This window comes from Osmia bicornis, chromosome 9 (genome assembly GCF_907164935.1).
Source record: "Osmia bicornis bicornis chromosome 9, iOsmBic2.1, whole genome shotgun sequence".
In the NCBI taxonomy this organism is placed as follows: domain Eukaryota; kingdom Metazoa; phylum Arthropoda; class Insecta; order Hymenoptera; family Megachilidae; genus Osmia; species Osmia bicornis.
In genome coordinates this window covers 4,176,918-5,080,250 of record NC_060224.1, presented here as the reverse complement: position 1 = coordinate 5,080,250, position 903,333 = coordinate 4,176,918, and the positions used below count along the sequence as shown (strand labels likewise).

General features: G+C 37.3%; 26 protein-coding genes across 75 annotated transcripts; 15 read left to right on the top strand and 11 right to left on the bottom strand.

Annotated features, from left to right (window-relative positions):
• Positions 1–44,338: 44,338 nt before the first annotated feature.
• On the top strand, positions 44,339–46,661 carry LOC114883094 (major royal jelly protein 1-like). The gene is made up of 3 exons (XM_029200515.2): positions 44,339–44,881; positions 45,247–45,653; positions 45,971–46,661. The coding sequence occupies exons 1-3, from the start codon at positions 44,534–44,536 to the stop codon at positions 46,452–46,454; spliced, it is 1,239 nt and encodes a 412-aa protein (XP_029056348.2). The 5' UTR covers positions 44,339–44,533; the 3' UTR covers positions 46,455–46,661.
• A 9,143-nt stretch (positions 46,662–55,804) lies between these two features.
• LOC114883124 (CUGBP Elav-like family member 4) lies at positions 55,805–454,636 on the top strand. Of its 16 annotated transcripts, none has more exons than XM_029200593.2 (13): positions 55,805–55,933; positions 387,622–387,670; positions 394,570–394,641; positions 397,555–397,680; positions 427,751–427,830; positions 439,084–439,227; positions 439,602–439,731; positions 441,310–441,474; positions 442,581–442,682; positions 445,538–445,615; positions 450,863–451,021; positions 453,053–453,237; positions 453,578–454,636. In XM_029200593.2, exons 4-12 carry the CDS (start codon positions 397,575–397,577, stop codon positions 453,178–453,180), a joined length of 1,092 nt encoding a protein of 363 aa, XP_029056426.1. In that variant the 5' UTR covers positions 55,805–55,933; positions 387,622–387,670; positions 394,570–394,641; positions 397,555–397,574; the 3' UTR covers positions 453,181–453,237; positions 453,578–454,636. The 16 variants fall into 16 exon arrangements, with proteins under 16 accessions (XP_029056426.1, XP_029056421.1, XP_046142985.1 ...); XM_046287031.1 differs by lacking the exon at positions 55,805–55,933 and adding an exon at positions 145,740–145,759; XM_029200591.2 differs by lacking the exon at positions 55,805–55,933 and adding an exon at positions 228,481–229,062.
• A 17,968-nt stretch (positions 454,637–472,604) lies between these two features.
• LOC114883103 (E3 ubiquitin-protein ligase RNF181-like) lies at positions 472,605–473,356 on the bottom strand. The gene is made up of 2 exons (XM_029200533.2): positions 472,847–473,356; positions 472,605–472,764 (listed from the first exon to the last, which is right to left on the bottom strand). Exons 1-2 carry the CDS (start codon positions 473,150–473,152, stop codon positions 472,630–472,632), a joined length of 441 nt encoding a protein of 146 aa, XP_029056366.1. The 5' UTR covers positions 473,153–473,356; the 3' UTR covers positions 472,605–472,629.
• A 2,494-nt stretch (positions 473,357–475,850) lies between these two features.
• LOC114883120 (synaptogenesis protein syg-2-like) lies at positions 475,851–644,801 on the bottom strand. Of its 2 annotated transcripts, none has more exons than XM_029200569.2 (16): positions 644,619–644,801; positions 636,542–637,014; positions 581,950–581,988; positions 484,203–484,332; positions 483,288–483,496; positions 482,996–483,106; positions 482,539–482,745; positions 482,250–482,404; positions 481,832–481,976; positions 481,504–481,634; positions 480,695–480,854; positions 480,247–480,546; positions 479,603–479,902; positions 479,135–479,377; positions 478,867–479,027; positions 475,851–478,519 (listed from the first exon to the last, which is right to left on the bottom strand). In XM_029200569.2, exons 2-16 carry the CDS (start codon positions 636,597–636,599, stop codon positions 478,148–478,150), a joined length of 2,721 nt encoding a protein of 906 aa, XP_029056402.1. In that variant the 5' UTR covers positions 636,600–637,014; positions 644,619–644,801; the 3' UTR covers positions 475,851–478,147. The 2 variants fall into 2 exon arrangements, with proteins under 2 accessions (XP_029056402.1, XP_029056403.1); XM_029200570.2 differs by having other exon boundaries at positions 479,135–479,359.
• LOC114883121 lies at positions 640,577–762,944 on the top strand. 9 transcript variants are annotated; one of them, XR_006829659.1, is made up of 9 exons: positions 640,577–640,699; positions 688,772–688,834; positions 693,531–693,885; positions 695,648–695,750; positions 698,646–698,818; positions 754,632–754,702; positions 758,978–759,143; positions 759,218–759,394; positions 759,451–762,944. XR_006829659.1 is itself a non-coding variant. In XM_046287017.1 (8 exons), exons 4-8 carry the CDS (start codon positions 695,681–695,683, stop codon positions 759,236–759,238), a joined length of 501 nt encoding a protein of 166 aa, XP_046142973.1. In that variant the 5' UTR covers positions 640,577–640,699; positions 688,772–688,834; positions 693,531–693,885; positions 695,648–695,680; the 3' UTR covers positions 759,239–762,944. The 9 variants fall into 9 exon arrangements, 4 of the variants coding, with proteins under 4 accessions (XP_046142973.1, XP_046142974.1, XP_046142971.1 ...); XR_006829662.1 differs by having other exon boundaries at positions 759,218–759,660; positions 761,795–762,944; XR_006829661.1 differs by having other exon boundaries at positions 759,218–759,660; positions 760,991–762,944.
• Positions 762,945–764,135: 1,191 nt separating this feature from the next.
• Positions 764,136–766,518, top strand: LOC114883127 (protein phosphatase 1 regulatory subunit 21). 2 transcript variants are annotated; one of them, XM_029200600.2, is made up of 5 exons: positions 764,136–764,570; positions 764,718–765,572; positions 765,644–765,790; positions 765,989–766,222; positions 766,296–766,518. In XM_029200600.2, exons 1-5 carry the CDS (start codon positions 764,508–764,510, stop codon positions 766,296–766,298), a joined length of 1,302 nt encoding a protein of 433 aa, XP_029056433.2. In that variant the 5' UTR covers positions 764,136–764,507; the 3' UTR covers positions 766,299–766,518. The 2 variants fall into 2 exon arrangements, with proteins under 2 accessions (XP_029056433.2, XP_029056432.2); XM_029200599.2 differs by having other exon boundaries at positions 764,139–764,570; positions 766,291–766,518.
• Positions 766,352–768,009, bottom strand: LOC114883128 (iron-sulfur cluster assembly 2 homolog, mitochondrial). The gene is made up of 3 exons (XM_029200601.2): positions 767,879–768,009; positions 767,402–767,623; positions 766,352–767,324 (listed from the first exon to the last, which is right to left on the bottom strand). Exons 1-3 carry the CDS (start codon positions 767,953–767,955, stop codon positions 767,150–767,152), a joined length of 474 nt encoding a protein of 157 aa, XP_029056434.1. The 5' UTR covers positions 767,956–768,009; the 3' UTR covers positions 766,352–767,149.
• Positions 768,010–771,160: 3,151 nt separating this feature from the next.
• Positions 771,161–779,794, bottom strand: LOC114883097 (protein masquerade). The gene is made up of 11 exons (XM_029200519.2): positions 779,692–779,794; positions 775,659–775,966; positions 775,475–775,508; positions 774,665–775,125; positions 773,781–773,969; positions 773,500–773,662; positions 773,006–773,185; positions 772,630–772,885; positions 772,225–772,502; positions 771,999–772,153; positions 771,161–771,642 (listed from the first exon to the last, which is right to left on the bottom strand). Exons 1-11 carry the CDS (start codon positions 779,792–779,794, stop codon positions 771,475–771,477), a joined length of 2,295 nt encoding a protein of 764 aa, XP_029056352.1. The 3' UTR covers positions 771,161–771,474.
• A 1,145-nt stretch (positions 779,795–780,939) lies between these two features.
• Positions 780,940–783,947, bottom strand: LOC114883095 (BRCA1-associated RING domain protein 1-like). 3 transcript variants are annotated; one of them, XM_029200516.2, is made up of 11 exons: positions 783,782–783,947; positions 783,449–783,570; positions 783,253–783,347; positions 782,985–783,173; positions 782,644–782,803; positions 782,497–782,577; positions 782,236–782,432; positions 781,857–782,078; positions 781,660–781,769; positions 781,463–781,581; positions 780,940–781,401 (listed from the first exon to the last, which is right to left on the bottom strand). In XM_029200516.2, the coding sequence occupies exons 3-11, from the start codon at positions 783,321–783,323 to the stop codon at positions 781,021–781,023; spliced, it is 1,530 nt and encodes a 509-aa protein (XP_029056349.1). In that variant the 5' UTR covers positions 783,324–783,347; positions 783,449–783,570; positions 783,782–783,947; the 3' UTR covers positions 780,940–781,020. The 3 variants fall into 3 exon arrangements, with proteins under 3 accessions (XP_029056349.1, XP_029056350.1, XP_029056351.1); XM_029200517.2 differs by having other exon boundaries at positions 783,253–783,332; XM_029200518.1 differs by lacking the exons at positions 783,449–783,570; positions 783,782–783,947 and having other exon boundaries at positions 783,253–783,442.
• A 46-nt stretch (positions 783,948–783,993) lies between these two features.
• Positions 783,994–786,251, top strand: LOC123988123 (probable tRNA (guanine(26)-N(2))-dimethyltransferase). Its single transcript, XM_046287049.1, has 2 exons — positions 783,994–784,468; positions 784,581–786,251. The coding sequence occupies exon 2, from the start codon at positions 784,635–784,637 to the stop codon at positions 786,183–786,185; it is 1,551 nt and encodes a 516-aa protein (XP_046143005.1). The 5' UTR covers positions 783,994–784,468; positions 784,581–784,634; the 3' UTR covers positions 786,186–786,251.
• Positions 786,252–786,645: 394 nt separating this feature from the next.
• LOC114883144 (1,5-anhydro-D-fructose reductase-like) lies at positions 786,646–788,293 on the top strand. The gene is made up of 6 exons (XM_029200633.2): positions 786,646–786,840; positions 787,013–787,180; positions 787,249–787,365; positions 787,438–787,845; positions 787,909–788,057; positions 788,136–788,293. Exons 1-6 carry the CDS (start codon positions 786,766–786,768, stop codon positions 788,176–788,178), a joined length of 960 nt encoding a protein of 319 aa, XP_029056466.1. The 5' UTR covers positions 786,646–786,765; the 3' UTR covers positions 788,179–788,293.
• Positions 788,294–788,397: 104 nt separating this feature from the next.
• On the top strand, positions 788,398–790,763 carry LOC114883129 (1,5-anhydro-D-fructose reductase). Its single transcript, XM_029200603.2, has 7 exons — positions 788,398–788,823; positions 789,056–789,223; positions 789,296–789,412; positions 789,500–789,694; positions 789,756–789,953; positions 790,188–790,336; positions 790,417–790,763. The coding sequence occupies exons 1-7, from the start codon at positions 788,617–788,619 to the stop codon at positions 790,445–790,447; spliced, it is 1,065 nt and encodes a 354-aa protein (XP_029056436.2). The 5' UTR covers positions 788,398–788,616; the 3' UTR covers positions 790,448–790,763.
• A 586-nt stretch (positions 790,764–791,349) lies between these two features.
• On the top strand, positions 791,350–792,680 carry LOC114883149. The gene is made up of 3 exons (XM_029200638.2): positions 791,350–791,355; positions 791,415–791,686; positions 791,821–792,680. Exons 1-3 carry the CDS (start codon positions 791,350–791,352, stop codon positions 792,572–792,574), a joined length of 1,032 nt encoding a protein of 343 aa, XP_029056471.2. The 3' UTR covers positions 792,575–792,680.
• A 91-nt stretch (positions 792,681–792,771) lies between these two features.
• LOC114883147 lies at positions 792,772–794,673 on the top strand. The gene has a single exon (XM_029200636.2). The coding sequence runs from the start codon at positions 793,167–793,169 to the stop codon at positions 793,965–793,967; it is 801 nt and encodes a 266-aa protein (XP_029056469.2). The 5' UTR covers positions 792,772–793,166; the 3' UTR covers positions 793,968–794,673.
• LOC114883142 lies at positions 794,441–802,611 on the bottom strand. Of its 4 annotated transcripts, none has more exons than XM_046287048.1 (9): positions 802,487–802,611; positions 802,316–802,395; positions 802,004–802,188; positions 801,419–801,903; positions 801,026–801,333; positions 800,237–800,863; positions 799,849–800,170; positions 799,482–799,789; positions 794,441–795,319 (listed from the first exon to the last, which is right to left on the bottom strand). In XM_046287048.1, exons 4-8 carry the CDS (start codon positions 801,432–801,434, stop codon positions 799,485–799,487), a joined length of 1,578 nt encoding a protein of 525 aa, XP_046143004.1. In that variant the 5' UTR covers positions 801,435–801,903; positions 802,004–802,188; positions 802,316–802,395; positions 802,487–802,611; the 3' UTR covers positions 794,441–795,319; positions 799,482–799,484. The 4 variants fall into 4 exon arrangements, with proteins under 4 accessions (XP_046143004.1, XP_029056460.2, XP_029056462.2 ...); XM_029200627.2 differs by having other exon boundaries at positions 802,316–802,384; XM_029200629.2 differs by having other exon boundaries at positions 801,419–801,927; positions 802,316–802,611.
• LOC114883145 (aldo-keto reductase family 1 member B1-like) lies at positions 795,729–797,754 on the top strand. Its single transcript, XM_029200634.2, has 4 exons — positions 795,729–795,923; positions 796,590–797,069; positions 797,143–797,498; positions 797,580–797,754. Exons 1-4 carry the CDS (start codon positions 795,849–795,851, stop codon positions 797,620–797,622), a joined length of 954 nt encoding a protein of 317 aa, XP_029056467.1. The 5' UTR covers positions 795,729–795,848; the 3' UTR covers positions 797,623–797,754.
• On the top strand, positions 797,896–799,414 carry LOC114883146 (aldo-keto reductase family 1 member B1-like). Its single transcript, XM_029200635.2, has 5 exons — positions 797,896–798,017; positions 798,283–798,568; positions 798,631–799,031; positions 799,106–799,254; positions 799,321–799,414. Exons 1-5 carry the CDS (start codon positions 797,952–797,954, stop codon positions 799,361–799,363), a joined length of 945 nt encoding a protein of 314 aa, XP_029056468.1. The 5' UTR covers positions 797,896–797,951; the 3' UTR covers positions 799,364–799,414.
• Positions 802,612–802,786: 175 nt separating the features above from the next.
• LOC114883148 (39S ribosomal protein L43, mitochondrial) lies at positions 802,787–803,797 on the top strand. The gene is made up of 4 exons (XM_029200637.2): positions 802,787–803,008; positions 803,090–803,196; positions 803,267–803,472; positions 803,561–803,797. Exons 1-4 carry the CDS (start codon positions 802,872–802,874, stop codon positions 803,687–803,689), a joined length of 579 nt encoding a protein of 192 aa, XP_029056470.1. The 5' UTR covers positions 802,787–802,871; the 3' UTR covers positions 803,690–803,797.
• A 300-nt stretch (positions 803,798–804,097) lies between these two features.
• LOC114883143 (glycerol-3-phosphate acyltransferase 3) lies at positions 804,098–813,890 on the bottom strand. 4 transcript variants are annotated; one of them, XM_046287051.1, is made up of 9 exons: positions 813,815–813,890; positions 807,840–808,127; positions 807,629–807,766; positions 807,424–807,558; positions 806,917–807,150; positions 806,672–806,787; positions 806,461–806,602; positions 806,058–806,266; positions 804,098–805,982 (listed from the first exon to the last, which is right to left on the bottom strand). In XM_046287051.1, exons 2-9 carry the CDS (start codon positions 807,990–807,992, stop codon positions 805,895–805,897), a joined length of 1,215 nt encoding a protein of 404 aa, XP_046143007.1. In that variant the 5' UTR covers positions 807,993–808,127; positions 813,815–813,890; the 3' UTR covers positions 804,098–805,894. The 4 variants fall into 4 exon arrangements, with proteins under 4 accessions (XP_046143007.1, XP_046143006.1, XP_029056464.1 ...); XM_046287050.1 differs by lacking the exon at positions 813,815–813,890 and adding an exon at positions 813,630–813,765; XM_029200631.2 differs by lacking the exon at positions 813,815–813,890 and adding an exon at positions 812,994–813,200.
• A 762-nt stretch (positions 813,891–814,652) lies between these two features.
• Positions 814,653–816,958, top strand: LOC114883099 (carboxypeptidase Q-like). Its single transcript, XM_029200530.2, has 7 exons — positions 814,653–814,762; positions 815,064–815,469; positions 815,525–815,675; positions 815,756–816,008; positions 816,080–816,320; positions 816,393–816,575; positions 816,641–816,958. The coding sequence occupies exons 2-7, from the start codon at positions 815,117–815,119 to the stop codon at positions 816,891–816,893; spliced, it is 1,434 nt and encodes a 477-aa protein (XP_029056363.2). The 5' UTR covers positions 814,653–814,762; positions 815,064–815,116; the 3' UTR covers positions 816,894–816,958.
• Positions 816,959–817,470: 512 nt separating this feature from the next.
• On the bottom strand, positions 817,471–841,848 carry LOC114883098 (protein unc-80 homolog). 7 transcript variants are annotated; one of them, XM_029200527.2, is made up of 51 exons: positions 841,245–841,848; positions 840,861–840,909; positions 839,996–840,022; positions 839,017–839,037; positions 838,713–838,858; positions 838,490–838,637; positions 838,197–838,428; positions 838,036–838,121; positions 837,862–837,945; positions 837,736–837,786; positions 837,526–837,656; positions 837,191–837,451; positions 836,875–837,050; positions 836,646–836,809; positions 836,340–836,482; positions 835,099–835,128; positions 834,041–834,170; positions 833,718–833,909; positions 833,438–833,579; positions 832,985–833,338; positions 832,022–832,469; positions 831,818–831,941; positions 831,570–831,747; positions 831,349–831,490; positions 831,133–831,242; positions 830,873–831,063; positions 830,408–830,623; positions 830,205–830,340; positions 829,858–830,127; positions 829,534–829,788; positions 828,798–829,287; positions 828,023–828,644; positions 827,717–827,897; positions 827,477–827,655; positions 826,914–827,162; positions 826,488–826,761; positions 826,106–826,413; positions 825,618–826,043; positions 825,321–825,539; positions 825,088–825,233; positions 824,628–824,955; positions 824,119–824,439; positions 823,481–823,718; positions 823,148–823,357; positions 822,734–823,084; positions 822,453–822,668; positions 821,800–821,892; positions 820,288–820,410; positions 819,105–819,253; positions 818,492–818,813; positions 817,471–818,416 (listed from the first exon to the last, which is right to left on the bottom strand). In XM_029200527.2, exons 1-51 carry the CDS (start codon positions 841,355–841,357, stop codon positions 818,232–818,234), a joined length of 10,380 nt encoding a protein of 3,459 aa, XP_029056360.2. In that variant the 5' UTR covers positions 841,358–841,848; the 3' UTR covers positions 817,471–818,231. The 7 variants fall into 7 exon arrangements, with proteins under 7 accessions (XP_029056360.2, XP_046143002.1, XP_029056359.2 ...); XM_046287046.1 differs by having other exon boundaries at positions 817,471–818,813; XM_029200526.2 differs by having other exon boundaries at positions 817,471–818,813; positions 827,717–827,828.
• Positions 841,849–842,643: 795 nt separating this feature from the next.
• Positions 842,644–845,216, bottom strand: LOC114883100. Its single transcript, XM_029200531.2, has one exon. The coding sequence runs from the start codon at positions 845,149–845,151 to the stop codon at positions 842,644–842,646; it is 2,508 nt and encodes an 835-aa protein (XP_029056364.2). The 5' UTR covers positions 845,152–845,216.
• On the top strand, positions 844,916–852,896 carry LOC114883123 (myosin light chain alkali). 8 transcript variants are annotated; one of them, XM_029200573.2, is made up of 6 exons: positions 845,802–846,061; positions 846,224–846,435; positions 846,494–847,819; positions 847,894–848,915; positions 849,196–849,223; positions 849,753–850,316. In XM_029200573.2, exons 1-3 carry the CDS (start codon positions 845,926–845,928, stop codon positions 847,160–847,162), a joined length of 1,017 nt encoding a protein of 338 aa, XP_029056406.2. In that variant the 5' UTR covers positions 845,802–845,925; the 3' UTR covers positions 847,163–847,819; positions 847,894–848,915; positions 849,196–849,223; positions 849,753–850,316. The 8 variants fall into 8 exon arrangements, with proteins under 8 accessions (XP_029056412.2, XP_029056406.2, XP_029056409.2 ...); XM_029200576.2 differs by having other exon boundaries at positions 846,494–847,893; positions 848,481–848,915; XM_029200575.2 differs by having other exon boundaries at positions 846,494–847,997; positions 848,481–848,915.
• Positions 852,897–853,531: 635 nt separating this feature from the next.
• LOC114883092 (microtubule-associated protein futsch) lies at positions 853,532–886,515 on the top strand. 3 transcript variants are annotated; one of them, XM_029200509.2, is made up of 8 exons: positions 853,532–853,996; positions 873,164–875,900; positions 876,164–876,301; positions 876,516–876,724; positions 877,052–877,237; positions 878,251–878,295; positions 879,027–879,188; positions 884,400–886,515. In XM_029200509.2, exons 1-8 carry the CDS (start codon positions 853,973–853,975, stop codon positions 885,426–885,428), a joined length of 4,530 nt encoding a protein of 1,509 aa, XP_029056342.2. In that variant the 5' UTR covers positions 853,532–853,972; the 3' UTR covers positions 885,429–886,515. The 3 variants fall into 3 exon arrangements, with proteins under 3 accessions (XP_029056342.2, XP_029056343.2, XP_029056345.2); XM_029200512.2 differs by lacking the exon at positions 884,400–886,515 and adding an exon at positions 879,949–883,218 and having other exon boundaries at positions 853,542–853,996; XM_029200510.2 differs by lacking the exon at positions 878,251–878,295 and having other exon boundaries at positions 853,534–853,996.
• An 87-nt stretch (positions 886,516–886,602) lies between these two features.
• LOC114883093 (cyclin-dependent kinase 2-like) lies at positions 886,603–889,838 on the bottom strand. The gene is made up of 5 exons (XM_029200514.2): positions 889,207–889,838; positions 887,889–888,084; positions 887,544–887,816; positions 887,223–887,426; positions 886,603–887,146 (listed from the first exon to the last, which is right to left on the bottom strand). Exons 1-5 carry the CDS (start codon positions 889,320–889,322, stop codon positions 887,036–887,038), a joined length of 900 nt encoding a protein of 299 aa, XP_029056347.1. The 5' UTR covers positions 889,323–889,838; the 3' UTR covers positions 886,603–887,035.
• A 7,847-nt stretch (positions 889,839–897,685) lies between these two features.
• LOC114879040 (tetraspanin-31-B) lies at positions 897,686–902,494 on the bottom strand. Of its 2 annotated transcripts, XR_003789844.2 has the most exons (7): positions 901,919–902,494; positions 901,381–901,548; positions 901,147–901,245; positions 900,944–901,063; positions 900,738–900,866; positions 900,434–900,561; positions 900,159–900,251 (listed from the first exon to the last, which is right to left on the bottom strand). XR_003789844.2 is itself a non-coding variant. In XM_029193516.2 (6 exons), the coding sequence occupies exons 1-6, from the start codon at positions 901,976–901,978 to the stop codon at positions 900,177–900,179; spliced, it is 651 nt and encodes a 216-aa protein (XP_029049349.1). In that variant the 5' UTR covers positions 901,979–902,494; the 3' UTR covers positions 897,686–900,176. The 2 variants fall into 2 exon arrangements, 1 of the variants encoding a protein (XP_029049349.1); XM_029193516.2 differs by lacking the exon at positions 900,434–900,561 and having other exon boundaries at positions 897,686–900,251.
• Between the last annotated feature and the right edge of the window lie 839 nt (positions 902,495–903,333).

Sequence of the window (903,333 nt, the reverse complement as noted above, 5' to 3'; positions counted from 1 at the left end):
TGTCGTATTATCGTGTAGTTGGCCCGACGACGTTCAGAATTGTTCGTATTTGTCAGGAACCGACGACATAGCGGGGCGACTCGGCTCGAATCGAAGCCGGCTTTCCTTTAAAGGACACGAACGGAGCTGCGATCCGTGCTGAATTTTAAATCGATTCCCTAACGTGGCAAATAATGACGAAAAATCGTCACGGTAATAGGGTAGAAGGGCGACGATGGAACGCGATAACTCTTCGTCGAAGAAACGAACGCGTATACACTCGGTAATTTCATCTTGGTCCGACGTTTTCTTTTACAACGCTCCTTTCTTACAACGAACAACTCGTTGCTTCGTACGCGCTTGCCACGAGTTATGCTCGTAAAAAAAAAGGAGAAGAACGCCCGTAGGAAACGGATACAGAAGTCATTTCCCCAGGGAATCCTGTTTATGATCACTTTCAAGATATACACGCCGTATAAAACGAAGCGGCTTGCCCTTCTCTGCGGATCCGCAAAACAGATATAACATGTCAGAGAAAACGTGGATGTATACCTGACACGTTAATGTCCTTTGTAAAGCCGCCTGTACGATAGTAATGGCAGCCGTAAAAGAATTAACGTTGCGAACGTATTGTTCGTAAAAATTTTTCCGCGAAACTCGTTCGACGCGTTCAATTTTCCTGTTGAATCTTTGTCTCTGTACCGAGAATTGTTCCATGGTTTCGTCGTCTTTTATTTCTAGCGATGGAAATTACTTTTTAATAGTAGGTATTATTATTTCTAAAATAGGAAGATCAATTTAGAAAACAAAAATTATACTATGATAAATTATCTTTAGAAATATTATTTTCATCAGAAATAAAAAGTTCTAAAATTTTAATATAGATTGAATTAAACTTCTTAAAAATCTTATAATCTAAAATGTAAAGAATAAAACTTTTACGTAGAACCATTTGGATTAATATTATCAATAAATCAAACATTTAAAATAAAATTCCATTTCTATAATTCAAGAACCTCGTTTGATCGTTCAGCTTCTTAGAAAAATGAAAAATTCAAACATCACGAAACTATCTTAGAAACAGCACGATACACGTCTTTCGTATCTCGAATGTGGCCTACTTATCGTCACACCTTTATGTAGAACGATCTTTTGTTCCGGTGTAAAAGAGTTTCCTTTCATCAGCCGTAAACACGAGGCAATACGAAGATTAGTCTCGGTCGGGCACATTCGAACGCGCTGTTGAACATCGTCCAGCCGATTCGTTCGCATCTGTACACTGTAGCGGGGGCGGACTCGTGCTTATTCAAATGGTTACAGGCCTTTCGAACGATATAATTTCTTCAATATTTTAACTCACATTGGAGCAGGGCGCCAGCCGCTAAAAGACCACCCACCGTTGGTTGGCAGACTTCCACGTCGTCACCGCAAAACTCCTTCATCCCGGCAGCGGCGCGGCAGCAGTGATTTCGAGGAAACCGCGCCATTTCGCATGCATAATACATTCTAATAGTTTCCCCCCGCTCCCCCTGATTCTTGCCACTGGCTATACGAGTCAGCCGCCACAACCGAAAAGAAGCAACGTAAACCGCGATCATTTCGTCTACTCTTGTTCCATACGAAGGGAACGTTTGTCCGCAAGCACGCGCTCCATTCCGTTCGCCGCTCGTGCCAACCGTTGTCACCGGAAATGGCCTTGGGTCTGCGACTTCGACCCGTTCATACGAATTACCGGGCTACCCATTGGCAAATCTATTTCCCTGCTTCGCGCTCTAGACTCCACTCCCCGGTGATTTGAATCGTTTTCGAGTTTAATGGCCCGACGAAAGATTTTTATCATAACGGGGGACAGATAAAATGTCACGGTTGAAAGTTCGCGTCGATCGTTACCGATTCGAGCAGGTTCTACCGGCGTGCAGTTATATCGTAGCCGGATAACGATAAACCGTGGAGGAATAGACCGCAAATCGCGAGCGGTTTGTCCCTGTCACGTCTCGAGCCTCGTCGCCCGCCACGCCGCAGATCCCTCTTGAGAGACACGGCCATTATACGAGGTGTTCCGGAATATGTTGTACCGGAAGGATGATGGAGCCATCCTGCGTGAAAGAATGAATCGAAAAACAGTATAAAATTTCTTTTCGAGAAAAACAAATTTGAAGATCTTTTAAAATGACAATTTTCAATCTTACGTATAAAGGGAATAAATCTGTAATATAATTTGAAAGCTTTAAATAAAAAAAAAATTCATTCTACATTTTGTATTTATTTATTTATATAGAATCATTCTATCGGAAGGATTTCCGGTAGATCCATGTCTTCTACCCCGAAGTCTGTTGAAAATATTGAAAGCACACCTGTTCGAGTAGAATTCAAAATTATGTCAAGAGATCTGAATTGCGAATTAAAAAGAGAAACTTTTAATTGTGAGATGCGTACATGAGTAAGCACGAAGCGGAATAGGAAGGCTGAAAGATTTTCTCGCTGCTTTAGACATCAACAATTTCCAGTCCGATGGTTCGAAAATTGGAAGGTTGGTCAAGTCGTCGGCAACTCGGTCGTTGAGCTGATGAAGGGTCTTCGCGAAGAAGGTTACCCGGTCCCGGGCACCGGTTCGTTTCCCATTATCCAAAAGAGAAACAAAAACGACGGGCGGAGAAAAAATATAGCAAGAAGACTTACTCGAGCCGGCCCTTTTGTGGCACTCGACATCAACCGAGAGAGCAACCTCCCTCTCACCACGATTGTTGCCTCTCGACGAGACCAGAAGAGAGCGCGAGCGTGAGAGAACGTGAGTGAAGGGCAACTGGAAAGGGGTTAGGGGCAGGGCCAACGGGGGGAGGGAGGGAAACTTTTAATTGAATAGTAGGATGCTACGACCGCCACGATGTAGGAGCATACCAGCTGGAAAATCAATTGGATATTGGAGATTACGACGTGAGGGCTTTGCTGATTCGACCTCTACAGGGTAACAAGAGGGTTGAAAAAAGATTCGGATGAAAGGGGTGGGAAAGAGTACCTCAGAGTAAGTCTTTCGGGTACCCGCAGGCCTCGGTCATCGATCCCCACGTAAGGAACACGGCCGATACCTTATTGACACTACAAACCGTTTCCTTTCGATTCGACGAGTATCGTTTGAGAATCGCTTTCTTTCGCACGAACGATGATAGATATTTCTCTATCGAATACACCGTTAGATGAAATGTTAAGAAAAATACATTTTTACAGATAAAATAATTTAACCGATCGCCAGAAGAATTCTACTTTCCTTCTCTTCTTGACCATCATCCTGGGATACGCTTGTAATCCGTATCTAACGATCCCTAATTTTCCCGAAAGCCTCCGAAGAGGATACGCTAACTAATATCCCCCGGACGTTTATACGTTAGACAAGGCTGCGCAAGTTTTCGAGGTAACTCGCTGTAAATACTATCCGACTGTATCCGCTGGTGGTCCGTTGGGAGTGGTACAACATCTGGCAAGGTTAATAGCCGGTCCTCTTAGGCGAACGACCTAACGTGACTTCGGAATTAGACTTTGGTGTGCGTTTCGGAAACGCGGTCGTACGTACAAGTAGTACAACGTGTAAAGACTCGGTGCATCCCTGGTCTACGGTGAACCTACTCAACACGTGTGCACCCCTGGAGAATTCTAAAAGGATGCGACTAACCCGCAACCTACATACAAGGGTAACGAAATACAGAGGTACGGCGATGTCTGCGGCGACGATGGTGGTTAAGGCGCCGGTTACTCTCGCGGGAATCGTCGAAATTTAATATGAAGTCAATTGGAGAGAACCTAATAAAATTGCTGCCGCCTGAAGCCACCGGATCCGGTCGATGGGTTCCTGCTCGAACCTTCGGGCCAAACGACTGAGAAATCAGTCGAGATGCAACGTTAAACATCGTCGCTGCAAATCGAACGAAAAACATTTCCAGCAAAGAGGCTTTCCACCGGTTCGAGCACGTTCCCTGCTCCGGAGAACCCTCTCACGCGCGCGATGCTCCTTCAAGCGAAATTTCCGTGGTCGATAAGAGGGTGAACCGAACGAGATTTGTCCCGGATTCTCTTTACGTGAATCCTGCGAGCCCGATGATTCTTCGATTACGACAAGATACACCGTTACTCGATTTAACGCCACTTTGTTAATGTTATTTCTTCTTTGAATGTCGAATCTATCAAGTTAAATTAAAGTAAAATAGTATTTTCGGCTAGCAACTTATTTCAAAATCAATTTTACATAAGTAAATACCATAATTTTGACTTTGATAATATAAAAATTCTATGCAGTGGTAATAATTTACATATAAGATTGTTATTAGAAATTATTATTGAAGTACCATTAACAACAGAACTGATATAATAAATTTTAATAATACTAAACCCTCTTTCAAAATTCAGTTATTCAATTGCCAGCCTCCAATCATGATTGAATATTCTATTAATTTATAATTAATTCTCAATACAGAAGTAAATTTAAATTTTAAGCCCTCTAAATTTATAATATCATAATGAAATTGAAATACCATGAAAAATGTATCAATAGTTCTTCAATTTCGTTGCAAATAATTTGGCAATTATTTACCGCCTTCGTGGCATCGAATTATCTTGTACACCGATGTTAATTCAATCGTCGCGTGGCAAATTAAAAATATACCGCAACGACGGAATGTTTGTAACTGGATTACAGTTAATCACGCTAATTCTTCGATAACGAGTTAAGTAAATCAAATCTGTTTGCATAATGGATGGGCATCGTAAAAGCAAACGCATCGAATGTAATGGAACGGCTAATAATAGGAATTCGGTAAATTGCAGAAATTGCGAACTGTACCGTGATATGCTATTGTTAATAACGTAATCGGACCCAACGGTGAAGTATGTTGTCGATTAGACGTAATTTCATCTAATATCCGTCGGAAATTATTCGAACAAAGCTGGTAATTAGTGGTAATACAAACGAGAAGGGGGAAGGAAATTAGTTGCTGTGATTTTTAATGTATAAATTTCCTGAACACCCTCTGGGATGGGTTCCCTCGATTCGTTTTCATTCCGTCCACACCGGATAATGAATCCCAGCGAAAAACTGGCGGCGGTTTAACGGGAATCAGCTGGCGAATAATGAAACTGCTTAGCATTCTTTGTCTCGCAAGGGGCGGGGACGAAATAATTAAAAGCGAAAGATCGAAAGCTATGCGGGTCAACGGATAGCTCCTTCTCTTTAATTGACCTTTAACATAAACCTGAACGGCCTGCTTCGAAGGCACTTGATGTTAATTATAATATCAAATGAAAAATTCAAGTGGTGTTGTTCTCAGAATAAGAAGGGATCGAAGAAATGAAGATCCCGAGGAGAATTCAATTTCAGACGTTAATTGAATCGTTCCTTGATTAGAAAATCACTTCTTTTGTTAAATTGTTATTTGTATTTTTCTCTTAACTAGTAATAAAATAGACTTTGACCTTTAATTTCTGTCTCCATTAATTTTATAATTACCTTTCCTTTGAAAATTTCCATACTGCAAAGGATCGTCTCTGGAAGCTATAATCATTATTTTTTGAATTAATTATACCTTATACATTTTCCAGAGCATGCAAACGTTCAATTCTTTTTTCGAAACGTGCCTTTCCACGATGCCGGCAGGCTCAGCGATGGGTTTGTATTTCATTATATATCACAACAACGTTTCATGTTTCTTCCCCTAACCGTGGCTGTTCCTCAGGATTATTTATTCGGCAGGTTTCCGCGGAACACGTAGTTCCGGCAAAACCGGATACCGCCTACGGTAATGCACCCGGTCCGACATGCCGTACGTAGGGGAAGCCGGGATGAAATAGGGCAAAAAGGACTGAATAAAACACGAAATAGCAGTTAACGAAGAAAAATACGCTGCTCCGCGGAACGCTGAATTATTCTCTCTGTCGCGAACTCAAAGCAGTTAGAACGCACCCTGTACACCCATCCGCAGCTGCTACATTTTTCGATCGTAAAAACTTCTTCCTTTTTTTTTTGTTATTATCTCTGTTACAAGCCATTATACAACCTCTGAAACGTGTTTAAAAATTCGCGTGATTTAAAATCTTCAAATTCTACTGAAATTCAGAAACAAATTACAATTACATGAAATTAACGACTCGATGTTATAAAGTAAAGGGTTAACGAGCTCGGTAATGCGTTTCGTTTACGAACGTTAAAAACCACATCGTTACCGTCTCACGTTAACTGTACGCCTTGGCAGCTGTATATCGCCGGGTAATTTTTATTTCCCGACATTACAATACGCGATCTCGTTACGCGTGCCTGGGGCTCACGAGAAAGCGTAACGCATACACGATATTCCGGACGCACGCGAGCCGAAGGAATATCTCATTCATCGAGAGCACGCGGCACGAATCCGTTTGGAAAGAAAGCTCGTTACAAATGGATCCAGGGTGGATGCGGTGGGTAACGTGCCCTATCTGTCCGATGCTTTCGCTGCATTATGACACGATGGTCGATCAGAGTGCGTGCAGTATAGTGTGCGTGTTTTGTTGGCTCCCCCGTTCATAGGGACGTTCGCATTCTCGACGCATTGCGTGCCGAGAATTATAATCCCCACGGTGCAACTCTCCGTTCGACGATAAGCACACCGACGCCCACGCTTCGTACCGTGCCTTGTCCATAACGAAAAGTGGCTCGATACAACCTTATCGTTACAGGGCATTATGCATTCCTCGATTCGTGCTATCCATCGATACACGTATCGAGGTAAATGAGCTACACGCCGGTAGCAGGAATATCGCGACAGATTAAGGAGCTCGATTTCTCTTATGGCTGTTTGAAACGGATCGTGTAACAACCAGGGAGCTTGTTCTTTTGATAGCATTTCTTTTTTGTCGTATTCGTGTTCTGTTTGCTTTGTTAGGTGGGGTCGTTTGTAAGATTATGTGTTACCGAAGTGTTTGGAATAAGTTTCAAGCAGAAATTTTTAACAATTTTATTGATTGCTTTATGATAAGACAATCAATGTGTTAAATTTAATATTAAAAAAGTGTATAACATTTTCAGATTCAATACCCAGATCCAGTAATAATAAACACAATTTTAGAAATTTATTTAAAGAATTCTAAAATATTGGAAATCTGCGATATTATATTGGAATATTGAAAATTATAATATTGGAAATACACAATATTATATTGGAATATTGGAAATTGATATAAAAACAGAACAAGAATTATAATTATCCAAGAAATGTTTTGTTTAATTTTATTAATAATGAAATGTGCAGTATATTTATATTTGACAACAAACAAGAATTTCGCATATATTCAACAGCATACAACGAAAAGTTAAAGCAAATATTTAATATCCGTTACGAGAACCAACCTGAAACAGGAAACAAGTAGTATAAACCCGTTATATGTCAGACATAAGAGACCAGAGTGTGCTGCATGTCTCAGGCGTTGCAAAACGTAACAGAATGTTGCATGAACACATTTTACAAAACGAAATGAATATTAACAGAGTGCGATATGTAATCATGGAACGTCTAGTAAACGTCAGGAGTGGCCGACTTATATCACTTCCTCTGCTAACCCAAAATTTTCTCTCTCGAAAATCCTCATCCCCTTAGGGGCGTGTACGAAAGAATTAGACAGTCCATTCGTATGTATAACTCGCAATTTTTCCCGATTATTACTGTCGTATAGCCGATAAGAAGATCTACAACGTGTTCGGTCTGTACACGGTAATTTTCACAGATTACGCAGAACGGCCGTACGTACAATACGTTGCTCGCTCGTTTTGTCAGACTTCGAGGCTGTTACACGACATTACATAGCATTACGAACGAAATCGTTCTGGTATCGCGCGAATACGATGATAATTATCTCGATGCGACAGATAAGATTAGCCCCACCGTTCTGTTTGCGCGAATGCTTTATTTCCCGTTCGCTAATAGACCGAACTATCGATCTGACACAGTGATTCGGTAATGGCCCGTTTCCACGTCTTCCTGTGTAAAATTGCTTCTCCTCTTTTACTTTGTACGCGACCAGGAATATCGGTGAGTGGCTGAAATTATTCCTCGTGCTTCTGCCAGGCCGTTTCGAAATCCTATTCTTCATTTAAACTCGAAAGCGGGGCAGAAAAAAGGAAATACGTTAGAGATTCAATTCTTTTCTCGCGGGGATATTCGAGGATTTTTTCGCTTTTTTCGATTTTGATTCGAATCGCGGAAGTTTCATTCTCGGTATCAGAGAGAGAGAAAGATAGGGTGGCGCACGTGGAAAAGAATTTAAGCCATTTTGGATGGCGAGAGCTGCGGAGCATTAAAAGACTCATAAATTCACATTAGTGGGTGGTATTACTCAATTTTCCCGAAAACCTGTTACATAGCTTTTTGTTAACGGGCTTTCACCCCTCGCTCTATTCGTCGCCATTCATTGATGCACACTGTGCCGGATAACGCTCTGCAGTACCGCCTGCCTGTCCGTTCGTTCCAGCTCTTTTAATTGCACATTATAGCCTGTATACTGACGCCGACCCCGCGGATAAATATTCATAAATATTAGCCGCTCGTTTTATGCAAGCTTAACGAATTTTTAATAAACCAGCAAATTAGCGTTATTTGCTTGAATAATATATGTTGATCAAAATAAAATTTTCTGCCTCTGAGAATCATTCTTCGTTCCTATTTTTCATTATATTTATAAAATGAGTTTTCCACCTTGATATTATTCATTAACAATTACCTATACACTGTTTGCCTTCGATTTTTGCAAATCAACCTGACAATTTCAATGGATATCAGAACAAAAATGTATGATGCAGGCTGTTGTTTCCAATTCAATATTATCTTGTTTAATATCTCACATGTGTACTAACTTATCTTCTATTTACCTGCATTCGGTGGAATTGAATATCACCGAGTATTCCATTATTCCGTTGCGTTTCGTGTATCGAGAATAAAAATTTTCCCGCCTCGCAGGCCAGATGCTCGGGCGTTTCGGTAATCGCGGGATAATCAGTCACGTCCGACAGCTAGTTTTTCCAGGTGGATCCCTTGAAATATAGAATAAAAAGGATTTTCAGATAAATTGCGTGCGCCCGTTATCTAACTGCGGCAACTGCACAAAAAACTGAAGCTGAACAAAAGAGCAACGTGACGCAACAGAGGGAACGTATGCCGAGGTAGCAACTTTTTCCCCCTCCCGGTGGAAAAAAAAAAGATACAAATAAAATGAAATAAAAACGCCGTAATTCCGGTAGATTTAGGGAGACGTCCAGTTTACAGTTCCGCCGGCCACGATTAAAGATCTTACTGATTCATATCTCCGCTTGTATACGAAAACGTGGTTACAGTATTTCTAATTTATGGCGTTACCTTTGCAATGGTAATGCCCGTGTAAATCGTGGAACACAGTACCGGCATCGCATTCCGGTTCATCCGGGTCATTCCAGTCGAGAATATGACTTAAATTCGTGGCTCGTGCTTCTTCTGCGTAAACGATGCTAAAATCGTACCCTTTCTATTCTACGCGTCGCACCTGAACACCTCTTTCCCTTGGTTTCGAAGCGAAAACGAAAAGAGTATCGTGTATTTTCGAACGCACTTATCCGAGTGCTCTTAAGCACCCAGCACGATGGGCGCACGCTAGTTTTATGCTAGGGTGAAATATACCCGGCCCCGCGATGTTTCCAATATCCCTGGGGCAAACAGCGCACGCTACGCCTTTATACAGCAGAAAATTTACTAGGATAATACCGGTTCTTCTTGTAAACTTACGAGCTTTCAAGGAGAGCACTCAACGTGTACAAAAGAAACGGAGAACAAAGTAATTCGAGGCTGTTTTTAGAGGAAACTGTTCGCTTCGGGGCGCATCGTTGAAACTTTATTTTTCAGGCAATTCCCTTTTTATCAGAAATACCGATCCTCTTCTATTTTTCCAACAAATTTCTACTAAAAATTATGTTAGCTTTTCTATCTTTCAAAATTGACAACTTCAAATTATAGAACCTTATTTTTTCTTCAGCTCTGTTCAAATATCGAAAGGGGTAAAATTGTCAGCATTGTTTCAGTCACGAAAGCGCGACACACGCGGCTGGCGACACCACGCGATTTTCTAAGCACCGATGACTGCAACATAGTTAATACCGTATCGCAAACGTTCCCACACCGAATTGAGCTACGGCGACACGTAGTTAACGCTGGCAAGAACCGAGACGGCGACACGTCGCGTCGGGAGCCCGTGCGTTGGTCTTTGCGTGTTCGCGTGTGTTACGTGCATGCCAGGTATAGCGGCGGTGTAACGCGAGGACAATAAGTATAATTATTATAAAGCCAGCGGGACGCCCACAAAATGCACCTTGGTGAGCTCATACGACGTTCTACCCTGCGGTATACCGCACGCACTAGGATACCTTGTGTCGTAATTAAAAGGTACACCGGAAATGCAAACATATCGGTGATAACGTTGCTATCCCGCTGACACTATGATAACGAGAAAAATCATGCAATTAATAAGATAATGTTGAATTTACTTCTCTGTATCAGAAAATGAATTTCTTTCTAATTAACTTCTCGACTATCATTGTCAAAAATTTTTATTTCACTCTGAAATATTAATTGCAAATTGAAATTTAATAATTTTACAACATAATTTTGATTAGGTAAAATGACAAGGGTTATAAATTAGACGAAACGTTCAACCATCAAAGTGTCGAGTTTCAGTATGTTATTAAATTAGAATTTTCTACTTTAACGCGAAGAAAAATAGGTCCATTAAATGGCACTTGAAAGAAAATAGTCATTTATTTTTACAAGTATGCTCATTACGGTAAAAAGCATTTTATTCGTCGTGAAAAAGGAATTACCAAGCGACGTTCCATCGTTACCGCGTTATGAATGTGTAGAAAATGAAAGGTGGTGTTTAAGGTTGTTCCATAAATTTCGTTGACGTCAGCCTTAAACGTAAATTAACGAAAGAAATGAATCAAAAAGCATAGGGCCAGGCGGACGAATAATTCCACTCTTATTTCGCGCTCATAGCGATTAATCGGGGCGCCGTTGTAAATTCTATGGAAGTAAGCCACACCTACCATAAAACATTTGCATGTACATAATTGACACCGTTTTACTCCCGCAAATCGATTAGTTGCGTCATATTTCAAGGTAGTGTACGATGTGTATTTAGGCAGAACTAAAACTAACGATTCAGTGTTAGAAAACATCACAATCTGTCCATAAATAATTTACAATCCTCTTTAAAAAAACCCTCTTTATCGCCATGCAATATAATTATAATTAAATAAATTTTAATACACTGTAAAATTTAATTTTTAATAGATTTTTTATACTGGCTATAAACGTTTGCCTATAATTTTTTTTTCTTTGTTAAGAAATAAAGTATCGTGAATGTAAATGGCATTATAGTTTAGGACGAAAAGGTACTTTATCAGTTCGTCTTCCAACTTTGATCAATTTCACGGCAAATACGAGAATAAATTGGCCACTTGGGGAGAGCAGCTCCGCGATTTTAGCAATTTGTAAGCTAATAGGTATGAAACGTAGGCAGAAGAAGTTGAAGAGGAGCAAAGTTATTGCTTCTAAAACTCAACGAAATTCTCTCTTTCTCTTTATTGTGCCCGCCTTTATCCTGGTTCCCAGCACGATATTCCATTTTCTAGGTAGCCCCGGCTCGCCTTCGTCTTCCATTTCCCCCATGGCCCGGCTTGATTTCCATTTTGTTTTGCCTGATCTTCGACATTACGCCGGGCGTCATTGAGGAAAATAAAGTTTCCCCGTTGCCTTCGGGGCTTCTGATTAAAAGTTTGCCGATATTACACGATGACGCTAGCCAGGACTACATTTACCCATCCACTCGTGTACGAAAAAGCGGATAGACGGCGTACTTCGTAGCATCATACCAGCCGTGATGCTTAAGTGGAGGAGCTGGCCTTAAATTTTCCCTCTAATTTCGTCTATCTTGAAGAGCGCATCAGCTACCTCGCTGAGTACTTCTTTCCTTTTTTTCCAAATCGTCTGCACTGCCTCTGTCCATTAACCTCCGATTTGTATAAATACATGATATCTCATAGAAAAATAGATAACAAAATTTCAGAAGAAATATTTTTAAACTAATAAACTGCTACAAAATTAAATCAATATAATCCATTAATAAAAGCTTATTTTTTGTTTCAGGTAAGTAGAGGTGTTCTCTAATTATTGGATAGCTAGCGCAGAACGTCACAGGTACAGTTCGATTTACATTAACAAAAAAAGAAGTTATTTTTAACAATGATTCGTTAAACGCGCACAATCCAGGTAAAAATATAAATTTCATAAATTGAAAAAGTACACCGACAATTAGGATACTTCAGTTACCGAGTTATCCACAAAGATTTCACGTGTCAGGTCTAGCGGGCTACCGTTCGCGAAAGGTGGCTGCGCAAGGCTGTGACAGAGTAAAGTATATTAAGCTCATCGGCATGCAGAGTTCGCTCGGGTCGGCTTAATACACGAGCCGGAGTCTGGGTACATCCACCCCATCTTCCTCGATGGCGGCCATCCTCTTCGGTGGCACCGACCTACGGTTTACCGAGGTATCTCTCTGAGTATCTGTACGATGGTGTGTGCCTCTTGCGCAACCCCTTTATCGTGCTCAAGCTTTTCTCGACCCTCCAACCTACCAACAACTGTCCTCCTTACCCTTAACCCCTATATCAAGGTTTCCCAAAGTTTTCGAAGGTATGCAATTGTCTTCATAGTTGACGATGCCAAGCGATCGAACCAACTTATTCCGGCAGACGCCTGATGTTGGTTTGTTGACGAGAAGGGTCGTGTTCGCTGTATAATATAGGACAGAAGGGCCTTGTTCTTAGACTGTCTGCAGTGGAACTTAAATTTTTGACTTTTAGTATCATTAGATTGATAGAATTTGGACTTAGAAACTTTCCCTTTGGTCTTCAGGTTCTTTCTTGCAATCCGTCCGAAAGGTCGGCGACGCACGGGACTTAGATTCTATTCCTTGTGTGCTCAGTGGAACTTAGATTTTTGAGCTTCATAAAATTTGGATTACATCACCTACTTTAAATTATAGATCACTTCTCTTTCCAGTAGGTACATTAATTTCTATCCACTGTTTTTCATCTATTAGTTGGTATGGCAATTTAAAACATACTTCTCCTCAGCTTTTTACCGTGGTCGGTATTCTCCTTGACTCCTTTTTCTCGAGGAATTCTCATGGGTTTCACGCCCACGCTCCCAAAGCTACGGGAATACAATAATTCCCACGGGTGGTCATATCTCTTTCCTTGTAACACCGCGCCGAAAAACCGACCGCATCGCGTTGTGAATATTAATGAGTGTTTGGAAGGCCGTGGTGTAGCTGTTTGGAACGCCTCCGTGGAAAATGGCGCTGAATTCTGTCGGATTACAGGACTGCGGCATTAAGGGGTACAAGGGTTTGACATGTGAACACTTTTTGTTGGCGTATTTATTTCAGCGCGAATAGAAACAATTTACGTGAAAATTATGCAACAGTCGTGTGTAATAACGTCGAGTTACAATCTTCCAGATTGAAAAATTATTCTCTACCTTTGCACGGAGTTGAAACAAGCTAGTATACTAATTCGAAGTAATGTACCCATTACGCCAGTAATTTTTATTCCTCTTAAATCACGTTAATTACACTACATGATTCTTAAATATACCATATTTCATTGAGCAATTCATGTGTAGGGGTAACTCAAAAATAGCAAGAGCTGTAACGTAATTAATGTACAGTACAGTCATAGAAAAATTATTAGTGACCAATAATTCGTTTAACACGTTAGAAATTTACATACACGCAAACTTCGTGGTAACATAAACGTATCAAATGCGTCAGAAGCACGCACATATTTATTATTTTTATTCAGATTTAGTTCCCATAATGTCTTCTTTAAACCTCACAAAACCGTGCTATAAATTTTACTTGGCCAAACGAATAAATCACATTTTAGATTTAAAAAAATCTTTACACACGAAAGTATAATATTAACATCAGGTCTGTTATCTTCCTAATATGATGAAGTAGATATATTAATGCATACGAATGACTGAAAAGAATGTTTCGTGCATGAAAAATCCGTATTATAATTATAGTAAAGTATCCCACTTAATTAAACATAATAAAATTTATCACTCGGAAATACTCGTGATGAAAAATGATACCGACGCATAGAAAGGGGCGACTTGAATGAGACCGTCGCGTCGTTGTGCGCGATGAACAGCGTGAAAATTTCAGGGTTTTTAATCCTAAAATAAAAGAATCCTACCTTCATAATAGCAGAAAGGAATTCATTAGTGCCGTTTTTATTAGCCAGAAATCGTCAATTTCCATTCGATCCCATTAAACGCAAAATACCGCCTGAGAATTTCGGCAAACATTAGGGCACAACCGGAAGTACCTCCCGGGAGATTGGTCTCAATTTCAACGTCACCGTCGGATAACTTTCGACAGTTTTAATGAATTATCTATCGGGACGTTTGAAAGGCTTCTCGGAACAATTATGGAAACGCAAAAGAATAGGTGGTGATCAAACGAAAGGGGTGGTTAGATGAGTCGAGAAGGGTCGGTGGTGGGTCATAACAGGAGGACGTAGAACATAGTGAATGGAATATTGTATCATGGAAAAGCTTTCGATTAATGGGAGGCCCTTCGATATGCTTGAAGTAGCATTGGTTATGATCTGGATAAGGGCGAGATGGGTTGGACATTGAGGGCGTCACAGTTTGCCCTGAAAATAAGTCAAAGGGCAACAATAGGAAAACGTAGGAAAACGTTGTCCTATGAATGACTCAAATCATTTTTATGGCATGCAGTGACTTACTCAACGTTGCATGACTACACCTTTAGTAGTAAAAGGGTTAAGGACGGCGTTTGGGTTAGGCGGTTGGAATCGAGGTATGCTGGTCCCGCGCCTATGTGATGTGTTGCCCGTCAATCGGTGAGCTATGGCGGAAAGAAAGTTCTGGCTCGCTCTCTTTCCTGGCCTCCACCACTGCGCTTCCTACGGTTGCAGCCGTGGAAGTTTTAAGAGAAATGCGAAAGTTGGATAGAGAATGGATAGGGTGGAGTTATCTATCGATGGCACGAGATATCTCTCTTTGCCTGCTCTTCTTCCCCTGCCCTGTTTCCTCGGTTTCTGCTACATCAATGAAATTTCACATATTTTTTAAACCTCCGTCATACCTATATCGTGGTCTCCTCTTCGAAGATAATTCTCTTCGTTTTCATTTGTCGATCTGATTTCTTTAAATCAGAACTGTAGACACTGAAATTTAATATATTCATTAATATCCCCTTGAATGGTATAAAATCACTGAAATCTTTTTCACAGCCACGAGGGGAAAGAATAAGAACGAGAAAGAATAAAATTTTTCAAAGGCACTTGCAAAGTATGCGCTACATCAAAGAGGAAAAGTTTGAACAGCTTTGTTTGTGAACTTTGTAGCCTTCCAGTTTACAGGGGATTAAGAAATATTAAAAGGTGCCTACTTCTTTATGCATATCTCTGAGATTGATGCTGAACTTCTTCCAAAAATTGTTTAAATCATCGCGTAAATGTTTAAAAACATTTTCCGTAGCGCGACCTAGTATGAAAGATGAGAGCGGCATAATTAATGAACGATTTTCTGGAGCGCGCTTCATTTCAGGCGGTCAGTTTTCAGAAACTCGTTCAGTCAGCTACGCTGGCATGTCCTCGTTTTCCCGCACGTCGCATCATTCTTCCCCGTCGCTAGAGTCCAGCTGCAGGCTTTCCTTCATAAGGTCTTGAACGTCCTCGAGCGCAAAGGTATCATCAGCCAGGGCGACGATTCCGGCTGGCCGCGTCCCACCCTGCCCGAAATTAATTGCCACTCCATTTTTATCGCCGTCTATTTATCCCGCCAGTTGCCGCGTTGTCCCTTGTACCCTGACAACTGTCTCATTAATCAAGCCTTCTTCGTCGTCAGAAACGAGCTCCCTTTCGCCCCGTTTCACATCGCCGAGAAGATTTGCTGACGTGCCGGACCACGCGATCTTGATTGATCGTCGCAGACCGATCGATCCCTGTAACGAGCCTGATGAGCATAAGGAACAGCTCTGATATCAGTCTAACGATCTCCAACTGCAGATTTTCTGCTGAATATCCCGGGAAAAACTTTATACTTTATCTAAGCATTGAAACGATGAAAAATTAATTTTCATATCGACAACTGAATACCAGGATATGGATTGAAAGTGTGATATTTAAAATATTTCTACAATGTGGAACTTATTAGAATTTTCTGTTTTAATATACTAGTTTAATTTGGAAGTTCCACTTAGTCACAATCAGCCAATGATCCTTCTCGTTCCCTGGAAAGTTCGCAAGCCTGGAGGCAGGCAAAGTTTGCAGAAACGTCGATACGTGCACACACGAAATTTACAGCGATAACTTGTCCCGACGATCATGAAATTTCAAGCGCGTTTATTAAAATCATATCGGTTCCAGATTAAATGTATCCCGGTATCAACAAACAGGGACTCCGCTTATTTAGAATTGTGCCACCGGTAAACTGAATCGAATATTAATAAGTGTAATCACAGAGTTGTCATTTACCATTAACGCGGCTGCGAGCGCGCTCAAGTTTGGTAATCGATTTAATATCGGCTGACGGTTTATCTGGAACACCTGACCCTTCTTTTACACGATTTTAAAGTTATGCGGTTTCCATTAACACGATTTATTCAGAGATGCACGATTTTCTTAAAATTGAATTTTTGGACTTTTTTCACGTAAATCGATTCTTTTAGACATTCTGTATAAGAAAGCATTAGGGTAAAATGTTGTAAACAGAATAGTTTGAGAGATATCTGAAATCAAGTGTAGCGATGCACTTACCCGATGCACATGCACTTTTTTTAGAAACGAATTTTTGAACTTTTTTTTACGTAGATCGATTCTTTTAGATATTCTGAATAAAAAAGTATTAGGATAAAATGTTGTATATAGAATAGTTTGAGAGATATCTCAAATCAAGTGTAGCGATGCACTTGACCGATGCACATGCACTTTTTTTAGAAACGAATTTTTGCACTTTCTTTTACATAGATCGATTCTTTTAGACATTCTGAATAAGAAAGTATTAGGATAAAATGTTGAAAACAGAACTGTTTCATCAGTTTTTCACCAAATTGTCTTTGCTAACCAAAGACCGAGAGAGATTCGAGGTGAAAAAGCGGAAGCTATTGACGAAGTTTCAAGCAGAGATAGTACAACGTCCCATGACATTTCCGCGACACGGAACACGTGCGAGCATATCGTTGCTGTTTTCATGATACCATTAAAACTATAAGCTCGTCGCGTCCAAGCTGGCCGAGCTCTCATAACGCGTTATGATTCTGTCGTCAAGGTCCTGATGTGTTTTCTGTTGTTACTGTGTTTCTCGTGTCCCTACTTTCCGCGTGCTTCCTGTAACGACATTGCGCGGAGTTCGTCTAGCTGCCCGTTGTCCAGCTTCGAGCTGCGATAATTGCAGTTGCAGTAACGTGCAAAAGTTACTGGACAATTATTTCCTTATTTTCCTAACAATTAAGTTACATAAAATTTGAGATACTAGTCATCGACCATATCATAAGATGTATCCTGAAGACAAAAGATAAGAAAGGATAAAATGATGAAGAAAGTGTGATGAAGAAAATGTTCTGAAATCATAGTCTGTGAATGTACGCGAGAACGGGATCGCGGTTCTCAGGCACGACTTTGTTGGATTTATGGATTACAAAGAAGAGTGGTGCGATGTGGCTCTGTTTGTGACAACGCGACAATGAGAAGACGAGAAAGAAGTAAGCGATAAACCTGTCGTGGAAATGCATAATTTATACACCGTTCCTGGTTCGGCCCTTTCGGCGAACGGCAACCCTTTGCCTCGTAATAAATAATGCTGTACTTGAAGAGGGACAAACCGAGCGAAGAAAAGGACAGAAAAAAGGCGAGCGTGTTTGCCAGTCGGTGGACGCGCGAGTCGACGGTTAATTATGACCCCGTGGAGGATTCTGAAAATCAGATCTGGCACGCTCGATGACTGACCTTCCAACGCAAACTGTTCGTCGTTGATCGTTGCCGATGTCCTTCCCGTGATATATTAACTTCGCGTTCCATAAAAAGAATCGAGAAAAATTCTGCGTATCAAGAAATACTTGGCAAGAAGTCTGTTTGTATCCCGCGCGAAAGGATTGAAAATTGTTGGTGCCGTTCGTCGAACCGTGAATCGTAATGTTCGCGATAGAATATTGCCGCGTTTCCGGCACTGCTTTTTTTCCCCTCCCCCACACATTGCCGCGAAGCCGAGTTTAGAAATGCACCGTCCTCGGGGCTCGTGATCCGCAGGAATTCGTTTTGCATAGGGACCGGAAGAATTCGTTTCTTCCCGTGCATTCGCTTTCGAGCGGTTCCAGGAGGATTCTTTTATTAGAAAAGACCGTGATGCTGCAGTTCCCTTCGCTTTCCCAATGGCATCGTAAAGGATTGCCGCTATTCGGGAAAGTTAGCGAAAGAGAGCGACGGGCTCCTCCTTTACGGCGCCCACTACCCCGAAGAAGTTCCGAAGAGTAAGGAGAGCGGCTCCTTACTCCTAGGGGAACTGAAATTAGGTTTGCAAAGAGGTAAACATCAGCGGGACTGTACGTTTGCATAAACGGAAGGCGTTGCTCGCACGAGAAGGGGCTACGGTGACAAATGCCTGTCGTCGTGGCAGTCCTCCCTTCTCTGCCACCATCGCCGACCTTCTTCCCTCTCGTTTTCCTTCTTCTACGCCCTTATCCTTCTACGGTTTGCTCGCTGGCTGCCTGCTTTCTAGACCGTGCTGCAACTTTTGCGAGATGCAGTTTGTTTTTGCGCCATTAGGACCACTTTGTTCGACTCTCGGAGAAAGCCGCGACTCTGCAAATATTCCCCCGCGACTGTAAGCACACCGGAAGCCGCTGCACGAGAACACAGTCAAGATACACGGCAACTGTCGGACGAAATGCTACTCGATTACGTAGAACTAAGGATTTGGGGTCAATTTTTTATTTAATTACCTATGATTGTGTCCGTTGAACATTCGAAGATAATAGCAAGTACGATAGCCGAATCTAAGAAACCTATTTTGACTATCATACGACCCAAATTGCCCGCGCGTATAAGTTACGGTAGTGGTTGAACACAGGTGACAGTCCAATTAAGGAAACTCTCCCCCGCACTGTTTCCGAAGACTAGTTCTTGCTGGAGAAACCAATCAGCGTCTAGGAAGGATTCTATTCGGTCTACTCGATGACCTAGGTCAAGAGTAATCGGTAGAAAGTTCGGCATACGAAAGATAAACCTGAAATTTCCGGGAAACGGTACCAAGTTGACCGTCCGGATATCTCAATTTACATCTCCAGCGTTTGTCATCGCGCCACGACACTTGATAAAAAGATCTTGACCTATTTGGAGCCAACGAGCGAGTCACAGAATCTTCCTTGAACGAGAATTAAGAACGTCCCATCCTCGTCCAACGTAACAACTTCCGGGGTATTTAACGTCCAAAGTGGGCCACCGGAGCGGTATGACTTCTGCGGTATTTAAAAACTTCCTCCTCTTACCTCTTCGAACTTCAAAAATCTTGCCCGTTGTTCAGCTACGCGAGTGGTAACGGTGGCCGCGTGGTTCAGAAGACGAAGAAAAGAAATCAAACGAATACCACAGGCTCGGTTCGCTTAATCCCAAAGCGGGCAGGGAAACGGAAACACCGAGTAGAATGAGAAAGGAATTACGACGAACGCGTAGCAGAACGAGTAGGTTGATGAGGAGAGAAAGAGAGAAGAGGTAGGTGAGGTACGGTAGAACGGCAGACAGAGGATCGTAGAAGAGAAATGCGAACGATGATGGTGTGAGAGATAGGAAGAGGGATGAAAGGAGGCAGAAGGGTGCACACCGTGATGCTCAGTTGTTCAAGAGTTGTTTCATCGAACGCGCGTACACGCTCTGCTAGCCAAGACGAGCGACTGCGGCTAGGATAAATGCGCGCGGTAAGCTGCTGTCATTAAAATGTTCCGCAAGATCGACTACGGTCGAGGTCTGCGGCCCGGGCGATGGTAATGCGATGCTTCTTCTCTTTCCCTCTATCTTTACAACCGAACTCGCCCCTTTCTCACGTTTCTACCCCTCTTCGTCGTGCTCGTGGAAAAACGGGCTGTGTAGGAGAATATTCTGACGGCGGAATAGGTGGACTTGATGGACACTGCATTGTGCGCGGTAATGATGCATTCTGCAGCCCCGCGTAATTCGTATGCGTCGTCGGCGACGTTTCGCCCCGGCGCATTATTAAAACGTGCATTCGAAGGAAAAAACCTCGAGGTTCCGCTCCGTGTCCCCGAGCCATTGTTCGCCACGCCGGATAGAGGCGTTCGCGCCGAGGAAATCCTCTCCTCCCTTCTTCTTCTTTCTTTCCTTTATCCGGAGCTTGCCGCCACCAAAGGCGAGATTTCGGGGAATCAGACGTTTAGGGGAATATAGCTAATGCCGTCTTGCCGAGATGAAAATACCTAGATAAATTTTCCTCTTCGCTGTGAGGAAGGAAGACGTTCGTCTTGACGATGCGATGGATATTAACTTCAAGTTTGTAACTTTTTATTTTTATCCAATTTTTTATACTAGAACGCTTTTATTTTAACAAACTAACTTGGGTGCTAACTAACAAACAAGGCGCTTTACGCCCATAGCCAGAGCCCCGTTTGCCACCGGAATAGCCGGTGCCCGGACCACACCACGAGGAGGAGGGGTTGGCACATGGTACCGCCGGGGCTGGCTGCAAGGCCCCGAACGGTACCTTTGTGGCCCAATATAATTTTTACACCAGAGTTTCATACATATACTGAATAAATAATTTGGTAATTGGAGAAACAGAAAATTAAATTAAAATTGGAGCCTTGAAATTGCTTTCTAATTCCAAATTATAGAAACCTGAAGGATAAAACCTTGTCTCAAAGTGAAAAAGAAAAAGAGAGAAATACTATTTTAGCAGAAGAACATCCCTCGTTTAGGCAGTTGGTAAAGTGTTATACATTACGCTGTTTCTTGCAATGACGAAAGTTCTTATAAATGATGCAATCAAGTGACAGTGACCGTCGACGGTGAACGTAAACCACGTTCATTGAAATGGCTTGGAGATACAAGCGGAAAAGGAGAGATAAGGGAGAGAATGAGGGGTTAGGTAAGACCAGTCTCGCTACGAATGGCGAACGACGAAGAAAGCGTCGGACGAATGAAAGAGAAGCGTCTGAGGTAAAAGGGAAGCTAGGTCGTCAAGTGGCTACCGGCGACGTAGTCGTCGCACGTCCATTTTATTAGAGCATCTTTCAGCGTGGAATCTTATATCGTTTGTCCACCGTCGGCTATTCACCTCCGTCGTATTCTTTCTCCACTCATCCTCGACCCTGCTGTCTGCACTCTACATGACCACTTTTCTCGCGATAACATTCAATTTGGGATTTCGTTCTATTTCAACCAGTATTCCTGTTTCCACCCGAAGAGAAATTTCCTGCCTTAACTCAAAACGATTTTCAACCGCAAAGAGCTACACCGGATGATCCAGCTTTTCATTTTATCGATACCTTACATAGTTTCTATTTTTTCTTCGTTTGTAATTTTAATCATCAGACGGATCGATTAAGTTTTCCTTCATGAATCGACATCGTTTAGGAAAAGTTCGTTCGTCCATTAAAATTCGTAGTTCACATGGCAATGCAAATATCAAGGAAGATAATGGAAACGTTGGAGGAAAGAGTCGAGTGGCTGCATCCAAAGATCCTTATCGGGGGTAATGCAATTTGTCTGTCTTCTTATCGGAAGAAAGAGGCTTTCGCTAATGAATTTCCCTTCGAGAAAGTCTGACGTAATCTACGGCTAATCTAAAATTACGATCACGCATCGTGTTCGAGAGTAATAGGAACGGCTTGACAGGTAACTGGTTTCTAACTGAATTATTGCCAGCTTCGTCATCTATCATTCAAATAGTACTTTTAAATGGTACTGGGCTAGGATGGTATGTACGTACGAGAACTCGAAACATTTATTTTGCGGAATGATTAATGTCTCGACTTGGAAAAGAGAGTGGTTGACGCAGTGCGGGGGTGCACTCAGAGACTGCGCTGTTTTACCGTAATTAGGGCCATATTCTTTAGCCTTTTTCTAAGGGAGGTTAGACCGCCACATCTCGACCCACGACTTCCATTCTTTTCATCGCGTCCCTGCGAAGTGTCGGTGACCTCTTCACCGTGATCTTCCTCAGTACTCTGCACCCGAATGGGAAACACTTCTCTGTTTCTGTCAGATCACATGTCCTCCTGTTTTCGTATGTTACATATGTACATCATAATCTTGCTTCAAAACTTTCAAGAATTAAATAACAAATTATGTTTTTACACAAGGATTATTCAAATATTTTAAAATTAATTTCGTTTCATTTTATTGCATTAAATTGATTATTATAAGATGCTACGATATTTCAACACTTCCTGCTGTTAGGTATCATTATAAGATAAACCCGTTCTTATCATTACTATAAACCTCATGTTTTATGAAACATCCTGTGTATGTTAACAAGAAAACTTATATCGGTTTATCGGTCGTAATAGGATGCAAAATTATTCGCAGTTTCGGTGCATAAACATCGTGTATCAGTTTAATGCCGTTCACCAGATACTCAGCAGCTTTTATTAGTCAGGAGAACGAGCACGGTAATAGCTGTCATAAAATAAAGAGATACGTACTTCGATTATTATACGTAGAGAATTATGATTTTGCAGTAACCAAAGCGAGGACAGTGCTGAATTTTTATCGATTAACAAACATTTAGTTAGAAAAATAATTTGCTTACATAAGACTTCCACTATTTTTAACATTTTCGGATGGCGGACCATGGAGAGAGCCCCAACGTTAATTTAATTTTTCATTTTCCAAACGTTCTAAATATCCCTTCAAGTATTTAAATATACTAAAATCGCATAAAAATCGTCACTGATCATTTGGGTAATGTTTCTTCCGAGATTTCGTAAGGGTTACAAGACAGCCAGCCTTGCGTATTTATACGCTCGTACAAGATTTCAGCATGGACCACAATATTACCATAAAGCCGCCGCGGTGGTTATGCATAAGCATAATTTTTCCAAGCGGGATACATGCTCGTTGCACAGCTTACGCGGGCCGGCCTGGTTGGCCCGTCTCTAATTGGTCATGCGGCTAAACATTGCATAAATTCGCAATAAAGCTGCCGCTTTCGGGTCACGGTCCGTTTTGCCGACGTCCAAATTACCCGGGATTTTCTTCGCGTGCGCTAATTTCTGCTCGTCGGATATCCTGTTACCGTCGTTTGTCAACCCGTAAGCATGACCTTCTTCTGTTCTCCGCGAAGGAACCCACGTGGATACTCGGAAACGAGAACGATCATCCTTGAAACGTTCAGGGTGCTTTGTTAACTGTGGTCGGATTCGATAATTGAAGAACGCTTGAATAATTAATCCGTTCGCTTTTCTCGTCTCTCAAAGAGGGGGGATGTTTGTATCGAGGGGAGGACGATTAATTGGTTCGAAGATCGTTTTACTTTGAGACGTATTTGCTTTTCGATTTGCCGCGAAAGAAAAGATTGCAGAATAATGAAATATTCAGCACGTTCGAGGAGTCTATTATACGATAAGAAACACTTGGTGCCCTCGTTCAGATGCAGAGGGGCAATATTCCAGGAGGAAGCTAACGATAATATCGATTTGCTTCTTGTTTTCTTTCTTCTCTCTCACTCTCTCTCTTTTTTTTATTCGAGGCATTCATTAACGGTTTTCAACGTTGATGTTTAACTTTTTCCTCAAGTTCATTAGGTGCTCCATTTTACCCGTTTCCCCTTTTCATTCTTTCTACGGTCCTTCCCCCTTTCTTTCTAGCCGACCGCTTCTACACCCTTATACTTTCGCTTTCTTGGTCTTGTAGCGTTAAAGAGCGCCGGAGCGAAAGGACCGAGTGCCCTGGGCGCTACTTGCTACGACAGTCGAGTGTTCTCTCAAGGTTTCTTTTCAAGGTTCTTTGTCGTTTCGAATGTCCTATCAGGCTTGATAGATCTCTGCTAATGGTTACTTTGCGGCCACGCTTTTTTGTCTTATCGGTATCTTTTAGAAATCAATTTCAAATGGCACGCATTTCCTTTCCAATTGAACTGGTACGACTCATTGTGAGTTGCATTGTATTCTAATGAGCATTGTCACTGCTCTATTAAAATAAAAAATTAATTTCAAACGCATTGTCGATCTAATGAGAAATTGTTAATATTTAATTAATTTTGTCACTTTTTGAATTTAAATTTTTCTTCTATATTGTCATTTTCTGTAGAAAAGTCCACCATGCTCAGGAATGTACTTATACAAATCAAATTAATAATTGAATGACGTCTGAAGAGGAGGCCTAAAAGTTTGAATTTTCATTGGCAAAGGAGAATTCAATTAGTCCATATTTATTACCATCCTCAACGACACGAGTCTCACCTACCGTGGCTCACCTGTTAATCTTCCATCTAGCCAGCCGAGGTTACGTTCGAGTTTTCCTTTCTCTGCACTTCGCCTCGCGTGTACACGACGAACGTGCTTGTTCCACCGTGCACGATAATATCGCACGCAATTTAAATAGAAATATCTCTGTAGCCGATGTTCGGGTGAAAATGTAATGTATGCTCTGATTTGCTGATCAGCTGTTCTGGAAAACTTCGCTGTAATGACTTGTAACATTTTATGGGGTGTTTTATGGGTAACACGTTACACGTGTGGATAATGTATGCATATGCAAGGATATATTATGATTCAAATTTTTTGTTCATATTTGGATATTTCATTTTTGATTGCATATTTTGCTATTTGAAATAGCAAATAGTAATTTAAATGGATGCATCCCTTATTACAATGAACCATATCGAATTCGTGGCACTTGGTCATCGATGATCACCGGTGTACCTGACAAGTTAGCCAAACATACCATTACCACAAGTAAGTAAGTTGTTCTTAGTTCCATTGACATGCAGACCATATGGTCGCAGGATCGGTCGTTAAATCCCGACATCGTACGTACGTACATGACACGACTGGCAGGGATTGCAATTCTCGTCGACGTAAAATTGATAGGCGCGTTATTACGAGATGAGCTTCGACGTGACGCTCGTTCCTCTTCTATCACGTACGGCCATCGATTTTACTTCTTTCTCGAAAGGTTTTAATTATTCCAGACCGAGATTTAATATCGTACGATAACCGGCGTGTCGTGCGACCGAACATTCTCACACGTGTACGTAACAGGGAGCACGTCTTCCCTGGGCACATACTTCGAGGCTGGTTATTAAATTTTCACGGAGAGGCGAACAGTCTTAAATATCGATTTTTACTCTCTTTCTTTCTCCGTCTTCTTCTCTCACTTCCACTCATTTCATCCTACCCTAACATCCCTTTTCTCCCGTTTGCGTTTATTCTCTTGCTCTTTTACTCCCTTTCCTGCGCGCCCTTTATGATTCTGTCCCAACGTCGAACTACTCGTCCGCTTGAATATAGGATGGTTAATCCTCTACTGCTAAGGAGGAGTTTTAGTTTTACTGATTTCATTTTTTAAAAATTTCTTTTTATTTTGTATATAATTAAATACCGGTATTTTATCTAACTTTCAAGAAAATTGTAATGTATTTATTTTATACTTCCTCTTTTGGCCCAGTTAAGCTCAGTTTAAGCTTTAGTATTCCTCAGATTTAATGTTTCTAAACTTTAGTACTCGAAGCTTTAGTATTCTAAGCTTTAGTACTCCTAAGCTCTAGTATTGAAAGCTTTGGTACTTCTAAACTTCAGTACTCCAAACTGTGATACTTTTAAATTTTAGTATTCCAAGCTGTGGTGTTCCTCGAATATGGTACCCCGGCAGTAGAAGAGCGTTAAACCGAAAGACTGTCGCCCTCGACCCGAACCGAACGAGATAGATACGTCGCATTTTTTCTTCCGAATTTCAACGGTGTCTACGAAATTAGTTTCCGCTCGAAGGCGGACTAGAGAAAGAGAATGCGAAGGAAGCATTAATCTCCCCAAGAAGTTCGACAGTTACTCCCGGTCGGCAAAAGGAAAGTCTTCGATCTTCGTTCGCGCTTCGAGACTACGTTTATCGTCGTCGAATGATCTCGCTTCTTCATTACCGTTTCCTGAAGTTGCGCTTCCAGATTTAGGTCTGGTGATTTCTCTTAAATCACAAATTTTTATTTTTCAATTATAATTGCGATTATTTAGAATTCTGTCGCTTTATTTTGCAGTTGATACATCATGAAATTAATGTTATATTAATATCTGCTTAAAATTTGTACGGAGATTCATGAGTTTTTTTTAAAAGCATTGTGCTTTTTTCGTGCATCCGCATTGCAGCTTCAAAACTCGACGTTGTGATAGGAAAGAAAAATGTGGGATAGGGACGAAGATGCAAAGCGAGAATGGCTTTCATCCTGCCTTCGACGTGAGAGCGTTACGAAGAGACGGACTCGGCCAGTTCGGTGTCACTGAAGTTAAGCAGATTACGTTAATAAATCCCTGTAGCAGAGCGCCTCCATTGCTGCGAGATCTAGAGCTGCCATTACTCGAGCGGCTATCGCATCCTGAAATTCTTTTCACCTAGTATGCCTTCAACTTGTACCTTCAAAAATAATAACGGAGCTAAGCTTTAAATAAAAATACTAAAAATTACAATATAAATGGAAAGGAATTTTTAAATAAATTTTCATTGTAAATTTGATATTCTGTTGAAAATTAAATTTTGCAAAATTTAAAACAGTGGAAAGAAAGGGGTTGCTGATTCATAAGTAGTGCACGAAGCGCTATAATGTAAAATAATATCTGCAGACACAGAAAATTTTGGTTTTCATTATTTGCCATCCAATTGGAACGAAAGCTATGATATTATCAATTTACCACGGTTAATAAAAGGTTTCGTATCTACGGTCGTACGTGATGTATAATCTTGGTACACGCTGAAAGTGGAGCGAGGTCCTCAATTAACCTTTTTACACGCCTCATCCTCGGGAATCGTATTTCTTTGATGTTTCAGCTCCCTTGCGAGCATGTTCTCGCCAAGGATATAACTTGCGTTGAGTTAAGACTTTGTTGATTGAATTTTCGGGGGAAGAAAAAAGAAGGCGTTACTATACGTGATCAAACATGAGTTTCAGTTGAAAGTAGGTTAAGGTCAATGTTTAACGCCGTTTATTCATGAGCCGAGTAGCTACAATGTGCAAGGTCTCGAAAGGATCACGCGTGATTGCGTCGAGTCAACGAGTTCCGGACAGATACGTCACTGTCACGTGGTACTCTCTTTGCAATTATTTCTAACACGTGAATGAAACTCCAATGCAGATAATCTTGAAACGAGAAATAAATTTTATTTAAAAATTATCTGCATTTAATAATGCTTTTTCAAATCAATAATTTTATAATAATTCATAAGGAAGTTTTTACAATTCATCATATTCACGTTATAAGTAAATAGGAAGGATATAATTAAAATAGTTTAAGAATCTTTACATTAGAATTCATGAAAGCTATAATTATCTAAATGGTGATCATTAAAGTTCACATGTAACAACTTCCTTGAATAATCAAACATCCTCAATTACACTTGCTGTGTTATTGAATCTACCTACCTCATTCCAATGTATTTTTATCTCTCATACTATTAGCATAGAATAGATTATGTTGATTAAGAAGCAGATGAATCAATTAAACCACGTAACGATCCAAGTAATTAAATGTTAGATCTTCGTAAAACTCACTGTATTTGCTATCAAATTCATTATGAATTAATAATTCCCAATATGCATTTTGAGGAGGACCAGGCCCACCCTACACCCTATTTACCTATGTCGATGATCAGATATATTCTGACACTATGAGTATATCTCAAGTATTTTTTATCCAAAAATTTAAACATACAAAGGAACGAAATACCAATGGAGACATCAGATTCATAAAGCCTGCATCGCATCAGACGAGGTGCATTCTAGCTGTTGCACCTTTGGCAGGAGGTCTGGACAGTCGGTCTTTCAGTGGGGACATTATCGTGGACTTCAGGGCATCAAAATACACATCGATTTCACGTGTACCGCACAATGGACACGCTGGTGCCGTCAGTCCGTACAACTCAGAGCCATCTAGCACTGGTGCGCAATCGACTAACTGTCAATCGATCGGGCCGGATTAAGATAATTTCGTTATCGGCCGGCAGACCAGCCTCGGTATCCGTCAGCCAACGAGGCCGGGTTTCCGATGAACGTTCGATGGCTGACGTAACATTTTATTCGTACAGCCCTAAAAGCACATTGTTCAACGCTAGCTCTCCCTCCCCCCCGTGTTTCCATGTAAGCGAAATATTTCCGATCACTTAAGCGCGTGCAACGTTCGCCAACCAAATCCGTTCGCTCTTTTTTCTCTTTCATTCCCCTTCGCTTTGCTGAAAAAATTTCATTCATCAAGGATATTTTTGACCGTGTTCCCGATCGTTTTCGAGTAGAGGATTGAAATGGATCAGAAACCGGCGGAAATAGATCGTGAAGCTTTGCATTGTCCGCGATTGGTCGCTACAATTTTTCTCGTTGCACTCGTTTTTCCAACTCTCCACTATTTTTCCGAACTGTATGTTTTATCCCTTTAATCGGTACCTTTTATTTTATTGTCGTTCCTCAAGGTTCGAGGTCGTTATTGGTAGTCACAGGCTTTAATTACAGCGTTAATTAAGCGAAGAAAAGCAATTTTCGGTTTGACTTTGAAATAAAATGAAAGAAAACGAAGGGGTAACTTAACGAGTCGCAAATCCCTTTAAATTGAAAATAGATTCTTCTAAATAACCGAATAAACATTCGGTCTCTTTGTTTCTTCGGTGGTTACGTGACTTCGTTACGTCCAGCTATGTATAAACGATGTTGTCACCGTTTTGCCTGTAGATTCGAAAGTCACCGATTTCAGCGGCATTCAAGCTAGCATAAGATCGCGAACGTAGAATGGTGGAAGGATAGGATGAGATGCAGAAGGGGAACGTTCGCTGCGTCAACGATGCGGAAACTCTCCGATGAAATTTGGGTCAGCATCATGGAACGAAAACGATCGTCAATTTTTTTCGTTCCTCCGCAAGCGTCGTTCGAAATCTCTCCCCTGATCTATAGAATCTTGTTTTCGCCAACTCGACATCGTCTTCCTTATCGAACTCGTTCGACGTCCTCGTTAACAGGGGAGAATCATTATTCAGGATGAACGATACAATCGTCTTAAACCAGATTGAATATGAATAGGGTTTCCACCTTTTTACTGTCATCTTCGTTTTCATTTTTTTCTTGACAAAATTAAGATGAGAAAAATTCTATCTCAGAATGTGTGTTAATTGTCAAATGCACGAAGAAATCTTCATTAATTAACATATTTAGTACTAAATTCATCCTAGCAATAATTAGACGTGAAAATCTTTGAACGAAGCTGTGGAAGTTCAAAAAGTTTGAAGAAACTTTAAAAAGTTTCAGATGGATGAATGGCGAAGTCTTTAGACCTTCCTTCGTAGAAATTATACATTCTATTGAAGATGGAACCTTCATAAAATTTGGAATAAGTTTCTCTTTTAAATTTTGTCATTTGTGCCACAGGTCTTTTACAACGTTTGATTTCAAATTTTATTTGAAACAGAAAAAACTCTAATTTTTGCGTTACCAGTGTAGAAAAGTTCGGAATTCATAGTCAGAGTGTCTGCTCCATCAACAAGTGTTCCTCTGCTTGCAACGAGTATTCTTCTTCTCTTCGCAACAAGAGCTTTTGAAGGTAACAAGACTTGTTTGTCTAACGAGCAGGTGGTTTTAACTATTTTGTGCATTTGCAGTTGTTAATTCCCTGTGTGAATGTAATAGCGAGTTAAAGAAGGGATTTATTGTAAGCCCACTGCTTATTTTGATGGTCTTCTTTAAATGAAGTACTTCTATTCATAATTGTCCAAATGATATTTACCTTGAAAAGGTAACAAATTATACGAAATTAAGGGGTATAATTTTATTATCCATTCGAATTTACCAAAGTGACTATTACAGTAAATTTTTTCATTAAATATCTCAACATCCCACCTATTATTGGAAATAACAAATAGTTTGCAGCATTGCAACATAGTAGCGAGATTGCATGCTTGTGTGCATTGCACAATTAAAACTATAAACCTGTCGAATCGCGCAACGTTACCTGTAAGAAATCGCAACGACAGGTGTCAGTCAAGTATACACAGGTTCTTAGCGAGTCTGACGTATGGTAGCAGGTCACATTCCCCTTTACTTCTGCTTTACACAAGAAAAGCCTTAGTTGCGCGTGGGTGTACACATTGGCGTAACTAAGATCTTGGAAACTAGGTCCTCCACATTATTGCATTTAATTGCATTTCAGTTTAAATATTGATTTCTTATAAAATAAGGAATTCTTTCTATTTGTGTCAATTATTCTTGGTGGACGTGTCCTCGTTCTAGGGGTGACGAGGTCCATTCTGACCCCAACCTGGTTACGTCAGGGAGTGTACACTCTAATAGCGTGGTAATACATCGAGCTGTGGTTTAGCCTTTCGCGAAAACGTCAATATCGAAGGACAAAGCATCGAAGCGGATTTATTGGCATGCGAGCAGTGTACGAGCAGCAGGCTTATCAATACTTCTCTGTCTTTCCTCCCTCCTTTCGTCTATGCATCGCGGAATAACTTAGGCAACTTTTTCCGTGGCAAATGCGACGATTAACGAGACATTTCGTAAGCACGGAAACAAACACGTATGAATAATTACGAGTTGTCGGCTCTCGAGAAAGTTCAGATCGATTCTGTTCCATTAACGTTCCGCGAGGACACACGGGAAAGTTAAGCAAATCGTATCGTACATTGCCTAGCTAGTGTTTCATGGCTGTTAAAACTAGTTTCATTAAACAAGCGAATAGTGCATCGCGTTTGATAAAATCCATCTCCCTAAGGAATTACGGTATCCTTGTACATATGCTATTGGATTTATATTTAGTTCTACTAATATGCATTTAAACTGGGATCGTAATTGCTCATAAGAGCAATTGCATATAAGCAAATATGCAATTACCATTAAGGACCAGCTGTGTATTTCATTTTATTAAATGTGATGGATAGATTGTATTCTTAAAGTACATTAAAATTAAAAATATTTTATTTACTAATTATATTATACATTTATTACAGTATTCATTAATAAATATAATTAGATATTTTAATAAGGCTGGTTATGAAATACACATCTGTTTCTAAAATCAGAGAAAAGTGTAATTAATAATTAAATAAGAAAAAAGTACCAATTTTCGTACACCTAGAAGAGGAACATTAAATAGGATGTACCTTCATCCCTTAAAGTTGCGGGTCAGATAAACAAAATTATACGTGAATTATTTTTGAGCTTTTTCAGTCACTTATAAAAATTGCATAGCACCAATGAATTTCATGTACAGACTTTCTAAAACATGCATAGAATCTTAAAAAAAGAATGATCACAATAGAGATTGCTATATTTATATGACACATTCTAGAACAGCACCCTGAATCTTTACATATTTCCCGTATACCGGGTAGAATTAAAAGCTCCCCGTGGCCTGTCTCGACAAAGAGGGATGCATATTGGATGAAATTCATTATTAAACGGCTCACGGTCTAGCCTGGATGTGTCACAGTGAATTTCGTCGTATTAAACAGGAGTTTTTCGACGGCACGTTCGGCAAGCCGGGACCACCCTAGCCGTAATAACAGTGGTCGTGGCCAAGTCCCACGAGGGCGGTGAATAAGGGCCACACCGTGGGCTGACTTCGTAGCAGTTGGATCCGCGGCAAACTTTTGCTACCCTACTCGCGTAATTTTCCAAGTTATGTCGTCGCTCGGCCCGCGTAATTTTCCACGGTGTATATTATAAGCCGTTCGTGACCGGACCCCGCAATGTTTTTTAATTTTTTTTTTTCTTTCAACCCCCTCACGCGTTCCATTCGACGAGCCAGAAAAACGGGAACGAATTTCCCCAGGAGGAAATTGCGGGATCGCGTTGAAAAGCCGACAAAATCACTGTCCGTTCTCTTTCTATCGGTTAACGAAATGCCGCAGGAAACGTACGATGTAAATTAATCGCGGGGTATCGCGAGCAAATATCAGCCAGTTCGAAAGAAATATGCGTCTCGGCGTCGATATTTCAGCGTTCGCCGCTTCCAATACCAAAGTTGTCCTCTTATCGGGCCAATAAATATGTTTCATCGGCTCGGTCCCCGAGTAATAACTTATTTCCGGGAGACGATTAAAGCAAACGAAGCAGATAAGATCATCCTCGGTGGAACCCTCTGTCGCGTCGTTCGTTTCGCTTCCAAGCTTCTTTTTCTCCTTGTTTTTTAGCCCCGTACCACCTCTCGCACCCCCTCCGGTCGGAGCCTTTTGTCGAGGGAATACAGTCCTCGTGTCGTTGAATGTGTGTCCTCTCTGTTCTCTCTCGGCGGGACGTTACGCACGAAAGCGAGAAGTTGCCGAGTGGCCCTTTATTTTCATTTCTCCTTGCTTTCCCTCCTCGTTGCTGCTGTTTCTCCCTATATTTATCTAATAGCACCGCCCTTTCTCTCTCTACCATCCACCCCCGCCAGACCACCGGCCTCTTTTCCTACACCGACAACCGGTTCACCGCAGCTGCGTGTAGCGCACTTTACGCCTCCATTATACGGCCAGTTTCCTTTCCCGCTCCGTCGTGTCCTCGAAATAATTAAGAGTTCATTAAGGGAAGATTGATTGCGTTGTTTAGACCACGGCACGGTTCAATCCTTCCTCCTGCCTTTATTCGAGCTGTGTCTCTCTTGTTCATTGTTTTTCGGTGTCTCTCGCAACCCCTTTTCTGTCGCTTCCTATGATTGCACCACGCGAAAATCTATGAATAGAGGAGCGTTGTTTATTAGCTGCCAGATATTTCTTCCTTTTCCTTTTTCGGTCTTTCACTCCCCTGGCTACCGTGCTTCCTGCCTCTTTTCCTTCTTCTTTTCTTTTTTTTTTTTTTGATCCTCCTAACGGTTAATGGCTCCGACACAATGACTTCGAGTTTAAACGACGAAGTTTCGCCCGGGGCGACCGGCCATTTGTCAGCCGACAAACCTCTCTGACATCGGTTTTTTGGCAAGCTGTACCCAGCCTGCCTCGATCTCTCTGAAATTTCGAATCGTTCCTTTTGCTCTGACGAGCAAAGTGAACGGTGCTCTGAACGATTCTGACAGGCACAGATCATTTCAGGTTCGATGTAGAATTATAAATCAATGTACCACGTTTCGTATAAGTTTATTATTTTTAATCGACTTCGAAAAGGAGGAGGTTACTCAATTCGATCAGTTTCGCTCACCGAAATGGTCGAAAATTAAATAGGTTTCATTAATAGCTATTGAGTATTGGTATAAATGAAATATAAATTATTTTACACTTTTTTAGAGCACCTATATAAATTATTTTATCATTCTTCGTCTTCGATGTTTCGCGTGCCTTCTCGCCAACAGGGAATTTAATGAAAAGGAATTTTCCGCGGCAGAAGAGGGCTGTCAGGGACAACAAAACCCTCTCGTCCGCTTCCACTTTATGGCAGGACTTGAGAACGTCTGCGGGTATCTTCTTAACAATGTGAATGGTCTTGGTATTTCTCGATGGTCTTTGCGGGGACGACGTCGTTTCGCCGTTATGAAAATAACGGTACTAGAAACGCAAAGGTCGCTACTTTTCCTACCCGTCGACGGCAGAATTATATCGGAAATAGTTTCCAGCCGGTTATGCGCCACTGGGAGCCCTGCAGGGCCACGTCGAAACTTTCCCAGTGATAACAGTGACTACAGATACAAAAAGACTGGGCATACCTTTGTTCTCGAGGGTCATGATTTTGGGGGGGGGGTTGAAACATCCCCAGGTGAGAGAACACAGCCGATATGACAGTTGCATTGACAACTTAGAAATTTTGACTCCCTTTGATTCTATTTTTTTTTGTTAAATAAATGAAATACGAATAAACGATACGACGGTCGCGCGATGATTCTCAATAAAATGGATCCGTGACCAACGTTCGTCACTTTCCATCAGGAGCACGTCGACAATGAAAATAAAAACGGACGGATCAAAACTTTGTTTTGCAATGCTCGCGAAAAGCATTTTGGCGCGTCGAGTTGATAAATGTAAATGGGTGGGTGACGGCCGGTTAAATTGTAAAATAAATAAAATACCGAGGAGAAATATTTTATTTCGATGCTGGTTTTCTTTTCTATGAATTATTCACGCGCTAATAGGATGAAAGCAATTTCGAAATTGTTTTCGTTCGTGAGAATACGCCTCTGGTGTTTTCTAAAGTTCTCGACCGTAACTCCTGGAAATTCTCTCGCCTAGAGATCAACAAATTCAGCAGCTGACGACATTTACCATTTTCATCGAATTTCTTTTCGCCGACTGCCTCCTTTAGCCTGTTGTATTAGTCAAACGGGGAGACGAATACCAAAAGCGACGTATCATTTTCAGTGTGGTTAAGGATATTTTTGAGGTTGTCTGTTTTTCAATCATTGAATTGAGTGGACAAAGAAAAAGGAAAAAAAGGACAGAGTATTAAATTATTAAATTATTGTATCTTTGATTTACAATTTCCATGATTATTTATTCTGAACAAAATTAATTTGGCAAATGTATCGATTTCAAAATTTTGGTGGGTGGTGTACATTTCCAGCAATTTGAGCATCGCCGGAAAATGTCAACTACTTTTCTCGTTGCACTGGAACAGTCATATCATACCCAGTGACAAGGGACGTATCACATATCCTGTGCAAATTTTCTCGAAATTAGAGATCTTATAACGTTTCCATATTTCATGCCAAATGTACATGTAATAGTAGCGTGTAAAATTCGCGAGAGAAATCACTGTCGTCTTATTCAGAATTTTGAGAATTAACTTGAAAGTACTTACACGTTTGCAGGATTTTGACTTCGTCCATACGCTTAAAGCGTTTTATCAAAATTAAGTTTGTGAAGCACTGGAGTTTCGAGCTTGAAAATGATGAGAGTTTTCAAAATTCAGGAGTTACGAAATTTAAACAGTTTCTGTTCGTGCTGAGTAGATTTGAAAAGGTACTTTTTGAATATTCTGACGATGAAATTTAATTTGGCAAATTACTGGATTTTTTAATTTCTGCAATTTGCAATTAGCAGCGTATGTTTTTAAAAAAGCTAGATCCTAAAATTTTGCCTCGCTCTGTGATGTTCCCTTTTTCCATTATCAACCTTATTACCTCTAACGATTTTCAAGCAAATTCACGATTCATTTGCAAAACCCCCCGCGGAATCTTTCAATAGATCATGCGCATGGCGAGCTGACTTAAGTGGCAAAGTCGCTACGCCGGATTTGACAATAAGATCGAAGGAGAGATTCGAAAGAAAGATAGTTACCTCCGAAGATCGTCTCCCATTACGGTTATTACTCGTCGTCCAGAGTAACAAGAACCCGGTAGATTGCCTCAAATCACCGACTGCGATCCGCCTAGCAATCAAGCCACCCCATTTTTCTTCGTCCTGTCGATTCTAGAGTTCGTCTACAACTGAACCCTTCTCGTAGACCCCTCGCCGAAATCCATTATCGATCGTCGCCCCTTATAACGAACTTTAAATCGATGATTACGCTAACGAGATGTCCATGCGAGACTTCGCGCCCACCCTTAATCCGTTCGAATCTGCAAATTGCCTCAGAGTTTCTCTGCATGCTCGTCGATCGAAGTTTAATGTACAGTTGGGTGCAGTGTAGGCTTTTCTTGAGGAGAGAAGTCTCCAACTATTTGCCTTTGGTTTTTGAAAAACTTAGAGGAAACCTAACTTAGAAAAAGTCTTAATTTCTTCTTTCTTTTAATTAACACAGGCCTAAGTTACCCTCGTCCTTCCCCAGCATCGCGTTTCTCTCTAAAAACAGCTACCATGCTCGACACTGTACAAGTTGTTCTTGCCAGCCTCATAAATCATCAAGTCCGTTTGTTCGATTCTTCGACGCGGTTTGAAAAACGGGGGCCGTTTTCGTTTCGACGTGAAAAAACATCGGCCAAAGTCCGCAGCCGTGGAATATTATTTTTTCAACCAGGCCGTTTCGTTCTTCGAGCGTCGCGGTGACTGTAAATTGAAAACCAAGCGGAGCAATTTCAAGCGGAGTTTTCCAAGCTTCGCGTACGCATCGCCTTTTCATCCGCATCGCGCCATCCCGTTCCCGTTCGCTCGGCTCTGTCTCCATTTTTTTTCCCTCCTTCCCCCCCCGACCTTTCCTCGTTTTAAAACTGTGCCTGAAAGCACGAAAAGCGAGTGCCGTATCGTATTTACACAGGCACCGGGTGCTGACAGTCGAGCGACCAGGGGAAAAGAGCAGCGGCCATTGTGCTCCACTGGGTCACACGTGGAACAGCCATGGCCGGCGAACAAACAACTATATGCGAACTTACTCGATTAAGGACGATTGAAACGAACCCCCCCGTTTCAAGCCCGGCACTGCCGAGCCGGCCGTGCATTGTGTTCGGTTTTACGTGGCGCACAGACGCTGTAAATCAACGAGTTCGAGTTTTACGCTGCACGAAGCGCGAGAAAGAGCCTCCGCCCGTGTTTACTGAATAAATCGAGAAGCTTTCGTCGCGATGGAGAAAAGTCTGAAAGTCTCGACGACCGTCGACGCGATGATTCTAAAGGGAACCTCGCGGTTAAACACGTCCGCTGCTACCGGTGAAAACGTCCGTGTATTCTACGATACGATATAATTTCAACTATTCGGTATACGATTGTTTTATTTTTTCAATTTAAACGTTTCCCTTGATAATACAAAATAATTTATTATCTACCATATTTTCATCTTTCTTTTTTAAAACATGCTCTTTATCGAATTTCTCGTTTCAAAACAGCCGCCACAGTATCTCGGCTTTAAATCAACATCAGCCAGCCGGAATCGAAGGTAATCAAGCCGGAATCGGTATTCAAATGAGCGATCGGGGACGTCTTACCAACAATCGGGTTTACGTGGCTTGTACAGACACGATTGACTACGCTGATCAAAGCGGGTCTGCATTTGATAGATGCCAGCAGCTCGATCCGAGCCGTAATTCAATTCGACAGTGGTGGACGGTAGCCGTTCAATCGACATAAACTGTGCAAACCTGTGATTAATGTCCCGTCTGCCCTTTATTGTTGTCACCTTGTTGTACGTCTATAAATAACCTCGTTTTCGTATTCCTTGAAAACCTTACGAACGGCTTTCGTATATCCAGCACGTTCAGGTAACAATAGTCAATTGCAGTAGTCGCACGGCGAGATAGAACGGACGAAGAGGAAAAAGAAGAAGAGATACGCGGACAGGATGGGAAAAATGTGCAGGGCCATGGTCGCGGTGATAAATCACCCTCGATCTTACTCGCAAGATCCTTTCAGGTTCTTGTTAGCGAAACGTCGCTCCGCTAGGATATAGGAAAAAGGGGGGGGGGGGGGTTGGAAGGATAGGTTCGAAGAGGGTGCAGCGAAGATTTCATCCGTGAAACTACACTTTCTCGCACGCAACAAAACATTACAAGATTCAGGTGACGCCTACGGGTAATCCTACTTGACTAACATGAGCTAAACGGTGTCGCAGTGTTTCGCGGTTAGAAGAAAAATTGCGGGCAAAACAGCATCGTCGTACGGGGATTTCGGTTGTAGGAAAAGAAAAACGAAAGAAAAAAAGAAAAAAAAAACAGACAGGAAATTGTACGGTCGACCATACGAGCTAGAGCACTTTCGATAATTAAAGTGCCGTGTTAGTGGGATCCACCGCAGCAGCACTAAACGGAGGAGGTTAAACGGGCCCTAATACCTTCTCTCGATTGTCCTAACAACTTTACCTCTATTTATTCTCACGAGTTTGCCGAGGCCACGATCGAACGGAAATGCACCGGTCCGGAAACCACGGAATTCGTTTGGAAATTCAACGGGCCACAACCGATCAAGATCCGACTTTGCAAGAACGCCCGCCCGCAATATAATACTGTTACCGCAATTTTCGAGCCGATGAATCGATAATCGAACGATTAAATCGCGTTCCTTCGTACGGGAATGAAGGTTGCTCTTTAGAATAGATTATAATGGCTTTTTTATTATTCGACCCGAGGATTTTTTAGGAGTATTGTTAATTGTAATAATTAATTTATTATACTAACATTGTAAAATAGCAAATGGAAAGCTACCATTTTTAATATTTACAATTAACCCGTTAAGTCCGAATTTTTAATAAAAATTGCAAATAACAGGAGAAATGAAGAAAAGAACAAATCTTTGATCAGAGATTGATGATCCACTTTGACCGTCCACTTGTGTCGCATAGATTGAATTGAATAGTAGGAAGTAGAACAAACGGAACTAGTGGCCACTACAACAGTGTTCGAAAGCTAGGTGAAAAGTTTTCCCATGGAAACTAGGCTGGAAGTTATTATTCGACGAAACAGCCGCGTCTCTGGTTGCGGGTGCGGAATCGGCATCGGGCGTGTTTTACCGATGAGCAGCAACGCTATACCCAGGCCTTTTCGAAACTTAACTCGTCGAATCGTGTTATTCAAATTTGCTTCCCCTTTCTGGCCGGCGCTATTTTCCACGGCGTTTCACGGTATCGCTGGAAACAGTGAAACCGTAGCAAGCCGGCACGAAAATCGTTTTCCCCCTTTTTCTCTTTCGAAAATCGCGGAACCTGTTACGGCTAAACAAACGACCCTTTGCTTCGTATTATTCCGCCTGGCTATTAAAACCGCCGGTAATTGCTCGGGATGAATGGAGAGAGAGGTGCGGACCGAACCGCGGGAGAGAAAAAGAAAGATGCAAAGAGAAGGACAAAGGGGAAAGGAAATTTAACGAAACGTTTGCCTTTAAAGAGCGAGAGCAAGGATGGAGATGAAGTACGGATAGAATCGAAACAGAGGGTAAAAAGTTAATTCATTAATAGAATGCACCGATCGTGCGGCACCCACGGCGGGTGTGCCAGCCGGAAACGGCGGCTATTTACACGCGCGCAGACTCCGAACGTTTCATTTTCTCAGGATTAAGTAACCACCGTGGGTCGTTACCTACATGCGCGGCTCGCTATTAACGGTTTAATTAGCGTAAGTTTTCATTTGTAGGATTACAACGCAACGAAGTTCCGTTCTGGCTTGGTGTTACCGGCAAGCAAGCCAGCCCGCAGGAAAAAGAGAATCATTGAGGGAGGAAAGAGCGAGCGATCGTTTTTCACCGCAAACGCGGCTTATTATTGCATTTTCGCGGATTATGCCTAAGCTCCTAGCAATTTCCCGCTTACCCTCTACGCGGCGAATCGGAAAGCCGTCGTTGCTTAACTCGTTCGAGCGTTTTAAATATCGCCTCCCGAGGAACACGGTTTAGAAAACTGCAAAGCCTTCCGTGATGTTAGTGAAATGCTTTTTAATACATTTTTAAATTATTCCTATGTGAATTAAAAGTACCATTCGTGTAAAAATAAGACGAGTAAAAATAAATTTTTAAATATTTCCTGAAAAATATTTCCATTGATTTAATCTTCTTCCTCGTTGAGGCGCTTGTTATTCGAACGATCACGCCAAGATACAACTACTCAGCGATTTCCCGGAAGTAATGAGTCTCCTTATTTCGTTACGTAGTCACTCGTTAATGTTCGTCTGGTAGCTAACGTAAAACTTGTTCCGGTAAGGCTGTCACGTTCAGTAGGTCCAACAAACGTGCCCCTGACACCGAACTCGAGTGGATTGGTCCACGGGTCAGACACCGTCAGGGAAACGAGGTATAGCAAAATGGGAGTAAAGGTTGGATGGTGCCCTGTGCGCACCCCACTCGAACTATTTATTTCGGCACAAATCGCATTACCAACTTCAACTGCAAAATTGACTTCGCCCAACTTTTACGACGCCTCCACCCTTACGCCCGATCCACGCCACCCGCACGGTCAGAACTTCAACTTGTACGAGGGTTTACCAAACTCAGTTTAAGAAGAAGAGAAGAAGAAGAAGAAGAAGAAGAACTGTTTCAACTGGAGAGAGACGCATCTTGCGGGACTTTCTCTCTTCTCTTGTCGACATAAAATCGTACGACGCAAGCTTCCACGTAGAATGGCAGTTCGGAAGTTCGAGCCGTCGGGAATAACGAACAGTATCGCTGTAAATTGCTTTGTTTCTTTTTTTATGAAGCTTAGGATTGATCAATGAAGAGGCTTGAACGGTTGCAAATGTATCCAGTGAATATTTTAGTTTCTTTGAAAAAGGGGAGTAAATTTTAGCTACTCTATATGCAGGCCGTGGAATCTTTTGATTTTATTTTTAATATTTACGAAACAAATCAAGGGCAGTAACTCAAAATAAAATGTATAATTTTTTAAAGAAAGGGTTTCATGCATGAAAATGAAAATAATATGAGATGCAATATTAAATTAAAACTGGAGTTCCCTTCATGGTCCATAGACCGAGGGTTAATTGAATTTTTATAGGAATCCATCAGTTATATTAAGAAGAGTTCTTTGACAATATTCCATAATTTCCTATAAAATTTTCCCATAGAATTTCCCACATGTGGGCAACGTTCGAATTTCCATAAGAATCCATCATCCATACATTATATTATGTATTCATTTTTTAGATTATGTGGCAAAGAATATGCATATGAATAGCATATGTCATGATTAAAAAAGATCATATGGATGTATTTGGTTTAAGAGATCCTTCAGTTTTTAATAATCGTGGAATTATGTTTTATTCAAGCAAATGAAGTTCACCTTGGCATCTTCGCTGCAAAAAGAAACTCATTGACGAGCCTGTTATAATCGCGTAAGAGACTTGAAATATCTTTCAGGTTTAAAAAAGTTGAAATTTTTAATTTCACTAGTAATTATATTCATACATTCTAATGTAGATAGAATATTTCTTCAGATATATAATATAGTGTTACTTCTGAAAACAAAAATATTGAGATATTATAATATTAATTTATATGCAAAAAAGAGATCTTTCTACATCGCAAGACCTAATTAGGTCATATTTGAATCTGTGCCAGTAGCATGCCTCAATCACCTTCGGTCTTTCAACAACCACGGCTTTAAAATGTCAGTAATTTTTGGTCTTGCATTGAAATTTGGATGTCTCTTTAGAACTGCATGAAACTTTGCTGAAATTTTTCCTCTACAATATCCAGGTAGATTCAGATTTTATAATGCGCAGTTATGATTAATACGCTTCATGCATTCAAACTTTCTGCCGTTTTATTGCACTCGTACAATCCATGTACTTTTATCTGGTATCTGTTTCTATCTTTGACTGCAATCTTTTCTGTACAAAGTTAGTAAGAAAACTAGATAATTATTCACTTAACATTTTCAAAATAAGAATAGAAAGTTCAAAATAGAAAGTTTGCAACATATTGTAGCACCATTATTTATTAAAGTAATAAATTTAATCTTGCCTTTGTGTTCCGTCATTTCTGCACTTTCTTTCCTGCATATTTATTTCTCATAATTAACGGAGTTCGTGCAATTAGGTGGTGCAATCGTAGTTTCGAGAAATTCCAAGTACGTTTATTTCACCTTTGTTCGCATATTCACGTTTGTATGATTATTGCATAAAGGAATTCCATAAGCTATTCTCATTAGTACTGTTTAAAGACGTTTTATTGCTTCGTTATTAAATTCTTGTTCCGTCTTGGACGTATCTTAGAGGAACTAATTGACCCAAATAGTTGACGCTGCAAACGCCACTTCATACACGTACTCGTGCTCCATTCATTCGTACACTTTCTCATTTCTTTTTAGCTTCCTGAAAAGACCGTGTTTTCACTTTCGACGAGAAAATGTGTGCGCAAAGGCTGATGAATAACGTGTTATGTTGGTCGTATAATTGAGCAGCGTTTCATTGAATCGCTGATACTAAAGAAACCTGATTTCCTGCTCAACATTGAATCAATCACGTTTTTGCTTTCATTTCTTATGTTTCCTTTTAATAATGAATATCATAAAGAAAATATTCAACAGTCATGTGAACCGTGAACAAGGTGTTCAGTTCGTGTACAATTGTTTTCTCATTTAGTAAAAGATATCTTTGCTAATTAATTTTCTTACATTACATTAAATTGAATATTGTATTATTATGAATTGTTTAAAACAAACAGTTTAATTTGAAATAGAGCTGAGTATATTAGATACATTACTAATTAATGTTTAATTGAACTTGATTAATTTAATTAATTTTCCCTAATAAAATATCAAATTCACTGGGTTTATGTATAATGCACCAAGTCATTCGTTATTGTTCATGATCTCTTTCAAGATACAGAAAGTATAAAAATAGGAAAATGCCTATCCGTACACCTGTATTACAAATAGAACAGAGACATCGTAGATTTCACATCAGAATTGAAATTAACTAGCCATTTGTCTTCTGGTTCGGTTTAATCGTGACTAGCCAGGTGATTTATGATTTCCACTTCTCCTTAGCAAACACAGCGTTAGTGGTCAGATGTGGCAGAGCGTGTAAAGCAATTCATAGTCGAAATCGAGAAGGGTCGGTGGAAAAAATTAGTTGCTGTCTGCCATGAAAAGCACCGAGATTATGAGGGTATCGCGTGATTCGTACGTAGCATAACAGTTTGAAAACAGTTCCTACGCGAAGCTTTTCATTATCCACGAAACGTAAGGCCACCCAATGTTGCAGTGTCATTTTGATGCAATACCATGTGGATATCTATATCCAACTAGATTCTTAAATAAGATTTCTCTTGTAAACTCATACTAATATGTTTTTTATCAAAACTCATCTCAAATAAAAAAAAAAAAATTAAAATAAAATAAAAACAAAAAATCATCTACAATTATAAAAATCTTTCGATTAAGATTTATCAACAATTTATAATTTTATTTAAAAGCATCTTCAGCTTTCCATTATAGCAAATATATTTGTAATGAATCCTTTGCAAAATTATTAGAAATTGTCGATTAACAGACAAAAGGCAGAAATACACGTATTACATCGTTCACTCGATTTCATGTGCGCGCGTTTACATCAGATATTACTCGGTGCAATTAAACCGGTGATTAAGAGACGGTAAACTGGAACAGTAGAGCGCGAGAGGAAGAAAAAACAGTAGTGAGCAAGTAATGCTTCCGCAGTTTGCAGTCGCGTTGCATGGAAGTCTCAATTTGCGCGTAGAAGACGCTGGAATCGAATGCAAACATGTTCTAATAACCACCGTGGTGTTCGGGAATCCGCACGAAAATAGTTCCTTCAAAGCTCTATTTCAGGTGGGCGTGTACTGCCTTCAAATAGCTGATCCACTTTCGGATCACGCAGCGGCTAATGCGTTCATGACCACATTCGGCGAACATTCGTTATTGACGTACCGACGCGGCCGTTACCAATGCTACTGACAGTTCCTATCTCCATCTATTGAATAAATACTTGGAAATTATATTGTTGTAACTATACAATGTATTTCATAATGCATTAACATGTTCATTTGAATGGCATGTACACATCTCTGTTTATAAGCCATAGGACACCTGTACGAATATTTTCTTAAAGCGATAGGAAAATAGGAAAATGAGAAAAGGGGGTAAGGGATGAAGGAAAAAGGAAAACAGAAAAGAAAGAGGGACATGAGAAATGAGGAAATGGGGAAATCGTGTAATGGAAAAAAGAGATTCTATTTATTAGATTATTTTATGTAATGTAGTTTCTTATCTTTTTCACAGAAAAAAACAACTTACATTGTTCATAAGTTATCTAATCCATGTTCTATGTAATCTATGTTTCAATTTAATTTAATTTAATTTTACAAGACCGTCATCATTATTTTATTTTCAGGTAAAGATATATATTTGAAATTTCAAATCAGGAAGAGGAAATAAGAAAATATTCCTCATGGAAATTTTATCTACTTCCCTATTTTCTTAAGAAATATTTTTCTATTTACAATATCCTATTTTCTATTTCCTCATTTTCTTAAAGAATAAACTCCATAAACATCCCTTACCCCTTACCCATAAATCAGTAATTAGATATCCAAGCTACAACGATGAAAGCATGATAACATTTTTCAAGACACTATCATTTCAACAATGTAGCATTCAGCCAATATACGTAACTCTTTGCTAGTTCATACGCGCAGCCTACAATCATCGAAGATTTTTATCGATGAATTACGGTTGAACAAATGGCAAAAACAGACTGATCCGTCTCGGAAGTATCCAGTTCAAGGTGAGCTACACTTTCGAGCCGTTCGAGCAGGGAAAGTGGTTGGTCTCGGTGGTAGTAATGCCACTGTCAAGAATTCTGCACCGCTTTGTAAAGCAGTTTACTTTGGATCGCGAACCAGATCGAACCAATCCCACTAGTCTGTGAATTTCCACCTATCTGACTGTTCCATAAGCCGTGATCATATGTCGCGACGGAAATTCGGTTTTCTTGTGTATTCGTGATGGTGCGATTATTGAGTTTCATTCTGGCCCTTGGCTGCCTACAGTGCGTTAGGGCCGAAGGGCTCCAAGTTGTATTTCAGTGGAAATACTTGGATTGGGTCTGGCCAAACGTTCAGTTGACGGGAAAAAATTTTACTTTAGGAAATTCGTTTACTCAGGATGTGGATATTGATAAATACGGTCGTGTATTCGTTACCAGTCCTCAGTGGTTGGAAGGAGTACCAATTTCATTGTCTTTGATAACTCCTTCCATTGGATATGGGGGCCCTTTGCTGATACCGTATCCTGACTGGTCCTGGTTCACACCGTACTCTTGTGACAGCATTATTTCTGTGTATAGATTGGCGGTAAATATTGATAGGGCTCATATTAGTAGAATTTTTTGATTGATATATTGATTGAAAATTACCAAATTTGAACTGTTATGATTTTGTTGCTTTTATGTATTATGTTGGCAATTAAATTTGTAATCAATCTACACATATTGCTTTATAATTCTCTACAATTAATGAAAAATTGCTGAAATTTAATAAATAATTTTGTAAAGAAGAAAATGTGAAAATAGTGAATTTAGTTGCCAATCTAATGATCGTTAAAGAGCTTAATTTATTTTTCATTTCTGCTAATAAATAGAATCTCTTTTTTCCATTACGCGACATAAATTCAATTTACTTCGCGAAAAAAAAAAAAAAATACAAAATCGACTGTTCAGATAGACGAGTGCAATCGTTTGTGGGTCGTGGATACCGGCCGCAATGGTGGAAATGCTGTTTGTCCCACGAAAATATTGATCTTCGATCTAGCTACCGATCGGTTGATCCATAAATACGTGGTGCCGAATGATCAAGCACTAGACGGGAAGGCAGCATTTGTTACGCCGATCGTGGATGTCGGAAAAACGTGTCTTGATACTTATCTGTACGTCGCTGATGTTGATCAAAATGGCCTACTGATTTATGACTTGTATCACGATTATTCGTGGCGAGTAAACAACACACCTGGCAACGCTTTCGGCCCGGATGACGATGCCATGAACATCACGATCGCCGGCGAATGGTTTGATTTAACCGACGGCACTCTCGGCATGTCATTGTCGCCGATTGGATTTTTCGACGAAAGGTATTGTCTTCATTTTCAACTTTATTTCACGGTTCGTTATATACAGTCTCCACTGAATGTCACACGTGTTCGTATATTAGGTCTGCTTCGAAGTACCATTTTTCATACCGACGGTCAGTTGAAAATTTTCATTACCCCTTGCAATATAACGAGATTATTTATCTATAATTACATTCTTGAAATTAATATTAGTATTCTATAATATTAATTAATATGGGGCTGTGCCATTCTGGAACAATCACAGCTGTAGCTACTTTTACTAAAATCGTCGGAGAATGGTGTTTAAGCAATTCAGTCACCCGGTACATGGTTTTCAGATACCTGTACTTCAACTCGTTGGCCAGTTATCACGAAAAGTTTACGGACACGTACTCTTTAAAGCAAAGCAAATACAGCGAGCCGAAAGTGTTCGAATCGAATTACAAGCGAGCAAGCCAGGCGGGCGTTCAGGCAACGTCACGAAGAGGGGTAATATTTTTCCAATTAGTTCAATTAACGGCGATCGCCTGTTGGAACATTGAGAAACCATTTACACCGGAGAACGTCGTGATAATTGCTCAAGACGAGGAGACGCTGCAGTACGTGAGCGGCATCAAAGTAATCGCAAACAGCCGCGGCGATGAAGAATTGTGGTTCAACACAAACAGGCTACAAAAGACGATAAATAAAACCTTGAAACCCAGCGAGACGAACTTCCGTATAATCAGAGGGAAGGTTGATGATATTATCAGAGGGACAAATTGCGAGCCTTCCGGCTTGAGACACAGAACGCCGGATACTACCTTCTGGCACCGGATATGAATCAGATAAATTACGTTATACCAATCAAATTTACCTCAACAGTTCCTCCGTACATAAACCTTCATATATACTAACGCGAAATACGTGTGGGTGGTAAAAATATGTGTGATGGTCACCTTTGCAAGTGCAGACTATGCTCAAGTAACGAATAAAAGTAATTTATGTAAAGAAACATTCACTTAATTCACGTAATTTTTAATTAATTAATACACGTTTAAAATTCTATTCTAAATATTATTTTTTTCTGTTATATATAAACTATCACGTTATTCCTATTGACAATTTGAAAGAGTTATCTTTAGTCAGACACGTCAAATTAAGTTTTCCTCTTGCTACCCTAGGTAAATAATATAAGTTTGATATTCAATATTTTCTTTCTCTCTTCCCTTTTAATAATTTAATTTCCACATATGGTTTCATGGTATTCAACGCGTACATACAGAACAACGTTTACCCAACCATCGATCGTTTCCGACATCCAAAACGAACAAGCTTATTACCGATTCCGATTACTTTTTCCACGAAAAGCCATGCGGTAACTATGTAAACACGGAGAATCGTATAACCGTGGGGTGAATAAAGCCACGAGGCGTAGGAGGGACTTTCTGCGAGTGACAGGCGAGCGTGTAGCAATTTAGTTTACTGTTTCATTGCTGCTTTTTGAGATGTAACGACGCGGTCTGCGAGTGACAGGGGCGTCACTGGGAGGCCAAATGTTTCGATGAGGTCGTTCGCCAGAGACAGAGAGGTGTCGCTCGCGACACAGCCGCGACTATTCTTTCCTTCTTTTTTTTTCTCCACCCCCCCTGCAAAACAAAATCGATACGCTGCCCTTTCCTCGTCGACGATTTCAGGAAGTTTTATCAGCCTTTTGGGTGGTGCAAGGTCGAGGCTGTAGTCGTGGGTGGACGCGGGTTAGGGGGAGGCTGGTTGAGATAAATGCGCATTCAGGAGGAATTGTTCGCGTTACTGCCGCGGCACCCTTGGGATACCAATAGGGCGCGCAATGCCGGGAAATTCGTGTCACCTACTTCTCTTTCTACGGAGCAGTTCGGCGTGTGACTAATGGCGGCATATTCATGGCACAGCCTCGCCTCTCTAGCTACCCTCAACACTACCCGAGCCTCACACCCTTTACGAAGCTCTGGCAGTTAACCTCAGACAACCCCTTCGTCGCGATAATATACGGCTGCCCTTAAATTTTCGTTCCCCTTCGATGCTGCCATCCTTGCCACCATCCGCCCCCATCGGGCTACTCCAGCACGTATGCTGGAAAACCTTTTCCCTATTCCCTCCGTCTAATTCGAATTGATGCCTTTCTCAAAGGGCATACGGTAGTTGGAGATTTTTTCTCTCTAAATTTCTCCATCGATTTCATTAATAAATGAGAACAACGTCGAAGGGAGGAGGATAATTTGACCTGTAAAATCACGACACCGTGTTTGATATTTGAATATATCCCAGTGGATCGCGTAAAATCTTGTAACGTTGTTTGGCCAGGAACGATCTGTTTCACGATCGAACTCGTTACCTTAAGGGCGGGACGTGGAATTACTTAAAGAAGCGATAGACGACGGTCTGAGATCGCTTTACGAGGATACTTTTAAAACGACTTTACGAGAGCGGCGCGGAATTTCGAAATAAATTTGCATCAGTTTTACTGCCCCTAATATACATAACTACCGGTGTTTGGCACTGATACCTCGACGCCGTACACTCGCGGTCACCAGCGGTTAGCAAGAGTTTTGTGGTACAAGGCCGAACTGAGAGACAAGATGAAAAAGATGGCCCGTTTCGAATCTCTTTACAAGCAACCCGAAGAACCCGTATTTCGTTTATGCCTTGAGAAACCTTTATCGGTTGCGATTGCGGCAAAAGGGCCTGTTCGCACGAAGCCGTGGAACGATCACGCGTTCGTTGCATGAAACTTTTCATCACGGGCAATTACCAGGGTTCACCGAGGTGAGGTCCGTTTCCTCGGTAGGGAACGTTTTCCAATTAGGCGAGGGGAAAAAGAGTCGAAAGAAAAGCAGAGCGGGGCGTTAAACGTATCGTTCCTTTCCGGGAATGAAATTTTAAAGTTTAATCGTGGAATTAATCGTGTATACCGCAGTCACGGCTTTTCGCACGGACATGCTAAATTGCCTCTTTTTCCGCGAATTCTACTCGTTGTCCGTGTCCCGAAGAAACAGCCATTACACTAAACCCTTCGCAGTAGCGCTGTACACTCGTCTTGTGCTACTTTTTCCGCGTAAACATAATTTTCGACCGTTGTTGAGTTAGATTCCGAGGAGGTACCATTATGGCGTCACATAAGTCCCATCGCGCAGTCCGAGTTCACCCGGTATCCGTGAGCAATTGGAAGGAATTCGTGGAGCTCCTGCGGCGATGGAACGTCGGTAGAATTTCGGGCATCTCTCGTGTCTTTATTAAGGCACCAGCTCATCTATAATTCACCGGACGGCCTAGGCTGGCTGACAGTGCCTGGACTCACAGGGCGCATAAACACACGGGCATCTCGTGCAGAAGCCCGGTGTACCGCCAGTGTGTGGCACGCATTGCGGTTGTCAGCTCTAGTCAACGTGTAATTTACTATCCTGTCTCGGCTCGATGCAGATGCGCCCGTTGCTCGGGACCTGGACCAGCTAGGGCACCGTCTGCCAGCATGAACGTCGACGCTAACGGCCACGGGAACGCGGACATCGGCTGCACTGCTGTTGCCGTATTGCCGTTATTGCTGTCGCTAGTTACGATCCAAGTGGACGATACCGCTCGGCCAGGTACCGAGCACTCGGAATCAGGCCACCGCAAGGTTCCCATAAACTAAGTGCTACATTCCGGCTGTAGTTTCGCTATTAGTTCGCCAGCAACTTTGCACCGGATTCAGCTGGCGTCACCGGTATTACGTTGCAATAATATTCTAATAAAGCTGTCGGGTTATGTTGCATTTTTCTGGGAAACTGGATGGTTGCATGGTAGAAAAATAACGAATTTTATAAGATAAAGTTCTGCTGGGTATTTTAACGTTTCGTAAACTAATTAGTTGCTGAGGTTGACAAATTGGAGGTGGACATACTTCTTTCTCTTACAGGTTTTATGGAATCAATTTATATGAAATTTTGGTACGATTAAATGGAATATTACTAATTTTTTAATTATTATTGTCGAATGATATAGTGAGTACTGTTGGAGCGGAAGTATGGCCATTTATAGTTAATAAATGTTCATCAAGAAGTGTATTTATAGAGCGCTATTCAAGTCAATTATTGCTTATGCAATAATAATGAGTTGTCTATTGAGAATATTTGTAACCCCAACACAATTGGTACTTTATGGTTTCTTGCCGATTTTGATTGCTCCTTTCACGTACATTGAAAGACAGCTTCGTGATATCCTTAGGTAGTAGATCAGGTAATGTGTAGTTGGAGAACTAATAAGATCAGTTCAGGTCATTAGCCGAAATAAAATCTTGACGTAATACGCCGTTAGAGAAAGTTAGTGTTACATAATCATGCGTGTTAGAACTGAATATTGGGGTCAATCGTGTATTAATATTGATGATATAAAATTACATGAATTCATATAAAAAAATGAATGATTGCCTATTTCAATCAGAATAGAAGTTTAGTTTAGTTTAGCTACTATTAACGTCAATTTTTCAAGTTTGTGCAATAAATTGTAAAATAATTTATATCTACTAAATTTATATTATTCTTACTTAAAATATTCAAGAATCTTAAATTTTCAATTTGCTAGAAATATAAAAATTTTAAAAGTAATCGCAATTATTCCAGATACTGAATTTTAATTAACATAGCTTAAACACGAACACAGGAATGTTCATATAATTAGTAAACATAGCAGGATAATATATATGACAGAAATGTAGTGATTTAATTTTTCAAATTATCCCCTTCATAATAAACTATTCACACACTGTTGAACCAGAATACACAGCAGTATTCTGCATTAAACAGTAGCGGTTCGATGCACTTTACTACAGTACATAAACCACACAACAAAATTCTCTAATTCTTTTACCTGCAGAGGTAATTACAGATTTACAAAGCGTGAACAACCTAAACGATGAATTGCACAATTTCCATGTTCCTAGTTTAACATTTAAAATTTAAATTATAATCAGATTGAACTTGATACTGCTAATCAAATGGATTATTTTTAAAATTTTAATTATTTTTTAAAAATAACTAAAAATATAATTTTTCAACCCATACAATCACAAGCCCAATTAATATCTTATAATTTTCACCCTGGCAGCTTTCCTGTTCGAAGGTAAAAGTGTAACTCATCGCCGGTTCGTTTCTTTCGACCTCGTGGTAGCTTCACCGCCCACGTTTTCGCCTCGCCATCGCTCTCGCTGTTTACCTATCCAACTTTCTATCCATCTGTTCCTCCCTTGCCAGCCTCGTTTCCTCTCCTTCCCTCTTTTCTTGCACGAGCGGCGCGGAACGCTCGGTTGAAATGTCGTTTGCTTTGCGAACCGGTCCCTTACATTCGTAACCGTTCGTTATCGTTAGTTCCGCTTGGCGAGGCGCGTTCAAAGCGTAAACACGTACGTACGTAGGTACATAAGCGTTGCACGCTTTGCAAGAAGGGAGATGTGGCGCGAGCGGGGTGCAACCAGCTAGACGGAGACAGAGATTGACAGGGTGCACGAGGTAGGTTTGAGAGAGCGCATTTCGGAGGAAGGTGTGGCCGTTTCGACTTCTCCCATTCGTTACCTTTGCCGTGAGCAAGTCGCGTTTACGAGCGCAAATAACGCTGCAACCGCAACTTTTTTTATTGCCGTTTCATTTCCACATTTTCCCGTTGCGTCCATCGTCACATACGAGTTACGTCGATTCTATCACCGTTTGGTAATCGTACATTAACGCCACTGATATTTATTTATACATTTGTATCATCCATTATCGTTACACAACAACTCATGGATGGTCGACATGGTTTCCACTTTTGTTTCCGCAGATACTGAAAGCTAAGCAAGCATTGCCAATTTTAGAAGATGATTGGCAAATTTCCTTCTTCATTCTGTTACTTTCAAAATCGTGCAGATCTAGTGAATCACATCACTAATATAACGCGTGTAATTAGTCACGATACCAGTTGAAGGCTGTTGAAAGTTGCTTGCAATAATGAATACCTAATCTCTAACTGGATTCTGTCACATATTCGTGTACCAATGAAACTGCAATTCAATTTATAAAATTGAAATGAATTTATAAAGTTTTCAAGTTATTTTTACGAAATTCGACGTAGAAAGGTTTTCCTAACCATAGAGAACCATCATCAGACCATGTCCATGATAAAAGGCGAACGAGGTAAGCTTCCACGCATCCCGCCAATTTTCGTACATTGATCCTGGAAGAAAGGATCGCTGCAGGATAGACGTAATGAATAGCTCGGATGGAAATATAGCGGGTCAGGTGCAGGGTAGCACTGGAAGATAGTCGATGGATGTAGCGGTGGTGATCGCGGGATGGGATGGGTGCAATCAGCGCGATGATAACCAGTATTACCGCGTCAACCCACCCCATTCGTAGCAGATCTTCGTGGCGTAATTCCCTGGGGTTCTATTTGATACGAGGACAAGCGTCCAGTATGACACGTATAGCAAGGGGATGATGCGGCGTGGGTGGGTCCTCGTTATTTATTTCGAACAACGCCGATCGGCGGGACGCGACGCGATCGCAAAATAGAAATCAGGCCGCGGCCCTTGAATATTCACGCCTTTGGTTTTTGAGTTTCGCGCGACCATCAATCGTGGAAACGATGCGGCGTGATTAATTTCGCCGTGGCATTCGCCCGTTGAAACGGGACCACGTCCCTCGCAATTTCTGTCGATCACAGAATGCGTCCCTTGTCAATCGCTACTTCATTGAATATGTTTAATAGCCCCCGGCCTATTGGCGATTGATTATGCGACCCGGTTCGATCAATTTGTCTCCGATGCTTTTTACTGCAGTATACGAAATTCGCGCTGGATCGATGCACCAATGAAACGGCAGTTTGCTGATTTCGATGAAATGTTGTTGATTGATTGGATTATTATTTGAAATTCTTTCAACTTTGATTTCGAGTGTTTAACCCTCGGACAGCGGACCATGGAGAGAGCCCCAAGTTTAATTTAATTCAATCCTGTATTTCATATCATTTTCTATTCAGGGTAATTAATTAAAATTAAAATATAATTTTTTCATGTAGATTGCTAGGAATTATGCGAGCGGGATAACACAATTTTACATTTCATATTACTGTTCCTTCAAAATTTATTCTTCTAATATATGAAATTCTTTCGTTTAAAAATCTGTTCACTGTTGATCGTGAATCGTAGGAAAGGGGTGACAATAAAAAAAAAAGGTTTTAAGTTACATACAAAGTTTCCAACATTCACAGTGTCTGTCTTTCTCTGGTCTGTTCCTGTAGTGTCTCTTCTTTCTTCTATCCGTCCCTTCTCTCACTTTCAACGTAATATTTCCGTCTATTCGTTTCCATGCATTCGCAATGCCGCTTGATATGTACGCGAGTCCATTTTCCTCGTCTCTCGAAAGTAATACGTCCCCGTATCCCCTTCCGTCAACCCCCTGCACGCACCCTATTTATTTCCGTACGAATACCGAGAGACGGAAATAATGATTTTAATAATACCGGAAAGCGACCGCAACCGCGGTGAGGATTTTCTTCGATTACATCGGGCCCATTGTTTCAAAAAGAACCACGTTCAACATGCGAGCACCATTAAATAAAATTTCACTGCGTCTGCCGTGCAGGATGAATAAAAAAGCGGCCCCCCCGTTCCACCGGGACGATCCATTTCCATTTCAACCTTTCCAATACTAAACGGGTTTTATTCTCCATTGGAGTTTCAGTGATTTGTTTCGCCCAAAAGTATTCGAGCCGCATATTTAATTATTCGCATGGATTGCTTGTAACGTCATTTGCAATCCGTTCACCCGTATTTGTTTTACATTGATAATATTGATCTCTCGGCAGCGAACTTTCGTGAATTGTTGATCCGTTAGTAATTCGATCTTTATTAAAATGCGAATAGGCTTTCATTGAAATAAAAAATGTATTCCATCAACGTATTCGATCAACCGGACAAATTATTTCCAATACTTTCCTTTTTTCTTTTTCAGTTTACTTTTTATCAGTGTCGAATTGTATCTCCTTGATCCTTTTCAGGATATTTTTTTAAAGTATTAAGAATCCCATGAATCATTCTCTTTTGTTCTTTACCATTAGCAACGGTAGCAGTTTGATGGAAGTTGAACGAATTGTATAAGTTGTCGTAAACTAAAGGCTTCTAGGGTTAAGCAAACCTCACGTTTTCCACTTACTGGGACACAGCATACGGCTGAATTCCCACGAGCCACTCTTTTACGTCACACGCCTCGTTTATTTCTTACCATTTCTTCGGTTGCTTACTTAACGGAACAAAACTCTTGTACGTCGAACGCTTTACTTCCGTTCCTGATGCGTGTCACGATCACGGAAAGATTTTCACCTTGGACGCGGATCTTTTCCCCTTTTGGATCTATCGAAGGAATGAGGAAGTTTCTATCGCTCTTACATAGATGGTATTGGATTATATTTAAAAAATTTGAGATAGCGCAAAATAATACTACTTATAAAGTATTAAGCTGTCTTCCTACAGATCTATGATCCAAAATAACAATTATGTTTCTAAAGACTTCCTTTTAATTTTTAATCGAATTTAGTATTTTTTAGAAATGAATTGTTTTAAAATTTGAAGAAATATAATATACAATCAAGATGTGTTTCAAATGTGTAGCAGGGGTTGATAAAAATATTTTGTACAGAAGTAATGCTAACTTTTACATACTCCTAATAATTTATCTGCTGGATCAATTACGTTACATCGACTGGTCAATGTTTCTTCTACCCGTTTGATTGCCTCCGAATACCTTGTCCTCCAGAGATATGCTACAGAACCAGTTAGATCGGGACGAGTTTTTATTAATCGCGAGAGCGGAGCGTATGAAAACTCGCCCTGTTTCCGGATACGGAGATGATGTCTCGGGCCGGGTGAGTGCAAGAGGAAAGGGTAGAAGGGGGTACGAGGTGGGAGAGGAAGTTGCTGGACCATGTCGACTGCTTCCCAAGCCAGCCGAAGTGGACCTATCGACTCGAAACGAGTGTGCTCGACGTTAAAATCCCGGTCGCTGCTCCCGTTTCTCAGCCTCTCCCGCCTCTTTCCACCGTTCCCTTGCTTTCTACCCCCTTCCGTAACCGGCACCCTCGCCCCGAAATCTGTCCTTCTCCCTGGTCCGTTCATTCGCCCGTTCGTTTGTATTGGACGTAAACGATGCAGTGGGTGGACACGGTCCAGCAAATCCGAAATCCCCTTTTCCTCGATATAAAGCTTTAACCCCCCCTTTTTTTTCGGCTTCGTCCCCTCCGTCAAGCGCGACTTCGCGCCAATACCTTCTGCGAGCAAACCATCCGGCACAAGCACCCCGGGTCACACCGGTGAAATTGCTTGGTATTCGAAGAATTCCGGAGGTATCATTACAAAGACAACAAGTATCGTTAATTACTTCGCGTTTCTGGACGATTGATCGGCAGAAGGGAATAATGAAATCATTCGTTTGAAGCGTGAGATCAGAAAAGCGCAACGTTTTCGACGCAGCCGCCGGGAAAATGTCATTTTCGAGCAAGAACGGATTGATCGGGACCGGTAATGGAATAAAGGGTCATTGTTCGAGAACTATGTTTCATTTCATGCCATCAGCTTTGCCACGAAAACTTTTATGAAGCTCGGAAACGCTTCGCTGGGAAACAAATGAAACGTATGCTCGCGGCGGGTGCCAGTATATTTCCGTCGACCATTCATCGGGACAGGAAAAAGCTCACGTATCTTCATCGATTACGCGCCCGGCTAATTCGTGAGGAATCTGTAACATGTTCGATAATTCGCGTGACATGTGCAGTTTCAAACGAAAATTTAGATGACGATGCGATAAGATGATTTGTATAATTAATGTTAAATATGTACTTAATTTTCCTCGGTACAGGCATATGTACGTTTATAATTGTCTATTTAACAGTGAATGTAAAAAGGATAAAAGGAAATGAGAAGTGGAGCTAACTATAGCGGCCTGAATGTTAAGGGCATTTCCTGGGCGACTCTGCCCGAAACTCTTGGCACCAAGAGCCAGCCGTCAAATAAATATAATTATTTTTGAATGCTAGCCATCGACTGCGTGATAAATGTAAAAATCAGATCCGTCAGGAATAGTCGATAGGGATGGCGTAATTCCGCACGGAAGTGACAATATTATTCTGTTTCAGGGTGTGACGGGCGACCGGCTGGCCGGGGGCGCCGCACACCTCCTCCATCTCTTCTTCTTCTTGCCACGACCACAACACACAATGTAACAACAACTACCACTACTAGAGTCGCCCGCGTGAACCACGTTCTCAATGTACTCGATGTGGTACGTCACCATACCCCATACTCGGTGTCTCTGAAGATATGTCATCCTTGTTATAAGTTTTAACGTGTTTCACTATTTACGTTGTCGTGCCTTCACCAGTTAGTGCTCCTCGATGTTTTTTTAATGAGAAACCTCGTGTCATGACCCGTTACGACAATATCAGCCCTCGGCTGTGGTCGAACGCGCGTGTAGCGAAGAGTGCTCTCCAAACGCAGAAGCGAAATATTAAATGAATTCATGAAATCTTGATGAAACGGTTCTGTATATTTTTGTATTGTATCGACGTGGCTCGGCTCGGTCATAATTATTCTTTTCGTTAAATGTGTGCCATCTATGCGGGGTCAATTTTCCTCCGGTATATTTATTCCCCTTAATTAAACCGCACCGTCGAGTTTCACTTTTCATTCAAATCACAGTTTAATTAACAATTTTTTTTTTTTTTTCATACGAGTTTCAACGATCCTTTAAATTCGTTGATTGGCACTTTTTAATGAGAAACGGAGAGAAAAAGAAAAATGTTAATTACAATTGAAAGCAGTGGCATTCTTCGCTAACACGTACGTATTTTACACGTGAATCAACGTTATGTATACTTTTTTATATTCTATATTTCGTATGTGATATATTATATATTGTATACATACGTATATTATATATTATGTCTTCACTGTTCGCTGAGTTCCGTTACAATGTGACTTGTGGTTGGTTTAGTTTCGTTGGTTTATCGATGTTCGATGTTGGCTGCTATTGTTGGTTGTTAGGTGTTTAGTGGTCACTCTGTGTTGGTGCTCACCCTATCGACTGTTCCTTGTACCCGCAACCCCGACAACCTGCACCCCCCTATCAATCCTACAACTTCAATCCCGAAACTTGATGTTAGAAGTTACAATGTCAAGCTTGTCTACCGTCACGAGCAATCTTATCCGAGGAACGGAAAGATCCGCAACGCTATTAACGTGTACCATGCGGACGGTAAGGTTTTTATTGGATAGTCTGTTTTTTCGGACAGCATGCTGTTTTACCCTTTTTTTTTTTTTAATACTTGTACAAAGGAAAGAAGCAAGCAAGTGTCGCATGATGAAAAATACCGATAACGAAACAAACGCGAAATAACCAGTTGTAAATTTTCCTTAATATTTTTTAACACGTTTTGTGCTCTATTATTAATGAATTAATTATACTTAGGAAATGTAATTTTTGGATACTCTTTTTAAAATTAATTTTGAATTAATTAATCAAAAGCACAGAGCGTGTTAACATGGAGGTATTGTATTTGAAGGATATGTATTGTATAATTTCCAAAATTTTTTTTTCATTATTAAGGCTAACGATGGATTGGAAAAATTATTCAGACGGTGGTAAAATAGTATTTTCTCCGTTGCCCATTTTGCGCAAGGGTCACGTTTCAATCAACGTTTATTACATAAAGCAAGATATCCGTGGAAACTGGCGCATACGAATCCGCGGAAAATTGATAGAAACGAAACAAAGGGCACGTTTCGCTTCGTTGTGGAATTTAAATATATCTGAAGGGTGGATACACAGCCCAATGATTTTTATGCAGCGCGCATAGGGATCTCCTTTACGGAATATCGTTTCTCGCTCGGCAAAATGTTACTTGAAAATGATCCAAATTTTATTTAAGAATAGATCAATCTTTTATCGCATTCAATTTTTCTATTTGAACGAAAATAAGTGTTTCTTTATCTTTAATGATATTTAAGGGTGATTTTCAGAGGGTGATTCTAGAGGATCTTTTATCTTTGTCTATTCTACAGCTACAAAATTTCACCAAGACCGAGAATGGGCGATTCAATAACGTTGTTTGTGAGTAAAATTAATTACCCCGTGTATATGCGTGAGCGACCAGGATTTGCGATCGTCAATTTGCGTAGTAAACATCGGTATTATGAACCTTTCTTTTAAATCGGTCCCGCTAATTAAATTTCGAAGGCAGCGATAGGTTGTTATCACGCTTTTAATGGGCTCGGAAAACGATTGCTGTTTACGATCGGGCAAGGGTGAAATCTGTGGTTGAAATGCTTGAATTCTTAATGAGAACCAGCCGAAAAAGCGAAAAAAACTCGCCGTTTACGAGCCTGTGGGTAAAACAATTACACGGTTGGATAATGGAGGAGAAGTGAATCTTCATTTGATAAAAATAAGTCTTGCAATCAATATTAATATAAAAATAATTTAACGAAAAATTGAAAGTGAAATTTATCATTGCTACATTAATAATTTAATTATTAAAAATCTGATAGCCTATATTTCTACATTTTGAAATCCATCATTTTTCATAGCAATTATATGCAACTCTATAACAAAAGTAAGTCTTACAGACTTTAAAATGGATCACGTATCCCTGGTGCAAACCTGCTCCTTGTCACTTACGTGCGTTTAAGTCTAATCGTGTAAAACCATGGTCCCCCGGATCGGCACTCCAATTCCATTGGAAATGTCGAACGACATTTTACCCTATTGAATCCATTGGGTGGAGGAAAGTTGCAAGAGAGAAAGGGAGATGGTGGCAGTGTTCAAGAACACTCGGCTGGGAGCGTATGTGAGAAGGAAGGTACAGATAGACCGAAGGAACATTTATTTGCTGGCAGGATCCTTCGTCGTTTTTCAGACCATGACCGTGTGTGTGTGTGTGCAGTTTTGCAGAGGCAATTCGATTCCAGGCCCATTCGGACAATATTAAAAGGTAATTGGATTTCGGGCTGGCTAGTTGTTGCCGGTGTATGGGGAAAGCAAATGGTTTAAGGGGTGTCGAGTCGGTGGAAAGAGCAAGATATCGATGGGGGGTTGCAGAGAAGGGAGGAGGCTGTACGCGCGTTCACAGACCGAAATAATGGATAGTCGTTAAATTTAATTGGCACATAATTATCGGGAGTACGGGTACCAAGCAGATCATTGCACGCCACCAATATCCAGGAAGCTGGAATACAAAGGGACGATATTTGTCGTCCACCTGTATTTCGTTGTGGCAAAAGGCCCCTGACTTGTGGCTTTTGTCGATTGAACGAGTCTGGAATTGATCGGACTAACCTGACCCACCCTTCTGACCAATGTAAACTCCCCTGTGTTCTTCCTTTCTATTTTTTTTTTTAATCCTTTCAACATTCGCGGTCACTGGTTTTAACCCCTTCACTTGAAAGGCTACAGTAGGTAGACAATTTTTAGCAATAAGGTTCTTGGTAAATAATACAATAATTATATTTGGCGTTAAGTAAATTCGCTATTTGGCTAACATCCGATCGGTCCTGCTCGTGAACAATGCAGGGAAACGTTGAAACTTCCCCGAGATGGGAAACAATCTGAATAATACAAGGACAACGCGAAACAGCAAGACGGCGGAAAACGCGTCAAGGGAGACGATGTTGAAGCGAAAGGAAAGATCGTGGAAACGCGGATAAAAATCTATGAACGTCTTCGGGGATTATATACGGGTCTCCCGAGGGGTGGTGCGATCTTTTGCGCGAGAGAGTAGCATGAAACTTGAATAGAATGACAGAACGATTAAAGCTGTGAGGTGTCAGAAAGAGAAGTGACATTTTATATCTTTGAAATTTTAAATTTCCTTTTTATACCTGACATGAGATTATTAATAGAATTGTGTCTGAAATTTTCATTTCACGTTCGCTGTAAAATTACTGATATTTTTAATTATAATTAACCTTTAATAGAGCAGACAAAAATGATTCATTATATTTGAAAATTTCTCTGGTATATTTGGTTACTTAAGGGATCATGTCTAGTCGAAAAAGGTTTTGTCATTTAATATTTAATTGATATAATAAATTATCTAATATCTGAAATATTGATTACAATCAAAATGACAAACGTTCAACTGTAAAATTCTAATTTTGAAATATAAAATCACTTGTTTTTTATTAATAAATGAAAAAAAGTGTAACAGAAAGCGAAATCCTTCATTCAAGGAAAAGTTTTTTAAAGAAGATCTTTTAAAGAAGTTTTTGAAAAAAAAATTCTCAAATTTCCCTATTTATTTTTTGATCGTCTGACTAGATATGATCCCTTAAGGGAGAATTGGTGATGCTGATGACCCTCTAGCATCGAATAGGGGTGGTAACGTCGCAAAACGCTTAAACATTGACCTGGCTAGGTAAATTAATTTATGAATCAATTAGGGTAGTCGCGTTTAGATAGGCTTATCGATGGTAGCGCGTACGTACGAGGGAACAGAGAAGCCGATAGACGCAGAAACAGGGATAGGAGGGATCCGTGGGCACGATATCGTATGTAACTACGATAGCACCGCGTGCCAATAAATAAGCTTGCCGATACCATCTTTCATTTCGATAATTATTATTCGGCACGGGTGTTAATTAATTAACCCAACGGAGAAGTACGATGTAGCCTGGGTAACAGTTAGCTAAGCGAGCACTCGGGAATGGAGTGCTCGAATAGACGAAGGAGGGGAAGGGTACACGCGTGCACACCGTCACGATCGCACCAGGTGATAACTCCTCGGGCTCTCCGGCTAATTACCGGATGAAAGAGCTATCTGGCGACTGTCGTCAAAGCCGTGGGTGAAACCCGGTAAATGCACCTGCCGCGGCATTGTGATATTTTAGCGCGGCCCACGGTTTGCGCAACGTCGCGTGGTTTTCCTCGCTATCTAATTTTCATTTCGGCGTTTTCGGTTCCCGCGACCGTGCACGCCCGCCTACGTGAGCACGAATGCGCGCTCGTGTTAATGGCATTGCCGAATATTCATCCGCGGAAATGGCATCGCGGACCATGTGCAACAAAAGAAATAAAAAATACGAAAAAAAAAAAAAACAACAAATGAAACGTTATTCCGCGTCGGTAGCCTGTTTAACCTGTTATTATCTTCCTCGCGTTTACACAGCTTCGTCGACCGAGTTGTTTCGTTCGCCACTCGACGTCCAATGAAAAAAATAGTTTGAATCTTTTATACCGTCACAAACAGAAATTTACGAGAGACAGTAAATGTTAATTTTAGCATCGAATTTTGATAATTTATAGAAGATGGGAAATACTTTGTCCTTTTGAAATTTCTCTTTCATGATCAAGCTTTAAAGTTTATCTGCGGTGAAAGCTTCTGATATTACGATCCAGATCTTATTTTACAGAGAATATGGATTCTGTTCGAATAAATGGACGATGGAAGATTCACGGTGCCGTGCTCTTCCGGATAATAAAATGTTGAAATTGTCCGTCGAATCGTAGGTGGAATTTCTCGATTCAAGACGAAGCATGCGTGACATCGGCACGAGGTAACCGTCAGGATCACGAAAGCCCGAGTAATTCGGACGTGAGCCAAGGAACAGGAAACCGATGTAATTTATTAATTTAATGCGTGCCTTTTTGGGTCAGAATCGTATCTGGGTGAGAGCACGTTGGCATTTTTCCCAGAGGATCGGAAAAAATAATATTTCTCTTTCCCGCCGCCTTGTTCCTTTGCGAACATAAATAAAAACGTAGCCTGAAACGATAACCACGAAGAAAATCTGTTTCTTAATGTTTAAATGCTCTGTACTTTATTTTATTGACTGAATAGGTAGTCATTTTTCTAGATCCTCAGATGACGAGGAAATGATTCAATTTACCATTTCTGGGTACTCATATTTTTCAGCATAAAATATTCTCTCGTCTCCTACATAAAATTTTATTATTTTCTTTTATTTCTACCGTTTCAATTATCCTTGTAGTACATTTCCTGGAGTATCGTTTTGAGATCCTTTAATAATTCCAAATGATTCGCCGTGGCACCTCCAATCGATCGAGACGCCATCGTCTCAGCTTGGAATTCTCCGCTGTAAATAAGCTCGATAACGTGCATGTCGTTGCTGCACGACAGAAATTCAATAACCAATAGATATCCGAGGTATATATCCAACAAGCTAGGCGTAAGAGCAACGAAAATACATCGCCAAAAAGAGAGTAAGAGAGGAAAAGCGTGAAAGGCAGTGGAAGAGGAGAGAAAGAGAAAAGTTCAGGAAGAATTACATAGAAAAGAGAGGGAAAAAAAGGGAGCAGTGAGAGAGTCGAGTGGCGAAGCGCGCGGCTGTGCTCGAGCAGCGTTTCTATTCAATTTAGCCGCTTCGTGCCACGGATCCTCGCTCTCTCCCGTATATTTGCCGGGATTTGATTTACGCATAAAATATTCACCTTGCCCGAGATTTCGTTAGAGTTTCGAAGTTCGGGAACGCGCAGCCGCCGCCAGCTGCTATTGCTCGCTGCAGTGCAAACAGTCAGTGGAGAGGGTAGAAGCAGAAGCAACTCGGAGAAACGAAAGTGTACGGCGAGGGTTAAAGAAAACGGCGTCGGAGGAAGAGAGAAAGGGAAAGAAGTTCACGAAAGGCTGAACAATGGAAAGGCAAGGTGACTTTTGCGAAGGATTTCGTGCGGCAGCCTTGAGGTACCTACAGCGGGAAACTTTGCGGAGGCGAAAAAAGGGGTGAGAACAAAGAAAGGAAACGGACGGGAGACCGAAGAAATTTCGTTACCTTCGCGATACCTCTCGTTTTCATTCTACTTCTCTCTTTCTCTTACCTGTCCTCTTCTATCATTTTAGTTCTTTTTTTTTTGACAGAATCGAATAAATCAGGAAAGAAAAGGGGATGCTGTTTAGTGACCGATTAGAGCCGCCCATTTACCAAAGCGATTAACTTCAAAAAAAGTAGAGAGATTGATAAAATATAACAAGTTAAAAGTTCAAAAAGTAGAGTTAATCACTTGGTTTGTGAACAGTTCTTATATCATCCTAAGACATCCAAATTTATCTCCCTAATGATTTATGAAAATATTTTTTATTTTATAATAATTTCAATTTTACCTTCTAATCTGCAAGGTCTAGAAATATCCAGTATTTGAAAAAGACCTTTAAAAAACAAATACTTTGCTGACCCCTGCTCTACGTCAAATCGTATATCGGGAAGGAGTGTGGCCATTCGATTCGCACAAAGTGAAACTTCGGCTATACCGAGGCAACAGAGCGAGCAACAACTCGAGGGAAAATGTGCAATAAAGGCTGATTTCAGGATGAATTTTAGGACGTACGAGTCTCGCGGATCGTTGCACCGCGTTAACCATTGTCCGTCGATTTGTAGTGCTCGTGTATCTGCACTTTCGCTGTCGCGAAGGAAGTTTCACCGGAAGGTTCGGTGAATTTATCCACGTCGCTACTCCTTCCGTCCGAAAACTTATCCAGGATGGTTGGATATGGGGCAGAGGGGACGCATACACGTGGCCACGGCAATATGTTCGATGGCAGGACCGTTAGCTCGCCCTATTGGTTCCGAAGGACCCAAGCTCGAGCTGCTCTCGATTCCATTTATTCCGTATACATAATACATCGTTTTGCGAGCAACCAGGCCCCACTTGGATCTCTGTCGAGCATGTAGGTATTCTTATTTCCACGCTCGATTTAACGGGTTGCAATGGAAACAGCGTTCTCAGTGGCCCGTCTAATCTTGCCTGTCGCTTTTCAATCATTAATCGCGATCGTTAATCTTCCTGCTTGAAAGAAACGTATGCATGATACGCTTGGTTATTACGTGATACGCGATGGTTATTCTGCGAGAAAGGATTAGTCAAAAATATTTAATATGCGGGTATAGTGTATTATATACGGGGTGATTCAAAATTCCTGATACAAATTGGATCAGAGTGATTCTATATAATAATCAAAAATAATCCGTAACCTAATAGAAATATAATAGAAACGCAGTAGAAAAATCTATATTTACTGCGACCAATAGATCAATAAATATTCCAAGAAATAATTAATTCAAAAATCATAAATGGAACAAGGTATTCTTACTCTTCGTTCAAAACATTTTTTTGCTTCTCGATTCAAGGGTCGGTTCAAAGGAAAACAGGGAGGATTTCCTTCCGAACGTTTACCTCTCGAAACGCGGCCGGTCGAGCAGAAGAATTTATGGCTTGATAAATCCAAGTCGGTGGGAAGTTAGGTGGCACCTTTTGACCGGAAGGAAACGAGCGGAGGGCGTCGTCTGCCGTTTGAAAAGCTGCTTTTCCCTGCCACGATCGCGAGCCATCACTTTTGACGGGCGTAATACGCGTTTGAATCGGCCTCGCATGAATACGAATAGAACGGCGCGAGGCTGGAAGAGGGCGCGGGACGAAAGAGGGTTTAACTCGATGAAATCCGCGGGTACTAGCTACGAGTGCATCATGATCGAGCCCGTCTCTCATATGCAGCCGCTCTATCGAGCATATGTCTCGATAATGCGCCTGCCGAAATATAATCCTGATCGCGGTGGCGGCCGACGAAAGCTTCGATCTCGATGGCATAGCGGCGAAAATCGCGCATAGCTTACCCTATCCCGCTATTTCCGTGCTACAGGAACAGGGCTTTGGACGCCATACAGGACGAGGACACAGGCCAGATCCCCGTGAATAGCACGGTCGACAACGCTATATCGCGGATGCAACGTGTAATTACTTTATACGTTTATGGCGACGGCCCTTTCGTCGGGCCCCTTTTGTCGGTGCACCGTGTGATTTATCGAGGCAACCCCGCCACCGCCAACCGCCCTGGGAATTTCTAAAGCCACCAGGATCTCGGCTGCAACGCTATCGTTTACCACCACCGAATTTGTAACCAATCCTTGTAATCCCGCGTTGAACGGTTCAACCTTTCTTCCTTCGATAACTGCCGATTCGGTGATGAACAATAGAGGGATGATTTTTAATACTGGCTAAAGTTTGTTAGGCTCTTTTTAAAAACTTTAAAAATATTTGTTTTTAGATTTGTTGAATCATTTTTCGACCATTTCCATTAACGTTCATAGAACATGGCGGTCCAAATGTCGAGAAAATCGGTCTGGCTCTTCGTGATAGCATTAATGAACACGCGAGACGATGTCGAAAGGATGGAAAAGTATTCCTGGGAAGGGAAGGTGTCATGTGACGTGTAGAGTAATCGATAAAGCATCGTCTGATCGGATATCCGACATGGCCGGCCATCGAGAGAGAAGAGAATCCAGTGGTCTCATGATTCGTGCCGGTCTGCCCTATGGTATTAATATTTGACACACATCATTCGGTTTTACTGCCGGCATAAATGCGTCGGATGGGCTGGTGCGTGCATCGTGAATCACCGGAAATGCGATTCGCCCGGGAATCGATAGATGCTGGGGATACGTAAGCGGTCAAGAGGACTGGCACCGTGAATACATATGCATCATTTTCGTCACTCGAAAACCGTTTCGAACGATCGTCGTCCCCAAAGCGCGGACCGGTGAATGCATTCGTACGTGATAGCTCACTGATGCGGACCGGATAGCGCATGCAAAAGAGTTCGCTTTCCGATAAATATCGTACCCTGAAAAATTTCATTTTCATTTTGCTTTTCACCCGTCGCTTGTTGAATTCAAATTTCTTCTCGCAAATCTGCTGGAAATTGTTTCATTCGGAATTTTTGTAATTTGTAAGGTACGTTGTTTCCGATTAGCTCAAATCATTATTCGCTAAATGAAAAATATCGTGCGCATTGTTCGTGCATAATAATTTTGACAAATTTTTCTTTCACGCGTAGGCATTGTGCGTTTAATTAAGAACCGTTTCATTGAGCTGCGGTTGCCGGGAAATTATGTAGCAGACGTAGCTGCAAGCAATCGTGCCCAATTCAGGCAAATAATTAATTCTCTTTGTTAGCGGCGTGTCTGTCGGGAATCACGAGGCACATGGTTATGACAGCTGGTTTTCATCGGAATTCTCCAGTTTTGTGCCTCGCCACTTCCTTCACCGACCCCATCGCTCTGCACAATAATTCTGCATCTTTGCTTCCATTCCGCTCTTCTGCCGCGAACGTCCAAAGAAGCACTCCAATCGGATCGATGCTTAAATTATGTCATTATTTGTCAGCGAGTCTCTTTCGGTAATTATACCAGCCCTTTCGCTATTCGTTCGGGATAAACGATAAAGCGTCCTCGTTATTAACGATCTCAAGGCGAGTTATTGCTGCCGCTTATTTTCCGATATCCCAGCCGGGGAAAAAGAAACCGGAAAACGTTCGTTCGGTAATTATACCAGATGGGCCAACGGACACTTTTACCAACGGAAATCGACGAAACTTCCTGTACTTGAAACTTACATTCGCGATGAATAATTACACCCGATAAGAATAATATTATTCTACGATTATAATCACAGTTCAAGAATAATCGATTACTCTTGGGATAAAAGTTTCATTTTAGGTAAAATATTGTTTCTTCATGGTGGAATTTGTGTGAAAACGGGTGAAAATCTTGTAGTCAGAAATCGCGAGTACTCTGCTTTAATGGAGGGCCTTTGAAGCGAAACGTCGCAAGACGGGAAGAAAAGGGTCGGTTTTTAGTGCTTTGACGAGTAGCAGGGAAAGGAAAGGTGGTACTTGGAGTTTGTGCCGACGTCCGATGTCCTGGAGATGGCAGAGGACAGTCGAAAAGATCCAAGGCCGATGACCTCGGAACATGCTCTTTCTGCCGGCCTCTTGAATAGCCTTGAGAGCAGATTACGCTATTACCAGATGGAAGTAGATTTCCAATTCTATCTCTCTATCGAGCCCGTTCAACCTGCGCCCCAGTCCTTTCACCGTCTAAAGATCAGAAGCATATTGCGGCTTTTCCCTTTGAAGCAATAAACTACCTCATGTAAATTCTAACGAACCTATATAATTGTTCACGATCAAAGGTTAAGAGGTAGATGGTGTATTTTTAATGCAACGCTTCCGCTTCACTTTGTGCCGCGACGAAACTTACCGTTCTAGCGTTAAACTCTATTGTACCATGCGATCGTTGCACCATCGTTTGATGAATATTGTTTACGGAACAACGGAATAATTGTTTCGTCAGAGGTGAAAGGTTAAGCGAAAAATCGTAGGAGATAGACAAATACCGTCGTCTCTGTGACACACAATCTCCATCGTTTTTTATTTTTTGCTGTCGATAAGCAATTAAATTCGTGAAAATTCAAATGCATACGAAAAACAGCGATAAAATCGCGGAACTGTTGAATTTTTTACATAAATTTATCGAAGTGAATTCATCCCGCGAGGCGGATAAAACGTTTCGTTATTTTTTATCACTTGATATTTCATCATGCAAACGTCTCTGAAAATTTAATTTGCTTTTTAAATGCACGGAATTAACTGGGAACCAGCACCATCAGTCGCTATAAAAATTGAAATACAATTTCACTACACACGAACCCGTTTGTGGTGTGAATATAAAATATTAAAATTTCCGGGAGATGAATTGATTTTAATGTTGAAAATGCGAGACCTGTTGAAACCCCACTCTTTTCCCAATCAATTATAATCAAGGCAGATATTATTATAAATTTAATTCAAACGATGGGCGAGTATATTTTAGAAAAATATTAAAATTTCATTAGCATTCGAAATTTTATCACTCCCGCTAATTAAGAATTTTGTTAACCATTTTTTAATGAATTTTCAAATACCAATGAAATATAAAAACACTTGTGGAAGAAAACTACCACTTTGCAAATATAATATTCACAAAAATAGTCTGAACAAAAGGGGTTAATTACATAGCGGGAACGTTAAATACCGCGTTCTGGTGTATCTGATTTTGAAGGTACGATTTCTCCCTTCTCATCGTCGGACAATTCGTTTCCCTTCGAGGGAGCTTCCGTGGCATTAGGGTTCCGGTCATACTTCGGCTAGAAACGTGGAATAGGTTGCGTAGAGATGAGATCCAGGCGGAAGAGAAAGCGATGAGAGAGGCAGGAGGAGAATGTGCGAGGAAGAGGTTGAAGAGGGAATTTCGGGGGACGTGGCGAAGTGGATGGGTATGGACTGGCCATGTAAAGCGGAATGAATCTCGCAGCCGCACGTGGCTTGGCCACGATCCACGCTATCCCGACCACTCCTCGCGTTGTGCAAGCTTTTTATGTCGGGAATTTAAATTAGATACAACCACTCTCCATCCACAACCACTGAAACTCGCGCCGCGCCTACCGAATCACCCTCGCAGATACTCCTTTATTTCACGCCACTTTATTCCACGTCGCCGTTTCACTGGTCTTAGCATTTGAACGAGCATCAAGAGCCTTGTATAGCATTACACGTCCAAGATATCCTGTTGAATTTTTTTTTTTTATAGCAATTGGTAAAGAAGATTGCAATTTCATCAGGGTGCGGTATTCATCCCTCGCCACAGCCATATATGAATAATTTATATTTTATGATGCTCTCCTCAGGGAAATTAATGACGATAAAGAATAACAGAGCCATTAATTTAAATAATTTAAATGTTACCGGGAAAAGTATTTCCATAAAATATTAAATGAATACTTAAAGCAATCAATTATTTTCCAAAATTGTTTGAATACTGCTTCAATCGGAAAAATATGAATAAAAATTGCTCTGTGTGTGTGTGTCAACACGTTAAATTATTGGATATTCGTGCAGAGCGTATACCTTTCATCTTTCAAAACGACAATAAAAACAAAAACAGGAAAAATAATGAATAAAAATCTGTTTCTCTTTTCACAACGTTCTCTGGCTAAAAAAAAAGAGCAAACAAAAAACAAGGAAGAAAAACTCGCTCGTTTTGGTAATCACAAAGGAAGGCGAACACGATACCGTGCCTCGGAGCGTTAAACGAGGAGCAAGTGATCCGAAAAGAAAGCAAATAGTGGATGTCGTTGCCGTCCAGCCGTGGGCTTAAGCAAGTAGTCAATGTCGATACAGGCGGGCCGTGAGTATAAGCTTGCAATAAGCGACCCTCGATTCGTTTGGCCGGGCGAAATCAACCGGCACCCGTTTCGATTCGTTCGATACCGGTCGAATTTAACACGTTCCGAGATATCGAGAAGGTGCCTACCGAACAGAGTTGGCTAGACCCGTGCCAAAATGTGATTGCGGCAACATTGCGTCACCGCCACTAGGTCCCGAGGTATCTTTGGAGGCTCGTCGTTCGAGAGGACGAAGTAGGATTCTCCTGCTTTCGAAAGCGTCGTTAGGGGCCTCTGGCACAAGGCCAATCACATCGACTACCTACTGTGTATGTTTCATCCTGCACACTGTGTTACCCTTCTCCCTTTTCATCCCTCCGTGCGCACGCTTTTCACCCTTCGGTCTAGCCTTGCCTCGCCTCGCGAGGCGGATGACTCTTCTCCATCGGCCAGGCGAGAGGAATCGGCCAAGAGATTCTCGTTTCTTGTTTGCACCTATCGCTCGCCTGACCAACGGCTATCTTTTCGCCCCTGCAAACATCGATACCGGCCAATATATCGGAATATGAGTAGAACATTGTGTACATACCGTGAATGCGGGCATTCGCGATCGTTTCGACTTTCTACGGAGAAAATTGCTTCGCCAGAGTGAACGTATCCGACCTACCCTCGGTAAATTTCGAATCGAACCCACTGACTAAATAATAGCCTTAGCTGGACCACGCTGCAGCTGATACCTGCACCGAGATCTATTAACTCCGTACGGTATATTGAGATTAACGTAATCGTGTTTGGAATGAATCGATAAGCATCTCTAGTACCTGCAGGAATTGCCGACGAGTGTGTACATCGTTCGTGGGAACGATGCTGAATTTAAATGTTACCATCCACCTAACGAACGCATGATTTCTATTCGATGAATTTTTTATGGGATTCTGCGCTTTCCTCGAAATTGAACATTATCAGTCTTAATATCCTGGGAGGAGTATCTTGTGTAAATTATTAAGTATTTCCGTATTTATGGAGAGTAAGAATTTAAAATAAGATAACTAAACAAATATTCTATTCAAAAATTATATACATTTTTTTCATTTTTAAACGAAAATCTTCTAATAATGCAGATTCTATGTTACCTAGAAAATATGAAATTTAAATTTATCTTAAATCATAAAAAAAATTGTCAAAAACTCATCTGAACCTATTTTCCGCTAAGTAGAAATTGAACGCAGTACAGGAAGCCAAGCGAGGTAAACGCGAACATCTACTTTACATCCGGCACGATTCACAGAGTTTGCCACCTGCGATTCAGTTGGTAGCCAAGGAAGTAGAGGGGGTGGAAAGAGATAGGATGGGTGAACTCGAATTAGAAGTGGAGTTTGAGAGAATGAGTGGAGTTAGTTAGCATGCTAATCCCAAAGTGGAAACACTTAAATTCATTACACAAACTACTAATTACGAGGATAATGAGCCATCGCTAATCGCCGAAAGAATTACACTTCTATCCCCGAAGAGGTTTCGCCCGCTAGGCGCACGGATACGGAATCACAGCACGGGAATACATCAACGGAACGATCGTGACCCGGAATCTTTTTGCATTCAAGTTAAGAACGATCTTCAGCTCACGTTTCCCGGCCCGTGGCCTGGGGAATTATATCAACAAGCGATTTTCTTCATTGACATTCAACGGGCGAACAGGGCAGCGAGTTCCGGTGTAGTTTCGTCGAAGTTTAACGTATTAATTACGGAAAGTTCCACCGGTACGCTTTCTTTTTTCAACCGCTTCTGCCCGGCTTCTTTTTTTTTTTCTCTCCTCTGCTTTTTCTTTCGCCTCCTTCGTCTTCTTCCTCATCGACCAACCGTATCGCATTACTTAATGCCAATGCCGCCACGAGCTGCCAGCTTTTAACGAGGTGAAACGTTTGACGCCTCGTAAAAAGGACCACCGACCAGGCTGGCTTTTCTTTCAATTTCCCGCAGAAACCCCGTGACATTTACGACACTGAATTATACCACGCAGAAAAGCGATTTTAATTACCATCTAATTCGTGCAGCGATTTAATAACGCCTCTTCATTTCATTTACTACCACATTTCAGTTAAATAAATATTTGTTTGATGCCGCTAAATTGTAAATATATTAATTACTACTGCAACACGATGCGTGTGATATAAGCCAAATATTCCATGATACATGATTACAATCTTTAATTATGAAACGAGGGGTTGAAATGGTTGCATAATGTTAGTGTCAGAAGTGGAATTTTTCTCTATTTATAGAAAAATACTTGGTATCCGTGATGGGGTAGCAGTACTATAGATCCATCCCCAACGTTAACATCGTAGCCATGTTGTTAGGGCGGTTTTCAACAAACCCTAAGCATCCACGGATAAATAGTTGATTCGTCCTAAGAGGCCTCATAGTGTTTCTGCATCGAGTAGGATCCACAGACGGAGTGACCGGTGGGGTCGGGCATAACTTTACCATGGTCCACAAGGGGATAGAGGGGCGCAGGGTGTAGGGAATGGCAGTAGCAGGGGACGTGACCGGCCTGCCAGGGGTGGCATTAAGGTTAGACGAGGCCGGATCAGCGATACGGCGCCAATCCCTAACCAGTCTCTACCTCGAAAGCACGTATATCGTTACACTCATGATGCCATGCGCCATGCAACCGAGTCTATCTTCTCTAAAGCGTCTACACAAACTCTTACGTCTGTAGGTAGATCGAAATTCGTACAGTTTTCTGTCTCTCGAGAAAGGAAATCATGTATGCCCGGTGCGAGTCGGGGCAGAGATGAGGAATATTTCAGAACTGAGGGAAATACTTGTCAAAGATCGCAGAATTCTTGATTCTTCGTAATGTCAACCACGTTCTACGTTTCGACGAAAGGAATACGAGTATTGTCGAGGGGAATACTAAAATGTTGACTGACGCAGTAGAACTACTGCTACGGTAGACGATGGTATGAATTATTGACTACTGCAGTGGAAATGATCGTATATAGTCAGACACGGTATAATTGCAAATATTATATTAATATTATTTAAAATTTTCCAAATTTTGTTCTCTTAATTACGTTAAGAAATAAAACTAATTTGCTCGTCAAAAGTAAAATCATTTACATATGTAATCTCGGGGTTAATCATTGTATAGGGATCGACATTTGTAGTCTATTCTTTAGTCTATTCTTTTTTTAAAATTTCATTCAAGTTGTGTATTTTAAAAGAGGAAAGAATCCGCCAGTAATTTGTCGTGAACGGACACGGGCGTCAGGCTAACCTTTGCTACGTGTAAAGACGTCGTTTACATGCAAACAGCGTAGACCGGGGTAACTGGGCCCGTAAAGAAGCAGCGCAAGATACGCCGTCCAATGGTAATTTCGATCTCGTAGATAGGGAGTTACAGGACGCGGGCTGTAATTACTCCCGCGCTACCCCTTTATACTTTGCTATCATGTGTGCCTACATGTAAAACGCTCGGGACTTGAAAGTTCACCTGATCTCCGAGATAGTATACGTACGGCTGTTTGCTTGATTCGGTACGTATATACGTAGCCGGCGTTGCCCACCGATATATTGTTTTCACACGCCATCGGCCTGGCGAAGTTGAGAAACGTTCATCTAAGTCGGCAATCGGTTCGCGATTAGAGACTTTCTAATCTTGGCTCAATTTATCCAAGCGTAGAACGGTAACTTTATAACGATCGATAACAATGGATATCAAAACAGTATTGTTCGATTTGATGAAATAGCTCTTATTTTCATTTAACCCTCGGATGACGGACCATGGAGAGAGCCCCAATTTCAATTTAAGTTTTGTATCTCGTATTACTTTCATTTTAAAAATTATTCTTCCAGCATTAATATCCTACAGTCATATTTTGAGGCATATTTGGCCCACCCTAATTTCCTCATAATTACGTTAAAGCTACTAATTCAAAAGTCTCAGAACCCCGAGTATTTCTCGCTTCCCCTGTAACGTCACGCATCGGGTCGACATTAAACTTTAGTCAAAATTCGAAGAAAGGGCTGTAACGCGGGTAAATGGTTAAAATACTGGAAGCCACCGACACGAACGTCGGAGGAACGGAACTTAGCCGAGTCAACGTTGGAAAGTTGAAGCAAGTGCGCCGGTTCCACGTGTTTGACGAGGCATTTCACGAAGAAAGTACTTCTGCTGACTTTGTTAATAACCCGTAACTCGGATTATGTACATTCATCGTCCATGCACGAACTTTAATATCTAATTGATACTACTTTCGAGCGAATTGTAAGCTGAATTTCCCTCGATTTCCTTTCTCTCTCTCTACTTTCCCGTTACCTCTGCTGAATCAGAAGGTATATTTGAGGCATGGTAATGAATATGCAGCGGTAACGTTGAGGCGGATGCAAAGGGCACAGCCTGTAGGTGGGTTAACGAAACACGGTATAACGGTGTAAAACATAATTATCAGTGGGAAGAGCAAGACGTACAGAGTTCCATTATTCATAGGCCGGTTAGGCCGCTTTTAGAATGCTACGGTGTACTCACGAAATTGCAGGCTTACGACTCTATTCCGATATGTTGATACCCATGATGGATGTAAAGAGGAACATGGATCTCGTGGAGCAATTGATGGATACGTAAATTATAATCGTATGCTTTTGACTCTATAAGTAGTCTGCAATTTATTACTATTATTGCCATGGTCTATTAAAATATTTTTAAATATTCTGTGAAGACTATAATTAGTATACCGTCATCATAGAACTAAAAACACAGTATTGGACACACACTGTTAGCCAACAGTCTGAAAAATGATTTACTCTTACTACTTTATTTCATTCGTATTAATGAAATTTTAATTAATTATCACTTGATAAATTATCTCGCAATAATTTTCCATGTGGGTTCGAAATTTGTTTATTCACACCTTCTCGATATGTTTTAAAAACTAATTTGAGTATAACATTTATGCTGCACAGTTAATTTCTTAATCACTGGCTGAGTTTCGTATAAAAACCATAATGCTACGCTTGTATGTGTAAAAAAACCAGGGGATATAATTTTCTTACTTTTTTTACCTGTGCAACACTTCAATTATTTCACAGTTCCTGGAAAATACCGGAGAAAGCAGTAATTGCGTCTGTTATTAAGATTACTTCATTTCACCAGTACAAAGGGTACATTAATTTTAAATATGTGTACACATATTTTCTGACATATTGCGAGAAGGTGCGATAACAAAAAGCATAATCGTTAAAAGGCTCTAACGCTGCACGTAACGTATGTTAAATCGAATAAAACATTAACTTTTACGTCGGTACGTAAGCAACCACGTGTAATTAACATTGAGGAGTCTTGAGGAGGAAACGCATCAATCACGAGCGTTCAAGATAAACTTCAAAACGTGATTGTAAAAGTGTAACTCAAGGGGTTAATTACAGTTAAGCTAGTAGGAATATGGTACAGAGATTGATTACCGGAACATCATTTTGCGTGCTCGAAATCGCAAATTGGATAAACATGCAATTTTCCTAACACGACACGACCACCAATGAATGTGAAATTTCTTTTCCAGAAAATGAAACAATTATTGGGTGATACTATAAAAGCCTAGATACAAAATAATTACGTTAGCTTAAGCACTGAAACGATGATTTCACTGTCATTGATAACAATATAGTACAATTATCAATAATATCAGCATTACCAGTACCAGTGACATTACTAATACTGTGTAAGCAATATACAATGAAATTATAACAAGGTAGCAAAGGAACTATGAAGATCTATTCGTATGAGGGAACAGAAAGGCAACATCTTGCGTGTTGCGAATCACAAGTCGGATAAGCCAGTAGCCCGAGAGGATGTTACGTTGTGCAGCAGTGCCGGTTCGTGTGTTTTAGAAGATTAGTTGCCGAAGGGGGAGAAATAAGAGGGTTCGAGTTGTTCTAGCTGCAAGAGATAATGGGGCTGCGCTGTCAGTCTACTGGATAACATAATACTTCGACTTGTTTACACTATCCCGTTTTAACCGAACGCCTAACCTGCGTTTCGTCTTCCGTTAATTAATACGGCAAATGTAGGAGAAAGAGAGTCCCGAGGGTAAAAGAGGGAGTAGGTAAAACAGCGTACCCCGAAGGTGCTGAGAGTACCATGTTGATATTGAACATCTCGACCGCCTAATGGAGCTTGCATGATCGAATTCGTGCTATCGACGTCCTAATGTAAATCCCTAAGTATACCGACATTGATTATTCATGCAATTAATTGACTGTTCGTTTGTACATTTAATTCGAAGGCAATAATCATGTTGGTTTGGGATCCAAGAAGAAGGATCCTGTCAGTCGTATGGAAGGTTCGATTATTTGATTAAAATTCCCGTGAAACAAACAAGAGATTTGATTTGTGGTGTCGATTCGATGGTGATCAATCTTCCTTTTTGTATGAAACGAAATACAGAGGAAACAATAGAATTCGTCAATCATATGGAAGCTTAATCAATTGATTTAGCATATAGGGTGAGCCAAAGGTGTTATTTTTTCATTCACAAAAATTCACAAAAATTATATAAAATTTAACTGATTCGGGTTCTCTTCAGATTTAATAAATTTCTTGTGTATGAGTTACATCTCTGTTATCATTTATCATACTTAAATCTTTTGAATTAATTAATTCATTTTTTAATTCATTGCTTTCTTCGCAATTGTCATTAATAAATCAACGTGATCGGGAAATGAATTCAAAATAGTGTCGAGATCGATGTTATTTCGTGAACGCAACAAAGAATACTTAAAGAAAGTCAACGATTCGAGTAAAGAAGATGACGCAGCTTTATCATTCCTCCCTGACTCACTGATGCGTTTGCCATCTCTTCAGCTATTATCCGATATCACCTAATCGTCTACTTCCATTGTTCCCTTAACCGCGAACGAGTTCCGTTTCAAGAGACACATCATACTTGGTAGCGAGCCGCGTTGTTCCCTGTACGGATAAGCTGTTAACCGCAGAACCAAGCCATTGTTCGTTAATGAAGACTGATGACAGGATGTTAGCGTCGAGTCGAATGAGCTCTGCCCCGCGACAAGAAACAGTCGCTGCTTTATTAGACGTCGTTCGCGATAAACTCCCACTCTTTGTTTCAATGTCGTGACGAGCGATCCGCGACGCAACGGATTAATGAACTTGTGTCATCCCTACGAAACGTTGCTGACGGAATGTTGCTGATGCCACCGTTTCACTCTGTGAATCAGCTTTCATTGGAAATGAAAAGTAGTACAACCCCTTAGCTATCGAATTAGGATCACTTAATATTCTCGATATCTTTCATTTTTTATTTAGTAAAATTAAAAAGAATTTCAGATTTTCAGAATTCCAGAATTTTTTAATTTTAAAAATTTCTAAGAGACCTCATCCATCCTAGAAAAAAATCTTATGCAATGTTTCAATTATTTTGATTTAAAATTATTAAAATGATATAATAAAATTATATCAGTTTCAACACCTCACCGTTTCTCATTCAATTTTTCAAGTAACCTATTGAACACGATCTTGAATGATCACCCAGGGTTGATTTGTTCTCTTATGGAAGATGAAGGATAGAGGATTTTTTGAATCGTGGAACATTTATTACTTCAGCAGAGAAATTCATCATCGTCTTTGACGTCGAACGTGCTTTCCGAACAATAATCCTTATTATTGGTTCAACCATCCTTTATCCTTTTTCGAACCATGGCTCTAGTCCTTTTATCCATTCTCGATAAAATTCACACTAACAATGAACTTTTAAATTACGTGTGAACTCAGAAATAATAAATAAATGACAAGAAAAATGCAGAAGAGTTGAAAAAAAAATTACCACCCCAAGTAGTCTTTACCATTCACTTTAATTTCTTAGAGTAACTTTCTAATTTTATGGAAGGAAATATTAAATATTTTAGAAAAATGCTATCTAAAGAAATAATTAAAATTTAATAATTTCAAGTGATAAGGAATTTAAAAATTAAATTTAAATCGTCGCTTTCTGAGCGATTCATCGTCCGATGGTTAAATTCTTCCATTTGTACTGGTTATATACGAAGATCGAAGAAAGAAGCGAAAGAAAGATAAGACGTAAGAAGGAAAGAGAAAGTTGAACCGAGACGTGAGATAAAGTGAGGCGCGTAGAAAGGATTCCAGATAGCAGAGTGAAAGTCGAAAATCAGAAAGGGCGACGGTATAATCTGTCGCGGCCGAGGCAAAGAGAAAATTTTCAAGGGGATGTACGTACCTACCTACTTACCTGAAAAGGGTACCATTCGCCTGGCGGTAATGGCCCGGGATTTTGAATGTCGCCGGTACGATAAGGGACGGAAAGGAAGCCATTATCGTGCTACGTGATCTTCAGCGTACGAGCGAAGCGTGCTTCTTAACCGCCGCATACTGGGGTTCTTATATTTTCGAAATATGTCGCAAACGTGGCTTGATATCGTTCCTCGCATAAAAAAAAACGTGAGAAATTGGTTTTAGATCTTTATCGTAGCCACGTATGTTAAAATAACTTCCCTTCGATTATGACTTTGAGAATGGTACCCTCTATACGAAAATGGTTATCCATCGTATAATCAGGATATTTTTATTGAATTGATCGTAATTAATTTTCTACGATAACTATCATAAATAGAAATTACCAATGGAAGAAAAAAAAATAATTTTGTAAAATATTAAATTGGTTTTATGTAAAAGAATGTTTGAATGAAAATGTACCATAAATGGATTAAGTGGAGTATAAAAAGTTTGTCAATCTCTTTTGAAAGATTCATATCAAAAACAAACTCCAACATACGTATCGCGTGATGCAGAAACACGTTAAATAATTACAACTACGATCAATTCGCTAATCCCTCGTACTTCCCTTTTCAATTAAAACTTCAGGTTAACAAATTGCAATTACTTCCTTTACCAAGATACAACCACGACATCCAAATCATACAACTCTCGTCGCGAATCAAATGGTCAAGTTGCATTAATCAAATTAACGACTGACGTATCCATCGGGGCGAGCAATGAAAAGAAAGAAAAAAATGAAACTTCATATCGCGAGCATTCGGCCGGATTCGACGTTTGAAAAGTTGGCTGGCGTGCTTAGCACTTTATTTCGAGTTGGCGAGACACCGCGATAAACTTTCCATTTCCACGCGCTGAGTTCGCGTAGCGCACAAAGAAAAAGCCTTGTGATAAAGCTATCCTCCCCGTATTCGAGTCGTCCATTATCGGGGCCGGCACGTTATCGTGCCTTATATTTTCGAGATACACACCGGGCAAAACGGGCGTGCAACAGTAGAGACGGTGTGCCGGCCGCTCGAGACCCCTACAGGAATTATTGGTCTACGGCTGGCGTTATCGCAGTTATCGCGCCGCCGGAAACGGACCGCTCGTCTAATTATTCCAAAGCCTTTTCTATACCCGCAGCCGCACAGCACACGGCGACTTTGCCTCTCTTCGAAGAGAACGACGCTCCAGAGGAGGACCGTAGAGAAGGAACACAAACGGTACGGTAAAGGGAGAAGGTACTCCTTTCATAGAGAAACTGGAGTTGCCCGTTCCCAGCCATTCAACCAACTTGGGCAGTTGACTCTTTATGCGCAAAGTTTCCCGGCATTTCGATTTTATGTTAATTTCAATTCACTACGTCGAACCGTAGCCGAGCCGCGAAAGAGTGTGCTCACAGAATCGGTGAGCCCACCTATACATCCGTGGGATCGGGGCCAAGTTTATCTACGACCACCGAATGGAAATCGACGAAATATCGTTTTCTCACCCCTTACCGTTATCATTCCACGATACCACCTTCCACAATAGTAGCTTCTTTTAAACGATTCACCGGAACCGCGACGATTTGATTCGATTCCATTTTATGGATAAAAGAATGGGACGTATCCTTTCATCCCTCTATCTCAATGAAACAGATTGTCTCTATTTTATATGCAAATAAAGCAAATTCATTCTATCCGTGTAATCGATAATTAGAAAAATAATAGCAGGTATATCCGCACCCTGCTGGTGCTATAAGGGTTAATTTCGTTAACAAGTAGACCCAAGAGTATGGTACAACGAAATTCGTCGTAAAACGAAGATCAAACGCATCAGCCGTGAGACTGCGAATAGTCGTAAAGTTATTATTTGCTCGTCCTTACATTAGAAGGGTAGTGACCGTCGAGTAGAGGGGTGTATGCAAACAGCTGTGCGTGGCGGGCACCTCACACCATGCATTCATCCCTCGTAAAAGCGTAGCGACGGGAGAGAGGTAGATGGTTCGTACCAAGGGTTGAACGGTGGTCCGAGGCGAAGGGATGGTAGTTGGTTCGTGGGGAATGTGACGTTGGGCCAAAAGAGAGGGTGGTAGTCACTGCGACAGTGCGACCCTGAACTTGCTGCGAGCCGATCGATACCAGGTTCACTGTCCTACCCTTCTCTGCTAACCACCTCCATCTCCGGCACCTCCTTCTGCCTTTCCTCCTCTCTGGCCCTCTTCTGATCCCAGCTGAAGGGGCACCATAAAACCCCAAGGCGCTTTCCGCGAGGATCCCGTTACACGAGCCCCGGCTCTTAGCTCGGCGTTAACGAAAAGCGCGACCGAGCGTGAAGAGACACGAGCGCTTCGAGAGACGCTTGTCGTCGTGCACACCGTTTCTACCCTCGATCGATACCTTGATATCCTGCCACCCTGTCTCTCTACTTGTCCTGCTAGTCCCCCGAATATTTTTCTTTCGTCTTCTCGCGCCCACACCGCCGCTTTTCACCCCAATTTCACCGATACCGTCTCTACCGTCGTTCGAACGTTGCAGCATTTTCCTCGTCGGTTCGATTTTACTTGCTAGCCGGCTCGGGTACCTTCAACATCGGCTCCACGATTGTTTGGAAAGGACCACGGAAGTGACGTTTCACCGTTCGAACGTCAGGGAGACTTTGTTCTTTCAATTTTAGAAGAATACATGTGGTTTGAGAACGTCTTGTATGAATATAAGCCGAAGTAATTGTAGTAAAGTTTGGACAAGTTTTATCTTGTTTTTGTTTAAATTTTAAGGGATGATTATTGTATAGGGAGATGTTTAAAAAAATTTTTGGAAGCAATGATTTAACGTTATTTTAACATTAAGTTTTCTAGGAAGCTTGATGGGAAATGATTATTATGTTAAAAGAATTCTTTGATGAACCACCGGGAACAGATTCCAACATTCCTGGAATATTCTCCAGTGTCGCGAAGGGCGACAATTCCATCTGGTAGAATTTCAACATTAGCAACGAGGACGAGGGCAAATGAGAATCTTCGGAGTGCACACAATTAAAAGTTCAGAGTACTTAAATTGAGAGAACGTGCAAATCGTGTAATCGGTTCTCCTTCGTTAATTCACAGATTAGCGCGATTAGTATTAAGAAACTCTCCGGGCGTGCAGATTTCCTCGGTTGTTCCTCCACACGGTAAATTGGCAAACATGTACCCTCCGCAGCAAAACTATCTTCTACTGTATTTGTATTCTCTGTAGTGTCTTTAATCGTCGTTTCTTCATTTACCGATTTCAATTACTTTTTATGTTATTTATATGGAAAATCAAAATATATTAAGCTTCAAATTGATGAGCTCTTTTGTTTCCATTTTTCTATGTTTCAATCTCTGTCATTTAACAATTTTTAAAATTTTCATTCAATTTTCCATGTGATCATAATTGAACAATTGAAGATCTTATTCTTCGTTCCACTGATTTAATTTAATTTAATTTGTCTTCTTAGCCCATAGTCTTTGCACTCAACATGCTAAACTTGTAATAGATAGATAGAAATATCTGCGTTAAGAAAACTATTGAAATACATTTGAAATCCAATTGGCTGCAGAAGTTCCTGTCACAGTTCCAACGAAGGAAAATATTCAGTCACGTAATACTTTTTATCATTCATCCGTTGAAAATACCTGTTCGAATAGCATCCGTTGAAAACTTGCCACGGCTACGTCCACGTTTCTTTCGAGGTTATATTCGGCCGGGTCGAACAAGCCCTTTGAACATTCAGAAGGTTTCACGACTACAAGCTCGAGTCGATGGTGTGAAAACCATTGAAAGAACCGAGACTCTCTTTTCCTCCCCGTGTCTACCGAAGTCACGTTGCTGTCGTTACCGTCGTCAACGAGATCCGGCCCGTGTCGTCGTCGTCGTCGTCGTCGTCGTAGTCCCTTCGAATGTGAAAAGACGACGAAGGGTTGGGATGGTGAATGGTTACGCCATGTGCCGCATCGAAAGTCCGTTGGTCCGCCTAATGCTCTATCCATTGCTTTCGGTAATAGCACCCCAAGGAATTAGCGATAACTACGATCACGTATCGCTAAACTCCTCGATAGTTACACCCCGCTGGCTACGTGCTAAATGACTTCTTTGATTCAAAGGCAAGTTCTTCTACTCTTCTTTGGTCTTACATGTTAGAAAACACTGTTCAATCTATTCGTCGCGATATAATTTTAATTATTTTATTTTTAAATTAAAATTTCTCACTTGGTACTTCACGGGATTAAAATAGATCATTTCAATGCTATTTAGAATTTTTAAAAATTTTATTTGATAAATCAATATTTTAATTTTTAGTGCCTGTCACCAACAACCCCTATGACGTTTCAATCTTCGCAGATCCAATTACAAAGTTAAATAAATTGGAACCCATTTTCCTTATATTTCATTTTGTAAAAAAATTTGGCATTGTTTCCATTTTCCCAATTAAACTGATGCCTATAATTGTTCTTAAATTTCATATGAGAGTACAGTAGTGTACAGTTTAAATTACCTTCGAATGAAACGCGATTCGTTCCTCCTTTCATTTGAAATTTGAAAAAAAATCTCCTATTGTTTGAAAGTATACTTGCGTTGTTACGCAAACAAACTGCAACCATTGTGAGCCTGACGAATGGTATGTAAATAGCTAACAGAATTTCGCGAGGTAAGTGGGACGAAGTTTCGAAATTAATAACACTCGGTGTTTGCCGATCGCCAATTAAAAACTGTTCGTATTTAATTAAAGGATTTTAGCCGAAGTCTACGGAGCCTTTCGGTGTTACAATCGGCCACGTAAAGGGATCGATATCGTGTACACGTACAGAACTGTTCAAATAAGAGGACTCGAATATGTTTACCTTCAGCCGAAATATAGTTAGCAAACCTCGTCTCTGATCGTTCCACGTATTTATTCACATAACAAACCAATAAATTGACTATTATTATTAGCAAATTGTTCGTGTACACCGTGAAGGAAATGTCAAAATTGTTGACACAGTTGTGATCATTCATGTTCCTTTAATCAGAACTATGCAAACAAAACAATAGTCCATATTAAAGAATAATAATTAATAATTCAAAAAATAAATGATAAAGTTTAATGTATTAATTGCTAATGCAATTTTTAAATATAAGCTTCTTTATTCCTTACAAAGGAAGGAGGAGAAATTAAATAAAAATATTTTATCTTGAATATTTTCCTATCTTCAATATTCAAATAAAAATATTCTACAACAGTTTACTTTTCGTGCTATCAGAAAACAACTCCCACCCATTATTGTTGAAGCAATAATAAATCAGAAGGAAAAGTAATGCGAAACTCTCGTTATCCTCGCCAATGTATCGTACATACGTTATTGAAACGTGTTACCCTTGCGGAGTTTCTGGGCCAGTAATGGCCCCCTCGAGTATGTGTACCCACGTTTTCAGTTTACACAGAATCACGGTCTCTCAGGCTGGTACTTTGTTGGCCGTCGCGCAAATCCGTGCCAGAGACTGAGTCGTACCGGCAAACTGATCTCTTTTCTTCCTTGGTGGATTCAAGGGAAAAGTGTCGTCAGTTATTCATAAGCGTGGAACACGTCTTTGTACAAGGTGTTGACCGAAATGGGTCTAGCCACGAGCATCCTTGACGTACTTCCGGCTATGTGCGGCGAGGCAAGGTGACGTGTAACGATGACTAATGGCCGTTTCCCTCCATCACTGAAAGCTCATCAACCGTGACTGGTGCCAAGTACGAGTACCAACCGTATAAATGGATGTGAGCAACGTGTACAATCGTCTGGCGAAACAAGATTGCAATGGTCAACCAGCGAATGGTGAATGACTTTCAGTGACAAGGTGCAAATGGAAGCTTTTAATTGAATCGAACAACATCTTTTTAATTTGATTCTTTCTTAATAATTATTTTGAAGTAATTTTACTTCTTTTTATTCATTCTTGATAGCTTTGTAAGGAAATGTACTTAAATTCAATTGTTAAATATGCTTTGACTGCAGACAAACAATAATAGGTATTCAGAAGCTTAGAGAGGAAGAATTAAATAACGTTGAAAGTTCAGATTTCACGAGAAGCAGGATGAACGAGCCACGCCGGCAGTCGTCGAATTATCGCAATTACAAGTACGGCGGAGATATAAAATCCAGCAGCAGGGAAATCCAAGGGATTAAGTGTATCTATAGCCGAAGAAATGCTCCAAGTTAAACGAATTCAACGGCGATGGGCTTTAATGAAAAATGTCCTGAGCGCGGCGAACGGCTGGCCCCTCACTCCGTTGGATATTAATCGCGAGACGGTGGTTCAATTATACTTCCAATCATCCCTTTCCCGCGAACTACGATTCTGCGACGATCAGCCCGTGAAATTATTGCGTCTCCCCCCGTTCCACGTTATATAGTTAGAGGGGATTCTCTTTCGGTTTCCTTTTTCCTTCGGTATTTTCCCGAACGCTAGCCCGCGAGCCGGAGAAAAGGCAGAAGGCCGAAGAAGAAGGAAAGAAAAAGAAGGAGAATATCGTCACTCGTTAAATTACTTTCTCGTTGCCGGGACGTTCGACTATGATAAAAATTAACCCCCATTCTTGGTGAATCGACTTACTTTATTAGGTGGACACGTAATGTTATATCGTGTACATTATACGCTTGTATGTGAGCTGAGATATTTAACCCTTTCTTATTCAATGCAAGAAAAAAAAAATTATTTATAACTATTATGAGGGATTAACAGTGATAATAAACATTTACTGCGAAGCATACTGAGACTCTTAATCAATAAAAATAGGAACAGTTAGTTTCCAAATTTTTAATTTCCAGTTTTCTATTTATCACTAACTGCTTATCTCGTATATAGCAAATTTCTCAACAATATTACGTGTATGTAATTGTATATAGCGGTTAAAAAATTTGTAATTAAATGTGATTATATATTTTTTAATGGACTAATTTGTCTTCAGAGACGTCTCAATTATTGAACCTCCATATACGAAAAATGAATGTATTTAAAACAACGTCCCTAACCTTACGTTTATAGTGCTTTGCACTTTCTGATGTTTTTTTAACATGAAGTTACCGCATTTTCATAAATTAACACACTACTAAATTAATCTCGCGAGTCATTACTATTCAATGGTCTTTCGAGGCACGAAGTATTACGAATTTGACTACAACATGGAAGAAAAAAGTAAAAAGTGAAAAATAACTGCGTAAACATTCAATATTATACATCTGCATAAACTAATGTTGAACTATTATAATATAGTTAATTAATGATACGTATTATAGATAAATAAAATTCTTGAACAAAATTAATAAACCAAGTGTTAAGAAAGATGCATTTGCATTTTCTTGTCTTAATAGCATTGCAAACCTACTTTTAAATAAATCAGCTCTATTGAATAAATGCTCAATGTGCACCTACTAAAGAAATAGTTCGAAATTTTCAGAAAAACTAAGTCAGAAAGTAGATAAGAAAGAAATATATGTGTAATTTACTTACTACAATCTCTACATGTTTCATATAAACCTTTTAAGAAGTAATTATAACATAATCTGATGAAATAAATATCTGAGGAAATAACTAATAAAAGTGAATACGTTCGTTTCCGCCATGCGAAAAGACGACAAAAACCGAATATTGCCGAGCGACCCCGAACTGAGCCGGTGCTCAGAATGTCGTTGTTTACGAACTTTATAAACCTTATTAAACAATCAGAATCTCGCGCAAAACGAAGAACCTGAACGATCAATGGAAATTAAAAACACTTACCTCATTGCAGAAGTGATTCTTGTCTCGCATCAGCACCAAAAACCACACAATTTCGTATTTTCACTTCGACGCAACGCCACTGTCCGTTCGATCCGAGCCGGTGTTCAGAATGGCATTCTGTTTACAAACTTTATAAACCTTATTAAACAATTAGAATCTCGCACAAAACGAAGAACCTGAATGATCAATGGAAACTAAAAACACTTACCTCATTGTAGAAGTGATTCTTGTCTCGCATCAGCACCAAAAACCACACAATTTTGTATTTTTACTTTGACGTGTCGAAACTAGTTAACGCCACTGTTCGTCCGAGCCGACTGACGACACACAACTGCTCGGGGTGGGGAGAGGCAGGCACAGTAATGTTTACAGTATGTATCAGTGTGCGTCTTATCCTGTCTTGTCATTTATTCTGAGTTATGAAGACTGATGAACTTGCTCCTCTGCTTAAATATTTCACAATCTTCTGATGGTGAGTTATTTAATATTGTACCCTAATACTTTTTAATAATTCAGGATATAATGATATGTAAATGTTCAAACGAAATACGTAATAATACTATTGCGAGGTTATGGTTATGTCACATATTCTGAATGATGTATTACAAAAATACGCGGATTCTATTTTTCCAAACGATTTAAAAAGTATTCCTTAAATGATTCGTTTGGTACAATTGGTAATCTCATTACTTCCATTCTCCATATTTCACCACTGTATATTTTAATTTTTCCAGGTGTACATACATACATATATGTATGACAGGCACCATAATGTTTGGAGTATGTATTAGTGCACGTCCTATTCTGTCTTGTTGTTTATTGCGAGTTATGAACATTGACGAACTTGCTCTTCTGTTTAAATATTTCACAATCCTCTGATGGTGAGTTATTTAATATTGTACTCTAATACTTTTTAATAATTTAATAATTTAGGATATAATTATATGTAAATGTTCAAACGAAACACGTAATAATACTATTGTGAGGTTATGGTTATGTCATATTCTGAATGATGTATTACAAAAATACGCGGATTCTAGTTTTTCAAACAAAAAGGTATTTCTTAAATCATTCGTTTGGTACAGTTGGTAATTTCATTACTTCCATTCTTCATATTTCGCCACAGTATATTTTAATTTTTTCACGCGTACATACATATGTATGTGCAAATGCGCAACATGTTGGGTATGAAACAGATTCTGAATAGAGCATTTTTCAGTAACGAAATTATTACGCTACTCTGCGTTTTCTTTTAAAATCCATTATACGCAACAGCAGGTTAAAAAGCGTTGTTAAATTCAGCGTGCAACTCCTTGGTATAAAATCAATTACGACTGTGGATTTTAACAGCGGGAATGGTTTTGTTAATTTCAGATATGATTTTTATTTCACCAATATATTTATAACTCATTTATATTCTATTAACGTAAAATATAAAAGATGAACGAGACAGTTGAAACAGATTGTAGTATAAGTTAAAGTCCTTCAATTGTTAGTAATTTACTTACATAATTTTTGACCAATTATCACAAAAGTTATTGGGTCAATCTAATCTAACTTTTCTTTATCCATGCAGTTGTACAAATCCCGTACAAAACATTTTATTACCTATAAAATAATAACAAAGAAAATTGTTCTAAAAATTATGGGAACTTCTGTACACCCCTAGCTCCGAATTAAGATAAATATATATAAGAAAGATTACCAGCACGCGTTTCATCGTACGCGTTGTACACGCGGTGCTTTCGCATTTATTATTTCAACCCTTTATTCGGTGTTTCTAACAGATGAACCATAAAGCAATTTGAGATACACCGCATGGCGTACTTGCCGTACCGTGAACTGCATAATAGAATCCGCGGATGAAAAGTGCATCTTTTTTTTTATTTATTTCATACACCTTTCTACCGCTCGAAAATTTCTCCACCCCCGGCGGGTTGTCGTGTTTCAGGAGAAATTTCTTTTTTTTTTTCTCGACCCGCGGCAAGCATGTAACGAACAAAAACGTTACGGTGGAAAAATATTTTTTAACGAATACACCAGGATCGCCGCGAGTAATCTCCCTTCAAAGGAATTCGCTCGTATTTATTTGCACGTTGAGCGATTTCGCCCCCGGGTTGAGCGACCGACGCTCACCGTACGGAATAATTACATGCAAATTATGTGAATAAATATCGCGAATTTTCGACGAATTTTCTCGTGCTACCCGTGCAAACCGATCGCTCGTGGCATCCCCATAGCTATTTCTAGCGGTGCATCGTGTCGGTTACGATGCGATCGAGAGTAGGCCGTGCAGAGAACGATGCACGTTCACCGATATAAACCTTGCACAAAGTGAACATTGTTTGTGTCCGTGTGAGGCATCGTGGATTCATCGAACGTGCGCCGGTGTACCCCTCGACGCTTTTCGTATAATATCGCAAACTGGCTGCAACGTAAACAATTTATACCGTGCGAGAGCGAACCGTAGCCCCGTAACCGGTACACACGTATATATTTCAGTGTCATTTTAATTTGCACACTCGGAATATTTTACCATCGCATTTGCATCCGCATTACAGCCGGCGCAATGTAATCTCGTCGATATTTTGCGCTGCGTCGCGGAAATGCTCAACCTACCTTCCATTTTAATTATTTTCGCCTCCGAAAGTAGACACCGCTCACGGACAGGGGCGCGGAAAATACCGGAGCCGTAGCGTAGGAGGAAGGGAATGGATGGTTTCGAAAGCGGAGGGATGCTCGCGAAGAAGAGGGAAGATGTGCATTTTCCAACGAATATTTGTGCTCTTTATTCGTTTCAATAAGCAAACGTAGGGAAATATTTTATTTTCTAATCCAGGTGGGTTAAACACGGATACGTGTTCCCAGATTTCCAAGGAAATATCTGGTTACATATGCGCGTATATTAATTACATATACAGAGTAGCACGAATTAAGCCGGCCTAATAACAGAATTTGTTAATCCCTCTTGCGTGAGGAAGATCGATTGCATTTACCTTAGTGCCACGCTGACGCAACTCAGCCTAGTCCCTTTCTCTGGCGATGTTTCGGCCCGGTATACAACTCGCCCTCGAAACTTCCTCGCACGAATTAACCCGCAGACCGTGTGCACGCGTGCAGGGAAAACCAGAAGCACATCTTGTCGTAACGAGACGGAGCGGTTAGGTATAATGCTTGTAACGAGGCTCGAACCCTCTGGCGTGTTTGTGGTGTAACGTCACAAAGTTACACTGGTGTAACTGTGCAACTGTAACTGCACGCGCGTGTGCGCATAGGGCGAGGGGTTGCAACTGCCGGCTCTCACCAGGTGGGTGGTAATAAGTTCGTACAAGTTGCCGCCGGGTCTGCACCTGCATCGTGCGACACCCTTCCATCCCCAACCTTCTCCTCTGTCCTCCTCGTTTTCTCCACGCATGCACTTGCCTGCAGTTTGACCGCACGCGCGTTCGACCGACAACCTTCACCCTTAATTGACACTCGTATATTTCGCAATTTACCTTCGTGCTGGAGTGTGCCTTTTCGTTTGATACTTGATCATCTTGCTTAGAACGATGTTCGTTTCGCGAGGAAGAAAATTGATAGACATTGGTAGACATCTTACTTCATTATTGTCAAATAGCAGTTTTTAATCATTTCTTATGTTAACTTATACAATCTCGTCTTGCCAAGAATTTCATGGTCTACAGTTCATCCGAAATTTCATCAACGTTTAAACATTTCTCTTCGGTTCACTTTCGACTACATAGTCGTAGTAGAATTCGACTTCGTCTCTGTTTAATATCCGGGCTACGATGGCCCGTAAAAATAACCGCAAGCCTCGTGCGGTTTCGGAGACGACGAGGAATATCGTTCGACCCCGGGTACGCCATAATTCCCAGGGGAGTCAAAAGTATTTCTGACAGACGCATAAAACATTAGGTCGTGAAAGAAAACTTGCCTCGAAGTAGCTCGTTCGCATTATCGAACCGTATAACTGGCAATATTCTTCGGGGGTAATACGCCCTTCTATTCCTAGGCTGTATCATGGACGGTTTACTAGGTTCTCATGGAAAATTCGATATATCACCGGTACCGGGGACTATCTTCGACATAAATTCTGGCCGCGCCTCTGGTCGCGGTGCAATATTAAGAAAATCCAATTTCCTTGCCGTGGCTTCGTCGTCGCGATGCGAAGGTATATACCAGCGACGACGCTCGATGGGTTTCGTAGATCGAGCTGGAAAATCTTACGAGAGAGTAGGAGTTTCAGTTAACTTTGCTCACAGTTTGTACGACAGTCTAGCGCAGGACACGCTCGCCGACTTCTGATTTGTTGCGCAAACATTTCGGAGCTATTCCGATCCTTACGAAACTTCATAGAGGAAATTGCTGTAAACCGAATGACGTGCCATAGGGTAAGACGTTTGTACGAGGCACGATTCTGCGATGAGTACACGATGTGTCGAGCGGACTCTCAGCAGGAAGCCGAGAGTCTCGTCGAGAGTGCATTTCCCTCAAAGGGATTTTAACGTCTTTATGTACGCGCCATCCATTAAGGCTCGCGTGCGTGCGAGGTTTACATTGAAAGATGTGAAAGATAAACTACTCTAGAGTACAGTTTACAATCGAGACATTTTGTTTTTTTATTGAGATAAAATAATGGGGGGTCGATCTTGTAAATTATTTTATACCCTAAAATATTTAATTATGAAACTTTGTTTAATGTACTCAAGCCAATTTCAAGCCAAATAGTATTCTTTGAGAATCTTTAATAAAATTTGGTATTTCTATTTAGTATTTATAAAATATAACCTGAACGATGTTTGAAGATTAGAAGACTGCTATTTGGATTGGAAACAGTAGAAATAAAATAACAGTGGGCACCTGAGGTTCACCTCGGGCACATAACTGAAAATCGAAAATTTTATCGAGGTCTTAAAACTGGGAACTTAACTGAACGTGTTAAAGATACAACAGGTGCTAGAATGCATTGAACAGGGTACCAAATTTTGCTGAATGGTACTTTCTGCATTGAAATTTCTATTCGGAAGCACTCAAATGATAACGATTTTCTTCATTGTCACATTTTTTGAGAGAAAGCTTGCTCTACACAGTTGTGGACGATGGGTTACGTCAACTTGTTAATCCCCTTCGCGTGTACAAACGCCCATCACTTTTACCAGGATCTTCGCTGATTTTCCCCAAGCGAAACTCAGGGTGAGGGTAACTTTCAGTTCGCTTAACGACCGATAAAGGGATACTTATATCGGTGTCGAGTGCCAGCAAACTTTGCCAGAACGAGACATCTGCTTTTCGACTGTAAACAACCATGAACGTCTTGACAAGTGTAATGTAGCTTTAATCGCGATACAGAGCTGCGTGGACTTATTTATCGTTTGCCGTTTGCCAACAGTTTCACGCCTCTCCTTTAATCGCGACACAGCTGTCGCGTACAATTTTTACCATTGAAAACCCTCTGCCTTTGCTTGAAAATCAAGGAAAGAATGGGTATTGAATATACGCATAGTTTAAAATTAAAGATAGATGAATGATATATTTAATTATACATTTGAATTAGTTTCGATAAAATTATTTATTCAGGCATGCAAAAATTCTATAGAAAATGATTGTACGACTGTAGAAATGGGTATACAGAGAAATCGTGTCTTCATAAATAAACTTTTATTCTATTCTTGTTACTTTGCCATTTATGTCCATAACATTCTCCCCGCTACCACACGAAGATTAATTTAAATCGATTTGGAGCGGGAAATTTTATCGAAATCAGCTTAGAAATTGCACAGTTATGTCTCATATCTCTGGCGAATCAGAACTTCCGATCTCATAGATTTCGTATGAAGACTCTATCGGCCGTTCTATCGAGGAAAATAGAGGAGAAAGAGAAGAGCGATGTAATCCTTCGGCTGGTATAACTTGGAAGGGTAGATGGCTCCGAGCCCAGTGGCGAGAAGCTCGGTATACCATGCGAAGAGCTCGCTTCTGCCGTTTGTCATTACGGCTGGCCACATTTTATTTATAATAATTGGTTAGAAACAGTTACGTGGTTCTGGCTTAAGGTGGGGACCGTGTGGAATTTATGAAGTCGAGGGGATCTGGACCGAGCCAGGAGGATTCTAGGGTGTCTTGGTCTCTTGGAGGCAGTCCAGATGCGGCTACGCTCCGACCAACCCCCCTACTCCCCCCCCCTCTCGTATAAGGGTTTGGCTATCTTACCACGAAGAGACAGATCGCGTTGCCTGCCACGAAGCATAGCCGGAATGATAAACGAGCTCGATGTTGCTGTATAATCATGGCTCTAAGACACCAATCGGGAACGTCCTCCCTGTCCGACCTTTGGTCATCTGACACGCGATAACCTCAATGATATTGCACTTACATGGAATGATACTGATACACCATCATTTCCATACCCTCTTATTAAGTTACTGTATATCAAATAGCAGATTTTGAAGTATGATAACTTTGACACGGTTTCGTGACATAAAAGTACAGCAAAATAGAATCCATGTTATAATTAGGTGAAGGTATAATAGAACAATTTACAATTTAGTATTTTCAATTTGAATTGCATTATTCTATGTTTCATGACAGCTGTTTCAATTTTTCTTTTCTTTAATTGAACAATCATTGATTAGATATAAAATCGAATTTAATTCAGGAGTAAGTAAAAGAGAATGAAATCGGTGGCTGTGCATCAACCTTCCCGTATGCCACTACCATTTTAGCCATTCCGCCAGAGCTACTCTCACCGTCCTCTCTTTCGAAGCGTACGCATTACCAATGTAAATCCCAGGTCCTCCTCTCGTGACTTTTTGTCGGGCGAATCCTCGCAAATCGGTTTGAATACGTACGGCGTGCAAAGTGGAGAGCCCAGCCAAGTCTAGGCACCTCGGGCCCAGTCCATAGGTTCCTGGCCCTTTCTCCTTCCGAATTCCCGTCTTGGTGTAGGGCGGGAACATTCACATAATTTCTCGCGACTTGATGCCAGACCGTTCTTCACCGGACCAGCCGACGAATTGTAGGCACCCCTTACCACCCCATCGCTACCACCACCACCATTCCCATCACCATCACCATCATCCGCGCCAGCGACGGCTACGGCCAAGTCTCCGGCGTTATTGCTGATCCCGGAGATTTATGGCGGACCTCCTGCACACATGGCGCTTTAATTATGTGTGCTAGCCGAAATGAATTGGCGAATATTTTATACGATAGGGAACTATTCCCTCCCTCCTCGCTGACCTATCAGCAAACCCCTTCTTCGTTGCTCGATTTATAGCCGGGCTTATTTATTACAGGTGCCATCTTCGAAGCACAGATTGAAAGGATTTCTAAATTTTCAGCTAGTTTGTAGAATTATTTAACGACAGTAAGCGTTTTTTGTAGGGTTAATGGTAACCGCATTGCAGAAATTTTTGGCAAGACGTCCGGTAATAATATTTTTCCGGCAAGGTAGTAGAAAGTAGGATCTGCCTGTTTTTCCGTCTCTCCTTTCTTTCCTCACCATAATTCTGGCCACCGTTCCAACGTGATTTAGCATGGACACACGTTCGCGGCGCGGCCCCCGCGTTTCGTCGCATGATTCGCCTACAGACGAGTTTCCCCGTTTCCTCCTTAATCCGGAAAAATCTGCTACGGGTTAACTGACTTGCGCACGAGAATTCAAATTCTGGGGAATCACAGGGTATTCACGACCCGTTGAGGAATCGAGATTTATCCTACGATCCAGCTGAATCAGGCTGCACGAGTATAGCAGTCTTGTTGAACAGGACGGTGAAACGTGCGAGAAGTAGTTTGAATTGCGGCAAAATTTATTCGAAAGGAATATTTACTTGTTGAATAACCAATTAAAAAGCACTGCAGTAATTACAAACACCTGTTGTAAAAACTTCGAACTAAAGGTAATTGAAAAAATGAAATACTGCAGGATTTTATTGCTGTTTAAATGTGAAATTGAATTTAAATGGAAGAAAATCTATCAGTTCTTTCATAGACGTATCGATGCATGCATGACCGTTTCTATCTTTGAAGACATATTGACACTCCCGTTCTCACGTAGGGACCATCTGGTGTCATCCGTGTATTTCTCGGTCCCGCGACGACACTAATTGGATGATTCAATACCGCGGAAACGTGATCGGAAACGCGATCGTAACAGGCGCCACGATTCGTTACATGCAATTTTTCTACGCGGCTACTCCCCGTCCCGTTTCACCGTCAGATAAAACGGCAAAGAGATAGAAAGATCGATCGGACACGTGCAGTGGCGCGTATCGCTGGTATTCTGCTAATGACGACAAAGTGCGTCCAAAAGTCATTTCGTTCTTTTTCACGTGGTTACTACGATTTCAACCACCCCCATTCGTGACGGTAGAACACGGACGGTGAGTTCAATGTCCTGTTACAAATTTTGTAGATGGCTTCTATCGTGCAGTGCCAACAAAAGATTTAATGAAACGGCCCATTTTTCTGGCCATTGTATAAATTTTATCATTTTTAAATATAGATAAAACGGGATTTGTTTGTTTCAAAAATTATGTAAGGATTTTAAACAAGATGATAAAAATATGAAATTCGTATTTGTAAATTGATATGGTTGAAAGAAATGGCTGTGTTAACGGTGAAGGGAAAAAGGTCGGTGATAAACACGACGTCAAATTCAGGGATACGAGGAAAGATCGAAAAGTGGCGAAGGGTGAAAGAGAGGAGGCGAAAGGGGTTGAATGGAATTAATACACTTTTCCGGTGCCACGCTGGCGTTGCTCATGAATATGTAAACCCGTTTTGCCAGGAAAGACGTCTCGTAGAGGCAGTACAATGTCATTTCGTGGCAGGTTACTATCGCGAGACAATCCTTTCACACGTATCGCCTGATAGTCCTGATAATTACCTCGTGCTTCCGATGCAGTTTTTCCGTTCCATTAGTCTCGTGTTTGAATAATTAAGGTTCCAGCAAATTGTTCTTGACCCATTTGATTGAAATCTCATACTATTTTATTAAAAAGAAATTCGCTTAATTTGGTGATCAAACTGTAATTGATAATTAATAAGATTTTTATAACATTTACTGAATATTAATTTATAAAATTAATGTATTAACTTTAAATTAAATTTATGTTACGTTGTTCTTTGATTTATAAAAGATAAGCTTTGAAATTTAAGCTTCAAGTGAGAATTCGTCAGATATTCAGTGATATAAGTAAATCATAAATCAGACATACTATAAAAAATCACTGAATGGCTGAATTTTCTATAAATAAATATGTGTTTTGCATTTTAAAACGATTTAAAAATATATTTGTATCTGTTACAACACATTAATAACGCAATTATTCTTGTTTGTTTCAGGTAAGTGAATATAAATGTAGTCAGTATGAAACACGGGAGCGGGCAAAAAACTGAAAGGTAGTTATTTTCAATATCCTTTAACCGAAGAAAGGCAAAGAACGAAGCAGATGTCGCACAGTGGCTTCATGCCAATTTGGGGCGGTGCTTGCAATCAAATTACACGGAAACACTTTATCTTAATGACCACGTCTCCGCACTTTCTGCACAGTACGTATCCCTACGTTTCTAGCAATTTTGCATTCGCAAAGAGGTGTTTACCGTAACATCTTCCATTAATGGTATATATTGTATACATTATACAAAACAGTTTCATTTTAAAAACCGCGATGCATCTACCGATATTAAAATAATTTCATTCGTAATTCGGATTTGTTGAATTTGATGAATAATATAAAAGGTATAAAATATTGCATTTCGTTACGAAACGCTTGAATCTGAAAGCTTGTAAAAATTGGAGAAATACTTTTTTTCGAAATGAAATCAACGTCAAAACGGCGTTGAAATGCGTGAAACTTGAATCTCTTGAAATTCTGGAAAGAAAAAATTAAAAAATTAATTATTTTTCATCCACGAATCTTCGATGTATAACTAAATTGAAGAAGTTTACCACGCGACGAAGGCTGTAGAAGTAGAATTCCAATTTCTCGACAAAACAAATCGGAACAACCGTGCTCCGATTGAATGTCGATGGGAGTTTTATTGCGGGAACGCGTTCACAGTGTTTTTCAGCCGAGTGAAACGCGGAAACCTTCGAATGTAACGCATTCGCGACGCGTGCCGCAAGGTGGAAGAAAAAAAGGGATCGTTGGTAACCGTAACTGCACAGCGGTGCACCGCGTTGAAACAATTAATCGCGGTAATTGTAGCGTTCCGCGAAACAAGAAAATTACGAATATAATTAGCGAAGTTAGCGAGGAACCAACGGGGAACAGTGTTGCTCAAACACTGGGTCTGTTGCGGCGAAAGAACGTGGCCCGGCGTTGGAAAACGTTTTTAATGACCTGCGAGGTAGGGGATTGAAACAGAAGTTTTTAAATATTAGTGCAATTTCGTAGGGATCGAGGAAGGGAGAGTACTGAGGGTGGTGGGGACGAGAGAAAAAAAAGGGCCGCGGTAATTACAATTCGCAGATTGACGAAGAGACCCTGGAATTTAACGAACCTCCCGCCACCGTTACGAAAAGTACGCGCGCGTAATCACGTACCGACGAGAATCGCGCGTATTCGGTGGCATGCGACTTTGCACGCTCGTTCCAGAATTAAAAACAGCCGAAAGCCATTGAGGCTCGGTGTAATTGCGACCGTGGGTCCCGGTGGTTCGTGACGCAGACCCACCAGGATTTCGAGGTAACATTTTCCCGGACAAAGTCGAGGCGCACGAAAAGTTTCGTCGTCTGTGCACGGAATAAAAAAAAAAAAGAAAGAAAGAAAGAAAAAAAAAGCTTTTTCCCGCGGCAATGGTAATCTGGCGAATCGAATGGAGAGGCGAGATCAGCGTAAAATAAGTTAGCAGAGCCGTCGAGACCCCAAACCCAGATCCCACCCTTTCTCTTACTTTTTCTCGCGCTACCACGTACAGTACATACGTTCCTCTTCGTCCTTCTCCCTTTCCCTGATTCAAGCCTGGCGGAAAGCTCCAGGAACGCTCAGTGGAAGCCGGATCGCCTACGGTTTTTGTAGAAACGACCTCGGTATTTCTCCACCAGTGAAATTAACGATCGCGGAACAGAAGCGTGTACCTTTGGCCGCGCTGGGATAAAGCAAAGGGGTTTATGGGTTGCATGTACACACTCGCCTTGGTAATACGTGTCCCTTCGTTCTTTCTCTTACCCGCGCTCCCCTATTCTTTCTTTCTTTCGATTCGTGAAAGGCTGCCTTACCCGTTCGCTCTTTCGATGCCGTTCGAACTGAATCGAACCGTTGGCTTTAGTTTCTGCATTACGAGTTAGAGACACGCGTGTTCGCTTTTTGTACTTTAAGAGAAGGCGGACGGTTCCGGAAATTTAGTTTCTTTGAGAGAGATACGGTCGCCGGTTTGCGGATAAATTTGAATGCGATTTATGTAACTGGCGGGGAATAGTAGAATGAACAGAAATAAGGAACAATTTTGGTCCATTGTTTTAAAAACATCAAAAGTTTGCGATGAAACGAATCGAAAGAGAGCGAAAGTTACAGCAGGGTTAATTTTCATCAAGTAACTTGTTCCTTTCATCGCGGTCTCGCCTTAAATATGTTAGCGGGTATAAGCAGAATGTTAAAGGGCCGCGGTTGTATTCATGCGGAACGGGCACAGGGTAGGCTTGGTCCACGGCGATAACGGAAAAGGAGAAGTCTCCGGTTCGGGTAACCGCCTCGCTGTCGGACTGTTTCCATTCCGAATGGAGAAACAATTTTAATTTACCAACCGCTCTGCACCGTCTCCCGTGTTCTCCTTCTCGCTCGAACTTTGTCTCGCCTCTCTGTTCCATTTGAATTCGAAGCCACCTCTCTCGCCCGGCTTGCCTCCACCCCTCACCGAATCGTACCGTGGGTGAATACCCATTCGTTGTAACGGCTTTGTTTCATTTAACAGACCGACCGTCGGCCGTTCTCCCCTCAGCTCCCGCCATTCGTAGCGGCAGTTCGTTTAAAGCCGAGCTTTATTACTGATTACCGGAAAAATTGATGTCCACCCGCTAATGAACCCAATCTACGCCGGAAACCGCCCCCTTCAACGGAATATCGTTTCCATTCCGAGTCGACAGGAAAACGAACGTTAATTCGCTCTGTCTGCATGCAAATCGAATATGTCAACGGGGATTGAAGAAAAAAGAAAGAAAAAGATGGAAATTAATGGCAGAACGAGAGATAAAGGATAGAAGTCGAGGGTTGGGGGTAAGGGGTAAGAATTCACGAGGAGTTTTCTTCGCGTCGGGAGTCATTTTTATCCGCGAACGTTCCTTCTTGTATCCTCGTTCGTAGCTTAAACGGGGTCGCGTGCTTTTTCCTTCCACATTTAATCCACTTCCGTTGCATCGGTTTTTCTACGAGTGACAACAGGGGTCAGGGAGGCACGATTATTAGAAGGCGACCGATGTTAATGGGTTGCCCGTTGCATGGCGAATTTTTGTTCGCCTCTCCACGCTCCTGCGAGAAACTACTTTGCCCCGTTGGACAGTATCGTAAACAGGGCTCGTTACTGTCTGAAACGTAAAGCCCGGCGACGGGTTTGCCTCCAAACAACGGGAGTAATGAGAAACTTTTAATTAAAACCTCGCCGAGTCCGAAGCAATCGAGAAGCGGAACAATGAGAGAAGAAATACGTCGTTAATGGAATTCCTTTTTACTTTTCCTTTTTTGACGAGACCGCCTTTGTCTTCGATAAGCCTAAGAGGGGAAACGAACGATCGAAAATTTCTTTGCAGGATTACCCTCTAAGTTCGGACGGATTGAGCCGACCATATTATCCGCATAGTTAAACCGATACTTCTTATACTTGAGAGCTTCTTTCCGCCCCCTTTGTTTGATAATTGACGTGGAATATCGTTAAGAACCCGACGTGTACAGTAATCGCTCGATAATTCCCAGCGTTTGAGAATCCGGAAGGCGCTTCTAAGAAGCTGGGAATTATCGAGTATACGATCGCTGGCTATCTAGGCAAAAGGGAAAAGTACATAGCAGGGAATTAGCGAGCCTCTACTGTAGTTTTAGAGATACAGCAACTGATCGTGCGTAGTCTTAGTGGCCAAATTCACTGCTTCCTGAGCTCGAAGTAAACGTTCGATTATAAAATTACAAAGTTCGAAGGCAGTTCGTTGGCCTGGCTGGAAACACTCTGCGAGTCCCATCGGATTTGTTGTTCAACACCCGAAACCGCAGGCGCAGCTCGAAACCGCGTTACACGTTACCGCATGTACATTTCGTTGAATTGCAAGAGCAGTGTGGAGCGCGTTGGTGCGATTGATTAGAAGCGGACACCCGAAAGTGTTAATGAATACGTTCAGCGTTCGCCGGAAACTATAAGTTAACCGTCGTTCGAACGATGTTCGGACCTTGCTCTCTATAAAAATTCTTATTCGTTTTATTTTGGTGATATCGATGGTTATCAAACTTTAACATACTCTCGTGACTCGAGCCGGAGAACGCTCGGCCCGAAATTCTATTTATATAGCGACCCATATAGACATTTACTGGGCGAATTATGTGCTGGGTTGTATTAACTGCACCGGTTTCGGTAACCACGTTATTGCCGCACTGATATTCCAGTTTCTCGGGTAAATACTTCGTCTCTGTTATGGTGTAGTCCATGGGTTAACTATAAATAAGTAAATCGAATGGTTAAATGATACTCGATACAACTTCCAGTGTGACTGCCATCAATAGGTTTTTTAAATTAAATTTGAATTCTTTGTAAGAAAATTTTTGTTCTAATTCACTGCAATTTGAATGGAACAATTTTTATAGTGATGTAGAAAAATTAAGATCAAATTAGCTCGATGAATTTGAAACAGACCAATATTGTTATTTTTATTTGCATTCGATTAGAAATAGTTAGAAAAAATTAGAAATTATTTCAAATAACGCGCAGAGGATACAGCATTTAAACGGAGGATAAGCTAGCAAGTACTCGGGTGAATATTAATTACACCGTCTATTAATTTTTCTCCTCTCTAATGAAAATGATGCTCGAGCTAGGATCCACCGAGCGCAACAAGGATTCCGCTTCGCCAAACTTTTTCCTCCCCCCTTTCCACCCTGTACACGCTTAGCCCGGCTTCACAGAGAGGGTAGGATGCACCACGATCAATCTCCGCGAGATCGCACGATTCTCTTTCCTTCGTCGAGTCGCACGCATATTCAGCCGACCGAGCAGATACTAAAATTCGTGCAACTGCAGCGGAGATTGCAACGTGCGCCGCATTTGGCTGCATTGTGGAGCCGTCAACCGCAACTGCGAGTGCCGAGCAGGCAGCCAGGCCTAGCAGAATACAGCGACGGAATGCGCGAACGATCGGCCGCTATCAAAAAGCGTATACCAGAGGACGAGCTCGAATTTACACGTGCAAACATTTCCCTGATGTACCCTTCTGACTGATGTACACTCGGCTGCAACGAATGCTTCTCCTACTCGTTCATTGCTACGGTCAATCCGTGTAACAAAGCTGACCAAACAGAGGTACGGCCAAAATAATGAAGCGTTGCTTCTGAATTTTTCGTTCGAGTAAAATGCGCAACACCGTCACAGGATTCTCGCTCGCCCATCCCTGTTATTGTGAAATTTTGTTTTCGAAATTGCATCAGGTCCGGTGAATGGGGGGGAAAAAAACGAATTTACGGTAATAACGGTTTCCACACTTTTTGCCGCTGCCGGCAGAATTCAATTTCAGTGTCGCATCTTTCGTAACTAAATTATTGATACGGTCTCGAATGAATTTTTTCGTAGGACTTTCGTTCGACTGGGAATTTCAACCGAGAGATAGGACGATACTGTGCGGCGACAAAAAGCCACGTGTTGCGGGAGAGGAAGTTGAAAATTTCAAACGAATTGTCTTTGTTGAATGAATTTTTGGAATTGAAGTTCAAATTGTACGATGTAGTAATTATTTGATCGTATTCTTTTTCTTGAATTTTCGTTGGCTACCGTGTGTTCTCTGCATTAGCATATCCGATACAAGGGCGTGAAAAAGCGTTTCTTCGGCTTGTCGTGAACGTGTCAGGAGCGGTGTTCTGTTATTTCGTATAATTTTCGAATTTGCATAACACGTGTAGGAGGCACGGGGACCGATGGTTCGGCATGCAAAACCTAATTCGCGACCGAACGCGAATAAGGTGAGATTAGCCTCGTTGCACGAATCAAAATTGGTGCTCCAAAAAATTAAAGACAAACTTCAAGAAACAAATTAAATCACGAATTACTTATTTCAATCTTCAATATTTCTTTGATGAATACTCACATCTATACATGTTATATATTTCTATAAAATCAAAGAATGAATTTAAGAAAGGTACCTGACGATATTTGAACCGAAAAAGGTCGGCTGAATTTTTTACGAAACCTTTCGAACCTGATAAACTGTGAATACGATTCGCAGAAGTATAAAATCGCTTGCGACTCCACCATCGGGATTTTCGCTTTCTTTTTTTCCCTCTGCCCTATTGATCCCCCGCTGGACCCGCCATTGGTTCCAGGGCGTTATCGGAAGAAAAGGGTGGCTGCAGAGCAGGCTGGAGTCAATCCACTTATTGGAATACCTCGCGTCTCATTCTCGCTTCTCGATATCGCCTACACACGCCGTTCGAGCTTACTTTCGCTTCGATTTGTACCGTCGTCGGCGTCGCGTCGCGTCGCGTCGGTTCTCGCTTGACCATACGCGAAGATATCGTGGCGCGTTAACACTGTGCTTGCTGCCAGCCAATAATGGTTTACTTTACTGCGTGCCATGTCGACGGGAAATAAAGGTGGTTTGCCGGTTGCCTGACTACACCGTTGCCCTGTCATGGCGAGCTAAACGACACGTGAAACGCGACAACCTGGGAAACTTGAGGCTCCGCTTTTCCTCTTCTATACCTGTGAAACTGAGAAGCACAGTTTCATCGATACCTAGCTTCAATTTAGCTCTTTAGCGAATATTATATTAGATTTAAAGCTAAAGTAGAACGCAGGAATTGAAATTTTTTATTTAATCTCAGTACGACCTCAGTTTCTTAAAGAAACTTTGAAAAGAATTTTTTATTCGACACTCTTTATACCCAGAAGCCTTGAAGGCCATAAATTCTTTAGTAGCGAGTGAAATGATTAGACGGTAGCACGAACAATGACTAACTCGGGAAAATAATTGACTTACGGTTGCCTCAAGGTGGCGTCTGCTAATCGTGTCTAGGTACATACTCAGTCGGGGGGAAAGGAGGGAAATTGGAGGCAGCTTAAAAGGCGAGGCAATGACTCTTCTGGCTTTCACTTTGCAAGAATTACGAGCTTAATATAGTCGCAGGCGAGTGTGCCGTTGCTCGATCCACGGCGAATTAAAAAATGAACGCGCGAGGTTCTTGAGGCGAGTGACGATAAAACGTAATGAAAGTAGTAAAAGCCGGTGTTGGCTCGGCCAGGGGTAGTTCCAACTACCGTGGGTGGCGTAACGTCGACGAAAGGGTGAAAGGGGAGGGTGTGGAATAAATGGTCCGCCGACTGAAGGGCTTTTTTTTTGAGATACACCCACCTCGAGGGTTGACCAAGAAAATCAAGCCCTCAGATTAGAGCCCTTTGCGTCGCGAGTAGTTTCTGCTTTGCTAGCCGTTCCGTCTTCGGCTACGATATAATAACCATCTACCTCGAACCCTCTTAACCGCTTTCTCGTTAACGACGTACCGCCACGACAGTCCTTTTTTACGAGAGAATTTTCGACGTATATACTCGTCCGCGTTACGTCGCGTTGGCGTTTTTGAGATACGACCGTCCGATAATTCATGGCTCGTAAAACGAGGATGATCTATAAGGAGGGTGTTAGGCATCGAACATCGTCCCGAAGTTATTTCGAAGAGAATGGTATTTACGGTTCAGGCGTGTAGTATCGATAATTGAGCGCATAATTGACACGATAAAGCGGCTGAAGGTATTTAAAGCGCTTTCCAGGTTCGTGACCCAGCTTGAGCCCGTTTAATGATGGTTGACAACTCTTCGCATGTCGTATCAATCGGCACAACTAAATTATGAGACGTCAATCACGTGGCAGTTGGAAACGAGGATGGGCAAGGGATACGAGTCAACGAATTAATCGATATCTAACCCAGACAGGATACGAATAGATGTGCTCGCGCTGCTGCAAAGTAGCACGTCCATTGCCCTTTCTTGTTCTCTCTTGCGGTTACTATTTTTAATTAACTTTCATTTCTGCTTCATTTTGCAAATCGAAAGTATTTTTTATTTAAAGTTGAATTTCCCTGATACCGATTATACACTTCGACAATTAGCTTAAATGAAGCTCTCAAATATTATTCTATAAATAATTTTCTATTAAATTAACTCAATATGTAAATTGAATTTCGTGCAATGCAACCATTCCTAGGGCTAATTACCTTCACACTGGAAGCATCTTACGTGTGTACACGCGAGACTGATTCACCGGAACTCGTAATGCATTCACGCTCCGGCTCGTAGAAATAAGGTGGCGAAGTAAATGTACGCCAGAGAGAGCGTTCATTGATAATTCCACGCCGCTAATGCAACTTGCAGCCAGCACTCGTGTCCGGGAACGGAACGATATGAGTGGGTGGGCTGGGTCAGGTGGTAGGAAGAGACTCGAGGGTTTTAGGTGTAGGTAGAAGAAGGGTCGTTTGGCGGGCCAGCAGCCGCTGGACGAAAGGAAGGCGAGCAAAAAAGGGAGAAGTAACAAAGCGACGGTCGGTGCATATATTCCCGGGTAAAAACTAGCGAAGCAGAAGGCGGATATGGAGGAACCAGCGGAGGATCAGGGGACGATGGTAATCTTCCGGCTGATATTTTATGTGTCCCGCGAACAAGACACTCTCGCAGTTACCCTCGCTCCTTTTTGCAATTTTCGTCGACATTTTACAGCGCCCTAATTCTTACCTTACATCAAAAAATTTCATTTTAATCAACGAAGAAGTATTCAAAGTGTCTTCATTCAAAACGCTTTTTTCTTCCTCTTTTTTATTCACCATCTTTCGATAGCAAATATTGCTCCAGGACGTGAAAGAAAATTCTTCATAAAGCATTCGAAGCTGACGTTTAGAGCACGAAACGATATTTTCGTTAAAATGGAAGGTGATCGGACATGTCAAACGTATCGTTCGTTTCCCCGATGGTATATTAGTCAGGGAACGCGTTCAGCCCCCGGATCGGCTGGTACAATCGGTACGCGGAGACGTTGAAATATCTATAAAATCCCAAATCCGTGTGATGGATACGATCCGTTCTGGACGTTGGATGGAAGGATCGGTGATGGTTCGGCACGTAGGCGCGTACTGCAGGTACAACGGCATGGCAGCATCTGCGCATACATCAGGCTCGATTTGACACGGGCCGCGAATCGAAGTGGCAGATTTTCAAGGGGAATTTGTAAATTTCCCCGTGTACCAGGGACGGGGGGTTACGTCGCGGCGTCACCGGTGGCCCCGCATAAACACGTTACGTCATCCGCACTGTTCGCAGCCGGCGGTGGCCGTTTGTTCCCATTAACGATTGAAGTTGGCCCGATCGCGACAGATGGGTGCGACGTGACCGTACACCACAGCCGCATTCCACGAAATCCATGAAATATTTAACCGCATTATTGATTCCCTCCGTGGTCCACGGGAGTGCTGCTCCTCGTCGTAAATTCATTAGCCGTGAAGTTCGCCGTTGGACGTAGCACGCGAGCACCCTGGCCACGCGCGTTCCCCGACAATTATCGAATTCCCCGATATATCCTTTCGGCCGTTCTCCACGGTCTACAAGTGTCGTTGCAAGTAACTGCACGTATCCTGGCCCGGTGAGCCGGTAATGTTTGGAGAAACGTCCGGTAATTGCCGGCGCATTAGAGATATTGATTTATCGTTACGATTTAGACTGTGACAGATTTATTAATTACACTGGTGTGTCACTTTTGGTAGGTTCGTTTAGGAAGCTTCATTTAGACGTTGTCTTCTGTGGTCTGGACCCCTAAATAATGTAGACCAAGCCCTCTACCGTGATAAAATTCTGAAGTTCTCTCGAGAAATCTTGCGAAATGCAAGATATTAAACACCTGACACTGTTAACAAAGCTAAGGGACCTGACCTACTTCAGAAAAAAGTTCTGTTAAAAAGGGTTGATATTGTGTTTGAGAAAAGGAAAATCATCAGAGTATTACAGGTTGAAGTAACGTAAATTACATGATTAATATAACAGTGATTTGAAAAGTAAAATTATTGGTTTTCTTTGGTCAGTTTCGAAGTAGATGGAGTAGCTGGTGGCGTTCGATTCATCGAGAAGCGTCAAGTGCAACGGAAGTGTTTAACGGTTGTGGCTAGTTGCATATTCATGCTTCACCTTTCCACCCCTAACGTTGCTCAACCTTTGCGCGATAACATCGTGACTTTTACGCCGTTGGCTGTCTTGCTTTTTTGTCGCTAAAAGCACTTAACCTGCACGTCGATGGCAATCGCGCCTTTTCCGTCTTCTTTCCTTGTCGAACGAAATCTCGAAAACATTCAACCGAATGACTTTTCTACGAAATTGAACGTTGAATTATACTTGAACTCTTCGGTTGCCTTAGTTTAACGTTCCTGTCAAGTATTTACCTCTTTCCTCGATCTTTAAACAACTTTCAAAGAAGTTCAACCGCTTTGCTGTTAGCCGATTTTATTATTCTCGTTTTTAAGGGATACTTTGATTACACGTACTTCAACTTATTGACGTAATGGTCTCGCAAAGATTTACGTAATCGCTTCAATCCTTTTACAATCCATTTGCCATTTATCGTCGCTGTATTTCATTCAGGTCAGCTCATCATGTGCAATCAGACAAATTGCAGTCAATCACTGCTCATTTTATCGAAGTCAATTTAAAATTTTATTTTTTAACTTCTCAACCCACGGATTATTCGAGTATTGAATATTCGAAACTACTTTCTGTATTTCAATGGAATTTCGTATTTTTATAAATATTTATGCCGTCTGAACGCTAATTTGGTTCTTTCGTTATCCACGACGATTAACCCAGCTCTATTCTCTAAATTTCAGTATATTCCTCTAAATTCTACTGTTAGAACGAATGGTATCAGTTATCGTTCGCACGAAACACAACCTTTTCGTTGTACGGTTTGGTAACAAAGTCAGATTCGCTATGCAAATAAGGTTCACTGGGGAGAGCCTTGCCGAGTCTCGAAATTTTTTACTCATTTCTTAATCTGGCCGCTTGATCGTATCGCGTTGAGCTACAATGTTGTAATGCGAAGAATTGTACGCAGAGTTAAGGGGTTCGGTAGGCGAGCAAACTTTTGACTGTCACGATACTCGCGCACATTCCTTTTCCCGATCGTGTCCGGTCGGCGAACCGGGCTCGGTAATTTGGCAGCGGGGGTTTCGTTGAAATATCGGTGAAATGTGGCCGAGAGGTCAGCCGTAATTATTTAGAGGCTTTATCGTGAGCTTTGTTCGTTTCTTTTTTTTTTTTTTTTCTACCACTCGAGACGCGAAAAAGAAAGGAACCGAGTGACTGAAACACGAGCCAGATAGGCGGGCTCGTCGCGTGCCGACGTACACTGCAGGCTCGCCCCTGCTTGTCTGCCTCGCTATCCTCACGAAACTCAAAAGATTAACGACGAGAGGTGGCGCAAGACATAACCTATCCGCGCGTAAAAAGCTAATAAAACCTTTTTGCATTTGCCGGCAATATAAATTTACCGGTTCCGCTGTTCTCCGCGCTTCTGATAATGCTCGCCCTTGTTGCTCCCAGGCACGCACGCACGCTCACCCCGATCACTCGCGCACCTTCCTAAAGGGATTTTGATAATTCAACAGAAGTATCCTTCTACCTTCTTTTATAGTTTTCTCTTGCTTCGATATCACGATACGATATCGTATTCCTTTTTCTTTATCAAACGATGAAATTGTTTCGAAGACATTCAGTGCAATTTTTTTGGTAAAAGTGCTGATTTGTGTAAAATATTATCTTTCCTTTTATATCTACTATAATTTTAGAAATATACAGAAAAATAAAATGAGGAATCAGTGATTTTTAATTCAGTCATTTTAATCAATCCTTAAATTTTGAATAAATATGCCACAAGTGTTGTTTTGTAATACTTTTGTGTCATGGAATTCTGGCAGAACTTTTATGTTTGAAATCTGCTTTTTGATACGAAACGATCTAATAGTTATCACCATGAAAATCGTTTTGGTGGAAGTTGATGTTAATGCGAGCATTTAGGAGGTGCAACGATATGTCGTCTAGCTTACCAGCTGTGAAGGTAAAAACTTTATCCGGTTTATGACGATGCATTCATGTTACGTGCAAGTAGTATAGCGTTAAGTTCAACGACTATCGAGTGGCGCACCGTGACACTGAAGCAACGATAATTGCAACGGCGTGACGGCGCCGTTTCGTTTTATTGCCAGGCTCAGTAACGGTTTATTGAGGATTTACGCGGGGCAATATATCTCTTCGCTGATCCCTCCGTTCGTGTTTCTTTGGCCCCGCAGGTTTTTCGGTCGAGAGACATTTATTAAGGGTTATCGCGGCGTCACCGTGAAACGAGGACGGGTATTGACAATCGGACGAAGTTCAAAAGTAATCTCCAATAATCCTTTCTATCTGCCCCTCCTAGGTCGTTTCCTCTGGACCCGAATTTCTGCACCAAAATTATTTCCTATTTACCCTCGAAGACGTTTCTATTAAAAAAGACGATCACACTTTGAATCATTCGTCTCAGTTTTACTAAATAATAATAGTAAAATTTAATTAAAAATTTAATATTCATTTACTATTTATAAAATCTGCAGGATTTCATTTTGTAATTTTGAATACTGTGGCATCTTTCATTGTTAATATTTTCTTTACTTTCGTCGCAATAGAATTGACAGCATTGGACTTGAAAGAAGTTGGCTTATTCCTTTTCATATATTTTTTTTCTCTCTGTTCAAAAGCATTACAATAATCCATATTCAGAACAGATTCTATTACAAGCAACAGAATCTGCAACGAGCGAAACTTTTGATGTATAATATACTTTAATTACGAAGTCCAATAACTGGTTTTACAAAATAATTTAACCTAAAGCAAATTATCTGATGCGTGCTCGTGTTGCTTAACGAAATATAATTAAAAACTTCCACATAAAGGGAATAACACACAGATATTCAATGTTACACAGTTAAACTTTGTTCCCTTGCAGATTCATAAAACAATTAAAAGATTTATTTAAAAATACCGAACAGTGTTTTCGCGGTGCTCTGATTATTTTTACGCTTTGTTCAGTTTTTCGGTGTCCGGTTTCCTCTGGCAATTATTCCTCGACAGTTTATGCCACTAATTATTTCAAAGTGAACAAATTTCACGCGCGACATTAAAAGCTTGCCAAACCGTGAGTTTACATTTCACGGTTGGTAGGGTTACAAAGAATGCTAAACTGTCAAAGGGTTAAAAACGTATCCACTTACAAAAGCGTTAGAAGGCCGTGTATCAGAGGACGGTCCGCTTTTTTCGTCCATGAAACCGTATGCAGCTAATGTGAAAAGCATTTCGGACATTTTACACGATATACGACTACCCCAAATTTCATAAGCATAATACATTACCCTGAAAATTAAAGCGGCACCAGTAAAATTAAATCCAACGAGAATAAGGGATGAACGTTGAAAAATTCTAAATATTATTTTTACCATATTTCAAGAATTATAGTCGTGTTATAACCAACGAGATCCATAGAATCTCTACGTGTACTATTCATAGTTAGCATCGCATCATCAACCCCAAAACAACAACAACAACAGGATTGAACTTACATCCAGCACGTGTACGGTATCGATAGAACACGTACGCGACAAATTTCACGAAAATTCGTGCCATCACTGTCGCGTTTCTACACACACACCCGTAGACGAACAATCCTGTTAGACACGAACACACGGTTGTCATTCTTTTCGGTTTCGCCTCTGTCTGTGTAGATGCACCCTCAGGATCGTACACACGCAGGTTTACGTAACCCTATACATAGACGTAGTCCGCAGTCGGTTGAAATATTGCTCGTCGCTCCGTGGAAGATGTACGATGCGTTATTGTTGAAAGCATCGAAGCGAAAATTTCAGTGTCTGGATATATCCAACGTTCTCTGCTCGATTCGCCCCTACGGATACACCCTCGTCCCTGTTTCGCGACGAGTTCCACGACATCCTCAGACCCCCACCGAGACCGGAAGGTGGGTATAAATGTAAATAGGATGTCTGCACGTCCGCGAAAGACGGCTTTGCAATGGTGTATCAAAGGGTCCCACCCCCTGTTTCACTCTACCTCGCAATCTCTACATCCGAGAATTCTTCTTTCTCTCCTGGCGAATGCATTTTCTTCCGCTGTATCCCTTTTCCTCCGCTGCCCTGTCACCTGTCACTTGCAGGCCAAACCTCATTGTTACTCAATAAGACGCGTGTACCGGAGGCTGCAGCAAATTGCATTGCAAGAAATGTCCCTGCGAGGTGCATTAATGATAGTCGGAAAGACAGTTTCCCTCTTCTCGCGGAACAAGTGAGTTTTTAGAAGGTTAACTGAAAAAACCTCGACGGAAAAGACGATTTCCATTCTACCGTTCGCGATTATGTGGATTCAATGCCACTTCCGCGTTACATCCACAGCCTCTTTCGTTATTGTCCGCCGTTACGACGACGCGGCTGCGTTACATTTTAAACTGCATTTCAATGCACCGTCGAGGGAATGGCAATGACGGCAGCTGGGATGATGGATTCAGCCGGATCCCGGCCGTTCGTCATACTTATTTCTCCAGTGGCCGTATCCTATAACGGCTAAATCCATTTTGGTATTAGATCTCATCGTATCTCCGTGTGCCTTTCACCGTGCCATTGATGGATTAAAGAAGGAGATGAGGATTAAGGGAGAAAAGCGAAAAAGGAAGACGGCGAGGGGACTGGTTGGATCGTAGCCATACAGGAAGAGGACACGGAGGTCTGATATCCTGTAGACGACTCCGTCTGACCGCACCGCTAGATGTGTCGTTGCTTAGATATGATTTCATGAATCGATAGTGGCTCGTATTGAAAATGATCCTCAGATGCATTTCTATTTCTTGTCTATTATCAATTAAAAACTGTTCGATCATGAATGGAATGAAAGAAGGAAAAAGGAAATGGAAGAAGTTAAGCGATCGCTTAAGTAATTGGAAAATGTATAGCCGCAGCTCGGCGAACATGATACTGCGAAACAAACGGAGTGATTAAAATCGCATCTTGTCTCGATTTAAGTGTTTGACAGTGAGAAAGTGGATACAAAAGGAAAGAAACGGAGTGGCCGATCCCGAGGCTCGACGTAAAGTTATGACGGTGCGGAACGCCTGGCTGAAACGAAAATTGTGATGAGTGTAGTGTGAAATATTTACACGCAAAGCACAATCCATCATCACCGTCTTCGTTCTCGTCGCGTTCGTTGTTGCTTACGTCTCCTTACCTCCTAGTCCGAGTTTCTGCGAACACAATCTACTTCCAAGTTTCGCAACCCCTTTATTTCTTAGCTCACTGTAAAAGAAAGACCAATGCTATCTCAAAATTTAGACATCTGATGGAAACATTTATTAAATACCAGGGTGGTTTGTGTAAAAAGGAACGTCAAATTATTTTTTATGGGATAAACTGTGGTTAATTTATAACAGCTTTAAAATTATTTTTTATTAATTATTAATATTTACTTGGTCTGGAAGTGTATAGAAAATATATTAAATTAGAATTGTGCCTCTCTCCATGGTCCGCCCCCAGAGGGTTAAAAAACGCATTATATTATATTCTCTACTTTTTTATGAAAAGGGTCAATCATTATACAGAGGTCGATGTATACGTTATCCTATTTGCGATCTTCTAAAGCGAATATGGTAATTTCTAAACACCCTGTAGCATTCTCCACACGCAATGGTATGGTCGTTACAATTCTATCACCTAATTACGATTGTACCAGCAACGGATCGATAAAATAATTCAAATTTATATGTAAATTGAATTTAATGACCAGTACGCTGCAGATAACTCGGCGGCAGGAACGAGCGATGCTCCACCTCCTACCGTGATTAACGGTACTCCGTGGTAGTAATTTGACATTAGCGTTCGTGATGAAGGATCGAATTTGCGTTTAGCTTCGTTCCAATCGACATTACGTATCAACCCGTTGTATCTATTTCCGGCTGGCTTGTACACTGCAGATTACACGCATTAGCAATGTGAAAACGTCCGGCGTTCGTGGCAATTTATCCCAGGGGCGCAAATACGTTCTCCTAGAGAAAGGATAATTGCTTCGAAACGAAATTTCACTGATTTCTATTAAAAATTCAATTAAACACAATTTCTAATTAAAGAAACATTCAAAGATCTCTAAATATCACATGGATAATTTAATTCTGATTTTATTCATAAATTTCCGAGAAACTTAATATACATCCATTCGCGTTTCGCGAGCGGTGCAATATATTCTTGATGCGAGGAAAAACGAATTAGTGCTAATCCTGCGAGGTGGCCCTGCGGGTGTGTCACGTAGTAGCGAAAGGGAGGGAATCGTCTAGGAATAACAGCGATTACTCACAGGGAACGTGCGACTTGATACAAGAGCCATTCCTACGGCAGCTCCTCCTCCGATAGTTCGTCTTAACCGCCGCGGGCGCATGGGGCTCGGCAGAGTTAATTGCACAGCTTTGTCTGAGTCGCGGTGATACATGCAAGGGTACCTTCTCTTACCGTGAAGGGTGTCGTCGAGGGTCGATAACGTCGTCTCGAGATGAAACTGTCGTGCCTGGTGACGTGCATTTAAATAGGTCAACTTGATACGACTGGATTCGGTATATTTCCTACAGACGTGTTTTCACGCACCGACACGTTAGTATCGTTGGATCGTTAAAACTTCGGATCGGAAACTGTTCTCCGGGTAATTTCCATGATAAACTGCGATGCTGTAAAAATGATAGCCAGCATGCTCGATCGTAAGCTTGTCCTACGCGACACGTTATATTTATATCCGAAACGTTTCGGATGGAAATACGCTGTACGCGTCGGCTGTCGTTCACGGTTACGTTTTCACCGGTGTGCCTCTATGCAGCGGCATAAAAAACCGGCAAAGTTAACGTTAGAGCGGTGACGTTGACAAAGTAGCAATATCTAGTAGTGGCGTGTGCGCAGATTGATAGGATAACCCCGCGGCGGTATATAGAGCGTAATAAATACGACAACCGGCTGAAACTGTGCATCCCGAAACACGCAAAGCGATGCAAAAAGCAGGCCGTACAAAGAACACGATGCAGCCGGTGCGCGTTCGTCCCGAGGGTTGAAAAGAACGCCTCGCGGAACGTAGAGAACCGGAACCGTCTTTCGCAACGCAGGGTCGTTGCTGAGTTTTTGCAAGTTAATCAGTATACTCTTCCGCAAGAGTTACAGCGTTGGAACCAGTTGGGAGGCTGGATCTTAGCAGGCTCGTACAATGGGACGTAACTTTGCATAGGACACGTACACGTAACAACTAACAACTAAAGCACTCCGTAGAGTCGGTAGAACTCAGCCTTCCTTCACCCCTTGTCTCTCGATTCGTCTCTCTCTCTCTTTCTCTTTCTGTTTAACCCCAAACCGCAACACGGTGAAATGACGAAGGATAGACAGAGAGGGAGAAGGAAAAGCCAAGAGGACTAAGGTCGAGGAGTGCTCTCTCTCTCATGAGCGTGCATATGTATCCATTATGCAAATTTCTCGCCCATTACAATAAGCGAAGCCCTTGACATACCTTGGAGACTAGCGTCTAGAACTCGCAACATTACCGCAACACGGCGACATGGTCCAAGAGGACAAATTCAATTAGGACTCGGACGATAAGTTTGCGGGCTGAGTGAACCAGCCTGAATGGTTTTCGACTGGTGGCATGCTCGTAACTTGGGATCGACTTACGAGGGTTCCGTCGAGACGAGCGTTGCATGAGAATGACTCTGCAACCCGTTTGAAATTCGCGTTTCCTCTCCTACTTATTGCCACTTTAAGTTTCTTAAACGTGCTGAATTATCCATGGAAGTTGAACGTTTATTTCCAGCTCGAGAACAGACCGAATCTCGGCGTAGCCGCGTCTGAACGCGTGGTTCGAAATCCGCATGAATCCCTTTTATCGGGGGTTAGCTAATAGGCAAAGTTCATCGTGTAATTTTCCTGATGCATTCAATTACCGGTTGATTTACGAGGAAAAATTACCGTTCGAATCAGACGGTGACCAGAATCTTGGAGTTTCGTGGCCGGTACCGTTAGGCGTTCGCTCAAGGGTGGTTCGTGTTCGAGATTAATCGTGGCTGCTCGTTGTCCATCTCGTTCGTTTGTCCCTTCTGAATCTGTACTTCTATCCCTCTTAAGCACCCTTCCTTACGAAGATTCTCATTACTTAAGGCGGCGCATTACCATGTTGATTTCCCGTGGGAACAGTTACCGAAACTTTCACGAATCCATCCGCCTCCCTCATTACCGGATAACGCGGCACGTTCTTCGCATAATTTGAATTCGTTCCAGCTTAATTAGGGTACTAATACATAGACCACGATCGTTTAGCAGTTTTTTAACAGAACATGATAATTGGTCGGCGATTAAACGCGTCGTTGAACGAAAAATAGGATCGTTTCACTTGAAATTATCAGAAGTTTCGAGGAATTCCAGCTGAATCTGGACGGTAGTTTTGAATCAGCGTGTTACGAGTTTACGCTTGCTAGCCTGCTACTCGTGTAAAAGCTCCGTGAAAGCCATTATCGCCTCGGCTGACCCCTCGTACGTCCATCGTTCTCTTTCTCTTCTGGTGTACCGCTATTTCGAGCGAGCAGGTTAAAGAACTTGACGGTCAGAGAACAAGGGGACGAATCGAATCGTGAGGGTCAGCAGATGGGGGTAGGGGGGGGACCAGCAGCTATATAGCGACAAATACTTTGTTCTGGCCGGCTTCCTATCCGCCTACTCCCAATAAAAAGAAACAAAAACCCATTGTTGGCCATTCTGTGGGTGGTGGGCTGGCTGGGTGATCCATCAGGGCTCGAATGGGAAAGGCTTGGGGGTAACAGGGGATGGAACACACCGAAGCCTGCCTGGCCGACTGGATGGGGGTGAGTAATTAACCAGGCCTGCCTACTCTGTGCTTCTACCGGTCTGTCTGTTTGCACTGGAACCTTATGTACCGGAATAACGGTCGGATCGTGGCTGCATGAACAACCTATCAAGCTGGATGCTTAAACACGAACGTGCCTTGTACTTTTTCCCATTCTCATTGATTTATAGACGAAAGTTTCCGATTGCGTACTGAAACTAAAAATGAAAACGAAAAACTCGAAAAGCAATTTTAAAATTCTGAAAATTGAAAAAGCCGAATTTGGAAAGTCAAACATCGAAACACAGCATTCTTAAAATTTTTCAAATTTGTCTCTTGCCCATCAGCAAACAATGCTACACGGATATAGCTAAATACAGGAACGAAACATCGATTCGCGTTATCAGATACACCATAGCGCCGCATGAATTCTTCACGGTTTCACGATCTTGCGTATTACTCGCGCACAATAGATCACGATAGCGCAACATACTCTAACCGGTCCCCGGTTCTCCTGAATGGGCTCCTTTTCACACGCGTTTCAGAAGAAACCGCGGCTCGAGGATCGCGGGTAGCTGTGCTTGGTAGGCAGATAGCGAACCGTGGATGGGGCGTGGAAGATGAAGGCTGGAGGAACGAGGCGTGACGAGGTTGGATGCGGAGGAATTATAGAGACAGAATACGAGAAAGCGAGGAAGAAAGGAGGAGAATCGTAGTTGGAGGCTCGCTTCTCTGGCGTTGCTGCTTTCTGACGCAACATAATGTGACGACCATTGTGCTGAAGTTAGCGGTGCTGGGTTATTCAGCGGGCGGCATTTCCATGCAAAGCTTGCCGGATGAAACCCAGACAGAGAAGAGTAGCCCCGGGTGCCGCAGACCTTTCTGTATCCTGATCGCCCCCTAACTGCACTTCGCCGTTGGCCCTTCCTATCTTCTTCCACTTCTCTCCACCTAGCCTTTCCCTGTAGTCCTCTTTCCTCTTTACCCTCCTCCTACCGTTTCGCCATCGACGATCTACATTCTACCTCATTGTACAGCCGGCTTATCCATGCTCACCCGTGCGATTCTCACATCCTGATAACGAACGCTCGTGAAACGATCCCCGTCGTACGACTCGGCCTTATTCCTCTTACCTTTGAACCCTTCCTTCAGCCGGGCTGAAAAGAAGCCGGGTTAGCAGGGAACTAGGTATTGCCCCGTCGCCGTCACCGAGAAGAAAGCTTTACGCCCGGCTAGCGTGTATCGAATACGCGGTTGTACCTGAATTCTTTCCACGGTTTTACCATCGATTGCTTCGTGAAACGCATGTGAAAATAGTTTTATTGCCTACCTTCCGTGTCCCACCTCTTTTCATACATATATATTATTTTTTCTGCTGTGTTTCTTTGCTCATTCCCGTACCAGTTGGCTCGTCCGCTTTAAAAGCCACACAGCTATCGCAAACGAACGCGTGCAACTGTTTTAATGTTTAAACAGCTTCAATCGAACGAAAAATTGTAAATTCTTTGCGCGTATATTTTATTCATACGCGGCTGCGGTCCGGCCGCGCGTGTTCAACGAACGCTTTCAAGTATTTGGGGAAATTCGTGGAGGTGAAAATATATGATTTATAACGGGACGGTAGAAATGCAAGGATATATTATAGGCGTACGGGAAAGGTGATTTAATGAAACGCGGGGAAATGTTAACAGGCCGACTAGCAGGCTGTAATTGAACCGAAAGCATGGGAATACATGCCCATTGCTGCAGCTTTATTTCTTACCCGATGGTCGATGTAGACAGCAATTCCCCGTGAAATACGTCCCACTTTCCTCGGAGTCGGGACCGTTAATGCAAACCACCAAACCGCTGAGGCTTTCCTTTCGTACAGCTTAATCGCTTAAGTTCTCGTCTTTATCAGTGTTGTTCCGACGAGACTCGGTAAATGACGCCGGCTTAGCTTCAGGTTTTAACCTGACGTACCACGTTCGACAACTTGTTATACTTTTTCAAACAGTTTCCCGTGAAATTAGTAATTCAAGAATAGAGTTTCATTAATTTTTAATTAGGAATAGACAAGGTTGACGTTGAAAGGTTAAACATTTCTTCGGAGAGTAGGAGTTCTAAATCAATCGGAAAGAAACGAAGGAATTTTGTTTCCGGTCCCAACGCGAACAAACGGCACAGCCGATAAATAATAAAAGGGCCGGAGACTTGGGGAACGATTTTTCACATATCTTCGCCTGTATCCCGAGGGCGGTACCGGAGGGGGTGAGGAAAAAAGTGGAATAGGATTTTCCTTGGGGATACTCCAATATCGTGGGTGGAGTACGTATATCCATAGCTCGCCCCCTTTCAACTCTCGAATTTTATTAACGTATCGGCCGCCTACGGTGGTACGGACGTTGCAGCAGCAGCAGCAGCCGGTTGGGGATAGGGGAGGGATGCGGGTTTTAGGAGGGACAGGGTGGAAAGGGAGTTGGAAGCCTCGCGCCGCATAATGTATAACATCATCTTTTACGATATCTCTTTCTGGGGCGCGCTAGGGTATAGGTAATGCACGGTATTGTATTTTGCGATTGCATTTTCAGAGACGTCCGCCTGCGCTTTGAATATAAAGTGGCTCCGAGCCTCGTCGTACAGCTACAACGCTCCGCTCCGTTCCGTTTCGTTCCGCGGCTGTTTCACGTGCGACGCAACAACGTTGCTGCCGGCAACCGTAGCAAAACGATAGCACGCCACTCCTACCAGCTGTGCCAACCCGGTAACCGAACGTTATTATCGTACTACCCGAGTCTATAGACGCTTTTAGCGAGTGCCGCGATCAGAAAGCACTTTTGTTTCCACGATACGCCGTTCAACAGGATAGCTCGCGGACGATTTACGATTTCCAGCGGGTATACCCGTGCAATCTTTTCCTGTCAACCCGGCAATTTGCTTTTCTACTCTTTATCCTAACCCGTGGAATCGTTCTGTCGACATTTCGCGGATTCTTCTTAAAACGAGGATGTCTGATGCGAATCCGTTAACTATCTGTTATACGATTATCAAAGAAAATGAAAAAGCAAATTAAATCGCGAGAAAAATAACGTACGGAATTACTGATGAAATCTCGGAAGCTTCTGGCCAGCAGCGTAGGTCCGCGCCATTATACCGCAAATCTTCCTAGCCAGATGTCTGCAGACAAAAAGCGAAATCGTTTCTACGTATTCATCTTCATACAATCCACGTCAGGACGGGACAGGGGTAGGAGCAAGGTGGAGGGGAGAAGATGGAATGAGTAAGAAGGAGAGAAGAAGTCCGAGTGGACGGTTGAAGGGGAACCGAGGGTGGTGGGAGTACTTCCGTGATAAATTAATCGTCGATTTCCGACGATTACAATTTGGTATGCTTCCAAATCGCTCACACCCTTTTTGCGGCGGTGAATTTTAGCCGTGTGCATTTTTCATCCGGCGCGGTGCGGCCCTCAGAAAGAGGATATCTATCTTCCCTAGAGGCTGCTGGCCCTCCGTTTCTCGGTATAACCCGGTGCCCATCCTTTTCCGCTCGCGTTTCTCTCTCTCTCTCTCTCTCTCTCTCTCTCTCTCGTTCTTTCCTACCCGTGCCTAGCTCTTGCCGAGCGAAACTGGCTCGCTTCCAAAAATATTATAAAATTCCCAATTACGCGGCATAGATTGGCGAGGTAAATTGCCCCTGGAGCGCGGTGGATGGCGAGACGGTGGTTGGTACCCCCTGGACTGCTTTGCCGTAGCTACCCTGCTCTGGCTGACGACCGAATCGAACGGGGCAACCAGATCCTCCGCTTCTCTCCAATCGGTAATCCATTACCGTGACGCGATTGGGTAATTGCAGGTGAGGGGCCTATCTAGAGACGTGCCCTCCAACCTCTAACCTATTCCGCCTCTAACCGCTCGCACACCCGCCCAACTCAAGCCACCACCCTTCCCATCCCGGTCGATATTCCCTCTAATTAAACACTGGGGGCACAATGACAAACCTACCTTGTACCAGGTCCTCGCCACCGTTGTCGGTGACGCTGGATACCCAGCTTCGCAGCCTGGGCCCACCTCCACCTCTGAGATCCAGTAATTCGGTTAATCTAAGGTGGTTGTTGCGAAACGCGACTTTGGATAAATCACTCGTCCCCTGACTGTTACAGTTAGCTTGCTGCATAGTAAGTTTGCTTGATATATCTTGGTGTTGGCTGATGTCCGCGAGGTTGTGGGTAAAAATGGAAATTCTAACAGGTTTCTTGTTTAAATCTGAATTTGGATTTCATTACATAGTAGATATATTATTTTATCATTTGTTGGAAATTAATAATTATATTTGGTAATATAAATGGAGCAAAAGTTACTGTCACGATTTTCGAATTGAATTTTTACAATTTTTTCCAAAAAAATCTGGCGACACAAAATCGGGTCAGATTTCTACGTAATTGACGTCACGTTCGACGTAACTTTATCTACGTGTATGGCATTACGGTTGAATGATACAACGAGCCCATTTGCATATACCCACCTCCGACATTATCTATTCGCGGTTGCGCCATTTCGCGGGCCAAGGCATCGAAATTGGGTGAGATCGTTATTCAGGAGGCGAGCTGACAGATATAAAACGAGAATCTAAACGAACAACCAACCTGGTTCTCTGATTCTCTCGTAACCATTGATTCGAATTCATTAGTGCAAGTAATTCCGAATCGTTGAGTATTTATAGTCTCCCACGACACGTTATCACAAGATGTATAACGTGGCGGGTTTAACGACCACGTTTCCGTCGTTTTTTTCCACCGATATTAACGCGAAGCTGGCCCTTGTGGCTCGTAAAGGACGAAGGTTATAAAAAATATATTTACGAGACTTTTGTTAATCTCGGTATTGCCCCTACACTAGGGGAAGCAGGAGCTCGCGTCGAAAGCTTATCTGTTTCCTTCGTTGAGCCTCGGACATCCTTCTTTTCCCTTTTCGGGTTGACCTAACTCAATAACGGTGTCTCGCTTATAAAGAATTAAAGTAACTGGCTCACGCACGTGCCAAGTGGCAGGTCGTTCCAATCCCCACGGGGACAGTGTCCACCTTATCCCTGCCCATTTCCGTTCCGACCCTTGTCCACGAGGATCCCTTCGTACAGTTTCGGAACAAGTCTAGAAAAACGAGGGTAAGGGACAGTGGAAACAGAAAGGTCGGCTTACATGATTCGATCACCAATACCGGGTGACACCGTTACAAGATCTCTGAAAAGGGCATGATGGTCGGTCGAACGCCTCCGGCGAGCTGGAAATTGTCAGCCAGTAATCTATACCTCGAAATATACGGAACAATGTTTGAGGAATGATCACACGGTTGAATAAGGCGCAGCTACTTCTGCTGACTGTTATATGTATTTGTAACTAGGCTGATGTAGGTGGTATTTGCCTGGGGACAAATTAGATTTGCATGTGATTCGAGTGTCATCACTTCGCCGGGTGAAGGCGTATAAAATAGGCCACTTGCGTAACTAGCTTGTTTTTGATAATGATGAAAGGTACATGGTACGAATTTTAATTATCTTTGAGGAAAATATAATTTCATTTTAATTTTTTTTGTAAATGAATCTTGTTTTCTTTGTTATATGGTTTGATTTTTTGCAGTGTTTTGTGTAAAAAGGTATTAGGACACAATGTCAAAAAGATCAATGACTTATGAGATGTTTTGAAAAAATGTATAGCAGAATAATCGACTTTCGAGATAATTATAGATGTAGAAAAAGAGGAACTTCTTTTATATACATAGTGAAGTGATTCATGTATAATAGTTTAACTGTGTGGTTTGTCTGAAAGTCTGAAGTGTACTTTGAAGTTGGATGATAAAACGATCTTCAAATTTACTTTGGTCGCTAATTGATTGGTAAAATTTCCAAAGAATTTCATAAGGCATTTTATGAACTTCTTTTTTCCCTGGAACAAATATTTCATAAAGTTTGTCAGCACCTCTACGCGGAGCTAACAAACTTATAGGAAAACACGATGAATGTGGAAACGCGTTTAAAACTCAACCACTGAACTATTTAAAACTCGTTAGAACTTGTAAGAACTCATTGCTAAGCCAATTGAAACATATTTTGAGAAGTTTGTAGTATCATTATGCAGTTATTAAAGTCACATAATGTCATTGGACTTTTATCATATTAGCTTGTCGTAAGAATATCAGAATAATTTAGAAACAAAGTTCTCCAAGTTCTAGTTTCCTAACTTACTAGGTATCATTAATCGATTTCGTTAGAGTGAAGACAAATTATTTGAAACCATTTAACAAATAACACAGAATTCACATAGTTACTATACTGCTTATAAAAAACAGTAAAGTTCTTTTCTCTTTCATTTTTTTTTTATACTTATAATTTATAAAAAAAAACTGAATAATAGCACACCCTGTATATTCGAGCTGGCTTCGAAGATTAATGCTAAAAAGCATCTTATTCGTGGGGGAAACAGCTTGAAAAGGTATTTCAACTGAAGGATCGCGAGAAAGGGCATCGTGCACCTGGTGCATTCGTTATAGCCAGCAAAATGTAACCTTCAAAGTTGCCGGCACAGGTCCTGAAGTTACGCCGTTCAGAGACTCGTAAACACGTAGAACGCACCTGGGACTCGATATCTTTATCGATAACGTGACACCTATACACGCGGTAAGGTAACTCCCGATTTTAAATATTTAACAGGCCTATCCTCTTCACCTTCATCCCTTGTCGTTTTCCCACCCCCCCACTTTTCATCATTGTCGACGCCGCGAGTGCATTCGTTCACACGTACATACACGCGTTTTCCGAGTCATCAGCGAAGCTCATCGAATCGTGAACCGACAAATCTTTCGCTTCGCGTGCAATTAAATTAATTTCAGACTTTGTTGAATTCTCAAATGCTCGTCAATTCTGGCAATGGATTCTAATGATAACCGCGTTTTTAACTGACGCTCGTGTAAATTGCAGGTAGCTGTGAACTCTCAGAAAATCATTGTGGAAGTAATAGTTGATGATTCTAACTGTGAAAATCATGTAATTAGTTTAAATTGCATGAAAATAATTGCAACTTTTGTGCCTTTAATTGATACGGTTTCTGGGAGTGATAGAAAGAAGCGTTTTATTCTATGTCTGACATATTATCTGCTTATACTACTTAAATTTTTCAATAGTGAGAATAGGGCCTACTGTACAGTCTTGCTGATGAATCCTTTGTGTAAATCTATGATAAAATACTCTTTTTAGAATCTATAACATTTAATTAATCAAAAGGGAATTTATTTATTCACTGTAATTATGACGAACAATTTCCCACTTGCAGTTCCTCAAAATTTATTAAACATTGAATGAGTAGATAGAGCCATAAATTTGTCCATTTTCTATCATCCCCTTTTGGCTGGACGCTGAAACGTCCGGATGGTTAGAGCAGGGATGTTCGATTTTTCCAGCGGTCTGTCGATTCGAAGAATACGTACGGCATAAGCCGGTCGTGTCCGATAGAAGCTCGTGCTCTCGAGCTAATCGTTATTTTGCGTGGACAGTACCGGTGATCGATGCGGGGAACGGCTCGAGAAGGGCGAGCGAGGCGCGGAGAGTGGAATAAGGGCGGCGCTCGAGGCACGAGGGGGGTAAAATCAATGATGGCCTCTTGAAAATTTCACCAGTCAAAACGGTAGAAATAGTCGATTTTCTGGCCTTCTCTCGCCCGTCACTTTAAGAGAGCGGATGCCACCGCGTCTCTTGGGCGTTCTCGAGAACTTATAAACATCCATAATACATCGATGCGGGATTTCCACTAGCGTACCAGCCAATCTCTGCATACTCTCGTTCTCTCCTCTCTTTTCTCTCTCTCTCTCTGTGTTACTCTGTTCCGTTCTGTAGACGAATACAAGCTCGTTCCGGATGTTCCGCGCCCAACACACAGAGTATCACGGATAGATTTCAAATATGCAGAGATTGTTCTTCGGAATGGAGTGCAGCTGCGACCCCGGGGGTGTCGCGAATCCAGGTAAAAAATGGATGAGAGCCGAATAGAGGAGAGAACAGGGCTAGAGTATATTCGACGACGTGCCTGGGAAACGCGTGTTTCGCAAAACATCGCCAAGAGAACGACCATGCTCTGTTTGCTCCCCCGAGACCCTTCCCAGCTATAAGGAAATTCGATTTCTCGTAATCCGACTGTGAGAAACATTTCCGGTTTATCGCGATCTATTTGGCTGCATCAACTACCGGCCCCATTAATTTCCCAGCTATTTACGAACGGAAGAATGTTTGCCGACGATCGATCACACCGGTTCGACTTGCTCTTTTCCGCGAGGAAACTATTGCTGTTTAGCTGCACGTACAGGGTGTTCTGTGATATACCGAGCAGATTATTGCTAACTTAATTATTAGTAAAGGGTGGATTTTATGCAAATGTATAATTTTAGAAAATTTCCTCTTTTCCCAAGATAATTTAAAGTATCACAATATCATCATGTATGGGTTAATTATTAGGTCGTTGGTTTGATAAAACTTAATGACATAAATGTAGAATAATACAACCCTTATACTGTATAAACGTGAAGGTTAAAATTTGCTAAAATTTGACCATATAATCATTTCATCAGTATTCTTATTATTCCATAACCAAATTAATGAATTAATGCACAATGCAAAAATGATGAAAGAAATTTGAATAAATTAAGCAGAAAATTTGCTACGTTACCTTAAAGGGACACTGTCTCGAATCGAAAACTTAATTTTCGGTTACAAGGAGAAGGAGGTTTCCAGGATCCACAGACCTGAGGGCTCATAAAGCAAAGCCGACGCACATTTCTTTTGGCCGATTGAGCTCTGATCTTCGGTCCGGGCTCTTCCCGAAATCGCGTTATAACCTCGCCGAGATTACGATTCCGGTCACGTGATTACAGGGGAACGTACGTTTCTATGGTTCATTTCCCGGGAAATCGGATTGAAGCAGCGTAGAGTAGCTCGGCCCCGGTGGCGGTATAGAAATAGTGTGCGGCCACCGACCACGGCTACGGCCGTTCGCTTTTCAACGGAAATTATCGGACCATAGTGAATGTAATCCGTGTAACTGTCCCCGAGAGGATGAGAATGGAATCGAGCACTTATCGAGGGGGGTCCATGCCGGTTTCACCTACCCCCCTTCCCCCCGGATGACGGACCAGAAGAGGAGGATGGTGTCGCTGCAGTTCTGCGACGACCATTCTCTCCTGTACATGCGCTGTGTTCGAGGGTGACGGGGAAAAAAGGTGGGACAGAGAAAGAGATAAATATAACAAGAGAAGGGTCAAGCAATGACGATCGCCAGGGGTGCTCCGGTCGCACTTTTCCGACTCATTTTCCCCGTCGATATCTCAGTCTTCTTTCGCGCTCGTAAACGTGAACGGCCCTTAGGCGTCGGCATGTCTGTCGTTACCGATGGTATAACGGGAAAGAGCATTAACGAGGTAAAAAACGGTGGAAAAGAGAGAGAAAATCGGTGGGGAAAAAGGAAGAAGACGAGCGGGGCAAACGACGTTATCGGGAACGTGTGATCGATGTTTTACGACTGAATTTAATGGATGTTCCATATGACGAGAGATGCGTTCCAATGAAAGGTTTAAGCTCCGCGTATAGACACGCGATTATAGGGATGCTTCTGCTTAGGAATATGTGGACAGATTGCTTGTTAATTTATGGGAATTTCAGGGTTGTGAATAACGAAGATTAGAAAGGCTGTGGAAAGACATTCGCAGGCAATTAACGGTATATCTATTAGGATACGACGCGTATTTGCCTTTCAATGGAGAATTAAGTAGAAAAGTAAATAAAGGGTGAAACATGTATTAACATATACAATTATTCTTAATTCCATAACAAAGGTGTTTCATGAATATATTCACGATATCATTATAATTTTTCAGTTAAAGTTTATGCTTCGTATATTATGTAGAGAAGAGGATTTCGGGCTCTAACAAAAGAATGAATGGAAACGTAACTTAAGAGTTTTAAATGGGACTAAATTTGCACAAGCTTTTAAATTCTTATTACCCTGAACAGCTTTACTTATGAGAAGTAACAGTGGCGCGTGCTTTCTATTGCACAGTTGGAAATATGTCTGACAGTGGACTACCTATTCTCCTTTGCCCGAGAGACGTTTAACTTCTTTTCATAATTCGGCTGTATATTTTTCTACAATAATTCTCTATTAATTATAAGAAAAATTCTGCATAATTATGAATAGTAATTTCATTTCTCATTTAAATAATCTCCATCTTCAATAATTTATAATATAAATTCTTTTTTCTCTGTTCTTATTTCTAAAATGAAAGGTTTGGAATCCAGCTTAAATCGAATCTAATCGAAATAATCGGGCACTCGACTGTTCTTAAATTAGCTTTACTTCTGAGAACTGCATACATGATGGATTGCATTCGATTCACGCATGCGAAAATGTTTATAAAACGAAATACCTAGAAGTGATTCGTGTCAAGCCGAGCCAGCAATAGTCTTGAAATATTAAATGGGTCGCCGGAAAAGGCCCGTCCTTTGTTGCACACAGTCGTGAAGTTGCTTCTCGTTTCTGCTTTTAGGAAATAAAGGAGGTGCATTCCTAATGAATTCCTCGCCGAAAAAAACGAGGTCGATTGAATTATTCATTAAAGAACACCTCGGTTTCATAAACGCGTTATATACTGGCAATAAAAATTTTCACTTCCCTTCGTTGGATCCATTTATACAAAGACGAATGTCACTGTATACCGCTGTTCCGAGACATTAATTTCTCTTTGTAACAGTGATAAACGATTCCGTTTCGAAAACAGTCGTTACGTTGCAGCTTTTTTAGTAAAACGATGATTAACAAACAAGAGAAGAGAAAATAATGTCTGAAAACTTTCGACTCGGTCACTTCAGTCGCCTCTTATTCCTCTTTTATTACTGATTTCACTCAAACCGCTGAAAAAGGATATACAATATTTATTCTCAACTTCTCGGTGAAACGATTTAAATTTTCCACCACAAGGTTCGTTCGGAGATTTTCAGAAAACAAAACTACACTCTACAGTCAGTCGTGAAAGTTTCACGGCAATAAAACAATTTTTACCACTCGACGTTTGTGCTCGACGCGCCGTTAATTAACGTAGCGACGATGAGGTATTCGTTTAAAACAGATATCAGATAGTTACATATCAAATTTCAAAGTAGAGAAAGTTTCGTATGTTCTCGTCATGTCAGTTTTTCAACGTTTTAAAATGCATCGTTTGATGTGCAACAGTGCAGTGTTCATGTCTGACTAATGGTAGTTTATACTACTAGCAAACAGCGTTTTACAGTAGAAATGTAATTTGTTACTGTAAACTCCTACATCACGGCAATTATTTTAATTTAAATTTATTAATAAAATATATAACGAGTCCAGAAGTGTTATTTGATCACACTTTCATGCCCTTCTATTTCGAAATCAGTCGTTTGATGTGCAACAACCTAATAGGTCGCGTGCGCGGAAATAACGCGACGTTACGGCACCACGTTGCAGTTACAGACAGCTGTGTAATATTCTAGGTTTAATAGCTCGTGTTTATCCACAAAGTTGTCTGACTGTGTACACACGTACAGGCTGTAGAACACGGGTTACACGGCTCGTCTACGTAGGATTAGGAGGTACGTTGTCTGTTCCGATATTATTCTCTGGGTTTTCGTTCGGCTACGCTCGTAAAGTTTACGCGGCTACCGGTAACAGCTTTACGAATGGCAGTCCACGCGACGGATTGTAAAACGATTCAAATGATTCGGAACTCCGCTGTCGTGACGAGACACCGGTGAATTGTAATCTGACGAATCGATTGACAAGGGGCGAGCAACGCGTGCTGCCCTCTGTAGGAGGCGTCAGGTAATGGGGTAAGAAAGGGTGCTCAGTTGGGTGACCTTGAACCGGGCGTCGGGGTGCCCTGCTCGACGTCATCGTTTGTCGACAAAGACGTTGACCTTCGGCGCGGGTAGCTCGTAAAATGCAGTTGTGTGATACTTGCTGCTTCGATACATTTAGGTAGTTACGTTTTTCCTCCCCTATTATAATTTACTACTTTTTAATTACGCGTTATAATAAAAGTTCGATGATGATTAAACGAAAAATTTGTAGAAAATCGACATCGATAATGAGTTGTAATAAATAATAACTTTTCCAGTTTTATATACCATGTATGATTATTGATATTGTGATTCAATTTGCATAATAATTAAATTAGGAGTTTTAAGTGTTTGATATTTATCAGCTCAAAGATTTCAGTCAATTTTTAAATTGCACTGATAATAAAAATGGAGATATTTTTGTAGATTATTTACAAGCTTGTTCTTCATAGCGCTTTTCCCGCCAATTCAATTCGAAAGGGCGGGAACTGATAAACACCCGCTGATAACAGTTTCCAAGCTTTTCTGTCGGGTGGCGCCACAATCTGAAAGCTCGAAAGCTCCTGCCTTGAATATCAGAGATGCTGCCGCCTGTCGGAGCTGAAACTGCAGCTCTCTCTAAACGTGCTCCGGTTAACAGTGACCAATATTTCCGGTCACGTGAAGGATGTTACCCTCGGTCGAATGAATCACTTTCTCACGTTTTCAACAAGGTGTAAATGAACTCGTACGCCGCTGCAACTGTCCTAACAGTTTGCTGATTTCGAATCAGATAGCGCGAACACCGATTGACTATGATAAACCTCCATGACATTAACAGACTCAAAATTTCTTTTTAAAATACCATTCTAGAATATGAGTTTCATAATTTCCTGCAGTGGCTTTTAATTATCAATTCCAAATCGAAGATGCACCCCGTGTAAAATAGGGCTCACTTTCCATTTGTCATTGAAAGTGGAATTCTCAGGAGTTACGTTTAACTGGCAATAATTAGGAATGAAAAATGATGGAAATAATTAAGCGAAGGAATGCGACAAAATTTACACGCGATATTTTCAGTGCCGTCGATCTAGTTTTATGGTTCGGGAAGTTCTACCCTTTTCTCGATGAGCCAACGTTTTGCAATTATAAAAAGATGCGTTCCTCTTAGAATTCCATCTTCTTCATCCTTTTATCTCATGCCTTTTCGCGTTCCTTCCTCCCCTTGCTCCACGGTGGAGAATGCAAATCGAACGTTGAACGTAGGATGGGGGTAGATCAACGTGGAACGTTGCAGCGAACGAAACGGCCACGAGAATTAAAGAGAGGAAGGGTTGTTGAACTTCTACCCCCTTACTTCTTCTTCGTTATCTGTTTTGGCTGGATGCGCAGTCTTTTTAATTACATGGCCAACTAATGAGTGAAATTCCTTCCTTTGTGCAACCAGTCTCACGGCTAGAAGATGGTATTGGAGGGGGGTGATTAATTCGCTGCGTCAAAGATGTAACTTTACTAAACGAAGTACATGAAGTAATTTATTCTGCTGATATCCCTGCACCGCGATTCTTCTGCAATTACGGTTAATTATACATCACGAAAGATCACAGGTACAAACTTCTTTTAAAAAAATTACAGGGCGTAAAATTTTGGTTACTGCCTTCATTAAAACATGAAATTCTCCTTTATTGAACTTTACATCAAATGAAAAATTCTCATTTGAAAAATAAAACGTTACTTCAGTTTAATGACAAATTACTTTCCATCGTATTAACTTATCAGAGTTCAAAATTCAAGTTCAGAAAGATTCTCAATTTCTACAGTTTTCGATTACTATTGTCCGTTTAATCGATAGTTCTACAACGTATTAGTGAATGAACGAATCCGGTAACGTCACCGGAGACGTAGAAAAAGTATCAGTTTCCGTGAACTCGAAGAGATTCTTGGTAGCAGGAACTTGAAAAGGACAAATAACCTGCTCCTACCACCTCGTTCTTGTCCTTCTTCCCTTCTGCAGGACGCTTTTCCCAACGAACCGGTGCCGCATCTCTGAGTAATTGCGATTTAGCCGGACGCAAGTAGGGAGAGGACAACCGCAGACCGACGACGGCATTAAGTGCAGGAAAGAGTGAAATCGCAATTAATTACGTGCAGGTTCGCCCCTTCTCACCGTCGCCAGTGTCCATCGAAGGGCTGGTCAGAAATGTTGAAAAGGGGAAGGAGGCAAGGCAGAAAGTCCAATAGCTTAAATGCGCTTATGTGATGGTCTAAATGCGTTTCAAAGGTTTCCAGCCTTCTGACGTGCCCTTCCTCCTTCTCTTCTCCTCGTTTCATACGATTTTCCTCTTTTTTCGGTAATGTCTGGTAAATCAGGTGAAAAGAAATCTGAGATCTTTTACGGTTTGTCTGCTCGGAGAGTTTTATTTTATTTCATTATAAATATAAACAATTTAAAAGCTTTCGCTACTAACATTGGAAATAAATTTAGTTTAGAATAATTTAATTTAAAAATATTTTTAATTCTTTCTTGAATTGAAAGGAGACAAGTACAAGTACTTTATGACAAGTTTGTAACCGTACATTCGTACAGGTACATAGTATAAAACAAGTAGTATAGATTTTTCTTGGGAGATCGGAACTATAGCGATGGTATGTGCTATCCCTACTTATTTTTCTAAGTGGAGCGCGTGCGCGGATCCCCTCCTTCGAACGCCGGATCGAAGGAGCTCAGTGTCGATCCATCGATCGACACTCTGGTCCCAAACGACAAGCAGAACGGACGCTTTCACCTACGGCTCTCTTCCAAGAGACAACCGTCTAAAGATTGCGATCCAGCAAGTCGTGACTAGAGCCCGAGCTTGGACACCTCCCTTTCATTAAGTAGTGGCCTTCTATCTTGGGACTCAGCACCCTCGAAAGATCGCCCTACACAGGCATATCCAAGACGACGTTGACTCCTAGGGAAACCTAGTCGAGCCATCCCCGTTTTGCTTGTGTTCTGGCAATTTTACATTGCAATTTGGAGGGCCGTGATCTCGCTCTTGGCAGTCTTAATTTCTTCCTTGAGTACGCTTCGTACTCCAGGAAGAACGTTGACGGATTCCGGCAAATCCACGGTTATCGGATTCTCTTAAATACACGTATTTCAGTCTGCAAAGGAGTCGAGGGTCGGGACTTAGTGCGCGACTTTCTCATCCTTTGATTGTGACTGAAATCGTGAAGTCAGTGCCCCTGTCGATCTGAGGTTCGCAGGTGAAAACCTCGCTGAACCGGAAGTATCCTCGGAATCCACTGGCTCGCCATTCTGCGATTTAAGAGACGCGTAAAAGTTAATATTTCGCTGCACGGTTAATAAATTCAAACGTTCCTCTCTTGCCTACGCGCTCCACGATCACGCGACCTTCGTGCGTCGTGATTTCGGTACATGTTTCCGAAACAAATCGAGCGAACAATAACTCGTCCTTGGCGAAAGACGTTTGAATCGTAGACGACCAACGAAATTTTGTAACCGTTGTGTATATATTACTTTACGCATTCCGAGCAGGGTCACGATTTTGCGTTCGGATACTTTGCGTTATTCTTTTCATATATTTTCTCATATTTCTTAAAATGCGTTATTCAACCAGTCATTTTTCCGTATAAATGAAGACTGAGTTTTTTGAGTCGCGTTAAAGTCGCTCGACTGGTTGAGATTTTTCTTTACGTTATATTTTCCTATATTACTTTATATTCTATTATAATTATTCCGTAAGATTTAAATGCGTTATTCAACCAGTCATTTTTCCGTATTAAAAGAAGACTGAGTTTTTGGGTCGCGTTAAAGTCGCTCGACTGGTTGAAATCTTTTCTTTTGCGTTACCATTTTTTTTTATTACACTTTCGATTCGTGTGAATCCGATCTGCGTGCTTATTGACGATCAATCTAGTCAAGTTCGTTGTATATTATATTTACATAATCTGCGCGTCTATTGAACATCTATTAGATGAGAATTGCGTTCCGTTGATTGTTGAACGCGTAAACTGCCATAATATTTGCGGTGCTACTACCATTCTGTGATCGGCTATTTTGCCATACTTCAATCACCATCTTTCTGAATAAATCGATATTTTCTTTTTTACACCGCAAAACTACGTCTCGTTACTGACTTCACCGTTCCTTCTGCCTTCGCGAACGCGCAGCGAACGCGAACCACTCCTTGAGACGCGTAGGGGAAATCGTACGCCCGTACTACTCGCGGTATCTTCTCCTTCGCATAAGTAGCGAAAGACCTAAACGTTACATTTGGCGCCCAACTAAGGGGCAGAATACGGTGACCAGTAATTTAGTAAAATGCCAAAAGAGACGCGGGCGAACACGCGCAAGCAACAAGATGCGTCACGGGACGAATCATTAGATTCGGACGACAGAACGGACCAAACAATTAGCTCTGCGCTATTCGGAGGCTCGCGAATTCAGAGATCACCGATTGTGACAGCTACATTACCCGATAAAACAAGGGATAATCCGCCGGCAACTGCTCCATCTAAAACAGGGGAAACGGGCGCGACATTAGATAGTATTTCCAACTTACTTATCGGCCTCACCGAAAAACAAGACAGGCAAGAGGCAAAATTAGCCCAATTAGAGAAAACCTTGTCTGAGCGGATTGATTCACAGATTAGACAACAAGGGGAAGAGTTATTCCAATCTTTAACTCAGATTCGAACAGAGGTCCGGGAAGACATCCTAGGTTTCCAAACCAGATTAGCAGAGTTGAACGTGGCGAGTCAACAAGCCACGAGCGCGAATAATACGCAATCGCGACGCATTCTTTCAACCGGTTCTCGTGTTGAATCTCGTTCCCCATCAGAAAGACCGTTTCGGGTGAAACCTCAACTTCCATCGTTTGAGGGCACCTCAAAAGAACGTCCTCCCAAATTTCTTCGGGAATTAGAACGTTTTGTTAGAATTTCACGCGTTCAGGAGGATGAAATGCGACTTATAATCGATCAAGCCCTCAAAGGAGTGGCAAGCGATTGGTGGGATTTAGTTTCGGGAGAGATTCGCACCTGGGATGATTTTGCGTGCGGATTCCTGTCCCAATTTTGGAGCACGACTGTGCAACGTAAAATACGAACTAACCTGGAAACGGGTTATTATCGGGATGACTCGGGAATAACGAGAGTCACGTATGCCATGCGTTTAATTGGGGATGCGAGGGACCTGACACCGCGCCGAAGCGACGATGAAATCGTCCAAGTATTGGCTCGACATTTCACCCAAGCAGTCCACGATTCGGTAACCGCGCAGAACATCACGACAGTCGATGCTTTTCTTACACTACTCGACCGATGGGACAACGGAGGAACAGTCAACCGATCGCGTGCCCAACCACACGAATGGCAACGATTTGACCGAGCAAGACCACCAATTGCTCAGCAAAATAATGCTCAGCAGAACATCGCTCCGAGAAATCCGATGTATGGAAACAGGGGATTTCCCCAACGCGACAACTCCGGACCCAGGGAAGGGCCACGAGACCAACCAAGGCAACCACCAATGGCTCAAGACACTCGACCAAGACGGGATCAGACACCAGTAAGGGTCAGAATTTCTGAGGTGACTCCCGAAATTCAACCGGAAGTCACCGAGCAACCCGATGAAATCTCGGAAGAATCGGGAAACGAACAATGAGCGTTCCTGTAAATGAACTGGACTCCTCCCCGACGAAAGTTCAAGGAACCTCCTCTAAAACAGAGAAGGGGAAAATCACCACATTGTTCCCAGATCTGCGTGAAGAACTAGCAGCAAGCGACCCCGGCGTGAAGAAAGACCATAAAATCGTCACTGGTCAAAGTCCTGAAGTGAAAATCTTCATTCAGGATATCCCAGTGAATGCACTCGTGGACACCGGTAGTATGGTTACGGTAATGTCGGAAGCATGGTTCGATCAACATCTGTTCCAGTTAAATAAATGTCCATCACTACCGATCAGCAGCAGCTTTGTCATAGGAGCAACAGGATCGAAATCGGCTCGCCTCAAGAAGCAGATCCTTGCCACGATCCGATTTAAAAACACCCAATTCCTTGTTCCCATGATCATTGTTCCAAATTTAATCCATGATGTCATCCTTGGAATCGACACATTAAGAGCTATAAAATCCAAAATTGACCTTGAAGAAGATCTGTTGAAGGTTATCATCAGAGAAAAAGAAGAGCAAATCACAATGGCTCCGTGTGATGAAGACGAAGCACCTAATCTTGACGTCAATCGACTAACAAGTCCGCAAACAATTGCTCAATCTGATGCGATATCAATCAGAGAAAGAATAAGGCAGAAAATCGCCTCTTGCAATATTCCAACAATGCGACAGGAACAATTGGTGGACGTGTTAGCAAAACACCCTGACATCTGGAGAGAGAATCCAGGCCGCGTTGGATGCTACCAACATGAATTAATCGTCAACGAGGATGTACCCTTTGTACAACGAACGTATCCAATTCCGATGAAATACCTTGAACACGCGGATGAAGAAATCAAGAAGATGCTCGAATATAACATCATTCAGCCTTCTAACAGTCCGTACATTAATCCGCTGGTTCCGGTTATTAAGAAAAACGGAAGCATCAGACTGTGTTTGGATGCGCGCATGCTGAATCGAACATTGCTGGGTGATCATGAAATGTCAGAGACAATCGACGCGATATTCCAACGTTTTCCAAAAATCGCGTATGTATCAAGTATTGACTTGATCAATAGTTTTTGGCAGGTTCCTCTCACCCCCAATTCGCGCAAATACACAGCCTTTTTATACCGCGGCCAATGTTACGAGTTCGTAGTCACTCCGTTTGGCTTGAAAACAAGTAGCGCGAGTCTCGTTCGTGCCCTAAGATTGGTATTGGTAGGAATGGAGTCGTTTATCATAAATTTTATCGATGATATCTTGTGTGTTTCATCCTCTTTTGACGAGCATGTCAAACATCTGGCAAGATTGTGTAAGCGTCTTCATGAACACAACCTCACTATCAACCTCGACAAATGTCAGTTTCTAGCTCGTGAAACCACGTTTCTTGGACACATATTATCCGCAGATGGAATCCGACAGGACCCACAAAAGCTCTCGTGCATTCGAGACTTTCCACCGCCTCGTAATGTTAAACAGCTTCGTGGTTTTCTGGGATTGATAAATTTTTATAGCAAATTTGCTGAACACCACGCGGAAATAATTACACCCTTATTAGGACTATTAAAGAAAGGCGCTCGATGGGAATGGTCACAAAAAATGGAAGAAGCTTTTCAACAAGCTAAAGAGGTATTTTGCGAAACAGTAGTTCTTCAATTTCCCGATCCAAAACGCGATTATTACTTATCGACAGATGCTAGTTTCTCTGCTCTGGGAGCTGTTTTGGCTCAGAAAGATGACCAGGGCAATCTTAGACCGATCTCATTCGCTAGTAGGACTTTAAAAGGTGCGGAATTAGCGTATTTTACAACAGAGAAAGAATTACTCGCGATTGTTTGGGCATTAAATAAATTTAAGACCTATTTATACGGGGCACACATCATCTTGACTACCGATCATCATGCTCTGACTTTTTTGATGAGCAGTCGTTTCCTAAACCAACGTCTCACGCGATGGATTCTATCGATACAAGACTATTCTATGGAAGTCCAACATTGTCCTGGAAAGGACAATATCCCGGCCGATTGTATGAGCAGATTAGATCAATCAGCTCCGGATACAGAATCACGCCACGAAAAACGAATTCCGATTTTGGCCGCTTTGGCCAGGGATTTGTCTAAAGAATTGTTAGAATTCTTTAACAACATACCAGCGTTTCAGGCGAAAGATCCGAAGCTTGCTCAAATCATACGAATGGTCAATGAAAACTCCGACAAAGTCCTCGAAAAATACCGCATCGCGAATGGAATTTTATTTCATAAAAATCGTACGCAAAAATGGAACTGCGTCGTTCCAAGTAATAAAATATCGTTGTTGATTCGAGAGATACATGAAGTCTATGCCCATCCTGGCAGCGACAAGTGTATCAAATTAATCTCTGAAAGATTCTATTTTCCAAAATTAGCGAGAACCATCCGTAAATACATCTCCACGTGTGACCACTGTCAACGGGTAAAAATCCCTACACAGGCAATTCACGCGGATATGCAGACGATTATTCCACACGCTCCGTTAGAATTGGTTTCCCTTGATTTTTATGGACCCTTGCCGACCGCGAGAGGGGGGTATAAATATCTGGCGGTGTTTGAAGACGTATTCACAAAATATGTCAAATTATACCCGCTACGGCGAGCAACAGCGAATGCGACAATCAATCGGATAGTAAAAGAACTAATCCCGGAGTGCGGAAAGCCGCATCGTATAATAACGGATCATGGGACGCAATTCACATCAAAACGGTGGGGGGACGCGTTAAAAGAGTTAGAAATTCGACACACGCTATCGTCAATAAGGCACCCCCAAAGTAACCCCGTAGAAAGGGTGAACCGCGAGATAGGGCGCATGTTTCGAACGTTAATTAAAAACAAACATTCCACCTGGTTAAAATGGGTAAAAACGATCGAGACGTGTTGCAACGAATTGCACCACGACAGTACGGGATTCACTCCGTTTGAATTGATGAAGAAGAAGCCGCCCAATCGACCATGGGAAAAATGGTTCGCCACTGACCCCATACCAGATGACCAGGGGACTCACCACCATACCAAGCTACAACTCGCTCGTGGCAAGATGACACAAAAAGCTGCGAAACGAATGGAACGCGCAAATCGCGGACGCGTCGCATATCCGTTCAAAGAAAATGACCTCGTACTTATCAAGGCAAACCCGGTATCCAATGCCGCGGATCGAGAGATCGCAAAATTCTTCCATCTGTTTGAAGGGCCCTATAAAATCACAAAAATCAAAGGACCGGCAACATATGAATTGCGTCACCCGGAAACGGGAGAGGTAAAGGGCACATTCCACGCATCAAATTTGCGACCATACCGGCATCCCTTCCAGGAGGCGGCAGCCACCCAAGATCGATCTGGAGGGGAGAATATCGATCTCGCCTGATGACTGCGCAGAAGATCAAGGATCGAATATCCTGAAGTGGGGAGAGGCCCCCCCTGATGTAATCACGCGTCAGCACCATCGATCAGTCTCAATTTATCGATCATGGAGTCAACAGCTAGGCCTCACAGTACCTCACAAGGCACGCAAGCTTACGCGTTTTGGTTAATGCATAGCAAGCCAACACAAACAGGGATCGACCTCAGTTATAAAGAGGTTAAGGAGCCGCAGCTCCGCACAATTGAACCCAAGGCCTGGGTCAGGGTTAAGATGGGCGCAGCCAGGCGTGGCCGTCACACCCAAGTCACTGCCCGCAAAGTGGATGGCAGGACGCAAACCCCACGGAAGGGCATCAAAAAGATCAGTGGGCAGCAGAGGTCAACCCGGCGCAGACGCCGCGCCAGACCGCAAATCACAATGAGGGATGCAACGACCACGTACGACCCACCAAACACGGAAGCAACGGCAGACGAGAGGGACGTGAGTCCACTGTTGGCCGCGGCAATGACCGAGACGACGGAGTCGGTCATCACAACAGAGGCCGTGACGGAAGCCGCCGTCACATACGAAGCGGTGAATGAAGCCGCGGACACCATGAATGACCTGAGACAGCCCACCCCGGCAAACGACCACGAGTGGGAAACGTTGTCCAGCGACGGCTGGATCCTCCCAGAGATCCCCGAACCGGATGACCAGGACGATGGGGAAGCTCCACTGGAAGATCTGATCCAGGTGCCGGTGTTAAACAACCACGATCCCCTGGGGCTCCTCCAGTTAACGGAGGCAATGTTAGACGCGATGGAGGAGGAGTGACCGGGTCAGGACAAAAAAGAAAAAAAAAAAAAAAACAAAGTGACAGTTTATTTTTTTGTTCGGTTTGAAGATCAAACAGAGAAAGTGATTTTCTTTTAATGTTTACTCAAGTGATTCTATTCATTTATAAGTTATTTTGAGAACAAGACTGTTTCGTTTTTTTTTATTATTATTATAGATATTTTTCTTTTATTTTCTGGTTTGGTTAATTTATAATTTATACATAGTTTCTTAGGCATAAGCGTGTGAATGAGGTATGTGTATGAGTGATAATGACGAGTTTCTAGGTTTTCTTTTGTTCATATATGACATAGGCTGATGCCAAAGATCTATAATTTTTTTTTGGAACAAGCGATCCCATATATATATTTTTCTTTTTTTTTCTTGTGGAATCACAATTTCATTTTTAGTTGGCGTTTTGGTGTGAATGGGTGTGTGTGTCGCGTTCATTAGTACCTACCAACGCTCTTGATCCGAGAGGGGGGTATATGTAACCGTACATTCGTACAGGTACATAGTATAAAACAAGTAGTATAGATTTTTCTTGGGAGATCGGAACTATAGCGATGGTATGTGCTATCCCTACTTATTTTTCTAAGTGGAGCGCGTGCGCGGATCCCCTCCTTCGAACGCCGGATCGAAGGAGCTCAGTGTCGATCCATCGATCGACACTCTGGTCCCAAACGACAAGCAGAACGGACGCTTTCACCTACGGCTCTCTTCCAAGAGACAACCGTCTAAAGATTGCGATCCAGCAAGTCGTGACTAGAGCCCGAGCTTGGACACCTCCCTTTCATTAAGTAGTGGCCTTCTATCTTGGGACTCAGCACCCTCGAAAGATCGCCCTACACAGGCATATCCAAGACGACGTTGACTCCTAGGGAAACCTAGTCGAGCCATCCCCGTTTTGCTTGTGTTCTGGCAATTTTACATTGCAATTTGGAGGGCCGTGATCTCGCTCTTGGCAGTCTTAATTTCTTCCTTGAGTACGCTTCGTACTCCAGGAAGAACGTTGACGGATTCCGGCAAATCCACGGTTATCGGATTCTCTTAAATACACGTATTTCAGTCTGCAAAGGAGTCGAGGGTCGGGACTTAGTGCGCGACTTTCTCATCCTTTGATTGTGACTGAAATCGTGAAGTCAGTGCCCCTGTCGATCTGAGGTTCGCAGGTGAAAACCTCGCTGAACCGGAAGTATCCTCGGAATCCACTGGCTCGCCATTCTGCGATTTAAGAGACGCGTAAAAGTTAATATTTCGCTGCACGGTTAATAAATTCAAACGTTCCTCTCTTGCCTACGCGCTCCACGATCACGCGACCTTCGTGCGTCGTGATTTCGGTACATGTTTCCGAAACAAATCGAGCGAACAATAACTCGTCCTTGGCGAAAGACGTTTGAATCGTAGACGACCAACGAAATTTTGTAACCGTTGTGTATATATTACTTTACGCATTCCGAGCAGGGTCACGATTTTGCGTTCGGATACTTTGCGTTATTCTTTTCATATATTTTCTCATATTTCTTAAAATGCGTTATTCAACCAGTCATTTTTCCGTATAAATGAAGACTGAGTTTTTTGAGTCGCGTTAAAGTCGCTCGACTGGTTGAGATTTTTCTTTACGTTATATTTTCCTATATTACTTTATATTCTATTATAATTATTCCGTAAGATTTAAATGCGTTATTCAACCAGTCATTTTTCCGTATTAAAAGAAGACTGAGTTTTTGGGTCGCGTTAAAGTCGCTCGACTGGTTGAAATCTTTTCTTTTGCGTTACCATTTTTTTTTATTACACTTTCGATTCGTGTGAATCCGATCTGCGTGCTTATTGACGATCAATCTAGTCAAGTTCGTTGTATATTATATTTACATAATCTGCGCGTCTATTGAACATCTATTAGATGAGAATTGCGTTCCGTTGATTGTTGAACGCGTAAACTGCCATAATATTTGCGGTGCTACTACCATTCTGTGATCGGCTATTTTGCCATACTTCAATCACCATCTTTCTGAATAAATCGATATTTTCTTTTTTACACCGCAAAACTACGTCTCGTTACTGACTTCACCGTTCCTTCTGCCTTCGCGAACGCGCAGCGAACGCGAACCACTCCTTGAGACGCGTAGGGGAAATCGTACGCCCGTACTACTCGCGGTATCTTCTCCTTCGCATAAGTAGCGAAAGACCTAAACGTTACAAGTGTTACAAGGATGTGAATGATTTGTATATCGTGTAACTGCATTGTTGTAACTTTGCAATCGCATTGGAACAAGTACACATGCATATTCCATTAACTGCGATGTAAAGTACAGTAGCGTATCACGGTATCTACTGAAAGTGTCATTAAGTTCTGCAATTATTATGGAGATTTCGGAATAATCGAAAGAAAATACTCCGAAATGAGAAACTCGGTTACATCGTCAGAATTCCCATCAGAATTTTACTTACCGTAATTTTCTGTCTGCCTCCGACGAAATTGTTGCGGTTCGCGGGGTTTCAATTGAAAAAAAAAAGAGAGAGAAAAGAAATTTTTTCAAATGCAATTCTTCTTCAAAAAACGAACCTCGAATTCAGTGCTTTCGCGAAACGCGGAGAATTATACGGCGCGCCGCGAGATGAAAAAGAATAATAAAAGTCAGCTGCGTCCTTAATTGAAAAACCACTTTTCCCTGGACGGATCTGCTAACACTTCGCTTTTAACGGCTCTGCTTCCGTTTGAATCCACGATGATTAATCGACGCGTCCGAAATCGTTTCAACGGCGATGATCGGTTGGTTTATTTTAAAGAGCCGACGCATACATACACCTGTTAACGATGAATTGGGCGGTAGCAATTAAAGGGTTGAAAGGTCCACGAGTGCGGTAACGTGATGTAATATAATTCGTAGGCACGGCTCCCTCTGTAGTACCTTCAAAGCATTCACCGGGACCAACTTCAATTCCATCTCAATCCGCTTACCTTCCCGCGTCGAGCTGGTCCATTCGTATTCCAAAAGTAAAAGGGGATGAAGTATTGTCGGATGGGAAAGGCTATGAGGATCGTGTAATTGGTAGGCTTGCGTGATCGATTTTGCTCGATGAAAGTTCCGTTCTTCCTATCAACCATGGTATTAAAAGGTACACTGACCTAAATGAAACTATCTCGAGTTTTAGGTAAAGTGGATGAAACATTGAAACTTTGCATATTACAGAAAATGTAATTTGTCAATTGGTGTAGAAACGTAAATTATTATTACCGCGATGGTTTCCGGTGACTTGCACTATAGAATAATTGAAAACAATTTTTAGTAACATTGGAATTATATTAATTAGACAAGGTAACGAGTGGAAAATTTTAATTGAAAAATGAAATAAACTGTGTTCTGAATAATTGCAATTATAGAGTGACCCACCGCACATCACCGTTTTTTCTGTGATATCAAGTGAAAAAAACCGTGTATGGTCAGACATACTGTAATTGCAATTATTCAGAATACCATCCTTCAATTTTTCAATTTAAGCGTTCTCTTTGATACTTCATAAATATTCATTTTATGAAGATTGCAATTATAATTTGTATAATTCTTTTAATTCGTGACACTAAGTTTTGTTGTACATTTAATTGTTGTTTAATTTGTAACGAAAAATTTACTCGTTGCACGATATTTAATTCTATGCAGCTTTAAATTATAAAGCTTGGTCGGCGTTAATGGAAGCTGATTTTTCCTCGTGTCTACGTTTTTACTTTAGCAAACATCCGTGTAAGATTATCTTTAAATGCTAGCTATTTCACCATTCCGTTTGAACTTTAAGATAAATGGTCTATACTGAGCGGAGGGCTTCCTAAGTAATTCCACGTGTCCACAGGAAGTCACGTTTTCTCGTATAAGAGATAATGTACACAGAAGCTTATCGAGCCATTTACACGTTTATATTTCTGAAATTTGTTTAACTGAATTGATGTGTATACATCATAGTTCGAATTAATTTCTTCATTCATAATTTTTTAGTTGCAGGATTAATTGTGAAAGATGGAAAACTTCAAAATTTTTGCAATTAACTTAAATTTTAATAAAAGTATTATTTGTGAAAAGAAAATTAATTGTAAATTTTCACTAATATTTGTAACGTGTCATTTTTCTATGATTTTCTGTGAAAATTATTTATTTCAAATATTGTGGAAATACTGTTTCAAAAGTATCAAATATCAAGCTGGTTTTTGCAGCTTTTCCTCTTTATGCTGATTCCTATTTCACTCTTTCGTATATGTTTACCATTATACGCACGTATCGTACACGATATCACGATTTACATTACACACTTCAATTGTCAAGTTTCCTCTCATGCGTTCCCGTTGGGAAACTGTCTTTGATCTACATCGTGGTTAGTCAAGTACGTCATTGTCGTCTCTCGTCCATTTTTGAAGTGACGTGACTCCTGTTTCAAATGCAATGCGATCTTTTGACAATGGTTTCGAAAAAACTGTGCAATTCGAGAAATGGAAAGAGTAGATTATGCTGGTAATCAGACACGGTTTTATTTGCACTTTGTTAGAATACGCAGCATATAATATTTCTATATCGTACAAAAAAAAGAAATAAATTTCAATTCAATGATGAATAATTTTGCTTCTGCATAAAAGGTGATTATTATTTGATGTTTTGGTTGTTTGTACTTTTTCGAAGAAGAGGTTTTATAAAATACACAGAATATTTTACTAATTAGTGTACATAATTATATCTCCTTTTCATTTCAAAGACTTTCCTAATTAATAAGTAGCAAGGGATTTTAAATGATAATGCTAATTATCTTTGATTTATTATTTATACAATTTCTATTCAAAAGGATTTCAAGAAGAATATACTGGAAATGAAATACAGCAAATAGAAAAAGAAAATGCATGCAGTAGAATAGTCTATATATGGTCAGACATATTGTGGAATCAGTGTCATTGATAAAAATAATCAATATTCAAGATATTCAATCATCAATGATCAATTCTAAGAAATGTATATTCAAAGAAATGTAAAATTATTATTAATAGTTTCACCCTTAGTCTCATGAATATCCTGCAAATGACGTCTATCAAGTCACTCTAGTCGTAAACTATATACATCCAATCGTATGGATGGCAACTTGCCGAAGAGTTTCGTAACAAGATTACGGGGAAATTACTAATTACATTAAACGATCAGTACGCTCGAAGTTCGGTTACACAAGCAAGGCGTAGATGAAGCATGGTTTAACAAATTTATAAATAAAATGGCAGACCCCTTTTCGAAATCCTCGATCTGGCCGCGACACGCGGAAGCAACATTCGCCAATTAATTACCAAAGCACACAAAACACGGTATAAGCGATTCGCGTTAACAAACTGAAGGCTTACATAATTTAGCAACAATTAATGCAAAGTCACGTTGTAGAGGGTGGAGTTTCTCGCGGAGTAACAGGGATGCCGTTAACTGGAGACAACTGTCACCCGTTTTCGTTTAGGGGAGGCTTAAAATTAGCGCTGCTTATGCGCATTCCACTGTGTAATCGATTTCTGCGTTATCTTCTGAAATAAAATTACGAATCGACCACTGGAACATTTGCGATTAAATGTTCTTGCGGGATAATAGCTGGTTAAACGTTGCTTTCAACAATGTTCTACTTTGCCTAACTTGTTAACTTGTATAAACAATGCATATAGGGTGGACGATATAAAGAGTTGTAAATTATTTAGGTTAGCTATTACAAACTCGAAACTGTTATAGAATTTTGCTTGATACTTTATCGGTCGATGAGGGCTTTTATGTGATAAATGAGATACTGCTTCCAGGCTTCCCAAGAGGCAAAGGGTACTCTCCCTCTTTTTCTCTTATTTTATTACACTGAAATAGCATGTAAATTTTCGTACGTTTGAGTGGGCTTTTAATGAGAAACATAATTTATCTGAATATATTTTCATATTTTGAATTGAAAATACAGTAGAAAAATTGTTTCAACGCTGATTATTTATAATTTTATAATTTCGATTTCTTCTTCCATATCCAACTGGTGCTTGGAATTCAGTTAATTAATTATTGCTATTGGCTTCAATTTTCACAATTGGATAGTTGATTATTTCTTCCTGCACATTGTTGATTTAATCTTATTAATTATTCTATTTATTATTATGTCCCCCAAAATTGCTGTAATTAATATGTGATGCTTAGTCGATTAACAAATTAGAATTACAAATGAAATTTCGGTGTTCAATGTAGTGTATTTCAAATGTATAGTATCATGATTTCATTACATTATCATACTGTATTTTAATCAACCCCGAAATCGAACGAAATGACGAGAGACAATATAATGATTGAATCATAATGCATTACCCATTGCATTTTTTACGAATGCAACAAGTATTTATTTTATCATTTTGAAATAAGTAATCGCAATTGCATGAAACGATGATACATTCGTTTATTTTGTCCCCTTCAACCATTAATAACTATCAAATAGTTCAAAGCAATTTCACGTCGGAAACAATCGATTCTATAATGACGTAGTTGCATGTATTTACGCGATTGCATCGAGTTTCAGTTAAACACTTAAAGAGGGGGGAGGCATAGGAAATTGCAGATAATCAGGATCGATTTTTAATGATACGCGTAGCAAAGGGTGTACGCGGCACGCAAAAGGGTCGCACAACACTTTCCCAGATAGATGATCGATATATCTGTAGGTGTGTTATCGTTTCTGACAACTACTTCCCTACCTTGATCGTCCCTGCACCCCTTGATTCTCCTCCAACCACTGTTTCCTATCCTCCCTCCTTCGTCGGTCTCCTACTTTCCGCTTTATATTTTCTCTCCCTCCAGCTATTTCTTTCTCCTTCTTTCTCTTCTTTCGACGCGGCTCGTTTCGTCTCTGTTTTTTCTTCCTCCCTCTTGTCTCTCTTTTTCTCTCTGCACGCGCTCCCCGTGTATGTGTGCGTGTGCCTCTCCTTTTCCCTTGTTCCCTGTCTCTGTCTCTCTCCCGGCAGCTTTGAGCGCCACCCTACGTTTCCATAGCGATAGGTAAATGGAATCCGTGGTAAAGCCGTTGCCATGGCGATTCGCTCCACAGCCTCACCTCGGCTCACCTTACCTCACCTCGTCACCGTGCTTTCATCTCTCATCCCGCTTGCTCCTTCGACCTGATCAAAACGGGGCTGAAGACTCGTAGGCATCGTCTTCGCAGCACCGTATATGAACAGAGCGTGCCTTCGGCTTCTTATTCTCCTTTTCACCGATTTTCTTTCTCTCCTTGCGCAAGCCTCGTTTCCCGTTTCCTCGAGCCGCTTCGTTACCTCTGGCTCTTCCTCGCGATTCCTCTTCGCTCCTTTTTTCCTACCTTCCCTTCCTCAGACAGTTAGACGCCGTTCTAACGACGCTGCGTACTCACCCGGAAGAAACAACGGGTAGAACTTTATTCTACCGCCGCGACGACCATCCTTTCTTCCACCGAGCAAAGGGCTGGGGGAGATAAACAACGACGATGTAAACGCGCCGCTCCTTTTCACTTCTGCCTCACGTCGAACCTATTACGGCGCCGTCTCATGAAAGAGACATGAACCGATCGTTCCATGGTGGTGGTGGTGGTGGTGGTGACGGTGGCCGGAAGGGCGGATGAGAGCGCACGGTCTCGTGTCACGTGTGTTGACACGAGTACGTTCAACGTGTCCCCGATGGATCGAGCTTTAACGATTCGTTAGATTAAACTAACGCTTGATAAATCACGCTCGGACGGCACTTTCTGAAATTCCAGCCAATCTTCCGAACGCGATAGCTGTCGGGCACACGGCCGCGCATCTGTAATGGGGATTTGTACCGGTCACCCGGAACCAAATTTCAGAATTACTTGAAGGGAATACTTTGATGGACGCGGATAAACCCGAACGATGGATGTTTGAACGTTTAAGGGCACTTTTGCGTCGGGAAAAGGGATTATATCGAGAACTGTTTAACACTTTTTTCGACACCATCGGTTGTTAACGAAAAATCGATTAACAGATTGAACTATAATTAAGTTGAAATGATAAAAATTAGGTGTATTTTAATTAAAGAAAAATGAGAGTAAGGGTTACACCTCTTGAAATCTAGGCACTATTAATTTACAAAGTGATCATTTGTTAACACTTTGACTGTCACAGTGGTAAAGAACATCTATAGTCAGACGTAGTTAGAATAATATAGAATCCGTCCTCTTTTATCAATTATTCAGTGTCCATTGTTCAAACTGGCAAAATTTAACAGGAAAAAGAAAGTATTAATATCGAATACAAGATTTTAGTCGCGAATCATCAGAAATCTTAATTAACCCAATGACCAGGTCGCGCGAATGGTAAACGGTTTGTCACGCTTAAACGAGGCGCATAGATCGCGATGTTTTTCTCTTTCTCCGGTAATTAACTGCTTTTAACGAGGTAGTTCAGTGGTCCGTAAGTAAGAATACGGCAAGTTAGCAGTTGCAACAGCTGTTTGTAGGATGAACGGAGAGGGGAACGAGGGGAGAGGGTGGTAACTGGAGCCGCGACGTGTCTAGTTCGGTACGTAGCTGGTACATCATGTCGAAGTTAGACTACAGGAATTAGTTGTGCGCAGCTCCCTAACGACATGACGTATACCGCAGCCAATTAGGAGTTTGAGTCGATAAATTACGCGTTTCTCGAGATACGATTATACGCCGGTGACAGTGTTAATTGCCAATTCCAGGCCCCGAATCTGCTACGCCGTGTATCGTGGCCGTGGAGGCAGCGTAACGGAAATCTTCCAACGGAAACAACGTAACAACGATTTAACGTAGCGAGCAAGAGCAAGGATTCGCGACAAGATCGTTAAGAAGTTTACCCGTTGCAAATAACTTGTCACCCGCGCATCGTTTCGATGTTTCGAGCTTCGAGACGAGGCTAGACAATCGCTTTACGGAAACATGGCTGGTGCTACGAAATGATTTGTCCATTGAAGAGCTTTCGAACGTTTAGACGATTAAAACTTGACGCTACTATTGCTCGCAAGACGTTTTCCTCGCATTGCTCTGTAGACAGGATTTTCTTAACGACATCCTGGCCGGGGACACTGTGAAAGTTTCCGGAATACCGTACTTCCGGCTAATTTTCAGGAAAGACAGGTTGCCAGTGCTTCGGCACTCTGTATAATTCATAGGCGGTATTCGGTTCGGTGGCATGCGCCCTCTATGTTGCCCTCAGCAACTTTACTCATTACCAATAATTTGATTTGGAACTCCATTAACCATTAAACGGTGCCTGAACGACAGAGCGGATACCCGTGCAATTTCATCGTCATTCGCTCGAATAGCTTAAACTTCTTTAATGGCTGGAGACCGGCACTATCGGCACACTCCAGCGAGAAAGATCGATTCGTACGGTTACGAACTGACGGGAAAAATTCAGGGTCAGAAATAGATTTTTGTTTCACTTTTTTTTAAATTATTTTCAAATCATAATTAACCCTAGGGTAATAGGGTTCGTAATTGCTCATCCCCATAATTTGTATTTTAAAAATTCTTATATTTCTACGTAATAAGAAAATAATCGACATTTCAAGCTTGCAAATTAATATTTTTTTTAAAATAGGTCCATACTTATAATGTTGACCACAGTATTTTTATAGGATAATTGATTGCACTATAGAAAATTCACAATTAATTTTTGTTTGTTACTATCTTTAGCTCAAGAACTTGTCTTCATCCATATTTTTACGATTTCACTATACTCTTCTTTAATTCTTGCATCGTCTAATCTTAGGAAGGATGAAGAAGCTTAACGTTCACAGAAGCGTTTCCTACGATACACGTTGTATCGTTAATTAGAGAGTGGTAAAAACTGCGGTTTCAAAGATAATTCACCTTGGCTGACCTTAATGTAAAGGAAACAATGCGTAATAATGTCCGGCACAATTAGAGAGTGCACTTTTCAGCAAACATAAGAATTTAATGTAGCGAGGATAAACCGCTTTGAGAAAAAAATTGAGACCCGTTCTCGCGGAAATTCGAAGGGCTGCGAACGGCGGATAAAAATATCGAGTTTCCTCTTTTATGAGGATAAAATGTTTAACAACAATTTACGTTCGTACGTATCGGTTTAAACACTTTCAAAGCTTTTTATCGCAATCCAAATGTCGCGGGTCATTGTAAGAAATGTTAATATTTTATTAATAATTTTCAGTAGATTAAGAAACTAATCGACAGAATTAAAAAATTTGTAGTTCTCAATACAGAACGAATTTAACAATCATTATCTATTTAGTCTTCGAAGCAGAAACTAGCAGGTTATACTACAACGCAAGTTCGAAACATCCTAGATATTTATTATCATCGGTTATTCCTCTTATCCTTGAACATCATAAGACGATTACAGGACCCTGCACGTGTGTCTGATCCTGTCAAACTCGGTATATACCTGTAAGCCGCTTAGCCTCATTATCGACGTAGAATTATAATTAATCTACCCTTCGCGCTTCGCTCTCGCCAATCAAATGTCACATAAGTAACTATTGCAATGATTTACAAATTTATAACAACGTACCTAACTAAAATGATAAATTTGTGATTTTTTTTTATCGCTTCATCAATGTTTGTTGGATACAGGAAATTTAGAGAAACTTGTTAAGGATCACTCGATATTCGCGAAACAGAAAAGTTCTCATCGTCGTTGATTTTCAAACGAACGAGCGACGTCAACGAGAAAGCGTATTATGATGTAAATTTGTTGCAACTAATTTGCCAGGCTGTCGGGTTCGCCGCAGTACAATTACTCCATTAAAATTTAACGTTGGTCTTCATTAAGACAACTTGAAGGACTGCAAAGTGACACGGTAGGTAAAGCGGGCGGAACTTTGATCGTCTTCAAGTAGCGCACGAAAGAGGCAGGGAAACTGAACGGGCTACACGCGCTAATCAAAACGTTAATGAGCTGTCGAGCCGTGATTAACATCTCACTTTTACGTCTACCATCTTCTTCCGCCACTTAACCCGACTGGCCGCCTTCCTTTCGAGCCAAGGCTCCTTTCTTCCTCTCGATTTCTCATCGGTAGCCGTTCACCGGCAATAATTTTCACCGGTTCTTACACGGTAAACGAAAATTGGATTTCCACGACGATGAAGCTCGACGAACGTTCGCGTTCACTCCACGAATCCTTTTTTAATTAATTCTCCTTCTTTGTTTCAGGTGAGTATGTTGCACGAATCCCATTACGTTCGGAGTAATTTTTGTGTACCAGAAGGAAAAAAACGGATGTGTTTTGTACGGTAAGTTTTTAAACAGACTGTTTCGTATTTTTGTTTTATTATAGACGGTACGTACAATTATTTTTAAATTCAGTTAATTACACTGATGAAGATTATCCTTTTATTTATTTAATACGTAGTTCAAAGAGATGGTTTTGAAGGAGTTTCAGAAGATTTGAGGATTTTTAATTGTAACTTTTAATTATGCGTTTTTGAATAACACCACTTTTTATAATTGCAATATTTTGCGTATATGAAACCTGCAATTATTTTTAGATTCAGTTATTTACACTATGGAGATTACGTTTCTGCTTATTAAAAATGTAGTTGGATGGTGTAGTTACTTTCGAAAAATTGTATGAAGCTTGCATTGCAATTTTTAATTATGCGTTTTTAAATAACACCACTTTGCAATGTTTATCACTTCAACACAGCTGTAAGGTTAAAATCGTGAAGGTTGGTATAATCAGCAAAATGATAATGGAACAATTATTTTTTAATACTAAATTTAATTTACTGCACAATTAACGTAGAGCAGTGTAATTTCAAATATCTCAAATTTCGACCAAATTATCTTTACTCGAAACAATTTCAATTTAATACATCCTCTAACAGCCGCTCGTATCTTTTTACGCCGTTTAACCAGTCGGTAAAAAAAAAAAAGAATGAAACAAGAAAATTACAAAGTTCAAGTTAAAAGTTGGAAGATTAAGGCAATTAATCCGGAACGTGGTGGGCTTCGAAAGAATCTGCCGGTTCGAAAGTAGAGTCTCGGGGGTACGGTGATCGTTAAATCGTGCTCGTCTACCAAATTAATTAGTATAAATCAATGGGAACGTTGAACCGTCGAGGGAGAATTTTCCGAGGCCTAGACTGATCTCTTTAGCGAAATATAGGCGGTGCATATCGATGAAGACGCCCATACCGTTGCTTCTCAATGCAATCTCAATAACGAATTTATTTCATCAACGATGACGGCAACGACACGACGCGGGGTATCGTGTGCCGTTAAAAGGAGGGATTATATAATTATTGTGTACTTTGCATAATCTTCGCTGATAAACGTAATCTTCGCTGCGAACACAACAACGTGGGAAATTTGCATAAAAGGCATTAAAGCGTTTCAACAGATGGTTCTATAGTAATCACGACGTAATCCTCGCGGTTCGACGCGTGCTGTACGCCAGTAATTGATTGATTTCGTTGATCCGCTTATATACTGCCCTATGCAAATCATTGTAGCGAAACGGATGTCTATCGTGAATTTCTTGTTTCCTCGCGACACGATCATTCGACAAGGATCGAAAATTATAGAGTTACATCGTTGTTAATAGACTCATCGGTTTTATTTTTAACTAGGCAAAGGAGAATATACGGAATATGAAGCTTGATAGTTGAAAAAATATGTGGGTGTTAGGTACCTGGCAGGATTTGCAAACTCACAATTTAATTGGTCGCGTACAAGTGAGTGTATTGTGTTGAAGTTCGCATGGTGAAACTATGCATGGGATAAGGGTCACGGGTTAGCTCTGGTTTCCCAGTAAAACGACCTAAAATCTCAAACTTCCAGGTTCTGGTTGCTACGAAACGTATAATGTAGTAATTTGAAACTGTCATTGTGTTACGAACCGTCATTACATTGTAAACTATGGCGTGTTTGGAAATTCGCCACTAGGCGACTATAGATTCAGTCTCCGCTGTATAAACATCCATATTAATCTATGAAATGTATATCAGTGGATCGGTCTCCAAAGTGTATTCCATTTCGCTTGCTTACCTATCGTTATTTGTATTTATGTTAATTGATTATAGAACTGAAAAACAACTTCAGTATTTCGACGATACGAACATAAATTTCCTTATTTTCTAATAAATAGAATTCCAATTATTTTAATATTTATTATACTCAATTTACAAAATTTCTAATCAGCTTTCAATTAATTTCTGAATTTTTCTAACAGATGAAGTATTAAAATAAACAACCCTGTTAAAGGTGTTAATAGTAAAAAAAATTATTCTATTCAATTAAAATTCAGAAGTATTACTAAATTTTTTTTAAAACCGTACCAAATTTTTTACACCACTTATCATTTTCTTATCTCGACAGTCTCTTTTAAGCCCACGTTCGATCCCTTACATCGATCGTCGTCCCCCTTTCGTCGCCCTTCGTTTCCTCGAGCAACGAAGGAAGAAAAAAAAAAATTATATAAGGGGAGCCCCTTTATGATCGCGAAGGGATGACGCGAGCGAGATGGAAGGCCTGGGAATCATCCGTTTTGAAATTGTCTGTACGTCAGCCTGGAGAACGTATCGATTACACGGTGTCCGAATTATCTTGAGGGACAGGGATCCTGGGGTTGCGCAGAATTTGGATTGGGGTAGACATACCCCACGGCTAGCGTGTCACCACTTTAATTACATCCATCCTGCGCAGTGTCCACCCCCGTTTACCCCACGTACCCCGTGGCTCTCATCAAACTGTTAGCGGGCTATTTTCCATGTAACGCGGCCTCTCTGAAACGTTCAGCTTCAGGTATTCGCGTTCAGCCGTTTTCCTGTTTCAGAGGCGTCCACCTCCTACGCCAAACCGTCCGTCGCTGTTCCGGCGATACCAAAATAAATAAAAGCAGGCTCGAAAACTGTTTTCAATATGTATATCTTCCGTACAGTTTTCTACGTGATTTCGTTATACCGATGGACCAGGCTGGCTGGAAATTGAATTCAACCTAGCTGGAATATGTCCACTAATATTTAACGTTCCGCTCGAATAAAATACGGGAGGCAATAATACGATGCGCATCATATTTCAACAATATTGTATTCCACCCTCGCGTTTCATGCTTATTAAAGATGAGCTCCGGTGTTCCGGTAGCCTGGCATCGATTTTAAAATTAACACCGTAATGAGTCAATTTTAATCAGCTCGAGCCTGACGGGATGCGATGGCGGTGACGAACGTGGCTACCTACCGTTCCATTCGTTCGTTCGCTTTTTGGAACGGTAAGCAGAAAACGATCCATAGCTCGGATAGCTAATAAAGTCTTTAATTACACGAAATTCCCGGCGCAGAACCGTACGTAATGATCGTGACTAAATAGCAACGTATCCTATGGTGAAAAAAAAAAAAAGAGTATGGAGAGAGAAAGCTCATCCCCTTTGCCGTGTGCAAACCGACCGACCAGTTCCGCCTACCATCGCTCGTTCGCTCTACCAAATAATTTTAGTATTTCGTTACACTCGCGTATGATTGGCCGATTTCGATATTAAATGCGAGCGAGCAAATAGTCGCCCCGTACACCCGCTCGTTCCCCTCTATCCACCCTCGTTCACGATCCATCTCGCACTTCCCACGTTCATCTACCCCCCCGTTCGACTCGCTACGTTTCCATCCCCCTCTCTATCCTTCCTATCCCCCCAATTCGTTTCGGACAGCCGCGTATTCTTTCCCTTTCGAGCTACTATCATTCCGTGTATTAATTGAAAGCAACTCGAAAATTATATCCCGCTGCGTTGCTTTATCCGCGGCGAGCATGCCGGCTGGAATTTAATATCGAGCACGCGCGTTCCACGCGAGGTGTAAAAATCCGCACGCGTCTAGCGCTTTCACACCAGCCGTACAGGGGGTGCCGTTCTCGCGATCAGCATCGCTGGAGGCATTGCAGTCAGCAGACAGTTCGCTTTTCCCCGGTTCGCCTCTTTTTTTATTTTTTATTTGCCCGCTATTTTTCGCGTATTTTTCGAGCCGACATCCGTGCCGCCCCCGCTATCGATCCTCCCTTGCTATCGCGTACACGTAAATAGCACGAATAACTCTGTCGATAATAAAGGCAGATTAAACGAGGACAGCTCTCGTACCAACACTAATTCCCTGATTTTTTTTTTCTTCGTTTCCTTTTGTTTTGTTTCTCCAATCGAATTATTGCCTTTTATGAATTCGATACCGACGACTCCGTCAATCGACGGAGGGTGGAATCAGGATCGCCGATGACGAACCTCGTTAGTAGCTCTTAGATGCTTATTCTTCTTAATTGCTCGTGGAATTTTCTGGCTAATTGGCACCGTTTTCGAAGAAGCTACGGTTGCGAGGGAATTCGGAACGTTTTACATTTAATATCATTCATTATTTTAACATGTAAGCTTCCAAAGATCAATTTATTTATTACCTAATTTGATCCATAAATAGGATACTTGAAAATTAATAATTTCACAAAATTATAGTAAATGCATCTCTTAAATAGGGGTGAAATTCGCGTCCAAAGTTTCCTGACGCCTAGTTAACTGTTTCAATTGTATTAAATGGAAAATCTACTATAGCTCAGTGGTGAGGCGCTAGCTCATAAACACATAAACTCATCAACGCTTGGTTTAGCATAGTTAGCACCTTACCCCTAGATTAGAGTGGATTATGCATTTAATAGAATTCAGAACAGTTAACTAGGTATTAAGAAAACTTTGAACCCGAATTTTTCTCTTATTGCAATATAATTTCTCTTTATTTATTAATAAAATTCTGCAATACCAAAGCAGGGTGCAACAATTTAGTAGTTACTTCGAGTTACGTTGAATCGTACTTGCTGTTCGATGTTTCTTTAATAGAAGGAGGCACGATACTATGCGAGCAGAGGACTAGGTTGTTAGGAAAGTTTCCACGCTAGTTAGCCAGCGTCTTTCTCGCAACCCTTTTGCGCGACATAATTGAGTGTCACCTGGGCATAACAAATGGAGCCGCGAGGGTGGAGGCGGAAAGATGGGGTTGGGAAAGACGAAGGTAGAGAGACGGCTGCAAGCCTCGTTGTTGGGAAACCCACGCTCCGTGTGGGTCAAGTTACTTGTGACTCGGTCCTGATTAATGGACGTACTTGTTTAACATGCTGGAGCCAGGTCGCGCTTGTCCACTAAACACCGGTGTTAATGCCCGAACGAAAATGCCACTCACCCCTGGCGAAATTCTCTTGCCGAACGTGCCTTCCGGTCTGCAAATATCGAATATCGTGTAATGTTCCAAAAATATGAAGTTACCCTTCGTTTTCCATGAGGTACCATTTCATTATTTTAATTAAACGAGAGTAATAGCATTTGCTAAACGTTGTTTATGGAAATTATTTAAATGATTTCATCCGAATGGAAAATGAGTAAAGTTATAGAAAAGTCGAGAAAACTGATTCGATTAGGTGTAAAATTGGCCACGTGTCGAAAGTTGAGTTTCCGAAGGTGGTTCGATATAATCGCTCTCTATCTACTTCACTGAACTTCTCAACATTCCGCGAGGCATCCGAGCATGAAAAATGTTAATAAGGCAAGTTTTAACGAGCCGAAAGCCCATCTCTGTTCTACCGATCGAAGACTCGCCTCTCGCGAACCGTACCTTTGCCTCTTTACCGGATACTCGGCCGAGTTGGTTTTTATTAATTGACTTTACTGACTTCTTGCCTCTACTCGGGGATTTTAAACGAAATTTCACCGCTATCGGAAAGACGTCCTTGCCGTGTTGTCCAATCAAACACGACCTTTCATAGATACGTCAAATATTTTCGTTTCCTTGATTTACTTAAGATCTGAACGTATACCTCTTATTAAAGTCGAGCAAAGGAAATCGAGGCCCATCTATAGATGACCCGCGAGTTTACCGAAATATATATATTTCTAAGTTTGCCTATCGAGCAGAGAAATTAGCGAAACGTCGTCGAAACCAGTATCAACAAGGTGATACACTTTTGTCTGAAGCACGAAACCATCGACGAGGTGAAAAAAGAAGAAACATAAAATAAGATAGAAGAAAAAGAAGACGACATCGTCGACTTCCGAACGGATGGGCCACCACTTTTATTGGCTCTTCTCGCTAAAGGTTGGATATTGCATTATCCGCTCAAACAAACCCCGGGTGGCTTCAGTCGGCTAGCTTAAAGGTGAACCGACTCAGGGCTCAGTCAAAGTCGATAATAGTCGCCGCTGAGGTGTGAGCTGTGTGCTAGGTTAGGAAGGTGAAAAAGGTTGAGAATAGAGGGGTAGAATCGGAGGGTGTGATAAAGTCGTTATACGGGCGACACCTGCCCCCTGCCCTCATCCTCTTTCCACCTTCGCCTCCTACGCCTTCACTCCTCACACCTCCACCTACCATCTCCCTCCCCCTTTAGTCCCTCTTCATCCTCCCTATTACAGGCACAATGTTAAAGGGACTCCCGACGAGATTGAATTTGCTAACGGAAAACGCGAGTGAGTGAAACGTATTTGCTTTTTATCCCTCACTCCATTGAGAAGTCCTGCACTCCTCCTTCTCCTTCTTCCTCCCCCTCCTGTCCCTCCTTTCCTAGAACTTCGACTCGGTCTGCCAAACCCCTTCGCGCCCCCTGACGATCCAGCATCAGGTTCTTTCACCCGATCTGACTACCCTTCCACCAATACCAGATCAACTCCTCTTCTTCTTCTCCTTTTCTCTTTCGCTCTTCCCCGTCGCGACGTTTCTCCCTCCCCCTTTCTCTCCTCGAACATCCCGACACATTTGTTCGACGTTAAGGTAGTGACTCACCATCGAAATCCCACGGAGCTGATGTGTCCTGGCACGTTCTGGAAACTGATGGGAGACAAGATTTTTCTGATACATTTCTTTTATTCTTTGACAGAATTGGGGGGTGGGTCGCGAGGCTCTGGGAATCTTTATCGGCCGGCAATCGCACGGCTTATTAAACCTTGTAAATTTAGTATTCGCGAGTCGATCGATCGAATCAATTTGAGGCTTCGCGAATATTTCAATTTCCTTCGCCGGCTGAGAGGAATTTCCAGACAGGGGTTGGAAAGTGTTCCCGTCGATTTCGGTGCTCGCTTAGAAACGTTTCCTCGAAGGTGTCCGTTCCAAATCACCGGAAACGAACGGGACACTTGGGTGAAAAGGAATTTCTGATTCGGAACGAACGTAGGAAAAGATCGTGGAAGGTTTTTAACCGAGGACACTCGTCCCTGATTCGATTAAATGCACCCCTCTATGACGTTTTCTGTCGGCGAGGTTCTTTAAAACGCAATATAACGTTCCGCTGAAAGATTTAATTACTCTTGTATATCGAGTCCGCTAATGCCCGACGCGAAATAAATTCATCGTAACGATGCGTTTCGCTTCAAAGCATGGCTGCTTTTAGGAAAATACTATTGAACACGATATCGATGCTTCGTTCGGTTGAACGGTTTCAAAGTAACAAACGATACGACGGCAAACGATACGAGAATCGTTGCATAATTATAAATATCTTCTTCCGTAATAAACGGGGAGCAAGAGCGTCGAGCAAGAAAATGCTAGAACGCGACTACAGGTATTCAGTAACGAGGAAAATAATTAGACGAATACTTGCGATAGCTGCAGCGATTTAGGTCAGCTGCTAATGAAAATAAAAAAAGTCATATCCTACTTGTTATCTTATTTTTATTATTCTTCAAGCATTCCCCTTCTTTTACCGTGTTTATTTCTCAAGCAAGAAGGAATTTAGACTTAATTATTTAAAAAAATACCTGAGAGATCATTTTCTTACCTGTTTACCGGAATTTCTTACAACACTAATTAAGCTTCATCTTTTAATAAACATTGTTGTAATTTTTATACTGCGAAATTTTCAAAGTACAGGTTTATCTAGAAAGGTCCTGAAATTAAATTTAAATTTTTATTATCTTAGTGTTTGAAAATCTTTTGTGTCCATATAAAATATAAATAAATTAAAAGCTTCGAAATTTCCTAGTCTTCGCCTGGGAAGAATATTTCAAGACTCTATACTCTAATTTAATCCTTCATCCTTTCAATAAAATTCGACAGCGTTATATCGATCTGTTTGGATCCTGCGGTCCCATCGGTCGCGAGTAAGACGACGAAAAGGACGATGACAGGATTCAACAGCAGTTTGGTCAGTCCTCGAGGAAAAAGATCCCACGTGCCTCTAGGGATAGGAACTCTGGAAAGTCCAATACACACACAGTCTCGAGAACATCCTAACGATAGGATCTAACCTCTGTACATATATACCTACGTAGGTACATATGTACATAGATGTACATATACAGAGATGGCAGTGAATGGTTAGGATGAGTAGTAGGCTGCGCGCGCTGGGACCGCATGCGGCAGTCGCTCTGTCTCTCCGCGTTCTGATGCGTCAAGTGCATCCAACCCCGGTCCCCTCGCTCTTCCAGCCATCCCTTAACTCGATATCCTCCACCATTTCCTTCACCTGGACGGCTTTCTCCCTCTTATCCATCGTCTCTCTCTCCTCTCCCCCATTTTCAACACCGCCAGCATCGCCAACAGGTCAATAGCGTAAGTGGGTCACGTCTGTGCCCGCCGACGCCGATGACGACACCAGAACGAATGCACTTTCACGCTCGGTGGTAGTTTCCCTGATCGAGGAGATCGAGACGGATAAAGGAAACGATCAGCTCAGACTGTGTGATTGGAACACACCGAAGTAGCTGACTGAAATGCTTCGGAACTCTTTGAACTATTGTTCTTACCAGTCGAGGAAAAAGCGAAGGACAATTACTTAGATTCGCGTTATTGTTCAGGACGAATCTTAATTAGAGCACGTCTTTATTTTTGTACAAGGCTCTAAACAGAATTTCAGTGAAACAGAGCAGGGAGGAAAAACACGAGCGATGGTTATTTGGAATAATGGGTCAAGGATCATGGAATTTTAATTAGTATAGTAAAGTCATTCATAAGTTTCCTCTCGATGCATAAATCTACCCTATTACTAATAAAAAAATTGACCCATTTAACGGAGAATATAAAAATGTTGAATAGCTCTGCGTCACTTTGCGAGTGGTTCTAGGACTAGAGAAATAGAACGAGCATCCTTAACCTCGTAAATAAGAATTTCAGCCAGGAGAAAGTGTTAGGGACGAAGGTAAAAGTGGCGAGTAATAATCAATTTCCAGAAGGTTTTTTCCAGACGGGGTGCACTGTGGAAGGTACAAAGCAGGTCGAAATCGCGGCTGCTCGGTGTCGACCATGCTCCGCCCCAGACATGCACTCATTGGCGATGGCTTGCGTCGGCCTAGTGCCGTGGCCTATGCCAGAACCTGGGTTGGAAAATGCGGGGGTCGTGGGTCGTGCCAGAGTACGAGTTCCTGGCACGATGCCGCGTCGTCGCGCTTCCACGGGCTACAGTTATTCGCTGCTCTATGCTGCAATGCCCTATCGGGATTGCAGCCAGGGGTGGAACCGGCTGCGCCGTGGATCTTACCTTTCTTCTCTTCTCGTGGTGGTTAAAGTAGCCGTTTACTTCGACCACCGGTTCACGTACGAATTCCCAACGAACGTTGATCTCTCTTGCATCCTACCAACGTTCTTTTCTGCATCTTTAATTAGAACAAATCGCAGACTTAGGGAAGTATTCGTAAATCTCTGAAACATTTTAGAAAATTAGAATAGATACACTTGTGTTTACAGATAAATTCTTCAAATTCGTAATTTTATTTCCAATCAATCTCAGCTGTTTTTGTTGCACAAATTTTCAAGTGTTTGACAAAATTAATTGTCTCCACCGATGTTGGTAGTATTCTTTGATCTTATCATTCCTTAGTGGGAACAGACGACTTATATCAACATTTTGTTTTCGTTCATGGCGACAATGAGGAAATACTTGTTTCTAGAGAAACAAGTAATGACAACAAAAATGTTGATCTTCATCCCTTTGGTGGATAGGTAGCTTTAGATGCATTTTCCTTCTCCCCATGTATGTTTGTCTCTTCCCATCAGTTTACTCGGGACCATACATTTCAATTGAGGAAACGAGTGGCTGGATATTCGCGACGTCGTTACGATGGCAGTATCTTCTATTACGTTTCTACTATTAAGTTTCTCACATAAATCTTAATTTATCCTCGTGGCTGGACGATGCCACGAACTCCAACGAATTTCAATTCTTTTTTTTCTCCTTCTTTATTCTCATACTCTGAAACAGTATACTTAGACAATTAATTACTTATTCAGCTGATATACGTATCACGTATAATGAAATTTTTAATTGTTACGTACACACGTGGCTGTGAATTTCATTTTATTGCTCGCAAAAGGGGTTAATATAGACAGTAAACATTTACCGTTATTGCAAGGGAAATTCGGTGCGAATAACAGACCTAACAAGCTACCGAATGCATAAATGTCCCCGGTTGCCGTCGAAATTATTCAGGAATTTAAAGCTCTCAGCGCAGCGTTCAAAGCTCACGAAATCGTGGAGCTTACCAAAGAGTGGCTGCTTCCCGAGTCTATCAAGCAAAGACAATGAGCGTTAAATGTTCCCGCTTGGTTCCGAACGGGTTCTACGAATGGAAGGGTGTTTCAGTAGTATTGGCTAGGAATAGTCAGCCACGGTGGCGCGAGGCACACGTACGGAACCCACACGTGCCGCGTCGCATCCGAACGATACACATAATCATGGTGGTACGAGTACATATGCCGACATGCGCACATCACGTACGCGGTTCTGGTACATATGTACATATGTAGCCACGTACCTACTAGATGCAGTGCTCTCGGTCGGTCTGCTAGGCAGAATTCCGCTCGGCCCTATTACCTTCGATTTGTCAGCTGGTTGCAGACGATAACGCATTTCCCTGCTTCGTCCCCATCTCTCACCCTTTCCCTCTCTATGCCTTTATATCTCTTGGACAGCCCCTCTGTCTGTCTCTTTTCCTTTCTCTTCACCGGCTTCCGCGCCTCCCTCCCTCTTACCCCCTCCGTTCACCCTTCAGTCCTTCTGCTCTCATTCTCTTCGTCATCCTCTCCCTCTAGCCTACCAACCCCATGCCGCTCCTCGTCTCCTCTTCGCTTTCCGTTTATGACCGTGCATGGTGCGCAGTTGCGTAATGGTTTCATTATTGAGTTACCATCAGCCTTGAATTTAATTTTATTTCAACAAAATACAGGTGCGCCGCGTTTCTGGTACCTTGCGCTCGCAAGGGAAGAAACCAGACTGGCCGAATGCTTTTGTCGATGTTTGGCTCGCTTAAGGGAAGAAACTTTCATGCTTTTATAATTTACGATTGTTTGGTAAAAGGAGGAATTTTTTAGGCAATACGAAATTAGGAAATGGGTGTATTTTTATTTTAAATAGGGTGTTGGGTTAGAACACTGCATTCTGACCTTAAACTATTTTATTTCCATTCACCCCTCATTAAATTCACGAATACTCGACTAGGGAGGGAGGGTTTCTTAAAGGACAGATTGGCAATCGTCGATGAGTCTGTCGCGTGCCAGTGTAAGAAGCTTTCTCAAAACATTTGCCTCGAATAATAAATTCTCATCAGATAAGACTGGTGGTGCGCGATCCAATTATCTGCAAGACGTTGAATGCCTATTTCAGAAACGTCCCTTCTTCGTTTTCTTTCCTCTGTTCCTATTTTTATCGACGTCTAGTCCGTCTGATCGTTGCGACCCTCAGGAATCTGGGTTTCTTTACCCCTCTGTCTCTCCGCAGCTGATTTCGCCGCGAGGAATATGTTTTATTTATACCCGGATCTGTTGTCTGTTGTCTCCACCTTTAAGCAAATTGTTTCGTTTAATAATCAAAGTATAGAGCGACTAGTGTCAATCGATTTCCATCTGAAATGATAAATTCTTTCTTTAAGATTTCGAAAATCATATATATTTTCATCTTACGCATACAACACACATGTTATTAAGCTTCGCGTAATTTCCACTAGAAATGCACTAAAGAGTAATATCAATATCGTAACTAAATAAATATGGGATGTATGCTTTCAGTAAAACTCGTTTCCTTGGTGAAAACGTATTTCTAATGTAGTGGACTTTGTAGAGATATTTGATGATAATTATTAACAGAAGTAAATATGCAATATTCTAAATTACATATTTGAATTTTCTCTTCTTGGGATTTCTCTCAGAATTTAATGAGTTTTTACATGTTGAATTGATTTGACTTCAGTGAAATCTTAAAATTTAAGAAAATATTTATTCCCCGACTGTAAATAATAATTCTGTCTATTATTAAAAACAAGGATGATATTTAAGATTCTAAAATTTCTAACACCCCGTTTGTGAAGTTGGAGGGGACCGCGTTAAATTCGTGGCATTGGTCACCGGTGACCAGGACAATGAACGCGTTAACAAAAGAAGGGCAATGGTGGAAGGGCGCGACAAACGACGCCGGTCCGATTTACCGTCCGTATTTCAAGGACGCTGATACTACTCGTTTGCCCGACACTACGTGAAAGCCTGTGCTTTCGGATGCATCACGGCAATTTGTCTGGAAGCGGGTCATGATTGCGATGCGCCACCGTCAGCGGGGGCACTTGAAGTTCGTCGTCGAACTTCTCGAGAAACTCCTCTCGTCGCGCGTGTATGTGCTGGTGCTTTTGGCGAAACAGGGAAAGGGAACTGCGCCAAAGACGTAGGGGAGGGTAGCTTCGACGAACTTCTCAAGGGGAATGCATTCACGTCTCATAGAATTATAGAATGTAATGAATTACTGTTTGTCGAACAATACCGTACGGTCGCCTATAACTTCCGCGGGAAGTAGGATGAACTGATTTAACGGTCGTGTCGCTTCGCTAGCGAGAGAGAGGCTTGCGAAAGAGCGACGAGACAAAAGCGAAAGAAGAAAGAATCTTTTCCCAGATACGCCCACCTATGCTTGTAGTTTATTAAAGTTCCACCCCCCTTTTACCTATCTACCAGATCTAAAGGCGTGTTCGAGTTATGCGACTGTCGAAAGTCGAAACTAGTTTCGCCAGAGCTGGCTCGGTTTCGGCTTCGTTCCTTCAAGGAATCGTGGACGTTTTCTTGGAAATCTGCCCGATTAATTCTTAGGCAAATTTTATTTTCAAAATATTTTCAAAACGCTATAAAGAACTTTTTTCCTTCCTCTGGAATAAAGTCCCAGGTAATCAATTTTCGATTAAAATAACGAAAATTAATAAGCTAGATTTCACTGATTTTCATGAAAATTTCTTAATTACAAAGGTAGAATGTTCTTGCTTGCTTGCTTTCCTTTCTATTAGCCTTCTTGTTTCGATGTCGTTTTATGGAGCTTCCTTGTTTCGCTGTGAATGTGTTCCTTGGTACAGAGGACGCACAGGTGACGTATTATTTATTTCCGGCTATCACTCAGACCGGTCTTTGATTATTATTTCCGTTCTACTTGACAAGACCGTCTTACAAAAGTGTCTCGGTTGCTCGAGCGCTGGGTAAACTCAATTAAGGCTCGAGAACTCTGTGGATCTGCTGCGACAGTACTCTTTGACAACTATCGTTCTTGGTATGAGCATTACTCTTCCGGTATGACGCCTTATGCACCGTTCCATTTCATCAACGTTGCAGAGAAGCATAGTTTACCGTTTATTCTGTATCTCTTAGCGCTTCCTGTCCGCCCTATCGTTTTCTTGGTCCTTTTGAGCATGCAATAACAAGTGAAACATTAACTTATTATAATCTCGTGACGGTAATAGTAACCGAGTCGTAGTTTCTCTGTAATTAATTCAATTTATTGACTGATAATTACAGTAATTATTTAATTTCGTAGACGTATACCCTCAAATTATAATTAGTCAGAATATAAAAGGTGCATTTCTAAATTTTTCATTTGCTTCTTTACAAAATTAATATCATATTAGTGTAATTTAGAATTTTCTTTAATTTCCTTTTTTTTTATTTCTGTATTGAACGTGTTAATATTAAAAATTTCGATGCGTCTGACTATTTATTTTGATTTTCACTGCGACAGTCAAGGTGTTAATGAATCACTGGCACGAACTCATCGATTATGCGTCTGGAAAAATTTGACGGGTCGACGTTGGGTTTAAAGGGTGGAGGGACTTTAGGGACCCGAATCGGAGTGTTTGTATCAAAGACAAAATCGATATTACGTCGGTTTGAAACACGAGCGTCACGTGATACGGCAAACAGGTTACACGTGATGCCCATCGTCAAGTTACGTAAGTATAGATTTCTACAGGGACGTACGTTGGACATTGGCCTTTTGATCAACTACGAGTGCTCAATGATCCATTTCATGTTATCGTTGTTTCCTTAGAACGAGAAACAACGGGAACAAGGTACATTTAATAAGTGGGGACAGTAATGAACTGTGACTAAGAATCGTTAATGAAGTGTAACAAATGTTACCAGGAATTAATTCGGTATTTCAAGGGTGCAATTATTCTGGTCGAATTTCTTATGGAAACGAGTAATTTATAATTATGAAAATAAGAATTAAAAATAAAAAAGGTACACTATAAAAGAAGCTCTTAAATAATTATATATTGTTTTTAATATTTTAACTATCTCTGATCCATTTATGTTATTGAAATTTTTTCTTAAAAAGATTCATTTCTTCCTATAAAAAATATTTAAAAATTTCTTTCAGCTAAATCGGTTTGTTAAAATGAGAAGTACGTAAAAATCTCGTTGCAGTTATTATCGTGAACTTTATTCAAGGGTTGAACGAAAAGTTTCAGCAGACGAGATACGTTTCACGGCGGAACATGGGAGAGCAAAATCGAAAAACGTCCGCACAAACGAACTTCGTACCGGTGCATAAAGAAATATTAAACTTCTCTTTATTAAACTTGACAGAATAGTTTCAGTTAAATGTTAACGGTTATTCCGGCGTGCTATATCACGGAGCGACATAATAGAATCTGACGATACGTCAACGTGAATAATATTTTCATCATACCTCCATTGTATCCGAACAGAAAGCTGAAAGAACAACGGGTTCTTCCATCTTTTTTTATCACGATGAACAGAGGAAAAAAAAGAGGGAGACATTCAGTTCTTTTACATAGAACAGAGTGTTTTGATGCTAACGAGATTCCGCATTTGAAAATTTTCCACGTAGCGCGAAACGTTTTGACGTTGGTGGCAAAAGCGTCAGAGAAAGTCTGCTTCGGCCTGGATGACTGAACGTTCGCCCTTTCCTGTGGCCAGTCATAATATTATCTGACACAGCACTGCTTCATTTCCATTTGCACGTTTCATTATCCGGCTCGATGACCCGCGGCGCATCTGCACCGAGAAACTAAAAAGAATTCGTCTCGTCGAGTAATCAAAAGTATCAGAATGCGAACCGGAGGAGAAATGTTTTCTTCGTTAACGAGTTCGTTAAACCAATCGAGAATGTTTACCCCTCAGTTTCATCCGTTTCTCCTCGGAAATACTAATAATTCAAAGGATCGTGGAAAATGTTAGATGAAATTTGAAATGTAGAAAAATCTAACCGCAATATTTCTGATAACGTCGCAAAAGATTATTTAAGCAGCGTATTGCAATTGCGCATCACTGGAAAATTGTTCCGTGGTTTTATGCAACTCTTACATAACCGATCAATCGATGATTCAAATCCCGTTCTTATGTAACGGCAGGTTACTACTATAACAAGGGGAGCATTCTAAACCGTATTCCTCCATTTCGTACACGAGTGGTTGAAAGCAATTGTTTTCCATCAGGTTTATTCGATATTTTCAACTTTACCTCAAAACGTCTTCAACAAGAGAGGATCTCAAAAATATTTCACGGACGTCCGAGCAAATAACAAAGGCATTGTTCCACGATTTTCCGTAAATTCCAGTCGCATGTTTCCCAAGGATGATTTTGTCGAAGGAGCAAGAGAAAAATAACGAAGCGATGAATTCAATCTCCGGAACCGTTGTAACAGAGGAAGAAGCAAAGGTGATGCGGGGTAGGGGTTGTAAAGAAAAGAAATAAGAAAAGAGAAGGAAAAAAAAGAAACGAAGAGGAAGGTTTTACTTTCAATCGTAAACTGTAGGATTGCTTTAGCCGACAGGGAGTTCAGTTGGCAATAGTTATTGGCTAATCTGTTTCTGACAGTGCAACAAGAACAGTCGGAAAGAGACACGGGGACGAAAGAGAGGCGGAGAAAATGAGAAAGGGCTGGGGGGGTGTGCGCAAACTCGGTGGTGAGACGTCGAGACGACCGTGAGCGTCCAGCCGGATAGCCTTATAACCCCGAGGCTATATCCTAAAAGTTATCTGAAAATTTCATTTACGACGAGAGAGTTAATAAATGTAAATATTAGCCGTAGAAGCAGTTTGGCGGGAACTACCATTACACGGATGCAAGCTCTAAAACCATTCCCGGGCTTCCGGCGCGATGAGCGCGGGAAGGATAGAAGTTAGAGTTCGTTAAAGTGCGGATCGATCCCGGAATAGTGGTTCAAGAAAGAAATGGAAAATAATAGGCTTGACGATAGAAAACAATTGAGTATAATATTATAAAATTTTTTTAAATAAGAAATCACTTTTCCTTTACGATGTAAACAGAAAATTATATTCTCTGTGAATTTTAATAATACGGAATTTTCGGGTCAAAGTAATCAACCACACGAAATGAACTTTACGGTTCTATAACCACAAATGGTTCATAATAAAAGATTGAGGCTCGAGTCAAAGGGATTGTCAAAATTAATCCGTGGCAGGTAGAGAATTGCCATTCTTAAAATCTTATCGTTTAGAACTTTTAAACCGATTAGAGCGGTAGTCCGTAAAATCACCCCTCGACGGGTCGTAGAGGGGTTGAGGTTACGTAGAGGTGGCATTGCAAGTTGGCCTTAGTTGAGGAGGACCCCCGATGGTCCTGCAGGAAACAGCTGACGTTCCAAGGTGGAAATGACCCGTCATTCACAGGCTGCCAGACGGCCTTTCCGATCTATAATGATGGTGTGCTATCAACATTCTACATAGTAAATATTTTCTACATAGTATTATAGTTTTATTATTATTAGATTTAATTTGAAAAGTTAATTAGGTACCATTTTGAGACACAAACAATTGAAAATTGTATTAAAAATATTAATGACACGATTAGGTAGTCATTTTGATCAGACTTCATTATGTAAAAACCTGGCTCATTATGCGAGTGATCATCATTTTCCCTAATGATCATTAATTTTACAAATGCATCTATCAGATTATCTCTTTTAATGGACATTTAGCTTCAGGAAAATGATGTATAATATGTCAAATACTGGAGTATAGAATACGGTAATTGAATCTTGTCATCGATCAAGATTCAATAATTAACGAAGCGGACATTTGCGTTACACGTCAAGTGTAATTAAAATTAATAATGGCACGACTAGAGGGATCAGGTGCAAAGAGCATTAAACAGATCGTATCAAAACACTCACATGAACCACAAAAATGTGTAAATAAACATCTTACTAATTTGAAGGGTGAAAATTGAAAATTAAATTTAAATTCTAATTTCATTATTAAAATAAAGTTAACAATTATTATTAGAAATTAAAAAATACATTTTCAGTCTCTTCTAATATTAAACCAATAGCATAGAATAGCAGATTAAAAAATAAATATGCAAGTACCTACTGCAATTTTCATATGGCGACGATTTTACAGTATAAGATGTAATCAAATAACCATCATTCCACGCGTTTATACGCTTCAATAATGTTACAGAAAAAGGTGCGTGCAACGGGCGTAAAGCTAAACCTCGTACCAGTACTATTTCGTTTAGCCGCGTAGTGCGGTCGTAAAGTTTCATGGGGTCCTTTAGCCCCATTCTCTCTCCTCCGTACAGAGTAACGCTAAGAAAGTGTCGCGACTACTTTCGACCGTTCTGCACGAAGGTTCTTTCGATGTCGCTCCACTCGAAAGTCGAGATTTTTGAGGGTCGAACGAGTTCGGGATCGGTCGTTCGAGGATTCTTATCTTCGATACGGTAGAACGATTTCGGTGGTGGACGAACCGGCGTGGTGGGCTTTGAAAAAGGACGCAAAAAAGATTCGAAATGACGCCAGCCTCGCCGGCGAGATTGCACGATACCGTGGTGGGTCACGGTAATAGCGGCAAACAGTTTCGTTCACGGACCATTAGTCAAAAATGCTCGGCCCCGTGGTACTATGCTGTCGTCGCCACTACGCGAAAGCGGGCAGGATTGAGAGAGGCCACGACCCGTGGATATATCCGCACAATGGCACACTAACCGTTCTGTTTTGTTCTTGAACGACTGCAATCACCGGCAATTTGCCTCTGCTCTTTCGAGTGCCCCTACTTTCGTCCGGCTTCGTAGCAACCACCGGCTATTCTTGCTTGTTTGGGCAAATTCTTACGGCAACCTTACAGAGTCGACGGGAAGTAGGGTAAAAAAATTATTTTCATTTGACCTGGTCGAAATGGAGCACCTTGGAATATATTTGGAAGGAAGGTTAATACGGGCATCGATGTAACTGGGATTTATGTTTAGGGTAAATTAGGTCCTCCAATTAATCCTTAAAGGATTAATTCCCTCTACTTTTCTTTCCAATCGATAAAAATGATAAAAACCGAAATGATAAAAATAGCGATTGCGTTGATAACGATTACATAGTCATAAAAGGATAGGATACACCATCCTCGGGTCATTTTTTTCTATTTCTTACGGGTATCGAGAACCGTTCAGAGGAAGGTTGAACAAAACGAGCCGTCGAACGTTGCATACGAAATTGACGATCTTATCTTTCGTTCGGATAGTTTCGCGGAGCCTTGTAAACTCTCTTGTTGATACATCGCGCACGGAACAAACATTTGCAATATCCGCTCCTCCGTAGGTAGTCGTCCGCGAAAGTTTCCTCGTTTGCCCACCACCTTGCCAGTGCACACGTACTAATCCGTTACTCGTAATTAGAGTCGGATTGGCAATGGTTTAATCCCTCAACGTCAGTGCTCGCCGGCTTTGAACGGGGCTAGGATAGAATGAGAAGGAGCGACGAACAACGAGGAGAATGGAGAGAAGAAGCTTAGGATGGAACGATAGAGAGGACGATAGAAAGTGGGATAGAGGAAGAACGAGAGAAAGGTGCACGCAGTACGAAGGGAAACTGCTGTTGCAACCTCCTTCATTCCCTGGCCGACACTTTGAGTAATAAGATTAGGTGGCGTCTCTGCTCAGTCTGAGCGGGCGAGATAACGTCATTGCGAACCAAATGGACCGAGATATAGATAAGGGATAATTAGGGGAAGAGAGATAGACAGAGCGGAAGCTGGATGAGGAGGAAACGAGAAGGTGGAAGAGGAAGGACGACAGGATAAGGGGGAGAGAAAGAGAAGTGACGCTCGACCAAGATGGCACAAGAATGACGTCGGACATTTATTACCTAGGATTCTACAATGAGAACTTCCTTCGGCTTTGTATGGCCCCCCGTGGCATACCCTTCTTCGCGTGTTCCGCGAATTCTCTGTAAATTCGTTTTCGTTCGCAACCACGTTTCCGGGGAATCGAATCGGTCATGATATTGAACGTGACTTCTATTCTATCTGTCAATAGACGCGTTGACCTAGTGACAGGGTATGTCATAATATTAATCTTCCATAAGGCAATAATTTCAAACAGACGCATTTTATATTTTCATTAAAGAGATTTTGAAACATATGGTTTTTTAATTAAAATTTATATATAAAATATTGATCGCTAATACTGTGCCGGTTTGGCTCATTAATTAGTTATTAACTGCAATATTTCATTACGTGTACACAAAGGAACTCAGGGAAAAATGAATAAAAATTATCCAGTTTCCTGGAATAAAAATTATTGAAATCAGTTTTTGTCGATATGCTCTCATTCGTTTCGATGTTTAACGTTTTTCCATACTTTTAATTACGAAGCTGATTCGCAGAAAAATTAAACTGTGCAAATGAATGGTGGAAGTGAAATTGTATAATTTTAAAATTAACGTCTTGTTTACGAACAGATTAATGAATGAGAGAAAAAGTTTATATTAAAATCTCTGATATTATACGTTTCCATATAATGAAAGAATAACTCGATTTTTTGCTAAATAGAGAAACATATTTTTTATGATTACCTTTTTCATTAAAATACAAAAATTCATTATTGAGATAAAATATAAAATTGACGTTATTTACAGTCGATATCAATTGACATGTAGAAAAATGAATTATACATTCGATTAAGATATTTCAATATTTACCCATAGAAAAAAAGCAATAGACATTTCATTTAAGGAATCTGATTCAGAAATTTGATTAGTTCATTTACATTTCACATTACTCACATTTCGTTCTGCGATTTGTTTACTCATTGTACCTGTCGCTATACGGTTTAACACAATTCATCAAAATAATTGCTGCATTTGCGTCTCTTTCATTCTGTTGGTAAACTGGATAATTACTCGCAGGGATAATTGCAGCTTCAATGGATCGTTGACATTGGACCAACGCGAGATTATTTCGGATTAGTTTAACATTCAGCATGAAATCGAAATTTTTTATTCAGTTGAACTTTCCTTATTTTATCTGATCAATCATCAGGCATAATATTTTTCTGTACTCAACAAAACGATAATCGTGATACTTGATATTTAATATTTTTCCACGAATCTCGAAACGAGATGGAATTTGTAATCTCGTCGAAATATCAAAGTGGTACGTCAATATTTCCCATATTCGTTCATTTAGTCCTTGGTGCTTTATAACCCTTCCCGTACGCCGCGTTTAACCTGCTCGTCCGTTTCGATACACATCCTATTTGTAATTCCGCATAATATTCCGTGTGTACAAACTTTCTACGCATTGAATTTATTATACACGTTCGACCATCGATATCATTAAAGTCAGCCGGTCGATATCGCTTTATACAGGATATCGCGTCATTAAATTACATTTGCATATCACTGATCCGATGAATAGGGCCTGAGCACGGCTCGGTGAAGCCAATTAAAATTGACAGGCCTGGTCGACGGTACTTCTCTCTCTCTCTCGCCCATTTTTTTTTTCCTTTCTTTTTTACCGCCTCTCGCACACTGTTATCGGTGCGTTACAGCCACTGGGCTTAAACGGCTTCCGTGGATGCGCACGTGGCGTTCCACTTCGAATGTATCGAAGTTCCCGTAGGGTAGCTCGTAAAAGAACACTTTTCTGGTACAAATACTGCCGGGATTCCCGATACCGGTTAAACGTCCGAGGATAAAAGGGACGATCGTTGATCAAGCCTGATGTTGCATATGCATATTTGCGTTTCGACACGTACGGAGCAGCTCGCTATTTTTTTTTTTTTTTTCGCCACAGTCGCGTTGCAACACAGTTTTCTCATGCTTATGGAAAGTCACGCGTACCCATCCGCATCTGTCACCGTGTTCGCCGCATTTTTTCCTCTCCTCCCTGGTCTGCAACATCAATTCCCGTGTAAACACGATCCAACATGTTGAACTTCGCGCGTACGCGGCTTGGTCCGCTCGGATCGATGTTCTTGGAAAGAAATTGTATGATAGATCGAGGTGTAAGGGTGAACCTGGTTAATTATTAGATTTTCACGTGTAAAATGATTGATTTTGAAGCATAGAAATAGTCCAGTAGTGATAAATACTCTGAGGAAATCGTATAGACTGCTTTAGTGATATTTTCAGTAGTACGAGTCAACCATTTGGTCGACGCCTGGTGTAAAATCATAAATAAAGCTTGAATCATTAATCTTCGACCATGGGTATTAATAATTATGTTAAAGTAACAGTATAATAGTCCTTTTGGACTGATTTGTAACTTTGTTTTTTTTTATTAAGGTGTTGTATATCAAATAATGGATTTTGAAGTATAGATAGTCTGACGTTATTTCATGATACCAAAGTAAAAAAACACTTATGTCATAGTAATTTAAAGCTTAGAGTTGATTAAAAATAATTGCATAAACCTTCTACTAGCATTTCTGATATAAAATGGCGGGTTGCCACTTAAATCGTGTTAACTTTTTTCCATGCTGTAAGAAGACTGAATGAAACAACAGAGACACCAGTGATCCGTGTGGAACATTGTGCGCTGAACCGTGTTTATGCAAATTATTTCAATTACACATTCATATTAATTGCATTAATAATTTTATTGCTCCATACTGTTTAATACATCTCTACATTTGTATTGAGTTCATCGTTCGTTGATCATAGGTAGGATTTAGCGTACCAGATTTTGATTATTATTGTTATAGTATGAAATTCTAGTTGTTATAATTACTATGCTTAATGCAGAATCATCGTAGCAGTTGAAACGATTATACAAACTCGTTTTTCAAACCAAGAAGTTACGAATAAAAGTTTATATCACTCGTAAATTAATTTATTTTAATGCCATGGAAATTAATTTTTTTCTGTAAAAATCATTCAGATTACTTTATAGTTTTTTGACAATATTTTAGCCAGAATCGGAAATTTAATTACGGTGGTGGTTTATAAAATTAATTTACTAATGTTTTATTTAAAAAGCATTTTTATCTCATTGTTTATGGAGTCCCAAAATGAAAGTTAAACACGGAAACTTATTATATTTGCATTGAAATTCCATGTCTAGACATGCTACCACAATCCCAATTTGTTAACCATGTACATATACGAAGCTTGCTTCAATTTCCAACCACGATCTATTCAGTTCGAAGCAGAGTCTCCTAGGTACGAGACACCGCGATGCTACACTATATCAGTATCGTTACTACATCCCAGTATCGTAGCAAGTATATCGAGTGCATCCTGATACGACCTCCATGCCGAGACATGATATGAAACGTAACATCGCGGTTGTCGCGGGTGGAACAACAGGATCGCTCGTATTCGTGGAGATACAAAACGATAGGTTGATTCGAGGAGGGAAGCAGTGAAACGGTCGAGTTGTTCGTCTAACCCGATTGCGAGTCGAATGAAACGCAATGACCGGTATTCCTAGACTGTGCAATAGTATGCATAGATCCCGGTGGCGCCGGTTTTCCTCGAAGACAACGCTCGAAAAAGGGAACTGACGCGCTTTGATTTCCTATAAAATTCCATGCGTATCGGTATGCCGTGAGAACATGCCCGCCTACACAAAGCGCACACGATAAAGAGAAACGCGTTCGAGTATATTAGAAATATATTCTTACCCGGGACATCGAGTTATGCGACAAGGGATTCCTTTCGTTTCTAGACACACGTGTTTCACATGGAATCTATTTATCGGTGGTATGCGTCTGTAACGTTTCGTATACGAACGCTGACTTTCTATTCGACGTTGAACTTCCTTTGTACAGACTTCAATCTTGTACGACATATTTTATATAGAAATAATTTTGTGTCTATATTTTCAAATTTCATGCACACTTCCTGAAAATTCGAGCACGGTTTAAAATTGACACTCGAAATAGAATAAAAATGATTCCCTCTTAAAATTGTATCTTTACACGCAAATCAATCGGAACGAATCAAGACGGTGCTTTTATCATAGCGAATCGGAACCGCTGGATTTTCATTTAGCACTTCAAACGCGACCCTTAACAATCAACACCGCGGCAAGCACGAGCGATACAAACGAACCGTAACAGTTCTTGCTTTATCGCGCGAACGAAGGTTCTTTGGCGATCAACAAAGCGAATTATTGAAAAGCCGTTATCCATGCTCTCCATTCCGGAGGTTCGAGGAAGAAAAAAAGAAGCGAGGGAGAAGGAAAGAATAGAGAGGTGGAAGAAATCGAGGGCAAATGTTCTACACGATTACATAAAGCCACCAGCGATTCGTAAGCGGAGGTGGTGACTCTTTTTCCTTTTTTTTTTCTTTCCTTCATCCTTCTTTTTTTCGCCCTCGTCGCGTTGAATCGATTAAAGGGTGGTACCGTCGAAGCGGCGTATCCTTTCGGGGTAACGGATCATTAGCATCCCCTCATTTAATTTAGATTAGCAAGCCCGGAGGGTATAAGAGCCAGCTACAACGATATCCGACCGAACTTCCACCGCGTCTCTTTCTACATCCCATTCCCTTCTATTCCTTCCCAGATACCCGCCGCTGAAGAAACTACTTTGTTTCAACATACGCATAATATCATGTAGATGCTCCGTGCCGCGCCCTTGTGAATGGAAATTCGCCCATTTCGCAGCGAAAAGTATTTCGATAGGAATGCAGCTACGTGTTTTGTTGAAGGTCGTGGTTTCTTCTCCTCCTACGAATCCGCTTGCAATTGAAAGACTGAGATAAGCGACGCTCATGCGCTCCTTATTGTTTTCATAGAAATATTAAAAATTTGGGGAAACTCGTGGGAGTTGATTAGGGAAACTGTATTTTTAAAATGTTGAAGTTGGAGTAGCGAGGTCATAAAAACTGCACTTATAATTTAAGACAAAAAATTGTTAAATTCTTAATATGTACGTTAAATTTGCTTGAGAAGTTCCTGAAGATTTGATCCAAGTGAGGTTAGAAAAAAGTCGTAGAAGAAAACTTTGCTCTCTTTAACAAACCCCATGATCTGACTGTAATTTTCTTCATGCAAGTGCATCGATGCACTCGCGAAATTCGAATGCGTACGAGTAATTAGAGCTCAACTTTTTTCGATAACCCTGTATTGGAAATGGTCGGATAAAATCGTAGCATAAAACGATGGGTATGATTAATGTGGAATGTGCTCGGCATCGCAGTATCGAATCAGATTATCATAATGCACCTTAATTCGATCAACGTCCGCTTGGAAACGGGTCGCGCGTAATTGCACAAACACGGAATATCAAAGCGAGGCTTGCTTCGACGTCCGTACGTATTTGTGTCTACGGTTGTACACACGCTCGTGCGAGCACATTCACGATTCGAGTGCCTTCGTTTCCCTCGAAAAACGACCGATGACCGACCGCAAAACCATTCGACTAAGTGGAGCCACGGCTACGTGATCGTTTCGTCCACTCGATTCGTCGATATGACTTGTGCCATGTCATATTCGTTCTTCCTCCACATTTTTTTTTTTTTTTTTTTTCGTTCCACGCACGCGGAACCGCGGAACACTCGCCATCGCTTAATTGATAAAAGCTTTAACCGTGAACAGAGATCTCTCGTGCTCCGATGAAGACCGTGTAACGCTTTATTAATCTCTTTGCCGTTTAAATCGTTCGAACCCCCCGTCCTTTCCACGACGGGGTAATCAGGTTAATTCCCGATTTGCCGTGAAATTGTCCCTAACAAACCGCATTGTAATATTCCGGTTGAAAATTGCCTTCGGTTCGTTCGCGATTCGCGATTACGTCGCGTGTGATTGACGGAGGGGGTTGAAGCGTCTTGGGAACGACGCGCGAAGGGGCGTGTAAATTATTCGCGCCTCCGAACTGAAGCGCGTGCACAAGTGACTCGTTCGACGGGGGTTGAAGGTGGTAGTAGCGTGGGGAGAGAAAAAAAAAGAAAGGATGGGGAAGAAGGCTTTGTGCGAGCGACGACAATCGGCGTTTATCGGCGATTCGTTTCTTCGTGTTCGACGGAACGCCATCATTTCCATTTTTCGCGTCCGCTTCGTCGAACAAATTTAATTGGTTGTCCGCGAGTACTGATAAGTACTTTTGTGCCGATTCGGTTCGTTGAAATAAATTGGAACGGCACGACCTGACATTAATTTTTTACCCGGTATTTTTCCATTAACGCATTATTTTAGTAGAATCGGCTCGGCGCGACAATTATTTTTTTCCCGACCGCCAGTTCCATCAACAATGAGCAACTGTTTCATACGAGGCATTGATTGTGTTCCTTTTTTTTTACAATACAACACGCGACACTCAAGTTGTTATTATTTATTTATTTATTTATTTATTTATTTATAGAAGCTTAATACATGTGCATAAGTAAGATTTCAAACAGAATAGGTATGGCTCAGTTAACATATAAAGTTTTATGGAAACTCTAATTAAAAAAATTCTTAATTCCAAACGGTACACAGTAAAATGTTTCTTTCCAATTTTTATAACACATAATTCTTTTTTAAATCTGTTCTAGGATTAGTTTTCGTTTGGTACGTTCAAACGGGGAACATCAATGGTTCATCCCCTGTCCGTGTATTATCCCGATTTACCGGCTTGCGTATTTGTTTACACGGGTTCGTATCTATTTGGAATCGTGGCAGAAGTATTCCGTTATATCGTCGATTTTTAATTTAACAGGCGGCCCGTGTGTTTCGGCATAGCGAACGATACGCAGGAATATAAATCCTATTTAATTAACACTGGTAGGCAGATCCGTGCAAACAAATAACACTCTCTACCCTGGTTCATTCGCTTCTGATACTCTATCCCTTTTTCACGTTTTACACTCCCCCTACCATCCCCCCGGAATCGATGCATCTCCCGTTCCCGATATTGCCGAATGATAAAGAGCCGGTTAATTGCAATTAAATCAACAAACACATAAAATACCTGTGCATCGTTCCGACCCTCTATCGACGCGTACGTAATACGAGATACATACACGTGTGTACGTGTACACGTGTCGAAAGTGAAGAGGTTTCGAGTGTCTGCTACAAAAACATCGGAAATACGGATCGTCTCTTTGTAAAATAATAACTTTCATGTTACTCGGTGAATACCATTGTTACATTTCGACAAGGCGGGTAGGAATGGTTACAAAAAAAAAAGCGTTCAGGTATGATGAAACCCGTGCTTTATTAAATGAAAGTTAGAACTTTTATTAAATCTTTTGTTCGATGTGACACTTGTCATTTGGTCCGTGAACAATTCCATGAACTTTTCATTCACTTCCATGAACTGTCGAGTTTTTTTACTTTGTTGAGATTTGGAATGACAAGGATCGATATTTATTTAAAAAGCAACACAGGACAATGCTAATTGCGTTGGGATACAGTCAGCTGCAATATAGGCTTCCTTTGTTAAGGGTGAAATGAAAAGCCAAAAAGTAATGGGTGATTCTTTCCCTTCGCCTAACTCTTCGCCAAAAGAAGCTGACGTTCTTTCGCACACACCTCTGTTCTTTGAAAAAGTCCAAACACGATTTCTCCGAAATGGTCACTGGATTACCCAACACCGGGCGGTTCAGACACGACGCGGACGTATCAGTCAGAAAAGCGAAAAGTTTTCAGCAATAGAAGAGCTAGAAGTCACGTCGCGTCCCGAGACATCAAAACTTATTTAGGATCATGTTCCGGCGGTAATTGTACGCGAGAGAAGAAGAAGAAGAAACGGCTCGAACGGAACTGAAGGGGTAGGTGGTAGCTAGAAATTCGAAATTCTAGCCGTAGGTGCCTGTGAGGAGAGAAGTTTTCAAAGAACTTGTTTACGCGAACTTCCCCTCGTCGCTAACCTCTCGCGGTACAAGGGTGGGTGGGGGGTGTGGGAGAGGAAGGGTGGTAAAGTCTTTCCTGGAAGCGCTGTAAAGTGCCAGTTAAATGTTGTTGCTATATTAAAACGCGAGAATCTAGGCGTGCTAGCACGGCAACATTGCAAGGAAATATTGCAGTAGTTAGTATACTGCATAAGATCGTTTAATTACGCTACATGTGGTGTCGTTGGTGTAAAAGGGGTAACTTTTACATTTCGAAACTAATTTCTGTCCAAAGCTTACCTTCATCGCTCGGCCTCTTTTTTAGCCGTCGAGCAGGCCTTTAATTACGACCACGCCCACTGCGAAATTAAGAATTCGACGTAATAAATAACGTTTTAATCAGAAGATTCCTGGCTACTCTGCTTCGCCGTGGATCGAAAGGCCAGGGTGCAAATTAGCCTCGGTACCGTGTTATCTTTTCGCTATTATCTTAACCCCCTTTCCCGCCGAATTTATCGTCCCTGGTAATTAATTGCCCTACCTGATCGTCACCCGGAAAATACGATTACCAGTATAATAATCAATCGATTTTTGGTATACAGGTAGGCATAAGTAAATTAATCAACGATAAAAAGTGAATGAATTTAATTAGAACAATGTAATAATTCAGTCAGGTGAATCACGATGAAACTCGTTTGTACCTAGGAACATAGGTAGCCTGTTTCGTAGAAGTATACCCTGTCCCGAAGCTCAACCGAGCAAAAGGGGTAGCTTTCTATACAATAAACAGAGATCTTTGGAATCGTATTCCCCTTGAAGTCCTCGCATATTACGGCACATCCCCTGTCAAAGCAACGGAATTGTGTCAGTTCCAGCACTTTCTTAGCTTTCGCCCGGCTCCGAGCTTTTGTTCTTCAGCCTATTTCAGCTTTCCCAGAAGCTTCTGAACGGTAGCTCATCATTTGAACGCAGCATGTCTTAATTTACTGTCATCTGGTCGCATCTTTTCATGGATCCCGGATTTTGTACGACTAAGAAAATGTTTCGTTGATACACCTCGCAAAATATTAATAAACTAATAGTAGAATTACCTAGTATTTCTCTATATTTGTGGATATTTGAAAGGAATATTGATTTGTAATTAAATTTCTCCAAATTTTTTATTTATATAATCGTGAGCAAAGAACGTGGTTCTATGGTTCAAATAAAGTGCAATAAATTTATAATTTCACGCTAATTTCGTACAAAGATTTTAATATACATACATGAAAAATAAAGGGATCGACGTACGAGATAGATCAAAAGAATTTACAAACGAAATACACGTTCAAGTTTTTTTCTTTCTCTCGTTCCTACGAGCACATGCAAATCCGTAAATGGAGAAGCTTCGAGGAAGGAAACACATTTCTGTAATTACGAGTTCTTTCAGCTACCTCCGCCTCATTCCATCCATTTTTCGCCAGTCTTCGCACGAAGCCAGCATTTTCCATTACGATTCCAATAAATTAATTTTCAGCTGCACGTCGTCCCCTCGCCCACCGCAGCGCCGGGACGTCCTCGACGCCGACGAGGACGAGGAAGACGCCGTCTTATACGTGCCATTTATACTCTTTACCGGCACCGTCAGTCTGCGGGGATTGTAAGGTGCATCCCTCGATCTTCCTTCCACCCTTTACCTCAGCCCTTGCTTACCTCTGTCTACGCTCGTCCTTCCGCGATGCAAGGGGAATCTTAAATCCAGTCCTCCAGCATTGATGAATCCGCTTTGCCCGGAAATTGTTCTCATACGTCTCCAAAGGCAAGCTCTTCTTGCTCTCCCCTATACACCCACACGACTCCGAGTGGTGCTTCTTCTTTGACGAACCGGGATCTTCTCTTCGGTCAAACAAATTATATTTAAAATTTCTGTCTCTGTTTCATCTATTCAGCAGAAATCTCCTTCCGAGAAGTGGCTCTTTTATTTTTTAATAATTCGACTTTCTACGGAACCCAGAATTAATATCGCTATTCTACTGATGATATTAGATTGCAAATTCAGAGGTTCAATTTGAAAATTTCAACATTCTTCTATAAAATAAATTAACTCGCAAATTTTATAATACTTGCAATTGCCTTAAGAAAAAAAGAAGATAATAGAACACCCAATTACGTGGCTCTGACAATGATAATTTCTAACAAGCCCGTTTATACTACTGTGTGATTAGAACCGAGCCAATTTGCCTGACAGCCCGTCAAATCCTTTCTCGTTCATGGAAGCGGTTGCCTGGGACGACCGTTGGGTCAAATGCATCAAACGTGAATAACGTTATGTAGGATACACGGATGGTGGAAACACGCGCGGAGTTTCGGCACAGACTTTTACAATGGAGGATTACGCTATTGAAGTATTATAACGACGTCGTACGGACACATAATACGTAACATGCGAAGAGGTATTACGCCGGGACCAATGAATAGGTACGGCTGAGGGGTTGAAATGGGGGTCAATGATATTATGCAAATCGTATTACCAGAGACATCGTAGATATTTTACAACATACAGAAACGCGAACGTGCTGGCAGATTCTTACGAGAGGAAGATCATTTTCCAAGCCGTTTTTGAAAAGTACTTTAGAAAATAATTTTTTAACATTCAGATTTTCAAAATCGTGGTTATGATGGTTATGATTGAATTATATTGAAAAGAGAAGAAAAAGCAAATTTTGAAAATTAATCAATATACTTAATTAGTATTTTAATATTCTGATTACACATCCATTTCTACTATGGCAATCAAAGTGTTAATATCAAACACTGTCACAAACTCCTCTTCTACCCACCGAAGGTTATCAAAAGTCTTCCAGTTAACCGAGGTGTTAGTTATCAAAGACTTTCCCAGAGGATCGAAGGTGAACGGATGTCAAGAACCTAAGAGATGCGGGGGATCGACAGACGTCCTGCGGCAAGGGGTATAGAACCGTGATACAGGAAACATAAAGTTGCCACTTCTTCGGCAAGTTCGGTGGCGGAAGTGAGCGAATGAGCCCTACGCGGACCCAGGATCGGATCCATCGGTTCCTCCTCTCGGCTTTCGTACACTGTCTGCTTGTGCTTCGCGCTTTCGCACTGGCCGCGACCACATCAAAGAGCCGGTTGGATGAGCTTTGAGCATGATACGCCGTGCCGTACCCTGCCTAGCTTTGTGACACCGCAGCCAATATAGTCGGGCCGCCTGTTATTACCCAGCTACCATTCAATATCCTTAATTAAATTCGGAAGCTTATTCACTGCGGTTAATTACGGTTTCGTTCGACCGGCTCCGTTCGTCGGGCGTCGTTAAACGAGACCTTCCTACCACTGGGACACAAAGCAAAAAGCCCTCGGGAGAGCTTGGTCTAACCTATCGTTCGAAGACTATCTCCTATTTGTAGTCGTGGCTTTCGCGTTGCGAGAGAATACCGATCCCGATCTCGTCGGGTGCCACGCTCGATAGGTAGCTTCTGTGCTGGCCGATAGTTTGCGCACCACTGTAAAGAGATAGGGCAGGTAGCGTGTATTTGAGCGGTAGGCTACGATCAATAATATGGCACACAATATCGGTAAAATGTAATGAACGTTGATGTCGTCGGATTGGGGTACCGACGACAGCTATTGACTGGCCTGTTTCATTTAACGCCTGTCTTGAATTCCTGAAAACCATCCGACGCTTTGTGTTACTCGTTCGATTTACACATTTTTCCATTCGGATAGAAACGATATAGTCGACTGGAAAATTTTTTATTGAAAATTTATGATAAAGTAGAACGCGGAGTGATATTTTATTCAGTCTCGTTATCAGAAAATTCATTTAAAATATTATAATACGTCAAAGGATACCGTTCAGATACAACGAGAATACACCATCAAACATCGCATTCATGATTAATGCATGTTACATACGATTTCAATTTTATAAAGTACGAGTTAATTATTCGTATGTGCGAATAAAATATTTGTGATATTATTCCGTAGGTAATACTTTTATTTACCGTGTATTAAACGGATTTAATTATTCCTTGTAAAATATTAATTTGTTCGAGAGAACGTAATCGTATATGAATTGTAATCAATCTTCTTGCGAGTAATATCCATGAAACAAATCGCGTGTAATATCATTTTAGGTTCATTTATATCAAGCATAATAATTTCCTGGTAAAATCAGCTCGCGATGCAACAATTTCGTGGATGAATTCATCGCGTACACGAAAGTCCTTAAAACTTTATCGTTAGAAAGGGTTTGCATTCGAATTGTGGCACTTGCTGCCAAGGAATGATAAGGGAGGAGTTTTCAATCCTATGTTTACATGGCCAGGATAACGCTGTAGCTGTTGAATAGAAGGGAAAAAGGTAGGGAGTACATCTATGAGTCTGACTCAAGTTTTGAGCCCTCAAAGACGATTCGCGTTTTCCTCGCTCCCAGACATCATATCTTCGGCAAAGAGGATTTTCTACGTACCGAACGTGTGTGCACACGTTTCTATTTACGCACACTATTCGATACGCGTTTTGCAATGTACCACCTCAGAATTCGGAATATAATGTGTTTCACACGACATGCGCTTAAATTTAATTGCTTCTGAAAAGCTGTGCTGCGAAACTGAAGCCAAAATTTTTATTTGAAATTTAAATATTTTGTTAATTAAGAAGATATTCTCATTTGCAAACAGGGGAAAAAGGGAAAATCAATTTTAAATCGTATTACTATTGTATAATTAATAATCTAGGATTTTATAAATTTTAATTTAAAGAATAGCTATTCATGTTCTTACTATGTACATTCATTTTCACTGCCCCAGTGTATTAAATTAAGAATTCTTAATCTCCTTAATGATTCACGGCACCTATAGCATACCATCCCAGGCATATCTGTTTCCCTTGAATTATTAAACGCGTTAATAAATAAATTTCGCTGAAATTCCTTCGTTATTCAACTAGCGGTGTATATGTAGAACTCATTATCTAATTAGACAGGAAGTCCAGTTTAGTTGTTCATGTATTAAACTGAAATAGATTCAATCTTCCAATCTTCTGGGTAAAGGAAATATTTCCTGAAATACAAGATCCAACATTTCCACCCTATCTTCTAGTCATTGAAGGTTTTCCTTTGGAAAATCCCAATTATTTTTATGAGTAGGATGTGACAGGAAGGGAGCAAGGCTACGTCACATTCTCCTGCAGGATTACCCCGGATGCTTGCTCCTCGCTTTGTCTCTGAGTCTCAGATCTAACTTCCGTTCTCAAGCCGTTGCCGGCAAGTGGGGCGGAGGAAAGACAGGAAGGGGGCGGGTGCTGTGAGAGAGAGTGTTCGTTGGAGATTCGAAGGTGGAAATGAACTGCCGGCATCAACAACCTTAGTAATGACGCGGCTCCCGTGTCTGAGTCTATCTTCACTTCGTCGCTCATTCCCGAGCGCCATTCCCAAACAATGGTCGCACTTGAAGCCTGAGCTTAGCGACGAAATGATAGTTTGGACAGCTTGCTAAATGAGATGCTCCATTTCCAGGTCTTCTGCAGCCTTCCGAAAATCGAAACCCCCGTGAGCCTCAATTTTTCATTTCCAAGGGCGTAAAGTGGAGTACTTGGAACTAATGCGCCTCGTTAATTGTCTGGCAACTGGTTTCTGCTATTACTTGCTGTCTGCAGAGTAATTGCTCCTCTACTCGCGTTTTGTATGTTCAAACTCCTTGCCGTATCTTCTCCACTTCCTTTATCTTCTCGTAATAATTTCAATCCCAACTGCTGACATTTGAATGCACCTTGTCACTCTGATCATTAATTCATCTTCTGATTTCAATATTGCTGTTGTACTATAACATACGCATCCTTTCGATGACGGTCTCTAATTGTTAATAAAATACAGCAAAATTCTAATAACCTTCTAATCTCGAAATTGGTCTAGGTTAATAAGTAGCAATTAATACACGTTCATTAAGGTTCGATGATCTTTCATACGTAATCTTCTCGGTATAATCTGTTTTGAGTGTTGCACATATCTAAAGTTTCACCGAGGTTTTTCATCGAAATTATTTTTTCACACAAATCTACTTGGGCCGTCTCCGGCCCATTAACAAATTCATTATGACAGAAGCTGAAGGAGGCTGTTCCGAAAGGGAAGCGTTTCACGAGTCAATGAGTTTACCAGCAAAATAATATACTCGGCTTGTACCGCGAATGAACGTAGGATTATACTTAATGGCAATCCATGGTATTGTACAGCACTGTTGAAGAGCGCATATAAGCGGCTTTCAAATCGTACCAACCTCTACGGCTATGGTAACTGGCCCGTGTTATTCATTTGTGCTCTCTCCAACTTTGTGAAAGATCTTAAATATCGCGAAACGTATTCCAATGGACGGTAATGCGAGGCATTAGCCGTTAACCGTGTATTATTTCGTTGCATTTCCACGTATTTTCAGATGCTTGCATTAATACTCTAGGAAATTACTCTTCATTAAAATCGACGAAACACCGTGTTCCTACGAACTCGGTATTATTCGGTTCATTGAGAAAATACGAAAAGAATTTCGGGGTTTATATAAAGACCTGTAGAATAATACTGAAATCCATAAACAGCATTTCAGAGAAATTTGAATCGGAAGCTTTTCATTTTTTTTTATTTGACGAAGAATTTACAATTTTTTAAGGAAAGGGTTACTGTAATTAGACTGTCCAGTACCTTAGACCACTACTGTAACTTGACACGTGTAGGGAATTTGAGCAGCACGATAGGCAGAATAGGTTTCCCAAACTTATAGTTGGCTGATATAATCGCCAACACTATATAGCGAGGTCTTAAAATCCTTCAGAAGCCAAAATATACGAAATTCGATCACAGAAAGCCATAAGAACCACCAATGATCAGCACATAAAATTTTCTGTAACCAAATTATTCGAGAAATTGAAAAGAAAATTAAATTTTAATTAGCAGCGTTAGACATCCAATGGAAAAAGCTATGCCCAGTAATATTAGACTTTTTATCCAATGACATAATGCAATGTTGTCTTTGTTCAAATGTTCAATTGCTACCAAGGGATTAAAATTGAATTGACTTCCAAGTTAGAGGATATTATCCTAAACGAGAAAAGAAAAAATAAAAGATTGAAGGATCGAAGAGATTGCGTGCAGCAGCGGACGTAAAACCAGGTTGTCTTAAACGAGGAGTTCTTACTTACGTAGATACCCATTATTCGGATTAAGTATTTGTTCTAAAAGCTGAGGGAAACGCGAGAGAAGGGAGAACTCTGGGAATGTAAGAGGGTTGTAAAATCGTACCACCGCGAAACCGGAAAATTCAGGGAAATTTACTTCTTTCGGTGCCATCAAACGGAAACATTTGATTTCCGGTTACGATAGGCTGATGTTGCCTATTGGCAAAAGTGAGCTTCACTGTTTTCATCGTTTACTTGTACAATTCGATGCTATTGTATTAAATATATTTTTATAATTAGACAGAAATGAAAATATTTCGATAGTAGATACAGCTTGCAATTTTAAGTACAAAGAGCTATATCGAAGGAGGTATTACTTGGAAGTTATCAAGGGGTTAATGAAATATTTTTCCACTGCCTCGCCTGGACTTTTATACCTTGAAGATCCACGAGACGAGGATTTCGGGGCAAAGCTGCTCGCGTTGATCAAACTACTCTGTTCGCTATTGCAAAATTACGCTCCATTCTTTTGCCTTTATCCGGGACAGTATTAAGAATAATCGTGATGTTAAGGAGGCTTCGTCGTAAATGGTTTGTCTTCGTTTTCACGCGTTCCGCGTTATTTACGGGTTACGAGCCTCGCTTTCCGCGGCTATCAACAACTCCATCATATTACAGCGTAAAGCTACGATGTTGTTGGCTATCCAGAATTCGAATTGAAACGTGCTTCCACGTCGTTCTGTTCTTGTCAATTCATCACCGGCATCGTTGCGTTATATGGTGGGTGTAAAAGAGGAAAAGTGGATCCTGGGAATACCGATAAACGTCCTGGGAACGATGGAATTGAGAAGGATAACAATAAACAGGTGGAACAGTAAGAAATGTTTAGGAAAAATTTCATTTTATTTTTACTTAGGAAATTTTAACAGATTCTATAGTTACCCCTATTTGATAAAAATATTTTTATTACCCTTAATTCATAAATGTGTGTCATATGTTTAACTCCTCTGTTAATGGGTAAAAGTAAATTCAATTAATTTTATTAATAAGAGAAATTAAACAATGAAATATTGCATCGAAAAAAATATTTAGATAGAAACAATGTTTATATCGAGCAATTCACCTGCAAATGTGTTTCATTTTTTATACACATTCTTTTTTTACGGGTACGAGTTGAAATAAAATTTCGCTGAACTTTTCGACACATTTCTTTCAACGACTTTCTCCTCTTCCTCTTGAACCCCATTTTCCAGAACCATTCCGTTACCGTACGTGTAACTTTATAACCATGATCATTGCATGGTAAATTTAACGTGTACCGAGTTTCGTTCACTTCGAAGCTCGTGTCCATCTGCACTCGAATAAAGAGCAATGTGAACTTTGGCCAACGTATTCTACGTGGAATACAAATTTCTGTATTCTCTGAAAGAGATCAGTGTTTTCCCATGATACTGATGGTAGACTGTAGGAGCATGTTCAGAAACGTATAAGAAGGCAAAAGGACTAGTTTCGGTTAAGTTTGAAACTTTGTGGGTCAAACCGAACCGCTTGACAACCCATTCTCAATGAAGATCGTCGCTTAGATTGTTTGACTTTCTGGAAATTCGACGAAACGAAAATTTGAGAACAATCTTAAATTGGAACAGAATGCAGTTTTCAAATCTGGAACAGTAGTATAATATAAAGTATAAAAATAAACATTATCCAAAATATAATTAGTAGCCTATTTCAATTTCTGTAAAATTGTTTTAAAAAATGATGTTTTAATTAATTGACATTTCTAGCAATCATACAATCAAACCTCGATAAAATAAAATTAAAAAAAAAAGAAAAAAAATACTCTATTGAACGAAATTTCGTACGTGATTGATCCAATCAGCGGTGTCCTTCAATCAGACGAACGTAATTCGTCTAAAGTGGCTTTTACTGCTAGGGAAGGACGAGGCACGAGCATATCAAACGAAGGCATTCGTAAGGACTTTATGAGGTTTCGATTCCGCACACCCTTCATCTTCTCCCATCCTCCCCGCCCCCTCCGTTGCTTTTCTTACCCTTAATCTAAAAGCGCTGACAAACCGCAAAACTTTTCCCACCGTGAACAAACACTTGAATAAATCGACGCGAACCTCCCCCTGATTCTCGGTTTATATTCAAAGTTCCGTGGATACCTATAGTCGTTTGCGTCTCTTTTCCACGATCTTTCTTACTTCTTCCCTCCTCTTTATTTCTTACTCCTAATGCTCCCATCTGCTGTTGCCTGCGCGGCCAAACAGCCGGTTGAACGATCTATGTATGCCGTGTCGCGGGTCATAGTACTTGCCGAACTTTATGTACATACTACACGTAGAAACGTGTGTGTACGAACACGTTCAGATAGTTTCGCGTCTCTAAGGCGAAAGTACACATCTCTCGTGGTTGTAGATCGTTCGAGGAATTTCAGTTTATAGAGTGACTTCAGCTTATAAGTGCTCGATTATTGTTTTAAAAATAATTTATATAATTAATTAAATATTTATCAAAGGAGCTAAGTTTATGTAAGAATAAATATACAGGATGGGAAGAAAGGGGTTGCGAAGGGGGTTGAAATGTGTTTCATCCAGAAGGTATCGAAGTCTAATATTGTGAGTGGTTCCTCTGACAGCGGGAACCATTTGTTCTGTTCTCAGAACAGAACAAAAAGCAGGAACCACTTCCGTAACGCAACGGCGTATAATGAAATTTATTTCCCGGCTCATTGACACCGAATAAAGCTATCGAAACGGGTGAATTAACTCGAACGGGGCTGGGTTGGTAGGGATCAAAGGATTCCTGGAAATTCTCTTGATCAGCCGCGGATCTCAAACTACGCGTATGATGAATCCGTAGAGTTACACGTGGAATATGTACGATTGCTCGGTGGTTAAGTGGGCACGTGTGTAGGAGGGATACCGAAGAGCCGCGTCGTTCTGGGAATTGCCATGGTAATTAAATTATAAATGGTCGTGGCCTGCGGTCGGAAATAATTCGACGCGGCAGCTTTCTGCTACAATTCGCCATAGTTTCCGCGGAGGTCGGCCGACCGCGTTTCCCGAAACCTCTCCACCTCTTGCCTCCGTCTGCGTCGAAGAGAGGCGGTGAAGGGTACACGGTGGAAAACCCGGGGGGGTAGCACGCGTTGCGGTCTAACCCTCCGCGCCTGGTCAGGACATATAATAATACGGTCAATTTTGAATCGATTTTGGTTGGACGATGCCTCCTTTCTCCGCCCCTCACTTGCCCCGTCGAACCAATGCTACATAGTATTCACCCTCGGACCTTCCTACGGGCACCGTTAATGCCCCTACACGGTTGCTCGACGATTGTGCGAGGCTCGCTTAACCGCCAACAATTTCAGCCTCTGAATAATTCTTGGCGCTCCAATCTAACTGCGAACAAATTAGACCGAATTAGCCGAGATTTCCAACGTACTTCCAAACCGCTCGCCGACCAACGGCTAGCTCAACCCTTGTCGCCGACCGGACCGCCCTACCCTCTGCAACCGTGCCCTTTGAGTCCTGCCCGCTATCGCATTATTTTCATCGTGCTCGTTGCACTCGCGTCGTTCCGTCGCGTCGCATCGCGTCCCGTGAATGCGAGTGACGGCTTAAACAACACGACCGAAGCAATAACGACCCGGGATTTAATAAGGGCACGCTCGGTAAACGAATAATTCCGGTTTCGCGCAATACCTACCATTCTAATGCTGCTGTAATATCGGATCACTGGCACGTGCATATGATACTTCTTTCGGTCTTGTTATCAATTAATGCGTTAGTAATTATTTACATGATTATCGATTTTCCAGAAAAATATGTGCTAAATGTTGCACAATTTATATTAATGAAAAAAAAAACATAAATTTTATAGAAAATTTATAACGTCTTCTTTAATATATGAGTTCAAAGGGTTAAGCAATTGTGTTGTAGAAGATAGAGGAAGATTTCATTAGAAAAAATTAAATCGTGTTAAATAGCAATTCTTCATTGGATCGTGTAATTTGGAAAATTAGCATCTGTTAAACTTTCCGAGTTAATAAACAGACGGTATGGATGGATTAGTAGTAGTGTATTATTAACGGTAATATAATCGTAATCCAACTATGAATGTCGCTATCATTCGTACGAAGGGTACTGATAATACGTAATTTGCATGTGTATTTTTAATCAACGTGTTATTGGAACGGTTACTATTATAGCTTTATACAAACCTTTATTCCGTGTTCTGTTGTAACGAATATTATGCCCATATTAATTTTCCATATAATGAGCGCATTTGTGTATTCATCATTGTAGTATCACGTTATTGGAATAATTCTATTGATCATGAAATAGCAAAAATAATAGAATATAAAGCGACGAAGTGATGAATGGAAAATTCAAATTCTTGTCCTATGGAAAATCAAACTCGATATCGAAAATTTTTATTTATACTTTCATTGATAATTGAAGATATGAATTGCACCGTTTTACAAACGACTTCCGCATTAATTCTCTGTATAATGAGTGCATTCGTGTATTCATCATTGTTGTACGGATCGCATTGCATAAATTCGTTGATGATAAAACAGCGGAAATAATTAGATGTGAAGCACTGAAGTGATGGTATTCGCAAATATATATATAATTACAACTACGGCTCGAAGGGATGCCACTTGAAAGTGCAAATGTGTCAACTTTGCATTGTAATGATTCAATGGCCTCTCTACCGAAAAATCGCATTGACTATGTACTTTTACCGGTGTACACGAGAACGAAAAACTTCGTTAATCGGCTGAGTGAAAGCCACGTTACGTTAGCGGCGTGTTAAATGCAAGACAGAACACGATAGTGCTTTCCGGATAGCCGTGTCAACGTTTATTATCGTGATTTCGCCCGGTGGCTTGTTGCCTGAGGATAAATAAAAAAATGTTAACTGACCATGACGTTACGTTGCAAGTGCACTCGAGAACAATTTGTAAAAATACTTTATACAACAAACTATTTAACCCTTTAAGGGCGAGAGATCCCATTAAATTAAAAATTCATTCATGGACCGCTCAGTTTCAAGCCTACAAATAATCAAAAGTAGAATTTTGAAGAATTTTACTATTTTCGATAGTGCTGAAATTTTCAAACGGAAGGAATAAGAATAATTTTCCAAAGTTGCCCGCGAAAAGTATCATTTTTTGATACAATATTTTTCAATCTGGACGCGAGCGGTTTGTTCGCGAAAGTACATTACAGGAAGAATTTTATTTATCGATCAGAAGAGCACCGTGTCGCCACGAGGTCAGTTTTCATTGTTTCACCCTACCATGTTTCTATCCCAGTGCCATTTTGGCCCCACGTTCGCCGAGTTGATGTCATGGAAGGATAAAGGGGTACGAGGCGGGAAACGGCAGCAGTGGTCGGGGGTTTAGGTCGACTCGTCGGTGATGAATGCCGGTAAAGTTCGCACGAAAAGTCGTTTATAAAGCAGTGCTACGCCGCGCTACGGATGCTCGCACTTCATAACTTCCTTCCCACATCCGCCGGCAACGGTGAACGCAATGCCGCGACTAACTTTCTCAAGACTTCCACGAGATTCGGTCTGATTGCGAGCGATCCGTATGCGAACCTAATAGCTAACAGATTTTCGAAAATCTCTCCTCGAACCTCGGAATCTTTTAATATCCTCTGCTTTACGCTTCCCCTTAAATAAGATTTCAAAGTTGGATAAATATTTTGTTGGTAATCTGGGATAATAGAAATTATTAACCCTTGAAATAACAAAAGTTTAAATTTAATTTCGTATTCTACATTATTTTTATTCATTTTTCAAACATTATTCCTTAGTTCATAATACCTCATTTTCATCTTTTCTTTGAATCAGTCATTTCCAAGAAATACATTGTACAGAAACATCACAAGCACCCTGTACGTACAGTTGTAATTGGAACGTGTACAATTAAAAGCATAATCGGATTGTCACGGAAGTACAAGAGAAAATACGAGAGACATAAAAGTAAACTGTAATCCGTGCACCTTCAACGGAAGGAGAATATTTTAACAAGCGACGCTTTTCGTCTACGACCTCCGATAAAATCTTCATTTAAAACGTCAACGTTCTGTCGTTTCAATTCGTGAATTACTCGGAACATTGATATTTTAATTATTTTTAATGCAAGTAACTAATTTTCAAGTCGCGATATTTTATTATTTTTATTTCTAACGATGACAGATGACGGACGTCACTTATTTATTTTCAACGTAAGCTCATAAATTATATTTGATTTTTTAATTTTACCACGACAACGTTAGCCGAAAATCGGTGTTTCTCGAAGAAGCATGATGCAAAGCTTGCTGGTCGTTTCTCTTCTTCTCTCCTCCCCTTGGCGCAATGTTCTGCTGCTATCGGCTATAAGTTTCAACGGAGGTCGAGGTCGACGATACATCATCCTCTCGCGGAGACATAGATTCACGGTGTATGCATAATATTTGCCGAGCCGGCGGGAAAATTAGAAGTACCGTAAGCCGCTTTTCTTATCAACTCTGTACTTTACGAGTGAAAGCTCCGGAGGGATGAAATGTTTGGGAGGGTGGATAGGAATGTAACTAGACTGCTGGCTGTGTCAACCGCTTTTCTTTTTCTTCCTCCATCGACCTTCTAATATTTTCTTCGAATATCTCTACGAAATCATCGGATTAAACGAGCAATTCCTTTCCACACCAGCAATGATTTTCAATTATTCTTGCAACACTATTTATTATTATAAAAATGATTCTTCAAAGATTTGAAATCTTCATTTATAAAATTCATAATTATTAATAGTTTATTTATTAAAGAGATCAATATGAACCTTAAGAAATTCTATCTACAAAATTTAATAAATGGACGTATTATTCCTGAAATACTTGCTCCATGAAAATACCTAACAGCAATGGCCGAGTTCAGCAGTATGTAAAGCAGGTACTAATTTAAACCGCTTACCATACAAGCTTCAATTGATAGCGGGCAGCGATTAAGCAGTACGCATTACCTGTACCGCACTGGCCAATCGGAGATTCGCAGAATTCCAAAATATATATATCACTGTCTCCTAAATTCGACTGTGGCTTAAGGACAAGGTTACAGAGAAATCGAATCGTTTCGTCGATATCGTGGGTGGCCGTTGGTAGGAACGGTGGTGACATTATATAGTATTAACGTCCACGCGGAGTACGTGGCGCCGAATTGAGTAATCGAATAACAATAAATTTGCATTTACGTTGTTGCGGCTGTCGGTGACGCCACAATGCACGTAGATATTCACCATCGTAGCCAGGTATACGACGAGTGGCAGGCCTCGGTCGTTTCATAATCGCAACGCAAATCGCTTCCACGCGCGACCCCGCTTTCCGTTACAACCGAATGACGGATGTAATACGCGGCCATATTCGTATCCTGAAAATTGAATCACGAGGCTCGACCTCGTTTATAATGTACCGATACAGTTTTGATCGATAGATTAATTTGTACCGACAGCGATGGGAAATTTGAAGGGTTGGAGGTTGAACATGCAGGGTTTCTTCAAATGAACTTTTATTTTTAATACATTTTTTAATTACACATTTTTATTCCATTTATTTTTTAATTTCTGTGCAACCATAATCAAAATTATTTTGGCGTTTTGCAAAGACACCCCATATTTATTTTTTAATTTCTGTGCAACCATAATCAAAATCATCATGGTATTTAACAAAGGCACCTCATTCCTCCGATAAAATATACCAAACTCTATCGTGTTCATTTTCCGGAATGCAAAATAATTTTTCTAGTTTCTGTAGTCTTTTTATTCCAACGTGTTTCCTCAACAATTTCCTGAATTCCATCGCTAAGCAAGTCCAACGTAAAATTCTCATCCCGTTTCTCTATTATTTAACCGTCTTGTTAGAAGCCGGGTTGCACCTGCATCCCGCAGACGAGCAACGTATTATAAATATCGAATGGCAGCGTGGTGTTGTAAAAATTCGAGTTGCAGCCGGGCTGTCGCGTTCGCGATACAGCCCGTAACATACAATATCATTTTCCCGGCACAGTCGGAGACCCTCATTTCTCTCTCAGGCTAGCAGTCCAATTTCACACCGTTGTAAATACGCTTCTCTTATTTTTGACATCGTCTTCAATTCTTCTTACTTTGTCGCCCCGACAGACGAGTTCCTCTCCTTCCGCTTCGCCGCAGTCCCAGCCCCGGCTACGAGGATGGCTTCATTTATAATCATTTCCCGAGGCTGTATCTGCCTCACCCGCCCCCTGCCACCCTCTCGGCAGCCACGTGCTCCTTCGAGCTTCCACATTCTCGGCCCGTCCATCAGGGATCTTATACGGCCACCTTCTCCGAGCTCATTAGATTCCAGCGGACCTCTTTTGCTCGCTATTACGCTGCCGGGGTTAACCCTTTCGCTACTACGAACGACTATAATCGCCAGCCGTGAAACGATTATTGGGTGCAGTTCGTCCAATGCATGGAATTATAATATTTCTTATCGCGATCCAAATTTTATTTAGAAATAGATAAAGGGTTATATAAGCACACAGTATTATTACATCGATGGTACAAAGTAGTCCGGATAGAATTTGACCCATATCCTTTGAAGTACCGTTCAAACGGAAAGGTCAGGTGTCATCGAGCAGAAGGTAACATAACAAATCAAATTTTCTAAAGGAAATGTGTCGCTTTTTTCCACGGTTAATCTTACTTTTCTTTGTACCATCTCGCGTATGCTTTTCCTTTCTACCCTCACCTTTCATCTTCTTTCACTCCACCCCACACCGGGGTTTCTATTATCCTACTCTTTCGGTCTGTCTTTTTCTCGCCACCTCAATCCTCTTTCTTCCATTCCGTCTGCTTTTACCGTGCGACACGAAGAGGGGTTAGCAGTCTGTGATCCTTTCTACGAACGCGGAATATAACGATTGCTCTTTGAAATCGTCACCGTAGAACGCGAAGCATTAATGCCGGCTCACGTGGAGAATTTTGTCGAGATGTTTCCGTCTCTGACTCCGTCACCGTTCGCGTCGTTGTATCGCGTAACGAAGAGACCCGGTTGAAACGGCGGAGAAAAGGGGAACGCCGTCACCCCCTCTGGATCGAGTTAAAATTGTGCTCCCGTGACGTAACACCCGCCATTCAATGCTTATTCTTGTTCTCCGGATTGCATTCAATTGTAAAGAGCTTTAAGGTGTTTCCTTTTCATTTCACGGCTAGTCTTGCCCTCCTCGGTGAAAATCACAACCCCCTTGGTCAATCTTTTATTCGCTCGACGAAAAATTACACGTCCCTTGTCAGACTTTTGATATTCGACACGCGACCACCCCGGACGCAGTCTTAACTCGTTTATCAAACGATTGGTTTGTTTAGAAAATCGGAATAGTTATGAAACAGTTATTTCCTGGAATCGCGTGCACGTCCACGCGTACAATCGCGCGATATGAAAGCTTGTTGACGTTCACGGACTTTGACAGACGGACATCGTTTGAACGGGCAGCGAGTAATTTTTATTTTTCATCGCTTCCACGTGTGCGTGTGTTTGTTCGGCTCCTGTTGTACGTCAATAACTTGAAAACGAAATACGCTCCCGGCACTTGTTTCCACGAGAATCTCGGATTATTAAAAGCACGATCGACGAGAGAGATCAATCCGGGGAATTCAAATAAATCATTCGATCGTTATATGATCAAAGCGCCTGTGTATATCATAACCGATGATCAGATAATTTTGAAATCCAATTACATAGAACTGCAAACATAGGATGCAAACGGGGGTGAGAAAATATCGTAACATATTAAGGTAAACTGTGATATGTCAAGGCAAATCTTTTGATGGCAAAGTGAGAAATTTTGTTAAAACATCAATTTGAATATTTACCACGTTTCTGTTTCTCTTGTATTCGATCACATTAATTAATCCCGTCGATTACACAGTATACAGAAATTTGTAATTTTCATCGTCGGAAAACAGCTGAGAAAACATTTTCCGTGAATAACCTTTTCGTCCACTATGTACATACAGTTCCATGTTTCGAAACAAGAATATATTGACGATAATTTTCGATTTCATTGAAATACGTGAGAATTGTATCGATATGGAGAGGGTGAAAAATATTGAAAGAGGTAAGCTACAATCGATGGACATTTTAATACGAGTCATATTAAATATTTAATATAGCCGTGGACAAAGCTGAAGGAATCGAATTATTAATTTAGCCGTGAGCAGGATATTAAATCGTGACTGGAGAAAACGTTTAGCTGGTGTTAATTGCGACGGTGCATAGAAGTCGTCGAATTTTAGTGAATCGATATTACGACAAACTCTCGGAGCTTCCTGTCTCAGAGCACGACACCGTAACTCCCATTATATTCCGTTGGACGAACACGAGGCGTCGGAGCTTTACCCAAAGGCGTGATTGGTAATTGATTTTCAGGCTTCAGCACCGTGCTCGTTCTCCCTTCTCGTTGCTCCGACCTGCTCCTCTTCATCGCCTTTCGAAGACACGCGACTTAGGATATCGGGAAAATCGGTGAAACTTGTTGAGAAACAACGTACGTACATGAGAAAACATCGCCAGCGTAGAAAATTATTTGTATTATTAAACACAGCTAGCTTGCTTTCTGAACAAAATTAATAGAAAACATGATTACTTTTCGAAGTGGATTCAGACAGATTATAAAATAGTAATTAAACATTCATCCCGGAAAAATTCAGAACCTTCCCGCGCTCCCAAATGTTTGCGTTCTTCTCTACTCTTTAAACATTAAATGTACGAGGCTCCGAATTCGGATATAACTGCGAGCAAACATCGATACGATGTATCTTCATAATTATTTGCTCTCGTCAAATATCAATCTCAACTTGTTGAATGTAGCTATTGTCTCTCAAATTAATCAATGCATCAAACCCTGCTATTTACCTCGGCCGGCGTAGTGACTAATAACCGACAGCCAGGAAATTTGGTGGTCGACGAAATCGTGGTGGGTGGCTGCTTTATGCATTCGACGGTTTTCAAGGAATCGACGGGGATAGCTATTTATCGGAAGGGTGTGGAAGCACGTCAACATGCAACATCGAGACACACGGTGGATCCCAGACAGCATTCATATGCTACCGGCGACCATAGCACCACTGACGATGGTAACACTGCGGTATGCAGTTGATTATGGAAGCTATATGAAGAGGCCCGACGTGGCCTAGCATCTTGAGTACCCTATCCATGTTCAGAAGCCCACCACCATCCACCATCCACCCTACCCCTTATACCTCGAAAGCGTGGAGCGAGGTATATAGCGCAATATAGTTAATCCGCATGGACGTTCTCGAGGGACGTCGAAGATTCATCTCAAGAAGCTCGATATTGCCCAGCTACTCCAACCATCGGAATCCACCGTCTTCTGTCGGCATGTCCTTCTGCCTCGACCGAACCTTCAGCGTCTCCGGCTCCGTGCACCCTGATACGCAGTTGGAATCTGTAATTCTTTTGGGAGAATACTTGCCGATCAGTTATCCAAATTTCTTCTCGTGAAAGTCTGTTCTAAGTGGAAAATAAGGGGATTTTGAGAAGAAAATTATACTTACCGAGTGATATGTTTTGGGAAAAATAGTTATCGATGAGTTATCCAAAATATGATTAAAAATATATGACAGTGGTATTTAAAAAGACAGATGTTTGTTATTTCGGTATTATTGATTTTTTAACAATGAAAATATCAGAATACTGTAACAATAAAGAAGGATTAATTTATTTTCAACCTGGTGACATAAAAGTGGATGTTGAGGATACAATTGGAACAATGCTTGTCATTTGAAGCAAAATATTCAATTGATAATATCTTCTCATTGTTCTGTATAACGATTGTTATTTTTTATTTATAACGTTCAACAAGTTCTTCTGTTTTAAATACTGTTGTCAATTAAAAGGATTTTTCATCAGGGAAAATGTACCACAATTTTTTAATCTACCTAGTGTATTAAATATAAAGCATTGAAGAATCAGCGTACAATTGTTACAAATTAAATTTATAACACGATATATCGGAGAACGTTTTATTGCCTTTCAAAACGTCCAACAAATGAAAGGAAAAATTGTGTCTTACCTTTATACGATTAGTTTCCGCCAGATTACACTGACACTAGAATTTTCGTGGTGGGGAAGAGGTTTCTCCGTGGGCAAGATGGAATCGCCAAAGGTCTTAGAATCGTTCACCTTTGTATGACATACAGTTTACACAGCCACCTGGACTGATTCGACTGATACCTTAGCGGATCGTCTGACTAATTCGAGAGCACACAGACGGATCAGAGAGCCTTTAACCGTGAACTAGAAACGTTGAAACCCATGACTGAAACGCGCTGCAAGATTTATCCGATAAACCAGATTTAAGCGGCTCTTGTATCCTTTCTACGAATGAATTGCTCGAGAACGATTGTGGACCACGATGAATATCGTCGACGCGAAAAGCGATCTCCGCCCACATCCGATCGCATGTACCGAAGGGTCGAGAGGCTTAAAATCAAATGCGAGTACCAGACTAATTAAGCTAATTGGCATAATACTCCTGACGGGTTTCCAGTTAGTAAAGTGTCGACTCTCCGATACCAGGGTACGAACACAATGGAAGTTGGGGACGAACCAGGCGGATGGTACAGGTACTGGCTTGTTTATTTGATAATTGGACGACCCCTGAAGAAACCCCTTTAAACTTCAATTCGTAGAAAAATGTTACCGATGCAGGCTACAAACACGATTCTTTTGGAGAACACTTAAATATTTTTCCTAAGGGTAATTGTACTAAATTATTTTTATGATATTTATTCTCTGTGTGTGATATTAATTATTCGCAAAATAGCTACATGAAATACGTAATACATCTTCATGAAAATTCTACCGAAACTATAGTCACCCATCATTGGGACAAATGAAAATTAGAAAAGTTGGAAGAGAAAATTTGATTATTACACGTATCGAGAATGGGGTGGAGAGAAAAACAAATTGTTCGGAAGATTTGCGTCACACGGCACCGTTATCCACACGAACCGAACGATGGTTCCCTGGAAGTTTGAAGTTCTAAAATGTGGGCCAGATAAGAGTTGCCGGCAGGGTCCACATCCTTTTTCAATTCAAACTCGCCGGAAAGTCGCGTATCCACTCGGTACATCGATCCTTTCTCCTGTCTCCTTTAACCTCCCTGCCAGCCACCCCCTCGGCCGCCACTTTCGGGCTTCCTTTTGCCTTCCTTTCTTTCCTACGTAAAGGCACAGCCGAGAGTGAGTGCTCCAACGGCAGCAGAAGTTCCTCCATTAGCGATAACAATGAAAGATGGACACCGGATTTGGCCCCGATCATTCCTGACAAACACACGCTTACGCTACGTCGCCGGCACGCGAAATTACGGTCGTCAAGCAACAAATATCTTCGCGGCGATGCGCGTCCGACTTTATTTTTTTTTTTCAACAAAGACGACGTTTATCTACTTTTTCCAGCGATCAAACAATTTTACGTCTATTTAGCTGCAACTCTGTATCTGGACGATATTTTCAAAAATTTTCCTGATCTATTTGATTCAGCGATACATACATAGTACTCTACCTTGGAAAAACAAAGTAAAGAACGAAACGAAATTAATTCCTCACTGACAGGTGACTGAACCGGAAAAATAAATTGCAAAAGCATTTTATAACGCGCGGTGTATACCATCGAACGATAAATAATCCTTTTGCAATCTCTTTAAATTCGTGTTCCCTTTTTTTCCAGCCTCTAGTCAATAATTTCTATTGCAGCGAGCACGCTTCGTCGGTGATTAATCGAACGATCTGGAAAGAATGAGAAAACAGAGCGAGAGAGAAAGAGTGGAGAACAAGGGGTGATAAAAACAAGTAAAAAAAGGAGAAAAAGAAATGGAAAGGAAAGAGAGAAACGGGAAGGGGAAATCCGTAGCGGCTGACTTCCGCGGCTCGTTTTCACTAGATTGTTTGTCAGTCCAGCCGGTTCTTTCCCTGCCTTTCTGCCTTTTCATCGGCCTGCCGAATTGTACGTCACAAACCAGGATTTCCCGTAAGGAAATCGGCAGAGGCAGAGGGGTGGATCCCGATGGAAAGGGATCGACGGTACGGTAGTAGAGGAACAGAGGAACTTCATACATGATTTCCCTCGAGTCCCTGAAGTGAAGCATTTCTGGCAATGCGCGTTCATAGAAGCGCGCGGCCACCGGCCTGCCGCACGGTATCTCGTTGACAAAGTTGCCCAATCATGCGTGCATTATGAGATTCACAGACAAAAGGGAGAGAGAAGGTAGCGAAATGAGGAATATCACACTGTCGAAGAACTGCTGTCGTAACGAGGCTGGTAACTAGAAGTTTTTGTTTATGGAACGTGTTTAATTTCATTAAGCGGAGGACGATAACCATACCGCAGATAATACAGAAGTAAGCTTATGAATATTAAGCTGCCAACGCTATGAGATTTCATTTTTCATCGTGTAAAAATCTTCTAATTCACCCTCGACTTTTCGATTATGGTTGCCACTCGTCGATACCTGATTGAGACCTGGATGTCGAAGGTAACCCGGCTTCATCTTTTAGATCATCGTAACTGCGATGCACGAGGAAGAAATTGTTGCGTCTTCAAGGCTACCTCTCGTTTGCCGCTACGTCAATCATAGCCCCTCTCGACTATAAAAATACAACCCTGTTGCACCAAGACGCAAGCAACGGCGATGTTACACGTACAGGATGTATCCACGTGTGGGGGTGGCATGTCGGTAAACGGCCGGGCCAGAGCGATTAGATGTTCGATCTGTATCAATATTTACTCCGCTTCGGTGCGGCGCGTCTTGCGAAATGGAAGCCAGACTTCCTTCATCCCGACGTGTTTGCCCGTGCCGCGAAGCAGATACGCCGGATTCCCTGGAGAGGACGTGCCGCTAGTCCTACGGACAGGCTTACCGTTCCAAGCTACAAAACCATACACCCTGCCAACCCCTCTATCCTTCGTCTTTGCCCCGTTTGCTTGGCATCTCCTGCCCTTCCGCGTTCCGTGGCCCATCTTCCCGTTGCCGAGCGCCGTCTTACCAGGCCTTGAATATATTCGTGCCGGCACGATCGATCCGCCACCCATAATAAGAAGAGTAAACGAGAGAGGATATTCTATGCAAGATCAACCAGCATGCTGCAGCCACGCGAATACACCCCGCCACGGGCTGTGTTGCCCAACCTCTCCTCCTACACCTCCTCCTCCATCCATCCAAGTTCGTATCCTCGCGAATACCTCGACCGATCCTCCAGTCAACCTCCGCTTGCTCGATCGATCCTCGAAAGTTTACTTACTTGTAAGGATACGCGTTACGAGGCACGAGAACCGAGGCAGGAACGTTAAATGGGGAAACGGGTTAACGGAGATTCTGTTAGATCTTACAATTAGCGACGACATTTGCGTTAATTATGACGAGACCCCGCGACACGATCCATATAACATGGGAACACGCGTGATCGCGTGTAGATAGATTTTTGAATGAGAAACAAGTCTTCAGAAAGAATGTCATAGGAGACCATTTATTTCTAGCATCTTTTGTTTCGGTGATTATTGATTGTATAATTATAGATGCATAATTATTTTCAACTCTTTCCTCCCGTTGGATCAAATATAATTAATGAAGGGCAGTATTTTGCTGTTTAACTTCAGTTCGAGATAACAAAGTTCATCGATCATTCTAATGCAATTCTTTTCTCGCGTAATCTGCTCCAGTTCTATTCCATTATCTTACTCGACAGAATTCCTGCGAGGGGGAATACGGCGCGCGGTGCACCGTTTACACCAAATGACGAATGATACAAGCTCGTTTTTATTCTCACCCTTTCCGGTAGAACATTCATTAATCAAGCTACAGGTACGGCCGAAGTGGATTCCTATTTTCTTTCATCGCAACTTGCGAATTTCATACACACCATAACTTCGAGCGATGCAATTTTAAGGACTCCATTAATGTTGAAATTTGTTCCTACCATATTTCACAATAATCATCTATCAGTTTAGAAATTTCAGTGTGCAATAATTTCTTCTGATGACGAGCAGGTCCTAATGACGTAACAATCAATCTAATTAATCAATACCATTTTCCTCAAATCCCTATCAAATTATCCAAAATTTTCAATAATCAACCAGCGTGTCGTGGCACAGAATCTGTGATACAATAGGATGTCCACGCGAGAATAGTGACGCCGGGGCATAGTAGGTTTACCGGTGCCGTAGTGAAGGGCTGGTCATTGAGGTAGCAGGAAAAGGGCCTGGGTCGAGGTGCGGCTGTATTCGCGACCTGTCGCCTGGACACAAGCGGGCGGGAGGAAAGGCTTGACCAGGAAGGATGCTGAAACGGAACGAAGCGTGGACAGTGGTGGATGAAGGAATCCCGGAGGGAAGTACAGAAGCCGGTGAACAAAAAAAAAAAAAAAAAGAAAAGGAAAAAAAAATACGTCCGCCAGCAAGTCTCAAACCCCGACACGTACACTTGCACGGCCAAACAGCCGCGTGCGTATAGGTGGCCGGGAATGCCGGGCAATTTTTCAATGGCTCCGGCCGAGCTTGAATTCTCGTTAATTTTTACTTTCTCTCGCCATCCGCCACGGGGATCCGCCATTGTCCGCGCGGCTTCGCTCAGACCCCCTACAACGATAACAGAGAAAATGCAGCGAACCGCGGCAGAGTATACCTACCTACCTACCTACCTACCTACCTACCTACCCTAACAACCCAACGACGCGAGGCTGTCGATAGCAACACTCTCCAATAAAGCGGATCCCTCAGCCCTGCACGCCGGACGTGTTCCTCGTTGTCCCTTACCGCTCGCTCTCTGCCGTTTCTGACCGTTCCACGCTTCTCAGTGTGTACCTCTATATAGAATGCATATAGGGTGTTTCAAAGCCTTCCATAAGGAACATGGAGAAATAAGAAAAGGGAGACCCATCATTCTCTATCGTACTTGGAAGTCACCGATTCTTATATTGTCCGCGGTTCTCAAGAAGTCCCATGAGAATAACGCAATCTGATTAGTCGGGCTGAGGAGCCCACGCGTACTTTCTTACTAATTAGGCTAATTAGTATCCCCACCTGTCCCTGTGCCGAGATTTCTCGTCATCGGTGGATAGTACTTACAATTAGTTTGCAGTAAATTACTAAATGACTATCCTTTCTATGCTAATTTTAACTCTCAGACGGTGTTAATTGGGTCAATTTTAAACTCGAACTGCTATAAATGATTGACGACCACCTGTTCAAAATTCGCCTCGGGAAATCAATTTTCTAATTTTCATTTCTGGAGAAGCTGCGAAGCATTTTTGAAACACCTTGTATGCAACTGCAAAGGCACACTGTGCTGTGGCGGCTGCTGCTCTCAACGGTAACGCAATTTTGCTACTCGCCGTACAAGCGGATGACGAGGAATGGACGTGCACGAACGAGAAGACGAACGAGGGCGGAACGGTATTTTGCCCGGATATTTCGGGCCGAAAGTCGCGCAGGAAATAGAAAACAGGACAGAGGAGAGAGTTCGTTTGATATCGCGGATCTTCAGCCCTCTATTCGATTAGACCGTGGATACGCGGATATTTTTCCGGATGTTTCTCAGATTTTTTGGTATACGCTTCGAGCGTTTAGATCGCCCGGACGAGGTACGTGCTTCGACTTGTTGCTTGTTTCGGATTGATTTATTGATCATGTTAAAGGATAAGTTTGAGGTTTCCTGCCTGTTGGATGATAAAGAGCTATCTTGGAACGTGGAATTGTTATCATTTCACTCTGATTTTATCTGATTTCATCAGTTTAAAAATTTTTAATAAAAATTGGGAGTAGCTGAAAGTATCCTGAATAATGGAAAGTATTTTGATGGAGATTAATTTAGTTAATTTTCATAAAGTTTGACTTGAAGGTAGAATGTCTTGGTACGTAAGGGAAGCTAGAAAACGGTCAGTGTTATTGGATTTCGTGCGTGCCGTACGCAGAGGCATTGATTGCTGGTGCTGACCGCACAACCATTTCATCCTCTCCAACCCTCTCTTCGTCGTACTGTTCCACGGTTCTCGTGTCGTGACAGCGATCGACAAATCCCCGTGTCGAAGCCAGACCTCGCTACAGGTTTTGTTGCTCCAGTCTACTTTCGTCAATTTCCTGCTTTTTTTCCCCGCGTTTCCTGCAACACCGTGACTCTTGAACTTCAGTTAGCAAGCGCATTGAAGCGTAGGTACTAGAAAATGAAATTGTTAAATAATAACAATTTGTACAATGCTGTCCGATGAATTCAATGATAATTTCATCGAATTTGTATTTCTTTTTTAGAAAGTAATAGGTTCAATGAATATATTTGGAATTTTAATATTTCCACGACGTTCAAAACTTTCTGATTTATCGCAGTTCATGATATATGTTAAAATTTTACCTCCAAATTTCTGTAACTCGCGTGAAACTAAACTGGAATAGGAACAGATCACGTTTAACCGAATACGTGAATGGAAGTGTACACGAAGAAGTTAGAAATAAAAACAAAATTTGCAAAATGTTATTTGACTAAATGCAGGTGTGATTAAATAGAATAAAACTAAATATATGTTGCGTACAAATTCATAATCTAATGATCACAATAATGATAGTTGCATCTACTGATAACTACGCAAACTTGAATTACACCACTGTGGTTTCCGTTCTTTCGTGTGATGTGTAAAAATACGAAGAGCAAATATGAAGCTGATCAAACGAACGTGAATTTTTGGTTGTTCTCCACAAGCTCCAAACACGAAATCATTTCTAATCCCAAGAAAAACATGACAGACTCGCGGGATTCGGTATTCGGATTTACGGAAAAATTTGTCGGCATTTACCGTTTTTAAGCTGTCATTGATCACGATGGTGGTGGGGAAAAAAAAAGGAATCACGGAAAAGCGGGCTGTAACGGCGCGGTACGTTAACCAATATTTCGGCTTTCGGCACTGGCAGAATTCAAGCCCCGGCAGTTCGCGTATGGAAATTTATGAGACTATTTCGCATGTAAGCACTAACCAGGTGTGGCTACACATAAATTTCGCATCCTCGCGCGTATATTTCAGACCCTTCACCCTGTGCTCCTCCGTTTTACTTGCTAGGTACGGGCCAACTTACCAGAAGTTACCTGCCTGGTATCTCCTTTCTCACACCGCTAACTCTTGCCGTAACCATCTCGCTTACACCTTTGCTTTCTACAGGTTTCTAGCCGCGTACTCTCCTCTTCTTCCGGTCTGACGTTGCTCGTCTTATCCGTGTACACGCTATAGTTAACCCTCTCTCTTATTCTTCGCTCGGAGATCGTATCCCTAAATCACCCCCGACTACTATAGAACACCGAGGCGCCTTTCTAATTGCTCCACGCTACGTTTAAATTACTTAACCCCCCCTACTAGCCTTCCTCAAATTAGTTTCAGATAGGCGAAAAGAATGACGCGTTCGTCGGCGGACTCGAAGAACGCGGAAGAATCTCGCCGGGAATGCTAATTTAAACCGGATCCCATTCTACGTTCAGGAATTGTGTCTTCTTAGAACGATTGTCTGTCCCTCGAATTCATCGACCGATTCATTATTTTTCTATCAAATCCAGGATAGAAAATATTTTAAATTACTTATTATCTTAATTAGTATTTTGAACAATTTATTTTCTCAAATATATAGGGGGTTAATTTTGCATTTTATTGGAAAGGAACCTTGGGTGATCTACTATATTTTTTCATCGAAATCAGCTTTGTATCCATGGGGGGTTGAAACGACAAAGGGACAATTATCGAACTGCGAATTAACGTTAGGCATATCGAGCAATCTTACATGAAATCAGCCGCGGGCGTCTCGAGACATCCTCATCTCGGGCAGAGCCGAGCAGAGGGATGAAACGCATGGCTGCGACCAATCACGTTCGCAATTAAAGGCAAAGCTGTAGCCGCGAGGGAAACTCAGAGGAGTAAGGGACGGAAACGTATCTCGTACATGTTCCCCCTTGGCGCAACAACGACCGACTCTCTAGGCGTCCTTTTAAATACGTGACCTGTAAATAATTGCATGAAGGGACAAAGCACGTGCGCGACTGGACCTCGAGTGTGCGGAGAGTGTACTGTGATACTATGTTGGCCGATCGCGTATACACCCACGCACACGAATGTGTCGATGTACCTATACGTTTTCCTTTCTGTCTTTCTTTCTTACCCTTTGTATTTATCTATCTTCGTTTCTCTGTGCCCCTTGGTTTTTCTCCTTCGCGCTCGTGTCTTCGTTTCTCCTCGTTTCTCTACTCACTGTGATTAGAGCCCCTTGAGGAAATGTCAATCCAAGGGGGCTTCTCGAAGTACATACTCGGTACACTGGTGGACTCAAACGAGGGCATCGATGTGACGTAAACATAACCATTCGTATACGTTTCGTATCGGTGAAAGGGTCGAGTATTTTGCAGATGAAAGAGACAGAGAGTGGTCGCGGCAAGGGAGACGAATACGGTACTCTCGGAGTAAACAATTTTCCGAATGTAGCCTTTTATAGAACCGGTCACTTCTATCTCGCGACGACAAACAACGAGGGTTTTTCTTCTCCTCTTTAACGTTGATTCGACCGAGATGAATCGACCGAGCGATTTACCAACGTATCGATAATGGCAAAGCCAAAGAACGTACACTTTCAATCGGTTCACTGACGATGAACGTATAACCAACGTGTACACGCGCAGGGGTGACTTCAGTTAGTAACAGAAAAGGGTAGGAGATTTTCATTTGAATGTTTACCGTTTTTTCCATGTAAAGCTAGGTTTGAGCTTTAGCATTACAAGGGTTGGTATTTCTACTTTTTAGTATTCAAAACTTTAATATTCTAAGTTTTAACACTTTTAAGTTTTATTATTTCAAGCTTTGGTATTTCTAAGCTTCAGTATTCTACTCTTTATAACTCTAAGCGTTAGTACTCCAAGTTTTAGTATTCTAAGCTTCAGTAGTCCAAGATTTAGTATTGCAAGCTTTGATACTCCTAAGCTTTAGTAACGCAAGTTTTGATACTCCTAATTTTTAGTATTCCTAACTCTACTATTCGAAAATTTTTGGTATTCCCAAAGTTCGGTATTCTAAGCTTCACAACTCCTAAGCGTTTGGTACTCTCCTGCTTCAATACTGCATCTATACAGATGGCTGTACGTATTAGCGTGCACCGTTTCCTATCGATCAATGTTTTGTAATCGAACGGCTGGCTCTGTCGGATTTACTGCTATTATTTTTTAATTACATTTCGTCGATCGCATTTGTAACTGCCCCCCTCCCTATCCTCCCCGCCTCCACTCGAAATCTGGTTATACTTTTGTAAGGGAAATCTCGTTTCAGCGGCGTGCCGCGGAACACGGTTTTAATTTTCATAAAATTCAATACACCGGTGTTTTCTACAAACGCAACGTCCGTTTATACGGTACACGATACGCGTGCTCGTGCACGTTTCCGGTTACGTGGTGTGAGGGGCAACGAGAAGGAACGCGAGGATGGAGAACCGCAACCTGGTTGTACAACCGTTCTACAATCCCGGAAATCAAAACCGACCATTTCTCGTGGACAATTGCGAATAGCCCGCACGCCGCTAATATTAAATTTATCGATAATTATCGACGATTCGTACGATTTCAGGGTATATTAATCATCGATAATATCAATTGTGTACGGCTGATTGGAACGTCTGCTTCCTAGACTTGCATTGTAAGTCTACGTTGATCGTTGACGTGTAATAATTATCCAATAATATAATAATAATACTAAGTTTAGTAGCGAAGCAAGAGTCGTGAAATTTCAATATTTGTCTGCAGCAGTCACTTGAAACGATACATGACACAAGAGCTTCGATCAAAATCTCGAATCGGATTTTCTAAAGAAAGCTAAAGGCCAGCCACATTATTTCGCGATGTGCTATCGTTTGCCCGCAAAAATCTCTCGAATCGAGATTTTCGTTCGTTTGACGGAAACGGGAAACGACGAGAAAAAGGAAGGAGAATAAGAGAATGAAAGAGCAGAGAATACAGGCTCGGTTCCGCCTACGAAACGTTTTTTATGAATTCGAATTGAAGTTCCTCCGAGCGACTGCAGCCCTCTGCTCCTCGATCATAATCGTAGCACATCGGATGCACGTTGCTTCGTTCTTTTCCGTTTCCGTTGCTCTTATTCGCGCCGCGAAAACCAATTGCTGACAGACATCCCGTCGAGAGACAACGTCTTCTCGCGGATCCGCGAAGCCCGTCAGAACGCCAGGTTGTCGTCGTCGCGTCGGTTACGCAGACAGAAACGGCTTGTAACGAGGCGCCGCGACATTTCGTCGCTGTATATTCGGTTTGGAATTTATTTTATTTACCGCAGCTGTCTCGCCTAGCGTCGCGACGCCTTCCTACGACACGCGTGCACGCGCATGCATAGAGGGATAAAGAAAGGGAAAGGAGATCGAACGGGGAACGAAAGAGAGAACAAACCCTCCCGCGAGACCCGAGGCGTCTCATTAGGCGCGATTCAGTGTACCACATTCTGGCAGATCCCTGCCTTCCAGATTGTTCCATTTTCCTTCATACATATTTAAATTATTGAAATTCTGGCATTACCATATTCCATTGATTTATCGATGCCTCTTCTCGGCTCTTTCCACCCCCTCTCTTTCTTCATCTGCTCTCCTTCTCCTTTTCGTTTTTGCTTCCCTCTCTCCTTAGTTTCGACGATGAATAATTTTTTTTCCCAATCCTACATAATAATCATATTAATTGCAATATGTATTGAAATTTGTCTAATATCAAGGTTCATTTCTACCAAGTAGGCGCGTAAACATTTTTATGTCCACTCGAAATAGCTCGATACACTTTCATCTTTTAAAACGACATATTTCGTATTTGAAACGCACGTGATCGTTTTACGACCTCGCTATCCCGAATGCTATCGAGAGAACACGTTTGCCAGTAGAAAAAGAGAATGTGATTAAAGGAAAACATGGATAATACGATGGGGTTCGTGCAGTCGGAGATGCGAAAGGCTTTAACAACATTAGACCGTTTCCGGTCTAATGAGCAAGGTAACCAGAATTCACGTGATTCGCTCTTGGACGGAAGTTTACAACTTTACAGGCTATAAAACCGTGGCGGTGGAGGTGTTTCGGTCAATCCGCCCCTGTCGATGGTTTGAAGACCCTCCTGCTTGTGGACTCCCGCCCATTTCCCTTCGTTCGATCCGAGTCTAGCCCGGCCCTCCCAGGTTACACCCTTCAAACAGAAGCTAGCTACCGGCAACGACCGACGACAGATCGAACAGACGGCCAAACAGCTTTACACCTATTTTATGGAGTCCGATATTGCATTTAGAATCGCGATAGAGCACGCTACCAGCCACCTAGTAACGATCGACAATGCGAATGTTACAATCCCCCTCCTTCCCCCACGTGTTGAGAAAATATTGAACCGTGATGTTCAGGAACACGTTACTGTAAGGCAAACCTTCGGAAACGGTTAAGGGACCACGAACGAATAAACCGTTTATAGGTTCTGAGCGTTTGAATTTATGGGCCAAGGAGTGGCGTGTAACATATCGCGGCGTGTCTCGAACGTAAGACCGAAAGGGTAGTTGTTTCGATGTTTGCTTTCATAAGGGTAGTTATTGCAGTAGTCGATGACCAAACGTTAACCACTGTAACGTTAATTAATACGCTCACTGTTATATTGAAAGTGAAGGTGTGTAGTAATACATGTTAAAAATTTAATTATTAACGCGTTGGGTATTGTCGGGTTCATTGGTAATTAGCACCACAAATTTAATATAATTTAATAATTGAAAGAAGATTCTAAATACCATTAATATTATATTAATTTCTTCAGAGAAATTATTAATTTAACATTAATTCAGGGATTTTTAGCTTGAAAACTTGAGGTGTCGGTATGTCTCCCATATCACTGACTTTACTAGTAGCGTTAGTCAACGACTGAGCCGACGTCCATTCGGATACCTAAATCGTGCGTGTTCTGAGCCATCCGATATCCTGCAGCACCGTCCACGTGACATCCGTCACGATTTCGCCTGGCTACCGTTCAAATTAACAGGCACAAAGGCACCGAAACGTCGTGGGGTCCCGTTGAAATTGCGTGCGCCAGCATAGCGTTCCGTTCCATTTATTGGAATTTCAATTTTTAGATTGATAGCAAAGGATTCCAATGAACGTTCACTCGCTAATTTGTTCGCAAACGTAATTTTACTCTGTTGTATAACAGTCTTCGTAGTATCGATGAAGTTACCAGGAAATATAGATTGATATTGCGTGGAAGAAAGGTTACTTTTTCATTTCGATTCTTGGAATCAATAGTGGCATAAATGAAAAAATGAAATTTTCAGTTCGTAGCGTAATTTTCTTTAAATCAAATGCCGTTCGATTCGATAATATTATAATTTCAATGTCACATTTCCATCTGCCGGCTACGTGGAATAATATCGAACAGTAAAATCCATTTTATTCACGCACAGGTCTGCTTCAAGTAATGCTAATGCTTCATTTCGCAAAGTACCATCCGTTTCATAAAAGCTTTCCAGGGAGGGTAACGAAAAAAAATTCGCGTCATTTTCGTTGGTTCTCGTCCTGTTGGAATCTTACTTCGGCTTCGACCATTTACATGCGTATTACCTTCTTTTATACACGCGTTACCTCCTTGTACGGAACGCAGGTGCGGCTTACGAGCTTCACTTTCGCTCGCAGTGACGTTCAACTTTCGAGGATCCTTAATCGAGGAATACTGATTTTCATTTTTCTTTTCTATCCGTGAAAAACACGGGCGCGGACCATGGAGAGGGACGAATTTCATCCGGCAACTTGGACGATCTTCGCCGCATTTTCGTTGCGAGGAACGCATTGATAACTTAACAACGTTACCGGATAAACCAAAAGGGGAGGGAAAAAATGGGAAACACGGGCATGTAACGAAACTAAATTTCGTACGAACTGTTCTGGGGAGTTTGAAACGGGGACGGCCCCGGTGCTGGTCAGTCGGTTTTGTACGAACCCGTCGAGTTTTCTGGAAATTGATTTTTCCTGGCAGCCACGGTTGCTCCCCGTGTTCTCTCGCCTCCCGGCAAAGTTAGTTTTATGTCATGGTTCCGCGCTGAATTTCCAGAAAGGGTTGTAAATCGAATAATGAAAACGTCAGAACCTTTTCTGTGTTGGCGCACCGCAATCATTTGTACCTACGTTTTAGCCGTGGAAATCGCAGTTTGAAAAGGCAGACCCGAGCCGCGGCAAGAAAAATATACGAAAATACTTTCGGTAACTTTGCGATTCGCGTGAAAACGTGCCAAGTGTTTTCGTACGTGACAAAACCATTCAATTCTGCTTACGATCATTGAATTTGTTGGAAATATTTTTTCAATTTTCTTTTAATAAATTTTCTTTAACCCTTTGTAGGGTTATGTCCAACATGATTTTATTATATTTATCCTACGTTAATCAGACCAGTATAACTACATTCACAGTGCTACTATAGATCTTAAAATTTAAAACATTTTTATTAAAATAAATGTAAATTTTTTAAATTATTTTCTGATTCCTTTGAATTAAATACAAATAAAGGAATGTGAAAGCACCTAATTTATCGCTGACAGATATGGAACCGTTATCAGAAATCGCAAAGTCGAGGAACGTTTTTCCAGTTGGATATTCGGAAGGGATGCGGGTCGACGAAGAAATCGGGTGAAAAAAGGACGTGAAACGGATGGTTACTGGCGGCCGGCACGATATTTAGGGTGCGACGATAATTCATAGTGTCCGGTGTTGGGTGTACACACGAGTCACCTGACTTTTGTACGGCCTAGCCCGGTGCACAGATGCGCCAAAGGATAGAGAGGTTGGGAATGCGGAGGTTTGTGTGCACCGAAAGAACGGGAGCACGAGGGCTCCACTGAAACGAGATAGAATTGTTCATCCATAAATTCCTGCTGCTTGGCGGAAACATTTTTCGTTGTTCTTTCTCGCGCCATCCCTTTTCGATTCCCTTTCTCTCATTCTGTCTCCAAGTCTTTTTTCATCCCTGTTTTTACCAATGGAAAGCAGTGCTTCGGTGAAATACGAGGCCGGTGTCAGTCCCGCGAGCAACTTGTCTCGCAATCGCTGTTTTGTTAATTGAATTCCCTGTCTCGAACGGTTTCGCATTGATGTGTAACAGGGTTGCGATAAAAGAAAAGGAAACAATTCGTGCACGCGCCGGACGAGATCGCGACGCACTTATATTACGTACGTTCAACATCAAAGCTGTCTCGTTTCGATTCGCGGCTCGTTGGAACAATTTAAATAAAGAACGCGCAACGCGAACGGAAATGGATAGGAAAAAGGGTATCTTCTTTGTGTGCACTGGTGTAAACCTTCAAATTGCTTGCAGTACTTTGTTACGCTGTTTTGCAAGCGGTATTGCATCGATCTTACCGGGAAAGTGATTGAAATATCTGCTTTTGTAGCGAACGTTAATTCCTCCAATTCAGTGAAAAGCAATAGGGTACAGGGTTTCAGTTCGATACGAATGTAGATCTATATTTAGAACTTAAGCAATGATTCAAAAATTCTAACATTGCAATAGCGATGAGCGACGTGGAATAATATTTCTTTCAAGCGAAGAATTTAACTTACAATCAGCAATGGAAATATAGATACTCTTCGAATTTGACAAGTTTTTGACAATGGTCGGTTCTCATGTCAAATTAAGTCGAAGGGTTCTATGTCATTTTGCAATCTACAGTTTCGATTTTGAAATATGGGAAATTGAAGATTGGATAGGTGATATGTGCACACGTGTGTCTCTACGTATGCTCGTATGTGTGAATGTAGTTCAGCAACGTGCAGCTAGTTGTCTACCCAATTGCCTGATATCTGAACCACACGTGTTGCTGAATCAGTTTCACACACGAAAGCACAAAAACGAAGAGTTATAGAATGATTAAAAGCATTTTATCTCCTCTTTTATTTTTATTTATTTCTCAAATGTGACAAATAAATGCTATACATTCTAATTACTCCCGTAATTATGTTTCAAAGCGAATGAACGTCGACCAATTTTGAAGTCCTTGTCATTAGAAGATTACCCGAAGCTTAGAGCAGTAATGACGTCCATCTGGTCGAATCCGGATCAGAACTGAAGCTCGCCTAGGCCCTTTGCCATAGGGAGATAGACGAACCGGAAGTCAGTATTCTTGTAGAAAGATTCGGACGGTTTCACCGCAGGGGTTCCCTTTGGGAGCTGAACCGTTACCCAGACCATCGGCTATCGGAATAGCAATAATAATCAATTGTCCATGTAAAAGCCTCGACAAGTTACATGATCGGGAAATAACCGAAATCAATTCACTGGTCGTGTCCGGTAGCCGGCGCTCGTCCAACTGCATCTAGAAACGGCGTACATGAGGAAAATCCAGAGGGTGCGACGAGAGATGGGGTTGAAAGTGTGAGGTAGCTGGGCATCGGGCGATGAGGGCAGGGTGAGAAGGGACATCGGTGCAGTGTGCCTCGTAAAATGCATCTGCTCTCCCCGTTCACCACCCTGGCAACCCCTTTTATTGTGTTGCGTTGCGACACTACCGCCTCCGCGGTCCTCCTCCACCTCCTTTTCCACGGTCTACCCTCACTTCGATCGGCTCGACGAAAAAACAACAACGTCAACTGATTTATAGCCCTCGTACACTCGTTAAACTGATTCGATAGATTTTACTGCGCTTACGTCGATTTCTTTCGTCCTTCGTCCTGTAACCACATCCCTCTTTCTCTTTCCAGCTCATTCTCGCTGTTAACCTCCCTCTCTTTTTCTCTCTGTCTTCACCGGTCTGTCGCTTTTAATCTCGTATCTTTTTTTTTTTCGCTTCGGTCCACCCGAGGTTTACAGCCAGGCTTACATCGTTCAGCCGGGCTTACACGTGCCGTCGACGTTCCGAGTAAAGGCATTATTGCACGTTGCGATCTGTGCTGTGGTCCATGCCCATTTGGACTTAAGCCTCTCTGACATTTCTCTCGGTATTCTGCCATCGCGTCGCGTTCCTCCTCTTTTGCTTTGTTTGTTCGTTTATTTTTCTTCTTTTTTTTTTTTCAATGGTGCTGTTTGTTTGGAGAGCTGGTTGTTTGCAAGTGAAGCACTGCTGCTGACTGATTTCCTGATCGTATTAGAGTAATTAGAATGGCAAAGGAAGATCCTTTCGAGAAGAGTCTTCTTCCTAACTGGGAGATCATTAACTTCGACGAGTCATTAAGTTTATTATTTAGTTTCGAATTCTTGGTAGGTACTTGTTGCTGCTTATTCCTTCCTCTTGTACAGTAGATTTATAGTCTATTAAGTAGAACATTATAAGGAACATTGTTACTCGAGGATGCGAAATGTAATTTATTTTTCGTAAGATTTATGTTGAAATTAATTCTGTGAAAATAATATAACATTTGTTGATACCATGTACAGTTAGAGAAACTCGAAAATTCTTTAATCCGATTAGAAATAGATAGAAATAAACAAATTTATTTGCTTGTGTCCCACGCTGCCGAAATAATACCCAGTGGATCAAAATAATTAGAAAGTAACAAAACATTCGTATTATTAAAAATCCCTATCCGTAATAATTGAATGAAACGAGCAACCGACGCGTCAATAATCACCGACGTACCCAATCATCCGTGCTGCACGTAATCGAAGGAAATCATTTGATCAGAAGTTGAAAGGCTAGGTGTATGCTTGCTTGTTCGCGATGCAATCGGTGACGCTCGAGTGACCCGACCCAGTTCGAAAACCCTCACGGTACTTAACCCCGCAGCACGCATCGAGAGGTATCCGTAAAGTTTCGGGACAATTAGAATTGCTTGCGTTGTATCCAGACCAGCCGATAGATTCCGGTTGAATGTAACCATAAAGGAAGAGGGAAGAAAGGTAAAGGAGAGTTTTGGAATGGCCCAGAGGGGGTGGGTGGGAAGCTCGGGTTATAGGAAGTTGCGGCAAGCACCACCAGCGGCGATACACATTAGATACCAAGTTCTTACAACTACCCCTTGAACCGGCGGGGGCGGGGGAGGAGCGTGAGTATGCCAATATAAATTACGACCGCACGATAATGCCTGCTAGCTACCGTAGTAGATGGGAACCCTTAAGTACGTCGTTCGCAGATTTTCTTTTTGTTCCTGTTTCGCGTTTGCATCCACCGCTGTCTACCCTATAATTCCCGTTTCTTTGTCTGCCTTTGTGCCGCGGCAGAGAAACTGCAGCTGACAGTCTGTTTACATCGCAACGAATTTCGTTAACTTACGTAGAATTTGACAACACCGTGTAATAATATTCCTGTCGCGTCGTTGTTCTATTGCAGCTTACGAGTACGTTGGGAAGGAAACTTACATTGGCTCGGATTTTGGATTATTGTATTACTGCAGTGTTGATTAATCATTTTATTGCGACAAAATCTGAAGCGAAGAGATTAATTCTTAAATTAATAAATTATAATGGTGTAGTGCTAGTGTATAGATATTCTTTTTTAAATAATAGGCACATAATGGAAATTTTTTGGAAGGTTTTGTACAGTTTTTCAAAGTGAACGATGTTTGAATAGAAGGGATCGTATGTCGCTTTTCTCAAAGCCGCTTAGATCTCCTCAAATATTCAACACTTAATTTGGAGTACGATTTCAGTCACCCGATGACGTCTTGTTAGCAAGTTAAGTCTGACAATAAAATTGTTGGAAAAGAAACGTATATGAGTTGTATTGAAATAATTGAAAAATTTTTCAATCTAACCAATTAGAAAGATTCGTATTTGGTACTTGAAGTTACAAATAATAAAAATAATAGATAAGATTCTGTAATAGAAATCACAGCTTATGTCCCAGAAGCATGGATTATGTTCGAAAGGTTTCTAGGTCGAGCGGTGGGCGTGGAATATTATTCGGAGACAAAAGGGACCCGCGTAAAGCGAACGGTATGAAAAGCAGGATGTTCGCGTAATCGAATTTGAAACCGCAAGACTACTCGTATTACCGTTAAGGATTTATTGGGTCTCCGTCTATCTTCGAAGCTGTCACAGACAGTACGGTACCAGCAGCCAGCAACTCTTGTCGTGCGAATTCGGTGAAGCGTACAAGAATGTATTGATCTGCTGTGACATACCATTCGAGCACGAGTCCTGTAAATACGGCACTGTCGGCATTTCGCACCTTCTGGAGTACGTTGAAACCCTCTTACGTCGATGATCCTCTTTCGATTCGTTCAAAACACGATCACGACCGCGTCTCGGTCGTATGTACATTTGCCAAATTCTTCGAAACCGAGCGTGAATTCTTCGAGCATAGAGGATTTTCAAACAGAAACTCCATCTTCTTCTCCGACCTCCTTATTAACCCTTCCTCCGTGTCACACTTGAGCCAAAAATTATCCACCTTGCACTGGATAGCGATCGTTGATTCGGTGATTAAAATTTTGTAAATTAGTTACTTTTATATTCTACAAAAATATTCGTAAAGCTTTCAGACGATTCTTTCCTTCGTCAATTTCGATTTCCCTTCAGTTCTGCGATGTTAAGACGTCGATCGGCGTCAGTGTTGAATAAAGAACAGCATCCTCGATAGCTAGCAATGTAAATTTCCCGAGAACGAAGAGAACGTTTATTATTCACGCGAAATTTGACAGCAACATCATATTCCAATATCTCGAAGGGTCGTGGAGCAGCATCCCCGCGAAGCATGCTTCTCATACAGTTATTCCTTCTCTTAATGTAAACTAAAATTGATGGTCGTAAGTAAAATACATTAAGGCTTTTGAATTTCATTACGCATCCCTAAGGACTATTTCATGACGGATGAAACGCTCTACTTTGCAATTCAATAGTTTACAACGACCTTGTTAAACTTGTAATGCCGCAATAAAATCAGTTTTACTATCTATTTGATTCTAAAACCGAAGCAAAATATATAAAATATAGGAGATATAAATGAAACTAATAAATAATCAAACAAGTATATCATAGAAATTTTAAAAGAAATTAAATTTTTTGAGCGTTTATATTCTATTTCATTTAAGTTTGAAAAGGGTCCAAAAATAGCCCTTGGAGAAAAGTAAACGATTTACTGTATCTTTCAGAACTTCTTATTTCACTAAATTCGTATCCTGAAGGACTTTAATCAGAATAATGTAGAATTTCATTTCGCTTACCTCGAGGGCAATCAACAAGAAGACCATTTATTATTACTTCGCGTCTTCGGTGCATATGAATGAAGCGCAATTGATCTTCAGTTTCCTTTCTCATCACAATTAAACCGATTTTAATAATCCTTTTTTAAACTTGCCTCCGTAATCTTCTCAACTTTCCAATTTACGTGTGCTGAGATTAAATGAACAAATCCAAAAACTTCTTTTGTTTTCAATAATTAACGTTTCGTTCGACAATTTCAATTTATTTTCTCAAGAAGAAACATCCATGTCTCCGCATTAGGTACTGAAAGATTGTTAGTCACTCCTATAAATTTGACGCTTACGACTCACGACCCGTCGTGTGTCAGATACTTCCGGTTGGAAAGGGTTGGGTTTGGCGGTGCAATAACGTTCTACGCACGTCGTCACGGAAACTTTGCAAACGAGCGTACATACGTAACGCTTGTAACAACCCCCTTTACCGGTATTCGCTCGCCTCTTCCCTCTCGGACCGTGTTTTTTCCCTCCCCCGAATTCGTATTACAGACCGACCTTCCAGAACTTCCGCCACGTCGACGAAAGCAGGCTATCCTGAGAAAACTTTCCTGCTCGCGCGTTCAACTTGACGCAATATCTGTGAAGGCTCGTATAACGCGAGGCAACGTGTCCACGCCGTTTATACGAGGCGAATATGCGGCGCCAACGATAACCCGGCTCTTCGGCTTTTCAACACCGAGACGCGAGTTAAGGGTGCGCGAACATTCTGTAATTTCTTTCCTATTCGTCCCAAGGGAGGACGGTGTATTTTGCAGTTACAGAGTCGAGTTATTGAAATAGTTTGAAAGTTTCGTCTTATTAACCCTTTCGCTGCGACCTCGTTCAGTAACTGTATTCGTCTAATTTAGTTTTGTTCAGAGAATTTTATCTGCGGCGAGAACGTATTATTATTTCTAATTGCCGTACGAAAGTTTCCATTGCATAGTTGGTTGAGCAGTTTTATGTTATTAAAAAAATATCGTCCACGATAGAAGTAAAAATAAATCTATTATCATTTCATATTTTTATTGGCGCGGTTCAATAAAGCATTTACAAGCCTTTGTTTATATAACAGTATATTTTATTTCTACTGGCTAAATTCAATAGTGAGATGAGAGAATCCTTTGGGATATTGTGTGTATTTTACAAAATTCACTGTTATTATCAAAATTTATTGAAAATATGTGAAATTTACGTGACATGCTGAACGAGTGTAAAATATGTAGAACGCAGCTTTGAGATGGAAAATTAAAAACGTCTTTAAAGGAATTTTCATCGCATACGAGAAAAGAATGAGCCTTGGGAAACTGGTTTCCCTCGATGCTTAAATTCCGCTGGTGATGCAACGGATGAATGTCGCTTGATTCTTAGATGACACGAGGATTTGAATAAAAAGGCGAAAGATAGAGAGGACGGGATCGGGAGTAGAGAAATGAAAAGAAAAAAAGGAGCCGATAGAAGGTAAAGAAGAGCCGAGCGTTCCGTAGCGGAACATGAAGGGGGTGAAGAAGGGACGTGTCGCGAGTGACAGGTCATTTTCCGGAGCAGAGCACCCTCTCGTCGCGTGCGACCACCCCTCGATCGGCTCGAACCCCTTCGTGTTCGCTCTAAGGATCACCAGGCTGTCCTAACTCTTCCCCTTCGAACAAGCAATTCTCGATATCTCGTACGCCGAATTCGAGCTCGCAATAACGCGCCTACACCAATATCTAATTTCATTGCTACCTCAGGAATGCTTCTCTCGATGCCAAAGCACTTGGTTCATGCTTAACCCTCTATATTTCATCAATTCTTCAATTCTTTGTGCTTTTGTAAAAATTAATCAATTTGGCAAAATAATCAAGGTGTTCAATTTTTGTTTCTGAGTAATCAAAATTAGACACAGTGTTATGACTGTTTTTGATTAAAAAAATGATCAAACTTTGTAAAATGTCACTAGTAAGAAATGCAAGCTCTCGGCACCTTCTTCCAAATTGCTGTTCACCCAGCCTGATCTGAACTTCATGAATATTACTGACGGTGGTCTATTTATTTTGTAATTTCGACATCTTCCTTTCAGATGAAAAACAGGTCGGGAGCATTAGTGAAATGCACACCTATTAATCATCCCCAAAGCAACGTACTATGTTTCCACGTCGTTCAGTTGAAACTAAAAATTCGTTGTACCTGATGTCATACGCGATGTATCATTCTTTTTATATTTTTGTTAATCCTGTCCGTGTTTCCTTTGTAAAATAACAGAGAAGTTTATAACGTATGAGGCGATTTTGTTGTTTTATTAAATTCGCGAAAAAGCTTTTCCGTTCTCTCTGGACGAAACATGAATATGGTTAATGTTAAATGTGCTTTGAGTAGGCCGTTGTGAACATTCATTATATAAAATCTGAATTCATTATTTAGTCAATTATTATCAATGGGCAGGGGCTAATTAATTAGCAGAATGTTATAATAAAGAAATTAAACAACTCTGAAGAGAACCCAAACGAAGGGTTGAAAAATTGTATAAAAATGAACAGACAGTGATTAATATTTCTTTTCAAAGAGCTACCTGCTACCCGTTTACAAAAACATTTTAAAGATTATTATTTCATTCAGCAATTTACGTACAATACATCCAAAGTATTCCAGCGTTCATCAAGGAGATTCCCATTTATTACTCGCAAATGAAATTCAACCTAATTGAATGACAAAACTTCTTACTGATCTAATATTTCCGTTTCTAAAAGAGTTCCGCAACTCGTCCAGCGGAAACTTGAATTTCAGTTTTAATTAACTACCATTTCTCCGCGGGGCGGCCGTGCATTTTCAACCCCGTTCTACGTATTCATAGTGTTCCGCGTGCAATTGACGCAAACAGATTGTGATATATCCCTGTAATGTTTTCCTTAACAGCTATTACGCGGAGAGCCCCGGGGTAGAATGGATTCACGCCGGTGGGGGCCGAGTTTCACGGGGTGGTGAATCTTCGTTTCGCCGGAAAAAGCCACAATGGGTGCGAGCAATCGCTTAAGTGCAGCCCGTGGTTTGTCCACTCGTAGGTTCATACGAAGGGACGGCATTTGTGTTCCGTTGCAAACGTAGCCGGCGCTGAATGTTACATAACTAACAAATTATGCATCGATGGTTAGGTAACCGTGGGGCGAAAAAGAAAACAAGAACGTGGACAGATATTGAGACAAAAGACACGTAGGTACAAAGACAATCGTGTAACCGTGAGAAAGAAAAAAAGAGAAACAAACGAACGAGAGTAGGAGAAAATCGAAGAGGGATATAAAAGAAAAGAGAAATAAAGTGTACGAATGCGCTGCTTGAATAGCATGCATTTATGCAGTGCCGACGCAATATGTAAGAAGTCCTTCCTCTTCTTATCCATGAAGGACCAGGGAAAACGCGACGGAGCCTCCATATTTTAGGGGACACGACAAAGTGCTCGACCCACGTCCCACTTCTTCTCCATCGTAGCCTATGCATTTATGCAATGACGGGATAATTTCGCGCCCATGCGACATCACGCTCGATTTCCTCTTCTTTTGCTCGATTTTCGGGAAAACGCGAGAAATATGACGTCGAGGAATATCTCTTATTCCTTGTGCGGATCCCCCATATCTGAACTATGTGATATTAATATTGGATACCTCTGGCTCTGAATGCCATTATCTGTATGATTTTTCTTTTTTGTCATAGAGAAATATGAAATGGGAAAATTTAAGGGTACATTGATTCTTTGTTTGGGTAAGGAATGCTGGATCATTTAAGACTAACCCTTACATTTATTGAATTGAAGCATCTCTTCGAGAATTAATCAAAAAATTTAACAATAATGTTAAGTTTATTTTAATTTAAGAATTTTTGGAGTCCTGTTTTGCAGGGATGATGGAAATAAAAAAGTGTTTATTTTTTCCACTATACAATTTTCAAGAAATAAATTTTGCATGATTGTTTGCACAATTTACGATCGCCTGAGTTTGCATAACAATTGTAAACGTTTAACTAACAATATTGAGCTGCAACGATGTGTATTGCATGCGACCTATTTAACGTATCGCTACTGAATTCACATGAAATTGTTAATATATGCAGAATGCATTGAGATTGAAAGGTTGAGCTGATGAACCGAGATAAATTAGCATGCATTTTATGCTCTTGATAAATAAAAAAAAATCCCATCGATATGAAACCGTGTATCATTTTTCTCTGAGTTTCTTTTCTGAATTTTTTGAATATTAATTAAACGAGATATTAATTATTGTACCTTTTGCATTGAAGGATTATTAATTTTTACTTTGAGGGCTGTTTACATCCCTTCAAATTTGTTGAATTTAATGTCACATAAAAATTGGATCAAAATCAATATCCCAATTAACATTAGCTAATTATGTAATGAGAAAATTCAATTAAAGGAACTGTAGTTGGGTGACGATGAAAAAGTTTCTGAATCAGTTCAGCTGTTAATACCTCTAAATTCGAGGTAAATTATAGCTCGATTCCATGGTAAGTAAGTAGGAGAGGAGAAATAACGGAACAGTTTCTGGATGAGAGAGTCACCGTACCGGAAACTTTGTCATCTTAGCTACTCAGACGTTGGCCTGTGGGTTGGGAAAGAGCAGGACCGTGTCGGCGGAGAATCACAGCGCAAATCAGAGTAATTCTACGTTTATCCGATTGGAAGGTGATTTTAAAACTTGCCACTTTCTACTGGAAGAAGTCGCTTTCCTCGTTACGGTTTGCTGGGAATACTTAGCCGACGACGACAAAGGTACGACGCAACGAGATAACTTCTATCTTCCTGGAATAACTGTCCGTGTAACCTTATGATGCAAATAATCTGCATATACTTCAAAATTTCAACCATTACTTTACTGACAAATTTTAAAGGAAAATTGTTAAATTGTTAAACTCATTATTCATTAATTTTTTAAATTAATCTTCTTCTATATCTGAGAAAAAATAATAACACGATGGACGGGGTGTGATAAAAATAAAATATGCATTAATATTAATAGCATAAAATTAGTTCTCTTGTAGCCATTCACAGCATCGACAACTGAATTAAATATCGAAGGTACATAAATTAAAAATTTTAATGACGTTGCTGTTATTAGTCGTGGCACTAAAGCCGTTTCCATTCGTGTCGAAGTTTCGTCGCGTTTTGCCATACCGCGTTTATTTTCCGAACGCGCAAATGTTTTTAGTGTGCCGACGTTATTTGCCGAGCCTTTGTCGGATTAATTACCTGTTCGTCGATACATAATATTTACCTTCGTTTCGTGCGCGAAAAAAAAACCATTCACTCGCGTTAATTGCAACGTCACTCAACGAGGCAACCGTGGAACAATATTTTTGTAAATACTTGCTCTCGCAAAAACACAACTCGCCTTAATACACGTACACGCGTATCGCGTTTATTGTTACGGTTCTACGAAAGGGACAGGTAAAAAAAAAAAAAAGAAAATAGGGAACCGTGAACATAATCAATGTTGAAAATTGAAAAATAGCGAAACAAAACTCGTAGAGCAAGCTAAAATTCTGGGTAGATTTAAATTACACGTTGCGTCGATGCGTCTGAAAATATATTTTTTAAACAGAACCCGTTAAAATCGATTGCACTTTATTGGAAATTCACTTTGAACCGTAGAACCGTAAGGCAATTAACGGACGAATGATGGAATACGGATAAAATTTTGGTGGCTGCGAGTTCGCGTTGGAATTAAAAAAAAGAGAGAAAGAGAGAGAGAGAGCGAGAGAGGGAAGGGTGAAGGAAAAAAAATTCCGTGCTCCGCTCTATTACTATGTTTAATTGGCGCCGCATCGGAAATATCTCTGTTCCGGGAGGATCGTTTATTCTGCCGGCAGAATCGAGGTAATATTGCGCCATATTCATATCGGCCTCCTCTGTTTAAACACCGGGTTTGTACTAATCCTATGTACGTACGTGTCGGAACATACCGATTGTTTAATCTCCTCTCCGCGTTTCAAATTTATTAACATCGATCACGATAGAACGCCACGCGGCTTTCTACGGTATTACCTAACACATACCCGTTCCCTAATCGGTGATAATAAACACCTTGTTAAGGACAACGACAAGTACTTTTATTATTTTTATGATTATAGATAATAGTGATGGAGTATTGATAAATATCGTTTATGACTCATCAGTTTGAAGCTTCGATGTGTCCATTAACGAATATCCAATTTACCAATCGCTTATATCACAAAATTGTAATGGATTTGGCGAGTTGTTATGCTAGATATTCATTATGGATTCTTCAGGATATTCGTTAATGGACAGTGCTATTGTAAGCTGTGGACTGGTCGAATCATTGTTTACTTTAATGAAAGACCAACTATTTGGTACCAAAAATATTCATGAAACAATTAGGCTGTTATTTTGATTAAAGTTTGAGCTTTCAATTGATGTAGTGTAATATGCCGCTATTTAATTCGTTGTAAAACACAGATATAATATACGATCCTTAGCTTTTGAACGGCATTGTACATACACGCATAAATGTGTGTATAACACAGTGTGGAGCATCGGTATTCGGGCGTAATAACGCTATAATAGGGTCAATATATTAAGTCTGTTTCTCGACTGCTCGCAAACAAGCCGCGTACAGCCTACGCACAAGCTTATAAGATGCAAAGACACGCCGATATTATTTACGTCGAGGGAATGCGGAATAAACTACGTGCTGCTGGAATATCGATTCCATATTATTTATTCTCAGACGCTTCATATTACTTTGCTTTTAATACCTGAACGATGAAAGGATTTCCCTTGTATCGCGTTCATCAATACAGTTAACTGTTAATGGGTACTATTTATCGTGTGAAAGAAAAGCGAAGGAAAGATGTGAAATCATGAACAATTCATAAGAAGAAAAATAATTACCTTGACCTTTCATTCCCTTAATTGACGCATAATCGATAGAATATCTTCTGCGGGTAGTTCTACTTTTGAAGAAATAAAGGTCAGATGGTTTATTTTGATTATTAAAAATACACGGAATTCAGTTCAGAAAATAATGAAGATTAATAATTGTAATATTTTACATCTAAATTACAAATTCCAAGTATCTACCTAGGTCCCAGCAATTTTTCAACAAAATTCAAAATTTTAATCTCCAATCCTAAAAAACTGACCAAGAGCTAAACAGTGATTTCGCCGTAAAACAGAACAATTTATTCCCATCCAAGGAGTAATCTCCCATGGTGTATCCAGCCGACGAGTGGGAAAGAAAAGCGAGGGAAGGGAAGGTCGGTGGAGAGATTGAAGTTGCTGAGGTGCAAGCAAAAGCTCTGGGCCAGTATATTACGGCATCCAGAGGCCGATCGTGCTTCGAGACACGTTATTCAATTACGGGCTAAGAGGTGCAGAGCCGATGGAGGGTGACTCGAACCAGCCATTTTCTCTTCAGTGTCCACTGGAGCCCAAGCTGGATTCTGTCAGGGCGGAATCATAGAAAGACAAAACCCTGGCGGAATCTCAGCCCGGTGCTTCTTCGGGAAGAGCCGGACAATATGGAACAAAGAAGAAGAGCAGATGGGTAAGGTCGTGGTAAGGGTTGGATATATTGAATTATGGACTATGCGGCTTCGATTGAGACCAACTTCGAGGCGTGGATTACGCAGTAACTAGCGTTAAGAGGATCTCGTTGACTCTCAACCACCAGGTATTTTCTCCACTGGAACTTCCCTGCTGGAAGTCCAAGGAATTTGGAACCCCCATTAATTTTGCCAAAGACTGGGAGATTGCGTTAGAATCTCCTGATCTAATGTCCAACCAGATAATTATGGTATACATTAGTGGAGTCTAAAAGGATTCGTTAAGATTTCTTCGCTCTCTGAAAATAAAAAAAAGAAAAAAGAAAACTTGGATCATTTATTCAAGTTAAATGAATTTTACACCAGAGAGTTTGCATTAATTCTGTTGAAATACAAGCTGATCCTTAACATTCGATCGACTGTGTATGCGATTCCACGCGTCGTTCGATCCTCCTCTGCGAAGTCTGCATCATCGTAACAAGCGTACAAGCTGCATCAACTGAATTGCTATCAGCGCATCATCGAGATACCGACAGGTGATACGATAACACTTGACGTGAAACACGAACGACAGGGATTCGTCTCTTCGGCAAAATCCTGAAATTCGAGTCTGAACGGGAATGTAGCTGGCGATAGGGAGATATCGAAAACAGGTTGCCCAGGTAGAGAGCGTTGTTCAAACGGTAGTCGTTTCTCCGGTGCATTGTCAACGATCGTTTGTCGGGGGCTTCGCGCGTGAAAACAGCCGAGGCGCGGAGCCTCGTAAATTTATAATAAACTCCGGAAATATTAATTGACGCCGAACTTTCGACGCGACGAATTAATTTGTTGTACCTGAATAGGACGGGATTTTGCGCGGGAACAACGCGAGCTTTCGGGCTGCGAAAATTTTCATAACGAGAAAAACTATTTCTGCCTGTTTTTAATTAGAAGTACAATTTCCGCCGGCTTGTTCCATTGTTTGCGTTACATTTGGCTTAACGAGTTTTTCCGAGAATACAATCGAAGGCGTCAACGAGCGAAATATCTGATATTATAGATTTTAATTCAAGAAATTTTCATAGGATTTAGATGGAATTTTTCTAACGTTAGAAATTCTGGTGTTAGGAATTCTTTTATTTATTTGAGTAGAAATATTCATACGAGGCACTCGAAATTTTGTGTAATAATAATTAAAAAATATTATAAAAGTAATATGAAAGACCTGTCAGAGATCAAAGATACTATCAATTTGTTAACCATAAAGTTGAATTGAAAAAAGCAAGACATTGCATGCACCACTGTTTGCTTTGGAACGAACATGCACCATTCTTGTTGTAACGTTGTATCTGAAGTGCATTCTGCATATCGCTATCTGTCTGGATGCATACATTAGCGTCGCGATGCTCGATATCGAACTGCACGCATGTATAATGAATAGTTGTAGACGAGGGCGTAGTGATAAAGCGATAATTAGCAATGATAAAAGACTCGTTTCAACAGGTGATCATGCGAAAATGAACGTGCAATTTCACCTGCGTGACTGATGGATCAACTTTATTCAAACAGAAAGAATTATTACGTATAATCGATATTGTTGGACTAACAGTTACCCTTGATGACATACGATGTTGAGAACAATAATTTGTGAGAATAATGGAACCTTGTGTCTTTATCGACGATTTTTAAAACACGCAACCATCAACGGAATAAGCAACACTAACGAGCATTGTTTGGATAATTATTTATTTTTTAATTGCTATTTGTAGGTAAAATATAAATTTTCAATTCATCGATTTTTAAAATAGTTTCTTTTTTATCTGTTATAAAATAAAAGGTAATCTCTAGTTATGATACAACTATGATATTCGTTGCATATGGTCGTGTGCTTTAAAATATTTGAAAAGGGATAGAATATATTATCCACTTTATATTGGATTCTCGTAAAATTTTAGTATCCATCCTCGCCCCGTCAAACTCTTTTTCTTAGATCGTCATTTCACGTACACGAATGTTATCTGGGTCAAAAGCTGCGAACTGCAATTCGTATTGAATATATTATTGAAACTTATATTTTACAGAAAATTAGATATTAATAATTAATAAGATAAATTAACCAATTAGTATTTTGATTCAAAAAGACAAGAACAGCAGAAGACTAGACATATCGCTACCCCAATTCCAAGTTCCTCTGTATCGACACAATGGAGAGCCACCCTGCAAGTTTCGAAAGTACATTTCCAAATTGAATCCAGGACACTTATATCCATATCCCCTTGATTCTTTCTACCGCGTAAAGAATCTCGTATCCCGGAGAACGTGTTCGAATTCGATCGGTCCCAGCTTCGAAACCGGTGGCGGTATTGTAAAACCGGTCCCAACTTTAGGGATGATTCGCGCGAAGCGGGAATAGGGTCCAGGTTAAATCAGAGACGGGATGAAAGGAAAAACGCAAGCAGACAGGATGTGCAGGCGGATAAGGAAAGATTGTAGGTGGCGAGAAACAATCTGGAATAGGAACGATGCTAGAGGAGAGGAGAGGAGAGGAATAAGGAGAGCCGGTGGTGATAGCGGCTGGAGTCGACGGTAGTGACGGTGGTGCGAGGCCAGGTATAGGAATCGGAAGCGAGTAAAGAAAGGGCGACGGAAAGTGTAGTCTAGAAACTTTATCCACTTTGCATGCTGATGGTCACAGATTCGGGAAGACAAAATGGCGCATGGGAGCAAGGGAGAGTTGGCTGAAGCGTGGATCGCGATTCACCGGGAATCGATTCCCTTTGTGCTACGCCGACACCACCACCTACCGCCGCCATCGCTATCGCCACCACTGGTACAACGAACAGCGACACAGCCGCCTCTGTCTTCTCTCCAAACTTTGTAGCCAATTTACGAGCGACCAAGTCAGCGCCCTTCGATTTTACGCTAATCCGATGCCGATGTCGTGCCTTAGATGAGGCGAACCTTCCTTTACGTTGAAAAGGGGCCGCACCGCGCCGGTTGGCTAAAAGGGATTTCATTTTCTGTGGTACCAGCCATTCTTTGCCCGCCAGCACTGTCTCGAGGTAACCTCTTTCTTTTCGCTCCACCTTCCGTCTCTTCTTACACCCTCTACGCGTACCATCTACTTTTCCATCCTTTCTACGCCTCTAATTCCTTACCCTTAGTCTTTCCGTTCGATCCTCGTGTCCTATTTTCGCCTGGTCTACCCCTCGGTTCCTCTACCGTTCGCCTTATTCCTCTTACCTACGCTCTGTTTCTTCTCCTCTTTCACCCGCCTCTCTCGTAACTCAGCCTTGACGAGGAACCGTAGTCGTTCAAGAAGGTAATGGGGTTTACCGGATAGAACCGTCGGTACGTTTTATCCGGTGCGGCCGATCGAGTTACGGAATTAAGTTCAGCTGTACCGGAATAACAACCGAGCCGCTCTTCTCCCTCTTCCGTTCGCTACCCTGCCTCCTCGTCGGTCGCGTACCCGGGATTTTATGAAGGATAGGAACGGTACGATTCGGAACAGATGTAACCTTCTAGGGAAAAAAAGCTCCTTGTCCGCCTTGATCTGATATCGTTTGCGTCTATTGCCAAAGGCACGATAAAAGATTTGTTACGGCAGCCCTCGTGACGTGAAATGTTATAAAGGAATCAGCTCTCGCGATTTAAGGGCAAATGTTGCCCAGATCGCACGACCTTTTAAATCGTATACCAACCGACGATAAAACCGAGGAATCGCATCGTATCGTCGCCGGTATGCTTCTCGTAGACGCTAAATGGTAATTACATGGTCCGCAGTAAAAGGAGAGAACGCAAAATTGTGGCACGCTTTATATTCCAAGACAGAGGTTTTATTTTTTTTCTGTAAACGACGATCTTAGGCCTGCGAAGATTCTTCGATTTGTCCGGTGACAGTGGTCGTACGATCGAATAACGATCGATTATCTTTACGACTATGGGCGAACCGTAATATTTTATAACATCCACACCTGTGCCGGGATCTTTCCGTTACCGAACCGAACATCTTCGCGCCTATATCTTCACGCAAATATGACCGGTAATAACATTATTCTTGGTGTAAAAATGTAACCTTTCGTGTACCCTTGGCGACACCTGTAGGACGAGGAGCATAAAGTGTGAAAATTATATCATAAGACGTTGCTAATAGGTCTGGGCAGAATAAGGCAAGAATAAAAATGCAGTAGGCCGTTAAAGGGCAAGGTTATAAGCGTATAAGATTATTGATTATCTTATTTATTATTAGCAATAGCAGGGATTGGTTTACGTTGATTTCCATGCACAAAGAAATGAAATTATAACAGTGGCTGATTTATGACGGACCTATACTACTGCGCGATAGTAGCATTAGTACTATTAGCAATTTCAATCAATGACAACGTTTCTCGATATCAAATACATCTATGTTAGATATTATATATTACATTATCAACGCAGAAAATAAGAGCTTTCACGTAATGAGAACCCAGCACCCATTTAAAGATTGAAATTCGAACCAGTCATAGAAGTCAATACCTTTCTGCATCGCGTTACTTGTTCCAATAAGAAATAAGGAAGGATAGAGAAGAAGAGAGAATTGACGTGGAACAAGGAGATGGGAGTAGGGAAGAGGTCGGCACAGAGCGGACAGTCGTTAAGGAGACTGAAAGGGGTAAAAAGTCGAACGATCGTAAAGCAGGTTGAACCGATCGTAAACGTGGGTGAAAGAGCGATCTGCCGTGGATCGCTATAGATAGGGAGGATAAAAATCTCGGAGATATCGGTATTCGTAGAGCCGCGAGCCGGAAGAGGCTTGACGTCCATTCGATTTCGGGAACTGCCTTGTACGATCGGAAAAATTGAAATTCCTGCAAGGTAAAAATGCGGGAATATCTAGTGGAGCAAGTAAACGGGTTTCTGTGAGTCGACTGTCATCCCAGTGATTGGACGTCCGTCACTCATCAACCGTGGAATGCGCCATTTTCGAAACGTCCGTTCGACGTCATTTCAGAATCGAAAGGTTCATTAACTGGTCGAATATGTCCTTCTATTTCTTATTGTGTTGCGATAACGTTCATTTTTTTAGAATTTCACCAAACTTGTTTCTCCTTCTGTCGTCTCTTTACATCTTTAATTTACGATAATTACCAGATATCACAGAGCTAGGCGCTTTTAGCGCTTTGTTACGATGTTATTCAAATTTCAGCACGAATAACATGAAGTTCGTAACAAACTACGATAGTTAAAACGCTCGTGAAGTAACTCGTATAGAGCATTATATCGCATAAATCTCAACTTCAGCCACAGTTGTATCTTATTCGCAAATGTGTAAATTTCTTCGCGCAAACTCCGCCTGCTGAAGATACATCGCCGCGTAAACGCCGAGCGGGAACGCGTAGCTGCGTGAAATACGCGTTCGCAGCTGTCCTCGGGTGCCATAGACTGAAAAAAGGAACAATCAGATTGGGATACATTATGATAAATCTTGACAAGTTACTCTTTTCCTTCTATTGAGATTTGTTTGAAATTATCAGTGGATATTTCATGGGCAACTATTGTCATCTCTTGCAATGCATTTTCATTTTAAAATAGCATACATGTAAAAGAAATTTTCATATAACAATTAACAAAATAAAAAAAAGGCACCTATGTTAAAGTATTTCTCATTAGAAATAAAACTTGATGGTGAAATTAATTTTATTTGCGTTTAAGTACTGAGATAATTTAAACAGATGTGATGGTAGCGAAAGGGTTAAACCTTATTTGAGATAAATAAAAAATTCTATTTATAAAAAAAGAAGTCATAGACATTTTCTAAATATTCAACAATGTATAATAGTTCGCTTTGCTCAGCATTATTCACCTTTAAACAACCGATTCGATTTATTTAACGGAAAAAAATGATTCCGGTAACATGTTTTTCCAGTCATATTAAAATCACTCGACGAGATAGCTGGTAAACGGGGATACGCGTGTACTCGTTCATTTCCAACGCGATGCACACTGATCCACTTTGGGGAAAATCGCGACCGGACGATTTGCTTCGATATAATGGCTCTTGGTTACCTTCTCTCCCGCTTCCGTCTATGCTAGATTGTCCAAATCGTATCAACTTAATTCATATTCACGGTACGAACGAATTTGCTGGCAGAAAGTCGGGAATCGAGGGGAACGAAGACGCGGGACGGGCGGAGAGAATCGGCAAAGAGCGAACGAGAGGGATAGAGAAGGAGGTGGTGAACGGGGTGGGTTTGTACTAGAGGCAACGGAGGGTGGTCGACGAGCATTTGCCCAAGCGAGCTGGGTTTTAGCCCCGCTTCCGTCTCATTACTCGCTACGCTCTGATTGAATTACCTACAATCAACATCAAACATTTTTAAACTCAATTTCATGTACGTAGAATCGTGTATTTTCCCGCTTTTTCTGCTTTATAGAACCGCTTTGCGAAGCACGAACCCTGTACACGTCGGCTCTATTTTTCTCTTATATTACGGATATACGGGAACCGATTATGTCGGTCGTCGTTATTTTATAATTATCTCATCTGAAATAACAAATCCCCTAACGTCTCGTTCACGTGCAGGGGGTGTCCCATTGGTTCGCGTACAAATTTTGACAGTGTGTTTTATAACTAAAAATATAACAAGAATGTGTATTAAATGAGTAATTAACATGGTATTAAATAAATAGCATCGATGCTTTTCAAAGATGAAGCACATACAAGTGGAATTATAGAAATGTCTGACTTATAACTGACCTATACTACTGCGCGCTAGGACTAGTTGTACTACTAGCAGTCAGTCAATGCTAGCATGTTTCCATTGATTATATTCTGTGTTTCAATAGCTGAATTATTATATTATTATCAAGATATTATTAAAATAATATATTAAAAATAAATGACTTTATTTTTAATTGTAAAATACATTGGTAAAGTTTGCACAGAAAGCTGTGGGACACCTTGTATGTACGTTTCTATACACGATTTTGAATTCATCGTTTTGAAAACTACATCGACCGTATCTCCTCATAAATTGATGTAGCATTTCCGTTTCCTCGCGCTATTTGATTTTCTTTGGTTCTATCTACGTAAATTTGAAAATGTCACCAGTCCATTTCAGAAAATAAACGGAATGAAAAATAGAAATAAAAATATAACATTCTTCCGATCAGAGAAATCATTAATGCGTTATAGAAAATCAAGGTTATAGAAAATTACTAGGACCATCAGTAGGAACGGTGATTTCATATGCGTGTGCAAATATTGTCAGAAAGGCCACACTTCAGAATTAAATTATTGCATGCGCGTGGTCCGTTCGTCGGTATCCGTAATGGCGGAATTGAATCGCTTTCCCAGGAGCGCGATTGATTTGCCGAAACGAAGCACTAATCAAAATTAATTCCCATTATTTCGTTAATGACACTGGGCTGCGTCGTACTGCTCGTCACGTTCGCAAGCTCGATTTGGTGCGAATTAAGGATAATTAAGAATCCATTTGAATCGAAGCGTAACTTCGACCAAGCAAATTCGCGAAGAAATTGAACTTGTAACCATTATTTCGGACCTGAAATTGAATTCTCATTATCCCTTCTGATCGTTAAATAGCAGAATCATTTAAATAAAAAATAAAAAAATTAAAATGTCACTTCATTAATTTTTTGCATATTTTTCTAAAGTTGTCTTGCGTTAAAGGCAACTTTCGCGGTAAAAGGTTGCCGTAAAGTTGCGCGCACCACGACGCTTGTAACGAGGTATTTTTATTTTCTTACGTTACAAGGCAAACTAAAACTTTGTCGCGAGGCAGCGTTTAATTTATCCTGACGTAGACGATCCTCCGCGTCAACGATCCAAATAAAAATCGTAAGCTCCTCCGGCTCGCTTCGGAAACTTATCCCAAGAGTTTATGTACTCCGCGAGCTGACATGGTTATAATTTTAAATTACTCGCTGCAGCTTCGTAAACCGGCTTGCTGTTATTAACTGTTCCCTAAGTAATTTAAAAGTAATCACGCTAATGAAGCACCAAAGGAATGCGGTAGGCATGCAGAAATGATCCAACGTTGTATATAACAGCTTATGTATACCGCTTGTATATGTACGAATGCATCCGTGGCAATTCATTCACACTACATGGAAATCTCATTAGGCCCAGATACATATAACAGCCACCACGGTACTAATGGTTGAGTTTGAATCGAGCTATAGGACAGACGCTTTAGGCGGAACTTGATCGTGTCGATGCTTACGGTGCATGAGCCATGAGCTACGTTTCTAATGCATAATAACCACCAGCGATGCCAGACGGTGCGACGTACAATTCGGAACCTCTGTGGCTTAGGTCTTTCTCTGTTCAATTATTTCTACTTCCCTGGTTCCAGAGATTTTCAAGAAACTTTCTGTCACTTCGACATGGATAATAAATTAATAAAAAGTTAATTATCATTTTTAGATTTAAGTGATAGGGATCTGGTATGTCTGCCATGTCAATCATAGAGCATCCGTCATTTAAGGATTCGAAAAAAGGACAATATACAGTTGATTCTATACGTAAGACAAAATCGGTGCATTCCTTGCACAGCCTGCAGGTATTCTTCTCGTCGACCGAAAAGTATCGGGAAAGGGGCTAGGATCCATCCCCCCCTGAGTTCATACATTCCCTCTCCGTGTATGCTTATAAATGTGTATAGCTGGTAGACAATGGTCGCGTTACGCAACACGAAGGCAATACGCGCGAGGCATAGCGGGCGGGTACGCCGGGACTTCATTATAACCTCATCGCTTCCCAGCGAGTGCATTCGAATTGAAAAACGCGCAGGCTTGTTTTGAGCTATGGTTACCGTGACAACGCGAGTATACCCGCGCATATATGTGTATAGAACGGGCCGCGGCTCTCTCTTTCGGCGGATCCTCTTCGTTTTACTTAGGAGCGGACCAGGCTTTTTCTCTTCTTTCCACCCGGGATTTCAAGCTGTGCGCGACGTACATCGAAAGGTAGCGATCGAAAGGCGAGCAACAGAGACAAAGAGGGAAAGTGTAAAGGTAGGAGGAAAAGAGGGTGTGAGGAGGATGGAGTGAGGGTTGAACCGGTGTGTAGGGGGTTACTCGATGGGTTTCGAGAGAGGAGCGAGCGGCGATTGTAGGCGGCGGAGGGTTGGCGGCGCGGGGGGACGTATCGGGAACGACGGCGAAACGCGGGCATCGGCGAAGCAGTCACTATGACAACGGTGACAGGCGAGGTGTTAGTGCGCATCCGTGACCACGCCTACGTCACGATGCCGTGACGTCAGAGCGTCGACGGCAGCGGCGCCTGCCGCGAACAAGAAACGTGGCGCGCGACGCTCATCGTCCCCGCGACACAGAAGAGAGAGAATCGCGGCCGCCTGTTGCTACTTCGCTACACACAGAGGGTAGGCAACCCCGTGTCTAACCCCTCTCCAGTTTACAGAGAGCGTAGGAGGGATGAAGAGAGACGGATAGAAAGAGCGCCCTCTGTTACAACAGCACGCGGATATCGGCTGTCTCCTTTCTTCCCGTGTCTTCCTCTTTGCCCCTCTTTTATCCCTCTCCTCTTGCCCTCTCGCACGACGCATCTCCGTTCAACTTTCCACTTTTATCGAGTCTTCCTCTCGCTCGGTCTCTCGACGAACCATCCTCCCTCCGATGGTCGTGCAGAGCCGACGTTCGCCACCACCGTTGCCGCTACCCTACCACCGATTTCCAGCAACCAACTCCCTCGGCTTCCACCTCCTCGCCCCCTCCCCTTTAGCCTTCCGGCGGGCACCCTCCCGCGCGCGTTACCAGCCACCAGCGATCCCCACGGCCACGACCGAGAACCGAGACCGAACGAGAGTCGTCGGTTCTCCGCCAGTCAGCCATCCGACTCGCCGCTACGCCACGCCACGCCGCGCGCTGCGTGTGTTTCCGAATTGTGTTTAGATAAAAAAAAGAAAAGAAAAAAACGAAAAGAAAGAAAAATATACAAAAAACAAAGCCTGTGAAATAGAGCCCGTTTGCCGTCCCTTAAAACCGTATTTGCCGTTCCCCGGCGATATCTCGTACGTTCTCTACCGTGTTCTCTGTGCACGCTTTTATTTCCTCCTCGTGACGGTGTGTCGCGAGAGAATAACAGTGAACGAACTGTTTTAAAAACGAACAAGTAAACGCAGGAGATACGATTTAAAAGGAGAGGACAAGGTGTTGTCGATGTTTGCTCGCGCGTTCATTGGGGGAAGATATTAAGACAGCAGAGCGTGGCGAGAGTGACACGCGTCAGTGACAACACGCAGACGAAGAGGTCCGTAATAGAAGATCTTCGAGCTTGTGCTGTGATCTTCTTCCTCGTCGTGGCCTTAGACGTCCTTTCACCTCGTGTGGCACGTGTCCGTGCAGCGACAGAGGACACTCATTGGTCAGCCACGCATATGGATCATAGGTCAGATTTCCATGCATCTTTACCCTTAGGTCGAGACACGGATTGCTTCGGGGTTTAGGCGCGAAATAAAGGGATGGAAATCGGGTCTGGGAAAGAGCGAGAGTTTGAATGAGAGAGGCGTGCGAGCGTGAGAGAGAAAGAGGGTGAGAAAGCAGTGAGAATGGGAGAAAGGGAGAGGAACACGCGAGAAATGAGCGCGCAGACACGCACACGCGACCGTCCCCGTGGTCGACTCGACGACTCGGCGAACGGCGCGTGCTGGTAACCTGTTGCCGCCTCCGAGAACAAAACTCCAAAGCCGGTAATCGGGAGCTTAAGGATTCGCTGATATTCCCGCGAAACTGTTTATGGCTTGAAATTCTGCGGGATCATTCTTGAACGTCCATTATTGCAATCATTTCTTAAGGTCAGAATAAGTATAAAACAGAAAGTCAAATTTACTTCCTTTATTTATACGAGGGTCTGACTTAAATGTATGCTGAATTGTTAGGTGAAATTAAGTTTAGAAGGAAATTGAGAAAAACATCTGCTAATTTTAATTTCTTCAGAGTTCTTTTTTTATTGATTAATTTTATGTTTAACATGCAGATTGATGTAGGGATTATGCTCGAGGAACGGTAGATAGTTTAGTTACATAATTAGCCTTTTTACTACCATGGATGCCTGTAATCGCTCAACAGGAAACGACAACTGTGTTTTAAGAGCGGCTATAGTCGTCCGATGCAAAGCAGTACAAAATAATAGGCATGCAATGCAAATGTTACAATGATCATTAAATACTGGAATATCTGCGATAAGACATATTCCATTGCAAGTATTATGCAATTTGGTGCATAATATTATTTTGAAGACTGTTAATTCCGAATACCATTAAGTAATAATCAGTAATAATATTGTAGTCTTTTTTAATATGGTATTCATGTTCCTATTTGAATAAATTGTTTTTCAAAAAAAGATTCAAAATTTAACTTCCATCAATCGTAGTTAATTTTTGTGTAAAATTAAATTCAATCAAAATCAATGGATAATGAATTTAGTGAACGACGTGGTATTTTCATTTACACGTATAATCATTATCTCTTTTCCATAGCAGAACAGTGAAGTGATGAATTAGTGCAACGTGATAATTAAAACCATATTCGATAACAGTGAATCATAATAACAGTAACTAATGGGGTGTACTCTAAATGCAATCTGTAACACGGTACGAAAATATTTTTCAAACTGCTTTTAAAAATTTCTCAAGTTAATCTATTTAAATGCACCATTACGTATGCGCAAATACGGGAACCGAAAAAGAAAGTGAAAATTTCGTGGCGAAAAATTTCCTCGTGGAACGTACGAAGCTCTAGAAATTGATGCAGTGAAAACAGAATTTAGTAGACGTGGAATTTGTAAGTAAGAGTAGAATAGCAATCTGGGCTAGGAACCAAGAGTTAGCTGTTTTGAAACAATATACAGTCGCTAAATATGTGCATATGATATTTGTTGTTCTTTGAGACTTGGCCATTTCCAAACAACGCCGCGCACCTGTTCCGTTTTCAAACGCGTCCGTCTCTTTCGGCTTTTACGTAAACATTGTTATCCATTTTAGATCGTTCAACATATTTCCACAGATTCTGTTAAGATCCATATGAAATTCTTTGATTTTAAGTATTCAATTTTCAACTAAGTTTGTTATTATTTCTATTGAAAATGATTGTACAAATATTGCTGCAAATACCTCTATTTCTAGAATAAATCATTCATTTTATAGTTTTGAAGTCGTACAGTACGGTAGAGATCAATCAAAGTTCCAATTAAGGTAGTTTTGTTCAGGATGCAACTTTTAAGTAGTATAACCCGTCATTAGTCAGACGCGCAGTATTATCGTAGTCATATGAATACCTTAGAGTTTAGAAACGTTTTCCTTTAAATTTCTTGACATTTATACAATTACCCAATTAAAAACCGTATAGTTTTTTCCTAGGTATAATTTGTTTAATAAAAATTAAATATTTTACAATTTTTGGAGTTTAGGAAAACTTCAAATACAGAAGTACTTATAAATGCAATTGTAATTATTATACTACTGTATCAATGTAGATGTTCATAAGTTATTTTGCAAAATAATATTTCCAACAAATAAACGTAAAATTTCCTCCACAGTATAAAGAAACAAGGTCGCGAGAAAGTTACACACTTATCGAAACAGATTCGAATCTTTCGCCGTATGCAATTCTTATCGGAACGGTTGTTACGTATGCATAGCATCGACATTAAAATCGAACGATTCTTGAAATCTATTTGCACTTTGCACGAGCGACGGTATAACTTTTCTGTGCGCGTGTGACATTAGCCGTAGAGGCGTTTCGAAGTGGCTGGAATGAGGTTGGAAAGTGGGGTATGTGAAGAAGGGCCGACGCGTCAAGCAATATACGATATATATCTTTCGACGAGGCTACGTGACCGGAATCCCGAACAGGTTAAAGTTGGATTTGTAACGTATTTTTCGTCGATGTGAAAATACCTATCGACTGGCACGCATCGTGTCACCGGCGTTTCGCAATTTCCGTTTCGTAGCCTCGATTGACGCGGATGAAAGCAAAGATTTACGCCCAAAGGAGAGAACAGCCCGATGAATATGTATTCCCGTACGTACAGCATGTTGAAAAAGCTTCGCGTTAGCTGTTCACGCGACGCAAAGCTGTTTTAAAATTCTCGTAAACCGTGGCACCGGCGAAGCTGCGCCGTTTTTTGCCAACGATCGAAGCTCATTTTTCATGGCGGCTATGCAGCCTGACAGAAATTGCCGAACACCCAATTCCTTTCTTGTCCGAGTCTGTTTCCGAGTCGCATTCTCGATTTCCTCGTCTTTATGTTTTCAGGTAGATTTTCGCGTGACAGTAAATCACCAGTTTTATTGACACGATACGGAATTTCATGACTGTGATCGTCCGGAAAAACAAAAATCATTTTGTCATGAGAATGAATTTCGTTTCGCGACTTCAACGCCGTACAGAACAGGAAAGAGCTGTGTCGAAAGAGATTAGTCGGTGAAAAAGTAAGAATAATTTATAATTTTCACAAAAATAAAAGCTTCCTCCACTACAGTTGATAGAAATAAATTTTCAGTTTGGAGATCTGAAAAATCTTTATGCAATAATAAATCGAAATGAAATTAACTAATTATATTATTTAAAAGTTTCAATTTACTGTCACTTGGAAACGTACCTTTATCATCACCGACGGTTCTCTATCAATATCGCAAAAATCAGATTTCCTTGAAACAAGCCATGAACTTCAGGTGTTCCTTGGAACGTGTATTCAGTGCGTTCTCCCAGGGATGTTGCATTTGTCGGGATGCAACGCGATCCCAGGGAAGATAAATGAAACCCGTTCCACCATTTTCTGGGCACAGAACAACGGGAATATGGTAGAGCAGTCGCAACCAGAAACTCCTGCTATCCCTTTTCTTCTTGCCTCGGACGTAATCTGAGATGTCATCTGGACAGACAGTGCAACATCGCCGCGTAAATTACACGAGCAGTATCCTTACCAAAATACTGACACTTTGTTTGCCAGTTAATCACTGATAAATCGCTGGGCGACAGGATAGCTTCTTCGTGAAGCATGTTTTGTTTATGTGCATTTGTCTTAAAGAAGGTCTTAGGTTCAATGAACACCTAATTTTAATTCATTTTTCCCGCTAAAGAAAATTTTACTAAAAATTCTTAATATCTGCATTAATATCTGTTGGGTTGTTTCCTAACTCTGTACAATACACGCCACGATGACAGCTATTTCTGGAGTTACACCCGAAATATATCTCTTAGAAGCTGATAACACGTTCTGTAATGATCTCGTTTGAGCTAATCAGAATTTATGAAGCCACTTTTCTGCAAGTAACAGCGATGGCGTCCTTTAATACGATTCGAGATTCTGTCGTGTATTCAAGTTGGCTAGGAGAACAGACCGAGGTCAGGTACGTTATGTACCTTTGTCCGTGTAGGACACATATAAATGGTGTCCTACTCAGGTATAATGCATTACGGCAGGGCGTTGCAGTAGGATACAGGGAGCGTGCACGTTGCATTGTCGGAGAATGGAGTATGCACTATACACACCAGAACTGTACTGAATTATACTCCGTTATGGTTCTGCCTCTCTAGGCGCTGAGTACCAGAGGATCTTGCAACCATACACGCTTGTATCCAATATGTCCAATACCTAATATCGTACCCATCTAACCGTATCGAAGGGGACGTATCTCTCGTCTATAGTTCCATTTTCTGACAGTGAATTCAGCTCTAGACTTACTTATAATAAAATTCCAGATATGTTTCAGACAGAATTAACTAAATATTCTATAATTGTGAATTTTTAGAAATTCTAAATTGTAAAATGAAATTATTCATAAGGATCTACTGAGAATGATAAATTAAAAACAAACAATATTTGGAAATAATGATTTGTAGCTAAAGAAATAGCTATTTTTACATACCCTTGATCAGATATTTTCATGTTTAAATTGAATTTTCACTGTTAAACAACCGTTTGAATGGTGCAGTTATAGAGGTATTTTTTATGATCGAATTCAGATCGATACCGGAGCTAACATAAACGTCACTGGGGAAAGTACTTGGAACTTATTTACGCCTTTATTGCTAATATCGTTCCTCATGCTCGATTGTCCCCAATGGTCATATCAGTTCCTGAGCAGTAGGAAACTCGATAGTGCGTATTGATATTTCTTAGTTTCCTTTTTTACGAGATACCGTCTTCGGTCCCTCGACCGTGGGAGATAGGAATCTTGAAACTTTTATCGGTCGTCAAGCCTTACAAGTGTTTCAACGATCGGGATACGTTCTGGAATCGTTTCGTGGCGCATCTTCTTCGCACCTGCTTTCTCGTATCATTTATCCTTAAGAAATATATTTTTTTTAAATTGTAACATTTTATTATCTGTCTCAAAATATCAATTACAACATATCTTCTTCGTTTCGTACTTTCTCACTTAAAAAATTAATTAATTGAGAAGAAATTAGATAATAAAAATGCAAAATCTCGTTGATCATTTCAAGTAATTAATATTAAATTATTCAACAGGTTATAGATAATTCTATGTTTAGATTCTGTGACTAAATAGCTAAATTATTTTCATTAATAAACTAACAAAATTGTTTCTTTCTGTTTCAGGTAAGTTGTCCAGTTCTATTAAATCACACATCTGATACGTAAGTAACAGAACACGATATTTTTAATTATTATCGTTGTATCAATAACGAGAGGTCATAGTGAACCGAAAGATAGGTAAAGCCATGGGAAAAGCGTTGAACTATGGGGAGGGGATGCAATTCACTTTGTAATAAAAATGGAAATTAACACGGGACTACGTGGGCGGAAAACAAGGCTAACCTCCATCAGTAGCACGAAGAGGGTAACGCGGAAGCTTGAATAAACAAACTCACCCCAACTGCTTGGTTGGCACCCTCTTCATCGTCTCCATCAGTCTGGAGGCATGGGCCAAAGGACGTTGTTATGATTGCTAATGGAAAACTATCCAATTCAAAGAACAAAGTGAAGTAACGAGTTACTTCAACCAGCCAACGAACACACTGAAAGATGTAAGAGTTTGGGATAGACGACGAATGAAGAGAAAATGGCACGGTTTGTTAACGTTACGAATGAGGTCGAAGGAAGATCGTCGGTGAGAGAAAGTGGTTTCATTTGTCACGGATAAATATGACCTTTTCGAACCAAGAAAGTCTCCAATTTTGGAGTTCATGAGGTAGAGATATTTATGGGAATAGCTGATGGCGATGGTTAAACAGAAATCGTGATTTAATCAATTTACATATCTACTAATTACCACCAAAGTTAATTGAGGACGAATTCTTCCCCTTTTGCCTTACTAAAAATTTCAATTTTCCTAATGGTTTTCAAATGACCCAAATAATGAAAATACGAGGTGACAAATCAGTAGGATAAATGTGAAGTGATAATTCACTGTAATTTCTTTTATTCCGAGTTGCTGAAATATTTGAAATAGAATTTTTAACCATTCCATAAAACCGACTGCAAATCAACTCTGAATTTACAATTCAATTTTCTTAAAAATGCAGCAATAACGAAAAACGTTATTCGGGTGATTTTAGTAGGAATACATTCGCAATTTATCATTTTGCCAACCGTCTGGCGATATTCCAGAGAATAGGAAACAAGCCTGTTGTGTCAAAAGATCGTTTGATCTCGGTATTTCTCTGTTCCCGTCCGAAATTGTCCGACAATTAGCAAGACCTTACTCGTATTGGAATACATGCATTTGTCCCTTCGCGGAGCCCCGGACTTTTTAAGCTTAAGTCCCGGCAAGATTTAAATTTCAAAATTTCAATCTGGCTTGCAAATCCGTCCGTCGCCATTCGTACGCGTGCGCGCATCCGCACTTCCGCCTCCTGTTGGATGCCAGCAGATTGCGCCGACTCGACATCAAAAGTCTTTTACGTCGCGTGTTCTCTTCTTCTCTTTCAACCCCAGTTCCCCTCCTCTTTACCAGCTTCATTCTATTTGTTTAACCATTTATTTATCCATCTGTACATTTACTTGGTTATTTTCAGTTCTCTTTTGTTTCCCTCTGTTCCTTTGTCCCTACTTTTTCTCCATTTGTTCAAACATAAAATAAACATTAGGCGAACTTTGATGCTTTTCATGGCACTTTATTAGATGCTAATTACAATTTGTCAAAATTCTTATATATAATTCCATGGATAGTCTAATATTAAATATAACAGAGAATATGAAATTGCAAGTAAATGCAATTATTCAGAACGATTTTCTGAAAATAGATCTTGATAGAGGTAGTCGGTTAGCTTGTTAAGAAGTCATCAAGGCAGATGGTGGTCTCGGAGGACGTCATTTCTGCGATCGAATGAGTGTTCCGGCACATGGAGAACAAATCAACTTCCTCTAGGAAGTTCCTCGGTCCCCGGTAACTTGCTGGCTTAATTACTTTACGAGACATTAAGGTGCGGTCTTGGTCGAGGAAGTACGTTTCTGGCCCATCAGTGTAGCTTGTCAACCGAATGGTGGAAGGGCGGGCGAAGGAAACGAAGGACGGGCGAGCGAAGAACGAGCAACGTGGGTGAAACTTTTAATTTTTCCTGAAAAAAAACTTTAGCTGCTCGTTACGTTGTCCCAAGTGCATCGCGCTCGACGACGAGGCGAAGTGAAATTAAAATTCATGCGACGCGTCTTTTCTCGGCCTCCTCTCCCACGAGGCCCAGAGGGTGTCCTACAGGACAGCCAAGCGGGGCGTGCGTATATCCTGCGCGGTTACCAACGGCAAAGAAGGGATGACTAGGAATCGTGCAGGCGAAGGGGATTTAACTGAATTTGCAAATCAAATTTCCTCCCTGGTCTACGAAATTCTGTCGGAGGTGCGACGAAAAGGGACGGAACGATCGCCTTCGTGCCAATTATCGTTCCTAAACCGACCTTTCGTGAGGGCTTCGTGTGTGCTCGTGGTTTCCTTCAAACTGGCTCTTTCCTCCGCGAAATTCTTACTTCCTGGAAACTACAACCTGGAAAGGTTGCGGTGAAAGAATTTCAATCGTTCATTGCGATTGTGAAATCTTTGATGGTAGTCTTCGTTCAGTCTTCGATACACACAGTTCTGAAAAAGAGGAATCGTTTTTTAATTACCATTCATAGATATAGATCCCTAAAATTGTCGTTCTGATTTTTTATCCTAATCGCTACTCATCGATATTAATTTGAAATCTGTAAATCTTTGAAGGTTTGATAATGTTTTGATAACATTGAAGGGTGTTGAGGATTGATATTGAAATTTTTAGAAATTCACAATTTCACTGTCCTGACGCGATATCGCAGCGGTGCAGCTGTATGTGGCTCGATAAATGAACAGAAATTCCCGTTACTGCCGTCCGTAATCAGAGTTTCGATTTTACACTTCGACGGCTGCTGTCAGACGTTAATACCACTCGACCGTTCGTTTTCGACAATTTTATGTCGAACGCTCCTGGATGACTTTCAGCTCTAATTACTGATACTGTTAGTAGAAGTATCTCTGAAAAATTGAAAAACAAAGAACACTTAATGAAAGAATAATAATTTAATAAGCTGCCATTGCCAATAAATTCATTAAAAATTACAAAGTGTTAAAACCTGTATTCATTGAATATTCAAAGAGTAGCCGGTCTTAGTTAAAGAATCTGTTGTAAGGTCGCATTAAAGGAGACGGAGGAATGACTTTCATCAATTTTGTTGATTTGTTCAACTTAAATAAAGCCGGTATACTTGAAACCGAATAATGAGATCGTTAGTCGTCGAGGAGGGTCCAACGATCTCTCCTCTCATCTCATCGGTGTCTTGCTTCTTCAAACGTTCTTGGACCATTCGAGGGTCGGTGGTATCGAGACAAGTTGGCAGACAAATGGCTAGATATTCCACTTTTATATTCTTCCGATGCTCCTACTGTCCTTCGTATTTCCATCTTCTTCCTTGTCACCTTTTGAAAGTTTTCAAAATTGCTCCATGTCCATCGGAAAGTTCTGTAGAGTACAAGTTCGTATATACCTTAGCGGAGCTTTTAGGTACAGGTCAATTATGTGACAATTTTTCTCTCCGTACGGTTTGAAAAGGAATTTCAGATATCGGGTTCCACGCACAGAAATCAATATCATTCTTTTTTTAATTAAATTTTCCTTCACAATATCAGAGTTTCCTATCAATAGACGTTCAGCCAGCGTTCGCTGTTAATCAAAGAATGCTTTGTGGAAATATTATCGCGTGCAAACACAAACCGAGCCACGGTCCAATGTCTAGCACACCTGTTTGTCGTACGATGTAGGTTCGCAAATAGAGTATCGTCGATTGTACATCGAGCGGGCGTCGAGTGGGATACGCGTTATGCAGCCGACCTCTTTCCATTGTACATTAATGTATAGCTGTAGCCGGTTGTGCGCGGAACCAAAATTACAGGGTTTCACGAACGTTACACGTTCAGCCGCGAGTAACAAACGCTCGGTTTCCCGTTTCCGTGTTACGTGTTAAAAAGCGTATACCTAACTCGGGAACGTACGCGGCCGGCCAATCTATTCGACGTTAACCCGTAGAAATTCAACGGGATTCCCGTAAAGTGAACGCTTTCATCGGGTGCGACGCGGCGAACAGGTTATGACAGGTGTAAATTTATCGAAAGCAGGAATAATTTGTTCCCCTTTGATCAAAATATCCCGGAATTTTTGCATTGATGGATGACCGGCTTGCCGATATCGACACGTGTCAAGCCGTATCTTTTATTCGACGATGGCGGTTGGAAAGGGAAAACACCTCTTTCCCGCGTCTTTCGCTTTACCGAAATTCTAATCGATCACTCGCCCGTTCCGTGGCGGCAATTAAATTCGTCGAATCAAAGTCATCGGTCTCGTTCGATCGATTTTTCTGACCGGCTCTATGGCCGAGGGAAGGTAATCACGAATCCCGAGGAACATCGTAAATGGAGGCATCTGTTTGGGATTCTGGGTGTCGTTGGTGGGCAGCGGTGTACTGGCAGCCGAGATTTCGGTGGCCACCGTAATCCAGGTTGTGCAGAGTTTCTATAAAGCTCCGGAATAGGTTAATCTCGCGGAGCAAGTTTCGTAGGGCGGCCTAATCCGAACAACTTAATACTCGCCGGTAAAGGCCCATACAAACGCGACTGTGTACATATATACAAGTGTTGCGTGCTAAGAATCTAAACACAACCGGAGCTTGTGTTTACGCGTAGACGATCGTAAACTTTGGGGAAAGAAGGTTCCTTAATATTGGGAAGCAACAATAAGCTAAAGTAGCCATTGAATACTGTTATCTTCCTTTTGGAAGTTTGCTATTTTATAAATTTCTAATTTTCTTTTATTCGTTTCGAAGGAACTTTATGAAACCACCCTTTCATAAAACATCCATCCCTGGATTAAGAACGAAAATTCCTTGAAAAGACATTTCATCCGGAAGATCGTTTTGTCCGATTTTATCGAACGGTGTAATTCATTCGAACAACTTTCCGATTGGTTCGATGATCTCGAGCAACTGCTTTCACACCATTGAAATTCGTTCGACGGTTTATTCAGGAGGGTAAGACCTTTCGTAGCAATAAGTTCTCGTCATTTGCAGCGACAACAAAAATGCTTTTGAAAAGGCCGTCCGAGGTATTAAAACTCGGGGCGCAAAATTGAAAATGTACGCTGGCCGAAGCGGAAGCGTGGGTGTAGGCGAGCGAGTTGAACCGATCTCGCACCCCGCTCGGCGTCACTCAGTATTTCCAATCCCATTAGCGGCACGTTGATTCGTGAATAGGCGCGAAAATACGCAGCTTTTAATCAACCAGCCTGACTATCATCGGCCATCGTCTGCTTCGATGAAAACATCTTTCGAATTTAACGAATGAAAATTATTCTTTATTGTAAAGAGCGATTCTTTGTCGTTTCGACTTGTCGCCTGGTGAAAATTACTTTTATTCTATTTTCAATTTTCGGTACATATTCTGTGTTCATTTTTGATTGCAGGAATTAACGAAGAATTGAATCGAGTGATGGTTGAATAATTTTCATTCAGAATATTAAAGATGTCCCCGTGTTTTACCTCCGGTGAAAAGAGACAGTTTAGCAGGACGATTTCAAACGCGTGTCTATTAATTGAGGTGGGCAGTTACAGGGTTTTATGTAAGAACTTCCTAAGTACCGTTTAATTTAATAGTACTTGAAGACTTCGTGCATAAAGCCTTTCGTTCATAACACCCCGCACGAAGTAAGAGACTTTCAGTTGAGATCTTTGTGGTTTCTGGTCCCACCGTTCAGAACACCTGATATATCCAGGTAATCATGATGGAAAAAATTCTATATTCTTATAAAATCTCCAATCAATTCTATTCGGATGGAAGACAATGTTATTTCAAAAGTATTAATCTACAAAAGAAAGAAAGAATAAGTCTGCCCGATCTGTTATTTAATTTAAAAATTATAAAATTTATAATTGTTTTAATTCTAGCTCCGCAAGAAATGGTTCTAGATATTTATTTCTTTAAATTCTTCCTCTTAGTACAACAAATAAAACTCTACACTTCGTCCAACATTTTTAATCCAACGAGTACATCTCGTTTATATCTCCCAAGCTAATAATACGATTGCTTTGCCCATCTGTAAGCAACATTCTTCGTGGTTGTAACTACTCGAACGATTCAACATCGTTCCCAAGGGTGTCGTGTCCGAGAAAATACGCCGTATCGTAGAAAACGTAGCTCCCTTTGAACATTCCAATACATACTGCGACCACGAATTCATCGTTTCGAGAATTCTTTCCTTTGCCAGTAAGAGTGTCGAGGGAAAGAAAAAGGCGGCGACCATATACGTCTCTCTAAAGTGACATTATTGTGATATAAATTGAGATATAGCGTAGCGGGGGTGGTGCACCGAGATGCTGACGAAGAAGCTTGAAGGATCAGCCGAAGCTGTTAGTCTTGATTATCGTAGACAGTCGTCCTGAATCCCTTGTAACGTTGCTGAAACGAGAGCGGATACACGGCGCGTCTCCTATCGCGAAGCTTCCCATTGGGATCTATTAATTCGTACAAATGGTGTCCTTTATTAAACGAAATTTAACTTTTTCAGCGGCGTTTAATAGCATTATCACGGTTGTGTATAGTTGTTCGAGAATGTTTTAGTCAAATATTCTAATTTGGTAAAGGATATAACGCGGCGTGTTTGCATTCAAAAATTCGCGCGTTATTACTTTCGAGAGCGCGGCTCGCGCATGCGCCGCGGCTTGCGCATGCGCCGCGGCATACGCAGTAGCGGGGACTACTCGCGGGCCTCAGTACATCCTGGGACCTCGTAGCGTGGTGGCGCTTGCTTCGCGTTGACGCTGCGCGAGTAAGTTTTGAAGTTTTGAAAGTGGGTTTGAAATTTTTGCGAGTGCGTTTTGTAGCTTTGCGAGTAGGTACGCGTTAAAGTTTTGCGAGTGCACATTGGAGTTTCGCGAGTGAGTTTTAGTGTTTCGCGACCTCTGCCACGTCACAATACAATCGACACTAATGAAATGTCAAAAACTAACCTCAAATTCAATTTTGAACTCCGCGTCCTTTCGTACGGGTGTCATAACAAACGTGAAAAATTGCTACGCATTTGATTGAAATAATACAAAAGGCCAACACGACGTCAGCGAATCTACGATTAATTCTCCAGAACATTGCGAAGAAACTTCTCTGTGTAGCAGGATCAAAGTTGTTACATTTTGTCGAGGTGACTGAATTGAGTGCGCCATAAAGGATTAGAGCAACGGACCAGTTTAACGGTACCAGCATATCCCAGTCTCATCACTCTCTGTAGCAGCCATCTTCTCCGGTACTTCGAGAAGAAGCTTTATTGAAGTCCAGTCAATCTCTGTCGCCCGAAGTTTCCGATTTGGGGCGAACAGAGCTGGCCTTTGAGGCGGTAAGCGGAAGCAGCGGTACGGCGAGGAAGGGGAAGGTTCGACGATCGGCTTTATATATAAACTCGAAAGACAAATGGCGTCAGGTCGTACTACACTGGCAAAGGCAGCAAGTGCTAGGAGCAGGTGTATCGTTGAATATATACTGGCCAACGAATGGATCGCCTGTAATTAAAATGTCTCCCATAGGATACTTGGCTCCGTAACAGCTTAAAATCTACCGGAACTTCTTTCGAACTCTTTCCACTCGCAAATTACGATAAACAGTTTCATAACAGTGGTTCGTTGATAAAGACGATAAAGAAATTTATGGGATCATATTTTCAAGCGAAACAGTTCTTCTGGGGGAAGCTGCCGGAATGAAATACAACTACGTAAAAGGTAAGTTCGATATTTTAATAACAATGATTCATACATTTTTTTGGAAAATTCAAAAGAGTATCGATAAGGTGTAGATAGTATTTGTATTATATAAGGAAACGTTTCGTATTTTTTGATTCTTCATTAACCGTTAACGTTATTTCAATAACACATTCTCCCTGCAACGAAGGGCTGCTCGTCCTTTTTTCTCCTCTCCCTTCTGAAACTCGAAACATCCGTGCAACTTCTAAATGAGCTCGCAAGAATCTCGACGGAGTTGTTCGCCGAAGGTGAAATATGATGCAGTGGGTAGTGGCATTACGAGCGCGCGTTCAACAAACGATCTCATTAAGGGTCGTTCTTGCTCGGCGGAAGTAACGAGTCCACCCAAGTCTCCGAAGAAAATCTTCTAGGCACGAACATCCAGTTACCGAAAACTTCGATTCGTTGCGCAACGCTCGCGATTTTTCTTTTTTTCTTTTTTTTTTTCTACGCGGAACCCTTCTGGCTTCATCCGTTTCTTTTCCGCCCACTCCCTACGTTTCTTCTCGGTCGTAGGGATTCCGCGCAACGACTGACCCACACGAAAAGTACGAAAAAGTTTCGCCGTTTAAGTTTCCATAAGAGTTATCGTTCCTCCGCGTTCGCTTCTCTCTCGTTTCCCTTATCTTCGATTTCATACCGCGCCATTGACGCGGCCAGGGCTCCCCTTCGTACGATCCTGTCGATATCCAACGCTTTCAGCACTTTTGACGGCCAGAACGAACAGCCAGGCGGAGCTTCTTACCTCCGTCGACGACTTCGGTCGCCGAAGGAATTCGGCTGTTCCGAGCCGGCCGAACGAACGACGGAGATTTCTGGTCTCCGAGGATTATGAACCGTCTAGCTGGCGGAAGTGGCTGAAGGGAAATGCGAAAAGGCGAGGAAACGTTGGGAAGAAAGAACTCCGGGGAAATCGATCACTAGACTTTCAGTAGTTAATTAAACTCGGAGTTATTAAATCCGCTAAACTTATACGTTCTTACTCGCTTTCTGCGAGTCCCTTGGCGTTCGTCTCGGAAGGAAGTGTAATTTTTCTTCAAGAATTTTGTTACAGGCAATCGTTTGAATGTATTTATTGTAGAATAGTATTACAATTAGAAATATTTTTTTTAGAAATCAGAATATTTTCCCTCCTTTTGTCGAAAATATGGATACCACGTTTTTCTTGATATTTAGATGCAAATAGAAATACGTTAGTATCCGTTAGCCGCGAGATATTCGAAGAATAAGACGAGATAAGAAAAACGATCCAACCGGTAGCGGAAGATTTCACTCTTAGCCGGAGATTACTCGGTTTTACACGAAAATCCTATCACGAAAGATTCATCGAGGCAATACTCGCACCTGTGTTCCAACGCTCTTCTCCGCAATCGCGATTGGCGTGGGTGGATCTACGATCTTGCGCCCCGAGTCAGATTAGGCTGCTGCGGTGTGTAGTGCGTTCTCAAGTAGCTGCTTCGTATAGGAGCTTTCAAAGTGGTTGCCTTTAAAATGCCCTCTTCTATTCGAGAAGGAAAGGGTGGCTCGATATAGCGGCCCTAAAAGATCCATCTTGCGTTGTTGAATATTCACAGTGGAAAATATAGTTTCGTAATAATTTTATCAAGGAAGATTAACTTTTTGACAAATTAATAAAAGGGAGGAGATGTGTAGTTTTAAAGGAATGATTTAATTAATAGAAAATTATATCCGTTTGAAATGTAATGGTTCCATACTTTTGAAGCTCAGTGTACACGTTTAAACGAGCCTCTGGTCGGCTCTATTGACGAATCGTCGTACAGGGATAAAGCAAACGGTGGTAAAGTGAAATAGGCGTGATCCATTGGCGAAACGTGCAGTCATAAACGCGTACGAAGCACTCGCGCGCGAGTACAACGTCGGCGAGTGTACGCCGCCAGATAAACCGCTGAGTCAAGCTGTTTGACTTGCACATTTCTAGCGCTGCTTGCCGTGCCACCCTGAAACGCCGCTGGGGGGTTATAAACGGGCGTTTTAGGGCTCCCTTAAAATTGGACTGCGGGGAATGAACGCGAGTCTTTCTCCCTCGTTCCAAGCCTATTTTCTCCTCGCGGTCGTCTCAGGATCTTCCTAAGACCGCTGCGTTTTCTCAGATTAATTAGTCAAATTAGAAGATAAAATAAAAGAACCGTTGAATATTTTCCAAGTTCTACCAAAATGAAATTGCAGAAAAATCAGTGTACGTTAATTTTTCATAAAATTCTCTGAAATTTCGTTATCGATTGAGGTCACCGTCTCTTCGGCTCTTTCGAGTGGATAAAGCGAAGCGAGGCGGAGATTGTGAGGTAGAAAGAGCGAAAATAATGGGACAGGAAGGTGGTATTGCTGCTGTGGATACAATTCTGGGATTGAAAAAAAAAAAAGAAAAAAATAGGCAAACTGTCGCATAAACGAGCGACAAGAGTGGCAGGATGAGCCTCTTCTCGCGACACCCATAGCGAGACCGCAATACTCGTAAAGGAGATCCGTGCTGTGCGCTATTGCCACGAATGCGGAAGCCGTCGGAGCGTGCAGAGAAACCGACCGCCGTCTCCTCTTTTCTTCTCTTTGCCCACTTGAACCACGCCCGGTAAAAACTTCCGTTACACCCAGCTGTCACTGTTTTTTTTAAGCCACCTTCGGCCGTTTCGCTATGCTTTTCCTATTTGTTATTCGTTTTCGCGCACACGTTGTCCCAGACTTTACTCTAGACCGGCGACATTCGTCGGATCAACATACGTATCCGCGTGTTTCGCAATTTTTTAAAAACGTGCCAGGTTGGACAGATAAATATCCGGGTAATAACGCTAATGGAAAGCGATGTTTGATCGCCGCTCTATTAGCGTGCGAACGAAAAGTTACACGCCCCGATGAACGTCCCATCGCGATGGAATCACTGTCGTTCCGATCAAACTGAAAGAATTCGAAACGAGCGTATTATGTGTGGATTATTTTCAAGTAAAAAAAAACTTTAAATAGCGATTTATAGTGATGGATAACCGATACTTCTTCTTGCAGCTTTTGATTAATTTAATTATATTCGAGTTCTGAAATATTTGGATAATTATTTGGAGTTAGTTATTCTTGAAAATCTGGAAAGTTGGAGAATATTTAATAATCTTGATAAATGTAGTTGTTTTGGAACTGTCGAAGATCATAATTAAGCTATCAAGCTATAAATAGCAGTCTATTTTTAGATTAACGACTTTTAAGATTTTCCAAACCTTTTTACGTAAATCCCCCGGCACATTTGTACCCTATTTCATTCCTTTCCTCCGAAATTTCCGAATATCTACGAATTTAAGAATCTACGCAGAACTCGGCTCCAAGGGCGCGGAACGAGATCCTAAAAGGAATAGCTCTTAAGGAAGACATTTTTATCGGGAATAACTCCTCAGGCTTTTACGTATTCATAGAAGCGTACCGAATGCAACGCGACTTTATTAGAGCAAGCAAGTTGCGATAAGAAAAATAAAGATTCGAACGATTGCCGATAGATCGACGGGGAGGTTAGACGGTCGAAGAGAATCACTGCGATCGAAGGAGTTCTCGAAACTCAATGGTTCTTAAAACTGACCATATTTTGGCGATATTGTCCATGTACGAAAGAGACTGGGATCTAACCTTGCCGCCATCGAGGCGGGCACATTCCATCTCGCGAAGTCCTCCCTTTATACCAGAGTAAGCTGGAAATATCCTCAGTTTCATCATTTCAGTGCCGGCCTTCGTTTTATACGTTCCTCGTTCTCTCGTATCCACGGCCTCTCGGTTTCCCATGGTCTCTTTACGAACCACAGGAACGACTCGTAGCCGGCAGCTTTTCCCCCGAGGAGGAGCGACGCAACGAAAGTGTTTGTAGCCTTTCGACGCTCGAGTCTCTTCGTTCCGTCGAGTGTACGATCGTTTCCGTTCCCTCGTTTCCTGCCTTTCTCTCATTCCTCGTCCTCGTCTTCTTCGGCAACCCTTCTCCGCTTTCCAATAAATTAACGTAACGTACGGTTTCGAGAGTCGAAGTATCGCGTGTCATTAATAACGCGGAACGACGTTTCCTGTTCTGAAATTAAAAGCATCGTCGAAAGGATTAAATTATTTACCTTCCTTGAATTCGCAGTCCATCCATTCTCATCGCAATCGCTGTATCTTCGCCAAACTCGTTCCTCTAGTTTAATAAGTTCGATGTTGTTGTTCGTTGTTTATGGAAAACCGTGAAACTAGGAAAATAAGGGGTGGATTCTCGTAAAAGAGCGTTTGTCTGGTCCGAGAATGAATAAAGCCCGATGCGAATTGCGTGTCTTTGGTGAAATGCCACGGCATAGCACGGCCACCGCTTCTACCGTCATTGTTAGACGGAACTGCAATTTTGGTACACAAAGAAGCATGCAGATGAATCTAACGGAGACGACTGTCTCGCGTTAGCGTCGCTCGCGCTGCGCATTAATTCGGAATGAGATTACTTAGGTACGTAAGAGGGCCGTCTCCCAAGCTCTGGCACTGTTAACTTAAATTGACTATCGTTCTCGAAATAATAGCAACGTCTTTGTCGCCTTTGCACCAGCCACCCGCCTCCTCATCAGCTCCAAACCATCGCCGCCCCGAGACTCCCTACGACTTGTCTTTGCCCCTCCACCCTCTCTTCATCCCTCTGTCTCCCTTTGAACAGGGGACCGGGAACTTTGCGTCTGCAATTGTATTCCGCCTCCAAATTAACAATTACATTGTTTTAAAAAGCTGAGCGCCGGCTTAAGAGCCCTTTCTCCTCGTCCCATTTTGACGCGCCACGGCAAAGACCGTGGAAGCCCGCCGGTAAAATCGGTAGCTGTGGAAGGACAGGCTGGAAAGGTCTTTCAATTATTCCTTGCGCTAACGCACTAGGGAAAACTTTCAGTTTTTTTTCGTCCCGATGTTCTCTCTCGTAATTGGCTGGAAATTGAAAAAAAAAAGGAGGGAACACGATTCTCGCTTTATCTTCGTCGATGCTCTTTCCCTCAACCTGCTCGTTTCTATCGAGCCTTTAGAATTAAACAATAGAGGTAAGACAAAAGGAAATTGCTTCGACTAAAATCGCTTTCGAGATTTTCGATTCCTTAAACGTCCATCGAAATATCCTTCCACGATGATTTCAATGGTTCCGAATAGAATCTTCTTATTTCACGACTTAGCCTACGATTGAAAATTATTCAAGGTACTCGAGTTGCTCGTTGATTCTAAGTAAGTAAAATTTCATCCCCCGACGTTCTGGTTAACGGGAAATGTTAAACGACGTCGAGTAGATCCTTCGAACGAACCCGATCCACCCCTCGGTGAAACGGCTTGCCACGCAGCTGTTGGTAGACATTATCGTTTCGAAACCCCTGCAAGGCTCGCGCAAATCAAATGGCGGCGCTGCCGGAACATAGGCGCTCAGCTTTTTCTTTGATGCCCTTTCGAGTTCTCGGTATGGTAGGAAGCAGTCGAGTGAGAGGCTGCAAGCATCCCTTGCCAGCCTGGCAAGGAGGTTGGGTTTTAGCTGCGGCAAGGGGTGTCGAGGGGGTGGCGGAGAAGCTATGCGATGCCTCGACGCCTTGGCCCACACAAAGGTCTCTCTCGCGTTATTGGCAGACCGCTTTACCACGTCACCCTCCAACACCATTCTGAACGTGTTACGTCGAATATTCGAGCGTGCCGCTGGCTCGCAAGATTTTCTTTCGCCTTCGTCGGATAGACGAACGAAAAGATCCGTCACGTTGCTCGTGAAAGCCGATATCTTCCGTGTAACCTTCGTAAAGTCGAAGCAATTTCGGCGTTGCCAGAATTTTGATGGCATATGGAGAGCTTCGAGATCAATCGTTTCCAACTACGCTTTACGGATCAAGGTTTTCCTTCGAATCGGTAAACATGTAAATTGCGACTTCGATTTATCGACTAAACAATATTTTCTTCGTCGTGGTAATTAAAAGAAATGACCGTATTAAGGTAGAAATTATACACGAAAAGGCAAATCATGTTTTGTCTATCGCAGTAGAAGTAACTACGATTAGTCAGACACGCGGTAATCTGAATGATTTAGCTTATTAATATTCAATGATTCAATTAATATTTCAAATATCTAATTAGTGCAATTCCAAGATGTTCAACATATTTCTTCATATTTTCACTTTTCACTTCATTTAAGGTACAAAAAATTGTTATCTAAAATTAAGGACTCAGATTGTATGTTGTGTCGTTTATTTTCATCAGATATATTCTTTCTATATTTTTGCTTTCCACGGGAAACTTTTACATACGCGCGAGTTAATGCAAACTAGTGATGTACGCTGAGTAAAGGTCCCATAAATCAACTGCAGTCGTACATCCAACATGATTTATTTATTTTTTAATATGAACATGAATGAAAGTGTACGTATAGCGTGTACAATGTTGACGTGCATATGTATACACGAAAATATCAAAATTCTGGTGCTAAAGACATGTATGAATATTACTGCATTGTGTATACATCTTTTTAAGAAGTACCATAGAAAAATAGGAAAAATTCTTTTAATTTTATTTCATTTTGTCATTGTTTGTACTACGAAGGTCCACCAGCATCAAAATCAAATTGTTCCCAGCACACGATGCAACAGAAAGTTTGATTATTTAGCTCTTCTTCTTTTTCTCCTTCCAAAGGTTCTCGTCAATTAGCTAATTCTTCGAAAGCGCGCAAACTTCTTCCAAGGTATTACATATCTTTTATTCATTCTCGCGCTTTGAGTTACAAGCAGCTTGCGAAAGAAGAACAGATCTGTGTAGTCGGCAATTCTGAGCTACGTAAAAGGAGTTGTATTATCATCAAGATCATAGCCTTTGAGCTTTCTCGCGAAGGTTTCTTCGTTTGAAAGGTACCTTCTTCTGTCGCGCGAACGCCGAATAAAATATGGTTCAAAGCGTCTCTTTTACGGATACAAAACGCTGAATAACACATTTTTCAAATACATCCCTTTCGTTCTGTGATCGAAAACCCTTCTTATTGTAAGAGTTAAACCGTATCCTTTCGATTGGTAACGAACTTGTTGAAATTCCATCGTCAGGATCTAAATTCGTCAAAAGGTACGGCGGTCCTTTAACACGCATCGGTAAACATCAATCGCAAATGTGATCCGTCTGTCTTCTTCGAATTGTATTTAAATGACATTCCATTCTACGTCGAACGGAATTTTTATGTAGATCAAAATATTCATGAACTTCTACCGTGGAACTTCAACCGCGACGAGGCGGCGTAAAATGGGAATTCCGAGAAAGAGGACATCGCGTTTCCGCGAAATTAAGCTAACTGCGATATTTCGGAGTGTAGACGCAGCAATTATACGGAGCAACTTGGAAGATCTACTGCGCGACCATCGTTGCTCGTTTCTACCAGCCGTATCTTGCACAACTGTGAATTGTGTACCACGGGAAGAATAATAGGGTTCCAAGTTGCTGAGCACTGTAGATTTCCTTGAAGTCAACAAAAACACCATAAGAAAACTTTCTAAAATCTCAATTATTAAAACTTGATTATTATCAGATCCCCATATCTATTTATTTAAAAGTGGGAAGTGTCTATTTTTCGTACTCCCCCAAAATTATTCATGTGTCGTAAAGTTTTACTTGTTATTTCATCCACGGTCGAAACGTCTTCGCTGATTATTATTATCGTTATTAGATACGATAATAGCGGTCGTTCTCTACGGAATATCTTGCGGCATCAAAATTCGTCATAACTCCCCCGTAACGAGACACTTATCGTTAAGGGTGCCTTCAAATTGCTGCTCATTGTCCTGCCCTTATCTTCTCTCAATTGCGACGTGTGCTTCGGTCACAGGAAACATCGTGAAAACAGGTCCTGAATAATTCACAGATATATTGTTACAATATGCAATATATGTGTCCATGGTTCGTTCAATAAGACACGTGTAACTATGATTTATCTTATAGCAGGGTATAGACAAAAGTTGCTAACTTTTTCAAACATGTTATTTGTACTATATTAAATGAAAAATTGTGTAGTATAATACTATACAAAAATTGTTGTTTCTATGTAGAAATGGTAGCAATTATAATGATGTGTAGTAATACATTTTCATTAGAGTAGCCAGGCTAATTAAATATGAGTATTAATACTATTACTTTTGTTTATTTAACTTGTCCGGATAATGTCCACAGCTCTAAGTTTACGTGGAACGTGTTAACACAACTTTCACAGTAGAAATCACTACGATAAGTCAGACAGACAGTAGCGCGCAGTAGATAGACCTATGATAAGTCAGACGGTGGGACAAAATTCTCATCTAACGATTCAGTTGCCGTATTTTTTAAACTTTCTTCATTTTATATAGCTACTATCATGCATGGCCAATCAATAATTAGGAAAATACGAATACTTTTGTCATACAATATGAATAAGTGTACTGATACTAAGAAAATTTTCGAAATCAATTTCTTCAGAAATAGAACTTTGATTCTATATTTTCGTGATATTTTTCCATGTAGAATTTCGTGTTTTTTTTTTCTGATTGTACCATCGGTTACATATCACCTCGTGTATCTAGGACGTGTAAGCGTAGTCTTTGGAACACGGTCACTTGGTAGGATAGTAGGGTGCCGGACGAGCGACGCGGTTTGTGCAAGAGACACGCCTCTGAATGGCGTATAATTAAGTCACAACATCGATGTGCTCCTCCAACCGCGTGGTCCCCGGGGAAGGACGAGCAAGAACAAACACAGCTAAATGAACGCAGTTTCTCTCGTTACCGCTCAGCCTACGGGCTCGCGGCTCCTTTCACAGTAACCGTACACTCTATTACCACTTGTCAACGACGGTCCGCTGGCTCCTGATTATGACTTTCCAGAAAACGAACCAAAATAACGGCTAGTCTTTTCCCAGTTTTTCTACGTGTACGACCAACTCCGTGACGTTAAGTTCCCGCGAGATTTGACGGGTCGATAAAGTTGAGTATACAAGAGACACGGCTGAGAAATTGTGCAATCAGTCGGGAAACAGATAAATATTAGCGTGTTTTTAGACAGAGTAAGAATTTTGCGAATGAAATTTATATTTTGCAAATTTGCTGTAAATTTTACTTTTACATGTTCATGAAATTGTAATACAAAAATATTTATCATTATTATGATATCCAAAAAGAGGTTAATAACTGCATATTAATTCTGAGTGGTAATTTGAGAGATTTATAAACTCTTAGTTTAAAAGTTTTTTTATCTTTTGGTAAAGTGAATCTTTATTGTCTGCAAATGTGAAAAAGGAATCTAATTTACAGTCAGTAGAATTGATAAATTAGTTTGAAGATCCTTTAGGACGGTGAGTCGAGGCGGGATTTATTAACCTTTTGAAAATCAGAGGAGCAGCTGCATGGAAAACAAACCTAGGTTCGCGGTGCATACGCATGCATCGTCCATGTTTTGCTTGCATTAATTTATGCCAGCTAAATCAACGGAAGAGAAGAGAAGTAATCAAGAATTCCGACCGCACTACACGGACTGTTTTTCGTTGCGTGTTTGCAAATCGTGTGTTTCTACAGAGTCTGCCGATATTTGGTTGGATTCATCAACGAAATTCTTTGATCGATCAAAAAAATTTCGTATGCTGTATGAAAAATTTTCAACTTCAGTGTTTTATTAAAAAATACCTACGTATGGATTTAAATTAGAATAGCATTTATCAGCAGGAAATATTTTTTCCTTCCTTTTTTCTAATAAAAATTTGTATGCCATCTATTATTAATATATTGCAGGATAATAATTTTCTATTTTTAAAAATAGGAAATGCAATATTTTACAATGATTTCCACATGAAATATTTTACTGTTTAAACAAATATTTAGAAAACTCAGAAGAATTTCACAATTCTCTCAGACGATTTCTTTCTACATCGACCGCTTCGAAAATTCAATCCAATGAAATATCAACATTAAGTGGACTCTTTTTACCGATAAAACTCTTTTCTCAGGACATTGGTCATAGTTTTCATAAAACTTTGCGTTCGTCCGATCGCTAAGTCCAGATGGAAGTCACTACTTACTTGCCACTCTAAAAGTTCACAATTCAAATTCAAACAGTATCCATATAAAACTGGAACAGCTTTCACACTTCAGAAGGTGTTCCTTTCTAAGTGACGATCAAACTTCGATGAATTCTCATAATTTTAAACTATCAACTTTCAATTTGCAATGTGATGTACATTTGGCTCTCTAAACATAGTTAGTCTTCAGTATTATAATTCATAAAATTTTGGTTAATTGCAGATTTAATATTTTTTATATAATTGTAATTGATGGTAGAAAATTATGATTTATTGCTTGTTCCACCAAGAAGTTAATCAATTTATATTTATAGGAAAACAGTCTTTTTAACAAATTTTAAATTTCAAATGGAATTAATCAAAAAGGTAATTAGAAGCAAATATTAAGCATTCAGAAAGAAAACGTAGAATCCTTAAGTATCAACGAATCAGAGATATTCTACAAACTGTATTCCAAAGAGTGGAGAAAAATAGTAGAAAAAGAATTCTCCCTCTGCAGTCGATAAGTAAATTTTGTCAAGTACGAGCCAGCCTTGGCGAAAATACGGTACGGGATCGGTGAATGGCTTTTCATTAAGGCTCGATTCATTCTTCATTTTTTCCTTCGTTCTCCTGCTCTGACCGTTTCCGGATAAATTACTGAATTCCCGGCACTTCTTCGTTACCCTCGAGCCCTTCACGGACAATTTAGTTCCGCGGCGTCTATCACTTCTGTTCGCGAAAACCTTTCCTTCTTCCTTGTCCCGATACAAACTTTTAAAGAAGATGCTTCTGGGCGAATTGGCTTCCTTCCTTCAACGACGCCTCTTTGAGGGCCTCGACACCTTTCCTTCTCCCTTTTCTTCTTTTCGTCCTTCCCTCGTTTCTCCGGTTCCCTTTTTTTAGTCGCTTCCAGTGTCATTCCTTGATTTTCTAACTGAACACAGACTGATTTATGTCCCTGATGTTGTCATTAGAATGACAGATATTTTTATCAGCTCCAAATTCCTGAAAATTCTTGAATTATTTATCAAAATTCAATCAAAGTAAGCTCTATCCAACGTTTTTATTATATTTATGGTAACTTTTCTATTCTTCCACGATAGAATTTCAGCAGTTTTAAAAGTTCTGAATTAAGTTGCCAACCAGCTCGCGGTGGATACAATATTCAAAATTTATTTAAGGAACGAAAGGCACGTCTTACATCTTTTTTAGGGGGGACAGCAAAAGTTTCAGTCGTTCACGCGCAACAATCCGGAATTATGGATAGGTCCTTTCGGAGATCGATTTCGTTACGTGGTTATCCAGTAGATTCAGGATTCGGGACGAACCCGTGGGACAGCTGAAATGAGATCACAGTGGTTCGCCTTCGGGAAACTGGAGGGGAACAGGAAAGTTCGGGCGAATTTCATGAATCACAAATGAGGAACGAAATGACATTAAACTCACGGACTTTCGCACGCATAACCACGGAACGAACTCTGTAAGGCAGCGTGTTGATAGAGTAGAGATGAAGGGAGTTGAAAAGGACATCATCTACTGTTTAAATGTCTTCTTTATGTCAATGCTTACAATTACTTTATAAAAAAAAAGAAAAAATGAAACAAATTTTATTTGTACTAATATTATTTTTATTATTTTTATTTCAGGTAAGTGTACTGCCTTTGACTTCCAAAATTTTTGTCTTCCAATGACTTCTCTTCCTCAGGGTGAGTCCTTTGAATATTTAATATTTTAAGTGGAATTGACATGACACGTGAAATGTCATTTTTATCGTTGAATATTTGTTTTAAAATATGACTGAAATTTTCCGTTTTTCTTGCAAACCTTCAGTAAGGTCCTACTTTGAAAATCCTTATTTTTCAAATATGCCTACATATACGTATGTATGTATGCAAACTACTAGAAGCATGGTTAAAATAAAAACACGGTTATCCTGTCATCAGTATTCCCCTCAGCTCGCGACTTTTCCCGCGACGCGAAAATTCTTCGTGAATGATATTTTCATTCGTCCGTTTTGAAACACTGTATACGCTAAATTTGCCCGGTTGTTTAAGAAGTCGAACGGGATCGGCGATGAACAGAGGAAGCCACAAATTCCTGAATTCTCTACGGACGGCAAATTTCCATGAGAATGCTCGTCCATCAGCATCGCTGAACGTATTTTTTTTCCACTTTCGAATAGAAAACAGTAGGTAAAGTGAGTGAACTCAGTCCTGGTTTTTTTTCAAAGTTACGATCAGAAATAATATCTTCAAATATTTCTTACCTTCGCGTATATAAATTGACGAATCTCTTTCATAAAATTCAGTTACTATTCAGTTAAAAACGTAGAATGAATAATTAGTCCTTTAGTCACAAATTTATAATTAGTTATGTTCAATGCAAAATAATTTTAATTACTAAAATATTCATACTTTATTATTATTCAAATATGACCGCAAAAGGGGTATTGTTAGAATAATGAAAAAATATTAGAATTAATTATCAAATCATTACCCTATGTATCTCGAAGCAGGGACTCTTGTAAGCACCATGACCCAGCTCACTTCTCGCGAGTCCATCCTTAGGGTGACAATTTATTCTCGATGATCCGTGAACCAAGTTTACAGAAGGACGGAGAAGAGAGCCGTGAATCGATAATTTCGTTGCCATGGATGTATCGGTTCCATTCTCCCGTACAGAACACTTGCCGGCCACCCTGAACAAACACCTATCAGGATCCGGTATTTTCGTGTAAACAAACGTAGACGGTCGATCCCCGTGTCACGTAGAGGAGCCGCGGGAAATTCATTTCTTTCCTTTCGGTATTCGTTCGGCGAGCAAGCATCGGCGTCCTTGAAACGGGCGCGAACAGAAAGATCGTTTGGTCGTTCAATGTTCCAACTTTGGCCGGGAGCACAATGGATCCATCTAGCAGTGGACGACTATCCACTCAGAGCTGGCGTTCGAGCCGCGCACTCGAGCCACAGAAATGTTTGCATTTACCGTAGCGAGGGTGTGCGTTCCCCGATGAAAGCTTTCGGAGGTCCTCCGAAGCGTCAAACCGAAGTGTGTCCATCCACCGCGTCGATATATATATACATATATATATGTATATATGTATGTGAACGTCCACCAACATAGCATTGACCGTCGAACCTCTCCATCTTTGCATAGCCCGAAGGGAAAGAGAAGATCGGATGAAGGGATTGGTTCGATTGAAAGGGCGTCCTATACTCGTGCTGAAAATTTTTCGAAGTGAAATTGTTCGATTCCTGTTTCCCAGACAGGCTGTAGGCAGTACCTTCTTTTATTGAAGGGACGAGGGGTTGGTGATTTCGTGTTACTGATTTTTTGTATCGAAGAAACGGTTGATTGAATTTTATGTAGAAAAGAAAAATTAACTTTTTAATGGAAGGTAATAAGTAAACGACGTAATCGATTGGTAACCAGCGTCAAGATATCCTTAATTGATTTAAGGGGATTTAGGTTTCCCCGTGTTGAATCTTCCATTTTCATTAATGAACCCGTCCTTCGAAGTAAATTAGCTATGCAAGGCAGGTTGCACATCGGAGCTAAATGGTACTTAACTCTTGCCAACTCCGACGTACCGCAAGCAGATAGTTCTCACCGTAAATGCTGTCATTATGTTATCTCAATCCGGCAGAAGGACGTACGCATTCCCGGGCGTTCCTGGTATCGGTGCTTCTACGTTCCAGACCCTGTGTATGCAACGTTTCCATTATTTTTCCCTATTCTCGTTCTTATAACGATTTGAACAACCCTCGTTAATGCATGAAAATGAATTTAATCTATCGACCATTTTAATTAACGTTAAAAAAGGGACGCACAAATTAAAGGTTATCTCCGGACCATTATATACACCGTTTACCTGGCTCTCCTTATTTTCGTTGCTTTCTAGGATAAAGTCTGAATAAACGGGCGGTTTATGCTGCAAAAAATAGAACCGTATAGTCGACATTATATTTTGCTTATAATTTTTTAATATTCTTTGTCGCATCTTCTATTTCTTAATTTTCGTACTGTTTAACCACTTGTTATAAAGTACATAAAATTTAGAAAATTGTTGTCTGCTTAGATAGCTTTAGATAATGCAATTATTCGTTTAGAAAATTTAAAGTTTTAATGATTTTTATTCAAAATTCAAATGCGACGATACCAACGCGCCAATAGTAATAAAAAATTATCAAAACCTCCTGTATATTGGCGTTAATATAATGTATAAGTGCACAGTAGCGGCGCGTAGCAGCGTAGATACGATATTTATCGCAACAAAACCCGACGATTTATCGTGTAATCCGTTCAGGTAGCGAATGCAATAACGGGGCACCTGTGTGCATTCGTGTGCAGGTTTACGCAAAGCAGCTTCTCAATACGGCTTGAAAATCGTGGTGCGAAGCCGCCGGTAATCGAGATAGCGCAGGATCAAAAGGGTCGTACAGCTAAACACACATTCGGTCCACGGGTCAGGGTGCATCGAACAATATTTCGCGACGGTGTAGGTGTTGGTCGGTTGCAGTACACCTCTTACTACGCTAGTTGGCCTCGGCTTGCCAGCGAGTTTGGAGTCTAGCACATTAACGGGGATAGTGGCTCCGCTCAAACGTATAATTGCGGGACGAGGCAATTGAGAGGCTCCCTTGGGTACCCAGTTTCCAGTTCCCGCAAATCCACCCTCCGCTCCGCCCACCAGCTTCGAACCCCTTCAGTCCACACGTTTCTCCCTCTTGACCACCCTCTCGATAAGATGTCCCATCCCTTCGACGAGGCGTCGTTGCACGATCACCCCTTTCGTACGGTAGATAACAGAGAATGACGGTATTACGTGTCCAACCCTCCCCCCGTTCGCGTTATCGACTTTCATCGTCCGCCGGCAATTATTTCATAACCCTTCCACGAAATACGAGCACGAATTTTTCCAACGAATACGAATCCCGGGTACGCGAAATATATTTTTGATACTTGAAAGTTCGAGCGACGTATTATCGTATTAAGGTTAAGCCTGCTTTCGCAATGTTGTTTCACGCAAAAATTGAAAAACAGGAAAAATAAAATGTATGAAAGCGTCGGATGGAAAGATTCGTTTGCACGGAGGTTCGGCTTTAAACCGTTGAATTGATAGAACAACAAAATCTACGGTGGGTTGGTAAACGCTTTGTCGAGGCATTTAAAAAATTTCCTGGATTACACACGGCTGCCGGCTTTCGCTTCTCGTTTATCAACTGGCGAAACGTTAACACGGTTTTCACCGCGGTGTAACGCGATACGAAGGATGACAGCGGCATCTCGAACGCAATCATTGTCCCGCGGCCGCGGGAATCAATGCATTTGAAACAAATACATCGCGACGTGTTAGCGATAATGGGGACCGTACCTTTCGTATTCAATTACGTTAAACTATCAACTGTACGTTACACGGGATAGATGACAAGGGGGACCGTACGAATGGCGCTGGTAAACCTTCGATCAATACAATAACCGGAGCCACCAAGAGCTCCGACGATGCCTTATCGTCCTAATTTTCTACTGATGAACTATGGCTGTATTCACTTGCAGACACCGACTCGCTCTGTCACTTTGATCGTGCATAATGCACGGCTAAGTTACAGAGGGATTATATAACTAATTATACACTATTACGCGCCTGATTTCCCCACGGGCGAAAAATAGAGGAAATATATCAGAAGTACCCTCTCCCCGCCGGCGAGAGTAATAAGCGCCATTAAGATCTACCGCCTGCCTCGCCGTTCTTTGCCCGTTCTGCTTCCTTTCCGATGAGCAACGCGGAAAAGATGCCGGCACGAAGATACGAGAGAAGGGAATAGACGGAAGATTGGGCAAAGAATAGGGGGAGGAAAAGGATTCTTCCTTTCGCCTGAGAATTGCAGGCAGCTTCATCTAGCGTTCACGGGTTACTCGTTACCGGGTGCGTTCCATTCAATTAGAATAAATTATCAGCCGCCTTGATTCACGTGCTTTGCTGTAGACTTTCGGAAGGGTATTGAAAAATTCTTAAGTTATTCTTTTTTATAGTCGTTCATGAAAATCTTACGTTTGATAAAAGAGTCATTATATTTAGGACAGAATTTCAATTGACAAGCACTAAATCATATGAAACCTCCTTCTTTTTTAAATTACATAGTGAATTCAATTAGAATTTTGAGGATTTTTTAGTATTCATAAAAAAAGAAAATCATCAGTTAGCTAGAAATTAAAAATTAACCATCAATTAATAAAGACACCCCCTATAATTATCAATATAGTTCCTCAAGAAAATCCCTTTTTCTTCTCCTTTTTTTGCTACTTCCTTATCTCCTTTTAGCAACAGAATCGCCAGATAATCAGGATCCAAGATACCTTTATCGTTTGAACTAATAATTAAGCTCCCTTCTTTCATAAGGAAATCGTTTTCAGCTGATGCGGCACGATAATTCGAAAGTACTTGAAACTCTACCGACCACTTTTCTCGTCGTTTAAACCAACAAATTCGTATCCTTGATTTTCCACCCCTGATAGACAGCGATCCGTGATAGACCGATTGTAATTTTCAGGGTGGAATAGCATGCGGTCGTCTTATCGGATTTAGCGATGGCTGTGTGTAGCGCAATACCGACTCGCGTGGGTGGATGTCTTGGTTAGGTGGAAAGTTAAGGCTGGGTTTTTACTTAACCGTAATCGGAAGATATTGCCGGGAGCAGTGTACCAAGGGCACTTTACCGGCCGCCTTAAGAAAGCACTAGCTTCGCGAGGCCCGGGTAACACTGGTCGAGGCCGTTATTAAAAGAGCCTCCTTTATCTCAGCCGGTCTCTTTCTAACGAAACCTCGCTTCCCCGACCCTTCGGGATCGTTGTGTTTTTTTCTCTTCTTACTCCCAGGGTTCTCCTTTTCTCCGTAAACCTTCTTCTTCTCCTCCTCGTTCCTCCGACGTTCGTTCGCTCTTATTCTCTTTGAAAGGCTCGCAGCTAAGAGTGTTTCTATGTCAACCTTTGTACTTTTTAGCGTTGGATCTATGGCGTCCATGCGTCTGCTATACGCGGCCCCATAACGCCGCCGGGCGGCGATAGATGCCCGCACGCGGCCCGTAATGGCACTCTTCTTAATTTCTTCGCGAGAACGAAACCTTGGAAATGGAAACGGACGAGCGGGAAAATACACTTCTAGATATGTTTTTTTATTTCTCATCGTCGCGGTAGAAAAGGAAGCTCGCGATGCTCGGGGGTCGGGATTACAAGGCAGGAATTCGCATAATTGCTTCAGATTCTTCGCTCTGTATAAAGGGAAAAAGAGTTCTTTGAAGGAAACGTCATAATTCTTGTATAAAAGAGAGCGGAGGATTCTTTTTGCCGGCCCCGCACGGCGAGCCATTTAATATTACAATGTAACGGAACGTTTCGCGTAAAAAGGATTTTATCGTGCACACCCTTTGTCCTGGCTTTTTTCGCATCTTAATCCTGGAAATCCCGCCCATTTCGCTCGACCAAAAATTGTCGCTTGTTTTTGCCGGGAACCGTTGCCTTTTAATCGGGAAAATGCTAACTTTGTCCTATATTAGAAGGAAATTGGTTCATTAGTGTAAATGAAACTGCTGTGAGAAAATTGATAGGAAATTAATGTAACGCATAGAGGGTGGGTTATTAATTTGCCTATGTTTAATATAGTGAATGCCAATAATAAAGTATTGCCAATAAATTAAAGCAGAGTAGCTATAAAACAATTGTCGAAGAAGTTCAAACACCATAGCCATAACTTTTTCATACACCTAATACAAACTTCAAGGATAATGAAATTTTTCACCAACGCGATCATCTATGACAGGAAGAGTTCTCTGTTCGGCCGCAGCAAGGGTGGCCGATCCTAGTGGGCGACGATGAGAAGTTGACACTTTCGGATCGGTCCGATGGCCATAAATTCCCGTAGCGACGACACTTTTCATCAGACTCTGATTACTTATTCACGGGCCGACGAGCGTGCGATGGAAAAGCGGCCAACGTGTGCGCACGGTCCTGCCTCTCCTACCCTGTCACCGTGATTGATAATAATGCAAGTTTGACGTCAACGCGCGCGCTGATATTACTGAAACATAATTTACGAGGCTGAAATAAAATTCAACGTCTCCGGTGCGGGAATCCCGAGGACGAACGCAAGCCAGAACGGTCGAACGTTTTGTCGGACGCGGGAAGTGTTTAGAGAAAATTAATATTAGGTTGTTAATTGCATAAGAGTACTGCGAAATAGGGAATTTACAGTTCTGGCGATCTTGCGGTTTATGGCATTTGAGGGTAGCTAATCCTTCGTCGCGTAATTTCTTTTTAATTTTAGAAAAAAATGTATCATTAAACAGTAAAAAATATTTGTTATTCTAGAAATTTATTTAAAGGAAAATGATGTAGCGAAGGGTTAATGAATTGCATTTTCCAGTTAAGAAATAGATACACAATTGATAATACGTTCAACTAAATTTAGATTGTGTTGAAATATAATATTTGAAAGTCCATGAAATGTTGATGCAAGTTGAAGTACCGCTGTAGGCAGATGAATATTTGAGGATCGCAAATTTTAGTGTCTGGAATTTCTGAAATTCGCGTTCAGTTCTGGATTCGTATAAGTCAAACTATTAAATTCATCGCTGTAGTTCTAACCGCAGTAAATCCAATCGCTACAAAAATTTATTTATTCATTAACCACAACAAAGATACTTCAATTTCATTCGCATTTTTCCATTCACTCTGTTCTTTCCTAAGATAAAATTCATTTCTACAGTATAATGTTCGATTATTTCCAAACTGAGGGCGCGTATTTCAAACAGCAACGCGGTAGTATTCGAAAATTTAATCCAAAGTGTTCGTTCCACGGGTAAAATTAAGTTTCCTCTGTAAACTGAGTTTCCTTTTGTCGCGTGCAGTTTGAAGTTGATAGAAGCTGCTGGTTGCCGAAAATGCCAGACAGTTTGCACGGAATTTCCCTTCCGCGTTTCGAAGGAAACGTCGATTGACCGGGTGAAACGAATTGCTGGCCGGATGCTGGTTCGTCCCTACCGGCACACGTATCTCGTTCAGACATATACCAGGGATGCTCTTCTGACAGAAACTTACGCATACCGTCACCTGAACGACCTTATTTCGCGGAAAATAGCAACGGATACATGATGTACAGAAACGACATCCCCTTGTTGTCACTCGTTACTCCCTTGCCCGTTCTCTTCGTCCCTGTTTTTCCAACGACACGCCGGGACAGCAGGCAACCCTGGTTCCCTTCTTTCTGAAATACCAGGGATACACAACTATCATATTTCCCCCTTATTTTTTTGTCGACCTGTCACACGCTGCCATATATTTTGACGTCCCTATTCTCGAGCATATCCCGCCGGAACATCCTGGCCCAAGTATCCACCCTCGCACCTATGTAACGCATAAACCATACATCGGCATTGTGTAGAGGTGTTGGTTTTCTCCCTCGAACCAGGGATACCTGTAACGAAGGCACCGTCGTTCTGCGATGTTTTCTCAGAATAGTTAAGAAACTCTGGCGTTTTATTTCATCTACGTTAGCCGCGTATCAGCTTCTCCTTTCGTAATTGGCTTTCGTAACTCGACGCGAACGTAAATGATGGAATTCTTAGTAAAACTTCGATGCATTTCACGGGGTTGATTTTCTCTCCGTATCGAAATGGATAGAATTTTTCCTCGTTCTTTGTGAATTACCCTTCGAGCGCGCTGGAATTTTTTGTAATTTAATTTGGCTATGAAACTAGGGATTTTATTTCAGAACCGGAGTTTAATGAACGTGACTTTTGCTCACGAGCTTTGGTAAAATTCATCGGAAAGCATTTTTATTCTTTATAATTTCAAGCTTCTAATGCCAATGTTTCTAATTAGATGAGTCGAATTTCTAATTTCTACGAATGGAAATTGAAGTAGCATACATTTTGAATCAATTGAAAAATATTATCGTTAGGATTACGCGTTTAGAAAGACGAGTTCTATTAGCAGAATCGCCATTTTGTCTCGTCGGGAAGAAAAGTTAAGAAATCTGATGCGAGGAAGAGGGTGCGGACCGAATGAAGGTGAGCCCGCGAGCTAGCATCGAAGAAAAAGGATGGTGGTTCCGCGGGGACGTGGAGGAGGGAGGATAGTTAGGGGGTTGTTTGTCTCTGTTTCCGTCTACACGGCTTCGACCGAGCCATTGAATCAAGTCGAGCGCAGCCGCGGGCTGTTGTGTAAACTTCAGCCTTGATTGAAAAGCTCCGCACTCAAATATTGGATGATAAATCAGAGAGAGAGTCCGGTGTCTTATAGTATCCCCAAAAAGCCTTGCCCTTTCTCGACTCACGCGAAACCTTATCAGCTTTTGAACGCTTCCGAAAAATGGATGCTGAAAGGCGAACTTCAAATCTTTGTCCAGCTAAGAACTCTTCGACAACTGTTGATTTAACGTTGCTGTTAAGCGTTCTGTTCAGCTTTTCTCGTTCACGTTCCCGTGAAATGTTTATCTTGACGAAATATTAGACTGTTAACTCTTTGAACCTTCAGACCCTTCAGACAGCAAAAATTTCAATTTAATTTTAGAATTTATTTCATTTTCTATGTTTCTTTCCAATGTACTAAGGAAAAGAAAATGTAATTTGACATATCGTAGACTGATTAATTAATCAAAGAATTATGTTGGTACGATAGGATTAGCAATGAATCATCATTAGTCATTTTTCTCTGTTCACAAACAACTTTCCTGTTCAAAATACCGACTTCTGTTGCAGCGATCACGAAGATCGATATTCCACTTCAATGGAAGCACGTACACCACCCCCTTTTTTCCTGAAGAATATATGTTTGAGAGGAAGTACACAAAACATATCATATGTAAATCGCAGGGCAGTGGCATTGACGTGATACGTGCTGCTCGCACGTCTCACGCATTCTTCAATGCACATCCTCGAAAACCATCTCGATATTCCTCTCCCCGTTTCTAGCCTCTTTTCAACCCCTTCTCGCGCGTCTGTGTAAGCACCCAACGCTCGGATCCCTCTGCTTCGTTCTTCGACCATTTATACCTCGAAAAGACAGTCCAAAGTTCCAGCAGTCTCTCGTTTCCTATTTTCCAGCAATTCCACGCTGTTTACAAAGTATTATCTCTTTCGTACGAAAATGGCGGACCTGGACGTTATCTAGGAAAGGAACCGTTTCGAAAAGGGTAGAACGGTGGAGGTTCATATTTAACCGTGGAGTTAAATTTCGCACCATAACTCGTTGAAATGCGAGAGCTTTCGAGGGATGTTTCGAAGCAGACAATCGTTTTAGCGACACACAAACCTAACGACCCATCTTCGGCAATGACCCAGGTCGTTTCAGATATCCGCGAATCTTTCTGACTGCGTTCGATTCGTACTTAAGCCTTAAAGCTTAGTCGTTTTCGAAAGGGGTGCTGGTTACTAAGGGTACTTTTCTTTTGTTATCAAGGCTGAATGGTTTTTAGAGATTTCGATAGGTTTAAGTGTCATGGGGTGTGATTGGAATCCCGTGTTTTATGTTTGGAAAATGCAAACAAGTGCGTTTAGGTCCTTGTTTCTGTATTAGGGTAACGATGCTTATGATCTGATTTAAACAATTTTTTAAATAGATCTTTCTGTCTATATTTCTTAATGATCCAAAATGAAAAATTGAACAGAAAATAATTTCTCCTGAATCGTGCAAACAATTGCTTCCTTAGAATTTTCTTATTTCCAACAGGGTAAAATGAAAAATGCTCATATTCAGCGGTGAAGAGTTTCATTTTCGCGGCATAAACCTTCAATTTGATTCATGTACCGTGTTACCAGCAGCTTCATGGTCCATTGTCACGGTCATTTCGTTTCACGATGGAGCTCAGAAATTTATACACACGAAACACGCGTTTGCACTTGACATTGACTTATTGTCGGCGAGTAGAAAGGTTGGAAAATGCAGCCCGGTCATAAGATCGTATTTTCCGGAACGCCTTTCGCCGATAATAATGGTGGCTGAGCGGGCTGAAACGGGAGAAGAAGAGGAGTCTCGTTCCTCGTTCGAACCGTAAATAACCTGAATATTACATGCGTGAAAAAAAAAAAAAACAACGGAAATTTTCCCCCCGTCTCGGCATCGTACAAGATTCTCCGCTTATATTCAGTTAACAGCCCCTGGAAGAATGTCAGTCCAGCGGAAAGCTCGATGAAATGAAATAGGCTAGAAATATTTAATAAGTTTCCGTGCCTCATGAGCAGCTCCTCTCTGTAGCATCCCGCTCTTCAACGAATTTTTCTTCAAAAAGATTGTACATAAATTAGGGAGATTCCCGTGTTCTGCTTCTTCTTGCCTCGTACCTTGTCTGCCCATTTTCTTGTCTTTAAGTATGCACGCTCTTCCGCACTTGCACGCTGTCTTCCAGCCGTTCCCGTGGAAAGCAAAATCTGGCGTCTGTCGGTGAATCCAACGTGTCTCGGGTAGAAGAGATATTCTTCTGCATCGTAATGAGCGAACATTTTCCTTGGATTTCTTAACCCCGAAACTCCCCTCGGTACTAGTCGTAAAACATATTCTCGTGATTTTTATTCTACTCGCTTTTATTTCCATTTGAATTATAATTAAATACTTCGATTAATTACGAAAGGGTTTATGAGACGAAAAAAATAAATTACTCGATTATTGATTTAAAAATGTCGAATCTCTCTTTATAGTAGGTAATAATAAATTTGATAGGGAGCAACGTATCTGAATTTTCTTCATTTCTTTTTTATCATTCCACGAGCGTGGCTGCTTTTAGAAGATGAATCTCGGGTCTCGCAGCTGACCCTAACGCTCGTCGAAATATTATTCGATAGTCCGTGAATTCAAACGATACTCTTTACGTGACCTGGAAAATGCGGGATCATACATATGCAGAAGCAGCCGAGATTTCCATGAGGCTTTGCAACGTCGAGGGCTCTTCTCCGCGTATAATTCCAGGCTTCTATCGGACAGGGAATTGTATCGTATCGGTACAAACACGATGCTAAAATAATGAAACGTTTCATCCTTGTATTATTAGTTTAATAATTTATTGCACGCGTGTTCCAAATTTTTCCAACAATTTTAGAATACGATCCTCGACGACGTTTTCATGCGCAACGGGATTGAAAGGGTTAAAGGAACGATTACGGTGCCTTAACCTCGGTGAAGCTTTTTATGCCCGCATATACGTGACGGATGATTATGAAAATATGAGGGCGCGCTATCCAGTTGGAAAGCACGGCGCGGAACCCGCGAGAAAGTTTAGGTCGCCGTACTTCTTCCTCGTTTCCTGCTTTTTCTGTATCTATACGCTCCACTCAATTCGAGCGTAACGTCGCGTAAGCGCTTTTACGACCGTGTTCGTGCTACGATAGCAACCGCCGCGCCACGCCGAGTTCTCCAGTCTCAGACGACTCCCTCGTTCGATTCCATCGTCGAATTTATCGACGGAAAACAACGCTTCGCTGCCAGTCCCACCCCCACATCGGTCCCACCCTCCTCCCCGCCTACCCCGTGCTCGCCGCCCTTTTTCCGTCCAGGAAATAGGTATTTCATCGGCGTTTAAATTGACTGCAAAGTCGTCAAAGTTACGATCGATTCTGCCTGCTTTTCTGTTTTCCATCGCGCCGCAACAACAACCGTACCGTTGTTTTCCACTCCGTCCTCGTTTCATCCATCGGCATTAATTTGCTACGACGCTGTTGATAGCCTGCGCCCTCCAATGACCAGTTCGTGTTTGTACAAGCCCCGCGCTTCCGAGATGCAGCGAATAATCAGTATTTCTGGTATATTGGAATAATAGAGGGTTATTTGGTTAAATAACAGCGATAGTTGTAGAATTAATCAATTGCAAGTACCCTGTACCAAAAGTTTTGCTTCCATCTTCTCCTTCTTGTGTCTCGTTGACAACACCGGTTATCTTGAGTATCAGTGCGAAAAAGTGAAAAGGAATAGGGGTCAGATAGGGCGCAACGTTCGCCCGAGTTAACATAGGGCCACGTTCGTTGGAAGCTGCAACGCGCGGCTCGTCGCAAACGGTTTCGCGCCGGTCTCGCATTTGCATATGAAAACCAGGAAGTCTCGGGACTTGCCTCTTACGAACTCGAAGAACGGGGTTAGGCGGAGGCGGAAGAGCGGGGTTGTATTGCGAGCAGCCGCGACGGTAGCAATGGCAGGGGTAGCAACATCGGCAGAGACGCAGACTGCTCTCGCTTAGGACGTCTTAAATATTCAATGGCGTCACGTTCTCAACTCGGCATGCAGATTAGCAACGGCGAATCACATGTTCCTGCATAAGGCTTGACTTTGTATCCTAGTTCGTGTTCGTTTCTCCTGATCTGCTTCGCTCCTTCCCTCCTTCTCTCTCTCACTCGGTTCTTACTCCCTTTCTACTTTCATTGCACTTCAGACGATGGTCCTCGTTTTTTGGTTAAATGTTAAAAGGTTCCCTGGTTAATGGCAGCTTAATGTTTTTCTATCGCATGGTCGACTGCTTCAGAATTCTCGTACGAACGAAACAGCCAAAGTTCAAAGTCGTTGGATTTTGAAAGGAGGAAAGGGATTTCTTGATCAGATAGCTTCTTTTTAAATTTCCTTGCGATTTCGAACGACGGTAAAACATTTTCGACAACCATTTTCTGAGACTTGCTTCTTATCCCGTATACATCTTTCACTGGGTTTTTGTGCTGCAAAGTTTGTAGATGTTTCTTTCGACGTTTCTATTTACAGCAAAATTCATTTTGTATTTTTGGCTCTGGTTCATAGCTCCTGCGTATGGAAAATTAATTACTATTTTTCTAACGTGTACCCAATAGCATCGATATTAATGGTACTTACGACTGTGACATTAAGAGATTGCTCTTTGCCAAACAATCCTACCGTAGCTATAATGCAATCCGGGAAGCTTTGTGCAAATGGCTAAGTGAAAGCAAAGCACAGAACGTCGCCATGAAGGGTGGGAGAGGCGGAAAGAAAAAGCACAGTAGAAAAGGGAGTACGGAAAGGTAAAGTTACTTTATGTTTCTTAAGTTTCCTTTTAGCCGGAGCAAACCTAAGTCGACTGTTCAGCCCCGTAAGGTTACTCCATATAAATGCAAAGGGATCCACGGGTCTTTCATGTTGTTAACGTGCCTCTCTCACCCTCCTCCTGCACCCTCCCGCCCCTGTTCACCCGTTCCTTCCTCTGTACTCGGCCGTTTCCTAGCCTTTGCCTGTGCTCGCGTCACTCTACACCAAGAGTTTGTCGAAACCAGAAACCCATTAAAATCTGCAAAGACGAGCGGACCAGCACGAAGGAAATCCAACGATCTCTTATTAGACCACCGGGAAAAGAAAAGAGGGCCAGAGACTGCTTGTTCGGCCACTTTGAAACGACATATTGCAGCTGAATGGGTGTCTACGAACTTTTAATAGTTTCCTTTGACGCCAGGAAGGCCGGCGATAAAATTGCATTGACGTCGCGCGTTTTGAAAAGATTCCTTTCGCGGACAAAACGGAAATCTGAATTTCATCGAAATTCATGTTCTTTATAATTTCAAAGGAAGAACGTTTTTCGGCGGATTTTAATAACTCTGCCTCGTTTTCGTGAAACTTAATCAAATTTGGGAACAAGAGTTAGAAATAATTTTTCAAAAATTTTTATTATTCTTTACCAATCTTGGTGCGTTTAATTACAATTTTTCATGTTATTATTAAGGGGTAGGAAGAGATTTTTTTCGCAGTGGTTTCAGAGCAATTTCACCGCGTTAAAGTGTATCAAGAAATATGGCCACGGGAACGACACCTTTCGTTCCAATCTTGCCGAGCCGCTTTCTAATTTCACTTGGCAAGATTAGCGGTCAATTTTCCCGACCCCGGAACCCTCCGCTCATCCCAGTTTTCCCGGCTTTCGTTATTCTTCCTGTAGTGCTTCGTCGCCACTTCGGGGTAACTGTTGTTTTTCCGGTGTGGATCTTTAGTTTTAATTACCACGGCACCCTGACGTTTATTGTTGTTCCTTGAGGCGCTCGCCGCGCCTAGGGGTGAATTCGGGCCGAGTTTCTTGAAGCTGCCAAGGGGTTCTGGCGAGCGTTAGGGTGGCTCGAAGTTGTCCGGAGATGAATTCCCAAAACTAGACAGCTCGCGAAATGAACTTCCTTCAGAAGAAGACGAGAAAGGGGCCCCTGTGGACGACGTTATTTTTCATGAATATTGTCGCGACCTTAGTAGTCAGCTTACCTATCCTCCATTAAAGTGTCCTGTAGAATTGTATAAACAGAATGCTTTCTCTTCGAGCAATATTCAGAAGTAATTTATTAACAGAAAAAGTAGTTATAAAAATGTTAAAACAGTCATCTGACGTTTCAGCTGCGAATTAAAAGTCACAGTAGTATACGTCTGACTTATGCGTGACCACTATCACTTAGCGCCACTATTTTATTTACTGTTGACGTACAAATCAACCTGAAATTTTTACTACTTTTTCTTTTAATTAATAGACACGTAGATTTCTGTCGAATTATCAAATCAGTCAAAATGGTTGGATGTAGGTTTTTATTTTAAATTTCCATGGTGATGGTATTTTGATTATCGTTTTATATTGATCAGGAAAGATCGAAGCGTTCTCGAATTGTTATCAGATATATGTTACATCATGGAAAAGCATGAACGTCAAAGAACGTTACGTTTTACTTCCATCACTGGCTAAATGGTTTAAGTGGTTCGATACATTCTCGAGCCGAGTATATCGTCGAATCCACTTGGTCGAAAGTACTCGATACATTGTGCTGGCTGGCCACGGACCTATAATTGGCTCACCCTGCAATAAAGTTTCGTGCGAGAGTAGCTTAGGTATCTCACGAACGACCCGTCGGTGATATAGTGACGATAACCCCCGATACCTATCCCTTGTTCGAGGTCCTTCTCACCCACTTACTCTGATTTACTTCTTGAACGCGCAAAACGTGAGTCTGCTAACGGCTGCTTTACCAAGTAAACCGGCAACGGACGAACGGCTCTTTTACCCCATTACATTGCTTTACAAAATCCGTGTGGATGGCAAACGTGGACCATAAAAATTTCATGATATGTGTCCTCGACGCAACATGTTGTATCCCTTCTGTCCAGCATTATACTCGATATCACCGCGATATATTTATTTGCTTTTCGGGAGGGATAGATGTCTTTATATAAATAAATAAGTATCCTTACCCTTTATAGAGTGCTAATTAATGAGAATATATTGTTTAATATAAATTCTATAAAATCAGCATTGCATCAATAAGTAAGTTTAACTGTCACAGTAGTAATAACCACAATTAGTTAGACATCAGTGATTCAGCCTAATATTTCAACAGCAAGTAAATTCAAATATTTTAACTAGATTCTTTCGTTAAATGAAGCTATAATTAAATGTCAAACCCTCTAAATTAGTTCTTGAAATCAATTTTCAATATAAATTAAATAATTATCTCAAAAATATCAATATTCTTTTCTGTCACCAATATAATTTTTCTTTCACCCTTAAATCACATAAACTAGTAAAACCATGAAGTTTAAAAAATGTCAATGAAATGTTTCACTTCACCATATTTCCATGCTACATTATACAAGTAAGTAGATCCTCCCTTACATTCTCCATGCAGTAACGCCATCTTTATGCACTGAATTTTCAGCAAGGGTCGGTGGTAAGTTTGCCAAGGGTTGATTTGTAGATACTACGGTGAAGTAACACGTGAGCTTAGCTGGTAGTAATAAAAATACAGGAGAAAAGGATTATCCTTTTACAGCTGCAACAACTAATCACGACTTAACGTTCGGATAACAATCTCTCCTTTCTTCTTATCCTCGTATATGGACGTTGTTCCAGCTCTTTCCACAAATTTCCTTCCTTCCAGGCCCGTTACACGCTTTACGCCTTGCATCCTAGATGATGAACGAGGGATTAATTCCAACACGGCCGCAGTCGGGCAAGAAGTTCGCGGATAAGTTTTGAAGTTTCTTTAAAACAATAAGTTATACGCGGAGAGGCGGCAAAAGGTAGTCGATACAGGGAAACCGTCATCGTTCATAATCGATTATTAACGAAAGCAGGAACGTTGAAAGAGGGAAAGTTTTCTATTCGCAAGGCCGGCCTGTGCACGTATATAAAAGTACATTGCGTTACCCCGGTGATGGACGAGCACCAGGTGCGGCCAGGCTCATGCTTAAGTCTCGTTCGATTAATCGATTGCGGCCAGAAATAGCCGGGTATGAAGATGGTAAAGTATCCTGTTGTCGCCGCTTCTCGTTCTACATACTTTCATATTTATTCAGCCAACATGATACTCTCGTGTAACCGTTTCATCGAGACCCGTTTAACGGTTATGCCACTGTTTGCACGCTTGCCCGTTAATGACTCGTTTTGTTTTAGCGTTAGATGCAACTTTCCTGGTTAAACTTTCAATGTGTGCTTTTCAATAGTCCATTAATACGTTGACTCCCACGATAGTCTCTGGCGACGCCTTAAATTTTGTATAATCCAATAATTAGTAAAAGAATAGTGAAGAGAAACATTAAATAGTGTGTCTGACTATTCATGGATTTTTCTACTGTGACAGCAAAATTGTAGCAGCGTTAAAGGGCTGCCTTTTATTATTTTATCGAACTCGGATATAATATTAAACATTGAAATTCGTTTTTATACTCTTGTCGAGAGGTATCGAGTGGCAAACTGAAACTCTGTTCGGTAACCGATGGAAGATAGAATTCTGACAAGTTCTAATACATCAAAAGTGTCTCAACTTGACCCAACGATTGATCAAAAACTTTGATTCAAAGGCGGGCAAAAGTTTGCGAAAGGAAAGAACACGATACACCTCACTTTTCACACCCACCACATACTATTCCCTGTATTCCGATAAAAATAATCTGGAACTTAATCAATCATCCTTTTCTATCATCGCCTTCCCCCCTTTCGCACGTGAAATCTCATCGAGCTCGTCGTTTGCCTGGTGTACAGGCGGAGAGAATCGAGAAAATAATCGCGGAGTAACGTTGATTCAACGAGATCCAACGGGATATTAGAAGGAGAGTCGAGAGTCGAGCTCTGGCAAATTCAATCGCGTTAGACGCATCTATTATTCCTTTTCTCCCGGGCTACGTCCAATCGGATTCCAACGCGACAACGACGGCTCGATTCGTTTCCCGTTGGATGAAGCAGCAGCCAGGAGTCCGGGGAATCGCAATTCCCTGAAAGATCGCATTGTAATCTTCGGCTAAAGCAACGGGGTGGAACAACAATTACGGATTGTATACGATCGGCGAAGGGGGTGATTCCCGGCTCGAGATAGCCTGCCACGCTCTGCTCTGCCTCGAAACTCGCCCCCGCGTGCACAGTACAACGCTCGCGTGTTGGAGCGTGTCGAGGCCGGCCGTTACGTGTCTGCGTGTAAATCAATTGTCGTGGTAACCGCAAATCTTCGCGCCACCGCGTGACGCGGGAAGGTGCCTGCGAGCGTGTTGGCAGAGACAAGAGGAAACGAGCGAACGTCTGCGCGAGAGGAAAAGAGATCGACCGGCTAATGGAATTTTTCCGGAAAGTGGGAAAAGAAGATTAAAGGGTATATTTTTTGACACGCTTTACAACTAACGAATTAAAGATCGATCGGATGGGAATCGACGAACCGGGGAGATGGATTTATGTCCGTTACAGAGGATTCAACGTTTTCAGAGATTAATATTTTTCTACCGTTGATGCTATGTCGGGGAGAAATTACATTGATAGAATTTCAGTGACGGAGGATTTAATGGAAGATATATTTTTCCTCCATGGAATTACGTATTGGGGCAAAATGTCAAAGATGGTAACGATTTTTAATTTTATATATGAATTTAAAAAAAAAGCCAGTTCATTATAAATATAAATTTTCTTTAATTGGAGGCACCTCACAGTGACCTTTTTCTTTTTGAATGAAACTGTAAATTTTGATTCGCGTAGATCAATTTTCTCGGAACAAAAATAAAAATGTTACTCTTTGTTCCTTTGGCGAACCGGTCTTTGTGCTCCGGCAGCAAAGAAACGGTTAATTTCCGGCGGCTTTCAATTATCAACTCTCTTACCCTGTTGTAACGTTGGCGCCATTTTTCCCTTGGAAAAACCGGACGAACCTGTCGTCGCGTTAACGTAATTCAAATTTAGAACATTTCCGAAGCTCGACGCGTTTAAAACGTTAACCGAAGCGCCCCCATATGGAACGCCAGACGCCTAGCGCCGTTGAGTGACACGCGGCATAACTTGCAATTTGGTAACTGCAGGTGCTCCGGTCACGCTAAACCGCAGTTTAATTACTATACCCGCGTGAATTGGCTCGCTGGCAGTACTGTCACGCGCAACGGTGTGCAAATTGATCTCGGCGGCTCTCTCTGCATTGACCTCCTCCTCGTTTTGCCCCGGTTCAGTTCGCCTTGATCAAAATCGTTGAAAAGTCCTCTCGTCTCTCACGATTCAGTTAGAATCGGTGTCGCTCTCGACCAAGTTTCGGCACGTTTGTACATTTGTCTGTAAATTTGTCACTTTATGTATTAATAATAGTCACTTAATATTTAACACTTTCATTGTTATGTCACTTATCCTTAGATGATTTTTTAATTTCACCCAAATTATTCAAAGTTAATTTTCTTTCATTTATCTGATTGAAAATATTTGTATCAGATGCATGAAATTATAAATAATATAATTTATTGTGAATTATTTTGTGGTTCATGAACTTTCATACTTTTATGCTCAATTTTGTTCTCTACTATATTTTTTCATATTCACTGTTGAAGTATCACAAATATAGGAAGACACGTTCGTTTAGCGAAAAAAGTTGTATGCAAAAGGAGAAAAAAGTATGAATTCTGTCGGAGAATTTCTAGAGAGACGTGCAGCGGCAAATTCACCCATAAATTAATTCGCGATGGTCCAATATAGCGCACGATTATAATCTCTGTCTGTCGTGCATCGCCGAAATTAAATTGCGAATGGCAGAGACGCCGACGGCTGAAAACTTGTCAGGTTTTCGGATTTTTCCGTTGTTCTTTGTGTAACCTGCACGAGTAAATCCGTTATGATATTATAATACTGCGGGAACGAGTTAATTTTTTCGGATTACCATTGCAAAATGATGTCCGTATCGTGTGGAAATTATCAGGTGCATTTCGTGCATTATTAGATTCTTTGTTATTAATAGTTCAATATCTTCTATTCGAAATTAAATTATTTTTCAAATTCTTTTAGCAAATATGTAACAAATAAAATTACTGTAAAGAATTAATTGAATTTTCAGTATTACTTTTGCTAAAATAAAAATTCAAAAATTACATTGCTAATTTGGGAAATGTAAACCGTGAGTTAACCATCTATATGTTTGGTAACGTCAAAAATAATTATTTTTGTAAGTATAACGTATTGATGGGAGATTTTCCATATTTTGTAACGACGAGATCAAGTCGAAATCTGGCATATTTTATAATCCATCACCCATACGATTCCATCGAACAGGGATTTCTTTCGCCACGTTGTTCGAGGTGAACGAGTTTATGGAATACGCTAGCTTGTAATATTACATGTAATATTACGTATAATACGCAGATTATGCGTACATGGGATGCGGACGTTTATTAACAAAACATAAGCCTGAAAATGTTCGTAAATCCATCCATATTGCGCATTTATGATATAAAACAAGGATTTCATTTTATTCCGTCGATATCACTGTAATATTTTTGAAGCTTTTCGAACGCCATTCTTTTATTTTTAATGAAATGACGAGCAGAAAATTTCACAATTATACAATACAACAGAACTTCAATATCATAATTTACAAAATAAAATATCATTGATGGAGACAAAAATTTGATAACAGATATATTGAAATTTTGTAATTCATCTTTCAGAAACAATTATGTTCAACAGAGTTGAATATCATTCGTAATGTAGGAATCGTTTAAAATTAGTATTCATAATTCTCACGCTCTTCTGATTGCATATTTAATCGTTCAACGATATTCATTAAATCAACGTCTACCCGATATTATCGTATTACGAACGTATTGCAGTTTATATCGTGCTTATTATAATTGATCCTTATTGAATAAACATCAGCCGAATTAAGTTATTACACGTAGAAAATTTCATGCCAAGACTGTACACGAATAAAGCTGGCTAAAAGCCAGTCATTCGTGTTTTATTGCCGGTGCATCGAATCACATGAATAACGACAGTAATAAGGATGACAATTTTATTTGTATCTAAAACCACGTCGAATCGTTATTAAATCATGAACGAGGGAACAGGAATGGAAAGACGGGAATAACAGGGAGAAGAAACGTAGCGAAATCGATTTTAACGATCGTAACCCACATTTTACGCTCGAGGAATTATTTGTTAATTTATCACGCATTCATAGCATCAATAGTTTATATCCTTAGAATCTTATCATTCTATTTCCTGTTTAGTTCACCTGGAAAGATAAATGGAATTTTTATGACAAATGAGTACTCCCTTCTTTTCTACTCCTTTGCTTATATTACCATTATTTAAAAAAAAAGGCACCAAGTATTCGCTGTGTGAAATTTCGTGTCGATTGATTAACGAAAGGGTTGAATAGATTTCGTGTTATTATCGATATTGCTAAAGATTTCAACGCTTTTAATTATTTTCATTTCTCTTCGCTTGCTTCGACTTCAAAGAGTGCTTTGATCGAACCCTTGCACCCTCTTTCTTCGCGAACGTACCCCCTTCGTCACAGGGCCTCGACATCGAGAGAGCAGAAGGCTGGTCGTTTTAAAAAGAAAAAAAAAAAAAGAACGAGGCTACTTCGCTTGGCTCTGACGATAATTGACCGTCGGGATAGCTGCGATTGATAACTTAATTATGAAATTCCCATTTCGTTCCGTCTCGAATCCTTCGGTCGTTATTGTGCTCGGCCACTCGCAGCCGACCGATCGAGCAGCGTTACGTGAGAAGCGAGCTTTCAGGAAGAGAAATCACTTTGCCCTATAACGCAGGAGTATGGCTTGAAAAGCACGCTTTTCGTGGAAAGTAGGTGAGGTAAAATCGTTTGCGCCTGGAAACGTAGGAAGCCCTGCAACACTTCAACAATAGCTTTCCATCTATATGGCAATAACGGGGAAGCTGTGCTTTTTAACACGTGCAATTTTCTTGCTGACAGGGTCTCTGATAACCGATACTCGAACTCAAATTTCTTGCAGAAATGTTAACATAAATTCAACAAAATTTCTCAACACCTTACCAATTATTCTTTTAAGATTACTCCAATATATTTTTATTTAAAATTCGACTCTTCTGTCTTTAGCAATCTCAATATACTTCACAGAACAATCATAATTTCAGTCTCGAATTTTTCGTTATTACACACTTGTTCAAAAGGATCAATCGTTCCGCAGTCCGATAAAAGAGCAATAAAAAGTTACTCCCGGTAAACGAGCGAGTGAAACGATTCCCTTCCGAATTATCCCCGGGATCGGCTCGTTATTCGGATAAGTTTCATGGGAGAAAGTACACGAAGGGCGATCGTCAAAAGAATCGACATGAAAGGGAAGGAAGGCAATCGGCAGGGGGGTGGTGGGAACGGTACGCAGGCGACCGCCAAACTTAGTTAAAAACTTTGCAGGCAGCTTGGTATTCCAAGCTCGCGTACCAAGCGATTCGACGAAAAGACGAAGAAATACAGGGACAGAAGGAGGACAAACCGTTCGGGGGTGTTCTTTCTTCTTTCGACGATTCGGCGGTTCTAGATGCCTTCATCCTGGCGTTAGGGAAACTATTTCCAAGTTTTCCTCCGGCCTCGGAGAACCGATCGCGTCAATGGCGGCTCGAGATTGTCGAGAGGCCTGTGTCAGCGACTCCCTCGCTGATCCGGCTTCCAAAAGGGGCATAGTTAACATGTTTATCTATGCACGAATGGTCCCTTATTACCGTGAACAAAAATACAAGAATTTTTGAGTTGAATCATTATTAAAAATCAACAAAAGACTGCCAACATCCATTCACCCAATAACAATAGTCATTAATTTTCTTTCTTTAATTTTATTCATAAATTTTTAAAGAGACCAGAGTTCTTTCAATCGAAGATTCTATTTTCTTACCCATAGTCTCGTTCCACGTTACGCAATTCTCTTTTACCAAGTACTAATATCGCGAAACGTCCACCATTTTTGTCCATTACGACTGTATCACCGTTATACGACAGGGCTGAAACGGCGTTGTTTGCCGCAAACAAAACGGACCAGTCGTAATCCGGCGAGTAATCGCGAGGAACAATTGGATCGACGCGTTCGCAAAGTAGAAACATCCCTTACAAACTTTCGAAGGGTAGGATTTCTTCCAAGTGTTATCGCGCCGGCCATTAATTCCGATCATAAACGATCCACGGGCTGCGACTGCACCGTAACCACTTTATGCCGAGCTCTGATCCCCGAGCGTAAAACTCCTCGAGACCGTGATCCTCCCGCTGTCGCGATTACGCTCGAGTCGTTAGTAAGTCATTTTACCTCGCGAGAACGTTGCTCCCGGAACGAATAGCCGCGAAAGTGTTTTTCCCCCCCGAGGTTGTTTGCCGAAAAACATTGAAACGATCGGAACAGGAACGATTTCACGAGTGACAATTCGAATGGATAAAACGCAAAGACCAAATAATGATCGTGACCCGAAAGTTTATCGGCGCGTCCCGTTAATGGATATTCAATCGGGTCGTTACTCCGCGATTCTGTAGTTTAACGTTTGTCGAATCGACGAAAATTTCGAGGCAACCCTTACGAATGGGGGGATAGACTCGTTTCGAGGGTGCCGTGCCGCGGTTTTCGGCGTGCGCCTATTGTGCTGCGCCATTTGGAAACGGATCTATCAAAATGTCGCTTCCGTTCTATCGTCTTTCCTGTTCGTCCTCGACGGCTTTCAATCTGGTACACTATAATGTACTCTTCTACTTGCTAAAATTTCATGAAGAATCATTTTTAAAGTAACAGTGTAAAATTTATAAAATTAAATTAATATGATAGAAAATTAAAATAAAATTATGGCTCTTTCCATAGTTCGTCGTCCGATGGTTAATTAGAGATTAAATTTAAATTTTGGAATGAATAATTCTTACAATTAAAAAGGATTATTTTATAAATTTCTTTGTGAAGTTAGATATAGGGTATAGAAAATGTCACGATTAGTATGCGAAGTGATGGTACAATATAGAACACTCCTCTTCCGGTTCTATCAGCGTAACAATTACCGCGACCAGATGCACAGTTTAATATAATAAGATATCCCAGTTTCTCGCCAGCTACAGCGCGAAGGTGCTGTAAACGTAAATCAATCAATCGAACGAATGGACCATTCTCCGCGTCCCACCTCGGGTAATACCACCCTTCCGACTCGAGCCATTCATCGAGATATACTCCGGCATTCATGATATTCCGCACGATTGCGGGAGATTGAAGTGACTCGGAGATGGAAGAGCCCACCATCCCTTCGCCACTTCCCCTTACTAACACCATCTCGACTCAGCCAACCCGCTACTTCCAAGGAAGCCGATGGCGCCGGCACGGAATTAGCATCTCCATTAGTCGTGGGGGCATAATACGATATTACCGGAGGTACACGGCTACAGAAAGGAAGTGAGACAATGGATCTCCGTAGGCATCGTAGTAAGACTGCTATCTATTGGTCGACTTTCCTCTCCGAATGTCTTAGAGCTCTTCATTCCACAAAAAAGAAGATTTATCCCTTCGACTCTGAACTATTAGGTTGTTGCTTGTCGAATGGAACATTTTAAACTAAAGAAAGTTAAAAAATTTAATTATAGAACTGGTGGTACATCATTAATTTGAAAATGAACTGACTGATTATTAAAAAATCATTTATGTGAACATTTTCAGCAAAGTTTTAGTTAAAAATTGATATAATATAAATTCAAATTTGTGATACTTTTAATTTATCAAATTTGAAAAATGGCCATTGTTTGCTATAACTAATAACCAGTCGTTTTGTATTCAAAATCTTCATGAAATATTTATGTAGTCATTTTCATGACACTTTTATCTTCAAGTTGATATAACACAAACACTATTTTATGCCATAATCTGCAATTTATCATATTAATACCGAAGCTATTTCTTCCCAAAATCCAAACCACCGGAACAATTTCACCAATAAGCCTATGTGATATCCGCATGTAATATTCAACAAGGTGAATCCAGAAAAGCTGCGTGGTGTCGCGTGCATTCGCATTGCTAACAAATGTAAGCGACTGAATCTCTTTTCTTCTCGCCGATTACTATTCGCTGTTCCATTCCTTCGACCCCAGTCGCTACTCGGACTATAACCTCTTCCGGTTGCACCATTCCTTCTCCTCTTTCTTGCCGTTCTTACTCCTTCAATCTCGCATTATCCCGCAAATAGCTTGCCTACTCGACCGTCCGAAAAGTCCAGCTGTCCTCGCCTCCTCCTCGTCGAGACGCATCGCGATCGATATTCGCCTTTTTCCATAGCTCTCCTCGAATCCTCTTTGAACCATCGAGACGATTTCCTGTCTTCGCTCGTCCTTTTTTCATTTCCGCTCGGACTACGTTAAACGGTTTTGTACGATTTATTATTCTGCTGAAGGTCATATTTCAGTCGACCCCAGAGGCTTCGTAAGTAAAAACACTTTGCCGAAGAATCAGGTACTAAATACGAAACACAGCTTTGTGAAATTCTTCGTAGTTATAATCATAGTTTGTAGGTAATATAAGAAATACCTTATTCAAAAGTTAAGCTTATTATGAAGTTACATCAATCAAATTTATCTAGTTAGTTTAAAAATATAAATTAATATATTATATAAAATATAATATATTCTAAGGTTTTCCATCGCGTGTCTACGTTAATTACGAGAATTTATTAAAGCAATCCTTGCGAACTTTAGTAGAAAATTTCTTGATCGCGAAAACAATTAGTCGTACCAAACTTTTAATTGCCATAATCTTAGCAGCTTTTGATGTAACATCAAGAGCAGGTTACAATGAAAATTTTGCTAATGCAATTAAAAAATGACTGCTTTCTTCCGAGCAACTAATTCTTTCATTCAACAAATTATTGCAAAATTGCATCGATGATTTGTAGATTTGTATAGATAATTCCAGAGATTCTAAAAATGGACACATTTCAATAGGAATTGCTCGTATATTGATTTACACGTTTAAAGAAAAACTTTTCTCCGTTGTCTCTGGAAGTGTTCGTCTGGAAAGCATCGAGAATTCAGTAGCGTGCATTGCCAGAGGCAGCCTTAAATTAATGATCTTGAAAGCCTAAAGCGTCGGTAGACACCGTGGAACAGGAGAATGCACTCAAGGGGTGACCGCTAGCTCCTAAGTCTCTTAGACCATGGTCTGCTCCCACCAACCTCGGGCTCAGCCCCTCGACACCGTTGAAATGTTAGTAAACTAAATATCTTATTAACCCCTTAAGCTGCCACGAGTTAGGCCTCGTGTTACGCTTCGGAACTTTTCTATAGCTTATACCCTTGGTATAGGGGTTTAACCGAGGTACAGCGTGCCTCTACCTGTCTAACGTCAGAAAATATTGCGTGAAAGCCAAGCTTTAGAAACTTTTTCGCGAAATATTTTATCTTATCAACCGTAAACTAATTCCGCCATCCAATTTACGTTTAATCTCTCAAATTCTGCAGGGGTCGGTCGTTGGCGTATCTAGGATATTTTCTGGGATGGAACAGGTTTCTTAGAAATTTTGAAAAATCTAAACTTTAGAGCTTCTGGAATTTTCCATCATTTAGAAATGGTTAATCAAAAATTTTTTAAGGGTACCAGATCCAACCTGGTACCCCTCTAGTTAAACCATAATATACTCAAAAAATCATTTATAATTCATGTATTCAAATATTTCATTTGCTAATTTCACAATTGGCATTATTGAACCATTTTCGACGTGAAATTATCAAACGAACGCAAACAAAAAGTATAACATTAGAATGATTAAAATGTCATCATTACGCATCGATACTGCAGTAATATTGATGCATTACCGAACGAATCAAGGGATAATGCCAGCAGCGTGTTTCAAATTATTTGAAAATTATATCAACCGAAATGAATATTGGCCGCGACAGAGGAACTGCGTTTATGTACAGACCAGACGCATTTATGTGCTTTGGAAAATTTCGATCGATCACACGTACGAGCAATAATTTAAACAGTCTACTCTGAAAATTATTCGCAAATTATCCAGCCGCGAGTTACATATTTGAAAAATAAGAAAAATATCAGTTAAGTCGTCGAAGGGTGGAAGAAGAAGGTAAAGCAGGCACAAACAATCGATACTTTTTCATTATGACTACCCAAGGCAATTACTCCGCGTCATGGTAAAAGTGAGGCACCTAAATGTAATTAGTTGTCGTCGGCAGGGCGCTTACCTAGACGGCACCGCGCCGTTATATACATGGTGCAATTACAATTTAATTTTGTTTCCCGGCCGTTATAAACGAGTGTACTTCATGGCCAGCTTTCTGCGTCCGGATAGTGCACGCCTCTGACTTTTAGCAATCGTTTCTAACTAGATATTTCGTTCAGCCCTCTTGTCGGTCCATCACTCCTCCTCTACTTTGATTCGCGTGATAATTAATTGTTTCAATAAGCACCGATATTATTAGATAATTCATGAGATGATGATTTACAAAAAACCTACAAACCATTAGTTCAATTTTCATAATCAAAAACTTGACAATAATTAAGCTTTCGTGTGATCGAATCAATCAATAATTATTTCCACAATACACAATAGCCAATCATATCCTTATAGAAATTTTCACGCATAAAAATAAGTAATTGAAACGTATCGTTCCATAAATTCCTTTATCAATGAAACTTATTAAAACCGTCCATATATTCGATTGAAATGAAAATTCAATTTAAACCGATTGCAGAGGTATCGTGCCGTCGCAAAAGCACGGTTCCTGATTTCGCACAAAGCAGAAATAAATGTTAAATAAGGGTGTGCCGCGCTCAATGACACCTATAAATGCAGCGGCACGGTTGTGCGCGAAATTTCCATGGCACCTCGTCGTCGGGGAATAACAATAATTACCGGTTGATAAAAATGTATCGCCGCGAGCCGGAAACGAGGAAACGTGGCCCCTGCGCGAATCACGGAGATTATACAAAAATTAATTCGCCAATTAATTTCGAAGAGGTGGGGGACAGGGTCAAAGCCGTGGCTTTATCGCCACGACACATTAACGTTTATCGTTATTACCAGAGAAAGTCGTAAGTTAGGAGGAAAAAGATCGCGGCCACTCTTTTACCGGCTGAAACGAGCGTGGTTTAAAGGTGGTATCGAGAAAATGGTACGGCAAGCCGGAAACAGAAAAATAGGGAAAGGATGGAGTGAAGAGATGAAGGAGAGGGTTGGAAGAAAGAGTGGCTCGAACGCTAGTGAAGGTCCGACGGCTTTTCAAGCCGCGCTAAAATTCTTCCGCGAGAGAAATTGTTTTCCGAATTCGCATTGGTCTCGCGCGTTTTGCGGCAGTGCATCTCAAATGAACCGAACAGGAAGCACGACGGACACGTAAGAGTGACGGGACGAAAATGCCCGAGAAGAAAACAAACGAATCGTTGTTGTTTCGAACGCCTTCTCGATTTTTGTTTCGATTTTTTTTTCCATCCCCCGTTTCGAACGGAACAAAAATTACTCGAGATTGCGTTGCACGCTGTAATTACTGGAGAGAACAGCATATACCATGGCCACGTAATTATAGCGGCCACGTTCGGGTGCAGCTTGCAGGACAATTTAGTAGCAGCAATTCGGAGGGCGATTGTTTATCGACTGTCGACGCGTTTCGGTGCTGCTGACATCCGGCGATATTCGTTAAATGTTTGATGTGTTTCGAACTTCAGAAGAGAAACAATTTTTGTCGGTTTTTAGAATAACGCTTTGGTTATTGTGTATTAAAGGTGTCGAAAGGATTGAAATTTTTTATGAAAGAGCTTTTAACCCCTGGAAATAATGAAAATATTCATTCCTTTTACAGAAATCTTTAGAATAAATAATCTCTGATACTATGTGTTAAATAAATAAATAATCAAATCAGTAAGTAAATAATCTGCATGGTCTGTAACTCTTTATACTTCATCTACCTACATTTTACTTCATGTGGCTATCCAAGCACTCTGGTTATTTTGGACATAAAAATGCCCAAAAAATGGGAATTTAGAGAAATTTTGAAATATTTCAACAGGAAAGTAATCAATCTTTAACGTCAGTGTAGAAATAGACCGTTGACAGACGGATGACAGGTAATTCGAAGGCAGAATGTCTCTCTGTCTGATGTACTATTGAGTTCTATCACTGAAAAAGTTGAATTACTTGGTTTTCCATGTTATTTCGAGTATCGTTGGGTTCTTTTTTGTTTTATACTATTAAATAACATAGGTAATTAAAATATAACAATTAGTTCGAAGAGGTATTAGTGAACATGACCTCGTGGTCTGATATATTATTGAGTTATATCACTGAAAAAGTTGAATTACTGGGTTTCCCATGTTATTTCAAGCTTCTCTTGCTCATTCACTGCTTTATATTGTTTCATAATTCCAATAAATAGTTCAAACATTTAAATTAACCATAATATTTTATGAAACGTTTCAATTATCTTCCAATGATAGTTGGTACACTCGCTAGTCGCATGGAAACACTAACTGCTATGGTATTATAGTTGACGCGAAAGCTGTGTTGAACTTTTCGAGCGATATTTACTCAAGGGACAGAGATGGGGCTGGGTATGAATATTCAGGCTAAAGTGGGACTAAACTAGGCAATGAATGAGCCGCTTAGTTTGCAGTCAACTTTCTCAGGACAAAGATGAATTCGTAAAAATTTCAAGTCGCATCAAAATGATTCTCTTGGGGTTCTTAAACTTTCCAATTTATTTTACATACTTGACTGTTTGAATTTTGCATTTTGAAGAAATTTTGCATGACATCATTACTTATTTGTGCTTCCAATTAAATACATTCGATGAAGAAACGAATATTGGAAAAGAAAATGAATCGATAGTATTAGCATTAGGTGGTGGTGGTTTATCAGAGTTTAATGTGTTCAGTTGCTGGTCGAAGATACCCGTTTCACCGAGAAGGGTTCATAAACTTTATCGACGCGATGCTTATACGTCTTCCGTGTCACGAAGAAGCCAGTAGCTCTCTAAAGCAAAGTGCTTCAGAGATTGGCGATCACGAGCGGTAACCGTAGCTCAGACAGTAGCTTGTGGAACTTTTTGAACGTACGGGATCGTATCTTCCCTTAGATCCTCTTAAAAGGGCAAACTGTTGCAGCACCAGCTACGAACACTGGAATTACCATTCTCCTGACTTTACTGAACTCCATGTCACCGATAAACCACCATTGACTCGAAGAGTTGTGGAGTATTCGACTAGTTGCGTTCCTTTATTCCCTGTTACATCGATAATGAAATTTTTGTACAAGGGTTGATAATATCACCGTTTATCCTTATATAGGAAATAGAGTAGTTGAATATCCACTGATTTTTTAATATTTCATATTTTTGCATAAATTTGATATTTTGCCACCCATATAAAAAAAGGGAAAGATGACATTATTTTTAAAAACTAATTGAAACTATCATAATTTAATGAAAATAATTATAAAATAGAGTCATTATGATTTCAAATCTTTCCCTAACTTTTAAGCCACCCTATTCTGAGGATACCCAGCCATTTATTTCCCCAAACATAGGAAATTCGTGTTATAGAGGGTTAACACACGAATCAGAGCCTGTTGCTGCGCCAGTGACTGTGAGTAACGACGGTGCGTCGAGTAATTGCTTATGAAACGCGTTAAGGGGAGGTCTGGTAGTCAAGTATGCGGCTCTTGTAGAGCCTTAAAGGGGCCAACTGTTGCAATGGCCGTGCAAAAAGTCGACAGCAAGCGTGCCGCCGGGTTCGCAGTCTCAACTCCGCCCAGCCAACTCCCTACTTGTGCAGATGCTTACACTTCGCCTGCGACTCACAATGCCGTCTCCTTTCACCCTCCGCGAAGATACATCCTGCATAATTTACGCGCAGTCACCGGCATCCACGAGGAGGAACGACAAGAGAAAGCGCGTTCCGCGTTACGCCCCGCGTAAATAGCGAATTCCTTTCGAGCTTTCCCTCGCGTAACACCGTTGCTTTCGATCATTTCTATAAGTTCAGACGACAGCGAAATTTTGACTTCGGTGGAATTCGTAACTTCCGAAGAGTTAAAGCGTGTTCCTTATCTCTGAAATCGACTCCTTGTTTCAGATACGTTAAATCTGAGGCTTCTGTGCTTCGAAGGAATTTTTCCGAAAAATATAACAGGGGGATGAAATGGGAGAAATTTTCCCGAATTTTCCTCGAGGCCTTCATTTCGAAATTTCACTGTCTCCATCGAACCCCGGGATATTTATTTGGATTCCGCGCGTTTGTGTCGTCGATCGGCGCGTGCCTCAACTTTTGCCGTTCGAATCCCGCCGGTGGCAAGGGTCGGCTGCGGCTTGTGGTCACGTTCGCGTATTCCGTGGTACGTGATGTTTGCGAGATATCCGCGATCATTAAACTCGGCCCCGACGTGCTGGCTCGGCTACACGGCACAGTATCTTCCCGCCCGTAAACGAGCAGTATCCTCCTCCTCCTCGTCGGCTTTCAATGACACCGCTAGCGATCATCGAGAATCACAAAAGGAGTCGCTTTAATTCGAACGTTTCACGACGAACGACCGGGGTAATCGGAGCTACCGGTAAGTGGACTGCAACGCGACCGGAGCGCGCCTCTAATCCCATCAGGATTTACGATATTTCTACGAGAACTCATTACGGCTGCAACTAATTGCCACCGGGATAAGGACTTCTTTCATGGGTCATATAACTGATTCGAGGGGACGAAGCGAGCGGATCGACGAACGGGTAGTTCGTCACCGTTTATTCCAACCGGAGAGCCTATCCGCGGTCTCATCCCCGTGTCTTCTTTTTCCCCCTCTGCCGGAGGGTGGAAAGAAGGAACGAAGGAAAAGAGGATGGTACCGCGCGACGAGTACCGTATTAACGGGGTGAATGCCGCGTGTAAACGCGCTCTCTGCCGTTCTTTCTTCAGCCTTTTCATTCTTTGAGTAATTGTAATGCCTCCCACTCGTCCCAGCTGCACAGACGAAAAGAACGAAGAAGCTGGAGACGACACGCGAGCACCGGCCCGCTAAGAAGCACCACCCTCGTCGGGGTTAAGCGGTTAAATCCACGAAGGAAATTCAAAACAGCCTTTTTATTACGCCGTGTGACTTCGCGCGTTGAAAGCGTTAAACACGTGGCCTCTTGCTTCCTCGAGGATTCGTGAAATTTAGGGTTTAAGGAAACGTGTGGTTTTTAAATGATAACGAGATTAATCTGAGAATAGAATGAAATTTTATGCTCGTGCGATTATGAACATCAAAGGGTTATTGTATTAATTATACGACGCATAATTTCGGAGAAATCCAGGAATCCCCGCGGTCGATGCTTCATTATTTACGACTTAATGAATGAATAAATAGCAGCTGTGCGCTGACACGAGGATGTCCTCGGAAACAAGCGGTGTTCTAGGCTGCTTCGAAGTTTACTTATTTTACCGAGGCCTTTGTACCCGGGGCTGCTTCTCGTTTCCTGTGTCCCGCAACCTGGTTTCCGAGAGGAATACAGTAAATTTCTCACTTTGAGAATATGAAATTCCTCGTAGCTACAGACAGCGAACGGGGGGTCTTTCTCTGGCGTACCGTGAGCTCGGCCGAGATACAAGTTAGATAAGATCGGCGTGGAACAATATTTTCCTGCCGGGCACATTGCCAGAAGCTTGCGGCCCGGCCGAAGATTAGCGCAACCTTGGTAACGACCTTATAAAACACTGAACTCGGCCAGTGTGCGCCAAAAATATTGCCTCGCAAATTGAAAGGTACAGCCGAGGTGTGCTCGTGTTTCTCCTCCTCCATAGTTTTCATCCCCTTTCTCTGTCTGCACGATCCTGCTATCTTTCCCGTGCCCGCTTCGTTCCCCTTCTGCCAAAGCGAAAGAAAAGAACTCACTCGTGAAAAACCCCGTGACAAAGTTCCGTAAGATTTCGCCGCATTTCGTATTCACAGACAAATCGTCGGCGAACTCCCTGTGTAAACAAGTTCAATCTTTGCTGATCGAGATTTCTGGCGGAGGAACAGAAAAATTATCGCTTTTCGCGTTTTTAGGAAGATTGTAATTAGCACTTTATGGTGGTAATTAAGAAAAATGATGGGAGGTTAATTTTCTAAAGTATGATAAAGCATTAATTAATAATTAGTAGAAATGAAGCCATCCTCCTAAAAGAGAAATTTAACACTTAAGCAAAGTATTAAAGTGCTACTGAAATTAGAAAGATTTTACGTAAATGAATAAAAGTGACGAAGATTCAACCAGAACATTTAAACAGGAGGGATGAAAAGTTCCTCTTCAAATGTTCCCAGCAGTTAATTTTAATTCCCAGTCTCTTCTTCGATGTACCATCCAATTCCAGCAGTAAAATCTCGGATATTAAAAACATTTTGTAGTTCATCCTCCGTGGTAGTTAGAACGTCGTAGTTCCTTCGCAAGCAATTACGAAAGAAAAATTTCTTCAGGGTATCTTGTTCGGATGGACAGTTATACGATTTTCTTTTCGGTCGAATAACGCGTGACATGGGGCCCATTACATTCCTTCTTTCTTTTTTTTTTTCACGAAACGAAGTATTATCTCCCTCGAGGGGAAACGGGTCGATGTAGTGCGCTCGAAACCATGGAGAATATTCTCTTCACCCCTTCGCTGATCCTCGTACAACCAACCCTTTCGAGCCGGGGGGGTGCACCGGCAAGCGTAATTATTTCACAATTTACTACCTTTTGCAGCATGTAGATTTAAAATAACCGTATTTACGGTACTTGTCGGTGATACGAGACACCCTGGGGAACGGTAAATTAATCCACGCATGGACACGCACGCAACACATGTTCGTATTACAAGATGTTGCGGTCCGCTTCCAACCGTTCGTCAAATCAGCCGCGATTACTTTTTAGTTTCTAACAATGGGACTAGAAAATCAATTCACAACATAAAATTGTATAAAATTGAGTGCAAATGCGTTTTTGAAATATTAAAACTGTAAGTGAAGAGTTACGACAGGGTTAATTATATTAAAAACGAAAGAAATATGTAGCTCTCAGTATAAATGGTTTTAAAATATTAAAGCAGGTGCAAGTTTTGATAAATAAACACGAGATTGTAGCTTGTTATCACAGTTTTCCAAGAATGTTACTTTTGCATATTTACTGCTCGTAGTTTCTGTTATTTTTTAAAAATATTATTCTTACGAGAAATGATACACTTTGACTAAAATGTTGTTACAAGAAAAATTAAAATAAATTATAAACGAAACTGAATTTCAAGTAATTTAAACGATGAAAGATAAATGTATTCCAGGAAAAATCCAAAAAATAGTAAAACTTTTTCATTCAATTGCAAGTTGTTCGCGTCTCCTGCCGAAAACGGACTAGCTGATTTTCTTCCTTTCTTTCCAACATCTTCGTCTAATCGCTGGGCGTGTTTTAAAGTGTCGAAAGAATAACGCGAGACGTTTCTCGAGCTGGTGCGTAGTCTCCGTGAAGTCTGCTAAGAAAACAGGATCGTCGAAGGTCGATCTCTCGTCGTGGAGTAACGGAAGGACAATTATCGTGGAAGAAGCGAGTTTCGCGTTCCCGTACGTCGAATAATGTTGCGACATTAGGGATAAGGTAGGCGGGCAAGAGTTGGCTGGATGCGGCAGGCACCCAGAAACGATTCGGCGTGTGCAATGGGTTGTAACGCTCCGCGTGGCTGTTCGTTCCTCGCGAGGAGAAATGCAAGTTTGGCTGGCAGCCAGCCGCTGCTTTTACTTTGCTTGACTTTTGCACGGGAAGAGAACGAGATAGGACGGGGGAGGCAAAGTACACACCGGGACAAATATATTGACGTGGCCGAAAAAGTCGTCGCGTCACCGAATATCCCACCATATAACTCCCGCAAACCGTGCCGGGATAAGTTCCCTCTCGTCGTTCGGTTATGCTTTACTTCTTCGCGACTCTCGAGATTTTCGCAGATGTCGCGATGCTTTCATCCGTACGCGGTATTCTTCATAGTTTCCATCGTTCCAACCCTTCCTTCTTTCGCCTCTCCTTCCCCCCTCGTACGTTCGTTCTTCTTCTTATTTTCTCGCGAGACGCGAGACGGCGATTTAGTGAACTTTAACCCTACCCCCCGTCGCGTTCTCCAAGAAACGGGAACAAGGGCGGTAAAAGTGACAGACGTCGGCCACTTTCGTCTGATTAAATAGAAAACGCAATATCTCTGTTTGCATCGTGCTTTTACGTTTCCTTTGTACGATGGAATCGCTGAGGATTGCCAGGAATTTCTTGCCCCGAAACGGTACGAAACCATATATTGCAGTAGGCTTCCGGTAATGGAGAATAAGTATTAAATGAGCCACCGATAAGAAGAGAAACGGGTGTACCGTTAAAGGGGTGGGAAAAGGAAAGGGTAGAAAATGGAGAAAGGTAATCCGAGCTGGACCGACCATCTCAAAGGGTGGTCGCATTCTTTTCTTGGTGTATACGGTGTTCTTACGGTGCCGACCACCGGTCCATTTCTGCGGATAAAAGAATCAACCGAGGAGCTGGAACAACAGAGCAGGGAAAGGTTAACGGCGCTTTAATTGGCTGGTTGCATCGTCTCGAGTTAGAAAACGGGAACTAATCCAGCGTGGTCCGACAAGCTTGACCAAGAAAATGCCCCATGGTCACTAACGTCAGGCACAGACCTCGCTCTCTTTTCTTTGTTGCTCCATTCCTCCGGACCGAGCTTCCACTAGACGCTTTCCAGCACAGAGAACAACCTGGAACGCCATCACGCTCTGCAGGAGCCGTTTCTTTTGCTTTACGGTTTTAATAAATCTCCGCGGGGTAATTCGCGGCGGTTCGGACCAGGCATTAAACCCACTGACATTCCCTTGGCTCCACCTTCCACGATGTTATGCTACGATATGGAAAACGTAATGGTTCGCCGGCAATTAACGATAAAAGTACTAAACTGTTTGAACCTTTAATCTGAAAACAAGAAAGAATTCGATGGTTATTGCGATTGAAGAAATCATGTACAATTTTATTAAGGAAATGTATAGTATCGAATTGAAAATTATTTAAAACATTTATTTTTCCAAAGATAGGATCAGCTTTTAATTTTTAAATTTCTTTTGGTTCTTTATTTCAAATATATTTTATCCAGCGCTGTTATGAAAAATGTATACGTGTTTATACTTTGAATTAAATTAATCAATTAGGATCCATACACGTAATAATAACAATTCCAAAAGTATTTATATTTTTCTTTGCTTTTAGCAATAACTGTTATTCGTTTAAAACAATTTGGACAGGGTGTACATGGAAGTATAATAACAGAGAACATCAAATTACGAATTCATTTTAATCCTCTATATTTGAAAGCCCTATCATAAAGGGCGTCATCAAAAACACATCACCCATCCGGGGGCTTAAACAAGGCTTTGCTGAAAATCTTACGGATTAACAAGGTCCCTGACGAACAACCGTGAAGTTCGTGCTGCCCTAACACGTTTTCGGCTTTCAGTTTTCGTGACAGGCACACGACACGCGGTCGCAATCGTTGCCCGATAGGCGAGCAATTTTCGAGGATCGGGCGGGGTGCTGTTTGTAAAGCGAAATTCCCTAACCAGGTCCGGCAACCCTCCGGCATCGAGTTCTTAACTCAGTCACCAAAGAAAATCGCTACGTTGCGGTAATGTTTATCGAACATGATTTCGGTAGGTTCGCGGGGATTAAACGAGAGCCGGGCCGCTTTAATGAACCCAAGCGATGCAGCGAGCGGGCGAATTTACGCCATTACCAGGCAAAGGCACAGGCGTTACGGTAAATGAAAATTTAATCTGCAGATCGATCCCGTCCGAACCGTTCCACCTGGCAATACGTCCAACAGACATTAATTCACGCCGACTTTCACTGCTACATCGTTATTAAATCTTCTTTAAATGTGCAATTCTTCGTTTCATACTAATGCAGTTTATACGCATCCAGGTTGTAGTTTAGAAATTTGAGTCATTTCCTTGGGTGGTGATTTATTTTACATTTTCAATATTGATGTACCAGGGAAGCTCCCCAAAGTGTTGCGCTCGTTTGTTAATTAAACATTGTCATTACATAGAGTTCTTCAAGCTGAGCATACCTGAACTCCATTCTAGGAGCAGACGGCTAATTGTTCAGTAGATATTAACAATTAAAATTAATTACTCTTTGTATTCTGAAGTCCAACACACTCGTGCATACAGATGGTTAAACACCTTGCTGCAAATCTAAAGATTCTCAGTTCAAATCTCGGTTCCCTATTTTCTTTTTTTTTTTTCTTTAAATGGTTTATTTTTTCAAATTAATTTATTAATAATGTTGCATTTATTATAAAATTTAAATTATTTTTGTTGTTCATTATGTAATATTAATTTTTTTTTTTAAAGTGATTTTATAGAACATGTTCTAATATAACTTATTTCTTTCTTTTCAGGTAAGTGATATTCCTCGAAACTGTCTTCTATTACATCATAAGGTTAGGTAAGAAACGTATTTCAACCTTAATAATTTCTGAGAAGATCCTTAATACTGTTCTTCGTGGTAATTCAATCAGGGTAGTTCTACGAATTTCTTTCTCCCTGTTGCTACCTTGGAAATTGGAATTTTATATAATTGTGTAAATTGTTATCAGGTATCTTTTCTGGGAGGGTTAAAGATTGTATACTTTTAATCAAATCTATTACTCGATGCATCGAAGTAATCAGTTTCTAAAAATATGCAATACAACGATTTTACTAGTGATCGCAATAAAAGTCTTATTCCGGGTATATAAATCGTTTTTCGCCTTATTGCATACGGGAACGTTTCATTACGACGACTGGTCGGAGGCGCATGACAAATAAATGCGAATTATCCTGATACCGGATGGAAGGTCTGGTTAAAAGAGGAATAGGCGGGGGGGCGGTGGATTGAACGTAGCAGGGTGAAGTGGAAGAGCTGAGGGAACAGGGTTGAAAGCGAATAGCCTAGTACAAGGGGTGGTTCGTAGCCTGGGGATACGTTGGCGTTCGTAGATGAAGAAGGCTCGGAGGAGGCTACCAGACGATAACTCGATCGGACATCCTGAGGCGGACGATGCGATGCAATAGTTTGTATCCGGTGGAGGGTGAGCCACCTCCAATCTCAGCCACGAAGCTGCGCCGCTTAAACAGCCACGACAGAAGCCATTACTTACCTCTCGTAGCCCTCGGCGGCGTTACGGAACAAGCACCCACTCGAATTGTTTTCACCGATTTGGCGCTTCGAGTGAGCAGGCGGCCGATTTTTTTCTGGATCATTTGAATCTGTTCCGTTAGCTTCGTATCCTAGCTAATCCCAACGAAAGAAGACTTTAATGGACTCCTTTAATCCCTGCAAATTGATCTTTCACTTTGAAAACGATCGCTCCGATACCGCTGGCCGTTTTAATCGTTTAACGAATGGAAACGTTTTACTCTAGGTTTTAATTTAATGTAACTGTGCCATATCGATGGACGACGAGTGGTATTTTAACATATTACTTTTACATTTAATAGTAATTAAGGATCGTAAGATACAATCCTCATTTTTCATTTTTTCTTGATTGTGAAAAATCAAAGGAAGCTCTCTCGAAAATTGGCATAAAATTTTGTATAATTAAATACCGAACTAAGTACCATCGATTAAGTCGATATTGTACCGTGCAAAGTATAAAAGAGAATACATTAATTAACCTAAAATCGTTTCCAGGCCGAGTAGAAATTCACATTAGCCGGTGCTCGTTTTCTTACGTCTGAAAACTATGCAGAATTTCGAGGCATTTATCAGCCGTCAGTGAATCGCCGGGCCGTCTGAATCCGCGTTCCTCGCATTTGTATTCGAGGCTTGCCAGCGGGAAAAACGATTTATGATAAAATTCCGGTGTCGGTTAATTCAATGAAATTCAAGGATGAAGAAGATAATGAAATAGAGGCGAAATTCCGCGATGTAACGTACAAAAGGGCAACGAAATAGTTTGGGGGACGAGAGACAAGCGGGAAGGGTAGGAGGAACGTGGACATTTAACATTCAGCGCGTATGATTAGGCAGTCTGGCGGCGCATAGAAAATACGGGCGTTCCGCAAGGTATATAGAAACTGGAGGATGAATTATGTAAGGCAAAGTACTTCATTCGTCTTGCTCTTGTTATTTGGTGGGTTGTAGTTAAACTCTGCGTATTACCGCGTCTGAAATATCGTCGGTAATTTTTAAGGAGAACGTGCCGTAGACCGTGCACCACCTTATATCTCCAACCATTTCTTCAGCCATCCCTTCGCTTCAGCCGTTCCCCTTTTGAACGTAACCAAGGGGTGCGAGTACCGAATCGAGGTGAAATTTCACGGACCGTGGTCGCATTTTTAGAAACGCTTTGCGGGCCCGGGCACCCCACCGCGCAGCACACAGCACGAATATTTCGCTGTCGTGCCAAGGCAACCCGCGTTCCGACGAGTTTATTTTACAAATTATTTTTCTCGCCCGTATCCGTGCGAATACCGCGGTAAAACGCTATTTTTTCCCCCGTCGCGTTTCGACATATTTTTTCACAGCCGGATAGGAAGCCGAGGCCGAAAATGCGGAAGCGGAAAATTCGTCTGTAACTTTTTTAAATTAGAAAGTTAAAAATGAAACGTTCGACAATGAGGAACTTTTCGGGGTAGTTTATGCCGCGTGAAAGTTATTCGCCTTTCGTTGGAAGGAGTACGGGTACTCGTGCCGGGGTGGCGGAAGTTTTTTTCGAAACGCGCCACCGCCCCGCACCCGCGCCGTTTACCGAACAAAGCTCGGATGAGCGAAGGCAACCGTTGGCAAAGTAAAGGTAGGGAAAAATGCAAAAAAGACAAGGGTGAAGAGAAGAGAAGAGAAAAGCGAAAGAGAGTTATCGGCAAGGAAGGAGCCGTTCGTCCGGTAAACAGATGCCGGTGAAAGCCGTTCATCCGGCAAACATTACACAGGCTTACCATCTCCACGATTGCTATACAGGGTGTCCCATCATTTATTATATAAACAAGAAATTTACATAAAAGAATGATTTTATATAAAATTTCATTATTATTTGTTCAAGAATTTTCTTACAAAACAGTCTACAATTTTAACGAGGTTGCATGTTCTTATCAGACTATTAATTTAACAATATCATCACAGAACCTTTATAATTTTTTCCAAAGAATGTTCCAATTTAAAATCACAGTATCACCTTCTCTCTTGTACGCGTTATGGGACGCCGTATGTATCCAAGATTTCGTATGGCTAGCCGAGAATATGTACCCATAGGTACATATACCAAGTACAACGGCTTGTTGCCCCCCTGCGCCCCGTTAGGTAACTCTATTCAGAAGCTTTGCCCGAGAGACCTTCGACCCGTCTTAAACCATGGCCAAAGCGAATGTGTTTCCAGCGGCAGACGACGTGGCGTAAACCAGCCGCAAGACACTATGGGACCGAACCATAACCGCTCGACCGTGATGTGGGATGACTACGGGCTTTTGCGTCAGTTTCACGCCAAATAAGGAAGCCGTTGTTGCACAATCCACCGGCGATGCACACACTCTGCTTGGCAGAAGAGGCGCGTCTAAATAAAAACGACCCGGTGTCACTGGAGATCGCGGTTATTTTCCTAGGGAGATCTTCTGGAAAACAAAAGGGTATCCTTGTACCAGCTTCGGGTATTACAATCCCTTCGTTGATACGTTTATTAAAGAAAAATATTTTTAGCTCCCATAGAGCTAATTTTTAACCATAAACATAATTAAATTTTGGGTATATAATTTAAAATATTTTGAAACTGATAGGATTAACCCTCTTCGCTTCACCCCCTTAATATTTTTAAGTTAATTTATCGTATTTGATCTAGAATGATTTGTGTGAAGTTAGAAACGTTTTTGCAAATTAATTACAGGAGCCAAAAGGTAGATTTAGGTAGACATTTAGTCCGGGTGAAGGCAGTTTAAAACGCGCGAATCGTTGCGCGGTCGTCGAGACGCTAGAAGCGTCGGCTAATCGTCTTGGTTATACAACTGGCATACCTAGACGGCAGAAAGCGCGGATTTAATTAAAACTAGTAGCCCACGGCGAACATATTTTCCGGGAGAGGATACGCCCTGCTCGTACTCGTTACACGGGACGCGAGAGAACTCGGTGGGCGTTTCGGTTCCGGCATTCCGCGCGATGCCGCTGGCCTTTTTCCACGACGAGATGAGAAATTGTGTAAAGTGCAACCGAATTTCTCAATTTCCCTGTAATCCCCGGAATTTCGGGATAAACAATTTTGACGGATCCTCCTACTCTCACGAAACTTCTATAATAATGTAACGTTGTTCCTTTGTTTATGAAATTGAGCTGACCTTTTGGATATTTATGAAAATTTTTAACCTTTTTAAAATCTACTAAAAAGGTACACGATGGCTCCATCCCTTCTATTTTGAATTTTATTTCTTTCATTGATTGCAAATAATTTATTGGATCAACGTGTTTCTCGTTAGGATTATCAATCTGGTTTGTAAGTAAAGCCATCTTATCGTTTTTGGATCAAAGCATTCCGCAACGAGAAATTAGGCGAAGTATCGTAAGCATCTATCGGTGTTTGCATTAACATGAAACGCTGCAGCGAAATGCACCTTGCAATTACTGAATATGAAATTAGTACACAGTGGCTGTAAGGCAGTTCCGAGAATTGGTGCAGAGATCAAAATATTGTCACAAGCATCGTGTTGGAATGAATTGTGCAGATGTATGCACAACGCTTCGCATTTAATTTGAAATATTTTATAACCCTCTTCTCTTCATCCCCTTAATTTTTTAAAGTTCATTTATCGTATTTGATCTAGAATGATTTCTGAGAAGTTAGAAGTTAGAACTGAAATTATTGTTTCATTGGATAATTTGATGAATACATAGACGAGTAATGTAATATTCTTTATTTTAAAACGACAAAGTAAACGGTTGACTCGTGGCGAATGGCAAATACTGACAAACTGGATGCTAACCGAGAAATTAGCAAAGGGATTGCGAACTTGGATCCGTCGCATAAACGTTTTACGAGCTCGGCATCGAAATGGATGCACGCGCAATTAAGCGACACACTGTCCGGCAGTTCGGTATCTGTATAAGGGCTGGTTTACAACGCGAAACGACGATCCAGATAGAGGGCACGGTTGAGGCAAGATCGAAAGGTAGGGAGAGGAGAGGATAGGTCGTGTCGCGTAAGGGTGCGTCGAGACGCTGCTGATACGTCGCGGTGCCGTGAAACGTGAACTTATTGCACGACATAAAAGTAAGATGCAGCTAGCGGTGTTGGAACACGTAACGCATGAAATCGCTCGAAAGGAACGACATAAACGGCTCTTGCTTGTCGTTTATCGCTTCGTTCCGCTCAACGATGACTCTCGCACCGTTGCTCCCCTCGATAGATACACCGTGCTGTTGTAATAATAACGGCAACAACAACAACAACGCAACAGGAACGATCGATCATAAAATCGAGGCCTTCGGTGGTCAATTTCAACGGCCTTCTAATGACGATGCATCGTTCGGTGCAGCAGTTTCGATAAACGAAACACGCGACGCTCTCTGACACGGATCAAACGGACGCTAACGTTTTACGAGTCACCCGCATCGCTCATCCCGACGCGAGTAAATTATTTATAACGTCGAGCTACGATTCGGGGTAAGATTCCTGGACGCGGTTCGTGAATATTGCATTCAACGGAGATCATAAAACACGATTTCGTTTTGTTCGATCAATGATTATTGACTTCTCGTATTATCAGTTTTATTGTGGAAAGATCAATTGTTATGAAATGAGGGGATATTTAAGGAAAATTTAAAATCACTTCGTTTTAAGCACATAAGATATATTTGTGAAACTCTTCTGTAATAGAATTCAGACAATTTTGAATTAACCCTTTGAACTCGATTTATTTTCAATGTTATCACGCGTCAGATTGTGTTTATTTTAAATCAAATTAAGTAAATTAATGTACAACGGTACAAAGGGTTAAAATAAAAATATTATCTACCCGCCTAATACCAAGAAAATTAGAATCTGGGTATCAATTCCGATCGATCCACCGTTCGAGAGGAAATGCTTCCAATGTCAAACGAATCCGGTGCAAAGCCGTTCTGTGGCGCGTATAAACCTCTTCTTTCAGCGAGGAACGAGCGATCGCTTCCAATTTGATACCGCTATGCGTATCAAGAGTACACGCACGTGATCGAGGGTATCGAATGTATCATGTCGGTTGGACGAGGAAAAGTCTGTCGTATTTTCATGAAGGTAGGGGGGTGTGGTGGTTGTGCGATGCCTCGGATAGCTTTCGTCCCGGCAGATCGATTTCCATCGTGATACGAGCGAAGGCTCCGGACCATCGGACAATCGAAAAGCTGGCCGGAGGGTGTACGCGGATTTCTCGTTTCACAGCACCGCCTACGCCGACGCCGTCGTGTTTTCCGTGTCCCCGTGGACGTCGGCACGTCTGTTTGTCCACGTCGGTCTCCGAGATATTCGACCCCTCTTCGCCATTCATCCCCAACCCTATACAACCCAACGGGTAACACGTATTGGGTACCTGGCAACGTGTATAACGTAGAGACGTATATATACCTATATCGTTGTAGGTGGTACGCCTCCGAGGTGAGGCCGTCCCTCCAGTGTCAGTTGCGCGTGTTTGCTATGCTCGCCCAGGCATGTTTCCAACTAAACTAACCTCGCCACGCCTCGACGCATTGACGACGCTGCCGCAAAGCGCGTCGCACGGAATCCAGTCCTTTCCGAGTGTTGCGGATACCCGCGCAGTAACGACGTAAACAGCCGTCCGCGATGTTCAGACGATCTTTATATTTCCGAAATTTTCAGACGTGTCAGCTGAAGGGTTGCTAGGTTTCGTCGGCCTGGATAGACTTGAAAGATGTTGCTTTAAACTGGGTCTTTTTAAGAATTCCGTAAATGAGCACTTTTGATATCTTCATATTTCTGTATTACTGACATTTATTAATATGTCAAAGGAAAGGTACAATTTATGTTCGTTTCAAATGTTGCCGGTAACCCCTGCAGTAATTATATAATTAGGTACCTTCGATAATTAGACGACTATTTTGCCAAATCTACCAATCTCGAATTTCAAATTTCGGTATTTCTTACATATTCCTGATACTATTCTTTCACAAAACAAGATTGAAAATACAAAAGTACGAGCAGAAAATAAAAAAGATTGCACATGAACGATTTAAACTGCGCGCAACTCGTGCATCGCTGAAAAGGAATTGCTGTTTAAAATGATCAGAGGCAACGTCCTCTCGTCGGTGGTGGCCAGGTCTATATATCCTGTGTAAAATGTAGAGGGTCGTTGAAACAGGGAGAGAGTAAGTTCTCGAGCATGGTACAGAACTCGTAGGAATGTAATGTCAGAGGAGCAATGTCGGTCTTTTAGCTGGCAGGGGTCAACTAGGGAGCGGTGTTCGACCGGTCGGCCGATCCTTTGGCCGTACTTAATTCGAGCAGAAAGTAGTCGAGCGAACCCATAGTATACGGGGACTCATAATTTCTGCTCGACGGCACCTTCAAAGATGTGGAGAAACGTAATAACACGGTGAAAGAGAGGGGAAACGGTGAAAGAGCCGGAAAAGAAGGAGGGAGAAACGAAGAGCATTTGAAACGGTGACCAAACCACTGCTTTGATATACTTATATATCCGTCACGTTGGAGGACGAGGTCGAGTCCACTTTGATTACCGGATGACGGACCCGGGTTCGCTTTTGCGGCAGTCGAATGCTACCGATTCGTCGGACCGTACTGCGAGTGCATCCGACCATGAAGATGTCGTCGTCCAACCCCAACGGATTGCCTGCATGGAGATTTCTACGTTATTTCGACTTCAATTTCACGTTGCCTCTTCTGTCGGTATAATAATTTTCCTCGACGCGGAATCATATCTTTCGCCGTTAACCGTCTCGTTTTACATGTATGAACTGAATTGAAACGCCATCGGGCTCGCTCGTCGAGCGGGGAATTTCGAAAATCGTTATTATCGCGTTATTACTATCATGCGAGTACGTGGAAACCGTTTGAGCGGAAATAACGAGTCCACTTTTCCACTTTTTCGACGTCACGTATTGGAATAGACTTTCCTTGATTTATGCAAACTTTGTTCGCTTTATTATTAAATTAGTAATTAATTTTCATGATCTTTACAATGATCTTTCATGACTTTCAATCCTTCTGTCGCAGAATCAGGGTGGTTTTTCTGTAGTCTTTTTTGAAATTATCACAGATTAAATTTTATAATCATGATTAATATTAGCAAATTTTATAAATTTCAAATGCCGTTGTTTTATGTATATTAATGTTTTATCAGGTTGAACTTGTTGTACTTTCAAATACGATTTAGATCGCTCCGTTCAACCCTTTTTATACCTTATGAATTTCCAATGTTATTCACCGCGGTCGTTCATCGGCTGCGATAATTTCCTTATTTGAATGTTATATAAAGTGGAACGATGGCGCGAAGATATAACGCGGAATTCCAATATTGACGACGAACAATATCCGGAGGAACTAGGGAACCGAGAAAGGAGAATACAGCGGAGCTCAATAACTGGGATGAATAATATCGAAGATGTCGTAACTATGTATTATATGTCGAGCTGTTTAAAAAAAATCAGAATTTCTATCCTTCATGGTAGAATACTATTTATCGACATTAGATAGAAACTTCGTATAATGAACTATTATTCAGTGAATTATACATTTAACTTATTAATTTGATCATCAGAAAAAGGAATCAAGATCATAATAGAAAATCTTCTCCTTTTCGTTTTCCCTTTGTAAGAAAGCATTGAACCTTGTATTTATGTGACTTTACGAGTAGTTCAACAGTTTGCTGGTTAATTTTTCAAATTACTCCGAACGAAGCAGCGACTATTCGAAATAGGAGTTCCCGGAGTGATAGCCATGATTGCTGATGCAAATATACATTTTCTCTCTCTTGTTCGTGCCTGCCTTCTGTCTCTTTCCTTTTCTTTCGGTTAGTTTGATTCAAAGATCAGGGGAAGAGGAAGTAGAGCTTTCTGCGGCCTGCCCCAACTCCCCATGAATAATGCAGACTCGATGTAATTGATCGCCCAATCGGAATGGCCTTTTATTTACTTTCCTCTGCTCCGAACCGACCATTCGTTCCTTCGTTCGCTCGAAAGTTATTGGACATCATTTACGAGCGAGGAATGCGTTTCGCTCTTTTCCTTCCTTCCTATTCACTGTTTTTCAGCCCCTATCATTCGTGTACCTTTTCTTTTTTTTTTTTTTTTATTTCCTCCGAAAGATAATAACGTCTAACGAGTGTCCTCGTGGCGGTAGCTCGACAGCCATTGAATTGGAAAGCTAATGGCGTGTGAAACTTGCCATGAGTGAGCAATAATCGTGAAACAATTCGTCGGAATTTAACGCTTCTCCTTCTTGTTAATCGTTTCCGCAATTCCTCTTCCGTCATTGTTTAATTGCTCCTTCACAATTATCCGTTAAGGGTGCCAGTGATTCTTCGGATAATTTAGCTAGATAATTATAAGAAGACTTTTCAAATATTAATGACTAAAGATACCTTAAGGAGTGATTAAGGCCACGGTATTTATTTTATTACTCCATATTTTATTCGCAAGAGACAATGGTACCTACTGAAAAAAAAAAGAGAAACCTCGGAGGGAGTTTCGAATTTACGACAGAAGTTTTATGCTCTACCTCAAAGTTAAATTGGAATAAAGATCTCGGTACGAAATAAAGGAACGATCGCAGAGAATTTTCCAAATGCAAGACTGTATCAGCGATACCGTAAGCGAACAGAAACGCAGAAAATTCGAAACCTAGCGATTCTCCCTTGTTCGACTCACAAACGACCACGAATCCGTCTTTACCTTCGTCATTTTACATGAACTTGGCTGACCACGATTCGGAAAGACTGTCGCGAGCAAAGAGGACGAGTTTCTTCGACGGTACGTCAGGAAATCCCTTTGGGAGGGAATCTTTATCCGGTTCGGAGGTAGCCGGAGAACAAAGAGACTGATAGGGAGAAGGGAGGGAAGAAAGCAGAAGGTCCAGGATGGAAGACGAAGAAGGATTTCGTTGGTGAACGCGTGCAAGTCGGCAGCCACTGTACGGTCGAGTCGAAATCCCTGAGCCAACCGTTTCCGTCCGAAAAGTTTCTTTCCGTCCACGAGGACTATAACTCGACAAATTCAATCTAATGCCGGCTCGAACCGAATCCCGTTTTATCGAAATTTCAGGCAACATAATTTCGGCAGAGTTCGAGGAGGGAACGAGAGAAATCGAAGGGACGGCCGAGTTAGAAGCTGAATGGACGACGGGACGAGAGAGAGAGAGAGAAGGCACAGCCTGTAGGTCCGTGTACTTTGCCAGTAACGGCTCTAGAAGGCTGGCAGCAGCCGCTTCCACAGAGATAATGCAGTTATTTCATGCCCGAGTACCGGTAATTGGCTGCACGTTCGCGGCGAAGGTACACCGGCTCCACCTCCCTTCGGTTCACGAGACACCTAGACACTGCTCGGGCCAATTTCTCAGTCATAAAGTTAATAGCGACGTCGCATGAAAATTATTTCGCATTTTTCGTGGCCCGTCGCTGACGAGAAACCCAATAACTCATCGTGAAATCGAAATTTTCTTTGATATAATTGCAATTAAACCTGCTTTTCATGACGAAAGTTGAACACTTGAATTTAAGAGCTAAGTAACAAGGTTAAATTGATAGAAAAATTAATAATTTTTTGGTCTTCCTCTTCGAATCATCACTCTACCGAACAATGTCCTTCGTATAACACGATGGTCTCGTGGTTTCACTGTTCATTCGCCTTTCCAGTAATGGAGCTTGACAGTCTTTTCGATGGTGCTGTAGGAAAAAGCGACGGGAAGGGGTACAAACGAACCCCGTGACTGTAGTCCTCCACCTGTCGCCGTGACATCGACGACGCTCCATAGACAAAGAAGAAAAAAGATAGCGACTATGATAAGACTGCCCGAGACACTCTCTGTTGGTAAGCGAGTTCCAAGACGGCGGATATTAGGTTACTTCATTTTTTTCTTCTCGAGCAAAAATCCCTTTACCTCGAACGGCCGGAAGCTTATGAAACTACGACGGCAGATGCAACCAGCAGGATCGTTGAATTTTCATTAAACCGTAAACAGCATAGGGATCCTTGTTTCCGAATGATAAGAACGCGGCCGTTCAGCTTTGAACACGTTTTTTTGGAAGATTGATATTCTTTGTAGAACGAGCTGATGGAAAATCGACTCGCGGTTGAAAGATCCAAGACAGAAGACTATAGCAATTCAATTTCTCCTCCGGTAATTCCGAATCAACTCCACTGTCTTCAAAGTTAATTATTCCTCGCATAATATAGTAAACTCAGTCTTCGGTGAAAAAGAAAAATTGCTTCATAGAGAGACTCGAGTAATATAGCAAAGCTCGTAAGATGGATTGACTTGTGAAGCCCGAATGAAACACTTTACACAGCGACCAGACGTCCTTTCGAACGTTGCCGGCTCTATGTACGAGCATCCAGGCCGAAACCATTCCTGGATACACGTACGCTTAAGTAATTTAATTAGAACAACTCTGGTCTGGAGACGTGACTCCGTCTCTTTGGTCTGGCTCTCCATGAGGGAGCAGGGTGGAAGGAGAAAAAGGGAGAGAAGGGACGACAGATATGAAGGATAGAGAGAACCTGCAGACGGTTGAAGATGAGAACAGGCCAGGGTAAGAGTAAACACGAATAGAGACGGACCAAAACTCCGAGGAAACGGGGGATGTTCGTATGTCGTCTATACAGACGTATAGTTGCGCGTGTGTGCCGTTGAAGATGAGGTCTACATCGCGCGATAGTATTGCCGTTCCTACTTCGTGCCCTGGGTGCTCACCCTCAGACCCTCGGTGACACAACGGTGTCGCTCTCTCGTGGCCTGTACACCGCGACGAACGCGGAATACGTTAAAAGAATGATGAGGAGATCGTGTTATGTTGGTACACCGTTGCCTGCTGATCTTACGGTGTCTTCATCTTCCGACCGCGAGGACAATAATGTACTTACGTGATCCTGAAGATGGAAGTGTCACAGAGAACAGAAGAGAAAAGACATTAATTTTCTACTATAGTTGTAGGTAACGGAAACTCTTGGTAGAGCTTGTCTCGGGGGTGGAAATTTATTTTGAAATGTTCATTTCACTTTTGGATTATTAATGGAATTCGAGAGTTGGAATATGAAAGTTAGCGTTAGGTGATAAAAATAAGAATTGTATCAGGTCCTTCAGATAGGGATGAAAGTTTTGCTGTTTTTGAAAATTTTTATTAATAATTTCTTATCCAATCAAGTTCCTAAAATTTAGCTTTCTCATTTCAATAGCAATTCATTGATCAGTAATTCATCTTATCTCGGTATTCCCTCTAATTAGCTGCTAAGTAGCTTTCATTTATTCCACAATTCCACCATTCACACGCATTTGAAATAAAAACAACCCTCTTACAGCAAGTTGTAATTGGTTCATCATTGAAACACTTGTTAAGTTATTCGCTAAAGTGCACTCGCGTATAGTTTAACATTTGGCAAACATCAATTCGTTGCATGTCGCAGACGTGTACCTTCCCGAATGCATTATCGATTTTTCGTTTCCCCGTGCAACCATAACAAGCATACTCGTCGACCGAAACGACACCGCAACGTAACTAGCCGCTATTTGGAAACATAATGTTTACACGAGAAACGCAACACGTGGACGTTGTACGAAGTTTTGTTATGATTGACCATCGAATTAATTAATTGCCATCGCTCGAAACACGGTCTTCGCAGAGTGAATTAGTATCCCGGACTTTACGGTCCGTCGTTCGTTGAATACGTTGTCCGTACAGGGGGTGTGATCTTGAGTTTCCAACAGGGTCAGAAAATTTATCCCTTGACCGAGTTTCTCGCGTTTGGATCGTATCCAGGCTTGCATAATCTCCGCCGTTATTCCGAGGCGTGGGGAACATTAATTGAAAGTCAATATTGGCACCGCGAGATACAATCAATACCGGCGGAAGTTGACCGATTTGGCGAACGATTTTCGCAGCTAGATATTTCACGATTTACTAGCGGCCGTAAATGGAACGGAGCAATTCGACGGGGGAAAAGGATCGCGTCGTTGAGTCGAACTCTCGGCCACGAATCACGATTTAATAGAGCTTGCAGATCTATTCCTCGTACGTGGAATGAAAGGTTCACTCGTGCTCGACCAAGCATAGGATCCTTCTTAGCCCGACGATAGAGAAGCTTGAGGCCCGGCATTTTCCTCGGCACGTGACCACACCCTTCGCTCGGAAAGAGTAGAAAATGGAACCACACTTACCGGGCTTTACCTTTAAATATTGTATTAAACTCGCACGTATTCTCTTTCGCGGTTGAAACGCTCGCGTAACATCCATTTGTCCCGGATTCACGTTTTCGGCAGAATTGAACCTGGTAAATTATCTGTTTAACCCTTCATGAATGAATGAACTTTTCTTCCTGAAGAATGTATCTTCATTTACGGTGTGCATTTAAATTCATTTTGCCATATTTCCTTCCTTAAAGATGGTACAATTGTTGTTTTGGTTCCTGGATACCATGTGTCTTTGTCAGACATATTATTAGAGCAGCTCATGAATCTTTCCTTTATTTTGTTTCAACGATCTAAAAAGGCACGATCCATTTTTCTTCGAAGATAGACAAACGTATCTTAGATAACTGGATGGTAAGGTACATAACGCGTGCGTTGTTGGCTGGCATTGCCGGATGATAAATACAATCTCGTCCGCAGTAAACTCGGCTTGCTTTATCGGCAGCCATTTAGACAATGAAGATAGTATTTCTCTCGCGGTTTTATGCTGTATATCACCACGCTAGAACAACGATGGTCGGAGCTAGTGGCGAGATACCGGCACGCTACCAATAACCACGGTTCGCCGTAGAAAAAAGCTGAACGCGCGGAGGGTGAACGGTTCGGAAGGGTGGGCAAAGGGAGGGTTGCAAGGGTGAAACGAGTTATAGATTTAGTTCACCACCGGCTACGAGAAACGGATTATAACGAAACGAATTGTTTCTTATTGCGTCAACGTTTTCCTTCCACGCTCTGTCCAGGGCGAATATAGATTTTCCTATCGCTTTGTTGAAACAAACGCGATGCGAGATTATCGGCCGATATTTCTTTCGACGAACGACGTAACACGAGTCGAAGAATATAAACAAACTGAATGTGTGTTTTTGGAACGGACAGTGCAATGATAGCTTGTTTTCGAGCATCAGATGTTTAATATGCACCGCATGGGAGAGGTAATAATAATTATCGAGGAGATATTTATTGCTGATCGGTGGTCCATTCTGAAATTGGTACTAAAACAGAAAGTTTCAGGCTCGTTTTGATATATTATTATACCGCCGCCAAGATATTAGTTATGATAACACTTTCGATGGGAGGATATCGGTGATAATTCTCAGCGAAGTAATTACTTCTTCTGCTTGATAAAGAGCTAGATTTTTATCGTTCTTTTGTATGTTGACAAAGATGACTTGCGCGAGAAAAATTTATAGTTACAATAGATGTTGCATGAGGTAAAATAATTATTTGAAAGAAAAAGTCATGTTTTAAAGTCTTACAGAGATTTTAAGAAAATACTTATTACTTTAAAATAGGAAATTAATTTCAAAAGCTCATTTGCATTTAAGATGATTTCCTTAGTACTTTTCATCTTAGGGACGAATAGTTGCAATTAAAAAAAGAAAGAAATCGGCGATGAAATTGGCATTACGACTCGTCGTAAGTTATACTTTACGACTTTATGCTACACGTTCGTCGAGGATCCAATTCTTTGCGTTCCCATCGGACATCGCAGGTAACATGGGATCGCTTGAGATCCACCAAAGGATCTACGAGGATCCGTGCGTGGATGTTGACGAGATTGGCTATAAATTTATTTGTCCTTTTAAACGTGATATTGTTTTATTGCTGGATAAAAGGAACGGCCGATGCTTTGTTCCTTGCTCCTTTCTGAAGATAGCACGAGTGCCTATCGCTGTGTCGTGAGAAGGCAAAATACGACGTCATAAAAAAAAGAACGACGGCACGAACTACTTTGTAAGTAGTATAAGAATAGCGAAGATCAGACGGCCTCGTTTGTGAGCGGTAAAATTTCTTGGACGGTAAAATCAAGGTACCGCTTCTTCTATCTCGCGCAAATTGTAAATTAACGAACGTAAAGAGGTTGCCTTTATATTAACAGCGTTGAACAAATTCGACAATTAACGACCTCGGCAATTTTCCGTTGTTGTTCATCAGGAGGTAATCCAACGACGGGTCGCGACGGTGCGGCGACCACCTCGTAAACGAACGATAAACTTTGTAATCGTGTTACTTCTTAGAGGAGCAGGTTTTGTCAAACTTGTCGTAGTTCGGCATCGCAGTTGATTATCGGTGCTGCAGGTAACCGCCTCCATTAAAGGTGCGCCTCTGCCTGGCCTTCCCCGAAAGCAGACTTTTCGTTAAACTTAATTATCCGTCGACTCGTCGGCGGATTGATCAGCGCATTTTACGCGGAACGAGGCTAATAGGAATTTCACGAAATTCAATTAAACTTCGTATGTCGTGCACGCTGGTCCGGTTCGGTCCAGTCAGGCCCTGTGAAGCGGCAATTATTAACGCTTCAATTAGTAATGCGATACGTTACCGGTTAAATAACTCTGTTAACCCTCCCCCGCTGGTACAACCGACAGAAGCGAAAGATTACAAAGCTGGTATTTCGTGAACTAAATGCGACTACCATCTACTATCTACTCGCCGTAGGTACAACCTTCAATAAAGTTACCCCTGTGTCTAGGTTCGGTTATGGGGCCGGCATATCGTGCTAGATTTAATTATACCCCGAGTGAAACTGAAGCCTTTATTAGAGACATACTTTTATTAAAATTTGATTACTGCCACTGCGTAATACGAGGGAAAACGCGCCCCAATTTGCAGCAGTTAGCGAATATTAAATAAACGAAGATACAGGTTCCACGAGACCGTTGGAAATTAACGCGCACCTACTTTTAACTAGGATAACAGGGAGAAAGGATAGCAATCAACGTGAAATACGACAATCTTTGTTATTTTCTTTTTTAATTTTAATTTTTTATTTGTTGATGTATTAGGATATTGCATATATTCTGCCTCTGAAAGGAAAATAATTTTTCTTCTTTTTTCTGAAAAGAAGTTTTCTCTTTCATCCAGAGTTAGTAATATTTTCAATATAATTTTGATAAATTAATATACTGTGATCAATAATCGATCGATCAAACATTAATTAGATTCCAATGCGACTGACTATGCCAGGTTAAATGTTTTCATTTCGGGTAGGTCTCGAGCGTTTTGTAGTCTTCTAATCTGTTCCTCCGCTCTTCGTCGTCGATAAACGAAACTTTGTTAATTAGGAGGGAACCGTTGGTAATGCCAGTAACTAATTGGCACCCAGGGTATAAACCGGACGCGAGAACGGTTGCCGGGACTTAACTTGAGGAGATTGTTACCGGTGCAAACTAGTCTGTACGTATCGAGAATCAAGGAGCTTATACATAGCTAATCATATTCACTTCTGAGCTCTCAGAAGAATGCATATTCTTCAAAGAATTTTATTTCAATTAACCAGGAATATTCCATGCAGATACACCGTAAAGTTTCAATTTAAAAAATTATATCCCGACACCGTGAAACCTCCTAGGTCTTTGCGCCTGAACAATTTATGGCATATGGGAATCGGTATACCTGGAAGGATTAAATATGAAAACGGTCAAGCAGGGGAATTTCTGTTTGAATAAATAACGAGAAAGGTTGCTTTACGCGTTAAAGGTCGTAATTCAATTTCGTTAACTGGAGTGCACAGAGATTTGCGGAATTTCGCAAATAGTTTCGCATGATGTGATAAAACGATCTATGTGCTGGTGAACGTGTTAACGTAGGAGTCATAAAAAAAGAGAGAAAGAGAGAGAGAGAGAAGCGTGGTAGGGCAGGGGCTTACGAGACCAAAGGGGATGCTTTAACGACCCCATAAATTCCAACGGTCATCTTCCGCCTCGAAGCTCTGGATAAGAGTCCCTGTAAAACATGAACGAGACGAGATCCTGCTTCGTACAATTAACCCTTTAAACTATTCGGTTTTTGTGCGGCTAAAAGGATTTCCAAGACTCCCGACAAAAACTCGATACCGTTCCATTTTTACTTGGCAATTTGAGTCAATAAAATTCTTCCTATCCATCACGATTCGTCTTATCATTCGTAATCTATTGTATAATTTTTTACAATTTTAGAATTCTAAAAATATAGAAAATTTATTCCAATCAAATATTTATTATTCGCGAATAAGGTACTATCAACCGTTCATTATACCTCATCATAAATGATATATCTTTTGACATCATCGAATGAGATCAACGAAAATCGACGCAATTAAAGGTAGTCCTCTAGCCCGAATCGTATGCAATTATCTCAGTGACATATCCGATGTGAAGGAAATGCTCGATATCGTACCGGTGCAATTCGGGCAGGAATTATCGAGTGATCACGTTTATAATCCAATCAATCGGGCGAAATGGTCGGTTAATCCGTTGAAAAGGCCGCGATATTCCTTGCCGGTTCTCCGGAGAATTGAAATTAACCTGATACGAGGTGAACGTTATCAAGATTTAAACAAATCCACGGCTCAAGTGACTGATCGCTCGCAACAGGTGGGACATGTTCTCTAGGCAGGTGGGGCACCGCCGAGCTGAGCCAGAAGCTTTGGCACGGGTTAGCGTGCCAAGAACCACCCCTTTCGGCCGCAACCTCAAACTCTCGTCGAGCAAGCCGATATTGTAATTGCCAGTGCTACCCAAGTGGCCTAAGATTGATGAGGTGGAAGGCAAGTTAGTCGAAGCGTGGTAAATGTGAGCCCGCCGGTGATCCTGAAACCGGAAAGCGTATTCCGCGTCTCTAGCCTGCAATCGTTTGTCATCCGGCCTGGCACGCGGGCATCTAGTAATTTCGCGTTTTTTCTCCTCCCTCCCGTCGCTTACTTTTCACCCTATGCGAGAAAATTTGCTGACGAACGGGGAGCAACGACCAGTTCGATAAACGTCAAAGCAACGCCTAGCCTGCGATTTAATTATCATTGCATTTTCTACCCTCCCTTCGGTAAATTAGAAGAATTTCGTTGTCGAAACATAATGGAAGAAAATGTTTCGATCAAAAGCGTGGAAATGAACGTAACAATATGCCATAAAGGATACTTCGTCCGAAGTTGGAGGGCAGCACGCGGGCAAACTTTGCCGAAACTATTCGAAGATGAAAACTGAAACGAGATTAAGAGGAAAGATAACGTTCCTCGCTTATCGACGCTCTCTTATTAAATACAATTCAATTAAGCGCTTATAACAGAGAGTGGCAAAGTTTCTGTAATTCTTGAAAATTTAATATTCCTTTGTCGTCGAAAGGGAGTCGCTAGGAGGGGGAACCAGTTACCGGAAGTATATTATTAAGATCTATTAGGGAATCTTTCAGCGCGGAAGCAAAGGCGCTGAAGAAACTTGTTCGTTCTCGCAATTCAACGGGTCCGTCGGCCATCTGACAAACAACTCTTTCCGCGAAAGGAGACGCTTCTCTTTCTCTGGATCGTTATCTTCCACGCTTGATTGGACCGAGCGTTTATTGTTTCAAGCGAGAGAGCAGAAATGTTTTCTCGGTCGTCTCGCGTCTCCTCGAAGGTTCCCCTTCTTCTCGCGGTACAAACAACCCTTGCGAAATTCGCGGTTCGGACTCGGGTATACGAGTGGACGGGCCAGAAGTGATTTGGACAATCGCCAGGAAACATCTAGGCCGCGTTGAATCATCCCCCTTCTGTCTCACCCTCTACCGGTATGGTCGGCAAACGTCGCAAAACTGCGATAAAGAAGTTGCAAATCACCGTGGAAACGCTCGCGTCTACCCCACCTCCTCGTTTCCTCTTATTCGACCCACTACAGACCAACTTCCGCGATGATTTCTCTCGTCTTGCCCGGTCAGGACAGACGTCCATCCATTGTCGGATTTACGGTTCGTCCTGAGCTTTATTGTCCGGATTTGTTCTGCGGCTGGAAAATTTGCAAAGGCCGCTTCTGCGATAAGAACTCTGGAAAATAACGTCGCTTCCTGAATAAACTGACTTACGAATTGAATTTATTAACATTTCGAATGTTTATGAAACCAAAAGGTTTGTTCTTAAAATTTTTGTTATTTCGCGAAACGATTTTTGGATAAATTCTTCTTTTAGGATCGATTTTATAGTTTACATTACTTCTGCCGGATTTAAAAAAACGCACTTCTGTTCAGCTGTTCAGTTTACAAACTCGAATTATCTGGATCACTGTGAATAAGGTCGTCATTAAAATTTGACGAGAGGAAATTCCTCGTTTATGCGTGCGTTCTTGATCACCGGGAACGAATCCCGATAAAAATAGTTTCCACTTTCGTTCGTACAGTTCCCAACCGGAGTTACATAAAACGTATGTTCACCGAGCAACTTTATGTAACTAGTTTATTCTCAATGTTCGATTATTCCGAAAAGTTCGTCTACGTTTCCCGTTCGAATGGCGTAGAATCATTAATCCTGGAACTGACGTCGCTAATAAAATACAAAGTTTAATTACCGAAATGATGATAGAGAGAAGAATCATTTGATTTCCTGTTCTTTGTCTACAATCGATGAATTGAAACTCGAATTTAAACGAACCCTGCCGTTCTTCCCGCTTACGCTTTCGTTCGATGAGAATAGCAGCTTCTTTCATCGCATCTGTCGAGCCGTTGTTCCAAATTATTACGTCAATTTCCCGTATTGGATGGTCCTGGAGGAGGAAGGTTGGCGCAACATTTTCCGCCGATCGAGCACATTCAATTGCCGTAAATTCGACGAAAGGCAAGAGGAGATTTCTCCCGCTCGGTTGTAAGTTAAAACGCCACGGCAGAAGGAATCCACGACTAAAGGAGGGAGGATTGGGGGTGGGCGAGCTCGACGTAGGAGGCGACGAAGGAATAACCGGCAACCGTAAACAAACTTTTGGGTTTATCGAGCGAGGCATTGTGGGTTAGAGACGCTGCAAATATTTGATAGCCGTTGCTCCTTCCGCGAAACAGAAACAGAAGATCGAGACACCGATGGCATCTTACCATCCCCCTGAACCCCCCTTTTTCACCGCCCTTTTCAACTTCGTCAACCCCATTCGTTCCTTTCCACTACGCGTTCTTCGCCTTCTACCGAAAGCGTTGCTTTCTTCGGCATCATCCGATTTCTATCCTCAAAAGTAACAACAATCGAGGCAGTCTATGCTCACCCTATCGTGCTACGACGCTTTCAACTTGAGCTCGAACGAAGTTTCGAGCGAAAAATGGCACCTATTCATCGTATTTATCTTCTCTTTGTATCTTCATGATTCTTTCTAAGAAAATAGAATAATTTATTAATTATCTTAATTTAGTTAAATCATAAGTTTTAACTTTCCAAGTGATTTTATATCAATTTCTTGAAACGTTCCGAGTTAGCAAGTTTTTCAACAACCTTTTTTCAAACACCTCGATCAACGAACGAAAACGGCAAAGGGTAGAGGGAAGTGAACAAAAAATTTCACGCAAACAAGAGAAGAGACGGCCGCACGGTTAACTGTTCTCGAATACGGTACATACTTAATTTTATGTCCGTACATTCGTCCGGGAGTAAAACGAGGAAAAGGAGGAATGAAAAATAGAGGGAAAAATGTGCGGCCGTGTGGATGGAGAAGTAGAGACGAGTTGGAATTTTCACCGAGCAAGAGTCCCTTCGAAAATGCGCCTGGTCCCTGCAGGCCGTTTTCAGAGGCGGGTTAATTATACCACCCAGCGTGAGAAGGGGGAACACGTAAAAAAAGAGAGAAAAAAAATAAAAAGAGAAAGAAGTCCGGTCGGGCAGCACACATTAAACGTGAATTAAACGTCGAGATTTCCGTTGCTCCGCAGCGGAAAAGGAATGACGATGGCGGTCCAACTCTGCGTTTTTCGGTCCCCGGGTTTTCCACTAACTCTAAGCTTGCATTTATTTGTATACTTTCAAACGATTTTAAGGGTTGTACTAAAAGTGTTTCCTCTCTTTCTATCTTTATTATAAAAGAAGAATCACAAAATTCAATTATTCAAATTCTGATTACTTACCAATTATGCAAATATGAATCGGTCCAGACGCGTTTCAATGACGAAAAAGCAAAGAAAATAAAAATGAATTAGAAACATAAACGCAACCCCCTCTCGACGCAATCCTATCGATATCCCTCGATGTTGGCTGGTCGCCAGGCCAATTATGCGCATGCAAGAACCGTGAGCTAATTGACGAAAGTGTTTGATCTCGCATCCAGCGAGAAGCTCGTGAATTAATGCTCCTTTGAACGAGAATTCGCTTTTGCTCTAACCCTCCGACCAACCCCAACGGGGAACCAGGGAAACCTCTCTCGCTTATAGACTGCCGGTTCTGTCTGAAGAGAAACAGAAATGGCGAAAGGAAAAGAGACGGCTGGTAGCTGGGGCAGCGTTTAACTTTAATTGCGTTCCTCTCCGTGGAATCCTTAGAAAAGTCCCTCCGCTCGGTGTTGCGAGCTCAACCGTTCGTCGTTTATGCAACAATATCATTTCTATGTTCGCACTTCCGTTTTGACTCGGTTACGTAAACCAGTGCTCGCTTGCGCAACATCGACAGCGACGATGCTTTTTAAATGAATTTTGAACAGATACCGCTCGTGTTTCTGAAACGTTGCCATTTCTATGCTACGTCTAGTGAAATGAATTTTCCGGCTGTTAACGATTTCTGTTCTTCTTCTTGCCTGTAATTATGGCAGAAGCTGTTTGTTTTTAATACTACTCTGTTACCGAGGTATATCGAATAAATACGAGAAATAATTCTAAATTAAATGGTTTTTAATTTTATGAAACATCGTTTAATATCTCTCTTCATTTGAATAGAATTCTTGGATCGCACTATGAACACCTTCGGTTATTTATTTCCAAATGTAAAAGCAATTTTCTGTTATCGTTGTGAATTAATCGCTCGGCCATTCGAAGCGGAAATTATTGAATTTAAGCCGCATCAGAGAACAATTTAACGTACCTTCGATCGGGAGGGATGTAAGTGCTACCGGATGTCGGCGAGACCCCGGCGAGATCGGCCTTCGGGGAAGAAAAGGCAGAGAAAGAAAAACGTGGGGATAGAATAATTGAGGCAACGATGAAACAAGGGCTTCCTGCCAGACTCGAGGCTGCCTTTTGCCTTCGTTCAATCAAAACCCCTGGCCTTAAAGAAAGAAAAGACGAGACCGAAACTGTCCGTCTCGTAATGAGGAAAGCTCCGTGGCTCGTTTCTTCTTGTTCGCCTCCATGCTTAAATACGGTCGATCAGAGAAGTCTGGGAGAACGGTGAACATGGAGAGACGAGTAAAGTTGAAAATTGATGTCCTTTGTTGTGTAACCGAGATGATGGAACGACAGAAATAATATAGAAAGAATTTCATTGCACTGTTTGACGAAAAATTATTTTATTTTCAAAAGTGAACAAAATATTTTAATACATCTATTGCTATTAAAAATTGCTAAAGAAATTTTGAATAATACCACTATTCTACAGAATTATCATAATATATTTATTAAAAATGAATCGTTTTTCGAATGTGACAAATCCAGGGAAGAATCAAACGTTTTAAAAAGTGCGATCAAATTTTTTTTTTATTTCTCCTGTTACATCTACATGGGCGAGGTCAAACAATCGTCGGGAAGTGTACATTGAGACTGCATTCAGGGTTTGCGCACGTAACGTTCCGTAATGAGTCCAACCTCGAAGAGCTATAAAAAGAAAGAAGTTGACGTGCACCGTAGTTTTTCCCTCACCTGGAAGAACGAGATCCGTGTGGTTGTGTGACGATCCGCATAGAGATCCTCGGAGTCTGTTCACAGTGTATCTGTGTAACACGGATAGGATACATCAAGCGTAGTCTACGATTTCGTAGTAAGTATGCTGTTTGCCCGAAAAGAAGAGAGCAAGGCCAACCCCTTTTTCCGCCGAAAACCTTACCGCTCGAACGTTCTTTCGCCCTCGGCAAGGGTAAAAAGAAAGCTTACGCTTCTAAATTTGACTTTAATGACGTCGCTTTTGCCGTGCTTTTTGCACGCGAACACGAAGGAGTTAATAGACCTCGACGAAGATGTCTCTGTTCTCCAGGGCGAAATTCAGACGGGAATAAAAGCTATCTGGAACGGAAATGTAGGGAAATATGTTGACTCGAGCTACTTTCTTCGATTGAAAATTGTTATTTTTGGAATTGCAATAATTCTACAGGGAATTGTGCGAAAAAATAGTTGATCATAAACCACAGAATTAACACTCTCAGCCGCGGTGTCGTGTTTCAAACTCACCACTAGGCTGGAAAAAAAGAATATCACGTTACCTCTGCATGCTGAATGCTGAAATATTACCAATTTCCATTCAACAGTTAAGCAGTTGAATTCGCGGCAGTATCCCAGCGATGGCAATTTCGCGTAAAATTCGTGCGATAGGGGGAGGACGCTGTAACGAACGAGCGCGGACCAGGGAGAAAGCGGATGAAACTGTAACAGAGATGTACGTTCAATTCAGCCACCGGATTCGCATCCAAAGATATACAAATTGGTTCTGAAATTGAGAGGAAAGCCTGAAAGAGAAAAAGAGGTGATCGTGGGGTGGCGGAGGGGAGGGAGCGAATAGAGAGGGAGAAGGGAAGAGGAAAAAAGGAAAAGAGATTGAAAGGGGTGAGTAGCGAAAAAGTGAAGTGGTAGCAGCGGCATTCTCGAAATTTCAACGAAAGCGAATTTTCGCGCTTTCACCGTAATTTCCTCGACGCCGTTCCACGCGAAAATCGCATCAAACCCGGTGGGTGGGCGCGGCGTATCGCTTCGCTTTCCGCCACTCCGCGAATCCGAACTAATATATTTCCGAAGCAACTCGATTGCGTCGAGTTGGAGGAGGATGGAGAGTGAAATCGGGCCGGCGAGAGGGAAAAACAGGGGTTGAAAGAGAGAGGAAGAGAAAGGTCGAAAAGAAAAGAGAGGATAGAAAGGGTGCATTGTGCCCAGGGCAATGGTATGGCTCTGTATCGCGAAGGGATGCCGGATACCTGCTACCCTCCCCCTAAGTCTCATCCTATTTGTTTCTGCTCGCCGGTACGACGCGCCCTCGAGCGCTGCGAGCAGAGATAGAGAGAAAGGAGTGAAAAAGAGAGAACGGAGTAGAGGTGGTTTGTCAATATTCATTATGTTTGCGCCGAAAAAGGAAAAGGTGATGTAGCCATCTTTTTCCAGGGCAAAAAAGGTGAAAGAAACGAGAGAAACGGCTGCGACGAGAAACGGCCGGGATACACGGAATGCGCACACAACGCGAGATACGAAAGAATTTACAGTTTTATGAGTACATAAAGGGCTCGGGGAGGAAAAAAAGTGGCGTGAAAAAGAAAAAAAAAGAAAGAATTGTTTTCACCGCGCCAATGTAGCCATCCAACTGAATTGATACTCTCGGAAGCGTTCTTTGTTGCTTCAATATTCTCAGCCGTGATTCTATCGAAGCCTCCGTTTTTATGGAACGTGTCGCGTGAAACGAACCAACGGAAAGAAAGAAACGAAACAAAAAAAAAAAAAAAAATGGAAATGAACTGGTCGCTCTCAGCTGCCACTGTAACCGGTGTAGTTTTTAATTTCATGGCTTTCCAATTCTTTCTACCTTGCCTATCGACCCTTTTGTTTCCTTCGCGGGCAAGGGACAATAGACCAGGACCGTGTACACGTGTCGAATAGAAAAGCTTTTAAGAATGCACGATACAAACTCATTTTATCGTCATTCGAGCGGCTGTACGGCGAAGGGAATAGGTCCCCGTCAAATATTTGACACCTCGACGGGAATGGCCCTGACGTCCAAACGTCGACGGTCCTGGCTTGTAATTTAATTTGGTATTTCCCTTTGTTAATTCGATAGAGACGGGAGAAACGGCGACGAAGGAACGGGAACGGGGATCGTGGCAGAGAGAAAAATACTTCAGATTCCAGACTGTATCAGCAGGGCGGGTGTGTACTCGTGTCACCTGAAACCCTCGACTGACGGTTTCACCGAAACGTATCATCGTTCCACGTAGCGCGGCGAATGCGATTTAACCGCTCGCCACGCATCGTTCCGCTGATATGACGCCAACGTACTGCTGACGTTTCGTGGCACGTGATCCCGAAATTACCGCGACAATAATGCGTTCGCCCGCGGTCCAATTTGCCCGGAATGATTCGTCCGAATTTCGTTCGGATTTCAAGGTACCCACCCCGTCCGATCGGCAATTATATTTCGCCGGTTCCATTTCGACGGGGCGCGTCGCGGATTCCTGGCCCGATGAAAGTATTGAATATCTGAGAACCGTACGGTTGACTGATAACCAATAGGAGAATATGTCGTCTAGGGGGATATCATAGATTCAGTTGGACGAAAGGGTCCGAGGGACGACGTCAGGGCAGAGAGGCGCAGTCAGTATGTGGTCATAACGAAGCTGTCGACATGATGGATGAGGAAGAGGGTAATGCGACGATGGTTCCTGAAGCGAGGACGAAGAGGAGAGACAGGCCAGCCCATCGTCCAGCGCGATACAAGGGATGCTATCGCTATCGGACCCGCACACCCTGTCTGTCATCAGCACGCCTCACCACCTCAAACACACTCGGCCCACCCGCTGCACGCATGATGGAATATGCTGTATTATATAATTATCCCGTAGATGGTATCTCCGCCAGCGCGACGCGTAATTAGAAACTGTCGGTTCGACCAAGGGGCCATCGCCTGAAGGAGTTTATCGCGCGAAAGAGGAACCAATTTCACCTAAATAAAAGAACAGCCGAGTCTTATTTGTGACTCGGAAGAAAAGAAGTAAAGAATTTTATTTTTATTTTATTTTCATAAACGGGACAAGTCCCATCAGTGAACATAAATGAATTTTTGCAAAGATCTAACTGTTCTCATTGGAGCATAGAAATTTATCAGCTCGAGAAGTTCCGGGCAATAGATAATACCATTAATGAGTTTAAATAGGAAAATTAGATCGAGATTCAATTTAATTTTTTCAAATTCATTTTAAAGTTACATTCAAGATTCAATGTAAGTAATATTCACGGCAGTGTTGAAATTGACTTGTTTTGAAATTCAAAATCCGTCTTCGAAGCATGCAGAGGTTCCGGGATGGAAAAAGAAGCAATCGAATTTGAAAAGTATACCGTCAAAGGATACGGATACTTCCCGACGATTCGCATCCCTCACTCAAAAATTGTATAACCGCAAAGTATTTTTTCTGACAAGGTCACCCCCGTTTACCCTCTTTCCATTTTCCGCTGCTCTCACACGGGGAGATAAAGAAGCTAGAGACGTTGATCGCATACCAATGTCCACGGGAATTTATTGTACGCTACTGGAAAGAAGAAGAGCCTTCAGCGAAAGTACAAAGGGGAAGGAACTTGTACGCGACCCGTCGATGAAGGATGGGTGTGAATATGTATCGAGCATGAAAAATGCCGGAGGAACTTGGTTCCATATTGGCTCTTGTAAATTCCAACTTTTTATTCCCTTTATTATACCCTGGCCATGAATACCGTGATGTTCGTTGGGAGAATAGCATTGGCAGGATGCGCATGGACACGAAATGTGGAGCAAAAGAAATGAAATTTATTTTTAAATAGTATATCAGACATTCTGTATTTGCAAAATGGAAAAGTCTACGCATGTTGTAAATTTTTTTTGCGGTAATAGTATTAAAGCTTAGTAGAATGAAGAATGAAGAAGAATTTTGTATCACTGGAAAATTGATTTTCCTAAGATGGGATCTACAATTCCTATTAAGTCCTTAGTGAAGAGATATTAACTATGACGATGCTTTGAAAGATTTAGCTGATAAAAATGAAAAATCTAGACGAAGCAATATTAACGAAATTAATTTTCCTTAAATTTGCACAAGGGTACACACGTTCGCCAAATTTATGTGAAAAATACAAGTGGATAAATTTTCTCCTTTAACAAGGGATACGTGTCAATTGGTTTACGTTTTGTGACCCAACATATAGATACCAGAAAATTTCATTCGATTACTATACTCGCGTTCTGAATATAGATCGCAGCAGTTTTTCACACATCTCGGCCATCAGTTGGAGAGCCCGGCGTTCTTCAAGGGAGGGCGAGGGTATTCGGGTAGGATTTTGGTATTCTTCAGGCGTGCGACGCTCACTTTTCCTGGAGGAACCTTCGGCGAATAGCGGAGGCATCGTTCCACGAGTGGGAATGACATGAAGAATCGTCTTATTCGGACGAAAGAACACGAAGACGAAGGAAAGTTCTTCCCGTGCGTTCCTCACCGACAATAAGGGTCTTTGCCGGCTCCTCCGGCATCAGTTTCTATTTAGTTACGCTCTCTCCGAAGCCGTGTCGAGGTAATAGTAACCGGGGAAAGCCGTGAAAGTGAAAGACCGCCGGTGGAGGAAGAAGGAAAACGGCGCGCGACGCGAGACGCTTGGCAAAACTTTTCCGAGTAAAGCTGTTCGCCTCAATTTCTAAGAGGGAACATCCTTCCTGAGAAATGATTGCGCTAAACTTCGACGTCTTAGGTGGAAATAATTACAGCTACGCAGACAAGAGTTCCTTCTGCTCCTATATTGATCGACGCGTTAACGAGACACGTAACGTAGCTGCACCGAGAGATCCGATTACGCGTCTTACAGCATCCTCTTCAAAATTTTTTTCCACTCTCCATCCACCCTCCTATATCGCATTCACTCATTGTTGTTACTCTTCAAAAGACTTCCACGACGCGAACAGTGATTGTACGAGAAGCACATTAACTCGAAAAGAAAATTTCTTGGGTTTCATGGTTTTGCGTCGTCGAACGCGTATAAATTGCGCGAAATACGAGGCGGAATACAGGTTTCCCGCCGTCTTCCTTTTGCTTCCTCGCCTGATGTTTTCCGCCATAAGCGTGTCTTGTCAGCAGAAGCATTTTATGACTGGTATTACCTGCGCCGCGCCCAGCGCTTCTTTATTCTCTTAACACGAACGAGTATGCGGCGCATGGTTTACGTTCATCCATAAAAGTAACACCAGCTACCGAACTACGGTGTCTGTACGCTGTTCCCTCGTCACGGTACCCTTAACCGGTTCCGAAACCCAGCGATAAAATACCTTCTGCCTCGGACCGATAGCATGGTGCGCGTTGCCGTTTGCATGAAATTTTCATGTAACCCAAAAAACGCGACGACAACCGTGGGCGATCTTCTTTGATACGCATAGATACACCGACCATGCGATGCTAAAGTTTTCTCATCGTGATTCCAGATAGAAAGTCGAAGAAATTTGCATACCTTTTTTCATTACCGAGAAAGATTCACAGGAGTATAAATTAAAAATAATGATTTAATTGGTTACTATTGAATTTTTGGACTTATAAAAATTCGAAGGTAACGATATTAAAAGTTATCTGTTAAAATCAGAGCTCGCCCTGTTGGATCTTGCTGGTCTTCCTTCCGTAAATCCGAGCTTCGACCAGTACTTCATGCTTGAACGGATCTTCGTGAGTTGCAATTTTAATTAAAATTACTATCAAGTTGCAGCGATATCGCGTTTGATTGGCAAGTTTTAATTTGATACAGGACCCTGGAGTATCGAGCGAACCTTTAAATACTGTCTCTGCTCCTTCCATTCGTCGTTCTCTCCTGCTTCCATCACCCTTCCCTCTTTTATCCTTCCTCGATACTTCACCCGTTACCCCTTTCAACCCTTCCCGCCCGCTGGCTCTTTCGCAATTTCTCCCACCGCGGCTATCTCTTTCAATCCTCTAGCCGCGCGTTTCTCATTCCACTTGTCAATTTAATCAATGTACGCAAATTACAATGGTTGTCGAAGTGTAGGTAACTAACGCGTCGCGATTACAATGGGCTACTGCGCTCTCGTACGAGGCGCACGAATTCGATTCGAAGGGTGCGAATTCCAAGTGTCGCACCACCTACGTCGGTAGTTTCATCGTCGGCCATGATTATCCGATTGCTCTGTTAAAAATTTGAGAGGACGGTGAAACGGATTTGCAAGCGTTCCGTTCGTGTTTTGTGAGAGGAGATAATTCAGCGAGAGGCGTACGTGTCATAGTCTAATACGTGTTCACGCTTACGCGTCCGCTTGATTTTCAGCAAGGTAGCTTCCTCCACACCTGTGACAGCCTTTATCTATCTGGTCAAGCAGAAACTAGGAAGGCCAGGTCATTCGGGATGAGTCCCTGTTACACTCGTGTTTACAATGGCTCAGCCGCTCATGCGATTCATATCCCTAACCGTGCTATTACTGCCCCCAACCATGATTCTCCTGTTCTCTCTCCATCGCAACATGCACGTCCTAAAGAGTGTATTTCAACGATAATTTGTAATTACCTCGTGATTAAAAGGGAAAATATACGATGCGATCAATCATGGTCTAGTTAATCTGAAATTTTTTAAATAGAAATGAAAATGGGATTGGAATTATATTTTCTACGATAGAATTCAGAGAAGCAGTAAATTATTGGAGAAACCATACGATATTGATGAATTCAGAAGGAAATGAATTCGATTTATTTGATTTCGAGAATGCAACTGGAATATCGGACTTTGAAGAAGGCGCGAATGAAATTGGAACATCAGACTTTGAATAAAATGATGAAACCGAACTTTCAGAAATTGAAGATGAAATTCCTTGCAATACCCAGGTGCAGAAAATTGATGCATATTTGTTTGAACTTTGAGATCGAAAACAAAAATGAATTATAGAGAGACTCAGTGGTGATAGCAGTGATATTAACACTTTGAGCGAGTTAGTAATTTTAATCAATGATTTTACTAATTTAATCTGGAATAAATCTAGTATATTATTTTCTCGATCAGTTTTCTAACGTAACATTTATATTCCAAATGGTATCGTTTATCTTCAGAACGCGCAATCACATCTCTCCTTCTCTGTTTCCGCAGCGTTTCCTCTTCCTCCGCTCTCTAGTTGCATCTGCCTAGCCGAATTCGGTTCGGCTCTGATCTGGCGAAAGTAATTAAACCCACCTCGCGAGCCTAAGCCTAATTAATGTGTACCTACGTACCGTCAGAGAACCGGCCATAGAGCAGAAGGTTTACAGCCGACAATGCCTATCCCGTAACTACGGGTCCGACGTCTATCAAAGGAAGTAAATTTCGTTCGTGTTGCTTGGCGCCGTTGAATATTGGCCGGATCCACTTTGCTCCGTGTCGATGTTCGTCCGAACGAGCATCGCTGTTAATTTCATCCGTTTTCCGAACTCCTTAACATCCTGCAAACGCGACTGTAATCGAAATTTCTGATCGTTCGAGAATTTAAAACAGAGAAACTTCTGAAACTTTGTTGTCAGTCCGGCCGAAGGATACTTTGTCATAACTTTGCTGGTGCCTTCTCACTCGCGTCTTATTGCGCTGTTAAGTATAATTAATGATCCATAGACATCTGTTCTCGCATTTATCACCGGCACATCCGTCACCGGTCATTTTTCTCTCTGCTACCGTAGTAAACAACTGCTTGCAGTTCACGTCGTAGGATTTCCGACAGTTATACCCTCGCGACGACATCGTGTACGACGAATAAAAGATTTCCACGAAGCTTTCGGGATGGCGCTTCGACGAACTCGATCCAACGGAGGAAACAGGGAAATAAGATGGAGGAACGTAGGGGGTGGGTGAGCGTATCGCCAGGGAAGGCGAAGAATCGTGATCGAGGTTAATAATGAAGGTTTCTTCAACATGTACACAATAGAAGACACTGTGCCTGCTCGCGTTTGATCCCGGTAACGAGCGGAGCGGAGCGGCGAGCCGTGAGAAACGCGGAGACGAGAAACGGTGCAAAGGTCGGGTGTCTCCAAGGTGACGATTCTCCCACACACATACACCCTTCCACACCGTGACGACATTAATTATGATATTTAATCCGGTGGATGCCATCGTAGAATCCATTGTTTCAGAAACGAAAGAACAGGTGAGGCGTTGCGACGATTTTTCCTGGCAACCATCTCCTCCTTCCACCTTGTCGTCTCTACTCCTTTTTTCCCCGTTTTAACCTTGAAAATTTCTCTTCACCAATCACGGGATAGATATTGTTTCGAGGAAACATCGAGATTCTGAATGCCTCGGAACGTCTGCCAAAGGAGCTTCGACCATGCGCGAATAATTTCTTCTCCGGCACGAGTAAAGATTCAGAGAAGTGTAGGCGGCTAGGGTACCGAAGAATGTCTACGTACAGAAAGGGCCGGGAATATTTCGTGGGATACATATTGCTACCTTCCGTCGCTCTTTGAAGTCGTGTTCTTTAAAGGCACCGTCGATAGAGGGGTTACGATTGTGAAGCGACAGCTATGAAAATCGAGTTAACAATGTCGCAGGAAGAAAACTTTATTTGTCTCCTTGTCGCGAGCAAGGTTTCTGGTTGAATGGTTATTGCTGCCATACAGTGTTTCTTCCGAATATTAAATTTTTGTATATTTAGGGCTTTAGGATATGAAGCTTAAAATTGATTAAAAATTATCACATAATCATTCCTTTAATAGCTTGAATAAAAATTCGCTGACTTTCAGTGATTATTCTAGCTACATCGTTAGAAAAAAATAGAAGGATATTCGTTTGCAAAACAAAATCAGGGAATATCGATTAAGAAGCTGCGATAGGAGGGTGTGTTGGTTCCAAGGGGTCATACGATGGAACTGGTTGGCAAAATTGCCGGTACGAAACTGCGTCCAATCGCTGCCTGAATGTCTGCAATTCCAGACACCATTAGACGGCTTATTATTTCGTTTTCTCGCTACGACATCATCGCGATAGGTGCTCTCAAGGTGGACCGTTTACCCGAGAACATGGCAACTGAGATCCCGGCATTATGTTTGCACCAGGAAAGAATGTACTCGAACGATATTGCGAGCTGTTCACCATAAGGGTACCCTTTCTCTAATATAATGTTATCGCGTTGGAAAAGCGCAATCGTAGCAACGTCGCTGATGTATCTTCAATTTTAAAACACGGTTAGCAAATTGTACAGCAAATCGAAAGCTTGAAATTGGAAAATTAATTGTTCTTATTTCGAATGATTAAATGCAGCCAACGCGTTAAGTGTCTCAGATTAGACAGGCGAGGAAGGTCCGCGAGGACAAATAAATAGACTGTTTGGAGGTGGCCTGAAATTGTCTGGACAGAGGAAGAAAAAAAGAGGAGAGAAAGAAGAAGGGTCGTAATTTGCATCGCTGGTTCGACCGTTGCGCGAAGAAACGAGAATTACACGCGGAAATAAATTGCTCGGAATAATTCTGTCCCGCTGAGGGACTTCGTTTCTTCTCCGGCCGTTCTAATTTACACGCTGGCCCTGTCCTCGACTTTTCGTCCTCACGGTTAACTCGGCCCCGGTCGCTAATAGGAAAGAATTCTTTCCTTCTCGGCGACACCAGTCATCACCGGAAGCCGGTGTTCTTATTACCATCGGGGCCGAGGTACGGGCGTAAAATATGCTTCGCGCGAGACGTGATGAACGGTGCCGCGAGGAAACGAAGTAGAAACGAGCGAAGCCACCGGCATTCGAGGAAAGCGTGGAACCACTCGGAACGGTGTAAAGGAGAGTAAAGGGGGATGAAAAACTTAGCGGCTGGTCCCCCGGCTACGAGGTCGCGACCACAATCTCTATAATGGACTCGCTAAAGTGTATCCAGAATCTAGGTTCCTGGCGAAACGAGAACAGGGATAGGAGAGTGGCGGACCCTTTCGGTTTCCAGCTACAGCCGCTGCATTATAATCGTACTAGCTAAACCCCACCCCCTCCCCCATTCCTAGGCTGCATTTTATTCACAATGTGCCCGCATACGTGCTATCGCGGATCGCAGCACCAGCCCTCCTTGTATCTCCGGAAATCCATACGGGGCAGTTGGAAAATTGCACCGCAATCGGAAAGAGATTTTTCTTGAATGAATGAATTGAAATAATAGCAGGATTTGATGGTTTTCGTGCTGTTGAAACTCAAAGATATTTCGAGAATTAAATATATTTTTCATACCAGACTGGTGAAATTAAAATTGTCACCAATTGAAATTAAAATAATTATTTTATTGATACCGATTGAAACACTTGTGATACGTTATTTGGCTCGGAAATATTTATGCAAACTGTTTGCGCAATACAAGAATATCCAAAACATCAGCTTGTAATAAAAAAGAAAATAGAAGAAACGAAACTTGGAAGTTCTCGATACGAAATCCAATACCCATACGTCGCATATCTTCGTGTCGTATTCGACAGGGGACATAAACGCGGAGAAGCGCAAAAGGGAAGAATCCTATATTCTAGATCGTGGTTCGCAAAAATCCCTGCATTTTTATGCATTGACAACGCTATTCTCGCAGTTGTTCCAGACCGTTCAGTGACGTATAAGATAGATAGGATCGCGATTTAAGCGCGACGACGTTCAGTCTTTGCAGCTTGCCGTTAGAGCCGAGAAATATGGTTGCTAAGTGATTGATAAGTGTGCGGCCCGTCGCACCTGACCATACGTTATACTTTCACCGACAACGTTCCATGTCTCGTTGGCCCGTTGTTACGCTTTGAGGCAGGCATCTGGCATTTCCGAGGAAGGATCTCTTCCGGTCGGCACGTACTATATACCGTGTAGAACTAAGGGTGAGTCAGACAGGGGGTCCGGTGTTGCACAAACCAGCGGCTGTGCATGATGGATGTTAAGGGACCATTATTTCGCGTCGATATTTCGAACATCATGGCTGCTGTGTATTGACACCAGCCGCTTGTTATCAGACTTCAAATGCGACAGCTGACGCGTGGTAAAAATATTTCGAAAATTATTAACTAACTTCAAGTGGGCTGCATGGAAATACTTTTTTTTATATAAAAAATGTCTTACTTTAATTGGAAACAAACGCTGCTGGTGTTAATTAATAATTGCTACGTTGGGTATTAATGATTCATACCTTCATTTTAGTGTAATTGAATAATTAGTAAGAAAAGGAAAGAAGAATTTTGAAAGGTGCCAATTTAAACTTGGTACTTAATGATTATTATTTTAATTATAACATGACATCTTTAATTTTTTATAATTATAATTAAAACGATATTTCTATGTTAATTAGAAATAGATTGAAGTATCTTATAAAGTATCGAGCAAGAATGATAATTAAAAATTATCCACTCAAACACCTTTTACCATGTCATAACGTTTCACCTAATCGTCGTTCGTTCAGCGAGTCACTGAAAGCCGGTCATAAACTTTCAATTGAAGCTTTTCAAGCCGAACGAGGCTGCCACTTTAATTTTCTCGCCGCTACGGGAATTCGTCGTCGTAGCTTCCTTATCGCCGTCAATGCGACGGAATCCGTCCCTTTTTATTTAGCTCTAAAAGCACAAGCCGTCGCGTCGAAACCATTCTGCTGTTCCATGCGAGCAAGAGGGACTATTCGTCACTGCAAACCTAAATTCCCCAAACTTTTTTCCCGCCGTACAATGAGCTCATCCGATCACCCGGCTGACGTCTCGCAAAGTTTGAAATAAAGAAAACGAGTGACGGGGCGAAAGAACGAGCGAGAAAAACCGGCGGAGGAATAAGAAAGAGGGACAGAGGGTGGAAGAGAGATAGAGCGACGGAAAAGAGGAAACGAGAGAAGAGGGAGAAGGGAGGAACGAAAGGCAAGAAGTAGATTGATTCCCAACCCTGTCCCCTCAAGACAATTTGTACTCGACCTCGTACTCTACGATCGTCTCTTTCGTTCACTCGTGAGCGGGAAGTAAAGCGTGGCTTCTTTTTTTTTTCTTCTTCTTCTCCTTTCACCCCCTGACCGTCTACCGGTGCTTTCTAACCCCCCTATGGACGGACTTCTTGTTCGTCTCGCTTCGTCTCGTTCGAAAGTCAAACGCCGAACAGCAGAATCATAGAATCAACGAAGAGATATCTCCTCGTGAACCTACGAGACAGCATCGCCAGACTTACCCTCCCGACACTGCGGCCATTAATCACCCGCTACGTTCTCCTGCTACGACGTCATTGCTGAAACGGTGGCTTCTTTGGTCCTTCGGATAGTCAAACTGGATGGCCTGACTGTCGAGGGATACGGAAACAAAATTATAATCTGTTTAACCCTTCCTCGAGTTTCCAAATTTAGTTACGTGCACGGTTTCCTGGGGGCATTATTACACTTAAGTGCCATTTTAGATAATTGGTCATTTGTTTCGTATTTAGCATGAATATTTTTTATGGAAAATTTTGGTTTGTTTAATATTTTTTCCTGATAATTGATTTTATTTTAAGGGATAAGATAAATGAATTTTATGTGACTTTTTTTCACTCAGACACTGTAGGTACCATTTGTAACAGCAAGCAGAGATTTTCTTCTAGCAAACCGCTTTAAGATTACGGGTTACGTCGGTGTGGACGTATTATATCTATCCTCGATCAAGCCAAATTCGTTCTCTCTATCTTTTCTCTCCAGAGAGAAGAAATATTGGAAGTGTGCGGTATCGAATCACGGGGACTCGAACGGGGAAGAAAAGGATTTTCATTCATCGAAATCGACTGTTACACAGAATTCGTTTTATTATCGAAAATCAAATCGCGACGCGGCAGAAGGTATTTCCCGAAATCAATTTCAAACGACGTAAAGGTAATGCAGCGTTAGGAAATTTGGAGCAATCGTAAGGAAATTTATGCCCTACCTACCGCCGCTCTCTTCGATTGATTAACAGCGATAAATTTTGAAATGTAACATTTGAACGGAGAAATTTTCATTAATAATAGAAGAGGTTTGCTATAATTGCACTCTTGCTTATTTAGTAATCTATTTCTATTTTACCAAATCTATAGGAAATAATATTTTCAAATGCTTACGTTTCAATTTTTAATCTTTCCAACTTCTGATCGATGGTTTGCAAATTTTTTGAATAAAGATTCTTAACGAATTTTTAACAACGGTGATTGACACATGCGAACATGAGATACAGGATGTGTGAACCATTAATTAAAAATATCTCCGTTGGAAAGTTACTCGATCTGCCAATATAAAGTCTCAAAGTACATAGCGTAACCTCTCCTACAGGAGGAGAAACCATCTTCTCGGACCAAGGTTCGGCGGATTAATTAAGTTCCCTCTAACGGTACAGACTTCACTGTCGACTTTTCTCATTTTCAACTTTCTTTCTTCCTCTGAATTCATCTCTTGATTTGCCTCTATTCTCTCTGCCTGTTCCTTTTTTTCCCCTTTCTCTCTCCCCCTTCGCGATCGTTCGCCGACGATTTCCTTTTTCCTCGGCCCTCCACTTCCAAGGATTCTCCATTTAGCCTTTCCACGGCTCAAGCCTTTCAATTTCGCACCACCGCTTTTCGAGCATTTAATATTTAACTAGGAGCCGAAAGGAACGGGCAAGTTTTTTCAAGCCAGCCTGCCTAGAACGGATCCGACAGGGGACCCGATGAGCTGATCTGCATGCCGTGCACCGTTTCCTAACCTCGTCCTTAACGAGCCGACGACTACCTTCGTTCACCACCTATCCTTGCCCTTACCCCTTTTTCCTACCGATAGGCGTATTTTGCATTCCGAGGAGCAGCCGCGAGCTGCGAATATTTCGAGCGGTTCAATGATGTCGAGGGTACGATTTCGAATTCCGAAACCATCCAGATGTTACGCTTTAGAAATGGAACCGTGGGAAAAGATGGTAATCCTGAACATGGATTTACTTAAAGAGAAAAATTTTTGATTTAATACGTGTGATCATTATTAAGTTTTTATTGTAATTATAAGAGAATTTAATTCTAGATTTTTTGATAATCAATTTCAGTGAAAACATTAAGTATGTTTAGAATTTTTTTATTTCTCTTTATACATATGTATTATGTACAGTGTTGTTAGGTAGAAAGGTATAATTTCACTGATAAAGTATCAAGCAGTGTTAGGATAAGATTACAATCACAAAAAGAAAATTATTCCTATAGGTATTTTAATTATACTTTCCTCACTAATTACAGGCTTGTCTACATTGTTATGTACATTCAAAGTTTAACTATGTCAGTCCATTTTTTTCTTGAAATGACAGGTTATTTTCTATAAAAACTATATAATTTTTCATTCACAAAACCAATTAGCATAATTCATTGGTAATTAATTGAAACTATATTCCACAAAATTGTATGCTCTAATAAATAATAATATTTAACACCTGAAACCAGTTAATTTCGGACTGCAATCAAGATCTATATTAAAGAAGAAATTTCAATACGGTAACGAAATAAAGTTGCCTACTCTTCTAATCAACTTTGTACCATCTGAAAGGAGCATTACTCTCCCAAGAAGAAGCTTTAATCAAGCATTACTGGTATTAAAAAAAGGACTCGGGTTATTAAATATTATCTCATCTGACTTTCTTCGACGCAATAATATCCCAAGCCATAGCCCGACGGGATGGTACCGATGAAAATAATCAGATACGTTTAAAGAAATGACGAATCCGCTCATCGACGATTCGACTGTAACGATCCTCGGAGAACCTCGTTTCATTTCTGCGCGAAAAAAAACCCTCTTCCTTTTTCCTCTTCTCTTTCCCTCGCACGGTTCCTTTCTTTTCACTCGTTCTGTCTTCTCCCTTCAACTCCTGACGTCTCATGGGGAGTGCTTTACGAGAGGGCAACGAAGAAGCTGAGAAAGCTGAAGGCCCTTCAGCTTTAACAGTCGTACTTTCATTAACGCGCCGACGGCTGCCGCGGAGAGAATGCTTTGCGAGCTTCTCGAAAGGGTGTCGAAACGAAAACGTTTCCTTCCAATTGGCACCGAGAAATTAGATACAACGCGGCTCGTTTGTCTACTAGCCGATAATGGACTCGTAAACAACGTCAACCGGGAAACGAGGTCGCGTCTACGACGCGTGAATTGGAAGACGAGAAGACATGGATTTCTTCGAGTTCCACTTTGAAAGACTTTGATACATTCGCTATCGAGTGTGCACCAACATTCGAAACTTTTCAGACACTTCGTTTAGTTCGCTTGAAACGATGAAAAATTGTTCAAACATTCGTTGTTTCAATTTTTCATTACTTGATATGATTTTTCTGTTAATAGAACAGAATTCCAAAAATTTAATTATTTTCTTCCACTTTGTATACTTCTTGCTTGCAGAAATTCGTCGCTTTAACTAGAATTTACTCGGACCATCGAAAGAAAAACTTTCGAAGGAACTTGCAGAGTAAACATGTTTTCCAAGTGCGAAAGGGTTTGAATGTGTGACGAGAAATCCTACTTACACGTATTTATACGTACCTGTGATGAATCTTGTTGGAATAAACAAGCATAGGATAAACTGAACTGGATAATATAGGTGTGGTAATGATTCGGTAGAAATCTCTTCTGTAATATCCCGGCTGTCACGAGTGAAGTGTTAAAATTCCTGCATCCCAGCCACCGGAACCAGCCAGCCATGGCTCGACGCCGGAAACTTCATACGTTTTCCATGGTCCGCTGATTCCCGGATTCACCGCGCATTATCGCGCTGATGGCGGCTACTTCCACTCCATCTTCGTGTACCGTGCCACCCCCGAATCTTTGTTCGTTCGTTTTAAAGTATCCCCTAACAGAAAAACTGCTCGATCGAAACCACTCTTTTACATTATGCTCTTGATAATCCGTTAACACCTAGACTAGATAGTTTTTTCTTCTAACAAAATAATCATTCTCCTTACATTCTAATTATCCAAGGCCCAAAGTTCAATCTCCTTTATCTAACTCGTTCACTTTCAACATAAAATATACCAAATTCTTACAAAGTATCTTCAATCATCCCATAAACATTACTTCTATTTATCTCTCCTTTAATATGTTTTTCATCATCGAAGTTCGTCAAAGTGTTCGAATAATAAAACCCAACTATACGAACGTAAAATAAGATCGTAACCATAACTCGATCGCGTGCTTCCAGGCTTCACCAAACGTCCCAACTTTTTTAACTCAAAGACGCCGTCGCGAAGTGATTCGAGAAGATTCAAAAGGAGAAAAGTTCGTCTGAAATACTGCACGTAACCGTGCAGCATAAACGTAACGTTACATCATCGATCTTAATTCAGCAGAAGGAGGAAGGGCGCAGAACTAGGAAAGCTATTCATTCTTGGTAATAATAATAAAAAAATGTGATCTCGTAAAAAAAAGAAGAAGAAGAAGAAAGGTGAACGAATAGAGGGGACCATCAGTTCTTTAAGTTTGGAACGCGACGCCGGTATACGGGACCTCCGTAACGTCTGTATTCCGCGACAAAGTTCCCGTCGAAGTTCGAGGCTGGTCGTGGTGTCGTTTTCCCAGCGGAAGAGTGCTACACTCAATTAAACTTGGTCGAAATCAAGGCTGGGACCAACCGGCCGCATCGGCGTCGCTGCGCCGGCACATCTCATTCGTAAATTCGCTTTTTGCGCCTGGCGTGACGCGAATAATTTTCCTGCCACCCCTTCTGTGTAGCCATCTACCAAAACCCTCCCCTTTCCCCTCCCCGTTAGCTCTCTTCGTTCCACTCCAACCCGCTTTCCTCGTCGGCTCGTTTCATCCCTTTCCCTCGTAGGATCGATATTCGTAATTCATCATTTGTATGCAGCGCGATAGAGGGCGGCCAACACGGAGCTTCCTACCGATGCATTTCGCTTCGAGGAATGATCCGACGATGTCCTCGCCTAGGGGAAAAAAAAAATAGAGAGCTTAGGTTCGTGCTTCGTCGTGCCGGTGTAAACGCGGCCTCGTACGAGCGCTGTTCCACTTTTTGATAGAGGCTGATGAAAAAAAATTAATTTCATTACTCGTTCGCTAGGGAACAATGCCGCGCGCGGCAGCGTCCTGCTGGAAACGGTACAGGCGTCCATATTGCTGCGCCATCAGGGGACGAATTATTTTCCCATGGAAAAAATATAATTCCGGGGAATGCGGGTTTCCGTCGGTGTCCAATACCCGGAGCCATAAATGGCTTTTCGCTTTGGCGTATGTCACACGTCCGTTGGTCGTTCGGTGTTAGACGCTAAAATAATAAAGAATTTATAAGGGCTCCCGCTGTTGTTGGAACGCGGCGCTTTCGTGTTCCACGAATGACTCGCGTGTACGTTTCATTCGTTTTAATTAACGCGACCGGCCTTCGGGAATTTTTGAGTAACTCGAGTGTACGAGGTGGGAATGAACTGTAGATGGAGGTGAAGGGAAGAAAATTTTGGAAATATTCTTTTAATTTAATTTAAAATTTGGTAGTCTGTAAGTATACTTAGATCATTAATTAAATCATTAGTTACATTGACTATTATAGGGATCAGTCATTAGTAACTGGCGCTCCAAATTATATAATTGATTGAATCGTATATATTAAAATTTTGTAAAGTTTTTATCAGTATCATCGAGTTCGTTGCAGGACGAAACAACTCAGCTGGACGTAGGTTGAATTTTCATCGGCGGTGCACGCGCAACTTGTAATGTCTAAATCGAAATATCCTGGCGGGCACACGAGCATGATGTTTCTCCTTTCGGCGTCTCGGAGCTGAACGCTCTCGCTGCTCAATTTGTATGTTAATTCGCGAGTGTTTGCCGGGCACCGGTCCGCTTAATAATGTCATGTTTATTCAGCGATGATATCGCTGGGGGCGCTGAGGCGGTCGCCACACTCGCGTATCGGTGTCACAGGTTACTCACACTGTTCGCGCGAATGAAAAAAAAGGGGGTGAGGCCACAATTATGTTTCTTTTGCAACGGTGCAACATCGTCCGGCACTTTGCGCAAAAATTGCCCCGACGCTGGCCGTCGCAAAGCGGTTACGTAAACGCGACATCATCGTCCTGTCAGGGAATGAAAGTAATATAGCAGGACAGAAATATGTTGGAAACATGTGCATAATTTTAGAAATAATTTTGAGTATGTATTCGTACTTTTATTTAATGGAACAGCATATTTCTTTTTTACAAAAATATGAAATATCATTTGAATTATTGATTTCTTGACTCAACAATTTATCGACTTGAAATGTCTTCAGATATAAAAAAAATTAAATTAACCCGAAACGTATGCTTCCTAAAGTACTTCAATTTTTCACCCTGTAAGTCACATTTGAAATGAATTCAGGCTCGAAACCGCGCGAAAGGTAGATGAACCGAAAACAAATAGTAAGTAGAAGACTCGCTGTCGTTTGCAAATCAATAGCCCGATTTTCGGCGTGAAATCGGTCGGTTCGGAGCAGAATTCATGCTCCATCCCCGCAAACAATCCTGCGCGCGTTCAACCAATCGCAAAGCATTTCGATCCCTTTTTTTTTATGCCTGAACGTAAACCCTCCTGATCTAGAGCAGAGCCAATGAACTCTATCTGGCGCATCAGCCTTACCAATCTACTTCCCCCGTGGCTATCAAAGCAGCATCCTTTCCCTCGCCAACCGTACATTGCCAACCGAGAGCTTCCTGTATACGCGAGAGTAGTAGGTAGGTACTCGAGCGAGTAGAATTACCCAACCGGGTGCATTGGGCTTCTGGTTCCGCGGGTTTCATCCGTTTCGTCGTTCAGCACCCTCGAATCTCCAACCTAAATCGTTCTCTCATCCCCTGCTTCGTCCACCCGCCTTGCTTCTGGGCCCTTTAAAATTCTTTTTAGCTTTTCAGCTTTATCTCAGCGATATTACTCGTGTTACTTTATTACTCGTGAACGGTAATGGACAGTTGCGAGTTTTGCGAGCCGGAAGGTTCGTTGGAACGAAATTTTTTGCTGTTTCGTAGCTCGTTTCGAGCCTTGCTACGATACTGAACGTAAGGCTTAAATTTGAATATTTTTCCATGCTAAGGATGATTATTTTAATAATTTAAAATAATTTCTATGAGTTGGGAAAAAATTGAACTTGAATTTCAAGAAATTTTTTAGAATCAATATTTATTTTCATATTTGTAGAATTGATATAATGTCCCATCGAGTCGTGATACGATGAAGTATTGGAACAAGGTGGGTAAAGTTTTGGCGTGTCCAACCAATTACAGGGAATCATCGATCGGTGTTCGATATATGTACGATTTGACACTAACGAGCCGAAGACCCTCCTTAGGGCGACGTGTAGCGATCAACCGTGAACGTAGGTCCCTGTCGTTCTATTCGGTGTAACGAGACACCTTGATTTGTCCTACGGTGAATCAGCAATTCCTGGAAAAATATTACTGCACACTGCTGTGATGGAGAGTTGATCGAATCGCTGTGATAACAGTATTTTTCTATAATAAAGATAACCCTTAGTGAATAGTATTCTAATCAAATCAGAAATAATAAATTAAATTAGACAATTTTAATATTCTAGAGTGAAAATTGAATAATTTAAAATTATGGAAAATAAATGAATAAATTAATTTTATTCTATAATCAAATATCACACAAAGAGTATTCAATCTTCATTATTATTTTGTCGTATGAACAATGTATATCTCTATAATATCCCTAGGTACAATAAGTGAATTATCCTTTGTCCCAATTTCTGCTAACAAACCTTTATTAAACTCCACGTTATTCCCGGTTATAAATTCTGAGAATAGGTCGCATTAATTAATAAGACGTTTCGTAGCTCGTTACCCGTTTCTCGAAGGTCTTTGAGCCGTCAGGCAGAAGGTCGAAATGACGTCTTCATCGCAAAGAATAAAGTGTAGACTCGGCAAGGATATTTCCGGTTCTCTTGTTGTCTTAACTTCTCACCTCTTTTCTCCTTCTTTATTTCTCGCCGTTCGTTATTGTACAGGAATCAAGCCAGTAAAGTTACATGTTCGTTACAAGTTTCGTTAGCCTTTTTTCTTTTTCCTTTTTCTTTTTCCGGATGACCGAGACCGAGCATCCGTAGCGGGTTAGCAGCAGTATTTGTCGGTGGCTCGTATTATAAAGCCCTTCATTAGACTAACTCGAGCCGGATCTTCGTAAGAGGAAGATAGGGTGGATAGTCGTCCTTTTATCCTCTTCTTTCATCCGTACTCTCATCGTCGTCACCTAAAAGGAAACGAGCTCCTGCTCTCGCGGCTCAAGGCGAGAAATCCTTGATTAGTTCAGCAGAACCCCGGGAGCTCCACCTTCCTGCCCTTTCTTTCCTACCCTCCACTCCTACGATACCTTTCTCCTCGCAAGAGATACGATCTTCGCGCGAATTTCTGAAGTATCATGTTTCCTTTTCGTTCCGTACCCGTGAGACTTGATCCTTTGATTCAACGGGACCCTTTCAGAGCCACGACTTCGTCGCTGCTTACCACCTTACAATGCGCGAAACGAACGCACCTTAATTACTTTTCTTCAGACATCAGAGGGGACATTTGATCGTACCTCGGCCTCCACGTGTCTTTTCTTTGGATAATAAAGATATTAAACACTTAATTAATACCATTAGCACTTTCTTTCTTTGATAGAAGAAACGATGAGCTCCTCTCTTTCAGTTATTAATTAAAATAGAAATCCAAACGGAAATTAGATTTTAGATATTAATATTAGATATTAGATATTGGACACATGTTTCTTCTTCTAAGAAAGTATATTCACCTTAAGGGTTGAAAATCAAATCCTCTGAAATAGTCAATGTATTCTCTAACTTCAATTCGTCGTTTCGCAGTCTTCATCATGGTCGGCACGACTACCATCAATCGTGAGCCGTTATTCCTATCCGGCAGAGATTTCAATAGAAAGTTGTAGGGAATTCACGGTGGCGGCGAGTGGCAAAAGCCCTCGGTGTCGGTGAAAGTCAAGCTGGTAACGTCTGCGGACCATTGTACGGATACGCCTAGCTGCCGACAGTGGAATACTCGCAAACGGCATAGTATTGTACGAATCCTGTTGAAAGAGCGGGTGACAAGACGTAAGGAGACGGGGGACCGGTAGTCATATCTTAGATTAGAGTTCGTGCCACCCACATATCCCTGCACAAAGGGTCATTGTATATTATCGCAATTCAATGTCGTCAGTGTCATCTTCGAGCTCTTGAGATATGTTATTGCGAGAAGAAATTTGAAAATTTATCGATGACTATACCACAGAATGCAAGAAAGTTTTTCAGTTTTTGATACTTTCTTTTTACTATTATTTACATTTCACGAAGCAAAGTTTTAACACAACTTATCACCCTTCCTCTCATTTAAATAAAATAATAGATATTATCAATGCGGCATAACTCGGATGGTTAATTTTATTTGAAAATAATGAAAGTGTTCGTTGATAATTACTGTTTAATGCGTGATCGAAACGACGCGACAGTCGATCGACGAGGACGGTGGCGCTCAGCCATAAGGATATGCAATCAAGTCCAAAGTAAGCGAGTTAATTTAGCCGGAGTGTGCACTCTAGCCGCGAAACTTGTTCCGTACTCGAGGCCGAAGAGATACTCCGTCGTTGGAGAAGTTGCACCATCGAGATGTTACCAGGCTCATGAGGGTAAGTGTGAGAGAAATCGGGATAGAGAGCGTCGATGAGGTACGCGGCTCTCTTCTTCTTCTCTCATACACACTTCACCCTCTCTGCCTCTCTCTCTCATCTTTCCCTTATGCTGCGGTACCTCCGCCCCCGCGTCGGTTCCCTACACAAGGCGACAGGGAGTACCAAGATGTCTCGAAACTACGCTTCACCTTACCCTTCCTCTTTCTTCCCTTCGCCGTCGAGTTTCCGTTCCTCCCTCCATTCCTCAGCCTCCACCGACTACTGCCTCGTCCCACGTTCCCTTCAACTATCGTAGTAACTAGCAGTGCCTGTAATAGCGTCGCGCTTCCTCCGTAAAGTGACGTCTTTCGAAACCCAATTCAGGAACCGAGTCGAGTCGAGTCGCGTCTAATGGGGCTCCGATATTACGAGAGTAGCGCGCCGCACTGATTTCTTGGATACCACTCCACCGAGAAGCCCACCGGCGCGAGTCGCTCACCTATCCAGCGATTAGTTTCCTGAAGAAATTTTGCCTTTCCTCTTTGGAGGAGTTTGAAAAAATTTTGAAGTATTTCAGGGTCATCTAAATTAGGGAGGTCCTTTAATTAAACCTAAATCTTACGTTAGAAGGATTTGATTAAAAAGTGGTTACATATTATTTAATAATTTCATAGGGAGTGTACAGGAACCACGATTAAATTTACCATGAATGTTACAAAGAGCAAGAATGCCGTCGATGAGGTTGTATCAGAGTGTTTCGTACATTTTGCACCGGTTCTTGAGTGGTCCATGCTATGCTTAGAATTCTGAACACTATCTCGGCCGTTTCTCTATCTTGAAACGGCGCTCGCTCTATAAACCAAGCAATCCGCCATCGTCATCTAACCCATGGCACAAACATTCAACCACTCAACGCTAAACAATAAACTATTTCCCCGGTATAGCCGGTTTGCTAGAGTTGTGTTTATCTGGGACGTGCAGCCTCTTCATTATCCGTCTAGATAGCTCGCGTCGAAGTTTCGAACGTTTCAAAGGATCAGTAGACACGTCGGTATCTCCCTCAAAATTCACCTTCTCGTATAGAGGATATTAATCGTAACGATGTGCGTGTATCTAGAAAGCTTGGGATCATTTTAAATACCTAATTAGTCGAGTTTTAATTCTGTTGATAAGCGACGATCATTAAGACATTGACTGCTATGGTATAAATAACTAATTTATACTAAAAAATCTGTAATAATACTGACAAAATTTTTGTTTCTTTGTTTCAGGTAAGTGGACAGTACAATACTAATGGCAGAAGGTATCAAGTAAGGTTCTAAGATTAAGTATTTAAATAAATTTGTGGAATGTTTTCATATTACTGCCATTAACTATCATATTTTATAATCAAATCAAGTGCATCGATTTGTTTTCAATTGAATATTCTAAATCTGAGGAGATCCAAGGAATCTTAGATGGTTCTGAGAAGAACAAAGAACGAAACTGTTCATCGGCAAATACAAAGGGAAACTTTCGAATTATTCGGAATTTTAATTGAAAGATTACGACCGAATTTCGTCGGATAATAATCTGGCCACCGCCTTTTCAGTGGCTGCATCCAATTACTGTATTTTCGTGTCGCCGCTTGAAACCGACGAACAGAGACAGAGGCGTGTTCTGTCGTGGCGCAAGTTCATTAATTACAGAGCCGTGCAAGAATTTCGCGCACGTTTCCGGTACACGTTCCGTGACTCGGCGATCGCTTCATCCATTATCCGCGGGACAAATTTGTTTTCCGATACAAATGTAGATAGCGAGCAGGGAGCAAACAAATTGTACGAACTGTTCGAAGCCGGCGCGCGCGATCGTAAAGCAGTCGCGAAATGACTTGCGAATTAATGAACGCCTCTCCTCCCCCGAACGGTAACGGCAACTTGTTCCGGATAATAGCTGCGCACGCGTTACGTTCCAGCTGGTCGATTACTGTTAAAATATACTAGAAAGTCACGCACGCGTTTGAACGGCACGTTTCGCATCTACTTAACGCGATATGCTAATAGAAATCATTCGATTCAATGAACTGGAACATTCTTCCAAACGACTATTAGGAATCATTAACCCTTTGTACACTCTTGACACTTTGGGGTAATAATAATAGATAATATGTTAAATTTTTCACTCTCTTTGGCAGGAGAATTAATAATCGATATTTCTAATAATAAGAAAATCAGTATGTCTGACTACATACGTCTATTTCCACTGTGGTGCTGAAGGCGTTGACTTATACCACTGCGCGCCGGATTAGTATGACTTTTTTTACTGTGAAATAGAATCCCTAATATATTATTAATTCCAATTTGAAAATTTGTAATTTCAAATCAAAAATGCTTGCACCAGCAAACGTATTAACTCGAGAGCAAATTATAAGGCATCGTTTTAGTCGCGGATATCGTTGCTAGATTCAATACCCGAAAATACAATCTCGCGAAGGAAAACCACGTAAACGGTGCACGCACGCCGAAAACTCATTACCGGTACTTGAGAATATGGGGTACGATTATTAAGTGAGAATTGCCATAGACGATTACGCGGTACCCGTGATAATGGCTGCTTGAATGGGCTTCATTAAGACTCTCGACGATTCTCGGTCTTTCCCTTGCCATGCACGCGCTCGCTCTTTCGGCTTCACGCACTCGAGTACCAGCCGAAACGTTCTGTTACACCGGGGTCTTATGGGGTTGCTGGTAGAAGTTCACGGTACCATGGGCGAGGTAAAGTTCGACGATGCAGGTAGCGGCTTGCCTCCGACGTCGAAGCGCAGGCTTCTATAAATGTTTAAGTGTTCTATCCTCTTCTGGGATCAGAAGCAAGCCACACCAGCTGCTGAGTTCGACGGTAACGAGATTACGGTGTCAGCGTGAGCGTGCAACTAACCTTTTCGTTGTGTCAAAACCGATAGCACACGGGCTCGGATTAATGGTACGGGTCAGCGATTCGACGCGACAGATTAGGGGAATCACCACCGGACAGTGGGAAAAATCTCTGTTCGGACACGGTCGAAAGTGGTTGGCGTGATGATAGAACAAAAAAAACGCTAATTCCTGATTGTACTATTTAATGAAGTATCGTTGATCGTTCTGTGAATTTTTCAGGGAAGGAATAAATTAAATTTTCCTTTGAAGATTATACAATTATTTTTAGCATAATTGATTGCTTATTTCAAAAATTTGGTTCTATTTCAACAGCTATCAATGTACATTATATTTCAACTATTTCATAACTGAAGATAAAATCGAGAATTCAATTATTAGAATTATTTCAGTAATGTACCATGTCGACAATGGGGTGGATAGCAATTTTTATTGCTTATCGCATCCAGCTAAATGTAACGAACGTATTTGTGCACGGGTAACATTCGGGTTTATGCTGAAAAGGACGTAATTTTATTCAATGCGTTTACCTTTTAGCTTTGATCATTACGTTTCACCCGAAGCAACAATGGCGAGACAAAAGAAACGTCCGGGGTCGGCCGGTTGTACGGTTTTCAACGCTGCGACCGTGGTTAAAGATTCAAATAAACATTCGCGAACGACAAGCGTATAACCATAATTACAAGCGGGCAAAAAGCGAAGGCCGTTTTGCTTGCAATATCGTCTCTAAAGCACGTCTATATTTCAATATACGAGAGGGGAACTTTTAAAAAGCAATTCACTTTAAGCACCCCGCGTGAATATGAAAAAGGCAAGTGTGTTTCAACCGCGCTGCTCTCTGGATCGCATTCTCGAGAGTATGCAGTTGTGGAAATATACCTTCGTATGGTATATACATACATATGTACACGTTTATATATATATATACGTCGAAGGATCAAAACGTAAGAGAATAGGCAGGAACGTAGCAGTTGCATGGAGAACCAGGCTACGCTCCGCGGAGGCACTTTACCGGCACATCACTTATGCATCGTGCGGCCCTCAACTTACAAAGCGATCCCCCGAGATTTCCAGCAACTGCCGCTTTTAGCTTTGCCGTCGGAAAAACAAGCTGTCCTGAATTATATTAACGGTACGGTGCACCTGTTGAACCGTTTCCTAATCACATCAACCTGGTTGCACAGAAATAGATAACAGGGTGGTAAGAAAAATTTTTAACAAACTTCGCGACACCGAGCCTGTTAATTAGTTTTACTTGATCTCCGGTTAACAACGGAAGAAAATTAACGTCGAAAGCCGGAACTATTTACGAGCCTTGGACGATGAAACAACTTAACGGGGCGGGTCGGTTCTTCCGGTTGTGTTCGGGCTAAGTGGACAGGCGGAAGTTTGCCGACGGCATTCTTCGCCCGGCATTCCTAAACACGGACGATCTTGAAGCGTAAATGCTAGACGTATTTTCGTAGATGACGAAACCGCCCCAACTATTTCGGCTGGAGTAATTTCCAAATTGAACCGAAACTCGGTGTCGGCAAGCAAGCGGACAAGCGCAAGCCGGTCGACAGCCACGGCGAACAAGATGGCTAGCAGGCTTGGCAGACGAGCAAACTCTAACTCAATCCACGGCGGTTTAGCAAGTTTAACCAGGGGCCATCAACGGCTCTGTGGAAACCGTCGCCAAGGGGCTGGCCCAGAAAACCGACGCGACGCGACGTCGTGAACCGTAATCGTGAAAGCTTACTTATATGCACTTTCTCGTATATGCGGGGGTGGAGGGGTTAATCCTTTCATGCTAAATTAATAAAATAAAAAATAAAATGTAAGGATTCTTGAAAAAATCATAAAGTATTACAAAATAATCAGAATTATCCAAAATGAAAATGAAATATGTGAGTACGTCAGAAACTTGCAAAAAATATAACTGAAAGATAATAAAATACCGGAGTTATTTAGAAAAATGGCTCCCCCACAATCAATAACGAACCGGAGAAAAAGCAATCGCAGAGTCGACAGAGGCGATAAAGTGAAACTCGCGTTTATTAAGTAGAACGTGTCGTCCACTATTCAGACAGCGGTCCGTAAATCAAGATAAATGGAAAATCGATATCGAAACGAAGGAGATCCACGTTCGGTAATTTATTTCCACTAAGCTTTAGTCGCGGCTTCTTGTTTCACATCGAAAGCACCGTGAATCGAGCTGATTCGCAATCGCATAATTCAAAGTCAATCCAAACGACTTTTCGCCCTGGCCTTTCGCTCGCGAAGAACCTGTAACCGAGATCGTATCGCCGCTTTTTTCCCGGAGTCAGACGTTGTTATTCCGTCTTGACGAAAGCCACCGCCCGGAAACAGTTGGAAAAGAGGAAAAACAGGCAGACAGGGGCGAGATGGGGGTGGGATACTTTATTACCCGGAGGATGAACTACGATACGAAACAGGTTAGCATCCCGTAAAGTAGACGCGCTGGAAACACAGAAGCAATTTTATCGTGCCGTTGTTGCATTCGTATATCCGTTTCGCAAACGTATGAAAGGAAGACCGGAAAACGCTGCCGTGCAGAAGAAAACTGGTATGATTGAACTATAATGATGACGCTTTCACGAAGACTGGAGGAAAACGAGTGAAATATAATTTCAAATCGACTGCCAAAGGTAACAAAAGAAAGAAGCAACGTTAAAGAGAAACAGGAAGGTGATTTTTATGCTGTCTCCACTTTGACCACTCTTTGACATTCACTTTATTTTGTGAAAAGATATATGGAAATTACACTTCAGCAGAAGACAGTAAATCTTTCCAGAAACTCAGCTAGAGTATAAAATTAGGTCTATTTAGGTAATATTCTCTTTATCAAACCGAGGAACTTGTACCTACTCTAATTATTTATTATACCTTCAGTTTATTACTTGTTTTCGTGTTTGTAATCCTCTTTAACCGAGGTTGCTTCGTGTGTTCCTGTCGCACGAAAATTTTCTACACACAAAGGGTGCTTGTGTACACGGTGAGTTTCTGTTCCTTCTTTGCACTCTCTACTTACCAGCACGAAGGAAATTTTCATTCAGTCTGTGTACTTTGAAAAGCCTTTTGCTCTTCTTCAAGACAGGCTCGAGAGACACTTATCGTCTCTATCATTAATTTATAGTTTATCTATCGTAATTAGTCCTCGTATATTTAATTAATGCTTGGTACGAAAATACATTGCCACATGTTAAATTTATCTTCCGGTTAATTTCAACTAGAATTACACGTAACGTCGGTATAATGGATGAATATTTATAAAGCAACCCTTACAGTATGAAAGCAATTACATGGTTGATTTTTGAATGGCCAGGCACGAATGTTTAATTGAAGGATTTGTCCCGGCGTTTGCGTAAAACGGTTCGTAATCTGCGAGCTTTCCATAGCAACCTGTAGCTTTAGGGGTTGAATGGTAGCGTGTCTGGTGTACTTCGGGGTAGTGAGTGCCCCTCGAGCCTCCTTCCAACACGCAACACTCAGCTTAATGAGAAGAGAGACCTAGCCCATACTCTGTCTAATCTCAAGCCACTTTGAAACGAGCCGACCATCAGCGTTCACTGTTGCTCAGCTACCCCGCGGTCCTTCTAAGACCTTCCCACGTTAACGTACCATCTTATTTCCTTCGCATGTGTGCATACCATTAAGAAATTGCGGAGGCTCTTACCGAACCACGATGCACGGGCTGCTCTTTTAAAAGCACTTGAATTTCCCTTCGACCCAGCCACCGCTGGCATTCCAATTTTTGAAGAGCTTCTTTCAACTGACGATTTTATAACGCGAACGTCCTTAACTACCGTTTTACAACTGAATTATTTTAACGCCTACTGGAAACGGAGCGGAAGTACCGGCTCGATGAAAATTCAATTCGATTCTATTCCACTGTCGTCGCGATCCCGTGATACAAGATACGGAACAGCATTGCATTATTGATTAGTAATTACAACACGTAGAATCAGAGCGTAGACAAGGTAGGCAGGGATCGCCGGTTGGTATATGGACCACTTGTTGGTCCTGCGCCACCGTGCTTCGAATTCAAAGGCAAACCGTAACCAGGAACGTCTTGCGATTCCGATCGTCATCCGGGTTTTAACTAAAGTGTTCGCCGTGGCTATAAAAAGTCTCTCCTGGAATTTCAATCAAACGATACCGTTGGAAACTTCCTTGTCGTGCAAGTAATTCGAATCGATGTTCCTTCGGCAATACGTATAATTTTATAAAATTTTGCAATTATAATTTAGTTCTCCTGAGGGTGCGATTCGTGATATAATAAATTGGTAGTTACGAGGAAATTATTGCTCGAAGGGTTAATAATGTCGCAGCACGCGAGCCGGGTACATTATTTGCGAAACAAGAGAAACGACGAGTCATTTTGTCTGGCGGAAGCAATTTGTCAAACGTTTCCATTGACTCTGTTCGGAGTTTCGTGGAAGAGATAAGACGGTCCACCCGAGAGCAGTGCTTTACGAATGCAACAGGCGATATGAAACTAACTATGTACTTACCTAGGCCTACGTTGTGTATATGTAGACATATCCAAACCTCTTTCTCACCCTACCGCGTCTGTTCGGCCTCGTTCAGCGTTAGCAACTGGTGGTTGCACCGGCGTGCCGTGCCAGCGAGAGCACTTGCATCGTTTCGTTCCGTTTGTTCTCAAATAGAGAGAAAATCCGAGAGGATAAGGGTGCCGGTCTTGGCTACGGTCCAAAACCGTTCTCCTAAAAACCTCCGACTATCGCGTCGCGACTTCAGTTTCCATCCTTAGGCTCTACGGATCCCTTAGGCTCCTCCTTACTCGCTCCGAATCTTGTTGGACAAACTGTATTTTACCGAACAGGAATTTTGTATCTTGTATCCCGAGAATATAAGAATAATTTGAAATTCTAATGTAGATTTAATATTTAGAGTGCGAATGAGGAGGATGTGATGTTTGAAATTAATTAAGAAATTCTAAAAAAATAATCTACTTATCCAATAAACACTTATTAAGATTATGAAACTAAAAAGAAAAATAATATACTAATCGAATTGAGTAACCTCCTTTCCCGAGTACTATTTTTCTGGATGATCTAATAATAGATGAGCTCAACTGTCAAATAAAAAAATTAATTAATAATGTACTCTGCGATTGCTTTTTCTCCGGTTCGTTATTGATTATGAAGGAACCATTTCTCTAAATAACTCTGATATTTTATTATCTTCAAGTTATACTTTTGGCAAGTTTCTGTCGAATAAAAATTAATAATTTATTTTATTCAAAATATAGGATCACTCAAATTGATCAGATAATTCTAAAAATGATGTCTCCGCTTTCCATGCTCTAACGCGAGAGGACAGATATAAAAATGGTCAAATGTTCCCCAAAATAGCCCTATTAAAGTAAATCAAGCGTTCTCTGATACCGCAACGGAACACGAGACGAATAAAACACGAGCTGTTTCTTTTCCGATAAAATCCGGTAAGGACAGCAGAGGGACACCCTCGATATCCTCGGATGGAATCTTTGTGTGGTCGTTGGCGCAGAGTAATTCTCCGGAACCTCGGGGAGGAAGGAAGAGAGGCACGGTCCACGTATTCGAGCATCATAGGCGGAGGGACTACGGGTCCCGGGCCGCCTCTTATTCTGGAAAAGGCTTCCGGTGCACATGCATAAATAATATGGATGCTTGTAAGGGCCATCCGCGGTCGGCCGCTTCTACGGGTCCGCGTTGAACGCGAGGGCCGACTCGGGGAGACATTAATAATGCACCAGCTGTAAGAACACCCTAAATATCCTCGATCAGCCATTACGGTTCCCAGAGGAAACCAAATGGCGTATCACTGTCCTATTGTCCCTACGGTCTCGCCTTCATCCTCTATCCGGACGGATGGGTTTTTATAATCTCCCTCTTTGCTGATCTCCAGGTATAAATAAAAAAAAATTCTTCCATCGTCATAGAATTGCGGGATTTTCTAAAATAATGTAGGAGGGTCAGGAGACTTTTGATCGAAGAATGGAAAAGCTCTGCTCTTTTAAGTATTTTAAATTTTTAAGCAAAGTTTGATAAAATTGAGAAGCAAAAATTTTTGAATAAATATAGTGTGACGTTTCACGTACTTTTTATTTGCACTATAATTTAGCTCTGTTCTAATTAACAGAGCAAGAATTTTATAAATACTAATATACAGAATTATTGAAGGACCACGTATATGTTATTCTGCTGATGAATTAAACCAGCAAGATTTTATAAAGCTTTTCATACTCCATCATTCGTATTTTCGAACATTTTTTTATATGGCTCCAATGTACAAAAGGAAGCCCCTTTGCATACATTTTCATAAAAAAATATCGCACGAGTTTATCTGACGATGAAAAATAACTTTGGTATACGCTCTGCAAACAGTGCTAGTTACACTTTTATCTCGTACTAATTAATCTTGATTCAATCTGTATGACGAAGATCGCGAAAAAACTGTACAAGATTTTTGCTGGATATATTTGTCGATAACGAGTCAGGGGAAAAACATAGCAGGAAAATCCAGGAAAAATAATGAGAAATATTAGAACTGACGAAGAGTTTATTTAACGCATCGATTGCTACGAGGTCATTAATGAGTCGAGTTATAAATTTAATTTATAATAAGGCAATTAGCTTTCTGTATTCTTTCTTTATTATCGAGCAAAGCAATCATTTGTTTTTTCCCCGGTTGGTAGGGGCGATTTTATCTTCATGTTCATCTCCTTTGGAAGTTACCAGTTCACCCGAGAACTTGGCAAAATAATGATGTCTCAAATGTCACTCAGCTTTAAATTCAATCAAAACTTTGAGATAAGTATAAAGAGCAGGAGATTCATCTTACCGGCTGTATTTTTACGAGCTGTTTCACTTCGCAATTGCTTGTCGCTCGGACAAATTGAAAGCGAGCACCGCATTCGTATTACTACCAACATTGTCCTCGTATTGTTCCATCGCTGGAGATAATTCGTATATTCTTCTCGACTAAAAATAGGACGGAAGGATCGCGGACAATTACTCATATTCGTTCGAATTAATAATCGATCGATACAAAGCACGCACTCGATGCCTACAAAGAAGGTCTTCGTAGAAAGTTGCCGATAACGGATTATTAAATTCCTTAAGACCCTATTGCGAATACCTATTCAAGAATCGATACATTCACTGAATATCTCAAACACAAGGAACACCCTCTAGCCATTGACGGTAAAGAAAGGCAACAACGCGTTTCGTAAGCGTTGCATCTTCCTTTTCATCCCTTCCAACGTTAGAATTTTATCCATGTTAAATTCAAATATTCAAGAAAAATTTTCGTCCTTGTTTCCTGAAGAAACTTTCCTTCGACACTGGATCAAAGAAGGATTTTCGTTTCAAAATTTTTCTGTCAATCCTGTGACAGGTCGCATTGAAATTTTATTATTTACTCCCATTCGCATTGATAATTGGCGTGCAATTGCTTGATCGGTTTCACGATTCGATCGATTTAATTAAATTATTAATTCCCGCTACATTTATTAACGTGGGAAAATTCGAGGCTTAAAGAGCATCGAATCTTCTTTATTAAACGAGCAGTTTGCCGAACGCTTTTTCTTTGATAGTCGCACAAAGTAACGCCTACGGCGAGTCAGAAATTACAATAATCGACGTGTGCGCCGTGCATGTGCGATCTTCTCCAGTCTTCCCCCGTGCCACTTTGCACGCATTCAATAGTCGTTCTATTGTCACCGAGGGTGACGCTTTGATGGAAAGCACCCGAGGGTGAGCCGAGGTTTTCGGGAAAACCGTCCGAACGAAAGCAACGGAAAACAGAGCGATACAACCGCACAACAGCGTTATTGTGTACTATAATGTAATCAAATTGATACATTTCTTTTATCATTTTTTTTCCTCAGATGCATTAGTGCGTTTTATTGCATGAATATTTTCAAATAATAATAATTTAAAATTTGTTTCTGTTTTATTTGAATCAATTACAAAGATTGATTAAAAACTGACCCAAAATCTACCCTCTGTGAAATGTTATTCATTTTCGATATAATCTAGTTCTATAAATCAAATGAAAATCAACAATAATTGAAGTTCACTCGGTATCGGTAATAAAATTGTACCACAATACGCGTCTATGAAAATTGGAATTCCGTTTTCAATATCAGAATAATTCTCTTAAATTTCGAAGCGTAGTAAGTTCAGCCGGCTCCTACGATTCTCCCGGGTCGACCTTTCTCAATGTAATCATTTTCGTACGATTTAACACAAATCACTTTTTCGCAAACTCAAGGGAGAAAGGCACGATTCCCGCAAAATGTTTTCCACGATTCTCGTCGACCCTTCCCCGTCATTGTTTGATCCTAACTCGATTGCGTATAAAATATCGGATAAATGTAGCCGGCAGTGTTCGACGGTGCAGTTAAGGAAAAAGAGATTACCATCCGTAGCCTCGCGTAGGAAAAGAATATAACAGACAGGGGCGGAGAGCTTCTCAAACAGGTTGGCAAACCGTATCGTCGGTTTTCCCTTGCTGCAATAAGAAGTATTGCTACTCCAGTTCTAACTGATCTCGAGCTTATTGCTACGTCGGGAAAAGTGGAACAGGATTCTAAGAGCGGAAACGTTTAGAAAAGAAAGACGAGCGTACGATAAATGTCTACGATACTTGGCTCGTTTATTCGTTCGTTTTGAGTAGGTGGTCGACGGCACTGGTCGATTTTTCAGAAATCTAAAATACCAAGTAAACCAATGTTTAACGTGTACCAACACGATTCATATTTTCAGTGAAAATCCCTGCAAACATGATTTCCATTTCTCCTGAATGCTTTTAGAATTGTACTTCTAAACGCTAAGTGATACGGAGAGTTCAGGATTGGTCACGTTTCTTCGATATTTCTCGATCACTTTAAATGTATGAGAAAGATTTCCGGTTTCAGTTGAAGAAAGAAACTATGTATTTCTTTGTGATCGCGATATATGTGCAGAAGGATAGCGAATTATAAATACTTTTTATTTAACATCGGAGGGTGGTGCGGGTCAAATGAACAAATTTATAGTTCTTTCAATAAATGATGAAATAAAATTTTAATAAAATACAAGTAAATTTATCTTTATAAGAGAGAATAATTACAATTAATAAAGAAATAAATGAATCCTATTAAATTATAAGTATAACTATACATAATTTTTCACCATTTTGCTTTTTATTCTATTTTATAATAAATATTCTGCCTTTGCCATAAAAATATCATATCTATTGTATAATTCTCAAATATACCCCTTATAGTTCAGCTGGTGAAATGTTCAATTTTAATTCTAACGTTAAATAAAAATTTTAATGCTCGAGTTGGTGAAGGAGATTATGAAAGAATTTAAAAGAGAAAAGCAATACGGTAAGCTTAAGATAAGAAAAATCCGAAGAGAAAAGTTTCGATGCGCGGAATGAGGAACCGGAAGGCCGTGAGGAGAAAGATGTCGGAAAGGAAAGATCGATGTAACGAACTTCGGTAAAGAGATTAACAGCGTAAACCCTTCCGTCGGGTTCTCCCTGTGCGTGCTACGTAGTCGTAGGGTTAAGGTTTAATTACACGGTTTAATTTCCTTAAGCCCAACGATCCACGAACGAATTGATGAAATTTCGTCCGTATGGATGCCGCCCAGTAAACATACATTGACGCTTGGCCAACACTCTCGACTAAATTTATTTCGAATCCTAATGAACCGATTGAATCCTAATTGAACTCTAAAACCGCAACCGGAAACATACTTGAAAATACTAAAATGGTGTATGTACTGTATCAAGTATAATAGGTTTTCCCTAATGAAGCAAAAATTCTTGAATCCTTAATTTTAAAAGGCCAAGCATACATTTCACTGTAAATTTATTCTGCAAAGTGAATTTATTATAAAAGCAAAACATTTATGCATCCATTTAAAATGCATTTAGTATCCTCATTTCACTTTGAAATAATTAACATCATATTTACAATATACCATTCAATTCCTCCATCATGGTATATTATTATAACATTGTATATTAAATTTGCTGATATAAATCTTTCACGAGATTGAAAATAAAGCGACGGTTACATTGTTGCTAATTTGATTTTAGATGCATTGAACGCCGGAAATGATCTCTTCAGCGTTTAATGCATCGCGGCAAATTTATTTCGACGAGTGTTTGCGGCAAATAGATAGAACTATATAAATTTCCAGAGTGCAGTTACTGTAATCGATTAACAAACGTACCGTAAAGCATCGGTTTCCAGAAACGTAAACATAATTCCGCGCTCTACTGTACCCACGGGGTAAATTCAACCACCATCAATTAATTGTATTCTTTATTTTAAATTAAAATTATTTCAGGTTTTACTAATTATGAATGTAATGAAATATCAAATAATATGCAAAAGTAATGAATACAATTAATTGATGGTGGTTGAATTTACCCCGTGGGTATTGTATCAACATTATCAAGATAATCAAAAAACCGAAGAGAAGGTATATTTTATAACACTAAAATAATTTGAAACACGATAATTCTAAAATTATTAATTCAACCAATGATACAAAATATCATTACAAGAACCAACAAATCCCCTGTAATAACCAACGATACCGTTCCATCGAAATCTCTTTCGAAAAAATAAAAAAACCACCCTCGACGGTTCGTACCAATAAAAAAAAAATAAAATCAGCACACCCATACAAACGACATTGAAACGTTTCGAAGCGGAACATCAATTTGCAGATTAACGTAGTTGCGATCGAACGAAGGGCCGATCCAAATCAAACAAGAATTCAGTTGCCCGATCAAATGTTTACCTTGCGCCAGCGACTAGCGTCGCGAAACAGCAAAACGAAAATCAGAAAACTCTGTGGCTGTGTTCGCCGGTTTGTACCGTTGGGGGAGAAACGTGGAAGCGGTCGGGTAAGCCGAATATCGTTGTGCCAAGTGTCAAAGCAGTCGTCAAACGTTGCCGACAGCTTTCATATCCCTCGAAAGCGTAGGTACAGCGTTGATTGTGGTATTCACGCACGATTACCGCGCTCTAAACTCGAGTTGGTTGTTGGTGGCTGGGCCACGAATGGTACACCTAGGTCGACCAGAACCGTCGAAGATATTCTCCACCCCCGCTGAACTTTGTACCGATAATGGAATCCCTGCCGCGGCTGGCTAGCCGGACCGGTTGCCTTGGCGGTTTGGTCATGGAAGCAAGGTGGCCATAAAGGAGTGCCCGCGATACATTCCATTAAAACTTAAAATTAATTCCACTCCGACGTTCGAGGTGGTCGCAGGGAATGGTGGTGACGCGCGGCATCAACGAACTCCAACTTCGTATCCAATCCAACTACACAAATTCTCCCTAAAACCCAGCTTCGTCGACGGCAACGTGCGGCAGGTATCGTCATCGTGGTCGTTGTTGTTGTCGTCGTGCCTGGTAGACCGGTGTTGCCGAGACTGTCGAGTGCCTATACGTACGTAAGAGGGATGTAACAATGCAATTACGCGTCGCGTAAGCCGTCGACGAAATTACGCTTTAATCCGTGGAGGCAGCGCGACCAACTACGCTACGCCATTTTCCTCCGGTTCAAACTCTTCCTCTTTCCCTCTCTTTCGCTAGGCGACTGTACCCCGATCCCCTGGCAATTTCTCCGTTCTTCCTTCCTTCCTTCCTTTGCTTTTCTATACACCCCCCCCCTCGACCGAATCGACTTCTTTTCGTCAGCTTCCTCTGTTCCCTGCTGCACGTCCCTGTTGTTCGCGAATTTTGCGAGCTAGCTACGGTGCACAATCGTACCCGGGACCGACGTAATGCCGTAACAAAGCTAATTCGTCGTTGTTACAGCGCCACGGTGTTCCACGGTTTCGCTGCGGGCGTTTCGAGTACGGCAAAAGGGAGCTCTGCGAGCGGCCGGGTATCGCTAGCCGAAAGAGAATGCGAAGCCCACGGGGATGAGAACCGGGTATCCGGCTTTGAAATTGCAAAGGGCTTAACTCGAAAACAAGCGGCGTGATTTGTTTCACGAATCTATCCCCTGGAATTGTCAGTCTTCTGATCGGTAACGAAATATGTTTTTGGGAGATCCAGAGACTCCCTGGAATGTGTACCGCGTATCTTATGACTTTTTATTAATTTTGATTTATTGGTTGAATAATAATGCAATATTTATTTCTTACAAAAAACTTATTAAGCATTATCGCTTTATTAGATAACTAAGGATTATATGAGAAAAATATTCAATAATTTAACATTCATATATTTAATAATTTTTCCCATAAGCGTTAATTATTATATAATAAAATCTGATGGTTGTTCCAGATGCCAGATTTTTATTTCACATTGAATTTTATTCAAACAATTGGTAATAAAATACTTTCAAATTTCAATTTTATAGCGTTGCAGCATAGGGTATGTCTGCCTGTTTGTTTGAGAAGCAAACAACACGTGAACTGCAGATTTACGTTTTCTATCTGTTAACGCTACGATGATCACGTTTTATTTCCAAATTTTCCAATAACTGATATCGAATCTCCAACACGGTGTATATATATGTATTGTTTTATTTGTATTGAAATAAATACGAGCTTCATTTGAAAAAATAAAAAATATCTATAGTGCTGGAATGTCTTCCACTCTTTCGCTTAAAAAACAATAACCGTAAAAAACAATGGGTGCAACTATCCTTTGAAAACTTAAATATCGATACGTCGCAGAAAGTTTTCAATTAAGCTTCGTAACGTGGGTTTCAAGAATTATCTACGGCTTCGTTGATATCGACAGCCAAATGATCAAACGATTCTATTCTAGTTAATTACACTTATAATGAATACGAGCGAATATACGTAGTCGAAGCGTTATGAATATCAGCTGGAATCAAAGATATGTTAATCAAAGGCATACATAGTAATACTATTCAGATCCGCTTTTAATGACGGATTAGTAACGGAAACAAATCTACAAGAGATAGGACGAAACGAAATATGGAAAATGTTAAATCAAGAGATATCTTTGATATCACGTTGACAAAGGCCGGCTTAAAATTACTTCAAACGCGAAACAAAGGGACGCGTAATTACAATGTGGGTAAAATTTGACAAAGTTAATTAGAATGAAAATCAAAACCTCTCGCGGTTCTTTTTATTAAAATGTCCTTTGCAATGTCCGCCGATTGTAATTAATTTTCGGCTGCCGCGCGACCATCTACGAGCCTCTGTGTAAATGATATATACGAATTTTTTTTCATAAAGGCATTCTGCGAGACGAATTTCGCAACTTGATTATATTCTGTTCGCCACTCTTCGATAATTAATGTCAGCTTGAAAGTAATCGATTCGCTTTAATTCCCTATAAGAGGAAAGTTAGTAAAATACACTTTGAAATTTTTTTCCCAATAATAAAGAAGAAATTCGAATCGAATGAAACAATGAATTATTTATAATAATATTTTATTAGTATTTTTTTCAACTTACTTTAATTATTATATTAATTTACATTTATAATATTCATTAAATCTCATTTTACAAATATTGTATCAACGAATAAGTAGTTACAGTCAACGACTCAATACTGTAGGCTTCCCATATATTGACTTATACTACTGAATCACTGTATGCACAATAATTGTACAGTATCGAGCATAGTAGGCTTATCGCAGAAAAATGGGGATGTCACGGGTTCCCTCTAACCCCATCTGAGGGGGATGAAACCCTCCTAGGCTTTACCTGATTTCCAGGTCCCCAACCACCCCTGTAGCCTTCTTCAAGTTCCCAGATTCTGGAACCTAAAAACTAAACCCATTTCTCTTGATATATTGTGCATTTTATATATCGAATACTCACCATAATATTTTCTTTAGGAAAATATATAATTATTAAATTTTATAATAATTTTTATTAACCACGAACTGAATGAATAATCTTGCAAAGGACCTGTTAATTACCCCCTCTATGTTTCAACCTGAGAATCTCATTGAACAAAGGAAGAAGTTCACGACTGTTTGTTTCCTGTACGAACTCAATTATGATTCGAATACTCGGATGCAATTTCGAGCAGCCGTATGCACCATTAGTCGGTATGGTTTTATTGCGGCCAGTAACAACTGGCTGTGTTACGTCTAACCCTAATACGCCGGCACAAATCGCGCCAGGCGATAACCAGACACCACGAACCGCGCGTATTCTCGCGTGTGCTTTATGCAACGAGCACGTATGCATTGCACGTTTTCTCCATACACGAACGAGGTACACAATTTCGTTGCCGATCGAGCTTCTCCTCCAGCGGAGTAACGTTTATACCCACGCAATACAATGGTCCACGATATGAACGTGGCAACGGTTAAAACGTCGCCCGCACGAGCCCAGGCCCATGGTCGAATGAATAATAGACCGAGCATACGGCACGTTGGCAATAACTTATATCGCCGACAAATTCGAAGATAATCCCTGAAATTGTCACGAGAACGATGCCCGAATTCCTCTCCGTACGTTCACGAGTTCGGTGATAAACACAGCCTGTCCCAATTTCAGTAGAAATATTTTTTAAATATTTTATCTTCGCCATTGGGCAAATATTTTTTTTCTCCAAAATTTCATTAGATAATTTTTGCAATATTTCTTTATTTCTAATATAGGGATGATGCATTTTTATGGAAATTCAAATAAGCTGGTTTTGTACATTGTTTCCCATCGTTTATTTCCTGATATCGTTTACGGGGTGGAGTTATTTCTAAGTACAACGTTACAATGTTAACGCGGATGTACTTTAACGCGAGTTGCTTTAACGGAAGTGGTTTTCTACGACGTACCCGGATGACTTCACCGAGCTCGTATACGTATGATTTACTTAGGCTCGTAATCATAAAGTTCTGCATTTACGACGGTGTCTATCGGCCTACGCAACCCCTTTTTCTGATACAATCATAAAACGAAGGATGTAACGTGCTCTAATGGAGCAGGCTAATTCCATATCATTCTAAAATGAATGATTTTTATACACGTATCAGTTTAGTGAATATTGTCTGATCTATAAATCTGGAATATTTATTTTGTGACACTTTGATTTCTTTGATCTATCAATTCTATTACGACTAAAAAACGTCATAATGCTTGATTCATCTTTAATTTACCTTCTTTCTTCTTTTTCCTCGTTATTATAAGCTGCTAGATTCTACGTAACGAAGAAATATTCCTTGGAGTCGTTAAGGTAGCAGCTAGCGTAGACCCGGTAATTGTCGGCAGGCAGAGTTAACGAAGTCCGTGACGCCGATACAATTAACCGTCTGCTCGTGGAGGGTTCTACTAGGTGGGGCAGGGAAGCTGGGTCAATTCTGACCTTTAGCCATTTGTAGTTTATAGATGTATCAGTTAATTAATTGCGATGACATTTTCAGTCATTTTTTGTTTAATTCGATTTGAAGAAAAATATTACGGTCCAGTAGGTTTGTTCTTTTATACCAAAAATAAAAGCTGTCTAACGATTCTCATTAGGAAAAGCTTTCGTGTTAAAGTAAGAGAAAAATTATATGGTATTAAAATTATTGGATTATACGGTTCGATTAAGATACTCACTGACCTGTGCAGGAATTGATTAACATCGATTCACGTTACTTAAAATGCTTGCAACAATCACTTTGCTCTATCTGATAACAGTATTATACTATGTTATTAAATTTCATGCACGCGTTCAAATTTATTGGCGTGTTTAATCTTACATTCAATATAATCTGCGTAATTGGATAATGGAATACCTTATTATACTTGCAAAACGAAGCTTATTTTTCCTTAATTCGTTGCATGTACGATTTATCCGTGTAGATATTGTTTAACATACCCTGTTTTTTCTATAATTATTGATCAATAGAAAATACTTTATTTAAACCAATTAACGATCGTTAATCGATAATATTGATAACGATTACAAGCATGCAAAATCATAGCTCGTGTTATTAAATTTTTTCAATTTTTATATAAATAATTGTTCATATTATTGGTATATTTAATTTAACATTAATTTTCCCAAATGTCCCTACGTTTAACATGCCCAAAGCATTTCGTAGGTTTAATCATTCCAAAAACAAGTACCTCTGAACCTAGACAATTAAGCCGATAATACCAGGGATGTCTCGTCTCGTTTGGCTCTCTTCAGCGTTCCGTAACGATACCTTGGGGCAAAGTTACCGTCACTTCGAGTCGTTTGTAGGTTAATCCGATAGACCGCCGTTCGTTTTCCATCGTAAATGTATAAAGCTTTCTATGCTTTGAAACTGAAGACAGCATTTTTAAACCTCGCGAACCTCGAGCGATCCATTCTTTTATTAATAATCGTTAGAAAATTGAAAATTCTACCAACAATGATTTTATTCATATTAACGTGGACATAAAGTATTCAAAGAACAGAGACAAGTACCTATAAAAAGAAATTTCAGTCAGATATAAAACAATCGATCTCTATTAAAAGAATTGCGTGCGCATATTTCCACATGCTCTAATTTACAAGACAGTTTAATTATCTCCGTTCGCTTAATCACTTAACCAGCCAGGAAAATAATTATACCATAATTGCTTCGGTAAAACGTGCCACATCGAATGTACCATTTTTCCGTGGTGCAAGAAAAAAAAATGTGTTTCTGACATCGTTAATTCGACGTAATAAAGCCCTGTAGGGTGGTTAGCGTGCACGGCTTACGCGTCGAACCAGGGGTGCTCTATCACGCGATCGAAAATGACGATCTATCGTGATCCGACAATGTCAGCCATTGCTCCCTAACATCCCACGGCTTCGATTCGAGACGTAGGTCCGTCAATAACGTTCAGTCTCGTCTACGTATCGAGGAAGATATAAACGTCTTCCTTCCCCCGCGGAAGAATCTCTAAATCCTCGTCGGGGTTTTCGTCGAATCTCAGGGACAGCCCGGGATCATCTTCCTCGTTCGTCCAAAACTTAATAGCCTCGGAACCTGTAAGTCTTAATCTCTTCTCTATTACTCGCTCCTTTTTCTCCGTCATCCATTAAGACGTAAGAGAAGAAAGTTGGAGAGGATGGTGGTGAAGGAGCATTCGATGACGCGAGGAGGTTGATACCAAATCGATGGAACTAATATATCCGTGGAATCAGTCACTGACAGTGTGTGTGTTTGTACGTGTGCGGATACAATAGGTGTAGGTGTACGTTCAGCGAGGAGATGGTAACAGCAGCGTTGAGAGGTAGCCGGGGAAGGTGGGATAAGGTATTAAGGAATTGAATTGGGAGTGTGGAGAGCTGTTAGCCGATGTTGGGGGTGGAAAGTATCGCCTCTGCTCCGCTCGGCTATCGCTCATGGCACGCCTCGATGAACGAGACTACTCGCTCTCTTCTTTCAACTAGCTCGCATCTGAAGAGTAACTGGAACCATTCGGTAGGTTGGAATCAGCCAGTGACGTTGCCGACATATTGGAAGGGCAACGGTGCTGCTGACCGAATACAACCTGCCGAATGGTTCCCGCGAAATGGCCATCCATCACGTCGTCATTACGGTGGCTGGATACGTTTGCCAGCCTGTTTCGGGCTTCACGCCTCGGGTACGCGAAGAAAGCAACGCTTCTTCTATTCCCTTCGTGTCTGACCCTTTTCTTGTCCGATGCTTTTCCAAATTTCTTTTGTCTTCCATCTTTTCGACCCGATTCAAGCGATTGACAATTTGAGAGATGGTTGAATTATGGGTTAGAAAGGTAGTTTAGAACAAATTACTTCTTTTTATACATTTATTTGCTATTCAAAAATACAAAAATCGTGGCTATGAACTTTTTCTCTATAACAAATAGCATTCAAGATATTCTACAAGTGTTGTTCAAGGGTTGTTTCTATTTCTTCTGATTGAACGATTGGCGTTAAAAGAGGTATAAACATTTCTTCAAGTAACGCATCACAAAGCATCCATTACTGTTCTGAAAACCAGCAGAAGTCATGTACGGCTCCTGTCTCTGTCCTTAAGAGTTGATTTTACAAAATTGGATCTGCCGAAGCGCATCGATGCATAAGACACGCGTGTCGGAGCGGGCGGTGCCGGCTCAAAAGCGTGTCGCGTACGTGACGAAGGTTCTCCCAAGTTTGCCGGTGAAACGAACGAAGCTGCCGGTTCGTTTCCGTAGAATCTGCCAATCTCGGTATTCCCACGGGTGTCGGCGTCGCGGCGCCTTTCATTTACGAGCGTAGTACGCGCGAGTCGGACGGCGACGCGGATGCAAGTGAGCATCGCCTGTGGATACCGGGCTCTCCTCTGCAACTGTTGGAACTGCTGTAAGAGAGAAGTATTATTATCCGGGGAAATCTGCCGGCGTCCCCTCGAGATGCCAGATCGGTCACGTTCGGATGGAGCTGCCCATGGAAGCGCGGAGAAACTTTCTCCGCCTTGTGACTTCTGTTCGAGTTCCATGGATGCGCTCCCACGCGCCCAAAGAAAAGCAAACTTCGTGGCAAACCTTATATAAATCGCGTGGGAGAGAGAGAGAGAGAGAGAAAAAATAGGAGAGAGAAGGTGGTTTCCCCGGGCCGGAAATCGGTATTCCTCCGGCGAAGGGAAGTCGGGCAAAGTGAACGACCGGACTGGAATATCTTTCCGCTCCTGACGGAACTTTTGTATTATACAGTTGGACGACCGATGGACAAGAACGCGCAACAACGTTCGACAGAAACCTGTGGACGTTTCTCTCGCGAGAGCTGGCCAGATATCGGATTCTGCAGGGAAACGAAATTATTCGCACCGTTTCGTGCTGGAGCGAGGATGTTGTAATTTGTTCGAATAAGTTTACTCGCATTAAACTTCAGCTGATTAAGGATACTGATATTAGATGCTTGAAATTACGAATAATAAAAATGAAATATTATAAAGATAATATGATATTACACCATAAAGAACACTTGATACAGTGATTTTGCATTTTATAGAAGATCAATCATTATTACTGATTTTTGAATATGAATAATTAGTGTCAACCACAAAACTATCCTAATAATTTCAAATAATATTTTGAGTTCAATGAAATAAATTTCATCTTTCAATTTGCAATAAATTGGTAGTAGATGGAAGTACTTTAAAAGGTGTTACTCCTTAATGCGAATCGCTTAGAAACGAGACGGAAAATATTCGAAATGAAAATACATATCGTACATCACGCTTTGTCATAGTAATGAAGAAAATCCATATTCTAGATCCACGGCTTTGTTTCTTAATCCGAAGATAAAACAGGGACACGGCTGCGTGCACGAACGAAATGGAGCGAACATCAAGATAAAGTGGCTCGCATTTCCTTAGAGTAAGAAGGATCGAACACGCTATAAAATCCGTCTAGAGGTGGAAACACAAAAACAGAATACTACTCTTTCTTCGGGAAATTCCAAGTGAATTGATACTTGACTTCGTAATAAAGTTTGTACTCGTTTAGTGATTGAAATCGCCACTGAGATCAATCTTTCACTCGGCAAATAGAAATTTTCCAAAGAGAAGAAATAAGAAATTTCTAATATCTTCTAATTTTCTAGCTTTCAAATTTCAAAGTTAAAATTTTACAACAATCTCCTAAATATTTTCCATCCTGGCAGCGATACCAAATTCTCTCCGAAAGTATGTTAACGAAAGAAAATTATTAATATTTTCGTTTCACATGGAAATTAACAATCCAGCAACGATCAAACGGAACTCGGTTAGAATAGTCATCGGCGCAGCTTGCAAGCACAATCAACAGCAAGCTTTATCATGTCGCATTTGAGAATGACTGATGAAATTATGTGCAGCGACGCGTGCACCGGTACGAGACTCGGATACGTGACTTACAATAATTAGCAGGAACAATCGGCGTTATTGTGGACCGTCACGGGTCGTCCTTTCAACGAAAATTCACAGGACTGCGTGGGGGTGGTATCGCGAGCCAATCGGGGCCCTATTTGTTCCAAAAGTGAGCACGCGCCCGACGCCTAATAAAGTTCAGATTTCATGTCGGTCGTATGAATTCTAAACTAGTTTTCCCGTGCTCGTGGCAGCCTCGAACGTGCCGTCGATAGGAATGGAGAATCAAAACAGGAACGGACTGGAAAAACAGGAAAAGAATAGGGGTGCGAGGAAAAAAAAGAGAAAAAAAAAGAAACGAATTTTATTATCGAGCAAACAACGTTCGCTCTGCATTCCCGTTTTTTCTCCATTCCTTTGTTTTTCCCTTATTTTTTATTGAGAATCATGAAATTTATTGGTTTTTCTGAAATAAAATCGGAGGAAGGAAGGAATACAGGTTTACTCTGCTGTAACGTGAATAAGGGAGTTTGATTACTTCGTTGTGCGCAGAGATACGCGACTGAAAGGTATAATCTATATGGAACATGATTCGATTATTTCTTAACTTTGATCCATTTTATTTGCACAAGAAAAATGAAATTATTTTTTCTATACTTCTGTGCCGAGCGCGTAGCTATCTGGAATAGATTGGAATTAAAGGTAGAAGAAATTGCTACAAACACGACCTTTGACATTTCTATTTTCCACCACGTTTTCCATTGGAGAAACAGCCGAGAGTGATTTTCTTCTTCGTAATAAACAGCGCTTTGATTTAAAACGTTGAAATGAATTATTTCAATTTTATTCTCGAATTGCAACCATTGACCTACTATTTAAAATCGCAAATAGCTTTATCTTACATAATTACGTAACAGTGAGTTTGCTTTTAATTTACTTATTTTTATCTAGCCCGATCGCGAACGTTCGAATACTTTCCTGCTATCGCGATAGATCAAGAGATAGGACGTATGCAAATGAGAAGCGATAAAAGCTTATTCTCGCACGTTTGTCAGCTACGTGTTTGCGGTCGATGAGGGAAGCGACCTCTGGAAGGGTGATAGCGGTATTTCTAGATCCAGAAGGGGATGTCGACGAAGTGTGGTCAGCAGTCACGTTCGTCCTTAATATTACACCCTTAAATCCACGGGCCGCACGCTCGCAATTAAGACGAGCTCACGTGCTAGGCTTTAGCGGAGAACAGAAACTCCTGAAAGTTAGAAATATCGAGGCCCGTCTATAATCCGATTTTCTGCTTCGCGTGATACCAGAACCGTATATCTCATGGTCGAGGTAAAAATAGAAAAATGTAACGGTAGAAAATTGTTATGAAACCTTGATTTTTATGCAGGCAAACAATGTACGATAAATATCTATCTATAGTAGATACTTAAAGAGGCTCTTCCGAAGCTGATCAACTCTTAAACGAGTGAAATAGGAACGATCGAAACATCCCCTAGGCATTTAAACATTCCTTCGAATTCCATTCGCGCAATTACGCGCAATTAGCCCGGACGAGGTGGCGAAGGGTATAAAATATTCAGACAACGATTAATCCACCGATAAACAGGGAATTTAATAAACACGGAAAGTCGTGTATTTGCGTAGGCGGCTATCTCGTGCAAGCAGGTGCGAATTGTTTATATACTTGGCACCGGTGACAACGGCCATCGATATTCAAAACCGTCATTTGGGTGTAGCCGCTGTTGTCATTTGGAAACAATTATCGCGCTTTCGCGTTACGCTTAATGCGAACACAATGCCGGGAACACATCATTTTGTGCCGTAGTGGTTCGGAAAATTAGATAACGCGGCGCGTGTTGCACGCTCGTAAATTCCGATTTTATTAGTAAACGTTTTACCCCCCTCCGGTGCCCCTCTTTCCTCCCCTTTACCCAAGATTTTACGCCGTTCTGTATCGTCGCGCGCGCGGACATTTTAGTGCGAATGGTTCGTATTAATTAAACGGTCGAATGAACTAAATTGTAGTTAATTTAATGAAACGGTTGGCTGGAGAGTTCTAAGCTGTTGCGACGTTGATTTTAGATAATTATTGTTACCATAGTTTTTGTATCCTTTGGAAAGAAGTGATATTTTGTCGAGAAACAAGGCAAATGAGTTTGATATGAGAACGTCAGCCGGAAAAGGGTAAATCCCCGAGGAAATGCAAGATAGATCCTCTGCCTCCTTCTTGGCGAGGTAACTCGACGGAAAAGGGAGGGAGAGGTAGCAATCCTCAGCAACGTTATCATAACTAACGGCTTCATCTACATAATTATCCAAGGAAAGTGCGTTACTTAAGCGTCCAGGGAAGTGAGCTTGGTGTAGTCGAAGGCTTTAGGGTTCCAGGATTCTGCGGAACCAGTCCGAACTCGGGACAAGCCTGTCTCCACGGGAATGAAACCAATTACTCGGTGACCCCTCCAGGCCAGTATATTTCTGCAAGCAACAGGAACGGAAAGAGAGACGAAGCTTCAGTGACAAAGAGACCAACAGGAAGAGTATCTAGGCGAAATAGAGGGAGGAAATGAGTGAACGGATGGGAAAAGGAAAAAAGAGAAGAGAAGAGTAAACGAGAAGTTCAGAAATACGAGGAAAAACACGAGTACACCTTAGAACGAGGTAAATGGAAATGGAAGAATTCGTTTTAAGAAGTCTTTGATATCTAAAGAAATAATTTGAAATTTTTAAAATGGAAAATGAAAAGAAATGTAAAATAAAATTTGAGTCGTTGCTTTCTCGATGGTCCAAAAGAGATTAAAATTTAATTATGAAGTCATTTAATAATTGTTACTGATTAAGAGGCTTGTCTAGGATCGTCTAGGACGAACACGAAGGCACGACCAATCGTCGACCAAGGATCCGATGGAATCCAGCCACACGCCGAGCAAAGCAAACACGGTGGATTAATAATTAGATCGAGCGGTTTGCAAATTTGGCGAAGATTAAGCCACTTTGACTGAGTCAATAGTTAAAATTATGTGTACATTCGCAGCCGCGACGCGGAACGACTTTCGCGCCCCGTAATCCGTGGGATGGGTATTATAATTATTTGCCAAATATAAATGTAAGTTACACGAATGGACATTTTGAATCTATAACAAATATTGCTTTCATCGACGATTGAATGAGAGAAGCCAGTATTATATCTCTTCCTAGAACAATGGTCTCATGGTGAATATCAAACGTTCCATTATCTGATAACTTCCAGTGGAATAAATAAAATGGAAACAACAGGGAAATGTATACAAAGGGTCACCCTTAGACTCGTAGGCGGTGGCTATTCATGACTCAAGATATCGATCGATTGAATATTTTCCTCTCCAGAAATTCTATGGAAATTTTGGTAAATTTAGAACAGGCTACAATTGGAGTGTTGTGTAATTTGGAGAACAATCTTGTTTCACGGTTAAATTATTTTAGTGGTCTTTCTAGAATTTTTGAAAATTTTAATACTATTAGGTATCCCTTGCATCTTTTAAAAAAATATTATATATGCATAGAATATGCAAAATAAGGAATGCATTTCTTAGATCCTCTGATTATAAAATTTTTGCAATTCGATACTGTAATCAAACACCCACAATTTTAAATTCAAAGTCACTATTTTTCATTCACATTATTTGCCTAATCCCCAGTAGCTTGCTTTAATAAATCATTATTTCCCAGATCCCTTAAAATCTGCAGAATCATTCTATTTTTATCATCACCCTTTCACGATCCTAACGATCCAGGGAGTTCACCTATCTTCGGTATCATCGGGTCGTAAGCGTTACGATCGAGCCTAAAGAGAGGAATAAAAGAAGAGACGTTCGAAGTACTGAACCCCCGATAATTGACCCTCTTCTCTCCTCTCTTCCGGGTCTTGCACGTTGATACAGTCAACCCACGCTCGAATGTTTCGGATCGATGTTATCCCGGCAGTTCCGGGTGAAGGTTGGTAGAAGGTCGAGATTCTCCCCCATGCGAATCGTGTTCGTTTCAATCCCTATCCGCCTGGCCCCCCTATTCTTCGCCTCCGGGGGTGGAAATGGGAAACCCTCGAAATATCTGGGCGCGAGTATCTCCCCCGAGTGTCGAAGATGGAGAGAGAAAGAGCGACGTTAAGTGCGACGAAGACTTTTCTCAAAAACAGTTTCACGGCTGCCGCGATTCCGAAAAACGACTGCCACAGCTTGAAGTGGCGGGGTGGTAGAGGAGGCTGAAGAGAGGGCGGGGAGAGATCGACCTGCCTACCAAGATTATTAGAGTCGTTATTTTTCTGGAAAACGTCTTTCTTGCCTCCCTTTCGCTTTCTGCCACCGCCAACCCCCCTACGTCTTTTCTCGGGGTAATAGCTGCTGCCTACGCTGTTCTCTCAGATGAAAGGAAAGGAGAAGACTTATGCATCGCAACGTCCCTACCAAATTACGTGACCCTTTTAACTCCCTCACTGTTCGGCTGCTTGTTTCGAAATTTACAGGCCGAACCTTCGTTCCCTTACGCTTTTCCAACGTTTTCAAAACAGCACCGTAAGTTGCTACTGGTATTAGGAACGTTTTCGACCGCAAGGTATCTTCCAAAAAAGATCTGAATTCTTTATCTGAAAATTGATTTCTGTAGTGGTGGAGTTTTTCTTATTATTTAAATAACGAGCTGATTAGTTTCTCAATATTATCTTTTGCCAAAATTAAGCTTCCAAATAATTCAACGACTATTACTCGGTTGTAAAGCATCAAATTGCGAGAAGAATAATGCAGAAGAGAATGGATGACACGGAAGGTGTGAGAACGATCGGGACAAACGGGGAGGAAAGAGTCGGAGGAAAAAGCGTGCCTGTTCGCGAACGATAAGCCAGCCCATAGAACTGTCTTCTCTACCTTCTGTCGTTCTCAACTGCCTTCGGCTTTTTCCCGCATAGGTCGAAAACCTTCGGGATCACCTCCCTTTCTCCTACTCTTCGAATACTTTACGATTCTCAATGTGGCAACTGCCTGCCCCAGATTCGCCGGACCAATCCCAACCGATCCCCACGGGACTTTAATATGAATTGCCTTCTGATAGCGACGCGTCCTCGTGGGACGGTACATCGATACTTTTCATTATCCGTTCGACGCTTTAGCGACACCTGTATGACGTCGCGACGCCATTGTCTAGCACGATGGTTGAAATGATTGCAAAAGTATATAACTATTAATAACCGAATAATCGTCATAAATTGATGAATAATTTATTCTACCATTCTCCAACAATTATTGCCTGAAAATTTCTCATTCACTTTTAAAAAATTTTAGAAAATTCTTAAGATTAGGTAATCTCTATTTAGAGGATAATTTTCAAATTCTTCGAGTTTGACTATGTTGGTTAACGTCTTCTCGCACACCCCCTGTACCGGAACATCCCTTAAGCGCCATCGATATTTATGGAGCTATCTACATATTGCCAAACATATTGAGTTCCGGCGAATGGCCGCAGGCACGCGCGAAACTCCTGAATATTCAAAGAGGTAATGAAGCAAAGTTCGTTTGCGTTAGCTGGAGGCGTCGATACACCTTCGGGTCATCAAGCACTGCCTTATTAACTGATTGCATATTGAGTAACCGCGAAATTATGCTTCCTCTTGCTCCTCTTCGCGCGTTGCAGACGATACACGTGGAATAAATATTTTCAATAAATCTATTAGATTAATACTTAACGTTCCATTAAATCAATTATACTATTTTTGTAGCTTAATTATCTGTGGTTATAAAAAAATTATGATAGCAAAAAATTTTTTAAATGAGATCATCGAGTGTTTTAAAATACCGTACCCAGCATTTGAAGCGCGCAAGTAGGTTAATGATTCAAACGAAACGATAGAACAAATTCGTTTTAAAAATGAAAATGGCTGTCTTAGATTAGGAACGTTTGAAGAGCAGCTCGGATATAAAAGAACCGTGACAAATTTCACCGCTGACGTCGCCTCAAACGTGCGTATTTAATATCTCGGAACAGAGCCGCGACACGAGGTATTTCGCAAAAGGGAACTTCATCCCGTCGCTTTCCTTTCTCCGTTCGTACGTGGCGCGTAATTGTCGCCGAGTGGCGGCAAGTAGAAAGTGCACAAGGGTGTAATTTGAAATTACGGTTAATGCGTACATGGAGGTCGTAATGTACACTTAGCAGAGGGCTGAAAAAACAGAGACGACAGGAAAGACACGGTTGATAGGGGTGAGGAGGAGGGGGAAAAAAAAGGAAAAAGAAGCGGAAGGAAGCGGAATAATGAGAGAAAAGGAGCAAGAAAGAGAACAGAGAGACTACGCTCTGAGGGTTTCGTTGTCTGCCAGAGGTCCGACCACCAACACACCGACGGATGTTTAAAAGTTTCGAAAAACTCTCGCACACGTAGAAATCTGAATGCACGACGGCTGAGTACACGCGTTTAACCTCGCCGACTGAATAATAAGGCGAAAGAAGCTTGCGAGAGAGGAAAATGATGGAAGATCCTTGGAACTATTCTTTGATGCAAGTGCCGTTCATTTACGCGTTAATGCTTCGCTACGAGGTCAACAATGATGGTAAAAATTCCTGGAGGATCTTGTAAATTTTTCATCTTTTTATAAATCTTTCAAGGAACAACAATTATTTCTTTATAAAGCTATCCAAAATAATATTACACCTGCGTTAAATTTTAGTTACCCTGGCGTTGAAAAGTTTATGAAAAATTCGAACGGCTTCGAAACTATTTCAAACCTTATTTTCTCGTTCAAAGAGTTAAGCGATCGACACGAATCGTATCCAATTTCTGGAAAGAAACTACGCTACAGTCGAACCGAAAGAGACGAGAAAGTTTCTTGCGAGAACTCGAGGAGCCGATGCGTCGTTGAAGGAAATTTGAAAAAAAAAGTCGCGAATTCAAGCAAAATATTGCCAGGCATCCATCTTGGACCCTCATTAAGAGAGGTCTCGAAGGGTCTCTTCCAGTCGTTACGGGCTGTCACGTTGGGTCACTCAAGGGTCAACGACACCCCAAGGAGCTCTCACAGCTCGTCGGTCATCTACCGGCGAGTTATGGGGCTGCCTGCTGGCCGTTGTTTTCGCAATTCACCTTTAATACGTCTCCGGGCTCTGCCATTATCTTCCGTCACCGCGTGCAAATTGTACTTGCCGGCTACTATGCCGTATAAACGTCCTGGGAAACCTGCCTCTCCTGATACCGGGACAAACCTACCTACGACTACAAATTACGAGCCACATATTCGCATTTAGCTGTTCATTAGAGAGACAAATGGCCGGTGATAATCTCCGGGCTTCCATTCGCGACGATTTTTTTGCCTCGAGCTGTTCCAACGCTTAAAGATCTATTTCAATTGCGTGGATAGAAACAATTATAGTATACAATTACCAGATTGCAGTTATTTGTCAATGATTCATTACTCAGAAAAATGAAGAGGAAGGATCTGTGAACGTTGAAATATTTGCTAATTAAATTTTCATAATGAATTATCTAAGAATAAAAATAAGAAGGTCACTTTAACGACCAAATTAACAGATACTTATAAATATTCTCTGTTTACATAAAATTGCATGAATTTCTAAAGAAATTCGTTCAGTCGAATAGATGGCGGAATAAAAAAGAGGGTAAAGCAGTACGATCGAAGTTCAGCATATCGAGTCCGATCGTTTCTGCTCTGTGCACTTTCAAACGTTGAAATCTCTCGGTGTACGATATTACGCTTTGATTCCGCTTCTAAATCGAGTTCGTTCGCAAGCCTCTCCCTCTCTTTGACAGAAAGTTTAACCGTTCACCGACCTCGCCACCGTGCCTGGCCGTCAACGTCTCGGTCAAGCTTTCTCGAGGAAGTTTGCCGACGTAACCGTGCTACCTCGAGGACAGCTTGTCCCGATCGACCTTTCCTATCGAAACGACCCGCACCCAGCTCCGTCCATCCGAACGTGTTCCACCGGTTGGCCATCGGTCGTGGCTAACTCCCCCCACGAATCGATATATCACCGGCACGCAGTTCGCGCAGTGCGCCGCGGAAAAGTGGATTTCGATAACCCCGGGACGGTCTATTGCATTTTTATTCAGTTTCACGGGCATTAAGGGCCAACCTGATTACCGAGCGACGCGCTCGATGGAACCAGAAGGCAAAGTGACTCCTGGGGTAGAGGGATGAAAAAAGATGAGAAACGAGGGTCGGCTTGCGAGGCGGGTATAAAAACATAGGAGAACCGAATTAAGTATCTCGCTCGCGAGTATCGAGCGAGCAATTAGATTTATCCATCCTACGCTTTCCCACCGAGTATGGCTTGCTTCTACGATCAGTGGCCTGGTTAGACGAACGCCATTAATCGACGTGTATTATTAATCGGTGCAACAACTGATCCTGGTTAAAGCTAACCGCAGTTGTACCGGCAAAATTTACGACCAACGCCGTTTATCTTCTACTACCGCTCGATTAATCCCTTCGCTCTGGTAATAGTTGACATTTAAACAGATGTTCTGCGAAGTACACTCGCGTATAATGTACGTTTCTTTAAATTTGGGAGGAAGGAACCTTCCATCTTGATTGCTTTTGATCTTGGGAAGGGGTAGAATTTATATCCTTTCACAAAAAGGTGGGGGTGCATTCGGGTGCAATGATAGATTTTCATTATAATTTTTCATTACTGGGGAAAACTTGGGGAGATCCTAGCTTAGAAATGAATGGTATTAAGAAAGAGGTATTTCTTCTGAATTTTCATGCATTTATTATCGATCCAGTGTAATGGATATGGTAACGATCGATGGTAGTTATCGTAGGGTAAACAAAATGACGTGCAAACGGTTGTTGGATGCTGATACGAGGTCGTAGACCGTGCGAGCAGCAGGGAGGAAAGAGGAACGGGACGGATATAGCCATAGAAAGAGGCGAGGCTGAGGAAGGCTAGTAAGAGGGTGTACGTAGTGGGTGGTACGAAGAAGGAGGGGGGTAAATATTACATAAGATAATCCTTCTCCCTTTTCTCTTTGGCAGCAGACCCCACTGATGTGTCCCTTCAGTCGATATCAGCTGCCCTCGATATTTACTACCCTCCCTTGTGCCTTTACCTCTTACACCCTTACCACTCTCACCTTCCCTGTATTCCCTCCACCGCAAGGCCTAACGTCGGGCCCATTATCCCGCTATGTTTCCCTCGGCTGCGTACAAAGTGGGCGAATATAAGATTTTTCATTTAGTCTCCGAAATGGCGTAACCATCATACTGAAAATGGCACAGACTCCTGAGATTAGGGAATACAAAGAATCGTGTAATTTTTGTTCTCGAATAACGATGGAATGAAAATTGTTACAAATTGTAAATCAATTATCAATTATCTTCCAATGTCCATAAGTGAGGATCATTATATTATAGAGCAATGGAAATACTTCTTTGTTTTAATAAACATAGACTCGAGTTATAGAGGGTTAGAAAGAAATAGCCTAATGATACGGTGACAGTAAAGAAGAAAGAGTTAAACTCATAGAATTAGAAAATTGAAGCGAAAGCATGATGTGCCAGTTAAATCTGAGTCAATATCACCGCGAGGCGAATGTACATACACCCACGTTTACCAACACGCTATTACCAATATGTATAATGGATACTAAATCTGTTCAATGTTTATCGGATATCCAACGTGTAAGGCGTGAAACCTTGACACTTAAGTGCAACAACGCTGTAAGCATTCGATACGAGTGGCTCTGATCCATCGTAATACCCGTATCGATAGAAACGTGCCACTTTCGTAACCTCAGGCATTACAGGGTATCCTCCCTTAATCTTTTCGCAGACGACACCTTTGTACGAACATCGCCAACTATTTTCAATACACCCAGATCCCCATCGGGATGAAAGGTGTACGGCGGGTAAAGGACCATTGCTTTTTCCACCTGTGCTCCTTTCGTCATAGCGACAAGAATAAACCACGAGCAGAATACTCGGCCAACCGCTACCTGACCCGGATACACCGATGTTCTTTCCTCCTTTTTCCATGCACCGGTTCCACTGTGCTTCAACGACCTTCGAGCCGGCCAATACAAGGAATAAAGTATTATACTTACATCGGTGAACACGGGTTTTGCATTTTCCAATCTGATGGTTTTACAATTCGGTTAATCACTCGACTGATCCCATTCTAATGTTTCGCGACGACTGGAATTTTAAACAACGGGGCTGAACGATTTAAAGAATCCCGTTTTGCCTGAGATTAAAACTCTTCTGCTTGAATTAAAACTAGACTCGATTGAGGTTTAAATATATTCTATTAAAGATTACCTATCATCGTTTTAACATATTGTTGACCGTTCACGAGTATTTGCACTTGCATTGACTACTTTAATTTTCGAAATCCAGGATAACATGGGATGTTGTAAAATTGTTCTTCTTCGTGATCAATCATAACGTAAAATTGCCGGTTAATGATGCGTTAAGATAGGTGTCGTTTATTTCACGTTCAATATAATTTCAACATAAGTACGATTATATTAAGCGTTCTTCAACAATGAAACAAAACGATAAATCAGAAATTGCTCGAGCGAAAATAGCAACAGAAAGCCGGCAATATCGATGTACAGTATAAATTAGAGTCACGCAACGATAGCCGCGATATTATTATTTGTACAATAACCTGCCTCGTACCCCTGTTCGTTCACCCCATCGGGTGAGCGTATGAAAAAGACAAAGGCCTTCGTTGCACCTGACCTCGCCGTCATTTTTTGTCTTCCTTCCACCTGGCGACCGCCACAGTTCACCGTAATCACGAGAGAAAGCTAGCAAGGGAGAACGTTCGTAGACAAGGAGGATACACCAGGTTTTTTCCCGTTTTTTTTTTCTTTTTCTTTTTTTTTTTCGTGTGTATCAACCCACGAATACACGTAGCGCACGGGACGTAGAAGCGGCCGCGTGCATAATGCACGAGTGACGCGAAAGCCCGTCATTTCAAGCCGTACGGCCGCTTTCCTTTTGTGACATCGATCTGCTGGCGTCTCAATAATTCAGCGCGGGAACAGCGCAAGGCGCACAAGCACAACCGCCATTGCCGTGGCCATCGGTATCGGTGTACCTTCACCTGCATCACCTGCGCTGAAAGAAATATCGCGTTTGCGATAGGTCAGGTACACTAGGGATGATATTGCGGCTGCCTTCTTCAGGTTGCTGGAATGGGAACCGATCTTAACATGTTAGCTGCTACTTGATAATGGGGAAGGATGTGTTGCGTCCCATGAATTTCGACTCTTTTATTAACCCTTTCGCTACAGAGGACTTGCTCGCGAATGCGCAGATGCACTTAAAAAATAAAAATAAAATAATAATCTCGTAATATAAAATAAAATAGAAATAAGTATAGAAATAACAATGTAATAATATTCTGCTCTACCAAAGTTAAAAATGAATGCGAAATTCACCGTTAGTAGCGAAAGGGTTAACTATACACGCGTGCAGTCTAAGAATTAAAAATTATAAGGTGCAGCTATGAATTGAAATTAAGATTTGTGACGCAAGGATTCTTGAATTCTTTGGTTGTTTCAGGGTAAATTCATATTGAGCTAATGGTTGTTGTCGGTACTTAGGGGTGAAGAAGAAAAAGAATTTAGTCAGGCTATTTTGTACAATTACTTTTTCCTTTTTCAGTCTTGAGCCTTTTGCTCAAGTTGCGACAAGATCCGATCCGAGTTGCGCGATCGGCTTGTCAAACCACCCCTATTTCAGTCACCGACGTTTAACCACCTACCGACCCTCTTTCCCGTTTCTATCCCTACCATCTTTCCTACCCTCCTGCCACGCGACCTCGACAATGCCGCCCTTGCGTCCGGTTGTCAACGACAAGCAACTACCTCTCAACTAACGACAAATTAACACTAGACCTGTGCAAGTTCTGAACACGCGGCGCGGTACTTTGATGTCTGTTCAGAAGTTGAGTTTCCTTTCCTACGTTGATGGGATTCTTTGTCGGAGAAAAAGAATTCTTTTTAAACGGAACAATTTTCGAGTAAATGGAAATACTATGGAAGACTATGAAAATATCCAAAGAAAATTTATAGCCTGAAATTACATTCTTTTGTTATAATATTTTGAGAAAAAATGATGGTACAAAGCGTTAGCATATAATAACAAAATAATTTATTACATAAAACACTGACCCTTGCTATTTAACTTAATAGCAACCCTTGTTGAACAGCTCCTAGCCTGCGTTTATTTCTCTATAATAACAAAACATTAATTATAAATTCACATTACAGTACATGCAACATTGTAACAGCTATGACGTGTAGTTAAAAGACTTCATCATGAAAAACGAAGTTTAGCAACATTATAATTTACTGTAAGGTATAGGTGTAATATGTTCAATCATTCACCTGTCATATTCAGTTATTACAAATTCGAAATAGGATTCTGTATTTATACGTGTGGTGAATACAGACAATTTTATGTCTATGGTATAGGGTGAAATTTACATTATATAATATATTATATAATGTCACGTTGGCTCGATAGTTGCGTTCCAAGAAGGGAAAATAATAAATGATAAAAACATTGTTTACATGGCCGAGCGAAGAATGATGGTAAGCTGTGTGCGTTGCAAGCCAGCGGTCCGCGAAATCGGATGCAGTTATTAAAGAAGGGGAGAGAGAAATTTGAAAATTATCGATTCTTCGTTCGATTCGTTCGAGTGTGCCGTGTAATAAAGTTCACACGCGAGTGCGCGTCATTAGCAGGGGAAACGACGCGGCGTATTTTTTATATGGGGATGGCCGCGATCGATTGGCCTCGTTTGTCGGCTCGTCGGAAAGAGTGTAAAAATTTAATTAGAACGACAATGATGTAACGTTAACGTTGCTCGAGCTACGGCTGGCCACGATTTTCCCGGCGCTGATAATTGAGGCCGCTAAGTAAAATGAAATTAACGGTCAGAGGAGCGAAATGTTTTGTTTCCTTGTTCGTTCTCGTTAACAGGAATAAAAATTACTCCTCTCTACCGTACTATACTGTACCGTGATATTTTTTATTCTTTAACGTGAAATACTTTGTTAAAAAAAAATTCTAATTATTTTTCTTAATAAGTATCCAATGATTTCCAAACAGGAGTGTGCGCGACTTTAAATTAAAAATAGAGGTAACGAGATTATTTATATTTATACTTTCCCGTCGAAATTGATTATTGCTACCAGAATCTTGCATTAAGAAGCCATAGATTTTCTCTCCTGTCTAACGAAGCCTAATTCCTCTCACATCGCGATCATCGCGTTCGAAAAATGCCGGCAATTATCTATAGCGATAATGGTATTTGACGTCGGTAGATTCTTCAAATCGATAGGGACGATTACAGTTGCCAAGTCGGTTAACACTGTGAATACTGTCTACGTCTTCGATTCCACGAAAATAGGGAAAAGTGAACACCATAAGATATCCAATGACGCGGGTTATCGTTGGAAAACGAAAGAAGATTAATTACACTTTGAAAGTTCTCAATGTAACTCTGATACAAGCGTACTTTTCAGCACAGATTCGTTTCTTTCACGGTGTACCTTTATCCCACGTAAAAACACTTTCTTCGAGAGGGAAGAAAAAGTAGCTGGAACTAAGATTTTTAAGCTGTACCCCCCTGTCGTCTGCAAGAAGTTCGCAGACTCTAAGGTACTTTGGTAACGTGCTTTGTACGAGAAGCCGATTATATAGCTTGTTAAGTCGCATCCGAGAAGTAACACACTCATTTTAGCTGACAATAGCTGGGAACCCGGACAATAGGAGCATCAATCGGAATTATCGAAAAGCAAGACGTACACTGATAGTAGTAGACTTTCCAAACTAGTCGAGAAGTTTTTCTTTTATTCTGTTAAGTATTTTATACTATTCAGTTTGAAGATTTTTCATGGCTGAATGATTTATTTTTCATATTAAAGAAAGGTCGAAGATTGGTGGGAATGTTGAAGCAGAACGAAAAGATTCTTTATCCTCCCCTAGAAGTTATATAATTCCATTATTTATAACCAATACTCGGTACACAAGGGGATGAAATGAAGGGAAAGAGACCATGGCTTAACATAATTAATTTTGGACGCTTCAGTGTCTCTATGGGATAGGATTTCTAAAAACTTTTAGTGACCATATTACAATAATTCAAACCAGTTTCAGATTTTAATTAATGAAATAATTATGTAATTTAATATTATACATAATCATTGTGCATATTATATCTAAAGGGAATTTTAACAGAGAAGTAAGGAAGTTAATTGGCTTTCAATAATATAAAGATAAATGACAATATAATTATTAAGATGTTTATTTATTTTATTAATTAGTATATGAATTAATTCATTAAAAATGGGTTCGAAAAATTTTTCTTTCAAAGTCGATTAAATTAAACATCTACTGATTACGATTCAACGAAGTTAGCAAACAAGTTACGAGGCACGCGCTAATCAAACGCATCTGTTATGCACGTAATCAGTGACGCAAGTATGCGAGATTGAATCGACAGATACATACGTATAAAAGTTGTTCTCCCTCGTACACCCGGCCTAACTTTGACCGCACCTGGGCTAGCTCCGATAGATCTCCCCATCTTTTTTTTTTCCTACCTCCCAAAGCCCACCCTTGGAGAGCAGGGCGTCTGTTAATTTTTTCTCCCCTTTGAAACGTTTCACCCTGACTTCTACTCTGCTGCGCTTTTTCGACGCTCAATCGATTGGTCACCGATTGAAACTCAATCGTAATCGATGCTATCCGCTTTTGCCTTCTGCCTTTTGAGATCAATCCCGGCATTCTCGATACGCTGCTTAAACCTTCAACAGGTTAATGTATCTGTAGAAAATATTTGTTTAATCAGAAATATAATTTTTGCTTCATTTTCGCGGAATCTCTTTCGTTTGAAAATTTTTGTCACGAGAAATATAATTGACTATTTATTATTTTCCAAAGAAAGAAGAAAAACAAAGTCTATCCAAAGTCGCTAGGCCATCGGCGAAACCGGTAGAGTCGTTTCCGCACACGAGAGAAGGATAATTCCTCTTTGTAAACATTCGGATCATCGGCAGACGCGTCGAAGCGCGGCCTTACGTTCAGTCGTTCTTGGGCCTTCCTCGTGTCGGTACGTAAACGGAAAGCCGAACGAACGTAGTTTTAAAACCGAGTGTAGTGTCATTGTGCAATTTTCTCTGCTCTGGATAAAAACTGCCTCAGCCATCCCTGTTCAAGGATTAAAATCTGCAGCATCGAGGGCCAGTTAACTGTGTACCAGGGACAGTCGTTGGCATGTTTAGGTAGGTGAACGTATAATAAATAAGCTGAGAGATTTCAATATCAAGCATCGTAAAATAAGAAAAACGGGAGTCAGAAAAAGGTAGAAGGAACATCGAGGAGTCATAGAACGTAGGGTTGGTAGGGTACCCTGTATCGAGTTAGGAAGGGTCGCTAATCGCGAACTTGGGTACCGGCAAACCCAGCGAAAGGATCTCCCGTGAGTTAGCGAGGGTAGTCCCGCGATCACCGTGGCCTGTGGCTTCTTTACAACGTATATGGTACATGAATAATATCTCGGCTCGAAGATACGTACCGTGATAATACCGTTCGTGATCAGATTTCCCAGCATCCTCCGGAGACTGGTGCTTCAGCTTGTACGGAATTGACGTCACCCTCGAGAACGTTCAAATCTACTTCTTTCGCATCGATATATCCGTATTAACATCCACCCCGAGATTTTCTATCACGAGCACGCGAACGAAACGACATTTTCAACGATCCGTCATCGGGAATATCAATTTTGTCCCGAAAAATTCAATAATTATCCGGGGTATTCAGTCGCACGCAACGCATAATTTCCGAGGCAATTTGACTAGGATTTACCGTGAACGTTCGCCGGTGAAAAATGAACGGTAAAGGTCATGATGTTGGGTGCTATACTTTCGAGCTTGACACCGCGATTCAAACTGCAATTTTTCTGAAATATCGCCAGCGAATAACGCGAAACAACGGTGCGCGTTGGTGTCGGTTCTACGGTCGTGAACAACTGTGTTTGTCAGCAATTCTGGCCTATTTTTTTCGCAAAACGAATAAATTAAAAAAAACACAATGGTTGGGTGAAATTATAAGAGAGCGTGAAAATTATTAGAACAGAAAATGTTTATTTTCATTGCGTTGAATTTTTATGCTGGTCTTTTTGAACACACTTTCCCAGCAAATGGTTCAGACACGAATACCAGTTATTAGGACGAATGCGTATGACATGGCCGAGTGGATCCGATGAAGATTCGTGAAACGAAAAGGGTCTGGAAGGGTCAGATAGAGGGCTTAGTCGTTGCACCCGCAACTCGACGGACGAGCCGTGCTCGATAGGGGATGAGTGGACGTCTCGTAGCTAGTCGAGGATCATCCGTAATTTATGGCAGATCGATCGACTTCGCATTGAGCTGCCAGCCGGTGACGTAATCGATCGCGTGCGATTACGTCACGGGATTCTATCGAATTAGCTTCAGCACGTAAGTACGAAGTATGTATAGCCACACCGTCGTCTATTACGAACGCTTGTCCTCGCGTGTCACGAAAAAATATCACGGAACCTCGCGGCTAGCTCGACGCGAACGGATATCCGTCGACAGGATCACCTTTATCTTACGTGTAATTATCCCTTGATTAATTGACAACGCGTGTCTATTCTCCCCTTTCGTAATTATTAACTCGTATACGCTGGTAAATGGGGTAGTTTATTTTTAACTGTGTATCATTTCAGAAATAATGCGACATACGATTAGCAAGTGTGACGGGTTCTTTATTTTCCTTAGTTTTATAAATTTTACATAATTTTTTATGCGACATTGATCGAGTAATCCGTGATACCTTAGGTCCTTTCGATTCCACATCGACGTTCAAGTTTCAAAGTCCTTTCCAGTCCTCGTCGTCCTGCGGCAAAGTTCCTCGAAGTCATCAAAAAGCAACGCGGCCTGGTTCGTTCAAGTTTTCCTTACGAACTTTCACTCCGGTCCCTTTCTCCGTCCATTTCTATCCTCGCTCTGTCGTTGGGTAAATATTTTGTCGACAGTTTCGAAAGATGTTGCGTCTCATTGATCCTTCTGTTGGCACTGGCAATTTGCACTGTCATAGAGAAGGAAGTAATTTTCAGACGTGAAAATACGAAAGAGGTCGTTTCACGTTGCGCAAGCGAAACTTTGGAAACAATTTTTCCCGTCAATTTGCTAATTGTAACGAAATAAATATTTGAAATCTACATTCGGTTACACGAAAAGATTGATGTATCAGATTGAATTCCTTCCTTTTTTCTTGAAAGTTTATTTCATTGCGCACGGAGTACTTAACGCGATAAGACCGTGTTTGGTCGAGCAGAAACATCCACCGTGTGCTGATCAAAAATCCAGCCACGGATCGAAAATTACATCCCCTCGATTCGTTCTTCTCCTATCGTTCCACGGATTACGCCCAAGCAGATAGATCTTCCGCGCGATCGTGCTTCGTTAAAGCCAGTTTCGTTTCGTGGAATCATTGCTCGTGGTCCGCGCTTCATCTACAGCCCGAATCGGTGGAGAAGCGGCACGGACGCTATCCAAATCCGCCATTATCGGAACTCTTGCCGCCTCAGTAGGTACCTACTCGTGAAATCGTCGATGGAAAGGAGAATAGTAGAAAAAAAGAAAAGAAAACGAAAAAATAGAACCGGAGAAGGACAGTAGAAACAGAGGAGAAGGAAAGAAGGTATAAGGGAGCGAAGGATAGAGAACGTGGGAACGGGAGAGAAGGACAGGCATAGAACGTCCGTAACGTCGGAAGAGCCGGGAGCAATTTCCGGTGGCTTTTGTGCGCCCTTTAAAAACGCGAGCTACTGGGAATGCCGAGAGGGCGGAGAAAAGGGGTAGCGAGGAGAGGTCGGCAGGAGAGTTTTGTGAATGTACGTACGAGTGGTTCTTCTGGACCAACAAATCCCTGGGCCGAAGGAGGGAGTAAAGTCGAGAGGTTAACTGCAGGTCCTTACGCGTTCTTCCTCTCCATTCGCCTGCTTTATATCTCTCTTTTCCTTCGTTGCGTTCTGATCCGCGTTTATCTCCTAATACGATCTTCAGTCCGACCGGGCAAACGTATTTCCAAATGACTCTGGTAATGAGGGAAATTTCAATAACCTACGGAACAGTGAATGGCACCCCGTTCGGGTTAACGCGTTTCTTCGACCGATTTTCCGGATTTCTCTTCCCTTCGCGGCAATTCGCATGAACGTGTATAATATTGTATCTGATTGATTAATTTAATGATGTGTTGTAACTCAAATGAATTAATTGTAATTAATGCGACGACCTGCCTTACATATCTGATTGATTAATTTAATGATATGAATTAATTATAATTAGTACGACGACCTGCCTTACTTTGAAGAGAATTCATTTTTATTAAAATCATAATTTCTTTCACAGCAACACGTAGGTAGTGTCGTCATTTTAATTTTGGTTACGATATATCACATTATTTCCAGAAATTTTCCAAAAAATGGTACGTAGTTTCAATATTTTTTTATTGACGAACTTGATAAATCCTCTCTTTAGTCTTTCTAGGGTTTTTTGTTAGGATTACAATATCAAGATACCTAAAGTGGAAAAGTTGTACGTATTTGCCATTTCTTGCCGCAAATTTATTTATCTACCCGTAGTTTGTCGCGTTATTATTGGACGTATAATGCTTCTGATACGATTCGTCTCCTGGGAACCATCGAGAAGAAGTCCGTTTCTCCGATACTTTTTGTTCCAATCGAGTACGCGTTTATATTATCTGTAACGTACGTATTCCATTATGTAGAGCAAAGAAAATATTATTTCTAAGAGACGGCGGCTTCTTTAGGATCCCTTGTTACGTATACATGAAAACATTAGAATTTAAATACCGGCTGAAGCTTCTTGCTTCTCCTTTCACGTAGACCGCTTTTAAATTCTATCTATTTTCTACCATCGATCGTAATATTATATGCTAGTATGCTAACGGAACCCCGTTTATATCGGTAAATAAAATTTTATCCAAGCGAAACGACAGCATTCTACATTAAAGAATAACGTTAGATTTCCTTACATTCAATCGTCGAAACTTCGTAAATTCGAACAACTAGTGTATCAGTGATGGAATGCTGCAAGTCTAGGGGATTTTAACGCTTGAAATCGTAGCAAGGAGATTTCATCGACTCGCAGGTATCCAAGACTAGCGAGTTATTTAACCATTTATACATCAATTTCATTATTTTCACACATAATCATCCTTTGAATGACACTGACAATTCACCACGGTTATATGAAAAATAATTGGAAGAGGTTAATCAAAGCAACTGTTTTTTATCCAAGAAACTTGCTTCCAGTTATTGGTGATCCACGCTAATAGATACCATTTCATCTCGAAGAAGACCTAAGTCACGAGGAACGTTTTCCCATTACGGCTTCGCTCGGTTTTACGCGTAGATGGCCCACACGTGTGCCTTATATCCGTACACGCATGCACACACGCGCACACACGTGTCTACTTCTTTCCCAGGGATAGGATCCCGACCCTTAGTACCTTCCAAAGCATCCGCCAGCTCGGCCGTGTCCCGGTTTTCTTTCTTTTTCGGGGACACCAACATGGGGCTGTGGAAAGCGCTCACGCGCTTCTTTGATTGGCCAAATGCTATGGGGTTTCATCGATATAAGACGAGATAGAGACGGAGAGAGAATGTTAGTGGGGTTAACGAGACCGACGGAGACGGACGAATCGAAAGAGACTCGGTTAGAAAAGAAAGACAGAGGGTGAATTACAAGGACAGGAGGGTGGAGGGAAGGAGAAAAGGGACGGAAGATGGGTTGGGCAACAAAGAGGAAAGAAAGCCGGTGAGTTAGAGGGGAAGGGAGAAGGGACATATATCGGCTGCTATGAGGGTGCGTGGGCTTTCTCTCAGAGGGTGCGTAGAATCAAAAGGGGGGACATCGAAAGGAGGAAAGGGCCGACTGGGATACAGTGGGGCGAGGGTTACCGGATCGACGGTGGTAGGGGGTTTGGAAGAAGGGGGATGGCGGGTCGGGTGGGTGGGGGAGTGGGGGATGAAAGGGAGAAAACTAGAGGGTGCGTGTAGGCCTGGGGAATCAGTCGTGGACGAGCTGCGTTCGGGGTTTTATCTGTAGCTCTGTCCATTCCTTCGTGCTATCGTCGCGCGTTATTTTCCTCTTTCTCTTTCCGTCGTAAAGACGGCTACGAACGAGCGCGCCGATACCCCAGCCACGTCCACGCGAAAATTCAGTTAGGTGTTGGAGAAAAATCGAGAAGAAGATAAAGGGAGAAGGCGTTGTGCTCCTTTTGTGCTGTGGAAAATCGCGGCCGGAAACACGTGCAATATAACGACGCTTCGGAGATCGCCGGTGGCGCGGATTCGCGCGACGAATTAAACACGCTCCACCCGTCCTGCGCTGTGACACGCGACTGTGAACCGAGTTTCCATTCGATTCCATTCCGTTCTTTGTGATTACACCAAGTGAGAGATCATCCTGGCATCGAATACTTTGTTTCCTACTGCGACTTTAACACGGACCTGGAAATTCTCACCAATGGTTCATATAGTGGACGTCGTATCGTCGCGTCGGAACGACTTGCAAATGGTGAGTCCCGGTGTTTAAAATGAAAAATAATTTTAAAGTGTATTTATATAAACTAAGAAACTTAGCGACGCCGTTATTGAATCGAATCAGGAAATCTTGACAGACGATGTCTTTTCCTCGCGAAATCGAGTCACGAAAGTCGTTCGGTACGTAGGGCGCGGAAAATGCATACCAGCCTCGTAAAAGCCGGATACTTCCGGTATAGACGTGCCGATAGACGGGCGCGAAAATGGATGGATCCATACGGTTTTACGAGCGACGGATTTTCATGCACGTCCTTCTTTATGTCGGTCGGTCGGTCGCTCGTTCACGCATCGAACCCCTAAAACTTTTTCATGCGTCTCTGTTTACGCGCGGTTATTTCTGGCGGCATGTGCGCAACTGTTACGTTCGATGTATCCGTGCATCCCGACAGACTCTGGCTCGTACACGGTACGTTTACAATAGCACCCACCGTTCCCCACGTTTTGCATACGAACATACACCAATGCGCGTGTACACACGCATACGCGTACGGGCGAAGTGCATTAGGCGCGAGTACGTGCGGGCGCACCCGAAGAAACGCAGCTGTTCGATGGCAGAACGTTTCGCTACGCTTCGATCACATTCGACGAATCTGGCGGGTCTTTGTCGACGAGACGATAACGTGGACATGGTGCACTTGAACGTAGGTGATATTCGGTGATATAGGATTTTAATTTTCACTGAGTATATTGGAGTCTTAGAAATCTCAGAAATTTTTAATACATAGTACTTCTGGAATTAGGAAATTTGGATAATAAGATTTCTAATACTAATTCATCTTAAATTTCCATAGGAATTTATTATTCATATTATTATACATTCTCTGATTCATCTAATTAATATTCCTATTAAGTGAGTACTTTAAATTAAAAACTCTAGTAATTAAAAATTGAAATTTCTCTGATGGACTGATTCTGTAATCTATAATTCTCATTTCTTCCAACATAGAACCAGCTATTTTCTATTAAAAATATCTATAAACCATTAGGCAGTTATTTTTATAAAACTTTCCATTTTATATTAATATACCATTTGAGCTATTTTGTGATATTTTTATGTTATCAAATCATGTCAGACTTTTTATTATTTCAGTCACCAAATAGTTCAATGAATTTCGTTCAGATGATGAATAATATTTTACATACAAAATGCAGGTAGTTTTTATGTAATGTCCGACCTACTTGCCGAGGAAAATAAATGATCTCGGATAAGCTACCTTCGGCCGGTGGCTTCGCGTTCATTTACCTGTCTTCCTGTCGATCGGAGCTTCCTCCTCCCGTTGACGTTCTCTCTATACGGTCCGCGTTTGTATCGGAAACATTGAACAGAACATATGACGGGTTCTCACGAGAAGGCGAGTCGGTGTTGATGCAGAGACGTACATTAATTAATGCAGTAGCACACGTGAATATGCGAGCGCATAACGCCGTGGTAATGTAGCTCGCCACATGGCCCCGCTGCTTTGCTTAGCTCATCAATCCTAAAACCAGATCCCCTGTACTCGGTCTCTATATAAATCTCGGCTCGAATAGAAAATTCGTTGTTATTTAAAATGTACTTCCAGATGAAGATAAATTGTCACTTTTATTGTCATGACTTTGGTCGTCGAGAAAAAACGATTATAAAAGTCGCATTGTCATGACACTAAATTTTTAAGTTCAGGAAGTCAAATCATTTTGTTTCGTGACACTTGTAACACTGTGTCAAAAATTCTCGTTCGTTTAATTTAATTCCATCTGCTTCGTAAATTTTGTTATCCATTCTACTATTTCTCTTCGATTTTTATTATGGAAAAATTCTATTACAAAAATACATTACGTGCTCTTTGCATGTATCGGTATAGGAAGAGTTTCATATTTATTATTCGACACTTTTCATTTTTATTCATTTCGAAATTCGAAAGCTGTTTGGATCTAGAATGTATAATAAAATATGATTGCATTCTGCAATAAAATATGCATTCTGCTATATTGTAAATCAAATAAAAATTACACCGTTGAAAATCAATGGCGAACCATTTTAAGCTTTTACCATGGAACACGTAATATTTCAAAATTAAAATCATTCTGAATTGTGTAATGTTTTACTATGAAAGACACGAATAAAAGTTCTATAAAATGCAAAAAGTTACATGCAATATTTTGCTCGTACGAGAATGATGTATGCAGTGAAACTTGGGTAGATTTGGAACAGCATCTTGCTGTGAAGTAATAGTCTATAAATAGCTGCGCCACAAAAATAAATGGTTTTAGAACCCTTTTCCTGGTACTCGTTTATTGCTTTTAATGCGTGAAACATATGTACCTCTAGATTTTGTGATGAAGTTATTTCTACAAACAAATTAGAAATCATTTATTTATTTTCATTCTTTACTATTAGGTATATGGAAAAATTAGAATTCCAATTATTAGATTCGTTTAATACTAGACATTTGTAATAAATGAAAGTCCACAGACATCCAATTATTGAATCAGAAAAAATTTGAAAAATTGCCAAAAGGAACAGGTACCTAGTATGAAACCCCAGAGAAACATTTTACAAAACATCAAACATTTCGGCAACTGGAAATTACTCATTAATAAGTTGTCGTAAATGACGTTTCAACAAATTCGATTAATCGGCGCTCAGAGTTAGGAGAAGGGCCGTGTAAAGGCAGATGGCTGGGCTCGAGTTAACTTCAATAATTCGCCGCACGCGTATCCAACCGGAAACTGTACTCCGCAAAATCTGTATCCGCGCCTGTGCCGCTAATATGGCTAATTTGTCGACTGCTCCGAGAGCAAATGCACTTCTCCCTGCGTTCACGTGGGATGCCACAGAGGAGAGAGCCAACCGAGGCAGCTTCGGAGTTGCCTCCACGCAGATTACGTCTAAATGGATTCTAGCCGGGCTAATTGGCGAATTAATTGAAATTCCAGAATGAATTGAATCGTTCCACGGATTGATATTCGACGAACCAGCTCGTCGGTTCTCCTTTTTTTCATTTTTTATTTTTTCAGTTTTTTTTATTTTTGCTCCTCGACTCTTTTAATTGATCGATCGTTGATATTTTTCGAACGGGGATCAATGATGAAACGGTTCTACGGAAACGATCATGAAACGTCGCTCGTTCCATTGTCTCTTTCGTGACGGTGTTGCGTACAATTGGCAAATGAGTTTTCATCGCTATATCGTACGGTTGGCCAGTTATCAGGATCACTTTTTTCATGCTGGAAAACAATGTAACCTCGGCCTGGTGATAACTCACATCAGCAAGGCATGAATAAACACGCACCTGGCCTACCGATCGGAACATTGGTCGATTATCTACCTGGCCGAGTGTTTTCACCGTGATTATAAATAGGATTCGGGTTTTATCGTTAACTGCGTAATTGAACAGACTTTAACGAGATATCTGTATTTGTAAGATGATAAAACAGACTTTCAAAAAATTCTCACTTAATGTTCTTTACATTGCAAATGGTATAGCAGTGCCCAGTAAAATATCTTTTTACTGGGCACTTGGTTTTATTGCATTTAGTTTTTATCTTCTTTTTAATTAAATGATTAAAGTTTCTTTAAAGGAAGATATTTCAATCTGCAGATATCAGATAAACATAGGCTTTTGAATTTTGTTCCCACCCTAGTAGACAGGCAAAGGGTTAAATAATAATATAAGGAGCGTCCGAATAGAAAAGTTGGAACTTCAATCGCTCAATAAAATATCAAGCCGAAGGTATATCTGGTTCACAAAGGTAGCATGAAAATTTCAGATAACCATGTTCCTTTTTTCCCCTATTTGCCAGTGTTCCGACTATTTTCACCGTGGTATACGTATGATGCACTGTTTCGACATCGAATTTTTTACGCAACCACGCCTCTCCGCTACGAAACACACGGTCGCCTGCCTATCCAATTTCTCACTTCTTCTTTTTTTTTTTTTCTTCTCTCTCTCTCCTCCACCCCAACGATCACTTTTTTCCCTAACACTCTACAAATATTTGATCGCCGGCTACAGCCCCGCCGAAAGAGCATTCGAGTCGAGTGAGCTTTCGCGTCCCCGGGCCAATCACCGTTCACCGATTGTAATCTAAGCCAATGCCCGGCTGCGCATTAAATGTCAAACGTTATTTGCCAGCTGTATTTCGTACCACCGACGTCGACGACGACGATCGTCTACGTCGGTCACACCGGTGGTATTGTTGCCAGCGGTCTGTCCGACGGATGTTGGAAAACCACCATCGACGCGACTTTGACGAACCGTTAACGCTGCTTTTGACATCGTCTCGTTTTACCGGTACAAGCGGGTTCCGCGGCGTGGAATCTGGTTTGGAAGCATATCATTCAATTTCTGCCTCGAAATGCAGTTGATTTGTCAGCGCCGAATAAAATTGCGTAAACCGGAGATCTCAACCGTTTCCGATCGGATGGGTTAGCTGATACCGATGCTCCAGTTCCATCGTTGTGTTTAACGAACGTTCATTTTAAATAAAATTATTTCATCTGTTTTATTAAAAATCCAATCAAATCAAGTGAATTATTGTGGAATTCTACGTATTATTTTTCCTTTTTCATTTTTTGGTCCTCTCGATCAAATTCGACCCAATCATTTTGCAATCCGTTCCTAACACCACCTACGTGAGATTTCAAATCTCTCCATCCCCATAATCCTCGTCTCTTGGTAGATTTCAATCGTGTTCCCTTTAAATGAACCAACAAATGCTAGGAAAACGAAGGTGGAATAATCAAGCCAGGTAGGAATAAATCGAAAGAACAGTAAGGTTAACAAGCTGATGTAATTACTCCAGCAGAGTTCGGAACAGAGACAAGTGCGCGTTGATCGTAAATTGGGGACGAGCACAATATAAGGTATCCTGATATCTGGCTCGTTACACGGTCACGACGGTATTAACTTGCCGAAGGGTAATCAAGTAATGAATACATCGCTGGCGAAGACCGTACGTATATAAATCATGGCGGAGAGGATGCCAGGGGCTACAGGGTGAGCCCTTATCTCCAATCAGTACATTGATTGCACGCAGCCAGGTCAAATACCAGGCTTCGCTCGACGGCTCGGCTCAGACACGATAGCTTATTCAATTTCCGAAGCGGCATTCACCATTCAATTCGGCAGTTATCAGCCTCCACCTATATCCCCCTATCTAGATTTTGCGTGGCTTTCTAGGAATCGTGGCCGCTTCCCGTAAGAGAAAAAGAATTGGCTTATTTCGCGGCTAAGGGGGTGAGCAACGAAGGGTTCACCGGGAAAGGATATAAATATAACTAATTTAATTGCTCGCCTCGAGGGTTCTGCCTCGAAATACAGCAGAACAGTCGTTTCGATCCTATTTGCCCTGGAAACTCCTACTTGTAATTAATTGGTCGGTTTAAATTGATTTTAGAATTAAATGTATTGCCGAGTCGAAGACGAGCCTGCTTTGAACAGCGATATCATTTAATCGTTTAAAAGCGAAGTCTAAGTCAATCGTGACCCAAATTTATAAAACATATAGAAAAATATTAACTTAAAATTAAATATATAATTTTGAAACGAAGAAGTTTCATATATTGTAACAATAATTTTTAAAGGGAACAGTGTAAAATTGAGAAAATTAGAATAATGTGAAGTGCAAAATTTTTAGCTAAATTAGAGTAATGGAAATATTGATTTGTGCCAAATATATATTGGTTTCTTATATAAAGGTTTTTTATTCCGAAGTTATTCCATCAGGATATAATATTTGACCTAGGGATTCTGGACATCGGTGACTCAGAACTATTTGTCAGAAACAATATGTCACTACTTGGCTAACATCTATCTATATAATAACGTTTCAGAATTTAACCTTAACACTGGAATCCTTGACATTCGATATTGATCGTAAATGACTAGAGTTTCTACGAATGCATATCATACGTTGACCATCACAGTGAAAATAGACATATCCATATAATCAGACACTTAGAGCCTTAATTATCGAGAATAGAAATACTTAATCCTAGAAAAATTAATTCAATATTTATCCTTTCCATCGTTCTCTCAGTTATTAATTATTTCTTCTGGCTAAATTATTTTCTAAATTGAAATTTAAATATACACGGTTACTCGATGATATTTCCTAGAGAATACGGTTATTACTCAGCATCTAACCGGCGAAAGGAAGACGCGCTTCCCCGTAGTGTACATAGATAATCGAGCTTAATTAATTGCTCGTGATGCGTGCTATGGGCCGAACAAACACATTTACTTATTACCATCTATCTTGAGTGGTGTCTCTCAAGGGAATCGATTTTCTAAGTGCACACGGCTGATGGTGACACGAATCGTCCAAGGGACAGCCACGCGAACGCAACAAAATCGTTAAATAAAGGCGCGGTCTGTGTAAACTTCCTTCCTTGCGACATACTGTTCTCAAACTACCAACGTATTAATTTATGGCGAATCATTTACGAAGTTATGTGTTTGAAAGGCAGTGTTATGTCAAACTAGTTGTACAGTTTGTTATAATGACTATTTGTTCAACGTCCACTTGGTCATGGCCTTTGAAATATTTTCAGTTGTATGATTTTTAATTTTGAAAAATAGAAATCTTCTAAATAAGATCCTGAAGATCTCCAAATAAAGTCGAAACGTTGCAGAATTAAAACCAAGGATAATTTTGTAATTATTGGCAAATAATTAATACATTGTTAAAATTAAAGTGGTTGCTAGTGTTCTCGTACAAAAGTCAGTGAAATCATTGGGCGACGACTGGTTCGTTACACTAATCAACTATAAGTGGAACTATTTAAACGCACCGGAGGCAGCGTTAACGATCGGTAGTTAATACTTGTCTGCGTTAATCGCCACGTCCATGGCCGACGGTACGGGTCCGCGGAAGTCTCGCCTAGTGATCGTTATTGACTGGTACAGATCCCTCGGGTCGTAAGTGACATTTACACGATGCATTCAGCGTTAAACTTCCCCGGAGAGCAAAGGGCGGAGGGGTAACGTCGTATCTCAGTTTCAGTATCTATACGAACACCCGGGGTTCCCCTGACAACGAGACAACAACAAACGCCTAATGGCCAGTGCCTGGCTCAGAGTTTAATTTCCTGACCAGAGGACAGTGCTTAAAGTGACCTTCCCTTTTGCTCCTTGCCTCCTTGCTCATCGTTCACCCCTTGCGCTAGCCGAAACCGCGTATCTTCCTGTTTCTGCATTTTCACCCCTTCCTTATTTCCTCATTCGCCGCCGGACTCTTTTTCGCTTTAATTCTACACCGTGTATACTTAAATGAATAAAAAGAAATTAATTTTTTACGTTTAGTAAAGTTGCGTACCCTCTTCAATTTTAAGGCCCTTCGTTGGTACTTTATCTTTCAAGGTGTACATTATTAACAAAGTTAGGAATGGAAGATCTACCACACGATATTAAACTATAAACAATGATGACTACCTCCTCTCGAGACATTTCTCACGGTAACTACATTACAACTTAATCGATCCCCTGACAACGGCACAGAGTTATGAGCCCCAGCGATGGGGGTAATTTGTCTGTCATTAGTGAAAATCAGGTTATCAAATGTGAATTATGGATCGTTTATTCTTTAATTAAGCATGATTAAGTTGGATACTAATGATGGGCGAAATTATACTTCTTGTGTTCCTTTTTTCTCATTATTTATTTATATCGAATTTAATGCTGGTCATTAGTGATCTCCATAGTAATCAACATATTTAATAATTAAATGTATCTGTTTGTTTGAATTTATTAATTTTCAAAATTATTTTATACCTGGCGTGGAAAGACGAATCGTTGAAATAAAACTAAATTTTAATTAGGTAAATTTTATTATTTTGCTTGAAACAAGGAAGTTGAAGCTAGAAATCTTTACTGTACTTGACGGATATAGTTTCTGCGCGAGATCCACGTGGTCGTGGCACTGACCCCTGCAACGTAACCCCTCTTGGTATCTGACGTGCATGCACGAGGAAAAAGTTTCGGGCTTGCCACGTATGTTTCTACCCCAGCGGGTTCTCTCCCTATAATTCTTAAGGGAGGTAGTGCATAATGGAAAAAAAACAGCGAGTCAGAAGACAGATGGTCACGATGCTCGGCCGTATTATACCCATGTTAAGAAACAGATTCTCAGGCTTCCGATAAAATTTATGGTCGAAAGTTGCGCACCGTGTTGTTGCTCCTGCTCTACGCTCGAAAAAATGTGTTCACCCTTTGATAGCAAGAAACCGATGCTCTCGAACAAACTTGCAAACACGCTCGAACAATCGTTTGATTATTTTACGATCTTGTTTTCCGATTCTAAGCAATAACAAAACGTTTATATTCTGAATAAATTTTATTTGTACGAAGTGTTTGCATATTAAAATTAGAAAATCAGAAATAAATTTTAAATTACAATAATTCAAGCATATTGCAAAATATAATGAATAGAAAATAGTATTGTCGAAAGGGGTGGACGAAAATTTCTAAGTCTTGCAAGTGAAAAAATGAAAAATTCTCTAAGTAAAACTAACTGAAAATAGAAGACAGAGCACGAAGAAGAAAGTGGTGGCATGAGAGAGAAAGAGAAGCAAAGTACAGTCCTGTGTCCTCTGCGTCCTGAATCATGCATTCTCATCCCTTGGAAACGAACTGAAACGCTCTGCGGTCCCGCGACCCGTCCAGCGAATAAACAATGTTATTTGTTCTCCAGGATCTCGGTCCAAAAGAGCTCGCGAGGATGGTACGGTAGGACGAGTGTCGGAGTTGCGCGTTTTCCCAAAACAAAACGTTGAGAGAAAGGACGTTAATCCGTGGCCGAGCACCCGAGGCTGACGTTTCTGTGCATCCTCGACTATTCAGGCATACGTGACACCACTTATCATCAACTAGCGTTGCTTCATTGTCTCCGAAGCTTAGTTTACATTTGTAGAATAAACGGCCGAGTGAAGCTAGTAGGAAATATTTCATTTACTCTACTCGCGTAAACAATTAAACAATTCGTTAATAGTTCTCTTCCTCGATCTGTTATTTCTTTGTCTCATCACGGCCCGGTTCCTCTCTCGTTTTCACCCTAGTTCTCCCTCCTCACCGTTTACCATTCCCTACCTTTGTTTTCGGACAATCGGACCTGTCAGCGACAGAACAAACTGTTGCAAGGAACAAGATGCTGTTTGAACAAGACCCGAAGTGGCGAGAGCTGGACAGATGCTCGCTGGACTGTATATCTTTGCGCAAATAACAATACCTTTCATTTACTTGATTTCGTAAGGACTTTGGGTTCCTTGTTGCAACAAATATAGAAGTCCTCAAAATTCTATTTAAATAATGTATTTGTGGCAAATGGATTTTTTTCTGTGGAAGGTTCTTTACGAAAATAATTCTAAAGCTAATAATACATTCAGTGAAAAGGGGTTTAATGAAAGGTATCTAATGTCAATGTCAGCTGATGTTCTACAAATATGTTCATTGTTGGGTTAAGATACAATTCCTTGACTATTGTCCGACAGACTAAATTCGTCTTTAAATTGAATTATATAAAACGGAGAAATTCATTAATTGAAATGGTCTGTACTCTTTTGAAGTAAATAATTTCATTTTCTCTCTAGTGTACACGCTTGGAATTTTCTAAAATTTTATTCTAATTCAGTGTCTTCTTTTTTGTTACAGATGAACCGTCCTATTCAAGTGAAGCCGGCGGACAGTGAAAACCGCGGAGGTAAGAAAACGCACTCGAATTCCAAACTCGAATTTAGAAATAAGTAGATCAACTTTAGATTTACTTGAAATATTGATCTAATCGAATCACTAATTCAAATTTTTTCTAGCATACATTTTCATAGTACAGCTATTTTATCGTTAGAATTTTTTATTAGACTCGATTACTGATAAAAGAAAATTTTTTGAAAAACAATTAATCAAGACTTTTCATTAAATATTAGTGAAAATATTTTTCTTTATCAAGAGATAATTATTATCCAAGCATTCGCTTGTACAATAATTCATAACAAAGGATCGCGTTATCGATTAAAGGGCTCGATAAAAAATAACTGATTTAATGGGCAGCAATGAAATATTTTTATGGAATTGAAAAGCATTCGCTGTAACGTACAGTAATACTCGTTGACAACCCATACGTAACATTCAATCGAGCAAACACATAAAAGCACCGCCTGATAAAAATTCGACCCCGTACAATGCCCGCATTGTTTTAGCGTTATGTACTATTCATTAATTTCGTGTCATTGGAAATATCACTGATATTTGCGCCATTCGTTCGCCAATTTTTTACGCTTCCTGTATTTCATAGAATATACCCACCAATCGTCGAGACTGAAGCGTTAACAAAATAAGATAACAATTGTTAGCTTGTCAGCTTTTCCTCTATTCAACGTGAAAATAAGCGTGTAAATAAATTAGAAAAATTATCTCTCGCTTCGTCTTTCTTCATAAATGTCAAGATATTTTATCCTTATTGTTCGTGGTCAGTTAAATACTTCCACCATCTCGACTAATTAAAAGTAATAAGTTTCTGAATAAATAACTAGCATAATTGGAGTGCCATCTTGATTTTCATAGTCAGAAGTACTTTAGAAATATTTTGATTAATGAATTGAAGTAGATCGTTTATCTTTGTCATTAATGTCGTATGATGAATGGGGTCGTAGAAAATATTAAGCATCGAAGAAGAATGCATATCAGAAATTATTTCTGTTCATAGAACCTTTTCAATTTTAACAATTTCATTTCAAATTTAAAACAAATATGAAAATAGTATTCCGAGATCAAAAATATAATAGCGGTACCATTTGCCTGGAGAACTCGAAGAGTTTCCTTCAAATTTACATTCATCCTACGTTCGTCATTTAAACGTTCGAATCTGCGGCCAAGTTTTTCGTCTTGCATTTACTCGTACAACGGGAAACTCCGTCCAAATATCGGTTCCGAAAATTCACGGAAACATGAACCCAAAGAACGTAGCACAGAGGAAACTCGGTGAAGTTCGACGCTGGCCCTCCAAGTCGTTCACTCAAACAAGTCCGAATATAAACGTGCACGAGGTAAATTGTGCAAAGCGTAGCATGAGAATGGGCACGAGGGAGAGCGGAAGGAGAGAAATATAGAGGGTGTTCCAAGATTGACTTGAGAAAATAAATGAAAATATTTCACACGAAACATTCCTTTAGTTCCACAAATAAAAAAAAATACAGTAATGCATAAAAGAAATTTAATTCTGCAATTATTATTTATTTTCTCAAAAATTATCAACCCCTTCATGGTTGTACCTTAACTTGGTAATTCGCCAGAAATCGAATATCACAATATCAAGAAACAAAGGATCAATTATTGTTCAAAATACGAAAGAATATATCATGTATCGTTACAGCAGCGTATTTCATCAGCGTGCTTCTTTGCCAGAACATAGCCATCACTGTAACTTAGTATTCAGGAAGATATTTACGTATTCGATTTCTAGCGGACCACGCTGTATACATACAGAAAAGCGAAGAAAGAGCAGGACGAAAGGGTTATAGTATGCAAGGAGAGGCAGCGAAGAAAGTGGAAAGCGGGTTAGAGAGTGGTAGGAGGGAAGTAGATGAGGGGGTGTGGGCGGGTGCCGTAATTCATATGCTAATCTGGCGTAGATGCCATTGTAATCTCCGGTCGCCTGGCTCGGTGTGGCCCCACAAAGCCTCAGCTTGACGCGGATGCTGGAGAAGTGATCCAAAGCTCAACGCTGTCACTGCTTCTGCTTCTGCTTCTGCTGCCATCGACCTTATACGGTATACCTATGTAGATGACGTATCCACGTAGTTGCAGACTTCAATCGCGGTGTTACTGAACTTCGTCGTCCCCGACGATCCGTCTTTGCCTCGTCGCGACATCGTCTACTGTTAGCAGACTCCTTTTATTACCGATTCGTGTTCTACTTCTTTTGTATACTCAATGGATGACCTTGGCACTTTTATGACAGTAGTTGCTGAGCTATCTTTTTCTAAATTCTTTTCAAGGCTAGTTTGGAATTGTGGAAAAAATTTAGAAGTTGTTTATCGATTGGAAAAAGAGGGCTATTGGATAAAGAGCAAAAAATGTCCTTTTGTTGAGATTGGTGTTAGGTTAATAGATTGTATAAAAAGGGATTATTTATGAGAGTTTAAACCTTCAACGACGGAGCCTGGGTCAATCGTGACCCAAACTTAGAACACGTGTGCAAGGATATTAACTTAAAGTTAAATGTATAATTTTTAAACAAAAGAAATTTGATATAGGGAAAAAATAATTTTTAAAGAATTAGGGTAAAATATAGAAAATTAAAGAATATAATATGAAATAAAAGATTAAAATAAAATTGAGGCTCTTTGCAGTAGTATAAACAGGTGAATACATTTTAAGTAGTAGTGGGTATAATATGTCAGACATTTAAGAATTCAAAGTTCTATCAGTTATCTGAAATGCTAACGCTAAATTCTGAATATATTTTATTAATAAAAAGGCAGTGAGAATCTCGGTGTAAAATAAATTTCATAATTATAAGGTAGTTGGAAACGATGTCACGTAAAATAAAAGTATCGTTTATCGTTAACTGGGGTCGCTGGTGATCGATAAAGTATCCTCTTCCCGGAGCACCGTTGTCATTTTCCATTAAATTTATCACCATTTCTTCTCTGCAGAAAGGCATCCCACGGTGTTATCACTTAAGTTCGTAAAATGACGATTCAAGATTGCGCACACCGTACAGTTGGTTTTTTCCCCCGTTTGCCATCAAGTATGGTCTTATTGTTTCATGTGACTCTCGTTCGCTTTTTCTACTTTTAATGACTGCCCTTTTACGCAAGCTATTCCGCGAGCGTCGTCGTCACACGGCTTAATTACACCATTTTATAGATTCCTTTGTGCTTTACTCGCCGAGTAATATCCTGGCAACGGTACAAAAGATAAATCAGGTTTTAATTGCAAGACGTCGTTGAATTAAAGCGTTAAACCGGCAAACGGTACGGACAGCTTGAACTTATCTCGCAGTTGTTCTTCCAATTATTTTGTATGCAATTTATTCAAGGAGCAGTCCACAAATTGCTACGAGATTCTTTGCACGCTTAACGATCGCGGCATTAATTGAGCGACGCTTCGTAAGTGTGTTTGCTTTGCTTTTATTATATACTTGAATTGAATTTTTTTCCTCCCTTTTTTTATATATTTAAATTCATGGAATACATTTTTCATTCTTTTTTTAATCGATCGGAATGTGATAAATAATTCACCGGTAAAATAAATACTGAATTTTTTAATTTGAGAGTAATCATCGCATTGATAAAATATAGATATTTTTGTACTAAACTTGCCAATTTAAATTCAAAGCTGTTGTGTAAAACGTAAAATTCTTTCCAGAATTATTCAGATGAAATCAGATTAACTATATAATTCTGTAGTACTGTTTCATAATCACATACGATGTACCTCGTTTATATAATATGATAATATCTAATTGTAGGTGACATTTACGATAAGAGTACTAGAGAAAATAGAATCAAATGAGCAAGCCACACGTAACATTGCAAATTGCTTATATCATATCATTCCATATGTAAGGTCGTTTGCACATAACAAAAATGTTCCTAATCCGCGTAACATTATATTAACCCTTTAACTGCGGGTGTGGTATATAATAAAAATAAAATAAATGCAGTAAAAAAAATCTTTTAAATCAGAATATCACTTTAGTAATACAATTTAAAATTATAACGATCGGTTGTGCTAAAAGTACCCGCAGTTAAAGGGTTAAAATTTCTAATGATCGTGGAGATAATCATCAGCCGTTTAATTCACAAAATTCTGCCCTTTCGTTCGAAATGTATGTCTTGTTATCTGAAGGCTCGCAACAGTTGAAGCTTTTCACTGAATTTCTCACGTGCTTGCAAGCTAAGTACGGTTGATCGTGTTGCAAAAGCGGCTGGAATTAAGTGTACAACGACGGAAACAGATTTGAGAAATGCGTATCTCGCGTGGAAGTTGCTCGAACTTGAGACGAGTGAGCGAGAGAAGGGGGTGGTTCGGTCGAAGTTCCTGCGAGTGGATAAGGGTGGCTGCTGTACTAGAGCTAGTTGAGCAAGTAGATAAGTTTCGATCCCTCGGCGAGCCACCTTGCTTCCACCGCCATCACTCGCCCTACTATGTTCCTGCAGATAAACGTATCCTGGGATATCGAGGCTCTCGAAGGCTGCCTTCATTGCTGGCAACTTCGAGTTGGCCGACGTGACGCAAGCCCTCTTCTTCGGGTCCGAAGCCGTTGCGAGAAATCCTTCTGGATTATGAGAGGACGACGTGCTTCTTCGCGGGGCCGGCAAACGATGTCGTAAATAGCACGGCCATGGGATAAAGTAACGCACGGTTCGGTAATCATCGCGCAGTTAATGACCGAATGCTCGTTAAGCACGCACGAATTTACTTGGGATCGAATGATTAACTCGATTGGAAAATATAAACGAGAATGGTTGAAAATATCTTCAGCAGATCGATACGTTTGCAAAACTAACGCGGAGTTATTTTCTATCCACTGTCTGAATTGGATTTAATACAAATTTTCAGCGGGGGTGTAAAGTTAATTGCGAATGAATTTTGTAGAAAGAATAAATTTCTAACGCTTCAGTGATTGGAAGTTTTTAATGTTCTATTTTATTACTGTACAATTTTACATTTCAATGGTTCGTGATGTTCTTTACACGACTTCGCGTGTACATTAGAACGACGTTAATTATGCAATTAGAGGCGTTCAGGGAACGGAGGTTAAAAATAGGCGTATCGATGCGGGCATTAGAAACGCTTCAGTAACAATTACTCAACTCCTGCTTGAAAGTTTTCGTATCGGCTCGGATCGATTCATGCATAATTTTCGAGGCCCTTTGGAGGAACAAAAGTTTCAAAATATCGGAAAACTGATCCATTAGAGGTAGGAACTGTTCAAGCCTCGTTAACGATTACCTACCATGAAAACACACTGTCATCGAGCGTTCATTCTATTGTTGGATAACGATAGCGATACAAGAAATGAAAATATACTAAATTCATTGAAAACTTATATTTTCTTCTTAAATTTATTTCAATTTTATTTTCCATTGACAAGGATCAAAAGTTACCCAATTCGTCTTTAATTTTTCCTGAAATACAAATACCGTTTTAATCGAATCAACGCGATAATCTCACCCCAAGTAGAAGAAGAACAAAAAGACCAATCTAAAAAGAGGATCAAGAGAAAGATCACGATTTTAGCGATCCGGCAGAGGAAGAAAGGAAGCACGGTGTCAAACAGTATGTTCGCTTTGTCTTCACGTAGTCCGGCTGGAAGATAATTTCCCGAGGGTTAATTCCTTCCTCGATTTCTTGAAGGCCTTATCCAGGATAGGGAACGCGAAGGGCGCGTTAATACTTAGCTCGAGCGACAAAGGTGCAATTCTCGGTCCCCACAGTGTCCCGGCACGACAATGGGAACGAACGCTCGATGAAAAGTACTCGGGGCTAAAGGAAGGAGAATTCTCTGTCAAGGAATGGCGGGAGTAAGTGTGAGGAAGTGATGGAGGGTGAGTGGAGAAAAGGGCAGGGTATACGAAGGGGTAAGAATCCGTAGTGAACAGGGGGGGGAGGGGGATGCAACGAGGCTGCAAGTCAGGCGAGAATCTAATTTCCCGAGACAAATCCTTAAATGTGCCCCGGAGCCTTCCTGCGAGGCGCGAGTCAGGCCAGCAGCTTGGAATGAGCTCGCGTCTAGCAGCCGCGACGACGACCTTTAACTCGGTTCGCCAATTTTGCATCTCCATAACCTGGCGAGAACGCGTCATTAAGTTCATTCACGCGGGGAACGCGGTGAATCGAATGCGCGATCCGACGACCCGTTATCCGCGGAATGTAAAATTTTGCGATAAAACCGTTACGCCCGATTGAAATTCCCTGCTACCGACTACCCTGCCCTGGCGAACTTCGAAACTTCCGGTTCACGCGAACATTGTCGTGTGCCACGGTACACGGTTGTCATCTGCACTAGTGGAGGGGACTTTATTTCTTTTTCAAACTTTCGGATCATTAACGCGTTGAATACCCGGGGGTTAATTTTATGCAATTGGTGCATGGTATCGAAATGAAATTTTTATTAACTAAAAATAATATACAGGGTGTCAGAATTGGAAATGACGTGGAGTGATGTATATCCTGAAATTAGGTATATGCACTTTTTGTGCATCGATGCACTGGTGCATTGATTATTGCATCCGAAATGATACATAAGTTGATTCCATATTATAATTTGTGATTTTTTGATTTCAGTGCAATTGATTAATCTGTTATGTATAAATTCTAACGTTTTCATGTATGCATACTTGAAGGATTAATTGTCTCTGAATCGTTAGGTCATGTTAACAAGAATTTTCATCCAATCGATCGGGGGAGACAAAAGAAATATGCTGCACTGTACAATGTCACGCTAGGGTGAACACATTTGATCGAAGTTCTGCAGGGAGGGTGATATATTCGATTTAGCGTGTTCTCAAGGATACATATAGGCAACGACGACAACGAATGGTGTACATTTTGGGCCCAATGGCATTTCTTTGTTTCTGTTCTGTATTCCAGAGTGCATGATGGACGACGGGAGCACCAGTGCCATCTTCTGGAAGTAGGAGGCACCGGTGGCGGCTGCTGAAGGTAACTTCGACTTCCAGGAGATAGCTAGCTTCCTTCCAGTACCTCTATTCTTCTTCTTCTCCGCGAATCGGCAGAAGGAGATACCTCTCTATGAGAAAAACGAAAGAAAAGAAACGAATTTTCCTCCCTCTCATCACGCCATCACCGCTGATTCAGCCAGCACAGCTCGCCGCAAAGTTCATTTTGCTGCTCGCTAGTGTTTGACCCACGAATCCTGGCATTCCTCCACGAATTTTTTCCCACCCTCCCCTTAACCCTTTTAGCCACCCGGTCCAATTTCTTCGCTCGACGCGCGGTCGACATACGTTCGTCTTCGAACGAAAACAGAATCCAAATTCCGTGAAAAAAGAAGAAAAATTACGAAAAATCATTTCGAAGCTTATCAAATTTTTTTTCGCAGCTCGACTCTTCTTTTCGGTGAAATTCGATCGAACGAATTTATTTTTTATATGTTTCAATTCCAAAATCAATTATCCCAACAATGAAATATATTCTGAACGAATTATTCGTTAGCCTTTGATGCAATTCGATTCGTTTAATTATAACGCGTGTATTCATCGAACACCTCTCGTTCCGTCGTTCCCATTCCATTTCCAAAAAAAAAGAGAAAAGATAAAAAAGAACGGGCACACGATGCGATACATTGTAAGGTATTATAAATAATGTTGTGCGTGTCCACATGCGTGAACTTTTATTTAGTAGCCGTAAACTTGTCGTTCGTGTTTTTTGCTCTAGTTATTACACACCGGCGTCATCACACTGTTGGAACCTCGTCATTACGGTAGCTGGATGGACGCTCTTAGAACTCCATCAATTTTTCCCCTGATTATTAATTTAACTATTCGAAAAGGAATACGTAAAAATATAAATAGAAGAATCATCTCAGAGCGTCTACCAAACCGTATGTTACAAATAACCTCCTGTTTTTTGTTTTGTTTTTTGAAGGCCGAATTTAATATCGTGCACCTCGTTACGTCCAAGTCCCATAATTAATTCAAGTCCCAGTCTTTTACCTTTACCTGTTCGTATGGGCAACCACCTTAAGCGTATATATTATACATTTATATATATCTATATATATATATACTGCTCTTTACAGCTATGACCATAAAATAGTGGCTCGCTCGTTGGATGTGTTGTCTCGTTCGTTGTCGATGTGTTTTTTATCACCTTTGTAAATATTTTCTGATTATGATGTCAGCTACGTTTATCTTATTGTATTACTTAGATATTGATTCTATATGAAAGTTTTTCATCCACCCTCACCTCGTTCCCATCCTTAATTACCATCTCCAAACGATCTTATCATAATTTTCCATCTGTCACCTATTTTCTCACGTAGTCCCAGTCAATCTTGCACACTCACGATTGATTTATTATGATTATTATTATACAGGGATACACGTACACACAGGATATACACATTCAGTGCAGATATTTCTAAAAAGGCATTCACGTTGTCTAATCATTGGCACGATGTAAGAAGAAGAATTTCAATGGTTACAAATCAAACAGATCGCTAAACTTTGAAAAAGTATTGTACTTATCTTGAAGGTAAAATAAATTGTAATCACAGGTAAGAAAATTCTTTTCGTGTTATAATCAGTTTTCTTGGGAAGAAAAATTTTTAGAATAATATTTTAATATTTTTTTGAGCTGAATTAACGTAGCATTAGAATTCTTCAATAGTCATAATAGTAATTTACGTAGTACATTTACGATAAATCTAAGATCGTCCACAGTAAAATTGATTGCAAAATTAACCGAAAGGCAATTAAATTTTCCTTTTCATCTTCAACGTGAGTAGATTACGCCTTCAAAGTTTAGCGATGTTGCACCACGATTAGTTGGTACGTTTATTCCCATGCATTCGTGCGATAAAAAAAAACCGGCAAGGAAATCTAATCAGGCCCAAATATGCTCGACGAAATGATAAATGACATCGCAATTTTAGGTCGATACCATTCATTTGTCATTCTTGTGCACAAGTTAGAAATAGCTGCAGATTGTTGAAAGAAGAATTGTTGAGTGGCGTGTGACCCTTTATAAGCGATATGTTGACCTCAGCACCACGCGGAACCCTCCTTGATGATCTTTATAAATTAATTACGTATACACAATTTTCCTCTAAGAAAATATTTCTTATTAAAAAATAAATTTATTATAAGTATGCAAAATGGTATCATGGAGAGTTCCGCCCGTAGTTGAGTCGCTTGTACGCCCCATATCCGGTTTTAACGCGATTCCCGTTTTCTCTCCATCTGTTTCTTCGGCTTGTGGCGTAGGATGTAGGATTGAAATTGATTGGATTACTTTTCATTTCCTTTGTTGTCGTTACTTTTTCTTACCTTTACAATTCCCGTTGATAATTGATCGTAACTGTCACACGTGTATGTACGTCGTGTTACATACTATGTTTTTACCGATATGTCAGTATTACGAATGATATTCTCGTATATTTGTGATTTTTTTATATCCGTCACATTTCTATCTGTAACCGTGGAACGCATATGTGTATACATAAATTAGTGACCGCAATTGTTAACATAAATGAATTGTGAACGAAAAGTCACAGCCGAACTTTCGGCTGACCGGTTCCGTGTCAATTATTTTTTGCATTTTAACACGAATTCATATATGTATATATCTATATGCGTACAGGTGTATAATATAGATATACATATATATGTGTATTTATAACCCTTACCCCGAAACCCCGTTCCCCTTAGGATGGTGGATGCTGGTGTAACCGTGTAACTTTGTCGTTTTCGGTGTTAGCCGCAAAATCTCTTTTTAATGCCTAAATACCGCTATTAAGCGAACCTGGCTATATTCGCAAACCACCGACTAACTTTGTATCTTTGTTTTTTTTTTTCTCTGTCCTCCCCGTTTCGACACGCGGCCGACCCGCAGACAGAAAGCTGTTCGTGGGAATGCTCAGCAAGCAACAAACCGAAGACGATGTCCGACAGTTGTTCACTGCCTTTGGCACAATAGAGGAGTGTACCATCCTCCGTGGACCCGACGGCAGTAGCAGAGGTGAGTGAATAGTTCTCTTTACATTTTAATAAAAATTTCATAATTTATTTATGACGATTTTATTAATAATGAGGAGAGTGGATATTCTATAGTGCGATTTCGCACTATTCTAAGGGATCTGGAAAGAAATAACTTTGAGCAATTAAAATGAAAATTAACACCCCATATCACTTCTTCAGAGTCTACTGATCTTGAAGGGATACGTGGAAATAGATAATTTTTTTAGGAATTTTCTAATTAGTAGTTCCATCAGCTCCCCCTTAGTATTTCTATGGTTCCTTCGTTATTCAATCTTAAAGATAATATATCCCTTAGAAATTCATAGTATTCACGAAGCCATGCATCTTCGAACCGCCAAGTGTTGAATACTCAGAACTGGTTGCACATCCGGGTATCCCATTCTAAAGAGAATCAACTGCTCTTGAGGGCATATAGGCGTTGAAAGAGCGAGGTCGAAGGTAAGGGTAAATCGTGTCCGGAAAATTAATCATGGAGCGTTAGAAGAAGGGGGGTTGGTGTCAAAGGAAGCAATTGCCTCGAAGAGGTTTCTCGCAGCAGAGCAACTAATAATAACGAGTAAAAGTGAAATAAAAAGAAAACGAAAGAGCAAGTACGAGCAGAATGGTTTCGTTCGAAAATTTCCCGTTGCCCATTGCTATGTTTTCCAGCTGACCTAGCTAACGTAAGAGGAAAGGGGAAACTTGAATAACGCGGATCGGTAAAGGTTGCTTCTCGAGCGATGAAGAACTCCGATGAGAGGCGGGCAACTGGAGAAAGTTCAGACGGGCCAGGAAAGGCAATAATTTCCGCTGGACGAGCCGGTGAAATTTAAATATTTTCGTATAAAAATGAAGACCGTGAGTAATAGGATGCCGCTCGAGTTTCTGAGAGATTTAAGAGCGAGAGAGGAGGGAGTAAATCGAGCAAAACGAAAGAGGCCGAGACATAAATAGGGGAAATAAGGTGCGGAGAGGAAACAGAGGAGGGCCGGGGGAGGGATAGAAAGAAAGAGAGACGAATGAAGTTATCAGGAAGACGTAAAGAAAGGGGAGAAGCGTAAGCAGCCGAGCTGGCGCGAATGTAATTAAATTCCGGCTCCAAGTAAAACTCACTTTCAACAGTTAATAAGATTTTGATTCGTAGTCGGTTACGTAATATGGCACCCATCGTCTTTGGCGAACGGCGAAGATTTGCGACGCGAAGTGAACCCGGTTGAAGGCACGATCGTAGAAAGAAGTGAAAACAGTGTACTCGAAGATCCTCGCGATCTTCCGAGCCTCGTTCCTTTGCTTTACCAAGATCGAATCTCATCCCCCTTCGGTCCCTCTGTTTCTCGTTGAACCATGGCCCCTGTCGTTGCCTACCGAGTCCTCGGGGTCTTTGTCGAAAAACGGTACGATGTTGCGCTCGCTTTTCAAGCTCTTTAATTAAAATCACACGAACGCGAAACGTCATTGCCTCGGATCGACCAGTAGCTAGGGACGTTTCGTTGCTCGCCGGCAATTTCGACGTCGACGTTTATTTCGCGACAAAAGAATCGCTAAGAGCAACGTAGACGTGATCCGTGAATGAAAACTTTAGGACATTGATTTCAAAGGTGAACGAAACCGACAAATGTTCAAGCAATCTTATCCTTTTGCGTCGGAATAATTCAAGGAACGATGAATTTCTTGTTTCAACATTAACAAATGAAATATTTTTATATTTTTCGTAAGACAATAATAGGAAAATTTCTTTGTCGTACATTTGAATGTCAACTTAGCCGAGCGAAATAAGTTTTCGTTAACGAGTTTAATTGGAAATCCTGCTTGAACGTCTGTAATCGAATTTCTACGAAGTGGATACGCCTCCTGCAGGAAAGTGTCGATCGCTTATTCCGTACAACTCTACCGTTACATCCCTTGTCCTGGTTCTCTGTCCTGACGAAAACTTTCCGAACAAGCTTCATCACCGCTCGTCCGGGCTCGCTCGAGTTTCATAACTAGCTAATCCGCGACGTAATAGAGAGATCAGGAAGATTTCCCCTCTACGACTTCATCTGTATATCGCTTTAGGTCTGCCACGACAACCGGTGGAATTACACGGATGACGTACGGTACCTTGGATGAACCTTATTTCGATATCAGTCTCCTGGAGGATATAGAATAATTTGGGGGGATGAAAGTTCTCGTCAGTCTGTCATGTTTCATTTATCAGAAATACCCAGAATATCATATTCGCTGGTGACAATTAATTGAAAACTCTTCCATCATAGATCATTTTATTTTTTCATAAAATAAAATACAGAATAACGTGAAAAATCGATAGGTACCTGGCATCTGTCTTTCAAAGCGTTAAGAATCCTTTAATTAAAGAAATTAGCTGGAGTGCTACAAATGATTCGAACTTTATTCCTTCGAATGCCGATTGTACCGGTTTACATGAATAGTGGTAATATTGTTAGACAGCATTCCTGGGGAATTACAATGATGTTGGAAAGTTATTGGCAGCCCCTTCATTGTTCTGAAACAACTTCCCTTATCGGATGATACTACCCTAGATTGGTAGTTGGAAGGGTAGCGGAAGACTTCTCGGTAACGAGGAGTTTAAGAAGGGAACTCGGTTCGACGACTTTATGGAAAGACACGACGACGACGACGACGGTTGTCTTCGTCATCGTTCAGAGACGGGTCGGCATTCCTGCGATGTCGTAGTAACGACAGACTCTTCGTCCAATTATTTTTCCCTCGCTTCGAAACATTTCAACACCACTTCAGCGAAAGAACTCGTTCTATTTTCTCGTTTCCGTGCCAACCTTTCGTCGCCTCACCTCGTCTCGTTCCTCCGTCTTCTTACCGTTCTCCATCTTTCTCGGCTACGTTTCCTCGATGTGTACAAAAGTACCGTACCCACCCCGACCCTCCCCCGCTAACACGGATCTCGAATTCGCATTATTTCAATTGTGCGAGCTGCAATAATTCACCGTGCTAAGAAGATTATAAAATGTTTATGAATAATGGAACGAAATATTATTCGAAACGGGGGACCAAGGGTTCTCCACGAGCGTGGGAGGGTTGCGCGATAAGGTAGCACCAACACCGAGGCCAATAATGCCACGAAGGCACCTTAGAGACGGCCAGGGTGTACTCGGTGTATCCGTGTATCCGCTTATTGTGGCACGGTGTATTGTAAACGTTCAAACGAATAGTCGAGCTGCAGAACAATTCTCTGCATTAAGTTGTAATAACGTTACGCCCCCGCATTTCCGATCCTCCTTCCAACTTTCCCAACTTTACTATTCGTATTCGGCATCTCGACTGTCAGAGTTGCTATTATATCATCTTTAAACAGCTTTCGTCGTCGTTGAACGCAAATAATGAGATTACGCTTTGCGTTCCTCCTTTCGTTTTTCATTTTTTTTTTCATTTGTTAACGTACTTGAAGACAGGGTTTTATAGGGCGATCTTCAAGAAACAGAATTGTTGTACTGATTGCATTGAAAAATAAGATAACTGAAAAGGTATGATTTTAAATCTTTTAATAAACAATCAGAGTACTTCGATCGATAGTATATCTTTTTTTATAAATTAATGGCCAATAACGATATATACGAAGATAGAAAGATTAAAAAAAAAACGATAGTTCTTGTTTCACGAGCAAACGAGCGGAATGGAAAGCATTTTTCAACGAGGTTGATGTTGTTCGCGACGGGAAAGCGTTTTCGATAACTCTCGCTCGAGTTCCGCGTTCGATCGTGTGACGTAAACAGATTAGAATGGTCCCGTTAACGACATTACTGATGGGAAATATGACGAATCAATAATTTCTCGGTCTAGCATTTTATGAGGGAGTATTAAACGAGCGATAGTTATCGATGATTAATCATCCGGCTGTCACCTGCACTGGTTCGTTCGTTTCTAGATTGTATCCTCCCTTACGCATCTAACTAATCTATATCGTTAATTTTTAATAAAAATTTTCACTCTCTTATTTTCCATTTTTATTTTCCTTTTATGTAATTAATTTAACTAAAAATAATTTATCAAATTTTTTTATTAGTTATCTCTTAATTAGAATGCAATATTGACAAATGTATTGGCTTAAACAGTCGCTATAATCGTGTAATAAATTCAAAGAGAAGATTACGGTTGAAACGAAATGAAATCATTGCGGGCAACCTTAATTTGGGAAATTTGCATCATCGTATCGGGGTATAAAAGCGAAAGACAGATGCCCTGGCAATATTTCAAACGCCGGTAGGAGGACAGTAAACCAAAACGATGCCGCGAAATCGACGTGAATCCAGACGCGGTAGGTTGAATGCAGACACGCGAGCCCGGACGGTAAATCACGGACAGCCTCGTCGAGTGGCTGTCGGAGAGTCCTGGTGCCGGCTCTCGTCGTACGAAGCATTTATTAATCGCTCAGCTCCTAAATCCCGTGGCGCAGCTGGGCTGGAAATGTTTGTACGTATTGCAAAGTAAAGCGGCGGCGCGCGAGAGGGGACCCCAGGTCCTCTGGGAGAGGATTAGGTCGGACATATTGAGAGCTTCCAGCCGAAAGCACCCTCTTTCTCGAGTTCCAGCCCCTGGTGGAAGGAGAGCGCTACGCGAACACCGTCCGAACTGCTTATACAAGGAAAATTGTGGCTTTACCAGCCTCGGACACTTCGCATAATTGTACACCGTGTTTGTCGTGATAACGTTCTCTCATCCGACTATACCTTGCTCCCCGGTTATCCTTGCACTCGTGTGAATCGTTTGCACGGTTAATAGATCCTGCGAAATTATTTAGAAGTCTTGTTTCACTTTGCAGGTAAATAATTAGGGAAAATATAAAAATTTATGTAAACGAAACGAAATAATCTTCTTCACGAGTTTAATTTTATATCGTGTTTGTATTTAATTTAATCCAACTACTTAATTACATACACTATTTGATACTCTGAAAATTATGAAGCAAGTGGCAATATTAAATTTTTAACTGGAAATACTCGCTTACGGGAAACTTATTTCGCGCGAGGTTCGTTAATAAAAAGCATTCTAAAGTTGGCAGACGGATTGATTTAAACGAAACAAACTTCTCCGGTCGGTCGCATCGTCGATTAAACAAATTTCACTTTATTGAATTAAAGTCCAAACAAGATACGATGAAAGAGGATGAAGGACAGTTGAAATTGTCTTCGATTCAATTTCGAATTTTTAATCCTTCCATCGATTCGTATAATTTCATCTGTAATTCGGTATTAGCATTTCCAGAGTTTAATAAGCTCTTTCAAACTTTCGCTCGGTAATTTATGCATTCATCTTTAAATAACATTTCAATTAGTATAATTTCCTATTATTAGAAGATATTCTTTTTGTCGCTATACAATTAGACTGCGACAGAGCGAAAGGATTAAACAGGGTGGACATTTGGAACACCGCGCTCATTTCGAATATTTTCCATTCTGATTTATAGTTCTCATATTCTATAATTCATCCAACGGGACGAGTCAGTCAATTTTTTCTGATCAAACTAATAAATCTTTTTCGACACATGGTTTTATATTTAAAAGTAAATATTTCAATAAAGCATGCATAATTTTTGTATTCAAAAATATTCATAATTGTGGAAGTTGTACCCAAATATTCAACTAGACACAGTTCATAGTAACTTTCAAGTATTATGGTGGGATTTTCTTTTCTTATATTGTTTCTTTCTATTAGAAAATGTTAGCGTACGTCTAACGAGTACGGTAAATGCGATTTTGGAAGAATCAACAGTCGAAACGAATCGCGTGACCGATAGATTTACCGAAGTCGCGCGTTTTGTTGCATCATCAGCCACCTTTCGTTGAACGATTATCAAACAGGATCGTGGTTCGAGTCACGCGTAGCGTGCGAAATCTGATAAAAATCCGAGCCACGTCATCGAACCGTTGCCCGTCGTCGTCGGCGAACCTATTAAGATTGAATGGGGTTGAAAACGGCGAGGGACGATGGTCCAAATGATATCAGACTTGTTTGGCACCCTGTCACGTATCTACCATCGATGGACAATAATATCTAATATCAGAAATCTAACGGGTTTCTTCGGGCCGCGGTGATTTCGATGCGATCGCTGGAACGCGTTTTGTTGCTCGTAAAAACCAATGATCGGGAAGATTTTACTAATCTGCTCACATTAACTGTCACGCGTTGAAATAGCGAGTTTCATTCTTTTCGTTTTTCTGTATAGAAAATAAAATAGTTGATGATAAATGAATCCTGAATACGATGATTGATATAAAATGTGTTGAAAATGAAATTTTTATAAAATAATCAAGATGGAAGGTGGTAGAAAAAAATTAATATTAATTACTATTAAATTTCTAGATTTGGAGTTACTTAATGATTATGATTAATAGTGAAGGTATTTTTAGGACTTTAACCCCCTCGAGATTAACCCTTTACTTATTATTGATTATTGAACTTTGATTCATTTATAACTCATTTTAAATGATAAAAATTATATAAAAGGAGATTGAATTTAAATTCTTTTAATTTCTAGTAATTTATCAAATGATCCAGCTGTCTAAAAATCATGTGTATATTTTATCTGAGAGTAGAATTCTTCGTCAGGATCAAAATCTGTATTGTAAGTAACAAAACTAAGTCTTAATCAATGAATAAGTGGGAAAGAAGTTGAATGGACATACGGTTCCGTTGATCCAGCGAATATCCAGCCTATTGCACCCGAATTTTCGTCAATACTACTCGTGAGATTTTCGTTCGTTGTCACTCGTAAAGGAGAGGAAGAGATGGAAAGAGAGATGGAGAAAAAGTTATAGGTACCCTAGCTTCCTTCCGCACGGCTGCTTTTGCCCGTCAATCGTAAATACACCATATTGCCCATAAACCTTTACAGTGCTGCATTACCCATCCCGATTCGATGTGTCCCTCCCGCCTCGTTCAGGCTCTTTGTTCTGCGTTATCGAATAACTGACGGTGGCCGGCTTAAAACCAGAATGCTTTAAAACGTCGTTTCTTTCACTTCCATACTTTCTTTTTCCTTTTTCCCCACTGTTCGTAATACTTTTAGCCTGATATTGTTACGCGACGACGTTCCGCTTGGCGCGACGAGAATTTTCCGGTTTTTATTTGCCAGGATTTATTGATTATTGAAGATAAGGAAATATATATCTCTATTATCGTAGGAAATAATAATTAGGTGTCGCAATTAAATATTATTATCTATTATACAATTTTGCATAGACCAGAGGACACAGGTGCATATGAATTTGAATTTCAAAAATCTCCAAAAATAATGAAGCTTATTGTTACCGAAATTCTCATTACAATTCGTACAGATTAGAATTTTCTTCGAACTTTCGTAGAATTTCTACGAACAACAAGAATGTAACATTCGAAGCCTTAATTACGAAAGTTCCGTTTCAATTTTCCCCAAGGGTGAACAAAAGTTCCTTAACGTCATTATCAAATGTTACAACAATTTCTCTCGGCATTTACCAGGTATACGGTGTACGAAATTAAAAGAACACGTTGCTCCAAAGTTTAATCATCGACCGGACAACCTAGTTATCGTAGCTACAGGAGTTTCCGGGGAAGCTGTTCCACTTCCGAAAGAGTCTGAGCATGCAGGATAACGTTCGAAAGCATAGGCGGTAGGGATCATAACGTCGGAGTTTCGCCGAGGACGGTAATAATATTATTAATAATTGTAACTACCTAGACAGCATGGTTGCGCAGGAGTCTAGCAACTCATTAAGCTGGAAACGACATTTTCGTGACTTCACCGAGCGAAAATGTTACAACCTCTAGTCCCGACAACGACATTCTGGAAATTTAATAATCCATTAATGTCGTATACCCTCGTCCGTGTACCATGACCATTGGGCGTTCTTACAATAGCCCGTGCAGTAATCGTAACCAAAGGTTTTGTGAAACATTGCTCTAAACAATGACTCCGAGCTGGTGATAAACCGCGATAGAACCACTGCCGTGTTTATTTTTATTACCCAACGACTGTGTTCCATTTCCACGTGCATCGAGTGCATTCTGGACTATGCAAAATTCGCGAATTTTCCGGAAATATCGTAACAATTGTCATTCTCCACCGTGATCTATGGTTTTGATAGCAACATGGAACTGGTAGCTATCATCACTACTCTTGTTTGAAATTTTTGATAGCTATCATATTTTCTAAGTCGAAGAGCAATCTGAAATAATTCCAGTTCCATTAATTTTGAATTTCCACAGCCATTTCGTTCTACGAAACTTTCAAACAATTGTTCCAAAATTATTCGATTTATCTTAATTAATTGTCTTCTGTAACATAAATTCTGTCGCTGCATGGTTATCAACTCGATCGTTGCCATTCATCCATTGGAATTTTTTGCAATTTTATATGCCATCGTAAAGAAAAAATTGGTAATTAAATAAACTCTTATAGCACGATACCGCGAGCGTGATTGAAAGCGGTAACATTAAAATTTAATGTGGAATATTAAATCTTCCAAGGGTCTCCGTTGTCTTTCCTTTACCGGCATTGAACTCTCTCCCCGCTGTCGTAGCGAAGACCCTTTCAAGCCTCTTACTAGATGGCTAAGGTTGCCCATAACGCAGAACTCGTGCCACTAGAAATTTAATAATCCATCTTGCATCCTTCGCGGAACATGACGGTCGTTGGGATAGCGTATATACGACACCGACCGCGTCATAATCGTAACGAGAAATTTTACGAAGAGTTTTACCACTCAAGTCTTCTCTTCGTTTCCGTCGCCTCTTATCCCGTAGCTGGCTCGTCGTGACGGATTCACGACCCTGTAACAGCAAACCCTTAACGAAGACGAGTTCTACGCTTATCACATAATGGAAAATCTGCTGGCTTCTCACGCGTTAAACGATGCAAAGCCAGGAAACGATTATTTTATCATTTTGTGGCTGCTGTCACGTATTTGTGATTATAATTCTTGAATTAATTAGGGCTAAGGTGGGTCTGCCTACCCCCTTCTCCAAAGTATGAAGTGGCCTATCTTCATTTTGAAAATTTTAAGGTACTAAGATTTGAAAATTCCAAAATTCTAAAAATTTAAAATTACAGAATTGCTAGATTCTAGAGTTCCAGAATTTCAAAATTTCGAAATTCTAAAATTCTAAAATTATAGAACTGCAAGATTCCAGAATTTCGAAATTTAAAACTTTCAGAATTCTGTTAGAGGAGCTAAATAATCTGGTCCACCCCCGACACTCTATCGCTAATAAACCTCGGATATCGTTTTATATCGCGTTCCACGACTCATCAGAGAGAATCGAGCCGGACGTCGAGCCTGTGGTACGAGCATGCCACAAGAAAGGCACGGTATACCGTGTGAATTTCCCGATTGTCGTGCGAACTTGAAGGTAAATGACGATTTCGAGTGTCGAGGTTGCAGTGGCTTGGCAACCAGTAATCGAGACCGCAGGCCAACGTGGAAATAGAGAGCTCAGGTAAAAGCAGCGATGCGATCAAACAGACGGAATTACTAGGTACAAGTCGTAGAACGCGGATGATTGGATTGCCGTTCCAAAAGAGGCGACGCACAGAGGTTTTGGATGGCGGCTGGATAAAGAGAGTCAGAAAGGGAGAATGGCAGGTAGAAGCGACGACCGACCAGCCGTCGTCGGAAGGTTTATACGCGCGTTACACCTACACACATGCGTCGATGCACCTGCTTGTTGAATGGCTCGCGCGCGCACGCGTTTCGTAAATGCACGTTAATCCGCCTACCGAGTACATTTGCGGCGTTGGTACCGCCCATCGAACCGTCGAATTTTCGTTTCCTCTGTAAAGCTCCCTGTTTGCCGCTCGAACGGGAAAGCAGTCGGTGGATGAACACGCATACGCGCGACTCGTATATACCCCTGACGTACACAGGGACGCAGGTGCAACGGAGAGTCGCCGTTGGCAAATCCTGCAAACGATTTTAATTTTTACTTGAACCTCTTTTTTTTCCAGCGAGCAGAGAACGACGGAGGAAAGGGGAAAGCCGACGTGGAAACGAATTTGTAGTTTGAACACGAGCTTAGTCTCCGGGCTATTTGATTCGCGCTTTTCACGGGGGACCATTACGAAAAACGGCACCCTTTGAAGAGCTCAATCACGCGTATTAATTCTACTATTCTTACATCTGTGTCTTAATCGTTTTAGAGTAGTCTTTGAAATTTTAACATATTACCAATTTGCAGAACACTTTAGCAAAATGTTAAAATAAGTTATTTTTCGATTTTCCAATTAGCGGTGCATTTATATGAAACGAGAACCACGCTGATTTTTAAACAGTTAATAATAGGTATATAGTGTTGGAAAAAAATATGATGCAGAAATTATGGATAATATAGGGGTAGAACGAAGGGTCCACGCGTCGTACAATTCGATGCGTCACTCGCATTTCGACGACACGTGTCTCGTGCAAGTCGGTATAATCTCGTTCGTGCATTCACGTCGGTGCGTGTAAACGGGCATTTATGTATCTTTTACATGCAGCCATCGTGCGTTTACAGATACCATTCGGCTGTGGATGTAGCGTAGCTCGATCTCATAAGCCCCGGGGGCGTCACAATAATTATAAAACTACGGGCAACAATCGTTCTGACACCCCTCGGATCGCGGGTTAGCCTCGAAACTGCTGCCCCGGAGGTTTGCAATTCACCCTCGATTTAAATCCACGCTCGGCCACCCCTCTTCGCGTTCACTTTTTCCCGTGTCCATTCCTCCTTTCCACCCTTCCACGTCGACTTCTTTCATTTCTGCTAATTCGTTTTCTTTCTTCTTTTTTTATTTCTCTTCCTTCTGTCTCTTTCAACGAATACATTCCGACGCGCGTGGTATAGTTATCGTTTCATCTCGATTCGACGCGATAGCCTGAAAGTCGATGCCTGTAACGCGCGCGTTCGAAGCAGTTCCACGCTCGGTTGAAAGTCGAGCAGAATAGAGGAAGCAGAGCGGAAAAAGTTTCAATGATTATTTCGAAACTTTATTTCTCTGCACGTCCAACTTTTCGGATTTCAACGAGCTGTCCGGTACGAGCTGCCTCGCTTCAGCTAAAAAACCCCGCTCTGTTATTTCTCGCGTCACTTTTGTCCGGTGGTTAATTTAACCAGCGACGAGTGAAGATTTTCAAGCGGCGCCGGCGAAAAATTACGCGAAAAGAACGGGAACGAGCATCGAGTCGTATTACACGTTGCTTCGGAAATGAATTTAACGGGTTATGCCCGCGATATTTTTCCCTCGTAGCCGACCTTATCCAGGATCTTAAGTTGGAAGGAGGATATTAAAGGTCAGGAGGGCTCGTAAAACTTGAAAAAAAGGTACCGCGAGGGAGATCTCGTCGTCGGGACACGCTGAAAATCCTCGACGGTGATTGCACGGTAATTCTATTAGGCGGTCGTGCGCTTTACGCGTTCCCATCCGCGCCGGAAATTGTGTTTTTAATTCTGCCCGCTAAATCAGCCGGGGCTAAACAAGTATTAGCATTCCTCTGCGGCCGGTTACGACCCTGATGCGCTGCTGTAAGGCGCGGGGATAAAAGAGGGCGAAACATGATAACCAGGGAGGGAAGCCGAGGAAAGCGTATAGACAATGCCGAAACGAGGCAATTTGCAGTCCTTGTGAGGGAGGATTCAGAAAGTATCGTGGAAAGTAGGCTTCTCGAGGGAAAATATGGAGATATAGATGTTCTAAAAATTCTAATTTTGACAATATTGATATATCGATACGAATATTTTTATTTGCTTGAATTTTGATAAATTTCTGAATACTTATGAACGATAGTGTACATGGAAAACGCGTACGCGGATTGAAGCTTGCTAACGTCAAAACGTAATACGATTAGCGGACATTAAATTGAAATAACTCTTCTGGGAATTCGCGGCTTCTCGCGTCGCCGATTTGCAGGGATGTTTTCTGCCGTCCTGGTTTTTTCATTCGACGCGTTCTACCACTTCGGCTCCCTCGCCTTGGTTCTCTTTGTCTCTCCCAACCTGCGGATGTTGCCGGGGAAAAATCGCATTTTCTCTGTGACATTGTCGAAAGGGCGGACTTCGCGTTGGGGAGACAAGTTGGTGCGTTGGTGAATTTGATTTGTCTGTCGTGCGAGTAGACGCTCTCCTCGTAATATCCAGCGACATACGCGCTGAAGATATTTAAATAAAACAATGCGTGGGTGTGGAAAAACGTGGATGAAAAGAAGAGAAACGGCGATTTGAAAAGGGTCATTTATGACGGTCTGTTACTTTGATTTTAGAAAATATAGAACAGAGGAATATTTATAAATATTGTTCAGGTCAGAAGTGTCTAATATCTTTCCCATCGACGCGATGGAATATCGTTTAAAACATGGAAATATTTTATTTCCTGCACACGCTGCAGTCTACATATTAATCTAGCCGAAAAGCCGACGAATTTTATCCAAATATTGAACTTGAACCGGTAATCCGTTTAATGGATATTTCGTTGGTAAAACGTAGGTCGTATAGGTATTAACATTGAAATGCAGAGCAATAAACGGGCCTCCTGAGTAAAAATTAAATCAAAATACCGGTCGAGAACGTGCTTACCATTGATATACACTGGATTCACCGTTCGCTTCCGAACATGGATATTAAATCGACGGATACATGTATCCGTGATGTTTCCTGTCGGCATCAAATTATATTCTATCTGTCCGAAGGTCAATAACATTGATTTTCATTTTCTCATTGAAAATTTGTTCATAATATTACTTCGAAAATCTACCACTCGTAGCTCATCATTATAGGTAAAGATTAATCACGTTTCGATACGAAATTTCAACATCTACATTTACTTGAAAAGAAAATACCATAGGGGTGGCATATTTTCCAAGGGTCGAGAAAAGTGTGCACGCTTTCCTGTGTTAAGGGATTTATCGTTTATTGAAATTGTCCGCGTTAGATCGACCACGATCAGGGTTATTTCGCATTATAAACGAAAGACTCGATCCAGAAAGGGCGAGAAGGGAGACGGGTTACTACGTGACACGGACACGAATCGCGACATTAATACTAAGCACTCCTTTATTTTCTTTTACGTCCCGACCAGGACGCGACGACCGCCTCGACGAATTTTAACGAGAACCTCGTCTACGTCCTTGTGAAAATTCCTATCCCTCTCTTCACCATTTTTTCTTCCCTCCTTTTTTTTTTTACTCTTCTCTCGCCTACCCTTCCCACCCCATCTTTCGTTCGTCTACGCTCCTCTTGTTCGTACGCCTTTACGGCTCGTGCTCCCACGGTTTCTCTGCACGATTTACACTCCGTCGATGCAGCTCGCGCGATGGAGAATTTTATGACAGCTTCGTGCTTTCTATATATTCCGGCCGTACCCACTTCTAGAATTGATCACGTTTTTGCAAGGTATATGCTATCGCAGAGGACGTCGAGAGACGTGGACAACCGACCGGGGACTGGTCGTTGAAACTTTTCGAATTGGGGCGACAGTTGGTATAAAATAGTCCACGACAAGATTTATTATATTTTTGCAAGCTTTCGCAGTTAATTAGAATTGATTTGTTTGTAGTTAGAACGCTGTCAGTGCTATTGGCACCCATAGGGGTGGAATTCATTTTATTAACCCTTCTTTGAATTGTGAGGATTGCAAATTTTTAAACTTCAATATTCTTTGATAGATATTGATATAATTATTTGAAAATTTAGAGAATCTTCTATTTTTAAAAGTATTATATCTTCTATTTAGTTGTAAAGGAAATTCATTGGATAAATGGTTTATCGTAGCCTTTGACAAACTGTTTGAAATTTGAAGTCGTTTTCGAAATCATTAACAGTTTCTCATCACATCAAGTTTATCTTGTCCACGTTAGTTTGCTCCTCATTCAGTCCACTTGTATGAAATTGACCTAACTGACTAAAGTTCAGTCCCCTCGTGGAGTTGCTATTTATTCAATGATTGAATACCAGTCTTCTCGATTCGAATCTTAGTAAGTAACAAGTCTTTGCAAAGTGGTTTCCACGAGGATTCGAAGTGATTCGGGGATGGACATGGTGCCAATCTGAGCTAACCAATGAATTGGTTCATTTACAAAGTTACTCGGTTCAAAGGGGTGACGGAGAAACTGTGATTAGTTGTAACACGTTGATGGAAATGGAAAGAAAGCCCCTATCTAAGTAATTAAGTCATAGAACTGATTGGGTGTTGGTGAACCAATGCACACCTTGGAAATATTTAAATACAATTATTACCTGCTGGCAGACAGCTGTTGGTTGCAGCTGTTCACCATTTGGACAGTCTCTAAAAATTCTAATTAAGGTCTATGGCTTTACGAGGTTAATGCCCTGCAATAATTTACTCTTTCGTTATCAAAGATCACTATTACAATGTAACAGATAATTGACAATAATTATAATCTGAATGATTAAAATTATAGTGTGACATTTTACATGTGGCCTTCTTAATTTAAAACTGATAGCATAAAAAATTATTGTCAGAATATAATTTTTAAAATTTTTCTGTTCTTTTCCTCTGTCGAAAAAAGAATTTCTCTCTATAACTATGCAGTATGGAAGGTCCTATATGTTGTTCAATCCGTTCTCCATCCCAAAATACGAAGGATAGTCGTTTCTCCGGGGGCAATGACATGTACCCTACTGATGAAAGTTTAGGGCGAGGATGCTACAGGGACGAAGGGCCACCGAAAGGAAAATCAATGTGGTGAATGAGCTTTCGAACGTAGCAGCCTGTTACGCTATCGCTACAGTAGGGTAGCTTGTATTAGGGTGAATTCTGTGCCACGTAAGCACGCACGGGGTGGCCAGGAAACGTGAATCATACCTAAAATGTATGCCAGATACTATTGCGTTATCCTCCAGAATATTTCCACCCATGGACATTTTCATATTAGAGTGGCATTTAAATGCTTGCAACACATGGTAGCATAATATACATTAAATAAAAATATTCAGTATTTTTATTTGAAGTGTAGGAATTGAAATAATTTAAAAATTTCAGTCAATTGAAACTGATTTTGTCATTTCATTTATGAACAAATCAAGAGAACTGTGCATGTATAAATCGTTTCAACTTATCATTCGATAGAAATGTATGAAAATATGACAGCTTTGAAATATATTTAACTATATTTTGAATAAGTACGTAATTTTGTAAAATGTCAAACATCAAGCTTCCTTTATAATTTGTTGAATTAAAATCATTGACAAATCAATTCAAAGTGATATTTGAAAATGAAAAATGAGCTGCGCTTTTGCATTCTGTATCAGTGATTAAATAATTATTACATGAAAAATATTAGATTTTTTTAATAGCACACATGAAATAAAAGTGATATGATGAAATCTGGTTTCCCAAAAAGATGAAACGAAAAACGAAAATGTAAAACAAGTAACGTTTATTGCACAGAACATGTTACGTTCGCGTATCATTAGGCATTGAAGTCACCACATATGTGCAGTTTTATACGCATTCAATCTAAAAAATTTGCCTTTATTAATTAATATGTATTGCATTCAGCATCGAGAAATAATTACAGTGAATGGTATAAGTATCCTCTCAATTTGTAATTTGATGTACTCGATACTTTTTCAAAAGAAATAACGTGTTGATTAATAAGAGTACGTACTCCATTAATTAAATTTTTATTCGATATAAATTTGATTGCTAAAATTCAATTTAATTTAAGCAAAACCTGAGTTGCAGTAGTATCCGTATCCATTTTATCTGTTTCGGTATTAATTAATATTTCATTGGCCCTCTTTTAAGCTTATTTATATTATTCCGATTTACGAATAAAAATAATTTATTTGCAATGATTGCAGAAAATATCTAAATACTGTATTTTGTTCGCAATTCAAGATTTTATAAAAACTAAATTTCGACCAATTATTAATTCAAGGAGTACAAATACGTTTACGACTATCGAGTACAATTTTCTCCCAAAAGTCGAAGGGAAACGTTCTCAGTAAGTGGAGAAAGATTAGCGAATGTCAACATTTTAAAAAATAGACCGTAATGGGGAAGCGGAAGGACGGTTCCCTTTTAATGTATTTACAGAAGAGACGAGTCAGTCGAAGGGAAAGAAAGCCACCGTCTTTTCCGCATCCGTTTGTAAGGGCGCGGCTGTGAAACGCGAAGGGAAGTTCGAACCCTCCTCTCGTCGGAGGCAACCCTAAATGGCAGCACGCCAAGTGTGCTAACACCCTCTTCTGCACATGCAGCAGGCACCCTCTTCTGTCCTCTTCTCTCTTAGCCACCGCCCACCCTTTTGCGACACGCACGCCAGCTCCCATTCAATGCGTCTGCTACACGCACTGCACCACTCGGCTTTGCACACAATGCTCGCAAACACTTTGCATTCGTAAACATGCGTAAACAACAACGGCGGTTTCACACCTAAGGTACAAACCACCCTGAACCTGAACGGTCGAATAATACAGCGCGAGGGGTGTAATTCCCTTTTTGATTAAGACTCGCGTCATTTGTTCGTCGCTTACCATTTTAAATCTTTCAATTGCTTTATTTTTAGATAAAGTAAGATTGAAAATTTTAGATATAATTGAAGATTTCTAAGGGTGGAATTATTAGGAATTTCCATTATTTTTAATACAATTTTCTTTGATAATATTTTATTGAGGATGGAATATTTAAAATTAAAATATTTATTCTATATAGTATTCCTATTTTTAATATTAATGATGGATTAAAATTTTAAACATCCAAGCTTTCATCATTTCCATCCAAGCCATATTTATCAATTTTTATTTCTTTCAATATGCAATCGTTTATTGACACACCTAAAAACAAGATTATGAAAAATGGTACATGAATTCATATTGCTGGAAGTTAAGTGTCGATACCAGATTGCGGTACACGTAGCTTATAGATTCGTCAGATTGCCTTTGGCGATCAAGGGTCAACAGAAGTATCCGATAAACAAGTAGAGGTTTCGCATCAGTCAGATTAAGTTGGATAGAGACCGCAATATCGTTTGAGTTTAAAACCAACGTACAGCAGTTTAGTTTGCGACTCTTTGATAAGGTGGACTCTCTTTGACGAAGGTACATGATTGTTTCGATACGAAGTTTATGCCTCAACGGCGATGGAACACCAATATCGTCGCCCTTTTTCATTCTTCGCAATCTCCAGACGTTTATAACATCGCTGTTTATTGAAGGTGCAGTTGCAAAAATCGTAATTGAAGGAATATTGCATTCCGATGTAAACACTGCACGCTTCATAGCCTTTTCAATTTACCGAACGATGTCTGATCAAGAGAAAACATGAATTCGCTGGATTAATAATATCCACGGTTCGAGGATATTAAAAGCAATATCAGAAAAATCATTCGAGGGTAATTAATATATTCCTGGAAAAGGGTGTTTCCTCTTTGCCAATTTTTATTCAAAGCTGTTTGCTGTACTGTACACAGACTTCGCTTTATTACTAGAACTTTGCAAATATTGCATTTATTGGTATTTTCTTTTGGTTCATTCAAACACTTTTGTAAAAAATTTCTACTCTGCTGTGACTCGATATTAAATCAGCCTTTGATTTCTATACATGTGTATTGGCGCTACTGTTTGGACGATGAGAGTAAATATTTTTTCAATAAAAAAAGAATATTTGGAATTAAATTTTGTATATTTGTTATACAAATAATAATTGCAAATTTTTTCCTCAAAAATGATCTGAATTCCATTTTATTGCTATTGAAAAAGAATATGAATTTCAGTTAATTTCCCAGAAAAATCCTCATCTCCTCTCAGCTACAGAGCTGTGAAGTTTCACGATCAGTGATTTCGAAGTTTTCGCGCTATCTGAAGGCGAGCTTCTTCTTTTTAACTTACGATATTCCCAGCTACGATCTCGCCCCGTTCGGATTAAGAAACTCCATCGAAGACGTGATTAAAGATTAGGTAGCCTGTCTACTCTTGGCATGAACCATGGTTTTTACTTCGATCGATTAAAACTTGAAGTTTATTAGAACCTTATTAAACTGCCAACTCACTCACCATCGGATAAATTATTTCGCTTCTTTTTTCCGCGCACGATTATCACGACTCCGGTGAGAAATTTTACAATGCAACAGAAACTCAATATTTCATTCTTATCGCGTGGAGAAGATGATATCTGAGGAAAGAAAACGATCAACTTTTGTTCCTTTCAATGCACATAATGAAAGAGGGAAAAAAAATATGAAACTCATAGTGAATTTCAAACAGTTTTTCTTAGGTAATTAAAATACAGTTAATTACACGTTGGCAACCTTGTTATCCATATCTAGATGACTCGTGAATTTTCATTCAAATTTGTCATTCATTTAATGAGATATATTTTCACTTACTCAATGACTAAATATTTGAATGAATTAAATAATTATCAAGATGATAAAAAAATTAAATTACTGTTAGTGAAATTTTTAATGAATTTAATATGGTAGTTAAAATGTTAAATAAATTTGTGATACAAAATACGAAGAGATTTCGTATTTTTTCTCCCTTGTAAATTATATATTTTATTCGAATCTTTCCACTGTAAAGAGCTCTCGAGTTTAGCTGAAGCAAAAGCGCTTTCATGGTGCGTGCAGGCAATGAACGAGAGTCCATCGTCGTTACTGACCATTCAGCACTATAAAGGGAAGTCAAATATTGATTCGGTTGGCAATTATGAGTGGTTTTTCACTGGGTCTTCACAGGCATACCCTTCGGTCCTGTTCTCCGGCTCCGCTTAATTACGGGATGTTTGCGTTTCTCAAAATTAAACTTCTGCCGGCCAGAGTAGCCCTCGGGCTACTCTAAACAAATTTACATCAAACTGGAGAATGTGCCACAATAGCCGATCATAATCCTTCAACGGGTTTCACTTTTGCTTCTTCCATTTTTTTTCGTCGGTTGTATTCAAACGTTTTATCGCTTTTCTCTTTGATTCTCGTATATCGAGGTATCTGATGCCTGTTACGTTTTATCAAAGAGTTATTTGAAATGTAGAAATTTATGTTTTCTGTATGTTCGTTCTTTTATGAATCGTATAGATTTTTGAAGACTTACGATATAACAAAGTTGAGCAATAATTAATTACTCTGTAATTATTCGAAATCGTGGTAATTAATTGATCGAGTTGAACTGATTTTTTATTTTCATTTTCGCATTGTACCTTAATAAATTATTATAAAAGGTATAGGTAAATAATTGAACTATGAAATTATAAGAAGCGTCTATACGACGGATTTAATATTTCATCTCAAAGGAGGAGTAGCTTCTCTGATATTCCAAGTCAAAGAGCCTTCATATTTGTGTCGGTGGCTAGGGTGTGGAATCGTGATGGAAAGCAGATTGGAATAAAGAGGGGTGAAGGGAATTTCTTCGTAGATCCCTCGCGGTTTATTTTCGTAGCAGTAAATTAACGGTTCGCGGCGAGACTCCTCCTGGGACCCCTTCGTGACGTCTCGACCAGTTACAGCCCTTGCTACGCTTCCGCCGAAATTAGTAAAAGAAGAAGGAAAACGACAGTTCTTGGATGAAGGAATTGCGAGACTGAAACCTTCTTTCCTTTCTTTTTATACGTCAATTTTTCTCGTTAATTATCGCGAAGAATTCCGTCGTGACAGTTTTCCCAATTCCGCGTTCAATTTCGTGCTTGTACATTAGATTATTGTATTAATCGCGCTTATGAATTTCTAATGGGTTAAAAACAATGGAAACTTCTGCCTTCCTCTAATACCTATGCAATTTCGTAAAGTAATCAGGGACTTAATCTCTTCGAATTCCACATTTTCCTGGCGTCTCCGTTTTCCATCGCCGGGTCATAAGCGGCGCTTAATTCACGAGCAGAAAGTTACGCGAGTCAGGAAGAAAATATCGTAAGAAAAGTTTTCGACGAAAGGAGGACAAAGTATCCCGTAGAGCATGGTCATCGCAACTCTGTCTACCGGTCGCATTTCAACAATTATAGCATACCGTTACTTGGCACCGGGTTCCGTAAATGATTCGCAGAAGTAGGAAGGAAAATAAGAAGCGAGACGAGGAGAGAGAGAGAGGAAAATGGAAGGTGACGAGCTACGTGCTTCGGTATCAAGCAGCCGCGAGCAGCTTCCGCCAAGTTTAATTAAATAACAAGGTGACGTCGAGGGTGGCGCTCGCACCACCAAGCGAAACCGACAGGGTGAAAGGAGGGAGAGTGAAGGGAGAGACGGAAGCGCAGAAGGCTACGGTAAGAAAGACCACGGACTTGTAAAAGGGGATGGACTTGGGGCCGAGGTGCCAAGTTGCTAGGTGACTTTGCTAGTTATTTAATTAGCCTGGAGACTTTCTCCTTTCCCCTCCTGTATCCCCCATTTTCTTTCGACTCTTTTTACTCCCCCTTTCTTCCTTCGACTTGGCTCACCCTCGCATCGCGACATCCCAGTACCGGCGGTGCCTTTACCGGCGACTTCCTTTATGACCTACGAAGGACAATGCGCCGCTTTCGTTGGCCCCCAACCCCACCGACTTATTGTTCCCTTTGGTCATTTCTGCACGCCCATTTGCGCACACGGATCCTGTTTCGTCGCCGGGGAAAATCAACGCGATCGTGCAGAAACGACGGGAAATTTTCACTTTGAACTTCAGCCAAATTAGAATCGGCCGTTTGTGCGCAAAGGTCGGATGGTCGATGGGGATGGGGAAAGAAACGAATGGGATTTTTATTAATTGATTCTTTCTAAACGTTCTGGGGGAATTGTGTAATTTTTAGTGTAATTTATTTATCGTTTTGTTTATTGAGCGAATATTCAAAGTACATCACGTTACAATGAAGCTTTAAATTGAAATTGAAAGAAATCCAATTTTACAGTTTTTGTTTAAAAAAGGAAAATAAGAACTATGATCGAAGGTTCAAACTATGAATTAATATTTCAACTACTGTTATTAATCTGGAATGAGGTCTATATATATTGGACTTTTTAATTGAGTACTTTTAATTTTGTATCGATATCAGCCATTTTATAATTTATCTGATTGATCCTTACAATCAAAGTTATATTTTCTTTCATTAAAAGTAATCAAATTTGTTCAAAGTGCATTAATCTCGATTTGCTATCGTGCATAATTGCACAACGACATAGCGTCCCTAATGGTGTTCAATTTATCACAATGATGCGAAAGAAAGAAGCGGAGAGAAATGTAATAGGAAGGGAGAAGAATTCGTAGTGCTTGGCGCGTTCTCGAACAAGAAAAACGAACAGATTCCCCATGGGAAGTCGGCAACCTTCTCCTATGTTCGGGCAAGCACCGCTTCCGATCCAGACCACTAGCGGAAAAGCAGCAAAAGCTTAGCAGGGCTTAACTTGGTGACAGGATGATTGGTGGTATTATCGGAATTACTCGAGAGTAACGAACTCGCAATATCTCGAAAATCGTGCGTTAGCCTCGTCACAGGAAGTCTAATGGAACAGTTGCTAAGTCCCTCAAGATTACGAAGTAGGAAATTGTAGAAGTCGTGTTTGTTGCTGCTTTTGATCATTATATCTATTCGCAAACTACTTGTTGGATCAATTCCTTAATAATTATTCTTTTACATTTCTTTATAATTTTGGACCATTAGATGGTAATCAATGTTAACCCTTCTTTCTGTTACAAAGATCATAAAGGCCTCATAAATCTTTAAATCAACAAAAGTATGCTTTTATATGTTTTAATATAATTATTTCATAATTATTTGAAAATTTAGGAAAATAGTCTCAAATGATTTGATTGCAAATTAAGAAATATGAAGAATTTTATAAAATACTAATAATATTAATTTATATATTAATATATAAATAGTTTATCACGAATTTGATACTAGTCAAGTGCATAATACGAATCCTCCAACGCGAGATCCACTAACAAGTAGTAAAGTCAACGATACAGTAGTACGATACTCTAATTAGTCAGACATCGTAAGAGAATCAATCAGTTTGACATTAATATGTTTCTGATTGTTACAAAAACAGTATAACAATCTCATGCACCACATTTAAATCCTGTTATATCTGAACCGTCTGCAGCAACAAAAAATTGAAACAAGAATTTTCATCGCGTATAAAATCGATCCGTTCGAATTTGCTTTCTCCACGCGAGCTAGCGTACCGTCATACTTTTGACTACGGAAATCGGGAACCGCTTTGATCCGAGTATCGCGTTTACCGTGAATTTCGTCGAGGCTTTTTGTCGCACCTGCTCGACCTCTTTCTCTTTTCCATCCTAGCTGCGGCAGATGTTCGTCGAATTTCTTAAGAACGTGCAAAAAGGGAACGCGAATAAACGTGCGTGCACACTCGAGTACCTTCGAGGGTTTGTTAGAAAATTTCTCTGCACGTACTACAATTTTCTGTTGCATCAGGAAATTTCGTGGCTAAGCGAAGCCACGGTTTATCGTATTTCCCATCGAGGTTGAATACAGATTTCGATTGAATAGAAACGTATAAATATGTAAATTTATAGAATCGTGGAATTATGAATATAATTATTATAATTCTTAGTGAATTTCTTAGACGCCTATTTCGTTACAACCAGGATTTTTCTCTGGAATCATTCGGAACCCTTTTCCAAATAGTAGATTTGCAAGGAGAACGCATTAAAATTTTGTTGTTGGATACAAAGGTAGAAAGGTAACAGGAGAAAGAATCGACAAAATCCAAAGTAAATGCGGCATGGTTGATCAAACCAGGACACGGTTTCTGTAGCTGTCGCTACAACAATGCGCCACGTTGCATAAATAAAGCGTGCACGTTGGACGTGATCAATATTGGATGTGATGAAAGTAAACCGGTAAAGCGTCGAACGACGCTCGACCCTCGTCGACGCGCACGACCGACTGTGTAATTTAATGCCTGGCAAATACGCCAAGCGGAGAGTAGTTTTGCACTGTAATCTAGATGAATCTGCCGGAACGGCCACTCCCAATAGGCATAGGCTGTCGTCAATTACAAAATGACCATAAAGGGACGCTCAGGCATCATAATTCCACGCTGCCTTCTTATCTTTCTGTTTCGACACCGCGTCTTAGAAATACAGCAACTTAACTAAATGAGAATTAAGGTGAGCCTGATCTGCCAAAAATGTAGATTGAACCCTTTACAATTCTACAATTCCAATGTGTTTCCAATAAAAAAATTGCAACAACTTGTACCATTTATCCGAATCGCACCAACACTTTCACTAACTCCATTCTACGCTTCTACTAAAAAAAAGAGGATACCGTAGAAACACCCTCGAGCAGAGGAAATACAAACGGTAGTAGATAGGGTACAAATCGTTCGAACATATGTTCGGTAACCGCCGTTTGAGCCGGTGGTAGGAGGTTCAGCCTGTGTGCAGACACCGGGAACAGACCAAACGAATCAATTTCACTGATGAAGCTACTAAATCCGGCCGAGTTGAACGCGAGAGCACTGGTAATTGGTACAACGGCTGGTTTTACAAGGTACACAGAGCACGGCCACGTCGAAGCCAGGGACTAACTAAAAAAAAAAAAAAAAAGTAGAGGTGTAGGTATAAGTGTAGGCTTGTTCGGCGTACAAGAGAAACAGGGAGACAAAGAGAGGCGAAGCTGGAGCCAGCGAAAGCAGAGGCAGGATAAGGGACGGGATTAAAAACGCTGACAAAGTTACTAAACACTCGGGTGCTCAGCCCTTTTTATATTCGTCGGATGAAACCAGGAGGGGGTTGGGTGGAAGAATGGGAAAAAAGGACGAACACTGATGCTCTCGGCAGGAGAGCCGACAGAAAGAGAGAGGCCGGGATGCAAATGTAAATGTCGGGGAGAGGAGATGCGGCAAACTAGGAATTCGGTATAAGAGATTTGTAGGTTCGCCGCAGGGTAGAGAGAAACAGGACGAGCAAATCCGAGCCGAGGGTGGAAAAAAATGTTGTGACCTCCGCAGTGTAGAGTGGGCGAAGATGGACACGGTTCGAGAAGTCGTCTCTCTCGAATTTTATTTATTCTTTTTTTTTTCTTCTTTTTTTTTCATGGAAGTAAAATCCTCCTTTGTATTTCGTTCACGTGAAGCGTAACACTTTCTGGGATAAAGAGTGCTTTGACAAGGAGCTCGAAATATTGTTTTCCTGGGCTGAAAGCACTGTTCTATCGCGAACAAAACTACCCCTTTTTCCGCTCTGGAATATGGTTAGCGTTCGTACAAACGAATACTCGAAATAAAATATGTAATGTCCCTTTGATCACGATGCTGAGCTGATTAACTACAAAGATACGTATTATTTTTTGTTACTACCCTTGGTATCGTCATTATTGCATTCATTTTAATTTGCAAGAATATAAATTCTATTAAATTTGTGGGGGCCAATTAATAATGGCTAATATTCACAAAATAATTCCAAATGAACGATACTCTTTTTTTCTTTTTTTTTTTAAATCAATCTGAAATCCCTGTAGAGTAGTTCAAAGTATCAGAATAAAGGAATAGAAACCGAATGGTGCAATTAACAAGACAGACGCGTACAAACGAGCGGCACGAGGGATGCATACTTAAATGTTCGTTTCCGGAATTTCGTTTGTCCCTGTTGGTAGCCGGTATCGTGAGGTCTCCCTCGATACGGGAAATTTGTGGTATATATTTGTAGAAGGAAACAAATAAGACACCGGTGTAGAACGCAGGGGAAACGTGTAGTAGCTGGCGAGACAGCAAGTGTAATGTGGAGACACGAAATGCCATTATAATGCGGACACGACCGAATCCCAGAGGGTTGTGCAGCAAGAGGGGTGTGGGAAAGAGAAAAAAAAGAAGAAGGAAGAAGACAAAGAGGTAGACACGTACGGGAACGAACGGGACGTGACAACACCCGGAAAACGGCGTTGCCACGCTGTTATTACGGGAAGATAAATTTCTGAGCGGAACGTCTCTCTACATTCGGAAAATATCGCGACGTCTCTCATTTTCGCTGGCACTCAGCTGAGTCACATTCTACTTACGAAACCGCTCGACATCTGTTTCGCCCTGTAAAACTGCGAAATAAACGTCTACCCTGTCGTATATGGAATTTTACCTTTGCTGTAAGACGTTGGCCTGCTTAAATTCATGATATTATCCGCTGAATTATTAGCTATAGAAATGAATTCTTTTTCACTGAGTTCTTACAATCAGTCGGTAGCAAATTAACAGGGGTTGGAAGGTTCATTTAAATATCTTTAAAACTATAGAAGCTGGAGAAGCAATAGTCAAATAAAAATTGCAAAGTGAAAAAGGGAAGCATCTTATGGAATCGCTTTGCAATATTATTCAACAACCATTAACTTAATTATTTCTTTGAAAATTTATTAAAGTATTATCTTGCTAGATTATCACGTTTAATCATACAAAACGATGAACGATGTTACTACAGGCTCTACACCACGTGGCTGCTTAATATTAAGTCCCACATGACCTATTCCATGTCCCAGGGTTGTTAGTGTATTTTTTTTTCCATTTAACCAGTGACCCAAATCCATCACAGAAATAATAACAACCCTGTTTATGAACAGAGAAACGCTAGCTAAACGTCCTTGCCACGTATCAACAACCCTTATCCGAATATGTTCGAAGGTACACTTAAAGATTTGTTCCTGATCTGCAATTTTAATTATTCAAGGGAAAATATTATTTTATGAGAAGTTGTTTATTAGTTTCTGTAAAATCAATGCCATTGAAAAGAACTTGAACAGAATTGACCCACGTTTATAGAACAAGAGTTAAAGTAACTATGTTCTAAAATCGATGTAAGACATTGAAACATAAAGAGCTGAAACTGTGTATGCATAACTAGGTCAAGAGAATCGAGTAACTTAAACTTGCAATCCATTTGCATCGTCGATTTGTTTGTAACTTTTTAAAGACCACTGATCTTTTAGAATTTTATACCATAAATACATGCACCTCTGTTCAAGTTTGAAAATTATATTTTCAAGAAAAAGAAAACAGTAGTACTTTAAATATTTAATGAAAAATCATAAATATATTTAAAACTGCAGGTAGAAAATTATAATATCTTCAGTGAAATTATTTTTTATAATTATGATATGTTTATGATACAAGACATTGTGATCGTTAATTAGTAAAAATTCTTTGAATAAGACATACACTGGAAACATGAATTATATCACTGCGAACGACAGTAAAAATAAATGTTTGCTGTCAGATACGAAGCATGTTCACATTGAAAGGTTTCCAGTATTTTCACAAGTGAATTTTTCTTTCAGATCTGCAAAAATAAAACAAACGTATGCTCGTTCGCTACCCCAATCACGCGATTATGTTTTTCCGTCGTTCCACGAATGCTGCTCCAATGGCAAAACAAACGAACGTTCATTAATTTGTCGTGGAATCGAAAGTTTTTCAAATAAACTACCCCACCGATAATCTTCTCTACCCTGGCCCTTAATCCCAAAAACAATTACACCCGGATCTAATGAGGTTTTCGACGTCCTTCAGATAAATTCAATTATTAACTCTCGTTTAATCGATAAGGGATGAAAGTTTCCCGAAACTTTCCTGAGTTTTCTACGGTAAATATAACAAGATTAATGACTTTGTCTCTGTTCATCCGTGAATAGTAGTATTAAACGAATAGATAGAACACATATTTTACTTTGCCATTCGCTACTTGAATTAAATTCGATAAATTTATTTTTGAAACAAATATTTTGAAGCAGGAATGGAGGTAAATGAAGCCATTCCATTTTGAAGCCACCCTTTAAATTAATAAATACCCATCACTCTTATTCGGTCAAATTGTTCTCAACATAAGAATTAAAAAAAAAAGAACTCCTTCCATGTGTCCATTGGAGAGTTTCCAACGTATCGGAAAGCATAGCGAGAGTAGTGGTCGCGCAGGGCGCGCGCGTTAGCGCTTCGAACGCTAGAGGGTTGGGGGTGAAGAGAAGCAGGGGGCCGCAGAATAAACTTAGACATGTTTGCCGAGCAATCAAATATATGAGCGGAAAGTCTCGCAGGCGTTATCGATTGGTTCGAACCGGCTGTGGCGGCATACAGGCGAAGAGGAAAGAGAGAACACCGAAACCGTGGGGGTTTTAGGTAGGGGTCGTGGACGGGTCGACGGAGGGCTCGAGACGAAATGGGAACGGGAAGATCCACGAAACTAGTCTACATCGTCGTCGGTGGAGGGCCGAGCGGTTTGTCCAGTGTTTGTTGTTCGCCGTTGTTCGAGGGGGCAAACATAGTTTTCGAGCCGGCGAGAAGGAGCCGCTGGAACAGCCGAATAGATATACACATGGCATCTGTGCATACAGGGTGGTCCACCACAAACCAAACACCTTAATACCGTCTTTGATGGAAACTTAGAAAATATGTTTCGGTGCGAAGATGTATTGTTTCATGGAAAATTCATTTTTTCTTTCAAATTCATTTTCTGGGTTCATCAAATATTTCTATTAATATAGAGTCATAATTCAGAAGAAAAATATGTCATCATATGTCATCATTTTTTTTATTGGTTTATTAATCAGGTGTAATTGTAAATTAAATATGGTTGATCAGGTGATTCTAAATCCGGGAAAAAATTCTATCTTTCTTTAAATTTAATTTTTGAGCTTGATTCAACTTTATAAGTCATCAACAGACAAATAAAATTATACTAAATTAAATATTTTACTATTGAATCGGTTAGAGAATAAAAATCTGTAAGACACCCTGTACATCTACACGTTTTCTACTAACGATATACTTGTATGTATGTGTGTACACGTGAAAGGAAAAGAGTGTACACACACATGGATGAAAATTCACGTGTACGTATAGAGATACGCGAACTTTCGAGAAATTCGAGTCTTTTATTTCCACGCGATCTTACTCCCCGTCTGCTTCGAACCAGTGGGGAAAAATCTCAAGAGCGCATCGCCTTCGAGAGCTCCGTCGGAGATTTCGCTTGCACAAGAACAAATAGCAGAACGGGCCAGAACAACCCTGGTAGCTCGGACAAATTCTTGCGATGTCGTTGAACGACAGGGGTTGAATCGCGAGAAAATCTTGTCCACGTACTTACACTTTGGATCGCTTTTACCTCCGATTTCGAACGTACTCTCTGAAATTCTTTCCTAAAATTCGTCGAGTTTTGTAGACGTAGTTAAAAATATCAGAAATTCTTACCCCCAATAGAAACGAAACCTTTCAATTAATCCTTTCATTGCAATATTATTTAACAATTGCAGAAATAATTATTTTTTTAAAATTTGATCTATTTGGTTAGTGAATTTTCCTCCCATCCAGACAATGTAAAACTTTGTTACATGGAAAAGGAACAAATAAAAAATTTTTCTAATTAATATTTATGTAGAAATTATTCTATATTTTATTTCATAATGTAATATACGTTGCCACATGGGTGGAATAGAAATGTAAGGGTTGAACGAATAATTTCGTTAATTGGAGTGGTATTCCTTGTTCACCTTTTTCGTTCAAGTAATATTTCTGATTAAAGACAATGCATATTACGAACTTGGAATTTAACGATGAAGCTAGAAATTGGGTTAGAAGTGGAGTAATATTTTAAAATGTCGCAGTACGCTCAAATTAGACAGTGTTTGTCTTTCATTTGTTGCCAGTGTAAAGAAACCTTGGGTCACGGCGGACGATCAATCTGCACTGGAGACAAATTGATCAAAGTCGAGGTTAAAGTATAATTTTATTAACCGACCAGTCTCGATCCAGGGTAGATGTATTTTGTAACCACTTCCATGATGAAACTTGAATCGTACAATATTGATTATAGTAGTTATAATTCAATAATTTATTTATTAGAAAGTCATACAATACTTTTACAACGAGTTAAAATAGCTTTGAGAAATCATATGATATTTTCAGTAGTATAACCACATGTAATATCAGACAAACAGTAATATTGGATGAGCAATAGAATAATATGGAATAAATCAAAATTTTTCGTGTCTTCTCAAAAAATCGAAATTGAGAAAGTATCAATTTTTCATAAAATTAAACATTTATAGCTTTTGCAATAATAAAATAAATCAGAGAATGTGTCAGGGTCTTTGCAACTTAAAAAATCGAAATATCGACCATGAATCTAATATTGTCTCTCTGGTGTCACTCGGACAACGATTTCACATTGAAAGGCAGACGTCGAAGCGAAGGACTGCCAAGAGTTCTAAAAAAAAAAAGGAGAGAAAAATCCTGGAACAAGGATAGACCCGAACGTTATCTCGTCATACTCGAGCAGGTATGGAGATGAGTGCCCTCTTTTCGCCCTAATTCCTTTCAATCCTGCCCCAGACTATCTCGACCAACGTAATCGAACCTCATTTATATTTCTGAACGTGCTCAGTCGCTGAGAATCTGAAAACGTTTAATAACTCTGATGAATGTTAATGTTTCTCGGGTCACTTTTATCTGCACCTTCAGACAGTGACAAAACCATTAAATTTATGATCAATACGTGTTTGCTATCAACATTCCATTGAAAGTTCGTTCATGATGGATCACTTCTTTTTTCATAAAAAATAACATAGAACGTTAAATTATTATTAACATTCTAAGAATAATTAAATTAGTTTCAAAGTGTCGTGACAAAATAGCGAAAGATCGTTTAGCAAACGATTCCGAATAAGTGCGATTTTTCAGGATCGTTTGTCGGCCATGATACCTATCGTTATTCCTCGAAACCGGAAGTGGTGTCCCGGATTACGGAGCGTTTCTCCGTTCGTGGTAAACATCTTTTATTAAGTGCACGTTGCGCTCCGTTGGCGCGTCAATTTTTCAAAGCACCCTCGAGTTCTTTGTCTTCGCGTCTCCATCTAACTATAACGATAAGCGCACGTGGCAGGGAGGGTAGGGGGGCGATTAATCGTTCCATCATCGTTGGGGATGGTCTCGACTCTGCGACAATGGCGGAAAGGGAACTCCTTTTACCATCTCTCCCTCTGCGTGTCCTCGAAGATAAAACGATTCACGCTTCTTCTCGAGCATCGAATCGTTCATGTTATATTTTTAAGTATTTATACAAATTAAGAAAAAGAAAATATCAAATATCTTTCTATCTCGCTCGTTATATTTAATAAATAAATACCATTACTAACGAAATATCTCTTTTTGTTTCAGGTTGTGCATTCGTAAAACTCTCGTCACATCAAGAAGCGCTAGCGGCGATTAATTCTTTACACGGTAGCCAAACTATGCCGGTGAGTACTATTTCAATTATTTGCACAAAATACAACATATATTCTATTAACTTATAGAAAAATAGATCAATAATAAAAAATTCGTTGCACCGTGAACTGCGATTAAAAATGAATGACAAGACAAGAGGGTTAAACGACGTAACGTAAACAGCCCTGTGCCTCCATCAGGGACGAAGTTGAGGGAACGAAGGAAACGGGAATAAATGCGCATAGAATTAAGACGGTAAATGGAGTTGAGAATAATATAAACGGGCGGGAGCGCGTTGCAGATTCATGGATGGCCATTCTACGGAGCGGGTAAAGCGGTACAGGGTGGACAGCCGTAGTAATGACTGTCGTGCCTGCAAACAGCCCTTGCCTGCAATCTAATGACTGACCAAACAGAAATCTGCATAACACTTGGCGAAGTGTGGCTCGCCTCCTTCTCCGACGTTGAATCTCCCTCGTACCCCTTCCGTCAAACCGCCAAACTTTCTCGGCTTTCGGGTACGACCAGGAATTCCCAGTTGTAATTGAATTGTCAGCGAGTTTCGTCCGGGATTCCACCTGCTGATTGGGGAAAGTTCGTAAAGCCGCTTGCCGAACTTGACCATACAGCATTCCTCATCCTAAACCGTACTTCCCTCTGTCGTTAGCGTCCCGCGCAGTCGTTCATTGACGTTTATCGACATATCGAAGTTCGGGACACTTGTTTATTAGCATTACGGTTAATGGTGCCGGCTTGACGGCTAACGATGAAACATCGGTTTAGTAGCTGCCGATGATCGATGAGAGAATACAGTGACAGAGCGAGAATTACGGAACATGTTTGATGGCAATTTAGCTCGTCCTCTTCCGACTTCCGCGTTCGATGCTGTTACTACTCCATCATGAATTCTCGCTCGTAAGTTAGTCTTTCGTATTTTCTTCGTGTTTCCTGGTAAATCATTTGGGCATCTAGTTCAATTATTTTCTAAGTATCCACAGGGACACTTATTCTATTATTCCTAATGCAATTACTAAACGATAGGAATCTTTGTTAGTTCATCGCAAATCTTTAGAATTTCATCAAATGGAATAGGAATATTTTCATTTTCTACAATACAATTATTAAACGATAGTAATCTCTGATAGTTCGTCGCAAAACTTTAGAATTTCATGAAATGCAAGGTATATTTTCATTTTCTACGTTTATTTTATAAATCGATACATACGATGTATGTCCTTTCTATCTCCATCGAAGAGAAACCATTTTCTAAAAGCATTAATCCCTTTCGAAATCCCACTTAGCTTTCCAATACCGCTTTAACAAACTCAGCGTATCAAAAATTGTGTACAGAATACAAAGGATATAAAATTGAAGGACTTCATAGCCGCGCGTACGGTACGATTCGTTTTACGGTGATTACAAAGAAACGAGTGCATGGAAGTACGAGGAACGTTGAAAGTCCATATACACCCGATATTTTCCAGCGTATCCGGCAATTGTTTCGACGTCCATCGGTACAAGGGAAAAAAGCGAAAAAAAAAGAAAGAGAAAGAGAAGAGCAGAGAGAACATCGTGTGTGTTTTCCAATATCAACGAGGGATTTCCGTTCCGTGTGACGCGTGCGTGAAATCAGCGGGTTGGTGTTGAAGGGTTAGGGCGGGGACAGATGCGAGGCTGTTACGTGAATATTACTCGTTACAACGCTCTAATCTAATAGCGAAATACAGGGAGAAATTGTGGGACACGGAAGGGGGGGAACTTTAGGATCGTGCCAGGGACTATTTGCCCTTAAAAGAGAAACTGACATGCCGTTGAACGTAATATGCAGATCGCTTAATTATCACAGCGAATTATGCAAATCTTGACACGAACGTTACGAGATTTCATCGCGTAACCATCGAGCGATTCGGGACCGCGAAAACGGAGGACGAGTCACGCAGTTTGCCGTTTCATTACGACCATTCTGGATTTATTAGCCCTCCCAGAAACGTTCATAGTAATTGACGAAACGTTACGTCGGCTAGACTTGTAAAACTGAAATCATGCGTGCTCTGATTCTAAAGCTTTAACCTCGTTTATCAGAAAAGCTCCTCCTTTTAAATCTTTTTATATTTTTTTTTCATTTTAGTAGAATTAATTCTTCTTTTTTGTTGAATAAGAGATTCGAATATAGAAGTTTGTTGAAATCTCGTAACGTTAAAAGATATGGTATCACGCTTATTGCTCTGTGCAATTGAAGGCGACCTAAGAACATCCTATTTCCTGGAACCTTGAGAAAAGAATCTTTCGACGGAAGCGTTCCTTATAACACACAGCAAACGATATCGCAGCGCCCTAAGGGTAATTCGATTTGACTGCGCTCACTCTAGTTTCTCTCGACATGCCACCATCTTCAATTTCTCCTTCTATTTTCTCTACGTTTCTCTACGTACACGGATAGGTATTTGCGTTTACACGTTGACGCGTGAATATGAAATTGAGATATAGATTTGTGGGCTGGTATCGTAATATCCATCGTGTTGCTATAAATAATATTCTGCACCTTTACTGTTCCCAGAATCAATTAAATTTCTTTGACGTTCATTAACGTCTTCTGTTCATAATTATATCAGCGATGTATTTGATCGATTTCGAAACATGAAAAGTCTGATATAATTTCATGACAGAAAAGTATTACAAAATGGCACTTATGGTATATCAATTTCAAGCTTCAAGTTTCGTGATAATGATTGTATAAATTCTTTATTAATATTCCTGATACAAAATGGCAGGTTGCGGATTGCAACGAACAATAAATTAAACCACGTTAATTTCTATCACTGCACGATTCTGAACTTGAATTTCCATTTCCATTTTTACCTAATGATTTTTTAATATTACAATCGATTAGTAATTTAATTACAACTGATTCAAACAAAACAATCATAATCACAGAACAGGAAAATGTTTGTTAATCCTTCTGAGAAGAAAAAAGTGTAAGGCATATTTCCATTTATGTACACACATTAAACCAATCAAATATTTTCCTATTTGATCTCCACGCAAAACGTTCGTCAGAGAGTTTGCTTGCATAAGGGGTAGCCGATTAAGTGGTACGATGATACAGTATGTAGGTACTAGGGATGCTGGAGGATACACGGTAACTGGTAGCAAGACGAAAACGTTCGGCTCGAGGAAGGTCCTTGTGATGATTAAGGTCTGTTAAACCAGGAGATGCTCGTGTTGCGTTGGATCCTCGTAGATATGAGGGATCTGCGGGAGTATTCCAAGGACTCTCCAAATCGGAGGAGACGTTGCAACGGTAGACAGAAGGGACCGTAACGGAGGAAAATCTCGAGCTTCGCCCTTGTCGAGGTTCTCGATACAGGTCCTTCTGAAACGCACCTCAGAAATACTTTTCTCAAAATCTCCGCTTTACGACGGATACGACAATAGCAAAACCGAAAAACTTGTCGAATACACGTTCCATTCTTGAAGATTCTTTTGTTCGGGTAAATATCAGGCTTACCAATTTAGTTTCTTTAGAAATACTCGTGTGAAATGTGGAACGTCTTCTGAAAATATGAAAATCATAATATTCTAAATAATCTAAAATCAATGCTAAATAATAAAAAAAGCATTCAAAAGTCTAATCTTGATATCGTCTACCTGCAAGAACAGTTTAGTTCTCCTTATTCTCCATTTGGAGTTTATTATCGTACCATTTGCGAAATTGCTACCTTGATGGTAGAACTTGAATTGCGAGCAACAGAGATGTTTGATATCGTGACTATCGCAAAGATCAGCGATAGAATACATAGAAACTTAACTGATGTTGTTAGTTTGAACATGTGTATAAATCTTGTTAAGATAGCAATAGGAATTTTTGAATTTTTGAATTTTAATTACTTTTACAAAAGCCTGGAATGAACAGAGTAAAGCAGTATTTTTTTGTATCATGGTATAAAAGAGAAATCTTTATTTATACTCTCGTGTTAACGTCATATATCAAGGATTATAAGGTTTATTGTGTCGGATAGGGAGACAATATTTCTTCGTGTCGAGTGTTGCGGTTAATATCTCCCTGCGTCAATACCGTTGTTTTTCTTCGAACTGGAAACAAGCAGCCTGAAGTTCCAGAAATATTTTTCACTTCGGATTCAGCAACCGTGTAATGTGATTTACGTTGCTCGAATAGACGACGCATCCGCCCCGTTGACTCCATCGCGTAACATTTCCACGGTATTCGTTCAAGCTTAATGATAACATAAAAGTATCGATACCGTGATAATCAAATTGTTTAATAAATGATTATTTTCAGAAATTGTTGAACCAGAATTATATTTATAATGTAACCGCGCTGAAATTAATTAATTTCTTAATCTTTTAATTAACTTTGTATTTGGAAGGCTCCACATCAATATTGCCAGCAATTTGTTATAAATTTCAAACTGATATTATTATTAAAAGTTACATTAGGACGGTTCGGGAAAGGAGGAAGGATAAGTATCGTTTGTTCAGGATCTGTTAATAGGATCATAAATAATGTTATCTACCAACCCCCAGGAGTCCTATCTCTTAGAAACCAGTTAAGGTTAAAAAGTTTCTACCATTTTTCATATCCACAATTAACTCAAAATGTTGAAAATATTCATTAGTACATTAGTACAAATTAGTGTCATTAGTACAAAGTCTTAATTAATTGAGTGCTATTGGTGCTGGCATTTTACAGATAAATAGTGTACCCATAAATTTAAATTTTAAACCAAAATAATTGCCTCTTAAAAATACATAAAAATTGCACTAATTACAAAAGTTCTCTCACACCTCAAGATGGTTCAAACAATAAAAATAGTATTTTTCAAAAGAAATCGTACATTAAAGCTCGAAATGGTCCCTTCCAAAATCAATCGTTTCTCCGTGAAAAAATGCGGCATTTACATTTATATTATAGAGGAGCAATATTCTCTGGGGGTTGCAGCGTAGCGGTTCAATTTCGAAATCATAGCGTGGCATCAACTGATCGATCATTAAAGCAAGGTTATTACCGTGAAAAATTGCTAGCCACGGCGCGCGAATTCCCTGATCATTTTTTTTTCTTCCTCCTTTTTTTTTTGTTTTTCCGTGGAAGCTCATCGAGCCGTATAATACGGTTTACTCTACTCGAATTGACAGCATGTTCGCGCGTCACAGGTCGGCCAATATTTCTCCAGGGGCTCAATATTTCTGCGGAGGTTCGCGGTGGGTCTCCGACGGTATGTCACCCATGGAATTCGAACAAGCCGGCCTCACGCGTAGTTATGCCTTTCGAAGCGTGTGACATTTCTTGTCACGCCTCGCGACACGCTCGCGAACCCTCCCCGTCGCGTGCACCTCGTTCAACCCCCGTAGCTCTGCCAACTCCTGAAATGTCTCGTAATAAAAGCAAACCTACGGTAGAAGTGTTTTGCCACGGTGCCAACTGAAACGTGCCGGAGACGTAACGCAGTCGTTTCCAGCGCAGGAATTTTAAATAACGTTTACTCCCGTTTTTATTTTCCACGCCAGCCCTGCGGCGCTGCGAAATTAAGTGCTAGAAATAAAAAGATATATTTCTCCCTGAAACAAAGGGAAATTTGAAGAACGTCTTGTTTCTTGCACTCCTCGTTTCTATGATCTGTGACATTTTCTTTGAAATATATCTTTTTTCTTATCTGTGTTTCAAGAATTGAACGATAACTCTTAATTTTTAGACTGCGGACCATGGAGAGAGCCCCAATTTTAATTTAATTCTGTATTTTATTTCATTCTCTTTTAATCAGTGTTAATACGAATGATTTTAAATTATATTATCACGAATAAAAATAAGAGATCGGTAATTATTTTCTAAAGAAAAATGTCAAGTTTCTCTATCGGAATTGCAATTTCACGTTTCCCGACAATGGGATCCGAAGACAAAGCAACGCGAGTCGAAGTATCTGTTTACACGCGTCGAAATGAAGAAACTTTCATGAAGGAATTCGATTCTTAAACGGGTGCTTTTGAAGGAACGTTGACACGGCCGATTAGGTAGGCGAACTTTCCAAGTTCTCGGCGTAGAGGGTAGTAGCAGAGGAATCGTGTGTTGTAGGTGGACGTAACATCAGCAACAGGAGTGGCCCTCGAGCCAGGGCGGATGTTCCTTTCTGTTTCGAGGAAGCGAGCGAAAAGTGGATGGAAGGAAATTGTCTCTGCATTAACGGAGGCTCGGAAACTGCTTCCAACATTTAATTAAAGACATTCCCTGAGTAATTCCCTCGGCGGCCTCGTAATTGCATTGCTTTTATCTCCGGTACAACTGTTACTTGTTTGCCGAGTCTTTCGTATCGGGAGTCAGAACGGGATACCGAATCCCGTGGGTAAGAAAATAGTACACCGAAAGAGAAAGAAAAGCGATCAAATATGAGACGCGGAGACTCCTCGATACCCATTCTATTCTTGATACGACTTAAAAGATAACTGTTCCTCAGAAACGATTCTTAATGTCCCTGTTATCTTGATTAAATTTAAATTGGAGCGAATGAATGTTGGTAGGCTTCCGTTTAAAAATAGACGTCTCGGTTAACTTTGAACATAGCGTGACCAGCAGAACTATTGTGGTGAGTTTTAACGAGCGAGAATTAAAAGATAACAGGTAGGATTTACGTCCGCGGGGATTGATTGCTCTTCAAATTGACGAAGCTACCCCTCGTTATTAAGGAACCCCTCTTACCAAAATATCCTTGACGAGACTCCGCCGGGAACTGATATTGGCATTTAAGTAGAATCGACATCCTTGCCTCTGACGTTTCACCCCTTACTTGAAATTTCCTCCCTGTTGACGTTTATTTGTTTGCCGATGAAGAATATTATCGGCGCGAAATAAACGTCGGAATAGGTGCAATATTTTTCTGGCATAATCGAACTTAATATTTGAAACGTAGAAATAATTTCTCTTTGGTTGTAATTGTGAATGAGTTAAAGGGTTGAATATTTTCGAGCTGGTTATTCTTTCGATAGCAAATCAAAGTCTCGAACTTGTAATTTGAAATGTATCGATGGATTGGATAGTTTGGAGGTATCCTTCGGTACCGAGATTCGACAGAGAATCGTATGGACAAGAGGCAATCGACGTTCCTGCCGGTCCTGTGGCTCCAGTTGTATCTATTGAAATTACCAGCTGGCGAATTGGCAAGTGTGATGGTGCGGCTAACGGCACAGCCTCCAATCAGTAGGTAATTGCTTCATTCTGTTGCCAGGTTCGCTGCAATATCGCGGTTCTGTGAATCGAACCTTCACTTTCAAAGACTCTACCACCCTCAAAGGACCGTGGACTTTTTGTTTCATTTCTTTGGTACCCAGTGAAAAGTGTGGATTTGAATGAAACATGAAATTACGTGATCTCTTTTATCGGTACATTTATGGCAAATATATAATAAATGCATTGAAACCATTTTCAATATAAAACATTTTATAGATATTAAAATAACTGGTTTGGTAAACTTATTAAATTCATATTTAATTTTTAATATTAACCCCTTGGGCTCTAAGTGTACTTTTTAATTTATTTTCTAAATTATAAGGTCTGAAAAACAACATTTAATGAGTTGATACGTACTGCATTTTATTTTTTTTTTTACAAAAAAATAATTATAATTATTTACATAAAAAGTTCAGACCTCGTAGAATTAATTTCATCATGAAATTTTTAACAGGTTACATATATTTCAAACAATTTGCCTCTTCATAACACATATTGTTACTAATTAAATCTATCAAAGCAAATGTACCTAAATTTTCTATTTGATAAACTCAGCATAATTCAGTCGTTTGAAAAACTTTATCGAAACAAACGATTGCTTTTGTTGATAAGATCCTCCTACGAATCGACTCGTTGATGGCGCTTTAATACGACAAAGGTCTGGTAAAAACGATACTTGATCGTACAAAATACCCAGACGGTATGGCATAATGTGACGGAGGAGCTTATGTCCGTAACTGTAATAAGACCTTGCGCTTTTGTGTGACGGATTTTAAAGAGACAAGCTAAAAGGCAAAGTGTACAAATATAACGAGCCGTCGAGCAGAGGCTTCAAATGTTCTCTACGTGATATCGCTTCGGCTGGCTTTTTCTTTTCGCGTGTAGTTCAGAACGTTGGATCGGAATTAATGAACCGTAATCCCCCAATAATGAGGCTTCGGCTTCACTGGCTCTGATACGACCTCGCCACCCCTTCTTACCCTCTTCTATCCTCGCCACGGTATATCGATGTACATATATGCCCGTGTAAATGTCACATACGCTACATGACTTAGCGGGTTGTCGGTTCACAGAGAGAGGGAGAGGAGAGATAGAAAGAGATGGCCTTCCAACGCTTCGAGGCTGTCGACGCGAGACAAATTATTTTCCTCAACAACACGCGTCGATGCTTTTCACCGCGTATAACGAGTTGTTCGAGCGGCTTTGCCCGTAGAGAGAATACAAAATGTCGCTTCGCAACCCCTCCAACCCCTCTTTGCGGCCGTTCTACAGACTGCCGATATTTTTCCTAGCTTTACGAAGGAACGTCCCTGAATATTTTTCCCGTTCGAATTTGACCGTCGCCAATGACCTCGATATTCCATTTTACTACATCCACTGCAGGTATTTTGTTGGATTTTATTTAAACCAAAGAGTTTTTGGATTTTATTTAGAACAAATCTTGATGGTTTAAACTCTTCCAATTTGGCACGAAGTAATACCAGTTATAAAGGCATAAAAATTCAAGGTTCAGCTCGAGTTATTTAAAGAAAATTAATAATATTAAGAGCAACAATATCGTTCGTAAGATTTTATGCGAAAACTTTCTGAAAACGCTACCGCTAAAACGATAATCGCTATTAATACGTTCCACGATGTAATACTTTTTAAAGGAACGCGGTCTAATTTAAGATAATCTTAGGCTCAGTTTCAGGGTTGTCACGAACACAAGGCAAGTGGAAGAACACCTACGAGTTTTGCGGCGTGCTCTTGATATTAGTTACAGTAATGTGGAAAGTTGTATCCAACCATGAAACCCGCGTAACTTTTATGCCTTGTAAACTGGTGGCCGGATGCTGGTTTCCTTGAAAATGTACCGGTTATACACGCGTTTGCCCTTATTCGAGTTGGCTGTAAAGCGAAACTTTTTAATAATTGCCAGCCAACCGTACCTCCCGTTTTTAACCTGTAAGCCGTGTTCGAACACAATTCAACGAGCACCGATTGTATTCGACGTTCATACGCGTGACCAACAGTAAAATGGTGCTCCGTGTAAAATGCTAATGAAAATGTCTCGCATCGGTACCGATAAAAAATATCCCCCGTTTAAAAGCTTTTAACGTATCCCGTGAATTTAGTGGAGCATTAATCTGTTTGATCTTTATTCTTCTTGATTCATATTATAATGGCGAAAGTGCGTGACATGCAAACGGCACGTTTGAAAGGGTACTTTTAATATTTAATACTTAACGTCCAAAGATTGCTTAGTATACATTTTTAAAAATTAGAGAATTAATTTTTATAATCGTTTTGAAATTATTAAATTTTTATTTCACATTAGTTATAATTTTTTCTAGTAAAGTATTTTGGTATGCTGAAAAAGCACAGAACTGGTAGGAAAAATATTTCCATTTTTCTCATCAAAAGAGTCTGATTCCATAAACAAATTGATTTGGTCCTGGTCTATACGTTTTTGTACGAGCTCGTTTTGTCAACGCTATCCGACGATCGGTCTATTAGAGGAAACTTTAAAAAAAAAAAGTCCTCGTAAAAAGTTCTACCAATTTCGTTTCCGCGCACACCCAGCTCGTATACCTTTGACAACAGCTTCAAAATGTTCGACAGAAAAATAGTAAAAGCAAAAGCGGTCTTTATAGCCAGCACGATATCCGCTATACAGCCGGGCAGTATCGATGACACTGCATGTGAAATCGTCTCTGGTTATAATGCCGATTCCTGGATCATCCCTTTCCATTCAATGTTTAACGCTCGCGTGTGAACGCATCGGCTGCCGCGTATCTTTTCAATGCACGGACACGTACGACTATGATTTAGAATAGAATAGCCTGTTTTAATACCAGCCGTGTATAATTTATACCATTTTGAGGGCAAAAAATGAAGTATTATTATTATTAAATATTTTATACGTCAAATGAGGTTTAGCTTAATTATTCATAAATATTTGATCACCTTCAGATTATTAGAGGAATAACAATTTTTAATTCAACTTTGACCACTGTTTCTGTCGCATAAGAAAAGTCAGAAGTGGTGGAAGTTTGAAATTAAAAAATAATATTTCTGAAGGAAAGCTAGGAGGGTAAGGAGGATACAGTAGAATAAGTGAAAAGGGAATAATAGGAAGGGAAGAAAGCAAGGGGATGAACCATGCAAAATCGCGTGACAAGAATGTAGAATTTCCAGGAAGCATGTCAACGGGTTACAATATTACCATCGTTATATAAACTCAGACACGCCCGGCATTTGCATTGATGACGTGAATATAATATATCACCAGAAGCTCGAAAGCTGAGCTTTTCTCCACAGTCACAATGGCCACTGGCCACCTGTTGCCTTTCCATTTATATTTTAGACGCGGTAAGAACGTCCTCGCCTTACGTATCCTCCTAAGAGTCTCGAAAAGCAGCGTCTTTTCGCATCGAGAAATAATTCTCTTCCTTGTACAATCATGATTTTAGATCAAAATCAAGAGTAATCAGGATAAAATTGGCACACGTGTTAAGTGCAAACGAATCACTCTATGAGAGAATTAATTTCTAGCAAGTATAATGAGGAAGATGGCTACTAGTTTCTTTGATAATTACGCCCGTTGTCGAAACGGTGTTATTATCGAATTTCGTACGTGTTATAAATTCATAAAGGACGAGAAACGCGTACGCGGTCACGGAGAAAATGCGGGATTCTAGAAAATTATGCGGCTTTACGTCGGCGACGGTAATCCCCTTGCTACAGCGCCGCTTCGTCTCATGGAAATTACGAACCGTCACGTCTGACAGGAGTATCTGATCCTACGCTTCAGTCGCGCTTGTCATAGCAAGGCAATTTACATTGCGAGCAACTTAATTTTGACACGATAAATCGTGACTTATCATAATAAATTGATCAAATTTCTTCAGATCATTTTTCCATTCGTTGTATGTATTTCTGGTCAAACATAATTTCAGTCTAACGAATGCATCAAACAATGAAATTTCTGTGTGACAACGAATGGATACGTATTTCGTCTCGTTAATTGTAACAAATAATGACCATTGAAATGCTATTGTTTCAGGGTGCGTCATCCAGCGTAGTGGTAAAGTTTGCAGATACTGAGAAAGACAGACAAGTAAGACGCATGCAGCAAATGGCCGGGAACATGAGCCTCCTTAACCCTTTCGTCTTCAATCAGTTCGGCGCTTACGGCGCTTATGCCCAGGTGGGTCGCATTACCGTTAATGGCTCTCGCGTTACCACATTACCGTCTAGTTGTCCTCGTTATCGTGAATCACAATCTGTAATAGGTTCTGTCTTGTTAAAAATGACCGACGATACTCGATATTCTCCCCTTTACTTTTTCAACTAGTTCAAAACATTTCCTTCCTATTTCTATATATTTCTTTTATATCCTTCAATATTTCTAAAGTTTTACTAATGAAGTTACACTTGTTTTTAATTTTTTAATGCATAAAGTTTAATGATACATTAATTTCAAGATACGTAAAGATAGGTAGATATTTATGAAACAATTAAACAATTTAATCGGAGTACAGCTCTTTGAATGTGTTTTCGACATATAAGTTCTATTTACAGCAGCAAGCAGCCCTCATGGCTGCCGCAACGGCACAAGGGACGTACATCAACCCGATGGCGGCGTTGGCCGCTGGACAATTGCCGCACGCGTTAAATGGCATACCAAACCCCATCGTCCCGCCGACTTCCGGTACGTTTTTCCTTCTTTCAACACTCTATCGACGTATTTCGCACGCCGTGCGAAACATAAGTTAACACTTTAACGGCCACGGTATCATGTAACTTCAATTTTCATCTCTGAAAAGGGCACAAACCCTTCGGATAAACCAGTAATATTATATAATGGAAAAATATTTGCCTATATAATAGAAAATGTTATTAAAAAATAATTTTACATTTTATGAAATGCTATGCCGTTAAAATGTTAAAATATTTAGCTAAGTATCCGCATGTCGATCCAAAAATTATTCGTCTCTTGAAACTATTACATGTACTAAGGGATCAGCTAGATGTTCGATCAGCAGAAAAATCAAGGGGCACGCGAAGTATCGAACTGAAAAGCCTTCCATACGTCCGCGCACGTACACTTTGTCGTGGAATTGCTCGGTTTCCATGGCGCGAAACTCTTTCTTTATCTTGCCCCTTTTATCCTGCCCTTCCGTTTATTTCTCATGGACTTCGCGGCAACGGTAGAGTACAGTCGGTTGCCTTATAACTGGCTCATAAATCAATACAACATTTTCACCGAGCGTGACTCGGGCGAAAGATATTGCCGGTACTGGGAAACTTTATCGAAGGCTCGTCGAAGAAGGAAAAAGAGGCGAAAGCAGTACCGTTTCTCTGGCACTTTTCTTTTTTTTCCCCCCGTCCCCGCCTTCTCTGGTTTGCCAACGCAATAAGAGAGAGCGAAGTAGCACAGACAAGTAAAAGTAAGCACGGAAATCGGCTCTCCGCAAGCGTTCTGGTATACGTCGAGTCTCGTCGAGCGAAAGGTAATACCGTTTGATAGGGAAATAATATTTTATTTCTTCTCCGCCTACTCCTGGTTCTCTACTCCACCTTCCTGTCCCACAGATTACCGAGACTCTGCGCTTTTATTCCTTAGGAAACGACGTCATCGTACCTGCCTCTGCGGATTTTTCCACGCGTACCGGCTCGATCGTATAAAACGATTCCTTTGAAATCATTCCTCAAGAGTTTCACGTACAATTGTTTTTCTTTTAATAGCTTTATTAATCATTTTTAATTAAAGAGAACATTTTTTGAAATATTTTAGTATAAAATTAGTTAGCTTAATTTGCAATTGTATGGAATTCGAAAATTTATTTAGCTTTAAATTCGATCGGTCTTGAAAAATGAAAAAGTAACAAATAAGAAGAATAGAAGAGCCCTAATGTTCGATCCACATCACTGATCCTAAATCATCTTACGAGAATCGATTCGCTTTGAAATGGAATCATTAACTCTGTGTAACATCAATTCTGCTGCGAGTCATTATTAGCCGTAAGATCGGATTAACAATTTCAGCAATCCGTAGATCATATGATCCCTCAAACGCGTAGCAAGGTATACGGATCATTCGCAAACCAGTTCTAACGTCCTTCCAATTATACCGTATATACCGTAAATATATAGGGCAAATTGGTTGACAGGATGTACAGAAGGCAACTGGCCGAGCGTAAGCATTCCCGATCCGATACCTTGCACCACGAGGGTGACCGAGGTCGGTGTTGTAAGAGCAAGAGGGTAACCGGTGTGTACTGATCAGGTTTGCTCGTAGGTACCGGTACAGGGCAGCCGGTTAACGGTGCGATACCGTCGTTACCGTCGCCAACGATGCCCAATTTCAACATGGCTGCACAAACACCGAACGGTCAACCAACAGGTTCGGATCCTGGCGTCTACACCAACGGGATACATACCTATGGGGGACGTGAGTATCAACTCAGGCGCAGTGTGCCGCCCCTGCGCAATGCTCGGCCAATCGACGCTGGACTTTATTATTCCGCGTTTCCGACCAGAACCAAGTAACCTCGCCCCAAAACGAGCGCAACGATACCTTTTCATATCAGTCTTGGACAAATTTTTTAAATCACCCGAATATGGGTACGCGAGAACAAAACAGGGATATGTCGAGAATTATTTCGTACTCCCGATGGTTTTATAGAATACCTGGAATTGTTTTGTATAGCCTGGAAGAAATTTCTGATAATATTAAATTTATCTGGGGGATTAACGTTGATTGCCACAGGGTATAAGCAATTTAATTTAGTCGAATAATTAACTCTTTCATTACTATGGTGGCTCATCGCGAAATAATCATTGTACTTATTATTAAAGCGTTTAGGTTTTGAAAGCGTTTACAAAAAAGATTTGACACAAGTTTGACAAAATTTGGTTCATTTACTTTTGGTGAATTTAATATAATTGAATGGAAAATAATTAAAATTAAAGCTTAAGTAACACTAATACTATAGTAATGATGCAAAATAGCAAGTAGAATGCTTAAACTGAAGAATTAGATGATTGTATCATAAGCATGCAGTAGTAGGTATAGCGCGTCTGACCATACGCGGATTTTTCTACTGTGACAGTGAAACGAGTCAATAATACCTCCGTCGTACCGTCTACGGTTACTTCTACTGCAGCATTGAACATGTCCATTGCAATTCTTTAATAGTAGAAATAATTTTGTTGATTTATAATATAAAAATGCGTAATTTTCAATAATTTAAAAGAAAATTATAACAGTCATAGGACACCTACCGAAATTTCATAGAGGCCTAACGAAATTATAAGAATGTTCAAACGTTTCTTTGCTATAATTTACGCAATTAGCTATGTTTATAATTTATAATAACCCAAGATTACATTATCAACACATTTGATCGCAACTTTATCTCGCGTATATCGGGTTAAATCGAACCAATGAGGTATCAAAGAATGCACGATACCATGGAATATCGATTGGTCAGTATTGCGACAGGGGCCTTAGATGTAGGTCCGTTCCTGATAAGAGCTGAGCTTACTGAAGTGTAGATGGCCTCCATCTGTCCATTCCAGCACAAGCGCTGCCCAATGGGGAGGCGGCACTCCAGCATGCCGCCGCGTATCCTGGAATGCAACCCTTCCCCGGTGTCGGTAAGTTCTTTTTTCTTCTCTCCTCTTTATATTTTCTCTTTCTTCCCCATTTACTTCTTCCCCTCGTCTTATCGAGGATTCCGTCAAGTCATCGCATCTGCAGCGAGTTTTCACGGAACGCGGATTCGTATAGCGAGGAAGCTGGCCTCGAAAGAGCGATCCAAATCGGATTCTGTAATGAGTTTCGGGCCGGAAAATTGAATCAGAATTATTGCGTCGCTATTCCATCAAGATATTATCGGGAATTGTTATCGTGTATACTGAATTTGCTTACCTTTCGATCATCCACGAGTTTTCGATTCGAGGCTATCCCAACGATGCGATAGTAGAACGTTTATTCGATCGTGCCGTGGAAAGCTCGTGGAATGGTGATTTACTCTCGGCTCGATAAAGCTTCAGGTGGACGATATTTTACTTGAAACAAATTGCCGTTGAAAGATCACCCTCTGTTTCTCAGTTTGAACTCTTGTTTCGACGTTGATTGCAGAGGAAAATCGGAAAGAACGTTCGAATTTTAATATTGCTTTTATCCGAGCACTCGAGCACTTAACTCTCTTGAAATATAAAAAAAGAAAAATAAAGATCAAAAGAAGGAAAATTCGATTCGCGTTTCTGGCTGTTGCATGCAACTATGGTCGCATGTGTACATTTATATACGTGTATATATAAATGTATATACACACAAATACAAGAACACGGATATCTCTCATCATTATCACCATTAAATATTTATTATATATATATATTTAGAAGTGTCGCGTCAACGTATCGTTTATATATAATGCTTCTGGTGTGCTGCTACAGTGTATTATCAATGTTCCTTTAAATATATATGTACGTCGTGTACATTGTAACATTTTTCAACGTGTAACGTGCATGTTCACCAAAACGCACGCAGACAACAAGACCGTATAACCTGGAGTGTCCGGCTAGGTTTGAACGATGTTACATCAAAGTGCAACGCACCGGCAGAAATGATAATCCAATAACCAGCATCGAAATGGACGATCCCGTTTCACAGATATAATCAACGTGTACAGAACGTAACTATACTTCGAACTGGTCCCGTTCACCGTTAGCAATTAACGCATGGGGGCGGTTTGAAGAATTCTCTGTCGCCAACGGTTAAATTAATAACGGAGCCATTCGAACCGAGTTTCATAACAAGTCTCATTGCCGCGTCTCATTATCGGTTGCGAAAGCATCGGACCGTGAGAACCGTGCCCGGAATAATTATTATTTTAACGTGTCTACGTACTTGGTCTTTTTTCGTTCATTGCCGATGGAAATTTTTCTTCTATGTATATTACACAGTAGATGAGTGTAACTTTGAGTGCAAAGTCAAAATAAAATAAAAATTTTTATTATAGAAATGAAAGGGGAACTCGGATTAATTTTTTAAATCGTGGCAGAGATTTCTTAATGAAAAGGGTTGAAAAATGAACATTTTATAAAGGATTAAATATAATGAATGTAATAGTATAGCGATTCCCAGGAAATTGATAAAAATTCATCAAATTTAAAGAATAAAATTCCTACATACATAGCAGAACGGATTTCCTGTATTTGGCAAAGACTCGAAAAACGATATAGATATTCCTTTCTCTGTGTATTTTCGCGCAGTGTACACAGAGGATGGAGATGAGCGAGTGGGGAAAAAAGCAATCCGAAATATCCTGTGTCTTTCTATCCGGTCGGACGGTAACCGATGTATGATGGTGTATTTATTTCATACGGCAAACGTCGGACCATCGCGTTGCAGCGGAACCTCCGGTAACGTCAATCGGAATATATTAAAGCGATGTTTGCACGGAAATAATTAATTTCCAAGCGAAAATTCAACTCCTCTGATCTGAGAGCGAACGGTCGAACCCCTTCATCCCCCAATAATCGCTCAACTCAACGTTTATCCGTCACAAACAAATATCAATCGCGCGCGTTTTAAATATTTGCCAAGGTATAATTAATGCCTCTATAATTGCTTTCCACTGATATTAGTGTCCGTAAAGCGTTTGTTCATTCGATGAAATTTATAGTTTGTCGGATGTTTAAGTGTGAAATTATTTTTCATTTTTTGATTCTTACAAAGAGAATTCCTTTTATCTTATTTCCCCTGTAGATTTATTATTTTTCGAGGTATTCATTTAATTTTAATTACGATTCCATCTCGCGTGTATAGAACTTGGACAATCGTAGCCGTACGTGTCGCGTTCGTAACGAGACGAAATGCCACACTTTGAAGGGATATCCCGTGTCGGTTAATGTTGATAATACCTGATAGGAGCGTTACGAAGTACAAAAGTATCGTGTTAAAAGTCGCGGAACTATGAGAACGTTGAGATTGGAATACCCTTGACGAGTGAAACACCTCAACGAATGCGTATACGGGGGCCAGCGCGGAAAAGGATTTCCTCATTTCGGTTTTCGTTTGCTTTTCAACTCGCTTGTTGGCCAAAACCGCTTCTCATTAACGAACCTAGCTTGAAAACGCATCGTATTTTAGGAAACTCGTATCGTCGAGCAAACATTATTCCATTTCTTCTTTTCCTTTTTTGGAAATTTCATTCAAAGGCTTACGATATTTTCATGATCGTTAACGTTGCTGTTTATTGTACCGTCTGAAAGAAATTTATTGAAAATAAATTATAATCAATAAAATTTCTGTCGAAGCGACGCTTGAGATCGTTCGTTTAGTGTTAAGCTTTTTAAATGTATATTTGTTATTTAAAAAGAAAAACACTGACGACCACGAGAAGTTGTACTTGACGGATGCGAGATAGAAACAAATATCAGCATGCGATTCGTGTTTAGATGTGGACACATCATGATGTATCTGTTATTTGTTATTGTCGCAGCTTATCCCGCCGTCTACGGCCAGTTTCCTCAAGCTATACCTCAACCGATGACCGCCGTGGCACCCACGCAAAGGGAAGGTAAGTACAAAACACTCATCAACGTCTAACTGTTGACTGTAAACACGAACGATTGTAGTCCCGAGATTGTAGATCCAATATCCCAAATACGTCCAGACACGAGTTTATCCTTCGTCGTTGCGTCGCAACTTGATTCGACCGATCGTTGGGAAAATTCACGTTATATGCTGCGTGGAAAACTCGTTAACGCGAAAAAAAAATGGCCTTTTCAATGCTAGAAAATGGTACATTCATAGAGAGAGAGTGAAAAAAATAAAAAGGAAAGAATAATAAAATAGCAAATGAAAGCTACAATTCTTTTCGTTATCACGCTCGGCGCCGCACACACACGACGAATCTCTTTTGATTCCACCACGTACGGTTGCAGTCTTTTTTAGTTTAATCATAGCTGCAAAAGCGAAGGATGACCTACAATCGTTGATGAATTTTCATGTAACTGCGATATTTCGACTTTCCAATACTGCGAACAATGGCGGGTTTCTTCGTTCCGGAAACGGCCACGAGAATCGTCTCTCTCTTTCTCTCGCCTCGTGTTTCGTTCGTTAATTACTACCGTGATAACGAATGAATGAACCTGGAATGTTTCGTATTTGGCAAATCTGGAAACTGGTCCTTCGTTTTTCCCCCGGTGCAATCTTGCCAGTCGCGTTCGGACCTTCCTTTGGTCGAACAGGGGTGAAGGATCACGATTAATTAAGCTGATTGACTCGAATTGCGAGCGTAAGATTAATTGGGTTCGACGTGAAACGCGAGGCGCACGGTCGAGAGAACGAATCGTTCGTCAACGTTATCTTTGAAAAGAAGAAGGGAAGAAAAAAGAAGGAGAATCGGGGTAGAAGATGGCGAATAAACGGGTAAAAAGGGAGGGCGAGCCGAGCCAGCGCCTAATTGCAATTAACAACTCGCCATTATTAGAATATACGACGCCTAACAATGAGATAATGCAAATAAAACGAAAGTTTTAATTACTTTGCCGCTACGCCTGCCGGCGATCCGTTGTTACATCGTAGGATAATAGGAAGTTTACCGCGACAGAGTTCCTCCTTCCTGTTCGGAGTTCCATCAACTCTCTTGCTCGCTCTCCTTTATTGACGCTTCTCCTACTTTTCTATCGAACGCACACTATTTCGTCGATACGCATACGGTTCGTATAATGTGTTAGGCTCGTTTTTTAACAATTTTGCTGCAACCAAAATCATGATCATATAGGTTTATTGTGTCACTTTTTAAAATGTGTATACCGTTGTTTTCTGGAGACTTGAAATTGTGGAAATTACACCAAGTGACAAGTAATTATTATCCAAGTTTAATTCTGTAAAATGGGGTCCTTTTTGGTGGATATTGTTAAAAGGCTGTGTCTGTCTGGGGTAAAAACTTGGAAACATGGAAAATTTGATAAGAGTCACATTCCTCTTAAGACTCATGGAAGCTAGGTATTCATATTTCATGAAATTTTTTCTTTTTATGAAATCGAAGACGACGCGACGACACTAACAAAAGGAACATATATCATTTACTAAGTCATCATTGCATGACATATCAATTTCGTATTCAATAATGCTTCGTTCAACATTCTTGCTTCTTTGATCTGTTATTAATGTTTTATCCGTGTTACTCTGTTCTCTTGATCGATTATTGTGCCATAAAGTTTCGAGTGTACCACGGAAACTCTACGTTCTTTAGATGGATTACTTCGGTGTGTCATCGTTGCACTCAGTGTCACTTTATTTAGCTGTGTTCAATGTTTTGCTGTCGACTAATCTTGATCATTGTTTTATAATATGATCAATTTACGTCGATATCAAATGTACAGAGTGTTCATTTATTATAAATAATATGTATAACTTTGTTCGTGCTTACATATATTAATGAAATTTCGCTGTATGTATTTAATTGTATAATATCTGTATTAAATTTCATAGATGTATCTTCTCTTGAACTTAACAAAGAACATGAAATGATAAGTAAAGGCAAAATTTTACTTAAGATATGATGATACTGTGCAAGAAATATTTTTCTATATTAATGGAATTATAATTTATAGAGTATTCGTCGTAATTATACTAATTAATCTCCATTTAAAGAAATTACGGAATTTAAGCCAGAAAATTCATCAAGATTCAAAAAAATTACTTTAATTAACTCTCAGATGGTCATTTAATTAAATGACAATTTCAATTTAATTTGATACTCTATTCCTTTTAATATTACATTTTAGTGTATAAAATCTATGTATAATTAAGAACTAATTCAAGGACTAGTTAAAAAATTAATAATCTTACGACGAGTACTCCACAGAAAATTACATACATATAAAAGCTCGAATTACTCGGATAAAAAAAAAATAAAATAGAAATTGTCCAACTGATAAGCATCAATTCCGACGGATTTCTATCTTAACGTTTTAGTCTGGCCGTTGATAATTCTCCGTGAGACTTGGGGAAAGTGTTGCTTTCATTAAATTCGCATGCACGTCCCGCTGGTGGGGCCAATTAGAGAGTCGAAAACCAATTTCAGGATCAACGATCGCACGGCACGACGACGTGGTTGAATTTATGGCTCGTTCTTCGTGATTCCGGCGTCCACCGCAATTCCTTCTCCATTCTCCCCTTTCGCCGGCAACCGGAAACCGTCGACACCGGCTCTAATTTGGGTTTCACGTGACAACTACGATCGAGTTATTACCGAGACGTAGTCGGTGCTCACGAAAAGAAAGAACATTTGTCATTCTTTGTACTAACCACGAGACACGTTTTGTTACACGTTAAAAGCGTCGCGTTTGTTTTCTCCCGACTGTTAAAAAACTTTGACAAAGGAGACACGAAATGAAACACGTAACGTTGTTCCGTGAAATTGGGTGTAAAAGCTCTTTGTTAAAACGCGATGCTATCATACTTTACTGTTTAAATCTAAATCAGATGTTACGGTTATTTTTATATACCCTTCCTATTGAAACTTCAGACAAATTACTATTGTTTTTTTTCTCAATTATCAATTTGGAAGATAAATTCAAATTTTACAGAATATTTCTGTAAATTAAGAATTGTATTTTTTATACGTTTCAAGAAAACTACCCTTAGAGTTACTTATCATTTTGAAACCTTCAGGGTAGTAAAATTCATTCAATAAAAACTAAGAATTTCTTCATTTTTTAATAAAATTCGCAGTAGAAATGTTTGATAAAATAAATTTCGTTACTTTGAAGACGGGCCGGGTATACATTGAAATGTACATTTCATGAGTCATTGATCTCTTGATTGTGATACGTGGCTGAACGTAACTTTAACGATCCCGAAGTTTCCATCAAAGTGTCGTAAAGATGAATCTCGCTATCAATTGTAAAAGTCAGGTTAATCGAGGATCGCTTCGGAAGTGGTACCGTAGAGTAGGTAAAATCGAGTGGGAGCCACAAAATGAACGGGATCCCGTAATCGTTCGCGGAACTGGAAACGGACAATTACCCTCTTTGCGGTAATTCGACAAGGCGACGGACGGTTCGCGAGAGCGTAGAAATGACAGAGAGAGAAAGAAAGATAGGGGTTGAATCTCGCCCAAAGAACGAACGAGTCGCGATGAGTAGCATCTTAAAAGTTGAGTGGCAGCCATCTCATTACTTAAATGCGTCCGTTATTCGAGAAGCGTTGGCCAAGAGAACAGAACTTTCCACGGTCATAATCGTCGCTAATTGACGTCGGAGTTATAAAGTTCAGTGAAATTAGCTAAATCCTTATTTGGACTCTCGTTATCCCGACCCCCGTTCGCTTTAGACTTCTTCCGTTAGACTTTTCTCAAACGCTTCTATTAATCGTCGGTGTCTTTGCGTTTCTGACACGTACAAGAATTTTTCCATGCCCGACGAAAGCTGTGAAATGAAAACGGAGAAGGAGTTGCGTTTCATTTAGAATGTTTAAGAAATATACAGGGTGTCTTCTTTTTTTATTTCAGAAATAAATCAAAATTGTCTGCGAAATCCTAACGAAACTCGAGGTTTGCGTCGAAAATGAACTCTTTTTCATTCCCAATGATAATGAGATTCAAATAATTGAATTTTAATGAGTTTCCACGCAACGTATCATTCATTTTCATTCAACTAACGCGGCAACAAGATGACGGATCAACATGTCTGACGATCTCATGTAAAGTGTCGCACCATCGTAATCAGCATCATCACTACTATTCACTATAACCCTTCTATCCATTTGCATTCATTTAAAAAAAAAAAAGAACCCTTCACCTCGCTCGTCATTGTGTTGTGAGTCCCAGTGTTGTGTGTTTGTATATTTGAAAGTATAAATACTCAACGTTATTTGATTCGCGAGAAAACTCATTGTCGTATTGGACATCATCGTGACATTCTAATCATTACTCTCTTCGTCGACAATTTCATACCTCTACCGAATCCAACCTCCATTTTAATTCTCCTACAATCCTGATTAAATTTAACGGACTTTCGGAGTCTTTTGGCTCTCAATAAGGATACATTTGAGTGCAATATGGGTTTCTATAGTTAAAAAGATAAGTGGGAAGGGGAAAGTCTCTCATTTGTGTTTTGAGAAAAATGAGAGAGAATCAAGGAGAGCTTTGGAAGAGACCAGTCTAGAATCTCTTAGCCTCACACTTGGACAAATAACGCGAGAATTAATCAGTTAACTGGTAATTACTCTCAGCATAGCGTTCAATTGCAAATTTTACTCTCAAATGAAGATATACTTTAAAGCACAAGTCAGAACGCTTGCAGTCCGCTTCCAAATACACTTCCAAATCATTTGAAAAATAATTCCAGTTCGTTTAAAGATCCATCACTCATCCATCTCTTGTCCACTTTTGATCCACTTGCATTTTCACCAAGGAATACTTACCTTCCTTTATCCATCCTTTCATTCATTTGCATTTCATTTAGCCTAAACGTGTTCCCAATGTTAAGTTACAACACCTGTTCCATTCAAATCATCCATCATGCGAATCATTAGATATCATCCTTTACGATTTCCGTGCGACGAGAGAGAAATCAGATTGTCATTGAAAAACGGTCACGTGTCTTCATCTTCATTCATCAAAAAAAGAAAACGCATCCAGACGAGAATCGGGAAGAACGAGAAGTGAGAGCAAAATGTGTTGGCTCTCGTGTCGCGTACGAATCATTAACTAATACCGAAGAGAACGAAACTCATCCAGAAAACTAACATTCTAACTTGAGTATTATACTTCAAGTTTAGATGTTTAGATGTGCTCTGATTTATATGGTAGGATGCTCTATCTCAGGACCCGAGGGCTGCAACCTGTTCATCTACCACCTGCCTCAGGATTTCGGAGACACTGAGCTAATGCAGATGTTCGTCCCGTTTGGCAACGTCATATCGTCCAAGGTTTTCATCGACCGGGCCACCAACCAGAGCAAATGCTTCGGTAAGTGTGTCATTTCCGTGAAACAGTCCGAGTGTGGCCCGGAAGAGGGAAACGAACAGGTAGACACTGATCGACGGTGAGATCATCGAAAGGTAGGGCGTAAGGATCAAGATGGATATCAATCGTTTCGACGCTGACTGGTTGGCTGACCAGTCGAAACGAAGTTATTTCTTGTCAGATTACTATGATAACGATTTATCTATGGATTCTATGGGTTTCTTGATTTTTAGTTCAATTTTTTTCTGTTTACTGGTACATCATTGTAATGTGAAATTCAGGTTGCCAAAATTCCAGCATTTAATGCTCACTTTTATTTAATTTTTCTTGTAAAATTTGTGTACAAAAGTTGATTCTACCTTTTATAACGCACTGTAAATTCTTCGTTGAATATCAATACTCGGCTCAACTCAAATGAAAGCTGGAAGCCTTTTTTGGTCAAACGAACGGGACCGAAACAGAAAAGGCTGAAAGAGCTGGCAACAGACGCTTTGATTAATCGTAACCAGGATGAATGCGCGAATATGGTCGCGGATAATTGGACGACTGCGTTCGTTCGTATTCTTCTTAGACTGTTCATTCGTAACAAGCACGATTAATATTTTCCCCTCTGTCGATGTCGAACACGTGAATTTCGTCGTTGAAAGAACCATCATATAGTGGTGGGCCATATAGAACGGGGTACCTAATCGTCTTCTCTAACTATGGTAGAACGAATGAATTTTTAATAAGGTGGTTTCAAAATAATTTTCGATTCTAATATTCAGAATAATTCAAAAATAAAAATAAGCTTCAAAAACTAAACAGAGCCTGACGTTACAAGTATCTCAGACAAACTAAATCTTAGCTATAACTTCGTAAATCTTCATTAAAAATATTTATAAAAATCCTGGTTGTTACTCCAAACTTACCTGAATATAAGTCCAAAACGCCATATAAATTCCTAAACGTGTATTCTTTCATTTTTCACATGGTGTAAGAATTTGAAAATAATAATATAGCGCTTTAAACGTTATTTAGAAAAGCAATAGGTACATTATAATTCATTATGGTACTCCGATTATTTCCTTAAAATCCAATAACGGAGAGATTTCCAAAAAAAAGGGCTGCAAAAGGAATCTTTTCCATCGGACAAGGGTTAAAGCCTCTTCAGTCACCTAGTAAAAGTAATTTACGAACTCTGGGTAAAAGCGGTGGTCGTCGAGCGATGAAGAGCCACGATTGGTCAGGCAGTAGGCCGCCATGATGGCAAAACTAAAATTGGATCGGGGCTAATGGTCAAAATTGGCTTAAACTGGAAGGGCCCTGATGACCTTTCAGCGGCGCTTCTGTTGTTAAGAGCTTCGTTATCGTGCACCTTCTCTCTTTTCCCTCTCTCTTTTTCTCATTCTCGATAAAACTTTGATAATACCAAAGCCCCTTCGTAGGAAACTCTTTATTCCTCCCGGCGAATCAGCTAATCTAAATCACTGGTTACTCCCGCGAGTACCCTTTCGCGATAATCCGATGCCCTCCGGTGTCGATATTCAACTTCCAGGTTTCATCGTAACTCAGAGAACATCGTAACCAATTCTTTAATCTCTTTTTACTTTCGATCATTCTTATAGAAACTTCCTTTAAACTTGTAGCCAATATTGTAATTCGTACAGGATATTCCTGGAAATTGTTATCTAAAACAGATATTCATAGTTTGACGTTAAAGTGGTTGTATCACAATTTGTTTCAAAATTTAATTGAATGTAAATAATAATGGTATTTATCCACAGCTAAAATTTCTAAATAATTCTTTTTTTTACATGAAGAATAAATTAAAATTTGAATGCAATTATGTACCAACAATTGATACACATATTGGTTTTCTATATTTAATTTACAACTGAGTATTTATTGAAATTCTGCAATTGAAACTTTCAGACAATGAAACCAACATGTATAATTATGGACATTAATAATGTCGTATGCGATACTCTAATAAATAATGGAGAGAAATTATTCCTGTCACTGATCAACAGTTTCATCGTTCGATTCTTCCAGGTTTCGTATCGTTCGATAATCCTGCAAGCGCGCAGGCAGCAATTCAAGCGATGAATGGCTTCCAGATAGGGATGAAGCGTTTAAAAGTCCAGTTGAAGAGGCCCAAGGACGCAAACCGGCCATACTAACCAAAATCCTAGCTTAGAGAAACTGGACGATACGCACCCTACATCATAACCTACAGAGTAAGTTCTAAAAATCATTCACACTTCATAATAACAATTAATTCTTTTACTTCTGTAATTAACACGTTCTGTACCACCTACAATTTTAAGTCCCTCTTTACTTAACAAGAGATTATTAGTAAAGTGGTATTCAAGAGTTTCACTTGTACAGTACAAAATTACTAATTACCAAATTGTAATTAGTATCTGATAGATTGTCTATAATTAAATTTCTTGTAACACAGAACGCGTTAAAAAGCAACTATTATACCTACGAACGTCTCCAAATTTAACTACCACCCTCCAAGAATTACTAATAAAAATCTACCATTAATAGGTCATCGACGATTTCTAATTACAGATGTCGTACAAGAACACGGGCTCATTGAACGCTCGACGATCAGAAGTGACGAGTTTGAATCACCGTTACAACGCTCTACACTATAATAACCTAGTATACTAGTTAGGTAATTAATTAGAGGATAAAAAAAAAACAAGTCAGTAGAACGACTTCGCCGGCAGCCACGCGGCGATGACGAAGAGGCTGATGGTAAAAAAAAAAAAGAAAAGAAAAAAAAACATTGGATATTCAGCACAGAACCCAGTCCGAGTAGGATTCACGCTTCAGAGTTCTCGGATGCTCGGATAGAACGAATTATCTGCTAGAAACGCATCGATTATCCCATTCGCTCCTTTTATTTTCTCCCATTTTCCATCTCTTCTCTTCAGGATACATCGTTTCCTTTCTGTCTTCATCCACGATCCCTACTGCCAAGCGAGAATCGTATCAGAATGGCGAAAAACTTTCTCGACGCTTACCTATTATTCTCTGTTTCTATTTCGTTTTCCAAATGAAACATCCTAGCACTACGTGAAAATCCGATCATCCGGGAAACACAAGATCGAGGGGGGGTAGAAGATCTCTCGATCGTGTTATCGTTCCGACGACACACTAAACTCCTAGTTTGATAATCACGATGAACGTTCAAGACGGGTGACTTTGCAACAATAACCAAAGAATACTCTTAGTTCCTGATAATGCAACGGCATGGCGATTGTTCGCCGACCGACTGTTAAAGAAACAAAAAGTTAACTATTACTGCGATTCGATCTATAGAACACGAGAGAACACAAGGTACACTACTGGAGATTCTTTAGGAAAGAACACGAATCCGGTCGAGACATCATTCGTTTTTCACGAGCGGACTTCTTTTAGTTTCGAGAGCGTAGCTAAAAGGAAATTACGCGACGCTAGGATGTCTAAACTCTGGTCCGAGAATGCGCGAGAAATATGAAAAACGTTAGGATCGTCTTTAGTGGTCTTTGGACAGGGATCGACGCGCTGTCTCTCCTAACGCAAACTTGTCAATCACGTATACAGGGTGCTCGTCTCACGCAACGTCTAAAAGAAGATGAAGAAGAAAAAAAGAAACTGATTTCTAAAAATGGACTACGTATGAAACTACGAGATACACGTTTACATGCGTATACATGCCGCTGTATATGATGTTATACAGGCTCATACACGCATGCACACATGCACAACACGCGCATACATTAATCACACACGTCTACGAAAGGGACACGTATGTAATTCGTGTGGGGATTGCGGAGAAATCATCAGTGCCGACCCAACATCCGCGGGGGTTATCGGTTCTCCTTACGTTTAAGAATTTCAAAACGCATAGGTCCGTGCTGTAGGTTTTATATACATTCTAATGACATTTAAAGGGATCGTCAGTGCCGTGTCAAAGTGGATGTCATCTTGGAGTCCGGTCGTCCGCGCTACGGCGCTCGTTTATCCTTCTGTAGTACTTATTATTATTAACCCCTTATTATCATCATCATTATTAAGTACGATTATGGTTAAGTGAAAAGAAAAAGCGAGCGAATATCCGGCCGAAACTAATTATCCATCGGGGTTCCTTTTCCAACCGAAGGATCTAGCGATCCTGATCGCTACGCTTCGCGATCCGAACGGATCCGGTTGTTCGTTCGATGTCGAGGCTCGATGATCCACGAGTACGTTCTTTGTTTGACTGACCGGACACGCATCGCCCGAGAAATGTCAACTAGGCTGTGATTATCCAAACAAAACAAAAATTTAAAAAAAAAAAAATAAATAAAAGGACAATGTAACAAGGGGTGGAAACGACGACGACGACGTTGGTAATGATCAACGCCCTCTTACGCGGGATGGTCTTGTAAGGGAGGTAATGATTAATGGTATGCTAATGAAATGATTGCCTGAATCAGATGAATGCATATAGTGCTTTTTTTATTTGGAGGTTTTATTTATCTAGTCTACGTCTAGTCATTTTTACATGTTCGATTATTGTTTGCTGTCAGACGTGATTTCTGAGCAGATATTTATTTAATATTTATATTTAGAAGTGATTAGATCGGTGATTTTTTTATCTACATGGAGATTAATTTTTTTTAGAATCAGCTGAAATATTTAACACTTTAGTTGCCATGGCAAAATTAATTAGTAGAATACACATTAAATTGAGTTATTAACACGTTGACTGTCTTTAGAAAATTATTATTAAAAATGAAAATAGTTAAATTAATTTAGTGCCCTTAATATTACACTTTCTATAATTTTAATGCCATTTAAAATTATCTTACTATTTTCATTTTTTAAATTATTTTAACGAATTATGTTCGTAATGCTATGGTGACGAACATATTAAATATTAATGTAATTTAATTATTATTTTCAAGGTTCTATAGTGGATCAAGTGCAATCTTTAATTATTTGTTACAGACTAAACGAATGGTTCTTATGCTCCATGTATGATAAATTTATTTATTTATGATTCACTGAAGACACTCGATATCTTAGTTGTTTTTCCTTTTTTTAGAAATATTGTTCGAAGTTTTTGTTGAAATTGCTTGTTATCAATGACCGAACAAACGCATGTAGCACTTCCGTTGGTACGAGTTCGCGAAATTTGTGGCTATTGTCATAATTTCACGTGAATAGCAGCACACGGTACTTACGTAACAATTGAATATTTTTTTAAGCACGATGAACAAAAAAAAAAAACACTCGGACGTTTAACGAGCGATGCCCGGTCGAATCGCAATGTAAATGAAACGATCGCGAGCAAAAGCAGCGACGAGGATAGAACGTGGATAGATAAGGGTGAGAGATAAAATAGTTGAAAGAAAAGATAGAAGGAAACGAGAGAAACATAAGAGGAGGGTAGTGTAGGCGAGCGATGGAACGGAGAGGAAACTCTGATCTAGCAAAAAAAAAAAAATAATCAACCAAAGTACCAACAACTATTCTATATAAATATATAAATATTGAATTATTAAAGAGGAAGTATATAAATATATAAATATAAATACTATAAATATGGAATATAATATGAAATATAAATATGAAATATAATATATAAATAAATGCGAATGAATAAATTAATGAATATAATATATACGTATACCTATTAACGCACATTATATACGTATACGTATATGTTGATCGAAAGAAACTAGAGACTTAGTAAATTATTATAGTTTAGCTAAATCAACATGAAATAAATTATTACTTCGAGGGGACGGGTGAGAATGGAGAGGATCGGCTCTAGTCTGGCGCAATTTATTGAATTGCGATTCGAAGCTATCGCAAATTTATACGCTAATTAAAATAAATATATCCAATTGCTACAGAACGATACGTGAATATGTAATTAAATATACATATGCGCGTACGTACGTCGCTTTACCGTACATACGTACGTGTAAGCGTGTATATTTATTTATATATTTATATATGCACATATAAATACTGTACTTATATTTTAGGAACAGGCAAACCTTCTCCTTGCTTTACCACCTGTTTGTAAATTAATTGCCTGTTCGTACACTCGCACACACTCATACACATACATGAATCATGCAAACACTATTGCAAATTATTAATGTAAAAAAAAAAGGGAAGAAGAAGAAGATAATGTGATACATACGTGTATGTGGTTCACGTATGTAAACGTGGTGGGCGCGTACAATTAAAGTACTAATGAAGTTGAACCCGAAAGGAGGGGGTGTGCTATTAAATTCCTCTCTCTTGACGAGCTCGAATAGCTTGCTAGTTATTGACGACATGAAATACTATTATATTATACACGAGGAAAAAAAAACCAATTAGTACTAATAAATAACAATAAACGATACTTTATAGGACGTATACATAATTTATACTACACGGTAAACATACGTATATATTATACATATATATATATATATATTCTTGTCAGTTTTAGGGACGCTAAAAATCCATCTATACTCGTGCATACATAAAGATGTACACTCACTGGTATACACGTGTACCTGCATATGTATGTACGAGGATGTAGAGCAAATGTAATCAGAAACGCGGGCGTAGATTCGTAACGTTGAAACAAAGTAGAGGAAGTCTATTGTAACGCTGAAGAGAATAAAATCTTTGCCACGTTGTACCGGTGCAAGTTCGATGAAACTTTCATTGATTGTTTGAGAGAGAAACATAAATTGTTGGAATTGATCAGGCATCAAGGTGACGAAATTGAGATGTGTTCCTGTTTACTCTGTTAAGTATTTATCGGGATGTGAAAAGAGGGCGCAACGATGAACGACGATGCGATTTAGAAATGTTAACGGATCAGATCTGTTAGAGAAACCGAGTGGAAATGTTAACTCTATGCTCGTCTAGGCAAATATAAGAGAAGGAACACCGCGTGATCGTATGTTTGCCCGATCCGTGGTCCAATCACCGGACCATAAGAGCAATCGCGAAACGGAAAGCCTGAGTACGCACGCATTGATCCAGCCATAGGGACAGAAGCGCAAACACAATTAGGAAATGCGTGTCTATCTTTACCAGGCTGATGTATCACGCGAACAATCTACAGAGAGGGTGAGGGGGGTTATCTGCGGCTGTGGAACCTGCAGATGAACGTTTCATTTCTCATGGTATTGTGAATGCCTCTCGGTACACGTCCGGCAAAGACGATTAGCGGACAAGCTGAGCGGATTAGACTCGGCTAGATGGCCGTCTACGAGTTTCCTATTCCGAAGACCAGTCCGTTCATCTCTCCGCTAAAATCGAATCGACGCATTCCATTTTCGAAATAGCATTAGCTATTAGTGTCATCTCTATTGGTAGATGTACACCGTCGGTCATGGGAGACTTCCTTAGGGAAAATGGCACCAATGTTGAAGCAGATGGCGCCTCTATTCGCACGCAAACGTTTATTCAAGAGAATTTCATTTGGTATTCTGCTTTTTAATATTCTATAATTAGGTAGTTAATTTTTTAATAATAATGTTTTCGAAATTAATATATTCAAAATTAGAATTTTAATTAGAACTCTTTTTCTAGTGTTATAGCTGATGATAACTCTCCTTCTCGAATGTTGCCATTTTTCCTTGGAAAGCCCACCTTGCTCGGTACTGTACCACACACACAACTCCCCCGCATTGTAACCCTTCTTCGAACAGATGGTACTATAGAGTCATTATTTCCTTTAATCACCATTTTACCAAACTGATAAGTGTAGATGGATTTACCTTGCAACGTTTAAAAATTTGATATGATAATATTGAATTACAGAAATTTTGAAATAATTATATCAACACTTATTATTATAAAATAAGCTTAGTTCAAAAACTTGCAGCCCCCATAATTTGAAGAAGGGTTAATTTTATTTGTTCCATAGAATGTTTAATTATCTAACAGTCACATTTAATATTATTATTTTTTTTTTTTTTAAATCAACCGAGTTCCAAATCAAAGAATTACACGTGTATATCGTGGGATACAATTTAAAGAATGTTAGACAGCCACAGTGATAACACACACGTACACATAGATCAATGCACACGCACGCGACACAAATACAAAGAGAGAAAGATTGAGAGACATGTATACTGGTAAAAGCTTGTATGCAAGCACCAATTGATAATATCACTACGATCTAAGCTTTTTAATGTTTAACAGTACTAATAGCGAATATCAAGGTACACAACCTATCCTAATAAAAAAAAAAAAAGAAATACCATTAATAATATTGTAATAATTTATAGTTACATAAATTCATATAAATATAAAACTATACATAAATATAAATATATTATATATAAATGTATAAAAATTCGAGGATATAACGAGACAATTGTAAACAAACCAAAAGCAAAAAAATACAACTATTTTATCCAACAAAGTTTTTGCTACAACCGAAGTAGTATGCATCTTGCTGTGGAGTAAATGAGACTTAAAAGGTGAAAAAGGGAGATAAAAATATTCTTAGCTCTAAGGAACAAGAAGATGATAATAGTAAATCCGTGTGGATCAGCTTCGAATTTATTTTTACATGACCTGATGTAATTGCTGAGACGAATTCGCTGCTCGCTAATTAAATGTTCCGAATTCTGCTCGAGAAGCGACTTGTTCGCGAGAGAAAAAAGAGAAAAGAAAAAAAAAAGAGAGAGATTTCGAGCGTCCTGACGGCGCACTCGAGTATCGAGGAGTTTTCTGTTAATTTCCGTTCTACTTGAACCTAAGAATCTTTTCGCGAACTCTCGGGGCTGCAGTTTTTATCGATGAAGTTCGTTGAAACCGTAAAATTGGTACTCGTGGTCGTCGTTGTCCAACGGAATTGACAACCATAAAAATTATCTGGAAAAAAGGAACGTAACGAGCAACAATTTGCCATTTATCTTTAACCACATGTTTCCGTGTAATTTTTATGGTAGCCACGGGGACACGCGGGAAAATTCGATGGGAAATACGGGAACGAGTATCCTCCGCTCTCGAACCTTAATACTAACATTTAATAAATAATAATAAATAACGATCAAACATCTCATGTAAACATACTAGCATTTTACCACTGTACTCGCACACGAAAAGAAAAGAAAAAAAAAATGAAGAATAAACAGCCAAAATTATCAACCCTCTCGACGCCCTCTATCAACCCTCTCAAGTCACGCGCGCCGCGACCTGATATCCGGTAGCCGTGGTGTCGGTGATACTAGGAAACAGGGTATGTTTTTGCAATTATTTGCATAACTTGTAAAGAACTAGCAAACAAAATAAAAAGAACAAAATAAAAAAAATAAATGAACACGCACACGACCGATTATACGTACATGATTCTACACAAAAGATACACGTACACACATGTTCACATATGCACTCGGACACGCGTGGTCTCGGTACACACTTATAGGTAACTCAACACGCTGTAACACACGCATTATTGCAATGTGGAATGCGAGCGGGGCTAAACATTTAACTAATCGTACTATCCTTATCTTTATGGATATTAAACTAAATACACATACGTCTCATCGTAGACTTTAAGCGCGATCATTCAAGGTTTACCAGAGTTCAGATCCGAATTTCATCGTCATCGTCGTCGTTACAGTTTCGAAAAGAATCTGTGTAATGGTGCTCTCAGGTCACGTCTTCGTTATACGAATATTTGAGATAATACAGGGTGTGATGGGTACAGGTGGGCATAGGGTGATTCTTCAAACAAAGATCAATTAAAAGTATGGTATGAAATGATTTTGTAAGAAGCTTAGTTTTTGAATTAATTTAATTCAAAGATTTTAGAGATGTATGATCACTGCAATATCTCCTGATTTTATATTTGTGTTAAGAGGAATAATTTTATTTAAAATTAAAATAAAAATTGCTGTTTATTTAAAAATTTAGATATCAATTTAAATTTAATTTTGCCAAAAACTAAATTTCTTCTGGATTTTTATTTTACTTTTACACTCTGAAGAATTACCCCATGACCAGGTATACTCTTCATCTTGCCACCCTCCGTATAGTATCTAAAAAAATAATTTTTGCATAGAACATGATATGCTCTCTTTTGAATCAAATAAGATATTGATTTTAAAAATTCGTTTTGAAGACGAGAAATGAGGGAAACTGTACATAAAGTCAGGTTCGTCATCGCGGCGTCAGGTGAATCAACGCACTCGTTCTTCCTTCCCCTTTAATTTCATTTTTTCTTTTTCGGCTTCTCTGTACTTTTCTCACCTGACAAACAAAAAACAGTGATCACTTTCTCGACACTCTGATGCGCTCGCACGCGCGCGCGTACGCCAGACACGAAGCGGAGCAAATTAGGGGATTAGTTGAAATCGTTACTCTCTAAACATAGATTTCGCGGTTACTTAACGGTTAAAGACGGTAAATAAAGAAGAAAATAAAGAAAATAAAAAAAAGTAAACGGCGTTACTTCAGACGAGTTCAAGCAAGACCGATGTCAATTCCTTCAGGTACGCTTATGCGTTTATCGCGAGAACAACGCGAGCATTCGGTTTTTTCTAACGTACCAAATCGATGTCTTTTTCCATTGCGACTGTATTAATGTTAGAATCGGCACACGATCGTTGTAGTCGTTGGTCATCCAAAATTATCGTAGTACGTTCGTTCGAGTTCGTGTAGGTACGAAAATGAAAAAAGAAATAAAAAATCAAAAGAGAAGAACATAGAGAAAAAAAGAGAGAGAGAATGAATAATTAATAATAATCTCATGGTATCTTGTATATTTACCCGGCCACATTTCGATCGACTATCCGGGACCAATCATACTTTCTGACTTGAAACAACGCGTTTCCTAGTTCTGCCGTTCGGTATGCAAGAAATTTCTTAGGCGAATTACGCATACCGTTTTAGATAGCGTAACGTTCATCATCTCTTTCTGTTCTACAACATTTCAATGGTACCCGTCTTGGACCAACGACGCACGGGGTCACGGAACGAATCAAAGTGAAACATACAGAAGGATGAGACTTTTTGGAAAATAATTTTCATCGAGCACGATTGAGATATACGAAAAGTTTTTTCCTTCTGTGCGAGGGATGAAAAAAAAATATCTGCAAGATGCTTTAGGGTTTATTCGATAAACCGCCCCCTGTTTCGAACTGAACCGAACCGTACACACCGTACGCACTTGTTCGCATAATTTTGTTTTAAAAAGCGGGGACGATGCGGATGGCACCACTTCGAAACTCTTCTCCAGAACTTCCCCTCCGCGTTTGCAAGGCGACTATTGAAATTAGATACATCTATCATTTATCGGTGTGCAACATTCGATTTGAAGGATAAAGAAAACTGGTCTGGGTCTACGCGAGGGAGGTATAGTTGGACGCGGAAATATAGGGCGCTCGTAAATTAAAACACATTAGAATATTTCATTATTCCTTTATTCGTAGTTTCAAGTCCCTGATACAAATATTTCTAATTAGATAAATAAAAGAATTCTTAATGATATCTGTGACACGTTAAAATTGAAGTGTATTTCCGCTCTAAACTATACAGATGAAAGGACGAAATTGATGTTAATCACACTGCTTGTCGCTCTTGTATAAACATAGAGAAATAACAGACACGGTGAACGTTGAGGAAGAGGAGATCTTCCTTTCGGAGACATCCCTTTTCTTTTTTCTTTCATTCTGTTAGGACTGAATGTGTCGGTGTTTCTTTAGGACCGATCGGAACGTCGAATACCTTGCAGACGTGAGAACGTGCGACGAGTTAAACGCATAAGAGAGAAAGGAAACTTTAAGTAAACGACACCCGTAAAAACGAGTATACACGAATTGTTGAAGCGAATTAACGACACGTTACGAATCGTCGATTCGTGACGTCGGCTGATTCGGTGATCGCGTTCCATACTCGAAGAACTAGTCGATGATCAGCCTTTTCTTTCCGTTCCTCGCGCGAGCTCTTTAGGACGATGAAAGGGAAGTTTTTTTTCTTAAGAGCGTAGAGAATGGAATCGAAGGAACTTTTTGAAACTCGAACAAGAACGGTCCGTTTCGAAGCGGAAACGAATTGAGGATCGCGATGGTCGATACCATCCTCGTGCCACCCACGATGGCTGGACGTCACGAATCGACCTTAGGGAGTCGCTAGAAATCTTGCATCTAGAGAATAGTTAGGCCACCTAGTCAGAAATAAACAAGGGCTAAAGAGGGGGACGATTGTTCGGCGCGAGGAACGCGTAAGAAATTTTAAAAAGACGTCAAATGGTAGCAGAACGTGTACATACACGCTTCCATACGCCCACGCAACACCGTGGATGACGAGGGTGCGCGTGTATGTACACGGGTATTCTTGCGAACAAAAACACGTTTAAATTAGAAGTTTGAGAAGAAGAAAAAAATTTGCATATAGCATAGTTTTATATAGCGTGCCATTTATGCGTGTAAGCAAAATGATATACATAAACAATTACTATGGTTATCGCTAACATGTAAGGTTATTAACAAAAATGAAGTATAAACAAAGTATGCACTATAATCACTTATACCAGGGGTGGAAGAGAGATGAAAAAAGAGAAAAAATGAAAAAGATGATGCACACACGTGGAAAAAAAAGGGAGAAACACGCACTTGCAGTGCTGTTCAGGCGGAGAGACATAAATATTATATATCGCGCGCGTATATGATTGAATTAGGGATAAATAAAAAAAAAGAACACGTTGAAATTAGGCGTGTGATGGATCGTGAGAAAGAGAGGGAGAGAAAGAGAAAGAGTGCGTAAAGTTATTTAACAGACAGAACATATTTTAAATAATTAATCGCCAAACGATAAGTTTTTAACTCTAACTCTTAGCGCGTAAGGTCGAGATAATATACGAAATAAAACAAATATATATATATATATTATATATACATACATACTTAATGATTGAAAGTCGACTCTAAAATTAAATGTAAACCGAAAGCATACTTATATAAAAAACAGAAAAGCCGCGCGCGGGTAGACATCGAGACATTACTTGAATTACAAAGGATCTCATGAGATTTCTGGGAGAGAATTTTGGACGCTAGTGAAACCTCGAGTAATTTTACTCCTCGATCGTATGCATCGATCGTTGTCACACGATCTAGATAATTTTTTCAAATCGTTTTACTAAATTTTCTGAATTCAATCGAAGTTTTTCTCATCGTGTTGGACACCTATTGTGGTTACGCTTACAGCTGTTCTTTGATATTGATTATTAATATGTAATTAATTCGTTAAATGACGCAGGGGTACCGTATGATTATCACGAACCGAGAACTCGGATAATCTACAAATTATTTTAATAGACACAATTCAAAACTTTCATTCCTTTTGCATATTTAACACTTTGAGTGTCATATTAAAATAGTAATTTTATTTGCAATGAATTTAATGGATTTTTATATTTAGTATTTTCTGTTGGACAATTTTTCTGGTATTTATCAAAATTATTATGTAATTAATTATTATAAAAATTTATACCTGCGATATGGCATTTCAAGTGTTAAAAGAGAGAATCGTATTATGTTCATCGTTTTTGGAATAACACCCAGAAAACAGAATATTGTGCCAACGATAAATCTTCCAAATGAATTTTCACATTGAACGCGAATCAGCTATCGCAGCACGAGACAATATTAGGATATAGAAAAAAATGATTTGTCCCTAACATTTAACTTATCTTTTGTTAATCTTCAATATCGTTCAATTTTTATTCCAATTAATTCCAATATTTATTTCAATTTATTTATTTATTTATTTTGAAATGATTTTCAAAATTTCATATCTCATAAAATTTTCATAAAAATACAAAAGGAATTTAACCCTCTGACTGCGACTTGATAATCATATAATAGTAGCCTGAAATTAAAGAAAAATAAGAATAAAAATCAAAACGATTTATCTTTGCCTAATTATGAAAAATGCAGCAAAATTAATTTATGGGCTATTTAGTTCTCTTAAGTTGAAAAATGAAGCGATTATATTCTGAACAGATAAATACTGAAATTATAGGGTGCTATATCACTCAAGACCACTTTCACTATGATAGTCAAAGTATTATGGATATATTAGAATGTATACACACTATTCGCAGTCAAAGGGTTAATTTTTCTTCTGACAATGAGTTAGAAGAAAGTAAACGGGTAGTGGGAGTGGCTCGGTTCTTGGAAATCGTAATGTACCCCTTCGGCGCCTGCTCCGAGTGCAACAGTTGGCTAACAAGTGGCTGTTTCGCACGAATCGCATTGAAATCACCGAACGAAATAAATCTAAAGCATTTTCAAGACGAAATTATATCGGAACCTTTTAATTACAGCTTCTTATTCTTGGATAAATTTTGTCCAAAGTATATCTATTGAACTGTTTGAAACAAAATCATGAATTCTTATCGTTGTCATTCATGTCTCTAATACCTTTATTATTTTAGTAAGATTTTACCATTTATTATTGGTAAATAATATTGGCCCAAAATTGTTAAATTTCCAATTTACTATTTAATCAATCATCATGAAAGAGTAGAGGGTAGTTGTCTTGAAAATAAAAATCAATCACTATTGATTTTCCCTTACAAGTATAGAATTTATATATCCAATAAAACTTCAAAATTGCAACCCTTAACGAGAGAAAATAATTTTGGAATATATCTGTGCTATTCTGAACAGACGACAGTTGCAAGAGATACGTGTAACATAGTTAAGAAGTTAGCCTAAGGAAAGGGGAGAATAGTCACGCCCAGAACGTACCGTCCAGAAAATTGTGGAATTTCGTTATACGTTTGCCCGATAGTGTTTTTCAACGGCTGCAAAGGTTTAACGTGGTTAGAGCTAGCAGCAGTATCTACGATAACTTATTATAGATCAATTTCACTAGCTTCTTTCTCGAAGGAATCGTGGCAGGCTTAAGAACGAAACGAATATTATGTAAGTGCGTATATTATGCAGCTGTCGTATGTTCGTTGCAATAATCAGAAGAATTTTACGTACCACGATGGTGTACACGTAATTTTGAGACTGACGCATACACAAATGATCATTTAATTAAAATCTTCAAAGTCTACGAATCTAGTCAAAAGTCGTAATGGCTGAAATCTAGTCAGAATTTTATAGATCTTATCCTGAATTGTTGTTGATTATAATTAATATTATTTTTTTTTAATTAAAATAATTAGCAGTCGTGTGTAAATTATTTGAATTAGATTTTGGTTAAGTGAAAATTTAAATGAAGTCTTAATACTAATTACAATTCGAAAATTAACCCTTCCGCTACGTACATTTGTAAATATATTTATAGATATCTTTATTTGCAATAAGATATCTTTCCTCTTTCTAATTGTAATTTTTTCATTTTCATTACCTTTGAGTAAAGTGACTATAGCTTAAGTAACAAAAGGGTTAATAATTTTGCATTATACATCTACTAAAAATCTCAGATATAATTTTGAAGATTAGAAGAATCAAAGACTCCACAAAATGTGCAGTCACCAGAGTGTTAAATCAGAAACTGATTAACTATTTTATTTTTCAATATTTAATTATCTTTTTCTGATGATTTTTCAAATGCAAAAAAGAATCTTTGAAATAAAATACACGACTGCAATGAGATTATAATTCATATATCGAACAGATATCCGATCGACGACGTTGAGCATGACGTTTCACTCGCGTTCCTCTGTTAAGGTTCGCTTTTGACCCGTTGGATCACTCGAAAGGCGACTTGACTGCATCCCGTGCTCGAGGCTAACACAATGTAGAATTTTTTAACTGTATTTACGACTATAACCTAACCTGTATATTTTTACATATTTAAATATAGGGAAAGAATCCGGGGGTTGACGCGAGAGGTGCGAAGGCGAATCGGGTACACATTAAAAAAAAAGAGAGACAACCATACCATACAAACTGATATACCAATTAGAAACACGTACACGCAAGTATTATACCTCGATAATGTTAAATCGAAACACAAATTATACATTTTTACAAACACACACATCTACACGCGCGCACCACTCATATGCAAAAAAAAAAAAGAAACGGGATATCCTCTTGCCTTCAGAGAAGGGATAATATTAATACAGATATCGTGAAGTGGAATCAGTTTTATTGTTGATTTCAGAGTGGCATACAATAAAATTTTGTAAACGACGGCCCTTGACGTCCTCTCGCATCCGGGGCCCGAAAACGTTGCGTAGTATAATCAAACACCGATATACAATGCAAGTTTTTCCTTGGCCGTGTCACGGACCTCGAGGTCTTCGGGATCGCCGGAAGTCGGATATTAAAATTACTTTTGCCATTACCATTCACGTGACTGCGTTAAGATTTTTGGGGACGAGCCAGGTATAGGGGTGAGAAAATAATAAATAATAAATTGAAAATTTGGATGTGTTAGAGGTTTTAGAATTTTTTTAAATTCTCAACTTGAATTGAGTTTCTTTAAAAAATATAGGGTTGAAAATTTTGAAGGTCTGAAACCTTTGAGACTTTCAAGACCTTCAAACTTTACAAGAATTCAAAGGATTTGGAACAGAAATTTTATTAATAAGTACTGTTTTATGTATTCTAATAATTTCCTGGTGAGAAGAGGGGGTTAATTTGCACTTTTGGAAGGGCCAGGCTCGCCCTGATCCCCACTCATGGTTACGTCAATGGTCATAATAGATAAAATTGGTGAATAATGATGGTCCAGAATGACACTTTGCGATTCCGAAAACTCGTCGATGTCCGTCTGGGCCCGAAAGAATTTGTACATAAAGTTGCAACCATGGCACACTGGGTGTGCATTAAATGCCGGTGCACACCGTAATGTCCTACATAGCGAAGTACTAAAACTATATAGTGCATGGAAATAATAAAACGTTCGCTGCACCAGTGGGACACGTCTTTTGGAACGCCCTCCCCCTTTTTCCCCTTGACGACGAATCTCGCCCTTGATGCCGCGATTCTCGCTTGCAAATTACTCGTGTGCAGACCGATGGTTTGAAAAGTGCATTTTCATTTGCACATTCTTAAGCATTGCATAAATTTCCATATGATGTCCTGGACAGTTTTAAACAATTCCCTGAATATGTTAGAAGTGTGGAAAAGTTTTAGCTTTTTTTATAAATCTTTACCAAAGTATTAGGTACATGAATTAATTCGCTAATCTTTCTCCCTTTGATTAGAATTTTATTTATGGGGATTTATAATTTCAGACCAGGTATTGGCAAACTATTTGAATAAATTTTAATTATGTTATGCCACGAAAACAGTAGAAAAGCATACGTTTTCACCCTTGGAAGGTGGACCACTGAGACAATGACAATTTAAATTTAATTTTATTTCCATTTTCTAAATTTTAGCCTATTCGCTCAGAAATTAATTTTTAATATCTGAAATTCTCGCATTTGAAATTTTGATTGTCTAATTTTATTTGAAGCAACATTGTATATATTTTATAGATTCGGGTCATTGGCTCAGTTTCGCTTTTAGAGGGTTGAAAGGAACAACTCTAAAACTGAAGGAAATTACATCGGTTCTGTATGCGAAGGAGACCAGAGCATAGTGTGTTAAAAAAAGGATTGAGCGTGCAAGTAAAAAAAAGAACAAAAGAAACGTTATTTATTGTAAGTACAACAGTATTAATCCTTGCTAAACAACATTAATATTAAAATTGAATTTGTGAATTGGTCGCACGACAAATCTATTATTAATATTATCATTACTTATTGTTACGATTATTATTATTATCATCATGGTATCGCTATTTATCATGCTTGTCGATGAGAAATTACTGTACCTAGAACGAGAACCGTAAGCCGCAGTGACACGCGAACGGCATACGATTAAAATGAGTGTATGCAAGTGAGTGCATGTGTGAGTGAAGGGCAGAAAAGCGACTAACGAGGGGCAGAAAAGAGAAAAGCAGCAAACGAGAATTCGAAGCAACGTTAGATAAGCAAACGTTAGTAATTTATATAATGAGAGTATGGTAAGAGAGGGAGGGAGAGTTTTAGCATATCAACGCGACAAATTTTACGAAAGCATGCGCGGAACAATGATAAGATTCGCGGTTATAGAAATATTTCGATATTGTATATGTATTTAGACAAAGGAAAATTAACAGAGAATCGTGACGATTCGCTTTAGCCAATCGAGACAAACTAAAACGCTTTCTTTTCTCCAAGGAAAAAAAAAAAGAAAAAGAAAATATAGAAAGACACGGTGCATGCGTCCAGATGAAATCTGAAATCGTTCGAAGTATTATCAATTGTGATTGTAAATAAATACCACGGCTTAAAGAGTACGTATCTCTTTCGACTACGGCGAATCGTTTCGATGGAAACATTGATGGGAACGAGATAAACGGCAATGGTCAAATGGTGTTACGAGTGTTAATAATTTCACGGCAGGATGTAAAGTCGGTGTAAAATATAAAAGTTATATCGAATCGCGATGCGATTGGTTGATCGTTGATGCGTCCCGTCTCGAGAAACTCGTTCCATGGTTGCGATGCGAATCAACCGTTTCTACTAGCGATAGAATTGTTATTGTAAAAGTTCTAACGAACGAAAAGAAAAAATACGGAGAGGAAACGGGGGCGAGAACGAACATTGGCGAGGGGAAATGGAGCGGAGTTATGATTAAAGGGGGAAATTTTTGCGAGGAACAGCGCGAACGGAAGATATGCCAGTTTGGATTATTATTTTCATAAGGAACGTGTAATATAAATATGTAATGTATATCGATATGACGAATTAACGTTATCATCGCGATTATGATCACGACGGTGATGACGGTTAATATTATTATTGCTATTATTATGGTTATCGATTATGATTATTATGGGATGATGATGATGATTATTATTATGATTATTATTATTATAACAAGAAAAAAAAAACTAATACATTATATAAAATAAAAATAATTATACTTAAACACTTACGTTAGGAAGCTAGATACATACATTCAAGCAAGCGAGAACGAATATATGAAATTATACATACACACGAACACACATCTGGATGACATTAATTAACGTCGTACATTTATATATCAAGACTTAGAACACGGTGACGTGTGCGAGAAGTAGTCGAGAGAAAGGAGGAGAACAAAAGACCGTGTGAAAGACAGAGAGAATGGGAGAGAGAATTTTTTAAGCGTACTTCGAGAGAACCTACGTTTCGTCGAGGATCGTGAAGTAACGTTTTGCGTGTCGTTGATGAAAGTTCCTTTTATCTTTCGATTGTTGACATGCAAAACAACTTTTGACGCTTCTTCTTAGACGCGAAACACTTCTTTCACACCGGAAGCAGGTATCGTTGTCCTTTTTCTTTCAGACGAGAACAAATTTAATTCTGATATTTCTTTATCGCGAAAAAGAGATTAAAAAGAATGGAAAGAGAACAACACGTTGCTGTGTGTAAAAATTTCACGAATCGGTAAACGAAGGAAGGTTCTTCGACGTTCGCATTTTCACGCCACAGACGTGTTCCTGTATTCGTCGAATAGTCCTTTTCTTTTGTTTCTTCTTTTCCTTTTCTAATTTCCATTCTTACTTTCATTGATTCTTCTTTAATCAAAGGAAAAAAAAAAAGAACAAAACAAAAAACAAAACTTACGCCGAGCCGAAAAGTTCTCTGTACGACGTACCTTATCCCATTCGGAGCTCGCATACAGACTACATAAATTTAGCTATAACGGACATGGCCATTAGCAAAGAGAATGTACCATTCAGATAGTTTATCATTAAATGAAAAAAAAAAAAAAACGGTAATCATTATAGCTATATTAACGACATTATTTATATTATTACGCATATTATAAAGATAATTGATAACACAGATACTAATCCTAGGGTGAAGTATTTCGAAGGGGAGAAAATTTTGAAAAAAAAAAAAAAATGATAATGACACGCGACTGCAGTGTTGCGATGGCGGCGGCAATGGCGGCGGAGACGTGCCATTTCGAACGCGAAATGAAAAGCCGTCACCGGGTCAGAGAAAAAAAAAAAGGAAATGAACAAAGTGGAAAAAAAATGAATAATCCGCCAATTACTTTAACTTTGACAGTACTATTATTTGTATATGCCGAACGATTATGCCGTTTTCAGCGCAACATATTTTGGCGATACTCTTTGGTGGTATAACTCACGGTGATCAATGTCGAACGGGGTTTGGGGTGGGTGGGTAGAAAGGGTTGACGGGACGAAGATTAAGGGGCGGTAGGTGGAAAGGAAAATAAACAAACGAACAAAATAAAAAAAGCAGAAGTTTCTATACTTTTTACGGAGATTGTTATAGATTAAGCGCACACTGATCAAGGCATTCGTCGCTCGGCAAAGCATAATACAATTATTAATATAAAATTTATAACAGAAATAAAATAAATGAAGTTAATAAATATGTACACTGTATAATAAACATTATTTCCTATTAATAAAGAATGGCATTTTTAATCGACAATTCCTAGAATACACCTGATACCCAAGTTGGACCCTTGATTTATTTTATTAAAGTATTATAGAGTAGCAATCAGTTATTGTTATAATCGTTATTGTTTAATTGGTTTCTATTTTTTTAATTTGTAAAATTGTTTTAGCATTCCTTCTCTTCAATATTGTTTAACTTCTTCAATTTGCATAAGAGTACCTTTAATTTTATGTTTAAGAATTTATCCTTCTCTTAAGTATCTTTTACATTTCTCAGAGTAATTATATTTAAATAAATTATTCCACTGCATAGTGCAAGTTAGTTTCATTTTATTCCTTTCCTTTATTAACTATGGTATTTTGGAAAATTTAAAATTTAAAACTGTGCTATAATATATATTATATAATTAAATCTCAATCTTATATACATATATAAAGCGGTATATATTATGGCATCCGGGGTGTCAGGGACCCCAAGTGCCGATGACGCTCTCCGGACATCGACCTGGGGTGTTAGGGACCCCTGAGCACAGGTGATACTCTGCGCATCCATGTTATGGCATCAGGGGTATCAGGGGCACCGCTGCTTCGGGGTCCCTAACACCCCAGAATGATATATCGGTTTGCAGAGAGTGCTCCGGGGTCCCTGAAACCCCAGGATGATATGTCGGTATGCAGAGAGAGTGCTTCGGGGTCCCTGACACCCCAAGATGACATCAGGTCGGTATGTAGAGAGCGCCACCGATGCATCAGGGTCCCTGACACCCCGGCTGCTATAATGCCGATATGTAAAGAGTATCACCGAAGCCCCTGTGGCTCGGGGGGCTTAGAATACAGCCACGGTATCCCCTGCCTGTCGTAAGAGGCGACTAAAAGGGGGATGTAAAGGAACGTGTAAGACCCTTCACTCTTCACCCTTGTTTTCTTATGTCCATAATAAAATAACAACCATTGCATTTCAAAATAAAAATAATCCATATTTTATTAGAAAGTCATTTCAAATTCTATAAATACACTTTTTCATGCAATTAGTTATTAACAACCATGTTTTAAAAATAAAACACAAATTCCGTTAAATTTCATTCATATACATTTTTACAAGGCTCTTGATAATAATAAATATGATAATTTAACGATAATGGAGGATTAATGTTAAAAAATGGAACACATGTTTATAAACAAATATACATATATTTCTATAGAAACATTGAATTGTGTAAAGTTTCGAGATCTTTTTCCCTATCAATTGCACGTTGCTTTTCCTTTCTGTACATCTCATAGTCTTCATCATCTGTTGGTAACTGGTATCTGCAGAGCGGACACGAATTTGTCTGTAATTAAGAATTTCTTTTTATCGAGCGAGTAGTGGTTTGTTTACAAAATCTGATAAGAATGACTAGCAGGAATTGATACCTTTTCTAACCACGGTATTATACATTCTTGATGAAAAATATGTTTACAAGGCATGCGTTTCGCAAATATTCCTGTCTCAAAATCTTTCAAACAGACAGGACACTGTTTTGAATCTGATGCACCAATTTCGATCTCTTGTAAATTTTCAATTGCAGATTTTGACGCAGGTGGTGGTAACCTGGTTGTTTGTCCTAACAAATCCCACATACCAAAATCTCGTAACAATCTAGCCATTTGTATTAAATGATTCGGTGCTTCACCATCTCTCAAAGGTGTCCAACCCATTTCTTCAAAATAATCTGACATTTTTTAAACACAATCCTTAGAATGACACTTCTATCTCAACACCTGATCGTTGCTATGCTTATCTTTCCAATATTCTTTTATCTATCAGTCTAACCTTGTTTTGTGACCACTCACTTTACCTGTCAATCATTCTAAAACTTCAAGTCACACGTTTTCAGCACTTTTTGGTTAAACCTAGGAATAATAACACTCAAGATAGTTTTACCACAGAGGAGGTGTGAGATAGACCACCAAACAAACAAGAATTCGTGTCTCACGGTCTGAAATACCGACTTTTATTAGTTGCTCTGTTGCGCACTCTACAATTCAAAACAATTATTTCAAGTAAGTAGTAAATAAGTAAGTGCTTACTTCTTAACAATTATTAAATTAAATTAATATTTCTTAACAATTTATATCTTAAAAAATTGCTTCCTATTTGCTCCCTCGAAATTTAAAATTGCTCATATTGTTGTAAAGAAATTAGAGGATGATTATTATACTTGTGCCCTCTACGTACGGGCCTGATTTCATCCTGGAATGTCAGGGACACCAAGCACTGGTGGAGGTACCGACCTGATTCCACCATGGGGTGCTTGGGACCCCGAAACCCCATTGACCCTCTGCATGACATCGGGGTGTCAAGGACCCCGCAGCTAAAATATGCGACCCATAGACTTTTTATAGATTATTACATTGGATGCGAGGTGAGTCACTGTATAATATAAGGAAGTATCACTCATTAAATTAGTGTTCTTTATATATTAATTAATGATTAACCCATCGCTATCCTACATTCACTAATTCACGATTTGTTTGTTTAACTAGGTCTTATATTTTGTTATCCGTTCTTATATTTCACTTGACGGTATTACCTACCGTCAGTATAATTGGCGTCGATAAAGTACGTGACTATTATAACGACGGTAGGTGATACCGACAAGTGAAATATAAGATCGAATAGCAAAATATAAGACCTAAAAACGAACAAATTGTGAAACATTAGTTCAGGATAGCGATACATATGACCGGATTTAACAAAACATAAGACCTAGGTAAACGAACTGCATCCCTTACACATAGACATCCTTTAAATTCCTACATCCTTTACATCTCTGCATCCCTCACATATCAGCATCGTCTACATACCCGCTTTTATTATATCCCCGCATTCCTTATATCTCTGTATTCCTCACATCTCCGAATCCTTTACATCTCTGTATCCTTCACATCGCTGCATCCTTTATATCGGTGCATCTCTTACATTTCTTTATCTCTTTATAAATAATAAAAAAGAACTATAGGTTGCAAGATTTCTGGCCCTCTGGCGGCAAAAATGTGAACTAAAATCTCAACGTTCGATCAGCGCCATCTGGTTTCGGAAAAAGGAACTAAATCATGCACCATTTTTGGCCCTCTGGCGGCAAAAATGTGAACTAAAATCTCAACGTTCGGTCAGCGCCATCTGGTTTCGGAAAAAGGAACTAAATCATGCACCATTTTTGGCCCTCTGGCGGCAAAAATGTGAACTAAAATCTCAACGTTCGATCAGCGCCATCTGGTTTCGGAAAAAGGAACTAAATCATGCACCATTTTTGGCCCTCTGGCGGCAAAAATGTGAACTAAAATCTCAACGTTCGATCAGCGCCATCTGGTTTCGGAAAAAGGAACTAAATCACGCACCATTTTTGGCCCTCTGGCGGCAAAAATGTGAACTAAAATCTCAACGTTCGATCAGCGCCATCTGGTGGCGGAAAAAGGAACTAAATTTGTACAAGACTTTACTTACCTATACTTACCTTTACTTACCTTTAATCGAACTGGGGGCCGGAAATAGTTCTCATAATATATTATTATATTTATGATATAGTTATTATAAGGGTTGCAGGGATACAAGAGATGAAGGGATGTAAGGGATGCAGAGATGTAAAGGGTGCAGTGATGTAATGGGTGCAAGGATTCTAAGAATTCAAGGACATAAGGGATGGAGAGATATAAAGGATGCGGAGACCTAAGGAATTCAAGGATGTAAAGGATGAAGGGGTGTAAGCGGTACAGGGATGTAAGTGATATAGGAATGTAAGAGCTGCAGAGATGTAAGGGATGCTGGGATTTCAAAGATGTCTAAGGGATGTCGATATGTAAGGGATGTAGGAATATAAGAGATATAGGGTTGAGCCCCGCCTGAAGCGGGATCGCAGGGCTGGGGCCCCGATCTCCACTGCACGCGGCCCGAGGAGTACCGGCATCGGGTGTGGCCCCCGATGTCGGCGGAGTTTGGCACATGTGGGAGGGTCAGAGATCAGACCCTCCCTATAGTCCTGGTGCAGGCCACCGTGGTGGTTTTAGTGGGTAAAAATCCCACACTACCTCCGGCCCCTCCCCAGAGGGACTGGAGGTGTCTTTCTGAAGATTTCCACCACGTAAAATAAAAAAAAAAAAAAAAAAATGGGGTTGAGCCTCGCGAGGCCTTCAAAGACAAAAGATATAATAAATGACTGGAAAGGGTGAGCTGAGGCCCGTGAGGAGGGGTAAAATAATAAATGACTTGGGTGGATGGTCCCCGCGAGGCCCACAAATAGATGTGAAATAATAAATAAATTAGTGAAATAATAAATGAAACAAATGCTAAAATACATAAATGGTAGAAAGCATTAATAAATTTCAGTAGTTTAAATAATTAGTCGCTGATATAATAGATTACATCACGTTTTTCTATTATTATGAGCATTTACAGTATTTACATGTGTTTCTTTTTTACGAACGTTGGCAATTGCACTCAATACAAAAATTATAGATGCAATAAAAAATCGCGTTTGCAATTCTGATATATAAATGTTTTACACTCAAGATTGCATAATAACTTAGTGACTAAAATAAACGTGGAAGTATGTGTTTATTACAATAATAAATGAACTGATAATGTTTTCATATGATACGATGTTTTGTGCGATGTTACTAAGTAAAAAAAATGAATCATAAAACATGCCTTCTTTTTGAGAATCTTACTTATTATACAAGGTATTTCAAAATGATTGTATCGACAAGAATTACAAATTTTAAATAAGAGAAGACATCAAAGTCTTTTATTAATTTATAATTTACAGCTTCACTTTTAGGATATAAGCTATTAAAAATGAAATTTTCTAGTTTCCAAAATAATAAAGAACTTTTTGATTTCTTTTGAAACTTAAAATCTGTACCTAATTTCTAGTGTACAATACTTTTTAAAACACCCTGTATATTATATATCCTTATTATATTCTTCTCTGAATAAAATTTGACACATTTACAATACAATTTGATATTTTTGATATTTGAAATTGAATTCTTTTTTACATAATTAGTTATACTTACGAATTTATACATACTTAAATCCCGATTTATTTTCAGAAATTTCCAATCAGAATTCATACCTCAGATATCTTTCTTAAAAAAGACTATGAAACATTTCTATTCTTTATTTTTTCATCAGTTTTCATACTTTAACCATATTTACATCACGCATTTATTAATTACGTTTGCAATAAGTATATTATCTTAAAATTAGCGTAAATACAGAGCGAATTAATGTATACACACGAACCTAAATAATAAAGATTAAATAATCTTTTCTTTATGCAGATACGAGATACAAAATTAATTTATACGTGGGCATAGATACAGAGAGTCCCATGCAACTGGGTCAAGCTATAATTTCAATATGGTGAAAGATACAAGTAAATGTCTTAACGAATAATTAAATGGTGTCGAATGGAGTATCACGTGGTGTATGTCTGTGCGCCGGAAGTGGAGATGTTCCAAAGATCTCAAAGTCAATTACGTTTTTTTCAATGAAACTATACATTTCTATATGTCAGTCGAAGCGTCGTTTTATTCTTTACAAAAAAGTATTAAGGTACTTTGGTCGAAAATTCATTGGTTCAAAAGATATCTTAGGGAGAGACACAGAGAGCCTCGTGGTCTCTCCCTATGATATTTTTTAAACTACTGAATTTTCCACCAAGTGCTGTAATAATTTTTTGTAGGGAATAATATGATGTAATGACTGCCATCGAGAAAAGTACAAAATTCAAAAAAAACTTTTTAAATGAAATTGCATTTCAAATTTAATTTTCATCTACCTTTTACTATTTTTAAACTGTCTTAGCCCAGTTGCATGGGACACCCTTGAAACAAAACAAAAATGTGTAAAATACGATATGTTGAATATATTTACAAATTATATGTACACATACAAAAATGAATCTCAAAGTGTGGGTAAGCAAAATAAACTAAAATTAGAAAACATATTTCATGTATTCTAATCATGTTCTCTGTGTACAGTATACACATTTTGTTATAATATTCGACACATACGAACATATATATATATATTAAATAAAAATCGATAAAAATTAAAATTTATTATCACTCGTATCATTTAGTGTACATATCAAATATTATACACAAAAGGTCTTAAAGTTAAATTATTGAATCATAATTAGCTGTCCTGCTAGACTCTTACATTAGTGGTACCTTAATTCAGTGAAACATAATTATGCCATATCTACATCAATCATTGGCAAATTCTTGTCAAGTTTATTGTATAACATTTATTGACATTGTTAACTAAAAAATATCAAGGTTTATATATATATTTATGTATATATGAACAGTTGTGAAACACTCAAATCAGTCTTATCGACGAAATTTAAGTAAAATTAATCAATATCCTTGAAAAAATGAAAAAATTAATATTATTATCACTTCATTTTTATATTATTGATATATTTAAAAAACTCATTGTTCCGTTGTATTCCCTTCGCTACCGATTAATTTAAAATTGATCAGTCCATCTGACGTTGAATCTCATTTTTGACTACCTTACACGCTTATCGCATACCGAAGATCATATATGTCTTATCGTAGGACAAACGGTTAATCAAACCATCATCGTACAGTAACTAGACGCGTGTCATCGTCGTAATATTAAACATAATATTCATTGACGTTGACCGCGTCAAAATCGCAGCCCTATACACAACTTTCTTGAGTGGATATCAATGGCGTACGAACGGTGACCACTTCTCTCGTGGGATTTTTATTATTCGTTGTAGCACCATTCAACTCCTGGAACGTGCTTTTGGTCGATAAAGGCGTTAATGCACACGACGATGAATTAGAGACATCAACCTTTGGTGGTCTTGCGTTGTGATCTATGCAAGCATAGATCGTCGCTTCTTTCGTGTACGGTTTACCACCTACGATTACTCCGCTTCCATAAGCCGGAAGTGTACTTAAACTGCCGATCCCGCTTATGCTCGTTAACTTCGTGTCGTTCGCTAATGTTGATAAGGTTGTTGGCCGTGCCAGGCACAATTCGGCGTACGTTATCTCTCCTGACAACTGGAAAATAACATGGGAATTACACAGGGAATTTCAAACAAGATATACGCAGCGAAAATTGAAGCTGGGTTTTTAATTTTTTAATTTAAAAGATTAAATATTGGGTGTTTAATTTGTACTCTATACGAAAAACAAAAGATAAAGACATCGATTATCGTAGTGCTTGTTTGAAGACTTATTTTTAGTGGATTTGTTTAATTGCTAATTGAAAAAGAAATCTCTTCTATTATTTATTTAACCTTTCAAACATTTGCATTAAACTTGAATGCTTCATTTTTCAATAAATTAAGAGCGCAGAAGATAAGTTCTATTGAATAAAATAAAGTATTCAGGATCGTGATACTTACCGGCAAAGTTGGATAATTATTGTACTCGTGTGAATAAGGCGACAACCCTTGTAGATGATTCACTTGCTGAATAGAAAGTGAAGTTGAGATAAGTCCGTCTGGGGTGTTTTGTGTAGCCAAAGGTGTGCCAGATATTGATCCCGTTAATTGATAATCCGAACCTTTTAATTTAAGATTTTCTCTTACTTTACATAGTTAAATTAATAAAACAAATGATTAATTTCTTTTTTAGAAAAAATTATTACTCATTATTGAACTAGCATTGTACCTTTATTTACTGGCACGACGTCAGGGTTTCTGTCGTCAGTATCGTAAAGGTCCTCAGAACTTGGCGCTGTTCCTTTCTTTAATGGCAAATCATTTGGTCTTTGAGTTCTTCTTTCATTTCTAATTTTCATAGCTGCCAGGATAGTAAGGGTAACCAAAAGTAGCGCGGTAATCACTCCGACCAATACGCCTAATAATGAGGTGATCTCGAAAGGTACCGGAGTACCTGTGAACAGAACACGTACTACTTTCATATAATTATGTTATAATATTAGGATTGTGAATGTATAAATTATACAATACAAAGTATATATTTATATTTTATTTATTTCTATTAAGTTAATTTCTATTTAGTTAATTAGATCGTTTAAAGAAGTCATATATATTTTCTAAGATTTTTTTTAGCTTTACTATAGCCAAATTAAGATAAGATGTACGAGATATGAAATATACTTATAGTATGATTTACCAGTCTGTTTTTCTGCAACCTTCAAAGTGAATCCTTCCAGAAGGGTTGGTTCACTTCTTCCTTTTGCATTTACAGCGTACAGGATCATTTTAAGAACTTTGCCAGATTCTAAACCTTGTACTGTAAAGGCAGCATTCTCTTTGGATGTGAGGTTTGCTTGCAGCATTCCCGTGTGCTGATCAAAAACTTCCAAAAGAAAATGTTGGGGTTGACCACCATCAAAGCCAGCAGTACACTCCACCGAGAGTGATTCAGTTGTTTGATTTGACAAGGTGCAATTATACGGGGATTCAGGTTTCCCTGTAAACAATAATTTGTGAACAATTAACAATTTTACAGAAGTGACATTGTAGCATATTTTAGTTTAAGTCATTTTTCGAAGGAAAAATTAATTATCAAAAATAATCATTAAAATTAAAATGGCTTTAGTCAAAAATGCGATTTCAAAGTCTTAAATATTATACATTAAAAAAGCAAATATTAGAGACATAGGAAAATATTTTTTTTGTAGAAATAAGAATTAAAATATGTAGATTCCTATATTTGAAAATTTCTAATTAACATTAAAAATACTTAAAAGAATTTAATTGGTGTAATTATAAAATAATTATTGAGCGTTTGATCAATTTTATGCAGATACATACCCGCAGGAATGATGTGAAACACACAGGCATTCTTTTGCTGACCAGCAGTGTTACTTGCCCAGCAAAATACAGTGCCGTAATCCATTTCTGTGACTGGTCGATATGTGAGAACGCTTTGAGTGTGTCGTGTAGAGTTTTTATATCTTGCTTGTGGCACATCTACCATCTCTTCTGTATTATTAAAAGTCCAGCGGAAGCTGTCTGGTGGAGGATACGCCTCGACCCTGCAAATTACTCGTGCATCTTCGTGACGTGCTACACCGTAGATCCGTTTCTGATCCGGCACGCAAATTGGTTTATCTGGTAAAATCAATGCCTTCGTGAAAATTTTTAAATAAATCATATTCATCATTTTATTTTACTCGTACAATTTTTGTAATATTAATCTAATTATATCCTTACATCGATACGGTAATATGATTGACGTATGCGTAATATGAAAACTTACACATAATTTTAAGTTCCACGTTGTTACTGTAACCATCTCCTTCGACATTGCTTGCGATACAAGTATAATTTCCGGCTTGAGAGCGATTGACCTCCCTCAAAGCCAAACCGTATTGCTGTACTATCACGCCATTTTTCGCATTATTTTGAATTACGTTTCCCTGGAATAATCAGATTGGCAAATTCTTATTTGCGTTTCTACTTTTGTTAATATTCTTCGTAGAAATGAACGTGGTAAGAATGGAAATTGAAAGGATAAGATTAATTGCAAATTAATGAGATGAATAAAAGAATAAACAATATTTTTGAAATGAGATATTTCCTTCTTTAACATATGCAAAAAAATTAAAAAAAGAGTTAGATATCGAAAAAATGGGTATGCGATATTAAATGAAAGTATCATAATAAAATTGTAATTTTTAATATACAGGATGATTTAGAATCTATGGTTGTTTTTAAAGAGTATTTAAATTAGGCTATCAATTAACTAATTGAACTATTAAAATTCCTAATGTCTTTTTTCCTAAAATTGCTAAATCTATGAGGCTTTTATTAACAAAAATTTTGTATATAAATGTAGTATTCGGTCACTCCATTATAAACACTCAATATTTTCTATAAATTTCAATTTTAGAAGTATATATGCTAGGGATATGCAAGATCAAGGATATGCATCTTGATACATAAACAATTTTAAAATATTCTTTAAGTAAAGAGAGTGCCCATAATTGAGTGATAGAGTACTTCTATATTTGGTCCTATTTTTATACAAAATACGTATTAAATACATGACATTCTATTGAAACTTACATTGTGTTTCCATACTACTTTATAAGCATCGGGGTTAGCATGCACCTTGCATTCAAAGTACACATCGTCACCTTCTTCGATGTCGTCTGGATTCATATTTGACCCCAACTCCAGATGTAAAATTGGTGCAACTAGAGGATAAAAGATGAATGAATCATTAAATGTAATGTAATCAAATATAACGCAACATTTTGTAAAAAAAAACAATAAACCTTCAAAATTAAAAAAAATTGAAGAGAAAGAGAAACAGTATACATTTGTTAGTGACAAAATAGAATTAGTAAAAAGTTCTCTCTTCTTCTGATAGATTATTTCATGCTACACTTACAAAAAACATTTAGTTTCCACTCGTCTTCGGCTACACCTCGATGAACCTTAGGATTTTCTGCTCGGCAATTAATTACTTTGGCATGGTCAAGTAAAGTTGGTTTGAACGTTAATAGAGAACTAGTCATATTACCATCCTGAGAAACCTTTACACATTGAAAAATAATCATAAATATATTAAATTGTAATTATAAATAAATTAAACTGTACTATATTATAATGCATTGTTTTATCAAAGCATCTTTAATTTTATTAATTAAACATACAGTATTATTTATTGATAATTGCAAGCTTTAAACTTCTTCTCTAAAGAAACTAAAAGGTAACTAACAAAAAATGTACGATACTTTATATTTTTGTTAAAATTGTTCATAGCTAGAAATTTTAAATCCATAAAGTATAAGAAGAAAAGAAAATACCTTCTCGGTGTAATTGTTCAACTTTTTTCCATCCATGTACCACGATAACTTAGCTGGAGGTCTTGAACCAACACTCATACAATTTATTTCGTACTTTCGATCAGCACTTAGAGGTGCATGTTCACTGCTTAATATCGTTACACTCAGTGGTTTTACTGAAACGAAGGAAATACGTGAAAGTACTTTATACTTATTACTATGGGGAAATACCATAAAAATATTGTGTCTAATTCAGAATGTACACAATTCATTAACACAATAAAGTGTTGTACAATGTTAATTAACTTACAATGCATTTCAATAGCAACAGAGGCAGATACAGGTTGACTGATATTGTTGTTAGATGCTTGGCAAGTAAATACTGCATGGAGATCAGCTCTGGAAAGTTCCCGAATTATTAATGTATTTCTACGAAGAGAAGGAAATTCTCCAGGCTCGTCTTTCGAATCAAGAAGCATTTCTCCACGCCACCATCTTACTTTTGGTTCGGGTCGACCTACAAAGTAACGTAAAGTTATTAAGATTTAAACTATGACCTATAATATTTAATTGAGTCCTAAACATTGAGCGAAATGAATGACATAATTCGGATCCGTTTCACTTCACTAACAAAGTTTCACATTTAACGAGTTTCGTTGATTCTTTCATTAATTAAGAGTATTTTAGCTATTTGAGATGCTTTGTTGTTGCAGAAAGCACTTTTGGAAATACTTTCAAAGCCTTTGTGTAATACAATAATAACTCACCCCCTGTGACCAGACACTGCAATTTCATGTCTCCTCCTTCGTCGTATGGACCTGCTATGGTTGACACTGTTTTCCCATGTGCATCAATGATATTTGGTTTATGGGGTGGTACTGTAATAATTTTCTTTTTAATTAACTATTTTAAATGGTGTATATTATGTCATAGTAAGAAAATATATAATTTATAATAATCATAAAAAAAAGAAATTCGTTTCTGAATTTATTGCATTAATTTAGTACAAAAAATTATTTTACAAATTTTGATAACAGGTATATTTAGAGTGATACAAACCTATTACTGTTAGATGAATCCTAGAATTTCTGGTTGGGCTTTTAGCAAAATCTACCCGACATCTATATTCACCTTCGTCTTTTTCTTCGATATGATTGATATTTAATGCTGCTGGTTCTGGGATTGTTCTGAAGAACGCTCGATCATTTAAATGATCTTTGTCTTTCCAATGAGAAGCTTTTTCAGAATATTTGCCTCTTATATCATAACTGAAACACAGTGTTATGCATTTCATTTTTCAGAATATAACATTATATTACTTAATTTATTAACACACGATTTTGATAACGGCTAAATTTTATTTTTAGGAGAAGTCATCGAATATATCTAGAATTCTTTGAAAAATTTTGTATAGAGTTTTATTCCGAATTCAATGAATTATATAATTTAATAAAAAACAAAGAATATGAGAGGGAAAAACAAAATTTGTAAATAATTTAAAGGTATATAAATTTGGGTAAATTGTTTTATAAGGAAAAGTATTAATGAAAATCTTTTTATGTGGTTTAAGTTACATTTAAGGCAGTTACCATTTAATTATATTATTATCTGGGAATTTTAAGTACTATTGAAGGCGATAATTAAAAGCGGAACGGGAAACTGTTCGCATTTACGCGTTCAATTAATAAGCGTAGTAGGTCAGTATCGATTAACACAGGAAAGAAAACAATTAGCTTGTTTCATTATATCAATCAGGTTTATTATTTATTTCCTCTTATTCCATTCAATTCCCTGAATTTTTACCGTCATAAATATTTCGTATCATGAAAAAGAATATGTGGAAGGGTGGAAGTACAATGAGAGCCTACTGTATTGAGAGATTATGTAATTGATGTAATTAATTATGTAATTAATTATCCATTTCTTAAATCTATTGTTTTCTAATATTACCTTAAAAGTCTAATATATGCTCACCTGTAAATAGGTGTAATATCATCTCTATACCATATAACCAGAATTGCAGAATCATTTTGTCGTGGGGGTGTAATGTCGCATGGTAATTCTGCTGTACCCTGAAGTACTGCTCTGGTTGCAAGGGTTGGTCCTGCAACAGAAAATATTATCATTAGTATACTGTTCGGTACAAATTTTTACCATGAAATGTTAAAAATTTTTTTGCAAAATAAATTAAATCTAAATTAAAAATTAGAAATTCATAAGATCGTGCCGACGTTTATTGCTATAACCGAGTTAAGCAAATCCCTATGTTGATGAACATTGGACAATTGTATTACCCGTATAGGGGTACGTAAAGGGTGTGTGGAAGTGAATTATGCATTACCATAGATGGTTAGCTTAGTATCAGCGTCGCATCTGGCGACGGTATATTCATGTACCACTAAATTTGCAGAGAGAATTCGAGAACGGTGCAACGATGTCCATTTTACATCGTTATATTTAATATTAATAATTGAAAATGTTCCATTTGTTATTATAGTAAGCTTTAGCTGCTACATATGATACAACAATTTTCCATAAAATAACTCTACATATTATCATTATTTTCTCTCAATTTTTTACTTATTTATTTTTAAGTATAAAGTTTACAATTAAAATAATGTGTCCTATGTTAATTTTGCTGTAATTTACTTCTAAATTAATTATATGTCTAATATCTATTCTAAAATAGGAAGAACTGAAAATTATACATATGATTAACAATTTTAATGAATGTCGAGATAAAAGATCAACGCTGATATTGGTGTCTGGTATTAATACATGAGTTGGTTGCAATTTCACACTCTAGAAACCACTATTTCCAGTGAACTGCTTCTCTGCCTACCTTCCGAGTCAAATGTAGGAGAATCAGAGAGAGAATATTTGTGAAGGAAACAAAGAAATATGGGAAGAACAGAAGAGAGAGAAACGGTTTTCCAGCAAGCGGATACCTTTTATATAACTGTACCAGCTGTAAGACCACGTTAAAATTGATTTCCTTTTGTTTTCACTCCATTAGATTTCCTCAGGTTTGCCAATTTTAACGTTGCATTTTACCATGTTATTCTTTTAACTCAATAAATTCTTTATCAACGATTTTTCTCGTGTTTGTTGCTGCTATCATGTTTAAAAATAAAATTAAAAATCAGTATTACAAGGCTTATTGCAATGTACAAAGAAATACGTTTGGTATATTAAATTAAAAAGAATAATTTTTCTGCAATTTAATTGATTTGTCTGAGAAAAATCTAAGTTTGATTAAATATATTTAATTTACATAGTTTCAATTTACAAAACTTGAAAAGACAATTATATTAATGCTATATGAATTAAAAATTTACATTCCCTCTGAAGCAAATACACTGATATATTACGACACTGCACAACTTTCCCACTGCATTCATTTCTAATAAAAAATATTTCAAATATATTTGACTGATAATGAGATTAATTCATTCATCATACTCGGATTTTTATTATGCAACTACCTTCAAATAATAAGACACTTGAATCATAGTATACTTGGTAGTTTCTCTTTCGACACGTAGAAACAATTCAGCTAGGCAAGGTAACGGAGTAAGCCGATAATCCGCGGGTCAGACAGTGTCGAGAAACCTTATGACTGTGCTTAGCCTGGCTCCAACTCCTATGGGAGTGCTCACCCTCTACCATTTTCTTATATCTCATCTACGAAATATTTCAAAAATATACAATATATTCTCGAAGCGTTACTGGTATACAATCGTCCAAAGAATCTTTTCAGTGATATGAAAGTTTTATGAAACAAATTCATCATCATCTTATAAAGCAGGCTCTTTGTCTTTATACAAAAGGTATTAAGGAAGCACTTTGTTTTAATTAGCGGTATTAAAGTTGCTATATGCAAATACGTTTTAATTTTACCGTAACACAGTAAACAAAAGTAAAGGTAAGAAGAAGAAAAATGTCATAGATTATGAAATGTTAGGTCCCTTCACAATTAGTTGAATTAACTTAATCCTCGAGAGCATTCAATAGGAACACAGTTATTTTTATTGTTCAATGCAAAAAGAGATTGAAAATTTTATTCTGTAATATATATTTTTGAGTAAAGAGAATTGAGATTCGATTGGATAACGTAAATTTCCTCGTAATGGAGCGAGGGTGTAGTAATTTAGTAAGCCAGTACTCCTCCCAGGTAAAGCCTCTTGCACTGCTTTATCTTCCTATATGTTTCGTTGCTGAAGGCAAGTGATTCAGACACTTTTATGGAAAATCTATTTACTAATATGTATAGTTTATATACAGTTGAGCGTTAATTAATTAACCTGTATTATAGCAATGCTCATTAGGTAACTTTACCACCAACAATACTGTTCTAAGTAAATATCTAAATAAATATTTTGTCCACTAATTTGACAAAAATTATTACTTTTTTTTTTTCACTGAAATCACAGTAAATGATATCGATATAAGTACAGTATATAGGTAGTCATTTGTCTGCTAAAGTTTGGTGTTCCAGGTGGCCAGACTCTAGCGAGTAGTATTGGACACTGTGATCAGACGGTCTCCTCACTTTAAGTGAAAGGTATCAATCAATGCCGCGGCGGACGCACGGATGAATGTTCCACTTAATCTTTTAATCCTAATACAGTGTGTAGAAATGATTGAATCACGTCATCATGTTACTATTCTGAATGATGGAGAATCAATCATTAATTGGAACTTTGTACATTATAAGAAAAATATCTATTTTTTTAAATTACCAGTATAACAGAGTTTTATTTTCACGTGCGTAAAATCACGTAAGAAAAACAATTATAGTTTCAAATGGTAAATTAAAGTAAATATTTATAAATTCGTAAATTAAAGTATTTTAAATTATCTTAGTTATTATTATAATCATCTAATTATTAAACTTAAGTGTTTTTCTTATGTAGCATTATAAGGATCCAGTGCTACAGGTTACTCATTTCATCCCCTCATTCAATTCTCGTCTTACATTTCCCAAGACAGTCGTTTGCTATGTTCTGGAATGTTGATTGACAATTCCAGGCATAGACACCTTCTGGGTCGTAAGTGAGCTCACAAGGTATGAAATCTCTAAAGTGAAGCTATGCCTTGGGCAATTCAGGACGCTCTGTTGATTCTTACCTCCTCGTTGACTAAGAGAGAGATTTCAAGTATTTGAATACTATTACAGTGAAATTTGTCTATTTGCCGGTGAGAAACACCTGAAGGACTATATTAAGATAAAGTCTAAAATTCAAAATAATCTTACAACAATTATAAAGTTATATTATTACTGATATTTTGACTGTCAACTCTTTAAATTTTTGGAAAATAAAGGAATTATTAAAAATTATATTAAAAATCATTCTTAATATTAATTTTGTATCTTTAATTAGTACATTATACCATTATCAACAAAAATGATAAAGTCTATGGCATAGATGATTGACAGAAACATCATTAATGATTAAATAAAATTACATTTGAAAAAATTCCAATATTCCTCAGGAATTCTGAGCACAAGTACAGGGAACAGGGTCTTTGTAAGAAAACTGAAGAAACAAAAACAAAGTTAGGAAAAAGGGAAGCGCGACAGACAGAATGATTACGGAACAGATTTTATTGGAAATCGGGGTCTCTCAGTTGGCAAGTAAAGCGAATCGTTATCGAGAGTTTGCGAGTTTAATTTCCGATATTAAACGCGCCCGAACGATTTTCATAAATGGTTGAAAAAGCCAAGAAGTTTTGTACCTTCGATGAACCTTTCGTATTTTTCGATGAATAACGCGGAATTTTAATAACCGTCTACCACTTGAAAAACTTCAAGTAACATTGCGCCAGTGAAACAGTGGAAGTTACGGTATCCCAGCTCGCTTTGTTTTCATTTCTATGAAAAACTCTACCGAAAACTCTATTTTCAAATGACTTTCTTTCTTCCGCTTTTGACCGTGTCACCGTTACCAACATCACCGTCAATGGGAACAAGCTTGAAAGCCAGCGCAGACCGGCAAGGATTTAAAATTGCATTGAGTTTAATGTAAGGGAATTTTACTAAAGTTACCAGCAAATAGAGAACCTAATGATAAAAGGAAATATATTAACTTTATTCAAAGAGCAAAGGTATAGAGTGCACTTTTTGTCTTTAATTAACAAAATTGTTGGAGAGCATGGAATAGTGCTTGAAACACTTTACTCATTGAAAAATTGTTACAAAAGGTTTTTTTATTTGCTAAAATTCTAACTGAAACAATTGCAAATAATAAAAAATAAATAAAAATACTACTAACAGGTACTTAGTATGTGTAATAGTGCTGCTATTATGAATGTCATTACACTAAAAAATTAATTTAAAGAAAATAGCCACAATTTCACAGAAAAATAAAGAGTAAGTAACCACAGTTTAATAGCAAAGAAAGAAGCAAAGAAAACCAATTTAAAATTAAAAAGGAATCGGTAAATATTGGATCTTTAACAGTTAAATAAATGATAATTAAGGCGATTATGGATAAAAGCCGTTTTGATACTCGATATTCTTGCCACCGTTGTCACGTTTTAATTCCAACATGTTAAAAACGAACACTTGAATAATGTAAATTTATACGCGTTGACAATGTAATGCTTGAACGGTAAAGGGAAAATTCCAAGCGTGTTTGTTGCCATAAATGTGTAAGTGGAGTGTACGATGGTGACCTACTATGCACAAAGTGGAAATCTGGACTGTTGTCGAGAATTTGGTCGGCAATGGTTTCGAGAAAGTACTTTAATCCAAAGCGTACTTTTAATTGTGTTTTATGCCGATAACTTTAAAATAGACGGATTCTGCGAGGACGTTTGAGTGAAGAATAGTTGCTAAACTTATAGAATCCTTTGCAGTATGAAGTATGCAAATATGTATTGAGATTTCCACAGTGACACTATCCAATGAAGACAAGAAGTCGAGTAAAAAGAGAACAGAACATAAGGATTTTAAACAAAAGACTAACCTAATTATCATAATTGTAGACTTTTCGGGGGTTGTGGGATAGAATTGTAGAAAATTGAAATTTGGGAATTTTTGAATCTTATAATTCTAGATAAAACTACTTATCATGATTGTCTTCATAAAATAAAAATTAAAAAATGAAATAAACAGCAGTATTAATTAAAACATAATTACACAAATTACATAATGAACCAATCCACCCTTTAAACGAACAGATTAAATGAACTGTAGTATCAGTAATGAATATTATTGGAATTAGAAATTTATTGGACGATCAGGTTGTTCATGATGCCGTAGCATTGTACGTTTACATGACCACACATTAGACCGAATCCGCATTGTAAACTTATGCTCGGATACGTATGTATGTAGGTAGCTGGTGTTTCACACAGGTACGATTAGTTTGGGGCTCGTTGGTCTTCGAAGTGACCATTGTAAGCGTTCATGGAAACAGTGCAGGTGTTCGCTGCAATTGGCGATCACCGATAAGGTGAAAAGGAAGAGAAAACATTATCCTCTATTATTCTTTCATTGTTTTTCTTTTGCAAGGATAAAACAAGCTGAAGTATGTATCCAAATTTATCAGATGAAGGCATTAACGTCTGTACGATTTAAGTATAAACGTAAAACCATCGAGGCGAGACATTTCACGAGTAATTTAGAAGGTTTTATTGTTCACTGAAAAAGTCATTCTTTTGTAGTCAAAGAGTTAAAGGTACTTCAAAAATGTTTAATACCTAAATTAAATAGCATATACCTTCGAGGAACCATTTCCAGATCACTTTATTTTATAAAAATATTATTTCAAAAATTACTACATAATTACTAAATATTTTGGACAAATTATAACTTAATTATTGTACGTTTTTAAATGTAAAATTAAAAGTAGAATAGAGTATTTAAATAATAAAAAATGTTTTCAATTTGGTATAATCTGAATCAGAATTTTTATAATTATTAGTTTTTCTTTTTCTTTGTTCATTAAATGAAACAGATCATTTGACTTATATTGCATTCGCGTGTTGATTTGATTCTCAAACGTCTTGTAAAGCTTATACAGGATGTATGTAAGCATATAGGTGCACGCGTGTACGTGCGAAGCTTCAAACCAGCAATCAAGGTTCAGCTTAAGGCTGATTAATCGAAGTGAACGGCGGCGAAGAGGCGTGACGAAGGTAATCACAAAGCATACTCTATTTAAATTTTCTTACGGAGCCAGAACTATGAAATCAGAGTGTATGTACACTACAGAACAAAATTATTTGCCCCTCCATATCTTTTCATACTCGCCATGATTCACTGATTCTACTTTCTAAAATTTAGAGAACAAATTTTTCTAATAAACTAATAAAAAATTAGTAAAATTTAAATTCTCTTTTAAATTTTCCGTTTTATTTAATAGTATTATATTATTAATATTAATTACTGATTCTTATACTGCCAATTTATTTTATATTGTTGACTTTTTATATTCGTTTATATGAAATATTACATTTAATATAACATAAATTAAAAATCATAAAAAAATAAAGGTAAGTATCTTTTCATTATATTCACGTAAAATGATGTAAACATTTAAATAATACACAGTAGGAAATAATTATCGTAATCACCGTGAACGAAATACAAACTGAAAGAACATTTCATCGTCTGGATTTCTCGTTGCTATGTGGAATGCGTATGAGATCTGTTCATTACAAATTCTGTCTCATGAAGGATGCAAAACTCATTTGCGTAGTAATTAAGAATTTAGCACGACCGGATGTCCCGAGACCAGAAAATCAGACAATACAACGGGTGTAAATATTACTTGGTACAATTTTCTCCGCCAGACTAATCTCATATACGTATACAGAGTGTCCATGCTAATTCCTGACAATCTCATTGTTTTTAAACATTAAAGGTACCTGCAAAAAATTATTCATGTAATAGCGGTATGGAAATTATGTTAAAAGATATGTGTGGGCATTATAAAAAGACATGTAATATAATTACCTTAATTACCTTTGCTATTTTTAGAGATATGAAAATTATTTAATTTAAATCTGAATATTTTTGAATACTTTTTAGGATTTTAGTAATTATTTCAGAAATTAATAATTATTTTAATCATTGGAGTGATTATAATCTTTTGAAAATAATTCTTTAATTAAAAGAACAATTAATTTTTACATCGAAAAGTTTACTTCTAATAACAAATTATTTATTTATTTCTGATATATGAAAAAAAATGGTACAAGAATTGCGCAGTAACAACGTGAAATACTTTTAGAATGTAGAACAAATGAATACAGAAGGTAAAAAAGTGTCGGTGATCCAGAATTATCTTTTTAGCATCGGATGTACAAGGAATAGCCCTTTTTTCTCGAAATTTATGTCACCACATTGTTCATGCTACCCGAGAGGTGCACGATATTTTTTTTATTCTTGTAACAAAAGATGCAATGTTCCACTTTGAATATGAAGTATAATGAGCCATGGTCTAATTAACGAGCTAGATGACGAGACGATTTTATCAGATGTTATACGGCTTTCCATAAATTTAACACAGCAAATTAAATTGACAACACCTCCTCATCGTAAATCACAGGCCACCTGAAACCGAGGAAGAATTATTACGCAGATTTGAAAATTTACGTGAAATCTATCGAGCTGCTCTATGAGAGAAGATGATTTTAGAAATGATTTCAATTTACATATATACAAAAATAAGTTTTCTTGTTAATTTATATTATTTAAATTTGATGGTTTCATGTATTTGTGATTTTAAAGTTTGATTTTTGATCCAATATTTTCCGGTCAATAATAATTTTTCTAAATCTATGAAATCCATATCATACTGTAGTAATTATCAATAGTAAACGAAAGAAATATTAATCCAACATTATATGTAAAAATGCATGAATAATTCCAACTGTTTGTAAAACTTGTATCACGGAATACTACATTCAAGTTAGCTGTGTAATAACAACATTATTTGTCCAACTCACAATGGAATGGTTCCTCTGTATAAATAACTCGTGCAGTAAATTATTCTACAACAAAATGTACTTGTTCGAGTAGCAGACTAACGTTACTGAAAACGAGTTCAATTTAGAAAGCATTCCTCCGTAAAGCGTTCAGTTGCTGATTGCTACATAAATACGTTTCGTACAAAAGTCGTATACTTTCTGCTATTTACAACGAACCTTTTGCTATCTGTATAATCTCAATTTACTTTTTTATGTTCTGTGAATTATTAATTGGTCGTTACTTTAAATTTATCGAGTTTTAATACCTATGTATTTTTAATAAATTTTTTATAGTTTATTATAAAAAAAATATCATTATAAATTATTATATCACTTATTTTTAAGTACATCTATGTAATTAAAAAAAATCAAATAGAAACGTCGACTTTAAACGATAATTGAATCACTTACATTGTTGTGTAAATGTTGTTCGAAGGTAATTAAACGACAAATAAGATGTTCCTGAGAGTTTTATGGATTTTATGAACTCTTCGAGAATTTTTAAGAGATACTTCACTTTTATTAACTACTTGAATCTTTATCGATGATCTGAGGCTTTAACGTTACACTTCAGTCTTCCATCCACAAAAGCTAATAACGAATTTATGCTCCAATTAATGCCACGGAATATCGATCAGAGCACTTTTGCGACTGTACGATTGAAAACACATCAAACATGATAGCGAGGTCTTAATCACGATCTTGGGAATATAAATTGAGCAATTCTACCGGCAATAAGAACTATATTACACCATTTGAATTTTTTAATGAACGAAGATAAACGTTTATTAAGGTCTTTATTATAGAAATATTACTTCGTGGACTTTTATTTTCTGAATTTTATACTCTTTCGTTTAAAAATTATACATTCAACTAAATTGAATGCCATAAACTGGCGACAATTTAGGCACGCGTTGAGACGTAAATTATTATACAACCGAGTTATCGCGGTAATAGATATTATCAAGTGCTGAAAGCTAATGAGGCTAAGTGTATTTAGGTAGACGTTATCAATTTTGGACAATGCTCTTATCATAACTGATACATTTGCGGTTTTGCAAAGATTAATTAACATTGTTTTACGACTTCGCGTTATACCACTGCTCATACTTCATTCTAACAATATTGTTGTAACGTTATAACAAAAAAGAAGAATGTACCTATTACTGTTAATCTTGTTAGAATTAATATTTTGATACATAGTAAATAATCTCAAACCCTTTGCCTTTGAGATAAATTTTAATGACCGAATTTAGTGGTAGTTCATTAAGCTTACCGAATACAATTACGATATTCGATACCACAAGGGTATATCGTGGATATACATAGTTCGATCATAAATTACCTAAGCAAGAATTTCGCGGAAGAAGCAACAGAAGCAGAACTAATGGGACTAATCGATTTAGAATTAAGAATGGTTGTTCATTTGATTATGGTTATGCAGCCAGATGGCTAAAAATTACCTGATACTTAATGGAACTGAAGAACCAGACTGAACGGCTTAAGAGAAATTTTTAATCAGAAATACCTATGAATATTAATATAATATAATAAAGATACAGTGATCTGTATTTTAAATAATTTTTATGTTATAAAATTATAATATCTGTATGATTTTTTTTTATATCAAAATTAAATTATTTCAATTCTATGTTATTAATAGTAATTATATGGTAGAAACGTGAACCATTACAAAGATAATGCAAAAATTATATATTATTATATAAAAATACTTTCACTGTAAGATCATTACACGGAACAAGGAAAAGGAAATATAAATGATGAAGTAGATTGTAATGAATTTGAAAAAGAATAATTTTATGGGAGATAATTAGTAACAAAATCTGAAAAAGAAACCTGATTCTTTTATATCCGATCGCAATGAAAGAGACACGTCCATTGCAAGTGAATACTATTAAGCAGCTTACAGCTGGCCATGACAAATACAACGGCGCGACAAATGCCTCATTGAAAAGTTTCAGCAACACAATAGCCAGCGAAACGAATCATAAAGTTCTAGCGGATTATACGAGCGGAAAAGTCTGGAAAAGTAATATCGAGGTAGAACCACCGTTCATATTTCCTCGTATCCTCTAGGCGCCTCTGATCCGAGTTATCAGTATTTATTCCTGTAACAGGAGACACGGACATCATAGCTACACCTATGAGAAAACTTCAACCCCTTTGCAAAATGTCCCATGGAAACCTTTCTACGTTCTCAATATCTTTAAGCATATTACATTTTTTTTTTTCATTTTAGATACGTAACTATACAAAATGTTGTGCTGACAAAAGTTGTGTAACCTTTTGTGTAGTAATACTTTACGAGAAACTAAATTGAAAACATAGAACGAATGGTTCCATGTAAGTTTTCATTTTGAAAATTTATTGGAGAAATTTACAGTGAAATTAGTAATAATGGACAGCAGTCAGGTACATGTGTGCATGATTATTATAAAAAAATTCTAATTAATTTTTCCTACATTATGCGATTAAAAATGATAGACATTTTTTATGGATCATTATAATTCTAGTTTAAATTATAGAAAATGTTATTATAAATAGATTGAATTGTTCCCTGATAAAATTGATTAATTAATATTTAAGATAATGTGGACACTTCTCTTCTACTCATGATCGTTCTTAAACTCAAGAGTGTATTACTCAAGTTTTATAACGATAGAGTCATTTTAATTCCAGCAATTTTCCCTTACAATTTCCTTGGAAAGGTAGGTACGTGCTACAATGAATAACAAGTACGGTAACCGGTAATGGTTATGCTGAATTCCGGGCGGAATGGGCCTTTTCCTATTCTACTACATACAACACATTTGCTTCCGTCAACGTAAATTTAATTTTCTCATGATTGAAATAAATTATTCTGGCTCGCTATATGTTTACAAAATTTCTGCTCCCATTAGAAATAATTAAATGGGATGCTTAATATAAAGCTTCATAAAGCTTTGATTTTTATTACAAAACAAACGTGGCATTCGATTTCATTTTAAAAACAATATTAATCACAACTGAATAAATAAATTCATTCATCATACTGCTACATTCCTCGCGGGATTAGTATGTTTTCATAAAAATAAACTTTTTTAATTCTTACTACCTCAAACATAACATATAAATTGTGAGGGAAGTCTCCGTTAGAGTGAAACATCGAGCATGTGTATAATAAATTCATCTCCGTTAGGAATAAATGAAAATATAAAAAATTAAAACTTTAATCTTCTCTTTCAACCAATTTTTTCCCTCTGAATTCTATTCTCGAAATAAAGGTAATAAAAGATCACCTGTAACTGAATCGTGAAAAATTTTCCTAAAAATAATTCTACAAATCATTAGAAAAAGATTGAAACTTTATTATATTTATATTCTTTGTTCATTTCAAATCCAACCAAGTAAAAGATCTAATTTTTATTTTAAGAAACCATTCACTGATTAAATAATGAATGTGAAATTTCCTATAATAATTAGTGTAATTTGATTTTTATAATGAGATCTGATCTATAAAAGTTTTATAATATGACAAGCATGATAAAGTCATAAAATAGGTCGATTTTAACTCAATATACCAAGAAAATGTTCTCACGTCAGAACAATTACCGCGTTTATCACTGGAAATAACGGAGGATGATTGATTTGATAGGAGAACGTGGTGTGTTCCCATGTACACTGGTATTCGTGAATACAAATGTTTCTCCTCTCTTCTAAGGTGGTCTATGCTAATATATATGAATATGCATCGATGAGTCGAGAGCCACCGTGGTGAAAATAATTCTGCAGATTTATCGACTCGGAATCTCAGAGAAGTTGAGGGCTGCAAGTGCACTGACATTTACCGTCACGTCATGTACATATATACGTACACACATAGCAAGGAAAACTTCAGAAATGTGACTCTACATCGTTTTTATTTAATTCTATATTCAACCACGGAAACAGCAGATATTGATTAACAATGTTAAGCTAATGACTCTCTTGGCAAGTTCCAAATAAATACTCTTTCGTAGACTAAAGAGTAGAATAGAATAAAGATACTAAAATATTACACTGGTTCGCTATCCGAGGGTTGATACTGTGATTTTCAAAATTAGAAAATTATAATATGGAATATTAAACACAAATAAATTTTCATTCGTTATCAATGATCTTATGTTTTCTCCGATATGATCGACAATATATTTACAATTTCATTAAAAACATTATGTAAAAACTGTTTAAAAAAGTATTTCTCCGAAATTAACGAGCGCATGAAGGAATTGGAAAGAGTAAAAACGGGAGGGTAAAATTAAAGCGGCATGGATCCATGCATGCCAGGTGTTCAGAACGATTAAATCCAGATAAACGATCCGGCCGTCGTTCAAAACGACAGGAAGATTTATCAGTTCCTCCTCGAGATCCATTTCCCATAAAGAGAAGTCTATCCATGAAAAGCTTCGTTTTTCTTGTCTTTGATTAACAGTTTTTTACCTTTTGCTCATCGGATAACAATGTAGTGTAAGTTTGATAAATATATTTCTAATATACATAGGTATATTATATGTATATATTACATCCGCATCCCTCATTCTACAGCAATTGAATATATTTAGAAAAATCATTTAAAGATTGTTTTTCAATATTTTTTAAATTTATTGTATAAATTAAATAATATTAAACTTAACGATTTATTAATCATTTCTATTTTTAATTCAAAAATTTCCAAAAATATCACTTACATTCTTTTGATCTCTATCTAAACTCACAATAATTAGATTTTTATTGAAATATCTACCATACGATTAACGGTGTATATATCATGGATTGTAATAATGGTGTTTGGAACGTTTGATTGTGACCACAGAAATAAACAATAAAACGTTGAACCTTCTAATCCTGCAGTATCTCTAATCAATCTGACGTCGCCTCGGATATATCAGGCTCGTTCTAATTTATCGCCTACACATTTGTGAGGGTGTTTACCGATTATGACGGATATTCCTGTTGACGTCAGTAGCGATATCATCGGCCGCGAGCTCCCGGGCATCCTGTTACGAAGGTTTATTAAGCTGGAAACACCGGTTGATGGGATTATCCGTACCGCGTGAGATTGAATAAAGCATCGTGACTGCGAGCTACTAGCTCAAGACCGGTTATTATACTTCCTCTTTCTGCTACTCCTTCTCTTTGATGCTGATTCCTTCTCCCTCTACATTTAAACTTTGACACTGTTACAATAGACTTTCCTATTAATTACCATCGTTAACATTTCATTACTCGCCTTTGCTTGCTTTTCCTTTTTCTCATTTTCACCTGTTCTCAATTTTATTTGATAGTCTACAGTTTTTCAAGTCAGAATAATTGATGTAATAAAATTTTACAATAAAAATAAAATTAAAAATTATTATTAATAGTAATTAACAGTAGTAATTAATAATAGTCACTGTATCTTTTAAAAATAAAATTTTTATTTTCATTATGAAAGATATTCCTCACCTCAATCTACTAGAAAATATTGAAAATAAGAAAGAATGTCTAATTTCAACGAATAATTCGTATACACCACGTTGAGAACCCCTGTTGTAAAGGGTAAAATAAAAATTCAAGCCATGATAGATTGTCTTTCAATGGAAACACGTTCGCCGATGGATTTCTGTCTATACCGTCACCGGAAGAAGCTAAAAAAGAAATGCTCGCTTGCCACTTAGAAAACATCACCTTTTTCCGGCAGTCCTGTCATCTTACCAAAGGGTTGAGTAAAAATGGAGAGGTAACCGTAAGAACACTAGAGAAAAGGAAGGTGGAGAATTGATTTGTTTTGTGGCGAACAGTCTAGCGCTGCTATCGTTGATATAAAGAGATTTTTGCATCGATTTTTGTTTTCCACATCAGAAAATCTCAGCCATCCACATAGGGTGAAAAGCGTGCCTATTTAATCGTTTGAATTCATATACGAGTATCATTGTACCAGAGACACAACAATATTATACGCATACAAAAGGTTATCATGTAAGTTTAAGGGAAGGTGAGAGTAAATCGCGTAATAATACGTCCTGCCTAAGCGACAGTGACATGTTTTCTTCTATGGGGAGACTATGGGGGTGTGTATCCGTGCCATACACGAGCAGTGGTTCGCAAATGGGTACGAATATTTTTCAGACAATATTGACTGAATTATTTTAAAGAAAAATATTTTAGATACATTTTACCTAGTCGAAAAGTTAAAGACGGAATCTGTGAAAGCGCAAACATGAAATCGAACCATCCGGTTTCGCGGAGAATGTTATTGCTGACCTGATCGATTCGCCGGTTAACCAAGAGGAAGAGCGAACCGACTACAGGGTTAGAATAGATTCTCAATTGGCTGCATTTACTGATATTGGGAATTGAAATCGACTTACTGTATAGTGCCTTTCGCGCTAATCATATTCCGTTTGCAATTTTCGGGACGTGATACTGAAATTGCGCTTTACTAACATCCTTATCGGTGAATGTACAGTAGCGAGCATGGTAGGCTTTCCTAGAGAAAATAGCGCTCTAGAAGAAAAAGACCTGTAAACTTCAAAATTTGAATTTTGAAACCTGTTCTATTAATTTTTGCGAAATTAACCTTAATATCATAACCCACGAAAATGATAGACTTCTATCTTCCCTACCCTCCCCAAATGAGAGCTTAGAAACCTGACAAATTTTCAGCTTTTACAGTGCCATGTACGGCAATATAACGAGAGTCTACTGTATTTGGAAAAAAATATTTATCATCAGCTCAGATTAAAATTCCATAAATTTCCCCTGTTCGCTACGGTTATCTCTGCCGGGAACTGTACTAGTATCAGACTAACAGAATTATCATATTACATTACATTTTAATGACTAACGTCAGGTTGAAAGCAGAAAATTGGCTACTTAATTGCCCGGCATGTTTATGAACGCGATTAATCACTTGGAAAACGCAGTATCTCGGACAATTTGTCTGTACATGTTTCTAATGTTCTGATCAAGTCGATAGCGCTTATTAACCGTTCACCCACCTAGTTGCGATGGAAGAAAAAAAGAAGCGGTGAAAGAAAGCTAGGACAAAGTGTATAACGATTTAACAAGCTAAGCTTGACGCACATCAAGTTTCGTGCACGTAGAGAAGCTATATTGCATGCTACGGTCAGCTTTATAAAAGCTTGTTAACGCCAACGAGAGCTGTCCTTCCTGCCATAGGGGTTTTCATTTCAACGATGTACGGAGTAGATTGATTGACAGGACGCCATTGCCACTTTAAATCGATTCTTTGGAACAACGTCATATGTTGACATTACGGAGAACCAGCTAGTTCGTTGACAATTCTAATGATTTCTAATGGAATTAAAATTGAGATAACAGTGGATGGTCCACAAATATACTATTGACATTACAATTCACTGTAGTTTCTACAATTTCCGATTGTATTCTGAGCGAAAATTATTGGAAACGGTTTTGACATTAATATGACATTATTTGAAAATTATTTGAAATAATTATTGCAATAATTTTGTCCAAATTTGATAATATTTGAAAATTTATTTTACTGATAGTGATAAATGTAAGTATTGAAAATATTTATTTGAAATATTGTAAATAGATTTATGAATGTTGATCGTATGAAAATAATGTTACAAATTCTTAATGAAAAGGATCTTTTATCATCAATGAAAACGGAATAATAATAGCGATTGGCTACGTACAATGCATTTCCTTCAATCGCAGACGAACATTTCGTTTCTTTTTGTGAATAGAAAGACGCTTTTTGTAAAGATAAAAGTATAGGGTTGGACATCTCAATTCAAGCTGCAATAACGCCGAATTAAGCTGTATTCTGCAGTTCTAATTGCTCTTGGAACATTCGTCGTTATTCCTATTGTCACCAAGCAATTTGGGTATTCGTAAACCGTAAAGAGAAAATTGATGGCCTCTGGTGGCACTGTTCACAACATTCTCTACTATTTCCAACTGAAACAGCCCTCTTATCGATACCAAGAGGTACCGATGCCAGCAATTGTTGACGACAACAATGCAGAAAGAAGTGTATCGTTTCTTTTCATACTGAACGAATGTGTACCCGTTTTGTTTAAATATTTTATGTTTACTCTGTGAAAAAAAATTACCCATTTCGTGATTACTTTACATTTCGTGTATTATTTACATTTGAATAATTTAAGTGTGGTTAATAATTGTTTAATAATAATCATAGAATTGATATGCACAATTTTTGATGATAATTATTAAATATCATAAATATGTACACTATTGTTTAAAAATTTGAGACTCGTTTTATTTTTTGAACAAATGAATTATTCAAATTTGGAATAATTAATTTCATTATTTATAGTATTTTAATATACCTATAATAAAACCTAATAAAAAATTTGAAAAGTAAAAATTCTAAAATGAAACAAGACCATAAAATATAATATAATAATTGCAACCTGCTTCAAGCACTTTATCTGATGAAACGTTAATCTTACACCCCTTTCTGCTATCGAATTTTAAGGTGGATCGTATTAACAGTTCTAGCAGTAGATGTTGTAATTCTCAAAGGGATAAACCTCTTGGTATAATTTCGATGGAGAACAGTTGGCCAACTGTCGATGTCTGGTTGATTAGTCGTCCCTGCAGGCCTGCGTACAATGGTGTGATCTTCATCGCCCCATTGGTTTCACCGCCAGTCATCACGAGTCACCACTTAAACTAAACCCCTGCAGACTGCCTGAACATTTCACTATATGACCATATTTTCACACTACTTTTTTCCTCCCTGTTAACACCTCAGAAACTAATAAATTTTATTATTTAGAGAGAAATGATAAAAAACAAAGATTTTCCATATTAATTTTACAGGAAAACTTGTATATTAATACTATATTAATACGTTAAAAGTCATAATAAACTTTTAATTATTCAGCACAAAATTATTGCAATTTTTTAATTCAAAACCTTCCACTTGCCATCTCACAAAATTGATGTAATTAATATATTATATATTAAAACTAATAAAGCTAAAATAAAAAGATTAATATAATATTAATGCCAGTTAAAATTTTCCTGAATTTGTCTTTCTCTCATTACTTAATTAATATTAAAGTGGTGTTATTCAATGCCGACCCTCAAACTATTCAACGTGTTAATCAACAGTGTCACGTAATAGACGACATTTAACACTTAATATTATATAAAGTGTCAGCAGCTGTTCGTAAAGTTGTTGAAAATTTAATGCCGCTGATTTCGTTATTCTTTTAGAGGGAGACGTCTTCGCACAATGCACCACGAGGAAACTGTGCAACACTCAAACCAACGGGGAACAACGTGAATTGCCGTTGTTTCGTCTTAAACAATAGGTACCTGAAATTACAGCCACTTGCAACCATATAATCTTGGGTATAAATGCAATTAACTTACAGGAACTGGAGTCTTTGTCATTTGCGCGCAATTAGCGCCACGAAATTCGAGGTCCAGCAACGCCTGTTCTTTCCAGAGAGTGGTTCTAAAGTTTCGCTCCTTCCTACCTTTTCACGAATCTATGTGTTTTAAGGTTATTACGACACTATCATTATAATATTTTCAATTTCCATTGCTAATTTATACGCCGTTGGAAAATTTAAATGCTGTCTTATTTGATATAAAGTTTTAACCCTCGGACGACAGACCATGGAGAAAGGTCTAATTTTAATTTAATTTTGTATTTCATATTACATATTTTCATTTTCTAAATTTTGCACTGCTTCTTTAAAAATTATTATATAAAATTCTTTTGTCAAATAGAACTGGAAATAGGTCAATTAGTCAATATTTTATATATATTTTTTATATTTAAAGAACTTTAATATTTATGAAATTCTTATAAATAAGACACAGTACAATTATTTGATAACCATCAGCTTTTTATAGAAATGTAACTATGTCTAAAACAAAGGGTCAGCCTGAAGGGGTTAATCTTCACCTCACCATAAGCATCATTCAACAACCCTGTACGAAGAACAGATGACACAAAAGCATTTATTTCGAGTGGCTATTCCAATCGAACAATCAACTATTTATTATTATGACCGTTTAGTGAGAATGAAGGACCAAAAGAAAGGGAACTTGCGAACACCATGAAATTAACGACACCGACGTTTGTTCGGCCCAAGTGCCAAATGTTCGAACAATGCGAATAATAGAACGATAGGGTTTTCAAAGTTAAGCCCCTAACAGCGGGGTACAAAAAGAATGTTACACTGGTGCGTGAAAATACTGTAACAAAGTGATGACGTCAAAAGAATGGGGTGAGTTGCCCTAATACGAAATACGTGGCTAATGTGAAATGCCACGATAATAAAATAAAACTCTGACACACCAAGTTTAAAAAAATTAGGTAAGAAGTAGAGAAATAAGATAAAAATCATAGAACAACAAATCTCTTTCTTATAAAGTTTCTTTACAATAACATCTGAAGAACTTTATGAACTTCTCATAATGTTTATATAATCACCGGAGAGATTTTGAAAACTTCTCTGATTCGCTTGTAACATTTCATCCAATATCAGATGGAAGTCGAAAAAGCTAGATCTTTACGTTCAGTTTTAACTTTGAAGAGAAAAAGAACTTTATCTAAAGAAATTAAAGTGAAAGAATAGCGATTATGCACCGGAATCACTTTTTTCATTTTATTTAATTTACTGACTGCCGTTGTGAAAATGGACATTTGTTGTCAGAGATATTGAAATTTTAATTGATTAGGAATAAGAATAGTTAATTTTCATATTTCAAATTTCATACTTCCTATTTGCTAATTTACGTGATTAGTATAATTAATATAGCAGTAACAGTTGATTTTCAAATAATATACGACAAAATTTAACAACTTTGTATTTTTCGTTTAGGCGTTAATTGCTCTTAATAAAATATTTCATATTTGAATAAACGATTTAACCTATTACAATTAATTCTGTGTACCGTTTAAAATACACAGAATTTTAATTTGATGATGGCACAGAAAATAATATATAAATTCAATGTTATTATTTTACAAAATTTCGAAACGATACTTATAACAGATATTTACTAATACGTATTGAATTATTTTTGTTTTCACAATTTCAATAGCCCTCCACCAAATGAAATACAGTCACTGGCGAAAAATCATTAAACAATATCAGAGAATATGGAAAACAATTTATCAGTTCAATGGATTCGTTGCGTTATTTGACGCGTAAATATAGAGTTTCGTGCTCAGAAACGATTGGCCATAACACACAGTAAAATTGCTCAAATGATCCATATAGCTTCATTACCAACTGTTTTCAACATTGATAAATTGGCATAGATTTTTGGTAGAATGAAATATTACCCCCATTTTTTGACTTATAATTTTAATAATAATACGTTACGATTTTATAGCGTTTCAAAAATATTGGATATAATATTTTAATAGATAAGATATTTAAATAATGCTATACAAACAGTAACTAAATGTTACATCTTGTAACGTTGGCTGAATTTTAGAATGTGAACAGTTTATTATAAAATCGGAGCTAATTACTTTTCTTCATTACCGAAATATTTAAGATAAAAAATTTTCTATATGTAATAAAAGCCAAAGCAATAATTCTGTTTTAAATGAAATTGCCTATTTTCACGTTGAATGGCTTATAATATATTGCTTAGTCCAGTATACTTAGTCCCTTTTGGACTTATTATTAATCAATCTGGTATTCCATTCAACATAAACCAACGATTTTCTCCTCTAATGGGAGATAAATGGATGCTTCAGAGAGATAATGATCCAAAACATTGGAGTCGAGAGTGCACAAATTGGAAGATGAAATATGGATTGGAATATTCTTAAAACGATGGAATTATTCGAAGAAAATATAATAATATTTTATAGAGTTTAGTGAAAAATATTAGCAAAATATGGCAATCATTATATATTATACAAATTTCTATTTTTATTTGAATTTCTTTCAGATAATATTTTTACACTTTTAGACATTTTCAGAAACTGAATAAAGCGCAATGGGAGGGTACTGAATCTTCGAAAAGAACAAAAGAAACTGAATATAAAAAATATAAAAATTGAGGACATAAAAGAGAAGAACAAATACAAAAGAAACGCATCTAGTTTTTTCTTTTTGGTATCGTTGTCATTGTGAGTATGTCGCACACAAAAGCATACTCCATTTTTTTCCCATTGCTTCCTTCGTCTTAGTTCGCGTCCTATGATGCGGAAAATTGTAGGGTCGCTGATAGTGTTTTACCTCTAGCTAACCTTACTGAATGAAATTTTTGCAAGGAGATATACTTGGGAGAGTGACCTTTTTTATAAGGAAAGACCTAGGAACGCGATATGCAAGAAAAGAAAATGATAGTGTTATTATATCTAACATGTGTCTTTTGTGATGAAGAATTATTTATAGAACAGTAACAAAATTTTTAAATCTACATGTAATTAATCTACATTTTTTTTAACCCATAGAATATAAAAATGGGGGTGGTTTGAATTGAAAATGTTAAAAATACGATATTCGTGACAATTTCAAATAATAATTTGATTTGCTTTTAAAATGTTATCAAAGAAAATTTCCTTCGAACTGCTTATCTTCTCTAAAACTTAGATAAGGCAACCTTGACATTCGAGGGTCACAACAAGGTTACAACCACCAACGGTTATGAATTCCCGTAACCTCGAGATACGGAACCGTCTGAAGGGTGATTTACATCTCCCAGAAATTGCACCCATCTTGTACATAATGCGGCTACTACAGATTCGCTCAGAAATGTCCGGGCAAATTGGCCCAATTTCCAAGGAGACATAACTTGATGCTTCTATCCTTCCTCGTTATTCGAAACAAATCATTGAACGTTTATCATAAGTAGCCTATTCGTGTTTGTAGTATGTTGGTTCTTATGATATAACAAAAATAAATAATTTAAGTGAAATATTTTTCTATGCAATATTTTGTACCATTAATTATGTTTCCATAAATTTAAAATTTCTCCATGTTTAAGCACCCTCTGCAAGATTTCAAATACCATAGAAACAGATTAGTGTATGCAGATAATGCATTTTATTAGCATTTGCATACACCTATACTTACGCGTACGTTCTCGTTTACGTAAAATGGCAATAATGCAGCGGGCAACGCGAATGTAAATATTCGAATAGACGAGATACGCGTACCTATCTACACACGTACACAGGTGCATAGCTAGTAATCGTGGGGTGTGCAATGGTATTTGTGTATTTGCTGAATGAAGGAGGCGGTCGACCATGAAATAAAGGAGTACCCTGTCTTCCATATGTAAACCCCGAAGAATAGCTTATTTTAAAGCGATCACGAAACGTTTTTCATGTCTACCAGGATGATGGAATCGCGCTTTCATTCGACCGTCTCGTTATGAAAAATGATCCATAGCCAGCAACCTTCTTCTTCTTCGCAGTTTTTCTGTTTTTCTTCCCCCTTCTTTTTTCTCCCTTGCATATATACATGCCGAGATATATTCCCCTTCACTTTCCATTCATATCTTTTTAAACGCTCCTCCCTCTTGTTTTATTATTCCCAATAACAGCTTGATACGTTTCATGCAAAATAAAAGCTCTGCTATTGGGAAGATACTTCCTTATTGTTACTGGTATTTGAAAAAGACATCAAATATTTTTGTTGGACAATCGTCAAATCTGAAAATATTATCATATTTTTGACATAATAAAGGGTAAGTCAAAATCGAATAAAGTTCTTTGATTTTCGTCATTCTTGAAAGTTAGAGTTCTGCTGTCGCGAAGAAAATCAACAATTACATTTCTGCTAGTTCTATCTTTTGAATTAGTTATTCTTTCTGTTCGTTCGATACTTCTTTTAGAATAGGCCAGGGAATAATACCCAAAAGACTCATCCCCGTTTCGCAAACTTCGTTTCCTCAGCGGATACGTTTATCCCATCCTTTGCAGCGTTCGTCTGGCAGACGGGTCCGTCTGTCGTGTTCACCACGTTCTCTTATACAAGTAGTCGACAATTATTAGCCATTGTCCCGCGGAAAGCCCCAGAGACTGAATTACGTTAGGATAGAATCGAGGTCCCTGATGTACTACTCTGGGTTCGCAGTCGCCATGAACCCGGCTGGTGCACGTTTTCGTAGCTGGCTAGATGAGAAAACGGACATGTACAAAAGAGAGAAGTGACAGCTTATCGAACTTCTAACGAAAGGGAAGCCCGTGAAAGAGCGAAAACGGTAAGACCGTGTATGCGTGGAGAAAGAAGGTACGCTTGCGGGTAAGGAGATCGAATCATCGATGAAAGAACCTTATCCTTGCTCCTTGAAAAGTGAACCGATATATTCGAATAAAATAACTGTATCCATTTAATATATCAGATCGAGTAATAAAACTTAAATTAGCTCGAGTTTCTTTACAAGAATATTAACAGATTTTTAATTATTACGAAATATTGATTTTTATTATAATAGAAATTCATTTTCAGAAAGTAATTTTTAATTATTAAATATTATCAAATTTGATATATACTGCTACTAAATTTTTAACTAGAAATAAAAATGTTAATATTTGAAAAAATAGGTGTAGCACTTTTAATTTATTTTATGAGATGATAGTATTAGTACTTTTAATCATTAGAATACATAAATCAACCTGTTAATATTCGAAAGAAAAGGGAAGTCTTGAAAGAGTCAAATAGACGGGAGAATGAGAATGAGAGCAAAAAGGAGGTAAAGGGAAGACGAGATCTACGATGGAAACGTGATCAGAGTAAATCAAGATTTAACTGATGGAAGGAAAGGAGCAAGGCGGTTCATCTTGTCTCCTAAGTATTAACAACATAATCTTGTAGAAGTTTCTGTACAGAATAAAATTCTATTTACTGAAAATGTGGAAGTTACATTCTTGTCATTGATAATCCTGTAAGTTATATAAGCTTCTAGTATACTATATTTTTCTATTACTTAGTATTTTATTAAAAAATTCATGAATGATCAAAACAATAGAAGAAAAAATGATAAACGTATAAAATATGAGTAACATAGTTGTACTCAAAGGTTCTTTTACTCTTTTCATTCCATCATAATATTAATTTCGAAAGTTAAAACACTAATTGAATATCACTCATGCCCAATTATTTTGAAACACCTAACAAATTAATTAATATGATATTTAACCCTTGACTAGTGAAGCCTGAATCAATCGAGGAATAATATGAAATACAAAATTAAATTAAAATTCGAGCTCTCTCTATGGTCCGAGGTCCAAAGTTTTTTGACTATTTTATGAAAGTTAAGGTAAACTATACTAATTTCGGCACTGCACCATTCCCAACTTTGATAAGAATTTATAGGAATAATAACCCAATATGTTAAAAAACAAAAACTCTTTAATATACGATTTATTTATGCATATCTTTTTGAAGTATATAGGTGCATATGTAAATTTGTATATTCACTAGGTAATGTGAAAGATCTTAAGTGGAATAGAGTATGTTTAAGTACATAAGGAAAGATGTATAGATCCCTTCTAGCCGCACTAGAATTCTCGAGGGACTAGTACGTTTCCCTACACTCATGCTCTCGTTTTTCTTTATTCGGTCTTTTTTTCGTTTAACCAGATCCCAAGTGAAATACCACGGACGTATGCCAGGATTTTCACGATTCGAAAGGTCCTTCTTTCCAACCAGTTCTATTCACCATAAAATCTTCACTACTTTTGCCTGAACCTATTTTACTTATTCATTTATAATGCTACCTGAAAGCGATTTTCAGGACGATTGGTCCGCTTTAATTAAAGCCTTATGCTTCGAGAATTTTTGACTTCTTCAGCAAAATAAAAATTTATAGCCTTCTACGAAAAATTTATGAAATTTATAAGATATCTTATTTAATTATTTAATTATGTGTAAGAATATAAAAACAATGTTTTCTGAGGGAATTATTATAGTCTAGGGTTTAGAGCGATGAACACAATATTAACAAAAGTAAATATTAATTTTAGGATAAAAAGAACTAATACTTTGCTTAGTTATATGTTTCTTTGAACTTTCACGTAAACATATGGCATTCGATTAAAAAAGGAAACAATGGTACCCTTCAAATTCCCTCGACGCTTCCACTTGCAAATAAACCATTGTGTCCATGCTACGTTCCCCTCGAAACCATGCAACTTTCATGTGAAATATTTCCCTATATAACGCATAATTCATAAGTTACTTAGGATGATTAAGCTGGTTGGCTCACCCTTCCTAATATTTCATTCTGTATTATGATACTCTAAAAAATGAATGGTACATAAATATTTTATATGCTGTTAATTGTTAAACCAAAACAATAACTGAAAAGAAGCAATTTCCGCTGCTAAACAGGAGTATGACATACAATTGTTTGACCTACAATCTGGACTCTGGTGAAAGACTATAGCTTTTGTTTCGTATCTCTCTTTCTGTACCTTTCATGTCCTGTTAACAATTGAACGCACTGCGTGGTAGCATCTGCGATCAATGATAAACGTTGCATTACACGCAAATTCTTTTGAATCGCTTTGTATCCTATTCTTTTCCCTTAAATTTTCAATTTTTTATTGTTTCTTTTATACCTATATGAATTATCCCTTTTTCACTCTTCTATATAAATGGTATTTTAAAAAATAATTGCGTTTTTATAATTCTGGAATATATTGTTACTCTAGTTCTTTGATCCACCAATAAGATTAACAAAATATGAAACTTTTTAAACTTCTGTCAAGTTCTTTTAAATTTTCTATGTAACAAAATTCCTCAAATATATTCTATACTTTTTATTATTTTTACATTAAAAAGTTCCTGAAAGTGTCTGATGATTTAGTGTTTAAAATGAAAAAGAAAATTTATTAAAATAAGTTAACTGGATTTTCTACGAAAAATTTTTCCTTCCCCCTTGCATTTGCGTAAGAATAAATTATAACATACCTTATGTAAGTGTACTGATATTACATATATAGGATAATAATTTCGTGTCACATAAAATTTAATAGGTTTTCGTGTTGTCAACGGTCTGGGGAGGTGTTGCTACTATCCTTGCACGCAGGTTAATAATGTACTGTCTGATATCATCTATGTAAAGCACATATGTTGCGTACGTGTGTATACATATATTGCTACTTGAAATTATTACCCTGTTTATGTGGTTCGTGTTCAGTGCACCTACATATGATACATAGGAACGTCAATACATATAGAATTAGAGTAAATTCAACTATTTGATCCAATTCTATCAAAATGAAAACAAGTCCATTTATAGTATGTATGCTAAATTATTGTACATGAAATATACAAACTTTTGAATATTTGTCTTTTACAATTCCCTCATAATTGATTTCTTTGCAGGCTGATTCAACGTTTAATGAATCCCCGGCAACTAAATACCCTCGGGAAATTAAATACTCGGCAGAGCTATTATTTCAAAGCTGAAAAAAGAAATGAAGTATTTTTCCAGTCAAGAGAAAATTAAAAGAAAGAGAAACATACTTGTGGTCTTCTGCGGTGTATAATATTTTTTAAAGAAAAATAGTGTTACAAAGATCATGTAAATTTTTCTATTTTTCTTTTTATACTTTAGTTAATTTATGCAATGTTTAATAGTAGGTAATTATTAAGAAAATGAAATTACTCCATTTATTGAGTCATTATTAAGTGCACTAATTAATCCAAGAAGGGCAACGTGATTCTTCATTATAATGCAAATTTTTTTTACACACTTTTCTAAAATTTGAAAAATTAACACTAAAATATAATAAAATATTTCTTAATATTTTTAGGAAAGTTAGTAACCGTTGCATGTTCTTCTGCCATGCATTACAGAAATAAAGCTCAAAGGGTCAAGGCTCAGGCAATACTATCGTGTCTCCTAATCACTTTCCTTCAGTTACGTGTCGCTGATTACGTTTTGCTTCTTTATTCAATTACTGAACATTACATGTTTTCTGTTTGCTGTTTTTTGCAAGTTAAAGATAACCGACGACATGGAATATTTTATCGTGTTAATAATTCATAGATATTCAGATTTCATCTAAATGATATAGAATATTTCATTCGTACTGTGTAATTATCAAAAATTTATCAACATGATATTTAGAAAGAAAAATTAATAAATATTAGGTGAAAAATGAATAAGTACTTTTTCTTATCTTTAAAAAAATAATATATAACTTAGGTAATTATTTTCAATAACTCAGCTTCAAACAGTAAAGGTCACTGCAGTCTATCACTGACAGAATAGCTTACTGCATATTGACTAATATGTTTTCCATTTTTCATTATTTTTACATTAAAAAATTACTAAAAATTCTTGAAAACGTCCTTTTTAACGCGTAAAAGAATTTATTAAAAAAAGTTAATCAATTTTCCTACAAAAAATTCTCGAAAATGTATATTCCCTTAGCCTTCTTCATCGTGCTTATTTTCAATTTATTATAAGAAATTTGTTTGAAATTTTCATTTGACTTTGAAGTAAAGATCTGAAGATAAGGATTAACGCTTAAGAAGTATAAAACCCCTGTAGTTTGTAGCCGATGAATTTTTCATGTATAACAACTAAAATAAAATTAACCGTTCTAATGGATTCGCGAAAGTATGCTTTTGAACTTTGAAAGCTCTTATAGAATTGTAAAGGAAAATGGAGAAATGTAGATGCAAAGGAGGAATGCAAGGAAAAAGAAGGGAACGATGAGTCGAAGAGAATACGAGCAGATAAAATGAAGAAGACGGTGCTTGTGGAACTTTGGAATTCAGGCAGTGCTGGCTCCGTTTATGAAATATTCGATGTACTCTGTGGCTCCTTGCACGAATGAAATTTCAACCAGGCCAAAGTGTTTCCTAAGAACCTTCCGGCACATTACTAATTCGATCATCTCCTGTACGCGTTCAACTTTCAAAAAGAATGTTTTTACTTTCATTGATTTAAGAATATAATGATAATTTTGTTAAATATACATATTAAGTATAATTTGACCCAGCTCTAAGTAATTCATACCACTGATAACACCCTATTTTTGAAGAGAGTCTTAGAAATCTGTAACTGATCAGATTTTAGAATGCTGCATTGTTTAAGTTATGATAAGGCGAAAGAAAGGAAAAGACATCGAAGTTGGAATCTCTATTTGTCTTTGGAGGTAGTCGCGAAGAGTTTCTGAGAAAAATACGAGAACGTCGACGGTAAGGTGAAGGGTGGCCCCACTAGCGTGATATGCACTGAAGTCGTAAATATTTATCAAGATTGGCCCCGAGGTAGTACGACATACTCCTCAGCGTATCCGCAACTCCGTAAGTCTGTTTTCTCAGTACGCCCGAAGGCCTGCACAGACACAAGCCACCCTTGTCTCCTTCCTTTGTTTCGTTTTTTTTCTTGCACTCTGACCTGTCCTTTTTTTCTTACCAGATCCATCCAACCTCCACCCACACCCTTCCTTTTCCTTATTATTTTTATACTTCTCGTTCTCTGTTTACTCGTTGATTTTTCACCCCCGAGTCCCATTTTTTCCTTGCTCTAAGATACCGTGGCTGCTATTGCATCTTCATAAAGTTCCAGCGAGAAGTGGGACTCTTGGCTCCCGGAGGGGGTTCAAACCCACCACCGCATTCTTTGTTCCCTTAGTACAGCGCAGACAATGCTATAAACGTCAACAATGCTCTGCTATAAAGATTTACATGCATCTTCCATAGGAAACAAAGCAAAACTATGAATCTTTTTGATGTTTGGTTATTGGGACAATTTAGATGATTTTTTATTGTGCAATTGTCATGTAATTTTTGAGAAATAATTAAATTAACCCTCTTGAATTTAAATGATCGTTGATTACAAAAATAAATATGTGACTTATATGAGAATTCATTTCTCTGCATTTGATATAATTGAAATAATTGATACGCGTGTTGCAAGGAACTGAATTGTTATTTGTTAAATCCAGGAGATTGGCGATTCGGAGGTCCGAAATCTCATCCATTTTAAGCAACCTCGTTCCACTTCCGATTAGTACCTTGTATACAAGCGATCTCTCCTCTGGGCTCGTCTTCTTGCAGATACCTATCTCTCAGCATAAATCCAACATTTCTCACGGGTCTTCTTCCTATCCACTCGTGTACCCATCTCCTAACGCTGATATCCGTTATGTCCTAACAATCCTATAGGGTTCCGAACGATTTTCGTTGACCGATCTTTGTCTTACCGACGTAGGGACTAGATTCTCGTCGGGCTAAATGAGTTGTCAAGGGAACGGAGAAAACCAGAAATCAATCCCGAAGGGATGAAATTAGCGACGGAGATAACTACCGATGTCTACAACTAAAGTCCATCTAAGATAAGAACAAAGGGGAATCTTTGTGTCGGATGTAGCTTAAAATGATCTATAATAGGGATTTACTTAGAAAATAATTAAATTGGCTGCTTACATTTTTGAATAATTAAATCATTGAATATGTAAAATTTTGAATAATAATAATTTAGCTAAAATTATGCCAATGTTCATTAAATTATTTCTAATTTAATTTTATTAATTATTCATTTAATGGTATTGTGGTTGTAATAGCTAATTAGGTTAATGAAATTTAAAAAATTAAATACAAAAAAAACTTCAATAATGGAAAGAATAAAACAGATTTTGTGATTTTGCTGTAAAATGTCAAATATTGGAACAATATCCTTAATTTTCCTATGAAAAGGATTCTTTGTCACAGCGATGTACTGATAATATTCAATTTAAATTCTGCCCACGATACACGTAAAACTCGCAAACTCATGAGTCGTGTTCTACTTCCAAAGCTAGAGACTCAACCCCATTTATAATATGTTGGAGGACGTGACATTTAATTTTTCGAAATTACTGGCCGTTCGTTTCTTAGACAGCCTTGGGGTTGAAAATAATTTAAGAATGGAATAAGAAAATGTTTTGTTTTTTTTTCGTAAAAGATCAAATTCACTTACATATTCAGAATGATGAAATATATTTGAAAAAATGACACTTCTCTTCATATCAAAATTTACATGTAACGAAATCTTTAAATTGTAAATATTAATGATTCAACATCTGAAAGTGTTGCATAAAATAAATTTTAAATTCAATAATTAGTCTGAAATAAATCTCCAATTGTATTTTTTGAAAAAAATTATTCAATTAAAATTAAAATTATTGCTAAAGATTATAAATATAAATTAAAAGACCTATTTGAAATGATTTCATTTGTAAAATAATTTTGTTCGATCACAATTTTCCTACATATTGCTTAAGCAACTTTTATGGATATTTTGTAAAAAAATTGCAAGCAATTATAGTCTCATAATTGCAGAAACGAATCGATGAAAACATAAGATCACCAATATGCATCATGTTATTTCCAAAGGATCACCTCACGTTTTATGATGTAATGGTGCTTTCGCGTGCATGCTCTGGCAACCTAAAGTCTGGATATCGAGGGCAACCTCGCGTGGAACAGAAAGAAAGATAAATTGCTGTAGCAACGGGGTACCAAAGGAAAAGAAGAAAAAAACAGTACACGGCTACGTGAATGGGTTGTCCGATAAAATTGCTTCACCAAAATGTTAGCACGTTTTAATTGATTTTCTTGTTAAAGTCGCACGTGTCTATTACGTTTTGAACAAGCCTCTACTTTTTTCTACCTGACTGATTCGGAATGTAGATACATATAAGTTTATATAACATAATTTTTATACAATTCATAACAATTTTATATATTAGAAGAATAATTTTTAAAATAACACTAAAATTTAGAAAATGAAAATAAGATTAAATTAAAATTGGGATACTCTCCATGGTCCGCAGTTTGAGGAATAGAATCGAGCATTAAAAATTTGTTTGCAAAACTTCGATTCCATCGTTTCTAGCAGTGTTGCTAGAAAAATGAAATAAAATGAAAAATTGAATTGAAACTATGTCTATTTCAACGGTCCGTCGTCCGAAGATTAATTATCTATCAAATCTCTGAAATACCTTTCACGTTCTACATCAAGGAAAAGGGGTAGTCTAACAGTTGAAAAATTATTCATCCCCCAAAGGATTTTTACTATAATTGCCGGTGAACGTGATTCGCAAACTTTGCGCGACTAAGTCGAGGAATTAACGAGTTGGATGCCTGAAAGGAATTACTTCAGGATTTTGCTTCATCTCTCGTTCCGCGCCAAGACAGACGAATAAAAGAGCAACGGTAAACGGGTGTTAGGAAGAACACAGGAAAGGTGTAGGAGGAGCTCTTATCGCTCGCCCTTCTGTTTTTACCTTGCTCGGACTTTTGTATCTTTATTTTAGATTGCTGACAGTTTCAGAGCTTAAGAGCGTAGCCATTTTGTAACACGAATCTCACGGGGGTTAAATAGAAAAAAAAAGAATGAAAATACAAAAAAAAAAACAGACGGACAAGTAAAATCGGATGGAAGAAAATAAAGAAAGGACAGCAAAAAGACATGGAACACAAGGATTCGTGGAAAAGTGGCAGAAAGATATTAGTTGTGAAGAAGAAGCAATAAGAGGAAAACAAGGAGTGGGGGCGGATAAGAGAAAAATAAAATAAGATTAGAGAAAAAGTGAAATAGTATACAGGTATTTCGAACGACGAAATGGAACGGATAGAAGAGTAAAAGAGAGGGAATACATTCCGAAGAGGGCTCTTATAAAGAAATGGAGTTTTTAGTTCGTCCCGAAGGAATCGCAAGGTAATAACCTTCTCCTGCAAGACGGTTATGTTCTATAAAAAAAGAAATGCCATACTTTGCTATCTTTCCATGAAATAGCTAAGTACGATTAACTTTCTCGTCTTCTTTCCCTTCTTAACCTTTACTCTACATTTATCCAGATGTATCTGTTCTCCCATCTGATTTTGTTCAATCATTTCTCTGATATATATGTAGCAAACTACAGGACGTCTCCTAACTTGAAATATAACATAGAAAGCAGTGAATTTACGAGAAAAAATAATTCTAGAATATAAAATAAAATTTCAGTTGAACCTTACTTTAGGGCACATAAAATTGTTTCCTTTTAAATATTTATATAGAGGTTCTCCTCTCCTTCCATCTTCCATGTCCTAAATTTTCCTAATTTTTCTCGAAACAGATAAAAAGTCTTCCAACTACCCTTAATAGTGACTATCTCCATTGGACCCTCATTTTTTTTTCAACCGGGACGAAGGATCTCTCGGGAAATAAATTTCTGGGACAGAAGGGTTAAATTAATTCTATACAAATTGAAAAGCCAGATAGCGATGGAGGAGATTTGAAATTTATCGACCATTGAAGTGCAATTAAAAGCATTAAGCGAGATTGGAGGGGAGCACAATGATCGAGGAGACGTTATGGATCATACAATGGACGTGTTAAGCGATGGTGACAGGTGAGCACATCCGGTTGGACGTAGAAGCGAGCAGCAGTTCGCATTGATACCGGTATTTCCCGTGGTTCGAGCCTAACTGACAGAATTCAGATTCCATTTGGCATTCTCGAGAGACAACGGCGGCTACCGGAATGCATCCGAACCATCTCTTCACCATATAAACATATAGAAACGTAAACTGGCACCCATACATGCAAAGCATGGCATAAACACACACTCTAGATGTCTCTCAAGTCGAATGTACACCCCTGATCAAAACGGTTCACACACGGTCCTATGACACTAATTTATTTTAATTATCTCTAATGAGGTGACGCTAATTATTTAAATTATACTTAATTATTTTAGGGATATGCATAAGTCAAATATTATTATATCGAAAATTTGCAATATAAAATAATATGCTATGAAATTCTTCTGTTTTTTAAATATTTATAATTATATACTTTGTTTTACATAATGTTGGAAGTTTTTGATTTTACACAAAATTTTTAACCACTTTTATATATTATATAAGAATAAATTTCAAAGAAACAACGTAATTAATTTAATTCTATAAAATATGAAAGAAGATTTGACCAAATATTTAATTTTTTTTTTTCAATCTTTTAAATTTTTAATAAACGTCTCGAAACTTTTGACTAGGGGTGTACAGAAATAGAAATTCGCAGCATCCCCTATCTGCTTCTAGAATTCTCAGATATCTGGGCGCACTGACAATACTCTACAAATATACAAGGTGTTTCTAGAATAATGTACCCATTCAACGAAGAAACCCACCGGCAGTTCTCTTAGTTTGCATTCCTACTCTAATTCCGAACCTTTCTTCTCTGTCTGTGATCGTATTACGTGTATCTCTTTCTTTCTCGTCAAGCTACCACTGCGCTTCACAATTTCACGAGCTTCCGGTTTCATGCGTCTTTAGATAGAAACCCGGGCGCATATACGCTAGCCGGAAACAGCAAACAGGCATATTGCTGCCATTAATCATGTCTGTGTATTGAGTGCCATTACGGAGAATTAGTAGAACGTAGGCAGAGTACGGTTGTTGTTCCAATCTAGCTACTCTCCCAGTTTCACGATTCTCGGTTGCTACTTTATTGTTTTTTTGCTAATTATTCCATGATAATTACTTGCGACATATCAACCTGATTACGCTGTTACGTGGGTGAAATATGGTTGGCAATTTGAGAGAGAAACGGTGGCTGTAAATGTTTCATATCTCTGAATATATTTTCTCCATTTTTTATATCAGACTATAATTTTGATGAAAATACTGCCTATCAGGAATGGGATTTAAGAGTACTAGTATATTGGTTAGAATTGAACCGAATAGTTTGTGAAGAGTTTATAATTAGTTTGAAATAGAGAAGTAGCAATATGTAGTTTTAAGTAGATCGGAACCTAAACGAGATAAGTTGGAACTCTTTACAACTACCCTGAGAAATGTAAGCGATAGTTTCAAGTATACTTGAACCCTGACCAATTAGATTTAAACTTTAATTTATATTAATTGAGCGTCTTCGGCGCATGCTGGGTCAATTGTGACTCAGATCTATGAAATGTGTATAAGGATGCTTTAACCAAAATTAGGCGATCAAAAGTTTAATTAGCTAATGAATTGATTATGAATTACGAAGATTAGTTTATCAGTTTTTGCTAACATTAACTGAAACCTGTTTTTGAAATTTGTATCGCTTCCAGTAGATCCTACGTGGTTTAGGCCATTACCTCAGAATCATTTAATTATGTATGTTACTGTCCCTACAATGATACATTACTCTAATAGCATTACAACCACTTATTTTAGAACTATTCTTTTATTCAGTGAAGTCATTAGCCCTTTTTTTATAGCGAATAAAGCAAGGATGTTTTTAACAGATAAAGGTAATATCCACGAATTCCTTTAGGGCTACCCATAGAGTAATATTCAGTGATCCTTGATATACCTCGACTTCAGAAATAGAAACAAAATCTTAATATAAATTGTTTAATATCGTGAATATTTTGCGAAATAACTTCTACGTTTAATAATTAGAGCAAATTTTCATGAAATCGAATCGGTTAATTTACACATTGCTCTATTGAAATGTTGCTTCATTCTGTTTCAATTGCATTGTAAACTTCATTTAAATCTTTTGATTTATACTTCTGTACGTTCCGTTTAATAACGATCCACAAGTTTCGAATTGAATTAACAATAAGCTTCAGTAATTGCAATAGCTATAATAAAATGTTGCATATTAAGTACACCACAGGAATGGGAATCCATTGAATTTGTTTCATTAAAAATGACATATTTATGCTTCAATGGTGCATAAAAAAATGAAAGTGTAATTCCTAATTTTAAAAACCTCAATTGATTCTTTCATCACAAGATATTAATAAAAAAAAAAAAATTTCAAATGTAAATCAATTTTTCTAAGTTCTTTTAAACAAAACTTAAAGAGTATCTGTGTCTATCGTTCATCATAAACTTTTACGAGGACAAGCAGCATATTTCAATCTTATCCGGTATTATCAGAGTAAAATAATAATAATACATACCCTCTATCTGACCCGCCCACCCCATTTCACCTAACTTTACCCTCTGTCCTTCAGCAATTAACGATACCCCGAATGGTTACCACAAGCCATCCACAGTTTGGTCACGATCTGCTAACGTCTTTACTCAATATTTAACGAATTTTGGCTGATTCCTAAACGACGATCTACGTAGGCCAATAGCAGAGGCAATCGTTCAAGCCGATTTATCACGGGGCTCGAGTGAACACCGACGGCCATACATTCAGACTCAAATTTACATCCGAAATCCATTTGGCCGATATGGCGTTCGTCACGATATTTGGGTCGAATCTACGACTTCTTGAGCACATTCCTCGAGTCGGTCACGTAGCTCATTCCTGGCAAGATGCCGAAATTATGAAATCAGCAGTACGTGCGTGGGATTACCGTATCTGCTCCGTGGAAGTAAAACGGTGGTAATGCGAGTGCACGGAAGGACGTGAACGCACGCAAATAAATAACAGAGGGGAAAACGGAGATATAGGGAGGGCAATGACAAACAGGTAAACATCTCGTCGAGTAAGATGTATTAACTAGAATCCCGAGAGTGCCATAATCTCTCCTCTATGTTTGGCCCTTGTACACGTGAATATACAGTGACCCCGTACGATGCGCGGCGTACATTGTGGTTTCTCCGCTCGGTATCCCCAGTCGTCGATAGATTCACGGGAATGGGTCTATTGGAATCACCTTAGAAGCTTTGTTCTCACGCCATTATTTCTCGATAACCGGATTCAACTGTAGTAGATGTGGCAAGTCAATTTATTAAACACTGTTTCCATTGACTGAGAGATTAAGCAAGCTCTGAATCGAGTGCAGCTGCATCCTTGATTGTATAAATTGGATGTCTTACAGCTGAATGTTTTGAGAAACAGGAACATTTTGAAACAAATGGCTTGTAATACGTTACAGTGATTTTTTAAATGATAATCTATTAATCCTTTGTTGCGCGATTTTTGTTTAATTTCAAAAAGATATACTTCTTTTTAATAATATTGCAAATTTATTGTATTATGTAAAATAAAATGCATAATTATAAAAGATAAGAAATACAAGAATTCTATAGCATATTATTGTAATTCTGTAAAGGAATATTTCTTTCCTACTCAGGATGAAAAAAGGATTTTCAAGTGCAAGATTTGTTCTGTTTCGTTCGGATTGAAAAAGAAAGCAGTGGATAAATCCGGGAAATTGAGTTATGATGATGATACTCCGACGTATCGTATGTTTTATTCAACTTTCCCATCATTTCTAGTACATACGTGTAATTGTCAGCTACGGATTCCCCCGAGTGTATGAAATAACCCGGCGGAGAAACTTTTACAAAAGAGACAAACGAAATCGTATAAATGGAACGACTATGATTACGTTATTAATATATTTCATACGCCCCTCTGTGCAATTGTTTCCATAAATTATTCATTCAATAAAATGCTCACCATCAAAGAAACATCAAAATTAATCTTTTATGCAGTCATTAACGACACAAAGATAATAATTATTTATTATATTTCATTTTATCGAAAAGATTTTCTCTTACAAGCTGCAAAATAAATTTTCATAAAATTAATTTCTACCCTCGGTTAATGTGATTGCGTTTTATATTTTAAAATTGGTATTGTTATCAAATTTACATTTAATCACTTTCGATAGAGGGGAGGTGTTAGGATGATCACAATTTAAGTCACGCATAGGGTTAGCTGCACGAACATATCACTTATCATAGTTTGAAAAGCTGCAACTGTATCGTTGACATTGTTTGCGTGTACATTGAAGTTTATAATTGCATGTGACGGACAGTTTCGTGATTAAGAGGAGCGATAAAGTAGAACGTTTGCGGATCAATAAAAATTTACTAAAAGCTTTCGTTCATTTAATTCTACACCACCAATGTAATTGTAGAAATACAAATAAATTCTGATCCTTTTCTTTCTTTAATTAAAGATTTATTTTTAAAAAGTTATGATTACTTTTGTTATTATATTCTTGCTCCACTTTTAAACCCTTGAACAGAGGAACCAAAATCGTAGCCAAAAATTACCAAACATATACAAGGATATTCATCCAAAGTTAAATATATGACTTTTGAACGAAAAAGTTAGAAAATGAAAGTGTAACATGAAGTACAAAATTAAATTAAAATTGGAGCTCTCTTCATGGTTCGTCGTTCGAGGGTTAAATACACTGAAGCGTGAAAAAATATTAAAATTTAAAATAGTAATTAGAAGGCTTTTCAAAATACTAATTAAATTTTTAGATTTGTAATATTTAACAACTTGACGATACGATGATAAAAAAGTGCTATAAAATATCGAATGGCACTTAACTTACTAAACAAAATTCGAAAACAGTCTTTAGAAAAAGAAGAAACAGCATTTTCATGCGATTGCTAATTCCTTCATCTGTAAAACAATGGCAATAAATCACATTTTCTTTTAAACTTTCACCACCGTATTAAGGACGAGGGGCGAGAGAGAAAATGTAGCCAGGAGCGAAGCAAGTTTTTTCCTCGAAAAGAAAGTTTAATAACAGTTCATAAAAACTTGAATATAGCTGATTAAATCACAGTACGTTAATTTATTTTCACCACGGGAAAAATAAAGCAAGTTATGTTTTTTAGGTACCATAGAACGTGACTTTAGTAACATCACTGGCAGGGTTCTTAAAGATGAAATTGAACATTTACCATAAGACAGGGACTAGCGTGTCGGGATTGGATGGTATGTCTTGAAATGTTTGTCGCAATCATCATTTGTCTTCGTGTTAGCCTTTCCGTCTTCCTTCCTCTTTGGCTTCCTCGAAATCTCGCTGGCATTTTACCCTCTTCGTCCTTCTTTCAAGACGTTCCGCTCTCTTGGCATGGCTCTTGTTCCTTTCTCGAGACGTGCACCGAATTGTCCGGTTTTGGACGTTGCTTTTGAAGACGGAGGAAATTTAAGGACAGATGGAAAGTCTAAGGAGAGAGGGTATGAGAAGCGAATTTGACCATACGTGCCAGCCGGAATACAGTTCAGAGATAAGAGATAAACAACGGCTGGGAAAAGAACTAGTTTTCCCGGGCAACCAGTCACGTTCGACGTTTGTCCACGACATAGAACGAGATATTTGTTTCCCTTTCAAAGAGAAGCACGTTCTCTACACATCCCATACTGTATAATACTCCTTTCCCTGGGTAACTTTTATCATTTGTTTGCAAGAGAAAATATTTCAAAATTTACACGAAGTGATACTAGAGCCGGGTAAAGTATTTCGAATCCTATTTGTGAAATAATTTTATCCGAATAAATGCAGATTCCTTCAAAGTCGGAAAATAGGTAACGCATGAATTGTCCGAGGAAACAGGACTGTCATATTGCGATTTCCCGTTTACAGGGGATGAAAAATGACTCCTTTTCCGTAATGTCAAATGTCGGAAACAGTGGTTGAAACCTGGACAAGCGTCCATACCGCAAGCGAAACCGAACTGGTAACAGAGGGTCTTGCTTAGTGTTAGAAGGGATATGCAAGGAATAATTCATTTTGAACTCCTGGGGTCTAACCGAACGATTACCCTGAGATTTATTATCAACAATTGGAACTATCCGTGATGGCACTAATGTCTCTATATAATAGAAAATCTACTTTTTCTGACCAAATAAGAATAATAATAATATTTATAGTTAACAAAGGGAATGAATGTAAAGATTTAAATTAAAGAAGAGCTTGCAAAATTCAAAGAGATGGTAGTACAGTAGATTCTCGATATATTGCTACGAACGGGGTTTTTTAATGCTCTATTTATATTGCCAATACACCTTTTCTATAAAATTCAGTCTCGACCGATTACTTTCCTGAACGTTTGATCGTATAAAAAAGCAATCGCTGCTATAAACTGTCTCGTTTTCATGAACACGTGGTTGCACGAAACGCGGACGAGCGTGCCTTGAAGGAAAACGGGAGAAGGTACGAATCATGAGTTCGCAATCCATAGCGTTCTCAAGAGAGGCACTTGAACGAAGAGAGAAGCAATGATCTAGCTCAAGGGAAATAACATATTTATGGGCTGTCAATGGCACTTCTCTTTGGCACTATGACTTCGGCTACTTTGATCTCTACCGCGCATTAAGGAAAGTGAGAAGTCAAAGGGAGTTTGCGAAAACATGAGAGTGAATCCGTAAGGTAGACTGGGTATAACTCGGTTTTCTTTGCCTACTTAAAATGTGTTTGAATTTTAATCTATGTCATTTGTGAGGTGATCAATTGAATTACCATTATAAATATTATATTATCCCATTAGTGATGTCGATAATAAATAAAAAAGAGAAGATTTTTTGAGAAACGAATGGGTAGGTTCGGTTCCCAAACTCTTGATTGATTCGGACAACGACATTAGTTATGAGATAATTTTATAATTTATTAGGAAATGAATGCAATTATAATTAATAAATAATAAATTTAAATCCGACAATAAAGCCTGTTATCAATAACGGTATGAAAATTGTATCAATTATTTTCAATATACAGTAAGTCTGCATATAATCATTTTCTCATAAAAAGACTTCATAAAGCTATTATTTCATTTAACGTAGTAGATTGATTTAAATTTTAATATTGTACGAAAAATTCTTTTATTGAGATAAAATTGAAACCACAAATTTCATCACAGTATATTGATTTAAAGTATCGTATTCATATGGTCTGACGAACCGTTTACTTGTATCACTTAAATACGTGGTGAAAGTAACTCATACGCTCCAAGCATTGATTTACCAGAGAGAGGTTCAGTAACACGTTTTGATTTTTATATAACTCTGTACAATTGTTTATTGGACCAATCTTGAAATTTTTCATTATTTAGTTAAGAATTCTTTTACCCTTAAAGAAGAAACAACCCCTTTTATTTATGCACTTGTAACTCGTAAACTACAAAAGATATGGAAAATGCATTTCTATCAATTTTATTCTGTTTTTTAAAAACTATGTATCCGTGAGAAAAAATTTTCCAAAAATTAATCTTTTTACGAAAATTAGATTTACCTCCCTCTCTCTTTCGGAAGATTTTTTATTTTATTTTAGATGGATGAAAACGTTTAATTATTTAATAATTGATAGTTCCTGGATAACTAATATTTGCAATGTTATTAATTTTGTATATTTCTAATCTAACCCTTAGATAAGGGACATTTTTTTTTTTACTTACTGATTTACTGGCTGGTAGATGAACACCAAAAGCAACTTGTACATACCTGCAATGATAAAATTGCAATTATAAATTATGTGTAATTTACCAATTCTAAAAAACAATTAGTTTATCTTAAATAAATATAAACTTAATCATCATAGGTACTCTAACGTGCTATACTATTTCGTTTTCAATTGAAAAATATATTTCTGGATAAACGTAGTGATGAAGGGATTGAAAATAGAAGCAGAACGTGATACGATACAAAGCGTATTGGGGATAAAAGAATGTATTGAAGAAAACAGTTTGTTACAACATCAATTACATGTGGCTCAATACGTGTCTGAAGTTACAGTTGAAAAGTTTTCTACCTTTTCTACCTTTTATTTCTCTCGACATATACTTTTAGGGTAATAACTTTTATATTTATATTTATCTACTAAAAATAATATTTTATTATTATTTGAAATTGACTGCTGGAAATAGCAGTTATTCCATAAATTGAACAATAATAAATGATTAAAAAATTGTTCAATAGATGCGCTTAATAAATAAATATAGTACAAAAATTTTCAATTGAATTATGACACAATAGCTGCATTGAATTATAGACTCATTTATATCTCTTTCCTTTTGAATTATTTTTCATGCGTTTGTCATCTATAATAATTCATTTTAATCGATAACGCATGACCATAAACACAAACTTATAGCTAATAGAACAATGAAACAGGCAGAAAATTTATATGAATTTTTTTTATGTGAAACTTATACCTATTCGACGCTTACTAACAATTGCAATTACCGCAGGAAACGTTGCGTGTAAAATGTGCATAGAAACGAAAATTAAAAATTTAATGTGCAATATTTCATTTCTACATTACGAGCGGAAATTAAAGTGGAACAAAACTATATACCATAATACTAATGATAGACATTAATTTTAATTGTTTATGACAAAGTCTACAACATTTATTTAGGAATATTTTGATAAATAATACTAGATATACCTCGACTGAAGTTAAATATCTTGAAAAAATATTAATATTAATATAATATTTGGAGAATTCTTATTTTCCACAGGGAAGCCTGATTGGATCGCTAGGGTAGATATTTGAAAAACCCATAATGCAGTACAATTAACTTATACTTTTTGAAAGTCTAAGCTTCAGACTCTAGGATGAAAGCGATCAAATAAGTAGTAAGAAGACGAGAGGTGAAGTGGAAAGCGCGAAGAGGCGGTAAATGGGGACGGAGAAAGTTGCGAGGGGATGACAGGTAAGGGTGCCTGTCAACGCAGGAAAATATCTCAAGTGTGCCTGTTGCCATAAATGCAAATAGGGCGCTCGTTGTCCTCTTATCACTCGGATAAAAATTGGAATTTTTATGCAGAAGAAAATAACTTTTATGACTGAATGATTTAAATTCAACGAAGGCTTAAATTACTTGGAAAGAAATTAATATAGTATGTCCATTTAAATTATGTTTAGGTACCTTAATGTTCGAAAATGTTCAAAATAATACATTTCTGTATAACCTATATATGCTGTAGGGTGTAGATGGTCAATAGTTTAGAAGATGTTTAATATTAAAGTTTTGCTAAGGTTTATGTACTCTATAGTAACAGCTGCTATCAAGTAAAAGAGCGTGGAACAGTAGGTGAGATGGTAGCTTACTACAGGGAGTTACTTTTTGTGGAACACTTTCAGGAAAATTACTTCCCGAAGTTTTTATTTGTTTACAACATACGTTCTTGGACATTAGGTTCAGCAAAGAGAATCAAATCTATAATAATCATCCAACTAACTCAAAAATCGAATTTCTTTTTTAAACCATGGGCGATACATAATAAAATGTTGCTGAAAATCTCTGGTTATTTCGAACATTTTCAAAAGAAATATTCTCTACAAGCCTAACATCATCGATTTCGATTTCATGTGAACTTTCATCTATCTTTCTCTCCCTTTACAAATCTATCGTACTATCACCTTTCTCTCGTTCACTGGTTTCCTTTTTCCCTCATAGCCTCTAGGATTTCTTTCATCGAAGATTAAAGATTCCTGACCCGAATCCCACGGCAAAGGATTATACGAAAGATATTACCGTCATCGTCCGTTTTTTTTTGCTCTTCTTGTCACCTTCCTTTTTTTACATCCACTCCCTTTGCGTTTTTCATCGACGACTTTGATGCTAAATAAACAATCAAGTGATGTATGACCGAGTTTCAACCAATGGAGCTGCATTATGTTACACATATACTATATAAGATAATATTGTATTATACATTGCATAATACAATATTATTAGAAAAATATTACTCCTTTTTTACAAATAATTTGATTTAAAAATATGTTATTATAAAACAGTTGATCTTCTGGTAGTATGTTAAAATGATATGCGCTGGGCTTGAACATCTGTTTACACGTTCAGTTATTTGCGCCAACTTCATGCAAATTATCTAACAGAATAAATTTTATTTAAGGCAAACTTTTTGGCTTAAAACTTCAAATTTCAATTCACGTATAACGATCTACTCGCACAAATTCGATTGCAGAAGTCAATTTATGCAAATTGCACGAGCGTGTAAACCTAGTTTCGCACAGTTTGAATCTACATTGTGGGGTATTATTTTATTCCTTTATCAGTGAGAGAATTAGAAAGAGCTTTATAACAATAAGTGCACAGCAAGTCATTTTAGTACTATGGTTGATGGTGTGTCATCTATATGTACAATTAATTCTTAATTAATTAATTAATTCCTAAATGTAATTTCTATTGTATGAATGATGAGATGAAATTCATAAATCAGAAATTATTTATTCTTTCAAAAATCTCTGCCTTTCCCTTCATTATTTGATAGACATTTTGTATTCTCTGATCTAATTCGTCTACGTCGTTTTATCAGCAAAGAATACACCATGCTCTTAAGAAATTCCTCTAAAAAAAGAGAACCCAGGGGATTTAAATGAGGAGATCGAAGGAGCCATCAGACTGGTTTACTTCGTTCAATCCATCTTTCTACGAAGATCCTATTTAAATGTTGTCGAGTGCTGAGTGCAAAATGAGCTGGAGTTCCATCGTGCATAAACCACAGTTCGAATTCTTAGTCTTTCATCAAGAAGCATTAGATTAACCTATTTGTCCAAAAATTATGATAATATCAAGGATTGAAAGCAGTAGTAATATCTATTGAAAAGATTTAAGTAAATTTACTATACCTTTTCTAAATTTTACCATGTCTTGTATTAGTTGCTTCTATTAGTTTTTTTAAAATCATAAATTAATATTTGAAGAATATTTCTATTAACAAATATGATAATTCTAATTATTTCATTTCTTCAATTTGATATCAAAGAGCTTCATATATATATTGGAAGAATAATTTGTAGAGAAACAGTGTGAGATTTAGAAAATGAAAATAACATAAAATATAAAATTAAACCAAAATTGGGGCTCTCTCTATGCTCCGCCGTTCGAGGGTTAAAAAGTTTGCTGATTATTCTGATTACACTACTGAAACATCGTTCTAACTCTTTTTAACTGTTCACTGATCGTGAGGATGTGTAACTAACAACTGTCTAGTGAAGCATGGCGATAATCCTGTGTTATGAAACGTGTGTTTAACTGAACAGAAGGACAGATAATCCGGGTGTTTTCATGTCACTCAAAGGTACTAGAAGCGAGATCACTTGACCCTAAACAAAACAGGAAATTGTGTTTATAACTTGGAGTAAATTTCTTTCATTTTGCACGTGCTTTCGGCAGACCAGATTTATTTTATGAAAATAAAATAACAACTGGAAGGAAATCTAAAGACTTTAGCGCGCCACTCAAGGTATTAAAGTACTAAACCCTTTTTGTTCTGAAAACCCTGTATATCCGATATAGATATTTCAAAAAAATCGATATTCAATATGTGTGTGTTATTAAGACACGAGTACCTGTGGATTCAGGTCGTACCCCTGAAAGCTTTTATACCAGCGATTCCGATAAAAATGAAGTACATGCTATGAAATGTGCCATGGAAAATATAAATTTTATATAGTAATATTTAAATCGTAGTTTGTAACAATTTAAAAAGATAGTAATAAGATAGTATACATTTTGTCCCTATAAAACAATGTTTAAACATCAGGAAGTTTAGATGCAGGTTTATTTACTTATCAAAAGCGGTTAAATGTCATCGAAGTTTGGGGACGATTTCCAATGGAAACGAGAGAATTTGATAGAAAAAATCAATTGGTTTTCAATTATTTTCAATTTCACACGTCTCCCCAATTGAAATCGATTTCGTTGAAATGAAACTTCTTTTCAGAGGAACAGATCGTTGCTGATCAGACGTTAATTAAAATCGAATTTTACTATCACCGATTCTGATGAGGTTTTATCCAATTTGTTCGATTAAACTTCCATTTATACACAACCGTACCATCAAGGTGGTTTCTCTCTCTTTGTGCCCGATTTCCTTATTTTTCCTAAAAATTGATAAAACCCTCGAATATTCTACATTTTTTAACAATTTCAATGCAGATGAAATGAAAACTTGAAACTCCTATATTTTCATATAGGCTACAAATACATCAAACTATATAAGATCTCAGATGGACAGAATAATAATAATCAACTTCAAATAAAATGACCTAATTTTCGTTTGTAAATCTTTAAACAGCCGAAAATATAAAGGAGTTCACGAGGTAGGTAATAGATTCTCCTTTAACCCATTTGAAAATCGCTATAAACAATACAGTGCACACTGTTCGTTTATTCAACAAATTCTGTTTGCAGGTGAAATTTCAGCTCGGTGTTCCCGGTTAGGAGGAACAAAAAGTTCGAAATTGTGCCGTCCGCTAGAAATTGAAAGAGTACCAGCCGGCAGAGAGTTTCTTTCTCCATGGGGAAACTCCTTTTATCCGCAGTTCGTGTACCTTTTAAACTCTAACGTGGATTTTTCTAGAAGAGCAACCGCAATCGTTCGCGTTTTACCAAATGAAGTATCCACGGGAAGTACTGAAAGTTAAAATGCATCTGAGTGTGAAACGAGGAATCGTGCAATGGCGTAGGGCAAATAAAAGTGTCGACATAGCGAGACTTTATTGCTGGCACGCCACTGCTTCGAAGCTCGTTTAGTCAATTCAGCATTAATGTCCGCGATGTAAATCGAGCCCGTGGCGTTCCTTTTTCCTTTCTCCCCCCTTTCCTTTTCTTTTTCCTTTATCGTCTCCTTTAGATCGTTATGCTTACGTTATACCGAGAACGTTCTTCTACTATCCCCGCTGTATTTCTATGTGCACTTCTTTCCTAGGAAGTCAGCCGTGAATAATGGCGATTTTATTGTGACGGAGGACCGTTCTTTTACCCTCTGTTCAAAATACTCGAATACATTTCCTGTCAGCTTAACTTGGATTCTAGTTGTACCCCTTTTGTGTTAACGTGTTACGTATAACTCTGTCTACTTTTCTTTTCTCCACTTGTCGGAGAAATTATGGACGATGCGGAGGAAAATTTTTATTTTTCAATTCAAATAAGAAATAACTCTTTGAAACAATAGTTATTTACAGAAGAAACTGTTTGAAATAATGGTTAATAATACAGTATATATAATATTGTGATCTGAAAAGATCGAAAGTATTGCGACATTTAAAATAATAGCGATTTCAATTTTTATTTTTATTTTTAATAAAAAGATACAGGAAAGGAAGAAAGTTTAATGACACTACCAATATATTATTTGAAAATATATAATACTATTTGTGTTAACACAATAACAATTGTACCCCTAATGTGATTATCCACTATCCTACATTTACATGATAATATGTTTCTTTTCCATTTCCTTCTCTCCACTTTCCTATTTATCTCTCCTGAGCAAAAGGTTTCCTCCTTTTCTATTATTTCGATCCCTTTCTTTTATTTCCACTTCCAGCGGTTCACTTCTGTGCGAAGACATAATGAAATTTTTTCTACTTTCTTCTTCTGTCTCATTTCACCACTTTCTTTCAATCTCGTTTCCTTTTCCCCTTTTACCACACTTTTTACAATGTACTAGTATTTTTTTAGAAAAATTCATATCGCGTTATGATTCTTTTCAACCTCGATCTTTACCTCTGTACTTACTTACATCAACGGATTTTTATTTTACAATCGTTATTATTAAGTCAAAGAAGTTTATTTTCTCGTTTTATCATTGTTGCGCAAAGTTTCTTTTGGAATAGGACGTAATTTTATACTGCATATTATTTTCTTATTCTAAATTTTATATCATTCTCCAGTGTACGAAACACTAAATACGCCATTAGATTAAATTGATAAAGAATTTAAAAGTTCATAATTGAATAATTTTAATTTCGTTTAAAAATTGATAGATCTAACTTTAGTTCAAATACTATTAGACACATTTCGTAGGTTTGCAATTCAATAGTTAATTTTTGTGATTTAAAATGTGATTAAAAATTTATTGAATAAATAATATGCTCTATTGAATATTTACAACAGGTTGATAACGATTGTCTGGAAAGGTGCATTTAAATTAAGGAAGAAGAGGAAGATGATCGTGTTAGTATCACCGATTCAAAACTGAATATTCTCTAATATCGCGCGACAATTTATGTCCGTGATAAGAGATCGTACAGGAGATTGCAGAATATGTCCAGCTGGGCTTATTACTTGCACCTGCACGCGCACGTGAAGGGCCATACATGTGGCTTCGCAACATGCTGCATGTGCTCGAAGGTACATGTTACACACATTTACGCACTACCACGAGTGACAGTGTGCGGTTAGCTACATACGTCATAGTTATCGGAATGAGCCACCGCGGAATAAAGCATTCCGGTTTTTAGGTATTGTTTCATACTACGAAACGCACCCTCGCCATCGGCCATTCATTTTTGTTCTCGTTGTTGCTAAATTATCGCTAACTCGATACGTTTATATTGATGTCTAAATCATATACAAGGATACTATTCAAATTTTTACCGACAAGAATTCTTTTTTATTTTGTTATAAAATGAGAAGTATAAATAAAAATTTTCAGATAACGAAACTGGGTCTTTGTTAACCTAATGCATAATTTTAGAGTTAAAATCTAATTTTTAAACTTTATAATTTATAATAATTGAGAAATAGTACCGATTTATTTCTTAATCCTAATTTGTATATTATTTTTATAATTAAAATTTGACTGCTTAAAATATTATAAAAATTATTTCTTTGATATTGTTGATAAAGCAATTATAAAAATTTCAAAAATTTAGATTTCAATTTTCATTCCGAACAAAGTATTTACAGGTAATTTTAACACATTTTCTCAATTCCTACATTGTTAGATTTCTTTCGAAGGAACTTTGATTTTTCTCAACTACTGCATTCTTAGAAACTTTAATTTACTCTCTGAAGCTTTCCACGAAGTATTGATTACTTTATAAATTGGAAATTCTCACCCTATTTTAAAAATACCACAGAGTATCTTACACCACTTTGTGTTTAAATGAAAACAACTAACAATTTTCAAAGAAACAATATTGTACTGTATTGCAATAAATTTTATTCTTTCAAAATGTCATTAATGAGACCTATCAGGATCATGTACAAAACTTGAAGATAAAAACATGCATATGTAAATATTTCGATCAATTGTAATATTTTCAAAATATAAATCTTGCATTCTACAACCGATTATCATCAAAGCAACTGATAAAATCAAGCTCCACTCTGTTTAAAGTAGAAATTCATGCAAATACATAGCGAAACTTTTTATCGCACGAAACGATTTACTTTATTTCCTAACTTCTCAAAAGCTTGTCAGCTATATCTACGTAATGGCACTGGTGATTTCATATCTCTACGAACGAAATACAGTATCTATATCCCTATCTTTTATTTTCGTCATCTACCTATACGCTTTGTGTCATCCAATGTTTATGAATGATTGTTGAGAAATGAAACACGAACGGGGTAAACCTTAAAAATATACAACGAATACAAGCATCAAGAAGAGAAATTGAAACTTTATGCCGACATGTGCGGAAACATTTCAAATAAAAAATATAACATCCCACACTGTGCTAAAAAGAAAAGTAATGTTTATACAGTAGAATAAAAAAATATTTGAATTCTCAAATGTGCAATGCTTAATAACTTCAGCGAAATGAATACCTATGTTGAAACACGTAGACATTTTCATTAAATTTTAAATTTCAAACTGATGTGATGAATTTCATACAAGTGCCATTTTGCTGTACTTTTATGTCATGAAATTGTGTCAAACTTTTGATATTTCGACCAACCTAAAATTGTGTTTTACAATTTTTTAATAATGTGAGTATGAATTTTTTTACAAAAGTATTCGAACCTTTTCAATTGTAACTCTTAAAATGTCAAGAATTCAATGATGGGAACTATTTTCTTATAACAGTCTTTGACAAAGTTCGAAGGTAATATCTTTTTCAAATGCTTTCCTGACCATTTCGGCAAGTTTCGGAGTCGATGTACCAAGGTTCTTTTTTATTGCAAGAATAATAGTATTTCCTTCTCAACGAGTCAAGTTACTTGGACGATCTTTACCAACTTCATTTACAAGAGACCCCTCTACCTTTCTACTTTTTTATAATACAGTGAATGGTAGATGTATTTTTACTAACGAGGTCGGCTATCTCTTTAGAAGGTTCTTCCTTCTTTATAAACTTTTAACATTAATTCTCATTCTAATTTCTGTCCATTCATGAGTTCTACACTTCGATAATTACATATACAATTTTTTAATATCATTTAACATAATTGAAGTTATAACTTCAGTACAGAACCAGAGAATGGACCCTGTCTACCCCTGGAAATAAATATGCAAATGACCAATAAAATTAACATAATTAACGCGAACTTTTAAAGAATGTAACATAAGCTTTAGAAAGCACAAATAAATATCTTTTTTATTTCGGGGTCCCTGGCGACTGCCCAACGTGTCTATTCCTTAAGACGGTACTGTACAGAACAAGTCTGCCAATTGATATTGGAAAAAACATTTTTTTATCTTTCTATTTTATTTCAATATAAAAACCATAATGTATCGAATAATACTTCTAATGTTAATAGAAGATTATTTCACTTCATCAATTTTTCATCAACACGGTTCGGATTGCCGGGAAATCCTTGTCAGATTTTTCCAAATAACATAAATAGCTTCGGAAGAAAAATCCGAATGATCGAAGTAAGAAAGTTTCTTCGTTCGTAAAACACAATCTCCCACACGCACGCACTTTTATTCTCGAATCGAAGCTCTATCTAATATCAAGTTTTTCTTCAGCTCTTATTTGCCGAAGGCTTGCTGGAAACGAGCGAAGAGGACGGCGAAGGAAGCATCGTCGAAAGGGCGCAATATCATTTTGTCTCCCTTCAATTCTGGCTTGTATCACCTGGCGTCACCCTTGCCAACCTAACACCACCGGCGAACATCTCCTCGATTTCGGTCAAGGCATCAAACAAGTCCCTAGAGAAGTAGCAAGTCCTGAACAAAGCACGATCCTTTCACCGTGAAATTTCTTTTATCCTCCTTCCCCGTATATCCTTCCCGCTCGTCGAACACATTCCTTTTACGTGCCTTTTCGCTTCGAGCGATTCATTTCTGATCGGATCTGGCTACACCACACGATTATTACATGTCGGATACGAGATGATTTTGCACCTCCATAAGAGCAGGATTGGGATCGGGATCAATGTGTATTTATAAATCTAAGTCAGATTTCGGTTCAGAAGGTTTCAATGCTATTTATAAAAATTGTTATTGTTTCGCTAACTATTTACAAAGTTTCAAACGTGCTGCTTTCCTTGAAATTTTCAAATTATTTGCAAAACTTTTAGGTGTGAGTGATTTGATGACTACTGAGAGTCATTTTGAGAAATACAAATTTACCATTTTTGAGATATTCTGTACAGTGTCAAGTTTAGAAAATGAAAATAATATGAAATAGAAAATTGTTTTTCTAAATTGCTATTAGGAGTTATTATGTCTGAAGTGGTATACAATTTGCAGTACTAGCAATTTCCTGGGGTTTAGCTTGTCGGTTTCCAAATTTCTATATAAGAGAATACTAGAATCCTCATAGTTTCACGCATGACGTGTTTCTGGATCCTATACTTCGCAGATTCAATTACCTCAGCATTTAGTTAGCAGCAACTACAGGTAATTGTTTCACAAACAAAGTTTAGTGAACAAAGTTTCGCAATTGAGTCTGATAAGCACCGCATAAAAGTATTGCTACGAATGATTCGTAACAAAGGAAACGAGAAACCTCCAGACAGTATATACCTATGTTCAACGTCGAAAAAAAAATGTATTACCAATACTTATTTTTTTTAATTCGAGTATCAAATTGTTGTAAGATAACCCAATACATATTTTTCTATTTTTCCTCTTCAAATTGTTTCAAAGTTATGCTAACTCCAACATGTTTCGCAGAACTATAATTTGTTACGTAATTATTGTAATAATTAATACAAGCAATACCCCAAAATTTACTAAGGATTTGTGAATTTTGGAACAGTCACAATATATGGAAAAAGAAGAATTAATCATGTTTTGGTAATTAAAACCCTCTTTTTGTTATGAGGGATTATTCTTTTTTCTCCATTATCCTTTGATATTACTTATTAGTGTGTAAACTACATCGACGCCACTTAACAGCAAGAACTTACATATTATTGATCAATACTCTAGATATATACGAAATATGCACCAAGCATGCAATAGATACGAGACATGCATTATGTAAAATATGCAAAATGAAAAGTACATTTTTACGACCCTCTAATAAAGAACGAAATTTTTATCTTAGTCTCAATTTTTCATCTATCCCCTAATATTTGCACGAACATCCGCACTCTAATTACTTTTGAAATATCCATCTCTAACAAGCAACGAATGAAAGTCAGAGAAATATCTTCATACGTGGCACATTAAAAATTGCACGCAAGTGTCGAGTTTCTTTATAAAGTGGAGGATCGTTATATGATATATACTTTACTCTATGAACTTCTTTTTCGCATGTCATTTGGCAATTGCCATTCATGGAAATGTCTCGTATGAAAAAGTTAGTTGCACAGACATCTTAATCGTTCTTTACACGGTTTTATCCACAGTTGCAATGTTTTCAAAGCGTACGACTGATTTCACGAATGAAACAAGTCGCCGTCATCGTTTAGGATTTTTTATCCTTGTACCTATTTCCAGATTGACGTTTAAAACTCTACAATTCTACAGTTCTACAAAATGAAATTTCAGAATTACAAATTCTCTAAAGGCTCACCTCCCAAAAAATACTAATTACGCTAATGCTTGAAAGACTTATTGCAATGAAATTTAATATTTTCTTTTCTATATATATTATAAAAATTCACAAAAGATAATTTTGAATTTTCTCATCGATGTATGAGAGTCTTTAGATCTACACTCCGTAAGACAAACCGTAGATCCCGGCGACGTAGATCTACTTTTTAGCCGTACCAACTTTATAGCGCACATGTGGGTCTTTAGATTCCTTACACGATGTAACCGAAAGCCGTAGATTTACACTCTGTGAGATTTTGGCGACGTAAATTTACCCCTTTAGCCGCGGCAACTTTATAGCTTCAAGAACCCACGATGGACTTCGACGAATCATCCCAGGTGCCACATGTTAACACAAAGATTAATGACTTACATGTGGTCGAACGTCAAGTAACTTTCTTGAAAACATTTTCTACCAAGTATTTACAAAGTTGTAACAAGGTGGTAAGTTTATATCAGGTTCTAAGAACGCGTACGAGTACAGTGCCATCTGATTCCTCCCGAAGGATCAACGAATAATAGTGTTGGGGAAACTGTTCACGTTGAAAATTTCAACATAAGTTGAGTTTATGATACATACGTGACTTTTTGTTACTTTTCACGTGAAACGTATTTCTTGTTCAACCCTTGCATTGTTACAGTTTACTCATTTAGAAACGAGAAACTTCCATATTGTTAGTAGAAGTTGCAAGGTTCTAGCTTTGTTAAACTTGTGATTGATCTATAGTGAGGTTCCATTAGAGTATGTTTAACATGAAATTTTGAGTACAATGGTGGAATTTTAGAGTGGTTTTTTGTTTTCATATATTGAACGTACATTCGTGATTAACACAGGTTAATAATAATAATTTGAAACTACTATTGTTAAAATCAGAAATAGCAAAAGTAATAATGAATGTAATAAAATTGAGTTTAAATGCTTTTCAAATTTTAAAAGAGAAACAAAATCTCTTTTCTATTAAAAATATGGTTCTTGCCACCTTGTTATTTTTGGAAAATTTCATAGTTTATGGTAGAATTTGTATCATCGAAAATGAAATAAATCAAACTTTAAAGACTGAACACTAAACTTGGGCTCCTATCTCGAAGCATGCTCCACGTTATACAATAATAATAAATTAAAGTCTTATATTGAATAATAGCTACTTCTATAATCGTGTCATAAACTGTTATGAACAACAAATTTGAATACTGATACATTTGGGATATTATCATTATTTATGTTTAAATGATCTAAAATTTTTAATGATAAACCGTTTTACCCATCACCCACTTATAATAATTGATTAACTATTCAATTTGAAAGTTTAAATAATTAACAAGCTTTATAGGAAGGCCGAGATTTTGATAAAATTATGACAAGTTAAAAATTAATATCAACACGTATTCTATGTTTCGTATCTAGCTTCGGGGTTTTAATTTTAACTGTTCCATTAAAAATTATACTTTTATTATAAATCTTGTAAGGAATAATTCTGTGAAATAAGATCAATTTTTGGATTATTCAATGTTTGATTTTTATTTTTATTTTATTTCTAATACCAACCCATATTTCAAATTATTTGAAAGTACCTATAAAAGCCTCACATTGTTAACATTAGTGTAACAGTGTGTGCTTTCAAAATTATCTCGTTCAGAAAATTAAACATGTTTGTCCTCGATTTTACATATAACACGTACTTCATTTAACCCATTCACTGTTGCAAGCATATTGAAATTTTAATTATTAACACGTTGATTGACACTATGGGTTAGCGGTGGCAGGTGCTATGAATTCAATTTAGTCAAATAATTAAAAAGTGAAGAAAAACTATTTTAAAAATTACCTAAAATGAATAATTCTACTTTTCAATACAACCCTCCCCCATGAATAAATGATTTGAAATAGCATATTGAAGTGTTAGATTAAAAAATGAATTTTTTAAATATTTATTATAATTCATACGTACTCTATTCGGATTTAAAATATATATAACAATGAAAATAATTCTCCATCTGTAGTTGAATCAAATACTTCCAGCTTTGCAGTGACTTTAATAAAGATTTCAGCTAGTAAAAAGTGCTATTCTATTGTTCAGGGAGAGACACCCACATGGAGAGCTATAACTCCCATTTCGTTGAAGATTGGAAAACATGGTGAAAAAAAAGAGCTGAATGGTATAACAAGCTCCATTCTTTTATATATCCGGTTTCTCACAAGTACAATGATGCTCTAGAGAAGTACTATTATACTCCTTTTTTAAAAATAGGAACGCACCATTTTTTTTTATTAACCAAATTCATTTAAAAAATTTTTAAAAGTCATACGAGAGGATTTTGGAACCTGAACTTTCCAGGTTTATGGAAAAAGGTTTATGAATACTGAAAAATCATGTGTGATCATTGAAGCGTTACAGTACTTTGATTAGAACAATTCTATTTTTCATGTTTTATTGTGCTATTACTACTGCACACTCCTAATTATTACCTCTAACAAAGATATGATGTGAATTTTAATTTTAATGTAAAAGATACACTTTTTTGTACCTTAAGTTTGTAACGAGTCCATGGGCAATTTAAAAATTGTTGAAATTCTTTTTCTGAATAAAGTAATAAATTGAAAAATGTTATCTCCTAGCATGCAGAATGCACAGCTCTATCAGTTTATCGTCACGTTGCAAATCACATACGAGTATAATTGAAAGAGAAAAAGATTTAACTGACAAATTTGAAATGAATTTGAAAATAAAATTCCAATAACAATAATTGAATCAATTTGAGTTAATTGCTATTACAAGTTAATGAAAGTGCTTTTAATTATACGTTTGTCATGACTATTAAACTAAAATTGTTAAAGCGTATAACAATATTTTAATTGCAAAATTAATAGTCAATTCTGTTACTTCTTAATCAAGTTTAAAAACTCATTAAAATCTATTTTATTCTTTCTGTGACTTTTGAAAAAATTATGCTGATTAAAATTGAACATTTATTTCATAATTTTAATGGATCATAAATTCAATTATAAATTCCTTTTTTATTTCAGCTGAAATAATGTCGCTATTAAAACAAATTTCTACGCTCATCACGTTTAACCACACGTTTTCTCCTTTCTTTTTCAACTAGAGTACAGCAGCTAAGTAGGTCACCGTGAATTTTGCATATTTAGGTCACACTAAATGCACTTATGTAGTTATCAGGAATGTTGAACATTTTCGGCATGCAATCATTCTAAGAAGCCGGAAGTGTTCCGAATAATTTGCCTACTTGACTCAGATAACAGAGACGTCCATCTTACCAAACTTAGACACTTGTTAAATAGCAGGAAAATTTCCTATTATTTTTTATGATTATAGTACGCATAATTATACATACTAGAATACTATGATACTAAAATACCCTAATAACAAAATACCAAGTTAACAAAACAATGAAAAATAAAATAATAAAATAATAATTTTTATAACAGCTGTACCAAGCTCATGTAATTAGAGTTAGTGGTAATCATTAATTACACCTAGTCGACGAGATAATAAATAAATAAAGGTAATAAATTAGTTCTTTTAAACAATTTTCTTGAATAGACAGTGACTCGACTGTGTTAGTTCTTATCAATTTTCAAGAGTATGAACAAAGTGTAGAATGGCATGGTAACTTTTACCATTTGCAAAGACATCATCTAAGAACAATGCCGTTAAAAGCAAGTTTCGAAGCTTCTGCACGTTACTCGACGTTGTTTCGAAAGTGTAACACAAGAACACTGTTAAACACTGCGGTGTCTGTTAGAAATATACATACATTGGGGAATATGATTGCTCCCGGCTAGAACATATTGAGTTTCCTGTTTCAAATTGTAACCAGTCGGGGTTCAAATTGTGTAAAATACTTCATCTACTCACAATATATACTAATTGAACTTTAAAGGTTGTTTCTGATCATCCAGAGAATATAATTGCCAAGCATATTAAAACTGTTGTGTTTCACTTGTATAATATTCTTTGGACCAAAGTGATTTCATCCATTAACGTTATTTAAATTACTAAAACATTACGGAAGAACATCATCATTTCAAATTTTTATACCATTAGCATTGCAACGATAACTTTCTTTCATTTTAACCGGGTTATCAATCTAAAATCAGATCGCCTGTTCGATGAAGCATTTTTAAACATTTGATATATAATGAGGATTTCAATTAGACAAGACTGGAAACGTCATCAAATTAGTGCATCTCATAGCTTCCTTTCGAAGCTGGGCGAGATCAAAGATATGATGCTGCAACATCTGAAAGTCCTATTTCCTGTGATTCGTTATCGCTTCGAGCGCAGAGATTTCGAATTCAACGTATCAAGTGAATAAAAAGTGACTTTTTACGGTTTGAATGACAAAGCACCTCGTAATACTTTCACGAATATCGATCACCGAATTTATTTTCACTAGTGTCGACAAACACATGCTATAGGATGATTGGACTTACTTGAATAATCATTAATAGATGTATACTAAAGCAATTTAGTTATTTTTTAAGAACTTAAAACATATCAATTCATATTTTTACGTAATTAATTATTAAAAAGTAGGTACAATTCGAAAACTTAATACAAAAAATATAATAGATAAGAACGAACTAATTAGAGAATTTAATTAAGCAATTAAACAAACATTCAAATGAATTATAATAGAAAATCATATTTTGATAAAATAGGAATATTTGCAATATAAATCATTATTATTTAAAAATTTGTAATCTTTTTTTAACATCCAGAAAGTATTTTCCAAAAATTCATTCTTTTTATATTTACGAAAGTAAAAAATAACATTTTAAGAAATCTCTTGAGTCTGTCAAAAACTGTAATACAACTGGGTCACCTTGTACGCAATTACGCTTAGCAACCTCTTTTTCATCAGTTATACAAAATTAACCCCTTGGGTACAATTAACCCGTATATGCCTCCGTAGAAAATATGGTCTTTCCCACTGATACACAAAAACTATATATAAGCGAAGATATAAAGTTGCAACGAACGTTTGGAAAACTAAAAATGCAATTAAATTTATCTAGAATCAAATGTATCCATTCAAAGTGTCCAATTTAAAAATATTCAAAAGATTGTGATAAAAGTACGATCAAATACAATAGAAAAAAAAAATAAAGTATAAAGAATTGGATAATAAATTTCATATAGTTTAAAATTTTAAATCGAATAATTAACTTTTCAATGCTATTGTTCCCTCCTTTATTTAAATAACTATTTGAGGTGACAAATAGAATCAAATAAACCTAATGCTTACTCTCCTGTATAGTGATACTGTTTTTATGTGAACTCCGTCGCAGTGAAAGGGTTAAAATATATTAGAGGCAATTACCAGTACTCATCAGTTACTGTGAGTAAAGCTTTCTCCTTTGTTCCTCACAATAAATGATACTTACATTGCTTGTAAGGAAAGGTTACAACTGTGCCATTTGACAAAATGAAATATACTACTGCTTGAAAATATTTAAGGGTATATAAAAAATGTATAAATTAAAGATTTTAATCAGTAAATAACGTTAATGTACAACATCGAGCAAAGTAGGTTTTTTCCCCCAATAGGAAACCCTTAAAAAGGGAAACGACTGTGCTGGTTTTTGCAGAAAGAATGTGCGACCAGCATTCGTTTTATGAATAATCAATATTAATAGGTACCTTAATTTTCTTTGCAACGAAGGAAACGTTTTGGAGAAATTTTAAGATCGCGTGACTTAGGTGGATAAAGGCTGCTGTATACCAAGTTGCTCTGACTATGTTGCAGCAAGAATATGACTTTCTATGCGAAACTACAATTAGCTAGCAGGTGCATCAGCACGAGTGCAACGAATGACGGAACCAGCAGTCTAAATTATTAGCTTGAGCGGTAAGTGGTGAAAAGTGTTACGCCATCTCGAAGCTTAAACTTTAGTTTTCACGGTCGACCATTTGTCTAACGCATAATTCGGAGTTCATTTCGCGCGAAATCCTGCTATATTTTCTCCTGGGACCATTCCCTCATCGTGTTCCACCACCCCTGCCTTCCACCATGTTCGTTGCACTTTATCCACATTCGTAGGAAACTCGTCTTTCGCAACTGCACCACGTTTTGGAACGAGAATGAAAGAGAAGATATAACTGCGGGGGCGTTCATCAGAAAGTTTCGTTACTCTAAACCGGTCACCCAATTGTTACGAATTTAGAATTTTTCGAAAAATGTTTCTCATTGATAGGACACGACTGAGCTTCTTTTTAATTGAAAATCACAGCTGTTCATAGGTACCACTTTACAAAATGTAATTAATCTCACTTGGTACGTTCCAATAACTAAGAAAGCAGTAGATTTATTGCATATTATATTGAAAAATTGAAGATAGTTTTGTTCAAAAAGTAGATTTATGAATTTTGTTGAAATTTTTATATTTTGTGAAAGTTTAATATTAATTTTTATTTCTTTTCATTTATAAAAATTAAAAAAGATTTGAAATATCGCAAATACTTTTTTAGTATAATTCTCATATGTATATGCAATAAACTTTTAATAAATTTTAGAATATATTGTTCGATTAACAAAAAGTGTATAAAATATTCTGTGTACCTTTTCTTTAAAGAATAAATGAATAAAAATGAATAAAATTTGTTGTGACTTACAAAGAACATTGCTAGTTTAATGAAGTGTGTGCTGCAACTATTAGACCTCTTGTAAAATTCATGAACTCACCTGAAATAAAAGAAAGACACATGTTATTAAATATACCTATTATTTTTACTAATACATTAGGTGATTCTTTTTTGGAATATGTCTTTCTACGTTTATTATTATTTACATAAAATTAATTATTTGGATTTTAAGATCCATATTTATATTATTTCGAGGAAACCATTTTGCAAATTAGTTACTTGGCAAGGAGCCAGTGCCTAGAAATTGCTCGTTCATCATAATTTCAACGTTTCTACTGTGTACGTGCCCCTAATGCTTCACTAGCAATCGACGTATCATAAACCTACAACATAGTGCACATAGTTCAGTAACCCTAATTTTACTGCTGCTTTCTGTATACCATATAACTCAAACACAGCAGGGTTCCCAGTACATATAATAGTTCATTAGAAAATTACATATTCCTTTGCCTTTCTATCATCGATGACGAGCTATTAAATTGTTCAACTACTATAAAAAGGGTACACAGTACCCTGTAGTAATACAAATCTCATTATTTTTTAAAATTATTCTTGTTTTTTCCTGATAACATGGGAAAGAAAAGTGAATTTGTATTATTTTTATACTATAGTTCTACATTTTCTGTGAAATAACTTTGTATTAAACTGTGAGTTTGAAACGGAATACCTTCTAAATATATATATTTTAATGTATCCTCGAATGAAGGAGGTTTCAGAACCAATTACGCTCGTTCTGGCATACCCCATGTTAAATTAATATAGAAATTATAAAATTAAAGCGTCAGTTGAAAACATTAAATAAAAGTTATGCAGAGATCTCTAAATAATATCACTTTTAAGATCAAATCATATTAAATCCATACCTTCTTACCCTTTATGATAGAATATTTTTATTTCAAACACAATTTTTCATTAGTCAAAATTAAAAATTAAGAGATTAGGACATTGGATGGACACAATCATTTATCAAAATTATTTTTAATTAAATTAACCATTTCGGTCAATAATCTTTAATTACGTTTGTAATAATTTCCCAATCCCCTATCCTGAAATTCGACCAATTTTGAATCAGAATATGACAATAGAATGGCAGGCATATTTTTTGCCCACCTTCAAGACTGACAAAATGTTTCCATCCAAAGTCAACGTTCTCCTTTCAACATCGAAAAGCACTTTACAATGGTGAGCTAATAATCGAACGGACTGTTTTCACCGGTAGCTCAATGAATTGTTACTAGCCATTGTAAATTGCAATCGTATCGGCGTTGTTCCGTATTAATCAATTCCATCAATTTCAGTTTGCCCCCCGTATTTGAACAATGCAACGATCCATTAGAAATGGTGCCATTATCCGCGAGAGAAACGGTCATTGGTACTTAAACCTTTAAATTATTAATTTATTGACCGTCGAAAACAGCGAGAGAGAGAGATCGACGAACTCGACGACAATGAAACACAAAGACACGAAATTCGTGAAATTGGAATTAACGAGTTTTCCGAAGCGATCAAAACCGCGAACGGCGAGCTGCTTCTGTTACCATTTTCATGGCGAACCGGTAGGACGTATAATTAGAGGCGTGTCTTTTCTTTCGCGACATTTCACTATCTCATCTTGATTAATTCGTTCGAAGCATACGTCGCGCAATACGTATTCGTATTCTCGAGCGAAGCGAATCGAAATGAGAAAAGTTTTAGCGGTGTAATAAGCGACGTATCCGACCGTTCCTTGTTCTTGGTTCTCTCAGCTCGGATTAATGCCTCGGAATAGCGTGAGAAATAATAAAAGAGATAAAGGTAGAAGGAATTTCGGCGAGAGAAAAGCGAGAAGAACTCTCTGTTCCAATTCGAGATTCTAACGATGTCTTCCGACAGACTTCGCTTGGTAACCAACTTCTCTGTTTAAATCCTCGCTGGCTTAGTTTTAGCCCTGCACCTGTTATTATTCTGCTAACGTTTTTTAATAACAGCAAGTAAATGGAAAAAGGTGTCTAACTAGTCTAGTATTATCGTAATCCTGACGGATTTTAATTTCTTAACAATCGGCATCTGATTGTTAAACTATCCATTATCTATTTATAATAATTGATTAACCCTTTGTTAAAAATGAAAAAAAAATATTTTTGGATTCTCACAAATGGTAATAATAAGAGAATAAAAATAATCAAATTTTTGCCTATTTTAGAAACTTATTTATGGTAAAATTTGTCAACATTGCAAATATCTAATCTTTTCTGTTGCATAATTTCATTGATAATAAAATGTAATAATACCTATAATTTACCTACTATATTTCGTATAATAATATAATAATTTCAATGTACATAGCTTTTACTAATTGCCTTTATAAGTTGACCTACATAGAATTTTACAAGTGTATCAAGATTGAAGCTCAAAGCTTGACAATGCCACGATATCTATGTTACCCTTTTCTTTCACATCCCAGAATGAAATAACGTTTCAAAGTCATATCGTGAAACAGAGCTGTCAGAAATTCAAAGTATCCTCGATAGGATGTCCCCGAGCTTGAATCGATTCACACGTATCTTTAAGATGAAACGGCAAAAAGTTAGAAAAGTTTCAAGGTAACTGTCCGTGTAGCAGAGCACTCGTAGAACATTTACACTTGGGATTTCTCCAGTTGGTGGCTGTCATGTGCCAGTAGGACATGTAACAGGTTCACCTACGGTTAAGGTGCCATCCGACTTGGACCTGTCCTTGTTTAATCTTACCTTGTATCGCTTTCTTTGCCTTGTTTTGTTCCTTTCTTTCCTCCTACATTTCTCTCTTCCAGTGTTCAATATACTGGTAGTACACTTCAACTTGTAACAGTTCCATCATTCCTTACCCCATTGACAGTTTATGGTAATTGAAATTTTACTTTTTTTCTATTTAATGTATATTTAATAGAGATTATTAGTAGAATTAGAGTTTTATTTAACAAAATTTTGCGTCAGAAAATTACTAATTTTTTTTGTTACAATGTTACTGCAAATATTCTATATGTAATTGTCCTAAAAATATCAAATATTCGAACTGGTATTTGTAAGTAAGGATAATCCGTTGACGACCCAAATGATTCGATTAATTAAAGCAATGGTGCGGCAAATGAAATGTTCCAGTTTCGAGACGGTATCTATTAAAAAGTGGATTATCGCTTTTTCTCTTCGTGGTTCCAATATGAATATCAGTCCAGAAATTTTAAAATTTTGTTAATAACGGTAGGAAACTTTTTCTTATTATTTAAAATAATTAGACTGATAATTGTGAACTAGATTACATTAATTATTTAGCATTAATTAAAATCATATAGGAATACCATGTAACAGAAGCAAATATTTATCATGTGTTGAATAATGCATCCCAAGTGATAATTCTTTAGAACCCAGAATATCACCATTTTTCCTGGGAAAGTCTGATTTGATCGCAAATGTACCATGCTTTTTTGTTATTCGTTCAATAGTCGTTCGTACATGTATAGGTGGCAAGAACTATGACGATGAAACATGGCAGTTTTGTTGAACCTTTTGTTGGCTACAACCTTACACCATATAAATCTTACAAAATATTAAATTTGTTATAGGTACATGTACATCTAAATATTTTTTTCATTTCTGCAGCTTTTGAATGAAAATGCAACAATAATAGTAATAAGAATAATAAATAATTAGCACGAATTCGTGTATCATTATAGTTTAGAAATACCAGACACATGTATGAACATTAATTCATCAATGTCATACATATGATTATTCATTTATAAGGAAAATTAATGCTCCATGTTTAGCTTACTTTATTTTTACAAAATTCTAATGTTTCTTAGCCAAATTTAAAATAGTTTTCATAAATCAAAGTATCCTCTGTTGTTAATCAGTTTTGTACCATTAATAAGAATTTGTAAAAAATATTATATGCAACATGAAACATAAATCTTTACTGATTTTACTCATAAAAATATCAAAGGCAATTTATTATTATTAATAAAATAAGCTATTATGAATCTAATGTTTCAAAATACGATACTAAAACAGCAACGTCACTATGAATTACTACGATACCTAATATCAATCAAATCAAATCAATTTTTATAGCGGAAGCGGATAGCCATTTTTAAGGGTAGCGTACGTGAAAAAGAGGAGCGAAGAGGCGCATGAAAACACGGCATTATCCATAGAACTTTAAGCAATGAAAAAGTGACCCGTTTCTACCGCGTAAGATCATTCATGCGTCTTTTCCCTTTTCAGTGATTCCATTTTATCCGTGTCGTACTCTTTTTTTTTCGTTTTATTCTTGAACCGCAATCTTTTGCTCCAGCCCCCTTAAATTCCAGTTATTGTTAGATGAAAGCTACCACATTAAAAATGGGTATTCTTCGCAGCAACCCTCTGCCAACCATGCGGTAACAGTGGTATTGTTTTTTTCTTTCTCCCTGTTCTTGCTCTTGCCGACGTATTTCAAATGAATTGCACCAAACTTTGTTTCTGCTCTCAGAGTGTTAAATACCTCATTAATTTGTAATAATAGTTTTATACATTTCTCGAACTTTTCAGATGTAGAAAGAATACAAGAAGTGATATATTATTGCGATACCATAATATGTTTTGGGGCTATTGTTTCTTTTAAGTACCATTTTACCAATTTAGCAAGTGCCATAGAATTTGTTTTGTAATATTTAAAAATTTGATAAAGCAACAGAGGTAATTCATATGTGAAATTGAAAGTGCCACGACATATGTATGTGAGACCAACAGTGAACGCGTTAAAGACAAAAAGAAACCTTTAACCCCTTTGCTTTACAGAAAATTGTTCTCAGCACTTTTTCTGTCCAAAGTCATTTAACAAAAATTGGTGTCAAGAATCGTAATTCGTTTCACCTTTTACTCTATCAGTATAAACTTGGTACTAAAGCTTCGACAGCTGTCAGAAAAATTCACACAGCTTTTCGTTGCGACACCATAAGCGGACGAACGTAAAATGGGTTTAAAAAATTGAAAACCGGAGATGAAGTTCTTGAAGATAAAACCTGAAGAGGGTGAACAAGCCTCTTGCTATGTATGAAGGACAAGAATTGTTCATTTTGAATTGCTACCAAGAGGCCATACCGTTACTACAGACGTGTATTCAACACAACTGGGAAGAGTAAACGAAAAAGTTTGAACAAAACAAGGAAGATTGATAAATCCTAAGGGGGTTTTGTTTCTTCGAGGCGATGCAATATCCTGCAAAACGGACTCTACGAAAAATTACCAAACTTTCATGAGAAACTTTCATTCATCTTCCATATTCACTTTGATTATACCCATTTGATTATTATTTATCTTTCAAGTTGAAAAATTATTATAACAATTATACATATATTGCTGGAAAAAATTATAAATTACCTTGAAAATTACCAAGACTAGATCTTAATATTATATATTCGTGATCACATCAGGTTTAAAAAGCATTGGATATAAACAGATTTAGAAATTTGTTTTTCCTCTTGGCATATTTTCATTTTTATTCGTTTTTCAATTTGTCCACCAGTGTATCACATATGGTATATAAGAATAAATTTTCATGAAAATAAAACCGTAAAAAAGTAATGCACAAAGTTTTCAATATGACAAAGTTTGATCTTCGAAAGGAATATAATTGAGATGCTCGATTGAAATTGGTATCATTGTAGCTGTTCAGAATGACAAAAGGAGCAAGGCCGAATTGAAACGCTTAGTAGAGAAACGTGTCGTAGTGTTCAAAATTTCTCGGATAACAAGTTCGAAACAGGTCTAGAGACATTTCCCGGGGGCGAGTTTGTCGTCTACAAGCAAGTGGTCACGATGAAAAGCGATAAATAAGAATCGATTGGATTTCTACTTCGCGAAGAGACAGAAGTTTCCTTCCAATAATAGAACAAGGTGTCTGACTCTCTCTTCCCTCTATCGACGATTTACCCTTAACTGTCCATGTCTCTCTCTTCCGCTGATTCGACCAGTAACTTCTGGATTAACCGGATTAACCAACCCCAGTACGACGGAAACGGTTCTGTTCTCCCTGCTACCGTAACTCATCGTTTATCCAGAGCTCATCCTCTGAGACGGTGTTATGATAAGAATCGTCCACTTCGTTTGGACTCGGTTTGTTGTAACCTGTTATGCAGTCTTAAATAAACCAGCAAGAGTAAAGCACAATTTTATTTTAAAGTGACGTTTCTATAGTTTGATTCAAATAAACGTAGACATCGAAACTTTGTACTGAAACCTAGCGCTTTTTGGGACACAAAATCAGAGAACTGTTTGATAAAAATTCATCTTTGGGGATGATTAAACCAGAGGAAGATAATAGAATTTTTCTTATTTATTGTTGTTTAATTTCAATATTAATATTGGTTAAAAATTAAAACCCTGTAGTTTGTAATTAAGTTATATCTTGCTTAAAAATTATAATTTTTGAGCTTTATATCATATTTATTTTACTGTACATCTGAAAAATAATGGGTAAGTAAATGGCAAAGCTTTTTTTCAAAAAGGGTGCACTCTCTTCAGTTGCAGCTAATTAAAGATAAAATGATGTTAAGCGGCTTAAAAAGTTGTAAAACAGTGGCCAGGTTTTCGCGGAACATTCACATATTTGACATTACTGAGAAATGGTTTCAACGAAAATGCATAATATATTTCACATTCTCAACCATCTGTTTTACCTTAGTTTTTATTTTCATTTTACATATTTGCTTATAATAATGCGGATTGCGTTAAGCTTCTGTAGTAAAGGTCTTCTCAGACGTTTTATAGTGAAATTATCAAGTCATTTATAAAGTCTTTAAGTATTCTCTTTTTTGTAAAAGAAATTGCAAGAAATTTATGAAGACACGTATCATTTATTACTTTTCAGGCTTATGACCGACGATCAAAGTGTAGTAGACCATAAAAAAATAATTCTCGCAATAGCTTCATGATCTTTCCTGCAACACTTTTATACATAGTTTCCTGCACTTCATTACAGTAATTTCTTTTATGAATCCATTTTATGTATATTGTCGTTAGTCTATTTCATTATATCAATTTTCTCAAATTTAAAATTGAGTATATAACTGAAAAGTACAAATAACAAAGTAATATTGATATTACCAATAGATATCCTAACAGAATATTAAGAAGTTTGAATCCTGAGAAATATAAGATAGATTTTAGCAAACTGTAAAACATGAACGACTATCCTATTTCTTGTTCTCTGTAACAATGTAATATTTTGATAAAAATATCATCGAGATTTCAGTACGTTATATTCGTTCGTATTTCTTTTCAAGACTTCATACCAGAGAATTTTCACGTTCATCTTACTTTCTAACGAAGCAATTTCGCAGCAGGTTCTTCGAAGCTCTTTATGAATATGATGAAACGAACGGTACAAGAGTAGAGCAATGTGACGTTTCATCGAATCATAGAGGGGAAAGGAAAATGGTCCCAATGCTCCGGGTTTCCATTTATCCGGCAGATCTATTCCCGAAGGAGCCGTCAACGTCGTCAGGAAGATCTTTCTCGAATTATTGCCAGAGACCTGGCTTCGTGGAGGTGCTCTCGCAAGGATTGACCGCGTTGGGATCTGGCATCGAGTTCGATCAAATATAAATCGCGAATCCAAGCTTACCGGCCGTCCCATTTTTCGATATCGAAGTCAATCCTAGTTTACAGTCTGCGTATACGCCGCGATAGATCGGGAAACCTTCGAATCCGCAATGCGATACATACATATTTCAGCAGGGACCAACCGAGAAAGGAAAAATTTTCCTTTGTCGAATCTCCGAGATACGATGCCTGTCTTATTTCAGCTATTTTTAACGAACCACCGGAATATTCCTTCCGACAAAATTTACAATAAATCATTACTTCAAATGAAAGGTATTGTAAAAGAACTAATTCCGAAAGGATAGTTATTTCGGCTAGGTTGTTGCATTTTAAAACATCAAACGTCTGGTAGAATGTGATAACGTAAAAGTATCGTAAAATATTTCATAGTTTAATACAAACTCAATTCATGTCACAAGCCGGAAATATTCATTTCGAATATTTAATGTTTTTTATCTATTAACTAATTGAATATCCACATTTTCATGCGGTATAATTGATATGTAATTAGGACGAAAGTTCGTTACATTTATTACACGAAAATTTAATGCAGGTGTCATGGTTCTAGTTATATTCGTCTCCAATATAAATGTTATATTCGGAACTCAACTATTCATTAACCAATTCCATCACTCTTTGGAATTATTATAATTTTAATAACTGATCTTCTATGCTATCTGAGAAAATCTGTTAATGGATAAACTTATAAAATGAGTGCGATTGCACATTTTTATCGTGAAAAAATGAATTGAATATTTAAAAAATGTTCATCTGCCACAAATTTTGAACCATAAAAACTGCAATAAATCAGAGATATAAAACTGAATAATTCAAGGTAGACAAATAAAATAGTAAACAATGAGAATCTTGAATAAAAACCACGTTTCCTCACCATTTATTACGCGTAACTAGCGAATGAAATGAACAAAATATATATGTACGATGAAAAAAATATATATGTAAATTTATTGGGTGAAAAAACGATGCGGATTTATATTTGCCTTCGTGACCATAGAATTTAGTAGTATATTTTTTTTTTCTCCGAGTTTTGATGTATTTTAAAAATACATACTGGTTGGACACAAATTACAACACTTGGTTAATATTATGAGATACTGATTCAATAATTAGTATCCAAAATATAGCCAATTAAAATTCAATATCCATTTTCCAAAGTATCGTATACGAACCTTGCATAACTAAAGAAAATTTCAAGATGCAAAAGAGAACATTTCAACGAAAAAATCATAATAAACCTTCTTATCCTTCTAACAAATAGACGTATAATATAATGATTCAATTACACCTGATCAATTTAGTAAAAGAAATCGCCTATGAAAATAAATTAGCGTTCACCAAAGAGAAAAATAAAAAAAGGAGCCCAAGATTAAGATTTCTTTCAGTCAGCAGATTTAATGTTACTTCAATAATATTTTCTAGAAATACGGATTTCGAGATCTGGTGTTTTGTTCGCGTGCAGGGATCCAGCTGACGTTTTAATACGACTCCATGGCAGTACGTTTACTACACAATTACTTCTCGATAGTGGGATAATCATTCTTCTGTATCTGAATAGGACATTGAGTCGGCGGCCTCTCGGTAAAAACAATGTAATGAGTATCAAAAGATAATTGCATCCATTCAGTCGAGAAAAACCGTTCTGTGGGAGAGAAACCGTTGCTTCCACTCTTTTCTTTGCGATCCCTTTCTTGTTTCCGTTGTTTCATTCATCCGTGATGCACATACACTCGTGTATCCTCTATTCAATAGGACAAACAATTAACGATGCAACCGATCTGGCTGACTGTGATTGCTTTACGATATTATTACCAGTATTATGAGTTTGTTCACAGGATTATGAAAATATACTTTTCAATAACCAATGGTCTTTATTGTGGATTCAACGTTTGTTCAATTCTTCAGGAAACTCTTCAGGAAAGAGGAACGGATGTTATTGTAATTTCCTGGAGAATATAATTATTGTAGTTGTATTGTAATTAGAGTAAGGAAAATTGCACTGAATAAGGTACTCAAATTTTTAATGCAATTTTAATACGAGATTGTTGGAATTTCTTGAAATTCTATATCTTGTACACTTATATGTTTATTATATTATCTATTGATAATTAGTTTTGTGGATTGTTGAAATAGAATTTACTTTTGGCCCGAGATTACATTCACGTATGAGAAACGTTATTCAAAGACAAGGGGTTAAATAGCACCGTTTTTGTTTCTTTGAGTTACCATGTAAGACATTGCTCTTAGAGATTACACTGATACTCGTCTCTTCTCTGCTCTAAATAGTACGCTTTTTACAAACAAGCTCTGCCCTTAGTCATCAAGGGTGGGATTCATCGTGAAGTTCTCTTTCCTGTTCTAACTACTCTATAGAAGAGAAACTAAAAAGGTACTTACAACAGTAGCTTTTTTATGATTTGAAAAAGTAATCAATTAATTTGTCTATTGGTAGTCAATCAAACCGAGTTCTCGGTCTCCCAATTAAATATTGTTTCTTCCTTTCAATTTTCAGAACTTGTTTTGTAGGAATGTGATAATAACAATGGTTGATTTAATTAAAATTTTTTTAATTTGTCACGTTTGTAAACTACTTTTTCTCAGGGCTTCTTATAACGAAAACAACTCCTGTTATATTTCCGTTGTCCAAGTCCGTGTTATGAAACGTTCGTCAGCAGTATTTCTACCCTATACTCTATTAACATTACGAGTGGTTTTACTCAGTGGAGCAATCTAATTCAAACCCGTAGGGAAAAATTGCATGAAAGCGCCATATACCTCAGAACTATGAAACGTATAATCAGTTCATATTTTTAAGCAGAAATTTTTTAATTAAATACGTTAACACGCACATCCGGTTTCGTGTTGCTTCCGTATTTAATTTACTGAGCAAATTGTATTAGATGATTAATAAAAGTGTTTGAAGATAAAATTAATCATTGTAACAACTATTGATTATTATATGTGCTAAAATTATTCTTAATACTGCGATATATAAATAATTTATTGCAAATTGCACATAGAAAATATTTATGTATGTTTCATTTAAAAATTAAAAATAAACAAATGTATCGATATAAAATATATCAAATTGACTACACTACTATTTCCATTATTATTAATTCAGACGTTTAAAAAAGCATTTTACATTTCAAATTAAATGCACCAGAATTTCATGAATATTTTAATGTCCAAACAATCCAGATACCCTAAAAGATAAAATTATAAGCAGAAACAAAACGTTCCTTTTTTCAAACATGTACTTTTGATTATTCTTCCTCGGAGTATCGTGTGATTATCTTTCCAGATGACAGAAGCAAAACCAACCCAAGAAAAAAAGCATGGAAAGAAAAGAAGGAAAAATGGAAAGAACGGGAGTGAAAGCCTGGAAACTGGGATCAGGTTTATTCAGTAGAACTGCGAAGAGAAGTTGGAGTTTGGGATAATACTATCTGAAAAATAATTGGCCGTACCCCAACGAATCACCAATGAGAGTTCTAGCAATTTGAATATATTCTAATGAAACGATTTTCCGTCTACCATTTTCGTTATTTGAAGAAAAAGTCGATAAAGAAATCGCCTTACTTTATTTTAGTAAACGCATGCCAATAAGTTTTGTCTTTGTTCAAATTCTGATAGTTTAAAGAATAATTTAGCTATTCATTTCTTTTAGATTTAAGAATAATCATAATTATGCAATACTTGCATTTTTAGAATTTAAATACTTTTAAAACTCTTAGAATTTGAATTAAGATGGTAATGATAATGATAATGCACTTAGCATGAAAATGAATTTTTACCTTCATTACGAAGACTATCTTGGACATTGCACACACATGCAAGCGAACGACAATTCAACATGCGAACGGTATTAAAAAATTTAATTTCAAAGATTACTGTTGCAGAGGTTTAATTTAATTTCTGTAAATCGGATTTTTCACTGCAGAAATGAGTTCACCCGCCTGCACGGTGACCAATTTAGGACGAGAAAAGTACTAAACAGCATTTACTCTTTCGTATATTACCTGGAAGCTTTGTTTCCACGTCTACCCTGGAATTGTCATAATATATCCTTGTTTTATTTACAATTCAACGCATGAAGCTGAAACGTGCCTTGGTAGCGTTAATTATAAACTTTTCGTAAATCATTTTCTGAATAGAATTATTATTAGCGACTGCTCACTAATTATTAATTAAGAGTAGTCTCAAAAGAAAATGTAGAAATGTAATGAATATGTAAAATAAACATTTAAAAATTGATTCTACAGTCCTGTGAACTAATATAGCAATTAATTTTACTGGTCAACTAATGAGTCCTGTAATTAGCATCAATTTTTCCAAACATATCAAACTAATTAAATTAAAATTGCTTCAAAATAATTAAATTAAATAAAAATAAAAATCCAAACATATCAAATTAAAATTGCAAATTAGAATGTCGAAGACAATAATCTAAATCTTAGTTGGCATCGTTATAAATTCCCTAAGATATGATTATTTTCGCTATAATATAAGGTGTTCCTATTTGTGTTCGATAAAACTCCAATATCTGGATCGACGAACAATGGCTGTGTCACTGAATGTCAATACTGCTTGTATCGCACAGAATATCCACGTTACCGTCATTCTGGAGATCCCTATCATCTAGCCAATATTGATATTCATATTATGCAGATAGTAAGAGCTGAAATATTACCTACTATAGAAAAATCGTCAGTACAGTTGGTTAAAATATTTTAAAATTTGACAATAACTATGAACAATTGACTTATAACTGAGAAAAGGTCCTTTCTGTTTTAAACAGAAATTGCAATTTCTATGATCTGTATCTTTAAAGTTTTAAATCCTGCATCCAGTGCAGGGTTTTACTATTTCAGCTCCTACACTATCATTTTGTCTTTCTTTACGTCTTTAAACGTGAAATTATAGACAAAGTTACCTATCATTTTGAGGTCTTCAGGGTGGTGTGACCCATGAAGACCAAAATAGTTCCCTTCCTATCAGTGCCTAATCTTATAATTATTATAAATGCTACCACTTTATTTCACCCTCTATTCATTATTCACATATGATTAAATAATGAGAACGATTGGAAATTAAAATATTCGCAAAAATACTATCAAAGTGATCACAGAAGGCGTTGTGTTAGCTGCTTAAAGTGGCCATGTCGCTAGGTTGCCCTGGTTTGTTTGGGTTACAATGTATCACATTACTCCAGGAGATTAGCCTGATGCTCGGCCATGTTCCAGAGAAACAAGCAACGGTAACAAAAAATATTGATCTGTGTTTCTTTGGTGAGCACGTACCTTAAGGCAATGTTTTATAATTACGTAGTGAATTCTTTGCGTGCTTTTAGTTCTTCTGGAGATTCATAAATGATATAGTAAAATAGATTTTTATTTATCAAATATAACAGCAAACTTTAGGCTGATAAATTCATTAAGAATTCCTTTTTGTTAAGGAAATATAAATAATTTCTGTTAGATCACATGTTGATTAGAAATTTGAATTTAATAAAGAAGTCATAAAATTCTGTTCTATTATTTGGGTTATCTAAACCAACAGCATTGTCTTACTGATAAACTTAAGCAGGAGAGTCAGAATGAATATTATGAACATTCATCGAATAATACGATTATGAGCAAAAGGAGATTAAATTGAAAACAATTTCACTTTTGTTCCAAACTCGTATAGACGAGATCATTTCCGACTATTTCCGAAATATTATTGTTTGCTAAACAATATTTATACTTCCTTCAAAAACTGTAATCTAAAAATATCATTTTACAAAAATGAATAACAATTTAACTTTAGTAATTATTCATTATTACTTATAATTATTATTTCCTCCAACAGAAAAAAAGACAAGTACTAATTGCAGTATTTGCTATTCATTTTGCAATGTAATCATTCGTGTTTCAATAACAAAATTTTTAATTTACATTCAACAAGGTAACAATTAGTCACAGGTGAAATTCAATTATTTTACAGTTTTTTGAAGTTTCAACTAGCTTTTAAAATTTTCGAAACTGTCTCTCGAAGGATCAATATTCATTTCATACACTTGAAAGTGTTTCTAAATGAAAGCAGTCCCTCTGTTTCTATTATACAGAACGTTTTTCCAATAAAAGTCTCGATTGTTATCTATTTCGTGAGGGAAAGCTTTAAAAATAATCAATTCTCTTTATTTCATTTCAGTAAAGTGCTGCAAAGTTAATATCAAGGAAAATTCTTCATTCATTTCTTATTTTTTAAAAGCTAATTCACCCTATTATGAATTATTCAGCTCCTTAAGAAGCTTATTCAATAAAAATATATTTCATTTTACAATTATTCTCTTTGGTGATTTTGGATCTTATAAATTTATAAAGTTGCTAACGAGAATTTATAGTACTTAATAATCTTATAAAAATGAAATATTCAATAGCAATATATCTATCAATGTAATCTTTAAAAGAAATTTTATATTAAAAAATAATCTACAGTAATTTTAAAAAGAAAATAGCAACAAGCTAAAAAACAACAAAATATGAATCCAGTTTCTTAATCAGAAACAAACATATGTTGCCTGCATCTGTACAATTGTTTCTACCATCGGAATGCATTGCAATAGGAGAAACAGAAATGGGAAAAGAATATAGAAACTTACATGTATGCATATGCATGTACGAATTCAGATACATGTACCTAACGCAAGTACTTTTCGGACTCGAACAAGTCGATTAGCATAGAGATTGAGTCGTGGCTGTTTATGCAAATGTAGTACGGTAGTAAAGGTAGTAGCAGTAATTGACGTCGTCGTCGTCAACGACGATGACGTCATTCCGACTTAAGAATTGAGTCAATCTTAAAAACGATTTACCCTATTCCCAAAAGGAAAGACAAATCGAATTGATAAATGAAATTTTCAAAAAGAATAAAAATACTAACACCACCGAAAAATTGTTAACATTAGATTTCTTACAAATATATTTATTTGCCATCTCCCCCTAGCCATTATTTATGAAAATTCCAGAAATTATAATTTTCAATGCAAATAAATTCCACCTAAGCTAAAAATCTTTTCCTGAACTTGTGTTAAAAATTTTTTGCCAAATTTTGGAAATTCCTTGGAATTATACAAAATTTGGATCAATATTTCAAAACTGTGCATCATCGGTATCATCAACTCATTTGAGTGCTCCTCATGTGCTTTAATGTCTAGGTTTCATCCGCTTCTAAATACGCTGGAGTTTTCTCCAAGATGTTCTTCGATTTAGGCAATCGAGGTTAATTTATTCAAGGAAAGAGCATCAGGTCCCGAAGGGTGAATTACTACTTCGGTTCGCGTCTCGTCACGTTCGACCGGCTTGGCGTGTTATTTACCTGCGTCTGTGCATTCGCAATCAGTGACCGTAGAAAATCTTGGGTTTAAGCCATCCCCGACAATGCCTGAAGTCTCGGTTGAGATTTAGGAAGTCTAATTGTAAGATCCAGCTCGCTTCTCGTTCTACGGCAAGCCTGCACATCAAGTGGTAAGGAAGCTTCAACGCTGCCAGCGGGCAAAGTGCCGGGCAACAACGTAGAGTACCTCTTGTACTCTTGTAGAATGCACTCTTCACCTTCTGTTCAACTCTTCACCGTTAAAGTTGACTGCTTTGAAGCTTCGCAGGAGTTAGACAACTTATATCATTGTAGAGCGTAGAATGATATCAATGTGTATTTACTTGCTATCAAATATATCAAAGAACTTTCGTTCTAGCACATTTTTTTTTTGCATTGATAAAATCAATGAAACTATTAAGTCATTCAAAATAAATGACACACCTTGTATATAAATACATATAAAGTTGTGAAATAAGTAGGTCAAAAATATAATTCATGTTCGTTGCATTGTGTAGTGTGCTGTTGGTACATAATAGCACGTGGTTGTATCCCCACCCACTGGCTGCTGGTCTAAGTAGTATAGACAGTCTGCTCGCAAACAAGCCAGACACACGGACTACGCTATGACAGGCCTATTCTACTGTAGCCAATTCGCAATCAAATTACGCCTCCTTGTCTGTATGCAAGAAGGCATAAACTAAAGTATTTTTCTTTTGTATCTATGAGACCGCTGTTTCATTGTGACATTATACAATTAGTTTAATTAAAATCATTTCGATTTTTGAAATTAATAATTTTTCTATTCGTACTTCTTTCTAAGTCCTTTTTATTTATTTCGATAAGTTCAACTGAAATCTTTTTTTAAACATCTTGTATAATAGTATTAATTAAAATTGATCATTGTTCCAACATAATAAATTAACTTATTTCCGTCAGTCTCTGGATGAATAGCGTGAAAGGTTTGAAGGTAAAAGTCAGGTAAAATTTCATAAACCGTAGAACATGTAATGTGTTAATTGCTTCGAAGCTGTGAGTTCAAACATGACTTTAGACGTGTTCAGTATAAATCACGCAAGGTCCGTCTAAACGAGGAACGAGCGGTTTTGCGTGGATGCACATAGGCGCCAACAGGCGAACAGAGGGGACGAGTCGAGGATGACGTTGCTGGTGGTGTCGGCGTTAATGCTAATGCTAATGCTAATGTCGATGCTAATGGCGTTGACATCGTCCCCTGCCGATCTCTGCTCGCGAATTGACCCACCAACAGACACGTACCACCTCAAGCTACCAAATTGATTATCACCGATTTATACGATCCTGATAAGCAGATCGATGCAGTCCAAATGTACGAACATCTTCCGTTTCCATTTACAATTCTAGACGCCAACTGAATTAATATCTGACCTGTCCTTCGATTATGGTATGCTTCTTGATTGATTAATTTTAATTATTATTACAGATGATACCAATTAGAGAAGTTAGGAGCAATGTATGGAAAATTTGGAAAATTTGGGGTTTTTAATTTCAAAATGAAGATAATTTTAAAATATAAAATAGTTTTGATTTTAAATAATGCATAGTTGAAACAACCCCTTATAACATTGGATGGAAGTAAATATAATAGAGGTACATTGCACCGTGTCACATTCAGGCAAAAAAGCATAAGCTGTTTCAAGCTAAAATTCATCTGTCGAAGAATTGACATTGCAACCACAGATATGCTCTGACCATCGAAAAATCGACAGCTTGTCATCTCTATGGCTAAACACAACATTCACCAAACCACCTTTGGTAGTCGTTTAAATAATGTTTCGTTATGTTTTAACCATGTCACTATGACATTGGTGTATACCAAATGACAAAGAAATTAAATTAAAATATTAATCGACTGATGGAATTTGTAAAAATATTGCAATAATTAAACATCTTATTTCGGAAACTAACAATAAAGTTTCAGAGAGACAGCGACGTTTTACTTGAACTACTTATTATTAATTTGTTTGACACTAATTAACAAGCCAGACATTCTAAAAGAGTACATTGAAGACAGTAATTAATACTGCAAAAGATTTTCTGAATGTTTGAACGAAGAGGTTCTTAAACAAGAACCATTTTATATTATAAAATGGATAGTTACCAGAAATTCGAAATGTCTAAGATGGGCGTTTGTGAAATTTTAAAAACTTTATTGTAAAAAGTATAGATTAAGAATAAAAGTGTTTAAATAATTTTTATAATATTTACTAATTAAAAATTATATTATTTTCCTTCTAAATAGCTTTTAATATTAATATCGTCAAAATTAGATTTTGAGAATTCCTGCTTTTCCTATATCGTCATTTTTCCTAGAGACGCCTGATTTAATCACGAGTGTATACTCATTAACAGAAAAACTCGAGAGTTAATATTTAAACGACAAATCGGTTCCTAGAAAATATTCAAATATTGATTTAGATGCCTGATTTCAAACACGCGAAATACCATCGCCAGATTAAAACCGCTCGTGCGTCGCTATTCACGATTTTAAGTGCTTATAATTACTATACCAAGCAATTTCAAGTAGTGAAAAGAAATAAAAAGAGACAGTGAATAGATCGTTAATAAAGAGTTGTCAACAATTGAATATTAAAATATGAATAATATTTTTTTATTTACCGGAATTAAATTTGAAAATACAAACAAGGGTTCAATTTAGAAATTAAATAATTGTAAACATAACAATTATTGAACTTTCCATTTTCTTTAAATTAATTTTTATTTTCATTCATCATTGCACTCTGTCAAGTTACTGAGCAAATATTACCTAATTTTCATCAAAACTACTGAAGAAAGCAAAAAAAGTGAGCTGCGGGCAATAGGTGCTCACAACACCTTTGGTGTTCTCTATTCAAAGATTTCTAGCTAAAAGAACTCCATCACGGTAGTCTCTCATCCAACATACTTACTGGATTCAGCAGGCTATGATTTTTGTTTGTTTTCAAGCTCAAAGCTCCTTTCAAAGGACACGTATTTCAAAGACGATAGAGAAAATTAAAACACGACGTGAATCCGGAAAGGATACGGTGTATATGTATACAGTTTGGAAATTTGTTTACAGAGGCAGAGATGATTACTTTGAAAACTATTCGTTTAAGTGAAATGGTACCCTTGATTGCATTAAAGATGTTGACTCTACAAACGACTTCATCAGGTCATATCCATAATCGTTTTGAATCATAGGAACTTGATGACATTGTAAAGAGAAACTTGTAGAATTGCATGAAAATTTAATGAGAATAATTTATAGTCATTGTTTAGTTAATTTCCAATTCATGAATTCAAAAAATAAAAAGTTTTCCAACCGACAGTGTTAGTTTGATATATAATTATTATTAAAATCCTTGCAGACTAAAATAATTGCAAATAATAGATAGATTCTATTAATTATTATAATTGTTCAATTTTCCAAACAGTTAATTTTCAAAATCAATATTAAAATATTGAAAATTCTTTATATAGCTTTTATTTGAAGGATTCCTGACATCGATCCACATCACTAGCATTTAAATAATAAATTTATTCCAATTTTCATTCCAATTTTCCAAGTAAATGTCTCAAATTATTTATAATTGTATAATAAATTATTTACGTCACAGAAGATATATTTAAATTTTAGTTTAAATTTCTTTTAATGTTGCAGGATGAAATCAATCTAAATTAAAAAGTTTTACACGTGATGAGGATATTCATTTCATATAAAAAGAAGAGAAAAATAATTTTCATCCACTCGTGACATAGGATATCACGTGTCATGCGAGGTATCTGGTTTGAATCCAATTCGTTGTTTGTTGCCAGTGTTAATGAATAATTTATTTTGACGTATATATTGTCAAAAACAAATATGATACATTTATTTTCTTATTTTCTTTCACTTTAATTTATATCATTTTCTACGTAAATATTTTCTCTTATTTACCATTAAATATTGTTTCAATCGTTTCGACTAATACCTACGAAACATTGTATCGATTTTCGAGATTTTTAATAGCAGAAATATTGAATTAATTTTCACATTAACTGTTTACCGACAAAATTGAAAACGTACAATAATAAAGAAGAAATTTCAACGCTCATTGTATGAAAGTCTGTTTTTATCAAATAAATTTCAATTTGTGATTTGCAGTCATTTAAAACTTTTACGATTTTTAAATTAAAATTCCTATTTGCAGATTACTGTATATTTTGAGAAGAAATTATAAGAAAGTAACCCCTCTAATTTTTTCTTTAAAAAAACCTATTAATAGTGTAACAACTTTATATATATTTATTTTTAACATTCTTAGAGGTAGCCTTAGAAATGCCAATATTCCCAGAATTTCACTGCTGATAAATTGAACATCCACTAATATCTAAAACTCTCATATTTATAACTATTCGAAAACCTTGTCGAGTTTCACGAAAACCAGGTCCATAATTGAATCACCCTGCACAAAACTTATAGTTACAGGTCACGTACATTTCGTATTTCGAAAACTTTGTTTATTAAATTACATGTTGTCAGTTGCAGAGTGATCCGAATATAACTATTATTATTGGTTGAAATTCGATCATAAATTTGTGAACCACGGATATTAATACATGTTAATGTATAGAATTGAGCAGTTTCACTAGGAAAGACTACTTTGCTCGAAATTGTACAGTAAATACTATAAAATTAATTAGAGACCGAGGTTGCGAATTTAATTCAAGAACCAATCAAAAAATGAAAGTCTAAAGAAAGTACTAAAATTGTATTAGTAATTCGAGATTGCTACTTGACGTATTACATTAAAAAATTGGTATTTAATGTCCTTAATAATTCATATTATCGTCTGCTACACTAAGAAATGGCTATTACTACTCTGGTAGTTAACGTGTTAATGACTTTGCCTTTATGACGCACTAACTGCTAATGGTTTAACTGCTTTAGTAAAAGGAAAAATATAGCTAAACGAAGAATAATTAACGTTTACAGTTTAACAAAAATGTTTACAGTTTAATGTTTACAGCTACAAACTAACAAAACTGGAAAGATTGTGAGAAGTATTATTAAGAAGTATGTATATAAATAATTTTTAATATTGAAATTACTAATTACTGCTTCTAAAAAATTATCTATAGTTAAAATTCATAAAATTTTTTAATGGATTTCTTTAAGCACCTAGTTAAAAATGTGATAACGAAGTTTTAGGTAATTACTCCAAGATTAAAATTCTGATAACAAAGTTTGGAAGTTAATTAATAAGTAGTTCAATATCCAATCGATATTTTTACATTACCCACAATTAAGGAATCAACCTATTATTTGAAAAACCAATAAATAATTTTAGTTTTACAATTTCTAACAGAATGAAAATTAAAACAATAAAAAATCAGTGAGATCCTATAATCATCAGTTTGATATGATTGGAATTCGTCAGAATTCTGTTGAAACCAATTACATTTCACTAATCAAATGTCTGGGTTGGATCATGATATTGTGATACAATCCTCACTGATAAGAACCGTGCAATGATACACAGAAAATAGAACGACCTATATGCGTTTCTCAAATGCAGCTAACATTTCTCGAGTATTATGCACTGCAAAGTGCTTTTTTCACAGTATTATTAACTCCTGCATACAATACTCAAAGTTGTTGTTCTGTACTACTGAAACAGTTAATTAGAGCGATAATAATGAATGATTTTCCAATTGATCTCTCACTTTTCCGTTTCACAGCTTTCCACCTACATCTGATTCTTACTCCTCTTAACATCCTTTAATAATTCAATGTGACATTCATCTAACTAAATATCTATAATTATCCCTGCTATAAAATATTCATAGCAATTAATGAAATACTGCAATTTAAATCTGGTATTTTTAACAAATTTAAATTGAGTGACATTAATTTTTCTTCAATAACTAAACCAATTAGTGCTTTAACCATTGAAAAATGTTTTTACAATATCAAAACTAGAACAATTCCCTCGAATATTATTTGATTCTACCTAACATCAATAACAATCTAACTCTTCACATTGCAAGCTACTGGTATTTAATCATTCTGTTACACGAACGTCTCATTTCCTCTCCTTTCTCACTGGAAACTCGTTAATTTTTATTTTTTCTTCATCACGTCGTGGTCATCGTTTTCGAATTAGCCGGGTGGTCATCTCTATCGATGTTTTTCACCCGTACGAGGTTTCAATTTGTAGAAATTCGTAAAAAATTGGAAGCTATCAGGACCGGAAATCAAATTCTGATTTTCTTGTCCACCTTGTCCGAAGGTTAACAATAGTTGAGTTTGATTGTGTTTTAAGAAGCAATAATTTAAGAATTTATATTCACTAGATTGGTTTATTTTCCTTGTATCGATTATTGAAGGGAACAGAGTAATATATTTATTTATTGTATTGATTTGTAATAAATAGCTACTACGGAAACTTCTCATAGTTGATTTTGAAGTATCCTCATATCTGACTGATTTTCGTATTTGTGTCAATATTTCATGGCACGGTACAAAAATAAAAGTGTTTTGATATGAAATCGACAGTTGCAATCTTTTATACTTCGAGTGTTGCCTCATCCATGCGGAGTGACACGTCAATTTTCACAGCCATTTATAGCAGAAAAGAGGAGAAGCAAAAGACAGTTTTACTTATGATAAATAATACAGTAACACGACTTGTATAATAAATTCAATATACTAACTGTCAATTAAAATTATGACTTGTAATAAAAAAGGAAAAAAAAATTGGAAAAATACAGTGGAATCTCGTTATATTGCCACATGAGTGATTTGACTTTCACACGGATGTTCAACTATCATAGCTTAAGAAAATGATACATTTCTATCTTTCCTCTCCCTATCAATGAGAGCTTTGAATCTTTAAAAATTTTCCATTTCTACAGTCTCGTCAGTGGCGATATAACGAGAGTCTACTGTAGCTCAGACCTTCAGGGGACTTCTAATGCCTTAATCTTGGGTTTTGAAATTGGTCTGTTTTTTAAAATTTTTTATAGAATAATAATGGCACATATCGAATTGAAACTTTGCAGATTTATTTAACAATATTTTACGAATATATCAACTTTTGTTAAGTGAAAATAATGTTTTCAACGTCTATGAAAATTTAAAAAATTGCACTATATAATTATGTCAAATATTAAATGAGTTTTCTTAATTGCAAAAATCTGAAAATCATATCACAGCTCTGTTTCAAATATCTCATTTCACATAAATACTGTGGGAACTACCACGTTTGGGATATCGTTTTGTGATATTTCGTGCACTAATTGGGTTGGAAGTAGCTATTTGCTGAAATTATAGCTTTATGTAAATTAATTTCCTATATAAGAGATATAATAGAATAATCCAGAGAAATAATGCATTCTGTTGCGAGCATATTAATTTGTAAAATGTTTCGAGAGTATTTCATCAGTACATAACATAAAATCAAAAACGCAAATAAAAAAAAAAACAAGATTGAATGAAAAATAGCATCAATTGCCGATTCGTGTAAATATTTTAATAAAAGTCTCGTGAATAATTAAAATAATTGAAAACCAGGATGAAATAAAGCCACAATCGCATTGCCGGTGGTATATTTAACGCCAATTAAATAATCGATTGGTGGCAATGCACGCGGTTCAAACAATCACCAATTCGGAACTTATGCATCGTATAACTTGCAGAACGGAAGACATACGGACAAAGATTAAACCATAAAATTTACTTCACAGTGCAATTAAAAAATATTTATAACTTTTATACGGTATCAACAGTGACAATAAATATTTACTGCAAGGCATACTGAGACTTTTAATTAATAAAAATAGGAACAGTTAGTTTCCAAATTTTTAATTTCTAGTTTTCTATTTATCATTAACTACTTTATTTATTATTCAGTACTGAATACTTTGCATTATTTTTTTGAATATAATATTATCTCTTATATAGCAAATTTCTCAATAATATTACTTTTATGTAATTTTATGTAGCGATTAAAAAATTTGTAATTAAATATAATTATATATTTTTTAATGGACTAATTTGTCTTCAGAGACGTCTCAATTATTAAACCTCCATATTAACATATATGAAAAATGAATGCATTTAAAACAACGTCCATAACTTTACGTTTACTGTGCGTTATACTTTCTAATGTTCTTTTGACATGAAGTTACCGCATTTTCATAAATTAACACACTACTAAATTAATCTTGCGAGTCATTACTATTCAATGGTCTTTCGAGGCACGAAGCATTACGAATTTGACTATAGCATGGAAGAAAAAAATAAAAAGTGAAAAGTAACTCCGTAAACATGAGATATTATACATCTGCATAAACTAGTATTGAACTAATGTATGTAGTGAATTAATGATACGTATTATAGATACATAAAATTCTTAAACAAAATTAATAAACTAAGTGTTAAAAAAGATGCATTTTCTTGTCTTAATAACATTGTAAACCTACTTTTAAATAAATCAGTTCCATTGAATAAATGCTCAATGTGCACCTACTAAAGAAATAGTTCGAATTTAAAAAAAAAAAGCAACTGAGAAAGTAGATAATAAAGAAATGTATGTATAATTTACTTACTACAATCCCTACATGTTTCATATAAACCTTTTAAGAAGTAATCATAACATAATCTGATGGAATAAATATCTTATGAAATAACTAATAGAAGTAAATACGTTCGTTTCCGCCATGCGAGTAGACGACGAAAACCGAATATTGCCGAGCGACCCCGAACCGAGTCTATGTTCAGAATGTCGTTCCGTTTACGAACTTTTTAAACCTTATTAAACAATCAGAATCTCGCGCAAAACGAAGAAACTGAACGATCAATGGAAACTAAAAACACTTACCTCATTGCAGAAGTGATTCTTGTCTCGCATCAGCACCAAAAACCACACAATTTCGTATTTTCACTTTGACGCGTCGAAACTAGTTAAAGCCACTGTCCGTCCGATCCGCTCGACGAAACACAACACAACTGCTCGAGGCGGGAAGAGGCAGGCACGGTAATGTTTACAGTATGTATTAGTGCGCGTTCTATCCTGTCTTGTTGTCGTCTATTGTGCGTTATAAACACTGACGATCTTGCTCCTCTGCTCAAATATTTCACGATCTTCTGATGGTGAGTTATTTAATATTGTACCCTAATACTTTTTAATAATTCAGGATATAATGATATGTAAATGTTCAAACGAAATACGTAATAGTACTATTGCGAGGTTATGGTTATGTCACATATTCTGAATGATGTATTACAAAAATACGTGGATTCTATTTTTCCAAACGATTTAAAAAGTATTCCTTAAATCATTCGTTTGGTACAGTTGGTAATCTCATTACTTCCATTCTCCATATTTCGCCACTGTATATTTTAATTTTTTCACGCGTACATATGTATATATATATATATGTATGTGTAAATGCGCAACATGTTGGGTATGAAACAGATTCTGAACAGAGCATTTTTCAGTAACGAAATTATTACGCTACTCTGAGTTTTCTCTTAAAATCCATTATACGCAACAGCAGGTTAAAAAGCGCTGTTAAATTCAGCGTGCAACTTCTTGGTATAAATTCAATTACGACTGTAGATTTTATCAGCGGGAATGGTTTTGTTAATTTCAAATATGGTTTTTATTTCACCAATATGTTTATAACTCATTTACGAGACAGTTCAAATTGTTGTTCAAAAATGTTTTTTCTTTAAGTTTTTCATATTTTTTAAATATCTAACAAACTTTAATAGCCCTTATGGTCAGTTATTGGGTCAATCTAACCTAACTTTTCTTTATTCATGCAGTTATACAAATTCCTTACAAAACATTTTATTACTTATGAAATAATATAAAGAAAATTGGGGCCCTCTTATAAGCAGTCACGTTTAAATGTTATTTAATTTGATATAAAATAAATTCCAATCTTTAAACCAAGATTATCAACCAAAAAGATCCTTAAAGTTTTTTGGTAGTCCTGAATCTCAGAAATCTTAATTCGGTCCTGTACACCCCTAATATTGTTAAAAAACATGTTCAAATAGGAAAACGAAGTATTTTGCATAAAAAATAAGATTTAATAGGATGTAACAGGGGTTGGGAATGCGGTGTCGCGCGGTAGCACCAAAATCGAAGTGACTCGAACGAAAATGGACGATAAATTTCATACGAATGTCGCATGGTGTGGCGTGGCAGAGTTGTAAAACGGTGATTTATTTACAATGCGACCTAATTGATTTACAATCGCGGCGAGGGCCATGCAGCCAATGGCGTTTCACAGCCGCGACCTGTCTACCCCATTCCTCTCTTTCTTTAACTCCATCCATCGTTTCCTCCTTTTTTTTTCATTTGTTTTAATCATCGATACGACAAACCTTGACACAACGCGCCATCATATTTTTGCAATATGAAATCGACATAAATTAACGCCAACTATTCTGTCCTGAAAGTTTTATAACGCTTTGGACAGTTACCGACGTCGTCCATTTGATGTTGTAATTTACCAGTTTGCAATCGACGACTATAATTTTGAAAAAAAAAAAAAAAATCTGATAAAATACAATTTTCGAAAAGAGGTCACCCGTATCCACGATTCCTACATACGTTCCGCGAATTTCTCGAATGATTGCGTTTTGAAGTTTTGCAATTCCCCTACGTTGTACGACGAATACGTTTAAACCCATGCTAATAACACAGCGCACCGTATTCTACGATTTCTCAGTTAATTTCAAGCTTTCTGAGTTTCGAACTTTACAATGAGATTCCCGAACGATTTTTGAAGATGCTTCGGAAAATAGAGCGAATAACAATGGGCACATTAAATATTCAGTTTATTCTTAGATTTCGTGTCAAGAGTAAATTAACTTCAATGAAATTCGAGGGAATTTGACAATATATTGTTGCCCCATGGGGAGTTTCAACGAAATTTAAATAATATTTCAGGGTATTTTTGATTTAATTTAATTTGATGATATTGCAGTGGACTTTTAATTAAGAATCTGTTCGATTACTTTATTTGAGATGAACCGAATGATTAGAACAATGGACCTTGGTGTAAGTTGGATCTTTTTCTGGAATTTTGAAAGTTTTGATAAAAAGTAAACAAAATTTAGAGAAGATAGGCCTAAAAACACAAGCTACAATAAGTAGAATATCTCTTTAATAAAGAATTGAGATAATTTTCATTATGTCCTGTTTACGTTTAATACGGTTCATCGCGTAGAAAACTGCAAGTCAAGGTTTGAACCACACGTGGGCTTATGATATTCAATTATTAATAACAACACAGGAACAACCAAAATTTCCTGGTAGATCTTGCAGTCTTCCTTGCAATGAATAACTAAAACGTATAAGCTATACATCTCTGTCCTGTACAATTTTAAATATAATAAACCGCAAACTACCGCATTGATAATATTTATGTGTTTTTTTATGGCGTTAGTACAATGTTATAAAGTTTCGGATTTCTCACCTTAGAATTTTAGAATTAGAAAATTCCAAAAATTCAAAATTTCAAAATTCCAAAATCACAAAATTTTAAGATTTTTAAATTCTAAAATTTCACAATATTAGAATGTTAAAATTACAAAATTACAAATAGAAGTTTTTATTGAGATTTCTTTAATCGATACTTTTGATTGATTTATCAATTTTTGTATTTACAACCACGTATCGAATAGACGTAGGTACAGCTGCAAATAAGCGTAGATCTGAAAGGCATTGATTTTTTTATATTTTCACATTGTTTCCACCTTTTTCTGCAAGCTCCTCTTTTTCAGCCTTTATAGTCACCCCTTTTTTCGCAACCCCCGTGCTAGGAACTTCGTGTAAAATCATAAAAGTGATACGCGTGTATGCTCGTGCTTCCGGTTCGCGTGTTGATCATCGTCCGAGGCTGTAAAAGCCGCTTTTATCGAGGACACGCAAAATTATAAAAAGAGAAATCAGTCGCTGTGTCCCTGTGCGATACGAGCCACGGATAACTGCTTCTCGTTCTTTAACAGAATTTTGTGAAGTTTATAGTATGTCGATGTCTCGCACGAAGTCGCAAAATTGTTCAAATAATGTTACAATGAAAAATGAAAAATTTCAATTAAAAAATTGGGAAGTGTAAAGTGAACAATTGAAAAATAGAAAAGGGAAAAGGGAAAGGAAAAAGAGAAGAAGGAAAACGAAATGGAAAAGGGAAAAGGGGAAAGAAAATGTGGAAAATGGAAAATTAAAAATGGGAAATTAAACGTTATATATTGTTGCATAGAGAGAATATATTTATACTGTAACTTAAACGTTTAGAACTACACTTTTAGGTGCTGTAAATTATAACTCCAATGCAATTTTCTATGGAGTGCACTTATTTTTCCATAACGTTGTCCTTAGTAAAGTGCTGATATGTATAATTTAATTTTGGTCATGTTCGCATATTTTGTGTAACATTATATTATCTGTAAAATACATACTGTTTGCATACATTTATTTAAACATTTGCATGATGCAATATAAACGTATGCACAGAAATAGTATTTAAATTGTGCATATGATCTATTGAGACACACATAAGATAAAATATGAAGCATTGATTATTATAGATATTAATCGCACCTATGTTTGAATAAAAATAATGAATGCATTTTATAATTTGCACAAAGTTTAATAATGGCTGTTTTTCGATAAAAAAGTTCTCTGTATTGAAAAATAAAATAGTATTTATAACAGTAGTTTAAAATTTTAAACGTAGAAAATGCACGTCTCAATGGTCTCAAAAAAATAAAAAGTGAAAAGCAGTTTACAGTCGTCTCTTAATAGCCTTGCTGTGCTTTTTAAAATGAGGTCTTACTAGAATAGTGGCCATGGTATACGTATCTAACGCGGTCATAAGGTCAATGTGACTACGTTCCTCAATTTTCCTTTTTATAATTAGTAACATACCATTTAGTAGCGACAAAATCATAATGTATGCATATACTATACGTATGCTAGTGAAAGGTGTTTCGTGTACTAGCATCGCGTGTAGACTTGCAAGTATATCAGATACACTATTAGAAATTTTTTCAAATCTTGACACATTAGCAACATGAAACGTATACCATGGAAAAAACTATCGGAAACAAAAGGCTGTTGAAATTCTTGTCATATTATCTTATCAAATACTGCATTGTTTAAAAGGGACTTAATTTTTTAAATCTTACAAGTGTTGGTTTGAAAAATTTTATTCAATAAAATTCTATTTCATAAGAAAAAGAAAATTAAAATAAAATTAACACTTTGATAATTGTTAGTATAAATAATCTCACCTATGTTAGTAAGCATTAAAACAATAAACATTCAAGATACTTTAAATGTTAATAATGCTCAATAAACGACAAATTTTAAGCTTCGCTAAATAAGAGAAAAAAAACGCAATGGGTACTTGTAAGTAAACGCAAAATGAAGGCCGTTAATTAAAGCAGTATTCTTTGTGAATGCATCAGTAAATACACAGAATCTCGTAAAATCGTTAAAAATACAGGTGCAAAGGTATATTTGGTACAAAGTCAAATGTAATGAATCCTATACTATTTACAATCGTTATTACACTTCTCTTTAAATTGGCAGCCTTTTTACCCCTTTGAACTGTTTTCGGGTTTAAATTATGTTCTGCAATTTACGCGGTTAATAATTGGTAGAGAAAAAGATATAAAGGTTCAATTACGGTAAAAAGATCCATTTCCTTAACTTTATCTGCATATATCTAGTTAATAAAGGCTACCTTGTTCAGAACTTTAACTAGAGTTTAAAACTGCAGAAAAAGTACCTTATACCCATTTTATCTTAAATGTAAGCACAGTATGTTTCTTTATTGATGCAATTATTACTAAATAACAGCAAAGAGATCATATTTTTAATAAATTTGAATACTTTTTATTTCTGAGCTATAGCAACTTTTACGATTTTGGAAATATTGGGAAAACTCCGTTCGATACTGTAAAGTCATTTTCAATGTAATAGTCAATGGGTTAAACGTTAAACTTTTCGGAACGTCTATGTGGCTGAACTGTGCAAAGTAGTATAGCTCACCGCGCTCAGACTCTGTCAAGTAGTATCATCCGTTGTGGTCAGACAATCTTACCGCGTCAAGTGTAACCCACTAACATAATATACTAATTAACATAACTTAACATAATCTTTCAATTCTAACGGAATAAAATCAATTTAAACATTTATTTGAAAATGCTTTCGTCTTTTATATAGAATACACATAACTACTGCCTAAAAAATTAAAGGTCCTCTTCAGGTTTCATTTTACTGGTATAGCAGTTATAGTGAAAATAAATAATTTTTCATAGTAACAATATAATATAGTAGAAATAAATGGTTCTATATAAGATTTTATCGTTCTAATAACAAAATATAAACAATCCCTAATAAAAATGTCCTTATTTATGAAAGACCGTGTTATCCGTTGATTTACGAATCCTGTTGCTAAATACAACGGCTAAACCGATGTGTAAACGTAATATAACAGAGAATTTCTCGCAGGATTCCGCTTGGCGAGTAAACGACTAAGAATTGTCGTCGGCCAACACATTAGTTCTGGTTAACGCGACCGCGAATACTGTCGCAGACTAGTGGCGATTTACAACAAGGATCGCCACCCTTACCGGACAATCGTACTGAGGTTTCTCCTTAATACCCGTATATCTTGGTTACTTTGCTCGTCTTTGACGGCACAAAGAGTAAGATACTCCTAACGGAGTAAGTCTACACCGTTGTTAACTAAATCTGAAACCTAAGCCCAAGTTTCTCCTAAGATACACACATTCATAACGGTATAATCTAGCAAACTAATGGCTGCAACCTTCCTACTGCATTGTACAATTTACTGCTTTTCAAACATTTCATCGAAACAACTGGTCAGAGTAATTATCACAGGAAGACAGCTATACATATATTATTTTTTATACAAAAACAGAGGCGGGTATCATCTCAGAATGTCTAACTAGCTGTGTCATAGATACGAATGAATTATGAGGAATGCATACATGATAATTTCTCGTTTTTTAAAAGTGTCCACCTCCAGAGCCCCAAATGTAGGGAATTGTCGAGTGTTAACCGTACATACAATACTGAACTCTGAATAGAAATACCTGTTTCAAAACGTCTTTTGGGACGATCAAACAGATATTTAACGACACCAACAAACTTTGCTAAGCAATCAACCGAGGAAACACGAGGGGCAACTAGTAAATCACAGAAATCAATTCTGAAGAAGAAAGCGTTCGATGCTCGTTGTACGATCTATAAAACTTTAGCAAGGCTGGCTGGTGGTCAGGGCAAAAGAATGAGAAGACTTGGCGATTCGGCCGGAGGGGTGGTTGTAGTGGCAAAGGAGCTGGAATCGAGGGACAGAAAAACAGAACGAAATAGAGAAAACGTACCGAGGGAATAAGGTAAAGAAGAAGGGACGTGAAAGAGCACGAAGATCGAGTGAAAAAGGAGGTTAGCTGGGATGGTATGTGAAGGAATTTGGTCGCTCGAAAATCCAAGGTTGACCACAAAGTGCCGTACAACGGATACAGAGGTTGAAGAGAGGGAGAGGAACGAGGATGAAGGGAGAACTGAACCGGTTGGTCGGTCGGTCTCTTTTACCCTTTAGCAAAGCACAATGACCGGCCATTTGGGGATTCTTGGACCGTGCCACCACCACCCACACGGTTTAACCTCTCTCTGACCTCTCTACACCCGCCAACTCACCCTTCTGGCCCACCGCCACGAAGAACTTGACTAAATGGAAGGGGTAGAGAGCACGTTTACAGTCAAGACTTTCTAGGTACAGCGTGCAACCCGCCGACACTTTGCTGTACCTGTTCTTTCCCTCGATAAAACAGACTGTACACTTTTGCTCCGAACCTTCCCCGCCCTTCGCCCCTGACCGCTCTTCGGGTTTGTGTATCTTGCCAAGCATTGTGATGGAAATACTCTCCGCGGTATTCACACGCCAATCATTCGCCTCAAAGAAAACACTTACCTAGCTGCGGCTTGTTTCGCTACTCGAGTCTTTCACCGAAAAACTACCGTGATAGAGGCTGGGGTCAGAGGTGCAAGATGCATGATGCATGCGAAAACGGGCGATGTATCTTGATCCGAAAAGTTTGAGCTACAGAACACGTTCTCGAGCAGAGTCTTCCTTTTTGCCGCCGACAATAGCCTACTTCCGTGAAAGGAAGCTGCTTATATGCACTGATATTCAATGAAAGCTGCATGTATCATAGAGGTATTCATGTAGCTACCTGCGGTAGATACGGTGTAATGTAGAATATTTAGTTTTTGGTATTTTGTAATGTTAAAATGTCTGTGGTTCAGAGGGATGGTTTAATTCTTGAATGGTCGAAGTCGGGTTTCCTAGAAATGGGGACGGGTTCTCTTCTATGATTCTATTATTCTACTTTCTTAATTTTCCCATTTTCCAATCTCCTAATTTCTCAACTGCCCAATTGCCCCTAGATGCCTAATTTTCTAATTTCCTCAGTTTTTAATTTTCTGATTTCCCATTTTCCCAATTTTCCAATTTATGAATATTAGACATTTTCTAATTTACCAGTTGTCTAATATTCTAATTTTTTTATTTCTCACTTGTCTAATATCCTAATTTTCTAATCTCTCACTTGTCCAGTTTCCTAATTTCCCTGTTTTCCATCTCCAATTATCTAATTTCCTAATTTTCAAAAAATCTCTGTCTCGCGAGAAAAATCTATGGCCTCAAGTTTTTATCTGGTGAAGTGATAGTTTCTCCTGAAATGTTTGCCGAGTCATTACAAAATAAACCTCCCATCATGACAAGCATCTTTGAAACCTATTTCGAGTGAAAACGATATCAGTCTATAAGATCGGTAGGCCGAAAGACCTCCCTCCACAATGAAACATGAATCTCGAGGTGGCACGTAAATCCCGGAAGTGGGCTTCATGTCTGTTCCTCCGTGCTAAATGCCTAGTTGATCCGGTTTTGCGTGCTTTATGGAGTGCAGGACCGTACAGTACCGGACGAAGGGACGTACGTGAGCCACCATATTTCCAACGGATGTAGAATGATCGTGAATTCGTATCGTAAATGAAATCACGTACTCCGGCCGTTTAACACGGAAACGTATTCTACGTAAACGATTCCGTCTGCCTGCAAGTACACGGTTAGATACGTGCACCCCCCATCGAGGAGTATTTCTATGAACGTATGTACATACATATGCGAATTCAATAAATGTGCACGTACGCGTGTACGAACCTGGACAGAACTATGATCGCCAACTTCTATTTATACATTTAGATGTACATAGAATGCTCGTGCTAATATATAACAGTTACGCTATTTCTATAAGTATTGAAAATACAGAAAATTGTTTATATGGAAGTTATATATTACAGGAGACTATAAGTATTCTTGGAAAGGAGTTTTCTTTTAATATTATTATAGTAGAAGATACGAATGTCAAATTCTCTTTTTTTTTTTTTAAACAAGTGTACGTATTTGTTTTCAGAAATATTAATGGTGGTTAATCCTTGAACTTTTAAAACGATTATTTTGAAAGTTTACCACAATATTAGACTTTGCATACTTTCGAAAGTTAAGGTTCCAGTAGACACCACGAAACGGTTCCGCTGAGAATACTATGTCATGTCATATTTTCAGAGCTGAATAATTGAACATTACATTGTTTGCCCTTTACCGAAATAGCTACCTAAAATAACTAAAAGAAATTTTGTTACGCTCGTGGTAGAAGCTGTAGAACTTTTATAAAGTAAAATGCTAAATAATAAATAAATGTATCTCGATTTAATTTATGACGTGGATAAACTTTACTTTATAAAATTAAACGTTCCTTTTAAAATATTTTATTCAGACTTCAGCTGTCATTATTAATATATCCTAATTTGGGACTATAAATAAAGATAATCTCTTGGAGAAATTCAGGAGGGACTTGTTAGTTGATTTAAATGTCATTTGTAATTATTACATCAATAAATATATTTACTTTGTGCATACAATTTATTATATACTGAATGATGAAATGTTTGGTGAAATTTAAACAATACAGTGATTAATAATCATTTCCAGGTAAACATATTTATCAATAATCACAAACCACATTTAAACGAACCAACAAGTATCTCATGAATTTCAACAAACAATGTGTATTAAATCATTATCCCCGTTAAAAGCTTCCATCAAAGATCAAAATATAAAAGTATTGAACGGTGAAAAGTAAACACCTTTTAAGGTAGATGGAAATAAATAAAAGGGGAGAAAAAACTATCTTTACACAGAGTCATATAAAAACTTGCGATAAAAGTAAGAAACGAAGCGTTGACAATACCTCTTCTAAAATCTTATGTCGCTGAAGAAAAGAAAAATAAAAGTCCTTGTCTGCTCGCTTTGCGAAGCTATCAGTGTGGCGTTTTGAAACGTCGCTGTTTCTCACCGGTGATTTACACGGCAGATACAATTGTAAATACGATCGAGAACGATGCAACGTACTCGCAGCCAGATACCGTCAGACTAAAATCAATTGTAATCAAGACCGACATATAAATCAAATCGTCCGCGAAGGGGTGGAAAGCAGGAACTGTATAGCAGGTCGTTTCCTCCTGAATGATTTGTTACCGGCACGCTTTAGGAAGCTCGGCATCGTGTCTTCCTCGCTTTTGTACCCACCTCCTTTCGCGGCTGTCACTACGCTCCAGAGCCCATTACCTCGGTGAGAACCGAAAAGGGGTGTCTGTCGTCTAGATACGAGTTCGAGGAAAACTTCTCCCGTATCTTTTCAACTTTCGACCACGAGGAAACAATATCCATTGCGTACGTGTACCGTGATACGATACGACACCGACGCGACGGATATTGGTTGCTACCGCTTGAAAGCATCGAGAAACTTACCTCTTTATGGCACCTGTCAATCGTTATTCTTGGATTTTATTTCCATTACTTTAAACGGTTTAAGGAAAACTGCTCCCGTTTTCATATACGCTTCTTCCGGCCAGTTTACTGCTCACCTAGCATCAATGATGACTTAGCTTTCCTTCTATTATTATTATTATTAAACCATATTGCATGGCGATAATTTACCTTCGAATGACGGATCATGGAGAGAGACAATTTTAATTTAATTTTGTATTTCACTGTTTCTTTAAAAATTAGTCTTCCATTATTAATTTTCATTATTTCAATTATTTTTTAGTTAAAATGTGTGGCAATGAAAAGGTTAAAGTTTTTATAATAATTGTTTGAAAAGAAAATAAATAGGGCTTGTTATTAAAAATGATGTTTTACAAGGGTTTAATAAATATTATACGTTGCCACAGAGGAAGGAGATTGTGTTTCTAAAATGTTATTTAACCGGCGCACACGTTAAATATTAGAAGCTTCAACCAACTACAAACATTACACGAATAACATCGAAGCTAGTCCCAAAAATAAACATCTGTTCGTGAAGCAATTTATCCGTAGCTCGCAGTTTCGCAGTTTCGAAGCCTTTGTATGTATAGAAGCCTAGGTAAGGTACGTTTTCGAAACTCAGTGATGCAGTTTCCATCGAAAAAGTTAGAACGATAAGATAGAACGGAAAGGAATTTCGTTAGGTTCGTATATCAGAGTGACGTTGGAAAGGGTGTGCCAGTGTTTCGAGCGAACCTAAACTCGGGACACAGGTGTTGCCTCTTTGAAATTTCATTTCTCTTACGGATGAATAAACCTAACCCAGACCCTGCCTATGTTTCCTCGCTATCCTTATCCGAACACCCTCCGTGTTACAGAAGAAATCCCTCTTTACGTCGATAAATCGTAAAAATTACTTTTACTTACGGATTCATCGAGATCCTACCTTTTATTTTCGTTTGAGGAGAGGATTTTAGGATTATTCTCAACTAAGGGTGTACGGGTGCCCGAAAATAAGTAAAGTTTTATTTGCCATAAGAGACATTTAAGTTTAGATATTTTTGTTTCCAATTGCTACGCAAATATTCCCATTGCTTGTTCTCTGTTTTGAAATGTACTTACTAAACACTTTGCGTTGGACAACTACAGTAACGAAAGTGTTAAGTAGCGGAAAAGCTAGATTAAGTACATCGGTACACGTTACCTTTCAATTGTTTCAATTACTTCTGTATTTACTACACTCGCACATCTTAACTCGTAAAACCAAGCTTATGAGCATAAGCCGTGATAATCCAATCTGCGACTCGTAATTTATTGGCGTTTAATTCGTGCCAGACACAGGTGTCAGTTTTACATTTACTAGATCTATATAAGCCGTTCTCGTGATTTTATAACAGTTAATAATATTGAAATAATCATATTGCAATTATAACACAAAATTGTTATAAATTTTAGGAAAGAACAATTTTCTTTCAAATGTTGAAATAATTATTTGAATATCAATTATACGAGTGCAGAAGAAATCACGTATTTAAACGCGTATTAAGTTATACGCGAATAAAATTTTATTTAAGCTAATTAGAATTAAATACCTATATAAGGTGTTAAGCCTGGGGTGGACAACCCTGTAGGGGGTGGTAGCGGGTGATTCTGAACAGTTTTCTCCTGTATCGAAATGCTCGATAAGGCTTAGTTTTTGAATTAATAATGAAAAACACAACCAATCAGCGCGCGCATACTGCGCATGCTCAGTGACGAGAGTGTCGGCTACGAACGTACGTGCCGAGTTGTTTGTTCGTGACCTTAATCGTGCGCGTTCTCCCAGCTGTTACATTCGCGGCTGAACGTGCGCACTCTGATTGATTGTGTTTTTCATTCTTAATTCAAAAACTAAACCTTAACGAGTAGTTTAGTGAAAAAGAAAGTTGTTCAAGATCACTCCAGCTACTACCCCTTGCAAGGATGTCCATCTGTAGCCGAACACCGGACATTTTGTCACAGGTCAGTGCACGTATAGGTTATGTGTATAATTTTTGTATAATTTTTGTATAATGGTGGTCGTTATTTGCAAAATAATGAAGACGATATTATTTTGTTCATTGTTGATTAAAATAAAAAAGAAAGAGGGAATACAAATATTTATTCTAAAAGAATAATTAATTTGATTTTTAAATTTATTTCATATACTCATATTTGAAACTTGTTTCTTGTCAATCATTTTATGACACATTGGTAAATTTGCTACAAGCCATTTAACCAAATTGATTTATCTTTCTATTAGTTCAGATAATTGATGTTTTACTGTAGTATGTATCAAATTTTCATTAGTACCTATCTGTAGATATAAATATTTGTCATATTAGTCATGAACAGTATGATACTGAATAGGATATCCAAAATGCTTGCAAAGCGCATAAAATATTTGATTGGATTTATAATAGTATCTATGCTATTGTTAGTAATATTAAATAGTAATCATTGTGTCACATATCTGTTTCAAATCAATCTATCAAATTCAGTATCAGATATATGATCTGTTAATACATTTCAATGTCTCTACTCAGTATATCAAATGCAAATTACAAACCAATTACTATTATATCACATTACAAATTAAAATTTTACACAGACGTCTGAACATATTAATTATAATAAAAATATTTAAGAAACATAGATACAATAAAGATATCTAATTAAAATTGCAAACTGTTTTTGTACTAAAATTAGTTGCTGAAATTTTGTAATCCAAGAGTTTCATACGTTGAAAAGTAATATTCTTAAGTTCATTGTTTCTAAGTTTAAACGAGACTTAAGTGTTTTAATTAATTAGACACCCAGTAACCATGGATTTCAACTGATCATCATAGATCAGTGATTTCATTAGTCCAAATACAAAGTTTTAATTCTATGGAAATTGATTGTCTGACTTGGTAGCCTGATTCTTCAAAATTACCTAACTTGTAACTAAGTTTCACTACTAATTAGTCACTCAATCTAACTAAATTCTAACTTTATCCAACTTCTTTACAACTTTCATTTTACAGCACTAATTTTAAATATTATAAATTCTTGAAATAATTTATAACAATGCAAGTGTGATTTAAAAGTTGTAACAGTTCAATGAATTTGAGCTAAACATATATTAGTAATTCCTCATCTATGTAGCTACAGCAGAGAGAAATTTAGTAGCACAGAATTTCCTCCAAGTTATGATTCTTAAGCTTGAAATGCTAGTTTCTCAACGTCGTTGTAATTAGTTTCTGTTACCCTTCGGAAATTCCTAACTTTATGACACGTCTCGAGCTATTGAGGACGGTAGAAGTGAAATTTCAATAGCTTGAAACGAAATTAAACAGTAATAATAGTAACTAGCGAACAGTGCAAATTACGTACGTTTTCTTTAAAAATAGTAAAAAATCTTACAAGTAGTTATCTCGTTATATCTTTCAAAAATATCTCAAAACCTCAGTCGAAAAATTGCTTGATTATTTCAAATAGTAATACAAAATCATGAATGATAGTTTTCGTTATATTTTTTATGTAAAACTTTAATTCTTTTTAACATCGGCTACATCCTGTATAGCAACAATAAACAGGAACGAATTTTTCGTAATTTCGCATAAAATTCAGTATTAATATTTCCATCCATTTTAATATTAAACAGGACAAGATATTAATATTCATGCGTTCCTGATTGGAACTAACTCAAAACAACTTCAGAGTAATGCATACAGACAAAATTTACGTATACCACTACGTGATACCTTTCCACGTCAGACACGTGAGGTCTGACTGTAAGTAAGTCACTTCCACTTTGTCTCTTTCATTTGTACGCTTCCTTACTTCTCATTGTCGGTCGTACCCTAGTGACATGTGCATTTATGTCTTCCTACCTTTCGTATATCCTTTAATTATTATTTTAGAAGTTAGACAGTTATATCCCATTATTCATCAATATCCTTATCTTTAAAAAAGAAATACTCTGCTCTATTAACAATACATAAAAATATGTAAATTATGCAAAAAGGTTTATAAAAAATCACTATACATATTAGTCATTAAAAATTGAAAGATTTTACGGTAAAGAAATCTGATTTATATTATGAAAGATTGAAAGGCTTTGTTATGGAGCTTATGATACGGAAGAACCTTCTCTATCTTTCAAAGCATTCATTTAAAATGATAGTACACCCACGCGCAAGGCTGCTTTTCCTTGCCAAAGGAAACTGCAGAGGAAACTAACGTTCCACCACTCGTCTGACTCATTTATATTCCGGTTTCAATAGTTTGGTGCACGGTGACAGGAAGTCATCCTCTTGCACCGTTAACCAAAGGGTTAACGGTGAAGACCCATGAGATGCAATTTCTATTGCAAAAGGTAGAATGAAATCAGATAGACTCCTTTAATATTATACGTCTGACTGTATTAATAATTTTTCAATATATAGAATGCTTTAAAATATTCCATAACAAAATATGTTGCAAACATGATTGATGTTATTTTAGATGATAGAATGCTAATTCAGTTATTAATGATGACTGTTTTAAGCTGAACTTTTTATCAATTTTTGTTTCAGAATTTCAAATTCCATATAACTTGGTTTTCAAATGGGAATCATAGACAAATGAATAATGTAAAAAATGTTAAGTTTTTCAACTAATCTTGAAGAGGGTATTGGTACTTGTTAGCACTTAGGCCATCCACTTAGAAAGTTGAATAATACTCAGTGACGCATTGAGATGGTGTGATCTAACGACATCCACATTGATGCTTTTCTTTCCAGTCTTACTATCTGAATTTCTCCTTGGAAGGATATCTCGTTTGCTTTCCACTCGCGCAGAAATTTTACGCCAGAGCGGTTGTCCTGGAAGAACGACGATCAGGAACGTGAGCGGCGTCGTCGAGTGCACATCGCCGGACGTCGTCGTCGGCGGTACCGACAATGGATGTCGAGAATGTCGCGAATGTTTGCCGCCTCAGGCAACGAGACTCGGTACTCGAGGCGTCAGTCGAGCGACAATCTTGTCGTCGTCATCGTTGCCGTCGTTCTTCTTGAGAATCGCTTCGTATGGCAATTTTTCACTACTTCTTTCAAAAATACACCTAAGTATATTTGCAGCTAATTATGAAACTTGAAAATTATGTTTTTCATAGAAGTACGATTATACTGAAAATCGTACATTCATTAGTTTAACCCTTCAATGATCGCGTGGATGATAAATATCATTTATTTAATAATTTTTTAAACCTCAACCCTTGTACGGCCATGGAGAGAGCTTCAATTTTAATTTAATTTTGTATTCCATATCATTTTCATTTTCAAAATTATACATTGTTCCTTTGAAAATTATTCTTTCAATAACATTCCACTTCAAGCATATTACAATAGCTTCCATAATGGATGGACAAATTCACAAAAATATTATCTTTATAAAAGACAGGTGTGGACTGTTTAATGTTATTTTTCAAAATAATCGAAAATGCGAACAAAGATGAAAAATACTATTGGACAAGAGGAGTAATGATAAAAATTCCAACTCTTTTCCAATGGCCAATTTTACACGTATACTTACCAAAAGAACGTGGATAACTGTGGAATATTTATAAGAAAAGAATTCTATTTCCTAAATCATGGCACGAGCATAAACATACAACATAGTGAGATTTTTTGCGTTGTGCATTCAGATCACACGTGTTGGAAATAAAATTTTCAGTAGAAGAATTTTCTGACAAACAGATCTATAATGTTGTTTAGTTCACAATGTAATCACTTTGGTATGACATATTCGGCAGAATGTTAGTTAATCAGAAAACACTTCCACTGTATTCGCAGCTTCACATGTAACGATTACACATCTAAGCAAACATTAATCAACTAATGCTAATAACACGAACTGTTGATATAAGGATACAGTTCAGCATTAGAGTAGCAAGGACTTGATGTTACACATTGCATGATGTAAAGATCATTCATCAATACGAATGTACTATACGTATGTATAGTCTCGAGCATAGTAGGTCTTTTTAGGTAAAATAACGTTATAGGGGAAGCAGAAATTCTCAAAACCTCAATTTTCACGATATTAACATTAAAAATGATTTAGAAAAAAAATAACATAACTTTGAATTATTAAATTATATATTTAGTACATAATTGAAAGGAATTATCGCGACATCCAATTTCCACGACATCGCCATTTCCTTAGGGTAAACCTACCATGCTCGGTGCTGTACATGCAAATTTTTTCACGAAACATATCACCCTTATTACAAAATGACTCTACATTCAAAATATTGCATTTGAATCTCTTTTTATTTTTTATTACACACGCTACATTTCGTGAAAATATTTGGTACATTAGTATGCACACGTCGATACATATTAAAACTAATTACACAGACACAAACAGAAAGCGTATAAACGTATATACGCCAAGTAAAAATGTATAACAGATGAGTTATGCTTGATGATATGCATGATCGGATGACGAACGAGAAAACAAGAGCAGGTGGAAAAGAGATAGGAAAAATGAAAAGTAGACACAGAAAGATACAAAGTATAGGGAAGAATCGTATTCGTGTACACGTACAAACATACACATAGATATAAACATAGATTTAGATATATAGAGATATAGAAACGTACGTGAAATGATATAGGTGATAGATGAAGGAAGAGGAAATGGGCGTTCAGTTTAGAGAGAAAAATTCTACTGACTAATCCTAATTGCAAACCAAACAAACGAACCAACCTCCTCGGTAAGGCCTAGCAGAAAATGTCCGCGGGCCCCCTGTAACAAAAATATATATAAATCATAAGAAATCATAGAAGAACGAAAAGAAATAGCTATGTGAATTTCAAATCATTGTTACTCATGGGTATTATAATACGATCTAAGGGAGTAACAAATATCCACAAGGGAAGAGGATATTTTTAGAGTGTCAAACTCATGGAATAATAATTCTATCTTTTTTTTTTTTAAGATTTGGTATCTTAAACCATACAGTTCAAATCGATTTGTTGTTAACCTTTAGAGGATGGAAAGATTGTTTCATGATATTTTATATTTCTCAGTTAGAAATTTTATGTGTGGTACAGTGGTATATTGTAAAAAACAAAGGATAGCAAAAACATAAAAATTTAGTTTAAAATATTTAAGATTCCAGTATTCTAATATTCTAATGTTTAATTTTAAATACAAAAATAATGCTACTATTAGAAAATTTCACAAATAAAATAATATTACCGAACTCAAAAAGAAATCGTGTTAGCAAAGTTCTTTTATTTTTATTTCGGTTTTAACTTTCAATTAAAGGATTATATAACCCTTTAAAAGAGTAAAAACAACTTGAAGTATCAAAATCAGCTTTCCATCCTCTACAGGTTACAAAATGTATCTCTAAAAAAGAAAACATTCAATCAGAATTTAAGCTGAAGAAAATAGAATAAAACCAAATGATCGAATTACAACGTTTATACTCTAATAACAGTTGAAAAAAGTCAAATGAAAAATCGATAAAAATTGAAAACTAGTCGCACCGTTGTTTGACACCCCTACAGGCGTAATCTACTAGGTACAATTTTTCAGTGAACACGCTTGGGAAAGGGATATAACGGAAGGAAGGGATGGAACGAAGGGGTCGGGATGGGGGATAGTAATGGTTGCTGGGCGTGAAATAAAGTTTGCACCGCAAACTCGGCGTTCACCGCGATTAACCGACACCGGAAACGCAAAACGGGTGAATTTAAAAATCGCAACCGCTCAGTTTTCGTGAAAGTGAAATTGGGACGGAATGGATGCGAGAGCCTGGTAGAAAACGATGTACCGTTATCGATATTTCGAGCAGAAAATCCGAAAAAATTAATATTCATCGAATCAAAATGTTTGGAAATTGAAAAGGAAATTCTGATACGCTTTTAGAACGATGGAAAATTCAAATGGCTTACAATCTCGTACTTGTGCTTTTCATGAGTTCAGGAAATTGCAATAAAAGTTGGTTATTCGTATTCTTTCGTTCGTTCTCCTCCTTCTTTCTCGATTAGATGGACCGATAAGTTACCAACTTTTTATATCATTCGATTGACCGGAAATGAACGTTCAACTGTCGAACAAGTTTTATAATTTCATTAATAGAAAAAGAGGAAAGAAATTATTCTTGCATATTAATTATTTCTGTCATCGAATATTTTAACCCTTTCGACCCTGGTGGGACAACATATGTCACATGTATCCATTATTTTATACATTTTCTTTTGGGTTATTTGATTATTTAATTTATAAGAATTTTAAGATTTGAAAACTACCAACAAATAGAAAGCTTAAAGATGAACTATCGCAATTCTCAATGATTAAAATTTAAATATTTCTTACGAACGTCTATTTTCACTGCGACGAACGAAGTATTAATAATCAAATCTTTCAAATCGCAGAACTGAATATCAAGTTGAAATAATTCCCCGAGGCGCAATGATTCGAAAAATATGGTAATGGTTTATACAATACAGGCGTCATTTACAGGTAGCCACGATAAACGTCGACGATAAGAGGGCATCGAATGGTACCTTTTCCCGCTTCTCTATTACTTGCATTCATTACGTTTCAGTCCGCGTACATGGAAGATTAAGTTTCTCCATCCAACTAGCGGGTTCGCTTTGTTCGACCAGGTATTACGCTAGTTCATACGGGTCAGAATATTACCAGCGAAACTGCATCGGCACTGCGGTAACTTACACGGTTAGAATCGACAGCTAATTCCCTGTTAGAGCAAATACATACATGGAAATGTAACGAGTCGAATTACGCCCTTTCGTCCAACGATTCAACTTTGAGTTGTTCGATTTTCCGCTCGCCTTATTGTTTGCCACCACTTCATCCCTTTACCGTGCCGTGTAATGGTAACTAAAGAAGGCACGAACGTTAATATTCATGAACGACCGAGTGTATACAGGAATACGGTACTGTAATCTTTGAAAATCTTCTCCTGTTGAATTTTTCAGCTGTATACACAATGTTCGTTTTGCGAGCGAAGCATGAATTTATTCATATTCTCAGCTATAAACATTGTTTCTACAAAATTGATATGTAACCTTTTTTATGGACGTTTTGATGAAAATGGAATTTATATTAAAACGGTGAATTTTTATTGGAGAATTGGAATGGATATCATAGCAGTCACGTAGAACAATGGAATACATTGTATCTTAAATAAATAATGGGGGTGAGTTATTTAATCCTTAATTATTATGGTAGAATACAAACAGTATTTGAAAAATTGCAATAAGAACTTAATTAGTTCTGATGTAATATCTTGGGAACTTTTTTAGTGTCATTTGTTACTTCACTGCATAGGTATAAAATGTCAAATGTATAAATTTGTAATTGGTATGCTATTTATATTAATTACTATTTTTCATAATACCTAGAGATATGCTAATTTCATGTATGTCATCATCGAATAATCTTACAATATAAATTAGTAAAATTTAGGGTAATACTTTCTATTACCTGGATGAAGAAAAATTTGATATAAAAGCAATATTTGCATGAGGATTTCCATGGTCTGCCAATTATAGATTTAAACATTTGCAGAAATATTGAGGTAACTGCGGTGGCTTAAACCGACGTGTCGTGTTGTTGCCCTGATTTGTTAGGTTACAACGTACATATCACGTTGCTGGGAGAGATTGCTCGGTTACTCGTGGCTGAGTTACAACGTATCACACTGATTCGAGCAATTGCTCTGGTCCTCGTTCCTGTTCTATGTAGCATGTGAACAGAAAAATTCTTTCAGAATTGAATTCTATTATGATTTAGCTTTTCGAGATATAATCGTATTTAGATTGAAAAGCTATTTCAAAAAATATGATAAAATTATTTGCTAATGATTCATTGCTATGCTTTGGATACGAGAATATTTACAAATAACGAATAATTTATTATTTGAATAATTTTAATCTATAATTAAATGTTTCTCGAGTAAATAATTATTCCAAAATTACCCGAATAGCAAATGATTGATCATCCGCAAATAACTTCGTATCTTTCGTAATTTTTGCTCGAATAATTCCGGACTCTGTTCCTACGCATTATGTACGGTTAAAAAGATTGAATAATTTATGTTGGAAAAACAAGCCAATCGAAGTGCGCGGGAATATCGCATCGGATGCGAATGTTTCGCATTTCATTTTGCAATAATGCAGCCGAAATGTACAATTTTAATAATCACTATCACAACGTTTCGCGATCAAATAAAATCTCCATTATGGGTCAGAAAAAAACAATTCCATCAGACCAGGCGGTGTGAACGATGTTATTAATCGAAAAAACAGACCGTTCGAGGGAAAACCTCTCTCAGGAGAACGGCGAACAAAAGGGGTATCTGATTAAGCGTCATCTGCAATATCTGGCGACAAAATCTCGCGGACCGTAAAGAGTAACCTTAGGTAGTAATGGTGTTGATGGGTTAGAAGTTGGTGTTAACGGACTTGGAGCCGAGGGTTTCTAGCAAAGATCTGAACATGTATGGAAGGGTTACAGTGTATATCTACGTGGCAAGTTGTCGTTGTGAAAGACGGTGCTACTGGCCGGAGGTTTCATAACACTTGGAAACAGGTGGTGTTCTCTCGTCTTATTGCCTCGACTAGTTCGGGCAACAGTCGATTGCCACGTACGGAGAGAAGCAACCAAGGTGGCGAGGCGACAGAATGCTTTACACGGCGAAACGTTACAAACGATAAACCTTTATGCTATTAAACTTCTCTCTAAACGGTTGCTTTTTATTTTCTATAACACTTCTTGGTTGTTTCCGATTATTAACACATTGACTGCTGCAGTGGAAATAGGTGTCTCCTTACAAGTCATATGGAGTTCTAATTACTAAGCTTAAAATTAGTTAATTTTCAACTTTCAACTTTTCTATTCGTTACTTTACACAATCAAAATAGTTTACACACTTAAGAATAGACTCCCAATCCAAAAATCCTAAATTTAATAAAATTTTGTGGAATGGTAACAAGGATCATTTTATTTCTGCAGAAATTCACTCTGAAAAGATAGAATCATCCCCTAATGTTTGCTAACTTTTTTCCAAAGGGATAGGTTTAAAAGAATTCTCAAAGGTGCAAGCTCTTTTGATTCTTCCAAATAGGCTTACTCCTTTGAGAAAAAGGGAAGCATTTTTAAAGTAGCAAGTTTTTGCTCCTTTTAAACTGTGCTCAGCATTGGACGAAGTTTCCCTTTAAACAAAATAACGGGTAGTTTATACGTTGGAACGATAGCCGTCAAACACCTTCAAAGGTTAATCGAAAGCTTGTTTTATAATCTCGTGACTTCATTTAAGGTATTTATTTCTTGAGAGTTGCCCGATCGATCAATATGTCGATACCATAGCGGTGTATTCCGCTTTCCTAGAAAGTTCGATAATTTAAACCCTTTACCGGAAGGTATCTATAATACCTGCTTTCAACTTTGATTAATGATACGTCGACGAGCACGTCACTTTGTTCATATGTTACACTTATCTAGCATAATGTAAGTCCAAGCTAATTGGTGCTTACTGCATTTTTTATACATACTATCATATGGAAAAAAATGAAAGTAGGCGAGAAGGACTGAATCCTATTTTCTATCGATTCTATTTTTTAAATAAATTTTCTTATATTCTTCAAAATTTATTCCGGTGTATTGGTAATATCGCATTTACATACGTATAACAAGACAGTTTTCATATTTATATTCTGCAATAACACCGTTAACAGCGTTACGATATTTTAACATGACAGCTTTGAAAATATCCAAGGATTATTTGTGTACCGCGTTCCATTTACATCCAATTCAAGGACTGCTAAAAATGTACATTGCAAATATATTACGTGGAAACATTACAATTGTTAAGTTACGAATGTAATTAGTAAAACGTTGTATAAAAGCAACGAGAGTGGACATAATGTGACTCGTATGCAATGAAAACAGAAAATAACGTTCGTATCGCGCACATGATAATGTCAATGTTCAATATTCGTTTGCTGAACAAATAAACGTGTTGACAAGTATTTTAACTATCGCGTTGAAAACACACCTTTCAAACAAGTAAACAATTATTATTCACCTTTACCTATCCTTTTAGTTGTTGTATAATAAATATATGATAGTAATACTAATAAAAATTTGCACTTTTATAAAATTCAAGTGGATGTATTTTTGAGAGTACTTTTAGGAGTTGGCTCTCATATCACTTTTTGGGAGCAGAAAATTTTGTTATCACTTTTTAGCAGATACTACAATTTGAGAGTGCTCTAGAAAACAACTATTAAAAATACAATCTCAATTGGACATCTACTTGCTGATTTTGATAAATGAAAATCAGTTCAAATATGTGGATTATATTTATACCAATTCTCAAGGGAATTAAATAGTGCATATTTGATGACATTAGGGGTCTCGTAATTTTAGAAAAATTACATTTTAAAATTTTATAATCATTTCGTAAATTTTTCACTTTTTCTCCAAACTCAGTTTAGATATTTAATTAGATTTTTAAAGAATACTTGGTCTACGCCAATACTTTTGTTCCCCACTGTACACACTGTTACATTTCATTGAAACCTATACAAAGAACTGGTCTCGCTATTTTTCTTTCTCTGTTCCTCTTTCTTTTTACGTGCAAGCGCACCCCAAACCGTTATCATTGTGAAGCACCGCAACTAGGTGGCCCTAACCCAAACCCGCACCACCAGCTATCATTTTATTTCGATTCGTTCTACTCTTGACTTGAGCGTCGAGTGGCAAAGTTTTTCGATTTAGCGGCCCCCACAGAAACGTAGCGGTTGCTCCATATACACGCGAGGCTTGAGATACAGAGGCAAGGAGATATAAGTAAAAGTAGCACGAACATACTGCAGATTTTAGACGTGTTCTGAGAGACACGGGACGCTTAAGTGGCCAGAGTTTCCGAGTTTCCTGAAGCGAACAACTGCAATTCAAATGCCCAGCTTACAGACTCTAACAGAAGTTAGGCTTAATTGTGATACTTCCTATATTTTTGCCCTCTGCCAAAAGGGACTTGGTTCTTCAATCAGTGTTTCGTAATTAGGCATACTGGTGATCAAATCAGGCTTCCCTAGGGAAGATGGGGATACGGGAAAAGAAAGAAATCTCAAAATCTTAATTTTGACGATATAACATTAGAAGTGATTTAGAAGAAAAGATATGATTTTTAGTTATTTAAGATTATAAAATTTAGTATGTATAATTATAAACTCTGCAATGCATTATTTATTGACAAAGTACGCACTGTTTATTAATCGTGGAATAAATTGCAAATTAATTTTATAACAGATTTATTACAATGATAAAAATCAGGTATATACAGTACATTTCTGTACAACATTTAATGTACAGAAATATCCTTGTGTATTAATGTACACTATAATAATGACGTGAAAACGGATTATAATTTATAATATGCTTCTAATGCTTGTAATACCACATACATTCCACGTAGAATTTCTCAGCTTATCAGCATAATGGTATCGATATTACGTCCATCGCTCCGAATTTCGTGTTCTATGAAACAAACAATCGAGTTACCGCGATTATTCGCGCTAGTTAAATTCGCAAACTATCGACGCGATCGTCTAAATTTCTAATAATATCATTAATACACCTGCAATATTATCGAATGATACATCGAAACAATAAAATTACATTTCATCCAGGGATGTTGTTAAACGTAGGAACGTGTTAACTATAATGCAATATTGTAATTAATGAAAATCAATTATTCAGTACATTTACATTTCAATAAATTTTGAAGGTTACAACAAGAATATAAAGTAATTTAAAATAAATTGGAATTGCTTTATTTCTTCATTATTCTATTCTAAACTTGAACAGTGCACGGTGATTGAATGAACTGAAAATCTAAAATAATTTATTAAAAACAAGTAAATGAAATAAAATATATTAGTGAATGAGACAAGTCCAAAAATAGATACTTTTAATCGTGACTAGATTATTTAACATTTCCTCTCAAATAGCATTTGCATCAGGGTAACAGAGTATGTAATCCGCTTTTCTGATTTAAATGCTATCGTATTATCGTACCTCTTTCTCGCAACTGAAAGAAATCGCATTGTACGTATCCACTTAGGCGACTTTGTCAAAGAACGTTTGAAACTGATAAAAGCTGGCTTTAACTCGTATGCTTTGTTACGTGAACAAGCATCGAGAGTTATTGTAGGCACTAGCTCTTTCTCTATTTGGATTTAATTAGATATCAAACTAAATGACATTTTAATACACGCGTGAAATGCTTGCAATCAAGAAAAATATAATATTTTTGAAGGGAAAAAATTTAATTAATATTTTGACAGCTGGTGTCAAGTCTATGACATTTAATTTCTTATGTCACTCCATTGATTACCTCATTTCTATTTATTCTTAATTTTATGAATATTGTATTAAATTTTCCCCACTTCACGACCAGGTGAAAATAAGTTAACTGGTTTTAAAATTTCTCATTAGGAGACGAGATAATTACCTGGTCATGAAAATTCAATGCTCACGCTTGAACAGAAGAAGTGAATATATTATATGGTTTTTACTCCCTCCTTGCTATAACATAGTAATTATACATCACGATAATTAACAATTTTACCACCATGTTTCTATTTTGCATTTACCACCTTGATTGCATGTATAATATGATTATTAAGCAAAAAATAAAAATTCAAATCTCGTTTTACAATATTTCTTAGATAAGTGGTGGTCGAAAGGTTCTGCAGTTAATTGTACTATTGCAATTATTGTCTATTTACTTATGGTACCGTAGAAAGTCAAATCACTCACAAACCGTTCTCAATTTCATATTTTTCAATACCACAGAATACATTGAAATACATACTTACTAAACTTAGATTCATTTCGAAAAATATTAAAATAAAAAAATTTGAGATGGATGTAAATTTTGTGGAATCCTATACATATAGAGCAGTTTTTGATAACGAAAATATCATACTCTGTGGATTAAACGGGACACGTTGCTCACTTCTGACAAAGGAAGTTACCTAAGTGATACACGCCGATTTTTATCAAACGTTGATATATTGTCAAACCCAAAAAAATTTACCTGATATTTTTTTCATAGGCCGTCATCCATATTGAAGGGGCGAAAACAGTCCTCAAAGGGATTGTAAAATACATTTGGTCAAATATCTCGTAAATTATTCGTTCTACGGAAAATGTTCGAATAGATCACTTTTGTATTTTTTTAAATTCTGAATCTTTGAAATTCTGAAATGTATAAATATAGAAAACTGACATATTTTTGTAAGTTTTTTCAATGAAATTTTATATTTCTTAATATTTGAGTTTAACGAATTACATAAAACTACTAGGCTTAATAATTTATTTATTTGCAAATTCGAAACTGATACTTCTTTTTTTAATAACATTATATAATCTGGTACGTTGCAGAAATTCAACACAGTTTTGAAACCCATTCATCTGGTCTTTGTTTGTTTATCGCATAATTCCATTAGAACGGATTACGTGTCCAACCAGATAGTTACAAAAATATTGATTAAATAATACTCACTGTGGAATTGCACCGTATACAGACGAATCGTTTGATTAAAGCAAATCGTACAAAGTTCTGTTTGCAGTTTACCAAAAAACAGTATGAAGAAAAAAAGATGGAAATTAGATTGCTGGATCAGGTTTCGACACCAAAGTTTTTTCATTTACCAGACGAGTGCTTTAATCAATTACAGCAGTCTGATAGCTGGTAACCCGTTGTGTTCCTAAACCAAATTCCCTTAACATTTTAACAGTTGATGTTACGTACTTTTCGTATAACAAAAATATTTAAATATAATTATAAGTAAAATTTTGAGATTTAAAAATTTCAGATTTTCAAAGTTACAAAATTTCCGAATTTAAAGAAAAATATATGGTACATACGTAGGTATAAAAATCTCGTTTCAACCCTTTTATTATAGTAGATTCCGATCGGAAGGTGTTCGCACACTACGAGCGTATGTTCCAATTCTGTATAGCTTGTTACTCAATCGACATAAATAAAAGAATTTTATGTCCAGGATATGTCGAAAGCAGTGGTAAAACCGTGGAAAAGAGATGGTCCTACGTGAAAAATGTACAGAAAATTCGAAACAAAATTTCATCATTTTAGACATTGTTTTCTAAAGGTATTAAATTCAAACATTCGCCGAATGTAATATACAGAGAGAATGGGTTTTAGTAAAATCTGTTACATATTCTTTTACAAATCTCTTATACTCAATTCCCCTTTAAACAAAAATTTATATTTGTATTTCAGTCACGTTCGATACATAAAATTCTTTTTGTACGAATAGTAATCATTCGTTTGTTATTATCGGAAAAAGATTGAAATTTGTAATTTGCAGCTTATGAAAGACCTATTTTATCACAGTATATTGTTATCAGAAACAACAAATAATAACAAAAACAGCATTATCGATTTTTTTTATCTTTTAATATTCATAATACAAAGTGTGCTTTCTGAAAGCTTTAGACTGCCAGGAATAACTGGATTTAGTGTTCGAATAAGATTTCTGAAAATATTCTACAGAAAATTTGTTCAAAATGAAGTAAGAATCTATCGATAATAGTATATCAAGGGGACATCTCTTCATTTCCTTACTTTTACATGTTTCATATTTTATGCAGCGGGATCTCAAAAATTCAAACATAATCTTAAATTGGATTTCTATTTTATATCAAGGTGGTGTATTTTTCATTTTATCTTACATACATTTTTCGGCTACACTGCAGAAAATCCACCACCCATTTTATTTTATATATTCAGCTTTTTATGCTACTATCTATTATACGCGCAGGTATTTTTATATAAAATATTGAAGAAGTAAATTAATTGTAATCAAATTACGTTCATTTGGAACAGTGCAAAATTAAGGAAATGAAAATAATATGAAGTACAAAATTAAATTAGAATTGGGTCTCTATCCAAAAATCTCAAATCTTATTAATTTAAGAAAACCAATCGGCATTAAATTATCAAACGTACTATAATTAGAAAAATAAAATTATAATGGATATTAGAAAATAATTTATACCATCTTGCTTTCATAGAAGATGAACGATAACTAAAGTATAAGCGTTATCTTAGCTACCTCCTTTTCGTTTCATTTCTTTGTCTCTGGCTTGCGTACATATTAAAACTCCCGGCATGTTTCAGACGGTTTCTTTCGTAGCATTGGTATACTCTTATTTCGCCCGCATACATACATATATCTCGGCTAGCCGGAGGGTGCTAAGATCTTCCTCGTTGTCCTCGACCTCGTTTTCCGGATGTCGTGAGTCTCGACGGAGTGCAACGTCGTCGACGTCGCCCGCCACAGTACCATCCCTTTTTGACACTACTTCTCTTACCTCTGCTGTTCATTTATCTTTTTCTTCTTTTATTCAACAATAAGAAAAACGTCCCGCTATAATTTTCAAGAATACTTCATATTTTGAATAAATTAAAAAGAGAAAAGTCCCACAATTCAGAACAATATTAACACGTTCACTGTCGCGGTGAAAATGAATCTTTCGTTCTAGTTATTAAGAAAAGGAGGAGCTAAATTAACTTTCAGAAATAATGTTAGTAGTTTTTAGCTTTTGAGTCTCCATCTAAAGTAATTTCTATAAGATTTAATGATACCAAGGATAAGTGTTTATTTTTAATAATTGCTTGTAACTTTGTAACAAAATATTTATAGCTACTCTTTCTACAATTTTCCTTCTTATTTTTACCTGCATAAGCTCCTACATGCAGTGCAAGTATTTACAGATATGATCAACCATTGTGTGTGCTGTGTACAGCAAATTAAACAGTCTACAATCGTTACTGATAAGAATTATAATGATACGTTGATCGTAATATTAGGTCAAATATGTCACGTAACACATGAGCAAACCGGAGCACTTCATGGTCATATTTTATTCAGCACAATCGAATAGCAATAGAAATATAAAAATATTTTTATTTTGAGCAGAAGTTTTTCAAAAACTGTAAACTTTCCCAATAGAGAAAAAAAGTACAATGTGAAAAATGCAATTTGATACTACTGTAACAAAGGATGTCATTCAATTACCAGATATGAATTTTGATGCAATTTCGGTTTGATATAAAACTCCAAAAAATCTTTTATTCGTGTGTTTTTTTTTTATCAACAAATGACTATGCTGAAAGGTGAATAACCCCTAAAGTTATAATTGAAGAAAATATTTTATTAGACGTGAACAAAATATTCAAAAGTATAAATTGTGTCTTCTTAATAGGTATTTGAATAATTTATCTATTGAGTAAAAAATGTATGAAATGAAAGGGTCTGGGGAAAGTAACCCTTTTGTTACAAAAGATTTCAACGAGCATTTTGTACCAACGACAGACACTCTTTGGTGAATAATGAAATATTCGTTGTCCAGGGAAAAAGCAGAAGTTTCAATTGTCAAAGTTACTGAAGTATCAATAATGCATAATCAATAATTTTAACTGAGAGGCCAACAGGAAGGTTGCTACTATCCATTATCGATAATTCAAATTATGTAAGATGGAGTAAGATTGGCAAGGTTTGATATATAATTAAACTTTAGAAGAGATTTGTTATTAAAGTAGTCTCTCGTTATATTGCCACGCATACTAGTCAAGCAGTGATGATACACTTCTATTTCTTCTCCTGTTTCCAAATAAGAGCTTGGAAACTTGACAAACTGTCTACTTCTACTGTTTGCATGTTTTTAATATAATTTTTGTAATTTCAGTATTTTATAACTTTGTTCAGCAATATAATTTGCCTTTGAACCTTTTGCACTTAGTTTCTTAAATAGATGCTTGAGCACTGAAATTTCAAAAAATTTGAAAGGTGAAGTTAATAACTTTGGCACACAAATGATTCATATTTCAGTCGTCTGTGACAAATATTATCCAAATATGTTTCTTTGAAAAACGCTTCTCTTTTACCATCGAAATTACCAAATTATCTGAGAAATTCTTTCCGCCCATCAGTTGTTCGCTTTTCCCGTTACGCTTCCATCCCTCATTCCTACTTGGCCTATACATATTTTATTCCCTGTGGATTTCGTTTTCTCTCTCCTTTGACTTTATTCCTTCTATCTGTCTCCATAGAATAATTAAGGCCGTTGGCCGCGAGGTCGACGAGCAAACCGCTTCAACGTCACTACTTCCCCTCCTCCCTTGCCTCTTTCATTCTTCTCTTCCACAGCTGGGGTGAGATTAATCTTAATTTTCGTCGAGCTATAATCTTTAATTAAATCGCCATTGATCCGCGGCTGCCAGACTCCACCAATCAGGTGGCCCTGTCCGAAATAGGTAAAAAAAAAAAAAGAAAAGATAGAAAATCAAGGGAACTATATAAAAAGAGGCGGAGAGAGATAAAAGTCGAAGGGTAGCGTATGCGAGCGGTTGAATACAAAGAGAAATCAATTTCGTTGGCCAAAACGAAGCAGGTCTAATTATCAATTTACCGATATAAATAATGAGCGGTGTTGAAAAGGTACTTCGTGAAATCTTGATCCTCCGCGAAATCGTTCCTACCATAATCGTTCTGGATGAAAGAAAGTCGCTTTGCGTAAATATGAGCCGTGCGAACCCTTCTAAATAGATTCCAATAACCGGTTTACCTGTGCCAATAAGCATCCGGGAAAGCAATTTTTCTTTCACGGATAAAGTATCAGGGATCAGCTTTAAAGATTAAATGACCTTATAGGATTAAAGCAGAGTAGAAAATTATTAAAAAATCCAAAACATTTTTTTATTTTTTTATTTAATGTTTCGTCGAAATTATTATTCAACTTAGTAATTTTTGTTCAGGATATTTTTTTTATAATATTAATACAAACGCCATTTAAGATGACAAATTACAGTAACTTTATACTATTAATCTTTTTCCTAACTCTATACACATATATAGCAATAAAATATGATATATATTTCTTTCACTTTGATAACGAGTATATTTTCAAAGTCGTATCGAATTTTATTGTGGCAACTTTCCACAAAGAAAATAAGGACGCTTGTCCAGAAGAATATAGTAAAGAGCGGCTCGTTTCTTGAGGGATCCCCTTCTTTTCAGAGTGTACTTCATAATTGATCGAAAGACGACATTTCGTTTTTTATTCTCTTCTAGCTTCTTAGAAGGTGTCGCTTTTTGTCCTATATTCTTCCGAACCCTTCATATATCGAGTTTCCCTTCCATTTTCTTCTTTCCATTATTGTCAATTTTCCTTCTACCCACCTATCACAAAACAAATATCTGTGATGCTGTTAAGCCACTCGTAATAAGTTTTTTTCTATAGCAATAAATTTCTCCTAACACTTTACCTGTCTGTTAAAATCAGTTCTCACGTCATTTTAGTAAAGTGAATTGTTTCATTACTTTTTATATGAAAGCCATTTCTGAGAACAGTAATTGAACACGTCGTAAATAGACCAGTATGGTTTTATGTGGTTTATTTTGTGACATTTGTTTAACATTTATTCGAACATTAGAAACATTTGATGTAACTTCTTTCAACCCTTGGATGGCAGACCATACAGAAAGTCACAATTTTAACCTAATTTTGCATTAATTTAGTAAATATTATTTTTAAAAAAAATTGAGTATACTTAGTCTTTCAAAAATTAGGAAATATAACTTGTATAATTTTACTTGAATTATCCAGTATATCTAATAGAAAAAGTAGGTGAAAGCCTAAGTTGGCGGTTATTAAAGAAGTATATTCAAAAGACTGTATAATAATTTGATAGTAGTCATCACTTTATAAAGGTCTCATTAAGAACACCTCTTTTTCTCCACTTTTCTTATTACTTTTTTTTGTGTTCCGGATATGTTTTAATATATCCGTTCTCCGTACGGTACGCGAATAAAATCATACTACTGTAGCAAGAAATGGGATCATCTTTTTACTCGGTATAATCGTGGATAACTGTATCCGACCTCCAGTAATTAAAATGAAGATATATGTCGCGTGGCACTTCTGGACGACTGTGTCTCTGCAAGGCAGTAATTTTCTCGCATTAAACCGATTCTATAATAGCCAGGGGAAACAACGTGTTAGTAATCGTTATGAAATGTTTATTAGTTCCGATAATAATCAGAAGGTATCAATAAAGAACATTAAGCAATTTACCAGACACAATATTGTTCAATTACCTAGAATGATGTGTCCCTATTAATTCGTTGATTAATTAAAAATCGATAGGGTAAATTGTAAATTAATGAAACTGCACCCGATGCAATACTTAAATGAACGCATTAATTTTAACCAACTATTATTGAACATTTGAATAATTTTAGGTTTAACGTATTCGAGATTTAGTGACATAATTTTGGAATAATGGAATACAATATAAATTATTTTTTGAATTAGTAATTATAAAGACACTCATAATCAAATCAGGCTTTCACAGGGTAAATGGCGATGTAGGGGAAGTAGGCAATAAAACTTTAGATACCAAATAATCTTAGGTATAATAATTATTAGCTATGTTCTTCAACGAATTAGTATTTGAACGTTAATTAAATGTTAATATGACATGATTTTCCCTGATATGATATTGGTATTAACATTGTCAACGTTTCGAAACCAATGCTGAATATGAATATCAATCCACAAGGAGATATCAAATCGATTTTTAGCTAACACGTTGCACACACACGTACTCCATGAATATTCAAAAGGGATATTTTGAAAACCAAGCCTTGTATAAAAGAATTTTACTTTACGTTTTCAATTTATTTTTATATGAAAAAAAAATCCCATTGTTGTCGCCAATTGTTGTCGCCAATTGTTGTATATAATCATTCAACATATACATATACATTTTCACCCATTATGAACCTTTTAAAAAATTTTTAATCACGTTTGCTAATATTTATATTCTGATAATATTATTATTTTTTTTCTAAACACTTGCTGAAATTTACTGCTAAAGATGAAGAATATTGATAATTCTAAGTGGTGCGAATTCAATGGCCAAGAACTACACAAATGTACAGCAATAAAAAGTTTTTCACTCGAAATTGTATCCTTTACCATATTCCAAGCCGAAGTGTTTCCATTTGAAAATACACCGTAGAACCATCCACTCCGAACACAAAGAGCAGCATGTTTCTAAAAGGTGCGTTTGAACGTATTACCTGGCGTTGGTTGTACACAAGCGTCGGATAGGTGAAAAGCACACGAACTCGCTAACCATTACCAAGTTTCTTCGCCTAGTCTCAAAGGGGGATTTGAGACATAGAATCGCAGACAACTGGCCAAGTGCGAATACGAGATCTCTACGATGAAACAATATCCTCGATGCAAAGGCGAGATCGCGTTTCTATCAACGGCTTAACACTTTGGGGCAAGAAACGGAAACGCGAACCGTAGTAAACCTTAAGCGCGGCACGAAACTAACACCTAATCTAACATTCCAATCCAAAAGCGGTGGTCGTCGTCTTTATCGTCAGATAGCAACGGAAGGAATTGTAATTAAGGTTGATTCGTACGTGCTCGCTGCACGATGAAAATCTCCTTCTCTGTATTCTGACTAACTCGATTAAGCAGTTACTTGCTGTACACCGATAAATCTTGAAAATTCATCGGTACCAAGTCCAGTCACGTTTCCGTCTCTCCGCTCAAAGATTTATGCCCCCGTTGGATCGTGGTTTATTTAACCGTGATCTTACTTTGAAAAAGATAATCCAGTTCTGAACGATTCGCCGGATCCCTTTCGGTTGACGATACAGATTACAATGATTCTCTTTGTTGAGCTTGATAGAAGACAAGGAAGCGCAGATCTTATTGTTGTACAATTTATGTAAGACAGCAAGTGGTAACCCTTAAGTAGGCACACGAGGTCATAGTCATAGAATCATAGTGAACTGTAATCAGCTGAATGTTTAAAGCTGATAATACTGGGAGACTGAAGAGGAAACACCCATCTGACCTAATCCCAATATAGAACTGTAACAGGTGTTAAAAATAACCTGGATATAGACATCTTATAATGACAATTCAATGGTTTCAATTGATTTAACAACTTGTCGAATGTCTCTTCAGACAAGTTGAGATAGAAAACAAAGATAGAAATTTATGAATAGCATAAATTGATTGACACTTATAATCATTTTAATTTCGATCTATTTTTAGTGAATTGTGTCGTTATTCCAAAAGGAAATAAATATTTTCAAATGGTAAAATTAATCGACGAGTTGCAGACATTTCCCAGAAATATTTTTCTGTCAACAAATTAATATACTATTCGCCTTTTACAGTACTTTTTAGATGTAAGGAAAAAACTTTCAAGCAGTAGTAGTAGATTGCCAGGAATTTTCATTTGCACTTATGTTTAATTCTCCTTAACATCAGTCGTGCTTAATGTAAGGGTACCTGCTTCAAAAGCAGTGCAAATTTTTGCCTGTGTTATTATAAGCAAAAAGAAATTTATGAAACATACGCGTGCGTCTGGAGAGTACGATCAAGTTCTGTCAACCACGTATTCAGCGTCTTATTAAATTCTTTATGTTGAAAGAAATCAAAACATTTGCAATCTTTAGATTTTCTTTGAAGTATAAAAAACTACCGATTAAATGACAAATTTTTGAAACATACATATATTTATAATCTTGTATATTTTTAATACAATTTGAAAATTATCAAATCATTGAAATATTTTAAAATTAAAAATAAGGGTAATTTAAAAGTTCCAAGATTCCCCTATCGGTGCATTTTTTTTTTTTTTTTTTTTTTAGGTACATAATTCAAATGTACATTTACTCAGCTCATTTCTAGTTCAACCAACCAGAACATATTGATCACTTTGCAGTTGCATCAACTGTCCGCTAGTGGACCTGGGTCAATTCTGTCCCCACCAGAAGACAGACTAGCCAGTACACGCCAGTGCATAGATGATTCCGTACTGATCGATGAAATCAGAGACTCGGTATTGCGCTGTTCCGAACAAAAGAGCATCCATTTCCATCCACCATCTCTAGATACAATCTTAGAGAACGAACAACAGTAGCCCGATGACGTTCGTTGACGTTCATACAATCACTTGCAACGCAGCACTTCTAGAACATCTTCAACAGATTTCACTGCTATATATACATTTATAACTTCTGTATAATAATGCTACAGAAATTCATCTCAAACTGACTGTGAAATGGATGGTCAGAATTGACTCACAAGGGCTGCAGATTTAGCATTAATTTAATTTTATAAATTTTATACTATTTTACAAAATTAACCCTTGGGTGGTATATCCATTAGGCAGTGGAAATTTAAATTTAATTTTATACTATTCTCATTTCTTAAGATTCAATGTTCTAAGAAATCAATCCTAGAACGGAGGGCTATTAGGACCACGGCCAGTGGTGTAATTAGAGAGAGATCGAGATGGGGGCGTAGGTTCCTCAAAAATGTGGACTATAAGATTCCGAGATTTAAAAAATCTGCTATTCTAAAATTTGAAAAATGGAGGTTTCTTTTTGATTTTCCTTATCAGGTTTGCTATTCGATTATTGATTGAATATTCGATGGTTGATTAATATCGCAAACACCTTCTTCAATTTCATAGCCTAACATTACTGTAAACCCGACGTCGCACATTTTTCCTTATTTTGACACCGGTAGTCTGATAACATGTTAAGCGTATACAAGCTTGAAGACTAGGCTGGGATGATAAATGAACAGCCAGTAAGTGTAACAGATGTGCTTAAAAACACATTAAGGTCGTTCTCTGACTGGCTGCTTTGTAACAATTCATTCGTTCTCTTCTGCCTCTTCAATTTCACGAAATCTCAACTTCAACCGTTCTACGTAAATTTTCCCGGGGTGATTAATATGCCGAGCAAAAGTTATTGATCAAAGTGAATCAATCTCCTGTTAGACGTTATTCTGGCTGCAACAAACGGGAATTATCGAAGGCATTATCTTCAGTTCAACGAACGAAATGATGGTTAGAAGAAAGGGGGAAAGAAAAGGGTAGCCGAGAAGGAGGACGACTTCGTACCAGTAAAAATAGAAGGATACGCTTGAAAGAACAGCTTCAAAATTATCCATTATTTAATCGTAATATCGACGTGGATATTGTATGAAATGTTTTGTTATGAAATGTCGATAGATTAATACTTTAACAATTGCACATCTTGATAACTTTTAATTCATTTTTACACTCGGTATAAAATTATTTATTGATTTATAAGTATTTTACAGATTAAATTTATATACGCTAAAAAATTCGGAATTTTTGAATTTTAGTAATTAGGATTTTATTAAAAATAAAGTAGGGTGGAATGGATTCCTATGTCGATTAGATGCCGATCAAAATTGTGTATCGATAACTGCAGTGAACATTTTGAGAGTCTTCCTTAAAATATTCTAATTTTGAAAATGATATGTTCATGGATTTTGAGTTTCACACCTGCAATTCCGAACTGCAATTCTGTAGCAGTTTTCAAAATAGCCATAATCAGGTTTGATTATGGAGCCCGTTATTCAGAACCATTTATAAAATACGTAGCTCTAATAACAAGGATGAATCGCGAGGTATCTTGTTCAATGAAAAATGCAAATAAATATTGAACAATGTTATGCAACGAATAGAGAAGAAAGAAACATTTAAGACAATGCGATCAATGCGATACATAATCGTTAAAAAAAATCTAAGAAGCATACACGTCTGCTGACGTGAATGCTTGTACCCAACTGTTTTACTCTCGTATACTTTAAAAGCTTTCCAGAGAGTTGCTCTAAACATAAAGAAGAAGCGCATAAAAATTGCACAATCCATTTTCGAAATAATTGCAGACATACAGACTGCAGACAAAAGAAAACCTCAATTTCCTTAGATAGGTATCTAAGTATGTATAGTGAGATGAAATGAGGATGAAATGATACTGATAATAATACAATTTTTACTCAACAATGTAATATCATGGTACATTTAGTTCTATTTTACATCCTGGTTAATTAACATCACCTAATATTCAGAGCTCTTAGAAAATACATTTATTGCATTGTATTCAAAATTGAATGGGGTGAACTTTCATTTTCATATTTTGTTTGTTTTAATTTTTATTATTTATGCTTTCGTACTCGTACAATCTACAATTATAAAAGTAAATAAAATGAAAAGAGCTCGTTCTATTATAACGTGAACCAGGATGAAATGTTTTATCCTGGTCGTGTTAAGCTGTTAACTGGCCACCATGTATAAATTCGTACGCAATAACGAGGAGCAGGTATAAAGAGAGAGTCGAAAACGATATCTCTTCACCCTCATATTATATAGAAATAGCTTAATTATACGATGATACAAACAACCGCGAGCCGTATCGAAACAGTTATAATTTCTCGCCGCTCGTAGGGAACGAGTTTATAACTCAACATTATGCGAAGCAATCGAGCCCGAGGCAACGAATTTGTACGAATGAATACGTGAGAAATCGTAGTTGCTATGTTTACTTGCCGATCCCTCGATTGAGTTGTTCTTTATTAGTTTCTTGTTGGATAAATACACGGTTGGGGATTATTTGCTGATTTCTGTCAAACTAGAACATTTAAATTAATTTGATACATGAAATTTAATGATTTTTGCAATTAGATTTGTTTTTCTATTCAAGAACACACACGTAACTTTGAAAATATTAAAATTAGATGATAGACTATTTAAAAGATTAATATTTATACCTTTATTGAAAAGTATTATTGAAAAAATAAAAATAAAATTGGGTTAGTTTGAGCTTTAAAAACTTGCAAAAACTGCAAATACAATTTTTACTTGTTCCATTTATGGTTGCCACGTGCATGTGTTCCTATATATTATTTATAAAAACAGTTTCCGGAAAACAGAAAGTTTCTAAACTGCTTAATTTGTGACGTAAACTTACACAGCGTTAATCTGCAGTATATTAAAGTTTTAGTCTGAAAAAGCCCAGAAAGATAATCTTCGTCTATTCTGCTGAAGTTGTTCTGTTAAACTATGAAATTTCAAAAAACTTCTTTAACTATGAAGCGTTATTTTATTTACTATGTTATATACTTTTGGTTTCTATAACAAAAGTTCCTACTACAACTGTGACTTTTTTCTGGCTCAGAAACTTTGTAGAAAAAAAAGAACATATTGTATCTTTGTAGATTACAATCCCTGTGTACTCTCGGTACACATACGATATTAATTTTTATTTTCACCTACAAAGACTCGGTTTTATACATATGAAACAAGCATTCAAATTCTCGTTTACGAAACTGTATTTTTGCATCGATTCGATCGTTTGGATGAAATATTCATGTAATATGCCGTTACTTCAAAGTTTCGCCACATGTATAAAACCTGCAGTGGTCTGGACTATAAATGTAGCGTGAGTGGTTGTATAGATGACAATCGCTGACCATTTTAAAATTAAAAAAAAGAGAAAAAGGAACATATATCTCAAACATATTGCCACTATTGGGGATACATAGTTTGTTATTGAATTCTGTTACAAAATTGTATTATAGGAGCTAGTTGCACTTGCCAATAATTTTTTGTGTATTATGAATTTTAAAAGCTTGAGTAATACTAACATTATTTTGTTGAATTGATTAATTATTTTTTCAAATCAAATGCCAGCATATTAAATTTTGAAGGAGGACAAGGTTGGGTTCAGTTAGCAAAGGTTTAGGTATACTATCTCTGCCATTTTACAGCAAGGGATGATGAATGCCATTACTAGTAACCATATTTAATTTTAATGCAATTTGAGGTCAGGTATGCAGTATTACTACCAATCAGTAGCTACATCAACAGCACTAATGATTTCGAAGCTCTATATTGAAATTTAGGGGCATTTAATGAACATCCTTTGAACAGAATTTGTAATTTATTCGTATTTTTTTATTTTTCATTGTGAATATAATGTGTGACAAAATTGTTTCAAATTTTTTATGATTCAAGATTAATAATAATCTTTAAAAAAGCTATAAAATTGTCGGGAATAAATGTATCTTTTTCTGAAATAACAAGAAAACTTGAATCCAGATACGAGCTTACGCGAGATGCGGGAAACGATCGGATTTGTTTCTCGTAAACCAACGGTGGATGAAATTTTCTGAAAAATTCAGTCGAAGAACGTGAGGAGTCTCTGAAAGACGTCACACTTACAGAAACATAGAATTCGTAATAGAGAGCTGCGCATCGTTGTTCGATACAAAAGTGGGTGACCAGAAATCCTTTAAATCGGTGGTTTGGCACGGATTCAAGTTGCAGTTTAACTGATATATTCAAGAGAAAAATAGCAAATGGTGCAGTAAAAGTAATAAAAGGTCGGATGGGAAGTGCTGGAAAAAATGTTAAATATTCAGAGTGTGGAATTTTCTGAGAGATAGGAATTTAAAGTTTTTTCTTCAGAATTTAGTTTGACCTAGGACCGAATTAAAATTTAAGGGACTCTAGGATTATCAAACTTTCGAGAGCTCCCTTGGTTAATAAACTTAGTACAAAAATTGAAATTTATTCTAAATAAAATTAAGACATTCAATCGTACAAAAAAAGGGTAATAGTAAAAAAAATTTGGAAGGCTTATAAAGAAACGCTTTGCAAATTGGGGCTCGAGGCTGTAGCCCTTCCCCCTCAAACTAATTACTAGATTTCAACCCTAAGTCATAAAATCAGCAAGAATTTCAATATCAAGTTGTTAGACAAAAAATAATTTTTATCAAACAAATTATTACTGCAGAATATTCCTTACATACTTGCCTTAATTTTTCATAGTAGAAACTCATTAATTTTGTAAGCACTTAATACAACGAAGGTACAGTACATTGGTGGTTAGTTAACGGATTAGTTAAATTGTATCGCGTTGGACGTACTCATTTACAATTTAAATCTGAATTTTTACCACTGGTCGGCCCTTAATGAGATGCTGGTAAAAGTTGCTGGCTAATTGGTTGGCTTATATTTTTGCGAGTGTGTTTAATCGAATAAAGAAGGGGTGGGAAAATTTCGTAAGTTTCGTTGGGTATTGAATACTTGACCCGAAGCACTCAGATTCAATTTATTAAATTATTGGAATAAATCAATAATGCACTTGTAAGACTCCAGACGGTTTAATTAGAAGATTTTAAATAATCATAGTCTGTGATAAATTAGAGAATAAAAAATTAGAGATGGTATTTTCAAATCAGTCATTTAGCATAACTAGCAAACAGTCAATTTATATTCGTTTATATTCATAAGGCAATTACATGGTCATTTTCAGTAAATTTTAAGCTTTAAATTGATATAAAATAAACAACATTTTAATTAAGATAAACTTTCAACGAGTGTACAATAATATCCTATTTCTTAAAATTTATTTCGATTACCCAATTTGAGTTTAAGAAATAGCGCAAAGGTAAAAACTCTTCAACGTGATCCTGCCTATTTGAATAAGATCCAGAAATTCGATCAGAGGAAATGAATCGTAGTTCGCAAATCGATTTGTTCGAGTCCAAACACGGGAATCGATTTCCGTTTCATTTTGCGTAAAAATCAACCCTATAAATCTTGCGCGAACTCCGGCTCGTTCGAAATGACAGAAACTGCAAACGAATGAGGCTCGGTGTCGTTGAATCGATCGTTGACTCGGCATTTGTACGTAAACTCTCGTAGCAGATGAAAAGGGGGACGAAAACGGGGGGGTTGAGGGTGAGGTGAAAGGCGTTACAAGTGAGATGTACGAGAACCGGGACCAGCTACTATTCCTTCGTCTTTCGAAAGCAGATTGCCAACTTACCTGGACGTGACATGCGAACCCCCTTGAAACCATGCGATCGATATTATAAGCGCCTACATCCTGGCATAGTAAAGTATCAACTGGAAAATTAGGGGTTGCTAAAGCAAGAACACATTTTGAAGCTTTTATTATTCACTCAGTACTTTCTTTCTACTACAATCTACTTTGATGTTTCATACTCGAGTGTTTTTATTGCTTCACTTGGTATCTTTAGGGCGCATAATTATTATAAAAGCACTTCAAAGTGTACGTCCTTTATTCTTTACCATAAGACTCAAATCGTATAATTAAATTTGATAATATTTATGAATATTCCTTCATCACTACAATGAGAAGCAAAACTGAACTATTGAATATTTTTATTCAGAAAATTATTATTTATTTATATATTAATAGAGAAACTCTCAGCAAAAGAATTCAGAAAGAATTCAGTTTAGTTTTATACATTTCATACTATTGCTGGAAGAGGAAGCGTTAAAGCTTCATTCAAAATGCTTTTTCAACTCGCCAATTGCATCTTAAATAGGACCTTAATTGCACAGTGTTAACCTGAAACATTTATCCGATACCTGTTGAGATTGCATTTTGAATTCAGCAGAGTTGAAAGGTCAACTTAGTGGAATGTTAACGACTTTAACGACAGGGTTGAATGTGACCCGCTCGGTCACACGATGTCTCCTGTGTTATTAAAGCGGTAGAGCGTGTATCATTTACATGTTTGTTCATTGTTCGCGTACTTTGGTTGCGAATATCGTAGCGAAAAACAATAGAAAATGGTAAAAGATTCGTTCTGTTTATCGTTGTTACTTCTGTGATTGCACAGATTGCTTCATTTTAATTTATAAATGAATATAGGATAGATGTGTCATTTATTTGAATAATTTGTTTAAATCTATTTTAACCCATTCGAAATCACGATTTTAAAATAAAATGATCACCTTATCGTTCATTTCATTCATTTGTCATGTATTTTTTGAAACATTGAAATGTTAAAACTGATTTAAACAAAATAGCTCTTTTCAGATTTATTTTCACACCTATTTTAATCCATTCAAAGTCACGATACATGTATAACAAATAAATCGTTATACATATATTCATGTTCCGCAAGGTATTTCTTTTTAGTCCAGCAAACCGTACGTAACTCCTATTAAAATGTATAGAGGAATTTAATTTCCCCTATAAAAACATCCAAAAGGAAAAAGAGCCAAATTTTGGAATTTTCCTGGCTGATACGTTTCCCTTCGCCAAAGTATTTCATTGGAATAATTTCATTTAAATACGAGTGTAATATGTACGCTGCGTGTAACACCTGTGGCTCCTACCCACAATGAGATAGAACTGTAAAAAAAAAACGAAAGGAAACGTCTGTTGCTTTTCAAGTTTCTCTCCAACTTCTGTTTGCTATTAATTCATGGCTCAAGTACGTTATGAATCAAAACCGTGCATGTTGCGAATGGAACATATGTTTCCTCCAGTTGCATTTAACTTATATCAAACACTTTAACAGTAGAACTATCGACGGTTAGTGCACACTTACTTTAAGATAAAAATGAAGAAATAAGGGAGGAAAAAATTTAAAAAATTGAGAAAATAACGATAGAGAGGAAGTAGGAATTCTCGAAATACGATATTAATTTTAAAAATAACTTGGAAAGAAAATAATATAATTTTTAAATATTAGAAAATTAATTGCCAAAAACAAAAGAAACGAATTCGAGATGAAAAAAATGTTTACAGTTAGCTAAAAAACAGATTTTGGAATCAGGTTGTCATAAAATGAAAAGGTTCTCTAACAACCTTTTGAAGAATTACTGAAAAATAAGATTTCATACGTTCGTTCTCTTAAACGTTTCTTTTTGCCGTGGCAAGCAGCGCAAGTAACCGTGCAATTTAGCCAGGTATTCGAAGGGTTAAGAGGACTTAAAGAAGCAAAAAGGAAAGAGCGCCGGAAGGAACGGGAGAAAATGAAAAAATACCTTTCATTTATTCGGAAGACAAATGTAATTACGAGAGAAGAATTAATCACGATGAGAAAAACGTGCAACCATTGTTTTCTAGCGACGATCTTACTTAACTGCAATTTTTCTTTCATTAATGGCGAAAAACGTTACGGTTCACGTGCCTCTGACAATTAAGTAAAAAAGATGAATGTACTCTGATAAATATAGTTAACGTCTTCAAATGGTAACGTCTTTGTACCATTTTTATCTTACAAAGACCCACGCGAAACATTTCATTTACGTGAACTTTGACATAAAATATTGGATAAAGGATTTAATATTCGAATCAAAGAAAATCATAAAGTTGTTTGTCTTCACAATTATTTTTCATTTCCATTTTCTTCCTGTTATTTCTGTGAATCCTAGAGAAACTTTTTCTTGCGTTTACTTCGAATAAATTTCCATGAAAAGAAAAATATTGTAATAAATAATTTTTTTGAAGTTTTCTAGATAGAAAAAATTAAAACAAAATATTTTAGATAAAATTATGTCCTGTACATATTACTAAATCAGGAATGAAAATTTCATTAGCTTATATTTTGTAGAATTCTTAGAACATATTTTCTTTTAAATTATAAGTAAAATTAGTTAAGATTATAATTAAATATACGTTTTGACCTACTCTTCTAGAAGTTCGTCTAATAGAAGATTTCTCTGCTGTACGCGTTCAGCCACTTATTTCTTGTTATTAGGAGCTTACGACAGTTTTCTGTAGTACCATTGTCACGTTGAAGCGAAACTTGTGCTAGTTAAGTCGAAATAACGATCGTTGATATCGTGAAATTTGAGCAGACTTCGTAGGATATTGTATAGTCCAAATACCTGAGCTAAAGGAAACTATTTTCAGAAAAGGTGTTAGCTTTACCTGAATTTCTTTTGTTTAACCAATTACAAAGCGCTAGAAACAATAAACTTGAAAATTTCTCTTAAAATTCTATTTGAAAACGTAAGCAACAATATAATTTTTCTAAAATTGCACCCAAATACCTTTTTAATTTTTTTACACTAATCCATTTTACAGCATGAAATGATTAAACATTTTCACGTCTAGTGAATATTTTTATTTAATACAACGCGACGTTGAGAAGTTCGTTTCGAACTGTATCGTTACTGTTCAATAATTTTGCTGGTACCAATAAAGCTTTGAGAAGAAGCAATGACCTGTAAAAAAGAATCGACGCGACGTTTCTCTTTTTTTCTCTGCTAGAAGCAGAGTCGAAAAGTAATCAAAATCGGAATTAAAGCGAAACCAAAGTGGTGCTTGCTTCAAACTGCAGCTGAGATTACGTTTGTTTAATTAACAGCTGCTGTAAACGTACGTTTTGTCCCTTTTTTCCCACAAATAATCTTCCTTTGATACAAACAAACTTCACTTGCCAGTTATGGCCTGAAGGTTTATTCTGTATATACTTAGAATGTTAAATAATATATTACATATTATTTTCATTTTCTAAATTTTACACTGTTCCTTTAAAAATTATTCTTTCAATATATGACGTTCTTTCGTTTAAAAATTATGAATTCAACTCTGGTTGATCAAATACTCAAAAAGAGTTCTGTTACTATCTTCTATAATTTTAGAGAAATCAGCTCGTAACAATTTACAATGAAACGCCATATGTACGTAGAATTTGAAAATAATGAATCAACCTAATTGCAACATTTTGTTGATTAATTTATAAGCACCTGTGCAGTAATAAATACATTTGTCAGTTGATAGATTAACTAAAAAGACAAATACGAAATCGTATACAAAATAATTTTATATACATATTTCGTATTATATTGACTATATTAATATAAAATAATGGCATTAATAATTTTTGAATAAAGTTCAATAAAGTATTATTGTTTTTTAACCAAGTAATTAATATAAAATCTTAATATCGAAAGAACCATTTATTTGTATTATTTAACCAATGATAATGCCAAATAAATAAATATTTTTGCAGTTAGTTACTGAATAGAGTATATTAAACATACAATAGCAGTTTCCAATTTATTTTAATCTCGAAATTCTTTCACTTCGATACAAAATTTGGTATTTTCCTCTTCCTATGAAATATTAATAACTTTGAAATTTTATTCAAATAAACTTTTCATACAAATTTTAACCATCGAACCATCAAACCCAGATCAGTATTGATTCAGATTTATGAAAGGTACACAACGATGCATCGACTAAAATTTAAGCATTCAAATAAACGAAAGAAAGGTCTGAAATTTTGAAAATGAAAATGATAAAGTGTGTAGAAAAATTAATCTTTTAGCCCCCCTAAGTTACATTAATGCCACAAAGAAGAAATACAATGTGTCTATTTAATAATAGAAATGTAAAATTACAAATGGAAAATATGAAATATCCAGTCAATCAAATGTAATGTAAATAGAATTCGAGCTTACGTAACCCCTATAATTGAGACTGATATTTGTGCTGCAATGCCAAAGTATACAGTAATTAATGGTAACTTGTAAATTGATCATTAACGTTCGTATATGTGGTAGGAGCAAACAAACAGTAGCAGTACTTATTAAATATTTGCCGGAGTTTTCGTAGTCGTTAAACAGTGACCACAAAGTGAGGCAAAACTTCAAACGATGATTCGAGTATTCGAAAACGTGGCGGGCTACGATCTTGCTATATGTAAGCGACGCCTAAGCATCGAACTCGCTTTTCCCTGGGCGAAGCACTCTCATTTCACTATGTGAATAATGCACGTGCCTATTGACACACCGAGTTTCCTACTCTCTGGCTCACTTTCCACCAAGCATCCAAACTTCCTGAATGAATAAGAAATGTTTCGTTTCTTCCCTAAGCAAAAGCCGACGTCGCCGTCAATTAGGCATAATCAAGGATCCACTTTGACATCGTGCTCGCTTTCCTACGATCCAACAGATTTCCATGAAATTTTATTAACTTTTAGAAACTTTTTAATTTTGCAATTCTGAAATTTTGATAATTTTCTACTTTTGTAATTCTAGAAGTTTGGTAACTTGGAATTTTAGGATTCTAAAATTGTTAAGATCTAGAAAGTCTAGATTTTTAAGGAGCCCAGATTCACCCTAACTTCTACCTGCTTACGTTACTATTTAAATTACTTAAGTAGCATTTTATAAAATTGGATGCAAACAAATTTGCTTTGCAACGTTTCAAAACTTTATAAAATTCAAGTATTCTTAGTTCGAAGATTTGCAAATCCAGCGCAAACGCCATAATCCCAGGAAGGATTAAATGGATCAAAACTTCGGTTTTATGATTTTATCGCTTGAGAAGCAGTGGGTTGATACCCTTTTAGTGTGATGTATCACTCCAAAAAATATTTGACACATATTTCTTTTTATCGGCAACCATCCACTTTGAAGGGGTGAAAACAGCCCTTGAATTTGGGGTTGCAAACCATATTTCGTGCTATATCTCAAAAACTATTTATTATAGAAAAACAGTTCCAATCTCCAATTTATATATTTTTAAATGATAAATTTATTTATACACAAATTATTCCTTAAAATATTAACAATTTTATTTCTTTACTTTAATCTAACAATATTCAAAAGCTCGTTAAAATCTAACAATAAGGTCGACTGAATGTAAAGCTCTCCTTGTGAGTTAGTCATTACTAATCTATTACGCGCAAATTTATCTTTCCACCGTCTCAAACGCTCGGCGTTCAACAATTACTCCGTATTATCGCGCGGATTTAACGGCACAGAATTTTTTTTATCGATCCTACCATTCTCGTTTGACAAGCAACGTGACTCGCCTTGTGATTAATCGATTGCCTCTTATGATTAATCGGTTGTCCAGGGGACCGTGTTGAACGGGCTAGATCAAAATTAAGGTGGAATTTAATTTAAGTGCATCGATATAAATTACATCGTCAATATCCCTGTTACCTCTTCGAACGGCTTTTATTGAACCAAATACCATTTACATTTGCAATCTATCGTTAAATATCAGTTAGATATTCCAGAGTTGATACATGTAATTAAATATAGTGCAGGTATAAAACATTTTTTGAATCACATTATGTTAGAGGCATTCGATTAATATTAAAGTGGTCAAGGTAAATTCAATGGATTACCTACATTTCAAAATTATAAAAATACAGAATTACAGAATGAACTAAGCTCTGAGGTTCTAAAATAAAAAAATTTCAAAATTGTAAATTTCCATAATTTCTAAGGGATTTGACCCACTTCACAAGGTCTATGATAACCCAAGAAACCATCTGCCCTAGAAAAGATTAATTATTGATCATTCGAATTTTCTCTAAAACTTTCCAATTAGACCCAATGACTTTCCGAGAGGATTGCAACGTTAAAACACAATCCATCATCGTAGAAAAGCTCATTAAAATCTAAGTCGACCAGTTGCGAGGTTCTCGTTGTCACATCTGCCGCGGGATGCTTCTAGGTAAGCAGTAAGAAGGGAAAAAGCAAGCTTAGCGGGTGACTCGAAGCAGATAGATTGTCGGGCAACGATTCGCGACGTTCGCGATGTTCCGCGGCTGAAATTTTTCTGCCTTCCCGAAAGCTGAAGAATCCTAGTGCTTTTGTTGCTTTCCCGTATCTTTATAAATCGTCCCGTACATCAGAAAAGAGGAGAGAAAATGGCGAAGAAAGAGATGAGACTCCGTCTTTGACGACAAACATCGCGTTCCACTCCGAAAGCTTTCACCCGTTCTCGTGGCTTTCCCCACGAATCTTTATACATCTAGCTTGCATTCTTGGTATGCATGCACCCTCCTTTTTGTATCACGGTTTCACCGTTCCATCTATCGAATGCAGATCATATACAAGCAGGAACTTATCCTCGATGCAGGAAGCAAACGGAAAATCGGTAAGCCGCCGGCAACCGAGGGGTCGAAACTATCTTGATAAAAGAAAAATACACCGACATCTGGGAAATAGTGTACGATCGTGGAAAAAGGGGGAAAACGGCGCCGTTGACAACGCTTATGGGACAAGATATCTAATTTTAACGCATGCGTTTCCTTCTACTTTCAACGCTATTCGTCAGAACATGGATATACGCTTTATGAAAAATTCAGATCATTCTGGGAAACGAAATTCTGCTTTTCAATTGAAAATCATTATTCTAGCTTTCTAATAGCTACTCTGCGATTCATTAAATGCTTTCAAAAATTTTTAGAATTAATTAATCAGATTAGAAAAATTTAAGACATGATTCATGATAGGTGTTATTCTTTGATTGATTAATTTAATAGATTGATTTTATTAAATTGTTTATGTCTGTTTAGTGATTTATAGAAAGTTTATGAGAACCAACGATAATTTCCTGTTTCGAAAAGTTGGCGAATACCAATGTTGAAAAGGTCGCGTTAAAGGCAATATCGAAGCACTTTCAACGGTGGTTGGGAATTTTTTTGGTAGCCCTAAAAATCGATGGGCACTTCATCATGTGAATTGGTGCAAGAGCGCTTTTCATAAATATCGTTATTGGCGCGCAGTAATTCGAATGTCGTACGCAGCAGCCGTACGTTTCTTCTCTCTGTACAGCCATTTCCGTTGCAGCGCCAGCTACTTCTTTCTCCCTCTCGTTCGCTCGTTTGCTTCGCCAATCTTGCCCTCTTCTGTTCGCTCACCTTTTCCCTTATTCCATATCCTACCGCCCTTTCTCGTACTCTTTCCACGAGCTTCCGCCCTTTTCACTGTTTTTCTTTTCCTCGTTTTTCGCGCTTCGAAAATTGCCGGCTCTTTCCCGACGTACGGCGGCCTCATTTTTCGACGACGATCGAACGAAACAACCTTCGAAATATGACTGCTTCAGCACGATTTTTCCACCGGCTAAGATAAAATGTAGATACCATTTCCGTCTTACTCTGCGCATTGTACCGAGTCCAATCGATTTCTATTCCCGGACACTCGGACGAATTCATCGTACCTATCGGATGTAAAAAGAAAAAAGAAAAAAAAAAGAGAAGGAAAAAGGATATACGAAATCGTCGCTAATTTCGTTTATTTACGAGTTACGCGAGCTGCAACGATTGATGCCGCTAATTTGTTCATTTCAACGTGAACCGTTTCAGAGACTCGTACGTTTCGTATTTTTAATGGGAGCAATGCGTGACAATGCTTAAAACGTAGAAAATTAATAACGTATGCAGATGTTGTGTTGCGAAATTAGAGCGAGCTTTATCACCGGACCCGGTTGACGCGTTGAAATAAAAAAGTTTTACGATTAAATCGATGCCTTGTAGCGCGGATAACAATGCAACCGTTAAATATTAGCTATTTGTTTCTCATAGCAGAAAAGCTTTCAGATATTCGTTAAAAAGCACAGTAAAAGGATATGCAATAAAAATTTTATTTAATATTACGTTAAAGGAAGAGAATAAACAGTTGTATTATTTGCTTTTCCTTTGTTAAAAAGAATGTTTCAAACAATATGACAAATTTATTTACAATAATTTGGAAATTTACTACAAGTCGTAGTAAAATTAATTTGTCTTCAGAACATCCTGATTATTAGAATGCTTATTTTCAATTTACACGTAGTGCTTTCTTAAGAACATTGTGCATAGTAATTAGCGTAATGGAATATTCTTTTTACACCCAAAAATCTAGATTACTTCTGCTAATGGTACTTATTACATCTTTCATCGGATAAAAACCGAGTGGAAAATCCAATTTGGTAGGAGTTCCGTTGGTAGGCATTGATCTTAAATTAAAAATGGCAGGATTTAGGGGAATCGATCTAAAGGATGTGATAGGAAGCTGTAAAAGGGTATTACGTGTTCAATTTCCCCAATGCATTTTATTTTCAGAATAGATTTTTATGAGGTACATATTTCGATCCGTAAACGTGACAATTTTTTTCTAATGTTATCTTATATATATTTTTGAAAATTTGGCAAATTACCAATTGATTACTTTTGTTCATTCATTTTCATCTGATATAAAATTTAAATTAATATTGCTAGAAAATTTATATTCGAATTGAATATAGATCTACAGAAATGATTTAACATTTCAGTAGCAATTTGAAAATACTAGTTTCCATTTGGTTCCTTTGCACCCATTCAATCCTTTACAAAGAATTTTGTACGACGTTTCTGAATTTTTTTCCAATAGTATCCTTTAATTTACTATCATTTTAAAGGTTTGCTAGCTTTTGTAGTGGTTCGTCTTTAAGGCTCTCATTGTCGACAACTTTTCTAAACCATTTTTATAGCATCGTGGTCGAAAGCGTGAAAATTTTTCTGGCAGCTTCCGAAGCTTTAGTACCAAGTTGAAACTCGTAGAGTAAATATGAACGAATTACGACTTTCAACACAGACATTTTGAAGCGACTTTGAACACAGAAAACGTCGTGCGGAAGTTAAATCTCTTTTATAATCTTACATGTTCTACCACTTATTTGCTCTTGCAATCGTGAAAGCAGATAAAATAATGAAAATCACTGCATACTAAACGAAAAAACCACCATTTTAAAAAAAAAGTATATTAACTTTTTAGAGTACCAAAAATATTTACTTATTTTATTTATAGGTGTAATAAAAAATATATATTTTTTTAATTGCTTTGGATTTGGAGTATATGATAACGCTAAGCAAGATTAAATTTCATATTTCGAAAATTTCCAGAGATATGAAATAAATCGAATTTTTCTCTGTCTCTATTCGCGCAAACGATTATCGACGAACAATAAACGGCCATGGAAGAAATACTGGTTTACCATTAATTTGAAAATCGTAATATCGACAGGATTAACATTGCATTAAATGCAGCTTGTAAAACGAATTAATCCATAAATTAACTTATTAACTATTTATAAATACGATAAAACAGACTGTAATAATGTTTCTCTTTTAAAATTGCTATTCGAGCTATTTATTATGAACACGTTGTAATTATTTAAAAAAAAACGAATGTTTAATTAGCAATAGAGAATTAATGAAGCGTTAATGCATCCTACAAAATACGTGTAATTGGCATTCGATAAATGGTTATTTTCCTTTGCTCGAATAAATCGTAATTACTTTTAAATCGTTAAGCAATGGGACACGAGATTTCACATTTAAAAATTGACAACCCTCACTTCGTTCATTTAGTCGCTTAATTGGGTTTCGTTACCGATCCATGTGAAATAAATAAATAAGCCATAAAAACCGCAAATTAAACGGTTAATATAGATAAAAATGAAAATAAAATTCAGAATGAATTAGTACGTCATTGAAAGTCATAAATAATTTAGAAAAAAAAAAAGGAATTTCGAGGCCTTTTATTTCAAGCAAAAATTTTGGAAAAAAGGGGTTAAATCATTGGTATAACTATGTAGGAGCCAAGATGAGCCTTTTCGCATCTCCCTAAAAACTGGACTACCTCTTCTCCAAAATTGTAGACATACACCGTTCTAAAATTTGAAGATTCCAAATCCCAGAATTTTAAAATTTCGGAATTCCAAAATTCTCAAATTTCAAAATTTCTGAGAGACCTGGCCCATTCCACAAGCAGATCCAAATTACGCCAATTAATCTAATTATAAATATCATCAAACTATCAAACATGATAAACTCCTAACAGAGGTATTCATTCGAAGTTTGTTATTCCAGCTTTAATTGAGCATACATACACCTGTCAGTGAAAAGTCCACACATTACACTGTTAATTCACAAACGGTGTCAAAATAACTAGACCGAAAATAAGTTGAATCGACAGTGAAGTTAAGTCTTTAGACTTTATTAGATAAGTTTCTTTGGTAGGTAGCTGGTTGATGGTAACCGGCGCACGTACAAGTACTTGAAATTCGAGCGGATCCGGAACGAACGTTGAATCGCAAAGAACAAGAAGCAGTTTTCCTCTCGAGGATTCAAACTGTATAGACGCGGTTCGCGCCAACAGTAGATTTCCTTTGTGTTTCACCTCCGACACACAACCTTGGGTGGGCCTGGGTGCGCAGGGCGAATCGTGTCAGCTAAAGATGGTGGAGGGAAAGGGATGAAGAATACGGGACGATGAGAGACAAGACGATTCACGGGTACGAGAAATACGACGAAGCTAGTCGTCGAGCAAACGAATGACTCGCGGCGCTTGTTCCGAACAAGTTCTCGCAGGGTGTACATGCAGCTACCGCGCAGGTACACGTTTTACCTAAGTACGACACACGGCATACATACACATGGAATTTAATTAGTTGCATACTTGAGGCCGGTGTTCCCTGCACATGATAGATTCTGCTCGACGCGAACTGCCGCGAAAGTTTCAGCCCTCCGTCGTCGTTCTCGTTTTCCTTCCACAAAGCCCACTCGACTGCTTACACCGTTCTTTAATTACCCGCGAAAGCCTTCGATTTTTGCCTAACTTTTCTCTGTGCATTGGCGAACGCCGTCAACTGAGAAAAATAGGGGACAGGGAACAGGGAGGATGCAACTGGAAACTGGGAGAGAGAAAGAGGAAGGGAAATAAAGATGCTCTTCTGTTTTCAGAAGAAATGTTGTCTGAATGTTCTGGCTGTACTACTTGATTATGATATCCTTCGCTATTTTGGGTAAAATTTGTTTACCCAATAGAATTCTAATTTTAATTCAATTTTGTATTTCATATTATTTTCACTTTCTAAATGTTTCACTGTTTTTTTTAGAAATTATTCTTCCAACTTGCCTGTTGGAATTATTCTTTACTAGTGTCTGACTAGTTATAGTTATTTCTACTGTGACGTTTATTATTATTATCACAATACCTGACTATTTTAAACTACGCTTCATTTAAAAATTCTACAATTATTTTCTTCGTCAAGACTCCTATTGATGCTCATAAATAAAGATACATGAAAACCTAAACGTCTACGCTATTCGTAGTATCGTTAAATAAGAGGATCATGCAGTATTACTGACTAATGAGAAGGGTAGAGAGATGCGCGGTACAATGATTCTGATCGTAGAACTTCAATAAGGTACATCTGTATTGGAGCGTGGGTGGAGAATGCCACGGCAAAATTAATCGGGAAGAACTTTATAGATGCTTCCTCGGTGGTCTGATCCCATCGCTCATCAATTGTTCTTTTCATAATATCATGTGGGAGGGTATGAGTTTTATCGAGAGAAGGTATCGTAAGGGTCGTCGATAAAGAATTTAAATACAGTAGTATATTCAATTTTTAAAAAATTAAAAATTAATCACTTGAGAAGCTTCTGTATTACTTTAATAACCAAAATTTCATATTCGTAATTTTTTGCATTTTGAAGTACTCTACTGTATCAAGTCGTTTAAATTTATCATTTTGCAACTTAAAGCGTCATCCCTTTAGTACAAACAGTAAAAAATTGAATATATGACTTCTTGGTTGTCCTAATTAAACCTTAAGCTCGATGCACGCCAAAGTACACGTCCCTTCGTATTCACGCTAAACGAGCAAGAACATGTTCGTTCCTTGATGTACAGCTCTATTACCGCACTGTTTCAGTGTGCGCGTGCAAACACTCGCTCGTTCACTTTTACGCACACAACAGGCAATTATTCGCAAAGATCGTATATTTGCATCTGCTCGTTCGTTCGGTGTATACGCAGCTTTAGGCAACTGACAATTGACTTGCAAGAGAACAGTTGATGCGTAATCACAGAGGCTTGTACTCTACAAGAGAATTACTGCAAATCTAACAATAAGTATGCACACATTGAGAGAACTGTCGACAGGAACAGATCATTGTTAACGTTTTGTCTTATTGTTTGCAAGCAATCTATATCATCAATTCTATAGTTACACGATCAACTGTTCCTCTAATTAACTAAAGCATAATTTTAGGAAAATAAACTTCCTGATTATAAAAGTATTAAAAATTTTCCTCATTATTTCAACAAGTAGTTGAAAATAAGATTATCAGTGAATTTGTTCGAATTAATTCGCCAATAAAATATGCTGAAATTTTCATGTTAATTTTTAAATTCTAAAAGACGAAAAATAGAATTTCAATCAGATAAAATTAATGATTCTGTCGTTCTTCTTAACCACTGATACAAGCTTGAATTACTACGTGGTAGCAGGGATTATTGCAATGCAACAAGTGCAATTCATATTTGTCACATTTAGACCGTAATTTGACCTACATGTTGAATTACAGCGCCATTGTATGTATAGCTTTCAATCTCTGCTAAATTTATACTAACAAGCATTTTGCAAAACTTCCTTACGAGCTCTGCATTGTCGTTTCATTATTCCCCTCTGAAAGCTTTTAAACCCCGCGTGATTCCATTGTCTTTCTTTTACTTCCAAAACCTTTCAAATTCCTTAGATTCTCACTGTTCAGTAGCAATTCCATTTTCAAATTGACTTCACTCTCATCGTCTTATCATTGTATCCTTTAATACTCTAAGTATGCAGCACTTTTAACACACTGAATGTTATGGGAATTGTTACTGTCTGGGAATACGAATATCATTTCGTTAATTTATTAAAAAATACAAACTAAAGCATGAATTTTTTAAGTACAGAAAGAGGTGATAATTTAAATAGAGTTGTAGTGTAACACGAATTAAATTGATAAACCTTTCTTTCCTGTTTTACAATGTAGAAATTAAAATCCGTTTATAAACGTGAACTACGAAAGCGATTTATGCCCGCGTAAGCAATTTTCTAACTTTGCTCATGTTATTCAGATTATTCTTGACGACTTTATGAATTTTTAAAGAAGAGACAGGTTCTTATGCGGTGACCTCGAAATTAATCGTATCTAAAAATGATCACCGAAATTTTTTTACCTTATAAGGTAACCGGAGAGAAAGAGATATTAGAGTTAGTAAATAATTTTGAAAATTGTGAATAGAATAATAGAAATCAAGCATAGTGATTTTCTACTGAAGATAATTCACTTTGATTACCCTTCGATTCAAACAAAAGTTGCTATGTGCAAATTAATTGAATGGAGCATTAAATCGAAGTTGGTAGATTAAAATTGTTTCTACTTTGAAAAACCATGTGGTTGTCGTCAAGAAGTTGTTAGAGAAATGGCTGATTAATCGTGAAACTCCCCAAGCGTGCTTCAAGATCCGATACTATGTTTTTGCCCGCGCGTCCATCGTTCCTCTTTCCTCAAGCTTCCGCAACTATTGGGTACCCTTAATTAAAAGTTACCTAATAAACCGCTTCGTGGTTTCATACACATTTGCCTTTTCTTTTGGCATATTGTTCCCCTTTCCATCAATTACCTTCTAAAAACTTCAATAATTTAATTGTGGAATTTCAATAAAAAAGCATTTTCGAATAACTAGACAGTAACCCTTTCACGTCACATTGGGGTCCTAGGAACCCTAATGAAATTTTTAATATGCCAGTACTGTCAGAATAAAAGATTGAGATTTTAAGGAAATAAAAAAAAAATGGTTATTTTTGAGTATGAATATTTATTTCTAAATTTATTTCTAAAAATACGCAAATTTTGACTTATAAAATTGTCTCTTAGCTTATTTTACAAAATTAAAATATTGAGATATAAAAAATAATTATCTTGACTCTATAATGGGAAATACTATAACCCAGTATCTATATTAATTACCGTGAAAGTTATAGCAATTTATATTGGTTGAGTGAAACTTTGAATTTATCGGGTAAAAAGTATTAAAACATAAAAAAATGTATTATTCTTCTAATTTACAAAAGCACCATTTTGATATATTTACCGCGGGCGTATTAATATTCTTTAAAGTTTTTGAATTGCACTTTAAATTTGAGTATTAATGTGTACACGATTCTCTCATCAAATTTTTTCTCCTATAATTTCAAATTTCAACGGTGCTGAAAATTTATGTTGAAACCGTGCCATTAAAATGAGCGGAATGAAAATATAAATTTTTGACTCCTACAAAGTACAACATTTTTACGGTGCAAATATGCGTGCCGTGCTACACAATTGAAACGGATCGTACCTTTTTTTTTTAGAACACAAAAAAGCGCAATGCTGAAAAAAAAGCTGAATGGTTTAACGAGGTATAACTTGCTATGATCGTACTTTTTCTGCAAGCGCAATAACGCACCCACGAAGTGCAATTGCATATTTGCTTTAATGGAACGATACAATTTTTTTTCTACACGAAATGCTTTCGAAAGTGAATACCTTGCACGATGAATCATATCTTTATGATGATACATCGTTCATTCCGAAGCCATTGCAGAATGAATATCAGGTGTGCCTCTTTCATTATTTCAATGATAAAAATAAAAGATTCATTAATGGCATATTACGTATGCTCTATTCCTATTATTATTTTTTGTTATTTGTCATTTTTATTACTGTCACTGCTATCACTATTACTTCCATCATTGCTTCCTCCACTGTCACTATTGCGATTCTTTCCTTCATTATTATTATAACCCCAGTACATTTATGTTTTTTATTTGCAAGGACTGGAGGTTCTAGCTTAGGATCTCCCCAAGGATCTCCCTAGGTTCTCCCTAAACTCTCCTAAGGCTTTCCCTAGATTCTCCCTAACTTCCCCAATACTGAAGGTAAATAATGAAAAAGCTTCCCTTTTTATTTTTCTACTTAACTTAAAGAGGCCTACATTGAACCCAAGTGTACATAAAATAGTATTATCCAACAATCATCGACTATCTTTCCCACTGCCACTTCCTAAAAATTTATCTCGACGTGATCCAAACATTTTTCTCCTCCCAGTATCTAAAATTCTTTATTTCCTAAGCTTTTCTAATTTTCCAAATATGAAATGGAAGCTCCAAAGCTAAAGTGGTGTTTCGCAATTATCAATTGTTAATAAATCCTCTCCCATTTCCTGTGACTGCAAAGGCTGACGCACGAATTGATTAACCGCAACTTATACGACGAGACGAGTTTGGAATGAAACTTTCTCTGATAGAGGTACACCACTATCACCACAGGTATGACCTCAAAGGCTCGAATACAGGTAACCAAAGACCTAAAGGCATACCTTGTCAATCTGACAGGTTGGTTTGGCATCAGAGGAGTAGTAATGGGTATTATACTTATCCCCCATTCTACTTCTGACCGCCCGTAGCACTATGTAAGCCATTGTAAGGTTGTCAACTGACCACCTAGATCACCAATTACTGTGTTACAATAGAACGTACTTCCTGGAGGATACGCTGATGATTTTAATCCCTTTGCTATTAAAAGCAGCGTAATAGACCGTGATGATATAGTTTCTGAATAGAGGAGTGGGTATAACTAATCCTTAAATAATTGTTGAATATTAGAAAATGAAAGTAAAATATTCTTAGACAATTATCGAGAAATTATTTTAACACAATGAATTATCAGCTTGCAATTTTTTTATAAACAAAATATCTAAAACTTATTTTATTTTTAAATCTTACAAATTCGAAATCAAAAGTTGTGTATTAATAGTAAAGTCTTTAGGTATTTTGTAGTTTGCACGACTACATGAAGTATTCATGTAGAATATAAGGTATGTAGTAAGAATATAATTTATAAATATTTTCTCGAGATTCTACGTAGATGGAGCAATATTGTTCTGATTTTTTACTTTGTTTTGATTGATAACACGTGGGTCGCTTCTCTAAGGTATTTCAAAGTGAGATCAGCATGATCCTAAGCTTTCCAACGACGACCAGGACCATAAAACCCTTATGGTTACTATGTTGGCTATTTTCATAGAAAAACTTCACTGTTTGCATATATTGCACAAGAAATTTTTGCTGTATAAGAACGAAACTTATGAAGTCATGATAATTTTACATAAATTTTATAAATAACATATCTTAAAATACACTTACGATAAGAGAAAAATGCTATTCTGTTTAAAAAAGGAATTAATAACTCCTTATTCTTCCACAAAAATGTTATGGAAATATTTTAAGTCCTTTAATTTCATAGAAAATGAAACATCTCCTCGGTATTTCATTGGGAACGTAATCGAAGGCAAATGTAATTTTCCTATAGCTTCGTGTCAATTACGACCCCTGCGAAGATATTTAAACGACAACCTTTGCTCTTTGTCCTCTGAAACATTATGGAAATAAATAGAAATAAATTGTCTGTTAGCGCGATTTGCAATTGTTAATGATACCATTGATACGAGCCCTGTAATTTCTCCATTCAACACGCAGCAATAAAGGGGAGAGTTTCAGCATGACATCTTAGAAAACGGAACGAACGAAAGCCGGCGCGATTGTGCTCCGGGAAGAAAGGAATAAATTGAAACACGATAGTCCCGATGTTGAAGTAACCGCGTGTAGGATGGGGTGAGGGTAGAGGCTTCATAAGTAGCCCCCGACAGAATTCCTACCAAACAATTTGCAATGCTGAACCGAAAAGTTGTCGAAGCTTTCGTGCAAGGAGAGTTTCTCACGGAGGGCAACGAGGTTTATCTTTGCCGTAGCCGAGAAAGACGAAAGAGAACTGTCATCAAGTAGATGAACCAAGTGGAAACCGACGGAATGGAAGAAGGAAAAGATTAACGAAACGACCGGCTATCGAATAATTGAACTGTGCTTTACATAGCATCGACAAAGCTCGAATAGCTTTTTCCTACCTCTTTTTTATCACCGCTAGTTCTTCCCCGTTTTTCGTTGCTTCCACTTCGATAAATATTAATTATCTCATACGAAGTTTCAAAGGCAAATGTCTTGTGACTTTGAATTGCAAAATAGTAATAGAATTGAGCGTACGACTTTTAGAACACTAATTTTATAGGGGAATGTAAAAGTAATAGAAAAGGTTTCTAGGGTGGGTTAAGTAATACAAAAATTTGGAATTTTGGTAATCTGAAATTTTATTTCGAAATTCTGGAATTTTGGTAATCTAAAATTTTATTTCGAAATTCTAGAATTTTTGAATTTTAAAATCTGACAAATTTTAAATGATTAAGGGGCTCCTCCACATTTTTGGGCAGTGGATTTAATATGCAGACATATAAATAAAACTGCGTTTTTGTTAAGTAGCTTTGAATAAACGATTATTGAACGTAGGGGTACCAAATGGGAAATGTCTAGACAATGCACTACAAAATGAATGTAGCTGTGACCAGAGTTTCAAGGATCACCAAACATTATTACCCAAGAGAGTAGTAACTTTACATACAAGTGATCAACATTAATTACTGTAGTTGATGCTGTTCAACGTGAGCTTGGACACGAGAAACAATCTCTAGCTGTATTAAAGTTATATACAAAGGTTTCCTTGCTTCTAAGAAAATAATAATTTGAGTATTCTGAAGGGGTATTAGAAGGGTGTATACAATTTTCGAATTTAATATTCACCTCCAAATGTTGTTCATAAAGTTCCTCTGTATAGGGAACTTGTTACGGTTTGATACAACTCCGTGGGTAGTTTCATCATTGGCCTATTTATCTCTGATGAGGTTGCAGCCCAAGGGCCAAACATGTGTACCGTCACGAATATTACTATCTCTGTGTTAACATGTGATCCAAGCTTCACAGGAAAGAGTTGTTTTGGATACAACTGTTTTTATACCGGATGGAGTTCTACCACACTTGCTCAACATGTCACACGTTTGTTCCACACATCATTCGGTGACGCCCTAATCATTACTTTAAGTGTTTCAATTAATTTGTCGTACCCATGTGTTTAGGAACATTCGTTCTGTCCCTTTAATACTTTCAAAAGCTCCAAACGTATCGTTGAAAATATTTATTTCATAAAGTAAGAGTACAAAATTCTACTTAATTACAAATATAAATTTTCATTGATTTATTGTGGGGAATTTGTAATTATAAAAATATTAAATACATTCGGTAACTGGTAGATGCTATAATAGATAATGGAAAATCTTAGAAAAATTCTAAAATTTATTATAAATCTTCTAATGATTGTATAAGAAAAAGAAATTAAATTCCATTTAATTAAAAATTACTTGTATTTCAGTAATTTGATAGACAGAGTAATAAACGTCGTTTCATAATGCGAAATATCCGTCTGAATCAGTTACGATACAGATAAAATCCAAAGGAAAGGAACAAATAACAATTTCGAGGCAATCTACGTGATATTGTGCGACGTAGAAAAAGCAATACACTAGCGAACACGTAAAACTACCGTGTCGACATCGTTCTATGCAAGACCAATTACAGAACCGTTGCTACTCTTATGTCGGGCACGTCTCTTCGGTAGCTGTACGTTTCTTCATGAAAACAGAAATATGTCCAAGCGATCTATAACGTCAGAGTCGGTCGTAAAACGTAAAGGACACGGTGATGCAGTTGCGTGGAAAAATAGTTTAGCAGACAGAATAGCCGGGCTCGTGTAATAAAACGGTTGCCACTTACTCGTGTGTAATTTTTCCGAGCGCAATGAGTGCAGCCGGAGCGGATGCTCGTTGGTTAACATTCTGCAGTGCGGAATTTGCCACGCAAGATTATTGCGACAATATGTCTGGATCTCGAAAATAACCGACAAATTACACAGTCTGTTAAACAAGAGTTGTGCGTTTCTTATTTTGAAAGACAGTATTACAAACATTTAAGGTGTACACTCACGTGCAATGAGGTAGCTATGCACAATTCTATCAGAATGTTCAAATTCATTATCCATAAAAAATTCATATATTAATAATTTTAATTTTTAAAAGAGCGTCACCTTAAAATTCGTAGAGAAGAGAATCTTTGGTTTGCAGAATTTTATGCAAAAGTTGCAACGTTCTAATTGCAAAATTCTATTGTTTCGTGCAACAATAGAAAGCACTGCACATGCATAGCTTAGAGCAAGAATGGTTCAAAGGTTTAAAATATCCCATTTGATTTCAATAAAGGATTAAAGTTTACTTAAAACAGAATATGCACGGTTTGTAGGAGAAGAGTATTGTAGGATGTAATAGAAATGAAAAGCCTTTAGTTTTGCGAAAGTAGTTAAAAACCAAGTACTTTGCAAGGACTCGTGAGAATGTTAACTATGATTGGGACAAAGTTGTTTTTAGCGACAAGTGTTCATTTTGGGCACCTCTTCCCATACGAAAAGTCTGATTTACAAGTGGAAATCCACTTATCTAACGGATTGTTAAATGTTTCGAGTTGATTCAATCAACGTGGTTGTGGTACAGAAAATTTGAATATAGAGAGAATGTTTAAATTGTATTAGGAGGGTCTTCTGACATCTGATGATAAATGGTGTGATAATGATAAATGGATGTTTTAGGAAAATAATAATTCAAAAGGGCACAAATTAAAAGGTCTTTAACTAAATATGACATTTCTAATATGACCTCACAAATTATTAAGGAATTTATAAATCAACGTCAAGTAGAGTGAAAGTTGCAATAGAATCTAAAGAAGTAATTATACAAAGATCGTGGTCCAATTATTCGTTAAGATGTATAAGTAAAATTATAATTATAAAGGATTAAAGAATAAAAGAAGAAAGGAGAAATAGGAACAATTGAAAGGAAAATAAATAACATTAACAGACTTCAAATTAACAATCCTAATTACCGTCGCGTAAGCTTTAAACGATGCAGCTAGCTTTAATTAAACGTCTAATTTTCGAGTACAGTTGCGGTAACATTTCGATTATCCAAAGTAATTAAAAAGCGTGCAATTAGGATAAACATTTTTCTATCGCGCGTTCTGCTAATACGAAATCTGAGTATGTAACAACCAACAATTATAAGTGCTGAGTTAATTATGCTGCGGGTTACTGTAATTAATTTTGCACTGCAGGTACAAAACAATAAGCATAAATTTATCTTTTACAATATTTAATTTAATCCAAAAGGTCCAATTTTAATTTAATTTAGAAATATTAAAGAAATCAGGGCACATGAGTTTAAAGGGCAAAGCCTGGCTAATGGATCCTTTTAACCTGCAAGTCATAAAAATTGCAATTGCGATCTTAGATCATTTATCACAAAATCCTTATATATGTCCCTACAAAATTTAATAAGTGTAGATATAAAATATTATAACTTTTTTTATTTCAGATCATAATTATAGATTTTATACCTTGCACCATAAAAAGTTTACATCCGGGTCATGCCAATACCATTTCAGCTCCTACGCTGCTATTTTGTTTCCTTTCTCACATTTTTAAACTGGAAATTATAGACAAAAGTTTGCTAAATAAATACATATAAACACACCTTCCGTATCTTTTATACTTTTCAAGAAAATTAAATTTAAAATTAGCTACCATTTGAAGGCCTGCAGGATGGCATAAATCCTGCAATATAAAATATGAACAGAGTTATATTCCGTTCGTTAGATGAAATATCACTTTTATTTCTTTTAAAATTTCTTCCGGAGATTGTTAATTGTTCAATGTTCCTTTTCGATCCAATTCCTTCAAATTTCATAGGAATACTGTAATAGCATAGCGAGTGATCCATGCTGTATTGACGGTCAAACTCAATTACGAGTTCCGTTAGCTGGGCTGCCAACTAAATTCCTGCAATATTCATCAACTTGACCCGAGCGCACAATAGGGAATCGCGCACCCTACCTATTTACGAGAACAGGCGCACTACGGGAATTTTCCTGGGTCCTTAGTCCCTTTGGTACCTATCGCAACTTCACGCTTCCATCTTTTCATTATACTAGCCGTTTCGAGTCCATGCTCTTTATTATTCAACAAATCACCTTTTGACCCGACCACTTTATTTATTGAAAGTCCATTAATAGGCTTTTCGATACTATTAAACGTTGATTAAAAACCAATCAATAAGCCTCCAATTATTTTTCACTCAACTATGACTCTTTATTAGTTGAAATAATAGAAATTAACTGTGTTACAATTAAAAGGAAACTAAAAGGATTTATTCTTTTTTATTTGTAGATGATAAATATTTATTTGAGTAACTAAAAAGAAAAACTGCATATCTCGTATTTATTATTAATTTTTTATTTCATTGAAAATAAATTTTGAGATTAGTTTTTATTAATAAAACTTTGAATATTTCGCTATATTCGATGTTAAACCGGTTGCTAATATCTTTCACTCATTTTGCTTAAACTTTCATTCTTCCTTTTCATTTTTTGGAATTATCATATATGAATTCATTTTCTTCTCCGCGTGATTTACACTTTACATCTTTCAACCCTTTTTTTCCAATCTATTCCGCATTATCACACTTTAATCTAGCCCATTGTTCTTTGTCCGTGTAATGGATGCCCTCTGCGCCCCAATAGGTTCCACGTACCGGCTGACTTTTCCTATATTTATACTCCTTGCGATATTCGAGGTAAGCAGTTTTTATCTTGCCCATTCTTGTATTATATTTCATGCTATTGTCAATTTAATCCTGATATTTTTTCTGTCAATTTTGATATCGCTTCTTCTTATAATAATAGAGATCAATAATTGTCATTTTCAAGATTTGGTAATACATACAATTAAAGGATTTTTAATGGGTCGATGAGAACTGTTTTCAATAAACTATTTTCAAACAAGTTAGTCCTTAAAAATTTATAATTTAATTATAACACTTATTTCAATAATTTTATATTGATTTTATCGATTTTTAATCTTAATACAAATTAACGCTATATTTGTCCTGACACTATCACATTTAGAAGCTGCAAAAACTCGTTTCTGTTTACATTTCATATAGAAAACACAATAAAAGCTCCATAATATAAACCGTGGTTAAATAGAAGGAAAGAAAATATTTTGTTAGAACACACAATTCATTGCCGCAGGATATGAAAGTAATAATGATAAAAAAGAAGTGGTTTTCAGCGTAAAAATAAACTGAAAGTACAAAATGAAATTTTTCTATAAAAATTTCTCAACTCTTTGAACGAAGAACAGATATTTATTTTATGAGATCTCAAAATCAATTTTTCTGTTGTTGAAATTCTGGAGTTTTGAAATCTTGAGATTTTAAGTCCTGATTTCCGAGGAGGGGTCAGTTCAGGATTTTATGGGGGCCAGACCCGCCTTCACCCCTACTTAATTATGCCACCGATGCTAACGTATTAAAAAATAATGCAAATTAAAATAAAATAAAATTTCCCAATCCTCTGTAAATATAACAAAATAGAAAGTTTATACATTTGGACTTCGTAATAATTTCAAATCGATAGTTAATTAAACTACGAATTAACTTAACGATAACCAAAAGATGATATACACGAATATACAGTTTACGATACTCAATCGGATTACTTATTAAGTGGTTATATATGACATTTATCGGTGGTTACAAATAGTTAGTAATCGATTCGAAGGTTATCCTGGTAATCGCGATAACACAAGTAACATATGGCAGTCGAAATTCATGGCACATCGGTGCTATATCGAATCGACACAATTAACCTTAGTAACTACAACGGGGTCGCGTGCGTGTTTTGGCTAGTGGTCTGTTCTAATTGTGAGTCGAGGGAACGTACTTTAATTCGGGTCGGTCGAAAAAAAAAAAAAAAACAATATTTATTGTACACGTTTTACTCTACAGTGTACACGCAACGAAACGATTCATCATAACAACGTATTTATTAAAAATGGAATCCTAATGTGCCATTTTGGGCATCATTTTAAAATTTACGTTCGCCAGTAAATCTCTGCTTTTATTACTTGAACTGCTTTTATGATTACTAAGGGTATTTTTGTGAAATTGAATGCACCTTTTGTTATACTTTTTTTCCCTTTTATTTCTATAATTACAGATGTGAAAGATAAATAACGTATTGCGTGACAAAAATTGCCTTCGTCATAAGGTGAATGACCTCATTATTATACACATAAAAATGTAAAGTGCAAACCATTATTTACATGAAATTGTTCATTATTGAGAATGTGGTTCCGCTAGCTATCTGAACTAAAGCAATTTTTAAATGTACCTTAATGTTTATAAAAAATATTATTAGCGTCCTTTTACACAGATACTTTAGTGAAATATATAATTATACCTATTAATGAAGACTTTAATAATATTTTTCCTCCTCTACTATAAACTAGCCGAGAAACCCCATATTTTTATTTCCTTGAATAATTTATATATACAATCAGAAAATAATAACGTCTGATTGGAGGCATACGTACTTACTTACATATATTTTAAATTTCATTCAAAGAATAAATCCTCCTCTGAAAAGCGTGCTTTCATACTAATTGAAAGCAGCTTTCCCTATACACGATAAATTTCTTTACAAATGAACTGTAAGAGAATTCTTTTTATCATTATCATTTGCTTATCAAATTATATGATAATACTTACGGATTTAAGAATGCTTGAATATTAAAATCAGGTGTTGAAATTTTTTAATTAAGGAAATAATGCCTGAAAAAATACTTTGAAGTTAAAGAAATGAAATGAAATAGAAGTCTAAAATTAAGTTTAAATTATGGCTATTAACAGTGGTAATTTTCTTCGTAAATTTTGATTTTTAATTGAAATGTAAACGCTTTAAACGACTATACGTGTAGCTGCTCGCAGTACCCAGTGTTTACCATAGTTTCACAGTATGCGACTATAGTCGCTCATTTAAAGGGTTAAACCGAAGGGCATTTGTTAGATCTAACCAGTGAGGCAGAAGAGAAACATCGCGAAGATAAAAATAGGCGTTGAAGCACAGTTATAATTTCAAGTGATAATCTGATGCTAATATCTTCCTGCTAATAAACGTTGCACGCTACCGAGCGATTCGATAACGCGAATCTAATGAGCAACGCGGATTAAGTGTTACTGTAACCAGAGACGAAAATAAGCCTGGATTGGGCGATATCAATGAATGGTGCAATAAATTACACGAACTCTTTTATAAATCTTCAAATCCCGCTATTAGTTCCAAGTTCCATTGCATAAGAGCGTGTTTATACCTTTTCACGGATCGTAAAATACTCGCGATTAGATCGTGGATGTCTTTATAAAATATTTTCGTATTAGATGTGTAAATTATTTCGATTCTCGCAGTACAGCTAACAATATGTATCATAACGCTTGTGTATTCGTAGACAAATTATGTCTCATGGTGATTAATCAATTTCCAGTGGCAACACACCGTAAAACAACAAGCTGTTTGATGATTTCATAGCCATCGATGTGTCGGTCGATCGATAAAACGCATTTAATTAATTCGAATGACGCGTGGCGATCTTAATCGATTGCTGTATGTTCTTATTGTCAGCTGGCATTGAGCTGGTGCGTTTCCGGTGGTAGATAATATCACCCCTCCATACACGGTAATAAATGGGGCTTGGATAAGCCAGGGGTCGTCTGTCTCTAATGCTTTCCAGTAATATACGCGTTTTATTAATGTACTAATGTTCTTCGTGAAATTCCCAACGATTATAAGAAATAATATTAAATTTAAAAACATTAAACAGGAAATTTTCAGTATTTTTTATAGCCATGGGAAATAGAAGTTTGTAATTCAATCTATTATCTTCTTAGAGTCATCAATCAATCGATTAATTAATATGGGCTTTGAGTAATTGTATTCTGTTTGAAATAAAAATTGTTCAAATGCAGAAGCTGCAATTTCAATTAGGGGTTTTTGTTTATTATTATTGTTTTCATTTTATTATTTTGCAAAATTTTACGTAAGTACTTTTACTAAAATTTAATGCATACGTACGAAATATTATTGTTTAAGCATGAACATAATACATTTTCCAGTGACAATGTATAATTTCATTTCACCCAGTTAATACATAACACTTAAAAAGCATTCGAGTTTAAATTTCATGCTAAGGAGAGATTTGTAAATTTAAATACTGGGTACTATTGCATTTCACGAATCTTAACGAGGTTTATATTCCACACATATAGCATTACACTACACGTGACATGTTTCAAATTACTAACAGAGAATGTTAGCCATTTTTCCCTTCCCCGCTGATTTTCGTGAAACTATGATTACAGGAAGCTAAAGTTGAAAATATGAACAAGATATTAAGTAGAATTTCAAGTATCTGATATTTTATAACTGGGTCATTCATTAGATACAGTAAAGAGATGTTACGTAAAATGCAATTAACTCGACTTTCGCCATTCGTTTATTACAGGACCTAAAATTTACTTCATTTACTCATAAATATGTCTATCTTCTAATTGTTATATACATTTTACAGGATTGACTGAGTCACAATTGACCCGATGTCGTTATTCAGGGGTTGCAACTACGAAGACAAGGGGGTGGCTTTCTCTCGAGACCAAAGGCAAGTACGAATTTCCTTCCCCTAACATTTCCCTTCAACCTACGTTGAGGAAAACCTGCGTTGCACGCGACTATACACATAATGTAATATGCAGTGTATCAGAGCATGCAATCAGTTGAAAATATGTGATAAAACTGTCTTTGAAGTTTTACTTTCAATCAAATTAAAATCAACTATTTTAAAACTCTTATTATATGCATATTCATGTTTGACAATGTAATATTTTAACAACTTTATATAATTAATTTTCAATAGTACCAAACAATGATTACATGAATGAATCATATTGCATATTACACGCTAATACATAAGACAATTATTTGACCACCAACTAATTTTTATTAATAAAATACTTACGTGGTCATATTCAGAAAACTTTAAGCTTCAAATTGACACATAATAAGTATTAATTAACGATACTTTTATGTCATCAAATCATCCGACAATGAGATTCGCAAAATCTCTCTATTAATATGAAACAACTTAATACATTAAATCAGTATTCTACTCGGGTGAGGAATATTCTAAAGGAAACAGAATCCAATCCCATCTATCCTGGCATTGTTCAAAGTTTTGTCATCGGGATGAGGAAGCGTAGGAAAGCTCTCGTCAACTCGAATAAAACCTACCTCCTCCATACAGAAACCCTCTCGCCATGTACGACCGTATGGGAACTGTAAACCGTACGATCCGTTGGGGTGCATGCACGAAAGAAATAAGAGGGTGCACGTAAAAAAAAAAAGAAGAAAAACAAAAAAGGTTTGTAACGCCAGAAGCCAGGGACACGTAATTCGTCGGCCACGCCTTGATCCTTGTGAGCACAGTGTGCGTGCATGTAAACCCATGTGTGCACATACTCGTGCACGCGTGCACGCGTGCGACCTCAATTCGGTTGCACTAAGGGTCTCGCGACGCGCAACAACCTAGGGTCGTGTCTCCACTGGAGTAAAAACAAATCGAAGAATAGGCGTGACAAAGTCCTTGACTCCCAGAGCAACGTGTAAATGCGAACAGCGTGAAACATGGAAATATAAAAACGATTTGCAGAAGGTGAAACAAATAGACCTACGATCCCATTCAAAATTCATACGGCACTTATCCATTGCGATGATATTTAATTCAATACACACCAGTGGATAAAGGTGAAAAGTAACTATATTTTGCTGTCCTTATGATAACTTGGAATTTTCAAAAGATAGCTTTACTTTTTGACCAAGTACCTTTTCTTTCAACAAGTACCGTATCTTTATTATTAAAATGCGAGAGAAAACTGCTTCTCCATAAATATTTTATGAATTTGAATGATTCTTTTGCTTTTTTTTGACCTTTACAAAATTTTAGTAGATGTTTTAAGACCTTATGGCCACGAAAAAGTTAATTTACATGCTTAAAACTTTTGCAATTTGTTATAATGGTAATACACGGTTTTTGGGAATAAACTTCGTTAATATTCATTCTGTTCTAATGAAAGTTCGGTCTGTTTAGTTTTCCAGTTTCAGGAGAAACATTACAATGCACGAAAAACATGAGAAGTATGTTTCGAGTAAAGCATTGTTTTGCTTTTCATGAATTCTACTGAATTACGCACCTCCTTTATTATATGCAACAGTTTGTTACCATATGAACACGCGAGTGAAATGAAAGTAAATTGTAAAACAGAGTGCATCGTGTTTTTGAAACCCATAATGCGAAAAATCTTTAAAAAGATATTTTATTTTCGTGCAAACCAACTTAAGCGCTATACAAATTGTATTATGTTTACCTTAGACATAATACATAATCAAAATTATAATTTTTTATTACTATTTCAAAACTTTGTTTTACTTTACATCAAACTGGAATAATATTTATATTCTTACAGAAAAAGTTTTTCTAATTACAATCACAAATAAATTATTCAAATTTTAAATTAAAAAATATTATATTTTCACTTATTAAAATTTCGTTTTCTTTTTATATTTTTCGTTAATAATTTTAAAGGGCGGTCAATTTAAAACTATTATTCAAAGTTATAAAGCCATCTTTGTCTTAGGGGATAGAAATAGTGACTTTAACCAAGGTGGGCATATTTTGAGCATGGATCGAACACGCATTTGCATAAAAACTCTCCTTTACTTTATAAAAACTTTGGATGGCTGTTTGCTAAGGTAACACGAGGAATTTTGCATAGAGAAGTGCATTCAAGTCGAATGCACGTTCGTGTACAAGAACATCCTGCTACTTTCGTTCTTGAGGAAGTACGCAATTTGACAACCTAATAATACGATACAATAGCACTTCAAATATTTACAAAATTGCTATTTTCCTTTGCAAGTCACTATTTCTTAAGAATTCTACTGATATTTGACTAAAAATTATACATTGCAACAATAGAATTGCGATCTAACAATTTTTATTATAATTTCAATTAAAAGTATTTCAGTTCTTGTTTAATTTCAATTTTATATGAATGTCGTTGACTGGTCAATTGTAATTAAGTATAAACACTTAATAATAAGCTCGTGAATTTTTCTAAACAAAGACAAAATGCTTTTAATTTTTAAATTTGCTAAAATTGAATACACAATCTGTGATTAGTAATTTTGATTGTAAACACGCAAATCATGCTCAAATGATACATAATTTGATACCCTTTCATATTGAATTTGAAAAATTGCTTTTCTTTCATTCATCTCTGGAATACATTTAATTAATTACTTGCGTCTTATCTTTGTTCCACGAACCATCGTCACGCGAAATTACACTGTACACTATTTCTGATTCTTATCTCTTTACATCAATCCTATCTTTTCACTTCATTTAATTTACAAGTTCATTTTATTAATCCTGTTGATTGTATTAAAAAGTGAAATAATTTGATGTGTCTTCAAATCAGAATTTCATTCTAATTTAAGATAAACACTTCAATATGAGTTAGACCACCTTGAAGGGCTCACAAAATATTAAATTAATAAGAATTTATTTTTAAATGATAAAAACATTTTTTGGGGTATAAAAGGAAACCTAAAGTTACAAAAGTCTCAATCAAAGATTTGTCATTTTAATATTTTCATGATTACACGTGAACAAATGTTACGTCAAATTGAGAAATCAAAGTTTAAATTGTTAATAATATATACTCATCAACGGTGAAAATTTCGTATATTCGAATCGTATTCTGAGCAAGTCGAGCGAAATTCCGGAAGTTTCTTGCCACTTGGGAGTTTACTCGAGTACCACTGATTTTCGGATAATCAAATCTTATGCTAGGTACCGCAAATCTGAGAAATTACATTTATCAAGTAGAAGTATATCAATACTTCAACAGATATTGAAATAAATACCAAATCCAATATAATTATTTAAAATACTAATGAATTACAAATTTTTGAAATATTTACTAAATCTTTTCTACATTATAATTTTGAAAGTATCTTAATTTTTTAATACTTAAATATGGATGGTAGAATATTTTTCATACCATTTTGAAAGATCAAAATTCTTTGAAATACAGATTATATTATTTGATATTTATAAGAATAAAATTTCTGGACAAACTTGACCCTTTTTTAAACTTTCATGCTTGGAAGGGTTAATTAAATTAATTTTTATTATAAGCTTTTCAAATCGCCAGAAAGAATAAAAATAAGAAATTCGTCGTCTGTAAATACACCGCAAAGACTTCAAAACAATCTTTCGAGGCACCAAGATATTTCTATGTTGTGCAAGTAAAAAAGCTGATAATGAAACGTCGAAAAATATAAATATTAGCTGATGACGTCCTAGTAAACGTTCATTCAGTATAAACGGACTACGAGTTTACAAAAAGCGAAGAAACCCTTTATTACTTCCGACACAGATGTTGGAAACCATTCTCATTTAGGGAAGATAAAAAAAAAAAGAAACAGGAGAGAAAACTGGCACACGTATTTGAAGGAGAGCATATCTGAGCCGCTATCATTGAAGGAATATTCGTATCGTTAATTATTTCTGTCTCTTCGTTTTAACTGGAGCACTAAATTCTCGTCCGTGGAATGGAAAAGAAATGAGAAAAAGACCGAAGGGAATTTCTCGCAATATTGCTCGTCACGTTAAGTGGTACAAAAACTTCGTTAGTTTCTTTTTGTCGGACGCGGGTGGAAAGAGAGACAGAAAAAAAGGGTACAAGAGAACGTGACTTCGGTAAAATAATATTGCTGTTGCTTTTAGGAAGTGCATCGTCGGAGCATGATAAATGATCGCATGCAACAATAGATGTGTGTCACCTGATACCAGCGAAACCACTGAACTCATCTAAATCCCCGTGCACTGTCGGACTATTGTTAAGAGAATATATCGCACTATCAAATGATTTTTGTCTCCTATCAAAAATATAGTCGATTGAAAACAGGAACATTTTTCCTGTCACATGGTTTCCCTTGTTTTATTTAGTGTTCTTGACAATATCGCACATGTATTAAGAGAATTATCAATTAATTAAGGAAATGGGTTAAAAATGAAAATTCAGTAAAATCATATAATGCGATTATTAACGCAATCAATATTTATAATGCAATTAAATATATTCATTACCGTTGCATTAAATATATCCTCCTTTTCATCAATTATAAATAGAAGGTAATGATTAAATATTTTATTAATAACCGCGCTTTATTTAACAATGAAATCCCCAATGACGTAAAATTCAATATATAAAAACGGTGATAATAGACCCAGAATATATCCTCAATAAAACAATCGCGTTTCCAAGACAATTTTTCGTTAAAACAACCATAGGTCAAAGGAAACAAGAGGCGGGTTAATAGAATCTTCCTTAGAAATAGAGTGGTTAATTTGCATTCCCACCAGATGGAATCTCTCGAATTCAATTAAACACGAAAATTTCGAAAGCGTCACAGTACATTTTCAGGGTTTATCATCTTACATTGACCTGGGCGTGTTTTATCGTGCAACCATGGCCTCGCTGGCGGAAATCATTCTATTCATTGGCGGCATAATAACCGCTGTCACGAACATTGCGAAATTCCGACGAACTCGTTCGCGCCGAAACGAAGTAGAGGTTCGCCGATAACTTTCTCAAATAGGTTGTATACATATTGAAACGCATCGATCGAAGTTTGGAAATTCTTCATCGTCGGGCCTAGGAGGTTCGGTACGCGCTGCTTCGAATTTCATCGCTTCGAGACACTGCTTTTAACTTTTCGTCCCGGGCATGCTCGCGGAGAACGTGTGAGAAACGCAGTCTCCTCGAGGTACGTGCATACGAAGTAGCTTCGAAATTTTGTTCTTCTTCCTCCGGGTAACCGGGAGATTCGATAAAAACGTGGAAGACGAGCTCCGCGCGTGAAACGTTTCGCGCCCGAATACGGTATGCGGATTAAAGAGGTGCGTGGATTCAGAATGGGGAACACACGCATATCAACGTGTGATTTATGAGTTAAAAGGTGTAAAAGAATTCAGGGATGTATCAACATGGATTCGAACTAACCTTGAGCGTAGACGAGAGTGAACAAAGCGACGATGACGGCGAGGACGTGACACCACATTTTTCTTTTCCCACCTTCCGTTCGCTCGCTCCTTTTCCTGTATCCAGCTTCGTTTCACTTTTCACGCGAACCTGTCGCTTTTCTCTGCGCCACGAACGAACGAAAAAAAAAAAAAGGAAGCACTGTGTTTTAATCGCGTTTCCGGCGTATCGCGTGCCGGTTAATCGACGGGATTTGTTTCGACTAGGCCGTAACTCGATCGTTTAACGTCACGAAAGATCCTGTATTCGCTCATATCAGCCGTCGTACACTTTATTTTTCCAAGATAACCACGTCACTATCTACCGATTTTTTCCTGTTCCACACTACGAATTTCTTCCGAGAAACAACACACTTTTTCAACAGTCAGGTGGCTCGATCATTGTCACTGAATGATTCTTGAAGGGAATATTTCCTTTGCGATCTCTTAATCATCCTGTAACAAGAATAATATTATTCTTTAATTTACAAATATATTAGGTACGCAAATTAATTCGGTGGCTTTAGTATTGTGTTTTCTTAACCCTCGGACGGCGGACCATGAAGAGAGCCCCAATTAATTTTCTAAATTTTATACTGCACCTTTTAAAAAATTATTATTTTAAAAATGATATCCTTGATTATGTTTTGTAAGTTCAAGTCTCGATTGACCGAGATTCTGCCGTTCAAGGGTTAATTAGTATTTTCAATTTGAATACGTTCCCGCTCTCCTGTGTATTTGAAAAGTGGCGGGAAAATATAATAACAATACAAACTATTTCAATAATTGAAGGTTCTATAATATAAAATCATGTTTAGATGTTTAAACAATACTTAAGGATAAATTTTACAAAATTTTGGAAACATAAAAATTAATTGATTATCTCTTTGGTAATCAGAAGGTTTATTGTTATTCTATTATTACAAATAAAACGTAGCTTTCAAAATAAAAAACATTCAAAAATAATATTTCATAAATGGACAAGAAGAAAATAAGCAGCGATAATAAATCTATGCGATATCTTCGAAAACCCGGTAATCTAAAAGTCTTGTTCCCACATTATTCTTTTACTTTGGTGGCTAAGAAATTCGTGTAGATTTCAAAAGTTGCTTTAAGTCCCGAGAGAATGGAACCTGAATAGCTGTCACCTGCGGTACGTATCCAGAGATTTTTCCAATCGTACGAAAAGAAGTATCGATGAAAGATAGAAAACAAGAACGGCGGGGTGGATGGAAGGGACGATCGCGAGGAAAAGTTAGCGAGGTAAGCAAACTCGATAGAGTTAGAAAACTTGGACACATCGCGGCATCGAGATCTTTGGATACGATCTTACCGTCCCTTAGAACTTGCCAAAAGTCTGACTTAAAAACTACCCTAAGCATCGAAAGAACAACCGGATGAAAGGTACGATCTATAGAAACGGAGAGAAATTTTCTTGGCACATGATGCGTGCTAAGTACCAGCCAACAACCACCCACGCTTCGTTCGGATAAACACTCTTCATCTATCGCCTCTTTACCAACTTTCTTATCAATTTTTCTCCTGAAATGTGTGAATGCATTAATGGTACCTATTGAAAAGGTGAACGGACCTTATTGATGGATTTTATCGTTGGTGATTAATGAAGGCGGAGGACGTGTCTTCCTCAAAGCAACCTTATAGAGTAACGTTTGCGTTAGGCCGTCACTTACAAATCAAATACCACTCTAGCATGGCTTCCATTGCTTTCTCCTTCGCCTTCCAACTTTCCTTTCGACCTACGCCATTGTCGCCAGCCACCCTAAATCCTCCTACTACTCGCGTTCCACTGGCACTCTAGGCTGCAGCAAGCCATAATTGAATAAAACCGCTAAGTGATTAATTGCATGAACCTTCGCAGTGCTCTTCCTTGCCAACTAACTTCGTACTCGACTTTAAAGGACGTTTACTGCATCGTTTCGTTTTTTTGTCAGACTTCAACGGGATCGGCCGCGATCTTGCCCGGAGTACAATTGAAATATTTCATTTCTTTAATTCATGATTTCAATTGATATCAATTAGATGTAGAGATTGTTGTCTTCTTTGAGAGATTTATTTCTATTTCTCTCGGTTGGATTCTTAATTATAAGTTTTAGTTTGATTTTGTAAAATTAAATCTTCTGAAGAAGGGTGGTTGGGTGATTAAAAAGGGGAAAGAATAATTATCTGCTATGGCGAGTATTTAGATAGTGAAGTGAGTATTAAAGAACGGTAGCTGAAATGTGTACACTCACGTTCAATCAGGATTCAACGGGGAAAGTGGAGATATCCCCTTCTTCCCCCTAAACTTTCTCGGAGAAAATGACAATGAAGCGAAAGGAGTCCCATCTCTAATCAGTCCTTCAGATTTCTAACAAGAAAACTTTCATATATCGAAGAGTAGCGAAATATATTTAATTCATTAAAAATAAATCGTGTTATCGTGTATATTAATTAAAGGAAGAAGCTGTACTTAATGGAATTTCTATGCAGATTAATAAGAGCGTCACGGCCATTACGTTTCCTCGTTCTTTCAGATGTTTAACACAACTTCTGACGCAGGGAAAAGCGTATTTTGATCCTGTAATTTTCTACGGCAATTGGAAACTTTGACAAAAGTTGCAAGCGAGAAAAGTTTTTAATGATAATTTCCCTGTCGTGCCGGGTAATAGAGGCTTCGAGATATCGTAAACACGATTACGAATTTATCTGTAGGGTTGAAAATATCTGAAATAAAGTTAACTACTTCACAAGGAGGCAGTAAATGCACGTTTGAGTTTAATAAGAGAAGGTTAATGCAAAAATAGTTCAGTATTAACAACACAGTTTAGACAAATAGGGTAGCTTGCAATTGAAATATTTATTGAAATTCAGAAAAATAATAAAAAAGATAAAATTTTAGTTTCAAAATCGAGCTTTACATAACGTCCTCCATTTTTTAATAATTATTTGAGATAAAAAATGAATTGCAAAATTCTAATTCTAGAACATTATATTTGAGGGATAACGAACCTAAAACACTTCAAAAGAATGTCGATCGGTATTTTCTAAATTTCCATAAAATCTGAAAATTTTTTATAACTTATACCGTTTTTCCTTAGTTTTCACAATTTTTTCTAGAATAAGAATACAGCCATTTTTTTGAATTCATATATTTACAAAGAAATGTTGCAAATGGAAACAACCTATGCATAAAAATCTTATTTTAATAATTATAAATCCTTATTAAGTTGCCAATAAAAGTACATATAAAATTCTGTTGCGATTGCTTTTTATTTGTGAAGAATAAAGCATTCTACAGATGGCTGACTTTTTCCGTTCACGGTAGTAGAAAATCCCCTTAAGCTCAGTTATCCCAGTTACGATTAACGATGTTACTAAAACAGCAACATCATGTATACATGTTCGTATATGTTAGACTTTTCTGAGAGCAGAAATACTCGTTCTTCGCTGTTTTTTAATTGAACAAATAATCCGTAATATAAATTTTAGAGAACAGTAGCTAGTGGCAAAAATGTATCATTCGTAACTACCGTTTCAACGACCTATTATGCTAAACAATAAATTTTTCGTTTTATATGCAGAAAATATACACATCATTATACAATTTTTTATGTAATATTTCATCGCGCGTACACTCTCAGAGCAAAAAGTAATATTTAAAACTTAATTTTTTATGAATCCCTGTCGAAGTAGAGAATGTCAATAATTAGTATAAATTACTGTACATAAGCAAAATTAATTATCAATTTTTTCTTTCATCTGAACTTACTCTGCCAGTTTGAAAATTGTTTTTCCTTTCAAGAACAGTTCTATCGAAAAAACTTCACTTTATTCATGATCTACGATTCAAGTTACGCTATTAAATCGAATTTACTTGTACGCCTGCTCACGTTTAGACTCGCTTGAGTTTTCCTAGTTTGAAACTTGGCACAAGAATAGAAGAGGTTTCGATTCCCAGCCAAAGAGAAAATGAATGAATTTACTGGTTTTAAAGAAAACTTTCACACCTTTCAGATGAAAGAGCAACTTGTTTCACTCACGAGAGAAACACAAGTTTCGTCCACCCGTCTTCGAAGTACATCAAATTTGTCACTGAGGCGTCACTACTTTGTACACACAACAGAATCTGATGATCTTCCACGTGAGTACAGTAATTACAATTTTAATTGATTAACAACATCACACATCACTTGAATTATTTAACAAATTATTGTTTAAAGCTGAATTTCAGTTATCTTTAATATTCTAATGAATCAATGACAGCATATTCTATTTATGCATAAAAATGAGAAAAACAAATTTTTGTTCAAAATTCTTTATTAAAAAATTCTGATAAAAATACGAAATAACAGTGAACTGATTTTCATTCGAAAAATAATTATTTTCATTATTATTTTTGTTTTATTATGGCTCATAAAAACAAATTAGGGACATTTATCAATATTAGTTGCATTTCAAAGTGTCACCCATTCTAATAAATCCAAGACTAATATCTATGAAAAATTGAATTTATTACACTGCGAATGACTTAATTCTTTAATGAATCATTTTTAATCCTGCATTTAAACATTATTCTATCATTAGTATTCGCAGAATATGCTGTCATTGTTTTGCGAAAACGTTGAAACACCCTGTATATCGTAGCTGAAAATCGTAATTCACATCTTCAACGTGTCGTATTCGCTTGTATCCGGTTGATAAAATATCACTGTATTCACGTATCACGATGCGTAGCAGTGAAATCATCTCAAGCATTCGGAAGCGATAAATACGGGTGTCGAATGGAAACACAAAACGGAAACACTATTTATTTTCCCCGGCGTCGATCCAGAAAATGTCATCTAGCCGGGCTCGCAGCCGCAGGTCTACTTTACCGGGTGTGAAAAACTTTATTAAACGTCGACGTCACCGTCGCTCGCATTATCCCTCCAATCCGTGTTTCACCGGTGGAAGTTACCGCACCGAATCGAATTTGCTAATACGCCAGCAGCCCAGAGGGACTTTACTCGTCGCGTGGCAGGAAACGTTCGCCTCGGTTATTTAACGTACAGGGAGAAACGTCGTTTCTAACAACTTATTAACCGTCCAGGCGTATATAAACAGCCCGGAGAACAATTTACGCCCGAACGCGATTATCCTGCTATTATTTTTGACACGTTGACTTTCTTTCACCGTACCGATATCGCTTAATCCTCCATACACTCGTGTAACTTTCAGTTTTCTCTCGTAAATTGAAAACTTTCCCTCCCCCCGTCGCTCCTTTTTCACCCTGCCCCATTGTGCGCGACGTATCGTAACGAGTTATGGAACAAATATTGTGTCTTAATCGGGCGTGATTTAACAGTGGCAGGAATTTTTAGAGGTACTTTGTCATTTGCTTTTTTGGGGAACAAAATTCCAGTTGCGGAGGGTTGAATCGATGATTTATCGAAGAATAATCACTGCAATCACTTGTTTATTTTTAAATGGGAAATTCCTTTCCTTTATATAAGGGTAGAAGCAAAGGGTGGGTTCTCATCGTTTGCTTTTGATTTTGGGAGAGCTTAAGAAAATCCTAAACCTAGTATATCTATGATTTCATATTACTTAACTGTCTCGATGAAAATATAAAGAACTTCATATTTGCAAAGAAATAATGGAGATTATGGAAAGTTCTTTAAGAAGAAAATGTGAGATAACATATCACAGTTCAGGTGACGAGATTAAAACAGCAGTTAATTAATTTTCTGCAAGTAAAATTCAAGACTTTCATACTAATGGAATGTGGAAAGTTAAAGAACATTAAAGAAGAGTTATAGAAATGAATGACGATTACTTTGTTAAATATGGTTATGTTTCGAGAAAGTTTAGATTACTTGAGTTTTGTGTTACAAGTCTCCACCAACTTCTTTCAGCACCTAATACGTAGGTTGAGGAAGATTCCTCCTCAAAATATGAACACCTTATATCAGAAATTTAAATATTTCACAATATATCACCCAATTCCCTGTCACCTTATACACTCGTAATTAAATAAAATGGCAATACATTCTTGACTGGAATAATCAGCACCCCAAATATTGAAAAATTCATAATTTGTTCATTAGGGAAACTATTATACATTACTCAGAACAACTGTGTTAAATTACAAGCACCCTTCCTCGAGAAACAATTTTTTATATGATAATCAGTGAAAAAATATAAGAAACCTCAAATGTCAGAAAATTGATTAAATTATAATTTAATTAATACCAATATTTTACTAATAAAAATTTTGCTTTCTTTAACCCTTGGATTTAAAAAATTAATAAAACTTAAAATACAAAATTAAATTAAAATTGTAGTTTTCTCCATAGTCCGCTGTCCTAGGGTTAAGTGCCTCGAAACGATTTTTAAGTAAATTTAAGAAGTGCAATTTTTGTATATTTATCCAATTTCGAAAAATATCGTTGAAAAGTGTCATAAATTGAAATATAACGCTGTAAGTGAATCGATGTCATCGGTAAGGTGTTCCCTCGCGAAACGAATAATCGATGGGGTGCGTGATAGGAATACCATTAGGATTATTTGGTAAACAGTATCAGTCTTAGAAGTGTCCCAACAAAACAGCCTTGCATATATAGCTACAGTAAACACTTTTATCGTGAATATTTCAGCATGCATCGCGTACATAATAAAACCATAAGGCCTCTAAAAAAAATTTTCAAAAATCAACACTTTCGAATTTCCAACCAATTACATTGAATCAATGCTCCAAACGTTATTCCTACAAAATCAATCTATAACCGCAAAACACTACGGTAACACGCCCATGGTATCGATAATCCTCTTGAAAACGACAGAAGCACTATTCTCAGGAATAATTAATTAAGACACTCGCGGCATTTATCGCGCCATTTATACATCGATCCCGCAGTTTCGCTCGATCGAACGATAGCTTTGGATTCCGGTCACAAATTCGAATCCACTGGTGCTCGTTCGGTTCGTTCGAATCAAAAAACGTTGTTAAAGAGAAGGCGTCACTCGGCTCGTCAAAGAGTTCGGGTATGATGATGAAAATCGAAAGCGTACATAACTTGATTCATCGAAATCCATTGGTCCTCGGGATGTGTGTACGGACGCGGCAGTCTATGTCATCGGTCGGCACGACGAAAAAACAAACTCTTTTTTCCACGTTTTGCCACGGCGAATCAATACGGATTAATTCGTCGATAAAGGTATCGTATCGGTGGAAATTCTGTGTGCCACTGGATCCTCAATTAACGAACGGTCGACCGAGGAAAAACTCGTTGAACTCGTTAAGCCACAGCGGCGGCCCTGTTACCAATCCCAACGCGACGGTTCGAACGTCGAATAAGATTCGTTGCCAGGATGAGATCAGGGTGTCTGCAACGTAACCGGAGTCACGTACGTGCTCTTCGATTTCGATAAAAGAAAAGGAAAATGAAAATTCACCGGTGTTCCGGAGAAGTAATTGCAACGAGCGTAATTGTTGCTCGGTTAAAAGCAACACGTAAGGGTAGAAATTGATTGCATCTATGAAGAAACGAGCATCGGGGTATGATTGAGGGGATTCGTTATCACGGAACCACGGTTAAACACCATGACCTATGCCCACAATACTTGGATATTCCCTGCGCGGATCGTATTTTTCCGAATCGAGGAATGACCAGACTGCACCCTCCAAAGAATGCTACATTTTATTAAATACCACACGCGTTTCGAACTATCGAAATGGAACAGCGAGAAATAAATATCGAACGGATGGAAATGTTTGATTCGAAAATTGCGGGAATTCTTCGGTTACCGTTTCAATTGAAAACGAGGAATCCTCTGTACGATCACGATTGATTACATAATTGATTAATATCATAAAATTGAATACAGGTGAATTATTTTTTCCTCGTCTTGTAAGAATGTATCGAGGAAAGTGGAAAATTTAATTTCCCAAATTTCTTAAATGTAAGAATTAAAAAAAAAAAAGTTCACTTTGATGGAAAGAAAGAAATTTGAAGTTGAACCGCATCGAAGAGCTTCGAAACGGCTTCGATAAATCCATTTGACGGATCACAAATAACAACCTTTCGAAATTTCACCCTTCCAGCGGCGCTTGTCAAACTGTATCTCGTGAAGAAAAAAAAAAAAAGTCAGCTCGCGTTTGAACAGGACCGTTTGATTGCGAGTAACTCGTGTGTGTTGCGCGCGCGAGCGATGCGCAAACGGAGCGCATCGGTTTAAACGAAAGCGGAGAAAAGTACACGTACGCTCGCGACGATCGCGGGCTGAATACTGGCGCGTTGTACCGCCCGGACTTTTAGTTCGTGGCGCTACCGAGAAGCGTCGCGACGCTTCTCTCGCCCCACTCCCTGTTTCAGCCCTTGGACGGCGTCAGCCGGCCGGCCCTCTCAAATCGTCCGGCACGTTTCACGGTGTCCCTCGCCCTTCCTCGCCACGCCTCACCGCGTCGCGTCCCTTCGCGTCGTGTCGCGCCGCGCCGTCTCAACCCCCTTCGCCGCGACGCTGCTCGATGGATCTTGTATTTCCATTCTCGATCACCCCGTGACGCCTCGTATCGTCACCTGAATGTACAGTCTTTTGATGCGCCGCTACCTGGTAAGTGACAACCCACCTACCACTGAAGAAACGCGACGGATACTCAACTCCGTACACATTACTGTCGATATTTGAGACGTGTAGTTGGGTTGGACACTTTTCGAGCGGGAGACAAAATTGCTGGGCGGGAAAAGGAAGGATAAGGGAGTTTTCGAGCAGTATTTTCCTTTTTTTTCGTTTTTTGGATGAACTGGTGGAGGGATATTAATTTTGTGGTTTTGATAATGCTTGGTGCTTTGAATGTTGTTGTGTATGTTAGTGCGAGTTTGATGCGAATGGAATTGATATGCATGTGCTGTAGGAGTTATCTGGAGAGAGGTAAGGAATATGGGGGTTGTATTAACGCGTTTTGTGACAAAGGAATCATTCATGGTTCAAGGTGTTTATTGGAAACACATTTGTAACCCTGGAACAGTAACATAATCATTTTGTGTGTGAACAGTAGTTAGCTTGGTGTCATATGTGACACCCGTTAATTAGCACATTCCTCGTCAACGTTACGGTGGCTCTTACACCTGTGTATATGATGCCTTTGATTCCTCATATGAGCTCCTAATGTTTAGTTTTTATGTTTCAAGATAAAAATCAAACTCATCTAATTTCATATAATGTATTTAAACAAATTTTATATAAAATAATAATAATAATGGTATAAACTTAGAAAAATGTAAATTAATTTTTAATAAATACCCATGCTTGTATTTATTGAATATGAACAAATTTACAAAATATTATTCTTGATCATGCATATGATCTCAACTTAAATGTTAACCGTGTCACTGACCACACCCCGTCACTGTCCTAGGGTTAATTAACCACTTGGCTTGTAATAACGTTTCTGACCCATAATTGTAGTCTTGGGTTAAAAGTGAACAGTACATCTCCCACTCGTGATTTCACTTTTTAAAATGTTGATAACGGTTTCATGTATGCACATTTCCCAAGGCATACCTGTACCACCAAACGAGAATAAAAATAATCCTTTCAGTTTATGTGAGGTGTGCTCAGAATTGAACAAATGAAGCGAGACTATTTAAGAATGCAGAAAATGTCTTGTAGCTTAATATGCTCCCAACTGTTTTGGAATGGAGTATACTCAACGGAGTTATTAATTTTCTTGTACTCAAAATTTCTTTCTCCAGGCTTCTAACATGAAAATGAACTTCGTTAATTTTTATTCGCTTTTGTCACTTTCACAAAAACATAACTGCTTTTTAATTTGCATGAAATAAATACATACCTTACTTTTTGTATTTTATGACATTTATTGATTGAAAGAACTATTACCATTTATTTTTTATTTTTTTTTTCTAATTAATGTTTTAATCCAAGTAATTTGTCAACCTGATTTATCGTTACCTTACTCTCAGCTGATTTCTTCTCTTGATACACTTATAAATGAAAATTGGAAAGTACAAGTTGTAAGAGCCCGTGTTGGGACAGCGACGTTGTCCAGAGTCCCGTTAGGTACCGTCGTAAAACATCTGGGGCCCTTATGACGACGGGAATTGGCAAGGGCCTGATCGTCCTCACCCCCTCGCACGGCGATGACGACCAGGCCTCGGAAAGCGGAAGGTTAAGGGTTTTTCCAGAAAGAGTGGGGCGCGGACCTTCCTTTTAAGGAACGGGAAAAGAGCGCAGAAGGCAGAAGGAAAGTAATAGCGGATTTGACTGCATGTAACGATTAGAAGTGGAGAGTGTGAGAACGCGTATTAAAAATATATCCTGACTCTTGGACTTTTATTTAAACACCCTTACAAATTCAGAAGTGGGATCAAGGATCCAAAACGGAAAGGTCCGTGGAAATTGTGTAATCGACAGTGCCGTTCATATTCTGTGTGACTCTCTTCGCGAGGTTCTTTGTGATTAATTTTCTGTGTGACAATTTTTACGATTCTGTGTGACAATTTTTGTTTCGTTTCTGTGTGACAATTTTTACGATTCTGTGTGACAATTTTTGTTTCGTTTCTGTGTGACAGTTTTTTCTGTGTAACAATTTTTTTTTTTTAATTTCTGTGTGACGTTTTCTGAAGTGTCTGTGCGACACTGTATTTGACCTTCCTGGTGATTATATCAGTGGCGTTTTTATAAATTCGAGGTGACTTTACCATGTCACATTCAGTGGGAAGAAGTCAACGCGATTTCCTTCTATCTGATTTGAAGGAGATACTGCGTCAACGTGGTTTGTCAACGACAGGCAACAAAGCCGAATTAGTGCAGCGCCTTGATGAGAACTTTCCGGATCGAGCATGGGAGGTTGACGTAACCCCACGTTCGAAAAAAGGTGGAGAGGCGGCCGCAGAGGGCAATACCACGGTTAGAGAGGACGAGATACAGCCGCAGGCAAGCATCCCCCAGCCAGAGGCACCGTCTATGCAAGATGCATCAGCAGAAACCCCTTCTGATCGTCTTCTACGTATGGAGATGGAACTAATGCGTCGAGAGCAAGAACTCATGCAAAGGGAGTTACAGGTGCTTCGGCGTGAAAACCAAATGTTGCGAAGTTCTCCGGGTTCCAGTTTGGAAACTGGAAGAAGAGTTGGTCCGAGCGTGAAGGCGATTGGTGAGCTGTTAGGAGAATTTAGTGGAGCTGAAGATTCTTTCCAAAATTGGAAAAAGCAACTACAACTGCTAATTTCCACGTATGAGTTGGACGAAAATTTAACGAAAATCTTGATTGGGTCAAAACTAAAAGGAAAAGCGTTGAGCTGGTTTCAATCTAAAACGGAGCATTTGGAAATCAGAACCGATGAACTTTTAGGACGCATGGAATTAATGTTTGGACATCGAGAAAGCCGGTTAGAGGCTCGCCGAAAATTTGAAAATAGAAGATGGGTCAACGCAGAAAATTTTAGCGAGTATTTCCACGAAAAGCTAATTTTAGCTAACCGTGTACCAGTTGACAATGAAGAAATTGTTGATTCCATAATAGACGGAATTTCGGACGTCAATCTGCGGAACCAAGCACGCATGTGCAACTTTAAAACGGCACCGGCGTTGTTAGAAGCTTTTCATAAAATCAAGTTGCAATCCACCACGAAGAGTCTGGCGACGCCAGGTACGTCAACGTCTCGACCAAGAACAATGGAGCCAGCGATGACGAGGAAGTCAACGGAGCAGGTAGCACTGGCACGCTGCTACAATTGTAACAGGATGGGTCATTGGTCACAGGATTGTCGCCTACCGAAGAGGGCAAAGGGTTCTTGTTTTGGCTGCGGAGAAATGGGTCACCTGCTGCCTACCTGCCCCAAGAGAGAGAAGCCCCAAATTACCTGCGTGCAGAAGCTCCCGTTACAAGGAGACGAATTTCACCGGAATATTAGCTTCGTAATGAACAATTTAGAAGTAAGGCTACACACCTTGTTCGATACCGGGAGTCCAGTAAGTTTTATAAAAGAATCATTTGTTCCTTGCGAAATAGATAAAGTAGATGATAGCATGCGCAACCGATTCGTAGGGATTAACAAGTCACCATTAAATCCGATAGGCACAGTACACGCTGCGGTTGTACTTGATAATACTTGTAAAAATATTTTACTTTTGGTTGTACCAGATCAAACAATGTCCACGGCGGTGGTACTAGGCCGAGATGCACTTAAATCATTTAAAATCACATTGGCAAAATCAGAAATCGAAAATGATGCTGTTTTAGAAATTTTGAACATTCTTGCAAGTCCGATGGAGGATGACGTGGTAGATTCGTTAAACATTAGTACCGGAGTAACTTATGATGAGCGCGAAAAATTCAAAAAAATGTTTAAACAAAAGTATTTGCAACCACCGCGTCCAACATTACCCCGCGTTAATGCCGAATTGAAATTAGTTTTAAATGAAAACAAACCTTTTCACACTTCACCACGACGAATTTCCTACGCTGAAAAAGAACAATTAAGAAAGATGTTAGATGGATTATTAAACAAAGGAGTTATTAGAGCAAGCGATTCTGAATACGCGTCACCGATTGTCTTGGTAAAAAAGAAAAATGGAGAGCTCCGCATGTGTGTGGACTATCGAACGTTGAACAAGGTCCTTGCTCGCGATAATTATCCACTTCCGCTGATCGAGGATCAGGTAGACGTTTTGTGCGGGAAAAAATATTATAGTCTGTTAGATTTGAAAGACGGGTTTCATCACATCAGCGTATCAGAAGATTCCGTAAAATACACTGCATTCATCACGCCATTAGGTCAGTTCGAATACATGAGAATGCCTTTCGGCCTCAAAACCGCACCATCTCGGTTTCAGAGGTTTGTCAATGAGGTTTTCTCGGAACTAATTAAATCAGGTGATGTTGTTGTATACATAGACGACATATTAGTGGCGACCCAAACGTGGGAACATCATTTTCAAATTCTAAACCGCGTTTTTGAATTACTTGTAGAAAATAAAATGGAGTTAAGAATAGATAAGTGTAAGTTTCTGTATAAAGAAATAGAATATTTAGGGTATTACGTAACCGAAGAAGGCATCAGTCCGCCGAAAAGTGGGGTGGAAGCGGTTAAGAAATTTCCAATACCACAGAATACTCGTGGTGTACAAAGTTTTTTAGGACTTAGCTCGTATTTCCGTAAATTTATTGAGGGATTTGCTTTCATTGCTAAACCGTTATACAACTTGCTGAGAAAAGACGCTAAATTTAAATTTGGGGAAGAAGAATTAGAAGCATTTAACAATTTAAAAACAAAGCTAGTAGAAGCCCCGGTGTTAGCTATTTATAACCCAAAAGATGAAACCGAGCTCCATTGTGACGCCAGTTCAATGGGTTATGGGGCAATCCTCATGCAACGGAAATATGACCTGAAATTTCATCCAGTATTCTATTTTTCAAAGCGTACCACCGAAGTCGAAAGCAGGTATCACAGCTTTGAACTTGAAGTGTTAGCTATAATTTACGCGCTGAGACGTTTCAGAGTTTATTTATATGGGATTAAATTTAAAATCTTAACAGACTGTAGTTCACTTCAGATGACTTTAAATAAAAAAGAAGTAAATCCACGAATTGCGAGATGGGCGTTGGAGCTTCAGAGCTTCGATTACGAAATAGTGCACCGACCGGGCGCACGCATGGCACACGCGGACGCGCTTAGTAGATCCACTAATGTCCTAGTCGTGAATGGAAACTCGTTCGAGTTGGACTTGGCGTTGATGCAAAATCGGGACCCCGAAATTTCCAAAATACGGGAGAAATTAGAAACTAGAGAAGATGGATTTTTTGAAATGCGAAACGGTCTCGTTTATAGAAAGTATGGAAATGAATTATTGTTTTATGTACCGCAAAGTATGGAGAAAAACGTTATCTATCGGTATCATGACGAGATGGGACACCTGGGAACGGATAAAACTAGCAGTACTATAATGCAAAATTATTGGTTTCCGAAATTAAAGTCTAAAATTGTCGATCACATTAAGAATTGTTTAAAATGTATCGCATATTCACCATCGGCGGGAAGGGTTGAAGGATCCCTACATAACATACCCAAAGGAAATGTTCCATTCGTCAGGGTACATATAGATCATTTTGGTCCGGTGGACAGGACAATGAATATTAAAAAGTATGTGTTTTTAGTAGTAGACGCGTTCACAAAACATGTAAAATTATACCCGACGAAAACTACCTCCGGAAAGGAAGCAATCGCATGCTTGAAAACATATTTTTCCCATTATAATAAACCGGAAATGGTTATTTCGGACAGAGGCAGCGCGTTTACGTCCAAAGATTTTGAGAACTTTCTTTTAGTGAATGGTATCAGGCATGCGAAAGTAGCCACGGCATCACCCCAGGCAAACGGGCAGGTAGAAAGGGTCAATCGAGTGCTAGGACCCATGCTAGCAAAAATGACCGAGGACCGTCCGGGAAAACGATGGTATGAGGTAATAGAAGACGCCGAGTACGCACTAAACAATACGGTGAATAAAGCCACGGGTGACACACCGTGCAAGTTATTATTCGGAGTAGACCAAACGGGTAAAGTGCCAGATGTGTTAAAAAAGTGTGTTCAAACTGAAGCAAGTCGCGAACCTTCAAAATTAGAAGAGTGTCGTCGCGTAGCCGCGGGAAAAAATTTGCAACAGCAAAATTATAATAAGACGTATTATGATAAGAAACACAAACCGCCTTACGAGTATCAAGTCGGAGATTATATTATGTTAAAGAATTTTGTAAGTACTCCTGGGGTCTCCCAAAAATTGATTCCGCAATTTAAGGGACCCTACGAGATTATAAGGAAATTGCGAAATGATCGTTACGTTGTAGCGGACGTTAGAGGTTTTCAAAACACTCAGAGACCGTACCAGGGTACTTGGTCATCCGCAAATATGAGACCTTGGTGTCCAAATTAGTTTAGGTTTTTGTGAAACTAGAAATAGTAAATTTATATTTTAGAGTTAGGTTTAGAAATTTTAAGTTTATAATAGCAAATAAATTAAGCTTTATGTGCGAATAGACATGAATAGACGAGACCAGGGGGTCTCGTATGTCAGGATTGGCCGAGTTGTAAGAGCCCGTGTTGGGACAGCGACGTTGTCCAGAGTCCCGTTAGGTACCGTCGTAAAACATCTGGGGCCCTTATGACGACGGGAATTGGCAAGGGCCTGATCGTCCTCACCCCCTCGCACGGCGATGACGACCAGGCCTCGGAAAGCGGAAGGTTAAGGGTTTTTCCAGAAAGAGTGGGGCGCGGACCTTCCTTTTAAGGAACGGGAAAAGAGCGCAGAAGGCAGAAGGAAAGTAATAGCGGATTTGACTGCATGTAACGATTAGAAGTGGAGAGTGTGAGAACGCGTATTAAAAATATATCCTGACTCTTGGACTTTTATTTAAACACCCTTACAAAGTTATAACAGTATCGCTGCTGAAGCTAGTTCCGAAACGATTCATTTTCGTTATGTCACATATAATTTAATCATGTGGCCATTCACAAAGTAAACTGCGATGAGTTCTGATGAGGAGTTTCCAAAATAGATTGATGAAGTGAATGTTTGTGAAGTGAAGACTAAATGTTTGTTAGAGTTCATTCAATACGTTAATAACTTTTGAAATTCATTATTATAATTGACTGTTTTCAATATCTATACATTGATTCTGTATGGTAGAGCAATCGAAATTTCAAACGCAACTACTAATATTATCGCAAAGGTGAATTTATTCCCCTAGGTAACGACTGGCAAAGGTTTACTCACAATCGTTTCAAAAACCATTTGGAGTGGATCATATTTGATTTAAATTGCACGTTTCTTTGATTACCATGAAATTTTTGTTGAACCATTAAATTTATTCTATTTTTTCAAGGATTGAATTTCAAAGTGCAATTCTTACTTTTATGTTTGCATATTAATAATTACAGTCCATGCAGCAACCTTCAATTTTAATTTCATTTTGGGTTTCATATTATTTCCTTTCTTTAAATTATACACTATTTCTTTAAATATTATTTTAAAAATTATATTAAAAATTGATGCATTTAACTTTAGTTGAAATAACGTTGGGCATGTTTGATGATGTTTAACAATGCCTTCATTACATAAAAATTCTGATTTCATTTATATATATATATATATCAGATTGTCTAAAAAAAGGGTGTACTTTCTAGGAATCATACATTTTCTATTGCAAAGGACACAAAAAATTTCTTAGCATTTTGCAAGATGGAGCTTTGTATTCAAGATATCAAGTAAATAATTGAAAACGTCCAACTTCTATTTCTTGAACGACTAACAAGCGAATCGCGTGGCTGCAGAATCATGCAGTTACATAAAAGAATACATGTTCTACCGTTCACTGGAATTGAAATTGAATGTTCACCATTCGTTCACACTCCTTGGAATTATTCAGTTTAAAAAACATACCTTTTCTGACCCAACAATTGAGGAATGTTAATCAAGTGGTACATCTCGAGTTTGATGAAGTTTTGATGTAGTATTGGTAAAGGTATTCGATACGTAGTTTTTTCGTCGGTCAACGTTCATATCGATGGAGTAAAAATAGTCCTTAAAGTATGGGCTGCAAAATCCATTACGTGAAAAATCTAAAACATTTATCGATAACAGAAAAAAAAGGTTCACTACAAAAATATTTTTCAACTGACCAATTCGAGTGTAAAAACTTGATATTTTTTCTGAAATTGTGGACAGTTTTTTCTCAACCGTATATCAACATAGGTCTTATGCAGTTCAATATAGTTATAACAACGTGTTGTTCTAAGGGAGGTACATAAAATTCACAAAGAAACGAAATGAAAGCGAAAAATAAAAATAAATATATTTTACGAGACCATAAGTACTTTCGACCGCTTCGGGCCACACGCGCGTTACAAATCTGGCTCTCTCTTAGAATTATAGTAATATTCGCGACTATGAACCCTTATAACATATATAATAAATATTATTACGTGCAAAGTGTACTCGTATTCTGTATATGCTCTTAAGTTTTTACGATGTTTTATGTAATTTTATTATATTACTTGATTTTTTTATTTGATTGATTATTGAAATTAATTTGTTACTTAAAATATCTTTTTTTTTTTCAATTAAATAAGAAAATGTAATTTGAAAAAATTGCTTGTAGTACTTTGAACAACTGATTCGTACACTGTCAAAAGGAATAAGATAAATTAGCTGAAACAAATGTAGGATTTAAGGATCAATGAGTTAAACGGAAGAAGCAGCAATGAACAATGATATATGATAATAAGGAAGAAGAATATATTTCAAATATGAAAGATATGCATGAGATACGCTTTTCGTTCGGACCAACTGTCGATTTACTCGTTTCACAGTTCCGTATCGTTCAATAAATTTGGCAATCGCGTAGCCAGAACTTTGTTGAATGTCGGCAAACAAATGTGGATGTTTTATTCCCTCCGCTCTTAATGTCTACAGCGTGCTCCAGAAATAAATGACCAAACTTTCAAATATATTTTACGTGCACTTCAAATGAAAATGTCCATAGGGTAGAATCAAACGGATAGCCATTCAAAAAAAAATAAAGAGGGGAAAGTATTAAATTGGCATCAAAATTCGCGACTTTCACATTTTCTCCTGCAAATTTATTCATTAAAATTCCATAAATTACAATTTTCAATCAAATCAATCATTTTTTTGACTTACTTGAATGAAATTTTTGCTGTTTCTGTGCAAATGCTTCCCTGAGTAATTTTTCATATGAAATATAAATAATATTTTTTAATACTTTTTAGAATCGATCATTTATAAAGTTCTCACGCATTAGAGAGTGAAATATTGTACAGCTTTGAATAATTTGTAAGAACTTTTAAAGTCGCAAATAGAAATGCATTTCAAGATATCCGACAAGTTTAAGATTGAGTACAAATCGTATACCGATCAATTTTTTCCCATCATTATTTACGGTTTCATACACAATCCAGGCAAGAATGATTAAATGTTTCACTGTACAGTAAATATAACTGTGATTACGCGGAAGAAAGTGTCACGTATTTTAGACTGCAATCTTCTGAATTTACTTGTTCGCTGTTCGTACATATATATTTAACGAGTTTGTAACTTGCAATACCATTTATGAGCTTTTTATTTTCAAAAATTACATATCTTGAAAATACTTCGTTCTTGCTCGGTAGAGTATTTATTTAAATAATTAATATTTTTTTATTTGTTTCAAGTCTTATCTATAATTTTGACAGTATTCTGTTATATCCAGTATCGACTTCAGAGAAGGGCGAGGGTGCGTTACCACCCAAGGCATCGAATACTTAAGGGCGCTTTAAATTTTAAAAGCATGTAATAAAAAACGCACCATGTTCGGGCTGAAAAAATTTTATATACATATGCTATACCATACATTCAGCAATCTGAAAACTGAATTTCTTAATCAGAAACAACCAAATATTTCTAAAAACAAAATCCATCTCAAAGTCCCTAATTTCTCTCTTTACCTCCTTTACTCTTTTCCTCACTTTGTTATTCCGTAACTGAACACTCGGTTTCTCGTTTGACAACGATTTACGATTTAACGAGTAATTGATGCGACGAAGGGGTGGAAAGTGACAAGCCCCTGTACCGTTTTCCTTACCAACGATCCCTCCTGCTCTTTATATTGACTATGTTGTCGCGGTAAAAAGAAGCTTATAGGATCTCTCGTTTCTCTCACTAATTTACGGTACTTTCAACCGCGAATGAAAGCGTTAAGAACCCCCTTTTCCCAGCATGTAACTCTTACATTTCGCCTTGTCGAACGTTTCGCCGACTATGGAAATGCTTTCCTCGATATCGTGCAGATACCTGCAACAGATGTACTATTCCTTAGCATAGGAACTACTACCAGGACAATGTGTACATCGTAACCCGAGCAAACATGGATGGTGTGTTATTCGAGATGTTTAAGCAGGCGGTGGAATATGACAAATGCCAAATGTTCTACATGCGTTGTTCGTCCACCTTTATGCTTTTGCGAATGTTTCACACTGAAATGACTAACGACGAATGTTCAGTCATTTACATTGAAATTTATGCAAATTTTGACTTAATTTATTAGCAGCCACTTTAGATAGCTCAGAATAATTTCTAGTTTTCATATAACACAAAATTATCTAATGTGAAATTTTTCATTTTTCATTTATGATTAGAAGTGTTAGAAAATTGGAAATTTTATTCATTTGCAAAGGTATCAAAATGGAGATATAGAAACATTATTTGTCACATTGTATTGATACTTAGGCAACTGAAATACATAACACATTGTCCCTGTTTGTTAAGTTACAATTTGTGACATTGCTCCGATTGGCCAGGTGGGCTTCAACAGAATTAAAAGGCTACTCACGATCACTGCGACGCGCGTCAAATTTCGTTTCCGTCGTTGACAGCTCGTCAGTCAAATTTAAATCTATCGATTTCCTGACGAACGAATACGACGAAAAAGTATTTATGAATTGCAACAATTTTTAAACGTTTGACGGTCTCTGATGGTTTTATAGGAAAACTATTGCGATTGAAAATAATAATTTCTCTGAAGTAATTGTAACTTTGTAAATTTTAACCAGATCTATGTCTCTGTAAAAAAATAGGAACAAATTCGAATTTTATTTTTTACTTTTGAGACAAGTGTTATTAAATACATGTTATACATCCGTTTCATATTCGATGACTGTATATATTTAAAAATAATGTAAAATAATATCAAGTCCTGGATTCGTATTCAAAATCCTCCAAAACTGAACAAGTTAAAAGTGAGACCGAGCACACTGATTGCACGACCGCAGATACCGCAGCATCCACATACAGTAACGCGTGTCAGAAACTTTTAACATGTTTCCTCACTCGTTTTACCAATACGCATTTAAGTTATACACTCGTTCCAGAATGATTAATTCCATTAACTCTCAATTACCCAAGCCGGATCAATCATGGCCCAGACCTACCAAACATAGCCAACGATATTTCGTCTAAAGTTAGACACATCAATCTTTAAACGAAAGGGTTTCATACGGTGCAAAATAATATTTAAAGATATAATGTGATAATTTGAAAGTAAATATAAAATTAAGATTCAAAATAGTAATCTTAGGCAAAAGCAAACTATAATATTTGTGCATTATATTAATATTTAAATTCTGTGTTTAGAAAAGTAATTGCTTTCAATTGTTGATTTTCTTTCGTACGAAATTGCAAGGTTTGGCTTGTTGCCTATTTTTAGGACACCCCATATTCAATGCTTTCATGTTCCTCTTGGTATTACTACCCCCATAATCTGTTTATTCTGAGGTGTCATATCACTAACAATGTTTGTACAATGTTCACCCACGGATCAATAAGAAGAACGGTTCCAAGAATAATATTTGGAAAATAAAGTTCTTTCAAAGATACTTTTAAATCGGCCAGGAAAGGGAAATATTTTTCCTTCTTTTCTTTTGATACTCAAAGTTTTTTTATCGTTGATGGACAAAAAATGCTATAAAATTATAAAAGATTATTAAAAACTGATTCTTTTTGTACAGTATCGAGCATAGTAGGCATCCCCATAATAAAGTCTATTTAATATTATTTTGTAGCTCTGTAAATGTAAGAAAATTTCACTCTTGAATATATCAAAACACGATTTTGGCAGATACGCTCGTTTTTTGGAGAACTTCTCAATTAATCATAGCTTGCCTTGGTATGAAATTTTGAAACGTTCTATTTCAAAACAGACTTTTATTCACCATCTGTATATTTGTTTAAACCTTAATAAATAAATATACTTGACGTTTTATCGTTTTATTTGTAGAAGTATGTTTAGGTAATTCACAAACTAAGAGATAAATTTGTTGGAACATAACTCTCAGAACTGAAACTGACACATTCTGCTTGTACGCCAAAAGCTAGAAGTAGAGTTTAGAAACAGTTAATAAACTCCAAGTCCAGAACAAGCAATTTTCTCATAGAATATATTATTTCTGATATGAATAACAGTATCTGCAAATTATTATCGTCATTAAAATTTTACTTTCAATATAATTCTAATTAGATATTGGTGAAATACCCCTTTGATATGAATCTATTATATTATTTTTAACTATTAAATATAATAAAATTTCGTACATAATTAAAGAATATTAATATTAAATAAAACTCTCTCATGTGAATTTGTACACTATGAATAGTAAAAATCCTAGTGAACCCTAGAGAACCGTACTGTGCTCCATACTGTATAGAGTCAAGTACCTAGGGTTCCCTAGGGAAAATAGCACTAAAAGGGGAGAAGGCCCTGCCACTCGCGTGTGAAGAGTTATTGAAGATAATTAATAACTTGTCAAGATAATTAAAAATTATATTAATTTTTTCAAAATTAATCAAAATATTAATATCTTCAAAATTTAGATGTTGAGATCTTTTATATTACCAATTTTCCTAGGGAAGGTTACCATGATTAATACTGTACACGTACTAAGCAAACATTTAATACCTTTTAAAACTTATTTTTTCATTAAAAAAAATTGAATATCGAGAAATTTACGCTGTTTGTTCCACTTGTGAACGTGTTAAATTTAACAAATATGTGCAACCCCCCTGCTTCGTCAGTTTCTGTTTTAACAAATACAATGACATTTTGACAGACCCTTCTGTGCGTAACTGATCCAAAAGTGGAACGGAATGACAAATGGGTGGTGGAAAATTAATCTGTCGGCATTATTCAGGGCAGACGGATTATTAATTAATCGTTAATCATCAAATCGGAGGACAAAGAGAGAACTGGACATTCTCTAGTTGGGTTGTTGTGCACGCGGGAGAGAAAGGAGGGGATACGGTTGAAAGAGCTTGTCTGTGTAGATCCGCAGGAAGCGAAAAGGGATAGAATGCGAGAATGCATGCAAGCTCCAGCTGTATGAAATAAACGTGCGTTAAGCCATGCGCATGTGGTCCGAAACCATCGAGAGATTATGGCAGGAGCTAATTAACTCTCTTCGACCAATCTTCACCCTTCGTCTCTTCTACAGCTTCCTTCTCGTTCATATCGGTAAACTGATACATAAATCAAAGCACCTTCGACGATTTACTGTTTATCCTAAGCCAACATGTTTCATCTTATTAGCGTGTAACTATTTACAAGGGAAGCTTACCAAATTCCGACTTTAATGAAACTTTACGAAATTGTTAAGGATATTAAATTATGTAAGAAATAATTTTTATTTTAGTGAAATTTTGAGAAATTGTAGGCATGGAATTATTTTTTGGGTGGAGGGGTCGGAATTTACTCCAAGGGGGTGGAATCATCCCTTGAAGTTTGCCATATTTTTTAGTTTTTCTATTTATCACTTTTAATAGATAGAAGAAAATTTTTAATAGAAATACGAATTATTCTATATTGTGAATAGAAGTGTTTTTCAGAAGTCCGTGGTTATCTAGTATTAAAGTTTACATACATTATAGTTCACGCTGAACTGATGCCCTAGAAACGCTCAAAGTTGCTCTATACTCCTTGATATTCACACTGTCGCCCTCAACTTGCCCTCAGTTTTCGTTGCTTCCCTTTACCATACTTGATCTATGGAAAGACACGAACTTCTCTAACGAGGAATTATTGATGATAGCGTTATTACAGGATGCGGCAAGATCTAAAACAAGACCAACATGGGTGCATCGCACTTTAATATGTAGGAAATTGGAATACGAGTTTTGTAAACTTTTCTTGAAAGTAGTGGATGGTGGAATGAAATTCTTTCACTATTTCAGTGTTTGAAATAAATATATAAATGTTTAATTTTGTAATTTTAACAGCAATTGATGTCATCCTTTTTATTTATTTGAATAAATGTTCAAAGTAAGTTTAGATCATACAAAGAAGAAAATATGAATATAGGATATCCATTTTGTTTTGAGACTTATGGAGTCTCAGAGTGGTTGTAAAATATAAATAAGAGGGATAACCTTAGGGAATTTTATGTAGAATGTGTTGCATAAACCGAAACGCCATTACAAAACTTATGAATTTTTTACCTTTTCTGAGAAAGGTCAAAATTTAACAATGTCAAATTCAGTTACTGTTAAAATTTTGAAAACTTCTGCTTCTCATATATCACCATTTTTTCTAGAGATCCCTGATCTGATCAGGCATCGACTCTTTTTCTGTTGAAATATTCCTTTAGTACTTTCGTAACTTGTTCATTTTCGAACCAGTTTCTTAGCAGAAAGTTCTGTAACGATGTAAACAGGTGGTAGGTAATCAGACGGCGCAAGGTCGGGACTATATGAGGGATGACTTATTACTTCCCACCTTAGTTTACTCGACTTCTGCTAACTCCATAACAATATAGAAAGCGTTCATGCAATTACTATTTTTCTCGTAAATGATAAGTAGACAAGAAAAATGAAGAAAGAAAATATTTTACCGCGTCTTATAACTAACACAGCAGGGTGGATAAATTTTTTACGTTTCCAGTATATTTGGAGAAATAAAGGTGACTTGAGATTTTTCAAATGGTACATATTTGAATTAACATCATTCTTATGTTGGTTATATATAAATAATAAAACCTTTTTTCACCTATTTTATCATTTATAAGAAAAATCGTTAGTTAGTAACTGTGTGAACACCCTATGTAGGGTCATCAGTGCCATGATGGAACACAACTCGTTTCCCATTCATCAGACGAATCTCTTTAATTTTTTCATTGAATCTGTTCAGTTGATCGCAGTACTTTTCAGCTGTAATTGGGTCGCCAGGTTCTAGCAATTCATAATGTATTGATCCTTTAATACTCACCAAATGCGGAGCATTCTTTCTTGTTAATTACGAAATGATTTGAAGACAGAAAAGGAACTAATTAGTCGGGTTGATAGTAAGCTTCTATCTTTCTGATCTTGTTGTACATTATTAATTTCTGGTTATCAATTAAAAATTAAGGAAAGTAGAATGAAAAGGTTTGAAATCATACAGACTCTGATAATACTAATCATTACAATTTAAATACTTTTTTAACGTTAAGATAGCTATGATATTATAGTAGGTACATGAAATATAATTTTCAGAGGCAAAAATGAATAAATAATAAAGAGAATAGGAATCGTTCTAAAAGTATTGTTTAGTATCTTTTGTTTTTTATTTCTAACTTGGCACGCGACAATCTGCTGAAGTGAATAGTTAAACGAATTGGTATCTCGAAACCCAATTGGAATGCCGACACGTTCTGTTATTGGAGCGCATTGTTCCTACAGTTGGCGTTCAAACACCAATCGAGGAAGTAAGTTATTTAGAGAATAGTCACGAGTAAACGAAAGTTTGCTTAGAATTGAAGGTAAGATTCAATGAAATTGGTTAAATAATATTAAATTTCTCTATCTATTCAACTTTCTTACTTCTTCGAACGATTCACCTGTGTTTATATAATAGTTTGGTATTTTAAATTGTAATATGAAATTTATTAATGATCTCTTCGTGCAAACTTTGCACACGATGGAATAAAAGTGTTATTTAAATCGTTTTAATAATGCTTAAAGGTTCATGCCGGTTATTTCAGACGGTAAATTCCGTTGTTGCTTGATTCTGCTATATTTTTCATATTAAAACTTTATGGCCAGGAATTTTAAACTTTCGTTTCTGCCTTTGCGTGCAGTAAAGTTTAAATTAGTTTGAACTTTGCACTTGATCAAAAACCTCGTTTCGCTACTTCTTTTCAGATGTGTATACAGTGCCAGACGAAATTTTTGATACTACCATAAAAGTTTTATATAGACCGAATTCAAGAGTGTGAAATTAAATATTTTCATAAAACGATTCACTTTCGGAGAAACTCCATATAAACACTGAAGAAGTTATGAATTTAAAAAGAAATTATTGGATATATTTAAAATGCAATAAAGTAAAAAACAGAAAGGATTAAAATAATATAAAAGTGTTTAATAAAAATAATGAAAATATTAAATAATATTTGTAGCGTAGGCTTCACTGGGTTCTGGGGTTTCTGGGTTCTTGGTCGTCGCCATAGGGTGTCCCTTTCTCGGGTTGTTAGCTTCCGCAGTTCCTGGTCCACTTTTAATATCAATATGAATAAAATCAAAATTTTAAGAATTTTCGCTTCCCCTACATCGTCATTTTCCCTATGGAAGCCTAGGAAAAATTCAATCGCAAACTGAAAAAATTCATCGAAACTGGGGCATTCAGTATATTAATCAAAGATCAAGTGTTCTAAGACTTTCGAACATTACTGTACATCCGAGAAAATTGCAACTGATTGTGAGATCAAAATTCGAAATCATTATTGTCTCGGTAGGATCGTTTCTTCAATTCGTTATCCCCTCGATGGTTTCCGGGACATTTGAAAAATTCCGTCGGAATGGTAATGTCGCCGGCTAATACAGCATCGAGTCGTTTTCATTGATTGAACGAATCGGTAATTGGTATCCCGGAAGCAAATTAGAGTGGCGATAGAGGCAGCCGTCGAGGGTGCATTGTTGTCGTGGTCGTCGACGAAGCTATACAGGAAACAAGCAACTGGACTAGCCAGCCAGAGAGCCAGGCAGAGGGCCAAGCAGCCACGGGTAAATGCGAAGCTTGCTGTTTGCTCCGCCACGGCGTCCGATTAATTTCTCGGGCAAAGCCTGCGGGCTCCAAGGACATTGGCAACGATTGTTTTCGGCTTTGTCGATCTCAAAACCGTGTAAACGTTCGGCAGCCGCTTTCACGTGTTTCCTAATTAAACTACCACTATGCGGGGAAAGAGGCCTTAGCCAACTATTCCACCGACAAGCGGCTTTTCCTATTTCAATGGACCTGTATTTTCCTTTTTTTCCCCTTTTCTCAGTGGCCCCTATTCCCCCAATGGGGTTTTCGTGAATAGGGTGGTATTATAATTTGCTAACTTTCATAATATTTTAACACGTTGAATGCCAATATAAATTGCGTGTTCTGGGATAATTAAAAAAAGTTAAGGGGAAATGTTATTTTAAATTGTGTTATTACTATTTTAATAATTTAAGGTTGAAACTTGATATTTGAAGAAAAAGTAAAATTGCGAATTTAAAGCTTGAAACTTGAAATTTAAAAATCAGGTGTTCTTATTTTCGCAGTAAAACTTCTATTCTTAATTAATGACTTTTGAGTACGTTTTGTAATTTTTGTAAACGACATAGCAGAATTCTTAATTATAGATTTTTAATTAACTTAGAATGCAGACGTTCATATTTTAATTTAATTTTTCTGTTATTTTATTCCGTTCAACATTGTACTCTTTTCGCAGTAATGGAACACGTTGTTACGGAGATTTAAACAGCCGCTCATTAATATTCATATTTTAATAGCCTTCGACATAATTAAAAGCGGCGAGTATAAACTTGAATATTAACGCTTTTAGGGACAAATTACATCAAATAAAATGTTCAATAAATTGTTATAGGTGATGTATTGACAGTACCACTTTATTGCTGTCTAATTAATATCGCCCTGATTAAATTTAATCTCATAGCCTGGTGATTAGCGTCATCAATTTACCTTGACGTAATTCTCATTATTGTAACGTAATTACTTTCGTCGAGCATCATTTTCGTTATTCGTTGTTATTTTTACTGTTTTCTAAAATAACAATTCTGATTGCAAAATCAGAAATTTAACGAAATTTGCATGGATTGAGGAGATATGCTAATGAAAACCGAGGATCTGCATTTCGCTGAGGTTAATGGGGCGAGAAGAAAGCAATGAATTCGACAAACTGTGACGGCTGCTTGATTACAACTTGTGGATAATGTTCGAACTTAAAACGTATTGGTACGACATCTGCGAAAGTAACAATTGCCAATTAAGGGAATATCTATGGGGCACAAAATTTCCCCGAGAAAGAGCTGTAAGACTACATTATGTCTAGCGTTTAGGAACGTGGCTAATTAGGTGACGAATGGAGTTTGAAAAGCGAGGAATTAGCAATTGAGTATTTTACATTGAAAATAATATAAATAATTTAAATGCTGTTGATTCATTAATTATTATTATTAAATGATTGCTCTAACGCGTCCAAATTTAACTATGCATTATATTTTTGTAAAGTTCAAAGTTCGATATTCATAAAATAAATCCATGTAACAGAAAAGTTCTGAGGATGAAGTTTATAAGTAAGGGAATATAATGATGTACAAAAGGAATGGAAAATGAGAGAAATAGGAAAGCAAAAATGTTGAACAAAGGCAATTACCTGTTCTAAACTCACGTACTGGGAGTAGGAAAGCTTTTTGGGCCAAAACGTTCTAAATGTAGACATTATATACGAAATCCTGCATACTTGACTCGATGTCATTCTGATAACGCGGTATTGTTCTCATTTTAACAATCATGGTACTCTAATCCTTTTACACAGCTGTTAGTTGTTTTTTCTTTTTACTTATTTCTGGAAATGATACACATTCATTTTTGTATTTACATTTTAATGGTTCGATAAATTGTTTTTTTCTTTTCTTTAAATTACATTATATTTCATAATTTATTATTTTATTGTTGAACAATGAAAATCGTGCATATAATGTAATGTAAATATCACAGGTGTCGTTAAACCATTCAGTAGTCCATTAAGAGTCGTTTTATGTCGATTCGGTTTTAATGGACGTATTGGAGAGTTCCTCCCATCGAATATCCAATTCCACAATAAATAGAGGGATGCAGCTAGCAACATACACGTAATCCAAGCAAATAATCAGATATTTCACAACTGTCTCTAGATTCTCAACTGTTTTTCCTGGTAGCGTGAGTTTTTAACGAACCTCTTGTTTTTTAAAATATTGCCAATATCCATACATGTACATGGCAAGATCTATGGATAGAGAAAAAGAAAAATTCTTCAAATAAAAGTCCATCTTTTCATTCTTTTTTCTTAAGTATTCCTATGTTTTAATTAACAGTGTTTTATGTGAAGAATTTTGCTTCATTTTCTACATTTTAAATGTCAGACTACAGTACGGATGCTTTATTGAAAAAATTAGTGATATAAAGTATAAAATCATAATTCAATTGGGTTGAACTTTATTTTGGGGTGTCCATAATTATTGACTTCCTTTTATATGTTCTAATAGTGTTCGACGAGAGAAATTCTAATTTTCAACCAGAACATTTATAGTATACCTGTATAGTTAATTTGACGTCATTTTGATTTCTATTTATAATCTGATTGGTCCGCGGATACGAGCATCAAAATGGTATCAACAAAACTAACTTAATCTGACCTATGACATCCAAAACATATCTAAATGAAGATATTCTCATGTCTTCTCGTGTCATTCATGCTCTGTTTCTAAAATACTATCCTCCTATATCTTATATAGTAACTGTCCTGTTGAAATTCCGAAAATAAGAAATTCAATTTCTTCCCCTATGTTTGGACGCGTACGAATTTAGCTGGAAAAACTTAGCCCGCTAATCAAAACATTTGGACTCCAGCCTAAGCTAATTTCACTGTGACTTTAAGTTGATAGGTCATCTACCTCGTCGCGTTAATTACAGCCTCCATCGAAAATAACGTCCTCTTGTCCAGCTTCACGTACATATGCCGAAGCATAGCGGACGATGTTTCTCGTTAAGAAACTGAAACCCATGGCCTAATTGATCTCTGATATTTTTACAAGATCCCGGATCATTAAGCTGTCACAGGGAATTTTCACTCGCCACTTCAGTATCGTAACGAAAAGCGATCGGTTGCGTCACACGGCTCATTCATCCGGACAGGAATGCAGTCGGTATGATTGTCATCGAGAATCCAATCAAGTAGGCGAACATAGTGCGCCTCGATGATCCCAATAATAACCGATCGTTTAATTTCAATCGATGATTGATTGCCCGAATCACTGATCTTGAATCGCTTGCTTCTACGAGATTCAATTTTGCGTCAGTTATCACGCTCTGTTGCCCGTTGCTCAAGCACTTAGAAACGGATTACCTCGGTGCTACCTGGATATTTAGCTTCTACTTGCTGATCTAATTAAGCTAATTAATTAATGAATCCTTAAAATTCACACGAATACGGGCAAGGTTGGTCTTAAATCTAAATACAATTTTGATAAGATGATTATAATTAAATTATCAAATTCGTCGGACATTTCAATCACGCTTCGAAAATACGATTCATTGATAGACATTGACTTCAAGTATTTTGGTAAACTGTCTAAATAAAGGATTATATTTTAACATTTCAATGGCTGATATTGATTAGAACTTTGATACGCAGTATTTATATATAATGATATTATTGACTGCAGTCTAAATTAGAGGCGCGTTAACAGTATTCTGTCGAGCACACTGACATTTCTTAGGAAAAATGACGGTATTGAGGAAGATTCCATGTTTTTAAATTAAATTCATTATTAGTGTCTTCTATTAAAATAAAACTTTAAGAAGATATTCTATAATAAAAAGGGAATAAAATATCCCCTTCAAAAGTAAATTCTATTTGAAATTTTTTTTAAATAATGAAGAGGTTTGAAAGTAATTGTATGGAAAGTTCTGTAGTTCGAGATAAGGTCGTTGTGTATATCTGTGTTAGTTATAAATATGCGTATGAACGTAATTGGAAACATAAATGGCGGGATGGAGCGTGGAACACTATTGTCAAACTCAATTAAGATCTCTGCAGGTTCCTTGTATACCTCGTACTGAAGGGTATGTCATAATATTAACTATAAAACGCTACCTTTCGTTGCATTACAAATTTTACAACAGTTCAAATAAAATTTGAACATTTAAAAAATTTTATATTCACTGTGTTATATTTTTAAATATCTAAAATTATTTCTGAAAATTTTTGTCCAGTAATCAGAAATAGCTGAATTAATATTTAATAATTGTTAAAACATTTTTGATATTTTGAAGAAGTGTAATAATAGCCATAATATCAGGTAATACAATATTATGAATAATATAATAAAGTACGTCGCAGGATGTTCTAAGAATAGTCGTTTCTGATTTCAATTCATCCGGTTGAAACTTTAATTTCTCAGAGAATATATTAATTATCGAAAAATGAATGAATTCAACGTTTGCAGATTGAGATTCGTGTGTTAAAATAAAAATGATATCTGATTTTTTAAAACTTATCTTCTGCACACGTCGCATTTGAATCGTGAAAGGAGAAAAAGTATAAAATCCCTTCGTTTATTCTGTAGCATTTTAGTATTTGGAAAACTAACAAATGCAAACAACTATACGTGAAATTGACGTTCTTTTATTATACGATTCTTCGTTAAAATTTCGTATTTTATTTCATTTCGATATTTCCATATTTGGTAGGAATGAAAAAAATACAGTAAAAATATATTCAGCATAGAAATTGTAAGTAAATTTGTACTTAACAAGAAAAATGCAATTTTTTTGAAGTACTTACTTATATTTAATTAAAATTTTTTATAGATTTTTATGCCGGTAGTTCCAAGTTTAGAAAAATTGGATCTTAAATAAAATGCAAATATTGAACTTCGAAGATGTTTTGTATTTAAATGGTAATAATTATTCAAATACTCCTAATATGAAATTTTTCTATAAACTCTTCATTCATTTGTGATGTACAGTATCGAGCAAAGTAGGCTTCTCTAAGGAAGAGCCTACTATGCTCAAGATTATGCAAATTGTATGTAACAATTTTTCAAATTTTCAATTAAATTCAATTACATTTCATAAGATACGATATACAATGTTTAAAAAAATATTGAAGGGTAAATTGAATGAAATAACAGTAAAAAAAAATGGAAAGAGATATAAAAAACGTATCGATAAAGAGTGAGGATGTTCGGGTCAGTCGATCGTTGGACTGTATCTAGTACCGGGTGAAATGTAGTCAGCCTGAAATCGCATACACGAAAACGTGATATCAAGATCACGGTTTATCATTCATTTAACGTGAGTTCGAATCTCGTGTCACCGGGACGTGAGCCCATCGCTGACAAACCAACCTTTAAATGAACAATGCTAGAGTACCCGAATCTCATGCAAACGAAGCGATCTACTGGCAGCGTTCAATTTTCGTCAACGTAGGCAGCTTTTAAATAATTTGAAATACCACTTCCATCTGTCGAAATATTAACACTTCATCGTGGCAATATTATCAATGCAACAGCATCGTGTACTTCCAACTTCTTCCAACTTGCTGTACGTATGATAAAACATAAATCGTAATTTTCAAGGGAACGTACGCGTGCACTGTGGAAAATGAAAAATCAGGAACGCAAAGGGGATTCATTGTGCCCTGCTGGCCAACTTTCGCTACCGCCAACTACTGAAGAGCGGGAAAAAAGACCGCCATTAAGTTCCGGAACGGTAGAATACCCGCGGAGAAAAATACCAGTGCGACCCTCCTTAGGCATTTTCAATTACGTAAAATTACCTTGGGTTATTAATAATGCTGGCTGATATTTACGCTGGCTGGCGTCTCGACGCTACCACCAACCGTGCTATTCTCTCTTAAATATAGTAGTACGCTGACGGAAGCAAATAAAGCTTATTAGACGTGCCGCGTGTGTTGAAAATATGCACACCATCGCGACAATTTAAATATGAACACCTACACGCCTGTCAAGTGTTAGGCCTTTTAATTTTGACTCTCACACCAGCGATGGAGGGTGTGGGGCAGGAGGCGTATGCAATTTACGTTTCTTTTTGCAGTTTTAATTGGTTCAATTAGGTGGAACATTGAGAATATTTAGTACGTGTAGGTATATTGGTGTATATGGATTGTAGTTTTAGTTGTGTAAAGGAAGGGGTGGTAATATGCCCGTCTTTCTTCCTCTAGTTTTATATTTCTTTCTGGCATCTGATTCATAATTTAAGCTGCTTTAAATTTTTGATTAAAATGCAGGTAATATAAAATTAATAAATTTATTTGTGATAATTGGTGAATGTGAAGGAAAAATAATTTAAATTAAATTTGATCATGAAATGTCTTTGTTATGATATAAAAATCATAGAGGAGATTATATTTTTGCCTAATTTTATGAGAGGTAATTAATAGTTCTCATTAATTTATTTTCCATCAGCCATTGTAATTTTAAAGTTTTGTATTCAAAGTAGGCAACATAAAGTATTACAAGCAATTTTTTCCAAAAAATGTTTATTGGAAACAAGTACTATGAGATATCACAAATTAATTAGAAATTGTAATGTTTAAACGTGTTATTCACAGTAAAGGAATTTTATTTATTTAAGAAATGTATATACTTATATTAAACAAGAGGAATTTATAACATTCCTTAAACATGGAGAAAATTTTGAATATTCATATAAACAGATATTTTCACTTCCTTCGGTAGAAATTCAGAAAATTGTACACGTCCCTCAGTGGTTTTCTCGCTGATTAGTATCGTTGGTGACAATACCGGATCCCGTAAATGAAGAGCGCTGACATTAATCTTTAGTTAGCTTCCAGGTACCCGCCTCATTCTTTTTTCTTCCATTACTGTAGAAATTCCAAAGAGCAGATTCTTATTTTGCAATTTTACAGATTTTTATACGGTACATTTCTTATCAATATTAACATTCCTCTCTTTCTTAATTCCTTCTTCAGCTTTTCTTCAAGTCTCTGTAATAATCGATGCGAAAAAGTTTTTTTGAAGTCTCAAATTGAATTTCCAGGTATTCATTCCATGAGATATGAACGCAATCGAATAATTGGCCAATCTCTTTTTTTTCATGCTGATCTGTATATTTCTTCTCTCTTATCATATATCTGTCTATTTCGATTCGTCTGCTATTTTGCAATAAACCTCTGTTTCTTCTTTCAAAGCACATAAAAGACGAAATAAATTCATCTTTTTCCATTGTTAAGCTGCGGATCTACCTTCACTAGTGACATTGGCGATGCAGAACACGAACGTGGATCTGAAGCACTCGCTGTTGTGATTAAGTTATCACATGTTCAATACAAAATCATAATTCTCCGACTGCTAGCGATAATATTGATTCGCGATCGTTCCCATCAGTAATCAGCCGCTTCATCGTATATAAACCACATTTGTTGCCTTTACTGCAGAGAAATATGTTCCAACGTTTCAGATAACATATGTTCCAGAAAGAAAAGATATATTCGTTCTGTCATTTGATTTCGTTGAACGGAAAATCCGATCAGTTCTTTCACAAAAATTTCAGCTATCCCCTCGAAACGAAATCGATACTTATATAATTCGATTAAAAAAAATTACGATAAATTATAATCTGTTCTTTCTAAATAAATACGATATAGCACAGAAGGAGGGGTACAAAAGATACTTACACTCCCGTGAATCGATCGCACTGATTCTCAATTCATTGATAGGCATTGATTAAAAGATTCGTATCTTTTGTTTCCAATTCTTGGAGAGGTGCTCCTCCATGTTTAACGACGTGTTGCAAAGTAGATAAAGGGCTTTGTTCGAGGCTGACGTTCGAATAGTCCTTGAGCGACTACTATTCTACAAATGATTTGTAAATTAAATTCAATGGAAGTGTAAAAGCGAACTCAAGCATCGTGTACAAAGAGAAAATAATATTTGAACGCTAATGAAAATACTTCAAATTAGTGCTGTTTAACTAATTGAAGATCTCTTATTCGATTATTGAATAAAGAACACCTTTTTTCTTTGAAACAACATTTACCTTGTAACATTGAACTTAAACAGAATAATTATAATTCATTGACTTCTTATAACTTTTTAAGCAAATATTTTAATTCTTAAAAAATAGGATTTTTGGGTTATGAAACAATAGCTGGTATGACATTTTAATTAAAAACAGCAAAATAAATGAATTATATCTAAGTTTTGTGAACCAAATTTACTGTCCATATATATGTGCCTTTGGTATATATCAATGGACGTACGAGAGCGAATATATACGCCTTTTGCAGTCAAAAGCTTAAAAGACATGAGTGAGCGTTCAATACCTACGAATGAAGAGCGTTTGGGGTCGAACAAAAAGAACCGAACATCTGAGGGTGAAAAATGTCTTTGGGTGAACGTGACCACATGATTTTCAGAAATGGATGCATATTTTAGGTTGAAAGAAAGAAAGGGTGAAAGGGTGTAATAGCAGAGGAATTTGAAGGAGCGTTAAATTCTTCAAAATTCAAGTTAAAATTAAGTTACTAAATAGGTAAAATATTTGTAAAAGTGTGAAAACCCAAAAATTTCCTTTGATTTAATGTGTTACATTATTCTAAGAAATTGCCTCCAAAATCCATAGCTGAACTACTGGCTCGAGAGGTGGCGTGGATGGCCAGAGATTTATGCATAGATTTCCATCAAGATAACAGGTTTCAACAGATTCAATACAGACGGACGTATAACTTATTCAACTTGTCTTGAAGCATTTTCTTAGCTAAATTTTTTTAGAATGAAGAATTTAAGAGTTTAGCTTAAACAATACTTAAACAATTTTTATCAGTTTTATAGTTTCAAGAACTATCAATGTATATCTGAGAAAGATTATTATAATAATTTATTAAAATTGTTACTTCCGATGGATAGTCTACCAGTTTCCCAACTAACTAGAAAAATCAAAGTTCCGTAATAAAATGGGGTAAAAGAGGAAGTAGAAAAACCGTAATATCGGCAGTTTAATTACACTTCTCGTCGTTCATTTATATCAATCAGTATCAGTTTAGACTGTGACGATTAACGGAGCTGACACACTGGGCTATCTTGCGGGTGTACCAGGGTCGGCTGATTGTGTAACTTTAATGCCATCTATCACGCCTTTATTTCCCACCCCTACAAAACTGCATCGCTTCTACGAGGCGAGATAGGAGTATCGTTTCGAAGATGAATGGTCCTGGAACCAATACCGTTAACAATTCGCAAGAATATCAGCAACTTTTTTAATAGAAGCAATTAACAGTTACCTGTATACTAAAACAATACCTATGAATAGATTATACTAAAGAATAACAAAAGAATTACAGTATAAAGTATATTCTCGATCATGTTTAGGCTTTCCAGGGAAAATGATAATATTAATATTAAAAATAATTCAGGAATTTTAATACCAATAGTGTCATATTTATTTTTCCATTTATTGAAAATTGCCATCAATATAAAATCACTAAAATTATCTTAATTCTTAAATTCATTAATAAAACAATCAAATCATCTAATCGAAAACATCAATTCATGCTTTACATTATAATAACACTTGTACAGCAAAGTAGGGCAATTTATCATGATGGAGGTCGATATAATCGATAATCATATTTATGAGGGCGATTTGGAACAGGACGAGTATACATACATGCATACGTCTGGCATGATGTCCGAAAGAGTTTGGCAACGAAGCCAGGCTGGCCACGTTCTCTCGATATTTCTGCAACGTAAAACGGAGAATGCAGATTACGCCTGCGGAATAGGATAACATGGCAAAAAATGCCGAGGATGATGCATGTGCCAACTGGTGCTGGTATACGGATGAGAGGCAGTGTCTTACGAAGAACTTATGGCGTTCTTTTCGTCGCCATACATTCACGACACCTCATGAGTACATTCAACCTCACGTCCGTTTTCTCTACACACTATCTTCCGCTATTCTAGTAAACAAATTCGTGAATATATTATAAATTGCGAGAGTTAAATATAATAATATATGATTTTTTTAACATAGGGGTGACGTTTAAATATCTAACTCAATTATTGAAGTCATTTTTATTGTTATCATATTTTTCCGCCACTTTTCAAATACACAAAAGCGTGAGAAAATATTCAAATTAATTTCTAATAATTATTTCTAATAATTAAAAATACTCTTATTAGCCACCTTAGAAAAATTTATAATTCAATATCCTTGTTTCCAATAAATAAGGATATTGCAATTATACGTCTTCCATACTCATCACATATGATTTCAAAGAAAGAAAGGAAATAGGGAGGTTCTGAAAAAATTAATTAATTTTTTCAACACGTTAATGCGATAAGTGGCACAGAAGAATAGGATAGAACGAGACAGCTTGGTCTTTGCTGTTAGGCGAGGAACATTAGAGCCATGGGGGGAGTTTGCTGCAAGAAGCACTCGAGAATAGAGCTGCGGTTATGGGATTTCATAACGATGAGGCAGGTATATAGATATAAGTAACAGCCGTAGCTTCGTCGTACTTTCCGCCACCTCCTTCGCCTCTTTTTTTTTCTCTCCTTTCCGTAGGACGTTTACTCCCGGCAAAAATGGAAGTAATAATTACTGAGCGCTCTGCTTGACGCGCAATTTTCACCCCTGTCGTTTTCGGTATACTCTTGGCACACGCTTGCACGTTTTACGATGAGAGAAAATCTAAAATGTCCGTGAAATTACAGCCACTGACTTGTTCAAATCCTACCGAGCCACTTTTATAAAAGAGTCTTCATAGTAACGATACCCTTAGTAATGTTACAGAACCCAGTATTCGACGCCAATTAAAGTTTCTTATTTAATTAATTAATTGATGCTTATGATTAGAATTTTTCTGATCTGAAATATTAATCATTAATCACTGCTTCAATATAGTAGTCGTTAATTATCAATTTTTAATTGGAATATGATTAAAATTGGTATTTTATATAAATTATGGCCATCAAGATTATTTTTATTATGTTTATCATTTTTATGAATTCTTAGGATTTCTTAATTAGTTTTAGAAGATCTTTTGTATCTAAATATTAATTTTATCTTATCAAAATTTTTAATAATCGATGATTTAAATTAATAAGAATCCTATGGAAATTTAATTATTCAAATTAAATTTGAGACATGATTCTCATTTCTTATTAAGAAATATCAATTGGCTCTGTTTTAAGCAACTGCACCAATCGTCGTGCATATCTATACTTAGGGGTATAAACGTGTTCAGTGCATCAAAACACTTGATAGACAGTAGAAGAACGATTTACCATTATGCTTGTCTGCAACACGTATTTTCTGAGCTATTAGAGTTCGACTGCAAGCGAATCGATACTCCGTACATTCCGCGGCGAATTCCAAAAGCAGCCGAAGCAAAGGGTTACACTTGGAAGACTCATCGCCATTCCTCTTCGTTGTCCCAATATTTCGTGTCTCTGCTATCTGTTGCGAAGATGCGAGGTGATAATCCGTAATTAGTCGCGGTAAGGGAAGAACGTTCGTTCACGTTGGTACGAAACACTTGAACGGAAATTCTCCTCGTTAATTGCATGCATTGCAATTTATATACCTGTCTAAAGTTTTCGCACATCAGCAGAAAATTCATCAAGTATAATGCCTTCTGGTACATTATCTTTCGAGTGATTCTTAATCGCTTTATGTCTGAACGAAAATCATAAATTAATTGATTCAGAATTATTTAGTAGGATGCATCAATCTTTCCGATATTTCTAATATTCTAATAAAAAGTTAATCAGTGTTCCACTATCAATAAGCTGCAAAAATATAATAATTTTCTTTTAATAGAAAATCGAGAACACTTTATTCAAAATTATTTTTTAAATAAAGTACTAAACCAAAGTACCTTTGTTTTATACAGCACCATGTTATTTGAAAAAATGACGGTGATAATTAATTTTGTATTGAAAGAAAAGCATTTTCGCAATTTCTATTTTTACCAGTTAATTTTTCAATTCACATCTAATTACCTTGACACAATGAAAGATGCAAAGTCTTGAATTTTAAATTCCTCTCAATAATAAAATCATTATAAGAAAGTAATACATCAACGTCGTTCTGTCAGTCAGATTTCCAATCTAAGTTCGACAACTATTGATTCAACAACCCTCGCATCGGTGTCTACCACCAGCTTCGAGAATCAGTAGTATTCACCTATACGCAAATAAACAGCTATATCTCATTAATGCGTTAAATAGAAAGTTTCTAACTTGCATTTCATAATAATTGCAGTTTCTTTTTTCAAAGTAGATGTGAAAGTTGTATTTCCAAACTCGACTGTCGCTTTGTATATTTTCTGGCAATATTTGTGATTGGGCTATTAATTAGGCATGGTAATTAATGAATGCAAGATCCGATTAATTTTGTATCCATTATTCTAATTGATGTTTTAAGGATGCTTTATGCAGTCAATTGCTTCATTATTATTTTTGGCAAGTGATATAATATTTTGTCAATGATGTAATGAAGTATGTCTTATATATTATATTTTTATGGAATGTGCTATTGAAACTGATTTGGTAAAATATTTTAATTTGATTTTGTGTTTATATTGAAAAAATTTTTAATTGAATTTTAGACAAATTCGTATGGTGTTTCTTTTCTATTCAATTTTGCTTCATTCAAAAACGTTGTATACCTATTCTACTGAATGTCTACATAACGTTGTACTGGAATTCATAGAACATAGAAAAATATAATATAAAGGATTCAAATCGATCGAAGAAATATCACACCCTCCACTAGTAAAAAAAGTACAAGATAAATTCGAACATTTATTTTCTACAGAAAAGCTTCCCATCGATTTTGAAGACATATGCTTGTAAAAACTGTTACCGACAGCAGAAAAATATTCTCAAAAGTAAGAAATATTGTGGGAAGTGATGTAGAATTAGTACTAGTAACAAAAGTTATTTTGTATATTCTATAATAAAGCTTTCTATTAACTTGATTCTTTTAAATACTATTGTATTATTAACAGCTAATAAAATACACACGTTTTATCAATGGTAGATTGATAATAACAACAATTTTAGTATTGAACATTTGTGTCTAATGGAAGTTACAAATAATAAAAATTGATTTCGCTTGGAGGGAAATCAATCACGAAAGTGTGATTCTCTTGTATACAAATAAAGTAAAACTAAAAATACAATTTTCTGGGACATAACTGAAATGTATTTCAGGTATATAACAACAAATGTATTGCAAAGTGAATGAAACAAAATTTGACAATTAATATGTTATTATTTTCAAAATTAACAAACAGAGTTTTAATTTACAAGAAATTAATCATTGCTGTAAGGACATATTATTCTATTATTGTATTGAATAATAAAAAGAGAAAATAATTTTATTGGAAATATTAAAATATTTTACTTCTGTCGAAAATCAAAATACTTAACACTTCATTAAAAATTGACAATTGATGACCATTTCCATGATTAACAAGACTGAACAAGTTCCTTTCTATTACAATCATAGATTTTCCTAAAGAGAAAATGATACAGCCGTACTTGTTCCATGTTCGATGGCAGGCGAAACTGCAGTTGCGATGCAGAATTTCCCCCAAGCCACGAATCCTACTCAACGCATCAATCCCTATTAGCATTAACTAATCTCTATCTTGCACTTCGGAAATTCCTAGCTTTACAACATATCTGTTTGCCACTGAACGTGGTAGAGAACGAAAATTCTGCATCCTAAGTATCCACAATCATTTCATTTTATGCTGGTTGTAGACAATCGAGTTAAGTCTTCAATTTTGCAATTGGTTTGGTAGCTTATCAAATTTAATTTGATAGAAGGGACATCATTAGGAATTTGATAATTTGAAAATTTCACAATCTTATGTCAACTTTGAATAAAATTTATTACATAGATAATAATATAAATGGCTGAATGAAACAAAGTATCCTGTTTTATCCGACCGTCTGGCACCCTCTTTTATCTGACTGTGCACTTCCATAGGAAAACACATGGTGTCACTTAACTAAGTAGGTTATGGATAACGTAAATTTATATCTAAAAAGAGAAATAAAATGTGGATGATATGAACTACTTACCATTCCTCTTTTATCTGTCTAAAACTTGGTATAAATCTTGAAGGAATTACTGAAAGTTTGGATACACTGTTTTACAAAGAAACAAGTGTACATATCGTCTTTAATTATTTAGAATTTGCGTCGACACATATTACAAAACATTTGCATGTTCAAAGGTGAGACGGAAGCACCTCCTGAACCCCCCAGGCATTGAGTACCCCACGTTGCCTAAATTTCCACCCATTTCCACTAGAGTAATTAACATGTTAGGGAAACAGTATATGCATGCACGGCTGATTTTAGTATCTCATGAATCATTTAATTCTTGCTGAAATATTTTTGTTTTAATTTTCTGATTTCAAAATGCCTTGAACGAATTCTTATTAATAACGATTTTAAATAAATTATTCCACTGGTAATGAAGCAATTACAGATTGGTAATGTAGCTCTTCGTGTAACAGTACTATGCAAATAATTTAAACTTCAAATATTCGATCACTCAAACTTCGAATTCCAATTGAGACGGCAGGATACCTAAGAATGTAAGTTATGGTGTAAGTTTTGAAGGAATCCAAAAAACAGAAGTGGTTCAGTCTGGAAGTTGTAGGAATTCTACTCCCGGAAAGTAATTCACCCTGAACGATTCTAATTTCTCTCCTGAAGACGATCGTCGAAAATTATAAATGTACCTAAGTTGCTGCATAGAAATACCGATGGAAACTTTCTCGACACTTTTCTAAAAGTTTAACTACGAAGGATTATTTTCGAATTCGTTACCATTATTTTGCAATCGTTTCATAAAAAATCTACAGATATTTTGAAAAGTTAGAAGGCTGCTATCTGGATACAATTTTATTCGCTTTGCAATTGCAATCAATTTAAGTACATAGTGATTAGATAAATAAGAAACTCGATTAAATGTTATATTTCAGTAAATATCATTACACTTTCGTTTTTATGAAACTCAGTGAATGTTTTCCTATCATCGAACCACGTCGATATCCTTTTCTTTTCAAACACCAACATGAACTATCGAAGAAGACACTCCTGCAGCCACAGTCTCGAAGCGTTTTACCTCAACAAAAAGATTCCTTCTCCACCGTAAAAGATTCCCCGTGTCAAATAAAAAGCAGCTGTTGATCAATTTCCCAGTCTCTTCTTTTCCTCGAGAAATCAGGATTCTTTCTTGGAGAAAATCTTTTTGGTATTCTATTTTGTAAGGATAATCCCAGCTCCCTTCTCTTTGCATATTTCATTTGCAAAACCTCCAGATTAATCATGAGTGACGTGGCAGATAGAAGCAAATTTTTGTGATATTTCCAACAATTAAGAAAATGCAACAAACAGTTGTTAAAATAGATCCTTCAAATAGATTACGTTGAAGCACATCTTTTAGCACGTTGACCGTCGTAATGAAAATGGACTTTTATTGTGCTGAAGACGTATTGCAATTTTAATTGCTAAAAATTGAATGTAACTAATTAAGAAATTCAAACTCTCAGTTTGTTACCTTAATAATAGTACTGCTATTCAAAATAATATTTTTCTATTAATTCCTTTTAATTATTCGAATTATATAAAATATTTTAATTTTCTCGATGAATGGATTTAAATGTATTCACAAAGAAAAAGGTCTGGCGATACGAGCGACAGAAATATTTTGACACGCGGTACTCAAAGCATAAACATATTGTAGTTTCATTGTGTTGACAGGGTAAATTCATTGCACCAACTAATTATTTACTACCTCGTGAAAGTAACGCTCTTTTGGCCATGTGAATAAGTAACCACCATTAAACTTGAGCATGTAGGCGATATATCTGTCAAGGGTAGGAGAGTGCTTCCGGCCTCAGTACGACTTTTACGAGCACGTTGTAAGACTATCGTCCTTAGTCCTTCGTCCCATTTCCTCTTTTGCTATCTCCTGAAAATGGAGCAGGAAACCGAGTGCTCCTTTTAATAAAAAGGGAATAAATAAAAATTTCTTATCTGTTGCTACTTAGCATCCTGTCAATATATATTATAATGAATTACTGTAAGACAAATAGAATTTTCATCTAATTGTATAATTACCATAACTCTTTCAAGAATTAAAATTTAATTAAACTCGATAAAATCCTTTTGAAATATTACTGTAATACAAATAGAATTTTCATCTAAATGTATAATTACCAGAACTCTTTCACGTATTAAATTAATTAAACTCGATGGAATCCTTTTGAAATCAATTAATAAATTGGATTTATATGATGTGTCCCAAAAACGAAAGGAATCTCGTCTTTCATACTATAAATATTTGAGCTTCATTGGATACATGATTGTCGGGAGATTATTCCAACCACAAGCGAACAGAAATGATGCTATTTCAAGAGAAGCATGTTCAAAATTTTAAGTAAAAATGTCGGATACTGGAGAACATTTTTAGAATCTCGAATTCAGCCTTTTAAATTGCATTATAGAACAAGAAAGCGGATACTTTTATTTTTACTTTACTGTTCTTAATTCTCGGACGGCGGTCTGTAGAGAGAGCCCCAAATTTTGTCGAATTAAATTACTTCACAGTTACCAATTCGGTGACGATATTTAAATGAAATACATATACGTCCCTAGGGAACCGTCTATTCCCAATCAATATATTGCAAGCTCCAATATAAAATAAATAGAAGAATAAAGAACTCAGTAACAGAAAAAAGAAGAATGGAAAAGAATCGATATCAAAAGTTTTCCTATCTTCGTTAATCTCGTTCGGTATCCCTTCGCACCCTTTCGAACACATTTTCTAAATCCGACACTTCTATCCAGGTAGAGTAGAGTATCTACACGAGAGAACTATGCAATCATGGGTGGTAAACGTGTGTATACGAAGACATGTGAAAGAGGTTAAATCGGAAGGAAGGATTATTGCGGGAGTATTTCGGATATCGCTGGGAGCACGTAAGCCCTTGAGGGTTGCCCCATAGGAGGCTTGCTCTCGGTGCTCGTACACTCGGGGTAGATGTAATCGAGGCACTAGCTTGCGAAGCTAGTGAAATAGAGAGCTGCGAAATGGGGATGGCCAGAGGAGACGGAAGCGCACGAGTGGAAGAGAGAAAGGGGAGGGGAAAAGTGATTTCGACCATAACAGCTGCTTCTCCTAGAAGCGACAGCCAGCCTTGAATGCGGTCGAGAGTTTCAGCGAGACTCACGAGACTTGGCCAGAGTGATCCAAGACGACTAAGATGGTAGGGTTAAGTAAATGTGTGCTCTTCGGCTGAAGGAGGTCTACGATTACCGCGAAAAGGTCGAAAGTCTATAAAGGAGAAGAGAGGGTGGGATGGGTGTCGTTATTATCGAGAAACTTTGGTCATGTTCGGAACTACGCTGTGATAAAGGCATCATTACGTTTTGATTGTCAAATTTCAGACAATGTTATCCCTAAAACCTTGTAAACAAGTGTAATATAAAAAGAAGACTTGTACATTTTTTAATTTTATTTTATTTTAATTCATTTAGGACTTTTGATGATTATGATGTCCTCCTTAGCTTAATTCTCCTAATTAAGATTTCGAAATACTTGGGAAAAAGAAATAAAAATATTCAGGATGAATAAGAAATTTATAAAATATTTTTATTTTATTGCATTTTACATTATAAAATTTTAGTCATTTTGCTTCATCTTCTCGATGAATTTGTGGAATTTGATTATAGTTGAACATTAATCTTTGTGTGCATAACCTGGATCTGACCTCAATGGGACTACTGTATCTTTTTTTTAACAAAGCGTTCAAGAAGAATGAAACTCGCTACTTAAATTTATTTCTGTTAATGGAAAGATTGGATTATTAAATATTGAAAAAGGGGATGAATGAAATACAAACGCAGGTTGTGAAAGTTATGAAATTGAATTCGTTTCAATTCGATGAATTCATACAAGAACTTTGTTATTACAGAATTATAAAAATTTGCAATCAAATGCACTGATTGAGTCAATATTATTATAGAATAAATTTTGAAGTCGTGGAAATACGTTTTTTATATCTATATCAATGGATTCGATATTGAGACATGATTACTTCAATTTTAAAAATGAAATTTTTACATACATAATTTTTCCTTACCCTGTATAAAATTTTTTTCTGCTATAACATTTTCTTTTAATCAATTTTATAGAATTTTGAACAACATTTCTGGATGGGAATCGAGATAGCACGTGATAAAATTGCAAGTGAATGTTAGCATGAAATTCAGGAAGCTTGTACTCACCGGATATGAGTCCTTGTGGCTTTGACTTCTTTCCGCAATTGATAGAACCCCTCAGAGGTGTACGGTTTCAGGATATCTAAGAGGTACTTCGGTTAGTAGAGTGCTCTATTACCTAACGCCAATAGGCAATACTCGATTGATGAAATTCAATAGCGTTCATAAATTTGAAGAAGGGGAAGAGAGCATTGATAGAATGTGTACAGGTGTTAAAATTATTACATTAAATAACCATAGTGTTCAAAAATATTTCCCTAATAGAAAATCGTTTCTTTCTAAAAATTCAATGCATAGAATACTATTAAATTGAATTTAATTAAATATCCAATAATTATTTAAATCATTTAAAATAATGCAACGAAGAGGCATGATAATTGCCTGTTCTTTAATCTACTAATTTCAACATCTTTACAAAGGCAGAGTTGAAGGAACAAGAATCGATTTTTTAAGCAAATTATCATTAATTTATTCGCAAACGCCGTGTATCACATTTCACACGAAATTTGAATTATTATTTCGCGTTAGAGGCGGAAAGTGAAACCTCACGAATATCGCTAAGGATAAAGTTCAGTAATTGCAAGCTTCGGAATATCGTGAATAAAGCTCAAAAGTTATTCAACTCGGAGTGTAAACTAATAACGACGTTTAAAAACTCTAATATTTCCCGCCGCATCTCCGTTCGTTATGGATGCTTCCGCGTATTGGACGGCACAAGTTGCCGATGAGCAAAGAAGAAAGTAGAAAGAAAAGGAGGAGAAAGAAGAAGAAGACGAAGAGGAAGGAGGGTCTTAGCACGCGGAAACTTTAGATCTTATAAGAAAAGTTAGTACTTCGCCCTCGCTCAGTTCTTCTATTTCCCGTATACCAAGCTTCCTCCTTTTGCCACCTCCACCCTGCCACCCTCGCCGATCTTTCCTTTTGCTTCTTCTACACTTCAACCTCCAACAGGCCTCCTTTTTCCATCGCCACCTCCACAAACGTCTGCGCCTTTCGTCAGGTGCATGCCTACCAACAGCCGGTCCTCCTTCTCCTCCTCCTCCACCGGATATAATACACCTTTAATTTCCGGATTATAAAGTCCCGCTTGACGCGCCACGCTTAATTTACCGTTCTCACGTGCGTTTCTACCTGTATACTCGTCCCCTTGTGCATGAAGATTGAGTGTTAGAAAATTACCGAAATTTTTTGACTAAAAGGCGCATCACGTAATCATTTTAGACAATTTGATGAATTATTTTGCGCTTCATCTTATTCACATTTCTCGGCTTATTATTCTTTGAAATAACCATTATAAATAGAATTTTTATTTCGGGTGGTTTGTATACCGTAGCTATTCTCAAATTTTCTGTTTGAAGAAAGTAAAAATCTGAACGCCTCCACTAAAAAGTGAATCTTCACCATTCTAAAATTTTAAAATTCCAAAATTTCCAAATTTCTAAGGGAAAGGTCCATCCTAGGAGAAGGTCCAAGTAACGCGAATGCTTTCGACTAATTTTTAAATTCCCTTTCGGCAGTACAACGAAAGTCCAAGGAAGTTTGTTTTAGAGAACAATGATTACGTCGCTTAAAAAGATAAAAAGGGGTAAAACTTTTAGGTACTTGTCATTAACAACGGAGTTACATATTCGAATTTTTCGGTATGTTGACTTTTAAGATTTTGTTTTACTTTCGTAAAGAAACGAGATCACGATAACAGCTGGAATAAATCACCGCTGTGAGAGTGAATTATTAATGTTCTGCGACTACCTGAAGACGATACGATTTCATTGTTATCGGTGAACCTGTGAGTGTCGAGGGATTGGAAAAAAGCAACGGAAGAAGGCGTAACCGGCTGGTCAAGAAGCCAGAAGTTTCAGCCGTGGCTTCGGTATAAACTACACAGGAAAAGAGAAACACTTTTATCGAGCGCCAACACTCGCCGAACTTGCTCACGAGATCGAAGAACTCTCGGGAACTCGACACTTGAACTTCGACCATTTAATGTACCTACTGCGTGCATGTATCTGGCTACATATAGGAACCTACATATACTGGGTGTTCGAGAAACCATGGACAATCCATAAAACTTCGATTCTCCTAGCAAAAATAAATCAACAATTGTTTAATATTTTGTAATTTACAAAACATTGAAATAGGGTGGACCTGGCCCCTCTAAAAATCTGGACTGGTCCCTTCCCAAAAATATGAAAGATTTGAAAATTCCAGAACTCCAAAACTTCAAAATTTCAGAATTTCAAAACTATAAATCTGCCGAATTCCAGAATTCCAAAATTACAAATCTTCAACATTTCAGAATTCCAACATTCAAAAATTCTCAGATTCTTAAGTTCTAAAATTTCAAATTTTCAAGATTGTGCATGTGTGATTTTTCGATTGGACATTATTTTTGAGACACCCTATATATGCACATGGATACGTACGAAGAAAGTATCTTAAAGTGTGGATCATAACGTTCAACATAGTCACGTATTAGATACGCTTGAATGAAAATCAACTTGTACGTACATTCGGAGGATCATGTATGTACCTTGTATGTGGAATAGGAAAGTATGGATACGGGATCGATGAAATGTCTCTAGGACAGTTAAATTTTTGCTACACCTCACTACTTCTTCTTCTTGTGTAGTTTTAGTAAAAATAGAAGCACTTTGAAACAAAGAAACAAATTGGAATATTGTTTTGAGACGCCAAAGCAATTGAAATAAATCACAGCTAAATCACATCTTGATTTTAAAATATTATTTAGAATCATTTTTATTAAAATTGATAATAATAATCATTTTTATTCGGGATAATATGAGAGCTGAATAAATTATTTATAATTGACTGGGAAAATTCCAATTTGTATTCAACGTTTAATTGGAATCAATAATTATTAACTGTCGAACAACAGAGCCTGGGTCAATCAAGACTCAAACTTATAAAACATATGCAGATATAATTTTTAAAAGAAAAGTGTAAAACTTGGAAAATGCAAATAATATGAATTATTAAATTAAATTAAAATTAGGTCAAGGCTTAATAGAAATTTTAAATTATGCAATGAAATTTTTATAGTAATGGAGTAGTTTATATTGCAACTTTAGACATAAATAGTATCAGGAGATGTTAAAATAATTTTACAATAACAAAGAAATATTTCATTTCATACATGTAACATTATTGACTATTAGGTAATTGAGAATTTCAGTAGATGAATGCAGTGCCACTACGCTAACACAATGGCCATTCATCAACAATATTTACAAAGTATATGGAATTGATTAGCTTGATACTTATCGTTAGCGTCATATTTGCGTTAATACCAATCAATTGTTTGCGGTTTACATTGAAAACAATAACACCCCAATGCTCATCTTCATGCTCGTAAACTATGTAATGATATAACATGTTGACGGAGTATAGTACATACATATGTACTACGTGTGCTCTACGTCATGTACAATTGTATTATCCCGAAGGAAATCGAATCTAACGGGTAGTCAATATTGAAATATGTTCGCAATAAAACAAACATTTGTAACACGTAGTGTGTGAAACACCGTAGATAAATTTTACTATTTGTATGTACCATTTTTTTAGAACTATTCGCCTGAACAAATCTGTATTATTATCTACTGTCTATATTGGAAGATGATTCAATTATTTAGGTATAAATCATTGAAACAAGAGAAATCAATATTTTTGATATTACAAATTTAGTCCACTCAATTAAAAAAATAAAAAAATTGCAAAATTATTATAGAATTGAGCATAAATACTTAGTCGAGGGTTTTGAGGTATGCTCGTTTTGAATTTAATGTCAAAAATAACAAATTCATTAAAAATATTGTTTGGAAGTTTTTGTTTCTGTGACTACAAAAACGAAAAATGAATTATTCGACAAACTAAAAGTGAATTAGTTGCGTTTGCCTTGTCTACTTCCATCGTGGTTAATTTACTGAAGTTAATTTACAAAAACATAAATTTTGTAAAGCTAGCAATTCGATGAACTAATGTTAAATATACCAGTTAATTTACAAAAACATGAGTATCGTAAAGTCAATCATTGAAAGAACTAATGTTAACTATACTAGTTAAATAGCTGTTCAATAGTAATTTACCTTTCGCGATGGACTGAAACAGCAGCGCAATTCATTTAACAAAGCTGCTTAAGTTTTAATAGACTCGTTGACCTAATTGCGAGCTTCCGTAAAATGAAAGCAACGACACAACGGTAGATAGAAAAACTTTGGAAAGAGCGAAAGAAGCGAATCCTGACTAACCTATCTTGCGGTTCCTTAACATCATTATAATCGAAACTTATTAGCTTGCCAATTTAGATAAATGTCTGATAACTTTTTTAGATTCTTTAGATAACATCAAATAATCTCATACAATACCTCACAGTGCAAAATTCTACCAATATTTTTAAATTCATCACCATAAAAGATTTGTAATTTAAAAATTAAAATTGTTATTGTAAGTAGCATTTTAAAAAATGATTTCTGATTTCTGATTTCTAATTATCTTGTACATAGATAAATTAAGTATAGTCACCGGGAGAGATTTTCAAAAGTTAAATTTTTAAAAAACTTTAATCTTTTTTAATTTTTTCATTAACATGGTGAAATTGTTCGCGGCTACCTCATCTGACGAACCCAAAACAATTTGGAAACGTTCAAATTTCTCCAGTAATTCGCAACAAGTCTCTCGGAACAGAGGAAAATCAACGACGACCGCCAGTGAAACGTAGAAATTCCGTAGAGAAGCAGAAATGCGATGGAGTGGTGATCAAACTATTATTCGTATTCGACGTGCACTTGACCGAGTATAGCTGTGCAATAGAAGAGAGGAAGATGCAGAAGCAACGAAGCTACGGAGAAACGGTCATTAATTAATTAGCCCCTAAATCGGCCAATCATCGGTCTTCCGCTCGATCAATGAACCAAATCGAATTCAATGATGATTACTGATTACAGAGGACCAGCCGGAATACTGTATGCGGTCGACGATGCTAGAAGCTAATAGATTTCTCGATCGGCTTAATCAATTTAATACTGATAACGTCGTTTACGTTCGATACATTTTTGCAATCGTTCAAGTGCCCATGATATTAATAAAAAAATTAATAAATGGACACTTTTGAATTCTAATTATTAAAAATAAAAATAATTAAGGTAAAAATTTCAATATAATACTTTTCACATTTAAAAATATTAAAAATTGAAAAGTTTAGAAACATAAATTTTACGTTTAATTTATACTCTAACCAACACTAAATTTTCTAATATATAATGATTAAAAATTATGTTATTTTTAATCGCCAAAATTAAGGTTTTGAGAATTCCTGTTTCTCTAGGAAAGGCTATTGTGCTCTATACTACATACATACGAGGTTTCTATTCCATTTTCCTTGCCCCCTATAAATGTAACGAAAGAATGTTAGACAGCTAAGTTGCCGTTAGCATACGTCGATGCCGGCCGATTTTATTATTCTAAACATCTCTTGAGAGGCGAATGAAGAAAAAGAAAGAATGGCTGTTTGGAATGTGACAGCAGTAAAGTGAGGCGGAACATTGGGAAAAGATCAGAATGCTCTAAACGGGTAACTCTGCTACGCTTATTTGACATTTCGAACGACAAACAGCCACCTTATTACCTTCCCCCATCGTTGTCCTTGTTCTTGGTCGCCTTCGTCCTCTCGAAACCTTCCGAAGAAATCGATTTCTGAAGGACCACTCTGACACCTCCTTGGCCCAGGAATTCATTTCGAAAAGAATTTTGATACGGGTTCCGGCGAGCAACCTGCATCCTTCCGCCATACAATATTCAGACGGGAAACTTGGTATTTCTTTCCACTACCTTTGCTCTTTTCGGACTGTCCTAAAGTCTGGAGAAATTGCCAGAGAAGATATTAAAAAGTACCGCAACAAGTATATTTATGGATGGTATATTTATTCAATTTTTATTTCAAAAATAATAAAAGGATTTCACCTTATGAGAGATTAATTATTTTTGCGAGGTTCAAAGTTATAACTTAAAATTAAAATCAATACAATCTGAAAACTCATTAAAGGAAGTAACTTCTCAGGCAAATTAATTTAATGGAATTTCGTATAAATGAATTATTTTCCACGTTTCCCTTTGACCTGAGATTGATTACGATTCCTATTAATTCCATCTATACGATCGTTTCCTCAATTAATTCTTAAAATACCGTGGAAACTTGGCGTTTCTGAATTTCTTCGTGCTGGTATCCCTGATATACCGTAAATGAAAGCCAAATTACGTGCGTTACCCGCTAATATCTAATCACATCCTTAATAGGCGTTGCATTAATCGGGTATGCAAGAGTGGCCTCATACACGTGCAGGTGCAATCTCACCTCTCGTGATCAAGAAAGGCCTATCATCGATGAAGGGATCGACTTGCTCGTCGTAATTGCCGGTACGGTTCTACGCTGAATATGCAATCGTTTAATGCGCGACTAACCTACCTTTTATCCTCATTTTTTTCTCGGATAACCTTACGCTGCAAAATGGTAGGCGATTGTGTTTAATCTTTCGTATTATTACATATCGGTGCATTCTTGGTAAAAATTTTTATTACATGGTTCATTGTTTTTTTTTTAAGCTTCATCTGTTTTTAATTAACCTGAGTCCATTAATTCCCAAAAATAAGATATATTTTTATATTATAAGCAAAAACACATGCAAATATGTGGTTTGACTTTTAATAGAATTTTAAGGGTTTTAACCCTCAGAGGGTGATTCGTGAAAAGAGCCTCAATTATAAAGAATAGAATAAAAAAATATTTAAAACAATTCTGGGAGCAGGTACAATCCTCTTTCCTTAATAATTTTATAAGGGTTAATATCACCAATTGTATCTTTTTAATTCGCCTTTTCACGACTTACAGAATATTTAAGTCTTGCGTTTACTTCCAATGTTATTCTTGAAAACACCTCTCCTTGTGTACGAACACAACGTGTCCTTTTAATAGCCTGTGGGGTACAGAGGGACTTGAACAATCTTCTTTTTATTTCGTTCTGTCAATAACTGCATAAACTTCTTTCTTTCTTTGTTCAAACAGAAGCTCTGTGTCACATTCTTCATCTAAAGAATTTAAAGGAACTAGGTCATCCATATCTTCTCTTGTGGAATATATTTGTTTTATACTTTTTCCTTGGTTTCTTCTTCTTTGGTGTCTGGTGACGATATCCTCATATGTTACATTTGTTTCGGATTCACCATCGACTTTCTTCCTTTTGAAGTCTTTTCCCTTCTGTGTGCATCGAGTTCTTTGATTTTCTACACGTATCAGAAATATTGACCCTTATGCATCATTTCAATTTTTATTACAATCCTAAGTTTTCTATATTTTTTTCCAAGGTGTATGTTTATTTCATCGAATATTAAATAATAATTTTATTCACTATTCAAACTATTTCCTACTCTTCTCCCTGTGAAAAAAAACCGTGTTGGAAAAACTTTGACAAAATTGGTATTACACACGATCAGAAGGGTTCTGATTTATGCCGAACAAGAAGCATAGACCTGTAAATTATCGAGCTTCATTTTTTTTTTTTTGTTTTCCATGGATGTTCTGCAAACGGACAAGTCGCGATAAATATTCGATGAATAACGTTCGATGGAAAAAGGCGTCGGATGGTCTTAACCACGGCGTGGACCGGATCGGTTACCGGAAAAATCGGTTGATAGCACTTTCGCTGTTGGTGACAACGCTTTGCGGTCACAGGCGTTGGGATTCGCGGTGAAAGCGCAGAAAGGAGCGGTTGAAACCGAATAAAAAGGACGTATTGAAAAATGGGGAAAAAGCACCGGGGGACGAAATACATGGGTGCAGGAGCATTGGCTTTCGAAGCGATTGCCACTGGCGATAAGGACTTCATTGTCTCGGCACCGAATCGAAAAACGAGCGGGTACGCGGTGGATAGATGAAAAAGAAATAAAGGAAGAGACGTAGGTTGCGCGCGCGACTAAACGATCGACATATTTGGCGTTTCTCTCTGGGCGAACGCGAATACCCGATACGCAAGCATGCACCCGCTCCCAAAACGCATCCCCGCAAAATGAGCCAGATGCGGCGGTGTTAACGTAATTTCCCACTAAACTGCATCGCGAATCGCGCGCCATTCACTCGGCCGTATTCACTTAATTTCGTCGCAGCTCGGACCAAACGATTTTATGATACCGTGTTTCGAAAGCTAACGGATTTTTAACAACTCTGCCATTTTACACTTTATCTCCTCTCTAAAACAGATTACTGTTAATAATTACTATTATTATTGTTTTATAGGTAAACAAATTAATGACGTCATTAACACGTTGATTGCTGCCACTGTGGAGATGAACACTTGCGGTAAGTCATTTTGAAATTATAATTAAAAATTAAGCCCGAGTGGGATTTAAATTTTTATGGGAAGAATAGCGACATAAGGGTTTTTTTTGGAGAATACGGGCCCTAATTTTAATTAATTAGGCCTCAAATTCCTGCTGGTCCACTGGGAATTTCTTTCAATTTCTGGTGACCAGTCTAATCTAATTTAGTCTTATCTAATTTACGATGCTAATTACTACTGTCTCTTTATCGCATTTAATTACACATACGATCAAAGATAATATTATATATTTTGTCGAATTTAAGAAGCCTATCTGTTTGTCCGGACTTTTAATCATAGCTCTGTTTTGGTTACTATATTCCAGGCTTTCATAGAATATTTTTTCGCTTTTGATGAAGAGATTACTTCCTCTCTATAAACGTGGTTATAGCCCGTATTAAAGTTCATAAAAATGACAAGATGACAGTATTTGACAAAACAAAGATATTTATTTTTTAAATGACAAAATTAGAACTTTATAAATATTGGTTTTTAGCTTAATAATTAAAATTATATTTATTACTTCGAATAATCTATTTAGATTCATTGAAATAATAAATAATTGTTTCTACTTTGTATAAATTGTTTTGTTTAAATACTTATTTAGATAATGTTCAACACTGATTGTAAACCATCCTTATATTCTTTAAAGCTCCTTTGTATCTTCTCCTAGCAACCTTTATCCTTTGATCTTCTCGTTTATCGGAAAAATTTTTTGCTTCCTAGCCAATTATTATCCCCATCATTTCATAAACTATAGGGGTGGAGTAATAGCCTTCATTAAAGATTGTTACCGCTAAATAAGCTGCAATTTCTACAATTTTTGCTTTATAGTAGAAGTGCTTAGAAGTCGAAGTACCGTAGCCATTAAAACTTTCATTATTATTTTACCTATTCACCCTTAGACGTCACCCCAACAACGTATACGTTGATTTAATAACTTTTTGAACTAAGGGTTGTTAGTTTTCGACACTAATTTCATGAGATTTTAGATTTCTAACTGTACTTTAATCCAAAGATTGTAACTTGTCAATTCCTTAAATTTATTTATAATATTTCAAAAATATATTTAAGTTCATTTTTATTTTCATAAGAACTCCCCACTTTTTAATGATTGAATAAACAACGAATTTGAAATTTCATATAATAAATGTTATTTAATTAAAATAACATTTATATCGATATGTTTATATATTGTGTAAACAATATATCATTATAACGAAATATAACAGGAATGCTTCAAGAGAATTGAGTCACTTCATTCTTTCCATTGTTTCAAAAGGAACTTTGAAAATCGTGCTGATTCTTCGAACTTGGAGACTTTCTGTTTATTCGACGTTTTCAAATGTAAATTCAAAGCACTTTCCGTCCCTCTTTTGCCATCATTATGCCGAAAACAACATAGGATAATGGAAATGTTAGAGTTGCGAAAAGTTTGCTTATGCAGCGACAGTTCATAGACAAATTTCACCTTTCTCCTAGTTTTCGCTGAGATTTTCCTCACTTTTCTTCTTATTTATATTGATCTATGTTACTTTCCAATTCTTTGTGTTTTTTGAAAATTTTTTTTAAATAAGAGACATTACCAACTGTGACAGCAATCATTTGATAAACAAAGCTCAAAATAACATACAACAAGAAATTTATATTCTGGTTTATTATTAACCGTATGGTTCACGTACGTTAATATTGTGTAAATGACTTTACGAATTTCTCATAAAATATGGAGCGCAATTTTATGCCTGGTATAAACCGATTGTCGTGCAACATAAAGTGATCGCGGTATCGTTATTGGTCCGATAGATTGGCATTCGGGGACGTGTTATTAACAATTTACGTGTTTACGACAAAATGAACAATCTCGTAAAAGTTGGTGTGTTCGGTATCAATATTTAGGGTTATATCAAGGTCATAATATTCCTCTGGGTCACTGAGTTGTTCATTGTTCAGACTGAAATTCCACGTGAAAAAAGTATCATTTTTTATTTAAGAAGAAATAAAATGTGGAAATAGTTTGAACATTGTCTGTAGAATATGACATACTTTCTGCATGTTTTGTATTTCAAACCCAAAAGATACGTAACAATGAATACGTTTAATGCCTTTTCTTTACTACCATGAAATTACATAGAAAGTGTCCCTGTACGATTTTAATGAAACTTCGTACATTTGTTAGTCAGATAAAAATAAGAGATAAGTATTTTTTTATATCAGCTGAGATGTAACTGTATAGCATGAAACCACTTCTCAAAGTTTCGACCTGAAACTACTATCTCGAAAACAAATTGTATTTTGGCCAATCTGTTAACATCATATTATTGTGGATAAAAAACCATGAAATTCGTCCATTAAAAGTTTTCACGTATCTCCTCTGGTTTTCAAGATAGTAGTCGCACGTCGAAACTTTGAGGAGCGGTTTCATCCCTTAAAGTCGCGTCTCAGCCGGTACAAAAAAGTACGTGTCTCTTATTTTTAGCTGGTTAACAAGACGAATCTTTCAGTATTAATATCAAAGGTACATATAAAAGAAAATAAATAATTTTGTTGGAAATTTTTTATAATAGATTAAGAATTATTATTAAACCACCCTTTAATGATCTCAATGATTTAATCATTTTGATAGTTTCACGGTTTGTTAGTTTCATGAGTATTGAAATGATAAAGTATGAAATGCAATGTCTAAAATCTTGTATGCGTAATTCTCCGACAATGCAATAATCTCGAATTCAAGTTTGTCACGGAGCAAATTCCCCGATGGCTGAAACCCTCCGCGAGGTGCAAATTTTCTTCAGTCTCAGGGACGTGCAATTCGTCCATGAAGCGATGTGTCGTTTTGAAGCAGTTTCCTCTATGTAAATCGTATGCATACCTGATAATAGCGCGAATATCGGAGAATTCCATTAGCCGCGTCCTATTTCCTTCCACTCCCTCCCCTTTGCGCTACCATTCTCAACCGGTTGCCTCGTGCACATTTTGCGCCCATTTTCTTCCCATCCGTGTAAGAAATTCACGCGAAGAATAGAAAGAGAAAGGAAGGAACAGTGGAAGATGAAACGAGTCTTAGTAGCTTGAAAGCCATATTAATAGTCAGCACTTAAGAGTTTCATTAAGTCGCAACCGCTCGATCACTGCCTACCACTACATCCCCCATCCCCACAAACAACTTTCATCCCTTTTAACTGCCACTTCTATTTCCAAGGTAGCCCGGATTCTACAACGAAATCGGCGTGTACACTTCTCCAAGACGTACAGCCGCATATTTTATTTCTAAATGCTGTCAGTTACACGTGGAATCAAGCGAACTTTCCTAATTATTTCATACCTTGTTTCTATTTCCACGACGGTACAAAATTAACCTACCGATCGTGTTTGCTGGAACCGGCCTTTGAAATGTATGCAATTGCATGTTTCTTCCACTGTAAAAAATTTACAAAGTTATACCACTGTCATACACAGTGACTGCAAAATACAGTAACAGAATCAAACGAAATTTTAAATACTCGTATTAGATACTTGAAATTATAGATAATGATAACAATTTGCCTGAACCCATAACCCTGATATATTAATAATTTTCTGACCTAAATGAAAAAAAAAAGAAATTAATCTTATCCCAAGCTAGGATCCACGGTAACACCATTTTTCTCGAAACAATACGGTGCAATATGACAGATCACCCCGGATGTTATTCCGTCCTCTGTAAACACCGAATAAATGGGGGTATTCATCTACCCCAGCGAACAGGGGCGCAAATTTTGTCGGTGCCCTTAGTGTAGGCCGTGACCCGTTACAGAAAGCGTTCACAGGAAACGAGGCAGGACCGCCACGTCATTAACATCTGCCATTGTTTCGGGAAATTTTTCGGCGGCATTTCCTTTCATCCTCGGCAACGCACGGGTAACAGAGAAAGCGATGACAGAGGATCCGATGGGATGCGCGACTCCGGCCTCTACACCGTCGGGTAGGTAGAGGCTAAAGCTGGAACAGGAATGAAATCTCCGCGAGAGGACATTTCATTGGTGTACCGTCCCGTTGGGAAAACAAGCACATACGCTCCTACATATCCAAGCGGAATTATACGCGGTGTATGTACACGGGAGCAACGTGAAACACGGTTGTCGGGATGACAGGATGGAATTCACGAGTCGGCGTGCGATCTATTAAACGCGTCGAGGTAGACGATGGGCCACGGCCTGCTGCGGTCCGGATAGAAAATGGAGCACCTGCGCGTTTTTAAGCCTTCTGTTTCATTTCGCTTGTTAACAACACGCTCGACACGGATCGAAGTTAAGGGGCAGATAATTTTTTTTTTTTTTTTTTAAACGTTCCTATGGAAAATCGTCGTCCGAATGAGAAGCGCAGAATAGAAGAGAGATAATACATTTATATCAGCTGAATTAAGTCTTGCATATGCTGAAATCACGTTTCGTATTGATTTCTTTTTGTAATCGGAACCAAGAACTATTATTATTTCAAATTTTTTTGGAACTTTCACATTTCTCCATATCATTGCAGAGAACCATTGAATAACAGTAATGTAAATTTCATTTTTTTATTTTCTTAACTTTATTTTATAATAGATACAACTTAAAAAATTGAATAATTTTTAAAATCTTATGATTATTATTAGTAGAAATATAAAACATAGTTATTATTAGAAATGTGTACGTTTTTCAGTATACAAGTGGGTGGAGAAAGGTGAGAATCAAAGGATGCAAATTATAAGGAACGTCGATGCATTTTCGGTACGTGCTGCTCAGTCAGTTCGACCCTTCTATATTTTCACCTTTCTCGCTATTACTAAAGAAGAATTTACGAGCGTCCGTGTGCCGGTGATTGAGATGGGCGTATCTAATGGCGTGGCTGTCTGTGCTGAGGATCTATACCGCTCGCTCCTCCGTCCCTGCTTGCCTCTTTTTGTGAATATCTCGTCGTTTAGAACGGCGAAGAAAAAAGAGAAAACAGCGGTGTGATTTAGCGCGGTTTATTCACTGAGCTGAAGAAAGTCGTTACCTACGAAAGCAGCTGTCTTGTAAGTATACTTTTATCGAACATACCGACTATATATTCATTGTTCAAACTACCAAAAATGGTTTTCAGTCGTTTCAATAATCATTTAACATTTTGCCATTCGTGTTTGAAAAATAGAACAAATTCTCAAGATCTTAATTTTGACAATATTAATATCAAAAGTGATTTGGAAACAAAATAATATAATTTTTAGCAATTAAACTCAGTATATAATCAAGAAATATAAATAATAAGATTGCCACTAGATAAGATATTTTTATTTCTACTTATCAACAAATCCTGTGAAATATACAACCATTAGAATGTTAACATGAAATACGAACATGAATTCGTAGGAAATTAATGTAACGTTTATCGTTAACCGCGTAATTCCGATTGTAAACATTTCATACCAATACCAACCGTGTTGATTACGAAATTAGAAATATCGAATTATTGGATCGAGAAATATGTATGCCGGTCTTACGTCTGAGCAAACCGCACCGTTTGTTGATAGAACAAGGTAGGTGTGAACGTCGTAACGGATAGCGGTCATCCTCGTTATTGCAGAATTTCATAGCGTGATAGAACCAATGTGCAATTTGCCGCGATAACGGTTGTTCGCCATACAGCTTTCAGCCTGGTGTTGGAACAGAATTTAGTCTGGCATGGGTGACAGTATTGTCTCGCGGTAACGAAGTTTCGTTATTCTCGATGCACGCGGCAGTAGCAGTCTTTTCAATCTACGATTTGTATTAACGTCTTTCAATACGTAATCAGATACATGCTTATCATTTGTGAAACAATCAATTGATTGAAATTAAATTTTAATCATTCGGTATTTAATAAATCTTGTTATAATATTTATACAACAAATCTGTTGTCGGATCATAAAATTTTATTTTCTTACAAATAATTATTTGAAATGCAAACAAATATTATGCGAAATTATGAGTAAAAATTATATCATAATTAAGCTCAGAATAATTCTTGATAATTCATTGTTGAAATATATTGGTGACAATGACTCTTGGTTCGAACAGAAATGCGAAATATTTATTTTAGCTCCCTTTTACAGTACATTTGTAGTGTCTGTTTAATTCAACGTAGTCCTGAAACTCGCGTACTGAAAGGTAGATTTTAGAGGAGTAAAAACGTGATCGACGCGAAATCTGGATTTTGCACCGGATAAGGGAGAATTTCCCAGCTGAACGGTTGAATTGTATTGAAACTTCGGAAGAGCTTCCACCGCACAGTCCATCAACGATGTTTACTCGTCCATTTTTAAATGTTTCTATCCTGAAAGTTGAACGATTTATATAGCTATCTATACTACCTACAAAATATCATCCAACTTCCAGGAACAACCAACAGGAGAAATGAGGTTCTATTCAAATGCAAATATACAAAATATACCGTGTTATGTTATAAATGTTTACCGTGCAAATAATAATTTTCAAAGTGCGAATTTGAGGAGTACACTGTTAAACAAACATTATGAGTGTGGTTTAGATACAAGGTGAAAGACTCATTAATTGAATAAAGAGTCATTTTGATCAATATGCTTTTGAGACTAAATTATCAGGAAACTGATCTTTATTATTTGATTATTATTTTGTGATACCAAAAGTTTCACTTATAATAAAAATATTATGATGTTTGATACATAAACAAAATGTGGAGCCATTGTTCTCTGTACAATATTATACGATATTAAATTATTTTAATAAAGATAACTGTAATAAATAATGAATTACTAAATTGTAGTCTTGTTCAATTTATAGGTATTGTTTTGGTGGTTTAACAATTGACGAGTAATGATGGTTATTTCAACATCAGGACGAAACATAGGGATCGTAACATCCATCATTATTCATCATTTCGAAGGTATGAATTAAAGTTACCTAAATTAACAATTACACCCTTTTCTTCCATCGGATCCGAATCAATGGATCTTCCAGCAGCCGAAGGGCATACAAATCCTAAAGCTGGAATTCGAGCGCGAATTATATTTCATTGCGATAAGATCGATATCCAATTATCATTCCGAACACAACGTCGTGGAACATTGTTGTTCACCGCGGGAATAATTGAGTGGTGAACGTGTACAATGTCACGCCGCGAATAACGCTCGCCTAATTATAGCTGTTTGTGGCCGACGGAATTGCATTGTTTTAATTTCAAACGATCACCGTCATTTCGTCCGGGTTGTCTGAATTCTGCGAATCGTTTCGTATCTTTCGATGACCAATACTCATAATTATTGCCGTTAGATTCAATAGGGACAATATCATATTTAACGTATTAAGTTCGGGACGACTTTTCGAAATCTGCCGTAGGTTCTTGAAACTGTTTTAACGGGGTAGATCTACGTTGTCGAGATCTACGATTCATCTCATCTACGGTTTTTGGTCATCTACAAAATCAAAATTTTGAGAATTATCATTTTTCTCTTCTGTGCAATACTGGCCATTAAAATGTTAAATAATTGAATTCCTAAATTATTTATTTTAATTCTACAAAATTAGTTCCATTGAACTATTGCAATTTTAGAAACAAGATCAAATTTGAACAATTTTCAATTAAATAGGTGCTCTCATTAAATCTTACCCTCTTCAACTGTTTCTCACCCTCATGTGTAACGTGTGCACATAAACACAACCTAATTTCTGAAACACTACTTTCCCCTGTAATTGTCGTAGTTTGACTCCAAATTGCCTACGATTACACAGACACAACCGTAATTGGTCTTCTGCATTTTAAGCTCACATGTTGTTAGACTACTTCAGTACTTTCAATGGCTCATGCATTCGTTCACACGAGGCTAACATTTATTTACGTGAAATAATTATATGCTCTTGATTAAATGTCATGCTGCATGAACAGTGATTAAATTACATAAAACATACAGAAGGTTGAATGTTCATATTTCAAATTCCAGAACAAAATATGATTTTTACATCGTTTTTATTAAAATTCCGAAGTTCAGTCACTTTATTGATTTTATAATTTGTGAAAATTTATTTTTTCTTTCATTATTGGCAAAATATAATATAAGAAAGTATTTTTTTTTTAATGTAAATTAATGGCATGGATTAATAATGGGCAGTTACATCACTAGAGTCAAATAAAATGTTATCAGTAACAAAAAGAAATAAAGGGAACGCACGGAAGTTATTTCTTTTAAATCTTTACAAAGTCTGTAAGATTTTAGTTTTAGCTTCTGGAAGGTGTATTTTACTTTCTGAATCAATAAAGAGCAGAATATAAGTTTATAATGAAGAAACTTTTTCTTAAAAGTTAAAAGTATTAACTTTTAAATCGGAACAAGGTATCTGCTACATTTTTACATTTATAGAATGCATTGAAATTAACAAATGATTATTAATGATGCATATTTAATTAATGATTCTTTTTTGATTTTTTACCTTTTTGTCAGTATTTCTCTTTTCGCCATATTTACAGAAGGTCACATATTTTCACATATTTTATTTTAGAAATAACGTGGCTTATTGCAAAATTATTTCTATATTATTACTAATTTAGAATATATTTATATTCATGATTCAGATAACTTGCATTAAGAAATTGTTGCTAAAAAATAAAAAGGTATTTGAAATTGTTATTACTTTCTTTTTGTTTTATAAATGAGAAACGTATAAATTACTAGTGTATTGATTTCTTGTATAAAACATCGCCACTGATATATAAATGTTCTGATAGCAGCGACCAAGATTAAATGCAAGCCCTGCGGCTAGAAATATTTAACTTTGGGCACAGCTTTGAAACGTTTTATGTGTACGTACAATGAACACAAACGTACATGCGGTACGGAACGAGCTACGCAATTGAAAACACTTCAGTTACTTCGTAAATAATGATTTTAGCGAACATTTGTTTAAACGAATATTGTATACTTTAATCGAAAACCGTACAGTACATTAACCACGTGTTTTTATAATTTGTGATTCTTTAGAGTTGAAGCTTGCTTTACATTTTTAAATGAAAATTAATTTTATTTATATCGTTGAAACTACAGATATTATTAAAACAAATTTAATTCTGTTAATTAATCTGATTCAAATATAATTAACATTTTGAATATAATACAACTGCTTAACCAGCTACAGGAAAATTATGTTATTCATAGTGGTAATAATTATTATTTCCTTCGGTATCATTATGCGAAAATTAATTATTTATTTGAAGAATTTATAAACTTTTGTTTTTACTGGTAATATACGTATGTATTGTTTTAATTTTTTTCAGCAGATTATATTATAATTCAATGCATAAAAATGCATGAAAATTCTGAGGATTTACTTTGAAAGGAATTGGAGTACAGCCTTCAAGAAGAAAAGAATTTTCTACATCCTTTATTTTAAAAAAGCTTGCCATCTGCCCCGACATTCGCAAGTTCGTTGCCAAATTTGAAGAGTCTAGGACAGTTGGAAATAAGAGATGAAGAGGTAGGTCATGGAATACCAGGTCAACTGAAACATTAACCATGTAGCCGAAAGCGTGGCTGAAAATCTGCAAACTTCCACTCGTAGATCTCCAACTCAACTCGAAATAAAACAAAGTTTACTAGAAAGAATTTTTAGACAACATTCACATATGTACAGTATCACATAAAAGAGGCTGTTTTGGGGGAATATAGCGTTACAGGGGAGATAAGAATTCTCAATCTTAATTTGGAAAACAAAATAATATAATTTTTAGCTATTGAATTTCATAAAATTTAGTATATAATCAGGAAATATAAATGATAACATATATCAGTTCAAAGGTTTCCGCGTCAACGTGCGCGCGCAAGTGATGGGGGCTACAGGCCTATGCGCACGGGACCTTCCCCCTCCATCGTCAGTCTCCTCGTGACCGCTGAAGTGGAAAGGTGGGAGAGTGCAGCAGGTGAGACCCACGACGAGGGCCAGCTACCCCGAAATTCAAGAAAGGTTAGTGCCTACATATTTCTCATTTTATTCTTAACTTTTAATATTCATAATGTTGATAAACAATAATTATTAGACGAACGTTGCGCTACGTCTATATTCTCGGGACAACTTCCGAAGCCGTACGCACATAGTAATCACACATTTTATTAATTAGTGACTGAATAAGCCTAGTAATTACGGTTTGTACAACATTTTTATCGATTCGATAAAATATTCGAATTTCGGTAATTCGTTAAGTTAGGTTAGGTTAGGTTAGATCACAATAAAGGATCACAATTAAATCACTCTGTTGTGACCTCGAGCCATAACTTACGTTAATATTATACTATAATGTGCGTACGTCTTACCATATTCTCCGTTTAATTGATAACTGATCGATTTCATCGTTAGTACAATCCGCTATTGTGTTGATATAAACGTCTAATGACAATGTTTCCATACACACGTCCTTTTCAATGTTACAAACACGGTAGAGAACAGTAGCATCGCGTTATTCCCGATATTACTATTTAGTCACGAAGCCGCAAACCAAGAGACTGTTCAAAGCGTTGTGCAAGTTATTGGTTCGAGCCTTGTTCGCACTGGGTCCGGCACTACGGTGTCCTGCACATACCAGCTTGTGTGCATCGTCAGACCGCAACATTCGCCACGACGATTTCTCGTTGGTACGTCGACAATCGATCCCTCCAAGGATACAAAGCAAGGATTCATCCACGCTTGTGATGCTCGAAATTTCTGAATGGTCGAGGTTGCAATTGTATTTGTGTCTACTTTTAGACACGGAATTAGATCCTTTGAATCGTCCCGTAGCCAACGCGTACGCGACAGTTTTACCCCTTTGACCCATACACTCGTTGCGTATAGTTCTGTTAGATACTGATGTTTGCCTACAGAGGGTGTTAAAGACATTAATTAATACACTGATTAATTTCAAATTGAACTTTATTTAACTCTAATCGTTATTATTATTTTTGATTTAAACAATTGAATTACATTTAAAATGATTTATGAACAAATTGAAGAAATTTCATAAGAGTGAAATTGTGTTACAATTTTCATAATTATTTTATTTTTTTTATTTCTTATTATACAGTTTTGTGACAACTGCTTTGTGATAACTCAAATCATTATAAAAAAATCTAGGAACAGTAGTAATTTTTATAATTATAGACATAATTATTTAACTATTACGCAGAAGTCCGACTAAACGTTTTATTTAAAGATTTGTTAATTATGTCAGCTGTTTAAATTAATATGCAAAATGTACTTCATTTTGGTAATGAACTGCTGTTATGATTATGAGTTATCATAATCATTTTCACACATGAATGTGCACACCAATTTAAATTATTGTTAAATATAAAGTAATTTATGATTTCTTATGAAGCAATCGGTGCTGATATTTCACCTTCATTTTTACACCGCTTATTATATTATTCTGAATGAAAAGTTTAAATCGCATTTTACAAGACTGATACAATTGCGGTTAAATAAACAAGACAGTTTAAGGCTGAAATCTGTCATGTGTGAATAGAGTTTTACAATTTCAACGGCTTCTTTTCCCGCCGCTTTACTTTTCAAAGAGCACTTGCTGTTTTATTCAATACTCTGAGTGAATGCTACGCTTACGTCCAACAAAAGAATATTTGACCACTTGTTTCATTCTTTGCACTGCAACTCTTGTAAGCAATATTTCCTTTTAAATAAATACGGTGCTTGCAATATGTAAATGGAGGACGAAATATCAGCAGAATTCTCCAACAATTGTGATGCTTTTATGAAATTTCATAATTGCTTTCATTGTACTTTATCAGATACCCCAATTTTTAGTAAACTGGACTAAAGATTAAAAACCTCTGCAGGCACACTCGGTCGTTTATGTTCGAGGCTAATTTTATTTTACGTTTCTCCGATCTTCCTTCCAAATATTTATTTTTTTCAATTAATGCTTTAAACATTTAACTCGATCAACGACTATATCTTAAAGTGGAGACTTCAATAAGTATCACAGAAATTTTGTAGATTTTTAAATGCCAAGAATAGTAAAAAAATTAGTCATGGACTCAAACGATCCAGTATACAGACGGTATCAGTAAAAATAAGGTTGTAAACCTTATTCAATTGATATTCAATTTCAATGAATGTTAAAATTGGATAACTGTATTTATACCACGTGTTGAAATTGACCCAATTGTCCCACTAAACATAGAAGCGACAGGATTTTGCGTCGATCCTTTGCTCGTTCCATGGATGTCGGCTGTTCGTTAGAAATTTTTCAGCGCATCGTATTAACCATGGTATCGTGTAAACGGTCCGCGACCCGGTCGAAATAATTTGCCGACGTTTGTTTTGGTTCCATGTTCAACAATCGTTACACTGTCAATACGTACAACATCAAATGTATCCGTGGGAGCAGGTAACTCATGAATTGAGCGAAGCAATCAGCAGAACCGCATTAACCGTTTCAGTATCACTGTGCTCGTAACTTCGGAATTCGCGAATTTCCCCCTTGTTCCTCCAATTTACGGTAATTCCCGTTTCGCGGAGAAATTTATTTCATCCGATGATTTTTCGTTTCCCTCGCCTTTGTCACTGTACGGCAGCTTGCCGACTTCAAAAACCATTTTCGCGACAGTGGCCATTAATCGAGTGGAAGTCGTGAAGTAGTAACGATTTTGATATAAATCGAAAATGTATTCGTTGTACACTTGTTCAATTTTGTTGAGCATGTTTTCAGATGTTCTACAAGTTTAGAGGTTTAGACTTTTATTGAAAATTGAATTCGCAATGAAAACAAGCGTGCATAACATACCACGTTATAATTGCAATTATTCAGATCAAGTTTATTTTATCTTGTAATTTAAATTATCTACTTGATAGCTTGCAATATTAATAGAATATTAATGCAGCTTAAAACTTTTTCAGTTATTAAATTATTTGTATTAATTTTGTGGTGTCAGTAACTGGTGTCTTCACGTAATTCATTTCATTAAATAATATAATTTATTGCAATATTTCTGTATGATAATTGCTTCTTTCAGTTTCGTAAAAGAATAGTTCCTTTTTATTCTACCATACACACAAAAGAGCTTCATTTCCGTGAATGTAACGTTTCAATGTCGATGTAAATGGTTTTCCGGGATTTATCTGCGCCCTTTTCCCTTCAGGATTATCATAATAAACCCATTTTTCATCCTCAGTTACTGTTTTCCATAAAAAGGTCCTTCGTTTTTGCTATGCAATATTGTTTTCGGACAATACATGTGGGACCCACTGGTCCTCCCTTCTGAATCTTATTCAATGTGTATAAACGTCGAGTTACTGTTGAATGACTATTCTTTACCTGTCTTGCAATTTTATTTGATGATTCTGTTAGATATTCATTAGAAAGTGAGCTTAGGTGTTACGTATAATAGATGGGATACAATTATAGTCAAATAAGGTGGAAGGCATATCATATAGTAGCCAAAGTAGATCTTAATTCCTCTGGAATTAATTTTAAATAATAACAAAAGTAGTAAAAAGTTTCTCATATGATAGTTTTAAAAATATAAAATACTGTATGGTCTCCAGTAAAATGTTTATATGCCCTACAGATGCACATGCATATGTATGTTGTATATAAAAAACGCAGTGATATTTTTAAATAAATATTTAGATTGATTTTATTATGTTAGAATTAGAAGATTACAGGCGCGTCGCGTGATTGATCGGTAGCTTCCACTTAACGCGGTAAGACAGTCTGACGACAGCGCCTAATACTACTTGGCGGAGTTGGACCAAGTAGTATGACTCAGTAATAGTGCAGACACAGAGCGTTCAGTGCCTTAAAGGCTCCGTGCCGGAAGGGTTAGGATCAGATCTTATAAAGGTAGATTTGAAAATGTCCTTTTCTCGTTACAACTACTTATTGTTTATAATAGGATGGAAAATATTATAAAAATATTACGTCACAAAGTGATTAAAAATGATTGCCTTATGCAGTAAACTGATCTTGATTTTACATTAGTGATTTAGAAACAAAACAGATATTGAAAGTGATTTAAAAACAAAATAATATAGCTTTTAATAATTAAATTTTATAGATTTCATATAATAATATTAAAAAATATTTATTCTCATAGCAGTTATTTTTGATTCTAGTAATAATCATCGTGTAGATAATAGGAACGAGAAACAATTAAGAAACATTGTTTAATCACTTTGTAAAGGATGTTACTATTTTAATTCCTGATAATAACGTTTCATTATCATTTTCTACATGACACAACATCACGTACACTACTTGTGTTTATGACAACAAGAACACTTGGGCATTTTCGCGCGTTCTAGAAACTTTCCTACCCTCCTACGTCATCGCATCTGCATATCTCAACCCATTACTCCCTAGCTTCAAATTTACATAAACCACTTCTGAGACCTAACTTCCTCTTCGTAAGAACACATATCAATCAATTACGAAGGAGATAAATTTTTCAACAGTGTAATTTGATCTACTCGGAATAGTAATTAAATTCATTTAAATGATTCAATATCAACCTTGAAATATTTTGAAGTATTAATATAATTTAATTTAAAGAAATATTTCTATTTCAAAATGATCATAAGATTATTTGTTTAGATTTTCAATTTTACTCTCTATTGTTGTTTCCTTGAATATCAACACCACAGTTGTATCACCAATTATGCAATTAAGGCTATGCCAATATTTAGGTACCATTGCATTATTATCGATCATTCTACAAACATTATGTAAATTGTCCTAATTGATCAATAAAAAGCCATCCAGAAAGCAACGCCATCAGTCGTTAACGATACTGAACATATTACGACTGTATAAAACTCACCTGAATATGAAAGATAAAGGCATAAAACAGCGATAGCTATATATTTAAAAAATCAATTTTTGGTACTTTAAAATTGAACTGCATTCTCCATAAGCTCAAATTAATCCTCGGACAGCGGACCATGGAAAGAGCCCTAATTTTAATCTAATTTTGTATTTTACATTATTTGAATTTTCTAAATTTTCCTTTGAAAATTCTTTCAATATAGGAAACTCTTTCGTTTAAAAATGATACATTTAACTTTAGATTGATATCCTTGTGTATTTCTTGTAAGTTTGAGTCACGCTGTTCGAGGATTAAAAAAAGGGATAATAGTACAAAATACGTTTACTCGATGCGAACTAATTGAATGAGCCCAAGCTATTGCATCTAATGCGTTGTCACGAATAAACTATTCTGTGAACAAAGGGGCAAGACGAGAAGGTAACCGGAGGTACACGGTTCCGTGCACGGAAGCATTTTCTAATCTCTCCTCGGAACCAATCCTACGGTTCTCGCAAGAGCACAACCGAGCCATTCTATCTTGGTTGTACATCGAATACTAGTCAATCTAGCTCTAATCAAGGAACGTTGTAGCAAACCGTCTGGGTGAACCGCTTTTGTAATCACGTTCGCCCACCAATAGACACGTTAAACACTTTAGCTCGATAAACAAAGGTGATCGGTACATCGAATAATGGGTCGACTATCTGATGTGACGCTCGTTACACGGCGTTGGGCTTGGTATGTATAAGCAGCTACAGGGAAAAGCAGCTGCGCGGGTGCTTGAGAAATTATACGCGCGAGAGACAAGGATCGGTGTCGGAGGCCACGAAATACTGCTTAGAAGATGTAAGAGTGGGGGGCAGAGAGACAGGGTGGTAGACACGAGAGCCGGTTGTTTGAAGGGATGAGGTGACTCAAAGAGAGGGTTGAAAAATTACCAACAGAGACGGGAAGCGTATTTCCCTCGCCGACTTACCCTTGCAATGAGAAATGAGTGTAGTAGGGAGGAAGGAAAGAGGACACGAAAGGGGGACAGGGAGAAACAGAAAGAGGGACAGAAAAGTTCGTGAAAAGGAGTAGAATGACGTTGAGCCCAAGTCTGCGGTCTCTTGCCACATTTTTTCCGTTTAAAGCAATTTTTCTGCTCGTTCCAACCGTCTAAACCTTGCCCCTCACCTCGCCCACCCTCTGCCCACCCTTTCTGTTGGAGTTATCGTTACAGGATTTCCTCTGCACTTGGGTTTCGCGATAATTGTTTAAGATTTTTTCCTTTCCACCTTTCAGATTATAGAACGACGTCCATTTCCTTAAGCAGGTCGATTAGTCACACTTCTTCGTCCCTTTGCTCGTTCCCAAGATGTCTTATTGAAATTCAGAAAGAACTGGAATTCTTCTCTATGAAATTGTTCTTACCGCTCGAGTAATCCGTTAATTCGATGAAAGGATACGTTCTGTATCGTGGCGCTCGCTTTAATTGAATTAAAAGATATCAAACTTTTAAATTGGATCATCGTCTATCGTTGCGATATTCGTCTGATAGCTGTTTTAAATTATCATTAATATTTTAAATATGTAGGTCTTCTATAATTTAATTATAATTTTATATAAAAGAAACCTGTCGTTTCTAACTAGCCTTTCTTGAATTCGTGGAATGTTTTCCTTGTCACGTATTCTCATCATCCAGTTCAATGGATGACCATTTTTCTTTAACTCTTTGCTATTCGGTGGACGCTTTGCAAAGAATACAAATGATTACGATAGTCCAGCCACGCGAATTCTACGACAGAATTCTTCGAATAAGTTTCATTAAAAATACAACATTATTCTTAAATTATAGAATAACTAAAATATTGAATCAATTTAATATTATATATTTAAAAAATTAGAAATTTGTATTTGAGATGAAAATAATCCTTTTCTTACTTTCAATAAATCCCTTACTTAAATATGAAATCAATCTTTTAAGCACACATTGTAAGATTCATTCGCGTCCTAGACAGACCTCAAGATTACTTCAACTCGGTAATTTATCTCGAGAAAACAATAGCACTGGGAGGCTGATATACCTTTGAATAATGCTAACATCAGATCCACGCAAACCGCTGCTGGTAAAAATGTCAAACGTAGATGACACGGTAAAAAATTAATGAGCGGTAGATTTCCTGTCTGCCGAGTTCTTCCCCCAAGGAAGAGAAAAGTGATGGATAGGTGAAGAGTGGGAAGTGGTAGATGGTTGAAGGCAATGCTGGTCGTTAGCGTTAATGAATAAGTAAGGTTAATTTGCGAATGGGTTTCACACTACGCGCTGCTTCGCTCGCTTGTACCCGAGGGCATCCATTTCATTATCGAGTCTAGAGCACCCCTTGATCCACCCCTCCCCGTTTGCCCCTACCCCCTCTACTTACTGCCAGCCACCCACGATCTCGAGATCGCGTTTCGACCCCTTCATTTACAACCTTTTAGATTTTCTGCTTTAACTTACTGAGCACGAGTGTCTGCTTTTTTGTTAAGAAGAAAAAAAAAGAAGCAGAAGGGTAATCCCTTGGTTGACGCTCGCGCACTTGTCATTTGCTAGCAAGCGTCTGTCTTTGCACGAAGATGGAATCAACTGTTATGAATACTGCTCGTTTGTGGATGTTTAGAGAGCTCACGGAGTGCGCAGCGTATCAGGGAAAAGAATACCCTGTAATGGTTGCATTATTCAGTCGGATTCGACGAGAAAAGTACATGGTAACGGCGACGAAGTGAAATGGAAACGTCTGAAAAGGAACTCTGAAAGAATTTTTAAAGCGAGACGTGTAGTAACTGTGACAGTAGATAGAACCCTTAAGTCAACGTCGTTTCCATGTATTTCACGAAACGTTTCCAGATATTTTGTTCGCAAATCGTTATAGATTTTGATGAAATTAATTATGTTTTTCATTTGCAATCAATTGCAATATCTAGTAATTTTCTAATTCAGTGTAATTAAATATCTTAATTACACTGTTCATAAATTCTAATGTTGAAGCAGGATTTCTCAGGTTCTTATTTTTGACGATATCCATATATACTAATATAAATTAGTTGTCAGACATTGTAGGAATATTAACAAATGTTTTATTAATCTCCAGCATTTTATATAAACGTCCCGCGTTTCGTCGAACCGCGACAGAACGTGAGATGAAAATATTTTAAATGTAACCGGAGCATGACATGAAATGTGAAGCTTAGATAGTAAGCATCACTTGGTGCCAACTGATTATTTACGATCCGAATAATTCGAGGCTGGAGCTGTGCTTCCAGCTCAAACAGTGCTTGCTTAAGTAGACAGCTGAGCAAATCGGTAGTGCAGAATTAAAGTTTAAAAAAGTCACCGATATTCACAGTGATATTATTTTACAGCAAATATGAACATAAAATTAAAAAAAAAGGTTTAAATATAAATTGGCATTTGGAAAATTTTTAAGAAATCCCAATGGAATAATACGAAAATGATTAGTTAATAATTATTGATAATTACCTGTACGTGGAGAAATTCTTGTAGATAAAACTCTCTAGTACAGATTTAACAAAATAACAATAGAGTTTTTCTTTCACCAGTATATCTGTATAGCGTAAAATATAATTACGACTGGTACGTTGTTCGAAGTGTACTCTAAAATTCGTTCGCAAACTCGTTATAACTCTATGCCACGTTGATCATTTCCTGTAATGTCATCTGAAACTACCCTATTTGACTCTCAATTCAACTTTGACCCTTCACTTAAATCACACTTACCTTATATTCGTATATTTTGCAAATTGAAGTATGCATATTCATTGTTAAAAAAATCGTGTTCATTCAAAAGTATTTTTCAATTTCACTCCACCCTTTTTAATCACAATTATGCAATTTTAAACCTTCTTGTATTTGTATCTAAGCTTAATTAATTTTTTACATTTGCAATATTATTTTTTAAAGTAATGGAAATTTTAATTACGAAGAAAATATTGACGTGCAATTTGATAATGTAAATTAAGGAGCTTTAAAATTGTTAAAAAGGTAACAACGAAGTTTTACAGAATGAGATAAATGAAAATTGAGAAACGAGATGTGTGAAACGAATTTTCACGTCATAAATCACTAAACAGAGCTGTGCACTGAGGTAACTTCTTACTCCTTTCATTCGTCGTCACGGAAATTAACATGTTCTCACGGAGTGTAATCATATTTACTGGTACATACTTCTCTAATATAACGGGCTACGAGTCAACGTTCCTATAGTACCAGAACAGAGACAAAGTTAGTTGAAACTTTGTAAATTTGAAGCTTAGCACTGCTTTAAAATGTTTCAGCGGAAATTACAAAAGGTGTAATCACGAAACAGATACAGGATAAAATACACATATTATCATTCGATCATCGCATCAGTGTAATGCAGAGCTATATTTCGAATTTGATCAAAGATATAAAAAAGTTTCATAATATAGGAGTCATTTTTTTATAAATGCAGCGATGTATCTCTTTTTTAAATTTCATATCCAAAATTAAAAGTATCTCATGGATTATTAATTATTCTGTATTTGGAGATATTTTTAATTTTTCATATAAAACATCTCATTAGTAGTTCTGGGAAAAACAATTTATAATTATTCCTAATGAGAAATAAACTCCTCTTACATGATAAGAAAATATTGCCACTATTTTTTCACTGTTTCCATTAAATAAATATCAATCAACCCTTTGGAGGTAAACTATGAGAACGTTGCAAAAAAGTATGCGGGTTCTATTTGTCCCGTATACAAGTGTACTCTTCTGCTGATAGGGGACGATTATAAATTTTAAAAAACCATACAAATTTCTGACAAAACTTATCTCGTTTATTATTACCTTTCTTTTTAGCTAATTACTTAATAAATTTCTTAGAGACATCAAAGGGTATTAGGTATGAAAAATGAAAAATAATTAATTTCACACATACATGTATTTATTTTTTTTATTATGCAACTGGGCAGTAATTACCCTTTTTCTATACAAAGCATTTATAAAATTTCCTTTTCAATTATTACTGTATTGATTAAGTGTTACAATCTGAGCACCCTAACCCATTAACCACCACCCAAGTGTTAAGCAAAATATTTGGAGTAGCTGAATGCTCTAGAACAGGGGTGACGAACTTCTTTCTCGTCACAGGCCAGGCATTCCTCGCCATCAGTAAATCCATTCTCCCATTACCAACTAGGTTGCTCCCCCATTACTTACAATTAGTTACCTAGCCGCTAAGTTTACACCATATGACAGCGAAGTCAGATAGGTATAGAAGGGATAGCTCTCCTGCGATACTTCATAACAACACATTTAGCCCGCGGGCCTCCAGTTCATCATCTCTGCTCTAGAACCTTCAACCATATTAATTGCAATCAATAGATTATTCTGTAACAACCAAAAATCTCTGCTAATTTCATTTGGTCTTGAGATTTCGAAGTTTGCAAATGGAATTGCCTTTGATGTAAATTGAAGAAAGAGAGTTAGCACATCCACGAGGAATATTGGCATAAGCATTAGTATCGGTAGCCGCAGTGTTTCAAAGCCGTATAGCAAAGAAACCTACTTTCGTGTCAGTACGCGAACATCCACCTGTGCACGTTGGCCACCCACACACAGGTGTAAGTTTTCACCGTGTAGTCGTTATGTACGAGTTCGATCATACTGACACCGCGAACGAACTCTATATGCGGATCTTTGCTAGCAATATGCAGTCTCGCACTCCTCGCATAAATCACTTCTCGCAATATCTATCCGACCCTTTCGGCTCCGGTATTCCTCAAGGAGCCTGACTTTCATATCCCTCCAGTTAGGAAACACGATCTTATCCAGAAGACCAGAAGTCTTCTGCCAGAAGATTTTGCTCCTTAACAGTGAGCCATTTTTCTTCTTGTATTGCTATTAGAACTTCTTATTCACGCTACGATTCCCGCAAAAATCTTACCATTTCTCTGTTTCCTATTGATTACCAGCTGATCTATCCGGGACCATGGTACATTTTGTACATGGTACTCTATATAGGGTGTTCCTAAAGTCTTGCAATGATCAAGTATCTCATCAGATCAGTTAATTCAATTTTAGGACTGGAACCCATGTTTAGCTTCATTAAGCAGGGTTACCAGAAGTAGAGAAAACATGATCGCTTGAAGACTATAAGAGGTCATAAAGAGTTGTGGAGGGAAAATGGTTATGATCATGGTTGCTATCGATGAGGACGTCATATAAATTCGTATATGCAGATGTACTAATAATCGCCGCATGATGTACACAAGTTATATTGGTATACAGTAGACTCTCGTTATATTGCCGCAGGTGAAGCTATAGGGGCGGAAAATTTGACAAAATTCCAAGCTCTCATTTGGAGAAGGAAGTAGAGATCTTCTTATTGCACTGGTATTGCCAATTCGTGTGAAAGACATATTGCTCACATGGCAATATAACGAGAATCCACTGTATAAAAGCTGTATATGAAAAAGTATGTTGCCACATAATTCTGATTTTGAAGACTTCGCCTGAAAATCCTGGGTTCATGTCACTTGGATCTGAAAAAAAATCGTAACAAGGGAACAGTGCATTAATATTTTCGTGGTAGTATGAAATTGATATTGATTATAAGTTTTCGAAATGGTATCATTCGCATCGCTATCCTTAAATGCAAGAAAGCATTCGTATTCGCCACTGTACACAACGTCTAGCAGGAGCTGGCATTCTGTGTCAGTATTTCTAGGTCAAGCAGACATTCCTGAAGCAACAAGAGAACCGCGAGGTACACGCTAACAATATCCATAGTCACGAAGTCAGTTGTGTAACCAGTGATTATGGTAATAAATTATAGTTAGCCCGTTTACTTGACTTAACACTGAAGGATTGCATTATTAAACTAGCAGCTAGGAATAAGGATAACTTCCTTGAACAACAAATTTTTATTTTAAGGAACCTTCGGCTATGTTCGTCAAATTATACCTGCAACTTTTTCTTTGTTATCACGCGACTGAAATTTAGGTTAATTTCAAATATATCAAGCAGCAAAGTACAGTATCAACCGCTGTGGACGTTCTTAGGGAATATTTATTCAAGAAAATTTTATAACATTTAATAATTAGAAATTATATTAATTGTTTTTCTAAATAAGCATATTGGTAACTTTTGACTATTCTGACAAATGATGGGCCTTTCCTGTCTATATTGTCATTTTCCTCAGGGAAGTCTACCATGCCAGGAGTTGTACATTAACGCTACTAAAAGAAATCCGTTTACTATGCTCGTGTAGATTGGCCGAGTGACTATTAAATTACTAAAGTTTACCATCGTAAAGTAAATAGCACGGTATATTAGCGTTAATAGGAAAAACCAGTTTACTATACTCCTATAAATTGAGTAAATGGCTGGTGAAGTACTAAAGCTAGTCGTAAACTTTCAGCTTTCCAGAGCCAGATAAATGTACAATAAACAGAGATTAGACGAGTGTGAAACAATCAGTGCCGTTGTATACTCGGAATTGGTGACAAGTAAATTAGGACAATTTTCTGAATATTATAAAATATATAAAAATGAACTAAAATTACAAAATACCACGATTCCAGTCAATTTGTAGCAACTTTATGTGTGTAATGAACATTTTTCCGTTTATTACGTTTGTGATTTTATTTTTCTTCGTCTTTTAATAGACATTGCATATTTTTGTTTAAATATTCTTTGGAATATTTCTATTCCAAAACATTCTAATGTGGTTTTTCCTTAACGTTCTTATCTTGATCCACTCTCTTTTACCTATCTACGATTGGCTATCTTTAGCAATACAGTTCTTTTGCATCCACTTTATTCTTCGAAACTATATATAAATTGCATACATAAAACGTAACTGACTAACTGAGAATTTCCAAGGAATACGTGAGCTGCGTGTGTGTGCGTGGAAGCTAGTAATCTCCTAAGCAATAAAGATCTTTGACGACGCTACGTCGAGTTTCGACTCTTTGATCACCAACGAATTCCAACTATCTTTACTGGATTACATTCTGGAAATCCTGTGATCGAGTTCTAGAATTCACCAACGATATCATTCCGGTACAACGATTCTCGATCTCGTTCATCTGTTGTTCGGCTGCTTTGAATGTACGTGAGAAATGTTAATTAAATTCTGTATCGGATTTCAGGCTTTAACTTGTCAATCAGTAAATTGGGAAGCATTAACAGATGAACTGCCTAGTATATAATAAGATACACTAAAACGTTAATTGAATAGGGCACGATCGATCAGTTTTCAAATTTTAACTTTTAGATTGATACCTTGCCGCGTTAATAAAAGATTAATAATATTCAAAATTAATTTTATTTAATTATAAGTAGACTACAAATATTTATGCCAATATACGTTTTGATGAAATATGATTTTCATTCTAAATAAAATTAAATAACATTTAATCGTTAAGAATAAGGATAGCAGTTAAAAACATTTTATTCAATATTTTTTGACATAGTACATGGAATGCTTACAATGGGGCCCGGGACCTTTAGACCTTCCCTTTATCCAGCGCTGTTTATATTCACTTTAACATTTCTGTATATGAAATATTTATTTAATATTCATATGGTAGCGTATTCCTTGAAATTTAAGAAACATCTTGCAGATACATAGAAGAATTGTATAACATAAATTATGTTCACCGCATTGTTCCACTTTAACAGTCTAAATGGACGTTCAAACTTCCTCTGTATTTCTCTTAACATACGGTTATTACCGTGAAATATTTCTGACTTTTTATGGTTTTAAACGTCGGTATGTCTTTTTTGCAGTCTACTTTTCATTACATTTAACAGTATCATACTATGGGTTTCGTTTCATTTTTATTATCTATTTTCATCTCTTATCACTAAGGTCAAAATGACTGACAATGGGTATATAATTTAGTAATTAATAAATAAGAAAAAGAAGGAGAATATTTAATGCACATACAGTGGATCAAAAAAGAATTAATTCACCTTGGTTTCTTGCAATTATTTTATTTAAATAAAACAGATATCATGTTACATAATACTATATTCGTTATATCACGTCACACATATTATAATAATAATTTAATCCCTAACGAAACTGAATGTGTCAATAATTTTATAATTCGCTATAAATTACGTTGAAATTTGTAAAAGCATGATTTTAAAGCACAATTAGGTACGATTAATACGGTCCATTCCACTGAATAAGCTTCGCATATATTTGATACACTGCAGACACATTAAATATTCAACACGTGTTAAATTAGATATTAAACTATGTTTCATATAATCTCAGGTGCTATTTGAGATTCGCATTACACAAATAGCTTCGTTCGAGATGTACATTTATAACACGGTCCTTCTGATGATATAACAGTATGAATAAACGTTATTAAGACATACTACGTGCTTTGTTTAGATTTATATAAGTTGCTTCTGTTAGATGACTTAAAAAAGTCCTAAACTTAATTTTAATTTTTGTCAAATCAATTTATTCAGAAATTAATTACTAGTTGTAGCAGTCGTTCGTTACTTTTGGGGGTAGGTGGTATTCGTTGAAAAAATTTAGTACTTTTCTTTTCTTAATAATTCATTTTCATAATCGTAGTAGCTCAAATTATTAAAATAATTATTATCAGTATTCTTGCAACTTCATATTCCTAAAAGGGGTGGGAAAATATTCAAACAGTAATTAAGAGATAATTTGTACGTTTAATGAATTTAGTGCAATTATTCCAACAATCGCCAAAATTATGCGATAATCCAACGTTTATTATACATGACAGCGAAAGGGAAGCGAAGATCAGAAACTGGAGGGTTGGGACGAAGTCCAATCTTCGTCTATCGTCGTTTGTTACGAAACGTTGGAGAAGGGTTTGTTTAACTATCTGCAGCTCTTCGAGTCTTGTGGTTACACCAAAGTACGTATAATCTTGCGATGCTGGAGAATGGTCTACCGATAGAAGCAGGGAAATCAATGAAGGTGTAGTAAGCGCCATACCACTGATGAGACTGAAGATGGAACAGACTCGCGCGAGAATAGGGTACTTCAAACAGTCATTTACGAAAGAGATTGATTTAATTGAAAGGAGAGAACGGAACGAGAATCAATATACCGTTCATGCTACGATTCTGCAGATCTACCCTTCATGTTTGCGTGGAAGCACCATTTTCCTCTCTGAAGTATCACCAACAATCGTCTAGCGATTCAAAGTTCAAGCAGCCACCCTGATAACATGAGTACAGTTCGGGTCTCTTGATAAGTAATTGCTAGTTTTATTGACTCTTCTCGCACTGTATGCAAATGCATATAACTTTCCTTGCTTCGCTAATTTTATATTCACTTTGAAATCGACTTTGAGAAAGACTCTGAAGAACGAATCTGCGCATAATAAATTTCATTTCATCGTAACAAAATTTTATCCAAAATTATATTTTTCTCACCGAATCGTATCTTTCCTCGACGAGACACCTTGTATATTTCAGAAGACTTGTCCGTCCTTCTCACGGTACCTTATCTTCAAGAATTTCATCGCCGCTGTTAAATTTTTAAATCCACTTTTGTGCAATCTGTTCACTTACGGTATCAAACTCGTAAGCTGCGCAAATTTTTCTGCCACCTTCCGAAACTTTACTACCAAGTTTATGCTTGTGGTACAAATATGAGGGAATTAGATTTTTCTTTTACGAGGACATTTTGGGAGTATCTTTTAACACAGAATCATTTTGTTACATTGCAGTGATTTCTAAATTCATTTTACATTTCTAATAATTTCTAATATTCTTAGCGATGCATCCTTTTATCACAAAATCAAATAGCAGAAAAAGGCGAACAGGAAAGGAATCCTATTTCGTTCAATCTAATTCACAATCAGTAACGTTCACCAACAGAATATAACTGCCTTGAATTCTGTTCTGCTGTTGATAACAACGATCATGCTTCAGGCATTTTAATTTTGATAGAGACCAGCGTTTGACATTTCGTACTGATGCGTATTCAATTGGATTCAGCATTCAGAAAATGAAGAAAATGTAATGGAAGCAGAGGATGAGGGTGTACGATAAAAACACTAGCACACTTAATTACAACTGTAACGATGTGGAAAGGAGAATAAAAAAGCAGTATGACGAGATTGTATGTAGGATGTATATCAGCGTCGAAACAAAGAGAAACGATATGAATTCGAAATCGAAGAATTTGCGACAGCAAATCAATGAATCGGTGCACGTTTATTGCAAGCATATTTATTAGACCATTGGCCCGACGGCATTCATTCTATATTAAAAAATGCAATTTTTATGTGACACTTTTTTCTTATTTCTTCCTGTATTTGGCAGGAGAATAAATTCACTTGTATGAATTTTTATTGGAATTGAACTCCATAGAAGTCCCATGCTGTTGGACCAAGTTTTAGCTTCAAAGTGTTAATATTTCAAGAATTTGTAAATAATTTGGAAGTGTATGATTTGCATTTATTCATATATTTCTTTCCTTCGAATTTTTTATTCTGTGTTGAAGGCATGACAGTATCCAATTTTCATATTACAACATTCATTCTATTTCCGGATCTGTCATTTACTGATTCTTTTCTCTGACATGCCCTGATGGAAACATACCTTGAAAATGTTTTCGACATTAAAATCAATACTAATCGTAAGAATTTTAAAAGAATTATTAGAAAATAAATTGAACTTAACCATTATCAATATTCTTAATTAATTATATTGTAATTATAGATAAAAATAAAAACAGGTCAGATTTTAAATTACAACCTACAATTTAACATATTTTACAATTATAATTTCAAAAATTAAAGTAATATTAATTTGAAGGATTAATAATTGGATATTTAGTTTCAAATTATTATCGGTTCAAAATTAAACCCTTTAATTAAAATTAACGTGAAGCCTAATAGATGGATAATCCTATACACTACCCAATTTAATACATCCTAACTAAATTATTGGAATCTGATTTGTTTTCATGAAATTATGCAGCCGATTCATTAATATGATGCATTTTACATTTAAAATCGATATCACACCTATTAGGTAAATTAGCCTCTTAGGAATTCTGTGACATAAATTAAAATTCAGTGTTAAACGTTGTGGAAAATTTCCCAATGGGAACGCAATTAGAAGCTAGAGAACCGTAAAACATTATCAATTTCAATATGTTTGAATTAATATTGCATCCTACTAGTTGATGCACTAAAATAAAGTAAAGTAAGTTACAGTGTAATTTTCCTCTTACTGACTTTTACACTTTATCGATTCCAAATTCAACAAATTTAACTCAGAAATAGTTCTGAATTACAAAAGGAGAGCTCTTTGTCTACAAAATTAAAATTTTAAAAATGATATGAAAATAGAATTTTAAAAATAACACTGACAATTTTCTCTTACTTCAGTCTCGTGCACTTTTTATTAAGATCTTTAATTTTTTAAAATTATTGTCGTTCCTTCTGATTAAAACTTTTAATTACTCTCTCCGAATACAATTGGAAGACTACTTATAGAATATCGGCACGGGAATTAAATGACGTCCAATGAAAGGGCTTAAAAATAAACGCATTCCAACAAGGAATTATTGAAATATGCTCTTCATCAATATAATTTGTAATTATTAAATTTCATAAAATTTAGTATATAATTAAAAAGTATGAATAATAAAATAAAACCAATTCAAATTCTCCCATGTTAACGTTTATACACAAGTGGTGGGGAGCCGCCTTTGAGGGAGACGTAGCGAGGGTGATTTTGAACAACTTTTTCCTTTACCAAAATCCTTATTAAGGCTTGGTTTTTGAATTATTAATGAAAAACACCGAGCAATTAGAGCGCGCACACTGCGCATGCTCGGCCGTAGGAGTGTCGGCTACGAACCGACGCGCGACGTGCCAATTAGTTTGTTCGCGACCGCGGTCGAGTACGGTTCTCGTAGCTGACACTTCCGCGTTTGAGCCTGCGCACTATGTACGCTCTGATTGGTCGTGTGTTTTTCATTAATAATTCAAAAACTATGCTTTAACGAGTGTTTTGGTGAAATGAAAAGTTGTTAAAAATCACCTCAGCTACCACCCCCTCAAAGGGTCCTCACCTGTAGCCGAACACCCCGTACTATTTTGTCTGGAAAAGACTGATTAATGGTGAGTGTTTCACTGGTTTAAAAAAGCCCTTTGAATTTTGCAAATATTATATTTTCATGAAAATAAGCTGCATCTATAAATCTTCATTTGAAAAATTGATTACCGAATTAATTAAAGAATAATTCTTCATTTGGCAATCTAAACCTATTGCAATCAAAGTTAAAAAAATTCATTGGTTGCATGCAAATAGTATTATTGCACAGAAATTGTTATTGTATGTATAGAGAATTTTTCGTACATACAATATTAATTAATATAAGGGTTTGTACGTAAATATTGTGGCAAAGTTGATACCTAGCCGGGGGGAAGTAAACATGGTATCGTTAGTTAGATGAAACATCAACGTGCCTTCGGGAGGGGCACTTCTATTCAAACTTTATAAAATGAATGAAAATACCGTATAAGACTGTTCGAAAATTGATAACACCTTATGTGTTTTTAAACAATCGGGTTACGAATGTACTTAATTACTATTTGCATGAGTGATTATATTGTCAAGTATCAACTAATCCGTCACATATTTTGAATTTAAATTCTTCGTTGAATTGAACACTTCAATATTATCGACCTATAACGAAAACAATGAAACAGGATTCCGTTTCGGCCGATAACAGTATTGCACAGTATCATACTTTATGGCAGTCATTTTCACATGTGCTTTACTACCAATAATACAATTAAAGAACGTTATATGGATAATTTATATAACAGTGAATTTTCGATACTGAATTTCAGTATGCTGTAAAATTGTATTACTTAATAGAATATTTATACATGCATATAGACACATACGTGAGTGCCTATAACATAATTTTGTATAATTATGGGTTCGTATAAAGCAGAAAAAAAAATAGTAATAAAATTTAAGAATATTTATTATCAATTTAGCTGTCTATTCAAAGTCCTCAAAGGGTTAATACATTGAAATCTGTGTTTAAATGCACCATTATTTTTATAAAAGGATTAAAAGCAAAGTGTATCTGGTATTTTAAAAAGTCATGCGAAAGAAATTAGGCCACCTCGTCGTACAACTTAATTGCAGTCTTAATAATGACTTGATCGATAGCCGATAGATCATAATTGATATGATTACTGCACCGACCCCGAGGTAGCTTGTTAATACGTTCCGTATTTACGAGGGTGGATGATGTGCAGACTGTAATCAACCGCCGATTGTTTATTGGCAATCAGTCGCCGGTCTATGATTGCCAATCATCTCGTAATTCGGCAATTGTAATTGAAACGTATCAGAGATGATTCCTATCCTTTCCATATGTTAGATCAAAGGTCGTAAGTAACTGTTCGTTCATCCAATTAAATTTCATCATCTTTCTCGTACAAAAAAATTGGATTATAAACATTTTTGGCGTCGGTGTATAAATAGAAGAATATTTTTACAATATACCGGGTTGTACACATCATTGAAACAAAACATAACTCATTTTATATTGCAATTAGAAAAACATAGCGAAGGGAAAAGTAAAATATTTTGAGGATTGCATTTGTTTTTTAAGTAGAATGTTTACAGCATTTAAAAAAATGACTAATTTGTGAGATATTTTAAAAATATCTAATTAATCAAAATTAATTAAATTAAAAGACTACACTTCTATCATCAATTAGGGGAATATGATAAATAGCTTATCAAGTTACTGAGTTACGAATCATCCCCCAGTATCAAAATTTCTCACTTTCTGGATAACTAATGTTTCCGTTAGTTGAGAAGTGGGAATCAAGGTAAGAATAAAGGACTTGAAAGCCCAAATAAACAAACTCAAGATGCGAAAAGCCGTCTTAAGTCTGGTGTACACATTTCGGTCGGCTTGATCCGACCAGTTCAGCTGCCTCGACGGATAAGACAGCTAATCGGGTCTCGAGCTCTTTTAGTTAGGTTTTTATTAGGTATTTCGTTGTTGTTTCGATGTCCATTCTTGAGTTAGTTCGATATAAGCGGTTTACAATTATGATTGGTTATTTTAGAAAAACAGTATTATAGGTAGGGTTTTTCTTTTCCATTCAATACCAAAATTACTTAGCCATCTACTACTATCGTCCTTTCGTAGAAAAAGTATAGTGCTCAATTATACCTCATTTTTCTCTTAAATCACCCGCATAGACTCTTAAGTAAGAAATCGATTCATCGTATCTTTTCAAGAATGGAAGGACGGGATTGAAGAGAAGTCGTGAAGTATGGAATAATTCTTGATCTTGAGGATGCATAAAGTTTGAAAGTAGTCAAATACGTTCAAGAATCCTTAGGTATCCGCCTTCCATTCTATTTGACACCAAATCAATTTATCATTCTAATTTACTCAACCAATATTTTAACACACCAAATAAAAGATGTAATAATGCCTAGCTTTGCAATAGTAATAATGGTAATAGTTGGTGTATGAATGGGACATATAAAAGTCGAATGAAATACATACGTGATATGTAATGCACGATACACTTTGCTCCAAATAAAATGGAGTCTAGAACGGAATGGTCACTTTAGACCAACAGTGCACATGCGGAGAAGCCAAGAAGCATTCTAGTTCAAATAGGAAACGAGTTCTTCAATACTTGGAGAAAAATCCTGAAACTAGTGTACAACATGTTGAACGAGTTATTGGAATACCACATATCACTGTGAATCGAATTCAATGAGAAGAGGGATGGCATTCATGCCATACCTATCGTGTACAGCCTTTGTAATCTACTATCATATCCGGTACAATGATATTTTCTAAATAGTTAAAGTAGCTACGTAAATGTAAAAATAATTAATCTGTGATAATTAACCCACGGACGGCGGACCATGAAGAGACACCCAATTTTAATTTAACTTTTCATTTTCTAAATTTTAACCAAATCTAAAAAATAATTCATACCATATTTTTATTATCCTATTATCATATTAATACTGACATTTATATTGAAAATTCTTTTATTTTGTCACTTTTTATTATGATTCATTATCCACATAAGCTGAATGCAGGTATTATCACGTGACGTTAACGGTAGCGTAATTTGCGCCGTCCTAATTATAATAATTACCGGACGGAAATGCATATCAGACTTATGAAACTTTTGTTGGTGTCAGTTTCATGGTCGAGCTGAAACACGGTTTGACAGTGATTGAATGGAATACCCATATGAATCGTCGTTTCGACGACCTATCAGCGCAACGTTACGTATACATCAACGTCTGTCTCCGTCGCGTGTAACACTAGCTGATCTTCGTTGAAACCCTGTCACCTATGCTCGCTAGCCCTTTTATTGCGAGAATTTGCAGAGAATGCGCTGTAGTATCAATTAAACGAGAATTCAATACCGCAGTCTCATCACGATTAATCAGAAACGCTGATAAATTTATTTAATTACAATATATTTATCTACCTTATGGTAAAGCAGTATAAATCAAATCATATTTTTTCCCTTTGGAAATATTGTTATTTAACCTGCGGGCTGTATCGATATCAACACTCCAATCAATTTTTTTTTAACTACAAAATTATTTAACATTTCAAAATGCATTTGCATTTATTCTTTTTGAATAGAATACAATTTCTTTTTTTTATTCAAAGTATCTCAGGCATCGTTAATTTTTTTTAATACCGTACCCTAGAATTTTTTTAGATAGAATTTACATAAAAAATATTATGCAGTACCGTTCTGAAAAAAGTGGTGCATTTTGATATGCATAGTTGCACTCATAATAAAGGTTGAAGTCATAGACTTTCTTCTTACCATTCATCTTTCATTTTTTAGTTTTCAAAAAATATGGTATTCTGTTGTAAAGAAACACACATAGCCTTCATTCTTGTAGTTTCTCCTAGCATGTGCACTGTAAGTCCAATCTTGACATTCTAAACACCTAGCCCACCCTTCTGTGGATTCAGAGAACAAATGGCCACAGAAAATACATTCACTGTCATCACAGCCTTCCTTTGAAGGATCTTTGTTCTTTTTCCTGTTGAAGGATAGTTTTCTTTACCTCTTCTTGTTCCACCTGTGTTTCAGTTCTCTTTTGCAAGAAACCACATGTTTTTATGTTTAAAACATCAGATTTCTACACGATATGGAAATGTCTTCACCATCGAATTTTATTTTAATGAAATTTATTTCTTATTTTTTGTACTTAATTTTATATTTCTTTATAAAATTTTATTTATATACAATTTTGGAGGGTATCGTAATTTTCAAGCAGAAATTAATTAAACAAACGGGGAGGAGTTAAGAATGTCATTTCTAGTACTGTCGTTGGGAACAGCTTGAATTGTAAAATGAAGGGAACGAAGGAGCGTAAGAGAAACGTAGAGAAACAGTTTTGAATGGAGGAAGAACTTGTTCGAATAAACACTACTATGCACGCTACGTCGTAGAATTGGTTAAAATCGGACTGTGTGCTGAGCACGATTCAAAAGAATTGCAAATTGCATGCCAAGGTGAAGCTTTTTCCGTTCACCTTTTAAGAATACGAACAGGATTTTAACTCGGAAAGAAACTATGTATATCGTGTGCCTCCGTTTAAATAAGCTCTTTAAATGCTTCTTATTTTGCATCGAGCTCTGTGCACATTGTAAATAAAATACCATTGTAAAATTGAATTTTAATTAGATTATGAGTGTTAGGACACTATTTACCCCTTTGAACACCGGTGCCTGGATTAATAATGACCTAAATTTACGAAATTTATTCGAGGGTATTAACTTATCAACATTAACGAGGGTATTTCTAAGGGAACAAAATTTTCAATATAAATTAAATAATTTTTAAATTATGACAAGTTATTATACTCTTCTTTAATTTCAATTCATTATTATAAAAAACAAGTTTCTTTTTATATGAAAGAAAATTAGTTCAGTGCATTACAGTTTTATGGTGAACTCTAATCCATATGTACATATATTTATACACACATTCCATGTTTATCCCGTAAGATTACAACATTAAGTATTCGTGTGGCAAGGTGCGACTAGGTATTCACGGATGCATGTACGAACTGGGCTTGAACTTTATGCTAGCTAAACTAGCCTAGCTATGCCGACAGTAACGGTAACAACTTAGGTGGATAGAACGCACGACAAATCAGGTGCAAATATAACACTCCTGCTACCATTGTTTGCTGCATTATGCTAGGATACGCAACATAACATACTACTCTCCTTACCGCTAACGTTACAGTAATCCTTTCATTTGCATATAAATAAAAGAATTTCAGTTTTATTATTTGAGGTCTGAGTTAGGTGATTAGCTGAAGTCAGTTATACATAAAATTAGAAATTTTAGAATTGAATATGATATTATAGTTTGTGTAAGCCTAGTAAGAGTTGATTTTATCATAGGTGTTTGAATATTGTAGAAGTAAATTCGTAATTAGTTCTGTCTGTATTATAACAAATAGCTATTATACATATTATAACTAGGAGGGCGGATATTGAAATTGAGTGAAGTAAATTTATTAATCCATTATAATCTAACTCAATAACTGTAATACGGTATTATTCTATACATTTTACGTTGATAATAATAGAGTTGCATTTGTATATATACTCCATGCAAATACAACAAAGTGTAATTAATTATCTATCGGTTATAAAGGGTTAAAATTTCTAACAAAAATTACATGAAAAGTGGAGCTGTCTTTGTATTGACTCCTAATTTAATTTTCAATATTTTTCTATAGGTTTTAATCATTTTAATCGAGTGTTTAATTATCTAATTGCATGAGGATTACAAGACAGTGCATACTAGTCACAGAACCGTGAACCTATATCCCAGGGTACTTGAATAGCGTTTGTTCGTCGTGCAGGCTATGCGATATTGAAATCAACGAGCGGAAAACAAAAGTTGCATCGCATCTAACCCCTAAACGTGGCTTCGTAAGCGGAGCGAAGCGACATGGAACGAAACGGACCAGCCTTAAAACCGAGCAACCAGGTTGGAATTGTGCATATTCTTGCTGGTACGCAATGGCTTCTCTGCACACGCATTGATTTCTCTACCATTTACATACGCTTGCACAAACAAAACTCCATTTCGTTTATTTTCAATTGAAAACATTGGATATAATCATTTTCACCCTGAACTAATTAAATTCAACTTATCCGTCTGACGCTCATTAAAAATAGAATATCGTTTTTCCTTTTATAGAATATTTTGTTAGAATTTGGTTGATCAAAAAAGAAAAGAAAATTCTAGTTACGCCAATGAGCTTATAATTCTCAAGGAAAATTAGTGGAAAAGTGGTGAAAAATTCAAAGAAATGCCGTGGGTGGTTCTCATTAAAGTACAGAGTGAAATGCGGCAGCAAGTATGCGGATTTGTATGCACGCAAGTGTAATTTCGTCTGTAACGTTGTTACGGTTCATACGCATACCTGTCGCCGTGCAATTTCATGCATGTGTAACTTTACGCGTATAAACGCGTCGCTTTTCGCGGCCGTTTGATTGTTTGCCCGGCTATGGGGTAATGGGCGCGTGCGTGTAAATTATAAACCAGGGGATAGAAGAGAGGGTTAGGAGAAAGGGAAAGGGGGAGTAGGGTCGCTAAGGGTTGGAGGAAGTAAGCAAAAGCGGCGCACAGTTTCCGTCAACAATTACGACCACGGTATCCACCCACCAACGGGTCCTCCGTCTACGCCTAATTAATAGTTACCTGCCGTTCGTTGCTTTACTGCTTACAAAATTTTACCGTGATTTTCAGTCTGCTAGTTAATTACTGAATTATGTAGATCTATATGGTGCTCGGTATTGAAGATAGTATTTTTTCTGTTCTTGTGACATTTACTAATTTACTTGAAACTGAATAGAGTTTTTAATTTCATATAATAATTTTTGGAACATCATTGGCAGGTCGTATATTGATCACTTTTAGTGTAGAATTAATTAGTCTTATAAATGAAAATAATCCCTCTGTCGTCTCCTGCTATGAACATTTTCTACTTCGTGTCTTTACACTACCTATAAAAGCAGCTTAATTTGAATTGCATACTTTAATCTTTCATAACTAGTAAATTTAATTATGTAAACTAAACTTAATAGAAATTTTTTGTTAGAAAATTGAATTTTATAGGGAACTAGGTATTACTTGTTATTTTTAGTTAATTTATAAATTATTATTTTCTTTTGAATGTAGTAATATAGTCATGGTACAAAGAATATATAAAATACTTGTTTAAGTCACATTATGAATTATTAATGAAAAATTGTATACATTCATTCATTATTTTTGTTTTGTATAATCGTTTATGTACCATCGATCAATCCTTAATGCTTTTTTAATATACACAGTCACTTTCTAACAAATTTTGGAACGATCAATAACACTGTATTTTTGAACTAGACTAATTTTACGAAAATAATTAGTACTTGTCTTTCAAAAATATACTAGTCTTTTTATAAAATACAAAAATAAATAATAGAATGAAAATGATACTTTAAATGTTCTTGTATTTAATCTTGCAAAAGGTGCCAATAATGTTAATTAGTTCCAGTTCTAAGAATACAATGTTCAGTTTATTAGATTAGATGAATAATGGACTTCTGCTACTAGTTTACGTTGACTACGAAAAATAGATGTCTCATGGCACAGAGCAATTTCGAACAGAAACAAACATTCACGTTGCATCAGATTAGTATTATTATTAGCATTGTTGGTGGCTGGAGCGACATAAGTGATCGGGGGGAGGTAGTACCCTCTTGGCGCCTGCTTGCCGATGTTCCACATTGGACCGATGTGTAGTCACCGAGTTGGTCGGTGGTCTGAGCACCGGGGATTCTCAGCAGGTTCACCAACTAACCTATCGGTTTCTGGCCGGCTGCCTCGCTTAATGGGAATTGAGAACTTTCGACTCGGTTACCGGGTGCGATAATTCATCCCTCTCGTGGTAGCGGACGGCGTATGCTGTCCTAACCCCCCATCCCTTAACTCCTATATGCTGGGTTGTCTGGATGATGTAACGAGAAACATCGTCTAAAACGATGCAAATCAATTGTCAGCCAAAAATTTTCTCCGCTCTACAATATTCGTTACATTGAATTTCAATTCCATTTTGCATTCCATATTGTTATCATTCTCGAAATGTTACACTGTAAAAATAGCATCAGAGTTGAGAAAAAGTAATACGATAAAGGATTAATTCTGTTAATCGTTTATCGTGTTTTCATTAAATTATATTCAGTTAAAATAAACAATTACTCGATCCGCGCGATTTCCGGAAAGGCTTAATTGAGATTCGCTGAGCTTTAATCCTTATTAAAGAGATCCGTAATTTGAAAATTAATTGAACTTTATTTTATCACGGTAAAAGAGCGAAATTAAATTAGTTTGAATATATTGATTCTGCATATATCGAATAAGATTAATAATCTATGAATCGAAGGTTAATTACACTTCAACGACCATATTATTTCTGCCTATTATTTCTGTTTTTCTTAAAACAGAATTAGAATTTGATATTTATTTTACAATATTTTATATTTTCCGCGTCTGAATACACGGTAATCATACCCATCACTGATTTAAATGACCACGATTACGATTATAAATACCACAAACCCAATTCTCGATAACATTGATACATAAATTTATTTCAAGAAACACTGCTGTCAATTATCTATCAAGATCCTGTGACTTAACCCCATAATGATTCTCTCGTTCATTCCACCAAACCACAAATTAATAACGATCTAAAAGCAAACATCATTCGGATTATCGGTAAAATACGAGTCCATTTATGCACCAGGGTCATCGAAAATTCGGTTTGTATTCACTCGAACCGCAATCGTGTGTGGCCGTTTAAATGATATTGTGTTCCACGTATATAATATCATCGAATATATTTAAAAATAAAACAAGGATCACTAAATTGTCTTTTATATATTTTCTATTTCAATTGAAAGTTCTATGGCTCTTATTGGAAAGCCCTTTATAATAGTTGGAATCCTTAGGATGGCGAGGTCGATTTGTCCACCGATCGAGAAACCCTTCCACCCTGTTGGGGCTTTATTAAAAGGGCGTAGGAGAGATTATTGCGAGTTTGGCGGTTGGTTAGCTCGTCTTAAAGTTGTTCGCTCTACGGTTCCTGGCCGATAGCGAAGACTTACGTAGAACGTCATACTGACTTTACTCGTTAAACAAGCCCGCAGGCTCTTTTACGTTTCTCCTCCAGATACTATGTATATAAACGCCAACGTTTTCCATCTTCCTCCTTTCTCGATTCCGGGTATAGATGCTGTTTCAACCAAATGTCCACTGACTTTCAGCTTACCCTCGAACCGACTTCCTCTGGTCGATTGAGCTTGCATAATAGGCGAGAGCGAATAAATATGAATGGCAATGCAACGAGATAAAGCGGCCGGGGTATAAAGAGATAGGATAAATATGACAGGTTAAGTGGGAGAGAGATACAGGGAAGATTAATTCCATTGGAAGTCCTATGCGCGGATCTCGAAACCAGCCCGGGGGTAATGTATCGTCAGGGATAAACCTACTAATTTGAGCAAGTCAATTTATCGTCTGACCTGTCAAGCAACCAGACACAATGGTGACTCGCGTAACATGGATCAAGTGTACTTCTACCACGATTAGCAGATTCCCTTATGCATGTCTCGTGTGTGTCTCGACGTTAGTTTCATTTACGATAATAGTCTTTCCGTGAATGCACTGCCACTGTACCGAATATTATACTGTTACGTGCCGCTTAAGAGTGTTAGTGAATTAATGCAGTGAACGCTGTTAACGTTTTGGAACGAAAAATAATTAGTATGATGCTGGACCTTAAATGAAATTAAGGGAGTTAAATATCACTATCTGGAATCATAAATTTTTATTAATATTCTTATTAGTAAATTGACACTACATTTTATTAATACCAAGGAAAATGAAAAGTTCTAAAATTTCATATATAATCAATCAAATTTGAATATTTATCTCATAGATATAATATTTGTGCTGCATTATTTGCACTGTACAAAATAAATGTCAAAGTCGTTCCGAAAGGCTGACTTCCGATGACGATGGTTTTTAGAGAAATTAATGATGTATGATTATTCAGTAGTTGAACACACAAAGTCTGGAGCGTAAAATTAATTCAGGAGATTGAACCGAAAAACTGCGGAATTTATTTTCGAATAATTACATACAGATTTACTTAAATAAACATCTCCATTTTAATATTAATATTTAAAAATCAGTGATAATTTGACCAAAGGAATCAATGAGATTCTAAGTTAAAAATTATTTCAAAAGTATTTCAATCCATAAATAATTATTTTTTCAAAAATAATTGTAGTGTGCAAAATACAAATTAATGCAAACCAGTAAAGATGACTACATACTTAGTTGTTCTTAAAACAATGACCTGATGAAGGAAAAATAAAAATTAAACGAATTTTCAGTGAGAAAGAAAACAACTACGATAAAGTGTAAAGAGGTACGTAAGATGTACCTTGTAACAAAAACATCCCAGAGAGGCAGAAAATACTGAGTGTATAAAAGAAAAAGACAAATGGACATTTGAAAAGAATTGTGTCTTCGAATCAGTGAAAGGATAATTATAAGAAAATTTGTTATACTCTTATAAGATATCATTTCACTTTGCACTTGGATATCCTGAATACAAAATCATTCTAACGTGGTTACAAATTTGACTATTGTAATGACAGGATTACCTGATATTTAATGACTATATCATCGACCTTAGGAGCTCCTAGGAGTCGTACTTATACTGTAATTTATCACGGGTTCGACAACAGGTCTCTTGAGTCACAAAGCGATGCGTCTAGCTCAAAGTTAGATAGTTGCACCAACTCTGAGTGCAAAGTCAGACTTTTCTTGACCCAATAACGTTCTCCAAAAAATTTTATTTTTCTCAGAGTTTTGTACTTCCCTTAATAATGAAGAAGATCTTAAAATCTTTAATTTTTGTTAGTTCTAATTTTATATGATTTTGATGATATAACTTGGTCCAGATAAATGGAACACCCTGTGTATATGTCAGAATAGAAATTAGCAGAAATTATTCAATGCAAATGCAAATGCACTTTTCTTTTTAAATGGAGCATTTGAGAATAATCTTCTGTTTTCATCTCCATATTCACATGAGATGCAAGACAAGACAACATTGCATCTCCATAAGGTACCCGTGTACTTCTGAATATCTAACAATAAGAATAAATAAAAATCAGGAACGACGGTAACGCGAAATTTGCGTAAAACAAAGTACGCTACAAACGGCGGTTAAAATGTTTCATTAGAATAAAGTAGCTTTTAGGAAGCAGTCGTTTAACGAAACTGTAAAGGAAAGCTCTTCTAGAGTAGGTTTCGCAGACCCTTCAGCTTCTTGTTTTTGCTTTTTCCACCTCGGCACACCAACGTTCTCCGCCACGTTATAAGCAGCGCAACCTCAAAGGGCAAAGTGAAACAGCGGAGATGTTAGTTGGTACAAAGGATACCACCTTCCGTATCCTTCCACGCACCTCCTGCTCTTCCGTTATTGTCCTACGACTCCATGTAGAAACTTCACTAGTAACTAAAAAAGTGTCACCTAACAAGGAGATCATTAATACACTGATTTCGTCTTTATAATTTCGATATTTATAATTTCTTAAACCCTTAGAAGAAAGAATTTCACCCCCTTATTTCATACAATGTCTATTTAACCCTTTGTGCTCCATTGACGTATATATACGTCAGTATAGAATGTACAATTTTGAAATGTTATCATCTGAATTATCGTCATCCAAAAGTGAAACACTGCTCCTCTTAATTTACAGCCTAATGCAAATGTAATTTACATGATCAAATTATACCAATGGAAATATTTAATTAGCAGGATGACATTTAATGGATCTCTGTTTCATCATCGTACACGTTTGAAATACAGCGTGCATTTGTTAAATAAGCCGACTCATTTTGTCGCTCCTCTCAATAATAATTAGCGCAATTGCAACTTCTGTTACCGGTTATTCCGGCCAGGCGTTGCCAATGTCGTTTCGCTGTTCCATTTCGAATGTTCAGTCACAAGAAACGAGTAAACCCAGGTGGAACGTAACTCGCGTGATTGAGAATTTCTGGTGAGGTATTTGTTCGTCCACCCTTCCTCCATCTGCGTTTCTCTGCCGCTCCTTCCTCTTTCTCTTCCTTCCTTCCTTCCTTCCTTGTCTGCCATCGGTGTGCCTCTTCCTTTATTCTCTCAAATATACAGATTCGATCCACGCAAACCAGCTTGGAGAACGGTACGTGTGGGTGACTGCATGTAATTATTCTAATGGGATGCACAGGCTTGGAAGTTACATTTGAATAGGTTTTGCTATGCTTTCGCTCGCTTTCCTCTTTTTCCTCTGCTTTCCGGCTGCCTGCGGCTTCTATCGTTTCCTCGAAATTATTAATCGATAATGTGTATTGGAATAATAAGTCAGAGTCTATCGATATACTAATTTTTTAATTAATTTCACTGCTATTGGAATAACAATAGCGTTTAGAAGCTTCTCTGATTGTATTAGGTTCATTTATGCAACTACAGTGGATGATCAAATCATTAGAGTTCATTGGCGTAATTAAGACTTCTAATTACCGTTAGTCTGAGGTCGGCCAGGTTCATTACTTTTATTAACGAGAGGATCGTAGAATCTTAGAATTTTGGAATTTCAGAATTTTAAAACCTTTAAATCTCAGAATTTTGGAATTTCGAAATTCTGGAGTTTTAGAATCTTAAAACCGTAGAATGATGAAGTGGGGCCAGTCTACATGATTCGGAAATCCATACCCTCTCTGATCCCTACTTATGTTTCTACATAATTATAAAATAAAGCATTGACAAATAAAAGATTAAAATATTCAAAATCGGAGAAGAAACAAATATTATTTGTCATAACAACAATCATCGAAGTGTAATAAATTCAATATCACAATATATAAATTCAAATTGTAATCTGGTAACATTCATTAAATGAAAATGAACGTAACAGTAATTAACATTAATTAATAAACGGTATTAATTAGTTCCACATACAGTTGAACTTAGCTGATCGTGAAATTATTAATTGAAATGTCGGGATAAAGAAAAAGAGAAGGAGAAATGTGTGATGACGTAAAATAATAAACATATAGAAACATGCATTACACATACAAATAAATGCAAATTAAATTGATTTTTGCAGAGGAAAGAAGAAATTAAAAATCAATAAAAATAAATATATTACAAATATAAAATTTATAGACTAAATAGATGTCTGGAAAAAAGATATAGAAATCACATAAAAAATTAAGTGGCAACTGTCGTTAAAGTATTAAAATAATAATGAAGCTACGTTCACAATACAAATATTTCATTATATGAAAGCTCTGCTATTTCTAGACAAATTTTTTGTCTATCACGTTATACCATATCTCTACTAGCAACACTTTTCGTCAATGGGTGTTTATATTATGCATGCACACAATTTTGCATGAATCTAACACTGCATACGCGGACGTAGTTTGGTTGAATGATATATCACGTATAATGATTTAATGTGCGGAGTACCGAAGTATTGCCCGATAGAGTACGATAGCTTATTCTACACAAAATTAAAAATAATGTTATGTAATAATAAAAGTAATGTATAATTTCTTAAGTTCAAGAACCATAAGACTGGTTCCCTGCAATTCTAACGTTTCCTTATAATTTATAACAAAATATTAAACACTCTACCTAACTGGAAGTCTAAGTACACGTTAGTAAATTGTGGAAGCTTTAATATTTTATAACTCCAATTTACAGTGTTTATGAAAATAAATGGTAAAGTGTCTTTAGTGCTACTTGTACTTAAGCCACGAAAGGTGTTGCTCTATAATTTACCCGTTACAACAACATGTAAGCCCCCATGGTGCACAGTGAAAAAGATGAAGAAGAAAGTTCTGAATTTACAGCAGAAATTTGATACGTTACTTCAAACTTACGAGAGTTCATAGAAAGAGAAATACTTCTTTTTTGTCTTATTGATATTTATTCCATTTACCATTACTTAAAACTAACTTGGCGCGAACAAACTTTCTACGGAAACCACTTTAACGTGAAAAATGCAATCACACTCCATCAACAGGAAATTTGGTATAACAGGTGAAACGATTACACGAATATCGCGTGATCATTATAAATAACAGCTTGTAATTGTTTGTAGATGCAAGTTAATTCATTTATTTAATAAAGACCAAAACATAACCCGGACGCAGTGAACATTTTCATTTCGATAACAGATGTGTCAGTAACGAACTAATGGACTTGCTTTCTACGTGAAATTGAATTATAACGGTGTAGCAGTTTGCGGCTTTGCGCGTAACAAGATTTAATAAAGCAGTCTCTGTAACAATATGATTTAACAATAACACATGCGGTACATTACTATGTTGCACATAGTAGTAAAAAAGTGTCCTTAAAATTTTAAAGACAGGTAGTATTTGTAAAATGAAGTAAACTCCCTCGATTAACCCTTTCGTTATGGTAATTGGCTTATCTAGGTAGGATGGGCCTGGACCCCGTAAAAATTTGGACCTACAGCGATCTAACGTTTTAAGATTTCAAGATTTCAGAATTTCCTACGTTTTAGAATTCTAAAGTTTAAAATTTTCAAAATTTTGGATACAATTACAAAATTCTGAAAATTTAAAATCCTATAATTTCAAAATATTAGAATTCCAGAGTTCCAAAATCACAAAATTTCAAAATATCAAAATTCTAGAGTTCTAAAATTTAAGAATATCCAAGGGTCCCACCCCAAAAGAAGTCCCAAGTTACGCCAATGGCTACAGTCGCTTTGCCAGAATTCGTAAATTCCTATTATTATACAAAATTTCCAATTTGTTGTCCATCAACCGAACATTCCACTGCGGTGAACCGCATTTAGAAATGCATTAAAAATGTCAAAGTAAATCGAAGCATCGATGCTCGTTTTCCTATCTTCTTTCGAACCATCAGATTTTTCGCTATTGGTGCGAAATTCTAGGAAAAACAGAGAAATGGGAAAAGTGGTATGGAACGCCTTGTATTGCTTCCCGATCTCTATGCTTCGCACGTATCTATACGTTCAAGATGAAACTTTTATCTCTGTTACTTCAAATATATCTTTCTTGTAAGAAACGTTATTAAACTTATAAGGATTAACTGATTTGAAAAGTGTCAACGTAAATAACCTTTCGTGGATTAATGTATGAAATCCTGCGAGGTGTAATATAATTATACGAAATGCTTTGCATTACGCGGATATAGAGTGGACGGAACAAACAGGATTCGATTGAATAATTACAAACACGTACTATGTACATGATAGATAGAGTGTGCTGTATGTTCAGTGTACTGTATACCTGGTTCAACAAGAGGGTGCCTCTGCCAATTGCAAAGATCCAAAAATATGTCTTAGAAATAAATTGTTCCTCAAATGGTATTTCTAAAAATTTCAAGATAACTTGGCTGTCCTATTTTTGAATATTTAATATTTTTCATGATAGGATATAAAACGTATTAATATATTATATCATAATCAACCTATTAGTGGTATAATAAACAAATATACACCGCAATAAAATCTCCTACGCCATTGTGGTTGAATATTAATGGGAGTCCCAGTAAACAGGTACACCTACAGAAAAGTTGGACAGGAAGAGAAGATGGATAGGTTCCGACGCGTGTGGAACACAGTTCATGGTAAAATGAGTGGTGTAAAGTTGAAGATTGCGATAATAGTGGAATAGAAGGTCTGTTCGCGGAGAAGGGTTGAAAGGAAGGAAGGAAGGAAGATCAGGAAGGAATACGTAATTCCAGAGGGCTTAACGCGTCCCAATTTTCGGGCCAGTAAATTCCAATAACGTCCGATGCCCTTAAACTCTTCGTACATCACGTCCCATGAACCATCGACCGATTTATAACAAAGGAATTCAGGTTATCGATATCCATTGCCAGTTCGTACCTCTTACGAACGATTTTTCCCTTGCTTTCTTACGGTCACATCCTTTTACACGTCCTGAATTTCCGGACAAATTTCAGAACAGCGCCTCTAACTGTTGACATCGATAAAGATAGAATATATAACGAGGAATATCACGCATTCGAACATCTTGATGAAATTTTTCTATGTTCTTCGACTCAAAAGTCGTCCGCTTTGAAAGGGTGCAAATGGTCCTTCAAGTTAGGGTTGGAAGCCACCCTTTAGTCAAGTATTTGGGGGAAGTGCCATTGTGGATACTACTTGTAGATTTTTATAAAATATTTTTATACTTTGCCAATTATTTAAGAAAATTTTCTTGTTTAATAATAGGGAGAAATTTATTTTTAATTAATTAAAGATAATACGAATATCTTTGTCAATATGGGATAATTAAATGTTAATATTTTTTGTGTGTTGTCTTGTGTTCTGAATTGAATATCTTTAGAAATTGCAAGAAAGGTATTTTATTTAAAATATTGATCTAATAGATGAAAATACTGATGCAATAAATAGCAACCTTGATAATAGATCATCAAATATCTATAAAGTGTACATTAAGGAGAGAAGGTAATGCATCGAATTGACAATGTGTTAATGCTCCATAATGGCGTTACTTAAGAACTTCCATTAGATAACAGAATGGATTACAATCTTCCTTCACAACAAATATTCTGTTGTTAAAGTATAAAACTAATTAGTTGTGAAATGTTCCGGTAGTAAAACAGGTGTAGTAGGAAACAAGTTAATATCTGCTTTACAAGAGGCACTTGGAACTGAATATTAACCTTTCCCACGCTATGAACCTATATATGGGTTCGCGGAAACTGTTCACCATGCACTATAAATTCCTATATGAGTCTGTTGAGAGCTTTTCATTATGCATTCTAGGTTTATATATAGTTTCCATTATTGTATATATTAATTGTGTATGTGAAACTTTCTGAATATTTTTAATTTAAAGAAAAACTCGTTTAATACAGTTTAAACCAATTTTTGATATTGTATTAAGACATGGTGAATGTATTGGAAAATGCATTAGAAACAATCTAAATAATGGAGTGCAATACAGAGAACACGATTAAATTCTACGTAAATTGCTGTAAAGTCCAATTTTCCTTTATTTAATCTAATTCATTATACTAAGTTGGCCGTTCACAAGTGAAACCCCTCCTATACTATAATAAAGGAGACGAAGTGGAGAAAGCTTCTTAAGCTCTCAGCTTAGCTCGGGCAACACCACTCTAAGTGTTTAAATTTAAAAAAAGAAGCGATAATTCATTAAACTTTATTTCTTATTAACATAATTATTTGATGAAAATCTGTTATACAATTAAAGTATAATATTAGATTTAAGTTAGGTACAGTGTCGAGTATGAAGTTCCTTTAGAGAAAATGGCGATATAATTAAAGAAGGATTCATTATTTGCATATAAAAATTTATACGAGAAAATTTTATTTAATACATCTTAGTTATGTATTAAATTTAAGATAATTTATAGTTTCTGGGAGCCCTCTTAAAAATATAAAGTTGGTCAAGCCTTTGATACCTGTAATCTTACCTAATAGAAATCGGTCGTAAGGAAGTTTAAGATTCTAATGATAATCAAACACAAGCTTCAAAAGACCTTCACATATTTCAATATTTGATGTATGAATAGAGAGATTATCGATGTCACCAAAATGAAATGACTTGTTATTAAATGGCCCTAGGAGGTGCTGTCAACCTCACATTTTTAAGAAATCCTCCCAAAAGCTGTACATTTGCAAATTTAAAATTATATTAATTTATTCAAAGGAATATAAAAATAAAAATTCTTCGTACTTGAAGAATATAATTTCAGTTTGTATAGTACAATTTTACGGAGATAAAGTATACGAAGGCAAGATATAATATCACCTTTCTTCAAATATCCGGGATAATATCGATGGTCACGTCGAAAAGATCAGTGGCAGGCTGCGAGTTATGGGGTCTTTTGCGGATCAGAGGCTCGCATGAACAGAAAGGAAGGAGAGAAAGAAAAGCAAGGAAGAGGGGCTGCTGGATTTGTCGCGGTGCGAGATATATCCTATCTCTCGTTTCTCATAAAAAATGATCGATCTTTTCAGTCAGTGCGGACACGACGGACGATTGAGTTTGACTTGAGTCGCTAGATATTAAGAGCCGTATCGATTTATACGAGAGTATAGCCGGCTCTCCATTAAAAGACCTAAGTCCATGTCCCTCCTCGTTTCACCTTTTCATCTTATTCTACCTGATCTTACCAAAATATTACTTTAGCTCCATTCGAATGAAAAATATTCACGTCGCGCAACAAAATTCACCTTATTATACAAGGTGGATCTGTCTTACAATTAGAGGTGTCAAATCTTTCCTTACTATGATACTCAAAAGTTAAATGACATAACTGCTTCGTTACAGTGATGAAATGAATGAAATTAATATATTCATTAGGAATAGTTTGATCCAATTTACCCTCTTCCACATTTAAATGCATTTATTATAATTAAATTACATGATATGAAATATAACTGGAGAAGAAATTACTGTCATAGAGCAATTCATCTTCATTCCATAAATCTACGAAAATTTCATAATAACGTTATAAAGTTTCGTAATGAATAAAATCAAGTATATGTAATTAGCTTAGGAATACCTCTCCTCTGTAAATTAGGATAATGAATTTCAAATTGAACACGATTAAAACGCTACACCTTGTACGAAAAAGAAATGTCTGAAGTTGGTAATTTCGTTGGTTAATCCAGAGATATTCGGTCATTTGCGAGCTGACGAGATCGTTCAATCGCAACTCACGTACATGAAGTAATTTGTTCCGATTAAACCAACCAGTAGAAGCGACCGCAGGAGAGTCTGCTCAGTTTAGTTGCAACTGCACTTTCCAAGGGAGGAGCCGGAGTTCTCGATATCGATCGTTTAGCACACGGATCTAGAAAATAATAGGAAATCTGTCATTTTCTACTTTTTAAATAGAAAATTCAACCCTGCTAATTAACATTGAACGTCGTGCAGGTCATCGATGACCCGCGGTGTACACTGCATGCCAAAAATTATTGAAATTATAATAAAGATATCAAAAATATTATTACGACTACATTAAATCATCAAATTCATTATATCAGCAGAATTGAACGATTTAAAGTTCTATGATGCAAATAAGATGAATAAACTGTGGCTGCTGAAAATTATGAGAAATTAACGTATATGATTGCTTTAATCATATCAATATTATAACATGCAGAAACGACGACGTAACTAAATACTGACGTTATGAAAATTCACATAATTTTGTCTGTTTAAATACAGCTGAGTATAATATTCGGTAGGGACATTTATGTCTAATAAATAATTTCCTCAACTTTTACTGATATAAATATAACAATGAAAAAGTAAATTAATTTTATTTGCATACTGTTGCATATTGCTCTGGTTTATGTTCTTTTTTTTAAATAACCGTGAATTATTTTTTACACAATCAAAACATCTCTCATTTCATAGCTTATTAAATGAAAATTAGAAAGAAAAATTTTGAAAATGATTTTTGTTGCAAATATTTTAACATGTCTTTCTACGTTGAAAGATAAAATTTATTAATACCAGCATGTATATTCATCCTCATCATTTTCATCGATATCAATAACACTATTTGCATTTCTGCTATGCGGTCATCGATTCGGGTCATTCTCCGGTGTAGCAGCTTTGACATGACATAATGACGTTGCTCGTGGTTGTGCAACGCAGTCAAACAAATTTCAATCCTATAAAATTGGATTCAGTTTTGATACACGTCATATGCAAATTAAGTTGTACCTCATCTGTTGCGTACGGGAAGGGTTATGCTCTCCCTAGGTTCTCCCTAGATTCACTTAATTTTTTAACCAAAAGGAAGCCTACGTTGCACCTAAATTCACAATGTCTATGTTTTTCATTGCAATTCAATAGCATTGTTCCCAAAATTTCTCTGCTACAGAATAATGAAACTGAGAAATGAGACAACCAGGTATAAACGAAATAAGAGAACGAGTAGGAGGCAAAAGGAAATGTGAAGGATGAGGAAAAGAGGCGAAATACCTAAACGAGGTACGAGCTAAATTTCGTGGCCGATTCGACTCTGAATTCGTACCTCGAGGCTTTCGCGTGGCGATAAGAGGACCAAACGTGATATAAATTCGCGAGGGGTTTAAGCTACGATCGGTCTAACGAGCGTGCACAGCTCCGAACTCAGGGTCAGGAGTTTACTAAACGGCTAAACCGCACAGTAATTTTCTCGAGTAATCGTCGCCTGTTGTCCGAGACTGCGACACTTCACCTCGCTGAAGTCTTTTGGCTTTACACCATTCGTTTTCTTGCCCCTACATTCTATACATTTTACAATTCTTTGAATTCCTCATTTTAGTGATTTGTTGGGTACTAATCCACGCATTACTATCGTCACCACCCATCATTAATTGACTTTTATGTTTTATAGGTGGTTAAGTACAGCCATTTTCAATGAATTCTAAGCTTTAAATTGGCCTAACATAAGTATCACTTTGGAATAATTTTATGCCATCAAATCAAATTAGACTTTATGTGTCTGGAAATCAATTATTGCTTGCTGTAATTGGCAATCAGTCTTCTTATATTCAGAAAATTCATAAATAGCCTGTGTAGTTATTTTCAGTAAACTTCAAATTTTAAATTGATGTAATATAAGTATTATTTGACAGCGATTTTATGTCATGAAATTGTGCGAGACTTTTAGTATGCAACAACCCAATATTTTTTCATTTCATTTTCAACGTGCATTTTCTCTTTTTCCTTTGTCTCCTGTAACAAACTGTTATCCGTCCAGTTTACCCTTCCTTTAGTCCAGTATAATACTAATAAATAGAACTTATTGTTTCACCGTTAATACCGTTACGATTCATGTGTACCAAGCTGCAATGTTACAGTATTTTGTTCTTTTCTCACTTTACTCGGCTTCACAACAGGCATATTCGTTACTTTTATCGTCTGTGTTATTATTCCTTTTTACAATCCTCTTTTACACGCTTTTTTAGTGTATTTGTGATAACTTTCGAACTTATAAACATAGTACCCACCTGGGGATTACGCGTCAAAACTTGAATAAACCTTATCTCCTCTTACATTTACCTTCTCCACCAGCAATGTGTTTAAGATTCTTTTTTCCAACGATAACTGAAAATCTCTTTTCAAGCATTAATAACACCGGTACGACGTTGTTTCGTGCAAATGATCTGTTATATTTGCAATTTAATCAAATTTCATTAAAAGATTATACTTCTTATCGTCGAGAAGTTTTCATTACAAATGCAAATTATTTTACTTTCAAACTTTGCAATATTTGTTTCCATTCTTTAATTTTCCAAAGACAGCAAATTGCAAATAGTGATATTACCTACTTTCAACTATTGTTACTTTTATAATAATTATATCAAGACTATCCATGTACATAATTATCAATCTTTGGTGTCTAATATGTATACACGAATATCTCAGCACTTGCCAAGATTCAAACACCATCGTCTTTTAGTTTCGTATACAATCTTCTGTTTTATGGCGTATGATATACGGAAGCGTGTAAACGAAACCGCGTATAAGCGATAATTGTGTAATTTGTGCAAGCACCTCTGGCATTTTGCCCCTTTCTATCACCATAACGCTTCTTCGTAAACAGATTACCTAAGTATAACATTATCGTAACACCATGGACAGATGCCTTTAAAAGCATTAAAAACTAAAGATGTAACAATTTGTTGCTTATAATTGCATCACAGCAAAATGAAACAATGTCTACAATTATAATTGTTTGCTCTGCTAGCATTCCACTTCAAATAGGAAGTATACTAAACGTCCATTGGGGTTCGATTTACATCCAAATGTATGATGGTGTAACATAGATGGAAGGAGTTAGCACACACGTACATGCGTGTGTACCGTGTAAACATTGCATTGCTTTATTTCACGCGGTGGATACTCGTGGACAATGGGCCGTGCATTTGTAAATACGATAAGATATAGTTAATACCCGACAGAATTTCCCAGGTGGCATTCACTGTTGGCGTATTTCCTTGGAAGCATTACGTGTGATAAGCTACTTTACTTCACCGCTCCTGTACGAGGTTAACTGAAAGAAAAAACACTTGAGAAAACTTGCTCTTAATTCTACGCGAGAAACAAAGCAACCGGCAGGAATATCAATAACGAAGAAGAAGATAGAGCTCTGCACGAGGACGCTTGAGGTGGTTGTTTATGAAATAAAGGGTTGCTGATGCTAGAAAAGCATCCACAATTTTTTTTTTTATTTTCCTTGTAAGATAAAATTAGATTAGAATAATTTTACATCATATACAGGGGTTAACACTATTTTAGAAATAATTCCATTGTTGATTTCTACAGAATACTATAATTTGAGATTTTTTACATAGTTATTAGAGGGGTGCGAGAACCTGAAACCTCTAATATTTATTATCCAATCATTTACACGTTTAGAATAATTTGTATAACAGAATTAAATTATTCAGTCTTTTATAATTTTCATAGCAACATTTAAAAAAATAAAATAGAATCATATATCAACGATACGTTTACCTAATTAAAGTAATAAACATCCTATTATACGTCAACAACCGTTTCTCGCGTAAAACAATTTTCACCTGAGAATATCTCGGAACGCGTTAAAGCTCGTATGAAAAATATTGCAACGAAACAGCTGGCACATCGTTAAATAAATTTTTCGTTCTTTCTCACGGTGTTGCGTTTAAGTGATGCTGTAACGAGTAACAAATGTATTTATTCAAACAACGAGTAAAAAGCTGGTAAATTACCCGAGCGCAAAAATCAGTAGTACGAAGAGGTACAACTGCGACAAGAGTTACCGGGGCGAACGTTTCACCGTTGCAAAAACAATGGCGCTCGAAGTCCACAGATTATAACTTATAGCCGCATGTAAATGATTCGCGCGCGATCGCCAGGTTTCGGAGTTAGGAGCAAAAAGCTAGCTCCTTCTCGGGCGAGCAAAATGAGGCAAACTCGAGTGGGAAAAGACGAGGTAGGGAGCAAGGGGATACGATAATTGGAGAACGAGGGGACGGACGTGGCTGACGAGAGAAGGGTGGCTGAAGTGGAGAACGCGTAGCAATCGACGCCGCAAATTATCTGCAATTATCCCATCTATATTGCTCGTTGGTCTGGGTCCTCAACTCCAGACAGACAGACCGAATGTCAGGTATCCACGTGCCACCCTTATTTCTTCTCAAAGAAAGGTACTGTCGGCTGCGCGTTTCGAGCTCCAGTGCACGTGTAAAATAAAACATACCGTCATTGAAAATAAATTCCTTTTCGTTCGTCGACGTTCACGTAAACACATCTGCACGCTAGCAGATCGTTACAGTTCTCTTCGTTCGAGGGCTGTTGACGAAATATTTTCACGAAAATGTTGGATGCATTTAAAAAGGAAAATTGAAATTTGAAATTTAGTGCCTTCTCTTTATATTTCTGTAATTATTATTAGTGGTATCCACTATTTACCATTAATAAGAAATTGTCATAAAGTAAGAAAAATTATTTACAGTTTTTAGTTTTATCTTTTAATACATTTTCAACAGAAATATAATCCAAGAGAACACCACGTTACCAGATCTATAGTTCGTAAATCAGTTGTGCAATTGTACATAATTGTCTTTTGTATTATACTGCTGGCATAGTACATATCTTGTTCTCACGACGCAGGACTTATTAAACTGTTAAACACTCGCATACAACTTCCTCCTACTATCCCGGAAGATGATAGTTTAATGAAGTTGATATATTGTGGTTTAACAAAGTTAAACATCGACCAGAACAATATGGCAGTGAATTATCGGTGTGGCAAGTATAATATATTATACAATGTCAGGATAGGAATATATGTTATGTAACTTATGCATTATATTAATTTTACATAAAATGACAAGTTCCTTGAATAATAATATATTTGTATTTTATATTAACAAATTTCTTACTTCTATAAAATAATTAAAATTCTCATATACACCTGATCCTTTCACCTGACAAATTCAATAATTCATTTTTTAAAAAATGCATGTGCATCGGGGAAGTGCATCGCTGCACTTGATTTGAAATATCTCTCAAACTATTCTGGTTTCAACTAGAAATGTTTTAAATGTTCTAAATATTCTAAATGTTTTAATTTAGAATAGAAACGTCTGAGAACAAAATAAAAATTTCATTTTTATTGTTTCAAACTTATTTTTATAACGGACCTAGAGAAAAGAGAATGCGGACATTAAAAATTTTTATCCCTGAGATAGTAAATCGGGATAGTTATTAGTGGGGAGTCGTGTTTTACTGGTTCACAACGCTACTTTTACTAATCTGATTGTAAAAATTTTCATTTCGTAACATCTGCGACGAACAACTTCGCTGCGGTTTGCCGTTACTTTCCGGAGGAAATCAGACTTTCTGTGAATCGGGGCCAATTCCTTGAAACTCTGAACAACCATCATATCTTCGAGATAACCTTCGCTTCTTCGTTCGTTCGAATTCAAAATCAATTGAGAGGTAAATTTTCATTTTAGATGTGTTTTTTACTATCTAATAGGTTCATTTATTACAAAATAAAAGTATGTGCGTGTAAACTGATCCAAACATCTCTTGTTTCCTCTACTTATAACTGTGGTAATTAACAATATTCTCAGTATTAAAGTTAATTTAGAAAAAGATGTAATTCTTCACTAATTAAATCACAAGTTTTACGAAAAATATTTAATTAATAGCTGTTGAAAAAAGTTTTTGTAGATATATTTCAAACTTTTGAAAACAAATAAAGTTCCCTTGAAATAAATGCTTAATTCACCCTTAAGATACGATACTAATTATAAGTACAAATACTTAAATGAACCTTTGAACTGAGAATCAAGTTTTAATTAAATTATCTGTGTTAATCGATTGGAGAAGTTTCTATTTCTTTGAAACTTTGATTTAATAAGTAGAATAATATTACGAATCTGCTTAATTAGTTTGCATATTAATTAATACGTGACGTGTAAGTGAATGGATTTTTAAAAAATTTTTAAATATTTATTATTCGATTAATCGAAATTTACACTCGTGTGGAACACAAATACAGCGTCAACTTGTTGGCCAGTTTCAGATACCAGTTGCAGTCAGGGTTTAAACTTGTTTGCGCATTCTTTACAACAATAAAACAACTCACGGTTCTGCAAACGCTACAAAGTTTGCAACTGTTGCAAGCAATTTATGATTGTTCAGAAAAACGTTGATGTTTTATACACCGTTATCAAAGGTTTGCTCGGAAGTTGAATTAACGAGAGTTGCGAAAATTTTAAGGCTGTTCCAGAATCATAGCTTATTTACCATTTAACGATATTGAGATTTATAAACTTCATTTCTCTATTAGTATATTATTAAATTTGTTCTTTTTACACAAATTATTTTAGATAATAATTGAAGTGTTATAGTATGAAAATTTAGGAAATTAAATTTATATTACTCATTTTCTTAATTAACCCTTTGCATTCTAGCTAATTTTATTACATAACCTACCAGCAACTACAAAGCATGTTTATGGTACCATTTTAATAAGGCATTTTATGGTCCAGTGAATATTAAAGAATTTCACGTTTTGAAGTCTGTTATACTTTATTATCTACCTAGGGCTATTATAGCAAATGACACTGTATTTGTCTTTGACGATAAAATATTATTTCAACCCACGAAATTCTTTGTGTACGGAGCATACCCATCTGCTTTCTCATTTAAAAATAATTAATAATGACGCCTATGAAATGCAAAGGGTTAAATTATGAGTTTTTGATTTTGAAGACTTCAAAATTTATCCAGAAAAAACATGATAGTATTAACATTTAAAAAATAAGTTTAGATATTTAAAAAAATAAGAAAGGTGAGAATCGAAGTCTCACTCGGTGGTAGAATGATCAGCGTGAAGCCAGTGTAATATGAGCATCGGACACTTGTGAGTTCAATACGAAGTTGAAAGTTTCTACAGTTGGCAAGAAAAGTGTTGCCAAATGAAATAGCAGCGAATGTATCAAAGTTCTAAAAAAAGAAATCAATGACCGTACAATCTGTCGCGGTTTCCTTAAGAAGCAAAACTTTACTACTCGGATTTGATCTTGGGAACGGCCGGATGAAATTGCCCATAAGCACACCCAGAGTCTCTCCCAGTGGTGGGCGAGTAAAAGTGCGACTTATCGAAACTCTTTCGAAACTTTCGCGAAAGGTCTTTTCCCCGGCTCATCACTTCAGGTTTTCCTACCTTATTGACTTTAAGCCCGCCATTTAGAAACTCTCTGTTACCTCACGCGTTTGGAACAATCTGACCCCCTGTCACCTGATTACTTCGCTTCTTACTAGATACATCAATTGACAAAACTATTTGAAATAATTCACATTGAAAATAAATTTTTATTACGTTATCAATTGCTGCATTTGTATTTACGATAGGAGTTTATCTGTTTCTTGAAAAGAAAAAAATGATTTTCACGAAACACCCATTATCAGATTATTAAATAAAATAATGATAAAACGCGATCCCTGTCCAGAATCCAATTTCACCGTCAATAAAATAGAAACTTTTGGTATAGTGATTTCATGAACACACGGGGCACCGTATCCAGGAGATCGAAGAACACGTTTAACGACCGTAGTCATTCATGCAGGAAAGTTAGAAGGATTTCGGGGTAGCATGTGATCTGAATCTCGATATTACGTCACGCCAGGATTTCGGGAGGACAACGATAAACGTTCTTACGATACCTCGTTTCTGCCCCTTCGAGGTCGAATGTCGTACCTTCAACCGGTCATCCTCTTTACCAAAATCCTCGATATCCTCAAGGGTTTCTTATAAATTAAATTGAATCGATATAATTCGAAGACACGATCGAGGCAGGGCTACACACATCCGGCAGAAAATGTCATGGTAACTCAATGTATCGTTGCACAGTGTTTCTCAACATCTCTCTATTTTATCACTTTGATATATTTAATATTGGCCAACGGCCTTAGTCACTTAGGCTATACCGGTACCCGTAAGATCACCGAAGTCAAGCTAAGTGAGCACGGTTTGCTCAGAAATGAGCTACCGTGTGCTGTTGGCCTAGAATGGAGGAAATATGAAAAGAAAGAAAAAAAGAGTCACATTAGGAATCGAAAGATTATTTAAGATTGAACTAAAATTAATAATAATTATTTTCGAGAAAATCCAAATAAAAATTAATTTTAATAGTTTGTTTCATAAGGGTGGTAATTGATAAAAATTTCAAAGTAGGGCTGACAGACTTTCATTGAGAACCACTGTATTACATGGAAAATGGTGAGGAGGATGCGTGAAATAGATACGCGTACAGGTAGACATATCAGTTCCCCTCGTAGTGAATTAAATAGACCATGGCTGGCCCAATCCCTGGCTTATTGGATCCCTCTCTCCCTCGGAAAGTGACCAGAGTTTCACTTACTGCCCTTCTAGCCTCTCTCGAGGGCATTGCGTTGATAGCCACATCACTATCCCTCGATATACCCACGGTAACGACTCGATTACCTGCCCATGATGACTTTCTAATTATCATTCCTAACACGTTAGTACTGTCCGATAGCTGGTAAACGATAAATAAAGTGTTAGAATTCTTCTCTACCTTATCTCACTTTGCTCGATTTTATTATCCGAAAGAGTTAAAATGAATATGATTTTGTATCCAGGGGTGAAAAATTTAATTCGTAAAAAAAAAAAGAGAAACGCGTATTGGAATAACGAGATTACTATCGCGCAATCGTAAACGACGTTATTCGCATTGCTGTTTTACGTTACGTGTCCATGCATATTTTGAGAGAAACAATGTCGTCTCTAGTGGCGCATAACCGGGAACCATATGTATAAAATCCTACGGTAATTTCGAGAATATTTTTGCTACAAAAAAGGTGGCAATAATATCTACCTGTGTTTAAACAGATAACTGTACATTTAAAGCGATAAGTTTAATTTGTAGCAATTTAGGAATATTCGTTCAATTGAATATTGAACAAGAATATAAGAACCTTTATTAGACTGATAATAGTATTTGAATTAAGAATCTAGACAATGAATAAAAATAATATGGAATTATTAAGTAGATTTAAATGTGAAGAGTTTAAAAAAGTATTTGGTCTTACTGCAGACAATGAATTGCTAATTGTGAGAATTAGGTCAATCAATGCCAATCGTATGAAGACAGTGCACTGAAATTCATTGCTCAACTGTTTTTTCAGAATGGGAAATGAAAGGTACACAAAAGGAGGAACACTGATTATGTTGGTGACAATGATTATAATATAAAAATTCATTGAATGAAATTTTCGTAAAAATAACATTTCATTGAAAAGACTCTTTTTAATATAAAAAGCTTTTTTACTATTACTTATCCCTCATTCATTTACTAGGTACAATGAGATTATTGGATCAAGAACATTTTCAACTACCAATTACCTTTGTGCTTGGTTCAACTAATTATTACACAAAAGCCGTTAGAATTTCAATTAAAATTAAATATGTAAGTAAAGTGAATACCTTCAGTCATTAAATTCTAATATAATTTTTAAAAATATTTTGAAATTTGTATCTACTACGTTCAACAAAGTACGATTACTTCTATTACATAAGTAATAGAGATAATTTTTATGTTGCATTTATTTCTTATTAAATTTAGTAACTTACCAAATATATACAGGGATATGAACTTAAAAATAAATATACAATTTTTGAATGAAAAACTATTGCTCTCTCCATGGTCTGTCGTCCAAGGGTTGAGAAAAGATTTTACAAGGGGTGGCTAATTCGTATTTTAGAAGGGTCCGGCCCTTCCTGATCCCCGCCTAAAATGGGTAGTTGCATCAATAGATACAAATGATTACAATTATACACATATTCCACTATTGACACAAATATTCCTCAAACAGTTAAAAATAAAAAAATTCAAAAACTTCTATTGTACCTACGTCAGGTTTCAGTATATTACTCAAAATAGAAACTTTTGAATGGAAGAAAGTCACTGTATGTACAAGTAACAGGAGAAGACAAAGACAGGTTGAAGACAAAGGTGAGACTCAATATTGAAGTAAAAGTAGAACACTGAAAGGGCCCTGAAGATAGAAGGGTAGAAAAAAAGAGAAGCGAAAGAGAGTAGAGCCATTCGATTCTTAGAGGCTGATAATTTACGAACTAGCTGGATCGGAATCACCTGGCCCTCCCCCCCACCCCGGTATCTTCCCAAACCTACACCTCTTCTTTTTCCACCCCTTCTGTCTGCGATTTAGTAGCCAATTTCCAAAGTGCGAGGCGTTGCTGGTACTTAGACGTTACTCCCTTTTAGGGGATCGAATGGCATGACGGAATACGAGGCACGAAAGAAAGAACGGAAAAGACTACGAGGTTACAGTTGAGAGTTAGAAAATGGAAGCTTCAATTTCAATTTAAATAGTTCTTGCCTCACCTTTGGAACGGTAGAATCTTTCCCTTTAGTCGATACGTCCGTTATTTCGTTTTCAACCACCATTACGTATGTATACGTACACGGAAAATGGAAGAAAGCGACCAAAAAAAAGAGGGAGGAAAAGGGATATATTCCGCGAGAGAGGATAAGTTCTTGCCACAGCTGAAATCCAATATTCGGACAACGAGGGAGAATCTCGGAAGTTTCATCTACCACTTACTTCCTTGAAATTTATATCGTGCTTCAATCTATCTCGTGTTGCATCAGAAGCTTTCTGATACAACAACGAGGTGCGGAAGAAATTACTAAGAATTATTTCTTCGATAATTAGAAGAGAAACGAAAGCTATTATTAGAATTTCAGACAATTTTTTACTCTTTATTTGTTATATTGCCATGGGGTGATTCGACCACTTTTATCATTTATCGTACAGCTGTCCGCGGCAATGTAACGAGAGTCTACTGTACCTATTTAGATGGTTTCAAAATTTCAAATTTCAATGCATTTTTGGGGAAAAGTACAGTCACTACCACGTAAACGACTAAGTATAGTTAATATAAATATTTTAAAATTAATAATGAATTGGTAAGGACAGGTGAATTAAATGAAAATAATGTATCGAATGTGATTATACTGAATAAAAAAAGCTGAATATTTTTTACCTAAAATGAATAAGAATGGCAGCATGGTAATATCTCCAACATTAGCGTAATCCAAGTAAGGAGAATAAATTTCTATCAACCTTTATATAAGCTTATTATGTTAATTCAGGTGCTTCGAGATAGTCGTAAGTAGATTAATATAAAGTATCGATATAAACACGATACAGGAATCAATTATTATCATCGTCAACATATTTTAGAATATTTTAAACACACTTTGAAGACTGTGGGAGGCATATATGTGGTGAAACGAAAAATTGGTTCAATTGAATTTCAATGTTTTTGAAATATTTACTTTTGAAATTGATAATGGTAAATAAGTAATTACACAATTCTATGCCTAATCTATTCCAAAAAAGTTAGAAACAAATGAAAATCGAAACAAAAATACCTGTACCTAGTAAACACTATATTTTAGTGAAAGCTCTATTGAATCACATTTATCGTGTGCATAGGCTCTTTTGCCACCGATTTCGTTCACAGCAAAGCATCAGAATAATAGGCGAACCAGCAAACGCTGTGATGAAAGAAGAGTAGAATAAAGAGAGAAAGCGAAGCGAGGAGGAGGTGCCCATTCACACCAATTAAATCTAATTACTCCAATTCCTGTAAGGGTAACGTCCATCTAATTATCGTTTGACCGAAGCACGTATTAATAGCAGACCCGTACGAGTTGCACTCGTACACCAAACTGTGTATGCATGTATGTACCGTGTGCATACGTACATATATTTAGATGGCGTAACCTAACGATCAGAAGAAAGAAAGAAAGCGGTCGGTATATAATCGTGGAGGTGGCCTGACGGAGCCACGGGGTCAACGGGGGTTAAATCGTTCCTCTGACGAGACTGACGGTTGTTGCACAGACCTACGCCCTGTAATTCTTCGGGCAAACTGCAAGCATTGGCGTAACTGGAATCTTTGTTTAGGATGAGCCCTTAGAATTACTGAAGTTGTCGAATATCTGTTTTTATTCAACCCTCGAATGGCCAACCAGTGAAATAACAGCAATTTATTTTCTAAATTTTATACTATTTTTTGAAATATTATTTTTCAGTATAGGAAATCTTTTTGCACTTTGGTTGAAATATTTATTTCTAAGATGACAAATTTTTTTTTCACTCATTTCTGGTTAGAGGGCCAGTCGATATTTTTAGAGGTCCAGGCCTACCCTGGTTCCTATGTACTTACGCCAATGACGGTAAGCAGTGTCATCTTGCCCGTTAGGTAGTTTATGACTGATGATTCGTACAGAAATTCCATACCTCGTTGCCGGAAAATTATTCCATTTATAGAAAGGAGGAAAGAGGGAACCCTTCGCATCAAGATTCCTTCGGGTTCAACGAAGCTTGAACTTTGAATACGACGAGATATTAGGCTCTATATAATGCAGTTTAATGCTACATTGGAGGTTTAACTTTTGGTTCCGCTGGAAGCTGGAAATTACATAAGTGTTTCATAAGCGGAAACTCGTAAATTAGTCGCTCTTGATTGATAGATCTTTGTGTGAAACTAAAATATATTATTTTTAAACCCTTGGCTATTAATTTAACACATAGGAATCTGATATAATATTCATATAATTATTTGAAAATATTCTTATCAGTTTGAAATATCTTATTGTTTAATCTGTTAATATCTGAAGAAACTTTTAAACTAAAGGATATAATATAATCTCTATAGAATGCGAGTTGCAATACCAATGACCGTGGTCCTGTTTATTAAAAATAATTGGAGTTTCAAAGTTTCCTCGCGAAACCGCAATAGCTCTAATTGCGGTTGCGACGAAACCACTGAACAGTTTGTTCATACAACGTATTCATGCAACTTTCAACGGTGCTGCACTTGCAAACGGCAGCTTTGCATACGTATATGGGACAAGTTTGAGGAACTCGAAGATTGAAAAACTAAGTCTTCTTACGTAACTCGACTCGCAATTTCCAAGTGCAATAACATTTCGTAGGATTTCGAGGTGATAACGGAAATGAGATCAGGAAGCCACTGCCAGCTATGCTGTTTAATTTCCATTAAGTCATCGAACCAAATGTCATGAAATATAAATGTGAAAGCTGACTAAATGTGTAACTCTGAATTATTACATGAAACGAGTAAATCAGAAAATTTTCCAAAAATTCAATAAACCAGTACCAAGTTGGAAATACAACGAATAATTGATTGTTAATTAACTGATAATCAATAATAAATTCTCATCAGTTTCACCAGCAATTCAATTAAAGGGATCGATAAATCGCTCAATACGGTTGATTCCAATCAATCATTTTCCTTTATAATACCATGAAATGAGGTTACGCGTTATTGAAGACAGCAAAGAATCTAATAAATTTCTAGACTTCTTAATATCCGCCCATTGGCTTGGCCCAACACCAGCAAGTATCCCGCTCGGAGCGATGGGAAAAGGTCGGGCTTGCTAGAAACGCCTAATGGCGCCTTTCAATTTGCACATTAATGAATTTTTCACTGAGCATACCTCTCTCCCGCGTTCGATCCGTCGAATAAACAGGCATGTTTCAGTCTCGTAATAACAAGCTATCGTTCGTCCTATGATGTAATAAACGGAAACGTCTGTTCGAACACAAATTACGACCACACCCACGCCTTGCAGGGGTCAATTGCGTTCTGCTATGGCATCTTGTGAAACAACTACAATGAAGAAATGCAGGTGAATTGAGGACGATTGCAACCAAAGAGGTGCAGTTCCATCTTTACCAACTTTGATTAAATTAAAAATAAATGTCTAGAAAATTATTGCTTTAAGGAACCACTAATTGAAAAATATGTATATATTTTCACACAATAAGTATTAATTATTATCATTAGGTTGATAATATTTTTGACCCTTCTTGCTACAAGGTCCTTAATTACTTCTCTGCCATTAACCGTTTCCTCCCTTATTAATAATAAAAATTAAAAATCTTTTTATTAATTTTGCAGACTCCTGTAATTACAGAATTCTAATATGTGAGTTTGTAATTTCCGGTACCATTTACTGTGTAACCTCTAATATCAGTGACTTGATGTAGGTATCCTTTAATCCATGGATGACGTAAGGCACTTAATTTTCACAGAAGCAACCGAATTACCATATTAATCGACTTTTGAAATGTTTCCGACTGTGTGCATACACTACATTGAAATGAAATTGAACTTACTTCCTATTATTAATATTTGAAATTTGAAATTTGAAAATTGATCAGGTTTTTTATCGTGAGAAATGCCAAATGTATGTTAAATACAATCATTCAAATTTTATCAAAATATATCAGTAGATAATGAAGGCAAAATATCTCTTATATAATATTATTTAGAAGCCTAAGTTTTGACGAAAATGGCTTAGTTAATACAAAATGGCTAATTCTTCATTAAACAATATCCAATTCCCAATCACTTATGTTTCAAAATGATAATAGAATTTTTAGTTTACATACTTTGCTATGAGAAATTATGTCTAGTAAGGAGAGGGTTAAAAGTATAATATCCGGTAAGGGTTGAAAGCGTATATTTTTAGCTATAAAATTGAAAGAATAAATACGACTTTAGAAAATACTTATCCCCTTTATTATTCAAAATTTGTAACATTTATAAACAGAGATATATAAATAACCGAGCAAATAACCCTTTATTCACTTCACTTTTTACATATTCCACGATATGCTAATTACCTTCCCTTAAAATTGAATAACCTCGAACATGGATAGTCTCTTTTTTACTTTCTGCTCGTTTCTTTCTGACCAGCTAGGCCTCTTTCACAGCCACGAAGCATAAATCACTCCGTCCACGGTCATTACGGACAAAAGCACCGTTATCCTCTTTTCTTCATTCGTTATATTTTGAAATATTTTCTACCCTGGATCAGAAATACGGAACCTTATATATGTGCATAATTCACATATATACTCGAAATCTTGGGAAACGATATGGAAACACATCGTTGGCATACTGAACCAGCTCTTTAATGTTCTACCCTTTTTTTTTATTTCACTTTTTTCCTTTTGTACGTATAATAAATATTACGTATATTATGGTATCTATTTAAAGTGATAATATTTTGACTGATTTGTTAGAAAAAAGAGAAGATAATGAAATTATCATATTATACAAAAATCCCATTTATGTAGTTATCAACTATCATGCAATTACCCGTTATTTGAAATAATAACAATATTGTATTTTAATTGGAAAAAGAAGTTTTATTTGTACTTCAAATTTACAAAACATACGAATTTTAAAGAAATAGTATAAAATTTAGAGAATGAAAATAATATTAGGTACAAAATTAAATTAAAGTTGTGGTTCTCATTCTCTTACTTTCTAATTTTTTTCTAATAAAATCATTGAACTTCAATTTTATCCTTTTTCCGTGCTCTTTTTTCACTACACTTCTATGCATTTCATTTATTCTGTTGTACGGAATATAACAGTGGGTAGCATGGACTAAGCCTACTACATATCAATATATGTACACCTGAAACCTCTTGCGCGCAGGAAACCAGAGCCGAGGCTTAGCCGAGTCGCCTTCCACCTAGCCATGTTACAACTTTAAAGCACTTTATATAGTACCAAGTCTAACTTCTCTGTATACCGTGGACGAAAATTTAATCACGAATTTCCAACTCTCTTACTACGTACCGCTATTTCTTAAAAAGAACCCATTATCATTCTCAAGTTGCATTCTAATAAATGTATCAATACAATGTCCAATTCTTGTCAGGCAGTTTTGAGAAAAACTTTATTTTATATAGTAAATAATATTTTTTTAATTTTATTTAAGTGAAAATAAAATATTTCATTTTCTACTGCAGGTTTATTGAAATGTAATATAATAATTTTATTTTATGGAATTTTGCTTTCTGTTTAAATTATTATTTTATTTCAGCTTAGTATTTTAAATTTCTAAATTTTACCCACCTCTGTTATCGAATTGCTAATATTATACAAATATGTGTTTTTATGTTCGCGGTTAAAAGTGCTTCAAAGTATTACTTTATTTAGCATAATAGTATTCTGAACATTTTATTCTATTCCATTGTATGTATGCAGCATGCATTTGCATGTGTTAACATAAATACCCTCAGGTTGATAATCATAAAAGTTAATGTGATGTATTTTCTATTGTTATATCATGAATTTGAATTTTATTTGAATTTATAGTACATTCATTTTTATAAATTTTGGAATAAACTTATCACTGACATTTATTGTTATATTAGATTGTTGCTTTTTATTAACTTCAGATTGATTGCGTTTGTATTCAAATGTTTGTTATTTAGATTCAACATTTTTATCACGCTTTACTTTTTCAATCTTACAATATCTTTGACTATCATCATTCCTATTAACAATTCTCCACATTTTATGTTCCCTTCAGAATTTCGCATTCAATTCTCCACGGTTCTGTGGGTTTTCGAAATGAATAGCTGGTTGCATTAGGTTTCAAAGTTCCAAAGGGTGAACGAAATCCTTCATAAAATTTCTCGTTGAAATATAGCTCTTCATTTGCATAAACGTACTGAATTTCACGTTAGTTCCTGTAGTATGTGAAAATTGTATCACTCAAACTTCAGATCTATCTATTCAAAAGGACAACTTGTAATAAAACCATATGTATTACATTATAATAATACGTCAGTATTGAAACATAACGTCAATTCCAAAATAATTAGTAACTGTAATCAACAATTTTATTATTTTATTATTTCTTTAGGAGAGATGGAATTAAAATATTTAATAAATCATTTGAAATATTCTTCAAAATACATAATAAGATACTTAACATCTATGTTTGTAAGCTTATGAAAATAAGATTCTCTGCTAATTGAATTGCTCTCTGCTCGTCATCATACATTGCAATACCCTTTTAGATATTTATACCAGTATTATTAAAGAAGTTCATTACGTATGTATGTTTCCTCTTTCAAGGCTTCTGTTAATCCCTGCTTAAAACATAAATTTCAATCTTGCATTTCAGCTAGTTAAACAGAAGCTACATCTGCAATATAATTAAACAGAATATTTCCAAATTAATCAAAATTAGATTTTCCTTGAAATTTTCTAATTCCTTGGAAACTCCAAATATGAAGTAAAAAAGAGAAGAGTACTAAAATCTTTCTCCATTAAATCAGGGGTATATTTCTCACAGTACTTAAGTATTCGGAACGTTTCCTTCAAACTTCTCTACTTCCGCCATTGGAAACTATTTTAATCTATTCTGTTACGATAATTAATGACGCCTGCTGTCCTCGTATTTTCACTTAATTTGCGAGTAACTCGTCGATGAACGGCAAGGGGAAAAAAAAGTAGATAAAGAAGGCAAGGTTGGAATAGAATAGAAAGAATAAGGCTGTTTGTGCACGATTCAGCCGGAAGCTGAATGCCGTGCAAGCACATGCCTCCCGTGGGATAATCGAGGGAGGTCATGATGGACGATGCATTCTTTCTCTTTCCCAGCAGAGGTAAAACGAAACGGCGGGACAGATGAGCTGAGTTGCCGCTCTAAAAGTTTTTCAGTGCGTAATACGCGGCCGGAAAAAGCGAAAGGGGAGGGCGCAGGAAAACGGAAAGGCGGCCGCATTGTGGTGTATATAGGGTGAGCCACGGAACTAGGACAACTTGTATTTGTGTCACTGTTTGGTCCGGAGGGAAACACTAAGCTCGTAGGAAGGAAGGAAACGTTTTTCCTCTGAAACAAGACGTATCATTTTATTTATTTCTTTTATTCATTTATCTTTCCTTTCGTCGACACAACCATATAATTAAAAAATTCAATAATTCATAGATCACAAAATCATAATAAAAAATTACATTAAAATCGAGTCTCTCTCCATGGTCCGTCGTTTGAGGGTTGAATAATTTTTCAGGCTTCGTAATTTTCTTCCATCCAACTCCTATAAATATTATCCAAAAGATATTTTCTATTTAAATATAGAATAAAATTAACAAATTCATATTTATGTAATATTTTTCTAAAAAATGTTGAATTACCATGACTCACCCTGTATAAGGTTGTTACCTCCAGTTGTAGAATGTCTGTAGTAGACGTAATAGTGTTGGTGATGTTGGTGGTAGTGGTGGTGGCGATGACTCGAGAACGGCTCGGCATCGCAACATAAAATCGCCATTACCGCAGTCGTATGCCGAGTTACGGTACTGCGAACATCTTCCTACCTCTCCATGGTCCTGTAAATAAATACGTCGTTCCATCTTACGTTCTTCAAGCTCTCGAACGTATATAGATCCTGGAACAGAGGAAGTGACAGACCAGCCTTGGCAGTATTCCAATAAAAATCCGGCAATGTTGGGCCACCTGACGTGAAAACGGATTGTGACGCGTGTACGTTCCGGTTGCCCGAAGTCCTGCCTGTGTCAACCTCGCTTGGCCACCAACCAACCCTTAACGGAAGACGCTCTTTTTCCTTTTCTTCTAACCGATTTCAATTACGTATCAAAAATTCTTACGTTTCAAATGTGTACTTCTAAGCTTTCCAACCCTCGCACGGCGGATCATGAAGAAAGCCCCAATTTTATTATAATTTTGTATTTCATATTATTCTCCTTTTTTCGTTTAAAAATTATACATTTTACTTTTGGTTAATTAAGTTTGTAAATTTAGGTCCAGATTTACCCAGGCTTGAAATAAGATTATTGGAGATGTTATTAATATTATTTTTGTTTATTTCAGGATCCTCCGTCTGCAACAAACGTGCTCAGATTAATGGTAGGACCTTCTCTCCTACGTCGCCAGTTTTCTAGGTAAGATTAACATATTCAGCTCTGTCTTTAAAATATTTTTAAAATTTTTTTAAATCTACATGTGGAATGATGTCTAACATAATGTGTAATATGAATAACTTACGTAAAGGTAACTGAATATGTATAATATCATACTGCAGTGACTCTCTTCATAAAGTTATCTATTGCAATATACTTCAGACAAAGGAAATAAAGGTTGATGTTCATGTCTCCAAGGACTAACGAAACATTTCGATAAAATTACTATGATACGCCGTACAGCACTTACTATAAGGTTAAATGTAACAATGATGAATCATTCATTATTATTCCCTGGAGAAAGGGGGAAACAGACGCTTGACACGTGCAGTCCCCATCATGATTCACTCTATATAGCCTAATTCTAACCACTGAACCACGCCATAGCTCTGTTCCAAGTAAACTGTTTAAAAAAATTTGCATTATTTAACAAGCTCTATAATCCAACTGCATGATTTTCTTTCACGCTGCAATTGCAGAATGCAAAATGCAATTGCACTTTTTTTTGTTATGTATGAAGTGTATAAAAGATATCAGGAGAGATAATTGAAATAATAGTACTTTATTAGACATATATTTCATATTCGAAAACTTAAAGCAGATATTGTAGAGGAACTATTGATTCTAGGATAGTTAGGAATATCATCACGAATTCTCGATGAATATTCCTGTTCAGGCAGTCGAACTTATTCCGCGATCGTTTGAAAATAAATGAAGTTTGACATCTACAAATGACGAGAAATCCGGCTGTGCGAGAAACTTTTAGGAAGCAAGACCATCCGTTGCATTACTAGTAAGAAATTGCATTAATTAAAATCGCTGACGTATGAATCAGTAAAATTCCGATTAACTATTTGCGTTTAATTCTTTATTCATATCTAACTCATTGAATTACGAGGAAAACTAGAAGACGTTCCTCTAAATTATTCTTCCAATATATGAACCCCTTTCGTTTAAAAATTATACTTTCACCTTTAAGTTAATATCCTTATATATGTTTTGTAAGTTTGGATTTCAATTGACCCAGACTCCACTATTAAAGGGTTAATTATGAAGTTGTTCATCAACGATTTAACATTACGCGTAACAGGAAAATTAGGAGACCTGTTGCGTAATCCGCATGAGAAGATTCATGACAACATAACTTCAATAAGCACGAGTGCCACTGATGCGATTTCAATTTATGGATTTTATCTTTGAAATGAAATAATGCATATTTGAGAATAGAAAAGAAATAGCTTTTTGATAAAAAAGTTGATCGATGAATTTAATTGTTTTTAGTTGCTTATAGTAGTTTTTAATTATATGTATTTAATTCAGTACTAATTATCATTTCCAGTTCCTATATTCGATCAACTTTTTGTACCATTAAATACACATAATCCTATCTTGCTACTGTCAAATCGTTTTCATACATATACCTGAGACTAAAACGTATGAAAAAAGTTATGCTAATTCACGAAACTATCACCATATGGTCATATATATATATCATCGGTAGAATAGTTTATGCGGTGGTATGCAACGATGTGCTTGATGTGACCGGAAGGGTCGTGACGTTTGAATTACCGTCGCGATTTATACTAGAGCTGACTAATGCCTGACTTATATCCCTGATTTATACTTAAGCTATGTAACGCCTGCGCCTGCATAATACAAACTTTTAAATTCTGCCAAGTATCATTCGTTTTTATCAAATGATTCTATGTTTGCTCGAATTAGCAATGCATTAGTGAAACATTTCTCACGTGTTTTTTTCTTGTTCTTTTTTTCTAACGTTTCATCAATGCCACAGTGAAAAATGATGCATGCGATAGGTCACACTATAAGTGTAAATTGTAATTATCCAGAATACCATCGTTGCATTTATCAATTCATTCAAGATTTATAATGTAGAATTTTTTAAGTAACATCAATATCATATTAATTAGAAAATTCTAAGTAGAGTCAATATTATGTTAATTAGAAATTAGAAATTAATTAGAGAAACCAAATTTTGATTTGTTTTAGTATGAAAACTACAGTTTTAGTGGGGTGCATTTTTTTTTTTAAGTAACCTGTATAGCACTCTAACAATAAGAAAAGAGCGAGACAAGAGAACGTGTGAATTGATTAATGAGCCTCACTGTGAATGAATAAACCCCCAAAGAAATGTCAGCAGAATCGAATAAATCGTTCCGTTAAGTATTAAATCCTGTGGAACCGCTATGTGCACTTTGCAAAAGTGTGAAGCCAGAAGTGGTTGTAAAAAGTAGAGTCGAGACTGCAGCTGTTTAGCCGCCTCGTAAAAATGTCTCTGCGATCTAAACGCTAGTTGCATTGTCTTTCTTTCCGCCCTCGTGTCCACGTTCCTTCTATATTCTTCCGTTTCCGAGCCACATATCACGTTCATTCGTAGACGATACTTTGATTTTCTACTTTCAACTGGAAATACGGTGTTTTTATTACCCTTGCTGATATATTGGTGTCGTGAAAAAAATTTTAACAATTTTCTGGGATCCTAATACTCTAATATTCTAATGTTTTAATATTTTAATATTCTAATATTTTAATATTCTATTATTTTAATATTCTATTATTTTAATATTCTATTATTTTAATATTCTATTATTTTAATATTCTAATATTCTAATAATAATCTGAGTATTCTAGTATTCCATTCTTCTAAAATACTAAGATTCTGGAGTTCTGAGATTCTCTCCTATTATACACTCGACATTGATATATAAGAGGAGCAGGACTTTAAAGTTATTGTATAATAAGAATAAAAAAAATAAAACACAAAGAGCAACCTGTAGAATTCTGACTGCCGCTATTGAAGAGGTTTCAATACATCCAATCCTTGAGACCCTATCCTACTACATCCGGCCACAAGCTAGCCTGTGCCAAGTGACTATCTCGAATTACAGAACCTGGGCTTTGTAATGCGAGACCATGATTCTTCTTGATACCTACAAGGGACGAATTATTTGTACTTCCACATTTATTGGGTTTCAAACGATGCTCAAAGGTTTTAATAATATCAACCAAAGTAGGTGCGTATATCATACAGTACTAACATCAAATACCCTTTCTTACAAAATACCAATGTCACATATATTTTAATTACAATTCAATATAGATCTACATTTTTTAATTTCAAAATATTTTTAATTTTTATTGGCATATAAAGCGCTACTAATTTGATATTACTAATAAATTCATTTTTAAATAAATTAGTCTATTTTGTAAATTAAATTTATTTCAATTAATTAATGACTAATCAATATAAATTAATAAGCTAACATCATATATATATAGCATTTCTAACGTTTCTGGTAATAATAAATATTTATTCAAGTGGGAGTACAATTTTTTTAACCCTTTAAGTATATTCTCTGTCGCTCTGTAGTAGCCAGGACGCGGTGCAAGAGAAACGGTCTACGCCCTAATCGCTCGGCCGCATCTCTCGTACTTGTGCCAGTGTTCTCGAGCACTCGCTCGTTTCCCGCCCCCATTATTTTCGCTAGCACAGGGTTGTTTCTGACGTCCGGCGACTTCTACTGCTAGACTACTACTCCGCATATATTATATACATATAGTCATTAGTCGATTCCCGTCATTTTATTTGCAGATACATATACAGAAACGTAGTTTCAGTTTAAAGATTTAAGTACGTGAGAATTCTTTTTCTGCCTTCATATTTTCTTTTATCAGGAATGATATGTATGCAAAATTAACCTTATATTGTGGAATGTTTAAAAAAACAATCAGGACCTTAATTTTCTACGTTCATTAACCAGCAGTAGATTGTCATCCATCATGACAGTACAGTGGCGCAATTATAATTGTGAAATAGGGGAGGTAAAAAAATTGTTGCCATGCTTTATTAATATTTTTTGGAATTTTTGAAAATATTCTGGTATTTGTAAAAAAAAAAACAATTTGTTAAATTGACCAATTTGTCAATTGATTTTTTCCATTCTCCTAATTGAGCCACTGCATCATTCTACTAATTAGTATCACATCAACTTCTATTAATAAATTACTTCGACTCTTTGAAAATTAGTCCTGTACGAATCTAAATGGAAGTGTATAGGTACACATGAATTACAAATGATGCGAGCGTTACTAGGGAATATGATATATGAGTTTGCAGTAGATACATGTTACGTGTACATATATGTACAGAGACAGACACACACGTACATCTACATACGATGTACATGTAGATATGCGATTTCATGGTATGGTACATGGTATGCCTGTGTATTCCAGGTGCGGTATGCAGTATGTCGATATCATGCAGCAGTGCCGAAAATATGCGGCGAATATGTGTATATGCTTGCACGTAGATACGTACCACATAGACAGGCACAATAAGCGAGAGTATGCGATCTGCCAGTTTGCACCGTACTTTGGCATCTGTCTATCCGTCTCTTTGGTGATTGGTCTGTTTTTGTTTGATTCCTAACATGTCTCCCCTTTACACATCTCTTTCCTTTATCTCCATTTCAGGAAGCTGAATACAGAGAATAACATCACTTTTCAGGGTACATGAAAAAGTGGTTGACAAGTCAAATTTATTCAACATTCTTGTTAGTTATAAAGGAATCTGGACACCTCTATCACTGGTCCACATCTCCTATATATAAAGGGGAGGATCTATAAAGGGAGCATCAGGAGTCTCTTGAGGTGAGGGTACTATGTAACACCTTGAAAACCTTGCGATCCAGACGTCCACGTTTCAGTGAACCTGGCCCTTCAGCCACAACACATTCAAGGAATTCCATGTCCACGGAATTCCATGAAGAGACTCGCTCTATATGTGTACAAAGGGCACATACACTCTGCCTCCATCCCACAGGAAAGGTGGAGCACGTGGCTGGTGGTAAATTGACACCTTCCTGGACTAAACCCCATAGACTTAGAAACAGTAGTGTTCAAGGTTACTGAAATTGGTAAGGTTTATCCTGTTTCATAATTACTAAAGATTCTGATATGTCTGCCCATATGGTCAAGTAACATACATTGTAGTCAGTATCATTTATGTGCAATCTCCTTCTATCATGAAATTTTTCTATCGTTTCTATAGTGTAATTTTCATCTTTTTTTCTATCGTTTATTCTTCTTTCCCATTCTTTCGCGATACCACGCCGTTCTTGTCTCCTTTTGTATTCATCCCTTTTGGTTACCTACCATTACTACGTAGTAGGTACCTACCATCTCAGCTGTCCCGTGAACGCACTGTTTGCTTCTCGTTACTGGGATATTTGTTTATGATTTGATACCGTGTTCCTGGGTCATAGCAAATAATATAGGTGGCTCGTTTCACAGGGGGCAGTGGTGCTTGATATTTCAGACCGTGATCGAGAAAATATATCATCCACCATCGATTAGATAATTCCCTGAATAATCTTCCATTTGAATTTAAGTTAGAATTTGAAGCAGCTTGAATTATGAATGAGATCACAAAATCATTGATTTCTTTGAAAAATATAAATTTTAACTTTAGGAATCGATCCATTCAGAAGTTATAGTTGGCATACTTTTGAGATTATTTTTCTATCTATCAAATTGAGAGGCTATATTACCATCCTCGTTCTAACGTAAGCAGAGAAGGGATATATAAATTTCCGACAGAATTTCGATAGGTACTTCAGTATTTTGAAATGGATGCAAATATCGAGTAGCAGGGTTGTCACGGCTGGAATTGGTGGGGGAGCACGTTCTCTATTTTGCTGGGAAATCACTCCGATCGTAGCCTGAACTGGGCTAGGAAGCAATCTCGCGAGACGACAGGATCGCACGAGTCGTTAACGAAATTCGTTAACGACATTCGTGCGTTCGAGCGAAATGAGGTTGGGTAGTTTAATCGAACGATCTCTCGAACGTTTTCCTTTTCTATTCCCTTTTACCTTCGCCAAGATGAAAATCGAATGAATCAAACAATGGTTCCCTCGTTCATTCGTTTCGACGATTGCTCTTCAGGTTTTCATTATTTCATGTATCAACGTTTCTCAATGTAAACGATTTCAAAGCTAAACAAGGGAGTGGATCTCTTCGATGTCATCATTAACAGCCTTCATTCATCATTTAAATTATAAAATCCTACACCCAGTGCCGAATTAGGGAGAATCTGAAGAAGGCTATATCTATGGGCACCCTTCAAAGTCTTCCATTTATTATATCAAATAATTTTATAATTATGAAAAATTGTTGATTCCATTGCTATTTTATGGCCTCAGGATTATTAATCCTCTTCTGACTACAACTATGTAAACGTATTAGTTATGGAGAATAGGACACTCAACAGTAAGCTTATGCATCAAAGAAGAATGTCGTAGAAGAAAACTTAAGCTCAAGGGGATTTCTAAGCTCTGTTCTTTACCCTTCGCGGCATGACCGGTTTGTTTGACCCCTTGGATCTAAGCCAAATAGGAATTGGCTATTGACCAAACCAATGGTACCTAAATTACTGGTGCACCACGCGACCGTTGTACACGGAGGTAGGTACTTGGCCCTTGTTAGGTGTCGTGTATTTGATTGTCTACGTTATGGTTTATTACAGACTAATATCGCGACAGCCGCGTATCTCCTATTATCACTGCGATAAGCATCGTTATTCTACGTTGTACCGTTTCGTCGCGAACACGGGGAATCTAATAAATCCTGCTTTGTTATACTGTCGCTTAATCTGTTGCAATTATTCAATATACGATGCAATGAACAACACCTCCAAAAATCAATATCTAAGAAATAACATTGCATTTTTGAGGTAAACTCAAGACAGGATTGAAATTTCTCCTCTTAGAAAATATAATAACAAATTTTAAATAAAATAAAAGTTGTTTAATTGGTAATTTAATCACCTTATATCATAATAAATTTATATAATTTTCAATACTGTTAAAACACCTCGCTAAAGAATAATGTAATTTCTCGCAATTAAAGTTTCATTGGAAAGAATTGCTGCTTTGATTGTAATGTAAGACAGTGAAAAGTTAATTTGCGGCCAGTCGGAATTAGTAATTTAAATCGGTGTTAAAATTCGAAGGCAGACTTTAATCGATCGGTGGACTGGTAAAATTGCAGACTACGGGAAATCTGAAAATAAAGGAGGAGAAAAGGTAGCGGCGAACGAGGGAGGGAAAACGTCCTCCTTAAGAAAAATAGAACTGATGTAGAATGGCGACGACGTCGACGAAATTCCCTTGAGTTAGAGGAACAACGGCAGTTCACCTTCTACGCTGCATCTCCTTTGTATATTCGAAGGATTTCCACTAATGAAATAATTAAAATTACAAAGCTCTGTGTAACGACGACGAGCACCGGAAAAGGGACGGTACAAAAGATTGCAGCTTGGAATCTCTCCGGTGCTTTCCGCACCCCATTGCACGTTCGTCACCTCGATTCTATCAGATTTACCATCTTTCTTTATCTACCGTCAGCTCGCGGACAAATCGATGAAAGCCAATGCGAATTTACGCCTTCAAGAGTACATTACTCGATTTGCAACATTGTGAATTGCAACTCTTCTCTCACTATTTGCTTTATATCAACATTCGTGTGCAAAAATATTAGACCGTGGCCTTTTTATGGTGGTACGTTTGAATTATAATTAAGTAGAACATTTTTTAATGCATTATTGTCTAAGTATCAAATGAAAAATGTTTTGAAAAATAATTAATATTAAAAGTTTGATTATAAGAATCTTCAGTAGATTATTGAATTTCTATAAAAATTAATCGCATTAAATTAATTAGAATAATTGAAATAAAGACCAATAAGCTGACATTCGATATCAGCAGAATTTGCAGTTTTTAAATGAATACTATACGACGTAGAGAAACTGAATCAAATGCAAAAAGGTTATATCGTTGTGCGATAAATACTCAGAGCAATATGTGAGATGCAATCTACCAACTGCAACCGTATATATGCGCTGGCAAACTAAACAAATACGAGCACAGCTTCTAACTTTGATTACCTGTTTCACGAGAGTCCTACTATGTAGGCTTCCAAAACGTTGCGATTGTTTCACGAAAGCCTCTACAACTAGCCATCTGGTACTCTCGTTTATTGCACTTCCGGTCACATTATATGTATATCACGAATGCAGACCGTTTTGAAATCTTTTAGCTAGTCAATTTCAATTGAATGATTAAAAATTGAAAACTAGCATGTACCACAAATAATGCTGAGTCAGACAATAATTCATTGAAAATAAACAATTCTATTGTGATTTAATTTTTTGATAAATCCTTGAATTTTTAAAATATAAAAAGATTAAATTCCATGAGAAAAGAAAAAAGGTGTTTCACTCAATAACCATGTAATCCTGTTACCAAGAGAAAAACACCATATCAAGCCAGCTCGTTCAATCTGGCTACTTTCATTTTTCTGTGGAGGGTAGTAAGGTAAGTTCGAAGGGGGCATGGTCCCTGAAGATCGAAAAGAGGCATAATCTTCTGTCTCTGCTTACTTGGAGTCGTAGCCGACCTAGTTAATGCCAGTCGCGTCTACGATGGAGAGATTCACTAAGAAAGAAGCTCCAACGAGCGTGACTAATGCGAGGTTATACGTATACGTTTCTCCGGATAGATACAGAAAAGGGAGTAAAAGGGAGCAGCTCCAGCGGCTGGTTCGCTTGACAAGATAGTAGCCTCGCTCGGTAGAGTTGCGGACGAAAAACGTATTCAGAAAGCAAGCACAAGCTACGGCGAAGCCGTTGTATCCACCGACAAATACGACGCATCCCTCTTCGCCGTCCCTTCGAAAGAAAATGTTCAATGTGCCCGTAGACAAAGAGCGAGAAAGCGAATAAGGGGTTAAAAGGAAAAGGTAACAAGAACAATGATCCTTCGATCCGAACTCAATAAATTACTACCATTTAACGAAGTAATCCATACCGTTTTATCGCCTTCCTGTCTATATATTTTACTGTAAATAGCTTCCACACAAAATTTAAAAGTTTTACCACATACAACAAGTAATTGGAAAATTTTAGTAGATCTATATGCTTCTCTTGACGTCAATTGATGTATTTTGTTATTTTTCATAAGAGAGTATCGAAGGCACTTGTACCGAAAATTGATTAATTGATCTTAAGGAGAGATAGGCTTTCCCAATTTGAAAAAATTTTTTTGAAACTCTGTACTTTTATTGATGTCAAGTGCTGCATCCTCTTATTCTATATAAAAAGTTATTAAGATACTTCAATAGAAGATCACTGCTTGTGTATAAATGTTAATTTATACACATTTACTGTCTCGTCTCGTTGGATGGGCTGTATATCGTGTTTGTAATTTAAAAAATTTAACCTTTATCAACTGTGATAAAAGAAGATATATTTAACCATATGTCGGTAATGTACCGACTATTGTCAAGGTAGAAAATGTTTTGTTATCTTTATCTTCAGTTGATAACTTATCAACGAAAACTCAAAAATCGACTAACAACTAAATTCTGTTCACTAGGATACCTTGACAATTGACGATTATTAGGCATCGAATATAGAATTTCATGGAAAAGTGTATCGTATTTGGGGGCGTTTTTGGTATCTATTTTTCATTCATGAAATTTCGTTTAGTGTACAAACATATGGTTTTTTATTCTTCGAATTGTCATAAGTATTAAGACATTTGTTACTGACGTTGACATTTATGTTGGAGGTGCTAGTATGCATACAATTGTTGTCCGGAAATACTGTGTTACGGTGGATGTTATAACAATGAATATTCTTTAATAATAGTCGTAATAAATTATAAACATTTTGGAAGCAGCAGAATCAGCAGTGGATACCATTATGGAGGGTGTTAATGGGCAGCTGCAAACCAAATATCAAAAGATTGCTACTGAATACTCAAAAGTAAGTAATATGCCACATATTATACAGTATAAGAATTTTTAAATAATCTCTGTAATCAAATAGTATGTTTATTCTTAATCTCTTCTATAATTTAATATCTATGAAGTGTTCATCACAGTCCTCTAACTAAAATGTTTTGTCCTTTAGATTCGTGCTCAAGCAAATGTTCTAAAAAAGGCTGTGATTGATGAACAAGCACGTAATGCAGATATTCGAGAACAGCTGAAGGAGAAAGAGGTAGAACTTCGAAGAGCAGAACAAGAATTAGACAGTTTATCCTTTCGAAATCAGCAACTGACCAAACGTATAACCGTATTACAAGAAGAGCTGGATAAAGTACAAAATAAATCTAAGAAAGGAAAGAATAAATTATCTGAAAGTAATAGTCAATTATCACCATCTCCACCGCCAAATCACATCTTGAATGAAGAATTTCAAAAGAAAATAGTTGAAAATGCTCAATTGTTATCTCAAATCAGTGACAAAGATAGTGAAATTGAAACTCTAAATGAAAGAATACAGCAATTAGAATATAGATTAGATCATAGTGAAAAATCTAAAATTGAATTAGAATGCCAGTATCAAAATACTATAGACAAACTAGAAAGAGAAAGAAACGAATTACAAAAAAGATTAAATGATAGACATAAACAAGAGGAAACTGTATCATGGTCTAGTAATGAAGGTAAACGAGATGGATATGAATTTGATACTAGAGTAGGACATTCTAGTCATTCTCAAATAGAACCATCTCCATCCTCATCGCCATTAGCATCACGTCGATCATCAAAATCTCTTGGCGAAGGTCGTCCTCATAAAGTACAAGAAGAAAATAATGAATTTGATTTTTCAAAATCTTGTGACTTAGAAAAAGAAATGAATTATTGGAAATCACAGTATCACATACTTAAAATAAAATATGATGAAATAGAACAAACAGAATGCTTGAAACAGTTGCAACTCGAGAATGAATCGTTGCAACCTGCAGAAATAAACCATATGGTAATATTTATTCTAATAATTTTACAGAAAAATTTGTTCTACATTATCTAATTAATAAGTATTGATAACAGATCGGAAGACTAACCGTACCTTTTGCAATACCAGAAGAAATTGAAGCTCGGGAAGCAAAAATCAGAGATTATTTTCTTCAAGAGATCGATAAGTTAATATCGGAAAAACATATATACCATGTGAAAAATTTAGCTATGGCTGCCAATGTAATTAAATATTTTTATTTACTTTTTTATTTAACATGTTGACTGTTACAATGAAAATTGTTTCTTTTTCTTTGTTTAATCATTAAATTAAGTTAACTGAAGAATGCTTAATAGAAATGACCCCTTCTCAATGGTCAACGTGTTAACAAAAGCTTTCCCATTTTTTATTACATGTTTTATTGAACAAACATGTTTTAGAGCGAAGTTATGCAAGTTCATTTAGACACATGTGAATCAAAAAGGGAGAAGTGTGAATCTGCACTTTCAGAGGCACTTTCTAATTGTAATATTTTGCAAAAAGATAAAGAAACACAAGAAGGAAATTATAAAGCTCAACTTAGTACTATGAGTGAACACCTTGCCATCATGAACGAAAAGCTTATTTCACAAACAGAAGAAATCCAACAATTAAAATTTCAACTTGCAAGCAAGGTAAATGTTTACTTTAGATGTAAATGTTAATATTTCAAATATTCAGCATTTCGTTTTATAATTTTCAGAACAGTAAGAAAGGCAAACAGAAGTGATATAGATCAGGTTGTTAATGAATAACTAATAACATTCCAACAGCAACATACTTTAATCAGAACTATCAATATCTTTAATTTTATGTACATATGAAACTTACACGTGGTAAATAGTAATTACAATTTTAATCATACTTTAATTAATATACTAAAACGATTTTGGAATCTGTTTAGTATATGAAATAAAAGTAAAAATTATTATTAACATTCATTGTTTGACCATTTATAACATAAATAACACATCTTATGCAGACTCATAAAATACATATTTTAGTCACTTCATTACAACACTATACAGCTCGTTTCCCTATAAATAAAATTTTTCTTTATACTTTATTTGTTGTACAGGATGTTACAAAACAGATGTATATCCTAAAAGCTGCAAATTTTTCATAACAAAATAAATCGAAAGATCGTTCATCGTTTTGCAATCTAACGTTTAAGTAGAGACTCACACTCATACATGGAATTCCGCGTAGACACACTTTCACGCATAAAGTTAAACACCTAAGTTTTAACTATTCAGATCTTGAAATATTTTGAAAATTAAAGCACAGATTGCAAGATGGTGAACTCTGTGGATTCATTTTAGTATGTAGAATCTGCAATATATATGGTGTAAATCTCTTTAAGGCACCCTGTATAATAAATAAATATTATTAAGCATACTGATATACAAATATTCTTTCACACTTACTGTGAAACTGAAGTAAAATATATATTTCTTTAGAAAAAATATGAACAAACTATTTGCGATTATTTTATAACAAAAGATAGTACAGATAAATTACTTTGCATATGAATTTACTAAACACGAAAATTAATTAATTTATTAAATTTTAATAGAAAAACTAGAGCCACAACTACAACCTTGTTCAGCTAAAGGATTATTAGTTATTCTAAACGCGGAACGTATTAATTCTGTATGATACTCTATCGTTGCTCCTTTAATATATTCTAAAGATGTTGAATCTATCACCACTTTGACACCATCCTTTTGAAATACTCTGTAACATAATGCATCTGATTAATTTTTAATAACAATACTATTAACATATAAATTATTTACAATATGTTATCTTACTTATCATCTTCATTTATGTTTTCATCTAAATCAAATTTATATTGAAAACCAGAACAACCTCCACCTTCTACTGTAACTCTTAAATAACCTTTATCATCAGTAATTTCTTTTAAACGTTTAACACAGCTATCTGTAATAACGATGTCATTGTCGGCCTTAGCAGCAGCCTCCGTTGACATTTTATTTAACGACGAAACTGCAGATACATTATACCAGTGAGAACTACAAATCAAAATTGCCTGCTTTAAAACAATCACATGTCAATAGATATTGTATAGAAATTTCTTGACAACACAATATTACAATTATTTAGAAACGTACAAAGAATATATTAATCATTAAATACAATAGAAATCTCAATTTTCCATTATACTTCAAACCTTAATAAATTTTACATTTGATTTATAAAATCAGGGGATTCTTCTTTTTGAAATAGCTTCAGATAAGATCAAACAATTTAATTTAGTATTTACTTACGTTAATAAACGTGAAAAATATCTATTTGCAACAAAATTAGAAGAAAGGCTCCAAATAGCGGATTTTAATTCAGCCATAATTCTACGTATGGGTTATAGCAGTGACTACCGATTCAACAAGACTGGACATGCTATTGTTTTCAAAGGGGTCTTGAACTTTGTGCCTCAAGACAAACGCCATCTGCTCTACCTTGGTATGAACACCGTCGAACACGCTAGGTATGATACCACGAGTTAGCAAGCATTATGCCTAATTCACAGGAGACATAGATAGATAGATAAACGCTTAGTTTTCCTAGAATACGCCACCCTCGCCGGTAAAGGGTGAGTAAACGCACCCTTTAATTACCCTCTGAGGGATACAAATAGATCGATGAATAATAAGCTCGATTCGAAAGTCCGTTGTCAAAATAATTAATTATGCTTAGTTGCTATCGATATCAAAAGTCAATGGCGTTGGGAGTGGGGGCTCCAGACGCCTTTGCAAGCGGTCCGAGGAAAGGCCGACATCGGGTGCGACCCCCCGGTGTCGACCATACGCTAAGCACCCGAGATGGACATTAGTGTGCTAAGCACGGAGGGGTCCGGAGTAATACAGTTCCGGAGCCCTCCTTTAGCACCAGAGATGGTCGCCGTGGGGTTTTAGTCAGTAGGAATCTGACACTCCCTCGCCGCCCTCCCCCAGGGGACGGCGGGGGGTCTTATGCAAGATTTCCCCACGTTAAAAAAAAAAAAAAAATATAAGGTCGCTAACTGCGGCACCGTTATCAACTGTTCGACCTAGATCATCTCAGTCTTACAGCGACCGTCAAGGGGTGCAGATCTACCTGCTAAACATACATATACCTTATTTAGGAGGAAGAACATGTTGATTGTATTACTCCTGTGTGCATCCTTTACATCTATGCACCCCTTACATCCCTCCATTATTTACATCTCAACATTCCTTACATCCCAGCATTCCTCTCATCCCTGCTTTCTTTATACCCCTGTATCCTTCACATTCCTGTATCACTTACATCTCTGTTTCCCTTACATCCCAGCATTCCTCTCATCCTTGCCTTCTTTATACCCCTGTATCCTTCACATTCCTGTATCACTTACATCTCTGTTTCCCTTACATCCCAGCATTCCTCTCACCCCAGCTTTCTTCCCTTATATCCCTGCATCTCTTACATCTCTGTATCCCTTTATAAATAAAAGGGAACTAACTTTTGCCGAAATTTTGGCCCCCTAGCGGGAAAAATGTGAACTAAAATTTCGACCTCGAGTCAGCGCCATCTGGTTTCGGAAAAAGGAACTAAATCATGCACCATTTTTGGCCCCCTAGCGGGAAAAATGTGAACTAAAATTTCGACCTCGAGTCAGCGCCATCTGGTTTCGGAAAAAGGAACTAAATCATGCACCATTTTTGGCCCTCTAGCGGGAAAAATGTGAACTAAAATTTCGACCTCGAGTCAGCGCCATCTGGTTTCGGAAAAAGGAACTAAATCATGCACCATTTTTGGCCCTCTGGCGGCAAAAATGTGAACTAAAATTTCGACCTCGAATCAGCGCCATCTGGTTTCGGAAAAAGGAACTAAATCATGTCGAAATTTTGGCCCTCTAGCGGGAAAAATGTGAACTAAAATTTCGACCTCGAATCAGCGCCCTCTGGTGACAGAAAAAGGAACTAAATTTTGTAAAAATTTAAATTTTAAATTATTTCTCACAGGACATTACTTACCTTTACTTACCTTTACTTACCTTTACTCGAACCAGTGGCCGTAAGTATTATAGTTATAATATATTTATTATAAGGGTTGAAAGGATACAAGGGTTGCAGGGGTACAAGAGATGTAGGGATATGAGGATTGCAGACATGTAAGGGATGCAGTGATGTAATGGGTGCAAGGACATAAGGGATGGAGAGATATAAAGGATGCGGAGATCTAAGGAATTCAAGGATGTAAAGGATGAAGGGGTCTAAGCGGTACAGGGATGTAAGTGATATAGGAATATAAGAGCTGCAGCGATGTAAGTGATGCTGGGAGTTGAAAGATGTCTATATATAAGGGTTGCTGGTATCAGGGACCCCCATGCACCGGTGGGAATCTTTGCATACCGACATTATGGCATCTGGGGTGCCTGGGACCCCGAAGCACAGATGATGCTCTTTACATACCAACATTATGGTATCTGGGGTGTTGGAGACCCCGAAGCACCAGTGATACTCTTTACGTATCGACATTGTGGCATCTGGGATGCCTGGGACCCCGAAGTACCGATGATGCTCTTTGCATATCGACATATACTATGAATGTATTTAGGAGAGGGAATCTTTGGATATTTGAGAGAAATTGAAGTGTTACATAATAATTGTCTCCAATTTTTAAACGCACTTTTAATAAAAGATTTGTGGTTTCAATAAAATATAATTACTTTCATTCTAATGATACAAAATACTCAGATTGTAATACAACAAATTTTTACAATAACGTTTAACAATAATATTTTATAAATTTAAAACGCTTACCGACTATGTTTGATATTCACATTCAAGAATTTATTACTTTTTAACTGATAAAACATTCTTAAAATTATAATTTTAAAAACATATGAGTGATGCAATAATATACAAAGCAGTGTTAGCAGTGATTTCCTTGAAATCTTTAAAAAATTTTAATTATCCTATAAACATACATGAAATGTAAATCGTCAAAATGCAAATTATATATTTTAAAATAACAAAAATATTCTTATAACTTTCTATTCTATATTTCTTCTTCAGGTTTATGTCTGTACAACTAATTTTGTAGCTTACTGTATATACTTCCCTCTATTATTATTGGATCTAACGAAAAGTTATGTGTTTTATGTATTTCTTCTTTTTAAGAAACCGAACTTCCCGGTAGACCCAATAATTACAGTAATAGTTGATTATTTTATTAGAACCATATAAAAAGATATCTTTGTCACCTAAAATTGACGCACTTGATGGCACGATTATTTGCCCCCAAAAGAAAAGAAAATTGTAAATTAATCTTAGTATATTTTATCAATGATTTTTAAATGCTAAGAAATTTCATACGACTGATTACAATATAGTAAACTTCCGTTTCCAAATTTATTTAAAGTAAAAAATGTAAATTCATTTAAATGTAGAAAAATTAATAATAACAGACTATAGTTGTTGAGTGCTACTTTGTCAGCTTAAAAATATAACACATTGTTAGAATAACATTTTATTAAAAAGGTTTAGAATATTAAATTATCTTTTTTTATTAAAAATAACAAATGATAATTAAAATAAAATGGATAAACAGAAGTTTACTATATTAATTACCTAGAATCGTAATGTCATTACAAAATTTATTTATTTTTTACTGTTAAAGCTATAATATTTACGTTACATATATTACAAATATTGTAACAATTTCAGAATGACAAATTTCTTTGCACGAATTTGTCGTACATTTACCATGCATCAAAACAAACTTTCTTCCACGTTGCTAGACACGTAACAGAAAATTGTTACGACATCAAGCGCGCGTTAAGGTACTACAATTTCTTAATAAATAAATATTTTCAATTTTATTAACAATATATAAAAAGAAACTAAAGATTATTTACGGAAATAATTTGGTTAATCCAGCCAATGAACGCCGAAACTTTGACGTAAACACCAGGAACGTCCAATCTCCCACAACCGAAGCCCCACGATACGAGTCCAGCCAATTCGTAGAAGCCGTCATCTTGACAGACTAAAGGACCACCTCCATCTCCCTAAATATTTAAACATTATAATTATTATTAACTCGTAGATCTACGCTTTAGACCCCTACATAAGATATGGGCCTTATTGGCATCATGATAATATTAATTTGGAGCGTTTAACACCCTAGCATGCATTAATAAAAGAAAAAAGAAAAAATAGGAACCTTCTATAAAGGGTAGAGAAGAAGAGTTAACTACAACTCTGTGCCCCACTTTCCAGGGAGCTCTGTTATAAACTATTGCCCTTTTACTTTATGTTATAAAATCTTATTTGAAACAAATTTTAATTTATGAATCGTGTTTATCAATCAAGGGAACTCTTATAGATTTGATAGCCTCGAATACTGTATAAATTTGATTCTTACCTGACATGCATCGTTGCCTTGTTCACCACCAGCACAAAAGCTACTCGCTGGTAAGATGAAAATCTTTTCAGTTACAGCATTCACTTTCCGTATGCATTCAGCATCACTCACGATTGGAATTTCAGCCTCTCGTACCCGAAGAGGAATAGGGCCAGCTGTTAAGATATATTAAATATTAATTTAGATTTTATGAATTTAAAACTACATACTGTACACGAATAATCACCTTCCCCCATGTATCCATAACCAGTGACGGTGCATCGTTTGCCAGCTGTGTGGCTGACTCCTCGCGCAGGTAGACATACCAGACAAACGCCATCCTTTAGTTCTGCTTGCCCGTGAAGCTTTAATAGCGCTATATCGTTGTCAAGAGTTTGACTGTTGTGGTTGTGATGAATATAAGTCGTCGCTACTCGTAAAGTTTGAGCACCTGGACTTCCGTACTTTCGCGTCAAGTCGTGATCTCCTACCCTTACGTAAATCGCATCTCCAGATCTCACGATACTGTAAGGTAATTATTTGTTATTCATTATTTATACGAAACGTAATTTATTTCTTCTACGAAAAATTATCGTATCGAAATGATCGTTTTATATTTGTAATTTTAAGGAATAATTGCGATAATATTTACTTTGTTACACAGTGTGCTGCGGTGAGGACCCATTGCGTCCCTATGAGGGCACCTCCGCAGAGATATTGATTGAGGGAATTGATTAAAGCGACTTGCCAACACCACTCATTGGCATCCGCATCTTCTCCTCCAACAACTCGCGCTCCTCTGTTCAAGTTACGAGCTTGAATTGGTCCACGATAAGTTCCCTTTACACCACACACGTATTTACTGTAAACTGGACTTCTGACGGTCGTCGTCATTGGCGTTGTTTCGACTACAAAATAAAAAATTTCTATTCTGTAATATAATGGTGTTAATAAAATTGACTGGGAACAGTCTGGTTTATAAGTTTACAGAGCTTTCAATAACCCTCCATATCCTTCTTATAACTTACACATTGTTGTTGCAAGAGATGTCGTATACGGTTTCGTCGTGACATACATGGTATCATTTCTGTTAATCGAAATCGGCTCGGTAGAATTTCCTTCGTTAAATTCTCGTATTAATGACTTTGGTGCGCAACACTGATGCCGTTGTTTCTTACACTTGAATAAGTTTGTTAGTTCGGCATTTCCTATCAAGATAAATCATATAAACCATACTGTATAATAAACAAAAGATTCATTAAAAATATATTCAAAACGATTTATTTTATTTAAATTAAATTATAGTTATACTTGAAATTTATTAAAATTTGATATTAGCTTTGGGAATTACAATTATTTATCATTAAAAATATACAAGAGGTAATTAAAACAAATCAGAATTTTGTATCAGATTGTAGAAATATTAATCTGGTCTCGTTTATATCAAACCCTTATGATAAAGGTTTCCTTATCAGTTAACTACTCCCGAAATTTTAAAAGAAATATATAGAAAAATACTCACTGAAACAGGTGAAAGATAAATAAGAAACGATGCAGGAACCAGGACACTCTGGTCGAGGATCTGGCGGCAAAGAAACCGTAGTAATCGGCGCAGGTCTTGGCGTGGGCCTTGGCCTTGGCCTTGGAGTCTGATACGAAGAAGATGGTGTCACTACGTTTATTTTCTACGTGTCAACGTTAAATATCAATGTTTCTTTCTTTTTACAAGGGTTCACTATCTTACTTGCCTCAACTTATTCGTTCCTTTGAAAGGGTTCTACCGTAAAAAAGAAATAGAATCACCTGCGGCGAGGTTTTTGTGTTGTCACAACAAATAGATCCGGATTGACAGGTCGATGTCTTCGGTATTATTATATTCGGTCGTTCGCAAAAAGCTGCCATAATAGTTAACAAACAAAATCCTGGACAGGGTTGTAATTTTGGTTGCGATGGCTTCGTGGTTGGTCGAACTGTCGTCGTCGTTGTCGTCTCCTAATTAATTCATTACCATTTAGTTTGGTTTCTAAAATTCAATGAATTAACCCCCTCTACGATTTTTTTCAAATTAAAGATTACATAAATAATAAACCAGTACCTATTTTACAAAATGCTATAATAGAGTTCATAGTTCTAAAAGAAAGTATTACACATTATAATATCTTAGACACTAAATACATAAATTAACATAATGTATAAATTAGCTTTTGAAAAAATAGCTTATATTATCTTCTATTTATTTCTTTTACTTTGTGTAAGTGAAAGCACAGAAATAAAAAGTGCTATCTTCAAAAGGAACAGTCTTTACATTTTTACATCTTTTCAGAATGACCCGTCAACGACATGCTAATTTACTGCAATGTTAATTTATAAGGTGCTAATTTACATTGATAGACGTTAATTTTACTTTAAAACCTGTGTATGCTAACAAAAATATCGCTGATAATTAACTTTTCATACAACTTTATTTGACTTTAATCCCCAATTTTGTTTCATTAAATCTAATATTTTTAATGATTTCAATTTTATTTTATACCAAGTTATAGCAATGATATGTACAAGATACTTCTCACTTAACATGAATTTTATTTATTCCTAAATACGAACTAGAAGAAAATTGAATTTCTTCTAATATTAAATCATTGATCGTGCTCATGTCTATGATTAAAATAAATGAATCATATAATTACCGTTTTAATGAACGCATCGATAACACAACAAGATCCATCGTCAGGACATTCAGCTTCTCCATCAACTTTGTCGCAGAGAAGGGCGAAGAATCCACTGACGCATTCCCCTTTACATGGTTTCTTTCCAGAAATCTTTGGCCTTATCGTCGTCGTTGGCTGTTTCGTTGTTACAGTAGTAGTTGTAGTCATAGTCGTGGACACGCTCGTAGAAATAGCCGTATTTGGTCGTACGGTAGCAAGGGTCGAAGAACCTTTGTGCGATGTATTCACACCAGTTTTCTCATCGAAGCGACTTGAATTTGTACGATCAATTACCAGCAATTCCGCTGGTGGTGATTCTCCATACTCGTCTCTAGACACGCAACATTTGTATCCTGGCTTGCAGAGACTGTCTATCATTAAAACGGCATCGCAATAGTCGGCTATTCTCTCTGCCATGCAAATTCCAGTACATCCTTTTGCTGCAAAGAACAATTTCTTAATATAAAAAAAAAGATATATTTTCGTCACAGATGAAATCAACTGAAATTTGATTTAACACATTAACTATCATACTGTAGGCAATGAAAATTTTATTTTATTAATAATAATTCAATTTTTAATAAATTTTATCTATTATACTTGCAATATTTCTAATTAGATAAATGAAGGACTTTTAATAATGTGGATAATGGATTCATATAGAAATTGAAAAAATCACCCTAATTATGGGTAACAGCAGTCGAAATGTTAAAACTAATTATTACCCTAATTATGTAAATACTTGTACAGTTTATAGAATTCGTTAAATAAAATAGATTTCCTACTTACTTGATGCTTTGTCAGTTGTTTCCTTCTGATTATCCTGAAAAATAAATAAAATATGTTAAGCTAATGATAATCTTCATTTTTATCTTTTACTAATGATTTATGCTCTACCACTTAGTGAGGGTGGTAATGATTATTATAAATGTAACACTTGGTCTTGTTTAGTGTTACAATTTAGCACACTTACTGGGGTAACTTTCGACGAAGCTGTTGAAGGCAGGGTTGTTAATGCTGTAGTCGTCGACGGTGTAGTCGTGGTTGTAGTTGTTGTCGTTGTTTTAACGGTAGTGGACATAGTCGAAGTTGAACCATCGTCACTGGAAATATTTTCAGAAGTTCCGGTACCATTTATAGGCGCTTCGATACAACATCGCATGCTACCTGGGCATTGCACGTGCTCCAGAACTTCGTAACATATTAATGTTGCAAATGCGTGTACACACACACCTGGACAATCTGCGCTATTTGCTGTGCTCGTTATGGAATCTAGTAAACCTGCATAAATATGAGGAGTACGAAAAAATTGTAATTAATAACGTTTATTGTATTACTCGAATACTTCTTGAAAATATTCTTATTATTTATCTTTCAAAAATTAAGAATAATCATTGCATAATGGGAAACCATTGGATTGACAATGATAAATAAATTTTCAATTTATTTTAGCAATAACTAAAAATAAACTAATTTTGATTTATTAAATAAGGAACTTTGAAATAAAATGTATGAAAAGTGAAACGAAAGGGTGGCGAATGTAATAAAGATAATCGCAGTGTTCTGTAATTAAGTATTATGATTTAATTGTCCAATCTATTTTTAAATATTTCAAGTTTTTAATTATTTCTAAATTATTCATTTCTAATTATTAAAAATACATGTAACTATTAACCCTTAGACGGCGGACCATGGAGAGAGACCCAATTTTAATTTAATTTTGTGTTTCTAAATTTTACACTGTTCCTTTAAAAATTACTCTAACAATATATGAAGCTTTTTCATTTAAAAATTATACATTTAACTTTAAGTTAATATCCTTTCATGTGTTTTGAAAGATTGGGTCTCGATTGACCCAGACTCCACTGTTCAAGGGTTAATCTTACCTATTCGTTAAGAAACAAATTTTTATTTGAATAATAAGTAAATTATAATTTTAGATATTTTAAACAAAGAAATATTAGGACATCGCGTGATAAACAGGGTAAGTATGCTTAAACTGTTACGTTTCTATAAATATGTATGTGTTACATACTACGATATCTTAATAGTACTATGTCGTTCTACCGTGAGATATTTTTATAATGAATAACACGTGTATCATAAATCCAACATTAACTGTATATTGAATGCAGGTGCGAAGGTACCGTGAGTCAAGAGAAATTCTTGCATACGTAATCTTATGCTCCACTTATAAAATAAAATGGTCAAGGATGACTAAACTTGATCTTGACAGTCGATGAACCTCAGATAGAAGTTAACGAACCGTTGAAACTGTTTTTATCATCGAAAATGATTTTTCTTTCTTTTTCGTCAATGTTTCAGTTTCTTCATTTTATCAGATAGAATAAAAAAAAAAGATACGATATTGATTTTGTTGAAACTGTTGCTATAATTGCAATTATACTTGAATTTATTTTGATTATTAAAAAAATTAAAAGATAGAAAGTTAATTTGTACACAAGTAAGACTAATAATGAATTGAAGATATATTTTGAGTTTCAATTAATCGCTAGTAAAGTTATTAAAAAAAGAGACAAAACGAAAGATTTATCCACGGACTGTCTGTGGACAATTATCTATTGTCTATGGACAATAACGGGATTCAATCTAAGCACTTAGTTCGAAAGTGAAATGTAAAAAATACACTAAGTTGTTAGTTTTCTATTATTCTAAACCTATGATTAAGAATAAAGAATAAAGAGTTACTGAAATATCTTTAAAGTATTTATTTCTGTAGAGGATTTCTGGGAGAAAAATTTTAGAAAAACCCCAAAAGAACCTGGAAAATGTCTAAGAAGAGCCTCAGGAAAGCCTAAGTAGATTTTAGAAAGGTCCTAAGGAGAGCTTAGGAAGAACCTGAAGAGAACCTAGGAAGAGCATAGAAAGGGTTTATAGAAGTCCTAAGGAGGGTCGTAAATCCTAAGTAAAATCTAAAGAAAACCAAAGGAGAACCTTCTTTCTATAGAAAATCCTTTTGTATTTATATTACATAAAGAGTTTGACACTAAAATTATAATGGTAAAATATGTATGATATTATTTTGTTTTTAATAAAGTTAGAAATATATATCACTATTATCCTGAATGATACATAGTGTAAAATGTGTGTAAGATAAGTATATTATATTAAATATGAAATTTTATAATATTATAGATTTAGTGAATGAAAAGGTCATGACTTGAAATCGATGAAAGTTCGGCAAAAGTGATCAATGAGTCTTGGTCTTTTGCGATACAAGTAAACGAGCTTCAAGAAATTCGCACGGACTATAGTATAGACTTCTAGCTGTTTTCACTTTGGCAAGTATAACGGCCCAAACAAACATAACGGTAGTTAATTAAACGGCTCGACTCCATCGTATAGCCATCGTGGGTATTACATGTGATTGCTCTAACGTATCGTCTTAGGCTAATAATAAACTTAAATTTACACATATTTAATCACTGTAATAAATCTTTCAACCGCACTACAGATAATTACAACCAACATTAATTTAATAGAAAATTGTATAAAATATTGATTTTTCATTTGAAACGTTTCTGTCTGAACTTCTTGAGGAAAATAAAAAATAAGTTAATGAACCAGAATGGATATTAAATTACAATGATATAATTAAGGAATAATAATACGTATGGTTTTATAATGCAATTATAAACATACATGTGAAATTTATTTAATTAATTAATATATTGATCTAGTATATATTCCTCTTCGTAATTACATTTATCTTTATTTTTATTCAAAATCATTCATTAAATTTTTGTATTTCTTTCTATTTATACATTATTTAATGACAGTTAATTAATTGCTTTTTATGCCAAATGACAGAGGAAATATTTTTTTTTCTAACAACGTAATGGAAACCCGAAAGAAACATAACGACTAATAAGATAAGATTAAGTTTCTATAAAATTTTAGAAGTTGAATATTCTATTAATACCTGTCACAAGGTATTCAAGCAAATTAATGAGACCGATGTATGATTACAAAAATAAGAGACTGTTATATCATACTTATAACACAGAATCTAACAACCTAAACATAATTATTTTTTATTAAATGCTCCCGCTAATGAGGAATTAATTTTTGAACATAAATATGTAGTAAAATTGACGAAATTTATTTTATTTTTTTTTGTATTTCTAAGGGATGATACACGAAGATCAATTACTAATTACGTATATGTGTACCAACGCGTATTTCTCAAGGTTGCCAACGACCTTCTCACCAACAGTGGATTGAGCGTTATCCATATAGCGTTGTGAGACTCCTAAGTGGGACAGTCGCATCCTTCCAGATACTACCTATATAAGCGTGCACAGCATACGTTCACGCACGCGAATTTCTATTTCTCGAAACCTCTGCTACGAACTGATTTTATTTACAGCTATTCTCTATAAATTTCAATGAACCACACGCAATTATAGACAACACCTAATCATTAAAGTTAATTGGCAATAGAATTCAAATATCATTTTTTCGACAAGACGTTCTGTAACTCATAACTAGTAAGGTGGAGCCTAATAAACACTAACAATTTTCATTATTATTATTTTTTTAAATATAACTTGACCAGTCTTTAAGTGATTTTTTTTTAATAATCTGTACATTTTTAATATTTCTGTGAGGTTCGTGGACCCCATTACCGCAATACCAGTTACGGTTTAATTCATGCATTAAAGATAGCAAGATCAATGTCAACGAACTAGAAGTATATAATCGGCCATAGCTCTCGCTATTACATGATTTACAAAATTGAATTTTCTGAATCATATCATCAATAGCAAAATTTTATTTAATAGCAAAACTGCTCGATTTTTTTCAATAAAGAGAAACAACAAATTAAAAGTTATATTTAAAAGAAGATAGTTAACAAAATCTTCATGAAGTAATAAGATAGAATACGAAGTTGACAGAATAGAAAGGAGTATGATATTTGAATAAAGTACTCGAATGTTGAGAAATTAGTAAGGAGGAGAATAATAATATAATTGTTAATTTACCTGTTATGAAGCTACCAGCCAAGGAATCGTCGTCCTGAGCAACAATTGATCCGCTAAGTAGGAGGAACAGGACGATGCCCCCAGAAACTGTTCTTAGTATCATCTTCGAACTCCCTCGTTTACTATCTTTCTCGTTTACCGTATTTTTCCTTTTCTTTTCTTAAAAAGCAACCGTAAAAACAGTGGAAGGAAGATACACTGTGTCGTTACCCGGTTCGAACACGTGCGTGTCAAACTACTTTACCGCGAGTTCGGCAGCCACGGTATTATACGGACCCGCATTGCCTGTTCGGCTTGTTTGACTGACTGACTGACTGACTGAAGAGGTACCGGAGCCCACTTGTGGGTCAGGATGCGGATCCCCTCTTTTACATCAATCAAAAAAAAAAAAGAAGAGAAAAAAGAATGAAGGCGGAAAAGTAGAGAATCATCGACGACCTTACTGGGAATTAATCAAAAAGAGTAAAGAAGGGCTAAAAGAAAATCTGCATCTTTTGAACGTTACTGAAAATGTGAATTTTTACGAGTTACAATAGTAACAAATTGATCAAAGTCGCTTTTTAGAAGAAGAAAATTTATACAAACTACAAATCTAATAAAATAAGTTGTTGGACTTCGTAACTCGTTACCTAATAATTGGAGCCCCCTAATGGTAACATTTGAAAATTAAACTTTAATTTAATTGAATTTATCTGTAATACTGTTAGAAGTCAATTTTATTGTTAAATTGCTTATTTTTTTATTATGTTATATTTGAGTACTTATGCCAGCCCTAAAATAATTATTGCATTCTGTATTCTTTCGCTAAAATTAATTTCTAATTAACTACTTAGTTTTATATACCTTTTGATTCGTTTATTGTCTGTTCTTGACTATATTAGAACTTTTCTTTTTTCCCTATCCTTTTCCATGTTCGCGCTATTCTTCCTCTTTGCCTCTCTCTTACTCCCCACCAACTTTTTTCTTTCATTCCCTCTTTCCCACTGCATATATATGTATATGTACGCGACTAGCGGTACTTTACCCGTAAATGTACAGGATACCGTACGATATTTCCCTTTGGAATTTATCGTTCTTTACGCAACGGCCAATTCTGAGTAATCAAAATACAAAATTATTACATTACTCCTTCTAAAAATATGAACAGAACTTAAATGTTGAATTTTATTACTAATATTTGTGGGTATTACGATAACAATACACGTATTATTTTAACGATATACGTAATTAAGTAATAAAGAATAATAATTACTTTATAAAATATAAAATTCATATTATTTATTATGTTACATGAAATAGTTATTATAAAACCGGAAGTCACAAGTAAATTTAAGTAAATCTAAGTAAACCCAATTGTAATGGATCAACTAAAGTAAATTTTTCTATGCATTCAATTAACCACACAAGTGGTAGCGCTTTTATATGAGGCATATTATATTTTATCCGTTGTTCATCTCCTTGTACAGCATATATAATATAATGACTGCACTTATATAAAGGATGAGTAGGTTCATTTGCAATATGAAAAGGAATAAGTTGTTCTTTTTCTTTTATAATCTCAGGATCTGGTTCTCTTTTTAAGACCGTACCACCGCCTGCTTGTACAAGTTTTATCAAAGCGTCTTTTGTTAGTAACATATCATGTATTACATACTCCTTGTTTGATTTTAAAGCAAAATAAAAATGACACTGACTAAAAAGACCTGGATTCTGAAAATACAATCGGGAATATTATTTTACATTCTTTTACTAATATTACGATTAACTTTACCTGATTTTGTACACTTTCTCTAGCTTGCTTCGGAATACCTTTGCCTGGTACCCCACTTACTTCAAATACTTCCAAATCCCCTTTTAATATTTCATCTATATCCATACCTAGTTGAATCCCTTTCATGCGTAAAATATATATTAGAAATTGATCGTTCATAAATTTTGAGACTTAAATAAATAAATACATAGTCTTACATTCAGTGTTAAGTAACCAACATCCACGCAAGAGTGCCATCATTAGATCGTACGATAGTTGTACGATATTTTTACTATTTGCTTCTACTATGACATGAGTTACAGTAGATCTAAAATACATGTTAAGATATAAACATTTTTCGATCTTTTTTAACTTTAAAATCATAGTCTGTTACAAACTACAATTAATAACATACCCAAATACAGAAGCAATTTTAATTCTATGCTTTGAAGCCATCTCCTCCAAGTATTTTTTATCTTCATCTTTTAAATTCGATGCGTATATAACAATTCTGTTGGACGGTTGCGTTGCAAATGATTGATTTAAAGTACTATTAAAAAATGTAACTTCTTCATTTGTCTCGTCATTTTCATCTTTTAAAATATTCCACATTTCACTTTGTGGTATGCAGTAATCTCTAACATGCAAGAATGCAAAATAATAATGAAAATAGCTTTGCATAAGCATACAGCACTTTACTAATACTAATTAGTAGCGAAATAATACAATTATTAATTACTAATATTTACATGCAGAAATCAGTCTAAAATATTGTAACCCTAAATAACACGTACATAGGCTTTTTTCCATGGGTGTCATATACATGTTTACTAGCCGAATATTTTAAAAGCAGCTGTGCTTCTGGTAACTTATTGTTCATAGCAGCATCATGCAGTGCTCTTCTATTTTCTGCACCAGGTGTATTGGGTAATGCACCACATTCTAACAGTAGTTTACATATATTAGTATATCCAAAACTTACAACTTCTTGCTGCAAAAGAAAATATATAATATGAACAGTACAAATTATGTATTAAAATACAAAAGTAACTTACTAAAGGTGTCCAACCAGTATGATCTTTTGTATTTGGATTTGCACCAGCAGCTAATAAAGCTTTTACATGATCTTCTTGCTTCTAAACATTTTAAAAAGATATTTTATTCTGTTTTGAATTTAATGTATTATAAGTATTGAATTGTACCTTTATACAAGCAATGTGTAATTTTGTTTCTCCTTTATCATTTTTTTTATTTATATTTTTCTTTGGTATGCGATAATTTATATTGGAAGCTTTTGGTACAGATTGTGGTACACTAAGGATTTGTGAGGTATTTAAATCTGTAGTTGTATTCCACAAAGCTCTAAAAAGTTTATATTAAATATCATAAGTGATCAGCATAGCAGTATTTTCTTATAGGCACTTATGATTAATCATTTTACAAAATAATGTCTTTTATCTTTTAGTTATTAATGAAGAACAATTATACATATAGATAAAATTAACATAGAACTATATTCCTAAATACAATAATATGTACACACTTTTCCTGTATTATTTCTGCAATAGTACTACAGTAAGAAACAAGATTCTTAATTAAGTGATCATTACATGTTTCAACTGGTTGCACAGGTATATTACATTTTGAGCATACAGAGTGATTTACAGTACATTGACTGCAAAAAAAGTGACCACAATTTGTATATCTCACTGCATCTATTGGTTTATTTCCACTAGAATAAAAAGAAAACAAAATAAACTGAAAAGAATGTAAAACAATTGAAAAATTCAATACTTTGAGTAAAATATTACCATTTGTTACATGTTAGTATACTTGCAAAGTTTTTAAGAGCTTCACGAGTATTCTTCCACGACGTATCCATCTTCAATTACTGCATTACAATATACTAAATATATTTAATGAAAACTATTGTGTTATTTCTATTCTTTCACTTATTATCACCTACTAGGCATTAACATTGTAGGAATCTGTCTACACATTACTTACTTGTAATCTGTGTTTCCAGATCTTTCTATAAGTCCACTTCTACTCTGTATGTCAGCGTATAGTTAGTATAACATTCGTACCAATTTTATCAGTTCTTCCTTTACCACACCTCGCATTGACAACTAAAAAGACACAATTTTGATTCCCTTAAATTCTGCTCTTTCAGAAATCAATCAAAATTTACTCAAGGCCCAAAAAATTATTAAAATAATTGTTCGACAAACTTGTATCCATAAACTTGTATTTTAAAAAGACCGCCATAGATTATGTGCTTTTAAAATTCGATCCCAGCTCTACCTATACAAAAATGGCGCAAACTACTCAACAACTTACCGATCGATTTTCCGAAGAGTACACTAGCGCCATCTATCCGATAACAGCGGAAACTACTTCTTGACTTATCATACGGTAGTCGGTAAGTTGTTGAGTAGTTTGCGCTGTTTTCGCATAGATGGCGCTACTGTTGAAGTCGAGGGAGCGCACCATCCTACCTCTTCGACGTCCAAAGACAGACTGACGCGCTTCAGCCTATAGCGCGAAACGTCTTGTTTATAAAGTCTTGATTTATAATGATCTTTTTAAAATACAAATTTGCAAATACAAGTTTGTCAAACAATTATTTTAATAATTTTACGGTCATATGCTAATTCCGATTTAAAAAAAAAAAAAAAAACTTAAACAAAAAACAAGAACAAAGTCATGTCCAATCTTGCTGCATCTGTAGTCACTGACTGAAATATGCTCTGTTTTCTTATAGAAAGATACAACTAGCGTTTTAAGAATGTTTATTATGTAATGATACAAACTACAATAACGATTGTAGATAAAAATAATGTCGCCATCATTTGATGGAGAACATGCTGAATTATTTTAAAAGAAACCGAACATTAACCTCACATGTATTATTTAATTCACATATAAAATGATATACATGCAATAAAGTCGAATGTTTAACTAGTAATAAACTCTCCTGTTTATTATCTTCTATATTTTCTTACGAAAAAAATTTATATATGTAATGTAAGTGAAATTTCTCTTCTTAAGTGCACAGTGTTATTATAACATAAAAATAAGAATTATTTAAGATACACTTGTACATACGTATATAAAATATTTAATTGAATATTTACAGATATTCTCCAAAATCTTGTCTCATCGGATATTTCAATTGTATCCCTTATCTAATATGGAACAATGTACAAAAAAATTAAAATTGGATAATGAAACAAGCACACCTCCTTCTACTATAACAGAAGGGAAAGCAGAAATTCTGGTAAACAATACAAATGTGTTTTACAACCCTGTTCAAGAATTTAACAGAGATCTTAGTGTGCTGGCATTAATGACATATGTAAAAGACAAAACTGAGCAAGTACTAGAAACAAATGAAGACAAACTGACTGGAATCACTTTATTGGAAGCCTTATCTGCTACTGGTTTACGTAGTATTCGCTATGCTAAAGAAGTAGAGGGTATAAAGCAAATTGTAGCTAATGATATATCTGCGAAAGCAGTAGAAAGTTTAAAGAAAAATATAGAACACAATAAAGTTGAGCATATTATAAAACCAAATCAGGAAGATGCAACATTATTAATGTATCAATGCAGAAGGAACCGTTTTGATGTAATAGACTTGGATCCGTATGGTTGTCCTACACCCTTCTTGGATGGAGCAGTTCAATGTGTATCAGATGGAGGACTACTTATGGTTACAGCTACAGATATGGCTGTATTGGCTGGGAATGTTCCTGAAACTTGTTATCTTAAATACGGAGCTATCTCATTGAAATCTAAAGCTTGCCATGAAATGGCACTGAGAATCTTGTTACAAAATATCGCTGCACATGCTGGTCGTTACGGAAGATACATCATACCGCTACTCTCTATAAGCGCTGATTTCTATATAAGAGTATTTGTGAAGATATGTTCCAGTCAAATTAAATGTAAAGAGAATGCTACTAAAATAGGAAGGGTATATCAATGCACGGGTTGCGAGAGCATCAATACTCAACCATTATGCTACAAACAGCTTACCGGAGGGTATAAATTATTAGCGTCACCTGGAACGGATAAATTCTGTTCAATCTGCCATCGCAAGCAGCAAGAAGGAGGACCTATGTGGTTAGGGCCCTTGCATGACCAACAATTTGTCTCTACACTTTTATGTAACTTAGATGATGTGGAGTTAAAAACATCAAAAAGAATTCACGGAATCTTGAACGTCGTTCGTGAAGAGTTGGATGTTCCATTGTATTACACTATCGATCGTTTAATGTCAATAATCAAATGTATTACACCACCAATGTTAGTATTTAGATCTGCATTGTTGAATGCAGGTTTTAATGTATCATACTCACATGCGTGTAAGACATCTATAAAAACAGATGCACCGAATTCTGTTATATGGGATATTGTACGTGCATGGGAGAAACGGAATCCTGTCACCCCAAATAGATTGCCAGATAATAGTCCTGGAAAATGGATATTAGAGAAACCAATAGATACAGATGTTTCATTTGAATATCATCCTCTAGCCAATCCAGTTTCCAGACAAAATAAGTTGACTCGTTTTCAGCAAAATCCTATCGTTAATTGGGGACCTGGTACACGCGCAAAGACAAGAATTAATCTAGTAAGTGAAACTGAGACTTCGAAAAAGATAAAAAATCAAAATAAGAATTCTAAGAAAGAAAAAGCTCAAATAACGGAGAACAGCGAAGACGAGAAACCTGTATAAAATAATCTATTGGTATTTGTATGGCTAACATAAGTTTTTATAGAAAATACAAATATTGATACATTATATTTGTTTTCTATCGATTATTATATTTTCCCACTCATAAAAAAAGTACGTTACGTTTATTTATAGTTTGCATTTTAATACAAATTTGAATATATACTTTGAACTTGCATTTTCTTTCTTTAAAAGTCAATAAATAAGTATAAAAAAGATCGTTCATCTCTCTTCGTGAATTACGTAAGTTTTCCATGAGTACATATGGGCATATTTCGGTATGTATTACTTTGAATAAGACTTCATTAGCTGTATCTATATAGATTAGGCATACAGTAATGTATGCACATAATGTAATCTTAGGTTTATCGAATCAGTTATTGCAATTGCGGAAAAAAACTAAACAAAAAGTGTTCAGTTTGATACCAGCGAATACCTAGCGAGGGAATGTACCTATAGTGGGGGGATCTATCTCACTAGTACTTATACATATACCTACTCACAAGTCATCTAAGTCTTGTGTATATATTTCAGAAAGTAACAACCGGATTAACTCTAAACGTGTGATAAAATACAAGTTACAATGGCTGCACCAACACTTACTTTAAGTAATGGACAAAAGGTTCCAGTGTTAGGACTTGGTACTTGGCAAGCCGGAGTAAGTATATTACATTATGAAAATTAGTCATGTTATCACTTCTGTAAATATTACTTCTATCTTTAAAACGCTAAATATGACAAGCTACGAATATTAAAAATGACAAGTACCGACGATAACGTTAATTTTCAAAGTACACATTTATATTAGTTTTATTGTTATATTTTTTAAGGACGATCCGAGCGTTGTTGAGCAAGCTGTGCGAGATGCCGTCGACGCTGGATACAGACATTTCGATTGCGCTTACATCTACGGTAACGAGAAAGAAATCGGTAAAGCATTGCGAGAAAAAATCAATGAAGGAGTTGTGAAAAGAGAAGACTTATTCATTACAACAAAGGTAGTTACGTGTACGACAAAAATAGGTCATATTAATAGCGGCATTTATTGACATTTTTATATTTTTAGCTATGGAATACGTCTCACAAAAAGGAACAGGTGGTACCAACATGTAAGAGATCAGTCCAAAATTTCGGATTGGGTTACGTGGACCTTTATCTTATTCACTGGCCCGTATCTTATGACGTAAGATTGTATGATCACATAAATTCAAATATGTTATACAACTTGTTATTTTAACTTGCATATTATTTTTAGGAAAATGCCAAAGGTCTATGGCCAGTGGATGAGAATGGTAAGCCCTTGTCTGGGGACGCTGATTACGTGGACACGTGGCGTGGCATGGAAGAATGCGTGAAATTAGGATTAGCAAAAAATATAGGGCTTAGCAATTTCAACTCGAAACAGATTGAACGCGTGTTATCGGTCGCCGAGATTAAACCTGTTATGAATCAAGTGGAATGTCACCCGAACTTGAATCAAAAGAAGTTACGAGAATTCTGTGCGAAACGTGGTATAACTATTACCGCTTATAGCCCATTTGGTTCGCCTAAACGAACTTGGCTGAAATCTGGCGATCCACAAGTTACCATCGAAGCGCCGGAAATTGTTACGATCGCTAAGAAATATGGAAAAACCCCTGCACAAGTTGTCCTGCGATACTTGGTAATTATATTTGTACAGTCATGGCGGGGGAACTTATCTAAAATAATCGTTCTTCATTTTCAGACACAAATTGGTACTATTCCCATACCGAAATCAAGCTCCAAAGATCGCATAAAACAAAATATTAACATTTTTGATTTTAACCTATCCCCGCAAGAAGTTGCAGCGATAGATAAACTCGATCGCGGAGTTCGTATATGCCCCGCTGCAGAGTAAGTAATAAATAGATATTCATATTTATATACACTATCGTTTTCATGTTCTAATTATAATACAATTTTTGTACTTAGGTTCAAGGAACACAAGGATTATCCTTTTAACATAGAATTCTAATAAAGTTCTTCGAAATAATTGTAATGTATTTCTGTGTTTGTTTGTATTCATATTTTAAACAATCTTCACCCGGATATGTAATTCATGATACCAATAAACTTCCGTTTTAGAAATATTGCTCAAGAAAACGATGAATCATGTGCACGCAGCGTCATTTCTATTAAATATTCAAAAGTAGTAATATATCGTAGTTTTTCTATACGTTTATGTATAAATTCAGAGCTTTTTCTAGTTAAATATCAATTAGTATTACTCGTCAAAACAATTTATTTTTTATCGTCGATAAGAAATCGGACATTGATAACGCGCTTAAAAATTTCATGGCGTTATGAAATTCAAGCAATACTTTTAATCTTGGCATAAGCGAAAGAATCATTCGCATCAACACTGTTACGTAATTGTTATCTGTCAGGAATAGTATGAATAGAAGGTGCTTCAATGCTCTGTAACCAGTTGATATCCAAGAATATTAGCGTTTCAGTGAGGATCGGAGTGAAAGCACGGAACGTTCAACGAACAATTTTACCGCCTATCAGATTTTTCTTTAAAAATTTCTTCAAATTCCAATCTAAAATGTCTCCAATACCTAGTCTTACATTTTCCAATGGTCTCAAGATGCCTGTTTTTGGCCTTGGTACGTACCAGGTAAGAAAACATGTAGATCATTATTAAAATTGCTGAACAAATATTAAAATATTAGAACCTTCATTTGCATAAATACATAGAGGAACCATTTTGGAAACATCGTAGATAAGAATATTCGGAATCATATCACGTGATCCAAGTGCGCGGTTTATTCAAAAGTTGCAAGATCTAGAACATAGAGTACACCTATAATTTCATGTACAATTTGTTTATAACTAATCTCTTTTTTCAGTCAAAAGCGGGGGAGGTAGAGAAAGCCGTGATGGAAGCTATAGATCTTGGATATCGTCATATAGACACCGCACATTTTTACCAAAATGAAAAAGAAATTGGTCAAGCGGTTCAAGCTAAAATCAAAGACGGCACCGTGAAAAGGGAGGATCTTTTCATTACAACCAAGGTAATATCGTTTCTTATTTCGATTAATTTTAATTTTAATAAACGTAGAATTAGAAAGTGATATTTGTTTTAGCTTTGGAACAATGCCCATAAAGAAGATATGGTTGTTCCAACTTGCAAAAAATCTTTGGAACTTCTTGGTCTCAGCTACGTGGATCTCTATTTAGTTCACTGGCCATTTGCTTTTAAGGTAACTTCCAACTCAACGATTCACCCAATCGAAATTAAATTACCAAAGCATCATACATTTATACAGTATGTTCTAATCATTTGTTAGGAAGGAGATGAATTGTTACCTAAAAATGAGAAAGGTATTCCTATAACATCAGACACGGACTATCTTGAAACTTGGAAAGGAATGGAACAATGTGTGCAGTTAGGATTAGCTCGTAGCATTGGAGTCAGCAATTTCAGTATAGAACAAATCACTCGTTTGCTTCCAGTGGCTAAAGTTCCACCTGTAAACAATCAGGTAATTCTATCTTAACGAAGTAACTCTTAAACATTATATTGAACAAATTCTTTGTACACAGGTCGAAGTTAGTGTGAATTTAAATCAAAAGCCATTGATTGAATTCTGTCAGAAGAATAATGTCACTGTAACTGGATACTCACCATTGGGACAGCCTGGAAACAAAGCCGGTGCACCGAATTTCCTGGAAAACCCAACAATTTTAGAACTCGCCAAAAAGCACAATAAAACACCAGCACAAATTAGTCTACGATACGCGGTAATTATTTTTTTACCTTTCTTTTGCCCTCAGGTATAGCTATGTCCGAGCTTCGAAAATCCTTTTATCAACAGCAGCATTAATAACATAAGCTGATCATTTTGATTAACATCGATAGATTGCGAATATGATTTGCGTTCATCGTTAGAAATGGGTTCTGTAAAAAGAAAGAAACATGCGGTTATCTACTGATATAAGATATCTAATTCTGTGTAATTCTTTCAAACATATCAGGTGCAACACGGAATCGCCATTATCCCGAAAACTGTAACACCCAGTCGATTGAAGGAAAACATGGGCATATTTGATTTTTCCTTATCAACTGAGGAAATGAACTCTATAGCAGCACTCGCTACAGGTCAACGCGTTGCACGATTTATAGAGTAAGCGAAAAATACTTACTATGTATAGGTAATACAATTGAAAGGAATCAATCAACATTACATTATTATTTTTTTTTCAGCTTGAAGGACCACAAATATTACCCATTCTAAAAGTGAAAGTTTCATCGCGAACGGATGGCAGGAAGCAGCTCATCAGTTTCGGTGTAAATTAAATAGTAAGGCATATCCCCTTTGAACTTATATAATCCCACGCTGCAATTCGGCTCTCGTTTGACCCTTGTCTATTCAATTGGATATATTGAACGCCATGGAAAATTTCGACGCTTCGTTTTGAAATGACATCATACCAGCCTGCAAACATAACAAAGCGGACACCGTTGCGAATCAGGCTAATTGCATGTAACCAGTATTTACAACGATGACAGAATGTACAATTTCTGAGCAAATAAAATTGCATCAAAACGTAGCTTTATACGATAACATCTTCTATTTTTTACGAAACAATCGTGTAACGTTGTTTTTGCAACAGAAAACTTGTTGGAAACTTGCAAATCAATGTGTACCAAGGTATTCTAGATACTGTAAAAGGACACTCGTGTTTCAAATACAGGCTGTTATCTGTATACAAAACAGCAGAAATGCGGTAGCGGAAATGTAATTAGTAAAACAAATTTGAATACAATTAAGCTTGCAGATAATAAAGTAATAAAAGTACATTGTTTCATACCAAATGAGGCTAATTTTCGTTTGAAACTTCTTTTTACAATTCTAATTTACTGTTTAATGTTCTTGTGAGAAAAAAAATTCTATTGCACGGTAGAGTGCACAAGTAGTTCAAGTCATAGAATGAAGAAAGTCGTCTATAAATTATAGCAGGATCCTACTAGGAAAAAAGGACCGTGATTTATTTTCATTGAGAATTCTGGGCCAGCCTTCTTCAAGGACAATGAATGGCAAAGGCTCGTGTGGGCGAGGACCCTTTTTTTAGAATGATTTAGTCGACAAGCGTTCGAATGGAATTTTTTGCTGCTATATTATTCAATATTTCCACTATGATGGTATATTCCATCACCTTCGTTTCTTCTTATTCTCTCTTTAAAATATTCACTTAACGTTCTGTAATGTCCACAACATCATCGGTGAAGAAAATATTATATCACAGCAACAGGGAGTATTTGAATCGCGCGATAAGTCACATGCCGATTCGAATTTGAATTTCTCATACATCGTCGTGTTTAGTAAATTAAGCCACGACCTTCGACAGAGTTTCTTACAGTTTCAATGCTGTTCGCTATCATATTGTCAAGTTGACGGTCACGTATTCAAGACGTTTCCAATAAACTCGTTATATGGAGGACGCAATTACATCATGAATCATATCGCACAGGTGTAAGTTTTTTTTTTTAAATTCTTTTTTGAAACCTATCTGATAAAATCGAGTTATGTTATACCCGGTATTTTCACTGCAAATATTTTATCTAGAGCATGTGCGAAAACAATGAATACCGTTTTTCATTCTATAGATTGAACACGAAATTCAAGTCACCAACACAAAAGGAGATACTGTCTTCCGAAAGCACTAAATCGCCAAGGATATTCCACTGCGGCTCGTGGAGGTCTAAAATGCTCGTTAAGGTGAAAGAATGCCGGGATGCGATTAAAAACATGATTACCTTCGACAAGTTACCAAACACCATAGAAACTGCACAACGAACTATCGTGAACGGTGCATCCTTCTCTTCCAATGTGTCGAGACATAAAAAAACATCCTCGTTACCGGACGTCATCACATTCAGTAGCGTCGCGTTGAAGGATGAAGAGTACGATAATGAAGAGAATCTAACGAGTAACTCGACGTTGAATTCGAACGAGAAAGAAGTGAACACATCCGCAGAGGTGAACGACACGGTGGATCGCTTTACGACGAGCCACGACACGACCAACAACTCATTGAAATCGTTCCTGCTGTTAGAGAAGCAAGTAATGGAAGAATATCTAGACGAGAAAGAGGCATTTACGATCAAGAAGAAAATATCGGCCGAGCCGTTTCTTTCTTACGCCGAAGGAGCCGCGGAGTTTGTTTGGGCCGACGACAAGGAGAACAACGTCCCGTACAGAGTTTGGAACTCCGAGGAACATGTGAACTGTACGGATATTGATTTTGAGAATCCGCACATGAACTCGACGTTCAGCGAATATTCGGAAGCTACCAAAACTCGTACATCATCTCCGATTCAAAATTGGAATTCTGGTTTCGAAAATCATTTCTCAATATGAATTTATATGTTAATCTTCTATTCATTGGAATATTTTTATTTATTGAACATCATGTACGATTCACTTTCAATTTGATGCAATAAAGTTTTCTGTAAATTAAACGAGATCCTCGGAATTTCATTACAAAACCTTTCAATGAGCCTACGTCTAAGATTGAAAATCTTGAGAAGCGGGCTAAAGCGTTTAGACTAACGAAAAATTTTTTGCGCCATTGTGTTTAGTGGGTCAAAATCTCAACTAATGACCGAAAATTTTTTTTGTGCCACTTCCGGTCTGACTGGAGTTGGCTTTAGAGCTCTACTTTTACCTAGTTGGATTTGAATGTAAATAAAAGCATTGTATGAATTATAAATGATTCAGTATCTTAACAGCAGTGCTCGTGACAATGCGAATACTAACAAGAATTTGAAAAATCATTCCACATTTTTCATTATTAATTTATGGTGCAGTCATCGAGTACGAGTAGTGACCGCGCGAAAAGAACGCTCTATATATAAATGTTTAAACAAACAGATACAAGATAAGTAAGAGATAACGTTTAGATTCTAAGAGATTAGTATTAAGGACGTAATTGATTTCGAAAATCACCGTCATGTCGTTGTTCGCGAGGCAATACGATGCTCTATTCATGTCCAACCAGAAGCTGAAGGAGATATCAATCATCCTGAGGAACGGAAGAACCGTTCAGAGCAAAGTAATGAACCTGATCTTCACCATACTCCGCTGTATTGTTTTACACATCGATACCCGTTTACACGAATTCAAAGATGTTTTTAGCGATAATAGTCTAAAGACTCTGAGGAACGATCTAGAGGATCTTTTGTACTTCGATGCAAAATTCTTCAATTGTCTGCTCTTGGAGTTGACGTTGTACACATTGCGGAAGGAACGCAATTATCTGGACAGAAATATCGCACTGATCCCAAACAGAACGATGTCCAGAAGCCGATGGAACGATGTGATCATTCGGAGGAAAGTCAAGGCCATCGTGAAGTTCATGATTTTTCGAAAAACTAGAACATGTAGGTGCTTACATGTCGAGGATGACGCGTTGAACTGGTCCTCCTACAAAGATAAAATCGGTGTTATACTTAATAATCAGATAAATCGTAAAAATATATCAAACAACAGAATCGAGTTTGATCAAAACAACTGCTTGAAATATTCGAAAGATAATTATCAAAGGGGCATAGTGGATCGGAATTACTTCAGAAGGAACGGTACGAACAGTTTACAAAATCGTTCAGAAATGGAATACAATTTAAAAGATGTTTACATCCAACGGTTTTGTAACAAGATCTATTGTCTATTCCGCTGCGGATGGATATGGCTTTCCTTGTATTATTTCACCGTGTTCTTTATCCAATGTTATTCAACGCTCCATGAACATTAAATAGATTTTAGTTTAATATTTATGTAGTTCGAAGTTTTATTCGTGCAGTTATTACGTTTATCGATTACAAAATCGATAAATCTGTTTCGCGGGAAAAGGTATGGGTATATCGTTCGACGTTTTAACCGATTAAGATAAAGTGAATGATAAAGTTTCACACGTGCATAGAGTCACTTGTTTAAATTACAAAGAGAAGCATTCTATATAAATTGAATTCATCTGGCAGTGTTTTCAAAATTTTTTTATAAAATTCTTTTTTTTTCCTCTGATAAATAGAATTTAATCAAACCCCCGATCAATTATTCGGATCTTTAAGAACAAGGTTTATGTAATATGATACCTTGAATGTTCTAATTATACACGTGTATTTTTATCAGAACGCATATCTTTAATTATGTATATAGAAGATATTTCTATGATTAGAAGCTCTTTACATTGTATATAAAAATAAAAATTATCGTTCTTATTGAAACGTTTCAGTACCATCATTGTTCTTCCATATGCTAACACAATAACATTGTTGAAGAACGCTCTATCCATTGTACGGTTTAGAAGAAAAGAAATAGTCTACCTCAAACATCAAACGGTTAGCTAAATGCGAATGTCGATCAATAAACAGTATTGATTTTAAATTAAATGTATTATTGACGCGCATAACGTCAAAATATATATAAAAGATGAAATATAGTTTCAAGTATACCCCGAATATTATTTTTTTCTTTTCATTTTATTATTTCCAAACGTTAAAACCATAGTGTTATGTTTTTTCTTGGGCTTTTTTTCTGTTTACCAGTTCGTTGAAACCGAGCGCCGTTTTCAGAAAGCCATAAAAATATCAGAAGACAATCAACTTATCGATCCATGCATGAGATTGTCAGAATTAACGTACATTCATGTGTTAATTTTCCTGCGAAATGTGAATTAAAATCACTTTCTAGAACAATCCATTTCTGTTATGAGTGTACACTGTTATTCTCTGTAATTCATTCATTCATTCTTAACAATCAAGGGTTTCAACCGTCCCTTGCTGTTTGTAACGGTCTCTGTAATTTTCCATAGGGCCCGTTTCTCGTTAACGAATTTACCGGCATCCCAGGGACTACGATCGAGATACAGACACAAAGAAATCTTTCTGTATAAGACATAAAACTTATTATGCAAGATCGCACACACGTATGATCGAGAATCGCATGCGCAGAAAACATTTATGAAACAGGGCAGTACACTTCTGGGGGATCAAAGGTACCGTTTCTTTCCTTTTCTCTTATTTTTTTCAGATTTTTCGAACTCCTTCGTTTATAGCCTTCGGTACCAATTTTTCCATTCGTAGGTCTGATATAACATATCTCAATCTGAAAAACAGAAACCAAAGATAAAGTATATACTGTATGTAAGTATCAAACAAGTTCTATGCAGAGTGTTATTCTACTAAAAATATATTCAATATTTAATAATTAAACGAAACGAATAAAATAATTTTTGTATTGGTATCAATGAATAAAATTCTTAAACATTGAATCTTAAGTTTTAGTGTCCAAGTTATGTAAAAACTATTATGAAATATGCTGTGAGAGGAGATTTTGATATAAATTCGTTAATCATAAACAATATTTATCTTTTGAATACATAAGATTAAATATATCTTTTGATCTATAAATTCACGAAAAGACAACGAATTCTACATTGATATTACGGGTCTGCTTTCGGGGGGAGCGGGAACAGGGGTTTAACGTAGGACATTTATAAAAGGAGCTTAGGCAAATCTACCGGCATTTGTACTGCTAACTTTAGTGAATGACGGTTTGCCGAATCTCAACAAGTGGAAAACTTTGTTTCAAAAAGACTTTCTGTGTCTAATAATAAATATATAACAAGATCAAGATGGTTCTGAACGTACCGATCATGAAATTCTATAACGGCAACGAAATGCCGGCTTTCGGTTTGGGTACATGGAAGGTCAGTACTATCTCCTATGACGCGATTAAGCATAGCTAAAGATTTATCTCATAAATTCACGAAAGAGATACAAAGAATTGTTCATAAGCTATGTTCCGACTTCTCTCATAATGAATGCCGATCTTTTTAAGTGAATTTATTTCATAATTTTATGTTCTGATACCAACGGAAAATATTTAATTCTTCCTTCATCTAAGACGCAATTGTTCCACGATGTTCTAGAATCTACTAAATGGATGAATAATTCGCTTCCATCTGAAATACAGCTTCCGATTTAATTGATATTTATTTTCACATTTCATTTGTTAGAAATCAAATTGTATGAATAAAAAATAAAGTATTTTAAAGTAATATAATTTTTGTTTAAATTTGAATTTACGTAATTATATATGGAAGTACATATGGATACGCAAGTTTAAGCTGTTATTTATCATTTCAAAACTACAGATATGTATACTGTGCAATTATAAAAAAAAATTGCTATGATAAGTATTATAACTGAATTTTATTTATTAGAATCAGTAAATGGCATTACATATTTAAAGATAAGCTATTTATCACAGTTATATAAGAATGATGTGAAATCCAAGAATTTGCTGGAAAATCAGTTTTACTTGTGTGATAAGTGGTACTTCACATTCTTAATTAATTATAATCATATTTCAGTCCAAACCTGGTGAAGTTACTCAAGCTGTTAAGGATGCCATTGATATTGGATATAGGCACATTGATTGTGCCCATGTGTATGGTAATGAAAAAGAAGTGGGTGAAGCCCTTAAAGCAAAAATAGCTGAAGGTGTTGTGAAAAGGCAGGACCTTTTCATCACAAGCAAATTGTGGAACACTTTCCATAAGCCAGACTTGGTTGAACCTGCCATCAAGAAAACCTTGTCAAATTTAGGTCTTGAGTACTTGGACCTTTATTTAATCCATTGGCCAATGGCATACAAAGAAGGGAATGATCTATTTCCCACAAATGCTGATGGTAAGCCTGCTTTAAGCAATGTAGATTATCTAGACACATGGAAAGCAATGGAAGCTTTGGTAAAAAAGGGACTGACCAAGAACATTGGTGTAAGCAATTTCAATTCTGAACAAATTGAAAGGTTGCTCAAAAACTGTACCATCAAACCAGTTACAAACCAAGTGAGCATGCATTTCATTCAATTTCTACTAACATCTCTTATAGAATATTTTTACAGAGTTTATTTATTTGCAGATTGAATGTCATCCATATCTAACTCAAAGAAAGCTCTCAGACTTTTGCAAAGAAAGGGGTATTCTCATTACTGCCTACAGTCCTCTTGGATCTCCTGACAGACCATGGGCCAAGCCAGATGATCCAAAATTATTAGAAGACAAAAAATTGGTTGAACTTGCCAAAAAATACAAGAAAACACCTGCACAAGTTCTAATTAGATATCAGTTGGATCGCGGGCACATAGTAATACCGAAATCAGTAACAAAATCAAGAATTGCTCAAAATAGTGAGGTCTTTGACTTCAAACTCGCCCCAGAAGATATTGCATATATTGATACCTTTGATTGCAATGGCAGAATTTGCCCAATGACAGGGTAAATATATCTTTTATAATACTACTTATATTAAGTTTGAAACGCGTTTAATTTTTCTAACATAAATCTATTATTTTTCAGAACCGAGCCAAGTCCTCACTATCCCTTCAACATTCCATTTTAAGGAATTATATTATGTTAAGAAACGATATGTACAAACTGGTATAATTTCATCATTTATATATTTTTCTGCATGTTTTATACTGCATTCTGTATAAAATAAACTGCACAATAATAAAAAATGTGTGTACTTTAATTTCCTATGTGCTTTAATATCCCGCCCGATGTATTTTAATTAAAGCGAAATATAAATAACAAAATGCTATAATGACTTGCGGTGTAGATAATATCGATAATAATAATTAGATATGATACTGGTATGATATATATACAGAAGTCTTGATTAACGAACATCAGTTTATCGCAGATACAATTGGCAGTGCACACTTCACGATGGTACCATCTGTAAAATTCTACAATGGCAATACGTGTCCCATATTGGGTCTCGGCACGTGGAAGGTACGTTAAAACTTGACTCCACTAAATTTCTATTATTTTAAAAAGTATATAAACAATTTTATTCAATGAAATAACATATTATTGGTTATGTTTCATCAAACATCTTTCATTTCTGTAATTGAACTGTCAATAAGCGGAATATAAAGATCAATGTCGTGAAAAAAATTAATTGCTTTTATCTTCTATAATCATCTCTAAGAATACTTATATTCTTACCAATCAAATTCCACGAATACATACACATATTCGTTTGCTTATTAAACAGTCAAAACCAGACCAAGTAATTCAAGCTGTGAAAGATGCCATTGATGTAGGATATCGACATCTTGACTGCGCTCCAATTTATGGAAACGAGAATGAAGTGGGTGCAGCGATTACTGCAAAAATTAAAGAAGGTGTTATCAAACGGGAGGATATTTTTGTCACTAGTAAGTTATGGCACACGTGCCATCGACCAGAACGAGTCGAGGCTGGATTGAAGAAAACTTTGAACGACCTTGGTCTCGAATACCTGGACCTCTATCTGATACATTCGCCAGTTGCATTCAAAGGTATTTTCTTCTTTATAATGAGTTTAAATATCGATTAGTATATTTAAAAAATTCGTTCACAGATGGAGAAGAAACTGTACCAAAAGATTCCGATGGTAACATCTTAACCGAAGATACCGATTATCTCGATACCTGGCGCGCCATGGAGAACCTTTTGAAAAAAGGTCTCGTGAAGAATATTGGCCTAAGCAATTTCAATTCCCAGCAAGTAGAACGAGTACTTGCCAATTGTACGATAAAACCGGTGACTAATCAAGTGGAATGCCATCCATATTTAACTCAGAGAAAACTTTCCGAGTTTTGTAAATCCAGGGAGATTACGATCACTGCTTATAGTCCTTTCGCAACTCCCGACAGTCCTTTCGCTAAACCTAACGACCGATTGGTATTGGAAGATCCAAAGCTCAAGGAACTGGCTGCTAAATATAAAAAATCACCTGCACAAATAGCATTACGGTATCAAGTATGTATCTCGAATCCATTAAGTATCTCGAATAGGATTAAAAACCTTTCATTATTACACTTCTATCTTAACAGATTCAACGTGGACATATAGTGATACCCAAATCGGTAACAAAATCGAGAATCCAAGAAAACTATGAAATTTTTGACTTTGAACTTAGCCCTGAAGATATGAAAGTAATCAATGGCTTGGATTGCAATGGAAGGGTCTGCATTAGATCTGGGTAAGTACTTACTTCGAGCAAACACCAAAGAAACCCTTCTTTAATAATTTTATATTTGATTTTCAGACTTGAACATCACAAGTACTTCCCATTTAACATTGAGTTCTAATATTGGATTATGCATAACAAGATTAAAAGAAATATATTTACTGAAGTAATATAAGCCTTGTCAATAAATTATCCTTACAATATTGCAAAAGAATAAAACGATAGATAAAAATACTCACAGGTCAGTTGCACTGGCACGACAAAGATGCATCGCTGTCCTCGCAACCGCAGGAACAACATTCGCAAAATTCATCCTCGCTATTACTGTCCTCGTTTAAATACTGTGAGCCAGTTGGATGATAATCGTTCAGTGCATCACTGCAATTGCACTCCGCATCCGACAGTCCTAGTGCACATTTACCCTTGCAGTTACACCTGCAATTTCCTTTGGGGTGTAGAAAACCGTTGCAAGGCGAAGGACAAATTTCACACGGGCTTCTAAGATCACAGGGCGGTACCAATATTGGTTTGCACATCTTACGAATACCTGTAATTTCGAGTACAATTAGTTCCTATTCCGATCGATAAACTGGTTGCATTACGTACCATGATCCATGATTGGGCAAGACGATAATTCGCAACAACCCTTCCTCGAAGGGGAACTTCTGGGGAAGCTCTGATTGCAAAAAGAAATTCTTCCTGTGCAGGATTTTTTCATCATACTTTGAATCTCTCGGGGACCAATGCACGGACGAGAACGGTGCGGCAATTTTGTAGAAGTCCCTGGAGGGCACGTCATATGTCCGCAAGGTTCACAAGACGGGGTTGAAAATTTTGATTTTGATTGTTTCGATGGTTTATCGTTAATCGCTTTTTCTCCTTTTTTCTCAGAGTTAGATGGTGTTGCACCGATAGACTCTTCATTTTTCTGTAACGTGAACAAAAATATTATTAATTAATAAACCCCTTTCAACAATAAAACAAATTCATTTACGTTGTTTTCAGGATTCGACGAGGTAACACTTTTTGTTTGAGACGACACCTCCTCCGCTTTGTTCTCATTATTCTTCCACCAGTTCGGCATCCACGAGGATTTTTTCTCTACCTGATCCCCGGATTTTTCCTGTTTAATTTCCTGCTCTGGTTTCTCATTAATATTCTGCTCCGAAGTAGAAACTACCGCGTCACTTTTACGTTGTGCTTGTTTCTTTTTCGGACGAAAATCGTTTGACGAACGCATCAAACATTTCTTAGGCACGCAACAAATCTTCATCCCGTTGCATTCTAGATCCTGAGCACAGTTGATCTTTCGTCTACCGCAAACATTTTGGTATTCTCTGGATGTTAACAGTCGATCCATTTGCTCCTTGAATATCGTTTCCCTCTGTTCCAGCTCTTTGATACAATTCTTCAGGCTCAGCTCCTCCTCGGCCAGCTGACGGATCTTCGACAAGCAAATTATGTCCTCGGAACGTATGGAATGAAGGCTCGGACACTTGTAACTCCGCACCTCCTTCTGCAGATCGTTCAGAGCGTCGTTCATTTCTTTGTTCACGAGTTCCAATGAATCCAACTCCATATCCGTTTCCTCTAACTTAACGTCCGCTTGAATAATTTTCTCCTACAATTACAAACGATACCCTTAGTCGAGATTCGAGAAAACGCAAAAGATACACAAATAGGGATACAATAACGACGAATGAGATTTTGCAACGGGTGCAAGGATTCGAGCACACTGGCAAGATTTACCCGAAGAAATCGTTGAATTTCAATCGTTCCGTACATGCAACTCCGCCGTCTCCCCGTTCAATTCCTTCACGGTTCTCTTCAAGTTGTCCAGCAATCTCTCGGTTTGGTCCGGGTAAGGTGAGAACCTTCTCATGATCTCGCGAATCTTGCAATACGGTGCATCCTCGCACTTTTTGCACGTCCACATATTGTACGCTATTAACGCCGGTATAGATCGTTCCATCGTCGTGATCTTGTCCCTTAAATACTTCTGCCTACCAAGAAGATCGCAACGTCGTTCCTGCATCTTCGACGTGATGTCCTCGAAGCACACGGAACAAGGATCGTCCTCTGGTATGGGACCTGACCAAACGAAATGTAACGCTTTATCGAATGTATATCTTATTTATAACGCGAGCTATGTGTTTATTTGCGATGCATCACCTACATTTACAACGCGACATCTTGCTTTGTCTCCGCCAGTAAACGCGAACTTTGTAATTAGGTTACTATAATTTTTTTTTTCTTTCGTGGATTCCTCAACGTTTCATTGCATTGCATCATTCTTCGGACGAAAAGTTACAAATAGGCGATACATTTGACGACATGGTCTTTCGAATTTTGATACCACTTTAAGAGCATTTTTTTAAACAACCCCGACAATTTCACGCGCTAATCTGAACTGTATCGTGTAGCGATTGAACTTGGCGGTGACTCGATTTAAAAAAAAAAATCGCACAAGATCGTACATTTGTTCTCGATTTTTTTTTTCTGAAAAACAATCTGTACGCATCAAGAAAATTAGCATGCATTGGGAAAGCTTTCTGTGACCCAGCGAAATCGATCCGTCCGTGTCGTGTGAGATCGAATTGCTTAAAAATCTGGAGCCGATCGAGGTGGACAGCGATGTTACCCTTCGATTTAGTCAGGAGTCTGTAAAAGAGAAAAATCCCATTTCTTCGAACATTATTTTACGATTAATTAATTTGGTAATTGGTATACAAATGATTTCGTATTTGACAGAAGAACAGACTTGAGTAGCCGTTACACAGACGACGACAAATGTTCACTGCTAACCGGAACTAGCGTCTCTTTACAAGACAGCACAGGGAGTACGATCACAGGCTCGATAAGAGCCAACTACCAACGCAATTTCGAAGATCGTGTATTGCATGGGCAGAGCGGAGGTCGGAGATTCAGTTACAAAAAGAGAAAAACCTGCAACGGAAATGAAATATTTAGTGCCCCTGCCGGAGTCAGTCCCCATCACGTTAAATCGTCGATCATCCGACGGAATACAAGTTGGTCATATAAATCTACTTAGGTTAATGTATCCGAAACTTACGAAATTGAATGATTTTTTAATCCTTATTAGATGGATCTCCATTAATTTTTGTATGGCCGCAAAAACCACCTAGAAGCAGACTGTTAAGAATTCTAGCTCCTCTTATGCACGGTATTCTTATTGGGTTCTTATTTTTGGATGCTATTCATCTTTGGCCAGGGGAATTCTTACCTACATCGTTGCCCTCCGTAATGCCCGTTCCTTTACCACCCGTTAAATGCAACGTGATCGAGCCGCGTTGGTTCGATAATAGTTAGAATGATTTTGTAATATTATCACTTTTCTTCAAATTCAAATTACACTTCCTCGATTAAAATGAAACGATGGTAGATGAGTCGTAAATAAATTTGTAAAGTATCTGAAATAAATGAGAAAGAAACACAAGTTAGGTATGGAATCGAATGAATCATTTTAAAATTTCACTTTTATTACTTTTTTATATATGTTTTAACCGTACGCCGTAAGAGGGAACTGATAGAAAATATAAGGAGTTTTGGTGAACACAACACCGTGGCGATAAACGAAGTGCGGCTAAATTGCATTTTCGTCTGCAAAAATGTCAAATAACCACATATTTCAGAAGTTTGGATATCTAAATGCTCCGTATGGTCTCGGTGTTGGTCGTTATGTATGCCAATTGCAGAGAGTAACTTTAAAATTTTGTAAAAACACCGGTCCGAGTCTTGGAATTAGGTAAAGATATTTTCTAACCTATTCTCGACATATCTTTATGTTTTTTAACACGAATTAAATGCAAATTTTTATTGTATACAGGCAATTTTTAGAACACGATTTAATTAATTATGCAAAAGAAAATCCCGGAGTGGTAGTATACCTTAAGCCAAGGAGGCACAAAGCTCCTCAAATAACAGCTGAGTATTGTATGTTGAATATCGTTTCAAAATAAATAGAATTTTTACTTTAGAAATATTATGTTAATGTGTATTTTAGTAAATGGAGATACTCACTGGATTTCTGTCAGCAACTATAGTCGTGACGATATTGTACAATGGATGGAATTATTAAGGACACAGTATCACAATGGTCCAGCTTTAAGATTACTTAAATTATGGAAGACAAACTTTCCTTCTATTCAAGGACCATGGACACCTTTTACTTTTAAAGAACCATCTTTGAATCAAGCTAAATTCCCAGATGTAAGTATTCAATTTGCTTCCTTTTGATCATGTTATTTCTTTATTAAATTTTTTTTCTTGATGCACTATACATCTTGTTCATTTTCAGAAAAATATTGGTAAAGCTGATCAGTTTGAACCTTCAGCAACAGAACAATTGATTAAATTATTTAAAGAACAACAGGAATCTGAAAAACTTAAAGAAGAATACAATAAAGCTAAAGGACATAGTGGTTAAATGATAGTATTTGATGTTTTACTGTATATAAATGTTGTATAAAAATAAAGATTTAAAATTGGATATATTGGAAAGTTAAACCAATATATCTTAACACTTTTAAAATAACATTCTTATTTTTATTATGTTTTATATAATTTTACAAAAAACCCTAATCAATTTAATTAATATTGGAATAAAAATCTTCAAAGTATATTGTTTTAAATAAATGTAAATAATTTACAGATTTATCTATGCCATCTATTGGTGCATTCAAATTCTTTGCATATAATATTATATTTACGGAAAATTAGTATCTACTTAAAATATTAAATACAAAATATAAATTAGGAAGATTATACAGCAATTACATATGATCACTCATTTGTGCTCTATCTTTCTGTGATGTAAGTATATCAGTGACTAGCATTTCATTGTATATACAGTACTTTTAATATCTAATAAAAGCAGAGTTACAATTGAGGCATTGGTACATATCATTCCGAATAATATTTAATGCTACTGTCAAACTTATATGACAGGTACATGGTGTTTTTCTTTTTCAGTTTTGTTGCTGTATATATTTTTTTATATATTCATTGCTATAAAAATATATTTTAATGCTTTTTTTTTATATAAAAAATTGAACAATGACATTGCATATAGCACCATAATTCTTAAATGAACGAATTTCTAAACTAATTACCAAACTAAATAATTCTATTCATTTAACTAACAATTTGACATTTTAAATAAGTTCTTGTAACAGCTTTCAGCGTCTATAATATATTACATATTTTATTATCTATACATTATTACAATCTCAGTGCAATCAATTAAACTTTATTTTTACTAAAATGTATTAACTTTTTCTGTGTCAAAGATTAACCTACTTCGGTTAAGGGGAAATATAGGGGGAGAGGTCTCCCATCAATCGTCCGATTTATTTTTATTCTTATTCATACGAGGCTAACAGGATATTACAGTAACTGATGGTGAATGATAGAAGACTTTTTCTTTTATATTTCCCCTTAAACGAGGGAAGCTTAGCTTGCATGGAAATATACATCTCTGACACAATGAATTAATTATATTACCTAATCTTTTATTTAATGTTTAATTCTCCAATTAAAAGTCCCCAAAAAGTAATAAAACTATATTATGTATGACACCTAAAATTAATTATATTTACTAGAAAATTAACAACCTGTTCACAACATTCCATAAACAATGAATGATGTATTCTGATTTTCGATTTTTTTTTTCTTTTTTCTTTAATAAAATATACAATAAATGTATATTTTTATGTATGCATATGCTTCATCCTTTAAATTTTGATAATATTAATTATAAAAATAGAAAACATCTAAAATACATTCTTAACTGGATTGCAATGAATGATACCTAAAATAATCTTCAGGGGATGGGTACAGTAGCATAACCCTGTTACATTCTAACTGCTTTCATTCGAAATATGAATAAATAGTTTATTTTTACACTACAATGGAGATAGTATTATTTTTCCTTACCATTTTTACAAAAAGAAAAAAAAATGCAATTTTTCCTATATAATATCAGATGGATATAACTCCACGTATCAAAGTAATGAGTTAATGAGGTGATTTAGAAATGTAAGAATTCGAATAGAATGACTGAGATGCTACATACATTCATGCACACAATAAATCACACACTGTGACATACCATTTCATATTAAACACTTCATTATGTATAAATAAGAAATTTATAATGCCTCACTGTAGAATCTCGTTATTAAAAATGACAAATATGGTACTTGCTGCACTGAAATTATTTAACTTTAATCATAATACTAAGAACAAATTTTACACTACAGTATCTTTTGTTATTGGTAATATTTGTTTCTAATAAAAAAAGAAAGAAGATAAATATTACGCTGTAATAGAATAATTAAAAGTCGAATTGTTTATACAAGTGCATTACAAATTCTACTTCATAACTTGAAGTATTTTTATATGTATAAATTTCTCGATTTTTCAGAATATAGAACAATTAATTTAATAAAAGACAACGTACCACATTTGTGAAATTAAAGAAACTAAATCATGCATACGAGCTATCCTTCCCTCTTCGTACAGACAGACACTCACAAAGAAGACAAAACAGCACATCAGGTAAAATATTCTCAGTTAAGCAAAATATCACACATTATATCAATCATAAAAGTGCGACTAGAGATGACTCGAATTATTCGACTTTTAGTCGTTTACTAAACTCCTCTTGTTGCTTTTCTTTCCATTCTTTTTTTGGTTTTGTTCTCTTAAGTTGACCATCCCTAGCAAACAATGTTATTAGATTATTTTCTCATTTTAAAAATATTATTTCCTTTTAATATATTCTTTCAACATACCATTGCAAATCAACTAATCCTCCTTGTCTTGCTATCACAGCTTTTACTCTATTTGCAAAATCAATAGCACTCTCTCCTTCGTTTCTGTACATCGGCGGAAGGTACCAAATATCGCAAACAATAGCCCAACTTGACATAGTCATGTATAAGTATTGTATCATCGAGTACCGACTACTATTCCAGAACGCATCCCCAAACCTTGGATCGTACTATAAAAGATATTGAAATCCATTAGTCAAATTGTTACACGAATACTGTGTTGCACGATATCGAGCAAAGCAATTTAAATTGTCAGAGGTAGGGAACCCGGAAATGCTTACGGCGGAGGGGATATCTGAGACTTTAACATCTTTCCCAAGAAAGCTTACTTTGTTCGATACTGCACATGCATATACAAAATTACCTTTATTGCAACTGGATAAATAACGCCTCCGACTTCAAAACTACCTTTCTTAAACTGCATAACTGATGTGTTATTTATGCATGTTCCTTCCGGAAAAATAAGTATCGGTGGGTTTGTAGGGTCAGATACATGTTTTTTCAATCTATCAAATATGTAAATAATTAACATCGAATTCGGATTAAAATATGTACACGAAAATAACAATAATGACCTTTTCGCAACTGCTTCTCTATCTTTAACCTCGGATCGTTCAAACCAAATATGCGGAGATGCACGTGCTAAGGCTCTTTGCAGAATGCCTAAGAACCCACCATGCCTTTGTCCTATCTAAAAGAATAAATCAGCTGTCTTGATATAAGGAAACAACATGAAAATCTGCAAATCATTATGCAACCAACAAACATGACTTTAGTTAATCAAATAACGTTATAACTTTGATGCACAACAGAAACGTACCAAGGAATAGCAATTATCGCACATGAGTACCAAGACATCAATGGGAGATGTATGGTTAGCCACGCAAATACCTCTAACCGGTCGATTCTCTGGGTTATGATAAGTAATTACCGATGACAAAGCGCTCGACAATATACCAAAACACATTACGGAGACTTTGTGATTCAGCCATCGTTTGAAACTACCCTCTGGAACGTATCCCACGATTGCTGTACACACTGTCAGCCACATCACCTGTAAACCATAAGCTTTGTACCTGAGAAACTCTCTCTTTATCATTGCTGAGTAGTTCTATCTGCAAAGCAAAGTTACAGGATATTGTTACCTGTAACATTTACTAATGCATTTCAACTTTATCGTCGGCAATGTAAATACAGTGACACGTCTGTTACTTTCATAACAGTATACTACCAAAAAGAACACCGTCTATGTAAGATAAGATACGCGGTTTAATTTCCTGCTCTTTTTCAATGTAATCAACTAAAACAAAAATTAATGAATACTCACTCCGATAAAACAAATAAATATCCTTAAAGGAAGAAGGAAACAATATCGCATGAAAAATCCGAACATCCATATCACTGTTAACTTCCAGGAAATGAACTCATAATGTCTGTTCGTTCGTGTTAACAGGTTCCAATTCTGAAACAAAAGTTATTAATCTATCATACGATAATCTGCCTTCCTCTGATCTGTAACCATAAGGAATTACCTTTAGCTCTTCTGCCTCAAAACGAGATGTTACTTCATCTTCAATAATAGCTTCTACACCAGCTTTGATGTAGTCCAAGCAGACTGCTGGTTCGAATTCCCGTTTTAATGTTTCAAATGAATCTCGACGAATAAGGCTCTGAAAAAAGAAAAATTTTATGAAATACTTGCTTCGCATAAATCATATATCGTCGGAGAGACTGACGGTCTACCTCGCTTTTACCCACAGTCGTTGATGTTTGAGAATTCTCTGCTTTCGTTTCTTCGAGATGGTTCCTCTGATTCTGCATTTCCGGTTCGGGCACAAAAATCAGATCCTTCGACCTGGCTATCACGGTACGGTTACTTAATACTCCATTCTGCATTTTGTTCTCGGTATTTAAATTTTGAACGTTCTGCTTTTCAACATGCCGCGACTCGAGTTCCTCGTCCGCCTCTTCTTCATCTTGATTCCACGTACCGTTTCGTTTCTTCACATTTTCAATGTTTTGTCTGCCATACTGAAATCGACAGGAAGATACGATCTGAGCAATTATTCAAACGGGACATTCTAATGACCCCGAGGAATTCATGGTATGCGTTTCTTGATAGAAAAAGGGGGTTGAACGGTTCTTGAACTTAAAAGAGTAAGACAGAAACATAGGGCTATTCAGTCTAGATATAATTTACGAGAAATCAATATTTGAAACGTGGATCCATGAGTTAAGTACCAGGAAGAATAAAAAAAATATCTTTAATTCTAAAAACTGAAACTTGAAACTTATAACTTAGAATTAGAATTGCATAGGTCTTAGAAAATCTTGCGTTATTGAACATACACATCGTATAAAGGTAAAAATAATTGATACCTTCAGATAATAACAAAGCAATTACATATTCCGATCGATCATTTATTCTTACAAACTGACTTGCATATATACAAATTCCGGCACTGAGCGTAAACAAAGTGATCTGAACATCTAAGTAAGTACGTTCATGATAAGTGATAAAATTTTGAAATTGATACAAATGACGAATGAAAGAAAAACAATATTTTAATTAATTGCTGTTAATATTGTGGACAATAAGCGTGGAACGGTTCAAGAAAGTTCAAACGCCAATAAAAAGAACACGATAATTACCGTGTTTAAAAATACTGTAAGAAAATGTATCAATTGCAGCTGTGCAAAAAAAAGAAAGAATTGCATAATCATGTGTAAAATAAACCATTCGAAACAGAGTAAAAATACATTTCCTTAGTCACTGATGTATAGTAATCAATCATTATGCTGCATACGATAATATAAGCTGTTTTATAAAAGGTGACTGAATGAACAGGTGATCGCATTGTCGTAAATTCATCTAAGTAAGCAGATATAGACGAATATACAAACAATCACTTATCAAACAGTAAAAGATTATGCATACTAATGTTTGTTTCGCTATAAGTACTTATGATCAGCAGTGAATGATCTGTTACTGTTTGATGAAATGCTCGATACTGAAAGTACGTATGTGAACACCTGTCTTAGGAATTTCATTTTTTTAAATAATTTATTCATCTTGGATACAATCAGGCAAGGGACGATTCTATAAGCGAAAATAAATCGAGAAGTCAACGACAAATTATTTGTCATAAAAGGACGATATTATGGACATTATTTTTATCCTAAAGGGTTGCATCCCCTAACTTATATAATCGAAAAATAAACCTTAAACAAAATTTATTCTTTCTTTTCAGCTTATTAGCCAACCCGTATCTAAGATTAATGAAAATCTTGAGAAGGGGGCTATAGCATTTAGACTTCCTGTTACTTTCGTACAGGCCAAATGGTAAGAGTTATTGGAAAAACTTAGTGGGTCAAAATCACAACGAATGGCCGAAGTTTTTTTATTTTTTTGCCACTTCTGGTCTGACCGGAAATGACCGAAAAAGGGTTGTATTACTCAACCTGGAACACCCTGTATACATTGCTGGTAAAAAGAAAACATACGATGCTTAATCTAATTATCGTGTTATTAGGTACTTTGATTACAAACAGAAAAAAGTTGAACAGCATAGAAAAGTTTACTCTTTATCATTGATAAAGTTCAGTTGTACACCTTGCATATTGAATGATCCTCGACTATGCACGGATATAGTCGTTCTCACGACGATGGACAAGTAAAATGAACATATTTATTCTTATATGATGGAAATGTAATTTAAATCCGTGGAATGAGCCTGTTATACAATTCAACAAGGACATTTATAAGCAAGTCGAGCACGCAAAGCGTATGTTATTGCGAATACAACAAATTCTTGGCTTCTCGTTTCGTTACTGGTACGTTTGTACTAAACATATATGTACTTTACTGCAGTTCTTTTTCCTCTCCTTCTTATTCTTTTTTTCCAGAACAAACACATTCCCTCCGATTTGCGAATGGAAATTTAACCAAGGTCATGAGACATCAGCGAAAAACAAACTAGATGGAGTTACGTTTGATAAAGAAGATACTATCAGGAGAATTTTGATTTTCGTGCGTTAGAACATAGAGGAAAAAGAAATTAACACTTTCAGTGTTGCGTTAGAAAGAACCTACTTTAATTACTTTGGATAATCGCCGTTTAATACGAGACTCAGGGCCGGCCCTGAGATTTTGGAGGTCCGAGGCGAGCTCTGAAAAATGGCCCCTTATGATATGACATAAAGAAAAGTACCTTAAATAAAATTTATAAAATTAACATTAAAGCTTGTATAACAAATTTAGATTTGCATTTAGACGCAAAATCGTCATATGGGGGCGTTGGACCTTGGGGGGCCTTAGGCCCAGGGCCGGCGCTGACGAGACTCCATCGCGAAACGATTCGTTTCGATAAGTTTTGATTTGGAAATAAACCAGCCCTGATAATGAACGTCAGTTCAACACGCGTTTAATGAATTATCCTGCTAATCGTGACATTACTCGATAACAACGATGAAAGTACAATCGATAAAAGACCAGTTTTGAGAAAAGATGTGCTTGAACTTTGCCATTAGCCGTTCTTGATTTTCATTCGCCTATTTGAATCAGCCTATGGCGTCTTGTTCTTTTTTTTTATTCAAAAAATTACTCGATTACGTTATAACGAGTAACATAATTATCAATTTATATGCTATTTTTATGCGAACATGATGAACAAGTGTGATCTGACGAAAGCGAATAGATTCATAGGCGATTAATTCAATATTTTTTTTTCTTTTTCTTTGATCGAGACATTTATTCAATACTGTGAGATTCTTGTTTTTCTAACAAGCATTATTGTTAGGTGTGAATATATCATCGATGAATTATTTTTATCGCGTTTAATACAAAATGATGTCTCTCTTTCAAATACGCATACTCTCTTTTCGCGCGCAAAAATTTCTTATCGTGCGAATCGATTCGAATCCAATTAAAAAAAAAAAATGTACATACGCGTGTGTTTAATTCCTAATTTCTATTTTCCGGAAATAAGACAAAATCAGTGAACGATCTTCCTTATACAGGAGGCTCAATTACAAATGGATCGTATAATTATCTGAACGATGAAAGACGATGGAAAAATACGGAAGCGAAAGTTGAATGACTGATTAAAATTTATCGTGCAGAAATATGTTGAAGATTGATGGTTTTCGATGTTGCTTTGCTCCATGCAATTTAATTATTAAATTCACATGTAATTATTGTGTTGAATATTATCTCGTGCAGACGTTACTGTATCTACTGATTTCAATCCTCGCTGAGGACTTTGCCCGGTTATTATTGATCCACCTGAAGAAATACTTGTGCTTCTTATCAGACAATGATCGAAGAACCCATTAAATTTATAACAATACTTGCGATGTACCAGATAATGAAGAGAAAAAAGAATCTGATACAAAAGCGTAATAAAGGTATTGTTCGCTCGTTAGCCGTGCCATCACCAGTAACTAAACGGGATCGAGTTTAAACCAACGGTAGGTAACTGACCGTCTCCTTGAGCGATCAAAGTACTACGAACTTTTAATGAACGTTTATATACAAAGAACTGGGCCATCGATTCCGGTGCATATGAATTGAAAAACAAAATTCCATATTTTCATTTGGAATAATAAATGAAAATTAAAAATACCTATAATATAATGCATAAGTGCAAAGGAAACGTTTTAATTTTATTTATTATTCTAAATTGATAATCGCAGATGATTCTTAAACATTTACTATCCTGAAATCGCCATTTCTATTTTGGGAATGCATACACCGTCTTGCACACGTTACACGACAGGCTATGATTCAATATTCCAAACACGTTGAGGAAATTACGAGAAAGTCGAGATACCTTGATTTCGAAACTGTCAAAATGGTTACCACGCGTTTCGAACGTGGAAAAAGTGCTGTTTAACGCACGATGACACAGGAAATTCTAAACATTTTCAGGGTACATACACCGGTGTTTGTAAAAAGCTATAGTCAAAGGTGTTAAATTTCGTACTTTTAACACAACGAATCACCTGAGCCTGCAACTTCACTGTTTAATAACTTTAAATCGATACGAACTTGTTATGTATAGTGTAGCACTATCGTCGGTGATTCACTAAACTATGCCTAAATTAATTCCGATTTAATATTTCACTGTGTATACACCGTACCGGTTGCGTTCATTGATGCCATAACTAACGTGTGCGTTTAAAACCGCAAGTGCGAGGAACTGTATTGAAATATACATACGAATGACAGGCATGAATAAAACGGTTGAAATCTTTACTAGCAAGTAATTAATCATCGACACAATGGTCGAATTGTACGATCGTTGAAAATGAACAAACCAAAAAACATGCTTTATTATTTATTTACTGATGATACCGAACATATGCTTATGAAACAGCATTGAATTCTTAGAAAACGAGAATAAATGAATAGGATACCCGATCAGTCATTTTGTGAATCGAAAAATTAATTTTCTACAAATGACATTTGTGTTAATTGTCATGAATTTTACTTTATACAACTCTATCAACAAATGAAGGGAATTATAATTGTAGCAAAATTAATTGGGAAGAGTACTGAAAATGAAACACTATTAATAATAAATAAAAATAAGAATGTAACGGGTGTTAATACAAATTTTACCGTTTAAATTAAATCGAGTACGTAAAGTATGATGATTATTGAAAATGTACAATGTCCACTTGAAATTTAACAAACCTAAATCTTGTTGAAACAAGTATTAAAAGATCAATATAACCTTCATAACTGTATTGGAAATAATACATTTTATGTAAAAATGTTTATAACGTATCACTAACCGGATGAGCATTGTAAATTCAGTTCACGATTTTTAAATTAATGGGTACAGCATAATAATTGAAGTTTTTAAATATTGTTCATTTTAATGTATATCTTACCTCGAAAAGTGTTAGCAACAATTTTATGTATAACCTTCTAACACCAAGTGATTTTCCGATAGATGCCAAGAAGATGATAGCAAGCAAAAACATGAGAAAAGGTGTTAAAAATAAAGAAATCGCCAAAGACATCACCATCCACAATGACGCCATTTTGCTTACTGCCGAGCATTATCCGTAAACGCAAAACGATCCTTCGCTCAAAACCTGTGAATTTAAATACTATAGAAAGCTAACAATAACTAAGTGTTCACTGCCATCTGTAACGGAACAGTTGAAGCACGAATCGAGTTCCCCTCTTTGAGCATAGAAGATGTATAACATAGACTAATCACCTTATGGAAGTATGTGCCCCACGATCTGAAATACCGACGTAGTTTGAAACCTTGTTTTTGTCAATTGTTTCGTGGCGCACTCTACGATTTAGGACAGTGATTTTAGGAATTAAATAAGGGGTTGAAGGATCGAGAGATCTTATCAAAGAAAAAACCCATGGAGGCAAAATGGTACAAAACTAATCACACGATAAACCACATTAATAATTCCATAAATAAATATGAAAACGCATTTCTATGCGTTTCTACGCACGCCATAAAATCCCATAAAAGATTTACAAACACATATATGATTACCTACCTAATTATACAGGGAAGCACACTGGTACACGTGCAGACACATGGGGGATCACACCACAAAACGTGTTGAAAAATCCTCATGAGTGGGCACAAATACAATTAAAACCCCTACGCACATGAACTATCACTTTAAGTAGTCTACAAATCAACACATGCTTCAATAATAATCAAAACGTGGGCTTGTACCTGTATACATATCACATGTATTTAGATCTGTGCTCCTCGGCGTTCGCGACAGGACTGATTACGTTTAACCTTCGTCTAGTAAACCATGACGTTCCGCATTCCTGAGCTACTGTTCCCCCTTCTACAGGGTGGACCGAGCAACTGTTTCGGGCCATATCTCCGTTATTAATGCAGTTACGAAAAAATTTCAAAGGAGAAAGATAAATGGCTCGAAGAGCACTAAAAAAATATCAATATATATTGGTTTAAAAGATATCTTAGAGAGAAACGGAGAGAGCCTGCTGTCTCTCCCTGAGATATCTTTAGAACTAATCAATTTTTAGTCCAAGTGTCTTAACACTTTCTTACAGAGAATAAAAAGACGCTTCCATTGACCTATAGCACAGTACACAATTCCATTTTTAAAAATGTTATGAAATTACCATTGTGCAGTGAAGATAATATAGTTGAATATGTGTGTTTCTGCTTAGCTCGTTTATTGATTCATACCAGGAAAGTTATGGATGCTAATAATATATCATTGACTTATTGATAAAGGCTGATAATCTTGCAGTTCACAATTTTCCATAAACTTTATACTTATTACTCATTTTTACACTTTTTCCAAAAATTGCGAGCAAGTAACGAAGATAAGCACTTAATATGTTTCCTTTAATTTCCTCTAATCTCGTGTCATTAGAAATTACCATTATTGTAATTGGTTTTCCTTGTAGCTATAAGGAAAACTCATCTTACAAATAATATAGATGCGAGAGTCTGCTGATAATTATCGCTTCCTTCTTCTCTGTAGCTCTTCGATTCCCCTCCATTTCATTCTATATATTCTAGAGTCCACAGTATAGAGGGATCATAAGTTCGCCAGCGGTTCGAAGCACTGGTACTGTTCGAAACATGGATTAACGTGTATTTCAATAAAGTTATTGTGTTTACTTTCAAAAGGAAATTAAGGTAATTTTAAGTTACGTTACAATCACTGCTAAGAATTAATTAATTCCTATTAACAATATCTTACTCGGTAAATGTATCAACAGTGAATTAAGAACAATTTTGCACAGCACTTATTCAATTAGTTGCATTCATTGGTAATTGAACCACACTTTTCCGCTCCATTTACTATCGTGATCATTATTAATTATGACACAAAACAGATAGAATCTTCAGAAATTTTATTCAAATGGCTTTCGAAGGTGATAAGTATTTCTGATAAGGGTATGAATATCATTCGAATTGATTAAAATGATATTTTCAGAAGCAAATAGTGCTCTCACTCGATCGTAAATATTTATATCAATCGGCACCGATATGTTGGCCTACACCAAGGTTTTTATCATCACGTGCCTACTTCGAGCGCACTTTGCGATAGCGTTCAGCGGTATTACGGAAGTTGATGTTAGCACGTGTCAACTGCCACTGAAATTAGCACAGGAAATAGATTCATACGGTCCGATTGTTAAAAATATAATAAAAGAAGCAACATCGGGATCCTTCAAAGGAGTCACCTGGAACGAATTATCTTACTTCGTTGACACATTCGGCCCGAGATTATACGGCACCGAAGTATTAGAACAATCGATCGATTACGTGTTAAATAAATCAATCGAGTGTGGCTTGGAAAATGTCCACGGTGAACATGTGCCCGTACCTCATTGGATCAGGTAAGGTTTTGTTAACTATTTGAAAATTTAGATGATCGAGCCGTTCGTTTTCTAGAGGGAAGGAATCTGCGACTCTTTTAAAGCCAAGACGCAAAAATATTGCTCTTCTTGGATTGGGTTACAGTGTTGGTACACCGCCTGAAGGTATAACCGCAAAAGCAATCGTTGTAAATAGTCTCGACGAGCTACATCAGAGGAAAAATGAAGTAATTACTTTGAAAATTTCAATCAAATTAAAAAAGAAAAATTGGATGAAATAAATAAAATTTGTATGTCTGATTTTTAGGTGCAAGGAAAAATCGTGGTGTACAATCAGAAATATGTTAACTACGCGGAGACGGCTGATTATCGTGTCATTGGAGCCTCGGTAGCATCGAGATATGGTGCTGTTGCTGCTTTAATTAACTCGGTCACGCCATTCTCTCTTTACACGCCGCACACTGGCGAACAAATGTACGAACAAAATGTGACCAAGAAAATTCCGGCTGCCTGTATCACGGCTGAAGATGCTGCGTTGTTAAGGAGAATGTCGCAAAGAGGTAAATGATATTCAAAATACCAGCAATTCAAGAAAAAACAATTTCTTCAAATATAATTGCTTTTACCTTAGGTAATACTATAGAAATAAACTTGAAAATGGAGGCGAAAAATTTGCCGGACACGATATCACGAAATATAGTAGCTGAAATAAATGGCACCACGAATCCGGAAAAAGTGGTGGTTGTGTCTGGTCATATTGATAGTTGGGACGTTGGTCAAGGAGCAATGGATGATGGAGGTGGTGCGTTTGTTTCATGGGAAGCATTGAAATTATTGAAACATCTCAATCTTAGACCACGTCGAACGATAAGGTGAAATTAATTTAACTACAAATGAAGAAACTAATTTAAATAACGTAAATCATTTGAATCGGTAATTTTCAGAATGATTATGTGGACAGCTGAAGAGGCTGGTATGATAGGAGCTAATCATTATATTAAAGCTCACAAAGCTGAAGAACATAATTTACAATTTGTAATGGAATCGGATTTGGGCACTTTCACACCATTAGGACTTGAATATACTGGAACTGATGAAGTTAAATGCATTTTGGCAAGAATTTTGAAGTAAGGAAGTAAACTTAAGATTTGATATCAGATATAATTACCTTCTTGATTTGTATTATTTACAGGCTTCTATCCCCTATGGGAAAAATGGGACTACGTATTCCCCAACTGGGACCTGATATCGAAGCATGGGCACAGGCAGGAGTACCTGCAGGTTCACTTTGGACACAGAATGAAAAATACTTTTATTACCACCATACTAATGCAGATACCATGCTGCTCGAGGATCCGGAAGCTCTTGATAAAGGAACAGCCGTGGTCGCAGCAGTAGCATACGTGCTTGCTGATATTACTGTGGATCTTCCTCGACATAAGTGATTTAATTATTGATATTGTTATCATTAATAACGAAATAAACTTTTTTTATCGTATAAAAACGTGAATTTAAGCATTTTTATTTCAAACGTTCTCCTTTTTACAGACAATCCTAACATAAAAATACTTAGGCCCGATCGTTCATGTGGTCGTAATTTCACTATGGTCGTCAAAGTATTATAAAATCCATATTTGGTAATCAGGAGACTAGGCATCTGTAGGGGTGCAGGGATGTAAGGGACACAGGGTGGTCCCTGCAAGGCTTATAAAGAGAGAAAAGATAATAAATAGTATAATTGGGAAGGGTGGTCCCCATGAGGCCCACAAAGAGGGATAAAATAATAAAGAAGTGGGAAGGGTGGGCCTTGGTCCACAAAGAGGGTACAATAATAAATAACTGGGATAAATTCATAAATTTCATCCCCCTTATGAGCTTATTTAATAAGCTAAAAAATGAATAAAGTAAATTAAATCAACTCAGAAAATAAATTATATGTTTGACAAATAGATACGGACCTCTCGAAGAAAAGATTGACTAGGTTTTACCTCGCTCTAGATTGGTGGAAAGTAATTCAGTAAATTAAATAATAACTCACTTGCTTTTATTTATCAAGGCGCATGAAGTGAACACAAGTTTGTCAAACAATTATTTTAATAATTTTTCGTTCTTGTGCTGATTTTGACTGATTTCTAAAAAAATAGAATCAAAGGGAGTCAAAATTGTGTCTTTAAAATTGCATAACAGGCGCGATTATTATACCAACTGTGTTCTGTGCATGCAAACGTAGCCACACCTGAGGATGTCTGGGACCCCTAAAATCACGACCCCTCAAGAACAAAGGCATGTGCAGTCTTTTTGTACTTGTAGCCACTCCTACTAATCAAATCTAAAAATTGATATATCCATTGACAATGAACTTTTACTAACGTTGTTTTTCATAATTATCTAACATCACCAATTTGCACTTTTGTCTCATTTGAATAACATTGACAAATAATGAATTGACAAATAACATTATAGAATAGATATGTATGTACAGTACCTAACTCGAACCTAGAGTTCCCCAAAAGGAACATGGTAATTTCGAAAAAGGAAGATCCCAAAAGTTATTACACATTATATCCAATTTAAGTTTACAAAATTTAATATATAACTGAATAATATCAAAGGAAATTTTCCTAAGTAAACTTTCAAGTACGAGTAATGGAACCTCTTTCATCTCCACCACCATCTTCCTCAGGGTAACTGTATTAGAGACTTCCTGATAACGATCAGAGGCGATCGATGTCCTAATCAGTCTCCTCATGGTAAATCAAATTACAAAAACCTGTTAACCACCTCTATATTAACGTATCCTCATCTTGATTCGGGAAAACCATCAGTAAAGAATGTTGGGACGTGGTCCTCTGACTGGAAGTCAACAACGCAGTTTTTTCTCCTCCACTTCCGTTGATGGAACACTCCGGTGAACTACCTTCGAATACATGAGTGGTGGTGCTGCTCGTCGAAGGTATGTCATTTAAATCTGGCGATGCCAAGGGTGGTGCTTGAACCGTACGAGCATTATTGTTGTTACTTTCTAAAGATACTAATTGCATACTGTACGATTCGCGATAGCCGGATGTGCTGGAAGTGTCCTCGTCCCACGAGACGTCTGAGGTTTGAAGGTGAAGATGGTGGTGATGGTGGTGATGATGGTGATGGTGAAGAAGACCGTGAAGTTGTTCGCTTGTTAAATTGGTACCCTTCTCACAATCTGATTGACGAATCGACGAGCTTCGCCTCGAACGAATCGACGAGGAATCTGAAGGGATGCTAAAGCTCGAAGGGTCCATTACTGGTGTAGGTGGTGTCAGGACCGATGGTTGAGTGGTTTGTACTTGACAGACGTTGTCGATTGATTCTGGTTTTGATTGTGACATCTGAAAAATGCAGCAGAATTTTTGTCCCTTTGTAAAAATAAAATCTCATTTACTCGGTTAATGAATTCTGGTATAGTAATTAGCGTTTGTGGCATTATGGTAGACAGACTGGTCCATGGAAACTGGAACACCTAAATATCTTCTTAGATATAGAAGTCCTTGGTTTGATAGGAAAATTAATTTTTTAGAAATATCTATTTTAGATAATCTTTTACCAGAAGAAATCATTGTGTTTAGACGGAAAATGATGATCTCAGAATGATTAGTTCTAGAACCCGGTGAAATTGTTACCTCAATATGAGCTCTTCGGCTTTTTCTCAACCGGAAAGTCTTCTTGCTTTGACCCATAGATCGTTGTAATCGAGGTTTGTCTGGACGACATTCGCCTGAACTGTCCTCGTTTGGACTGGTCGGGCTCAGTTGACTCGTCATGGTCTCCCCTAATAAACATTAGCAAATTAGTTAATTTCGCTTCTGTCAAATATTACCCTCCATTCTGCAATCTATCCATGCTACTCTTCCAAAACTACTGATTCATAATTTGATAAATTTTACTTAAGTTTGCTATAATATTAAAATTATTTTCGTTATATACAATATATATTTCTTATTAAGAATAAATTAAGGGAAAATGAATTAGTTTAGTTAGTGATTTTATTCATAATCATGCTTGTAATTGTGTCCCTTGAAGAAATAGAATTTATTAATTAATAATTCTTACAGAGGTACATATTAATTATTGAAGCACGAAGAGATAGGCTTGGAAGAATTGTAGAAGAAAGAGTTTGATAGTTACACAATGAAGAAAAGAGAAAAAAAGGAGGTATAAACAATATTTTATATGATGTTCCCTTAGTAGCGATCACTTTGAATTTTTCAATTTATTTACAATAATTTTATAATTTTTATTAAAGTAATCACTAAAAAAGGAATGGATCGTATATTATTAGCAGGTTTAGAGACGAATGAAATTATACAACTAATATATCTGAAATGAAAATGAAAATGAAATGAAACATAATAATGATAATGATGGAAGATTATTATTACACATGCTACTGATTTGTATTAATGTCTAAATGCCTATAATGAGAAACATGTAATGGAACATACAAATCTAATGTTATACTATTATTCAATTACTTTTACACTGTTATGTGTGCAAGGATGAATAATGAATGAATTGATTGATTTGAACTGTGTGCAATTGTAATTCCTTTCTCTATCTATGATTTAATTAAACAGTTACTCATTAGTGTGCCATAAAATGTGTGAAATAATATCTATTATGTCATAGAAAAGTGTATGTACATTTCAATTTGATAATTAATGTAAAATCAATGTTTTATACAGTACACACAATTTAATGTTGCATTGTTAATACTACAATACTCTCACGGATTGCGAATAATAAGGTACCGTGATCGGTTGCAACTATATACGTATTTATTTAGAAGAGTGGCTCGAAATTTACCTGATGAGTGCCTAAACTCTACAGAAGAGAGAAAGCGCAGTTTTGGCGCCTTTTGATGAGTTAATATAGGATGAGGCTTAACATGGTTACGTTCATCGTTAGTAGAAGATGGTTGAGATCTATCTGAAACATGCCACATTCAACGTCTAGAATGAAGAGAAAAGAAGAACAAAAAAAAAAGTTTCAAGAATCCAAGTGGCCATATTATTTTTAACGTTGTATCTTTTATCATTAAAATTTCAATATAAAATAAATTAACTTTTAACGCGTCTAATAAGCTGAAATAAATGAAACAATTAAATACAAAGGAGATATAAAATTAACAATATTGTGTTTTGATGAATTATTGACAAATATACTATGCAGCTACATACTTTTTCTTAAATTGTTTACGGGGTTGCTTCGATTATGGAAGTTTTATGAAGTCTGAGAAACTAAAGGACAGAAACATCGACAAAGTAGTAACATGAAAATTGTATAGAGTATTCAGGAAGCAGACGTACACGCACACGCATACCAGATGATTAAATAAAAAAATTATCATGTTAGCCTGTATAGTCAGGCGAAAGAGGAAAAGCGGTAGAGTCGAAGCAACTACGTTTCAGTAAAGTATTAACTAAGCAACGACGATAGGGTACCAACTGTTGGACATTACCATTGTCTAAATACTGCTATGTAAATTGATTAAGATCGTATACAAAACGTGACGGGAAACGATAGTATTAGTAGAATAATCTAGGAAAAACACCGTGAAAATGAGATTCTCATTAATGCTCCACTTGAACAGAAAACTAAGAAAAATAATTTATTTTAAATAAGGGAAACAGATATTGTATTCTTTTTTGTCCATACAACTGGAAGAAATTCAAATCTCTTTCGAATCTCTGTTCACGGAGGTAACGAGAAAACAGCAGCAACAAGTGTAATCGAGAGGGAACATATAGAAAGAAAAAGAAAGAAAAGTGAACGAGAAAAGATAAAATTACGAGATAAGGAGAAGCGTGATAAGGGAACACACCAGCAGAACGTTAATCATAGGTTGTGATAGAATTTACTGTTAGAATCCGCTTACCTCGGTCCCCTAGCTAGCAATGGAAGCAACGCAATGATCAATGTGTCAATTTACGACTAAATAAAGAAGACTGAAACGATGAGAAATGAGAAAATAAATTCTAAGCGATGAAAACGATAAGAAACTTCGGTTCGGAAACAAGAGATTTCTATTTAAAATAAACTGAATCATATTGTTCGCAAGCCTCGTTGTTGCTGAATAAAATGAAACGATTTGATCGTTGTAAAATAATAACATGGAGAAGCAAAATACTGCAATAGAGCTTTTGCAAATTCGGTCGCAGTGCCCTATAGACAATGGCTCGATCCAACTGTGGTAGACGCTTTGTAATCGCTTGGCTTAGAGGAACAACGAAACATTTATGAGAGGCTTGCAGTCGCACTGTTAATATCTTAAGTCCGAAACCGTTTTGCGAAAAGGAGTTGAAGGAAATGGAATACCTGTCGTTATTTGTTGATCCGTGTGTTGATGTTCGCCAGCGACAACCTCGCTTGCCTCGCGAAGGGTTGAGGATCCTCCGCTAGTGCTTGATCCTGGAACATCGGCCATCGTGGTGTTAAGCGATCTTCCAAGTAGTTCTTCATATTTTATAAATATTACTTTGAAGTAATATAGAGAAATTCGAAAAAAATGGCAATGTTATGAGGGTGAAGGTTGAAAATTGAGGAGTCAAATAAGGTTTGTCCTGAGGATTAAGAATTCTTAATATTAAAGTTTAAAGGAGAAGGGTAGTTCATAGTAGTCCTCCCTCCCCCCCCCCCCTTCCGAAGATTTCTAATTTTCGGGTTTACAACTTTTCCCATAGGTTCCGGGGTTTTTGGCCCTCCCCGTAAGCCCCCTCTTTGCAGGACGCCCACCTTACCCCAGGGGCGGTCCCGAGGAGACTGACGGTGTATCGGAGGAGGCCCCTTACATATAGGTCTACCGCGGCGCATGACCACTTGCGCATAAACGCTTACGCGGGAAAATTTGAATGGCCGTTTGTGTTATTATTCATATTTCTCAATTGTATACTAAATATATAGTGTAATTATATGTTATTAACCACATATAATTAATTACTTAATAATAAGACATGTTATTAAAATCGTACCGCGTGCAGTTTGTATACCGTTTGGCGGTGTGGATACTTGACTCGGTTGTGTCGTTTTTACAGTACTACTTGAGTTCGACTGGTGATTCATATGACCCCTGGATCCGAGATCTCCAGTCAAACGATCAATTAATGATAATCTCTGAGTTCGAGGCTGTCCTTCCGGTATGGAGTGCATGTCTGCAACACTCCTTTTTGGTTCGGGTTGTGCTTCATCTGAATTATGTTAAAGAAAAATAATTTTATGCACAAATTTATAGTTTGTATTCAGTTTTACTTACCAAATTTTCGATCTTCTATTTCTTCCTTCAAGTCCTTCAATTCGTGTATAAGATCAGTTAGCAAAGTGCCGCGAGATTTTGGTACCGTTTTAGTATCACCGTTAATCTTCGCGCGTATTGTGCTCTGCATATTTCTCTCGTGTTCTGAAATTGGTGCCTGGCCAATTTTATGAACGATAAACGGAAGCATTTGGATGTATAAAGCTGTGCGATGTGTCACCACGAATTCAATAAAATTCCACAAGTAAGTGGACGCTTCGTTTCGTTTGTTTAATAAACGCATTGTGCGCAAGACTTTCGTCCATTCGGTCTTCAATTCCGTTTCGAAACATATCGTCATTATCTTCAGTGCTATAAAAAATTGAACAATACCCTTAAAATACTCAATCCTTTCATTGTAATAAAATTACTTACCTAAAAAGGCAACTTGATACAACGTCAACGACATTTTCGTCGAAGTCTTCGAATCTCTCGCCACAAACGTCAGACTACCCGCTCTCACATCCGTTGTGGTTTTCAGATTTTGGGTAGTTATTGGTATAGTTTTAGTTGTCGGAGGCCATAGAGTGTTCAACACCGCTGTTAGAGCAAAATTGATGTCCGACTGTCTTAGCTTTGGTACATCTAAAGGAAATAATCTTTAATTAAAGTACTTTGCCATTTTTCGGAAAACCATCTAGGTTTTTAGAGTGAATGTAGTCGTCGATGGTCCAGTTAAAAATTTATTAAGAATAATAATTGTTTTACCTTTCCTTCCAGTTCCCACACGCAAGAACAACGGTATTAATAAATTAAGTAACATATTCTCGGTTCTAGTTTGGGTAGAAAACATGGCATGAAGGTATCCTTCACCGAGAGATATAACGTAAAGTGCTATCAATCGAAGTACCGTCGAGCAAAAATGTTGCGGCGGTATTTTGCTCATTAAAGCGGCCGAGGAAGCTGATGTCACATCTTCCGGTGGGGTATCTCCAATAATTAATGACTGTAGATAAATTAAAACTTTCAATTAACAAAAAATTAAATGTCTTATTATAGCTGCAACAATGTTATTCATTCTTCAATGTCTGCATACTTAAAGGAAATTAAGTGCAATTACATTGTCTATTTAATGGGGTAGTTGCATATAGGTACAATTATAAGTTCCATTGTTAACATTACAAATTTCAATGTTAATTTTGATAATTTCTCTTCCACATAGATTAATTAAATATCAAGTTTTTTATAGAAATTAATTAGTATATTTAATACTTTTTGGATAAATGGTACCTCGTGCTATTATTAATGATACGAAGATGGGTTAAATCACTTTTGCATAATTTATAATTGTAATGTAATTTTACATAGGTAAATTCTAATTTTCTCATATAATAAGATTGATATACCTGACAAGTAGTTAGCAGTGCTTTCAAATATTGAAAATGTGCAATGTAAGGGCATTTGGCCAACGTTTCATACACCCCTTTCAAGAGATCATTCGCAGCTGTCCAATCGGTATTCCTTCTAATCGAAGCTTTTTTATGAATTTTACTAAAAGTTTTATCGAGTCTTCTTAAAATATTCGTTAAGGCTGGTCTCATATCATCGCTGGACCAATCAGTTGATGGTAAAATATCATTCATGTATCGTCTTAAGCCACGACAACCCATCGTGCTCGCATCGTATGGAGATATCTTTAAAAGACTGTGCGCTATGTCTGCTAATCGCTATTAAAAATTATGATAATTATCATTTTTCATCGTTTTCACTTATCATAGGTATAGCATAATTGTACATTAACATAAGGGTTAATAATTCAAGAAATAGAAATAGAAAAGTAATTCGACAAGAAAGCTTCGAAAATTTATTTATCTATTTCAAAATTATCTTTTATAAAAAATTAAAGTATACTTACTATGTGACACTTGGAGTCCAATAATTCGATCGTCTTCCCATCCTGTGACTTTTTATTCAATTCTGTTAAACGAGCTGAACATCTTGCTACAAAATCTCCTACCATATTTAACAACGTGTCTCGTGGACGACGAAATTCATTTTTATGACAACTTTCACTAGCTTCGTTATCTCGATCATAAATATTGCGCACCTTGGTGTGCTCTAGGTACTTGGTAGTATGAGTTTCATCCTCAAAATCAAAACCCGGTGAGTACGGACCTTTGCCATAATTCCTTTGACTGGAACCTTTGTGCTCTGGACTTGATTTTTGAGGTCCATTATAGTATCTAAAAATAAATAATTAAATTGCATTCGGTAAACTGTAATAATAAATATTAAAAATGATACATAATGGCATTTCTCAAAAAGGGAAGTTAAAAAAATTAATTTTTATATCTCTGAACAGAAGTAAAACTTACTTGGTCAGTGCCTCAGAATTATTAACTAAAGTTTTCACAGCAACAGCCAATTGATGTATTATTTCCTTCTCAGTTTTTCCTTCCTTGTTATAAGTTGGAGATTGAATTTGCTGAACATAACACGGTAATATTGCTTCCAACGTAATCTATAAAAAAATGATTCTATAAACGATATCACGATAATTTTACCATTATTCAAAGGTGCCGTTTAAAATTCATTCCTGCTGATTTACCAGCATTTGTTGCCCTCTAATTGAATCTGGCGCATAAGCTATCACCATCACGCAAAGAGATATGCAATCTAATACCGTGACCATTTCGTTCTCATCGTGATAACAAAAATCAATGGCTCTTAAAGGCTTCTCCTCCTTCACCAATTCATCTATGTTTAAAGGGTCCGGCGATGGAGTCTCCAAGCTCAACAATAAATTGAATAAACAGGCTGAGGGAACCTTTAAACAATTAGAAAGATATTTAATTAACATTCACGAATTAGAATTATCTAAAAATTAGAAGAATTTATTACATACCTTATGTGCTTCTCCATGAACACTCGTTTCGTCCGTATCCAAAATGGTAGAAACACTTCCAAACATCTGAAGAATAAATGGCTTTCGATTCATCAGATAAAATTGTTTCACAGCATATTCCACAGTGGTTGTCACCAACTTATTCGTCTGATGAGTGGAATACAATTGCAACAAAGTCGGTATAATTAATAAATAACCATTCGTTGAGAAAATGTTCTTGAAATTATGAGCTGCGTTTATGTATGTAGCTACTACGTAACGCAAAATACATGAATCCTCGCTGTGAAGAATAACTGCACCGTTTAAAACGTTTAAAAAGAGATGGATGTCTCCTGAGTAGGCGAAATTGCCAGCCATCGCTTCGAACATCCTTGCGATTAATTTGACCCACATGAATTTGTGCATCACGTCCAGACCAAGAAGTTCCTAAACATTGAAATTTTAAACCATTCTTTTGTAATAATGTCTGAAAATAAAAGAATTCTCACCCTGCCTATTTCACCGCCCTTGTACAAATCCAGGTCTGCTTCTAATGCTCTTCGTGGAAACGAGGGTAATTTCATTAGTTCTTCATGAAGAAAAACCACCCTCTGCACCACCATATCGACGTTCTTCAAAATTGCCCACGTTAATAGGACCTTTCCAATTTCAACGAATTTATGAACCAACTCTTGCCGTTGCAAAGCACTGAACGCGTCCTCTTGTTTCATATGTACCAATATAATTTCGGAAAATTGTGATTTACCTTTGAAGAAATAATAATCTCGAGCGTACGACGACGGATTGCGAATTTGATCTGAAATTGCAGACAGCGAGAGAGAAATATTTTAATCAACTTAAGAATTAACGAAATAACGAATCGGTACGAACGTGTTTTATAGTCGACAAGAAAATATTCTTGGTGCTTATTTTCTTCAATGTTGTAGAAATTCAAGGATTCCCGAAGTATCTGACCGAACTGTGTGTCTTCCTGCACCGGAAAGTGTAATGGAATTCCTCCGGAATCCTGATCATGAGGACCATAAACTACGATTTTTTTAGCAGATGGAACATTCGCAGTTAATAAAATAGAAGCATCGCACTGTTCTTTCCGTAGTATCTGTTTCAAATCTTTAAACATTATTCCATGAACACTGTGCACGACCTGGAGGTAGTAGAATGCATTACAAGTTCGTTAAAAAGCAAAATCACGAACTTAATTATTCGTAAATTAAATTAAAAAATATTATATGGATGGAAATTTAATGGATATACCTGAAATTATAAAAGTAATTTATATTAGAAAAATTCAATTACCATCCACAGTATGGAAAGTGCAGTTCCAATTAATTTCTGCCCTTCTTCGTGAGGGGAGCGTACGTAAAACATAACGTAACCAATTATATAATTATACAAAGCGAATGCGGCCTGTTGGGGTAGCTTTGGTACGAATCGAATAAGGTGTCTTAAAATTTTAAACATCAATTCTTGCTTATCTCTGGTAAGACGTTCTAAAACGTAACGAAGAAACAGAGCACTGTCTTCCACCAAACAGTTCCATATGACCTAATAACAAAATTAAAAATACATATGATATTTTATAAACAAGCTAAAGTGAACTAGAGCGAGATTCGTTTTAGAGCCAACCCTTTTTCGGCAATTTCCAGTCAGACCGGAAGTGGCAAAAAAAAAAAAATTTGTCGACCCGCTAAACACAATGGCGCAATAATTTTTTCGATAACACTTACCGTTTGGCCTGTGCAAAAGTAACAGAAAGTCTAAATAAAAAAGCTGTAGCATCTTCTCACCCCCTTCTCAATATTTTCAATCTTAGATACGGGTTGACTAATAAAAGAAAATTGAATGCATCGGAAGCTCACTTGATATGCAACTTCGTAAACAGCGCTTCCATCGTCGGAAACAGCAGCATCGTCCAGCAGGTTGATGATCTGTACGATCGCCGAGCATAAAGAGGAAGGAAATAACGAAGGCGCGGATTGACCGTGATGGGACGTGTTCCTTGGTATCGTTTCACCACCGTCTTCGTCCCCGACATTTCCTAAATTGAGAATTACCAAATGAACAATCAGTGAAATAATTCTGCACGTTTAATTACACACCTTCATCGTGGTCATCTCCGACAGGACTCGGTTCGTACGCAGCCTGCACGGTAATCGGTATAGTAGTGATTAAAAAGTTCTCTCTTTCTTCGCGTTTCTTGTCATCCTGTGCCTGTAAAGCCTTCTTTATCAGTTCCGTTTGTTGCTTCTTACGTGTTTTCGTAGCCGTCACCAGAGACCTCTAAGTAACAGTGGTAGTAAATTCTACTTTATTAGGGATGGTTAGCTAACCTACCGGTACTAACATCTAATAGATCTACGGCTAAGGTCTTTCTACAGACATCGAGGGCTAGGCTACAGACTTACATGATGCTCCTGATTGATCGTCACTTCCTCTACTTTCGTTTTCACCTGAGGCATCCACGGTGGATCCACCACCGGCAACGATTCGATACCGATCTTCGGCGAGGGCAACGTAAATTCTATACCGGGCGGAGGAACTTTGAACGTCAAATGGGCGTTCTCTTCCATTCGTGGCCAGACCTGATAGCGTAGCTTCCATAGAACTTGAAATCTCAATATGGCGTTTATTCGTACGCTGGAACTGCTGTGTTGAAGACCATGGTTCATTAATTCGCTCGCTTGATTCGGAGCTCGTACAGCTCCTACTATGAAGAGAGACGCTGCCGAAGCTGCGACTTCTTGGTTCGATTCCAACAGAAGCTCCCAGGCGACAGGTAGAACGTCGACGAATAACTCCTCCGTCATTACCACCGCTCCTTTCACCAAAGTCGCCATGGGTGCGTGGAACACATCCTTCACTTGGGTCTTGATGTATTTTAGAATCGCTGAATTTTCTTTGTCCGGCTCCCCTTCGGACTTCTTCGAGGTTTCTTTACCTTTTTCTGAATCTTGGTCGGCCAGGTCTTTGGATGAATCGCGTTGGGCTAGTCTGCAGGATTGGGATCCATCCATGTTCTTCTCGATCCTAAGAAAAAAATATTTAATAAAAATGGCACAGGGAAAACGCTATTAATTGCAAGGCTTAATAGGATCCTCGATAATTTGTTAGATCTAGGGGTGGGCCTTTCTAGGAAAGGGGGAATTATCTTAAAATTTAATTAATAAAAAATTAAATTACTTGTATTTTTTCCCCACGCTGTCCTTTCTCCTTACTGGTGATACCTGAGTGCTAGTTTGCTCTGAAACTTTCCTACCACGCTTGTCCTTCTTACTAGCTTCCTTTTTCTCTGTATCGAAATCAAATATTCCCGTGCCGTTCAGAATTCCAAATTCCTCTCCGTAAATCTTCCTCACGGATTTGATTAACCTGCTACAAGCTCGCATTTGACGCCGATGGCAATAAGGATGACAGAAGTTCTGATGGGAACAGTAGAAGTTGAACGAATTGGCGAATTGTACTAGGACCTTCATCCAAGGAAAATTTTTATTCGTTTCGTCTGTTTCGTTGCTGTCGCAGGGACTCTCAGGTGGTTGATCGTCTATGAGGATCCCCGGTGATTCCTCTCCGCTGATTTCACCGCAGAACCCTGGTTCGGATGTGTCGCTCCTGTCTGACAATGAGCTCACTTTTCTTTTTGATTGGATCGAGTCCGCTCGTTTTACCGTATCTGATTATTAACAGATTGTTTATTCGTCATTTAGATACACAGTGAAAATTCAGCTAAACTTTCTAGGCCAAATATGCAGGGTGTCTATCCTAAAGTTGGTTATTCTTTAAGCATCGAATTTATATAAAATATTCTATTGTGCGTTTGGAATTTCAGATACTAAAAAGCACCGTACGTTTTTATTCTAATATCATTATACGTAATGATACTAATTAATTTGATTAGTAAAACCCTTAATCTACTCACAAGCCTCGCATTCGGTATCCTTGCCCTCTTTGGTACCTCGTCGAAGTTTCAAGCTTCTTTTTTTAAAAGAACCACTTGCATTTTCAGCGGTACCACGACGAAGAAGAAACGGTCGACTCTGAGGTGGTTGCACTCTCTTAGCCTTCTCTTTTTCAAGATTTTGAAATTCTTCTCCTTGAATGGTGACTGTTGATTTGCTACTACCTTCGGATTCATTATCTGGTTCGTACAGGACGAAGCTGATTTTACGCTCCGCTGAAAGTTTCATTTATATTAATTATCATATCGTAATTAAAATAGATTTTCTGTTATTTGAATACTTACGAGCCACCTCGCGATCGCCCACGATGGATTGAAGACTCTGTGCAGACGTCTGGGAATGACCCATAGAAGAGAGTGCCATACTCCACCGTCGATTTGCTTCTCTACTGTACATCCGTTCCCAAGGTGGTGGACGTTCTTTTGTTAAAAGTTTGTTAAATTTTGGTAGAGTTTGATAAGTTTCTCTTAAAAATGCTGTCACTTCCAAAAGTAGAATACAGGCTGCCGAACGTAACGCCATGGGACACTGTGATCCATAACCATTTATGCTAGCTAAGATAATAATTAAAGAATTTCTGAATAATTATACCGAATTGTGTACTATATTTATAATTATTATTAAATATTACCTTCATCAAGGAAATCTTCTTCTTCATCCTCAATAATTAACTCTCGTTGTCTGGTTTCATCAGACACCATTGATATCACTTGATCGACATTTTGTTTATCTTCCAATAACAATTCCTCTAATCGTGCCCCAAGAGCCTGTATTTGAACATAAATCATATATTTAAGCAAGTTTCTTGAATTAAAATAGGAAAATTTCAAGTACCTCTGCCCATTGATAAAATAATTTTCCAGCAGTGCGTTGCAACACGTGTACTCTGCTCAGCACTGTGGTAGCATTTCTATTATGAATAGGCATCGATGGACGGAATATGGGAAAATTCATTTTCATCCAAGTTGGCCATTGTCCTTTATTACACTGATGCACAAAGTGAGCGCATTCCAATAATAAACACGCTCGAGCGGCCACCGGTGCATAGGGCTGCATAAAAGATTATGCATCATGAGATTTTTATGGTAAATTAAGTTAAATTCATTACATAAATGTACAATAGCCAATATTAATATTTAGACATTGGAGATATTGAAATATTAGATAATTATTAATTCTCGGGTGGCGGACCATGGAGAGAACCCTCTATTCAAGGGTTAAATATTCTGTTGCCGGAATATTAATACAGACTATTGTACGTATTATAAACTCATACGAAATCAATTTAAATATTTTTACAAGATCTAAGATTGCCCCCATTAGATAATGATCAGGAACCGAACCCGGTTGACAAGTTTCCAATAAGAATGAGAATCTCAGCATTCCATCATAGACTGGATTTCGAGGTACCAGCCTTCTTTCCTTCAGTACTACGAATTCAGATTCCCTTGATGCTTCGCCGAATTCCATAGAATTCCTTCTACTGAAATCTGGGGTAAAGCAATTCATTTAGCAATTACATGATTAGAAAACGAACAGGTGATTTATTGTTCGCTTACAACTTCCAGGTACTTCCTCTAGACTTTCTTTCTTCTTGCTCTTTCCAAAGCCAATATTAATCAGCTGGTCTTGCATTCTACGTTTTGCCTTCTGTAGAGTTAGACCAACACTAAACATATAAGAATTGTAATTAACATAATGATTACCATGGGAGTCAATAGTAACTGGTACCACTGTTAATTGCTCTCATTTATTTAATTAAAAATTTCACTTACCCTCGTCCTGACCTGGACGCACTACGGTGGTGACCATAATGAAAACTTGATTGCCTAACAAAACTACCCTCAGTTGGTGACTCGCTGCTTTCATGACTATCAGTAGAATCGGTTCTGCCGTATTCCTTTCGAAACCAATTGACTGAAATTAATCAAGAAATATTTTATACAAAATTACACCGAAGAAAGTATGATACTGCAGAAAAATCTCTGATGTATACCTATGCCACCTATTTGAAAACGAGTCGATTTTCGAATTTTTCCAGAATTCAAAGATTCAATTCCTAAATTACGTTCACTTTGCCTTGGAGTGAGTATATGATGTTTCTTCCTCAAATTACCTAGAGGACTTTGGCTGACTTTCGCATTCTCTTCGCTTAATTCTGTTTCAAGAAGACTCTGAATAAAAGAAGATCATATCACTGTAAGTTTAAAAACACGAATAAAATGTACATTTTTATATACATACCGCACACGTGGAGGATGTGCTACGTTTTTTAAAAAGAAACTTTCGAGTTCCTCTATCGTCCACAGTGTAACATGTATCTCCTCCGATATCCGCGTGCACTTCTAAATCTGACTGATGTATGTGTCTAAAAAGAATTAGGAATCTTCAAGCTTTGCATTCTGCAGATGGTATCTCGATACCAAAAGGATTACCGTATTTAATTACCTGATAACTCGAGTGGTTTGGACATTACTGTTGCACCTTTTATTAGGTCTGTCAGCAGAGTCCAAGATACCACTGAGAGCAACACGACGAAACACACCACCATGGACCTCTTTGACATAAGTCATAAACTGACGAAGATCACAGTAAAGGGTTAAATTGTCCTGGGATTTTAACTCTTTAAGCGATTTCACAAAGCGTGTAACCAGTGCCTTGAACACGCAATTGAAAATATGACCCTCTATACCCCGAGCGCTATGGGCGCCAAGACCATAAGTCGCGGCTGCACTTCCGGTCCCTGTCGCCCCCATGGTTCCCGTGGTACCGCTTACGTTTGCACCACCACCAGTACTCCCACCGGCCATCGTCGTTCCCATTAAATTAGCACCAAAATTTGTCGCGTATCCCTGAGTTCCGGTCTCTGGTGATTTACTGGATCCTCGCTTCTGATCTGTTATAAAATATTCACAAGAAAATCGTTTAAACAAAAATTCAGGGATAAGAAAGGGCTACTATACGGTTAATAAGATTTCTTCATGCTAACTGGCTTCCATATGGCGGCTGATTTTGGAAAATAAATTTTGCAGTTTAGTATTAATATATTGTCGATCGTCCAAGTTGCTCTGATTATTATTTATTTATTTTTATTCTAACTTAGAAATTTTGTAAATTGTTAGGATGCTTAGAACTTAAATTTGAAATTTGCTTTAACTTCATTTTTGGAAATAATCTAGAAAAATGATTAATATTATTTTGAACACTTGTAAATTTTTTAAATAGGTACTGAAAATATTAAATAAAATATATTTAATTCATTAATAGATTAATCATGAACGATCGACAGTGTATTAATTCAGTAATGAACAATCATTCTATTTTGGCTATAGAATGAAAGATTCGATGCTAATAAATATGCCTTGCCATTTCCCTATCCCTCGATTTACTTAAGCAGAGATAATAACGAACTTGGATCCACGCAGAATCCAACGAATGCGTGAAAGAACTCCAAAATTTCCGGTATCGGTTGCTCCCGCATCAGTGACCTCAAAAATCGTGAGAATTGCTTGGAACTGGCTCGGTGTAATTTGTTGAGGATCGTTTGTCCCTGAGAACGACAAAAATCTGCTTGTGGTCCTCGTATCCCTTCTGAACAACTATGCGGACAACCTAGATGCTTCAGAACTCTAATCACGCAGTTCATTAGCAGATTGTGGGATGAATATTTAGTTTTCTCTGGAGGATCCTGTCGATATTCCTGTTCATTCTCAGCAGTATCTTTCTTCTTTCCACCGTCTGGTTTCTCAACCACCGTTGTCGATTCTAAAGAAATATTAAATAGGCCACCAGTTCATCAAATAATTAAGAAAAAAATAATTAAACAAAAATATATTATCATTCGTTTCAAAGATATTTATCTACCAGCTATACTGCCCATGATTTCTTCACGGAGACACTGTTTCATTACTCCCATTTCCATTAGAAGTTCCACCAAATTCAAAATATTCTCACACACTCGTAATGTACAGCAGTTATTGTCTCGTAAAGCGGCTGAATGTACAGCCTAACAAAAAATGAAGATGATAAAATAACAGTAAGATTAATAAGAATTAAATGCAAAAGTTACGTTCCATTTCATTTAAAGTTCTAAGTGTCTAAGGACTTTAGTAAAGAAAAGCTCTGTTTGTATTAAGAATCTCACTTTTAAAACCACTTGTAGATCAATGTCCCCTTCTTTAGTAATGTAACAAGAGGATCCTGGCGCTTCCGGTATTTCATCACTGGCATAAGTAATGTTAGAGTCTGTCTGCGATCTCGTTAGGCTTGGTTTCCTTTCCGAATCTAAACGACTGCCGTGTATGCTAATAATATCTAATTGACTGTCGATCGAACCCTGTGAAAATAATTAAGAAAATAAATTGCAGCGACAGAATGAACCTTCCACTCTTCAAATAATTAGGTTCGAATAAAAAGAGAATGAAAGTCTGTCGATTGCATTAGAAAAGATTAGAAATAAATTCTTGCCTGTCGTTTCATGAAGTCTGGGGATGGCGCGGGGGTGTGTTCCGTAACTGTGATGATAGGGTTGGGTGCAGTATACGATTGGCTATAAAATCGACTTTGTTTCCTCTCGATTCGAGTATCACCAACGTACCTACGAGTTAGAATTGATTAGACACACGATGCAAGAGATATTCGCATCGATACTCCTCATGCCAATTGCCATTGTGAATCCTAGCCAAGCACTACGGTCTGATCTCTAGGGTTCTTATCTACTTTGGTGCATATGCCATTCCAGGTTGCATGCTCGATGCCTCCCTCAACGAAATTTTACTACATACGTTATCCCTTTCGTACTATGAAGCTGAGTATTTTCATTGTATCGATACATGTGATTGTTAGAAACAGGATCATCCCTAATATGCGAGATTCATTTCAGCAACAATGGGCATCAAAAAATTAAAATAAATTATTTTTCTATTTTTCCTCTGTCACCCAAATGAATTTCATATATTATGAAACATCCTGTATGCAGGTGAATATTTTGAAAAATATAATAGCTACAACATAATTCACAGTGCAATGATAGAAGAAAATGATTTAGATTTCTTTTTATGCAACTTATTATTTACACACGACTTGATAATGGCATTTATGACCAATGGGCAAAAATAAATATTAGAAAATTATAAAAATTATAGCTTGCAGGATAATGGGTGTACTTCTTAGGAAACGAATGGCATATATTTATATTAAAAATACTTTTGTGCATTTCGTGACGAATTATGCAGATACTTGAGAAATTCTGGACTTTCCATATCGTTAATTTTTCTTGTAAAAATGTGTATGTACAAGACGGATATAAAAATCGTTCAATTTGATAGACGATGAATTTGAAGAATAAGCACAGTAAATGACATGTTTACGGTATTCGTTGTTTCTTGCCAAAGTGCCGTGGCGGCTAGGGCGTGGTGTGTGTTTAAAGGATAATTGTGCGCCCTACCGGAAGCAGGAAGCTCGTAAAAGAAGCGTGTAACCGAGCTGCAGTACGGAACTTCCTCCGAGTGACGTTGATGACTTACCCTCCCGCGGTCAGCTCGTTAATCAAGCAGCTGAGCACGAGTTCAGGGGTGAAAAGGCGAACGAGAAGAGAGAAGAGAGAGACACAGAGAGAAACACATTACGCATAAGTCTTTTCCTTTTTTAACGAAACGGTTCGTCAAATTATGCAGCGAACCAAAACTGTGTTACCAGCGAACATCGATTCGCTTTTTCATTCAGATATAAATCAAGGTTCTATAAGATTTTTACAAATTGCAAATTTCCTTAATGAAATTTTTAAAAATGATAAATAACTTTGGTTTATATCGTCGTGAAAAGTCTATATATTCAATAAAATAACATAGTTTTGGGATGCTTAGAATAAAAATCTGATTATACATAATTCAAAGTAACTGTCAGTGTTGGGTAAAAGATAAATATCTTCAAAAAAAATTGATGAAACCTGAAACAGTAATAACACAAGCCGAAACAGATGCATTTAAAATTTTCCAAAGAACTTTTCCAATCAAGAACCTTACAAAAAATAGATGCTTTAAAAATTTAATTTTAATACACGACTAAGTTATTCTAATTCTATTATGATTGATGTTATCGTGCTAATAATTAAAATAAGCATAATACTATACTTTGCCTACAAATATTCCATATTAAAAATATAATAATAAAAGTGGCATCTATTAATGAAATAGACAGAAACCTTAAAACCCTGAAACCCTGGAAACCGGAAATCCGGTGAAGCCTACCATGCTTGGTGGCTTCCACAATAAATTTATTATATTAAAATAAACATTATAAAAATGAAATAAGTACATTAAAGCGTATTCTTTCATGTTTAAACGATAGATGCCATTTTTGTATAAAAATAATGTCAAAAAAGTGTTACATATCATATGCTACCCAACACTGATTATAATCTACGATCAAATATAAAAATTCATTGTTCTAAAGGGATGCTTATCCCTTTCAGCATACATTTAAGCAAAACTACATCTTTATGTAAAATGGTTTATTTCAATTTGATTTTTCAAATATAATTTACTGTTCAACTAACGATCCATACGCACGCACATACACAAATTGAACGTAATCGAAAGAACGAAGTTAAAGTATAAAATAAGACGATGAAATATAAAATTATACGCGTGTATGTGAGTACGAACGAACAAAAAAAAATAGTTGTATAATAGTTAAATAGAAGAAGCTTCTATGAGATAAAATGTCTTTGTATATGATTGATTTTGTTTGAACTGTAAATACATACCTTAAACTGGGCATGCTTTTTCCTTTGATCAAATTCGTTGGATGTTTCATATGGTCAACATCTTTTGCTTCAAAAATTTTTGAAGTGAAAGATGTTGGCCTCGATAAGTGATTATCCCCTGTGTCCAGACTTCTGTGGCTCTCCTGATAACAAAATTTTAATTTTACATTATTTATCCTGAAATAACAAAATTATTGATATTGATCAGCTGATTGATTTTTATTGCTTCTTGTTAAAAGTCAGTGCTTTACTATTATCACATATATATTTTTGTTAATTTTAATACATAAATTTATAATTATTAACCTGATCGTATAGCATCTTTGGTTCTTCCTGGCCAATTTTCTCAAGTGCCTTTTCAGATTTGGATAACAATTTTGTTTCAACGAATGCTTTAAGATCAGCCATTTTCATTCTCTTCTTCGATTTTTCACTGGCTCGTCTCGTGTGACTTGATTCAACATCGTGGCCTTGTATTATAGAAACAATTAAAATAATAATTGAAAATTTTGAATAAAATTATGTTCATACGTACCGGATACCAAGGCAACGTCACGAACTTCGGGAACTTCCATGAAATCTTTCGCCACATCCTTTTTCTTACTTTCAGGACTCTGATAAATTGACACTTCAATTTTTGGTATCGGTAAGGAATTGCTACGACGACGTGGCATTTGTTGCACTGATATTTCTTCGTTTATCATGCGTAATCTATGAATTAATTATTGATTATTACTAATTCTTTTTTTTAATTTTGTTGCAGGTATCCAAGGAATCCAGGTATTCAGCATTAGTGTAAACATCGTATAAACTGTAAAAGGAAGGGATATAGAAAAATGATGAATAATTACCGCTGGTACAAAAATTGCAAAGCCCAATGCACCCCCTCCTCCTGCCATTGAGGAACGAAAAGACACCTGAGAACAGCTACATCGAGAAAAGTAGCAGCACGAACATCTGCATCAATAGCAGCACAACTACTCGTTAATCCTGTAGTAGAATCAATAGGAGCTTTTTGAGTGCTGGAAGTTTTTGGCTTGGCTGTATCCTGCGCTTCCTTTTCCTTTTCCTTTTCTTTATCCGTCTTGTGATCTTCTTTCTCTTTCTCAGTGCTTTTAATATCAACATGAAAAATAGTAGACAGTTCGATCAATATATTAAAAAATTAATACATTTTTTCACTAACCCTATGCTTATAGGCTTCTGAAGATATTGCCTGCAAGAGTCGAATGCTGAAATTGCTGTAACTTGTTCTATCGTTAATTTCGAGAAACCAGTTGTTTTGCCCATAGCTACATGAAAAATGCTAGCTTCACCCTAGAATTATTTAAAAATTTGTCAAACTTAGTTGCTGATTTTATGAGTCTATAAGAGTATCTATGAAAGTATCTCTCACCCCATCGAGTGCTTTTTCTGATTCACTAAGGGAAGGCAACCTGAAGATTACCTAATTACATATATTCTATTATATTATTCGTCAAAGTGAATTTAATAAAATATTATTTATTGTTAAGGTACTCACTACGTGTTCATCCTCAGCACCAGAACTTTCTTCTGGAATCGTTTCTGGGAATACAGTGTCTTTTGGCGATGACACCCAAGTGTTCTAGAAATCATATTAAATAATTAGAAGACTATGCATTTGATAATCTTCGATTAAATTAATATTAAAATCTCAAATAAGGTGAAGATTTACATCCTCGTCCAGCTGCTTTGATGACATTTTATCAATGCTTTGATCTGAAAGAACGCTAACTGACTGACTGGGTGGACTTTCAACATCTGGAAATCGTACAATTCATAAACGTTTCTGTCAAATTGAATCCTTAAAAATAAATAACCGTGAAAGTAACTCACTTCCTCCAACAAACACATCGTCAGACATTTGATGCGGCTTGGAAGCCTTAAAGGATCGACTCCATAAAACTTGCGGTTTGATCCTACAATGCGTGGTAAAGCAGGGTGTATCTGGATGACGACATTCGTACATAGCCGACCATATTTTCAAACCGTTCTCCAATCGTAAATTAGTTTTGAAGTCGATGTCTTTTAAATGATTGCACAGAGGCGCGAAGAGATATACAAACAGCTGTGGAAAACGAATAAGGCGATGTAGTTAATGAAGGTGGATCGATTTAATGATTACTTACAGTCATGGTGGGAATGGGAAAGACATAATAAAAAGGATTTCCAGGATCAGATTCGAGTTCCGCGCATTCTTCAGCAGCGTCGAGAAGTATCCAATGAAGGATATAAAGAAGCGTCGTCTCCATAGCTCCGAGAGTTTGAAAATCCTTCCTTGAAGATTAACGAGAACAATTGACGGGTAACAGTCGTTGAATTTAAAAGGAAGAAAGAATGCTGACAACTTACCTATTGTGCAGGAGATTGGCTGCGGCATGGAGAACGTAGGGAAGAGCGGTTTGAATCAAACGCCAGCGTGGCACCTTGCCCAGTATCAAGCTCAAAGAGGGTGTTAGATCATTGTGCAGATCTTGAACCAACACCTTCTCGAGAGACTAAAAAGACGCGACGAAAGGTTAGTTAAATTGTTCATCGCTTAAAATAATTATTTTAGCTGAGGTAGGAAATTGAAGTCTTCAATTTGAAAATTAATTTCCACCCTTAGTAATTCGAATTAGAATTAGAATTTTATTTTATTTGTCGTTTTACTAACCGTGCAAGCTTCCTTCGTCTCCTAAATATGCGTTAAAAAGCACATCATTTGTATTAATACAAAATCATTTGAAATGTAATAGAATGAAAAATTCAGAATTGTGGAAAGATACAAAATATTAACAATAGAACAAGTAAACACCTGCAACAAGCTACGATGCAAAGCTGTACTCATTAGTAACAAAACTACGTACGTATAATTACTGACAAAATCAGTGCTGAAAATTTGTTCAAAAATTTCTCAAATTACATTTCAAGCTACACAAGAAAAATTCATAAATACTAAACATCGCTAAAAATATGAAATTCAACGAATGTTACAAAAATAAATGCAATATAAATATTCAAAAAGTGATGAAAAATGTAACTAATGCATGAACTTACGATACATTCAGTTCCAGTGTGGACGGTTTCAACAACATTGAAACGTGAATACAATACAGGGTGTTATATAAGAATTTGAGTGGTAGGGAAAGCTGAACAGAGGTATTGTAATTAGAGATCTAAAATAACCCTTTCGTTGCGGGAGATTCCAATGCCAGCGTTCATTAGAGACAAAAAATTTGTAGGAACAATAAACATTCTTCAGAATAATGAAAGCAAATGCAGCATTGATAACAGATTTTAAATAAATTCAATGAAAAATTTAAAAATACGATTATCAAAGATAAGAAGGTATAAGAAACTACGAAGCTTCTTTAAAATTATTGCTTCCTATGAAAAAGTTATCTAAAAAAATCGCACAGATTTACATATTAATTAACCCACTATAATAGCACTGAAAGGGTTAAAAGATTGTTGGGTGCTAAAGCAATTTACAATGAAAAGCATGCAACACAGCGATTGTGGGTGGCTTTTGAGAAAAGTAGGTGCTCTCTAATAACTGAACTGGAATTAATTAGAGAGATAAAAGCGTATAATTGCACAAGTAGGTTTACAAATGCGAAGGCAGGCAGGCTATCATGCTTTAGCGAACTTACATGATGGCCTGGCGCGTGTTGACAGAACTGCAGGTGACACGTGGAGGCGGCAGCGTGGAGGAGGAGGTTACTTTTGTTAGTGCAGGTCGGGTTAGGTATTGGAAAACAAAGGGTTGATGGGATATGGGTGATTAAGATTTTGCACGACATGAAATCCAGCGGTACTTCACGAGAAATTATTCTCTTTGTCGTTCTCTTTGTAACATTGAAACTTTGGATTCCATGAGCGTAAGAAAGCTAAAATCTTTCTGGTAATTTAAGACAAATTAATTGCTAATTTATTAATTTCTTAATTTTTCTTTTTCTATAACTTCGTGATTAATTTTGAGACTCGTTCGTTAAAAGATTCTTTATAACACTTGTTATCTCGAGGAATTTCAAAAAACCAGATTTCCAAATGAAGATTAATGAATATTAAATTGACATAATATTATATTTTGTACATGTTTTGTAGTAGATATTATATAACAAATACACAATGATGAATAAATAAGGCAGACTTCTAAACGAAAAGCACAACAAACTCGTTAAGGACAATCACGAAAGCGAAAAAGTTGGATAGAACGATGTTTCGTTCCTCCGTTTGTTCATGGAGCAGAAGCGTTTCTACAATTTGGAAGTTTCCTTTTTATGAATTGAATCTGTTGGTTGAATTATCGGGAATATCGTGTCTCGTGCTGTAAGACTTTATTTAAAACATAATTCGGTTATATTAACTATAATATTCTGTAGGATTCTTTGCTGTAAAATTCTTTCATACACTCTTTCCGCGCTCTCATCCATTTTTTATAATACTGCATCAAAACTCACACACGCATCTTTCATTCTTTTTGGCGATTTAGAAGCAAACACGTTAGTTTTTTACCGTGCAGGATGCTTCGTGAAGTTTCCCAAGTTTAGCACGAATGAATGGTCTGGAATACCAAAAAATAACAAAGAATTTTCTATTACTTCATTAATGATAATTGCTTAATTACCGATCAAAAAATTGAGATCACTGTTTCCTAGGATCATTAATCGTAAGAGGCCTATAATTATACGCTATTTTCAGTTGTATACTTTTCTTTTACCTTCGAAGGAAAATACCCAGTAGAAAGACCCATATGCAGTCAGACAATTAACACGTCGATGAAAATGATGAATATTTTAAAAGCCAAAAATGGTCTCAAATTTTTGACCGATAATCCAACAAAAATGAGCCAATCTTACGAACAACCGAACAAGATATTTTCTCAAAGTATCATTATACCTCAACTGTCTCCAGAGGAACATCTGCACCGGGATCGGCAGAGCATGTTCCTGTAGGTTTCCATCGACGGATCGACGATTATCCATGTTTCCACTGAAAACGTCTAAAACCATTCGAACCCTTCCATTTGAAAAGCCAACGACGGACCAAGAAGAGGATCTACCGAAGATAATCTATGGACCATAGGTAGTTGGAACCACGTGTCTCACCTGACAATAGCAATTATTCTTTCCTTCGCTTCCTAGCGACATGGGCCGGTTTTTCTACGTCGCGGATAAACACCCTTCGGAAGACTCACCCTGTCAGCCGATCAATCAATTGCCTCTCAATATCGTAACGAATCGTTTTCTCGTTTGATTAGAATTTCAACGCCGTCGCGCATCGATACGATCAAGATATTGAAATATCGAATGGGACGAAGATAATTCTTTAAATTGATCGCGCACTGTTCAAGATCCTTCGATAATTCGAGGATCATTCGACGTGGCGACGGATGCAAAGAGGAGCAGCACCGTGCAAGGAGAGGATCACGTGCCACTCGGCCTAGTGACACAGTTGCATCGTTCTCTTCGGCAGGTATGCACTCACCAAACGGTGGATGCACCAGCACGGCAGGATCGTGAGTAACTGAAACACACCGTGGACGTAATGCTGTTGGAAAGGATGGGAATGCGCGCGCTACTCTCGGAAAATCCAATGCGCCGGTCGTTCCATCGATCAGCCCAGGAATCTGCTCGCTGGACCACCCCTACTTTACCAGGACCGACCCACCCTTCTCGTAACGCGCCCCTACCAACCCACTTACTCACCCAGCCCTTGCTCACCTTGCGTCAACAAAATGTTCCGCGAACCGATCAACCGGATCTACTTTTCCACAGGTATACTGATAATCGCTGAGAAAGATTATCTCGACGTTCTTGGAAGAAAATTAAACGTATTCTTTATTTCATTATTTTTCTCTATACTAACATTCAATATTTTTTTCTTTGCATTTTATATTTGAGATTGCATTAATTTTTTGTCGGGGTTATTAGCCCTCGAATGGCGGACCATGGAGAGAGGCTCAATTTGTAATGTAATTGTGTGTTTCATATTATTTTCATTTTTTTAATTTTACTCTGTTCCAATATATGAATCTCTTTTGTTTAAAAATTGTATATTTTGTAAATTTTGATCACGATTCATCCAGGCTTCGCTGTTTAAGGATTAACTAACGTATGGATATCCTTAAAAAATGACATTAAAAATTGTAGTTTAAATATAAGATTCTTTTTATAAAAATTTCGAATGTTTAATAGTACAAAAATAGGAGAGAAATTCAGACTAGAGGTGCACGATAAGGTATGCGAGGAAGAAATCAATGTAACGTGCAAGGAAAATTGAAAGCACCCAATACTGTCTATTCAGCTTGATTGAAGACCACTTCAGTATCACAAACGTCATCATTTCGAAGTTTAATAACTTCATTGGCTGTCTGAAGGATGTCAAGTTTTGCTTTCTCAGTGGAACCCAGCTGCCTACCAAGACACCTCTTCACTTCTTCGAGTGTTATGTCCATCTCGAACACGATCTCGTCGTTACACGTTCTGTCCTCCATCGTCGTTTCCAAGGGAGCGGAAGTGATCTCTATGCACACTTCCGTGTTACCTTTATCGGCCAATCTTCGTGCTTCGTTATCAATAACCACGCAAATATTTCGCCAAACTTCTTTCTGATTAGGATGCAATTCTTCAATGAATCTTTGAAAATTCTGCCAGTTCATCTTCTCTGTGCTTTCAAGAATTTTTCTATATAACAATAATATATTTTCTGCACTATTACACGTTCCAGAATTACCACTAATGTTCTTCAAAGAGGAATCATCGTAAATGATCCTTCGTGTAATGTTTCTAAAATGATCACCCAGAAAATGATTGCCAGGAAAGGTAAAAGATTCGACATTCAAGTTCTTCTCTTTAGATCTCATGGCTCTCCTGAAAGATCCAAATAATCTCTTACCCCCATAACTGTCAATATTTCTAAAACTTGATGCTCTTATTTTATTATTTAATAATTGTTGATCGTTGGGGGATTTTGAGTCAAGTGTATACGACATGGTCTGTCCAAAAGTATTTTTGGGACGTTTCGATGGCATAGAATGCGATGTCTTCTTCAAGATATGATTTCCTAAATTATGTTCCTCTTTGTCATTGCTCCAAAGGGATCGAAGCTTTGTATCTAATTGTAAGTCATCCATAGAGTGTTTCAACGTGACTGACTCTTGACGAGTTTCGTTATCGATTCTTAATGACTTCACCCATTTCCGAATCATATTCTCTGCAGAAGAGGAGCTGATCACTGTGGTGTCACTTTCGCTAGATCTTACCAGTGTCTCAGACTTAATACAATTTTCTAGAGAATCATCTTCCATCAAACAAGTAAAACTATTAGATTCTTGAAAATTTTTAGGATTTGAAGAAGTATCATTTGGAGAAGATTTGGAATGAATCTTCAAAGAATCTAAATTTAATTGCGGATTATCAATTTGGCCAGTGTGCAGGATGAAACTATGTTGGTCTTCAGGGCGTCCAGAATGTACGCACGTTCTTTCATCGAGTTGCGAAACGAATTCTTTATTCCTTTTGTCTGACGATTCAGGACGGCCACGTGCCAAATACGTCGTTGTATTAACAAACGGGGAGCTTGCGATTTCAAGATTGGTTGATTGATTTTCTTTACTATTTACATTTCTTACAGAACCTACATGCGTACACTCGGTCAACCGAGGTGTTGATTTTTCATATAAAATATCCTTCACGACTTTTTCATTAGGTTCATCAACGTTTAAATTATTGCGTTTATGATTCAATGTATTTTCTATTAATCTTTGTTTAGAGTCTAGCAGTCTGAAATGTTTATCGGACGAAAAGTTATTTGTGAAATTGGCATCGGCACTGTTTTTAACTATATCTTTATTTTCAACGACAGGATTCATTTTTGTTTGCTGTGACGGTGCATTCTTCGCTGCAACTGCAGTTTTATGCACTTCTCGTTTGAAAGGTGGCGATTTTGTAACCTGCAATTCTGCTTCATTTGTTACAGATTTTTTATCATTTACTTGGCTATCGTTTTCACGCTCAGCTATCATAGTTTCGACTCTTCCTGAATTTCCATTTATCTCATTTCCTTTCTTTCGATTAATTTTACGACGCCTAGTAACATCTTTTTCAACAGGTTTCTTAGAATTTAATTTCTTTACTTGTTTATAAATCGTCGAGTCGTCATCTTCATTTGAAAAGACATCTGTGCTCAAGAAATAAGAAGTGTTTGGAGGAGATTTTCTCGGTTCAACAGGAATGTTCGAAGATTTCGAGCAACTGATCACACCGCAGTGTTTGCACATCTTCATCGAAGGATCGTTCGACAGGATTTGTTCTAATTTGTTCTTGTCACACGCACTAATTAGATGTCGTAATCTCGTTAAAATATCGTGAAATCGGAAGGTGGTTAATATAGAACCAGTGGACGAAGATTTCAAGGTGTCGCAGATTTTTGTAGCTGCGCCCAGTTCGAGTAAAGGACCTTCGAAAGATTTTTCATTCCTGTTTTCCAGGACGTTGTTTATTGATTGTTCCATGTTAGAAGTGCAAGCATAATATCGTAAAAGAAGTTCAATATCTAACGGTTGGTGTGATTTTTGGATAGAGTTTCTTCTTTGTTGAAGAGATGGAATGCACTCGACGTTTGATTTCAAACTTGAAGAAATTGCAACACTCTTTTGTACGTTATTTTCGACAGATGGATGAGCAACTTTTGGATTATTCTGTTCGTGAATTGTGCTTAAACATTTAACAGAACAGGTGTCAGATGTAGGAATTTCTGCAGCTGATTCGATGATCGTTACTTCTATGTATTTTTCTTGATTCATCTTTAGTGAACGAACAAAGTAACTTTTTCCAATAAAATTAAATGTTCTACTTTATTTTAATTTTTTCTAAAAGGTACATCGTGGATAAAATTCATAATAATTCAGATCATTGAATTTTATTTTCTTCGTGCACTTTTTATAATTCTGCTTATTAACCTGTATAAGCTTAAAGTTAATATTACATTAAAAATTCCGTTGTTGTTAAAAACTTCTTGTAATTATACAAAGGTTATGTTTACTGGTAAATAACGGTGACGTGTAGATGTAGCTTTTAAATTAATATTGAAAATTGCGATATGTTAGCGGTTGATAGGAAATCAGTGAACTACATCTTGAAAGTTTAACAAACTTCCTCTGAGCACGAGCCAACATTTTCTCAAGTCCAGTGTAGGGTGCCGATGACCCTAAACGAATGTCGTTCTCGATTCACATCCGATTTGTTTTGATTCTACTTGATAAAAATAAATCAAACAATTAATAATGAGAAGCATGCATGAGCACTTATAGCGAAATTCAAGGGCATACACATTGATGTAACAAAGGGGCGATTAAGATGAGCCTGAATTAAATAAAAAAATCATTACTAATAAAATTAATTTGAAGAAATTTCAAATATTCTCATTACGTAAAATTATGAATAATAATTACACTAAAATGAAGGAATAACAGATTGACACTTGACACTGTTAAAGTGAAGGGGACCTGGTCCACCCCAAATAAAAATTCTAATTACACCAATGTGCATACATATTTACGGTACATACTGAACGAAATATGACGATCGCTGCGATTCAGCGACTTCAGTTTCTAATAAAATCGTGGATGCTTCAAATTATGGTCGAGGCATTTGCAAGAAGTTTGATTGACAAGATCATTCTGGAAGCTTTCGACGTTGTGGAGCCCAACAAAGGTGAATGATCATATTATTTAAATGATTCAAGCAAATGTTATCTATCAAATACGTACATAGAAAGTATGTTATATTATGTGCCTATATTTAAGTATCATTCGTACACTTATCAGCAGAACATTAATCTTGACAAATTGCAATCAACGATAATAACGTTGCCAGAAAAGCTACGAATGCTGGATAATCAACAGGAACCGGATGGCATCGAATCACAGCCTACACGAACATCGCTGCAAATGCATGATCGTTCACCTACAGATTGTAACCATCTGGAAACGATGGAATTGTTAGAGAAGGTGGTGCGCGGTTTACATAATCTTCAAATCGGAGACTCCATTTTTCAATCGACCTCTCTATCAGCATTAGAGAAGGAGGTAACTTAAATGAATTAATTCAGAAATATTACGTATACTTCATTAATTCTTCAACCAGGTAAAACATCTCGTATGCAGTATCAATAGCGCTTTACCTCAAACCTCGGATGAAACGGAAGTTACTCAGGGTCAGGGAGACGTGCATCAAATAATACACGATGCAGTTATAGAGGCAACACCAGACTCGACGCGTACTCGTCAAGAGAAAGAAACCAATGGTTCCAACGAAGCAACTAGAATATCCGTCAATCTTCTCCATCGTTTGATCGAGGAGCTTGAAACGAAAGCTGAAGAATCCATCCAGAAAAAAGAAAACGAGCCGAAATCTCCCAGCAAAGAGGAAATCGCTGTTTGGGAGGAAGCTGAGGAACAGTTCGTAAGGACCATCGACAGCGTTGATGATCCAGATCAGAACAACGCTAATTTACCATCCGATAGTCCGTCCAGAAGTAACGCGCACGAATTCAAGTACGAAAACTTGACATCATCACCAGTGGCACGTCCGGTACCACTTCCAAGGAACATTTCTTTAGAAGTGGTTGCAATCGAAGAAATTGTACCATCTCCTCTCCCTGTTAATGATAATCTCTCACCGGAAGCTTCTTCCAGTAAGAGTCAAAATAGGTCTCGGAAGAACGATTTGCAATTGAGGAATCGAAAGAAGAGAAACGTCTTAGGTAGAATGCGGAAACTGCTCAGGACCATTTTTGGCCGTCGAAAAAAATGATTGCATCGTGGTTTGGATGTTTCCTCGATGGAGTTCGAGAACGATGCATATGTTACTTAACCCTTTCGCTATGGTCATCTCTGCCGGGAGGTGTACATCGCTGAGCATGGTGGCTTTCTTAGAGGAAATGGCGATGTAGGGAAAGGAGGATTCTATTACTTATCCTAACACCTAATAATTGCAATTCCACGTACTGTAATTTATTACAGGTAGATCTACCCAAGCCGGTTAAATCGCGTTAAGATGAATAATTGAACTTCCTTACGTTACATAGCCATTTTCCTTACGGAAAGCTAGCGTACTTAGCAATATATCCCTAATTAAATCATCCAACTCAATATAATTTTCTTCGTAAAATTTAATTTTCGTAGGTGCTTTTTAATTGTAACACGAAAATTTCTATTATATTTATTCTGAAATACAAACACTTTGGGTTGGACGATTATAAGTCGGTCGTCGTAGCGAAGGGGTTAATCGTAAACCTACTTTTTAAAACCGAAATGCGTTGCTTGTCCGCGTCGAGGTAATAAAAATAACTATCTAGTTTAATCATCAGCTGGCCACAGGTACGAAATGGTCTGCGTACTCTCAGAGTTATATCAGACGTGAAACAAATTCCACGCGTTCCTTGGAACACCGTGGAGGAAATGAAATGATGTATCACAACAATTCTTTATTAATACAATTAATCATTTTGATAAATGTGTACGAAAGTGTAATTGCTTTATCAGGTACAGTGTTTCCCGAATTATTGTATCAGTTGTATCCTCATCATTCTTCGTCGGAGGTGAACCCTAAAGTCATGCAGCTGATGACTCATTATTACGAAAGATAAGTATGAAGAGTGATTCTATTTTATCTTTCCTTGACTATCCATATAGACAAATTAAATTTTTTTATTTAACCCTTGAAGCCTTAAAAGCTATCATGGGTGAAATTTCACCCCAAGCTAATTTGCCCCAGTTAATTAATTACTCCAGATATTTATTCAGATTGTCAGGAATGATACTCTATTATGACAAAACTGATAATGTTCTCAGGTGTTCTTCGTACAGGTAACAACCAAGTTCGTCTAGAAATGATAGTTAATAATAGTCTTCAAGGATTAAACTAAGATCAAAGAAGGTCTCATTCAGACTATTGGTTTCAAACTAAATAAGGTCGTATTTGGACTCATTTTCATTGAAAAAATTTTCCCTCTTGTATTATAAAGTAGAAAATCTTTTATTTCTGATATACGATGACTCATGATCCTGAACCCTGACCAATGCTCTATCTGGCTGCTTCTCAAGTGACGCTCATCAATTTTGTTCCCAAGAACCTGATGACAATATTCTTCATCCTGTTTTTCTGTAAATTCTCGGGCCCCGATTGGGTATTACAATAATCCGGCTAACACTGTATATTGACATCGAAGGCCGACCGAGGGGTATTTTTGTTTGGCGCATATACTCTGCGCTGCAGATCTGGCAGCCGTGACATACGAACGCTACCGTCGAAAACCATTTATCGTAGCAGGAAGCACGTTTTAAAACCGCGATTGCCTCTCGAACTGTTTTTGGACCGCGGCGTTGCCGATACCCTGGTTCGTCCGAACTGAGCCTTTCGGGTCTGGTCCTCCTTGTAATTCTCGTGTGTCCTGATCACTGCGCCATCTACAGAAATAAAATGAATAAATTTGGTAACACCCGATACCACTTCTGGTTCACGCTCCGTTCGGTTAACATCCAGTAGCACCAGACACACTACAATGGTGAGACATCCTCTTTTACCTTGGAAGATTTCCATTTTTTACCTAACATAGATTTGCATCTTCTGAATTTTTATAAACTTAATATCATACATTTTTAACAATTTTATTTTCTACTTTTTAAATAATTATTTATTCAGAAATATTTGCCCTCTTTTTTTTTAATCTTGTACAATATAGTGTCTTAAAAGTACTTTTATGTTTAATCATCATTGAAAGATTTTCTCTGAAAATTATTCTATATTATTCATAAATTGATACATTTTTGTTTCTTGGCTTACAGGCAGACCTCAGCGCCAGGGAAGTCGAAAGTGAGTAAAAAATAAGGGAAACGTTTTTAAATTGTGTGTACGTGCTCGATCTTACTCGTGCGACCAAAGTAAGAATTATTTTAGAGAAACATAAAGGACGAGTTGTCAAGTAATAAATCTTTAAGGAAATGGTGAAGTATCGAGTGAAATACGGGAATATAATGCGTCTCGCGGACGGAAGTGAGGAAAATTGAAGATTTAAATGTCGTGAAGGGGATGATTTAAAGATCAAAGATAAACTGTGTTTGTGACACGTTCTCGTAAAATACCATGGCGTTTATGGTCGTTCGAGGTGAAATGGTCACTGGGTACTACGGACGATTATATTTTCATCTTAAAAATTTTCCATTGCAAACAAAATCATTTGATTCATATTTTAATATCGAATCGGGTAATTTAATATATAGACGCAGAAGGCGGTAGTAAAGGGGTTGAAATTCATCAAATTTTTAATCATAGAATTTAGGATGAAATTTGGAAAATTTTGACTATTTTCCAACCGCGATCTGTATTTATTTGTATTGCACAGTCTTCACATCGTGTAACAAACGTGTTACGTAACGGTTAGCGAGCGATGAAGCAGAGGTGTAATCACCCCGAATGGGAAGCACCATTTCAAAAATAGTTACTACTGTGTTCTTATATGGCTCGGCGGGGGTAATCTGACCCACTACTTCCACCAGCAAGTTCTTGAATCGGTTGCTGGGTGGGAGCTGCTGCGTTTTAAAATAGAACTATATTTTTGAACCAGGTACGCACGAACAGCCACGCTTCAGCTGATATTAACCCAGATTTCACGTTGTGCATTCTTTGTTTTAAATGATCGAGGAAATTTTTTTCCCCAATCCGAAGAGTGCCATTATTTGTTAAAATGAGGCTGTTTCTTATTTTTGAACCGTAGGAACAAAAAGTCAGAAAATATATAATTAAATAATGTTGAAATTGATGATTATTAGTGGAGCCCTCAGGTAGCGACAATTTCGATTTAATTTCAGACCTTTCTCCATTTTGATTTGCCTACAGAATTATTTATTAAAATTCAACGAATAACAAGTTTCGATTAATATAAGAATAATAATTTTTTCTGTTAGAATTTGATTAATTTTCAAATAGAATACGTAACAAATTAAATATTCATTTACCAAAAATAATAGTATAAACTAATTACTTTTTTCTTTTTTTATTAATTAGAGGTGGAATTTGCCTTCTCGATTTACGATGCCGATGGTAGCAACAACATCGACTGCATGGACCTTGGTAACGTCCTTCGGGCCCTCAACCTGAACCCTACAAACGCCACCATAGAAAAGCTTGGAGGAACGAAAAAGAGGGGCGAGAAATTGATGAAACTCGATGAATTCTTGCCGATTTATAGCCAGTGCAAAAAGGATAAGGAGCAAGGGTGCTACGAAGACTTCCTCGAGTGTTTGAAGCTGTACGACAAACAAGAAAATGGAACCATGCTTGCCGCTGAACTTTCGCACACACTACTCGCGCTTGGTACTATTTTTATATTTTCTCTATTTTTTATTTAGTGAAGTAATCAATTTAGCAAACCAGTGGCTTATATAACATTGCAGTTATCTTCATAAGGATTAAATCCATCAAAATTTACCTGGGGGGGTTGAGTTACTACTTTTTAACGAAAAATTTGCACTTAATTAATAGGTGAACGTCTCGAGGACAACCAAGTAGAAGAAGTACTGAAGGACTGTATGGACGCAGAAGACGAAGACGGTTTCATCCCTTATGCCCGTAAGTATCGATCCATTATCAAGAATAGAAACACGCGGAATAGATGAAGAAAGAAAGAGTGTTAGATGAGCTGCATCAGTTACAATAATGTAGAGCATCGCTAGTTGAAAGAAAAAACAGCAGTAAGCCATAGAAGAAATGCGTTTTAGTAGTCGTTGATTTTACAGTAGATCTACACGAAAAACTACCCCCTCTTATTCGTCCCAGTACATTGTGTTTTATGTAGCGTAGCTCTCTTAGAAAATTTTATACAGCCACCCAGGATGTTGCAGGAATTGATAAATCGGTCGAACCCAAGTTCCTTTTATTCCTATCACTTGACATTTCCACGTGTTTTGTGTTCTACAGCATTCTTGAAGAAGATGATGGTACTATTACCATCATCATAAGCAAACCAGATGGCACTGTCACAGTATTCGTTCTTCGTAAGTACACCCTATAGCGTATGCTTCCGTAACGGCTTCCATTATGTTTCTTTCGCTTTGTTACGTCTGTTAACTAACAAAACTTTCCTTCTCGCCTTTTGTTACGCACATCTCGCAGTTTATAGGACGCAACGATTCAACATGGCAGGGATGCTGAAATCGATAACCTGCTTCTCGTACAGCAACACGTACAAAAGCTTCAGAGTTATTCATACACGAGGTCCGTGACTCAACAGTACCATTGACGTAAATTTCAGAAAATGGTACTTCCATTTTTAACACTTCTTCAAGTTTATATTAAACATACATATATATGTATGGACTGTTTTAAAATAATTGGTATCAACGTAATGGAATTTGTTAATTCAAAGTATAGATCTAATATTTATAGTTTGAAGAATTTTTATTCTAAGCAATGAAATTATTTATAAATTCTGTAATATGTTTAATACCCAAATTTTGATTTTGCTTTAATTAAAATTCAAGTATCCAAGCGAAACCACTATTAATGTGACGATTCTTGTTGATGTCACGGATTTCTAGAATTTTTATATTTTACAGCGAAATTCTGTGTCAATTATAAATGTCAGTGTAATGACATTAACTATCTATGTTATTAACTTCCTACACTACTTCTACCAATGGAAGTTTTCGTTTCTGTCGTCTTAAGTTACAGGTGCTTCCTATTAATATCAATAAACTACGAAAATTGCAAAGTGTACGTTCTCGCAATATATCCGAATTTAAAGAAACGTACACGATTTGTACGAATATTTACATGAAAACTAAGGTTTTTGCGAATCAAACTTTCTTAATGCTTATCATATTCGGTATGGCTTATCTTTGTGTACCAGGCATCAAGTTCGATTGACACTTACGGTTCACTGAAACCGCCACTGAAGACTGTTGTAAATACTTCTTTCGTCAATTCGACTTGTGCCATTTATTGTTTCAGAGCGAGATATTAATATTGATCGTTTGGTATTTTTTTAGCGTTCCTTCGTCGATTGTGCGACAGAGCGGCGGCGGAAGGGGACGAATGAAGTGACAACAAGAGCATTGCCATGTCGGTATTCATCCGTCGGCAAACTCCACGTCAACGAGGGACACGTCAGTTCGTCATACTCATCATACTTTTCATCCCCTGTTAAAAAATTATCTGGCGCATCCGAGCGTCATACATATCATATTTTCGCGTAAAACGAGGAAACATATTTCGACTCAGCATTGTTATCGAGTCCTTCGATAACAAAAAAAAAAAGAAAAACGGAAACGGATAATATAAATTCAAAATGTTGCAAGATGAATCAAATTCCGTGAAAGGAAAGACAATACAATATAATGAGACAATACAAAGCCATCGTTGTTTGATTCGGTTTAATATACGTCTAGATGTAACATGAAACATATTTATAATAAGAAAGTTGTATCATATCTTAATATATGTGTACTAATATTGTACGAAACCGAATTAAAAGATCGATGTTATTTTATTCCTTATGGTTAATTTAATAAATTGTACCCTCGAGAAACAGCACCCACCTCTTCACATTATATCATATTAAAAAAACATTTGAAGAACTAATATCGACAAAATTATGAACAAGTACCTTTTTTTAAATGAAAGTACACGCCTGATCAAATCAGGCTTCCCCGAGAGCAATGGTGTTGCCCCGGCTCCCATCCTTCCTCGTGGGCATCGCTGGAGAGAATGACGAATGCAGCGAATAGGGCCTCATATATATAGGCCTGTGGCGGACCGTCACTTGCGTATACGCGGGGAAATTTGAAATAATACATACTTTGTTATTCGTACCTTATAGTTATATACTAAAATGTTTTAAATATATAAAATAAGAAAATAAAAGGTTACTACGTTTCTATATCTAACTTATCTCTAATATATATTTTTAATATTTTTAGGAATCAGAAGTATTTACATAAACATCCACGGTCTAGTATTCCCAATTCCTGAAAGTGTAGTCCAGCTAAAACCAGGAGCAGTTATGGTTTAATCTCTCCTTTCTATCTTTACTTCCGATACCTCGAAGGCATAGCTGCATCGTTAAAGGTTAAACTGCCATAATCGCGGAGCATTCTTCGCTGTGGAAAAGAAATTAACCTCCAAGGGTAGTGCTCTATCCGGCATAAGGGCGAGCACGCGATGCGCAGTACACGATCGCGTCGCGTCTTATCCGAATCGCTCGACTAGAGAAAGGTTCGTATACACTCGGCGATTTCCGGCGGCGAGGCGTGGGGGATTCGGGAGAACCCGGCAATCCGGCGGTCGAGCCAGTTCAAACGCGTCGCAAGTGTCGCGCGTTTCGTCTTCCACTTTTGTTGCGCGACTTAATTGAACGACTCCTTTTTATCTTCCGGTTTATTTTCCCTACGGTTCACGTCGCGACGTTTCATCGTGCGTGCAACTACGTGACAAGCAAGTGCGCGAGATCGGGCCGATTGAAGGCCGAACGAGAACGAAGGTGCACACAGTCGTTGACGGAGTAGAATATGACGGATGTACAAGTGAATCCGAGCAAGGACGACGCCGGTAGCGTAGTTCGACAGAATGGCGACGTCATGCAGCGAACAGGTTGGTGTTTATTACGTGGGCAACTATTTTCGTTAGCGATCTGGCGAACGCGGAAACACAACGATGCTCATTGGTGGAGCACGCGATTCGCCATTTTGTTAAATACTCTGTCAGAGTATCGCGTCTTTTTTCCACGAGCGTTAGAGCACATTTAATCGTTGTTTCATTGAACATTTGACACGAAAGGGTTAGGCATAAATATCAGACACAATGCGTGACAGATCCATTGTTTATATTCGTGTATCTTCCGGATGATAATAATGAATGATCAAGGGTGTGAATTTGTAAATCATTATGGGGGTTTGAATGATAAAGGGGAACTGAATTTATTCAAACGCCTATAAACTTACAAGTTTTACGAGCTGGTAATTTTTTGCGACCTTAAGGCGGATGTGCACATGAATATTATTAGGAATATTATTACGATATAATTTATTGAATTGATCGGGCGTATTAGTGCACGGCTGAGAATGTTCTCGGTTAATTATTTGCTATTATTCCGTGGAATATCTCTAGCATAGATAGAGATCTAGATTCATGAAGATAATTTTGAAAACAAAGTTTAAATGACGAAACGTATCAATCTAAAAAAATCCCTGCGGGTAAATTCTGTGATCAAAAATAAAATATGCATTCCGAGTGCATCTGATATGATTGCATCTATAGATGCAATCATAATTAATATACATAAAGCAGTTTCACAGTACAAAGTGTACGAACCCTCGGACGGCGGACCATGGAGAGAGGCCCAGTTTTAATTTAACACAGTATTTAAAAGAAATCAATTTCTGTCATGATATGGTCTTCGTCAACTATATCTGCAATAATATTGTTACTTTTAAGTAGATCTACAATGATAATTAGACAATTAAAGTGACTCGTAAGCTTGTGTTTATGTCGGAGAGTGTACAATGGCCTCGATGTTCGGGGGCATTAGACTTAAAGCGATGAGAAAAGCCGGCACATAATATTCAATCGTAAGTCTAGGAAGTCTTCTAGATGCTGATTAGCTTTAATACAGTGCGTTGTCAGACGCCTGTGCATAATTAAGTTCTATATCTTCGTTCTCGATTTACGCGAAAGAGAACTAACGTGTTCTGTTATTATATTATTCGTCGTGTGAAGCTTGCGTGAAATGATATTAGGGTGAGATCAAGTTCAGTACGTATTCATAAATTGGAGTAAATATCGTACCTATATCTTTTACGTTGAAAGTACAGATTCACGCGTGATTTCTTATCAACTTTAACAAACATTCGATGAAACCTTTTAGCAATGTCGGTGTAAAACAATTTTGAGGTTTAAAAGTTGTTAATGTTACCTGGGTTTCTTGAACGATACGTAATCTTCTAAGAGCATTACACAGTCACGACGTTTTGTTTGCATTTAGATAACGATTTATTGAAAACGATTCTTGCTATGATTTAATGAAAATGATAATTGGAAAGTTTGTTTTAAAGAATCATACCGGTCTGGAAATAACCGTGAGATGGAAATCAATTAATTATTATATTTTAGTCAATTGGTTAGTTCGCGAGGCTTAATTGAAGTCACCACCGTTAGCAATATGAACAGCCAATTATCTCGGTGACTAAACGAGCTGGAAAACTTGGCCGAAAAAAGGTCGTATCGTGTGCCAATTAGGAAGTTGACGAGCGTCAATGAGTTAACGATGTTTTGTGGGCGTATAATTGCAAAATTGACTAGGCTTACCTTCGATCCGAGACCTTAATCGGATGACCCTCTATTACTGTTCAACAGTTCGGACGAATTGCCGTCCGCAATTTGTTTATCGCTTCCGGAGAACTTTGCTTCTCTCGATAGTTCTAAAGTCATCGTACATGTCGATAAAATGTTTATAATATTTGATACATTAATTGAAATTAATTAGTCTCACGTTAAATGCTCGTAACTCCCATGGCAGTGAACAAGTTGAATTTCGTATTCCTAAAAATTCTGATTGCATTGTTCCGTACCAGACATGGTCATATTCATCGTGGCACTTCAACGTGTTAACCTGATAATCGGAAAACACGAATTATCTTTGTCATTTCAGTGATCAATGTTTAGAACGCAGCAATGCATTTCATTTGTCTCGAAACGGAAGTTAAAACTCTCGTTTACGTTAATTACCCAAAGTTTCCTGCAATCAAGATGCACATGCACATATTTCTCCGCGTGCATTCACACTGAAATGGATGGTTTGTTAAATTTAATGTGCACGACTAATACGTGAGCACCTATCATTACGCGAATGCTTATCGTTACACGAATAGGGGGCCAAGGTCCTCCTCGTTACCCATGTCCCGCTTTAAAGCCCTGCCGTGCATCGCGATTATTAGAACGATTCGCATCACGTTCTCGAATTGCAGCATGTTTATGCAACTATGTTTTTACTCGTCGACGTTTACCTATTCAAATTACAATCGTAGTACACGGTAGCAAACGTTCGAATAGGAGATACATCCAATACTTGGATTAGTTTCCATTCTCAGTCGTCTGACAAGGATATCTATCTACGTACAAGTTTTAGTTTTAGCTAAACGTGTGTGCAAAGAAGTTTCACGCTTTATTAATCTCGGCAAACGAGTTATTAAATCACGATTGAAATTTCATACATCACCAGAAGCTTTGATTTCATACGGGAAACTGTTCTATCGGATTTCGATCGAACTGAAAATAAAATAAATGTATCCTGAAATAGAATAATTTATTAAATTTTAAGCTTCAAATTGGTATGGTATAGGTGCTATTTTGAGATAATTTTATGTCATAAAATAATAATACTTGATATAATAGAACGATATTGTTCGTTGAAATTCGCAACCACTCATCTTGTGTTGAAAATATTGATGAACCGTTTATGCAGTCATTTTCGCCAAGTTTTAAGCTTCAAATTGATGCATCATAAGTGCTATTTTGCGAAAGTTTTTTGTTATCAAGTATCCATCGATTATGAAGTTTCCTGTATCCAAACTCGCTGAGAATATTGACCAAACTGTCGGCTAAACGTAACCACCCGTAACTTGGTGAAATTTCACCAGGCTCGTGTATGATTAGAGGGATTTAAGTTATTAAAGAGGACAACCTGTTCACGGTTTATCGTTTCGATTTATTGAAAGTCAATGGACGATTTATCGAAAGTTCACCGACCGGCAAAGTTCTTTGAATGTACCACCGACGAATACGCGGAAAAACGGGAGAAACCCTCGACCCCGTCTAGTTCAAGACGCACCTACACAGCATCCGTGATTATCTACCCACTTCCAAAGCTTTGGAGGGGCTTCCTTCCTATGAAGGGTCGTATAGGCTGAAGGCACGCCGAGACGAACTCTAATGAGGCACGCTCTGCTGATTCGAGTGCAATATTAAATTTGTCAGGATCCTTTGTTGGGTTTTCTTCCGATGCTAACAAGCGTTTACAGCGTAGCGGAAATTGCCGGCAACTCGCAATAATTTGTCAAACAAACCGGGCATATTGAAAATGTGTAGGCGGGAGAATCTTAGAAGAACGCTTCATTTTCTTTTCCTTTCTTCTAGTCACGAAGTAGGTAGACCTCACCTGAGAAAATATTTTTAATGTTCTATTATATTATGTTTTATTATAAAATTAACAAATTCTGGCTCTTGATGGAAGTCCTTATCAGGATTGTGTAGGAGGGTTGATTTTAATGTTAGGGTTGATGCATAAGTCAATGTTCCTGTCTTCTTTTTTTTTGATAAAGGTGTAAATAGAGTAAAATATTTAAAAAATATATAATGATTTGTTTAATTTTTTCTATGAAAAATTAATCATAACAAAACAACACGAACTTATGCATCATTTGCATTCATTGATCCACAACAGAGATTGCAACCTCGTTTATGAAATTACAGTACAACTTTAAAATCATGTCTATTCTTGGAAGTAGTCGCTCCGGCAGCTCACGATTATGTAATAATTTGCAATGTTTCTTACGAAGCGTTTAGCAACGGCCTTGGTTGCATCGTTCCGAACCTCTCAAATTCATTCAACAATCTTTCAATCAAACTATTTAAAATAACTCTACGAGGAGAAATTGGCATCAACAATTTCCTGGAACCAATTAACTATTCGAATCGCATGAAATTCAAAATCTAATTATACAGTCCCCATTAGAATTTCAAACATCACTCGAAACTTTCTTCTGCTGGTACCATGAATTTTTATTTATTCCCTAACACAGTAGCCGCGTTATGCAACTCGCATCCAAACGAACATTTATCAGTACAACTATCGTGTTTACCATCGTCAGAAGGCGAGGCGATTAAACGGCACAGCGGTGCGTTCAACTTGGATCATGTTTTTCCATCGCTCATTAGCATCACCCCTTTTTCCAACCACCAAAGAACGAGCCGAGTGTCGCGATTTTTGGTCACAGGATGTCGCGTTCGAGCATGTCGCAACACACGTCCCCGAGTTAATCGCGTAACAGGTTCGATCGAAACTCGCGTAACGCGTTTTAATCTACGCAACTGATACGATGTAATCGAGCAGGATTTTCCTTAAACGAAAACGTCCAACTCGCCTTTGGCATCAATTTGTCCTGCTCGATGCCGGATTCGGTTAGACGCCCCTTCACCGATTTGTTCCGTTTTCCAATAAAGGATACGCGAACGCGTCCTCGGAACGATCGGACCTGTAACGAACGAGGCATATACACCTGATATGTAGTTTCTAGCTGTGCAACAACCGCATACCGATAACGCCTCGATCCTGACATACCGGTGATTACGTCAGCTTTAAAATTGTATCGCGACGCGCGATCGTTTCGATGCTGATCAATCAGACGCTTGTAAATACATAATCGTTTAATGTACACCGAATGATCGTAATTAGGGATCGGTACTGTCGTTATCAGTGTGTAAATTATAATTTCATTCATTTGCAATTTGTATGATTGCAAATTTCTTCAATTTTTTAATAAATAGAAAATTTTGGTATCGAGGTTATTTTCAAGCAGACTTTACTTTAGGGTTGATATTCTTAGACAAAATGGCAAGACTCTCGGTTGCACCAAAAGTTACATGACACCCCGTATATTTTGTTAATGGAGAACAGGCTTATGTCACGTTTGAGCGGACGTATATACGCTTACCGTATTCCCGTAAACTAGGAAGGGGCTGTGCGTACTCATACAAAGGCTGAGGGGTCGTGTTGAAAGAAGGGGAACACGCTGAAGCGAGGGTTTGCACTAGCGCCAGACAGGAGAATCGATAATAAAACGACGCGACGTCGCACAGCATCCATGCTCCAACAGGATGGAAGCGTTTTTCTTAGACACTTAAGATTTACTCGTTTTGTTTAACCCTTTATACCTCGTGCAACTTTGATGTCATGCGTTTACACATTCGGATCTTCCGAGTTTCCTTTCATTTTTCCATTGCTGTGAAGCGTTGCATCCTCTTGTTGCATCGTTTCGAACTTGGAATATAGTTTCGCCTTGGTTTTTAATTTTAATTAAGGCGTGATAAATGCACGGAACTTGGTGCATGGTGCCATAAGGGGTAGAGGAAGGTATACCGAAGGTAAAAGGTATTAATAAGTGCCAGCTAACGAGTAGCACAGCTGCTGATGGGGACAATAGGTAAAAACGTAGAAATTTGCATGCGGCTTCAGAGTTTAAACTATAAATAGTAGTACAAAGAAAGCGGTATGCATTAGAGCATCTAGTAAATAAAAGAATATGAAAATTTGATAATATACTGCAGCTTAAACAAATAAGAATAGAGTAATTATAAAGTAAATATAATGAAACTTTTATGAAACTTTTATACAGAATTTCTATAAATAAAAATTATTATTATTAATTTAGGTACTGTAAATATATTTACTATGTGGAATACACACAGGAAAAGATATAAAATAAGGTATAAAGGAGCAAGGTAAAATCCTTCGATATTAATAATTTACTAAAATCAATAAATGTTTTCCAATACTTGTCTGGCTTATTATAGCCGGGGGCTCATAATGATTCTACTGATTCGAAAGTGAATATTTTTAAAATTTTTGTCTACCTTACTTATACAGGCTCCGGTTGAATAACATGTAAAAGTGGGTATCACAAACAATGGAAAAGAAAAAATATACATGTAGAATAAAATTTTTTGATTTACCGTTTAGTTTCCGAGAAAATCAACCTTGAAAATCCGCTGTATTTCTCGTATAACTCATCGTCTTGATATCTAAATGCAAAATAAAAGTTCAGATTGTAGAGCTGTTATTCTTTTCCTTTTCTTATTTTTTCATAAAGAATCACGTGGTGTCTTCTTTCACATGTTATTCGGCCGGACCCTGTATATAATTACTGTAAAGACAATTAATTATATTGTAAAAAATATGCATAAAAGTGCATCAAAGACGCGACATGTTTATCATCCTTACACAGTAACCGATTCTCCTTAAAGATGCTTTGTACGATTGATGGGCACACCCTTGGCAATTATCATTATAGATCTCGATGTCGAGGCGTAACTGATTGTTAGCGCAGGATCGCCAATGTGCCATATCGTCTTACCGGTAATTGTACGATACACGGCTAATGGACCAGATCGTTGTCTCCGGCGAGGAATTACGTATTTGTAGTTCGGTGACAAGAAAAAAACGATTATATCATTAGCTGTAGTTAAAAAAAAAAAAAAACGGAACGGATGGATAATAGCTTGTCCTTGATCGAACGAGTTAAGTCTTTGAAGAAATCGATGTCATTTTAATTAACCCTATCAATTTCTTTCGTTACTTAATTCAATTTCCTCGGTGAACTTAAAAAAATTTACCTTTTTATTTATTGTAAATTCTATTTTCCTTTATCTTTATCTGGGCATCCTTGGTACCTAGTTTGATATTGTATATTTTATGAATTTTATTTCTGACGAATTGAATTGAAAAAAAAAAAGGAAGATGAACTATTGGAACTGACATAACATGTTAGATAGCAGTGTCATAATTGACTGTGCAGTCAACATTCTGTTCACGAGTACAATTCATAAAGCGTTACACGGTGGAATTTAGGTTGACTACGTAATTAGCGAAGATAACTTTTAAGTGTCGTGAATCGACCAGCGTGAGGTAGCTAAATGTAGCTAACTAGCGAGAGAGAGGAAAGATGAGATAAACGGAGATGAAGAAGGCGCATCCGCGCGCAACGTGGGCGTATTTGTACGTAAGTTCGTCAAATCCAACCACTTTAAACGAGTATCGGTATTCGAGCTCCTAAGAATAGCTACGTGTCACCTTTACTTTTTTTTCGACTAATTCCCTCGACTGTTATAATTATTGTATAGCACCATAGGCTTCATTGTTCCTTCGACGAGTCTTTCCAAGCGATCAAGAATTCACGAGGTCAGGGAACAAAGTTAACGCGATCCCGATGCAATTAACAGCATACGTAATGGCATTCGAGGCTTTCTCTTTCTTGCTCACATAGTCGATCGAGTTTTACAGGTAACGACATTCTCAGCTATTGTATTCCGAATGGAAGTTTTCCGAAGTCGCATGAAACACGCAGGTAACTAATTACAGCGGACCACGGTACCGTTTTCGATAGCATCTTCGAAAGAGGAAGTCCATTGTAATTGGAAAAGGAAAGACCAAGAAAGTTGCAAGTTTTCGGGCTGTTGCCATAGTTTCATACGGTTACGTCAAAATGATGTCAGAACATTTTATTACCATTTTCGTCGACCTTAATTGATCTATTATGATGTTTCAGTTCGAATAAAATCAACATCTTTCTGTGCTCATTTCCGTTTAGACACGCATACGCTTTCATCTCGATGATTAAGACTTAATGACACATTGTTTTGACGAATCAATGGGTTACATTTTCGGAAGGCGTTCATCCAGGACGAATCGTAAAGCTTTAGGGTTACGTAAACGCTAGGACACGTGCTTTTGTACCGGTCTGCTCGTTTATGGTTTTCGCACATGTCGGATGAATAGAACCAACGCCCATCTCTGAATTGCTACGACACTGTGACACGATTATAAAATTGTCACGTGCCAAGGTTTGAAAATATCTCGGTCAACGAAATCGTGACATCGAGATATTTGTGGAAACTGTTTCTTCGACTTATTTCGATTCCAACGATTAGTGGATCAATTTTGTAGAAGTAGAGAAAATTGATATTAACTATAATAACGTTTATGTTAAATTTAATATTAGAATGAATGTTAGATAAAATTTTGATTGATTTATTAATAAGGAAAACAATTGAGGTGGGTAAGTTTGGTAGAGCACCCTGTATATTGACTTACAGGGTAATGAATATCGATAAGGGATACATGAGAGCAAAAGGATAGCAGTAGCTATCGATTCTTAACGATGAGAGAGACTTTAGCTCGTGGCTCGATTCCAAGGGGGACCTTGCATGGCTTCCATCGTTGTGGATTAGTAATCTTCGGCTAGACGCACGAGTAGAGAGCAGTATACCTTACAAAATTTCTTTTTTTTATACTTGAAGACAATGTGCCTTGTCGAAATCATTTATGGATGGGTTAAAAACTATACAGGACATTAAATAAAGCAAATCTTAATTTTTTTAATTTACATAAACGCGCGCTTTAAGAAGACATCACTATCGTCATCTTATGAAGAACAGTAAAACTGATGAAATAGAAAATGCATTTTTTAATAAAATAAACTATTTTATACCTGTAGAAGCATGACTGTAAGATTGTACATATATTTATAAAGAAATTGAAGCAATGATTGTTTAAAATATCAAGCTTAATAATAAAAAAAATTGCATTTTATCGAACCGGAAATACCGCAGCCATCTAGCGATAAGTCATAGGTACTGGTAGAATTGACGTTTCCATACCTTTCCTCTAAAATTTTCCAGATTTTCTATGTTTTTCTTATCTTCATTTTAACTAACGCATTCGATACTCGTTATATGAAGCATATTATCATAGATAAGATACAAAAGAAATTTATTATCTTATGGAAGTTCCTGTTTCACAATCTGAAATACCGACATGGTAGAAATCTCATTTTTGTTAGCTGTTTTGTCACGCACTCTAGGATTCGGAACGGTGATTTTAGGAACTACATCGGACTAAAGGATCGATGGATCGTACAGGATGATAATTAAAACGTAGACTATGGGAACGGTCTCCATTTTGGTCTCAAATATCCAACGGCTTTTCTCCTTCCAGCATCCAAAATCCTTCTTTTTCTAAGCTTCTCCGATTTTCTCAAAATAAAATAAAAGATGATCTTTCATTTAAAATCAACTTGCTGGTCCTAAGTTTCCAAAATAAAAACTTATTATTTTTAAGGATTGATTATATGAACTCTCCCTTTGATCTTTCACATCCTAAGATTCTCCCTAACAATTAATCTCGAAATAAGTAATTGAAGAAAATTTGATAAATAGATTCCTTTTATTAGAATTTGAAAAATTTAAGAATTTTATAAAAAATGTACAAAAATGAACAATCTTCAGATATAATAATGTAGGTCAGTAGTCAACATTGAAAATAAAATGTTCCAACAAACAATGCAAGTAGCATATTTGAAGTAATTTTAAAACACTAAAATTTTTATTACTAATTTCGCTTGAATTTAAGATTGTAGTCTGGACACTGAGTCACTGGGTCAGAATATATAGAGTCAGTCACAAAAGTCTAGATAAACCCTTTAAAATAAAATAACTATTTAATCTAATCACAAATTCCTTTTTGATTTCAGGTAAGAAAACTGAGATGATCCCCTGACAAATTGATCCACCATGCCGATAACGAAGCAAAATCTTGATTACCAATAAAGAAACATCTGACGTGGACAATTTCCACGAACAATGTCTACATTTACGTATGTAACGTCTTAAAATTACATTCATTGATCCTGTTTTTGTCGTGATATATGGCGACTACAGGACGCGAACTGCACACATTCGTTTGCTATTTGTCGATAACATCGCCGTCTGAAACACGGCATCGTTGAAATGAATGAAAGTACTGTTCGTTGAGAAAGAAGTTTGGCTCGATTCGTGTGTGCCATTAGCGATGATGGGGCGCGAAATAACTCGCCGGTATCAATGACACTCTTTGGTGAAACAGCAATTAATCAATAAATGTGTTATAACAGACGTGATGGTGGTTGCCAGTCTCGTGACGACGACATTTATCATGAAACAGATCATTTTTTATTAAGGTACCACGGCATACTGTAACCATGAAGATAACAATTTATTGCTAGATATTTTGCGTTTGCAAAAAGTCTTGCGTGTTTCGTCTCTTTAACTTTGGTGGTGTGCACGAGACGTACGTGTCTCGTCGAAAATCGAAAAATTAGAGGGGGTAAAAGTGCATAGATATGTTTAGAATTATAATAAAATACAAAAATAAATTATAAAAAATAATTCAAGAGATTCGACTAAATACTATAAGGAATTAGCAATTTTCGCACAGTGTCAAGGGTTGGTTCATGGTTCCAAACTTGTAAAATGAAGTAAAATACCGACCACATCAGTCTAATAACAGCAGGATTAAAGTGGCTAGCCAGGAAAGGGTGCGTCCATACTTTATTCGTGATACCGGCTGTTTGACCCTTTTGCGTTAACTAGATTAACGTATATGAGTTCATAGAAAGAAGTTACTGTAATTAAAATGAAAGTGACAGACATTATTCTTCGCTTTATTTCTCATTTGAATTTGAAAATTACTTAAATGAAGTTGCTAAATATAATTCTATCAATAATTTCTATTAGATATAAAAAGAGTGCAAACATTTTCTAAAATGTATGGCTGTTAAAGTGTTAAAATTGGTCTATAAATAAATCCAACGCGAAACAAATGAATCTTCTTCCCTAGAAGATCGAACTACCAAAACTGTCGTTCACGTTCGCTTCTATTAAGCTATCAATCTTCAGCAATCTCTGAATCTACCGTCCATCACCAATATACAATATATCTTCACTATAAAAAGAATTTCTATGATTACAATGGAAAACAGCATAAGTTTCTACTTTGCAAATATTGCCATTAAAATTTCTAGTCAAACCATTTTTTATCGTTATCTACCACTTTACACCAGCCTTCAAGAAAAAAGATGGATACGCTTTTAAAAGGGCTAAGTTCCGTTACACATTCTCAACAATGTGTGGACGATGGAAACTTTTGCATACCTCATCCCTATGTGGGCGACATTTCCAAAGGTTTTCGTCTCCATAGGATAGTTCCCAAAATAATAAATAAAATTGATTAAAATTCGAGAAGCTACCTCATAAAAATTGCAAAATGAAGTGAAACTTTCAGAAAATGCCTCGGTACCGATGATTTATCGAGCAGAGTTCCAGAGGACGTCAAAGGCGTTAACCCTTTCCTTTTAGACAGCTGAAAAACAAAGAGGAGTAAAGCTCAGACTACCTTTGCGTGCTGAAAAAAGAGGACTAGCTTCTACATAATTTATCGATAGATTGTTTCGTAAAAGCTCGACGAAGCTGTGTAAAAGTATGGGTGGGTTATCGAGTGAGTTGGGTTAGGTTGTCTGGTCGGGTGGTTGGGTGTGAGGCGCAGGAGCAGAGCACGCCAGGACAAACGGACGTACGTGGGACGTCGGACGGACGACGTACCTTACCGAGGAAGGACTTCCAGGTCTTTAGGCGAGCTAGTTTCTCGTGAGACACTGATCGACGGACACCGTGTTCGCGGTTCCTCCTCGAGGACCACCCTATTCTTTTCGCTCAGGTAAGCGAAAACGACCATTTCCCCGGTCCACCACCGGCAACCTCGTGAATTTCTATCATTTTTCAACCCTTTCTCGGGTCAATAATCAAAGTGACGTGTTTTGGAAAATTTCATTCGACGAAATTCCATTTCGTCTCGCGAAAAAGAGGGGTCTCGACTCTCTGACCCGTATTCGCGAGACGAGCTCCGATTCTCCAGAATTTCTTTTTCTGAAATAGAACGCAGTATCGCGCTGTATCTTTTCACGTAGAATCTTCCGAATGGTGCCATATTTATTCTCGACAAAAATTAATGACAGCTTTTATTATTGTAACTTTTGGTCATTTTAGTGAATGAATATTGTTAAAATACCACTGTCACTGGTAATTGTTGGAGAAGTACTCAGCTATCGCGATGATGGAGCACTGCTTATGCAATTCGTAGCGAGGGCTGCAACTCGGTTAATTGTATTTCAATTCCAATGCGATGATTCAACTTAATAATCATCCACAGTAATTAATGCAGATTTCTGTAGAGTATTTGCACTACGTAAATTGCACTTGTCTTTCATTTTAACACAGTTCTTTAAATGAAAAATCGTTCGTCTATCGTGTTGCTATTTTTAATCCATTTTATTATTTATCAGTGATACGTATAGAGAGGTATCTGAAGGTATTGTGTATTGATGAAATACATTCGCGGACAAGAAGCCACAGTTTCCATTGCGCGATGCTTTTTAAGAGTAAGGAAAAATGGGGTTGATCCATCTTCCTTTTCGTTGAGATTTCCGCTCAATAAACGGAATACGATGTCGTGGAAAAGCTAGGGCTTGTAGCCCTCTGTTTGAGCGCTGAGCTCGAAACGTCGATCGCCGATTGATTATCGACTGTACCAGCCATTCTGTTGGCACTCAAATTGCTTTTAATTCCAGCCTTCTATCGTGACTTTCGAAATCTCAGGATATATTTTACATTGCGAATAGACTCGGAGCCGTTAATCGAAGAAACTTTTATGGAGCTCCTCTGATCGATGAACATGTGCTGGGAAAGCTATTTCATTTAGATCGAAACACTTTTATCAGGAAGGTTAAACGTATCGTTTAGATCAGTAAAAGTAATTGAGTAGAACTAGTACGATAATAAGGAGTTCCCTTAGCGATGGTTAACCGTTGTAACAAAATATAAATATTCCTAGTCCTTATTGCTAGTGGTAGATCAATTCTTCAAGAACTTCGTAACTGATGATTCAGCAAAGGTATAACGTGTAATGAGACGTGTAGGTTGATGTTTTGATAAAAAATATGAAGAGGAAGTATAAATTGATTTCCTAGCAAAAAATATGCAGGTTTTTATGCAATTTTGATGTACGATAAAGAATTTAAAAAATGTATTTGATATGCGTCCACGTGAAAGGGGTGAAAATAATCCCCAATGTTAGGGTTGAAAAATATATTCTATTGAATATTTTAGAAATTATTGGTGTTAAACATTGAATTTTTACAGAATCTATATTTTTATTCATTCAATTATTTCATAAGTGCAACGATGCACCGAAGACTGCACTTTTCTTCATAAACATTCTGCATCTTGTTATGCAGTGTTCTGTTATTAAATTGATATTGAAATTTAATTAATTAAATCTTTGGAAACTTCGTTGCAATGAAAATCTCTCTGCAGACCTAATTAATAAATATGAATTCATTTATCTTGCCTCGCGCAAGAAAGATTTAATTAAGATGAAAGGAACCGCTATCAATAGGATTACAATAAATGTTTGAATCCTATCAGGCAGAAATCTTCTTGGCGTGGTACTCGCGCCACTAGTAAATAGGTTAGCATACAGGAAGTGTCGATGCATTCCCGATAACTATACCCACGTGACAATTGCACATCGCCACTGCAGGTGACTCAAAGATGCTGCTATTAGATAAAACAACACCGCCTGTACATTGGCTGTCCTGCTGTCGTTATCAGTCGTTACCCCCAATCTGTCTTCTCATTTTGTCCGCAACTAAGTCGTAAATATCACGGATGCACGCAAGAAATGTCTAGCGGAAAATAGCGAAGTAAACTTATCCTTGATAATAGGTATCAATTTTGCCATTGGTATTACAGGGTGGAACTTTCAGGCGAGGTTAATCCTCTTCGTGTTTATTTTTCTCTACACAACTCCATCAACAATTCTGAATTATTTTCACCATTATCTAATGGACATTTATCTATCGTAGCTGAAGTACTTTTATCTAGTATACAATAACATAGATTCTCAAAGAATTAAAAGATATTTTTAACGTTAGGCTTTCTTTGGAATTCTTTTACATAAGAAATTTTAGATTTCATTTTAAAAAGTACGAATATTTTTCAAATGGAGAAATAGTTATCGTTAAACAACCATCAATGTTGATATTTCTTGGAAAACGTAATTTTCTTTTACTCGAGTTAACACGGTTCAAGCAATTTTTTTTCTGTTATATTATATACTAAAGCATGACTAAAAGTTTTATCATGTTAATTTCATTCGTTGACCCAGATATACAGTTCGTTAGAATCCTGTCTGTGTTAGGCATCGTATCGATCGGCGTGCAATTGAAAATAATGAAAATTATCGTGACACACGTCGGAATTGTTAAACAAATTAATCCGTCACTTACGGTTTCCCCGTGAAATGATTCACGCTTTACTTTTTCCAGGAAACATAATTCCCCTGTAGTCGAGTTTATTTCGAGGCGATGACAAGTTCCCAGATCCGACGATATCATATGTTAATACGTTTTTTATACAGTTCTTCGTTTACGATGCGAATTTGTTAACATTTTATCTGTAAAATTGACGGGTAATGAATAAGGAATGTCAAACAGGACATCGTAGGCAATCGAGTTCTAAAACAATTGCGAACATTTTGGCTATCGACACAAAGGTTAACATCGTGGAAAGTTTGAATCGGAAAAAATTTGATCAACGGCCTTTGTTCGAGACGTGAACGTGAATTTTTTTCCCAACTTGGCGACTGCTTCGACCAGTTATGTTATCTAGGTCGTTTGACAAATTCATTCTCCTTAAACCTCATATCTGAAATGGCTACCGCCTACGTTTTGGCTATGGGCTGATGAATGTGATTGCCCTCGGTTATGCGTGAAACGTGCAATGTAAAACCGGGATTAAATGCAGAAACACGGAACAGCTGCATTTCTGAAAATTGGATGGAGAAGATATATCTTTTTCTATATCTTTTTGTTAATTTCTAGATTGAACTGATAAAATAAAGAATCCGAGGAATAAAGACACAGTATAATATGGAAAATTCTTCTATTATTTCCATATTATTTATTCAAGAAGAAACATTTGAACATATTATTGAATTATGAAATGTAACGTAATATTAGGGTGCGCCCTCGCAGGATATTATTTAACACGTTGACCGCCACAGTGGAATTGACCATGCGTAGTCAGACACGCTATAATAACGATTACGAAGAATATCATGACGTAATTTCTTAATTTATACATTTAGGTCGTTATCTTCTATTATGAACATGATGCTTCTTTAGATTTTGCTTAGAAATTTCAGTCCCTAATTTAAATCGATGCATCGTTGTACATGTTTCATTGGTCCGGGTCATGATTGCCCCGACTATTCTAAGGTTAGCAAGAAAAAAAAAAGAAACGAGAACCGACTCGACCAATAATTTTATACTGACGTACGCACGTACGTCAAACAGGCAGGAGGGGTTAAATTTGCCATGCTGGTCACCGATGACCTCCATGATAAGCAGTGTATAAAAAGTACAAACAATACAACGCAACATATCCTTTCCATTATTTACAACTATCAGGACTTTTACAGATTTCCGGAGGGAGTAGTTGTCCTTGATACATGTCAGTAAAGGCTATTCTCCTTTTTATTTGATCAATATCTGTGGTTAGTAAGGACCGCAGAATCGAGATCTGATCTCAATTTCATCTAAAGGACAGATTTTCACAGTCATAAAAATACTAATAAAAATATTCCTGATAGGTATCATTTCTGAGAACATTTTAATTTGATGAATAAAAAAGGGGGTAACAGGGGGTAGTAGCTCGAAGGATGCATCGCTGTACTATAACGCGAAAAATTTTCAAACATGGGACTAAAGTATCTTAAAAATGACTAAAATACCAATATCTATTTCTGATTGAAATCTATAATAGAATATTAGACAAGCTTAGCTCTATATTACACCATCATTTGTACCAGCTGGCGATCAGCCATTTTGTACCCAGAATTTTAACAAAACCTTTATACCATCATTTTCTACAAATTTCAATCTTCAAATTGACCTGGCATAAGTATCATTTTACAACACTTTTATGTCATGAAATCACGTCAGAACTTTGATGTTTCAAAATCAAGAAATAGAAGCTCCTTCAGCGATCGTATTTAGATTTCATCATTTTTTATCGATTGAATTGTAAAAATAACCATCAACGATGTATTTAAAAACGCTGATCCGATTTTGGTATCTCGTGTGAATCGTGGAATAGACTGATGATACGTTTTTCACGCGACATCCACGCAGGGTAACTCGAATCTGTTAATGGTACGCGTGACACTCGTCGTCACGAAGGTGTCGCGAGCTTTTTACTAAGTGTGCACTCATTAGCAAGTTAACTTAACCGTATTACACGATGTGCATCCGCGTGTACATAAACGACGACGAAGTCGAACACGCTCACCGGGTCGGATCAATAACTTCAGGAATGGGCACTTGCCGAGTCGTACAGACACCCTGTGTATGACCCGTTTCTTCCTCTCTCTGTGGGCAAAATGGGAACGGAAGTCTTTGACGTACCTCTGTCCGTCCCCTGAAAGTCTTCTCCGATCGTCTTTCAGAAATTAACTTAACGAACTTGATTTTTCGTTGTTACCTAATATTAATAATAGTATATACGATTTTCAGATTGTGGAGGTTAATATATTAATAATAATATATATTTTATAGAGAAATTCAATAAGCATAAGAAAGAAAATAATAAGTCCAAATTAAAGATTAAATTTTGATTTAAAAAAAAAAGAAAATTGCATTAAAAATGATGGAAATTATTCTACACTTCTAATAATTAATATTAGAATACGTAAGCATGTGAGGGTGACAGAATTTGATTTAAAAAATATAAATTGTAATATCATGAAATTTTTCAAAGTATCCACAGTGTTAATTGAGTTGTTTTCGAAGGATGCAGTTATTTCTGGCCATCAGATACCCCTGACACGTGTTCGTCGACATTGAATTCACACGAAATTCCCGAATGTATTCACATTTCAAGGGAGGTCGTGTGGAAGGGGTGGAAAAGAATGAACGATATTTTTTGTGAACTCGTCTACACGGTACTAAGTCTGGAGGTTACAGAAAGGTTATAGATTATATTATCGAAATATGAGAAATGTTGCGATAGTGGTTAATTAGATTCCGATCGTATCGTTTATTCAGATTGTAGAAGTTGAAACACGTGCTTTACTTTTCAGGATTTATTCAATTCCAAGTTAAAATAAACATGATATATCATTTATTATAATAAATTTATATAAATATTTGATAGCATTAAAATTAGTTTAAATAAAAAATATTGCATTTGTGAAACACCTAATGTTATAAGAATCATAATTCATTTAACATTGATTAGTGTGATAATTGACCAATTAGACTGTCAGGTATTTATTCATTTAAGTATTGTATACTTCTAGCGTGCAAAAGAATTGCATGTATAATGAGGTTTGAAAAGAACTAAACGGTTCGACGTTCGGAGCGAAGAAAGCATTCTAACACTGTAATCAGTCGAATCAAATGTGCGTTACCTCAATTATTAGTCTTTTGCACGAAGCTGACATGGTTTCGTGATAGAAACACGAATGTACTTACCAAGGTTAGCGATTGCTTTTGTTCTACATTGAAATATGATCCCTTTGCGTTCTACTCTTGGGTTCCTTGCGTGCTTTCTATCTTCTTCAACCCTCAAAACTTTTTTTCCTCTTCTTTTTTTGTTCCCTGGTGTACCTTTTGCGTCTTGAACCCTTAATTACTGAACGTCAGGGAAAGTTTCTTTACAGACGATATAATTAATAGAATTTGTGTTAGTGAAATTTTTATTATTGGAACTATGGTAAAATAATAACGCGTTTTAAATTATATTTTTCTGAAATCCTATTCTCTATATTTATTTTTCTTTCGTGGAAAAACATTACACGTTGAAATTTACTACGGTAGTAATCGCACCAAAGTACACTATCAGTAACTTCAATCCTATAATCACATTAGCAAGTAGTGTATTTTTTGGCACGTAAAACGAGCGATAATTTGTAATTGAAGGTTGCAAGCACCATAAGCAAGTCGAGAAAATAACACCTTTACCTACAAGTTCTTTATGAGAGTTTGTAGGTGCAACTAAAAATCATTATTTTCACCCAATAAAATTTTCAATAGTTTCAACCTGGCAATATTTCAAAGAAGAACCACATAGCTTTCGTAATTATCGTAATCACTAAAGTAGCATTCATTAACCAAGCTTCATGAAACATCGGACACATACAAACATGGTGATTCACGCCTCAAGAGTAGCGTCTTTCATTAAGTAAAGTTCATTGAAACACAAGGTAGACTCGTTGGATGTATCAGCACTTACGTAGACTTCTATGATCTCTTTGATGCAACGATCCCCGTTGATACTTAACAGGTTTACGAAGAAATACTTCTTCAAAGCTGACGAGACCTTCGAGTAAACGTAAATAATCTGATTGTCTCTGAACTAGTTCAGAATGGATTCAGAAAAAAATGCAAGAAACGCAGCCGAGTCTGCTTCGTACCGCGGGGAGAATGTGGTAAGCTTGAATTTTATAAAAAAAAAGAAACATTCCAGGGAACATTTTTGTATTAACTCTATTGATATTTCTAAAAATAATAGAAAAAGATTGAGACACCTATGTGTACTTTAATTACTTCAAAAGCTTCATTTTCATAATTATGTTCACACAAACTGCTAAGCACTTCAAATATTTTTGCTGATGAATTCCGTGGGTAAATGAAAGTCAACAGCGAATCCCTGAAGAGAAGGTAGTGCTGCAGGTCACGCTAGTCTAAAATGCCTCAACGAATGAACATCGATGGCGCACTACAATAATGATTCGTGGTTTAATCCCATAACGAGTAGAACGCCGAATGGTGGCAGGTACCGTGAACACGGATCCTCGAGACGTCATCGTATTGTATTATACTGTTCGATGGGCTCAGGGCCAATATCGGCTATCCAAATTACTCCTGTACACTTCAACTTTCCATTCGTATCAGTCCCTTGTTCCACAAATAAATGTGATAAACCTTTCTCTCAGAATATAAATAAATAAAAATCTTCAACCTCGATGGTTAACTTTTAGAGCACCTTTTTTTTTAAATCAAAGATAATTATTTAATTCGCGAATTTTCCGTAAGAAAGGTTGTTGTTTCCTAGGTAAAATCAAACCAGCAATTGCCATCAGACTTTCGGACGAGACCGCAAGGTCCAGCTGGATTACCAAGACACCCTATAAATAATGGTCCTATAGGACAACCAAGACCAGGACAGCCGCAACAAATTCAATCGTCTGGACCGGGTCAATTTGGACCGCCTAGACCGTACGGTCCTCAAAATCCATCGGGAGGATCATTTTCTCAAAGGCCACCGCAACCAGGTCTAAGTCAATCGCAATATTCTCAAAGAGGTCCAAATCCAGGGCAACTGGGTTACAATCAGCGACAACAAAATCAAAATCCACCAGCACCGCAAAGAAATCAGAATTTGTCACAAGGTCAATATCAGTTACAGCAAGGGCAGAATCTAGTTCAAGTAGGACAATACCCCTTGCAACAAAGTCAGAATCTATCACAAGGTCAACATCCTTTACAACAAAGTCAAAGTCGACCACAACAGGGTCAGCATCCATCACCCCAAAGTCAAGGTCCTCCACAATATCTTTCGCAACAAGGTCAGAATCGACCACCACTAGCCCAATATCCTCCCCAACAAAATCAAAATCGACCACCACAAGGCCAACATCCTCCACAACAAAGTCAAAATCCCCCCCAAAACCAATATCCTTCACAAAGAAGTCAAAATCCAGGACAGCTAAACCAGTATCCACAAAGTCAAAATTTGTCAGCACCGCGAGGTCAACATCCTCCACAAGGTCAAAATCCCCCTCAACAGGGTCAGAATCCCCACATTATTTTAAATCCACGATTCGTTACATCTCCGTTACAACGTCCAGGGCCGCAACAAGGTCCCAGACCTCCTGGAAATAATCAACAGTTCCAAAGAAACGTCCAACAACCTCGGCAACCAAGACAGGATCAACAAAACATCCCTCAGCAAGTTCCGTCCCGATCCCAAGGGAACGTCCCTAAACAATTGCAACGAAATGAATCATCGTTGAACGTCGTCCAGCAAGGTCCATCCAATAAGGAATCCACAATTCCTCGAATAGTAATCGACAAAATGGCCGATGTTGATAACGCGAAGAAGTTTCAGCAGTTTGAAAATTTAGTCTCGAGAACCGAGCAACGCGAAACCATGGAAGACGACGACGACGATGTGGTCATGGACGGGAAGAAGTCGCCTCGAACCAACGGCGAACAGGAATGTAAACTCCCGAAGAAGGAGGATGTCCAGTCGATGAAGAGGCCGGAAACTGCTACCATTAATGGAAAAATGGACGATAAGACTGAAAGAGGTAACGAAAAGAATGGTGATATTACCGTGCCCTCCAAAAGTGAAAACACGGAGGAATCTATTAAAGATTCTAATATAATAGGAACTGATATCAGATTATCACCAAAACCCGATGAGAAAGATCAACGCAAAGGATCTGCAAACAAGAATGAAGTTGAGAAAGTTGATGATAAGCCTGAAGAAACAACGAAGAAATTAGTGGAAGACAAAGTGATCGATAAAGATTTAAATAAAGAGCCCTTGTTTGGTGAACCTGTAAATCAGGGTCAAAATGAGCAGAAATTAAGTGTATCATCACCGACTCCGGATAAATCGCAAGGAAGTACACCGGATGTGATCCAGCCTCAAAATCAACAGGAACCTAAGACACCGGATAAATCAAAGGCGAGTACACCTGCAGAGACGAATGAAAATCAGAATCAATTGAAGACACCTTCTAAGTCTGCGGATAAATCAAGAGCGAGTACGCCAGGGGATACGAATCAGAATCAGGATCAACAGGAACTGAAGACACCTAAGTCTGCGGATAAATCAAGAGCGAGTACACCAGGAGATACGAACGAGATGGAAATTGAACAGCAATCAAAGACACCGTCCAAATCCGAGGATAAATCGCGTACGATAGAAAGTAGTCAGATTAAAAATGAAGAGGAATTAAAAGCACAGTCCAAGTCTCCTGCCAGTATTCCAGTGGAAGTGGATCAAGTTAAAGAGGATTCGAAGATATCAGATAAATCTCAGGAAGAAATGCAGGAAACTCGAAAAGAAGAGGAATCGAAGGTTCAAACTGAAGAGAAAAATGAAAAATCGTTGGAAAAGAAGGAGACTAAAGGTGAATCAGAAAGTAAACCGGAAGTGGCTCCAGCAGAGATGAAGAAGGATAGTCAAAACGAGGAAGAAACGAAGACAGCGTCCAAAGAATCGGATAAACCGACTGAAAGTTTGAAAACTGAAGTTAAAAATACTCAGAATGAGCAGGAATTAGAGAAACCTGAAGAGAAGAAGTCATCAGATACAAAGGAATTGAAAGAGGATTCGAAACCTAGTTCTGCTGCTAGTAACAAGTCTGTAACTGAAGACTCAAATGCACAAAATGCATCAGAACCTGAAGAAACAAATCAAAAGACGTCTGTTTTATTGGATTCTGAAAATGTGCCAGAATCAGTGTTGTCTCCGCCTAAAACTCCTGAAGGAAGTGTGAAAGGATTCGATCACGGTCAACCAAGATCGTTGTCGGTCAAATCGTCGCCATCTTGTACACCTCAGTCACCTGTATCGCCTAAATCACCGAAATCAATTAAAGAGGATGATAAATTGGACGACGACGAGAAGAAGCAGGATACTGACGTTAATGAGAAGAAGGATTCTAAGAGGACGAGTGAATTGAAAAATTTGAAATCACTGGCGCCTAAGATTCAAGGCGTCGCGACGCTTACTAAATTGGGCGAAAAGTCAGAGAAGAAGTCTTCGAGAACAGCAGGTTTTTATTTAACTTTAACGAGAAATTTGTATAAAAAGTGTAATAGTTTTGTTATAGAAAAGAGAAAGATGAAAAATATGAAATTTTATTTTTGACGGTGTTTTTATAGTAAATTTTGAGATGGATGTATTATACTGTTTTTGTTTCGGCTCGATTCGTTATTGAAATATTAAGATTTTGCTTCGTAAATTCAACGGTAATACTTTTTAGGAATCGTTGAAGTATATGATAAATATTACAGAGTTGTTTTTATTACTTTGCAGAAATTGAAAATGGTAGTGTATCAAACTCGGAGAAAAAATCAACAGCTGGATCGCCTGTGAAATCGCCAAGCAAATCTGTCAAATCTTTGCCACGAACTCCGGAAACTCCGTCATCGACAGGTGGCCAAGAAAAAAAAAGTAAGGAACTATTTTCACAATCGAACAAACATTAATTTTGTAAAATAAGTATGTTTAGAAATACAATAATTTATTACATAGTATTTTTTTTTTTTCATTAAATGAATATTAAATTGAATTCTAAAGTACAATAGATCACAAACAGCCTTTTTTTATATTATTAAAAAATAATCATTTCATAAACTGATGCAATAGTTTCTGTTGAATCGTACAGAACTGCCTATGAACAAAGTACAAGTGGGTTCAGCACCGTCTCCAAATTTGAAAACGGTAAGATCGAAGATCGGCTCGCTGGAAAATGCGAGCTACAAGCCAGGGGGTGGAAAGGTGAAAATAGAGAACAGGAAGTTGGACTTCAGCAAGGCACAGCCGAAAATCGCAGCGAAAAATGAGAAGTACACACCCAGTGGTGGCGATAAAAAGGTTAAATAGTAGTAGTGTAATATATATTTTACCTTTATTTTTCTACAAAGCTTTTAAACCCACTTTTGATGACAGACAAATAATATGGAACACTTTAGAAAATGTAGGATCGTCTTTGTGCGACGAATGTAGGGCACAATGTTAATGACTAAAAGCTCTCATCATTTTATTTGCTTTTCCTTCGCTGTTATATCTACAGATATTTATACAAAACGTGGACTTGTTTTTCTGTACAAAATCGATTCAAAGAATAAAACCGAGCTATTTATAGATTTATAGATTTCAATTCAATTTGTATTTATATATTCTCTTGGAAATTCATCGCAGATCGCTCAAGTGAAACTTCAATGGAACGCGAAACCGAAGGTTGGGTCGCTGGAGAACGCGACGTACAAACCTGGGGGTGGTGATAAGAAAATAGAGACTGTGAAGCTCGATTTCAAAGATAAGGCAAAACCGAAAGTCGGCTCCAAAGACAACGCTAAACACGTCCCCGGAGGTGGCAGCGTTAAAGTAAGAATCTCATCTTCAATTAATTTAAAAATATTTATATATATATTTGAATGAGTGCTGAAGATACTTTCTTATTATTTCAACCCAAATATCAATATTCCTTAAAAATATAATTCGTTCTTTTTGTTCCAATATTAATAAACAATTTTGTATAAAATATTAACTAGGTCGGTTATTTTTCATTTTTCGAGATAATAAGAAAGTATCGTGCTTGAATATTTTTAGATAACTTCTAATAATCTTTTATCTGCGTTTAAACATTTTTTTTTATAGTTTCAGAATTTAACTGATAGCATTATATTATTATTTACGAGTTCGCTTGCGTGCGGTTTATAGTTATTTTAATAATAATTTATACAATATTCTACAATGTTACAACTTGTCATGGTCCCTACATTTTCATTCTTATCATTTCTGTAACTAATTATTCAAACGTTGAAACAAGTATACTTACAAACCCCAATTTCCATATCTAAACGTTCATTAGTTTTTGTTAAATAAATTGTTACGTTTTCGTTTAATTTCACTGACATTTATAGTGCTCATTTAATGTGGCGATGAATCATTTATTATTAAACACCTGCTTTGTTCATGACAGTAACCTAGTGCTCATTTCGTTCGTACACCACGGGAATAGAACTTTGATAAATTAGAGAACATTTATATTTTGTTATTGATTGCATCGTTGCATGTAGAATGTCAACGTAGATTCGCATTTACGTCTCATATGTTATTTAGTTCAAAGATTAGTGTTTCATTTTAGCATCGAGAGAAATTTAATTATTAAATAATTCTATATACTATTGAACATTTTTTTAATGAAAAATATTTATTTCTTTGAAGATATAAATTTAGTTTCTAGTCTGTTTAATTTTTCTTTTGGAACATGTATCCTGTAGATGATGGAAAAGTTTCTGAATCTCTTCAGATGTACAAAACACGCATTCCTCTTTTGTACGCATGTATTGTCACTTATCATTATTAATAAGTCATTGTTGTTTGTTGATATTCAGTCATCGGCAACGCCACCTAAGACGCCGCAGGAAACGAACAACGACGTAAGTATGTCAAGAAATTTCATGAAACATTCATTTCACACATTGTTGACCGATTACTTTCAACATTATACAAATGTTATTTAAGCAATTGTTTAAAATGAAAACAATTCCAATTACAGTAACAAAATATAAAATATTTGTTTCATGATCGGTCAACAATTGTTTAAATGTTAATTATCCTTCCATATATTTGTATCTTCATTACTACGTTAAAAGATTCACTTTGATCATTACAACACATACTCAGAACATTATTTAAATCAATGAATTGCAAATCGTTAATGGAGTGATTAATCAATTTGGCTAAAAACTAACTTCGTGACCGTTTAAACTAATACTCCGTTGCTTTTGTGGCAAAGCAAAGTAAGTTCATGAAAATTTGTCCGTTCTTCGTTCACAGTAAGTTCGTCGAGTAAGTAGATTTAATCTCGGAAAGATTAAAGCATGTTCTGCATGTTTCAAATTTAGTATAAATGTTCGTATCACGAATGGGTGATCTTTTTATGTGGCAAAATCGAACCTAGATTAGAAAACACACGAAATCTATTCGAAATAGAATTTCAACTTCTAAAAGAAAATTTGTCAATTGATAAGAGAATTTTTCATTCATAAATTGTTTCATGTTCATACAATATTATTTTAAAAAATCATTTGAAATTATGGATTCTAGTAGCTGTACCTTTGGAAAGAAGAAAATCGTAAGAAGTAATGAACGTTATTACTCTTTTCAGATTCAGACACAGAAAATTGATATCAAAGCTGAGAGTAAAATTGGTTCCATGGATAACGTGAAGCATAAGCCTGGGGGTGGTGATAAAAAGATCTTCAACGACCGAGATTATCTTCGACAAACTGGATCAAACGTAGAAAGTCTCAGTGGCAGTGGATCACAGGTATGTCTTGTTCAAAAGAATCTCGAGAATTAGTTATTTCATTTTAAAAAAAAAGGAATAAAAATGATTGTACCTTTGAATATAAAATTCAACCTCTGTGCACCATTCAAGTTTTTACTACATTCTTTTTACATATGTTACAAAAAATATAATTAACTATTTTTTGATAAATTGTGGTAAATTGTATTATTCGATTAACAATACTTGAAAATTACGACCTTTTTCTCGAGATTCCTCGTTGTACCACTTATTTATGCACTGTTTACCACCGAAAGCGCTTGAAAACACGCGTCGCATGCTTCTCAGCAATGTTTTGTGCGATAGTTACGGTTCAAGAGGAAAATAGTAGATTTAATGAATACTTAAAACAAAATCATTCTTTATATACGTTTAAGAGAAAAGTGAATCTATTCATAAATATAAATGAAATTTTTCCATTTAGATTAAATGTAACAGTCTCTTAACCCTTTGAGGCATATTTTTAATTGCTTTTATACTTTCTAGCACAATCAATTTCTGTTGCATTTTTGCTATTTAATGAAATAACGAGTCAGTCATAAATTACCACCTACACCTTATGCGCTTTCGACTGACCCCAGTGACGAATCGATGATGGATAGTGTATTTCCGTTCCGTTCTGCACGAACAGCAGAAAAGCTAGATGCTTCAAAGGGTTAACGTGACCCAGACTAGCATGACCTTCCTAGGTTGTAACGCAGTGGTTAATGGGCCACCTTAATCCTGTGTATTGTGCCCGCAGAGCCCTGTGCCCCCTGGCACGGTCGCCTCCGGTAAGAATGGCCTGCCTACTTCGGACGAGAACCTCAACCAGGAATGCTAGATCACGAATGAAAAAAGAAAGAAAAAAAAAAAAATAACAAACTCGACCGCTAGACCCGATTTTTTCCTTATCACTTGCGTCTGATTAATCGCCTCGTACATTTCTTCCCCGATTATTGAACCGGAGGGCTTTTGAATCGAACGTACGAGGGACGAGTTGGACACAGGTTTAATAATAAATTCAACAATCGTGGCCAGATCGATCGGTTAGCTTTATCCCATTGTTGCTTCGTATCAGCAATAACCAGAAGATTCCGTAATATACGTGCCATACGAAGGAACTTGATCGAGGAAACGAGGGGACACCTTTTTTTCTCATACGTTTACGTCTTTCCGATCGATTATATCCACGACAAATGATTCTTTTTCCGCGCATTTATCTGCAGAACACTCGTCACGACGTCGTTTGTTTTCGAATGTATCATGAAAGTTGATAGAGGATAGGGTGAAGAACGGAGGGTCGTCGGGACGGTTGTTAACACGTTGAGTGCCGCGATGGTACATCTTTAATTAGGTGAAAAAAATGGTGTTCTTCGGTTCGACTTCGGTGCAATATAGGCTTCTTTTGGTTAGCACTGTCAGCACTGATGGCATCATAAGATGGCAAGCGCGAGGTACGGGTGTCGTCATAAGATGGCACGCTCAATACGGCGAAGTCATGATTAAAGTATTGATCAGTTTAGGGTCCTGAGTTTTTAGGGTTTTGAATGCTTTAATTTACGATTTTGTTATATTACAGCTGCGAAGAATTTGTCGTTAGGTCCTGAGAAATATTTTTTCCATCATTTGCCTTATAATTTTGGGGATCTTGGGGAAATTTTAGGGAGATCCTAGATGAAACCAGGGAGAGCCTAATTTAAATCCTCCTAAAAAACATATATGATAGAATATTTTTTCCCTTAAAGAAGGGAAATCCAAGTTGCACGCGTTCAATCTGAATTTTGACTAATCAAATATTAAAGTCTAATTTTTCACCATCCATCCATTTGAAAACATTCAATTTCGTGCGGCATTCAACGTGTTCCGCAAAATAATTTTGTTGGCACGAAAGGGGACAGTTCGCGATACCTTTTCAGATCGAAAAAATAGCCGTCGAAGAATTTTCGTACAATTCCAAACGAACACTAATCATCTTCATTATACATAGCGCAAACTCGCTCACGGTTAGCGTGAAATTTTTATAAGAATGACATTTTGTCGCGAACTCAAACGTTAGAATGTAAGAAGAAAGGAAAAGAAGACTTCCTTTGCTAAAATGTTATGCAAAACGCTAAGCAATTGTTTGCTATATACTGTAGAATCGCAATAAGATGCATTTAAGACTGGAGATACTTCCGGTGTGATTTTTCTGGTCTGAAAGGTAGACGCGATAACGTGATACGCTTAAGTCAAAAACAAGCGAATTCTCATTTTTCGTGATCGTTTTTTAGAATACGATCCCAACAGGACAAATAGAAATAATACGTACGAATAACATAATAGAGGACTCATTGTTCAGATCGATTAGCATTGCGATTTATCGTGGCCGAGAGTAGGTGTATTTTTGTTAAACCTACGAGATGTAACGTGATTTTTAGGCTGTCTTGAAAATGGCTGATTATTATACTAACAGAAAGCTTTGAATGTGTTGTAGCAGTAAAAATAAAAGATATAAAATAAAAAAGTAACATTTTGGATTATTAATATTAACACGTTGATTGTCATATTTGAATGACATTTGATTTTTCATCATTCTTAATATTAAGAATTATTTTATTTATTTAATTAGAAATATTAAAATATTGTGGTGATGCAGGATGGCTGTTAACGTGTTAATTACAAATACTGCAAACAACGCTTATAAAATTCAGCGGTTAGTTATCAACATATTTCTTTGATATTCAATGAAAAATAAGAAGCTATTAGAATTATTGTAATTATATATACATTGTAATAGAAGTTCATAAACATTTAGAGGTTTATCTGAACTCGCCTACTCCCGAATTAAAAATCACCCATTTCATATTTAGAATAGTGAGATGAAAATTAGACAAACATGCTAACGCGTATGATTTTCAATCTTACTATTCTAAACTCACTTTGATGTTTATTATAATGACAAACATATGAAGGATGTTGCATAAACACATTGAGCAATTGAAAATAACGACAGTTACATTTTATCGTTAAATGATAAATGAAGAAAGAACTGAAAATTTGAGAATAAAATAATTTGTTCATTAAAATTTTTGTTGAAAATGTATGTAGAGCATACATTTATATTACGTTGGTTAAAATACACGTTGATTAAAAACTATTATCGATGGAAGAGATACGAGGATATTAAAATGACATTCCAGTCTGTCGTTAATTAAGTGATGGATGTTACTTATTTTTAAATTGCAAATAAATTGGAAAACTAAATTAACATACGTAATTATCATATGAAACTCGTAACGTAACTTATCTCATGAAATGAATTTTCTTCTACATAGATCAGTAGAAAAATTCAATTTGACGATGAAGAAGAACCGGAAGTTGTAATAGAGAATTATGACGCGTGATCATATTCAAGTGATCATCTTTTTTCGAGTGAAAATTCACGCGATACATTTGATATTGTATTTAGACCCGATGTAGACACTATTTCAATGAACATGGTACCCCATATTTCGAGATACTTTGGAATTTCTTCAACATCTAAGGCTTAGATTCTAAGCAATCATCAGCCATAATAAATAGTTATCAATCCGTGCAAACGTCAGCAAATGTAGCACGATCAATTCATAATCGTTACTTGTAGATACGTAAAACTATACCTGTTTGTTGCATACACGAGAAATAAATAGTTAGGTCTTATCGCTGATACAGTCAGTTGAAAAATGAGAATTAATTATGGAAGAATGGTGAATAATGGGATGGAAATCAGTGACATCGTGCGAAACTGACTTTCTCACAATGTCGTGTCACTTTTGATGAATTCATGCAAATCTACGCTAAGAAAGTATGTAATACATATTACTTCTAGTTTACTGCTTCCATACTGGTGGATTATAATTAACCATCCGACATTCGGCGACGATTAATTAAGTATGTAATATTTGAAATCGTTGTAAAACTTCGTACGAATGCAATTGTATAACGAATATTCGGCATACCTGTCAGAATTAACAAAAGAGCTATTATAATAATATTTTTGTTTTTAAATTTATACTACGGGCATTTTTTATTGAACCCAGTTGCATCCATTTCTGTTTCAACTGACAGATCATTTTTTCAAATAAGAGGTTTGATATATTCGTTACACAAAATGATAGAATATTATAGTTACAGTACATTCTTTAAATATATAGTTTAAATAAATGTGTTAACACATTGTGTATGGATTGCAAAATACTTTGGTTACATTGGTGCTAGTTTTTAATAATAAAAATTCTGAAATAAATAACATTTGAAAATTAAAATCTGAGATGAAACAAATCCTAATTCTAAAAAGTAAAAAAAAATTTACTTTAACTTTATATATTTTAAAAGGAAATTAAACAAGAAACACCATACACAATGTGGTAATATAAAAAGAGAACGAATATTATAAGATCTATAATATAAAATGCATTCTTAAATTAACATTATCACAACCATAAAACATTATTTATTAAAGATACTTCAATCTTTTACAAGATACAACAAAAATCGTCGTATAGGTTTTATAGAGCTGCGAAATCTTTGTATAAATATTTCACAAATGTTTTCTTTAAAATATGCTATTTCAAATAACGTCACTTTAATGCACAATTTTATTATGGCCTTTTTTTTATTTCAATAAACAACGAGTAGTAACATTTGGCACATAATAAGCGTTAATTTGAAAGCACATATTTAATGGTTGATTTAGCTCCAGCAGCTAATGCTAAATTTTTCAACGAAAAACAGATCCCACTTTAACTTTTCTCTCCTAAAGTATTAGATACGTTTAGTAAATTATCTTCAGTTGCGTGGATTAATAAGCACAGCGTGTACCTCACCTTCACAAATTACACTCGGTGGACACAGAAGCATCGCTAATCACCGCCTCTGTAAATCAAGGTCAGTCTTCGCACTATTTATAATTTATAGTATTAAAAAGTAACAATTAACCGATCAAATTCAATTGCAAAAAATAATATAATCGTCTATTTAAAAAAAAATTGAGTTATTATAACTCAAAAGTATGGTATAAGATATTCTTAAATATGGAGGAGCAATGATTTACTTATACTACTTGCAAGACCTGTATCATATACGATATGAAGAATATCATAATAAAAGTGTGATTAATTTGCATTTCACTGATCTAAGCTAACAAAATGCTTCTCCATGTTTCCTATACTAACATTAATTTATATTTTACAGATTCAAGACGACGAAGAAATCAATTCTTCAACTGAACAAACGAAAGATGAATCGCCACAACCGCCACCAAGTACTCCGACAAAGGCCCAAAACCGATCATCATCTTCCTCCATAGTGACCCCTAGAGCAATTAGAAGTGGCTTGGCCAAATCTCCAGATTCTCCAGGGTCTAGAAAGAATCTAACATCTCCTGAATCAGTGGAGATGGAAAGAGGAAGCAAGAAAAGTCCTACTGTAGAGGACAGAAATATAAAAGACAAAACAGTAAAATCACCTAGTACTCCAAGATCTAATAGTCCCCGAATGAAAAGTCCAGAAGATAAAATGGTAAACTCTCCTGTACCTCCACAATCTCCAAACAATCCTCAATCAAAGAGCCCAGAGGATAAAATGACAAAATCACCTGTACCTCCACAATCTCCAAACAATCCTCAATCAAAGAGCCCAGAGGATAAAATGACAAAATCACCTGTACCTCCACAATCTCCAAACAATCCTCAATCAAAGAGCCCAGAGGATAAAATGACAAAGTCACCTGTACCTCCACAATCTCCAACTGATTTTCAGTCAAAAAGTCCTGAAGACAAAATGGTAAAATCAGCTGGAACTGTGAGATCTCCTAATAGTCCTCGAGTAAAAAGTCCAGAAGACAAAGTGGCAAAATCACCTAGTCCTCGATTAAAAACTCCAGAGGATAAAATACCAAAATCACCTGTACCTCCACAGTCTCCAAATAATTCTCAATCAAAAAGTCCCGAGGATAGAACGGTAAAATCACCTGCTACCCCTCGTTCTCTTAATAGTCCTCGATTAAAAAGTCCAGACGATAAAACACCAAAATCATCTGCTTCTTCTAATAGTTCTCGATTGAGCAGTCCTGAGAAAGTTTCTCCTCGTCCCTCTGGCAAAGCATCCCCAAAAGAATTACGACTTCCAAAACTAGCACCTTCACCCACGCCACCGGAAGTTACCTCGACTAACGAGACGCGTTCTAAACTCAGCTTACCGAAACTGAGCGTCGCACATTAATTTTTTTTTTAATGAATTACTTACAGGCAGCACGGAGTAGCACCTGATACACCACAGCGGACTCTGGGTCTATTTGGATACCAGAAAACTTTTATTTTGTTTATTTTGTAAATTTCGTTTCAGGAGCGGATTCAGCGATTGGTGCCAAGGGAAGTACGATATTCCAAAAGATTTTTGTCTACTTTCTGTCGTTTTAAATCTATAGCATGGCCCAGATTCATGGAACCATATTTTGATACTAATTACATTGTTGCTTCTGTAAGCAATATTTTCTTTATTAACCTGGAGTCTGCTGAGTGGAAGTTAAATAAGTCTATCAGGTCTTCACGAATTTACTTATCAATAAATTAGAAATTTCAAATTCTAAATCAGTTCCTTTTTCCACATAGAATGAATTTAAGGAAATGATTGGTACAAGTGTAAGGATAAGTTAATATAAGTATGCACTTTCTAGTTAATAATTTTATATTGTATTGACGAGTGTAGAGATGCTTTACGTAATTGTAAATGACTGTAAGAATAATCAAAACGCCATGAAGAAGAAAGTAATGGCTTGAAGCACTTGCAAGCCAATTTCTTTCTAACGAAGTTCATTCGGTCGCAACCTCGCATCTTTTATCTCAAAGATGATATTATGAAAGAGGTTGAGAAGTTTGGGATATTAATAATTTATTCAGTATATACATAATTTCAAGTACACGATGTTTCGTAAATTGTAAATTATCGGTAAAAATATGAAACGAAGTATACGACAAAGTAAGCCACATTATTAAATTTTAATGAAATATATCGAATAAAATTAATTATGAAAATTTATACTAATTATTATCTTTGCAATTTATGAAATATCCTGTAACCAATTTGTTCTTTTTAATTATATTTGTACACGTATACCAAATATATTACTATGTATGAAACGAGTTTAACAATATGTAAATAGTACATCGTAATAATATTTACTGCACATAACATCACAAAATACAGTTTTGTTGATTTTAATGCAAAATATTGAAAAATATTGTTTTCTAACTGGAACCTTTACGATTACTTATTTATAAATCCATTCGAATTGAAATTAAAATCATACATTATTCGTAAGAATTACGAATGTATATTCAAGATATAGAATATAGAAATTTCTAAGGTAATAACAATGCATAGGTAGTTCTTGATGTACATAGCAAAATAGACCTTTATTGCATATACATTTTCGATGTGTTAAAATTGGAAGTACGTTTTAATAAGAGATTCCAAATATATTTGACTTTAATAATTATATTATTGGCAGTTTTGTGCTGTTGTGAAATGAGAACTATGAAACAAGGTAAATTAAGGGACAGTATAGTACGGGTCACGAATTATGCTCATCCGAAATATTTCTGTTGTTCTACATAAATAAACGAATTAATTATTTTATTACAGTAAAATTTAATACTGTGATGTATTTTGGGGATAAGCAGTAATATTATTTACATTCATAATTAAATAGTGATATGATACATTTTTTTTGAAATCAAAATATTAATATTTTCAATTTTTTTATTATTATTAAGGATACCAGAAATATTTCAAATTATATATCTTATGACCCATCCTGTTTAGCTATATCAGTTTTTCTTTGGCAATGGTGGTGGAACTAATGTAACTCCATTAAAGTAAGAATGACTTAATGCTTTCTTTGCTGTTATCCTTTGACTGGGATCATAAGTCAAGAGTTTCTGTTAAAACAAGAAGTAATTAAAACTGCTATAAGTAAAGAGTAATTCATTGTTAATTATGATGTATCATTCTTACCAAAAGTAAGTCTTTGGCATCAGAATCAAAGGAAGGTACAACTTCATCTAAACACCGAGGTTCCCATCTCGGAAACATTGATGTATAATCGCGTAGCTGTGACACTCCTGGCCAAATGCTCTCGTCAGGTGTACCTAATGTACGAAATATCCTAAACAGTTGATCTATTTCTGAATCACCCGGGAACAGAGCTCTTCTGGTTGCCTATGAGAATAATATTACTATTTTGAAAAATTAAAATTATTATTAATTGGATCACGTTCTAGAATTATTTATTGCTGGTATAACAATAATATATGATGAATATTGAAATTAACGTACCATTTCTGCAAATATACAACCAAGACTCCAAACATCCACGGCATTAGAATAAAATTTCGTTCCTAAAAGTATTTCTGGTGCTCTATACCATAATGTTACTATTTCATGTGTGTATGTACGAACAGGAACACCAAAAGTTCTGGCTAAACCAAAATCTGCCAATTTTATATGACCCTCCCGATCTATTAACAGATTCTGTGGCTTTAGATCTCGGTGCAAAATGCACCGAAGATGGCAGAACGATATTGCTTTCAATAATTGATATAGATAGCTCTGTAAACATAATAGACTTGTCTTTGAACAATGCATACACCTAATTTCAATCTTGACTTTTGAGAGCAATACCTTTACAAGAGCCTGATCTAATCCTCCTTTAACAAAATCTAATAATTTTTTCAAATCTTGTTGCAAGAATTCAAAGACAAGGTAGAGATGATTATCACCATCTACTACATCAAATAATTGAACAATATTTGGATGTGTAAGTTCCCTTAATAATGATATTTCTCGAATAGCAGTGGATGGAACACCTTCACTTTCCCTAATACAAATCAATATTTCTTTATTACTCACATGAATTAACAATCAAATACAAAATATGAGTACTAAATATCATATATTCATTTACATATAAAACCATTGAAAAGGACAATATTTAATCTCCATTAAGCCACATGATCCATACATTTTGTAAACTTGAATCAAATAAAACAAATAAGCTTGAAAGACAAACACATAGGGAAAATCCTGTTTGTATACTTGTTAAATTAATTAAAAGATTTTAAATCAAAAACCAGGCGAGCATAACACAATGGGACAAGCTGAATAATGTGGTGCTACGAAAATTTAGTATAACGTGGCCCCTGCAGATTCAGCTGACCCCAATGTGTAAGTTAGCAGATGTGTTAGCAATGCATAATAAGCACAAGCTCAATAAATTTGAATTATCTTGATAAGTTATGTACATGGTTAAAGACAAGAACAATTACATAGAAATGATCCAATAACCCTAGAAACATGCAAATTATTTATATAATAAATAGAATATTAGTTTCCAAAAGGATAACATATTAAATACCTAATAAATACATAATTTTAATAACAATATTTAAAATGTCTTATGTAGTGTGTTACTGTGTGGAATAAGTATTTCTGAAAGTATATAAAACATTCAATATTTATAACACTAAACAGGTGAAAACGGCATAATTTATCTGTTAATAAATGAACAATTCTATATAATTTAATATGAATAAAAACCAATTATAGCCATTAAACATTAGAACATTGTACAAATATCATTCAATATACAATTACATTTAATTTTAAAATTAATGAAACAGCTATATATATTCTTATATACAGAGTGGAAAATGTCTATTAGGCAAGTGTTTTTGCTATTTTAATTACAATATATAAACAACAAAGTAATAATAAAGCTATTTGGTAGAAATATTGAAAACATAGATCCTACATGTGTAATACATTGTGTGATACATTTAAGCATTTTCGCTCCAATTCTAATAACTTTAAATTATTGTTATACGTAATGTATGCCCATTTTTTGCGGTTAATATAGAGGGTACTTATAAACGACACATCACCTAGAATGAGCATTCAAAAGTAACAAATTTTTATATATAAATATTACAAAACGACGTACGTCTCAAGACGAATTTTTTTAAGTGCCACCAGTTTTCCGGTTAACTTATCTTTCGCTTTATAAACCACCCCATAGGTTCCTTCCCCAATTTTTTCTATCTTGACGAAGTTGTCCATAACCTCAACGTCACGTTCGACGTTGTCGTTTTTGTTTTGACACTCCGTTGTAGCTGTCAATCTTTTATCACCGTCTCGAAATTTTCTGTTATTCAATGTCGACGACGCGCCGACAAACAATGCCGACGATTAATAGATAACTGGAACACGCGTTTGCTCAATTTTCTTTGTTTATCAACACCAAAAAACCGCTTGACATGCGCATTTCGTAGCAGCCATTTTTATTAAAAGGGTTTAGAATAATCGATTCGGGAAATCGATGGAACTGAACGACTGATGGTTTTATTAAATCATCAGCGACGTAACAGGTGAACGAACTCGATAACATTCAGTTCGTTGCTCTTTAACTACACCATTCCACGATTCGTTAAACTACCACTTATTAAAAAGGTATGTAATTATTAAGTAACATACGATTACGTATTAACATTTTATTTAGTTCCCCAAAAAGGATAAAAAGTTACATATTATTACATCCTACTTAGGAAGATTAAAAAGTTAAGGTGATGCAAGCGATGAAAACTCAGCGACAGTCCCTAGAAAAACCCCTAGAAACGAATTCTGAAATTACGTCGTCTTTATTGAACAGATCGTAAAGAAATTTGAGGGACGTGTTTAGGAGGCTCTAAAGAATGTTAGTCTGGTCCTTATATTACCTATGTAAATAGTCAAAAAGTTATAAAATATTGAAATTGATGTCTGTCGACGGTCAGGAAAATAGCGAATCGTATGTCCAAATAGGTACCAGATTAACATTCTTTGGGTCGAATAGAGCAAAACGAGCACCCAGGGGACGATTTACAAGCCTCCAGGTAGAAGAAATTTTAGAACTACGATTTCGTTCATTTTTTACTCGCGAAATATGTCAAAAAGGTAAACTAGACCACAAATTTAGTTCCTCGTTTTTTCTATAGGGCGCAGTTCATTCGTTTTCTGTGCCCGACTGCGCGATCATTTGCAGTTTGGATATGTGAAGCGGTCTCGACGCTTGCATCGCCTTGAATAGTATTAAAATATTATATTAAATTGTGTATTAGGTATTAAAAATACAAAAAACAGAAGACAAAGTTGAAGAGAAGAGCGGAGTCATGATTTTTGACATCATTTCCACATTGTCTTCAGAAATGCGTAAGCTGAAAATTTATACTCTATTTTGTCGATATAGATACGAATTAAAATAACATATTCCTCATTTATTCTGCTTTTATGATGATAATTTATTAAATACCATTAATATCTTATGTATTTTTCTATCTTTTTTCTTATATTTCGGTGCTTCAAATTGAAAAAAGTAATCTTAACTTTATTACAATATGGCGTCAATAGTTTTCAATGAACCTTTTCCTTATTTTAGTATTAAAGCAATTTAAAGTTTCTATCAATGGCTGTGATTGGTCATCCGTTATGGCGTCTTCCCATTTAGACCAATCAGATTCATCGTTGAAGGGTGAGGTGCGCGGAGTGTTGTCACGTGCATCAGTTCTCTTCGAAGCTTCGTCTGTTTGGCACGTGTCTGCAACAGGTAAGATTAAATTATCTTTAAATATTAAATTAAACCGCCTTTCGAGTGTTAAAAGTACAAAAAATAGAAAGAACAGTCGAAGAGAAGTCTAGATTCTTAATTTTTGTCATTAATTCGACATCTTCTTCAAAAATACATAAGTTGAAAATGTTTGCTCTTGCCGTGAATATACAATGAGATGGAGCAGCAGGATCTGAATTAGTTTCCCTTTTATATTGCTAATTTCCTAAACATTATTGATTGTTTTTAGTACTGTTTTACATAATTTGCTGTTTTTAATTTAATAACGTTCTTTCTTGAGCATCGTAATATTATTCCTGTTTAGACCTGTTCGTGTACTTGTACCGAACATGTACCGAACAATTCCGAGCGATGCCGATCGGTCTTCGGCAGGAAGGAAGATCTCGCCATTTCTCTCGCGAACGTCAAAATGACAAGACGTGTTGAGAGCATCCTTCCGTATAAGTAGTAGGTGCGCATTCTACCTATTAAAATATTTTGCATAAATTATAGTTCGATCGTTTATTAGTAATAATTTTATTATTGTTGATTAAATTTTATTTACATAAATTCGTATTTCTTATTTGTTACAGATATTTGATGGATATTGAAAGGACGCCATGACGCCTAATATGGGTTTGAAATAGAATTTCGTAAGAATTTAATGTTTTAATTTCTTCTAATCAATTATTAACATTTATTATTACTTGTTTTTTATTGAGTCGTTGTTAATTGTAAGCATTTTTGATAATTACTTGCTACCAAAGTCAAGAAAGAAAAGATTAGAGACATTTTTTTTCTTTAACCAATTCATAGAAAAAGAATAATTAATTTTTCATTTTATTAAATAATTTCGTCCAGTATTTTAATACATTTGTTTTAAACTGGAACAAAATTGAAATAATTCGTATTCTACTGCAAATGATTGCTTTTCTTCTGCAATTATTAAGTATTTTAAACAATCTATTTTTGTTAAATCGTGGTAATTATATTATAATATCCAGTTTTCAATGCAAGTTTAAATTAAAATAGAATCACGTTTTTAAATCACATGCTGTTTAAGCATGATTAATTATTGGATTTTGCTTATTGAAAAGAATTAGATAATTTATAAATTACGAGATAATAGAATTTCCAACAATTTCTAATATGCTTACAATCTTAACAACAAAAATCCACTGCTGTAATAAAATAGTTTACTATATGTATTTAACAATGATTTTTTATCCTTGTAATATTCATTGGAATAATACATTTCGTTATTACGAGATAATCTAATATCAATATTCAACTTCAATAGTATTCGTGTTCGTTAATATTTCCATTTACATATAACAGTATTTCCTTCGCTCAATAAGAAGAATGTTTGTTTTGTTTTGTATATTTCCACCCATCCCCAACCTCCTCACTAATCTTTTCTTCCAGGAATTGTTGTGGCCGCGCGCAAGGCGGTCGGTAGAGTCAGTGTTTGTACGAACATAGTTCCAATGTTTTGATTTTTTCAAGGGTGAACTGGCCCTGAATAGAGTTGCGTTTGTACAATTAGGAATCACGCGAAAGTAGAGTCAGTGTTTGCTGCGTATTATAAAATATTTTCTAGATTCTAGAGCATCGCGGCTCTGATTTTTCTTTTTACACCGCGAAGGTAGAGTCTCTACATTTGTTCGCCGGAAATTATTTACGGTCGCGTTACTAGTACTTTATATCTTTATTTTTATTTTTTATTTTTTTGTTTCAATTTCTCGATATATCCGGTATTAAAGTCAGAGTACCACTGAAGAGGAGTCTTGGGCGTTGCTCCATAAGGAAAGAGTGTAAGTATCTTATTACTTTATTTAATTAATTTTAATTCAAATAGAATAATTTACAATTTCGACACTTGATAATTGAGAGTTCTTTTTAATTGCTAGTATTTTATAAAATTCAAATTCATCTATAATTTTATAAGAATAAAGGTTGATAATTTTCATAATTAACCATAATTCTTTTTTGTTCTGTTACAGATGAATTTCTAAATTTTGCCGAGTTCCTGAACACCCTGATGACTGGGCCGATGATTTCCTTCACGACTTCCATCTTCTCCTATAAGCCAACCTGCTACCTAGTTGTTGAGCATCCTTCTTGTACTTGACTGCCGGGAGAAGAGTATATCTGCGAACGGTGAGTCGCATGTTTTATGGTTCCTCCGGTGCCCAATCATGTCGTAGGACGAATGGTCCGAATCGACACGGGCTACTGGTTGTATATGTAGTTGGCTAGCACAGTGACCATGGGTATGATTATACTCATGAGTAGTTACATTTTTATTGTATTTCATTTTATTTAGTTCAGGCTAGGTCTTCTTGCACTTCGCGTTTAAACATTATTTCTATTCCACATATTCCAATAGAAATTTATCAAATATATGAATGCTTTAAAATGTTCATGATACGATTTTATAACAAAACGTGGAATATGAAATATTATAATACAGAAACAATTTTATTTAGTTTTTCTTTAACGAAGAAGTCAGATACCATCTGATTTAGTTATTGTAAAGATTCAAATTGATATAATATTGGTAATATAATATGTATATTGGATATACATACTAATTATGATTTTACATTGATTTTATTACATTTTGTACATTGAAAATTCAAATAGAATTTGAGAATTTTTTACGAGTAGTAAAGATCAATTCTCTCTATAGCAAAGTTTAACTTAGTTATGCTTTCATGTAAAATTGATCAATTTATGTGCAAGAAGACAATTCGTGACGGATAGATTTCCAATTCAGAGTGATCTATTTCAACAGATTTTGCGTATTCTTGAAAAGTTACTCTGAGGAGGGAGTCGCCCGAGGATGTTTTAATTTTTTATTAATTTTCATAATAAATTCTTTTTTCATTGTAAAGAATTCTTAATTAGTCATTTTGCTTTTAATAAAATATCAAATTCAATTTTGACATTAAATTCCTTTTTATTAGCGTTTTGCGTTTTTATTAGCGTTTTAGAAATTTCCGACGCGAGAGTAAATATGACGATACACTGACTAGTATTCGGTGGGAATCCTTTTGGTTTTTAAACTCAATCCTTTTTATTATTTAATTAATCAAATTAGTTACAAGGATTCCGCGGCATAAGACCGTGAACACCATCTCTGGGAGATATACCCATGCATTACTAGGCCTTTGCAGGCGCAGCTTTAGAATACGGAACATATGAAAATATGTTACCATATTCTAAACTGTAGTCCTTTTGTCTATACTATGGGCGTCCGTCAATCTGACACCGTTGGATGCAACGTGTTGGACGGGCGGGTAGCGCTCTTAGCGAAGGGGTGCACTCTGTCCTGGCGTTACGACGTCCAGGCGGGGTGGGTGGTATGTAGCGTCTGGCGTAAGTCTAGGGGGCGTGAGACCCCTCGTTGCCAGCTGATATTAGCAGTGCACCATGTTTGCGTCATAGTTGCTCTATTTTATTTTTCAGTATTTATTCTTAAAGCTTTATATTTACACAGTCGAGTCACTTTTATTATAATAGTAAAATATTAGCCCGTTAGATGTTTATGTACTAATTATGTTTGTAGATCAGGATTTTCAGGTTTAACCCCTTCCGTGTTTATTGCCAAAGCCCATTCACGTGCCCAGGTGCTACTTGGATGGGTAGAGGCAATGGGCACGATGACCTAGTTCATAAGAATAATAATTAATAAGCGGCTGGCATTGTGTTAGTATATCGTGCACGACGTAATTTCCACATATGGTGTGTGTGTTTTTAGGCTGTGGGATTGCGTCGGTTTAATAACTTTTTCATTTAACTTTTAATTTGAAATAATATTTTATTCAATAAGATGTACAATGAACGTACAAACCAAATAGTATTATGACCTGTACTATTACTATATTGCCATTATTATTACCATGATTATTACAATTATTATGGAATATTCTATATCAAAGTAGTTAATTAAATTGTTTAATTATCATTATACGCAATGATTGCTAGCCTTGCCAGACGATTTCAGTGAAAAATGGTACGTACCGTAGAGTGTGATATGAGATGAAACTCGGGTGACGGAGGCGTCCCGGGACGTTCTCCCTAGTTTAGGCTCTTGCGCCCGGGTGGAGTGTATGGGGGTCGTGGAATGAATTTTTGTGAGAATGTGATTTTGCCTTTTTTAAATATAGCGTTAGGTAGGTAGGTAGTATACCTTCTGGTGTGTGTGATAGATTGTAAGTAGGTAAGGCCGGGACAGGTTGTCACAGTCTCTTGGTCGGGTAGGCGCGATTTCGCGTGATCAACCTGTACCTGGAATATATTTGAAGAATTGACGATCCAATCGATACGAACGGAGTATGCCGTTCGCCTTCGATTCTATCTGTACAATTTTTCAAATTTTTGGCGACTTCATAAGTCGTCATACGCGATCGCGATGGCACGAAACGCACAAGTTCTGCTCGAGCACGGCACGTGTGCACGAACAACGACTTATATAAAGTCCTTTTTCGTCCACGTGTCAATTAGAGTTTCGCGATTATTCTTTTTTGTTCATTGTTTTTTTTTTGTTTTGCGAATTTGCAAGTCTCGAGCTTTAGATATAAGTTTCAGGTGGGTGGACCGCCCGAAGAAAGAAGAGGCTATATGCCGAAGCGCCCCGACAAACTGTCTTTCAAGAGGGGAACTACTAATGATTTTGCATCCTTTTGTAAAAAAGGATGGGAAATCATTATCGTTACTACTTTGTCACTGTGCTTGCCTGTAGTTGTAGTTTTGTAATTGCAGGAGAAGAGGGGGCCCGTGACCCCCACGATTTTGGGCAAATCGCGTTTTTAATTTAGTGTTGCGAATATTGACCACGGTTCAATTTAGTGTTGCGAATGAATATCGATCACGGTTCAATTTAGTGTTGCGTATGCATGATTATCGCGATTTTCATTTAGTGTTGCGAACTTTAAATATCGCGTTTCTTTCTTGCATTGCTTTAAAATAGAATTTAACTTTTCAATGTTGATTGCTTTAAGATTTTTGAGAGTTTTACTTTTTAATGTTGATTGCTTTAGTGTTGCGAGTAAAAAATTCACGGTTTGAGAATCCCCCTTTTTTGCATTTTAATTGCATGTCTCTTAAAGATAGCGTTGCGAATAACATTAGCGCGATTGTTTCCCAGTGTTGCGACTTATAAATACGCGATTGCTTTGCATTAGTTTATAGAGTTCCCTGCTAATTAGTGTTGCGGCAATGAATATTCGCGTTTTGCATTAGAGTTGCGATATATGATGAAATGCCCAAAAACGATCCAGTGGAGTTGCCATGGTCTATAAGGCAGCTATGGAACAGCTGCCATGACACAGCCTTGGATTGGCTGTACCCCTTTTTTAGATTAGTGTTGCGTCTTACAAAATTCGGTAGATTTGAGTAGTGTTGCGTTACAGTTCGCGTTTTCTCTTTTTTTCTTTTTTTCAGCTTAGCGTTGCGCATAATGGAGCAGCCTTCACGCGTACGCTTTTGTACATATTATATGTAATATAATATAATGTAATAAAGTATGTACGTATATTGCAGTAAAAGATAGTTGTTTCAATTAAAATATCGTGTATTGTTTGTTAACAAATGAACGAATATTAGATACTATAAAATGAAAAATAATTAATCCTTTTAAATCAAATCACTTATTCAGTGACGATATATTTTTCTAAATCTTTTTTTTTCTTTATTTTGGTACTGAAATTGAATTGATGTTCCTTCTTTTCATTGGAAATGAGTCATTAACAATGACTCTGATTTTTGTGAAATTTTGTGTGTACTAATGCATCTTCTTTCTAGCTATTAAACTTTTTGTCTTGATATGGATTCAATTAATAAGTTTCTGTTGCAGAGAAATATCTCAGGACGTATTTTGGTAATTAATCCTTTTTAGTTTGTTTCAAGAATTATTCTGGTATTAAGGTAATACGAGTCTTATTATTTTTGAAAATTGTATCTAATCTTTTGTAGTTTATTTTAGGAAGTATTCTGGTGAGGACAACAAAATCAACAAATTCATTGTATTTATTTATGTATATCCCTTTAAATTTTGATATAAACACGTTGTAAGTTTATGGTTTTATAGAATGATTATGGTCATTAAGATATAATTGTCTAACACTGCAGTGTTTAATTAGGAAGCGTTAGATTTAAGCGAATTTTTAATATAATTACGAGCGCTCGTATAAAGAGGTATTCTTAGTAATATAAGTATGTAGGACAAATATGAAATTGCATATTTATTAATTACAGATCTGTAATCAAAATGAAAAAATTATAAGCTAGGATTAAGAAAGAAAAATATAAGTAGGCAAGTAGTGATAATGCTCCTTTTGATGTTCGTTTGCACAACAATCGAAACGTTTTGCAAATGTGCATCAAGAGGATGATATTATGGAATAAAAATAAAAATTTGCATAAATGGAGGGTGGATGGGATGAGGTAGGGCAGGTCTCCACCCGCAGCAACCTCCCCGTGGTGAGACCTGGGCAATCGTTATTATTTGATGGATTATTAATAATTGCATCATTATTTCAATGGTACAGTTATTAATTATGCAGCAAATAATACGAGCGAATTGGCTGCGAAATTTATGCTTTTGTTTCTATTTAATCTCTGTTTTATTTTTTTCAGGAACTATGCCTTTGAGATTCTGTAGTGTACCACATTGCAAATACAATTTTACGGAAAGGAAATTAATAATAATGAATGCATGGTCAGTATTGTTTAATTATGTACTTATATAATGCCGTGACGTTTGCATGGCCATAAAAGACATTACATTTTGGGACAGTAGGTATTGAATATGGTTAAGAATAAAAATTCAGTAAAGTAATTTTACTATGCGATATATTATATATATTTGTTCAAAGAAACCAAATTACAGAACCACATAACATATTATTAATACAAAACAATATTTAAAATACTAATATAAAATAACACTACAAACATTTGTAAATAATTATCTAAATTTTACAAATATTTCTAATAATTGTAAAATAGTTATATGGAATGATCAAGACTATTTAAAAGCATCACTGCTTTTTACATTTAAAATTGAAACGCAAAGTGATTACTATACGGAAATTGTAAATAATTTCGAACTAATTTCTTAGTTAATTCGTTTACATTATATTAAGTGTAAGATGGATCTATTTTAAAAGAAATACCTTTTTACTATTGCTATATCATCTGAAATATACCTATATTTAATAATATGCAGATATTCATTAATTATACAAGTTGTTCTGTCCTACTGGGTCAGGTTATAATTCTAAAATGATATAAGATAGAATGAAATATGTTTAGAAAAAATTAAATGATGTCGAATGAAGCATCAAGTGACGCGTGTGTCTGCACCGGAAGTGGAGTGTATACTTTCGAATATATTGAATATTATATTGCGATACATCAAAAAAGAGACTTTTCTTTGTCTTTTCCTAAGATAGCTTTTGAAGTAATCAATTTTCGACCCAAATGTCTTTATACTTTTTTATAGAGAATTAAAATACGCTTCCATTGATGTATAGCACAATACACAATTCCATTTTAAAAAATTAAGATGACCTCGAAATTTTTAGAACACCCCCACTTTCAGTGCTATCATATGCATCACACGATGTTCTATTCGACACCATTTAATTTTTCTATCCTATACCATTTGAAAGCAATAGCTTGACTCAGTTGAATGAAACACCCTGTATATACATATAGGAATGTATTAATATGTTATGTACTAAAACACGCATTTATCTTAAATTGTATTTTACTTTTATCATTACAATTAATGTTATTCTTGATATATTCAAATCTCTGATTGGGTAAAAGTTATACTCTTGTTACAGTCCTTTGAATTCTTTTTCTAATTTTCGAAATATTATTGAGTTCGATATCATTTCTTTGGTTTAAAATACATAACATACTGAATTCTGTTTTTTATTGTGTTGCATAATATGCACAAAGATGCTGTGAATTACAGATATGATTTTTATCAAGTGTTTATAGTATATATTTTTGATGAAAATAAAAAGGTATAAAAACTGGAAAAAGTAATTAATATTGAAGTACTAATCTGAATGTAAAGTAATATTTAAATGGTAATATTTGGTGAATTAGAATTTTCGTACAATCGTACGAAGCGTGCAGTTTCAGTGCACAAGATTGAAATGCATATTTGATTAAAATGCTTAATTTATAATATACCAGTAATATGTATTTCAAGCATGAAGTATAATTATGAATCTTTTTTATAAATGAACTTACATAAACAATGAAAATTCTAATATATCTGGAAGTATAACTATTAAAAGATTATTATTATTATTTAATAATAATAATTGAAGGTTGAATAATTTGAAAGATTCAATAGAATATTTTTAACGTACCTCATGTAAAGCTCAAATACACATCTAACAAACTATAATGAAAAAAATAACGAAAATTACAGGAAATAGATGTTATTTTAATATATATGGCAGTAGTATGATAATATTTCAAGATGAAAGATTCTTGTCTTAATTATCATGCCATATTTAATTTCTTTTTTGCAATATATTTGATTCAATAGCGAAACACTATTAATATCTTATAATTCTTAGTGAAATTATTCTTTCTGATTAAAGTAATTTGATGAAGATTTGTTTGATTGAAGTTTAATTAAAAGGAAATCTGTTTTAAAAATACGTATACAATGTATACCTTGTATCGAAGGATTTTCAAAAGATACTGATTCAATTAGTTTAAATATTGTTCGAATTTAAAGCATAAAAGATTTTATTCAAGAAAAAAAATTAATTAACTAAAAATCTCATATTTTTTACAAATTTAGAATTTTTTTTTTAAGTATAAGGTTATAGGGTAAAAAATGGCGGGTAAAGGTCACATTGTAAAAAAAAAAATTGGCAAATGAAGAAACTCAATTTCGCAGAAACGCGCTTGCATAAATGTATCTAGGTATTAAACTACAAGGCGCATTGAGGCTTAGTACAATTGTTCTAAATGGATGACTAGAGCACACATTTTAACTATCGTTTGTCTAATGCGTTCTAAAATCTATGACTGTCCACTTTTCAAATGCATTGTATCCATTCCCGGTTGAGCATTATAAACTGCAGTGAAAGACAAACAGTTCCTTGAGAATTGTGTTATATGCAATGTGATGTTTGTACTGTGGAAAAAAGAAATTAATTCTTTGATTCCTAACTAAACACGAATAAAAATTGGAGTCGAGTAATTCGTTCATATTTTTCGTTATAGCACTTCAGTATAAAAAAAAAAGTATTTTTATCTGTAAAGTGTATTAATTATCTCGATAAAAATAATTATGCTAAGAAAAAACGGCTTTCATGTGGTTTTAATTGATTTCTGTACCGTCTTGCCAAGAAAGCTGCGATCACCTGAAAAAGTGTAAATGTATAATTTACACCAAATCAGTAATTCGTGTTTTAATTAATATACTAGTGCATTACATTGAGACCTGTGTTATACATAAAATACGTGAGTGACATAAAAAAATGTTTTTTGTAAATATCAGTATGATAACATATAAAATAGAAGATCACAACATGAAAGCACCCACCATCTATTAGGAGGATCGTATGAGGTGACAGAGGATATAGCGATGGTGTTAGACTAGAGGAAAGCACTAGGATTAGCTCGTGGATCTTTCTGATTCCTGTACCGCACGGTCAACCAAACACCAACGAACTGTAATGGGTATACAAGTTAACATCTGCTAAATAACACTGTTCAGTGCAACAAAGAAACAGTTGACAAGTGTAATTTATATTTTAAGCAGCATAAAATTATCACATTGCACTTAAAATGAATACATTTTCTCTAAATAATAATGCTATATGAAATAGAAAATTATTCACATTTACCTCTGTAAAGCTGAAGAATAATCCTATGCTGCCGCATAATTTAAAAGCATAATCAATTGTGGATTGTAATTTCTGCATACATGATGGACATTCACATTCAGTATCAGTAGGGTATTGGCAGCAACGTTTCTGAAACATAGAAACATAACATTAGAGAAAATTTACATTGAAATATATTTAGTATCTTACCAGTAAAATAGACTTACATTTTTGCAAGATACTGGTTCTTTATCATTTAAAACTACGCTGACAGTATCATTAAACCCGCAACAATTGAAAGTAGTCTCAACCTTTTCTCTTAAATCATCTTCAACGTGTCTCCAGCCCTAAAATTAACATATTTGATGTTTTTTATATAAAATGATGATGATATTGATGGTAATAAGAATATCATTAACATTAATATTACCTGTTCTGCTAACTGTTCTTGTTGTTTGGTATTAACAGCAAGACAAGCACAAGCAATGCTAAACTGAATCAAGAACAGAAGGAACAAGATAAGCATGTACTGTTAAAAATATTATTAAGGATCAATTTCTCAAAATGTAATAAATGAAATGTTACATAAAGAATCTCTATAGAACATGTACATAAATGAGTATGAAAAGTGTAAAGTACTCAATATTATTTTATAAAAGGATACAAAGAACAATAGAACTTGATGGTGTTTTACAGCACCAATGAGACCAAGTATAGAAATTAGAATTAGGATCACACCGCATGCTAAAATTCCTCCAATTATAGGAAGATTTGTAACTAAAGCAGAAGCTCTTCCATAAACAGCTACACCAATTAAAATAAATGCAACAACCTGAAATATTAAAACATTTTAATATAAATATGTGATTTTAAAAGTATATTAAAAAACAATGTAAATATTATCTTTGGATCTACATCTTTTAATAAATATTAACAGAAAAGTACAATTTTATATGAATAAGTTAGGCTGTTATTATAAGATAATAACTATTCACATAACGTATATTTTTTTATCATTTTTACAAATTATATCAATTAGTAGATCATTATCATTTATAATTCGAACTGGATAAAACCAGATACAATATTTATTTAATCGCAGTCGCAAAGTGAACGATCCTCCGATATTAAAAATATTATTCAAGCTGAAGGCTTTTGTTCAAAGTGGTCCAAGCAATCCTGTTTCTGGAAGTTCTGCTTACAATGTAAAGGATGTTTAGGGCCGTCAATGCATTTTTGGAGCACGTAAAGCCGCCGCACATCTTCGTATTTGGGCTTTGTTCTTTCCGGTGTATTCACTCGTGAGAGTTCGTCGATTTTTTGAATCACGTGATTCTGAGAATCCGTATACTCTGCTATTAATACCGCGAACTAATAAAAAAAATACGTATACATTAACTGGTGCAATGAACAAATATATCGCCACCCTTCCTTTGATGGCAGACAATTGCGACTGCTCGCACTGCAACACGTCGACTGCATTCGAACTCTCGATCTCTCGTTCGATTCATTACGCGCGAAAAACAAACGTAACAAGTAAAACTACTGGTTTATTTTTATATAACGACATATTATAACGAAATATTATTTATTATATTCATTTGAGTATTTTAAATGCGATGTATTCATTCATTTAATCAGTGTTTTAATTGTAATCTAACAAAGCTTATATTTTTATAGATTAAAATTTAAAAAACACTTTTACGTGTAATTTTAAATGAAATTTTTAACGCATTCTATAAGCACGTACATTTTTAATGAAGTTTTATGCATATTGATAAAATCTTGCTAACTGTAACTGAAATACAACGCAGTATGTTCCACCCGGTTTTGAAGAATGTTTAGTTTCTGTCAGGAATAAAAAATAGAGGTATCATAAATGTATCGCGATAACACGTAAAATAGATTAGTATTCTTCATGCCGGATTCAAATTAAACATTAGAGATAACGTATGCACGAGTTTATTTTTCCACAATATGTAAGATTTTTACAAAATATTTGAGTGTTACTGAAACATTTGTTCCTTGAACGTTCAATGTAATAAATTTCAATGTCATAATAAGTACATCCGGTACACAGTCGTTTTCTGTAAAACATATATTAGCATAAGGTTAAAAAAGATTATAAGCAATTCCATTTAGATTATATTGAAAATGGATCAATGAAAAGATTTAATCAAATATATTTGTTGCAAGAATTTCATAGAATTTGAGCATTAATTTCGTTCGTTTGCATTGTTTTGAAGGAAATTTTTTATTCATGTTCCATTTGATAAATGACTCTTCAGATCTATATTCTTGTTTGCATCTAATTTAATAGACAGCTGTTTACATCATTAACTTCGCAGAATATTTTCCTACAGGATAAATTTGCGATACTACAGATGTTTCTTAATTACTGGTCGCGTTATCAGTTTCTTCTTCAAACTTTAGGTTTACGGCCGTGATAATTATATCATAGAACTATTATCCACTATTACACCGGGGATGTTTATTATTTTTTTTTCTATTTTTTATTCTTTATGGTAAAAATTCTGCGACAAATAGCTAAGACTCTGTTACATTTAAGATTAGCTTAAAATATTCCTGCTCATAGCTCTTATCATACTGATATCTA

Coding starts and splice junctions, on each gene's coding strand:
- LOC114883094 (XM_029200515.2), top strand. CDS start 44,534: ATGGTGCGATTATTGAGTTTCATTCTGGCCCTTGGCTGCCTACAGTGC. Junction 44,882..45,246: donor TTTCTGTGTATAGATTGGCG/GTAAATATTGAT, acceptor TCGACTGTTCAG/ATAGACGAGTGCAATCGTTT. Junction 45,654..45,970: donor ATTGGATTTTTCGACGAAAG/GTATTGTCTTCA, acceptor CATGGTTTTCAG/ATACCTGTACTTCAACTCGT.
- LOC114883124 (XM_029200582.2), top strand. CDS start 377,916: ATGGTTCATATAGTGGACGTCGTATCGTCGCGTCGGAACGACTTGCAA. Junction 377,967..387,621: donor GTCGGAACGACTTGCAAATG/GTGAGTCCCGGT, acceptor TTTTTGTTACAG/ATGAACCGTCCTATTCAAGT. Junction 441,475..442,580: donor GATACATACCTATGGGGGAC/GTGAGTATCAAC, acceptor ACTGAAGTGTAG/ATGGCCTCCATCTGTCCATT.
- LOC114883103 (XM_029200533.2), bottom strand. CDS start 473,152: ATGTCAGATTATTTTGAAGAAATGGGTTGGACACCTTTGAGAGATGGT. Junction 472,765..472,846: donor TAATACCGTGGTTAGAAAAG/GTATCAATTCCT, acceptor TCTTAATTACAG/ACAAATTCGTGTCCGCTCTG.
- LOC114883120 (XM_029200569.2), bottom strand. CDS start 636,599: ATGTGGTGTCACGTCCTCGCCGTCATCGTCGCTTTGTTCACTCTCGTC. Junction 581,989..636,541: donor CACTCTCGTCTACGCTCAAG/GTTAGTTCGAAT, acceptor TTTTTGTTACAG/GGGGCCCGCGGACATTTTCT. Junction 481,977..482,249: donor TGAACAATTACACCGAGAAG/GTATTTTCTTTT, acceptor CAATGTGTAAAG/GTTTCTCAGGATGGTAATAT.
- LOC114883121 (XM_046287016.1), top strand. CDS start 695,681: ATGATGGTTATTTCAACATCAGGACGAAACATAGGGATCGTAACATCC. Junction 695,751..698,645: donor CATTATTCATCATTTCGAAG/GTATGAATTAAA, acceptor AACATATATCAG/TTCAAAGGTTTCCGCGTCAA. Junction 754,703..758,977: donor CTACGTCGCCAGTTTTCTAG/GTAAGATTAACA, acceptor TGTGTATTCCAG/GTGCGGTATGCAGTATGTCG.
- LOC114883127 (XM_029200599.2), top strand. CDS start 764,508: ATGGAGGGTGTTAATGGGCAGCTGCAAACCAAATATCAAAAGATTGCT. Junction 765,573..765,643: donor CTGCAGAAATAAACCATATG/GTAATATTTATT, acceptor TATTGATAACAG/ATCGGAAGACTAACCGTACC. Junction 766,223..766,290: donor AATTTCAACTTGCAAGCAAG/GTAAATGTTTAC, acceptor TATAATTTTCAG/AACAGTAAGAAAGGCAAACA.
- LOC114883128 (XM_029200601.2), bottom strand. CDS start 767,955: ATGGCTGAATTAAAATCCGCTATTTGGAGCCTTTCTTCTAATTTTGTT. Junction 767,624..767,878: donor TATTTTTCACGTTTATTAAC/GTAAGTAAATAC, acceptor TTTGATTTGTAG/TTCTCACTGGTATAATGTAT. Junction 767,325..767,401: donor AACATAAATGAAGATGATAA/GTAAGATAACAT, acceptor ATTATGTTACAG/AGTATTTCAAAAGGATGGTG.
- LOC114883097 (XM_029200519.2), bottom strand. CDS start 779,794: ATGATACTAAGAACAGTTTCTGGGGGCATCGTCCTGTTCCTCCTACTT. Junction 773,970..774,664: donor TCGATGCGTTCATTAAAACG/GTAATTATATGA, acceptor TGAATTAATTAG/GAGACGACAACGACGACGAC. Junction 772,503..772,629: donor GCAGCACACTGTGTAACAAA/GTAAATATTATC, acceptor ATTACCTTACAG/TATCGTGAGATCTGGAGATG.
- LOC114883095 (XM_029200516.2), bottom strand. CDS start 783,323: ATGGATACGTCGTGGAAGAATACTCGTGAAGCTCTTAAAAACTTTGCA. Junction 782,804..782,984: donor GCAGAAATAATACAGGAAAA/GTGTGTACATAT, acceptor TAAACTTTTTAG/AGCTTTGTGGAATACAACTA. Junction 781,402..781,462: donor GAGAAAGTGTACAAAATCAG/GTAAAGTTAATC, acceptor TTGTATTTTCAG/AATCCAGGTCTTTTTAGTCA.
- LOC123988123 (XM_046287049.1), top strand. CDS start 784,635: ATGGAACAATGTACAAAAAAATTAAAATTGGATAATGAAACAAGCACA.
- LOC114883144 (XM_029200633.2), top strand. CDS start 786,766: ATGGCTGCACCAACACTTACTTTAAGTAATGGACAAAAGGTTCCAGTG. Junction 787,181..787,248: donor ACTTATTCATTACAACAAAG/GTAGTTACGTGT, acceptor TTATATTTTTAG/CTATGGAATACGTCTCACAA. Junction 787,846..787,908: donor AAGTTGTCCTGCGATACTTG/GTAATTATATTT, acceptor CTTCATTTTCAG/ACACAAATTGGTACTATTCC.
- LOC114883129 (XM_029200603.2), top strand. CDS start 788,617: ATGCTCTGTAACCAGTTGATATCCAAGAATATTAGCGTTTCAGTGAGG. Junction 789,224..789,295: donor ATCTTTTCATTACAACCAAG/GTAATATCGTTT, acceptor TATTTGTTTTAG/CTTTGGAACAATGCCCATAA. Junction 789,954..790,187: donor AAATTAGTCTACGATACGCG/GTAATTATTTTT, acceptor CAAACATATCAG/GTGCAACACGGAATCGCCAT.
- LOC114883149 (XM_029200638.2), top strand. Junction 791,687..791,820: donor ATGAATCATATCGCACAGGT/GTAAGTTTTTTT, acceptor TTCATTCTATAG/ATTGAACACGAAATTCAAGT.
- LOC114883147 (XM_029200636.2), top strand. CDS start 793,167: ATGTCGTTGTTCGCGAGGCAATACGATGCTCTATTCATGTCCAACCAG.
- LOC114883145 (XM_029200634.2), top strand. CDS start 795,849: ATGGTTCTGAACGTACCGATCATGAAATTCTATAACGGCAACGAAATG. Junction 795,924..796,589: donor TCGGTTTGGGTACATGGAAG/GTCAGTACTATC, acceptor ATCATATTTCAG/TCCAAACCTGGTGAAGTTAC. Junction 797,499..797,579: donor AGAATTTGCCCAATGACAGG/GTAAATATATCT, acceptor ATTATTTTTCAG/AACCGAGCCAAGTCCTCACT.
- LOC114883146 (XM_029200635.2), top strand. CDS start 797,952: ATGGTACCATCTGTAAAATTCTACAATGGCAATACGTGTCCCATATTG. Junction 799,032..799,105: donor AAATAGCATTACGGTATCAA/GTATGTATCTCG, acceptor CTATCTTAACAG/ATTCAACGTGGACATATAGT. Junction 799,255..799,320: donor AGGGTCTGCATTAGATCTGG/GTAAGTACTTAC, acceptor TTTGATTTTCAG/ACTTGAACATCACAAGTACT.
- LOC114883142 (XM_029200629.2), bottom strand. Junction 800,171..800,236: donor CGTCGAATCCTGAAAACAAC/GTAAATGAATTT, acceptor TTCACGTTACAG/AAAAATGAAGAGTCTATCGG. Junction 799,790..799,848: donor TTGCCCAATCATGGATCATG/GTACGTAATGCA, acceptor TCGAAATTACAG/GTATTCGTAAGATGTGCAAA.
- LOC114883148 (XM_029200637.2), top strand. CDS start 802,872: ATGTCAAATAACCACATATTTCAGAAGTTTGGATATCTAAATGCTCCG. Junction 803,009..803,089: donor GGTCCGAGTCTTGGAATTAG/GTAAAGATATTT, acceptor TATTGTATACAG/GCAATTTTTAGAACACGATT. Junction 803,197..803,266: donor TCAAATAACAGCTGAGTATT/GTATGTTGAATA, acceptor TGTGTATTTTAG/TAAATGGAGATACTCACTGG.
- LOC114883143 (XM_029200631.2), bottom strand. CDS start 813,146: ATGGCGTCATTGTGGATGGTGATGTCTTTGGCGATTTCTTTATTTTTA. Junction 806,788..806,916: donor GCGATAATTGCTATTCCTTG/GTACGTTTCTGT, acceptor TTATTCTTTTAG/ATAGGACAAAGGCATGGTGG. Junction 805,983..806,057: donor GGATTAGTTGATTTGCAATG/GTATGTTGAAAG, acceptor ATTGTTTGCTAG/GGATGGTCAACTTAAGAGAA.
- LOC114883099 (XM_029200530.2), top strand. CDS start 815,117: ATGTTGGCCTACACCAAGGTTTTTATCATCACGTGCCTACTTCGAGCG. Junction 816,009..816,079: donor AAGGAGAATGTCGCAAAGAG/GTAAATGATATT, acceptor CTTTTACCTTAG/GTAATACTATAGAAATAAAC. Junction 816,576..816,640: donor ATTTTGGCAAGAATTTTGAA/GTAAGGAAGTAA, acceptor TATTATTTACAG/GCTTCTATCCCCTATGGGAA.
- LOC114883098 (XM_046287046.1), bottom strand. CDS start 841,357: ATGGTTTTAGACGTTTTCAGTGGAAACATGGATAATCGTCGATCCGTC. Junction 831,243..831,348: donor GCGTCCAGGTCAGGACGAGG/GTAAGTGAAATT, acceptor TTATATGTTTAG/TGTTGGTCTAACTCTACAGA. Junction 822,669..822,733: donor AATAGAAGATCGAAAATTTG/GTAAGTAAAACT, acceptor AACATAATTCAG/ATGAAGCACAACCCGAACCA.
- LOC114883100 (XM_029200531.2), bottom strand. CDS start 845,151: ATGAATCAAGAAAAATACATAGAAGTAACGATCATCGAATCAGCTGCA.
- LOC114883123 (XM_029200573.2), top strand. CDS start 845,926: ATGACGATCGCTGCGATTCAGCGACTTCAGTTTCTAATAAAATCGTGG. Junction 846,062..846,223: donor CGTTGTGGAGCCCAACAAAG/GTGAATGATCAT, acceptor TAACGTTGCCAG/AAAAGCTACGAATGCTGGAT. Junction 846,436..846,493: donor TATCAGCATTAGAGAAGGAG/GTAACTTAAATG, acceptor TTCTTCAACCAG/GTAAAACATCTCGTATGCAG.
- LOC114883092 (XM_029200509.2), top strand. CDS start 853,973: ATGGCGACGTCATGCAGCGAACAG. Junction 875,901..876,163: donor GAAGTCTTCGAGAACAGCAG/GTTTTTATTTAA, acceptor ATTACTTTGCAG/AAATTGAAAATGGTAGTGTA. Junction 876,725..877,051: donor CCAGTGGTGGCGATAAAAAG/GTTAAATAGTAG, acceptor AATTCATCGCAG/ATCGCTCAAGTGAAACTTCA.
- LOC114883093 (XM_029200514.2), bottom strand. CDS start 889,322: ATGGACAACTTCGTCAAGATAGAAAAAATTGGGGAAGGAACCTATGGG. Junction 887,817..887,888: donor TAGATCAGGCTCTTGTAAAG/GTATTGCTCTCA, acceptor TTATGTTTACAG/AGCTATCTATATCAATTATT. Junction 887,147..887,222: donor ATGCCAAAGACTTACTTTTG/GTAAGAATGATA, acceptor TTGTTTTAACAG/AAACTCTTGACTTATGATCC.
- LOC114879040 (XM_029193516.2), bottom strand. CDS start 901,978: ATGTGCGGCGGCTTTACGTGCTCCAAAAATGCATTGACGGCCCTAAAC. Junction 901,549..901,918: donor CCCTAAACATCCTTTACATT/GTAAGCAGAACT, acceptor TTAATATTTCAG/GTTGTTGCATTTATTTTAAT. Junction 900,867..900,943: donor AACCAGTATCTTGCAAAAAT/GTAAGTCTATTT, acceptor TCTATGTTTCAG/AAACGTTGCTGCCAATACCC.